The sequence below is a fragment of the Dendropsophus ebraccatus genome, chromosome 8 (genome assembly GCF_027789765.1).
Source record: "Dendropsophus ebraccatus isolate aDenEbr1 chromosome 8, aDenEbr1.pat, whole genome shotgun sequence".
NCBI lineage: Eukaryota > Metazoa > Chordata > Amphibia > Anura > Hylidae > Dendropsophus > Dendropsophus ebraccatus.
The window spans coordinates 71597467-72750899 of NC_091461.1; the positions used below are offsets into that span (position 1 = coordinate 71597467).

The window sequence follows — 1153433 nt, forward strand, 5'->3', positions numbered from 1 at the left end:
AATCTGAAAATAAACGGTTGTGGGAAAAGCTTGAAGACCTGGAAAACAGGTCGAGGAGAAATAATCTCCGGATCATAGGGGTCCTAGAATCAGTACGCCAAAAGGATCTTATCAACTTGTGTGAAACGGTCATTCCTGGTCTGCTGGGAATCTCCCACCCCTGCAAAGTGGAGCGGGCCCATCGCCTGGGACCTGACCTACGCCAAGGCCCAGATAGAGGAGTCACATCTGGCTTGGCCCAAAGAAAGAGACGCCAAATTTCTGGATTTTACTGGTAAAGTCTCAATTCAAAGGGCATTCCGGAATAAACGGGAAGGACTTATACTTTAGGGCCGAAGGCTGCTGATTTTCGGAGACTTTTCTGTAGAAGTTACTAGACGGAGGAAAATGTTCTCCCCCTTGTGCACTGCTTTGTTCCGCCAGCAGGTGCGCTTCGCAATACTCTACCCCGCAATATTACGGGTGTTCCACACCGATGGTTCTTTCTCCACATATACACACGTGGATGAGGCGATGGAGGCCCTGAAAGACTATCTGAGCCCAGGTACCCCGCGCTCACAGCACGGGTCCCCGCACAACGGACGCTCTCCTGATCTTTCAAGACCACGACCCTCTCAAGGAACGGTCACCGAGTCGACGTCCTCACAGCACAGAGTTGCCCCATGCGACCAGCCCCCCAAGGATCAGAGATCTCGGAGAGACACGGTGACGCCGGATTGACGGCCATCATGTGGTGGGACTGAGTACAATAACGAGGACCGGTGACGGTTGGCTCCACACAGCCCTTTATTTACTGATTTTCAGTTTCTCAGCTCCTGAACTGACGCTGGCCCCCCTCCTGGGGCCGTCGTTAACTGTTAGCTTTGTGACATAACTACCTGCGACTACCCCTGTAGTCTGTGCCCCCCTGCTCATCGTACTAGGGGCTCTTACCTCTACCAATTATAACCATTTCCTCCTCCCCCCCTCCTCCCTTCTCCCCCCTCCCCTCTTCCCCCCTCCTTCCGTCCCCTCCCCCCCTTCCCCCCCCTCCTCCTTCCCCCCCCTCTCCCCTCCCTTCCCCTTCCCCCTCCTTTCCCCCTGCCCTCCTCCCTTTCCTCCTTACTTCCCTCCCCTGCTCCTTCCTTCCTCCTTCCTTCATCTTTACCATGCCTTCGTCACCCACTTACTTTACCTAGCCCTCCCCTCTCATTCCCCTGAACCTACCCTTTCCCTTTTTTTTTTCCTCGACTGCAGAGGTCTCACTTGTCAGACATATTAGTTTTTACAGCTAAAATGACGCTGAATTTTATTCCATTCACATATGTGACATCAATGTCTTTAATAGCATGGAGGCTCGGGGGCTGGGGAGTTGCCACGGAGGACACGGATCAGGGGAGGACGGAGGACACAACATCACGGGAGGTGGTGGGGTACGGAGGACACAGGACACCGGGAGGGGGAGTACGGAGGACACAGGACACGGCAACGGAGGGGCGGGGACGGTGCGGCAGCAGCTTCCCCCGGATCCCGGAACTCGGCAGAGACCGGGACCGGGGGTTTACTGCTTATTTCACCGTCATCCGTGGATCGTTACCGATCCTCTGATGCCGGTGATTGGTTGTACTGGAGCCCTTCAGGGGCTCTAGCAGCAGCTACGCTAAACTGTCAGCTATCAGCTGACAGTTTAGTTTCGGCTCCCGGTCACTGTTTATGTAAACAGTGAGCACCGGGAAGTTATAGTACGTCCTGGTGCGGATAGTAACCTCCTGCCAGGACGTACTATAATGTCCTAGTGCGTCTATGGGTTAAGGTGGCCGCATGGAGGGGCCGCTTGTGTCCGCTTGGGTGGGGTTCACGTCCTAGGCTTGGGCTGAGCCGGATAGACAGGTTTTTTTTTTGTTTTGTTTTTTTTTTTTTTGTTTTGTTTTTTTGTTTTATCTTTCTTCTGTGATAGGCAGGTTATATTTTCCTGTTTTTTTTTGTTTTTTTTGGCTCTGGGCGGACCTTGCCTGGATGCAGCCTCTGTGTTGAGTGAGTAAAGAATCTGTTCTCCCTGGGTGCCTATGTTTAACATAGTAAATGTTTGGTGGGTTATCAGGGGAGAGCGGAAGATGTGCGATACCTCTGCAGTGAAGCTGGAGAGGCTTAGCGCAAGAGTGTCATAGAATAGTGGTGAGTCTGCCGGGTGTCGGGCGCCCGTCTGAGGAGGCGGGTGGCTGGCGTCGACAGATTCTATGTGTGTGAGTAGGATTGATGATTGTAGAGAGCTGTTAAGGCTTGGTCTGCTAAAGAGAGTCACAGGTATAGCTGGTTGTTTAATATTGGTTTGTTATTTTGTTTATTCATTTTGTTTTATTTACGTAATTTTGTTTTTTACTTTAGTTGATTTGCTTCTGTGTCTGGTCCGGTTTGGTCTGGCCGGGGGCGGGGGCCTTGCTTGGGCGGGTGGGGTGGCCCCCTTATGCGGGTAGAGTAAAGAGATTTAGAGTAATTTAAGGGAGGTGGTAGTTAGAAATAGAGTTAGGGTGTTTGTATATTTTGTGATGCTTTTATTCGGTGCTTCGCAGGGTGACCTCACGGGAATATTAAAGCTTTGTAAGGGTACAAAAGCTTATTTGGACAATTTTTTTTGTGATGGGGGGTATGTGTATTTATGTTAATTATGTTATAATAATGTGGAGGTGATTTTATATGGATTTTTTGTTTTGATAAAACTAATAAAAAGGAATTATGTCAAATAAAAAAAAAATAATCAAAATCAGATATTTTTAGGGACCTGTTCAGGTTTAAAGTGTATTTGAGGGGCCTGTATGTTAGAAAGCCCCACAAAGCACCCCATTAAGGAAACTGCACCCCCCACACTCTGCAAAAGCATATCCAGAAGGTTTTTTAACCCTTTAGGGGAGCTAAGTGTGTAAGAAATTTGAAATTTTTTAATTTTCTGTGCAGAGATTTTATTGTAATCCAATATTTTTCATAATTATAAACCTATTACCAGAGAAATGAACCCCAATATTGTTTGCACCGTTTCTGCAGTTTATAGAAATACCCCGTATGTGGCCCTATTGCGCTATTTGACGCAACCACAAGCCTCAGATATAAAGGAGCGCCTAGTGAATTTCAACGCCTCCGTTATATTTGGTTATTTTTGACCGTACCACTTCAGGTTGGCAGAGGCTCAGTGGTGCCAAAACCTAAAAAACACCCCTAAAGGGACACCATTTAGAAAACTACACCCCTCATGGAATGTAACAAGGGATGCGGTGAGCATCTGGACCCCACAGGTGCTTCACAGATTTTCCGAACAATATGGCGTGAAAAAAGAAAAAAATATTTTTTACACTAAAACGTTGTTCTAGCCTTCAATTTTTCATTTTCTTAAAGGGATAAGAGGAAAAAAAAAAGAAACAAAATGTGTATCGCAGTTTCTCCCGAGTACGGAAATACCCCACATGTGGCAATAAAGTGCCAAGGGGGCGCAGGACGAGCCTCCAAAGGGAAGAAGCGCCAATTGGCTTTTGGAAGCTGAATTTCACTGGAAAGGATTTCAAGGGCCATGTCGCATTTACAGAGCCCTCGTGCTGCCAAAACACTGGAAACCCCCCACAAGTGACCCCATTCTGGAAACTACACCCCTCAAGGAATCTAACAAGGGGTTCAGTGAGCATATGGACCCCACTGGTGACGGGCACAAATGTGGAACAATGTGACGTGAAAGGGAATATTTTCATTTTTTCACTTTCATGGCACAAATGTGCCCGTCATCAAGGGGTCAATATCCTCATTGCACCCCTTGTTAGATTCCTTGAGGGGTGTAGTTTCCAGAATGGGGTCACTTGTGGGGGGTTTCCAGTGTTTTGGCAGCACGACGGCTCTGTAAATGCGACATGCAACATGGCGTTCATCATCTATTCTAGCCAAATCCAACCTCCAAAATCCAAATGGCGCTCCTTCCCTTTGGAGGCTTGCCCTGTGCCCACATGGCGCTTTTAGTCCACATGTGGGGTATTCACGGACTCAGGGAGAATTGCTCTACACATTTTTTTTTCCTCTTTTAACCCCTTGTGAAAATTATAAATTCAAGGCTAAACCAACATTATAGTGTAAAAAATGTAATATTTCATTTTCACGCCACATTGTTCCACATTTGTGCCCGTCACCAGTGGGGCCCATATGCTCACTACACCCCTTGTTACATTCCTTGAGGGGTGTAGTTTCCATAATGGGGTCACTTGTGGGTGGTTTCAACTGTCTTGGCAACACAGGGGCCTTTTGAATGCAACATGGCCCCTCGAAATCCCTTCCATCCAAATCCAGCCTTCAAAAACCAAGTGGCGCTCCTTCCCTTTGGAGGCTTACCCTGCACCCGCATGGCGCTTTATGTCCACATGTGGGGTATTTCCGTACTCAGGGGAAATTTCGCTACACATGTAGTGTTTTTTTTTTTTTATCTTTTAGCCCCTTGTGAAAATGAAAAAATCATGACAAGATTAATGATTTACAGTACAAATTTTTACAAAAATTATACTAAATGTTGATTTTTTTCTATTTCCGAAAGGGGTTAAAAAAGAAAATAAACACAAAACGTGTAGGGTAGTTTCCCCTGAGTACGAAAATACCCCACATGTGGGCATAATGTGCCATATGGGCACAGGGCAAGCCACGAAAGGGACAGAGCGCCATTTAGAGGCTGGAATGGAGGATGGAGGCCATGTCGCAATTACAAAGCTCCTGTGCTGCCAGGACAGTAGAAACCCCCGACAAGTGACCCCATTCTGGAAACTAAACCCCATAAGGAATCTAACAAGGGGTGCAGTGACCATATGGACCCCACTGGTGACGGGAACTTACGTAGAATACAATTTTTTTCATTTTCACGCCCCAAATGTGGCCGTCACCAGGGGGCCATATCCCCGCTGCCCCCCTTCTTAGATTCCTTATGGGGTGTAGTTTCCAGAATGGGGTCAGTTGTGGGTTTTTTTTTACTGTCCTGGCAGCACAGAGGCTTTGTAATTGCATCAAGGCAAGCCTCTAATGGGAATGGCGGCCATATCTATTTAGCTGGGGAAAAGGGACAATTCTAATTTATTTGGGGGTATTAGGCCAATTATTAGTTTATAAGGTTGAAAATGACAGGTGTCCATCAAATTCAACCTGTGTTGATCAAGAGAAAGGCAAAAAACCTTCGTGAGGCAGACGACAGTAGCCTCATCACAGGGGAAAAATTCATTCCTGACTCCATATTGGCAATCAGAATAATCCCTGGATCAACGTGACCCCTGAAATAGAAATAAGGGACAGAATTTAGATAATGTAGAACCCCAATGACGTGTGGTACGCCTTGAAGCGATCCTGTATGCAGAGGCCGGGGTGATCAGGACAGGTGTCACACTGGAAAATGGCATCCTTCCTGATCCCCCTGTTACGCCACACTCTGCACTTCTTCTGGGGTCTCCTGTTTTCCAGTGTGGGGGAAGTCACCTGGAGAATGTTGCCCTGGTGCGATACGGGGTCCTTCATATCCAATAGTGCTGGGTCCGCTATATGGCTGTTAAATATTAGGGCTCTGTTACTGCTTCTGATATTTTCGGATCGTGACGCAAGCTACAGTAGCTCAGGCAGCGAGGGACCAGAAGAGGGGGTGCTGGTATAAAAGTTATCCCCGTGCAGGTGGTAACCTTTATCCAGCAGTGGGAAGATCAGTTCCCGGACGATCTTCCCACTTGTTCCGAGGGTGGGGGGGAGGGGGCATCTGGGGCTGGATTCGGGTGTCCCTTCCTACATACACTCTAAGGGTACGTGCACACTGCGGAATCGCGACAGATAACCCTTTGTGCCTTCCACAGCTGGCACCCACCGGCGGAGTTATGCAGGCGCACGTCTCCATCCGTGTCATAGACTCCATTCTATGCCCGGGTGGATTCCGCTCTCTGTCCAACGTGTTTATTCTTTGGATGGACGATGAAATCCGCCCATGCATAGATTGGAGTCTATGACACGGGTGGAGACACGTGCCCGCATTAGTCCGCCGGCGGTTGCCAGCTGCGGAATGCACAAAGTGTTATCCTTCGCCACTCCGCAGTGTGCACGTACCCTAAATCTGTAAGTGTACCCTGAGGTAATCTCACAGAGATTGTAGAATTTCACGCCATACCGTGATCTCTTATTGGGACGGTACTGGTGGAAAAGACATGTCTGGGAGGCAGCTTACGCTACGCTACCCCCAGACACGTCACTGGATGATGAGGATGATGAGGATGAAAGGAGGAACGAAGGATCCCCCCATTCATCCTCACTGGCTGTTTCGGTGTCGGAGGCAATAATAACGTATCCCCCTGACGCCGAAAACACCCTGGGGGCCATTTTTATACGGGGATTGGTATATGGTGTATGTAGTGGTGTAGTTTCAAACTTTATTCAATGTAGTGTGGTGTAATGTAGAGTTTTTTACGTGTTTTTTTTTACAGTAACTATAAAAAAAAAACTACGCCAACAAAGGAGTTGCTGATAAATGCCGCACTTATGTGCGGCACTTATCAGCAGACCGTGGCAGTGGAATATAGAAAAAAAACACCCTACGCCAAAAAGGAGGAGTTGCTGATTAGCAGCGCACTTTCGTGCAATGCTGATCAACACTCATCGGCGATAGGGTGCGGAAAATAGAAAAAAAAAATTTGGGAAAAAAAAAAAAACTTTTTCTACATTCTAAACATCCCTGTAGCTGCTGATAAGTGTATTACACATATCAGCCGCTAGAGGGCAGCAGAGCGCAAAATCCGGAAAAAGACGAGGCTGGAGCCGAAAACAGCTGATGGGGACCGCCGGAAATAGCCGAAGACCCGATGGAATGACGGAGGACGCCGCGAACCCGGAAGACGCCGATCAGGACCCCGGGACAGGTGAGTAATATACAAATACCTGCTCTGGACCCCTCAGCTATCTAGCTGAGGGGTCCAGAGCAGGTATTTACTATTTTTGTGGACTCTGATTGCCGTGCCACCGGCCCGATCGCTGTGAACTACTGGCCGGTACCGGCCTGCCGTTCCCAGCGATCGGGCCGGTGGCACCGTGACCACCATTACTTTTTACAGTCCGTCCTCGGACAGCACCGACCGCCCTTTTTTCCGGGTCATCGGATCACCGATGACCCGGAAAGGTTCCGATCGCCGCTATTGGCTGATCTGAATTGATCAGCCAATAGCGGCGATCGTAAGCACAGGGGGTGTTAACCACCCCCCGTGCCAAGAAGCTAAGATCGCCTGCTATGATTTATAGCAGGCCATCTTCCCCGATCGCTGTGTGCGAACACACAGCGATCGGGGAAACATTGGGCGTAAATTTACGCCCTGATGCATTAAGTACCAGGGCGCGAGGGCGTAAATCGTTAAGAGGTTAAGACATAGGGCTTACATTCTGGACAAGGGACTGCATGAGCTACAGTACAGTGCTTGTTTCCGTGGTATCTTTTTCTCCTTGTAATGATTCTAAAGGAGCATACTTGCATAATACAGCATGAAAAAGAAGATGTCTTATGTTCTTGCATATAAAATCAGAGGTAAAGAGAAAGCTATGACAAAAGCATTGTTCATCCAGACAGTAAAGATTCAAAATCCAACAATATGTGTTTAATAGTGATGAGCGAGTACTAAAAAGGTCGGCTGCTGTCCACACAGCATGGCGGTGAGGACAGAGTGAACAAGATAGAAGCGGTAGCCAGTCAGCCTTCCAAAAATTATACCAGACCTAGCATGGCAGTGAGCACACAGAGAACCATTAAAAGTGAGTGAGGAAGCAAGTGAGCCTCCCCAAAATTAGGCCAGACACTGCATGGCATTGAGCACATAGAGAACTCCCGGGAGCAGCAGTAGCCAACATGGATGCCAGTGAAAGCCCAGCAGTAATCAACATGGATGCCAGTTAAGGCCCAGCAGTAGCCAATATGGAGGCAAGGGCAGGCCCAGCAGTACTCAACATGGATGCCAGTAAAGGCCCAGCAGTACTCAACATGGATGCCAGTTAAGGCCCAGCAGTAGCCAACATGGAGGCAAGGGCCGGCACAGCAGTAGTCAGCAGTAGTCAACATGGATGCCAGTTAAGGCCCAGCAGTAGCCAACATGGATGCCAGTTAAGGCCCAGCAGTAGCCAACATGGAGTCAAGGGCAGGCACAGCAGTAGCCAACATGGATGCCAGTTAAGGCCCAGCAGTAGCCAACATGGAGGCAAGGGCAGGCACAGCAGTAGTCAACATAAATGCCAGTAAAGGCCCAGCAGTAGTCAACATGGATGCCAGTTTAGGCCCAGCAGTAGCCAACATGGAGGCAAGGGCAGCATGGTTGCTCAGTGGTTAGCACTGTAGCCTTGCAGCGCTGGAGTCCTGGGTTTAAATACAAGCAAGGACAACATCTGAAAATAGTTTGTATGTTCTCTCTGTGTTTGCGTGGGTTTACTCCCGGTACTCCGGTTTCCTCCCACACCCAAAAACATACAGATAGGGGAAGAGCTGCGGAATCTGTGCGCACTAAAAAAAATAAACAAAGGCAGGCAGAGAAGTAATTAACATGGATGCCAGTAAAGGCCCAGCAGTAGCCAACATGGAAGCAAGGGCAGGCACACCAGTAGTCAACATGGATGCCAGTGAAGGCCCAGCAGTAGTCAACATGGATGCCAGTTAAGGCCCAGCAGTAGTCAACATGGATGTCCATTACTGCTCTGGTCAATCCTTGGTTAACATTCTATTGAAGTTCTATGCAGGTGTACTACAAATCCCAGTAATACAGTGTAGTACACTAGTTTTGGGGGGCTGTACGGTACAATCTGGTAGTGGCTGGACCTATACACACACTCTGTTATACCCCCTTACAATAAGCAGTGAAGTTCTATGCAGGTGTACTACAAATCCCAGCAATACAGTGTAGTACCCACTAGTTTAGGGGGAGCTGTACGGTACAATCTGGTATTGGCTGGACCTAGACACACGCTGTTATACCCCCTTACAATGAGCAGTGAAGTTCTATGCAGGTGTACTACCAATCCCAGCAATACAGTGTAGTACCCACTAGTTTAGGGGGGGCTGTATGGTACAAACTGGTAGTGACCGGACGTAGATACACACTCTGTGATACCCCCTTACAATGAGCAGTGAAGTTTTTTGCTGGTGTACTACAAATCCCAGCAATACAGTGTAGTACCCACTAGTTAAGGGGGGCTGTACGGTACAAACTGGTAGTGACCGGACGTAGATACACACTCTGTGATACCCCCTTACAATGAGCAGTGAAGTTTTATTCAGGTGTACTACAAATCCCAGCAATACAGTGTAGTACCCACTAGTTTAGGGGGGGCTGTATGGTACAATCTACCAGTGGCTGGACCTAGACACACGCTGTGACACCCCCTTACAATGAGCAGTGAAGTTTTATTCAGGTGTACTACAAATCCCAGCAATACAGTGTAGTACCCACTAGTTTAGGGGGGGCTGTATGGTACAATCTACCAGTGGCTGGACCTAGACACACGCTGTGACACCCCCGTCCAATGAGCAGTGAAGTTCTATGCAGGTGTACTACAAATCCTAGCAATCCAATGTAGTACAGCAGTACCACCAGCCCCAAAATAAAAAAAGAGTACACTGAGCACTTCTTAGGGGTCTGTATGCAACACCTAATGTCCCCTTTCTTCCAGCAGTCGATCACCACAGTGTGCTTCTGAAATTGTGGTGGCAGCACTGCAAGTCCCAGCCAGCAGTCTGTAGTAATACTGTTAAAAAATGCTTTTAAGCCCTTAAAAGGGCTGTTTGTTTGTACTGCTAGTATTCCCTGCCTACTGGAACGCTAAATCCTACACAGACGCTCTCCATGAGAAGCAGCAGCTCTGTCCCTAGTTTCTAACAGTCTCTCATGTCTGAAGCGAGCATTGCTGGCTGCGCGTTTTATATGGCAGGGTCATCTGATCTGGCCAACCAATTGCTTCTATAGACATGTATGGGTCCCACGTGGTCGCAGGATGTACCAAAGAGTCTCCTGCATTGGCTGAGAAATAGCGCCCAAACTTACAGGAAACGGATGATGAAATTTTCTCGAGTATCGCGAGATGCTCGTCCGAGTAACGAGTACCATCGAGTACCCTAATACTTGATCGAGTACCAAGCTCGGAAGAGCATGCTCACTCATCACTAGTGTTTAACCTTAGTAAAAGAAGAAATTACAGTCATCATGACCATAGATTTTAATCTATACTTCCCCCTCTTTTTTACCTCATGAAATAGGTCCCCCATTGTGATTTGATCGGCTGCTTCCATAATCGGTTATTGACAATCATAACATGAGATTTTTTGATAATACTAGGGATGAGCGAACCGTACCGTAACAAACCAGATTTATTTCGAACTTTGCAAAAAGTTTGGTTCGACACAGAACCGAACTTTGAGAAAGTAAAAAAAAAAATCTGGTTAAAATAACAATAACAAATAAAATCACAGAATAGACAAGGATTCAAGGGATTATACTCCTATAATCCATTGTATCTTTATTTTCTGTGAATATCAAGATGTGTGACGTCACCCCTGTTAGGGTAAGACCATAAATTAGTCTCCTCAGATATACCTGGTGCTGCCTTATCAAAAATGTAATGAGACAGCTGTCTGTGAGTATCAACCAAGACACATGAAAGCAACTTCAGTGTTCAAGATGATCTTCAGTGCTAATGTCTGGTCCTTTAATCCTTTATTTATGGGCAAGGACAGTACATGTCTGTTACTGCCCATTGGGTCAACATTCCCCCAGAAGACCATCAGAAAGTTCACCCATTCTTGCCCCTGTTACCTCCCTGATGCTTTAAGGGGCCAGTTCTGCAAAAGTTCTGCCTCCACCAGCTTGCAACCATCCACCGCTTTGACTGCAGTCCAACCTGCCCCGGTGTCTTTCCAACGATGTCAGGCTCGGCACTCTCAGGCTGTCCTCCATTTTGTGAGCCTGGGTGAACGGAGCCACAGTGGGCAGGAGCTCCTCAAGACCATCAGGGAGGAGATATATGAATGGCTGACTCCACATCAACTAATGGTGGGAAGTGTTGCAGCCCACAATGGGAGGAACATTGTCTCTGCAGTGCAGAGAGCAGTGCAGTGCCCAGGTTTCTTCGAACATTTCCTGCCAACTGTTGATCCATTTTGAGGACGCAACTCTGTGAGCAGCCATGACTATGGATTCAACTACATCATCCCACTTGTCCGTTTTCTGGAAAGTGCGCTGTACAACATAATCAGCGAGGATTCCTAGGCCACCACTCCAAGGCTGAACATCCTCCTCCTACTCATCTGTCAATTGTTTATTCTAAACCATACTGGCCTGGGTGCAATCAGGTACTGCCGCCTCCTCCTCCTCCTCAAATAGTCTGTTCTCAACCATACTGGGCTGGGTGCAATCAAGTGGTGCCGCCTCCTCCAATAGTCTCTTCTCAATCATACTGGGCTGGGTGCAATCAAGTGCTGCTGCTGCCTCCTCCATCAATTGTCTGTTCTCAACCATACTGGGTCCAATACAGTACTATTATTCATGCTGGTTCCAAGGTCAAATGTCTGTTTTTCACCCTACTGGGTCCAAGGAACTTTGTGTCCTATGTACCATGTAACCACTTACACCTTGGCTATTTTTTGCACTATTTTTGCACTTTGATTTTTTTTCCACTTTTTTCATTGTAATAGCAACTGCAACTAAACAAAACTATACCCTTTCAGACTCCCACTATTGTAGCTGCAATTATTCAGCCGTTATTGCAATGTTCCTCTTAGGTTCGATTCGTACGAATCAGAATTTCACGTTCGCCGGCTCAAACCGAACCAAATTTTTCAAAAGTTCGCTCATCCCTAGTTAATATGTTGTGTTCTACAATTATTCTGCTTAAGAATATATGAGTCTCCCAAGAATAAATCAATACTTATTATTAACAATGTAAAAATAAAGATAAATGAATAAAATCTGGTTAAGCCGTTAAAGAAAAACAAAAAAAGTTTAATTTCAGTGCCATGAATGAGTTCTGCCATACGCGAACATTTCTTTTGGTAACACTTACCTTGGAATTGTCTGACCTAGAATTGTATTTTTGTACATTTAAATATAACTACAACTTCACGTGGAAAAAATTACTTTGCCAGTTTATGTGTGAAACTGTTTGTTGACGCATATGCTTCAATAAATTCTAGCATAAGATTAGTCATCAAATTACCTAACAGAAGTAAACCAATGCAAAGCCAATACAATATGTGCAAATTGACTGGATAGATCTACAGAAAATGATGTCAAGTATTTTGAAACCAATCAATAATAACCACATCAATACAAAGGAAAAGGCATTCCCAACATTCTTTCTGGAACATGATGATGGCTATTGATTAATATTATTGACAACCAATATGTACAGTACAAAATTAAGGCATTATGAGACAAAACAAAATGTGTTAAGGTTTATTAAATGTTTTTTTTTGTTTTGTTTTGTTTTTTCAATTTTTGTCAAGAATTAAAAAAAAGTTGTTCAATGTTGTGGCATTTCATCAATTACAGTTAAATCTCTCCAAAATGCCACATTTTGGTGAATATTACCCATTTATCTAGAGCACATTCCTGTTAATGGACATATTTGATCCATAAGTAATGACAAACAATGGTAAAACCTTAAAAATATAATTTAATTTCAACAACTCCCCTCACATTGAAGGCCTAACAAAGTTATTAATCTCTTCATTAACTAAAAATGTCTCATAACCCCAGGATAATAGTCATAAAGCCTTGACCACTAGATGTCTTCCTTTCCTGTAAACTGCCTGCTAGTAAGTGGGAAAATCAACAATAACAGAATTTAAACATGCCTAGGATACACATATACCTACCCTAAGATAATAAGTATGGAAACACTAAAAGGGCAGACTAGATGGACCCAGTGGTCTCTGCCGACAATTTTCTATGTTTCTTCAATGTTTCTATGGAACTCCATTCCTAGCGATATAGATGGAATTTTGAAAATGGGGAAGGTACTGTCATTAGCAGCAGCAGAAGTTTACTACTTATTTCAGGGATGCTTTTGTGATGCATTTTGCTCTCATCCTTTCTGCTTATATATACAGAAACACCTTGCAAAGCCAGTGTATCATATATCGAGCACACGACCCAGTTGTGCTCACACCTGAAATTGGAAGAATGAGAAATATATATATATATATATATATATATAGAGAGAGAGAGAGAGAGAGAGAGAGAAAGAGAGAGAGAGAGAGAGAGAGAGAGAGAGAGAGAGTATTTTTCGGCTTATAAGACAACTGGGTGTATACGACGACCCAGTTAACTTTTCCAGTTAAAATAAAGAGTTGGAGATATGCTTGCCGTATAAGACTACTCCTCTTCCAACGTACACCAAATAAAAATAGTAAAAAACATCAGGCAACAGTGACATCTGAGAGGTAGAGAAGGAGGTACAGTAATACCAGTTGGATACAAAGGCGGGACAGATGGTTAAGAGGTGTGTTTTTCTGGGCACAGCCCCACTCTACTGTATCTCTTTTTTTCCATACCCCGGACACCTACAGCTTGCTCTGCCCTTCATACGGTTGCCGCTGTTCTTTAGCTCCTCTAACCATATATGGTGGCTGCAGATTCTCCCGTCCGGATCTGAAGCTTTTCAGCCCTCACCCTAAGATGACACCCGGCGTATAAGACGACACCTGACTTTTGAGAAGATTTTTCTGGGTTAAAGAGTAGTCTTATAAGCAGGAAAATTATATATATATATATATATATATTTATTTATTTTTATTTTTTTTATTAAATTTTTTTTTACACCTATCTTTACTGTTATATTTTTCAGATTTTAGGACTAAAGGTACCTTAAAGTTCAAGTAAGTCCAGTCATTTTATCCTTGTGCCTTATAATAAAAAAATAAAAAAAAAATTCTTGATAGATTAGCAGATTTAACAATTGATAATGCTCATATAGACAGCTGTATTTACAGTTGATATTTTAGGCACTGTGCCCCTACTTTTTTACCTAAATATTTATATTAAAAAATTTGATAGAATAAATTATTTAGATAAATAAAAAAATGGCACCTAGACGTTTTTTTTTTACACTATAACTACCCCAAATACCACAAATTTAACTGAAAAATTACAATGTATAAAAGAAACTAAAGCACAGTATCCAGAAACCATTCTAACATGAAATTAAATATATATAATTATTTTCACTTTTACTTCTTACAATAACTTTGCTAAAGTTAATAGTCACACAATACCAGTACTTATAACCTAATTATCTATTTATACTATACAAATACTTACAAATTAGAAATTTTAAGTAAAATTGAACAATATATACACAAACATCATTTAACATATCTTGGATAAAAAATAGATCACTCTAATATTTACAGGTATCAAAAAAGTGTAGTTTGCAAGTATACAATGAACATATTCAGGCAATGTCTTCCCAATAATGTTCAATCCCAAAATGTATTACAGGTATTAAAGGGGTTATCCAGTGCTACAAAAACATGGCCACTTTCTTTCAGAGATAACACTACTCTTGTCTCCAGTTTAGGTGCGGTTTGCAATTAAGCTCCATTCACTTCAATGGAACTGAGTAGCATAACCCCGCCCAAGCTGGAGACAAGAGTGGGTCTGTCTCTGAAAGAAAGTGCCCATGTTTTTGTAGCACTGGATAACCCCTTTAAACCATTGTAGTTTGCAAATATACAATAAACATGTTCAGGCAACGTCTTCCCAGTAATGTTCAGTCCAAAAATGTATGCTTTTCAAAATAATCTAAAAATTTTTCCTAGTTTTCCTGGACAACCACATTTAATACATTAGGCTATGTTCACACTACGTAAAACAACAGCCTTAGTTCTCGCCGTAAAACTATGGTCGTTGTTTTGAGGTTCCCTATTATAACTGCAATGAAATGTAACTACTGCCATTGAATGCACACTACGTATTAGAGAACGGCCGTTGTAATTATGTCCCTGTGAAAAATGAACATGTCCATTATTTCCGTCCGGTAATGTTGCAACAATGTCCGTGGATTTCAATGCGGCCGCGAACGTAAAACTTATATCTGCCGAATTAAACTTGATTTTGATGTAAAAAAGTGGTTTCTCGGGCTGGGCGCAGTATTGAAAGTAGATGACCTGTTTCATCCCGCTTAAAAACATGCTAGGAAGAAAAATTAAACAACGGCCGTAGTTGTTAACTTGTGTGTTAACCTGACACAGCATTGTGTTGTGCTGGGATATTTTCCTAATGCAGCAGGGATGGAAAGGAGGCCAGCAGCTGAGGAGTAATGTTAAATTTAGGATTGTGTAATGTGTTGGTATAAATTATTTCAATATAAGTACAGTACAATATCTTAACTAGAGATGAATGAATCTACAGTAGGAACAAAGCAATGTCTGCATTCTGCCCGTGAGGCTGCGGGTTTTCAAGTCTGCTTTGCTCCGTGCCACTCCTCCCAGTTTTCCAGGACTGAATCCATCTTTCCTAGCATCTAGACATGAGTGGTGTGGAGCAGAGCAGATTTTTCAAGTCCATATAACCCCTTTAAGCCAAGAATTTAGTGGTTTTTTTAATCAGTTATAAAGCTAGCCCAGATAACACCACTTGATACACAATTTATAATTTAATCTAAAGGGGTACTCCGGGCAAAATGTATTTTTAAATATGTTATTACATAAAGAAAGTAAGAATAATCAAGGGGGCATGTCCGGAAGTGAATGGAGTAGGACGTGTGGTGTGTTAACTCCCGTCTTAAGCAGCTGTAAATCGGCACAAACAAAGGTCCAGAACGATTTATCCATCCGAAAACAGCCCTCTAACGATTGCTGACACCCTGGAGACCGATATGCCAAAGGGCAAGAAAAAGGGACAACAACACCTCGAGATTTTCGCCCCGGCCAGAGGAGACTTTCAAAATGGCACCGCCACGCAGCTAAAAAAGGAGGACAGAGTCCCGATGCAAGTCTCACAGCTGCACAACTCATCAGGGAGATTCTCCCCGCTGTTGGAGCTAACAGAGGAGGTCAGTAACGGGGATGACTTAACGGAGCCTTGCTCTCATTACCCACATCCGCCTCCCTTAGCCTGGCCTCAGATAGGTATGGGAAAGAAGCCAACATGGCGCTCGTCAATACAGGCGGTCTGAGTCAATCATTACAACATGACTCCATCCTTGATATGGACACCCTTATCGTGGAAGAGCTCAAACCCTACACAATCTGGGAATATCACTCCAATCAATACTAATAAAAGGGCCAGTGGCAGTGCAGAGGATGATGCACCCTTTACAATAATGTAATGCGTGGCTTCATGGATGAGCTAAAACATTCATGGCAGACTGACATGAGAAAGATGTGCTCTGGTATACAGAAAGACAACACTGCTATAGGAGACAGAACCTCCCATATTGAAAATAAATTGGGAGAGCTAACCAAGGCACACAATGAGGTGGTGGACATTGCTAAATATATGTCAGACTAACACAGACACAACCAGACAGTGGGCCCTATCTGAACCACCCACTGTCCCGGCCTAATTGCCTCAGCCGACCCTAGGAGGTCGCGGACAACCACGGAGACATTCCCTGTGCTATATACGTGATACACAAAACAATACGGAAAGACGAACACAATAAGGAATAGTAAACCAGGCCGGGTCAAACCACACGGGCAACGTAGTACAAAATCAGTAATTCAAAAGAGTAGTCACAAGTCAGGCAGGAGGTCAGAAAAACGAGTCGAGCAGTAGAAGGGATAGGACGGGGAGCGCAGGAATATACAAGGGAGAGCTGGGACCAGGAATACACCTAATTAGCCAGCGCTGGGACTCAGTCTGTGCTTAGCTTTTATGCTGACCAAGAGCCCGGTCTGGATCCTCATTGGACCGGCGCTCTGATCTTCCAGGTACAGACAGGCAGAGAAACCTGTCAATCACAGCAACAACACAGGTGTAAAATCAAGACCAGGAGCTTCTCAGCTTAACTCCTGCATAGCCAGAAGCTGAGAAGCAATCGGGTGTGGCACACAAAGGCAAAACACCAGGTCCAGTTCACACAGGCTACTGCAGATTCCTGACACTACCTTACTAAAATCTTCAACCTTTCCCTCTCCTCTGGCATCTTCCCCTCGACTTTCAAACACTCCACCATCACTCCATTACTGAAAAAAAACGTCTCTAGACCCCTCCTGTGCTGCCAACTATCGACCTGTCTCTAATCTCCCCTTTATCTCTAAACTCTTAGAACGTTTGGTCTATTCCCGCCTAACCCGCTATATCTCTGACAACTCTCTCCTTGACCCCCTTCAGTCTGGTTTCCGTCCTCACCACTCTACAGAAACTGCTCTTACTAAAGTCTCTAATGATCTCCTCATCGCCAAATCTAAAGGTGACCATTCACTTCTCATCCTCCTGGACCTATCTGCAGCATTTGACACTGTAGACCACCAGCTCCTCCTCTCCACACTCCGCTCTATCGGCCTCAAGGACTCCGATCTTTCCTGGTTTTCCTTCTATCTCTCTGACCGCTCCTTTAGCGTATCACTTTCTGGCTCCAGCTCATCTTCTCTCCCCCTTACAGTCGGAGTTCCTCAGGGATCAGTCCTGGGCCCTCTCCTTTTCTCACTTTACACTTTACCCATCGGACAAATCATCAGCAGGTTTGGTTTTCAGTACCATCTCTATGCTGATGATACCCAGCTATATACCTCTTCCCGTGATATCACCCCCGCTCTTCTACAGAACACCAGTAACTGTCTGTCTGCCGTCTCTAACGCTATGTCCTCCCTATTCCTAAAACTAAACTTTGCTAAGACTGAGCTTCTTGTCTTCCCTCCCTCTGCTAAACACCCCCCACCTGACATCTCCATCTCTGTCTGTGGTGCGACCATAACCCCTACACAGCAAGCCCGCTGCCTTGGGGTTATGTTTGACTCTGATCTCTCTTTCACTCCTTATATTAAATCTCTTTCACGTTCCTGTAATCTGCATCTAAAAAACATCTCTAAAATCCGTCCCTTCCTTCCTGTCGAATCTGCTAAAACTCTCATTGTCGCTCTTATTCATTCCCGTCTAGATTACTGCAATTCCTTACTAATCGGCTTTCTTTTCCTCTAAACTCTCCTCTATCCAGTCCATTCTTAATACAGCGGCCAGGCTCATCTCCATGTCCAGCCGCTATACAGATGCCTCCCCCCTGTGCCAGTCACTACATTGGCTCCCTATTAAACACAGGATACAATACAAAGTCCTCCTGCAAACCCACAAGGCTCTCCACAGTTATGCACCTCCCTATATCTCCTCCCTCATCTCTGTCTACCGTCCTACCCGTGCCTTACGCTCCTCTAATGACTTAAGACTAACATCCACCTTGATCCGCACCTCTCACTCCCGTCTCCAGGACTTTACCCGAGCTGCACCAGTTCTATGGAATGCATTACCCAAGACTGTCAGGCTCACCTCTAATACACAAAGTTTCAAACGTTCCCTCAAAACTCATCTATTCAAGCAGGCTTACCAGGTTCCCTAATTTTGACTGCTACCTCCCCACACACACCTACCTACCTTCACCACGCACACATACATACATACATACATACACACACACACACACACCAAGCATTTAACCCTTTGAGGACCAGGCCCAAAATGACCCAGTGGACCGCGCAAATTTTGATCTTAGTGTTTCCGTTTTTCCCTCCTCCCCTTCTAAGAGCTCTAGCACTTTCAGTTTTTTATCTACAAGGCCATGTAAGGGCTTATTTGTTACAGGAATAGTTGTACTGTGTAATGGTTTCTTTCATTTTACCATAACATGTATGATGGAATTCCAAATATATTATTTATGAAGATATAAATTGGTGAAATCGCAAAAAAGAATGCAATATGGTAACGTTTGGGGGGTTCCTGTGTCTACGTAATGCACTATATGGTAAAAGCGACATGATACCATTACTCTATAGGTCAGTACGAACACAACCATATGCAGGTTACACAGATTCTCTAATGTTATATATATTTTTTTAATGAAATCCTTTTTTTTGGCAATTAATTATAAATAAAATGGGACTATTGTGACGCTTATAACGGTTTTATTTTTTTCACCTATGGGGCTGTATGGGGTGTCATTTTTTCCGCCATGATCTCTAGTTTTTATTAATACCATATTTGTGAAGATCGGACGTTTTGATCACTTTTTATAAATTTTTTTATATATATAATATAACATAAAATCGGTAATCCGCGCACTTTTTCCCCTCTTTTCGTGTACGCCGTTTACCGTTCGCAATGAAGCTTGTTATATTTTAATAGACCGGACAATTACGCACGCTACGGTATATTATATGTTTATCTATTTATTTATTTTTATATGTTTTATTTATATAATGGGAAAGGGGGGTGATTTCAACTTTTATTGGGGGAGGGGTTTTGGGGTAGTGTGTTAGTGTTTTTAACTTTTTTTTTTACACATTTGAAGTCCCTTTGGGGGACTTTTACATAGATTAGTTTGATTTCTACTCTGATGAATGCTATGCCATAGACATAGCATTGATCAGTGTTATCGGCGATCTGCTCATTGAGCCTGCCTGTGCAGGCTCAGTGACCAGAGCGCCTATCGGACCGCACGGAGGCAGGTGAGAGACCTCCGGCGGCCCGTTTTACTGATCGGGACCCCCGCAGTCACACTGCGGGGGTCCCGATCGGTAAGTGACAGGGGACTCCCCCTGTCACTTACACTTAAACGCCGCGGTCGCGCCGAGATCGCGGCATTTAAGGAGTTAATGACACGCGGCAGCGCGATCGCTGCAGCGTGTCATTACCGGTGAGGTCCCGGCTGCTGATTGCAGCCGGCCCCCACCTGCTATGAAGCGCGCTCCGCTCCGGAGCACGCTTCATAGCGGGAGAAACACCCAGGGCGTACAGTTACGCCCTAGGTCGTCTGGGGACAGACTTCCATGGCGTAACTATACGCCCTGGGTCGTCTAGGGGTTAAGCACTTAGACCTGTGCATGCAGGCATTGGCTGGTGACAGGCTCACCCACCCTTACCTGCACTGCCTTATTTATAATGATGGCCGGACCATAAGAACAATGAAGCACTTTGCCCCTCTGTCATTTTGTCTTGCACCCCCTCCTGATAGTGTGTAAGCTCATGCATGCGAGCAGGGACCTCAATCCTCATGTATGGATAATTACATGTGTCTCTCTGTAATGTCTATTTTTTGTCTATGTATGTACCCCAGAATTGTAAAGTGCTGCGGAATCTGTTGGCGCTATATAAGTAAAAAATATTATTAAACAGCTTGTATTTGTTCCTGTCGTTATGCCTATGGAGAGATGTAATAGCACTACGATACCTATGGATGATTCTGGTAAAGCGGTTTATTAGATTTCTAGATGGGGATTAAAATCCTATCATTAAATGTTAAAGGCTTGAATTCGCCTTATAAGCGCTCCAGAACCTTGAGAGAAGCAAAGCTGCAGGGGGCCAATGTGTTATTTGTACAAGAGTCTCACCTGAATGAAGAAGATTTATATAGGTGTAAGCACAAAAATTTTCCTACCATATTTTTAGCTCCTGCCTCCAATAAAAAAGGTGGCATTATCATTGCCATCCGAGATACAGTGGCACTCTCAGTACAAAAACAGGTCTTAGATACTAATTGAAGATAGGTTATATTGGTGTGTCTAATTCATAATATGCCATTTACCTTAGTAGCGGTGTATGCACCAAATAAGCGTCAGTACAGCTTCATTAAGCAAATGCATTCTGAAATAACTAAGTTACAACAAGACGCTTTATAATGGGCAATGATTTTAATAAAACAATCTGGCCCTCTGTAGATGCCACTGCGAACACAGAATGTATGGAACCTACACCTCTTGCTAACCTACTTCACACTAACAGACTATGACATATGGAGGCTACTCCACCCATCAGAAGTGGATTTTACTTTTTCTCACACACGCACAGATCCTACACGAGAATCGATTATTTCCTGGTGGATCATACCACCAGGTGGATATCCAGGGTCGCAACGGCATCCATAGGAACAATCGAATGGTCGGGCACCAATAGTGTTGGTCATTAATGAACAGCAGGCACCAACAAATAGCTCCATATGAAGACTTAATAATTATATTTTACAACACCCCAAATACTCTGTAGCCACATCCACCACCCTAAAAAAATACTTTGCATTTAAAGAGTCACTGTCGTATTTTTTATTTTTTTTTTGCAGAAATCAATAGTCCAGGCGATTTTAAGAAACTTTGTAATTGGGTTTATTAGCCAAATCTGCCATTATCTGCATGTAAAAAGCCTTTTCCCAGGTCCCCCCCTCCTTCCTCTTTTTCATCCACTCTGAAAAATCTGAAAATTGTGACTTGTTGCAGGAGTCGTACCCTGTCTGTTCTAGGGAGAGGGGAGGGGGGAGGAGGAAGGAGGGAGTTAGCCGGCAGCAGAAAGCAGATAACAGAGGATTACAGGCACGGAGCTGGGTGACAGCTGTAATCCGAGCTCAGACAGGTCACTGGTGACTGTCACAGGAGATATCCCGTGAGGGATTTGTAGATTAACTCTTTGTTGTCCTGTTTTGGTCTTTTCTTTAGCTCTCTCCATAGGAGAACAATGAAGACAGGGGGCAGAGCTTCAAACTGCTTTTTCATGATAAAAATGCATTTTTCGGATAATAAACCCAATTACAAAGTTTCTTAAAATCGCCTGGACTATTGATTTCTGCAAAAAAAAAAATTCACGACAGTGACACTTTAATGACAACGGAGAGGTTAGTGAACTCGTATTATGGTGTGCTCATAAAGCGACTTTCAGGGGTCACGTTATAAAACAGGCAGCAACAGACAAAAAACTACGCACTTAGCAACAGATATCCCTACAGCAACGCCTAACTGAACTACACAGATTAAATAAACAAACATATAACAAGGATAGAGCGCAAGAAAAAAGCACGATCACCTTCAGAAACTTAACACACATAAATTTGGCTATGCCTTACGCAGGTTAAAGTTCCAATACTATTGTTATAGTAACAGGGCCTCGGCACTGTTAGCCAGACAACTAACTAACCTGGCGGCTAAGTCACGTATACCATTCTTAAGGACGCCTCAAGGAGGTAAAGTAATGAGCCCGCAAAGCATAGCCGATAACTTTGCTGACTTTTATGACAACCTTTAACTTAAACAAAGACTCACTCATGCCCCAACCTACTGAAATACAGATTAAATCCTTCCTTCATAGTCTAAAACTCCCTTCTATTACCCCAGACCAATTAGCCAAATTATCTAACTCGGTCACGGTAGAGGAGGTATTAATGATTATTAAAACACTAAAATCCAATAAAGCCCCAGGACCACATGGAATTACCAGCGAGTACTACAAAAAGCATAGGGATATTTTTGCCCTGTTTCTATCGTGGTTATTTAACAGTATTTTCACTACTGATATTTTCCCTGCAGAAATGCTGAAAGCACTAATTATTACCTTACCAAAACCGGGAAAGACCCCTTGCTGCTAATTTCCGCCCTATCTCCCTTCTGAATAGGGATTTAAAACTTTATGCAAAACTATTGGCATACAGAATGGCGGAGGTCTTGCACTCATTAATAGGGCCTGATCAAGTGGGATTCGTCCCAGGGTGACAAACACTTGATGGCACGTGTAGATTTATTAATCCAATCTCAGCTGCAGAAGCCCGGCGAACGCCTTCTCTGCTCCTAACTTTGGACACGGAGAAGGCGTTCGACCAGGTACATTTGGGTTATTTGAATGCCACACTAATGAAATTTGGCCTCCAGGGACGTATCCTCAGGGCAGTTATGGCCTTATACACTACCCCTTCTGCTCAAATTTACTCTGCAGGCACATTGTCTCAACCATTTTTAATGACTAACGGGACAAGACAGGGGTGCCCTCTGTCCCCTTGGCAATAGTGCCCTTGGCCCAAAAAAATTAAACACAACAGGGATTCGCAGGAATAACTATTAAAGACACAGAACACCGCATTGGTCTTTTTGTGGATGATATAATTCTATGACCAACCCAGAAATATCTCTAAAGTCAGTGTTGGACACCCTGTCAGATTTTGGCAAGGTGAGTTATTACAAAGTCAACTCCTCTAAATCCCTGATCTTGGACATGGGAATTCCCAATGCATTAGCAACTCAACTAAAAATTAAATACCCCTACCAATGGACTGAAGGAGTAATTCCATATTTAGGTATATCTTTTACCTACCTGACATCTAAACTTGCTCCTACAAATTTTAACCCCTTAAGGACAGAGCCTGAAATGGCCTTAATGACAGAGACAAATTTTATGAATATGACCAGTGTCACTTTATTCATTAATAACTTCGGGATGCTTTTACCTATCCGGCTGATTCTGAGATTGTTTTCTCGTGACATATTGTACTTTACATTTCTGGTAAATTGGAGTCGATACGCATAACAAATCTTTATGAAAAAAAACCAAATAATGTGAAAAAATGTGAAAAAATGCATTTTTCCAACTTTGAAACTTTTTTGCGTATACAGAAAGTGGTTATACCACATAAATTGTATATTACATAGCATTAGCAACATGTCTACTTTATGTTGGCGGCATTTATTAAACTATCTTTCATTTTTTTTAGACAATAGGGAGCTTAAAACATTAGCAGCAAATTTCCAAATTTTCAGTAAAATTTCAAAATCAGATATTTTTAGGGACCTGTTCAGGTTTAAAGTGTATTTGAGGGGCCTGTATGTTAGAAAGCCCCACAAAGCACCCCATTTCAGAAACTGCACCCCCCAAACTCTGCAAAAGCATATCCAGAAAGTGTTTTAACCCTTTAGGGGAGTCACAGAAATAAAAGTTAAGTGTGTAAGGAATTTGAAAATTTAAATTTTCTGTGCAGAGATTTTATTGTAATCCAATATTTTTCATAATTATAAACCTAGTACCAGAGAAATGCACCGCAATAATTATTGTCCCGTTTCTGCAGTTTATAGAAATACCCCATATGTGACCCTATTGCGCTATTTGACGCAACCACAAGCCTCAGATATAAAGGAGCGCCTAGTGAATTTCAACGCCTCCGTTATATTTGGTCATTTTTGACTGTACCACTTCAGGTTGGCAGAGGCTCTGGGGTGCCAAAACCTAAAAAACACCCCTAAAGGGACACCATTTAGAAAACTACACCCCTCATGGAATGTAACAAGGGGTGCGGTGAGCATCTGGACCCCACAGGTGCTTCACAGATTTTCCGAACAATATGGCGTGAAAAAAGAAAAAAAAAAAATTTTACACTAAAACGTTGTTCTAGCCTTCAATTTTTCATTTTCTTAAAGGGATAAGAGGCAAAAAAAAGAAACAAAATGTGTAGCGCCGTTTCTCCCGAGTACGGAAATACCCCACATGTGGAGATAAAGTGCCAAGGGGGCGCAGGACGAGCCTCCAAAGGGAAGGAGCGCCAATTGGCTTTTGGAAGCTGAAATCTTACTGAAAAGGATTTCAAGGGCCATGTCGCATTTACAGAGCCCTCGTGCTGCCAATACACTGGAAACCCCCCACAAGTGACCCCATTCTGGAAACTACACCCCTCAAGGAATCTAACAAGGGGTTCAGTGAGCATATGGACCCCACTGGTGACGGGCACAAATGTGAAACAATGTGACGTGAAAGGGAAAAATTTCATTTTTTCACTTTCATGGCACAAATATGCCCGTCATCAAGGGGTCCATATCCTCACTGCACCCCATGTTAGATTCCCTGAGGGGTGCAGTTTCCAGAATGGGGTCACTTGTGGGGGGTTTCCAGTGTTTTGGCAGCACGAGGGCTCTGTAAATGCGACATGGCGTTCATCATCCATTCTAGCCAAATCCAACCTCCAAAATCCAAATGGCGCTCCTTCCCTTCGGAGGCTTACCCTGCGCCCACATGGCACTTTATGTCCACATGTGGGGTATTTACGGACTCGGGGGAAATTCCTCTACACAAATTGTTTTTTTTCCCTCTTTTAACCCCTTGTGAAAATGATAAATTCAAGGCTTAACCAACATTATAGTGTAAAAAATGTAATATTTCATTTTCACGCCACATTGTTCCACATTTGTGCCCATCACCAGTGGGGTCCATATGCTCACTACACCCCTTGTTACATTCCTTGAGGGGTGCAGTTTCCATAATGGGGTCATTTGTGGGGGGTTTCAACTGTCTTGGCAACACAGGGGCCTTTTGAATGCAACATGGCCCCTCGAAATCCATTCCATCCAAATCCAGCCTTCAAAAACCAAATGGCGCTCCGTCCCTTCGGAGGCTTACCCTGCACCCGCATGGCGCTTTATGTACACATGTGGGGTATTTCCGTACTCAGGGGAAATTGCGCTACACATTAAATGTTTTTTTTTTTTATCTTTTAACCCCTTGTGAAAATGAAAAAATCATGACAAGATTAATGATTTAGAGTAAAAATTTTACAAAAATTACACTAAATGTTGGTCTAGCCTTGATTTTTTTCCATTTCCACAAGGGGTTAAAAAAGAAAATGAACACAAAACGTGTAGGGTAGTTTCCCCTGAGAACGAAAATACCCCACATGTGGGCATAATGTGCCATATGGGCACAGGGCAAGTCACCAAAGGGACAGAGCGCCATTTAGAGGCTGGAATGGAGGATGGAGGCCATGTCGCAATTACAAAGCCCCTGTGCTGCCAGGACAGTATAAACCCCTGACAAGTGACCCCATTCTGGAAACTACACCCCATAAGGAATCTAACAAGGGGTGCAGTGAGCATATGGACCCCACTGATGACGGGCACTTACGTAGAACATGTGCCGAGAAAATAAAAAATACAATTTTTTTCATTTTCACGTCCCAAATGTGGCCGTCACCAGGGGGCCATATCCCCACTGCCCCCCTTGTTAGATTCCTTATCGGGTGTAGTTTCCAGAATGGGGTCACTTGTTGGGGGTTTCTACTGTCCTGGCAGCACAGAGGCTTTGTAATTGCATCATGGCATCCTCTAATGGGAATGGCGGCCATATCTACTTAGTTGGGGAAAAGGGACAATTTTATTTTATTTGGGGGTATTAGGGCAATTATTAGTTTATAAGGTTGAAAATGACAGGTGTCCATCAAATTCAACCTGTGTTGATCCAGAGGAAGGCAAAAACCCCTCGTGAGGCAGACGACAGTAGCCTCATCACAGGGGAAAAATTCCTTCCAGACTCCATAATGGCGATCAGAATAATCCCCGATCAACGTGACCCCTGAAATAGGAATAAGGGACAGAATTTAGATAATGTAGAACCCCAATGACGTGTGGTACGCCTTGGAGCGATCCAGTATGCAGAGGCCGGGGGGATCAGGACAGGTGTCACACTGGAAAATGGTGTCCTTCCTGATCCCCCTGTTACGCCACACTCTGCACTTCTTCTGGGGTCTCCCATTCTCCAGTGTGGGGGACGTCACCTGGAAAATGTTGTCCTGGTGCGATACGGGGTCCCTCACATCCAGAAGCGCTGGGTCCGCTCCATGGCTGCTAAATATTAGGGCGCTATTACTGCTTCTGATATGTTCGGATCGTGCTGCAATTTACAGTAGCTCAGGCAGCGAGGGAGCGGAAGAGGGGGTGCTGGTATAAAAGTTATCCCCGTACAGGTGGTAACCTTTATCCAGCAGTGGGAAGATCAGTTCCCGGACTATCTTCCCACTTGTTCTGAGGATGGGGGGGGAGGGGGCATCTGGGGGCTGGATTCGGGTGTCCCTTCCTACATACACTCTAAGGGTACGTGCACACTACGGAATCGTGACAGATAACCCTTTGTGCATTCCAGAGCTGGCACCCACTGGCGGAGTGATGCGGGCACACGTCTCCGTCCATGTCATAGACTCCATTCTATGCACGGGCAGATTCCGCTCTCCGTCCAACGTGTTCATTCTTTGGATGGACGATGGATTCCGCCCGTGCATAGAATGGAGTCTATGACACAGGTAGAGACATGCGCCCGCATCAGTCCGCCGGCGGGTGCCAGCTGCGGAATGCACGAAGAGTTATCCTTTGCCGTTCCGCAGTGTGCACGTACCCTGGATCTGTAAGTGTACCCTGAGGTACGCTCACACAGTTTGTAGAATTTCACACCATACCGTCATCTCTTAATGGGACGGTACTGGCGGAAAAGACGTGTCTGGGGGGCAGCGTACGCTACGCTACCCCCAGACACGTCACAGGATGATGAGGATGATGAGGATGAATGGAGGAAAGAAGGATCCCCCCATTCATCCTTACTGGCTGTTTCGGTGTCGGAGGCAATAATAACATATTCCTCTGACACCGAAAACACCCTGGGGGCCATCTTTATATGGTGATTGGTATATGGGGTATGTAGTAGTGTAGTGTAGTGTTTTTTACGTGTTTTTTTACAGTAAGTATAAAAAAAACCCTACGCCAACAAAGGAGTTGCTGATAAATGCTGCACTTATGTGCGGCACTTATCAGCAGACCGTGGCAGTAGAATATAGAAAAAAAAAACACCCTACACCAAAAAGGAGGAGTTGCTGATTAGCAGCGCACTTTCGTGCAATGCTGATCAACACTCAGCGGCGATAGGGTGCGGAAAATAGAAAAAAAAAATTTGAAGAAAAAACTTTTTCTACCTTCTGAACATCCCTGTAGCTGCTGATAAGTGTATTACACATATCAGCCACTAGAGGGCAGCAGAGCGAAAAATACGGAAAAAGCCGACGCTGGAGCCGAAAATAGCCGAGAGAAGCCGAACGTGACGTCACGGAGGAAGCCGAAGACCCGAACGAACATGCCGCGAACCCGGAAGACGCCGATCAGGAGCCCGGGACAGTTGAGTAATGTACAAATACCTGCTCTGGACCCCTCGGCTACCCAGCTGAGGGGTCCAGGGCAGGTATTTACTATTTTGTGGGACTCTGATCGCCGTGCCACCGGCCCGATCGCCGTGAACGGCCGGCCGGTACCGGACAGCCGTTCACGGCGATCGGGCCGGTGGCACGGTGACCACCATTACATCGGGTCACCGATGACCCGGAAAGTTTCCGATCGCCGCTATTGGCTGATCTGAATTGATCAGCCTATAGCGGCGATCGTAAGCACGGGGGGTGGTGAAGCTAAGATGGCCTGCTATGATTTATGATGTAAATTTACGCCCTGATGCGCCAAGTACCAGGGCGCGAGGGCGTAAGTTTACGCCCGATGTCGTTAAGGGGTTAAAGCTTTAATGGTAACACTTAACAGTGATATTAGAAGATTCTCGAAAATTCCGACCTCATGGGTAGGCCGGCTCTCCATATCAAAAATGATGTTACTTTAGGAATATGCCCATATATTTTACACAAACTATGCTACGACGTGTCCAATCAGTAATAAATAGATACGTATGGGCTGGTCAAAGAGCCAGAGTGGCTAACAAAATCCTTTGCCTACCAACACAACAAGGTAGATTAGGATGTCCTAACATAACCCTATATTACTATGCAACCATACTGGACCAACTCAAAAATTGGTGGAGTACAGGCAGTATGGAAGAAGCTCTTTCACCTAGGGGAAATTTACCTATAATGTTGTGGCACTCTAGATTGTCTCAAGATAACCAACGTAACATATCTCCTACCTTGTTGGCAAGCATCAAAGTGTTCAACAAAGAAATAGTTAAGAATGTTTTAATCCCTACCACTTTGAATGATATTCCACTAACAGTTATGCACCACCTTATCATGGATTCTAATTACCATAATTAGATAGAAAAAGGAATTAAGACACTTATGCTGCGTTTACATGGAATGATTATCGTTCGAATTTGCACGTTAACGATTGTACGTGTAAACACAGCGAACGATCAAACGACGAGCGAGAAATCGTTCATTTTGATCTTTGAACATGTTTTGAAATCGTTTTTGGTCGTTTGCAAAAAATTTGCAGATCGTTCCGTGTGAACAGTCGTTCAAGCGGCATATCAGCAGATTCTGCCGAGAGAACCTGCCGATATGCCGCAAGAGCCCTTTTACCTGAGAAGTTGATAGCTGTTAGAACCGCTCCTCTGCACCGCCACAATCTTCAAAGAATCGCTAATTGCCAATTGCAAAGAGTGTCCCCTGAGTGTCCCCCGATATGCCGCTTTAAGCGATCGCAAAACGATCACAAAACAATTTTTCCATACGATATATTGTTCCGTCTAATCGCTGATCGTTATGGAAAAAACATTGTTTTTTCAAAATGATTAATCTCACGATCGGCCCAATTATCGCTAAGTGTAAACCCAGCATTAGGGATCTCTATGATAACTTACACCTAAAATCATTTACCTCAAGCGTTGAGTATGGAATACCCAATAAAGATTTCTATAAATTTCTACAACTAAGACATTGTCTACAAGGGCTTAAATTCCAAACAACAAAAGAGCCCACTAAATTTATGAATTTACTAAATAATAGAAAACAAGGTTTGAAAGGTCTTACATTAGCATATAGATCTCTGGTGTCGCAATCAGTGGACCTAAAATTCACAGCAAAATGGGAAGATAAACTGAAACACTCCTTCACACCACAAAAATGGACCACTGTATATGGTATAGCATCAAAGGTGTCTCATTGTATTGGTCACTTAGAATCCTCAAGCAAGTTACTCTATAGGTGGCATATGACCCCGTACAGATTATCTAGAATCTTCACTACTGCATTCCCTGTGTTCTGGAGATGTGGAAATGATATTGGAAACCTGCTACATGTGTTGTGGGAGTGCCCTCCACTTGTGACATTCTGGATCAGTATCCGCAAATTTATAGAACAATTATTGGGGTACCCAATTCAGTGTGGACCTAGCCTTGCTTTACTTTTCTTAGATACAGAGGATACAGTACTTGTACATGTTTTAATGGCAACTAGGAACTGTATAGCAAAAAAATGGAAAACACAGGATCTCCCTACACTTGCAGAAACTAAAGCTGCAGTACAATTTAATTATAGCATGGAATTTACCATTGCCCTTAGGAAACAAATTCAATAAACATTGGGACAAGTGGAGGGCGCTCATGCCGAGTGGGCCTACAGGAGGCGCGGCGCGGTAGCATAACTTAGTACAGTATAACATAGAGATTTCCCTTACCCATATTTGCTACAAACTAGGTATTGTAGGATTTGCATTAAATCTTATCTTCACATTAACATTTCTTCTCCCAACAGCAAAACATTTTAAGGCTATGTTCACACTGCGTAAAATAACGGACGTTATTTTAAACGGCCGTTATTTTGAGACCAAAACAACGGCCTTAGAATTACTATCGTACGGGCTAGTCATGAAAAACTTGTTTAATTTTGATTCCTAGCATGATTATAAACGGGATGAAACAGGTCATTTACTTTAAATATAAAATCCACGGCCGTTGTTGCAGTATTACCGGCCGGAAATAATTGACATGTCCATTTTTCACGGGGCCGTATAAACAACGGCCGTTATCTGATACGTAGTGTGAATTCAACGGCCGTAGTTACATTGCATTGCAGTCATTATAGGGAACCTCAAAATAACAGCCGTAGTTTTGCGGCGCTGGCAACGGCCGTTATTTTAAGTAGTGTGAACATAGCCTAAGACTGTATAATGGACATTATACGTGATGATATGGACATTAGTTCAACTTTCTAATTCTTTGTGCCGACAAGACTGTATTGCTTGTTACTGTTTGACAAGATGTGTTGTATTGTTTGAGCCAATGTTCCTCGGCTTATTGTATGTAAAATTATTTGAAAAAATTTCCAAATAAAAACTTATAATAAAAAAATTAAAAAAGAAAGTTAGACAAATATACACTAATTATGGGAAATGTACATATACTGTTTTTTCCCTCAATTTAGTAGATCAAGCAGGCTCACTTCCTCTAAAAAAAGTGACGTTACGTCTCAAGTGTTCAAGTGTTCCGTCAGGGTCCAGCAGGGGGCGCATGTAAAAGTATAGAATTAGAATAGACGTTGATTCTCCTTACCACCCTGTGCTGGTACTGTCCCCCCTCCCTCTGTCCCATCCCCCTGACCGGTCCTAAATCTCCCTGCACGGTCCTGTGCAGCAGTGCTCACCTACCGCCCAGTGGCGGCGGGGTGAGTGCTCCTGCACCTCCCCCCTACTTGCCGCCCCTCATGTGAGCCAGTCTCCCCCTGTCTCCCAAGCAGCTTTAGAGAAGGTGCAGGAGCGCTCACCCACCACCCGGTCCCAGCGGGGTGAGCGCTCCTGCACAGGACGGGGTGGCGGGGTGAGCACTGAGGTCAAGGGGGGAGACTGGCTCAGATAAAGCAAGCTGCTTGGGAGAAGGTGCAGCTGCTTGGGAGAAGGTGCATAAGCGCTCACCCCACAGCACAGGGGGGAGACTGGCTCAGATGAGGGGCGGCAAGTAGGGGAGAGGTGCAGGAGCACTCACCCCGCTGGGAATGGGCGGTAGGTGAGCACTGCTGCATGGGACCAGGCAGGGGGGAGACGGGCTCAGTGGATGGGCAGCTAGTTGGGTTGGGCATCAGATAATGAGCGCTCACCCCGCTGCAGCAGGTGTAATGGGACCGGGCAGGGGGATGGGACAGAGGGAGGGGGGACATTACCAGCACAGGGAGGGAGGGAGAATAGACGTCTATTCTATTTCTATACTTTTACATGCGCCCCCTGCTGGACCCTGCCGAAACACTTGAACACTTAAGACATGATGTCACTTTTTCTTAAGGAAGTGAGCCTGTCTGATCTACTAAATTGAGGGTAATAGCAGTATATGGTCATTTCCCATAATTAGTGTATATTAGGGATTTGTCTTTCTTTATTTAATAACATATGTAAAAATACATTTTGCCCGGAGTACCCCTTTAATATTGTCCCCTGCTTTAAATTTTGTAGTATGCTGAAACATTGTGTGATACAAAATAATAAATTATTCAGACACCTATTTCTAAGATGGTTTGTTTAACATAAAAGATCAGCTGAACTACAATGGTGGCCATATTCATAGTCATTATCATTATTCATGTTGATGAGAAAACAGACACCAAAACATTATAAGCTAGCTGTTGCATCCTTTTCTTCCTTTTCTGAACGCCAACACAACTGCAAGCACTGCCATTTAGGGTAACTTTTGACATATTATCAGACATGTTAAAAGTTAATTATTTTACCATGTCTCACACCCACAGGGATCACAATAGTAGTGAACAGTATAGTATAGTTGAGGGGAACATATGGCAGAATGTCTCCTTAGTTGCCAGTCAAATCTGACCCCTTCACTTCATTCCAGCCTATGTGCAAAAGAGTAAGATGTTCTGCTAGTGGGAAAATGGAATGTACTGCCACACACTCTCTTTGGCCATGTTCTAGCATGACAGCAGATCTCATCAGTAAGATCATGACTGAAGATAAATAAATATTGACTTGTCTCATGACATGAAGAGTTGAAAAAAATCATCCGGTGCAAATATCTTACACGTTTATTTGTATTCCAATCTATTTGGAATCTATTTGTGTCCAATCTAAATAAACTTTCAAGATATTTGAAATATTGGATTCTATTATCCACTCTACATGCCTTTTAAAATTTATTAACTGGGATGTTCTAAACGGCTGACACTGTTAACTAGCTCTTAGGTTAAGGAAATGCATGGTACTTTTCATATATTCAGCTGTGCTTCCACTATGTAAAACCATGCTTTTATTCTTTGGCACAAAAAGTCAAAGAGGATTTTCAAAGCTTCTGAATAGTTACAAGCTGTAATGTCTCCACTCTCCCCTCCATGCCTGATTGACATATGGAAGCTGGATCTCAAGCAGGGTTGGGTATTGGAAAGGGGGGGGGGGGGTAAGGGGTTGTTACAGCTTGCTGCATTTCAGGAGTGCAAGAAAGCCTCTTTGACTCATTTATTATAGAATAAAAACATTTTCTTTGTTGTAGAAGCAGAGACTGATATATAAAGATGTCATATGTCTCCTGGCCCAAACAGCTATCTAACGTTGTCAGCTATTTGGAATGTGAATTACAACTAACATTCCCATTAAACTGGATGAATGTATAAAGTTGGATGGAGCCCTAGGTTGTATCCATGTGTTCCAGGCAGCCTTCTTCAGCCACTGATAATCAAATTTGGGTCCAGATAATTGGCATGCTTGAGGTTTGCTTATGTCTAGTGGGCACCATAGGTGACATAATATACTAATTCAACAATAAAGAAAATATCTCTAATCTTTCTATAAAAACTCCACTTCCTGGACCATATTTAATTGTTACTTCCATACAAACATATGATTTATTTTTAATTGGGACTCAGAGTAGATTTTTCTATATCAAATAAATTGTTGTACTTAAATTCAATAAATCTGTGAAAACTGAATCAAAACTGTTTTAAAATATAGATACAACATGAAAATTACAGTGAACTCTGATGAACACTAGAGCAGCCTTTAAATTTAATGATGTCAAAGAACATCAAAGAGAATTAAAATTTGCTAAATGTCTCATTAGCAAGTGTATTTCCACTTATACTGTAAACTTGGCTTTGATTTCCTAGAGATATGTTCAGAACAACATTTTATAAATTAAATAAACACTTGTAGAAGGTAGAGATTATTCCAGGAATGCTACAGAATAGCATACAGTGTCAACAAATCTGCTACCCTGCTTTGTCCAGGTAAGGCTTAGGACAGCAAGAAATCTTTGTCCAATGTGAAGTAAAGTCTAGCTACAACTGATACTCTTCCATTGGTAAGTAATCATATATCATCATTTTTTATTTATTTTATTTATTTATTTTTTGTGTATTTTTTTTTATAACAATGCCTACTTACCAAAAGGTTTATATACTGTTCCAAACTTTAATAAACTTTATATCCTAAAACTACCTATAATTATGTTAGTCCAAATGACAGATTAAAGCAAACAGGGTTAAAATTATTGCATATTGATATTATATAGGCCATATAAGCTTCTCAAACATTCTCTACATAGGTCTCACCAGAAAGACCAAAGTTATGCCAGGGCCTTAACATATGTAGTGAAAATCCATTCAATTATGTAAAAATATACTCATTCTACCCTCTCTTTGTTTCATAGACTCCATATAATGTTTAAACACACATATAGAATGACATAATAATGTACAAAAAAAGAGAGTGTTGTTCCCCAGCTGTGCCTCGTTAACAATAATAGACACCTCACTTGTAAGGCTGACAACAGTAGGATAGATATCATAAAGTCATTCAATTTATCAGTTTCTAATTGTTATAATGAACCAGGGCCATTTGGTGCAGAGATACTGTATCAGTCAAACCTAAGCTCTGGTACAAGGGGTAGCCCATAAATCCATATGCCACAGAAGTACAGTAGACGTCAGTATTAAAAGTAACACATAGTGGGACCCCGCACAGATTATACATTGGTGCCCTAGACCATCAAGTTACTCCTCTGGTTGCAATTATCATTAAAGCTTTGGCTCTCCAAGCATGATGGAAATTTTAGATTTTAAACAACTAAAGAGCTAAAGGTTCCCCCTTTGCCTGATTTAAAGGGTTTATCCAGCCAAAATCTTTTTCTTTCAAATCAACTGGTGCCAGAAAGTTATATAGATTTGTAATTTACTTCTAAAAAATTCTTAATTCTTCCCATACTTATCAGCTACTATATGTCCTGCAGGAAATGTTGTTTTATTTTCAGTCTGACACAGTGCTCTCTGCTGACATCTCTGGCCGAGACAGGAACTCTGTCTTGGTTTTCTATGAATCCCCATAGAAAACTCCTCCTGCTCTGGACAGTTCCTGTCTCCGCCAGAGATGGCAGCAGAGAGCACTGTGTCAGACTGAAAATAAAACATAATTTCCTGCATGACATATAGGAGCTAATAAGATTGAGATTTTTTAAAAGAAGTAAATTACAAATCTATATAACTTTCTGACACCAGTTGGTTTGAATGAAAAAATTTTTCGCTGAACAATCCCTTTAAGTTATTACAATTTTCTTTGTCTGGTAGAGAATTTTTGTTTTATGACACAGATCTGTCCATACATTAGCCATGCTTAAAATCAGTCCTGCAAGTTATCTAAAGATGTAATAATGGTTTTACACTTTTAGGCTATGTTCACAAGACACTTTTTTCTTTCCATTTATTATTTTAAAATGCCATCTGTCATTTAAAATTCAAAATTTCGTCAGTCATTAAGTGTTTTGTGTGTCTATCATTACAATGACGGCTCTTGGTACATAAATCTAGTTCAGGTGATTGCCCTTTGGGTGTGCCTTTAATTGAAAAGTCCATTAAATTTAATAGTAAAGATAGTGAAAGGACGGTAAAAAAAGAAAAACTGTGTGTGAACAACTAAACAATAATCTCCATTGTTTGAAAAAGACGTTCATAAATAATTGTCATGATCATTATTTTGACATTGTCAACATCCATTTTTAATAAACTAGGGGGGAGATATATAAAATTGATGTAAAGTAGAATTGTCCTAGTTGCCCCTAGCAACCAATCAGATTCCATCTTTCATTCCTCACAAATTCTTTGAAAAATGTAAGGTGTAATCTGATTGGTTTTCTAGGGGCAACTAAGACTATTCTACTTTACACCAGTTTGATAAATCTCCCCCTATGTACATTGGGAGGCCATCATTTCATTGTCTTCAATGCATTTCAGATCAATTAAAATTTTGTAAGAACAGACGTCATTTTAAAAGAAAAAAACGGATGCCTTTTCTCCCTTTTTTTATACTTTGGTGAACATTGTCATAATCATTTGTGTTTTTAAAAGTTGTTATACTTTACATAAAAGCCCTAACAATAGTGTCATACAGTACATCAGTTAATGTTTCTGCCCTACACCTTTCTAAAGATAGCAAATAAAAAATTTAAAAAGAAATCTTCAAAAAGGACAATGACTTTTTGCCAAATAAACAGCATTCAACATTTTATTACATGTTAAAATTTTCTTAAAAAGAAAGCATACATACCTCATAACTGCTGACAACATCCTCTTCTCCCGGCGCAATTTTGTGTGTGTGTGGGGGGCTGATCTTCTTCCTCTCTGGCATCTTCCTGTAGTACTGAATGGAGAGAAAAGGCTATTAGTGCACTTGCGCACCAGCAGCCTTTTCATAGGCTGGAGCACATCTTCCAGCTTGCTCAGCCTTGAGCAATGCCAGAGTTGTTCTTTAAAGCTCAACTTGTATTTTGTCTAGTCATAATCAAAAGGGAATAAACCTAGGGTAAGTCTTGTTTGCCATCAAAGGAGCACAAGCTTTAGGGCCAACTTTGCATGCTGCAAATAAGATTGAGGCTAGGTTTATACAGAGTAAAAAAATAAAACCAAAATATGTCAGTAAAATAAGGACTAGAGATGAGCGAGAAGGGAAATATTGAAAAGCTCGAAATCCGATTCGAACAGACTGCAATGTTCAACAATTTGATTAAATATTGAACCCCATTAAAGTCTATGGGAAAAAATGCTCGTTTTTTGGTGACCTCCAAGTTGTCCACAATGACACCTCAGAAATTGATGCACACACCTTTGGAATGCAACTAGGACAGCAGGGGAAGCACGTCTGGGTGCATCTAACATGCCCGAGTCACAGTATTACACCGCAGGTTCTCAACAATACACCCCAAACACAATATATGGTTCCAGGTGCCAGGTATTTTACTGCTTTCAATGAGGAGTGCAAAAAAAAAATAAACGGAAACACTTTATATATTTTTGTTTGTCCAACCATACCTACACAGGCATATATACAATATCTCAACATCTACGTATAGTCTCTCCTGCCTACAACCTTCCAAAATACTTGTCCTTACTTCATAATCTATCCACTCAATTCTCTGCAACATGTCTAGCTAAATCCTCAGTGTCCCTGCTGTAAAGAGGATGTACCATCAGGTACACTCTTTTTAAAAATACACATGAATAGAACAGCGCTGGCATGGGAAAGCCAATGTCGTGGTCCTTTTTTGAATCGCGGCCCGGTTCCCGCATACAGTGCCGTTCTATTCATGGTTACCGGGCCAGGTTGAAGCACTGGAGGTGGGCCGCCCCCAGAGGGATAAACCTCCGCCCCTCCATGACGTGGCTTCATTGATTCTAATGGAGCCGCGTCATGGAGGGGCGGAGGTTTCTGCCCACTGGAAGAGGACTGGCCCGTCTCCATTGTTTCAACCCGGCCCAGTAACCATGAAGAGAATGGCGCCATATGCGAAAATTGGTCTGCGGTTCAAAAAAGGACCCCGGCACCGGCTTCCCCCTGCCGGCACCATTCGATTCATGTGTAATTTTAAAGAGAGTGTTCCTTATGGTAAACCCTCTTTAATCTCTCTTCCTTACTACCTTTAAGATGGCATTTGATGACGAGCAGGAAAAGCCAAGTTCTTATGCTGTGGATGTCACATGAGTAGGCCCGCCAGTGTATGTAAATGCTGTTCTTGCGATGCCAGGTTGCTCCTAGCTCCTGTCACCCCCCCCCCCCCCCCTTATAGTTATTGCCTAGAAAAAGGCAGTAGGCAAGGTGGGAGGATAAACTAATTTTAACCTCGTTTTTGGAGGGATGCTCGATTGAAAACGAATATTTTGTATAGTGTATTATTCAATTGTCAATCGAACAGATACTTGATCGAGTACTACTTGCTTATCTCTAATAAGGACCAAAATGTTCACACACTGTTGAAATGACTGGCTTTTTTTAATGGCTGTAATTTTCTGACAAATAATGTCTGTTATTCATATAACAGGCATTAAAAAAAAAAAAAAAACGGCCATCCAAAATAAAAAGCCATCATTTTCACAATGTGTAAACATAATCTATGGGTTTCATGAAAAGTATGCCTGACCCATATGTCCTCTGTGCTTTTGTGCACCTCAGTTCACTTTTTTACATATTGTGAAAGATTCTATTAAAGGGAAAGTCCGGGCAAAATAATTGTAAGATATGTTATTGCCAAACAAAAATGAAAATTACTAATAGACACTTATTATGGGAAACTCATCTATAGTGCTTTTTCCCTGCACTTACTACAGCATGGCGTGTTGGTTGGCTCTGGAAACTTGGGGATGTCATGTCATATAAACTGCCGACTCCTGTTGCTCCAGTCTGTCCCACCGCTACAGCAGGTGTCGGCAGTTTATGTGACGTGACATCATCAACTGTACAGAGACCTGAACAGGCCATGCTGTAGTAAGTGCAGGGAAAATGCAATGTAGGTGCATTTCCTATAATAAGTGTCTATTAGTAATTTTCATAACTTTTGTTAGGGCAATAACATATCCTAAAATTACTTTGCCCGGACTTCCCCATTGAGATACCTAAGGCCTATTACATTTATAAACACTAAAGAAATTATATTTAGAAATGATTTGGGAAAATGAAATTCATAGTACTCTGAACCCTCTTTCGTATTTCCTGTTTGAAAAAACTAAGTCTGGTAAACTGAATGTTTCTTTTTTTTTTTTTTTTTTTTTAAGGGAATCATAACATATAGATTTACTAACATTTTCTATATCATTGTAAGTGACCAGCAAAGAGGACACATCAGGACATCGGATGGTAAGTATATAGCTCTCCCCACCCCCTTCCCAGCACTGCACCCATCCCAGTAAGGAAGGGGGGTCACTTAACCCATTCCTTGCTAGGATGAGTGCAGTCTGATAGACAGAATTCATTACTAAGTCGGGGCCTAGTGTTAGCCGGTATAAAATGACTAACACTAACCCCCCAATATTACCCCAGTACCCAATGCCACCAGGGGTACTGGGAAGAGCCGGGTGCCAGTGGTCCCGGAGCGTCAAAAATGGCGCTCCTGGACTGGGGCGGCAGCAGGCTGGTAAGATTTAGGCTAGGGAGGGCCTAAACCAATGGCTCTTCCCACCCTGATGTTACCAGGCTGCTGTCGCTTGGTTTTTAACCCGGCTGGTTATGAAAATAGGGGGGACCCTATGCGTTTTTTTTTTAATTATTTAAATGGAGAGCTATATACTCACCATTCGATGTCCCGATGTGTCCTCTTCGCAGGTCCGCAGCACAATGAAGTCACTGTAGTGCGGACCGGCTCTTTATATGTGCGCTGAGCCGATCAGCCAATCAGCTGAGCGCACATATAATTCAAAATGGTTCTTCTAATAATGCTATTGTGATAACATAATTAGAAGAAACATTTGATGTTTTAATTAAAGTAAAGTGTTGATTAGTACAGAATGCTCTATTTACCGGGAATATGAATTAACGGCTTAATGGAGCTTCCTGTACTAAGTAATATTTAATTTTTAAAACACATTTTTGTTGTAATAAAATCAGTTTAGTTGTTCAATAATTTAATTTAAACGAATCCATTATTGTGCAATTAAATATACTGTCAAAAAATAAATATATATATAAATATACATTTATTTATATTTATATTTATTTTAACAGTATATTTAATTGCACAATGATGGATTCGTTTAAATTTAATTATTGAACAACAAAAGGGACTTTATTACAACCAAAATGTGTTTTATTAATTAAATATATTAACCATGAGAGGCATCGGCATTACTGCAGAGGATCGCAAACCCTGATAATAGCGATTCCTGTAAACTGTTTCCCTGCTTTCCCAGATGCATTCCAGAGGTGTTTGCATTACTTTCTAAAGATTTTATTAGTTGTTTTTAGTTGAACCAGATTTCCAAGTAAATGACCGTATGTTTTCAGCCGCATGTCTATTTTTTCCCACGGCCGTAGTTTCAGCCGCACATTTCCAGCCGCGTAAAAACTACGGCTGGAAATATACATAGTGTGAACATACCCTAAATGTGGGTTTTTGAAATTGACTGTAAATAATGTATAAGCAATCCATAAAGTCTTTAAATTAGCTTTTTTAAGTTCAACAATAAAGTAATGAATAGTGATGAGCGAGTACTAAAATGCTTGGGTGCTCGTTACTCGAGACGAGTATATTACGATACTCGAGTGCTCGTTTCGAGTAACGAACCCCATTGAAGTCAATGGAAGACTCAAGTTTTTTTTTCAGGAGACTCAAGTTCGGTAGAGAGGTCGTGTGAAAACCTGTCAACCTCAGAAATTGATGGAAACACAACAGAAATGGAGAGGAAACAGCAGGGGCAGCATTTATGCATGCCTCTGAGGCTGCCTAATGGCACCATTATTCATAATTTTGTGCAACAGCCTGGAAAAAACAGAGGTAGGCATAGGGACCACCCAAAAACAGCCTGACACAGCATGGCAGTGAGAACAAAGGGAACCATTAAAATAGAGGTAGCATAGCATGAACCAGCCAAAAATTTTAGCCTGACACAGCATGGGGGTGAGCACACAAAGAACCATTAAAAGTGAGTGAGAAAGTGTGAGCCTCCCAAAAATTAGGCCAGACACAGCATGGCATTGAGCACACAGAGAAGCAGCAGTAGCCCAAATGGAGCAGCAGTAGCCCAAATGGAGGCCAGGCAGGAGCAACAGTAACGAACATGGAGGCCAGGCAGGAGCAACAGTAACCAACATGGAGGCCAGGCAGGAGCAACAGTAACTAACATGGAGGCCAGGCAGGAGCAACAGTAGTCAACATGGAGGCCAGGCAGGATCAGCAGTAGCCAACATGGAGGCAAGGGCAGGCACAGCAGTAGTCAACATGGATGTGAGTGAAGGCCCAGCAGTAGTCAACATGGATGCCAGTTAAGGCCCAGCAGTAGCCAACATGGAGTCAAGGGCAGGAACACCAGTAGTCGACATGGATGCCAGTTAAGGCCCAGCAGTAGTCAACATGGATGCCAGTTAAGGCCCAGCAGTAGCCAACAAGTAGCCTTCTACCCCCAGCACCCTTTAGATTTAAAATTTTACTGTAGCAGTTGGGTTAACATTCTATTGAAGTTTTATGCAGGTGTACTACAAATCCCAGCAATACAGTGTAGTACCCACTAGTTTAAGGGGGCTGTACGGTACAATGTGGTAGTGCCTGGACCTAGACACACGCTGTGATACCCCGTTACAATGAGCAGTGAAGTTTTATGCAGGTGTACTACAAATCCCAGCAATACAGTATAGTACCCACTAGTTTAGGGGGGGGCTGTACGGTACAATCTGGTACTGGCTGGACCTAGATATACTCTGTGATACCCCCTTACAATGAGCAGTAAAGTTTTATGCAGGTGTACTACAAATCCCAGCAATACAGTGTAGTACCCGCTAGTTTATGGGGGCTGTATGGTACTATTAGGTACTGGCTGGACCTAGATACACGCTGTGATACCCCCTTACAATGAGCAGTGAAGTTTTATAAAGGTGTACTACAAATCCCAGCAAGCCAATGTAGTACATCAGGACCACCAGCCCCCAAATCAAAAAAGAGTACATTGAGCACTTTTTAGAGGTCTGTATGCAACACCTAATGCCCCCTTTTTGCCAACAGCCGATCACCACAGTGTGCTGGTTAAATCGTGGTAGCAGCACTGCAAGTCCCAGCCAGCAGTCTGTAGTAATACTATTAAAAAACGATTTGATCAGGGCTGTTTGTTTGTATTGCTAGTATTCCCTGCCTACTGGAACGCTAAATCCTACACTGATGCTCTCCCTAAGAAGCAGCAGCTCTGTGCCTAATCTCTCACAGCATGCGTCTGAAGTGAGTACTGCGCTTTTTACATGGCAGGGTCATCTGATCTAGCCAACCAATCGCTGCTATCGACATGTATGGGTCCCACGTGATCGCAGGATGTACCAAAGAGTCTCCTGCATGTTTATTGGCACTTACAGGAAATAAATGATGAGATTTTCTCGAGTCTCGCGAGATGATTGTCTGAGTAACGAGCACCATCGAGTACCCTAATACTTGATTGAGTACCATGCTAGGACGAGCATGCTCGCTCATCACTAATAAGCAAACCATAAAGTCTTTTAATTAGCTTTTTTCAGTTCAACAAAAAGGTAATGAACTAGTTCTAAACATTAATTTAAACAATGCCAAATTATAATTGATTTATATTAGTATTTAATATCAATAGATAGATAGATAGATAGATAGATATACTCAATGAATTGAAAGAAATTAAAATATAGCTTTTATTTATCTTATTAAAAATTCAAACCAAAAAAACAAAAGAAAAAGAAATCAATAAACAATAATTTTTCATCACGACCATCATCACTTAGTCCACAATCACAGTAAATTTTTTTGTGTAACTCATATTGCATCTGTAGTATTGCACAGTTTCTATTGCACATATGGTATTGCACACTTTCTCTTGCACCGATGTTATTGCACTGTTTTATATTGCATTTATGATTGCAACCAGTCTCTATTGCACTTCGTTGATTGCACACTTTGGGAGGCATTTATTAAGTCCGGCGTTTTTTACGCCGGACGTAAAAATGCCCCCGCAGCTCCGGCGCTATGGAGATTTATGTAGAGGCGGACTGCCTCTACATAAATCCCGTGCGCGCCGTTGCGCACCGCCGAAAGCCTACGCCAGCTGAGGACTGGAGTAGGTTTTCGGCGTACATTTTGGCGGAACGGATGATAAATCGCGCGGACTCTGAGTCCGCGCCCTCCGTTCCGCCCACTCTCCGCCCCTTTTCCGCCCCCTTTCCGCCCCCCTGGCGTACTCGGTGGAAAGTGCCGATTTGCGAATATTTTATTCGCAAATCCGCCATTTTTGCTTAAAAAAAGACGCAAATTGGCACTTTCCGCCGAAAATCATCCATTCGCCGGATGATACATGTGGCCCTTTATGTTTTGTTTTTCATCAATATTGCACATCAAACTGGTATTGCAACAGTCTTTTAATGTATTTATGGTGCTTTCATACCATTATCCCTTCAATGTTTACAATTATTTTCCAAATATGGGTTTATAAATAATAATTCATTATTTTACTTTCCTTTAGAAGTCCATTCATACACGATATTGGACCCCTACGCGTTTCTTGTGCGATTAGTCCTCAGGGGCTTGTTGCGCTTGTAGTATTGGAACTTCATTGCAGGGTATCCATGTGGTCAGCTCTGATGATGGCCGCACACTGATTCCTCTTCCCAGGCTTCCTTAAATATAGTCCATGATACCGCCGCCCTTTTGATTGACGTTCCTAGTGGCCACTCAAGAGCTGTGACTCAATCACAGCCTGGTGATCCCGATCATGTGACTCAAGTTCAATCATGTCGCTTACTTTGCTTGACCACTTCCAATACTTGACACTTCAGTTCGTCACTTCTCCCGGAATGTTCATCATTGAAATGTATGGCTACTGGTGTTTCCCTTTTGTTTTTCATATCTCCAACATGCTCGCTGAGTCTTTTTTGTAGAGTTCTAAACGTTTTGCCCACGTATCCCTTAGGACATGGGCATGTTCGGAGGTATATAATTCCTGTAGTGGAACAGTTAGCAAAATGTCTCATTTTATACGTCTCACCTGTGCCAATACATGAAAAGGTTTTACTTTGATTAATATGTTTGCCCATAGTACAGTGTCCACATTCAAAGGTACCTTTTACTTTCTCCTTTATTTTTCCTTTTCCTTTTCCGGGTAAGTAGCTGTGGACAAGTCTGTCCTTTAAATTTCTTCCCCTCCTGTATGTTATTTGGGGATAATCTGGGATCAAATGTGAAATCATTTTATCTGCCTTAAGTAGCGGCCAGTATCTCTCCAATATATGTCTCACAGACCTTGCTTTTTCTTCATAGGTTCCAGTAATGCGGGTTATTTGTTCTTGTTCTATATTGTCATTTCTTGGTATTAGTAATTCCATCCTTCCATCTTTTTGTGTAGCCTTCCAATAGGCTGTTCTTAGGACTTTGCGGGGGTACCCTCTTTGGAGCAGTTTGTCCCTTAGTTCAGCTGCTTTTACCCTAAATTCGGCCATGGTGGAGCAGTTGCGCCAAATGCGGTCTTCAAGGACCTAGGGTGGCAGCTATCCCATTTAAGAATTGTATTGGTGGCTGTCTCCTTCCTGTGTATAGTGCTCATGAGCAATCCCTGATCGTTTTTCCAGATTTTTAAATCCAGGAAGGTTATTTCCCTCATATCTATCGTGTACGTAAATCTGAGGCCCAGGTTGTTGATGTTCAGATGGTCCACAAATTTTTTGAAATTCTCCACTGTAGAGGTCCATATCAACAGGACATCGTCTATGAACCTTGTCCATAGACTTATGTGTTGTGACCATTCCCGTAAGTTCAAACATACAGGATACAGAACCCTCATCATCAGAAGCGGAATTATCGGATACCGAACAATCGGCTAATCGTGGAAGAGGAAGGGGAAGAGGAACAGGGAGAGGTGGTGGACAAGGTCGTGGGAGAGGACACGGTTTTTTAGACAGAACTCCATCGATGTCTCAATATGTCCTGAGAGAGAGGAAATAGAACAACATAATAAAGATTCACTTCAAATCATTAATTTGACATCGAGAATACTTACTGAACCAGAGATGCAGGTTCTAGCTAGAGGATTATCATATGTTCCAACAGCAAAATATAATGCCTTTATGTGGGTAAAAGATTTAAACTTGTTCGCCCGTAATTTGAAGTGGAAACGGTACTTTGAAATAAAAAATAAAAAAACGAGTCTGGAGTTGGGATTGTCTGAAGATGACATACACGTATATAATAATATGATGGAACTGTCAAATTCAGCAAATAGACGAGAGGGAGAGGGCCTATTCATGAACTTGAAACCCAAAAATATAAAGAACCCCCCTATTGGAGATTATAATCATATACGTAGATGCATTTGTGGATGTGGTAACAGAAGAATTAAAAAACCTGGAGGAAAAAACTGTGAAAAAGCAAAATCTGACAATGGAAGAAAGACAGGCATTGCTGGACCTGGAGCGTGATTCCTCCCTGGTCGTCAAGCCCTCTGACAAGGGAGGCAATATTGTATTGATGACCAGGGAGGATTACAACGCGATGTGTCTCGAATTGCTAAATGACAAAACATGTTACAAAAAATTAAGAGCTGATCCCACAGCAGTACATAAAGACAGACTGAATGAAATATTGGTTTGGGCAAAAACCAATAATCTAATAGATGAAAATGAATATAAATACTTGCAATCCGCAAATCCTAGGACCGCGAGCTTTCATAGCATTCCAAAAATTCATAAGGGGAACCCGCCCCTAAGAGGGCGTCCTATTTTGGCGGGAATTGAAAATATTACTCAGAATGTGAGCCAATATGTGGACACTGTGTTACGGCCATTTGTGGAGGCACTTCCCTCATATGTTCGTGATACCACTGATGTACTCAAAAGAATTGAAGGAGTACAGGTGGAAAAAGGGGTATATTTTCCTCACTTGATGTGGAGGCATTGTACTCATCGATCCCCCATGAAGGAGGAAAATAAGCCATCAAATATTTTTTGAATTCTAGAGGAACCCAGTACAGGGCACACAATGAACTGATTGTAGAAATGTTGGATTTCATACTTACCGGTAATTACTTCCTCTTCGGAGGTGACCTCTTCCACCAGCAGCGGGATACAGCGATGGGGAGTCCCTGTGCCCCATCTGGGAGGATCGGGTCGTCTTCGGGGAGGACTTACGGGAATGGTCACAACACATAAGTCTATGGACAAGGTTCATAGACGATGTCCTGTTGAAATGGACCTCTACAGTGGAGAATTTCAAAAAATTTGTGGACCATCTGAACATCAACAACCTGGGCCTCAGATTTACGTACACAATAGATATGAGGGAAATAACCTTCCTGGATTTAAAAATCTGGAAAAACGATCAGGGATTACTCATGAGCACTATACACAGGAAGGAGACAGCCACCAATACAATTCTTAAATGGAATAGCTGCCACCCTAGGTCCTTGAATACCGGAATACCGGTGGGGCAGTATATGCGCATTTGGCGCAACTGCTCCACCATGGCCGAATTTAGGGTAAAAGCAGCTGAACTAAGGGACAGACTGCTCCAAAGAGGTACCCCCGCAAAGTCCTAAGAACAGCCTATTGGAAGGCTACACAAAAGATAGGATGGAAATACTAATACCAAGAAATTACAATATAGAACAAGAACAAATAACCCGCATTACTGGAACCTATGATGAAAAAGCAAGGTCTGTGAGACATATATTGGAGAGATACTGGCCGCTACTTAAGGCAGATAAAATGATTTCACATTTGATCCCAGATTATCCCCAAATAACATACAGGAGGGGAAGAAATTTAAAGGACAGACTTGTCCACAGCTACTTACCCGGAAAAGGAAAAGGAAAAATAAAGGAGAAAGTAAAAGGTACCTTTGAATGTGGACACTGTACTATGGGCAAACATATTAATCAAAGTAAAACCTTTTCATGTATTGGCACAGGTGAGACGTATGAAATGAGACATTTTGCTAACTGTTCCACTACAGGAATTATATGCCTCCTATCATGCCCATGCCCTAAGGGATACGTGGGCAAAACGTTTAGAACTCTACGAAAAAGACTCAGCGAGCATGTTGGAGATATAAAAAACAAAGGGGAAACACCAGTAGCCATACATTTCAACGATGAACATTCCGAGAGAAGTGACGAACTGAAGTGTCAAGTATTGGAAGTGGTCGAGCGAAGTAAGCGACAAGGAGACTATAATAGAACTCTATTACAAAAGGAAGCCCAATGGACATTCCGGCTTAACACCATAAAACCGGAAGGGTTAAATTATTTCATTTCATATATGTGCTTTAAGTAAAAAGTAAAAGGGATCTTAAGTACTCAATACCCGTAAGGAAGCATCTGCGGCAATCAGCTTTAGCCTCAGCGTATCATTCAGGCGAATATCTACATAAAGAAGGAGAGGAGTTGACAGCGAGGCCTGGAACGCATTATGCGTTCCAGGGTACATCTATCACATGATTGAACTTGAGTCACATGATCGGGATCCCGGACGAAAGATTATTTGATCACCAGGCTGTGATTGAGTCACAGCTCTTGAGTGGCCACTAGGAACGTCAATCAAAAGGGAGGCGGTATCATGGTCTATATTTAAGGAAGCCTGGGAAGAGGAATCAGTGTGCGGCCATCATCAGAGCTGACCACATGGATACCCTGCAATGATGTTCCAATACTACAAGCGCAACAAGCCCCTGAGGACTAATCGCACAAGAAACGCGTAGGGATCCAATATCGTGTATGAATGGACTTCTAAAGGAAAGTAAAATAATGAATTATTATTTATAAACCCATATTTGGAAAATAATTGTAAACATTGAAGGGATAATGATATGAAAGCACCATAAATACATTAAAAGACTGTTGCAATACCAGTTTGATGTGCAATATTGATGAAAAACAAAACAAAGTGTGCAATCAACGAAGTGCAATAGAGACTGGGTGCAATCATAAATGCAATATAAAACAGTGCAATAACACTGGTGCAAGAGAAAGTGTGCAATACCATATGTGCAATAGGAACTGTGCAATACTACAGATGCAATATGAGTTACACAAAAAAATTTACTGTGATTGTGAACTAAGTGATGATGGTCGTGAAGAAAAATTATTGTTTATTGATTTCTTTTTCTTTTGTTTTTGGTTTGAATTTTTAATAAGATAAATAAAAGCTATATTTTAATTCCTTTCAATTCAGTGAGTATATGTTATAATAAGGAATAAGAAACATTTTCAAAGTATCTGATTGATCAGTGTTCTAGATAGATAGACAGATAGATAGATAGATAGATAGATAGATAGATAGATAGATAGATAGAAGTATTTAGATATTCCTACAACAACCGCCTGGCCTACCCCATGCCACCTCAAAAACTTCATACACAAAAAGAGGCAACTACTGTGACTAAAATAATATAAGTCACTTTAGTCATGTCAAACAAGTTAAAATTTCACAAAGTGAAATAAAATTATGCACACAAGGAGTACTGTCACATCACATCACAAAAATATGAACCTCGTTTCTATATATGCACATCAAAACAATCTGTGCCATAATATGTACACCAAAAATCCCTAAACTCTCTCTGAAAAGTTTTATTTGCTCTAATGCTATTGCACTACTGTCCCACACATATAGCAGCCGGATGTGTATGCTATTGTACTGCCCCCAGACCTGACTTCCCATGCAAACAGCCTATAAGTCTACACTTAGTACAATTCAAAGCTGTTAGGGCTCTATGTAACAAAAACGATAAGCCGATGAAACTATCATCGGCTGATCGTTGGTTTAGGTGCAGCCTGGCGATTGCTCAAAACCTGATACCTTACGTCTCCTCATTCTAAGGGCCCTATTCCACCGGACGATTATCGTTAGCATAATCGTTAACGATTAACGATCTCAAACGACCGCTATTGCGAAAGACCTGAAAACGTTCACTCATTTCCATGGAACGATAATCGTTACTTATGATCGTAATTGCGATCGTTTCTTCTTCCGTATTTCTTCGCTATTGCGTTCGTATCTATTGCGAACGACCGAACGATGTCTTATTCAATGCGAACTATTTGCGAACGTTTTGCGAACGAGCAACGATAAAAATAGGTCCAGGTCCTATAAAGCGATCAACGATTTCTCGTTCGGTCGTTAATCGTTACTGCATTTCAACCGAACGATTATCGTTTAGATTCGAACGATTTAACGATAATCTGAACGATAATCGTCCGGTGGAATAGGGCCCTAAGTCTTCTCTCCTGTGCTCTGCAGCTTCACAGTCCCGGTGGCTGCAGCTTCTGAGCGTCCTGTCAGCCAATTACAGGCCAAGGCGGTCCCGTCCTGTCATTGGCTAAGTAATCTGTCAGCCAACAGGGACTGGGTTGCTGCGGAGCACAGGAGAGAAGACCGGGAGTGGGGAGAGGTAAGGTATCAGGGGTTTGGGCAAGGGCTGCATGGACATCGCTAACGATTATGGGCCATCTAATAGATCGGCATTCATTTAGCAAAATGATCGGGCCGTAGTCGGCCCCTGTAATAGGACCCTTAGAAAATCGCTCCACAGAAATAAAGTGACAATACCTGATGTAAACTGTGTGCTGTGCTAACTCTAAAACTCGATCTGCGATGTCTCATTAAAAGAGATATACTAATCCCTAGTGTCCTGCTCTTATATATAGTCAAACTGTTTGTGGTATTGTATGGTATTTACATTGTTGTGATAGTACTCTATGTGTGCAAAATTTTATTCCACTTTGTGTGAAATTGTAACTTGTTTGACATTAATAAAAAATTATATTGTTTGAGTCATAGTAGTTGCCTCTTTTTGTGTAGGAAATGTTAAACATTTCTTCCATTCCCCACTATGATGCTTAGTCCATCAGATGAAAGCTTACATTTAACTATTTTTGAAGTGCGTAAGAAATTGTATCTGTCATTTGTTTTCCCCAAAATCTTTTGTCTTCAATGTGCCATTTAAAGGAAATCAGACATCTAACCTAGGAGTGTCAGTGCAATATTTATTAGAATGAATCAGTGCACTGAAGGTGGTAACCTCACCACCTGTGCACCACACTGCTTCATTAGCATATGAATTAAACAACAAAGCTTCCCAAAACTGTACTGTGGATAAAAGGTAATGAAAGTAAGATAAGAAAATTACCTTCATCCTCAGAGCCCCGTGCGATATAGGGATATATTAGCTGGTTAGATGTTTCTCTTTCCCTTTAATGAAGAATCAAAGAGGAGTTAAGGCTTAGTGTTTGTGCAGCACTCTGGCTCTCACCACTGCTTTCTTCTCCCTCTTCTTCATCTGCCCGGCCTCCCGCCTGCTCATGCTGTCAGCCAGTGTCTCTGAGTGTTGATTTCAGTTATAAATTGCCTACAGGGGACTGATCTTTATTCATATATAGTATAATCTCCCACCCTAGCTGTGTTAGAGTTGTGGCATAGGAGTAACTAACCTGTCTAGAGACCAACAACAGTTTTTATTCTTGGGTTCGATTCTCCTGATAGAAATGAAAAATATTTTTTTAATTTTATTTTTGCATCATCGTCAAATTAGTTTTAAAATTCAGTTTTTCATACAATAATGCCAAAAAAAGAAAGAATAACTAACTATATTTGATTTCCATGAGGGGAATCAAACCCAATGAAAAAGCCAGCTGTTGGTCTCTAGACAAGATTGGAGATTTTACTATATCTGATTCCATTTTTTAGTGAAACTACATGTCTGAAGAGTAAACCCCCAAAAAAACATGATTTTTCATTTGAAATTAAATCTGAGAAAGGACCTCTATCAATTGCACATGGCTCAGTAAATTCCAGGGAATCTGAGGCTCTAAGCTATTGTAGATTTTTGCAATGATTTACGCATACTAGCAGTGTGTGCACTGGTGGTAAAATTCCCATTGAAATCAATGTACTCCATTATTATATTAAAACATACTCATGTATTTTTACCTTGAAATTGTGGCTGTATATTACCTTTATTTTATGGAGTGTGAACATAACCTCTGCATGTTCCACTATGTTCCAGTTATGTTTATTGTCATTTTTATATCACTCCTATGTTCACACAACATCAAAAAAAGAGAAAATGCCTTTGCTATTACAAACAGCGGACGTTATGTTTTTGTCGTTCACACAGTTTTTCTTTTTCACCGTCTTTTCAGCGTTTTTCCAATGCACTGCACTGACGGGTGGCCGCCATTTTAGGCTCAAAATCGAGCTGAAAAGCACCATTAGGGCATTTATCAGGGTCTGCCCTGGCTTGCACAAAAATCTTGCAACCTTTTAGCTGTCTGCACCATGCTTGACAAGTAGGAGGCAAGGGGAGGCAGCATTACTCAAAGAGAGGTAAGCCCCTTTTGAGAGGTAAGGCCCTTTATGCCTGCGCACACACAGACTCAGACAACAAAAGTATGTTCTGAATGTTTTTATTGACATCTATCCAGCTGTGTTTTTAGCTCAGCAGGCAGTCAGGGGTCACGTTTTGACTGTAAATGTATCATATTTCAGTGTGAACTGGTCAGGCATGCTGAATGACATGATCTTGATGCTGGCAATGCTAGCATTATAGTTACATACATGCCTGTCATGGCCAATTCCAGAGGGTAACTATGGGTAACTTATTATCGATACCCACTATGGGTAACTTGATATCAATAACAGGGACGAAAGTTTTAAAGTCACATAATTGCAAGGAATATTAGCATCCACAGCCCCCTGTGGCTCTATAATGGCATATGTCACCATAATAGAAAAAGAAAAAAAAAAAAGACATCCAGGACACACAGCATATTTTTAGAATCCTGTGGCACCCTTCTGGGCATCCTTTTTAGGGTACAAACACACACAGCATATACGCAGCATATACGCAGCATATACGCAGCAGATTTGATTCTGTGTTCAGCAGTGGCGTCGCTAGGCAGTTTTATTCGGGGCTCATGCCCCAAATAAAATGCCTGCTGCCCCGGATCTCTTCTGCCCCGCTCTTGCGAGCCAGATGCGGCTCTTTTGATGGCCGCATCTGGCTCGCAGATTGCAGCTGCTGCTGTCCTCCTTACCTACTGGCCGCCCGCAGCGCCCGGACACGCTCCTCCATCCAATCAGCGGAAACCGGGAGTGTGGGGCCACTGCGGTGGGCCGTGGTGCACGCATCCAATTAACGCGTGCGCCACGGCCCACCGCAGCGGCCCCACACTCCCGGTTTCCGCTGATTGGATGGAGGAGCGTGTCCGGGCGCTACAGTAGGTGAGGCGGACAGCAGCAGCCGCGATCTAGAAGGAGGTGAGCAGGCACGGGGGGAGAGAAACGGACGAGAAGCACAGGGGGAAAGAAGCAAGGGGGGAGAAAGACATGGGGGAGAGAAAGAGGGGAGAAAAGCATGGGGGAGAGAAAGAGGGGAGAAAAGCATGGAGGAGAGAAACAGGGGAGAAAAGCATGGGGGGAAGAAACAGGGAAGAAAAGCATGGAGGAGAGAAACAGGGGAGAAAAGCATGGAGGAGAGAAACAGGGAAGAAAGCATGGGGGAGAGAAATAGGGGAGAAAGTAACAGAGGAGAGAAATGGAGGAGAGAAACAGGAGAGATAACCATGGGGAGAGAAACAGGGGAGAGAAACAGGGGAGAAAAGCATGGGGGAGAGAAACAGGGGAGAAAGCATGGGGGAGAGAAACAGGGGAGAAAGCATGGGGGAGAGAAACAGGGGAGAAAGCATGGGGGAGAGAAACAGGGGAGAAAAGCATGGAGGAGAGAAAGAGGGGAGAAAAGCATGGGGGAGAGAAAGAGGGGAGAAAAGCATGGGGGAGAGAAACAGGGGAGAAAAGCATGGGGGAGAGAAACAGGGGAGAAAAGCATGGGGGAGAGAAACAGGAGAAAATAACAGAGGAGAGAAATGAGGGAGAGAAACAGGAGAGATAACCATGGGGAGAGAAACAGGGGAGAGAAACAGGGGAGAAAAGCATGGGGGAGAGAAACAGGGGAGAAAGCATGGGGGAGAGAAACAGGGGAGAAAAGCATGGGGGAAAGAAACAGGGGAGAAAAGCATGGAGGAGAGAAACAGGGAAGAAAGCATGGAGGAGAGAAATAGGGGAGAAAGTAACAGAGGAGAGAAATGGAGGAGAGAAACAGGAGAGATAACCATGGGGAGAGAAACAGGGGAGAGAAACAGGGGAGAAAAGCATGGGGGAGAGAAACAGGGGAGAAAGCATGGGGGAGAGAAACAGGGGAGAAAGCATGGGGGAGAGAAACAGGGGAGAAAGCATGGGGGAGAGAAAAAGGGGAGAAAAGCATGGGGGAGAGAAACAGGGGAGAAAGCATGGGGGAGAGAAACAGGGGAGAAAGCATGAGGGAGAGAAACAGGGGAGAAAGCATGGGGGAGAGAAACAGGGGAGATAAACATGGGGGAGAGAAAAACGGGGGAGAGAAACAGGGGAGATAAGCATGGGGGAGAGAAAAACGGGGGAGAGAAACAGGGGAGATAAGAATGGGGGAGAGAAAAATGGGGGAGAGAAACAGGGGAGAAAAGCATGGGGGAGAGAAAGAGGGGAGAAAAGCATGGGGGAGAGAAACAGGGGAGAAAAGCATGAGGGAGAGAAACAGGGGAGAGAAATGGGGGAGAGAAACTCAGAGGGCCCGGCCCCCGGATGTTTTAGGACCCTAGCAACGCCCCTGGTGTTCAGTTATTTAGATCTAATCTGCTGCGTATCTGCTGTGCAGTAAATACGCAGTGTATATGCCGTGTGTGTTCGTACCCTTAGGGTGAAACCTAAGCATCAACCAAGTGCAAGGAAACTGATAGGCTGACTCTTAGTCCAAATTGCCATTAAATTTAAAGTGTAACTGTCTTATCTTTTTAATTGCCCAGATTAAGCATTTTCAAACGAATTACTAATCTACTTTATTAGCCTATTTTGTCATCTAGTCCATCTTATCTTCACTTTTATTCTCCCCCAGCCCTTGTTATGTGTACAATCTATACAGTTTTTCAGTCTTCACTTTTTCTGCCTTTGAGAAGATGAATTCTCTATCAGCAGCTACGTTCAAGCCTACGTGTTCGCCCCAGTGTAGGAGGCGATGCTTAACCCCTCATGTACTGCAGTGTGTAAGTGACCCAATGTTCTCTTACATGCTGAAACACAAAAAAGGATTAATAAGCTAAAAACAATTAGCTCTCTCCTTCATTATTCCTGCACTGATAACCCCTGACCTCTTGTCTACAGCTTATTAATCCTTTTTTGTGTTGCAGCATGTAATAAAACACTGGGTCACTTACACACTGCAGTACATAAGGGGTTAAGCAAAAGGACACAGGAGGCTCTTATCTTCCCTGTGCATCCCCGGGTCCCCCTCCCCCCAGTGGCCCCATAGCAACTGTCTTCCCTGCCTCTATGGCAGCTACGCCACTGCTTACAGGCCAGTAGAGGTCACTCTATTGGGTGTTGTTATTTTTTTTTTTTCAAATTCAAATCAATTTTAAATTCAATAAAATTCTATTGAAAATTTACATTTTTTTTATTAAAAGCACCTAAAAAATGGGTATATGTTGGAGTGCTGTAGCCCTGTTCTGCAGCACTGACCCCTTCTCCATCTCCAAATTCAACACGTCTCATGCCTGGGCCCTTTTTTCAACTTCAGCACCTTCTTAAACATTCCCTGTTGTTGTCAGGGAATCTTAGGAAGACTGCATTGTTTCGTCAATACCGTCAATACCTTAACGTAAATTAAAATTTTACATGGTTTCCATGAGACCCACACCCCTTTATGTATAAGACGAGTCTGACCACATTACACACACAATGACAGTTAACGGTGGGTGCTGTTTGTTTTTCTCCTTTCTTATGCCATCTGTGGTTGTCATAGGCAACGTGACAATGTGACTTTCTGTCCATGCTAATGTAGAGAAAAAAAGGTTTCTTTTCCACTTTAAAGAAAGGTTATGTTGTGTTTTGAGTGTATTGTTGAGAGCCTGTGAAATGAAGGGATGATGGGAGTGCTAGTCTTGCTAGAGCTGGTGATAACTGTCATATTTACATTTTTATCCCTGTAAGTAGTATTGCAACCAAGTTATCTGCAGCTGTAATAATACTAGCGCTCCCATCATGATTTCCCTTTAATAGTATGATGAGAGCGGTATTCTTATGTGTGTGTGTGTGTGTTTAATTGGGTCAGGTATCTGCAGCTGTAGCAAGACTACCAATACCATTACGCTAAAAGTGAAAGCCTGATGGGAGTGCTAGTCTTGCTACAGTGGCAGATACTTTAGTTGGGGACAGTCAAACAATAATGGGAGTTAGTGTAGGGAAGAAGTGCTGGATATTTATAACTTAATGGTGCGTTCACACCTACAGGATCTGCAGCTGATTTTCTGCAGCAGATTTCATTTAAATAACTGAACACAACATCAAATCTGCTGCAGATCTGCTGCAGATCCTGTAGGTGTGAACGCACCCTAAAACAGTTCTTATTATATTTACCATAATGGCCACTATTTCCCTGATGTGCCTCCTTCTAGTTATTCCTTCTAGTTATACCTTACTGTATTCTATATAGGTTGTGCTATGTTCCTTAGTTAGAATGTAAGGGGGGGGGGGGGGGGTATAAATACATGTTACTGTTTTCTAAAACAGTGACCACCAAAAAGCTAGAAAAGACAGACTGAACATTATTTCAGAAACATTTGTTTTGTGATCTTCTCCTCAAATATTGGCCATTTATGCTATGGTACATCACGTTCTGTAGAAGAATAGAAAATAATGAAAACATATATTATAAAGTTTCACTTTGAGACATAATATATGCAGTTTTGTTACTGCATGGGAACATTTTTTAACACGCTGGATACAGAAGCCCAGGATATGTTTTCAACTTTCCTTCATTTATCAATCATTGGTACAAACCAACCTTTTATTGTACGTGCCACAAAAAGATGATTACAGGTTTCGCTCAACAGATTTTTCTTCTCACCTCTAACCTCTCCATTTCCCACCAAAGATATCATAGATCCTGCCAATTGTAAAGGTTAAATCAAAAGGCCACACAGCACAGTACACATAAAATACAATTTAATAAACCAGTGCTTTAACCTAGAAATTTTTGTGGAGATTCAATCCCAGACGCTTCATGTTAGAAGAAACATTTCACTGACTTTCCATTTTTTTTTTTAACATAGCTACAATTTGTTTTTGTTTTATACCAATGCTTGGTCTAAACTTTTTTTCAGCCTATATTAAAATGGAATGCCACGCAGTGACTAGAGAGAGCTATTGATAAAATGTGATAGTCTAAGCAATTAATGAACCCAACTGAAAATAAAGATGTTGAAGGGCTGGCGGCCTTCTGTCCCAGTCACAGGTCTTCTTTGGCACTTGAGAAGGGTCACAAGTAAGTTGCTGATTTATTCAGATAGAACAAAATTTACAAAGCCATTCATACATTTTTTGTTTGTTTTACTGACTTCAAAAAATGGGAATATTCAAAATACACTTTTAACCCACTTCATTCTGTTGTTATTTACAGATATATACAAGAAAAATGTAAGAGTTTTTAGTTGTATTAAAAAGCTTTGCAGGGGTTTTGTTTTAACTATATAGATGTTCCATGAGAAGGCTCAATGGCTTCTGGAATGGGTCCCCCTGGCATGGATTGGAATGACATTGGCATGGGTGTTTTCACAGGACTTTGACGAAATAGTCCTCCATTTGGCGATCTGTGTTTACATTGTATAGAGGGCATGGTGGCTGAGCTGCTAAGGGGCAAGGGTAAGTTACTGCTTGAAACAGAAGTAAGTGTCCTACCACCACCATGACCAGATTGTTCAGGTAAAAAGGTGGTGACTGAAAGCTGTGTATTCTGGTATTCCCGAACTGGCTCCAAGGTTTGACTTGATGACATGCCGCCAATCTCTAAGGCTGAGATTTCAATTGATGCAGTAGAGATTTGCTTATGGGCCATATCTTCATCAATCAAGCTGTTCATACGTCTGTGTACTTGTTCCAAGTTAACCTCCTTATCCTAAGAAAAGTAGAGAGAAAAAATTAGAATCATAGATGAAAATCTTTAATACAAGAATATGAAATTATTAGAAAAATTAATTATTTATCTTTTTCAGAGAGATTAAAATATTAGTAGATAATCAAACGAGCATGATTCACAAACTAAAAGAGATGTCGGTTTTTAGCTATCTCCGTTTGACACAAGGATTCCTTAATGACCGGCTGATCTCAGTGTGTTTGCCCATTCGGACCCATCATAGTGGTATTTTTGCTGTTCTGCACAAGGCACAGACTATTTTTGTTGCTTCTGGGTTAGCACAGAAGAGGAGTGGTTCGTAGCAGGAGTAGATTGTAGATTTCTAATGCTGACATAACAGGTATTCTATTACTACAGTACTGTACTCAGCTCCCTTCAGCAGCTGAATGCATGGGCATGCAGGTCATGCGCCAACCCACATCTCTATTCACAACAATGGAGCCTGGGTGCCCAACATTCGGACTACCTGCAATCTCATACAGTACCTGTCTGCTATCCAGTGGCTAGGATACAAATAATAAATAGGAAAAACCCTTTTAATGCTGTGGTGGCAATGTCAAGGGCATATACTTACATGTCCCGCTCTGTCAACATTGCTGGGTACCGAACCACCTGCTATCCACCCCCGCCAGCGATTTCAGCTGACTAATTTTTTTTTTTTTTACATATTTAAAATCAATCTTTATCATCTTAAAGTCAGTTTTTCTTGATATTTTCAAAACATTACTTATGTTCGACAGTGTCATTCAAGTAGATAAAGAAAGAAAATTAATAAATTAATTGATGGCTTCATTGGCCACCAATTTGTTTAAAGTGACTGTACCACCAGGCCCAGGTTGAAGCACCGTAGGCGGGCCGACCCACCCTTAGTGGGAAGAAACTCCAGCCCCTCCATGACGTGACTCCATTAGAATCAATGGAACCCTATCATAGAGGGGCTAGGGTTTCCTCCCACTAAGGGTGGGTTGACCCGCCTCCAGTGCTTCAGCCTGGGCCTGGTGGTACAGTCACTTTAAGATCATACACAGCAACTGAAAGAAAATGTGACTTTTGACATGAGACAAAAAACTGAGTTCAGGATCCATCAGGGAGTAATTTCATTCTCATGCCATGCTTTTTGATCAGTTATGAAAAATTTATATTGCTCCCTTTTTAACCCTTTCAACCCTTTTCGCACTTCAGCAATATGTACTGTATATAATATGCCTCGTGCAATTAGACCATCTATCAACATTCCTGAAGTGGAGTTTTAATGCTTGCACTAAAGCAAAAACTAAGGAACCTATTACACAAACAGATTTTTTTAAAGCCAAAGCCAGAAATCAATTTGGAAAGAGAAATCTCAGTCTTTCCTTTATTACCTGTTCTCTGTTTATAGTCAATTCCTGCCTTTAGCTTAAAAAAAATCTGTTAGATAATCTGTTGGTGTAAAAGGGCCCTAACTCACTACCCCCCATGTTCTCCAGTAGAGTCCTCACATCCCCCACTGAACACTGCCACCGCCATTTCAGAGAAAGACTTGGCTTGGCAGTGACAGCTTGTTCAGTCAATCACTGGGCACTGCGCTATATCATTATTATATTCTATGGAAGGGCAGCATTGCATACAAAAATTCCATGGCCGGAATACCCCTTTAACTTCCTGAACTAAGGTTACACCCAAACCCAGCAGTAGAGATTCATTAAAATAAATACAAAGATAAGAAGTACACAAACACATAAATAATTTGAGCAGTTCCCCTCTTAATCTCCCCCTCTCTGATAATCTTATTGTGTGTTAGGGTATGTGCACACTACAGAATTCCACTGGATCACCCGCCGTAAATTCTGCAGCTCACCTCTGTTCAGCCGTGCATCTCCATTGGTCCCATAGGCTTCATTTTATGGTTTGGCAGATTCTGCCGTCCGCCCGAAGAGTGAACCCACTCATTTGTCGGGCAGATGGTGTTTCCGTTGAGTGCACATACCCTTAAACACTTACCTTTCTTTATAATGCAATGCTGCCAATATTATGAAGCTTTAGTCCCTGCTGTACAGTGTTTACAGGTTTTCCAAGGGTCATGATACCACACACCTGCAAATCCAGTCATTGGCAGTAATGATTTTCCGCCCCAGCCCCTGATTGGCTGAGTGGGCGTAAGTTACAACTATAGAAAAACACACTTTAGCTAAAGTAATGTATAAGGAAGGCTCGCATCCTGAGTCTGCTCTATACATTATTGATGGCACCAGGATGAGCATGCTTGTACCGTATCATCAACTAGTCAAACTGGTGTCCATGTCCCTTTGCCTCCAGCCCACTTAACCAGTTACTGACTGAGACAGGATAGTGCCACAGCCAGAGATTGGCTGAACATGCTGTCAGTCTTGTCTGGAGAGTGACAGCCAATTCAGCCAATCACTGTCCGTGGAGCTGTCACGTCTTAGTCATTAATTGGGTTTGCTGGAGGCACAGGGACATGGAGGAGGACACAAGGGGAAGGGGTCATTAGAATTCCTTTTTAGAACAAAGCGTACAAAAAATTCCAATTACGCTTACCTAAACCTAAAAAAATGCACAACTGACTTTTTACATCCCATTTTATCAATATTTAAGATATTTTGTAAAAATCTAACATATTGGCTGCTAAATGCTACAATACACATCATTTATTATAATTCTGATAGATCCGTTTTATTTCCTGTACTCATAAAACAGCATACATTTAATGTGGTGCAAGCTACAACTGCCTGTATTCCTGGCTAGAGCAGAATTCAACTAAAAAAATTATGGCTTTACTGATATTGGCCATGGCACCCGCATAAAACATTTGTGCTGTTAAAAATACATAAAATATCAGCTTTCAATTCACATAAAATTCATGCTTTATAGCAGCCTGCATTGTCATCTGCAGAAATCAGTTGTTTATATTTATAGCTAGTCCTTCAAGGTCTCTACTAGCTGACTGTGCTCAACCTAGTAAATGTGAAACCCAATTTGTTATACCGTCTTACTGCAGAGAGGAAAATACATTGTCAGTAATCATTAATGATGACTGTGTGCTGTAAAGACTGATACACAAGCCAGCTGGATGAAAAGCTGGGATCCAGATGCTGTAGTAGAATGTTATTGTTTAGTTAATGGTGCAACAGGGCTAGATTATTGCCATGTCTGATAGTAACATTATAGTACAGGGAAGGGTCAGTGGAATCATTAATGCTAAATCAAAGCCAACAGTTTTGATATGGTATGCAAATAGAGCCTCCGCTTTAAAAGTACATTTAACCCTTTAGCGACCCATGACGTATCTGATACGTCATGGTGCCGCGGGGGGTGTTCAGAGCGGGGTCCCGCTGGGACCCCGCTCTGAACGGCGCTGATCCCGGCTGACACGTGCAGCCGGGCAGTGCCTCTGTTAGCTGGCGCGGGTCCCGTTGCCGCGCCGGCTAATTAAGCACTTCAATGCAGCTGTCAAACCTGACAGCTGCATTGAAGTGCTTTATGCACACTATCCCTGGTGTCTAGTGGGTCGGATCTCCCCCCCGCGATGCGATCGCGGGGGGGAGATCCGTTCTTCTGCCCGTGCCGGGCCTCAGCGTCGGAATGACGCTGATCCCGGCTCGGCAATAGATTGCTATGGCCTGCAGCAGGCCATAGCAATCTATGACCAATCTAATCGATCTTTGCTGTGTATATACACAGCATTGATCTCTATGAGAGATCAGTGCTATGTATATACAAGCCCCCCAGGGGGGCTTCTAGTCCATGTAAAAAAAAAGTTAAAAAAAAGTGTTTTTATTAATAAAAAATCCCCTCCCCTAATAAAAGTCCAAATCACCCCTCTTTTCCCATTTTATAAATATAAATTAATAAATAAACAAATAAATAAACATATTTAGTATCGCCGCACACGTAATCGCCAGAACTATTAATTAATCACATTCCTGATCTCGCACGGTAAACGGCGTCAGCGCAAAAAAATTCCAAAGTGCAAAATTGCGCATTTTTGGTCGCATCAAATCCAGAAAAAATGTAATAAAAAGTGATCAAAAAGTTGTATATGCGCAATCAAGGTACCGATAGAAAGAACACATCATGGCGCAAAAAATGACACCTGACACAGCCCCATAGACCAAAGGATAAAAGCGCTATAAGCCTGGGAATGGAGCGGTTTTAAGGAACGTGTATTTGTTAACAATGTTTTGATTTTTTTAAAAGCCATCAGATACAATAAAAGTTATACATGTTATATATCGTTGTAATCGTAACGACTTGAGGAACATGCATAACAAGTCAGTTTTACCATAGGGCGAACGGCGTAAATGCAAAACTCCCCGAAATCAAAACAAATTTGTTTTTGTTTTCAATTTGACAGCGCAAATTATTTTTTTCCGGTTTCGCAGCATATTTTATGGAAAAATAATGCCGGTCATTGCAAAGTACAATTGGTTTCGCAAAAAATAAGCGCTCATATAAGTCTTTCGGTGAAAAAATGCAAGCGCTATGGACTTTTAAACATAAAATGGAAAAAGCAAAAGCGCAAAAACGAAAATTGGTTTTGACCTTAAGGGGTTAATAGACCATGCTTTTATTTATTTTTTTCATTTTTTTTTTTTTTTTTTGCATTTAGGTATTTGTCCTTCTATATATTGATTTAGCTCTGTATATTGTCTGCCAATGCTTTTTTAGGTGGACAATACATTTGCATTACATATTTTTACAGCAACAAACGTTTATACTTGAAAGCCTGTCAGTTTATACATGTAGGGGAAGTGCACGAGGGAAAACAAATATGTGCCAGGGAATCCACTTTCTTTCTCTTTGTTATTCAACTTTTAATTATATGGGCCCAGATTTATCATAGGGTGTAAAATATACACTGCCCACTGCCTTTAATCACAGCACTTTATAATGTTACCAGACCTGAAAGATGAGTTGTGATTGGTTGCTGTGGACAGTTTACAGCAGAGTATATTTTACACATTTTATTAAATTTCCCCAATAGTGTATTAAAGGGGTTATCCAGCACAAAAAAAAACATGGCCTCTTTCTTCCAGAGATAGCACCACCATTGTCTTCAGTTTCAGTGCATTTTTGTTACTCAGTTCCACTAAGGTGAATAGAGCTTAATAAAACTGGACCAAGTAGGAAAGTGGCCATGTTTTTGAAGTACAGAATAACCCCTTAAAGTAAAGTAATATTACAGACTAGGGAAACTACAATTATGCAGGAACATTACAACCTACAATATTCTGTAGTCTGATTCTCAACTCATCTCAAGTAAGAAATTATTTCAGTTCTAAATCCTACACTGAATTTCTAACTGAATTAAAGTGTCACTGTCATTTCAATTTTTTGCAGAAATCAAGTACATGTGATTTAAAAAAAAAAATTGTAATTGGGTTTATTAGACAAATATGCCATTATTGCCAAAAAGCCTTTCCCCAGGTCCTCCCCTCCCTCCTCTCTCTAATCCACTGCTCATTATCAGGAAATCTCGGCTCTTTTACACAGTCGGGCCCTGTCTGTTCTATGGAGAGGGGAGGGGGAGGAGGAAGGAGGGAGATTTGTTCTCTGCTCTCTGCTGACGACTAAGAATTACACAGTGAGAGCTGCATTAAAGCCGGTATTCAAAGGTCAGAGAGGTCAGTGCTGACTGTCAGAGGAGATAGCCAGTGATGTAGCTGTAAATTAACTCTTTGTTGTCCTGTTTTGGTGCCTCATCTTCTTACACCCCTCCCTGCCCATCTCCTTACACTCCTCTATAGAGAACAATGAAGACAGGGGGGGGAAGGATTTAACCCCTTAAGGTCAAAGCCGATTTTCGTTTTTGCACTTTTTCTTTTTCCACTTTATGTTTAAAAGTCCATAGCGCTTGCATTTTTTCACCTAGAGACGTATATGAGCACTTATTTTTTGCGAAACCAATTTTACTTTGCAATGACAGGCATTATTTTTTCATAACATATGCTGCGAAACCAGAAAAAAATCGATTGCGCTGTTAAATTTTTTTAAAAAAAGGAATTTGTTTTGATTTCGGGGAGTTTTGCATTTACGCCATTCCTCAAGTCGTTACGATTACAACGATATGTAACATGTATAACTTTTATATTATCTGATGGCTTGTAAAAAATTCAAACCATTGTTAACAGATATATGTTCCTTAAAATTGCTCCATTCCCAGGCTTATAGCGCTTTTATCCTTTGGTCTATGGGTCTGTGTGAGGTGTCATTTTTTGCGCCATGATGCGTTCTTTCTATCGGTACCTTGATTGCGCATATACGACTATTTAATCACTTTTTATTACATTTTTTCTGGATTTGATGCGACCAAAAAATGCACAATTTTGCACTTTGGAATTTTTTTGCGCTTACGCCGTTTACCGTGCGAGATCAGTAATGTCATTAATTAATAGTTCCGGCAATTACGCGCGCGGTGATACCAAACATGTTTGTTTATTTGTTTATTTATTTATATTTATAAAATGGGAAAAGGGGGGTGATTTGGCCTTTTAATAGGGGAGGGGTTTTTTTTATTACTAAAAAAACATTTTTACTTTTATTTTTATTTTATCTAGAAGTCCCCCTGAGGGACTTGTATATAAACAGCAATGATCTCTCATAGAGATCAATGCTGTGTATATACACAGCAAAGATCGATGAAATCGGTCATAGATTGCTATGGCCTGCTGGAGGCCATAGCAATCTATTGCCAAGTCGGGATCAGCGTCATTCCGACGCTGAGGCCCGGCACGGGCAGAAGAATGGATCTCCCCCCGGCGATCACATAGCGGGGGGGAGATCCGTCCCACTAGACACCAGGGACGTAAAGTCTGAAGCCTCTAATGGCATGCTGTCAGGTTTGCTAGCTGCACTTAGAGGCTTAATTAGCCGGCGCAGCAACGGGACCCACGCCGGCTAATAGAGGCACATGTCGGGACCCCGCTCTGAACACCCCCCGCAGCACCATGACGTATCAGATACGTCATGGGTCGCTAAGGGGTTAAACTGCTTTTACATGATAAAAATGCATTTTTCGACTAATAAACTCAATTACAAAGTTTCTTAAAAACGCCTGTACTATTGATTTCAGCAAAAAAATTTAAACAATGACACTTTAAGGGTACAAACACACACACCGTATCGCAGCGTATTTTCTGCTGCGATAGGCAGCAGATATACAACAGATACGCAGCAGATGCACAGCAGATGCACAGCAGATTAGATCTAAATAACTGAACACAGCATCAAATCTGCACCATCAAATCTGCTGCAGATCTGCTGCGTATCTGCTGCGTATTCGGTGTGTATGTTTGTACCCTAAAGCCTATAGATTTTTTTCTCACAACTGTCAGAAGTAATATTTGCTTAATGTGAGGCTCTGTACTAACTAGGCACTGTATTGTATGATAATTTGTATATTGTATGGAAGTCCATATTTCTGATAGCGGTGACAACAGAGAGTACTGCATGGGACGCCATCCAACTTATATCTCACCACACAGAAAATGCCTTTTAGATGCAGAGAGAGGTTTTGAGAGATTGGTTGTCTAAGAATATTGCCAAGGTTGTTATAAAACACATACTAACACACTCTGGTCACCCAACACAGCTCCCAATTTGACAAAATAATAATATTTTCAAGGAAACTGGTGTCAGTTTGTAAATTACTTAAGCAAATTAATAAGTATACAATGTTATACTACCGGGTTGAATTGTAGGTACCGTTTCAATTCCGCTGGCTATACTTTACATTGTGTAAACAACAACAGCTATTGTTTCAGGACTCAGGTTCTAAAGGACGGACGTTAAAATAATGAAGTGGGAACACATTGAATTCGCTGGGTTCACACTACGTATATTTGAGTCAGTATTGTGGTCCTCATATTGCAACCAAAACCAGGAGTGGATTAAAAATACAGAAAGAATCTGTTCACACAATGTTGAAATTAAGTGGATGGCCGCCATTTAATGGCAAATATTTGCTGATATTTTAAAACAACGGCTGTTGTATTGAAATAATGGCAGTTATTTACTGTTATATGGCAGCCATCCACTCAATTTCAACATTGTGTGAACAGATCTTTTCTGTGTTTTTAATCCACTCCTGGTTTTGGTTGCAATATGAGGACCACAATACTGACTGAAATATACGTAGTATGAACCCAGCCTAAAAATTGGAAAATGATAATTTAAAATAAATGTCAATCGGCCAGTCAACCATTCAGTTTCCACCATGGACAGCATTGGACCAGGGTGGGCCAGCCGCGTAATATAAATTTTCTCCCAGCCCAGCAGTAGACATTTGAAATCTTTCTAATAAAACAATTCACACATTCCAATCCCCCTTCAAGTACCCTTTTACCTTCCCTTGTGTGGCAAACTTAGTCTCCCAAATTAGTTTAAGTGCCATCAATTTAAGTGTCAATTTTATTTTAATTTCAAATATGTTTGCTAATGGGTTTTAATTTGTGTAGATGTACTAATGTACCTATTTTGAGCGCAATACAGTCTCAGCGCCCAGGGACTATAGAGAAAAAGAATAGTAAGTAGGCTCTCAAGAAGTATAAAGTATGATATAATTATCCAAATAATATGTTATTTGTAGTTCAAAGTGTATAAATGCAATCTTGATACTCTAAAAGTTAAGACATCTTTTAGCTAAAAAATTTTCTCCCTCTCTCCGGTGAGTCCGGTGAGAGGTGGATCATCCACCACAATTAAAACCATACTATTACTGTTTAAACAAAGTAACTAAACAGCAAACTATACTTTCTGTATGCATTAAATCAAAGTGCTGCAGAAACACTGTACACATCTATGCGAATATAGCGCTATGACAACAATAGAAAACAGTAATAGCTCAGATTATCTAACCTAACCAACATCAGAAAAGAGGCAACAAATTATTACAAACTTGGAACATTTTTTCAAACATTTTTACAACCTTAGATACAACCTAAGTTCCATTATATGGACGGATACATCACCTGCGATTTTCACAATTATGGCTGCTAGTGCAAAGACCTTGCATGGACAGTCATTTCAAGGCATTATAACTTTGGCACTATATTGATTACTGTATATCAATGAATGTTATGTGATTTTGAACATTTTCTATATGCTTTTTATGTATGTTTTTATATATGTATGTTATAAATCTATTTTAGGATGAATTGTGATTTTCAACTCTGATATATATAGAGAGAAATAATTTTTTACCTATAAGATTTCTATACCTATATGCATGTTTTAACTTCTAGTGTACCACGATTGCACTTAAACACTTTGAACTACGAATAAAATATCATTCGAATAATTATATCATACTACATATTAATTTAAATTTCCTTTATTTCAATTTAATTTATTTTGGTTTTAATTCAATTCTAATTTTATTTTTAATTAAATTTTAATTCAATTTAAGTTTTTTTTTTTTTATTTCTTTTGAACTTCTACTGCATTATTAAATGAACGGCATAAAATGACACTTTCTCCCAGGACAGCAAGGGCATTGGTGAACCAGTGGCGTAATATCAATTTTCTGCCATAACAGCAATGGATATTGGTAAAAAATAGGCGTAAAATTACACTTTCTCCCAGGTCAGCAGTGGGTATTGGTTGACCATCAAACTTTTCTCCTACGACTTCAATGGATGTTGGTGGATCAGCAGTGTATACTTACCTTCTATCCATGGACATCATTGGGCCCCGGGGATCAGCGTTGTTAAATGACACTTTAACCCAGAACAGCAGTAGACATTCTAAAGCTGAAGCCCCATCAGGCCCAATGGTCCTAGAACGCTCAAGAACAGACACCGGGGGTGACAGCGGCAGCACTCCAACTCTCTTTAACCTTAAGGGGCCTAGGAAAGACACTAAAAGGTTGCAGCGGCAGCACTTTGACTCTTGTCGACCCCCAAGGGCCTGGGACAGCAGTAGTACTCTAACTCTCTTCGACCCTGAGGGGCTTAGGACAGACACAAGAAGGTAGCAGGGGCATCATCCTGACTCTCTTTGACCTTGAGGAGCTAAGAACAGTCACCATGAGGTGGCAGCAGCAGCACTCTTACTCTCATCGACCCAGAGGGGCCTAGCACAGACAGTTGAGGTTGGTAACTTTCCTTTTTTCTTTTTGTTCTCTGTGATATACAGTATACCCCATCAAGAACCCTTCCTATAGCTTTAAACCACTCGAGAAATCACAAGAGCTATTAAAACATCACCTGACAAGTACCATATCAGGAACTATTGTGCAAACTCAGTTACTGTCGAGTTACCACGCATGTCCTGAAACATGGGGCTCAAATAGTAAGAAGGGAAATGTCCTCTTTGAGAACTAAAGTCATGTGGATATGTGTCTGGATAATCCTGTTCTTGGGGCATGGGTTGCACATTGTACTTTGGCAAGGCATTAAGCTGGTGTGGTTAATATATGCTGGAAATCTTTTGGCATGGGCACTAAATTTAAAGATGGGGGAGATTTTGTCAAAGGGGTGTAAATGACACCTATGACAGCTGTGACACTTGTTTGATAAATCTCCACCAGTATTTTATTTTTATTTTTATTTTTTTATATCCAAATTTGCTATGGATATATGCTACAGTAATATCCTAAACGTTTAAGGGGTAAAATTATTTGTTATGTTTAAAAACAAAATAAGTTTACTTAAGGTGGGTGGATATTTTATTGGGGACTGGCATGTGCCCTGGAGGTCTCTGTTCTTCCAATTAGTGGGGTAGTGACGCTCTATATGCTGACACATTGAAGTGGTTACGTTGAGTGCTAGGGCCTTGCCAACTTCTTTTGACTGTCGCTCTTTTCTTACCACTTTTCCCTCCTGACCCAGAATCCTTAGATGGAACAGAACGCTGGGTCATCAGCATCCTCTGATGATGACACTGAGGATGTCATTTGTGGATGTGGATCCCACATGGTGTCTGCATTGTCATCATCTTCTTGATAATCTCAGCAGAAGTTCTCAGTAGAAGTTCTCAGCAGAAGTTTTGAAATTGGGTTTCAGACACCCAATCTCCATTCCCACGAATCTGTGTTCGACTAGGACCACCTTCTGTGCCACCTGGGCCTTTGACCCTGACTGTACCCTGAGAAGGGCCAGATTTTTTGACACGCTTAGACATATTTTCTTTGTAAAGTGATTTTTTTTTTATTGGGATGTAAACAGTCTATACACCTTAGTATTATGTATACCCAGCACAGAGTGAATTTCTATAGTGCAGAAACAAGAGGTAAGTCAATTATTATGCACAAGTGACTGATTTGCTATACTGCAGCACCAGCAGCCAGCCCCTTATTATTCACAACTAGTGACTTGCCACAATGCAGAAACAGCACCCAGTTTATTTGTATACTGGACACTGGCTGTACAGCTCTCACAAAAATCTACCCACAATCCACCCACAGTCCACCCACTTTCCGCTCTGTCCCTATCTCTCTCTTATTCTCTCTCTGCTATGACTGTCTGCCTACACCTACTCTCCCCTACACACACAGACTTTCCGCCCCCAGGAAACAAACCACCTTATTTTGAGGGGGAGGTGTTGACATCACAGTGGGGTGTGCAGGTGCTAGGACAGGCCTTTTCTCCTGCCCAGTAACAGTACTGTAAGATAACATGTGTGGCTGCCATAGCTGCCACCATGTTTAGCAAATTTTGTTAACAAATCCCTTTGAATTTCCTTTGCAAAATGAAGCAAATTGACAACATGATTAGAAGCAAATCTTGCTTCGCCGTATTTGCTTCACTCATCTCTACTGTTGGCCGCCACCATGTTAAACAAATTTTGTTCATGAATATATTATGGTTAGAGCTACAAACATGGTCAAATGACTGATAAAACGAAAGGGATAAAAAATTTTTTTTGTTTTAGCTGATGTTTTTTTGCCATCACCACCCACACCCACAAACAAACAAGCAAACACAAACACACCAAAAGCATTTTGTAGGCTATGCTCACACAAAGTAAAATAGCTCCAAAATACAATAAATAATAAGCTCCATAAAAGTCAATTGGAAATTGGCCAGCTATGCACGCAAAATATAGAATAATGGCATAAATTGATTATGACCTTCAAAATAATGAACATACTCATATTTATAACTATCATTAGCAAAAAATGCGATCCCCCCCCCCCCCATCTTTCCAGCCATCACAGCCGCTTTTGCTTTCTTAGGCTATGTTCGCACTATGTAAGTTATGTAGTAATCACGGCCGTTGTTGCAAATCGGCAACAAAGGCCATGATTACTACGAACTTACGTAGTGCTGCCCTATTTGGAATCCCAGACGGAGTGTTTACACAAAGTATACACTCCGGCCGGAATCTCTAGCGGCGCCGCAAAAAACTAACGTGTGATGCTGAATAGTGGTCGCAGAAAAACCTGTCAGTGCACACAATCGAGTGTGCAGCTCTGTATAGTATGATACTATACACCTCCACAAAACTGACATGAAATTAACAATAGTCATACAGCTGCTAAGTAATATTACTATATAAGAAACAGATACCATCACCAAACTTATTACCTCAATATCCATATGTCATCACCAATATTATTAATAATATCAGAATACAGCATGTAAATATTACCACCCGACATATTACCATCATACTGTTACTGATCAAATCCTAGCATACAAAAAAACATACCCAACAAAACCAATATACAAGGGACAAATAACAATATCAATTACCATCAAACTGGTACTGACTAAATCCAGTATACTAAGACCTATATTACCAATATTACCAGTATATAGGGGAAGTATAAGGTCACTCTACACATTATCACACTGCTATGCACAGGTATACAAAATCAATGTACCAAGACTAAAATTACCAATACTATCAGCCCACAAGGAACAAATATTATCACTATAATTATTACCTATATACTGTTACTGACCAAATGCAGTATACCGGGCCAAATATTATAAAGATCACAAGTATGCAAGGGCCAAATAATATATCCACTCCATGACCATACGGCTCTACACAAAATCAGAACACCAAATAAATAACTGTATACAGTGCCCATGTCACAGCAGATACCATCCCTACTCAGGCTCTGAAGACCATATAAGTAATTATAGTTACATCTGGGGACTCACAGGTGATGTCTTCTCTGATCGAAGTCGTTCACTTTCCTTTTCTTTTCCATCCTGCCCAGATGGCCATGACATCTTCCTCCAGCCAAGACGTGTCTCTGCAGAATTTGCCAGAAAACATCTTAGGCTCCTCTCTCCAGCACCTCTGTCACCTCTATACAAATTCCCCATCCATAGCTCCCAAAACAGTAATAATGCACCACAGTAGTAACAGTGTCTACTTTGTGTACCTACACTGTAGTTAACCTCTGACACAGTTTTCCTTCTTTATTTATGCCCCCACACTGTCCCTTCACCTATAATTAGGCCTCCAATCTATGTCCATGTCTATATTTCAAGCCGTCCAATATGCCCCTATCTGCATTTAAAGCCCCACATGGTACATCTTTTGGGAGAAAAAAAAAAAAGTAACTCACCTCTCCCATTCCCTGCTTGATAAAGGTTAGTGCAGGCAGCTTGCTGCAGTGATGTGCTGCCTGGACTGGGATGGTGACCTGATTGGTTGCCTCTGTGAAGGGGCACAGAGCTAATGGCTCTCTGCTGCCACAGTTTGCAATCATTTCTGTGTTGTGGGGACAAAGATACAGTTGCAAACGGCACTCATCCAGGGATATGAGTATTTGCCCTTGTTCCCAGGAGGACCCCAACTTCAAGAGAGCCCACTGGTGTCTAGGCCCACTGTAGGATCCTCTGGTGGGCCAGTCTTACTTTGCATGTTCCTATTTGCAGACTTAAGAAAGTTGCAATAAACAAATAGAATTAAAGTCTTTAAGTGCTACAATAGTTTGACCAACAATAGCTAACTACCAAGGCCTAATGGTCTGCTAATAAAAAATAGTGGGTTGGGGTGAGGGTGGGGGCACAGACAAGGTATATAAATGCCTCATCTACTGTATAAAACAAATTGATTTCTGTATACTTAGTATACTTGCATTAAAGGGGTTAACCAGCATTAGAAAAACATGGTCACTTTCTTAAAGAGATATCGCCGCTCTTGTCCCCAGTTTGGGTAGGGTTGTAAAACTCTGTACCATTGAAGTGAATGGAGCTTAATTGCAAAACACATCTGAACTAGAGACAAGAGTCGTGTTGTCTCTGCAAAAATGAGGCTGTTTTTTGTAACGCTAAACAAACCCTTTAAGGATCAGTCCTTAGTTTCATGCTTTAACTTTCCAATGAAGACTTTAATATAACAAATGTCAAGTAATAAGTAAAGTAAATTCTTGATCACATGAAGCTTAACTTAAAAAACAAATGCCCTGAAAATCATAGACCAATGGCAAGCCTAATGTGCAGATAAAAATGCAGTACATTAATTAGAAAAAGTCATTCATATGTTTGCTACAAGTATAAATAGTCTTTCTGATATTTAATAACAAGATTAGTCATACACAGAATAAATAGACCATTCAGCTGGAAGCAAAAAAGTGCTTAAATAAAAAAAAAAAATTGTTGTTTTGACAGTTGTGTATTAATGCTGTTGTGGATATATTTGTACAAATTCTAGGATTTATTACTAAGATCTTGTCAGTCAATAACACAAAATCAAAGTAAACCATACCAGTAGAAAGCTTGGATTGCGATCAAATATAAACTTTTGTACTAGGTAAAGAGTGGGAAATACAATGGTCTACATGGTAACAGCTTCCTCAAATACTATCTCCATTTAAATGTTAGTATATTGTTTAGAGATATTTGTTGAATAAAGAAATTCTCTGAAGGGTTAGATTGTTAAGAAGTTTAATTGATGGAAATTGATGTTTGCTTTATGCATGACAACATTCAGCATCATTTTGCTTTTCGTATTTGTTAGTTTCTGCCCTGCTTTTTTCTTTCTTTTTTTAAGCCACAATACCTGTAATTATGGTATTACTATTCTATTTTTATATTTCTGTCAATTCTATCATTTACTCTTTATACCAAGCCACTATATCTGCATATTACTGTCAGAAAACAAGACTTTAAGAAGAGCCAGTGTTTTTAATGATTCCCTTTGATGACGTTTTCAGCCTTTATTAATCATTTTGCATTTGGTAGACTTATAAAGTAGCTGGAAAGCACTATTGCAGAAAGTGTTAAACACTTCTTTATTTTAAAGTCAGGATACTGAATTGTGGATCTGCTTATGAAACAAATTCATCTTTATATTTTTCACTGTCACCGCACAACCCTATTTGCTATGTAGGGATATGCATTATTGGTGCATAGTATTATTATTATTTATTTATTTTAATCTGGTCAAAGGACCCATTAGAAAGTGCTGTAAGTTGTCATTGCATAACTAAATCTACTAATTGGGTTACTGCTTCCAATGATGCATGTCCCTAAGGTACCTTTTATATAATAAGAATAGTAGTTATGGACCTCTTTTGGTGACTCCTGTCGACAGCGGTTGCTGTTCCACCATAATTCCAATGCAGCTACTAAGCAAGCGAGCAGTAATCCAATTGCTAAAATGCAGAAGACTCCAGCAAAACTGTGCAGTTTTAATGCTTTGCCATCTGTTTGTGCATTGTTGTGACTGTTCAAATCACATCGTCCCATTCGTGGCCACCATTTTTGTTTTAAAACGTCCAAATAACCAGTGTCTTGAAATTCAAGGATTCTGGGAAATAAAAGAAAAATTGTGTTATATAGGATAGGTTACATTAATCAAATTAGGTAACAACTAACAGATATTCCTTGAAACACTTTTTTTGTATACCTCATTCTTTCTAGGCCTCACTGAAACATGATTGGCTCCTACTGACACAAACAAAACGTAAGGCAGCCCTCTATAGTGTAATTCAGACAGGGCTGAAGTGGTGAAAGAAAGCCCATAGAACTCTCACCTGAGTAGGTTGTGCTGGTGTTAGGCACAACTCTTACTGATAGCATGTGAATAAACCGCAGCCACTCCCGCCTAATCCTTACAGGGATTAAAGACAGTCAGTATCCTCCTCCAGTCCAAGACAGGTAAAACAGGCACAGGTCCAAGAGGTAGTAGTTACATAAAATATCATAAAATGTATGAAAAGGATGATGACAGCAACACAACGTGTTTCAAGACCGGTCCAGTCTCTTTATAAAATATCAAAACGCGTTGTATCACTGGCATAATTCCTTTAATACATTTTATGATATTTTATATCACTACTACCTCTTGGACCTGCACCTGTTTTACCCATTTTGGAGTGGAAGAGGATACTGACACAGTCTGCCCTGCTGAACTGTCCACCCCTTGCCCTGGCATCTTCAAAGTGCAAGCCATGCACATCTTTTCCCCCTTCAACCCCCAAGTGACTGTTATTTACCAGCCACAAGGATCTGCAACCACCTTCTTTGACAAATTTACTCCTTGGCTATTGTATTTCCTCTCTATTGGCATTCCCACCATTATCTGAATATTAGCACATTTATACTGCTGTCTGCCCGCTCCGTGGAGAGGGTGAATACAGCGGGAGGACCACCTGGAAAACTGGGATACAGCCTATGGCTATGGCTGTATCTCAGTTTTCCAGGCGGTCCTTCGCTGTATCCACCCTCTTCACGGAGCGGGCAGACAGCGGGAATCATTGCCGAACCTTGGCAGGTTCGGACCATGCCTAGTAACATCTCATTTTAACATTTGCTTCATGGAAAACAACTTTAATTTAAACTCACTCCAAGGCTATGATAATACATTGGAAATTATAAAAATGTCAGACAGTATTTTACTGGTCTTTTTTCATTAGTGAATTTACAGTAAATAAACCAAAATGTACCAAAACTGATGTCAAAAGGCTTTAAAAATAAAGAAAATCAAAATGGCAAGTCAGGTTTTCCCCATATATGATTCTATTTCATTTATACATTCCAATGCACAAGTTCAAGGTTATCGGTGCATTTAGGTCAATGTCAATTTTTTTTTTTTGTCAGTCGAAATCTCTGTTTTCCGTCAGGCAGATTAACACATGGGTAATCATATGTAATGACATTGTCTAGTGTATCAGCTCAGTTTCAGAGACTATATTCATGGATTTCATAATACACATTTCAAACCTGGTTATTCATTAAATGCAATGAAGTTATAAATACACAATAGTTTTTATTTTAAGGACAGTTTACTGCACTTGTATTGCTTTGCTGCATTGTATTGCTAGTGCTACTGTGCACTAGGCATTGGCTTTCTCTGAATATACAAAGACATAGGGGGGATTTATCAACGTTAAAAAATCTATTTTTTTTTTAAACGCGCAGATTTGAACAAATTTATTCGTAAAAGCCTTTTTTGTAAATGAAATTTTTGCATCCACCCAGTTTATGCCGCTTGCACCATGGGGAGGAAAGGGGTGGGAAGGGGATGGAATGGGGGCGCACAGATTTTGGGGGGCGCCTCTACATTAATCTGCATGCTGTTGTAACTGCCGGAACATTTTTAAGCCCGGCACAAAAAACGCCAAACTTGTGCCCCGTAGAATTGCTGAAGTAACCAATATTTGTGGAAAAATCAGGGTTTACTGGGTCTATGTAGCAAAAAAAAAAATATATATATATATATCTATGCAATAAGGGCATAGATATTGGAGGTACTTAGGTAGCAGTCACACTTCTAGATCTTCTTGACAGCAATATAATAAAGTGCCAGACTAGAGTATACACGACCCACCAGAGGAATTATTGATAAGGGCCCACCTTTCTTCTGTATAAACAAATGCAATTAGGAAGTTTGATGCACTGGGGGCAAGACTATTGTCCTCAGTACACTGATCCACCCCACTGGCCACCCCTTCTAATGAATGAATACATGCATACTACACACATATACATGACTTGACACTACACCCACATATACAAGTCAAATATACTGCACAATCATTTACACAACTTAATACTAACCAAACGTGACTAGATACAACTCATATACACACTTCTAATAAATGAAGGAATACATGCATACTACATGCACATACACATGACATGCATACTGCACAGCACAGACAGGAGAGGGGGAGGGGGAGTTTATCTGAAGTCACACAGGAAGGAAAGCATTGTAGAGAAGCTACAGCAGTTCTGCTGTGCACAGGAGGTGTGGCCTCTGTCCCTGCTCTCAGCAAAAATAGAAGTAATTACATAAGGAGATGGGTCCTCCAATGGACCAGTCAGACACTGAATGAGTAGCACACAGTGGGTGGGGTCCTGAGAAAGGTTATCTTTCTAGTCATCTCTTTAAATTAAGGTAATGGTATCTAAATGTTATTTTTAGGTTGAATTGTGGTGTTGACATTACCGATATTCCATTTTCATGTTTGTATGTGTATGTTCAATTCTGCGTTATTAATTATACTTGTGATCACTGACACTGGAAAATGTGTTAATGACGTTTATCCCTTTTGACAATGACACGTCTGAATTCATTAATGATAGGAATGCTTACTTCAGACAAATAATCTTCAAACATTGTATTTCTATAGATGCAAATAACTGATGTCATGATAAAATCTCGTTACTCCAGTTGGCTGCATGCTGTTTTACAAGCCCCTTGTCTAATATAATAGTAAAATTCATTTACTTCCTGTAAAATTCAACTTTCAATTTCCCTTTTTTTAACTCATTTTATTGCGCTCACAGCGGGAAGACAGCAATGCCAATAAACAGTTGGAAACATTACAGCAGTTGCACATGTGGCTTATACAGATTACACAAATAAAATAAAGAGGTAATATCACTAATCAAAGTGCAATAGTGTCCTCATACATAACATCAATAGTAATGACTATGCAGATGGGTTAACACCAGTGTGCTATTTTAGGGACTGTTGGCTACTTTACTGTAGTCAAAACCTAGAAAATAAATACAATCTTAGCGATTCAGGGGGACTTATCGTTAGTTAGTGAGTATGCATACCATGCCAGACTTGTGAGAACTTCTGGATGCATCCTATATGTTTTAAAGAAAAAAAGGGTAAATAATTACACTTTTGTAATTCTGCATAAACGTATGTGCATAATAATATTGTAATGTGGGAAGGGCCCAAAAAGGACCCAATAGGCCAATGGATTCCCCTCTATGTGGTGCAGCGCAGATGGGTATAGATAATGCCGGCAGTATGTATAGCACCAATGAGTGCTACAAGACTCCACACAATATAAAATAGGGTTTATTTGCAACACGTTTTGGCCCGCTCCGTTTCATACAGGGGCCTTTCTCAAGCATAAGAATACACTGAACAGAGGTGTCTTAAATACAGAAAAGAAGTTCAGCTGAATCCGCTTCACTTCCGGGTTGTCAGTATACAGGGCGGACATCATTAAAACACTAATAATAATAATGCTAAGCAACATATTCCAGATAAAACAAGCAAAAATAACTTACAGTAAGTTCTCCGTGTATCGGATTGCTTGCGGCGCCATGTTGGATCCGTGCCATATTGGATCCACGTCATCAAATCACAGTCACATAGTCTATCTCGCGAGAGCAGAGGCTCTAGCGCCATTTGCTCATTTGCAACATGTGTACCATATGTGCTAACGGACGTTACGTGACTAATGCTATTCACAGCTAGAAATACAGTGAAAAACGTAAAGTGCATAACTTAAGATGAACAGCATGGACATGTGTAAATGAAGTGCTATGTGTGAAGTGTTATAAAGATAATATTAAAAGAGTTATGTGAATAGTAGGTAGCTCATGTGAATAATAAAAAAACATATTAATTTGATGAGTATTTGTAAGTAGTGAGTATGGGAGGTGCAAAGGAAAGAATTATATATGGGCTAAAATTTAAAATTACAATAATGGATGTGATGTACCATAAAAATTTGCCGCAACTTTATACAAAGGCAGATCAAATATAACGCTATGTCAAATATTCATAATCAGAGAGAAACCATAAAAATACACATTGGACACAATGTAAATGATTAAAAAAAAAAAATACAGCAGTAGCCCAATACATCACATACGATATTGTAATTTTAAATTTTAGCCCATATGTAATTCTTTCCTTTGCACCTCCCATACTGAACTCACTATGAATAACCATCCCAGCATTATTAAGAAGCTGAAATGTTGCAGATAAAGTCAGTCAGGGGCTTGTTTACCACTTTGAATCACTTGTCATGTTACATCTTTCATAAAACTGTGTGTGACAGAATATTACCCATGATTCTATATCAGTTATCCAAATCATGATATCTTGATTTGTTGCAATACAATGTGCTTCTTTGCCTCATTTTACTATTATATCTTTTTTCTTGTATTGGTTTTGTACCAGTTATCTCTTTTTTGGTAAGGGGGCTTGTCGCCCCATGGCTTTCTCTTCCTCGTGACATTACAGTGTTATTTCCCTGTCATCATACTGGTTCATTTATGTCTTTATATGTTTAAAAAAAAATGTGTTTGGCAGCATGATATTTGTGATTATATGTCAATGATCCATCGCTATAGGTTATATCTTCATTGATTTAATAATACTGTGTCTGGCAGCTCAATATCCATGGTTGTATGGCAGTGATCCACCACTACCAGTTAACTTTAACCCTGTGAGCCACATATTTTGTTACATGTTTAGTCTATTAATAAAACCGTGTCTTCCAGCATAATAACCAGGATTGTACATAAGTGATCCAGCACTGTTAGATTAAATTAATCCTGTGAAGCCTGTCAGGCTATATTTTCAGTCCTATATTAAAAACATAAATCAGGTAGATTGAACGGTAGATTGCATGAAATAGATTGAACAGTTGAATATACAGTGATACCTTGGTTTAAGAGTAACTTGAGAGCGTTTTGCAAGAAGAGCTCAAAGTTTTTCAAAATTGTAATTTGGTTTAAGAGCATTGACTTGGTTTAAGAGCTCCCTGCACTGGGTGGGAGGGGGAGTGAGGGAGGGGCATGGTCTGCATAGCATGGTCTACAGCACTGTACTCTGACCCAGGAAGTCTCCCTCACCAAATTAAAGCAGATGCACTTCAGACTGGGGCTTACATCAGGGGACAGGCCTGTAGAGGTAATCTCTTCATAGCCGTAACCCTTCTATCCCTGGGTAGAGAGTGCTGCTATACAGTGCCCAAAATGCCCTGCTCATTCTTCTTTAATGCCCCCTGCAGTCTCTGTCAGCCCTTGTGTTTCCCATCCTCTCCATTACTGTACAGTAACTTATAATATGCCATATTTATCTGTTTCTAAATGTTTGTTTCATTTGTTTTACATGTTGTTTAGAATTTTTTTAAAAAATCATTATTTTTGTGGTGTGGAACCAATTGTCTGCTTTTCAATTATTTCTTATGGAAAAATTTGCTTTGCTTCAAGAGTGATTTGGATTACAAGCGCAGTCCCAGAAAAAATTAGGCTCGTAATCCAAGGCACCACAGTGTAAGGTGCTGTTAAAATTGTACTTTTGGATTTCTATAGTAAAAATATGTCTGGCAGCATAATAACAGTTTATATCAGTGATCCACCAACATCCTACTGCTTTCACCATCAACTGGCTGTTCAAGGCCCTGCTAAATTGATGAAAGTTATGCTACTGTTTCCTCCTTAACTTTCTGTCTTAGGCCCTGTAGGGTCACTTAGCCTGTGGCTAATGCGGCCAAACCTCTTATGAGGCAAGCAAGGGCTAAAAAAAAAAAAAATCTGACACCTGTCTTTCTTTGGCCCTGTGAGGTCATAACGACTGCAATTACCACTGCTTTCAGTAAGTAATACTCTGTAAGGGTTTGTTTTCACAGTTTTTAGAAACCACCCTTTGGCACGTTTTTTTGCTACGATTTTGATGCAAAAGCAGTTTTTAATGCCGGGAAAAAAAGCATAAATGTTCTGAACCTCATATGTCACTTTATTTTAAGCCCAGCTTTAATAATTGCATTGTTGGCGATTCTTACATTGAAATATATGGAACAGAAAAACTTGTATTTTTGCTGTGGGAAAAAATTGTTGTTACATAGTTTTCACAGCAAAAGAGACCCTATAGTTTCACTATTGTAGCTGCAATTGGTTACCTATTTTATTGTGTTTCATTGAAGTTTCGGTTAGGATTAACACAAACTTAATGCCAAAGTTCATAGAACCTGCCGGACCAAACTTTTGACCTTTAAAACCTACAGAACCAAACAAATGCTCTGACCTACTAATTCAGCTTTTAAAATGTGGCCATTGTAAAAGCTGATCAGATTCATACCCAATTTTCATGATTCTAAAAATACGACCTCAAATGTGTCATGAGATAATCAGTGTTATTGATTTTGCCTGTCCATGGATTTAAGAAATTTCAGTATAATTTTAAACAGCTTTCCAATAGGAATGTAGCAAGATGAAATGCAGTGGTTAAAAAAACTGAATTTGTAATAAGTGATAAATTGAAAGAACAAACAATAATTGGCAAATTCTTTTCTTAAGTGGACCATGAAATTGACTGTGCTACAGATATAGACCATGACTAATTTTTAAGATTTCCTTTTCCCGTGGTTACTGACAGTAATTCTGTATGTCTTTTTAATACAATACATATAATTCAGTGCATGCCGCACGGGGTCAGTGCTTTCTTGACAAAACATGGAAAAGTAGGTATAATACAATTTCATGCTGAAATGTCAGCTTTGTTTTTTGCATAATGCAAAGCTTGGAACAGATACATAGTAGAAGTGGAAAAAAAATCATGTGCTATGGTGTTCAGTTCTGATAGTAACTATTAGAATAAATATCAACTACATATGGCTCAAAGCCAGGAGCGTAGCTCGGATTCATGGGGTCCCATATCAACAAGCTGTACGGGGCCTACAGTTTGAACATAGTATGCCCCCCCTTCTCCCCGTGGCCTATATAGGCAGTTGTGCCCTTTGTGCCCTTAAGCAGTATTCAGGACACTCTGTGCCCCCATATAGTATAGGAAGCCTTCTGTGCATCCATATAGTAGTAAGGCCCCTTTATGCATTCACGCAGGTAGCCCTCACCCAATTAGTCCCCCCATGCAGTGGCGTAGCTATAGGGGTCGCAGCGGTCACCATGGCGACCGGGTCCCTACGCTAGCGGGGCCCGCACGGCTCCCCTTGCCACTTGTCTCTGAGCATCCCGAGAAGCTGCGGCCACGCAGCTTCTCGGGATGCACTGATCGCTTTGATGTTCCGCCCGCATTGTGAGCGGGCGGAACATTAAAGCGATCATAATACAGGAGCAGGAAGTGTCAGCGTCCTGCTCCTGCATTCCCTCCCATAGGCTGCCGGCACTTCATACCAGCAGCCTATGGGACGACGGGACGTGACCTCTCCGGCAGGTGTGATGATGTGACGTCATCACCCCTGCCGGAAGTCCCGTCCCTGCGGCTCGCAAGATGGAGCCCGAAGAGGAGGAAGAGCTGCTGCCTGCAGCCACACAGCGCCGATTAGGTGAGTATAATGTTTGTTTTTTTAGAGGCACCTCTGGGGGCATTATTAGTTCATGGGGCACCTCTGGGGGCATTATTAGTTCATGAAGGCACCTCTGGGGGCATTATTAGTTCATGGGGGCACCTCTGGGGGCATTATTAGTTCATGGGGGCACCTTTGGGGGCATGATTAGTTCTTGGGGGCACCTCTGGGGGCATTATTAGTTCATGGGTGCACCTCTGGGGGCATTATTAGTTCATTGGGGCACCTCTGGGGGCATTATTAGTTCATAGGGGGCACCTCTGGGGGCATTATTAGTTCATGGGGGCACCTCTGGGGGCATTATTAGTTCATAGGGGGCACCTCTGGGGGCATTATTAGTTCATGGGAGCACCTCTGGGGGCATTATTAGTTCATGGGGGCACCTTTGGGGGCATTATTAGTATATGGGGGCACCTCTGGAAACATTATTAGTTCATGGGGGCACCTCTGGAGGCATTATTAGTATATGGGGGCACCTCTGGAGGCATTATTAGTATATGGGGGCACCTCTGGGGACATTATTAGTATATGGGGGCACCTCTGGGGGCATTATTAGTTCACGGGGGCACCTCTGGGGGCATTATTAGTTAATGGGGGCACTTCTGGGGGCATAATTAGTTCGTTGGGCACCTCTGGGGGCATTATTAGTTCATGGGGGCACCCCTGGGGGCATTATTAGTTCATAGGGGGGCACCTCTGGGGGCATTATTAGTTCATGGGGGCACCTTTGGGGGCATTATTAGTATATAGGGGGGCATCTGGGGGCATTATTAGTATATGGGGGTACCTCTGGGGGCATTATTAGCTCTTGGGGGCACCTCTGGGGGCATTATTAGTATATGGGAGTTGTAGTTTTGCAGCATGTGGCTCTTCAGGTTGCAGCACTACAACCCCCATTGTTTCCAACTGGTAGTTCATGGTGAGAGTTGTAGTTTTGCAGCTGGAGAGTCAAAGATTGGAATACAATGATTAGACAATGACACAGTACAGTTCATTAATTATAGGGGGCAGTCGTGCAGTACATGAGGTGGAGGCAGTGACAGTGCATTAGAACATGGTGGCACATTAGAGTAATTGGATATAACGTTAGATATGACTTTGCCTGATCGGGTGAGATGGGGGGCCCCAAGCTAACATTTTGCACCAGGGCCCATCAGCCTTTAGCTACGCCCCTGCCCCCATGTATTCTGTAAGCAGCTTATGCCCTGTGTAGGCTTTCTATTTAATCTTCTCTGTAGTGCACCCCCCCGTGTCCATGTCCGTAATAACCCCGTGTCTGTAATTACCCCGTTTATTAACTAGTTACATTAATTATTCTGCCAGATTAACGCAGTTAAACAAATAAGTAAAAAACTAACCAAAATGAAAATTTATTGTTAATCCTGACCCCCAAAAATATAGAAAAAAGCTATCAAAACGTCACATGAATCCAAAAGGTGTACCGCTTAAAACGGCAGCTTATGCCACATACAAAAGCCCTCACATAACTTCATTGGCGAAAAAATTAAAAATATTTCTGCTCTTACAATATGCAAAAAAACGTTTTTTATAGCATAAATGCCATAAACTATAACAAAAGCTATATAAAATATCACTGTAACTGTACCAACCTGAGGAGTGACGATAACATGTCATATGTAATGTATAGGGATTTATGGGGGTAACTAACATACAGCCCCCTCAAATCAACTTCAGAACTGAACTGGTTCCTAAAAAAATCTGAATTTGAAATTTTACTGATATTTGAAAATCGCTGCAGACTTTTGAAGTCCTCTAACATCCTAACAAGTAAAAGGACGTTCACCAAATGACTTCACCATAAAGTAGACATGTTGTAGATGTTGCAGTAATAATTAGTTTATGTGGCAAGACTATCTTTCTCAGAAAAAGAGAATTTTGAATATAAATAATTTTTGCACAAATGTTGTGTGTTTTTTTTTACAAAAAACTACTGAGTGTATCAACCAAAGTATACCACAAACATAAAGAAGAATATGTCATGAAAAAACTTTCTCAGAATAACCGCGATAGTTAAAGTTATCACTACATAAAGAGAGACAGGTCAGATTTGAAAAATAGGCCCCGGGCATTAAGGCCAAAACAGGCTGCGGAGGCAAGGGGTTAACCCTTTGAGGACCAGGCCCAAAATGACCCAGTGGACCGCGCAAATTTTGATCTTAGTGTCTTCGTTTTTCCCTCCTCCCCTTCTAAGAGCTCTGTAAGTGCTTGTTTTTTACAGAAATAGTTGTACTGTGTAATGACATCTTTCATTTTACCATAACATGTATGACAGAATTCCAAAATTATTATTTATGAAGATATAAATAGGTGAAATCGTAAAAAAGAATGCAATATGGTAACATTTGGGGGGTTCCTGTGTCTACATAATGCACTATATGGTAAATGCGACATGATACTATTATTCTATACGTCAGCCCGAACACAACCGTATGCAGGTTTACACAGATTCTTTAATGTTATATATTTTTTTTATGAAATCCTTTTTGTTTTTGGCAATTAGTAATTAATAATATGGGCCTATTGTGTCGCTTATAACGGTTTTATATTTTCACCTACGGGGCTGTATGGGGTGTTTTTCCGCCATGATCTGTAGTTTTCTGACATTTTTATCACTATTTATTAATTTTTTTTATATATAATATAAAATCAAATCGGTAATCCGCGCACTTTTTTTTCTCTTATCGTGTACGCCGTTCGCCATTTGCAATGACGCTTGTTATATTTTAATAGATCAGACAATTAAGCACGCTATGGTATATTATATGTTTATTTATTTATTTTTAGCTGTTTTGAGGTAGTGTATTAGTGTTTTTAACTTTTTTTTTTACATATTTAAAGTCCCTTTGGGGGACATTTACATACAATAGTTTGATTTATACACTGATCATTGCTATGCCATAGGCATAGCATTGATCAGTGAGATAGGCGATCTGCTCATTGAGCCTGCCTGTGCAGACTCAGTGAGATCGCTGATCGCTGATCGCCGGTCTGATACAGCCGGTCTGATACAGCAATCAGGACCCCCCCAGTCGCACTGCGAGGGTCCCGATCGGTAAGTGACAGGAGACTCCCCCTGTCACTTACACTTTAAGGAGTTAATGACACGCTGCAGCGCGATCGCTGCAGCCTGTCATTAACAGTTAGGTGTCGGCTACTTACTGCAGCCGGCCCCCACCTCCTATAAAGCGCGCTCTGCTTCGGAGCGCGCTTCATAGCAGGAGAAACATCCAGGACGTACAGTTACGTCCAGGGTCGTCTAGTGACAGACTTCCATGGTGTAACTGTACGTCCAGGGTTGTCTAGGGGTTAAAAAAATATTATTATTATTATTATTATTATTATTATTATTATTATTTTATTTTATTTTTCAGGGGACATGAACAATCACTTGTACATTACCCTGAAAAATGCATGTTTCCCAAAGGAAAATTGTGAGCTTCCAAGTATGTTTAGCAAGTTTATACAATAGGACTACTCAGTTGGCTAGCTAACACACCATTGACAGGCATGTTGCTTTTTTTCCCCCTAGGTTTTTAAAACAATGCCAACATCACACTGTTATACTCCTCCTAGGTTTTAGGCACAAGGAACACAAAGCAAAATTATGTTTTTATTAAAGTTCTGTTACTTACACTCACTGTATACAAATATAAAATATAACTATGTAAGTCATGTTCTTTATTTACACATACAGTATTGAGGGACTTTTATTAAGACAATTAAGTTTTGATACTCCACTTGTTATTAAATTATTAAGTTTAAATTCTTAACAAAATTGAGGGTGAGGCATATACACAGTAGTTACTGTATATCATTCAATCAGTTTGATTAGTCCTACAAGAAGGAAATAATATTTACTCAGGGACTAATAACAATGTGACCTTACAATATCAGATAATAGAGAAATATAATGTGATATTTAGCATTTTGTTTTTTACATTTGATGACAGAGTAGAAAAAAGAAAACAGCATACAAGGCCTAGGACTGCAATCATTCCTACCCGAATATAGAAAATTGTTCAAGCTTTTTTTTTTTTTCCCTACATGTGATCTACAGTAACAGTAGGAATGTACAGAATGTACAGTAACACTGTAGACATAGGAGTACTGCAACACTGTCATAAGGTGTAATCTTATAAAGACACTGATTAGTGTTTAGGTACTGCCCGACAACAAGTTAAGGATTTGCCGCAACACAGGAAACTTGCTTTTATGACTGTTTTTTGCAGCAGTAGAAGGGTGTCATAAAGCAGCAATAAAATGGTAGCTAGAAAAACTGATCATTTTCAAGTCACAGCAACCTACAATTGCTTTTTAAGAATTTTTAAAATCAGCAATCCTGGTGCATTTTTTTATTTTTTTTTTACGCCTTTCACCGTATGGGAACAATAATGTTATATTTTAATAGATCGTACAATTCCGCACGCTACGATATGTAATATGATTATTTATTTATTTTTACTTTTATAATGGGCAAGAGGGTCTTTTAAACTTTTATTGGGGGGTATAAGTAGAGATGAGCAAACCTCGAGCATGCTCGAGTTGACCCAAACCCGAACTTTCGGCATTTGATTAGCGGTGGCTGCTGAACTTGGATAAAGCCCTAAGGTCATGTGGAAATCATGGATATAGTCATTGGCTGTATCCATGTTTTCCAGACAACCTTAGAGCTTTATCCAAGTTTAGCAGCCCCAGCTAATCAAATATCGAACGTTCAGGTTCGGATCAACTCGAACCCGAACCCGGTTCTCTCATCTCTAGTTATAAGTTTTTTTTTTAAATACATTTATAACACTTTCTTATTACAGTTTTTTTTTTACATTTTTATTTACTGTAAAAAATGCAATCATTAGATTGCATATACTGATCTATGCTATGCCATAGCATAGCATAGATCAGTGTTATCGGCGATCTATGTTTAGAGCTTGCCTGAGAGCAGACTCTACACATAGATCGCTGAACAGACAGGACAGAGTTAAGGAGCTTACCCCCGCCTGTCAGTACATGCGATTGGGACCCGATCACTCAGTGACAGATGCTTGATCTGTTACTGAACACCTTAAATGCCGCGGTAGATCGCGGCATTTAAGGGGTTAATGAGAGTCAGCTGCCGGATCGCAGCTGGATTACCTCCAGCCCCAGACACAGATGAGAGCGGGATCGCTTTCACTGCAGCGCTCCCGTTCTCATCAATAACCCCGTCAGTAACAGGAACGTATATATACATTCCTACTGCACAGGGTATGTGCAGTAGGAACGTATATATATACATGTTATTGACTTGAAGGGATTAAGGATGAATGACAAAAAAAACAGCTGTTTTTATTTGAACAACTATGTGATAGTAGAGAAATGCAAAATTAGTTTTTGTAATATATTTTGCTATATATTCTTTGCATTTCTCTATATAAAGAATGTGGGATGCATTGTTTTTGTAAGATCACTGATCTATGCTCTTCACCCCACAGGTAGCTCTTAACTATCTTCTAAATCATTTCTATTGTCACATAAGTTCCACAATTTAGGAAGACTAATAGGATGTTTCAGACAAAGCACCCTGCCGAATACAGCAGTTTTATGAACACATTATTTGAAATTATGTCAAGTCTGACAATATAATATACAATTAAGTTATATGATTTACTTTTATTCAAGATGTTAAGCTGTATAGCTTCAAATGTTTCCCATCAGTAATGTGAACTACCAGAACAATAGAATATTTGTTACCTCTTTTCAGTGATTTTTTCTTTTGCTTCATTTATTTTATTTTTTATTTTTATAAAGCTTAATTTTCTTTTACCCTCAAACATTTTAACAGCTTCTTAACAAGATGCAATCAAAAAGTCAATTTAAAGGCTGCCGTAAACTAGTTCTTAGCATTTAGGTCATTTAGGAACTTTAATTAGGACTCAGCAAATTAAACTTGCTCTAGAACACTCACCAAGCATCCACTTATTATATTTATGGATCATGGCAAACCTTTAGTAAGTCTGTTCTACACTTAAAAGGATCCCTTATTGTCTGCCAATGTAACTTACAATTTATTTTAATTAAGATATAACATAGAATTTATTTTCACAATACATAAAAGTAAATTAAACATATAACACTAAGTATTTAATTCTCATTTGTAAGTCAATACTGCACTAAGCAAAAATTAGCATTTTTAGAAGCTATGAATACTAGAAGTTGTCGTAAAAAATATATATATTACTATATGTCCATATGGCAGATTTTCAGTTATACATATTCCAAAGTTCAATGTATGCTTGTTATTATCCATTGCTAATTCTTGTGGTTTAACCCCTTCGCGTCAGTAATATGTATATAATATAACATTATTGTTACCGCATGGTGAACGGCGTAAACAGAAACAAAAAAAAACTCACCAGGATTGCTGATTTTATTAAATTATATATCACAAAAAAATTAATAAAGGGCAATCAAAAATTTTCTGCTACACCAATATGATATTAATAAAAACTAGGGATGATGTCGCAAAAAGCCCCAACCAGCCCTGTAGGTGAAAAAATAAAAGCGCTATGGCTCTTTGAAGGCGGGGAGGAACATTGCATTAGTTTGACCTCGACTTTTGTGCATCAAAGGGCTCTGTCTTGAAGGGGTTAAAAATCTATCACATTCATGCTTTCACAAAATGTATTATGACTATAAGGCTATGTTCCCACAACAGAATTTTAATGCAAAAGTCATTATGAAAATATGGCCACCTTTTACTGCTAAATGATGGTTCATTCCTAAAGTGGGAACAAAGCCTAACAATGATTATGAAGGTGAAGTAATGACATTTCATACAATTGGCATCAGCTCTTTTACATTATTAGATTTAATATTGCTTACATTTTTTTAAAAGCCAAATAAAAAAAAAGTTAACTCCTTCCTGACTGCCCCATGTTACTTAATGGGCTAGGCAGGGAAAGGTGTCCATGAAGTTGGCACAGTAGTTGAGCCTGCTCCGTACACAGTGGATGTCTGCTGTTATGTTCAGGATGCAAATTGGTCATTTCTGCAGCTAGAAAAGTGACTCTACTAATTAAACCTGGCTCAGTAGTTGCAATTTTATAAATCCCTCAATTGTGTTTCTTTTTTCTCACATCAAATCACATACAATTAAAAAAAGTGATAAAAAAAGAACCATATATACCAAAATGGTAAAGATAAAAATTATACATTATGACACAAGCAATGAGCCCCCAAACAGCTCTGTAGACTTGAAAACAAAATTGTAAGGATGCAAAAATGAAAATTTATTTGGTGCTAAATGAGTTATTATTGTACAGTAGATAAGGCTGATATATACATCATTCTATTCTTTAGTTAGATAACAGGATTTATCTTTTTTTATTTTTTCCTTTTTTTATTGGACATTTTTAATAACAGAAAAAGTTGGGATAAACAAAGGCTGAACAGAGGCATTCAATGTTTCTTCGTTTGAGTTGTATGAAAGAAACATCATTAACCAATATATCATGGTCACAGCCAGGAGGAAAAGAAAATAGAAAAATAGTTGAAAAGACAATTTAAGAACTTTTGGATAGCTGTAACATGGTTACTATAACAACAAGGTGCTAGATTAAACAGGGAATGCAAAAAAGACAGATGGGTTCATCAATATAAGGTCTAAGGTCTAAATACATCGATTTAGGCATTGTCAATCAAACATCTAGTAGAAACTTTTTAATAGACTAATCAAGTTTTACTTACAGCCAGCATGTAAGAACTATAAAACATATAAGAACTATATTCCCAAGTAGGCTTATACATCAGCATGGTGATGGCCACACAGGTTACCATTTTTTTTTTTATTCTATGTAAAATCTATAAATTTCTTTCCAAAAAGTGGAACACATTTTTCAGTGTCTGGTATGGCAAAATGCAGTGACAAGACATGGACAGTGAGCCCTAAGATAACCATGCCCACTGTCACAGTCTACTTGCCACAAGACAGTCTCAGGCGACTGCGGACAACCACAATGACAGTCCCTAAACTTAATAGAGTGAAACACAGAACAGCGACAGACAAACACAATGAATCCAAGGTCAACAATTGGGGCCGGTAATGACGGGCAGCAAAAATACAAAATCAGCAGACAAGTCGGGTAAAGGAGAATGGGCAATAAGTCAAGGCAAGCGGCAGACAGGATAGAAAGGAAACAGGCAAGGGTCAGAGAAACACACAGCTGATAGCTGAGAGAGTACGCTTAGGCTAGATTGTTCTATAGCCAGGGACTTGCTGCAGGCCATGCTGACTATTTGTGAGGACAAGGAGCCTGGTCCATATCCCTATTTGGATCTGACCAGGCAAGGGTCAGAGAAGCACACAGCAGATATCTGAGGGAGTACGCTTAGCCTAGATTGCTCTAATAGCAAACGACTTGCTGCTGGCCATGCTGACTATTTGTGAGGACAAGGAGCGCGGTCTATATCCCAATTGGACCGGCGCTCAGATCCACAAAGACCCTGGCTGGCAGAGGGATCTGCCAGTCAAGGGAAACACTGCACTGCTCAGCTGCAAGAATCAAGCTAGCTCAGAGCAAAGTAACTCTTGCATTGCCAGGAGGCTGAGAGGAAAAGCGGGTGGGGCTGAACAAATAGAAACAGAACCCTGTTCAGACCAGGGTCCATGCCTTCTGCGATGCACAAACTGAACAGAAAAGTGCAAAGACACATTTCTGACAACATTATAAAAAAAGGGGGAAAAAAACCCTTTTGCTTAAAGTGTAACTGTCATTTCAGGTGACATTTTAGGATAAGCTGTCTTGTGTTTGTATATGAAAAGCAGAACTAGTTCTAACAATTCTATCACTAGTAAATGACATTTCCCCTTTCTGGTTACCACCTTGCAAACTCCAGAGTTTTTCCTATGCTTACCTACAGTGTGGATACAGACTATGCTCTGTGCTCACTCCTATACACCATATACACTCTATGGCAATGTTCCCACTACAGGAACGTGCTGTCATATAGCGGGAAATATGACTGTCTATAGATTATGAGGGCCACAAATAATGTTCTGGGGAACATAGCTTATAAATGAAATCCTACCTTGCTGTATCAAAGCTATAGCAAAAAGTTTCCAAACCAGCAATGAACAGTCTAATATGTCAGTCCAGTCTTTTTCTGGCTACAAAGTCTGTATATTGCATAGGCTGTTTTTCAGCTCTTCCTGATCACTCATCCCCCTGTATCCCCGTCCCCTTCCCCAGGCTTTCGTAGACAATCTAAGCCTGTCTTCACTTTGCTTAAGGTAGATTGCCTACCTTTGATAATGGACAGATAAATGAGAAGGGGAGGTGCAAGAACAGCCTTTTGAGTACAGAAGGAATTTATTTTGCCTAGTAAAATCTAATACAGAATTTCTGTATTACCAAGAACATTGTCACGAACATTGATCTAACATTAACTAACAGTATAACTGGGTTAATGTACTTTACAGCAAATATAGGCACTTAAATAATATTACATTATGTAGTCAATATATAAAAGTTTTCCAACAATACTGTACAATAATGTTGCAAGCTTTTAAAAGTCAGCTAAAATAAGGGATCAACCGGAATTAAATTTTATACCTAGTCTATGTCAGCAACTTACCTGACCGTGCTCCAGCGATGTCTGCCCCGGCTGGAGTGCAGCGCCGTCGCTCCGCCTCCGCCGGCCGGGTGACGTCGCGGAGACCCGACGGCGCCCCTAGCGACCGGAGACGCCGTGGGGTCACGTGACTGGCTGTCGGCCGACCGGGACACAGCTGAGTGGCATTGCACTCAGGGTGAGTGGCTTTCAGTTCAGCCACTCTGCATGCAGCGATGCAGCTGCTGTGTTTTGCTCATTAGGAGTCCGGACCAATTAGCTCTGGTCCAGGACCCTCCCTCTGGTATATAGTTCAGAGCCAGCCAGCAGTACATCGCTGGCTATTAGATCAGTTCATAGATCAGTTCTAGTCCCAGCTCACCCTGTCCTTTTCCTGTCATCCCCGTCCTGATTCCTTTTGCTTGACTACTCGTGTTTTGACCTTTGCCTGGACTTAGACTATTCCTTGTTTTCCTGATTCTGTACCTTGTTGCTAGTGTGGTTTGACCCGGATCGTTCATTACTCTCTATTGTGTTTTGTCTGTCTGTATTGTTCTGTGTGTTCACTTACGCAGCGTAGGGAACGTCTTCGTGGTTGTCCGCGACCGCCTAGGGTCGATTGAGGCAAGCAGGCAGGTGACAGTGGGTGGGTTCAGACCTAGGGCTCACTGTCTTGTCGTGTCTGTATCACCTGATTCCTGACAGAATAGCCAGCCCATACTGCCGCTAGCCTTATGGATAACAGGACCGCCATGACTAACATTGTGGAACAGATGCAGAGACTTAATACTATGGTCCAGGAGCTGGCGGTCAGGGTCCAAGACCAGGAGACGGCACCCCGACAGCTTACCGTGACCTCCCCAGTACCCCCGGAACCACCTGTTCAACTCCCGGACAAATTTTTGGGAGACAGGAAGAAGTTCCGTGCCTTTAGGGAGGGGTGCAAATTGTTTTTTAGATTGCGCCCCCGATCCTCAGGAGATGAGACCCAGCGGGTGGGCATTGTTATGTCCCTTCTCCAGGGTCCTCTTCAGGAATGGGCCTTTTCCCTACCTTCTCACTCGCCTGAGTTGCTGACTACTGACCATTTTTTCGCTGCGCTGGGGTTATTATATGACGATCCTGACAGTGCCTCTAACGCAGAACGTCAGTTAACAAGCCTGAGACAGGGCCGTCGTCCAGTGGAAGAGTACTGCTCTGAGTTCAGACAGTGGAGTGGTCTTTCCACATGGAACGACTCTGCGCTCCGGTACCAGTTTCGTGTGGGTCTTTGCGACCGCTTGAAGGATATGTTGGTAGCGTACCCCACTCCTGAATCACTGGAGGATAGTATGACCTTGGCCATCCGGGTTGACCGCAGACTGAGGGACCGACAGAAGGAAAAGAGTACCCCCGATCATTCCAGGTCCTCGAGCTCCCCACCTTCCCATCCCGTTTTTTCATCACCCGTAGAACCTATGCAGGTAGACGTCACTGATGCTAAGGTCAGGCGAGCCCATCGGATGCAAAACCATCTGTGTTTCTACTGTGGAAAGACCGGTCATCAACTTCGACAATGCCCTTCCAGACCAAGATCCTCGCCGGAAAACTCCAGCGCCTGAGAGATTATCGAGGGGATCTCTCAGGCGCACAGGTACCCTTTAAAAATAAGTTGTTATTACCCATCTGCTTGTCCGTGGGAAATAAAACTATAAATGGATATGCCCAGATAGATTCCGGATCTTCTGCTAATTTTATTAACTCCACGTTCTTTTCCAGTCTAGAGGTATGTCCCATTCTGCTTCAGCGTCCTGTAAATGTCACAGGAGCTGATTCTGCGCCGTTTGTGCAAGGGGAAGTACGTTATATCACCCCCTGTCTAGAGGTCAAGGTGGGCTCAATTCATGTTGAAAAACTTGATTTTCTTCTCATGCACAATTTGTCATCTGACGTGATATTGGGATTGCCTTGGTTGGAGACACACAACCCTGTGTTTGATTGGTCCAGCAGAGAACTTGTAAGATGGGGTTCAGCATGTGGGTCTCACTGTATTACTGTTGCTTTGGCGGAATGTTCTCCAGATAAGGAGGAGGTTCCAGAATTTTTGTGTGATTTTGCCGATGTCTTTGATGAAAGGGCTGTGGAGGGTCTCCCGCCTCACCGACCATATGATTGTTCTATTGATTTAATTCCCGGTGTTAAATACCCTCGAGGGCGAATTTTTAACCTGTCCTGTCCTGAGAGAGAGGCCATGCGGGAATATATTAAGGACAGCTTACGTAAAGGTCACATACGGCCCTCCTCTTCCCCTATGGGGGCCGGATTCTTTTTTGTTGGTAAAAAGGATGGCGGTCTGCGGCCCTGTATTGATTACAGGGAACTAAACAAAATCACTGTAAAAGATCAGCATCCATTGCCATTGATACCAGATCTTTTTAATCAGATAAGTGGAGCTAAGTGGTTTTCTAAAATTGACCTCCGGGGAGCATATAATTTAATTCGTATCAAGCAAGGAGACGAATGGAAAACCGCATTTAATACCCCAGAGGGCCACTTTGAGTACCTGGTCATGCCCTTTGGGCTGTGTAATGCTCCAGCAGTATTCCAGAGGTTTGTGAATGATGTTTTTCGTGAATATCTAGGACGTTTTTTGGTCGTATATCTGGATGATATTTTAATCTTTTCCCCTGATTGGGATTCGCATGTTAGACACGTACGTACAGTGATGGAGCTTTTGAGACAACACAGTCTATGCGCCAAATTATCTAAGTGTCATTTTTGTATCCAAGAGATTTCCTTTTTAGGTTACAATATTACCCCCAACTCTTTTAGTATGGACCCTATTAAAGTAGCGGCCATCGAAAAATGGCAAAGACCCAACAATCTCAAGGCTCTTCAAAGGTTCCTGGGCTTTGCCAACTACTACAGGAAATTCATTAAGGGGTTCTCTCTCATTGCTAAACCCCTCACTGACCTGACTAGAAAGGGGGCGGATCTAGTACATTGGTCTCCCGAAGCCATGGGAGCATTTGACACTCTTAGACGGTGTTTTTCGAAAGCTCCAGTACTGGTTCACCCAGATTTTGAGCGTCCATTTGTGGTAGAGGTGGACGCATCCGAGGTGGGGGTTGGAGCAGTATTGTCTCAAGGGTCGAGTACCCTGAGCAATCTTCGACCTGTTGCGTTCTTCTCGAGAAAATTTTCTCCAGCGGAGCGCAACTATGATATTGGCAATAGAGAGCTATTGGCCATCAAGATGGCCTTTGATGAGTGGCGGCATTTTTTAGAAGGCGCTAAACATAAGATTACTGTACTGACTGACCACAAAAACTTGGTCTACCTCGATACAGCTAAGCGTCTCTCTCCTCGTCAGGCTAGATGGGCTCTATTTTTTACTAGGTTTTATTTTGAGATCACTTACCGACCTGGTTCTCGTAATGTCAGGGCTGACGCTCTCTCCCGCAGCTTTAGCCCGGAAGATATCCCCGAGAATCAGGTCGATACGATCCTAAAACCCGGTGTGGTGGTGTCAGTGTTACAACCAGATCTGGTGACCCTTATCGCAGAGGCCCAAGATGTGGCCCCACCTAACACGCCCGAGTCTCTCCTGTTTGTGCCGCCGAACCTTCGCCTCCGTGTGTTGGAGGAAACTCATAGCTCTGTTTTGGGGGGTCATCCAGGTATCGCGGGCACTAAATATTTGCTCTCCCGCCACTTCTGGTGGCCATCCTGGGCCCGAGATGTCAAGGCATTTGTTGAGGCCTGCGAAATCTGTGCTCGGTCCAAGGTTCCTCGTAGGCCACCGGAGGGACTTCTTCATCCCCTGCCGGCCCCTACGAGACCTTGGACACACTTGTCTATGGATTTTATCACTGATTTACCTGTATCTAAGGGGAAGACGGTCATTTGGGTGGTGGTGGATCGTTTTTCCAAGATGTGCCATCTTATTCCGCTGCGCAAACTCCCCAATGCTCGCCTACTAGCTACCTTGTTCATTAACCATATCCTACGATTGCATGGGGTTCCGGAAGACATTGTCTCAGATAGAGGTGTCCAATTTGTTGCGGGTTTCTGGAGAGAATTTTGTGGTAAACTAGGTATCTCATTGTCCTTCTCTTCTGCGTTCCATCCCCAGACCAATGGGCAAACAGAACGAGTCAACCAGTCATTAGAACAGTTCTTAAGGTGTTTTGTATCTGATACACAGGACAAATGGCGCGACTTCATTTCTCTCGCCGAATTTGCGATCAATAATCACGAACAATGTTCCATTAAGATGTCGCCGTTCTTCTGCAATTATGGCTTTAACCCCAGATACTCCTCGGTTCACTCCGCCGACTCTCTAAATCCTTCAGCTGAAGCCATATTCTCTAAACTGTGCACAGTTTGGGCCCAAGCTCATCAGAACTTGGTCAAAGCCCAAAACTCCTACAAAAAATTTTCTAACAAAAGACGCATATCGGGCCACCATTATACAGTAGGTGATAAGGTCTGGCTAGCTACTAAGAATCTTAAATTGAGGGTACAGTCAGGGAAGCTGGCCCCTAAATACATTGGGCCATACACTATTACTGAGGTTATAAATCCCGTCACGTTCAGACTCAAACTTCCTACGGCGTTGAAAATTCATTCTGTATTCCATAAAGCATTGTTGAAAAAATATATTCCACCTGTCTCTCCATCACCTCCTCCTGCTCCGATCGTCATTCAGGGGGAATTGGAATATGAGAAAGAGAGAGAATTCTGGACTCCCGCTGGGTTCAAGGGTCATTACAGTATTTGGTCCACTGGAGGGGTTACGGACCAGAAGAGCGTACCTGGGTGGCGACCAGGGACATGCATGCCCCTCATCTAGTCAGACGATACCATACTCGGAACCCGTCCAAACCTGGTCCATGTAATAAGGGTCCTGAGGCCCCTCCTGAAGGGGGGGGTAATGTCAGCAACTTACCTGACCGTGCTCCAGCGATGTCTGCCCCGGCTGGAGTGCAGCGCCGTCGCTCCGCCTCCGCCGGCCGGGTGACGTCGCGGAGACCCGACGGCGCCCCTAGCGACCGGAGACGCCGTGGGGTCACGTGACTGGCTGTCGGCCGACCGGGACACAGCTGAGTGGCATTGCACTCAGGGTGAGTGGCTTTCAGTTCAGCCACTCTGCATGCAGCGATGCAGCTGCTGTGTTTTGCTCATTAGGAGTCCGGACCAATTAGCTCTGGTCCAGGACCCTCCCTCTGGTATATAGTTCAGAGCCAGCCAGCAGTACATCGCTGGCTATTAGATCAGTTCATAGATCAGTTCTAGTCCCAGCTCACCCTGTCCTTTTCCTGTCATCCCCGTCCTGATTCCTTTTGCTTGACTACTCGTGTTTTGACCTTTGCCTGGACTTAGACTATTCCTTGTTTTCCTGATTCTGTACCTTGTTGCTAGTGTGGTTTGACCCGGATCGTTCATTACTCTCTATTGTGTTTTGTCTGTCTGTATTGTTCTGTGTGTTCACTTACGCAGCGTAGGGAACGTCTTCGTGGTTGTCCGCGACCGCCTAGGGTCGATTGAGGCAAGCAGGCAGGTGACAGTGGGTGGGTTCAGACCTAGGGCTCACTGTCTTGTCGTGTCTGTATCACCTGATTCCTGACAGTCTACACTGCAATTCTACACTTGTTCCCACAATGGGAAAATGACAGCCGTCATTTTAGCTTTAAAAGACTGTTCATGAACATTATTTGCACCCATCATTATGAGTAGACGGACATCTTTGGTGCGAAAATGACAGCCATATAAAAAGAAGGCCATCGTTTCCCGTTGTGGGAATTTCATGTAATTTCTAGGTATTAAAATGCATTGAGCAACCTGATTTGCTAAATTTTAGATTCACTTTAGACAATGGTAAGAAAATAATCAGGTAAATTAACTAGATTTATAGAAAGGCATCTTTGTAGCAAGTTGAATTCAAAAAGTGTTTTAGTATGTATCAGACTATGCAGCACCAAGGAGGAAAAGTTTTGGAATAATTGAAATAATAGAATCGATAACACACGTTCATGATTTGCAATTGATAAATAAATGGAAACAAAATATTCGTCTATATTTATCCAACATTATGGATCCAAGTATGAATGCCAAGCTTAAAATCAACCCACTTTAATGCCTTGGTATGCTATGGGGTGTGAAAAAATAGCTCCTGGGACACTTCTTAGAAATGGCCGAACCACTGGTTCCATGACCAAATGTAATACTGAGTTGTACCTCAAATAAACACTATGGAGATCTAAATGAACTCAAAAATGATTTAAGGAATTGGACTGGTGTGACATTGTAAAGCCATGGACATATGGCTCACAGCTCAATGTTGTCCAAGCATATTCTGATGTGTGTACACACTCTTGCATTTCTTAGGTTTGATATGCAACATTCAATAAAAAAAAAAACAGTACAGAAAAGATCAAGATGTGCCTTCCTTCTTATTTGAGGCTGTTAATGCGGTAGTTCATCTCTCTGCACCTCATGTTGTCTTTCCAGTTTGTCTTCAAACCACTGGACAGACAACATTAAACAGTGTTGACTAGTTTTGATAGGACTAACTGAACTGTTCCAGTTTGGCAACAATCTCTGAACCTGAATTCTCGACATGTAACTCTCTGCAGCTGGAAAAATCGAATGCAGTCCTAGGGAGCCCTGGAAAACATGGCTACATCCCTAAGGCGGCATCCAGCTTCTGCTATATTTAGATTAGATAGAGTTATATGCAGGACGGAGAGGGGGTGAGCCTGTGTGATGTCCCTACAATTTGAAAGCCTGTATCCATTCTTCAGAGAATCCTCACTGTCCCTATAAGGTAAATCAAGGATTCCCCCATCTTAACAGCAGTTCAGTGTTTAGGGTAACCTTGCTTTCCTTGCTATGCTGCTGATTCTTTCATTTTTGCTCATACAGTATCTTGAAAAAGCCAGTGTATAAGAAACTTACTCTAACTGGACATGCTATTTACAGTAGTGTACATCACCTCCCTGACTGTTCAGTCTAGTGCACTTTCATCAGCACTGTATTGTGGCATAGTATTAAGGAGTAAGTGCTGTGCTATGATTAGCTAGACATGTCAGTGTAAGGTAGCAGCTTTGTATGTGTACTACTGGCAAACAGTAGTACATGAAATAGACAGAATGACAAATAGCAGTGCACAATGAAGGGGATTGCCAGATGCTCAATTAACTGCAGCTAGGGCACTTAAATCCCAGTGCCTCTACTCTAAGGGGGGGGGGGGGGTAATCTTACAAAATATGATGATCAGTCCATATTTTAGATCTTCCCTATCCTTTCCTTCTGTTGTCTTTCTCAGCAGCCATTGGCCAATTTGAATATACACCCAGGGGTCCTATGTTCTTTATATTGGAGGGGGCCTATGGATACTTATGATATGATTTTCTACACATTAAATCATTAAATTAAGTGTTTTAACAGTTTAAGAATACAAGTGTACTGACACCCCCCAAAGGATAGTCAAACAGAAAAAATAACTATTATATAATATAACAAAAATTTCCATTATTGCATACCTTTAAACAATTTCTTGTCATAGTTGTATTCACATTTTATTCAACACATACATGCACCACCCTTGATAGATCTTATCAGTATTTGACAGCAGAGATTGATGTTACATACCATTACTGGATCTTTAGAATCCCTGACCTTCACCTTTCACACTAGGATATAGCGTGCTGATGTCAGAAAGAGGATACAAGAAGTTAACCCCAGAACAAATGGAAGTAGACTGCTATTACCTCTGGGAGAAAATATCTCTGTATGGGCTGCCATGTTGGAGAGCTATTCCATAGCCTTTGCTACTAATGCTGTTTCCAATGACAGTCACTGAACATTCATCATCTGTGAGGGCTGCATACTCCACTACTGTCACATCCCATAAGAACGCATAGTTTCCTTTCTTTGCCTGGAAGTAAGGAATAATAGAAAGACAAAAAAAATTCACAAAAAATGTTAAGATTACATTATGTTTTTAAACAACTAAGAGAAAAAAAAGAAAACTATATAATAATATATAATAATATATGAAGCATATAGAAATGAAACTAACAGTAGTTTTTTTTTTCCTACACTAAAACTGGATTTTATATGTCTTTTTTCAATTCAATTTGTAACATATATATATATATATATATATATATATATATATATATATATATATATAGGTTTCCATGATGTTTACTAAGAGAAACCATGAGTATTATTTTTCTTTTATATCTATGCGATAAATAATAAGTACAAAACAACAGATGGCTCAAGGATTAAGCACAAAAGTATGTGAATTTACAGGCCCTGGCTTTCTTTTCCGTACATTTGCATAAATAATGCATGAACATGAATCCATCACCGGTGGTATGAATTATGTGAATGTATAGGTTGATTTCTCAAACAAAGGAAGCTGTTCCATGCAGTGAACAAGAAAAAACTTATTGAATAAAAAGGCGTATTCACAGTTCTTATTACTTTATAAAGAATTTGCTGGCCAACTGACATTAAAAGAAAATTATAACTAAACAACCAAACAAGTAGCTCCTAAGAGGGAAAAAAAAGTGTTAAAATTTGCATACATAACATGCTTTGTTCTTTCATGCTTTAGCAGAATTAATGACTTGTTTATTTTACAAACTCTTATTAAACACATGTTATGGAGAGGAATAGCTTACAATGACCTCCACTACTGCTCTTTAGAGAAAAACATTATGTTAGTATTAGAATTCTGACTTTAAAGTGTGGGTGGATATAATTTGTACAGTGTCTTACAAAAAATAACCATGGTCCAGAAGTCCTTTCATGTATTACATTTCCCCATCAATGGACACTACATGGGAAATGTACATTATATCCTACAGGAGGACAACAGTTTTTGATGGTGTGAGAAGCTGGACCCACAGCAGTCACTACACAACTTTATTTATAAACAAGTTGCCTTCACCAAACAAAACTGAGTGCTTGTTACTAGCGTAAGGCTTTTTCAATGCTCAAGTTCTCAACTGCTTTGCAAAGGGAATGATGTACCAGTTTACCATGCTTGGCAGAGCGGGGGCAATCAGGCTCATCTTAAAGTTACAGTAAAGTTTAACTGCCTTGGCACCAGGCTGTGCTCTGTTGGGGGGAGTTACACCAACCATCTGGGGCTCCCGCCAGTGTTTTAACTTTCTGGTTCCTTCTACTGCAATAAGCCAATCAGCGGCTGTGGCAGGACACTTCTGCAGATAGTGAGTGGAGATGCTTGCAGTTTCCGTTCAGCCAATCAGCAGCTGCAGTGATGTATTTCTTGAGCCGTTGATGGGCTCATTGCAGAAGAAGTAGCCAAAGAGGGAGCATGACGCAAGATGGGAGCTCAGGATGGTGAGTTAAGTTTTTTAACCCCTTAACGACATCGGGCGTAAATTTACGCCCTCGCGCCCTGGTACTTGGCGCATCAGGGCGTAAATTTACGCCCGATGTTTCCCCGATCGCTGCGTGTTCACACACAGCGGTCGGGGAAGATGGCCTGCTATAAATCATAGCAGGCCATCTTAGCTTCACGGCACGGGGGGTGGTTAACACCCCCCGTGCTTACGATCGCCGCTATAGGCTGATCAATTCAGATCAGCCAATAGCGGCGATCGGAACCTTTCCGGGTCATCGGCGACCCGATGACCCGGAAAAAAATGGCGGTCGGTGCTGTCCGAGGACGGCACCGACCGCCATTACTGTAAAAAGTAATGGCGATCGCCGTGCCACCGGCCCGATCGCCGTGAACGGCCGGCAGTTACAGGGATGTTCAGAATGTAGAAATTTTTTTATTTTTTTTTTTTCAAATTTTTTTTTTTCTATTTTCCGCACCCTATCGCCGCTGAGTGTTGATCAGCATCGCACGAAAGTGCGCTGCTAATCAGCAACTCCTCCTTTTTGGCGTAGGGTGTTTTTTTTCTATATTCTACTGCCACGGTCTGCTTATAAGTGCCGCACATAAGTGCGGCATTTATCAGCAACTCCTTTGTTGGCGTAGGTTTTTTTTTTATACTTACTGTAAAAAAACACGTAAAAAAACACTACATTACACCACACTACATTGAATAAAGTTTGACACTACACCACTACATACCCCATATACTAGTCCCCGTATAAAGATGGCCCCCAGGGTGTTTTCGGCGTCAGAGGGATACGTTATTATTACCTCCGACACCGAAACAGCCAGTGAGGATGAATGGGGGGGATCCTTCTTTCCTCCATTTATCCTCATCATCCTCATCATCCAGTGACGTGTCTGGGGGTAGCGTAGCGTACGCTGCCCCCCAGACACGTCTTTTCCGCCAGTACCGTCCCAATAAGAGATGGCGGTATGGTGTGAAATTCTACAAACTGTGTGAGCGTACCTCAGGGTACACTTACAGATTTAGGGTACGTGCACACTGCGGAATGGCGAAGGATAACCCTTTGTGCATTCCACAGCTGGCACCCGCCGGCGGACTGATGGAGGCGCGTGTCTCCCCCTGTGTCATAGACTCCATGTTATGCACGGGCGGATTCCATCATCCATCCAAAGAATGAACACGTTGGACGGAGAGCGTAATCCGCCCGTGCACAGAATGGAGTCTATGACACGGACGGAGACGTGCGCCTGCATCAGTCCGCCGGTGGGTGCCAGCTGTGGAATGCACGAAGGATTATCTGTCGCGATTCCGCAGTGTGCACGTACCCTTAGAGTGTATGTAGGAAGGGACACCCGAATCCAGCCCCCAGATGCCCCCTCCCCCCCCATCCTCGGAGTTAGTGGGGAGATCGTCCGGGAACTGATCTTCCCACTGCTGGATAAAGGTTACCACCTGTATAGGGATAACTTTTATACCAGCACCCCCTCTTCTGGTCCCTCGCTGCCCGAGCTACTGTAGCTTGCGGCACGATCCGAACATATCAGAAGCCGTAATAGAGCCCTAATATTTGGCAGCCATGGAGCGGACCCAGCGCTTCTGGATATGAAGGACCCCGTATCGCACCAGGACAACATTTTCCAGGTGACGTCCCCCACACTGGAAAACAGGAGACCCCAGAAGAAGTGCAGAGTGTGGCGTAACGGGGGGATCAGGAAGGACACCATTTTCCAGTGTGACGCCTGTGCTGATCACCCCGGCCTCTGCATACTGGATCGCTCCAAGGCGCACCACACGTCATTGGGGTTCTACATTATCTAAATTCTGTCCCTTATTCCTATTTCAGGGGTCACGTTGATCCAGGGATTATTCTGATCGCCATTATGGAGTCGGGAAGGAATTTTTCCCCTGTGATGAGGCTACTGTCGTCTGCCTTACGAGGGTTTTTTTTTTGCCTTCCTCTGGATCAACACAGGTTGAGTTTGATGGACACCTGTCATTTCCAACCTTATAAACTAATAATTGGCCTAATACCCCCAAATAAATAATAATTGTCCCTTTTCCCCAGCTAAATAGGTATGGCCGCCATTCCCATTAGAGGATGCCATGATGCAATTACAAAGCCTCTGTGTGGCCAGGACAGTAGAAACCCCCCACAAGTGACCCCATTCTGGAAACTACACCCCATAAGGAATCTAAGAAGGGGGGCAGCGGGGATATGGCCCCCTGGTGACGGCCACATTTGGGACGTGAAAATGAAAAAAAATTGTATTTTTTATTTTCTCGGCACATGTTCTACGTAAGTGCCCGTCACCAGTGGGGTCCATATGCTCACTGCACCCCTTGTTAGATTCCTTATGGGGTGTAGTTTCCAGAATGGGGTCGCTTGTCGGGGGTTTCTACTGTCCTGGCAGCACAGGAGCTTTGTAATTGCGACATGGCCTCCATCCTCCATTCCAGCCTCTAAATGGCACTCTGTCCCTTTGGTGACTTGCCCTGTGCCCATATGGCACATTATGTCCACATGTGGGGTATTTTCGTACTCAGGGGAAACTACCCTACACGTTTTGTGTTCATTTTCTTTTTAACCCCTTGTGGAAATGGAAAAAAATCAAGGCTAGACCAACATTTAGTGTAATTTTTGTAAAATTTTTACTCTAAATCATTAATCTTGTCATGTTTTTTCATTTTCACAAGGGGTTAAAAGATAAAAAAAACATTTAATGTGTAGAGCAATTTCCCCTGAGTACGGAAATACCCCACATGTGGACATAAAGCGCCATGTGGGTGCAGGGTAAGCCTCCAAAGGGAAGAAGCGCCATTTGGTTTTTGAAGGCTGGATTTGGATGGAATGGATTTCGAGGGGCCATGTTGCATTCAAAAGGCCCCTGTGTTGCCAAGACAGTTGAAACCCCCCACAAGTGACCCCATTATGGAAACTGCACCCCTCAGGGAATGTAACAAGGGGTGTAGTGAGCATATGGACCCCACTGGTGACGGACACAAATGTGGAACAATGTGGCGTGAAAATGAAATATTACATTTTTTACATTATAATGTTGGTTTAGCCTTGAATATATCATTTTCACAAGGGGTTAAAAGAGGAGAAAAAAAATAAAATGTGTAGCGCAATTTCCCCCGAGTCCGTAAATACCCCACATGTGGACATAAAGCGCCATGTGGGCGCAGGGCAAGCCTCCGAAGGGAAGGAGCGCCATTTCGTTTTGAAGGCTGGATTTGGATGGAATGGATTTTGAGGGGCCATGTTGCATTCAAAAGGCCTCTGTGTTGCCAAGACAGTTGAAACCCCCCACAAGTGACCCCATTATGGAAACTACACCCCTCAGGGAATGTAACAAGGGGTGTAGTGAGCATATGGACCCCACTGGTGACGGGCACAAATGTGGAACAATGTGGCGTGAAAATGAAATATTACATTTTTTACACTATAATGTTGGTTTAGCCTTGAATTTATCATTTTCACAAGGGGTTAAAAGAGAAAAAAACACACAATATGTGTAGAGCAATTTCCCCCGAGTCCGTAAATACCCCACATGTGGACATAAATCGCCATGTGGGCACAGGGCAAGCCTCCGAAGGGAAGGAGCGCCATTTGGATTTTGGAGGTTGGATTTGGCTAGAATGGATGATGAACGCCATGTCGCATTTACAGAGCCCTCGTGCTGCCAAAACACTGGAAACCCCCCACAAGTGACCCCATTCTGGAAACTGCACCCCTCAAGGAATCTAAAAAGGGGTGCAGTGAGAATATGGACCCCTTGATGACGGGCACATTTGTGCCATGAAGGTGAAAAAATGAAATTTTTTCCTTTCACGTCACATTGTTCCATATTTGTGCCCGTCACCAGTGGGGTCCATATGCTCACTGCACCCCTTGTTAGATTCCTTGAGGGGTGTAGTTTCCAGAATGGAGTCACTTGTGGGGGGTTTCCAGTGTCTTGGCAGCACGAGGGCTCTGTAAATGCGACATGGCTCTTGAAATCCTTTTCAGTGAAATTCAGCTTCCAAAAGCCAATTGGCGCTCCTTCCCTTTGGAGGCTCGTCCTGCGCCCCCTTGGCACTCTATCGCCACATGTGGGGTATTTCTGTACTCGGGAGAAACTGCGCTACACATTTTTTGTCTTTTTTTGCCTCTTATCCCTTTAAGAAAATGAAAAATTGAAGGCTAGAACAACGTTTTAGTGTAAAAAATAAATTTTTCTTTTTTCACGCCATATTGTTCGGAAAATCTGTGAAGCACCTGTGGGGTCCAGATGCTCACCGCACCCCTTGTTACATTCCTTGAGGGGTGTAGTTTTCTAAATGGTGTCCCTTTAGGGGTGTTTTTTAGGTTTTGGCACCCCAGAGCCTCTGCCAACCTGAAGTGGTACAGTCAAAAATGACCAAATATAACGGAGGCGTTGAAATTCACTAGGCGCTCCCTTATATCTGAGGCTTGTGGTTGCGTCAAATAGCGCAATAGGGCCACATATGGGGTATTTCTATAAACTGCAGAAACGGGGCAATAATTATTGGGGTGCATTTCTCTGGTAATAGGTTTATAATTATGAAAAATATTGGATTACAATAAAATCTCTGCACAGAAAATTAAAATTTTCTAATTCCTTACACACTTAGCTTTTATTTCTGTGACTCCCCTAAAGGGTTAAAACACTTTCTGGATGTGCTTTTGCAGAGTTTGGGGGGTGCAGTTTCTGAAATGGGGTGCTTTGTGGGGCTTTCTAACATACAGGCCCCTCAAATACACTTTAAATCTGAACAGGTCCCTAAAAATATCTGATTTTGAAATTTTACTGAAAATTTGGAAATTTGCTGCTAATGTTTTAAGCTTCCTATCGTCTAAAAAAAATGAAAGATAGTTTAATAAATGCCGCCAACATAAAGTAGACATGTTGCTAATGCTATTTAATATATAATTTATGTGGTATAACCACTTTCTGTATACGCAAAGAAGTTTCAAAGTTGGAAAAATGCATTTTTTCACATTTTTTCACATTATTTGGGTTTTTTTCATAAAGATTTGTTATGAGTATCGACTCCAATTTACCAGAAATGTAAAGTACAATATGTCACGAGAAAACAATCTCAGAATCAGCCGGATAGGTAAAAGCATCCCGAAGTTATTAATGACTAAAGTGACACAGGTCATATTCATAAAATTTGTCTCTGTCATTAAGGCCATTTCAGGCTCTGTCCTTAAGGGGTTAAGCGCGTTAAGTTAGGATGCTATGCCCCCAAGGAGCATGATGCATTGCATGTTGGGAGGGAGGGGGTTATACTTACAATCCCAGACTCCTTCTACGGTATCTTCTCAATTCATGCATGGGACACTGCTACAGATGCTGAGTGGCTGAGCAGTCCCCCCCACACACCCCCACACCGATGGGTAAAGGCTATACAAATACATTGTACATTTCCATAGCCTTTACCAAGCACACAGGCACCACGAGGTGCTCACACAACACTGGTCGTGAACTTAGACAACCAGCTGTGGACATGAAAGACAGCTCAGAGTGCCAAGCAGGGAGACACAGCTTAAAAGAAAAATAGAGCCAATTGTAAAGTTTTTCGCTTTTAATGAACTTTTGTTTTAGCTATAGTTGTTGTGATGACAATAACCCTTAAATAGTAAATGGCTTTTCACCAAATTAATTATCCAATTTAGGGGGAAAGTAGCAGGATTGGTTCACTTGAACGTCTAATTAAAGTGAATATACCATCAGTTAATTTTTTAATTTTTATTTTTTACATTACCTTGGCGCCATGCAGGGAGCTCGCGCTTGTGCCACTCTCTTCTTGTGCAGGAGTGCCGCTCTATGCACTGGAGGCAGGCCTGCCACCCACAAGTGTGATGATTAGAGATGAGCGAACTTTTCAAAAGTTCGTTCCGACCGGACTTCCGGATTTTTTTAAAAAGTTCGGTTCGACCGGATTTCGGATTTCTTAGGATTTCATAGTTTAAAGCATCTATATGATACGGGGGTAGTGTATTTGGTTGAATTTAGGGCTCTACATGTCTGTAACATCATTATCTTATTAATATCTCTAAGTCTCTAACTTCAATATTCTCCATTACAGGGTCTATGCAGGAATTTCACCATTACAGGTTCTATGCAGGAAAAAGGTCACAAATGCAGTAAAGGAGTAGCAGTAGTCATTGGAGGCCAGTGGAGGTCCAGCCATAGTCATTTGAGGCCAGTACAGGAGTAGCAGTAGTCATCGGAGGCCAGTGGAGATCCAGCAATAGTCATTTGAGGCTAGTACAGGAGCAGCAGTAGTCATTGGAGGCCAGTGGAGGTCCAGCAATAGTCATTTGAGGCCAGTACAGGAGCAGCAGTAGTGAACATGGAGGCCGCTCCTCTTAAAGCTATACCGACGTGACACAGGGGGTGGGCTAGTGCAACATCCCTGCTAATTGGAAGTGTTACGGGCATCATGGGAAATCGCTTTTCCCGCCCGGAACACTTCCTGCTTTCTAAAATTGTGGCTGCCATCTTAGGAAGCAAGAAAAAAAAGACCAGCCTCTGACTTTTGGGAAAATCCGACCCGGATCCCATACCGGCCGAACCGATTCACTCATCTCTAGTGATGATATCCCCTCTTCTTTCTGATGTGCTTCCATTAAAATAAATAGGGCCACATCATAATTAAAGATGAGCCAATCGGTTTGCCCTGTATGGGATCCGGTTCGGATTTTCCCAAAAATCCAAGTTCGATTATATTCGGATTTTTGGAAATCCGCTCCAATTTTTTTTTTCTTGCTTTCTAAAATGGCAGCCGCTTTTCTAGAAAGCAGGAAGTGTTCCGAGCAGGAAAAGAGCTTTCCCATGATGCCAGGAACACATCCAATCAGCAGGGATCTTGTACTAGCCCACCCCCTGTGTGACGTCAGTATTGCTTTAAAAGGAGCGGTCACATGACCGCACTACGCAGTGTGTAGAGGGAGAGAGAGACAGGAAGCAAGCTGCTGTTGTGTACTACAGACTACTGAGAAGATATTGTGGGAAAGGAAAGGAAAGATTAGGAAAGCGGAGAGGAGAAAAATCTAGTGATTGAGAGAGAAATATAGAGAGGGCAAAAGATAGATAGATTAGGCATTGGACAGAAAAGGGTGCACAGAACCAAAATGTGCAGTACAGATATACAAGTCCTATACTTCTGATAGTGTGTATATCACATCTGTCTTATTCTGAGAGACTAAAATACCTGGTTCAGGTGTATAGCATTGTATCTTTAAAAAAGTGCTATATACCCAATTTCCATACTTGGACCCTTCTGATTGAAAGTGTGTATATCACATCCGTCTTATCCTGAGAGACTAAAATACCTGGTTCAGGTGTATAGCAGTGTATCTTTAAAAAAATGCTATATACCCAATTTCTATACTTGGACCCTTCTGATTGAAAGTGTGTATATCACATCCGTCTTATCCTGAGAGACTAAAATACCTGGTTCAGGTATATAGCATTGTATCTTTAAAAAAGTGTTATATACCCAATTTCTATACTTGGACCGTTCTGATTGAAAGTGTGTATATCACATCTGTCTTATCCTGAGAGACTAAAATACCTGGTTCAGGTGTATAGCATTGTATCTAAAAAAAAAAGTGCTATATACCCAATTTCTACACTTGGACCCTTCTGATTGAAAGTGTGTATATCACATCCGTCTTATCCTGAGAGACTAAAATATTGATTGGAGAACCAAGTCATTGTGGATTACCAAAACAAACTGCCAGAGATTCAAGCTCCTGCAGAATGGGACTGTTAGTAAAGTTTGGACCAAACCCTAGTTCTATAGGCTGGGGTCATCCATCTCTACCTGTGATTCTCTCTTCCACCTATTTATGGTCATGTCTAATAATGGATATGTCCTCCTTTATGCTCTCCACTTAACATATCTTTGTCAAAGATACTCCAAAGATTAAACTAAGGCTGTGTGGTAACACATTCTGCTTTTGTCTTATTTTTCCCATTGACAACAATTGTGCCATTCTACTGCAATAGTACAAAATAGCAAAAGTGCAAAAATTTTGTAAAAACACAGCAAAAACATGCGGCAAAAACACAACTTGTCAACACAGCTGAAATATTAGACAGTTTTATTAGATCTGACTGTGTTATCCAAATAAAATCTATAGTGTTATTGTTGTTGTTGTAGACATTAGTTTTTACTGCACATTTTAATTTTTTTTTTATCAATTCTACAGCGGAAAGATAACATTTTTCTTATTAAAGCTCCTAGCAACCATACATTTTTCACATTGTTTTGGACACTGTGTTCTGTACTTTTTGCTAAGGAATTGTTTTCTTGGATGAACGGAATCATACAATTTTCTTGAACTCTAGTGCAGCTTTCTGACTTTATTTTTTATTTTATTTGTTCTTTCTTAAACTTATCCAACATGTCTTGTGTTTGAATCATGAACTTTTCACATAATATTTTCATTTAATGAACTGAATGAATGTTATGACCATGAGAGTAACATTATATGACATGATATGCAGCAGTTTGTCAAGTAGTTTTGCTTATGTTAATATTGTATTTATTTAGAAATCAATTTCCACATGTGAGAGTGGTTTGTAAATACCTGAGGAGAGAGATAGCCTTGCCAGTAAGTAAAGTGCAGCCATGACTATATGTAGTCCAGAAGGCTGGAGATGGCTACATATTCTTAAAGTATAAATTCAGTCAATTTGTAGATAGAAGATTAAAATGTTTGGTCTCTGCTGACCACTGGTTTTAAGATTTGCATCAGATTTGGAGCAGAAGACAGTAGCATAAAGATCATTAGATCCATAATGCCATAATATAGGTACAAAATGTGCCTGCATTATCCTTGTGGAGTCTTGCCTTCAATGGTGTAAATTTAGACAAGACAGTCTAAGGTTATGTTCCCAAAACATATTTTAATGCAAAATAATGGCCATTGTGTTAAAAATTTAAGTAAAATATGTTAACTTATTTTCTGTATTTAGGTTTGCACAAGGATGTAGGTGGTTATAGGTGTTTACAGGTGGTACATACACAGGACTATATACGTATATATTTTTTTCCACTTGTAATTTGTTAACAAGATATTTTCTGTATACAGTGGTACCTTGGTTTAAGAGTAACTTGGATTAAGAGCATTTTGGTTTAAGAGCTCACAGTTTTTCAAAATTGTGACTTGGTTTAAGAGCATTGCTTTGGTTTAAGAACTCCCAGTACTGGGTGGGAGGCGGAGCGGTGGAGGGGCATGGCCTGAACAGGGTTGTCTACAGCACTGTACTCTGACCCAGGAAGTCTCCCTCACCTTCCAAATCATAGCAGATCCATTTCAGGCTGGGGCTTTTTTCAGAGGACAGGACTGTAGAGGTAATCTCTTTATAGCTGTAACCCCTTTCTCCCTGGACAGAGAGTGCTGCTATCCTGTGCTCCCATATGTCCTGCTCATTCCTTCATACTCCCTGCTGTCAGTCCTTGTGTTTCCCATCCTCTCCATTCCTGCTATAATGTACTTGCACTCACACTTAGCTATACACACTGCTGCTATATACTGTGCCTGCACTCACACTCAGCTATACACACTGCTGCTATACTGTGCCTTCACTTACTGTCAGCTATACACACTGCTGCTATACTGTGTGTGCACTTACACTCAGCCATTATGGGGATCTGCAGTTCCATCCTGTATCTACAAACAGCTGAATCTAAATCTTTGTTTCATTTGTTTTATGTTATTCAGAATAAAAATAAAAAAAATCATTATTTTTGGGGTGAGGAACCAATTGTCTGCATTTCAGTGATTTCTTATGGGAATTACAAGCACGGTCCTGGAACGAATTATGTTCGTAATCCAAGGCACCACTATATATACAGTGGTACCTTGGTTTAAGAGTAACTTGGTTTAAGAGCGTTTTGGTTTAAGACCTGACAGTTTTTCAAGATTGTGACTTGGTTTAAGAGCATTGCTTTGGTTTAAGAGATCCCTGTACTGGGTGGGAGGGCAAGTGAGGGGAGGCATGGTCTGCATAGCGGGGTTTACAGCCCTGTACTCTGACACAGGAAGTCTCCATCACCTCCCAAATTATAGCAGATCCACTTCAGGCTGGGGCTTGCATAAGGGGACAGGACGCTGGAGGTAATATCTTCATAGCTGTAACCCCTCTCTCCCCAGACAGAGAGTGCGGCTATACTGTGCCCACATCTGCCCTGCTCATTCCTTCATGCTCCCTGTAGTCTCTGTCAGCCCTTGTGTTTCCAATCCTCGATTCCTATTCTATCTATTACTGTACAGTAACTTATAATATCACATATTCTGCTGTTTCTGAATGTTTGTTTCATCTGTTTTACATGTTATTCAGAATAATAAATCATTATTTTTAGGGTGTGGAACCAATTGTCTGCATTTCAATGATTTCTTATGGGAAAATTTGCTTTGGTTTAAGATGGATTTGGATTTCAAGCTCCGTCCCGGAACGTATTACGCTCGTAATCCAAGGCACCAGTGTATATGTATATATATATATATATATATATATATATATATATATATATATATACACATAAGGATCTTTGCACTTGCATTTTTCATGAAAGATCTTGATACAGATACTAGTGATTATTGTATTGACATAGATATGTGGGCTCTAAAATGATGCGTTTATTTAGGTAGCTCCTTGGTGGTAAATTTGTGTATTTTCACTAATTTCCTTATGGTTTTTATGCGTTTTGAAACGTGTATATATGGATTTTGTATTTTTTTTTCCATAAAAAATATATATCTTGATGAGATAGTATTTATGGGTGCACCATTGTTTGTCTTGTCTTTGTTTCTTTAATTGGTATATCTCACTGACATATCAATAGGGTTTTAATTAGTGATGAGCGAATAGTATTCAATCGAATAGTACGCTATTCGAGCTATTCGATTTTGGTCGAATATTCAAACAAAAACACGGTGAAAATCCCCTGGCGCTTTTTTTCCAGCTGAGAAACATGCAGGGGGGAGGGACAGACACTAGGAATAGGCAGAACTTAAAAAAAAAAAAACTCTAACTGTGATTGGCTGAATTGCAGCAGAGTGAGGAATAGAAGTAGAGGGGCTGGTCGATGAAGTAAATGACCCGACCTGGCAAGGGGTGATGTCCAGTGGGGAAAGTACTGGAGGTGTGGTGACTCGCGCTGCACCAAAAAAGGCGCAAAGAGGCAGAGGTATGTCCTGAGGTAGAGGACAGATGAGTCAGCAAAGGCAGGCCAGAGTCACCAGGGCCGAAGCTTTTCCCCAAAGCAGCCAGTCACGCCAAGCTCCCCCCATGAGTTCACACAGTTCTTTGGTGTGGAGGTTTTTTAATGTTTGTGCAGATGACAAGCTGAGCGTGGTGTGCACGCTATGTCACTCCAAACTAATTAGAGGAGCGGAGAAGAGCAACTCGAGAGACCACCTTGGCCATGCAGCGTCACCTGGAAGCAAAACACTGGGCTCAATGAAATAGAGCAAACGCAGAAGAACCTGTGCCCGGCGTTGCCACTGCTGACTCTTCCCCTGTTCTCTCTGCTAGCGCTACAGTCCAGACCACCAGCCAACAACACCTCGCCATCTGCCGGTGCTTCAACCACTTTGGGATCTTTTACAGCTTCCCCTTTGCCTGCATCTGCTCCTTCGCCGGCACCGTCATGCGCCTCTTCACAGCAATTGTCCATCACTCAGGCATTTGATCGCAGGCATAAGTATGCCTCTACTAACCCATCTGCCCAAGCCTTAGACTGCCACATCTCCAAATTGCTGGCCATGGAGATGTTGCCATTTAGGCTTGTGGAGACACAAGCCTTTTGTGACCTGATGACAGCTTCCGCACCTTGGTATTCCGTCCCTAGCCACCACTACTTTTTCAGGTGTGCCGTCCCCGCCTTGCACCAGCACGTGTCCCATAACATTGGGCTGACCCTGAATTATGCGGTTAGCTCGAAGATCCACTTGACCACCTACGCGTGGACAAGTACATGCGGCCAGGGATGCTATATCTCACTTACAGCACACTGGGTGAATGTTGTGGAGGTGGGTACCGTCTCTCAAGCAGGGACAGTCTCCCTCCTCCCCTCTGCCTAAGATTGCCAGCACGGGCTCTGACAACCCCTCCCTTTCCTCCTGCTCCGTAAAATTGGCCTCAGCGAACTGGAAACGCTTCAGGACTCTCATGGGGGAGATGTCAGTAGGCCGTGCTCAAGCTTATCAGCCTGGGTGATAAGAGGCACAGCGAACCAGAGGTAAAGGATGCCATCTTGCAGCAGGTGGAAATTTGGCTGTCACCGCAGCAGCTGGGACCAGGCATGGTCGTGTGTGATAATGGTCTTAACCTGGTGGCAGCTCTGGAGCTTGGAGAACTCCAACACGTTCCATGCCTGGCGCACGTTTTTAATTTGGTGGTGCAGCGCTTTTTAAAGTCCTACCCCAACCTGCCAGAGCTACTGGTGGAAGTAGAGCGCCTTTGCGCCTACTTTTGGAAGTCCACCGTGCCAGCTGCTAGCCTTAGAAAACTGCATTTGCCCGAACACATCCCCCACAGGCAAAAAAACCCTTTCTGTTTCAACCATACTATTACTCGAGGCCTTGGGAAGCAACATCGTGCCAGATGCAATGTGTGCAAGTTTGCGCACAAGACAAAAATATTTGTAGGTACGAACATTAGGTCCCACAATATCCAGTCATTTATTAACTGTGATTCACACCATGCCGTTTATGCCATTCATTGTTCCTCATTCATTGTTACTCATTTAGCTGTGATAAAGGCTGGTAACAGCCGAATTGCGTCTAACTTACACGTACCTGTTCACATGCTGTGTTTTATGGAAGTTTTTCTACAATAAGGTAAGTGTTTTTAAGGACTTTTTTTGCTGGAACATTTTTTCATTTGTGGATTTGTTGCTGCGGACTGTTCCCCGTAAAGTTCCTTTTGCATTTTTGTCCCAACACGATAAATATGGACAAGGTAGAGTGTCTTTCAAGCTGCCATTATAGTTTAGCATAATTATGGTGTATGCTGTTTTTTCTCACTTTGAATTCTGTAATAGTTAATATTTAATTAATAAAAAAAAGTTTTGTTCTAAAAAAGTTATTTTCGTTGTTCAATAGCTTAATTAAAACAAATCCTTGCTTTTGCAATTAAATATACTGTTAATAAATAAATAAATATGTATATTTATTTATAGTATATTTAATTGCAAAAGTATGTATTTGTTTTAATTAAGCTATTGAACAACGAAAATAACTTTATTAGAACAAAAATGTGTTTTATTAATTAAATACTAACTACTACAGGAAGCTCTATTGCCGGCAATACATATTGCCGATAATAAAGCTTAATGTACTAATTAATACTTTACTTTAATTAAAACAGCAAATGTTTTTCTCTAATGATGCAATTTTTTTTATCCCAATAGCAACATTATAAGAACCATTTAGATTTATATGTCCGATTAGCTGATTGGCTAAAGAGCTGGTCCCGTCACACGAAGCTCAGTGTGCCGAGGACCAGTGAAGAGAGAAGAAAAAAGAAAGAAGATAGAAGACATCAGAGGGTGAGAAGAAAGCTCCCCCCCCCCTGCACTACATCCATCCCAGCAAGGAAGGGGGGGGGTCACTTAACCCCTTCCTTGCTGGTATGGGTGCAGTCTGACATTCTGGCCCGCAAGGGGTTAAGTGGGGACCCTTACTTAACCCCCTGGGGGACAGATTGTTCAGTATGGTACCCAAAAAGATAAGTGGGATGCAATGCATCCTCTCTTAACCCCTTGGATGCCACACTGTAAGCAGCGATCTGTAAAGATGCTGCATACTGTAAGGTGCACAACACTGCTCAAAATGATGGGTGTTGTGCTCCTGTTTGTGTGGGTTTTTTGGGGGTTTCTCCCTTTTTGTTTTTCAATTTTCGGTATCCTGTGGATTACAGCGGATTCGATGGACTACGTTGATGACCAGCGGTTGTTGGTATTTTTTTTTTTTTTTTTATAAAATGGTCAACAAGGGGTGTCGAGGTGTTTTTATTTGAATAAAAAATATTTATTGTATCATGTATTTATTTCTTTACTATATAGACTTAGTAGTGGAAGCCGTCTAATAGAGGGAATCCATTACTAAGTCAGGGCTTAGTGTTAGCTGGTATAAAATGGCTAACACTAACCCCCCATTATTACCCCTGTACCCAATGCCACCAGGGTTACTGGGAATAGCCGGGTGCCAGTGGTCCCGAAGCGTCAAAATTGGTGCTCCTGGACTGGGCGGCAGCAGGCTGGTAATATTAAGGCTGGGGAGAGCCAAAAACAAATGGCCCTTCCCACCCTTGTGTTACTAGGCTGCTGCTGCTTGGTTTTTAAACCGTCTGGTTATGAAAATAGGGGGAACCCTACAGGTTTTTTTTTATATTGTGTTTGGTGTGTAGAGTTGATAGTCTGTGATAGTGGCGTAATACTGAAAGTGCATATATATGCAATATATACATGTGTACAATTCACATCACTGGCTGGGCAATATATTACTCTGCAAACAATTGTATTTCGCAAGTGTACTAAATAAACAAAAAACAAACATACGAATATTCAAATTTTTGAATATTTCACTATTCACTCTTCTCTAGTTTTAATGACAGGCTTTAAGAAATGTTTACTGTAGAAGCTGGATCCTAGCTGGCCTATTTGCTGTAGCGGTTAAATAGGCAAAATAATAAAGCAATCAATCCCACAACAGTATTTCTTATGTCCTTTTTTGAGAGCTTTATATTAAGTTAAATGTTACCAACAGAAAATGATGTTGTGAAGAACTGATAAACTACATAAAAAAAAAAAATCTAAAAATTGTAATCAATGCTGATGTAATAAACCTGTAGCAAATAATTTGATAAAATGACAGGTTTTGTGTTCGTTTCATGCTGTTTTGCATCCAGAATGTATTTAGAAAGAAGATTAAAACAAAGTGTCGTATACAAAGTCTTCATAAAACAATATTTGAATAGTCAAAAGTCACATCTGCCTATCCTGAGTAATGTAGCAAAACTGTGCCTTCATTGAAGAAGATGAATGGAGTATGTCACTCCTTGTCTTGCCTTTTAAAGATGTCACCCACCAGCATTTAGAAGCTGCCTGCCCTTACATTATAAGCCTCATTATGACTGATAATCTTTGGCTTTTAAGTTGAATAATTCTATCAGCGCTTTCTAAAATCCAACCTTGAAATGTTCTGCCAGAAAGCTCGTTCTCATGTCAGGATGTTCTATTAGAGTCTATGTTTAGCGAACGGCAGCCTTTTATCTATAGACATATCTAGACAAGATAATTGTAATAATTCCATCAGAACAAAATGAAAGCTTTGAGAAGATTACATTCTAAATAAAAGATGCTTATTTATTTAAATAGCAATGTCACCTAAGCCTACTACACTCCCTTCTAACCAACCTCTTCATTAATTCAAGAAGCTACTTTATATTTAAAAAGTCCATTAATCTGCTTACACTCTCTGGCCTCTTATTCTTTCAGTCTTATTACATCTTTAAATAGAAATCAGGAAACACCCTCTTGTTGGCACTTATTTGCAGTGCAGAGAATGCTCTGTATTTGTAGGCATACAGCAATTAAGTCTATGGCACACCAAGGACTTCAATAAAACCACAGGCAAATCAGACAAATTATTTCGCACTTAGATCACTTTGAAAGAAAGTTCCTATTAATGAAGTGACTTATAGTAAAATATATATAAAAATTACTATGCTCTACACTCTGTCTGTATATTCTTCTCTATGTCTTGCCTTATTGCAGAGCTGAATCCCTTATTAGATTTTTAGTTAGTTGCAACTCATTATCAAACAGCATTTAAGTGAGTCTACCTACTTACTACTCAACCTGGTTTTAAGTAACCTACCATCTTCTATGGATGTAGGAACTGATGGTGGGTGCTAAAGTTTTCTAAACAATCTACTTTGCTTCTCAGAGTAATCTGCTCAATTTTGTAAACATTTATGGAAAAACACACTTATATCAGCGAGATCACTGCTTACTGCTCACAAAACGTCCCTGCATGGTTCAGGCTGCCATTCAAATATAATGCTATGAGCCACAAATCCCCTTTTAACACAGGCAGATGTGTGGCCAATAGCGTTATATTTTAGTGCAGCCCAAACACTGTGATCAGCTGAAGACTGGGCATTTTCCCACTCTTCAGCTGATTGCTGACACTTATACACAGACTGATTGTCAGCCAAAGGAACACTTCTAGCAACGTTCCTTGTCGGACAGTGTAAAAAACCCTTAGACCAGGGCTTCATTTATGGTTGCCGTTATTGTATGGCATTGTGACTCATGTAAGTGAATGGGGTCACATTGTGACCCTCAGGTGGCAGCAACTGCAATCTGACAGTCGCAATAAATTTATAAAAATTTTTTGACTACAAATCATGGTCATGGCGACTTGTAAAGTCTTTAGGCAACCCCATTCACTTAAATAAATCACCACAATGCCTTATGATCACAGCAACTCAACACAGTGATTTTCAGCCTCATGACCTGAGATTGCAGTGTAGCTCTATTGTAAAGCATAAAGAGTGTGGAAGTAGACCAAGCATAAAGAGTTTTACAAATTTAACACTTTTGATTAATTGCCATAAGGAACCTAATTTTAAATTATTGATTGAAGATACATATTTGTACTTCCCTCTACCTTATAGTATAACAACAATCATTGCAATAAAACACGTAGAAAGTTTTAATTATGACATATTGATGTGTAACATATAATATGAATTACTGCACTTATGATTAAGACATACTTCATTTAAGTATAAAGTAATTTGTGGAAAAATATATAAAAAAATAAATAAATAATAAAAAAAATAAAAATAATAATAATAATAGAGATGAGCGAACCTCGAGCATGCTCGAGTCGATCCGAACCGGAACTTTTGGCATTTGATTAGCGATGGCTGCTGAAGTTGGATAACGCCCTAAGGCTATCTGGAAAACATGGATATAGTCATTGGCTGTATCCATGGTTTCCAGACAACCTTAGAGCTTTATCCAAGTTCAGCAGCCACCACTAATCAAATGCTGATCGTTCGGAAGGACTCGAACCCGAACCCGGTTCGCTCATCTCTAAATAATAATAATAATAATAATAATAATAATAATAATAATAATAATAATAAATATCTTCTATTCTCATCTAGTGTAGTTACTACTGCATTAATTCATAGGAAAATAAAGGCATGTTTTTGATTCTATTTCAACACAACTAAATTGATAATAATGAATAAAGATACATCTCTTACCTTCCTAATACCTTCTGAAGGGTTGGAAACGCAGTTGTCAGCACCATTGTTTTTGCTAATAGTTCTCCAAAGCTCTGCAAATGTGCTGTCTTGTTCCAAAGTGTTAGTGCCTTTTGCTTTAAAATATTCATACACTGCTGAATCTTTTACTGTCCCATAAGATAAATCTATTTGTTTGGCCAAGTCTTGAAATGTTCTGCAACAGAAGTCATAGACAATGATTATTTATTTAATGTATTTATTTTCAGAATAAAATGAAAACATTACAACACTAAGTAAAGCTGAACTCTAAAAGAAGTATGAAATAAATATATATATACTTTTTCCCTTCCTCTCTGCTTGTCTTGCTCATAGTGATGAAGGACCAAACTGGAGTTAATGGGCCATTCCAGGTTTTTAGGTGTCATCTAGGAGTAGGCAAGAGCGATTTTGTGTGTGCTTTACTCTCAGAGTATGAAGTTTATGCTGGGTACACATATGTGACCTGTCTAGGAGGACAAATAGTCCATGTGCAGTCTGAACACAGCCTATGTACAACACAGCAGCTTGAACTTTGTGTGCGACCCCTACTGTGTGAAAAAAACAGGACTGTACACTTAAGTGTTATTCCAGCATTGAGGTAATGCTGGATTTTTGTTCCATTTGTTTTTGCAGTGTAAACACTGATATTGGAACGGCAAACTGCCTGTTTACCTCTGTATGCGACCAATACTTACCTATACCTGAGCGATTCCCCCACTTTCCCTCTCTCTCTCTCAGTGAAATCATAGAATCAGGAATTTGATCAAATCCCTTACCCCTTTGAGGGAAATGATGGAATAAATTCTATTATTTCCCCTGCAACAGAGAATTTTCTTACTGTATTGCCTCTCTGCTCCCCCCAGCCTGTCCACTATGCTCCCCGTCCACTCCGCCGTCACATGCCTGCGGGGAGGGGTGCCACTCTGCTCCCCCGTCGGCCTCCGCCGCCATATGCCTGCCTGGCATATTTGATCAAAACCCTGGATTCTATCATTTCACTGCAATGTATGTGTATATATATATATATATATATATATATATATATATATATATATATATATATAAATAAAAAAAAAAAATTAGAGACTACACATGGTTTCTGACTCCAGTACATAGTCTATTTCTGCACCACAACTGTACCGCTCAGATTATCAGTGGGGGTAACAGGTGCCTGCACCCTGCAGATCAACTAGTGATAGCCTATTATGTGGACAGACCATCAACAGTTTTTGCCTAGAAAATCCCTTTAATATAATACATCAAATACTTACACATAGTCAAAACTATCTAGGAGAGGGAAGACCTTCTCTGTTAGTCAATGCTTTGTCTCTAGGTGAGAAAGGGATATCTTGTGTGCATATAACTAGTAGATTGTATTAGAGATATATTCAGAGGAGTGCGTCAAGTTAAATACATTTTAGTATAGAGAGACAGGGTCTCATGGGCATACCCCCAGATACCCAATACATAGGAAACACCAGTCCAATTCAAGGGGTTCCTATAGTATATATACATATTTTTCAAGTCCAACTATGACAGATAATTTGGGTAGGTGAATATAAAGTTTTATAATTAGTACTCTTCCTGGAGCCATAAATAAAAATAAATTTCAACAATTCAGTCCAAAAATACAGCCGAAAGAAAACGCTGTGTGAACATACCCATAGAGATAACACTTTAGAAAATGATAGTACAATATGCTTGTGCAAAATATATTCTTTACATAGTTGCTTCTTATCGTTAATAGAGATACCCCATGTGATTATGGCATTTTAGAAAAATCTACATTATAGAAGATGTCATCCCACTATGAGCTAGAGTAGGTAAGGTGCTAAGAATGTATGGAAAGACTTTGGCGAACTAAAATTTTTAGTTGTCCATCACTATGTAACAGTACAATTGTTGACAGTAAGAACTTATCCAGGTGAAAACAACTAATATGATGATAACAACTGATCATTGATCCACCTACTTTTAGAGTGCTCTTACATGCAGCACTATTGGCTGAAGCTAGTATTTGAGATTTTGATAATTGCCGCAAGGCTAGATGAATAACATTACATAAAATCATCGGTTAAGTAGAAACACTAGTTCCGGCTGCAAGTACTAGCATTCATGCATATGCAAAGAGTTTTGATTGGCCAGTGTCTCTGTGTTTTGACCCCTATCAATAGCAAGAAAAAATAGGTGTTTGATTTCTTTTTTTTTTTCCTGCACTTTTTGCACACTACTGGTGACAGAATCACATTATGAGTCCATCTTGGTAATCTGGCACAAAGAAATGAGAGAATGTGCTTAGGGTGTTCTTCTCCCAACTTGTTCTAGCAACATTCAAAACCCATTGAAATGATCCTTGGATTAACAAATTGGATTTGTACTTTAATTTGATTAATTAAATTTGATTAGATTAACAATTATTTTTTTGTTAATTCATTTTGGGTTTCGGGCATGTGCCGGACTGCAGAGACCTGCTGTGAATATGCTTACTACTCCAAATTTCTGTCTCACTATCCCCCGACGCACCTCACTAAAGGTAACCATTAAATGATAACCACAATACTGCAGGATTTTCCTCTGTGGCCTCAAGTGTTCACTTAATGGTAACTAGCAACTGCACAGAAAGATGTTGGGCTGGGCCAGTAGGAGCTGGGTGCAGGTGAGTATATGACAACATCCTACAAATTCTGAAACCTGGAAACTAATCTGGGTAATATGTACTGCTCTTTATCTATAAATATCCATAATACAGTGTTGACCCTATAAATGTGTTTAAAGCTAAGAGAGTATTCTATTCTGTTTGGCACCAGGGGAGAAAACTATTTATTTGGGTAATGTATTTAGCAGAGGAAAACATAAATTATGAATATATACTGCAGTTTTAATACATATGTTTAGAACCAAGTTTCACTCTTTCTTTAGCCTTATGCCATATTTGCTTATGATAATTAAAAGATTGGCTATTTATTTTAAATACAGAAAAAGAAAATAAAAAACGTTTCCACGATTTGCTTTAAGCACATCATCTCAGACTTTCTTTCATCAGGACATTTTCATGATTCATAGTTTCCAGTCACAACACAAACACAGCAGATGAAAGGTTCATAAGACCTAACACATCAATGGAAATGTTCCTGTTATCATCCAGCCTAATTTTTAAGGAGTATTTCTAATTAATTTCTAAATAGCTAATTTCTCAAGATGAATACTAATACAATTTCTCAGCAGCTATACTCCTTTTGAGATTTTTTTCTACTAAACAAAGGAAATCTAAAGTAAAGATGTTATAGCCATCAACTCACTTAGCATTAATATGGAGAATAAAGTTATCTAGTAACCATTAAAGCCATGTACAAAAGTAACTGCCCCCTTAAAAAATCAAATACTCCCTATTTAACAGTAATAATTGCTTCAAAATACAGTGCTTGATTTTATCTGAGCCTTTCGCTTTGGGTCTGAAAAATATAAATTACGTATATGGTGGTTTATAGCTGAGAGACTTTTGTTATTTATTTAACAGGTCATCCATATGAAACTGCTAATATGTCCCTGTAGCAACCTTCCTCCTCATTCCAGCATTGGTGTACTTATTTTTCAAGTTGGCGCTGTTTTAGAGCAATTTGTTCCAAAATAAAATATGTAAATGGGTTCCTTTGGTGTACTGGAGATGTTCCTTGGCCCCTCAATGCTCTGCCCCACCTGCCTGCCAGCTTCGACCTGCATGCTTACTAAATCATAATATCGTACGTGCGCAGTAACAGCGCCATTTAGGAATCTGGGCTGCTGTTCCTGTGCATGCGTGAGAACAAGACCTGCCTGTCCCCCTCACCCTACTGGGTCACCCTGCTTCCCCTCCTTATTGGGATCCCTGACCCTCTCCCCATGTATCTGCAGTTCTTCTCTTTCTACTTCTTTATAAAACTTTACATACTACTCCTTTATAGTCACCTATCTAAATTGGCATAATCATTACTGAATGGCCTTACTGCTGCAATACTGTCCTGCTATGTGTAAATTGCAGCAGAAGTGCAGCAATGTATAAAAAAAAAAAAAATCTAAATTTTTCGTGGCACACAAAAAAATGATGCCCCAACCAGCCCTGTAGGTGGAAAATAAAAGTAATATGGCTCTTAGAAGGCGGCGAGGAACATTTCTTCAATTTGACCTGGAAATCTGTGCATCAATGACCTTTGACATGAAGCAGTTAAGAATTGTCTATGTTCCCCTACAATACACATAAAAAGCAATGTTCAAGCTCCATGATAACTTTAGATACTTAACCAGCCAGATCAATGTTTTCTTATTGACAGCTTTTGACCTCAGAGCTAAACAAGAATTGTTCTTAAGTGTGATTAAACCTAAACTCAGTGAAGCAGCATGTTACAATGGTTTTTATTTCATCTATGAACACTCCAGTATATAGACAACAGTGGATTTGTCACATTGACATTGATTATTTGTGGTGGAGCACTAATAACTTCTTCACATTTTAATTTAACTTAAACTTTTAACCCTTTAACTCCATAGCCACTTTTGGCATTGAGGATCAAGCCCCATTTTTCTAGCCGATCTTGTTTCATTTAAAATATGTCTACTTTATGTTAGCTTTATTGGAAAAATGCCCCTTTTCTTGTTAGGATATATTAGGTCTTACATATTAGCAGTAAATCTTTCAAATTTAACGTATAGAAACAGTGGCAACAATCAGGTATAGTAACAGGAGCAAAGATTAGGTTCAGTAACAGGAGTGAAGATCATGTACAGCAACAGGAGACAGGGCTAACTATCAGGTATAGTAATGGGGGTGCCTCTCAGGTACAGTAACGGTAGTGTCAATTAGGTACAGTATCAGGAGCGTAGCTCACATACTCTAACAAGTGTGGCGAATAGGTATAATAGGATAAGGTACAGCGATTACGTATGGCGACACTTTACCTTGTTCATGTTCAAATACCCCTTGTGTATATGTATGTGAATTTGCATTGAAGGGTTAAGGAAAGTATAATTTCAGAAGAACAATGTTTATAAGCCAAACATTACAAAAAGTGCAACGGGCCACTTATGTCCTGGTCCCTGCATACTCACTGATCACTGTGCTACAGCACACATAGCGCTAACTACAAGCATTCCCTAAATGTTATTCCAATGCTATTTACATAAGAGAATGGCATACATTTGGAAATAATTGTTTGTGTGGTTTACATCTGCATTCCAAAGGGGTCACTGATTTTCTTAATGGACAGGTTTTCACCCCACTGACTATTGATCCATGCCTTGAAAATGGGAAACTGCCAGATCATCAATTTACACTCAAAATAAGTATGTTAGTTGCCTAAAACTTTGTTTATACTACTGCTTTCTTCCATTCCATTGGATTTCTGATTCTTTTGACAGGGGAAAAAAAACAAATATATTACCTCCCCCCCTAATATTTTTTAAAAAATATAAAATATAAAAAAAGGGAAGCATGTATTTCAAAACATTGGTAAAGACATCGGCCATCAGTCCATCAATATTCTCAATTGTAGTTTACAGATTTCTTTACTCAGACGCCCTATTCCCCCGACGCCAGTGCGAGGTACCTCGCTATTGACCAGTCTGTTCTCTCTTGAACCCTTACCTCCACTCGTCCTCTAAATCCTATTCACTTATGACTCCATACCGTCCCGCCCGCCGAGCAACAGAACACCGGCCCCAGTCTCAATGATATTAACATTACACTTAGTGTTAATACAGTTATCTCTATCAGCAACAAGGCTTAAACTAAACCAGACCATTCATACAGGTTTTCTAAAAGGTGTACTACAGGTCTGCCTGCTTCAACTAAGAAACATTCAAGGCCATCAAGTCCACTTGACTACTTGACTATTCACAAGTACACTAGTGCGTGTATCCTCATATCCTGAGGAACACTCACACTATACACGATACTCCTGATGGCTCCTCCAACCATATATTATGATCGATCAGTACCACCATAGGCATCAAGTCGCCCTGCACTTATTCCTGGTTCAGTGCTACTGAAGAGTTACTTAATATAGCCTAACAATATATAATCCAAATAAATAGTATCAAAATATACTTTTTTTATCCATATTATCCCTTCCATGTCTCTCACAATCCACATACAACATAAGATTCTATTTTATTTACACAATATATCTGGGCCCACTGGTCCATCACCCATTATGCAGGCTGGACGCTATGGAATCCCCACCCTAGAGAAGTAGAAACAAAAAAAAAAAGTTACCAAGCCCCTCAAGTTCAGTGATATGACGCCAGGGGAAAAGGACCCCCGTTCACAAATCAAACCTATCTTGGACTTTGCAATAGTTCTACAAACCACCACTTTTATGTACAATTCAGAGTGTTCCAGGCACCACGTATTACCATGATGCCAATGCCTTGCTTATATCTATCTCACCTCCCCTTACTCTTTAACTCCTTACTAGTTCTCCTGCCCTCCCCTGACCAACCCTCCTTCTCTCCCTAACAAAAAACAGCAAAAAAAAAAAAACAACCAACTCTCTCTCACTCTCCCCTTTTTTCCCCACGGCATCAGATTGTAACAAACGCTGTCCCAATGGCCAGAGCGCCCATGACTTAAAAAAAAACAACAAGATATTATTGCACTTAGATACTCCATCATGATCATTCTTTTTATTCCCCTTTCCCATTCTTTTATATCAGGGGGCCTGGATTGAATCCAATACCTCAAGATACAGTTCCGTCCCATGAATAGTGATTTAGCGAGCATTGACCTTAGGTGTGGAGGACCATCCACCCCTGTAAGATCTCCAAGTATACAAATAAGCGGCTCCAAGTGTAATTTTATTCTTGTAATTTTTTCTAGCTCGGCCGCTATTCCTTCCCAATATCTAAAAAGCTTTGGACATCTCCACAACATATGCTTTCACCCCGGGACCTCTTTGCTAACTTCAGGGGATATAGTAACGCCTATAAATTAAAAATAATTGTGAGATTATGTGATTAGGCCGGGGATTACATTTCCCAGCAGCTGAAAAAACTACAGACCAGTCTATTTCATCCTACCCTAAGTCCTCCTTCCATTTGTACATTTATTACCTTTTTAAAGTGATACTGTCAACCCCCTTGCTCTTTATGGTATTCTCTGGACCATCCACAAGCTTTAAAAGGGTTATCCAGTGCTACAAAAACATAGCCACTTTCTTCCAGAGACAGCCCCACTCTTGTCTGCAGCTTGGATGGGGTTTTGCTGCTTAGTTCCATTGAAGTGAATAGAGCTTAATTGCAAATCACACCTGAACTGGAGACAAGAGTTGTGTTGTCTGTGAAATAAAGTGCCCATGTTTTTGTAGCACTGGATAACCCCTTTAATTCTGCACATTCAATATTTGTCTGTATAAAACATGTATGTGTCCTCTAGGCGGAACTTCATGATAGTTGGTCCCTCCCCCCCAGCTGGAGAGGTAGAGGGGTAATGATTCAAATGCTGTGAATGCTTGCCTAGTCAATTCATTTAACCAATGAAATGAAGTGAGAGTAAATGTACAGTATCACTTTAAAGCTAATAAAAAATACTTATACTGTATGTCTCTGAATTCTTACCAGATGATGCCACCATAGCTTAAACATTTATTTATTCATTTTCATTTTCAGTATGCCAGCCCAGCACATAATCCTCTATTACAATTTGTAAGGTATTATACGAATTTACTTTGCAGGGGTATACCCGGAGCATTGTCATTGTGACTATACATAAGACAGGCTTACAGTGGCAATTTGGCAACAAACTGTAAATTAGTAACTGATATATCTCACTGCGTGTAAACCATGGTAACAGATGGAGGTGCACATGACAGGATTTAGCATCCATCTTTTCCCAGTCTTTTTGACGGTCATTGGCAATTATAGTCACAAAATCCTATTGTGTGAACGTAGACAAAAAAAAATGTGGTTGACCACGTTTTTGTGTACGTTAAAAATAAAGATGCGTTTTGATCCTATCATTTATTATAGATGTCAATAGAAAAAATAGAAAATAGAAAAATAGAAAAAAAATGTTTTTCCATCCGTTTTTTTTCCCCATCTTTAAAAACGTGGTGTGAACCAAGCCTAAGGTGTGATTCATTGCAATGGGCAACAAAGGACAAAAATACTTTAAGAGTGCTTTGGGAATTTCACCGATTAATTTAAAAAGGAAATCTTTTAAAAACACACTTAGGCTATGTTCACACAACGTCTTTTCATGTCCATTTAAAATTACGTCCGTAATTTTGAGTCTAAGATAAAGGACATTATTTAGCAGCCTGACCTCCCCTTAGTACGATGACTGGTGTTTGTCCATAATACTAGTTTGGGGTTACTAATTGGACTTTGGATGTGGCTTAATTGAAAAGAATTTAATAGTAAAAACGCAGACAGAAGGGTGACAAAAGGAAAACTGTGTGTGAACTACAAATAAAAAAAACGTCCGCTGTTTGCAAAAGACGCCCGAAAATAATGATCACGTCCGTTATTCAATACGCTGTGTGCATTGGACGTCCATCTTCCCATTGACTTTAATGCATTGCATTGCAGTCAGTTAAATCTCGGCAAAAACTGACATTATTTTAAATATGAAAATCGGCCGCCTTAATATTTTTTACGTTGTGTGAACATAGCTTTAGTGGGAGATTTATTAAAGGGGGTAAATATACACCTGGTGTAAATTGCCCTCAGCAACCAATCACAGCTCCTCTTTTGTTCTACCAGAACTGAAAGCTGAGCTGTGAATGGCTGCAGTGGACAATTTACACCAGGTGTATATTTACACCCTTTCATAAAACTTTGTGTATACAATGAAATTTAGTGTAAAATGCATGTTACTGGTTAAGGCTATGTTCACAGAACGTCAAAAATATTGAAAAGGCGGCCGATTTTCATATTTTATCTGACAGCAATGGCAATGCATTGAAGTCAATGGAAAGACGGACGTCCAATGCACACAGTGTATTGAATAACAGACGTTTTTGCTGCGGACATCAAAATAATGAACATGATCATTATTTTCGGACATTTTTTGCAAACAGTGGAGGTTTTTTATTTGTAGTTCACACACAGTTCTCCTTTTGTCACTGTTCTTTCTCCGTTTTTACTATTAAATTCAATAGACTTTTCAATTAAGCTGCATTCAAAGTCCAAGTTGTCCACCCAAACTGAAATAATGTGCAAACATTAGTTATTACTCTAAGGGAAGACCATACAGCTCAATAACGTCCGTTATTTTAGACTCAAAATAACGGATGTCATTTTAAACGGAGCTGAAAAAACGTTGTGTGAACAGCCTAAGACTGATAAATTTCTCCCTACAATTGTTACAACATAAAAAAGTAGTAATGATAATAATAATAATAATAATAATAGTTGTTGTTATTATTATTATTAATAACATTTTTGTTTAAGCCACAAACAAATAAATAAATAAAATGATGTTACTTTAAACATAAAGCTTTTCTAATAGCAGTGTTAGGCTATGTTCACACGTCTTTTCATCTCCGTTTAAAATTACGTCCGTCGTATTGAGTCTAAAATAACGGACGTTTTTTGGAAGCCTGACCTCCCCTTAGTGCACTGACGGGGGTTTGTACATTATTCTAGTTCGGGGTTACTAATTGGACTTTGGGTGCGGCTTGATTGAAAAGTCCATTGAATTTAATAGTAAAAACGGAGACAGAACGATGACAAAAGGAAAACTGTGTGTGAACTACTAATAAAAAACGTCCGCTGTTTTCAAAAGACGCCCTAAAGTAATGATCATGTTCATTATTTTGACGCCCGCGGCAAAAACGTCCGTTATTCAATACGCTGTGTGCATTGGACGTCCGTCTTCCCATTGACTTCAATGCATTGCATTGCAGTCAGTTAAATCTCGGCAAAAACGGACATTACTTTAAATATGAAAATCGGGCGCCTTTTTAATATTTTTGACGTTGTGTGAACATAGCCTTAGTCTCACCAGAGATTAATCTGACAGTGAGGCTAAGACATTAAAATGCTTGCTTTATAAATTAAAGTAAAACCTGCAGATGGCATTCAATAATTGGATGGTCCCAGCAGCAGGTTTTAGTCACTTTACCTAATTCAAACTTCTCATAAAGTAGCCATGGAAATCATATCATCTGAATCAATCACATCTGGTGAGTTATGCTTTTCAGTCACCTATCTAGTAATAAAAATAACAAACTACTGTAAGTATTTATCCAGATATGTTATTTTTTAACATTAACAAGAGACATTTTCATACACTGCTCTTAAAGGCGATTGTGCAACCTCATCTATATCATAAAAATGAAAGTCTGTCTGTCTGTCTGTCCCGTATAGACTTCCAAACGCCTGAACTATTTGACCCCAAATTTGGCCCACAGATACATTGGGTGCCCGGGGAGGATAGAGCAAAGGTCCCGTCCCCGCCAGATGTACAGGAGGGGAGGGGGAAGAGCGCCCCATAGAAATGAATGGGAAAATCTCCACACTGCACACACAGGTGAAATAATTATTGCTGCAGCTCTCCAACAGTAATGGCAGTTGGAGCCTTAGCAACCAATAGGATTACTACTTTCATTTTCACAGGGAGCTGTGGTTGCTAGGGCGAATCAACAGAAATACTGTATATGGTAGACCCCCTACTCAAACTATACAGTACATGTATACAGGAGCCCCTACTCCATCTATACAGTACATGTATACAGGACCCTCTAATCCAACTATACAGTACAGGTATACAGGGCCGTATTACCAGCTGCTGCTGCCCTAAGCACTAAACCTGAGGACGCCCCATCTTAACTCACTAATTAGCATCATGATAGATTGGTAGGTAATAGCTCCAGAGGTCACATTTAACACCACCATATCAGACCTGACCAATACCACCACACTGTGACTGGATAACACTGCCATACCAGACCTGAACAATACTGCCATACTGTGACTGGATAACACTGCCGTACCAGACCTGACCAATACCGCCATACTGTGACTGGATAACACCGCCATACCAGACCTGACCAATACCGCCACACTGTGACTGGATAATACTGCCATACCAGACCTGACCAATACTGCCATACTAGGACTGGATAACACTGCCGTACCAGACCTGACCAATACCGCCATACTGTGACTGGATAACACCGCCATACCAGACCTGACCAATACCGCCACACTCTGACTGGATAACACTGCCATACCAGACCTGACCAATTCCGCCATACTGTGACTGGATAACACCGCCACACCAGACCTGACCAATACCAACATACTGTGACTGGAGAACACTGCCATACCACACCTGACCAATACCGCCATACCGTGACTGGATAACACCGCCAGACCTGACCAATACCAACACACTGTGACTGGATAACACTGCCATACCAGACCTGACCAATACCGACACACTGTGACTGGATAACACTGCCATACCAGACCTGACTAATTCCACCATACTGTGACTGGATAACACCGCCACACCAGACCTGACCAATACCGACATACTGTGACTGGATAACACTGTCACACCAGATCTGACCAATACCGCCACACTGTGACTGGATAACACTGTCATACCAGATCTGACCAATACCGACACACTGTGACTGGATAACACCGCCACACCGGACCTAACCAATACCGTCACACTGTGACTGGATAATACTGCCATACCAGACCTGACCAATACCGACACACTGTGACTGGATAACACTGCCATACCAGACCTGACCAATTCCGCCATACTGTGACTGGATAACACTGCCACACCAGACCTGATCAATACTACCATACCCTCCTTCGAAAAGACACCAGATTTTCTGGCAAGTCTGAACAGGAGGTGGAAGACTAGAAAAAAAAAAAAGTTGTTTCCTTCCCCCTGCTCCCTGGTGCTTCCCCCATGCAAGGAGCTGCCCTAGGCAGACCACGAATGCCTAATGGCAAATACGATCCTGCAGGTATACAGGACACTACAGGTATACAGGACCCCAAAACTATACACTACAGGTGCACGGGACCTCCACCAACTATATACTACAGGTATACAGGGCCCCTGATCTATATACTACAGGTATAGAAGACCTCCACCAACTATATACTACAGGTATACTGGACCCCAAAATATACACTAGAGGTATACAGGACCTCCACCAACTATATACTACAGGTATATAGGACCGCCAATCTATATACTACAGGTATACAGGACCTCCACCAACTATATATTACTACTATACTGGACCCTCAAACTATACAGTACAGGTATACAGGACCCCTGAACTATATTCTACAGAACACTACAGGTATATACAGGACCTTCATCAACTATATACTACAGGTATACAGGACCCCAAAACTATACACTACAGGTATACAGGACCTCCACCAACTCTATACTACACGTATACAGCACCTCCACCAACTTTATACTACAGGTATACAGGACCCCCCAAACTTTACACTACAGGTATACAAGACCTCTACCAATTATAAACTACAAGTACACAGGACCGACAAACTATACACTACAGGTATACAGGACCCCCAAACTATATACTACAGGTATACAAGACCTCCACCAACTATACACTACAGGTATCCATGACCCTCAAACTATAAACTACAGGTATAGAAGACCTCCACCAACTATACATTACAGGTATACAGCACCTTCACCAACTATATATTACAGGTATACTGGACCCCCAACTATACAGTACAGGTATACAGGACCTCTACCAGCTATACACTGCAGGTATACAGTACTTCCCAAACTATACAGTACAGGTATACAGCCCCCCCCCCCATTATACACTACTGGTATACAGGACCTCCCTCAACTATACACTACAGGTATACAGCCCCCCCCCAATTATACACTACTGGTATACAGGACCCCCTCAACTATACACTACAGGTAAACAGCCCCCCCCAACTATACACTACAGGAATACAGGACGGATGTTTGAAGTTTTTAGTTTATTTCTAATGTGCATAAGCTACAATTTACATAAACAGTGCAGAACTGTCGGGTATATAGGGGCATATAGGGCTACTGGTGATTTCCCCTTAAACGAAAAAACAAGGACATAGATTGGCCTCCTGGGCACCTTATAATAAATCGTATTAATGCACTGACACTTTATACCTGGGCAGAGCCGGATACATTTTCTAGTGGCAAATAAATATGATGCAAAGATTCAGTCAAGTCAGGAATTCCTGGCATCAATCTGAAATGACATGGGCTTGACTGACTTTTGTAGTCTCTAGAGATGAGCAAGGCAGCAAAATTTGCAGAAAAAAAAATTGCTTCACTAACAAAGCCAATTTTACACATTTTTTTAATATGCTTACCTGTTTGTACTCCCTCAGTGTCCTCTTCTGTGTCTTCTGTGTCTCCAGTGTCATCTTAGGTGCTGCCTCCAGCCCGCTCAGCCAATTACTGACTAGGACAACGGCAGTCAGTGATTAGCTGAGCAGGCTGTCACTCTACAGACAAGAGTTAAGCCAATTATCGGCCGCCATGCTGTCCCTTCTTAGTCAGTCATTGTTTGGCTGAGCGGCCTGTCACTCCAGAGATGGAGGCAGTACTGAAGAGGACACCAAAGAAACAGAAGACACCAGAGACACAGAAGAAGACACCAGGGAAGCACGGAAAGGTAACTATTGCACCAAAAAAGCTAAAATGTTTTAGTGCATTTCGTTAAGGTTCAGCTAGCAAATTTTCTACCAAAAAATTGTGAACGTAGTTAACTTAATTAAAAAAAAAAAAAAATTGCACACCTCTAGTGGTCTCTGACTGGCACTGTCTATTTTATGTGATCATTTCATTATCATATAGACATTATATTATGTGGTCACAACTGTATGAATATTGAAATGTGAAAGATCAAAAGTGTAATACCACCATGGACAGTTTTCTAGTAGTAGAGTAAAATTTTAGGATTTACAATTTAGGAAACATTAGGGAACATTTATCAAGGGCGTTGCGTCTATTTTGATATGGTTTTTGGCTATTTATGAATCAGTATTTGACTTTTATTTTACTTTTTAACAACATATTCTGCAATTATTTTTATTTACTAATTTATGAATATTTGTTAAATTAGTTCTATGTGGCTGGATAAAAAAATAAACAAATACTCTGTAGAAAAATTAGACTCAATAGTACATGTCCCAATTGTCATGACTAGGACATTATGTGATTAGTTATCAGAAAACTAAGATTATAAAAAAGAATTTTGGAGAATTGAGATAAAAGTAGAGCTTTTCCAAAAGGTCACAAGGGATCGGTGTTTGCAGGTGAACCATAATTCCTCTTTATTTAGTGACTTGTAAAATCAGGTACATTGTCTTGACTATCTCAGGATTACACACTTACATATAGAGGTACAATGGCATAAAATAGTTATTATTCATTCCTCCAATATAGGATAATAGTAGTAGAGAAGACGCAACGGCTGCTGATTCAAATCAATTAGCAAATCCCAAAATTTTCCTGCAGCTTGCATCACCTGTCACCTCCCTTTGGTGCCACTGCTACCCTTTCTATAGCGCACGCACGGAGAGTCTTCAGCACAATGATTCTGTGGATTCTCTTCGTGCATGCGCTATAGAAAGTGTAGCAGTGCCATCTAAGAGAGTTGACAGGAGATGCTAGCTGCAGAAAAGAGAGAAGTATTTTCGATGTTCTACTTAGAAAACCAGCTTCCCCAATGGATGAAAAGGCGGTGGGAGCTTCTCTTCCACTACTGATCCTATATTGGAGGCATAGTAACTATTTTAGAAAGCATTTTAGCTAAGTATACCTCTATTTGTGTATTATGATGCCTATGCATTGTTTTTATAAAGATTGGATGATATTATTAGTTAAGCAATCTGCCGTGTAACATCAAGGAATTACATCATGATGTTCCTGGAGGGAGAAACTATGGGGGAGATTTATCAAACAAGGTGTAAAGTGAAATTGGCTTAGTTGCCCCTAGCAACCAATAAGATTCCACTTTTCATTTTCCAAAGAGTCTGTGAGGAATGAAAAAATGGAATCTGATTGGTTGCTAGGGGCAATTGAGCCAGTTTCACTTTACACCATGTTTGATAATTCTCCCTCAATGCGTTTAAAGAGGAACTCCGGATAAGAAAAAATTATTTTCTATTAAATGTACATTAAAAGTCAAATATATGTGTCTATACAATGTATTACCGTATCTGCACGGTTCTGCCACACTGGTAGCTGATAGATATCCAGGAAGTGAAAAAAAATGGCCCCTGTGCCAATCCACATTGTCTCCTGCTCCTTCTGCTCTCCCCCTTAGGAGACAAATCTTCCATGCCTCTGTCTCACATTGTGTGTGTTTGCTGAAATCAGGCTGATGATGCAGACAGGGGGCAGGGCGTGATGTGCCAGGAGGCTTGGCTGGATCCCCCAATCCCCTACAGCTAGAAGCAGGTGTTTCACTGATTTCTCTAATTGTGCAGAAGTGTGCAGTGAAATCAGGGCTGTGTTCACACATGTTGGAAGGGCATTGCAGTACTGCAGCGTATTCACAAAAATGATGCAGTAACACAAGTAAATGATGCTAAACTGCAGAGAGGATCAGAGCCTTATTGTGGGGTTCAAAGACAAAAGATGCTTGATCATAATATGTGCATGGAAATGAAATGAAAAAAAAAAAAAAATCAAATAGTTCTTTACTTTATTCCAATACCAGCGTTACAGGTAGAGAATACAGCGTGCTGTGTGGTGTTACAGGTAGAGAATACAGCGTGCTATGTGGTGTTACAGGTAGAGAATACAGCGTGCTGTGTGGTGTTACAGGTAGAGAATACAGCGTGCTGTGTGGTGTTACAGGTAGAGAATACAGTGTGCTGTGTGGTGTTACAGGTAGAGAATACAGCGTGCTGTGTGGTACAGGTAGAGAATACAGTGTGCTGTGTGGTGTTACAGGTAGAGAATACAGTGCGCTGTGTGGTGTTACAGGTAGAGAATACAGTGTGCTGTGTGGTGTTACAGGTAGAGAATACAGCGTGCTGTGTGGTGTTACAGGTAGAGAATACAGTGCGCTGTGTGGTGTTACAGGTAGAGAATACAGTGTGCTGTATGGTGTTAAAGGTAGAGAATACAGCGTGCTGTATGGTGTTACAGGTAGAGAATACAGCGTGCTGTGTGGTGTTACAGGTAGAGAATACAGTGTGCTGTATGGTGTTACAGGTAGAGAATACAGCGTGCTGTGTGGTGTTACAGGTAGAGAATACAGAGTGCTGTGTGGTGTTACAGGTAGAGAATACAGGGTGCTGTGTGGTGTAACAGGTAGAGAATACAGTGTGCTGTGTGGTGTTACAGGTAGAGAATACAGCGTGCTGTGTGGTGTTACAGGTAGAGAATACAGCGCGCTGTGTGCGTGTTACAGGTAGAGAATACAGCGTGCTGTGTGGTGTTACAGGTAGAGAATACAGCGTGCTGTGTGGTGTTACAGGTAGAGAATACAGCGTGCTGTGTGGTGTTACAGGTAAAAAATACAGCGTGCTGTGTGGTGTTACAGGTAGAGAATACAGTGTGCTGTGTGGTGTTACAGGTAGAGAATGCAGCGTGCTGCGTGATGGTACAGGTAGAGAATACAGTGTGTTGTGTGGTGTTATAGGTAGAGAATACAGAGTGCTGTGTGGGTGGGACCACAATGAAATTATAAATTACTGCAAATAATTCAGTAACACAATGAAACTGCAATGTGTGAACACAGGCTAAATGTTCTGCAATAGATTTTGGTGGGGTATGCGCAGGGTGGGGGACTGTGATGAACAGCTGAGGGAAAGCATTGCATTCTGGAACCTGTAGTACTGTGTACAACTGATAAACCAGGCAGTGCAGAAACATAAAACAGAACAAAAAACCCCAAAACAAATGGATTTTTGGTAGTTTCGAAAATGGAATAGATAGGTAAGCAATGCTATATGCTTTTGCAGAAGTTTCATTTTTTTTAATCTCTACCTGGAGTTTCGGAAACGCTTTGGTGTAATCCTGGAATGGTCAGGACAATGTGTACCTCTGATCTTATGGGTCACTAAATAAAGAGGAAATTCAGTTAATCTGAAAACGCTGATCCCTTGTGACTTTTCGGATGATCTCAAGCATGCATTTGGAGTGGCAGATTATTCATAGATGAACCACAGAAACAGTAAGCTGCATACATGTCTGTATGTATATAAAGTTAGGACTTACATCTAAAATTAGCAGTGATATTTGCTTTTATGCTTTTATGTTTAAGGCTCATATACAGCAGCTCATATACTGACAACTGTGATATGAAAAGGGATACAATCCTTTTAGGATTAAATTGGAGTCAAAGTTATGTACAGTATACATTGATAATATTGACTCACCCTGGTTTAAATTTAAAGAATTGCTTATGTCTTTAGATGGGACAATAAAATGATTTGTCAGGTTTGAGATTTGCAGTAAATGAAAGTGATTTGCATTTTGAAGAAATAATGGCAGAATACGATATTCAAAGGTTTAGTCATCTCTAAGGACATATCTGCAACAAATTGTAATTTTTCTTGTGATTTTAACAACCCTCTTGTTGACTATTTGTACTACTATTGCTACAAAATAGTTTAGCCAAATTTTGGACAATTTATCTGAAGAGTCAATGGAATATTCAAAGTGAACTGAATTGACACTGGATTCTAAGGGTAATGTTTTAATTTGCAATACAAATATTTTCTATTATAATAACTAGAGATGAGTGAACTTTTGAGAAGTTTAGTTCAAATTGTTTGTCAAATTTTAATGCAAAGTTCGGGTTTATTTTGAACTGAGCCAAAATGAACCTCATTATAATAGGGAAAGGATTGCAGCTATATTAGTGGTAGTATTACAGAGTATAGGTTTGAGGCAGGAGAAACTATTACAGTAAAAAAAAAAAAAAAATAGTGCCAAAAGTGTTATTCCTCAGGCAGGGTATTTACCTTTCACTATATCTGTCACAGCGGTGGCTTTCTCTTCGGCCCTGCAGGGTGACTTACGGATCCACGCTCCTTCTCCTCTCCCCACTGTTGACATGCGCTCACTAGCTCACTTAGATTTGAAGGATGGGGAAAGGAGGGAGGATTCTCCCTTCTTTAAGCACTGTAGGTGCTGTGATCGCACTGATTTCAGCACCTATAGGGTTAACTACCAACTATATATATCCCCCCATACAATAGGCAGATAGTCTGCTGCATACATAGTCTAAGGACTAGACACATTTTCTTAAAAATAATCTGTCAGCACCCAGGCCCTTCCTGTGGTGCTGACAGTGTGCTGTAGCTGGCAGTACCCTTGTCAGCATGGTACCTTTTGGTAGTTTTTCTGTGGAGTGGATTATGTACAATTTCAGGTCTCCAACTATAATGAAGATTCAAAGAGGAGTTGTGGCTCAGCATTTGTGCCGCACTCTGGCATGCCTCACCTCACCTTTCTTCTCCCTCTTCTTCTGAATATTCAATGCTGACTGGCCTCCTGCTCACTCATGCTGTAAGCTAGTATTTGCTAATAGGAGAAGTATTCTGCAATTAGATATAGTTGAACCACCTAACTGGTGTTGGAGCTGCTTGAAGATTGAAAAGAGAGGAGAAAGGAGGGGTGAGGTGTGCCAGAGTGCTGTACTATTGCTGAGCCACGACTCCTCTTTGACTCTTCATTACAGTAGGAGACCCGATATTGCACATAATCCACTCCACAGATAAATTACTAAAAGGTACCATGCTGACATGGGGACTGCCAACTACAGCACAGTGTCAGCACCTCATGAAGGGCCTGAGTGCTGACAGATTCCCTGTGAACATTACTCTATATTAAATTGTTAAACCAACTGACCATGGTCCTAAGGCCAGGCACATTAGCTTTAACAGTTTTAATACTAGACAGAAAAAAGATGTAAAAGCCACCTGCTTCTGTGGGTTAACCTCATCCCAGTTGGTCAGAAAGGACGTTATTTCTTTATAAAACAATTCGGAAAGTGCCACAATTTTTCCAAACAGGGAATGGATGTAATATGCCATCTGCCTCGGTGGGTAAATACACCCAAGATGGCCAAAAAGGATGTTATTTCTTAATATCACACTTAACCCCTTAGTGACCGCCGATATGGCTTTTTAGGGCGGTCACTAAGGGTCCTTATTCTGCTGCCATCAGCTTTTTACGGCGATGGCAGAGAATAAGGCTGCGGGGCCGGGACGGCCCTCCCCGTACCGGCGATCGCCGCTATTAACGTTATAGCATCGGCCGTCGGTAAAGGGGATTACCGGTGCCGCCGCCTTTCATCTCCCCCCACCATGAATCTACGGCGGAGGGAGATTAAATAAGTGTCCCCCAGACCTCAGATCAGCCCCCCCTAGTAGGGCGATCACTAACCTCCCTCCCCCGACGGCCATCATTTCCAAGATCGCCGCCGCCATCGCTGTGAACAGACTAATGTCTGTTCACAGCGATGGAAAAGTTAAAATAAATGAAAGCCCCATGCTCTCCGCCACCGGAGGTAGGGGAGAGCATGGGGCAGTGATCGGGGACTCCCCTATGGGGTCCCGGTACAAATGAACAGCGGTATATACTATATACCGCTTATCGCTTGTGCCCTGTGCATCCCGACACTTTTTATCCCCTGTCACCATGAATGATTGGTGACAGGGGATAAAAAGTGATGTGTCCTGTCCCCCAAGTCGCCCCCCAGTCACCCCTCGTCCCCCAGTCACCCCCCTTCCCCATATACGTCACCTGATCCTGGAGATTCTTCCTCCTCGGCGTCCTGGCTGGTTATGAAGTGTGCATGCGCTCCACAACCAGCCAACTCTGAAAATTTAAAGTGACAGAGACCAATTTGGTCTCTGTCAGTGAACTATGATTACTGTGATAGAAAATATCACAGTAATCATAGTAATACAGTGAAAATGAATGTATAAAGTACAAAAAGTGACAAACATACAAAAAAATAAAACACACACTTTTTATTATAGTAATTATTGCAGTTTACTCCCAAATTACCCCTAACCCCCCCCCAGATTACCTGTAACCACTGCACGTTGCCCATAACAACCGCACATTGCCCGTAACCACCGCACGTTGCCCATAACCACCGCACGTTGCCCGTAACCACCGCACGTTGCCCGTAACCACCGCACGTTGCCCGTAACCACCCCAAATTGCCAGTGACCCCCTCCAGATTGCCCGTAACAACCCCAAATTACATGTACCCACCCCAGATTACCTATAAGCACTTTAGTTTATCCGTAACAATCCCAGATGTCTGTAACCATTCCAGGTTGCACATAACCCCCCCAGGTTGCCCGTAATCACGCCAGATTACATGTAACCTCCCAGATTGCACGTAACCACCGCACGTTGCCTCTGACCACGCCACGATGCCTTTGACCACCGCACCTTGCCTCTGACCACCGCACCTTGCCTCTGACAACCGCACCTTGCCTCTGACCACCGCACGTTGCCTCCGACCCCCACACGTCGCCTCTGACCACCACACGTCGCCTCTGACCACGCCACGTCGCCTCTCACCACCACACGTCGCCTCTGACCACGCCATGGCACCTCTGACCACGCCACGTTGCCTCTGATCACCCCAAATTGCCAATGATCCCCTCCAGATTGCGGTGCCCATGCCAGATTACAAGTGCCCATCCCAGATTGCCTATAAGAACTTTAGTTTATCCGTAACCACCCCACATTGCCCGTAACCACCCCACGTTGCCCGTAACCACCCTAGATTGTCTGTAAGCACTGCAGGTTGCCCGGAACCACCCCACGTTGCCCGTATCCACCCCAGATTGTCTGTAAGCACTTCAGGTTGCCCGTAACCACCCCACGTTGCCCGTATCCACCCCAGATTGTCTGTAAGCACTGCAGGTTGCCCGTAACCACCCCACGTTGCCCATAACCACCTCAGATTGTCTCTAAGCACTGCAGGTTGAACGTAACCACCCCACATTGCCCGTAACCACCCCAGATTGTCTGTAAGCACAGCAGGTTGCCCGTGATCACCGCACGTCGTCTCTGACCACCGCACGTCGCCTCTGACCACAGCACGTCGCCTCTGACCACGCCACGTCGCCTCTGACCACGCCACGTTGCCTCTGACCATGCCACGTCACCTCTGACCACGCCACGTCGCCTCTGACCACCGCAGGTTGCCTCTGACCACCGCAGGTTGCCTCTGACCACCGCAGGTTGCCTCTGACCACCTAAAGTTGCCAATGACCTCCTCCAGATTGCGGTAAACATGCCAGATTACAGGTACCCACCTGAGATTACCTATAAGCACTTCAGTTTATCCGTAACCACCCCACATTGCCTGTAACCACCCCACGTTCCCCTTAACCACCCCAGATTATCTGTAAGCACTGCAGGTTGCCCGTAACCACCACACGTTTCCCAAAACCACCACATGTTGCCCGTAACCACCCCACGTTGCCTGTAACCACCCCAGGTTGCCGTAACCACAGCAGGTTGCCCGTGACCACACCATGTTGTCCGTAACCACCCCAGATTACCTGTAACCACCTCAGGTTGCCCATAACCACCCCAGACTGTCTGTAACCACCCCACATTACCTGTAATCTCATTTTTTTAGTAACTGCGCTATTCTAATAACCATTACTAGCTGCGGTTTTGCTCCAGTAAATTGGCACTCCTTCCCTTCTGAGCCTTGCTGTGTGCCCATACAGTAGTTTATGCCCACATATGAGGTACCGTTTTACTCAGAAGAACCTGCGTTACAGATTTAGGGGTAAGTTTTCTCTCCTGTTCCTCGTCAAATTGAGAAATTTTGAACTAAACCAACATATTATTGGAAAAATTCGAGTTTTTCATTTTTACTGGCCAATTTTGAATACTTTCCTCTAATACCTGTGAAGTAAAAGTGGTCACCACACCCTAAGATGAATTCTTTGAGGGGTGCACTTTCCAAAATAGGGTGACTTTTGGGGGGAATCTATTCTGCTGACACTACAGGGGCACTGAAAACGCACCTGGCGCTCAGAAACTTCTTCAGAAAAATCTGCACTGAAAATGCTAATTGGCGCTCCTTTCCTTCTGAGCCCAGCTGTGTGCCCATGCAGTGGTTTATGCCCACATATGGGGTACCGTTCTACTCAGGAGAACCTGCGTTACATATATTGGGGTGACATTTCTCTCCTGTTCCTCGTGAAATTGAGAAATTTCAAACTAAAGGAACATATTATTGGAAAAATTCGAGTTTTTCATTTTTACTGTACACTCTACTTTTGAATACTTTCCTCTAATACCTGTGGGGTCAAAATGCTCACCACGCCCCAAAATTAATTCTTTGAGGGGTTTACTTTCCAAAATGGAGTGACTTATTGGGAGATTTTACTCTGCTGGCACTACAGGGGCGCTGCAAACGCACCTGGCGCTCAGAAACTTCTTCAGCAAAATCTGCATTGAAAAAGCTAATTGGCGCTCTTTTCCTTCTGAGCCCTCCTGTGTGCCCATACAGTGGTTTATGCCCACATATGAGGTACCTTTTCACTCAGGAGAACCTGCGTTACAAATTTTAGGGTACTTTTTTTCTCTTGTTCCTCATAAAATTGAGAAATTTCAAACTAAAAGAACATAATATTGGAAAAATTTGAGTTTTTCATTTTTACTGTCTAATTTTGAATACTTTCCTGTAATACCTGGTGGGTCAAAATGCTTACCACACCCCAAAATGAATTATTTGAGGGGTGCACTTTCCAAAATGGGGTGACTTATGGCGAGATTTTACTCTAATGGCACTACAGGGGCACTGCAAACGCAAACGGACACTCGGAAACTTCTGCAGCAAAATCTGCATTGAAAAAGCTAATTGGCGCTCCTTCCCTTCTGAGCCCTCCTGTGTGCCCATACAGTGGTTTACGCCCACATATGGGGTACCATTGTACTCTGGAGAACCTGTGTTACAAACATTGGGGTACTTTTTTCCTCTTGTTCCTTGTGAAATTGAGAAATTTCAAACTAAATGAACATATTATTGGAAGAATTCGAGTTTTTCATTTTTACTATCTTCTTTTGAATACTTTCCTGTAATACCTGTGGGGTCAAAATGGTCACCACATACCAAGATGAATTCTTTGAGGGGTGCACTTTCCAAAATGGGGTGACTTATGGGGTTTTTTCTCTCTGCTGATACTACAGGGGCTCTGCAAACGCACCTGGCGCTCAGAAACTTCTTCAGCAAAATCTGCATTGGAAAAGCTAATTGGCGCTCCCTTCCTTCTGAGCCCGGCTGTGTGCCCATACAGTGGTTTACGCCCACATATGGGGTACCGTTGTACTCAAGAGAACCTGCGTTACAAATTTTGGGGTGCTTTTTCTCTCATAATCCTTTTGAAACTTTAATCTAAATGTACATATTCTTGGAAATTTTTAATTTTCCATTTTTTTCTGCCTAATTGTGAATACTTTCCTCCAGCCCCTGTAGGGTTAAAATGCTCATTATACCCTAGATTAATTCTTTAAGGTGTTTAGTTTCCAAAATGGGGTCACTTATGGGGGTTTTCAGGATACCAGACTTCTAAATCCATTTAAAAAAAGAACTGGTCCCTAAAAAATTCGTTTTGAAAACTTTCACGAAAATGTGATAATTTGCTGATAAATTTCTAAGCCCCATAACACCCTAAAAAAGTAAAATATGTTTACCAAATTATGCCAGAATAAAGAAGACATATTGGTTATGTGACTTACTAACTAATTTATGTGAAATGACTTTCTTTTTTTAGAAGTAGAGAATTTCAAAGTTCGTAAAATTCAATTTTTTTAAATTTTTCATGATATTTTGGTGTTTTTCACAAAAAAACACACAAACTTGTGACCAAATTTAGCCACTAACATAAAGTGCCATATGTGACGAAAAAACAATCTCAGAATCGCTAGCATACGTTAAAGCATCACTGAGCTATAAGAGCAGGTCAGATTTTGAAAAATCAGCCTGGTCATTAAGGCCCAAACTAGCTTTAGCACGAAGGGGTTAAGTAAGTGTCATAATTTTTCTAAAGAGAGAACAGACGTGCTATGCCACCTGCCTCAGTGGGTTAAATTCACCCAAGATGACCTGAAAAAAAGGTTGTTGGGAACAGTGAACAGATGGAAACTGAAAGTGCCTCAGTCAATCGATAGATAAACAGCTTCTACACAAAAGCAGTCCTGCATCACTGCAACCTACTCTAAATTTCCCTCTCTTAACCTATAATGTTGTTTTTTTTCTCTGTCTGTCACTACTCTATCCAGATGCTTCTCTCCCTCACTCCAGGAACTGTATGACGACTTCCTGTTTCCTGCTGCACTATGTTAAAGTGGAGTGACCATCAATAGGTAAATTACTGAACTCATGCCACATCTTTAAAAATGCTATTTTTTAAAGGTTCAATCAAACTCAGCCAAAAATTTTATTCATTAACTAACCAAATTTTTAGCAAAGGTCAAAACAAATCTTGGTTTGACAGGTTCATTAAGAAAAACAATAAAAGAAAATGCTAACTTTGCAAACTGAACTTAAAGGGGAACTCTGGAAAAGAAAAACTTGTTTTCTATTAAAAGTACATTAAAAGTTATATAGATGTGTCTATACAATGTATTACCGTATCTGTGTGGTTCTGCCTCTGCCACACTGGTAGCTGATAGACATCCAGGAAGTGAAAAAAATGGCCCCTGTGTCAATTCACATTGTCTCCTGCTCCTGCTGCTATCCCCCCTTAGGAGACAAATCTTACATGCCTCTGTCTCACATTGTGTGTGTTTGCTGATGATGCAGACAGGGGACAGGGCGTGATATCACAGGAGGCTTGGCTGGATAACCCAATCCCCTGAGTGATTCACCATCTCTGACCCACCAGAAGCAGCTGCTGCACTAATTTTACTGATTGTGTGGGTGGGGGACTGTGATGATCAGCTGAGGGAAAACATTGCATTCTGGGAAATGCTAAACCAAGAAGGACAGACACAATACAGAGCAAAAAAACCTCTAAGCTAATGGATTTTTGGTAGTTTCAATACTGGGATAAACAGGTAAGTAATGCTATATGCTTCTGCAGAAGTTTCATTTTTTTAACCTCTACGGGGAGTTCCCCTTTAACAAATCAATACATACCTGTCCGCACTTCCCTGAAATCCTCTTTTTTTTTTTTTTTTTTAACCGCAAGCACAGCCAATCATTGGCTGCTTTGCTGTCCGTGCTTGGTTAGTCAGTGATTGGTTAAGTGGGCTGGCACCTTCCACTCAGCCAGTCTCTAAGGCTAAGGGCTTATTCACATGTCTTTTAAATTATGGGCCCTATGGACAGGGAAGCACTGTAATTGACTATTTCAATGCCCGGCATGATGTATCAATATTATGCCGGGAGCATGGAAACTCTTTGAATTGCCTCAGCATGACCTTACACAAAATAACAGTGTATGTTAGGAGAAAGACTTAACATACCTAATAGTAAACTATACTTAGTCTACTGGACTCAATGGGTTGGCATACCCAGTATCGGACTGGCCCACCACAGGACTGGAGGATCCTCCGGTGGGCCAACAGTTTTAGAGCTTGCATTAACACTGACATGTTGTTTCTCACTGGTTCTTCATTGGTGAGCCCCCAGGATCATTTCCTCTGGTGGGCCCCAGATACCCCTGTCCGACATTGGGCATACATATCTGCCAGTATGCTGACATACATCCTTCCTGAACATATTGTCCTTCAATAATGTGAACCCAGCCTTAGTACTGTTAAATTAATCTATTATCTATTATATTAATTATTATAATTATTGTATAATTAAAATCAAGTGGTTATTTATTAACATGCATGTTATATGTGAAGTAAAGTGAGTCTTTAAATATTGTGAGAATACACCCATAAGTCACTATAATCACTTTAAGGGTAGGTTGATAAAGACTGATGGAAATACTATGTGTGAATTTTTCAAAAGGAAAAATGATGCCCGTCATTTTAAGTTCAAAATTACATCCATCATTTCACAGTTTTGTCTCCCATCAGTGCAATGACAGCTGTTGGTACATTGTTCTAATTTGGGTCAATTAATTGCTCTTTGGGTGTGTCTTTAATTGAAGTCCATTAAATTTAATAGTAAATCAGTAAAATGATGGTGAGAAACAAAAAACTGTGTGTGATCAACTGAAAAACTGCAAAAGGCCCCTGAAAATAATTGTCATGATCATTATTTTGACGTCTGCACAAACAACGTCCGACATTTAATACGCTGTGTATTAGACGTCTGTCATTCCATTGACTTCAATGCATTCCATTGTGGTCAATTAAAATGCTATAATAAGGGACACCATTTTAAAAAAATAAAGTGGACACTTTTCTTTTCTTTTTTTTTTTTTACTTAGTGTGAACATAGCCTTAAGCATATAATTTATATCTCTTTTACATTTAAAAAAAATACATTAATTAAAAGAATATATTTTATACATTTCTTGTTTACATAATCGAATGATAAAGGGAACAAAAGGAAAATAAGGAAGTTTTTATCTGCTCAACAGAACATAGTGACAGAACCTAACAAACAGATAATGACTTTCCTTGCCGTCCCAAGGGCCAATAAATCATCACAAGCATGAAAAATGGATTGCAAACTACTTTTACATAGGATATTAAGATATGACTGGGATATAGAACACAGTATATATCGCAAACAGCTGAAATCCAGTGCACCGTTATTTTAAATCTAAAAATATTTCAGTTAATTTTATGGCACATGTCCCGAAATATCTAACAGACATAAGCATTTATACATTAACCGGATAAATTGTTTGGCTAGTGCATGTGCAGTATGCTAAAATTTTAAGCAAGGCTGACATATTGCTTGTTATTAATATTTCAGTAAGGATTCCAATAAATAAGTTTCAAGAGTTCAAGAAGAGATTATATTCTGAATGCTTCTTATAGAGTAAAGCCTCCAGGCAAAAAGGATATAAATAGCTCTTTACTTTTACTGTCAAGTGTACTGCATAAACAGTAGAAGTCTAGTTTTGCTTGATGCCTTTATCAGACACTGCATGTCCCATACAGATGTGTCCAACCCTATCTGCAAATTTTGAACTGGAATTTTTCACATAGCAAAATGAATACATTAATGCAACATGCTAGCAAAACCTTTGAGAGGCTTCACATCACAACTACTGAGTGACTATCTTTTCACCTGTATATTGCCTGATATGGTATCACAAAATCATGTGTTTTCGTGTAAAGCTAACTTGCGCCACTTATCTCAGAAAATGGCTAGCCAAGAAGAAAGGTAACAAAAATAAATGTTTCCAGTTGAAAATGAGCCAGTTTATAAACAGGGTGACTTTCACACACTGTAAGAATATTGGACAGCCGTAATTTACGGTACATAACGGCTGTTATTTTAAAATGGCTGTTATTTGCCACTTCATGATGGCTTTCCAGTAACAATGGCCATTATTGGAATAGTTTCTGTGAACATAACCTTAGGCAGTTTTGGTACGTTTTGAGGCATAAAACATAGCACCTCAAAACACATCAGTTTTACATCCATTGTGTCCATTGAATTCAATAAAATAAACTATACTTGTTTGGGATATAATATGGCCTTTTTTTTTTACACATTTTGGCTATGTTAAAACACTGTTAAAATAAAGGCTGTTTTTATTTGAAGGCTGTAATTTAACGACAAGTAATGGACATTATTTTAAATCAACAGCTGTTATTTGTCAAAAAATTAGGGCCATCTAATAAAAACAAATATCATTTTGATGGTGTGGTAACATAACTCTATTTTGAATTTTTTGTTAAGGCTATGTTCCCACACAGTATTTTTGCTCAGTATTTTTTTGTTCAGTATTTTGCAACCAGAACCAGGAGAAAATTGAAAACACAGAAAGGCTATGTTCACACACTGTTGAAATTTTGTGGATGGACACCATTCAATGGCAAATATACATGTTTTAAAAAAAATGGCAACTATCTGATGGCCATCCATTGCAACAGTATGTGAACATAGCCCTTCTGTGTTTTCAATACAATCCTGGTTTTGGTTGCAAAAAAAACTGAGCAAAATACTGAGCAAAAATACTGTGTAGGAACATAGCCTGAATTTGATCTTGGTTAATCAACTTTTAAATATTTTTATAAATTGCAAGACATAACTGGATATGCATATGCGTATCCAAAAATCTACACCAATCATGCATTAAAATGCTCCAAAAAGCTAATAAACAACCATAGTAGTTATCCTTAAAGTACACCAGTATATATGTCTAAACATAACTGTAAATATGTTGATAAAGTCTTATAAATAATATACCCTGCAGATTTTGGCATAATAATTAGTGATGAGCGAATACTGTTGGATCGAATAGATATTCGATCGAATAGTAAGGTATTCGATAGTATTGAATATTATCGAATAGTACGCCATATATTTGATAAATATTAGATAAGCGTTCAAATCCCCCTTCCCTTTCCCTGAGGTGTCATTGTGGACTTGGTGAACCTTCAAGTGGTCGAATAGATGTTTTTCAATAATCGAATATTTGTTCCTATAGACTTTATTGGGATCGAATATTCGATCGAATAGTCGAATATCAGGGAGATATTCGTACGAATATCGAATATTTCACTATTCGCTCATTACTAATAATAATTATTGAGTTGAGTTTTTCTGTTAATATTTTCTAATATGTTAAAGAAAAATATGAATTACTGAAAATGGAAAATCCACTTTTTTCCCCAAAGTTTAGCAAAATGTGTTGCTAAACTTCAAAATCCTCTTATTTCCTAAAAAAAAGAAAAAAAAGAAAAAGTATCATAACAAAGTGAACATATTGTAAATGTGTAATATTTATGTGGTATGATTATCATTCTTCACAAAAAAAAATTCATAAAAGTTTTTTCCACAATTGTTGAATATATCAATCATGATTTACTACTAATATAAAGAGAAACGTCTCACAAAGAAACAACCTTAGAATTAATTTGAAACATTAAAACAACTAAAGTTATCACTGCCTTGTTTTTACTACACATTAGCATAAGGTCGTACTTCTTGTTGGGGCCTATATAAAATGGCCACCCTTGTTTTATGGATAAACTGTTATAGCTATATTAATTAGAAAAGTAGAGGAAGCAAGTTTAATTGTAATTACAAGAAAACTCTGGACTGATTCTGTGTGATGACATTTGTTGGTATTTGTTCACAATCAAATAATATTAGATGCTTTCCACATTATAAAACTATAATCGGAATATTAAAAATTACATTTCTAAAAGGTTTTTTTTTCTAACAGAATACATCTAAAGGTCAAGTAATACAAATTCCTTTATGTAGTCATATAGCTGAAAACACTGACAGTTCTCCGCTGAGACATGACAAATGCTGCATTTTGTCCTACAACTACAATCCCAGCAGACAGTGTTTTGTTTTTATAATACCAGTAGTGCTGTTTACCATCAAAGTTTATCCATGTAAAGGCAACATAATCTAAGCATTAACCCCTTAGTGACCGCCGCACGCATATTCACGGCGGCCACTAATGGGCTTTATTCCGATGCGTACGCCTTTTAACGGCGGGCGCATCGGAATAAATTACCGCCGGCGGCGGCTGCAGGTCGGGTGATCAGCGGTCAGTGTGACCGCTGACACCCTCCTGTAACTGCCCGGAGCGGAGGATTCTCCTCTCCAGGCAGTTTAACCCGTTAAATGCCGCTGTCAAAGCGTGACAGCGGCATCTAACGGGTTCCGGTGGATCCCGGACGGCGCCGCAGGTCCACTTACATGATCACGATGTCCCGCGGCACCGTCCGGGGTCCCGATGTCTCCATGGTGATCCCGGGGTCCTAATGAAGGTCCCTGGGGTCACCATGGAGATGCCTGATGCTGACAGGGGTGGCTGTGGCTATTGCCTGTCAGCATGAGGCATGATACAATACATTGCAGTACATCAGGTACTGCAATGTATTGTATCAGTGATCAAAGAATTTTACACTAGTAAAAGTACACTGTAAGTACTTGGGGGCTGGGTTCACACTATGTATATTTGAGGCTGTATTTGGTCCTCATGTCAGGTCCTCATAGCAACCAAAACCAGGAGTGGATTGAAAACACAGAAAGGATCTGTTCACACAATGTTGAAATTGAGTGGATGGCCGCCATATAACAGTAAATAACGGCCATTATTTCAATACCACAGCCGTTGTTTTAAAATAACAGCAAATATTTGCCATTAAATGATGGCCATCCACTCAATTACAACATTATGTGAACAGAGCCTTTCTGTGTTTTCAATCCACTCCTGGTTTTGGTTGCTATACAGCCTCACAAATACAGCCTCAAATATACATAGTGTGAACCCAGCCTAATTACACTGTAAAAGTAAAAAAAGTGAAAAAAGTGTGCACCAAACACAACACAGCCCCCCCAGCCCCCCAAATAATAAAGATGCATTACATTCCCCATACCCAATAAAACGTGATATAAAAGTGATCAAAAACACAAATCATATACATATTTGGAATCGCCACGTCCGTAACGACACAATCTATAAAACTATATCAATAATTATATCGCACGACACACGCTGTAAAAAAATACAAAAAAACAGTACCAGAATAGCTGTATTTTATCAATCCACTTTAGAAAATACGTCATAAAAGAGATCAAAAAGTCATATACATATAAAACTTGGTATCAATAGAAATTACAGATCTTCCCGCAAAAAATAAGCCCAAAACCAGCTCTGTCGCGCAAAAGATGAGAACGCTATGGATCTTGCAATGCGGCGACAGTTTTTGTGGGTTTTTGCTAGGAAGATAGTTTCTATTGCGCCAAAGTGAAAATAGTACAAATATACAAATGTGGTATCGCCGTAACCGTACCGACCCAGAGAATATATTTATTATGTTATTAGTGACCGCCGATACAGATTTTTATGGCGATCACTAATAGGCTCTATTCTGCTGCCATCAGCTCTTTATGGCGATGGTGGAGAATAGTGCAGCGGCACCGGTAATGCCCGCAGCCCCCTCCTCTCAGCTACCGGAGGTTGGGGCAGAGTGTGGGGTCAGTCCCGGCCAGTCCCCTCACCGGCGATCGCCGTTATTACCAGTATAACAGCAGCCACCGGTAATAGACATTGCCAGCGCAGCTGAACGCTTTCATCTCTTTTCACCGTGAATCCACAGTGAGAGGAGATGCGAACATGTCCCCCACTGTCCCCAGAATTAACCCTAGTGACCTGGTCACTGACCCTCCCCTCCCAGGGCGGCCATCTGATCCAAGATGGCCGCCGCCATCTCTGTGAACAGACTCTGTTCACAGTAATGGATTCCTAAAAATGATCAAAGCTTCATTCTCTCCACCACCGGAGGTGGCGGAGAGCATGGGGCAATGATCGTGACCACCCGGTGTGGTCCCAGCACAAGTGATCAGCGGTATATACTATATACCACTGATCGCTTGTTCCAAATGGTGCTTTTTTACGCCTGTCACCAAAGTCAAGTGCCCTGGATTACCCGTAACCACCCTGGATCACTTGTAACCACCCCAGATTACCTGTAACCACCCCAGATTGCCCTTCACCACCCCAGATTGCCCGTCACCACCCCAGATTGCCCGTAACCACCCCAGATTGCCTGTAACCACCCTAGATTGCCTGTAATCTCCCCAGATTGTCCATAATCTCCCCAGATTGCCCGTATCCACCCCAGATTGCCCGTATCCACCCCAGACAGCCCATAACCATCCCAGACAGCCCATAACCACCCCAGATTGCCCGTCACCACCCCAGATTGCCCATCACCACCCCAGATTGCCTGACACTACCCCAGATTGCATGTCACTACCCCAGATTGCCCGTAATCTCCCCAGATTGCCCGTAATCTCCCCAGATTGCCCGTAATCTCCCCAGATTGCCCGTATCCCCCCCAGATAGCCCATAACCATTCCAGACAGCCCGTAACCACCACAGATTGCCCGTAACCACCAGATTGCCACAGACTGCCTGTAACTACCCCAAATTGCCTGTAACCACCCCAGATTGCTTGCAACCACCCCAGATTGCTTGCAACCACCCCAGATTGCTCGCAACCAGCCCAGATTGCCCGTCACCACCCCAGATTTCCCTTCACCACCCCAGATTGCCCGTTGCAACCCCAGATAGTCAGTGAACACCCCCAGATTGCCCGTCACCACCCTAGATAGCCAGTGAACACCCCAAGATTACCCATAACCACCCCATAAAGCCAGTAAACACCCCATAACCCCCCCATACAGCCAGTAACCACCCCTAGATAGCCAGTAAACACCCCAAGATTACCCATAACCACCCCATAAAGCCAGTAAACACCAGTAAAAATTTCTATTTTCCATTTTTTTCCGGCCTAATTGTGAATACTTTCCTCCAGCCGCTGTACTGTTAAAATGCTCATTATACCCCTAGATTAATTCTTTAAGGTGTCTAATTTCCAAAATGGGGTCACTTATGGGGTTTTCCAGCATACAAGCCTCCTAAATCAACTTAAAAAAAGAACTGGTCCCTGAAAAAATCAGTTTTGGAAATTTAATGAAAATTTGATAATTTGCTGATACATTTCTAAGCCCCGTAACACCCTAAAAAAGTGAAATATGTTTACTAAATGAAGCCAGAATAAATAGGACATATTGATAATGTGACTTACTAACTGATTGTCATGTGCCTTTTTTTTTAGAAGCAAAGAATTTCAAAGTTCGTAAAGTGCAAAATTTTCAAATTTTTCATTATATTTTGATGTTTTTCACAAAAAACACACAAGACAGTGACCACATTTTGCCACTAACATAAAGTATCATATGTTACGAAAAAACAATCTCAGAGTCGCTAGCATACGTTAAAGCATCACTAAGCTATAAGCGCATAAAGTGAGACAGGTCAGATTTTGAAAAATGAGCCTGGTCATTAAGGCCCAAACAGGCTTGGTCCCTAAGGGGTTAAATATTATAATAACACAGAAACATGGTACAACATCCATACCAAACCCTGAAAAAAATAAGCCTTAAAGCGACTCTGTACCCACAATCTGCCCCCCCCCCAAACCACCTTTGGATAGCTGCTTTTATTCCAAGATCTGTCCTGTGGTCCGTTTGGCAGGTGATGCAGTTATTGCCCTAAAAACAACTTTTAAACTTGAAGCCCGTTCCAAACAGGATTATCTGTGCCCTAACTTTGCACCACCCCTCCTCCCCACCCTCTTCATCATTAGGAATGCCACTGAAACATTTTCTCCATGCTGAACATTGCACAGGTCCTAAACGTTCCAGCCCATGTGTCGGGCTGCCACAGGTGGGGAATAGGATGCAATCTGCCTGGAGCATTCCTAATGATGAAGAGAGTGGGGAGGAGGGACAGAGAGGTTGTGCAAAGTTAGGGCACAGATACTCCCATTTTGCACTGGCTTCAAGTTTAAAAGTATTTTTTAGGACAATAACTGCATCACCTGCCAAATGGACCCCAAGACAGGTCTTGGATTAAAAGCAGCTATCCGAAGGTACAAGTTGTTTGGGGGGGAGGGTCAGATTGTGGGTACAGAGTCGCTTTTAACTGTAGTATATATTTTTTTTTTTTTTAAAAAGAAGACTTCAAAGAAAATTAACCCATTTTCTCAATTTTGGTCAGGAGTCATTCAATATACACCCATGTGTAATCTAAGAAGCCATTAAATGGAATCTCAGTATACCAGGAAAAGTTAGCTTTTAGGTGAAGTTAGGTAGGAAGGGGACCCCAAAAGCCCTTGTTAGGGCTAAGTATGGAAAGCAGAGATTAAGAAGTGTCAGCAATAGGCTGCAGTGTATGAACTGTAGAGCCAGGATATACAGCTGTAAACTGTGAGTGTGCCATAACAAAAATCATGTTCAATGCTACTGATTTGTGCCTTTTTCTGTTAAGCATTCTAAAAAATATATATATCTGGAAAACGGCTGTAGGCCATGTTCACATGGCGTAAAACACCGGTCGGTGTCAGAGAAGATCATCCTGGCCGGTACTACAGTGCCGGACGAATGATCTTCACTCCCACTGAATTCAGATGCAGGCATATCCGTGCATGCCCGCATCCGAATTCCCCACAATGGAGCATAAAGCCAGAGCCACATGTTCCATTGTGTGCATTGACAGGTTTTCTGCGGCCACTATTCAATGAATAGAGGCCACAGAAAACTAACATGTTAGTTTCTTGCTGTGCCGCTAGAGATCCCGTCTGAAGTGTATACTACTCACTGGCCGGGATTCCTTAGAAGGCAGCACTATGTAAGTTCTGTAGTAATCATTGTTACAACGGCCATGATAATAATGAAAATTATGTAGTGTGAACATAGCCGTATACTGCAAGTGTGCCATAAAAACTATAATCTTGGTACTACTGATATGCGCACTGTGCTTCCTTTAAAGGATTTGAATGCCTTTTTCTGTTTGACATTCTAAAAAAATCACATCACACACACATACACAATGACAGTTAATGGTGGGTGCTGTTTAATTTTCCCCTTTGCCTATGCTTCTGTCCCATGGTGACTGACTTCTTCAGTAAAGTAAATGACCAATTAAAAAAACAAACAAACAGTTGATCAGTTAAAGCGTATGGACTGGGAACCAATCAGGAACTCACCTAGGCTCTTAATAAGTAAGGAGTACATGGTATAACTTTGGGTGACATGATATTATTTTACAACAATGGCTGTTATTCTAAAATAAAAGGCTATAATAAAGGTCTAAAATAATGGCCTTTGTTTAAAAACATAATTTAGTTACTTCCAATAAAACGTCCAATAAAAACAGACATCATTTTGACGGTGTGTGAACATAGAGTCATATGAGCCATAGTTTCAAAATGTAATATTCAATTTAGTTAATTTCCTTAGTTCCCTGGAATGTTTCCTTGGCTGTCCATGGATCATAGTTACACAACTCTTGATATTGTTTTAGTGGTCAACAATATCCTTGGAAATCTTTTCAATAATATTCATGTAACTTTGATTCCCCTCTAGTCTTCTGCCCAGTGCTCTCCTTTCTCTCATTTCTGTGTCCAGGGTATTTGGTCATGTGGTTGGGCTTTGGTCTCTTTCTCTAGGTACTGTAGCCCTACTACATTAATATTATTGCCATGTTCTAGATATAATAGAGCTGCAGTCCGACTATGGTCACTGTTAGAACAATCATGCAAGCTCACTTTGTTCTAGAGTTGGTTTCTTGATCATTCTGCAAAAATTGGTGTGAGGGGACTCAGATTGGGCTGTATATTAACAGATGTAACCATCTGATGCAAGTTCCCTGCATGAGTCCTGTTTATCAGAACAATTCTCATGCATGGAACTCACTGGTCACCACATGGTTCCCTTAAGAACTGTACCAACAAGCGTAAACTGCTTCTTCCTGCACTGATCTATACAAAACAGGCAGGAAATAAATAGTGTACACTTTAAATTGGCCTTACCTTTCTAATGAAGGGTCCATTCACATAATGTGTTTTAGGCCGAAATGCAGATCATGATCTTTTTTTACCACCCTAATGACCAAAATACGGAAATATTTTCACCTAAAAAAAACCTAGTGTGAACATAGCCTAAACAGAATGATTACATAGATTACAATGATTTCTACATTTGATTTTGCAAAGGAATTAACAAGTCAGCATGTTTTCTCTTTTTGTATGCAATATTATGGTGCCCAGATAGATTATTTAACTTAATGTAAGGAAGATTAAGTAAAGCCTGTTATTCCCAATGTTTCAGGTGTTAACTGTAATTTAAACTAGGATGTACTTATTTATTGCTCTGGAATATAACAAAAACACATGGTATAGTAAATTTGATACAAACTATATATATATAATTGTTATTTTTATTTTATTTTATTTATTTATATTTAACCCCTTAAGGTCAAAGCCAATTTTCGTTTTTGCACTTTTGCTTTTTCCACTTTATGTTTAAAAGTCCATAGCACTTGCATTTTTTCACCTAGAGATGTATATGAGCGCTTATTTTTTGCAAAACCAATTGTACTTTGCAATGACAGGCAATTTCCATAACATATGCTGCGAAACCAGAAAAAAATAATTTGCGCTGTCAAGTTGAAAAAAAAAGGAATTTGTTTTGATTTCGGGGAGTTTTGCATTTAGGCCATTTTCCCTATGGTAAAACTGACTGGTTATGCATGTTCCTCGTTACCATTACTATTACAACGATATGTAACATATATAACTTTTATATTATCTGATGGCCTGTAAAAAATTCAAACCATTGTTAACAGATATATGTTCCTTAAAATCGCTCTATTCCCATGCTTACAGCGCTTTTATCCTTTGGTCTATGCGTCTGTGTGAGGTGTCATTTTTTTGTGCCATGATGCGTTCTTTCTATCGGTACCTAGATTGCACATATATGACTTTTTGATCACTTTTTATTACATTTTATCTGGATTTGATGTGACCAAAAATGCGCAATTTTGCACTTTGGAATTTTTTTGCCCTTACGCCGTTTACCGTGCGAGATCAGTAATGTGATTAATTAATAGTTTGGGCGATTATGCGTGCGGCGATACCAAACATGTTTGTTTATTTGTTTATTTATTTATATTTATAAAATGGAAAAAGGGGGGTGATTTGGACTTTTAATAGGGGAGGGGATTTTTTTATTAATAAAAAAACATTTTTACTTTTATTTTTACTTTAACTAGAAGTCCCCCTGGGGGACTTGTATATAAACAGCAATGATCTCTCATAGAGATCAATGCTGTGTATATACACAGCAAAGATCGATTAGATCGGTCATAGATTGCTATGGCCTGCTGCAGACCATAGCAATGTATTGCCGAGCCGGGATCAGCGTCGTTCCGACGCTGAGGACCGGCACGGGCAGAAGAACGGATCTCCCCCCCCGCTATCGCATCGCGGGGGGGAGATCCGTCCCACTAGACACCAGGGATGTGTGGATCTAAGCCTCTAAGTGCAGCTGTCAGGTTTGACAGCTGCACTTAGAGGCTTAATTAGCTGGCGCAGCAACGGGACCCGTGTCGGCTAATAGAAGCACTGCCCGGCTGCACATGTCAGCCAGGATCAGCGCCGTTCAGAGCGGGGTCCCGGCGGGACCCCGCTCTGAACACCCCCCGCGGCACCATGATGTATCAGATACGTCATGGGTCGCTAAGGGGTTAAACATGTTTGAACTGCAGATTGACAAAATGCTTCACAATTCTTCATTGAAAACTGGCTATTGAAATATGTATCATTTTATTCATAAAGAGCTTTGTACTGCTCACTGAGCCAGGACTAACATAATATACCAATATTTTGTCAGAGACCATGGCCATCAAGGTCGAGTGACAGAGTCAAGTAGTTCAGCTCACAATGCATCACAAAACCAGTTGGGTCTGTCAATTGATCCAGATGCCCAGTGCAGTGTCCCTGCCAGTGTTCTGGTGAGTCTAGATTTGCATACAGTATTTGTTCCATTGTACAATGAGTTGATTGTACATGTCTCTCTGGCCATCTATGAATGCTTAATGACAAGAAGATTTAATTTCTTTTGTTTGTTTTTTCATGAATAATTCTTACTAAAATATGGATATTATGAAAACAGCTGAATAACGTATCTATCTATCTATCTATCTATCTATCTATCTATCTATCTATCTATCTATCTATCTATCTATCTATGTATGCCATAGAAAGATAAAATACTATACAAGGCTTTATCAAGCAAATGCTTTCATTTAAACATTATTGAACCTTCAGAAAATTCTCCTTTCTCATCTTCCCTCATTTCACAGCATGCCATTTAATTAACACAGAGAATATATCTGCAACCTGGGCTACATAAAGTACTTTGCATCTAAAAGTAGCATGTTCATGGCCAGAAGCTAGAAAATGTTCACCTCAGCCATTTGACCTTATATTAAAATGGTCTAGTGCTGTAATTTACTCCATGTTAAAAAGCATTAATTGCAAAGAGCTAAGTAATTGACCATTTATACAATCATTTCAATAATTTTCAGGATCTTACAAAGTGTTTCTAAAAACTGGTAATTCTGTAGTTAAAAATTCCAAACTGATTTTATTTTTCCATAAATTATTATTCAGATCTAGATTTACTCTCAGCTGGTTCAAAAGTTCAAATGTTTCTAATTCTCCAAATGAAATCTCTATCTCTAACTTCAACTGCCTTGTTTCCACAGATGATGGCCATTAGAGCGGAATACATGACCAGGAATGGCCTACAAAAGACTTTAGGTTGATTTTTTTTAAAGCCCAAGTACAACTCAGTGACCCACGTGTATCAAAAGTGCAGTGTTAAATGCATAAAGTGTACAAAGATGCCATAAAAAATAAAAATAAATGGACCTCTTCAAGCCATATTCTTTTGCTCTGGGACAGAAGACTTTTGCAAGGGTTGTGGATAGAGATGAGCGAACTGGGTTCGGGTTAGAGTCCATCCGAACCCGAACTTTCAGCATTTGATTAGCGGGGGCTGCTGAACTTGGATAAAGCTCTAAGGTTGTCTGGAAAACATGGATACAGCCAATGACTATATCCATGTTTTCCACATAGCCTTAGGGCTTTATCCAACTTCAGCAGCCACCGCTAATCAAATGCTGAAAGTTCGGGTTCGGATAGACTCGAGCATGCTCGAGGTTCGCTTATCTCTAGTTGTGGATAGTTAGCCTCTCTTCAACCAAGCTTAGGGAGAGAATGTCTTGCTCCTGACTTCCACCTGAGCTGTCACTTTAAATTTAACCAAGAATCCAACTTACAGTACTAGTTAGCTTCTCCAGACAGGGATTCAAGGTTGCAGAAAGTTGATGCACCATATGACACAAACAGTGACTTAAAATGCATTAAGTAGATGAGGATGTAGCCTGTGAACTGTCTGGATATCCTGCCAGATTTTTTATAAATTCCTCATGTCTACTTACAAACAAAATATAAGACAGCGCTCCATAGCGTAACTCAGACAGGGCTGAAGTGGTGAAAGTAAGCACATAGAACTCTCACCTGAGTAGGCTGATGTAAGGCACAACTCTTACTGATAGCATGTGAATGAACCGCATCCACTCCCGACTAATCCCCACAGGGATTAAAGACAGTCAGTATCCTCCTCCACTCCAAGGCGGGTAAAACAGGCACAGGTCCAAGAGGTAATAGTGATATAAAATATCATAAAATTTATTAAAAGAATTATGCCAGCGACACAACGCGTTTCGAGACCTCTCCGGTCTCTTTATCAAGTGTCCGGTCTTAGACACTTGATAAAGAGACCGGACCGGTCTCGAAACGTGTTGTGTCGCTGGCATAATTCTTTTAATACATTTTATGATATTTTATATCACTATTACCTCTTGGACCTGCTCATGTCTACTTAGTCAGAGGCCCAGGGAAAATAAAAGTGAGTGTTCCCAAACAGTAAGAAAGAAAAGTGCTTTGGAATGTGCCATCACTTATTGAGACCCCATATCAGTGAGTTCAGACACCCCAGGTCCAAACTCATTGCAAAAAAACTGTCCACAAAGTGTCCCTTCCATACACTTATGATCTAACTGCCAATCCTCACAAGACGTCCTCTTTGCTCTCCTCTTGTGTGCTCTTTAAAAACCTTTAAAAAATGATCCTGTACATCCATTATTTGCGCTACCCAAATTAATAGGAATTTCCTCTTCTGCTGCAGAGAGGAGTCACATTTCCGGCACCCAGCCCTGCCCCAGGCATTCCTTAACATGCTGCTAATATCTTCAGGGGTTTCTTGAGGAATAGGAAGCATGTTGCTGGAACCCGTCCCCTCTCTGTATTTACATTTTAAGGCTATGTTCACACTACGTATGAGACCGGCCGTTCCGTGACTCCGGACTTAAGTATCGGCCGGATGATCTTTGCTCCGTGGAGCTCTGATGCGGGCGCATCAGCGCGCGCCCGCATCAGAGCTTCCCATAGCACAGAGTGAAGCAAGCGGCCGGAGCCACTCGCTTCACTGTGTGAACTGACAGGTCCTTCTGCGGGCGGAATTCATTGGACCTGTCAGTTGTTTGTGGCACCGTATGGGAACCGGCCGGAGCGTATACGTTCTGTGTACGCTCCAGCCAGGATCCCATAGCAAATAATGCTATGTTCCACCCCACAAATCTACGGCTGTAGTTCTGCGGCGAGAACTACGGCCGTAGATTTACGTAGTGTGAACATAGCCTAAATCATTCATGTTGTTGAGCATGGTACTTATTGTGCAGTTACTGCTTATTTATTCATATTTTTTTTTACAAGTGTCTGCTTCTTGCCTAAATTTTTAATAAAGTCTACTAAAGATTGTTTTATATTCATTTTACTTTCTGGATGTACGTCCTTTCTTTGGGTCTCAGAATTTTTTTCTTTTTGTGGAGCATTCGAAGTATTCTGAGACATGTATTCGCTCAATTTATATCATTATAAACCCCGATGAAGTACCCCCTATTCCAATTTTAAAAATAAAAATAAATAAATAAATATTGTAATCGGCCAAACTATTAAAAGAGCACATTCCTGATCTTGCATGGTAAATGGCATAATTGTAAAAAAAAAAAAGGGGGCATAACTGCTGATAGTAACTATAGTCATTGACGCTTTAGTCACATCAAATCCAAAATGATTGTAATAAAAAGTTATCAAAAAGTCACATATACGCTAGTAAGCTGCCAAAGAAATTACAGAAAAAAAAATGTGTTATAAGTAGAGATGAGCGAACCGGGTTCGGGTTCAAGTCGATCCGAACCTCTTCATGCACCTTGCACTGGTATTTCATAAATCTTTCTTAAACAAAGGCCTGCTGCAGTAAGATGCACCCAAAGTAGTAAAAGACACACTTGGCACATCTTTGACTTTCCTGGTACCACAAGCTGAGATTTACTCAATTTTTTTTTTGCCAAAATAATCATATAAAGGCATTTTTGGGAGGCGATTTTGCTTTTATATAACATATTAACCCCTTAAGGACACATGCCATACAGGTACGTCATGGAATTCTGTTACTTAAGGACCCATGCCGTACCCGTACATCGTAAAGTCCAGCAGTGCTTTGAAGTGAGCTCAGGAGCTCAATGGACTTTTCAATTAAGACACACCCTAATTTCAATTAGTAACCCCAAATTTAAATAATGTGCAAACACCAGTCATTGCACATTAGGGAGGCCAGGCTGCTAAATAATGTGCGGTATTTTACACTCAAAATAACGGACGTAATTTTAAACGGAGCTGAAAAAACGTTGCCTCAGCCGTGATTTCTGTGATACTTACGTAGTGCTGCAGGCTGAGGGAATCCCGCCCTGAGTGTATACACAAGGGGGGACATTTATTAAGTCCGAAGTTTTTTACGCCGGACTTAAAAATGTCCCCGCATCTCCCCTGGTGCGCACGGCCGAAAACCTACACCAGCTGAGGACTGGAGTAGGTTTTCGGCGTATCTTTGGCATAACGAATGGTGAATCGCGCGGACTTTGAGTCCGCGCCCTCCGTTCCGCCCCCTTCACACCCCCTCCCCGCCCCCCAGTGTACCCGGCGTAAAGTGCCAATTTGCGAATATTTTATTCGCAAATCGGCCATTTGCGAATAAAATAATGCGCAAATCGGCACTTTCCACCGAAAACCCCCTGTACGCCCATTGATACATGTCCGCCATAGTATACACTCTATCTGGGATCCCTAGTGCTGCTGTAGAAAACTGACGTCAGTTTTCTGCGGCCGCTATTCAGTGAATAGGGGCCGCAGAAAACCCTATCAGTTCACATAATGGAGCGCCCGCATCAGAACTCAGCAGCGCTAAAGATCATCCGATTGGTATTGCAGTGCCGGTCGGATTGATCTTTTCTGAGACCAACTGTTCCGCGACCTGGTTGGGTCACCATAGCCTAAATGTACTAGTGAATTTAAAGGCAAGGCAGACCAGCGCTGTAAGCAAGCACTGATTTCTAGATCAATAATCGCTTAGCCAGGACTATAGGAGCATCATTAGTGACATTCCTTTAATGTGCCATTGGCTGCATTTGTTTTATTACACAGAGTGATGTGGAGTGATTATCTTTTGACAAGTGAGTGATCAGCTGACATGTACTGTAAGCATTTGCTCTGCTATAACAGACGTTTTCTCAGATATTGATATTGATATTATTTTCCCAAATCAAATCCCCGAAAATTCAGACAAAACTGAAAAGGCTAATTAAGATTAGACAACTAATTCACTCATCTCTGCCCTTAAAGGGGTTGTCCAGCATGAACTTCTACTATATGATGCAGCTGGAGCTGCGGAGGACATAACAGTGCTGTATACCTAAAGAGAATGTACCATCAGGTATATCAAAATCGGTATTTTTTATATGAATGGATCAGCGCCAGCAATGCGATGCAGATGGTGTGGTTCTTTTTCTGAAGTTCCCGCACATGGCGCCCGTCTATTCCCTGTAACCAACCCACCTTGAAGCACTGTGGACAGGCCAAAACCCTCTCCCCTCTGTGATGTGGCTCCATTGATTCTAATGGAGCCGCGCCACAGAGGGGAGATTGTGATGCTGGGGGCGGATGGGCCCGCCCCCAGTGCTTCATAACAGGCTGGGCCTGCGAATAGACCGGCACCATACATGAGAACTGGACGGTGATTCAAAAAAGGACCACTGGAATCCCCGTGCCGGCACCAATCCATTCATGTGAAAAAAAAACATGGCAATGTACCTCATGGTACATTTGCTTTAACCGCACCACTCTTCCACAACGGATGGTTTTCAGGCAGCCCACTGTCCATCGCTGACCTCTTCTTGACAACTTCAGGCGGCGTTCCATTGGAACTGAAAATGGTCGCTCAAGACAGACCATATAGTGCTATCTATGCTGAGCAGCTATTTTCTGTCAAAACTGCAAATCAGCAGAAGGTGCAAAGAAGAGGATGAGGGCAGAGAGTGGCGGACAGCGGGTGGTCTGGGAACTGGCAGCTGTGGTGGAGTGTCATAGATTAGTATTTTCTGCTGGACAACTCCTTAAACTGGTTTGGTCTTTTTCTTCTGAAAATTATAAAATGCCTATAAAGTGTTAAAGTAAAGTAACTTACTACCAGTACATGATTTCTGATGCACCCGTTTCTTATGTTGCTAAGGGCCTGCCACAATGCTCCTCTGTCCTGTCAGTGCAGCTTGGGCCGGCATTCTGTCCATAAAATGACTGCACACAGATGAGCATGTGACATACATATTACTACACATCCTCCACAGGAATACCTTAAGTGCCAGCGCACAGGCTACATTAGAAAATTACGAATTACTTGAATTCTGTTGATACAATTATTATTTTATTTTTAATTATTTTTTTAGAGACAAGGTGTTAATTCTAGGCAATAGATGCTACGGAAACAAAGAAGGATACTTCCATCAGGAATGTTATCTCAAGTCATATTCCATTTAACCTCTGATGCAAATGAATGCCATTTTGCCAGAAATAAATGGTTATGTCACTTACTGGTTTATATTTTATGGTTATCGAGTCACACCTAAATGAGCAGAGCAATAAAATTTTAACTGCTCTTATACTTCAGTCATTCAATGAGAAAGGTTATGTGGCTTGATTTTTTCAAGTGCCTGAAATTAAATGCGTGTTAAGGTGATGAAATCTTAATCTAGATTTATGGCATTATGTGTTCGTATATGTTATATACAGTATACTGACATTATTTATGTGTATGGTTTGCAAATCAATGTTATAATGATTGTATGAGTATTTTTTTAAACCACTAGCATAGCTAAAGTGGATACAGAGCCAGAAATTTCACCTAAGCTGTCGTGCCTAAGGGAGTTGAAACTACATAAAAAAAAAAAAAAGTATCATACAGTAAATGGCACATGGTAGATGGGGACTAATAAAGATTATGAATGAAAGCCCAGGAGCATTCATTTAGGCCTCTGGAGCATACAGTCATTCCCTGCTACACCAAGATTCTTAATCTATAGATTTTTCATTGTAAACCTACAAATATTCCATAAATTTTATGTTGCTTGAACATTGTTTATAAAAATAGAAAACCTCTATATAAATATTACTTTGTTTTTCAGCAAATAACTGTCATTTTTCATGCAGCTTCAGGTCATCTTTTTTTATTTTTAAGTAGTCAGTAATAGTAGATGATGTAAAAGTTATACGTCTCTAAGGATTCACATTGCTTCCAGACAGCACTGCTATACCTGTAGCTCAAGCTCAGCAGTAGTGTAAAAGCTGTACGCAAGTCAGCCCTGTGGGATATCTAATTTTTCAGTCTCCAGACTCTCGCCTCTCCAATCATAGATAGATTGCTTTTTGACAGAAAAACAGTGTTGCTTGTGCTTGGATTCCAATTGTGAGGCTGCTTTATCACTGTGTTATTGAAGTCATATCGCCTAGCATGCTATCAGCCAAGCTCTATTCTAAGGAACTGTTTTTACCAGTTAAGCTGCTTGTTCTATTTAATGCTAGCTCCTGCATGAAATATCACAAGTTTAAATAAAAAAAGAGAAGAAAATGAATGTACTATTGACCTATTATGTATTGTCAAAGAAGCCTAAGTACAATAAAGAAATAAACACAAAATCTTATAATAAAGCAGCAAAAAATGTATAGGATTATAAAAATATTTAGGGATGGGAAAATGGAATAAGATTTAAATCATGGGTGGTGCTAATACATGTGTTGTATGTTGCTGAGAAGCACTACATGTGATATGCAGTAGCTATTACCAATGGATGATACCCACACGCAACAGGCTTTTCTACAGAGATACCCTAATAACCCCCCCCCATTCTGTTCCATCCTTTTGGAAAATAATAGATGAGAAATAATAGACCATTATTAGTCGTGAATGCAGGGATCAAATGATTGCTTAACCGAAGGTGACATCCAAATAAGAACAAAGAAGTAGGTAAAACTTTCTTTATTTTATATCCCGATTATGTGCTTCTGCTACATGGGCTTCATGTAGTAATGTAGTAGCAACAGCTACTACATAGAAACAATTTTTATTGTATTAGCAGGCTATTTTGCGTATGGATGTAGAAGTGTGACCCACACTGGATCACTGGACCACAGAGAACCCCACTTAGTAGATCAGCGCAGATGATAATTCCAAAGCACAGTCACGATCTGTAGTAGAAGTAGTATTGTGAAGCCAAATAGTTCATTTATTTGCAACGTGTTTCGGCCTGTTTAACAAAGGACAGGCCTTTCTGAATGCTTGAGAAAGGCCTGTGCCTTATTAAATGGGCCACAATGCATTGCTAGGTCCTGTTGCAACTATATGTTTTCTCCACCAGATTTTATACTTTAATCAGTTATGCTACTATAATGTTAGGGAAGAAAACTCTCCATCAAGGAGAGATGTTCACAGGATTCTTTAGCTTCTTTACAAGCAGTATCCCTGTGAGATATGTTTTTCTTATATCCTTTTGGTGGAATGGATGAACAATCCACTGCTTCATGTTTGAAAAAAGTGAAGCTCTGATTTTTATTCTTCTCATTTTCTTAGTTTGTTTATGGATTTTTTTAAATGTATTTATCTCTTATTGGATGTCATTACCATTTGTTTGGCATTTGTTATTTGTTTAGCTGCCATACTTCTTTGTTGTACCATATTTGCTGTGAGAGCTCAGGGTCTTGTACCATATTAGCATACCATTACACTAACCCATGAGAGTCGTATCATGGAATGGTAAGGGTTTGTGCTCCCCAACCAGGTGCAAATTCTACGCCGTCTAAAAAAAACTAAATGCACCTGCCAATTCAAAATTTCAACAGGATGAGGAAACTATGGGTAGGTGAGGTCTTGGGCTCTCCAGCTGTAAATGGAAAAGGAGGTGTAACCCTGCTTCAGAAACCTCTGCAGTGCTCAATCACAAATTTTTATGCTGACAGGGAAGGTTTAATTCATCAAATAAACATGGACTCACCAATAGGCAGACAGAATATATATATATATATATATATATATATATATATATATATATATATATATATATATATATGTTATACATAACTCTAAACTCGCACCTTTCCATCAATCTTGAGTCCCTTATTCTCCAGGATAGGGTCAGAAATAAAACTGTCTGTGTGTCTGTGTGTGTGTGTGTGGGGGGGGGGGGACCTTAATGTGGTTCTTAACTCACTTAAGGACAGAAAGAGAATTATAAAATCTAATTCAACCAGGGGCATCTCAGATTTTCATCTTTGATCCCTCTTAGACTTCATCTACCCTAGTAGATAATTGGGGTTACAATAACTCCACAGAAAGAGAGTCAAGAGGTAGTTGAGACTAATCGTAGTTAGTTACGATCCTTATGATGATCGTTACTGTAATTGTTTACTCCGTTTGATCCCAGCAAAAGAGTGAATGATTTCAAATACACTGCACAATTAGTAAACAAATGTTGAATTACAGCAAATGAATGTGGAATTACAGCGAACAATTAGCAAATTATTAGTGAACGATTGATTATGATTTTAGGGTCAGATCTAAGTCAACAACCAACAACACATCAACGATTTTTCGATCGTTGGCACAAGGGAGGCAAGATAAACTCTTTACACAATGGAGAGGTAAACTTATATATCTATTGAAGCATATAAGAGATCAACATACTGACAGCATGCTGACCTGGGATCAAATCCAAGCTAAATATGATTAGCTCCTCTGGCTCTTCTTTTGTAGATCCAAATTTGGCAATTCTATCAGATTAGAAGCCACGTCCACTCATACGCAGCTCACTATGATCCCAATAACCAATCCTCTGACTTCAACAAGCTGATTGATCTAAGGGGAAATTCAAGCTTATACAAAATGCTTCTGTAAAAAGATCAGGAAGGCCTAGCATATTATGCAATGTGTAAATTAAGCACTATACTGCACGATGGGGATGCATCTACTAAAATCCTGGAGGGCTGGGGTATACTCCACCAATCCACCCCAAGTAAAATCTTTAGGGAGTCCCAACCTTGTATGATCCATAGAGCGACATATGCTTTTACTGTCCCATGTACTGTAACAGATCAAAAACGGACCTCATAAACGGTTTATGGTATTGTCCTCTTATACAAAATCTATCGCAGTCAGTCTTGAAAAAACTATGGAAATGTTACACCCTATCTTCACCTTTACAATGTGTTTTCCACTATACAAACAAAAATTCAGTTAGTTCAGGTCTCCACCAATCTAATAGCCTTCATTTGGTGTTACTAATAATAAAAAAGTTTATTTTGCAACATTGGATTAAAGATCCCATTCCTTCCCTCCCTCCTCAAATTACAATAAGAGGTCAAACGTATTATGAACATGGACAATGTAGAGATACTCAAAAATAAAGCAACGGGCACCAAAGCCGCTTTTATCAAATGAAGATCCTTTCACCGAAATGCTCTATACTACAGAAGAAAAGTAAGCCCTTGTGAAACCCTTTTGCATTACATCTTAGAGCGATGTTCACACACCAATTTGCAACAGCGGCCGTGATTACTACAGAACCTTCGTGGTGCTGCTGTATACTATGTGTATTCATGTGTACACATACTATGTGTATTCCTTCCGAGATCCATAGCAGCGCCCCCAAAAAACGGACAAAACTGTCAGTTTTCTGTGGCCGCTATTCACTGAAAAGCGGATGCAGAAAACCTGTCAGTTCACACAATGAAGTATGCGGCTTCGGATGCTGGCAGGCAACAGGCTTCTTCATGCCTTTTCTGCATGTTTACAAGTGATGGCCGCAGAAGTGAACATGGCAGTTGGCAGCAGGTGACGTTCTGCTCTGTACATATAAAAGTAATGCTGCACTATATACCGTATGTCCAACAATATATTCTCTCTTAAGGACTTCCACTATGTCCTCCACAATGCAACATAATCCAAACGGTAGTGAGAAAAAACTTGGTGTTTTTATACCGCTACCTGTGCACCTCCGGACCGATGCCCTTTGTATATCTGGACTCTTACAGAAAGAAATCCACAAACTCTGGTCACAAGTCCATGCAAAGATGTGTTTATTCAAGGTGCTTGTAAAAGTTGGCTCACAGGCTGTAACAATCACCCAGCATCCACCTGGTGTCCTGCGGACATTTCGGAGGATAGGCTCCTTCTTCCTCATGCGTGCTGGTGCACTTGGTGTAAAAACACCAAGTTTTTTCTCACTAACGTTTGGATTATGCTGCATGCAGCTGCTCTGCAATGGATGATGAAGGTAGGGGACAGCTGTCACTGGCTAAAAATAATTACAGCTGCATGCCCTGGTATCTGTTTGTTAGGAATGCTTACAAACAAAAAGTTTTATAAGGAAAGATCCAGCACCAGTATAGCGGATACTATGTGTTACACATGTGTTGCCCTGGCTCCAGGCTTTGCCGTGCACCGAGAGCGGATACAGCAGGTGAGCTGACCCCAAATCAGCATTTGTTTAAAAAGTTTTATAGGTCTTACCTCATAATGTCCATCATAATGTTGAAAGGCAGCCGTTGCATAATGTTGTACATTTTTTTAATGCCAAAAGACAGCTGTTTTTTAATAATTACAGCTGCAAATAATGAACATGATTATTATCTGCAGCCGTCATTATCCATTGTATGAACATAGCTTTAAAATTAGAAGCTATGTTTTAAAAGGGATATGTGACTAGAATGCCAGGGGCTGCAAAAGCTAATGCCAAAGATACTAAACATTATGATATATCACTTACATTGTTATGGGCAGCCATTCTTCTGCTGGAGAATAAGCACCATGCCCCATGGCTTCATCCATCCACCAGTCTCTGACTGACAGCAGTCTGCCTATACATAGTATATTACACGGGCCAATGACGGCCAATGGTGGTCCCAGCCAGTGACTGGCTGAGCAGCCTGTCAGCTCATACAGGCCACTCTAAAGCTGCAGAGCACAGGAGGAAACCAGGAACATGGCCAATGATTTTAGATCAGGGCCTAAAGAAACAATCAGCCAATGATCTTTTCATCGGCTGATTGTTCTCTTTCTTACACAGAGCAATAATTGGCCGAATCAGCTCCATGTAATAGTGCCCTTATGAATATCCAGGACTATTGAGCTCACACATAATGGAGAGTTCTGGTGTGCATTGTTCAATATCCTTAAAATGGCTGAACAGAACACTGTTAGTGATATTATTCTGTTCACTGTCTCTGTCACTAGGTAATGCTGCACTTAGGTAGGACAGTACAAACCTAGTGACAGAGTCTTTCTAAATATTGCCACTCATAAAGGCATCAAAAATTGAGATACTCTGCTAATATCAGGCCGGAGATAAATAGAAAAATGTCCCATAACTCAATGCACATTCATGTCTAGGTTGCATTTATGACTAATAAAATTTGGTAACTATATCCATTCTACCTTATGGGGTTATCCATTCTCGATACAGTTAAGAATGCTGCCAGATTTGCTGTATATGAGGAACACACAATAAGGGTGAAAAGCCACCAGCTTCCCATCACAATCCGCATAGCCACTGAATTTGCCACAGATTCTCCACCTAGAAATAACACAGAGAATGTTATACATTAGTTGTATATCTTTTCTTTTTTTTATAAAAAAAAATAAAGAAATAATCGATCAAAACCATAAATACTCAAGTGTTACTTGTTCCAAATAATGAGAGTCATGTTTTATAACAAAGGTCAACTCTCATCGGGTTGTATACCATGACCCAGAGACATTTGCACTCAATGAAGCATAGAATGAAACATCTGCACCTGTGATGATGGAGGCCACAAGGTTAAAGGAAAGGCATGGATGGGAAATATACTTTTATTTCATTTATTCTTTTAATATGAATTTTAAGAATGGGTTATTATACAAAAATGTAATAAAAGCAAAAGCAATAAAACATTTTATCATATTTAGTACTTTTCTGTACACGTAATCTTTATCCATTATCTATTTGTACAGCATATGGGAAGCAATATACCAAAAAAAACAGGAAATGACTGGAGATAAGGCTTGAGTTTTTTATTTTTAATATTCTATACTGTGATCTTGAGTATCAGTTTGTGTGAAAAGCAATGTAATAACACATAAATGACTGTAATGTTAAAGCGACTCTGTAACCACAATTTGACTCCCGACCCCCCCCCCCCCCCAAAAAAAAACAAAACAAAAAAAAAAACGCTTGTACCTTCGGATAGCTGCTTTTAATCCAAGATCTGTCCTGGGGTCTGTTTGGCAGGTGATGCAGTTATTATAAAACAACTTTTAAACTGGCAGCCCTGTGCCAAACGGCTGTGGCCTAGATTGTGTAGGCATTAGTCTGGCACAACCTCTCTGTCCCTCCTCCCTGCCCTCCTCATCATTAGGAACGCTACAGGCAGATTTTCTACTATTCATCAGCTGTGTTAGCATGGCACATGGGCTGGATCGTTAAGGCCCCTGTGCAATGTTCAGACAGGAGAAAATGTTCTAGTGGCATTCCTAATGATGAAGAGGATGGGGAGGAGGGACGTAGGGGTGGTGCAAAGTTAGGGCACAGATATTCTAGGCCACGGCCGTTTGACACAGGGATGCAAGTTTAAAAAGTTGTTTTTTAGGACAATAGATCTTGGATTAAACGCAGCTATCTGAAGGTACAAGTGGTTTGGGAGGGACAGATTGTGGGTACAGAGTTACTTTAAAGCGTAACTATAATTTCAGTAGCCAAAAAATGAAATTCCTCAAATAAAAAGCCCATGTGTTACCCTTTAAAAAGAGCCCTAAACTGCGTTGATAGCATGTACGCTTGCTGAGATGTCCCCAGTTGTTTGGCTCAGAAGAATAAATTAATTTTTCTTCTGGCTGCATGAAAGTGGGCGTGGCCTATCCCTCATCTCCCTGGCTGCGTACCTCCATTCACTGACCAGCACCTTAGCAGATGTATCACACACAGTGGCATCAGATAGAGCCCAAGCATACGGTATCACAATGTAAGATTAGATACAGAGCCCCAGCAGATGGTATCACACACAGTGGGATTAGATACAGTCCTCTGCTCTCAATACACTGTAGGATAATGTCAGCCATGGAGGTGGGGGCACCGGCTGCAGTCCTCTGATAGTGAATGTTATATGTACTATGGAAGGACTACAGCTGTGTTTTGCTGGGACTTGTAGTCCTCCCCTCAGTGACTCACCCACTCTCCCTCATGCAGCACATTGGAGTCATGGTGGCATGTCCCTCCTTGTTGAAGCACTGAGTACTTGTCCCTCCATCCATCTCCTCCCCTGCGCTGCTCCTCACACACAACACCCTCAGCTCTGCTCCTCTGTGAGGGGAGGGGGGAGAGCGTGCTACTAGGAGGGGGGGAGGAGGTTTTGTTTCTCTTTCTCTCTGTGTCAGGGCTGTTATCTGATGCTGCTGTCAAAATCTGTACACTCAGGACGGATCTGCAGGGAGGGGGCATGTCCAGCAGGAATGCAGAAATAAGTCAGAGCCAGACAGAGCTGTAAGGGCATAATCAGCCTTATGTATTTAAAAAACTGTTCATTTTAGGTTATTAATGTATATTGCAAAAATTGTTATCATGCCCTAAGCTAACTAAAACTGAAAGGTCAAAATATTTTATAGTTATGCTTTAAACTTGAATGGAATTTAAAAAGTGAACAAACAACTTGCAACATTACATTTGCAACCTAAAACAACCTGCAACATTAAAAGTATAGATAACAGACCAATAGAACTGATATAACAGGACATTTTTAAATGACGCCAACTCCCGTGCTGGGACCCCTACAGCTCACTAAATTAGGATATCTAGTCCCCCTTTCTTTCTCACTGCATAAACACAATGAAGAGGAATGGAGGATGAGAATGTTTACTGCTGCTATATAAAAACAGCCATACTGGGACAAGATATAGTACCATTCAAAGAATAAGAAAATCTTCAGCTTTAGAGACAGAATGGTACGAGATCATTGCTTAGTGTCTGGACCCAAAATTATATGCCTACTGCTTATTACATGCTGTGCCTGCAGCTGTATAGTGATGGGCAACTTCAGGAGCAGGAGCCGCATCAAACATGGTGCAACCTCTATTTTTGAGCACCAAACCAGGGTCTCCCTTCATTGTAACTGGAGTCCTAACATTCCTGTACTATGCACTTCCCCTTTACTGTACAGCTCATGAAGGTAAATAGTTATGCCATTCATTTACAATTTAACTCTTTACATTTTGTGGGCCCAGAAAAAAAAAGGTGGGGTTATCCTGTAAAAGAACACAGGTTGGTGATTACTATAGTCAGTGCTCTCCTGTTATTGTGTTTGTGAACATTTCATGTATAATTGTGTATGCATTGTCACAAAAGAAGCATGTAAATTGGTTCTGCGCTGCTACCAGAAGGTGGTTTTGATGTTCATGCTCCTGTGAAAATCAATCCATGCTAACATGGAAGACATTGAGGGAAATTGACTAAACTATGCTGAAGTTAGGCTGCTTTAACATGGCCCGATATAAGGCTGTGTTTGGACGCACACAGATGCTTTTCATGGAGATTGGCGCTCGCTTTCCGTGTCTTTACAAAGAACAATCAATACCTGCTCATCGGGGTGATTGATGGCTCTTCTACACAGACCAAGTATCGGCTGAATGAGCATTCCTAGGAATGCTTGTTGACTATAATTGGCCTGTGTAGGAGGGCCTTAAGATGCAACACATTGATCTGAGGGAGGCCATACCCTCTCCACTAAGCTTATCCAACAATGAATGGTGCAAAAGTTAAAAGGTCACCACATTTTTTTGCACAAAATGTGAAAGTTTTGACATTGGTGTCATACCTCTCACATTATTAACCCCTTAAGGACAGAGCCTGAAATGGCCTTAATGACAGAGACAAATTTTATGAATATGACCAGTGTCACTTTAGTCATTTATACCTTCGGGATGCTTTTACCTATCCGGCTGATTCTGAGATTGTTTTCTCGTGACATATTGTACTTTACATTTCTGGTAAATTGGAGTCGATACTCATAACAAATCTTTATGAAAAAAACCCAAATAATGTGAAAAAATGTGAAAAAATGCATTTTTCCAACTTTGAAACTTTTTTGCGTATACAGAAAGTGGTTATACCACATAAATTATATATTAAATAGCATTAGCAACATGTCTACTTTATGTTGGCGGCATTTATTAAACTATTTTTCATTTTTTTTACACAATAGGGAGCTTAAAACATTAGCAGCAAATTTCCAAATTTTCAGTCAAATTTCAAAATCAGATATTTTTAGGGACCTGTTCAGGTTTAAAGTGTATTTGAGGGGCCTGTATGTTAGAAAGCCCCACAAAGCACCCCATTTCAGAAACTGAACCCCCCAAACTCTGCAAAAGCACATCCAGAAAGTGTTTTAACCCTTTAGGGGAGTCACAGAAATAAAAGCTAAGTGTGTAAGGAATTTGAAAATTTTAATTTTCTGTGCAGAAATTTTATTGTAATCCAATATTTTTCATAATTATAAACCTATTACCAGAGAAATGCACCCCAATAATTATTGCCCCGTTTCTGCAGTTTATAGAAATACTCCATATGTGGCCCTATTGCGCTATTTGACGCAACCACAAGCCTCAGATATAAGGGAGCGCCTAGTGAATTTCAACGCCTCCGTTATATTTGGTCATTTTTGACTGTACCACTTCAGGTTGGCAGAGGCTCTGGGGTGTCAAAACCTAAAAAACACCCCTAAAGGGACACCATTCAGAAAACTACACCCCTCAAGGAATGTAACAAGGGGTGCGGTGAGCATCTGGACCCCACAGGTGCTTCACAGATTTTCCAAACAATATGGCGTGAAAAAAGAAAAATTTATTTTTTACACTAAAACGTTGTTCTAGCCTTCAATTTTTCATTTTCTTAAAGGGATAAGAGGCAAAAAAAGACAAAAAATGTGTAGCGCAGTTTCTCCCGAGTACAGAAATACCCCACATGTGGCGATAAAGTGCCAAGGGGGCGCAGGACGAGCCTCCAAAGGGAAGGAGCGCCAATTGGCTTTTGGAAGCTGAATTTCACTGAAAAGGATTTCAAGGGCCATGTCGCATTTACAGAGCCCTCGTGCTGCCAAGACACTGGAAACCCCCCACAAGTGATTCCATTCTGGAAACTACACCCCTCAAGGAATCTAACAAGGGGGGCAGTGAGCATATGGACCCCACTGGTGACGGGCACAAATGTGGAACAATGTGACGTGAAAGGGAAAAATTTCATTTTTTCACTTTCATGGCACAAATGTGCCCGTCATCAAGGGGTCCATATCCTCTTTTCCCCCCCTGTTAGATTCCTTGAGGGGTGCAGTTTCCAGAATGGGGTCACTTGTGGGGGGTTTCCAGAGTTTTGGCACCACGAGGGCTCTGTAAATGCGACATGGCGTTCATCATCCATTCTAGCCAAATCCAACCTCCAAAATCCAAATGGCGCTCCTTCCCTTCGGAGGCTTGCCCTGCGCCCACATGGTGCTTTACGTCCACATGTGGGGTATTTACGGACTCGGGGGAAATTGCTCTACACATATTGTGTGTTTTTTTCTCTTTTAACCCCTTGTGAAAATGATAAATTCAAGGCTAAACCAACATCATAGTGTAAAAAATGTAATATTTCATTTTCACACCACATTGTTCCACATTTGTGCCCGTCACCAGTGGGGTACATATGCTCACTACACCCCTTGTTACATTCCTTGAGGGGTGTAGTTTCCATAATGGGGTCACTTGTGGGGGGTTTCAACTGTCTTGGCAACACAGAGGCCTTTTGAATGCAACATGGCCCCTCAAAATCCATTCCATCCAAATCCAGCCTTCAAAAACGAAATGGTGCTCCTTCCCTTCGGAGGCTTACCCTGCACCCGCATGGTGCTTTATGTCCACATGTGGGGTATTTACGGACTCGGGGGAAATTGCGCTACACATTTTGTTTTTTTTCTCCTCTTTTAACCCCTTGTGAAAATGATATATTCAAGGCTAAACCAACATTATAGTGTAAAAAATGTAATATTTCATTTTCACGCCACATTGTTCCACATTTGTGTCCGTCACCAGTGGGGTCCATATGCTCACTACACCCCTTGTTACATTCCTTGAGGGGTGCAGTTTCCATAATGGGGTCACTTGTGGGGGGTTTCAACTGTCTTGGCAACACAGGGGCCTTTTGAATGCAACATGGCCCCTCGAAATCCATTCCATCCAAATCCAGCCTTCAAAAACCAAATGGCGCTTCTTCCCTTCGGAGGCTTACCCTGCACCCGCATGGCGCTTTATGTCCACATGTGGGGTATTTCCGTACTCAGGGGAAATTGCTCTACACAATAAATGTTTTTTTTTTATCTTTTAACCCCTTGTGAAAATGAAAAAACATGGCAAGATTAATAATTTAGAGTAAAAATTTTACAAAAATTACACTAAATGTTGGTCTAGCCTTGATTTTTTTCCATTTCCACAAGGGGTTAAAAAAGAAAATGAACACAAAACTTGTAGGGTAGTGTCCCCTGAGTACGAAAATACCCCACATGTGGGCATAATTTGCCATATGGGCACAGGGCAAGTCACCAAAGGGACAGAGCGCCATTTAGAGGCTGGAATGGAGGATGGAGGCCATGTCGCAATTACAAAGCTCCTGTGCTGCCAGGACAGTAGAAACCCCCCACAAGTGACCCCATTCTGGAAACTACACCCCATAAGGAATCTAACAAGGGGTGCAGTGAGCATATGGACCCCCCTGGTGACGGGCACTTACGTAGAACATGTGCCGAGAAAATAAAAAATACAATTTTTTTCACTTTCACGTCCCAAATGTGGCCGTCACCAGGGGGCCATATCCCCGCTGCCCCCCTTATTAGATTCCTTATGGGGTGTAGTTTCCAGAATGGGGTCACTTGTGGGGGGTTTCTACTGTCCTGGCCGCACAGAGGCTTTGTAATTGCATCATGGCATCCTCTAATGGGAATGGCGGCCATACCTACTTAGCTGGGGAAAAGGGACAATTCTATTTTATTTGGGGGTATTAGGCCAATTATTGGTTTATAAGGTTGGAAATGACAGGTGTCCATCAAACTCAACCTGTGTTGATCCAGAGGAAGGCAAAAAATCCTCGTGAGGCAGACGACAGTAGCCTCATCACAGGGGAAAAATTCCTTCCCGACTCCATAATGGCGACCAGAATAATCCCTGGATCAACGTGACCCCTGAAATAGGAATAAGGGACAGAATTTAGATAATGTAGAACCCCAGTGACGTGTGGTGCGCCTTGGAGCGATCCAGTATGTAGAGGCCGGGGTGATCAGGACAGGCGTCACACTGGAAAATGTTGTCCTTCCTGATCCCCCTGTTACCCCACACTCTGCACTTCTTCTGGCATCTCCTGTTCTCCAGTGTGGGGGACGTCACCTGGAAAATGTTGTCCTGTTGCGATACGGGGTCCTTCATATCCAGAAGCGCTGGGTCCGCTCCATGGCTGCTAAATATTAGGGCGCTATTACTACTTCTGATATGTTCGGATCGTGCCGGAAGCTACAGGGCAGCGAGGGACCGGAAGAGGGGGCGCTGGTATAAAAGTTATCCCCGTACAGGTGGTGACCTTTATCCAGCAGTGGGAAGATCAGTTCCCGGACGATCTTCCCACTAACTCCGAGGATGGGGGGGGGAGGGGGCATCTGGGGGCTGGATTCGGGTGTCCCTTCCTACATACACTCTAAGGGTACATGCACACTGCGGAATCGCGACAGATAACCCTTCGTGCATTCCACAGCTGGCACCCGCCGGCGGACTGATGCAGGCGCACGTCTCCGTCCGTGTCATAGACTCCATTCTATGCACGGGCGGATTCCGCTCTCCGTCCAACGTGTTCATTCTTTGGATGGACGACGGATTCCGCCCGTGCATAGATTGGAGTCTATGACACGGGTAGAGACATGCGCCCGCATTAGTCCGCCGGCGGGTGCCAGCTGCGGAATGCACAAAGGGTTATCCTTCGCCATTCCGCAGTTTGCACGTACCCGAAATCTGTAAGTGTACCCTGAGGTACGCTCACAGAGTTTGTAGAATTTCACAACATACTGTGATCTCTTATTGGGACGGTACTGGCGGAAAAGACGTGTCTGGGGGGCAGCGCACACTACGCTACCCCCAGACACGTCACTGGATGATGAGGATGAATGGAGGAAAGAAGGATCCCCCCCATTCATCCTCACTGGCTGTTTCGGTGTCGGAGGTAATAATAACGTATCCCTCTGACGCCGAAAACACCCTGGGGGCCATCTTTATACGGGGATTGGTATATGGGGTATGTAGTGGTGTAGTGTCAAACTTTATTCAATGTAGTGTGGTGTAATGTAGTGTTTTTTACGTGTTTTTTTACAGTAAGTATAAAAAAAAAACCTACGCCAACGAAGGAGTTGCTGATAAATGCCGCACTTATGTGCGGCACTTATAAGCAGACCGTGGCAGTAGAATATAGAAAAAAAACACCCTACGCCAAAAAGGAGGAGTTGCTGATTAGCAGCGCACTTTCGTGCGATGCTGATCAACACTCAGCGGCGATAGGGTGCGGAAAATAGAAAAAAAAAATTTGGAAAAAAAAAACAACCTTTTTCTACATTCTGAATATCCCTGTAGCTGCTGATAAGTGTATTACACATATCAGCCGCTAGGGGGCAGCAGAGCGCAAAATCCGGAAAATGACGAGGCTGGAGCCGAAAATAGCCGAGAGAAGACGACGGGGACCGCCGGAAAGACCCGAAGACCGAACGGAATGACGGAGGACGCCGCGAACCCGGAAGACGCCGATCAGGAGCCCGGGACAGGTGAGTAATGTACAAATACCTGCTCTGGACCCCTCGGCTACCTAGCTGAGGGGTCCAGGGCAGGTATTTACTATATTGTGGGACTCTGATCGCCGTGCCACCGGCCCGATCGCCGTGAACGGCCGGCCGGCCGTTCACGGCGATCGGGCCGGTGGCACGGCGATCACCATTACTTTTTACAGTAATGGCGGTCGGTGCCGTCCTCGGACAGCACCGACCGCCATTTTTTTCCGGGTCATCGGGTCACCGATGACCCGGAAAGGTTCCGATCGCCGCTATTGGCTGATCTGAATTGATCAGCCTATAGCGGCGATCGTAAGCACGGGGGGTGTTAACCACCCCCCGTGCCGTGAAGCTATGATGGCCTGCTATGATTTATAGCAGGCCATCTTCCCCGACCGCTGTGTGTGAACACGCAGCGATCGGGGAAACATCGGGCGTACCCATACGCCCGTTTGCGTTAAAGCCCAGGCAACGCGGGCGTATGGGTACGCCCGATGTCGTTAAGGGGTTAATATTAAGCATCACACTTAGCCATATAAGTCCCACTTATACAAACATGAATAAATAACATCTGTCATTTAAAGAGACACTCCAGCAACCATGTAATCATAAGGATAGTGAGGGAAAATGTATCCCCTGCCTCCCGCCCATACTTAACTTACTTTGTTTTCCTAATACATCATCATTTCCAGCACCAGCTGTTCCCCACTATGACTTTTTTTCTTTTAATTGATGCAGTTTTTACTTGCAGGATAGAATTACCAGGCTTCTTGAAAAGGAATCAAAGAGCAGATAAAGCACACTGATCAAGGGAGGTATGTAAAGGCCCTAATACACCAAATTATTATCGGCCATATGTGGCAGATTACTGGCCATTACGGACGATAATTGTTTGATGTGATAGCGCATGTTAAAAGATCATGGTCTTTCAAAATGTTAAATATTCTTGATTATATCAGCGATTGACTGCCGCTGACTCAAATAGGTAGCCTGGGCGATGTTGCCTACGACCCCTCCCGCTGTTCCCCGCTAAATGTCTGTGTGTGTAAAAGCACAGTCAGAAGGTGAAGAATGAGGAGAAGAAAGCACTGACCTGACAGGTTGGTGCTTACTTCTCCCTCATTTTCGTGCCGCGTAATATGGCCTTAACTCTGTAGTACATGGACTTATCTACTATTGTATGGTCCCATAAAGCTACCAATAGCATTCTTTAAGTAAATGGCAGTTTACATATTATTTAAGAGAAGAAAATACAAAACAACAACCAGGGTGCTACTTCAGCAAAGATTATCTCTATAAATATATACTGTAATAAATGCCTGTTATAATTCTGGGAGTTACAGAAAGATGATAGTTTGCTATTATCTATCATTAATTTCCCCTTTGAATATTTGTAACATAGAAGTTCTGACAGCAATAAGATTGTGGAACGTTATTATGAACCTTACCTTGCTGCACAAATGCCCCATATACAATCCATATGGCACTGTGCAGTGTGGAGGAAGTGGATGGACTTGCTTGAGCTGTACTTTGAGCTCTAACCGCCTGGATACGATTCAATACAAATATTAGAACGCCAACTACTGGTATAACTGCAGCAATGCAAGCCCAGACAGCAAAGTCAAAAGGTGCAAAGAGTGAGAAGATATTTATTCTTTCCTCTGGTTTTTTTATGAGAATTCCTACTGAGTAATCCAAGTAACGCTTGCTAAAGTCCACCACACTTTCCCTTTCAGGTGTTATCGTGATTGCTGATACAGCAATGTCGGCTCTCTGTGAAAACAATAACATTGATTAAAATTCATCACAAGAATCAATATGCAACATATTAAACTGAAGGGGATCAATTAATAACATAATTAAAGAAAAGCAATGAATGTATCTGTAAAGCTACATGTGTCTCTTGGACAAAATCAATCAAATTGATCAAAATATAATCTTAGCATAGCAAGCATTTTAAATTATGGAAAAAGTGTCAAAATTAATGAAATCACAATATGGAAATAGATTGTTAGGTTTTATGTAAAATGTGTCAAATTGAATTTTAATTAATTTACTTTGTAACGCAACTTGATTTGTTAATTTGTCACTATTTTCAAGATCTACATCGGGGTATGAGAATTTTTTTAAAAAAATTTAAAAGCATTTAAACCTTTAAAGGGATACTTTTTATATAATGCTGCCCTTATAATATAAAGTAGTGGTGGAGACGGCACTGCTGCAGTGGTGGTGCTCGTGGTAGGATGGAGTCCCAGACGTAATGTAGAAGAAAGTCCCGGCACTTCACCAATTCAAATATATGCTTATTTATTATGTGCAAAGCATCACACAGTACAGGAGGACGCGTTTCGGCATATTGCCTTCATCAGCTCAATCTTCATGAGCTGATGAAGGCAATATGCCGAAACGCATCCTCCTGCACTGTGTGATGCTTTGCACATAATAAATAAGCATATATTTGAATTGGTGAAGTGCCGGGACTTTCTTCTACATTACGCCCTTATAATATAAACATCTTATTCTTACCTCTACATGCATCCCTGTTGTCTGTCACCATTTCCAGGTTGAGATTGTCTCGGCAAGTGACAGCTCATTAAGCCAATAACTGGCCGTGGTGTTGTGCCTTCTCAGTAAAAGATTAGCTGAGCGGGCTGAGCATCCCTAAGAAGGAGGTAGCGGGCGACTCAGAGATGTAACAGGAAGACACAGGGGGAGTGTAGTGAGGTAAGAATAAGACCTTTATTATGTTTTATATATGGGCAGCACTATATAAAAAGTTTTTCATCCCAGTTTTCTAGCCTGCACAAAAATATTGTTGTGTGGTGTATGATGAATGATGCTGATCACTTATTGGTTAAATGAGATTAAGCTAAACTCTAACAACTTCTGAGAAAGGATTAAAATGGTAGCCAATGATTTACTAGCCTTGGAATACCCAGCAATTGGATCACCAAAAGAATGATTTATATATTTTGTATTTCCATTGTAGTTTTACTTTGCATTACAAAACATTTTTACACATTCATAACCTACTAGTAGAGGTTTAACTCTTATTACCTTATTTATGAGTTCTCCTATCATTCCATTCCAGGAGCCATTTGGAAGCATATGCCCATATTTTCCATCAGGGACTTGATAGATTTCATATTTAAAACCAAGATTTTGAGATAAGGCATCCAGCACATCTATTGAAAACCCTTTATATTTCTTCGGTTGACCAAGAATATTCTCTGCAACCATTACAAAAGGTTCCTCCTGAAAATACAGAAGCAAAGTACAGTTAACAAAAAAAACAACACTTATGTCAAGGTTATAGATTTAAGATGAGAGAACTTTTCAATATTTCGGTTTGGCAGGTTTGGCAAACTTTGCTGCAACGTTTCGGTTCCAAATCAAACCCTAAACAAATTACATCCAGAAAATGTGGACTGTGCACTGCTGACCATGAAAGGGTGCTCAGTGAAATGACAAGAAACGATACTACATCAACAACAAAGAAAAGACCTGTCATATATAGTCACTGCCATATCCAAATACATGAAAGAATATACGTATCTTTAACAATGAAAAAATGTAAAAAACAAAACACTAAGGTGCACAAAAGATTAAAAACATCTAAAAAAAACCACATAACAACCGGGGCCCCTTAGATGTAAACGGAATCACCCACCGAACACACTGACATATTCAATACAAGGGACCAGTGGACCCTGACCTGGACCCTTCTATAATTGGGTGATATTTGTGTCTTTTTTGCACCGTACCCCTGCTTGTTTTGCACAGCTATCAATAGCCTTATTAATAGCCACTTTTTTTTTTTTTTTTTAATTTCTTTTTATTTATTATATAATCTAGCATTGTAGCAGGGCAGTAGCTTGGACTTTGTGAGATGACAAGACAGGAGCTAAACAGTATCCTCCTCCACTCCAAGGCAGATAAAACAGGCGCAAGTCCAAGGGGTAATAGTGATATAAAATATAAAATTTATTAAAAGAATTATGCCAGCGACACAACGTGTTTTGAGACCGTCACCTATTTTACTTGCCTTGGAGTAGAGGAGGGTACTATTTGTCTTTAATCCCTGTGGGGACTGGCTGTGGTTCATTCACATGCTATCAGTAAGAGTTGTCCCTTACATCAGCACAACCTACTCAGGTAAGAGTTCTATGTGCTTTCTTTCACCACTTCAGCAGTGTCTGAATTATGCTATGGAGCGCTGTCTTATATTTTGTATGGAGCTACACAGCTTAAACTACTACCTCCAAACTATCCTCAATCCGTCCCTGATACCTAATAAATTCTCTCTAACCCTACCTCTTCGTTTCTCTACCTATCTCTCTCTAGCTATTGTAAGTGTCTGTGTTCAGTTCACTAAACTGGTAGATGAAGTGTCGGATCCTCGGGGTAGGCGGGGACCACAGGAGCCAGAACATGGCATGTCTCTCCTACTTGACAAAGGGGGAATTTATGCCTCGAAACGCATTGTTTATGAGACCATTAAAATTCATCGTTTTACTTCATTAAACCTGAAGCCATGAAGCGCCGTAATTCTGGCTCCTGTGGTCCCCGCCTACCCCGAGGATCCGACACTTCATCTACCATTCTCCATTCCCTGATCTCCTGGCTTGGGATCTCGGCATCTACCCTTGGAGCCTGGCTGCTACGGCTACTACCTCTCTCTTCACTGATGCATACAGTGCATACAGGTGTTGTGTTCTTAGCACAACACCATCAGGTGAGCAGTTTTATTATCAGCTTGTTCGACCTACAATCTGTTGCTTACGTTATCACCCTATGGCGCCCTTTCCACCTTTTTAGCCCTACTCAGTTCACTAAACTGGATGTCTGTTGGTGCGCTTCAATATTTATAGTGAAGTAGAAAATGGGATGTCAAAGTGGGATGGATTGTCCACCATCTTGGATCGGGTTATAACAAACTTTATAGAAAGTTTTTGCAAAGTTTATAACAAATCTGCCTTCGGGAAGTTCTGTTGGCTCTTCTCTATTATCTATCTCATACAATTGCCAAATAAAAAAACAAGATTTTTTTTTTATTTCAGCTTTGTTATAAAAGATTATTGTCATGCCTGTTCACAATAAATCACCCAAACTATTTTGCCTCTATAATTAGCTTAATCCTGCCTACCTTTATGGATTGAATTTATTGCTGTTACCCATGGCATTGTCTTGTTTTTAAAATCCAAAGTTTCTTATTGAAATTTTTTTGAATAACACATACAAAGTAGGTACAGCAACGTGTGGACAGCAGTACTAGTTACAGATATCTCCAACCATGTAGTCAGAAAACTCTTCATAGGAGGAGTTGCAAGTTACAGGGAAAATGTTTTGGGTAGAAATACCATCTGTTTAGTTTTTTAAGCATTGCTTCCTGGTGACTTACACTTTTGATCCTTTAAAGACCAAGCCCAAAATGACCCAGTGCAAATTTTAATTTTAGCGTTTTCGTTTTTAATTCCTCCCCTCCTAAGAGCTCTTGCACTTTCATTTTTCTATCTACAGAGCCATGTAAGAGCTTGTTTTTTTTTTTTCAGGAATAGGTCTACTTTGTAATGGCTTCTTTCATGAAATCCCTTTTTTCCTGTTGCTTTTTTCTTATAACGACTTTAGTTTTTCACCTACGGGGCTGCACGGTGTGTCAATTTTTGCGCCATAATCTCTCCTTTTTTGTTATTATCATATTCATGTAGATTGGATGTTTTGATCACTTTTTATTTTTTTTAAAAGATGTAACAAAAAATTTCCCCCTCTTTTTGTTTATGCCATTATATTAGATTATATTAGACAATTAAGCACTATACAGTATATAATACGTTTATTTATTTATTTAACTAATTATTTGTATATGTTTTATTTATATAATGGGAAAAGGGGGGGTGATTTTAATCTACACGTAAATGCCGATCGCGAGGTTTGAGATGATTACAGCATTTTAGGGATTAATGACAGGCTGCAGCATGATTGGTGCATCCTGTCTTTAACTTTGAGGGCCCAGCTGCTGACTGCAGCTGGCCCCCACCTGCTATGAAGTGCGCTCCACTCATAGCGCACTTCATAGCATCATGACGTAACAATACATCCAGGGTCGTCTGGTGACAGACATCCATGACGTACATGTATATCATGGGTCGTCTAGGGGTTGTTTTGTTTATGATTTCCAATGCTGATCTCCAGTGGGTAGCTGGGACTACAATTTTGTAAAAGCAGATGGTTCGAGAAATGTAAGCTTATCATGTAGTAGGTTATAGAAAAGAGAGATACCTCGTAGTGATCCCGTTGTGTTGGTTAGTAAATTTAGAGGTTAGTAATTCATGTGGACATTATCCAGAGGGTGTTTTTAGAGAAGACTCCATACTTTCAGAAAGTTATAAAAGTCTCTGGGTGGGACTGGACTGGGAAAGGAGAACTGGAGAGAAAATTAGTTATCATAAAGAAGTGTAAGCGAGAAAATACCTTTGGTTTTCCAATGAGCCAATCTTAAGTAAAAAATAAAGTATTCCAATAGGTGAAGGGGAATAAAGTCCAATGATCATTTACAGTTTGTTGTCAAGGACTTGAAAACCTGGTCCTAGGCTAAGTTGGAGGCTTTTGTTGTGAGAAGAGTAGGTCGGGAACAAGGTAAACCCCCTAGCTTTATAAGCAGTCTATTCCTAAGAGAGGGAATACTATCCACGTCCATTTCAATGTTTACCCATGTTTTGTGTTCTGCAGCTTGCCACCAATACTTTTAGGGGGTGTAACAGAGATGCACTGGATGCACGGCAGACCAACTCCACTTCTTCTCCTATTATGTTTCATTTGTTTCTTTGCAGTGGCTTTAGAGAAAAATACTTGGGGGATGGGAATAGGAATCATACTAAAGAGATAGAGGAGTCTGGGGAGAACAACAAAACACAACAATCACTGACCTCAGAAAAAAAAAATCCAAAATAGAGTACTCAATCAAGATTTTCCATTGATACATTTCCCCCAGAAAAAATTTAATATGCAAAAACAGGGTCTACGGGCCTTCAGTTGTGAGTCTCAAAACATAGGAATAGACAGACATCCCTCCTGGGAAAAAAAATCCATTGCCAAGGGGTGCCCCCCAGTGGGGAGAACATTAAACCACCCTTATATGTAGTCCCTTACAGTGTCACTGTTGTTATAGCTATCACAATCTAATTCAACAATATATGTAAAATAAAGCAAGTTTGCAATATATTATTATTATTATTATTATTATTATTATTATTATTATTATTATTATTATTATCATGCTGTAAAACAAAGCTAGTCCAGTCTCCTGAAGGCAGCTTTTTAGTCTTTTTTTTTTAATGGTAGGAAGGAATGGCAATAAGCAATGTACAAGAATTTCAACAAAGATTTTGACATCCCCGTTTATTAATGAGATGGGTTTGTAGTTGTGGGAAAGATCTGCTGAGCACAGTAGCTATAAACACAATTTGGAGTTGGGGAAGCAAATGGGGAATAAATCTTTTATAATATGCCTTAGTAAGATCATCTGGTCCCGGGGCTTTGTGGACCGGCATGGATTTAATGGTATTTAAAATTTTGTCGGTGGTGATATCCAAATTGAGGAAGCTTAGAACTAGAGATGATCGAACATCGGAAAATCTTAGGTTCTATTGAACTCAAACCTTGTTGAACCTTCTGCATTTGATTCCAGATGCCTACCCGTAATAGGTAATAGGCTGAATCTCGGAATTCTAGGTGGTACCTGGGCTGTCTCCTCCTTCCTCACAGACCAAGAAGGTATCGGGAATCAGATGCTAAAGGTTCAACAAGGTTCGAGTTCGATAGAACCTAAGATTTTCTGTTCAATCATCTCTACTTAGAACAGGAGTTTCTCTTTTATGCAGCCACCTCCACACCATAATGTTGAAGCACTGGAACACTTTAAGTGACGCCTTCTCTAAAATTGAGGAATAACCCCCCCCCCACACACACACACACACACACACACACACACATTTGCACAGTTCCTTTGGGAAGGGAGAAAAAAAAAAAATGCTTCTTGATCTATGCAACAAACTAATCTTACTTTGAAGATGCTTTAATTGTTCGCAGGTACACAGTTCTATTACCCACATTCTGGAACAACATTTAATGTAACACCAGAAATGTTGTTTACTTTAAAGTGTCCATGTTGACACAGCAAATTTTTCGCAGACTATTAAAAATTAAAAAAAAAAAAAAAAAAAAAAAAAAATTGCTGGGCAGGCTGGAGGAAAAGGCAAATGGAAAAGGACACCAAAGGAGCGTGGACAGGTAAGTTGTGCCCCAATACTGCATTAACCCTTTAAGGAGCCAGTTTTCATTTTTGCGCTTTCGTTTTTTCCTCCTCATGTTTAAAAGGCCACTGCGCTTACATTTTTACCCCTACAGACCCACACGAGCCCTAATTTTTTGCGACACCAACTATACTTTGCAAATACAGACTTAATTTTTCTAGAAAATATGCTGAAAAACAAAAAATAAATATTTGTGCAGTAAAATTTGAAAAAAATGTGCAAATCCTTTTATTTTGAGGGGTTTTAGATTTACGCCATTTGCCCTATGGTAAAACTGACATGTTATCTATTTTCCTTACGTCAGTACAATTACAACAATATGTAACTTGTATAACTTTTATATTATTTGATGGCTTTTAAAATTTTTTAACCTTTTAAAGAAAACTAAATGTGTTTAAGATTGCTCTATTCTCATCCTTATAACGCTTTTATTGTTTGATCTATGGGGCTTTTGCTAAGCTGTCAGCTTTGACAGCCGCATTTAAATAGTTAATTAGCCGGCCGCGGTGATCGGCCGTGGCGGCTAATACCCGTGGTCCCTGGCTACACAATTCACCTGGGTACCGCGGGCTGCAGAGAGGGCTCACGGCGAGAGCCCTCTCTGATCCCCCTTAATAACTGCATGACGGGTATACCTTTCATGCGTTGTTAAGGGGTTAAAGAGCAAAATGATGATTTTACATCATTTTAGAAAGCAAGAGCCGATCTGCTAGATTGGCGCTCATTTACTCAGCCTATTAGACAGCTTGATTATCATGCATTAAGGGCTGAACAGACATAGCAATGTTCTTGCAGCCCTTGCTGTATATATTAGATAATAAACTGTATATGTTACCTGTCTACAGTCCCCGATGTCTTCCTCGTTTCTCCCTGCAGCTGCTGGTTCAACTTCAAAGCTGGTTTCTGGAGTGACAGGCTGCTCAGCCAATTACTGGCAGCAACGTTTCCATCCCTGTAAGTGATTGGCTGAGCAGCCCAACACTTCAGAGACTGCTCTGTAGTTGCACTGATGCCTGCTGAGAGTGAGGAGAACCCGGGAAGACCCTGGGGAGAGATGAAAGTTAACGTACACTGTTTAATATTTTCTTTACAGATTCATCAGCTGTTGGCTGTGCATTGTTATATGCGAGGTTGGTGACCAATTATTTTTGGTCTGGACCAAAACAGATGATTTAGCCTATGGTCATTGTCATCGACTGATCTTTGTCTTTATTACACAGAGTAAAAATCTCCCGAATTGGCTTAATTCGTCAGATTATAACTCCGTGCAACAGGGCTCTTACTGTGGTTTGTTACGGTCTGGTCCACGTAAAATTTGGTAAACCAAAAAGTTTATAAACCATAAAGGTTTATAAACTTACTATACATTATACTCCACACACATACTGATTGCTATACTATATAGTAAGTTATAATTTCACATATTCAGTTTAAAAAAATATATATATATATATATATATATATTTTTTTTTTTTTTCATTTGTTTTACATGTTATTCAGAAAAAAAAAAATCACTATTTTTGGGGTGTGCAATCAATTGTTTGTATTTAAATGATTTCTTAGGGGAAATCATTGCTTTGATTTAAGAGTGATTTGGATTACAAGCATTGAAAATGCAGCAGTTGTGTATGTGTGGTTATATTGTACTATCATGAAGAGTGTTAAAGTGGACCTGTTATTTAAATAAACTTTGACCCCTTCACCAATCAAAACTGTTGAGATGTTGCTAGTACGTAAAATGTTTTTGAGAAATGTCAATTCAGGTTTTAATGCTTTTTTTTAGCTAAAAAAACTGCATCAAACGCAGTGGTATTTTTACAAACATGCTGTTTGTAAATATACTCCCAGGATGCCTAAACATATGCCATATTGATTGCGTCTTTGTGCAGCTTTTGAAGGAAAAGCTAGGAACGGAAGTAAGAGGAGGAAAGTAGAATTTTTCGTCTTCTTTTTAGGATGCATTCCTGACATTGGCTTTATAAGCTGTGTAAAGAAAAACTATCAATACTGCACCTGTGAAAGCACCTTCAGATGTATTTTTTAATGTCAAAGATGTAATTGTCTGGTAATTAGAAATCAAAGAGGATGTACCACATACATCGGGGTCATCATTCTTTAAAGATTTCTTTTCTTCATGAAAAGGAAGATAATTGTGGATTGATTTACAACACAGTGAATTCAGCTTTATAAGATTTTCTACTACGTGTCTCCACTGTGGATATGTGGACGTAATAGAACTGTAAAGCCGGGGAATTTGATCCAACAAGAATTGGTAATGTTGGACTAGGTAAACGCGGTGAGTTAACAAAAATAGGTCAATAGGACTAAGCTCTTTTTCGCCTTAGGGCCTATCTATTCAGCCCAAGCTTAAAATAAATTCATTTTATCATGTCCACAATCTTGTCTCCCACAGATCAAGCATTCTTACAAAAACATGTATTTTCCCTTTTCTTAGCATTATCTAGAAAGTATCGAAAATGAAAAAGAGTTTTCTTACTTTCTATTTAATATATTCTATATTCTTGCAATAAAATGTAATTAGTACTCTTACCATACTTAAAAGTAACACTATGGGGGGTGATTTATCAAACATGGTGTAAAGTAGAAAAGTCTTAGTTGCCCCCAGCAACCAATCAGATTCCACCTTTCATTTTCCAAAGAGTCTGTGAGGAATGTAAAGGGGAATCTGATTGGTTGCTAGGGGCAACTAAGCCAATTCTACTTTACACCAGTTTAATAAATCTCCCCTTTTGTTCCCATTGTGTAATTCTTTCCAAATGACGACAGTCTATTAATAATGACGGCAGCAAATAATATTCATGACCATTATTTGCATCCATCATTATTAATAAACTGATGTAATTTCGTTATAAAATCTTTTTGTGGGAACATAGCCTAAACATGCCATAAAGTGCTCTGGTAACTATTATTATTGAACGAGCATGCTCGGTCGAGTACAGTGCTTGATTGAGTATTGGGGTGCCCAATCAAGCTCAATGCTCGACCAATCACCTTGTGGTGCTTGCGTAAGGGTGGCCATACACCTTCAATAATTGATGGCTGTTAGGCAAAATAACAGCCGTTATTTGATAATGACAGCCGTAAATAATTTTTATAAACATTATGGTTGGGTACTATTGAAAAATATTGACCAATATTTTGCATAAAAGAATGATGTGTAAACATAATTTACTTTATAAAGGCTATATTTCTATTGTTTACATGTATATCTTATTGTAATCTAATGGGAAGTTGTGCTATAATGGGAGTTATATGTATTTTATGGAAATTATAAATTATATATACAGTCTGTTGGGTCACGGTTATTTATGGGGATAGTGATGTAGCTAAAATAAAAGCTTATATATTATTAAATGTATAAGTGAAAAGTCACATTTAGATGTTTTACATTTTCACAGGCATACCAAGATAGTGACTACTTTCAGCGTCAATCCTTGCAGGTCATTGTCAAGTCGTTTTTCTTGCAAGCTTCCATTAAGGCCTCTTAAGGAATCCCAGGTTGCCAGCTAAAACAATAGCAAAAGACAATTTAAAATATCATTACAAAGTTAACAAATAAAAAAAAATAATGCACATTTATTTTATTTTTTTTTAAACCTTAACCCCTTCCCTCTCGGGCCACTTTAAATTTTTTCACTTACTTTGCAATGACAGACTATGCTGCGAAACAAAAAAAAGTATTTGTACAGTGAAATTGAAAAAAATAAAAATAAATAAATATATATAAAATATATAATCTGTACTTTCTATTATCAGTTTGCTTGCGTATATAGGACTTTTTGACCACTTTTTATATTTTTTTTTCTGGATTTGATATGCCAAAAATGCACAATTTCTCAATTCCGCACATATCAAATATGTTTTGGCTGAGCTTGACACCGGGGAGCTGTGAGCGAGAGCGCGAACAGGTAATGTATTAGCCTGGCAGAGGCTACATTCGCAGTTGAATTAAAATTAGCTGCGAGAATGTAGATTCATAGGAAATGACAGGACACAGCATGGCAGCAAATTTCACTGCGGAACTTGCAGTGTAAAATCCACTGCGATGCGGTATGTGAGAAACTGGCCTAAGGCTTTGTTCCCACATTGTAAAAATAAGGGAAAATAACGGCCCATGATCATAAACGTTAATAACAGCTATTGTTTTGCAACAACAGCCATTATTTGCATTTATTTTTATATTGTGAGAACATAGCCTTAGGCTATATTCCCACATCAGGAAAATAATGGCCGTCTATCTGGATTGCTGTCATTTTAGTGCCAAAAGAAAGCTGAAAATAATGATCATGGTTATTATTAGCAGCCACCATTTTCCCATTGTGGAAACAGCCTTGGCTAAGCATGAGGGGCAGCAGGTTCAGCCATTTTTAGCATAAGGTGTATAGGCACCTTTATATTTACATAACAGGGCTGTGTCACACCTAGCTATAGGTTCATTAATTGTTTCATTCAAATGTAGTCATAGCCTCTTAATAGCCACCTCACTTGGGATCAAGGGCATAGCTAGGATTCACAGGGCCCCATAGCAAAAATTTGTAAGGGGTCCCCCTCCCCTACACACAACACAAAAAACTGCGCAGTGAAGCAGAGATCTCTGTCTTCTGCTTGTTAACCATTTTTTGTGCAGCATGTAAGTAAACATTTGGTCACTTACACACTGCAGTACACAAGGGGTTAAGCAGGAGGACACACGCTCCTACCTTCACCCCGGGGTCCCCCTCCTGCACGGGCCCCATAGCAACTGCCTACCCTGCCTCTATAACAGCTACGCCATTGCTTGTGATACACTTGAGCTGTATTAAAAAAATACAAATACAGACAGGCTGTGCATTTGGCCAAATATTAGTCATATGGGGCCTCATATAGCTGAAAGTAAAGTACATTCAACTTGTGTAAGAAATTGCATGCAGGAGACGTCTGGAGCACAAACAGCTAAGCTTATAATTGGCACTGTACATACAAAGTATTTCCAAGATACTGTAAAGTTTTCAGTTTTGGCTTGAGGAACAGGAACTTCATGATAGCCAGAGAAGTACAGATTTTCCCACATGATTAACAATATAAATTATTTCAGGCAGTTAAAATATATCCAATTGTGGTCAGGTCGGCTACTGAGCAACAGTTATCTTTTATAGTTTTGGGCGTTATTATTAGAGACGGATATCATTTTTACATATTCTTCTGTAAAAGCAATGCTGATCTAAGAGACTATCTTTATATACTAAAGAGCATGCAATAATTTTTCAGTATAACATCTAAGAAAAGTCATTGGGAATTTTGGATGTGTGAATAACTAAAGAAGAGTTGGTGGATGTATGTTCATAACTTTTGTTGACCAAGTATGCTCAGTTGAGCATAGCACTCTATTAAGCATCATGGTGCTCAACCGAGCTCAGTTCTTGACCAAGCACCGCAAGGTATTTGGGGGGTATTTTAAAATTCACGCTATTGTACTGACACAGTGTCAGTGCAATAGTGTGAATATTTTAACATTTTTGGAGATCCTCCATCTTTCATTTTGATGCCAGGAGCTCTAAAACTGTTTAAGGGTATAACATAGTAAAAAACAATAAAGCAGCAATACCTAACTGTTCACATTCCTGCTGAAGCCCACCAGCTCAGGTCCTCCTCTCAGTGACAGCCCCCTCAGCCAGTCACTGGTTGCAGAGATTGGCTTAACAGACTTTCAGTGAATGAAAGACCAGTGCTGGCAACAGAGGACAGGAGTAGCGTAAATAGGTAAGTATGACAACCTATTGCATTTTTTCATTCAATTTTTCATCCCTTGAAGGGATGTTTAAAAGAAATATACAAAAATTAGAAAGAAAATTTATGATAGGTTTCTGCAAGATACTTTACAACTCAGGATCTTGGCATAAGGAAGCCAGCAATTTCAGGCATACCACGGTGTCTAATGCAGCGTCTTGCAGAAACTTTTTTTTTTTTCTTCATTTTAATTGTTGTATATTTCATTTATACATTTCCCTCAAGGGACGAAACATATAATAATAATAATAATAATAATAATAATAATACAAATAAACTAACAATTTAAAGGGGTAGTTAATAAAAAAATGTTTCCCTTCAAATCAACTGGTGACAAAAAATGCCAGAAATGTGTAGTTTGCTTCTATTAAAAAATCTCCTCTAGTACTTATCAGCTGCCATATGTCCTGCAGGGTGTGGTATTCTTTTCATTCTGGAGAGCAGGACAAAGGTAGAAGCAGAGAACACTATGTGATACTGAAGAGAATACCCACTTACTGTAGGACATAAAGCAGTTGATAAGTACTTGAAGATGTGACATTTTGTTAATAGAAGTATATTACAAATCTCTGGCACTTTCTAGTATCAGTTGATTTGAAAGAAAAAATATTTTATTGAACTTCCCCTTTAATAGGTAAACCATGCACCCTCTACTCTGCCGCGCAGGGGGCATCTGGTTAAATGGTCTTCCATTGATTTCAATAGGGCTTAATACTTGAAAAGCATTTAACTGCTTGCTTAAAACTAATCTCAACCTAATGATGTCATAAGAGAAGAAACATTTTCTAACATTACACTTACTGTAGTTGATTTAGGTGTGGGAAATCACCATACATTGTTAGTTATTTAAGGACTTTTGCATTGGAGAAGATAAATACAAAAGAAATACCATTTCAAATGTGCTTTATTTCTTCCTGCCATTTAAATGGCAACTGAAAAAATACTAAATGATGACCTGATCCCTATATCATTTTTCTGAAACCCCTCTGACTGAAATAATATAGCTGTCACATCTTTATCTTTTATGGACTAAAAATGCACCGTCCTAACTGCAAACAGAATATTTTATAAATCCTCCCATTTCTTGCACAAAGACAGACGATGCAGAGCAAAACAGTCCATCAAAAAGGAAACAGTAACGTCAAGATAATTTTATGGTTTTCTGTATTTCAATTCAACCGTAAATTCACAGCGCTTCTTTCAATGCAGAGAAGGGAATATCTTCCATTGATCAGAAATAAAGGCACCTTACAAGTGCAAAGAGGCAGAGAGATATGAAATAATAAAATACTTGAAAGCTCTCATCTAAATCTCATTGTTCCAGATGAATTTCTTAAGAGTGGGAAGCTTAGGCTGCCAATTGATTGCTAGGATGCAATTTGATTGTTTACTATAGGTTATCTTTCGACTTTTGGTTTCTTTTGTACGTTACCTCTCTAATAACTTATTTCGAGCACTGGTAAGCATGGTGTGCTATCGTACTTTGATAAGGCAGCTAAAAATTTACTTTGTTAGAAAAAAGTATTACCCCCACTGTTCCATAACAGTCCAAGGTAGGTATGGGTGTTATGGCTTTTCAATTTCTTAATATCAAATGGCTGAATGTCTGAACAGCTGCTTGTAGAAATGTTTCACAAGTCATTGGTTTAGGAAAAAAGTATTTGCTAGGAATTTTACAGAGTGGTTTGAGTTATTAAATCTTTAGACTTTATAAAAGTACTTAAAAAAGAAGCTTTGGATTTCACTTCAATTTTGCCACGTAAATATTGTATGCAGGATATAAAACAGTATGGGGTGAGAAAAAAAAAGTTGTCACTAATAAAGTAATAATGTGATACATAAGGCTATGTTCACATATAGTATTTTGGTCAATATTTTTTAAGCAAAACCAGGAGTGGGTTGAAAACAGAAACTGTGAAAATCTTTTCATTATAATTTGTCAGTTCGCCTCTGTCTCTGTCACTCCTGATTTTGACTACAAAAACTGACCAAAATACTAACAGAAATACAGACCAAAATACTATTTGTAAAAGAGTCCCTGTCGTTAAATATTTTTTTTTGCAGAAATCAATAGCCCAGGAGATTTTAAGAAACTTTGTAATTGGGTTTATTAGGCAAATATGCCATTATCTGCATTTAAAAAGCTTTTCCCAGGTCCCCCCTCCTCTCCTTTCTGTCATCCACTGCTCAGAATCAGGAAATCTCAACTGTTTTACATCAGTCGGATCCTGTCTGTGCTATGGAGAGGGGAGAAGGGAGGAGGGAGATTAGTCGGCAGCAGAGAGCAGAGAACAAAGGATTACACCACAGGGAGCAGCTTAAAGCCCCTATTCAGAGGTCAGAGAGGTCAGCGCTGAGGTCAGAGGAGAGAGCCTGGTGATGTAGCTGTAAATTAACTCTTTGTTGTCCTGTTTTGGTGCCTCATCTCTCCTGTCTCCATAGAGAACAATTAAGACAGTGGGGAAGAGCTTTAAACTGCTTTGTCATGATAAAAATGAATTTTTTGGCTAGTAAACCTAACTACAGTTTCTACTAAGTTTCTAATATTGCCTGTACTATTGATCTCTGCAAAAAAAAATAAAAAATTAATGACAGTGACACTTTAAAGTCTTTGGAAAAACAACCATGGTAGCAGAGATCACTGTGTCAGGCAATGTTCACACACAGTACTTAAGTCAATGTTTTGGTCAGTATTTGTAGCCAAAACCAGGAGTGGAACTGACAGAGAAAAACTATAATGGAATTATTCCCACAGTTTCTGTGTCTTCAACCCACTCCTTATTTTTGTTGGAAAAAAAAATACTGACCAAAATACTGAGGGAAAAACTGCGTGTGAGCTTAGCTTTAGACTGGAATGTATGCACAACTTTCTACAAAGCATACAGTTGCTAATAACTACCGGAAGATTTGATTTAAAAAAAAAATTCTTAAACCAGTAGCAATACAAATTCCCCCATTTATTTTTGTACTAAACATGTGTCATGTCCCTGTGACATATCAACAGTTTTCAAACATGATGATACATAAACTGTGAGCCTTTTTGTGTGCTGCATCATTGAAAAATAAATAGAAATATTTGTCATGTGAAGATACAGTGAGTGTTCACTCACCCGAGGTATGCATGTTGTGATGAGGTATGCATGAGGTAAAACCAAGCAAGCATGAATTGACCAATGGCTGCTTGATGATGTTGATGTTCATAAACTTAGGGTCAATTTACACAGAAAGATTATCTGACAGATTATCTGCCAAAAGCCAAAGCCAGGAACAGATTATAAACAGAGATCAGGTCATTAACTCCTTTCCTCCACAGGACGTTCCGGCATATCCTGCAAGGAGGTGTGGAGGTTCAGAGAGGGGCCGTGCCGGGTCTCGGCTGCTTACTGAAGCTATTAGCTGGTGCCGCTGATCGGCCACGCCTGCTAATTAGGAAAGTTAGATGCAGCTGTCAAACATGACAGCTGCCTCTAACTAATAGTAAACGTAGGAGAAAGCACGGGATTTTTTTATTCACATCAGACGTAACGTTTCGGCTGGTACTTCAGCCTTTCTCAAGCGTGAAGCTGAAGTACCAGCCGAAACGTTGCGTCTGATGTGAATAAAAAAATCATGTTTTTTCACAAGAAGTGCTGTCTCCTACGTTTACTATTGGATTAAAGCCGAACGGAAGGGTCCTGTGCGGTGAGACGTGCACTCCATCTAAACATTCTTGATTTTTTTTCCAGTGCTGTCCCAGTTTGATTTTTTATAAGCTGCCTCTACATAGTAACATAGTAACATAGTAAATAAGGTTGAAAGAAGACAAGAGTCCATCAGGTTCAACCTAGGGAAATCCTACTGTGTTGATCCAGGGAAGGCAAAAACCCCCATGGGGCAGACAACAATTGCCCCATCACAGGGAGAAAACTCCCTCCCGCCTCTAACTGTCTTCTGTCCCCCTCTCCCTGGTGTCTAGTGGCCGGATCCCGCCCCCTGTGATGCGATCGCGGAGGGGAGATCCGGTGTAGTGAGCCGGCCGGGGCTCAGCGTCAGAATGACGCTGATCTCGGCTCGGCAATCTATTTAGATGGTCTGCAGCAGACCACTTAATAATAGACCTGTAATAAAGCACCGATCTGATGGATCTTAGCTCTATTACAGTGCTTCTCAATTTCAATCCTCAGGCCTCACAAACAGGTCATGTTTTCAGGATATCCCATACAAAGAACACCTGTGATAATATCTGATGCACGTATGCAAGTATAATTGTATCACCTGTGAAATACTAAGGAAATCCTCAAAATATGACCTGTTGGTGAGGCCTGAGGATTGAAATAGAGAAGCACTGCTCTATTATATAAACAGCATTGATCTCATTAATTACTGTTAGTGGGGGGAAAAAAAAATGTTTTTTATAATAAAAAATTCCTTACCCTAATAAAAGTTTAAATCACCACCCTTTCCCATTTTAAAAATAAATAAACAAACATATTTGACATCGCCGGGTGCGTAATCGCCCGAAATATTAAATTATCACATTACTGATCCCACACGGTAAACGGCGTATGCGCAAAAAAATCCCAAAGTGCAAAATTGTGCATTTTTGGTCGAATCAAATTCAGAAAAATTGTGATAAAAGCGATCAAAACGTTGCATGTGCGCAGTCAAGGTACCGATAGAAAGTAAACATCATGGCACAAAAAAATTACACTTCACACAGCCCCATAGACCCAAGGATAAAAGCGTTATAAGCAATTTTAAAGAACATTTAGTTTTTTTGAAAGGTTTTGATTTTTTTTTATTGGTGCCTGGCGTAAACACAAAACCACCCCAAATAAAAACGAATTTCGTTTTATTTTCAATTTCACTGTGCATATAATTTATTTCTGGTTTCGCAATATATTTTATGCAAAAATTAAGCCTGTCATTGCAAAGTACAATTAGTTGCAAAAAAAATAAGGGCTCATGTGGGTCTGTAGGTGAAAAAATGCAAGTGCTGTGGCCTTTTAAACCCGAGGAGGAAAAAATGAAAATATGTCCAGGAGGGAAGGGGTTAAGGAAAGACTGAGCTTTCACCTCTTTTGAAATACATTCCTGGCTTTGGCTTAAAATTTTTGGCAGATAATCTGCCAGATAATTTGTGTAAATGGACCCTTATTGCTCCCTGGAGGTTGCCATGATTTGACCCACTCTTGATGATCTTCTGAGGGGATAATGGGCCAGATGTAGAACACTGATTAACCCCTTAACGACATCGGGCGTAAATTTCACGGCGATCGGGTCGGTGGCACGGCGATCAGAGTCCCCCAAAATAGTAAATACCTGCTCTGGACCCCTCAGCTAGGTAGCTGAGGGGTCCAGAGCAGGTATTTGTACATTACTCACCTGTCCCGGGGTCCTGATCGGCGTCTTCCGGGTTTGCGGCGTCCTCCGTCTTCTCATTCGGTCTTCGGCTCTTTCCGGCGGTCCCTATCATCTTTTTTCGGCTATTTTCGGCTCCAGCCTCGTCTTTTTCCGGATTTTGCGCTCTGCTGCCCCCTAGCGGCTGATTTGTGTAATACACTTATCAGCAGCTACAGGGATGTTCAGAATGTAGAAAAAGTATTTTTTTTCCCAATTTTTTTTTTCTATTTTCCACACCCTATCGCCGCTGAGTGTTGATCAGCATTGCACGAAAGTGCGCTGCTAATCAGCAACTCCTCCTTTTTGGCGTAGGGTGTTTTTTTCCTATATCCTACTGCCACGGTCTGCTGATAAGTGCGGCATTTAACAGCAACGCCTTTGTTGGCCCCATATACCAATCCCCGTATAAAGATGATGTTTTCGGCGTCAGAGGGATACGTTATTATTGCCTCCGACACCGAAACAGCCAGTGAGGATGAATGGGGGGATCCTTCTTTCCTCCATTCATCCTCATCATCCTCATCATCCAGTGACATGTCTGGGGGGAAGCGTAGCGTACGCTGCCCCCCAGACACGTCTTTTCTGCCAGTACCGTCCCAATAAGAGATGACGGTATGGCGTGAAATTCTACAAACTCTGTGAGCGTACCTCTAGGTACTCTTACAGATTTAGGGTACGTGCACACTGCAGAATGGCGAAGGATAACCCTTGGTACATTCCGCAGCTGGGACCCACCGGCGGACTGATGCGGGCGCGTCTCCACCCGTGTCATAGACTCCATTCTATGCACAGGCGGATTCCATCGTCCATCCAAAGAATGAATACGTTGGACGGAGAGCGGAATCCACCCGTGCATAGAATGGAGTCTATGACACGTGTGGAGATGTGTGCCTGCATCACTTCGCCGGCGGGTGCCAACTGCGGAATGCGGAATGCACGTACCCTTAGAGTGTATGAAGGAAGGGACACCCGAATCCAGCCCCCAGATGCCCCCTCCCCCCCATCCTCGGAACAAGTGGGAAGATCGCCCGGGAACTGATCTTCCCACTGCTGGATAAAGGTTACCACCTGTACGGGGATAACTTTTATACCAGCACCCCCTCTTCCGGTACCTCGTTGCCCTGTAGCTTGCGGCACGATCTGAACATATCAGAAGTAGTAATAGAGCCCTAATATTTAGCAGCCATAGAGCGGACCCAGCGCTTCTGGATATGAAGGACCCCGTATCGCACCAGGACAACATTTTCCAGGTGACGTCCCCCACACTGGAGAATGTAAAATTTTTATTCTAAATCATTAATCTTGTCATAATTTTTTCATTTTCACAAGGGGCTAAAAGACAAAAAAAAACACTAAATGTGTAGCACAATTTCCCCTGAGTACGGAAATACCCCACAAGTGGACAAAAAGTGCCATGCGGGTGCAGGGTAAGCTTTCGAAGGGAAGGAGCGTCATTTGGTTTTTGAAGGCTGGATGTGGATGGAATGGATTTTGAGGGGCCATGTTGCATTCAAAAGGCCCCTGTGTTGCCAAGACAGTTGAAACCCCTCACAAGTGACCCCATTATGGAAACTACACCCCTCAGGGAATGTAACAAGGGGTGTAGTGAGCATATGTACCCCACTGTTGACAGGCACAAATGTGGAACAATGTGGCGTGAAAATGAAATATTACATTTTTTACACTATAATGTTGGTTTAGCCTTGAATTTATCATTTTCACAAGGGGTTAAAAGAGGGAAAAAAAACAAAATGTGTAGAGAAATTTCCCCCGAGTCCGTAAATACCCCACATTTGGACATAAAGCACCATGTGGGCGCAGGGCAAACCTCCGAAGGGAAGGAGCGCCATTTGGATTTTGGAGGTTGGATTTGGCTGGAATGGATGATGAACGCCATGTTGCATTTACAGAGCCCTCGTGCTGCTAAAACACTGGAAACCCCCCACAAGTGACCCCATTCTGGAAACTGCGCCCCTCAAGGAATCTAACAAGGGGTGCAGTGAGGATATGGACCCCATGATGACGGGCACATTTGTGCCATGAAAGTGAAAAAATGAAAATTTTCACGTCACATTGTTCCACATTTGTGCCCGTCACCAGTGGGGTCCATATGCTCACTGCACCCCTTGTTAGATTCCTTGAGGGGTTTAGTTTCCAGAATGGGGTCACTTGTGGGGGGTTTCCAGTGTCTTGGCAACACGAGGGCTCTGTAAATGCGACATGGCCCTTGAAATCCTTTCCAGTGAAATTCAGCTTCCAAAAGCCAATTGGCGCTCCTTCCCTTTGGAGGCTCGTCCTGCGCCCCCTTGGCACTTTATCGCCACATGTGGGGTATTTACGTACTCGGGAGAAACTGCGCTACACATTTTATGTCTTTTTTTTCCTCTTATCCCTTTAAGAAAATGAAAAATTGAAGGCTAGGACAACGTTTTAGTGTAAAAAATATTTTTTTCTTTTTTTACGCCATATTGTTCGGAAAATCTGTGAAGCACCTGTGGGGTCCAAATGCTCACCACACCCCTTGTTACATTCCTTGAGGGGTGTAGTTTTCTAAATGGTGTCCCTTTAGGGGTGTTTTTTAGGTTTTGGCACCCCAGAGCCTCTGCCAACCTGAAGTGGTACGGTCAAAAATGACCAAATATAACGGAGGCATTGAAATTCATTAGGCGCTCCCTTATATCTGAGGCTTGTGGTTGCGTCAAATAGCGCAATAGGGCCACATATGGGGTATTTCCATAAACTGCAGAAACGGGGCAATAATTATTGGGGTGCATTTCTTTGGTAGTAGGTTTATAATTATGAAAAATATTGGATTACAATAAAATCTCTGCACAGAAAATTAAAATTTTCAAATTTCTTACACACTTGGCTTTTATTTCTGTGACTCCCCTAAAGGGTTAAAACACTTTCTGGATGTGCTTTTGCAGAGTGCGGGGGGTGCAGTTTCTGAAATGGGGTGCTTTGTGGGGATTTCTAACATACAGGCCCCTCAAATGCACTTTAAACCTGAACAGGTCCCTAAAAATATCTGATTTTGAAATTTTACAGAAAATTTGGAAATTTGCTGCTAATGTTTTAAGCTTCCTATTGTCTAAAAAAAATGAAAGATCGTTTAATAAATGCTGCCAACATAAATTAGACATGTTGCTAATGCTATTAATTATATAATTTATGTGGTATAACCACTTTCTGCATAAGCAAAAAAGTTTCAAAGTTGGAAAAATGCATTTTTTCACATTTTTTCACATTATTTGTTTTTTTTTTTCATAAAGACTCGTTATGAGTATCGACTGCAATTTACCAGAAATGTAAAGTACAATATGTCACGAGAAAACAATCTCAGAATCAGCCGGATAGGTAAAGGCATCCCGAAGTTATTAATGAATAAAGTGACACTGGTCATATTCATAAAATTTGTCTCTGTCATTAAGGCCATTTCAGGCTCTGTCCTTAAGGGCTTAAAGAAAAAAAGGTAATATCTGTCCTGCCCCAGGAATAACTCTTCTGGGATATGATTTTCTTTTATTTTTATTTTCTACTTCAGTTTTATTTTTCATTTTACTGATTTAGCGAGTGTTTTATATGCTTACCTTTCCAGCTTGATGAAGCTTCTTCTGTATTATTCCAAGGAACTTGAGGAAGACAGTGCCACAATTTGCACAAAAAAATGGCAAGTTAAACCAGATTTAATTTTTAACACTTTTAGGCTATATTCACACTACGTAAAAGTACGGCCATTGTTGCCATTGTCAACAACGGCCGTACTTTGTACGGTGTGGAACATTGCCTTTTCTGCTATGGGATCCCGGTCGAAGCATATACACATAGTATACGTTCCGTCCGGGATCCCATGCGGAGCCGCAAAGTGTCAGTCTTCTTCAGTGAATTGCGGCCGCAGAAATCCCTGTTAGTTCACACAATGAAGCGAGCAGCTCCGGCCGCTTGCTTCATTGTGTGCTATGGGAAGTTCTGATGTGGGCGCCAGCATCAGAACACTGCGGCCGGAAAGATCATCCGGCCGGTCTCTTTGCAGAGACGGATCACCGATCACGGAACGGCCGTTCTCTCACGAAGTGGGAACATAGCCTTAGGCTATATTCCCACATCATGAAAATGACATCTGTCTTTCTGTTCAAAATCTTTATTTGTGACAGTCTTTACCAACAGACGACTTTCTAGAAAGACAGCAGCCATAATTCCATTGTGGTAACATAGCGTCAACAGTTTGACAATTTTTTGTCCTTGTTGCACGATTAGCGTTTGAAGTTTGCCTGTTGGTATAAATTTAAACTACACAGTCTACAGGTTCTAGTATACTGGGTTGTTTTTTTCAGTTAGCCTGACTCTTTTTAACATTGCTCTTTAATGACACTTATTTCTATTATTATTATTATTATTATTATTATTATTATTACATGTATACTGGCGATCTTTACAACAGTCATTGAAGTTAACATTTCTCTTCACGCCAACAGCATTTATTTATAACCTTTTTCAAGCTAGATATTTGCAATCTAAAAGGGATCAAGGTGAATATTTTATGCCTGTTGAATGAATTAAATGTTTGTATATTGTAGTCTTTAAAGATTTTTTTTTACTATTTCTTCTGTAGTTTAAAAGCATGTAAACATTGAAACACTTTTTTTGACTATGTTTTTGTTTATGTAGTTGTCAATGCTATTTACTGTCTAGAGGTTATGCAGCAGTGACCCTATTCTGAAAGTGTGCACCTGTTACATATAGGCTTCGGACTGTTTGTGTAGTTTTCTTAATCCTAATATAAATCATGACTAGACTGCCATGAACAGGACTATAGAGTTGTCCATGTTTGTTGTCTATGGAAGCCAATCACAGCTCAATATTCCAATATTTCTGATCCCTGTTAAAATGTAAATTGAGCAGTGATTGGTTGCTATGGGTAACAAGGAACATTTTTTCACAGCATATTGTGCTGCCTGTGAAACTTTATAATTACTAGAAATGAGCGAACCTTGAGCATGCTTGAGTCCATCCGAACCCGAACTTTCGGCATTTGATTAGCGGTGGCTGCTGAAGTTGGATAAAGCCCTAAGGCTATGTGGAAAACATGGATATAGTCATTGGCTGTATCCATGTTTTCCAGACAACCTTAGAGCTTTATCCAAGTTTAGCAGCCACCGCTAATCAAATGCCAAATGATCGAGTTCGAATGGTCTCAATCCTGAACCCGGTTCGCTGGTCTCTAATAATTACCCTTTAATATATTTAAAGTGTGGGAGATGAACTTTTGATGGTAGGTGTCAGCTACAGTAGGTGTCTGCTATCTTTTCTTGCTTTGCTTCTGTTGTTTCTGTCATATCTTTGCACATATTGCTTGAGGATTGTCAACTGCTTCTACCGTCATAAGCCATTCTACATGTATGAGGCTATATTCACACATTGTATGAGACCGGACGTTCCGTGCATCTGTGCACGCCAGCATTAGAACGTCCCACTGCACACTATGGAGCATGCGGCCGGAGGCGCTCGCTTCATAGTGTGCACGTATGAGGTTTCTATGGTGCCGCCAGGGATCCCAGCAGGAGCGTATATCATCCGAGGGGATTCCCTTGGCCTGCAGCACAATGTAAGTTCCGTACCAATCACGGCCGTTGCAACAATGGCTGTGATTAGTACAGAACTTACGTTGTGTGAATATGGCCTAACTGTGTAAATAATCAGTCTAGCACAATGCCATGTTACTTAGTGCACTTTCACCAGGGCTACATAATGGCACAGTAGAGAGAAGCTGTACTGGCCAGAGAAGTAAGAAAAAGCAAAACAAGGATTTAGACTTCTGGAAAAAGCATAGCTTTGGTTCCACCTCCTAAAATAGAAAAAATGGGAAACAGCTGTGCACCATGGTAGACACTCTCAGGGGCTCGATGACAGCAGCAAGAAGCTCTATAAACCTAGCACTTCCCATGTCAAACACTAACACCTGCATTTGACTTCTTTATTTTGCCAGGCACATTGTTACCTAATGAGTGAATAATGAAATATTTGATAATTCGAAATTCGATTCGAATAGCTCACAATATTCGTATAGTCGAACGAAAATCGAATCCCATCATAGTCTATAGGAGAAAAATTCTTAGAACCTGGAAATCAATTTTTGACCACAAGGAGGTCACCAAGTGCACAAAGAAACCTCAGGAAATGATGCCAACACCTCTGGAATGCATATGGGACAGCAGGGGAAGCATGCCTGGGTACATCTAACACTAGTGATGACCGAACATCCCAATTTTCGGTTCGGATCCCAAACACGAAAAAAGAAAATGTTTGTGATCAGTTCGTGTTCATGTGCGCCGAAGATTGATGAACCAATTAAAGTAAAGTAGAAGCGTAGTTTTTGGTCTAGCGGTACACACTTGCGTATGTATCAGGTCACGTGCACTGAAATGATCCTGCAATCACAGTACACAGCTGTATACACTATCAGTAGATGTCTGAACACACTGCCTGTCTCACAACAGCTTCTAAATCTCAGGTTTTTATACGTTTAGCCCTAACAAGGGCTTTTGGGGGTCCCTTCCTATCTAACTTCACCTAAAAGATTTCTCTCCCTGTTATACAGTCTGTCCCTGTCTACCTCCAACCAGCAAGTGACACAAATCTGAAATCCCCTATTCGTATATTCAGGAGGTGGCGTAGTTTAGCCAATTTTTTTACTGCGTTATTGTTCGAATATTTGAATGCAATTGAATAGCATACTATTCAGTCAAATAGTACTGTACCTTGAATACTATTTGCTCACCACTATCACCTAACAAGCAAAAAGAAAACAGAATAACCCGCTGGACCTCTGAGTTCCATGACAACCAGTGTAAAATGTATAAATGGGTAAAACAACAACCAAATAACAATTTTAACTGTACAAGCTCTGTAAGATGCCACAACCTGTATATAAGAGAAACAGATCACTGATCTCAGGGAGACCAGCCAAACTATAACACTGCCGGCTGCTAGTAAGCACTCAATGCAGTGAAATCCTAGGTACATTTCCCCTGGGAAACATGAATATGCAAAACAAGAGCCCGTGGAGCCTAATTGAAGATTCTAGAAACACAATACTAGCCGGATATCCCTCCAGGGGTGGCTCCTGTAAGGAAACCACCATATTAAGTGGCCCTATAGGTCAATATAATGACAAGGGAAAAATCAAGGCCAGGTATCCATCCACATACAGCTGTTTCAGGTTGTTGCCCCTCATCAGTGTGGAGCAGGATTCTGGCTAGGTGGGAGCAATGCCTAGTAGTAATGCCTGGTACTGCCAGCTGCTAGTGAAAGTGCTTAATGCAGTGAAATCCTAGGTGCATTGCCCCCTGGGAAACATGAATATGCATAAGGAGAGCCCGTGGAGCCTCATTGAAGAGTCTCGAAACACGGGACTAGCCAGATGGCCATCTTTTCAGTGCGATATATATATATATATATATATATATATATATATATATATATATATATATATAATGTTATATATAAAATATATGTTATATTTAAAGCTATGTTACCACACAGTTTTTCTTTCTTCACTGTCCCTTTACTGTTTTTACTTTTAAATTTAATGGACTTTTCAATTAAAGACACACCAAAGGCCAATCAGTCCACCTACACTAGAATCATGTTCCAACAGCCGCCATTGCACTGACGAGTGCCCAAACAGCTAAATGACGGACGTCACTGTAAACTCATAATTGCAGACATAATTTTAAACTGGGAGGAAAAAACGTTGTGTGAACATAGCCTTATAATCAGTTTATCCTAAATGGATTATATAGACTAAGTGGTTAAATACAATATTTAATTATTTATTCATTTTTCAATGAGCATTCTAGCTCTTTCAGTAAAAAAAATATTATTCATTAGAAGATTTTTTTGTTCTATTTAAATTTTCCCGTAGTATTAAAATGTAAATCAAAGCAATAATAATAAAAAAAAAAAAAAACACAAAGTATAACTTCAACTGGGCACAAGGAAAGTTAGTTTTCTTCTTTTTAAGTTTGAAGAAATGTGCTGTTTCAAAAGAATCCTCTGCCAAATCGAGTTCACTATGAGGATCACATTGTGGACAACATTGATGGATTGAAGCAAGATAACGAGGCTGGAGTCCAGAGCGGTGGACTAGGGAAAAAAGAGAGGCTTGCTGGACAGAATAATGGATGGTATGTGTTTATATGATGACTTATTGAGCTTAGTCATAAGGAGAAAACTCAGTTCACTTAAGTGATGGTGGACTTTTTGGTAGTTTTTCACAGAGTTCAGAAACACAAAGGTTGGGACGATGTCTATAATATATAGGAAACTTGTAATCATTTTTTTTTAAAGGGCCTTACATACATGTTAGAGCCACATATAGGAGCTTGTACAAAGGCACTTAGAGCACTATTGTCCAGTACTAGGGATGCTGTATGATGTGCTCTACTGTACCATAATATAATCATCTCTTAACATCAATTTGTCTATGGAGGGAAATAAAACTCTATTGCAATTAGATTAATACAGTACTACAGAATACGTTTTAAAATTAAATATTGAACATAAAATATATCAACCATAACCCTGATGTCTGATTAATTCAGTAGGTACAATATATTGCAAATACAATTACATCATTAACTACAACACTATACAAGAATTAGCTTAACCCCTTCGTGCTGCAGCTAGTTTGGGCCTTAATGACCAGGCTAATTTTTCAAAATCTGACCTGTCTCATTTTATGCTCTTAAAGCTCAGTGATGCTTTGACGTATGCTAGCGATTCTGAGATTGTTTTTTCGTCACATATGGCACTTTATGTTAGTGGCAAAATTTGGTCACTACTTTGTGTGTTTTTTGTGAAAAACATCAAAATATCATTAAATTATAATTTATTATTATAATTAATTAATTTTTATTTTAAAAAATTTGCATTTTATGAACTTTGAAATTCTCTGCTTCTAAAAAAAGAAAGTCGTAGCACATAAATTAGTTACTAAGTCACATTACCAATATGTCTTCTTTATTCTGGCATAATTTGGTAAACATATTTTACTTTTTTAGGGTGTTATGGGGCTTAGAAATTCATCAGCAAATTATCACATTTTCGTGAAAGTTTCCAAAACTGATTTTTTTAAGGGACCAGTTCTTTTTTTAAATGGATTTAGAAGTCTGGTATCCTGAAAACCCCATTTTGGAAACTACACACCTTATAGAATTAATCTTTGGGTATAATGAGCATTTTAACTCTACAGGGGCTGGAGGAAAGTATTCACAATTAGGCAGTAAAATAAATGGAAAATTAAAATTTTCCAATAATATATACGTTTAGATTAAAGTTTCTCATTTTCAAAAGGAAAATGAGAGAAAAAGCACCCCAAAATTTGTAACGCAGGTTCTCTTGAGTACAACGGTACCCCATATGTGGGCGTAAACCACTGTATGGGCACACAGCAGGGCTCAGAAGGAAGGGAGCACCAATTAGCTTTTCCAATGCAGATTTTGCTGAAGAAGTTTCTGAGCGCCAGGTGCGTTTACAGTGCCCCTGTAGTGTCAGCAGAGAGAAAACCCCCATAAGTCACCCCATTTTGGAAAGTGCACCCCTCAAAGAATTCATCTTGGTGTGAGGTGAGCATTTTGACCCCACAGGTATTACAGGAAAGTATTCAAAAGAAGACAGTAAAAATGAAAAACTTGAATTTTTCCAATAATATGTTAGTTTAGTTTGAAATTTCTCAATTTGACGAGGAACAGGAGAGAAAACCTACCCCAAAATCTGTAACTCAGGTTCTTTTGAGTAAAACGTTACCCCATATGTGGGCATAAACCACTGTATGGGCACACAGCAGGGCTCAGAAGGAAGTGAGCGCCAATTTACTGGAGCAAAACCGCAGCTAGTAATGGTTATTAGAATAGGGCAGTTACTAAAATAAAATAAAATAAAAAAAATTAGATTACAGGTGATGTGGGGTGGTTATGGGCAACCTGGGGTGGTTATGGGCAACCTGAGGTGGTTACAGGTAATCTGGGGTGGTTACGGACAACATGGGGTGGTCACGGGCAACCTGCTGTGGTTACGGCAACCTGGGGTGGTTACGGGCAACCTGCAGTGCTTACAGACAATCTGGGGTGGTTACGGATAAACTGAAGTTCGCAGGGATGGCGGCGGCCATCTTGGAAATGATGGCCGCCGGGGGAGGGGGGTTAGTGATTCCCTACTAGGGGGGGCTGATCTGGGGGCTGAGGGGACACTTATTTCATCTCTCCCCACCATGGATTCACGGCGGGGGGAGATGAAATGCAGCGGCGGCACCGGTAATCTCCTTTACTGACGGCCGCTGCTATAACGTTAATAGCGGCGATCGTCGGTAAGGGGGGGGGGGGGCTGGGACGGACCCCACACACTGCCCCAACCCCTCAGCTACCTCCGGTAGCTGGGGGGATGGGGTGGGGGCCGTCCCGGCCCCGCAGCCTTATTCTCTGCCATCTCTGCCAAGCTGATGGCAGCAGAATAAGGACCCTTAGTGACCGCCGTAAAAAGCCGTATCGGCGGTCACTAAGGGGTTAATAAAGAGGTATCAAATTAGAACTCTGGGTACATGCAAGGTTTTTTGTTAAATAGCTAAAAAGTACAAGATATGACATGCTATGGGGCTGTAGACTAAAGGGGCTTCATTATTAGGGTGATGTTACACTTTTTTTTTCTGACGTAATTTTGGACATCCATCGTTTTATAGGTTGAATTGCTATATACGGTATGTACAAAAAGTTTGAAATATTTGGCTTGGGGTGAAATTTAAGGATGAACCTCTATGTACACTAACCTTTACAGGTAAACTTAATCTGACCTTGCTGTTTTCTAACAAGGAGTTTGTTAGGTGGTGCTTGGTGGTGGAGTTACAGTGTGGGCAGCTGTGTCTAGTTAATACAGAACTGCACTACACTTTGTGACTGTCACTCAGTAGAATGACAAGCACATGCTACTTGAATAGCATCATTAATCCAGTAATCATGTCTCTGCATGAATGCTAATTGAGGTTGTATCATTAGGGAACTGCTGCTGGACACTGGGGTACCTCTTATGTAGTGGCTTGCATTTTCTCCAGGCCTGAATCCAATAAAAAAAACCTATGGGATCAGCTGTCCAGTCTTGTTACTCTGTACCCCAGAACTTCAATGACCTTGGAGCTGCCTTTGAAGAGAAGTGAGATGCCATGTCTCTGCAGAAGATAAGTCAACTTGTGAGCAACATGACATGTAGTTGTCAAGCTGTAATTGATGTTCAAGGGAACATGACAAGTTATTGAGACATTGACATACCCAACACTGTTGTTGCCTTTTGTTTTAATAAATAGTGTAAGATGAGGAAATCACCATTGCAAGCTTCTACTTAAAAGGCCTACTTTCATGATATAATATCACTATAGTGACAACGTTTTGTTCTCCATAAATTTCACCCGCAAGCCAAATATTTCAAACTTTATGTGAGTTGTACTTATAAATAGATAGATATTTGCTAGTATGCTAGAAGTGACAGGAGAAAACATGAATAAACCCACTTGCTTGCTTCTATATTTTCCATATAATATAATAAGTGAGTGAGCATGGGTGGCTACATCTAAAATGTAGAATGGGCTTTAAATATTGGATGAAATGTAAAACCCTGTGAAGGGAGTTGTCCATCCCTGGTTTAACTGTTTCTTCCTATAGTGTACTGGAAAGCTCAAAGAGATATTCAGGCGCCATTAGGTGAAATCCAGGAGAAATGTGGTGAAAACAAAGGCACTTGGATTTGCTCACCTAATAATGTTGTACTCAGAGCACAACATCTAAATACGCTTTTAGTGAAGAGAATGATGGAGGTCGGAGCAGTCACAGATTTCTAGGTTGCTGGGATCCTGAGCTACTAGGTCCTGGCAGGATGCGTAGAATGGTAGGGTGTCGAGTCCTCGCAGCTGGCAGCAGTGGATATAGCTGAAACTTTGACAGGGGCTAACCAATAGTAGATATGGGAAAAAGTCCAAAACAGGTACTACTAAAAACAGTCCCCTGTACCCCAAAACGTGTTGTCCTTTCTGATAAATAAATGTGTTTTTACTAGTACCTGCTTTGGACTTTGTCCTATATCTACTATCGATCAGTGCCTGTCAAGGTTTTATCTATATCTACCGCTGCCAACTATGGGGACTCCACCCCCCCCCCATTCTTCCTATAGAGCACAGGATAGCTTATTTATAAATGTATATCTAGAGCTAAATATTGCTAGATGGTGACTATATTTGAATTTTCATCCACACATCGTATCTTAGCAATTGTCATATTTATTTGCAAAGGTTCTTATAACAGAAATGAGTAACATGGCAATATGTTAAAAGGAAACATTAATTCTTTAACTCTGCATTGTTCTATTAAGACTTCAATATTGTGTTTGTTTAGAGAATTACATTCTAAGGTTGTGTCTTAAGTCACAATGGTATCAATGCTGTTCTAAACATTTTCCACAAGTCTAATAAAATCTCTTTTGGGCACAGTCACTATTATGTACTGAAAATGTGTTATAATTAAATTTAGCATAATTACTTTACAGAGTGATCAGTGACAGTGCATTGTTCAGGAAGAATTAATCCTGGGAGCTTTCCACAGCATTTTTGTTCATGGTTCTAAATGAGATTTCAAAGAATGTAATTTATAATAACTAAAATCCCTTACGCATATTCTAATATATTCTATCTTTGTTACAGCATTTCACTGGTGAAATCATCCTGAATTAAAATCCTCTGGAGTCAGAAGAAGTTACCTATATTCAATCTCATAACCAGCTTTAAACCAGAATTTAATTAAGGTACTTAATGACCTCATATTTGTACTCCTAGAATTTCATAATCTATTGGAAAATTTATGTTTAATGGTTTTGCAGATGATAATGTAGTAATATTTTATAGAAAGGGAATAAAATAGGCAGAAATTAAGAATCCCAACTTTGCAAAACCTTGGAAGAAAAATTTTGATCCATTCAGTTAATTATATAGATATCTTAGAGATTAATTGTATTTAATCCTTTATAACTGCTTTGTTATGTTGCACAGTACATGCATAGAAATTAAATGTCTGGTATCGACAAACACCATCCCCATTACCATTCCCACCGGGGTTAAAGTGTTAATGCTTAATAGAAAAAGGGTATAAAACGATGTAAACTGCTGTTATACATGCCTGGCAGCGCTTATCTCCTGAAATCCAACATGCTCGACATTTCCTTTCCTGACAGACATCAAGGTAGAGGCAAACTGCCCACATACATAGCCAACATTTATCTGTGTGTTTGGCCACAGTATCTGTATTGTGATAATCTATTTGCAGCCCTTTTTATGCTCCGATCCAAAATCCAACTCCAATCCAAAATTTTTAACGTTACATAAAAGCTATGGGTATCTTTGGGTGCATTTTTTTCTTATTACTTTATTTACTTTCCTCACAGTTATTTTAAAAATTCATTATTATCACATTTTAATTGACCTTAATGGAATGCAATGAAGTTATTGGAATGACAGCCACCCATAATGGATGTTTGCACTGACATCAAAATAGTGATCATGACAAATATTTGCAGACTTTTTTTTTACCGCCCTTTAATTGTTTTTACTTTTAAATTCCATGGACTTTTCAAGGAAAAACACCCCCAAAGGGCAATCAGTCTGCCTGAACTAGGTGCAAAGGTCAATCAGTCTGCCTGAGCTTAAAGCTATGTCTCCCTATAGGTTTTAGCACAATATAACACCTGTCATGATGACCAGTGGGAACATAGTCATAAACAATATTCTTAGCTGATGTATAAAAAAACAAGATCAAAGGTCAACTATGCTTAACATGATACATTTTTACTTAGGGTATGTTTTCACATGGCGTTTCATTGTGTTAACACAATAAAGGTTCGCTAGACAGCAATTAAATTATTGATTACTGCAATGAAATGATGCAGTAACACAATGAAATGACAAAGCACTGCAATAAAATAAAGCAGTCTAAACCCATATTTGTATATATTCCTTATTTTGATGGGTGTATGGTATGGTAGTCTTCTATACTGATTGAGCTATTTCCCACCAATCATGCACAAATTGCTGTTAAAGCTATAAATAAGCTGTCTGCAGCTCTCTAAGTTTATTAAATATACCTATATGAGGACCCCCCCCCCTGCACTGTATTTAGGCATATAAGTACTTTTTAAAACTTGGCATGTGGGTGGTCCAAAGCTCCTAACTAGTCATGACTGGCAGGAAATCTTGCCAGCAAGCTCCCTAGACATACCTATCCCCCCCCCTCCAGCACTAGGCATATGATTACTTTTAAAAACATATTCAAATGTTGGCGCTCAGGGAATCCCCTTTGTGCTGCTGCTGTATCCTATACACAATGCTCCCAGGCAGGCATGATTGCCGACAAGAATTATGGACATATTTTTGGCATTATTATACTGTGTGTAAACATATTCTTAGATGAGTTGAAAAGCTGCTTCAGTCTTCAATTTCAATTTATTGGAACATGCAATTAGGTTGCAAAGGTGTACCGTTCATATCCTTTAAGTAGATTCTGATACACTACAAACAACACATTGTGCCAAATCATAAACTCTACTCCATTTTTTAGGCTATGTTCCAACTACAGGATTTTAGCGGGAAATGTTGGCCATCTATTAATATTGATAATGTTGATGATCATTTTTTGCCACCGTCATTATCAATAGACAAATTGCTAAAATCCCATAGTGGGAACATAGCCTTAATAAGATATTATTGAGACACTTATCTGTAAGGCTATGTTCACACACCATCTTTTTCAGCTGTCATGAAAGACAGCCTTCATTTTAAGGCAAAATAATAGATGTTATTTCTTATTATAAAATAACGGAGGTTATTTGTCTTCAAAACCAAAGCCGTCCTAAAAGACAACAATCAAACATCAAATAAAAGAACAAATGTGAACAAATGTTGGTAAAGTTTATCATCATATCAATAACAAAATCATATCACCTGAATATAAATAGCATTTGATAATGTTAAAGAGTACCTGCCATTACACAGCTATATCCCAATATGCATGCAGTCACTCAGTCACTGCTGCTGCCGCAAGATCAGTTTTCCATGTATACGTCCAAGCTGGGTGATTTTCATACACAGAACTCACCTGACTTGGATGGTATCCATACAAAACCCAGAAAGCTCTAGAATGGGAAGGGACTGTATTAATTAGTCTCCTGTATAAAGCAACTGTTGTAGGACTTTAATTAAGTAAGAAAAGAGACTGAGGGAAGAACAGCTAAGAGGTGAGCCAGAGGAGAGACTCATCAGCTGCAATCCTTAAGGAATAAGCCCTGCTAGGCCACTGTAACACTTGAACTGTTGTCTAGCACCTAAGGAGAGTGTCCTAAAGTGTTGTTCCCCCCCCCCCCCCCCCCCCCCCCAGCAATTGAGATAACTTTGCCTCATTGTTCAGTATTCATTTCTTTCTGAGGGGATAAATGCTGATGGTGCTCCTTAGCATTATTCTAGGACCCATATGTAGGTTCCAGGCACACCTAGAGACTTTTAATTCCCCCAGCTGAACTATAAACTGTGACCCACAAAGATGAGTTGGGAAACATGAGTGCACTTTGTCTTACCCTGGCCAACTCAGAAAAGCATCGCAAGGACAAGTAATACTTTCTGCAGCAGAACAGCAGAAGAGGATATATTGTAGCATGCCTAGAATTCCAAGTCTTTCAGTAGATGTTCCTGTTACACCACCTCTTACTTATCTCTCTGAGTCTGGTTTCTATTGCACCTACACCATCTTGGGCAACCCCACAATAAACTGGCCAGACATAATGTCAGATTGTACCCCAGGGGAAATATCCATGTCATCAACATCAGTGCAGATGCCCAAAAATCTGTACCAACCCTTGGAGAGTGTGGAAGCCATTGCCCTGTGAAGCCCTCATGCCTGACACTAACTATGATCTCTGGCTGGGGAGCACTGCAAGTCCGCAGGTGCACCTCCCCCAGCTTGTCACCCTCATCCAATTTATCAATACCCCCCTGTATTGCTACATTAAATAATGATCAAAGATAGGGATACTTGCCATAAACAGAATTGAGAACCTATCAAAGAAAGGTTACCTGAAGGAACAGGTGAACAACTTATGCTTTTCTTATTGCATCATGCAAGGTAATGCAAACTAAGATGAGATCAAACATAAAAATTCTAAATTTCAAAATTTTTAAAATATAGCACTAATACCAATGCCTGGCACTCGTACAGAAGATCAGTAGATATACTAGGTATGATGAAAGGAGCCTAGGCATATAAAGCAAAACTGTCTCTGTGCCTATAACATGGAGCCCTTAGATATAGCACCATTACCAATCATCATAGCTGCCTAGCTAGAATTCATTATATTGTATTAGTTCCGCAAGTGGTTGGCCCATCCATTATTTTGATATCTGGAGGGAAAGGTCATTATCATACTGTAATTATTTTTCTAAACTATGTCTCTTTGATGTATACTATGCATATATTAACAAAACAGTAGGAAAGCAATATGTAAACTTGATGACAGCTGGATACATTTATAGGGTTATCTTTAATGCCTGCAAGAGGTGAATGGGCTAATCCTTACTGTCTGCTGCGATATCACTCTCTGGCAGGCATAACTTCGTATCGCTATTTTCTGGGACAAATTACCTTACTTAATCTATTTTTACCTGACAACGGGCAAACATCCTTTCAAAGGAAGAGAAAAACATGAAATCTAATAAAAGAGTGTACAAGAATAAAATACACATTTTAGACATACTTTTCCCTACAGCTATAATTTATCATAACATGGTAGCAGGTGTGGAAAATAGGTAGAGGTTATCACTCTTAAAATAGTTGAGTAATTACGGTCATATATTGTTTTAAAGTTAACAGTTGAGAAAGGAAGGTTATAGAATAATAGAGACCCTAGGTAGGAAATAAAGGTAACTATGTTTTTCCCCCATTACAACCCAAAAACATATGTGGGAGATATACGTCCACAATGGCCAATTACATTTCAGTTTTTTTTTACACAGGGAAATGATACATGTGACGTTTGAATTAAATGATAAATATTTAACATAAGGAAACCGAGTTTGAGTCTCTATTCGAAGTTTCTTAAAACAGAGGTCTGTCTGGTCGTCTGGTTTCTGTCAAAGGTTAAATTTTTTTCAGTGGTGAGAATAAGAGATGAGCGAATCACTCGGAAATTAGTTTGACGAAGTTTGCGAATATTTGCACGAATTTGCGAATATTTGCGAATTACTTATAACTGAATTTCTTTTAAAACAGTTAAACTATAGTAGCTACAATAGTGGGATTGTTAAAAAAAAAAAGGTGAAATTTTCACCCCATGTTGCTGTGACAGTGTCAAAAGTTAAAAAATGTCAATTTTTAAAAAATGTCAATCAGCCTGTCAATCATTCAATTTCCACCATGGGCAGCAGTGGACATCAGTGGATCGGGGGCTTAAACTCATTTTTGTCCCAGGACAGCAGGGGACATTGCTAAAATAGTGGGCATCATGGGCATCATTGGACGCCAGTGGATCAGTGGCATAAAATGAGTCTTTCTCACAGGACAGCATTAGACTTTGTAAAGGGGAAGCCCCATCAGGGGCAATATCTTAGCCCTAGAGGTGTCAGGAATGTGCCTTTGTGCTCCTCGGTCCGTGCTGGGCAACTGAGGAAGCGATGAGCCTATGTTTTTTTTTATATGCACTGTCTGAATGCTGTCTTAGCCTTCTAGCCACACCTGCATTGCCTGTTACACTCTGGCAGTGATGGGGTTAATCCTCTTTTTGGCCTGTCCAGCTGAGCTTGGTGCTAAGGTCAGGCCTGATCCAATCAGCTGCTGGACCCAGTCCCTGATCCCAGATAAATATCAGCTAGCTCCTCATTCCCCTGCAGTTATACTCTGCTAAAGCTTTTACCTCTGCTAATGTCTGTGTATTTTTGACCTTTGGCTTTGTTTCCTGACTTCCCTGTTTTGCCGCCTGTCCTGCCATTACCGCCTGACTTTGACTACTCTTTTGGATCTTGACTTTGTACTTTTGCCGCCAGCCGTTGCTGACCTGGATTGTCTACTCTGGCTTATTGTGTTTGTTTTGTCTGTCCTGTTCTGTGTTACACTTTATCAGTGTAGGGACTGCCATTGTGGTTGTCCATGGCTGTTTAGGGCCGTTGAGGCAAGTAGCTAGGACCAGAAGGTGGGTTCTAGTGGCTAGGGCTCACTGTCTTGTCCTGTTCTCTACCTTGGTCCGGTGCTTCTTCACAAGATCTTTCAGTTCTGGGAAGGAGAGCAGGAACCTATGCACAATGAGGTGAAGGTAGTCTCTGGGTGAAGAAAGAACACTGGAATAAGCAGTACATGGCAGATGTGTGTCTTCTTAACACTAAACCCCAACAAAACATAACCCCCTTTGGCATGGTGTGGCTGTAAGAGGCAGTACTGTGCCTCTGGAGAGGGAATAGGGGTTCAGGTGGAGCTCCTGGTCCATATACTCCACGCCAACCCAAGAGCTGATGAGGCTCTGAAACTCACCTGGTGGAGCTCTATTAGAGACTTCAGTGCTTTCCAGGTGAAGACTCCCAGGGTGAGAGAAAACAGGCAGTGCTAGGCCTGTGGGAGCTGCAGCCTACCAGATCCACTGAGACCAGTGGATCTAAGAGTGTTGAGCAGTGGGCTCAGAAGTGACAACTAGGGAAGCTGTGTAGTACAGTCAGTGGCTAGACGGCCTAGGTTTTACTTTATTTGCAAAGTGTTGCTTATGTCTTATGTTTTTCCTTGGACTAACAAATAAAGCGACTATGGTCAGTTTAAAGCATTCAGCACTGACTGGACTGAAGTCTGTGATGTGCCAACCGTCTCAGACCCAGGAGATGGCAATCCCAGTGAGTGAGTAACCCCCAGATTGTCACCCCCCCAAACAATAGCAAGTTAATGCAACATGGTGAAATAAACACATTACATGGTTTAAGAACCAGGCATTTTTACTTAAATAAAATGTTGCAATTAATATACAACTTTTTAAAATCATGGCAGATGCCAGGCACATTTCCTAAACCGTACTGTAAACATTTTTTTCACTCTAGTCCTTGAGCTACATATAACTTGGACAGTCCTACCACTAAGTGGTTAAACATTATCTCAACTAACTCAGCGCAACTGCCTTTAGTAAAGCCAAAATGGTAGAGAGCCAAAATGGTGGCTGTGCCCTTGGCGCTGGACAAGGGTGGTCGTTCTTCTCCTGGTGGGAGTGTTGGAAAGGCTGGAAGCCATGCCGCTGCTGCTGCTCCCGATGGTGCTGGGCTGGAGGACCTTCACTCCCGACGTGAGGTGCAGATGCCAGGTGGCATTCACCTCCACAATGGTGGTGGTGGCGACATCCCGGACTCCCAGAGGGTTGGTGGACCAGGACACAGTGGACACTGCAGGCTCTAGCTTTTCAACCACCAGAGTGGCCTCTGCTGGTGCAGTTGGTACCTCAATGACCGCCTCGGAAATGGCTGTGGGAACTGCTGGAACTGGTGGAGCCACTGGGACCGGAACCATTGGAGCTGCTTCTGCACCTGCTGCTGGATCCAGAGGAGAGAGAGGCTCTGGACCAGAACCGTTGGAGCCAGAGGGGAGAGAGGCACTAGTTCACCTGTGCTGGACACGGAGGCGCTCCTGTCAGGGAGTGAGGGTGGCAGCGGTAGCAAGCGCAGCCCTTCCGGAGTCTCGCAGAGGGCTACGGAAAGCCTTTGTGGATCCTCAGACCTGTCGTCCTCCATACTGCTGTAAGGTGGGGGCGGTATTCTGGTCACACCCACTGCCTACCAACCTCGGGGCCCAAGCATGGGGGTGAACTCTACTTGCTCTCCCAGGAAAAGGGTATGCAGAGGCCCGGTTAACAAAGTACCATTTAGGTCCATTGTTGTCCTCTGTGAAGCCATACCCCCGGTCACGGCTGAACTCTCGTACTGTCCCCTGCAGCCGCAAGGGACGAGCATCCTTCTCAGTGGAATGACTTAGTCTATTGTGGATCTCCCACTCACGGTCCATCCGCTCTTTGTAAAACTGCTGATATTTTGCATCAGCTACGGTGTGGGTCTGATCTCTTGAACGGGGCTCCTGCAGCTTACAGGCTCTGTATTCGTCCCCGAATAACCACTGTGGTATCACAGGCCCCTCTGGGCTCAGTGGCCTGCCGTCCATCATTTGGGGCTGTATCACTACCCCTTCCCCCCAGGGGATGACAGGGACCTGGCGCATTTGAGTCTCTATCGCCCCTGCCACATCTGGGTCGGGAGCCACAAGTTCTTCATCCCGAGGCATGCTGATGCAGACCTGCTCAGAGGAGGTGAAGACAGGCTGCGGCTTGGGCATGTCCTCTGCCTTGGCGATAATGGAAGCTTGGGACTCATGGTGCTGCTTGCTTGCCATGCTGCCGACGTCTGAACCACCTCCTTTTCCAGGCGGTCCACGTTCCGCCCAGTTCCTGTGTCTAAAATAAAGGATGTAATTTAGCTGTCTGGCCTCTCCTTAGTGCAATGACGGCTGTTTGTACATTATTCTAGTTTAGGGTTAGTAATTGGCCTTTGGGGTGTGGCTTAATTGAAAAGTCCATTGAATCTAATAGTAAAAACAGAGAAAGAACGGTGACAAAAGAAAAACTGTGTGTGAGCAACTAATAAAAAATGTCCGCTGTTTGCAAAAGACGTTCCGAAAATAATGATCATGTTCATTATTTTGATGTCCGCGGTAAAAACATCCGTTATTCAATGCATTGTGTGCTTTGGACGTCCGTCTTCCCATTGACTTCAATGCATTGCCATTGCAGTCAGTTAAATCACGGCAAAAACGGATGTTTTTTAAATATCAAAATCGGCCGCCTTCTCTCTGTTTTTGACGTTGTGTGAACATAGCCAAAATGTGCATACTTCTTTGGTCATAAGGTTTACATCTAGCTTCATTCCCTTGTATAAGTAATTCAGCAAATTCAAGCCACGTAGCTAATTTCTTTTAAACAAACCTGGCCTTTAGTTCTTTTCTCTTGCAGGCACATTGCCTTTAGAAGTTTATTAACTTAACCATAGTGTACAAATTTGTAGTTATCAATGAGTCTTCAAAATCTTCTTTAACTATATCCATTCTTTAATTTAATGTATAATAAAGGAGACAAGGGGGCAAGGAGACATAACTTTTAAGCCATTATAATTATTTTACCCAATTAAAATTACATTGGGCCAGAAATCATTAGAAAGCAATTCCTCAGTAATAAGTGTCTGAGTGCCCTAAATTAAGACCACAGACTAATTGACAGGCAGAGTTCTAGCATCAAGAATTTTAGTCAAGATTAATCCATAAATTAAGTGTAAACGTGCGTAATGGGCATTAAGAATTCCTTCATTATATATTAATTAGACTTATATTTACCTGAGCAATGTGGAAAGTCTATGGAAATTAACTATGATCAGATCATTACAAGTTAAACATACAGTATTTTCTTCAAGTGTCGATTATAATTAAGATTTACAACCAGCTAGATGGATTTAAAATATCATAGCAACGGCATAATCAATGATCAATAAAAAAATAATAGTCACAATATATTGTATGAATTGGCTGCACTTGTACCAAGTAAAGTAGCCTAGTATTCTCCCAAAAATCTCCTCCCTCCATCTACTCCCCCCCCCCCCCCAAACTAGGTCAAGTGTATTCCTAAACTTTTTACATGGTTATGAAATATATACATATATAGTATTAGGAGGAGCATTATAGCACCAGTATAAAGAGCAAAAAGTATCATACATTATTACCATATATATCACTGTCACACTGACCAAGTCCTGTATACTTAGGTCAATATTGCCAATAATACCAGTATCCAAGGGGCCGTGACTACTAAAAAAAAATTAAAATTAAAATATGTATTAAATCTTTATTGCAAATTTCATCATTGTACAAACATTAAAACCATACGGATTTTTATTTAACAATACCCCCAACATGATTTGTTTACATTTTTTGAACCCCTCCCTTTTGAACCCCCCTCCCCTACTTGTATCCCTCCCCGCTACCCCGGGTGGCCAAATGTATAACACAAAAAAAAAACTATCATTACCACCATGCTGTTACTGACTAAATCTAGTATAGTATATCAAATCTAGTGCAATAATGCAAACAGAACCAGTTTACAAGGGACAGATATTACCACCACATACTGATTAATCTCATCACTGCTACTGAATAAAATTCACTGTACAAAGACCAATATTACGTCACACAGTCACCATATAGCAGAAGATACCAGCTCTATACAGGCTCTTCACACCATAAGTGATACCACTGCAGTTACAGCCAATAAAACACTGGAGGCTTCTTCTTTGACTTATTTTTTAATCAGAGATGCTCTTCTTTTTCATCCGGCCTGGGCTATCATGAGCATTTCTCTCAGTCACGAGTTGTCCGTGTAGGACAAACATTTTAGAGTAGCACTATTATCATTATCCACATCTATATTGCTCAGTCTGTGCTTGCATATAGGAATATAGTGGGTAGTCTCCTCTGTATCCATATAGTAGTTCGATTCTTCTGTGCCCCCCATTAGGCCCCTCTATGCCCCTGTTTATTAACCATGCCCCGCTCTATGCATCTGTATAGTAGTTAGGCCTCCCTGTGCAGGTAGCCCCCCACCCCAAGTAGGTAGTATCTTCCATGTTGCTATTACTCCCACGGTAGTGTTCCTGGTTGGTATCCCCCTATAAGTAATACCCCCCCCCCCCCGTAGTAAGCACACTAGTATGTAGTATACCACACGTAGGCACTCCACTGTAGGTAGTCCCCCCTAGTAGTTACAACCTCCCCCCATGTAGCCATCCCTCATGGTAGTTAGCCCCCTTCTGTAGGCATCTTCCCTTGGAGACTCCTCACTCCATATAGGTATTTCATCTGGTAGTTAAGCCCTCTCCCTCCTATGTACTGTAATTATCATTCCTGGTAGCTATCCCCTTTCCGACCATGTAGGCATCCCTCTTTTAGGTAGAATGTCATTTTTTTCCCTCCCCTATGCAGGCATCCCCATGTGAAAATAATAATCTCACTTATTGCAGCGTTTGGCATCTCCTTTCTATCCCTGCTCTGAGGGCATGAGTGATGTCACTTCTTCACCAGAGTGCTGGGGAATGAAGTGGGCTCCTGTGGCGGAGGCACAATGCTTCCTGTGGCCACAAGACTGGTTGGCAGGGCTTAGGAGTCACCAGCTCCGGACCCTGTTAATCACAGCTCTGCATTTAGCTGTGAGGAGCTCAGTGAGGATCGCAGTAAAAGTGCAGGGATTATATACCAGAAATCTACATAAATCTACAGTTTACATCCATGTAGCACACACAAATTTTGACACAAATGTAATATCTTTTCACCAGTTGAACATAATGGATGCAACCACGCATCACTCAGGCTATGCTCCCACACTATCAAAATGACGGACGTTTTTTTCTGGATTGTCTTCATTTAATGGCATATAACAGTCTTTTTTTTTTTTTTTTTTTTTAAATGACAGCTATCCAATAAAAACGCCCATTATATTCATGGTGAGTGAACATAACCTAGAGCGATCTTGCAAAAGCAGGTGATCAAAGGTCTTTCAAAATTTTAACTGCGTGTTAATTGATTTATTATTTTTTATGGCGTATCATGCCAAGAACCCTTATCTGTTAGAGCATATGGACATCATAATGAGGCTGATGGTTTACATTAAAGAAGTCAGGCGAAAATTTTTATTTAAGTATTTTATTGCCCTCCCAAAGTTATACAAATCACTAATATCCATTTATAATGGGAAATTCTTATTAAGTGCTTTTTTTCCCTGCACTTACTACTGCATCAAGGCTTCACTTCCTGGATAAAATAGTGATGTCACGGCCCGACTCCCAGAGCTGTGTGGGCTGTGGCTGCTGGAGAGGATGATGGCGAGGGGGACACTGAGGGACACAGGGCACTGAAAGGAACACTGAGCATCCCTCTGCCATCATCCTCTCCAGCAGCCACAGCCCTCACAGCTCTGGCAGTCAGGTCGTGACATCACTATTTTATCCAGGAAGTGAAGCCTTGATGCAGTAGTAAGTGCAGGGGAAAAAGCACTTTATTTGTATTTCCCATAATAAGTGTACTGTACAGTATATTGGTGATTTGTATAACTTTTGGGGGGCAATACAATAATGTCATAAAAATTTTCACCGGACTTCTCCTTTAAGGATTCCCTGTATAATCAGAAAATTCCTCTTAGTAAAATAAAAATAAATAAATCACTCTTCTAAACAGCACTGTATAAACAAGGCTTGTGCGATATAGAGCTTCATGGAAAGTCCAAGCTTTCTAAAGTATGAGAATAATAATGGTTAAGGTGAACCTTCAAACTCCTTTTCTAAAAAAATAAAAAAAGAGAACTGAAATCCATGTGTGAGGCTGCATATGAACTTCTCAATACAAAAAAAAAATCAATACAATTATTAATAAACCAGTAACCTACTTTATCCATAGCAGGTGTCAAGTTATTACATAGTAGAAGGAGTGTATCATAAGAAATGTATGATTCTCAGAAACCAAAGAGCTATGGTTTTTCTATCTGTTGTTTCTATGGTTGTTCTATCTGTTGTAACTCTGCAAACATCTATTCTGAAAAATGGCAATTGCCATTATTCTCAACTTGCTGTATTATATGTATATACAAGTCTGAACCAGGGAGATGCCTATTTAGACTATGTTCCCACCACGTCTTTTTTGGCAAAATATGGCTTTGTTTTTTTTTAAATAACGGCCGTTATTTTATAATTGTGGCCGTAAATAATGATCATGATTAGAGATGAGCGAACCTCGAGCATGCTCGAGTCCATCCGAACCTGAACGTTCGGCATTTGATTAGCAGTGGCTGCTGAAGTTGTATAAAGCCCTAAGGCTATGTGGAAAACATAAATATAGTCATTGGCTGTATCCATGTTTTCCAGACAACCTTAGAGCTTTATCCAACTTCAGCAGCCCCCGCTAATCAAATGCCGATCGTTCGGGTTCGGATGGACTCGAACCCGAACCCGATTCGCTCATCTCTAATCATAATCATTATTTAAGGTCATCATTATTTTTTTTTTGCCTAAAAAAGACATTGTGGGAACATCGCGTTAGATGTACTTTTGCTGGTGCCCACCTTTCGGAATTATATTATAATCTAAAATTGCAAACAAGTAAAGAAAATGAAGGGCACTTCTCATATTCTTCTTTATTTCACAACAGTGCAGGCAAATAGATAGATTCCAATTTAATCTCTTTATTGACAAGCAACTAATGGGTCTCTTTGCCAGTCAATCATCCCCTCGCTGTGCGCCGACAGGCATATAGTTGTGACTAGCCACGGACGACTTCCCACCCAGATGACTAGTTGCCGCCCTTCTCCTAGCCTTGCACTAAAGAGTAAAAGTACTTCTTTCCCCGATCTCTGCAAATGCGGCTGCTAGCCATGGGCAGCTGCACAGTAGGTTTATAATGTCAAGCTAGTGACCACATCAGCACAATCAGGCTAATTGGTTCCGTTTAATGTGCTACATTAACCCCTTCCCGTTAGTAACATGTATCTATTCTTTCCTACTGCACATACCCTGTGGAGTAGGAATGTATATATATATACGTTCCTGTAACTGAAGGGGTTACTGATGAGAGTGGGAGCGCTGCAGGGATAGCGATCCCGCACTCATCTGTGTTCGGGGCCGCAGGTAATGAGAGTCAGCTGCGATCCCGCAGCCGACTGTCATTAACCGCTTAAAAGCCGCAATCTACAGCAATCTACAATCTACTGCGTTTAAGGTACTCAGTGACAGATCAAGTATCTGTCACTTAGTGATCGGGACCCCCGCAGGCGTGCTGAGGGGGCCCCGATTGCATGTGCCAACAGACGGGGGTAAGCTCCTTACCTCCGTCCTGTGGGATCCACGATCTATGTATAGTCTGCTCTCAGGCAGGCTCTATATATAGATCGCCGATAACACTGATCTATGCTACGCTTTGGCATAGCATACATCAGTATATGCAATCTAATGATTGCATCTTTTACAGTGTTAAAAGTGTTTTTAAAAAAGTGTAATAAAAAAGTTTTTTAGGGTGCGTTCACACCTACAGGATCTGCAGCTGATTTTCTGCAGCAGATTTCAGTTAAATAACTGAACACAGCATCAGATTTGATGCTGTGTTCAGTTATTTAACTGAAATCTGCTGCAGAAAATCAGCTGCAGATCCTGTAGGTGTGAACACACCATTAAAGTATTACCCCTTATAAACCCATTATAAACCCCCTCCCAATAAAAGTTTAAAATACCCCCTTGCCCTTTATAAAAATATAAATATAAATAAATAAATAAATTAACATATTACATATAGTAGCATACGGAATTGTCCAATCTATTAAAATATAACATTATTGTTTCCGCACGGTAAACGGCGTAAACTGAAACAAACAAAAAAAATTATAAAGAGTAATCAAAATTTTTCTGCTACACCATTATGACATTAATAAAAACTAGAGATCATGGTGCAAAAAATTACACCCCAACCAGCCCTGTAGGTGGAAAAATAAAAGCGCTATGGCTCTTAGAAGGTGGAGAGGAACATTGCATTAATTTGACCCAGACTTTTGTGCATCAAAGGGCTCTTTCTTGACGGGGTTAACCCCTTAACCCCTTCAGGACCAGGCTAATTTTCATTTTTGCGTTTTCGGTTTTTCCTCCTTGTGCTTAAAAGGCCATAGCTGTTGCATTTTAACACCTACAGACCCACATGAGCCCTTATTTTTTGTGTCATTAATTGTAATTTGCAATGACAGGCTGAATTTTTGCATAAAATATAATGCAAAATCTGAAAAAAATTATGTGTGCGGTGAAATTGAGGGGGGGCTTGTGTGTCCTAAGGCTGACATGTTAGGTATGTTCCTCAAGTTGTTACGATTACAACGATATGTAACATGTATTACTTTTCTTTTATGTGATGGCTTGTAAAAAATTCAAACCATTGTTAACAAATATATGTTCCTTAAAATGGCTCCATTCCCAGGCTTATAGCGCTTTTATCCTTTGGTCTATGGGGCTGTGTCAGGTGTCATTTTTTGTGCCATGATGTGTTCTTTCTATCGATACCTTGTTTACGCATATGCAACTTTTTGATCGCTGTTTATTAAATTTTTTCTGGATTTGATGCGACCAAAAATTAGCAATTTTTCACTTTGGGATTTTTGTTTATGTGTACGCCGTTTACCATGCGAGATCAGGATTAAAATAAATTAATAATTCGGGAGATTGCGCATGCGGCGATACCAAATATGTTTGTTTATTTATTTTTATTTATAACATGGGAAAATGGGGGTGATTCAAACTTTTATTAGGGGAGGGAGCTTTTTATTAATAACAACACTTAATTTATTTATTTTACACATATACTAGAAGCCCCCCTGGGGGACTTCTAGTGTATGCACACTGATCTCTTATTGAGATCTATGCTGTATAGTTATGCTGTATAGTTGCTGCAGCCGGACGCAATCGAGTGCCGAGCTGGGATTAGCGCCTTTACGGCGCAGACCCCGGTTCGGGCCGGATGAGCGGATTGCTCCTCCGGGACAACGTCAGGGATCAGCTGCAACACCAGGGATCAGCTGCATAAAGGATTCAGATGCAGCTGTCAACTTTGACAGCTGCATCTGAATCCTTAATTAGTGGGCACGGCGATTGGACCACATAATTTCTTAATGGGCAAGGCACTATTTCATGGATCCAGTACAGATACACTGGTTTCTTTCAACTCTTTAAAAACATACTTAACTGTCAAAATGATGGAAAGACATTATTTAACTGCAAGTTATGGGTGTTATTTTATAACAACAGCCGTTATTATACGAATAAAATATTGTCCGTTATTTGTTGTTAAAGGATGTCCACCCAATAAAACGGGTATTTAGATGGTGTGTAAACATATCCTACAAGTTAAGTTTCTTTCTATGAAGTTGGCACAAGTGAGTCTATCCAGTATTCTAAACCCCAAAGAGAACAAGGACTACTATGAATTATAATGTATATATGGTACTGTAAAGTATATTGCCACTATGTAATAAACAGGAAATAAAGAAATTATACGAATATTAAGATATTATTCGTAATACCCAAACACTTTTTGGTAGTCGTTAAAGTCTTACAGCTAAAACATACAGCAAGTATAGGCTATAATAACACAATGCTCATGTACTGTGCACATAATTTTTTCAATTTGTAAATAACATCTGGGTAAATTGAACTTTTTATTTGGGCTTCAGGAGGGCCCAGAGACTTACAAATAGGTTTATTGTTAGCTACTAGTACCCGAAAGGGGAATTTTACATTGTAATAAAATATTGTATTTTTCTTTTATTATTGAATAGATTCTTGTCAGAACTTGTAAAGATTCTAACAAATAAAACAAAACAATTTGGAGGCTTAATATTAAAGTAACAGAAAACTCTAATTTCATTCTAAGCCAGCAATAAAACATTTAAAAAAAAAAATCAATATCAAATACTACATGAAGATTTTTCCAGTAACATTCATTTTATGAATTTTAAATTAGGGATAAAACATTTGCAGTCAGCAGGAGTTGAACAGATGCCTTTAAAATCCTTATTATGGCTATGTTCCCACTACATGAAAATGGAGGCCATCTTTACAGAAAGCCCTCATCTTAGTGCCAAATTACAGTCTTTATTATGAAATAACGGCCATTATTTGGTGCTAAAATGGTGGCAGTTCGGAAAGATGGACGTCTGTATTTTATTGTTGTCAATTACTTGTTGAGAATTACTTTAGAGCTATGTTCACACACAGTAAACAACAGTAGAATAAGTATAAATCTCAGCTGTCTTTAAAATCTAATAATGTGCTACATTAAAAGGTATGGAAAAAGAGCTGCATTTTATACCTATTTTACTGTAATATTTTTAATTCATTTTACAGTGTGTTATTTGACTATCACTGCCTTCTGCCTTTCCTGTCCATTTGCTACTTGCCTATCAGTCTTCCTCCTTTTCTTTGTACCTCTTCTGACCTCTTCTCTATTGTGTGTGTTTTTTTGTTTGTTTTTTTATTTGTCATTTTTTTTTTTTAAGTTTATAATGATTGGTTCATGCCAAATGTTTCACATGCTGTGTTTCACAGGAAATGTTGCTGTTTGTTGTTACAACTTTCTGTTGATAATTTTTAACCAGAAGAAATAATGTGTTATTAATGTCTGAGACAATTCTTCTGTAGACGATGTGCTACATTACTACCTTCCCACTGGAAACATTTTTGCTTAATCTGATTTGGCATCTTTTAAGATGGACGCCAAATTCTGGACAAAATCTGATAGATATGCCCTCTCACCCATTACTTGCTGGGTTATTTAGATATGTAATTTTCCTTATTGTTTCTGAAATTAAAGGGTCTCCTAGGACTTACCATGTAGATTCCCAGTCAAATATAAACTAATAGGCACATTTACATTCATGAAATGGTCTCTGATGTGCCACCCATGGAGGGCAAAAGAAGAGTACCAATGTGCCAAAGATCTTTCAAAACAGAAAACAGAGCTACACAACTTGTACAAGCACAGGATAGAGATAACAGTCAGCTGGGGCTAGTGGGCAGAAGACACTTGTCTGTATTAGAATGGACCCTCTTAAGAGGTTAGTGCACTTTGGACTGTACTAAAATTAGGACCTGGCCCAGAATGAAGTCTCTGCATTGATATCCAAAGAGAACTTTATTTGTTCAATTATTTTTTTTAGGTTAAATAGTGCCACAGAGCAGTAGGAGTGTGCACTCTAAAGGCCTTATTACACAAAATGATTAGACTATGTAACACCAGTTTTGTTCCCAGTTTTTTAATGTTATATTCCAATTGCTTATGTCTAAAACAAATTAAAAATTGCTTACATTCATCATAAACTTCGCTTTTGTGACCACAGCAATGAAAATTATAATTTTTTACTAAAGAAACAGACGATTTTGCATCTTCTCATTTATACAGTCAGACTAAGAACACTATAGGCATTGCAAATTTACACAGATTACCAAAAGCTGTTCAGAAATGTGTTTTTCCGAGATTTACGACTATACTGCAAATCAGATTCATGAATCAATCCCCAAATATAGTGGCCCATCATGTTCTCGTTATATTGTCCTTGGTAACGGCGTTCAAAGTTCATAATGTCCTGGAGCGCTCACCTTGCTATTCAGAATAAGCTCCCATGTTCTCTTTGTACTTATCAAGATGAGCATCAAGAATATGGATTTTGAGTGACATCCTGCAACCCATTGCAGCATAGTTCATTATTAGAGTCTGGAAGCCGCAAACCACTGTGACAAAACTGTTCCAAGCCGCTCTCTCCTTCCTATTTAGCTTCTTGGGATATTCACTGCACTCTATGATCTTCTTTATTTGTGGTCCGACTAAGACACCAGCTTTGATCTTTGCTTAGGAAAAAGATCTTGGTGGTAATTGAAAGCTGTCGACTCTTTATCTAGAGCCCTGACAAATTGTTTTATGAGCCCCAACTTGATGTGCAGTGGTGGCATCAGTACCATGCGTGGGTCCACCAGTGGCTCTTACTTTACACTGTTCTTCCCCACACTGAACTCTGTCCGCTGAGGCCAGCCCATGGTTTGTTTGGGTCACCAACAGGCATGCCGAAGTATGCTTTGTAGGCCTCACACATCTTAGCAGATGCTTCCACAGAGTACCTTTTCGCTCTTGTCTTAAAAAAATGGCCACATATATAGCAAAATGTGTCTGCTGGATGTATGCAACCTTTTGATGCCATCTAAATTGACTAAGTTGCTGTGTACTGTAAGGAAAAAGGATGTCTCTCCAAACTGCAAATAAAAATGGTCAATCTTTATTCCTTGCAGTATCAAAGTATAAGAGTGTACTGAGGATTTAGCAGAGCAATAGATATGAGAGAACCTCGAGCATGCTCGAGTCGATCCGAACCTGAACTTTCAGCATTTGATTAGCGGTGGCTGCTGAAGTTGTATAAAGCCCTAAGGCTATGTGGAAAACATGGATATAGTCATTGGCTGTATCCATGTTTTCCAGACAACCTTAGAGCTTTATCCAAGTTCAGCAGCCCCGCTAATCAAATACCGAATGTTCGGGTTCGGATCGACTCGAACCCGGTTCGCTCATCTCTACAGAGCAAGACTGATCACCCGGTAGCAGAGTACCACACAATACATACATTTGAAAGTAGTGGTTCTTCCTAAGCTCCTCCTGTAATGGGTGTGGGGTGACGTGTGAATACTGTCGTTATCAGAATCTGAATAGAGAATGAATTAACAGCTGTCTGTCAATTCCCCTTTGTCTGTGATGGCTGTTGACCATTTACTATGCAATCCCAATCAATTAGATCATGTCTCTCAGGAAGGGCTATAGTGGCTTTATATAACTGTAGTTATACAGCTACCTACAATTCTGTACCGTCCCAGAAAGTTCTAGATAATTCTGGACAGTTCTAGAAACTTCTTGATAGTTCTCACAATTCCAGAAGCTTAAGTATCTTGAAATATGGCAAATATTCTTAAAATAGATCAGTTTCGAAATATCATTGTGCTGACCACAAAAGCAAAGTTTACAGGGAATAATAACTTTTTTCTATTCATTTAGAGTACAAACAATGAGGAAAACACACTTAACAACTGGGAACAAAACATTTTTGGAAAATTGTTACAGTGTTATCGGCCTTTACGACCGATAATCGCCTTGTGCAATAGAAGACAATGATCAGCCAACATGCAGGATGTCAGCTGATCATTGTCATGTCCATGTTCGTTGTCAACATGTTGAAGGACAAACAATCACATTAGCAGCGATATGCTTCCATGTCTCTGTGTAATAGGAGCGGTGGCAGCAGACTGCCTATCTTATATGGGCTGCCCAGACAATCCAGCGATCACCCAGGAAGCCCCCACGGACTGTAGCTCCCCACAGCCCCCCCCCCCCCCCCAAACTCTTACCTGCTTGCTGCTGACGTGTGTAATAGCGGCAGCAGCTAAAGGGCTACAAGGAGCAAGCAAGCAATGACCTGACAGGTCGGCGCTGGCTTGCTCCACTTAATCGCCCCGTGTAATAGGGGTTTTAGTCTGTAACCCATGTAAAGGTGAATTGGAGTGCTTTAGGGTGCACAGGTAAAAAGTCACTTAAGATTGCTTAAGATATGCACAATGTTATTATAATGTATTTACAATTAGGCTGGGTTCACACGATGTAACTGTGCGGCTGTATTTTTTATGCGGCTGTAAATGTGCGGGTGAAACTCCGGCCGTGGGAAAAATAGACATGCGGCTCAAAACATACGGTCATTTACTTGGAAATCTGGTTCAACTAAAAATAACAAATAAAATGTTAAGAAAGTGATGCAAACACCTCTGGATGCATCTGGGAAAGCAGGGAACACAGTTTACATGAATTGCTATTACCGGGGTTTGCGATCCTCTGCACTATAGCCGATGTCTCTCATAGTTAATATATTGAATTAATAAAACACATTTTCTTTCTAATAAAGTCCCTTTTATTGTTCAATAATTAAATGTAAACGATTCCATCATTTTGCAATTAAATATACTGTTAAAATAAATATATATATAAATAAATGTATATTTATATATATATTTATTTTTTGACAGTATATTTAATTGCACAATGATGGATTTAAATTATTGAACAAAGAAACTGTATTTATTTCAACGAAAATGTGTTTTATTAATTAAATATTAATTAGTACAGGAAGCTCCATAAGCCGTTAATTCATATTCCCGGCAATAGAGCATTCTGTACTAATCATCACTTTACTTTAATTAAAACATCAAATGTTTCTTCTAATTATGTTATGACAATAGCATTATTAGAAGAAACATTTAGAATTATATGTGCGCTCAGCTGATTGGCTGTTCGGCTGAGCGCACGTATAATGAGCCGGTCCGCAGTACAGTGACTTCATTGTGCTGCGGACCAGCGAAGAGACAACATCGGGACATCGGATGGTGAGTATAGAGCTCTCCCCACCCCCTCCTCAGCACTGCACCCCTCCCAGCAAGGAAGGGGGGTCACTTAACCCCTTTCTTGCTGGGATGGGTGCAGTCTGACATCAGTCTGGCCCCCAGGGGGTTAAGGGGGATGCAATACATCCTCCCTTAACCCCTTGGGGGTCAGACTGTAAGCAGCGATCTGTAAAGATGCTGCATACTGTAAGGAGCACAACACCGCTCACAATGATGGGTGTTGTGCTCCTGTTTGTGTGTTTTTTGTGTTTCTCCCTTTTTGTTTTTCAGATATCGGTATCCTGGGGATTACGTCGGATTCCATGGACTACGTCGATGACCAGCGGTTGTTGTTTTAATTTTTTTAATAAAATGGTCAATGAGGGGTGTGGGGGTGTTTTTATTTGAATAAAAAAAAATTTAAACTTGTGTCTTGTCTTTATTTCTTTACTTTATAGACTTAGTAGTGGAAGCCGTCTAATAGACGGAATCCATTACTAAGTTGGGGCCTAGTGTTAGCCGGTATAAAATGGCTAACACTAACCCCCCATTATTACCCCAGTACCCAATGCCACCAGGGGTACTGGGAAGAGCCGGGTGCCAGTGGTCCCGGAGCGTCAATATTGGCGCTCCTGGACCGGGCGGCAGCAGGCTGGTAAGATTTAGGCGGGGAGGGCCTAAACCAATGGCTCTTCCCACCCTGGTGTTACCAGGCTGCTGTCGTTTGTTTTTTAACCCGGCTGGTTATAAAAATAGGGGGGACCCTATGCGTTTTTTTTTTTAATTATTTATTTATTTAAAAAAAAAACGCATAGGGTCCCCCCTATTTTTATAACCAGCCGGGTTAAAAACCAAACGACAGCAGCCTGGTAACACCAGGGTGGGAAGAGCCTTTGGTTTAGGCCCTCCCCAGCCTAAATCTTACCAGCCTGCTGCCGCCCGGTCCAGGAGCGCCATTTTTGACGCTCCGGGACCACTGGCACCCGGCTCTTCCCAGTACCCCTGGTGGCATTGGGTACTGGGGTAATAATAGGGGGTTAGTGTTAGCCATTTTATACCGGCTAACACTAGGCCCCAACTTAGTAATGGATTCCGTCTATTAGACGGCTTCCACTACTAAGTCTATAAAGTAAAGAAATAAAGACAACACACAAGTTAAAAAAAAAATTTATTCAAATAAAAACACCCCCACACCCCTCATTGACCATTTTATTAAAAAAATTAAAACAACAACCGCTGGTCATCGACGTAGTCCATGGAATCCGACGTAATCCCCAGGATACCGATATCTGAAAAACAAAAAGGGAGAAACACACAAAAAACACACAAACAGGAGCACAACACCCATCATTGTGAGCGGTGTTGTGCTCCTTACAGTATGCAGCATCTTTACAGATCGCTGCTTACAGTCTGACCCCCAAGGGGTTAAGGGAGGATGTATTGCAGCCCCCTTAACCCCCTGGGGGCCAGACTGATGTCAGACTGCACCCATCCCAGCAAGGAAGGGGTTAAGTGACCCCCCTTCCTTGCTGGGAGGGGTGCAGTGCAGAGGAGGGGGTGGGGAGAGCTCTATACTCACCCCGATGTGTCCTCTTCGCTGGTCCGCAGCACAATGAAGTCACTGTACTGCGGACCGGCTCATTATATGTGCGCTCAGCCGAACAGCCAATCAGCTGAGCGCACATATAATTCTAAATGTTTCTTCTAATAATGCTATTGTCATAACATAATTAGAAGAAACATTTGATGTTTTCATTAAAGTAAAGTGATGATTAGTACAGAATGCTCTATTGCCGGGAATATGAATTAATGGCTTATGGAGCTTCCTGTACTAATTAATATTTAATTAATAAAACACATTTTCGTGGAAATAAATTCAGTTTCGGTGTTCAATAATTTAATTCTAACGAATCCATCATTGTGCAATTAAATGTACTGTCAAAAAATAAATATATAGATAAATATACATTTATTTATATATCTATTTATTTTAACAGTATATTTAATTGCAAAATGATGGATTCGTTAGAAATAAATTATTGAACAACGAAAGTGTCTTGATTACAAAGAAAATGTGTTTTAGTAATTTAATATATTAACTATTAGAGGCATCGGCATTCGGCATCATTGCCGGCTATTTTTGAAGTACTCCGTACGGACCGCCTGTCAATCCTCGGCCGCATGTCCAGCCGCAAACAATGGTCTTGTACATTTTTTACGGGTCCGTTTACGATAGGGCCGTAGATTCAGACATAGTGTGCACTGTGCAGCCGCATATCCTATACTTCCAAGCATACACACGAACCACCAAAAATACCGCCGCACAATTACAGCCGCAAATACAGGCGCACAGTTACAACGTCTGAGCCGAGCCTGGGCCAAAGTGTAAAATGCGGGTTTCAGACAAAAATACAAAATGATAGACAAAACAAATATTTCAGGAACTTGGCGAAGTCAATTGTCATGTGTTTTATTATTCTATTGTTTTATCTGTCTAGGCATTATCCATGTAATCTATGACGTAATTTACAATATGTAGTGTTTTTCTTAACCTATTCCAACATATAAATGTTACTGTATGTCCATTTTAGATGTAAGTTTCCGCAAACAAATGTCCATCCTACCAATGAAAATTGTCATAAATAAACTGAGCTTTCTGGAACTACTCTAAGAGAGTCTCAATAATGCACCAATCTATGTGTATCTGTGTTTCTATCTCCCCAGTTAGCCCCACCACCACAGTATAATTGAGTTTAGGCTTTGTGGTCAGACCAAACACACACTTCACAAAGCCAATTTAACATATTCCCATAACCACCTGTATAATATTTTAATAACTTGGGTGTAAAACAATGGCCTCACATCTTCTTTTGATATCGGCTGGGGCATTAACTGAAATATTAGTGTGAACAGAATCTTATGTTCAGATTAAATACTCTTTACTTCAATTAAATTAAAATGAAATACTTAGATGAAAAACTCTCTACTTCAAGTCAATTAAATATTGGAGAAATGCAAATAGTGTGAAAGTAGAGCTACTCTGTAAAATATCATTTTTTTAGGAATTTAAACTTTAATACAGATTATATTAAGCTTTCAAAGGGAATGTTTCATTAGAAAATGACTTATTGTTAAAATTAAGGTTTTATGTTAAATTTTTAAGAAATTTTTTTCTTCAAATTTTCCAGTTTACTGTCTAAATTGTAAAATATTCCTAAAATCTTGCAGTATTTAATCTCACCACTAGATATAAAATTGAGCTGAGATTTCCTGTTCTGTCTGTGGTTGTAAGAGGAGGCATTTTTATTATGGCAGTTTTTTTTTTGTTTTTTTTTCAAGATATAAATTACTGCTAAAAAGCAAAGTGTGAACATAGACTCAAGTTGCTTATCCTTAAGGCTGCGTTCACACTACGTATATTTCAGTCAGTATATTTCAGTCAGTATTGCAACCAAAACCAGGAGTGGATTTAAAACACAGAAGGGATCTTTTCACACAATGTTGAAATTGAGTGGATGGCCGCCATTTAATGGCAAATATTTGCTGTTATTTTAGAACAACGGCTGTTATATTGAAATAATGGCCGTTATTTACTGTTATATGGCTGCCATCCACTCAATTTCAACATTGTGTGAACATATCCTTTCTGTGTTTTCAATCCACTCCTGGTTTTGGTTGCTATACAGCCTCAAAAATACAGCCTCAAATCTACGTAGTGTAAACCCAGCCTGAGTCAAGGTGCACATAAACCTGCTGATAATTCCTTGTAGCCCCGAACTTCCTCTATCCAGTGCTGCTCTTGTGATCCTTTTAAGCCCCACTGCTTTTGAGACATTTGATGCAGTGAAAATATGTAAATTAGCGTTCTGATTCTGTTTGGCCCGCTCACCACCTCCTACGGTCATGCCTACCGGTGTATATTCAATATTCATGGTAGACTGGCCCACTTATGCATTCTTGAATATACAGGACCTATATTTAGCATCCTCTGAACAGAGGAGTCAGGGGGCTTCCGGGAACTATAAACTATACTTAAGTTTTACTTTATAATAGGCCTATGTTTGCACAGTAACAAAAAACACAATAAAATATCTGCAAAATATAAGTTTTTAATATAATGATGCACTTCATTGAAATTTATAGGAATTGACTTTCAGTGCACATAGAGTATAGAGTAATGGCTGTAATTGTTAACGACCATCAAAATAAAACATATGCTGATTATTTTCAGCTGTTTTGAAATCAGATTGTGTCAGAAGATTCCAAAAAATTATACCAGACCAGCTAAAATATAGTATATCATAATAATTATGTCCTATATAAGTATATGCGAAAGCATGTTCAGTGCACTCAGTTATATCTCTTTGCCTCTCTGTATATATAGGCTTTTTTATGTTCTCGCATAATATATGTCACTTTAATAAATAAATAAATAAATAAATATTAATTTTATATACAAGATCATGCCTATTATTTTTTTTTTTTGTTAACTTATTTAGGAGTTTACCATTGTCAAACATTGCTGCCCTTACAGAAGGCTGTGTAGTCTGATTTAATTTAGTTTAACTGAGAGACAAAGAATAGTTTTAAGTTTAAGAAAAAGAAGTAAGAACCTCCTTGAGCTACAATGTGTCTAGATATAAAAACTTTATGCACATTGTTTCATTATTCTAATCAATTTCTCTAAAGATGTTCTAACTTATCCATCTGGATGAATAGGACAGGATGTAAAACATCAAGAGAAGAAGAACCATCTTGATCAAAGCGTTTTTTGTCAGCCATGTTAAGTAGTAATTGATTTCCAGATTTTTACATTTTTATTAAAACTAACCAGAAGTAAGAGAATAGTAAAGGAAATATATTGCTCAGTAATAAGAATGGAATGTATTGCCCCTAATAAGCCTGTCACCATAAATTAAGTTTGCCAGTGGTTCTATTGTGATTAGTAAGAGAAAAAAGTGGTCATTGAAGTTGATTAGAGATGAGTAAGTTCGCAAAAACTGAGAGTAAAATTTGCAAACTTTGCGAATAGAATCCAAATGAATTGTATTAAAGCAGTTAAACTGTTGCAACTGCAATAGGTGGACTATAACAGATTATAGGTTTATAAAAAGCTGTTGCTTTGTCAGTGCAAAAAATCTCAAAGTTTCAAAAATGTCAATCTTTATCCATTCAATCCTTATGTTTGCTCTGTGGACAGCAGTGGGCAACGACACAATAGTGGTGTAAAATCCCAATTACTCCCAGGACAGCAGTGGACATAACCTCTCCTCTACCCACTACTTCTCTTCTATCTCTCCATTACTCTACTTCCACTGTACTCGAACTCCACTACTCGCCGCTACCACTGCCCTACCTCCTAAAGACTTCAGTACCTCTCCACTACTCCACTAGTACTCCACTACTAGAGATGAGCAAACTTTTCAAAAGTTCGGTTTCGCAAGGTTGTTGAACTTTAATGTAAAGTTTAGGTTCATGCTGAACCAAACTTAAATACACTGCACTTAAACAGCTGAATGCTTGCAGGTGTTTAGCTGTTTTACTGCGGATTGTAAAACTACGGTCACAGTCTTCCTGAAACAAGAGTGAGAAACTTCCCAAGGCATTTCTAAATTCTTCAATACTAACTGGCCTATTAAATAACTCTACATGTTCAGGAGAAGCACTGGGCAAGTTACTTTTAGCAAAAAAGAACTATTTTTGTTCTTTGAAGACAACATTTTCTGACAAACCAACAAAAAAAAATTCAAGATAGCAGATTAAATTTCTTTCCGGTTATGTTCTAAATCCCCATGTTTATTGTATACTACAGAAAGATATTTTTCTCCCCCTGGGATTTTTAATATTGTTGCCAGGAATTTACCCGGCTTGCCCAATTCTATAAAGTTTCTCTTACCCTGGAAGACTCTTTTTTGTTGTGCCTTATTTGTCTGGAATAGAACATATCTGTCTTGTATCTGTTTTAATCAAAATGAGTTTTGTGTTATTGCGCTTTCTCCATGCTTTCTTTTTGCCTCACGTATTGACCCCACCAGATGTTTCTCTTGTGCCTTAAACAGCCTTGTGCCTTTCGTATTTAATCTTGCCATACAGTAAACCCCAGTAAGGGTGTCTCACACAAAATTGATGTTGCTGGATCATTTGCTAACGCTCCAAAAATGGACCAGCTGAGCTCCAATAAGTTTTCAATAGTACTTAACTGGTAGGGTTTGAACCTGAAAGACCTTCCCAGAGTCTTCTTCTCTTTACCTGTTTTGTTTTAAAAGTTATAGGCGAGTGGTTGAGATCAATCTGACCTCGGAAGTCATGCTCTTTATCCAGGGCAGAGCTTGCTCATTACTGGTGAGACGAATATTTCCCGATACTGGGGTGTTCGTTTTGAGTAACGAACCCTATTGAAGTCAATGGGAAACTCAAGCATTTTTGCAGGGGACCCAAGCTTGGCACAGGGAAGGTTGTGGGAAAACCTGTCAACCTCAGAAAATGATGGAAACACTACGGAAATGGACAGGAAACAGCAGGGGCAGCATGCATGGATGCCTCTGAGGCTGCCTTATTGCACCATTATGCCAATTTCTGGGCAACAGCATGGCACTGAGAACACAGTGAACCATTAAAACAGAGGTAGCTTATGAACCACGCCAAAATTTAGCCTGACACAGCATGGCAGTGAGAACACAGGGGACCATTAAAAAAGAGGTAGCATATGAACCACCCCAAAACCACCTGTTACACAGGGCAATGAGCAGTGAGGTGCTATGCAGCTGTACTACAAATAACAGCAATAAAATGTACAGCAGCAGCAGCACCAGCCACAAATAAATATATAATAGTACTTAGGACTTCTTTGGGGTCTGTATACAACACCAGCTGTCCCCTTTCTGCCAGCAGCCAATCACCACAGTGTGCTGCTAAAATCATGTTAGCTGCACTGCAAGTTCCAGGCAGCAGTCTGGAGTAATCCAAAAAAATAAAGGTTTTAAGCCCTTACAAGGGCTTTTGGGTTCTTTCTATAGTATTCCTGCCTACTGTAACCCTAATTCCCTCCCTAACGCTCTCCCTGACAAGCAGCAGCTCTGTCCCTATTCTCTTCCAGCATGCATGTAAGCCGAGCCCCGCCAACATAACTTTTTATATGCCAGGGTCATCTGATCTGGCTAACCAATCGCTGCTATAAACATGTATGGGTCTCACATGATCGCAGGATGTACCAAAGAGTCTCCTGCATGTTGATTGGCTCAGTAATTGCACCCAAACTTACAGTAAACTGGTGATGCCATTTTCTCATCGATTACTCTAATACTCCAATGAGTACCAAGTTCAGACGAGCATGCTTGTTCATCGCTACTCATTACGCATCGCCAAGTCAATACACAAGGCAGAGTTGTGGGAAGAGCTATAGCAGGAAATGGCAGTTTTATCCCCATAAAGAGAGGGCCATATATAAACCCATTGTATTTCATTTTACACATTTAGCCAACAGAGAAGTTGAATTAGCCACTCTACACCCCCCCCCATTAGATACAGGATCCATAACATAGTTATAGTCTCCACAAGCTAATAAGCCTAAACCTTTATAATTCTATCAGCACCTATAAGGGGAAAGGGAGAAGGATATATAGACATGCTAGCACCATGTCAGCTACCAATATTTTACAATGTAAAAAAACAGATCTACCCCGGGGATTTTTCTTGCTAACCATAAAATTAATGGAATCCTGTTATGGATGAGAATCAATACCCCTACGGAGAAAGTAGACAAACAACAATGAAAGTAAAATCCTGGCCATCATCGTTTAAATCTATTAATAGTTATTACTGAACCATGGGTTTCGAGAAAGCAAACAATTGCTGGAAGATGCTTGTTAATAATATCATATGCTACGCTTCTCTAAATTCTCTCCCCCGATCCTTTCAAATTCCAGCAGACTATACTAAATCTCATCCTCAAAAGAAAAAAAAAAAAAAACACCCACCATGCGTCCCAGTCTCATTTATCAAATGTTTCTTTAATCAATGGTAATTAATAAAAATGTTTATAGGAGGTCCACCAGGTGGGGCATTTTAAATGTTACCCTATGTGCTTTCTCCAGCCCAAAGAAAGAAAAAAATCCCTGGGTGCCAAATGTTTCCACTATCCAATTGTAGTAGAATTTAGTGGCATCCTCTACCTCCACCCTCCCTGGAAAACAAATTAGCCTTATGTTTGACCTTCTGGACCAGTCTTCTAGTTTAGTTATTTTTGACTAAAAGCCCTATTTCACGGGTCGTTTAGAGGAGCAAATGAGCGCTCTCAGCGCTCATTTGCTCCTCGTTCCCTGCTCGCTGCTGCCGCTATTCAGCGCGGCAGCAGCGAGCGGGTGAGTGCAGGAGGGGCGGCTGATCGTCGGGGCAGCCCATAGGATACAGCAGCATCTGTCTCCTATTCAACGGAGCAACGACAGCAGATTGTTGCTGTATCAGTCGCTTGTTTTTCAACATGTTGAAAAACAAGCGACTGCAACGATCAGCTGACATGAACGATGTCGGCTGATCGTTGCACTCTATTCCACGGGACGATTATCGTTCCGTGGAATAGGGCCTTGAGATAGTTTTACTTCACTCTGTGAGAACTTTGTTTTCTTTATCTAAGGTTTTTGTCCCTCCGAGCAGTATTTACTGCAGCTTTGTGTCACTGCTCCAGTACTACTACTTCCAGACACACCACTACAATGCGGGGTGCTTTCAGGTGATGATCGCAGACTCACTGCATCGATTTGACTCCAGATCGTAAAGTGCTATTGTTTTCAAAATAAGCAATTTTTATACAATGACCCTTTAAATGAATGTATCTACTCATGTAGCACATACTTGTTGTTTTGCCTTTGAGCTTGGAAATTTTCAGCGGAGGAAATATTCCCATATTATTTGCTACTGTGTTGCTTTTATCAAATCCAAGAGTAACAACTACAATTAATATTCATTCCGTACCTTGTTATGGTCCTTGACAGAGGGAACATGAGCTCTCAGCATATTCCACATGAATACACGATGTATGCTGTCAAAAATTTTTTTCCAACATGATAGTGCCTTGTTTCTTATAATTTTAGTTTTTTACTATTAATTTGAAGGGAAATGGAATTATAATCATAATGTAATATTTGAGTGTGATAATATTTCATTCTTTTGCATCTAGAAAGAAAATAGTGCAGGAAAAAATAGTATTATAATAATTATATATTATATAATTATAATTATAGGTTATCATTCTAGAAGTGAGATAAATATTAACTTTTTTGTGGAAAATAATCTGCTTTAAAAGAATAAAATCTCATTGTTAAATAAAATTAAAGTTCTCTATTGGATAAAAACCTTCCAAGCATTAGAGCATATCAACATGATAGTAAAAGCATAAAAAGACAATCTCACTGAGGTAATGTGCCTATTTGTAATGAAAAAAACTGTAAAATATAGACATGAAGAGAAATAAGTGGAGTAATATTCTCCAATAGAGTTAAAAAAAAAAAAATCAGGAGAAAAACAATAACAATACATGTTCAGGAACAGTGCTGTAATGATGGAAATAATGGAATCTCCATCATTAATAAGCATTGTATTCCCTATAAAATTCTCAGCATGAGCTGCTTAACCAAATACAAATAGGCAATATTGTCTTGTCTTGTCATTTTATTACTACTACAGGAGGCAGAAAATGTATTTCATGAAGTAAGTTTTTAAGTTAAATCCATGGCTATGTTCCCACAATGTCTTTTTTTTTACTTTTTTTTAAATAATTGTGAATGGTGGACGTTAATAATGATCATGATCGTTATTTACATCCATCATTGCAAAATAATGGCCATGATCATGGATTACAGCAAATTGTACGTTCAGGTTTTTTTTAGGTGAAAATATAACCTATTTACGGCTCTAATTATAAAAATATGGTCATATTTGAACCTAAAATCATTGTGTGAATACCCTCAAAGTGAGATTAGTAAATTGTAGTTATCAGGATCCATTATCATTTTTAGTCTCGTGTGTTAAATGCAAATGATAGAATGTTAACACTACAAGACATAACAAAATTGTTATATATTCAGTTGCCAAAGAAAAGTGCTCTTTTATTTACATTAATCAGCAGCTATTGGCAGAAGTCTCATCTTGCAAACTCCCTGTCCTGAGCTTGCACTGGAAAACACAAGAAGGGGGATTTATAAAGTCTACTAGTACTACATGAATTTCCACCCCTATGTTCCATGCTGTATTTATTGAGAGGCGCATGAATTTGAATTGTAGCCCCCACATTGTATAGGCCTCATATGTGGCCTCCACATATTACAGGCCCCTTATAGGCACATAGTATAGTCCACCTGTGTAGCCCCCACACAAGTGAAGACCTCCTGTGTACCCCTTACATAATATAGTCCTCCTGTGTATACCCCACATAGTATAGGCCCCCTGTGTAGCATCCACATAGTATAGTCCTCCTGTGTAGCCCTGACATAGTATAGTCCTCCTGTGTAGACCACACAGAGTGTAGTCCCCCTGTGTAGCACCTTCCAAAGGGGGCGTGGAGAACTACCCCTTTAAGGGGTAAAAGACATGGTTTGGAAAGTTTGAATGATAGAAATTGACTGGTCTAAACATAGCCTTAATGTGCATGGATTTATAATGGGATGTTCTAAAAATTACATATGCTTCAGTAGATGTACCGTATGTGTATAACAATAAATTATTTTTTTAACATTGTCTGTTGCTCATACATTTTTTAAAAGACTGTTTATGTATGGAGATTTGCAAAATGTTCATTGCACTGACAGGCAAATAACATGAAATGGTTGTTACTCATGTGTCTTGCTTATACCTACTACACTGTGATTCTTAGGTAATATAATAAAGTATGTATTTTAGGGATTGTTTTGTGAGTCCTTTTAGCTTATTTGTGTCATATATTTCCCACAATAGAACACAATGAATCTGGATTGCAATACCACACACAACCTGGGAACAGTCCGGCTCGGATCGGGGTCTGCGCCGCAATGAGAGATCAGTGTGCTTATACTAGAAGTCCCCCCAGGGGGGATTTTCTAGTATAAGTGTAAAAGAAAATAAAAAGTGTTGTTGTTAATAAAAAAAAGCCCTCCCTTAATAAAAGTTCGAATCACCCCCCTTTTCTCATGTTATAAATAAAAATAAATAAATAAACATGTTTTGCATCGCTGCGTGCATAATTGCCTGAATTATTAATTTATCACATTCCTGATCTCGCACGGTAAATGACATAAGTGTAAAAAAATCCCAAAGTGCAATATTGTGCATTTTTGGTTGCATCAAATCCAGAAAAATTGTAATAAAAAGCGATCAAAAAGTCGCATATGTGCATTCAAAGAATCGATAGAAAGAAAACATCATGGCGCCAAAAATGTCACCTAACACAGCCCCATAGACCAAAGGATAACAGCAATATAAGTCTGGAAATGGAGCGATTTTAAGGAACATATTTTTAACAATAGTTTGAATTTTTTACAAGCCATCACATAATATAAAAATTTATACATGTTACATATCGTTGTAATCGTAATGACTTGAGGAACATATATGACAAGTCAATTTTACCCCAGGGTGGACGTCGTAAAAAAAAATACCCTCCAAAAAAATTAAATGCATATTTTTTTTTTTCAATTTCACCACACAATGAATTTTTTTCTGGTTTCACAGTGTACTTTATGAAAAAAAATTCAGCCTGTCATTGCAAAGTACAATTAGTGGCGGAAAAAATAAGGGCTCTTGCGGGTTTCTAGGTGACAAAATGTGGAAGTGCTATGGCCTTTTAAGCACAAGGAGGAAAAAACAAAAACGCAAAATTTTAAATTGCCCCGGTCCTCTAAGGGTTAAGTAATCCACTGAAAAACATTAATATCCCTAGATAGATAGATAGATAGATAGATATGCCAACAGTTTTTGAAATTATCAATCAGCAAATAATGGTACATTTTGCTTGTTCTTATTCATTCCAACAGATTTTGTTCTACACCAGGCAGAAATTCAGAATAATTAGTTTATACAAAAATGATTTGATCTCCTTTTTCAGAATAATTGGCATGTGGTTGTTTTGGCATTTGTAGAAACAAATTTCTAATATAATGGATATTCCTAATTAATTTAATTAATGACCTATATTTTCAAACATTGCTATTGATTTATCCATCTCAACAGGTGTTACCAACAACTTACATATCTATATTAAAGTATAAAATAAAATAAAAATGGACATGCCTGATGCTTCTCTCACCTAACATTGTCTGTCAGGTGGAATATTTACAGTATATTAAGTCTACAAAAAGATGAAACACAAGCAGAGCCGATGTGCAATACTTCAGCTACAGGGCAGGCAAACACTTAGGGGGACATTTGTTAATTCTAGCATTTTTTGTTCTGGGCTCAAAAATGTCCGCACAGCGTCGATTCTCCCTGAATTTATGTAGAGACGCAATGCCTCTTCAAAGCTGGAGTAGTTTTCTGGAAAATTTTTACTCTGGAAAAATGTTAAATTCAGTGGACTCAGAAGGTGACCATGCCCCCCCCCCTCCCATTTCGCCTGCTCTCCACTTCTCCTCGTCCCTCTGCTACCACTGGTGTAGAGTGGTCAGTTGTGAAAATTTACTCTCACGACAAGTGGACAAGTGTTTGCAAATACATTTGTTCACATCTGGCTCCTCTAAGCCAGAAAATGCAAGGGTCACAGCTTTATAAATGCCCCCCTTAGTCTTGACTAAGATTGTGCTCACCTTTAATGTTTGCGTAAAGCAACAACACTGCCATGTTCTCTTTCATGCCCCTATTTATTTTTTTTTTTTTGTTAATATTTGTTAGCACTACGGTTAGGTCAGAGTAAAAATTCAATATCACTGCCAAAACAGGTGTATCCAAATTTCCAGCCAAAAGTATAATAACAGAATTGGAAATAAAATATAACCTTTAATATAAATATTTAAAAATTACTCTTGTTAAAATGACTCTTGATAAAAATATACAAATCAAAACGACCGATGATGATAAAGTCTATAATAGACACAGAATTGATATAAATACCCACCCCTATTGGGGTAATCGTCACACTTATGCCTACACTCGGTAAGCCCTGTATGTAAGGTAGTTGCAAATATGTGGGCAAGGTGCGGGGGCTGTGAAAGAAATAGTAGGTCTAAGGGTCCTATATACCCTATTCTGGATACTGATCTGGACCTGCCCTTGGCGGCATGTACGCCCTGAAAAGGGTACCCCCGCTACGGAACCTGCCCTGCCTCCTGCAGCTAGCCCGACAGATAACGGGGGCTAGCTATCTCACTAAATAGAAAACCTATCTATAATAGAGTGTACTAATGATAGGGAACTATCCTAGAGGCAAATAATCCACCCAGGACAACGGGGTAAACAAGGGCTACAAACAGAATGCATACGAATAGTAGATAATATAAACATGCACTAACTCTGTTCCGTGAAGTAATGCAGCTGACGTACCGTGTAACAGTGACAACGTGTATACTGACTCAGTATGGATAGTCAAAATTCAGCTTACAGTATAAGAACATCCTTTATTATGTTGAAAAAAATATATATTCTATTTCCTTTTTTTCCCCATAGTCAACGGTGATATTTTCATTGATTTTGATTTATATTGAACTTGGTTCACACAACATATTAGTTTACATCAAACTTGACTAAAAATCTATACTTTCATACTAATTATGGCTGGGCTGCAAATGAGCTCTAAACCAAATACAGCAAACAGATTAAGGTGCCACTGTGTCTGCCAAATACGCAAAGCAATAATGGAGCAGCCTGGTGGTTCTAACAAATAATGGAGATCCCATACTGATGACAGCAATCATTACGATAATACAAATAACAGTTGCTAGTTCTGTAGTGCTAAAAACAAAGCTTCCGTTTTTAATCTAAAAAGATTTCCCAAGAAATGCATGATGAGAACGGAAACCATATTGTTGATGAATACCACTGGACACTGTTATGCATCTTAAAACATCTTAAAACACACCCTGTCAGACTGAAAAAGAATATATCACTTCCTGCACGTCACACAGCAGCTGCTAAGTACTAAAAGGGTTGAGATTTTATTTAGAAATAATTTACAAATCTGTTCAACTTTCTGGTTACTAATTGATAGAAAACTACTTTTCCCCACCAGGGTAGGTACCCCTTTTTAGTTTTTGTAACTTTTATTTTATTCCTAGTTTATTGGATTTTTTTTTATATATACAAACACAGTGCTACAACATGCCACCTGGCGTAGCATGCAAAGAATTTAATCTTTACAAGTGGCTAGCACTCAGAACAAAGGGAAAGCATCATAACATATTGTACACCATTACAGTGTCCCTAGTAATAATAGAGGGTTTACTACAGTAAATCCCAAATACCAAGTGTAATCACAAGTTTTAACAAGCATGTTCCACGGATCCGGTTCATGATAACAAATGGTTTTGATATTGTTCCTAACGTCTATAACTGAGCTTAAGGCTTGGCGTACAGTACCAGAATGGCAGTAACCCCTTAATGACCACGGGCGTATATTTACGCCCTGAGGTCATTAAGGGAGTTCAGAGGGGTGCCGCGCAGCAACCCCGCTCTGAACCTCTGTGATCCTCGGTGCTTTATGCAGCCCGGGGATGCGGCTATAAGCGGGCACAGTCCGATCTCTGTGCCCGCTAATTAGCTTTCTAAATGCAGCTGTCAAAGTTGACAGATGCATTTAAAAAGCAGCTTTTTAATACTGGCCGGGATCTGCGCCGTAATGGCGCTGATCCCGTCTTATTGTTATCAGCTGCAGCAGCCGAAAGCAATAGAGTGCTTATCTCATTAATCTATGCAGTATAACTATACTACATAGATCTCAATAAGTGTAAAAAAAAAAAGAAAGTGTTTTATTATTAATAAATAATCCCCTCCCCTAAAAAAAGTTATAATCACCCCCTTTTCCCATTTAATAAATAAAAATAAATAAATAAACATGTTTTTTATAACAGCATGCGTAATCGCCCAGACTATTAATTTATTTCATTCCTGATCTCGCACAGTAAACAACATAATTTTTGGTAGCATGAAATCCAAAAAAGTTGTAATAAACGATCAAAAAGTCGCATATACGCAATTAAGGTACTGATAAAAAGTACAGATCATGGCGCAAAAAATGACACCTCACACAGCCCCATAGACCAAAGGATAAAAGCATGGTAATAGAGCAATTTTAATAAACATATATTTAAAAAAAATAATAATAATTTTTAAAAGTTATACAAGTTACAAATAGTTGTAATCGTACTGACTTGAGAAACATATATAACAAGACAGTTTTACCCCAGGGCAAACGGCGTAAATTGTGGTGTGTGGTGAAATTTCATGTTTTGAATTTCACCACACATTTATTTTTTTTCTGGTTTTGCAGTGTACTTTATGATAAAATTCAGCCTGTCATTGCAAAGTACAATTAGTGGTGCAAAAAAAAAGGGCTCATGTGGGTTTCTAGGTGAAAAAATGCAAGTGCTATGGCCTCTTAAGCACAAGGAGGAAAAAGCAAAAACGCAAAAATGCCAAATTTCGACAGAGTGATTACTAGAGCTTTTAACATTTAGGGGGGGGGGGGGGGGGGTTGTACTTTTGGTTAATGTTGCATTGTACAATTTGGCCAGATGCAGGGATATTACAGATCTATACTTGTGGAAATACTCGTTTGTGAGGCCGCCTGGACTTTTTTAGTTTTAATGTTTTAATGGCAGCTTGTACTTCCTCTGGAGTAATAGCAGATGATATAGAGCATGGTCAGTCCTGGCTAAGATGGGGCAGGTTTAGTTTGGTCAGGTATGCGGTTATAGCTTCCTGCATTGGTTGCGGGGTGGACAAATTAGTATTGTGTGAGTCATAGATAAAGGGGATTCAGATTTTAGAGTCCCTTTTTCTGTAGTAGTTGTTTGGCTATAAGTTTTCCAGGCCTTTTACCTGTTGGAAGCTTGAGGCAGAGTAGAGTGGATGTGATAAGTTTTGTGACCTTGTGAAGGTCCTTTTTAGTAAAAACATGCTGCTTCCTATTTGGGGGGCGTATACAATTGCTAAGGTGTAAAGCAAATTATTCATGCTAATACACGTTATTATAATGTTCTAGCCTTTATCATCTATGTACGATTGGTTCAATGTAAAGGCAATAGAAATCGCAGGGGCATCTCAACACCCCTTATGATGCGCCGGTGCTACACAAATCATTGGGTAGTTCTTGTGTCATGGCCTTTGTACTGTATGTCAGATTCAGAAAGATGTGTTTCTTGCATACAGTAAATGTTTGCTTTAGCATAGAGTGCATCTTTCCATGATAGAGATCTTTTGTAAGGGTTATTTAGCCCCTTAACATTAAGACAGAGTATTTTAAAGGTCATGGTGATATCTAGAGATTATATGAGCAGACACCGGTTTACCACAAGCACTAAAGAGAAAATGAAGCCGTGACAACTCACCAGTCTGCAGAAAAACTTTTCTTCTTTATTGTAGGTACATAACAGTACAAGAAGACATCACAGAGGTGGGGAAGGGGGGGGATGATGGGAGGACAGTCACACAGGCATGTGTAAGGTAGCGACGATCGTTTCGTGTGAGCTAGTCACACTTCATCTGGCTAACACAGCCAGCTCTGCACTGACCCTCCATACTAGTAGGCGTGTTGGTCAGGTGGCTGGCTGGTCACATGGTACAAAAACACACAGGTGAATTAAAACCTTGTTAAAAACAAAAACAATTCATGCAAAATTTAGAGAAAAGCGTGAAATTAATTGCGGTCATTGAGACCAAGAGGACCTGTGGCAGAGAAATAAGAAATTAAAGCAGACTCGCATTGTAATAATAATAATGTATGCCGGTCGCCCCCATCTTTCAAAGGATTAACTATTTGCAATCCAGCAAATTTTAACACATTTGGATTGCTATTATGTATCTCTCTTATGTGGCTTATCAGCCTAGGGGCTCCACGGCTGGTGCGTATAGAGTTGCAATGTTCTCAAAACCGTACGTATAGAGGGCGTATTGTTTTACCAATATAGTAAAACCCACATGGGCAAAAATTATATACACTAAGTAAGAAAATTTACAAGTAATTAATTGGCGTACTGACCATATTTTACCTCCTAGTTTAACGGTATCCAGCATGGCATTTTGTGGGCAGAAGGAACAATGGGGGGATCGGGGAGCCGGGATCGGCTCAGTCACTGAATCCATCTCTAAATACATAGACTGGTTGCTGAGAACATTGTTACCCACTATTCCCACATATTTGCAAGATACTAAGGACCTGCTTAATGCCCTGTCCGATATTCAGTGCAGTGGTTACTTTCGTACCATCTGGTGTCTCTCGATATAGAGAGTTTATATACGAGAATCCCCCATACAGCTGGTATAGAAGCAGTTAATGAATTTCTATCTATGACTAATAAGTTTAAAGAGTTCAATTCCTTTATTTGTGATTCTCTACGATTTATTCTATCCAATAATAATTTTAAGTTCGAAGGTACCTGGTACAAGCAGCTGGTCGGGACGGCCATGGGGACTCCGGTCTCGTGCACTTTTGCCAATATTTTTTTTGGCCATTTTTGAACGTCAATTTATTTTTTCTTTATCTAATCCATATATTAAATTTATTAAATACTTTTTTAGGTATATGGATGACGTTCTGATTATTTGGGATGGCAATGAGACGGAGTTCCATGGCCTGATCGACCACCTGAACACTATCAATACTAAGAATATGTTATTCACTGGTGTTTTTGGCGGCAGCCATCTTGATTTCCTGGACGTATCTCTAGACATCTCAAATTACACTATTGTGACAAAAGGGTTTCGTAAACCCACTGCTAGTAATTCCTTGCTACATTTTAGCAGTTCACATCCTTATAAGGTAAAAGAAAGTATTCCTTTTAGTCAACTTTTACGCTTAAAAAGAAATAATAGTGATCTTACTACTTACAACTTACAAGCAGATGAATTATTGCAAAGATTGAGAGAACGAGGGTACCCGGATTCTATACTTTCTGCTGCCAAAGAAAAAGCTAGTCTTATTCCTAGAGTCAACCTCCTCAAAAATAGCAAAAATAAAGAGAAAAAACAAAATAACAACAATAAAAGATTTTATTTTTCATTTAATAACACCCCATGTAATCAAATTTTAAAAAAAGCTATTCATAAATATTGGTATATCATAGAAGACGACCCCCTCTTAAAAGATGCTGCTATTAATAAACCTGTCATTACGTTCAGAAGAAATAGAACAGTAGGTGATCAATTAAAATCTACGAGAAATTATAGTACTAATAAATACAATAATTCATGGTTAACTTGTTCCCCTGGCAATAAACGTTGTTTGCATTGTTCCTTCTGCCCACAAAATGCCATGCTGGATACCGTTAAACTAGGAGGTAAAATATGGTCAGTACGCCAATTAATTACTTGTAAATCTTCTTACTTAGTGTATATAATTTTTTGCCCATGTGGGTTTTACTATATTGGTAAAACAATACGCCCCCTATACGTACGGTTTCGAGAACATTGCAACTCTATACGCACCGGCCGTGGAGCCCCTAGGCTGATAAGCCACATAAGAAAGATACATAATAGCAATCCAAATGTGGATTGCAAATAGTTAATCCTTTGAAAGATGGGGGCGACCGGCATACATTATTATTATTACAACGAGAGTCTGCTTTAATTTCTTATTTCTCTGCCATAGGTCCTCTTGGTCTCAATGACCGCAATGAATTTCACGCTTTTCTCTAAATTTTGCATGAATTGTTTTTGTCTTTAACAAGGTTTTAATTCACCTGTGTGTTTTTGTACCATGTGACCAGCCAGCCACCTGACCAACACGCCAACTAGTATGGAGGGTCAGTGCAGAGCTGGCTGTGTTAGCCAGATGAAGTGTGACTAGCTCACACGAAACGATCGTCGCTACCTTACACATGCCTGTGTGACCGTCCTCCCCCCCCCCTCTGTGATGTCTTCTTGTACTGTTATGTACCTACAATAAAGAAGAAAAGTTTTTTCTGCAGACTGGTGAGTTGCCACGGCTTCATTTTCTCTTTAGTACCTGTTCAGATTGTTTTGCTTTGCTTAGCCGCCACATGTGCACCACCCACTGCTGATTGCTCACACAGCTGACTATCTCTGGACTTTTTACTGGTGCAAAGCAAAGTAAGTGCCGACTGCCTGTTTTTCTTTTTTTTACCGGTTTACCACAAGCTAGTGCAAGTGCCAAAGATTTTGCAAAGTGAACATGATATAACATAGAAATAATACATTCATTGATTGTACTTATAATTCTGCAGATACGGACAGAAAACAGAAACAAAAAAATCCATAAAATAACACTAGAAATTTCATGTGCAAACCTGTAGAGGTTAGGCTGAGAGTATAGGACAGACATAACATTTTGTAACACTTGAAGGGTATACTATGTTGTCAGCCCAGGTTATTTGTGCCTAGAGGACTTAAAGAACAAAACAACATCACACCCTGTTATGGTCAACTAGGAGAGATAACACGATAATAAATGTGAGTGACGCTCTGGTTGCAATTGTCCCACCCACAGAAAAATCGCAATCTTCAAGTAGTTTGCTATACTTGACTGTAATCCATTTGGGGTTCACAGTCAGTGGTGAATTTCTCTTTGCCCTGTTTGCTGAGTCTTCAGAGTGTTGGAATTCCCACTCTCTTCCGGGGTGGAGGCTACAGTCTTGAAATCATTTTTAGTGATAATTAGCTTAACCGGGATGCCCCATTTATATTGGACGTTATTTTCCTGAAGCACTTGTGTACTTGAGGCAAATGTTCTGCGTCTTGCTAAAGTGGCAGCAAAAAGATCTGCAAAAGCTTAGATGTCTTGGAAACCTTCTGAAAGCTGTGGCTTGTTTGTTATAGCTTCTAGGATGTTTTATTTTATGTGAAAATAATGCAATCTCATAATGACATCTCTTGATACTGAGACTTACCGGATCCGCAGCGGATTTCACACTGCGCATTCGCAGCGAGATCCGCTATGGATCCAGTCCCATTCATTTCTATAGAGCACATACTTGCAGCGATAATGTCATCCCGCTGTGAGTATGTGCTTTAACCCCCTGTTGCCCGCATGTGCTGTGCACTGATTGGCTGAGCCGGACCGGAGCCGGGAGCCTGACATGCAGCCGCGTTGCCAGAGCAGGTATTGTATGCTCTCATACAATGCGGGGCTAAAGGCGGCGGGGCTGCGGGGCTAAAGGCAGCGGGGCTGCTGGCGACAGGGGCTTAAAGAGCATACTCACATATTGCAGGCTGCTCTGATTAGCTGCTGCCTAACCACTCACTGCACCTTGCTGCCCAGCGTCATCTTGAATTTGTTCCATGGCGGAAAAAAAGGTTGTTAACTCCAGCACTGATGCTTGTCGACACCTTAGGGTGCTGTGTGTAGAGATTCCGGGTGATTTTGGCCAATTTGTGCCGCTGGAAAGCTGAATAGGGCCGGAGCACAGCTCGATGCAACTGCTCCCATGTGCCGCTGGACACGTCCCCATGTAACCTTTTAACTTGACAATTATCAAGAGAAGTAGCTGATTTTTATGTGTAGAGATTGGAGATAAACAAATCAGTCAAAAAAAATGTTTTGAGAGGTTTGCAAATATTCAGTCAGATTTATGAATATTAGTGAAATGCAAGCTAACAAATCTCAATAAAACAACCAAACCATTGTAGTTACACTAGTGGGACTATTAGAGAGTAATGTTTTGTCCGTTATCTTTTGTTGTGACAGTGTACAAAATTGGAAAATATCAAATTTTTTAATCAATCAATCATTCCAATTTTGACCTGGATGGCAGTGGACCTTGGTGGACCAGCAGGGTAAAATCAACTTGAGTGGTTTGAGTGGACACTGGCTTCACAGTGCCCACAGACAGGTTTGAATGCACACTGGCTTTATAGCACCCACAGACAGATTTGGATGGACACTGGCTTTACAGTACCCAAAGACTGGTCTGAGTGGACACTGACTTCACAGCACCCACAGACTAGTTTGAGTGATCATTAGCTTCACAGCACCCATAGACAACCACCAACAATGTACCCTTCTATTCTCTCCTCTTTGTCCCTATCTCTCTCTAATTCTCTTCCTGCCTTGCACTAAATGTCTGCTGTGATCCTTCTCTCCTTTGCAGACATAGCCAACTGCCTGCCTCCAGGAAGTGGCTTAAACTATATACTGGGTGAAGTGCTGACATCAAAGTGGTCCTTGCAGGTCATTTGACAGCTGCAAGGGATTATAGATAATCGCATGCTCCTGCAAGGTGACAGTACTGTACCTAAACATGTGCAGCCGCCATCTTTAGTGATTTTGTTAATGAATTGCGTGGAATTCGCTTTTAAAAGCAATAATGTAGCAGAGTAGAAATATTTAGATGGTCCTAAAGACTAATAACAAACAGGTGCCTCAGCATTTTTGGCTTCCAGACAAAATACTTTCAGATACTTCCATCAATTTATGCAAAACCAAACACGGAAGTGGACAGATCCTAATCTGTAGTATTTTTATATTTTAGTTTTCCTCTTGTAATTTTACAGGTCCATAACATTTTCATAATAATAATAATATTATTAATAATAATAATAATAATAATATTTTTTTTTATTTAATTCTCTGCTATGACATAACTTTCCTGTTCCTTTTCAGCACATATAACAGTAGCCATGAATAGTGGTAAAACTTAAAAAAAAAAAAATGCTTCCTAAACAGAGATTATTTTAAGTAGCCATCATATAACAAGTTGTTTACCCTCCGCACATCTTTTCCAAATGTCTCACTGTAGCTGGTTCCAAGAATTTCAAACTGTACATGAGGATTTGAGCCATCCTCCCTGAATTCCATAATCCCAGTTAATCCTGTTATGCGACCCTGAAGAAATAGGATTAAAAAAAAAAAGTAGAGAAATCATTTTTAGAGTACCGAAATGTAATTATCTGCAAAATGAAGTTCATGGTCTGTGACACTGCTTCTGTACTCACTGTAAAATCATAATTTAATTAGCAAGACGCATATGGTAGAGCCACAACACAAAATTTACAGAAAAATACTGTTTGTTATTGAAGCAGCACACCTCACAATCCAGTTCTCCAGTAGTAAGAGGCTAATTGTTATAAATGAACCACATTTGCTTAACATAGTCAACTCCAATAGAGGCAGATTAAGGCTATGTCCCGGTAATGTATCTTTTAAGTTAAATAAGGGGGGGGGGGGGGGCTTTCTTTTTTTTAAATAATGGCTGCCTTTATTAACGATCTTGATCATAATCAAGGTGAAATAATGGCCATTATTTAAAAAAAAACAACAACAACAAAAAAACAAGGGCATTATTTCACCTAAAAAGAACACAAGGTAACATTAACCCTTTAATAATGGATATATTTGCCACAAATAGGTGTTACGTCCAACATTTTGAAGGATATATCAGCCATTATGATATTAAAGGGGAACTCCGGGTAAGAAAAAAAAATTTCTATTAAAAGTACATTAAAAGTTAAATATATGTGTCTATACAATGTATTACCGTATCTGTACGGTTCTGCCACACTGGTAGCTGATAGAAATCCAGGAATTTAAAAAAAATGGCCTTTGTGCCAATCCAAATGGTCTCCTGCTCCTTCTGCTCTCCCCCCTTAGGAGACAAATATTCCATGCCTCTGTCTCACATTGTGTGTGTTTGCTGAGATCAGGCTGATGATGCATACAGGGGGCAGGGTATGATGTCCCAGGAGGCTTGGCTGGATCCCTCAATGCCCTGAGTGATTCACCATCTCTAAACAGCTAGAAGCAGGTGTTGCACTGATTTATCTAATTGTGCAGAAGTGTGCAGTGAAATTAGGGCTGTGTTCACACATGTTGGAGTGTCATTGCAGTACTGCAGCGTATTCACAAAAATGATGCAGTAACACAATTAATAATGCTAAATGGCAGAGAGGATCAGAGCCTTATTGTGGGACTCAACTTCAAAGATAACAGATGCTTGATCATAATATGTGTGTGGAAATGAAAAGAAAAAAAAAATCAAAAAGTTCCAATATCAGCGTTACAGGTAGATAATACAGCATGCTGTGTGGTGATACAGGTAAAAAATAGAGCGTGCTGTGTGGTGTTACAGGTAGAGAATACAGTGTGCTGTGTGCTGTTACAGGTAGAGAATACAGTGTGCTGTGTGCTGTTACAGGTAGAGAATACAGTGTGCTGTGTGGTGTTACAGGTAGAGAATACAGCGTGCTGTGTGGTGTTACAGGTAGAGAATACAGCGTGCTGTGTGCTGTTACAGGTAGAGAATACAATGTGCTGTGTGGTGTTACAGATAGAGAATACAGCGTGCTGTATGGTGTTACAGGTAGAGAATACAGTGTGCTGTGTGGCGTTACAGGTAGAGAATACAGTGTGCTGTGTGGTGTTACAGGCAGAGAAAACAGCGTGCTGTATGGTGTTACAGGTAGAGAATACGGCGTGCTGTGTGGTGTTACAGGTAGAGAATACAGCGTGCTGTGTGGTGTTACAGGTAGAGAATATAGCATGCTGTGTGGGTGGGACCACAATGAAATCATAAATTACTGCAAATAATTCAGTAACACAATGAGAGTGCAATGTGTGAACACAGCCTAGATGTTCTGCAACAGCTTTGGGTGGGGAGTAGGCAAGGTGGAGGACTGTGATGAACAGCTTAGGGAAAGCATTGCATTCTGGAACCTGTAGTACTGTGTACAACTGATAAACAAGGAAGTGCAGAAACACAAAACAGAACAAAACCCCCTAAAACAAATGGATTTTTGGAAGTTTCAAAAATGGAATAGATAGGTAAGTAATGCTTTATGCTTCTGCAGAAGTTTAATTTTTTTTAACCTCTACCTGGAGTTCCCCTTTAAGGCTGCTGCCTGGTAAACCCTTGTGACCATAATAGGAGCTCAACACAGCTGTTTTTTTGTTGCAACTGATGAAAACAGACATGACTCCAATCTTAGTTGTTTAAAGGGGTACTGCAACAGGAGGTAAAAATTAATCATTTTGTCTGTTTCATTTCTAAAGCTACCAATAATCATTTTGTTTTGGGAGGTTTTAGTTCTTTATTTTGTGGTTGTACTTCCTGGTTGAGCAGTTGCTCAGTACTATAAGTTCCAGAATGCATTGCTTTCCTTCAGCTGCTCATCACAGTCCTCCACACTGCCTACTCCAACACCTGATTATTTTATTTCTTTTCTGCTGAGATGTAGGCTAGAGAGGTTGGTCAGAGATGCAGGGGGTATTAATACAAATTTTGTAATCCTTCTATTCTCCATTTCCTGCCAGTGATGAAGCATGGAAAGCCACCGAAGCGAGGACATTATAACATTATATTATAAAGTTATATATCTTGGGGTAATAGTTTAGTTTAAATACAAATTTCTGATACTGTAGTGTCCTGTTAAGTTATTAGTAGAAATAAGCGAACCTCAAGCATGCTCGGCTTGGTCTGAACTGAGAGTGCCTGTTGGGGGTTAATAATGTACTAGTTTGTCTGTCTCTCACTTTTCTCTCTCTGTTGGCCAGCAAAACTTCTTTCTATCCACTATTATTTCTACAGACAGGCTAGTGCAGCATTCCCCAACACACACATCCACCTACATACAGACAGCATTACAACTTATCAGGAGTAAACCAGGGGGGAGAGGTTACTGGGTTTATATTGAGTTCCCTTGATTACTGCCAGGTGAGGCTGAGCTGGAAGTATGCAGCTATAGCACTATAATTTTGTTTTCCTGTTTATTTTGTGTATTTCTGTGCTATTTATTTTGGTAATATGTAATATGATTGTATGCTGTGCAAGAAATAGATACATTTGTTACAGTTTTATGTTTAAATGTAAACCCATGTGTATATTGCTTCAAGAGTGTTGTATATAAAGAATTTTTTATATAAAGGCACCTAGAACCCCTTGGTTTGGAGGGAGTCTGGCTCAGGGTGTGTGAGCTGGTAAAGGAGGGTGTTGCTTGATACTGAGACAGCTGCAACAACCCCCTGATCTGCTGATTATTACTTGTTTTGTAATTTTGCACAAAATAAAGAATTTTTTTTGTATGACTGATTGACATTGCTTCTTTTTGTGTCTTAAAGAAATTCCACATCACAACGGTGTCAAATTTGATCTCAGGTGGCTGCAGAAGCTAAATGCAGCCTTAGAGCATCCTGGAAAACAATAGGCTGTACTTTTGTATGTTTTTCAGGCAGTCCGAGGGCTGCATCCCTCCTCTTCAGCCACTGGTAATAAAATGTCTCACATTGGAGTTCGAAAAAAAAGACGGCGGCCTCAAGATTCGCTCATTTTTAGTCCTTAGATAGCATTGTTGAAACCACCACAGCATTATGGCTATGCTCTCACAACGGGAAAATAAAGGGCATCTTTATGGATGGCTGACATTTTAACGCCAAAAGACGTCTGTAAGCAATGATCATGGATGTCATTTGCAGCTGTCATTCCTAGAGATGAGCGAATTTACAGTACAAATGAAGCAAATTGCTTTGTTAGCTCAGCAATTGGTTTGTGAGCCGACTGCCTTTTAAGTTTGTTCTGCTCTGCCTCGCGTGCCTGGACTGATTCAAAACAGTGCTGCAACAAACCCTCAACAGATTACAATTCCCAATACAACCATAGAAACATAGGAGGACATTTCTAACTGCTTGTATCCCAGTTTTCTGATGTAAAGGAAGTTGGCCAATAATGTGCAAGCCTCATTTTACTTAGAGTTACTGTTATTTCCAGTAACTTTTGACATGTTATTAGACATCTCAAAAGTTAACCAGGAGGAGTGTATAGTAGTGTTTTTTAGACATCCTGGAGGGACATCTGACTTTTTGTTTCAAAGACTTTAAGGCAGTACTCCAGAAAAAATATTTCAATTGGTTTCAGAAAAATATATAGATTTGTAATTTACTTCTATTTAAAAATCTTGATTTTCCCATACTTAGCTACCGTCTGCCCTTGAAAAGTGGTGTATTCTTTCCAGTTGACACAATGTTCTTTGCTTACATCTCTGTCCGAGACAGGAACTGTCCACAGAAAGAGAGGTTTTCTATGGGGATTTGCTACTGCTCTGGACAGTTCCTGTCTTGGACAGAGATGTCTTCAAAGAGCACTATATCACACTGGAAAGAATGCACCACATCCTGCAGGACATATAGCTGCTGATAAGTACTGGAAGACTGGAGATTTTTTTTAAAAAAAGTAATTTAGAAATCAATATAAATATCTGAAACAAGTTGATTTGAAGGAAAAAAAGATTTAGCTGGAGTACCTCTGTAATGAAGGTAACTTGTCGGATTTGATTGACAGCCAGGGAGAAAAGCATGCTTCCATGCCCTCCTTAAAGTGGGTTTAAAAAGTGAGATCCAGTGCAATCAGCAATTTTTGATACATCAGAGGACGTCAAAAGTTAATAGAAATTAAACCTTTTCTTACTAGATTACCGAAGAGGGAACATAGCTTTAAAATGTGTTACTTTTTTATTCATTTTTAAGATATGTTCACACTAAGTATTTTGGTCAGTATTCATGACAGTATTTTGGGCAGTATTTTTAGCCAATCAGAAGGGGGGATCTAAAGATTTGCATAGTTTCTGTGTTTTCAACTCTTCATTTCCGTTGAAAAAATACTTTATCTTGGCTCTGTAAACCTGCACCATTGAGGAAAAAAAACTGTCTATCTTTCATGCTGACAGTGCAAGGTTATATTCACACAACGTTTTTTTCCTGTCCGTTTAAAATGACGTCCATCATTTTGAGGTTAAAATGATGTCTGTCATTTCACTGTTTGGCCGCCCGTCAGTGCAATGACAGCTGTTGGTACAATATTCTAGTTTAGATTAACTAATTGGCCTTTGGGTGTGTCATTAATTGAAAAGTCCTTGAATTTAATAGTAAAAACTGTGAAAGTATGGTGAAAAAAGAAGAACTATGTGTGTGAACTATTAATAAATAATGTCTGCTCTTTGCATTAGACATCCGAAAATAATTGACATGATCATTAGTTTGACGTCCGCAGAAACAACATCCGTCATTTTATACACTGCGTGCATTGGATGCCCGTTATTCCGTTGACTTCAATACATTGCATTAAAGTAAATTAGATTGACGCAATAATGGACTTTTTTTTTTAAATAGAAAAGGTCGCCAACATTTTTACGTTATGTGACACTATTTGTGCTTACGTCACTCTCCAGCCAGTTTCCTCTGAGAATGATTGATAGCTGACTAATCTTTAGCTATAGGCTTCAATGTAGATTAATATGAGCCAGCTGTCAATCATTCTCAGATTCTCAGAGGAGGAGGAGTGTGCCAGTGGCTGGTGAGTGGGCCAGGCACAGACACATAGGCACAGACCCACTTCTATCACACTGTCAGCACAAAATAAAGATAATTTTTTCCAAAGACGGGATCACAGAGCCATAAAAAAGGCACATGTGGGATGCCCACTTCATAGGTAACTAAAAACTGGTAGCATGGATATATGCATATATGTGCTGTCAGTGTCCTTTTAACCAGATATATTATATGCAAAAAAAAAATTAAATTAATAATAAAAAAAAAAAATGGAAAAAAATACATTAGCCATGAGCCAACATGATTGTACAGTTACAACTGGCATAAAGAAAGAAATATAAAGTTTCAATAAATATCAACACATATGCAAACTATTAGGCTGGTTCACACACTCTAAATAAAAAATAATAATAAAAAAAGATGTGGCTATGGAAAAATGTACGCCAGTGCTCATATGGGAGATCAGACTGGCCAGTTCTTACCTTTTTTATGGTGTCCAGCATAGACCTTCCGCCATTCCAAGGTTTGGTCGACTTTCTCATGCAGTTCAAGCTTGCCATACTGTGCCACTTTCTGTCTTCTAGTTTTCTATGGAAGGCATTAGCCAACATCAGTACACTGTCATACAGATAAAGGTTGGAAACCTGCAAACAACACACAGTATATCTTTTATGTCATTGTAATATCTCTGCTAAAATTAATGTATGCTTCAATAGAGAAGGACGGAGGGGGACTAAAAAAACAAAACAGTTTATTCAGTGCAAACAATTTAAATAGAAGTGAATGTGTATGTGTGTGTGTGTGTGTGGGGGGGGGGGGGGGGGACGGACATTATGCCCAAGTAGTGCTCTAAGTCTTTATGATAAAAATGAATGTCTGTCTGTCTGCCAAAGTGGTAAAACAAGTGTGGTGAAAAAAATTTAAGTTAGTATCAGTGTAATTATAGTGACATAGAAAATAACACTATAATAAAATCTTTTACCATACTGGGAATACTGAAAGTACAAAAAAGTAGGCCCATATAGGTTTGTTAGGTCAAGAATAAATAAAAAAAAAATTTGTTTTGGTCTTGAAAAGTGGTGACGATAAAATGAGAAAGAATATATGTTTCTATGGCTATGTTCACACAACGTCCGTTCAGGTCCATTTAAAATTACATCCGTTTTAAGCAGCCTGGCCTCCCCTTAGTGCAATGACTGATGTTTTCACATTATTTTAGTTTGGGATTACTAATTGGACTTTGGGTGTGTCTTAATTTAAAAGTCCATTGAATTTAATAGTAAAAACGGAGAAAGAACGGTGACAAAAGAACTGTGTGTGAACAACTAATAAAAAAACGCCCGCTGTTTGCGAAAGACGTCCAAAAATGTTAATATTCATGTTAATTATTTTGACGTGCACGGCAAAAACGTCAGTTTTTCAATGCATTGTGTGCATTGGACGTCCGTCTTCCCATTGACTCCAATGCACTGCCATTGCAGTCAGTTAAATCGCGGCAAAAAATTATGTTTTTTTAAACGTTGCCTATATTGAAAGTACAAGAATGAAATTTAAAAAATCTCATTTATTCCATTTCCTTTGCAATAAAGGTTAATAAAAGTTAACTTATAAGATAAATGAACCTTGACATGGTACCATTAAAAATTACAAATTGTCCTGCAAAAAAAAAGATATAGCTCTTGGAAGTTGATGGCATTCATAAAAACTTAAAAGGGTTGCTTGGTGGTACACATCTTTATATATATATATATATATATATATATATATATATATACTTACCTCTCTGTCCTGCTTCTCTGAATTGCCTTGGTGTCCCGTGACCTCTCTGCTGTCCCCTACTGACTGCTCCACCTCCACTTCTGAGAAGAACTCATCTCAGCAGTGACAGCCTGCTCAGTCAATCACAAACCAAGATGGGACAGCGCTGTAGCCACTGATTGGCTAAGCAGGCTGTTGCCCCTGAGTTGAGTACCTCTCTGAAGTGGGAACTGGGAAGTTGGTATTGGACATCGGCAAAACTGCAACAGGACACCAGGGGCGCGTGGAGAGGTAAGCATAAGATGCTTATTGCTTTCTATATAACAGCAGCAAGATATTAAAAGTTGTGTGACGCCTGGCAACTCCTTCAAAGAGTGTGGGCAGAAAAAGACCACTTTTTTTGGTCTATTATTATTATTATTATTATTATTATTATTATTATTATCATCTTAAGATAGATATATGTTTATCACAGGCATGGTAAAATTCAGTTGTTGTAGATTTAGTATGCAAAAAATCAGAGCGGCACTCCGTGACAGGCGGGTGGTGCACGAGGAAGGGAGCACAATCCCAACAAAATCCAAGAGAGCAAAAATCCCGGCAACTCACCACTGGATCATCATGTAGTATAGCTTTATTTCCATAAATTAAGTGTGAACATATTAACAGCAGAACGCGTTTCGGCGATGTGCCTTTATCAACTGCCATTGATAAAGGCACATCGCCGAAACGCGTTCTGCTGTTAATATGTTCACACTTGATTTATGGAAATAAAGCTATACTACATGATGATCCAGTGGTGAGTTGCCGGGATTTTTGCTCTCTTGGTTGTAGATTTAGTAACCATATCTGCTGAAGGTTTATTCCAAGTATCCACTACTCTTTAAACAATATATTTTTTTCTCATATAGCTTCTTATCTTTCATGGCATTTCTAATAACTGTTCGCAAAAAAAAGGAGAGACAAATACTTATGCTCTTATAATGACCGGCACTATTCTGAGCCGTTACCATGCAAAGTGATTGTTTTTTTTTTTCCTATTAATTGGCATGGTGTGGGAATCTACCATAATAGCTTGCATTAGCATAGGGTTTTCTCTCATTATTGTAGGAATCTCCTTTGCTTACTAACATGCATGCGCCTTTCTCAAATAAACAAACAGGCATCATTGATGGCTACAATCAATTTGTCAGTGATTAGTGTGAACCTTAGAGAATCAATGGAGAAGCGACAGCTTACATAAGATAAGAGAATCCTGTCAAGCTGTATAGTCATTGAGCAATTCTGTAAATAGTTAATATAGAGTATTTTCAAAGATAAGGTCATCTGTACCAATAAAAGGTAACTTCTTGCTTATTATAATTGTATAATCTTTCATGTAAGAAGCCAACCCATGTATTATGAAACCATCCATAGGAATTGTAAGGGATGTTACATTCCAAAACTCCTGAGCAGTGTGACATTACTTTTAGTAATGTTATGGTAATTTATGGAAATGTATTTTTATCCAGTTCGGAGTTCAATGGACTGGATTTCAGTGACAAAGTCCTTGGTGACTATAAGCTCTTGTTTATCCAGAACATATATAGAATGAATTACATAGGACTGTACACCATGCCAAGCTTCAAGTCAAGCCCTTGTCACCATTATATATATATTGTATCTTGTACAGGTCCTCCCTTTAGGAATGAAAGGGACTTGGATAATAGAATGGGGCAAGAGCAGAGAAATCAAACCACCATTATTTTCCTGTGCATAAACATAGGGTCAATTTATGATTTTAGTGCAAAGACAGAAATGCTGGGTAAATGCCTGTCAGCAAATTTCAACATTCGTACTCCTCTCTCTTTTTCTTGAATATAGGTCACTATAAATAGTACCTGTTTTCTGCTACATGCAAGGGAACAGAAGGAAATATGAATTGATTTTCTTTTTTTTTTTTTTCGAAGTTCACAAGTGACCTTTAACATTGGTGCCTGCAATAACCTGCCCAGATTCATGCAAGTGGCTTCCAACTAGCACATCCAATTTATTATAAGTTATTGTCAGGCTTTGTTTACAAGTGAGCCAGAGGCTCCATTTATAGCTGCCATCACACATTTTATTCTATATTCTGATCAAAGCAACAGACATCATGCTGGCACCCGGCACCCCGTTATAAGTCATTAAGGTTTATCAGGCACAGGGAATTTTCATCACATAGACACATCAGGCAGAACCTTGCAGCTTCCATTCTGTACCAATTGTCCCACAGTACTTCATTCTACAATTTTGGCCACAGAAACATGTATACCACAACTGAAAATCCAGGAAAAAATTACTTAAATGTCAGGTTTACAAGCATGTACATAGCTTTGTGCTTTATGCCAGTATAATACAGAGTTTTAATATAAAGCAATGCTACCTAGTGACAATAACTGCACATTAACATCAAAACCTTCAGAAGTCAACAGTGAAGCTGGTTCATTGTAGACAACATTTAAGTTTAAACAACTTGCATAAGCGAGTGAAAGAATTGAGAGAAAGAACAGACTGTATAAAAAATCAATTGAAATTAGCAAGTGAGCTTCTTTAAACTGAATCTGTCAGCTACAATTCATGTTCCAAACCGCTGATACTGGGTTCACACATGTTTTTCCTGTCTGTTTAAGGTATACATTTTATGAAAAAAATAAAAATAAAAAAAGGAATGAAAAAAATGGATGCAATAGAGTGAAATCTGTCTGGATCATTTCTTCCTCTGACTTTCATTTTAAAAAGAAAAGGATTGACCACATTTATGTATACGTTAAGGCTATGTTCACACTACGTATGAGACCGGCCGTTCCATTGCTGGGTGCACATATTCTTAGGCCATGTTCTAACAGGGTAAAGACAGCAGCCATTGTTTGACATGACCATATCTTATATGTTCACCCGAGCGTCTTTTTTTTTTTTTTTAATTGGAAATGTGTGCCCGCACTCTAATTTATCATTGACCACAGTAGAAAGTACGGCCAGGAGCTGTATGTACACTGTGACCACAGCCTATTTTCTACTGCCACTGTTCCCTGAACTGCGGCTGTAGAAAATAAGATCTGTCAATTATTTTGTGCGGCAACAATGAACAAGGCCACAGTGTATACAGTGTGTATACATTTTGCCCTTGTTTAACAAACAACTACAGCGTGTTTACACTGACAGATCTGACAGATTATTGAAGCCAAAGCCAGGAAGAATAGATGAATATATGAAGGCTACTATGTGTAGCAGTTTGAAACATGAATTTTAATAAATATTTAGAATATTTGTTAATTTTAAACAATGTTACAATTACCTGCCTGATCCCCACTGATGCCACCCAAGACAGTGCTCAATGAACAGTAATTCCCGATTTTATTTTGACATGCAGGAAACGCCAAACTCCAACAGTAATTGCCTACGAGAGTTTCCTTCATGTCCAATGAAAAGCAGGAAGTACTGCATCTCTTGCAAACCAAGATAAATTGTAAGTATTAGATCTTTAAACCCAAAAACTCATTGGTTGTCTCAACAAACAAAAAGGAACAATATGAGTTAAGAAATCCTAAATGACAGCTACATTTTTGACAATTTAATACACCATCAAAATGACGACCGTCCAATAAAAATGGACGACATTTTAATAGTATGTGAACATAGCCTGACAATAGATAGTTTTAACTACTGAATAACATTCAGCGGTTTATATGAGCCATTTTAGGTTTGTATGCATACTATTATTTCTGTCTATGAGCCCATGGAAGATGTCTTGCAGAATAATGTATTTATTTCTTTTAAATCTATCCGTTTATCTAAAATGCTAATAAAGAATTAAATTTGGCCTACCATACAATATAAATCATTAAGGTTTCAGTACTTCAGAGTACATTTTTTCCACGGGCATGAACCTCTACTATATATAATTTTTATTTTTGTTGTACATGGCAACTGTTTAAATAGAGCTTTATCAGAAACCGACTACAAACCTTTCCAGACTTCAGTCTACCTAAAAAGAAACATCAAGGCCCGATATGACCAAATGCAATAAAATGTAGATATTTATGTTCTAAAGTGTCTGGATACTACTGTAACATATGATTAATATCGCTATAGCTTGGTGAATAACCATGTTATAGTATACCAAAAATAGAACTCAATAGGGGCATTGTCCACAGTCATACTTTGGACAGAACACACAAAGATTGTAACCAACATTTTTTTTTTTTTTTTACCACTTACAAAGAATTGAAATTTGCTGGAGAAAATATATAGAATTGTGAAAAGTGTCTTGCTGGTTATTCTCCAGCTGTTTCTCCAACCTTATATTTTATTGTAAGTGTACTAGGGTCTGGAAACAGGCATTTTGTGTTTACTGAAATAATACTTATGAAACCCATCAATCGAACCACTCATCTGTGCTGCTAAAAGGACAGTGTTTTTTTTCCAGGTACTTGAAAAAATAAATCCACTAGTGGAATATTGAACCTTTTTACAACATTCCTCAGAGATGAACAAGAAGGTTATTTAGAAAATTCTGGTATGGTCTTATTGTAAATTGGTATTACTGAACATATTGGATGAGCTGCAAAAGTAATGTTGTTTTCCAGTGTACCTTAAATGACATGTCAAAGTAGAACCAGTCAGCTGTTAGCATATGCTTCTCTGGTATTTTCTACATCAGAAATGTGTACTTAAAATTAAGTGATTGAAAGAAGATGTAAGCATTTGTAGCTTAAGAAAGCTTCACCAAGTGGGTTGAGCCATATCATACAATAAAGGACGCAACACAATGTTAGAAGCATAAGTCAGTATAGAAAACCTTTATGTTGCCATCCACAGAGAGAACACACCAATCCAGCCGAAGTGATTTAAAGTGAAACTTTGAGAAAACTTTGAAAATTCATGTTTCCCCCAGCTTACGACTATTTCACAGTCCCTGAAATCTTTACAGTGTTTAAAGCCTTAATTTATTTTCAAACACATCTGTGACCAATAGCTTGGATTTATAAATGTCTGGAACAAAATGCCCTCTTTTAAAAGGACAGATTAACATTTGTTCCACACATAGGGCCATGTAACACAGAGACTTTTATGTGTCCATTCTGTATATCCCTTTGCCTGTATTTCTTTATGAAGGCATGGTTAAGTGCATGTTATATTAGTTCCTAGCAGCATTGCTGAATTAACCCCTGCGCATGTACATCAGGGTTTACTGCTGTGTACACAACCTCATGTAGTTGCATGTGAAGTGGTTAAAATATTGCAGCACAAAAACACACTGCAATAGTTAAATTCTGAGTAAAGTCATCAAGTGATTCCAGCATTTATCCAAGGACCTCTCATCAGTTTGCTGTGATTAGTCAGTCTGTACAGCCAATCTAAACGCAGTGAGGATGTCAGGTGGAGCCAGTACAGTTACAGTAAGAACAATACATACATTAATTCCTTCCTGCCCCAATCATTGCCGCTGTCACTTTAGCTGTATGTAATAGTCACCTCTATTCCCTGATGCTTTACCTAAAAGTCATCCCTGTCGCTTGTTACTTTAACTTATATTGTCTTCTGTCCCTTGATGCTGTATCTATTGCTCTACCCTGAACACTGTAGCTGTCCTGTAGCATTCTCAATCATCTTCCACTACTGTAGCTATAGTGGCCCCTTTCATAGTAGCTGATATTCAACCCTGCCCCCTATTGCTGTATGTGATCTCCTCTCCTTTTAATGTACATAATCATCACCCCATTAGTGTATCTGATTGTTGCCACTGTTAGTGTACATGATCGCCACTCTTGTTGCTGCATGTAATCGTTGCTCCAATTGTCACTGCTGTTACTGTATGTGAAATTTGAAATATTTGCTGCTAAACGTCCAAGCCCTATAGCTTCTAAAAAAGTAAAAAGACCTTTACCAAATAATGCTGACAAAGTAGACATATTATAAATGTTAATTGTCTCAGTTGTGTTGCATGACTTTGTTAAACAGAAATTCAAACCTCGAAAACACAATCTCAGAATCACTTGGATCAGTTTAAATGTCACAAAGTTATTACAACATAAAGTGAGACCAGTCAGATTAGAAAAATAGGGCTGGTGGATAAAGAAAAATTTTGTAGGGGCCCTAACTCCACCTTGGAAACCCAAACCATCTGCTTACTACAGGTGCCTATACAATCTGAAGGACAGTTGTAAATATATTCCTCTTTACTGATGTTTATGGAAGTTATTAAGATAGAGCTGCACACATAGATCTCTACTTCTCTTCATCTGCATAGTATTGGCAAATAGGTATCAAAGGATTACTGTATCCCTGAGAAGTGGAAATCCCAGAAGTGTGACTGTCAGGGCCATAACTAATACAGGAGGTATTTTTGCCCTGGAAAATCAGAGGATTTTTTGAAGGATAATGATGTTCTTCAATGACTATTTGAAAAGCCTTTGCAGCTGAAAATAAGTACAGATTATTATAATTTTATTTATTTTTTTAAAAAGAGGTTGTTTTAAAATAATGGTCGCTATTTGCCATTAAATGACAGCCGTTTAATAAAAAACATCCATCATTTTGACAGTGTATGAACATAGCCTGAAACTGTATAAATATATCCAAAAACTGTACTCCAATCTCTGAAAAGCAAGGAAACTTTGCCCCCCAATGAATTTTAGGATTGGCGGGTATTAGACCTCCCCAACAACTTCCCTCTCTTTTTTATTTTGCTATTGATCAAATATCCTGTGGATAAAAGATAACTTATAGAAATGAGAATATCACTTTAATTAAAAAAAAAAAAATCATTACAAACATAGTCTTTACTGAACCTACAACTTGCACTTGAAATTAAAAAAGAAAAATAATCACTTTCATTTTGTAATTATAAAACTTAATAAAGAAATAAAGGATATATTAAAAATAGATGAAAGAAAAAAACTACTATTTTCTTGATCTTATCCAAAAGAACCCAGCATTCTTCAGCATGGAATAATATGTAATTATTTGTAATTTGCATGTAAATGAATCTTGTTGTACAATACCTATTCCTTCACAGCTGGATGACAAGATAGCACCAGGGAAAACTAACTTCATCTCTTTCTTCATACTTTTAAAAAAACTTCAGTATTAACATTTTAATGTTATGGTTTTTTTTTTTTTTAATGCAGGTATTGTGTGAAGAATGTTTGTTTTATGTTGAAATTATAGTATAAAGTACTAATCCATTTAAGAGACAATTATGTGTTAGTAAGTAAATTTAGTTGATATTTCATTATACAAAACACCACTTTTTCCTTGTTATGTCTCCTACAAGCACGGCCCAAGAAGATGATTGACATTTTCTACAAAGGCAAAGTTGCTGCGGCAGAGTGAGGGAGTAATAACCAACTTCAACAGCATATGGCCATCACTTCTGATGCCATAAAGCAGATTGATGTGAACCTCACTAGTATGTGTCCAGGAGGCCAGAGAAATCCCACCATTGGTAGAACTGGAATGTCACCAAGAAGCTTTAGTGTACATCACAACATCTCACTGTTAATCAAAGACACTGGGGAGAGAACAGATAAGTCTGCCCTTATGTTGGATTAAATTCATGTAAGGAAAATGTGTTAAATGCAACAGTGTATTTTAGGAATAACGCACAATAGCTAGATGATGACAATAAATTAATAGGTTTTATTGCAACGTAGGGTAAATTCAGCACCTAAGTTAAAAGCGTCAAACTTTATTTAAACCCATTAAAAAATGTCAGGTGGTTCCTCATTAATGAGAAATGAGCAGTGTTTACCCCCCCCCCCCCCTTAACTATCTTTTCCCTCATTGTCATATCAGTTCCAACACGATTGAAACATATACATAGAAAACAGGAGGTCCTTGTAAATAAAAAAGTAGAAAATGCCCTAATCTATGGTCCAGCAGCTTCACATAAGTGCATTTTTAAAGGCCACAAAGTTCTTTTTAATAAATCTGTAGATCTGCTGATTATGGCATTTATCATTGCATATCTATATATATATATAGATATAGATATAGATATATATATATATACACTCACCGGCCACTTATTTAGGTACACCATGCTAGGACACCCTTTTGCCTTCAGAACTGCCTCAATTCTTCGTGGCATAGATTCAACAAGGTGCTGGAAGCATTCCTCAGAGATTTTGGTCCATATTGACATGATGGCATCACACAGTTGCCGCAGATTTGTCGGCTGCACATCCATGATGCGAATCTCCCGTTCCACCACATCCCAAAGATGCTCTATTGGATTGAGATTTGGTGACTGTGGAGGCCATTTGAGTACAGTGAACTCATTGTCATGTTCAAGAAAGCAGTCTGAGATGATTCTAGCTTTATGACATGGCGCATTATCCTGCTGAAAGTAGCCATCAGATGTTGGGTACATTGTGGTCATAAAGGGATGGACATGGTCAGCAACAATACTCAGGTAGGCTGTGGCGTTGCAACAATGCTCAATTGGTACCAAGGGGCCCAAAGAGTGCCAAGAAAATATTCCCCACACCATGACATCACCACCACCAGCCTGAACCGTTGATACAAGGCAGGATGGATCCATGCTTTCATGTTGTTGATGCCAAATTCTGACCCTACCATCCGAATGTCGCAGCAGAAATCGAGAATCATCAGACCAGGCAACGTTTTTCCAATCTTCTACTGTCCAATTTCGATGAGCTTGTGCAAATTGTAGCCTCAGTTTCCTGTTCTTAGCTGAAAGGAGTGGCACCCGGTGTGGTCTTCTGCTGCTGTAGCCCATCTGCCTCAAAGTTCGATGTACTGTGCGTTCAGAGATGCTCTTCTGCCTACCTTGGTTGTAACGGTTGGCTATTTGAGTCACTGTTGCCTTTCTATCAGCTCGAACCAGTCTGCCCATTCTCCTCTGACCTTTGGCATCAACAAGGCATTTCCGCCCACAGAACTGCCACTCACTGGATGTTTTTTCTTTTTCAGACCATTCTCTCTAAACTCTAGAGATGGTTGTGCGTGAAAATCCTAGTAGATCAGCAGTTTCTGAAATACTCAGACCAGCCCTTCTGGCACCAACAACCATGCCACGTTCAAAGGCACTCAAATCACCTTTCTTCCCCATACTGATGCTCGGTTTGAACTGCAGGAGATTGTCTTGACCATATATATATATATATATATATATATATATATATATATATTTATTTATATTTATTCTCCCTAATGTTCTCCATGAACATAATAAATGGTCAATTACTACTGGCTAAGGCAGCACTCAGTGGAAGTAGAACCTCAGGTAATGGTACAAACCTGTGATTATGACCTAATGTACTAGTTGTATTTGTATTTCAGTGGGTTTGAAGCTACCATATATATATTTTTTTTTAATAATCAGAGATTGCTGCTGTTTTGTTTGGACAAATATGAATTGAAAAGACAACCGGCAGAATGGGCTTGAATCCTGGCACTCTATTCTTCTAATCCTAACTGAGCCTAATTAGAGTCTTAGAAATATATTGCCTTTGCTTTGCTCTATGTATGCACAAAGCATTTAGCAGGTAATTAGAGTAAAAAACCCTCACTGGTAGGTAAGGTAATTTCTTATTTGTCTGTCACAGAAGGGATTTGCTTTATTTGTGCTCTTAACTCTTCAGAGCTTTTCCTGCAGTAAACGAACAGCATGTAATGAACAGCATGTAATTAGCAGCGACTCCGCTCAATGAAGTTAAGAACTCATGACAAGTATATCTTTCTTTGACCACTGTGCATACATTAAAGGGGTTATCCAGGATGAGAAAAAAACATAGCTGATTTTTTCTAAAAACAGGGCCACTCCTGTCTTCAGTTTGTGTCTGGAAGTACAAATAAACTCTATTCATTTCAATAGAACTGAGCTGCAATACCATGGGCAAACTATGCACAATAGGGGGGCTGTTTCTTGAAGAAAACAGCTATGTTTTTCTAATCTTGGATGAATATTTTAAGTTTATTCCAAAACTGGCTATATATTTTATATTTTACAACAGAAAAAAACAGGTTCCCATACTCTTTGTGGACTACTGTTTATTACATTTAGTAGCTAACAGGTGTGTGTTAAAGGGAAACTGACAGCACGGATATTTATTTATCTATGCTTCCAGTTTCTAGTTGCCTAAGACATGAACATTGTATAGTTACCCTTGGGGTAGAAACATGCCATATCCACAGCCGATTTCACGCTGCAAGTTCACAGCTAAATCCGCTGCGGATACCTTCACTGTCAGTTTCAATGTGATTCCAAAGCCCTGCCGCAGTCACTGTTTAGCTGTGTGGGACCTACAGGAGCTGTGAGCAGATGCAGATAGAGTGTGGACCAGTATGGTCCGGGGCAGCGGCGGGTTATGGGCAATGGCATTTACATACTTGCAGCGGGAAGTAAATCTAATCTCATTGAAAATGACAGGGTGGGATCCGCAGAGGAAATGACGTCCGTCATTTTGAGTCTAAAATAACGGACGTTATTTAGCTGTCTGGCCTTCCCTTACTGCAATGACTGTTTTTTGTACATTATTCTAGTTTGGGTTACTAATTGGATTATTGTGGATTAATTGAAAAGTCCATTTAATTTAATAGTAAAAACGGAGAAAGAACGGTGACAAAATAAAAACTTTGTGTGAACAACTAATAAAAAAATGTCCTTTGTTTGGAAAAGGCGTCCAAAAAAAATAAGCATGCTCATTATTTTGACATCCGCGGCAAAAACATCCGTTATTCAATGCACTGTGCTCATTGGACGTCCGTCTTCCTATTGACTTCAATGTATTGCCATTGCAGTCAGTTAAAGCGCAGCAAAAACTAACGTTTTTTTATATTAAAATCGGGCGCCTTTTCAATATTTTGGACGTTGTGTGAACATAGCCTATTGCTGCGTTCCCAATGCGTTTTTACTTCCCGCTTAATGGATGAAAAACAGATGCATTAAGAAACACATAAGAAAGAGATCCCACAGCTCCATAAAAGTATAACTTCTTTATTGAATATCACATAAAATCAACATGGTTCAAACTGCCAATGTCCTCAATCATAGTTCTGCAAGGCAGTATATTTCTGTACAATAACAAATTTGGCACTTATATTAAACCCTTATAGGTGAGGTAAGCATAAGAGCTGTCGACCTAGACCCATGTGTCTGGATATGAACCCATATGTCCGGATATACCTGACTTTTATGGGTTTAATTTGTTATTATTATGATCCTTATTTTTTATTGCACAGAACTATAATGTGTCAGTGTGTTGTGATATCCAATTAAGAAATTATACTTTTATAGAGCTGAGGAATCTCCTTCCTACTGTATATGCTATTGCTACAAGTGCACCCAAGAATCCTGTGCTCTATTCCTGAATGATAAAAAGTTATTTTTACAATATTCTTACTAAGTGTGCTGATACAAAAAGGTGTAAAGTAGAATTTTCTTGAATCTGTGAGGAATGAAAGGTGGATTTTGACTCTAGCAACCAATCAAAATCTACCTTTCACTCCTCACAGATTCTTTCAAAAAAATGAAAGGTGGAATGTGATTGGTTGTAGGGGCAACTAAGACAATTCTACTTTACACCAGTTTGATAAATCTCTCCCCCCCCCCCGCAAGTGCTTATAATGCAAACTAAAAGATGGTCTTAACCTAGATTAGGCAGCCTAAAAATGTGCCAGGTCCTTAAAAAGCACCCCCGACATTTGTCAGTGTTACCCCAGAAAAAACATCTAGAAAAATTCTAATCAGCTGATCCTGCCAAGAAGCACTCTGCATTGTTTTGCATCTTCATGACAAATTTTTAATAAGATAAAGCAGTCCACAGTATAGAAACATTTATTCTTTGGTTGACAGCAGTAATGAAGAGACTTATGCAAAGCCTTTACAAACTATGTCAAAATGTAATTCAAGCTTAACATTACTGAGGGCTCTGGGTATTCATAGACTCTGCTCTGCTTATCTTTCATCTAACAAGAGTCCATTTCTGCTGGAGTCCACGGGAAGATATTGTATTTTATTATGATAAACTTGTCACTTGTGCGACACTAGACTTCACTACACTTTAATAAACAATAAGAATGTAAGAAATCAAAAAAATAATGATATCTACGGGGAAAAGATAGTAGAGATCAATATTATCTGTCAGGCGTTTTCTGTGAAACCTTCAGTCTGTTGTGTAATTAGCAGGAAGAGAGACTGCATGGAATATTTTGCTGTGCTAGTTCTACATTCAATAATTGATGTAATAGCTCTTTATTGTGATATGTGTATTATTGGCTTATATTTCAAATGGCATAAGAAATAACAGGTTTTTTTTTTAATTATGTTCAAATAGCCAATTACAGGAGCTTCAGAATAATGATAGATATGCTGTGTTTTGTTGCATAGTTTATATTATTAATACGTTTGCTAATGAAATACATACACAATTGTACATTAATAAGGACCCTTGAGATTTGGGCGAAAATTAACTGCACATGTGCCTTCTAAAATGCTGCAATATTGTTGAAAAATACAGAAATTTTCCTAAATTCTGAGAGATTTAGGCATTTCATCTCCCTTCTACAAGCACTAGGTATTAATCCGGTACTAAGAATATAATCTTCAAGAACCATCAATGTTTTCATCCCTGTATAGCCAAGTTTTACAGAGTTTTACAGTCTCACACAAACTCTTGATGGCTATGTACAGAGCTGTAAGCATTATTTGTGCTGGCTCTGTATGGCACTGTATTAAAGAGATAATCTTACCTAGAAGCTATATTTATAGACAAGAATACTTCTGGTATATGGAATGTATGGAATCAAGCAGGCAACATCTCTTAATGCCACAATATAAAATTAAAAGGTCAGCAGGGGACTGCAAAGGGACAGTGGAAAAATAAATATATGGGGCACATAAAATACAGTACAGGGCCAGGATCACACAAGCTATGACAGCGGCCATTCTGTAACATGGCCGTGTCACTGCCGCCAGTGAAGTTCACGCCAGCCAATACAGCAGTACCAGTCAGATAAACCTCACTTCTTTTGATTTGGGGTGCAGGTACATTCGGTTGTGCCCTCATTCCAAATCACCATAGCAGACAATCTAAAATACGGCTCCGGTGTACTTTACATTGTCTGCTATTCAATGAATAGCAGCCGCAGCCGCACAAAACTGACATGTGAGTTTTCTATGCAGCCGCATGGAATCCTGGCCGGAGAGTATGCAGAGTGTAAACACTCCGGCTGGGATTCCATAGGACACAATGTTATTTTAATTTTCAATAAATAGCGTCCGGTATTGCAACAGACGTTATTTTGAAAATTTACGTTGTGTGAACTTAGTCCAATGGTGTAGCAGTTACAGTATGTTCGGATCATCTGGACTGAACTGCAATTGCTAGATTAGTGGACACCTAGGGTAGAACAGTAGAGGCAGTATTAAAGAGCAAATGGGTCAGCAAAACATTCACAATGTTTTAGGCATTCATTATTGCATTATGTCAAGTTACTCTGAAGAGTTACTATCACTACAATAGCTATTTCATGCACAGTATTTTATTTTTCTTCCTATAATTCCTTAACAGGGACATAAGGCAAAAAAATAAATAAATAAAAATAGCCAATCAGAAAAGAAGTATCTGGGTGATGTCAGAGCCACTATAAAGGCCTAAGCACATAAAAGGTTTAGCAGAACAGCCATTTAAGATATAGCAAGATTGTTCTGCATCTGTTCTGTTTGAACAAAATCTTTTTTATTGCTTTACTGTGCCTTTTTGGGGGGCGGTTACACTAAAGGTTTTGAGATGTTTGTGTCACTTTTGCACACAGTCTGTTTAATACCACATTCAGCTGACATAAAAAATCAGTGCAATTTTGAGCACTTTCTAGGATGATAATCTTGTTACTATTCTCCAAAATTGAATCATTTTCTTGATGGCTTTTAATAAGCTTTTACTTTTTCCATTTTTGGATGCAAAACAAATTGCTATTTTAGAAAGAGGATCATTTTTAAATTGGTTGGAAATAAAAAAAAAAAAAAAAAAAAAGGTTGCTAAAGTATATCTTTCAAAAAAGCCCACCTCCGGATGGGGAGCGATTTTGTCTCTTAAATACGAATGTATACAAACACACAATGGGACTGTAATTTGCAAGACCCCTATTCTGATCCAATGGGGCTGCATGCTTCACTCATTGCGTGTTTATATCTATGGAGTCCTGAACTTTCCAAAGCAAGCTATCATGACAGGTACACTTTAACTTTGCCTTAAAAAGAACATTCAGGTGTGCCTACGTTCCAATCAACCATTTCAGACAATGTAAAGTGCGGCCAGAGCTGCATTTTACATTGTCTGTACTGTCAATTTTGTGCAGCTGCTATTCAATGGACAGCGGCCGTACAAAATTGACATGTCATTTTTGAGTGTGGCCACATGGAATCCCAGCCAGAGTGTATACTCTGTGTATACACTCTGGCCAGGATTCCATAGAAAACAATGTTATTTGATTTTTCACAAAATAGCGGCAGTTGTTGCAATCCTGCAACAACGGCTGTTAGTAAAAAAAAAATACATTGTATGAATGTGGCCTAAGTGTGTACAAATATGATACACTAGATAAAAAACAGTTAAGGACCTATTACACCAAGCGATTATCAGCTGTGTTTGGCCATTTACCAATAAATGTTTGGTTGTAATAGGTCATGCTGAAAGGCAACAATCAGTCGGCATGCAGAATGTCGGCTGATCGGTGTCTTTCGACATGTTGAATCAAAATGATTACAACAGCGACAGTTTTCTGCCCATCACTTTGTGTAATAGGAGTGACAGCAGCAGACTGCTGCTCTCTTTAATGGGCCTAAGAATTGCCTGGGCAGCTCCCCCCACAGTTCCTAAACTGTGTACTAAAATATGTACTAAAACTTTGTATAGTTTATAAAGTTTTTATTGGTAATGTAAGCAGGCATGTACTTCTGTCTTTATGCCTGTCCATGCATGAACAACATCAACAGCCTCTTACTTTTTCCTCAATAAAGGGTTGTCTGGAGAACAAAAAAGAGGTTATAGTTTCTCATTGCCCTGTACTCCACTTTTCACTCAGTCCCATCTGATAGGGGTGGACACTATATCATCATTGGATGAGGGCTACACCAGACTCATATGCGGTGGCCAATGACCTAACGATGTTACGGATGTTGCAGCAACATTGTGCTACTACAGGCCATTAAATGCATTTTCGCAAGATAAGACAAGACCGAGCCAAAAGTGGAGGTCAGGGGAGCAAGGACCCCTTGTGCCTCTATTTACTGATTGCTACTTTATAGTGTTGTCAAACTAACCTGAAGCATTTGCAGATAGCCTTCTTGAGGGTCACAAGGAAGTGAAGCAACACGATGGCTGTTACTCATGCATCGGACATTATTGTCTTTTAGAGATGGAAAGATTTGTCGTATAACTGTTATTCTTCCAAGAGCACTGTGCACAAGCTCCACTATTTCGGCATCATTGATTTCCTAGACCAAAGAAAGAAACAGTTGGTATTAAGTGCGTGCTTACTTATTCACATTCTGTACAGCCAGAATATCACAACTTCAAGCAGGATTTATGTGTCTAAGTCTGTGTAGCTAGGCGCTTGGCTGGTTTGCATGAACTTTGGCACTTGAGCAAATCTACAAAGAACCTGCACACTCAATGTGATAAATAAAGTAGGTTATATGGTGACATAGAAAAGAAAGTTGTTATCCTAGCTATCTCATTTGGTGTGCTCCCTACTGCTTGTATAAATTTACCACCTTTATAATAAAACAGCTGGTAATATTTATGGAATCACATCTGGGTCTTTTTATTTCATAGGAAACACACAAATCACAGATATGACACATAACAATGTTTAATAGCTTAACATTCTGGCTTGATAAAACGTGCACAAAAGGAAATCATTTTATTTGAAGTGGAACTATCAGCAGGTTAGACAAATCTAGCCCCCAATTGCGCAGGGGTGCCGAGGAGGAAGTTATGTCTCTTACCTTCCTCCTCAGCGCCAATGCTATGCTATGGGCAGTGTAATCCTTAGTCCAGAGCACCGTTAGGACCACTGCCCTGTCCCCAGAGCGCAAATCCAGCTCATGCTCTCCATTGATTGTCAGAAGCAGCAGGAAAGCTTGCAGTCTGGGGCAGGGCACTGCTCCTAATGGTGCGCTGAACTGAAGATTACACTGCTCATAGCACAGAAAAGGCACAGAGGAGGAAGATATATACAGTACCTTGTCGGCGCACCATGCGCAATACGGGGGCTATCAGCAGGTTAGATACGTCTTTAATGGTATAAATTTTTTGTTCAGATTGTTGTTCACATTAAACATTGATCTATTCTTTGTTGCTGGCCATGTCATTGGCTCTGTTGACACTGAGTTAACAAAAAAAATAAAAAGCTTTTTTTTTCTTTTTAAAAAGACGTCCTTTATTACCGCATTTTGAATGTTGGCCGCCCAATGCACTCATTGTATTAAATGACAGATGTGGTCTGTGCAGACATCAAAATAATGACCATGGCAATTATTTGCGGACATCTTTTGCAAACAACAGGCATTATATTTTGTTGTTCAGACACAATTCTTTTTTTTTTTATTCCCGCCGTATTTTTTTTATTGACCATATTTACTATTAAAATAAATGGACTTTTTAATTAAAGACACATCCAAAGGCCAATCAGTCTACCTGAACTAGAATAATTAATATTGTATCAACAACCATCATTGAACATAGCCATTGAGGGATGTTCCTTTCCTAAAGAAAAACTTCAACCCTTTTTGTTAAGTGACTAAGAAGCATTAACCTTCTAAAAAGTACCTAATCATCAACAAAACATCATTTTTCTACATATACCTGTGCACTGACTGTTAAGTGAATGAGTGCCATTTACCTGACATGCAACAACATATCACATATAAGTTGGGAAATAGAACTGTTTTCTTCAGGCAGTCATCTTGGAATATTTCATTAGAATGGCACCAGAAAAAGTTTCTTCTTGGACAATGGGATTTCAGATTTTTTTTCACAAAATATCACTTTCATTTGATCATCCACATTTTATAATCTTTTTTCTTTTTCACTTTTTCAAATATAAACCTCCCTATGGTTTTCTATGTGCATCCATCTAATATCATTTAGTCGATTTCTTACACTTATGTTTCAAACATTGACTCCTGTTTCCACCTATTGGTTCATCTTCTATGTTTAATAATAAAATATTAACATTACCATTGTTCTTTCCATATTTCTCCTTTTATAGCCTTTCCTTATTATTTTTACTAGTACTATATTTTACATGAAGATGACAAGAATAACTATTTTTGTTTTGCCACAATCTTGGTTACTTTCAGGCTATGTTACTGCTTAACATAATATATTGGACAAAGATGGCCATTTTGACACATGCCAATAATAATGATGATCATTATTAGCGGCAATCTATATAACAAGAAAGCTACCTTAGTCCGTTAAGCTTCAAAAGTGGGAAATTATCCTCATAGTTCCCTTGTTGACTTAATATAATTTTTCAATTATTTACACCCAACAGTTTTGAACGATTGCCATTAGTTTTACTATAACATGATGGCCATTCAAGAAAAATGGACTTAATTTTTTACCTAGGCTAGCTACCTGAGGCTATGTTACCACTAGGGAATCAAACCAGAGGAAGGCATTCGTCTCGTAATATTGACGGCCCCAAACAATGATCATGATCATTATTTGTTGCCATTAATATTATGAGACGGCTGCTTTCCTCTGCTATGATCCTATGTATAGTGGGCACATAACGTAAAACTGCAGACTTATTTATCTTTTTAGGCCTAAGGAACTAACCCAGGTACTACTATTAGGCCCAACCAGAGAAAAGGCTATTAGGATACCTTTCAGTTCTACATTAACAAGCATAATATACTGTACTACATAACAAGTGCAGTTTATTATCCAAGTGATCAAACCATGGCGTCTCCAGGTCCTTTAGTCCACTAACAAATAGTGTTTAAAAACTAAGTAAAATAAATAAATAAATAAGCATACTCAATCTAATTGCAGTAGGAAAAAACAGCTCTGATGGATGTTTAGGAATGTCACATGACATCCTGGACCCCCTGTTTGGTATGAATGCTGGTCTCTGCCACTCTGAAGGAAGTTAGATGGTCGACATTTTATTTCGAGCCCTTTGTGAAGGGCTGTCTGGACTTTTTTCTGTTTGTACAGTACTGGGTACTTTCTTTTTGTTCTGATCTTCCTGGTGAGCCTAGATCAGGGCTCTCCCGTTAAGTGGAGCACCTATTATCTGCGCTGCTCCATTGTCTGCTTCGATCCTTTCAGAGCTCAATGAAGTGTTGAAGTACTGCTGAACCCAGTGAAAGTAAAATCTGCTCTGCATGTAGCTCAGCTTTCTCTGGATTACATGGCCATTGGCAAGATAAGTGTCAAACTGCTTTGCTAAATGTTTAAAGAATTATATTTTTCTGGAACTGTTATACACTGTAGCAATATCTTCAATGATGTCAACACATTCATGTACTGATTCCTAAAGTAGTAACTATCTCTTAAAATACTGTAAAGTGTTAGAAACATTAATAGAAAAACAGCATTCCGGATTTAGAGGCCTCATTCACATAATGATGCTCCTGGCTACAGTGTTGGTGTATGTCCCATTGACTTGAATAGACTAAACTTAGTCAACAAGTTACTGTATTTTTTATCATTTCCAAGAATATTCTTTTTCGCAATACTCAAAGCCTACAGTACTATGCTTTTAAGTCTCTCTCTCTCTCTCTCTCTCTCTCTCTCTCTCTCTCTCTCTTTCTATAACCTATAGTAATTATGGTTCCCAACAAGGGCTGCCACTCCTCAAAATTGCCCAGAGCAGTTGCTCTGTTGCAAGAACAAATGTAAATGTCAGCCTAAATAAATGCTGGTGAAGAATAACAAGAATAGGAACTTACCAATAGATGAAAGAAACCGAATGATCATAAAAACAGGTGATGGCACAAACAAATGACAAAGATGAGTGTTAGGAATTAAGACAGAAGGATGATGGACAGAAGCAAATAATAAAAAAAAAAAAGTTAACCCTAAGGCTTTGTTCACACAACGTTTTTTTTTTTTTTTAATTATGTCCGTCTTTTTGAGTTTAAAATAAGGGACATTTAGCTGTCTAGCCTTCCCTTTAATGGCTGTTTGTATGTTATTATAGTTTGGGTTACTAATTGCCCTTAGGGTGTGGCTTAACCCTTTAAGGACCGTGCTAACTTTCGTTTTTGCTTTTTCGTTTTTTCCTCCTTGTGCTTAAAAGGCCATAGCACTTGCATTTTACACCTACAGACCCACATGAGCCCTTATTTTTTGCATCACTAATTGTACTTCGCAATGACGGGCTGAATTTTTCCATAAAATATGCTGCGAAACCAGAAAAAAATTATATGCGCAGTGAAATTGAAAAAAAAAAAACGCAATTATTTTTCTTTGGGGGGCTTCATTTTTACGCCGTGTGTCCTATGGAAAAACTTAGTTGTTATATATGTTCCTCAAGTCATTACAATTAAAACTATATATAACATGTATAACTTTTATTGTATCTGATGGCCTGTAAAAAATTAAAACCATTGTTAACAAATATACGTTCCTTAAAATCGCTCTATTCCCAGGCTTATAGCGCTTTTATCCTTTGGTCTATGGGGCTGTGTCAGGTGTCATTTTTTGCGCCATGATGTGTTCTTTCTATTGGTACCTTGATTGCACATATGTGACTTTTTGATCGCTTTATATTACATTTTTTCTGGATTTGATGCGACCAAAAATGCGCAATTTTGCACTTTGGGATTTTTTTGCGCTTACACCGTTTACCGTGCGAGATCAGGAATGTGATTAATTAATAGTTCGGGCAATTACGCACGCGGTGATAAAAAACATGTTTATTTATTTATTTATTTTTATTTGTAAAATGGGAAAAGGGGGGTGATTCAGACTTTTATTAGTGGAGGGGATTTTTTATTAATAAAAACACTTTTTTTTAACTTTCCCTTACAGTAATATGAAGCCCCCTGGGGGACTTCTATATACACAGAACTGATCTCCCATTGAGATCAATCCTGTGTATATAATAGAGCAATGATCCATCAGATCGGTGCTCTATTATATGGTCTGCTGCAGACCATCTGAATAGATTGCCGAGCCGGGATCAGCGTCATTCCGACGCTGAGCCCCGGCCGGCTCATTAGAACGGATCTCCCCTCCGCGATCGCATCGCGGGGGGGGAGATCCCCCACTGGACACCAGGGAGAGGGGGCACAGCTGCTATTCAAATGCAGCTGTCAGCTTTGACAGCGGCATTTGAATAGTTAATTAGCCGGCCGCAGCGATCGGCCGCGCCGGCTAATACACGCGGTCCCTGGCTGCACTTAGCAACCGGGGACCGCGCACTGCAGAGAGGGCTCACGCCGGGAGCCCTCTCTGTTTACTCTTAACGGCCGCATGACGGGTATACCCGTCATGCGTCGTTAAGAGGTTAATAAAAGAGTGAGAAAGTACGGTGAAAAAAGAAAAACTGTGTGTGAATTACTAATAAAAAACGTCTGCTGTTTGCAAAAGACGTCCAAAAATAATTGTCATGATTGTTATTTTGACGTCTGCAGTGATAACGTCCAGTATTCAATACATTGTGTGCAGTGGACATCCGTCTTTCCATTGACTGCAATGCATTGCATTACAGCCAGTTACATTGAGGCAATAACAGATGTTATCTTAAATTGCAAAAGTGGCCGTCTTTTCTCTATTTTTGACATTGTGTGAACATAGCCTGACTAATATTTCCTGCATCTTTCCTTAGATTTTTCCCTAAAAACTGTCCTTAAAGGGCTTATCCAGGAAAAAAAGAAATCTAGGTTCTTTTTTTTTGCAAAAATAGCACCACTCTTTTTCCTAAATTAGGTGAGCTACAAATGAGCCTACTTAAATGGAACTAAGTCAAAAAAAAAAAAAAAAGTTATGCTGTTTCTAAAAGAAAACAGCCATGTTTATCTACAGTAAGCTTAGATGACCTAGACAACCCCTTTAACATTAGCCATCAATAAGCAGGACTAGTCCTAAATCTGCAAAACTAAAACAAATAATAGGATAGCCCAGAGACAAAAACTAAGGCTGAGCAGACACTAAACTAAGAACAAAATGTGAAAAGATCAAATTGGTTGAAACAATATCAGTTACATGATACAGAAATGAGGATTGCATAAGAATGAACCAAGAACTAAATGGACTAAGAGGTAAACAAGACCAAAAGAGTGACCTTGTTAAATTCAAGGACTACTAGATTCATACTCACAGAACATTATCCATAATACATACTACATTGCACAAGTCAGCAATATGTAAGGTATAGCCAATGGGAAAATTCCACTTCAAACAAGCCCTGAGCTAAGCAACATGGCTGAGCTCAGAGGTCCCCCCAAACACACTAATGGAAGAATCCTCTGCTGTTTTTAACAATACATTTAGGAAACACACCATATGTAGCATGTATGCAGCTGCTTGTATCCCCACCCCCTGTGCAGGATCAAGATTAATAGATTTACATTGTACGTTATGTAAGTTATGTGAGAGAATGTGCTTAGTGTTAAAGGGGTTATTCAGTGAAAATCTTTTTCTTTCAAATTAATTGGTGTCAAAAGTTATATAAATTAGTAATTTACTTCTATTAAAAAATCTTAAGTCTTCCCATACTTATTAGCTCCTATATGTCATGCAGGAAATGTTGTTTTCTTTGCAGTCTGACACAGTGCTCTCTGCTGACATCTCTGGCTGAGACAGGAACTGTTTAGGGCAGGAGAGGTTTCTAAGGGGATTCCATGAAAACCCAGACTGTCTCGGCCAAAAATGTCCACTGCGGATATGAAAGCAAGCCCCTTTAACTCCCTGCAGGCTGCAGCCCCGTCCCAAAGCATACATTACCTGCTTGGCGCCACGGCTGTGAGTGAGGCTCCCAGGTCCCCTCGCTGCCCATCAGCCAATCAGTGCACGGCATAAGTAACCCATAAACCAAATATGTAACCCATAGACCTTCATACTACATCTATCCACGGCAGATTTCGCTGCAAATCCGCAGTGCTAATCCGGTATGTGTGAAGGCACCCTTAGCATATGTTTATTTAGACCTACTTACTAAAATCGAGTGCACTGCTGAGCAGCCATTCCTTTCAATGTATTTTTGACGCAACTGTATTGACAAATATGTGTGGCTACTTCTAGCTTTGTAAATGAGGAAATAAGAAAAATGTATCCACAAATACTTTTTATATATCCCAACTATTGTGTACGATGTTAATATCAAGTGAATATATACAGTGGACAAAGTATTGCATTTTATTTTTAGCAAATATAATATGCAAATACAATAGCATAAATCATTTATCCATTGCAAAACATAAAGTCTGAACCAACACTTTATTGTAGCAGCTTTTTACTTGATGAACCTAAGAAAGTGACCGAGCATAGCATGAGCTCATCAAACCATGTAGCTTACATCCACATTTCTCAAGTCTGTATTCTGTGTATCTGATTCTCAACTGGGCTTCATTTCACACATATCAAGCTTTTATCTTCATGACTTCATGAGCAACTATTGCCTGTTCTGTACTGAGAAATTGTCTTTTGACACAATAAGAAAAAGAACCCTACATTTCACTTGTGCAATAACATCTTTAGTTCTGAACAACCCTGTCTATAAATCATTCGCTCATCATTTACTAATCAATGCCAAATAGAACAAATGTCCTCCTTGAAACTTATATGACTTGGCTTTTAGAGTTGAAATACAAATAATGACATGTTGAGGACAATGGGGGAAATATAAAAAAAAGGGTGAAAATGTTTGTGAAAACAAATGGGAAATTTATCAAGGACTCATTCATATGCTGTAACTACAGACATTCTTTGAACGTTTTATGGCTGTCAAAATACAACTATGTATTAAGAGTTTGAAAAAAAAAATAAGCATTATTTTTATGCCTGTATTTAATTATGGTCTCTTTACTGTGGGTGCAATGACAGCTAATTTTGCATAGACTTCAATGGAGCACATTCAAGGGAACATAGCGGGGGAACACATCTTGTTAAGTAGACGCCCGCTAATAATGTTGATAAACGTTATTAGTGGCCGTCTATTAAACAAGACAGATGTTCCCCTGCTATGTTCCTAAAGTGGGAACATAGCCTAAAAAACACAAATTTTTTTTTACCCAATTTACAGTAGGTTCTACATATTATTTGATAGTTTGAAAAATAGCCTGATTCTTCTGCACTCGCCTTAAATTAACAAATGAAATAGTGTCAATGTGGCTGTGAAGAGAAGTCATTGGCAAAATGTTTCATTATAACACAACGTAAAAATGCTCGTTCATCGGACTGTAGGTAAACTTATTTATTATGAGACTTTATTCAAACAAGTGCTCTCTTTATCCAGGGCAAAATAAGTATTTTATACACTGCCAATTTTGCAGGTTTTTCCCAAACTAAAAAGAATGGAGATGTCTGTAATTTTTTTATTGTAGGTACACTTCAACAGTGAGAGACAGCATTTATTCAGAAAATCATGAAAAGCATGAAATAAGTATTTAATCACCTACCAACCAGCAAGAATTTTGGCTCTCGCAGACCTGTTAATTTGTCTTTAATATGCCCTCCTACTCTGCACTCATTACTTGTATTAATTGCACCTATTTGAACCTGTATGTCAGGAATCAGGTGATACGGACACGACAAGACAGTAAGCCCTAGGTCTGAACCCACCCACTGTCACCTGCCTGCTTGCCTCAATCGACCCTAGGCGGTCGCGGACAACCACGAAGACGTTCCCTACGCTGCGTAAGTGAACACACAGAACAATACAGACAGACAAACACAATAGAGAGTAATGAACGATCCGGGTCAAACCACACTAGCAACAAGGTACAGAATCAGGAAAACAAGGAATAGTCTAAGTCCAGGCAAAGGTCAAAACACGAGTAGTCAAGCAAAAGGAATCAGGACGGGGATAACAGGAAAAGGACAGGGAGAGCTGGGACTAGAACTGATCTAATAGCCAGCGATGTACTGCTGGCTGGCTCTGAACTATATCCTGGACCAGAGCTAATTGGTCCGGATTCCTAATGAGCAAAACACAGCAGCTGCATCGCTGCATGCAGAGTGGCTGAACTTAAAGCCACTCACCCTGAGCGCAATGCCACTCTCTGTGTCTCGGCCGGCCGACAGCCAGTCACGTGACCCCACGGCGTCTCCGGTCGCTAGGGACGCCATCGGGTCTCCATGACGTCACTCGGCCCCGGCCGGCGGAGGCGGAGCGACGGCGCTGCGCTCCAGCCGGGGCAGACATCGCTGGAGCGCGGTCAGGTAAGTTGCTGACACTGTATTTTTTTTAATTTCATTTCCTCTTTATTAGTTTTTATAACAAATATTAATATGCATATTATAAAACCATCATGCAAGGGATCATACATGATGGCAATCCATACATATCTATCTTCACAGGGAGTCACCAGCATTCTCTAATTCCTATGAATTATAATTATAGGCTATGCTCACACAACGTCAAAAATAGGGAAAAAGTGGCCGATTTTCATATTTAAAATAACGTCCGTTTTTGCCGCAATTTAATTGACTGCAATGGCAATGCATTAAAGTCAAAGGGAAGGTGGATGTCCAATGTACACAGTGTATTGCATAACGGACTTTTTTGCCGTGGACGTCAAAATAATGATCATGATCATTATTTTTGGACGTTTTTTATTAGTAGTTCACACACAGTTTTCCTTTTTCCTTTATTCTTTCTCTGTCTTTACTATTAAATTCAATGGACTTTTCAATTAAGACACACCCAAAGTTAAATTAATAACCCCAATCTAAAAAAAATGTGCAAACACCAGTCATTGCACTAAGGGGAGGCCAGGCTGCTAAATAATGTCCGTTATTTTAGACTCAAAATAACGGATGTAATTTTAAACTGAGCTGAAAAAACATGTGAACATAGCCATAGGCTGCAGCTCTCCCTAACCCCCAGGATTGACCATTTATGCCTTACGATTTGCTTAGTTGCTTACTCATACTTCCATTGAGATAGAAGAGATAGAGAAAAGAAAGGGGAGGGGGGAATTAAAAAAAATTAAGGAAGGAAAATTTTATTTTCTCTATTTTCTTTCCTAAACCCCTCTATACCTCTAAATTAAATCTCCAAAGAAAAAAGAAGTGGAAATTATTGAGGGGAGGGAGGAATGGGGAGTCCAGAAGATAAAAATTATAAAAAAAAAAAAAAATCATTCATAATTTTTCTCTTTTCTTTACTGACTCCTATTTAGTGCTCTGTATATATTTAACACCCCTATAGTAAAGCAAAACTTCAAAACTATCTTGTGCTTGGCCACAGGGTAGGCATGATGGCTGTTAATCTTCCTTGGTCTGCGGCTCCATGCAAGATCTTGCTGGGTGGGGTAAGGATCATTCAGAAAAAGGTGAGGAATGAGCCCAGAACTACAAAGGAGGATCTGGTCAATGACCTTAAGAGAGCTAGGAGCACAGTCTCAAAGACTACTATTAGTAACACATTAAAATACTGCAGGTTTTGCAAGGTCCCCCTACTCATGTCAGCACATGTCCAGGCCAGTTTAAAATTCATCAATGATCATCTGGATGATTCAGAGGAGGTATGGAAAAATGTTTTGGGATCAGATGAGGCCAAAATATAACTTTTTGGCATCAACTACACTCGCAGTATTTAAAGGGGTGCTTCGGCGGGGGGGCACTTTTTTGGGGGGACCGGGGAGGAGGTGGCTGAAATAAAAGACGTCCACTTACCTCTCCGGTTCCAGCGGCGGCACCTGCATCACGGCGCTCCGGTGCTGACGTGGGCCCGAGACGTGACGTCTCAGGTCCGCTCAGCCACTCAGTGAAGGAGGCGAGATCCGTTTGAAGTCTGCTCGGATCCCGTCTCCTTCACTGAGTGGCTGAGCGGCCCTGAGACGTAGCGTCTCGGGCGGCGTCAGACACCCGGAAGCGGCCGGGAACCAGACACCGGAGCTCCGTGATGCGGGACCCGCCGCTGGAACCGGGGAGGTAAGTGGACGTCTTTTATTTCAGCCACCTCCTCCCCGGTCCCCCCAAAAAGTGCTCCCCCGCCAGAGCACCCCTTTAAAGGACGAAGGATGAGTGCAACCTTAAGTATGCACAGCCAAGTCGGACAATGTGATATTCTGGAATTTCTTTAATAGATTCTATCTCTCACAGTTGAAGTGTACCTATTATAAAAATTACAGACTTCTCCATTCTTTGTAGGGGGAAAAACTGGCAAAATCTGCAGTGTATTAAATACTTATTTTCCCCACCATATATCAAATTAAACTACATAAATATGAATAGGGTCTTATGCTGCGTTTACACGGAACGATTATCGTCCGAATTTGCACGATAATGATCGAATTCGAATGATAATCTTACGTGTAAGCGCAGCGTACGATCAAACGATAAGCTAGAAATCGTTCATTTTGATCTTACAACATGTTCTTAAATCGTCATTCGTAAAAAATTTTGCAGATCGTTCCGTGTAAACATACGTTAACCGATTTAACCTATGTGCGAGATAGGCTTAAGCAATCGCAAAACAATCACAAAACGATTTTTCCGTACAATATATCATTCCGTCTAAACGCTGATCGTTATTTAAAAAAACTGTTACTTTGAAATCGTTAATCGTACGATCGGGCGAACTATCGCTCTGTGTAAATGCAGAATTACTCAATGTAATTATCACTTAAGTTGTTAAGATAAACATCTGAAGAACTATCCCAATCTCTTTCAGTTGCTATAGTCATCCCCTGCTGTTCTCCACTGTCAGTTGTAAATTTGTCCACACTGTCATTTCGCATAGGAAGACTTACATTTTAAATTAAAAATCTAATGAAGCTTAATGTATAATGTTATTTTAATGCACCAAAAATGCCTCACAAATGCAAGATAAGAAATAGAATTATTGAATCCTAAGGACTGCACGATCTTAAAGGGATAATTCATAAAACTATATTTTAACAAATTTGGCTTACGTTGCCCTTTTCTCTTCTAGACACCTAAGACAAATTGGTCTTAATATATAACATCTGACCTAAAGTGACTACTGACAGATAAAGTAAGTCATAGCCAAAAGAAGTGTATACAGAAAGAGAGCGGTCTGCACATTTAAAAGCAGGCAATATACTTGCAAATGAGTGAATATTACATATCTTGAGCAAAATTAATCAAAGGAGGGCATGATTAAAGGAAATCTGAGAACATTTGCACTGAGAAAAATAGCTTTATTAAGAAATAAAAGAAGTGGACTGATACTATTAATAAAAGGTGAATGTGCTGAATAGAATATCTTCTGTTTGACATCGCCATGATAGCAAAAAAAAGTGAAAAAAAAGAAGATAAAGAAGCAAATTAAAAATATAAAACAACAAGCTCTAAATACTTTTAATAGACAAAAAAAAATTATCATTAAATGCTCTTTTTTAAAAATAATTTTAAATGAAAATAAGAGCACTAAAGTGTAACTATCATTTTAAAAAAACTTCTTACATGTAATAGCAACATGTCAGAAGTCGGGTTCGGATGCTGAGACTACCCCCCCCCCCCCCATTGCTAGAAAGGGACAGATGTGCACGCTCTGTCCCTTCTTCTCTGCTATAAACTTGTAATGAGCGATGTGCATTATAATGGGAGCCTATGGATCTTCTGCTATACAGAATTGCTGGAGGTTCCATAGGCTTCCATTGTAATTCCATAGACTGCTCGTATTGGCAGTTACAACATAAATAAAGGAGCAGAGCGTGCGCTGCTGTGAGCATCTGCCCCTTCATTCTAGCGATCGGCGGCAGTCTCAGCACCCGGACCATGACCGATGAAAACTTCTGAGATGTCACTATGACACCTCAGAAGTTTTTTTTTTTTTTTTTTTTTTATGATATTTACACTTTAATTTACATTTTGGAGGCACAGCTTGATATATCAAAGTACCATGTGTCTCCTTGACCTAACAGCTATTTAACAATGTTACAGCTGACAGATTCACTTTGAGATTCTTATGTTATTCATCCCCCAATCTACTCAACTGACTTTCCAGTGCTTTAATGTTCAGCAAGTGTACAACACCCAAAGGTAAGAATTACACTACTCATTTTCTCGCTCTTTGTGCCATGTCCCATATAGTACTGTACTATATACTCTTCCTATATGTTCACTGTTTCAAACTGTTGATGGTAGCTGTGCATTTTTCTTTAGAATGCACAGTTTGCTGTATTATACAAAAACAAAGAACACATGTAGGTGTTTAAAGTAATCTTCAGTTTCAAAGGGATAATCTTGCCATGTGGCTGTCAATAACTATAATTTAATCTCTCTCACTCTCCGGTGCTATCATACTTTATTATAAAGCAGTGGGAGAATCTAATTAATGTCGTTCTCCATTGAGAAAGTACGAAAGCGTATCATTCACTGAGACATCTGCAAAAAATTGTCCCAGGAGTTGACAGTGAATAAGTGCAACTGTCCTTAATTTACAAGGTCCACATAAATGATTGAAGTCGTCTCTCTGGACTTAGTTATAGAAAGTTTTAATCAATATTTATGCCAGAAAAACAGACACAGAGGAGACTTTCTGGAACATGTTTTGTTCATGCATCCAGGCATAATCCAGGGGATTAGAAAATGACTATATTAAGATGAGAAGAAGAAATCTTATTGAAACTGTGGCCCAGGTTTATCAATCTGTGTTAAAAAAACAAACAAAAAAAAAAAACTGGTGCCATTTGATCATAGCCACCAATCACAGCTCAGGTGAGCAATGATCTCTACTCTTATTAAATGTATGGGCAGCCAGGGAACACAGCCATAGTTAACAGTCCAAATCAAACAAGGAAAGAATGTCAGGGACGATATCAGGAAACATAGGCAAAACCATATACAAGTCATGCACCATACAGCCATAGTCTTTAAGAAAGTTGCGTTGGTAACGAAACATGTCAGACGCTGGGCTGTTTTAATACTTTTCATACTGCCGTATAGGATGACACTGTTAATGACGATACGGGGGGGCTAGATAGTAGACCATAGCGTGTACAAATCGCTCTGGGGATGAGATAGGCCAACCCAGTCACAGTGTCATCCTGTTATTATACATTTTAGGATAGGAGGCATCTATACCCACAGGGGTGTCTTGTGCTTTATCCCCTCTGGGTTGGTAAATTGATTGTGGTGACTCAGATGTGAGTACTAACCGTTCTTTGATGCACTCCTATTCCTCATTGTATTGAATTTAGGGCATAAGCTATTGCGCAGCCCGGCAGATATTGAAAAGCCTTTTAAATCACTGTTCACATTTTGCGTTTTTTCTGTTTTCTAACCTCTATGAGATTTTATATCATATTAATAAAAGTTATATTTTAACCAATAGGGAATATAGGTATTTTGGGGATTATCCTCAGGGAAGTTTCATTCCAAGCATCTACTTTCAGTAAAGTAATATTTTCTCACGTTGCTTCTGATCTTTCCCCAAACTAACCTCTCACTGTGTCCTCTTGTTCTTGAGATGTTAACTAAAAACACTTCCCTCCTGAACTTTATTTACTCCTTTAACATACTTAAAGGTTTCAATCATGTCCCCTTATTCTCTTCCTTCCTACAGACTATACAGATTCAAATACTTAGGTCTTTCCTGATATGTTTTATTAGCACAAAGAAAAAGGGATAAAAGCGGTGGCTTCCTTGGCGCAATCCGTCTGGACCAGGAGTCTGATGTCTGGATCACTGGGTCTCCTCAATGTTACCGGACAATGACTCCATGTTCTGGTGAAAGAAGTTCTTTATTTACATTCAGCTACGCGTTTCGAGGAGGCCACCCTCCACTTCCTCAGGCATGTGACATAAGGTGCTGGTGTGCATTTTATAATGAAGTTCATAAAGGGTGACCTGGAAGTGATCTCACTGGGTGCTTGAACCCGTGACATCATAGGTCAGTATGCAATTGAATTGAAACAACAATTTTAGTTCATACATATAAAAACAGAATTTAATTCAAATATAAATAAAATGCAATAGAAACATATCTGATAAAATGCTATAGATACTATAAAAGGTTTACATTAAATCTGTAATTTAAAAAATAAAAACATTTGGTGTTTGTATTTTTACCTAGGAGTAAATGGATGCCTCGCCCAACATCCACTGGCAAGCTGTGGAGCAGGGGAATGAACACCACTCTGGAACAAAAAAGACACTGATCCTCTATAGGATCAAATCCCCACAGGGGCAGGTTGTAGGAGTCAATTTTTTGAAACTAAGTTTAACTACTTGTCAAAATGCTCAAGCATAGGGTAAATGATGATAATAATTTTTATATGGTTACATTTTGAGGAAAGTATATAAATAAATAAAATGCATATTGTAAATATTAACCTATAACTATGATCAAAACTTCCCTGCAAGATACCAAAATAAGCTATGGACTCAGTGGTAGGTTGTCCAATACTATAACACACTGACCCAGGTTCCAATTCCTGGAACCAAGGTTTATCTTGCTGTTTGGAAGGGCAAGTAAAAAAGCCTGGCAGACAGAGACTCAAAGCAGCAACACAACACTCAAAGAGCAACACACACCTATACAGGAGAAAGATCCAAACAATGACCATATCAAACAGACAGGCATTGTGAATGCTATGTCAATCTTACACTATTAGTTCAGTGGCTTCATTTAGGCCCATAGGTTGTAATGTCTGCAATTGGAAAATCCAAAACATTTCCCTTTTAACTAGGGTGTCAAACCTGTTGGTCATGTTGGTACTAATGTGATTAATGGGGTAAATGTTAATTTGTTCGGTGTTGCAGTTATGTGCCTCGTGGAAATGTCTTGAGACCCCATGTAGCATGTAACCTTTTCTGATATTGACTCTGTGTCCATTCAGCCTGCAGTGCAATGGTTGGGTGGTGCGACCTACATACTGGAGGCCACATGGGCACTCCAAGATGTATATTACATATTGGGATTTGTAATCCAGATGGTATTTAATGGAAAAGCTCTGTTGCGTCTGGTTGCTTTTGAACATAGTAATTCCTGCTTTAATGCTTTTGCAGCAAAGGCAACGCGGATGTCCACATTGACAGTGTGTTATAGAGTTGGACAACCTACCACTGAGTCCATAGCTTATTTTGGTATCTTGCAGGGGAGTTTTGATCATAGTTATAGGTAGACTTAATATTTACAATATGCATTTTATTTATTTATATACTTTCCTCAAAATGTAACCATATAAAAATTATTATCATCATTTACCCTATGCTTGAGCATTTTGACAAGTAGTTAAACTTAGTTTCAAAAATTTGACTCCTACAACCTGCTCCTGTGGGGATTTGATCCTATAGAGGATCAGTGTCTTTTTTGTTCCAGAGTGGTGTTCATTCCCCTGCTCCACAGCTTGCCAGTGGATGTTGGGCTAGGCATCCCTTTACTCCTAGGTAAAAATACAAACACCAAATGTTTTTATTTTTTAAATTACAGATTTAATGTAAACCTTTTATAGTATCTATAGCATTTTATCAGATACGTTTTTATTGCATTTTATTTATATTTGAATCAAATTCTGTTTTATATGTATGAACTAAAATTGTTGTTTCAATTCAATTGCATGTTGACCTATGATGTCACGGGTTCAAGCACCCAGTGAGATCACTTCCAGGTCACCCTTTATGAACTTCATTATAAAATGCACACCAGCACCTTATGTCACATGACTGATGAAGAGGAGGGTGGCCTTCTCGAAACGCGTAGCTGAATGTAAATAAAGAACTTCTTTCACCAGAACATGGAGTCAGTGTCCGGTAACATTGAGGAGACCCAGTGATCCAGACATCAGACTCCTGGTCCAGACGGATTGCGCCAAGTAAGCCACCGCTTTTATCCCTTTTTCTTTGTGCTAATTCTGCTAACGGAACTCCTGGCTGAGTTACTGGAAGGTGGCGGGCTGCAATCCCACTGGAATTTCAAGCTCTGGATAGTGTCGTGCCTAATTCAGTACGACCACACCAGGTGAGCGTGCATACTGTGTACTTGTGTTTGTGGCTCCCTCAGAGTTAATTTTTCTGCACATGCAGCGCTTATTGCTTTTTTTTTTCATATATCTGATATGTTTTATGCTTGACACCCTCCACCATAGCTGTAGCTTATCTTTGGACCCCTTCTTTTTTATCAATATCCTTTTTTAGGTGAGGTCTCCAGAACTGGACACAGTATTTCAGATGTGGTCTTACTGGAGCTCTATACAGTGAGTAGTATATGGAGCTACCTTATTCACACAGAGCAGAAAGAGAGAGAGCATGCACTGAGCATCACTCTCTGCTCATTCTCCTGATTGGTAAGTGACCACTGAGATCTGATGGAAATCTGTAATATCACAAAAGGTACCCCCCCATGACAGGTGTGCATTAATTAGTTTTAAATTCATTTTTACACTAGTTTAAAATCTTGAAACCTTTTGTCCTACAACTGTTGCAAAACTGCAATTCTCATTATGCCTGGACAGCCAAAGCTTTATCGGGTATGATGGGAGTTGTAGTTTTGCAACAGCTGGAGGGTGGTGGGTTCCCCATCCCTGCTTTAACGGGTCCTCCTCTCACAGCACTAAGAGAAATGAACTAATAGATCTTTAATAAGTGTGCCATACTCAGGTGAGTTTTGTGTGTCACTACCAGGTACCCTCTCTACAGATTTCCCCATAGGCACAAAAGTCCGCCCCAGATTACAAATAATATACTACAGACAGAAGAAGGAAAAAAAAATAAACAAAAATTTATTTTATAATATAGCAGTCTTACCAAAATGAAAATAATTGCTGGTGTTCCGTAACGGGAACACAAAACGCATTATACTGTTCCGAATTACTTATTTATATTTAGCTATTCACCAACATACAAGCTACCTCCAAATGTTCTGCTTTTTACTTAATTCTAGTGATTTGTTCCATAGCACATTATTAGTAGGAGCAGAAGACGTCAGTGTAAGCACACACAACAAGAACTTGGTAAATACCAAGGCTAATATGTACAGTATTAATCATGCCCACATATCTAGTCTATACTTGTGGAGAAAATAGATCTGTTCTTCTCTACAGGGAAAACTCATTTTAAGCTTCTGGAGCAAGGAACAGAGTGCAGATTTTCTAACTATTGAAGCTCAGCAGTGCCAACAGGAAACAGCAGCTCTGTAGATATTATGTGTGCTGGTCAGCAGTAAGTGAAAAATAGAAAGAATACAGGTGACAAAGCCTTGTATTGTATTAACATAGCTTGCCCACATTATTGCAGCTTTTAGAGTTATTATTATAACTGACACAGAATGAAATCAAAGCTTATTCTCTAGAGATGTAGGTTTTTTTTTTTTGCAGTACACTAAAGCAATAAAATGACAAATTCTAATATTTATTTTTCATACTTAGTATTAGTTTTTATAGTTATACTTTTTACTTATTATAGCAACAATTTTATTTTTAAAGAACATTTCGATTACCTGCCAGCCATTTTGCCTAGGAGAGTGCCTTCACTCTTTATTAGCATAAAATGTAATGCTATAAAATAATTTTATTTTGCTAGTTATGAAACATTTCTTTTATTCCATGGTCATATCAAGTCGCCTTATACTAGGATGATAGTAAAGTTGTAAAATCATTTTCAAAATAGGATGATTGGCAGTTAGTAGTGTTCAGGAAATTAGACCAATGTCTGATATAGTTATATTTAGCCTTGAAATAATTTGTTCCCTAAAATGTTCTATTGGTTGTTAAAAGCAATATTTTTCATGACAATGTGATGCTGTACCTTTAAGACTGCCAAATCCTTTTAGTAACAATAAAGGAGAAGCAACAAAGGCATATTAGAGATGGGGTGTGCCACTGTGTCATCACTTAAATTGACTGACAGGAGGTGGCCTATGCCTTGAATGTGTTTTCAAAGCTTATCTGAGTAATTTATTCCCGAACTTTGGACTGTAGCAAAACTGCACCAAGACAAGTTGATATAACTGATGTAAGGCCGCCCACCGGCTCAAAGTAAAATGCAGAGAAGCAAAAGCAGCACAACGGGGCACTAAACAGGCCAATGGAGTTAAGAAATTAAAATTAATAGCATACATAAGGCGAGCATTGACTATATATTTGCAAGGGGTTTCTTATTCTAGTCATGACAGGTAAAGGCTATGTTCACACTGCGTAATTTTTGAGTAAAGAACGGAAGCTGATTGCAATGGCGTTGTATTGTTCTTTAACCCCTAGACGACCCTGTGCGTACCTGTACGTCCAGGGCCACCTACGGGTGTTCAGAGCGGGGCCGTGCGGTGGCCACGTTCTGAACCGCCGCTCTCCCGGGTGCTGCATGTAGCCCGGGACCGCTGCTATTAGCGGGCATGGTCTGATCGCTGGGCCCACTAATTAAGTAATCGGATGCAGCTGTCAAATTGATAGCTGCATCCAATTACCTTATGCAGCCCTTCCCTGGTGTCTAGTGGGGTGGATCGCTCCACACATCCGGTTCTGGCCGGGGTCTGGGCCGTAATGGCGCTGATCCCGGCTCGGCACTCGATTGCTTCTGGCTTCAGAAGCCGGAAGCAATCGAGAGCCTCTCTCATTGATCTATGCTGTAAAACTATACAGCATAGATCTCAGTGAGAGATCAGTGTGCTTATACTAGAAGTCTCCCAGGGGGGCTTCTAGTACTAATGTAAAAGGGAAAAAAAAGTGTTGTTAATAAAAAAAAAACTCCCCTAATAAAAGTTCGAATCACCACCCTTTTCCCATGTTATAAATAAAAATAAATAAATAGACATGTTTGTTATCGTCACGTGCGTAATCACCCAAACTATTTATTTATCACATTCCTGATCTCGCACAGTAAACGGAGCAAGCGCAAACAAATCCCAAAGTACAAAATTGCACATTTTTGGTCACATCAAATCCAGAAAAATTGTAATAACAAGGGATCAAAAAGTCGCATATGCGCAATCAAGGTACCGATAGAAAGTAAACATCATGGCGCAAAAAATTACACCTCATACATCCCCATAGACCAAAGGATAAAACCGCTATAAGCATGGGAATGGAGCGATTTTAAGGAACATATTTTTGTTAACAATGGTTTGAATTTTTTACAAGCCATCACATAATATAAAAGTTATACATGTTACATATCATTGTAATCATAACGATTTGTGGAACATATATAACAAGTCAGGGCGAACGGCATAAAAAAAAATATCTTCAAATAAAAGAAATGCTTTTTTTTTTTTTTTTCCAATTTCACCCCACATTGAATTTTTTTCTGGTTTTGCAGTGTACTTTATGAAAAAATTCAGCCTGTAATTACAAACTACAATTAGTGGCGCAAAAAATAAGGGCTCATCTGGGTTTTTAGGTGAAAAAATGCAAGTTCTATGGCCTTTTAAGCACAAGGAGGAAAAAACGAAAACGCAAAAATAGAAATTGGCCCGGTCCTCTAAGGGTTAAAATAATGTACCTGCCTATTGTTTATGAACGCTGTTCAGTGAACAGCATCCAGAAATAATACTGTTGACACAATTTACATTACATTGAGGTTAAAGGCTAATTGATTTTCAGGCACACCTGACAGTGCCCGCAAATTGATAGTAAAAATAGAACGTTCCTGCAGCCGATACAGATGTATCGGCTGCAGGAACGTCCTAAATGCAGCCCGGGGGCCGGCAGTTTAGCAGTGTCCATTGCTATGCAATGGACGCTGTTAAACGTAGTGTGAACATAGGCAAACTGTAATGTATTTGTTTTTATACATCTTTTGCTGTATTGTTAATTTATTTTTGCATGTAAGGTGCAACATCTCAAAATGAAGTATTAAGTAAACATTTTGGATCACTTATTGATCAAGGCTTTGTTCACACAACATTCAAAAAACGGAAAAAAAAAAGTCTGCTTTTTGTGTTTAAAAAGACGTTCGTTATTGCATCATTTTAATTGACTTGACTAAAATGCATTTAAGTCTATAGAATAACTGATGTCTGTTTCACACATTGTATTGAATGACAGATGTCTTTTGAGGCGTCTTTTGAGGAAAAAGACGTCCGTTATTCCATAGACTTCAATGCATTTTAGTCAAGCTAATTAAAAATGATGCAATAACGGACGTTTTTTTTAAACAAAAAGCGAACGCTTTTTTCCGTTTTGGACGCTGTGTGAACATAGCTAAAGAGGAGATTTTTTTTCTGACTAATGTTCTACAGATGAACAAAAAGGATGCTTCTTCTCTAGGCTCCAATTATAAGGTGTTTTTGTGGAAGATTAACTGTTATTCAGGTATTCCTCACACAGTACTTTTTTTTTTAAAACCTATTTGAAGAGCACATTACCTTTTGACAACAAAAACAAGAAGAGATAATAAATTAATGTGCATGGCTTATTCACTTCTCTCAGAAGATCTAATAAAAGGAAAGGAAGAATAAATACACTGGTAAATGACTTGGCTATAGTCTATTAATGTGTGCCGTAGGGAGCTTATTCAGATTTAGAGTATTCTGTCTGCTATCATGAGGACTGGATGGATTAAGTCACAGCATATGTAAACCAGAATAGGTAGTTCAGCGCAAGCAGATCCATGCAGAATGTTGCCTTTTTTCATAATCAATAACACTTTTTGTCATTAAAGTAACAAAGATACAGATGTATTTATTCATAGATATTATTATTATTATTATTATTATTATTATTAAGAAAATTCATCCATAAGTCCATGTTCACACTGTTTTTTCAGCTCCGTTTAAAATTAAGTCAGTCATTTTGAGTCAAAAATGACTAACGTCATTTAGCTATCTGGCCTTACCTTAGCGCAATGATGGCTGTAGGTACATTATTCTATTTTAGGGTTTTGGGGTTACTAATTGACCTTTGGGTGTGGCTTAATTGAAAAGTCAATTAAATTTGATAGTAAAACGGAGAAAGGACAGCGATAAAAGAAAAACTGTGTGTGAACAACTAATAAAAAACGTCTGCTGTTTGTAAAAGACATCCGAAAATAATTATCATGAACATTATTTTGACGTCGGTGGTAATAATGTCTGTTATTTAATACATTTTGTGCATTGAACATCCGTCTTTCCATTGACTTCAATGCATGGCCATTGCAGTCAAATAGCGGCAAAAACGGATGTTATTTTAAATAGCTAAATTGAGCGTCTTTTCTCTATTTTTGATGTTGTGTGAACATAGCCATAAGATCTTATGTGTAGAACAGGAAAGTTTCACTCATCTGAGGTACAATGCGTGGAGTCCCTGGAAGCCTGGCACAGAGCGAATCAGCCATGGATAGTAGTCCGATAGATGATGTCTAACAATCTAACACCATGACTCCCATCATCTATCGGACTACTATGCATGGCTGATTCGCTCTGCGCCAGGCTTCCAGGGACTCCACACATCGTACCTCAGATGGGTGAAACTTCATTGGATCTTCTCACTGAATTTACGGACCCCCAGATGGGCAACGGGTGTTAAGTTGGTTCAGCTAAAGCTTCAGGTCGGGCTCGTAGCGCGACCACCAAAGGTGAGCAACACCATATCTAAATTAATTGGACACAATATGCAACAGTAATACACTATGTGCGCTAGGCGCTGTTTTCTTCTATTTCCAATGTATAGAACAGGTAATAGTTAACATTTTCTATTCACACAACATTTTTTCCTCTGTTTTTGAAAAGAAAAAATTGTGTCCATCATTTTGCTGTTTAGCCGCCGGTCAGTGCAATGACAGCTGTTGGTACATTATTCTAGTTTAGGTTTACTAATTGCCCTTTGAATGTGTCTTTAATTGAAAAGTCCATTGAAATTAATAGTAAAAACTGTGAAAGGACAGTGAAAAAAGTAAAAGTGTGTGTGAACAACTAAAAAATAGTGTTCGCTGTTTGCAATACGCTCACTGCTGCCGCTATTACACACAGTGGCAGCAAGCACGGGGAGCTGCGGGGGGGCTGCCCGGGTAATTACTGGATCGTCCGAGCAGCCCATTGCAGCCCATAACAGTGGTCTGCTGCTGTCGCTCCTGTTCCACAGAGTGACGGCACAAGATTGTTGCTGTATGAGTTGTTTGTTTTTCAACATGTTGAAAGACAAACGACTGCAACGATCAGCCAACATTGTTTATGTCGGCTGATCGTTGCCTTCTATTACACAGAATGATTACAGGCCTTAACGGCCAATATCGGCCGAATACGGCCGATAATCTTTCCATGTGATAGGGCCTAAAGTAATAGGAGTTGTGCAAATAGAATAGCCCATGAGCCTATGCTGTGTATGTACTGTACCTGTAGGAGTTACACAGACAGTATAGCTCTTGGCCTGTTAGACTTAATGGGAGTTACGTAAATTGTGTAACTTGCCAAATTTGGCTGCTTTCTTTTTTTTTTTTGGCAAGGCCAGACAGGGCCAGGGAGCTCTTGATTTAATGATATTTATGACTTACATCTAGGGGACAATTATAGCATATCCTGTTAATGTGCCAAAAGTGTTCAAGGTGAGTATACCTTATTTAATGGGAATATGTCATGAGAAAATGTATGGGTTAAATGATATCTTTATGTAAAAAAAAAAAAGTAGTTTTCCACTTTACTTTCTATTGCAAACAAATCCTCAAATCTTGAGTTTTTTTTATTTATATACTAAGCCTAATAATACACTCACACTTCTTGTTCTGTAGAAATATCAGATTCCTCTTAGCACCACTAGCAGGTGATAGCCCTCCACTTCTTACCTTTGCACAGTTACTATTGCACAGGTCACAAAGCATTCATAGAACAGTCTACAAAGAACTGAAAAAAATCAGCTCCAGACTACAGAACCCTGTGGTGCATGTTCCTGCTTAAAAATATACCTACCAATGCTGTTAAAAGCAACATGGGTATCCTCATAATCATGAAAAGAAAGTGAAACAAACAAATGGGCAACCACAAAATTAAAATAAAATAAAACATATCAGTACTTGGCCTCAATTCGCAGAAAGATGTGTGGAATGCCTGTCCTGCTGTCCCGCTCTCCCGTTTTAGCGCTGTACCGCTCTCCCGATCTCCCTGCTCTCCGCAGCCTGGATACAGGCTCAGGCATAGGCTTCAGACATAGACTTTCATTCAACAGCTGGAGGTTATAGAGCAACACTGTACTGTACTGAGGCTCCTAACTATGGTGGCCACAATGCTCCATGCAGAATTCCGCCAACGGGACGCGCTGGCAGAATTCTGCCTATCCTGCATGGTGCATTATGGGCACCATAGTTAGGAGCCTCAGTACTGTCACATAGTAAGGAGCTTCAGTAAATACAGTACTGTGATCAGCAGGTGACATAGTAAGGAGCCTCAGTAAGTACTGTGATCAGCAGGTGACTTACATTTTTCGTTCGTTCAAACTTATACACTATAATGTGGTGCGCCTTATAGTCTGGTGCGCCTTATAGTCCGGTGCGCCTTATAGTCCGGTGCGCCTTATATATGAACCTAGATGGCTTAGCTGGCTAAAATTGAAGGTGCGCCTTATAGTCCGGTGCGCTTTATAGTCCGAAAAAAACGGTATAAGCTGTGTTGACTAGTATACATAAACAACTATTGTCTTGCCTTCTTTAACTACCCCATGTTGTGGTTTCTATAACATATTACAAGATTTTTCTTACCTCATTAACATAAACCCAGTGGCTGTCCTTGGAAGCAAGATTTGTTTCCACTGCCTAAAAGCAAAAATAAAATAGGGACACATTAATGCAATCACGTCAATCTTCCTATTTTTATCATAGCTCTATCATAATATTTTAAAGTGTGATCTGATTGCAGTTTCCAATAAATTTATAACAGGAATTATGAAACTTTGACTGTTTATTTCCTCACTAGACTTCACTTGTAATGGTTCAAACGGTTACTATTGTTTCTTTGCACACTGAGATAATTAATTTTTACAACTGCAAACACAGCTATGAGGCACATTTACACAGCGGGGTACAAATCACAGCACATTGTCTTAAATACATATTTATTTTGTAATGTCAATCACATTTCCTAATCTAACTTATAAGACATGTTTTCCTGTCTTTTGACTCCCACTTATGTGCTTTAAATATAATACAAGTACAGAACATTCAATATTGTACATTGTCCCTGCTTGACAAGCCTGTCACATAGGTGTGCTGCAGAATCTTTATGGCCTTATAAGTAGATTTTCTAAATAGTAACTGTGTATCACTTTCTATATCGTTCACTTTAGTGATAAATATTTTTCTTTATTCTATTGTTATTATTCTATTATTATGATCTTTTCTAGTTATATTATTTTTTCTTTAAAAAAAAATAGCTATTTACCTAACATTGAAGAGGCTGAGCCCCTTTTGAGTCAGTCCCATACCAATCTAATATTAACAGCTTAGCCTGAGAATAAGACATGTTTAAAAGGGTGGGCAATTACCTATGTCTCTTAATTTGAGGAAAGGCACAAGTGATTTTCTTTAAAAAGTCATGTTATACACAATATGGAATGAAACACATGTTATGAATATGTTCACATGACTTTTTTTCTGTCCTTTTTGTTGGTTCTCACAATGGCATCGGTCATTTTGAGTACCAAATGACTTAACCCCTTAAAGACCTAAGACTTACAGGTACGTCATGGAAGCCTGTCACTTAAGGACCCATGACATACTTGTACACTAGTGGGTCTGGCAGCACTATGAAGTGAGCTCAGGAGCGGAGCCCGCCATTTACCCCTACAGTGCCATGATCACTGTGCTGTGCTCCTCTCACTGTCCGATTGGGGAATGTCTGAATGTCTGAGGTCCCTTACCTTCCTCCCAGCAGTCAGATTGGCGATCGATGCATAGAGTCTGACACAGGCAGGTTCTATGCAATGAGCGCAGATAACACTGATCAATGCTATGCTACGGCATAGCAATGATCAATGTAAATGATTTAGTGTAAGAATGTTAAAGTGGGACATAAAAAGTTTGAAATCAAAGATTTAAGTTTCTAAAAACACAACATAGCCCCTCCCTCAATAAAAGATTGAATCACCCCCCTTTCCCATTTTATAAATAAAACACATGAAAATAAACAAATAAATAAACATATTATATACTGTAGTGTGCGTAATTGTCCGATCCAATAAAATAAAACAATATTGTTCCTGCATGGTAAACAGCGTAAGCAAAAAGCGGTAAATATCCGCCAAGATTGATGTTTTTTATTACATTTATTTTTTTTTGAAAAATCATAACAATTATTCAAATGCCCAATCTACACAAACATGGTACTAATAAAAACAAGAGATCAGGGTGCAAAAAAATGATTACTCATACAGCCCTGTCTGTGGAAAAATAAAAGCGCAAAAAAGGGTCATTGTAATAACTCCTATTTGAAAAAAAAATTAGCTGTTAATAAAAATAGTAATACATTAGAAAAGCTATATAAACTGCATATCTCTGTATTCATACTGACCTATAGAAGAAAGATAGCATGTCAGTTTTAAAGTAAAGTGCAATATGTAAACACAGAACCCCCCACAAAAAAATCAGCAGAATTGTGTTTTTTATCTCAATTTCACCCCATAAATAATATTTTGGGGGTTTCATCACACATGTTATGGTAGATTGAAAAATGCCATTACAAAGTATACCTGTTCCTGAAAAAAAACAATCCCTCACATGGCCCTGTTGATGGAAAAATAAAAGAGTTATGGGTCTTAAAAAGCTAAATTGAAGCTAAACTGAAAATTGTCCAGGTTCTTAAGGCAATGTAGGGCTCTGTCCTTAAAGGGTTAAGTTATTTTGTGTTTTAGGCATGTGCCATTACAATGACGGCTGTTTGTACACTATTCTAGTTCAGTACCCTTTTGGGTATCGTTCTTTTTTTTGAAGGTACATTGAATTCAGTAGTAAAGAAGATTAAAGGTTGTTGGGAAAAAAAGTGTGTGAACAACTAAAAATAACGTTTGTCATTTGCAAAATAACATCCGTGAATAACTTTCATGAACATTAATTTGACGTCCCAGTAAAATTTACTATGATTATTTGGCAGCCATCCTATTGGCTTCAGTGTGTTCTGTTGAGTTCAATAGAACACACTGAAGACTATGGAAGGACAGCCGCCAAACAATAGTAATAAAATAGTAATAACAAATGTAATTTAAAAAAAAAAGAAGATGCCTCTTCTCTTTTTTTTTTTTTTTTTTACACAGTGTGAGCATAGCCTCTAGAAGAGCTTCTGTTATTTTTCCGTAGAGCACAAACACTTAGAATTAAGGCAAGTGTTTTGCCATCATCATTCTCTAAAAACTTCAATTTCATAATATGTAAATTAGGTGGTTTGGTGCACAGGGGGAGGGAATACCAGCCTCAGTGCACCAATTGGCCCTGCCGACCTTCCCTTTCTTATGATTTTTTAGGTGGTGTTCTGCTCACTGCAAGAGGAAGGGAGAGCCGGCAGGGTGGATTGGTGCACTGAAGTATGTACTCTTCCCCCAAACTTTCTAATTTACAGATAAAATAAAGTGAATTTTTAGCAAAAATTGTGCTTAGGATGAAGGCAAGAAAATTATGTTAATTCTCAGTTTCTTGTGTGCTATGGGAAAGTAACAGCAGATTAGAGTCTTCTAACTTGCTGTTTGTTTCTCTTTAACAGATAATAAATTTGTTTCAAAAAAGCAATTCTCTGCAAAACCAGGTTGTATGTAATGATAAAATGCATATTTATAATTTTAACAACCATACTTAAATATGACCATTTTCTCTTCTGTGTGTGCATCAATGGTCCAGTTTTTGCAAACAACTGTAAACTAGTATATTTTGTAACAATATAATTTGAAAAATATTTTGGGAAAAAAAAACTATTTTGCATTGTTACACATTTTTTATTTAACTGTAAGTCTTATTATTCTCATGCTGTTCACTTTCTAATTATTACTTATATTGTTTAGTTTCAACTTTTGTACCTTAAATAATAATGAATTGAACTTTGTTCTTCAAAACATTGAGACACAGATGTTTTTGTTTTCACAGTAAGAAGTATATTAGATGCTGAGGGTTTTCATGCCTGAACTTTAAGATAAACAACTATACTGACTCAAACGTACAATAAAAGTCAGCTCCAATATGCTCACAATATAAATAATCCACAGAAGTTTGGGGATTGTATTCTGTGCAGCAGTGTAATAAACTGAAGTTTTCTTGAGCCTATGGGTCAGAGATAGGCCATTGCCCATGAAGAATGGACTAATATTCTTCAGGGACACTGCCAGAAACTGGTGTCTGGCTATGTATCATGTTTGCAACAGGTGCTTTAACAAATACTAAAGAAACTTGTCATGAAGGGGTTAAATCAGGGGCGTGGGAGTAGCTGTCCCGGGCGCAAGGCCAGGTGGTGGTGTCTGCAGGGGGGCTGGAAAAAGGGGTATCCAGTGTACAGTATATATGCAATGAGCACTTTTATCAGTCTGACTGAGAAGAGAGGCACTCACTGGAGGAGGAGGAGGAGGAGGAGGAGGAGAAGCACAGCCAGGGTGCTTATAGCCTTGGAGCAAAGTGAGAGCCCAGCAAGTGGTGAGTGCTGCAGGGAGGATGGGGGTGCCTGTCGGGTTTCCCTCAGACAGGAATACAGGATACTTTCTCTTTTGCCCCATTACCAGAGACTGCTGCTGTCTCCTGACCTCACCAGAATTTAGGTAAGATGCCATTCATCTCTGTTTATGTTGTCTGTATGACTCTATGGTGGAGATTTATCAAACTTTGTGCAGAACGTTTAGTTGCCCATAGCAAACAATCAGTATCCCGCTGCAATATGTTGCTTTGCAGTTTGATAAATTGAGTTTGATACATCTTCCCCCTATTTGTTTATGCTACATCCATCTAGTGAGTGTGGTGTAAGTGTGACTGTGATGAACATGTTTATTGTATTAAGGGTGCTTTGACATGTACTGTATCACAAAAGATTTCATACTGCGAGTTCCGCAGCGAACTCCCTTAACCCAGCGCTGTCAGGTTAATACATTACCTGTCCGCACTCCCGTCTGTCTTCTCCAGCTCCTGACTCCCTGATGTGAAGCTCAGTCAATCAGTGTGCTGTCCTGCTGCAGCGCACTGGTTGGCTGAGCGGGATGCCAGGGAGCTGGAGCGCGGACAGGTAATGTATTAACCCAGCAATGGTGCCTAAAGAGGGCAGTGGTTTTATAGGGAATTCATAGGGAATAAAAGCACACAGTATTGCAGCGGACTTTGCTGCGTAACTCATACTGTGCGTGAAGGCACCCTAAAGGGGTATTTCCATTTCAGCTTGTTATACCCTAATTATAGGGTAGCATATCAGATGATGACTGTTGGGGGCCTGACCGTTGGTACCCACACACCAGTATTATTTCCAGTTAGTGCTGTATTAGCCACTAAAGGGAGCGTTCCTGAAAGGAGGGCACCAAGCCAAATCTTTGCCCCAGGTACAGGAAAAGCTTGCTACACCTCTGGGTTAAATAATTTCTGCAATAGTCATTAAAAGTAACATTTTGTGATTGATAATAGAGAAATAACTTGTATTATTAGTTGTGTTGGCCTTTTTGAAGCTATGTTCTCATAACATTTGTTTTGCAGCTGTCCTTTTGGACGCCCATCATTTTGACAGCAGAAAACGGCTAACTTCATAGAATTACCTTTGAAAATTAATGATCTCTATCATTATTTGCACCCATCATTATCAAAAGTCGTCCATCATTTGACGTCAGGATGATGACAGTGCTAAATTATAGCCTTTAAATAATAGTGAGTGAACATAGCCTTTAAGGTTGGGACAGTGAGGTTGTACTCAACCTTCTTCTTCCTCCAAACAAGGCGAATGGAGTTGATACAAAAAAGTTTTATTTTATTCTTATCTCATCTGGTCTCACATGACCCTCTCCCCTGATTCTTTTAGATAATCCAGATAGTCATTGGTGAACATTTGGCATTAAGCGGGGCACCTTGTGTGCCCAGGAGGATTTTAATCCATTATGGAGTAGTGTGTTAATAATGGTAACTTTTTATAGGCTAAAGGAAAGGGTGAATCTGTATGTAATAAAGCTGATTTAAAGTAGTCTTAAATCCACTCATCCATTGGTGTTGTGCTGAAAGCACTTCAGACAGCATGTATTAACAACACTTGGGGCAAGCTGCTCTGCTAAAACATACTGGGTAAATCAACTGGATAACAGTATTTTTACTCAGTATTTTGCAACCAAAATGTTGTGTAGATTGAAATCACAGAAAGGCTATGTTCACACACTGTTAAATTTGAATGGCTGGCCGCCATTGCTGTTATTTTAAAGCATCACTCGTTATTTGTCATTAAATGGCAGCCATTCACTCAATTTCAACAGTGTTTGAACATCCACTTCTGGTTTTGGTTGCAAAATACTGAGCAAAAACACTGTGTGGGAACATAGCCTTATGCTTTTTTTTCTCACAGTGTACCTACCTGACGTGTACCTACCAAATACATATTTTTCTTCTCTAGGTCATATATCACCAATATGATATCAGTTTGGGACAACATGGGCATGGAATAAAAAAAAAAGGATGTAAATTTTGCTTGTCTGAGATCAGTCTAAAAGTTTTAGGCTACGCATGCCCCAGATTTTCAAAATTAGCAAACATATCACCAACTTTAAACTATTTGTGCAACTTTACCACAAAAGGATTGTCACTTTTTTTTAACTCCACATACACACATATTTGTGCAAATACAATAATGTATTTCCCCATAAAACTTTTTTTTACTGTATTTAGAAACAAAATTAATCCATAATTCCTCATTATATTATTGGATGGCATGCCTAAGAAGACTTCATTGACTGGGTAGATGTTTTCAAATTATGAAAGTTTGTAAATGTATAACAAATAGCCTACAGCTTTTGTGCTGGATGGGATTCAAGGTACGTATATCATGCAAAAGTAAGTCAAAAGACAGGTCAATGCACAATGCAATGCAAACATAAGAATAGTTGTGCTTAGAAACTGCCTGAAGGCACATTGCTGCACAAATAGCAAACAATATAAAAAGAACAACATGGTTGGTTATACATGAAGACTTTGCTAGCTATTTTTATCTAAAATGCTGAAGGCTGCTTGCAAATTATATAGTCTCTCTAGAGAACACATTTTTTAATTAAAACAGCCTTGCCTTTATTTATGTAGTAGACTGTATAATGTATTATAAATTTTAACTATATATAATATATATTATTATATACTGGGTATATAATTATTAATATAGAATTTTTTGTTACAAAAAGGACGTGGCAAGTTAGATACTTCAAAACTACTAATAGTTTAATGTTAGATACTTCTAAACCGCTGGTGGTTACAGTGTTATTGCAAAGGTCCTGAGCGTTTTCCATGTAAGGCAAAGGTCTCATACTTACCTCAGGCAGACTCTATAAGAAGATCGCAGATGGCATAGCATTGACCAGTGTTAGTAATCTAATGATTTATAGTCAGTAAGCTCTTGCGAGCAGGGCCCTCATTCCTCATGTATGGCTTGATAATTACATGTGTATGTATGTGTATGTGTATATTATTATTATTATTATTATTATTACTACTATTAATATTTATTTATTTATTTATTTATTTATAAAGCACACTTAATTCCAGAGCGCTATACAGGCGACAGGGGTAGCAAACAAGAACATTACAGGATAAAAACACAATTCATGAAGGCACATGGCAGACTGATACATGGGGAAAAAGACCCTGCCCAAGAGTATATATTATACTGAATATCTTAGGGTGCGCAATTGTCCAATCTATTAAGATGTAGCAATTTATTCCTGTATGGTGAACAGAGTAAATGAAAAAAGGAAAAAAATGACAGGATTGTGAATTAATTGCTTCATCATCTACATTATGAGAAAAAATAATAAGAAAAATAAAAATATTTTAAATAATGAACAGATATGATACTAATTAAAAAAAAAATAGAGATTTTGGAACAAAAATGACTCTCCAATGAGCCCTGTAGGTGGAAAAATAAAAGCACTATGGCTGTTAGAAGGAGAGGAGGAAAAAAAGGAAAACACAAAAATTAAATGTATTTATTTATTTATTTGCTATTACACCAAGATTCCACTCTATAACGAATTAGAGCTGTGCTTCTCAAACTTTTTCTATTGGAGCCTCACCTAATAGACTAAATGATGCCTGGGCCTCACCAGACTGACCAAGAAGATACTGGGCCTTACATCTGTAATGGAAGTCCATGCAAAGATAAAAACTATTGCTCAGTTTACCCTTCATTTGTCTCCTAACCTCTGTATAACATTAAATAAGCACAAAATAAGTCAATAATGTTCCTTAGGGTATAAACACACACACACACACACACACACACACCGTATACGCAGCGTATTTACTGCTGCGATACGCAGCAAATACGCAGCAAATTAGATCTAAATAACTGAACACAGCATCAAATCTGCACCATCAAATCTGCTGCAGATCTGCTGCGTATTTGCTGCGTATTTGCTGCGTATCTGCTGCGTATACTGTGTGTGTTTGTACCCTTAACCAGAGATTGTTGCATTTAGGTAAAGAACTGTGCAGCTTATAGTCACTTTTGTGAATACTGACTCCTCAGCTGGGCCTCACCAGTAACAAGGGGGCGCCTCACAGTTTGAGAAGCACTGGATTAGAGAAAATGTCTGAAAAATAAATGTTCAGAAATTGAACATTTAAAAAAATATGAATTATTACACTGAAATGATTTTGGATATCACTGGTATCTTACCGTCATTTGGCAAAGGAATATATTGCTGTTATTAATGCTATTGTAGCTATCCATTTGTCTAGAAACACTTTGAATAGATTATGTTGAGAGCTGTCTTGGAAGCTGCATGTGAAAAGAAACCATGATTTTCTGTGCCAAATTATCTGATACAGTTCTTTTGACTGTAAGTACAAGAAGTAATAAAATCAGATTGTAAGTGTAAGATGAGCAGATGAAGAAGCATTTTCTCTCTACATAATATCTCTATAGGGTGATTGCACCGTGGTCGACCATAGAGTTGTAAAGGGTTATCCAGCACTACAAAATTATGGCCACTTTTTCCCCTCTCTTGTCTCCAGATTGGGTGGGGTTTGGAAATCAGTTCCATTGAAGTAAATGGAGCTTAATTGCAAACCACACCTGGAGACAAGAGAGGGGGAAAAGTGGCCATGTTTTTGTAGCACTGGATAACCCCTTTAATTATCTTGCTAGTTGACCAGTGCAACTGTATACCCAATTTGGTTCTGTAGAGCACTGAAGGGGATGCATGGTACAATGCATCCAACTTTTTCCATGTGGTCTAACCATCAGAGGTGGCAGATTTTAACCTAATTCATCCAAACGCATGATGACCAAATAAAGTATTAGTGATTATATAGTGCACTAGAAAATGTACCTGACGCTGCCCAGGTATAAATTGTCAGTGTGTCAATTAGATTTTTCCAAGGTCTCCCAGGAAGCAAATCTATGCCCTTGTTTATTTGTTTTTTTTGTTTAAGGAGAAATCGCCAGGAGCCTTACATAGCCCTAAATACCCCGACAGTTCTGCACTGTTTATATAAATTATAGCTTATGCACATTAAAAATAAACTAAAAACTTTAAACATCCTAAATACCTAATAGCCAAACTGAGATGGCATGTAACAGAGCCTGGTTATATACAACATTGTCAGTGTTATGTACAGAGCCTGGTTAGTTACAACAGTGTCAGTGTATATACAGCCTGGTTATATGCAACATTGTCAGTGTAATATACAGCCTGGTTATATGCAACATTGTCAGTGTAATATACAGCCTGGTTATATGCAACATTGGCAGTGTAATATACAGCCTGGTTATATGCAACATTGGCAGTTTTTTTATACAGCCTGGTTATATACAGTACAATGTCAGTGTAATATACAGCCTGGTTATATGCAACATTGGCAGTGTTATATACAAAGCCTGGTTATATGCAACATTGGCAATGTAATATAAAGCCTGGTTACATGCAACATTGGCAATGTAATAGCCTGGTTACATGCAACATTGGCAGTTTTATACAGTATGCAGCCTGGTTATTTACAACATTGGTAGTGTTATGCTGAGACTGGTTATATACAACATTGGCCTGGTTATAAACAACATTGGCAGTGTTATATACAGCCTGGTATACAACATTAACAGTGTTATACTGAGCCTGGTTATATACAACATTGGCAGTGTTATATACAGCCTGGTTATATACAGCCTGGTTATGCATAACATTTGTAGTGTCATGCTGAGCCTGGTTTTATACAACATTGACAGTGTTAGTGGGGGTCCTGTATACCTGTAGTATATAGTTGGTGGAGGTCCTATATACCTGTAGTGTATAGTTCTGGGGTCCTGTATACCTGTAGTGTAAAGTTTGTGCCTCCCTCCCTTCCCCACTGGCTGCAGATCATAAGTGTGTGTGTGCAGAAAATCTGCAGCTTATAATAATAAGTGCATACACAATCCTGCATCATCATAATATGGCCCTCTTAGGCACTACCTTTCATTCTTAGTGAGGACAACATAGAAGAGGTTTCAAAGTTTCTAATACTGTATACACTCCCTCCCCCCCACAGGTAGCCCCCGTACTGTATACCCCCACCCCTTTGCAGGTACTCCTATACTGTATACACCCCCTCCCTGCAGGTAGCCACAATATTGTATACACTACTGCCCACAGGTAGCTCCCATAATGTATACACCCCCCACCCCTGAGGGTAGCTCCCATACTCTATAAACTCCCCCCACTTGCAGGTAGCCCCCATACTCTTTGCACTCCCTTGCCCTTGCAGGTAGCCCCTATACTGTATACACTCCCCCCACTTGCAGGTAGCCCCCATACTCTATACACCCCCGTGCAGGTAGTGCCTATACTGCCGCTGCAAGTTTGTCAGCAGCCCACCCCGTTCACAGGCTGAAAGCATCTAACTATAAGTATATAGAATACAGCAGAAAAGTGTCCTGCTGTATACTATACTAGCAATAAATAATCTCTAATTTCAAGTCCCTAAGAAGACAATAAGGAAAATTTTAAAAGTTTTTGAAAAAAAAAAATAATGCCGGGGTGATCGCTAGATTGTCCAGGCAGCCCATAGGAAATAGAAGTAGTCTGCTACCGCTGCTACTGTTACATGGTGTGACAACAGCAGATCATTGCTATCTTAGTTGTTTGTCTTTTAGTATGTTGAAAGACAATGACAGACAACGATCAGCCGACATAGTTCAGGTTGTCTTCTATTACACAAGATGATTATCGTCCGTAAGGCCGATAATGGCCAAATACATCTGATAATTGTTTTTTTGTAATAGGGTCTTTAGTTTACGTTAATAATTGTAAAGTCCTAAAAAGAAAAGAGTAAAAGTAAAAGAATCAGAAACACAAGGTTAATATAGATGGATAAATGGTTAATGTATATTGATCTCCTAGCTACCATTTATTTATTTATAAAAATTTAAAAATTAAAAAAAAAAAAAAAAGTTTTCCTCCAGGGGAGAAAAGAACGTCACAGGGTTCATATCTTTATACATCATTTTTCAACCTTGTTACAGATATAGTAGGGCTGTACCATGGTCATTAGAACAATATGAAGAAGACGGCACTTCCGTAGCAGTGGTGCTCAAGGCAGTAGGTTTCCGAGAAAATGGTAGAGAAGAATCGGCACTCACCAGATGATTTTTGCTAATTGTGGTGCAAAAGGCATCAGGGTCATTAGACACTGATTCTAACAGTTTAGAAGCTCACATTACACTTTTCAGGCCTATTAGGACACTGCATTTTTTTAACAGTGATGATGTTTCTATAACCACAGTATATTAGCTAGTTCATGCTACAAAATAATAAATAGATATTTTGGTAAAATATTAATTATTTAAGTTCTTCTACACTCTTACTTCATCTACTTATCTGCTCTTGCAGCAAAGAGGAAGTAAAAGGCTGAATTAAATGAATTTTCTTCCTACTCTGCCCCATACTGAAATTAATGGTGTGTGCAGCCTACAAGTTAATGATGTTAATAATCAGCATAAAATACTTAGTTGAATTTACCCACTAAGGTGCATATCCTAAAAGGTTTCTCTTTTTCTTTTGCATTGAGTGGATGAACAAATGTCCAACGTGAATAACATGAAAAGATGGTAGCATATTATAGTTATTTAATCAATTAGCCTTCATTAGTTACTCTACTCCAATGTTTGATCATAAGCAACTAAATGTTAATATTGGTAAGGAGATGTACTAATATACTGTAGTATTTTAGTTTTTAAGCTATTCTATTTATGATTAGGGAGCAAATTAAAAATGAAGAGAAAACAATTTGACTGATAATCTTCTTTGGTATTTATCAATACTCTACCTTCTCATGAACGTCATAACTAGGGATGAGCGAATTTACAGTAGGAACAAAGCGAAGCACTTCATTCCTATCTGTATTCCGCTCATCGGGCTGCAGGGCTTTGAAGTGTGCTATGCTACGTGCTACTCCTCCCCAGGTGCTAGAAAAAAGATGGATCCAGTCCTGGGAAACTGGAAGAAGTTTCCCAGGGCGGGATTCATCTTTTTCCAGCACCTGGAGAAGAGAGGCATAAATAGGCACTGTTATTACAACTTTCAACATCTAAATCAACAGGGGATGTGAAATAAAGCAAGTTTACAATTTACAATAATTATTGTTTTTAGTTATCACTAGAAAATGTACCCGGCGCTGCCCGGGTATAAAGTGTCAGTGTGTTAATTAGATTTGTTCTAAGGTGCCCAGGAGGCCAAGCTAAATGTATTGTTTCATCTGAGTTAACCAGTGGAATTAGTGTATACCTATAGTGCATAGTTGGAGGGGTTCTGTATACCCACAATGTATAGTTTTTAGGGGTCTCGCATATCTGTAGTGCATAGTTGGGGGGGGGCTATATACCTATAGTGTATAGTTGGGGGGTCCTGTATACCTGTAGTGTGTAGTTGGGGGGGCTGTATACCTGTAGTGTATAGTTGAGGGAGGTCCTGTATACCTGCAGTGTACAGTTGGTGAAGGTCCTGTATACCTGTACTGTATAGTTCGGGGGTCCTGTATACCTGTAGTATATAGTTGGTGCTGTATACCTGTAATGTATAGTTGGTGGAGGTCTTGTATACCTGTAGGTTATAGTTTGAGGGTCCTGGATACCTGTAGTGTATAATTGGTGGAGGTCTTGTATACCTGTAGTGTATAGTTTGGGGGTCCTGTATACCTGTAGTAAATAGTTTGAGGGCCCTGTATAACTATAGTATAGAGTTGGTGGAGGTCCTGTATAGCTGTAGTGTATAGTTTGGGGTCCTATATACATGTAGTATATAGCTGGTGGAGTTCCTGTATACCTGTAGTATATTTGGGGTCCTGTATACTTGTAGTATAGAGTTGGTGAAGGTGCTGTATACCTGTATTGTATAGTTTTGAGGTCCTGTATACCTGTAGTGTATAGTTTGGGGTCCTATATACCTGTAGTATATAGTTGGTGAAGTTCCTGTATACCTGTAGTGTATAGTTTTGGGGTTCTGTAAACCTGTAGTGTATAGTTTGGGGTCCTGTATACCTGTAGTATATAGTTGGTGGAGGTCCTGTATACCTGAAGTATATAGTTGGTGGAGGTCCTGTATACCTGTAGTGTATAGTTTTGGGGTCCTGTTTACCTGTAGTATGTAGTTTTGTGGAGGTCCCATGCACCTGTAGTGTATAGTTTTGGGGTCCTGTATACCTGTAGTGTCCTGTATACCTGCAGGGTTGTATTAACCCGTATGGCAGTGTTATTCAGTCACAGTGTGTCGGTATTGGTCATGTCTGGTATAGTGGTGTTATCCAGTCACAGTATGGCGGTATTGGTCAGGTCTGGTGTGGCGGTGTTATCCAGTCACGGTATGGTGGTATTGGTCAGGTCTGGTATAGCGGTGTTATCCAGTCACAGTATGGCAGTATTGGTCAGGTCTGATATGATGGTGTTATCCAGTCACAGTATGGCGGTATTGATCAGGTCTGGTGTGGCGGTGTTACCCAGTCACAGTTTGCTGGTATTGGTCAGGTCTGGTATGGCAGTGTTAACCAGTCACGGTATAGTGGTATTGGTCAGGTCTGGTATGGCAGTGTTATCCAGTCACAGTATGGCGGTATTGGTCAGGTCTGGTATGACAGTGTTATCAAGCACAGTATGGCGGTATTGGTCAGGTCTGGTATGGCAGTGTTATCCAGTCACAGTATGGCGGTATTGGTCAGGTCTGGTATGACAGTGTTATCCAGCACAGTATAGCGGTATTGGTGAGGTCTGGTGTGGCGGTGTTATCCATTCACAGTATGGCGGTATTGGTCAGGTCTGATATGACAGTGTTATCGAGTCACAGTATGGCGGTATTGGTCAGGTTTGCTGTGGCAGTGTTATCCAGTCACAGTATGGCGGTATTGGTCAGGTCTGGTATGACAGTGTTATCCAGTCACAGTATGGCGGTATTGGTCAGGTCTGGTATGGAGGTGTTATCCAGTCACAGTATGGCGGTATTGGTCAGGTCTGGTATGGCAGTGTTATCCAGTCACAGTATGGCGGTATTGGTCAGGTCTGGTATGGAGGTGTTATCCAGTCACAGTATGGCGGTATTGGTCAGGTCTGGTATGGCAGTGTTATCCAGTCACAGTATGGCGGTATTGGTCAGGTCTGGTGTGGCAGTGTTACCCAGTCACAGTTTGGTATACCTGTAGTGCCCTGTATATACATGTACTGTATAGATGGAGTAGGGGGCCCTGTATATACATGTACTGTATAGATGGAGTAGGGGGCCCTGTATATACATGTACTGTATATATGGAGTAGGGGGTCCTGTATATACATGTACTGTATAGATGGAGTAGGGGGTCCTGTATATACATCTACTGTATAGATGGAGTAGGGGGCTACCAGTTATTACTGTGGATGTTGTGAGGCAGCTTCCCTAGCAACCATTGCTCCCTGTGAAAATGAAAGCAGTAATCCTATTGGTTGCTAAGGCTCCAACTGCCGTGTCTTCTGCAGCTAATTCTATCACCTGTGTTTGCAGTGAGGAGATTTTCCCATTCATCTCTATGGGGCGCCTCTCTTTCCCTCCCCCCCCCCTCCTGTACATCTGGCGGGGACGGGACCTTCGCAATAACCTTCCCGGGCACCCAATGTATCTGTGTGCCAAATTTGGGGTCAAACGGTTCAGGCGTTTGGAAGTCTATAAAGGACAGACAGACAGACAGAAGGACAGACAGACAGACAGACAGACTTTGATTTTTATTATATAGATATTCTAACACAAGGCCATACATACTTTAAATCCATGCCCAGTCTCCTGAAAGCAGCTTTTTGGTTACTGGTTGACATTCTGCACCTAGCAAATGTTAAAAGAGAGTAAATGCCTACAGTGCACTACTGTGTGCATCACCACTAAGTGTATATGATCAGGGTTATTTTTTTTATACTTTTAAAACTTTTTTTCTACACTTACTTTCACTTTAAAACTTGTAATCATTAGATTGCATATACTAATTTTATGCTATGCCATAGCATAGCTTAGATCAGTGTTATCGGCGATCTATACATAGATGGCCGAACCGACAGGACAGAAGTGAGTGGATTGTCCCCGCCCGTCGGCACAAGCAATCGGGTCCCGATCACTCAGTGACAGAAGCTTGTTCTTTCATTGAGTACCTTAAACGCAGTGATCGCTACCTCCAGCCCCGGACACACTGATGTGTGTGGGACAGCTCTCACTGCAGCGGTCCCGCACACATCTACAGCCCCTTCATTCAGGAACGTATATATACATTCCTACTGCTGATGTCAAGGGGTTAATAAAATCAAGTAAAGGCAGGAAGCAGACTAAAAGAATTACATATCCCTGTGTCCACTGGAGTGTTACCCACTGGGCTTGCTGTGATGACATTATGTAGATTGTTCACATGAGATTGCAGCAAATTGGCCTCTGTTTTGTCTGCCTGAAAATATGGAACAGGGTTCCTGATGTGAGCCATGTAAAGTATACACATGAATAAGAGTAATATCTGGCATACTATCTACAGTAGGTAACATACTGTACATGTTAGCTCTGGCTCAGGACTTCAACATTATGTCCGTAAGCCCTAATGAGAAATATATATTAATGTTGTCAGGAAAAGCCTGTTTAACCCCTTAAGGACTGAGACAATTTTAATTTTTGTGCTTTTGTTTTTTCCTTTTTGTTTAAAAGGCCATAGCACTTTTTTTTTTTTTATTATTCTTTTTACCTACAGATCCACATGAGCCCTTATATTTTAGAACATCAATTGTACTTTGCAATGACAGGCTTAATTTTTCTATAAAATATGCTGGGAGACCAAAAATTTATCTGTGCTGTGAAATAAAAAATGTGGTCTATGGGGTTGTGGAAGTTTTTGCGCCATGATCTGCACATTCTATCAGTACCTTGCTTGCATATAAGCATCTTTTTGATCACTTTTTAGTATAATTTTTCTGGATTTGATGTGACTAAAAATCAGCAATTTTGTGCTTTGGCATTTTTTTCCGCTTGTACTATTTACCATGTGAGATCAGGAATGTGATAATGTGATTATACATGGGACGAAACCAAACAGTTTTATTTATTTATTTTCATTTATAACATGGGAAAAAGGGGTGATTCAAACTTTTATTAGGGGAGGGAATTTTTTTTTATGTAAAACCTTTTTTTTTTCACACTGCAATTTGACGTCAGTATATACAGCACTGATTAATGAGCTATCGGAGCCCAGAGCAATGGGGTGCCTAGCTGGGATCAGCGGTATTGTGACACTGAGTCCCGGTGGGGTAATTAGCAAGGGGGGGCCATCACCCTACTTGACAGCAGGGGTGGCTTCTTATAGCCATTTAAATGCAGCCGTCAACTTTGATAGCTGCATCAAAATGGCTAATCAGCTGGGTCTTCCATTGTTCACTTGTCACTTGTCATCCATTGTTAAGGGGTTAGGCTATGTTCACACAACGTCTTTCGAGCTCGGTTTGAAATGATGTCCCTTATTTTGATTCTAAAATAATGGGCGCCTTTTCAATATTTTTGATGTGTGAACATAGCCTTAGGCTGTGTTCACACAACGTCCAAAAAGGAAAAAAGCGTCAGCTTTTTGTGTTTAAAAAGACGTCCTTTATTGCATCATTTTAAGTTACTTGAATACAGTGCATTGAAGTCTATGGAATAACGGATATCTTTTTCACACATCGTAGTAAATATGTCTGCCTTAAAAGACGTCCGTCATTCAATACATTGTGTCAAAAAGACGTCCGTTATTCCATAGACTTCAATGTTTTTTTTATTCAAGTCACTTAAAATGATGCAATAACGGACATCTTTTTAAACTTTTTAAATCTTTTTCCTTTTTTGGATGTTGTGTGAACATATAAAACATAATATCAGTATAGAAACAAATCTGAAAATTGTTTCTTTGCATAATATTAAACCATTCGATGGTTCAATTGTAATGGTGTATTTTTTTTTTCTTCTAGAACATGATCCAAATTGTATAGAATATATATAATTTTAATGAAAGGTATTAAACATTATTTTCTATTGCTGCTTCTTTTTCCCATTGTATTTTTCAGTGAATCTTTTTACGGTAAGAATACTGTTTATTTAGCCCAAATGTGATATTTTCATAAGGAACTTAATAAAACCAGATTGTTCTATTCTCTTGAGTAAACAGTTCAACATGATATCTGGAAGAACGGAAAGTCAAGTACAAGTTAATTTCCTCAAATAATCTGACTTCTGGTTCAATATAGCAACTGGAAGACAGGTTTGAAAAAGAACTTCAGCTCAGAAACTTAAATCTCGAGTCTTGAGGTGATTTCAAACAAGTCATAAAACCATAAACTCATCACTTTGTCTTAGTAAAATATGTACAATTTAAAATGTATGGTAAATGAAATACTACATAATATGCCCAAAATGTATCATCTTAAACAGTACCTGACATGTGTGTTTCCTGTAGTAATAGTAGTACTGTTAAAACTTATTTTCCCATATTGAAAGTGTTCTAGCATTTAATGCACAATAATCCCAATGCTGATAGAAAATGTGATCATTTTAGGAAGGACTACTATTTGGCTCAGATTCCTTATTGGCACATTGTACAAATCTAACAAAAGATCTCCATATCACTCCATTTGCGATTAGATGCTCCATAATAAAATAACTAAGAAATTAAGCAGAATTACAAACTCTTAATGGCTTCTATGAGTTTTTGCTAGCAGATTTTGTTTTGGCATGGCAGTTCTTCAGGTGTTGGATATCTCAATGTAGAAACAAATTTGTGTGAGTCAAGGAACTCAATTGGAGGTTTACACCAGATGGAATCCACACATATTTTGAGGAAGAATATGCCTGACACATAAACACAATCTCCAGTAGTTTGCTTAAGCCCTCATGAGCTGAGATGACATGTTATCACCACAGTATTCAAGCCAGGTGAGCAAAGCCATGTTTAGCAAATTTAGCAATGAATCTTGAATTAATCTTGGGGTGTGGTGACCATTTTGACCCCACAGGTATTAGAGGAAAGTATTCAAAATTAGACAGTAAAATTGAAAAACTAGAATTTTTCCAATAATATGTTTGTTTAGTTTGAAATTTCTCAATTTCACGAGGAACAGGAGAGAAGCTGCATGCCAAAATCTGTAACGCAGGTTCTCCTGAGTAGAACGGTACCGCATATGTGGGCATAAACCACTGTATGGGCACACAGCCGGGCTCAGAAGGGAAGGAGCGCCAATTAGCATTTTCAGTGCAGATTTTTCCGAAGATGTTTCTGAGCGCCAGGTGCGTTTGCAGTGCCCCTGTAATGTCAGCAGAAGAGAATCCCCCCAAAAGTCACCCTATTTAGGAAAGTACACCATTCAAAGAATTCATCTTGGGGTGCAGTGAGCGGTTTGACCCCACAGGTATTAGAGGAAAGTATTCAAAATAAGACAGTAAAAATGAAAAACTCGAATTTCTCCAATATATGTTCGTTTCTCAATTTCACGAGGAACAGGAGAGAAAAAACGTACCCCAAAATCTGTAAAGCAGCTTCTTCTGAGTAGAACAGTACCCCATATGTGGGCATAAACCACTGTATGGGCACACAGCAGGGCTCAGAAGGAAGGGAGCGCCAATTTGCTGGAGCAAAACCGCAGCTAGTATTGGTTATTAGAAAAGCGCAGTTACTAAAATACAATAATAAAATGAGATTACAGGTAATGTGGGGTGGTTACGGGCAACCTGGGGTGGCTATGGGCAACTTGCGGTGGTTACGGGCAACCTGCGGTGGTAACGGGCAATGTGGGGTGGTAACGGGCAACGTGGTGTGGTAACGGGCAACGTGGGGTGGTTACGGATAAACTGAAGTGCTTATAGGTAATCTGGGATGGAAACCTGTAATTTGGGGTGGTTACGGGCAATCTGGAGAAGGTCACTGGCAATTTGGGGTGGTCGGGGGCAACGTGCGGTGGTCGGGGGCAACGTGCGGTGGTCGGGGGCAACATGCGGTGGTCGGGGGCAACGTGCGGTGGTCAGAGGCAACGTGCGGTGGTCAGAGGCAACGTGCGGTGGTCAGAGGCAATCTGGGGGAATTACATGTGATTAGGGGCAACCTGGGGGGGTTACAGGCAATCTGCGGTGGTTATGGGCAACATGGGGTGGTTACAGACAATCTGCGGTGGTTACGGGCAACATGGGGTGGTTACAGACAATCTGGGGTGGTTACGGATAAACTGAAGTGCTTATAGGTAATCAGGGGTGGGTACATGTAATTTTGGGTTGGGACGGCAATCTGGTGTGGTTACGGGCAATCTGGATAAGGTCACTGGCAACGTGTGTAAGCTAGAGGCAACGTGCAGTGGTTAGAGGCAACGTGCGGTGGTTACGTGCAATATGGGGGGTTACGGGCAATCGGGGCTGATTACGGACCATCTGGAGGGGCTCACTGGCAATTTGGGGTGGTTACAGGCAACGTGCGGTGGTTATGGGCAACGTGCGGTGGTTATGGGCAACGTGTGGTGGTTATGGGCAACGTGCGGTGGTTATGGGCAACGTGCGGTGGTTAAAGGCAACGTGTGGTGGTTATAGGCAACGTGCGGTGGTTATGGGCAACGTGCGGTGGTTATGGGCAATGTGTGGTGGTTATGGGCAATGTGTGGTGGTTATAGGCAACGTGCGGTGGTTATGGGCAACGTGCGGTGGTTAGTGGCAACGTGCGGTGGTTAGTGGCAACGTGCGGTGGTTATGGGCAACGTGCGGTGGTTATGGGCAATGTGCGGTGATTACGTGCAATCTGGGGCGGATACGTGCAATCTGGGGTGGATATGGGCAACCTGCGGTGGTTACGGGTAATTTGGGGGGGTTAGGGGTAATCTGGGAGTAAACTGCAATTATTACTATAATAAAAAGTGTGTGTTTTATTTTTTTGTAAGTTTTTTTATACTTTTTGTACTTTATACATTAATTTTCACTGTATTACTATGATTACTGTGATATTTTCTATCACAGTAATCATAGTTCAGTGACAGAGACCAAATTGGTCTCTGTCACTTTAAATTTTCTGAGATAACTGATTCTGGAGCGCATGCGCACTTCAGAATCAGCCTGGACGTCGAGGAGGACGGACCTCCCTGGATAAGGTAATGTATGTGCGGTAGGGGGGGTGACGGGGGTGACTGGGGGGGTGGGGGGGCGACTTGGGGGGGGGCACGGTGACACTTTTTATCCCCTGTCACCAATGATTTATGGTGACAGGGGATAAAAAGTGCTGATCAGCACTGGGAACAGGCAATCGGTGGTATATAGTATATACCGCCGATCGCCTGCTCCGGGACCACACAGGGGGGTCCCCGATCACTGCCCCATGCTCTCCGCTACCTCCGGTGGCGCAGAGCATGGGGCTTTGATCACTAATTCATTTCCATCCCTGCGAACAAACATCGTTTGTTCGCAGGGATGGGGGCGGCCATCTTGGATCTGATGGCCGCCCGGGTAGGGTGATCTGGGGTCTGATCGAGGGGCTGATCTGGGGTCTGAGGGGACATTTTTCATCTCCCCCCACCGTGGATTCACGGTGGGGGGAGCTGAAAGCTATTGGCGGCGACGGTAATGCCCGCTACCGGCGGATCGCCGCTAAAACGGTAGTAGCGGGGGACGAGGGGAGGTGGCCGGGGGACACATATTGAGTGGCGGTGGGGGGAGGCAGCGTTTTGCAGCCTCCCTCCGCCGCCCGATCGGCGGGGGACACTGAATCGCGGTGTTTATGGGGTTAACTGCCCGGGGGGGGAGCGCGGCTCCCCTCCGGGCAGTGGCAGCAGGAGGATGCTGTGTGACATAGCCTCCTCCTGCTGCCCGATCTCACCTAGGGACAGAGGGGGGAGGCAGGGAAGCCATGACGTCCAGGGACATCATGATGCGTTCTGCCTTTGCTTTTCATGACGTCCCTGGACGTCATATTGGGGGAAGGGGTTAATGAATTAATGGACCTTTAAAAAAATTATTTTTAAAATAAGTTGAAGTATAGTAGATTTGAAGTGAATTTATTTTATAGTATTTACTGTTGCTAAAAAAGCAATAAACTAGACAATAAACATTAAATAAAAAACCCAACTTGCAGACTACATGTTCCTCTTTTGATAAGTGAAGTCCTCTGCACTACACTACTCTACATTAATATAAAACTTTGAGCCAGAATTAGATCCAGCACGAAGCAGAAGAATAAGTCATTTCTTTATATTTCTAATTAGTTTTGAATCCACTTTTACCCGATTAGACTCAAAATCTGCAGTGTCAGTTAAACAGACAAAACAAACAAATAAACACTCCTGTGTGTGACCACAACCAAACCTGACATGGAAAAGGACTTTTAGTTGGTTTTAGTTGACAGTAAATTTAAGTGTAGCAAAGTGTCAAAGAGAGTGCCAATGTAAATAAGATCATTGGACATCAAAAGGGGTATAGATGCGCATGACAAAAAAAAAAAACTTCTAGCACTGTACCAATCCCTAGTCATAATGTAAATAAAATATTGGGGGACATTTCTGAAAAGTCCATCAGAGATGTACGCCCAGGAGAAGGTGCAAATTCACCCCTTCTCCCTGGCATACTCCTGCCGTATCTCCCGTTTGACAGATGGCGCCTCATTTATCCCCCCGATGCGCCTCATTTAATACCACTAACACCTATTTGCAGGGGGTGGCTCTTAATTTAAGACCGGAGTAAGAGTACGCAGATCTTCATAAATCCCCCCCCCCCCCCCCATTGTGTACAGTTTTGGACAGCAGTGTGCAAGAAACACATAGTGGAGATAGAGTGACTTCAAAACAACATCAAGGTGGACTACAATATCCAGAAAAATGATTAAAATGTGTTACTATGCTCACACTATTATGGCAGAGGGCTAACCAAATATCAAAGCGATTTTTTACATGTAAAGGTAGGAACTAGAGATGAGTGCAAAAGAGTTCAAAGGGGTGTGGATGCATTTGCAGAGTGTCGTAAATTTACAGGCTATAGTCACAGCATTCTGGAGATGGGTTGGAGATTGATTTAATGAAGCACCAAGAAGGAAGCACCAAAAGTGTACAACTCCTTAACACAATATACTGATGAAAATTAATATTTTTTATAAAGATTTAAGCTTATATATAGTAAAGTGATCAAATAAAATTCCCAAATATTTACAGATCAGTGACACAAAAGTTCAAAGTGTTTCCTATAGTCCTACCTGTTGTAGAGATTTAACAGTACATTACATCATTAGAATATCAAGCACTTTTTCCACACAATTAGGTTACTGTCTGTATTATCCCTAATGGGAAAATACTTCAATTAACACAGAAAGATCAAGTGTTAACTTTATTAAACAAGGTTTTCCTATAATAGACTTTAATGACATGCCTATCGGATGTGTCTTAAGGTTTTACATCAGAAAAGCTTGGACCTGAAGGAATAGGTCACAGCACTTATTTTTAAATGTGATGACTGCACATGAATAGCTAGTCATCGCTACTTCTTCGCTAAAATCAATGGGAGCTAAATAAACATTAAAGTTAGGGCATTTCTAGTCAAACAACTGTTTAAGGGGGTAGATAGGTATCATTGCAAGCAAAGGAGGCCAAGATGAGGCGTAAAACAGAAACTTTAGTATTAAGCCAAATCAGCTTAAGTAAACCTTTCATAAAAATAAAAGCAATGACGAATGGGGGGCATGGCCTTGCAGCCCAACAGCATGGACTTGGAGATCCATACCTAATTACAGACTAGCAACTTAAATCAGCGATTCCCAGCTACTCAAATTGCTTCTTCTAACTTTCTTTATCATGCCTACTAAGGAAAAGGAGAATAGCAATTCAGAAACAAGAAAATTGAACAACTTAATGACTACTCTACTTTTCTAATGAGGCGGCTAAGATCCAAGATGGCACCAGGATGGGCTTACTTCCATTCATGACACACTCACAACAAGAAGCACCTTCAGGCTCAGGTGGTTCCTCCCCAAAAGCTCTGAGGAGAACATTATCAGATACAGCTCTGCATATTCTTCAGGATGATTAAACCCTTGGAGGATACTCACCTGCCTTCTCCCCAGTGGCTTTCAGCATGGAAGACATAGCTACAATGGGTACAGGCACACAGTGTATGGAGCTATCAAAGCAAACCTCCTTCTCCGTAGTGTAGCCCAGCAAAAATGCTTCAGTGTTTGCTTATTTCAAAGGACATTTACAAACAACAATGTTTCACAGAATTAGTTTACCCTCCGACTACAGAAGACAATGCTTCTTATGAGGTAAGCAATGCTTTGGAAGCACTAACAGTCTCTAATAAGGTTATTAATGAGTATGCTATGAAAGAAATGTTGGTTGCTGTATGTCATTCTTACTCAGATGAATACCCCTCAGCATATAACAGTTCATGACCTAGGTGACAGGGTAAATAATGTGGGGGAAAAGATGGGTAGTTTAGCTGACCTACATAATGACTAGTGATGAGCGAATAGTGAGATATTCGAATATTCGATATTCGTACGAACATCCCGCGAACATTTGAATATTCGATTGAATATTCGATCCCATTAAAGTCTATGGGAACGAGTATTCAATTAGTAAAAAACATCTATTTGACCATTTGGAGGGTAAAACCGGAAGCTGGGGGACTTGAACACTTATCGAATATATATCGAATATTCGCGGGATATTCGTACGAATATCGAATATTCGAATATCTCATTATTCGATCGAATATCTATTCGATCGAACAGTATTCACTCATCACTAATAATGACCTTATTGACACATATTATGAACTGGAAAAGGAGGTTACTGCGCTTAAGAAAAAATATCAGACATTGAAGACCGCAGCAGGCGCAAATGTAAAACTATGTGTTGTTCCAGAATCAGTTACCCCAAAGCGGTGCTGCCCACATGCTCAGAACATGATTTAGTAATAGACAGGACTCATAGACTTTCAAACACCAGACAATTTTTGGTTAAACTCCCTAGAGACATTCTTTTTTAGGCCGAGTTCACACTACATTGTACACTGACTTATGCGGCGACCCTGGAAATGAGGCGCAAATTTATCCCAATAACGGCATTGAGGAGTAATAGAATCCTGTATTGCTGGGAGTTTCCAGTACACTTAACTCATACACAGGGATAAAGCTTTGCATGTTGTAAAGACTTTTGAATAGGACCTCCAGCTTCTGAATAGCTTGCAAGGCCAGGTTACGTTAGGTTTCAGTATGACTTTCTCCCCACACTCATGCTGTAGCATTGGATTTTTTCTGTTGTTGTTTTTTAATGGTGTTTTTTTTCTCATTTCAGTTGGGACCAATCATAGGTTAACTTTTATTTTACCAAAGCTTCCCAGAGGGTTTATTTCAATACTGAAACCACCGGTAATGCCCAAGAATAGAAAAACTAAAAAATTTGTTAGAGAACATCAAAAACAAGGTTTTGGACAGATAAAACCGAGATGACTTAACCCCTAGGCGACCCTGAACGTAAATGTACTTCCTGCAAGTCTGTCACCAGACGACCCTGGATGTACATTTATGTCCTGGGTCTCTAGGGAGCTATGAAGCGCTTTCCGAAGCGGAGCGCGTTTGATAGCAGGTGGGGGCAGGCTGCAGTGAGCAGACGGGTCTTTACCATTAATAACAGGCTGCACCGATTGCGCTGCAGCATGTCATTAAATCCTTAAACACCACTATTGCGGTGCACCCATGCCCTCGCTTTAACGGACCTCCTGAGGTCTCTTACCTCCCTCTGTGTGGTCCGATGGGCGTTCTGCTGATTGAGTCTGCCAATGATCAGTGAATGTAATCGTCCCCCAAGGGGACTTAAAAAGTGTAAAAAAAAAAAAAAAAAAGGGGAGGAGGAACTAATGCACTAATTTGACCCGGACATCCATGCATCAATGGGATCGGTCATAAAGGGGGTTAATGTACATAAAGTTTCTTTAGAAAATTAAATTGCTAAAAAAATGCACCACTCAGTTTAACTATATCTTATTACAAAGAAGTGAAAAAAAAAAAGAAAATAGTGAAATATTCTCATTAAATTGCGATCATTACAGTGGTAACAAGACGGTTTCACTAATACGTATGGTTATAATGATTAACACATTACAACCAAAGCCAACTACTCCAATAAATAGTTAGTGCTATATTTATTATTCAAGCTCTAATTTAGTAACTAATGTTCTGAATTATATATAATACCCCAGTGACACTAAAATTAATCTTGACGTATACAGGTCAGGTAAGTCAATAAAGTGTCAACAAGACTATTTAAAAGTTAATTGTCAATTGGTTAGCACTTTATTGCATATGCAAGCCTCTGGCAACACCTAATAAAAGTCTAATAAATGCTTCTTGGATTGATTTTAGCTAAATGATCGTAATGTAATAAATAAATAAATCCATTGTGATTGTATAATGTCTTCATATGATAATTGTTATTAGATAGATAGATAGATAGATGCAATTACAGCTATATGTTTACATCAGGTACAAGAATACAAAACAATCAAACAAAAATAATATATATTTTGAGGGATATAATACCTATTACTAAACCTTTTGTTAGAAATAACTCTTAGACTAGGACATCAAAGGAAATATTTCTCACATAAAAACTTCTGAAGACAGACATATTGGAGACACATACTTGATGTAATTTTTGTATAGACAGTATTACAGGGTGTCTGTGCTATGATTGGCTGCCGCAGTGAATGGAAGTTGAAGGAAACTTGTCAGCAAGATCATGCTGCTAAAACCACAAGTATAATGATTTTAAGACAAGTCTCCTTTTTGTATTAAACAAAATTTTACTTTGTAGTATTAGAAAAATCATCATTTTAATACTGGTTTGGGGTGAGTGTTATATGTCAAATTAAGAAGTCAGCGTCTTCTGGTAGGTACGCCCCTATCCTAACCCACTTCGTCCTGCCATCATTGACAAGTCTATTTCTAAACACACCTTTAACTAACTTATTGTGGCCACTGCAAAGGAACTGCTCTGATACATTGCATCCTTTGGCTATGTTCACACAACGTCAAAATAAATGAAAAGGCATCCGATTTTCATATTTAAAAAAAATGGCCATTTTTGCTGTGTTTTAACTGACTGCAAAGGCAATGCATTGAAGTCAATGAGAAGTCGGACGTCCAATGCACACAGTGTATTGAATAACAGACGTTTTTGGTACGGACATCGTCTTTTGCAAACAGTGGCCGTTTTTTATTAGTAGTTCACACACGGTTTTTCTTTTCTTATCGTTCTTTCTCCGTTTTTACTATTAAATTCAACAGACTTTTCAATTAAGCCGCATCTATATGCCAATTAGTAACTCCAAACTAAAATAATGTGCAAACACCAGTCATTGCACTAAGGGGAGGTCAGGCTGCTAAAAAACATCCGTTATTTTAGCCTCAAAATAACGGACGTAATTTTAAACGGAGCTGAAAAAAACGTTGTGTGAACATAGCCATAAACAGGTCTCTATGTAACACATGGCCAGGATGGTTCTACCAGCATGGTAGATTTTCAAGGGTTGCAGAGGAAATTCTCTATGACATACACATTCTCGAACAAGGCATATTAAAGGATTGTCTTAGTCAGATGACCCCTTTGAAGATGTACCACAGAACTCTAATATAGCGACTCTATGACAGGCAGAACAAAAAAGCATCCATAATTTAGTAGGATTAACCCTCCTTGCCATCTACTGTAGATAATATAAGCCTCCAGTAACTGGCATGAATGCATGAACAACAGATTTTATTATACCACATAATGCAAATCTAGCATATAATAAAGTCCTGTCGGATGCATTTTGGATCTCTATTTTCACACCATCTACTTTTAGTAGTAGACTTTATTAACGTTATTATTATTATTCTAAACCAATCTTCCACATCTATATTACAGATGTCAGTTAAATACATTGATACTGAAAATAGCAATTTATATTGTTGAAGTATCTTACAGCTGAGATGATGATATCATAAAACTTGACATTTCACTTCATGATATATGACAAGTGACTCACAATACCGAAAAATGGGTATGTTTTACTGTATACCACAGGAGGAAATGACAGAACTCTAGACTGCATTTAGACTCTACAGTAAACTACAATTCATAATGTTAAGAATTAGCATGGGTGACCCCCCTAAACTGCATACATAGACCTAACATTAACCCCTTGCCTCCGCAGCCTGTTTTGGCCTTAATGACCAGGCTCATTTTTCAAAATCTGACCTGTCTCACTTTATGCTCTTATAGCTCAGTGATGCTTTAACGTATGCTAGCGATTCTGAGATTGTTTTTTTGTCACATATGGCACTTTATGTTAGTGGCAAAATTTGGTCACTACTTTGTGTGTTTTTTGTGAAAAACATTAAAATATCATGAAAAATTTGAAAATTTTGCATTTTATGAACTTCTGAAATTCTCTGCTTCTAAAAAAGGAAGTCATAGCACATAAATTAGTTACTAAATCACATTACCAATATGTCCTCTTTATTCTGGCATAATTTGGGAAACATATTTTACTTTTTTAGGCTGTTATGGGGCTTAGAAATTTATTAGCAAATTATCACATTTTGTGAAAGTTTCCAAAACTGATTTTTTTTTAGGGACCAGTTCTTTTTTTAAGTTGATTTAGGAGGCTTGTATGCTGTAAAACCCCATAAGTGACCCCATTTTGGAAACTAGACACCTTAAAGAATTAATCTAGGGGTATAATGAGCATTTTAACCCTACAGGGGCTGGAGGAAAGTATTCACAATTAGGCCTTAAAGAAATCGAAAATTTTAATTTTCCAATAATATATATGTTTAGATTAAAGTTTCTCCTTTCCAAAAGGAACATGAGAGAATCTGCACCCCACAATTTGTAACACAGGTTCTCTTGAGTACAACGGTACCTCATATGTGGGCGTAAACCACTGTATGGGCACACAGCGGGGCTCAGAAGGGAAGGAGCGCCAATTAGCATTTTCAGTTCAGATTTTGCTGAAGAAGTTTCTGAGCGCCAGGTGCATTTGTAGTGCCCCTGTAGTGTCCGCAGAAGAGAACCCCCCCATAAGTCACCCCATTTTGGAAAGTGCACCCCTCAAAGAATTCATCTTGGGGTGTGGTGACCATTTTGACCCCACAGGTATTAGAGGAAAGTATTTAAAATTAGACAGTAAAAATGAAAAACTCGAATTTTTCCAATAATATGTTCGTTTAGTTTAAAATTTCTCAATTTCACAAGGAACATGAGAGAATCCGCACCCCAAAATTTGTAACGCAGGTTCTCCTGAGTACAACGGTACCCCATATGGGGGCATAAACCACTGTATGGGCACACAGGAGGGCTCAGAAGGAAGGGAGCGCCAATTAGCATTTTCAGTTCAGATTTTGCTGAAGAAGTTTCTGAGCGCCAGGTGCGTTTGTAGTGCCCCTGTAGTGTCCGCAGAAGAGAACCCCCCCATAAGTCACCCCATTTTGGAAAGTGCACCCCTCAAAGAATTCATCTTGGGGTGTGGTGACCATTTTGACCCCACAGGTATTAGAGGAAAGTATTCAAAATAAGACAGTAAAATTGAAAAACTTGAATTTTTCCAATAATATGTTTGTTTAGTTTGAAATTTCTCAATTTCACTAGGAACAGGGGAGAAGCTGCATGTCCAAATCTGTAACGCAGGTTCCCCTGAGTAGAACGGTACCCCATATGTGGGCATAAACCACTGTATGGGCACCCAGCCGGGCTCAGAAGGGAAGGAGCGCCAATTAGCATTTTCAGTGCAGATTTTTCCGAAGAAGTTTCTGAGCGCCAGGTGCGTTTGCTGAGCCCCTGTAGTGTCCGCAGAAGAGAACCCCCCTAAAAGTCACCCCATTTAGGAAAGTACACCCCTCAAAGAATTCATCTTGGGGTGCAGTGAGCGGTTTGACCGCACAGGTATTAGAGGAAAGTATTCAACATAAGACAGTAAAAATGAAAAACTCGAATTTTTCTAATATATGTTCGTTTAGTTTAAAATTTCTCAATTTCACGAGGAATGGGAGAAAAAATGTACCCCAAAATCTGTAACGCAGGTTCTCCTGAGTACAGCGGTACCCCATATGTGGGCATAAACCACTGTATGGGCACACAGCGGGGCTCAGAAGGAAGGGAGCGCCAATTTGCTGGAGCAAAACCGCAGCTAGTAATGGTTATTAGAATAGCGCAGTTACTAAAATACAAAAAAAAAATGAGATTACAGGTAATGTGGGGTGGTTACGGATAATCTGCGGTGGTTACGGGCAACCTGAGGTGGTTACAGGTAATCTGGGGTGGTTACGGACAACGTGGGGTGGTTACGGATAAACTGAAGTGCTTATAGGTAATCTGGGATGGGAACCTGTAACGTGCGGTGGTCGGGGGCAACGTGCGGTGGTCGGGGGCAACGTGCGGTGGTCGGGGGCAACGTGCGGTGGTCAGAGGCAACGTGCGGTGGTCAGAGGCAACGTGCGGTGGTCAGAGGCAACGTGCGGTGGTCAGAGGCAACGTGCGGTGGTCAGAGGCAACGTGCGGTGGTCAGAGGCAATCTGGGGGGAATTACATGTGATTAGGGGCAACCTGGGGGGGTTACAGACAATCTGCGGTGGTTACGGGCAACATGGGGTGGTTACAGACAATCTGGGGTGGTTACGGATAAACGGAAGTGCTTATAGGTAATCAGGGGTGGGTACATGTAATTTTGGGTGGTTACGGCAATCTGGAGGGGGTCACTGGCAACGTGTGTGAGTTAGAGGCAACGTGCAGTGGTTACAGGCAACGTGCGGTGGTTATGGGCAACGTGCGGTGGTTATGGGCAACGTGCGGTGGTTAGTGGCAACGTGCGGTGGTTAGTGGCAACGTGCGGTGGTTAGTGGCAACGTGCGGTGGTTATGGGCAACGTGCGGTGGTTAGTGGCAACGTGCGGTGGTTAGTGGCAACGTGCGGTGGTTATGGGCAACGTGCGGTGGTTATGGGCAATGTGCGGTGGTTATGGGCAACGTGCGGTGGTTAGGGGTAATCTGGGAGTAAACTGCAATTATTACTATAATAAAAAGTGTGTGTTTTATTTTTTTGTATGTTTTTCACTTTTTGTACTTTATACATTAATTTTCACTGTATTACTATGATTACTGTGATATTTTCTATCACAGTAATCATAGTTCAGTGACAGAGACCAAATTGGTCTCTGTCACTTTAAATTTTCAGAGCTAACTGCTTCTGGAGCGCATGCGCACTTCAGAATCAGCCTGGACGTCGAGGAGGACGGAGCTCCGTGGATCAGGTAACGTATGTGGGGAAGGGGCGGTGACTGGGGGACGGGGGTGACTGGGGGGGTGGGGGGCGACTTTGGGGGGGGCACGGTGACACTTTTTATCCCCTGTCACCAATGATTTATGGTGACAGGGGATAAAAAGTGCCGGCAGCACTGGGAACAGGCGATCGGCGGTATATAGTATATACCGCCGATCGCCTGCTCCGGGACCACACGGGGGGGTCCCCGATCACTGCCCCATGCTCTCCGCTACCTCCGGTGGCGGAGAGCATGGGGCTTTGATCATTATTTTATATCCATCCCTGCGAACAAACATCGCAGGGATGGGGGCGGCCATCTTGGATCTGATGGCCGCCCGGGTACGGGGATCTGGGGTCTGATCGGGGGGCTGATCTGGGGTCTGAGGGGACATTTTTCATCTCCCCCCACCGTGGATTCACGGTGGGGGGAGATGAAAGCTATCGGCGGCGCCGGTAATGCCCGGTACCGGCGGATCGCCGCTAAAGAGGTAGTAGCGGCGATCCGCCGGTATCGGAGGACGAGGGGAGGTGGGCCGGGGGACACACTGTTAGTGGCGGTGGGGGGAGGCAGCGTTCTGCAGCCTCCCCCCGCCGCCCGATCGGCGGGGGACACTGAATCTCCCCATAGACGCTGCGGTCGCATTGACCGCGGCGTTTATGGGGTTAACTGCCCGGGGGGGAGCGCGGCTCCCCTCCGGGCAGTGGCAGCAGGAGGATGCTGTGTGACACAGCCTCCTCCTGCTGCCCGATCTCACCCAGGGACAGAGGGGGGAGGCAGGGAAAGCATGACGTCCAGGGACGTCATGATGCATTCTGCCACTGCTTTTCATGACGTCCCTGGACGTCATATTGGGGGAAGGGGTTAAACATCAAACACTGCAAATGAAAAAATTAACTAAAATATAGAATGAACAGCAGATTATATACAAACAATAATCTGTTTATTTGTGATTGTCATATAGCAGTAGGTTAACTCAAGACCTCACATAGGATATTATAAGCAGGTTTTCCACAGATGGTTCTTATGTACTGGCCAATGCTTGTTTGCACCTTTAGGCTATATTCACACAACGTATATTCTCGTAAAATCACGGCCATTGTAAAATGGCCGGGATTTTTACAGAATTATACGTTACCTTTCCTTCTATGGGATCCCGGCCAGAGCATATACATATAGAATACGCTCTGGCCGGGATCCCTAGCGGCGCCGCAAACAACTGACATGTCCGGCCGCTGGTTCCATAGCGTGCTATGGGGCGTTTTGATGCGGGCACGCATCGGACAACATGTGAAGATTGCCTTACCCTAAATTACAATGTGTGAACATGGCCTTACCCTAAATATTTTAGCTCAGAATACCTAGAACACCACTCTGACCCTTGGCCAATAGGATACATTATGTGCTTATCCTGCCTTTATGCCAAACCATCTATCCTTACCGATATTACGTTCAAAGCTGAAATTAGTTCTAGGAAATAAACCCAAGTATCTTGGAAAGAGGAAAACGAGCATTAAGCACTATGTTCTTCCATGATTAAAAAGATCATGAGGCTAAAGCGAGCAATTCTAATATTTATTTATTGTTAAATTAATATGTAAGAAAGAGGAAAATACAACAGTTGAATTTACACATTTCTATCAGTCACATTATAGAGATATAATACACAGTAATGCGAAGCTTCAAGATCTTTTCCATCATCAAGTATTTCAATGCACTTCATAATGCTGACAATGCATCTTACACTGACTTAATACAATGATTACATGTTGCAAGCATTTGCTGGCTTGTATGTATAATTTGTATGCAGGCCATGAGACCATATTCAGTAATCATGTTTAATGCATACCATTCTAACCTTTAATTAAAATCTACTAAGACTATAGAAGCATTCATTAATAGTGATTGCCATCACGAATAGTAATTCTTACCTTCTTATGTTGTTTTGACTAGCGTTTTGTTTGCAGAGACAGATGGTAGGAAATACAGACATTGTCGTGTGTGTGGACTGGATTTTACACACTGCATAGGCTGCATTTTAATGTCTTGCTTATAGAGTGATAGAGATCTACCTACACATTTATTGTAATTGCACATCACATATCTAATATATAGAACCAAAGTCCGAGTAACGGAAAACAGAAAATGCTGTACTACAAAAGACTTATTTCTGACAGTCAGTTATTAACACTTGAGCTACCATTATGCTTAATAAAGAGCAAAAATATGGTCTGGATTTAGAAGATGTTTTGTAGGAACATAACGATAACAGACAGTGATTACAATGCCCTATGACTCGTAGCAGCCACCCAAAAGTCTTTCTGTCCTACAAGTGTCAGGATATATAGGACCAGCAAGACAAAGGACAGGTGCAGCCCTAACACTGGCACCCGCCCCGCTGCATCTGCCTACTTGCCACAGCAGTCCTAGCGACATCGGACAACTTGTCGGCTGTCCCTACCCTATATAGTGTGAACACAAAACAACAGACAGGACAAACGCAACACAATACAGAAAGGTCAGAGGTCCAAGGTCAGAGGTCCAGGAGGGCTGCGCAGTACAAAACGTAATCCAGGAGAATAGTCAAGTCCAAAAGCCAAAGGTCTGATAACCAAAAATACAATGCAGGGAAAACAGCTAGATCAAGGAACACTATGAAATAGGCTCTATCTCAGGTAAGGAACATGAGACAAGTGAGGATACTTATGCACCCTGTAGTCCCAGCCCCTGACATGATTGGGGCTGAGGCTCCAGGTCCTGCCCAGATACAGACAGCTAACTGGTAAGTCAGCAGTCAGTCAATAATTAGTGAACACTAAAAACACCTATGCTGATCAGCCAGAGAGTGAAACACTGGGCTCTGCTACCACATGGAATAGCAGAGCAGACCAAAACCTGAGAAGCAGTCTGGCTGCTATGGACGCCGGGCCAGAGGTATGGTCCGAGTTCTAACAACAAGTGTACAGCTGCACTATAATAGCATTGTTATGTTATACAATTCGCAGTGGGCTCTAGGATCTTAAATTCTTACCTAGCCATTTATGTGGATACTGTTACAAAAGACTTATTTCCGATACTTTACAGCAGTGTTCCAATACTCATGTACAAGCTGCTATAATGTAAAAGTTTCATGTGGCTGTAGAATGTATCGTGATAACTAGTTTCTGAGTACTGCAATTAAAACTTGTTTAATGATACTGATATTTAATATATATCTAATGATATTTTGATACTCCCACACTGTACAGCCACTACTGGTATATATGTGTAAAGAGGCATGAGGTTTGGGTCACATGACCTTCTCTTAGACAGGCTTCTGCTCTAGAAGCCACCAGCATGTTCTAAGGGGTTCTTTAAGGCCAATTAACTCTCCTAAATCTAAATAGTCAGTCCTGACTAGACCAGGAAAAAGGAAGTCTAGGTTCAGTCCAGCTAGTGTTCTGACCTTGCCAGAGAAGTGTCTGGTTATCTGCCAGCTCTGCAACTGATTCTCTACAGCTTTTCTAGTGGGCAGAGTCTTTATCATTTCCAGTAAAGACTGCTTTGCAGTAATTTAGCTAGCTATGGCTCTGCCAGAGAAGATCAATCCTAATCCAAGTTGGAAATCCCATTTTGAGTCAGCTATGAGGCGGTCACAGTTGTCACTGCAATATTTGTTGTTTAACTACTGAACTGTCCCCAGTCCATGCTGAGGGGGTATTCTGTGATCCTACTCTGAGAGGGACATTCTAAACAAGACAGAAAAGATGTTTCTGCTACTAATGTACTTTTTGTGGGATTTCAGACAGGACTATATGATTTTTGCCGACCTTTTGGCTGTATGCCCTGCGATAGGGAATCATCATGCTGCTAAGCATGAGTAAAAGGATAATTACAGACATTTCTACAGTATTTCTGCTACTAAAGTTACCCAAGGGAACTGTGTCTAAATTTCATGCATCAAGCATAAAGCTGGGAAAACGTTTCATTACCCTGTACTGTAAGAAATTAGAGTGCATGGTTGTTCTTCAGTAAAGTTACTCCTGTTTTCAAATGTACCTATGTGTCTGGACCAACATATTTACACAAAAACATATTTACACTTCTAGAAACACCAATTCTACTGACACTTCCTAAATATGGGTAAGTTATAACAACCAAACTTAAGACACACTCTATCATCTTTTAGGGCAACAAAGAAAATAAAAAAAAAATAAAAAAAAAAAAAATAAATAAAATATATATATATATATATATATATATGTGTGTGTGTACAGTACTCACAAAAGTAAACAGATAACATACAGTATGCACAAACATAAATACACTCAATATTCAGGCATAGTAGTTAACATAAAGGAAAAAGAGAAAGACACAATATTTAGAGATTATGTGTGATAAAGTTCTTTGCCATCTCCCAGGAACATGGGCAGAAACCTACACAAATCCAACTGACTTTGGTCATCATAATGTGAGTGGGTAGAAAAAGTGACCTATTCCTTCCGGGGTCATTCAATGGAAAGGACATTTCTATTCCTTATGTACAATGCAACAAACCCCTTTTGAATAGTGATTATTATTGAGCATAATTCCAACCACATATGGGAGAAGTTACACTGACAAAGTTTTTTTATAAGGTGTATTACATTCTCATTGTGAGTGATATCTGAAAGAAAGAACATGCTTACAATTTGCATTCTAATTTATCTTAAGGTGAAGCTGGAGATACTGCATTGAAATCAGGTTTCACTGCCAATACAAGTCAATGGAAAGAGAGGTGAGTGAGGAGGAGAAAGTACTGTTCCATGTGATGCTACATGTGTATGTAGTGTATAGGAGCCATCATACAGGCTCGTGTACATCAAGTTTGCAATTGAGCTTAGGACTGACACGGGAAGTAACAAAGCCCTATACCAGTGCTGCTTCTCGTGTAAACACAGTAAAGTGTATCCTTAAAATATACCATAAATAACAGGTACACTTCAGTTACTTCAAACTAGACATGATCGGATGATAGAAGGATCAATTAGAATGATTTTAACTACATTTATTGGACTATGATAAACGCTTTTTAGCAAGAAAACATTTTTTTAAGGGCTCTATTGGTGAGAACAATGTAAAATGACAAAATGGCATACGATTGTATAAAATAGTTTCTACTTTGTAGGAATCCAAGACTTTTTTTTTTTGACCAAGTACTTTATTCCAAAAAGGTATGCCTTTTTAATATATGTTCCTATTTATTTGAAAACAACCTAATCTTCCATCACTATATATTTTTGTCATGTTTGTGTACTATGTATAACTATCTACCTTTTATGTTTATTCTCCACTATGTTTACCCATTTTAAGATTCCAAAATTAGTGTTTTTGTTTATTAATGTTTTGTTTATTATTGTGGCATTAGTGGCAATATTATTATTATTATTATTATTATTATTAATATTATTATTATTTTATCCTTGAATCTATTATGATACTGTTTTTTTCCATGTGCCCATTTACTACTAATGTGTTGTCATTATGAGCTAAGAATAACCCTGGTAGAAAAAAAGCTTCATTGCGTTTTTATATGAACAAATGATCCTCTTAAAAGCTCATCAAGCTCTGTTCAACTTCAAACATGCTGAAAAGGTCATTTGTATGACTATCAATTCTAAGATTTCCTGTATTAAACAGACCCAATATTTCAGACAAAATGGGCAACTATTCAAAAGAATTTTATATGAAATACGAAAAGACTACATTGGACAAAAAAAATAAATCTGTAAGAATAATGATTTAAAGAGTTATGATTTAAAAGCTTACAAGCAGTATATTACTACATATAACTAATGGCCCATGTACATAGCCATATTGCTACTTTGTTTAATATGAAGCAGTAAACGCCGCTCCAGCCACTGATTGGCTGAGCGGCCAGTGCATCATCCTGGACAGGCCTTTTCCCTCAAGTCGTGACTTCATCAGAACTCAGGGGAAAAGGTCTTCTGGTGGGGGTCCCACGGCCAGCCTGCCACTCACCGTTGGCACGGTGAGTGGTTGGTTAGTTCTTTCAATCAGTTTCCCCTTTGCCCCTGTCGGCTGCCAGATTTTTATAATCTGCCAGACTAAATTATAATTCCTTAGGCAATCATAATGTCTCAGATCATCATAGGGCTGTTAGTGGTTTATAGAATGGGCTCAGGAGCCCTGCCTGTTCAAAACCCAATGGCCACTAATGGCTCCTCACTTGTGGTATATTGGGATTTAAGGCTATTATTTTTTTTTTTTAAGTAACTTTTTAAAAAATAGTACATCATAAAAAAATATTGGTTAAAAAAACATAACATGGCTCATTACACTGAATAAAAAATAATGGCTTTTAAAAACAAATATGAAAACTAGGATGACTCTCTAGTTGTTTAAAGGCTCTGTCCCTAAATGTCATGTTACAGAGGATAGCTGGAATTTGTTCCTGCTCTTTACATGTGTAACATAGAATTCCACTACATCACCTTCACCTCAAAAACATTTCTTGGAAACATTTTTGTTCTATTTTAAGGCTATGTTCACACAACAGACACACACAACAGCCATTGCATTGAATTCCAAAACCAGCCGTTGTTTGCAATGACAATTGCACTGAAATCAACGCACAACTGCCATAAATAATTGACATGGCCAATATTTTGACGGCTGATTAAAACAATTGCCATTGTTCAATACTTTGTGTGAACATCGACTGTTGTTTGCCTTCATTTCAATGCAACCCATTTCACTAGGAAAAGATAGATTATATAATGCAAACTTGATTTATCTATAACATTGAATTCATTTGTGTTAAACTTCTATATATATTTTTTTTTTCCACTAATAATATGCATGAAGGTTTTGAATTTAGACAAAGGTTTGAGAAACAGAACACATTGTTCTGAAAAATTTCTGCTACATCCATTGGGATTTTGTGCTGCCTTAACTGGGCTTTCTCCTTTTCTCCCACACACAGCTGTGCCAAACACAAGGTGAAGAAGAATGGAGATGAATAGAGGTAGAGGGACTGTTTGTTCAGCTCCTGGAGATTAATGACAAATCTCTATGTAACTATAACACAGCTTCTAGTGTAGTACAATTTGTAATAAGATGTTTATCTATATGGCTTATAGAGCCATAAAACATAGAACCTGACTGCAGATAACAACCAAAGGGCTCATCATCTACAGTAGCTTGTCTATTTTTCAATCCTTTCCTAAGTCTTGTGGCTCTTATTGTGTGTTTGGTAAATTTCCAACACTGGAGCAATGCTATGCTATTTGTTTTTTAAGAATCTCAAAACTCAAACCTATTTGATTAGCAGGTTTTGGACATTTAAAGTTGTTTAAAACCCAAATAAACCTTAGGGCTGTTAAATGCTTCCACATGGGTCATTTGTCAAACTGTAGATTTGGGGTAGTCAGTTAGACAAGCTCAAACAAACCAATGCCTTACTACTATATTTATCACTATATTTAATTATTTAATTACAGTGGTACCTTGGTTTAAGAGTAACTTGGTTTAAGAGCATTTTGGTTTAAGACTTGGTTTAAGAGCATTGCTTTGATTTAAGAACTCCCTGTACTTGGTGTGTGGGCGAGTGGGGGAGGGGCATTACCTACATAGCGGGGTCTACAACATTGTACTATGACCCAGGATGTCTTCCTCACCTTCCAAATCATAGCAGATCCACTATAGGCTGGGGCTTGCATCAGGGGACAGGGCTGTGGAGGTAATCTCTTCATAGCTGTAACCCCCCTCTCCCCGGAAAAAGAGTGCTGCTATACTGTACCCACATCTGTCCTGCTCATTCCTTCATACTCCCTGCAGTCTGTCAGTCCTGATTGGTCCATGCTGAACACACACCTCTTTTCCATTGCTGTCATGTGACAACACCGACCTCTGACAGAAGCCCTGCCTTTATATTCTAGCCTGTTGTACTACACTACTGCATTATGGGATTTTGCACCTCCATCCTGTATCTACAAACTGCTGCTGTATTTTCAGGTTTCTGCATTTACTATACATTATACTCCACATGCTGATTGCTATACTGTACAGTAACTTATATTATCAGATATTCTGCTGTTTCTAAATAATTGTTTCATTTGTTTTACATGTTATTTAGAATTTTTAAAAAAATCATTATTTTTGGGGTGTGGAACAAATTGTCTGCATTTCAATGATTTCTTATGGGAAAATTTGCTTTGGTTTAAGACTGGATTTGGATTACAAGCATGGACCCAGAACGAATTATGCTCGTAATCCAAGGCAATACTGTATATATATATATATATATATATATATATATAGATATATATAATCACTATATTTATTTATTACTATATTTATGTTTTTTTGTAATATCTATCAGCCTGAACCCTGAACTGAAATATTTATTTATTTATTTATTTTAGGGGGACACTTGCCCAACAAGCTTTAAAATATATTATATAACATTTTAAGCCCAAGGCATTTGTAAAACACCATTAATTTCATCCTTCCATAAACTCCTACCACTGAAATACTGCAAATCCTTCCTAAACTTTATGATTATCCATGGAGTTAATCTTATATCTTTTTATGGCCTTCTTCCCACTGCAATAACTAGAGATAAGTGAACCTTTCAAAAGTTGGGTTCATCAGGTTCGCAGAACTTTAACATAAAGTTTGGGTGTGTCTGAGGCGACCCTTAAATAAACCGCACAAAAACAGCTAAACAATTGCAGACGTTTAGCTATTTTAGTGGTGGTTCAAAATATTTGCTATATACTTACCTGTTTAATTCAAATTGGAAAACGAGATGGGTCCATGGGTAGGAATTTCCTAATGTAGAATGTGTCAAAAAGTTATATTTAGTTATGCGGTTCAGGGAAGAAAAAGAGCGCTGCACCTCACACCTATGGCTGATTATATATTATATTTAGTTATATTTAGCCCCTCTCACTGTCTCTGCTATCACAGACACAGACAGCAAGCGGGAGGAGCATGGGGGTATGTGGAAGAAAGGGGGAGGGGCTACCTGGATGATCCTTAGATCCTGAAGATGGCCCATTGGAGAAAGCAGCGTTATGCTTCCGCCATTCCTGTTGCATAGAGCAATGGGCAGAACATTGCTGTGTGTTTTTATGCAACATGTTGAAAGACAACGGTCAGCCGACATCGTGCACCTATTACACCAAATTATTATCGGCCAGAATGGCTTAGTATGGTGGATAATCACTTGATGTAGTAGGGCCCTTAGTTGAGACATTAAAGACATTAGGATGTTCCTTCAACTTTTGTCTAAAAAGTTAATTGTAGTTTAACCAGGCAAATCCTCCAAAGTTCCAGTAAACTTTAAACACAGTGTTGCCAAGCTGAAATAATCCTTATTACTTTTGAGGAGATTATTCAACCTAGACTGTTCCAAAGATAAAGAAGGCTTGAAACTAATTGACAAAATAGTTTGGCGTAGACTTTTTTTTTTTTTTTGCCCCTCTCAGTTTTTTGCATTAAAACCAAATCCTGTGAGGAAGGTAACAAAGATAAATCGATATATTCTTCACACCAATTTCTTTAACAGACAAAGACAAATGATATCCTGATGACATCCTAGGAGGGATTCTTCACCAGCAATAGCTTTCTTTATACAAGCTTCAGTTACTCCTGAATCCCTCTCTAACAGTGGTCTTAAGCTACTTGGTGAATCCACTATTGCTTTGGAGCTATGCATTTATAACTATTAATGTGCAGAGGAACAAGCATTCCTCAATATCAGCATTTATAAGTAGAAATTTATTGCAAAATCAATATACTCCTAAATCGTGCCTGATATCTACAAGTTCTACTGCTTTCTAATACTGGTGCTTATCTTTACCTTTGTTTACTGTCACATGAGACAGTGTTACCTATGCTTCTGGAACCACAAGTACAGCACTAATATCCTGTAACAAAGACATCATATAGTATTGTATAGCCACCAGCCCTTAAGGACCAAAAAGTGTTCCTAGGAAATATGAGCTAGAGACACAGTTGACCTGAACATGACCCCATTAAGTACCATTACAAAGCGCGCCCGCATCAGAACTCCTCACAGCACACAATGAAGCTTGCGGCCAGAGCCGCTCGCTTAATTGTATGAACTGACAGTGTTTCCTACGCCCGCAATTCACTGAATTGCGTCGGCAGAAAACTGACATGTCAGTTCTTTGCGGCGCCGCGATGGATCCCGGCCAGAGCATATACGATGTGTGTACGATGTGTGTTGAATAACTCCTTTAATATTGACCCTAAGAAATGCTAAGAGGTTTAGACAGTCAAGATATTAAAAGACAATGGTTGGTACCATAGTGGGGACAGAAAGAGCTTACTGCTTTGTATATTATATTTTTATTTTCATATGTTAATATTGACCCTATCAAGCAATCGCATGTGTAATTAAATTAAGGTAATTAAGAAAAAATGCTTCAAGAGGAGTGTTCTCCAATTTGACGCCAATGAATGCCAATAGTATCAATTCTTACAGGGAATGTGCCCAATATTAATGGTAAATTGACAATTTATATCCATCAGTTTATTTGGAAAGGTGCAGCACTCCTTCAATGCAAGAGATACATTCGCATTCTACATTCTTCTGGAAAGTGCACCAGAATAGACACAGTGTTAGCTCCACTTGTCCAAGAAGAAATATGCAGCAGTTTAATTAATTTAAAAATCCAATTAAAAACCTTATGATGGAAGCAGTCCAGGTCTCCAATGTAGACTTGGCTATATTATTGAACCATTGGCAAGCACCCAAATACATTTACAATCCTACCCTTCAGAGAATTTATATTTAACTTCACTTAAGTAGCACATCAATGAACATATATTCATCTGTTTATAGGTCAGATATGGTCAGAAAGCCAGTGACCATTTCCAATTCTCTGATGATTCTTGATATCTATTTTAAATGAAAACTCAGGACTCAAAGATTTGACTTGACAACATATACATAAAAAGATATGATACTACTAAAAATGCCTAAAGGAACCTTACAGGAGAGCAAAAGTCTGGGGAAATCATACATCTCTCAGATGGCTGGCAGACAAAAGTCTGACAGATATACACTACCGGCTTCAGAAATGCTGTACACTGGTAAAGCTAGACATTAAGAATTTAATGGAAAGAACTGTCACTATAAGATGACTGCTCAGAAACCACTGAAAAAAGTTAATCTATTCACACCATTTTCTTAACTGGCAAATATTTCATAGATCATGTGGTGATAGTTAAGGTTTTTGAAATATCCTATTATACTTACAGAATATTAAAAGCTATTTTTATTCATTTTAAAACTTCACATTCCACAAAAAAAAGGCCTTAAGCAATATATTTGCTTAAAGCAAATGCCATTTTTTTTCTTTCAATATGAGTAAAGAAATAAAATGTACTATAAAATAGAATTAGGAAGCCTTAAATGGCCAGCAAAGAATTAGAATAACATGTCTGTTTCCATCCTAATATAGTAGCACACGTACTCATAAATTGTGTCTGGCATTGCAGCTCAACTTTATTGAAGTGAATAGAGCTTACAGTAGGTGTAGTGCTATTTTGAGGGGGAAATAAGTGCCATTTTTATCTAACCCTGTTCAGCATTTTTGAATGGGCACTGTCACTTAAAAAAAAAGGCAAAGGTTTTAATCAAATGTTGTTGGGGCGCTCAGACCCTTTAGATGTGATATAAAGCAAATCTGCAATTTACATTCATTATTCATTATCATGCTGTAAAACACAGCTATACTTACCAGATATCCCGGTCCAGGCTCCTAAAAGCAGTTTTTTAGTCTTGTGGTGGTTAAAAAAAAAGAGACCAACAACAGGAAGTCCTGGTTAGTACAGAGTGTTACAGCTCAATGCATCTGTCAAATGACTGCCTTCTCTATGAGTTATCAAATGACCTGGGAAACACAGGAATTTCTGTTTTTAGACTCTTTGAAAAAAAAAAGAAAGAAATAAGACACATCAGAAACAAGAAGTGCTGTGTTTTCCATGATAACTTAAAAAATTGCAAATTTCCTTTATTTCACATCTACTGTTGATTTAGATTTTAAAAGTTATAACGACAGTGACACTTTAAACTAAAATTTTGACATTTTAAAGTAATGCTCCATATACAAGCTGGAGGCGTTGAATTTGTTTTATGCTGGTCTATTATCATGGTTACTTGTAATTGTATGTAAATCCCAATAATAGCTGTCTTCTCTTATTGTTAAGTTCTTCAAATATGAAAACCGTCAAAACTGCATGAACAAATGTCCCAGTTAGCTCCACCCGCTCACACCTGTCTGTGCATTCATAGCATGAAGTGAAGTCCAATAATTGATGGGGAAAAAACAACAAAAAAGCAATTCAGTACTTCAAAGGGCCCAAATACACCAATAGATTATCTGACCAATTTTTCTAAGCCAAAACCAAGATTAGAAAAGTGGTGAAATCTCAGTCTTTCCTTTATTATCTGTTCTCAGTTTAAAGTCCATTCCTGAATTTGGCTCAAAAAAATCTGCCAGATAATTTGTTGGTGCAATAGGGCCCTAAAGGCCCTACTTTCAGCCATATTCAGCTGTTATGGGCCGTTACAGACTATAATCGTCTTGTGTAATAGGAGGCAAGGATCAGCTGACATGAACAATTTTGGCTGATCATTGCTGTCGTTTGTCTTTCAACATATTGAAGGACAAACAACTAATATACCAGCAATCTTCTGTTGTTGCTCTAGCGATTACTCCCCCCCCCCCCCCCCCGCAGCTCCCGCAGCCCCCCCCCCCCCCCCTGTACTTTCTGCCGACGTGTGTAATAGCACCGGCAGGGAGTGGTGAACGAGTAATAGGGGCTTAAGGCTATGTTTTTTCAGCTCAGTTTAATATGACTTCCATCATTTTGCATCTACAATGAAAAAAGTCATTTAGCTGTCTGGCCACCGGTCAGTGCAATGAAGGTTGTTGGTACATTATTCTTGTTGGGGTTTACTAATTAACCTTTGGGTGTGGCTTTAATTGAAAAGCCCATTGAATTTATTAGTAAAATAAAAATACTGTGAAAGGGCAGTAAAAAAAAGAAAAACTGTAAACAAAATAATGATTTTTCATACATTTTAGTTAATGCATTGCTTGCAGTACAGTACAGTAAGTATTATATATATAGCATTTATATTAATGATAAAAACCATCATACTGTACTACTATCTGTTTTGAATTACCATTAACAAGTGCACTAAAGTTAAATTGTTCTAAGTTTGGCTTAAATGACCAAGACCCATTTTACAAATCTTAAATGTCGTTACCAAGAACAGTGGCATAATCAAAGTCTTAACAATGTTTGGTTTGGTCATTTAAAGGGGTATTCTCATCACCTAAACTTTTGTTAGGTGATACAGAATGCATAAGAAAGCAATTTTGAGTTTTGACTTTTGGACCCTTGGTCTCCCTGTAGTGTTCACAACGGTTGCCTAGGTTTTCAACCACTGTTTTCAGGTTTTCGACCACTGCTTTCAGCTCAGAGATGTGTAGCTAGACTGCAACGAACTTGGGTGGCAAGATTTCTTCGGGGCGGTAAGCATAGTTTTATGTTGTTTCTCCCACTGACCTTACACATGTCTCCAAGGTTTGGATTTTCCCTGGAGACATGTGTAAGCTTGTGGGAGGCACAGCTATGCCAAGCTGATTCAGCTCGGCACCACTGCATCCGCCCATATATATATGAACTCCCTCCCTGACACTCCCTAGTAGCTGACACATTTACTTTAATAGACAAAATGTAGAGAAATTTGAAAGATAATACCTGTATATAAGTAATATACTTTGTACCTTGAAGGAAATGCTAGAATAGAAAGTAATTAGAAGTCAATAATTTAAAGGCTATGTTCACACAATGTTTTTTCAGCTCCGTTTAAAATGACATCCGTTATTTTGAGACTAAAATATGGGATGTTATTTAGCTGTCTAGCCTCTAGATGGCTGTTTGTACATTATTTTAGTTAAGGGTTATTAATTGGACTTTAGGTATGGCTTAATTGAAAAGTCCATTTAATTTAATAGTAAAAAAGGAGAAAGAATGGTGAAAAAAGAAAAACTGCGGGTGAACAACTAATAAAAAACATCCGCTGTTTGCAAAAGAAGCCCAAAAATAATGATCATGTTCATTATTTTGACATCCATGGTAAAAACGTCCGTTATTTAATGCATTGTGTGCATTGGACATCCGTCTTCCCATTGACTTAAATGCATTGCTATTGCAGTCAGTTAAATCGTGGTAAAAATGAATGTTTTTCTAAATATCAAAAAATCGACCACCTTTTCTCTATTTTTGACATTGTGTGAACATAGAAATAGACACAATAATAAAGCCCTATTTGCAGTTGACATAAAAAAAATTCTTTAGAGCAATCATGCGTTCCCCACCTCTGTACATATTGCTCTCGCATAAAGACCAATGGTTTTGACTATTGTTGAAGTGAACTGTACATGACAAGCTGTTTCATATAATGTCAACGACTTGCTAAAACAAAATAATCCCACAAAGAATTGCTTTGGATTGCAAGGGTATATTAAAAAGTGATTGTGGTTTGGGTTTAATGTCAAGCACAAGTACATCATGTAAAGGTCAACAATAACTTTAGAAAATTACAATATTTTATCACAAATGAGCACACAGATGTGATTGCAGTTGAAAAAAAAAGATGGGCGCATAGAAAAAAAATGTTTAGTCTGTAATTATGATTTTTACTTAATAATTAAAGTTAATAGCTTAAGACAATTAAATACAGTGGGGCCAGCAAGTCAAGTGGTATCTGTAACATTAAAGAAACAACCACTGGAAAATGGACATTATGCTTTCATGTCTTGTAAAACATAATATTGTACATATGTTCTATATGCAGCATCATTCCATGTTTTTAAATATTGTGTTTTTAATATTTCATTATTAACACATGTAAGTAATCTGTTGCAATTGTACGTAATGACGTAACATGCTTGTCCCACTTGGCATTGTGGGTATAAATAGTACACATTGTAACAGGTTGGTCAGCCATGACTAAGGACAGGGATCCTGTCCGAAACGCGTTGGCGTTGGCCTGAGGACGTTCACTTGTATTCCTTGTGGTTTAAAAGAACACAAATAAAGAATTTTTTGCTCTACACCAATTACCCTGGGACAAGTTCAACTTTTGTAGTTCGTTCACACTGTTGGAGGTTGTTCCCGTGCATTTATGGTTAAGGAGAGGCAAGGAGCTGGTTAGACATTTAGGGTATATTCACACGAACGGGCTGCGAGCTCGGCAGGTCCTGGCAGTTCCCATACACTACATACTTGCTGCGGTCTAAACGACAGCAGCAAGTATGTAATTATACCGCCCTTAACCCCTCCTGCTCCCGCCCGGCTCCCCCGCTGTAAGCATACTTTACCTGTCCTTGCTGCACGGGTCCGGCGTCCTGCTCTCCTGTCCGGCCAATTAGTGTGTTGCCCAGCCGCAGCCACTGATTGGCCGGGCGGGAGAGCAGGACGCCGGACCCGTGCAGCAAGGACAGGTAAAGTATGCTTACAGCGGGGGAGTCGGGCGGGAGCAGAAGGGGTTAAGGGCGGTATAATTACATACTCGCTGCGGTCGTTTAGACCGCAGCAAGTATGTAGTGTATGGGAACTGCCAGGACCTGCCGGGCTCGCAGCGAGAATCTCGCTGCGAGCCTGTTCGTGTGAATATACCCTTACTGACTGTTTATTAAGTCTATAACTTAGGTAGTAAGCCATATAATAAATTAATTCTATGTCCACAGATCTAAATGTAAGATGTGCACTTCTCCAAAGACCCAACATGCATTTTGGTATGTTTTGTCAAGAGTGATCTTTGAAATCATAGCCTTAGACAGAATTCAAACATGCAGTTTTTGTTGTAATGTTTATGCAGTGTTTTTAGGGAAAGATTGGATCTAATAGATTAAAATATATCTGTCATTAGAGCAAAATTGCGCATTTTTGGTTGCATGAAATTTCGAAAAATTGTAATAAAAAGAGATCAAAAAGTTGCATATGCACAATTAAGGTACCGATAGAAGGAACACATCATGGCACAAAAAATAACACCTCACATAGCCCTAAAAGGATAAAATCGTTTTAAGCATGGTAATAGAGCAATTTTAAGGAACATATATAATTTTTTAAAGGTTTTAATTTTTTAAAAGCCATTAAGTAAAATAAAAGTTATACAAGTTACATATCGTTGTAATCGTACTAACTTGAGGAACATGTATAACAAATCAGTTTTACCCTAGGGGAAATGGAGTACAAACAAACCCCCCCAAATAATTTTTTTTATTTTTTTTTTTATTTCACCACACATAATTTCTTTCTCGTTTCACAACATATTTAAGGCAAAAATTACATCTGCTATTGCAAAATACAATTAGTGGCGCAAAAAATAAGGGCTCATCTGGGTCTCTAGGTGGAAAAATGCAGGTGCTATGATCTTATATTCACAAGGAGGGAAAAAAACAAAAACACAAAAATGAAAACTGGCTGTGTCTTCTACAGGTTAAATATTTTTTCAGTAAAATAATAGTTTCTTAAGTTGCTTCTAAACAACCCCCCTCCAAAAAAAACAAAAAACAACATCATATTATGACCCATTGTTCTTGTGTTCAGTTGATTATTGAAAGCTATTGAGTCTTATATAGGCTTTAACATATTTAAAAGATTTGATTATCCCCCCTTTTTCCTATTACTTTGAATATTTTATGCTTCAGACCATGCACTATTTATGTAGTCTGTCTTTGGACCATTCTATTTAACCAATACCCTCATTGCCTGGCTGCGCTATTGACTCAGAAATCATTATCCCTAAATATTTCTCTTCTGAAGTCTTTTCTAACACAAAACTACTAATAGGATACTCAATTTAATGATTCCTTCTACCCAAAATCTTGCAAAAAAATGCTATTTGAGACAGTATTGGCAGCCAATTGAAAAAGCTGAAGATGTGTATTTTTTTTTTTAATCCATTCCTAGCTTAGCTCTGTGACGGTGTACCACTATGTTTCAAAGCATTGTAATGCAAAACTAAATGATGTCAAGTACTAAGTGTTCAATGGCAGAACTGCTGAATATTTTGATCAGTTTTGCAGTACAGATCAACGCTAGCATGGATTAGCAGAATTAAAGAATTAACTGACTGTAGGAAGGCAATGAAACTATGAAAACGTAGGCCATATCATATTTGTTACAAGAAAACTCTTTCACTTAAGAGTAATTTGTACTGAAACTTGAAAAGCACCTTTAATTGTCCACTTTCACCTATTAAGTTGTTACAAATGTCAAGTGGTTACAAGTACTGCATTCATTTCAATCCTCAAATACTCTTAATTAAAATATTCCCTCAGTCACAGTAGTAAAAAAGGCAAAATATTGTGTGGCTAGATTTCTTAGTAGGAAATAAATGCAGAACAAAATTTATTCAAACACAGTGCAATTAATTTTCCAAATTTAGCATAAATGTAAAAAATTAACCCAATATTTTATGCTGCGTCTGTTCATTCCATAACTGTTTAGCATAGACATTTTATCAACTATAAAACTAAGCCCCAGACGTGTTTTTACTTTCCACCTACACCACTTCACAAATTCCTTATCACATTAATATTCATTATTTAAAATAGCATTGGCACATTCCAAAGTCAAATGCCAGAGGCATTTTAGTTCCCCGTTGTCAGACTCTTACCTCAAAGTTTCTAAGTTCCTAATTTGAATCTATTCAGTCTGCAAATATATTCCAAAGAAAAAAGAATAAAAATTACCTTCCTAATTTCAATGTCTAGTTTGAAAGCTGGAACGGGAACTGTAAAAATGCACTTAAGACAGGTAATCCACTATTGATAGTCACTGATAGTGTCATAAAGAATAAGTACAGTGACTTAACTGGAACTGTGGCAAAAAGACAAATTTGGTCAGCTCTCCTGCAACACCATTCACACTAGGCAGAAGCACGTTGCTATGGCTGAAATTGCAAACACACAAAAACACAAAAATTGCAACAGCTCACCGCTAATGGCAAGACAACCCAATAAAGGTATGAAAATTGCTGAAAGCAGACCCCCAAGCAGTTTCAGGGCTGCTTTTAGTGATTCCCATATCTGTATTGAGTCTGTGACTTGCCATTAGCAGTGAGCTGTTGCAGTTTTTGTGTTTTTGTGTGTACTGGAACTGTACTAATACTATGGTCCAGATTTATCAAGGTCTGTAAAATACACAGAAACTAATCACAGCTCAGGGTTCATTTTACCAGAGAGCAAAACTGAGCTGTGATTGGTTGCTATTGGCAGCTTACACCGGTCTCTGATGAGCAACAGTATTAAAGACTTTATATAGTTTACAACTGATTTTGTATTACTCCAATCGATTTATGTTAATTTAAAGTGTCACTGTCGTTATAACTTTCAAAATCTAAATCAACAGTAGATTTGATATAAAGCAAGTTTGTAATTTACATTCATTATCTTTTTTTTTTTTTTTTTTTTTTAGTTATCATGGGGAACAGGGCACTCTCTGTTTTCTTACTCTTTTTTTCTATTAAAAAAAACAACAACAAAAAAAAAACACAGGAAGTCCTTTGATTCCCAGGCCATCAGAGCGCTCACAGAAAGAAGGCAGTCATGTGGCTGATGAACACATTCCTTTGTTTAGTATGTTTTTTTTTCAACAAGCACAAGTCAGAAAATCTGCCTTCTGGAGACTGAACCTTGATTTCTGTTTCAGCTTTGTTCAGCTTTGTTTAACAGCATGATAACAACAAATAAAATAATCAATGTATATTGCTAACTTGCTTTATATCACATCTACTGTTGATTTATATTTTGAAAGTTATAACGACAGTGACACTTTAAGTAAGTAACCATACAAGTTCTTAATTAAAATGTTCCCAGTGTTACCTTAGTGTTACTTTCCTAGTGGACATCTTGAAACACCCATAAAGCAAGGAGTGGCATTAGCTCAAAACTGGTGGAAAACATTGGGACTCAGGTATAACCATATATTATCATTGTCTGGGATTTCATAAAAACACTAAACGATTTGAACAATCCTACATCAGCAGGAGATATCCATGATGTTTAGAACAACCTCAGTGCCATGTTCTTTCAAAAACTGTGTGCAAGTGTACCTCAAAGAAATGTTTATGAAACTTCCATATACTGATTGCTTAAGCAGCAGACTATGGAGTGCTTTTTGCAGGGATCCACAGACTTAAAATGAGAACTACTCTAAGGCTATGTTAACACAATGTTAAAAATAGAGCAAAGACAGCCACATTTGCAATTTAAAATAATGTCCGCTTTTTACAGCAAATTGAAGACAATGGAAAGACAGACGCCCAATGCACATAATGTATTGAATAACGTATGTTTTACCGCGGATGTCAAAATAATGAACATGATCATTATTTTCGGACGTCTTTTGCAAAAAGCAGACTTTTTTTATTAGTTAATCACACAGTTTTACTTTGTCAACGTTCTTTCTCTGTTTTTACCAATAAATTCAATGGTCTTTTCAATTAAGCCACGCCCAAAGTCCAATTTGTCCATTCAGGCCGGGTTCACACTACGTAAAAAAACACGTCCGTATTTCATAACAATGTTATTTTACAAATAACGGCCGTTGTTTGCGCAAACACGGCCGTTGTTATGAAATACGGTCGTGTTTTTTACGTACTGTGAACATAGCCTTAAATTAGAATAATGTTCAAACAGCAGACATTACACTAAGGGGAGGCCAGGCTGTTAAATGGCGTCCGTTTTTTTAGACTCAAAATGACGGAAGTAATTTTAAATGGAGCTGGAAAAAAAGGGTGGTCACTCCAAATATTGATTTAGATCTCTATTCTGTTCATTCACTTTGCATGTTGTTAAAAAAAATAATATATATTATCATAACATGAAATAATAAATAAAAAGCAATAAACGAGAGTAAACAATATAGCTTTCAAATATAATGCAAAAAAGAAGGAAAAAGAAGTGCACTCACCGTTAAAATGTCTTTATCTTTATTTATAATCCATCTTAGAAAACACAGGATAAGGTGCTGGACAAAGTGCAGATAGTGCGGCAGCAGACGCCACGGAGGTAAGGTGACAGGCTGTTTCACGCCTCTTTTCCGGCGCTTCTACGGACCTTTGTCCAGCACCTTGTCCTGTGTTTTCTAAGATGGATTATAAATAAAGATAAAGACATTTTAACGGTGAGTGCACTTCTTTTTCCTTCTTTTTTGCATTATATTTCATTACCTAGCCTGTTTTGAACTAGCACCACCGTTATTCCTGCTGCTCCACACTTTGCACGTTTTGGGCTGGGATCAGTAGTGCCACTATGAACTTCTTTTTTTACTGAATATAGCTTTCAAAGCTGCATCTGCATGTGCTCAAAATCAAGGATGTGTCTGGTCACGAAAAGGGATAAGGAGCTCAGTCATTTAACACACTTTTGTGGGTTAGAGTAATAAGATTTAATTGAATCTTAAGTTGAAAATGCAATAGCCGACAGAAGGTAAACATATTGATTTGTGGTTAGACAGACAGATAAGCCTAGCTGCCATGTTCCTGGAGGGAAGGCTGATTAATAATAAGTTATAATAATCAAGGAATGAATCAGAGAAACAATAACACCTTTGCCCATTTTAAGTAGGGTAATAGATGGTAAACACAAGAATTTTCCGTTTCAGCAAGAGAAAATATAATATTAGAGGCTGTTGATAAACAACGACCAGGGCTTTGTAGTAGTGCAGGGGTAACGTCATACTAAAAGGTGAAAAATTACAGCTCATCAGTGGAGAGACAGTGCTAAAATCTGAAGGAAAAGGATAATAAAAGTGCACTCAGCCAACCATACACTAAACATGCAGTCACGGCAGGTAGAAATAAAAATCACAAGACAGCATTTGAGCAAAGCATTATATGTGGGACTGGTGATCTTCATTCTGAAATACTGTAAAGAGATCCAGGAGAATCAATAGAGATTAGAAGTTATTACATTTAGCTGTCATGAGATCATTTCAGACTTTAGTTAAAGCAGAAACCAGACTGTAAGGGATTGAGAAGAGAGTTAGCAAAGAGGTAACAGAATAGTCAAGAGCAGATCAAGCTTTCCAACAGTTTTAAGATTGCAGAGATTAGAGACAGGTCAAAAGTTAGCAGTGCAGGATGGGTCAAGAGGTTTTTTTCAGTAATAGGGTTATGACCGAAAGTTCAAAAGAGGAAGGAAAGATACTAGAAGGGGGAAAGGGGTCAGTTTTAGTTAGCTGTGCAGTGATGGCTGCAGAGAAAGACTTTATTATAAAACGCTATTTAAAAGAAAAAAAGCATACTGATGCTCTATCTACGGGGATGGGTACTCGGCACAAATTACAGGGTCCAAAGACAAACTATCAAACTAGTCTCAAGCTAATCTCATTGATTTCTTTAATATGTGACAAAAGTGCTGGGTGAAGATGGTGCTGTGGCTATTGCCTAGCTGGACTTCAGCAAAGCCTTTGATAAAGTTCCCTATTAAGAGCTGGTAGAGAAGTTTATTGGATTTGTGGTTGGCTGAAGGGGTTGCTAACCCTTAACCCCTTAACGCATGTACATTTACGTATGAGATTGGTGTCCATTAGCTCAACCTCACAAGCATGTATGTCAATGAAAAAAAAACTCAGTGACATAATTGAGTGATGACAGGTCCCAAGAAACTATCATCACTTGGCCAGGCCAATGATCGCTGTGATCATTTACAGGCGGACCCATTGCAGTAAGACTGACACGACCGTCTGGCTTCTAAAAGCTCTCCGGACTCCTATGTCTTCCTCTGTGTGGGAGGAGTTCAGATTCAAGAAAGAACAGCAGCATTGGTACATTTACAGTAACATATAACTCATGCATTAACCCCTTCCTGTCCTAATCGCTATTCCTGTAGTTACACCTAATAGTTTCCTCTGACCCGTGTTAGTGTATGTAATAATCATTCTTGTTGTTTTAACGAACAGTGATCCCTGTCCTCTGTTGCTGTAAACAATAGTGTCTCCTTCCCCTTTGTTTCTCTATCTATTGCTCTATCCTGTACCCTGTAGCTGTCCTGTACCAGTCTCCAATGTTCTCCATTCCTGTACCTATAGTCACCCCGTTTACTGCAGTCCCATGTTGCTATATGTGATCTTTGTTCCTGTTAGTGTATCTAAACCTCACTCTTGTTAGTGTATGTGATTGTCTCAACATAATTGTTGTTCCTATTACTCTACCAGATTGTCGTCGCTATTACTGTACATGAAATTTGATACATTTGCTGCTAAACTGCTAAGCCCTAGTGCATCCTAAAAAGTAAAATGACCTTAACTAAAAATGCTGACATAGAATAGACATATTGTAAATTATTATCTCATTATTATCTTATAGTGAATTATTATCTCATTTGTTATGCATGACTATCTTTGTTACACAAACAGACTTTCAAACCTAGAGAGATGCTTATTTTACATTTTAACCCCTTAGTGCTGAAATTAGTTTGTGCAGTAATGACCAAGCTCATCTACACAGCCATGCATTTGTAGAGGCACGTCCATGACAGGCCTGGGGCCCTTTAAAAGACCCCCAGGAATGTCATGTAGAAAATCGGAGGTCGGGACCTCTCAATTGGACTACCAATCGGTAAGCATTAAAGGAGTAGTCCAGTGAAATTTTTCATCAAAGTATTGTATTGCCCCCCAAAAGTTATATACACCAATATACACTTATTACGGGAAATGCACATAAAGTGCTTTTTTCCCTGCACTTACTACTGCATCAAGGCTTCACTTCTTGGATAGCATGGTGATGTCACAACCCGACCTCCAGAGCTGTGCGGGCTGTGACTGCTGGAAAGGATGATGGCAGAGGGATGCTCAGTGTCCCTCCAGTGCCCTGTGTCCCTCAGTGTCCCCCTGCCATCATTCTCTCCAGCAGCCACAGTCCGTACAGCTCTGGGAGTCGGGTTGTGACATCACCATTTTATCCAGGAAGTCTTGATGCAGTAATAAGTTCAGGGGAAAAAAGTACTTTATAAGCATTTCCCGTAATAAGTGTATATTGGTGGTTTGTATAACTTTTTGGTGCAATACAATAGTTTAATAAAAAATTTTGCCGGACTTCTCCTTTAACCCTTACACCACCAGAACCTGTTACATCCTACTGTCAGGATTTGAGTAGAGGACTCTCCTATTTGGGTAGTTACAGCAAGAGATCAGCTGTCATACTGACAGCTGATCCCCATGATGCCAGCACTGGAGCATGGCAAAAAGCTGACAGGATAAAAATAAGGCCTATTAGTGACCACTGTAAAAAGTCGTATCAGTGGTCACTAGAGTTTTTCACAAACAAATCACAATTTACTACTAACATACATTTACAATTCATTTTGTCACAAGAAAACAAGTTATTACAACGTAAGGTGAGAGAGATCAGATTTGAAAATACAGCCTGGTCTTTTAAGCTTAAAGCGGCTGCAGAGTTAATGGTGTGACTTCTGAGCAGAGAACACTTATAGGTGGTGGCAGTAGTGGATTATAATAGGGGCGTTTTGGGCGGCAGCCCGGGGCCCTGAGCTCCTGGGGGGCCCATGACCACCCAAAAAGACTTATACTTTCAGTGGTGTACTGTCTCCTAGCTACACTTCCGCCATGATTTGCAAAAATCAATTTTGCACAAATCAGGACATCATGACATTATCTGTCTTGTACTATGAACGCCAGGCTAGTGCTGCCATAGTTACAGTGGGATGGGGGGGCCCAGCCTTGGTGAACAGCCCGGGGCCTATGGTAAAGTTAATCCGCCCCTGGGTGGTGGCCTGTGCATAAGAACAAAAGGACAAAATCACTGATTTTGCTCATTGTACTTGTTTGTGACACTATATCAAGCCATGTAAAAGCAGTTTTACAAAGGTAGAAATATGCATAGATTCCATGCTAGCTCTAATATTCACAACAAGTGTCATATATATATATATATATATATATATATATATATATATATATATAATAAACGTGAATAAATGACTAATGTAAGGCTATGTTACACAATACGAGCTGGGCTACGAGGAGACAGACAGCTATATACACCCTTGCACAACACTATTCAGTATACAACATTGTTTTGTCATTGGAAAATAACATCAGTGTCTTGCATGTTGAAATGCTTAATACCATGTTAATATGCCTATAAAACTTAAACTTTGAATACTTTCAGTATGTTATAGATGTTTTTCAAAACACACAGTAACTTTGTTTTATTGTTTTTTTGCCCTGATATATAAGATATATGAGTTATTTTTGGCTTTACATCAATTGCAATTTGCAAAAAAAATTGGTTGGATGTGTTACCTCTATTTTACACTCCGCTCAAAGAATCGCCGTGTCAATTCTTTGAGCGGAGAGCGGCAGAAGCGGAGGCACGAGTTGTCCCATTTAAACAGATGGCAAGCAGGATTCCACGGCAGAATTCCGTCGATTTTGCTTAGTGTGAACTGGCCCTAATTAGCCATGCTTACAAGTCTAAAGTATGTAAATCACCTCTGTATAACTGTATTCTATAGGAATTGTAAATTGTCCTGAACAAGCAAGCAACATTATTAACCTTTTTATTATTGCAACTTAATAAATTTACAATTGTAAGGTTATGTTCACAAGAACCTTTTTTTTTTTTGAACAATGAACTGAATGTGAACACTACTGAATGTGATAAATGCATATTCTTTGTAACAATGTTTCTAAAAGGCTTTGGGGGAGATAATGTAAAAGGGTCTGCTGTTTTGTTTTTTAGATAGAACACTGCTCTTGCCTATGTGCTGTGCCAGTGTTGTAGTTCAGTCCAATTTGCTTAAAAAGAGCAGCAAGGCTTGACAAAGCACATGAGCCCTAGAACCCTCCGAGGATCCCCAAGGACATTTTCTTAGAACAACGTCTATGACAAGCTATGTTATGGCGTTGATGTTACACTTCTTTGCCTGCATCTTGTCATAGTCAATGTTACTGTTAAACATTATGACAATTGTAAAAATGCTAACTGACAATATTATGAGTCAAGGTGTATTTAGAGAACACTGCATACTAAAAATCATTCATGACTAACATAGTAGTACCTTTCTAAAGAACTTAGACTTATAATGCTGTGTCCACGATGGGATTCCCGATCCACTGATCGGGAAAAAGGGACTTTCTAATCCCTTTAGGATCTCAAGCAAATGGGACTTCTTTCTATCTCATGTCACTGGCCTACCTGTTTCTTGGAGATTGAACAGGATGGGGTCGGATGCATTACCGTAATGCAGTACTCTATTGCTAGGTTTACTGTGACTCTATAACATGTACGATGTTCTTGTTACCTTTTGTTGTATATAAAAACAAAAAACATATGTAAAAAAAAAAAAAAAAAAAAAAGATTTAAAGGGTACCTATCCCTTTTGTCAGCGTGGAAGGGTATGTAGTTAAAATGTGGACAGGTAGGCTGTCTCTACTGAGATCAGCAAGATACGGGAATTCCCAGAAGTTCCAAGACTGCATTGTAATGCACTTACAATGCAGTCTATGGCACTTCTGGGAGCTCCTGTACCTTTCTTGCATCAGGAAAGGCGGTCTACCTGTCAGAATTTTCACAGTGTATCCTGCTATGCTGATGAAGTGATAGGTACCCTTTGAGGTATGTCTGTATTTGAACAAAACCTTTGACATGTCATAGAGACATGTTAAAAGCATTAAATTGGTCAGTGTCTGAGTGTTTATGCTCCCACCGAATGTTAGAGTGAGCTGGGAGAAGTACTTGACTCAGTGCTTCTTTTCTCCATCTTGCTGCAAGATACTTGTTTTATAGACTGATTAAAGCATCCAGATGGGAAGAGTACATTTTAATTTGATCTCTTGGCTTGTTCTAGGGATCAGTTAAGGTCTGAAAACCCAGAGCCCACAACCAAACTTTTTAAATGTTTGTCTTTTGTTAAATGACACTTTAATATCCATGGGGTTGCTACCCTAGACTCTGTCTTGTACTTGTGCCCAAAGACAAAAGGGAAGATTTACCAAACATGGTGTAAAGTGAAACTGGCTCAGTTGCCCCTAGCAACCAATCAGATTCCACATTTCATTTTCCAAAGAATCTGAGAGGAATGACAAGTGGAATCTGATTGGTTGGTAGGGGCAACTAAGCCAGTTTCATTTTACACCATGTTTGATAAATCTATCCCAAAATACTTATAAAAATGTACCGAAGAATTTGCCATTTTGTAGTGATAACGTTTTTGCACACTTAAGAGAAAAAAAAGCATACAGACACGTTTAGTTTTGTCTGTTGCTAGGCTTTAGTTCAAGAGTGAATTCCAGGAACTACTTGGTGCCATAGCGGAGATTTCCACAAAGGTGAGCATGTCTTTTAAAAATTCTATATGTTTTTTTTGTGTATTAATGGACCAATTAGTTGAATGCATCAAAATAGCATAGGTCATGGCAACTGCAATAATGTACATTTATACATGTATTAGCTTTGACAGAAAATTCCAGGAATGATCTAATGCACTAAGTTCTTTGAAACTTCATTATTGGTTACATAGTCAACCAGGTTCCATTGTTGTTTTAATAAGGTCATGTATATGTTTAACCAAACTTGCTACATTTCATCAACATCATGAACTTCTATTTAAAAAATCCTATTGTCTGGAGAGTTGAAGCCAACATGACCCACTCACCCACAATATGGTTCTAGTGATGCAGAACATGTAAAAATAATGTAGGTGTATTAATGATACCTAATTTAGTGGTAGAGAGAATATTCTGCAGTTGCTATAGTGATATCAGACAGTGTAGACTAGAAACCACTTAAACATTATGAGCTCATAATAGAATGGAAAGGGGAAAAAAAGAATGAAAGGAATAAATTAAAATGCAGGACCGTATTAGCATTTCTTTAAGTTAAACAGAACACATAAAGCCTCTAAAGTTATAAACATAAAATGACTATAATTCACCATTAGTAAAAATATCTTTCTAAAATAATCGTTTTTATTTCTGCTTGACAAATAATGTACAAGTTATAGGGTAGTAAAACATTGCCGTAAGTTAAATGACTTATTAGCTTATATGTCCTTGATCCATATGAGCCTAATCATATGAGCCTTAGTCTGGTCAATGTCTGGAAATGACAAGTTAAATATAAAGTCTATTTTGCCCATTTTGTTAACTTGTTTCTGAAAGGAATAATATTCTTCTATCTAATCATCAGATCAATACAGAGGAATAGGATGGAAAACTGTGATTAAAAAATTGTTAAAAAATATATGAAAAGATTTCAACCCATGCTTGTTTTAAGCGCTGGAGAGAGGAATAGACAGGTAGAATTGTAGTTAAATCTAACATACTGTCACATTCATAGTAGAACAGTAAGCCCTAGCTGCACCCAGCCCACTGTCCCTATCTGCTTGGATGTACTGTCCTAGATAGAACGCCCTCAACTGGTCAAATGTCCCTATGCTGCTATGTGCAGGGCCATCAGGAAATATGATCAGTGGTCCACGTCAAAACCAGGATGGTCCAACAAAGCAAAATTGGAAAACAAGGAAAACAAGGAAAAAGTCAGGCCAAGGGTCAAAACCAGAGTGACATGCAAAGAACCAAATCAGAGTAAGAAACTGAAAACAGAAAACACACTAAGGCTATGTTCACACATCGTAGGTTCTGTGGGAACTTAAGTAGTGCTGCCTTCTGAGGGAATCCTGGCTGGAGTGTATACAATACATTTACACATAAAAAAATGATATGTCAGTTTTCTGCGGCCGCTATTAATCGAATGCACTGGGGAGTTCTGATGCGGGCGCGCACGGATGCTCCCGCATCAGAACTTAGCAGCGCTAAAGATCATCCAGATGATCTCTTCAGAGACTGGACATTCCGTGAACATAGCCTAAGGGTTATACACATATGGAAGCAAAGTAAAGAAAACAAAAAGGAGGAAAAGCACGAAGTCAGGACACTTCAGCAATAAAAGGGAAAATACTAGTGGATAGCTATAGAATGTTAGCTCCCATTTAACTCTCCTATACTGTGCCGTCTGTGATTGGCCAGTCCATCGCACCCCTGTGTAATGATTAGATTTGTGGCTGTCATTAAAAACTGCCAAGCATCACATACACATACAGTATATAGTTAGGAATGAGAGGATGCAAGATAACAGGGACAATAGGTGACCGGAACCCTGTGTGAGAGGATATAGAAAGGAAAACTTATCTGCTGGCTGCAAAAAATATCTTTAGAAGATATTTGCTTCTTTTCATGTATGGAGGTACTTATGTCATTGCATGTTGAAGGAAAGGAAAAGAAATCTACTTTGGGACCACAAAAATAAAAAAAATTGGCCCTGTTACCAAAGTGAAATTATATAAGGACCATTGCAGCGACAGTGTACAGGTCCACATAAAAAATATATCAAAGAAAAGTGACTGTTCTGTACATTATTTGATTTGAAAGTTCTTTTATATAGTTTGAGTCGAACACATTTAATACATCTGCTTGTATTTTGCACTGAGCTTATTCTACTGAAACTTCTATTTTTTATTTTATTTATCTATTTTTATTTCCAAACTTCCTACTGTGCTGCTTAGCAATTGTATCCCAAAGTGACTATTTTAGCTTTCAACAAATACTGGTGTATTTCTTTAACTGTAATGCTTTCCCACTCAATAAAATAATAGAAATGTTCTGGCGAATAAAACATTAGTAAAGTAAATGCGACTCTAATCTTGCCTTTTTGAAAAAATAGACACATTTCACAACATTTTGTTTGTAATAGGGATTAGTTTGCCATGAATACATAGCGCAATACTGCCCACTGAGAGTTTCAGATGAAGCAAATGACATTGTAGTGAACTGAATGCCTGGAACACAAGCCTGCCTGGTGTTGAAGATGTCATTATATTTTGTATATTTTGTCATTATGATATAAATACCGCTTGCCATCCAATTTGACTCTACAACGTGTCAATGTATGATTTTTCATGCACAATAAATACTCATAACTTGTAATTCTGAACAGTCAATATGGCAGAACGCTTCAAGTGCAAGCAAAATGCTGGCATACATGCTTGGGGGTCTTAAGCAAATCATACAATTAGTATTGTCTTTGAATTACCAGACAAGTTGTCAAATGTCCACATAGCCCAGCATTCACAAAAGCAAAATGTCTGCAGCTCACTGCTACTATATGAAGAAACAGAAGTTAAATGTTTACCTAAGCCGAAGTTACTTAAGATACTACCATAACACCTAGAAGTAAGAAAATTATCTAAACAGTCAATAACTCAGTCCTTCAGGTTTGGTAAGACTAGGAAAATATAAAGAAATTATGACATCTGTTGTGCTATATAATAAAATAAAATTCATAAATGGAACCAACATAGATACAGAACTAACACAGTGCCCTCTATATGATTAAAATGGTAAAACATATAACCATAAATCAAATCAATACATTTTCAAAATCAATAGAAAACATGTCAATTAAAATTATTAACCATCACTCCATAGGGAGTAGATAAGAAAACGTAGAATTACAAAATTAACTATAGTCCGATGCTTGTTTAATCCCAAAATGTTGCTCAGATAGTTTTGGGTAGATATAATTGGGGTCTGTGATGATTACAGGACGTTCAATATTCACACACTTATTTATGCCTCAATGTGTGGATAAAAACTAGTAGAGATAAGTCTCACCTAATGCCTAATTGCATATGACACAGATTTTTCTTTTTAAGAAGGTTTAACATTTAATTTGATTAAGGTAAGCACCTGGCCACTTTGTTCCAGAGACAACATGACTCTTGTCTCCAGTTCAGGTGTGGTTTGAAAGTAAAGGCCCTATTCCACAGAACGATTACCAACCTAATGCAGCAGATATTGAGCGTTACGGCCGATAATCGTCCCGTGGAATAGAAGGCAACGATCAGCCGACATCGTTCACGTCGGCTGATCGTTGCATCGTTTGTCTTTCAAACAAGTTGAAAAACAAAAGACTGTGAAAGCGGCTGTCTGCTGCCGACACTCCAAGGAATAGGAGCGGCGGCAGCAGACCACTCCTATCCACTACGGGCTGCCAGGATGATCTAGCAATTACACGGGCAGCCCCCCGCAGCTCCCACAACCCCTCAGGCACTCACCCACTCGCTCCAGCTGCTGATAGCGCTCGTTGGCTCACTGTCAGCCAGTGGGATTGGGCCTTAAGCTCTGTTTACTTCAATGGAACTGAGTTGCAAAACCCCACCCAAACTGGAGACAACAGTGCTGCTGTCTCTGCAACAAAGTGGCCATGTGTAACACTGGATAACCATTTTAACATAAAAAATAATATGACGTGTGACCTCTCTATATTTTAAAATAATGTTATGTTTATTAAGGTTATTGAGTGAAGTAGGTAAAAATTTGAAAACTAATCTTAGGAACCCAATGTTCACTCAACCACATAAAATATATGATGACTTGAACAATTTAAGAGTAAAATAACCAGATTGAAATATATTAAACTAGACCAATGCTATGTACATTATAAAGTGTATTAAGATTTTATATATCCTTTCATCAGGGATGGTCTGAAACTGCCGAGGTTCGGGTTCGTAGGAACCCAAACGCTCGGCATCAGATTCCCGCTGTCTGCCCGCTCCGTGGAGCGGGTGGATACAGCGGGAGGACCGCCTGGAAAACTGGGATACAGCCTATGGCTATGGTTGTATCCTAGTTTTCCAGGCGGTCCTTCTGCTGTATCCACCCTTCTGCTGTATCAGACCATCCCTACCTATCATCATAAGATTTGGTGCTGTTGTCAGGACTGGTTATCCACAGTCATAGGCTATGTTCCCACAACATTTTTCAATGACGTCCGTCATTTTGAGTCTAAAATAATGGACGTTATTTAGCTCTCTGGCCTTAGTGCAATGACTGGTGTTTGCACATTATTTCAGTTTTGAGTTACTAACTGCCCTTTGGGTATGTCTTACTTGAAAAGTCCATTGAATTTAATAGTAAAAACTGAGAAAGAACGGTTATAAAAGAAAAACTGTGTGTGAACAACTAAAAAAAAGTCCGCTGTTGGCAAAATATGTCCGAAAATAATGTTCATGTTCATTATTTTGACATCAACGGTAATAATAACGTCCGTTATTCAATACACTGTGTGCATTGGATATCTTTCCATTGACTTCAATGCATTGCCATTGCAGTCAGTTCGCGGCAATAACGGTTGTCTTTGTAAATATTAAAAAAACGGCCACCTTTTCTCTATTTTTGACGTTGTGTGAACATAGCCTCAATGTTTATACTAAAACCTAGGAAATAGGTCCTAGTTATAACATAGTCCTCAAAATTTCATAGTTACAACTCTTGCAACCTGAGGAATAGCAACACATCAGTAAGGCTTATGCTTATGGCTGGGTTCACACTACGTGTATTTCGGTCAGTATTGTGGTCCTCATATTGCAACCAAAACCAGGAGGGGATTAAAAACACAGAAAGGCTCTGTTCACACAATGTTGAAATTGAGTGGATGGCTGCCATTTAATGGCAAATATTTGCTGTTAATTTAAAACAACACTGTTATATTGAAATAACAGCAAATATTTGCTATTAAATGGCAGCCATCCACTCAATTTCAACATTGTGTGGACAGAGCCTTTCTGTGTTTTTAATCCACTCCTGGTTTTGGTTGCAATATGAGGACCACAATACTGACTGAAAAATACATAGTGTGAACCCAGCCTATAGGTAGGTAGGTAGATAGATAGATAGATAGATAGATAGATAGATAGATAGATAGATAGATAGATAGATAGAGAGATAGATGTTTTTGATAAAAAAAAAAAATCTCATATCATTTTGATACTACTGAAGCATAGGTAAGGATTTGAAATGGGATAACTTTATTCTGATTAATCACAAAATTATTACTGTACTCTTTCTTTGGAGATTGATAATTACCCAATTCAACATTATGGTCTATTCATTCCTCCAATGCTATTATGTACTCTTTTCTACTATTTAATAGATACCTATTAGGTTATGTGATTATATAAGCCATTAGGAAATCAAACATTAACACACTATATTGCATAGTAATGACGGTAGTGTAATTGATACAATAAAAAGAACAACTACATCTAATCTTTCTGGCAACAGCTACCACTTGTTTTGACTCTTGTTATTGAACTTCTAGCTAAGCAATCCATAGGACTTTATTACATAAGCCTAAGGCTATGTTCTCACACCGTCAAAATGACAGTCGTTTCTATTGGATGGTTGTCATTTGACAACAAATAGCAGCCATTATTTTTTTAATAACAACCGTTGTTTGTATAATGACGGCTGTTGTTTGCCGTTAAATGGCGGCCATCCAGTAAAAATTGCCATCAGTTCAATAATGTGTGAACATAGCCTCAAAAGTCTCTGTGCCACTATGTGCTACACTAAAGTGTTAACTGTGTCACTATGTCAAAGATATCATACCTTGTATGTTGTATTGTTTAAAAAGAATATTGCATGTTTGGGATGGTATGTTGTATTGTTTAAAAAGAATATTGCATGTTTGGGATTAATACTTTACCCTCATAGTAACAGATGTCCAAACTACCATAACCCTGTGAGGGATATTAATCATTCTAAGAGTACCATAAATATCATATTTCATAGAATGGAAAAATTGATATCCTCAGGGTATATTCATGTGTGGCAGATTTCATATGGATAGAACTGCAACTGAAAATCCTTTCCATACTCTTGTTTCTGCATGTGAATGGATTTCTGTTGACCTTATTCGGATAAATGGTACAGTCACAAAACTATCTGGAGCTAAAACCTAAACATTGAAGTTCTTAATTATAATAGGAACCTTTATATCCCTTTGTGTAAGATACTAAGGAATATAGGACTGCACCTCTATCATGCCAATGAATTCCATTGTATGATGGCTAAAACTGAACTGATAAATTTGTCTGACACGATTCAAAAAACTAGGTCAAACGTCTTGAAACGGACTATGATTAACCCCTTCATAACCGAGGTCATTGATGCCTGGGTCAAATAAAAATTAACGCTATGTTTCGCCTTGCCTTCTTAGAGCCATAACAATTTTTATATTCCAACCTACAGGGCTGGTTGGGGTGTCATTGGGATTGCTTTTTATTAATATTTTTTTCTGATATGTGTGCTTTTTTTGTTTTTGTTTACGCCGTTCACCACGTGGGAACAATATTTTTATATTTTAATAGATCAAACCATTCCACACATTAACGTATGTAATACGTTTATATATTTATTTTACATATTTCTATTTTTATAATGGCCAAGAAAGTATTTTAACCTTGTATGAGGGGGTGTTAAGTAAGGGTTAAAGCGTAACTGTCATATTTTTTTTATTGCAGAAATCAGTAGTATAAGCGATTTTAAGAAACTCTGTAATAGGTTTTATCAGCCAATAAAGCCTCTTTCTGTACTCAAGAAGCAATCTCCCAGCCTCCCCCCCTGACTTCTTATCTGTGCATTATCAGGCAAACACGTCTTCATTACAGAGAAGCCAGTGAAGACAGGCTCTGCTCTCTCCATTGTAAGCCTATGGAGGGGGGAGGGGCTGAGGGAGATGAGGGAGCAGGAAGAGGTGACATGAAGGTCAGATGTTTTTAGACTCTCTGGGCACCTAAACCGCAGGATTCTGGGGTAGGAAAGGTCAGTGCTTATCTATGAATTTACTGAGAGAAGATTGCAGGGTGTTGTGCTGTGCAGGACTGCTCCGTGCTCAGTCACTCCTAACAGCCCCTCCACTCTCCATAACCACATAATGGAGACAGAAATCCTGCTTCATTTGATGTGAGGGGGGAGGCTGGGAGATTGCTTTTTCAGTCCAGAAGGAAACTCTTTTGGTTTATAAAACCTATTACAAAGTTTCTTAAAATCGCTTGAACTGTTGATATTTAATCTTTTAAAAAAAAATGACCCTGAAATGACAGTTACGCTTTAACCCTTTAAGGACGGGGCCCATTTTCGTTTTTGCATTTTCGGTTTTTACTCCTTGTGTTTAAAAGGCCATAGCACTTGCATTTTTCCACTTAGAAACCCACATGAGCCCTTATTTTTTGCGTCACTTATTGTACTTTGCAATGACAGGCTGAATTTTTGCATTTGGTACACTACGAAACCAGAAAAAAATTCAAAGTGTGGTGAAATTGAAAAAAAAACAACGCATTTCTTTTATTTGGGGGAACTGTGTTTTTACGCCATTCGCCCTGGGGTAAAACTGATTTGTTATGCATGTTCCTCAAGTCGTTAAAACGATATGTAACATGTATAACTTATATTGTATCTGATGGCCTGTAAAAATTTCAAACCATTGTTAACAAATATAAGTTCCTTAAAATCGCTCCATTCCCAGGCTTATAACGCTTTTATCCTTTGGTCTATGCGGCTGTATGAGGTGTCATTTTTTGCGCCATGATGTTTACTTTCTATCGGTACCTTGATTGCGTATATACGACTTTTTGATCACTTTTTATTAAATTTTTTCTGGATTTGATGCAACCAAAAATGCACAATTTTGCACTTTGGGATTTTTTTGCGCTGATGCCGTTTACTGTGCAAGATCAGGAATGTGATAAATTGATAGTTAGGGCGATTACGCAGGCGGCGATACCAAACATGTTTATTTATTTATTTGTTTACTTTTATTTAAAACCTGGGAAAAGGGGGGTGATTCAGACTTTTATTGGGGGAGGGGGCTTTTTACTATAAACAACACTTTTTCTTTTTTTTTACACATATACTAGAAGCTCTCCTAGGGGACTTCTAGTATATACACTTTGATCTCTCATTGAGATCTTTGCTGTATAGTTATACAGCAAAGATCAATGAGTTCGGCACTCGTTTGCTTTCGGCTGCTGCAGCCGAATACAAATGAGTGCCGAGCCTGGGATGGCGCCATCTTGGACGAGTCCCCGGCCGGCATCAGACAGGGCGATCTCCCCCACTAGACACCAGGGAATGGTTGCCTCCGGTAATCGGAGGCAGCTGTCAACTTTGACAGCTGCCTCCGTTTAGCTAATTAGCGGGCACGGCGATCAGACCGTGCCCGCTAATAGCAGCGGTCCCGGGCTACACGCGGCACCTGGGACCATGGCGCTTCAAAGCGGAGTCGCCACGCGGCCCCGCTTTGAAGTGCTATTGAGGACATATGACGTACGGGTACGTCATATGTCCTTAAGAGGTTAAGGTGTCTTACCTCCGCCCATTGATACAAGTGATCGGGATGCACGCAAATCATGGTCAGTTAGTGACAGGTGCTTAACCTGTCACTGACTTTCTTAAACGCCACTATCACTATGCATTGCCGCATTTAAGGGGTAAATGACAGGCAGCTGCAGGATCAAAGCTATCTGTCAATATCCTCGGCTATGGGGACACTGTGTGTGGGGTGCTCTCACTGCAGCAGTCCCATACACATCAAAAGCCTCTGGCAGTCAGGGAGTTGTATATACGTTCCTGCTGCACGGGGCATCAGCATTTATATATATATATATATATATATATATATATATATATATATATATATATATATTGTTGCCTCGAAGGGGTCAAACAATCAACTTTCAGCTTCCGAAGTTAAATAGGCAAATGGTTGAGGACGCTTCCTCATTCAAGCCCAATACACAAAAAAGCCTTGCCAACACTGTAAACATATGACTACCTAGTGCAAACATAAAAAAGGTTCAACACCTTGAGATTCTAGTCAGGGGATTATAATAAACCACTATAAATCCTATTGTCGGAATAATGCACAGAAAAATAGATGGCACACATCTGAAACACCCATGACATTCAAAGAATGCCGCATGTTCCATACACTCATACCCATGGTGACCCTAAAATAAGATTTTAAGCCTTATCCCTGTGATTTCCAGCTTTTGAATCATAAATAAACATTTTTCATTATTCAAAATATGTATTTCATTATAGTTGTTTTTCCTCCAATGATTTATAACCAGTTATTTGCCAATTGTGGAGAGCAAGAATATTTTAAAGTATACGATAACTTAAGTTGACAGTCTACATTACTTATCTTTACTTATTTTCACAGAAATTTAATTAAATCAAAAAGTCTCTGGGTAGATGGTTAACTGGGCATGATGGGAGTAGAGAAACAGCAGGAAAGTTCTAGTCCCTGAAAAGAAAAACACATTAAAATTTTAATTCTAGCTTTAGTTTTATATAGTGACAAACAGAAGGGAAAAAAAGCCCTATAAAAAGTATGGCAGCAGTACAAGTGTTCTCTCATGTAAACACGCTGGCTGCTAAACTATTAATAATTTAGCTACAATTATTAGCAATCCAACTGAGAAGAGAGTGGGTGTATGCAAACTTATGCCAATAAAGCAATTCTAGTTAAGCATTGAGCAAAATAGCTTATCTAGTGTTTAAAAACAAAAGATAGTTCCCAGCAATACCATAGCACTAATTCAAAACTCATGATCAGAGTAAAAACATCCACTTTTACTGGGCCAAATCTGTGATCATACAGTTTTTAAATGTCGCTTACAGCGGCCGCACATTACATTAAAGGTAACGGCTAATTTATTTGTGGGCACACCCACAAATGCCGCAAGTCAATTGTAAAGAGTGTTCCTGTGATTTACTTCTATTAAAAATCTCAAGTCTTCCCATACTTATTAGCTGCTGTATGTCCTGCAGAAAATATTTTTTATTTTCAGTCTGATACAGTGCTCTCTGCTGACATCTCTGGCCGAGACAGGAAATGTCCAGAGCAGGAGAGATTTTCTATGGGGATTGATTTTGACTGCTGGATTGCTTAAAGGACAACTCCGGGGTCTGCTCAATAAAACCAATTATTATATAAACAAGGGATCATATATACCTTTTGTATAGGAACAGTTTGAGCCCAAAATCGCAGCTCTGCTCTGTGACCCCCACATCACCTGTTCTCATCATCAGGTCTTCTCTCCTCACTTCCTGTTTGAGCTGCAGCTCCTCTACTACATTTCCCAGCATCCTCTTCCCTCTTTCTATTCTCTTTCACACCTACTGCACACTCCCTTCTCTTCCTTGTCCAGCCCACTATGTAAAGCCTTCCTCTTTGTCCCACCCACCCCCTAAATGTTACCACCCCCCTCTTAGCCTGTATCCCAGCCTCCAGCATCACTGCAGTTCTGTGTCTGCATTCCTACCAGGAATTGCTGCTGAGTTCTGGAACTGTCTACCAGCTACTTTGCATAATGGTTAATAAGCACAAATCATCACACACATAAACTTTATCTAGATAATATACAGTTGGTGCATAAGTTTATACTCATGACACTTAAATGCCCCTGCACAGCCTGTCATCTTTTCATCCTCCCCCCTACATTCTGATCACTGTATACACTAAGGTGTTATCAGTCAGTGAATAGCCTGTCATGTTTTCACCCCCTTCGCCCTCTGATCACTGTATACACGGATACACAGAGGTGTTATCAGTCAGTGAATAGCCTGTCATGTTTTTATCCCCCCTTCTCAACCCTGTTCTTGTGCCTGCATAAAAGATCCATGAAAATACATTCCTGATTGTACTCATTGTTGCCTAGTATGAGTCTAATATGATCAGCAAATTCATGAAAGAAGAGCTGTTGCTAGCAATGGTGTATATACATATATACTTGTACAGAGCTACTGCAATCACATGCACAAGTATATATGCACACTCCTATACATCATGTCCGCCCCTCACACACGCACACTCCTATATATCATGTCCGCCACTCACACATGCACACTCCTATACATCATGTCCGCCCCTCACACATGCATACTCCTATACATCATGTCCGCCCCTCACACAGGCACACTCCTACACATCATGTCCGCCACTCACACATGTACACTTCTACACATTATGTCCGCCACTCACACATCCACACTCCTATACATCATGTCCAGCCCTCACACACGCACACTCCTATATATCATGTCCGCCCCTCACACATGCATACTCCTATACATCATGTCCGCCCCTCACACACGCACACTCCTACACATCATGTCCGCCCCTCACACATGTACACTTCTACACATTATGTCCACCACTCACACATCCACACTCCTATACATCATGTCCAGCCCTCACACACGCACACTCCTATATATCATGTCCGCCCCTCACACATGCACACTCCTATACATCATGTCCGCCACTCACACATGCACACTCCTATACATCATGTTCGCCCCTCACACATGCACACTCCTATACATCATGTCCGCCCCTCACACATGCACACTCCTACACATCATGTCCGCCACTCACACATGCACACTCCTATACACCATGTCCACCCCTCACACATGCACACTCCTATACATCATGTCCACCACTCACACATGCAGACTCCTATACATCATGTCCGCCACTCACACATGCACACTCCTGCACATCATGTCCGCCACTCAGATATGCACACTCCTTTACATCATGTCCGCCACTCACACATGTACACTTCTACACATCATGTCCGCCACTCACACATGCACACTCCTATACATCATGTCCGCCCCTCACACACGCACACTCCTACACATCATGTCCGCCACTCACACATGTACACTTCTACACATTATGTCCGCCACTCACACATCCACACTCCTATACATCATGTCCACCCCTCACACACGCACACTCCTATATATCATGTCCGCCCCTCACACATGCACACTCCTATACATCATGTCCGCCACTCACACATGCACACTCCTATACATCATGTTCGCCCCTCACACATGCACACTCCTATACATCATGTCCGCCCCTCACACATGCACACTCCTACACATCATGTCCGCCACTCACACATGCACACTCCTATACACCATGTCCACCCCTCACACATGCACACTCCTATACATCATGTCCACCACTCACACATGCAGACTCCTATACATCATATCCGCCACTCACACATGCACACTCCTACACATCATGTCCGCCACTCAGATATGCACACTCCTTTACATCATGTCCGCCACTCACACATGTACACTTCTACACATCATGTCCGCCACTCAGATATGCACACTCCTTTACATCATGTCCGCCACTCACACATGTACACTTCTACACATCATGTCCGCCACTCACACATGCACACTCCTTTACATCATGTCCACCACTCACACATGCACACTCCTACACATCATGTCCGCCACTCACACATGTACACTTCTACACATCATGTCCGCCACTCACAAATGCACACTCCAATACATATGCCCACTGCAGCCAGATGCAGCCACATATGCCCACTGCAGCCAGATATGTACTGCAATCCCCATCATTACACAATTATACAACCCCCATTATTATACAGTATACCCTTATTTATACTGTATATACACTACAACACCCATCATTTTACAGTATATTATCATTATATACACTACAACTCTCATTATTATACAGTATACCATCATTTTATATGCACTACAAACCCCATCCTTATACAGTATACCCTCATTATATATACACTACAACCCCCATCATTATACATTATACCCTCATTATATACACTACAACTCCCATCATTATAAAGTCTGTGCTCATTATATATACACTACAACCCCCATCATTTTATACACACTACAACCTCCATCAATATACATTGTATAATAATGGAGGTTGTAGTGCATATATAAATGAGGGTATACTGTATAAGGATGGTGATTGTAGTGTATATAAATGAGGGTATACTGTATAAGGATGGGTGTACTAGTATATATAAATGAGGGTATACTGTATAAGGATGGGTGTACTAGTATATTTAAATGAGGGTATACTGTATAAGCATGGGGGTTGTAGTGTATATAAATGAGGGTATACTGTATAAGGATGGGTGTAGTAGTATATATAAATGAGGGTATACTGTATAAGGATGGGGGTTGTAGTGTATATAAATGAGGGTATACTGTATAAGGATGGGGATTGTAGTATATAAATGAGGGTATAGTGTATAAGGATGGGGGTTGTAGTGTATATAAATGAGGGTATACTGTATAAGGATGGGAGTAGTAGTATATATAAATGAGGGTATACTGTATAAGGATGGGGATTGTAGTATATATAAATGAGGGTATAGTGTATAAGGATGGGGGTTGTAGTGTATATAAATGAGGGTATACTGTATAAGGATGGGTGTAGTAGTATATATAAATGTGGGTATACTGTATAAGGATGGGGATTGTAATATACAGTGGTACCTTGGTTTAAGAGTAACTTGGTTTAAGAGCGTTTTGGTTTAAGAGCTCACATTTTTTCAAAATTGTGACTTGGTTTAAGAGCATTGCTTTGGTTTAAGAACTTCCTGTACTGGGTGGGAGCGCGAGTGGGGGAGGGGCATGGTCTGCATAGTGGGGTCTACAGCCCTGTACTCTGACCCAGGAAGTCTCCCTCACCTTCCAAATCATAGCAAATCCACTTCAGGCTGGGGCTTGAATCAGGGGACAGGACTGTGGAGGTAATCTCTCCATAGCTGTAACCCCTCTCTCCCCGGACAGAGAGTGCTGCATGTATGTCCCACATCTGCCCTGCTCATTCCTTCATGCTCCCTACAGTATCTGTTAGCCCTTGTGTTTCCCATCCTCCCCATTACTGTACAGTAACTTATAATATCACATATTCTGCTGTTTCTGAATGTTTGTTTCATCTGTTTTACGTGTTATACAGAATAATAAATCATTATTTTTGGGGTGTGGAACCAATTGTCTGCATTTCTATGATTTCTTATGGGAAAATTTGCTTTGGTTTAAGAGTGGATTTGGATTACAAGTACAGTCCAGGAACGAATTATGCTCGTAATCCAAGGCACCACTGTATATAAATGAGGGTAAAGTGTATAAGGATGGGGGTTTTAGTGTACATGAATGAGGGTATACTGTATAAGGATGGGGATTGTAGTATATATAAATGAGGGTATATTGTATAAGGATGGGGATTGCAGTTTATACAAATTAGGGTATAGTGTATAAGGATGGAGGTTGTAGTTAGTACAGGCTAGCACAGACTCCCCTCCCCCCTCCCCTCGGACACAGGACAGTCTGCTCCTGCAGTGAGAAGCCAGGATGGGGGTTGTAGTCATTACAGGCTAGCACAGAGTGACTTCAGGTAAGGAGCTCTGTGTCTCCCCCCTCGGACACAGGACATTCTGCTCCTCACATTGGAGTCCCGCAGCTTGCTGGCAGTTAGAGGTCAGAGCTTACCAGTTGAGGAGACGATAGGGTTAAAACCTGAAGACAGGACATGTGTGCCCTATCAGCTCCTGCTCTGATAACCTCTGATCTCAGCACTGAATTTGTCAGCTAGTTGCGGGACTCCAATGTGTCTGACTGACTGGCTCCTCACTGCAGGATAGGAAGACAGACCCCCTCCAGACCACCTCCAGACCCGCTCCAGGCACAACAACTTCTGAAGGGGGAGGCAGAGGAGTCATGTGTCACAGCAGCATCCCTGCCTCCTCCAATAGCCTTTCCCTGCCTCCCCCGGTGATGTCAGCTTGAGCTGGGGGAGTTGCCTTGCACGGACTGAGCCCTCCCTCATTAGCCAAAGGAGAGAGCTTCTCCGTGAGACCGCCCACAGGGGAGGGGGCGGCATAATTCTACCCACCCAACGAAGTGGGTAGCTCCGAAACTCATGAAGTGACGAATCAAAATGGCAGCCACGATTCGTGACAAAAGCAAATTCTTTAGGACTACACTACTTCCGGCGGGAATCAAGGACCAGAAAAGTGTGGTAAGATGGCAGAATTCTTAAATAGAGTATATTAGCCACTGATGTAGCTTTTAATTTGGGGGTGATATTCAAAAATTGTGTTTGCCCGGACTTCTCCTTTAACTTTTTTTTTTTTCCCCTGCCATTTTAGAATTTGTACTACTGTAGATTAGTTCTGTCTTTCTCCTACTCTCCTACTTTAGCTTTTCATTCAGTCCTGTTGGCCCTTAAATTTTCCACTATCGTCTGCCCTACTTGAGTTTTATTGACTAGTCTGTAGACTTAAATGTGGGACTCCCTGCAGTGAAGGCCAGATTCCTGAACAAGGAGTTAAACGGAGTGGCCAACGCAAGGTCTGACTGGCAGACAGTAGGCTGTTTTTTAGCCAAAAAGCTAATAACACGATGGAGCTTGTCACCTGTATAAGCATGACTAAAATGAAGCCTTTTATTGCTATTTGAAATGATGTCAGAAAGACAATCTGAAAATAGAACGTAGAGTATTCTAATGAGCATAAGTGTTGGATCCTCTTCCTGTCATTAAACCTTGCAGACATGCAGCAGTTCCAAGAGCGTTCACATATTCTACTTTAGGTTTCTATGACTCCTTTGAAATAGAAAGAATACAGGTGAGGGACCATGGAAAGGTTCTCTCTTTAAGCATTAGTTCCGATGATCAGCATGTTATCTGTGCAAGAAGAATATAGGCATGTATACTCTTTCTTTTGTACATTAAAGGACTCCTAATACAAGTGAGCCATCTATTATATTACTTTTCATTAAATCTCTATGAAAAAGGTCATCAAGTTGAAGAGTCTATTTGTTTCCAATTTTAATGAAGCTGAATGTGCTGAATTCACCCTTCGGCGTAGTTAAATGATCTTTTAGAAGCTATAGATAGGGGAACCACAGATGAGAAATCCTTAAGTTTATGAATTAATCCATCAATTTGCTAATGCAGTAAAAGGAGTAATATTGAACTGCTCTAGCAACATCAAAATAGCAACAATCAGAAATAAAAGAAACAGAAATAGGCTATGTTCACAAAAGGTAATTTTTCAGTAATACACTGAAATCAGTGTCCACTCTTTACTTCAGGTGCAGCATTCCATTGCTGTGTTCACACATCGTTATGTGAATGCCCGTTCTTTAGAATAATGTACCTGCCTGATATTTCTGGACGCTGTTCTGTGAACACTGTTAAACTGTTGGCCGTCGGGCTGCATTCAGGACATTCCTGCAGCCTATACCTCTGTATCGGCTGCAGGAACGTTCTACTTTTGCGGGAATTATTTTCTCTAAGATAAAATAAATTTATTTCATGCATTTTCAATTGAATAATTGACAGACTATGAAATACATGGTATACCAGAGTAGAATGCTACGTTTAGACGGAACGATAATTCGCCCGATCGTACGATTAAAGGACAAGTGCCATGAAAAACTTTTTCCCAGTAATTGAAGCACATTACAAAGTTATATAACTCTGTAATATGCTTCAATCACCTATCTGCCTCCTTTCCCTGTCTTTTCCCCCCTCCACCCCCCACCAGGAAGTGTCCTGACTCACACAGACCTGATTACTGTCTTCACCGTCACCAAGCTCTTCTCTCAGCTCCTTCTCCTGTTACACTAACCTCCCCCCTCCCCTGCCTTGTCAGGTGACAGGCTTGTTCAGCTCCCATTGGCTAAACAACTGCAAGCCATCACTTGTCACATGTCACTTGCTTATCTTCCCTCCGACTGACTCAGGCACATAGGCAGCTCCCCCCTCCCCTCATACCCTCTCTCCTGCTGCCGTGGACTCAGTGAAGGAGTCATGTCACTAGAGAAGATAAGCTGAGCAAGCAGAGTCACCTGACAAGGAGGGGGAGGGGGAGGCTGGTGTAACAGGACCTAGAGCAGCCCTCCTGCTGATGACTCATCCTCACAAGAAGGAGCTGCCTGGTGACAGTGACGACAGTAATCAGGTCTGTGTGAGTCAGGACACTTCCTGGTGGGGGGTGGAGGGGGGAAAAGACAGGGAAGGGAGGCATATAGGTGATTGAAGCATATTACAGAGTTATATAACTTTGTAATGTGCTTCAATTACTGGGGAAAAGTTTTTCATGGCACGTTTTTTTTTCTCATAACAATCAGCGTTTAGACGGTACGATATATCGTACGGAAATTTGTTTTGCGATCGTTTTGCGATCGCTTAAGCCAATCTCACACTTTGGGTAAATCGGCGAACTTGTTGAAAGATCAAAATAAACGATTTCTCGCTCGTCCTTTGATCGTTCGCTGCGTTTACACGTACGATTATCGTTCAAATTCGATCGTTATTGTGCGAATTTGCATGATTATCGTTCCGTGTAAACGCAGCAGAAGTCCTCTCACTTATAGTAGCCATTCAATCAGTGGAACTCCTTCTTTGAAGGTCATATACCATACTCAAGCATATAGAAATAAATAAATAAATAATTAAAGGCAAGACACACCCATAATCACTATTGTCGCAATTAGTTTTGACAATTAACCCCTTAAGGACCGGGCCTGAAATGGCCTTAAGGACCGGGCCAATTGTCACTTTTGCGTTTTCTTTTTTTCCTCCTCGCCTTCTACGCTTTCATTTTTCCACCTACAGGGCCATGTGAGGGCTTGTTTTTTTCAGAAGTAGATGTAGCTTGTGAGCCCGCTCCATAGCCCGTGACCGCGCCAGGGCGAACATTTACGTCCTCCTGCCTTAAGGCCCAGTTAGCGGGGGAGTAAATGTACGCCCGCGGTCCTTAAGGGGTTAAACAGTTTCAATTTCTTTGCATTCATGTGCAGGATTGGAAAAGACATAAGAAAAAAGTAAGATGAAATAGAAGAGAAAATAAGGCCATGTTTACACACTGCCTTTTCTAGTAAAATAACAGTCGGTATTTGATACTCAAAATAACGGCCGTTATTTACATTCTTTAATGATTTCCACTGAAGTATATGGAAACAACCGCCATTAGTTCACAGAGTGCATAGAATAAAGGCCATTGTTCGCATTTATTGGCGGCCATTTTTAGAGAACAACGGTCATTATTTGAAGCCATTTACACACAGATTTTTTTTTTTTTTAAAAGACCTTTAAAAGTAGTCATATCCAAAAGGGTGTTAAATGTGGTAATTTTTCAACTTAACCTCTTCGCGTCCCATGACGTACCTGGTACGTCATGGCGGCACAAGGGGAGTTCGGATAGGGTTCCCGCCAGGACCCCGCTCTGAATGGCGCGGCTCCTGACTGCTATCTGCAGCCAGGGAGCACCTCAATTAGCCGACTTAGGTCCGGTTGCCGCGCCGGCTAATTAAGCATCTAAATGCAGCTTTCAAACCTGACAGCTGCATTTAAATGCTGTGCTCCGCGATGCTGATCCTGACTCAGCAATACATTGCTCTGGTCTGCAGCAGGCCGGAGCAATGGATCACTGATCTCATTTATCAGTGCTGTGTATATACAGAGCGTTGATCTCTATGAGAGATCAGTTCTGTGTATATAGAAGTCCACCAGGGGGACTTTTAGTTAAAGTAAAAAATAAAGTAAAAATGTTTTTTATTAATAAAAAAAATACCCTCCCATAAAAAAAGTCCAAATCACCCATTTTTCCCATTTTATAAATAAACAAATACACAAACATATTTGGTATCGTCACAGGTTTAATTGCCCGAACTAATACATTTTCATATTCCTGATCTCGCACGGTAAACGGCATAAGTGCAAAAAGATTCAAAAGTGCAAAATTGCACATTTTTGGTTGCATCAAATCCAGAAAAAATGTAATAAAAAGTGATTTAAAAGTCTCATATACGCAATCAAGGTATTGATGAAAAGTACAGATCATAATTCATGGCACAAAAAAATGGCACCTCACATAGCCCCATAGACCAAAAAATAAAAGCGTTATAAGAATGGTAAAAGAGCAATTTTAAACACTTTTAGTTTTTTTTTAAAAAAGGTTTTCATTTTTTAAAAGCTGACAAATAAAATACAGTAAAAGTCATACAAGTTACATTTCATTGTAATCATACTGATGTGAGGAACATAGATAACATGTCAGTTTTACCATAGGGCAAACAGCATCAACAAGAAAGTCACTGAAATGAAAACAAAGTCCTTTTTTATTTTATTTTACAGGGCAAATGATTTTTTTTCTGGTTTCGATACATATTTTATGGGAAAACAAAGCCTGTCAATGCAAAGTACAATTGGTGTTGCAAAAAATAAGGGGTCATGTGGGTCTCTAGGTGTAAAAATGCAAGTGCTAGTCTAGGTGTACCAACGGCCATCATTACACAGCGTCAGGTATTTAGTACTCAAAAAAACACCTGTTGAACTTCACGTCTCTAGAAATAAAGCAATTTGAAATGGGATAAAGAGGAGAAAGCAAAGAAGGATGTAAAGAAGACTAGAAATCGATCTTACGCCTCATAACGGAGTGTTGTCCCTTGGTGGATTCTGCATCTGTTAAACATGTTGAATGATTATTGCCACAATGCTTATACTGAGTCTACACCAAGTGACATTTAATGAATCCATGCTTAACATTACGCCTTTACACCAGTGTACTGTATTGAGATGAATGGGTATGTAAGTAGTAAAACCCAAAAGATAACAAGCAAAGCTTTTTTTATATTTGTTTTCCTTTAGGGAATGAGAATCATACAGTAAAAGTTGCTAGAGCTATATCTGCAGATGTGAAATTTAATGTTCTTCATTCTTTTTGATTTATCATATATATATCAACACATGTCCTCAGGCTGCATTTGGTATTGCAGCTGACAAATCAAGCATAGCTCATGGATAAGAGCTAAAGTTGAGTGAATCTGCTGTAAGATTTACCAAACCTGAATCTAATGAAGTGCTCTTTGATTAATTTAGTCTTGTAAAAGTCACTGGGTTTGATGACTTTTACGGTAGACTTGCCCAACTCCAATGGGTCCTTTTTTTTTTTTTCTAAAACCAGCCAAGCTTTCTACATTTGAAATGTATCAATCACTAATATATTTGCATTGAAGTCATAAATCAACTAGATCAAAACAATACAACATTTCATCCAAGCAAAGGCCCCCATTATGTCAGTCATTGTTTCTGGGTGACTGCCTCTTCTAATTTCATGTGGTAAATGGTTAACACTGTATCGTCATTGACACAAGAAAATCTTCTGTTATCAATGATGTCAAATATGAGGGACATAGTTCTGCATTATGTCTATGTTTTATACAGTATTATACTAATATATTATGTCCTATGTGTCCCTGAAAGTATGGATTATTGAGAAAAACAAGCTTTGTATAAAGGTGATGGCAACTAATTAGATTTTCTCAGAAATACATTGGTAATAAGAGTCTGACTAGTTGCTCTCTGATTTTAATAGTGAGCTCCTGTACACATTGCCTATTTGTGACTGTCCTCTAGGAGGAAAAAAAAAAGCTGTTTCTCTAGTGCGTTGTAAGGGTACTATAAACATAGGCCAACTACGGCCCGAATATTTTAGTAGTCTGCTACTGGACCTATTAGACGGCCCGATAATCGGGCAGCAAGGGCTGCATGGACATCATTAGCAATGTCCATGCATCCCTTGTCCAAACACCTGATACCTTAAGACCGGGAGCGGGGAGAGGTAAGGTATCAGGTGTTAGGGTAATCATCAGAGGTTGGCTGTGCGTCTCTACTACATGTAGCGAGGCACAGTCGGCGCCCGACGATTTAAGGTCTAAACCTAAACCAATGATCAGCCCATGATTATTGTCTCTATTACACGGACTGATAATCGTCCGAATCGGCCCGATTTGGCCATTTATCGCTCTGTGTAATAGTGTCCTAAGTCAGTCTCCAATCTTTTACTTTATAGTTCCTTGGGATGTTGCTGTAGGTATTACCCAAACCAGATATTTATCTAAATAAATTAGGGTTTTGGCTGTGTTATGATGATGCAAGCTATCTATTCTTCTTATGGATATTCAACTGGTATGGTATGTTTATGGCAGATCTTTGTGGGAAAAATAGCTCTTATCCCGAAAGCTTGTTCTATAGTATGTGAGTGGCAACCTAAAGATTGCACTATTACTTGCCCTAAAAACTTTTTAACCCTTAGGGGACACAGCCAGTTTTTATTTTTGCGCTTTTCTTTTTTCCTCCTTGTGTATATAAGGCCATAGTGAGTCCACTTTTCCACCTAGAGAGACAAATGAGCCCTCATTTTTTGCCACTAAATGTACTTTGCAATGGCAGATGTAATGTTCGCCTAAAATATGTCATGAAACCAGAAAAAAAATTATATGTGTGGTGAAATTGAAAAAAACAAAAACAAAAATTATTTTTCTATGGGGGGGGGGGGGGGGGGTGTTTGTTTTTACGCCATTCGCCATAGGGTAAAACTGCCTTGTTATACATGTTCCTAAAGTTGTTACGATTACAATGATATGTAGCTTGTAATACTTTTATTTTATTTGATGGCTTTTAAAAAATTTAAACCTTTTAAAAAATATATATGTTTCTTAAAATTGCTCTATTACCATGCTTAGCTTATAGCGCTATTATTTTTTGGTCTATGGGTCTGTGTGAGGTGTCTTTGTTTGCGCCATGATCTGTACTTTCTATCGTTACCTTGTTTGCGTTTGTGCACTTTTTATTACAAATTTTCTAGATTTGAAAAAATGCGCAATTTTGCTCTTTGGAATTTCTTTGCGCTTACGCAGTTTACCATGCGAGATCAGGAATGTGATAATTTAATAGCAATAGATACCAAACATGTTTATTTATATTCATAAAATGGGGAAACGAGGGGATTCTGACTTTTATTAGAGGAGGGGACTTTGTATTAATAAAAAAAAATATTTATTTTTTTACACACATACTAGAAGTCCTCCTGGGGGACTTCTAGTATGACTGCTCTGATCTCTCATTGAGATCTATGCAGTATAGTTATACTGCATAGATCAATGAGATCTGGGCTCTATTGCTTTCGGCTGCTGCCCCAATAGACCACCAGGCAAGGGCTACAATGAGTATTTAGATGCAGCTGTCAACTTTAACAGCTGCTTCTAAATACTTAATTAGCGGGCACAGCCATCGGACCTTGCCCACTGATAGCCGCGGTCACAGGCTTTATGTAGCGCCAGTTACGACAGTTCAGAGGGGGGTCGCCTCGCAACCCCCCTCTGAACTCCAATAGCTGCACCAGCATGTTCAGTAATGCCCTGGTGCAGCTATGGGTTAATGGTTAATGTGTTTTTTTCACATGGATTATAGCCTAAAAGATTCATTACCAGCTGCATTTTCAAAAAGGAAAACTGATACTTTTTGAAAGTCACTTTTCTGTGACTTAGGTGCTAGGTAACCTGATGTAATATTACTTTTTATATCACATTCCTGCTGAATTCTCTGTCCTTTTTTTCAACAGTCACACTTCCCCCAAACATAATTTATTATCTACTCTTACTTTGACTTCATTTCATCAGTTAACAGTATTCCCTAGGCAGGGCTTTCAAGGCTGAGGAGTGGGTGCACTTTAACCCCTTCAGGACCAGGCTAATTCTAGTTTTTGCATTTTCATTTTTTCCTTCTTGTGCTTAAAAGGCCATAGCAGTTGCATTTTTACACCTACAGACCCACATGAGCCCTCATTTTTTGCACCACTAATTGTACTTTGCAATGACTGGCTGAATGTTTGCATTAAACATGCTGCGAAACCAGAAAAAAATTATATGCGCAGTGAAATTGAAAAAAAAAAAAAAAGCACAATTCTTTTTCTTTGGGGGGGGGGGGGGGGGGGCTCCATTTTTAAGCAGTGTGTCCTATGGAAAAACTGACTTGTTACATATGTTCCTCAAGTCGTTACGATTACAATGATATGTAACATGTATAACTTTTATTGTATCTGAGGGCCTGTAAAAAATTCAAACCATTGTTAACAAATATATGTACCTTAAAGTTACTCAATTTCAAGGCTTATAGCGCTTTTATCCTTTGGTCTATGAAGCTGTGTGAGGTGTCATTTTTTGCGCCATGATGTGTTCTTTCTATCTGTACCTTGATTGGGCATATGTGACTTTTTGATCGCTTTTTATTACAGTTTTTCTGAATTTGATGCGACCAAAAATGCGCAATTTAGCATTTTGGGATTTTTGGCGCTTAAGCCGTTTACAGAGCGAGATCAGGAATGCGATAAATTAATATTTTGGGCGAATACGCATGCGGTGATACCAAACAAGTTTATTTATTTTTATTTATAACATGGGAAAAGGGGGGTGATTCTGACTTTTATTAGGGGAGGGGGCTTTTTATTAATAACAACACTTTTTTTTTTTTTACACTTATACTAGAAGCCCACCTGGGGAACTTCTAGTATAAGCACTCTGATCTCTCATACAGATCTATGCTGCATAGATATGCAGCATAGATCGATGAGATAGGCACTCGATTGCTTCCGGCTGCAGCAGACGGAAGCAACCGAATGCCAAGCCGGGATCAGCGCCATTACGGAGCAGACCCCGGCCGGCACCAGTCACAGAGATCGCTCCTCTGTGACAACGTCACAGGGGTGCGATCTCCCCACTAGACACCAGGGAAAAGCTGCTCTGAAGTCTTCAGATGCAGCTGTCAACTTTGACAGCAGCATCTGAAGAATTAATTAGCAGGCACGGCGATCGGACCATTTTATCCAGGAAGTGACATCACCATTTTATCCAGGAAGTGAAGCATTGATGCAGTAAAAAGAGCAGGAAAAATGGACTTTATGTGTATTTCCCATAATGAGTGTATATTGGTTGTATGACTTTCCGGGGGCAATACAGTAATTTAATTTAAAAAAATCTCCAGACTTCTCCTTTAAAGTGAAACTGTTCATAACAAAGGACCCTGCGCTGATCTAGAGATACCCAAAGGGAGAAAAGGGGGGTATGAAGCTTGGACCCCCTCCATGTCTTGTGGATAGGGGGCAAGTAAGTTTACATTGGAAAACCTTTAGTTCACAGAAAAACAGAAACATTCTTTTACTGCTTCAGTTTAAAATATCTATCAATAACTACATATATATAGTTTTTATATAGTAAATAAAGGATTTATTACCAATCAAGAACACTGTATTTTCTCTATACTATATGGCAGTACCACTATTCATACAGTTTTCTAACTTTTCAGTGGTATTTTAAGAAGATAATTGCATTTTCAATAGAATGTATGGAGAGATAAATGGTGCGTAAATCAATAGAGACTCCTAGTTTATTGGTTTATGTGCCATTTATCTCTAAGTTTGCTCCGCAGATAAGCCAGATATTTCTCCTATGCTCAATTTAAAATGAAAAAGTCCCAATGGAAGAATATATATTATTCAAATTTATGGCACTTGGAGGTTCAGCAAAAGTTGAAACCTTAAAAAATTCAAGATCATGAAGCCGATCGCAAATTTTCATGTGTTCAAAATGTTGTATACTTAAGGACACATTTCTGGAAAGCTTACACTTTATCTGTGGTATAGTCCTACTGTGTACATTTCAAATTACCAGTAATTAATTTAAAATTGAATAAATAGATAAATAAATAAATTATATATATATATATATATATATATATATATATATATATATATTCTGTTGGGATAGATAGATAGATAGATAGATAGACCAACAAGAATGTGTTTGCCACTGCTTGGAGCTCGTCAGAAAGGTGGATGACAGCTGGAGGATCCTGACCTCGGATCAGACTAGATATGCCAAAGGAATCCAACAGCACCTCCAGGATAAATTCAACGTACAAGTGTTTATTCCATCAATTCCAACAAAATGTGCAATACTGCAAAAGCGACGTTTCTCCCGTTTCACGCAGGGGAAATGGAGCTCGAAAATGGAGGATCCTCTGGTGGGCCAGTCAGACACTGGTCTTAAAGTCCTTTTACATGGGGCAATTATTAGATGAACAAGCCAATTACTGCCCAGTATAAAAAACCTGGTGATAAGCTGATAAATTAGCAGTTAAATTTTAGTTAATTGGCTGTATATCTCCCTGCATAAATAGGGAATGTGCAGCCAACAATTATCTATACTGTCTATACCTACCCCTACTATATACCTATACAATCTGTCCTGGTCATGTGATTGTGGAAAATGAATACATAACATTAGTTTTAATGTAAATTTTTGCAAAATTGTCCACAGGGAATGCCGCCACATAGATTCTTACTTTTGCCATATAACAAAGCAAAAATTTTTGCTCCTAAGAGATTAAGCAAAATTCAGACATCCGTAGTCCCACAGTAGCCGCGGTCATCCAAAACGTGTATGGAATGGCGCGGACCCTTTCATTCAAGATTGGTACGGGTCTAAAATCCAATTTGGAGTGGGCTAAAAGCCGTTTTACAGTCAACTGTGTGTAAAAATCCAGTTCACTGCAAGTATAAACATAATGGGAAGGTTGTAAAAAGAAAACTTACAAGTAAACCATGGAAGATGTCAACGTGTCAGAAAAGAAATCTCAAAGCAATATGCTTTAACAAAAAAGGGAAAAACAACTGGGTGGAAATCAAGGTAAAAAAGTAGCCTAAAGCAAGGATGATCAAGTGAATATAATACTGTGTGAAAAATTACCAATATGCATTGGCCAAGGAGAAGATGCAGGAACATTGTATTCAGTTTTTTTTCCAAATATTGTTTTGTTTGATATGTGTTTTATATATTTAACCTCTTCCCACAAAAAGACGTGTCGGCACTTCTTGCAGTGGGTGGTGGTTGTGGGGTTCAGAAAGGCCCTCACTGTGACCCAGTTCTGTAGTATGCGGCATTAGCAGGTGGGAGCATTAGCCAGCGTGGTGGATTACTGTGCCCGGCTAAACAGCCATTCAGATGCAGCTGTCAAAGTTAACTTAATGGAACAATTAAGTCTGTCATTGCAAAGTTTAATTGGTCTCGCAAAAATAAGGGCTCATGTGAGTCTGAAGGTGAAAATATGTAAGCGCTATGGCCTTTTAAACACAAGGTGGCGATATTGAAAGCGCAAAAGTAAAAATTGGACCAGAGGGGAAGGGGTTAACAGAGTATAAAGAAGGTAAGCAACTATCCAATAAGTTTGGTGATTTCATAGATTTTTGCCTGGGACGGTATGTAGATAAGGTTATGTTTTGGGAAAAAAGTCTTCATATTGATTTAGATATCAGATATATCATTAGGTATGCATGGTGTGTTACATAACAAGTCTACCTTATGTGTCATTGTGCTTTCATTTTACTTTATATTGCTTCACAACTTGAAATAAATATTTCCAAAAAACGTGGACTAAAAATTAAGTTATATTTTTCATTATAATCTATATCGCTTGGAGAATTATAAGACATTCCTCAATGTGATTACATTCTAGTGATCCAAAGTGCAATAAAACATATTAAATACCATCTTGGCACCAGGGTTGAGAAGCAAAATTGAAAATATATCAATATTGTTTTTCTCATAAGTACAACTGCTTGTTAAAGGGCATAAATATAGTAGAGAACAATATATAACAATTCAGTAATTTAACTATAAGTTCTTGAAGTAGAATACTAGATTTTACAGGTTCCGCTTACGTTTGGCACAAGTCTTTTGATAATGTGCTATCATTAAAAGTACCTGTACTTTTATAAGGATTTTGTTTTCAAAAGTTAGTTCTTCAAGGCGCTACAAAGTGATGTTTAGTTTAGTATTTGCCTGCTTGGTCCCTGGTCTCAGTCTTTTATATGTTTCACATTTCAAACAGCACAACGTTGTTGCTTAATGGCGTCCTGCTGCGTATAGTGTAGATTCATAATTGACTGTCAGAATGCCATTTCAACAAGAAAATGCAATCTAAAAAGATTGTAGGATATTAAAAATGGTTTATTTTCCAGAAATATTTTCTCTATTGTCTGTACAGTTGTGTTCCCATTCACTTTAAAGGAACCGATTTGCAATACAAAATGCAGCTAAAAGACTAGATTGGAGCTGTTTCCTAAAGATAAATAAAACAACAAAATTTAAAATAAAAAAACACTAAAAAGCACTTTTATAACTTATCCTCCTTAAAGATTGCAGAATTGCTCTTTTACAAATGAGCACTCATTGACTATTTATTAATTCTTTAATTTGGATAAAACAGACACAGTTCTAATTAGTGCTTTTGGTGAAGGACATTTTTCAAATTACTCACAGTCAAGCTTGCACTGGTCTACATGGGAGCGAGTCGACCCACTTCCTAAACTCAGTCATGTCAAATCTTATCAACCTGCAGTTTAATACTATATGGGCTCTGCACAGAGAGGGTCTATCCTATATAGGGGAAGCACAGAGGGGGCCTATACTATATCGGTACACTATGGGGACCTATACTATTCAGGGGAACAATGGGGACTAATACTATACGGAGGCAAAGAGGCTTCTTATCCTATACAATAGTACAGAGGAGACCTATACCATAAGTAGGCACAGAGGGGGCATATACTATATAGGAGGCACAGATGTTGCCTTAATCATATGGAGATAAAGAGGGGGACTATACAGAGCAAATCTATACTATATGGAGGCACATTAGAACCTTAGAATATATGGGGGAACTGTGGACCTAATATGTTATTGGGGTTAAAAGAGGGCCAAACTACTTTAGAGGAACACAGAGATGGGCCTAACTACTTTAGGCGGACCATAGAGGAGGGGCCTCAAACTATACAGGGACATAAAGGGGTCATAATACTTTATTGGATAATAAAGGACCAGACATCATAATTAAAGGACCAGACATCAGCACTCAGGTGCACGGTCTTGGACACCAAGAATCCCAATAAGTCGCCAACATTTTTCTACACAACTGTGCAGTGATGGGACAGCTGATGGGACTTTTTTTTTTTTTTTTTGCTGGGACAGTGATGGGACTTTTTACTTTTTTTTAACCTTTTTTTCTGTTGCGGCTAAACGGGGTTCTCCTATTTTATTTTTTGAAGCTTTCTTGTGAACATATAAACAGAGATTTTCACTTAATAAAGTAGATCAGCTTGAACACTGAAGTGGCTTTCAATGTGTCTTGGAGAACCACAACGATCGGCGTCAGATTCCTGCTGTCTGCTCACTCCATGCAGGGGGTGGATACCTCCTAAGGATTGCATGGAAAGCAGGGATAAAGCCAATGCCAATGGCTGGCATACAGTATATGGCCAGGTTCAGACTATGTAAGTGTGCGGCTGTATTTGCGGCTGTAATTGTGCGGCGGTATTTTTGGTGGTTCATGCGTACGCTGGAAAGTATACGATATACGGCTGCACAGTGCACACTATGTATGAATCTACGGCCCTATCGTAAACTGACCCGTAAAAAATGAACAAGACCATTGTTTGCGGCTGGAAACGCGGCCGTGGATTTACAGGCGGTCCGTACGGAGTACTTCAAAAATAGCCGGCAATGATGCCGAATGCCGATGCCTCTAATAGTTAATATATTAAATTAATAAAACACATTTTCTTTGTAATAAAGTCCCTTTTGTTGTTCAATAATTTAATTCTAACGAATCCATCATTTTGCAATTAAATATACTGTTAAAATAAATATATATATATAAATAAATGTATATTTATGTATATATTTATTTTTTGACAGTATATTTAATTGCACAATGATGGATTCGTTAGAATTAAATTATTGAGTAACGAAACTGAATTTATTTCAACGAAAATGTGTTTTATTAATTAAATATTAATTAGTACAGGAAGCTCCATAAGCCGTTAATTCATATTGCCCGCAAAAGAGCATTCTGTACTAATCATCACTGTACTTTAATGAAAACATCAAATGTTTCTTCTAATTATGTTATCACAATAGCATTATTGGAAGAAACATTTAGAATTATATGTGCGCTCAGCTGATTGGCTGATCAGCTGAGCCACATATAATTAGCGGGTCCGCAGCACAGTGACTTCATTGTGCTGCGGACCAGCGAAGAGACAACATCAGGGTGAGTATAGAGCTCTCCCCACCCCCTCCCCAGCACTGCACCCCTCCCAGCAAGGAAGGGGGTCAGTTAACCCCTTCCTTGCTGGGATGGGTGCAGTCTGACATCAGTCTGGCCCCCAAGGGGTTAAGGGGGATGCAATACATCCTCCCTTAACCCCTTGGGGGCCAGACTGTAAGCAGCGATCTGTAAAGATGCTGCATACTGTAAGGAGCACAACACCGTTCACAATGATGGGTGTTGTGCTCCTGTTTGTGTCTTTTTTGTGTGTTTCTCCCTTTTTGTTTTTTCAGATATCGGTATCCTGGGGATTACGTCGGATTCCGTGGACTACGTCGATGACCAGCGTTTTTTTTTTTTTTTTAATAAAATGGTCAATGAGGGGTGTGGGGGTGTTTTTATTTGAATACATTTTTTTTTTAACTTGTGTCTTCTCTTTATTTCTTTACTTTATAAACTTAGTAGTGGAAGCAGTCTAATAGACGGAATCCATTACTAAGTTGGGGCCTAGTGTTAGCCGGTATAAAATGGCTAACTCTAACCCCCCATTATTACCCCAGTCCCTAATGCCACCAGGGGTACTGGGAAGAGCCGGGAGCAGGGCCAGAGCAAGTAGATCACCAACTGTTTCATGGAGTCAAACTCTCGTGGCCAGGCCTAGATGTTGGCAAGTCTTTAAAGAAACTGCGTATGGCCGACAGACTGTAGTGTGCAACCTGTGACACGCCAGGATCAGCAGGGGAGCCACCACTACCAGCCTAACAACTACCAGCATGCGCAGGCATATGACTGCTAAACACCCCACTCAGTGGAACCAAGGCCATTCAGTTCACACCCCTGCTCCTTTCTCTGTGTCACGTGCTGGCTCTGTCAGTCCCCCCGCCCAGGCCCCAGGCACGAGGGCATCCCGCCCTGACAGCCTCCAAAAAACTAGTGTGACAAGTATATTTTCTTATTTTTTTTTATTTCTTAGTGCAACCATATCCAAGCTCACTGCTAATTACCCTGTGTAATTAGCAGTGAGCTTGGTTGCATGTGACAACGGGCGGAACCTGGTGGCGGCTCTGCAACTCGGCAGCCTCACACATGTACCATGCCTGGCCCACATCTTCAACCTAGTGTTGCTGCGGTTCCTTAAAAGCTACCCCAATTTGGCTGACTTGCTCACCAAAGTGCATTGTATCTGTGCGCATTTCTGCAAGTCAACCAGTGAAAGTTACCCAACTGCTACAGCCAATTCAAAGTTAAATTCAAAGTCAAATTCAAACTTAAATTAGCAGTGGGGAGAAGTGGTGAGTCACATGGTGCAGGGAAAGTTACCCCAACTGCTACAGTCAAATTCAAACTCTAATCAGCGGTGAGAAGTGTTGAGTGAGTCACATAATACAGGGAAAGTTACCCCAACTGCTACAGTCAAATTTAAAGTCAAATTCAAACTAAAATCAGTGTTGGGGAGAAGTGGTAAGTCACATTATGCAGGGAAAGTTACCCAAACTGCTACAGTAAAATTCAAAGTCAAATTCAAACTCAAATCAATGGTGGGGAGAAGTGGTGAGTCACATGATGCAAGAAAAGTTACCCCAACTGCTACAGTCAAATTCAAACTCAAATCAGTGGTGGGGAGAAGTTGTGAGTCACATGATGCAGGGAAAGTTACCCCAACTGCTACAGTCAAATTCAAAGTCAAAGTTAAACTCAAATCAGCAGTGGGGAAAAAGCCAAAGTGTTGAGTGAGTCACATGATACAGGGAAAGTTACCCCAAATGCTACAGTCAAACTCTGCTGTGTCAGGCCTAATTTTTGATGTGACTGTAGTAAGAAATGAAGAAATAAGAAAAAATAGTGATTACACTAGTTTTTGGAGGTTGTTTAATAAAATCTGTGGATAACTGCAGCTATATAGTTTATGCCATGCTGCAAGGTTACAGTGCTAACCACTGAGCCACTCAAATTCAAAAGCAAACTCAAATTCAAACTCAAGGCTGGATTGACAAGGTCTTTTTAAAAATAAAAACAGGCTACTGCACTTGCCCTCTCTTAGATACTCTTTAAAGGATGTAGGCTGGGTTCACACTATGTATATTTCAGGCTGTATTTGGTCCTCATGTAAGGTCCTCATAGCAACCAAAACCAGGAGTGGATTGAAAACCCAGAAAGGATCTGTTCACACAATGTTGAAATTGAGTGGATGGCCGCCATATAACGGTAAATAACTTCCATTATTTCAATATAACAGCCGTTGTTTTAAAATAACAGCAAATATTTGCCATTAAATGGCGGCCATCCACTCAATTACAACATTATGTGAACATAGCCTTTCTGTGTTTTCAATCCACTCCTTGTTTTGGTTGCTATACAGCCTCAAACATACAGCCTCAAATATACGTAGTGTGAACCCAGCCTAAAAGTGTATTTGTTCAAATTCCGGGGCCTCTTAAGAAGCCTTTATTGTTATTCTTCGTCCCTACCTCCAATGATATGCCTCTCACGCACAACTACATGAGGGTGTGAGGCAAAATCTAGCCATAATCCGGCTATTTTTATTGGATGATTGTATTGTCCATCTTGATCTGAGTCAGTGGTGTCAGGCTAAGTTTTTGGGTGGTCCATATGCTACCTGTGTTTGAATGGTTCCCTGTGTTCTCATCTCCATGCTGTGTCAGGCTAAATTTTGGGGTGGTTCATATGCTACCTCTACTTTAATGGTTCTCTGTGTCCTCACTGCTATGCTGTGTCAGGCCAAATTTTTGGGAGGCTCACTTGCTACCTCACTTTTAACCCCCTAAGGACCGCGGGCATATATTTACGCCCTGTGGTCGTTAAGAGAGTTCAGAGCGGTGGACCTCCGCGGTCCCAGGGGCCTCGTGTAGCCCAGGAATGTGGCTATTAGCGGGCACGGTCTGATCACCGTGCCCGCTAATTAGGTAATCGGATGCAGCTGTCAAAGATGACAGCTGCTTCCGATTACCTTATGCAGTCGTTCCCTGGTGTCTAGTGGGGTGGATTGCTCCTCCGGGACATCCACACATCCGGCTCGGGCCGGGTACTGCGCAATAATGGCGCTGATCCCGGCTCAGCACTCGGTGGCTTCTGGCTGCAGCAGCCGGAAGTAATCCAGTACCTATCTCATTGATCTATGCTGTATATCTATACAGCATAGATCTCAATGAGAGATCAGTGTGCAGGGGGGCTTCTAGTATAAGTGTAAAAAAAAAGTGCTGTTATTATTAAAAAGCCCCCTCCCCTAATAAAAGTTTGAATCACCCCCCTTTTCCCATGTTATAAATAAAAATAAATAAATAAACAAACATGTTTGGCATCGCCGCTTGCGTAATCGCCCAAACTATTCATTTATCACATTCCTGATCTCGCACGGTAAACGGCGTAAGTGCAAAAAATCCCAAAGTGCAAAATTGCCCATTTTTGGTCGCATCAAATCCAGAAAAAAAAATTAATAAAAAGCGATCAAAAAGTCGCTTATGCGCAATCAAGGTACCAATAGAAAGTACATATAATGGCACAAAAAATTACACGTCAAAGAACCCCATAGACCAAAGGATAAAAGCGCGATAAGCATGGGAATGGAGCAATTTTAGGGAACATATTTTTGTTAACAATGGTTTGAATTTTTTACAAGCCATCTCATAAAAGAATACATGTTACATATTGTTGTAATCATAACGGCTTGACCAATATATATATATATATAACAAGTCAGTTTTACCCCAGGGCGAACGGCCTAAAAACAAATACCCCCCAAATAAACAAAATGCTTTTTTTTTTTCAATTTTACCAAAAAATGTAATTTTTTTTCTGCTTTGGCAGTGTACTTTATGAAAAAATTCAGCCTGTAATTGCGAAGTACAATTAGTGGTGCAAAAAATAAGGGCTCATGTGGGTTTCTAGGTGAAAAATTGCAAGTGCTATGGCCTTTTAAGCACAAGTAGGAAAAAACGAAAGCGCAAAAACCGAAATTGACCCGGTCCTTAAGGGGTTAATGGTTCTCTGTTTCCTCACTGCCAAGCTGTGTCAGGCAAAGTTTTTGGGTGGTTCATCATATGCTACCTCTGTTTTAATGGTTCCTTGTGTTCTTACTGCCATGCTATGTCAGGCTTTGGGGTGGTTCATATGCTACCTCTGTTTTAATCCTTCACTGTGTGATCACTACCATACTGTTGCCCATAATTTGGCGTAATAGTGATTAGGCAGCCTCAGAGGCATCCATGCATGCTGCCCCTGCTGTTTCCTGTCCATTTACGTGGTGTTTCCATCATTTTCTGAGGTTGACAGGTTTTTACACTACCTTTCCTCTACCGAACTTGGGTCCCCTGCAAAAATGCTTGAGTTTCCAATTGACTTAAATGGGGTTTGTTACGCGAAACGAGCACCAGAGTATCAGGAAATATTTGTCTCAAGTAACGAGCACCTGAGCATTTTATTACACTCTCATCACTATTTAAAACCTTTCTTTATAGATTTCACTGCATACTGTATGTAACAATGCATCACATCAAATAGGCAGGAATACCAATGGTATATAGCATGCAATACCATTACCAATACAATCTGTACACTGCACTCATGGCTATCCATCCTCATAGCAGAACACACTGGTAGAGTTGTCCGCACTGAGATTGGTGCTCAGCGTGGAGTTCTAATGGTGTGTAACAGCATGATGAGTTTCCAATAATATTCACATTATTAATATAATGAATATTGATAAAATACATTTTTTGTTATTATACATTTCTTTATGTGTCTATTTTACAAGAATGCACAGAGCTTGTCATTACTCTCAGGACTGATGTTAACCCCAGTGTAAAACATGGCTCACAGTCTAATTTTCAAATAAAACGGTCTGTCTAAAAATGTGAAAGAAAGAACTAAATTAGAACTAAAAGGAATCCCTGCTGTCCTTAACTGTAAACCTTCTGTTAGAATAATGGAATATAATCAGGGAGACCATGTGGAGTAAAATTTTGTTCTTATTTAAGCACTTATGGTGCCCATCATATTATCACATTGTTTTTTAAGTGTTAAAGTTTAATATCCCCCAAATATGCAGATTGGGGGGACACAGTATTTCTGCATCATACCTCCTTTTTAAATAATTGGTCCAAATGCATGACTGTAATATGTAGATTGTGGATTACACTTTTTTTTACAACCTATGCAGAAGGTAAGCATGAGTTTGGTTGAAGGGAAAATACCTTAACCCATCCCACTTATACCAATGTCACTGGGTGTGTGCAAAGTGTGTACATAACAACATAATAAATAAGAACCTATATACCACCAGTGGTAAAACTAGAAATAGTTGTTGCTAACAGGTCCTATAAAATAAGAAAAAAAGGTTATGATAATTGATAGCTCTATACTGGTTGCAATAAATATGTGTAATGCTATGTTCACAACGTCAAAAATAGAGAAAAGGTGGCCGATTTTGAAATGTAAAATAACTTCTGTTATTGCCGCGATCTAACTGACTGCTATGGCTATGCATTGAAGTCAATGGAAAGACGGAAGTCCAATGTACACAATGTATTGAATAACGGACATTTTTACCGCGGACATCAAAATAATGAACATGATCATTATTTTCAGACGTCTTTTGCAAACAGCAGACATTTTTTACTAGTTGTTCATACACAGTTTTTCTTTTGTCACCGTTCTTTCTCCGTTTTTACTATTAAATTCAATGTACTTTTCAATTAAGACACACCCAAAGGCCATTTAAAAAATCCAAAGTAAAATAATGTGCAAACACCCCTCATTGCACTAAGGGGGGGCCAGACAGCTAAATGACATCCGTTATTTTAGACTCAAAATGACGTCATTTTAAACGGATCTGAAAAAACGGTGTGTGTGAACATAGCCTATTGTTGATTGTTCGTTTACTTGTATTTTAACAAGGATCTGGCACAAAGAGAAACAATTGCAAGTTTGAACATTTTATGCTATAGTTCTTCAATCTTTACTCATCCATCTCTTTCTAATGAAGACACCACTTTACATAGTACATCATAGGATTGTCAAATTTACTTTCGAGAAGGATAGCAATAATCAATACCATTCATAGTAAGCTAAGCACTTTGCACTGTAGTTCACTGGAACAATCTTTATAATTAGCTGGTAGGAAGCTTAACATACCTGTATATAATACTTGCAGCAGAACAATGCAAATAAAAAACAAAATCATTATGAATGAGAAAGAACAAGAAATAAAGAAAATATTTTATCTTTGGCTTATATTTAAAGACTTGCTGTTAAGTCATTTTACTCAAGTCCTTAACGCTTTGTTAGTTGTATAGAACGCACATACAACTAAACCCTCTCAACTGTTAATATTTTGAATTACTATTTCCCATGAACAACCTGCACGATCGATACTTAAAGATGTGGATCGGCGAGCACAGTGATGGAAGTTGTGAGCACAAGAAGAGAATATTATGATCTGAAAGGTCATAACATCAATAAAGATTGCTTGTAATGATTCAAGTTAACCTGTGAATCTTCAATACCCCATTTAGTGTTTAACTCTGTCATCTTTGGTGTTAAATAAAAAACTAAGTTGCAATTGTTTTTATTACTTTTTAAGTTCCTAAAACTTTATTGGGGGGATTTCTTAAGACTGGAGCCTCATATGAAAGTCTTAAATAGTCCCCTGACAGTGCAAAGACACAATGGATTTATGTATAGCCACAATTTTCTGGTGCACCCTTACTTAAATCGGATCTCGCAAGGAGCAACCCAGACAGTATGATAAATTCCCACGCTCATGTGTATAAGGGTTTTCATTATAACTAAAGCCAGTTTATAGGAAGGACAAAACAGTCAACTACCTTGGGTTTAACTAGAAACAAACTAGCTAGATACCTAATAACTAGATACAATATTGAAACAATATTAAAATTCCTGTGTTAGTCTGTGCTGGTGTACCAATAGCAACATGTAACAAATTACAATGTACAAATAGCACATTAGTGTAGATAAAATCTATACTAATGTGCTATAAAAAAAGTAAGTACAAAAGTGCAAAGCTACGTTTAAACAATGGGATATTGCGGCCATCATCGCTAAGGGCCTTCAAACGACTTACGTTATTGGCCAATGATGGCCGTCTGTAATGATTATGATCATTATAGATTTCCTTCTTCGGAAAATAACAAATGTCTTTTTGATGGCCTTCCGCAATGACGGCAGCAAAATTTAATTGTGTGAACTTATCCTTAGTGCTTAATATTGAGCAGCAATAAAGAACAAACCAAAACTCCAAAAGGGAGAGGAATTGAACAGTAGAAATGTCAGAAATAGGGCAAACTAAGGCAGTCTCCTGAGCCCCATGGGTATTATTATGTATACTGCAAATTCCTCGGGGTTGGCAGCCAGGTTCCCCTACTAATTGTCAGGATTGTTTAACCTTTACATGCCATAATCAATCAATAACCATTGCTACTATGTGATTTTTTGGGGCATCTGTCATTTCACTGTCATCTGAATAGCATAATAATTGGGTGTTAATGGGTTTTCACAGCAGGTAGGGGCCTAATGGAAACCTTCAGGTCTGCCCTGTAAGTTGCCAGCAAGGCCAAGTAGGTTGCCTGCTAGCATTATTCTGACAGGCGTAATGAACTGCACTGCATCAAAAATGCAGTGCAGATTAATTAAAATGAAATTAAATATAAGAAAGATACAATAAACCTAAAAAAGTCCACTTCCCCGTAAATGTGGTATTGTCATGTTTATAACAACTTGGGCTAAAAATGATAAAAATAAGTTGTTGTTTTTTTTATCTAGCATGATAAAGAGTGTAAAACAAAAGCAATTGCTGTATTTTGTCAGGCTGTCTTTCTATCCCCCAACAGCCTTTACAGCTCCACCAAGCAAAAAAAAAAAAAAAAAAAAATCCAGCAAAGAAAATTGTTCTGTCATTAACTCCTATATGACTGAAGGTTATTGATGCACAGATGTCCAGGCCACAATGAAGCAGCATAATAATACCCCCCCCTCTTTTTGTTAATGCCTTTCACCATGCTGGAACAGTATTGTTGTATTTTAATAAATCGGACACTTTTGAGCGCTACAATATATAATTTGTTTATTTATTTATTTTTATAATGAGAAGAGAGGTCATTTAAACTTTTGGGGGTTTATTTTATTAGGGATTAAAAAAAAACACCTTTTTTTTCTTTTTTTTTACACTTTTATTTTACAGTTAAATATGCAATCCTTAGATTGCATATACTGCTGTAGCATAGTATTGATTAGTACTATCAGTGATCTTCTCATAGAGCCTGCCTGAGGGCAAACTATATCAGCAAATGGCCATTCTGACAGGACGGAGGTATGGAGAACTCCTCCTCTTGTCACTATCAGTTATCCTGTCACTAACTTCCTTAAATGCAGTGATCGCTGTGCATCCAATGTTTAAGGGGTTAATGACAGGCAGATATGTTACTGTGTTTGCCTGTCATTACCTCTGGCTCTGGGGACACCAATGTGTGCGGGGGTGATTACATTGAAACAACCCTGCAAACATAAAATCCCCTTCATGGCCACAAACATTTATATATGTTCCTGCTGCAGCAGGAACATACTGTATATAGCCATATTAAGGATGTGAAGGATTTAAACAGGTTTTTTACAAAAACACAGCTAAAAACAGCAAAAACAGCACACCCATATTTATAGGAAACACTGTCTGGGAAGTCCACAATACATGATCTGGCATGATCTGTGCTGTAATGCATTATCTAGTGTCTGAGCTGTCAGCATTACAGCTAACAGCTCCTTCAAACAATCAGACCCCTGGCTCAGTGCAGGGGCTTGATCGTTATACCATAGCAGCCCAGACGCAGAGGGCAGCATCTGGGCTGTGGTTAGGGCTCCAGGGGGGGGGGGGGGTCGGAGGGAGCGGATCTCCCTCCAGATTCCCCACAGATGCTGAGGTCCCACAGGCCGTGGCGCCTATAGGGTTATCTGCCTGGGGGGGGGGGGGGGCGCAGCTTCCTCCTGCTGCCCGATCGGTGCTAGGGACAGCCGGGGGGGGGGGGGCAGGTAAAGAATGACGTTCCGGGAACGTCATTTTGCAGGAACTACCTGCATTACATGGCGTTTCTGGAACGTCATATTGCGGCAAAGGGTTAAGCTCTATTCACTTCAATGGAACTGAGCAGCAAAACCCCACCCAAGCTGGGGACAAGAGTGGGTCTGTCTCTGGAAAGACCTTTAAGTCCGACATATAATCATGGCAAAGTTTCGACTGTCCATGATATGATTCAGACATGGAAGTAATGAAAGTGATATGGGATATGTGATATGCAAAGATAAAATATCAGCAATCAGATAATGTACAGCTACACTTTATTTGCTTCATTGCCCAGCACTTATGAAGTTTTAGCAGCTAAAATCATAATCATATATTGTAATTAAAGTTTACACAAAGTCAACTACTACAACTTTACTAGCAACTAGCAAATCACCATATTCCTTCCTGTTTGAATACTATTTTTTTTCTTTTTTTAACAATAATCCAGATGCATGGTTTTCTGTCTTCACAGCAGGAATGTTGTTGAGTAATAGCAAATGTTTTCTTATATCCATCCCACAAGCATCAATATCAGTGCTACATTATTGACATGCGGATCATGTTCCAGCTTCCCTTTAGCCCAGATGAGTCACTCTACCAGAACAACTGATTTCAATACAGGAGGAATTTTAATAAATTGTGCAGAAAGCAAAGTATATGAAAGTCTTTTCCTGAAAGAGAACATCCTTATAAAGGTTACTAATTGAATTCACATTTTGTAAGCAGTAGAGAAAAAAACAGAGGCATATATTTTTTCTAAAATGTATAGGATGGAATGGAATAATTTATTGATTTTGAAAGGGGAGAGAATAATAAGCACATAGGTTGTATTCAGCAGAGGAAATAATGTATTTCTCAGCCTTTTTTATTGCACCATGTAATGCAAATAAAACAGATGTTGCTGGTGATGGCACAAATCATGAAATATTTTCAAAGATATCTCTTTGACATAAATGTAATAATAGGTAAGGTGATACCTTATCCAATTACACTTTTTTTTCTTTGTACTCTTTCATTATTATTGCATCTGTTATAGAGAGTGAGGTTAGAATGTCAGAATTCCCTATTTGTCTATGGATATTCCATTTTCAATATATTTTAAATTCTAAGAAACTTAGATCAAGATATAATGAGACATAGCTGAAACATAGGTATAGTCAAACAAGAATCCTCTTTGCCCAGGGATGTGCTTAGCTACTTGGCTGTTAACCCCTTTGCGTCAGTATCATGTATATATGTATGTTCCTAGTGCACATACCCCGTGCAGTAGGAATGTATATATACGTTCCTGCTCTGATGGGGTTATTGATGAGAGCGGAAGTGCTGCAGGGATAGCAATCCCGCTCTCATCTGTGTCCAGGGCGGCAGGTAATGAGAGTCAGCTGCGATCCCACAGCCGACTCTCATTAACCGCTTAAACGCAGAGATTGGGTTGTTTAAGGTACTCAGTGACAGATCAAACATCTGTCACTAAGTAATCGGGAGCCCCGCAGCCGTGCTGCAAGGGTCCCGATCGCATGTGCTGACAGGCGGGGGCATGCTCCTTACCTCCGTCTGCTCTCAGGCAGGCTCTATATATAGATCGCCTATAACACTGATCTATGCTATGCTATGGCATAGCATAGATCAGTATATGCAATCTAATGATTGCATATATTACAGTGTTTAAATTGTGGATTGCACCCAAGAGTTCTCAGAGAACTGTAATTTATGTATTGTATTGTATTTATTGTATTTTTATTGTATTTAATAATCAGAGATTCTCTGGTGACTGGTATTGTGCTGAGGGACTGGCCTAAGTGAAATATGGTGAAGATCTTCAAATGGGGGTCTAGGTCTTCCTCTGGTAATTATAGACCGCTAGGTTTTCAATCCATTTAGGAAGTAAGGGTATTATAAGTGATAGCCATCTTGGTTTTACAAAGGAGACAAGTTGTCAAACCAAATATGTTTTCATGAAAAGGTAAGTAAAATCCTGGATATGGGGTCATAGTGTATCCTAATGTATGTAATGTATGTAATATAGTGTATCTGGAGACATTTGTCCCTCATAAATGTCTAATGGGTAAATTAAAGATGGATTTAGAATGTTTAGTTTGTGATTGGATTAAAAACTAAAAACTTAAGAACCAGTGGTGGTGGTCAATTATTCCATGGGTCAGTACTGGGCCCCTTCTGTTTGTCTTGTTAATTAATGATATTGAGGATGGAATTAACACTTATGTTTTTATCTTTGCAGATGACACCAAGCTTTGTAGTACAGTACAGTCTATGGAGCATGTGCAGATCTTACAGGATGACTTAGACACACTGAGTGTCTGGGAGTCCACTTGGCAAATGAAGTTCAATGTGGATAAATGTAAAGTTATGCACCTGGGTACTAATAACCCGCATGCATCATATGTCCTGGGGGGAGTTACACTGGGTGAGTCACTGGTAGACAAGGACACTGGGATACTCATAGGTAATAAACTACAGAACAGCATGTAATGAGCTGCATCCATGGCTTGCAGGATATTGTCATGCATTAAACAAGCCTGTACTCTCAGGATAGGGACATAATACTACCATTTTATAAAGCTCTCATTTGGGGTACACTGTTAAGTTTTGGGCACCAATTCATAGAAAGTGAGTTCCAGAAAATGGAAAAGAAAGAAAGGTGGGCAGCTGAGCTAATAAGGGGTATGAAGTCTTTAAAATAGATGGTTAAGGGGAGATATAATTAACTTATTTAGGTATACAAATGGTCCACACAAAAAATATGGGGAAACAATGTTCAAGATAAAACCCAGTTAAAGACAATTTGGCACATCACATCCTCTGATTGGAAAGAAAAAAGGTTAAAACTTCAGGGGAAACAAGCCTTCTCTGGCTGTGTTCATACGACATAAAAAATATTGAAAAGGCGGCCGATTTTCATAAAAAAACGTCCGTTTTTGCAGCAATTTAACTGACAGCAATGACAATGCATTGAAGTCAATGGGAAGACGGACGTCCAATGCACACAGTGCATTGAATACCGGATGTTTTTGCCACGGGCGTCAAAATAATGAACATGATCGTTATTTTCTGATGTCTTTTGCACACAGCGGACGTTTAGTAGTTCACACACAGTTGTCCTTTTGTCACTATTCTTTGTCTGTCTTTACTATTAAATTCAATGGACTTTTCAATTAAGACACACCCAAAATTAGTAATCCCAAACTAAAAAAATGTACAAACACCATTGCACAAGGGGAGGCCAGGCTGCTAAATAACGTCAGTTTTTTAGACTCAAAATAACGGACGTCATTTTAAATGAAAAGAGTTGAAAAAAAGTGTGAACATAGCCTTAACCAGTCTCCTTAGGAGCTAGTTACAGCAAAAACTGTGGATGACTTCAAAACAGGCTTGGACAAGAATGAATGATATTTATGCATATTTATGAATATAGAATGTATCCATCTACCCATACCCCGTCTTCTCCCCCTTCCCCTCCCTTGGTTGAAGTTGATAGATGCTGTATGTCTTTTTTTTTTATTTTAATATGTAGCTCTGTTTATCATATATCAGCAGTTGCTTTAGTTATTAAAGTGACTACATTTTAGTTAAAAAAGTCATTTATGAACTATAACAATTACTCCTATTCTAATGGCTGGAGGGATGTAAACATAAACCTAAAATGATCTTAGAGTATCTTATCAAAGTATTTTAAGACATACAGTATTATGCCCCTAACACAGTAAAACAGGAATCATTGATCCATTAGTATTTTTAATTTGTTTATCCATGTAAATATAAACACAATAAGAAAGAAGAAAAAAAAACTTACAGGCTGCTTTAATATAAGCATTAAAAATGTACCACAAATATATCACACATCATTTTTAAAGACATTACGAATTTGAACAGTAACAGGGAATACAATTTGAATGAAATAAATTAATAAAAGAGGCATATAATATTCACATAAACAGGCTATACTAATGTTCTACAAGAGGCATAAAATCCAAAAGCTAGCTGTTAAGCAATATATATATATAGTTAATGCAGGGCAGCCATGATTAAAACATAAGGTTAAAATCACTTATTCCTCAATCGTATGATTAATGATTCAGACCCTTAGTAGTGACATTGCAGCAGTGCTGAAAAATGATGCAATTACTGTTTTTGAATAGAAAAGTAAAATACATGTTAGCAAGGGGCAGCATGTTTAATTTAATGGTTAACTAGGGTTCTTTTTTTTTTTTACCTAAGAACTGTGACATGAATTTTCAGAAGATTGAAACAAAAACACATTAAACATGCATTCATTCCACTGTTTATATCTTTAACATCTTTAACAATGAAATTTAAGGACCATTAGTACCAATTAGGGATGGTCCGAACCGAGTTTGGTTTGGGTTTGTACAAACCCGAACTCTCGGTAATGATTCCCGCTGTCTGCCCACTCCGTGGAGAGGGTGGATACAGCGGGAGGACTGCCTGGAAAACTGGGATACAGCCATAGCCATAGGCTGTATCCCAGTTTTCCAGGCGGTCCTCCCGCTGTATCCACCCGCTCTACGGAGCGGACAGACAGTGGGAATCTGATGCCGAGCATTCGGGTTCATACGAACCCAAACCTCGGCAGTTTCGGACCATCCCTAGTACCAATGTTAAACTTGAAAGACTGGAGAAATAAAGAAATTGCATGTGCAGTTTTATTTTCAACAGTGTAAGTGATGTAAGATTCCACTACACATAGTCAGCTAATCTTTTCAGGCCTTGTGTTAAGGGAGAGGGCCAACTAGGGCCAACTCACAGGTTCTTAATAGGGAGCTCTAGCCTATTTTTGCTTACCTAAATCAATGAGCATTGTAATTTTTGAGGTACAGTGAATGAATCACTGTGGGAATTATTTCCCATATAGGTGTTCTGGGAAAATTGAACTCAGGACAACCGTGAGTAACCCCCATAAATAATTTTGTACCAATCACTTGAGATCTTTTTTTAGGCTGGGTTCACACTATGTATATTTCAGTCAGTATTGTGGTCCTCATATTGCAACCAAAACCAGGAGTGGATTGAAAACACAGAAAGGCTCTGTTCACACAATGTTGGAATTTAGTGGATGGCCGCCATTTAATGGCAAATATTTGCTGTTATTTTAAAATAACAGCTGTTATATTGAAATAATGGCAGTTATTTACTGTTATATGGCGGCCATCCACTTAATTTCAACATTGTGTGGACAGAGCCTTTCTGTGTTTTTAATCCACTCCTGGTTTTGGTTGCAATATGAGGACCACAATACTGACTGAAATATATGTAATGTAAACCCAGCCTTAATATAGATTATCATTGGTTTTATAATTATTGAACAGCTAGTTTTAAATTTATAAATTAAAAGTTATACTTCAATTCTGGACTCATTTTGCTGTGATTTATGATTTATTCTGGTGCATTAGATATCATTATTGTTGCTGTGATTTCCTAATGTTACTCAGTACATAAATTCTTGCATATGAAATACCAGACTCAAAGAACTCCAATAAACCTAATGGCTATGTTCACACTAAGTTAAAAAAAGGGAAAAGGTGTCCGCTTTTTCTTATTTAAATGACACTCACTGTTACAGCATTTTAGTTTAAGTCAATGAAATGCATTGAAGTTAATGTAATGACGGTCACCAAATGTATACAGCGTATTAAATGTTGTTGCGCGAACGTCAAAATAATGCTCATGACAATTATTCACAGACTTATTTTGCAAACAATGGACGTTATTTTTTAGTTGTTCACACACATTTTCTTTTTTCACTGTCCTTTTACTGTCTTTACTAATAAATCTAATGGACTTTTCAATTAAAGACACACCCAAAGAGTTATCAGTCCACCTGAACCAAAATAATGGAGCAAAAGTTGTCATTGTAATGACAATGGTTGCGGAATGACTGACATCATTTTGAACTCAAAAAATTTAAAAAATAATAAACAGTAAGCAAAATGGTAAGCAAAAACTTCATGTGAACACAGCCAATAAGTATTTGAAAACTGAAAACGAGAAGAAAAAAAAGGAAGAAAGAAAGAAATTTCATGTGTGTCTCAGCTGCAGGAAAACTAAAGTTTAGTAAGCACCAAGGAAACTGCTAAATTTAGCAAAGTATTTCTGGTGTCTCCATGTCCTGGAAGTTGCTTTCTTTAGTTGTCAAGTATTCTCTTATAGAACATTCTGAATAGACAAATAAAGCACACTTTAAATTGTGCAATTTCCTGTGCACAGCATGAAATACAAAGACCAAAATCACATAATGAAAATGAGTAACATTTTTAATTACATAAGGAAGCAAAAGTGCCTTTCTGTTACATTTAAGAAACAATATGGAATATTTTTATCAAATAATCAAATCACAATTTGCATAGTTCCAGAAATAGGGGGGAGCATTTCTAGCTCATCAAGTTACATCTGTCAGTTGCTTTGTCCTTGCTCAGATGACAATGTAAAAGGCAGCAGTAGTACAACTGATGGATTTAACTTCAATTCAAGTAAACTTCAAAAAAGAAACTTTGTTTTACCTCTTCAAAGCAATAATTCATGTACAAGACTAAAATTAATATTACTGACGTTGTAAGGATATTTAATAAGAACACAAGGAATATACAAAGAAAGGACTTTAAAATGGTATATTGGGATATTATAGTTTTTGACATTCTGTGTATAAACAGTACTGTTGTGTTTGTATGCATTTGGAATAATAAATCAAATTAGGGAGCAAAAATTGGGATGCGGACGCACCCGAATTTGCCCGCATCCCAATTCATCATAGCACACAATGAAGAGTGCGGCCAGAGCTGCATTTTCCATTGTGTGAACTGAAAATTCTGTGCAGCCGCGATTTAATGACTAGCGGCCACACAAAACTGACATGTCAGTTTTTCCTGTGGCCACTAGGAATCCTGGCCGCTATGTACTATGTGTATACAGTCCAGCCGGGAATCCTCTGTCTTCAATGCAATGTACATTTTCTATTAATCACAGCCTGTGTTGCAATTTGCAACAATGGCCATGATTCATAGAAAATATACTTTGTGTGAACATAGACTAAAGATGTATTACTTAAAACAGACACGTGTGTCGAAGCCGTTCCGGCTTCTTTTTCAAATGTCATACACAATCAGCACTACGCAGTCTGCACAGAGAGAGGAAGGAGGTTGTTACTGGCTGCAGTGCACACAGCTCGGGATTATCAAAGCGCTGCTGGTGCTGCTTCTGCTGCTGCTGTTGTGTACTACAGACTACTGAGAAGATATTGTAGGAAAGAAAAGATTAGGAAAGCGGAGAGGAGAAAAATCTAGTGATTAAGAGAGAAATATAGAGAGGGCGAAAGATAGATTAGGCATAGGACAGCAAAGGGTGCACGGAACAAAAAGGTGCTCTACAGATATACAAGTCCTATACTTCTGATTGTGATCTGTCTTATTCTGAGAGACAAAAATACCTGGTGCAGGTGTATAGCATAAAATTCTTTAAAAAAGTGCTATACATATAGACAATTCCTATACTTGGACCCTTCTCATAGTGTGTATATCCCATGCGTCTTATCCTGAGAGACAAAAATACCTTGGGCAGGTGTATAGCATAAAAGTCTTTAAAAAAGTGCTATACATATAGACAATATCTATACTTGGACCGTTCTGATAGTGTGTATATCACATCTGTCTTATCCTGACAGACAAAAATACCTGGTGCAGGTGCTACTGCTGCACCTGACCTTGCCTCCATGTTGACTACTGCTGCTCCTGTACTGGCCTCCATGTTGGCTACTGCTTCTCCTGTACTGGCTTCCATGTTGGCTACTGCTGCTCCTGCCTGGCCTCCATGTGTGCTACTGTTACTCCTGCCTGGCCTCCATGTTGACTATTGTTGCTGCTGCCCTTGGCTCCATGATGGCTACTGCTGGGCCTTAACTGGCATCCATGTTGACTACTGCTGTGCCTGTCCTTGCCTCGTTGTTGGCTACTGCTGGGCCTTAACTGGCATCCAGGTTTACTACTGCTGGGCCTGCCCTTGCCTCCTTGTTGGCTACTGCTGGGCCTTAACTGGCATCCAGGTTGACTACTGGTGTGCCTGCCCTTGCCTCCATGTTGACTACTGCTGCTCCTGTACTGGCCTCCGTGTTGGCTACTGCTGCTCATGCCTGGCCTCCATGTTGACTATTGCTGCTCCTGCCTGGCCTCAATGTTGGCTACTGCTGCTCCTGCCTGACCTCCATGTTGACTACTGTTGCTCCTGCCTGGCCTCCATGTTGGCTACTGCTGCTCCTGCCTGGCCTCCATGTTGGCTACTGCTGCTCCTGCCTGACCTCCATGTTGACTACTGTTGCTCCTGCCTGGCCTCCATGTTGGCTACTGTTGCTCCTGCCTGACCTCCATGATGACTACTGTTGCTCCTGCCTGGCCTCCATGTTGGCTACTGCTGCTCCTGCTTTACCTACATGTTGACTACTGTTGCTGATGCCTGGCCTACATGTTGGCTTCTGCTGCTCCTGCCTGGCCTCCATGTTGACTACTGTTGCTGATGGCTGTCCTCCATGTTGACTACGGCTACTCCGGTACTGGCCTCAAATGACTATTGCTGGACCTCCACTGGCCTCCAATGACTACTGCTGCTCCTTCACTGCATTTGTGACCTTTTTCCTGCATAGACCCTGTAATGGTGAATTTCCTACATAGACCCTGTAATGGTGAATTTCCTGCATAGACCCTGTAATGGTGAATATTGAAGTCTAAAAAAAATTGACTTTGAGCTATCGAAAAGATAATGATGTTACTGACATGTAGAGCCCTAAATTCAACCAAATACACTACCACCGTATCATATAGATGCTTTAAACTATGAAATCCGAAATTCAGTCGAATCGAACTTACCAAAAAAATCCGGAAGTCCGGTCGGAACGAACTTTTAAAAAGTTCGCTCATCTCTAATAATCATGTTAACTCTTACGGATCAGATTTATCAATAACATTCACCAAAGTATACAATATACATTAATATAAACATATATCATGTAACTCAATCTATAAACAACCATCTACAACATATCTATATAAAAGTAATGTTGTAATGTCCAAAATGTAAAATCGACTATGTAACCTTGCCCTATTGTAGTATTCCCGATAGTCTCATTTAACCCATATGTAGTGAGTTTGGATAATTTAAAAACCCAGAAGGATTCTTTCTTGATAAGCTGCCTAGATGTATTTTGTCATGCTTCTGGAATGTGTTCTAAAATAGTGATTTTTTTTAAACCAGTTGGATCACAATGAAGCATCAGAAAAAAATGTTTTGATACACTGTGTAATAAAAACACTTTTTGTTATATTAGATCAATGTTTGTGTGTACTGTATATACTGTTCTACATATTGAAGATTGCACAAACACTCCAACAGATAAACTACAAACTGGCTGGAGAAGTTGTATGTACCTTCTACTGAAAAGATTTCACCTATGACTTGTGAGATAAAGGATGTCCAAAGAGTATCCGATATCCAATTGAAATAAATACATCTACTACTGGTACATCGCAAGTTACCTAAATTTACACTATTTAATGTGACTGAGAGGCTATGTTCCCACAACGTCTTTTGAGCTCCGTTTAAAATGGCGTCCGTTATTTTGAGTCTAAAATAACGGATGACATTTAGCTGCCTAGCCTTCCCTTAGTACAATGACGGCTGTTGGTACATTATTCTAGTTCGGGTTAATAAATGGACTTTGGGTGTGTCTTAATTAAAAAGTACATTGAATTTAATAGTAAAAACAGAGAAAGAACGGTGAAAAATGAAAAACTGTGTCAGAACAATTAATAAAAACTGTCCGCTGTTTGCAAAAGACGTCTGAAAATAATGATCATGTTCATTATTTTGATATCTGCGGAAAATGTCCATTATTCAGTAGATTGTGTGTATTGGACTTTCGTCTTTCCATTTCCTGTTCAATGCATTGCCATTTCAGTCAGTTAAATTGCGGCAAAAAATAATGTTATTTTAAATATCAAAATCATAAGCCTTTTCTCTATTTTGACGTTGTGTGAACATAGCCAGAAAGTGACTTAGTGTCAGTTTTTTGTATGGCCACTAGTGATCCCGGCCGGAGTGTATACTATGGGGGAGATTTATCAAACATGGTGTAAATAGAAACTGGCTCAGTTTCCCCTAGCAACCAATCAGATTCCACCTTTCATTTTCCAAAGAGTCATTGAGGAAAGAAAAGTTGAATCTGATTGGTTGCTAGGGGCAACTGAGCCAGTTTCACTTTACACCATGTTTGATAAATCTCCTCCTATGTGTATACACTCCGGCCAGAATTTTCTAAAAATGTAGTGTACTTAAGTTGTGTGTTAATCACAGCCATTGCTACACACCGGCAACAACAGCCGTGATTAATACACAACTTAGGTTGTGTGAACATGGCCTATATATATATATATATATACTGTATAGATAGATAGATAGATAGATAGATAGATAGATAGAAAGATATTTGATGTACATTGTATGCTATTATCAGTGTTAGTGATAAATTGGATAACTTGCAGTCCCATATGTGATATAAATCTACCATTCATACAGAAACTGATCATAGCACTAAGCTTCCTGAAGATATGAGAAGATATGAGAAGGATGAAATCATTTATTTGCATGTAGCTTCTTATTTTTACTAGCTAATTCATTGTATATGTGCTTGAAGAGCTAGAGAGCTATCCTATCCAAAATGCTGTTTGTACATATGAGAAGCATGCAGATAAATACATTGCTCCATCACACCGAAGCAAGGGCCTAGCTATAGAAGGTTCAGACTGTGATATCTAGAAAGGCTCAAACGCCAGACAAGAAGAGACCAGAATTATAAATTGCAAATGATAAGGGAGGGGCCCTATAAATTTTATGGTGGAGCCACACAACATAATTCTCATACAATTTTAGTATAATTGCAAAGATATTTAGATTGTAAAAATTTGACTTAAAACCTGCTCCGTCTCGGATTAGAAAGTAAAAGAGACAAGAAACATTGATTGTATGTTTGCATTTCTGTAAGCCAAGTTCTTTTTTAGGATTTATTCCATTTCTTGCTCAAAATATGATATGGATAATAACCAAATACAGTGAATTTCTTTTTAAATACTGCATTGAGGAAACGGCTTTGCAAGTCTGAAGGAGCATAACAATAAACATTTCAAAGGCATTCTGTTGAGCTTCTTCTGCCGTTATACTGTTATACCGTTACACCTTTACATTATTTATTGTCCTCTTCAGTTTCTTAGATGCAGAGATGATCTGATGATGGTGATGAGGAGGATAATTGTTACAAGCAAAGATTTATTAGTGGCTTCAGGAGAAGATAAAGGGAGGAATGAAGATCAGAATATCAATCAGGTAGCTTAAACTCCACTTGACATTGCATCATAATATAAACCTCTAGGTCAATAGAAATATTAGCATTTTCTTTCCAGGGTCAGTATAGTTATAGCTTTTTGTTATTACATATGCTATTGTCCCTGACACTGAATATGTTCAATTAATTATCCAGACCGTTAGGAATTGTATTATAACCAGAGATTTCCACCCTTTCTCATATTTGCCCTATTTGTGTAATTCAATATTTCTGCATCATAGCTTTCTTTAGACCTATGCTGCATGTTTGTGTGCTTTCAGTATGCTAAGAAATGTTTTTTTTTTGTTTGTTTGTTTTTCTTACAAATTCCATAAACATGTTGTATTGGAAAGGTATTTTTTTTCCATACAAAGATTACATTTATAGGGAAATATAGTTTTACACATAGGCAACATATGTAAGGGTCAAGTCTAGATAATATGGCCAACAGGACAAATCTGAAAGTGCTCCCCTCCTATACAATGCTGACAATATTAAAGGGATATTCCCCTTTTTTTAGGCTAGGCCTAGAAAAGAAAAATCAATTGCTAACCTTGACCTAAACAACTCCTGTTGCGGCTCCATTTAATCCCTATTGCTCATCTCTTTTTACTGCATCAGAGATGAGATGTCGGTGCAGTATCTGTGTGCACAGCCAATCCCTTACAAACACAAAAAACTGCTGTAGCCAGTGATTGGCTGAGTGGACAGTATCTGCCATGTTTAAAGTTAAATAAGGCAATGGGTCCCGATAGAATCCACCCCAGAGTTCTTTAAGAACTCAGATCAGTGATGGCTGCCCCCCTGATAGATCTGTATAATCAATCCCTCCTGACAGGAACTGCTCTTGATGATTGGAGAATGGCCAATGTTATACCCTTTCACAAGAAGAGTAGTAGAGAAGAGCCCAGTAACTACAGGCCAGTTAGCTTAACATCTGTAGTAATAAAGGTTATGGAAACACTTCTAAAAAAAAAAATAATAATAAAAAAATAAATAAATATATATATATATATATATATATATATATATTTATATATATATATATATATATATATATATATATATATATATATATATATATATATTGGATCACCTAAGAATGGTTTTACTGAGCGTGGGTCATATAAGAGAGATCAGTATGCTGGGCTGTATAGCTAGAGGTATAACCAGTGTGAAGAAGGGAGATTGTAAAAGAGCTCTAGTGAGTCCACATCTGGAATACTGTGTCCAGTTCTGAGGACCTCACCAACATATTGATAAAAGAGAACTGGTTCAAAGACGGGCTACACTAATGGTGGAAGGTGGGGGGTATAAAACATATTAGGAAAAACTTGTGCCATCACCTAAGGCTTTTTTTTTTTTTTTTTACATTGCCCTGTTGGCGCCAGCAATTTCCATGGCTACCCAGTTCCCAGACTATGCACCATGTTTCTCTTGTGCACCAACCCAGCTCTATGCACTGGAGGTGGGCCCAGTGCCCCCCAGTGTAATAATATTCCCTCCCCTCTGTGACATGCCTTCATTAGAATCAGTTTTAAAAAGAGGAATGCACCACATGGATCTCTTCGGTGGCGCCAACAGGGTACTATAAAAATAAAACATGCATGGGATAAACATATTTTTGAAAAATAAGAAAGGAATTATTAAAAGGGCAGACTAGTTGGACTAAGTGTTTTTATTCTGCCAACAATCTTCTGTTCTTATGACATCTTTTAAGCAGGAAGAAGAGATGAGCAACAGGAGATAAAAAGGAGCAGCACTGGGAGCTGTAACAGCTATAAACAGCTGTAAACGGAATTTATCCATAAATTGTCCATTATTGCATGGACATGTGAATGAGGCTTTACAGACAGAAGTCACTAAATTAGGTCTCAGGTAATGTTGGTTATTTTACTTATTCAGAGGTGATATAAAGAAAAGACATAGCAAAGATGTTCCTGTGTGAACTAATGTGAAGGTACAAGGGTGAACAGAGGTTCAAGGTGGCTTAGTTCAATAGTTTTTAACTTTATGCCTCCTGTTGGAATACGGGTATGTTCACACTGAATAAATGTGATAGAGTTCTGTGGCAGAACTCTCCACTGCAGACTCCAGCCTGGCTCCGTGTTCCATAGCCTGTCTATGAGAGGAATCGTGCACCTCTGCTCCCACCACTCTCTGTGCAAAGAATTGAGATATAGGTGTGAACATTCCTTAAGAATGACAGCTGTGGAGCACCAACTGCTGCTCTAACAAGGAAACATTTTCTCAGACTAAAGAAACAAGTCCATTCTCGAACATAGCACTGTTTGAAGGGGGCGATCGGCATTTTAGAATTCCTTTCAGTGACTATGTTTTGTTAGTTGGAATCACTACAGCACTAATTATTCTATTAAAACCTTATTAAGTTAACATCTAGCTGCTAACTGGACAGACATTCAAGAATGCTAAAAAAAAAAAAACACACCTCACTTAACTACTTGATCTACACGGATAACAATGTCTCAACTCTTTACTTTAGATTCTCAAAGTTTCAGCAGGTGCCACTTTACCTCTGAATGCTGGCATTAGCTGCAAATGTAAGGCATAATTTCTCCATTAGCAAAATACTTTTTTTAGACTAAAGCCCATAATTTACGTCTGTATAGAAATCATATGATTAACTACTACACATTGGTTAAATTACTATAATAAAACTATATGTTTATATAAATATATCAACAAGTAAGTAAAAAGTTCACACACAATTCATTTGTGCCTCTGTATCAAGGTATTGGCCCTCTTGATATCCCACTGAACAGTATATAAGCTTTGTAAATAAATATAAGAAATAGCATACAGGGAGAAAAGTATAATATAGTATAAAATTAAAAAAAATTGTAAATACTGTCAAGTTAATGACAGCATTTCTCAGATCCGTCCTCAGGGAACCTCAGTAGACTGTGTCTTCAGGATTTCTTTAATATCGCACAAGTTATTTAATTTGTTTAACTAAATCAATATTTAGCACTTGTGTTCTCTCTCTGTGGAGAAACCTCCATGTCCAGCTGAAACTCCTTGGGGACAGTGTTTGAAAACTGTTTTATGACAAATCCTGACTACAGGATACAAAATGTAAGAAATCTTATGACTTAGGCTCTAAAGATATCCCCACTGGTTATGACTTTAATTCCATCCACCTGTTCTAAGTTTAAATAGTTCATGCTTGTTGTTTATCTCCTAAGTAATACAGCCTAAGCAACTTATTGAGAAAAGAAAACATGGGAACTGTAACAGTATAAAAGTTTTACTGCATTAAGAAGATTTATTTTATATTACGTTAACTCACCAACAGTATTCCATGAAGGTATTTTTTTTTTCATCCCAGCTAATCTGCATCCATACATTTCAATATTGGAGCCAGGCAAATTGACCCCCACCATTAACAGAAAGATTTTTTTTTTCCCGGGGTGACTGATTTTCTGTACACTACACAATTACCATCATCACCTACCAGATTAATCCTAATAATTCTCAGACCATCCTCACCCTATCCAGATCCACTCTTCCACTTTATTTCTGTGTCACATCATTATTTCTTCTGAAAAGATCATGTTTGTCCTAAGACACCAGAAGTGCAGTGATGTAGAAGGTGATTTTATACAATGGTTAGCTGCATGTTTACATAATATCTATTCTGTGCTCATATACTTTGATGTGTCCTATAATATTGTCCTATTTTGTTTTCCTGCAGCCTGATTATTATTATTTTGAAAGTACCCAACAGGAGTCCAATATTTTTTATTTTTTTTTTTAAATTGCAAAGACAATTGCAATGGTATGAGAACATTCACCTGCTCCCCATTCTTTTTTTTTGGCCAGACACAAATTGGAGTTTTCCTCCGCATTAACTAGTTAGCAGCTCTAGCAAATATGGAGGAAAACTTCAATACGGGCCTGGACACAGACAAGAATTTTACACTTAGGGGCTGAGTGGCTAGACATATATTGTGGCTGCCCAATGAATCCTGGAGTGAATCACAGAAAAATGTGAACAAATCTGATCTGTTAAAAAAAAAAAAAAAGGAACATATCGAATTATTTACAATATATCACAACTTATGTAGATGTGGTTTAAGAAATGTATTCCCATGATACCTTTTCAGTCATAAAACTTTTATACCATTCAAGAAAATCGAATACCTTTATTATACTGTTCTTTCATTTTTTTTCTTTCATCCAGCTAAATATCTGGGTTCATTAAGTACACATAGATCTGAATCAATACAACTCTATTTTATATCCATCAGCAGCAGGAAATATGGCATAGACTATTCATCTTAATGGAGTGACATATAACTTTCTAGGTCAAAGGATGTCAGACTAATTATGTGCTTGTAATATGTGTTTGAAAGACAAGTAACTAAAAAGGCAAAGCTGCCTAATGGCACTTGCATGACTGCACTGCACTCTTGTCTGTGTTTGATAGCACTCCTATTATGTTTGTCTATTATCAAGCACAGATATCAGGAATAAATTATTTCTAAAAAAAAAAAAAATCTTAAAAAACATTTCTACTGGAATGGAATACCATCACAGTTTGGTAGAAGCTAAAAGTGCCCTTACGCTGATCCAAGTACACACCATTGTAAAACTAGAAAATCATTGTATGTTTAAAATGTGATAATTAATTATTTTTATAAATAAGAAAAAATATCTAACTGTATAATTTATATTCATTGACTTCTGTACAACCACTAACCTGTCTATCTTAAATCCTGAAATATGCCTCAAATTTGACAACAATTTGCATTGCATGTATATGAATGTGTTTACACAAATGGTAAGGTAAAATAAACATACACATGGAGGGAAATTTATCGTAGCTATGCCTATTGCAGACCAAGCAAAGTTTCTGTGTAAATGAAGTGTCTTTTTGCTGTGTCTGCCAAGTGGGCAGGCATGGTGGACAGAGCATGTAGCAGTGTCAATAAATTTCCCCCAAAGCCTATAGCCAATATAATAATTAATAATGGGGGAACCAGGCTTCCCCCTGTTCCACCAGTTTGGGCATAAAGATAGATCTATCAGTCAAGGCTGCTGGGACAGACAGAAAACACTGGGGTCTTCCCTAATCCCTCATAGTTCAGGCAGCATGAAATGATGGACAGGTTGCCTTTAAGTGATTCTCAATCATAGGACATGAGTGGAGGACCATATGTACAGCTCTTGTTGTCCTAGGCATACTAGGCATGAAATTGTATTTGTTGCAGTTTTGCTTCAATACTCCAGAGCAAAAACTGGAATAATGGGTGCAGCTACCCGATGCCAGGCCATTATATCTACTTACACTCCCTTCTGTAATGACAGGTGATTTTTAGTTTGCTGGTAGAGATGAGCGAAGAAAATCGGACAAATTCCGATTTGCAGAAAATCGGGCAATAAATTAAATTTTTTGCAATTTGCGAATTTGCCACATTTGCTTTGCAAATACTCTACCGCACCTCACAAGTTAGTTTTCAGGACTGTTACTTGGCGGGAGCAAGGGATTATCACACTGCTGATCCACCAATGTCCACTGCTGTCCATGGCGGAAACTAAATGATTGACATTTTCCGAATGCAACCGCAACAGTGGTTGAAAAAAAATTGCTACTCTGTAATAGTCCCACTATTGTAGCTACTATAGTTTGCCCATTTTAATAAAAAAGCATTTGTATGTGATTCGCAAATATTCGCAAATTCACACAAATATTTACGATCTTCGTGAAAATAATTTCCCAGTGATTCGCTCAGCTCTAGTTGCTGGCCATGTTTACAGTGGCCTTTATATTTTATTATGTCTCAAAATGATCATCCTTTGTCTGTTATTCTATATAAATAACCAACAGTACAACCATTCATTGCAGAATATTAGCACAAAAATGTATACTGTAACTCATTTCCACTATCCTGTCTTTATTCATTTCAAGAAGCAACATCAATGTGGTGAATTAGAATACCAGTCATGTTCAAAGCGAGAAAACTCTTTGATGCTGCACACAGGACTACAGTATGCACGCAGCTGTCCACATATCAAATACTAACATACACTGTCTGGCAAACATTACATTCTGCAATGCATGCGTTATACTTCTGGGCAGTTGGTAGTGGAATGAGATGTAAAAAAAAAAGAAAATGTTTTCCTTTCTAATCAGCCTGTAACTTCCGACATGTCCCAGAGGTCAGTATCTGTTCCTCTGAGCTCTGATACTATTTGTAGCTGTCTTTGCCACTGTAGATTGCTCGAAGGCCGCAGACTTTGTCAGGGATGCGTGACATGCATTATAAGCTGCTCGTGCCTGATGCCAAGTATTCTACAATTCACCTTATGGGGTTTTGGGAACAAAGCAATTATATGCAAACAAATTAAATTTGTGTTTCCTTGAAGATGTACTGAAATATTATACTACACGAGAAAACATTGATTACATAGATTAACTGTGTCATTGCCAGGAAAATATGCTATTAAGTGTCCTCTTAGGGGACCAAGTGGATTTCTCGTAAGAGAAGCAACGGTGCAGATACAAATGAGGATACAAGGACTATTTCTAAAATGAGTCAGAAAAAGGCATGTAAAATTCTGTCTTCCTAGACAGGTCTTAATCAATGTACATGTAGCTTGCTTTTTCTATGCCCTGGTGGTAAGAAAATTAGCACATTGTTGCATGAAGCAAGAGAATAACTTAAGGGTTAGTTATTCAAAGTGTCTTTTATGTATCCATTCCTACTGTATCCCGTGTCCCAATTACTTCTTTTGTAAAACATTAACAGCATAACCTAGCTTAATCCCTGTGTGTCTAGAGAATGTCTAAAAACTCAAGTGAAGCAACGGTTTTAGTCATCTCTAATCTAACAGGATGTTGATGTACAATCAAGGGTGAAATAATAGGGAGGGGAAGGGATACAAACCAAGAGGTCTTTACCGTACTAGACCCTCAACGTCATTCATAATAGGGCTCCACTACTAGATTCTGATGCTACACTTCAAAACCAAGAACCTGAGGACTTTTATCCAAGCATTGTTTAGGACTGATATTTTCATTGGCTTTGTATGTCACTGTTTGGCAGTGCAGTGCATGGTGCTAGGATAACCAGATATCGTGTTGCATTAATATTTTCTCTTTCTAAAGTTTTCTTGTATTTTTATTTATTTTATTATATATGTATTTTATTAACTATTAGGCCAGATTTCTTTACTTAAAGAGGTTTTCTGGGCGTTTTGCAATGATGGACAATTTACTGGATAGGATACAAATATCTGATTGCCACATTGCCAGCGCTTGTTGTAGTGGTGACACAAGGTTACTTCAATACAGCTTCCATTCACCTCAATGCAACGCAGTAGTAACCCCTCGACCCCACTACACAATGAATGGAACCAACTGCTTCCGGCTGTTCACTGTGTATGTTCTAAAGCCTTCAAAACAGCCAGAGAGGCGAGCAGAAATAAATGGGATAGTCTTGCCTCACCTCTTGCCTAACCAATAAATGGGATAGTCTCACCTTAGCTCTTCTGCTCCTTTATTTGAGCAATCAGTGGGAGTCTCAGTGCCCAAACAGCCACTGTTCAAAATTTTACCATGATATGTCAGAACTAGAGATGAGCAAACCGGGTTCGGGTTCGAGTCCAACCGAACCCAAACGATCTGCATTTGATTAGCGGGGGCTGCTCAACTTGGATAAAGCTCTAAGGTTGTCTGGAAAACATAGATACAGCTAATGACTATATCCATGTTTTCCACATAGCCTTAGGGCTTTATCCAACTTCAGCAGCCACCGCTAATCAAATGCCGAAAGTTCGGATGTTCGGATGGACTCGAGCATGCTCGAGGTTCGCTCATCTCTAGTCAGAACCTTCTCAAAATTATAGGAATCCTTTAATGACATTCCTAATGTCAGTGAAAGTGTTCTGGTAAACTTTAAATTATTTGAATGAATGCAATATCTATGCTAGGCTTGTTAAACCATAGAATTTTCCAGCCATAGGCTATTTCTGTCAGTTGTTTGGTCAGTTTTTTCCCCCAATCAAAATTAGTGGAACTGACAGGAAAAAGTTATAATGGAAAGATTTGCACAGTTTTGTGCTTCCAACCCACTCCTGGTTTTGGTTGGAAAAATCCTGACCAAAGACTGATGGAAATAAAGATGAGCGAGCCGACTCGTCCAAAACTATATTTACTCCGAGCTTTTCAAAAGAGTTCATATCACTACCAAACCAAACTTTTTGCAAAATTCAGACAGGTTCAGGTTTAAAAAAAAAGGGGGGGGGGGATGAGAAGAAATTCTCACCTATCAGCGCTCCCCTGGTGTCTTCTCGTGGGTCTTCAGTCTTATCCCGCCGTCTTCTCCATTGAGGGTGATCTCAGCCAATCACAGGCTGGCTGGGACAGCTCTGTGGCCTTTGATTGGTTGAGTGGGATTTCACTCATGTCTCTAAAATGACAGCCCGCTAAGCCAATCACAGACTGTGGTGCTGTCCTGTTCAAATGAGCCTGTAATTGGCTGAGTGAACTATCACTCTGGAAACTAGACTGACAGTCTGCTTAGCTAATCACAGGTTGCAGTGCAGTCCCATCCCAGTCAGCCTGTGATTGGCTGAGCAGGACTTCACCAGAGAAGACGACGGGGCCAGACTGGAGAAGGAGGACCCTGGGGGAAGCATGGACATGTACTGTAGGTTGGAATACATTTGTTTCAACTGTATTGTACAATGTAGTTGACTGAACTTTTTATTACTACCTCATGAGAAAAATGATAACTGAGTGATAAGACATCTATAATATAAGCCAGTAGACATCTATTAATGTATGTCTATATTTTCAACATACAACTGGCAAAGTCTTGCCACTACTGCATATTCACCAAATATAATATTAAGCTACAGTAGCTTTCCGCTATTTTACAGTGTTCAGCTTTCAATTGATACAGTGAAAAAGTTGTTTCCCCTTAGTATAAGGGTCGTTACACAGACTGGTACTGAATTAATCTGTAAGCCATGAGGGAAATATTCTAGTTGTGGCTCAAAGGATTTATAAAACAAACATACATTTTGTGTAATTATTTTTTTAAATGTTTCTTCTTCAGAATAACAATTGTTCTGTTAGCGCAACTAATAATGTAAGTAGCCTTAGAAATGAAATTCAAATTTCTCCCTTGAGCCATATTAAGCAAACACAATTGTCTGTACTATGGTGGTGATGAACTTGACACATTTAGCAATTTTTCAATAAAAGAACATTGTTCTAATTTACAGTTTAATTAAACACAACATTAAAAGCAAATCTATGGTGTTTGTTAACAGATAGCTGTCAAGTCTCCTTACCATGAATGTTTGTCCAATAGTCTAGTACAAATTACTTTAAGGAGTCTGAAGTCTAAACACATCTCACACAAATAACTTGTGCTCTATAAGACATAATTGGCTTTGCCTTAAAAATAAATGGTATAAGCTTAAAGAGCAATTAGAATTAGATATGAAAATTGTCTGAACAATTTATATCTATGTTGTTGGCCTAGTATATGCTATTAAACTAGTTTGTCCTGGTAAAATAGTTAAGTTAGTTTTATCATGTAAAAGCAGTAAAGTTTTAATAACCTTAATAGGGCATTTTGTTTAGAGACCAGAGGCTTCTGCAACAATTAAAGTAGATCTGCCTACCACAACCCACAACATTATTTTAAGACGGGAATCTCTAAGGCATTTCTTGTGTGATTTTTATGAGCCAAAGTCAATAGTGGATCCAGAGAACAAGAAAGGTATAGATGAAAGCTTGATGTTTTTTATCTATCTCGCATCCACTTTTGGCATTGGTTTTAACATCTGCTATGAAATAGGCCACAAACACTGAATGTGTGATTCCAGACATTGGTTGGTATATATCCCAAACCTCCACACTTTGTCACTTACTACCACTAGTATAAAGACAGATGGTAACTACTTTTTTATTGTCTCTGTTTAAGGGAAAGGTCTTCATATATAGTGGATTTTATTCAGCAATGGTATGGAAATATTATTCATTATTAGAGATGAGCAAATTTACAGTAATAACAAAGAAAAGAGGGTTGTTATCTCTGAAATCAGCTCATTAGCCTGCTTCCATTTAACTGACTACCACTCCTCCCAGGGTGCTGGGAAAAGCTGGATCCAGTCATGGGAAACTTCTCCTACTTTCCCAGGACTGCATTCAACCTTTCCCAGCACTTGTATCAGAGTGGCACAGGGCAGCAGTCAGTTAAATGGAAGCGGGCTGATGAGCGGATTTTAAAGATACTGAAACACTCTGCTTTGTAATTACTGTAAATTCATTTTTACTCATCATGTGGTGGAAATGGATCTATCTAAGGATTATGGTGTGGTGGTAATATATGACTCTTGTATCCTGGCATCCTGTTAGTCAGGTCTAGGCATGAGCAAACCGGCTGAGGTTCGGGTTTGTATGAACTTGAACTATCAGCATCTGATTCCCACTGTCTGCCCGCTCCGTGGAGAGGGAGGATACAGCCTGAGGACCGCCTAGAAAACTGGGATACAGCCTATGGCTATGGCTGTATCCCAGTTTTCCAGGTGGTCCTCAAGGTTGTATCCAACCTCTCCATGGAGCGGGCAGATAGCGGGAATCAGAAGCCGATAGTTCAGGTTCATACGAACCCGAACCTCAGCCGGTTCGCTCATCCCTAGTCAGGTCATGGTATACTGGGTTTGGCCAGTAACAGTATAATGGTAATTATACTGCCTTCCCGGTCGGTGGGAAAGGAGGAGACAGCCCAGGTACCGCTTGGATTTTCGAGATTCAACCTAGGTAATAGGCGATCTATAAAAAGCGATCTCTACACAGAAAGAAGTGTCAGTTTACTATTTGGCTTAGTTGATATTGATGAACGAACATGTTCATAAATGTTCGTATGTCCGTACAGTTTGTTCGATGATCGAAATGGTTATAATGATAATTTTCGAACATATTTGAACTTACGAACATACACAACTGCCTAATTTACGCTTAGCACCTGATAATCTGCATGCATGTGCGTAACTCTAGACCGAAACGCATGCAATCTGCATGCAACTGCGTATATTACTGCGTACACAAATGCACACACAACTAATTCACGCTTTGCACCTGATAATCTGTATGCATGTACGTAGACACAAACTAATCATGATCAATTTTTTTATTGTTCATGTTCAGGATCCAAACCGAACATCGGGATGTTCGCTCATCACTATTAGTGACCAGTAACTCATGCACCAAGTATAGATGTAGTATGAGAAGTCAGGCATACTTATTTGACAGTACTCAAAAAATCCATTGCCCAGAGGAATAGACAGCAGCAGCTGATATACTATACATTACTGTATACATTATACATTACTGAACACAACAAGGTGAGCAGAACTCACCCTCAGCTCATTCACTTTCATTTTGTGTACTACTGAACATATCACATATGAAGCACTGTTTCCTTTTCTTTTAGGAAATCTGCTATTGTTCAGTATTTGGAATTAAAGTGCACTTTACCTTTTTTTTCAGTTGACAACCTAATAAGAAATAATTAGCCATGAATATATGCACAGAGCTAAAATCCAGTCGTGTAATATATCTATTCTCTCAGAGCATTTTTGATGTAATTGAAATATATTACTAAAGTGAAATGTTTAACTAGATTGAACAATTATGGGAGAAATAAAAAGAAAAATCAACATGAAGGATATAATTGCAGTATAAAGTATATGTCTAATGGAGTTTTTACAGCAGTTTTAGATAATTTTGTCTTTTCATTTTTTTCTATTTCGGGAGAATGCTGTTGATTTGAAACAAAAGCTGCCTTTTCAAGCTCCAGGATCCGCCTGCATTGAGTTTGTTTGTAGTCCTTAACCAGAAAGGCATAGGTATACATAGGAACTTTGAATGCAAAATGACAAAATCTTTCTAATTAAGATTGCTTGTTGAAAACGACTCCACTTTGTTATTTATCATATACACTTTTTGATGGAAAATAATTTTGAAAGTGTACACTGTATTTAACTTACATAACTGTGTGGTTAAATTACTAAAATTATGGCTCTGTTACATTGGGAGACTATGAGTGGGTGCTTCTTGCATGTTGAGAGGAAAGCAAGAAACTCTGTTCAGCAGACATCAGGCAGTAAGAGGAAAAGGATCAGGGAAGACTAATGCAAATATAACCCATAGACAACAATAGAAATAAAGCCATCTCTTTTTTACAATTCATGTATAGATTTCAAATATTTGCATTAGTCAAATCAATAGAGATAGACGGCAACCACCACTAATTGTGACACAAGGGGGCGAGTACTTGCAAGTATCCACTGGTGTGGTTCCACAAGAACAAGGTAGGTGGTACAAAGTGCCAAAATGGTTAGCAAAAGTCTTGAACATGAGTGAAAAAAAGGGCTGCACTCATCAAAAAGTCCTTAGGTTGATGTTTTATTAAGGCCAACAGCAGAGTAAAAAAAGGCATAACAAATAGTAAGTAACGGCCGTTTCGTGTATCAAAGCCGGAAGATACGTTAACATGCAAAACAGCCATTTCTTGCTGTTTGTTATGCGTTTTTTTACTCTGCTGTTAGCCTTCATAAAGCATGAACCTAAGGATTATTTGGTGAGTGCAGCCCCCTTTTTCACTCATGTGCATGACTTTTGCTAACCATTTTGGGACTGTGCACCACCTTGTTCGTGTGGGGAACCACACCAGTGGATATTCGCCACCTGTGTCACATTGAGCGGTGGTTGCCGTCTATCTCTATTGCTTGGACTAATGCAAATATTTGAAACCTATACATGAATTGTAAAAAAGAGATGGCTTTATTTCTATTGTTGTCAATGGGTTTCTGTATGTTCCTAAACAGTCTTGTTTAAATCTTTCCCAGACTCTGTTACATTTTAACTGTGGGACAACTGCGAGGCAGAGCTTACAAATTAGTCAAAATGATAGGCCCCTTACAAATTTTTAAACAAGTCGCAGACCAAACCACAAAATAATTCAGACCCCTGATTAGACCTCAATATTAATTTGACTCCAGACTCAAGATGCAAGACTTTTAATTCTCAACACTCTTCCAGGACCATAGACTATACTTAGGTACTATGAGTTGATTCTCCTAATTTAGTTGCAATGAGATACTTTCTATATACTGTACTACCTTTTCCCTTAGGCTGCATTCACACGTTCCGTGTTCTGTCTGTGAAACATGGACGACATAAACGGTGAAAGCTTGTCCTGAACTGTTTTCCCGCATGGCATGATAAATCATTATGCTGCAGAGCTTCAAACTGTTTCCCTGCTCCCTGCATTATATTGCTATGCGGGGAAACAGTCCAGGACAGCCATTCACCATCGGTGTTTAATGGACAGAACTCAGAATGTGTAAATGTAGCTTTACTCCTAATGTGATAATCTCAGCAAGCCACATTTCATCCTTTAAACCCAGCAAAGATAACCTAGTTACACATTTAATAGTAGTTATCAGGTCCCTAGTTACTCTACATGGGCTTCAGACACACCCTCTTACACATAAAAAGTGACTAAACCTATTTTGAGAAACTCTCTCCATACTTGCACAACCTCACCAGGTGAGGGTTGCTTTGCACCCCCTAGCCCTTCTTATATGTTATCCCTCTGATCCTCGCTATGGAGCGCTGTCGCCCTTTGTTTTGTCTAAACTGGTGTTTGGTATGCTATACCAGACATGTTACTGTGGCTGCTAAGCGCAACCATTCTTAAAGGGAAACTATCAGCAGGTGTTCCAAATAGCTTTTCAAAATGCCAGATTACATTTCAAACTGCACAGGAATGGTGCCAAGAATGACGTTAAGAGACTTACCTTCATTTCTAGTGCGCCATAGGGAGCAATCAGCAGGCTACCTGCTGATAGTTTCCCTTTAAGCACTGTTAGTCTGTAGTTCCTGTTTCATTCTTTTGGAAGCAATATATTTGTAACTGTATGTATCCCATTCATTTGTTACAGTAACTAGGCACATGCTTTGCTCTTTTTGTCAGACACTGATACTGCACTGACTCTTGTGTAATTTTTTTTTTTGTTAGACCAGACTTGTTCCTGCTGCTACAGCCAATAACCATGATTGTTGCAACCTCATATGCCCTCCAGACTGGTCGCCAATATCTTCCCATGCCATTGCTATAAACATTCTTTATGCTCTCACAGTATCCTCACTGTAGATCTCTGTGATTTGCTTCTCTTTTCATAACCTTTTAGCTAGTATGATATCCCTTTAATTTCTATGAACACATCCTTTATACACTGTAATAGGAAGAAAACTGGCAATCATCGTTGAGAGGGCAGAGGATGTAATGAAAACATCAGACTACTGCCTTCATGCTGCTATTCTAGAAAGCGACATAAATGACTGTCGGGGTACTGTACTTTTAAGCTTGCTGATTATTAACTAACCTTGTCTTATGTCTTATGGAATGTTTACCTATTTTCAGATGGGGAAGAAAAAGCTCAATTGTTCTCAAATGATGCACATCGTTTTAACCATAATGTTATTCACTGTATAATATGGTCATTTAATGCTGAATACAGCAATTACATGCTGTCGCCTACCATATAATTACTAGAGTTTCTTTATGTTCAAACTGTGTGTAAACGATCCAAAATGATCGTGTGGATATTACATGCTTATATTCTATAATTACATGTAAGTGCATTAAACTGTGCCAAATTACAACGGGATATTACAATATCGATAGTTTATATATAGCAAAACAATTATGGAAACTTGGAGAATACCAACGTGTATTCACCAAACGTGATAAAGTGAAGTTAATTACTTTCCAGGTGTCAATTATTCTGAGTATTACAGGTTATAATATGCAGTATGATCCGTTCTTGGCTTCAAATAAAATGATATGTGGGAAGTATTACTATTCAAGGTCTAGAACATATAGAGCTGTGAATGTCATTTTCCAACCTCAGATGACTATGAGTAACTTGTCACGAACAGAAAAAGAAGACAATCTAAGGAATGAAGTAGTATGAGAATGTAAGCAAGGTCAGTGTCAATTCTGCCCTCTGATATTCAGTTCAAGAAAAATGCATGACTGTTGTATACAATGCATACAGCCAAAACTTAACTGCTTTTGAACAAATGTTTTACATTAAAAAAAGCCTTTAATAAAAGAAAAAAAAGTTATATAAATGGATATAACTGGCCACTACATTTTTTAGTCCTGGCGTAATGACAATAAACCTTTGCAATTAGCCAGAGTGGTCACAGATTTTTATTTGAAGGTTGAATATGCTCGACCATGGTTTATAGTGTGGCCTTTATCACCTGGGATTGATTTCTGCAAATACAATAGGATGTCCAGGTCACAATAAAGCAGCACTCTCCTCCTCGCCTTCTAAGAGCCATATTCTTTTATTTGGTTGGGGTGTCATTTTTTGTGTCATGATCTTTAGTTTTATTGGTATCATATTGGTGTATAAGAAAAATTTTGGCAGTTTTTTATAAAAAAAAAATCTTGATATATAATTTTAAATTATTTAATTTTTCTCTTTTCATTCACGCCGCTCACCGTGCAGTAACAACATTGTAATAATTTAATAGATCGGACAATATCACATGCCACAATATATAATATGATTATTTATTTATTTTTACATATTTTTATTTTTATAATGAGGTAGGTTAAACTTTTATTGGGGTTTATTTTAAAAGTTTTTTTTATATATATTTTTAAAACATTTTTCTTTTACACTTCTTTAAAACATTTAAATACAAAATCATTGCATTGTGTGTACTGATTAATGCTATGCCATAGCGTGGCATTGATCATTGCTATCTGTGAACTTCTTATAGAGCCTGCCTAAGGGAAGAGCCTGCCTCAGAAGATGTCCGATCTGACAGGATGGAGATAAGGAGATCTCCTCCGCCCGTCATTGTAAGTCATTGAGACCCCTGTAGCCACACCATGGGGGTCCCCATCAGTCAGTGACAGAGGCTTGTCCTCTAAAGGTTGCAACGTTTAAGTTGTTAATGACAGGCAGATGTGTGACTGTCATTACCTCCAGCGCCGGAGACACTGCTGTGTGCCGGACAGCAGACATTGGAACGGCCCTGCACACGTTGAAGGCCCTTCAAAAAATGGCAATCAGAATAAATCCATCGAACAATGTACTGTCACATAAAATCTGCCCATAATTTGTGATATTATTGTCATGGTTACAGAACTACAGTACATGTAAAAAGATCACTACAAAGATCTCTGGATTGCCCATTTATATATTTGTACATTGTAATCAGATCACCCCTAAGATATCTTTTTTTCTAAACTTAATAGCCCCAAACTTGAAAATCTGTCTTAATATTGTAAGATTGAGCGATGAAAATAGATTGACTCTTCTTGGTTGTGTTTTGTGTTGTGAAGGTATGTACATTACACAGCCATTGCAATACTGTCTGTTACACTAGTGTGGTACAATATAAAGATGCTGGTTCAGTTTCTATGATGTTTTAATGCTTTAAGTGTTACGCAATTTAAGCCATTTAATACATTTTCATAGGCCCTTTGGGGAATAAGAAAGATACCTGTTCAAGAACTTTTCTTTAAAGACTAGTTAAAGCTTAGAGCTACATCCTGTGCACTGAAGAACCACAGGGATTCTCCATGGGAGCAAGGACCTGTAATTGGCATTTTTATTTTGGTCCTCTTACAGTTACTCAACACAACAAATGATCATAGAGATTCACGGGCCATCTCTAAGAAATCACCTACCATTACTGTTTTAAGATACTGAAAGGTGAGTTACTGACTTCCTAGAACTAAGCTACATATCTAATACAATATGTAAATTTTATAGCAGTGATGACCGCTCATTGGTTAAAAATATGATCACAAACGGAAAAAAAGTTTAGCTCTGAAACGAGTAAAAGAATGCTGAGAAGAAGTAAAGTAAGAGTTTGACTGTTCAGCTATGTTCAGACTATGGGAATGTATCGCCCTATATCAGGTAAAGGTGGTCGTCTATTCATTATGATGGCCGCTACAGTACCCATCAAAGTGATAATACCTATTGTAGAGGGAAAACATCAAAATATACCATATACTCTTTAACCCCTTCCCGCATAAGGGGATGTCCTCATGTGGGTGGGGGCGTTCAGAGAGGGGTGGCGTGGCAACCCCACTCTGAACAGCCGCGGTCCCAAGTGCTATCAAAGTTGACAGCTGCATTTAAAATGCTGCTTTTCCCTTCCCTCGTGTCTAGTGGTGGTCACAGAGGAGCGATCCCTGCATCTGTTACCGGCCGGGGTCTGCGCCGTAATGGCTAGGCACTCTACTGCTTTCGGCTGCAGCAGCCAAAAGTAATAGAATGCCTATCTCATTGACCTATGCAGTATATCTATACTGCATAGATCTCAATGAAAGATCATAACATTCATACTAGAAGTCCCCCAGGGGGACTTTTAGTGTGTGTAAAAAAATGTTTTTTTTTTTTTTTTTTAATTAATAAAAAATCCCCTCCCCTAACAAAAGTTTAAATCATCCCCCTTTCCCCATTTTATTAATACAAATAAATAAAATAAATAAATAAACATGTTTGGTATCGCCGTGTGCATTATTGCCTGAACTATTAATTTATTTAATTCCTGATCTCTAACGGTAAATGGTGTAAGGGCAAAAAAATTCCAAAGTGCAAAATTGCACATTTTTGGTCGCATCAAATCCAGAAAATTTGTAATAAAAAAACGTTAAAAAAGTTGCATATGCACAAGGTACCGTTAGAACGTACAGATTTTGGCGCAAAAAATGACATCTCACACCGCTCCATAGACGAAAGGATAAAAGCACTATAAATATGGTAATAGAGGGATTTTAAGGGACATTTATTTTTTAAGAAAGGTTTTATTTTTTTAAAAGTCATCAAATAAAATAAAAGTTACACGTTACATATCGTTGTAATCACAACAACTTGAGGAACATGTATAACAAGTCAGTTTTACCCTAGGGCAAACGGCAAAAACACAAAACATCCCCAAATTAAAAAAAAAAAAAAAAAAAGATTTTATTTTTCCAAGTTCATCACACATTCAATTTTTTTCTGGTTTTGCAGAGCACTTTATGCAACAATTAAGCCTGCTATTGCAAAGTACAATTAGTGGCGCAAAAAATAAGGGCTCTTTGAGTCTGTAGGTGAAAAAATGCAAGCTCTATGGCCTTTTAAACACGTGAAGGAAAAAATGAAAGCGCAAAAACGAAAATTAGCTCGGTCCTAAAGGCATTAAAGAGACCACAGCAAATATAAAAGTTACACTTTGAGTGTAACTTTTCATTTTCCCAAAGACATGGACATTTGCAATGGGGGATGGCCCTATACCTATCCTTTAGGAACTCCTTGTTTCAGTTCCCTCACTAATGTCCTAAGGATTTCTGTGTTTGTTTCTAATGCTCTAGTATAACTACAAATATCATGCTGAACCAAATGAATCAGTGACTTTCACCTGCAAATGTCATTAACTAATGCTTTAAGCGACCTGTCCAATCCCACTGCAATCTTGGAATAATCACACTGCTAATTGTCTTTAAAAAATGAGAGTCTACAAATCCCTGCTGCAAATGTAGGCTTAGTAGTCAGATCTACACATCTCAAGTGGCTTGGCTTTAACCTGTACATTTCAAAGTAAATATAACTGAAAACAGCAATAGCTGAAAAACACATGTGCTACTGTATATGCATACCGTATTTTTCGCTTTATAAGACGCACTTTTTAGCAAGAAAATATCTTGCTTAAAAGTGCCTGCATCTTATATTCAGTAGACAGGGCAGCCCGACACTGTCAAACCACACTGACTCCTTCCCTGATGGTCTGGAAGGCTGCATCAGCTGTGCAGTCCTCTCTGTTCTCCTGTCAGTACTGATCAGTGAGATCAGTGCCCCGCAGGAGCGAAATTGGGAGAGGATATGCATGGCAACCTGCTGAAAGACCTTCGGTAATGTCACAGTCATGTGATTAGTCACATGACTGTGACATTAGCAAAGGTCCTTCAGCTCACATTCCCGCAGGTCCTACACTAAATGTTCGCGTCTAAGTACTGAGCAGCAGAGGTATGTGTGTTACCGTGTGTGTGTGTTACCCTATGTGTGTTTGTGTTGATATAACATTGTGTGTGCTTGTGGATATGTTTGTACAGCTAAGTGTGTGATACAGCTGAGCTGAGAGTGTATGGTGTAGCAGAGCTGAGTGTGTAGCTGAGCTGAGAGTGTATGGTGTAGCAGAGCTGAGTGTGTAGCTGAGCTGAGAGTGTATGGTGTAGCAGAGCTTAGTGTTTAGCTGAGAGTGTATGGTGTAGCAGAGCTGAGTGTGTTGTGCATGCAGCAGCTGTGTATGTGTAGATACAAGACACTTTCATTTTAATAAACTTTGACCCTTTCACTGCATTATCCCCTTCATGACCTTAGACCACCAGGGAAGTTTAATTAGCATAAAATATTTTTTTCCCTGTTTTCCCTGTGGTCCAAATCAGGGGTGCGTCTTATAGACAGCTGTGTCTTATAAAGCGCAAAACACGGTATATCCTGATCACCTGATCCCTCCGGGTCCTGCTTCTGGATCCGGTCGGGTCACGGAGATCTCAGCCGCTGCAGCCCGGCGCGCACAATGACAGTTGAGTTCAACGCTCATAGAGAATGACGGAGTGCTGGACTGCAGCGGCTGAGATCTCCGTGACCCGACCGGATCAAGAAGCGGGACCCGGCGGGATCAGGTGAGTATAGGGGACTGTAGCGGGGGGTCGGGAGCCTGTCACCCCAGCACGGGGGGTGACAGGTTCCTTTTAAAGTTGCCTATTGAGTGCCAAATTGTTTCTTTAAATCGCATCACTAAAAACCGGTTATTGTTCATTTCAAAACTTTTTCATTGGCTAAGCAGATGCACCCAAGCCTCCAATCTCTCTGTGCAATGGCAAGTGGCAGCTGAACAGAATTTAGAGAATGCCACCAGATATATTGTAACAAGATCCCACTGGATCATTAATGAATATGGCTTGTGCTAAACCATGGAGTGGAGTCTAAGGCATTGTGTGCTCTTCACCCTTAACCTTTGCAAGGGTCAAATGGACTTTCCCACAGGAAACTAAAAGGAGCAAACACACGTTGATGACACTAAAATAAAAAACTCCTTATTCCTCCGACATCCTCAAGAAGCTGATATAGATGACCCACAACCAGAAAGCAAAATGCAGGAAAAGAGTAGAAGTCAGGAAGAAGATGCCTGACACCCAGGAACATGAGCAAGCACATTGTGACATTAGTGGAGATGAAGGAATGATCTTTCATTTAATTATTTATTTATGGGAATGACCATTTTAATGCTATAATGACAATGCTATTGCAAACAAATGTATTCTTTATGACAGAAAAAGGCTCAGAATATATATATATATATATATATATATATATATATATATATATATATATAGTTGAAGAATGGGACTAGTCCTATTAAACAACTAGAGACCTAGGAATATAAATCTAGACTGCTTTTTTAGAGCTCAGCCTAATATTTCTGTGGCTGAATGGACACAAATCATATACCAAAATCTTGTGGGAAGGCTTCCCTAAAGAGTTAAGAGAGAATAAATTAAAACATAGATCACCAGTATTTTCATATGTAATCATTTCAGAGATTACCAATTGATCAGGGTTAGTGACTTAAAAAAAGGGATGGAATTCCACATTAGCACATCTGTGTGCCATAAGTAAAAACCTCTAATTGAAGCCTTTGAGACATAGATTTTAATTAACCAGAAAAAAAGCTTAAAGTAAAAATCGGGAAAATGAGTCTCACAGCAATTTAATGCACTTAATATGACATATATTTCATGCTTCTATACTCTTCATCTTAAACAGGAGGTATACTGTATTTAAAAGTATATACATATCATTCCAAGGGAAGAGTGCAAAACATATGGACTATATGTTCCCTGTTCCCTATTATTCCCTGTTATAAAGGTAAAATGAATTTATTTGCTCATATAAGAAATCAATCTTTTTTTCCCAGAGAATATGAATGATAACACAATAACTTTTTCCCCACTTATGGTTAGTGGTTGGGTGAAGCCATTTATTGTCAACCTACTCTTGTCTTTTTAAATCATAATGACAACCAAAAACATCCAAGTGACCCATGATACCTTGATGATTTTGGCCTGATAACATGCACGAAAGTTGACACAAATTGACAAAAAATTTAGCCACAACTGCCAGGAAAATTGTTTAGGATGAAAAGAAAAAAACCCAGATAACATCCACATATATATATAGGACTCTGAAAACTAGCATTGTGAGTGTTTCAAGATGCACACTAGGGGACACTTGAAGAAAAATGGGCTGCATGGTTGAGTCGCCAGAAGAAAGCCATTACTGTGCAAATGTCACTGTGCAAAAGTATCTTGCCTAAAATATGCCAAGCAGCACAAAGACAAGCCTCAAAACTTCTTGAACAAGATCATTTGGAGTGTTAAGACCAAAATAGAACTTTTTGGCCACAACCATAAACGTTACATTTGGAGAGATGTCAAGAAAGCCTAAGATGAAAGAAACACCTTTTCTACTGTAACACAGAGGTGTATTTCTGATATTTTGAGGATGTGTGAGCTACAAAGTCACAGGAAACTTGGTCAAACTTAAACTAAAGATAAATGCAGGACGTTACCAGCAAATACTGGAGGCAAATTTTCACCCATCAGCCTGGAAGCTACGCATGGCACGTATTTGGACATTCCAGCATGACAATGATCCAAAACACAAGGCCAAATACACGGTATTAAGAACTGGGATATGTAAACTTTTGATCAGGGTCATTTGGATGTTTTTGGTTATCATTATGATTTAAAAAGAGAACACACAGTAGCTTGACAATAAATGGCATCACCTAACCACTAACCATGAGTGGAAAAAAGTTTTTGTGTTATCATTTATATTCTCTGAAAATAAAAGGACAAGAAAGCAAAAATTCTGCCAGGGTATGTAAACTTTTGAGCACTAATGTAATTATTTCAAAATAAATTACCTATAAAGACATTAATAATACAGGACAGAACTACTGACTAATTAATCCTTATACGCTTAGGAAAAAAATAATGTTAAGGCTATGTTCACACTACGTAAGTCTCCGGACGTAGCGCGTTCCGTGAATAAGCGGCCGGAGATTTACGTAGTTTGCGTACAATGGAAAGTATACGATGTACGGCTGCACAGTTCACACTACGTACGAACTTACGCCCGGATCGTATGCGGCGCCGTAAAAAATTAACCATACCATTGTTTGAGGACGAAAATGCCGTAACTTACGCCCGTAGCGTTACATGCAGTCCCATACGTAGTGGTGATTTCTTCATTTTGCAAGCTTTTTGTGCCGATCCAAAAGGTTCTGTGGGGTGTCCGGGGCTAGGCGAAGATTTCCAAGTAAAAGACCGCTGTCAGATCGCTACGTAGGGCGCTCGGGAAGCGTAATTAGACTACGGACGTAAGTATGCGGTCAGTATGTAGCCGGCTGCAACTTGCGTTAATTCCCGGCCGGAGTTTAACACGGCCGGACATATACGTAGTGTAAACATAGCCTTAAGTAGCATGTTAAAGCCAACATCAAATTACGAGTTCTCTACAGTAACTACTTTCCTTAACTCCCTACAGAAAGTATGTATAGGAGCAAGGACATCTGTCATAAACAGGTATCCCTACTTCCATAAACTGAGCAGCAATGCATATAGTGTATGCATCTTTATCTGCTTCCTGCTATACTTTCACCTATGCATTGCTGCTCAACCACTACTTTTGCTGGGCCTATCAGTATGCATCTGGCCCAGTGAACGTGTAGGGCTACTCGACAAAGTGCTATTTTAATAGTATAGTATAGCACAAGACAAAATGTATTGTGCCTCCACTTAAGTTGCCATCTGAATGTCTGTGCATATAATACTTAAACAGAATTAAGAATGTGAGTACACAGTCCACAAAAAGTTTTATACACATTTTTCAATCCCAGAGAGTTTTCTTCCATTGACGAAAGGTGTCCCCTGGACCTCTACACATTCTGCACAGCATCTGCTGAGTACAAAAACTGTACTGTACTAGTATAATTTAGTATTGCATTGTGTAGTATAGTATAAAAGAGCTGTTTTTAATAGTTCACAGGAAATAAAATTAGAATTTTTTTGGAAAAACTCTACTTAAAAAAGTAAATAAAAAGGCTATATCTGAAGCATGGACTGTACAAGTATGTACAGTACATACTGTATGTAATGTGTTTGTACATGGTACAAATTCTCATAAAGAAATATCTGGCGCTTTAGCTGTCATATTGCTTTTAACACGAATATGAGGCAGATGAAGCAGTAAGAAAAAATTGTTTTCAACTGGTTACATGTTTTGTTAATCCTTTGCTGACCCTCTCTAGGGGGAATGTTTTTACTGTTTTTTTCTTGTTTTACATGATATGCTGCTTCTGTCTCCTCTCTTAGAATGTTTATTACTTCTATACATGTTCCCTTCAGCTTGCTGTACTAAATAAAAATGATAATTAGATATAATTCCTATGTGGATTTGTAAATGGAGATATGAATAAATGATGTGACTACTGTTTATCTTAAATTTAAAATGGAAGGGGACAAAAAAGGAAATAAAACAAGCATTAGTGACCAATATGTGACAACTGTTACCCCCAAATGAGTAAAATGGGAATAATTTATAGAACTAGATTTGCATTTCCAGGGAAATACATAGTGCTTGAAAAGAGCGCCCCTTTACCAGTGACTTCCATTTAACTTTAATCCTGGGTGCCGTCCCTTTAAGAGCGACTTGGGTCCCATCCCTTTAAGAGCAACTTGAATCCCGTCCCTTTAAGAGCGACATGGGTCCCTTAAGGAGCGACCTGGGTCACTTTAAGAGTGACGTGGGTCCCTTCGCTCTTGAAGGGACCCAGGTCACTCTTAACGGAACCCAGGTCGCTCTTAAAGGGACCCAGGTCGCTCTTAAAGGTACCTAGATCACTCTTAAAGGGTCCCAGGTTGCTCTTAAAGGTACCCAGGTCGCTCTTAAAGGGACCCAGGTCTCTCTTAATGGAACCCATTTCGCTCTTAAAGGGACCCAGATCACTCTTAAAGGGACCAATTTCACTCTAAAAGGGCCCCAGGTCGCTCTTAAAGGGCCCCCGTTGCACTTAAAGGGACCCAAATGGCTTTTAAAGGGACCCAGGTCGCTCTTAAAGGGACCCATTTCGCTCTTAATGGGACCCATTTCGCTCTTAAAGGGACCCAGATCGCTCTTAAAGGGACCAATTTCACTCTTAAAGGGACCCAGTTCGCTCTTAAAAGGACCCATTTTGCTCTTAAAGGGACATATTTCGCTCTAAAAGGGACCCAGGTCGCTCTTAAAGGGACCCAGGTCGCTCTTAAAGGGACATATTTCGCTCTTAAAGGACAACTCCGGCGAAAATTTTTTTTTGGCTTATTTAACACACATTACAAAGTTATATAACTTTGTAATGTGGTTAAATACCCGGTCTGGCCCCCTTCCCCCACTTTCCGACCCCCGACCCCCCACCCCGGAAGTTAAAGAATATATACATTACCTATTACGGTCGTCACGGTCCTCTTCTCTGGTGTTGGGTGATGTCAGAGCTGGGGGCGGTCCGGGTCTTCTTCCTCCTCGGCGTCTTCATTGAGAGTGAATAGGAGAGAAAAGGCTGCTGGTGCACATGCGCACCAGCAGCCTTTTCATTGGCTGGAGCGCATCACATGGCTTCCAGCTTGCTCAGCCCTGATTGGCTGAGCTTGCTGGAAGCCATGTGATGCGCTCCAGCCAATGAAAAGGCTGCCGGTGCGCAAGCGCACTAGCAGCCTTTTCTCTCTTATGGACCCGGAAGCAAGAGACATCGCTGGACGGCGGAGGCAGGTGACGGTGAGGCGGACGGCGGGCGAATGGAGTGGCGATCGTCACCGGAGGGATGGTGAGTATGGTGTCTGTGTGTGTCTGTGTTTTTTTTTTTTTGGGGGGGGGGGTCCCGCCGGAGTTGTCCTTTAAAGGGACCCAGGTCGCTCTTAAAGGGACCCAGGTCGCTCTTAAAGTGACCAATTTCACTCTTAAAGGGACCAATTTCACGCTTAAAGGGACCAATTTCGCTCTTAAAGGGACCAAGGTCGCTCTTAAAGGGACCCATGTTGCTCTTAAAGGGACATATTTCGCTCTTAAAGGGACATATTTTGCTCTTAAAGGGACATATTTCGCTCTTAAAGGGACATATTTTGCTCTTAAAGGGACCCAGGTCGCTCTTAAAGGGACCCATTTTGCTCTTAAAGGGACCCAGATCGCTCTTAAAGGGACCCATTTAGCTCTTAAAGGGACCCAGATTGTTCTTAAAGGGACCCAGGTCGCTCTTAAAGGGACCCAGCTCGCTCTTAAAGGGACCCATTTTGCTCTTAAAGGGACCCAGGTCGCTCTTGAAGGGACCAATTTCACGCTTAAAGGGACCAATTTCGCTCTTAAAGGAACCCAGGTCGCTCTTAAAGGGACCCATTTTGCTCTTAAAGGGACATATTTCGCTCTTAAAGGGACATATTTCGCTCTTAAAGGGACATATTTTGCTTTAAAGGGACCCAGATCGCTCTTAAAGGGACCCATTTCGCTCTTAAAGGGACCCAGATCGCTCTTAAAGGGACCCAGATCGCTCTTAAAGGGACATATTTCGCTCTTAAAGGGACATATTTCGCTCTTAAAGGGACATATTTTGCTCTTAAAGGGACCCAGATCGCTCTTAAAGGGACCCATTTCGCTCTTAAAGGGACCCAGATCGCTCTTAAAGGGACCCAGATCGCTTTTAAAGGGAGCCAGGTCGCTCTTAAAGAGACTTAGGTCGCTCTTAAAGGGACCCATTTTGCTCTTAAAGGGACCCATTTCAATCTTAAAGGGACCCAGGTTGCTCTTAAAAGGACCCATTTTGCTCTTAAAGCGACATATTTCGCTCTCAAAGGGACCCAGGTCGCTCTTAAAGGGACCAATTTCGCTCTTAAAGGGACCCAGGTCACTCTTAAAAGGACATATTTTGCTCTTAAAGGGACATATTTTGCTCTTAAAGTGACCCAGGTCGCTCTTAAAGGGACCCAGGTTGCTCTTAAAGGGACCAATTTCACGCTGAAAGGGACCAATTTCGCTCTTAAAGGGACATATTTTGCTCTTAAAGGGACATATTTCGCTCTTAAAGGGACATATTTTGCTCTTAAAGGGACCCAGGTCACTCTTAAAGGGACCCATTTTGCTCTTAAAGGGATCCATTTTGCTCTTAAAGGGACCCAGATCGCTCTTAAAGGGACCCATTTTGCTCTTAAAGGGACCCATGTTGCTCTTAAAGGGACCCAGATTGCTCTTAAATGGACCCAGGTCGCTCTTAAAGGGACCCAGGTCGCTCTTAAAGGGACCAATTTCACTCTTAAAGGGACCAATTTTACGCTTAAAGGGACCCAGGTCGCTCTTAAAGGGACCCATTTTGCTCTTAAAGGGACATATTTCGCTCTTAAAGGGACATATTTTACTCTTAAAGGCCCCCATTTCGCTCTTAAGGGGACCCATTTCGCTCTTAAAGGGACCCATTTCACTCTTAAAGGGACCCAGGTCGCTCTTAAAAGGACCTATTTTGCTCTTAAAGGGACATATTTCACTCTTAAAGGGACATATTTTGCTCTTATAGGGACATATTTCGCTCTTAAAGGGACATATTTTGCTCTTAAAGGGACCCAGGTCGCTCTTAAAGGGACCCAGGTCGCTCTTAAAGGGACCCATTTTGCTCTTAAAGGGACCCATTTTGCTCTTAAAGGGACCCAGATCGCTCTTAAAGGGACCCATTTTGCTCTTAAAATGACCCAGATCGCTCTTAAAGGGACCCAGGTCGCTCTTAAAGGGACCCATTTTGCTCTTAAAGGGACCCAGGTCGCTCTTAAAGGGACCAATTTCACGCTTAAAGGGACCAATTTCGCTCTTAAAGGGACCCAGGTCGCTCTTAAAGGGACCCATTTTACTCTTAAAGGGACATATTTCGCTCTTAAAGGGACATATTTCGCTCTTAAAGGGACATATTTCGCTCTTAAAGGGACATATTTTGCTCTTAAAGGGACCCAGGTCGCTCTTAAAGGGACCCATTTCGCTCTTAAAGGGACCCATTTCGCTCTTAAAGGGACCCATTTTGCTCTTAAAGGCACCCAGATCGCTCTTAAAGGGACCCATTTTGCTCTTAAAGGGACCCATTTCACTCTTAAAGGGACCCAGGTTGCTCTTAAAAGGACCCATTTTGCTCTTAAAGCGACATATTTTGCTCTTAAAGGGACCCAGGTCGCTCTTAAAGGGATATATTTCGCTCTTAAAGGGACATATTTCGCTCTTAAATGGACCCAGGTCGCTCTTAAATGGACCAATTTCACTCTTAAAGGGACCAATTTCGCTCTTAAAGGGACCAATTTCGCTCTTAAAGGGACCCAGGTCGCTCTTAAAGGAACATATTTTGCTCTTAAAGGGACCCAGGTCGCTCTTAAAGGGACATATTTTGCTCTAGAAGGGACTCAGGTTGCTCTTAAAGGGACCAATTTCGCTCTTAAAGGGACCTTGGTCGCTCTTGAAGGGACATATTTTGCTCTTAAAAGGACCCAGGTTGCTCTTAAAAGGGACCCGGGCCGCTCTTAAAGGGACCCAGGTCGCTCTAGCGACATGGGTCTCTTTAAGAGCGACATGGGTCCCATACCTTTTGGAGTGTCCCGTCCGTTTAAGAACAACTTGGGTCCCGTCCCTTTAAGAGCGACTTGGATCCCTTTAAGAGCTACATGAAACCCTTTAAGAGCGACTTGGGTCCCGTCCCTTTAAGAGCGACTTGGGTCCCGCCACTTTAAGAGCGACTTGGGTACCTTTAAGAACGACTTGGGTCCCTTTAAGAGCGACATGGCTCCCGTCCCTTTAAGAGCAACTTGGGTCCCTTTAAGAGCGACATGGCTCCCGTCCCTTTAAGAGAGACTTGGGTCCCTTTAAGAGCGACTTGCGTTCCTTTAAGGGTGACCTGGGTCCCTTTAAGAGCGATCTGAGTACTTATAATGGTAAAGATCATTGCTCGGTTACCATGACAATCTTACTCATGTCGGGGAGACAAAATCGTTAAGGACCTTCCATATATTACATCTTCTATTGGCCAATAGTGGACATGTGACTGTGGATGGTGTGATACATTGCATGACGAGACCTTAGAGTTCCTATTGGCTGCTATATTTCAGCTATTTGCATATGTGCTGTGATTGGCTGTCAGCGGTTAGAGTGTGGCCATTATTTGCAATGGGCCATTATTTTCTATGGGGAATTTGGGGTCGTTTAACGTAAATTTCTTAAAAACGACAAATCCGATCGAAACGAAAAATAGATAGCACACCACACACCGCCGAGGGCTTCAAAACGCAGTTTGAACGGAGTGTGTGCACAAAGCGGTTTGGGCTGTATTACGCGCAGAAAAATGGCTGGAAGAAGAAGAAGAAGAAGAAGAAGAAGAAGAAGAAGAAGAAGAAGAATACGGATTACAATATAGTGCTTTTCAAGCACTATAATAAAACAAAAGGGCATCAAGACCAAAAAGTGACTTAAAACCCCTGATTGTATAATATTCATGTATTGTATAATTATTACTAAATGATCTTGCAGCTCCTTTTAAAATGACGTCTGTTATTTTGAGCCTAAAATAATGGACGTCATGAAGCTGTCTGGCCTCCCCTTAGTGCAATGACTGTTGTTAGTACATTATACTAGTTTGGGGATACTAATTGTCCTTTGGTTGTGGCTTAATTGAATTGAATTTAATATTAAAGACGGACAAAGAATGGTGGAAAAAGAAAAACTGTGTGAACAACTAATAAAAAATGTCCGCTGTTTGCAAAAGACGTATGAAAATAGTGATCATGTTCAGTATTTTGACAGCCGCGGTAAAAACGTCCTTTATTCAATGCATTGTGTGCATTGGATGTCCATCTTCCCATTGACTTCAATGCATTGCCATTGCAGTCAGTTAAATTGCGGCAAAAACGGACATTATTTTAAATATCAAAATCAGACTCCTTTTCTCTTTTTTTGACACTGTGTGAACATAGCCATAACATTATATATGGAGGTTGTGCCTGTCCGGACTAGTAAATCTCCTATATCTGTGTAAGTGTCCATGTAAAAGAGCTGTATAAAAGCAAAAGGTGTAGTAGGTCCTCCAAATGCTTTCAATAAAAAAGAAATTTAACAAATAAATTAATAAATACATTTAATAAATAAAAAAAAGTCAGTTTCACACAATTTTGGACAGCCACAGTAGCAAAATAAAGTTTATAACAAAAATGCAATAATACGCAATACACTCCTGGGGGGAGATTTATCAAACATGGTGTAAAGGGAAACTGGCTCAGTTGCCCCAGATTTCACCTTTCATTCCTCACAGACTCTTTAGAAAATGAAAATGAAAATTTATTTGAATTTAATAATAAAAAAAAAAAATGCAGTGATGAAGGGTTAAAAAAATCTTAACTAAACATCCTCTGAAATTATAACAGAAAGACCCACCATGATAATATGTGTTTTTTTAAATCCCTTTTGTGAGGAAAATTTGGAAATGCTTTATAGTACAAAAAGAAAGAACACAAACTCCTGACAAGTACTGATGGGATTGGTTGCTTTTAAACATTTATTTTGTTGCCAGGCAGATTTACATTAAATATGTGACTTTGGCTACCATAATTGGTGAGACCTGGAAGCATGATGAGGAATATCATTTAAATGCAAAGCTCCTCAAATGAACATCTGCTTTTCTTAAAGCTGTGAAAGTCAACTTGATATTTTCCAATTATGCTCCCCTCTGTTTAATTTGGTGGAGCACATTAGAGGAACAATTAGCCAGCAATGAAAGCATAGATCATTTCTCTGAAAGAAAATGAAAAGCAGTTTTCAAATGGTAATACAATATAAGATTACAAGACAATGTTCCAGTGTAGAAGATCAAAGAAACAGGATATATAGTATAAGCCCGGATTTGATGGCAGCAGGAGAAATGTTATGTAAACTGTACAATAGTTAAATCACAAGAGTAAAAAAAAAAAAAACAAGAAAAAAAAAAAACCTTTATTCCCAATCCAAACAGTGTAAAACTCAAAATGTATTAAATAAAATGATTAAGAAATGTAGAATAAAATTGGAAACATAGAATTGTTATTTTTATTGAGTATTTTAATTAGAAAAAGTAGTAAAATTATTTCCTCTAAGAAATAATTATTTAATAATTGTTTGTAGTAAAAAAGAGGAAAAAAAAAGAGGAAGTCAAAAGTGGGGCAGAGCATAAAGAGGAGGAGTTGCTCATATTTGTATTATAATTTTTTTTCAGAGGTTTTAGCATTTTTATTGAAAGCTCAGCATAGTCTAAACCAGCGTTTCCCAACCGGGGTGCCGCGGCACACTGGTGTGCCGTGAGAACCCGCCAGCTGTGCCGCGGGATCCCGGTCGGAAATTAGAAACTGTCCCTTTAATATCCCTAGAAGCTGCGGCCGCGCAGCTTCTAGGGATATGCCGATGGATTGATGTTCCGCCCGCTCACACTGTGAGCGGGCGAAACATTCAATCGCGCACAATGTCAGAGCAGGACCTGTCAGCGTCCTGCTCTGACATTGACTCCCATAGGCCGCGGCACTTCATGCCAGCAGCCTATGGGAGGCCGGGACGTGACCTCTCCGGCAGGCGTGATGATGTGACGTCATCACGCCTGCCGGAGGTTCAGTCGCCGCGGCTCACAGGACGGAGCCTGAAGAGGAGGGAGAACACACAGCGCCGATTAGGTGAGTATGATGGTTTGTTGTTTTGTTTTTTTTAAAACTATTGGTGCATATTCTCATACTGCAGGGGGCATTATATGGGGGCATACTGCAGGGGGCATTATATGGGGGCATACTGCAAGGGGCATTATATGGGGGCATACTGCAGGGGACATTAATATATGGGGGCATACTGCAGGGGGCATTAATATATGGGGGCATACTGCAGGGGGCATTATATGGGGGCATACTGCAGGGGGCATTATATGGGGGCATACTGCAGGGGGCATTAATATATGGGGGCATACTGCAGGGGGCATTAATATATGGGGCCATACTGCAGGGGGCATTATTAATATATGGGGGCATACTGCAGAGGGCATTATTATTATATGGGGGCATACTGCAGGGGGCATTATTATATGGGGGCATACTGCAGGGGGCATTATTATTATATGGGGCATACTGCAGGGGGCATTATTATTATTATATGGGGGCATACTGCAGGGGGCATTATTATTATATGGGGCATACTGCAGGGGGCATTATTACTGTATGAGGGCAAAGCAGGGGGCACTTGTACTCTGGCCTCATGGCCATAGTACGTCTCATTGTACCCCTTTATACTGCAGTTATATGAGCCACATAATTATCAGCACCATATACTGTGGCTATACAGTGCACATCACCACAGTATATGGTGCTGATAATTATGTGCTCATATATGTGGGACTGTATGTATGAGTTTTCATGGGACTGTTATATATGGGAATACATGGCACTGTATGTATGAGGTTACATGGGATTGTATATATGAGGGGGTTATCCTTTTTTATTTCACTTTTTTAAAATGAATAATTTATTGAAAGGATCTCTGCCCGGCATATGTCACTCTTGAGGGCTTAAAAAGCAGCTCTTGTGGTGATAAGAAGCTGATTTAAAACCCCCAAGAGTGAACTCCGTGAACTATATGTATAATATGTACTGTTTTAGTGTCATTTTGTGCCATTTTGGTTGGTGGTGTGCCCCGGGATTTTTTAAGTATAAAAAGTGTGCCGCGGCTCAAAAAAGGTTGAAAATCACTGGTCTAAACCACCAGTCTTACCATTAAGAATTAAAGGGGTTCTTCAGCCCGGGGGTATTTTTAAGCTATGGCCGGGGAGGGGGTGGTTATAGATGGCTGCGGTCTCTTACCTCCCCGGTTCCAGCGTCGGGTCTCAGATCGCTCCGCCCTGTACACCTGTCCCGCAGCCGCTTTCTGGTGTGAGCTGCGGCATGAGACATGATGACGTCTCAGCAATTCAGCAGACAATGCAGGACTTCGCTGCAGCCGCTGAATGTCTGAGCTGCCTTGAGACTTCACATCTCATGCCACTACAAATCCATGATGTTTGTGTAAATGGAGCATTTAAAAAGGAAGGACTGTAATACAAACTATATAATTAATAGGAGTAAATGGTTAAAAAAATGTATATATATATATATATATATATATATATATATATATATATACACGCATACACACACACATGCGTGTGTGTGTGTGTGTGTGTGTGTGTGTGTTTGTGTGTACCACATTATGGTGGTATAACCTCAAACTAAACTCTCTGACTTACATGAGAAGTTGGTGGCGTATTGATAGAACTGTAATGGGCCATGCATGCAGGTATCTCGGAAAAGTTGAATAAAACTAAAAGCTAAGTGGACTGCTGCTTTTGCAGGGTTATGGGGGGGGGGGCTATTGCTATATAGTTAGATAAGTGAACCTAATACTATATGGGGGCACAGAGGTGGCTCTATAATATTAGGGCATAGATGAGGAAATAGAGATGGGGATTTTATATGGATGTGAGGAGGGTGCTGGAGTGGGGAGCCTTAAATATTTGTCTGGTAGAATCTGCAGAGATGAGTCATGGCCAGGAAAAATCTTGGAGGTGGCCTTAGCTGGATGGAGAAGAAAAGGAAAAGTGACCAGAGAAGACTTCCATTTATTCACTTGCCCTATCTTAATCGCTAAATGTAACTGCACTGTAATCATTTCTGTGGTCTCATACTGTGCAACTGGTATCTACCTTTATATGGGCACTGCATGGGGGAATATTGGTCTTTGTAAAGTGGGTTGTATAGCATTGTAAAGTTATTATCTTTATGTGGTGGTACTATGTGGTCAAATTGTGGTGGTACTGTTTGTCCCTTGTAAACAGATATTATTGATATTTTTGGTTAACAATAGTATGGTGGCAATGGTAGTGGCCAAGATGTGACCCTTGATATTCCGTTATTATTGGTAACATTGGTCTAGGTAAACTGGGTTTGATCAGTAACTGGATAGGGATAATTTGCTTTGTATATATGTACTAGTGTTATTTGATAACAGTGTGACCTATTTAGCAGTATACAATATTATCATGCGTGATAAATTGTCTATATATATATATATATATATATATATGTATGTGTGTGTGTGTGTTTCAGTTTGCCTAGATGTGCTATGCATGCACCATGAATACTGCAATTAGGAAGGCAGGGACAGTAAAATGACAAATAAGCTGCCTTGTCCCTGCCATCTTTACAAGAGGTACAAGAATGTCCTCGGAGAGTTAACTGTAGACTGCCTATAAACTGCCAGCCAATGGATGTGGTCCTTTATTTCAAATGCCGACTACTGCATGGCAGTATAATAATGGGTAACTTATTTTGTAAATTTTAAACATAATTATCTGTTAAATAGTAATGGCATCTTGCCATTATTTATTAAGATTCCATTCCATTGTCACTCAACAAATTTAAAAGTACTTTTTTTTTTTAAATATCTATGTTGTACAATAAAAGAAGAAGAAAAAACAAAACTACAAACAGCTGTTACAATAACTGCCTAGACATTGGAAGTCATAGATAATTAGTCTAATTAGTCAAAGACAAAATATACATAGGAGTTAATCCAACAATTTAAAAACTGCAATTAACATGTATTATACAAAGAAGTCAAATCCCGAATGAGCTGGAGAATTAGTTTGAGATATTTACAACATTTTGAAGAATTCACTGAGGCTGAAAATAAATCACAAACAAGTTCCACACATGTCATTTAGTTCACTTCAATGGTCTACTGAGGTAGTAAATGAGGAAGCAAAGGAGGTTGAAAGGAATTGATGTAAACATGCATAAAACATGTAAAAACAAATTATATCAGCCTGTGGTACATTAAAACAACTGATTTTCTAAGTGCAGTTGCCCCAGCAAACAGCATGGGTGGATCTACCCTTGAAATAGTTTTGGCTGTGTAACTGTATAATTGTGATCAGTAAAAAGTTATGATATCTATGATTTGGTTTCAGCTTTACAAGAATATATCATGTATCTGAGGTTTGTATCTTTAAGGAGTTTTAATCTTATTGCTTCTGAATACGTTTATTTATAATAAATTCACTGCACCGCCTCATTTGTAAAGCAAAATGATATTTAGTTAAAGTGGGTTCTACAGGACATCATGTTAAATCATGCCTAAAAATAGGCAGTCAGGAAGAGGATTGATTCCACTGTGCCAGCTTTTACGGAACTGTGTCAAGTTAAGTTCACACACCGTTGTTTTTCAGAAAAGAACTGACGCTGATTGCAATGAAATCAGTGTCCGTTCTTTTCTGCAGCTGCGACATTGCATAGACTTAAATGCAATGCTGCCCATTGTGTTCTGATAACATTATTTTAACGTCCGTTCTTTAGAATGGACGTTAAAATAATGAACATGCCCATTATAACAATAGCTCTTCACATAATGTAAAGTACGGTCAGCAACCGTACTTTACATTGTAGTCAATGGTTAAATGGTGCCTGCAATTTGATTGTAAAAAGATAATGTTCCTGCAGTCAATACAGTCGCATCGGGTGCAAGAACGTGCCGAATGCCACCCGGCATCCGGCACTATAACACCGTCCGTTACTATGCAGCAATCTCCTCTTATCACAGTACAATGTTTATCCAAGATAGCAAGATATGCTTATTTGTACTTAGTTTTTTTACAGGTGTACTGGAAAAAGTGTGTTATCTGTCCTTTTGAATAAAGAAAACTCATAGTTAAGGTTTTTGCAACACAGTAGGAATTTATTTCCTAAGCTCACCCAAGAAAAGGCACATATTTAGCTGTGAGCTCAATTGCTATGTAGGCGTTTTGGTGTTTTTCACCAGAAGAACTGAGCTCCAACAGTTAGAAAACTATATCCATAAACTACTGAGGACCTGTGATTAGAGATTAAAGAAGCAAAGTAAGATTATCTGTAAATCACGATCTAAATTCGCTTCATTCTGTGAAGCAAGTTCACATGGATTGGTTAAGAAAATTCACAAAAAAACATTATAGCTGTCTGCAGGGCCGCAGGGAGGGGGGGGGGCAGCTGCCCCTGGCGCAGAGACCAGGGGGGAGCCATCACAGGGAGCAGAGAGAGAAGGATCACAGTGGATATGGCAGCCTGGAAGCGTCCTGTTCTCTGTCAGTGTGGGGGGGCAGGGGACGATTTTAACTTGATCAAAAGAGCTATTTCCATACTGTACTGTCTCCTGGCTGCTGTTTAGCTATAATTTGTGCAAAATCACTGCATTTTTACCGAGATTATGCGCAAAATAGGGCTAAACAGCAGCCAGGAGACAGTACAGTGAAGTTACTGTGTAAATGGTGAATGACCTTGACATGTGACTATGATGTCACCGCAGGTCCTGTATGTACACTGCACTATGGAGGAGGAAGAAAGAAAATACAGGTACCGTGTTTAAAGCGGAGGACAGTCAGGGGTGCACAGTCTGGGGAGGAGGGTGAAGGGTGCCCAGTCTGGAGTAGGGAGGGGGGCAGGTGGGTACAGGCTGACACCAGTCTGGGATGGGGGGAGACACACAATAGTGTCAAGTGTCTATTTAGGGGTCTGGTCTGGTTGTACAGTATTCTAAAGTTAACCTCTTAATAACTGCCCTCTCCAAGTATATATCACATTTATATAAACCTCATCTACTATCTGCATAGGGAGGGAACCTTGGCTCTCCAGTTGTTTCAGAACTACAACTCCCATCATGTCTGGACAGCCAAAGTTTAAGCTTTAACTGTCCATGTATGATGGGAGTTGTAGTTTTGAAACAGCTGGGGAGCCAAGGTTGCCTACGCTAATCTATAAAGCCCCCTTATCTGTATATACAGCAACCATAATACAGTAATTTTTAAAAATTATTTCTATTTTGAATTTGGTGATGGAATAACTTAATGAAGGTATTGCTGCTGTTGTTTCTGCTTTTAAGTGGAGTTGATTGAACCTCGTAAAACCCTAGGTTCGATCGAACGCGAACATTCACAAACCTGCCGCATTAAATTGCTGAGTACCCGCCCGAGTACTGCCTGGAATTCTGGGATTCAGCCTAGGTAATAGGCTGAACCCAGGAATTACAAGCGGTACCCGGGTGCTCTCCTCCTTCCCCACGACCGGTAAGGCATCAGCAATCAAATGCGACAGGTTCGTGAATGTTCGAGTTCGATCGAACCTAGGATTTCCCGAGGTTCGATCAACTCTATTGTTGAGCGTACCTTTGCATTAGGAGATGGAACCATAGAATCACATTACACTGGGTGTCACACTGGAGATAGATCAGGACGCTTTGCCTCCTAATTCACAGATAAAGATAGCAGGGAGCGGAGACAACGGCGCCTCCTCAGGTACAGACAGCAGGGAGCAGAGACAATGGCGCCTCCGTTAAGGTACTTAGGGACCAAATTTTAAATGGGAAAAATGGAAGTACTTTAAAAAAATTGCTCATTGAGCCCAGAGCTGCCTGATAATCATTCTTCATAAAAACATTCCAGGTACACAGTAAATATGATATTATGTATCCCATATTGTGAACACCACACTAGTGCTGCCAGTAGAGATGAGCGAGTGAATCTTTGCCCCGGGTGCAGGAGAGCCTAGCTACACCTCTGGCTGTCTGGAGAGAGGGATTAACCATAATCCCTAGCACCCGTCCAATCAGCTGCAGGCCCTTCTGCAATGTCAGCACCTCCGTCTTACCTTCTATATAAGGTGGTTTATTTCTGGAGGTGGTCAGTTGACTGTGTGTGGAGGAGAGAGCAGAATCACAGCAGGCAGTTAGAGCAGAGCTGGGAGAGATCAAGAGAGCGATATGGGGACAGAGAGGAGAGGATAGGAGGGCTGATTGTGGGTGATTATTTGTTTGAGCTGTAAACCAAGTGGCCATTTTACCAAGTAACTGGGTGCCTTTAGGAATTCACTGGGACCAGTGAAGACAGTCCATATTATTCACTCCCTGGGCCCTGCAAACTCGTATGGAGTTATACCAATTTACTGGGATCAGTGAATTGAGGGTTCGCCTTTCATAATCAATGGCTGCACTCCACAAACCTACATATACAAGTTTATTTTTATAACTGACCTGAGTGTGCGCTTTACATAATTAGTGGTCGCATTCATCTCTTACTGTGTTCTAAAAATTTATTTTCATTAGTGAACTAAGTGTGCCCCTTACATAATCAGTGGTTGCACTCCACTCCTACTGTATTCTAAAAAACAATTTTCATTAATAATCGGTCACGCTACATCTTTTACTGACTGCAATGGTAATACATTGAAGTCAATGGGATCATTATTTCCGGACATTTTTTGCAAACAGCAGAAATTTTTTATTAGTAGTTCACACACAGTTTTCCTTTTTCCACCGTTCTTTCTCCGTCTTTACTATTAAATTCAATGGATTTTTCAATTAAGACACATCCAAAGTTCAATTAGTAATCCCACACTACAACAATGTACAAACACCCGTCAGGGGAGGCCAGGCTGCTAAATAACATTTGTTATTTTCGACTCAAAATAACGGACGTCATTTTAAACTGAGCTGAAAAAAAAACATTGTGTGAACATAGCCTTAGGCTGAAATTGAATGATTGACTGGCTGATTGATTTTTTTTTTTAAATTGTGATTTTCCAATTTTTGACACATTTACAAGAAGATTTGTTAACACATTTTCCCTTTTTATTTTAGTCCCAGAATTGTAGTTACTATAGTTTGGCTGTTTTATTGAAATTCATTAGAATTTGATTTTCAAATCTTAACGAGTTTGAGTGAACCTCGCAAAACAAATTTTCGGCTGCTTCGCTCATCTCTACCTTTGATGTCTAATGAAAAATCCAGCTGACAGCCTCCACTGATGCCATAGTTGAGCCAACTAAATTACTTATCTTTTTTGCTTAGGTGACCTCATTCATTTTCACAGAGTATGCTAGTGTATCTTGTGACTGTTAATTGTTTCACTCAATCCTTAACAAGTACTAGCTTCACATCTAGTTGAAGCCTAAGCCGTGGTGACCATTATAATTCCATAAGCTTATTTCCTAGACTGTCAAGGGAATGATCACCACTTTTCAGTTCCAAATGGGGTATGAACCCAAGCAAACTTGCTGTTGGGAACTGAGCTGTATAAACTACCCATTGGATAATCTAGGGAATTATTAACTAATTGGACATCAGCATTTTTCTATGTCTCAGGTTCTTTGGACCTTACAATGATTTAATGTAGAAAGATTAACAACTTCTGGCTAAGCCTTACTAAATATGTCAACCACAGTAAAAACAACTATAAAAATTGTTTTCTGAAAGAAAATCAAGCACCCACATGCCATTTTTCTGAATATATTTATTTTTGAATAAAGAAAGCAAAGTAAAGCTAAGGGTTTGTGAGTTTCACTATTTAGGCACCTGCTCTTAAATTATTGCTTATCATTTTCCCATTGAGTAGTTGCCAAAGTGCATTTCTGATGTTTTCCTTAATTGTATGTTCAGTGAGATGTAATGAAGCTGGAGGTCAGATTTCTGTTGCATTATACAACCTATGTTTATGCCCTTCACAGCATGAACCACCTACAGTTACAATCTTAGGATCTGTCAAAGAAAAGCTTGAATTTGAAAGACTGTGTATAATCCTTATAATGTGTGCACAGTAGCAGTTGGGGGCTGCCTATATTTCTCCCCTGAAAGTATCTTATAGTAGATTCCATACTGTTTTGCACAGGCTGTAATAAAAATAGGAAAACTTTAAGAATGAGAAACTTAGGTTAAAAAGGCTTAGGGCTTAATATAATACTCAAAGTAAAGCAGATTAAGACAAAGCATATAATGAGGTCTCATGGTAGGGTCATAGAGTGAGTTTGTGGACTCATGGATATTTTATAAGAACACAAAGCTAATAAGAATAAATAAGTGTCTAATCTTGTTCCTTGTCCTAAAGAACAAAGGTTGCAATCCGTAAACTACAGACCAGGGAGGACACTTAACACTAGGGAGTCTGTTAAATGAGGAGGTTTGTGTGAATTGGACTTCATCTGAAAGGTGCTATTTTCTGCTCACCAATCACTATCATTTTTTGAAACGTATCAGTTTGTTTTCTTTAAATTGTAACGTTACAAATAAAGGAGAAAAGACAAATATTGATCATTTGAAAAGTAAGATTGTAGGGATATCTACCTCAATAATATCAATGAAGAACATGGCGGTATCCACTTCCGGGTCATTCTTTATACCCGCAGGCTATTGATAGAAAATGTGCCCAAAAATCCAGGACACTTCAACCTTAGCCCCAGAAAATGTTTGTTATATACCTGATAAATTATTTTCTATGTTTGTACTCCTGATAATGATTTGTTACAATGCTGGTAATGCTTCCTATTAGTCTATTGGTGAGAGAATGACATGACAGTGGCATGACAGTGGGCCACTATATCCAGACAGTACATCTTGCTAAGGGGTGAGGGTGAAGATGACACACTACTGCTGGTACAATGGCCCAGCATTGAAAACTGTAAACATTTGGAAGGACTGTGGGAGACAGTGTCAAATATATATGAAAGTCTTATTAAGGGCCACAGAGTATAATGTGGAGATACGACTACTGGTGAGAGGTCATTTTTTGCCTCCTACCCTACCCTATACCTGCTTGACTGATAATCATCTGAAAGTTAAACACCAAACAGGTTAAGCGGCAAGAAGAGTAAGGAGCTTCCAGGAATTCAGGTGCTTAAGAAAGCCTCTTTAAATTTTTTTAAATTTTTTTCCACCATGTGTCTCATTCCCCTAACAGCTGTTGGCAGTTTAGAGTTTGAATTGTAGCTGACAGATTGATAGGTGGTGATCCTGCCTTTGGTGAACAACCATGGCGAACATGCAGAACACAGAGAGAAAACTATACAATGCGATTGCAGAGGGGAAATCTGTTCTTCTGCCTGGGACAGCCCTCAGCATCGTGATGAAGCTGATCCAGTCTCGGCACTACATTCCTGGTCTTGCATGGTAAACGCCGTAAGCGCAAAAAAATGCCAAAACACAAAATTGACATCATTGTAATCATGCTGACTTATGGAAGATAGACAATATGTCAGTTTTACTACAGGGAAAATGACGTAAACACAAGAGCCCCCCTCCATTTTTTTCTTTCAACTTCATGGCACAATTTTTTTTTTTACAGTTTCTTAGCATATTTTATGGAAAAATTAAGATTGTATTTGCAAAGTACAATTGGTGTCACAAAAAATAAGGGCTCATGTAGGTGAAAAAATTCAAGCAATATGGCCTTTTAAACACAAGGAGAAAAAAACAAATGCGCAAAAAAGAAAATTGTCTCAGTCCTTAAAGGGTTAATATATGTATAATAATTTAAATTTGTGGTATATAATTTCTTTTAATGCACACCTCAGGAGTGTAGATTAGCTAACTGATGCATTAAGAATCAGATTTGGTGAAAATTTGAAGAAAAAAAAATTCCAAACTGTTTGGGATTTATTGTGCATTTATTTCATCCCTGGTTCTGCACATTCTGTAGTCTAGCTGCTCAGTGTGTTCTACAGGAGCAGGGACTTTGACAGGAGCACCTATTCCGGTACACATTTTGAATGGGCAACTGTAGGGCAATAGGGGTACTACCAAATCTTTATTTCAATCCCAAGAGAATCTGATAGATTTGCAGAGTTGGGTAATTAATATCTAGTTCATCTCTACAGAATAATGGAAAGATTTGTGTCTTCTGATAGAATGCATTGGTACTGTATGAAACACTAGTCATCTTTTTTTGCATCAGCTGGAGTGTATCAGTATATAATAAATATTTCAGCTGCTGAAACATGTTTTTTTCAGACTGAAGTAGCTCTGCACATTAGTAAATGGTTAGTTAGTACTTCTTGACAATTTCTGTAGAGAAGAACAGAGACAAGGTCGCCCCATAAATTGTCATCTCTATACAGTCATCATGTTCTGACATCATAATGTGATAATTATATAAATATTATTTACAGGCATGTCAATGTAGAATTTACTTGACATGTATTATATATAGATAATAAATATGAACCAAAGTAATAATGGCTTCACTTTAGAAACTAATGAGATACTTTAATTTATTCTGTCAATAACCTAAAGTTAAAATAATTAAAAGCTCCATTAGAAAACATGTCAGTGCCATCATTTCGAAAACCATTAAATGGAGAGAAAAAAAAACGGTAAAATAAAAAGGAGGATAAAACCCTTGGAGTGGATATTATTTGCTTTAGCTAATATTCCCCATAAATATAGTATCCAACAACCATAATTAGCTGGCATCCCTTCATTAATTTGACTGATGTCACAAGATGTGACAGTGAAATATAGGGAAACACTAGTCTTTTGGAGAACTGCTGTGCCTTGCCTGGAACAGTTTGCTAAGGTAATGATGCGTTCGATACGAAAGTAGAGACAACTCCAGCATCAAATCACTGAAACAAAGCCGAGCTGCCTGTTACCTACCAATTAATATGCTTTTCCACAAATCATAGCAGGGCTCTGGCCCAAAGCAACACAATTCTTACAATAAGTCGAGAGCATCTGCATCTGACAGAAAAGCAGGTATGATATATTGCTGTTGAAAGGGCAAAATGTTCTGTTGTGCTTAATCTAACAGCAGGGTTTCACTCCTAAACACCTAGAATATAAAATGTGAGGCCAAAAAGTTTAATCCATTATAGAAATGGAAAGCGGAGGATCTAGCTGATAGATGCCCTCAGAAACTGCCCCCTCTGCCCTTTTTATAACCAGGCCTTGGCATAAACTAATTGAATCAAGATATTATTTCAATACAAGTAATTGTCATAAGACGTGAAAATGCATAATCTAGTAGATGCTAAAAGGAGCGACCATGTTCAAAATACAATGTAGTAAGAGAATGTAGTAGACGTTTGTAAAAGGTAGCAATAATGAGAAAGGAAAATATGCTATAACAAAATACTATCTACTGTGCAATAATACAGATGTTTAGTTGGCCCTCATTGAGGCAATAGAATATATGTTTTTGCAAAATAGCCTTATAACAGAAGCTACTAATGTAAAGTAGGAGGCTTTTATATGGCAAAGCTCATAGCAATATGTAGTTTATGCCCATGTCTCCCTCATTGAGATTAGTGTCAAATAGACATATTTCTCTATGAAGGGGCTGGAAATAATCAAATAGCAACCAACTGAGATACTACTGTATAACTGAAAAATAAGCTGTATAACTGGAGAAAGTCTAACATCTCTCTTTCCCATGGACTGTGACAGAAGATTTTAGCAGAAATTTCTTTAGACATGATTTTGAAAGGAATAACTAGAATAGCTTTTAACAATAAGGCTATGTTCACACAACATGCGTTCCGTGGGAATCACGGCTGTTGTAACAACGGTCGGTATTCCCATGGAACTTATGTAGTGCTGCCTTCTGAGGGAATCCCGGCTGTAATGTATACACATAATACACACTCCGTCCCTAGCGGCGCCGTAAAAAACAGACATGTCAGTTTTCTGCAGCTGCTATTCACTGAATAGCGGCCGCAGAAACCCTATCAGTGCACACTATGGAGCGAGCGGCTCCGGCCCCACGCTCCATTGTGTGCTGTGGGGAGTTCTGATGTGGGCGCGCAGAGACGCGTCCGCATCAGAACTCTGTGGTGCTAAAGATCATCTGAGATGATTTTTTCTGAGATGGGCCGCTCCGGATGGCTGGTCCCATACAGTGTGTGAACATAGCCTGATTGTATATTTATTGGAAATTTCAGGCAAACTTATACATTAATATGTCAATTGTTTTCAGGAACAAACTAGAACCAACTAGAACTTCAGGAAACTAGAACCAGAGTTAAGAGTGATTCTCATTTATATTATAGAACACTAACAATAAATAGAGGTGAAGCTGACTACAGAGTGCAATTGAATCACTGCTATTTCTTTCGCTTATAGCACTAAGAAATAGAAGCTTAAAGGGAACCTGACGTGCTGAAAATGTAGTCCAACCAGCAGGTGGCATGTTATAGAGTAGAAGGAGCTGAGCCGATTAATATACATATAAGTGAGCAAAAGATTCATTAGAACTTATAATTTATTAAAATTAAAGGAGACGTGTCATTGCTTTCATGCTGCTTGAACAGCCTTGACTAATGGATCTGTCCCTACAGCCAAACTAACAATTGAATCAAGACTGGTAGGGTTAGAACAAGCAACCTGGGACTGCCTTAAGGCCGCATCAAAGTAATGATAGGTTTCCTTTAACCTCTGATCTGTCTAAGTTCAGAAGTTCAGTAGGGGATTCTACACAAACATGCATATAGATAGTTCAGAGAGTGGGACCACCCATTGGACTCCAGAATGAACAAATGTTTAACAGATGTTTAAATGACATGTTGTAATGAACATTTTTCTATAGAAATCCTTATTTATAACTTGACTGCAGGTTGAAATGCATTTTCAATATGACCAGTTCCCTTTAAATATAATAATTAGCATTTTTTGTGTACAAGAGGCCTGTTTAAATAAAGTACTGTATGTTGGCAGTGCCATTATTTGGTCAGAGGCTCGATTTCATAGGTGGGTCTGTTTTATTATTTCAATGGTGAAGCAGCAATCCACCTTATTTTTATCTTTTTTGACTATAAACTAAAACATTTGTGAAATGAGACAAATATTATGCACAAGCTGCCGCCTTAGCCTGCAGGTAAATAAAGACCTTTATTCAATGTGTGTTAGCGTCACAATTAATTACTGCTAAGTTCTCTTTGTATATTCATTGGTATAAACCAATTCACAGATGTATAACCTTCAAAAATCAGCATACAACTTTCTAAATGATCATTAGTGGTGGTTTGGAAACAGATCAACAAATCTGGAATTTATGCCAGCTGCTCAGTCAACCAACATATTTTGCCTTGACATAGCAACATGTTTGGGACAAGCCATAAAAAGAATAAATTGGATTTCATATAACATAATAAACAACAAAATCAAATTGCAATGTAAATATTTATTGCCCACAGTCACAATATAGCCTATACCTCTGGTAGTACTTCAAATACTAATGTAGTTTGCAGTCATATGCAGCCTTTGGCACAGATTCCACAAATTAGGTTTTCCATAAGTCCTTGAAAGTAATAATATTTCAGAGAGTTGCTAAGTCAGCCTATTGGTTTAATGTGAATGCCTCAATTTTCGCAAGGGCTGTAAATGTCATACAACTTCTGATCACTTCAGCTGAGATATTTACTCTCTGGATAAATGATGATTAAAGACTATGCACCGCAGGATTGACATGCTGAGAGGAGTATTGTCTTTGGCAAAGAAGCAATGGACTGGAGAGAACAATTACAAATATAAGATAGCATCCAGAATATTCCCTGTAATTCAAGCTTATCAAATGGGATACAAACACTGTACATAATGAGAGATAAAAAAAAACACAAATCACATATCATTTAATGATATAAAACGTAAATAAAAACACCATTTCTTTTATGTCTATTTCTTTAAGGCTATGTTCACACTACGTATATTTCAGTCAGTATATTTCAGTCAGTATTGCAACCAAAACCAGGAGTGGATAAAAAACACAGAAAGGATCTGTTCACACAATGTTGAAATTGAGTGGATGGCCGCCACATAACAGTAAATAACTGCCATTATTTCAATATAACAGCCGTTGTTCTAAAATAACAGCAAATATTTGCCATTAGATGGCAGCCATCCACTCAATTTCAACATTGTGTGAACAGATCCTTTCTGTGTTTTTAATCCACTCCTGGTTTTGGTTGCAATACTGACTGAAATATACTGACTGAAATATACATATACTGACTGAAATATAAGTAGTGTGAACGCAGCCTTAATGTGTACTCCTCTAACAGAAAGTGAATAAAGACAGACTACTGATTTACTCTGTGATTGACTAAAGCTAGTTTAGATCAGTGAGTTTCACAGACTTTCTCTTGAATACAAAGTTAACACATGAGAGTTCAGGTTTCATGTACTGTAAGCAGCATCAGCTCAAGCTGGCCCAATCCATTTTTTCCAATAGGAAGAAATTGGACGGATTTGGGGGTGTTGTATGTACTTCGTCCAAACCCAAGCATGCTCGAAGTTTGCTCAAGTGTAGTTAAACTCTTTTTATAAATGTTTTAATGTATGCAAACTTTGCTCTAGGAAGGAAAAGGTTAAAGGAGAACCATTAAATTGTAAAATATTGCTGCCAATAATGTTCCAATGGGAACCAGTGACTCTTCTGTTACTCGCCTCTTGGGGACTTATATACCAATTATGTACCTACATTTTTATTAAATTCTTGTTTCATGCCCCATTCATCCATTCACTTGCAGTGTGTGTGGTTTATAGCGAAAATCTCATTATTGACACTAATCCTGCATGTAAAAACCATTGGGCTGCAATGGGGCTAATTCTTATGTAGATCCACAAAATGTCAGCCTCAGATTTCTGTTGCATTATTATTATTTTTTTTAAATACACATTGGACGTAGCCAACATGTAAACGTAGCCTTAGGTATCTAAACTGCTCAGTATCCCAGATGAGGTTCCTAAATCTTTGTTGTCAGCATACTGTATGTTGATTGCTGGGAATTGGGCATTAATAGGTCTGTCTCCTATGTGCAAGGTAATCTTTGTATGCTTATCCCTCAGCTAGTAATGGGGAGCAATGTCACCAGCATGAAGATAAATGGTTATTTGGAGAAAACATGAATAGAGTTGATATCGGGGAAGGCATATGAAAGGCCATGTGACTGCCATATCACATGTGAGGCAGCATATGGGCAGTGCCCTTAAGAGCTGTGGGATTCCGATGTCTCTCCAGGCATTCAGCACCACCAGGTTCCTGTCAATGCTATGCTTTCCCTTTAACTGGCTACTGATATACTGCTTTATATTTAGATTCAGATTCCCCTCCTTAGTTTGACCCTAAGTCTGGTTGGGTAGAACAGTGGGTCAATAAAAATGTCCCTGTTACCCTATTTACTATGCACCATAATGCTAACTAGTAAAACACTATAGTGTTTTATGCCAGAAATAATATCTTGGCCAACTCCCTTTAAGTATAATATAACAACCAATCAACAAGTATTTTAGACAGCACATCAGTTATTTTTACTGTGGTTCTTCAAAAAGAGCTTTATTCCATATAAATGTCTTTGCTAAGTAATAGCTAACAAAATTACCAAATTATCATTAGTTTGACATATTAAACAAGGCAGAAAATAAGATGTAGCTACACACACAGTGGATGGGAATTGTTAACAAATTTGTGTAACTGTATCATTCCATACAAAGTTAATATTTACAATGTGTTTCTGACAAGGTCAGTAAGAAAGTCACAATTAATTATACCAGCACTGTTCTCAGAAAAGTTCTATTCTATATAAGAACGATGCAATGTTATTACCAAGACAGTAGCTGTCCCAGCTTGCCAGCTGCAAATGCATGTCCCTGCCATCTATTTTCACATTCCTTAAGATGAAGGGTTGTGCTGAGAAAGAATCCTAACAGCCTTCATGAATGCACAATATCAGTAGAAAGATTAGCCTTTCCATTTATTGGCATAAAATCACATACCTTCATCTATATTTAAAGAGTCAGAGTAAAGGGCTTCTTACATTGGTAAATTATAGGCCAGAAGTATTGCTAGAGATGCTCCTGCAGCCGATAATCAGAGCGTGTAAAAGTGACATTGATCAGCTGATGACAGAGAAATCTACAGATCCTCCGCTGATCAGGTCTTTAGTAGTGATATGCGAACATCCCAATGTTCTGTTCGGATCCCAAAGAATAAAAAAATGATTGTGAACGTGTTCGGTTCGTGTTCGTCGAACATTTACTAACATTTACTAATAAGAATTTTGCACCGAATGCGTACACATTATCAGGTGCAAAATACGTAAAATATGCAATAGCAAATCAATCACATAGCATAAGTGTATCTTTTATTTGCCCATGCGTCTATTCGCAATGAACTATTGTGTATATTAATTACACTCTGCAATTACTGCCACACAGCAGAACCAGACAGAAAGATCAATGAAAAAAATTAAGTAATTAATAAAAAATTAATATATAAATTAAGAGGATTCCTGGTCACAACAGGGTTAAGAAATTAATCCTCATATCCTTATAGTGCTTAAATGCTGGATTCTATAACCTTTCCTACACTGACAATTTCCCAACGTTCTAATCCCTACTCGTTCAGCTCTCCCTACCTACACTGACTAACAACAACTGTGAATATTGCTGCTTAGCTATATTGTGAGTCTGGTCCTGCTTGTTTCACTCTCCCTATTAAACGGCACAAGAATCAGGAAAGACTGTGAGAAGATTCTCCTCAGTGCCGCGTTTTATCACTTGTACGTAAGGTATGTAATGATTAGAGATGAGCGAACCCGCTGGAACCCGCTGGATACAGACGGAGGACCACCTGGAAAACTGGGATAAAGCATATCCCATAGGCTGTATCCCAGTTTTCCAGGCGTCCTTAGGCTGTATCCACCCGCTGCATGGAGCTTGCAGACGACGGGAATCAGACGCAGAGAGTTCTGGTTTATATGAACCAGAAATCCGGTGGGTTCGCTCGTCTCTAGTAATGATGCTAATTGTACAGCCTATCATAGTAATGCCAGTAGTAGATATGGCTTCTACATTACCTGATGTGCCCTTCCTTCCCCACACGATCATTGGCTCTTTTAAATTGGTGGGAGGAAACTTACAATATGCGTATGCAATTGCATACATTCGCATGTTCAAAAATGTGCGAAAATGATCATTATAACCATTCCGATCATTGAACAAATTATTCGTGTTCGGCAAACACAAACAATTATCGGCATGTTGGTATGAACATACCGACATTTACAAACATGTTCGCTCATCACTAGTCTTTAGAAAAAGCTACAAAATGTATCACTGTCAGCCACACACCTTCCTGTGGAAACAAGGGATGTGAGGCCCTTAATGATAGAAGGAAACTGACAGGACATATATGTATATATCTGTGCCATCAGTTTTCAGATTACAAGCAGCAGCTTATACTTACCATGAGCTCTGCTTGTGAAATGGTGTCTGGGTCTTCAGTGCTATGGCTCAAGCTCTTCCCAAATGATTGACAGCTGGAGTAAGCTGGGCCTGAATATACAGGACACCTAGGGGCCTAGACAGCATTGGACTGGGCCACCGAAGGATCCTCCGGTAGGCCCCAGCCCCCCTTGCTGATGCTGGACACTGGGAGGGCCCCCGACAGTTATATAGTGCTGCCGTGGGCCCCCCCCTTGCCGCAATGCTCCCCTGCTCTCCTCCCCAATCAATCTTGTGACTGCAAGCAGTGTTCTGCTTGTGGTCACAAGAGGCAATCTGGCCACAAGTGCTGTGCTGTGCTCCGCTCCCTGGAAGTTTCCCAAAGCCAGGCGGCACACACAGCAGGAAGCTCAGTGTGCGTCATCCGGGACTTCCGGTTTAGGGGGCACATGTTGGTGACGCTCCCTGTACTGGAAGTATCGGCCCCAGTGCACACTGAGCCTCCTGCTGTGTGTGCCACCCAGGAATCCCCTGGGACACCCTCAGGGAGTGAAGCAGCAGCTGGGGAACAAGAGGAGAAGAAGACAGCCGACGGGGGAACGATTTGTTAGGTGAGTTGTGTTTTTTATTTTCTTTTTATCTGCTCTGCACAGAAAAGGGGGATACTAGGGGGATAACAGGGGGGGGGGCATCTATAAGGGGGTTATAACAAGGGCCATCTATAAGGGGGATATAACAGGGGCCATTTACAAGTGGGTTATAACAGGGGACATCTATAAGGGGGTTATAACAGGGGCCATCTATAAGGGTGATATAACAGGGGCCATCTACAAGGAGGTTATAAGAGCGGCCATCTATAAGGGGGATATAACGGGGGCTATCTATAAGGGGGGTATAACAGGGGCCATCTATAGGGGGGATTTAACAGGGGCCATCTATAAGGGGGCGATATAACAGCGGCCATCTATAAGGGGGGTTAACATGGGCCATCTATAAGGGGGGTATAACAGGGGCCATCTATAAGGGTGATATAACAGGGGCCATCTACAAGGAGGTTATAAGAGCGGCCATCTATAAGGGGGATATAACGGGGGCTATCTATAAGGGGGGTATAACAGGGGCCATCTATAGGGGGGATTTAACAGGGGCCATCTATAAGGGGGCGATATAACAGCGGCCATCTATAAGGGGGGTTAACATGGGCCATCTATAAGGGGGGTATAACAGGGGACATCTATAAGGGGGGATATAACAGGGGCCATCTATAAAGGAGGGGATATAACAGGGGCCATCTATAAGGGGGTTATAACAGAAGCCATCTATAAGGGGGGTTATGATAGGGGCCATCTATAAGGGGGGGTATAACAGGGGCCATGTATAAGGGGGAATATTACAGGGGCCATCTGTAAGGGAGGGGCTATAACAGGGGCCATGTATTGGCGGGACAACAGGGGGCATCTATAGGGGGATAAATGGGGCATCAATAAGGGGGATAACAGGGGGGCCATGTATAAGGGTAATAACAGGGGGCATCTATAAGGGGGACAACACTAGGGGCCATCTATAAGAGGGAATACACATAAGAGCAATCTATAAGGGGAACAACACAAATGGGCCATCTATAAGGGGAATAACATCGGGAGCCATCTATAAGACGGGATACAAAGAGGGGGACATCTATAAGAAGGCTACACAGGGTAGGGGGGCATATACTGTAAGGGGGATCACATAAAGTCAGCCTGCCCATTAACCCCTAGATGACCCTGGGCGTATAGTTATGCCATGGAAGTCTGTCCCCAGACGACCTAGGGCGTAACTGTACGCCCAGGGCATTCCGCGGCTGCATGGGTTAATGCAACCATATAAAGTAAAGATGGCTGCTGATTATTTCAGTAGCTATCTTTTGCTTACCTGCAGCTGCGGAATCGCGTCCCCCACGCAATCACGATCGCTGTGATTGGCTGTCAAATTAAGGGCAGCCAATCACAGCGATTCTGATGCCTTGTGGGCCGATATGATGTTGATAAACCGTGATTGGTGCTGTCAGAGACAGCACCAATCACGGTTATATCTGGGGCCGTGTCCCACGTGACCCCCGCCCCCCAATCGCCCGGATTGGCTGTTTGCCGGTAACCGGCCAATCACGGGCGAGGCGGGCAATCTAAAATATTGATCCCTCCCTGCTCGCCCTCCTTTTCGTCAGGATCGTCGAGCAGAGAGGGTGTACGTAAGTCCCATGTGCCCCGTTGCCTCCCCGGTACTGCCCCATTGCTGCCCTGTTGCTGCCTGGTGCCCTCAGCAGGGAGATCATGTTAGCAGCACACTCTGTGCTGCTACCACTCCCCCTGCTTGTGATCCGCCCCTTCCCTGCCCCCTCTCTTGTGACATCCGCCCCCACCTCCTCCCTTGTGCCATCAGCCCCCACCTCCTCCCTTGTGCCATCCACCCTCACCTCCTCCCTTGTGCCATCCACCCTCACCTTCTCCCTTGTGCCATCCACCCTCACCTCCTCCCTTGTACCATCCACCCTCACCTCCTCCCTTGTGCCATCCACTCTCACCTCCTCCCTTGTGCCATCCACCCTCACCTCCTCCCTTGTGCCATCAGCCCCCACCTCCTCCCTTGTGCCATCAGCCCCCACCTCCTCCCTTGTGCCATCCGCCCCCACCTCCTCCCTTGTGCCATCTGCTCCAACCTTTGTGCCATCTGCCCCCCTGGGCCATCTGTCCCCCTGGGCCATCTGTGCCCCTGTGCCATCTGCCTCCTGTGACATCCGCCCCCTGTGACATCCACCCCTTTCATCCTCCGTCAGCCTTTCCCCCTGTCATCCTCCTCTTCCCCCCGTCATCCTCCTCTTCCTCCCCCCTGTCATCCTCCTCTTCCTCCCCCCTGTCATCCTCCTCTTCCCCCCGTCATCCTCCTCTTTACCCCCCCCTGTCATCCTCCTCTTCCCCCCCTGTCATCCTCCTTCCCCCCCTGTCATCCTCCTCTTCTCCCCCCTGTCATCCTCCTTTTCTCCCCTGTGCCCTCCCACTGTTGCTCCCCCCCCATCTGTGCCAGCCTCGTTGGTGGCATAGTGCAGAGTGATCAGCCAGCAGTGCCCTCTGTGTGCTGCCTGGCTGATCCTCTGAAATTTCTGACTGCGCAGCAGCAACAGTAGTTCTACTGCTGCTGCTGCTCCTGTCTCTCTTGTTCTGATCAGTGACTCATCACTGATCAGCAACAAGTGGGCAGTTTTTTTTTGTAGCGGTCCCCCTGCCACTCTTTGCCCCCCTCAGACCGTTCCTCCGCACCACCCCCTCACCTGTCCACCTCACTTTCTCACCCCTGTGCCAGCCTCTCCCCCCTAATTCTCTTTGCCCACTTAGACCGTTCCTCTGCCACCCTCCCCCTAACCTGGCCACCTCACCTTCCCACCCCTGTGCCAGCCTCTCCCCCTGACTCTCTGCCCACTCAGACAGTTACTCTGCCACCCACCCCCACACCTGCCCACCCCTCTGCCATCCCCCTGTCTCTCTTATTCTGATCAGTGACTAATCACTGATCAGCAACAAGGGGGCACAGTTTCTTTTCATCTGAAAAGTTAAAAGTGTACAAAAAACAAACACACTACACAAATAAAGTTTACTGATTTACATAATCCCCCATATCTAAATCTTAAAAAAAAATGGCCCATTGTCTGTATTCGGCTGAAGAGGCATATGCTCTTATTGCCTCTGACACCGAAACAGCCAGTGAGGGAGAAGAGGAAGATCCTACTTTAATTGTTTCGACTTCCTCCTCTTCCTCCTGTTCATCATTTAGTGATGATGAGACCCCAAGGCACCGAAGGCGTCCAAGGCGAACGCCTCGGGCAGCCTACCCCGATCTTTACCCCAGTGACCCCATCTCCACCCCAGCCCCCCATACAAGTGAGCCCATCTGAACCCCAGCCCCCCCAATTTTGAACCACAGATTCCCGATTTTGTGGGACAATCGGGAATCCAATTTGACCCCTCAGGCTTCACTGAAATAGACTTTTTTAAACTCTTTTTCAGTGAAGAACTGATAAGTCTGATGGTCGTGCAAACTAATTTGTACGCCCAGCAGTTTCTGGCTCAGCAATCCGTCTCCTCTTTTTTTTCGGGATCCCACAGCTGGACCCCAGCTGATGCAGCAGAAATGACCACGTTTTGGGGTCTTCTGCTGCACATGGGGCTAGTTAAAACCCCCCGAATTAGGCAGTATTGGAGTGTGGATACTTTATATAACACTCCAATACACCGGATGGCCATGACAAGGCATCGCTTTGAGGCCATCCTTAAATTCCTGCATTACAACAATAATGCAAGGTGCCCCCCCCCCCCCCCCCCCCCCGGGATGATCCCTCTTACGACTGCCTATACAAAATTAGGCCGGTCATTGATCATCTTGCGGCCAAATTTTCGGAGGTATATATCCCAGGGAAATATATCTCCATTGACGAATCCCTTGTCAGCTTCAAGGGGAGAGTTCAATTTCTCCAGTACCTGCCAAGTAAGAGGGCAAGGTACGGCATCAAACTCTACAAACTCTGTGAGAGTACCTCGGGGTACACTCACAGATTTAGAGTTTATGAAGGAAGGGACATCAACATCCAACTTCCAGAATGTCCCCCCACTCTGGGAGTTAGTGGGAAGCTTGTGTGGGAACTGATGTTCCCACTACTGGATAAAGGTTACCACCTCTACGTGGATAACTTTTATACCAGTTTTGCTCTTTTCAAATCCCTCAGAGCCCGAGCTACTGTAGCTTGCGGCACTGTGAGGAAAAACCAGAGAGGTCTCCCGAGTCACCCTGTGGCAGAAGACACTGCCAGGGGGTGTCTTCAAGGCCCATTGTAGCGACAACCTGGTATTAGTCAAATATAAGGACAAACGTGATGTCCTTATTTTGACTACTATCCATGGTCCTAGCACGACCCCTGTCCCTGTCCGCGGTACCACCGCAGTAGCACTCAAACCCGATTGTATTTTGGACTACAATCGGTATATGGGAGGAGTTGATCTTTCAGATAAAGTCCTCAAGCCATATAGTGCTCTGCGAAAAACAAACATCTGGTAAAGAAGTTAGCCGTGCACATGGTCCAAATGGCAATGTACAACGCTTTTGTACTTTACCGTTGTGCCGGCCACCCTGGGAAATGCCTCCAGTTTCAGGAGGCAGTTGTCAAGGCCCTGATTTTTTGTGGAGGAGAAGGAGGAGGGCCTAGTACTTCTGCAGCTGCAACTGGAGGTCCCCGTATCGTGCCAGGACAGCACTTTCTTGGTGAATTCCCTTACACTGACAAGAAAGGCAAAAGCCAGAAAAAGTGTCGTGTGTGCTACAAAAGGGGGTTTAGAAAGGAAACGTGTGATACCTGTCCTGATAAACCTGGCCTCTGCATGAAAGAATGCTTCAAGACATACCATACGTCTATGGAGTATTAATTCCCAATCTTCAAAATTCCCAAATTTGTCCTTTCCAATTCAGGTCACTGGCCACTAGAGATGAGCGGACCATCGGACTTTTGATCGCTCTCTCGTCATGCCTGTGATCCCGGCTGCATAGTTGCGCTCCCGCGAATATGCGGGCGGGATATTCCAGGGAATTCAACATTCCTGGACACATATTCCCGGGAGCGCAACTATGCAACCGGGATCACAGGCATCACGAGAGAGCGCCGATGCCATCGTACCAAAAGTCCGAATAGTTCGCTCATCTCTACTGGCCACATGTAGGGTTTATTTATTTATTTTTTTTTATATAGGGGGCATAGGGTCCATTTACACAGAAAGATTATCTGCCAAAGATTTTAAGTCAAAGCCAGGAATGGATGTGAAAGAGGAGAAATCTCAGGCTTTCCTTTATGACCTGATCTCTGTTTATAGTCTGTTTCTAGCTTTGGAAAGGAAAGTCTGAGATTTCTCCTCTTTCAAATCCATTCCTGGCTTTGGCTTAAAATCTTTGGCAGATAATCTGTCAAATAATCTTTCTGTGTAAATAGACCCATACACGGCATAATTAGTGGAGGGCAGACTTTCCATGTCGGCATCACATGTGGAAAGTCATACTGGCCTGACAGTTGAGCTTCTATGTTTCAACTGTCAGCCAATGCCGTGCCTATCTCCTAATGTAGACCTCAAATACACATAGGCTTACAATTAGAGCCACATTTTGTTTTTGTTTTTTCTAGAAGGGACATACACGGCATAATTTGGGCATGTTCACACTGAGCAAAATCGGGGGAATTCCAAATTGCCTCAGTGTCAAACAGTGTGTGTATGGGAGGGCTCGCGCGTCTCCGCTCAAAGAATTTACATGTCAGTTCTTTGAGCGGAGGCGTGCAAGCCCTCCCATAGACACACTAGTTTACACTGGGGCAGGTGGAATTCCATGGTGTAGACCTCCGCAGTGGAATTCCAACGATTTTGCTCGGTGTGAACGCACCCTTAGGGCCAGTTCACAATGAGTAAACACGGTGTAAATCCCACCGTGCTCAGTGTGCTGCTGTAAGTGAATGAGAGGGCACACGCTAGTTTGAGCGGAGAGGACAGGGAGCGGACCAGCGAGCACCCTCTCATTCACTGACAGCAGCACACTGAGCATGGCGGAAAGGTCCACCACGGAATAACGCCGTGTTTACTCAGTGTGAACTGGCCCTAGTGGGCAGACTTTCCATGACGGCATCAAATACCGACGTGGAGAGTCATACTGGCCTTACAGTTGAGCAGTGTGAAAATTGGCATTTCTAATTTTCAACCACTGCAGCACATTCAGTCCAGGAAAATAAATTTTTGAAATGCTCATGCACTCTACACCTCCTAAATACATTTCTTGGGTGGTGTAGTTTCTGTAGTGGCATCCTTTTGCTTGGGCATTTTTCTATTTATTTTCCTGAGAATGTCTGCAACTGTCAGCCAACTCCGTGCATGTCTAATTTATTTTTCTCTTTTAACCCTACCTTTGTGCCTGTCACCAGTGAGGTCCGTGTAGCATGAGGGCTCAAAAGGGCATTCCGGCCTCAAAAGGGCACTCTGTCCTTTTGGAGGCTTGTCCTGTGCCCACATAGCAATTCATTTCCACACCTATATGCAAAGTGGATACCCCCCACAAGTTGGGTCCATATGCTCACTACACCCCTTGTTAAATTCCTTGAGGGGTGTAGTTTCCATAATAAGGTCACTTGTGGGGGGGTTTCTACTGTTTTTGCAGCACTGGGCCTTTGTAAAGGCAACATGGCCTCCATCCTCCAATCTGGCCAAATACAGCTTCCAAAATCCAAACGGCGCTCCTTACCTTTGGAGGCTTTTCTAGCACCCACTTGGCATTTTATGTCCACATGTGGGGTATTTCCATACTCGTGGGGAATTGCTCTACATGTTTAGCAGGTTTTTTTTCTTTTTTAACCCCTTGTGAAAATGAAAAATTTGAGGATAACTAACATTTTAGTTTAAAATATAAAATTTTTCATTTTCACGGCACATTGTTCCACATTTGTACCGGTCACCAGTGGGGTCCATAAGCTCACTATACCCCTTGTTACGTTCCTTGAGGGGTGTAGTTTCCATAATGGGGTCACTTGTGTGGGGTTTCTACTGTTTTGGCAGCACTGGGCCTTTGTAAAGGCAACATGGCCTCCGTCCTCCAATCTGGCCAAATCCAGCTTCCAAAATCCAAACGGCGCTCCTTCCCTTTGGAGGCTTTCCTAGCGCCCACTTGGCATTTCACGTCCACATGTGGGGTATTTCTGTACTCGTGGGGAATTGCTCGACATGTCTAGCATGTTTTTTTCTTTTTTAACCCCTTGTGTAATAAAAAAATTGGAGGCTAGACTAACATTTTAGTTTAAAATATAAAATTTTTCATTTTTACGGCACATTGTTCCACATTTGTAACGGTCACCAATAGGGTCCATATGCTCACTACACCCCTTGTTACGTTCCTTGGAGGGGTGTAGTTTCCATAATGGGGTCACTTGTGGGGGGGTTTCTACTGTTTTGGCAGCACTGGGCCTTTGTAAAGGCAACATGGCCTCCGTCCTCCAATCTGGCCAAATCCAGCTTCCAAAATCCAAACGGCGCTCCTTCCCTTTGGAGGCTTTCCTAGCGCCCACTTGGCATTTCACGTCCATATGTGGGGTATTTCCGTACTCGTGGGGTATTGCTATACATGTCTAGCAGGTTTTTTTCTTTTTTAACCCCTTGTGAAAATGAAAAAAATTAGGCTAGACTAACATTTTAGTTTAAAATATAAAATTTTTCATTTTCACGGCACATTGTTCCACATTTGTACCGGTCACCAGTGGGGTCCATAAGCTCACTATGGCCCTGGTTATGTTCCTTGAGGGGTGTAGTTTCTGTAATGGGGTCACTTGTGGGGGGTTTCTACTGTTTTTACAGCACTGGGTCTTTGTAAAGGCAACATGGCCTCCGTCCTCCAATCTGGCCAAATCTAGCTTCCAAATCCAAACGGCTCTCCTTCCTTTTGGAGGCTTTCCTAGCGCCCATTCGGCATTTAACGTCCACATGTGGGGTCTTTCCGTATTCGTGGGGAATTGCTTGACATGTCTAGCAGGTTTCATTCTTTTTTTTTACCCCTTGTGTAAATGAAAAAATCAAGGCTAGACTAACTTTTTGATGAAAAAAAAGTAATTTTTCATTTTCTTGGCAGATTGTGCCTGCCACCAATAGGGTCTATATGCTCACTACACCCCTTGTTACATTCCTTGAGGGGTGTAGTTTCCATAATGGGGTCACTTGTGGGGGATTTCTACTGTTTTGGCAGCACTGGGCCTTTGTAAAGGCAACATGGCCTCCGTCCTCCAATCTGGCCAAATCCAGCTTCCAAAATCCAAACGGCGCTCCTTCCCTTTGGAGGCTTTCCTAGCGCCCACTTGGCATTTCATGTCCACATGTGGGGTCTTTCCGTACTCGTGGGGAATTGCTCTACATGTCTAGCAGTTTGTTTGTTTTTTCATTTTAACCCCTTGTGACTAACATTTTAATTTAAAATATTAAATATTTCATCTTTACGGCACATTGTTCCACATTTGTACCGGTCACCAGTGGGGTCAATAGGCTCACTATACCCCTTGTTACGTTCCTTGAGGGGTGTAGTTTCCATAATGGGGTCACTTGTGGGGGGTTTCTACTGTTTTGGCAGCATTGGGCCTTTGTTAAGATAACATGGCCTCCGTCCTCCAATCTGGCCAAATTCAGCTTCCAAAATCCAGCCCTACTTCCCTTTGGAGGCTTTCCTAGCACCCGCTTGGCACTTTATGTCCACATGTGGGGTATTTCTCTAAACTGCAGAAACAGGGCAATAAATTTTGTGGTGCATTGCTCTGGTAATAGGTTTTCTATTATGAGAGAAATTGGATTACAATATAATTTGTGCACAGAAAATTTAATTTTTCAATTTCTTACACATTTAGCTTTTATTTCTGTGACTCAACTAAAGAGTTAAAAAACTTTTTTGGAGTGATTTTGAACAGTTTAGGGGGTGCAGTTTCTGAAATGGGGTGATTTGTGGGGGGGGTTATTACATACAATCCCCTTAAATTCACTTCAAACCTCAACTGGTCCCTAACAAAATCTGATTTTGAAATTTTCTCGAAAATTTTGGAAATTGTTGCTTAACTTTTAAGCTTTCTAGTGTTTTAAAAAATTGAAAGCAAGTTTAAAAAATGCTGCCAACATAAAGTAGACATATTGCTAATGTTATTTAGTGTCTTATTTATGTGGTATAACTATTTTCCTTACAGGCAGAATATTTTAAAGTTAGAAAAATGAAAATTTTCAACATTTTTCATATTATTTTGTGATTTTTCATAAGTATTCGCTATAAATATCCACTCATATTAACCAGTAATATAAAGTAGAATATGTCACGAGAAAACAATCTCAGAATCAGTAGGATATGTAAAAGCATCTAGACATTATTGATGGATAAAGTGAAACAGGTCAAATTCACAAAATTTGGCCTGGTCCCCTGGGTCATTTTGGGCTTGGTTCTCAAAGGGTTAAATGAGGGCATAAAGAGGCCAATACAGATATGCACTTAGTATAGAGATGGGGATGGTGCCAGAGTGAGGAGCCTAATTTGTTTGTCTGGCAGATTCTATGGATTCGTGGCTCAGAGTAGTTCTCATAATGGCCCAGGGCAGATGGAGAAAATATTGAAAAGGAAAGAATACTGATCAAAGAAGACCTCCCCTGTAAGTCACTGAACATAACTGCACTGTAATTTATATAGTGTATAGAGCCTTGTAGGGCTGGCTCTATCTATACGTGATTGTATGAGGTGATACTGGTCTTTGTACAGTATTTTATGTAGTAGCAGCGATGGTGTTAGTCACTATGTGGTGGTATTATTCAGTATCAGTGGTGGTGTCAGTCAGTATGTGGTGGTATTATTCAGTATCAGTGGTGGTCTTAGTCACTATGTGGTGGTATTATTTGTTCTGCTACTGATAATATTTCCTTCCTATATACTGGTATTATTGGTAATATTGGTCTTGGTATATATATATATATATATATATATATATATATATATATATATAGATCATTGCTTGGTAATTAGTAACTGCACTGTAATCACTTATATAGTGTCAAGAGCCTGTGTACCATTGGGGTCTAAATGGGTCAGTGTATGGTTTGCGTATTGCACTGACACACTAGTGCCATCATAATTATCATTATCATAATCCTGATGCTAGGAGCTCCCTGGTCCAGTCCGCAGAACAATGTGACAGTATGGTGCTAATATGGTATCAGTGTGGTACGGTGATAATATGGTAACAGTGGGACGGTATGGTCTTAATATGGTGGTATGGTGATAATATGTATTCTGATATCCCAAAAAGAATCCAGTGTATGATGCACCTAGGACCCAACTACAACAGCTGCAGGCACTACAACTCCCAGCATTTACTGACAGTCTGCAGCCCTCAGCATATGCTGGAAGTTGAAGTACAGTAGTACAATCCTCTGATAACTGCCGTTGTAGACAGATGTATTGCTGGACCTTCAGGGCTGCTGGTGTCACCCACAGATTGCAGCCACTAGGAGACTCTGCACACAGTGATTTATTAAAGGGTTGTCCTCCCCAAAAACTACAACTTCTAGCATACCCTGAGAGCTCTATAAATGTAGGGTATTCTCAGATTTGTCACAGATACAGATGAATCCAGGAAAGGACGGGGTCAGCATGTCGTGTCTCGCTGGTTCTATGTCGGTGGGCCCCAAGGATCATTTCCTCTGGTGGGCCCCAGGTACCCCAGTTCAACACTGGGCCCAGATGCTGGTTCACAAGCAGGTGCATGGAAAGTATATAGTGCTGCAGGGTCGCACAAACAATACAAGGATACAAGATTTTGTTGTGCCATGTGCAGGCACTGCAAACGAGCACCGAAAAATCAGTGCATCTAAAACGACCCAAAAAGAGTTGCAGAGTGGCCTTGGAATATCACAATAACTTTAAGAGGTTAGGCCTTAGTCCATCTTGCAAAGCATCCTAATAAAACATATAGAACAATAGAACAATCGTTTAAAACTACAATCTATTGAGTAATAACTAAAAAACTCTTATAATAATAATAATAAATTATTCATACAAGCTCCATGTAGACTTGACAATTTTACAAGGCTCTTTAGCACGTTGCTATAATTTCAACTAGTGATGCAATTTGCTAAGATTTTCCTATTACAGAACCTTTCACTGCATATAATTTTGGTTGATTTGCTATGAAAACTGCTCCACCATATCTCTTTCTTTCTAGAAGGATACTGTTCACAAAGAACAAAGCTTATAAAGTACATAAGAGATGGTTTACAATCATAATGACATATTAGATTGGATTGTTACACCACCAAAAGTAACTAAAGAATAGAGATGACACTTTCATTTCATTGTGCACTTGTCAACTTGTCTTATCACCAAAGTAAAATGAATTGTGAACACGTCAAGTGTTGATATAATAACCTAGCACTAACTTGGTTTTATAGGGTAACATGAAAGAACAAACAAATGAATGGGTGGATTTGGCTGTGCTCTTTTTGATTCTTGTCATTATTAACAGTAAAATAAAAAGGACAGATGAATATACATTGTATATTCATGTGTGTAAAACTACACAACACTTTGTATTTGGACTTTGTGTTTTTTTCAAGTTTAAGTGGAAGGAGCTACTTAAAGGCACTTACTCTAAATTTGGATGATAAATTATAATCTGGAATTTAAAAGTTAGTGTTTCCTTTAATGTTATTCTTAAAGGAGAAGTCCGGTGAAAATTTTTATTAAAGTGTTGTATTGCCCCCCAAAAGTTATACAAATCACCAATATACACTTATTACGGGAAATGTTTATGAAGTGCTTTTTTCCCTGCACCTACTACTGCATCAAGGCTTCACTTCCTGGATAAACTGGTGATGTCACTTCCTGGATAAAATGGTGATGTCACAACCTGACTCCCAGAGCTGTGCGGGCTGTGGCAGCTGGAGAGGATGATGGCAGGGGGATGCTCAGTGTCCCTCCAGTGCCCTGTGTCCCTCAGTGTCCCTCTGCCATCAACCTCTCCAGCAGCCACAGCCCGCACAGCTCTTGGAGTCAGGTTGTGACATCACCATTTTATCCAGGAAGTGAAGCCTTGATGCAGTAGTAAGCGCAGGGAAAAAAGCACTTCATAAGCATTTTCCGTAATAAGTGTATATTGGTGATTTGTATAACTATTGAAGGGCAATACAATACTTTGATAAAAATTTTCGCCGGACTTCTCCTTTAATGTTTTGGTTGTTTTTCATTTTCTTGTTTGAAGTTCCAGCACACGTATGAAAAAACATATGAACTCACTGACGGAACCGACTCGCCTGTATATATATATACACACAAAGAAGGGGTCCTCAGTTGCGAGTCTAAAAAAACGGGAATAGCCAAATATCCCTTCAGAGATGGAAGTCTGTTGCCAAGGGGTGCCTCCCAGTGTGGAGAACACCAAATCACCCTGATACGTAGTCCCTCAAGTCCCCACTCTGTTGCAAGCATTTGGACCTAAATAGGGAAACACTAGGGTGGCCCCTATAAGCCAAAGTCTAACTCTGTTGCAAGTGTAATGACATAAGACAAGGGTTACCAAGGATAGGCATCCATCCACAGACAGCTGTTTGCGTATTAAAATTTTGTAGGGGGTAATCAGTGGAGACTCTTAAATGAATACTCCATTTTATTTTTTTTCACTGATCTCCTTGAGCTCTGTGATTGTTGTGTTTTGTTATGCAACTCACTGTTGACATTCTTGTTAAGGGTATAAACCCACACACCGTATATGCAGCAGATATGCAACAAATACGCAGCAGATTTGTTGGTACAGATTTGATGCTGTGTTCAGTTATTTAGATCTAATCTGCTGCGAGTTTGCTGCGAGTTTGCTGCGTATCGCAGCAGTAAATACGCTGCATATACGGTGTGTAAGTTTATACCCTTAGACTCTAGCCTGTTCCCCATCACAACTTAGAATGTGGAATGTGGAAGAAGAAAAAAAGTGACTTTTAGTTATTTGTGTTACCTTATGGTAGATAATGATGAGAAAAGAGTGGTCTAGGTGGCCATAGCAACATCTAAGAGCTGCGACCATGCCTCTAGTGCATTGACCTATATTGCCCATTAATATGATCCAAAAAAAAAAAACCTATTTATCAAACTGTGTAAAACTGGTGTAAACTGCCCACAGCAACCAATCCTATGTTTGTTTGTTTGTTTTTATTTTGGACCAATATGCACAAAAACAGATTCTGTTTTGGTGGAGGATGTGGCTTCTAGCTGCTTATGAATGAAATAAAGATGTGTTATGCTACGTTTACACGGAACAATAATTCGCCCGATCGTACGATTAACAATGTCGGAGTAACGCTTTTTTTTTCATAACGATCAGTGTTTAGACGGTTTGATATATCGTACGGAAATTCGTTTTGTGATCGCTTAACCCCTTAAGGACAGAGCCTGAAATGGCCTTAATGACAGAGACAAATTTTATGAATATGACCAGTGTCACTTTAGTCATTAATAACTTCGGGATGCTTTTACCTATCCGGCTGATTCTGAGATTGTTTTCTCGTGACATATTGTACTTTACATTTCTGGTAAATTGGAGTCGATACTCATAACAAATCTTTATGAAAAAAACCCAAATAATGTGAAAAAATGTGAAAAAATGCATTTTTCCAACTTTGAAACTTTTTTGCGTATACAGAAAGTGGTTATACCACATAAATTATATATTAAATAGCATTAGCAACATGTCTACTTTATGTTGGCGGCATTTATTAAACTATCTTTCATTTTTTTTAGACGATAGGAAGCTTAAAACATTAGCAGCAAATTTCCAAATTTTCAGTAAAATTTCAAAATCAGATATTTTTAGGGACCTGTTCAGGTTTAAAGTGTATTTGAGGGGCCTGTATGTTAGAAAGCCCCACAAAGCACCCCATTTCAGAAACTGCACCCCCCAAACTCTGCAAAAGCATATCCAGAAAGTGTTTTAACCCTTTAGGGGAGTCACAGAAATAAAAGCTAAGTGTGTAAGGAATTTGAAAATTTTAATTTTCTGTGCAGAGATTTTATTGTAATCCAATATTTTTCATAATTATAAACCTATTACCAGAGAAATGCACCCCAATAATTATTGCCCCGTTTCTGCAGTTTATAGAAATACCCCATATGTGGCCCTATTGCGCTATTTGACGCAACCACAAGCCTCAGATATAAGGGAGCGCCTAGTGAATTTCAACGCCTCCGTTATATTTGGTCATTTTTGACTGTACCACTTCAGGTTGGCAGAGGCTCTGGGGTGCCAAAACCTAAAAAAACACCCCTAAAGTGACACCATTTAGAAAACTACACCCCTCAAGGAATGTAACAAGGGGTGCGGTGAGCATCTGGACCCCACAGGTGCTTCACAGATTTTCCGAACAATATGGCGTGAAAAAAGAAAAATTTATTTTTTACACTAAAACGTTGTTCTAGCCTTCAATTTTTCATTTTCTTAAAGGGATAAGAGGCAAAAAAAGACAAAAAATGTGTAGCGCAGTTTCTCCCGAGTACAGAAATACCCCACATGTGGCGATAGAGTGCCAAGGGGGCGCAGGACGAGCCTCCAAAGGGAAGGAGCGCCAATTGGCTTTTGGAAGCTGAATTTCACTGAAAAGGATTTCAAGGGCCATGTCGCATTTACAGAGCCCTCGTGCTGCCAAGACACTGGAAACCCCCCACAAGTGATTCCATTCTGGAAACTACACCCCTCAAGGAATCTAACAAGGGGTGCAGTGAGCATATGGACCCCACTGGTGACGGGCACAAATGTGGAACAATGTGACGTGAAAGGGAAAAATTTCATTTTTTCACTTTCATGGCACAAATGTGCCCGTCATCAAGGGGTCCATATCCTCACTGCACGCCTTGTTAGATTCCTTGAGGGGTGTAGTTTCCAGAATGGGGTCACTTGTGGGGGGTTTCCAGTGTTTTGGCAGCACGAGGGCTCTGTAAATGCGACATGGCGTTCATCATCCATTCTAGCCAAATCCAACCTCCAAAATCCAAATGGCGCTCCTTCCCTTCGGAGGCTTGCCCTGCGCCCACATGGCGCTTTATGTCCACATGTGGGGTATTTACGGACTCGGGGGAAATTGCTCTACACATATTGTGTGTTTTTTTCTCTTTTAACCCCTTGTGAAAATGATAAATTCAAGGCTAAACCAACATTATAGTGTAAAAAATGTAATATTTCATTTTCACGCCACATTGTTCCACATTTGTGCCCGTCACCAGTGGGGTCCATATGCTCACTACACCCCTTGTTACATTCCTTGAGGGGTGTAGTTTCCATAATGGGGTCACTTGTGGGGGGTTTCAACTGTCTTGGCAACACAGGGGCCTTTTGAATGCAACATGGCCCCTCGAAATCCATTCCATCCAAATCCAGCCTTCAAAAACCAAATGGCGCTTCTTCCCTTTGGAGGCTTACCCTGCACCCGCATGGCGCTTTATGTCCACATGTGGGGTATTTCCGTACTCAGGGGAAATTGCTCTACACATTAAATGTTTTTTTTTATCTTTTAACCCCTTGTGAAAATGAAAAAACATGACAAGATTAATGATTTAGAGTAAAAATTTTACAAAAATTACACTAAATGTTGGTCTAGCCTTGATTTTTTTCCATTTCCACAAGGGGTTAAAAAAGAAAATGAACACAAAACGTGTAGGGTAGTGTCCCCTGAGTACGAAAATACCCCACATGTGGGCATAATATGCCATATGGGCACAGGGCAAGTCTCCAAAGGGACAGAGCGCCATTTAGAGGCTGGAATGGAGGATGGAGGCCATGTCGCAATTACAAAGCTCCTGTGCTGCCAGGACAGTAGAAACCCCCGACAAGTGACCCCATTCTGGAAACTACACCCCATAAGGAATCTAACAAGGGGTGCAGTGAGCATATGGACCCCACTGGTGACGGGCACTTACGTAGAACATGTGCCGAGAAAATAAAAAATACAATTTTTTTCATTTTCACGTCCCAAATGTGGCCGTCACCAGGGGGCCATATCCCCGCTGCCCCCCTTGTTAGATTCCTTATGGGGTGTAGTTTCCAGAATGGGGTCACTTGTGGGGGGTTTCTACTGTCCTGGCCGCACAGAGGCTTTGTAATTGCATCATGGCATTCTCTAATGGGAATGGCGGCCATACCTATTTAGCTGGGGAAAAGGGACAATTCTAATTTATTTGGGGGTATTAGGCCAATTATTAGTTTATAAGGTTGGAAATGACAGGTGTCCATCAAACTCAACCTGTGTTGATCCAGAGGAAGGCAAAAAAACCCTCGTGAGGCAGACGACAGTAGCCTCATCACAGGGGAAAAATTCCTTCCCGACTCCATAATGGCGATTAGAATAATCCCTGGATCAACGTGACCCCTGAAATAGGAATAAGGGACAGAATTTAGATAATGTAGAACCCCAGTGACGTGTGGTGCGCCTTGAAGCGATCCAGTATGCAGAGGCCGGGGTGATCAGGACAGGCGTCACACTGGAAATGGTGTCCTTCCTGATCCCCCTGTTACGCCACACTCTCCACTTCTTCTGGGGTCTCCCTTTCTCCAGTGTGGGGGACGTCACCTGGAAAATGTTGCCCTGGTGCGATACGGGGTCCTTCATATCCAGAAGCGCTGGGTCCGCTCCATGGCTGCTAAATATTAGGGCGCTATTACTGCTTCTGATATGTTCGGATCGTGCCGCAAGCTACAGTAGCTCGGGCAGCGAGGGACCAGAAGAGGGGGTGCTGGTATAAAAGTTATCCCCGTACGGGTGGTGACCTTTATCCAGCAGTGGGAAGATCAGTTCCCGAACGATCTCCCCACTAACTCCGAGGATGGGGGGGGAGGGGGCATCTGGGGGCTAGATTCGGGTGTCCCTTCCTACATACACTCTAAGGGTACGTGCACACTGCGGAATCGCAACAGATAACCCTTCGTGCATTCCGCAGCTGGCACCCACCGGCGGACTGATGCAGGCGCACGTCTCCACATGTGTCATAGACTCCATTCTATGCACGGGCGGATTCCGCTCTCCGTCCAATGTGTTCATTCTTTGGATGGACGACGGATTCCGCCCGTGCATAGAATGGAGTCTATGACACGGGTGGAGACATGCGCCCGCATCAGTCCGCCGGTGGGTGCCAGCTGCGGAATGCACAAAGGGTTATCCTTCGCCATTCCGCAGTGTGCACGTACCCTGGATCTGTAAGTGTACCCAGAGGTACGCTCACACAGTTTGTAGAATTTCACACCATACCGTCATCTCTTATTGGGACGGTTCTGGCGGAAAAGACGTGTCTGGGGGGCAGCGTACGCTATGCTACCCCCCAGACACGTCACAGGATGATGAGGATGAATGGAGGAAAGAAGGATCCCCCCCATTCATCCTCACTGGCTGTTTTGGTGTCTGAGGCAATAATAACGTATCCCTCTGACGCCGAAAACACCCTGGGGGCCGTCTTTATACGGGGATTGGTATATGGGGTATATAGTGGTGTAGTGTCAAACTTTATTCAATGTAGTGTGGTGTAATGTAGTGTTTTTTACGTGTTTTTTTACAGTAAGTATAAAAAAAAAACCTACGCCAACAAAGGAGTTGCTGCTAAATGCCGCACTTATGTGCGGCACTTATAAGCAGACCGTGGCAGTAGGATATAGAAAAAAAACACCCTACGCCAAAAAGGAGGAGTTGCTGATTAGCAGCGCACTTTCGTGCGATGCTGATCAACACTCAGCGGCGATAGGGTGCGGAAAATAGAAAAAAAAAAAAAAAAAAAATTCTACATTCTGAATATCCCTGTAGCTGCTGATAAGTGTATTACACATATCAGCCGCTAGGGGGCAGCAGAGCGCAAAATACGGAAAGAGCCGACGCTGGAGCCGAAAATAGCCGAGAGAAGCCGAACGTGACGTCACGGAAGAAGCCGAAGACCCGAACGAAGACGAGAACGCCGCGAACCCGGAAGACGCCGATCAGGAGCCCGGGACAGGTGAGTAATGTACAAATACCTGCTCTGGACCCCTCGGCTACCTAGCTGAGGGGTCCAGGGCAGGTATTTACTATTTTGTGGGACTCTGATCGCCGTGCCACCGGCCCGATCGCCGTGAACGGCCGGCAGGCCGTTCACGGCGATCGGGCCGGTGGCACGGCGATCACCATTACTTTTTACAGTAATGGCGGTCGGTGCCGTCCTCGGACAGCACCGACCGCCATTTTTTTTCCGGGTCATCGGGTCGCCGATGACCCGGAAAGGTTCCGATCGCCGCTATTGGCTGATCTGAATTGATCAGCCTATAGCAGCGATCGTAAGCACGGGGGGTGTTAACCACCCCCCGTGCCGTGAAGCTAAGATGGCCTGCTATGATTTATAGCAGGCCATCTTCCCCGACCGCTGTGTGTGAACACGCAGCGATCGGGGAAACATCGGGCGTAAATTTACGCCCTGATGCGCCAAGTACCAGGGCGCGAGGGCGTAAGTTTACGCCCGATGTCGTTAAGGGGTTAAAGCCTATCTCGCACATTGATTAAATCGGCGAACAACTGTTCACATGGAACGATCTGCGAATTTTTTTGCGAACGATCAACGACGATTTGAGAACCTGTTGAAAGATCAATCGTTGATCGTTCGTTGCGTTTACATATACGATTATCAATCGAATTCGACCGTTATCATGCAAATTCGCACGATAATCGTTTCATGTAAACGCAGCATTAGTGGGATAATATTAGGATGGAAGTTAAATTATTGCAGAACAAATGACCTGTGGTAGATATGTGTTAATAAATAGGATTAAAGGCATACCTCCAATAAAACCTTTTTATGGAAATAGTAACTGTAAAGTTTTATAATAGATTTATTCCCTAATCTTTTCATTTCCTTGGAAACACTTTCACAGTGTACTGTGGTATTCATTGTGATATTTTTTTTCAAGAACATTGAATACAAATAGTGACAGGCCTCATTGAACATGCAATGCCATCACCAGTTATTATTAGAACTTGGGTTACACTTGAAATAACAGCATGTAATGCACTTCATAATCATGAAAAGTCAAATTATAAAACACTGTCTAATCAATAACATGGCAATTCTGCTATTCAGAGTATGATTGTATTTCCTCAGCCATGCAGTACATGCTTTCAAAACTGAGTACTATGTATTTGTTAGCTTTGTTTACTGTTAGTGTTGTGGGGATTTGTTATTGCAGCTTTGTTTTTCTTCTAAGAACATAGAAAATATTATGTCCAGATATAAACAATTATATAAAGTAAACTACGACCACTACGACCACTACTACTGCTACTTGAAAAAACAAAAAGCTAAGAACATTGTTATTTTATTGCAAGCGGTATCTATTCATTATCTGATAATGAAAAAAGCTATTAAATGTGTTTTTTTTTTTTTTTTTTTTTTTTTTAATTCATACACAAACATTCTCTTAAAGGAGAAGTATGTTGATCTGAAAAGTTTGTCAGCTGGCAAGTTGGCAGGGGCGGGGGGTAATAAACAATCATTACTTCCCTCTCCCCATGTCCTTGAAGTGCCCCAACACAGGCTCTGGAAGCACCTCCAGAAGGTATTTACTCCCAATTATGATGATGTCATGACTTGGGGGGCAAATGCTTGACCTGACTGATAGATTGCCTGCTCAGCCAATCAGGGACTCCAGCAGTGTCCCGACACTGACTGGCTGAGTGGGCAGTCAACAATCAGGTTGTAGCAACAGTTGTAAAGGAGATCCAGGAGCCCGGTAGCGGTCCTGAAGTGGCAATCCAGCACTGCAACAGAAGGGGGAGAGTTGAGTAGTGATTGTTTACTATGTTACCCCCCTGCTCCTGCCAGATGAAAATATTTTCAAAGTGTCAGACTCCTTTAATGTTCAGTGCAAATAAGAATCTTGAGAAGAATGTTTTGGCTGACCCTGTAAAAGAGTATCATCCACATGTCATCAAGGAGGATCACACAATCTCATGATAGCATATAATGCCCTGTAAAAAGCTCTTCCAGGCAATCAGGAAGTAGTAGAGGGGTAAAGACAGAGCCACTATACAAACCTATGCAGTCATCTTAGAGACAGTAGATGCTAAAAGAAAATCTCTGTGAATGACAGCAGTCAGTGGACAATACCATGTCATTTCCTTAATCTCTTACAACACCCCAAAATGGGATAATTTTTAGATGGCTTAAAAAAGCCATTACTTCTTCCATCCTAAGTTGCAAAAAAAAGCACTACTTAGAAAAAAGCCTTTGTTTCTGCCAATACCTCTGTGTGCATACAACAGACATGTGGGCCACTTCTGCCATGAAGCGAAATGAGTTTATTGCTCAGGGCGGCAATTTTTAAGAGTGGCAGATTGGGTTGGAAGGTAATGTTTTAAAAGGATAATTTATTGTGGAGTTGGATTGTGTACATGCGTATTATTATAAAATGTAGTTTTTTTGTTTTGTTTTGTTTTTTCAAAAGGCTTGGTGGAGGAGTGATGGGGCAGTGGGTGGAGTTGGGGGCGCCATTTCAGGTCTTGCCTCAGGCAGCAAAAAGCCTAGAATTGTCCCTGCATATAGCCATCAAAAAATGAACATTTTTGCATCTACATTAGCTAGACCAGTCTGTTTATAAACAAGTGTTTAGTTACCACTGGGTACCAGCTGTATACCCAAAGCCATACATACTGCTGTAACCTTAACTTTGTCTCACAGAGGACTTATCATGTTAAGGCCTCAAAAATGTTTACTATTTAAAGCAAATCTGTAGCCAAATCCAAATAGCTGGTACTATTGCATTGCCAACGTCAATCCACGTCCTATCCCGGGGTCTGTTTGTCACCTGATGCCTATGTTTGAATAAAAAAGACCTTTTAACCTTTAGCGCTGTGTCGAAGAGACAGGGTCTACAGCCTGGTGCCCTAGGCCAGCAGTGCCTATCACTTCTTCTACTGCTTAAGTTAATTCATCCCAGAGCCGTGGTTAAGCAGAAGAAAGGTGGAGAAGAAGAAATGATAGACTATAAGAGGCTATATGAGGATCTTCACACGGGTGAATGCCAGCATCCGGATTATGGGTGTGTGGGTGCCAGACTCAAAATGGCTACTCTAATGAGCTGTTTTAATGATGGTCCCCTCATAACATAACATTAACAGCAACTGCTTCCATTTTTAGATCTTAGTCTTTTTAGATTTTAACTAATTGTATATAGTAAGCAGCCAAAGGTGATCTTTGTAAATAAATTATTAACCCTTTAAAGAGGTATTCTGCTGACATTAAATAAAATTATATATATATATATATATATATATATATATATATATATATTATATATCACAAGACTGGTGCTGTATATAAACAAAAAAGGAAGCTATACTTACCAAACCACAGTTCACTGCTGCTGGTCTGCTTCTGATATGAGAGCTTGGAACAGCGGATCACTGGGCAACACAGGAGACTGCTGAGGCCAGTAATTGGCTAAATGGGCAAGTTCTGCTCCAGGCTCTCATCTCAGAAGCAGGAGGGAGAGATTAGCAGTGGGGGCCTAGCAGAGGACTATGGCTTCGTAAATATAGCTTGTTTTCAGTTTTATACAGCACCTGCAATATATGCCATTTCTATGTTAGAATATCCCTTTAAAGGGCTACTCAAGCATTTATAAAAGGATTAGTTTTTGCTGCTTATTACATACAATTAGTAAGAGATGTCACAACCTCTAGCACATGACATTGTTGCGCAGATCAAAATCTTTACAATTTTAATTGGAAACAGTAATCATTGTGTGGGATAGATAAAGCAATGGATAATTTCCATTCTTACACAAATAATTACAGATGGGGTTATCAGAGGTCTTTCTTCTGCCCACACCTTGGGATGAACTCATTTACATACATTTACTCCATGATATATATCTACATTATATTATTACTTGGACATAATGATAACCAAAGATGTAGTATATTCATTTAGCTTTGGATGTGCCGAGAATAAAAATATAAGGTCAATTTATTACATAGCTTAAAGTGAATGAATCTGTCACCTCTCCAAATGCTACAAGGCTGGCAGCTGTACAGACTACAGCCTAATAAAAGCTTTTATCCCTTAAGAACCGGGACAATTTCTATTTTTGCGCTTTCGTTTTTGTGCTTTAAAAGGCCACAGCACTTGCATTTTTTCACCTAGAGACCCCTGTTACGCCGTTCGCCCTTTGGTAAAACTGACTTATTATGTATGATTACAATGATATGTAACTTGTGTAACTTTTATTTTATTTGATGGCTTTTAAAAAATTAAAACCTACTTTTAAAAAATAAATGTTCCTTTAAATCGCTGTCTTACCATGTATATAGCCCTTTTATTCTTTGGTCTATAGGGCCAAAGTGTCAGTTTTTGCGCCATGATCTGTACTTTCTATTGCTACCTTGATTGCGCTTATATGACTTTTTGATCGCTTTTTATTACAACTTTTCTGAATTTAATGCAACCAAAAATGTGCAAAAATGCAAATGCACTTTGGAATTTTTTTGCACTTACACCATTTCCCGTGCGAGATCAGGAATTAAATAAATTAATTGTTCAGGCTATTACACATGGGGCAATACCAAATATGTTTGTTTATTTATTTATTTATTTATGTATTTTTATTTATAAAATGGGTAAAGGGGGGGGTGATTTTTTTTTTATGCACATTCTAGAAGCCCCCCCGGAATTACAACTCTGATCTCTCATTGAGATCTATGCAGTATAGATATACTGCATAGAATCATGTGGTCAGTGTTCTATTGCTTTCGGCTGCTGCAGCCAAGAGCAATAGATTATTGAGCCAAGATCAGCACCATTACAGCACAGACCCCGGCCCGAGACAGATGCGGGAATTGCTCCTCTAGACACCAGAGATGGGGAAAATAAGCATTTTAAATGCACCTGTCAACTTTGACAGCTGTATTTAAAAGGCTAATCAGCGGGCATGGCGATTGCACCGTGCCCACTAATTGCCGCGGTCCTGGGCTGCATATAGCACTCGGGATCGCTGGGGTTCAGAGCGGGGTCGCAGCACTGACCACCTCTGAACACCCTTAACGATGCCAGGGCATGTACGCCCTTAGTTGTTAAGGGGTTAATGTCACAACTTTTTGTCTGTCTTTTTATTTTACAAAAAAAAAAAAAACCAGTACAGTTTCAAGGAGGCATGGCCTAGGGTGCTTTGTGCTATAGGTCAGCAGTGTTTCTTTTCTCTGTATGCTCATCCCCCTGCATGTAACAGAACCCTGCCTAAATCTTATAGTATGTCAGCTTCATATACTAATGGTGTAGGCACAGTAAGTTAATGACACTTTGGTCTCAGTTCACATGAATGGCAACGCTGAGTTAGTAAGGCTCCTTTCATTTTGTAAAACATAGGTTTAAAACCCTCTGGGAATGGGGTGACTAGTCATCCTGACAGTCCCTGGAGCTGCTCAATGCACACTGTGTATATATAAAGTTGCTGGTGAAGGGGTGGTCCCATCAACCCCATAAAATGTTTTACAGGGTTTTGTTCACAGGTTTCTTATTTATGTGAGTGTATAGGAAGAGACCTGTTTATTAATTTAAAAAAAATGTAAGCTAGAACCTGACTGGGATTTACATGGGATAATTAATGGCTGAATAGGACAAGCATTAGCTTCTTTGTTGGCTGCTTGGCCGTTACCCATACATCTCCCTGTGTAATAGGGGGACATGCATCCAAAGGCTGATTGCAGCAGACGGCTTTACAAATTACCTGGTGATCCACAATGGAAATGCTAATATGCAAATGTTTGTTCATCCAATATTGTTAAAAAGTGAAAGGGAATAGTTCTGCATTTAATTTATTTTATGAATAAGATTTAAAGTGACTCTGTACACACAATCTGTCCCCCCCGCCAAGCCACTTGTACCTCTGGATAGCTGCTTTTAATCCAAGATCTTTCCCGAGTTCCGTTCGGCAGGTGATGCAGTTATTGTCCTGAAAAACAACTTTTAAACTTGCAGCCCTGTGTCAAATTAGCATGACCTTTAGTGTCTGTGCCCCATTGCCTCTCCGTCCCTCCTCCCCACCCTCTTCATTATTAGCAATGCCCCATGGCAGGATTTCTTCTATTCACCACTTGTCTAAACACTGCACATTAACCGTAACTATCCAGCACATGAAAAGGTGGTGGGCCATATTGGTAACTGACATTTTCTTCCAAGACTCTTAGTATATTCAGTACAGCAGTAACATAGTAACATAGTAAATAAGGTTGAAAGAAGACAAGAGTCCATCAGGTTCAACCTAGGAAAATCCTACTGTGTTGATCCAGGAAGGCGAAAAACCCCTATGGGGCAGAAGACAAACGCCCCACCACAGGGAGAAACTCCCCCCCCCCCCTCCCCCGACTGCAATGGCAACCAGAACAATCCCCGGATCAACGTATCACCAGAAATCTAATGCCCATAACTTGTAATATTATATTTTTCAAGAAAAGCATCCAGGCCTCCCTTGAACTTATTTACTGAATCAGCCATGACAACATCATGTGGCAGAGAGTTCCACAGTCTTACTGCTCGTACAGTAAAGAACCCGCGTCGATGCTGATGATGAAATCTTCTTTCCTCTAGACGTAGAGGATGCCCCCTTGTTATTGTTACAGACCTAGGAGTAAAAATACCACTACAAAAATCTCTGTACTGTCCATTCATATATTTGTATATTGTGATCAGATCGCCCCTAAGACGTCTTTTTTCTAGCGTAAATAACCCCAAGCGTGATAACCTGTCCTGGTACTGTAACCCACCCATTCCCTTAATGACCTTTGTTGCCCTCCTCTGCACCCGCTCTAGGTCAGCTGTGTCCTTCTTATATACCGGTGCCCAAAACTGTACACAGTATTCCATGTGTGGTCTGACCAGTGATTTATAAAGAGGCAAAACTATGTTCTCAGTGCTCATTTGTCATTTTAATGGGTAACTTAGTACCATTCAAAAAATGATTGGTCATCTGATATACATTTTCCCATGTAATGGGGATGTCTAGCCAATGGCTGACTGCAGCAGAGGGCCTAGACTGGCCTAGGCATAGACTATGACCATGTTTTCCTGGACTCCCTAGATCTACATCCAATTTTTGCAGCTTGGAATTGGACGGACTTTGATTCAATCATCTCTAAAGAATACCTTCAAAATGGAACTTGTCACAATACTACTTTCATAAAACCATCAACAACTTTAGAGAAATTGATCCATACAACACAGATCTGTAATACATAAGACACAAACAGTATGATCTACCACTAAGGAAGGTCCTACTGCATTTCTGCACCTTAAGGCTCTGTTCACACAACGTATTATTTGAATTAATCACAGCTGCTGTTTCAAATTGCAACAACAGCCATGATTAATTCAAAAGATACATTCCATTGAATTAATGGAATCCTGGACGGAGCGTATGCTATTACAAGCGGCCGCACAGAAAACTGACAAGTCACACAACACTGACAGTTCACAACTCACTCCGGCCGCACTTTCCATTGTGTGCTATGGTGAAATCGGATGCAGGCACACATGGATGCGCCCGCATCTCAATTCAGCACAAATAAAGTTCATCTGCAGTACTGGCTGGGATGAACTGCACTGACACCGGGCCGTTCTGTGTCACGGCTGAGTCACAGAATGGTCGGTGTCTTACAGCGTGTGAACCCGGCCTAAAGATGTACCAATAAATGCTGTAATTGTGCTCACTGAAAATCTTCGCAAAAAGGTGCTGAAATGTAACTTTCCACATATACAGTACACCTCCACCTAAAAAGTCTGCCAGAATTATGCTTTCAGGCAGTTCTGTATCCGAATTAGGGGGCTGGGCATGCCTATTCTAGAAGGGTCCATTTAAAAAAATTGTGCCTTCTTTTTCAATAAGCAGTTTCCTACATCTTGGATAAGTATATAATGTTTTATCTGAAAAAGTATTATAATGGAATATCAATTATGCCAGTTTAATATTGTGCTAGGTTAGAAGCACGCAGATAAACAATAATGGCTGAATTTATATAAAAGTAATAATGCAATGTTTACATATTCTTGGCTGTGTTAAGATAAATTACCTAATTAGCATCTTTATGAAGTGATATTAGAAGATTCTGTGGATATTAAACACCTGCAATGTATATGTTAATGCGCAGCTACTATGAGATATGTAAAAGCCTTCCATTCTATGTATCTGCGCTAATTACAACTATCACAAAGCTTTATTATGTTAGCAGCTACACGTTCCTGTCACACTTAAGCTTTAATTAAGGGAGCTGCTACCATAAGTCATTAGCACCTAAACAACCTCCATCCATTGACACTTCATTTGATCTTGAGATCAAACAGCCACATTAAAAATAATTACATGTGCACCAGGAGCTAAAAAGAATACTTTGTATTGTTCGTGAACAAAGGGAAACTCGTGTCGTGTGACGTTTGGATTAAGATTCAATAGACGGTCGTACTCTTTAGGAGTCCATTAAGATTAGGAGGAACAAATACAAAAAATTATAGAAAGAGAGAAAGAATGCATAAAGTTTCATCACATTTATTTCATACATTTGGTATAATATGCCGCCTTCTGTAGCACTGTAACATCAAGGAATAATGAATGTACTGGATCTTGGTGATAGGTGATATCAAATGAATACAGAAATATGTGCACTGGCAGCACACTAACATGTCTAATATCAATCTTTATTTTGAATTTAATCCATCTTTAGGTATACAGCATGTAAGTCCAATGCATTTCAGACTTGGTATTCCTTATTCATTGATAAGTGCTCACAAGCCTGAGGCACTTTGGACTTACGTTTTATGGAACTTTGATTTTTTAGACTTAGAATAAGTTTAAAATACACCTAAATTAGCATAAAGGTCTTCTGCATATGAAGAATAGCGTAAAGGGACCTCTTTCTTGGTTTCATTGACTTAAACTGTATATGGTTACACCACTAAATGCAACAGGATCTAACTCTACATGCTAGGCAGGTACATGGGCGCTGTGGAACACAATAAAATATACAATACAGTGTGATATGGCACAAAAAGCATTAATAAAGCCATACATTAAGTTTTTTTTTTTTTTTTTCTGTGAGTGGGGGATCAACTTTTATGAACAACAAGAATGTTGGTCTACATGTTAATCTCAGTATCAGAAATTATGGTCTACGTGAAAAGCTGATTGCAGCTCTTAATACACAGTACTTAAAGCTACTCCGTACCTACAATCTGACCCCCCCAAACCACTTGTACCTTCGGATAGCTGATTTTAATCCAAGATCTGTCCTGGGGTCCGTTCGGCAGGTGATGCAGTTATTGTCCTAAAAAATACTTTTAATCCAGCAGCGCTGTGTCTAACGGCCGGGGCTTACAATTGTATATGCATAAGGCTGGCACAACCTCTCTGTCCTTCCTCCCCACCCTCCTCATCATTAGGAATACTCCAAGCAGATTGCTTCCTATTCCCCACCTGTGGCAGCCCGGCACATGGGCTAGATCGTTAATACACCTGTGCGAAGCTCAAACAGCAGTAAATGTTCCTGGAGTATTCCTAATGCTGAGCAGGGTGGGGAGGAAGGACAGAGAGGGTGCCCCAGACTAATGCATATACAAATGTAATCCCCGGCCGTTAGACACAGCGCTGCCGGATTAAAAGTATTTTTAGGACAATAACTGCATCCCCTGCTGAATGGACTCCAGGACAGATCTTGGATTAAAAGCAGCTATCTGAAGGTAGAAGCGGTTTGGAGGGGTCAGATTGTGGGTACGGAGTCGCTTTAAAGTGTACCTGCTATGATGGCAGGATCAGCAGCAAGTTCCTCTGTTCATCCTAAAGTCCATGTCTCCATAGATACAAACATGCAATGATATCGCAATGCATGGTCTTATTGTGGATTAATATCTATAGAGACCCAAACTTACAGAGGAAGTTGTCACTGATCCAGCAGCCGTCCTCCATGACAGGTATACTGTAAGGTGGCCATGCAATTTTAGTAGCTGCCAGATGAATGCAGTCTTTCACTATTTTCCCTACATATGAACATTCAGCATGGCTGAACTACCGTGTGTTCTCAACCCAGTTATAGGCTTTGTTCACACGACGTTTTTTCTGCTCCGTTTTAAATTACGTCCGTTAGTTTGAGTCTAAAATAATGGATGTCATTTAGCTGTCTGGTCTCCTCTTAGTGCAATGACTGGTGTTTGTACATTATTCTAGTTTGGGTTACTAATTGCCCTTTGGACGTGGCTTAATTGAAAAGTCCATTGAATTTAATAGTCAAAACGAAGAGAGAACGGTGACAAAAGAACAACTGTGTGTGAACAACTAATAAAAAATGCTGTTTGCAAAAGACGTCAGAAAATAATGATCATGTTCATTATTTTGACGCCTGCGGCAAAAACGTCAGTTTTTTAATGTATCCGTCTTTCCATTGACTTCAATGCATTGCCATTTAAATTGCGGCAAAACTGGCCTTTTTTAATATAAAAATTGCCCGCCTTTTTTCTATTTTTTACATTGTGTGAACATAGCCGTAAGGAGTAAGCCACTGCCAGACATTTTTCTCTTTGAGAACAAAAAATCCAACATGCTCGACTCTTCTTTCCCCAATATAGTCTGTGAAGTGAGACTCCCCAAATTTGTCCTACTTTTAACTAACACGTACAGCTCTTATTTACTTTATGGAGGACAAATACTGTCTGCTTGGAAAAAACACAACAGTAGAGTAGGTTTATAAATCAAAGCATTATGAATTATGTGTTCTGGAAACAAAATATGTATTTTGGGCCAATAAAAGGGAACTTTGTCATTACCATGTATTCACTCATATTATCTAGAGCAGCATTACTCCTATTTAAAGCCTGGGCCAATAATCAGTGTACTGGAGGGTCCAGGAGCCTGGCAAGGTAATAGAATTATCTATGACTCTGAATGCTGTTGAACAATTATTTTAATGACATTATTAGAATGAAAGCATACAGTAGAACACTCTGATGCTATTCAACATGTGTTAAGTGCTTTTTCTCTATATTTGCTTTCACTTGTTTACTCTAAAGTATTGATTCAGCCAATTTTAGCATGCTTTATATTTCTCTACTGAATTGTGATATATGAAAGTCCGTGCCCTTACCTTGCCACTTCATCCCCATCCCTCCAAATTCAATTTTGGTGTCATTTATTATTATAGTTCATACTCATTCTCCACTACTGTGTACCTTGTATTGTTTACTCTCCATAATCCAGTGATATTCTGCCTCTGAATCTCTTTGACATACAGCAGCCAGTGCTATTTTGGTATATTCAATATTATCTGACCTATAGTCTGTTTTATACTATATTTTTGTTGTATGTGAAATGTGAAATGCAAAGGCATATGATATTGCCAAAATCTATAGAATGTTTAAGTGAACAATCAGTAGGCCAGATGTATGATCATTTATAGTACCGGGCTAGTGGTATAACTGACCTGGGAGTGCTGATCTGATGCAGGGTGAGTAAGCTGCATCCTGACTAGAAGGGTAAAATTAAATGTTTACATAACTCATGCCTGATCACTCTTTCAACTGTAAGCATGTATATAGGGCATGCTTCCTGTTCAAATTTGAAACACATCAAAGAACTCTGTCACCCAGTTTAATGGGAGGGTAAGAAGAAAGATGGAAGAATGAGGAACCTAAGATATTTAGCAGGTTGTTGAAAGATAGGTTATGGCTGGAAGAAATTGTCCTGGCAGTCTGGGACAGATGGAGGAGAAAGTGCATACCTTCAATCAGCAAAGATGTCACCTGTGAGTCACTGGATGCAACTGTACTGTAATCTCTTATAGTGTCTATATGGACTGTACTAGTAATGGTAGAACATCAGTGTGGCGGTTTTATTTAACAATTATATAGGGTAACACTGTGTGAAGAACATTTTCTTTAGTAGCAGCATGGAGATAATACTTCATTAGTGTGATGCTGCAGCCATCACTGCCACTGCAAAAAGTAAAGTGTGTGTCAGTGTGTATATTATAATGGATTTAGGTGGTACAGTATATATTTAAATGAAAATCATGAGGTATGGTGTGTACTGAATATTGGGATGTACATTGTGTATTTAATGAATTTTAGACCATATGGTGTATAACTTAAGGGGTATTGAGTGTTTTTAAATTAATTTCAGGGGGTAAAATGTGTAAATAGATAAACTTCCGGGTGTACGGTGTATTTTATAAAGACTTTTAGGGGGCATGGTGTATGTTATAAAGGGGTTTCAGGGGTTATGTGTAGTTTAAGGCTATGTTCACACTACGTAAAAGTACGGCCGTTGTTGCCGATGGCAACAACGGCCGTACTTTTGCGCGGTGGAACAATGCCTTACTTTCAATGGGATCCCTGTCGGAGCGTATACACATCGTATACGCTCCGGACGGGATCCCGTGCGGCCCCTCAAATAACTGACATGTCAGTTTTCTGCGGCCGGAATTCAGTGAATTCCGGCCGCAGAAAGCCCTGTCAGTTCACGCCCGCATCAGAGCTCTGTGGCCGGAAAGATAATCCGGCCAGAGACCACCTGTTCCGTGACCCGGCCGGGGTCACGGAACGGCCGGTCTCATACGACGTGTGAACATAGCCTTACATTGTAAAAACTAATGGTAAAATATTGTTTGAGTTGAAATAATTGTCTATTTATTTATTTATAAATAAATTCATTATTATTAACCCTATCAGGACCAATCTGGAAATGGCCTTAAAGAGTTGGTGTCATGAAGAAAACTAGGTCTGTAGTGATGCATTATGTTAAATTAAACATTTTCCAAATTTACAAGCATTTCTTAAAATGTATTGTTCAATAGATATAGACTCACTTATCCCTCATGTGCTGTTTAGTTTCATAACCTGTTGCCCTTGGTAACGGCCCGCCAGGCATACACTTTATTGGGAAAATCATGCTCAGTTCAATCCCAGTCACATGATCTGTCTAATTAGCACTGGCAGTTGATGATTTCACGATGACAAGTATATTACACTGCAATGCTGATCTGCATTGTAATGTAACGCGGTAGTCATAGGCATTGCTGATCAGACTCCGCCTTACCTACAAACTGACCTTGCTAACTGAATTAGTTCTGTTTAAGTGTGTAGTTGGCTATATAAGTGTCCGATGATAAATCTATCTTAAATTTTACTTCCCTATCGCCCCTCATTTAGGACAAGGGCATAAAGCTATGTAACCCTACTAACACCTAAAGTACTGTGCTTAATTGTCCTTCTGACATGAACTATTTTTCTTACCCTTTCGTTGAAAAGAACTGGGCACCACATAGCACTAATCTCAGTTTCTTTTTCATGAAAACTTTCTTGGCAATTAAGCATTGGTTTCTAGCTGCCATAGTTCAGCTTGTCATCTACTGTTTTTTTGTTAGCTACCCAGTTGTTTTTTGCTCATTTTCTGAGTAAAAGCTATTGTATCCCACACTGGGTTGTCCAAAAAGAGACAAACTGACATCAGTGACTTGTTATCACATGAACAAACACAGCTTTACTGTCTACATCACAGTGCACATAAAAGTCTGTCTTGCTTTAACTTACAATACAGTAATAGTTGTCAACTCGAGCATGCAATGCAACTCAGCAAAATACATAGCAGGTTCCTCGCAAGTGCCTATTTCAAGGGTGAAAAGAATTTATAGAACCACTCAGTGTGAAAAATGCAGTCAAAGAGCGGAAGATTTAGGATTATTTGATCCCCAAACCATTACAGTAGATTCGTGTAAATCGCTCTGGTAACAGTGGGGACTGGTAATTGTTAAATATAGAGGAATGGCTAAAAAAGAGGCAAAACATTTCAGTAGAGAAGTGTTGGATTTCTTATTTCAATATTCTTACTGTAAAAGTTTACAGAACAATCCATCAATGCGAGTTCTCTAATGTATTCTAACAACTAAGCCATATACAGTAGTTAGCATAAGGATAAGGCATTTTCATTTGTTTAAAATAGATGCTTGATTTTAACCAGAATTAGGCTATGTTCTTAAAAGTGGCTTACTCCTACCCGTCAGTACATCCAATCGGGACCCCCGCAGCATGGCTGTTCTGTCACTGTGTACCTTAAACACTGCAATCGCTATAGATCACAGTGTTTAAGGGGTTAATGAGATGCAGCTGCGGGATCACAGCTGCCTCTCTTTACCCTCAGCTCCCTGGACATTGATGTGTGCGGGACCCCTCTCACTGCAGCGATCCCGCACACATAAAACCCCTTCAATATCAGGAATGTGCATATACGTTTCTGCTACACTTGATTTGTGCAGCAGGAACATATATCTACGTATTGCTGACATGAAGGGGTTAATACATTTTTGTATTGATGCCTTGTGGCCAGTTATGTAATTGAAAGTTATGGCCAGGCCATGGCTGACATCCATATAAATAGGTGGCCTGAGGGATGGGGAAGGTAAAGAGGGGCAAGATGAACAGATGCAACAGAGCCTGTGAACTTTTTACAATGTCCCTGGCACGATTTAACCTGTAAAACAATACAATACTGAAGTAAATAAAAAATGCATATATATATATATATTTATTTATAAACCCATATAAGGAGACTAGAGAAGAAGACGTCGTATAGTGTTCATTTTTACTTAGTTATCTTTCCCATCTCAATTAATTATGTGTTTTGCCTAGGTATAGCTTAAAGGGACTCTGTCACTTGCTATAATATTTAAACAGCTGACACAGTTTGCTACCATTTGCTAAGGACGTGTATATAAGTCTCCTCCAATCATGTACTTGTCAATAAACACCTACTACGGGTCTGATTTATCATGCTACACTATAAGTTAACATAAAAAGTATGTAAAAATAGTATGTTTTCTATTATTAGAAATCCCTTAACCCTTTGTCTCTGCAGCCTATTTTGATCTTGGGTCACTTTTTCATTTTTGTGTTTCTGTTTTTGCTCCTTGTCCTTATTTTTATACCTAAAGTTTTGTTGTTTTTTTTTAATCATTATTATGACCTTTGTGTAGATGGGAAGTTTTGATCACTTTTTATTTTTGTTCTGATATTATGACAAAACATCTACAATCCTCAAAATTTTTCCCTCTTTTCCTTTACACCCCTCACCACGTGGGAATATTATTACACACAATTATGCTCACTATAATATGTATGGCTATGTTCACACATCGTTTAACAGCGTTTGTTGCTAAGCAACGGACGCTGTTAAACAGACGACCGCCGGGCTGCACCTAGCCCATTCCTGCAGCAGATACCTCTGTATCGGCTGCAGGAACGTTCTTTCTTCACAAATGATTTGCGGGCACCGCTGGGTGTGCCTGAAAATCAATTAGCCATTCACTTCAATGCTATGTACGGCCGCCGCTGCACATTGCATTGTGTGAAGAGGGCACATTTTTCTAACCCCGTTCTAAAGAATGTGCGTTAGAATAACGATGTGTGAACACAGCAGGCGGCATTGCATTGATTTCAATGCAATGAGGCCTCTGCAGTGAAGAACGGACGCTGAGGCCATTGCGATCAGCATCCGTTCTTTACTAAAAAAATAAAACAATGTGTGAACCTAGCCAATGTATGTATATATATATATATATATATATATATATATATATATATATATATATATATATAGATATATATATATCTTTTTTTATTTTATTTTAAAATAAATTGGTAAAGAGGGTGATTTAAACTTTTAAAAGGTAAAAGGCTATGTCATAAATTTCAAAAATAGAGCAGACTCTTTTAGCAGACTTTATTAGTAGATCGCCGATTGGACCGCACAGAGGTAAGTATTTTATGTCCAGCAGTCAGAGAGCAGTCAGGCCTGTCACTTACACTTAAACGTTGTGATAACAGCCTTTAAGGGGTTAATGGGGCAACAGTGCGATCACTGTGGCATGTTATTAACCCAGCTATTGATGGAAGCCGGTCCTCACTCTCTATGAAGCTCTTGGCCTTGCTTCATAGAACCCCTGCACATTATGACGTGTCGGAACATCAAGATGTGTGAACTGATAGTCTTTCAGTCCTGGATCTTTTTGCAGCAAAGGGTTAAAGGGGTGGTGTCCCAAAGCAAAGAAGGTATAATCATATGTGTACCACATACATTTATGTAAAGGAAAACAAATATGCTGTTTCTAGTAAAGTAGCTCATATCAATGTACCATTTTTCTTTTCTTTGTATCTGATTACTTCCTGGTTTCCTCTCTGAACTGTGACCCTGCTGTTGCCATGCAACAGTGCATACACTTTTCCCACTATACTCCTTGCTTGCATGTGATGTAAAAAATAATAGGACAGATCACGTGACTGCGATTTAACTGAGCAGGGGTGACCAAAGATAGTGGATACACGGCAATTAAAGATGTTCCTTAAATAACAATTAAATTGCCCTATGTTACATTTCTCAACACTCAGCACCGTACTGTTAAATTTCAGAAAAGAGACAAAATAATTTCTATTTTATAAGCAGAAGGTATAAATTATTATAATATCCCAAACTGACCATATCTTACTGGCAAGATCAATTGATTTAATTTTGTAGCTGCACTGATGTTCTGCATTAAAGTGCCTGTCTTCCAGCATTTTTGCTTCAGATCACTTATGGCTTTGGACTTTGTGTTTTGACTGTTTGTTTTTTGACCTTGAAAAGAAATACATTTCTTCATTGATAAACCTGTGGTCTTTCTGCTCCATTGCATCGATGTAGTAAGCTACTGTCACAGGATTTAGATAGAAAACGCATTAGGATATTGTCACCGGTAACATGACAGACCTCATGTATATTTCAGGTCGAACTATAATTCTCAATCTGTTTGGCAAGAATAAAATTACATTCTGTTACATTTAATTTTTTCTGCTACAGCTTTTACCCAACGTTTTCTATAGCCAGCTTTTTTCTGAAGTGAAACAACATTGGTGAACAAATATCGGCAGGAACACATATCTATGCCAAACCATGAACATAACAAAACAGCCTAAGGCTGAGTTCACACATCACATATTAAATGCAGTTTTCCCTTGAGCATGGCCTTATAACACTTCAGTTGCCAACATAAATGAGTAACCGACCTCATTGATGAAGTTTTGTGCTCCTCTTGGACTCAGAAGTAAAATTGCTCTGCGTAAGGTGTCACGATAGCGATTCAGCTCTTCTGTTTTCATAGAAGTGAAGAGGCTGGCAAAAACTTTACTGATGTTTCTGTCCACTTTTTGCAATGATACATCAAGCCCTAATCTTGATGCTTGGTCCAGAAATCCCTGTAGTCCCTGAATATCTACAACAGAGAATAAAAAGAAGAATTACAATTCATTGTTAAAGAAGTCTGTGAGGATTTAAAAATATGGCTATAGGCCAGGACTTTCTTTTTTCTTTTGCATTTTTTCCTTCTCGCCTTTTGGTAGTAACAACTCTTTCCATAATCTTTCCATAAACAGAGCCATTAAGGGGCTCTTTTTTTTAGCAGGACCGGTTGTATGTTGATCTGACTGCATGACTGTGGGGGTATCGATCAATTTTCCTGACAGATGGAGGAATAATACTCTCTGTCCTATCAGATTGGGGATCTGCCTCAGGCAAACTCTATGCAAAGCAGCAAAAATACTGGTCAATGGTATGCAAAGGCATAGCATTGATCAGTATAAGCAATCTAATGATTGCTTAAATAAGACCACTTAGGAGACATATATATATATATATATATATATATATATATATATATATATATACACACACACACACACACACACACACACACACACCTTAAATAAAAGGTATAGATCATGGGACAAAAATGAGCCCTCAACCAGCTCTGTAAAATTAAATGTCTCTTTTGTACTTTTTGTAACACATTTCACTAAAGCAATGTTTATGAACAATCTGACAGATCAATGTAATTCTGCAATGACAATACTACAAAGATGGGGAACATTCGGCCCTTCAGTTGTTGCAAAACTTCAATTGTTGTCATGCCTAGAAAGACAAAGACAAGGCTTTTGCTGTCCAGGCATGTTGGGAACTGTAGTTTTGCAACAGTTGGAGGGCGAAAGGTTTCCCATTGCTACCCTATACCACCAGTGATGTGCATTCAAACTGTTTAAATGCTACTGGCAGCTTTGGTGGCTATATTTACACAGTTAGGAACTGTTCCATGCAAGCTATTAGCAGTGGCTGACAAAAACAGCTGCTAAAGGCAACTGACAGCCACTCGATATGGAGCTGATTCACCTAAAAGCCCAAACAATACACCCTTAGGGTGCGTTCACACCTACAGGATCTGCAGCAGATCTGCAGCAGATCTGCAGCAGATTTGATGCTGTGTTCAGTTATTTAACCCTTTAAGGACATGGCCCATTTTCGTTTTTACGTTTTCGGTTTTTCCTCCTTGTGTTTAAAAGGTTATAGCACTTGCATTTTTCCACCTAGAAACCCCCATGACCCCTTATTTTTTGCGTCACTAATTGTACTTTGCAATTACAGGCTGAATTTTTGCATAAAGTACACTGCGAAACCAGAAAAAAATTCGAAGTGTGGTGAAATTGAAAAAAAAAAACGCATTTCTTTTATTTGGGGGAAATGTGTTTTTACGCCATTCACCCTGGGGTAAAACTGACTTGTTATGCATGTTCCTCAAGTCGTTACGATTAAAACGATATATAACATGTATAACTTATATTGTATCTGATGGCCTGTAAAAAATTCAAACCGTTGTTAACCAATATACGTTCCTTAAAATCGCTCCATTCCCAGGCTTATAGTGCTTTTATCCTTTGGTCTATGGGGCTGTGCGAGGTGTCATTTTTTGCGCCATGATTTGATCTTTCTATCGGTACCTTGATTGCCCATATATGTCTTTTTGATCGCTTTTTATTACATTTTTTCTGGATTTGATGCGACCAAAAATGCGCAATTTTGCACTTTGGGATTTTTTTGCGCTGACGCCGTTTACCGTACGAGATCAGGAATGTGATTAAGTAATAGTTCGGGCGATTACGCACACGGCGATAGCAAACATGTTTATTTATTTATTTATTTGTTTACTTTTATTTAAAACCTGGGAAAAGGGGGGTGATTCAGACTTTTATTAGGGGAGGGGGCTTTTTACTATTAACAACACTTTTTTTTTTTTTTTTTACACATATACTAGAAGCCCCCCTGGGGGACTTCTAGTATATACACTGTGATCTCTCATTGAGATCTCTGCAGCATAGATATGCTGCAGAGATCCATGAGATCGGCACTCGTTTGCTTTCGGCTGCTGCAGCCGGAAGTAAACGAGTGCCGAGCCGAGGACGGCGCCATCTTGGACGCGTCCCCGGCCGGCATCAGTAACGGAGATCGCTCCTCCGGGACAAGGTCCCGGAGGAGCGATCTCCCCCACTAGACACCAGGGAAACGTTGCCTCCGGTAATCGGAGGCAGCTGTCAACTTTGACAGCTGCCTCCGATTAGCTAATTAGCGGGCACGGCGATCAGACCGTGCCCGCTAATAGCGGCGGTCCCGGGCTACACGCGGCACCCGGGATCGCGGCACTTCAAAGCGGGGCCGCCGCGCGGCCCCGCTTTGAAGTGCAAGTGAGGACATAGGACGTACCGGTACGTCCTATGTCCTTAAGAGGTTAAATGAAATCTGCTGCAGAAAATCAGCTGCAGATCCTGTAGGTGTGAACGCACCATTAATGGCACTATGATATACTGTGCTTTAAAGTTCTTAAATTTTATAAGAGAAAACAAAGACAGGCTGTATCATCCAAGTTAGAAAACAAAATACCTCTGTTCTTGAACTTAATAGATTCTGGAAGACTATTCCAGAACTAAACTGTGCGTTCCCAAAGGGAACATTGTAAATGTGTTTTATCAGAGCACCCTGCCCAAAGAGTGTAAAGACTAGCAGTAAATAATGGTGCATCGTAATGATGTCATCATAATGATGGGAGTGTCCGCTCTAAACCATGCTACTGCACTCAGCTGCATAGGAGACACACCGGCCACCTGGTGAGGGAGAATGTCACCCCCAATATGCTGGCATCCCCCACAGCATCCCCCAAGTGCACCTAATACATGTTAAACTACCAGCAGTCCAGAAGGAGAAGAAGAGCAGCTCCAGAGCTGCTGCACAGTGACGTCCTCCCTCTTAAGATGACTGGCACACTCAACTTCATAGGGGACATGCTGGCTGCCTGGAGAGGGGAACGTCACCGTGCAGGAGCTCCAGGGCTGCTCTTCTGCGTGTCTTCTATGCAGCCGAGTGCGCCAGTCGCCAAAAGAGGGAGGACATCACTGTGCAGGAGGGGATTACTGTCATTATGATGGGAGTCCCCGCCTCTTTGAGCATTGGTGTTCAAACACCTCAATAACTGTCTGCTGAACATTTGTTTAGCTGACAGTTGCCTCCCCTAATTTTTTTTTTATACCGAACAATGTTTGAGTGCTGAACAACTTCAGAAGGAAATTTGGTTCAAATACCGAGGTGTTCGTAAACGGAGGTAATACCGTACTTTAAATCACCTTTTTATGTTAAAGTGACCCTGTCTCCCCCTTTTTGCCTTTTGACTGCTCTCCACAGGTGTAAAGGGTAAATGTTACAGCTTTCATTACTTATTTTATATGACACCTCATGGTGCTTGTTCTGGTAAAAAGTTGTTTTTATCACCTGTGGATTGGTATATGTGGGCGGGGCCGCGTGGCTTATGTGCCACATCGCTCACCAATGGCCCACACCAATGGCCGCTGAGTGGAAGGGGCCTACGCGGCAATGACGTCACGGGTGGGGGCGGGGCTAAGTTGTGCTAGGGGCGGATGTGGCACATAAGCTGCCAACCCCGCCCACATATACCAATCCACAGGTGATAAAAACGACTTTTTACCAGAACAAGCACCATGAGGTGTGATATCAAATAAGTAATGAAAGCTGTAAAATTTACCCTTTACACCTGTGGAGAGCAGTCAAAATGCAAATAGGGGGTGACAGTGTCACTTTAAACATAAAAAACAAGACTTCTTTAACAGTGATCTATACAGAGAATATTAGCTTATTATTAGGCATAGTGACCAAAAATGAAAATGAGAAAATGCATTACCAAAAAATTCTTTAAAAATATGTTCAACATAAAAGTTGATGAGGACTTCCGGTTCCGGTGCGCGGATGGTAACTGCGTGAGAGAGCAGCTCCGTCTCGGACACAGCTAAATAACTGTCCTCCCGCCTCCAATCTTATCCAAGTGGGGACTTCAGTGAGAGTGGAGCCCACGGACACCTGCTCCAAGCGATGGAGAAGTTCGTGCAGCGGGGCGGAGAGGCGGCAAACTATGCACAAACAGAGGCTCTGCAGCAGCGTACTAAACTTAAGAACAAGATGGCGCCAGCTGCGTCAGAACCGGAGGGACAAGCGTCTGCAGAGGTACAGCCCAGCCTAACACAAGAATCGGCAGTCATGATTGATGAAGAAGGGGACACAGTTATCCTTAGTCTAAAACTGTCCTGCAAATCTCTAGCCATTGAAGTGGCAAAGATTCTCGGCCCAGACCTTAAGGCTTCCCTGGACTCGACTATTACCTCTGCACTGAATCAAATACATGGGGACATAGCACAGCACACCAGCCAGATCACAGACCTTGGAGAAAGGCTAGATACTGTGGAAACGGAACTGACCTACGCCAAAGCCAAACTTCAGCAATCCGCCCGGATAATAAAGTCATTGCAGGACAAGACCGAAGATCTGGAAAATCGCTCCAGAAGGAGCAATCTGAGAATAGTCGGCTTGCCTGAATCCGTAGCGGCCACATGCCTGCATAAAATCTGTGCAGAAGAACTACCTCAAGCCTTGGGGATGCCTATGCCTTGCACAGTGGAGAGGGCACACAGACTTGGCCCGCCACGCACCTCTTCCAGTAACAACGCACAGCCCAAGCCACGTCAGGTCATAGTGAAATATCTCAATTATACAGACAAGTTTGCTATCCTGCAAGCATATAAGAAGAACCAGGCAGAAACCTTGGTCAGAGGATACAAAGTCCTACTTTTCAATGACTTTGCATTACAAATTCCCAGCTACTCTGAGAATCTTCAGACCTGACGGCACATCCGAGATCTTTCATAACCCGGACGAAGCGGCACACTTCTTTGGCATCGCAGCGGCTACGGCGACACCTGACAAGTCCAAGCGTCGCAGATTGAACAGTCCACAGCCGTCTCAAGACACGATGGACTGAACTTTCCACTCACCTCATAAGTATAATCATTAATGTTTTCACTTATGTGTAGTTTTTGAGATACTGTTCCCCTATAAATTAGGCCATGGGGCCACTTGGTTAAAGGGGATCCCCCATAATGTTTTGTTCCCTTAAGCTGTTATCCCGGTGTAAAAATGTACATTTCCTTAGTCTAGTTAAGTACTGTTCTTTTAGTCTCTAGCCCATTCCTGGCCGCTGCTATAAGCAAGCGGCTTGTTTATAGTGTCCATGATTGGTACACGTTGCCTCTCATAGCACCTGTTTTACCAGACATTCCCTTCATCACTAGGTGTGGTTTACGAGGCCCACACACACACCGCGAAAGAAGTGAAGTCTCTGACTGTTATATGCCTCGCAGTGTTGTATTGGAACTGTTTCCGTTATGTTATACTTACAGTTTATGGTTTTGTTATTCGCATAGTCCACGAGATCTATATAATCACCTGATGCGCCACAACATCCCCTAAAACAATGATCTACTGTTATGAAAGTTGTAATTTGGAATGTTAAGGGACTGAGATCCCCCTCTAAGAAGACTAAAATACTCCGCCACCTTGCCCGATTAAAAGCAGACATAGCAATGCTCCAGGAGACACACTTGTCTGAAGCGGACTTCTTCCGCATGAAGCGGTGGACAATAAAGGGGGAACACTAACTTTGTTACACAGGAATCTCCAGTACTCTCTTATCTCACAACAGCAGGATAAAGAGGGGAGACTCCATACTCTGAAATTAGACACTCCGGCTGGGAGGATTTCCCTATACAACATCTATGCCCCAAATTTCAATAGACGCCCATTTTTCCAACTCCTAGAAAATACTGTACTGCAAGATGGCGAGTATTATAGACTACTGGGAGGTGACTTCAACTCGGTAGCGCACACAGCTGAGGACCGCAAGAGATCAAAGAATGTATCCACCAATAGGAAATCAGACGACATCTATGTCCAACCTTTGATGGATACATGCACTCTGGTTGATGCGTGGCGTCATCTTTCCCCTACTGAAAGGGAATTCACCCATTATTCCCACGCGCAAGATGCTTGGTCTCGCTTAGATTTCTTTCTAACCTCTTTCTCTTCTAGACAAGATAATAGAAACGCACATACATGACCTGGTCCTATCAGACCATTCACCGGTGAGCATCATCCTCAGAGATGACGTCCCCAGGGGAACAGACAGGATATGGAGGCTCCCGACTTTTCTAGCAGGTGACACAAATTTCCAACAGTTACTGCAACACTGGTGGCTAGAATTCTCCACTGATAATGCAGCCCATAAGTTGGATTGGGTTCTCTACTGGGAAACCTCCAAAGCTGTCATGAGAGGCAAGATTATTGCCTACATCTCTTCCTATAAGAAAACGGTCACCCGAGAATATAATAATCTGTCTTCAGCCCTCAGACTAGCCTATACTAATTTCCTTACTAGCCCCAATTGCAAAACTAAAGACTCCTGGATAGCAGCAAAGCAGAATTATGATATAGCCCAAGATCGCTTAGAAAATTTAAAAAGGGACCAATTGTATGCTGACCTTTATAAGTTTGGCAATAAATCAGGGAGGATGCTGGCAAATTTAGCCAGGGGCAGACGCAAGCCTGAGCATATTAGGTCTCTCCAGGAATCTACTGGAGCTCTGCAAACTGAGCCTAAGTGGATCTCCAAGATCCTCAAGGACTTCTACTCAGAGCTATATACCCAAGGCCCATTAGATCTACCCGCAGCTGAACGTTTCCTCTCCTCTCTAAATTTACCCAGTCTGGACGAAGAGGCTGTAGCGTCGCTAAATGCCCCTATCTCATCTGGAGAAGTGCTCCACACAATCAAGTCACTTAACAACCATAAAGCCCCGGGACCAGATGGCTTTTCAGGGGAATATTACAAATTGCTATCTGACCAAATAGCCCCTGATCTTGTAGATCTATTTAACACTATCTTTCTAGAGGGTAGGAGACTCCCTTCAGGAGATCTAGCACACATCAAGGTCCTACACAAACCGGGTAAAGACCCAAACTCGCCCGCATCCTACAGGCCCATATCTTTGATAAACCAAGATCTAAAACTGTTGTCCAAGATATTGGCCTCTAGGTTGGGTTCCCTTCTCCCAACATTAGTGGGCTCTCACCAATCGGGTTTTATAATAGGTAGGTCCGCTGTCACTAACTTAAGGACAGTCTTGGCGGTCCAGACAGCCATTAGCAACCGCCCCTACTCCAGCCAAGCTCCAGCTCTCTTTATAGTTGATGCAGAAAAGGCATTTGATAATGTTAGCTGGGCCTGGCTGGACATGGCCCTGGAAAAATTTGGTGTCCGGGGATACTTCCGTGGTTTCCTAAAATCTATTTATTCCCGCCCGACAGCCAGGATCCACACACCCGGAACCCTGTCTGAGGCCTTTCCTCTTCAGAGGGGCACCAGACAGGGTTGCCCCCTCTCCCCACTCCTCTTCAATCTGGCCATAGAGCCCTTAGCCCACCATCTCATACATTCCGATGTCTATAGGGGGATCATGGTTGGTAACCGAGAAGTGAAACTAGCCTGCTTCGTGGATGATACCCTTATTTTCATTAACTCCCCCAAAGAACACTTGACACCACTCCTTGACACCATCAACCACTTCGGCACTTTCTCGGGTTACAGAATTAACGTAAACAAATGCCAGTTATTACCTTTAAACTGCAACCTGGACAAACGAGACATACCTTCCCCTATACTAATTAACCATTCCCATATTACATACCTTGGCATAAAGATAGGCAAATCTCCCTTGTCCCTTTATATGCTAAATTACCCCCCATTAATCAGGAAAATTGACCTAGAGCTATCCAGATAGTCTTCCCTGCCCCTGTCCCTCCTAGGCCGCATACACCTGCTCAAAATGATGACATTTCCCAAGCTGCTTTACCCTATGCAGACTATCCCACTACTCCTCCGTCATACGGACCATGTTAAACTACGTAGCCTCTTCTTAAAATTTATCTGGAATGGCAAAAAATCATGTATATCTTATGAAGCGTTATGCCTTCCCAAGACTGTCGGAGGTACCCAGTTATCCCACATTAGATTATATAACTTGGCAGCAATGTTCCGGCATGTTAGGGATTGGATACTCCACACTAATTTTCATTCTAACTATGAGCTATAATCCCAACTAGTCTCCCCATGGTCCCTGGCAGCGCTCCTGCATACCAAATTTGCCAGCCTCCCGAAGTCAATCAGATCCAGCCCTTTTCTGATTGATACCATTTCGACCTGGAAAGAAGCCAGGAAAATATTCAATCTACGATATATTGTGTCTAAGTATAGCCCATTGTGGGGATCCCCAACGTTTACACAAGGCACTACAAATAAATTCTACAGAGAATGGAGAGACCGCAAGGTAAATTGTCTAGGGGATTTATAGGATCTGGAGTCAGGATCCTTCCTTTCTTAGGAGGCATGTTCCTCCAAATTCAACTTGTCTCATTCACAATCCTGGCAACACATCCAACTAAAATCGCACTTCAGAGCTTTAGCTATGAACTGTGACAAATTAGAAAAACCTAATAGATTTGACCTATTGATAGGCCCTGCCTCCCGTCATGACTCGCTATCAGATATATATAGGTTCCTGGAGGACACATATCAGACTAAAGAAACACAAAGAGTCCTGAACAAATGGGCATCGCTCTTCACTGTGGATGACTTACCCGACAGAATTCGGAAAGGGATAGTATTTGTCAGACAAGCAACCACGAACGAAAACCTAAGGGAAGCTCATATGAGACTGATCCATAAAGCCACATATGCTTTCAACCTGCCCTCTGGGAGCACCCACGGCAACCGTTTGAATAAATGCCCAAAATGTAACTTACCGAAAGCTGATCTGTTTCACTGCCTATGGCATTGTGGAGAGATACAACATGTATGGTCTGCAGTCAAATCTCTCATGAAGCGTGTCTGGAAACTAGACATAATTCTAGACCCACTAGCCTATATATTCCATTACATCCCTACTGATCCCGGGGACCCCTCAAAACCCCTAATAGCCAATAAGGGTATACACCTACTTCTTCTAGCCACACTAAAATGCATACTGCGCCACTGGATCAAGCCCTCAGTACCGAATATAGGAGAAATTAGCGAATACATGGACTCCATATTACAGCATGAGCTAATCATCACATTACGTAATAAAGAGCAACTATCCAAAAACTTTTTCCTTAAATGGAAATCCTATATACAATCGTGGAGTCCGGCCACTAAACGATACCAATTAATGCGACATTTCAAACTGACGACTTGGTACTGCCAGGCTGATCTAAAAGGTGAACTAGGCAATCTCAAACTCCCTGACCCCACTTGATCTAGGCTTCGTCTTACTCTAGAAGATTGCAATATTTTCTGAACTATAGGTTCTATATGTACTGTCGCCCTATGTTACGCATTGCATAAGCAGTGATCCACTTAACATGACTTCCTCACCGCCATGATACTTCGCCACATCCCTGGCGGCCAGTTATTAGGATGATTCAGTCTTTCTATCCAGCACTGACCTTGTTTGGACTATGCTAAAGGTTCATGTTTTTTTTTGTTTTTGTTTTTTTGTGTTCTTAGTGTAGAGTTCTGGTTTTTACTGAATGCTATGTATCAGAATATTACTGCAATATGAAGTACAGTGTAATCCTCATTTTATCTTCCATTTTCTACATGTTTCTACAGACAAAGCCCCATATTTGGAGATATTGTTATACATGTAACCGCTCACACGAGTATTTTCTCTGCACAAAGTACCTACTGTGATTCATTTCTGTACTTGTACCTGTACTTCTGTTTTACTTTATCCATGAAAAATTTCAATAAAACATGGTTTAAAAAAAAAAAGTTGATTTGGCTGGTCAAGTCTAAGGGCCCGATTAAATGGAACACTAATCAATCGAATAAGGCCAATTCGGATGATTATCAATGTAGCGTCTAGTAAACGGTGTACTAAAAAATAGTGAAAAACAGCTGCTTAATTGTGTTTTTTATTAGTACCACCTCATAAAAAAATAAAAATAAAAAAGGATCAGGGTGTCACATGTCCCCCAGAATGGTACGGATAGAAACGTCTACTTGTCTTGCTAAAATATTTTGGTACCCCAAGGCCTCTGTGACATGATATAATGGCTATAAAAAAACAGAAATAAAAAAGGATCCAATATTCTTTGTCATGTCTGAGGCCTGTGGTTGAGTCAGGTGACGCACTGCGGCCAAATATGGGATATTTCTAGAAACATTGGAATAAGGAGAATAGATATTGAGTTCCATTTCTCAGTTAATATTTGCTGTGTTATAGGGGGAAAAAATTGATTAAAATAAACTTATGAAATGTTACTTTGAATACTTTCAGGGGGACAGTTTTTACAGTAGAGGGACTAGTATGGGGGTAACTGATACAACCCTCACAAATCTACTTTAGAAGTAAACTGGTCCCTAAAAAAATCAGAATGTGAAATTTTCCTGAAAATTAAAAAAAATCATTGCAAAATTTTGAAGCACTTTAACATACTAAAAAGTAAAAGGACGTTCACCAAAGGACATCAACATAAAGTAGACATGTTGTAGATGTTACAGTAATAAATAGTGCATGTGACATGACTATTTTTCTCATAAAAAGAGAATTTTGAATATAAAGAAACTTAAATTTTTCAAATTCTTGTGCAGATGTGTTTTTTTTTTGCTGCTGTTTACAAAAAACTGAGTGTATCAATAAAAGTGTACCACAAACATAAAAAAGGCATATGTCACGAAAAAACAAGCTCAGAATAACCGCAAAAGTTTAAAGCATCGCAGTTATCACTACATAAAAAGAGAAGGGTCAGACTTGAAAAATAGGCCCCAGGCCTTAAGGCCAAAACAGGCTGGGGTAAGGGGTTAAACGAACATTGGCTGATGGCTTCTTTAAATCCAGAGCTATAATGATCAAGCATCGAGTGCGTGGCTGAGGGTTGGTTGCTGTGTAAAAGAAAAACTCCAACGTACCTCTCCACAACGTACTGCTAGCTTTGGCCTGATCCTGGCACTGTCTGAAGTGACAGACCATTTAGCCAATCATTAGGACAGCACTGTGGCACTCTTCCGGTGATTGGCTGATCGGCCTGTGACTTCACACTGTGCCAGGGACAGGCCAAAGCTAACAGGATGTCAGGGAGCGTGGAGAAGTATAGAGTTTATTCTTACAAGGGCAACACAGACATTGCTAAGCATTATAAGGCAGCTTATGGGCTCGGTAAGGCTAGGTTCACACTGAGTTTTTGCAATCCGTTTTTTTCATCCTTTTTTCAAAAAAAGGATGAAAAACTGATGAAAAAAACTGATGCATTTGTGTGCATCTGTTTTGATCCGTTTTTCCATTGACTTCCATTGTAAAAAAAAAACGGATCAAAACGGATCCGTTTTTTTTAAGACACAAAAATAGTGTCAGCTACGTTTTATGTCCGTCAATAAAAACGGATCCGTTTTGATCCTTTTTTTTACAATGGAAGTCAATGGAGAAACGGATCAAAACCGATACACACAAATGCATTCGTTTTTTTCATCATTTTTTTGCAAAAAACGGATGAAAAATAAAACAGATTGCAAAAACGCAGTGTGAACCCAGCCTAAGCGAGCACGAATCTAGGAGATCAGTGCTCGCTTACAGAAAATCATCAAGCTGCACCCTATCCTGCTGATAGCTTCCGGCAGAGCTGTTTGGAGAATTGCCCCACCCCTAACTGGACACAGAATTACATTAAGGCCAACTTCATACTACGTGAGACATCAGCCATTCTGTAACCCGGCCATGTCACAGAACTGCCATGTCAGTCAAGTTTATCCCGGCCAAAACTGCAGTACCGGCCCGATAAACCTAATTTCTATTGAATTAGGATGCGCATGCATCCGTGCGCACCCGCGTTTGTGTGCAGCCAGAGCCACACTCTCGATTGTGTGAGTTGGCGGTGTTCTACGACCGCTATTCAAATGACATGTCAGTTTTTCCTGTGGCCGCTAGGGATCCTGGCTGGAGTGTATACTATGTGTATACACTCGGCCGGGATTCCCTCTAGTGCAACAAAACTTTTCTATTAATCACGGCCGTTGTTGCAAATCAGCAACAAAGGGCGTGATTAATGGAAAAGTTACATTGTGTGAACGTAGCCTAAAACTGCATGAGATCTGCATTGAAGATGAAGGTAAGAGACATACCCTCGTCCCCAACGCCTCTTGACAGAGGCAAGCTCATCTTTGAATTAGCATTGACACTAGCCATACTTTCTTCATTCAGTCCATAATTTGTAACTCATTCATTGCCGATGTCTATCAAAGTTGAATAACTGATTCTTATAGTACACTAGATGGTAGTGTTGATGTGTTTTTAAATGTGAGCATTTTTTTTTTTTTTTTTTACAAATAAAGTTACCCTAGTATTCCTTTAGGCTATTGGAAAATATAGGTTTTTTTGGTCTGATTTTTGGCAACTCTTGGTTTTGTTATACCTATATCCTCAGCAACCTGTGTGCAATAGGGAGCTATCAGCAGGTTAGCCCTTTTTTTTTTTTTTTTAAATGATGTCTGTTATTACAGCATTTTCATTGACCTCAATGGAATATGTTAAAGTCAACAGAATGACAGCTGCCCAATGCACGGTGTATAAAATTACTAAGTTTGCACTGACATCAAAATAATGATCATTATTTGCAGACATCTTTTGCCAACAATGGATGTTATTTTTTTAATTGTTCACACACGGTTTTTCTTTTTTCACCCTTCTTTCACCATCTTTACTATTAAATTCTATGAACTTTTCATAAGACAATTAGTCCACTTGAACTAATATAATATACCAACAGCCGTCATTGTAATGACGGGTAGCCAAAACGCAAAATGAATTATATAATTTTGAACTCAAAATGATAGACGTCATTTTAAAAATAATAAATGCATGGGAAAAAGTGTCATGTGAACATAGCCTTAACCCCTTAACGACATCGGGCGTAAACTTACGCCCTCGCGCCCTGGTACTTAGCGCATCAGGGCGTAAATTTACGCCCGATGTTTCCCCGATCGCTGCGTGTTCACACACAGCGGTCGGGGAAGATGGCCTGCTATAAATCATAGCAGGCCATCATAGCTTCACGGCACGGGGGGTGGTTAACACCCCCCGTGCTTACGATCGCCGCTATTGGCTAATCAATTCAGATCAGCCAATAGTGGCGATCGGAACCTTTCCGGGTCATCGGTGACCCGATGACCCGGAAAAAAAATGGCGGTCGGTGCTGTCCGAGGACGGCGCCGACCGCCATTACTGTAAAAAGTAATGTTGATCGCCGTGCCACCGGCCCGATCGCCGTGAACGGCCGGCCGGCCGTTCACGGCGATCGGGCCGGTGGCACGGCGATCAGAGTCCCACAAAATAATAAATACCTGCCCTGGACCCCTCAGCTAGGTAGCGGAGGGGTCCTGAGCAGGTATTTGTACATTACTCACCTGTCCCGGGCTCCTGATCGGCGGCTTCCGGGTTCGCGGCGTCCTCCGTCATTACGTTCGGTCTTCGGGTCTTTCCGGCGGTCCCCGTCGTCTTCTCTCGGCTATTTTCGGCTCCAGCCTCGTCAATTTCCGGATTTTGCGCTCTGCTGCCCCCTAGCGGCTGATATGTGTAATACACTTATCAGCAGCTACAGGGATATTCAGAATATAGAAAAAGTTTTTTTTTTTTTTTCCAAATTATTTTTTTTCTATTTTCCGCACCCTATCGCCGCTGAGTGTTGATCAGCATCGCACGAAAGTGCGCTGCTAATCAGCAACTCCTCCTTTTTGGCGTAGGGTGTTTTTTTTCTGTATTCTACTGCCACGGTCTGCTTATAAGTGTCGCGCATAAGTGCGGCATTTATCAGCAACGCCTTTGTTGGCGTAGGTTTTTTTTTATACTTACTGTAAAAAAAACACGTAAAAAACACTACATTACATTGAATAAAGTTTGACACTACACCACTACATACCCCATATACTAGTCCCCATATAAAGATGGCCCCCAGGGTGTTTTCGGTATCGGACGCATACGCTATTGTTGCCTCCGACACCGAAACAGCCAGTGAGGATGAATGGGGGGATCCTTCTTTCCTCCATTCATCCTCATCATCCAGTAACGTGTCTGGGGGTAGCGTAGCGTACGCTGCCCCCCAGACACGTCTTTTCCGCCAGTACCGTCCCAATAAGAGATGGCGGTATGGAGTGAAATTCTACTAACTCTGTGAGAGTACCTCAGGGTACACTTACAGATTTGGGGTACGTGCACACTGCGGAATGGCGAAGGATAACCCTTTGTGCATTCCGCAGCTGGCACCCGCCGGCGGACTGATGCGGGCGCGCGTCTCCACCCGTGTCAAAGACTCCATGTTATGCATGGGCGGATTCCGTCGTCCGTCCAAAGAATGAACACGTTGGACGGAGAGCGGAATCCGCCCGTGCATAGAATGGAGTCTATGACACGGACGGAGACGCGCGCCTGCATCACTCCGCCGGCAGGTGCCAACTGTGGAATGCACGAAGGGTTATCTGTCGCGATTCCGCAGTGTGCACATACCCTTAGAGTGTATGAAGGGACACCCGAATCCAGCCCCAGATGCCCCCTCCCCCCCATCCTCGGAACAAGTGGAAAGATCGTCCGGGAACTGATCTTCCCACTGCTGGATAAAGGTCACCACCTGTACGGGGATAACTTTTATACCAGCGCCCCCTCTTCCGGTCCCTCGCTGCCCTGTAGCTTGCGGCACGATCCGAACATATCAGAAGCAGTAATAGCGCCCTAATATTTAGCAGCCATGGAGCGGACCCAGCGCTTCTGGATATGTGGGACCCCGTATCGCACCAGGACAACATTTTCCAGGTGACGTCCCCCACACTGGAGAAAGGGAGACCCCAGAAGAAGTGCAGAGTGTGGGGTAACAGGGGGATCAGGAAGGACAACATTTACCAGTGTGACACCTGTCCTGATCCCCCGGCCTCTGCATACCGGATCGCTCCAAGGCGCACCACACGTCACTGGAGTTCTACATTATCTAAATTCTGTCCCTTATTCCTATTTCAGGGGTCACGTTGGTCCAGGGATTATTCTGATCGCCATTATGGAGTCGGGGAGGAATTTTTCCCCTGTGATGAGGCTACTGTCGTCTGCCTTACGAGGGTTTTTGCCTTCCTCTGGATCAACACAGGTTGAATTTGATGGACACCTGTCATTTCCAACCTTATAAACTAATAATTTGCCTAATACCCCCAAATAAATTAGAATTGTCCCTTTTCCCCAGCTAAATAGGTATGGCCGCCATTCCCATTAGAGGATGCCATGATGCAATTACAAAGCCTCTGTGCTGCCAGGACAGTAGAAACCCCCCACAAGTGACCCCATTCTGGAAACTACACCCCATAAGGAATCTAACAAGGGGGGCAGCGGGGATATGGCCCCCTGGTGACGGCCACATTTGGGACGTGAAAATGAAAAAAATGGTATTTTTTATTTTCTCGGCACATGTTTTACGTAAGTGCCTGTCACCAGTGGGGTCCATATGCTCACTGCACCCCTTGTTAGATTCCTTATGGGGTGTAGTTTCCAGAATGGGGTCACTTGTCGGGGGTTTCTACTGACCTGGCAGCACAGGAGCTTTGTAATTGCGACATGGCCTCCATCCTCCATTCCAGCCTCTAAATGGCGCTCTGTCCCTTTGGTGGCTTGCCCTGTGCCCCATATGGCACATTATGTCCACATGTGGGGTATTTTCGTACTCAGGGGAAACTACCCTACACGTTTTGTGTTAATTTTCTTTTTTAACCCCTTGTGGAAATGGAAAAAATCAAGGCTAGACCAACATTTAGTGTAATTTTTGTAAAATTTTTACTCTAAATCATTAATCTTGTCATGATTTTTTCATTTTCACAAGGGGCTAAAAGATAAAAAAAACACTAAATGTGTAGAGCAATTTCCCCTGAGTACGGAAATACCCCACATGTGGACATAAAGCGCCATGTGGGCGCAGGGTAAGCCTCCGAAGGGAAGGAGCGCCATTTGGTTTTTGAAGGCTGGATTTGGATGGAATGGATTTTAAGGGGCCATGTTGCATTCAAAAGGCCTCTGTGTTGCCAAGACAGTTGAACCCCCCCACAAGTGACCCCATTATGGAAACTACACCCCTCAAGGAATGTAACAAGGGGTGTAGTGAGCATATGGACCCCACTGGTGACGGGCACAAATGTGGAACAATGTGGCGTGAAAATGAAATATTACATTTTTTACACTATAATGTTGGTTTAGCCTTGAATTTATCATTTTTACAAGGGGTTAAAAGAGAAAAAAACACACAATATGTGTAGAGCAATTTCCCCCGAGTCCGTAAATACCCCACATGTGGACATAAAGCGCCATGTGGGCGCAGGGCAAGCCTCCGAAGGGAAGGAGCGCCATTTCGTTTTTGAAGGCTGGATTTGGATGGAATGGATTTTGAGGGGCCATGTTGCATTCAAAAGGCCTCTGTGTTGCCAAGACAGTTGAAACCCCCCACAAGTGACCCCATTATGGAAACTGCACCCCTCAAGGAATGTAACAAGGGGTGTAGTGAGCATATGGACCCCACTGGTGACGGACACAAATGTGGAACAATGTGGCGTGAAAATGAAATATTACATTTTTTACACTATAATGTTGGTTTAGCCTTGAATTTATCATTTTCACAAGGGGTTAAAAGAGAAAAAAACACACAATATGTGTAGAGCAATTTCCCCCGAGTCCGTAAATACCCCACATGTGGACATAAAGCGCCATGTGGGCGCAGGGCAAGCCTCCGAAGGGAAGGAGCGCCATTTGGATTTTGGAGGTTGGATTTGGCTAGAATGGATGATGAACGCCATGTCGCATTTACAGAGCCCTCGTGCTGCCAAAACACTGGAAACCCCCCACAAGTGACCCCATTCTGGAAACTACACCCCTCAGGGAATCTAACAAGGGGTGCAGTGAGGATATGAACCCCTTGATGACGGGCACATTTGTGCCATGAAAGTGAAAAAATGAAATTTTTCCCTTTCACGTCACATTGTTCCACATTTGTGCCCGTCACCAGTGGGGTCCATATGCTCACTGAACCCCTTGTTAGATTCCTTGAGGGGTGTAGTTTCCAGAATGGAATCACTTGTGGGGGGTTTCCAGTGTCTTGGCAGCACGAGGGCTCTGTAAATGCGACATGGCCCTTGAAATCCTTTCCAGTGAAATTCAGCTTCCAAAAGCCAATTGGTGCTCCTTCCCTTTGGAGGCTCGTCCTGCGCCCCCTTGGCACTTTATCGCCACATGTGGGGTATTTCCGTACTCGGGAGAAACTGCGCTACACATTTTGTGTCTTTTTTTTCCTCTTATCCCTTTAAGAAAATGAAAAATTGAAGGCTAGAACAACGGTTTAGTGTAAAAAATAAATTTTTCTTTTTTCACGCCATATTGTTCGGAAAATCTGTGAAGCACCTGTGGGGTCCAAATGCTCACCGCACCCCTTGTTACATTCCTTGAGGGGTCTAGTTTTCTAAATGGTGTCCCTTTAGGGGTGTTTTTTAGGTTTTGGCACCCCAGAGCCTCTGCCAACCTGAAGTGGTACAGTCAGAAATGACCAAATATAACGGAGGCGTTGAAATTCACTAGGCGCTCCTTTGTATCTGAGGCTTGTGGTTGCGTCAAATAGCGCAATAGGGCCACATATGGGGTATTTCTGTAAACTGCAGAAACGGGGCAATAATTATTAGGGTGCATTTCTCTGGTAATAGGTTTATAATTATGAAAAATATTGGATTACAATAAAATCTCTGCACAGAAAATTAAAATTTTCAAATTTCTTACACACTTAGCTTTTATTTCTGTGACTCCCCTAAAGGGTTAAAACACTTTCTGGATATGCTTTTGCAGAGTGTGGGGGGTGCAGTTTCTGAAATGGGGTGCTTTGTGGGGCTTTCTAACATACAGGCCCCTCAAATACACTTTGAACTTGAACAGGTCCCTAAAAATATCTGATTTTGAAATTTTACTGAAAATTTGGAAATTTGCTGCTAATGTTTTAAGCTTCCTATTGTCTAAAAAAAATTAAAGATCGTTTAATAAATGCCGCCAACATAAAGTAGACATGTTGCTAATGCTATTTAATATATAATTTATGTGGTATAACCACTTTCTGTATACGCAAAAAAGTTTCAAAGTTGGAAAAATGCAGTTTTTCACATTTTTTCACATTATTTGGGTTTTTTTCATAAAGATTTGTTATGATTATCGACTCCAATTTACCAGAAATGTAAAGTACAATATGTCACGAGAAAACAATCTCAGAATCAGCCGGATAGGTAAAAGCATCCCGAAGTTATTAATGAATAAAGTGACACTGGTCATATTCATAAAATTTGTCTCTGTCATTAAGGCCATTTCAGGCTCTGTCCTTAAGGGGTTAAAGTGTTTTTGCTTGGCAGTTCATTTGTATTTTCTCCGAAGAGTTAAGAACTTTAATCAAGGCAATCATAGAGAAACAAAGGTAAACATATTTATTACCTTCTGTATAGTGGAGCACAGATGAAATAACAGGTGAAGACAAATCCCAAGCAAAACCTCAAATGTCAATCTAACCTTGAACAAGTGACACTCCATTAAATACCAACATTTAAAGTAGATTTAAATCCCTGCAAATGACTGAAATTCGAACAATCATACATCAAGTTTAGTACAGAGGAACCGTTAACACTTTCCAAGAAAACCATCTGGTTTACGACAGAAAAGAATTATGCAAGGCTGATTACAACTGCTAATTGTGTAACAGATATGCAGCATTGCAGCCTCTCTATAATTATACTGTTTGCTGGGATGTAGCATATGACAATGTTATTTGTACCTCGGTTAGTTCTTGTTTAGAAACAGAATTTCATGCATCAGCCCCCACCTAGCTTACATAAAGCCAAACACATTACACACATCTTTGGAGAAGACTGTCAGAATATGGGCTGGGAGCATAAGAACATTGGAACATTTATTTGACTGGCCTGTCCTATAAATTATTAGAAGGTGAAATGATTATAGTTTTGTTGACTTAAGTTCTTTTACCTATTTGCTAAATGTCTGGAAAATATTTAAAAGGTTTTTAGCAGTGCCTCAGCAAAATATGCATAAATCCTGCTTTCCATTTACTTTGATTCTATATACTTTATCACTAAGTAGTGGTAACGTAAAATGTTACTGAAGGTGTTTACAACGGTTTTAGATTATTCTACCATGAACTATGTTCACATTCTTAAGCCTCATACAAATGACTTTAATACAACTCTATACAACTTTAGAGTTCTGAGAAGTAGTGAAAACAACACTAAAACATATGCTATGTATTTAAGGGGGATACTGATCCTTAATAAAGAGACACACTGGTGTATAGAGATTAGAGATGAGAGAAGAAAATCTGGCGAATCAAGATTTGCAGCGAACCGCGCTGTCAATTTGCTTAATTCTGCAAAGCAAATTTATACGATTTGCTAAGAAAATTCAAGAAAACAAAAAGGCGGCCCCACAAGCTGTCTGGAGCAACACTATGAAGGAGAAAGGGATTTACCAAAATTACTAGCACCTGTCCAAGCAGCTGTAGGCACCTCTGTGATGTCAGAACCTCACCCTCTATATAAGGCGGCTTGTTATTAGAGGTGGCCAGTCAGCTGTGTGTGAAGGAAAGAGCAGGATCACAGCAGGCAGTTAGAGCAGAGCAGGGAGAGACTAAAAGCGATTTAGGGACAGAAAGGAGAGGAGAGGAGGGCTGATTGTGGGTGATTGTTGTAGATGTCAACCAAGTGTCCAGTTTACCAAGTAATTAGGTGCCTATAGGAATTCACTGGGACCAGTGAAGACACAGTCCATATTATTTACTCACTCGGCACTGTAAACTCCCGTAAACGCCTATTGAGTTGCACAAATTTACTGAGATCAGTGAATGGAGCCAATGCCTTACATAATCAGTGGTCACACTCCACTTCTACTGTGTTAAACAATTTTGGTTCCATTACTGAACCGAGTGTGGCGGAAATTCCATGATTGACTGGATGATTGACATTTTTTTTATTGTGATTTTTCGATTTTTGACACTTTCACAACAACATGCGTTAACAAATTTGCCCTTCTGTAAAGTCCCAGAATTGTAGTTACTTTAGTTCTGGCTGTTTTAATTCGTTAAGATTCGATTCGCAAATCGAGGTCAACGAGCTTGACCTAAGCTTGCAAAATGAATCTCCAGCTGCTTTACTCATCTCTAACAGAGATGTATTTTCTGTTAATATTCAATGGGTACAAAAGTATTCAAATAAGCCAATAAGCCAAATAAAAAAAGCCCTATGTTAACTGAGCCAAGCCTCCATCTGAAGGAATAAATTTACCTTTTGGGAACATGATGTATGGTTGAGCTAGTATGAGATCATACTGGTCATATAGATGGTATGCTGGTCTTTACCTGTCTATGACCTAAGAGCTTGTCATCCTTACTTTTTTTTCTATAAGAATAGCTATGCATATTGGATAGCTGACTGTCTAACTTTCAACAAACACTTCTCTCACCACCTACAGTACACTGTGAAACATTTGGCTGAGCATTTATGCTATCTTTCAGAGGAGGAGCAGAGTAAGCATAAGCAGCTTCCATAACTGTCTGGTGACTGCTCATTTCTCTTCACAACAAAAATTATTTTGTAGAAATACAACCACCCTATCCCTCTGTTTGCTACCATCTATCTTGGGAAGGAGTCTGGCAGCCCCATATACATCAGATGGCCAGCCTGTTTGGTCAACCTTTGTCTAATCTGTATGGATTCAGTAGAAGGTTGACTTTAACCAATATTGTCAGTTGTAGACTATAAAATATGGTGATTGACCGATAAATATATGAAAAGGAATCTTGCACTAATGGTGTTTTTATTAAAAAAAAAACAGCATAATAACAGACGCTTATTAAAAAGAGAAGTCAAGTAGAGAGTTTTTCATCTTCCTCGTAACTGGAAAGTACGCTCGGGTTTGTCCAAACCAGAGCATGCAGCATTTGATTGCCTGAGACTGAAGTAGTTGGATACAGCCATAAAGCTGCCTGAAAAACATGGATGCAGCACATGGATGCAGCAAAAGGCTATGTTCACCAGCAGCAGGTGTGGATTTGGTTCAAGATTTATGTCCACGAGCCCCTCCTCCCCATCTTGCCATGCCCCCACTGCCTGCACATCAGGGGAATGGGGGATACGACGAGTGAACGCCAGGAAGAAGGGGCAAATCTGCTCCTTCTACGTGGTATACACCCCTGCCATAAATTCAATTCATTCCATTGATTTCAATTACAATTTGGTAATAATGGACGTCTTTTCTCTCTTTTTTTGGACAGCATGAATATAGCCATAGGCTGTATGCAAATTTTCAGTACTCCCTTGGGCTGCTGCCAACTTCTTCAGCCACCAGTAATCAAATGCTTCACACTCAGGTTCTGACAAACTGAACATGCTCGAGGTTCGCTCATCTCTATTCGTAACCAAAACACAAAAACATGTCTTCAGGTGAATTATGTTCTGACTCCAGCACCTATACTATGGATCGATTTTTATGGTACATTTTGTCCAAGAAACCTTTTGTATTCAGCTAACTTATAGAATCCCTGGAGCAAAGTACATTTAGTAAATGTCCATCTTACTCATCTCAACATAATATATACTTTCTCCTGCTGACTTTTTTTTTAATACTAAGCCTAAAGACATGTGCAGTATTATTCCAAGAGGGACAAAGGGCTGTCTGTTGACAATGAGAATACTTCAATAAATGTATTTTTTTCTGATGTACAGACTTAACTGTACTTAACTGTAAATAAAACTAAAGTATTGCAAAACTTCTCATATAAAATTGTAAAGTGTTTACTAACACCACTAGATTTGTTTTCATTATGTTACTTTATTGGTAAGGTAAAACTTAAATTTTCAAACAAGGTGTAAGTGCTGTGTAAGGCTATGTTCACACAATGTCCAAGAAAGGTAAAAAGGCGTCTGCTTTTTGTGTTTTAAAAGATGTCCGTTACTGCATCATCTTAACTGGCTTGACTAAAATGCATTGAAGTCAATGGAATAACGGAAGTCTTTTTCACACATTGTATTGAATGACAGACGTCTTTTAAGGGGGACGCACTTAATAAGTGTGAATGTGTGAAAAAAAAATGCATTTTAGTCAACCCACTTAAAAGGATGCAATAACAGACTTCTTTTAAAACACAAAAACAGACGCTTTTTTCCCTTTTTTGGATTTTGAGTGAACATAGCCGAAGTGCTGTACACTAAAAGTATTTGTTGGACTTGTTGTTGATCTAATTGACACATCAGAATAAATGTGAAGCAATTAAATTATCCACAAATACTACTGGCCATGCAGGACTGCAATATAAGTCTATAAAATGCAACATTAATGGTGTAATTAACCTTTTTGTGTAACATGTTTCTTGACATTTACAGTTACGTCTTCAGTTACAAAGTAATTGGTACAAGTAATTTTCAGCCATACACTTGGTATTAAAGTATATCTAGTTGCTTAAGTAAATTTACAAAAAAAAAAAGGATTAGAGACCCGGTCTAAAAATAAATACATAAACAGCGACATTTATATTTAAAGTAGGCATTAATATTTTAGATGTTAATCTACCATCAACTACTGTTTTCAGTAAAATGTGCACAATAACAGTAATGTTTTTTGTCATTTCAATAATTTATCAGAAACAAGTTAAACTTTACAAGAGATTACAAAGGGTAATAGTGAGTTATATGTAAAGGCAATTGGTTAGCTGCACTTTTGAATAGAATTTATTTTCTGGTAACAGATTAAAGTGTCACTGTGGTTATAACTTTCAAAATCCAAACAGTAGATGTAATATAAAGCAAGTTTGCACTTTACATTCTTTTTTTGTTATCATGGAAAACACAGTCCTGGAGGAGCAATCTCCCCCACTGGACCCCAGGGAAAGGTTGCCTCCGGTAATCGGAGGCAGCTGTCAACTTTGACAGCTGCCTCCGATTAGGTAATTAGCGGGCACGGCGATCAGACCGCGCCCGCTAATAGCGGCAGTCCCGGGCTACACGCGGCACCCGGGACTGCGGCGCTTCAAAGCGGGGTCGCCGCGCGGCCTCGCTTTGAAGTGCTAATGAGGACATATGACGTACGGGTACGCCATAGGTCCTTAAGAGGTTAAAACAAGCCCTACAAAATGGGCATCTATTAGGGTACTGTTGGCACTTTTTCCTTCCTCTTCTTATCTACACAATAGAACTTTCAACACACAAGTGGAAGTAAACTAGAACCCTCCTCTGTTGCTTAATGGTATCTAAAGCAAAATCCGCCCTCATTTTTGTTTAATATTCTATATAGCTATGTTAACACATCGTTTAACAGCCGGCTGTTTATGAATAGCAGCATAAACAGCCAGCCAACGGGCTGCACTCAGCCCATTCCTGCAGCCGATACCTCTGTATCAACCGCAGGAACGTTCTTTTTCGCAATTGATTTGCGGGCAATATTGGGTGTGCCCGCAAATCAATTAGTCATTCACCTTAATGAAATGTACACCCGCCGTTGCACATTGCATTGTGTGGACAGCACATTAATCTAACGCCCGTTCTAAAGAACGGATGCTGAGACCATTGCAATTAGTGTCCATTCCTTAATAATAAAAGATGATGTGTGAACATAACCTAATATTGTGTTTTCCTACATTATCTGCAGGATATATTCTGAACCCCTTCTATCTTTAGGCTTCACATCTGTATTTTTTACCTACCTAATTCTGCTTTTCAGATGGTGTGTGAACATAGCCTCGAGTTTCTGAACAAATAAATAATACCATTTCCCATACTAATGATGAGTTAAATTCTCGACATGGTTATACGAACATATATCAAAAGTCCAACACTTGCTTCTATTCCCTTTATCACAAGTGAATCTACAACTCAATAAATGTTTTATAACTACAGCAACTACTAGAAATATAAAACCAGGATTCACGTTTTTACCATTCTACAAAGTCTTCTTTGATACAGTTCTTCAACCTAAAGGTTGAAGATGTTACCTTAATATTTTATCCCGTATACTAACATTTCAAAAAATGAAGGTTTATTCTTGTTAGTCTTAAAATATTTTAAAGGAGTACTCCAAAGACACAATTATTTTGGTGAATAAATTGCTAACACGACTTGCTCAGCTAATGGTTCTAGCATAGTGACCAGTGACAGCAAGCTCCACTCACTGTGTAGAGGCTGGCACACACAGCCATCATGTTGGGCAGTTTCCCCCGGGTACTGTTTATAAGAATATACAGTACATGGTAGAGAAAGAGGATCCTGCTCTGTATAGTGCTCTGTGGCAGCACTTCAAAAAGGCAGGGGCTCAGAAACTACAGGCCTTAGACAGCCTTGCAGTTCTCAACACAAACATTGGAGGCAGCAGAGGAGCCTGAATTGCCCCCTTCTGCTGCCAATTAACAGAAATTTCTATGCAAAGAAAATAGCTATAGATTTCTTTTAATAAAGTAATGATGTTATATTACAGAATAACATAACTTTATTAAAGCAAAGTATTAGCAAAAGAAAAAAAACTCACATTTATATTTAGAGTGGATATTAAGATTTTAGAGTACCCCTTTAAGATACTGGAAAACATAAGATGGAATTTACAGTACTCTCTACAGTTCTCTAATAAAAGTTTACATCTGCTTAACCATATAGTAGTGGCTCAGCCCAGCTTTAGTGACGGCCAATATGGCTTTGTTTAGTGGTCACTAATGGGCCTGATTGTGATCCCATAGGCTTTTTACGGCAGGGTCAGAATAAATGTTTGCTGTGCTCCTGCATTGGTATCACAGGGGATCAGCTCTAGCTATGTCAGCTGCTCACCTGCTGTAATTACCCATAGCAGAGAATCCTCTGCTCCAGATAACTCAACCCTGTCAAATCATAACAGCGGCATGTAACAGGTCCTGGTGGTGTAAGGGTTAATACTAAAAAAAAAAGTTTAGTAGCAAAGTCCCAGCTTCTGATGATCTCCATGGTAATCCCAGGGGCCTCCTGAAGGTCCCCGGGCCTGCCATGGATACGCCTCTACATAGTCAGAGATTTGGCCATGTAGATTGCCTGTCAGCATAATGCTGACATATACAATGTATTGCACTACGGTGGTAGTGTAGTGTATTTAAACAATGTTCAGAAGATCACTGGTTAATGTACATTAGTGTACAGTAATATACTCTAGTGTAAAAGTTAAAAAAAAGTTAAAAAAAAGTTAAATAAAACCTAATAAAATAAATCCACCCATTCTACTACAAAATAAAATTATTTTGTATTGTATTGTATTCCCTATACAAACCATACTGACATAAAAAAAAAAGCTATACATGCTTGGTAGTGCCACCTAAGCTATAAAACTATATCAATATTTATACCACACCACAAGGTGCACACACAAAAAAACAAAACAGAATTGCTGTATTTGTCAACCTGCCCTAGAAAATAACATGAAAGATGTCAAAAAGTCACATGTGTAAAATTTGGTCTTAATAAAAACACATCTTCCCCAAAAAATTAGCTCAAAACTTTCTCCATCACACGTAAGGTAAGAACACTGGCTTTTGCAATGTGGCAAAACTTTTTGACTTTTGTCGGAGAGATAGTTTCTATTGTGCTCAAAGTGGCTAATATGCCAAAGTAGTTATTTTTACTGCACGCTGAATAGCATGTTTAATATGAAAAATATATTTTTATTTCACAAAATATATATATTGTGTTATTTCACAAAAAAGACAAGTGTGACCTAATTTTGCAAATAAGTCACAAACAACATTCTCAGAATCTTGGCCATTAAAGGGGTTGTCCAGCGAAAATCTTTTTCTTTCAAATCAACTGGTGTCAGAAAGTTATATAGAGTTGTTATTTACTTCTATTAAAAAATCTTCCAGTACTTATCAGCTGCTGTTTGTCCTGCAGGAAATGTTTTATTTTCAGTCTGACACAGTGCTCTCTGCTGACATCCCTGGCCTGGACAGTCCATAGCAGGAGAGGTTTTCTATGGGGATTCATAGAAAACCGAGACAGAGTTCCTGTCTCGGCAGAGAGGTCAGCAGAGAGCACTGTGTCAGACTGAAAATAAAACATTTCCTGCATGACATACAGAAGCTAATAGGTATGGGAAGACTTGGGATTTTTTAATAGAAGTAAATTACAAATCTATATAACTTTCTGATATCAGTTGATTTAAAAGAAAAATATTTTTGCTGGACAACCCAAACTAGCTGCAGCACAATAGCATATAAACAACTACTGAAGCAATTGATGATTCGATAATCATTTTAGAACACTTGAAATAAAGAAATGTTAAGCAAAGAATAAAATATATAAAGAGTTTTGGGTATTGTTACTGTATCAGCAAATAACAAACTTTAAAACAACATTGTAAATGTTTTTGACAAAATATATAGTACTGTACAAAAGTTTTAGGAACTTTGGGGAAAAAATGTTGCAAAGTACGGATACTTTCAATCAGGAAGGAATCTACACTATTTCATGTTTGTTTTTTTGCAGCAGGATAAGGACCCCAAACATTCAGCCAATGCCATTAAAGGGGTTATCCAGCGCTACAAAAACATGGCCACTTTCTTCCAGAGACAGCCCTACTCTTGTCTCCAGCTTGGGCGGGGTTTTGCTGCTCAGTTCCATTGAACTGAATGGAGCTTAATTGCAAACCGCAGCTGAACTGGAGACAAGAGTCGTGTTGTCTCTGAAAGAAAGTGGCCATGTTTTTGTAGCACTGGATAACCCCTTTAAGAAGTATATTCAATGTAAAGCTATTTTCACGCAACATAAAAAAAAAGGTATTTTCTATTTAAAAAGACGCCCGCCATTGCCGCAATGTAATTGACTTTAATGCAATGCACTGAAGTCAATAGGATGAAGGACGTCCAATGTACACTGGAAGATATTTATCAAACATGATGTAAAGTGAAACTGGCTTAGTTGCCCCTAGCAACCAATCAGATTCCACCTTTCATTCCTCACAGACTCTTTGGAAAATAAACCGTGAAATCTGATTGGTTGCTAGGGGCAACTGGGCCAGTTTCACTTTACACCATGTTTGATAAATCTCCCCCACAGTGCATAAAATAACGGACGTTGTCAGACGCTGAAATATTAATCATGTCAATTATTTCCGGACGTCTATTGCAAACAGCGTACATTATTTTTTTATTTGTTTACACAGTTTTTATTTTTTCACTGTGCTTTGACTACTATTAAATTCAATAGAATTTTCGAATAAGACACACCCAAAGGCCAATTAGTAACCCCAATTGATTTAGAGACAGAGCCTACACCCACTGAAGATCTGAGTATAGATCTCCAAGAAGTTTGAAACAACCTCCCTACCGAGCTCCTTCAGAAACTGTGCGCAGGTATACCAAGAAGAATTAAAAGGGTTATCCGAATCCAAATGAGATTGTGGGCGGTCTGACCTCTCTGTAGTGACTCCTTGGATCCTCTGTTTTGAATGAAGCTGCGGGTTGCCGAGTGATCCACCGCTCAATTCATTCTCTATGGAGCAGCCAGAGATAGCCAAGTGGTGTACTCGGAAATCTCTGATTGCTCCATAGAGAATGAATGGAGCGGCGTGTCGCTTGCCAATCTGCTCCTCTATTCAAAGTAGAGGAGCCAGTGTGGCATTTTAGAGATCCCAGGGGGCCCAGAGGTCGGATCCCCCATGATCTCATACTTGTTCCATATCACATGAATAATGGGCAAGTAATAATAAATAAGGAAACCCCGTTAATGCTACCTAGAAAGCCAAGGGTGGTCATACAAAGTACTGATTTGTTTAGCTTTCCCTTCTGTACATTCACTTTCATTCCTTAAAAAAAAAAAACTATTAACACTTCTATGTATAAAAGCATTCTTAGGCTATGTTCACACTACGTAAAACTACGGCCGTAGTCCTCCCGCAAAACTACGCTGTAATATGGCTGCAATATATATAAGAACTACGGTCGTACAATGCACACTACAGCCCCGTGAAAAATGAACATGTCAATTATTTCCGGCCGATAATGCTCCAACAACGGCCGTCTATTTCAATGCGGCCGGACACGGAATACTTATTTCAGCCGAATTAAACTTGATTTTGAAATTAAAAATTCTCTGTGTGCTTTATTGGGCTGGGCACAGAATTCCAAATGAATGACCTGTCTCAGCCCGCTTAGAAACAGGCTAGGAAGCAAAATTAAACAACGGCCGTAGTTTCACTACAAGCCCGTATGGCCATATTTCTACGGCCGTAATTTCAGGCGCACACGTCCGGCCGGGTGAAAACAACAGCCGATAATTTACATAGTGTGAACATAGGCTTATGCTGGGTTCACACTCAGTATTTTTGCTTAGTATTTTGGTCCTCATATTGCAACAAAAACCAGGATAGGATTGAAAATACAGGAAGGCTATGTTCACACACTGTTGAAATTTAGTGGATGGCCCTCATTTTGTGACAAATAATGGCCGTTATTTCATAACAATGGTTGATGTTTTAAAATAACGACAATTATTTGCCATTAAATGACGGCAATCCACTAAATTTCAACAGTGTGTGAACATAGCCTTTCTGTGTTTTCAATCCACTCCTGGTTTTGATTGCAATATGAGGACCACAATACTGACTGAAATATACTGTGTGTGAACCCAGCCTTAGGTTATGTTCAAACAGAGTAAAAGTATGGCCAATCGGCAACAATGGGCGTACTTTGTACGAGTAGCTACGCTGCATGTTCTTCTCTGGGATCCCGGCCGGAGCGTGTACACATAGTATACACTCCGGCCGGGATCCCAAGCAGCGCTGCAAAGAACTGACAAGTCAGTTTTCTCAGCCGCTATTTATTGAATAGCGGCCGTAGGAAACCATGTCAGTGCACACTGCGGAGCGAGCGGCTGCAGCCGCTTGCTTTACAGTGTGCTATAAGAAGTTTTGATGTGGGCGCTATGAAATCTACGGCAATAAATATCATCCGGCTGTTACTGCAGTACGGGCCAGGGATGGTCTTTGCACGGAACGGCCGGTACAATATGCCATGTGAACATGGCCTTACTTTGCATCATTTTCCTGCTTAAAACTTTTGCCCAGTACTATAGATATGGTAAGCCTACAATGAATTTCAAGGACATAGATCTTCCATTTTTATAGTTTTTAGGGCGTACTAAACTAGTTCCTTTACTAGTCATCCTTTAAAATCTTTACATTATGCCATAACCAAAATGTTCTAATATTATTCATTAAATCAAATGTTAGATGAGTATCTTGAAGAAACTACTGGGACGAGAAGAAGAATTGGAAGGTCGTTAAGTATAATAAAACATATTATGCAGATGATAACTATTATTCAGGATTGGGTAGTTCTTAAGATTATGGTGACACGAGTAATGCCTCTAGATCGTTACGTTTTCTGTGATTTTTACTAATACAATAATGACAAAAAAGTACTTCATTAACGGCTCATTACTTTTGGGTTGACAGGCAAACATAATTATAAGCCGCACAAAAAAAGTAAAAAGATTATGCAGCACAATGCAAGGTGATTGATCTGCAGTAGAACTCATTCTTTTAGAGTAATTGCACAAACCACCTAATACAATTTTGTTGACAAAGTAGCCGCTTGAGAGATACTTCTAGAACATGTCATTAATAATCAAAAGTACCAACATTGTAGGCATCATTTTTAATATAAAGTCCCCTGTAAAATGTGTATGTGTACAGTTTTCAGTGGCACCCTTTTGTTAACTTAAAGGGGTAGCCTGTTTTAAACACTCTCTTCTCCCATACACTATGTACATACTTGGTTCAACAGGATCCATTGCCACCAGGCTGCATTCAGGACGTTCCTACAGTCAATATCTCTGTATCGACTGCAGGAACATCCTTTTTTTTACTATTGATTGTCCCCGCAAATCAATTAGCTATTCACTTCAATGTAATGTGCGTCAGCCACCACACATTACATTGTGTGAATAGCTATTATTTCAGAAAATAATAGGCAGGTACATAACACTGTGTGAACACAGCAGGCGGCATTGCATTGACTTCAATGCAATGCCTCCCCTGTAGTAACAAGCAGACGCTGATTCCATTGCAATCAGTATCTGTTCTTCACCTAAAAATTACGTTGTGTGAACATAGCCTTATAGTCACAGTCACAGATATATTTAGTTACACTTGCCATTGTCTCTTTCCTGTTAGTACACTTCTACACACTAATCAGTGTCAATGTTGCCATTTTCTATTTTGATGGGAGATTCAGGTTAAGCTTTATCTCTCTCTGCTCCTGCAACTGACATCAAAGGAAAGAAGTAAAAGGGCTGATGTATTTTAAGTCTCATCTCAATCTTCTTTGTACTAAAATGGGTGAAACAATTGTGTAGCCTCTGAGTGAAGAAGCATAAGGCACAATTTTATATTTTATATTAGAAGCTTGAGTTCACTCACTTTTAACCCCTTCATGACCAAAGGCCATTTATTCATAGATGTCCAGGTCATACGGAAGCAATGTTCTCCTTGCTTTCTAAAAGCCATAAAAATTTTCACTTACAGGGCTTGTTGGGGGCTTAACCAGAATCTATAGTTTTTATTGGTATCATATTGATATGAATGGAATTTATATATATATATATATATATATATATATATATATTATTTTTCTAATATATAATTTGACAAAATCAACTATCCTGTTTTTGTTTCCTTTTTTAATTTATTCCATTCGTAATGCTGGAACAATATTTTTATATTTCAATATATCAGACAATTCTGCTTGCTATAATACCAAATATGTTTTTATTTTATTTATTTTTTTGCATATTATTTGTAAACTGAAAAAGGGGGTGATTTAAAGTGCTTTTAAAGTGCCATTAGGGGGTGGCTAGAGTTATGCTGACTAGAGTTATGATTATTGCTTTAACCCATGAGATACCTGTACCTGTACAAGCCTTCTCTTGTGTCAAAGTTTATAGTGGCCGCAAAATTGGCATTTCAGGGGTTGAATTGACTCCCCTGCAACATGATCAAAAGGAGCATATCAACACTCATGACAGTCTGAGGCCTTAATTAGGACTCCAATATTTAGCCATAGTCAGGTAGTACCAGCAGTTTGTTGATTAAGCAAATTAATGCAATACATATGTATTGCATTGATCTGTTAGCGTAACTGAATAATTACTTATACAAATCCCCTAAAAAAAAGTATAAGAACATAAAAAATAAAGAAAAAAAATCATAATAGAAATTAAATTTCCTTTCCCACCTTTTTCTATATTATAATACATTTAAATGGAAAACTTAATACCAGGCATTATTTTTTAGTTGTTTACACACAGTTTTTCTTTTTTCCTGTCCTTTCACCATTTTTACTATTAAAATCAATGGACTTTTCAATTAAACACACATCCAAAGGCTAATTAGTCTACCTAAACTAAAATAATGTATCAACAGCTGTCATTGCACTGACAGACGGCCAAACAGCAAAATAACCGAGGTCAACTTAAATGGAGAGGAAAAAAAGTTGTGTGAGCAAAGCCTTACACTTAGGGTACTTTTACACGTACCAACTCGCAGCGGAAATCTCGCAGCGAGTTTTGCAGTAAGGTCCGCTACGAGTCAAGGTCCTGGCAGGTGTCTGTGCATACATACTCACAGCGGTCTGAAAGACCGCTGCGAGTATGCAATTAAGCCGCCCCCATAACCCCTTTGGCTGCTGCTCAGCTCCCCCGCTGTCTGTGTATACTTTACCTCTCTCCTTGCTGCACGGGGTCCCGACGCCCTGCTCATCCACCCAGCCAATCAGCGGCTGCGGCTGGGCAACACACTGATTGGCTGGGCGGCAGAGCAGGACGCCGGGACCCCATGCAGCAAGGAGGGAGGTAAAGTATATACAGACAGCGGGAGAGCCGAGTAGCAGCTGAAGGGGTTATGGGGCAGCTGCGAGTATGTATTGACAGGGGCCTGCCAGGACCTTGACTCGTAGCGGATCTCGCTGCAAAACGCGCAGAGTATATGATGTCATAAGCACACATAAGCACATATTATACATGTGTCGAAATACACAGTACACATACAAAATACTTGTGAACACATACACATTTGCACACATATAAGTAATATTTACATACACACTACCATTCAACACCATGATAGTGAGACTATTAGATTTTCCTCTGAAAGGGGTTATTATGGTCAATTATTATTATGGTTAATAAAATTAGCCTAGATGCCTTTTTTTTTTTTTTTTTTTTTAGAAACATTTTTTTAAAGTTACTGAATATATACTAGATTACAAGGGATTTGTTTTGATTTATTTGCATTTTACCTTATAGGAATTGTTTTGCCTTCCCCTGATGTCAAATTAGTGTCAAATTAAAACAAATGTTCATCCTTACCATTTCATTATATAGCTATTCCAGATAAACTTAGTAATGATGATAAACATAGAATCAAGATAGAAATTGTGGTCAATATAAATAGTTATGCCAAACAAACAGTTTCATTTGACACACATCTTGAAGAATGCAATCACATGGAGTAAACTAATATTTAATAGCTATAATGCAATGCATAAATTATTTCCCCAGGTCAACCAAGAATTTATTACCTCAATAGCCACATAAAGTAACCTTGACAAGCTATATATAACAATTTACTTATAGAGGAAGCATATGACCATCCCAACAGAGCAATTAAACCTCTAATTTCCTCCTTACAGTCATTACAGATGACACTGTTATTAGTACATGACACAAATTAGTCTGTTTTGGGGTTAGTTAGTGATTTGTGCTTTATTTAACACAAAGGCAAATTGGATTTTATTTAATATATTTCTTCTTTCTACTAGCTATCTAATAAATTAATATACCTCATAAGAACAATGTACCATAGAGGTGTCCTTGGGACAATGAGATATTACTGAATTATGCCTATTGTAATATTACAATCCAGAATAATGAGGCAAAAAAAAAAAAAATCTACGTAATTTGTCAATTTTACTCATCCTGAGTGGAGGTAGGTGATCAATAGTCACAGCCTTGTCTGGAATTTAAACTTTCACCTAAAATGTATTGATCAATGACAAATACTGGGATATTTATGAATACAAAATAAATGCTATACTATGCTGGGTGTAAGTAGCTCTCATTCATAAGCAACCTTGTACAATGACCAACCTCTAAAGAATCCTTGTGTATGTATTACTTTTTTCAAGTGTACATTAGGAACCCCCCCCCCCCCCCTCTAGGTTATTATTCTAAAGGACAGCTATTTTGCATATTTTATTATTTATATATATATATATATATATATATATATATATATATATGTTTTCCAGGACTCCATAGGGCTGCATGCAACTTCAGCAGCCACCGATAATCAACCGCTGCATGCTCAGGTTTAGGTGGACCTTAGCATGCTCAAAGTTTGCGCAACTGTACTGACAGTAGAACACTCTAACCTGTTCTTATGTTCCCATAACACACAGAACCCAATCATCCTCAGTACCATTTTCACAAGATCTTTACTTTTATTAATTTGTAAATGTGTAAGTGGTTCAGGGCATTGGAGCAGTACAACTGTCCTCAGAGCACTGATCTGCCCCGGTGGCCTGTCTCTCCTAATGACTATAGACTATAGCGTACCAAATTGTACCAAAACACAACAGGCACAGTATTTTTTCCATGGATATTTTTTCAAGGTCATAAATAGCAATGTCTTTGTAAACTTTTTCAAGCTAATGCATGTTTTCTTTAAACAGTTTATTTCGTATAAAAGTACATCTTTAATTTCTCCAGGTGCATAAAACAGATGCTCCCAAGCAACTACTTATTATAAATTTTTTATAAAATCTTAAAGTCAACTGAGCTCTACTCAGTGATCTGAAAAATCAAAACCAAATTAGGATTGCAGTTCAGCTTTAATAAATTGCGGATATCACACCAGCCAAACAAGAACAAGAAAAAAAAAACAGACAATCAACCATAATTTAGAAAAAAATAGAAAATCAAAGAAGCAGAAAATGAAAAAGACAAAAAAGAATAATCTTGCCATATTTCTTGTCATGGATTGGAAAAATATTAGAGCAAACACGAACTTGATATTATTGTATTGAAATGCTCTGTAGGAGTTTCTTGGTGTTTTGCTTCATGTTACTCTGGGCAGAGTCAGTTTCTAAAGCAAATTTCCATTGTATGCAGGATGGTGGCGAGTTATCTGATATAAGCAATAGTTTCATCTATTTCTGCAGAACACTCATGCCCACTGGCTTAGTCTATAATGTACTGTACTTTTATTTATTTGACCTATATGCAAATACTGATATTTCTCTGGCATATAAACACCCATAGACTAATCACTGTACAAAAGCACTGATATTTTTGTGTATAGAATTAGAGAAGATAAATCTTAGTCTTTTATTTATGACCTTTGGCTGCAAAGATCTGTCAGATAATCTGTATGTGTAAAGAGACCCTTAAACACCACAATGTAACTCCAAGTCAATCACACATCTGAGCCTCATTTCCTTGTCATGAGGCATTTACACTGAAGTTGGATTAGCCTGTAATTTGATTTTCCACTTTGATTTTAAGTATCATTTTAAATCCAGACCTCCATGGGATATTAATTCTGATTTACATTGATCGTATTAGTGTTTTATTGTTCTCAATGCATTCCACTTTGTAATAGATAGATAGATAGATAGATAGATAGATAGATAGATAGATAGATAGGCTATATAGAGATATAAGATGGCCACAGTTTTATTTATGCTCTCACAAGGCTGTTTTCCAGCCTCCCCCTCTCAGTTCTTATCCGTTCATTATCAAAATAAAGTCATCAACGTTACAGAGAAGCAAAGCAAAGACGGGTCTGCTGTGTCCTTTATAGCCTATGGAAGGGGAAAGGGCTGAATTGGATGAGTGAGCAGGAAGAGGAGAGAGCCAGCTCTGCAGTTTGAAGACTGTCTACTTACAGAAAATGCTTGATTTACAGGTCACACTGCTCAGTGCTGGTCTGGGAACTTGGTGAGGTAAGATTGCAAGATTCCTAAACTGCAATCTGCAGGGCTGGTTCTCTCCTCTTCCTGCTCACTCACCCCCATCATCCCTTCCCCTCCATAGGCTGTAATGAACACAGCAAGCCCCTCTTTACTTTGTTTCTCTGCAACAGTGTGTGTGTGTGGGGGGGGGGGAGGGGCAGTTGTAAGTTGGGGGCAGTTGGCAGTTGTAAGTTGACAGTTGTAAATGACACTGTAAATGGGAGGAAATGTTTTTCTCTAGATCTTCTTGTAAAAGAAAGAGGAGGATAGAAACAATACAGGAAGTCATATCTATTCCTAAACCCCACCCTCCTTGTAGCAATACATTAGACATATACTCCTCTCTTAAAGCAGAACCATCTGTGCTTAAAGTGTCACTGTCATTATAACTAGAGATGATCGAACATAGGAAAATCTTAGGTTCTATTATCAAGGCTGAACGGCTGCGGAAGGCTCACCAAAGTTTGAGTTCGATAGAACCTAAGATTTTCCGATGTTCGATTATCTCTAATTATAACTTTCAAAATCTAAATCAACAGTAGATGTGAAATAAAGCATTTTTGCAACTAACATTTATTTATTTTAATTATTATGGAAAATACAGCACTTTCTGTGTTTAGACTTTTTTTTTAAGAGCCTAAACACAAGAAGTCCCATGTTTCCCAGGTCATCTGAGTGCTCACAGAGAAGACAGTCATTCAATTTACAGACACATTGAGCTGTAACTCTCTGTACTGGCTGGGACTTCGTTACACAGACAAAGGGGGTGTCCATGTAATACATGGATGCTATAGGTCTAACAGAGAGTCTTTAAGCTTCTCTCTATTCTTGAAAATAGATGGACTCCCAAGTAGCAGATAGTTCTGTACTACTTTAGAATGTGTTTGAGAATGTTTTTCTAAATTAGACAACCCCTTTAATATAATTCATAAAGAAAAATCACTGGAACGTATTGTATGCCTCTTTAGAAAATGAATTCTCACAATAGGGATTTGCATTTTTTTTAAGAGATAATATTGTAAAACTATGGTTAGTTATTATCCACTTCTTCCTTATAATAAAACAGGCACTGGAAAGCATACAATAGGCTCTAATTAGTTTGTGAAAAATGATCTAAATGAATAACTAGGCTGTAATACAGAGCACAGAATTTATCAAATATTGATAATTTATAGTCTCAAGTCTACACAAAAAAGTTCCTTGTGTCATAATGGGTACAGCTATATAAATATATCTGATTATTTCTGCACAAGTTGGAGGTAATCGTTTCCATTTAGCAGAGAACTGTAAGCGTTTACTATTGATGAAATGATAGCTATCTTCATATTGTTTAAATTTAAGTGGTAACCAATTCATTAACCCTTAGAGGACCGGGCCAATTGAAATTTTTGTGTTTTCATTTTTTTCCTCCTTGTGCTTAAAAGGCCATAAAATGTAATGTGTAGTGAAATTGAAAAAAAAAATGCATTTCTTTTATTTGGGGGGTATTTGCTTTTACGCCGTTCACCCCGGGGTAAAACTGACTTGTTATATATGTTCCTCAAGACGTTACGATTACAATGATATGTAACATGTATAACTTTTATTTTATTTGATGGCTTGTAAAAAATTCAAACCATTGTTAAATATATGTTCCTTAAAATCGCTCTATTCCCAGGCTTATAGCGCTTTTATCCTTTGGTCTATGGGGCTGTTTGAGGTGTCATTTCTTGCGCCATAATGTGTACTTTCTATCGGTACCTTGATTGCGTATATGCAATGTTTTGATCACTTTTTATTACAATTTTTTCTTAATTTGATGCAACTAAAAATGCGCAATTTTGCACTTTGCGCTTACGCCGTTTACCGTGCGAGATCAGAAATGTGATCAATTAATATTTTGGGCGATTACGCAAGCGGCAATAACAAACATGTTTATTTATTTTTACTTATAACATTTGAAAAGGGGGGTGATTCACACTTTTATTACGGGACGGGGCTTTTTATTAACAACAACACTTTTTTTTTTTTACACTTATACTAGAAGCCCCCCTGGGGGACTTCTAGTATAAGTACACTGATCTCTCATTGAGATCTATGCTTTATCGTTATACTACATAGAGCAATGAGATAGGCACTGGATTGCTTTCAGCTGCTGCAGGCAAAGGCAATCGAGTGCCAAGCCGGGATCAGCGTCATTACGGCGCTAACCCCCGGCTGGTAAGAGATGTGTGGATCGCTCCTCCGGGACAAAGTCCAGGGGGGGCATCTACCCCACTAGACACCAGGGATGGCTGACAGCAATTAATCAGATGCAGCTGTCAACTTTGACAGCTGCATCTAATTACTTAATTAATAGCTACAGTCCCGGGCTACATGCAGCACCTGGGACCGTGCGACTCTGCTCTGAACACCGTAGACGATCCTGGACATACAGGTATGCCCAGGGTCGTAAAGGGGTTAAAGGAGGTTTAGCCAGGGAGAGAGTTCAACAGCAGCACCAACCACAGGCTGTATCTTCACATCAGCTAATTCTGGCAATGTGAGTGTATGAGACTCCATTGTCAAAATTATTAGCCGAATGGAAAGCAGACTGTACTGCTGCCCTACTTCCTCTCTAGCTATATCTTCAGATCACAGCAGAGCAGGTTTCATCAGTGAGACCTGCTTACAATAATTGATGACACGTAAAAGGTCATTTTAAATGGCAAGGGCTTTATTTTAAAACAAAACAAAACATGAAGAGACTGCACATTTCTGAAAGTGTCATCTCCCTTCTCCATGTCCAACATATTGTATAGCATTGTGGTTACACAGTGTAAATACTTGTGTTCCAACTACTGTACGTATATGTATACAGTCCTACTAACTAAATATAAGGTCTCCCACTTTAGTCTGCAAGCTTGTCCCCATTATTATCATTATTAGCAGCAGCAGCAGCAGCAGTAGCAGCAGTTCAATGATAAGCAGTCCAATGACTAATTTGTTTAACCACTTCCTAGCCCTAATATTGATGTCTTTCTTTCCATTATGCTCACATGACATCTTGAAAGGCTATACTTACCCCAAACTCCCCCCCCCCGCCCCCATACACACACTTCATCTCCCAGTGCAGTCCCAGTTTAGGCCTTTTTGCAGCACTTACTCAAAGCATAGCAAAGAGGAGTAGGTGCTGTGCTGTTATTGATCAGAAGTAAGGGAAAGTAAGTCTAGGTGTGAGTACTGCTAGCAAACATCTAATTTTCCATCTCTTTCCTAAAATCACCTTGTCATACTAAGATTACCTTGTCACTATTTTTGATGGGTTAATAAGTGATCAGAGAACATCCCAATGTTCGGGTTTGGATCCCGAACATGAACATAGAACAAAAATTATTGTGACCTGTTCGTGTTTGCTGTACATTCAGGAATAAATAATGAACATACAGTAGAAGCATACGTTTTGGTCTATGTAATTACGCATTTTATTTGCATTAATTTGCTTGCAGATTGCGTAAATATTGCGTACATTTCGGTCTAGAGTTACACACATGCATACAGATTATCAAGCGCAAAGCATAAATTACGCAGTGGCGTACGTTCGCAGGTTCAAATATGTTTGAAAATGATCATTATAACCATTTCAAACATTGTCAAACAAGAACAATTAGCATCATGTCCGTACAAAAATACAAACATTTACGAACATGTTCAATCATCACTAATCTTAATAGGTTAGCACAACCTCTTTTTACTCTTCTGCCTACCTTTCGGCCTGTATGCTTGACAAAGGCCAGGAGGCCGAAACGTTGCATTTCTGTACCCTGATGTGTGAATAAAACACACCATTTTAACCTTGGATGCTGTGGGAATCCCTTTTTCTACAATTGATAGCGCTCATACCAAGGATTGTGAGCCCTCTTGCGTGCATCCTACTTTTCTATTTTTGGTTGTAATTGGAGTATCTCCAAGATGCTGTTGGACTTTTTTGTTTTTCGCTACCTTTCAGCCAGTCACAGTTTTTTTTTTTTTTAAACAAATCTGTTTTTATTGGTTTTCAAGAGCATAGGAAAAGCATAGAGATGCAGATACAAATGTGTATTAACAGAAAAAGAGACATTGAACAAGCAACAGGGGAGGGAGGGAAAAAGGAAGGGGGGGGGGCACACGGTCAAGGTCCATCATGTTTTCTGAGCAGTCCACGGATTGGTCGCAGAGTCCTGAGAAAGTCTCTGAAACTTGCGGCAAGGTATTGGTAATTAGAAGTCCTTTTGACACCAACAGGTGTAGATCCAAGGGTACAACTCCTGTAGGGGAAGGGGGGGGGGGGGAAATCGGTGGCAGTTTAGCACAAACTCCTTGTTAGGGTAAGGTACAGGATAATACCATGGTATACATAGACAGATACTTGAGGGGGAAACAGTAGGAAGTACCATAAGTCATAACAAAAGTAATCGTGATCTATTCCAACCATGATTCGGCAGGTTATATAGTTAAATATTACAGGTGGGTGGTGTGGGGGCAGGAGCTAGTGGACAGGTAGACAGTGCCTGGGTTTTGTAGATTAGCCGTGGTGACCGGATTTTAACGAAAGTATCATGTGATCCATTCGCCCAAATGGTGATTTCTTCGAGTCTGCAAATCTGGTTCACTTTATCAATCCATTGGGCATGCGTAGGGGTGAAGTGTTTAGCCAATGTAACGGTATCAATAGCTTAGCAGCTGCTATTAAATGCGTAACAAGGCTACCTTTGGAGAATTTGACCTCAGGGGTAGATAGCGCAAGCAGCACCATCGGTGCAGACAGTGTAATGTGGGTATCAAGAACAGAGTTAATTGTCCATTCTATTTCCCGCCAGAAGGGAGCAATTGAAAGGCAGTGCCACCAGATATGAGAGAGGGAGCCAATACCCGTTTTGCACCTCCAACATTTATCAGTAGGGGAAAGGCCCATGCGAAACAGCAGCTCCGGCGTCTTATACCACCTAGTGAGTAGTTTATAGTGATTTTCTTGTAATTTCATGCACCGTGAAAAACCATGAGATGTTATAAGAATAGAGGTTCTCTTTTCTTGAGAAAGCGTGATCCCCAATTCCTTCTCCCAGGAGAGGAGGAAGGAGGGGGGGAATGATGCAATATCATCCAAAAGTTGTGAATAAAAAAAGGAAAGATCGAGCTTACCTGAGATTCTGGAGAGGCAAGCCTTCTCTAGCCACGCTAGAGGTGTTTTTGCTTTGGATAATTTCAGAAAGTTAGCACAAGTTTGCTTGATGGTGAGAAGTTGTAGGAATTTGAGAGTGAGAGGAGCCACCAGAGACTGGATATGAGTATCTGAGGGGATCGAGTTATTTGTCATTAGTGTCGACAGGTTTATCCCAGAGAGGTGGCCCCATAGGGGGTCGGCTGTGTGGGGGGGAGGAGAGGAAAGAAAGGGTAAGAGAGAGGAGGGCATTAGAGGCGAAGCTTTATCTGATAGGCGGGACAGAAACTTCAAACGTACTTTTAGGGTGCCCCGGAGGAGAGGGTTAGTCAAAGATTGAACAGCAGATAATGTGGGGAGCCATAATAGGCGTAAGGAGTTTTTTTCTAGGGCCGCGGTCCCAAGGTCAGAACCTCGTAGAAGGCCCCCCACCGTCACCAGGTCAACCCACCTCTGTAGGTGTATGGCCGTATAATATAGTTCTATATCCGGTAGACCTAGTCCACCTTTATGACGCTTTTGCGTCAATAAATCATGAGAGAGTCTAGGCTTCTGATTCCATAGGAAGGTCTGGAAGATTAGTTTCACCTCAGCGAAGAAGGAGGAGGGTACGTCTATGGGGACCATAGACATGGTATATAGCAAGATGGGAACAAGATAGGTTTGGATCAAGTTCTTGCGTCCCATCCAGGATAAGAATGGCACCTGGTAAGAAGCGAGAAGTTTGGATATTTTTAGCAGTAAAGGCTTGTAGTTTAAGTCAAATAATGATGTGAGAGAACTCGGAATGTTAATACCTAAGTATTTAATGGAGTGTTCTGGCCACTGAAAGGGAGATGAGGACTTAAGATAGGCAGCCTGGGACTTCGGGAGGATGACATTTAATATTTCAGATTTACTATAATTAACTTTGAAGTTTGATAAGGAGCCAAATTTTTGTAGTATATTTTGGATATGAGGGAGGGCAGTGGAAGGATTCGTAATCAGGAGCAGGAGGTCATCGGCGAAGGCTGCTGCAAGGTGGGTCTGTGACCCAATAGTGAGGCCTTGGATATGTGTGTCTTGGCGTATGCATTGTAGAAGGGTTTCCATCACTAGGATGTAAAGGGTGGGGGATAGCGGGCAGCCCTGCTGAGTTCCATTTGCAATAGGGAAAGGGGGGGAAAGAGTACCGTTTACTTTTACTTTGGCTGAAGGGCGTAGATATAGGGAGAAGATAGCGGATATAAATTTATCTGGAAGGCCGAATTTATGAAGGGTGGCTTTCATGAAGTCCCAGGCTACTCTATCAAAAGCCTTCTCGGCATCAGTGCTGAGAAGGATGAGGGGCGTGTTAGTGCTATGAGCGTGGTGTACCGCCTGTAGGACTCTATGTGCATTGTGTTTGCCTTCTCTCCCCTTCACAAACCCTGTTTGGTCTGTATGTAGGAGACGAGGGATCAAGTCTCTGAGTCTGGTTGCTAGCAGTTTGGCCCAGGTCTTTAGGTCAATGTTCAATAAAGATATGGGCCTATAATTTGTACATGACGTGGTATCCTTCCCCTCCTTGGGCAAAACAACAATATGTGCTTCGAGGGATTGCGGAGGCAGTGAGCCCCCTTGTAACAGAGAGTTGCAGGTTGACGTTAGGTGGGGGAGAAGGATATCATGAAATTTCCGGTAATAGAGTGCAGAAAGCCCATCGGGGCCCGGACTCTTTCCTTTGGGTATGGAAAGGAGGGTTTTCTTAACCTCCTCTACTGTGAAGGGACGTAGCAATTGTTCTGCATCCGGTTGTGTAAGAGTAGGTAATTGTAGGGAGGCAAGGAAGGAGCTGATATCCTGTTGTCTAGTCGGTCCCTGGTCAGCCTGTGTTGGCAGGCAGTACAGGGATTTGTAGAAGCCGCAAAAGGCGGTAGCAATATCTTTGGAGACAGTCACAGTGCGACCGTCTGCGGTTTTAAGTGAGTGTATGAATGTCTTCTCTCTGCGTTTTTTAATCAGAGCAGTCATGAGCTTCCCTCCCTTGTCCCCATGGGCGTAAATTTTCTGTTTGAGGTAGAGGATGTTCTTTGCTAGTTTAATGTTGAGTATGTCTCTCAATTTTTCTCTCAAGCCATCGAGTTCTGCTGTTGTAGCGGGGTCGGTTTCTTTCTTGTGTCGCACCTCCAAACGGGAGATGCGAGCCAAGAGAGAGTCGATCTCTTTGTTCCGCTCCTTCTTCACTTTGGAGCCTAGGGAAATTAATAGACCCCTCATATAAGCCTTATGTGCTTCCCAGGTAACAGTGGTAGGGACCTCTGGGGAGATGTTACTATCAAAGTATGCCTGCAACTGGGAGGAGAGGGCTTGAACATGGGAGGTGCTGTCTAATAACGTCTCATTGAGGCGCCAGGTCCATTCCCTCACTGGTAGGTGTGAGAGTTGAATAGTGGATACCACTGGGGCATGGTCACAGAGGGTGCGGGGGAGGATATCTGATGTTGTGAGGGAGGGGATCAGGCTCCCGTGTAGAAATAGATAATCCAGTCTCTGGTGGGATTTATGGGGAGCAGAGTAAAATGTATAATTGGTGGATGTAGGATTCATCAGTCTCCAGGTATCCACCAAGTCCATCTCTCTGAGTCTGATTTTGATCCTGTTAAGTGCTGAACGTGGTAAAGTCGAGCGGCCAGAGGAAGAGTCCCTAGCGGGGTCTAATGTGACGTTGAGGTCCCCTCCAAGAAATATGGGGCCCTCAGCAAAAGACGTAATTCCTCCAGCACTCGGCTTATCCACGCCACTTGTCTGGTGTTTGGGGCATATAAGCATGCCAGTGTATAGGGAGGGTGTCCAATTTTACCTTTCACAAACAATGACCTGCCATCTCCACAATCTCGAGTCGCCACATGGACAAACTGAACATCCCTCTGTATGGCTATAGAGACACCTCTGGAGGCTGCACTATCGCCAGGGCTGTGAAACCAAAATGAAAAATAATTAGTAGGCAACTTAGGTATCTTGTTTACTTTAAAATGCGTCTCTTGTAGGAAGACTATAGAGGCCTTATCTTTTTTCATTAAAGAGATGACATGGCTCCTTTTCTGGGGGGAGTTGAAGCCTTTGAGGTTATAGGACATTAACTGGAGTGTCGCCATGGCAATGGAGGTGGAAGTGTGCAGGGTGCAGGTATGGACCTGTGTGCAAGGGGGAGGGACAAGGGGAAAGGGGGAACTATCGCTCTAAGAGCAACTACAAACTGATGGGGACACTTAGTGAAGGTGGCCATAAAAAGAACATGGCTGGGGGGAAGGAGTTAATCCTGAGCCAATGCATCGGCCTTCAACCTCCAACATTTAATGGTTAAACCGTATGAATCTAAAACTGAAAGTCCACAAACCATAATTGCAACATACAGTAAAAGGGGGTGGGGAGTGTGGGGGGAGAAAGAGAGGGGGGGGGTGAGAGGGTGGAGTGAGGGTAGGGGGGGGATGGAAGATGGGGGGGAGAAAGGAGGGAGGGGGGGTAGGACTTAGGTGTAGTAAGGGCATCGGTATGTTTTATCAATTATTGTTAACAGTGCAATATAACAGAACATGGTAAACCACACATAATGAGACAAGAGAGTACAGCTAAAGTGCACGCTTTGGATAGAGCACACGTAGGAGCTAACTCAGGAGATCAGAACACTCAGGTGGGCAAGCAAGCAGCCTCCAGTAAGGCCGGCTACGTGTCCGAGTCATGTGGGCCCTTTGATGGTGTCTTCTTCGCACGTGGAGACTTAGACTTCCCCACTCGGGTCCACTGGGAGGGCTGTGGCAGAGAAGGCAATCGTGGACCAGCTTGTACCGGGAGCCAAGAGGGTATGTCCAGGGGTGCAATGTCCAGATGCTCCCACAGAGCCGGCAGGTCGTCCGGATCATGAATTTGCAGGCGGCGGCCATCTTTTAGGATCGAGAGGCCGAAAGGATACAGCCATGAATACTGGATTCCCGCTTCCCTTAATTTCAGGAGCAATGGCTTCATTAAACGCCGTCTATAAAGGGTTGTCACCGCTATATCTTGGTACAGCGAAATCGGAGTGTCCTCGAAGGTGAGGCTTGGGTGTTCTCTGTTCGCACGGAGAATCGCTGCGGTATCTACAAAACTTAAGAGACCACAAACAATGTCCCTTGGTGGCTCGTTGGGTTTAGGATTGGAGCGGAGGGCCCGGTGTATACGCTCTATGATGATACTCTCTGCTCTCTCTTCTCCCAGCAGGGAGGCGAATATCTGTTTGGCGATAGAGGGGAGCAATTCAACAGCATAGGCATCTGGTAAGCCCTTAAACCGTATGTTCTTCTTACGACTTCTATTTTCTTGGTCCTCTAGCATGAGGAAAGCTTTATTCAGGTGCGTTTCATGTTGTTTAAGGGAGTAGGATACAGCATCGCAAAAGTCCACTACATCGGATGTAACCGATTCCAGGTGTTCTACCCGGCCCCCACATGACATACCTCCTGTCTGAGCTCGGTAAGTTCATGGAGGACCGGAGAGAGAACAGACCGGAGAGCCTGTTGGATAGTCTTTTTCAGGTAAGCCCTTGAGATTGCTGAGGCATCGGCTTCTTCCCCGTCTGTCTGCATGCTGAGAACACTCTCTCTGTCGGAGTCTGCCTCAGCGCTGCATTGCCTCATGGCTGGTGGCGCCATCTTGGAGATGCGGGCCGGGCTCTCTTCACCTTTCTTTCTGAAGTATTTGTCCATATTCGCAGCAGATTTTGCCATGTTCATGTTCACACATCTGAAAAGACTCTAGCTCGTTACAGAAACTACAAAACTGACCTTCCTTTGAGCAGATTGTGTTTCTGGAGCATCACGTTTGTGGGGTCAATTAAACACTCAAAATGGCCAGAAAAAGAGAACTTTCATCTGAAACTCGAGAGTCTATTCTTGTTCTTAGAAATGAAGGCTATTCCATGCAAGAAATTGCTAAGAAATTGAAGATTTCCTACAACGGTGTGTACTACTCCCTTCAGAGGACAGCACAAACAGGATCTAATTAGAGTAGAAAAAGAAGTGGGAGGCCGCGTTGCACAACTAAGCAAGAAGATAAGTACATTAGAGGCTTTAGTTTGAGAAACAGACACCTCACAGGTCCCTAACTGGCATCTTCATTAAATAGTACCAGCAAAACATCTACAGTGAAGAGGCGGCTGCAGGATTTTGGGCTTCAGGGCAGAGTGGCAAAGAAAAAGCCATATCTGAGACTGGCCAATAAAAGAAAAAGATTAAGATGGGCAAAAGAACACAGACATTGCACAGAGGAAGACTGGAAAAAAGTGTTGTGGACGGATGAATCCAAGTTTGAGGTGTTTGGATCACAAAGAAGAACGTTTGAAAACAGAACAAATGAAAAGATGCTGGAAGAATGCCTGACGCCATCTGTTAAGCATGGTGGAGGTAATGTGATGGTCTGGGGTTGCTTTGGTGCTGGTAAGGTGGGAGATTTGTACAGGGTAAAAGGGATTCTGAATAAGGAAGGCTATCACTCAATTTTGCAACACCATGCCATACCCAGTGGACAGCGCTTGATTGGAGCCAATTTCATCCTACAACAGGACAATGACCCTGCCCGACCCTGCACGGAGCGGGCAGACAGGGGGATCATTACCGAGAGTTTGGATTTGTACGAACCCGAACCGAACTCAGGACGGACCATCCCTAATATATATATATATATATATATATATATATATATATATATTATTATATATATATTATTATAATATATATATATATATATATATATATATATATATATATATATACTTTTTCCACTGTAGCCAAGCAACATGGTAAAAGAGATCTCCCTGCTTAGACAGGATAGAAAAAAAATGTAAATCAATGTCTGTTTACCCCATTACATGTCCGTGTTGTGCTACGTTTTGCAGTCGCCAATATAAGGCCAGATAGGAGAATGAATTGTAAGCTATAACATGATCACTGAGGCTCTCCTTTATTTCAATTCACTATGTAAATAGCAGCTAGTCCACAAAGATTTCAAACATAATGAAGAAAAATCACAGGCTGGAGAGTTTGATGGCAAATACAATAACGCAGAAATAAGATTTCAAGTTTCATGGAAAGCTAAACTGGAAATGTTATAGGTGGTTTGAGAATTTTCTCTTTAACATTCTCTGAAACCTAGGAATAATTACAGAAGCTTCCCACATGTTACATTTGGCATTGTACAGAGAACGTGTTTTACCCTGCTATTGAGTACAAAATATTGTACGTCAATGGTTCTCAGTAACCTAAACTTTTCCAGCCATATAATTATCCATATAACACTACTGCTAAGTGCACCAACTATATCATGATGCATTAAACCAATGGTTTATTATACCTCATGGCAGTAAGCTGTATATCAAGAAAGAAATGATAGAGAAATTACATTGGTACACAAACCCATAGATGCTAATAGAGGCTATAAACATTAGGCAACTCACGTCAGTTCACAAGCATATTTCTTAGTAATATATCCCCTTATACAGGGTAAAGTTGCCATAGTTAAAATAAATAGTAGGATCTACAATTGGGTCCATAAATAAGTGGACTGTGAAACCATATTCATAATGTTCAGCAAACCAACAAATAAAAAAAAGCCATGCGTGTGTAAAGAGTAATATTTCAGCTAAATTTCAAGTTTAACTAAAACACTGTGTTAACTGGTTAGGAAATATAGCCAAGAGGTGTCAATGTAAAAGGAAGGAAATTAAACTAACACATTTATCAGAAGGGTAGAAGGAATTTTCGGCATCAGCAGTCTCAGATTCTTTTCTAGAGATGAATGCATTTCCCAAGTTTTGTTTCTGTCTCCGATCCAGTGAATTTCTCAGATTCATTTTGAATTCATTTTCGGATGTCATGTAGTTGCCCACACAAAGGACGAACTGTAGAATATCCAGCTAGTTCCTCATAACCATGAGTTAGGGTAGTCTCCATGCCATAAATGTGTTGATCTTATGTAGCATTTTAGGTTGGTGTCACTGCCTGTTTTTATGATTAAAAGAAATTTGAACAGCGCTCCATAGGACAGATCAGGAGGATATGTGGTAGGTGAGAGAAGTGAATAAAAAACTCTCACCTTGTGGGATTGTGGAAGACGAGGCACAAAACTCAACAACCGCATGTGAAGGATCGCTGCCACTCCCAGGTAAACCATACAAGATAGATAGCAATAAAACAGACCTCCCTCCAACCAGGGTGTGTTCGGGCGTAGATCAAGAACAGATGCAAAAACCGTAATTATTTAAAATTTAATAAATTTAAAAAATTTAATAAATAAATAACAAAAAGAAGCAAATGATAAAAATTACAAAACATAGTTAATTTAGCGAATATTCTTAATAGTTTTGTTTATACCATAGGGCGATTAAGTGCATAAATTAAAAATCCAAAAGAATTCACGATTGATAAGGTGCCTATATCTTTTGTGGCGTTCCTCTGGGACGTGTTCTAGGATTGTTAAGATAAGATGTTTAGGATCACTATTGTGTTTTAGAAAGAAATGTTTGGAAATACTATGTAGTAGATATCCTTTACGGATATTAGATCTGTGTTTATTCATGTGGGAACGCACTCTGAAGGTCTGAACACTGCGTCCCACATATTGTTGCTTGCATGTACATTCTAAAAGATAAACTACAAATTGTAGAGAACAATCAAAATGGCCTGTTGCAGTAAAGACTTCTCCTGTAACGTTTACATCCCAGATTACTGGAGAAGTCTTTCCTGCAACAGGCCATTTTGATTGCTGTATACAATTTGTAGTTTATCTTGGGAATGTACATGCAAGCTACAATATGTGGGACGCACTGTTCAGACGTTCAGAGTGCGTTCCCGCATGAATAAACACAGATATAATATCCGTAAAGGATATCTACTACATAGTATTTCCAAACATTTCTTTCTAAATCACAATAATGATCCTAAACATCTTATCTTAACAATCCTAGAACACATCCCAGAGGAACGCCGCAATAGATATAGGCTAATCAATCGTGAATTTTTTGGGATTAAGTTATGCTCTTTATCCCACTATGGTTTAAACAAAACTATTGAAAATATTCGCTAAATTAACTATGTTTTGTAATTTTTATCATTTGCTTCTTTTTTGTTGTTATTGATAGTCAACCAAGGGTTAATGTGCTGCACTTTGGCAGAGGACACTTGAGAAAGAAAACAGACCGGTTTAGAAACGCATTGTGTCGCCATGAATTTTTATATTATTAATAAATTTTAAATAATTAGGTTTTTTGCATCTCTTTTGGATCTGTGCCCGAACACACCCTGGTGGAGGGAGGTCTGTTTTATTGTTTTTAGGATTACATGTCAATAAAAAGGAAGCAACTTTAATGGGACTAGCTGGATCTTCTACTGTTCTTCCTGCTTGCAAGTTTTACAGTCCTACACATTTCATCTTGTGCACCTCGTGCTTTAGTTAGAGCAAAAAATGGTCCTTTTTTCTGTAGCAAGCAAGTCAAACTGTTGTGGCCTGGAGTGTCTTTGTCCCAATTCTGTGATGCCTCTCCTTTCTTCCTCTCCACCCTCCACATCATTAGGAACACCCCCAGGCAGGATTTTTCCTATTCATCACTTATAAACTCCACCTGGGATGTAGTGACACAGCTGCTGTCATGAATGTGCCTGTGCCGAACTCCGTGCGCCCCTTGGCTCGTGCTGCGCGCCTGAGATGGCGCTGATATTCAGTGATTGACAGCTGGTCCCTCCTATCATCTTCTGGACTTGGTTCCTGGTGTCCTATTTAAGATTTCAGTTTCTGCCTGTGCCTTGCTGGTTATTGACTTAGTCTCTGCCTGCTTGTGTGTTCTGTTTTCTGGTTTCTCCTGACTCCTGCTTAGTTTCTTTTGACCTCGCTTGCTTGCTGCCTGCCCCCGACCTTATTGCCTGTTATTTGACTACTCTTTTGGATCCTGATTTTGTACTGTGCTGCCCGATTGTTGTGACCCGGACTGTTGACTACTCTTTATTGTGTTTTGTCTGTCTGTCTTGTCTTTTTGTCCCACCAAGCCAGTACAGGGACCGCCGCCCAGTTGTTGCCCTAGGGTTTAGCCTAGGGGGGCAAGTAGGTAGAGTCAGTGGGCGGGGCTGAGCTCAGGGCTCACTGTCTCTGTGTGTCTGGTGTCACCGGTTCCTGACATAATATCTGGCCCAATATATATACTGCCCCCCTCTGGTGCCATGGCTACTGTGGAAGATCTTGCTACCCGGGTGGAGGGGGTGTCAGGCCTGGTGGTCCAACTGGCAAACCAGATAACACAGTTATTGGATTTAAACCTGGTGGCTAAGATGGAGGCTTTGTCTTGCCTGGTTGAAGACCTTGCTAAACAGGTTCAAGTATTGTCTGCGAACCAGAAAAATGTTGTGGTAGCGCCCCCAGTGGTGGAAAGGCCTAGAAAACCGGTCATGTTGCTCCCTGATAGATTTTCTGGTGAAATGGAGAAGTTTGAGTCCTTTAGGGGTGCTTGTATGTTGTTTTTCCGGATCAATCACTTCCCTTCTGAGCAGGAGAAGGTTGGTATTGTGGTCTCACTGCTTCAGGGAGATCCTCAGGCTTGGGCTCTCAAAATTCCTCCTGAGGCGGAGGAATGGAGTAGCTTGGAAAAATTCTTTTTGTCCCTGGGTAATATATATGCTCAACCTGATGACAGGGCATTGGCAGTGAATAATCTACTCTCTCTCTCCGTCAGGGTAAGCGACCAGCAGAGGAATACTGTTCCGAGTTTAGAAAATTTTGTGTGGTGACTGGTTGGTGTGAACTAGCCTTGAAGGCTTTCTTTAAGCAAGGATTGGCAGAGGCCATTAAGGATGCCTGGGTAGGTCACCCAGATCCTCCAACCCTTAAAGAGACCATGGCCTTGGCCATTAGTATCGACCGCAGACTGCGTGACAGAAAGAGGGCGAAAGCAAACTCTGACCTCGTCAAATCTTCTGCTTTTCCTGCTGAAAAACCTTTCCTCCCCCCTGTTGTCTCAGAGGAGGAACCTATGCAGCTGGGAGTATTGAACGTCAGGACCAGACAAGAATTCCGGAGACATAATGGCCTGTGCTTTTACTGCGGTAACAGTGGTCACTACATCAGCCATTGTCCCATCCGTCGCCAGCGATCAAAACATCATCAGCGTCCAGATGACTCCCAGGAAGGTCATCTGGGCGCACAGGTAACCATTGGTGAAATGGGCATACATTGTTCCTCTGATAAACCTGCTATACCTGTGCCTGATGTAAATGAAAATTGTGGTGATGATAACTCTGTCTGTAACTCATCTGTCTGTAACTCAGAGTCCTCCGCTGACGAGTGGGAGACGGATAGCGATATTGCTAGTGACATTCAAACCTGTGTGGTGAGAGGTATCTTTCCGCCTACACCTGATTTATCAAGTGAGGGTCCGGAGGCCCCTCATAAAAGGGGGGGTACTGTCATGAATGTGCCTGTGCCGAACTCCGTGCGCCCCTTGGCTCGTGCTGCGCGCCTGAGATGGCGCTGATATTCAGTGATTGACAGCTGGTCCCTCCTATCATCTTCTGGACTTGGTTCCTGGTGTCCTATTTAAGATTTCAGTTTCTGCCTGTGCCTTGCTGGTTATTGACTTAGTCTCTGCCTGCTTGTGTGTTCTGTTTTCTGGTTTCTCCTGACTCCTGCTTAGTTTCTTTTGACCTCGCTTGCTTGCTGCCTGCCCCCGACCTTATTGCCTGTTATTTGACTACTCTTTTGGATCCTGATTTTGTACTGTGCTGCCCGATTGTTGTGACCCGGACTGTTGACTACTCTTTATTGTGTTTTGTCTGTCTGTCTTGTCTTTTTGTCCCACCAAGCCAGTACAGGGACCGCCGCCCAGTTGCTGCCCTAGGGTTTAGCCTAGGGGGGCAAGTAGGTAGAGTCAGTGGGCGGGGCTGAGCTCAGGGCTCACTGTCTCTGTGTGTCTGGTGTCACCGGTTCCTGACAGCTGCAGTTTAGACTAGCGATTAATAGAAATCCTGCCTGGGGATGTTCCTACTGATGAGGAGGGTGAGGAGGAAGAAAGGAGAGGAGTTTTAGACCTGGGGCACTCCAGACACTCTAGGCCACACCATTTTGACTTGTCTGCTACAGAATAAGGCTATGTTCACACTATGTACAATTATGGAAAACTACGGCCGTTGTTGCCGATTGCAACAACGGCTGTGACTAATACGAAAATATATATGATGTTGCCACCTATGGAATCCCAGCTGGAGTGTATATACATATCATACACTCCGTCTGGAATCCATAGTGGCACCGCGGGAAACTGACAAAACCTTGTCAGTGCACACTGTGGAGCGAGTGACTTCGGCCGCACGCTCCATAGTGTGCAGTGGGGAGTTTAGAAACGGGCGCACATAGATGCTAAATAGATGCATAAATACGGATGCGCATAGATGCGTAGGCGCTAAAGATCATCTGGCCAGTACTGCAGTACCGGCCGGGATGATCTTTTCTGAGACGGACCGTTACGTGACCCGGTCGGGTCACGGAACGGCCGGTCTCTTACAAGGTCTAAACATGGCTTTAAAGAACATTTTTGCTCTAACCAAGGTACCAGGTGCATTTTAAAAGACACGACAGGTAAGGACTAACTCTTATCAAATGGGTGGTACTAGCGGTTTGGTGGGGTGTGTTGGTGAATACAGAGTCGCTTTAAGTGCGTGTATAGTACCCCGGTCTTATTACAGTGTTATAACAGTGGTGCCTGCCATTTTCTTTTTTCTATGAGATTATTGATGGGCGGACTAGCTGAACAGTTATGGTTCTGCACCATTATCCAAAACCGAACACTCAACATTTGACTCCTGGAAGCTGGAGAAGTTGCATGCCTGAACAGTTTGGGAAGACTGCTCAACACCATCTGCGATCCTTACAACCAAGGTGGAGAACTGAGCTAATTGTGACAAAAAATATGTTTGCTCTTATTTTTACCTAATGCATAAAGAATAATTCAGAAATTTTTAGTCCCTGATTGGTGGCCGCAGGGAGCACTAAATCAGATTGGAAAGAACTAGATGATTTTATCTTAGTATACAGCAGCTAGTAAGTATAGTTAAGCTTTTATTTTCCTTAAAGGCAATTGATAAATCTGTGTAAATTTCTGGCACAAGTTTATTTAAATGCTTTTTTCTCCCTCTTTAGTACTCTGTCAATTCTTTGGGCAGACATCGGAATCCGCCTGACCATAGAATGGAGTCTATAGGAAGGACGGAGAGCCGAGCGCAAGGATGAGCGTCGCAATCCCTGTGAAGTTACCTGCCACATTTACTCCGTGTGCATATACCCTTACACAGATAATTCAGAGATAATCTAGAATGCCTATCAGTGGGGTAAGTAAGGACATGTGAGGTGTGTGTGTGTGTGTGTGTGTGTGCGCATATATATATATATATATATATATATATATATATATATATATATATACACACACACACACACACATGTACGGTATGTCTATATATATATATATATATATATATATATATATATATATATATATAGACTATGCTTGTAATCCAAATCACTCTTAAACCAAATAACATGTAAAGCAAGAGTATGATATTACCTTTTACCCAAAGTTAAATCATCTACTACTCAGCTGAGTGTCTCCATTGCTAAATCTAATCTCACCTACCTAGGAATAAAAATAGGTTGTATTATTATAAAGAAGATAAAACATGACTTACAAAGATGGGAAACTTTGCCCCTTTCATTATTAGGGCGCACACATCTTAAAAAGATGATGTGCTTTGGTAAACTACTCTACCCTATGCAGACAATACCTTTACTGCTCAAACATTCTGATGTGTCCTCTATCCAATCATTATTTACTAAATTTATTTGGCGTTCTAAAAAACCAAGTATAGCCTACTCTACATTATGCTTACCAAAATCTAAAGGAGGAGCGCAATGCCCAAACATTAGGTTATATAATCTAGCTGCTCTATTCCATCATGCAAGGGATTGGATTCTTGGCACATCACAATTTTCTAATACCTTATTGGAAGCCACTTTGGCAACTCCATGGTCTCTTCCCGCTATTTTACATGCTAAACTACCTGAACTCCCTAGACAAATTAAACAAAATATTATTTTTAAAGACACTATCGCCACATGGAAAGCAATTCGTAAAATATACAATCTTCCCTTTTGCATCTCAAAATATTACCCACTGTGGCACCCCCCCCCTCTTTCCTAACGGTATAGATAACTCAGAGTATGATATTACCTTTTACCCAAACATTTAAAGCAACTGAAACAAATTTCAAAACAGCATAATGTGTCATATTATAAGTTACTGTACAGTATAGCAATCAGCATATGCAGTATAATGTATAGTAACTGCATAAACCTGAAAAATACAGCAGCATTTTGTAAATACAGGATGAAACTGCAGATCCTCATAATGCAGTAGTGTAGTACAACAGCCTAGAATAGAGAAGCAGGGCTGCTGTCAGAGGTCTGTGTGGTCACATGACCGCAATGGGAAAGGGATGTGTGTTCAGCATGGACCAATCAGGAAATGAGAATCACAGAGCTGTGCTGGACGACAGTGACAGAAACTTAACAAACAGCAGTGTGAATGGTTCAGTGTGAATACAGGCACATTATAGCAGCAGTGTGTATAGCTGAGTGTAATTGCAGGCACAATATAGCAGCAGTGTGTATAGCTAAGTGTGAGTGCAGGCAAATTATAGCAGGAATGGAGAGGATGGGAAACACAAGGGTTATCAGAGATTACAGGAAGCATGAACGAATGAGCAGGACATAAATGGGCACATAGAGGGGTTACAGCTATGAAGAGATTACCTCCACAGTCCTGTCCCCTGATGCAAGCCCCAGCCTGAGGTGAATCTGCTTTGATTTGGAAGGTGAGGGAGACTCATGCCCATCCCCCCACTCCCTATTCCTCCCACTACAGGTAGTTCATAAACCAAAGTAATGCTCTTAAACCAAGTTACAATTTAGAAAAACTGTGAGCTCTTCTTGCAAAATGCTCTCAATCCAATTTACTCTTAACCGAGGTACCACTCTCTCTCTCTCTCTCTCTCTCTCTCTCTCTCTCTCTCTCTCTCTCTCTCTCTCTATACATCCCTGTCATCTCACTGTGTCCCCAACTTTAATAGGCTGCTTGCATTTATGGGTCACATAGACCCATGGATGCACACAGTTGCTTAACTGCCAGGGTCCAGCCGGCTCTCTGTGCCAGCGTCCTGCCTGTTCTCACCGGCCACTGCTGAGGCCCCGCCCACCCCGGCCTGTCACCGTGTAGTTGTAGCTGAGTGAGTGTCTGCCTGCATCCCACCCGTTCTCCACGGTCACTGCTGAGGGCCCCTGTGTTGGGCTGGTGCCTGTGTGCTGTGTGTATAGTGCTGTGTGTGTGGTGGGGCTGTGCTTGTGTCCTGTGTGTGTGGTGAGGCTGTGCTTGTGCCCTGTGTGTGTGGTGGGGCTGTGCTTGTGTCCTGTGTGTGTGGTGTGCTTCTTTTGTCCTGTGTGTGGTGGGGCTCTGCTTGTGTCCTGTGTGTGTGGTGAGGCTGTGCTTGTGTCCTGTGTGTGTGGTGGGGCTGTGCTTGTTTCCTGTGTGTGTGGTGTGCTTGTGTCCTGTGTGTGTGTGTGGTGGGGTTGTGCTTGTGTCCTGTGTGTGTCGTGGGCTTGTGTCCTGTGTGTGTGTGGTGGGGTTGTGCTTGTGTCCTGTGTGTGTCGTGGGCTTGTGTCCTGTGTGTGTGTGGTGGGGTTGTGCTTGTGTCCTGTGTGTGGTGGGGCTCTACTTATGTCGTGTGTGTGTGTGTGGTGGGGCTGTGCTTGTGTCCTGTGTGTGTGGTGAAGCTGTACTTTTGTCCTGTGTGTGTGGTGGGGCTGTGCTTGCTGCTGTGTCCTGGATGTGTGTGGTGGGCCGTCTGTTTGTGTGATAATGCCATCCTCTGCCTTCCCCACCCCCTTAGTTCATGGTCCTCCAGTGTATGCTCCGCTTACCGATGCCACACGCGGCACACCTTCAGCTCACTAGGCAGGAAGAAGGAATGACTGAGGACTGTAGAGCCAGGTGAGTTTTTTTTATTGTTTTCCTTATGTATATTACAAATGGGTCTGCTGTATGGATGCACCGAGTGGACGCAACTACTATATGGGGGTATAGAGGGGCCTTTACTATACAGGTTAGGGCTATGTTCACACTACGTAAGCTACGTAATATTCACGGCCGTTGTTGCTGATTTGCAACAACGGCCGTCATTACTACGTAGCTTGCGTAGTACTGCCTTCAACGGAATATCTGCCAGAGTGTATACACATAGTATACACTCCAGCCGGGATCCCTAGCAGCTCCGCAGAAAACCCTGTCCAGTCGGGTATTCGGATGCGGGTGCACAGGGATTTGCCCGCATCCGAATTCAGCGGCACTAAAGGTCATCCGTCCGGTACTGCAATGTCTTACAACATGTGAACATAGCCTAACAGAGAAGACTTGTGCTATATGGAAGCATAGAGGGGCCTAATACTACATGAAAGCACAGAGGGGGCTTGTCTATTATTTGAAGGGACATATTGAGCATAATTGCTTATATGGGGGCACAGAGGGGCACTTATACAGTGTGAAGCAAAACACATGGGCAGTTTGTGTAGAGATGAGGAGAATGTTTTTCTGCCAGATCCTGGGGAGACGAGTCATGTCTAAAGACGTTTTCATGATGGCCGGGCCATATGGAGAAGAAAAGAAAGAATGAAGAATTCCGATTTGCAAAAAAGGTCACAAGAAGAAGACGTCCACTGTAAGTTACTGGATGTATCACTTAAAAAGTCTGCAGAATACAGTTGTCACTGCTGGGGGAGAATATTGGCCTTTATATGGTAGATTTTAATGCAGTAACAGTGTAGTAGTATTATGCAATGGCAGCGTAGAGTGAGGCGGTTGGGGGGATATGTAGGTTTGGAGTGGTATGGCATCACTGGTCGGGGGCAAGTTGACCTTTTGCACCAGGTCCCATGACATTTTAGCTACGCCCCTGGCCAGGGGCGTTTCTAGCGGCGGGCGGGCCGGGCGACCACACGGGGCGCCGACAGCTAGGGGGCGCTGGTGGCACCTTCCCATACCTCACCTAGCTGCGCACGCCCCCGCCAGCCCTTCCGCCGGCCACATTATCTGCGCCCGACTGCAGCTCCTGCCTCCGCGCCCGCCGGCCACATTATCAGCCTCCTCCGCCCGACCGCAGCTCCTGCTGCCCCGCGCGCCGGCCGCATGATCTGCGCAGATCGCCGGACTTCAGCTCCCATCACCTGACAGCAGGCCGCTGCCCCCGAACACATCTTCTCTATCCTCCAGCAGGCGCCGTGATATGACGTCATTCGCCTGCTTGAGGATAGAGAAGATGTGTTCGGGGGCAGCGGCCTGCTGTCAGGTGATGGGCCGGGGAGGAGCTGCAGTCCGGTGATCTGCACAGATCATGCGGCCGGCGCGCGGAGAGGCAGGAGCTGCGGTCGGGCGGGGAGGCAGATAATGTGGTCGGCGGGTGGGGAGGCAGGAGCTGCGGTCGGGGGAGGCAGATCATGCGGCCGCTAGGCGCAGGCCAGAAGAGAAGATCTGATGAGAGAGAGAGGGACCCGCTGTGTGCAAGAAGGTGAGTATAATGTTTGTTTGTTTTTTTTGTGTTGTGTTGCGGCAATGAAGGGTATCATTAAGGAGCAGAACATGGGGGGAGGGGGGGGGATTATTATTATATAGCCAAACATGGGAGGGGGATTATTATTATATGGCAGAACATGAGAGGGAGGATTATTACTATATGGCAGATCATGGGAGGGGGGATTATTATTATATGGCAGAACATGGGAGGGGGGGATTATTTATTATATGGCAGAACATGGGAGGGGGATTATTACTATGGGGCAGAACATGGGAGGGGGAATTAGTACTATGGGGCAGAACATGGGGGGTTTACTATGGGGCAGAACATGGGAGGGGGAATTAATACTATGGGCAGAACATGGGGGGTTTACTATGGGGCAGAACATTGTAGGGGGATTATTACTATGGGGCAGAACATGGAAGGTGTGATTATTACTATGGGGCAGAACATGGGGGGGATTTTTACTATTGGGCAAAGCACAGGGGGGTTGTTACTATGGGGACAGAGCACAGTGGGGATTATTACTATGAGGGCAGCACAGGGAGATTATTACTATGGGGACAGAGCACAGGGGGGGATTATTACTATGAGAACAGCACAGGGGGGGGATTATTACTATGGGGCAGACCACAGGGAAGATTATTTCTATAAAGACAGCACAGGGGATATTATTATTATAGGGACAGCACGGGAGGGGGGTTATTACTATGGGGCAGAGCACAGACGTCATAAAAAGGGGAAGTTGTAAAAAAGTGGAGCCTAAGATGTTTGTCTGGCAGGTTCAGACGACGAATTGTAGCTGCAAGAAATGATCATGGAGGCCTGGGCCAGATGGAGAGGGAAAGGAAAATGATGCCTCAGATCAAAGAAGACGTCACCTGTGAGTCACTGACTTTTTTTTTTGTTTCAGTTGAAAATGGTTAAATAACACTGCTCAATGCCATAATACACACACTGCTTCTTCATAGCAACAACTCCCTCCCCCCCTCCCCGACATCACTTGAGAGGGGGGGGGGCGCTTTTAGCAAGATTCGCCCTGTAGTCAAAGCTACCTAGAAACGGCCCTGCCCCCGGCTTAATGCAAGGCTTATTTGCAGAGGTTATTGATTAGATAGTGCTGGTAATTATTTTATTCTTACAAACATACAGTTTGACAAAAAAAAATATAAATTTGAAGCTCTGGAGGACCAATCACTTTATCAGTAGGACTCCTGTCTAGACAGGAACAATATGTGATATTACATTGTTGACCTACTTGTTCTGATTCTTCAGTTTCTGCATCTATTAAAGAAACATTGATACTTTATATGTCCCACTATGGCTCTGCAAAAGAATATGTATGAAGTATGAATCCACTGACATTTAACTAAAGATCACGGTTTCTGAGAGATGGGTATTTTATTATGCCAGCTGCGCTGGAGATTTTATTCGCTTAGCTCAGAGTTGTAAATTATATCCCTTTTTTTTTGTTTTGCAATGAAACATTGTACATTAAAAGTAAAACGTATATTTTATAGTGTAAGGACCAAGTTTTACAGCGGCCTAACACAACTCCCATATAACTATAGGGGTCCATAATGCATGCATCAGACAGAAAAAAAAAAGTTTAGCATGCTCCATTTGATTCTTTACGTATTGCTTCTAGGAGGGATAGCTTCGTACATACAGCATGGAAAACAACTATGGAAGCAGAGAGTGGATATAAAGCTTCACATTGAGGAAATGTTCTGCCACACAGTCTCAGTGCACATGGCTTAAAAGTGCATAATATAAAATCAACATGAATACCTTAGGTAATAACTATTTAAAAATTGTTGTCTGGAGAGCAGAAAAGGTCCTACCTGTCTGGTGCTCCTATTATTCTGTTTCATTGTCTCGGAAATATACTTGCCAAGAGGAGGAAAGGGTGGGTGCACAGTGAAAGAACAAGCAGTAACTGGATCGGCCAGTGAGTGGTATATAAAAGAAAGCTACTGAGAGACACCTGGTCGTTACTTTTGAGTATAGAGCTAGTACAGGCTAGGAGTTAGGCTATGTTTACACTATGATTAACAGCGTCCATTGCATAGCAAGGGATGCTGTTAAACTGTCGGCCACCAGGCTGCATTCAGCACATTCTTTTTTTTACATTTGACTTGTGGACATCATTGGGTGTGCCCGCAAATCAATTAACAATTCACTTCAACGTAAAGTGCAGCCATCGGCTGACTTTACATTCTGTGAATAGCTATTATTTCAGAAAGAGCAGCAGAAGACAGCACTTGAAATCAATGGAGTGCTTATTCAGCGGTTTGCGACATTTCAACTTAACAATAGCAGCCTTTCTCAAGCAGCTTTTCTGCTGCTCTTTCTGGATTTGATACCAACCTTGGTCCATTTTGGTGAGTCATGCACTTCATGTTTCATGTTTTTCTACTTACCTGTACTGCTGCTGCACAGTTTAGCTATTTCCAGACACTTTTTTTGGACAACCTCTGGAAATAATAGGCACGAAAAGAACACCCGTTGTAAGGAATAACGATGTGTAAACACAGGGGACAGCGATGCATTGACTTCAATGCAACGCCGCCCCTGCAGTAAAGAACAGACACTGATTCCATTGCAATCAGAGTCTGTTCTTTATTCAAAAATGACGTTGTGTGAATATTGCCTTAGAGTGCTAGAGTTGCCCCTTTAAGAGCACATGCTACACTTGAGTGTAGCAGCCTTAAATAGATAGTACTATACAGAGATCAGCAAAGGAAACATAAGGAGTATATGCTCTGGCTCATTAAAAAATAAGAAGAACGTGTATACAAACCCCAAGGGACAGGCCAGAATTTTGAGGAGAAAAAGCAGCATGGCGGTGGCCCAATAAGGTACATTATAATTTTTTGTTATTGATGACAACTAATATATAATGGACATTGGGGCTTCAGTGCCATTTATAACACTTGTGTCTGTAGCAGTGTGGCTTTTGGCCCTCTCTGGTACCAGGAGTTTGATTGACTAAGGTTACAATATTTTCTTGGCCATTGTAACTTAAAACCAGACTCAACAACACAATGCTACAGACAGTCAGGATCAGCGGGACATATGACTAGCAAGAAGACTGAGAACTGAAAGTTGCCAATTTACTGGTAAAACCCCATCATACACTAATTGATTGCTCTTTCTCACTGTTGTTAGAACTTGCTTTATCCATACAACATATTCGCTTACTTTTCTTTAAATCTTAATCTTTTCCTCGTTTTGGGATGACATTTTGGAGCCTTAAGGACCAATTGCTAATTTCCCATTGCATTCTAGTCTCAAGATTTAATCTTTTCAACATACATTGTTTGTCCTAGAACCAATTAATATTGTAACTAGAGATGAGTGAACTGAGCTTTCCAAACTGAGATTTATTCAAAATTTAGCAAAAGGTTTGCTTCATGATCGCAGTTTGTATGAACCCAAGTTCAAAATGGCAGCCCCACATTGTACATTGCATTACATTAAAAGCCTAGGCATTACATTGCAGCCGGGCAATTGACTGCAAGACATCCCCTCTTTGACATCACACTTTGTGTTTCACTATATATATTGCAATACCTCAGTTCTTGTACAGTGGCTAAACACATACATTCATAATAGCTAGAGAGAGATAGGTAGAGGCAGGGTTAGATAGGGTTATATAAGGCTGATTAGGTATCAGGGACAGATAGAAAATAGTATAAGAGTAGTAGTATAAGCTGTGTAGCTATGAAATTGCTCCTTTCATGCCACTTTGTCTTTAAGTACATGCTGTCCACCGCTCTTCTGGGTGAAGTTAACCCTGTGAAGCACCTGTCAGGTTTCATCAGATGGGCTGTCCTAAAACCATGTCTGACAGCAAAATAAGTGTCATTGACAATTACCTGACGTAACTTGACAAGTACCTCACTGGGTTAACTTCACCCAGAAGAGCTGTAGACAGCAGTGGATCACTTGACTCATTGTATGTCACTGATCCACCAACATCCACAGCTCTTCTAGGTGAAGTTAACCATGTTAATTAGAAAATAATATGTTGAAGCAATAATGAAGTGATGTCACTCTCTCCTGCAATCTGCCTAAGTGTTGGTAATATTGATGGATATTGTAGTATTTCCCAGGGCCAACTCCCTAATACTGTTGTCTGAGGTGATCATAGGGACAGCCTTGGTGTTTGTAAGGTGCAGTAGAAATCAGCCAACATAGAGACAAGTTATTATGGTTCAACATTGACTTTACTTGAACATAAGGTACAATAGGTTACAGTCTTTTATGTGTGGAGTGCCATCAATATGGCCATTGGCCTGTAACAGAGTTACAGTACTGACCCAGCCTATGGACATTGTATGGCTTATCTATTCAATAAAAATCCACAATACATCTGTGTAGAGAACCCTTATCCTCAACACATTACACAGTCAAACAATTATTTTATCAAGATACTTTTTAAACATGCTGCAAGTCAATGGTAATGAGCATGTGTTGCTTTATGCATAATAGGAAAAAATGCTGGCTAAAATAAATAAATAAATACATAAAGCAAGTAACAGAATTGTAAATTAAAAATAATTTGCGAGGAATCTACACTGATAGTCCTGGTAAACACAGCAATTATTGTTTTAATCAAGTAAATTATAGCAACTACCAATTTTCATTATGTTAAAATTTACATTTCAGACATTAGTATGTAAATGGGCTTTATAGAATAATGGATCGCAAGCGTGGTGTGTGCTGGTGCAGCTAAAGATTAAAAGTATTTGTTAATCTGGTTGCATTGCCGGGGATGTTTCCTCTTACAAAATTCAAGCTTGTTTTTCTTTCTTTTCATCCCTTTTCCCACAGCAATAAACAGTTTCTTTCATTACTATTCCCTTTAGGACTCACTGATGGATTGTATGCAGATTTGTAATATCCAGGATTTACAGCTTGCTCTGCCTACAGTCAAAGGTCTGCTTTTAAACAAGCATCTTATGTACATATTATGTGATTCATTTTCGGAGGGATGCCATGCAGTACTATCATAAAAGTTAACAAATGCAAGGGTGAAAAAAAAAATCATTTGAATAATTGCTTCAAATGTATTGATATCTGCTATTAATAAATTCAATGTAACAAACCTTTAACATTATTTCTGAACCAGAAGTATGAGTGTAAACATGAAGAACCATCAAAGTACACTGATCAGAAGCTTGCTTAGTTCACATTTAAGCATCCCTATTAAGGCCATGATACTCGGACCTCCTGTAGCTTTACAGAACTGAACTCAAACCACCAAAGAACATTTTATGTGGCCACGATATATCAACTCTATTAAAGTTCTGCAGGATCTACAGTATGCAGAGGAGTAACTTGAAGCTGATAAGCCTATTACCAATAATGCCTAATTATTAGTACTGGACTCCTCATATGGGGAGGACAGACTTTAGAAGGTCCCCTCAAGCTTCTTGGCCTCAACCTATGCCCCCACTATAGCTAGACCCCTGGATCTACTAAATCTTATGTTTCTATAAAGATTTGTGCGTTGGATCTGATCCAGACTTTCAGGCCTTACTTACGACCCTAAATAAGTCCCCAGTCTAAATTCCAAATGTAATAGTATGTTTTTTTTGGAATGTGGGAAAAAAAAACAGAGCACTCAAAGGAAATCCACACAAACATGAGGGGAACATATAAACTCTGTATATACCACCATACTGCTATCTGAGCCCCCATTCTGGCAATTTTTGACAGTCACATTGTCACATAGAGATACTTAATTCTCTTTTTAACCCCAGTATTTGCTATTGGGGGAAATGTATTGGTCCCCACCACATGTTAGAACACATTAAAACATCTAAAATCAACAGGTATGGATACATATTAAAGTCCCAAAAGTATAGTCTAGTGCAGGGGTCCTCAAATGGCGGACCACAGGGATCTATATACTACTGGGGGAGTGCAGAGAAGGGCTATACGGGAGGAGAAGCACACAGGGGGGCTATACACTGCTGGGGAGCACAAAGCGAGGGTCTATATACTACTGCGGGAGTGCACAGGGGGGCTATATACTATCGGGGAGTGCACAGGGAGGATATATATATCTGGGGGAGCGCACTGGGGTCAATATGTTGCAGTGAACTTGGGATTCACTGGGGATTTGATCAAATTCCGGGAAATTATGAAATGGCCAAGCCCTTCCATCATTTCTCTGAATAAAGTCAGTGATTTGATAAAATCACTGACCTTTTTCAGGGAAATGATGGAATGAACGATTCTATATTTATTAAGTAACACAATAGTCATTTGAAACAAAAATGATTAATTCAAAACTAATTAACAAAAGAAACAGGTAGATGAAACGGGTAGCTAAGCTGTTAATTTTTAGGGAGTAGGAGGCATCATTAAACAGCACATGGGACCAGAGGCGGACAGGGGAGATGAGCCGGGGGCAGGAGGCATCATCACACAGCACTCGGGACCGGAGGCAGACAGGGGAGATGAGCGGGGATCAGGAGGTATCATCACATAGCACACGGGACCGGAGGCAGAAATTATAGAATTACATTCCATCAGTTCCCAGAAAGGGGTCAGTGATTTGATCAAATCACTGACTTTCTTCAGGAAAATGATGGAAAGGCTTGGCCATTTCACCATTTCCTGGGATTTGATCAAATTCCTTAGGGATTTGATCAAATCCCTGATTCTATCATTTCACTGCAACATATATACTACTTAGGGAGCGCACAGGTGGGTTATATACTACTGGGGGAGTGCACAGGTGGCTATATACTACTGGGGAAGCACACAGGGGGGCTATATACTACTGGGGTAGTACACAGGGGGCAATATACTACTATGGGAAGCGTGCAGGGGGCTATATACTACCGGGGGAGCGCACAGGGGGCAATATACTACTAGGGGAGCGCACAGATGGAGCTATACACCACTGAGGGAGCACACAGGGGTTATATACTACTAGAGGGAGTGGGAAGGGGCTATATACTACTGGGGGAGTGCACAGGGAAACTATATACAACTGAAAGAACAACAGAGAGACAATATACTACTGGGGGCAGTCACCCCCTTTGTACCTAACTTCAAATGGCTGGTGAGAGAGAAAAAATGCCAGTTTTCCCACTAATAAGCATCAATTCTGTATATTAATAGTTCAACAATTTTTGTGAAACATTAAAAGAACAACACGTTTACTACTGATGTTCAGCTCGGACCTTCACCTGGCAATAGATCCCGGTAAGTGGACCTTCACTAAAAGTTAGTGAGTACCCCTGGTCTAGTGTCTAGCAAGAATAATTGGAAACAGCTTTATTTGTTCCTTTTTCACACCAACACCATAAACACTGTGCTTTATCACCCCCAACTGATCGACAATGCATTTAAATGGATACATACCGTATTTTCCAGTGTATAAGATGACTGGGCTTATAACACGACCCACAAATTTTCCAGTTAAAATATAGAGTTTGGGATATACTCGCCATATAAGACTACCCCTCTGCCAATGCACACCAAATAAAAAATAAAAATAAAACAGACAGCAACAAGAGAGGCAGAGAATGAAGTACAATAGTAGGATACAACAGAGCTCAAAAGCTGCTGCATCCCCTTTGTATGCCGCACCTGTATGAAGGGCAGATCAAGCTGCAGGCATCTGGGGTATGGAAAAAAGAGATACAGTAGAGTGGCGCTGTGCCCAGAAAAACATCCCTCTTTCACCTATCTGGCCTGGCCCTGTATCCTACTGGTATTACCATACCTCCTTCTCTGCCTCTCAGATCTCATTCCATTTGGGATTCCGTGGTATCTGACCCAAAGGGTGCGTTCACACGTACAGGATCTGCAGTAGATCTGCAGCAGATTTGATGGCGCAAATTTAAAGTTGCAGATTCAATGCATAGTAACTCTGGGCCATCAAATCTGCTGAAGATGTGCTGTGGATCTGCTGCAGATCTGCTTTAGATTCAAATCTGCCCTATCAAATCTGCTGCAGATCTGCTGCAGATCCATCCTTTATGGACCCATCATCCACACACTATGCACAATCACTTGAGACACCACTAACATACACAAACACACATTATTGACAAAGACACTGACAGACTGACACTGACTGATACACTCAGACACTGACTCACCTTCTCCCTCTTCATCACTGCCAGGCTTCTCTTTAGGCTATGTTCACACTACGGAACAGACCGGCCGTTCCGTGACCCCAGATGATCCGTCTGGCCGCAGAGAACTGATGCGGGCGGATCAGAGTGCGCCCGCATCAGAACTTCCCATAACACACAGTGAAGCAAGCGGCCAGAGCCGCTCGCTTCATTGTGTGAACTAACAGGTCTTTCTGCGGACGGAATTTACTGAATTTCGGCCGCCAAAAACTGACCTGTCAATTTTTGCCGGCGCCGCATGGGATCCCGGCTGGAGCGCATACGATGTGTGTACGCTCCCATTCAACATCAAGCTATGTCACACACCGCAAAACTATGGCCGTAGTTCTGCAGCGACTACGGCTGTAGTTTTACGTAGTGTGAACATAGCCTTACACTGTAAGGTTGAGGACCTTTGGCTCATGTGATCAGGTCCTTCATCCTTTTCTCTCTCTCTGTGAAGTCCTGCTGCTTTCTCCTGTGTCTTCTGATGTTCAGCCCGCTCACCCTGCACTACAGTGGGGGGCTGAACATTAGAACACCAGGCCCTCTCCTCTCTGGGCCCATAGAGGTGCTGTGGGCGCCAGAACTTCCCGGGTAAGCCCGGTGCTGATGCCAGCATACTGCATACATACTGTAGCTCCACTGGTGGTTTGTAGCACTGTTAGTTTGTTCACACTCCATTTTTTAAAGTAAAAAACTGGCCATAAGAAATTATCATGATCCTTTTTTATAGCCTTATCAAATAACAGTGATTATTATAAAAAAGGACATTTTAATAAAAAGTGAGTGAATATATGTCAGTGATCACTAGAGCAGCTTCTGTAATGTAACAGGTAGCTAAAGTAAACGTCCTGCCACAAATGTTATATTTTTGTACATACTCATGTGTAGTTAGTGTGTGAAGTTATTTTTCCCTCCAAAAGTAAGCAGTTTTTTTCTCAAGACTTGTCAATGTCTAGGCATTTAATGCTAGTGAGAATGTGCCAGACGTGACATCTCATGAGAAAATAGCTTTGTTCTAGTCTCCTTCTCAGTTTAGATAACATCAGCATGTCATGTCCCTGTCGGTCAGCCCACCCATTGTTACTACCTTATTTTTCCTATAGACTATAGCAAGACATGTGCAGCTTGTACACACACAGAAAACAAGCAGAGCCCACACAAAAGCTATGAATCCACATCAAAGAGTGTAGGGAATTATAGGTCTAGGCTGACATAATTGAGGGTAAAGTTACTGACAGGGCTGTACTATTAAAGTGTTTGTAGAAATAACAGGAGCATATTGGAACACATGTAACAGAAACACACAATGGTTTTTCTAGCTCTGGTCACTAAGGGATTCCTCTGGGTAAAAAACATCCCAATTGTATCACTGTTTAGCTAATACATAAACTACTGTATGGTGCTAAAATTTTAGATGTTGAAGCACTGCTCTATGCTTCTTAGTATTGAAAATGTTGGTTTAGTAATATTGAAAAGAACAACTGTGTCTATTTTGTTTTAATCAGATTTTATCAGTTTTTCTTTTTTTTTGGAATGAAAATCAACCGTATTAAGTAACTATAAACTACAATGACTGGCGGTACGGGGATCTTGTCTAATGTTATATAGCCGCCAGTCATTGTAGTTTATAGTTTCCCAACTTCAATCTTTATTTATAATTTTTTAAATAGAAAGGAAGATTCATGTTTAAAATCATATAGGATCAAGAACAGTACTTTTAAGTTATTTCAAACAGAGGGGTGTATCCAGGAAGACAACATCTATACCAAATTTCAAGAGGGGGTATCCCCGAGAATGCTTCTAGGTCATCTAATACTTCTTACACTGAACCCGCTAAAATTTAGCCCCTTGCAAAAGATACTGCTTCTCCCTTGTCCATGATTATTTTTTGCGTCTTATGCATCCAAAACCTACCACTACAAAATGAATTTGTTCTCAACAATCTTTGATATTACCTACTAACACTCCTCAAGAGGAATGATTCAGGCCATTTATCTATTGTACTAGCTGGAGCAGTGCACCCAGTGGCCCCCAACACCTTACAATCCCTAACCACTTTCATCCAACAAATTAAGCGGTCATGGTCTTATTTTTGTGGGTGCCCCTTCCACCCATCCACTGAAGTCCGACTTGGTACAGCAAATGTCCCTATATTAGGGACCTTATCCACTCCACCTGCCGAGTCTTCAAACTACCAGGCATTCCAACTCCCATTCCCTCATGTGCCACCAGGGCTGAGAGTCAGATGCCCTGATTCTTGCATCCTTCTGTGGCAGCTGAGGACCCCTGCCAAGAGTCCCCACCACCAACCAGATTATACCACTCATTCTGTGGGGCGCCCACCTCTATTTTCATTTTATTTCAATTGACCTGCTTAGCCACAATTACTTTTACCCATTAACCCTAAGAGGCCACTGACCACAATGCCCCAACCAGCACCCTGCTGTCCATTATCTATTACTATATCTCCACCTAACTTTTACTACTTAATCTTCATTTCGCCATAAAATTCTCTTTACCGTAGTTAATATTCATTACTTCAATAAATGGACAGGGATTGGCAGTCTCTCAGCCCCAATTTTACAATCTTGGGCACCCTCCAGCAATCCCGGAGTATACCCCCCCCCCATACACATCTCAATTTATGTACAATTTTACCACTCTTCATCCCCCATATCCTCCTTTTCTACCATCCCTGATCCTATCCTAATAACCAATCCTAACCTTATTACCCACCCATCCCCCCCCCCAGTTGCCCCTCAAAGAAGAGATAACTGACACACACAAAAAAAAAGGCGCACTTACACAAGCAAAAATACACCTAGGTGCCTATGTTGCTCCAATATTGTACCCACCTATGATTATACTCCTTCAATCTGGCATAGTCTTTTTTATTCTTGTTTTTTCTTTCCTCACATCTCATTATATTTCTAACCACTTCTTTCCATTCTGCTATAGACGGAGCTTTTGGGGATATCCAATTCCTAATAACCACCAATCGTGCAGCAAAAAATATTTTATATATCACCCCCCTTTGCAATCTTGTTAACTGCAACCCTTCTATTTCCCCTAATAGTGCACACGTGTACTTATTTACTACTATTACTCCATATATTATATCCATGATGGCAAAAACCCTAATCCAAAACTCCTGAAGTACCTTACAGTCCCACCAATAATGCTCCAAATCTGCTCCTTGTGCTAAACACCTACCACATTTCCCTTTCTCTTTATTGCCCCATTTCAAAAAGTCTTTTGGACAATAATATAACCTGTGAAAAATAAAAAACTGTACCATTTTATGCTTTTTATCTGTGAGACACTCATTACTAAATTTGTAGAACTCCTCCCAATATATGTGGTTGTCACGGCCGCGGCGGCGTCCCGTGCTCCGGGCCGCCGCCGCGACCTCCCTCCATCTCAGGCAGCTGCCGGGGTCCCTGTGCAGGGACCCGGCGCTGCTACACGTTCGGCCCCGGGGGGCGCCTCACCTCTCCACGCTCCTGTCTCTCGCTGTGCCGGCCGGCGCGCGCGTCCCCGCCTCCTAGGGCGCGCGCGCGCCGGCTGTCTCAGTTTTAAAGGGGCAGTGCGCTCCTAATTGGTAGTTGCACCCAATCACTCCCCTATAAATCCCAGCATGCCCTGTCCCCTGTGTTGGAGCCTCTACATGCTTCCCATAGCGTTTGGCCCAGCTCCCTGTTGTTCCTGTGTCCTGTCCGTTACCTGGTCCCAAGTCCCTGTTCCTGAGTCCTGTCCGTTACCTGGTCCCAAGTCCCCGTTCCTGGTTCCTGTTCCCCTGTCACTCCACCTGTTCCCGTGTCCAGCCTGTCGCGTGCTCTCTCATCTGCAGACTATTGCCTGTGCCATCTCCTGCCACGCCTCGCCTGCCGACACCAGCAACCAAGCCAGGGGTAGCGACCTGGGGGTCGCCTGCCGCAGCAAGTCCATCCCGCCTTGCGGCGGGCTCTGGTGAAAACCAGCGGCCCCTTAGACTCCGCTCCCTGGTGAGGTTAGTGCCATCGCTGGTGCCGGTCCAGTGGATCCACTACTCCGGGCGTTACAGTGGTCCTTTGCTCTTATCACCTGTCCCCACTTAACTTGTGACCGAATTACTAGATTTTCCTGTTTCATCTGTCCTAAAATTCTTTAAAGTTTCCCTATTTTACCTTTTACGTGTCCTTTTATCTCCAATAACTGCGTGATCCAACAAGAATTTTCAACCACCAATCTCTCCTTATTTTCAATCCCCTGTATGGCCATTTTGATCTGTTGGTATCTCAGTCGACAAATGTAACTATCTACTATCTCCTTTATTTCTCCGTACTCTTTTATCCTACCTTCCCTACAAAACTGGGACACTTTCACCAACCGCCTTGAAGTCCAGTACCCCAAATCCTGAACTTTTCCTACTTCTGGGAAATCACTATTCCGCAGCAGTGGAGTGTGTTCCAGTGCCCCTGTAATCTTTGCTAAATTTTTCACCTCCTTCCACACTCTCACTACTAACCCCCTCAAGCTGTTTTTTGAGTATAAAGTCTTTAATTCCCCCTCTAATACCTCAAAAATATCCTCTGTCACTCCCCTCTTTTCTGTGACCCAGTTTTGCAGGGAATCCACTATCTTCCACTTTTTTAACCATGCCAAGTATGAAGCTAAGTAGTACCCAAACAAATAAGGTACATCCAGCCCACCACCCTTCTCAGGAAGGGTCAGTATCTCCAACTTTAACCTTATTTTTTTCCGATTCCAGATAAGCTCATTTAATACTCGTTCCACTTTTTTAAATATGTTTTTGTTAATCCAAACTGGAGAGTTGGAGAGGACATACAACAATTGGGGAAGCCAAATCATTTTGACTAACCCTATTTTATCTGACCTAGATAGGAGCATCCTATTCCATACCCGCGCTTGATCTTTCATTTAATTTAACTTAGGAATTATGTTTAATTCGGCATATTTTTGGGGATTAGAAGATATCTGTATGTCTAAATACCTGAATGCTGTTCCTTCATTTATCACCTGTACCTCTGTGCTGATCTCCAGACAGGGATCTAATTTCATCAAAGCTGACTTCTGCCAATTAATACATAGTCCAGAGAAAGCTCCAAATCTCTGTATCTCCCCCATTACCTCATTCAATCCAGTCTCTGTATGTGCCAAAAACAACAATTTTATCAGTTTTTAGTTAATTAGTTTTTATTGAGTCCCCCCCCCAAAAAAAAAAAAAAAAAACCTTTACAGTACAAGAAAAGTCATAACAAAAGGTAAACGCTATAAAAGGAGGATAGCACATCTTTGGAATTATACAGCAAATTAATCATCAGTACAGTGATGTTCCAACAATGTTACAGGTAACCCATATACAAAACAAAAGAACAAGTGGGAAAGAAAAAAAGGAAAAAAAAAGTCATCAACCTACATGCCAACTGTGTACATTTCTATTCCCTCTACAATTTCTCAAGTTTTTTAAGGTTATGTGAAAAAGAAACATGTTCATCACATTTACTCGGCCTGTTCTCTGGTGCCTCGCATTGACTCTGTCTGGTCCTTAAAGACCTGGAGGGCACTTAGACTCTGCTGCCTGATGTGGTCCAAAGCCAAATCGGATAAGTAGCACAGTACTAGTAATTGGTTCTGATGCTTCTAAATGCCCAATATAAGAAAAAAGAAAATTAAAGAAAAATAAGCAGATAATATAAAAAAAAAATCCTTAAGGCCCTATTCCACGGGTCGTTTAGAGGAGTAATATCGTTCGTATTAGGCCGATATCGACCGCTACGAACGATATTCGTCCCGTGGAATAGAGTGCAACGATCAGCCGACATCGTTCATGTCGGCTGATCGTTGCAGTCGCTTGTTTTTCAACATGTTGAAAAACAAGCGACTGATATAGCAGCGATCTGCTGCCGTTGCTCCGTTGAATAGGAGCATCGGCAGCAGACGCTGCTGTATCCTATGGGCTGCCCGGACGATCAGCCCCCCCAGCAGCTCCCCGCCGCCCCTCCCGCACTCACCCGCTCGCTGACGCCGCGTTGAATAGCGGCGGCAGCGAGCGGGGAACGAGGAGCAAACGAGCGCTAATAGCGCTCGTTTGCTCCTTCAAACGACTCGTGGAATAGGGGCATTACATATAGAAGTCAGAAAGAGCCGATATGTAAACTTCTTCCAGTGTAGAAAACAGGAGCTTCTTCAGAGTCCTGGCGTGTACATACAGTGTATCACAAAATACTGTAGAGTGCTGGCTTGCAGCCACTTTAACTTGAGGTACCACTGTATACTTACTGTATACCTCTCAAAAACAAACAAATGTACAGTTTTTTCCACTTTATTAGACACACTTAAAGCAAGAAAATATTTTACTAAAAGAGCCTGTGCTTTATAATCTAGAGACAGGGTAGTCACGGCACTAGGAAAAGGGCTCACTGTAGATACTATAAGTAGGGACAATATGTATCAAGTGTGTGTGCGCGTGTGTGTGTGTGTGAGACACTGTATGTAGCAGAGCTGTTTGTGAAGGGTGATGTAGGAGAGGTTTGCATGTGCCCATATACTAATGTAATAGCACTGTATGCATCTGTGGGTATGTTTACATAATAGAGCTGGGTGTGTATATTGATGTAGCAGAGCTAGGTCTGTATGATTCAGCAGAGCTTTGTGCATATTGTGTATAATGCAGAGTTGCGTATGTGTGGGTATACTGTACTGTCCTGGAGAGTTTTAAAGTGGCCCTGTTATTTCAACAAACTTTTTATTAAAATGATTTTTTTTCCTCTTTTTTTTTTTACTGTTTTCCTCTGTGTAAACCAAAGGTGCCTCTCATAATAAGGTACTGTACTTCTTTATAAATCAAAAAATACTGAAATCACTTTAATCTTTTCTCATAACTAAAATCCTCCATGCCCTTTATTAGTTTAGTTGCCTGTCTTAGTACCTCTTCTTCCAGCACCAGAGCATTCTTTCCAAAATTCTGTGCCCAGTCCTAAACAGCATACGCCAGATCAGGCTGCAAAAAAAGCTTTCTAAAGTTAAAATATTATTTTCCTGTCCATGCCTCTTTTAGTTAATGACAATTAACAGTCTATGATCTAAAAGTATACCTAAATCCTTCTCAACAAGCAACTGTCCCAGTTCTACTTCCCCTAGGACATATAATACATGTATATTACAAATCTTAATGAACAAAAATGTGAGAACTACAAGTTTAGAAGGTGCTTAATTTTCTGGTATTCTAAACTCTAGGAAGTATAGTGACCTGCTTCTGGAAATTCCTAATGTGAATTTAATAAATTATTAAATACACATAATTATTGAAATTATAAAAATGCAGAATCAGCTGTACATTATAGAAACTGATAAAATTAAGTCTTTAGTGTAAAATATAGTTCAAGAGTATCTCTGGGTATGGCTTTGGCTCTGAACTCATCAGCTGTCCTTTCATGGCTGATTTATATTGCGTAAAATCAGCGTATTTGATTAGCTGGGGCTGCTAAACTTGGATAAAGCTCTAAGGTTGTCTGGAAAACATGGATACAGCCAATGACTATATCCATGTTTTCCACATAGCCTTAGGGCTTTATCCAACTTCAGCAGCCACCGCTAATCAAATGCCGAAAGTTCAGGTTCGGATGGACTCGAGCATGCTCCAGGTTCGCTCATCTCTACACGTTAGGTCCTATTTGCTTAGTGCTATGTTTTTATGCATTATCTGTTTTATTAATACATTAGATCTAATACAAAATAGTCTAATATGAAAAAAAACTAAAGCTGTGAATCTGGCTGTAGGTCTTTTATTAAAAATTACAAGTATTTAATAGTTGTATGACATTAAAGGTTTTGAGTCATCCTTAACCCCTTCATGACCGAGTTGATTGCTGCACGGATGTACGCGTCAAATTGAAGTCAGTGACAGGTCCTTGTCCTGTCACTAACTACCTTAAACGCAGCAATTGCAGTGCATCACATCATTTAAGGGAGTTAATGACAGGTAGCTTCGGGACCACAGCTGCCTGTCATTCCCAGGTCTGAGGGTTGTAATGTGTGCAGGGCCGACCGCGTTGAAAATCAGTATTATTGGCAATCTGTTCATAAAGTCTGTCTGAGAGCAGACTCTATAAACAGACTGAAGAGCCGACAGGACGAAGGCAAGTGGCCTACCCCCCCCTGTCGACACATGTGATTGGGTCCCGATCAGTCAATCGCAGGTCCTACCTTAAACGTCGCAATCACTGTGCATCACGGTCCCGCAGCTGCCTGTCATTTCCGCGTCTGGGGACTGTAATGTGTGCAGGGCCAATCGCATTAAAACGGCCTGGCACACATTAGCACCCCTTCCCAACCAGGAACGTTTATATATGTTCCTGCTGCACGGGGTACGTGCAACAGGAACATATATAGCTAAATGGCTGGAGTGAATGATGTTAAAGCAACTGCAGATTCACAATGTGCAGCATTGGTCATGAGGTTACATACCAATTGCAATGCACAGCTTGTGACTGTTAAGCAACCAAAGATGCGGGAAAACAACATATGTATACAGAGAACTTTAATAAAAGAATTTACTCATGTGAAATTAAAATCAAGCTCACAATATTCAAGTGGCAACAAGTCTGTTCCCTGATACGATATAAATAGTATAGACCATTAGTTGTTCAAGCATTACATTGTGCCATGCATTTCCTTGGCTTCTGGCAGACTCTATCCCAAAAGCACCATTTTGGAGGCACTAAAATCTAGACCCAGATGCTGTACTATATTTATGTGGATGATAATGTTCACTTAACATTTCTCTGATGAAGTAGCAAAGGTCTTTACTAAATTATATCTGGAAAGATGGACAAAGTATTAAAAGCGGCTCAGACAAAAACGTCATTTTAGCAGCATTTTTACTGTTAAGAATCAGTACTAAAACTCATATCTCTTTATATCTAATATCTAGAAAATATCAATATGTTTGAGAATGTCTGGTCAATTAAACATGCAAATAGGATTCATAAGTTAATTCATAAGTCATAAGTTAGTTCATAATTTAGTCTGGCAATCTACTTGCCTGGTCAGATATCTGGTGGGCTCCACATTTTTTCCAGGTAGTGGGCCGTCCACTTAAGTCTACCATCCTTATACCTAAATAATATGTGGCAGCAATGAGGAACCTGCAGAGACATGAAGAGGGCCACCACCAGCCATGCTCTTGGCTGCGGCGACCTAACAGAGACTGTGTGGTCCTGGTCTGATATATACAATGTCTGTCAGACATCCCTGCCCCAGTGTGACACATAAAAAAGTCTTCCAGATCACACAGAAAATAGTTAATATTACTAAGACTAAATTCACACAACATATATATTTAATTAATCACGGCCATTTACAACAACGATTTACAACAATTGCCGTGATTCAAAATATGACTTGCGCTAAAATCAATGGAATTCCAGCTGGAGTGTATACACATAATATACACTGTCGCTGGTATCCCTAGTGGCCACAAGAGAAACTGGCAAACTTCATTGAATAGCTGCCATACAGAACTGTCAGTTCACACAATGGAAAGTGCCTCTCGGGCCACACTCTCCATTGTGAGCAATGGTGAATTGGAATGCGGGCGCACACGGATGTGCCCGCATCCCAATTCAACAGAAATGAAGTTCATCCGGCCAGTAATGCAGTACCGCCCAGGATGATCTTCACAGATACTGGCCATTCTGTGACACGCCCGGGTCACAGAACGGCCAGTGTCTTAGACTGTGTGAACTCGGCCTAATACTGCATGTGTCAAGTTGTGTGAGCATGAAGCAGATGGAGGGGAGAGACCTGCTATTGTTACTACTGTGTTAGGAGAGATGTGGGCGAAGTTATGCTATGTGACTGCTCTGTTAGGGGAGAGGGAATCATGCTATGTGAGTACTTTGTGTTGGAGGCGGCTGAAGCGAGGGGGCTCTTCTCTAAAATGTGGGAAGCTGGGTGGTGGTGGAGGTCTGAAGAGACTACTGTCTGCAATTCATTTATATTTGGTCTAAGGTGTGAATTTATTCTAGAGTCTGGGATATGAATTTATTTAGGGGTCTATAGGATTACAAGTAGGGATGGTCCAAACCTAGTTCGGCTCGGGTTCGTACGAACCCGAACTCTCGGTCATGATCCCCGCTGTCTGCCCGCTCCGTGCAGCGGTCAGATCCAGCGGGTCATAGGCTTTATCCCAGTTTTCCAGGTGGTCCTCCCGCTGTATCCACCCGCTCCACGGCAGACAGCGGGAATCTGATGCCGAGCGTTCGGGTTCATACGAACCCGAACCTCGGAGGGTTCGTACCATCCGTAATTACAAGATGATTGACCAGCCAGTCATCCATTCATTCATAGATTTTCAGGAGAAATAATGGGCATGGAGGATGCTACTCCAGAATTATTTTATCAGTATAACCTTAAGATGAAAAAAAAGGGGTGGTATTATTCTGCAGGAAGCCTGTGTAGAAATGGTATTTAATTATCGATGGCCAGTGTGTGGTGGTATTATCAATTATGTTGGTGCTTGTATTGGGAGAGCATATCCTTGTCTCTGGTTTTATAAGTAAGTATTTACATATTTTACATTATTTGATTTTTTTTTTTATTGTGTAATATTCATACATAAGGAAGTGGTGAGGAAAGTGACCAAATAAAACATAATTTTCTGCAAAGCTGCAAAAGTTTTTTGAGAAATGAATGGGTATAGATTTTGTATGTGGGCTGGTGGGATTTGTGTGTAAAAGCAGCTTTTCATTTCCAGACCATCCCTGTTCAATGGAGTTTGTGAGACTTAAATGAAATCTTTAAAATAAATCTTTTTTTCTATTTATAAGAGGTCATAGGCTAGGCAAGTGAAGCCCAGAACAATGTACTGTAACTGCTAAACACACAGATATATTTGGTATTCAGAGTATAAAAAACTCTGGCTACTAAATGGTCAGTTCAACGTGTTCCACAAAATTTACATAATATAGAAATATACCGACAGAGTTCTAATGTGTCTTTTCGAAACCTATTGCAATTATTTGTTCTTATATTTGTATATTTTGTTTAAGCATTCCTTTAACGGACTAATATATATATATATATATATATATATATATATATATATATATATATATATATATATGAGAGCAAAAAAATGTAATAGGTACAACTGCTGGCTGAACAACTGTATAGTCACCTTAATCAAAGCACCACAAGGTCCTTGGTCAAGCATCGAGCTCGATCATCAAGCACTCTGATGCTCGACTGAACATGCTTGCTCAACACTAGTTAATATGTGTATGTCATAATTTTGAAGTTTGAGCACAGAACATAAATACTGTATAAGGAAGTTCATTATTTGTAAATCAGTGATAGTGATATTTGTAGCCACCTGAGTTTGCCCCAATGACTACACAGGGAAAATAAAATGTTAACCATGGCAAGGTGTTGAGGACCACATTGGTGATATAAGGAAGTTGATACTTCCATATTTAAACATATGAGAGAGGTCCATGGGGTCAACACCGATTTATTGCTGTTTAGGGGGATCCATCTTGTCAAATACAACTAAAGACAGGCGATTGGGATTGCAATATTTGAAGCTTTATAAAAGAAAATGACATTTGGTAACCCTTTCCGTCTCAGGGTTATGGTGATGGTGACAGCAGTATGTTCAGAATACATCCAGGATATAATAGGGGTCAGTCTGTGGATTTGCCATTTTTAGGACATAATCTATAATAAGGAGAAGAGCAGGTCATGGGAAAAGTGTGTGGTTCTAATGAGCATGCAAAAACTGTGAACATGTGGATGCTGTCATCTCAAAGTACCAACTGGTTATTCTTCAAGCTGATACAATTCATACCTCGTGGTTACCCCAAAGATAATAATGAGTGAAGACTTGTTTGCAAAGGTGGTCACTGGGTATTTATTTACATATAATTTAAATACACCAGCTCTGCAACTGCCACACACCAGGCCACTGAATCTGATACAATTATTAGTGCATGGATTGCATGAGTATCTTTAGTCTTTGTTACATGTGTTGAATGTTTTAATTGTTATCATTTAGCATAGTAGTTCCCAAGCTGGGTTTAAATAGCAAAACTTGTTCCTCTTCCTAGCATTTACTCTCTTGCATAGCAACATAGCTTTAAACCAATAAATATTTAACAAATTCAAGTTGCTGCAGATCATGGTCAGTTTAATTGAAAGAAAATAGCACAGGGGTACGTTTGAGTGTAGAATGCTGGCCCCAAATAGCATTGCTACTGCATCTAGTTCACAAGCTGTGGTTTCTGTTTTGGAATCTCCTGGCTGAGCAGCCCTGTACTTATTACACCCCTATACAGTAGGTGGCAGGCACGTTCATATTGCCTACTGGGTGAAACTCCAATAACATGTTGGTTTTCCACTAGAAAGTCCTCAACCATCATTAGTATCACATGGTTTGTGGTGTTCCTTTGTTTTTAGCAACCCAACTGGCTCTTGTCGGTGACCTAGCAGCGGGGCATAGTCTCTGGGAGACATAATAAAAAAAACACTGAATCAGAAGGCAGAGATAAACAGTATAATAGGGGCTATATGTAACGGGAATATTTGTCATTATTCTGTCTATATAGATTTTTAGTCCTTCTTATAATATTTAAATAAATAATCTGTAAGTAAACAAATCCAAACCAGCAAGTTTGCCTAAATGTTATCCCTTTTCTAAGACATGTATTTATGTTTCTTTCCTTACAAATTAATAAGCACTCTCTTTGGATTTCCTGCAAAATGTGGCTAGTGAGATAACTAATGCAATTTATCAACTACTTTGAAATCAATCATATTAATTTCCAGTTGATCTGGCAAAAGAACCCCTGCTGAACATTTTTAGCACAGACATTAAGGCAGCATTTTAATTAATGTAGTAGTAGATGAAATAATAAGGAAATGTACTTCTTTCAAAATTTTTCCAGCTGTGGAAATTCATTAAACATTGAAGAAGTTTTCTCAGGTGACTTTGTGGCAATAAATAATGCTTAAAAACATCCAGACAGACAGTAATATTATATCTAATGTCGGGGCTTAATAGCTATATTCGACCCTGACATCCTCTCTCCCATAGGTTTAAAGTATTGGCTTTTAGCTGCTAATGAGATCTCTGTGGTTGTCATGCCAGCCAATGTCGCTATGACTTCAGCTTACTGCTTTGCCAAAGAAGCAATACACTGACATTGCCTACACTGAGCTGATGCTTGCAATTACAAGTTAACACAGTGTAAGTGAAAAGACATGGTGGAGACTGCTGGTGAGATCACACTTACTATAAGCATATGCCTGTTTATTTCCTTCTGAGACTCAGAATGTGATAAGGCAGCAAAGGAGAAGATCCCTGCTAGAATAAAACATTTTTTGGTGATACCATAGATACCACAAGATTACATTTCCTTATAAATCTAAGGTCAGTTAATTGCCTTATTTCTGATCACAAATTTGTAAATGTCCCTGGATATTTTTTTATTTTTTTTTTAACATTGATAACTATGTCAGTCAACAGACTTTGGGGGCTGGTGGGATTATAGGAGATAGCTATGACTTAAAAAAAAAAAAAACCTGCTTAGCTGCTAGTGACTACTTAGCTATGCTTTCAGAGAGGTGTGAGAGGTAATATCAGCCCAGCATGTGAAGGGTTAACTACAAACGAGGGAAGCCAAAATTACAACAGAAAGAATGATTGCTACAGAAAGTTAAAAAAAAGACTAAGATATTTTTCACCAAAATAACCTAGACTCACAAACCTAACTAAAAACGTTGTCCCCTCAAAAATAAGTTGGGTATAATGGTGGAGGGGGGATACGCATAGCTTCTTCTAAACATGACAAATGACATGAGTAGTTATAATGTAAATCCTCCAATAAATCTCCCCTGCCTAACCCAACAATTAGTGTGGTGCTACCCTAAAAATATTAACATCCACAAATCACAAGGCCCAGATGACATCCATCCCAGAGTTTTGCAGGAATTAATTACTGTGTTAGATGAACCTATATACCTAATATTTAAAGATTCTATAACGACAGGGATTAATCCGACTGGCGCATAGCTAATAAGGTGCTAATATTCAAGAAGTGATCCTGGAAACTACAGACCTGTAAGTCTAACATATATTGTGGGTTAAGTATTTGAGGGTTTTGTAAGAGATGCTAATCCTAATGAAAGAATATCATAACACATGACCACTATGGGTTTATGAAGGATCTTGTCTGACTAATCTGATCAGCTTCTATGAGGTCAGTTATAGACTGGACCTGGGTTAGGCTGTGGACTTTAAGTATCTGAATTTTTCAAAGGGGCTACAGAGTAGAATTTCCATTATTGCCACTAAACTAGGTAAAGTAACAACAGAGAAGGATAATATAACCCCTTCCCCCAATATGACGTCCAGGGACGTCATGAAAAGCAGTGGCAGAATGCATCATGACGTCCCTGGACGTCATGCTTTCCCTGCCTCCCCCCTCTGTCCCTGGGTGAGATCGGGCAGCAGGAGGAGGCTGTGTCACACAGCATCCTCCTGCTGCCACTGCCCAGAGGGGAGCCGCGCTCCCCCCCGGGCAGTTAACCCCATAAACGCCGCGGTCAATGCGACCGCAGCGTCTATGGGGAGATTCAGTGTCCCCCGCCGATCGGGCGGCGGGGGGAGGCTGCAGAACGCTGCCTCCCCCCACCGCCACTAACAGTGTGTCCCCCGGCCCCCTCCCCTCGTCCTCCGATACCGGCAGATCGCCGCTACTACCTCTTTAGCGGCGATCCGCCGGTACCGGGCATTACCGGCGCCGCCGATAGTTTTCATCTCCCCTCACCGTGAATCCACGGTGGGGGGAGATGAAAAATGTCCCCTCAGACCCCAGATCAGCCCCCCGATCACCCTCCCCGGGCGGCCATCAGATCCAAGATGGCCGCCCCCATCCCTGCTAACAAACGATGTTTGTTCGCAGGGATGGAAATGAATAAGTGATCAAAGCCCCATGCTCTCCGCCACCGGAGGTAGCGGAGAGCATGGGGCAGTGATCGGGGACCCCCCCGTGTGGTCCCGGAGCAGGCGATCGGCGGTATATACTATATACCGCCGATCGCCTGTTCCCAGTGCTTTTTATCCCCTGTCACCATAAATCATTGGTGACAGGGGATAAAAAGTGTCACCGTGCCCCCCCCCCCAAGTCGCCCCCCCACCCCCCCAGTCACCCCCGTCCCCCAGTCACCCCCCCTTCCCCACATACGTTACCTGATCCACGGAGCTCCGTCCTCCTCGACGTCCAGGCTGATTCTGAAGTGCGCATGCGCTCCAGAAGCAGTTAGCTCTGAAAATTTAAAGTGACAGAGACCAATTTGGTCTCTGTCACTGAACTATGATTACTGTGATAGAAAATATCACAGTAATCATAGTAATATAGTGAAAATTAATGTATAAAGTACAAAAAGTGAAAAACATACAAAAAAATAAAACACACACTTTTTATTATAGTAATAATTGCAGTTTACTCCCAGATTACCCCTAGCCCCCCCAAATTACCCGTAACCACCGCAGGTTGCCCATATCCGCCCCAGATTGCCCGTATCCACCCCAGATTGCCCGTAGTCACCGCACGTTGCCTATAACCACCGCACGTTGCCCATAACCACCGCACGCTGCCCATAACCACCACACGTTGCCACTAACCACCGCACGTTGCCTATAACCACCGGACATTGCCTATAACCACCGCATGTTGCCTATAACCACCGCACGTTGCCCATAACCACCGCACGTTGCCACTAACCACCGCACGTGACCACTAACCACCGCACGTTGCCCATAACCACCGCACGCTGCCCATAACCACCGCACGTTGCCACTAACCACCGCACGTTGCCCATAACCACTGCACGTTGCCACTAACCACTGCACATTGCCTATAACCACCGGACATTGCCTATAACCACCGGACATTGCCTATAACCACCGCATGTTGCCTATAACCACCGCATGTTGCCTATAACCACCGCATGTTGCCCATAACCACCGCACGTTGCCCATAACCACCGCACGTTGCCTGTAACCACCCCAAATTGCCAGTGAGCCCCTCCAGATGGTCCGTAATCAGCCCCGATTGCCCGTAACCCCGCATATTGCACGTAACCACCGCACGTTGCCTCTAACCACTGCACGTTGCCTCTAACTCACACACGTTGCCAGTGACCCCCTCCAGATTGCCGTAACCACCCAAAATTACATGTACCCACCCCTGATTACCTATAAGCACTTCCGTTTATCCGTAACCACTCCAGATTGTCTGTAACCACCCCATGTTGCCCGTAACCACCGCAGATTGTCTGTAACCCCCCCCAGGTTGCCCCTAATCACATGTAATTCCCCCCAGATTGCCTCTGACCACCACACGTTGCCTCTGACCACCGCACGTTGCCTCCGACCACCGCACGTTGCCCCCGACCACCGCACGTTGCCCCCGACCACCGCACGTTGCCCCCGACCACCGCACGTTGCCCCCGACCACCGCACGTTGCCCCCGACCACCGCACGTTGCCCCCGACCACCGCACGTTGCCCCCGACCACCGCACGTTAAAGGTTCCCATCCCAGATTACCTATAAGCACTTCAGTTTATCCGTAACCACCCCAGGTTGCCCGTTACCACCCCACGTTGCCCGTTACCACCCCTCGTTGCCCGTAACCACCGCAGGTTGCCCGTAACCACCACAGATTATCCGTAACCACCCCACATTACCTGTAATCTCATTTTTTTTTTGTATTTTAGTAACTGCGCTATTCTAATAACCATTACTAGCTGCGGTTTTGCTCCAGCAAATTGGCGCTCCCTTCCTTCTGAGCCCTGCTGTGTGCCCATACAGTGGTTTATGCCCACATATGGGGTACCGTTGTACTCAGGAGAACCTGCGTTACAGATTTTGGGGTACATTTTTTCTCCCATTCCTCGTGAAATTGAGAAATTTTAAACTAAACGAGCATATATTGGAAAAATTCGAGTTTTTCATTTTTACTGTCTTATTTTGAATACTTTCCTCTAATACCTGTGGGGTCAAACCGCTCACTGCACCCCAAGATGAATTCTTTGAACGGTGTACTTTCCTAAATGGGGTGACTTTTGGGGGGGTTCTCTTCTGCTGACACTACAGGGGCACTGCAAACGCACCTGGCGCTCAGAAACTTCTTCAGCAAAATCTGCACTGAAAATGCTAATTGGCACTCCTTCCCTTCTGAGCCCGGCTGGGTGCGCATACAGTGATTTATGCCCACATATGGGGTACCGTTCTACTCAGGGGAACCTGCGTTACAGATTTGGGCATGCAGCTTCTCTCCTGTTCCTCGTGAAATTGAGAAATTTCAAACTAAACAAACATATTATTGGAAAAATTCAAGTTTTTCAATTTTACTGTCTTATTTTGAATACTTTCCTCTAATACCTGTGGGGTCAAAATGGTCACCACACCCCAAGATGAATTCTTTGAGGGGTGCACTTTCCAAAATGGGGTGACTTATGGGGGGGTTCTCTTCTGCGGACACTACAGGGGCTCTGCAAACGCACCTGGGGCTCAGAAACTTCTTCAGCAAAATCTGAACTGAAAATGCTAATTGGCGCTCCCTTTCTTCTGAGCCCTCCTGTGTGGCCATACAGTGGTTTATGCCGACATATGGGGTACCATTGTACTCAGGAGAACCTGCGTTACAAATTTTGGGGTGCGGATTCTCTCATGTTCCTTGTGAAATTGAGAAATTTTAAACTAAACGAACATATTATTGGAAAAATTCGAGTTTTTCATTTTTACTGTCTAATTTTAAATACTTTCCTCTAATACCTGTGGGGTCAAAATGGTCACCACACCCCAAGATGAATTCTTTGAGGGGTGTACTTTCCAAAATGGGGTGACTTTTGGGGGGGTTCTCTTCTACGGGCACTACAGGGGCGCTGCAAACGCACCTGGCGCTCAGAAACTTCTTCAGCAAAATCTGCACTGAAAATGCTAATTGGCGCTCCTTCCCTTCTGAGCCCCGCTGTGTGCCCATACAGTGGTTTACGCCCACATATGGGGTACCGTTGTACTCAAGAGAACCTGTGTTACAAATTGTGGGGTGCGGATTCTCTCTTGTTCCTTTTGGAAAGGAGAAACTTTAATCTAAACATATATATTATTGGAAAATTAAAATTTTCGATTTCTTTAAGGCCTAATTGTGAATACTTTCTTTCAGCCCCTGTAGGGTTAAAATGCTCATTATACCCCTAGATTAATTCTTTAAGGTGTCTAGTTTCCAAAATGGGGTCACTTATGGGGTTTTACAGCATACAAGCCTCCTAAATCAACTTAAAAACAGAACTGGTCCCTAAAAAAAAATCAGTTTTGGAAACTTTCACAAAATGTGATAATTTGCTAATAAATTTCTAAGCCCCATAACAGCCTAAAAAAGTAAAATATGTTTCCCAAATTATGCCAGAATAAAGAGGACATATTGGTAATGTGATTTAGTAACTAATTTATGTGCTATGACTTCCTTTTTTAGAAGCAGAGAATTTCAGAAGTTCATAAAATGCAAAATTTTAAAATTTTTCATGATATTTTGATGTTTTTCACAAAAAACACACAAAGTAGTGACCAAATTTTGCCACTAATATAAAGTGCCATATGTGACAAAAAAACAATCTCAGAATCGCTAGCATACGTTAAAGCATCACTGAGCTATAAGCGCATAAAGTGAGACAGGTCAGATTTTGAAAAATGAGCCTGGTCATTAAGGCCAAAACAGGCTGCGGAGGCAAGGGGTTAATATTAGAGAAGGATTTGGGGAAACTGGAGGCTTGGGCTGAAAAATCACAAATGATGTTTAATAGGACATAAAACTCAGAAGTATAATTATTTTCTAAATAATAAATCACTGTGTAAAACTGCATCTGAAAAGGACTTGGGATATTGGTAGACAGTAAACTCAACTTTAGTGATCAGTGCCAGGCAGCGGCTGCCACGACTAATAAAATCAGGAGATGCATCAATGCTAAAGATGACATAGTTTTACCTCTTTACAAATTACTGGTAAGACCACACATAGAATACTATGTACAATATTGAGCACCTGTATATAAGAAGAACATGACTGAACTGCAGCATGTGCAGAGGAGGGTAATCAAGGTCATTAAATGAATGGGTGGGTAACAGTACCAACACAAATTATATATCTTGGGGTTATTTAGTTTACAAAAAAGGCGTGTTAGGGGTAATCTGATCACAATGTACAAATATATGAATAGATGATACTGAGATCTTTCTACTGATCTCTAAAAACCTAGGCCTAAAACCATGACAAGGGGGCATCCTCTACGTCTAGAGAAAAGAAGGTTTCATTACCAGCAAAGATGAGAATTATTTACTGTTAGAGCAGTGAGACTATGGAACTCTCTGCCACATAATGTTGCCATGGCTATTTCATTAAATAGATTTCATGTAATAGGATGCTGATCCAGGGATTATTCTGATTGCTATAGTGGAGTTGGAAAGGAAGTTTTCTCCCTGTCATGGGGTAATTGGCATCTGCCTCATGAGGGTTTTTGCCTTCCTATGGATCAACACAGTAGGGTTATAGGTTGAACTTGATGGATCCTTGTCTTCTTTCAACCTTATTAACTATGCAACTCCACTGCCAGAAACAGACTATATTACAGCCGGGATTCTGCTGCTGCAGCACCGCGGAATTGCAGAGGGAGCTACCTCCCTCTGTCATTTGCCCTTTCCTCTAAACCGTCAACTGCTTTCTTTATCTGTAAGACAAGGTCCTTAGGTAAACAGTAGAGATGAGCGAGTAGTAAAATATTTGAATATTTAATTTGAATAGACTGTGATGCTGGACTATTTCAATGGGAATAAAAAGGTTGTTTCTTGGAAACCTATATTCGATCACTTGAAGGTGACCAAGTCCACAATGACACCTGTTTTAACCCCTTCAGGACCAGGCAAATTTTCGTTTTTGCATTTTCGTTTTTTCCTCCTTGTTCTTAAAAGGCCATAGCACTTGCATTTTTACACCTACAGACCCACATGAGCCCTTATTTTTTGCATCACTAATTGTACTTTGCAATGACAGGCTGAATATTTGCATAAAATATGCTGAGAAATCAGAAAAAAAATTATATGCGCGATGAAATGAAAAAAAAAAAAACACTATTCTTTTTCTTTGGGGGGGGGGGGGCTTTGTTTTTCCGTGTGTCCTATGGAAAAACTGACATGTTATGTATGTTCCTCAAGTCGTTACTATTACAACGATATGTAACATATATAACTTTTATTGTATCTGATGGCCTGTAAAAAATTCAAACCATTGTTAACAAATATGTGTTCCTTAAAATCGTTCCATGCCCATGCTTAAAACACTTTTATCCTTTGGTCTATGGGGCTGTGTCAGTTGTCATTTTTTGCACCATGATGTGTTCTTTCTATCAGTACCTTGACTGCGCATATGCGACTTTTTGATCACTTTTTATTACAAGCGATCAAAAATGCACAATTTTGCACTTTAGGATTTTTGGGCACTTGCGCCGTTTACCATGCAAGATCAGGAATGTGATTAATTATATTTTGGGCGATTACACAGCATAGATCGATGAGATCTGCACTCGTTTGCTTCCGGCTGCAAACGAATGCCGAGTCGGGATCAGCGCCATTACGGCACAGACCCTGGCTGGCATCAGTCATGGAGATCGCTCCTCCGTGACGTCACGGGGGAGCGCTCTCCCCACTAGACACCAGGGAAGAGCTGCTCTGAAGTCTTCAGATGCAGCTGTCAACTGTGACAGCTGCATCTGTAGACTTAATTAGCGGGCACGGCGATCGGACCGTGCCCGCTAATAGCCGCGGCTCGGGGCTACATGCGGCACCCGGGACCGCGGCTGTTCAGAGCGGGGTCGCCACGCGGCTCCTCTCCAAACGCCCCCACCTGCGCGAGGACGTACAGTTACTTCCTCGTGTGGGAAAGGGTTAATTAAATCGAAACTATTACAGGGAGCGGTATTTAATGGTATTCAGCGGTATTTGCTATATTTTGATTACAATAGCAAAACAAGTGGGGAAAACAACTGTTTTAAGTAAATATATTGCTAATAAATTTCCTTCTATTATTCATAGCAGGAAATTTATTAACAATATATTTACTTAAAGCAGCATTTTTTTTTTTGTTTCAGTTTTGCTGCTTACAGTGTGGCACCTAAGGGGTTAAGTGATCCTCATTGCATCCTTCTTAACCCTTTGGGTGCCACACTGAACAATGTGGCCATGCATACTCACTAGTGCAATGCATCCTCACTTAACCCCTTGGGTGCCACACTGTAAGCAGCAAAACTGAAACAAAAAAATATATATATTTTTTAAGTAAATATATTGTTAATAAAATGCCTGCTATAAATTGTAGCAGGAAATTTATTAATAATATATTTACTTAAAACAGCATTTTTTCATTTTAGTTTTATTATTGTAAATGAAAACTCAGTGACTGGCTGAGCTGGCTAAGCGGGCTGTCACTCTTATCTGGAGAGTAACAGCCCACCCGGCCACTCACTGTCTGAGGTATTCTTTCTTCTTAGTCAGTCACTGATTGGCTGAGCCATTGGCTGAGATGGGATAGTAGCTGCTGATTGGTCGAGCGGGCAAGAGTAAGCCAATGACAGGCTGTGGTGTTTTCCCATCTCAGTCAGTCAGGGGCTGTAAGCAGGCCAGAGGAGGCCAAAGAGGACACTGGAGAAACGTAGATGGGTGAGTGAACTATGGTAAACTTTACCAAAACAGCTAAACAATTGTTTAGATACTCGATTTGTATTGGATACTCAATGGAAAGCTAATCTTTTGAGTAGTGCAATACTCAATCGAATAGCTACTCGATCGAGTATTGCTTGCTCATCTCTAGTAAACAGTTAAGTAATTAAGTATTAAGTAAAGATATGGCTAGAAACAGGGTGGCCTGAAGTAGCATTCACAGGAACATGGGGCAGATGGATTAGGACCTTTAGGCATCAAGGAAAAGAAGACAAAGGAACAAACCTGGAAGAGGGGAGCTTTAAGCAGCGTCCACAAGAACACCAAGTGAACACTGTTTTAGGAACTGTTCTGTAAACATTTTATTGATATATTGACCACCAGGACCATTTCTTGGCAAATTCACCACCAAGGTCAAATGAAATAGGGACTGAGGTTAGCCCAGAGCATAGCAACAAAGCTCATGTGCACAGAGGAGTTAGGGACAGCACCAGAGTAGAGAGCAATAAGTACAGCACTGTTCTTGACACTTCTTCTTGCCTCTGAGATGTTGAGGAACAACTAGTCATATTAGTGACCAATTAATTAATGTAGGCATAAATCACAGCTTAACCTCAGCTTTCTTTACTTAATCTCATACGTTTATCTGTGACTTTGCAAATTTTAACGTATGTGCTAAGTTGTTGCAGTGTATTTAAGAAATGTACAGTAAGTGAATAAAGTTAGCTCCTTCTAAAAAAAAAAAAAAAATGCAAACTGTCAATCTATAATACATTTTGCATTTGATAAATGTCCTTATTTGACTATACCTCAAATGAAGTATATATTTTTGTTGGTAAAGAAATATGGTTTTATTTAATAAGTTGGCAGTTACTATCAAATGATTTAAAGATGCTGATGTACACTGCAGGCGACCCAAATGAAACCATTTATCATTGTGTTTCTACGAGTAGATTAAATCTGCAGAAAGAAACATTTTATATATGCAATTGATTAATATATAAATGACTATCTTTACATTTTTGCTGGAATCCCTTGGATTAATCTTTACTCATTTAAGCAGATATCTCATAATGGCTAAAAAGAGCAAGGAAGTCATTATTTTTTCATTAAAGTATCAGCCACTTGCACAAGTTCCTGGAACGTAATTGTCTTTTCTTAGTGCTCTTGTTTGGCTATAAAAGAAATATATTACTACAGTATAATAATTTAAATGTCTGGATTTAGTGGTTTGTTCTTATTCTTAAAGAAAAACCCCACAATATTTAACCTACTAATACAATTCCTCAACTTGGAAACACAAAAATAATGTGTCACTAACCCAGTAAGACTTTATTACAGTTACTGGTCATGGGGAAGAGACTTGTAGGGGAAGGGTGTTTCATGTGTTAGCACACATGCTTCTTCTGTCTCGTATTACTAATGTAATACCACTGACTTTTGCATGTTTTTGCTTGAAATACCCCTATAGTTTTGTAATTCTTTCATTTTCAGCATAGTAGAGACTTAGCAGCTGCCTGGCTCCTCCCTCTCCCTTAAAATTATATATAATATACTGCCTGCGGAGGCTTGGATGGATCTTGTCTCTGAACTCAAGCCCCATACTCCTAAGTGATGTCATTATCCCTGACCAGCTCACCTTGTTTCATACAAGCAGGGTCGGTATCCCAGTAGACAGACCAGGCGCAGCACACATGAACTAGCAAGACTACATTGAAGGGAAGTGGATTACATATGTACAAAATGAATAGCTATCTCAGAACTGGGACAGACAGTAAAGTAAGCCCATATACTTCTGCAGCATTTTTATTTCTAACCTGATGTTGGAGTATCCCTTAAACGCTTTTGCTTTTGACATATGTGAATTTGGTGCAAACATCTTGTAAGAAGTTACTAAAATCTTAGTTGGTTTCCTTTTCGTAAATTTGTAGTGCTTTTTTGTTGGTTTGCTTGGTTGCTTTTACCACAGGCTTTACCTTAGGATTCTGCATGTGCTAGGTATGAAGTTTTCTCTAACATTTTTCCTCACTGACTCCACTATAGAACTTGCAAAATGTTGGGAAGGTACACATGTATAAATTGTCATCAAATAAATGCCAACACAAAATAGGAAGCATACAAATATACTTGAAATGCAGGGCATAAATATTGTGTGGTCTAAAATATATATATAAAAAAAAGCTTGTAAAGACACCTCTTCCTTTTATATAAGGACAACAGAACTGCAGGCGAGTGTATCATCTACTCTAAACCAGTCATTTACATTTACTAAGTGTAATTGTGTCATCTAGACCAATGGGCAAAATTCACGTTGTAAGATGAGTGCAAAAGTCAGCATGGACCAGCCGACATAAGGCCCTATTACAGGGGCCAATATTAAAGAAGCAAGCAGGCAACAACCGAGTTGTGGGGGGGAGGGGGGTCTGGCTGCCCGACTGATCTTTAGATAGTCCAGGTGACCCATAGGAGATAGCTGTGGTCTGCTGCTGCTCCTGTTGCACGGAACAATGGCCAGCAGACCCTAGCTTTTGGAATCATTTTCTTTTAACATGTTGAATGTCATACATGTCGGCTGATAGTTGCCTTCTAACACTACCTATTTCACCAAGCAATTTTCGGCTGTAACGGCTAATTACACAGGTCAACAGCCAAAAAGGTTCTGACATGAAAACAGTTGAACTTAACTAATTTTGGGGTGCTGTGATCGAAAATAATGTTCAAATTTTGAAATTGGCTCTAATTTTTCAAGATATAGACGTACTTTCTATACTTCTCACAGCCTGTGATACAATACTAGGAAAAGTTTGCATCATCAGTATTGCATCATCAACTGGTATATTGTATCATCTTAGAATGACCAATAGTTATGGTATAAGGCTAGGTTCACACTGCGTTTTTGCTATCCCGGTTTTTCATCCCTTTTTTTTGGCGAAAAACGGATGAAAAAAACAGATGCATTTGTGGGTATCTGTTTTGATCTGCTTTTCCATTTACTTCATTTATAAAAAAAAAGAAACGGATCCGTTTTTTTTTTACGGACACAAAAGTAGTGTCAACACTACTTTTGTGTCCGTTTAAAAAAAGGATCCGTTTTGATCCATTTTATATATATATATATATATATATATATATATATATATGTATATATATATATATATATATATATATAATGGAAGTCAACGGAAAAATTGATCAAAATGGATGCACACAAATGCATCTGTTTTTCATCAGTTTTTTGCAAAAAATGGATGAAAAAAAAACGGATTGTAAAAATGCAGTGTGAACCTAGCCTAAGGTATCGGGGTAAATGGAACCAATCAATGCTTGCAGATTAGTGTTGGACAGTTATCAGAGACAATCCGATGTATGAATACAAAAGCCATGTGTAAATTCACCGAGTAGCCATTGAATAAGGACCTACATTCCAGAGTTCAATAAACATAATTAATTTGTAAAAATTTTTGGATATGCCTGTAAATTATAGTTGATTTCAGATAGAACTAAGTTTCCTATGAATATATTTCAAAAGTTTATGAACAGTAAACTTGCTTCCTTATAAATGCAGAAGTAATAAATATGTCGGCTATTATACTGTATTCTATACAATTCACAAAACAGTAACATGAGAACTCTTCGATATCATAGAAACTAGAGACAATTAAGATTTTTCCTTGTGATATTTGAATTCAGCACATAAAATCATTAAGAAATGGATAATTTTATTTCTGAACCAAACAACTTAAAAAAATTTGTTGACCAGTGTTATCGGCCAAATGCGGCCAATAATCAATTGATGTAATAGGGCCTGTAGAAGATGCCCCCGAGGGTAAGCATAGTACCTAGTTCACCAGTGTCTGATGTTAGTACCATTGACAATGGGAGTCAATGATAATCATAAATTAAAAATTAAATTAATGTAAAAATGCAATGCATTTCGGCTCACTAGTCAAACAGAGCCTTTCTCAAACATGGCCCATACATCAGCTTTCTATTATATACAATTTCCATAATCAGATATATATCAGATTTCCATAATATACTATTTAAGGAAGTATGAACTCTCCAAAAATACAAAGATATCAGTTCTGCTATCAATTTTATGTCGACTTATACATAAATACATACGTAGTACATAAATAAGAAACAATTTGCCACAATTATATAACATGATATGTAAAATACAAAAAAAAAATTTAGAATGTTGTCATGAATACATTAAAAATATATGTGTGGGTTGAACAAGATATAGAAATACCTTGGAAATGTTAAGACCATAATTAAATGCGGAGTGTATAAATATGCAGCAAAACACCAAGGAGACAAATATGGGAAATTAAATACAGATCACATTTGGTTTCTATGGAAACATTGCTATCTTAAAACAAATCCGACTTTTCTTTACCTTCTTGAGAGGCCCTGCATAATCTATAGCTCAGCTAACATGTAATCAATTACTCTCTGCTTAACCCAAATTATGAACTGGCATCAGAAGCAAAGTGATGCATTGGAATGCAGGGCCTGTAAGACGGAAATAGCCAACATGATGGAACCAGGACAGATGCCGTTTTATTCATTAAAAGCAGCAGTGAGTTTTACAATGATGAATGTTTCTGTTCCCTACAATATTCCACATGCATCGCTTATATTTTGTACTAATGGCTTCAGAACAATTGATCGTGCTTGATAGAAAAACTAATGTTGTTATAGCCAGAAAATATAAGATCAAAGACGTATCCATGTGACTGCTGAAATCTTTATACAATCTTCTTCATTGCCAAGCACAAATAGATGTCTACAGCAAGCATATTTGGTCGGCATTGAAAAAAATCAAACAAGAAATTAGATAGCATGGTCATAACTATGGAGCATGACCCAAGAGCGTGGACCCATTGCATCACTATAAGTTTGATTTAGGGGTTATGCAGGGGGTCTCTTTCAAATCACCTGGTTTCATAAAGTTATACAGATTTATAATTTATATTTGTAATTTATACTTCTATTTAAAAATCTCAAGTCTTCCCATACTTATCAGCTGCCGTATGTCCTGCAGGAAATATTGATTTCTTTTCAGTCTGACACAGTGCTCTCTGCTGACATATCTGGCTGAGACAGGAACTGTACAGAGAAGGAAAGGTTTTCAATGAGAATTTGCTCCTGCTCTTGACAGTTCCCATTTCGGACAAAGATGTCAGCAGAGACTGTTGGACTGAAAACAACATTTCCTGCAGGACATATAGCAGCTGATAAGTATGGTAAGACTTGATATTTTTAAACCGAAGTAAATTACAAATTTTATATAACTTCATTAAACCAGTAAATTAAAAAAAAAAAAAGGTGTTCTCTGGTAAACCCCTTTAATCATTAACCAGGGACAGGATTCAGCTGACTATGAGATTTTCACATTAATACACCTCAAGTTCATTTTGAGCACACTTTAAGCACAGCAAAAAAAAGTAGTGGATCCTACCAAGAGAAAAAATATGATGATTTGCACCTCTAGTTTTTGGTGTAAGATGGCGATGCAAAGTATAGAATAAGTGTACTGTATGTGAAAATGACCTTACAGTAATATGGACTACAGTATTTTAAAATGATATTGTCACCCCCATTAACCTACATACCATCAGTTGTAGCCTCTTAAGTACATTGACAATACACTAATTTCCAAAAGTTTTTAGAATGATACAAATATTAATTCAAGTCAACTGCTTCACTTTTTAAAATGGCAATTTGCATATACTCCAGAATGTTATAAAGAGTGATCAGCTTAACAGCAATTACTTGCAAAGTCAATATTTGCCTAGAAAATTAACTTCATCCCCCAAAACACATTTCAAAATCATTGCAGCCCTGCCTTAAAAGGACCAGCTAACATTGTTTCAGTGATTGCTCTATTAACACAGGTGTGGGTGTTGACAGGGCTGGAGATCAATCTGTCATGATTAAGTAAGACCTTGCAACAATGGTGGATTCATTGGCACTCAAACCTCCAGGTACAGTCACTCCACTTCAAACAAGAGGCAGAGATTCCCAGTATTCTTGCCAACCAGATGTGTTCTTTATTGCTACGTGTTTCAAGGGTTAACCACCCTCTTCATCAGGCATAATTAGGTACATTACACACTAGTATTTATACATAAACTAAAATGATTGACCCGGAAGGATTTCCCTGTTCCCAGGTGTCATCACGACATCACTTCCCATCTGCTGATCAGACTGAAGTCCTATTAAAACAACAAAATTAGTGGTTTCTATGGTTAAAATGTATAAGGCTAGGAGCTACCACCACCCTGGGTTCTCAACCCCTGTCCTCCATAGAAATGTTTTTCTAATTTCTATACTAAAATCTTCCTAAAAGCTTATATTAATAAGAGAAGATGCCAATGCTGATTATAATAAAGATATACACATAGTTATAAAAGAAGTTAAAACTATTCTTATCGCAAATGATTGGGTTGTTATTACTATAAGGTACCAATACCATTACTGTAACATATTAGTATCTGAACTCTGCTGGAGTTCTAGGCTGACTATAACTGTAGGTGTAGGTTTAGAGAAATCTCCCCCATTGAACAGCGTAAGGCTGTGGCTCCTTACACAGGAGGACATTGTTGGGGAGCCAAGTACATGTGTTCAATTCCCGCTATGGACATGACTTCTTCTTACCAAGAGGGACATTTCCCCCTGGATAGACATTTTCTTGACAATAAGGAAAAAACTCCCCGTCTCAATACCACATGTTGCAATATTAAAGTATTTCTCTTCACATCAGGGACCTTGATTACATTACATGTTACAGTAGTCAATAAATAAGATTATTTGGCTCATTCTGAAGTTATGTTACTATAACAGCAAAACAAAGAACCATCTCTAAAACGAAGGTCAAGGCTTCAGTTGGATATCATAATCAAAATCAAATATAGATCAGATAAAAGACCCTTACAGGAATACATATGTTGTCTTATAAATGTGCCTGATGTTATATGACATGTTACAAACATTTATTCCTAAAGCCAGATTACACTATCAGTTCAGTCACTTCATTAAGCCCTGAAGGTTGTAAAGTCTGCAGTCTGTAGATCCAATACATTTCTCATTTTATAAGTTGATCGAAGCGATTGCTAGCTCCAGCACTGATCTGATCAATAGGACAGATCTTCAAAAATGTTGGATCTGAATTGTGCTGTTCAAAGTAATGCCTGGATACCCCGTGTTTGAGGAAACACTTTTTGATGTTCAGTTTATGGTCATTGAGACAGCAGTGCAATGGTTGTGTTGTTCGGCCTACATACTGGAGGCCACAAGGGCACTCCAGCACGTAGATCACATAGCATGACTTACAGTTCAATTTTTGTTTGATGGAAAAGACCTGCCCTGTTTTCTTACTCTGGAATACCGTAGTGCCCGTCTCAATGGAACAACAACATAGGCATCTCGGATTACTACATTTTGAAACCCCTGCCTCGATTTTGTTGGTCTTCTCTTCTTTCTTATGTCTTTGTAGGCAGCTAGGGGCAATGAGATTTTGGTTGATGCCTTCCTGTAGGTGATCAGTGGTTCCTTTGGCAATGTTGGACCTATATATGGATCTAATTTCAGTAGATACCAGTGCATGTGGAGAATCTTCTTGATATCTCTATGTGACTTGTTGTAACGAATAATGAAATTAATTCTAGTCTTCTGTTGGTCATCAGGTACTTCCTCTTTTTTCCTTAAAGATTCATCTTGGGTCAACTCACATGTTCTCTGATACGCGTTGTGTAGTAATTTCTTAGGGTATCCTTTAGATAAAAAAACTCTTTTTTAGAATACCTGCCTGCTTCTTAAATGTCTTCTTCTCTGTACAGTTTTTGCGTATTCTTTTATATTGACTGTAGGGAATATTCGTTTTCCACTTCTTCAGGTGGCCACTGTTGAAAGAGAGGTAGCTGTTGGAGTCAACCTCCTTAAAGAAGGTAGATGTTATAATATGTCCTTCTTTATGACTAATCATCAAGTCTAGAAACTCAATCTGGACATTCGAATGATTCGGAGTCAGAGAAGTGCCCCATGTGTTGCTGTTGATATGGCAGGTGAATTCTTCAATGGACTTAGTATCTCCTTTCCACAGGAAAAACAGGTCATCTATATAACGTTTATAGACTATGACGTGTTCTGCAAACAGGGGGCTTGATCTAATAAGTGTATCTTCAAATGTGCCCATGAACAGGTTTGCGTATGATGGTGCCACCCACGTGCCCATGTTTGTGCCACGCGTTTGATGGTATGTGACACCGTCGTACTTAATAAAAGTTATTCTTCAGGATGAAATCAAGAGCCTCTATTAAAAAATTACACTGGGCCTTTGGTATTCTGATATCCTTACCCAAAAATTCTTTCACACAATTCACCCCAATTTCGTGATGTATGTTTGTACATAATGCTGATACATCCATTGTGACAAACTAAATGTCTGTATATCAGGTCATCTCTCTTAAAATGGTTAACAAATCATCAGAGTTCATCAAGAAGCTGTCTAACCTCCGAACATATGGCTGGAGGATAAGATCCAAATACTTTGACAAATTGCTGGTAAACCCACCTATCTCAGAGATTATCGGCCTTCCTGGGGGGTTGGTCAGGGATTTGTGTATCTTTGGTAGGTGAGAGTAATATGGTATAGATGGATTCGGAACACTGAGGAATCTTTTCTCATCTTTAGTTAGAATTCCTTCCTCATTAGCTTGATTAATCATAGTCTGGTATTGCCGATTTATTATAGGGAATGGGTCATCCTCGATTTTTCTGTAGTAATTTTCATCCCTGAGATTACGCAGGGCCTCAGCATTATAATAGTCATAATCCTGCATGACCACCCCTTCGCCTTTATCGGCAGGTCTGATCACTATATTTACATTATTCTTCAGACTAGTCAGAGCTAGTTGTTCCTCCTTAGTAAGTTTCCCTTCATTGGAAGAGATACTTTTATGATTGGCGGGTAGGACTTTGAAGTCCTCACGTACTGCCTCATAGAAGGACTGAATTAGATGTCCCTGGTTTTCCAAAGGGTAGAATTTAGACCTCATTTCAATCTTAGGATGCACCCCAGATTGTGTGTCATTTATCTCTTCCATCTTCATTCCATCATTATTAAGAGATTTTAATGTAAAGTGTCTCTTTAAAGTCAATTTTCTTATGTATTGATGAAGATCCAAATATAATTCAAAATCATCTACTTTATTTTCGGGTGAAAAAGACAAACCTTTTTGGAGTACATGTATCTCATGATCAGTCAATTGGTGTGAAGACTAATTTAAGATCTTGCGCGTCTTTTCTTTTTATGCTTTTCTTGGGGGTTAAGATGCTCGGTATTGTCTTGGACTTATGGATCTTTGGGGTCTCCCCTAAAAAAATGTTTTGTTCTTTTTTGGTCTCTTTACTTATTGTGGAACATTCCTGGGCTGGTTTGAGAAAAGGGACCAGAGCTTCTCTTCCTTTATTGGTGTTATCTACTACAATAGTATTAGTCTCCTCATTGTGATCTTCCTCATTGGGATTAGGTGTATCAATCTCATGAGCTATCACATCTAAATGTTGTGATAAATGTTCCAACTCAGTTGTATCAGCCTGAAGATTACATTGGCTTTGAAATTCGAGCCTCATGTCCGTTTTTAATTTTTCTATGGTATTAAGGAGGAAGGGGGTCTTGATATATACTCGATTTGGTGTGCGATCATGTGTCCCACTATTCCTATGTGGTGTCATGTCATTGGCCATTCCTATGTTGGCCTTGGCCTTAGGTGGATTCAGGAGAATCCAGCAGAGTTCAGATACTAATATGTTGCAGTAATGGTGTTGGTACCTTATAGTAATAAAAACCCAATCATTTGCGATAAGAATAGTTTTAACTTCTTTTATAACTATGTGTATATCTTTATTATAATCAGCATTTGCATCTTCTCTTATTAATATAAGCTTTTAGGAAGATTTTAGTATAGAAATTAGAAAAACATTCCTATGGAGCACAGGGGTTGAGAACCCAGGGTGGTGGTAGCTCTTATATGCCAGAGTCCAGCTACTGACCTCAAGACCACCTAGCCTTATACATTTTAACCATATAAACCACTAATTTTGTTGTTTTAATAGGACTTCAGTATTATCAGCAGATGGAAAGTGATGTCGTGATGACACCTGGGAACAGGGAAATCCATCCAGGTCAATCATTTTAGTTTATGTATAAATACTAGTGTGTAATGTACATAATTATGCCTGATGAAGAGAGTGGTTAACCCTTTAAACGTGTAGCAATAAAGAACACATCTGGTTGGCAAGAATACTGGGAATCTCTGCCTCTTGATGGAAGTGGAGTGACTGTGCCTGGAGGTTTGAGCGCCAAGGAATCCACCATTGTTGCAAGGTCATTTGGATTTCAGTCCCGATCCCACATCCAGGGATATCGGAAGGTGGAAGGCAGCAGCCCTCCTTATATACCTACAAGCCTACATTAGAGTCATGCCTAATACGTACGACCTAATCAGGTGAGTGTGCATCTGTGTGAATTTACACATACACATCTCACAGGGTTAATCCGCCTGCACATGCAGCGCCACTGTGTTTCCTTTTTTCTTTTTATGTACAATGATTAAGTAAGAATGACACCACTGGACACTTTAAAAGGAGGCTGGTGCTTGGCATCATTGTTTCTCTTCTGTTAACCATGGTTATCTCTAAAGAAACACATGCAGTTATCATTGCACTGCACAAAAATGGCCTAACAGGGAAGAGTATCACAGCTAGAAAGATTGCACCTCAGTCAACAATCTATCGCATCATCAAGAACTTCAAGGAGAGAGGTTCCATTGTTGTCAAAAAGGCTCCAGGGCGCCCAAGAAAGACCAGCAAGCGCCAGGACCATCTCTTAAAAGTGTTTCAGCTGCGGGCTACCAGCAGTGCAGAGCTTGCTCAGGAATGGCAGCAGGCAGGTGTGAGTGCATCTGCATGCACTGTGAGGCGGAGACTCCTGGAGCAAGGCCTGGTCTCAAGGAGGGCAGCAAAGAAGCCACTTCTCTCCAGAAAAAACATCAGGGACAGACTGATATTTTGCAAAAGGTACAGGGAGTGGACTGCTGAGGACTGGGGTAAAGTCTTTTTCTCTGATGAATCCCCTTTCCGATTGTTTGGGACAACTGGAAAACAGCTTATTCGGAGAAGACGAGGTGAGCGCTACCACCAGTTTTGCCTCATGCTAACTGTAAAGCATCCTGAAACCATTCATGTGTGGGGTTGCTTCTCAGCCAAGGGAATTGGCTCTCTCACAGTCTTGCCTAAAAACACAGTCATGAATAAAGAATGGTACCAGAATGTCCTCCAAGAGCAACTTCTCCCAACTGTCCAAGAGCAGTTTGGCGATCAACAATGCCTTTTCCAGCATGATGGAGCACCTTGCCATAAAGCAAAGGTGATAACTAAATGGCTCAGGGAACAAAACATAGAGATGTTGGGTCCATGGCCTGGAAACTCCCCAGATCTTAATCCTATTGAGAACCTTTGGTCAATCATCAAGAGATGGGTAGACAAACAAAAACCAACAAATTCTGACAAAATGCAAGCATTGATTTTGCAAGAATTGACTGCTATCAGTCAGGATTTGGGCCAGAAGTTGATTGAGAGCATGCCAGGTAGAATTGCAGAGGTCCTGAAGAAGAAGGGTCAACACTGCAAATATTTACTTCTGCTATTACTGCATTAACTCATTCTAACTGTCAATATAAGCTTTTGTTACTCATAATATTATTGCAATTATATTTCTGTATGTGATAAAAACATCTGACAAACACACATAAAAACCAGAGGGCAGCAGATCACATGAAAATATAATATTTGTGTCATTCTCAAAACGTTTGGCCATGACTGTATATCACTGCAAATGTTCTTTTTTTGTAAATGTTATCTTTGGTGGACAGTGTCTCTGAAGTGGAGCCTTGATTGAGAAATGGAAGGAAAATATAAGTGGAACATAGAAAAAACTAATCATGTGGCCAAGGAAAGTTGTATACTATGTATTAACACCAAAATAACAATTTTTACTGCCATACAGTGACCATATAGTGGTCACACACACCAGTTCTACACAACAGTATTGCAGAAATTCATTTAAAAACACCAAGCAGGCACAGTAGTCTGAGGTAGAATAATTGTCCATTAATCCCTTACAGACAGAGCCCTTTGATGCCCGGATGTCCAGGTGAAATTGATGCAATGTTCCTCCCTTCTAAGAGCCATAGCGCTTTTATTTTTCCACCTACAGGGCTGGTTTGGGTGTCATTTTTTGCACCATGCTCTCTAGGTTTTATTAATATCATATTGGTGTAACAAAATAATTTTGATTGCTTTTTATTATTTTTTTTCCTAATATATAATTTAATAAAATCAGCAATCCTGGTGTTTTTTTATTTTATTTTTCTGTTTACGCCATTCACAGTGCGGGAACAATAATGGTATAATTAAATAGATTGGACAATTCCGCATCATACGATATATAATTTTTTACTATTTTTTTTTTTTATAATGGTCAAGGGGGTATTTTAAACCTTTATTGGGAGGGGGCTGCTAAGGTTTTTTTTAATACTTTAAAACTAGGGATGGTATGAACCCAAACGCTTAGCATCAGATTCCCGCTGTCTGCCCGCTCCGTGGAGCGGGTGGATACAACGGGAGGACCACCTGGAAAACTGGGATAAAGCCTATGGCTATGGCTGTATCCCAGTTTTCCAGGCGGTCCTCCCGCTGGATCTGCCCGCTGCACGGAGCGGGCAGACAGCGGGAATCATTACCGAGAGTTTGGGTTCGTACAAACCCGAACCGAACTCAGTTTGGACCATTCCTATTTAAAACCAGAATGCTGCGGGATCGCAACTGCCTCTCATTACCTCTAGCCCCGGAGACACTGATGTGACATCAGAAGCCCCTCAGTCAGGAACGTATATATACATTCCTACTGCACGGGGGAATGTGCAGTAAGAACGTATTTATACAGATTACTGACGGGAAGGGTAAAATAGCATCTGTGAGCTCTCCTAACCTTTCTCCTTTAGTGAATGCTCATTTTACCCATAACATAGCATGTATCAGAGCACCTGTTCCTGTTATTCCTTCTAAAAATATATGACTAAATGAGTAATTGGCAGTTGGTTATCATTTTTCTTGTCAATGGGGCCTGACAGTATCAGACTGTTAAGAAACATATCTTTTTGACAAGAGAAATGACAGCTCTCAGCCCCACTGGGGCTACACTGAGGGTTTAATTGCATTTATACTGCAGCTCCATAGTAACAACCACCTAGTAGTGTCACAGAATGTCTCAGTGTAGGCCAAGCCTTGACTTTACATTTAAAGGGGTTATAACAGAGGACTATAACTAAATGGAATTCTAACACAAACATTTACTTTGTACAGTAGTAGGATTGCTTACCTCCTCTATAAATTCTCTATGCCAGGCCTGGATTTTGCAAAATGATGCAGACTTTGCAATAATTTAGAGCGAATATATTCCTCTTTGGAAGCCCTATTAATGGAGAACTCAGGGCAACAGTAAAAATCCAGGGAGGGCAGGGGGTGGTGAGAGCATCATAATAAAGTGATCCCTACCTGTCCTGGTTCCCCCGCAGTCCACTGTCAGCACTTACGGTAAACCACCAGTCGCCAGGATCCCCCTGTCCTGTAAAATCACATCCCAGGTCAGAAATACCCTCTCAGCCAATCAGTTACTGAGGTGGAACACTTCTGCAGTCACTGACTGGCTCAGCAGGTAGTTTTTTAGCAGGCCATGACAACAAAGGAACCCAGGAGATTCAGGAGTCTGGAGGTGACAGTTGGTGGCACTGCAGCTACTGGTACACTAGGACAGGTAAGTATGTCTTCTTTATTATGGTCCAACCACCCCCTGGATTTTTACCTTTTTTCAGAGTACCCCTTTAATGCTGCACACAAAAAACTGCTGTAATGCAGTATTGTCATGGGCCCAATATGAAGGGAAAAAAAAAAACATTTTAAATTCATAGGTAGGAAGCATTTATAAAAGGAAAATTGTTTTAGTGAATTACTCCCAAATGTCAATCTCGAAATTTGAGGTAATAACTATGAGACAGCTAAGGTTTAAACTTTATAATCTCCCTATAGTAAAACCCCATCTTCTTTTAGGCTTTTCTCGTTTATTAGGCGTTTACTAGTACAGAATAATATAAGCAACAATGAATTATTTTCTTATAATGCAAAATATCCCCGAAGGAAGCATTGCCAACTATTTATTGTAACTAATAGAATTTAATTACACACAATATTTCTGCAAAACCCATAGAAATCTGGTGTTTAATGAGTATTTTTATATTCTGGAATAAAAGATACTTATTATGAGCCCAGTGTTGACTGCTTTTAAAAATACATCTATTATTTTGTACTACTTTAAAGCACCAAGGATATTTTTATACATTGCAAGAACCAAAGCCGAGAAATCATCACTCATTTACAAAGGATTGCACGTATAGGCGAAATATGTAAGAATTGCTCTTACGCAAGAAACTCAGTAGGCCTGCTACTCAGCTTTTAAATCCATTTATAAATGACTTAAATATTAATTGAGACAAGTTCAATCCTTATGATAGTACACAATAGGAGCCAGGGAAGATTCCTAAACTCATCCTCTATTATTACTCTACATGAAATTTCATACTGAGTTGAAAAATCTCACATATAATTAATGCAAAAACCTATAAAATCTCCTGGGCACCAGTTACATTGAAAGCTGAGCATGGCATATGATGGCTCCTGTAGCCTCATCCAATTACATACTTATTATGCATGTTAAATGCTTTTGGTAACGTCCCCTTGGCAAGACAGCCTAAGGCATGCCATCTTCTTTTTATGCTTGTTTAATTGTCTCATTGGTTCCTTATGACTATGTATAGCCTCACATTCGTTGTATAATGGAATAGTAGCCACATAGATTACTTTGTGCATTGTAGAAAGAAGTATTTTTTAAATGACAGATTAGGAACAAAGTTGATTATACCACACAATGTATTAGCAATGGTCTTATTAACTGGAATGTGGCTTGAATTGTAAAAGTCATTTCAGTTTAGCATAGTGTTCTGCTTTTCTCATTAAGACAGCCCCTGTACATTAGATAGCAGCCCAATGATTATCGTAAGTCTGACTTGTGAAACCTTTGGCTATTCGCAGGTCCTGTATTGTCGGGAGAGTAGCAGTTTACACAAGTGAATAGAATTTATCCCATTTTATGATTTTCATATGCCATAAAAAGGATTTTCATACAGAAAAAACAAACAAAAACAAAACAAGAGGTTCTTTATGTTGTAGTAAGTAAAGTGTACCTCTAAACCTCTAAAGTCCCGCTCCCGTTTAATCTTCACATCGGATATGGACAAATACAGCGCCCAGGAATATAAACTACTGCCAGAAGTTTCTGGCAATGTCTTTCTAACTTTTACCTATTGAGACTACAAGCATGCTTGGCCAGTCTCAGCATGTATGTAAGGTCCAGAAGTGATAGCTGTCGACTAAGCGAACATATGGCTGACTACTATATGAGATGTGTGACCGGTCTTATACATTCATAGAGTTACAAACTGTAGACTGAAAAACAGAATTAGGGAGGGGGGAGGGGCATACATAGAATTAAAAACATTCACATTTATTACAGAAGGTCAAAGGTTAACCCCCAAACAAAACAGATTCGCTGGGGGGGATTTATCATGGCGCTCAAGCGGCGCAAAGGGCAAATATTTATGCATAAATCACTGGCATAGATTTCACTACATGAATTTCTTTTAATGTATTTTTTTCTTTAACTGTTTCCTATGTTATTATAAATTAAATAAATAAATAAATAAATAAAACTGTTAAATACAGTTTATTAAATTACTCCTTTCCAGCTTAGTGGAGACCTTATATTTAGCTGACAGCTGCTACAAATGTATCTGTCTGTGCTACAGCATGGCTGCCTCTTATCTGTAACTGCAGTGAAAGAGTGAGGTAGAAGCCAGTACAGCCAGAGTGATAGGGGTGTGTTCCCAGTCAGTTCCAATGACTAATCCCAGTGCCATCTGTGGACAGTGGCAGAAGATTTACACCGGCACATTTCCATTTTTTTTTATGTTTTTGAGACTGTATTTAACAGTTATCAGCTCAATTGTTCCCCCTTACCTCCTGCCCCAAAGATATCCAAATAGGGTATTGCAAAGATTTTTTATTATTATTCTAGCTTCGTACATTTTTATAGTGAAAATGTATTTTCCCGAAATATCTTCACACAAAAAAAAAATCAGCTCCTACAGCCTCTGCATACTCCTTATTTTCTCTCTATTCTTTTATACAGCCTGTATGATTTTCGCCTGCAGCATTACATCTGCTTTCCCCTCTCTTACCAGCCTGTGTGAGCTTTCCTCCATGGTTTGTCTGCCCCCTCCTTCACAATTTTAGCCTCCCATGTGGTATCTTTAAGGCTATGTTCATACATGATATTTTAGTCAGTATTTTAACTGAAACCAGGAGTGGGTCAAAAACAGAGAAAATGCGCAGATGTTTCCATTATTTATCTCCATTGTTTTACACCTAGATTTGCTGAAAAATACTTCTTTGTCTTAATAGCATCTAAATTGGAGTACATTTCTTATGAATACTATTTAGAAAGTTGCTTCATTTTGCTTTCAGGAAACAAATCAATAATAAAAAATCATTGCAAAAGTGTTCATCACCATTAATGCAACAATATTGAACATGTTCCTTCTGGCCAGTGCTAATGTGGAATATGACAAGCATAGAAGTCATCACTTGCAGGTAGCTGAAATGTAAAAAGAACAATGGATTGTGCCTTCAGGGGAAGCATTATGTTATACACAATAAGCACATAGCCTATTACATCATGATGGTAATTATTACCATAACAAATCCCATTATAGACTGGTGGAGTGGTTTCTGAAGTGTGCAATCTCATTATTTTTAGGAGTGTTAACTGGAAGACAGATGGCTGTCACCACTTTTATAAAAACAGAAAACAGGAAATCCTTTAAATAGAAATTGTACTTAATAGATGCTGAATCTGTTGTCACTATACAATTCAGTCTTCTTCTTCTTCTTCTTCTTCTTATTATTATTATTATTATTATTATTGTTTGTTGTTATTATTATTATTATTATTATTATTATTATTATTATTATTATTATATGCATTATTCAGGTCCCTGGAGTGGAACATAAGGGGCTATGTATCATGGTGGTTTGTTGATCTCCCCACTGGGAGTAAGTACTTCACTAGATTTTTTTCACTGATCTCCTTGAGCTCAGCGATTGCTTATTTTTATTATTGTTATTATTATTGTTATTATTATTATTATTATTATTATTATTATTATTATTATTATTAATTTTCTTCATTGCTACTACAGAATTTCTCTATGTTCACACACTAAAATGAAAGCAAAATATGGCTGTTACAATACAACAATGTGTGAATGGGGGACAAATAAGCAGGTCATAAATAACTCTTAACACTTTAATGCAAGTAACTGTGTACAAGTTGTGAGAAAGTTCAGCACAACATATTTAGCCAGTAGCAATCCGAAAGGAAGCCCCCGCACCGCTCACTCTCCGCTTGTAAATTGTGCACCCTTGCGCTGCCACTTAGGATCCAGACTGCTCAAGGTGCTCAACGACACTGAAGACCAGTAGTAGAATATACTTCCAATGGAAAGAAGGAAAGTCGGAGCACGTCTTTAAATGCAGCAATCTTATGATGCATTTACACAGACAGATTTATCTGACAGATCTTTGAAGCCAAAACCAGGAGCAGACTATAAACAGGGATCAGGTCATAAAGGAAAGACTGGGATCGATGCTCTTTTTAAATCCATTCCTGGCTTTGGCTTCCAAAATCTGTCAGATAAATCTTTCTGTGTAAACGCACCCTTAGTCTTTATTCAGCAAACAGGCAGGACAGATGAATGTGAAGACTGAACAGGCAACAGCTGTTTCACACGTCACAGCGTGCTTTCTCACAGACCTAGCATCAGTACGTATACTTCCCCTTATATACAACTCACCCATGTGAATATAATAAAGTTAAAAACATAATCATTACATATATAAAGTAGAAATATAATACAAAAACATTTTTACACAATGCTATATACAAAAGTTATGTTACTTTACCAACAGGTACCATGTATTGCAACGCAATCATTTAACCCTAATCGTCCTAATGCATCTAATCTCAGAATTAATTCTGTTTCCTTCTGCAAAAGTTGTATGCGTCTATTCCCACCTGTTGGAGAACCTCTTAGGCGTAACAAGCCCATAAAACACATCTCACAGCTATCATTATTATGGACGGTCCGCATATGTTCCATTAACTTCGGGCAACCTTTCTTGGTGCGTAAAGATCGCACATGCTCCGAAAATCTAATGTGCATAGGGCGCTCCGTCTTCCCTATATAGTACATTCCGCAGCTACATAACACTGTATAGACTACAAATGGTGTCTTACATGTAATGAAATCATTTACTTTCCATTTCTTACCTCCTAGCTGGACTTCACGGACATCATTCAGTTGGGCACAATTGCTACAACGGCCACTTTTACAATTACCCTGTAAATCAGTAGATTTTCCTAACCATGACCTATCAGTACTGTTTCTATCTGTCTGTAACCTACCTCTCACCAAATCATCACATAAATTTCTACCCCGACGAAAGGCCACAATGGGATGTGTATTAGTTAACTCTTTTAATGCTGGATCGCCTCTTAACAGATGCCAGTGTTTGCAAATGGCCGCCTTAATAACATTGTCCATGGTACTGTGGCCAAATGTGAACACAAACCTATTTAATTCACCCTCATATCGCTTTTTATTATAATCGCCACGTATCAGACAACTACAATCTAGTTTTCTAGCCTTATCTAGAGCATTCATAATCTCATTCTTCGGATATCCTCGTTTTTGCAAGCGATCACCCAAGGATTTGCAAGGACAATTTGGATTTTCTTGACGTTCATTTGCAAGTGGTAGAAGGTGCACTTCAGACAAGTAGATATCGTAAGCCAACAGCTACCAATATGCTGCTTAATTATGCAAGCGACCATCCAGCTCACGTGAAACGTGTGGTTAAAGCGCATTAATAGTAAAAAAGAAATTTTTGAGCAGCAAGCTAAAGAGCTGGGTGATCGCTTGCAAAAACGAGGATATCCGAAGAATGAGATTATGAATGCTCTAGATAAGGCTAGAAAACTAGATCGTAGTTGTCTGATACGTGGCGATTATAATAAAAAGCGATCTTAGGGTGAATTAAATAGGTTTGTGCTCACATTTGGCCACAGTACCATGGACAATGTTATTAAGGTGGCCATTTGCAAACACTGGCATCTGTTAAGAGGCGACCCAGCATTAAAAGAGATAACTAATACACATCCCATTGTGGCCTTTCGTCGGGGTAGAAATTTACGTGATGATTTGGTGAGAGGTAGATTACAGACAGATAGAAACAGTACTGATAGGTCATGGTTAGGAAAATCTACTGATTTACCGGGTAATTTTAAATGTGGCCGTTGTAGCAATTTTGCCCAACTGAATGATGTCCGTGAAGTCCAGCTAGGAGGTAAGAAATGGAAAGTAAATGATTTGATTACGTGTAAGACACCATTTGTAGTCTATGCAGTGTTATGTAGCTGCGGAATGTACTATATAGGGAAGACGGAGCGCCCTATGCACATTAGATTTTCGGAGCATGTGCGATTTTTACGCACAAAGAAGGGTTGCCCGAAGTTAATGGAACATATGCGGACCGTCCATAATAATGATAGCTGTGAGATGTGTTTTATGGGCTTGTTACGCCTAAGAGGTTCTCCAACAGGTGGGAATAGACGCATACAACTTTTGCAGAAGGAAACAGAATTAATTCTGAGATTAGATGCATTAGGACCATTAGGGTTAAATGATTGCGTTGCAATACATGGTACCTGTTGGTAAAGTAACATAACTTTTGTATATAGCATTGTGTAAAAATGTTTTTGTATTATATTTCTACTTTATATATGTAATAATTATGTTTTTAACTTTATTATATTCACATGGGTGAGTTGTATATAAGGGGAAGTATACGTACTGACGCTAGGGCTGTGAGAAAGCACGCTGTGACGTGTGAAACAGCTATTGCCTGTTCAGTCTTCACATTCATCTGTACTGCCTGTTTGCTGAATAAAGACTAAGATTGCTGCGTTTAAAGACGTGCTCCGACTTTCCTTCTTTCCATTGGAAGTATATTTAGCCAGTAGTTCCGAAAGTGCAGCCTTATTTTAAAGTGTTCCTGTCATCAGGTCCGCATATTCTGAATGCCCCCTTTTTCTGATCCATTTTTGTCATGCAGCTTACAGTCTCATGCATGCTCGTAGCCATACAGTTCTTAACTTTCACCAGCAGAGTTAAAGGGGTACTCCAGCGAAATCTTTTTTTATTTCAAATCCACTGATATCAGAAATTTATATATAGATTTGTAATGTACTTCTATTAAAAAATCACAAGTCTTCCCATACTAATAAGCTGTTGTATGTCATGCAGGAAATGTTTTATTTTCAGTCTGACACAGTGCTCTCTGCTGACATCTCTGGCCGAGACAAGAACTCTGTCTCGGTTTTCTATGAATCTCCATAGAAAACCATTCCTGTTCTAGACAGTTCCTGTCTCAGACAGAGGTGGCAGCAGAGAGCGCCATGTGAGATTGAAAATAAAACAACACTCCCTGCATGACATACAGCAGCTAAGTATTAGAAGACTTAAGATTTTTTGATAAATTAAATAATAAGTAAATTACAAATCTATATAACTTTCCAAGACCAGTGGATTTGAAAGAAAAAGATTTTCGCTGGACACCTCTTTAAGGTACAATACATTTTTAAATTAAAATAGTAAGTGATGTGTATTCACTGTAATTACTGACAACAGATCTCTGTGTACCTCATAGAGCTAAAATCAGACTTCCCTGCTCCAGGCTCTGCTGTCCTGCTCTGTGCTGAGTCTCTCTATAAGCTTGCCGACATGGAGGAGAATGTGACCCTCCCTCAAGTGTCCATCACTCAGCTCCTATGTGCTGGACACAGGGGGCGGGGCATGGTCATTTGCCTCTCCTTTTCGGCCATCTTATGGACTTATGCCTTATAAAGAAAAATTTATATGAATAAATATCCTCATACAACCATTTCCTTCTCTATATTTTTCTAGACAGTATTGTTGACTTTTGCACGCTGTAAAGAGTTAAACAAAGCTCTATGATACTTGAAGTTAAAGTAAACCGAGACCTGCTCAACTATTATTGTTATATTTTGTTTCAGCATGGAGCTCTGTTATGTGCTCAGCTAACCTTTTCTAACACAGTTATGACACAGAGTTATGACACAATTTCCACTGTTCGGAGCAGTACCTTTAGTAGCTGATATAACCAACAGGTGAGATTTATAAACTCCTCCACCTTTCCTTAGCACCACTTAGCACCAGCTTTAATAAATTTTACCCACTTTAATTTCCTAACACAGGGATGCGAAGCACTACTTCTATTGTTGTTTAGATTGTTTGTGAAGCATACCTAGAACCCTTTAGGTGTAAATCATAAGTATAGATACAGTATATACAAATAATCCAGGAACATAGATTGACGTCTAACATTTACTAAAGTGCATCTAGCCTCAACTCGAATTCAAAGTCAATAAAAATAATAAAACTACACACAAAAAAAACTATAAGACTGAACACAATTGTCAAAATCTTTTTAGTGATTTTAAATATGGTAATCAGGCGAAATTGCTGTGATGGGAAGGAGAAAGTAAAACTTCTGGAGAATTTCTTCAAGAATCCCAGGGGCTAAAACAATTTTCAGGTCCCTTCAGAATAGTGTTAATTTTTGATATTGTGAGGAAAAAGAACCATATATAATATAATTGTGCTGTGTTAATACTTTCTGGAATTTTTTGAACATTCATTTTATTATACAAGTGAAACAATATCATAGGAAGCCTGCCCTCTGACAAAAATATATAAAAAAAAGAGGTTGAATTCATTATTATGGAGCGAAGAACTGACCTTCAGAACTTATTATTTCAACAAAGCTTGTTCTGTACATGGAAAGTCACTGGCTAACAGCTTCAATGAGAGAACTCACATGCAAATTGGGATTATTCAATTGAAGATTATATATTTTATTACATTCTCCAGCTCTTTATTCAGACACATAACCTTTTGGATGTAAAGTTTGGGAGATTTCTCAAGGCATTTGGTATACTTTCATTAACAAAATGTGAGAAATAAGCCATTGTTCCTGCATTTCACCCACTGCTGAAATAAAGCTGCAATACAATTAAGCACATAGGAGATGTGTAGCAATAGAAACAACATAACTTGGGGAGATTGAGTATTTGAAAATCAGTTTTGTATGAACAACAAATATTTCAATACCTTTTGATATTTTAACATAATAAATATATAGAAAACTGGAATCGATTCACAGCTGTAGGCTATGCTCACACAATGTCAAAAAAAAAGAGAAAAGGCGGCAAACTTTTCTATTTAAAAAGACTTCCGTTATTGATGCGATGTAATTGACTGCAATGCAAAGCATTAAAGTAATTGGAATTTCGGACATCCAGGCCACACAGTCTATAAAATGACAGACGTTATCTGTACGGACGTCAAAATAACGATCATGTCAATTATTTCCCGACGTCTTTTGCTGTTGCAAACAGCAGTTATCTTTTAGTTGTTCACACACATTTTTAGTTTTTTCACCGTCCTTTCACCGTTTTTACTATAAAATTTCATAGACTTTTCAATCAAAGACACACTTAAAGGCCAATTAGCCCACCTAACCTAGAATAATGTACCAACAGCCCTCATTGCACAGTACGCCTCTTAGTAAAGCCAGCTGGCTCTGCGCCTTGGGAGAAGGTGTAGATTTGTATCATGATTTACACCTGCGAGTAAATCACCCCTCCTCCCCACCCTGCTGCACCATCAGACGAGCGGGGATGCGTCTGGCATACTGGAAAGGGGCAAATCTGCCTTTTTTCTGCAGGGTATGACAAAGGTGCATCTTGATAAATCTCCCCCATAGTGTTTTTACTGCTTGTGTTCTGGATACATTTTCTAATGCTTAGCAAAATACAGTATTTAAAATCCCCACTTAATAAGACAAACCTCTGGTTAGTCATTGACTTTCTCTTTGGTATTGCAGCTTCTCACATAATCCACATATAACCAAGTAGAAATGCATATATTTCATTTATATTTTAGAAAATGTCCAAAAACCTTCTGTCCAAAAATTTTCCTCTGAAAGCATAGGACTGTGCAGTCATGGGAACTGTAAAACTGTATCCATGAAAGTATGTCCCCTCAATTAACCTCCAGCTTTTGTTGGATCTCTGCCTCCGCATGGCTGGAAGAGAATATGAAGTACTCCTAGGGGCTGTTTTAAAGCGTCACTTGAATTTGGCAGAGTTGTAATATCAGAAAATAGTGGCACACATTCTGGAAGATAGCAGAACCTTTTTCTAATTCTGAGTTATGGTGTATGTAAATAATATCTTCATACAACCAAAAGAGTAGCCTCAAGGTTCAGAAAACATGATTATAAATATAGAAATTAAACTTGATGCTAAACTCTTTAGATTTTACCTATGATTCACTGATCTATTCCCTTCTTCCTGCCCTCAGCCAAAGATGATCAGATTTTGCAGAATATATAAAATAAGTCACTGACAGATACATTATAAGCCGAGCATTGTTTTACTCTACGTTTTAGGATACATTATAAAGAAAGTTGATGCTTTCACAATAGTGCCACAGTTCCAGTCTTCCACGATTTAAGAATGTCCCTGCTTCAGCTCAAGTGTGTTAATCCAAATGATAAATCCACTGATTGACACACATGTGCAAAAACAGGGATATCTTCAACAGCTAATCCGTTGGCAGCTTTCAAGGACAGTTCAGTAAATATCTGTGTATGGTGTATGAACAGCAAATCCACGATTGAGAGAATATATTTTTTTTTAAAAATCCAACATGCAATGTAACAAGTAAACTCTACATATAGGAACACTAAGGGCTTTTATGATTGTCAAACACTTCCATACTTTATATTTACTTTTTACCTATGTTGATGCAGTCTTTGGAAGGAGGATTTACTCTGAGCAAAAAAAAAAAAAAAAGAAAGAAAAGAAAAAAAAAATCTCCATGGCATGCTTAAAATAACAAACAAGCTATTTGAGAAAAAAGATTTGTTGCAAAAAAATAAAATTATTATCACTCTAACCATCTTGACAGGGTTTTAGCATTTTGTCGCAGTTTTAGTGGTCGCCCTACATTCACTTTTTTAGTCAAAGCCAGAAGAAAGCAAGGAGAAATAAAAGTTTATAGTTTCTATTCTTTTGAAACCCCATCAACAGTTTAGGAGCTCCCAGCATCATAATGAATCATGATGTCGTATTTTCCGAGGCCTGGTCCACAGTATACAGACCGTGCATGAACTGTTTATAACGGACGTGTGAATAACCCCTTAAGAAACTGAATTAAAAACTGGCACAGAAACTTGATTTACAGTGAAGTCATGGTTGAAAAACCTGGACTGCTGTGACTGAGCTGACTGTGGGTTTAAGTATGGAGGCTTTGTGGTGAGAGCTACAATCCTGCCTTTGCTGTGAAGCGACACACTGTCCCAACTGCTCTGATGATATGAGGGAGCTATTGCATATCAGTCACCTTTAGAGGGTTAAGCACTACTACTTAGTATATCACTACTATGGTATTATATTTAATGGACTATTTAATTAAAGAAACACTCAAAGGTGAATCAGTCCACCTGAACTAGACTTATGTACCAACAGCTGTTATTGCACTGATGGGCGGCAAAACTGCAATATAATTGATGTTATTTTCGCCTCAAAATGATTGACGTCATTTAAAAAAATATATAAATGGACAAGAAAAAAAGTTGTGAGACCATAGCCGTAGAATGTTTTGCTTCATTCCAACAATTTTTTCTTGGTGCATTATTTTGTTTGTCAATGAGAGTGTTATGCAATTTAATCTTAGTGGCTGGAGCTAGTGCTACTAGAGCTACGAGTGAATATCTGCTATACTTTTATAAAAAAAAAAATAATTTTCCTCCAATGGTATTAACAGATAACAGGCAAAATGATACTAATTTATTCATACATTGAGTAATGATCTGACAAGATAATAACAATTTTGCTATGAAATAAAAAGTGCTACAAATAATATAAATGTCAATGATAATTTGAAAGAATAACAAAAGAAAGTCTTATATGGTAGAGAATGTCAGGATTCATTACGACTCATTTAGTTTGGGTTTATATCACTATAAGCTACATCATTATGAGAGACTGATACAAATCGGATGAAATTCAGGTTTCAGCCTTACTCGGATGGTTGTTCTTTCCAATCAAGGTTTAGTACAATGACTGAAAATCCTGAGACATCGGAGTGACATCTAACATGGCTGTGGAAGCTGAAGTTCACAATATGAAATGGAAATCACACTGCAGGTACATTGAATGCTGTGACTGCATCAGTAAATAGGCTGATGAGTGAATCTGCAGTCAACAGGTAAGTATGAATGATATTAAAGAATTCAGGACCTTTAAGACAGTTGCTGGCTAAATTAAAAGCATATGTTACTTAACCTACCATTATAAATTAGTTAGCTGCATAAAAAACAATTGTCTCGTGTAGTTCTTTTATTAAAATTTCTCTTTCAAGCTATACCTACAGTGAAAACATAAAACTTCACAGTGCTCTTAGATCCTCAATACCTTTGTGAAGCCTTTGCCTTCAAAGCTCAGTCGTTTGTGCTGCCGACCTCTCCTACTTTATAAGTGATTAATAGGATGCCTTGTCCTTCTCTGCTATGTTAGGTCCTATTCACACTTTGCAATGCTGGGCCATTATCCATGTAGGGCCCATTAAATTGGAAGTAGTATACTAATGACTGTTTTTGGTCTATTTGCAAAATATATACTTCTTTGTTGGGCTCAAGTCCTCAGTCTACAAGCCTATTAGCTCATATTAGTCTTCCCCATACACATTTTATACTGCATAAAAAGATAGGAACTGACACTTTTAAGTGCCGAAGCTGCTGAGATCAAAGATCAAAGAGTTAACACATTCTCTCTAAAGCCAAACTCAAAAACTCAAACCTCCTATATTAAAATGAATGGTGTATAGTCGGAAAGAACATGCAGATAATCCTGGCCAGACCTTTAAGAGAGATGTTGGCCAAATAAGCAAGTAACTTTCTCTTCTGCTTCTCCCATACAGCAGTACACCTGACCAGACAAGTCTTTAAAATAGGGACAGAGCAGCAGTTTATGTTCACTGGCAACTAAAGATTGGACATGTTGAATTCTAACCTTTCTACCCTTCTGCTGTTGGGGAAAAGTCAGCAACCTCCAAACTCTATGGATGGTCAGTCGGTCATGTGAAAATCAGGGGCTTTAAAGTGTACTTGTTGTTTTTAAAAACTTTTGACATGTCATAGACATAGGTCAAAGGTTTTTATCGGTCCAGGTGTACTGATCAGGAGAATGAGCGGGGAGAGGACCATGCTGCAGCCTGTCCTTTCACTGCTCTGTGTAAGAAAAAGAGTTGACTGAGCTTCATTGACTTAAAGTACATTATGAGCTTAAACATCAAACATGATTACAATGAAGAGGTTTTTACAATGATCTTTGAAAATATGAGTGTATGCAATCTGAAAACAGACTGAGGTAGCAGTAGGTGCTCATTAATCTCTACAAGACCAATGGCAGAATGCAGCAAGCTGCTGCGTCTCTTCTCCATTCTTAAAGTCTCCACTTATACAGCAACCAATTACTATAGACATACTCAAAATTATTAATATAAAAGTAAATTAACTAATCTTTCTTAAAGTCCAGGTTCATGTTAACATCTTGTCTGACGAAGGGAGCTAGACTCTTGAAAGCTTACAATCAAATATATTCAGTTAGCCTCCAAAAGGTATCGTCTGATTTTTTCTCTATTCTACAGGTTCCTGTGTAAGAAATATAAATGTGCTGTTGAAGCATGTAGCGAATATCCCTTTCCACTAGTCTTTCACATTTTTTCTGTTAGCAGATTACACAAAGTATACAACAGCGTATACTCAGTGACCACCACTAAGCTGTTACACTATGAAGCCATGTTCACAAGGCATAAGACTCCGGACGTTCTGTGACCCGGCTGGATGGAGGATCTTCACTTCTGATGAATTGGGATGTGGGCGCATCCATACACACCCGCATCCCAATTTGCTGCTGCACACAATGGAGAGTGTGGCTGGAGCCGCACGCTCCATTGTGTAAACTGACAGGTTCAGTTTTTTGCGGTGCAGCTAGCAATCCCAGCCAGAATGTATACTATGTGTATACACTCCGGTCGGGATTCCCTTAGCCTGCAGCATAATATTGGTTCAGTAGTAATCACGGCAACAACGGCCGTGATTACTACTGAACTTACGTTGTGTGAACATAACCTGACAATGGTTTTCAACTTTTTGGTGGTAGTACGTATACTATTGTCAGCAAAAAAAGTGTTGTACAGTATACAATAGTGTATATTCAGTGACCACCACTAGACCACCGTCACACTATGATACTGCTCAGACTGTATAATACTAGTACTATAATGTACAGTAGATGATTTTAAGGACTACTGGGACTGCTAGTCCTTAAAAGTGCTGTTGGGTGTTTGATGAACCTAAGGACTTATCTGACTAACCACACTATGCCCTACACCTGCTCCAGCAGATCTCCCTGTCAGCTAATAGACCACAAGTGAATATAGCATTAGGTGTCCTGGGTCTATATACACCCAGGTCACCTGAAGTAGCCAGCCAATAACTGCTATGCCAGCAGGCAACATGGCAGGATTTGCCAGCCACTTCCCAGCATGCTAATTTAAGCAGCCAAAGATAAAGAGAGGAGACTATCAATGTTATTCAAGCACCACACAGTATTTGTTCAAGTATTGAGTACTTTTGAGTACCCCAGAACCCAAAATAATAGTGGGCTCATTTGAGCATGTTCACTCATCTCTAGCATTAACCCCTTGCCTCTAAAGCCTGTTTTAGCCTTAATGACTAGGCTCATTTTTCAAAATCTGACCTGTCTCATTTTATGCTCTTATAGCTCAGTGATGCTTTAACGTATGCTAGCGATTCTGAGATTGTTTTTTCGTCACATATGACACTTTATATTAGTAGCAAAATTTGGTCACTACTTTGTGTATTTTTTGTGAAAAACATCAAAATATCAAGAAAAATTTGAAAATTTAGCATTTTATGAACTTCTGAAATTCTCTGCTTCTAAAAAAGGAAGTCATAGCACATAAATTAGTTACTAAATCACATTACCAATATGTCCTCTTTATTCTGGCATAATTTGGGAAACATATTTTACTTTTTTAGGGTGTTACGGGGCTTAGAAATTTATGAGCAAATTATCACATTTTGTGAAAATTTCCAAAACTGATTTTTTTTTAGGGACCAGTTCTTTTTTTAAATGGATTTAGAAGGCTTGTATACTGGAAACCCCCATAAGTGACCCCATTTTGGAAACTAGACACCTTAAAGAATTAATCTAGGGGTATAATGAGCATTTTAACCCTACAGGGGCTGGAGGAAAGTATTCACAATTAGGCCGTAAAAAAATAGAAAATTTTAATTTTCAAATAATATATACGTTTAGATTAAAGTTTCTCATTTTCAAAAGGAACATGAGAAAAAAAGCATGCCAAAATTTGTAACGCAGGTTCTCCTGAATACAACGGTACCCTAGATGTGGGCGTAAACCACTGTATGGGCACACAGCCGGGCTCAGAAGTAAAGTAGCGCCAATTAGCTTTTTATAATGCAGATTTTGCTGAAGAAGTTTCTGAGCGCCAGGTGCATTTGCAGAGCCCCTGTAGTGTCCGCAGAATAGAATCCCCCCAAAAGTCACCCCATTTTCGAAAGTACACCCCTCAAAGAAATCATCTTTGGGTAGGATGAGCATTTTGACCCCACATGCATTAGAGGAAAGTATTCAAAATTAGACAGTAAAAATGAAAAACACGATTTTTTCCAATAATATGTTTGTTTAGTTTGAAATTTCTCAATTTCACGAGGAACAAGAGAAAAAAGTACCCCAAAATTTGTAAAGAAGGTTCTCATGAATACAACGGTACCCCATATGTGGGCGTAAACCACTGTATGGGCACACAGCAGGGCTCAGAAGAAAAGGAGCGCCAATTAGCTTTTTCAATGCAGATTTTGCTAAAAGAAGTTTCTGAGCGCCAGGTGCATTTGCAGCGCCCCTGTAGTGTCCGCAGAAGAGAAACCCCCCAAAAGTCACCCCTTTTTGGAAAGTACACCCCTCAAAGAATTCATCTTGGGGTGTGGTGACCATTTTGACCCCACAGGTATTAGAGGAAAGTATTTAAAATTAGACAGTAAAAATGAAAAACTTGAATTTTTCCTATAATATGTTTGTTTAGTTTGAAATTTCTCAATTTCACGAGGAAAGAGAGAAAAAAAGTACCCCCAAATTTGTAAAGAAGGTTCTCCTGAATACAACGGTACCCCATATTTGGGTATAAACCACTGTATGGCCACACAGGAGGGCTCAGAAAGAAGGGAGCGCCAATTAGCATTTTCAGTTCAGATTTTGCTGAAGAAGTTTCTGAGCGTCAGGTGCGTTTGCAGTGCCCCTGTAGTGTCCGCAGAAGAGAACCCCCCCAAAAGTCCAGCCATTTTGGAAAGTACACCCCTCAAAGAATTCATCTTGGTGTGTGGTGACCATTTTGACCCCAAAGGTATTAGAGGAAAGTATTCAAAATAAGACAGTAAAACTGAAAAACTAGAATTTTTCCAATAATATGTTCGTTTAGTTTGAAATTTCTCAATTTCACTAGGAACAGGGGAGAATCTGCATGCCCAAATCTGTAACACAGGTTCCCCTGAGTAGAACGGTACCCCATATGTGGGCATAAACCACTGTATGGGCACACAGCCGGGCTCAGAATGGAAGGAGCGCCAATTAGCATTTTCAGTGCAGATTTTTCCGAAGAAGTTTCTGAGTGCCAGGTGCGTTTGCAGCGCCCCTGTAGTGTCAGAAGAATAGAACCCCAGCAAAAGTCCCCCAAAAGACCCCATTTAGGAAAGTACACCCCTGAAAGAATTCATCTTGAGATGCAGTGAGCGGTTTGACCCCACAGGTATTAGAGGAAAGTATTCAAAATAAGACAGTAAAAATGAAAAACTCGAATTTTTCCAATAATGTTTGTTTAGTTAAAAATTTCTTAATTTCACGAGGAACAGGAGAGAAAACGTACCCCAAAATCTGTAAAGCAGCTTCTTCTGAGTAAAACGGTATCCCATATGTGGGCATAAACCACTGTATGGGCACACAGCAGGGCTCAGAAGGAAGGGAGCGCCAATTTGCTGGAGCAAAACCGCAGCTAGTAATAGTTATTAGAATAGCGCAGTTACTAAAATACAATAAAAAATGAGATTACAGGTAATGTGGGGTGGTCACGGGCAACTTCGGGTGGTCACAGGCAACCTGGGGTGGTCACGGGCAACCTGGGGTGGTTATGGGCAACCTGGGGTGGTTATGGGCAACCTGGGGTGGTTACAGAGAATCTGGGGTGGTTACGGGCAACGCGGGGTGGTTACGGGTAACGTGGGGTGGTAACGGGCAACGCGGGGTGGTTACGGATAAACTGAAGTGCTTATAGGTAATCTGGGATGAATACCTGTAATTTGGGGTCGTTACAGGCAATCTGGCGTGGTTACGGGCAATCTGGAGAGGGTGGTTAGAGGCAACGTGAGGTGGTTATAGGCAATGTGCGGTGGTCAGAGGCAACGTGCGGTGGTCAGGGTCAACGTGCGGTGGTTAGGGGCAACGTGCGGTGGTCAGGGGCAACGTGCGGTGGTTGGGGGCAACGTGCGGTGGTTAGGGGCAACGTGCGGTGGTTAGAGGCAACGTGCGGTGGTCAGGGGCAACGTGCGGTGGTCAGAGGCAATGTGCGGTGATTAGAGGCAACGTGCGGTGGTTAGAGGCAACGTGCGGTGCTCAATGGCAACGTGCGGTGGTCAGAGGCAGCGTGCAGTGGTCAATGGCAACGTGCGGTGGTCAGAGGCAGCGTGCGGTGGTCAGGGGCAACGTGCCGTGGTCAGAGGCAACGTGCGGTGGTCAGAGGCAGCGTGCGGTAGTTACGGGCAATCTGGAGGGGGTCACTGGCAATTTGGGGGGGTTACGGTCAAGATGTGGTGGTTATGGGCAACGTGCGGTGGTTACATGTAATCTGGCGTGTTTACGGGCAACCTGCGGCGGTTACGGGCAAATTGGGGCGGATACGGGCAACCTGCGGTGGTTATGGGTAATCTGGGAGTAAACCGCAATTATTACTATAATAAAAAGTGTGTTTTATTTTGTTTGTATGTTTTTCACTTTTTCACATTTACACTTTTTCACTTGTACTTTTTTCACTTTCATTTTCACTGTATTACTATGATTACTGTGATATTTTCTATCACAGTAATCATAGTTTAGTGACAGAGACCATATTGGTCTCTGTCACTTAAAATTTTCAGAGCTAACTGCTTCTGACGCGCATGCGCACATCAGAAGCAGTCAGGACGTCGAAGAGGACTGAGCTCCAGTATCAGGTAACGTATGTGGGGAAGGGGGGGTTACTGAGGGACGGGGGTGACTGGGGGGGTGGGGGGCGACTTGGGGGGGGGGTCCCTGATCACTGCCCCATGCTTTCCGCTACCTCCGGTGGCGGAGAGCATGGGGTTTTCATTCATTTTTTATTTCCATCGCTGCGAACAAACATCGTTTATTCGCAACGATGGGGGCGGCCATCTTGGATTTGATGGCCGCCCGGGGAGGGGGGGTAGAGATCGGCCACAAGGGGGCTGATCTGAGATCTGATTAATACTTATTTCATCTCCCCCCACCGTGGATTCACGGTGGGGGGAGATGAAATGCAGCGGCGGCGCTGGTACTGGCGGATCGCCGCTATAACGGTAATAGCGGCGATCCACCAGTACCGGGGGGGACAGGGAACTGCCGGGGTAGGATCTGCAGTGGCGGCGGGAGGAGGCAACATGCCACAACCCCCTCCCGCCGCCCGATCGCCTCCCGATCGCCTCCCAATGCAAAAATATCCCCATAGACGCTGCGGTCGCATTGACCGCGGCGTCTATGGGGTTAACTGCCCGGGGGGAGCGCGGCTCCCCTCCGAGCAGAGGCAGCGGGAGGAGGCTATGTGACATAGCCTCCTCCTGCTGCCCGATCTCACCTCGGGACAGCGGGGGGAGGCAGGGAAGACATGACGTTTGGGAAACGTCATGTTGCGGGAACTACCTGCTTTGCGGCTGAAACTACGGGCGTGTGAAAAATAGACATGCGGCCGGATGCGTATGAACCGCGAAGATATGCCCGTAGTACAGTTATGCTTCCCTAGCTTGTTTCCAAGCGATCTGAGGAAGGTCATTTACTTGGAAATCTTCGCCCAGCCCCGTAAACCACACAGAACCTTTTGGATCGAAAAATCAAGTTCAATTTGGCTGAAATAAGTACTTTGTACGGGACCGCATGGAAATCTACGGCCGTGAGTTTCAACATTTCCGTCCTCAAACGATGGTCTTGTTCATTTTTCACGGCGCCGTATACGATCCGGCCGTAAGCTCATACGTAGTGTGCATTGTGCAGGTGTATATCGTAATCGCATCAACCTCAAAACTACGTGCGTATATTCGCGGTTCGCACTGCGGACGGATTCATAAGCAGTGTAAATATAGCCTTAAGGTATATGAAAATAGAACTTATATAAAACATGTAAACCTGTTAATTATTTCTAGGATTTTTTTGGAATAGTGAAGTTTGGAGTTTTCTCGTAATAAAAAAGTCTTAATGAGATGAATAGTAAATTTTACTCTATGTATACTGCTGTAAAAAAGATATTTATAAAAGTATACAGGTACATATGTAGAGATATATGAAATCCAAATAACATGTCATTAAGACACATTGTGACTTGTGTTTGCTGGCTAAAATCAGAATAAGGCTATGTTCACACTGCGTATGATTCCATCCGTAGTGCGAACCGCGAAAATACGCACATAGTTTTGAGGTTGATGTGTTCGCTTGAAAGTATACGATATACGCCCGCACAGTGCACACTACGTATGAGCTTACGGCCAGATCGTATACGGTGCCGGGAAAAATGAACAAGACCATTGTTTGAGGACGGAAATGTTCCAACTCACGGCCGTGGATTTCCATACGGTCCCGTGCAGAGTACTTATTTCAGCCAAATTGAACTTGATTTTTCGATTCAACAGGTTCTGTGAGTTTTATTGGGCTGGGCGAAGATTTCCAAGTAAATGACCTGTTTCAGATCGCTTCGAAACAAGCTAGGGAAGCATAACTGTACTACAGGCGTATGTTCGCGGTTTGTATGCATCCGGCCGCATGTCGATTTTTCCCACGCCCGTAGTTTCAGCTGCACATGTACGGCGGCGTAAAAACTACGGACGGAATCATACGCAGTGTGAACATAGCCTAAGGGTGTTTACAAAAAATCTTCACAACTTAGAAGGCGTATTCTGATTAAAAGATTTTTTGTTTTAATTAACTGGTGTCAGAAAGTTAAACAAATTTTGTAAAAAAAAAAATAGTACTCTATGGGGATTTGCTACTGTTCTGGACAGTTCCTGTCATGGACAGAGATGGCAGAACTGTGTTAAACTGGAAAGAATACACCACTTCCTACAGGGCATGCAGCACCCGATAAGTACTGGAAGGCTTTTTTTTTTTATATAGACGTTTTATTTTTGTTTTTTGAATAAAAGTTATTCAGAAGTCTGTATAACTTTCATCAATAGTTTGTTTTAAAACATTATTTTTCTCCACAGTACCCCTATAATAGAAAATAATCATCATTTAATCATTGTGATCATTGTATCACCCCTACCACAATGCTGAGAGACATTAGGCTGCTAGATGATATTGCCTCATAAAACACAGGACAAAATCCTCTTTACAGAATAAAAAAGGATATCATATAACTGTAGATTATATGGACCATGTATTGCTTTTCTGCCATCAATCTTCTTTATCTTTAGGTTTGTTGGGATGTGTCACCTATTTTTTGTCTCCTTGATCTTGCATCGAAAATTGTGTCACCTTGATGGTGTTATTGACGTTAATCCTATTATTATTAATTGGTGGTCTAATACTTCTTAAAATGATAAAGCACAAAAGGATAAATCGCAGGCAACATACAGGATGCAGGATAGTACCTAAGGCCCCTGTCTGTACTATAGTTTAACTTCTACTTGTGCCCATGGTGCTGTCTAGAGAAGAAGATAATATCGCTCTTATAAAAGGGTGGTCCAGCATTTTGAGAATAAAAAGAAAAAAGAAAATGATGTTAAAAAATGTTGAAAATGTCTGTTAAAATAAATAAATAAATAAAATTAAAAAAAGTAGAACGCAAAGCTATACTCACCTAAACCCAATCCCCTCTGCAGAGCCTATTTAACTGTTTCTGGTCCCTCAACAATCACCTTTCTTTTTCCTGCTTCTGAGCAGAGTACTCGGTACAAGACCTTTATCTGCTCTTTGACTGAGGCTCTCATGGTGGAAGCAGGAAAAATAAAGAAGATTAGGGGACTGAAAGGGGCTTTGAGAGACCAGCGGGGGACCAGGAGTAAGAATATTTTTTTTATTATTATTATTTTTTCACATCACAGTCCCAGCATCATATTACAGGGGTTGTCCAGAGAAAATGTTTTTCTTTAAAATCAACTGGTTTCAGAAAGTAATATAGATTTGTAATTTACTTCTATTTAAAAATCTCCAGTCTTTCTATACTTATCAGCTGCTGTATGTTCTTCAGGAAATGTTTTCTTTTCAGTCTGACACAGTGCTCTCTGCTGACATCTCTGGCCGAGACAGAGTCTGTCCAGAGCAGGAGAGGTTTTCTATGGGGATTCAGAGAAAACTGAGACAGAGTTCTTGTCTCAGACATGTCAGCAGAGAGCTCTGTGTCAGACTGAAAAGAAAACATTTCCTGCAGAACATACAGCAGCTGGTAAGTATGGGAAGACTTAAAATTTTTTAAATAGAAGTAAATTACAAATCCATATAACGTTCTAAAATCAGTTGATTTGAAAGAAAAAAGATTTTTGCTGGATAAACCCTTTAATGTATTTTATCCCATAAACATGGTAGCATGTTGCCAATCAGGTTGACGGCTGCTACTGTATTACCTGTCATCCTGGGTCAAGCTGCTTCCAGTGGAGGATGAGCTGCACATGGATTGGTAAAAAGTGGGCACTGGAGAAGGGCAGGATGTAGGGGTGAATAGAGGATGAGTAGGAAATAAAGTGACAAGTAAAAGGGCATAGGGATGATATGTGGAAAGACATTGTCAATATAGTGATGGCTTTGGAAAGGGCAGAATAAAGATGGTTGAGGTTGAGTATGCCTTGAGTTAGACAAAAAAGGTAACAGGTGGTTGGCTTGAACTAGGGTTGTAGAAATAATGATATAGTTGGGCTGTATAAGATGGTACGACCTTAAGGAAAGCAGGAGAAAAGGAGTTATGGTGGAGAACAGCTGAATAAGAAGACAAGGGGCTCAATACTGGACCAGTAAAACATGTATGGCACCCCCAAACTCATAAACTATTAGTACAGTCCATAGGATAGGGAGCATAAATTCCTGCCCTGGGCATTATGAACCTACACTATAGATCCAAGTTCTGCATGATGGAATCTGCCCCATGCGTTAAAATGGATCAGTCTAGAAAGGCGCTGAGCCTATACACCAAATGCCACTAACCTTATACTGGAAGAAAACGCAGTCTATGGCTCACTAAAATGGCACAACAGATTGCAAAAATAGCCATGCGTTACATTGGGTCGTCTATGAAGACAACACATAAAAATATACGTTTCATCAGAGGACAGCACTACTCTATGTTAACACCATAGGGCCGAGTAACAATATGGCTGCATCATCATTGTTATGTGCTTATAAATGTGTTTATATGAGAAGAGAACAGCAAGCAGTATCTTCATTTTTCTTGGTCATTTATTTTTAATCTGAACATTATAATGAAATTGAGCAGAAATATTCTCCAAGGAAGGGGAATTCACTTATCTGTGCTTGGCACAAACACCGCAATTACGGAGGAGCTACAACCTCTCTTTATAAGGCCGTTTCCTCGTGTAATGACCTCATTTTCTATTGCAAACTTGTATGTTTTGGTGTAAGAATAGAACTACAACTTATTATAACAGGACAAAGAATGAGCAGTATCTGTTGATACAGCATGTATGTGTGAAGGACCATTTAACTCAATTAATCATTGCCCCACATCTATAGGATATACCAGTAATTATTCATGTTCACTTCCTAGGCCATTGGTAGTGAAAACAATACATGGCAATAAACTGGTGGTATGTCTAGGGGGATTCTACATACATGGCATGTCCCATAAAGTGAAGCAAACTAATAATTCTAGATAATGGCCGTGATCCTCAAGCTAAGATTAAGCAGCACTGCTGATGCAATATTTATTAGCAAAAAAGCCTATGGTAAACCACCTACCATATAACAAGTGAGCTACTATATTTGATATACATAATTATTTTCCTCTGAAATGTGAAACAATTGGATTTTTTTTTTTTTTTTTTTTTTTTTGGGGGGGGGGATTCTGACAGGCTTAAATGTTCCAACATGTTAAATGGTGATGTAGATGGTGATTCTCTTGTGTTGGGGAAATTCATTTATATGCAATTCTCTAAAATTCTATCAGTTCTACAGATAAAAGCTATTACAACCATTCTTATTGTAATCACAGCAGGCACTTGTGTAACTGGTGTTAGATCAGTATGCTTCACTGTCCTAACTGCCTTAATTGTTTTTATTTTTATCAATTGATATTATAGCCGGTAGATGTTTGCACTGATATGTCCACCCTTAGTTTTTCTTTAATTTAGGTTAGTAATTATATTCCATTTACTTTTGATACAAATTCAATAGAATAAAATTTGATCAAAATCTTCAACAGGCGGCAACCAACATCACAACCACTGGGTGGCTACACATAGACCTATATTGGATGTGCATGCCCTGAGCATTGTGGTTTCTTCTTCTTCTTCTTCTTCTTCTTCTTTTTTTCCCCTGCTGTAATTTCATTACATTATAATGTAAATTGTGACAAATATATCAATGTAATAAATTGGGAACTAATAATAATAGAGAACTGTTATGGTGCACCAAGGTACGCTCTTAGAAAAGGAATTGAGTCAGGCCCAGGGTGATTTAAAAAGCCCTGAACTACTTAATCATAAATTATATAGGTTATAATGACATGACAAGCATGCCCTGTGATGTGATGCATGGCGACTAAAATGGAAGTACCCATTATGTCATTGCTATGATGATCTACATCATGGGGGAGCAGACTCTTACTCTTCTATTAACTCTTTAAATGACGCAACTTAGTTTGGACCTTTAAATTTTGTTTGTTTAATCTCTGCTTTCTGAAAAAGACTTATTTGTGATACGTTGTATGTCTTAATAGTCTAGCAGAGGAGGGAGAGGGTTCCCTATATATTTCTGTTTTAGAGATGAGGATGAGCTCCTATTCTTTTTCTCTGTACAATGCCTGTTATACAGAACTCTATATAGCTTTCATTCTTAGTATGGAAACACAGCTGTATAAAACGAGACAAACCAGATTAAAAATAAATTAATAAAATATATAGTCAGACAATAAAAGTTTCTAAAGGTCACTATAAGGATGTGTTCATACAACGTCAAAAAAAGAAAAGAAAAGGTGGACGCTTTTGCTATTTAAAAAAAAGTGTTATTGCCGCGATTTAGCTGACTGCAATGGGAATGCATTGAAATCAATGGAAAGACATGGGGGGGGACATTTATCAAACATTGTGTAAAGAGAAACTGGTTAAGTTGCCCCTAGCAACCAATCAGATTCCACTTCACATTCCTCACAGACTCTTTAAAAAATAAAAGGTGGAATCTGATTGGTTGCTAAGGGCAACTAAGCCAGTTTCACTTTACACCATGTTTGATAAATCTCCCCATTGTGTGTTAAATAATAGACATTTTTAACGGATGTCAAAATAATGAACATGATCATTATTTTCGGATGTCTTTTGCAAAAAAAAGGTGTTTTGTTATTGTTTGTTCACATGCAGTTTTTCTTTTTTCACCGTTCTTTGTCCCTTTTTACTATTAAATTTAATGGACTTTTCAATTAAGCCACATCCAAAGGCCAATTAGTAACTCCAAGCTAGAATGATGTACAAACACCAGTCATTGCAAGGGAAGACCATATAGCTAAATGACGTCCGTTATTTTAGACTCAAAATAACGGATGTCATTTTAAAAGGATCAGAAAAAATGTTGTGTGTAACAACACCAACTGCTGTCTTAAGGGTGCCTTCACACCTACCGGATCCGCAGCAGATTTAACTAAATGAATGAACACAGCATTTAATCCGCACTGTAAAATCCGCTGCGGATCTGCTGCGGATCCGGTGTGTGTGAAAGCACCCTCAAACTGTTTAGAAGGCATGCATAGTGAAAAAAGGGTGGATAATGAAAAACAAATTCTTAGTGTAAATATAGACTAAAAAGTCTTATAATGGCCCATCATTTTAACAGTGGCTCACGCTGTTTGAAAAACTGGCACATATTTAGGCTATGTTCACACAATGTTTTTTCAGGTTCGTTTAAAATTTTGAGTCTGAAATAATGGACGTCATTTAGCTATCTAGCCTTGCCTCAGTTCAATTATAGCTGTTGGTATATTATTATAGTTTAGGGTTACTTTTGGTGTGTCTTAATTGAAAGTCCATTGAATTTAACGGAAAGAATGGTGACAAAAGAAAAACTGTGTGTGAACAAATAATAAAAAATGTCCGCTGTGTGCAAAAATATCCCTTATTTGTAAGTTTGTCTTGTCTGTGTTTTGTGTTTTTACATAAGTTAAGGACTGTCACCAAGTTGCCCATAGTCACTTAGGGCTGTCCAAGGCAAGTAAGCAGGGTTAGTGGATGGGGACTATTTCAGGGTTTACCATCTGTTTTAGCGTTTTTGAGACCGGTTTTGGTGTGTGTGTTTTTTTTTTTATAGAAGCTAATCAGAGACATTTGAGGAAGGACACATTGGTATAGAAGTAATGTCTTCTCACATAACTCGATTTGCCCCTCAGAACGCTACAAACTCTGGTTGACCACCCTTAATGTTGTTTTTAACTACCTAATTTAACCCCTTAAGGACAGAGCCAATTTCGATTTTTGCGTTTTCGTTTTTTCCTCCTTGTGCATAAAAGGCCATAGCAGTTGCATTTTTCCACCTAGAAACCCACATGAGCCCTTATTTTTTGCGTCACTAATTGTACTTTGCAATGACAGGCTGAATTTTTGCATAAAGTACACTGTGAAACCAGAAAAAAATTCAAAGTGTGGTGAAATTGAAAAAAAAAACGCATTTTGTTTATTTGGGGGAAATGTGTTTTTACGCCATTCGCCCTGGGGTAAAACTGACTTGTTATGCACGTTCCTCAAGTCGTTACAATTAAAACGATATGTAACATGTATAACATATTGTATCGGATGGCCTGTAAAAAATTCAAACCATTGTCAACAAATATACGTCACTTAAAACCGCTCCATTCCCAGGCTTATAGCGCTTTTATCCTTTGGTCTATGGGGCTGTGTCAGGTGTCATTCTTTGCGCCATGATGTGTTCTTTCTATCGGACCTTGATTGCACATATACGACTTTTTGATCGCTTTTTATTACAATTTTTCTGGATTTGATGCGACCAATAATGCGCAATTTTGCACTTTGGGATTTTTTTGCGCTTACGCCGTTTACCGTACGAGATCAGGAATGTGATTAATTAATAGTTCGGGCGATTATGCACGCGGCGATAGCAAACATGTTTGTTTATTTATTTATTTATTTACTTTTATTTATAACCTGGGAAAAGGGGGGTGATTCAGACTTTTATTAGGGGAGGGGGCTTTTTATTCACAACAACACTTTTCTTATTTTTTTTACACATATACTAGAAGCCCCCCTAGGGGACTTCTAGTATATACACTTTGATCTCTCATTGAGATCTCTGCAGCATAGATATGCTGCAGAGATCCATGAGATCGGCACTCGTTTGCTTTCGGCTGCTGCAGCCGGAAACAAACGAGTGCCGAGCCGGGGACGGCGCCATCTTGGAGCGGTCCCCGGCCGGCTTCAGAAACGGAGATCGCTTCTCCGGGATAACATCCCGGAGGAGCGATCTCCGCCACTAGACACCAGGGAGATGCTGGATCCGGTAATCTGAATGCAGCTGTCATGTTTGACAGCTGCATCTGATTACTGTATTAGCGGGCACGGCGATCGGACCGTGCCCGCTAATACCTACGGTCCCGGGCTACACGCGGCACCTGGGACCGCCGCGGTTCAGAGCGGGGTCGTCGCGCGGCCCCGCTCTGAACGCCCTTACCGGCAATAGGGCGTACCTATACGCCCTTTGTCGTTAAGGGGTTAATGTCAATAAAAATGGATGGATACATTGAATTCATATCCCTCCACAAGGTTCAATTAAACCACAAAGATATGATTGAAGATACTGATAAAAATGGAACATTTCTAAACAAAAGGGATCCAAACTAACATGCACATATCAAAGACGTGTAGCCAGTTGATGAGTAACATGAGGATATAATAAAACAAACACTATCTGATCTGAATCCCGGGAAAGAAGTTAGCTTAGCTCACAGCTCTGTCCCAGGTGATTCGCACATTGTTACTTGTTATATTTCTGCTTATCAACATTTTCACAAAACAAGACTTTGTTAGTTCAGAACGGATGGACTTGTTTGTAATGTAGCTCACGGTTCACCTCAGTGACAGCTCCCAGAAGCTCATACGCTACATTGCTCAACTATTTGTAATTCCCAGGGTTATTCAATCTGTTGCTTTAATTATAGAGATGTGAAATAAGGAGCTATGGTAAACACTTCCAGCTCAAATTCTCTGGATTTTAACATTAACCACTTGTTATTCTAGGTCCAGGCTGTGTCAGAGGCTCTGACCGGAGCCTCTGTGGTATTTGCCATTCAGCAATGGCAAACTATGCCAACAGAAGGATCAGTGGGGTGGCAATAACCAGGACCTCTGTCGATCAGTTGTCTGAGCTGTGACTCAGAGTAGCCCTGCCGCTATGAGGGATCAAGTAGAAATAAACTAAAAATATGAAATAAAAAGTCATTACAAAATCAGTAAAGGAAGGATGTAAAAATGAAATCTAAAAAACAAAACTTATTCATAAAAGTTTTTCAATGCTCTATATATAGGCATACTCCAAATTTTGCAGTTCAAACTGAAAAAAACAAACAAACAAACACAAACATAAAAACATGCCCTCCTATGGCTATTGTAGCAGGTGGGGGCTGCGTTCACACTACTTATATTTCAGTCAGTATATTTCAGTCAGTATTGCAACCAAAACCAGCAGTGGATTAAAAACACAGAAAGGATCTGTTCACACAATGGTGAAATTGAGTGGATGGCCGTCATATAACAGTAAATAACTGCCATTATTTCAAGATAACAGCCGTTGTTCTAAAATAACAGCAAATATTTGCCATTAAATGGCGGCCATCCACTCAATTTCAACATTGTGTGAACAGATCCTTTCTGTGTTTTTAATCCACTCCTGGTTTTGGTTGCAATACTGACTGAAATATACTGACTGAAATATACATATACGTATATGTAGTGTGAACGCAGCCTTAAATTGGTTATCCAGCATTAGAAAAACACTTTCTACAGAGACAACATCTTGTTTCCAGTTTGGGTGGGGTTTTGCAGCTCAGCTCCATTAATGTTATTGGAGCTTAAAGGAGAAGTCAAGGCTCAGACTTTTATTTATATGTTTATATTTATATGATATGCTCACTTCGACTGTTTTGAAAACAAAGTCTGAGACCAGACTTCTCCTTTAATTGCAAACCACACCTGAACTAGACACAAAAGTTGTGTCATCTTTGGAAGTAAGTGGCCATGGTTTTCTAAAGCCCCTATTACACGTGGCTACAGAGAGGAGCTGTCAGCGCTCGCTTGCTCCTCGTTCTCCTCTCACTGCCGGCACTATTAGGCCTTATTCACACGTTCCGTATTACGGATCCGTATTTCCGTATCCGAGTTAGTGCACATTGAAGTCTATTGGGCTATTCACACGATCAGTAGCAGAAATGGATGAAAATCAATCCGTAAAAAAAAAAAGGACATGTCCTAGTGCGGACGGGGTGCGGACCCATTTTTTTTTTGCGGATCCTCTCATTGAAATCAATTGCGTACGGATTGTTTATGGATTGTAACATGTTGGCATCCGTATTTCCGCAAAAAAATACGGATGAAGTGCATTGAAAAGCAATGAGTAGTAAAAAAATGGAATTACGGAAATACGGATGGAATACGGATGGAATACGGATGGAATACGGATGTCCAATCCGCAATTTCTCACGGGTTGTTTCAGGACCAGAAAAAAATACTGAACGTGTGCATAAGGCCTTACACGCATCAGCAGCGAGCGGGAAACTGCCGGGGGGGGGGTTGGGTCAGCCTACCCAGATGATCGCTTGATTCCCCAGGCAGCCCATAGCAGATAGCAGCGATCTGCTGCTGCCGCTCCTCTTCCACGGAGCGACGGTAGCATATCACTGCTATATTAGTCGTTGACTGCAATGACCAATTGACATCATTCATGTCGGCTGATTGTTGTCTTCTATTACACAAGATGATTATCGCCTGTAATGGCTAGAGATGAGCGGACCGCTGGACTGGTCCGACGGCATCGGTGCTTTCTCATTATGCCTGAGATCCCGGCCACATACCTGCGCTCCAGTGAATATGCGGCCAGGATATTCCAGGGAATTCACCATGGATTCCCTGGAATATCCTGGCCGCATATTCCCGGGAGCGCAAGGCGGGTAAAACAGGCGCAGGTCCAAGAGGTAATAGTGATATAAAATATCATAAAATTTATTAAAAGAATTATGCCAGCGACACAACGCGTTTCGAGACCGGTCCAGTCTCTTTATCAAGTGTCTAATGACACTTGTGTGGATACTGTGTGGATACTGCTCTGCTGCTGATCCTGGATGCTTTACCAGAAGAGATCTGTGATCTAGAGCTGTGGGAAAAATAACCTAGGTCTAAATTTACTGTACTTGAAGACTTTTATTTGGAGCTGTGTGAAAAGCTTCTTTCTGTTACTGTTTCTGTATCCACAAGCTGAAGAAAAGCTATATTTTGTTTGTGGAACATGCTGATCATAAATTGCCTCTAAAGTCGCCTCTAAATGGTTTGTCACACTGGAGCTTGTTGTATTAGGTGCCCATTATTTTTGGATTGGCCTAGACCCACTGAAGGTGCATGTGGCATATTTAACCCATGGAATAACCCTTTACTTATATATATATATATATATATATATATATATATATTCTAGCTTCATAAAGTCATTTGTATGAGTTAAAGGAAGCTTGTAAAATAATTGTTGTTGCTTCATATTTTGAAGTAACACAGTACTGCTCAATATCTCCTACTACTGTGACTTCTATCCAGTCTGCTGAATCTGTTGAAAAATCAGCAACAAAAATGGTATGTAGGCCTTGGAAGTGCTCATTACATCAGACGATTATTGGCCGTAAATACGCTGTTATCGGCCAAATACGGACGATAATCGTTTCGTGTTTTAGGGCCTTTAAGCTTGAAGCAGTTAGGAAGTTGACCATTCATGTTCATTGTTAGACCCCATGCACACAAATTTATCATAGCAATATCTGGCAATATCCTTACCATAATGTGGTGATGATAGAAGTAATATAATAATATATAACATAATAAAGTAAATGTGACAGAAAAAATATAGTAGCATGCTCCATCAAAGGCTATATTTTGGAAGCATTATTTTTCCAGAAAGGAAAGCTCCCCAGCATGCTTTATGCATAATAACATAGGATCGTGCCTATGGATCCAGTGTATAGAACCATAGTAACTCCCAGGGAAGAATATATGAAGCTTGAGCCTGAAATACATGCACAAAATTCTAACTTACAACCCTGCTTGTCATAACTTCTTCTGCTCCCGCTAGCAGTTGTAAATCACAGCAAAAATCTACACCAGATTTTTTTTTTTATTATTATTCATAATTTTTATTTTGCAAATTAAAATAATGAATACAGATCCCAATATACAGCAATGCCACATCACAACACAACTATAACCAACAATAATAACTTTCTTGCAGAGCTCATGGCATAAACTATTTCCATACAAGAAGAACATAAAGGGAAAGCCGATTGAAAGAGCATCATGACATGTAGGATACACAAAATACAGTCCCCCAGCTGTTTATTATTCTAAAGGAATATGAAGCTTCCTTTATTGGTAGCCCAACAGGAAATCCTAATGAATGAGAGTTTAGGGTCAGGTGCTAGCTTTGGAACCTGATGTAGCAGAATCATTGGTGGCATTCAGGCAATATTCTTTCCATTTCACCCATTTACAGTCCATTGACTCTGCCGAGCCCAATTGCAATGCTATTAATCTCTCTTTCTGATACTACTACTACTACTACTACTACTACTACTACTACTACTACTACTTTCTTTTACTCCGTACAATTGCTACGAGTTTAGCTTCAGTTGGCATTTCACTACTGTTCCACTGTTTAACTATACTGGCTACAAGGAGGATATGCAAGGTAACCGTATGATCTCCCAGACCTAAAAGAGCCATACCTGGTTCCCATGGGGGCTGAAGATGAGTTATCTTGTGAACTGGAGAATTAATCTGATCCCAGAAAGGGGGAACCTTGGGGCAGGCCCACTAGACATGCAATAAGTTACCTACCATGCTTTGACACCTCCAAGGTGATATAATAACTTCCTTGATGCCCGCTGTTTTTTGATGACTAACCTCTGCGGATCCAGCTCCTATTTTGCCAGGGAAGGTATGACAGGCAAACTTCTTTGGAGGGTTTCATAAGCCTTAGATAGTCCATATCTGAATGTCAGCTAACACTGTAGGGATTAAACCTTTCCTGTCAATAAATTGCATAGTAAGTACTGTAGGTATGGTCCAAAACTGCCGAGGTTCGGGTTCGTATGAACCGGAACGCTCGGCATCAGATTCCCGCTGTCTGCCCGCTCCGTGCAGCGGGTGGATACACCGGGAGGACCGCCTGAAAAACTGGGATACAGCCTATGGCTATGGCTGTATCCCAGTTATCCAGGCGGTCCTCCCGCTGTATCCACCCTCTCCACGGAGCGGGCAGACAGCGGGAATCATTACCGAGAGTTCGGGTTCTTACAAACCCGAACCGAACTCCGTTCGGACCATCCCTAATAGTAAGGTTAGAAGGCTGTCGAAGGGAATTAAAGCGCTTCTATTTCTACCCACTATTTAGACAAATTATTTATCCACTAATATTGTAGTTGCTCCAGAATATAAGCTTTTGTAATATGTTAGAATATTAGGGCATCTAAGTTCACCATTGTGGGTAAGCATGCTTAAGACTTTTTCTAAGACCCGGGCTTTCTGACCAAATCAAATAAAACCACTTTTCATTTATTGCAGTTTCTTAATAATTTTGTTAGGAATTACTACTGGCAGGGTTCGCAGAAAGTACAATATCTTTGGCAAAAGAATTATTTTGGTTGATGAATAGTTAGCTATATCTTTAGGCCTTATGAATATGTTCAGTATTTTTTTTCAAGTCCGAAGATTCCTCCTGCTATCCACTCATACAAAATCTGCTAAAAATTACGAATTGGGCATATGTAGTGCATCTGTAGTGCATCTGTATTTCTGTAAATCCTTGAATATCCTTCAGATATGGAAATATGGATCCATAGATTAAGGGACGTGTGAATTAAGCCTTAGTTAGGGTGAAAGTCAGGGTGTTAAAGTTAATAGCAACCAAACTGGACAAAGGATAGTTAGTCATGTTCACCTTGTAGTAACTAACAGACCCAAAGTCCTGTAAGATAGAAGAAATATAAGTCAACAATTCCAGAGGAAAGGAGACAAATAGAATCAAATCATCGGCAAATAGACCGATTTTATGATTCATGGTGCAGACTTCAATACCCTTAATTTCATTTTTTGTTCTGATCAATTGAGCCAGGGGTTCAATAGCAAGAACAAATATTATGGGGGACAGCGGGCACCCTTGCCTAGTGCCATTCGTTATGTTAAGTAGGACAAAGTGCCTGAAGAAAACACCTTTTCAGATGGGGTCGTGTATAAACTCATAATGGTTTTGAGTAGAGTACCCTGCAAACCAAACTTTTGCAGGACAGAATTTAGATGACTCCAGTGGAGCAGAGAAGGCATCCAATGGGACTCCATCTGCAACACAATATCAATAACTCTTTTAGTTCTGTCCAGTGCCTTCCTCCCCCTTACGAAGCCCACCTGATCTCTGTTTTTTGAGTTGGGGGATGAAAGAGGCCATTCGTTTAGATAAAAGTTTGGCACAAATTTTACTATCAACATTTTATAGTGATATTGTCTGAAAATGCTAAGAAATCAGGGGATTTTCTCGGTTTGGGAAGTGTTACAATAAGGGCCTTTAACATCTCAGGGGGAGGAAATCTGTGTTCTATCAGAAGATTAAAAAGGCAGACTAAATATGGGGTAAGTATTTCCTTATATTTGTTACAATATTCCATCGTCAGACCATTGGACACAGAGATTTACTGGATCCAAGGGAGCAAATAATGGTGGAGATGAGGCAAGAAAGATCTTCCAACTGAGACAAAGATAGAGAGGGGAGGAAGGCACTTCCAGAAAGGAGTCAATGGATTGTTGAGTAGGCTATTATCTTATTTTTATGGTCATCTAAGAGATGCATGCTTTTGCTGCTTGTGTTTTGAAACATTTCACCAAAAGCACAGATGGCTTGTTACCATGCCAGAAATCATTCATTTTTAGCCTACTTCAAACCAATTGCCAATTTTAAACTTATGAAAATTAAGAGGGGGCAACTCCTGTGTTAGTGTTCATATTTGCCAAGTATATACGGGGAATATTGACATTTGTTTCTCCTGTGAAGAGCATTCAGCTTTTTCTGTAGAGAAAGTGCCTGCATCTGTTATTTTTTAAATCATGGGATGCTTGCTTAAGGAAGTGTCCCATGATAGTGGCCTTGTGGGAGCACCATAATGTACTATCTGATACTTGTCCATTATCATTAATAGAAAAACTCTGCTAATGTGGTGGAAGTAGGACCAGCATATGAAGGGGTTTTGCAGTATATAATTGCTCAATCTCCATATCGAAATGAAAGTAACATTGAACTGTTCAGAAAACTCTATAAAAATAGGAGCATGGTCCAACCAGGAAATATCACCAGTCTTAGACTCAATCCGTGAGTATGACTTACACCGATGTGAGAACGTATAGAGGGACATTTACTAAAGAGTCTAATGTGTGCAACTATTCTAATAGAGATTGGTGTGTATTTTGTTCCTATATCTTGAGACTGATTTATTAACATGTAGCACTGCCATAGTAAATGTATCTAAGTAAAAAGTCGCAAAAATTGCACAAACATATTCACCTGGTACTGACCAGACGTAGGCCTGCACCTGTTTGTGTGACTTTCTAAAAAGTCGCAAACGATAAATTGGGCGCTAATCCCGGATTATGCAAACTTTTGGGTGAGTACTCAAAACAGGCAGATTAAAAAAAAAGTTGCATCTAAAAATATTCGCCTGGTTCATAAATATACTGGTTCATAAATAGCCTCAACAAAATTCCCCCATAGTCTTTATCTGAGAAATGTTGCAGCCTCCAGATGTCATACAGACGCTGCTTATACAGGGTGGTAGTAAAGAGAAAAGGTTCAGGAGTATGCTGTTTGGTTGTGGCTCATGGAAGGCCATAGAGTTTTATTGAAGTCCCCTCCAATTATTACAGCTCCATGCTTAACTGTGTTGGTATAGGACAGTACATTTAAAAAAAACAAAAAAAACAACAACATGTGCTGCTTAGTATTAGGAACATGGACTGCTGCTAGAGTGTAGGGTGCATTATTAAGCAGGCATCCCATTATGACCTTCAGTGTCGCAAATATATTGTGTTATGGTAATTGCCACTGGATACCTGATGGCTATGGACACCTCACCACCACCAGCCCCTCCACCAATCCCTTCTTATTGTGAGTCTCGGAGGATAAGATGGTGGGATATTTTTTGTGCTTTAGAAGAAATAAGTCCACCTTATTGAGGTGAGACAGGATATCTACATTCTCTGATAGGGCTTCTCTCCAGGTTACAAAATGTTTAAATGGGGAGTTCAAGCCCTTAACTTCTTCAGGAATGCCCCTTAGGCACACATTATTTCTACGGGTATGATCCTTTATATTGGCTAACCTTATCCCCCATAGACGTTGCCATGTCAACTAGGTTGTTATGGGCTGAGGTCAGTTTGGCCACCTTGGTCTCTATATGCATGGTTCTCTCTCCCACAACAGTAATATCTTTTTGCAATTGTTATAGACTTATTTAAGACCTCCAGCAAGGATTTCATCAAGGGCACACTAATAGGTGCATCATTACTTATGTGCATAGCTGAAGCACTAACAGCAGAAATAAGAGACTGGTTTAGGGGAGTAGAAGGGAGTGATGGGGTATTAATATCCAACAGACAGGCTATAGGAGGTGAGGACTGTTCCCTTTCACTATCTTCAGCTGTCATGTCTGTGATGTCTTCCCACCACACCGAGGCTTGGCTAGTGCTAGGAGATGGGAGAGACAGCGTAGGCTTGGCAAAGGCACTTTTTATTGTGACCATAAATCTGCATTTTGTTTTTTTTTTGTGCTTACACTATTTCCTGTGCAAGATCAGAAATATGATAATTTAATCGTTTAGGCGATTACGCACGCGGCAATACCAAATATGTTTATTTATTTTTGTGAAATGGGAAAAGGGGGGTGATTTAAACTTTTACTAGGACATGGGATTTTTTTTTTTTTTTATTAATAACCCCCCCCCCCTTTTTTTTTTACATACATTAATTTAAATTCCTCCTGGAAGACTTCTAATACAACTGCACTGATCTCCCATAGAGATCAATGCAGTATACATAATACAGCACTGATTGATTAGATCAGTGCTGTATTACTCTGGGCTGTTGCAGCCCAGTGCAGTTCTACAGATTGCCTAGCCGGGATAAGCATTAGTGCAACACTTAGACACTTAGAGCTGGCCTGACAAAATAAAGAAAGGGATATGTATATATATATATATATATATATATATATATATATATATATATATATATATACATAGCCACAAAATGCTGACGTCAGCAGTTTTAAACAACTTATTTAGTATTCTTCCATTTAGTTATACCTACTGCATTTCTTTCTTCACACTTTTATCTTTTTTCACACCCAGCATTTCCAAATAATTATATATAATGTTATGTTATAACTGCAAAAGTTTACTGATAAGGCCAGCGATACGATTTTACCTACCTGCACCATACCTGTATGACTACATATATATACGCCTCTTGCTCAGAAGCTCCAGCACATTAGAGAGTCCCTGATAGGGTTAACTTATAGTTGGACCATTTCTTACCTTGGAAAACTTCTGATATGACACTAGAAAGAATGTTTAGTCTCAAGAACTATTTCCCTCAGAGACATGTTTATCAGCGTTCAAGGCCATTCTCAGAGGAAAGCTGCCTGTCTGTTACAGTGGGAATAATGTGAAAGTATCATTGCACAGAATGTATTGTTCTAACCTTTTTGAATAATAATAATGAATACTAATATAGATGCCATTGCGCATGACTGAATATCTAAATCACTAGCACCGCCTCATCTATGTCTTATTAGCATTTGTTGCCACCCTATATTCTATTTGTCTATAAAATGTGATTACCATAATAAAACTTGGGCCATTTTCTCCAGGCTTATAATCATGATACAATGTCTTATCTGTGTCCGTGACGTATAAGTAACGAGCTGGTAATACTGCAGGATTCCAACTCTAGATATAATTAAAAAACCATCCTTTACCTGGGTTTTTGGCTTCTCTCCATAGAGAGAGGTCAACATATAAATTTAACCTTAACATTTGGCGCCCTTGGCAGGGACTCAGCCTCTTGCAAACTAGAACGCAGACAGACGGGATGTGGTGATTTATCCGTCATCGGACGCGCAGATATAACTGGCCAGGTAAGAAAGACTTTCCCTTTCTTACGTACTATCTGTGCCTCAGGGGAACGGATCTAATGAGATTCCCGTCACCTGTGTTCTCTATATGTTTGTAAAGCTGAGTCTAATTGTTAGACAAAGAACTCTGTAACCCAGGATAGGACAAGGTTAAAGTGCTGCATTGCCGTCGCAAACTGTTGTGTGATTGAGATAAGCTGTTGCTGTATTTATGCTGAATTAAGGAAAGGGATTGCCGAACATGATCACTTCTGCGTCCTTACGGGGAGGCTGTGATTAATGCTTAACCCTTGTAATACAGCATGGCATCGAGAACAGCTGCGAGGTCACAGACAGTAGGCACATAACTTTTGGAGTGAACGGGTTCCTGATAAGTGATATCTGTCTCGAGCAGCGGGAACAATACTTGTATTGATCCCATTATTTGTGCTTGTACTGTGGTAGAGAGCAGGTCAGAAGATCTGTGACTTACCCCCTTGCCCCCTAGGAGGAATTAGCAACGAGGGACAGTAGGTTGCTGTAGTGCGTCGCCATAGTGTGTCACTGTGACGGCTGGGCCTATAGCGACTGTGCTTGTTAAGACCTAAGGTTTAGGTTTCGTTCCCCAATACGCTACCTAGGGATTAGCTGAGCAAGGATGAGACAGTTATTCACTAAAAGAAGGGATCCCCAGTCTCCACAAGAAGTTTATGTGAAGCTGATGTGAAGCTAAGAAAGATATAGTTAGCGATGGGCATGAGAAGATGCAGTGCAAGATCTAGAACAGATCTTTAGGAGGTTTGATATGAAGGCAGATGCATGCCTTAGCCCCACCAACCTCTGGCTCTCTGACCAACACTTGGGAAACCCCTTACACTCCTGTGAACACTTATTTTTGCCTTGTGGGTAGGTAACCAGACCTACATGTAACATGCAGGGCAAATGGGTCCTTGGAATTTCCAGGAATCTTAGGGGTTAATCGAAGTACTATCCCTAAGGGGGAATCAAGGATTAGAGTTCTAAGAGGGGAGGGTGTGGAGTAGATAGATGAGAGCCAGAGGGTACGACAGAAGGAAAACATTTAGGATAATGGGTGGGAAGCACAGGTCCAGCTGGGTGGACATGTCATGTGCCGGTGACCAACAATATCTAGATAAGACAGAATATTGTAGTGTGTGTGGCAGACCCAAGCCACATCATTATGTTACATCATTGTACCCAGTTTATATCTGTATACAAACCCCAGATCCTGCAAAAAGCCAACCTACGTCCAATGGTGGCGTATAGACCCTTTGTTCTGCAGGAATCTTCCCCTTGGTCGGCTGTTGAAGTAGTTACTTTGATTTAAATTGCCCCTTACCTGATAGTAAGACCAATGCCTTTTGTGGAGGTGGGCAGCCTAACCTCAAATAGTGTACATTGCCATATAAGTGTCTAAGTACAAAGCCACGTACTCAGACAAGGAAAACAGTCCAGCTCATTGCTAGATACAGTACTGAGAGAGCTGAAAAGAGGTTAATTAATGCTGCGTAGTAAAGCAGCATACAAAGTTTTTTTTGTGTGTTATTTGTTATGTTTTGTACAAGGCCATCAATCAGCTCTGAGGGCTGCAGATCACATGCAAGCAGCATTAGAAAAAAAAAAAGAATCAGAGCTGTTAGTGTAATGTAATGTACGCTCCTACATTATACTGTATTTCAGCCAGTTTTACTAAGCTGGTGTTCCCTTTTAGAAGTATGTTACGTGTTAAAAAATGTTGATCATTTTCTGTTGTCCCGACCGTGGAACATTTGCTTATTTGTGTACGCCACTTTTCTGTAATCAGCCCTCAAAGATGGCGACGGAAAGCCAACCACTCCCCATATCATCCACGTCTGTATTATAATTGTGACGTCTCAAAACCATGCCCTAAGCCAACACCCCTATATCCGGTTATCTAGTCCGGTGGCCATTTTAACTCCTGGCATTTCTGTCCTCCGCCCATATTGCTTAGTGTCACTGAGGGGGCGGGCACAGGACTCTCCGATAGAGTCTAACAACTGTTTTGCACATTTATTAATGAATATTATTACCTGATGGTGAAGAAAGTTAGACAAAGGTTTGTTGGAGGGAAAAGCAATGAGACTGTTTGAAGGAGCTTGGTCTATTAGACCTATACGGAAGTGTCAGTAGGAGGAGTCAGAGAGAAAAAGTACGTTTATTTGGAATGTCAAGAGAAAAGTGATAATTGGTAAAGATCAAACGCAGAATTTTGTGCACTTATTAAGAATCCAATGGTATAAGGAGCCTGTAGTAACTTATTACTGTAACTTACACATTTGTATTTAAAAAGTATGTTGTAGGTATACATATGTATCCCAATATATATTGTAAGCAGATTTTCTTTAAGTGTGTGTCCCCAACGTATGATATTTCAAAGAAGAAGTAGTTTACTACAGTAAAATATATATATTTCTAAGGAGTAGTAACTTACTACTGTAATATATATATTTCTATGTAACTTTATTTAACAAGTGTTTATATATATATATATATGTGTATATATGTGTACACAACTATTCTAATAAGTTCTACGCAAATTGTTTTTTTATTCTACTAAGTTATAAGTATGTGTGTCACTGTCCAAGGTTACAGTCTGGTGTATAGGAGCACAGCGCTGATATCTTCTGTAAATTCAAGGATGTTAGAAAAAAAAAAAAAAAAAACTTCCAAGAAGTTTTAACTCTTGTATCTATGATTTTACTGCTCACTGCTCAAGGTTAGAAGTGAGGTACAGAGCGTTCTGCTTACTGATAAGAGACGCTAACTAGAGGAATGGATTTATTTCAGCTAATGATGGTACAAATTAAGCTGAAGGTTCTGACAAAAAGAATTATTCTATATACCGTATGTTTTACATTTCATCTTTAAGGTGTGTTTTATTTAATTTTTTTTTCAAAAGAAGGTTAATATGGGACGAGTGTACAATGTTTAATTATTTTTATTTGTTATTTTTAGGGGTAACAGTTTTGTGATGATTATAGCAAACTGGCTCATGACTATATTTATATATTGTCTTGTCACTAGTAAAGCCACAGCCATATCCATGGCTCCAGTCTGCACTCCTTATGCCCCCCCAATGTATATATATATATATATATATATATATATATATATATATATATATATATATATCTTGTGCTAAGTGCATTGAATCCAGCATATCTGTTGACTTTTGATGTGGATTCAAATGGGGGAGGGGATAGAGGTAAATGAAAATGGGAGCTGCCCATTCCGATGAAGTAGCCAATTTTAATGTTTTAAAAAAAAATTTTTTAAACCCCGTACAAACTTTATATTTTTGAATAAGGATGTTTTTGTTACTTATTGTGTTTGTTATTTTAAATTGTAAAAGATGAAAATGTAATTGAAAGCCCAAATATTAATGAAAGTTTAAAAGTTTTCATTGTAGATTATACCAGACTTTTCAAAGATGGATGACACAAGACGCAAGGATATATGGTGACCGCCAGGCAGAGTGATGTTCCACTGCAGAAACCACTCCTGCCATAAGCTGGAGGTGAGGACAATCACTGAGACATGTAAGATGGTTGAGGGTAACTGTGCAGATGTCTATATGAAGCCCACTATTATGGGTTAATTGGCAAATTAGAGATTTGTTTGGTCCCTGGGCATACCAAAAACACTTGTAGAAAAAAAAAAAAAAAAAAAAAAAAACTGTTCAAAGAAGAAGAAAAGCTGCCATAAGAGCGGCTGACGCAACGTTCACGCAGACAAACCCTGATGCCAAAAAGGGTGATGGATGATGGATAAAGCTGGTGATGCGGTGGTTTCTGTGCTCTTCCCAAGGTAACAGCGTACAAAGCGTACAAGGGAACGGGGAGATGCTTCCAGTCTCTTCCTGAGGTAACCGTACATAGTGTACAGGTGGAGGGGGAGATGTGGATCTGTTTGTTTTTAAGTCTTTTCCAGAGACAATCAGCAACAAGCTGAGAGACCAGCGGATGGAGAGAAGGTACAGGGTAAAGATGGCATGCAGACAGTAAGTAAGTAACTGTGTTTGCCGCCTGCCTTGTATCCCACTGTAAGTTATCTGACAAAACCAGCAGAAGGCAGCCATGTGCAATGTGATGTAGTATCCTCACATTGGGCGGCCCAGGGGACAACAAATATAGCAGAGAGGGTTGTGTACGGCTGTATTATCTACACCTGTCATAACCTGCTGTAAGTAACACCATAAAGTGCCTGTCTGCATAGTCTGTCATCTTCCTGCCTGTTTCAGGGAATGTAAGTGGACGTCATCCAGCTGCCACAGGTGGCCTATATAGGTATGTCCTTGTCTGTATTGGTGTCTTCTTTACAGGTCAGCCAAAGCTATGGGAGACGACAAAGCCAATGTCTGAGGTGATACTAGTGGCCTTAAAAGAAGCGATATAACTGAGGCCAAGAGTCCAAGTGTCTGTAAAGAGACCTGTCAGTCAAAAGATGGGTTTAAGGATAAAGGATCCATACCAATGCTACTATTACAAAAAGGATCATATGATATATTATTCTCATAAAAAGGCTTTGAAACTTTAGGTGATGTATGGTTTACACTTTGCTTTTATTTCTATGGTGGTTATTTTATGTGTAATATATGATGATCTCAGTCAGACAAGAGATAATTCAGTAGGATCAAAATATTATATCGGTAATAAGCGCCCAATTACTTCATATTATTGGTGTATGTATTATATTATATGATTATTTACAGGAAGAGATGTGACCAATCATTAGACCTGTGTGATCTAATCATAAAGACGTTTTCTAGGTACAAAATGAAGTAAAAAGACTAAAAAGAAGTGGAAATTTTGAGAATCCGGTACTAAAGATTGTGAATTCACTAATTGGTTATTATAAGTGAATCTAGTGGTTACATTGTAGGTCACATTGTGGAGATTTTATTGCATTTACCTGTTATGCTGTTTTTGGTTTATGTATCAATGAACTTTTATTTTTTGCTTTTGCCATGAGATAAGATTTGTTTACATCTAAACTTTTCTTTTTCAGAAACGTTTTAAAGTTAGTTGTTGTGACTTTCCAATACCCACATGATGCCTAAGTGGTAGAGTCCTTGTGATAGAGTCACGTCTGTTATATACAGTGAAGAACTTATTGTCTGATCACTCAGTGTCACAGGGAGACGTAGGAGTGACAGGAGACTAGTTAGGTTCGGGACGGAGGATTGTCTTACCTTTAAAGCAGTCCTACGGTAAAGGGACCTAGAGAAGGGGGCTACATCTGTAGTCAAGATTAGGGACAAATCTTAGGGACAGGAGTGATGAGACAATAATGTTTGGTTATTTTGATAAAATCCAGAGAGGTATTTGTCACATACATATATTAGTTTGGGTATTGATAATAAGCTTTTATTTGTTTTGTTGTAACTAAGCTGTATATTGATGTATACTGTACAGACTCAGCCATTGTTTAGTATTTTCTTTCGGTTATTGCAGATCTTCCTACCTCATCTGCTGTAAGTTTGTTCCGCTATCTTTAACTTTCAATAAAACGTATGGTACTATTTTTGTCTATCCTATGGTGATGCCCATAAACTAATGGGAGTCCTTCAGGGTCTCTTCCAAGTGGTCTTATGCATAATACTGATCTGTTTTTCAGTAAAAGTGTTCATGTGTATTTTCTCTCGTATAAAACCTCGACAAACAGGAAGAAGCTTCACCCTCATATAAGAGACTAACGTTACTATGCTTTCTTTTTTTTATCGGTTCTCTTGAATCTGTGTCGCCTGGACATTTCTGGAGGTTGGATGCTGTACTAGTACTTGGAGGATGTTCTCACCTGTGGTCCCTTGATCAACCTGCGACTGAGGGTAGAGTCCTTAAAACCTCCGGCTACGACCCAACCACCAGTGATGAACCATATCCATGCTCCACGGATGTCAAATGGGGGAATGATAAGGCCAGCGATACGATTTTACCTACCTGCACCGTACCTGTATGACTACATATATATACGCCTCTTGCTCAGAAGCTCCAGCACATTAGAGAGTCCCTGATAGGGTTAACTTATAGTTGGACCATTTCTTACCTTGGAAAACTTCTGATATGACACTAGAAAGAATGTTTAGTCTCAAGAACTATTTCCCTCAGAGACATGTTTATCAGCGTTCAAGGCCATTCTCAGAGGAAAGCTGCCTGTCTGTTACAGTGGGAATAATGTGAAAGTATCATTGCACAGAATGTATTGTTCTAACCTTTTTGAATAATAATAATGAATACTAATATAGATGCCATTGCGCATGACTGAATATCTAAATCACTAGCACCGCCTCATCTATGTCTTATTAGCATTTGTTGCCACCCTATATTCTATTTGTCTATAAAATGTGATTACCATAATAAAACTTGGGCCATTTTCTCCAGGCTTATAATCATGATACATTGTCTTATCTGTGTCCATGACGTATAAGTAACGAGCTGGTAATACTGCAGGATTCCAACTCTAGATATAATTAAAAAACCATCCTTTACCTGGGTTTTTGGCTTCTCTCCATAGAGAGAGGTCAACATATAAATTTAACCTTAACATTACTAATAAACAGCATTTTGCAGAAAAACTGGACGTGACTAGAGGAAACAGGTGCTATTTTTGGATTCAGCACCCCAAAATACGTAAAGATCACATGTAATCTTGTAGTCAGCAAAATTGATGTATACCAGTGTAATATATAATTTTAGAATCCTTAATTTGCGAAAAGCAGTAGTAACATTCCTTTAAATTTTAATTTAATCACAATAAAAGGTCAAGATAACAATACTACAACCCTCCAACCACCAAAGAGATTAATAAAGTCCCAGCCGTTACTGTTTCTGCCTACTTATCAGCTTGAGTGGTATTCACACTATAGTAGCATACTGTCTAGGTAGAAGCTAAGAGATAAAAATGATTGGTTGTGCTCACTGGTAAGAATACTTTATATAGTTCATAAACAACTTGAATCTAGCATGAAAAATCATGTGGGGGTCTGTGAAATGGTCGACGGTTCAGTAAAGGCAAAAATTTACTTTATTGGCGAGTGCCATGGATTTTCTACCTTGGATTTAAGTCAGTTAATTCAGGACTTACTGAGAAAGCTGCTATTTCAGCTATTTTTTTATGGGAATCTACCATGTCAAAATGCAGTCTATAATGCAAGCAGCATTAGGCTATGTTCACACAACGTCAAAAATTTAGAAAAAGCGCCCGATTTTGATGTTTAAAAAAATGTCAGTTTTTGCAGCAATTTAACTGACTGCAATGGCAATGAAGTGAAGTCAATGGGAAGATCGACGTCCACTGCACACAATGCATTATATAACTGATGTTTTTACAGCAGCAAAATAATGAACATGATCATTATTTTTGGACGTCTTTTGCAAACAGCGGACACTTTTTATTAGTTGTTCACACACAGTTTTTCTTTTGTCACTGTTCTTTCTCCATTTTTACTATTAAATTCAATGGACTTTCCAATTAAGCCATACCCAAAGTCCAATTAGTAACCCAAACTAGAATAATGTACCAACAGCAGTCATTGCACTAAGGGAAGGCCAAGCTGTTAAATGACGTCCATTAGTTTAGACACAAAATGACGGACGTTATTTTAACCTCTTAGGGACATATGCCATACCCGTACGTCATTTGTCCCCAAGAGGTGTTCAGAGGGGGGCCATGCCGTGACCCCGCTCTGAACTGCCACGATCCCGACTGCTATCTGCAACACGGGACCGCGGCTATTAGCAGGAGCGATCCAATCGCTGCTCCCGCTAATTAACACTGTTGGATGCAGCTGTCAAACATGACAGCTGCATCTAACAGTGTTAAATGCAGCCCATCCCTGGTGTCTAGTGGTAGGTCCCTCCCCCTCCACAATGCGATCGCGGAGGGGGGATCCCTTCATCTTACCGGGCCGGGCCTTAGCGACATAATGGCGATGATCCCGGCTCGGTATTCTATTGTATTGGCCTCCAGCAGACCAAAGCAATAGAGCACCGATCTTATGGATCGGTGCTGTGTTATGCAGCTACACTGATCTCTATGAGAGATCAGTGTAGATGTATTAGAAGTCCCCCAGGGGGACTTCAAAGTAAAATGAAAGTAAAAGAAAAAAAAGTGTTTCCAATAATAAAAAGCCCCCTCCCCTAATAAAAGTTTGAATCACCCCCTTTTCCCATTTTATTAATAAAAATAAATAAATAAACAAACATGTTTGGCGCATTTTTGGTCACATCAAATTAAGAAACACGGTAATGAAAAGCGATCAAAAAGTCGCATATACGCAATCAAGGTACCGATAGAAAGAACACATCATGGCGCAAAAAAATTACACCTGACACAGCGCCATAGACCAAAGGATAAAAGCGTTATAAGCCTGGGAATAGAGCAATTTTAGGGAATGTTTTTTTGCTGCAGAAGGTTTTATTTTTTTTAAAAGCCATCAAATAATATAAAACTTATACATGTTACATATGGTTTTAATCGTACCGACTTGAGGAGCATGTATAACATGTATGTATAACCCCCAAAGAAAAAGAATTGCGTTTATTTTTCAATTTCACCGCGCACATAATTTTTTTTCTGGTTTCGCAGCATATTTTATGCAAAAATTAAGTCTGTCATTGCAAAGTACAATTAGTGACGCAAAAAATAAGGGCTCATGTGGGTTTCTAGGTGAAAAAATGCAACTGCTATGGCCTTTTAAACACAAGGAGGAAAAAGCAAAAACGAAAATTGTCTCCGTCCTTAAGAGGTTAAACAGAGCTGAATAAACGTTGTGTGAACATAGTCTAACAGAGAAAAAAAAAGAAGCCAGTAGATTTATATAGTTTTCTAAGCCGTCCTTCTCAGTGATTATCACTGTTCCTTGTATGGATCTGCATGCTGAGATAGATAGTGCATTTCTTAGTGGGACAAAGTCCAGAACAAGCAATGTGGCCTCTCATGACGTTTCTGTTTTACTTCTAGTCCCCATAAAGTTCAGGATCAGGAATATCTCCTATGGTTTGTTGAGCCATTGCTCTTTTATCATTACTAAAACTTACTGAATGTAAGTAAATGGTGTAACCAGTGCATGCCCCCACACTATCTGCCACTATTTAATTAAAACTGACACTGCCAGACTGTATAACACCCAGTTGGCTATTATTCATACATGTCTGGTAGAAAAAAACAGATGACTAGCACAACATAAAGCTATAAGACAAGTTGCTGCGGAATTGTTCGTTCATGGGGAATGAGTATTTACTAAAACAGATGGGTTAGCAGAGGCCACAAGTCCTGTTTAAGAGAACAAATTACCAGTTACACTAAAACATTTCCCACACAACTATATATGAATCTGCATTATTAAGGTAGGAGAGAATTTTTTTTTAGATTATATATGAAAAGCAGTGAGATAAAAATAAGATATAGCCTCTTGACTGATACCTGTACACATACATATATGAGAGTAATCCCAATGAGAATAATTTATGTAGAATAATAACAGCAGCACTATGCATCTATAGAGAGTGTGTGAGTGTGTGTGTGGGGGAGACAAGAATCTGGGAAAAAGCTGTGCGGATATTTAGAGAATTCTGAAACAATCAATGTCTCCAGTCTTTTCATTTTGATATGCAGAAAGCGCAGCCAATAATTTGTAATGTATGCTTGATTAGCCGAGTTGTGAATATCCATCAGGCTGTAAAATATTGCCTACATTGTTGGGGGGATTTATTGTAGTGCAGTTAATGATCTGCTCTACCTAGAAATAACTAAAGAAAGCATTCGCCTACAGTCAATCATTAAGTTTCAAACCTTTAGAAAAACTACTCTTTTTTACTTTTAGTTTTTTATTTTTATATTTTTAACCAGAGAAATAAAAGGGTATGTACTGTTTATGATGTAAGAGGTATTATTCATGGCAGTCCCATGCCGAGTGCCCACCAATACCCATATACTGAAACATACTGACAGAATTGAATCTCCCCTACACTGCGATGGGGCTCATAGAGAGTCTTTATGCTGCCGTGCAAAGTAGTTGGCAAAAAATAATTAAAGCATCTTCATTTCAACAAAGTCTCAACAAAAAATAATAGAGATGCCTTAACATTAAAGGCTATGGAAAAACATGAACATTTTTTTGTATTGTGTATTTTTTGAGTCTCATTGAAAATTGCATATTTTCCCATACAGCATAGTGCAGACAGAAAAAAATCTATAAGACTAGCAGTCTCTCCTTAATAATAACATTCTAAAGGCATGTTCACATGCTAACTGCATTGCTAAACTGTAGTACATAAGTTTCTAAGATTTTATGTTAGATGGAAAAACCATAGCACTCCTTGCTTTTCTATCCTCCAGGAAGAATGGATACCAATGTATACTTTCTTTAAACATTAATGTAAATGGGAAACATATGGCAACAAATGTGAGCCTTATGGTTTATTACATTCAACATACCCACTTTCTATTTTCAGGCATTTTCAGCAGTGACGGTTTGAATTGAATCCTACGAAGACTAAAAACATGTTTTTTTTTTATATAAAACTACTAGAAATGCTGTTTTTTAATATACAGGTAAAATAACAGACTTGTGCATTAAGTTGCATATGTTTGTCTACTTTGTTGGTATATGTTTCATCTATACACAAGCCACACATTAAAACCTTGTCTAAGTTGTTTCATGGCGAAATCATAAGTCCCTTTGTTTATGTCACTTTGGTGGATAGTCGTTCTTTACATCCTTTTCAGAATACTTTGTCTTACATCAAATTGAAAAGGGTATGTCATGTAGACTCTGGGCAACATTTATCAAGACCTCCATACTTGTACATCGGTCTTAAAGCCTCAGACACATGCTGTCTGGTTAGTAAATCCAGCTGGTTCCTGCACCTACTACAGAGCAGGTATAGATTTCTGCCTGTTTCCAGGTGTAAATCATGACAACATGGCACAGGAGGAGGTCATGGCCCCATGCATTGCCACGCCCCCATCAGATGAGCAGGGCCTACACCACAGAAAAGGTGCAGCTTCCTGTCTGGTGTATGATGCTCTTGAAATATACCCGTGCAGACTTATAACTGACCTATATATTACAAATTTTCATATCTACATAAATCCTTAAATGAATATATTTAAAAAAAAAATTTACAACAAACAAACAAAGCGAAGTTTTCAGCTTAAGAATGCCAGTACATGTGAGACTAAGGTCAAAATGATAATTCAATATGCCATCTGTTTTATCACTGATAAAAGTCCTTGTCATCTTTCTAAATAGATTCATAGTGTAACATTAGGTTATATGGCTTATGGGAATCTATCCACTAGTTTATTGCCGAGAACCAGAATCAGAAATTTATAAGAAACTTTTATTGTTTCCTCTAAAAATTGGGGTTTGAGGGAAGGCTGGCTTGTAATAAACATTAGACTCAAAGTGAAATAATGTATAAAGCAGCAAGGTCTTAATTTTTGGAGGAGATTATATACTGACTAAATATGTTCCTTTATCTCAGCCATATGTCAAAGATAATGCTGTTAATAACTGGCCGGATTAGTCTTGTGCTTTCTCTGAAAAGAACATCAGGGCTGACAACAAATGTTCTCTGAAAGTTGAGTTGTGCCTGCAAAGCCCCTTTTTATGAGAATAAATTTTAAGAAACAGCTTTCAATCATCATTATGAAATTATTGGCACAGACGCCAATTATTTTAAACCTTTTTAAAAATTGGTTTACATGAAATTCACAGGAAGGAGTAAATTAGAAATATATACAGATGTGTCCACCCTTGCCTATCATTGAGTTAAGTTAAGGATTCCGCTTATTGTTTACAAAACTTGATGCTCATTACTTGAGTTGAGCATTTTTAAACACTTGAGTGCTCAAATAAAGTAATGAGCCTCTGAAAATAATGGAAAATTTAAACATTTAACCAGGGTAACCCCTGGGGGGATCTGTCTATCTATCTATCTATCTATCTATCTATCTATCTATCTATCCAACTATATCTCCATTGCATAACATTGATTAGTGTAATCTACAATCATTACATAGAGCCTACCTGTGACAGACTCTATGCAATGATTGCCAAGCTGACTGCACAGAGGAAGGTACCCTCCCACAGTCAGTTAAAACGATCTGCAAACACACTGCAGGTGCCCTAATCTTACATTGACAGGAGTGCAGCTCCTATCACTGACATTTAAATGCAGTGATCGCTGCATTAAAAGGGTTAATGGCGGGCAGCCACGTGTTCGCGGCGGCCCGTCATTAACAGTGAGGACATGGCTGCTGATAGCTCGCTGAGCTTGCCCCTGCAGACCATGACGTAAATGTGGGCTATGTGTCATCTGGGCCATGACTTTCAAGGCATATATTTACGTCCATTGTTGGTAAAGGGTTATATTAACCGCTCCAGTCTTCTATCTATCTTCACTATCACTGCTCAGCCAACCAATGGATGCCTTTCAACAAGCAGCGCAAGGTACTCGATCAAGCATCACTCTTGATTAAGCATACTTGCTTATCTCTAATTAGGAAGACAAGAAATTCAACATTTTGTGAGGAACCCTACTTCACTTTAGGAACTAAGAGCCTATCTGGCCCTGTATATCCAGATCAGTGTCCATGGGATAAGTAAGATAAGGCAATCCAGCTATATCTATATTATTATTGTTCAGTAATACTCCACAGAGTCATGTTTTCTCATCCCAAAACCTTTTGGAAGTTTTTGATCTCAGGACAAAGCAATTGATTTGAAATTTCAAAGAATTAATAAAACTAGCAACAGAATAACTTTCTGGTTCCCAGGTTAACATCAATGTGATCCCTTGACTTAAGGGACATTTTATTTTGCAGACCTCTTATGAGTATCTTCAAGGCATTCTAAAATGAATCCATTTTTCATGCACATTCAAGTTTATGTTGGATAAGTCAAAATGATGTAAGACCTAGGAAAACATAGGCCACTGTCTGCTACCATGACAACAGATCATGGCCGCCTATGTCATGTAACATTTTCCAGCATTTTCTAATTTATTTGTAGCTTTGTAAAATAAAGAAGCGACAATATCATAAAACCTGCTTGTGGCACATAAGTCTCTGTTCTTCATAAAAGCCTTTTCCTTATGCAAATTACAGCCCTAGAAATGACAAGACAGATGGAAGCCGGGGAAGGAATTTATTAGAAAAGTTGATTTTGACCTCTACTGAAAGTAAAAGAGTACCTTTTAAAGGATAAACTGCATTTCCCTGATGCACTGTTACTTCCAATATAGAGTAGTTTATTCCCATAATAACAATCATTCTGCATGAAGCATTCTCTTATATCCATACAAAAAAACAGTCTGCCTCCGCTTCTTGAAAACTGCTAATGCAGAGGTGAGTAGGTGGTAATTTATGTCAGAAGTTACTTGGATTTAGAGAGCTATGAAAATCTGCACATAATGCACCAGACCGCTGTGGTCCCATCGTAATAGGAATGATATCAGAGGTGGCACTGAAATCCTGCATCTCCTTTGAAGTACTTGTTTAACCTTGCGGACTCATCAGCATCCTATGCAGTCATCATTCCAACACAAAGAAATTATAGCTTTTTATACAAAGTTGTAGAAAGACTTTTTAGAGGCAAATCTTATCATTGAGGACGATGTGACTCATTATACAATTGATGGCTAACTACAATATGTGATTATGTGCTGTACCGGTTGTTAGTGAGATAAACCAACAGGATAAAGTATGCAAGCAATAGGTCCCTATTCATGGCAGAGCTTGGCTATACATACTTACATCTCCAGCTGGTAGACCTGTTCCAGACAGTATGGCTTGGCTTAGCCTATACACATGCCTTAAACAGTTATATTTATGATTCATAATGCCCTATCATACACTCATTTTTTTACATATAGACTAGAATAATAGTTTGTTTAAACATCTCCAGCCCCAATACCTTTCGGGTCTTCTTTATATCATGCTCTTTCATCCAAAGTTTTTGGCTGCACTTGATAGAAAGCATGACCAAAGCTTTCTTCTTTTTTTAAGTAATGTTGGAGCATGTTGGAGTTGGGAATGCAATTTTGTCCTCTGACTTTAATACCACTCATCCAGGACAGAGTACTTATACATGTGCCACAACAAACTGTATGTTCATTACAATATTATATACACATATATACAAAACAAAAGTCAAACACATGTAGATCACGTACACTAATTTAGCCATTAGTGTCCATAAAACAGTTACCTATAGTGTTCGTATGATACCACAATAAAAGTTCGAAACACTTTTAGACCGGGTTCACACTGTGTATGACACTATCTGTTCTGTGACATGGTCCTGTCACAGAACAGCCAGTGTCGGGGAAGTTCATCCCGCACGATACTGCAGTACTGGCCGGATGAACTTCACTTCTTTTTAATTGGGATGCGGATGCATTCGGGTGTGCCCATGTTCCAATTAACCATTGTAGACAGAGGCACACTTTACATTTTCTGCTCTGTCAGTCTTTTCACATGTCAGTTTTCGGTGCAGCCACAAGAAATCCTGGCCGGAGTATACACTCCAGCCTGGATTCCATAGCAATGAACGTGATAGGTAAATTTATTAAATAAGGCCGTGGTTGCAAACCTGCAACTACGGCCGTTGTTTAATGTATTTATACATAGTGTGAACTTGTCTGGAAAAAAATAAAATAAAAAATTCAGTGCAACAGGGGGGGAGCGCAAATATAATTAACATGTGAGACTTTAGGTCAGAGCATGGAGACCCATGGAACCTTTCTTATATATGTCTCATAGAACATAGAAAAACACATTTGTTCTCCTATGCAAAGTGTCACAGAGGCTTCCTCAAGCCCCTTAAGTGCAAAAAGCTGGAGTTTCCTTATTTCATTACTTTGGGCTTTAAAATACTATTAGAGATGAGCAAATTTGCAGTAGGTTTGGGTTTGATAAAACCCCAAATGCTTGGCATTTCGCTCTATGTAGAGAAGAGTAATGCTGCCCTATGGCTGTATGGAAAACTAGGATACAGCCTGTCTGCATAAGACAGACTTCACTGTTAGCCTAACTAATTATGCAACAAGATGGGGACAAATTATAGCTGGGGGGGTGAAGTGCTCAGCCGCACACTTCTTCCAAATGTATCTAGCATTATGTGGGGGTCTGAACACCCAGAACCTGACTGATCAAAACTTTTGACACATCTCTATGACATGAAGAAGAAGAATTGCTACAGCATCCGTAGAAGAGCAACGTGAAGTTTATTAAGCTATTAGGGTTCAGGGGTGCAATGTTTCAACCCTATCATAGGGTCTTTGTCAAGAATATAGATAGGTACACAGTGAGGATATATATATTGGTGAGGATATATATTGGTTTGAGATACCAATATCTAATGAGGAAAGGGTAAGGGTCAGGAAAGGGGATGATGGGATTACATGGAGAAGATATCAAAAGTAGGGACTAAAGTCCAGTGTATTATAAATGAACATATATACATTCACCATAAGCTGTAAATGAACATAAAGCACTCTGAATGGAACATCATAGATGTATTGACACAAAGGTCACATACTGTAGATATCAAATGAGCCCATCGATGCCATATAGGCAAGTACATTTGTTTTGTTTGACAGTAATGAGTCGTATTCCTTAATGTAGATCTATAATACAAGTTGTATCTGAATTGCTTTGATACTAAAGAAAGGTCTGATAAGCTGTGTGAGCTCAAGAAAAATATGTAACTACATAACACATGGGTACTTATATGTTATCCATATTTTATTTGACTTCATAAACATACACACTTCATAAACTCACACTTTTTATATCCGAGCGGTTGCTGATTAAAACATAGTTACATAACTTTCTATCTCACATTCAGAATAAAAGGAAAACATTTGTGAAGTTGATGTTTTGTCACCTGCCAACTGTTATGTTATTTTTCTGGATGATAATTAATTCAATATTTAATATACATACATAGAATACCTTTAGGTAACAAACAATACCCAGCATGTGAAGAATAAAAATAGACTAGCTTTCACACATAACATTTTGTGTGCAGAATTGTAGAGCTACAGGCAGTAGCTCAGTCTATACATCTGCTAGAAGACTGGGATAATATTAAGTTATAAAATACAATTGGTCCAATATAGCAATGAATATTATAGCCATATAACACATACAACATATCTATCTATCTATCTATCTATCTATCTATCTATCTATCTATCTATCAATCATGCGATTGGGAAGTCTTTAGACTAGAGATGAGCGAACCGGGTTCGGGTTTGAGTCCATCCGAACCCGAACAATCGGCATTTGATTACCGTTGGCTGCTGAAGTTGGATAACGCTCTAAAGTTGTCTGGAAAACATGGATACAGCCAATGACTATATCCATGTTTTCCACATAGCCTTAGGGCTTTATCCAACTTCAGCAGCCACCGCTAATCAAATGCCGAAAGTTCGGGTTAGAATGGACTCGAGCATGCTCGATGTTCGCTCATCTCTACTTTAGACCCTACAACTTTTTCACATTTTATTATGTTGCAGTCCTGCCCCAAACACTTTGCACACTTGGGGCTTTCCTGACATTCTTCTCTACAGACACTGAGATTGGACAGGGACCATCTCTCCAGAGATGTTCAATTGGCTTCAATTCAGGGCTCTGGGTAGAACACTCAAGAACATTAAAGGGAACCTGTCACCCCCCGTGCCGGGGTGACAGGCTCCCGACCCCCCGTTAGAGCCCTCTATACTTACCTAATCCCTCCGGGTCCCGCTTCTGCAGGTGGTCGGGTGATGAAGATCTCAGCCGCTGCAGCCCGATGCGCGCGCTGAGAGATGAGTCCAACGCTCATAGAGAATGACGGAGCGCTGGACTCTCCTGTCATTCTCTATGGGTGTTGGACTCATCTCTCAGTGCGCGTGCCGGGCTGCAGCGGCTGAGATCTTCATCACCCGACCACCTCCAGAAACGGGACCTGGCGGGATTAGGTAAGTATATGGGGCTCTAACGGGGGGTCGGGAGCCTGTCACCCCGGCAAGGGGGGTGACAGGTTCCCTTTAATAAAGTTGTCCCTAAGTTGCTGCTGTGTTGACTTGGCTGTATCTTGTTAGAAAACAGACTTGTGGCCTAGTCTGAGGTCCAGAGCACTCTGGATCAGGTTTTCATTAAGAATATGTGTGTCTTTTGCTCCATTTAGCTTTCCCTCAGTCCTGACCTGTCTTCCTGTCCCATCTGCTGAACACCATCCCCACAGCATGATGCTGCCACCACCATGCCTGACTGTAGGGATGCTATTGGGCAGGTGAGCAGTGCCTAGTTTCCTACAGACATGGGGCGAAATTTATCAAAGGCCTTAATTGGAATATTTGCCTAGTTTTGGGCTAAGTTCTATTTATGAACCAGTATTCGACAGGCTGAAAGGGTGGGAATCATGTTCAAGGGATTGATTATGAAGCTCCTAATCACCTCCTACATGACAATTCTATTGCAAATTGTATTAAATACTTCTTAAAGGGGTAGTGCGACGCAAAAAAATTATTCACAGAATAACACACATTACAAAGTTATACAACTTTGTAATGTATGTTATGTCTGTGAATCGCCCCCTTCCCCATGTCCCACCACCCCGCCCGTGTATCCGGAAGTGTGTGGTGCATTTTACATTAACTGATCTGTGTCGAGCCCGTCCACCATCTTGTGCCAAACGTAATCTTCGGACAGACAGACGAATCGCTGGCGCCGCCCCCCCCCCCCCGCCTCCGCTGCGTCATAACTGTGCTCAGCTGCGATTGGCTGAGCACAGTTATGCTCAGCCAATCGCGGCTCAGCGGCTGATGACGCGGCCACACAAGATGGTGCACGGGCTCGACACGGATCAGGCAATGTATAATGCACCACACACTTCCGAGTACACGGGTGGGGGTGGTGGGACACGGGGAAGGGGGCGATTCACAGACATAACATACATTACAAAGTTGTATAACTTTGTAATGTGGAGGAGGCGGAGTATGAGGCGGAGCTAATACACGCCTCTCCTAGCGTACCTCGGAGATCCGCGAAAGGCCATGTGGTGGTCGGTGTCTGGCTTTGGCGTCTAGCCCGGAACCCATGCTGTTTCTGGGCGTTTAGCAGGAAGCCGGCCGGTGATGATCTTTGGTGGTTGTTGACCTGATGTGAAGTTGGTGTTCCCAAGAGGCCTTGCGGGTGGTGGAGAGTGGCGCGGCATGCAGCCGAGACACAGCGAGAGCGGTGGAGCTCCTATTTGGCAGTTCCGGACACGTGACGGGAGCTGAACGGCGTGAGAGCTGGATCCGGGTCAAGGACGTGCTGGGACGGAGCCGCTGCTCCCTGACAGAAAGAGTGCGGCTGACTCGTGGTGCCCTGCGGTTTTTAAGTTAAACTCCCGGACGGGGTAAGGGGACTGCTTCCTCCCGGTGCTGGGGCTGATCCGGCTGATAAACTGCCGCTGGAAGTTGATTGTGACTAAGATACCCGCTCGCAGGGTCCGCTGGGTGCATGTTCGGAGACCAAGCCAGTCTAATGAGAGGAGGATTGTTCCGTTTATTTAATGGGAGAGGTAGACTGTTAAACGAGCCCTCCTGATTTTCCTCCATCAGGCGGCAATGGAGATTGTATGGGTGTATGTGGCAGTGCACCCGAGATTTGTCTGGATCATCGTATATATTGTGGGAAAGTGCTGGGGATGTGCATGTGGAGACGGTGGCAGTGTCTCTTCATGGGCTACCCTTAGCAACGAGCTCCTGGAAGGTTGGCAGCCTGTGTGGGGAAGAAAAAGAGGTGATTTGTTGGGGGGGGGGGGTGGCAGTGCATCCCGGGTTTTTTTCCCTTGGTGCATAAAACGGGCATTGCAGAAAGTGCTGGGGTCACACCGTGAGGGATTGTGGCAGGATCTCCTCCGGTGTTGTCCCTGGCAGCCTGGGTAATAAATGGAACTTGTTTCGTTGAAATTACTTTGTTGAAAGTGAAGAGAAAAAAATTTCAGGAACTGTGCTGGTAGAAAATATATATTTCTTTTCTCTTCCCATTTGCTATATTGACTAACAAACTGCCATGTGCGAGGGAACGGAATTTGAATTCTGATGAAGTATTAACTTTCTTCCTTGCTTGACTTTGCTATAACTGGATCCAAGTATTCTGCGCTGGAAAAGGAACTGTTGTTCAAAGTGGAATTAACCTGTTGGAGAACTGCTCTGTGTATTTTATATTGGAGCTGTGATATTATAAACTGTGCTTTGAAGATTCTTCCCCCCCCCCCCCCCTCTCATTCTATTGTGCAGTTATATTTAAATTGATAGGTGGGAAAAGTGATCTTTGAAGGGGTATCTCTGGTTTGCTGGAAATAGGGGGATTTATTGCATTGCTTGCCCTGTGTGTGACCTCTGTGAACAACTGACATATCGCTTTCCCTCCTCTAGGCTTGTATATTGAACCAGAGCTTTTGGTTTATTGTGCTCTTTTAACTGTTATCAGAACTGTAGAATGGCCTCAAAAAGGAATAACAAAAACAGTAGTCCTAAACAGGAAAAGTTTGGGGAAGATAGATAAATTGTTCAATTCCCCTGGCGGTGGTAAAAAAGCTGAGGGTGTGGTGAGTGGGGGGGGGAGGGTCAGCCCCCATGGTTATCAGACATCTTAACAGCTATAGACAAATGTAATGTTTCCATCGCTGCCGTTGCTGATCAAGTGGGAGTGATTGGAACAGATATCGGTTTGCTGAGATCAGATCTGAATAAGGTTAGAGAGAGATTTGAGGAGGCAGAAACCCGTATTAGCTCCTTGGACTAAGATACAGGGAGAGGTGGAGACCTTGGTCAAAGAAAATGAGATACTGAAAAGGAAGGTGGTAGATCTAGAAGATCGCTCAAGGAGGGCAAATATCAGAATAGTGGGTCTGCTTGAAGGAGTGGAGGGAAAGGGAATGTTGGATTTTTTGTGGAAATGGTTGGGGTCCATTTTGGGTCCAAAAGGCAGTGTTGTAAAGTATGGTATAGAGAGAGCTCACAGGGTGCCAGGGAAGCCCCCCCCCCCCCCCCCCGCCTGGCGGATATCCCAGAGCAGTTCTGGTCAAGTTCTTATCCTTCCAGGACAAAGAGATGGTGCTAAGATTGATAAGAGAGATAGGGGAGGTTAAGTATGGTAATAACAAGGTTTATTTCTATCCTGATTATGCATATGAGACACAAAAAAAGAGAGCGGAATTCCTGCAGGTTAAGAAAAGATTACAGCAGAAGGGGATTAAATATTCTTTACTGTTCCCAGCTAAACTCAGGGATCAATTTGATGACAAGGTTTGGTTTTTTTCTTCACCAATGGAGGCCACTACTTGGCTTGATCAAAAAGGAGTTTGAGATAATATTATGGTTTAGAGGTATCTAGGATGTATACTCAGGTGTGGAGACCCAAATAGGACAACGGGTCATATGTAGGGGTGGGGGTGGGGATGTGGGTTTGGGATGGGGGATGGAGGGGTCTGATAGGGAGGGTGTGGGTTTTTTTTTTTTTTTTTTTCTTTCTTCTTTCTCCTTTCTTTTCTTTTTTTGGATAGATGTCGGTAACTAGGGTCATTTCTTGGAATGTACGTGGGTTAGGGGATAGGCGAAAGTGAGTGGGGGTTTTGGATTATATAAGACGTTATCTGCCGGCTGTGGTCTGCCTGATTGAAACTCATTTTTCTAGTGATATGGAGCATAGAATGAGCAGGCCATGGTGGGCAGATCAATATCATGACACGTACTCTAGTTATTCTAGGGGGGTAACGGTATTAATACATAAAAAAATCAACTGGGAACTACTGGAAAAAAAGATTGATGTAGATGGTAGATTTGTTTTTCTATTTTGTAAATTAGAAAGGTTATTATGCGTCCTGGCGTTCGTCTATATTCCTCCTCACTTTAACTCTTTTGTTTTAGAACAGTTATTTTTATTTACAAAAAAGTTTCCAAACGCACCAGTTTTAGTTATGGGTGATTTCAATGCAGTAATGCATAAAGAGAATGATAGATTCAGAGGGAATAGGGTGGTTTTAAATTTACATAAGTCGGTAATGGGGGATATGATGGTGGAACACGGCTTGATATTTGGCGTGATAGGAACCCAGAGAAAAGGGAGTACACTTGTTTGAATAGGGAAAAAGGTACATTATCAAGAATAGATATAGGGTTTGTGAATGGGAATATGGCACAGAAAGTTAAAAATGTTAAACACTTAAATAAAGGTCTTTCGGACCATGTACCGCTTATGTTTGAGCTATACACAGGGGGTATAAGTAGTATATTTAATATTAGAATAAATGGTCACTGGTTGAATCTTATTCCTAATGTAGGAGATCTGGGAAAAGAGTTTGAGGAAATATGGGATATTAATGTTAATTCAGCATCTCCACAGGTGGTTTGGGATACACTAAAAGCGGTAATTAGAGGGAAATATTATGGAATAATTATTAATTTGAAAAAGGGATATAGGGTTAGAGAAAAGAAATTAGAAGAAGAGTTGCGGTTGGGGGAGGAGGAGTACAAGAGGAATGGCTCGGAGAACGCTAAGTTACAGTTAGATACAGCTAAGCTAAATTTGGATAAATATTTGTTAGAGAAAGCAAAGAACCAGATGGCTTTTTGGGGAAAGAAATATTATTTGGAGTCCGGTGTTCCTAATAAAGGCTTAATGGCCATTGTGAAAAACCAGTTGGGGACCAGGGACATCCATGCAATAAAAACAGATTCGGGGGATATTGTTAATGATACTCCAGAGATATTAGGTCAGTTTAGGGCTTACTTCCAAAATGTATATACACCTGAACATGATATTTCAATGGAAGAAGTGAATAATGTACTTGACAAATGCTGTTTCCCTAGATTAAATCCAGATCAACAGGCGGAGCTAGATGCTCAGATAACTTTAGAAGAACTGAATAATGCGTTGAATCTCTCCCCAGGAAATACTGCTCCAGGTATGGATGGCTTGCCTTATGAATTGTATAGGAGGCATCGTGATTTTCTTTTGCCTAAGCTGTTGGAGGTAATAGAATCCTCGGTTGGGACTGGGCGGTTACCGTTTTCAATGGAAGAGGCAGCTATATCCCTTATTTTAAAGCCTGAGAAAGACAAATTAGCTCAGGATGCGTATCGTCCTATATCTTTGATGAACGTGGATGCCAAGATTTTGGCTAAACTTCTGGCATCTAGGTTGCAGAAAGTAATTTCCGGGTTGGTCCATGAGGATCAATGCGGATTTATTCCGGGTAGAATGGCCAAATATAATATAAGAAGGGTGTTTGAGAATATACAATTGGTCGGTGCTCCGCGTTTCCACTCCATCCTGTCCTTAGATGCCACAAAGGCATTCGACAGGGTGGAGTGGGGATATCTGTGGGAAGTGCTGAAGCGCTTTGGGATAGGTCCTAAATTTATTGAGTTAGTGCAATTTTTGTACAAGAATCCTAAGGCAGCGGTCTTGGTTAATGGAGAGAGATCTGATTTTTTTCCATTGGGCCGGGGAACCAGACAGGGTTGCCCCCTCTCCCCTTTACTCTTCGCCCTTAGTATTGAACCTCTGGCTCAATTAATTAGATCAAACCCCAATATAAAAGGTTTTGGTGCGAGTAGTGAAGGGGACAGGGTGTCCCTTTATGCAGACGATGTGCTGTTGTTTTTGGAGGACCCCCCAAAAAGTGTGCCATTAGTTATGGAACTGATTGAAGAGATAGGATATGTATCAGGGTTAAGTATTAATTGGAGTAAGTCAACTCTAATGCCGTTGGGTAGGGGGTTGGATTTTTCTTTCCCGCAGTTGAAAGTTTTACAAGAAAATGGTAGCTTTAGATACTTAGGTATAAGGGTGTCAAGGGATCTGGAGAAGTTTAATGAGCTGAATTTGAGAAGTATATTAGAAGAGGTAGAAAGAGTGTGGTTTGGCAAAAGTTACCTATTTCTAGAGTTGATAGGATGGTGTTGTTTAAAACTGTTTGCCTTCCTAAGTTCTTATATGTTTTTGGGGTGGCCCCGATCTGGTTGCCGGACAGCTATTTAAAAAGGGTTAAGATTGTAATTAATTTCCTGATTTGGGGGAGGAAAAGGGCGCGAATAAAGCAGGAAATTTTTTCTCTTCCCAAAATAAAAGGAGGTATGGATTTTCCGGACTTGAATGTTTAATTTTTGGCGTCGCAAATTTTCTGGCTGGTAAAGGGAAGTGGTAGCTGTTTCTTCCAACGGCTGTGGCAAAATAAGCATGCTGGCTTATATAATTTATATGAGATCTTAGAAATGGGAGTTTGGAGGAATGGTGAGATGGGAAAACTACCCCTGGTTAGAACTGCTCTTAGGTCCTGGGAGATGTTAAAGAGTTTCTTAAACCTAAGGTCCATTTTTGAGTTCACCCCTATATGGTGGAATGAGAGTATTCATGAAGTCTGGAAGATGGGAGCTCTGGACAACCTGGTGAGAGTGGGAATTCTAAGGTTAGGGGACATTTATGTAAACGGTCATCTTAAGGGGTGGAATATGGTAAAGGGTGAATATGAGTTACCTGATAATATTTGGTTTGATTATATGAGGCTGTGCCATGCTTTGGAAAATACAATATGGTTGAAAAAGGTGGAGTTCGACCTGGACACCTTGGTTGAGCAAATGATAAAGGGGACAATTAAAACTAAAGTGGTCTCTTATGTATATTCTTATTTAAAGGGAATGGGAGATGTAAGATATAATAGTAAAAGGAAGTGGGTTAATGACTTGGGACCAATTAGCGAAAAGCAATGGAGTAATATTTATCAGAATGTGAGGTTGGTGTCCAGGTCGGGCAATCACCAGTTGATTCAATTTAATATCAATCATAGGTTGTATTACACCCCAGCTTTTTTAAATAGGATTAAGAAAAGGCAGGATGGAAAGTGTCCAAGATGTGGTACTGATGATTCCGATTTTTTGCATATGTTGTGGGTCTGTCCTCAAATTATTGGTTAGAGGTTTATAAGGAGATTAATGAAGCATTTGAAATAAAACTGGTACCGTCTCCGCTTCTTGCGGTGTTGGGTGATTCTGGGGGGATTAGAAAGGGGAGAAAAACGGTGAAGAGAATGTTGAGATGGTTTTTTTTATGCCAGATTATTGCTAAAAAGAAAGTGGAATAGTTCTGAAGTCCCTAGCATTGTGCATTGGGAGAGGTGTAGAACTAGATATGAAGAGTATTATCAGTAATATTGTTTTTTTTTTTTTTTCTCTTTCTCTCTCTCTTTGGTCCCTTCGGTAGGGTGGGTAGGGGGGTAGGGTTGGGAATATAAGGTTTTTTTTTAAATTGTTTGTATTGTATATTTTGTTATGAAAAATAAAAAGTTGACTAATAAAAAAAAAAAAAAACTTTGTAATGTGTGTTATTCTGTGAATAATTTTAGAGCACTGCACTACCCCTTTAAAAGAATAATCAATGCTTTTGATTATTTTAACCTCAAATGTTTAACCCCTTTTAGCACCACAGCCTACATTTATGGTGTTTTGCCATTAGGAGGTTATAAAGGGGTTCCAACCTGACCCCTCCCTATACCAGCCACCCCTGGCTGCTACCAGTAGCTAGGGGCCACTGCAAGTAGCTGGCACAGATCAATTCTCCATGCTGGCTACTTAACCATTAACATAGTTAAAACAGTGGCATTAAAATGACGTCGGTTACCTTTCCTTAGTGGTCCAGTGGTCGGATCAGCTCCCCACAGAGAGATCGGGAAGAGCTGATATGCTATGCCTTTCCAGGCTGCATGGCAATAGATAAATTGCCCTACCAAAAATTGCCCTACCAAAATAATAAAAAGTGATCGAAAAGTCGCATATATGCAAGCAAGATACAGAAAATGGCACAGTAATGCCTCACACAACCCCACAGAAAAACAATAAAAAAATATATATAAGGATCATAGCAGAGCAATTTTAAATGTATTATTTTTTTTTTTTTTTTTTTCGTTTTAATTTTAAAGTGCAAAAATAAAAATTGGCTGTGACATAAAGAGGTTAAGAAAAAGTACAATGACCCTAGTCACAGTTAACAATAGCAAATGCAAAAATGGAATTACCTACCACCAAAAAAAAAGGTCACCATCTGAGGAATACACAGTTGAAGGGGATGTCACAGAACTAATGTTTGAGGCAGCAGTCAATCCACCTATGCTTTAAAGGCTAATCCCTATTGCGGTTGAAAGAGAACTAGCTACAAAATAAAAACCAAAGTAATCTTTTCTTTTGTTGAGTCATATCCCAGGAGATATCGACAATGACACTGGAATAAAGCTATTGTTAAAAGAACAATATCAAAGTCACTTTCAATTCCAAATTCCTCTATGATTACCAGAACATTACAGGTTAAGCACTACAGTGCTTAACCTGACAGATGTGTAGTACTGACCAGTCACTAGTTTATTGTAGTGGGGGGCTATAGATGTTTGATTTTAGCTGAACATCAGTACACACTTTTTAACTGTGATACATGCTCCTAACGTCTGTTCTTGAGTATTTTGTATATCTAGATAGCTGTAGTAAATAGCTGACTCAAAGTGTTGTGAGTGTAATTTTTAATCAGGTAGATTTTGTTAGAATGAATAGAAGCCATGCCCAGCTATCATTGATCTTCTTCAATGTTGGGAGAAAAGTTTAAGACAAACAATGTTTATTATGCAAGAGATTTGTAAAGTGCAAAGCCCAGCAGGATTTGCTAGCAAACGGATTTAAAATAAGCATGGAAGGAAATGCACAACAGTAATAAATAGGAAGAAAAAATTCCTATAAATCTGCCTATCAGATACATGCTGATATAAAATCCACTATTTGAGATTTTCTCTCTCTTAGTCTTTAAGCCCAGCACTCACTGGCTTATCAAAAACTTCCTGCTTTCTTGTTTTGTGCTTTCTCGTGCTTGGTATTCTGTTGGGTGAATAATAGACGATGACTTCAGCATGATTCACTACACAGGAAAAATGGACAAATCTGTCCCTCCATCATTGTCTAGGCAAAAGGGATTTACTGATCCACCTAATAAGGTGAAAACTAAATTATAATGACACCTAGGTTAATATACCACCAAAGGTACAGTATATTACAAGTGCCTGCCCAACAGATAAACAATTTCATGATTTATTGAGATTTTTTTTTTTTAACAGGTGGCCCTCTTTTCTTATAGGTCTGTATACAATTGACCTTTTGGCATATGTTCTGTAAAATAGGTGGGTATAAAAAGGTAAATTGTATACAGACCTAAAAGAAGAGAGGGCATTCTAATAATAATAATAATAATCTTAATAATAATAATAATAATAATACAATCACCTATAAGGTCTGCAGAGCCTGTGTACAGTCTAATCTACCGCTTTATGGTCAATGCTGAGGGAGAGTACTGCTCTTTGTTTAGTGGATGTTATGTAGTTATGGTATGGGGGTGTATGTTACTATGTGGTAAAGATGTGGTGATAACATCTGTTTCTCATATGATGGTAATAGGTGATGTGGCTATAGGGGCTGTGGCTTTAGGGGCATGGCACATTGACGTGACTGTCCTTCTTTCCTCCTAGCAAAAGTTGAGCCTATTTAAAAGAAAGGAAAAATCCCCAGAATACTCAAATATATTTAAATGTCAAACAGCCATGTATGTTAGGACTAGATTTTTGTGTATATGCTGCAACAATCTTCTGGTATGGGCACCAACTGTGGTGTGAACAGCCCATCGGACAATGAATTTTACTAAGTAACTGCATGGCCAAAGTGGGGTTGAACCTAGCCTAAGGTTGCAGGTGTTATGTATATGATAAATGCATACAGGTGTAAGTGGACAAAACTGCGTATCATAAAACTGTTCTATTTGATTAATAATGCTTATAAGAGTGCTGTAACAGTGCATAAACTGATTTTTTTCCCTTGTAATTTACAGCATCATGATGTCAGGGAGTAAAGTGATTTTATATATGACCCTAGGATTGAGAAATGCATTTTATTTATTTATTTTTTAAATCTAAATATATTCACAACCAGAGTAACCAGAACTCTCTCATTAAGAGCTTTAAATTCCCTGCACAAGATAATTGTAAAGAGTGGTCACCACTAGAGGGAGCTCACTGCATACCTTTTATTATTTAATTGGATATATAAACAGACAACAGTAAGCTTCCTCTAGTGTTGGCTGTGACTACATTTCTCTGACTGGGATTTGGATCGCTTGGTTATAAGGAAACACTAAATAATAAATAAAAAATAATAATTAGCACTAAATCTGCAAATTATAAGATGTTCAAAGGTGAACATTCACTTTAAGCACATTATTAGTATTGTCTAGTATAAGCCATAATCTGACACCTTATACCTTTATGAAAGCCATAAAGATTGTATTAACAGAAATTGCTTTTACACAGGTCTTGGATTTTAGTATATTTTTACCTCTTCACGAGCACTGATCTGTTTCTGAAATTGCTATCACACTTTCAAGCTCATTTATTGAAAAATGTAAGACATGCTGTGTGATATCTTTATACTGAAACCGAGTTGGCATAGTGTTAAAATACACCAGGGAAATAATTGCTACAGCTGCCAGTTTACTTTGTAGCACAGTTTTAAGACATCTTCATGTAAATGGAAAAGCAGTTACACTATCTATCTATCTATCTATCTATCTATCTATCTATCTATCTATCTATCTATCTATCTTCCATATAATGCATCAAAATGGACTGTACATTGGATTCCTTAAAGGGGAACTCCGGATAAGAAAAACTTGTTTTCTATTAAAAGTACATTAAAAGTTATATAGATGTGTCTATACAATGTATTACCGTATCTGTACGGTTCTGCCACTCTGGTAGCTGATAGAAATCCAGGAAGTGAAAAAAAGGCCCCTGTGCAAATCCACATTGTCTCTTGCTTCTTCTGCTCTCCCCTCTGAGTGATCCACCATCCAGAAGCAGCTGCTGCACTAATTGTACTGACTGTGATGGGTGGGGGACTATGATGATCAGCTGAGGAAAAGCTTTGAATTCTGAGAACTGCTCCACCAGGAAGGACAGAAACACAATGCAGACCCCCCCCCCCCCCCACCCCCCCAAAAAAATGGATTTTTGGTAGTTTCAAAACTGGGATAGACAGGTAAGTAATGCTATATGCTTCTGCAGAAGTTTCATTTTTTTTTAACCTCTACCTGGAGTTCCTGAAGCTCTACAAAAATAACTGTGCTGTGGTTACTTGCTACTTTATGAAAAGTAGTGGTTTTTATTTTAATGGTTTATCTATTACTAGGCTTTGCCCTCCTGTGTTTCACTGATTCTTATGTACAGAGCTTCCATCTTGACAACTACACAGCAAGAGAACGTATGACTGACCTTCTCAGCTCCTTCTTTGCTTTATTCTCCCTCTGGATCTCTATCAATTAGTGGCTACGATGAGTGTCTGCCTGGTCTTGGAGGACCCAACAGGAACCTTGGTGCTTTGACAATTAGGATAAAAATGGGATATGGAACTGAACTTTAAAGGAAATCTGTCACTGGGTTCATGCTGCCCTATCTGAGGGCAGCATGAAGTAGTAGCAGACACTAAATTATGGGGACTTGTCACTTCTCAATTTGCACTCTGATGCTCTCAGTATTCATGAGCTCCATCCTCCACTTACTGCTAATTGACAGCTTACTCCCTGTGCACAGTAATAGAGAGAGCTTTCAATCAGTAGTAGGTAGGCAGGGTTAGACCACACTTAAGACAAGTAAGAGACACAGTGCTATAATCACTTGAAGGGAGTGTGGCCCCTTAAAGTATGCTGGCGTAGATTTCTCTGGGGGCACATGGGGAGCTCTAATACTCCTGGACTAATGTAGAGGTGTGCGCTTGTGGGCAACTGTTTGAGATTGTCGTGTTAGATGCCAACCCCCCTTATGTGATTATAATCCTAATAAGTGCTTACAGGTAAATTAGGCACTCTGCTGAAGTGAAGAGACACAGGCTCACTGCTTGCCAATCACAAGGCCTCAAGCAACATTATGCCTGCAGTTACAATAGGTCAATCTTTTTCCAAGTGCTCCAACACTTGAGTGATGTCACTTGCAGATCAGGGAGCAATAGATGCCGGTGGGCTGCAGGGAGTCAGGTGAGTATGGGTATTTCTTTCATATTACAAAAAGGGAGGATGCTTACATGTGGGATTACCTACAAGGGGTAAGCGCACATGATACTACCTACAGTACTAGCGGCCTACATGCACACAAAGACATAATAACTATATGAGGGCATGGGAGGGGCTTACCCCTATATTGGAAAATAGAGAGGTCTAACTGCTATATGGGGTCACAAAGGACCCAACTGTTATATAGGGCACAGAAGGGCCTAACTATATGGGGGAACAGAGGTGGCCTAACTACTATATGGGGACACAGAGGGACCTAACTGTTGTATAAAGGAACCTGTGGACCTAAATATTATATTGGGGTACAAAGGGGGCCTACCAATTATATGGGGGTGCAGAAGGGCCTAACTGTTGTATGGGAGCACAGTGGGGACCTATGCTTAGAATAGCTGTGGATGGATGGAAAAGAAAAAGGAAAGTGGACATACAATTGTGATGAGAGAAAACATCCTATGTGAGTAATTGAATATAAGTGTACTGTCATCATTTGTACAGTCATCAGAGCCTGAGCAGAACTGATATCTACCAATATATGCTCACTGCATGGGGGGATATTGATCTTAGCATAGTATAGTCTAGTATTATTTATACTGGTATACTGGATTTGCCACTTACTAACCCACTGTAATTTACAGTAGTAGACTGGTGGATGGAATTTTAACAAATATCATCCACCTGCAAGGTGACCTGCACTGCACATTTATTTTAGATTCACTTCATTACTATTTCAGCTACTCTGATAGATTTGTTTCAAGTTCCTGTTCTTGTACAGTACACTGTTGTGAACCTGTTGTTGTGAAGCTGAAGCAGCATTCCAGGCCCAGCCAATACAGCAAGTGGAGACTATAATGCATACAGCATTGCCGCTTATTTCTGGGCCATTCACTGTACTGGAACAGAGATAAAACAAATCCATTGTTCTCAAAAACCTTTGTTTTGAGAACAAAAAATATTAGCACCATTTTTGTAACATTATAGTTTTAATTACTATGTATGCTTAGAAGGATATGCAAAATAGCTCTCAATGTCCCTTCAAGTCAAGTCTCGCTCAATCAAGGAGCCTTAGAACATTGACTAGGGATTTTATGCCAAGCCAATCTCTCCAAAAGGACAGATTTTCCATCTGCAGACAGCTATTTTGGGGTGTTTGCCCCTCATCAGTGCAGAGCAGGGTGTTGACTGGCTAGTGAGAGGTCTATCTACACGGGTCAAAGGGGTAGTGACTTTCCTCATTCTTTATGACGAGCTCTCCTTAAGGAGAGCCACTACCCCTTTGCCCAACCTCTCCACAATACATAATATCCACAATCAGTTATGGTATAAATAAAGGTTTATAATTGTCAGAGCTTAGACACCAAGAGTATAAAAAGAGCAATGGCTATGTTTTTTACAGCTTTTGCATGTGATTTGCAATTCACACTGTGTAGCTTTGGTTTAGAGTGAATAAATGAGCAGTTGCCTCGAAATTGTTTCACACTGCTCAGGGCTGTACATCTGCTGTAGTGTACATTTTATAGTGAATTCATGATTTTGCGTATGTTTCTAGTGTATAGTATGCTTTACTTTTTAAACCCATTATCATTACTTCAAGGAACATCTTATGTATTTAAAGAGGACCTGAAGACAACCCCAAAAATATAAAATTAATACCATGAAATAGCTAAGGGTGCCCTAATTACAAACCTTTTAATACTCTTTTAATACTCCCATCTGTTTTTAGGATGTGTACAGGTTTATAGTTTAACAATTCAGTTGATAAATTGGTGCAAACTTAATGTAATTAATGAAAGAAAATATCACATGATAGGCATGTAAATGTTTTATATTAGGCATAGACACACCCTGACTGTATACTGACCTGATATTCACTTCCATTAAGAAAATTAAGTTCACACTTATCAGAATATTACCTAAATTGTCACTCTTTACACCCACATATCTTTGGAACTGAAGCCCATCTCATTAAATAGTAAAAAGGTGTCAAATCAGAGCTATTAATGATAACAACATCTCATTTTTATTTTTGGTCCTCTTTAATTAGAATTCCATTTGCTGGATTTAAGGATATAGAAGAAATTAAATATAGTATAGCAGATTAATCATTACCATCTTTAGTGCTATGTAAAATTAGACCAGACAGCAAAAAGATGCACCCGAGTTATGAAGGCATAGCTACATGATGGAATCAGCTCATCACACACACACTTAACACTTTATTTCTTCTGGAACTTGGTTGGCTTACTGTAGACCAATATTTTGCAGTATAATGATGGCTCAATATTGGCGTAACAGGGCATAAATAGTATCTAAAACATATGATAAAACTGACACAATATATACATTTTTTAGGCCTTTTTTAGGCCTTATTGAGATAATTGCTTTTAACAGAATGGATCTGGATAAGTTTTCTATCAAGGTTGCATTAAAAGAATTATTAAGCATAATAAGCAGAAATGTATAAAAACACACACACACACACCTCCAAAAATACGAAATCTATATATAAACTATACACTGTATAATTCCAGAACATCTTTTCTAATAGAAACATGTTGTGCCGTTCCTCCATTATGGCTTCTAGAAATGCATGACTTTACAATCAACTGACTGTTAGCAGTTGGGGGCGTGTCCTATACTGCCTGCGTCACTCAGTTATTGAATTGTGTTAGTGTAGGGATTATTTATTAATACACTTCTAGTAAGAAGAGGCACAACAGAATAAAAAACAATAAGAAGAGAAATTTCCAAGTGTTGAGGTCCTTTACACAGACCAATATGGAGCCATGAAAGGACACAAGGGAGTGCTGATCATTGCTTGTTTGCAGCTCCATTAGAAGGTAAGATTAACTGTGTGGCTGTGACACATGAACGATCACTGTATCACTGTTGTGGACATTTAAAGGATAAGTCCAACGAAAATTTTTATTAAACTACTGTATTGCCCCCCAAAATTTATACAAATTACCATTATACACTTATTATGGAAAATGCTTATAAAGTGCTTTTTTCCCTGCACTTTCTACTGCATCAAGGCTTCACTTCCTGGATAAAATGGTGATGTTATGCCCCGACTCCCAGAGATGTGCGGGCTGTGGCTGCTGGAGAGGATGATGGCAGGGGGACACTGAGGGACACAGGGCACTGGAGGGACACTGAGCAATCCCTCTGCCATCATCCTCTCCAGCAGCCACAGCTCGCACAGCTCTGGGAGTTGGGTTGTGACATCAGCATGTTATCCAGGAAGTGAAGCCTTGATGCAGTAGTAAGTGCAGGCAAAAAAGCACTTTATAAACATTTCCCGTCATAAGTGTATATTGGTGATTTGTATAACTTTTCGAGGGCAATACAATACTTTATTAAAAATTTTCACCGGACTTCTCCTTTAACCCTTTGAGGACCAAGCCCAAAATGACCCAGTAGACCGCGCAAATTTTCATAAAATATTATTGGCCACACATCCTCTGTTTACATAGGGAGATGTGTGGCAGACAGCAATAAATTTTGAAGATGCAGAAAATATGCCGTTAGCCAACAACTGATCACTGAAACTTTAACACAGGCCGATTATCAGCTGAAGGAGCATTTCTAGCAACATTGCCAATGATCAGCCTGTGTAAGGGCGTTTAGTTTAGGGAAAAAAGGTATTTTATAAAATAGAAAAAGTCAGGAATGGACACAATGGGGCCAGATGCAATCAGTAGCGGGGCCTTCACCATTTATGACAGGCTGCACCGATCATGCCTCAGCCTTTCATTAACCTCATAAAATGCTGCGATTTAGGTGTAGCTCCTGTCACTTACTGATTGGGGCCACTGCAGTGTAACTATGTCGGACCGCCAGAGGTCTCTTACCTTCCTCCGTGCGGTCCGATCGTCACTCTGCTCATTGAGTCTGCCACAGGCAGGCTCAATGAGCGGAGCACCTATTACACTAATCAATGCTATGGCTACGGCATAGCAATAAGCAGTGTATGCAATCTATTTATTGCATGTTAATAAAAAGAAAAAAGAAAAAGAAAAAATGTTTTAAAAAATACCCCCAAACCCCTCCCCCAACAAAAATTAAAATCACCCCCCTATCCCATAGTATAAATAAAACATATAAAAATATATAAATAAACCTATTATATACCATAGTGTGTGTAATTGGCTGATCTATTTAAATATAACAATCAATATCCCATATAGTGAACGGCGTAAACGAAAAGAAGGGGGAAAGTGCCAGGATTATCAATTTTTTTGTTACATAATTTTTTTTTTTTATAAAATGTGATAAAACGTCGGATCTACACAAATATGGTATTAATAAAGAATTAATATCAGGGGGCAAAAAATTATATCCCATACAGGCCCGTAGGTGAAACACAAAAAGCATTATAGGAGTCACAATGGGATCATTTTATTAATAATTGCAAATCATTGGGATCATGTTGTTTAAACCGTATAGTGCATTACATTGACATGGAAACCTCTCAAAAGTTACAATATTGCATTATTTTTTGCTAGAGCTCTTAGAAGGGGAGAAGAAAAAAAACAGCGCAAAAATTTAAATTGGCGCGGTCCACTGGGTCATTTTGGGCTTGGTCCTCAAAGGGTTAAAGGAGAAGTCCGGTGAAAATTTTTATTAAAGTATTGTATTGCCCCCCAAAAGTTATACAAATCCCCAATAGACACTTACGGGAAAGGCACATAAAGTACTTTTTCCCTTTAGCTTACTACTGCATCAAGGCTTAACTTCCTGGATAAAATGGTGATGTCACGACCCGACTCCCAGGGCTGTGCGGGATGTGGCTGCTGGAGAGGATGATGGCAAGGGGACACGGAGGGACACAGGACACTTTGTAAACATTTCCCTAATAAGTGTATGTTGGTGATTTGTATAACTTTTGGGGGGCAATACAATACTTTATTATAAATTTTCGCCGGACTTCTTAAAAAAAAAGGAAACCTAGAAAATGAACAGCAGCAAAACCCTTTCAATATTGGGGAGTAGCATATAATTAACAGGATATACTGTCATAAAGTGTTTTTATTGCCTTTCATTCACTATGACAATGTTATGCACTTTAAGGCTGGGTTCACACTATGTATATTTGAGGCTGTATTTGTGAGGCTGTATAGCAACCAAAACCAGGAGTGGATTGAAAACACAGAAAGGCTCTGTTCACATAATGTTGAAATTGAGTGGATGGCCATCATTTAATGGCAAATATTTGCTGTTATTTTAAAACAACGGCTGTGGTATTGAAATAATGGCAGTTATTTACTGTTATATGGCGGCCATCCACTCAATTTCAACATTGTGTGAACAGATCCTTTCTGTGTTTTCAATCCACTCCTGGTTTTGGCTGCTATGAGGACCTGACATGAGGACCAAATACAGCCTCAAATATACATAGTGTGAACCCAGCTATAAAGTGCAATTAAAAAAAAAAAGTTTGTTTTATGCCAGAGAAATACAGATGCCTGTAAAGCATCATTGAGTTTCTAAGCTCCAAAGCCTGTATAGTATAATTAGATTACCTTGTTGTAAATATGACCTGTATTATAAATTAACTGCATTGACTGCTTTATTATCCCGGCAACGGCTTCCAATATGGTATCATTTCTGTCCCTGAAGTGCTACATGGCAGCTCTTAGAGAGTGACTAGCCTATTAGTCTTTGTACTCCTGGCATGGCCTGCTAACAAGCTCCTTATAAATTCTGCATCACACTGTCTGGTTGGCCAAGCTGAAAATCTAGGTTGTCACTTTAGCAGTGAGATGAGAGATGTAGCCTATGTTCTACTCGTACTTATATCATCTTCATCTATATAGGTGAGCTCTTCCATTTCTCTACATAACATTTTCTAGTATGCTATTCGTTTTCTAGAGCTATTTCAACCGGCATGTAACACAAGTTGGACTTGAGGAGCTGAGAAGCATGTGTCACTGTTATAATGTATGGTAATAGCACTGATACAACATCTATTTATTTATTTTATTTTTTTAAGAATATTCTGTCTCTTTAGGTTTTATTTAACTACTTTTTGAAAAATATGACATAAGTGTCAACAAGCCTGAAGGGATTATCTATCTCTGAGCCAATCTTCTAAGGTTTTCCTTACAGGACCAGTCAGCTATGTTCACTGTTAGTAAGAGAGATAAGAAGAACTAAAAATTAGCTTATATATATGTATATGTTACTTCTCTATGCTTCTCTGTTTTTTCCTGTCCTCTCCCCGACTCCCTGCAACCACCAGTACAACTTCAGAGCCAGTTTCTTAAGATACATCTTCTCAGCCAATCACTGCTTGCGGCAGTCTCATCCTGGCCAGTGATTTGCTGAGCAGCCTGTTACTTCAGAGATTGGCTCTGACGTTGTACTGGCAGCTGTTGGGAGGAGAAAGGAAGACACTGGGGAGCACAGAGAGGTAACATATACAGTTTAATTTTTTTTTTCTCAGATATCTCAGCTTGATGCCCATTGGTTGGCCGACGTAAAGGGGGTGGGGTCTAGACCTTTCAGCCAGCCTGTTCCAATGGCCGGTGAGGGTCGGGGGCCAACTGTGGTGTTGTGGGCGGGGCTAAGTGGCGCTAATGCCGCGATGCCCCGCCCACTTAACACAATCTGCAGTTGATAAAAGATTACTTTTTACTTGAACAAGCACCATGACGTATGATATAAAATAAGGTATGAAAACCTCTAAATTTACCCTTTACACCTGTCTAGAGATGTCAGAATGCAAAAAGGAGGTGACACTTTAATGTATGCTGGGCTGTATAGCTAGAGGTAAAACCAGTAGGAATAGGGAAATTGTGATCCTTCATCAGTGGTGTCAAACTCAAATACACAGTGGACCAAAATTAAAAAATTGGACAAAGTCACGGGTCAACCTTGATAATTATTGAAACGTTAATGAGGTGGTCCTGGCACTGTCAATGGTGTGTGTCTCCCAGCGCTGTGCACTATGATAAATGACATGATAAATTGTTATAATATGATTAAACCCCAACCCATGTAATAGCCAACCCCCCTCCAACCCCCCTATAGTAGCCAGCCCTCCCCAACAGTCTCCTACAGTAGCCATCCCTCCCTAATAGTCTCATATAGTAGCCAGCCCTCCCCATAGACTCTTATATAGTAGCCAGCCCTCCCCCATAGTCTCCTATATACAGTAGTAGCCAGCCCTCCCCAGTAGTCTCATTTAGTAGCCAGCTCTCCACATAGTCTCTTATGTAGTAACCAGCCCTCCCCAGTAGTCTCATATAGTATCCAGCCCTCCCTATAGTCTCATATAGTAGCAAGCCCTCCCCATAGTCTTGTTTATAGTAGCCATGGCGGGCCGGATGTAATTAAAACTCTGAATTTCCTAGCGGGTGAAAAATAATGGCACCGCGGGCAAGAGTTTGACATGACTGTCCTACGGTATCGAACGCTAGTATGACCACATCTGAAATAATGTGACCGGTTCTGGAGACATCACCTACAAAAATATTGATAAAATTGAACAGGTCCAAAGACAAGCTACAAAAATGGTTGATGGGACCCCTCCAGTCCCCGGTCTCCAGTCGGTTCCTGGTCTTAGACAGGACTCAAGACATGACATCTCAGGGGCATTCAGCCATTTAATAGCAGTGGCAGGACGCCTGAGGCCTGCCCACATCATGTCTCAACCTAAAACTCCAGCAGATGTACAGTAGTTGGTAAATCTAGGTGTAAATAAAAAATTCCTAGGTTAAACATATATCTATGCTAAAATAAGAAGAAAGGAAATACTAAAAGGATGAACTAGATGGACCAAGTAGTCTTTTTCTGCTGACAATCTTTTATTTTTCTATGTTTCTAGGACATACTGTACATAGTGCAAGATAATATTTATAACATCACATAAGTGGTTCGTGCCAACCCCCATTCCCCCCCCCAAATTAAGATTTAAAGGGGTTATCCAGTGCTACAAAAACATGGCCACTTTCTTTCAGAGACAACACGACTCTTGTCTCCAGGTGCAGTTTGCAATTAAGCTCCATTCTGGGGCTGTCTTGGGAAGAAAGTGGCCATGTTTTTGTAGCGCTGGATAACCCCTTTAATGACAGGGCCTCTTTAGGTGACCATGACGTGTTACTGACTGAATTTCCCATATAAACATATTTTCCCATAAATCTCATTAAAATTATTTAAGAGCTAGATAACAAACTAGTTTGGATCTTGAGAGCAGCCAAGCCTCCTCCCTGTCAACTCTGGTAATATGAAACAAAATATAAGACAGCGCTCCATGGCATAAATCAGACAGGGCTGAAGTGGCTGAAGAACATAGAACTCTCACCTGAGTAGGTTGTGCTGCATGTGAATAAACCGCAGCCACTCCCGACTAATCCCCACAGGGATTAAAGACAAACAGTATGCTTCTCCACTCCGAGACATGAAAAACAGGCGCAGGTCCAAGAAGTAGTAGTAAAGTAAAATACCATAAAATTTGTTTAAAGAATTATGCCAGCGACACAACGCGTTTCGAGACCGGTCCGGTCTCTTTATCAAGTGTCTAATACCATAAAAATTCAAAGGCACATATACATTAAAAAAATAAATAAATAAATAAATGTGTGTGTGTGTGTGTGTGTGTGTGTTTGTGTGTGTAGCAACCACTGCTTACATCATCATAGGGAGGATCAAAGAAGATCTAAGACAGACTGGTACCTAGAGATGTTCTGGCTTACATTCACAGATAAACAGGTAAGTTATTCATTAAGCCCCCTCTCATCACATATGGAAGATTTGTTCTTCCTTGTGTGCTTTTTTAAGGCCCTATTCCACCAACAGATTTGACGACAGATTATCTGTCAAAGATTTGAAGCCAAACCCAGGAAAGGATTTGAAAAGAGGAGAAATCCAGTCTTTCCTTTATGACCTGTTCTCTGTTTATAGTCTGTTCCTGGGTTTGGCTTCAAATTTTTGGCAGATAATCTGTCGTCAGATCTGTTGGTCTAAAAAAATGGTGGAAAGGGCGCCATAGGGTGATAACGTAAACAACAGATTGTAGGTCGAACAAGTTGATAATAAAACTGCTCACCTGTTGGTGTTGTGCTAAGAACACAACACCTGTATGCACCTGTATCAGTGAAGAGAGAGGTAGTAGCCGTAGCAGCTAGGCTCCAAGGGTAGATGCCGAGATCCCAAGCCAGGAGATCAGGGAATGGAGAATGGTAGATGAAGTGTCGGATCCTCGGGGTAGGCGGGGACCACAGGAGCCAGAATGACGGCGCTTCACAGCTTCAGGTTTAATGAAGTAAAACGATGAATTTTAATGGTCTCATAAACAATGCATTTCGAGGCATAAATTGCCCCTTTGTCAAGTAGGAGAGACATCTTGTGATGTCTCTCCTACTTGACAAAGGGGCAATTTATGCCTCGAAATTCCTGTGGTCCCCGCCTACCCCGAGGATCCGACACTTCATCTGTCAGATCTGTTGGTGGAATAGGGCCTTTAGAAACATCAGGTCATGGCAACCATGTAAGCTTAATTTCAAAAAGAAATTGCCGCCATGAGACAATCAATCACATTTATATAGGAACTTAAAGTTTAGTTTACAAGATGCTCTTGAAAGACTGAACCATTTATTACCTTGTATCCATGTTTGAAAACTAAAATGCTAGCATATGTTGACCTATCTGCCTATTCTTTTTTTCTATACTTTCTATACATGAACTTTAACCAAAGAAAATAAATTGTGTGCCAGGTATTGAGAATACATTGAGTAAATACTATTGCTTGTTGCAGTTTCAGTTTTAATTCTCTTTTTAATGAAGGTGTTTCATATAACAATTGTTGCTATGTGTTCCTGCATGTTATTTTTAATAAGATTTGCTTTGCCAAATAAAAGACTTAATGAGAGTTTATTCCTGTTAAAAGACTGTGGCACAATTCTGCTTCCAGCTGTGGCTGTCATCAAAGGTCACTCGACTTGACAATCTATATAAATACTTCTCATGTATTAATAGAGGTCAATTTATGTTAACCAACTAGTGGTACTTGGAGAAAAAAAAATAAACATAATAATTTCATGCCACCTTGGCACTACTGTCTACTGTTTATTGAAACTTAAGGATGTAAATAACACTAACAGGAAACTTTAACCTTCAATAACATTCCTATAGGGCAGGAGACGCAGAGGAAGGTAGTTTAGTTCCATTAGCCTGCCATCTTCAGTTTTATTATTATGTAGTGATGAGCAAGTACTAAAATGCTCGGGTGCTCGTTACTTGAGACAAATATTTCCCGATACTTGGGTGCTCGTTTCGAGTAACAAACCCCATTGAAGTCAATGAGAAACTCGAGCATTTTTGTAGGGGACCCAAGCTCAGCAGAGGGAAGGTCGTGTGAACACCTGTCAACCTCAGAAAATGATGGAAACACTACGGAAATGGACAGGAAACAGCAGGGGCAGCATGCATGGATGCCTCTGAGGTCCCTTATCGCACCATTACGCCAAATGGGCAACACTATGGCAGTGATCACACAGTGAAGGATTAAAACAGGGGTAGCATATGAACTACCCAAAAATTTAGCCTGACACAGCATGGCAGTGAGAACACAGGGAACCATTAAAACACAGGTAGCATATGAACCACCCAAAAACTTAGCCTGACAACATTGGAACACCACGGAAATGGACAGGAAACCGCCGGGGCACTATGCATGGATGCCTCTGAGGCTGCCTAATCGCACCATTACACCAAATTTTGGGCAACAGCCCGGTGGTCAACCTCAAGACAAAAGTGCTGACCTAGACCAAGATGGGCAAGGCACATGTAACCACTATCAAAGGCCTGAAGATCACTTTGAAGTTCAAAGGCCTTGGAGAGTGTGGTCCCCTGCCAGTGCCTGACAAGCTGACTGCTCCCCTCCTCCCCCCTTAATAACTTTTTAAGTTACTCTTCAATCTATCACTAACTTCTGGCGTCTTCCCATCTCTATACAAACATGCAACCATCACACCCATCCTCAAAAAGCCATCCCTTGACCCTACCTCCTTATCCAGCTACCGCCCCATCTCTCTTCTCCCCTTTGCCTTAAAACTCCTAGAACAACATGTCTACCATGAACTTTCCCCCCATTTTTCATCCAACTCGCTTTTTGACTCCCTGCAATCTGGCTTCCGCCCCCACCACTCCACAGAAACTGCCCTCACCAAAGTGGCTAATGACCTGCTGACTGCCAAAACCTCGCGCCAATATTCTGTGTTCCTTCTCCTTGACCTATCTTCTGCCTTCGACACAGTTGACCATTTTCTCCTCTTACAAATCCTCTCATCCCTTGGTGTCACTAGCCTAGCCTGTCACTAGCCTCTCCTGGATCTTCTCTTACCTCTCCAACCGCACTTTTAGTGTCTCCCATTCTCACACCACCTCCTCTCCTCGTCCCCTTACTGTTGGTGTTTCCCAAGGCTCTGTATTTGGGCCTCTTCTCTTCTCCATCTACACCTCTGGCCTGGGACAAATCATAGAGTCCCACGGCTTCAGCTACCACCTCTACGCTGATGACACTCAAATCTACCTCTCTGGTCTGGATGTCACCTCTTTGCTATCCAGGATTCCAGAGTGTCTATCGGCCATATTCTCCGTCTTCTCCTCCCGCTTTCTAAAACTCAACATGGACAAAACAGAACTTATCATCTTTCCCCCATCTCGCTGCACCCCGCCTTCTAATCTGTCAATCACTATCAATGGCTGCACTCTGTCCCCTGTCCCCCAAGTCCGCTGCCTTGGGGTCACCTTTGCCCTGTCCTTTAAACCACATATTCAGGCCCTGACCACCTCCTGCCGCCTTCACTTCAAAAACATTTCCAGAATCCGCTTTTTCCTCACCCCTGACTCCACCAAACTATTGGTACATGCTATCATTATCTCCCACTTAGACAACTGTAACATCCTCCTCTCTGGCCTTCCAGCTAACTCCCTTGATTCCCTCCAGTCTATCCTTAACACTGCTGCCCGACTAATCCACCTTTCCCCTCGCTTTGCCTTAGCCTCTCCCCTCTGCCAATCCCTCCACTGGCTCCCCATTGCCCAACATATTCACTTTAAATTGTTGACCATGACATACAAGGCCATCCACAACCTGTCCCCTCCGTACATCTCTGACCTGATATTCCGCTACCGTCCCTCACACAACCTTCGATCCTCCAGTGACCTCCGTCTGCGCTCCCCCCTTGTTCGTACCTCGCACAACCGCCTCCAAGACTTTGCCCGAGCCCCCCCCCCGCATACTCTGGAACTCGCTACCACGACACATCCGTCTCTCATCCACCATCATGTCCTTCAAAAGTAACCTGAAAACCCATCTCTTCAAACTAGGCTACAACATACAATAACTCTGCATCACACTTGAATGGCTGCACTTTACCTCCTGTTTCTCTCCCTATAATCTATAGATTGTAAGCCCTCGCGGGCAGGGTCCTCTTCCCCCATGTACCAGTCTGTCTTTTGCCTTCACGTAATGTTTTCTGATCTTGTATTGTTCCTGTCTATTGCCTTTCTATTGTATAGTGCTCTGGAATTAAGGGCGCTTTATAAATAAATAATAATAATAAACTGACCTGAAATAAGAAAATATACTGGTGATCTGGTCACACTAGTTTTTTGGAGGCTGTCGTATACAATCTGTTGGTTACTGCAGCTATTTAGTTTATGACACCCTCTCACACAGGGCAATTAGCAGTGAGCTTGGATATGCCTTCACTAAGAAATACAGAAATAAGAAAATATACTGGTGGTCAGTGTCACACTAGTATTTGGAGGTTGTCGTATAGAGTCTGTGTTTATGTGGTGGTCTTTGGTCTATGACACCTGTTACACAGGACAATGAGCAGTGAAGTTCTATGCAGGTGTACTACAAATCACAGCAATACAATGTACAACGGCATCAGCACCAGCCACAAAATAATAAAATAGTATTTAGCAGTTCTTAGGGGTCTGTATGCAACACCAGCTGTCCCCTTTCTGCCAGCAGCCGATCACCACAGTGTGCTGCTAAAATCATGGTAGCTGCACTGCAAGTCCCAGCCAGCAGTTTGAAGTAATAATAATAATAATAATAATAATAATAATAATAAAATAACGATTTTAAGCCCTTACAAGGGCTGTTTGGTTCTTTCTCTAATATTCCCTGCCTACTGGAATGCTAATTCCCTCCCTAACGCTCTCCCTGATCTCTTCCAGCATACGTCTGAAGTGAGCCCTGCTGGCCGAGATTTTGATATGGCAGGGTCATTTGATCTGGCCAATCAATTGCTGCTATCGACATGTATGGGTCCCACGTGATCTCAGGGTGTACCAAAGAGTCTCCTGCATGTTGATTGGCTGAGAAATTGCGCCCAAACTTACAGGAAACGAATGATGCAATTTTCTCGAGTATTATGAGATGCTCGTCCGAGTAACGAGTACCATTGAGTACCCTAATACTCAAACGAGTACCAAGCTCGGACGAGTATAATCGCTCATCACTATTAATATGGCCATTAAGCTGTTTGTAGCACTCGGGGTGGGGATACAGCCCTTGGTGCACTGATCTGATCTGCCACTTTCATGAACATTTATCCAGGGCTCTTCACTGTTGAACCACCAGACTGACATGACTGAAGAGAGCTGCCATAATATTCATGAGGAGGCAGCTGGGGATCAGTGCACCAAACTGCCTAATTAGCATATTAATAAAACCCAGGATTGCAGGTAAACAGCGTGAGGATGAAGGAAGTAAAATTACATTATTCCTTTTACAGTGTCCCCAGCCCTATGGGAACTACTGTAAGTTTTGCTTGAATTTAAAAAATATATTAAAAAAAAAATTAAAAACACTAAAAAAACTACAATAATGACATGCACCTCTTAGTAAATCCAGATAGGGAAAAAGGGACAAGGTCTAATTAAAGACCAGCGTACTTGCATAAACATTTTTTTTTTCTATATTACCATGAACATGACCACTTTTTATCTCAGTCATAGCACTGCACCCAGTTCTAGACAAATTATACTGTATATTCCAAGTTATAGTAATACATAATGCCTTCACCTTGGATCACTGAATGCGCACTTGGGACGAAACTTGCACCTAACAATATATATATATATATATATATATATATATATATATATATATATATATTTACAAGTAGTTAAATCTTAAAACATTCCCACAGTGGAATGATTGTTAAGTTGTCTCTTTTTTCTCATGTAGCTTTTCTTTCTGTAGAGAAACTGTATTATTTGTTATGTTCTAGAAATCTGTTTGTTTTAGGGCCGTGATATGTCTGACCCTACATAATTCCAAAGGGTAATAATAATAATTCATAGTGGTCTCCTGTTGCTAAGTGGATGTGTGTGTCAAGGTCTATTGTTTCCTTAATCAAATCTCAGTATGCATACACCTACAAAACATCTGCACACACAAGTAGCTGTAGGGTCATATTTCCAGCCGGTGCTGCCCTAAGCACCTTGAACTGAATATACCCCAGTAGGGAGATTCAACAAGCGGCAGCATATTTGATGCATATCTCTTACAAGTGCTGATATCACAACATAATGAGCAGCTGTGGCTGTAAATCTTCATCTAAGTTTAGGTTTATTTTCTGATCCATGTTGAATCAACCAAAGAGAGATAATGATTTTTCATTCTACAGACCACAGGATTGCAAAAGCAGCTACATCAAAAGTATTTGTCTGTTTTTGTTTGTTTGTTTGTTTTTAACTCACTGATGTCCTGCCCCCTCAACACTGCTGTCCTAGGTACAGGATACCTAATGGTTAATAGCCTGATGTGAAGTAAAGTAGCACACAGAAGTACTAAATTTACTGGTGAATGATGTTTAAACAGTTTCTAAAAAAGAAATGCTAGCTGGTCTTATTTACCAAATACTCTAGAGTATTTTGAGCCGTCTCCTGTCTTTCTAGCTTCTGCCATTCCTGAGTTACACGTTTTTCTAAAAGCTGATCTATAAACAAGATAGGGAACTACATTTCCCATCATGTATCTCCCTGATTGGCCCATTTGCATACTCGCCCCTTTGTTTTTTTTTACCTGCCCACTGCTGTACTATTGCACAGTAAACACAGGACTGTTTATACCTGACTCCATCACATCACCCCAGTATGTATTTCATACTAGATAATGATGTAGCAGAGCTGACGTGCGCATGGTGTAACTATGTGCTGCTTAACAGGCATGTGTTTACAGGGAATGGGGGGGGTGAAGAGTAGGTTTAGATCTCTGTTTGCTGACTGTGAATGAAAACATTCTAGTTCCATCCAGACTCTAAGAACATCCCTAAGGCTGCATTCACACATTCAGTGATGGTCCGTGATGGTGGTCTGGTAGCTACCTCCGTGATCCGTGCAAAACAGTCCGTTTTTCATCCGTTTTGCATCCATTTTGCATCAGTGTCTGTTTTTTTCACGGATCTGTTTTACAGCATTTTAAATTACATTGATTACATCACATCCATGTTTTTCACGGATGAACACGGATGTCATATCTATGTACATCCGTGAAAAAACACAGAACTCATTGATTTCTATGGAGAATATGTTCTGTGCTTTTGTTCTGAGCAATGAAATCTCCTGTGAATCATAATGTTTATTATGATTCACTTTTGGACATTTTGAGGCAGAAAATTCCTTTAAAAATTAAGAAGAAATATTATGTAACTGTAGAATTTGATATACTGACAGGGTCTGTACATTATAAATAGGAAGCAGATCTGTAGAGCAAAGCAATTGGAGTATGAAAGGTGAGCTGCATAGCACATATTAAATTTAATGTGAAATGAGAATGAAATGTTGCGATTTAATGGTGTCGTTTCCAGCTGTAGTGTCAGACACATCCTGTAGGTCAAACGTAAAATTGTAGGGGATAATCTAATCAGCTACGGAAAATGCTAGATCATCTGTTCCGTCTTTTTTCAGCCTTATCCTCCAACGACAGTCAAATTGCATAGAAGGGTTTGACAGCTTAAGAGCTAGCACACGGAAATGATATAGACAAGTTTAAAAAGACTATTTTGCCTATTAAACTTAATCTTAAAGACAATCAGCCTTTAGAGTTTCGGAACATCATATTCATAACCAGAAATCAAAATATCATGTTTAAGACTTCAGGGGAAGTATGAAACCATGCAAACAAGAGCAAAACAGATCGGTTTTCTATATAACAGTAATATGGCAACTGAAAGTAGTTTCCATGTCAGTTTAGTCCAAAATACGGATAAGCTTATTTCTAGTATAACATGAAAGCTCCACATTCACAGAGTTTTGCAAGTAGATAGACAAATTGAATTTCATACACTATTAGTATTGCAGCATGACTCTGATAACTGAAATGATGGTCAGGTGAGGAAAGAAGAGGCCAGTCCATGATTCCCTCCCTTCTCCGTCTACTGAACAAAAATGTAGAACAGTGTTTCTTAACTCCAGTCCTCATGTATTCCCAAAAAAGCTCAAGATTTGAGGATATCCAATATAAAAGACACCTGTGGTGATATCTGATGTACTGACTTTAATTTTATCCCCTATGATATACTATGGAAATCCTCAAGACATGCCCTATGTCCTTACCAAAGGCTGAAGTTAAGAAACATTAATGTAAAAGACCTATGTGGCAAAGGACAGCCTAAGAAGTTCCCTTTCCATATATTCTTGTCAAGATTTGTTTTTTTGTTATACATCACTGTTATAAAAAAAAAACTTTCTGAGGAACACATGACCAAGTTCCATGAAATGACCAACCCTTTGGGGTGCCTTCACATGTATTGCTTTGCAGCAAATTTCATGCTACTAGTTCCACAGCGCAATCCACTGCGATAGTTGGCACTATCAATTTATATGACTTTACATTCTCGCAGCAGATTTTTCATTGCGCTGTAAGAATGTAGCCCCTTCCCACTCAACCCACAAGTGCTGGGTTAATATGTTAATATGTATGCTGACCATGCTCCTGCTTGCTCCTCAGGCTTCTGGCAGCCTTCCCGCCACTGCCACTGATTAGCTGAGCAGGACGTCAGGGAGTTGGGAGCCTAAAGGGGTTACCCAGTGCTACAAAACATGGCCACTTTCTTTGAGAGAAAACACAACTCTTGTTTCCAGTTCAGGTGCGGTTTGCAATTAAGCTCTATTCACTTTAATGGAACTGAGCAGCAAAACCTGCACCCAACCTGAAGACAAGAGTGGGGCTGTCTCTGGAAGAAAGTGGCCATGTTTTTGTAGCTCTGGATAACCCCTTAAGGCTGTATTCCCATGTTCCGTGTTCCTCATGTAACACGGACATGGAATGTCTGTAACAGAGTCTTCCCCGCCTGGGCAGCATCTGTGATAAGATGCTGAGAGCGGAGGAACTGTACAAATACGTGGCGCGCTGTAATGAATAAGTCACGCAACGCTGTCATTGCAGTGCGGCGCATATCTGTACAGTTCCGCCACTCCCAGCATCTAATTACAGATGCTGTTCAAGTGGGGGAGACTCCTTTACAGGCATTCCAGGTCCGTGTTACATGAGGAACACAGAACCTAAGAAGCAAGCGGGAGCATGGCCAGGTAACGTATTAGCCTGGCAGCTGTGGGATAAGTGGGAAGGGGCTACATTCTCGCAGTGGAATGAAAAATCCACTGCTAGCATGAGCATTGCAGCGGATTTTACTGCAGAATTTTCAGCTTGAAATCCGCTGTGATGCAGTATGTGTGAATGCACCCCTATAGTGAGTTCTGCACTTATTAGGCAAGGACCCAAGACAGTCCCTTAACCTACTCTACTCAAGCTACACTTCAGTCTTAACTTAACTGAAGATTCCTAAGTAAGGCCCCGTTCCCACTGAGCAAAGGTAGCGGAATTCCGTGATGGAATTGTCCGCCGCGGAATGCCGTTAGCCTCCCGCTCATAATGGGAGTCTATGGGAGGCGCGCGCTCCTGCCCTGTCCGCGCTGAAGAATGAACATGTTCATTCTTCAGCGCGTACAGAGCAGGAGCGCGCGCCTCCCATAGACTCCCATTATGAGCGGGAGGCTAACGGCATTCCGCAGCGGACAATTCCGTCGCGGAATTCCGCTACCTTTGCTCAATGGCAACGGGGCCTAAAGTGTTATCCTTGTTATGTGCTGGACTCCATGCTCATTTGCTGCTTCACACCTGTTCCTGCACCCACACACACCCAGGGCTACCTTTGCACAGCCTAGCGCTAGTATACCCGGAAGTGTGCATACCACATCTGGCCACTGTGACAAGTGCCCAATCAAAACACCACTACCTAGCCCAGAGCTCTTACCACTTAGCAACCAAAGGTTACTGCACCATGTTAGGTTAATGTGCTGTCAATAGATATGAGCACAACTCGAGTGCTTGGATCTGTCCGAACCTTAGCATGCAGTATTTAATAAGTGGTGGCTTCAAAAGTTTGATGCAGTCCTGCGGCTTCCTGGAAAACATGAATACAGCCATATCCATGTTTTTCCAGGACTCCCTCGGGCTGCACCCAACTTCTAATTAGCCACCACTAATCAAATGCTGCACTCTCGGGTTTGGACGGATCCAAGTACCCTCTAGTTACACTCATCTCTAATTGTTAGAGGTACAACACCATTTACAATACTACAATTATACAGAGTTGTATAAAAATGGACTAATAGATGCTAAATGTTCACTATTTAGTGTGCAAGCTGGGAACCATGCAGACTCTTCAAATGTCTTTCTTCATAAGTAGAGATCAGAGAAGCTGTACAGATCTAAGTCTGATTTGGTGAATCTGACAGTTGGATGCAGAAGTGAATTAATTACCTAATGAAGGCTTCCGAGACCACAGAAACGCATTAGAAGCTTGACCCCTACTACGGGCGAATTCACCAGAGCATATAATGGAGCCTATGGAGCAGACGGAGAGGGAAGCGGGAGCGCACAGGGACAAGTGGCGGATTCTGCACAGTTTTTAGACAGAATTACTCTGTGTGCATATAAGTCCCAGAACTTTCATTGAAGTTCCCATTCCATATTTTAGTGTACAACACTCTTCCATTCTCCATTTTATTTTCTGTTATATACTGGTGTGATCAAGCATCCCTTAAATATATGTATTTAACTTTTTCCCATAAGGTCAGTGACATATGACTAGAGAGTCTCTCTGCACTAAAGACACAGAACTAAATACACTATAAATTTACTTGTGTCAGGTCAGATTATGTCACAGTGTGTCAGTTTTTGTTAGACTGAATCATGACTGGAGGTAATCTAACATGATGCACGTATGAATCAGAATATAATACTGACATCTCAAATCAGGATAAGTACCTATGTATTGTTTTAGATAAGACTTTTTTATGATCCCCAATTGAAGCTTGTGGGAGATGGCTGTATAACTTGCTATTACATGACCAATAAATATGGTCACAAGTATTCTAAACCTTTAAAATATCTGTTCAACAAGCCACATCAGTAGAATAAATCAAAATTAGGACAGTAGTACTGATATAAGAATACACACACAGCAAACTCTGGCAATAGGGAGTCACTTGTTTACCAACCTCTATTTGGTAACAATAGGATACAAGTCATGAGACACCTCAGTTACAGCTCTCAAGAAAATCCCTTGGTGGAGTAAGTAAGCCGTAGAGGAACAGAGAAACACATTTACAGAAGGTAAATGATGGACAGTGGGAATCCATAGTAATGTAACACTGAGCAAAAACAGCAAAAATAGACATACACTTGAATAAAAATGAACTTGATTTTAATTATTTATTTTTTTAAGTGAGGTTATGAGGGATTGTATCAGAGGCTGAGACAGGGTGGAACAATTTTAGGAGAGGAGTGAAACAGGGTGGTTGAAGTTGTGGGAAGATGGCAAAGTCTGGCCCAGGTGGTAAACATTCCCATAAACTTTAGCTGTGCAGCAGATTCAAACATCAGTCTAACATGTATGGGGCCGTTCTTAACCACCACCAGATTATGTCGGTGCTAATAAGGGTCAGTCATGATGGAAAATAACGCCAACCTCTTTGTTCAGAAAGAAATAAGCTACAGAGAGAGTGCTCTTACTGCGCCTTAACATTTCTGTTCCCATGGATGGGTGATGGGCGGGAGATTTAAAAGCAATCGCTTTTCTGTTAGTTATTGAACCAAGATTCATTCTGAACTTTGCAAAAAGTTTGGTTTGCCACCAAACTAAACATTTCGCAAAGTTCAGAATATGTTTAGGAAGCTGGCAGCCGCATATCTAAAAAACAAACAAACAAAAAGAGCTTTTCACACCTGTCCTCACTCCCCTGGTGTCCTCTGGGTATCTGGTGTGTTCAGCTTCCTCCTGAAAAGAGAATGACAGCTAGCTCAGTCAATCACTGGCTGACTGGGACAGGACAGCATCTCTGCAGTGATTGGCTAAGTGGGCTGTCTCCCTTGTCTGTCCATTCTCAGTCACTGATGGCTGAACAGGATTTTGGCATCTGTAAGGACTGGAAAAGAAGGACAGCAGAGAAGCATGGACTGGTAAGTATCATAAGCAAATGTTTTGAACTGCAGTAAAATAGCTAAACCTTTCACTAATTTAGTTCCAGACCCAACTTTTGAAAAGTTCCCTCATCTCTAATGGCCACCTTTAGTGGATTGAACTATGAGGGAAAGAATAGAAGCAATGTTGTAGAAAAATAATGGGAATTATGGAAGAAGGGAAGGGTGAGGGTAAAGTCTGGGATGAAGTGGGCCTGGGAAAAGAGGAGGTGTAGGTGAAAAAAAAAAAAGAATTTTAAAAGCTGAAAAATCATGAGAATTGGAGAATAAAATGTAAAAACATAAAATTATGGTAAAACAATGACTGCCTGGAGAACAGTCTGGTCTGTTTCTTTTTGTGGTGTTCAGTAGGTTGGTTGAGGGACAGTAATAGAAGGTGAAAAGGTGAGGATGGAATGTCTAATGTAGAACATGTGGGGAGACTGTGTGAAATCTAGAGGAAATAAAGAGAATAGAATGGGGAAAAAATTTGTGAAGAATTCTGTGAAGGGTTTATTTAGGAGTAAGGAATTTGGAGTGACGGTATGAGCTTGAATGCGGTATGTGCTTAAGTCTACCATGTGGAAGAAATTTTCTTAATCCCAATCATGAAAAAAACAGTTACACATTTTGCCATATCTGTTAATGGAGAATGCCAGCAAAAAAAATAAAATCTAGTGCTGGCGGAGGGTGGGGGAATATATCAAATCAACTATACTTGTGCACATGCAGCATTGCCTCACAGCTCACGGACCCCCACCAACCTCCTGAAGCTCCTGCTCCTGTGACGTCGTGACTTGGCTGAGGAATGCCCGGTTAGCATGTCTTTCTATAACACATTTCCATAGTTGTTTTGTTGTTGTTTTTATTGTTCTTGTATTTAACCCTTTGAGGACCAGGCCCAAAATGACCCAGTGGACCGCGCAAATTTTGATCTTTGCGCTTTTGTTTTTCCCTCCTCCCCTTCTAAAAGCTCTAGCACTTTCAGTTTTCTACCTACAAGGCCATGTAATGGCTTATTTGTTACAGGAATAGTTGTACTTTGTAATCGCGTCTTTCATTTTACCATTACACGTATGATGGAATCCCAAATATATTATTTATGAAGATATAAATAGGTAAAATCATAAAAAAGAATGCAATATGGTAACGTTTGGGGGGTTCCTGTGTCTACCTAATGCACTATATGGTAAAAGCGACATGATACCATTATTCTATAGGTCAGTCCAAACACAACCATATGCAGGTTACACGGATTCTCTAAAGTTATATATATATCCTTTTTTTTGGCAATTAAATATTAATAAAATGGGCCTATTGTGACGCTTATAACGGTTTTGTTTTTTTACCTGGGGCTGTATGGGGTGTCATTTTTTCCGCCATGATCTCTAGTTTTTATTAATACCATATTTGTGAAGATTGGACGTTTTGATCACTTTTTATTAATATTTTTTTCTATATAATGTAACATAAAATCGGTAATCCGCGCACTTTTTTCCCTCTTTTCGTCTACGCCGTTCACCGTTCGCAATGACGCTTGCTATATTTTAATAGATCCGACAATTACGCACGCTACGGTATATGTTTATTTATTTTTATATGTTTTATTTATATAATGGGAAATGGAGGTGATTTAGACTTTTACTGGGGGAAGGGTTTTGCGGTTGTGTGTTGGTGTCTTTAACTTTTTTTTTATATATACATTTATACATTATATACATTATATACTTGTACATACAGTACTTTGATTTCATACACTGATCATTGCTATGCCATAGGCATAGCATTGATCAGTGTATCGGCGCTCTGCTCATTGAGCATGCCTGTGCAGGCTCAGAGAACAGATCACCAATTGGACCGCACGGAGGCAGGTGAGAGACCTCCGGCGGTCCGTTTTACCGATCGGGACCCCCGCAGTCACACTGCGGGGATCCAGATCGGTAAGTGACAGGGGACTCCCCCTGTCATTTACACTTAAACGCCGCAGCGTTTAAGGAGTTATTGTCACGATGCAGCGCGATTGCTGCAGCGTGTCATTACGGTGAGGTAGCAACTGCTGATTGCAGCCAACCCCCACCTGCTATGAAGCGCGCTCCACTCCGGAGCGCGCTTCATTGCTCAGGACTTACCGGTACGTCCAGGGTCGTCTAGGGACAGACTTCCAGGATGTACCGGTCGCCTAGGGGTTAAAAAATTATTTGCAAATGTTTGTTATGGGGTTTTTTTTGTTGCATTTTTTCACATGACGAAATAATGACTTGACTTAAAAAATTACATTATAAAGCACTAAAACTGTCCACCTGCATCTCTGAAACACAACAGCAATATGGTCGCATTTACCTTATAATAGAATGCCATTAATTAAGCCTTCGTAGCAGGTGCCTGGCATCGCAGTAGACATCTATAATTACTGCTATGTCCTAATTAGTTAGATGCCCACATGTTTGGCAAAAAAGTGATCGCAAGGATTATTACAAATACCAGTGAGAAATAGAAAAGTTGAAGACAAACGTTGGCAGCCTAATTTCTAACCTTAACATTCTAAAAGCAACATATAGTTCAAATGCAATGATTACAGATTAAAACACATCTAGCCCCAGATGTATAAAGGTATCCTTATGTTTTGGGATGTAATGAATTCAGAACCTAATAAAATGTATTGAAATTTATGCACGTGGCATAATGAATGGAGCAGGGCTGCCTGGGGTATTCATTAGCAGTGCCACACAGAATGTAGGACAGAGTTTTGAGCTTCCTGGTTAACACCAATGAAACACATATTGTGTCAGTTATTTAATCATGTGAATGACATACATATAACCGATAGGTGCCACCGCAGTGTCATTTGCTTAGGTTTTATGTATAAGATTTTTTACTAATGCTCAGTAATAAAAGTTGGTTTGGATATTTCTATCCCCTTGAAAACTGTTAAGTAGTGCTAACATTACAAAACATAACTGTGTGTTACAATTATTATAACTATAGTGGAGTGGTATTCTGTCTTCAGATGGTCAATTGGCCCGAAACAACCAAATGATATTGTTCTTGGATATTTTTCATGCTCTTTACTCTTTAGGATCATGATTATAGATAAGCAAATTTACAGTACTTGACCACCTTAAAGGGGTTTTTCCAGGGAACAAAAGATGGCTAACTGTCATCATCCAATGTTGCACAAACAGGCTATGTTCACATGACGTTTCTTTATATCTGTTTAAATACTTTAAAATGACATTCAAAATGACATTAGTTATTTTGCATTTTAGACACCCGTCATTACAATGAGGGCTGTTAGACACACAAACAAAAAAACAGGGGTGCACTATAGTGTAGTACCTTCAGTGGATTAAGAAACGTGAAGTTCATTAAATGAAAACTAACCTGGTTGGCTTGTGCTGAACTAGGCACAACTCCATGAAGCATTTGTATTGAGCAGAAGTACCGCAGCCTGGCTAGTGATCCCGCAATTATCATCCGTCATGATACAACTGCCCAGAATACATCAACTTACATCCACCAATTTGATCAACCTTTTAGCCTTGGCGCAGGAATAGGGACTCTTGTTGCTAATAAAAGCACCACTTTATTGAACACTCTAATAAAATGTACGGTAGAAGAGAGCATTGCGTTACAACAATGATCCGGCATCTTTATCAAGCTCATCATCTTTCTTAAGCTGATAAGCTTGATAAAGATGTTGGATCAGTGTTGAAAGAAGTTGCTCTTTTCTACTGTTGAATTGAAGTGTGCAATAAAGTATTGTTTTTATTAACAACAAAAGTCGCTATTCCTGCGCCAAGGCTGAAAGGTTGAGCAAATTGGTGGATGTATTCTAGTTCAGGTGGACTGATTGCCCTTTAGGTGTATCTTTAATTGAAAAGCCCATTGAATTTAATAGTAAATATTATGAAAAGACAGTGAAAAAAAAATTGTGTGTGAACAACTAAAAAATAATGTTCATTGTTTACAAAAAATATCTGCAAATGATTGTCATGATCATTATTTTGACAATGTCTGTCATTTAATACAGTGTGCAGTGGGCGGACGTTATTTCATTGACTTCAATGCATCCCATTGAGGTCAATTAAAATGCTGTTATAACTGAGTTTATTTTAAAAAGAAAAAGTGGATGCCTTTTTTTTTTTTTTTTAAACTTAGTATGAACATAGCAGCTATTGGAAATTGAATGTCTGCATGGTTTCACCTCAGTGCAGGAGAGCAGAAAGCTTTTGCTAAGTGAAAGTACTGCAAATGGGAAATGTTTTTCTTCTAAACTTAGTGTGGTTAAAGACTTTTTTTTTTTTTTGCAGAAAACACAAACAAATGGATTATTGAAGACCTCAAGTACACATACCCAGAACAAAGCTATGTTCTTTTCTTTGAAAAAGTAATGCTGGACGCACGGAGAGGGGGTGCAGCCACTGCATACACTGCATTTAACATTTTCCCACCAGAAATATGTCAGTAAAACCTACGCCAGCTTCGGTAAGCACAGGAACTATGTAAAGGCATTGTGCATCTACATAAATCCTGTAAGCCTCTGCGCCGTGGGGACATTTTTAAGTCCAGTGCAAAAAAATGCGGAACTTAATAAATGTCCCCCTATATGTATAAATCTAAAAGTACAAAGTGAGAATCGTGAAGACATAAACCAGAAAAAATAACATTCTAAAAATGCACCATTTATATGGCCCCAGGAGTTGAAGCCAACTTAATGGCATTTATAAAACATCCCCTAAGAAACACTTCAAAATAATAATACAACACTTCATATATTGTCCTTTTTGTCTCATTTTGTGGTTTAAAAAACCCATAACTGATTGAAATTAAAGTATTCACACTGAGAATGACCATAAAATGAAAACCACAGAGGGATGAAATGTTTGCTATTTGTACTATTAAAATTTATCAAAGCGGTACATTGGTCTTAAGGGTAAAAAAATCGAGCAGATATCATTTGCAGAATCCACTAAACAGTCAAACATCATCAACTCTATCCTAAATGGTAATCTAGGGCACCCTCATTAAAGTGATGGCAGGATATGACCCAGCAGGGTGCAGCTTGTTACTGAAGCATTCTCACTGGAGAGCATGGCGCCATTGTAGACTTTAGAAATATTTGTAAGTCAAGTTCGCTTAGTATAAAATCCTTATTACCACTCATTTAAAGACTATTTCTAATGTCCTTAAAGAGGTTTTCTCAGGTCTATGGAGGACATATGGTCAGACCATTAGAATAAATAGCTGACCGTGAGAGGCACCAATGAGAGACAGTGATTGTATTATTTGTTGTTTATGTAGTTTCAATATATTCTACAGTAATATAGTTATCATCATCACACCAATCAGCGCCTGCCCCAAATCTGGTGCCCTTTCTCAAACATGTTCAGGACAACAATTATATTGGAAGCTTATTGATAGGAAAACCCTTTTAATTCTGTATTAATCCATTCTATATTGTTGTACAGAAACTGATCAAAACATTTCATTAAAATCCGGTCTATATGTTTTTGTCAAACAATACACATAATACATGTTATCAAAATAATGAAGAACAGAGTGAAATATTGCAATGACTCTTGGCAGGCATATTACAGTTCTATATTACTCTTTGTCTGAAAGTCCTTGATATACTACAATTAAAGGGAATGTTCTATAGAATGACTACATGTCAGTTGTCACTCATACAGACACTTGGGTCTCTCAGCAACCAGAGGCTTTCACAATAAAGGGTATCTGTGATAGGACAAAGCATTATAACAGGGCTAGTTATCTGTATCTATTAAAGGAGAACTCCAGCCAAAGTCTATTTTTTAATATGTTATTTCCTAAGGAAAGTTAGACAAATTCCTAATATACACTAATTATGGGAAATGCAATATAGTGCTACTTCCCTCAGTTTAGTAGATCAGGCAGGCTTCAATTTCTCTAAAAAAAAATGTGATGTCACAACCTGGTCTATACCCGAAGGGTTCAGCAGGGACCGCAGTATATATAGAAATTACATATAAAAAATGATAACAGGGCCCTTCCTGTGCTTTCAGTCGCTGCACAGCCACTCTATCACACCTTCACCTGCCATCCCCCGCAGTCGCCTGCTTGCACCTTAACAACCAGCCTTGTCCCATGCAGTGAGGTGAACGGCCGCTCTTTCACACCTTCACCTGCACCTTAACCACGAGCCCCGTCCTGTGCAGTGGGGTGAACGCTCCTTAGCTACCATCCTCTATGGCCGTTCCTGCCACCTCTCTCCCACTGCAGTAATTGATCAGTTTCAGGACTTTGTGGTAGTAGAGGATGGTAGCTAGGGAGCGTTCACCCCACTGCACAGGACGGGGCTCGTGGTTCAGGTGCGATCGGGCAGCTGCAGGAAGTGACAGGTTAAGGTGTGACAGAGCGGCCGTGCATGTAGATTCTACACATACTGATCCCCCTGCTGGATCCTTCAGGTATAGACCGGATCCTGAATCCACATTTTTTTTTAGAGAAATTGAAGCCTGTCTACATCTACTTATGCACTATATGTGCATTTCCCATAATTATTGTACATTAAGAATTTGTCTAACTTTGCTTATGAAATAACATATAAAAAAAATAGATTTTGGCCGGAGTTCTCTTTTACTCTTATAGCCTACAATTTCCCTATTTTTTCACCTTTTAATACACAGTAGCTTCTACTATCAACATGATAGAATGTAGATTTAGATAGAACTAAGATACATTCCAAATGACAAGATGAGCCCTAAATCAGATGGGATCTAGGATGACAAAGGTGAAGATATTACATGGCAGGTGAGCGATTAAAACGGCTGGTGTCTAAATGAACAAGTACCAGCTGAAGCAGCCAGGCGTCAAGCATACACTTATGGATGAAAGGAACAAAATATGCTAATGATATGGTTGGCATGGCTTAATTATGGATAACATGAATTATGGGTGTTTAGATGTAAAGTGGCACATACACACGGGCCTGACATGCCAGTCTAAGGTTCCAAGATCTTTATAACAGCTTTCTACAAAATTCATGGATAAGCTTTCTACAAAATTCATGGATTTTATTCATTCCAAGTGGATAAATAAAATGACTGATTTAACATGGAATCAACATAGCTCTATGGAGCATGATGTTATGGAAACACAATGTACGTATGTCTGCTATGTTCGAATAAATGATGACTAAGTAGCAGTGTGAAGCCAAAATGTATGTGCCAAAAAAAATATTTTGTATTGTGGGAGGCAAACAAGAGATTGCCTTGATAGTCCTCGGATGATAAAATGATATGTCAAGCTGCTTTCCTCTTCTCTGTTGTCAGCATAATGTCAGTCTAACATTGAGCTAAACATCTGTATCTTTGAGACAAACTGGTAACTAGAGATATATTGCATTACATCAAGAGCATTTAAAGGGAACCTGTCACTTTGAAAATGCAGTCCAATCTGCAGGGAGCATGTTACAGAGCCAGAGGAGCCAGGCAGATTGATATATCATTTTGTGAGAATAATTTAAGGATAACTGGTAATTTATTCATGTAAATCTCTACTTAGTTTGAGTTACATAGTCAAGTGGGCAGTCCTACTTTGATTAACAGCTCTCTTTATACATATACTTATACATAGCTGTCAATCACTAAGCTGGACTGCCCACTTGAGTATTTGGCCAAGAATGAACAGAGGTTTTTAATGAATAAATTGGCAATTATCTTGCAACTGTTTCTACATAACTATATATCAATCTACTCAGCTACTTCTGGTCTATAACATGATTTCTGAAGATCAGACTACATTTTCAGTGTTACAGATTGCCTTCAAAATTGACCTATATATAAGATAACAATATAAAATAACAAAAAGGTTCAATCTGCGGAGGCGAGATAAGAACAGTGAATCTGTGGAAAAGTCTACCTGTAAGGACGGCAAACCTTGATCTTCACAAAGTGCAACACAGAGCAAAACAAGACACACACACACACACAATAAGGTAAAGTCAGAGGTCCAGGTCAATAACAAACGAACGGCGCGGTACAAAACGAAATCCAAGGTAGTCGAAAAAGTCAAGAGCCAGAAAATACAATGCAGGATACAACACTAGGTCAAGATACACTAGTAAACTAGCCACTATCTCAAGCAAGGCATGAATGCAAGTGGAAGATACTTATATGACTAGAAGTCCCAGCCCAGACCATGTCAGGCTGCTAGGTCAGGAATAGTGATGGTCCTCACTATGTTCTACTAAGGATTGCAATTGGACCTAATTGATAATGATAGCATTGCTTAATTGGCAAAATGTAAGAAATTCTAAGTATTTGAAAGCCTATTTTATGTAATGTTATTGCAGATCTATCACTATTGATGTACTTAGTAAATAAAAATAAATAAAAAGAGAGAACAGCAAGCACCATACGTTGACATTTCCTATTGATTGCCCATACTCTTAGATGTTATGCAGGAACAGCTGGTCTAAGTGAACAATAAGAACACTACACGTGTTTGGCAAATTCACTTATATATTTCTCAAATTATAATTTACATTCCTGTCAAGTCTTTTTAATAAGCTACGCTTCTTCCTGAAAGTGATATGCAAATCAGACGATACACAAAAGCTTTCCCATGAGGCTGCAGTGGATGAGAAAACAGACTGCAGATGTCACTCTGTACACAATTGTCTGTAAACCCAGTGTATCCACCTCTCGTCCTGCGTGTTCTACATCAGACACTTCTGATTATAGTCTAAATCACCCAGAGATAAAGATGATGTGCTGGTAATCCAGGTCCATAAAACAGTAGCAAGGAAACTGTGTTAATCCATTCAAATAATCCTCTTTGAAATTCAGTTCAACTTTCAGATCTTTTGTTTTGTTACAATCACAAGGTCCGCAGAATCGCTGTATAGCTCACAATAACAGAACCTACTCTCTATGGGGAAAAGACATCATTTGGACTGAAGCTCTGCTTCTCATCAGGCGTCATGAAAATAACTGGGGGGTTTGTCAGATAGGACTTCATTTTTAGACTGATTTGTCACTACAAAGAGATGCTGATCATCATTACGATGCTGAGATCTGAGATGATGAGGCAACATATCAAACACACAAAAAATGTTTTCTTCTAAAAAGAGGACGGCAAAGTGAATTTTATGATATTTTAGACATGTTCAATGTCTCATAAGAACAAGACAGAACCCCCACAAACCTCTAGCATCTAATGTTTGCTCTCCTTAGATCTCTTTCATGATAAGACTCTTTTGAGGAGGAACGTTCAGACTCTCATGATTTATTAATACGAATATACAACAGTAATCTTGCAGCAAATATTTTTACCAATGTGTCATGAAAGCAGCTACTTTAAAGGCTAAAACATAAAGAAAAAAATTGCAACAGTGAGATATCATAGGTTCCTGAGAAAGTGGTAGGGCAGCATTCTTGCAAATGTCTTATTGCATCATGTTTGTCATTTTTTTATAAAAATTTGCAATCTTTGGCTTCACTTGGGTCATGTGATCTGACGATGACCCCCTGGAAAATACATGTCTTTCTGCACTCTCAGTGGGGTCTCTTCTCTGCCAGAACTTCCTACATCATCAAGCTGCATGGACTGTTGCACACAATCTCTCCTCAAGGAGATAGAAACTCCCACTAGAGTTACAAATGATAATACAGCTCCATATGGATTTGATCACAGCTCAGCCTTCATGCCTTTATAGTCTCTTAGCTTATTTAGAGATATATAGAGAGGCGGATTAATACACTGTCTTCCCAGCAGCAGGAGATAAGACTGGCTCTAGGTGCCCAAGTAATACTGTACTAGTGCATTATTGGATCGATATACTGTAGCAAATCTGAAAGGGAGAAGATGCAGTTTGCAATCTAAAAGTCAAGATGATGGCTATGCATTACATGACGAGGTCACATGACCCAGATGCAGTAATGAAACATGTGGAACCTATCCCTACTAGTAACTCCCCTAAAAACAAACAGTACTAGTTATAAGAACCTATTGACACAAATCGGCAAAAATCCGCCTGCCGTCAGTTTCAATAGGATGGCTGGCAAGATTCAAATAAATGGCAGGCAAGATTCTGCGTTGGAGAGCTCCGCTACAGAATTCCGAAGTTTTTCCTCTGTGTGAACTGACCCACAATATAATGAACAATTTCATAAATGCAGTTCTAAACATTTAGTCCTAATCTAACATGGAAGGGTGTGTGAAACCGGATTGGAGAATCTGGGGTCGCCCCATATGGTAGGGGGAACTCAAAAATGGCCACCTATCTGCCGCAGGCGGTGACTGCATGACGGACAGAGCAAGCTGCAGGGGATAGAAAAAAAAGAGATACGGTAAAGTGGCGCTGTGCCCAGAAAAACACACCTCTTTCATCCGTCTGGCCCACCCTTGTATCCTACCAGTATTACTGTGCCTCCTTCTCTGCCTCTCAGATCTTGCTACTGTCTGATGTTTTCTATTCATTTTTTATTTGGTGTGCATTGGAAGAGGGGTAGTCTTATATGATGAGTATATCCCAAACTACGGTATTTAAACATATTAGTTCCATTTTATCCAGCTGAAAATAATCATACATCATATCAGATATAATTTTAAGTGAAGAATAGTAAGCAATGGGGTTGTACGGATTTAAACTTGCTATACTTAAAGTAAAAAAAAAAAAAAAAAATTGACATAGAGACTTAATATGCAGCCAGACTAATTTCTCCACTTCCCTTGAAAATGATGACTCTTCAGTCTGCTAATTGGTACACCTGGATCAATCTATACCTCTCCTAAATCAGACACTTGCAGTTTAGCAGAATTGTGTGCATCCTATTATCCATACAGAAAAAAAAACAATGCCAATGTTCTTCTATTTAATCAAGCAATGCTCCTATTGTGACTTGACATCCTAAGGGCGGGCAGACCATGTCAGCTGCCAGTTTGTGCTCAACATCTGCTAATTATTTGCAAATTAATTTACTCTTGCTGACTCAATTGATAAATCTCTTGTGATATTCTGGAAGAAAGAAATGACCTAGTATCTAGCTTTTTAGCATCTTCTTTAATTTTATTCTTCTACTTACATAGCTTTGGTTAACTTGTGCAAAAAGTTGTACACACAGTATTTTAAGAGAGGATCCTAAGTACAAATGTGTGTGTGTTAGACACCTCACACTGTTATCCAACTGTTCTTGAAATAATACATACAATTATACAAAGGAGCTATTGAAGTAGGCCAAAGGACAGTTTGAACATCTAACTTTCTAAACTTTAGTAATGAAGTGTACATGGGTCATGTTTCTCTCCTATAGGCCAGTTTCACATGTACAGAATCTCAATGGATTTCATGCTGTGAGAAATCCACTGTGACAGGGTATGGGAAAAACTGGCCTTAAGAGGTATTCCACATTATTATTTTTCATGTTGCTGGGGACACACTGCTTTCGAGACTTGTCTTGGCAGTGATGGCCAACTCATCCAATTCAACAGCTGCAGTGGTGTCCCACCTAAGCCAGTCGTTGGCAGAGTGGGCATCACTGCTAAGACAAGTCAGTCTTGAAAGTAGCAGCCAAAGAGTTCAGCAGGGAACTGGAGAAATCACATGGGAAGCGTGGTAGTGAGGTAGACAAGTATATGTAAATAATGTGGAATTTTAATTTTATTTTATACACTCAGTGGGAGCTAATTTTGGTGTGGTTTGGGCTTTTGGCCCTATCTGGTTTTGGTTGCAAGACGTTTATAACACTACAGTTAATACTTTATGTTCAGATAAGCAATGGATTAGAAGAAATTAGTGTAAAATACATCACATGTGAAGTACAGTGTAAACATACATAGCATGTGTCATTAGTATCAGCCATAAAAGCCTACATATCATTAGAAAAATTCTATATAATCAAAAATTCCATATCAGATCACATCAAAGCTTAGTACCTATGATCATAATCCCAGATTAAGTGTACAGAGTTATGGTATAAAAATGACATCAAATAGACCTAAGACATTTTACTTGAAAGCCATCACTTTGTCTGTGCTCATCAGCTCCCTTTAACATTGCACACATACAGCCTTCATACAGCCTTCTGCAAGGTCAGACATGTACGCCAAGCAGTAAGAGACCAAGCACCATGACTGATGCTGTAGAGGTAATGGCACTTCACTGTGCACAGACAGAACTGGTGCTCATACAGGCAAATATTATAAGTAACTGTAGGTACCTGATGTCCATATTGTATTCATTTATGATGGCATCATAACTTGCTATGTTAGGCCTAATTTTGGCTACGGTATTGGACTTCAGCCTTCAATGACCTGTACATATCTTAGTGCAGCTCCAATAATGTTGCAAAAGCAATAATATCTTCATTGTAGGAAAAGTAATTATTCATGAGCTGTGACGTAAGTTTATGACATGAGCTGAATGGTGTTAGGTTTTAAAAGGGCCACAGTTTATAGGGCTTGCTTATTGCTATTGTTTTATATGTGAATTTAGAATGTCGTGCATCTCTGGTTCTGGTACCATGCTTTGTAAATTCCATCTGCAAGTCATCTGCAGTCTCCACTAGAGTTTCACTATTGATATGACCTGGATATTCACTGTTTACTGTAAAGGCTATTTTCTTACTTTTAAAACAAAATTTTGGCCATTTCTTGGTAATGTTGGCCGCAAATAATGATCCTTCATCATCAAATTTTAACCTTCATTATCAAAATATGGCTGTCTTTTCACACTGAAATACTGTAGTGGGAACATAGCTGAATATTGCCCAATACTTTGCCCCTGTTTTAGGGCTGAATTAGACAACTCAATTACTATAGTCAACCGGCACCAATCTGCTAGGTCGGCACTCGTTTACTAAGCCTATTAATCAGCTCGACACAGTGCAGCAAGGGTTGTGCAAACATTGTTAGCGATGTCTGTGTAGCCTTTGCTTTAAAAAATGAAAAAAGTTCATACATTACCTCAGAGCCGTTTTAATACATTGGTGGGCCCAGTGCACAGCCCTCAAGAGTGGGCCCCCCCTTCCCTTTCGGCACATTGTATAATGTACTGAATTTGCCCCCACACTGTATCAAGAGCCCCAATACATACAGTAGTTACCTTATAACACTATTTCCACCATACAGTGATTATATATTACATAAAAACTGCACTAAACAAAACAGAAAGATATCACCAATGATACCATTACATAATACCGCCACATCATGACCCCTAACACTACAATCCTATAACAGAGTGCAGTTACATCCAGTGACTCACCGGGGGCGTTTTCTCCAATCAGAGTCTGTCACCTTTTCTTTTTCTCTCCATCCAGCCTGGGCCACCTTGAAGTCTTCTCCTGGCTGTGAATCTTCTCTCCAGAATCTGCCAGACAAATATTTTAGGCTCCAACACATACAGTAGTTAGGTCCCTTGTACCCCTATACAGTAGTTACACCCCTCTGTACTCCTACATAGTTACACCCCTCTGTGCCTCCATAGTTTTAAGGTGTCCCTGTAGTATATAGACCCTCATGTGCTCCTCCAGTTATATACAGCCCTCCTGTGCGCTCCCCCATTAGTATATAGCCCCCCTGTGCACTCTCCCCAGTAGTATATAGCCCCCCCTGTGCTCTCCCACAATAGTATATAGCCCCCCTGTGCTCTCCCACAATAGTATATAGCCCCCCTGTGCTCTCCCCCAATAGTATATAGTCCCCCTGTGCTCTCCAATAGTATATAGACCCCTATGCTCTCCCACAATAGTATATAGCCCCCCTGTGCTCTCCCCCAATAGTATATAGCCCCCCTGTGCTCCCCCCAATAGTATATAGCCCCCTGTGCTCCCCCCAATAGTATATAGCCCCCTGTGCTCTCCCCAATAGTATATAGCCCCCCTGTGCTCTCCATAATATATAGCCCCCCTGTGCTCTCCCCCATAGTATATAGACCCCTGTGCTCCTCAATATGATATAGCTCCCTGTGCTCACCAATAGTATATACCTCCCCTGTGCTCCCCAATAGTATATAGTCCCCTGTGCTCCCCAATAGTATATAGCTCCCCAGTGCTCCCCATAGTATATATTCCCCTGTGCTCCCCCATAGTATATAGCCCCTCTGTGCTCCCCAGTAGTATATAGCCCCCTGTGCTCCCCAGTAGTATATAGCCCCCTGTGCTCCCCAGTAGTATATAGCTCCCCTGTGCTCCCCAGTAGTATATAGCTCCCCTGTGCTCCCCAGTAGTATATAGCTCCCCTGTGCTCCCCCATAGTATATAGCTCCCCTGTGCTCCCCCATAGTATATAGCCCCCCTGTGCTCCCCCATAGTATATAGCCCCCTGTGCTCCCCCATAGTATATAGATTCCCTGTGCTCCCCATAGTATATAGACCCCTGTGCTCCCCAGTAGTATATAGTCCCCTGTGCTCTCCCATAGTATATAGGTCCCCTGTGCTCCCCCATAGTATATAGCTCCCCTGTGCTCCCCCATAGTATATAGATTCCCTGTGCTCCCCATAGTATATAGACCCCTGTGCTCCCCAGTAGTATATAGTCCCCTGTGCTCTCCCATAGTATATAGGTCCCCTGTGCTCCCCCATAGTATATAGCCCCCTGTGCTCCCCAGTAGTATATAGCCCCCTGTGCTCCCCAGTAGTATATAGCTCCCTGTGCTCCCCCACAGTATATAGCTCCCCTGTGCTCCCCCATAGTATATAGCCCCCTGTGCTCCCCCATAGTATATAGCCCCCTGTCCTCCCCTATAGTATATAGCCCCCTGTGCTCCCCCATAGTATATAGCCCCCTGTCCTCCCCCATAGTATATAGCTCCCCTGTGCTCCCCCATAGTATATAGCCCCCTAAGCTCCCCCATTGTATAAAGCTCCCTGTGCTCCCCAGTAGTATATAGCCCCCTGTGCTCCCCAGTAGTATATAGCTCCCTGTGCTCCCCCACAGTATATAGCTCCCCTGTGCTCCCCCATAGTATATAGCCCCCTGTGCTCCCCCATAGTATATAGCCCCCTGTCCTCCCCTATAGTATATAGCCCCCTGTGCTCCCCCATAGTATATAGCCCCCTGTCCTCCCCCATAGTATATAGTCCCCTGTGCCCCCCCATAGTATATAGCTCCCCCTCCCATATAACATTGAAAAAAACAAACACTGTTACTCACCTAGGTCCACGCGTTCCTCTTCTCTTCCCTCTTGTGGCCGCACTTCCTGCGGTCACAAGAGGCTGCACTCCCCTCACCCTCGCGCCGACGCTCCAGTGACGTCGGGCGCTAGAGGGAGAGTGCGGCCTCTTGTGACCGCAGGAAGTGCGGCCACAAGAGTGACTGACAGGGAGGGAGCCAATGGCTCTCTCTCTGTCAGTGTCGCTGCTGCTGCAGCGCTGAAGCGCCGCAGCAGCAGCGGGCGGGGGCAGCGGTGATCGCCGGGGGGGCCCTGCAGGGGGCGCCATGGAGGGGTAAGTAGATTACCCATCCATGGCGCTCCCCCCTGACAGGCTGGTGGCCGGAGCCCTGTGCGACCGCATTGGTCGCACATAGCAACGGCCGGCCTGCTCGGGGGGGCCCCTTTAACCAGTGGGCCCGGTGCACGTGCACCATGTGCCCTCTGGTTAAAGCGGCCCTGCATTACCTTTCCGCACTCTTCTGTGTTCTCTTTACTTCTCCACACTCCCCGCAGTCGCAGCTGAAACTTCTACACCATTCTTTAACCCCTTATCTTAATGCCAAGGGCCTATTTTTTTATTTTTATTATTTCAGTTTTTTTTAGCCATTATACCATATCACAGAAGCCTTGCGGTGCCAAAATATTTGTGTAAGACAAGTTGACATTTTTTTCCTGTACCATTCTGGGGGACATGTAACATCCCGATAGATTGCGGCTCCCCTCTGCGCAGTGGCAGCAGGAGGAGGCTGTGTGAGATAGCCTCCTGCTGCTCGATTGCCGCTAGAGACAGCAGGGGGGAGGCAGGGACAGGAACTACCTGCTTTATATGAGGTTCCTAGAACGTCATTTTGCCGCCAGGGGTTAAAGTGACAGGCCCCTCAGCCAATCACTGTCCATAGCAGTCCCATCCCGGCCAGTGATTGGCTGAGCAGCCTGACATTTCAGAGAACGACTCTGAAGTTGCACCGCAGTTGGGAGTGAGAAGAAGCGAAGAGAACACTGGTAGTATGGAGAGGTAATGTAAGAACTTTATTATTTTCTTTACACAGTCATCAGCCGTTGGCTGTGCATCGATATTACACGTATCTATGCACATCTGGTGGACAGAGATTTTGGGTCAGGACCAAAAAACGCGATGATGATGATCTGCACGGATCTATGATCTGCCGAATAGGCCTGATTTGATAGATTATTGTTACATGTAATAAGGTCCTTAGTTCAAAGTCAAACCATTGCCTAATGCTATTGTATGTTTCCACTTCGTAAAAATGATGGCCATCTTTCTAGACGGCCACCATTTTAGCACCAAATGATAACTGTAAATAATGTTCATGGTCATTATTTGCGCCCGTCTTTTTGACAGATGTCCAGAATGATGGCCGCGAGGACAGCCAATGTTTTAAGGCAAAAATGCATCTATATTTTTTTATAATTATGGCCGGAATTATCAAAATTTTACCATGTTTTTGCCTCTATATGATGGCTGTCCAAAAGAAGAAAACATCCGAAAACAAACACTGTGTGAGCATAGCCTAAGACCTTTATCAATTGTTAGTTTCCAAAGATGTTAGTGTTTTCATCCTTAAAAGGACTGAACTGTAAGATTTCCATTTACTGCAAATGAGAACAATGTCAATGACGACATTTCTTAGACATATGTATGTATGTCATAATGACTTTTAACAGTCCTATTTTTTTTTATAAATCGTTAGTACTTTAAGTATGGACCATATTTCTAATTTTAGCAGGTTCTGGAAAAAAGATGGATCTAGTCCTGGGAAACATGGAGAAGTTTTTTCAAGATGGGATCCATCTTTTCCCAGCGCCTGCCGAGTAGAGGCATGGAGCGGAGCAGTCTTCAAAGCCCGCAGACTGTTAAGCAGAATGCCGGTGGGAACAAAATGATTTGCTTCGTTCCTACTGTAAATGAGTTCATCCCTAGTGGTGAGTGTGGTGAGTGCATGAATAACTATGAAGTAGAATAGTATGAAACAGATACTTGTGATAAAGTTACTCCCACCGATTTGCCCTGGAGATGATCCTGCCTCCGGAGCCGACACAGACTCTTTTTAGAAGTTGAGGATTGTCTTAGGGGGATACCAGAGACCTGTAGGAGGACACCGGGGAGTGTGGAGAGGTAAGCAAAGATTCTTTATTGTTTTTTAGATTTCAACTATATGTAATGATTTACCTAGCCAGATAACCCCTTTAACATGTAGATTTCATTGGGGAGATTTATCAAACATGGTGTAAAGTGAAACTGGCTCAGTTGCCCCTAGCAACCAATCAGATTCCACCTTTCATTTTCCAAAGAGTCTGTGAGAAATGAAAAGTGGAATCTGGTTGCTAGAGGCAACTGAGACAGTTTCCCTTTACACCATGTTTGATAAATCTCCCCCCATGTGTACATTGGTGCCATATGCATGGGGACTGTTTAGAAATAAGACCATGCAGCCCCAGTGCAAGACTATCTAAGGAATAACTGACTATAAGACCCAGCGTTTTTGACATAGCCTGAATATACTTCCGTTGGAGTCAGTCTTATGTCATTTGCAGTTAGCAATTTTTTCGCTCCATGTAATAGCATTCCATGTCACAGACAGTTTAAAAACAGGAGACAAGGAAAACATTTGATATGATCTGACAAAAAGGAATCTTAGGGGTTTGACTGTGAAATGTATTTCATTTTAAAGCGAACGTATATAAATAAAATATAGTGAAGCCGTTTTGAAAACAAATACAATTCTCATAGGCATTGGCATATTTTTTAGCATAAAAATTAAATGATCCACAGTAATCAAATCCTTTTTATATGAAGTTGACTTAAGAGACAGGTCTAGACTTCACTAGTATAACAGTGGACAAAATTAGAATTTTTAACAGTTTCTGCAAAGTCAACATCTCGGTACCTGTCTATCAATTTCAGAAGATTATGACTACTTCAATAAAATACTTCAGCTGTCATGATAGCAACTTACTTACTTACTTACTAAACTGACTGCATATGGGTGCATGGCTCAGATCTCTGAATTTATTTAGCTAAATTGATACATACCAGCAAATATTTTAATTTGGCGTGTTAAGTGGCTATTATACGCATGAATATGTGAAAAAAAATATACTTGGGCTAATGTGAGTATTTTTGTGTGATCTTGTAGGCTAATAGCTATAAATCAGGTGAAATATGTATTTTTGTAATTCAAATCAACTAAAGTTAAATTTATGTTCACACAATATTTTTATGAGGCAAAATAACGGCCATTGTTAGATAATGATGGATGTAATTAATGTTCATGATTAGAGATGAGCGAACCTCGAGTATGCTCAAGTCCATCCGAACCCGATTGTTTGGCATTTGATTAGCGGTGGCTGCTGAAGTTGGATAAAGACCTAAGGCTATGTAGAAAATATAGATATAGTCTTTGGCTGTATCCATGTTTTCCACATAGCCTTAGTGCTTTATCCAACTTCAGCAGCCCCCGCTAATCAAATGCTGAAAGATCGGGTTCGGATGGACTGGAGCATGCTCGAGGTTCGCTTATCTCTATTCATGATCATTATTGACACCTTTCATAGTAAAATAATGGCAATTATTTTTAAAATAACGCCCGTTATTATGCATAAAAAGACGTTGTGTGAACATAGCTTAAAAGATCTGCAATGCCGTTTTTACTATTTTTTTTACCCATAAATATGACATCTCTCATCCCTTGGCTGTGTACTGTAGAGTTTTGAAGTTCAGGCCGATTCAGGTGAATGGAACTGAGATGCAAACCAGACACAGGCGATGGATATAGTTTCTAAGCTAATCCTAGAAAGTGCTCAATTATTTTTTGTCCAGTTTATATTAAAGGTGCCCTTCTTTGAGTAAAGAATTACTAGGTACTGTAAAAACGCAATTTAAAACCAGAATAACTGGGACCTATTGACTTTCCCATTGCATATCATAAATCAAATAAAGGAAATGTTACCAAGCCTTCATCTAATAATATAAATATCTGTGAGACAGCTTAAATGTAAATGAATTAAAAAGAAAAGTCTACCACATTATGAATGCAGATGAGTTCGGTCTCCAGATGACAATCTAAAGATTAATGGTGCTCATGAAGTTTATCTGGTGGGATCTACACCCACAGTGTAGCAAGTAAACTTGGTGCTTACAGTCATGAGGACAATGTTTCACAAGATTCTCTAGTGAGAACCCGAACATGTTCTGATAATGAGACTATCCATCATCCGGGGGTCTGTAGGGTTTAAGGCTAGGATTCAGGACATCTCTGTTATTGTGCCAACTCAGGCAATGAAGCTGGTTTAGTGACTGAGGACAGTCAATTAATCTCTGCTTTAAAGTGAAACAGAAAGAAAAAATAGCAGAAAGAGATGTTTTTTTTCCTGCCAACAAATGAATCATTTCTACAAAGAAGTGTTACTCTGTGTCTTATTTTTATCAAATGTCTACATTATACGCTATTCATCAGCTACGGAATTGTAGTCACTGAAAAAAATAGTGAATTGGAAGATTACACTTTATTGCTTTTGTATCGCCAACCCCACACTTTTTTTTAGCTGAATGGATTTGATATTTTTATATTTTTGCTGGTTTAAGCTTTGTTTTGTCTACATAGATATAGTAAATCTTAACATAATAGCATCCTGGCTTCCTGCTACCACTAGAGAGAGCTGATGAGCTTACTGTAGACTATTAATACATTTAGCTTGAGAATAATACAGTATGCAGTTAACCTTTATCACTGTATTTATCCAGGAGATTGTGGGTCCTATATAATAAAAAAGATGAATCTCTGACCAATTTAAAGTTGCCACCATCTTACTCTATGTACAGTTCTGTGCAGATGCTTAGATGCTGCTCATTCAATATATATTTGTATGAAACCTGTCTGTGTCTTCTTTCTGCTCTAATATTGCTTCATTACATCGTTGACAATGTGTTAGGACTTGCGGCACAGACTAGTAAGAGGATTGAAAAAGTAGAAGGGACATGGACCAGTGTACCCTATGCTGATCTCTGCCTAGTTCCTGCCTAGTTGCCATGGGCTGTCCAAAATCCAGGGAGCAACTGGGGGACCATCCCTAACCCAGGCAACTGGCACACAAAACACAGACAAGACAAACTGACACAATAATAGGGATTGACAATCTGGGGTCACAACAGCTGGGCGGTAACAGTACAAAAACAGAATCCAAGAAAGAAGTCGGGGACAAAGAAAATAGCTCAGGGGAGGCAGAAAACCAATGTAGTTAGGGAAAGCCGCAGGGGGTCAGGGACACCAGACAAATAAGTAGCAAAATATAAAAATACTAGCACACTAGGAAGCGTAGACTATAGCCAGAAAGGAGTATTCTGGCTGGGCTGTTACAGGTCAGAGGCCTGGTCTGAATGTAATTGGATGATCCGGCTGATCTCCAAACACAGACAGCTGACAACAATACACACCGACTGGCAGAAAGAGCTGCCAGTTACAGAAAGAAAAAAAAAAGGTCAATGGTGAAGTGGCCAGACAGAACTTAGTAGGTGAAGCCGGGTGTGTGCATGAAAAAATAAAGTGAGCAGACAGAAAAAGCCTGTGTTGAGATAATCATAAAACAAAACAGAGAGCAAGCAGAAAATAAAACCAAAAGCTCTATGACCTGAGGACCGCGCCGAGGACGCAACAGGTACAGTTCTTACACAATGTCACCTAGGTGGAGCTTCATGGCAATTGGGCTCCGTCTCCCAAGAGAGAGATGGCCCAAATGCAGTAAAGCCCCGCCTAGGTGACACTATTCACAGGCAAGTTCTTATATAGGTACTAGAGAGAGAGACAGAGAGACAGAGAATGTGCAGCATCGAAGCTTGTGGATGTTGCAGAAAACCAAAAATAGAGTAAGGGGCGTGACAGAATTACTTAAAGATATATTAGGAATGTCAGATACTCATTGCCAACATGTGTTTCCACATACTTTGTACAGTTTAATGTGAAGAGAAGCAGCCCATGCCAGATAGTGGGGTTGCTGTGGCAAGCATCCCCTACCTGGTGAGTTTCGTGGAAAAGCCCTATTCTAATTCACTAGACATGGGATGGTTGATTCAATACTCATATCCTCCAGCATGAGCTGTGTCACCCCATGCTGAGCTGTGGAGAGTATGAGATAGATAGATAGATAGATAGATAGATAGATAGATAGATAGATGAAATACTAAGACACAATAAGCACTACCACAGTAAAACTACAATTTAGACTTACATATTCATATTTACAAACCTATCCTTTGGAGACCACACCAGGATACAAGGAAAAAAAATCATGCATCAGAAAAGACACGGTTTCCTAGTGATAGGTATGCTTTAATGGGATATTACAAGTCTTTGCTAAAAATGTGCTCAACATGGTAAAAAATATACACCTATACCTTCCTTGCACTTCACATTCCAAGCTGCTAGAAAGTTCTTAGGGCAATGAGACACATGGTACCTTTCATATATGTCTTTGCTTCCATAATATAGAAAAATGCTTAATTTTTGTTCTCAAGCCCCCTGAGATGTAGCTGTAATGCCTCCTCACTCCTCCTCCCCTCCCTGGTTATGCTTCCAGATTGCAGCATTTCAGGAGTTTGGGAAAGCTTCTTTCTGACTTTGCACAGGAGAAAGAAAACATTTTTGGAAGCACAGCTGGATATTTGAAATGCACCATGTGTCTTCTTGACCTAACAGCTTATGATATCAGCAGTTAGGAAAGTGATCTTTTTTTTTATTACCACTAAACTTTTTGAAAAGGAAATACAAGTAAAAATGGATATTGAATGGATCCATCAAAGATCCAAAAATATCCTGTATTTAAAAGAATTTCTTTTCTCTTCATTAAAAAATTAATAGGAAAAAAATAGATAGATAGATAGATAGATAGATAGATAGATAGATAGATAGATAGATAGATAGACAGATTCATTTTAACAGGATGGAGCGATCAAGCATTAACGTTTATTTGACTAACAGACCTCCATATGTTACATTTTGTGATACTTTGTCAACGTTTTCAGTGCTAAATACTGTATATCATCCAAATAGGATAAGTTAATGCAACGCATTTATTCTTTGCTAAATGTAAATTTATCGAAAATTACAGTCCAAGGCATAAAGCTTTCAATGGCAAATCTTTACTGTAGCTTACTCAACAATTATCTTGCTCGAGGTGCTTTCAAGCCCAGTGGGAAAGGACAGAAATATAAATCTAGTCTACATTATTTTCCCCCTGGAGCAAAGGTAAAATTCAGTAAATAGTCAAACAAGTTAAAAACTAGACTTAGAAAATGAATTTCTGTTTACTCACCATAATCACTGTCATAAAACACAATGAATTTTTGCCATCGGAGTTCAGTTACAAGTTTCAACATGACATCATTGAGTCGAACTTGTGGTCTAGCAGCCAATGTATATTCCTCTCCATCCATGCTAGGATTAAATTGACAGACCGTTCTGGGTGATCCAGCAGTGTTGCGTTGTACATAGATATGAGGGATGTGCATGGCATTTGTCAGTGATTGAAGTGCATTTGCGGAGGCACAACCAGTAGACGTCACTAAGGCTAATATCCCCTGGGTCATCAAGTCACAGGCTGAAAAACAAATGCAACAAATATGGTCACACTTCAGCTTCACAAGGTATAAGCAGATGTTTGCATTATATGACATAGGAAAACATTTAAGGTTCATATCTTTGAAAGAAATGCACAAAATGGACCATTACAAGGTAATATGGCATTGGTCTTTATATTCTGTAACATACTTTACATTCAAATGTCTACAGAAAGTATGCTACAGATACCTAATAATATGCTAACACTTCCAGTCTGGTGCATACTCGTTTTAAGCTTATGCTCTTGTACACTGGGGGCAGTGATCAGAGTCAGCTCATTATCATATGGCATGATTAAAATGAAAGTGACTTAGTAGAATTGTAAAAAAAGACCATAGATGATTTCTTCCAAAAACAGCCCCACACCTGTTGTTAGATTGCGTGTGTTAGGACATTTACTTCAATGGAAGAGTGCTGCAGGGGTGGTCCCAGCTAGACATTTCTGATCCTGGATACCCCCTTTAAAGGTAATTTTCATTTATAAAGATGGTTAGCGATAAAACATAATGACATAATTAACAATAGGCAAACGTAGAACTTCGCCTTCCCCCCTCCCCCCCCCCCCCATGATAAAACATGGCCAAAACACTCTTTCACAGAAAGTCAATAATTAGTTTTAGCTCTTTTTTTGGACTTCTATAAAGCTTAGCTCTGGGACTAGCTGGATCATTGGTATAACTCTTCACTTCTGCAGTGCCGCAGAGCGGATGTTCCACTGCTGTTTAGCGTGTGTTGCTCAGTAAATATATATATATATATATATATATATATATATATATATATAGTCAAATGCTCTGAGATTGAAGATTGAAGGTGCATTCCGCACTTCCACCACTGGATGTCACTGTGTCTTATGTACTTTTTAGCACAGCTGAGGACAGGTACTTGTGGGATTAACTTTCTAACTGTTTCCCCTAACCAATCCTTGAGCTGGGTACCACAAACTATTCCACCAATCACAGCCCAGAGGGAGGGCCTTCCAGTTTGTTTCTGTCCTGAGGGAAAACTAGTCAAGTTGAGTTCCAGTCAGGATTTCTCTGAGGAAGGTGTGCACCAGAGGGAGCCCACTCCTCTCCTCGATAAGCTAGCTACTCCAACTTAGTCAGAGACTTTGCCAAGTATTATAAAGCTACTATTCCTCCAGAGAGAAGCTGGGTATTATTTCTAGCTAAGCAGAGATTAACTTAAGTAACCAGCTCAAGAGATTTTTGTGAAGAGTGAATCTATGTCTATCTGACTCAACCAGCGAGAAGCTGAGTATATGTAAACTACTATTACTGAGAAAACAGTGAAGCAGACTATTGCCTGTATTGAACTGTGTTGGAGAAAAGTATTGTATACTGCACTACAAAAAGATTCCTACAGTAAACAGATGTTTCGGTTTAAGTTACTTGAAACTCTGTGGTTATTACACACCTACACCTGAACTACAGATTGTTCTAATACAAAAATGGGTGTTGGTATACCCAGGGGTGGACACATACAACTCCTGGCCACCGTGACATCTTGTCCAGCTAAACACCATACCTGGCTCCGCTGGGTTACCACTCTTCTATAATTGTTGACCCCACATCGCCTGTTGCACGGTGAGATGTGTGTGTGAATCACATTCTTTATCTAGCTTAAAAGATGTGATAAGCAACCAAACTAGTGTTTACTCATACATAGACTGATGCTGGATTTATTACTCAGGACGATATTGACTTGTTAGGATGAAAATCACCCTGTGTAATACCGGATATGTTGTAATACCTGACATCATCTATGGACAAAAGTGGTGCTCTTTCTGGGGGAAAAAATGCAAGTCCTGTTTTCTAATTCAAGAAAAACCTTTTAAGCAAAAATTTCAGTTCACCGTATTATCAATCTTAAGCAAATCCAAGCTCTGCAGAATTTAATGTGGTGGTAATAGCAAAGACAAAAAGGTTAATAGATAGCTCTATCTCAAGTATAGTTTTAAGTGGAAAGTATAATTAGAGGCCAATTTAATCTTTCAATGAATATCTCTATAATAAGGTAATGTACCCATCAGTGGTAGATCTTGGTTTCATTATATTAGTAGCATGCGGGGAGTCTCAAATTTCTTTCTACTTCAGCTCTTCTGACACAAATCACAAAGTCTCACATAAAATGTGTTTTACCTAATGTGCATTTGTCAAGTTCTAATAAACTGTTTCCTTGATGTGGTTTAAAATTCCTTGTTTTAATGCTTCTTCTTTTTTTTATGAAAGAAAAAATAAAAAAACCTTATTAGGACGTGGCTGATCTGAAGGCAGTTAAGTGTCTTCTCTAAAATAGAAAGCTTCTCTCTGCTATAATTGCCAAAAGAATCCATTTTTTTCCATTTTCATTTCGAACTCATCTCTATGAAGTATAGAAATCAAGACACAAATCTTCAACATATTCTAATGCATCAATAAAAGCCCACAAGGAACTGAAGGCATAAATTCATTATGATAAACATGCATTTCAACAGAGACACATGGTAAGGGTGACACAAAAGCAGCTTTAATGTAGTTAAAATATAGATTAGATTTTTCTTTTTTCTTTTTTTTTAAGTGTCTAAATACAGAGTATCTATGTATTAAACTGGACCTCATCATAATAAGTTCTTTTGTTTTCAAGCTTTAGGTCAAAAACAATTCTGGAACATATTTTCTTAGGGCCCCTGATGGTAGGCAAGTGCCCATCAGCAAGATTAGCGCTAGTTTGCAGAGCCTTTGCACATGAAGACTCTGAATTGTGCAGCCTATTTAGACAGGGGAATGTGCGATTGAAAATAATTTAAATGGAAGCCCTAAAGATACAATAATTATAGTGCTTGAAAAAGCACTATATTGTAATCCGTATTCTTCTTCTTCCAGCTATTCTTCTGTGATTAATACAGCCCGAACCGCTTTACACCCAGACTCTGTTCAGCCCTCAGCGGTGACAGGTGTGCTATCTATGGCTATGTTCACACAATGTCAAAAATATTGAAAAGGCGGCCGCGATTTAACTGACTACAATGGCAATGCATTGAAGTCAATGAGAAGACGGACATCCAGTGCACACAGTGTATTGAAGAATGGACGTTTTTGCCACGGATATCAAAATAATGAACATGATCATTATTTTCGGACATCTTTTGCAAACAGCGGACATTTTTTACTAGTAGTTCACACACAGTTTTCCTTTTGTCACCGTTCTTTCTTTGCACTAAGGGCAGGATAGACAGCTAAATAACGTCCATAATTTTAGACTAAAAATAACGGACATCATAAACGGAGCTTTAAAAAAAACGTGTGAACATAACCTATTTTTGGTTTCGGTCAGATTTGTCGTTTTTAAGAAATTTACATTTAACCCTTAGACGACCCAGGGCGTATAGTTATGCCATGGAAGTCTGTCCCCAGACGACCTAGGGCGTAACTGTACGCCCTGGGTGTTTCTCCCGCTATGAAGCGGGCTCCGGAGTGGAGCGCGCTTCACAGCAGGTGGGGGCCTCCTTAAACTCCTTAAACGCTGCGATCACGGCGCGGCCGCGGCGTTTAAGTGTAAGTGACAGGGGGAGTCCCCTGTAGCTTACCGATCGGTAAAACGGACTGCCGGAGGTCTCTCGCCTTCCTCCGTGCGGTCCGATCGGCGATCTGCTACACTGAGCCTGCACAGGCAGGCTCAATGAGCAGATCGCCGATAACACTGATCAATGCTATGCCTATGGCATAGCAATCATCAGTGTAGGAATCAAAGTACTGTATGTAGAAGTACCCCAAAGGGACTTCAAATGTGTAAAAAAAAAAGTTAAAAACACTAACACACTACCCCAAAACCCCTCCCCCAATAAAAGTTGAAATCACCCCCCTTTCCCATTATATAAATAAAACATATAAAAATAAATAAACAAATAAACATATAATATACCGTAGCGTGCGTAATTGTCCGATCTATTAAAATATAACAAGCGTCATTGCGAACGGTAAACGGCGTACACGAAAAGAGGAAAAAAAGTGCGCGGATTACAGATTTTATGTTACATTATATATAAAAAAAAAATAATAAAAAGTGATCAAAACTTCCGATCTTCACAAGTATGGTATAAATAAAAACTAGAGATCATGGCAGAAAAAATGACACCCCATACAGCCCTGTAGGTGAAAAAATAAAACCGTTATAAGCAGCACAATAGTCCCATTTTATTTATAATTATTTGCCAAAAATAGGATTTCATTTAAAAAAAATAAATAACATTAGAGAATCTGTGTAACCTGTGTATGGTTGTGTTCGGGCTGACCTATAGAATAATTGTGTCATGTCGCTTTTACCATATAGTACATTACGTAGACACAGAAACCCCCCAAACGTTACCATATTGCATTCTTTTTTGCGATTTCCCCAATTTATATCTTCATAAATAATATATTTGGAATTCCATCATACATGTTATGGTAAAATGAAAGACGCCATTACATAGGACAACTATTCCTGTAACAAATAAGCCATTACATGGCCTTGTAGATAAAAAACTGAAAGTGCTAGAGCTCTTAGAAGGGGAGGAGGGAAAAATGAAAACACTAAGATCAAAATTTGCGCGGTCCACTGGGTCATTTTGGGCCTGGTCCTCAAAGGGTTAAAGACACTTATTTTCCCATAGGAAATAATGCAACACTGTAAACAGTCATCTCAGCACATATGCAAATAGCTGAAATATAGCAGCTAATAGGAATTCTAAAGTCTTGTCAGACAAAGCCTCACAACATTTATGCAGTCACGTGTCCACTACTGGCCAATAGAAGATGTAGAAGATGGAAGGTCCTAAACAATTTTGTCTCACTGACATGAGTAAGATTATCATGGTAACCGAGCAATGTTCTTTACTTTTATACCATTAGCGTCAGTGAAGTAGGAAAGCTGAGTAAGTGATGTAGCAGAGCTTAGTCAGGGATGAAGCAAAGCTGAGTCAGTGATGTAGCAGAGGTAAAGGTACCAAAGGGAAGATACCAAAATCACTCTTAAAGGGACGGTATATAAGTCACTCTTAAAGGGACAGTATTTTAGTTGATCTTTAACCTCTTAAGGACCCATGACGTACCGGTACGTCATCCCTTTAAACGGGCGCCGCGGCCGGCCGGGTCCCGATCGGGGGAGATAGCCTGCTATAATACATAGCAGGCCATCTCTCCCTGTCGGCATGGAGGGTTGTTAACCCCCCCATGCCGACGATCGCCGCTATTGGCTGATAAGCCCATAGCGGCGATCGGAACCTTTCCGGGCCATCGGTGGCCCGATGACCCGGAAAAAAATGGCGGTCGGTGCTGTCCGAGGACGGCACCGACCGCCATTACTGTAAAAAGTAATGGTGGTCACGGTACCACCGTCCCGATCGCCGTGAACGGCCGGCCAGCCGGCCGGCCGTTCACGGCGATCAAAGTCCCCACAAGTAATAAATACCTGCTCCGGACCCCTCAGCTAGGTAGCTGAGGGGTCCGGAGCAGGTATTTGTACATTACTCACCTGTCCCGGGGTCCTGATCGGCGTCTTCCGGGTTCCCGGCGTCCTCTTCATCTTCGGCTTCTTCCGTGAGTCCCGATCGGCTTTTCCGAATCCAGCGTCGTCTTTTTTCGTATTTTTCCGGCTCCAGCGTCGTCTATTTTCGGATCTTGCGCTCTGCTGCCCCCTAGCGGCTGATAAGTGTAATACACGTATCAGCCACTACAGGGATGTTCAGAATGTAGTAAAAAAAAAAATTTTTTTCCCAATTTTTTTTTTTTCTATTTTCCGCACCCTATCGCCGCTGAGTGTTGATCAGCATCGCACAAAAGTGCGCTGCTAATCAGCACACTCCTCCTTTTTGGCGTAGGGTGTTTTTTTTTTATATCCTACTGCCACGGTCTGCTGATAAGTGCCGAACATAAGTGCGGCATTTATCAGCAACACCATTTTTGGCGTAGGTTTTTTTTGTATACTTACTGTAAAAAACACGTAAAAAAACACTACATTACACCACACTACATTGAATAAAGTTTTACACTACACCACTACATACCCCATATACCAATCCCTATATAAAGATGGCCCCCAGGGTATTTTCGGTATCGGACGCATACATTATTATTGCCTCCGACACCGAAACAGCCAGTGAGGATGAATGGGGGGTCCTTTGTTCCTCCATTCATCCTCATCCTCCTCATCATCCAGTGACGTGTCTGGGAGTAGCGTAGCGTACGCTGCCCCCCAGACACGTCTTTTCTGCCAGTACCGTCCCAATAAGAGATGACGGTATGGAGTGAAATTCTACAAACTCTGTGAGATTACCTCAGGGTACACTTACAGATTTAGGGTACGTGCACACTGCGGAATGGCGAAGGATAACCCTTCGTGCATTCCGCAGCTGGCACCCGCCGGCGGACTGATGCAGGGGCGCGTCTCCGCCCGTGTCATAGACTCTATCCTATGCATGGGCGGATTCCATCATCCGTCATTCCATCAACACGTTGGACGCAGAGCGGAATCCGCCCGTGCATAGAATGGAGTCTACGACACGGACGGAGACGTGCACCTGCATCAGTCCGCCGGCGGGTGCCAACTGCGGAATGCACGAAGGGTTATCTGTCGCGATTCCGCAGTGTGCACGTACCCTTAGAGTGTATGTAGGAAGGGACACTCGAATCCAGCCCCCAGATGCCCACTCCCCCCCCCCATCCTCGGAGTTAGTGGGGAGATCGTTGGGGAACTGATCTTCCCACTGCTGGATAAAGGTTACCACCTGTACGGGGATAACTTTTATACCAGCACCCCCTCTTCCGGTCCCTCGCTGCCCGAGCTACTGTAGCTTGCGGCACGATACAAAAATATCAGAAGTAGTAATAGCGCCCTAATATTTAGCAGCCATGGAGCGGACCCAGCGCTTCTGGATATGAAGGACCCCATATCGCACCAGGACAACATTTTCCAGGTGACGTCCCGCACACTGGAGAACAGGAGACCCCAGAAGAAGTGCAGAGTGTGGGGTAACAGGGGGATCAGGAAGGACAACATTTTCCAGTGTGACACCTGTCCTGATCACCCCGGCCTCTGCATACTGGATCGCTTCAAGGCGCACCACACGTCACTGGGGTTCTACATTATCTAAATTCTGTCCCTTATTCCTATTTCAGGGGTCACATTGGTCCAGGGATTATTCTGATCGCCATTATGGAGTCGGGAAGGAATTTTTCCCCTGTGATGAGGCTACTGTCGTCTGCCTCACGAGGGGTTTTTGCCTTCCTCTGGATCAACACAGGTTGAGTTTGATGGACACCTGTCATTTTCAACCTTATAAACCAATAATTGGCCTAATACCCCAAAATAAATTAGAATTGTCCCTTTTCCCCAGCTAAGTAGGTATGGCCGTCATTCCCATTAGAGGATACCATGATGCAATTACAAAGCCTCTGTGCGGCCAGGACAGTAGAAACCCCCAACAAGTGACCCCATTCTGGAAACTACACCCCATAAGGAATCTAACAAGTGGGGCAGCGGGTATATGGCCCCCTGGTGACGGCCACATTTGGGACGTGAAAATGAAAAAAATGGTATTTTTTATTTTCACGGCACATGTTCTACACATGTGCCCATCACTAGTGGGGTCCATATGCTCACTGCACCCCTTGTTAGATTCATTATGGGGTGTAGTTTCCAGAATTGGGTCACTTGTCGGGGGGTTTCTACTGTTCTGGCAGCACAGGAGCTTTGTAATTGCGACATGGCCTCCATCCCCCATTCCAGCCTCTAAATGGCGCTCTGTCCTTTTGGTGACTTGCCCTGTGCCCATATGGCAAATTATGTCCACATGTGGGGTATTTTCGTACTCAGGGGAAACTACCCTACACGTTTTGTGTTCATTTTCTTTTGTAACCCCTTGTGGAAATGGAAAAAAATCAAGGCTAGACCAACATTTAGTGTAATTTTTTTAAAATTTTTACTCTAAATTATTGATCTTGTCTTGATTTTTTCATTTTCACAAGGGGTTAAAAGATAAAAAAAAACACACTGTGTAGAGCAATTTCCCCTGAGTACGGAAATACCCCACATGTGGACATAAAGCGCCATGCGGGTGCAGGGTAAGCCTCCAAAGGGAAGGTGCGCCATTTGGTTTTTGAAGGCTGGATTTGGATGGAATGGATTTCGAGGGGCCATGTTGCATTCAAAAGGCCCCTGTGTTGCCAAGACAGTTAAACCCCCCACAAGTGACCCTATTATGGAAACTACACCCCTCAAGGAATGTAACAAGGGGTGTAGTCAGCATATGGACCCCACTGGTGACAGGCACAAATGTGGAACAATGTGGCGTGAAAATGAAATATTAAATTTTTTACACTATAATGTTGGTCTAGCCTTGAATTTATCATTTTCACAAGGGGTTAAAAGAGAAAAAAAAACACAAAATGTGTAGAGCAATTTCCCCCGAGTCCGTAAATACCCCACATCTGGACATAAAGCGCCATGTGGGCGCAGAGCAAGCCTCTGAAGGGAAGGAGCGCCATTTGGATTTTAGAGGTTGGATTTGGCTAAAATGGATGATGAACGCCATGTCGCATTTACAGAGCCCTTGTGCTGCCAAAACACTGTAAACCCCCCACAAGTGACCCCATTCTGGAAACTACACCCCTCAAGGAATCTAACAAGGGGTGCAGTGAGGATATGGACCCCTGGATGACGGGCACATTTGTGCCATGAAAGTGAAAAAATGAAAATTTTCACTTTCACGTCACATTTTTCCACATTTGTGCCCGTCACCAGTGGGGTCCATATGCTCACTGCACCCCTTGTTAGATTCCTTGAGGGGTGTAGTTTCCAGAATGGGGTCACTTGTGGGGGGTTTCCAGTGTCTTGGCAGCACGAGAGCTCTGTAAATGCGACATGGCCCTTGAAATCCTTTCCAGTGAAATCCAGCTTCCAAAAGCCAATTGGCGCTCCTTCCCTTTGGAGGCTCGTCCTGCGCCCGCTTGGCACTTTATGTCCACATGTGGGGTATTTCCGTACTCGGGAGAAACTGCGCTACATGTTTTGTGTTTTTTTTTTCCTTTTATCCCTTTGTGAAAATGAAAAATTGAAGGCTAGAACAACATTTTAGTGTAAAAAATACTTTAGTCTTTTTTCAAGCCATATTGTTTGGAAAATCTGTGAAGCACCTGTGGGGTGCAGATGCTCACCGCACCCCTTGTTACATTCCTTGAGGGGTGTAGTTTTCTAAATGGTGTCCCTTTAGGGGTGTTTTTTAGGTTTTGGCACCCCAGAGCCTCTGCCAACCTGAAGTGGTACAGTCAAAAATGACCAAAAATAACGGAGCCATTGAAATTCACTAGGCGCTCCCTTATATCTGAGGCTTGTGGTTGCGTCAAATAGCGCAATAGGGCCACATATGGGGTATTTCTATAAACTGCAGAAACGGGGCAATCAATATTGGGGTGCATTTCTCTGGTAATAGGTTTATAATTATGAAAAATATTGGATTACAATAAAATCTCTGCACAGAAAATTAAAATTTTCAAATTTCTTACACACTTAGCTTTTATTTCTGTGACTCCCCTAAAGGGTTAAAAAACTTTCTGGATGTGCTTTTGCAGAGTTTAGGGGGTGCAGTTTCTGAAATGGGGTGCTTCGTGAGGCTTTCTAACACACAGTCCCCTCAAATACACTTTAAACCTGAACAGTTCCCTAAAAATATCTGATTTTGAAATTTTACTGAAAATTTGGAAATTTGCTGCTAATGTTTTAAGCTTCCTATTGTCTAAAAAAATTAAAGATAGTTTAATAAATGCCGCCAACATAAAGTAGACATGTTGCTAATGCTATTTAATATATAATTTATGTGGTATAACCATTTTCTGTATAAGCAGAAAAGTTTTAAAGTTGGAAAAATGCATTTTTTCACAATTTTTCACACTATTTTGGGTTTTTTCATAAAGATTCGTTATAAGTATCGACTCCAATTTACAAGAAATGTGAAGTACAATATGTCACGAGAAAACAATCTCAGAATCAGCCGGATAGGTAAAAGCATCCCGAAGTTATTAATGAACAAAGTGACACTGGTCAAATTCATAAAATTTGCTCCGGTCCTTAAGGCCATTTCAGGCCCGGTCCTTAAGGGGTTAAGGGCTGGGGCCAAAGTAACTCTTAAAGGGGCAGCACTAAAATTGCTCTTCAAAGGATGGTACCTAAGTCTCTTTTGAAGGGACAGTACTTAAGTCATTTTTAAAGGTTTTGCACCATAGTCGCACCTTAAGGGACTGTAGCAAAGTTGCCTTTAAAGGGACTTACCAAAGTGCCTCTTAAAGGGAAGGTATCAAGGGTTAAAGTTTCCCTTACAGGGAAGTCACTGCTAAAGGGGTGCTTTTTTCAAGCACTATGGGGGAGATTAATCAAACTGGTGTAAAGTAGAATTGTCTTAGTTGCCCCTAGCAACCAATCAGACTCCACTTTTCACTACTTACAGGCTCTTTGAAAAATGAAAAGTGGAATCTGATTGGTTGCTAGAGCGGGCAACTAAGACAATTCTACTTTACACCAGTTTGATAAATCTCCCCCAATGTTTTTCCCTGGTAATACAAATCTAGTTAATTCAGCCAATTCAATCATCAGCTCTTTGCTGTCTTTTTTTTTACACATTACTGATAATCGGTTTATATAAAAGAACCCTTAGACTGCTTGGCTGTGCTGTCCCTTTGTTATTTCTCTAGAAAATGTGAACTGACAACTGGGAGTTACCATTCCCCATGTCATTGTTGAAAAAATTAAATTATTAAAATACTGTCCAACAGTGGATTTTTATTTATTTATTATTTTGTGGATATTGTAGAATTGTAAAGTGCTGCGGAATATGTTGGTACTATATAAATAAAAATTACTAACAGTAGGAGACTGAATAATAAACTCCCTAGTGTAAAGGGATATGGTAACTTTCAGTCTTTAGTTTATTGGTAGGGTTCATACATTTCTGGGTGAAGTAACAGAGGAATGAAACACTGCAAAATTCTGTAAAAAAAAAAAAAAAAAAAAGAAAAACTGTTATATGTATCATATAAGATAAAGTTGGTGACTGCTGCAGCCAGTGATTGACAGAGAGGACAGTTCCTGCATGAACGAGATGCCATAGGAAGCAGCAGAGACCACTAGGGGAAAAAGGCAATATCTATTTCTGGACAAACCCCTTTATGATCATGCAAGCTTTCTTTTAAGCAAATACATTTATTTATCTAAATGACTGTTATATACACTACATGACACCATAGTTTATAGCTCAATGAGATGAGCTGATGGTTTTGTGGATAAACATTCAGTAAAACAAATAGTATATTCATTTAAACTACTACTCATTATGGGCTAAGAAGTCCAGTGTTGGCCCTACTCAGTAATTGACGGCTATCTCTTTATACTTATTTAGTCACTGAGTAGGACAGCCCACTGGATTTATAAGCCCCAAACAAGTAAAGGACTAAATTATTTTAGTACTAGTTCTGCTGTCTTTTCCCTTGCATATTTGTATATGAATCTACTCCTTTTTTTCCCTGACAGGCTTCCTTCAGAGTGGACTGCATTTTTTTTGTCATATCTGTATTTTATTAAATGTCTTAGAAACAGATATAGTACAAACATGCTCCAAATAGCGCTACAAGTGTACAAGTAGAAGTACAAATGCAAATGATTACAGTACCATGAAACCACAAAAACTGGGATGGGGGGGGGGGGGAGCGGAGAGAGGAGGTGGGGAGCAGACTCCCAAAGGCAACATCGTTTCCTACAATATGAAGCATATAATAATGAGAGCTAAGAGGCGGATTAAGTGTTGTCTTGGTCCAGAGTCTACAGTTCGGTGTTTGCATAACCTGTAAGCAGAGCGGATCTGCCCTTCTGTGTACAATCCACTATGAGTGTCCCGGAAGGCCAACCAATGTGACCATATTTTAAGGAAGGTTTTGTGATTGCCCTCTACCCAACTTGTGACCTTTTCTAACCTGCAAATGTGGTTAAGTTTATCAAACCAGCTGGATACTGTAGGGGGGTCTGGGCTGAGCCAAGAGAGCGGGCAATTTAGCTGCTGCCAACATATGCGTGGCCAAAGAAAAGAGTGGACTGCATTTTAAACTTGGCAGGTTCCCTTTAAGGCTCAACTTTATTGCCAACGCCTTCCCATCTTTAGGTTTCAAGCCAAAGATTGTGAATATAAGAACCATCCAAATCTGATTTCTAAAATACATCATTTCTCAAATTCACAAATTGTCATTACGGCACTGATCTTTCTATATGGTTGGCTGACAAAGAAGACACAAAAAGCTATTTATTCCCTGAAATACATTTGGTACACATTCAAAGCAGCTGCATATATAAGTCCCAAACATAAACAATATTTAAAATTGTGCAGGAGTCTTGGCATCTTGATAAATGACTCCCAAGCAGCCAATTGAATCTTACATATGTAAATAATGTTATATCCACTTTTTCCATGTATATTCCATAAATCAAATATTTAACAGACAAGCTCTGACTCTGCATAATAATTCTATGCAATACAAACAGAGTCATCCAATTATGCACCACAATTATTTTAGCTGCCATATTTATTCACTTCTATTACCCTACTATTTATCCCTTCTCCTTGGATTTTTTTCTTTCCCTTACGTCTGTTCAGAAACATTTCGCAGCATTTACAGCAAACACATTATCTCACTTTATTTTACCTTAATTATGCTAATAGAAGATTGTTCCATAAATCTGGTCCTTATGAATGAGTCTCAATGTATTTGTGCTGTCATCAGGGACATCCTGCTTTTGGTACAGATAGCAAGACTGTTTCCAGATAAGCCTTATCTTGTCAGATGAGTAATTCATTCAGTCACCTTGACGTGATGATAGTGTGGAGGTGGACTAGACTATAGATATCATTTTCTATATAAAAAGAGAACCTCCTTCTGGCAAAGCAATTACTATAATGTCATCAATGTGAAGATTTGTCTCCCGTATGTTCTGCATTACAGCATTTTGAAGAACAAGAGGTCATCCACAATATGAGTAATATTTATGCAACAGCTTAAAACTTTCGCAGAGTTGGGGAGTGGAGATGAAATACCTTTCACTAGTCATCAACAATCTTGTTACAATTGTCAATTTGGCTTGTGTTTAATCGATTTTGTGTTCCTTTTTACCTCTATGATTCAGCTTAACTGATACAGACATCTGCTCTAGTCTGCTGTTGTTTAAAGAATTATGATGTACATTTCGAAGCGCGCCTTCACTACAGCGTCTTTAGTTAATTTAGAAAGTCACTCAGTTCTTGTGAAAGATCTCATCAATATCCTATGACTATCCTTTTTAGTGAGTATTTGTCAAAATAGGAAACTGTGCATTAGTTAAAGTGCCCTATGTTTTCATGTGTTACAATTCTCTACTGTCTTCTCAAAATGTTCCTTTGACCTACCATTGGCTTTAAAGGGAGTTTGACAGCAGTGTTGATTCCCTCAAAAAAGTACTGATACTGCTTATGGCTATGTTCACACTGCGTACGAATTCGTACGCAGGTCTTACGCTGCCATACATGTGCAGCTGAAACTACGGGCGTGCAAAAAATTTACATGCGCCGGATGCGTACGCACCGCAAACATACGCCCGTAGTACAGTTATGCTTCCCTAGCTTGTTTCGAAGCGATCTGAGGCAGGTCATTTACTTGGAAATCTTCGCCCAGCCCCGTAAACCACATAGAACTTTTTGGATCTTAAAATCAAGTTCAATTTGACTGGAATAAGTACTTCGTACGGGACCGCATGTAAATCCACAGCCGTGAGTTTCAACATTTCTGTCCTCAAACAATGGTCTTGTTCATTTTTCACGGCGCCGTATACGATCCGGCCGTAAGCTCATACGTAGTGTGCGCTGTGCAGGCGTATATCGTATACTTTCAAGCGAACGCATTAACCACAAAACTATGTGCGTATATTTGCGGTTCGCACTACGGACGGATTCATACGCAGTGTGAACATAGCCTAAAAGTGAGGGGTAAAGAGGTTATTCTATAGAAGAAGGTCAATCTAATTGCACAACTGAGGAAAACAGGTCTTACCTTAGACCAACCTGCACTGTCACCGTAAATGCCACCTGAGCAGCCCTTTTCTGTGCAGTATCTGAGGCTCCTGCCCTGAATACTCCACATACCCCTCTTTTTGGCTCTTGAACAGATGCTAGAGCCAACACTCTGAGCAAAAGCAGTTTTTAAAGTATTTAGCACAGAATGTCCAGGACACTGTGCAGGAGGAAATTACCCAGGTGGCACTGTTCTTCACAACCTGAGGAGGCTTAAAAGGGTACTCCAGCGGGGGGGGGGCACTTTTTTGCTGGGACCGGGGAGGTGAGTGGACATCTTTTCCCTCAGCCACCTCCTCCCCGCTCCCAGCAAAAAAAATTTCTCTGCCATGCAAGTATCATCATTTTTTTTTTTTACATTTCATTTTTTACATTATAAAAACTGAATTGCTAAAGTATTTTTATAGTACTGAGAACTAGGCTAGCGGTTGTAATATTGGGTCACCGATTAATGTGTTAATGTAATCATTGATAAAATGGCAAGATATGAAGATACAAGGCTGTATGTTATTGTACCGCGTGTATTATGGCTCATTAAAGTGTGAATAATGGGGAGATTTATTGTCCAGTTGTACTATGAAAGCTGAGCTGTAAATATTCTTACTGTAGGAATGTTTGACAATTTTCCTTTTTTTGTATGTTCGGGCATAACATTGATCAGTATATGCAATCTAATAAATGCATATGTAAGTCCCCTAAGGAGACTTATAAAATGGAAAAAAAAATCCAAAAGTTTATAGGGAACTGCAAGTTGCAAAATGCAAGTTCTATACTAATTCACTAAATATAATGAAAAGTTAATAATAATTATCAGATAAAGTGATTTTAAGAAGATCTTTTGCAACAGGCAAGGAACAACAATATCCCAACCAAAAAATAAATTATCCCGATCTGCAAAGTTATGTTTTACTATATAGTGAATAATCACTACTGCTTGCAGAAACATTTTACTATGACTTAAAAAAAAAATCTGATTTCATCTTAATGCAAGATACATATTGTTATAAATAACATAATTAAAATCCAATTATATCACAGTTAAAATCCAATCACACTGACAATTAAAACAGTTTTAAGCAAATGAATAATGTCTTTTTTTCTGTATCACATTATGAAAAGCTGTTAAAAGGCATTAAAAAGCTTTTGCATGGGGGATTAAAATCTGCAAAAGCCACTATGTTAACTTTACTTAGAGGAAGCTGAGGTGATTCAGATGAAAAGCCCAAACATATTAGCATACAAAACTGGAAACGTTACTATATAATCCATCGGAGATAATAGTGCCAATAGAACAGATCCTCAAACTGTGCCACAATCGGTAGAGCTGAGCAGGGATTGATCTATACGGTGAACCTACACTTACATCTCAATCTTAGCCCCAGGTGAAAGACAACCTAGCTATGACTCTGTTTATATCTAGGGAATTGCACACACAGCCATTCCTATCACTGTAAATCCTGTTTTAGATTTGCAGGATAATGTAGAAGCTCTGTCGACAGAATTTATCAGGAAATACCTGTATATGGAATTGCCTAAGGATTTATGCACAATACATTTAACATGGGGTTAAGTGCATAAATTTATTCTATTAGCCAAAGTAAAATGATAGGACATGACTCATTGGTACAGTTATCTGTTAAACTCGACTGTTATGTTGTCAACTCTATTGATTGAGCCAGGAAATGGCCATTTTATAGCAGATGTGACTGATGTACTTTTCAAAGTAAATGCTGAATTTCTGTAAGGCACTGTACTACTCTATTACACTCTCCATTAGCTTTGTTTTACTTTAATCCTTGTCCCTTACTGTTTAAAGGGTGCCCTGACATGCCAGAATTTCCTGCTGTTAGGACTCAAGCCAATCTGCTACAAACTGAGGGAATGTGACAGAAAGGAGAGACATTACTAAGACCAGCGAGTCATATACCAGGCTGATTTATTGTACACCTTTGGATAAATCCAGGTCTTTTTCTGGTGGCCCGTGTGACAACCACACAAATGTATATCAGCTCAGCACTGACTTTTTGCCAATCAGCATCAAGCACAGACTTTCCACTAAGGGGTAAACTAAAGGAGTTGTCCTTCGAAAATATTTTTCTTTCAAATCAAGTGGTGTAAGAAAGCTATATAGATTTGTCATTTACTTCTATTAAAAATATCAAGTCTTACCATACTTATTAGCTACTATATGTCTTGCAGGGAATGACAGAGACAGGAACTGTCCAGAGCAGGAGGGGTTTTCTATGGGGATTCCCATAAAAACCTCTCCTTCTCTAGAGAGTTCCTGTCTTGGTTAGAGATGTCAGCAGAGAGCATTGTGTCAGACTGAAAATAAAACATTTCCTGCAGGACATACATCAGCTAATAAATATAGGAAGATTTTTAAATATAAGTACAAATTATAAATTTATATAACTTTCTGACAATAGTTGATTTGTCCAGCGAAAAAGAAGACTTTCGCTGGACAAGCCCTTTAGGCATTACACAGCTCCCAATGAGATGAATGGGAAAGTACAATACTACAGTACTATGGTGGTCACACTTGTCCAGTCTCCTGGTGTCAGTCCAGTTTGACTCCACTACTAATTCAAGCTAGAGATATTGTGAGAAGGTGAGTGTAACATCTCATAGCCACAGTTATCAGACCAGTGAAGGGGTAATACAGGGAAATGGCACTTATGTACTCCTGTGCATTATGTTAGAGGAACACATCATTTTACAAACTTTTCTTATTTGAATATCCCCATTAATGTACCCATTAATGTTGTCACACCATATCAACCCCTTTTTACAAAGCTTCAGCTTCTCTAACCCTGGTGATCACATGTGATGCCATTAACAAAGATATGTTTTCCCTCTCAAATTGCTGTCCATGTAATGTCTGGACAGGCTTAGCTCAACAGGCTGAAAAGCCCCCTTCTATTACATGCATGTGCCTTATAGGTATATTCACAACTTTTTGTTTATGCAGGAAATGCACGTTTTCCTGATAAAAGAAAGTAAAAACAGAACGGCCTTCACATTTTTAAAAACACAATCTCATTTACTTCAATGGGAGTGGGTTTAAAATGCTGAAATGAAGTGACGTCACTTCCTCTCAGTGCACTTCAGGACTGTCCCCCTCCAAGCACTGCCTGCAGCTTCTCTTAGTCCCCTGTGAACTTACCTTAGTATAACATATGGACATAGTTTGTATGTATATGACTGACAATAGCTTTAATAACTACATATTGTGAAATGGCTTCTTATGCAGTCCCGGTTGAATGTTTGTCCTGGATGGTCCTGGTTGGTAACTCACTGTTTTATATTCACGAGTCTATAATTAAAGTTTGCTAAGCATCCCCTTTGTGGAGCAAGAACTAAACAAACAGCAGAATGAATACGTGCCCTATGTAAGTTTTGTTGATGTAAACTACAATTATAAGTTTGTTCAGTATCAATTAAGTATATTATTGCTGTAGGGAGACATTGCCGTTCATACATAAAAGATAAATGTATTCTCAGAGTAGGTAGACAGGACACAGAGCAGCGGGACACCAGAAGACACAATGCCAAGAGCCAACTCCCCATCTGGTCATGCAGAGAGATCAGTCTTTAAGACAAGAGAAGATGTCCCTCAAAATGAGAAAAAACAGCAGGCCGAAATCATGAGATTGAAGAAGTGCCAAACACCTAATCCCCCGCCGCCAATTAATAAAAAGAAATGATATAGAAGTAGTCCAAGCTTCCTCCTTATGAATAAGTAATGATGAACATGTAGTGATAATTTGTAGACTGAGTCAGGAGGAGGAAAAAATTGGCATCATTACTTGTGAACTAGCTTGTTTACAGTCTAAGAGGGATGTTCAGCTACATGAGCGGGAAATTGGTGACGGCTAAGACAAGGTTAATCACTAGCTGAATTGGCAATAAGAATAAAGTTTTATACATCAATTCATAGCTGAGGTTTTACAGTATATAGGATAACAGTGATTTCGGTTAAATTGTTAATTGGCAATTCAAGGCTATGTTCCCACAATGTTTTTTCTTGTGCGTTTTTTAATTTTCCAAAATGACGTTAGTTTATTGCAGTTTGGTCACCCGTGCAAGGATGGCTGTTGGTACATTATTCTAGTTCAGGTGAACTAATTAGCAATTGAAACGTCCATTCAATTTAATAGTAAGAATGATGAAAGGATGGTGAAAAAAGAAAAACTATGGGGGAGATTTATCAAACATGGTGTAAAGTGAAACTGGCTCAGTTGCCCCTAGCAACCAATCAGATTCCACCTTTCATTTTCCAAAGAGTCTGTGAGGAATAAAAAGTGGAATCTGATTGGTTGCTAGGGGCAGCTGAGCCAGTTTTACTTTACACCATGTTTGATAAATCTCCCCCTATGTGTTAAAAACCAAAAAAAAAAAAGTCTCTTTCAAAAGATGTCCCAAAATAATTGTCATAATCATTATTTGACACCTGTCTCAAAAGACGTTCGTTATACAATACACTGTGTGCAAATTAAGTCAGCTATTTCATAGACTTCAGTTTTATTGAAGTTCATTAAAATTCTGTAATAACGGACTTTAAAAAAAAAAAAAACTACATTTTTTTTTCTTTTTTTACGTAGTGTGAACATTGCCTATAAGGTATAATGCTGTGTATATGGGACATAAGAGGGGTGGTTTACTAAAATGAAACCAATGTTTTTTTGTAGATGTCAACCAACAAACCCAACTCTAAAGCATCTGTTGGTTTTTAGAATCTACTAATCTCTCAATTCTTTGTTCATTTCAGTATTGTAAAGTTATTTTTTTTCTATTTTATGTTATTGTTTTATCCTTGGTCTGAATTAAAAAAAAAAAAAACTGTTAAAAATGTTAATAGTTCTGATTTGAAATACTACTACTACTACTACTACTACTACTACTACTACTACTACTACTACTACTAATAATAATAATAATAATAATAAGAAGAAGAAGAAGAAGAAGAAGAAGAAGAAGAAAAAAGTTCATTGCAACATCCTAAAATAAAGTGCTACATAAGGGCCTGCAGTTGGTCTTTATCAAGCTTAATAAAAGACAACCACAAGTGGAAATGTAGCACTTTACTATGAAAAGTTGCAATAAACTTGCATATTTTTTCAACAAACTTAGAAGATTGTTGGCATTTGGAGGGAATGTGTCATCATTAAATTACCTAATTTACATTAAGTTGCTATGTTAATCATATATTTTTTCATGTAGTATTTATATTTTAAAATGATCCTGAAATCTTGCAGTTTTCTTATCACTAAGCCTATAACTAAGCACACACTTTCTGGTCTGTTCAGATCATCTTTCGACACAAACACAGTAAGAAGTGACACCAGCATATAGAGACAATAGATTATGTTCACCTTTGAGTTTCCCTTTTCTTGTGAAATGCCATTTGCAAAAGTCACAGAGCATGCCCGGAAACCTCTCTCATTCACTTCAAAGGGACAGCTCTAGTCCACTGTTGCCTATGCCCATAGAGCTTGCTCTAAAACATGTCTCTAAATGCTGTTCACCACAGCTCAGACAGGATGCCTGCTCCATGATAATATTCAAAAAATTTAATGTAGGTAATACTTTCCCTTTAACTGGGTAATTTACTCCCTCCACAAGTGTAGAAGTTAAAAACTAGCTTTACAATTACAATAATGAAACTTTTATCACACATTATACTTTGCCATAAATGTTTCACATCACTCTCACTTCAGAGAACAGGATTTTCTCTGCCTGCAATGCTCCTATCTAATCTATAGAAGCTAACCTGTGTTTGCTTATGATGGCTTGTTTGAGTTGATGGATAAGGAATACATAGCTCTGCGTTAAAAGATCTATTGCTTGATGCAGATTGCTGATCAATGACTCAGACATCTGTCTAGTGGAAAGTAATTGCAGGACCTTCATTTGAAGTGCAATGTCACCCACTATCTGTGCCAAAGATCAAGTCTATAACCAATCAAGAGAGTTCTATAGTGGGGGTGGGAGCCAGTAAGACATTATGTTTAAGTTTTGGTATATTTGTATGTATTTTTCGATTGATAAAACAAAATACATTTAGGCTTATATTACATATACAACAGTTTTACACTGTTATGTAAATAAGAGCTATATTATCATCCTGCCTGTTGACTTTCAGCAAGCATATGCTGTTTTATGACCATGGCTATAAACAGCAGCATGTAGTCCTCTTAAAAAATCACTGTAAAAAAAGGGGGGGCATAGTGAAGTAACTTTTCTCTTGAGCAGCTATCACAGGTTATGTGCCAGTATAGATTAACTCAATAAACCAGTAAAATGTACCGTTATGTATGCCAAGAGTAGTGATGAGCGAACATAAATGTTTGTATAAACATGACGCTAATTGTTCGGATTCCCCGATCACGATAATTTGTTAGATGACCGGAATGGTTATAATGATCATTTTTGAACATATTCGAACTTGTGAACGTACGCAACTGCATAATTTACGCTTTGGGTCTGGTAATCTGTATGCATGTGCGTAACTCTAGACCAAAACATATGCAACATGTACACAAATCATTGCAAATGAAATGCGTGTAATTTATGCTTTGCACCTGATAATCCGTACACTAAAACGTATGCTTCTACTGTATATTCAATATTTGTTCATTAATGTTCGATGAACACAAACCGATAATGATAATTTTTTTTATGATCGTGTTTGGGATCCAAACCGAACATCGGGATGTTCACTCATCACTTGCCAAGAGTAAAAGAACTTGAGATAAGGTGTTAATTGGTGTTCTAACAAACTGTTAAGATAATCTTAAAAAGTATATTAAAAACTTAAGTTCCCTATGCAGGTATTTAGATTGCTGTCTGTATGGCTATGTTGACACTACATTCAAAAAAGAGAAAAGGCGTTTGTTTTTTCTATTTAAAAAGACGTCTGTTTTGCATCAATTTGATTGACTTCAGTATAATGCACTGAAGTCAATGGAACAACGGACGTCCAATGCACACAGTGTATAAAATGACGGACAGTGCGCGGACGTCAAAATAATGATCATTATAATTATTTTCGGATGTCTTTTGCAAATACAGGACAGTATTTTTTTGTTGTTGTTATTCACACACAGTTTTTCTGTTTTCACCATCCTTTCACCATTCTTACTATTAAATTCACTGGACTTTTCAATTAACCCCTAGACGACTTAGGACGTACCGGTACGTCCTGGAAGTCTGTGCCCAGACGACCAAGGACAGGTCCTTCATAGCAGGTGGGGGCCGGCGGCAATCAGTAGCTGGCACCTCACCGTTAATGACACGATGCAGAGATCGCGCTGCAGCGTGCCATTAACTCCTTAAACAGCGCAATTGCATTGCAGCCGTGGCATTTAAGTGTAAGTGACAGGGGTAGTCCCCTGTCACTTACCGATCGGGACCCCCGCAGTGTGACTGCGGGGGTCCTGATAGTTAAAACGGACCGCCGGAGGTCTCTCACCTGCCTCCATGCAGTCTGATCGGCGCTCTGGTCACTGAGCCTGCACAGGCAGGCTAAATGAGCAGAGCACTGATAACACTGATCAATGCTATGCCTATGTCATAGCAATGATCAGTGTAAAAATTAAAGTAATGTATGCAGAAGTCCTCCAAAGGGACTTCAAATGTGTAAAAAAGAAAGTTAAAATCACTAACACACTACCCCAAAGCCCCCCCCCCAATAAAATTTTAAATCAATAAAACATATAAAAATAAATAAAAACATAAAGATATAATATACCGTAGCATGGGTAATTGTCCGATCTATTAAAATATAACAAGCGTCATTGTGAATGGCTAACGGCGTACACGAAAAGAGGGAGACATGTACGCGGATTACCGATTTTATTTTACATTATATATTAAAAAAAATCAATAAAAAGTGATCAAAATGTCCAATCTTCACAAATATGGTATTAATAAAAACTAGAGATCATGAAACCCCATACAGCCCCATAGGTGTAAAAATAAAAGCACTATAAGCGTCACAATAGGCCCATTTTATCATTTTATTAATTATTAATTGCTAAAAAAAGGATTTCATTAAAATATATATATATAACATTAGAAAATCTGTGTAAACCTGCATATGGTCGTATTCAGACTGACCTATAGAATAATGGTATCATGTCACTTTTACCATATAGTGCATTACATAGACACAGGAACCTCCCAAAAAGTTACAATATTGCATTATTTTTTACGATTTCACCTATTTATATCTTCATAAATAATAATTTTGGGGTTCAATACATGTTATGGTAGAATGAAAGACGTCATTACAAAGTACAACTATTCCTGTAACAAATAAGCCCTTACATGGCCCTGTAGATAGAAAACTAAAAGTGCTAGAGCTCTTAGAAGGGGAGGAGGAAAAAACGAAAGCGCAAAGAACAAAATTTGCGCGGTCCACTGGGTCATTTAGGGCCTGGTCCTCAAAGGGTTAAAGACACAACCAAATGCCAATTAGTCCACCTAGACTAGAATAATGTACCAGCAGCTGTTATTGCACTGACAGGAAGAAAAACGGCAAAATGATGGATGCTATTTTTTTCAAAAATGGAAAGGAAAAAATGTAATGGGAACATAGCCTATATTGTGATGCTACACCATCTTTTTCCTGATGTTGTTCAATCCCTGACAGCCTATGTTCACACAACAGTCTGTTAATGAATAATGGTCGCAAATAATGTTCATGAACATGAAATAACAGCTGTCCTAAAAACAACAGCAGTTATTTTGCTCAAAAAGACATTGTGGGAAAATAACCACATAATGAACACAAAATCTATAAAATCCTATTGTTTACAGTAACAATAGAGGGTATACACAAATGACTGGATCCAGCTGAAAAAAACAACATCTCAAAAAGGACTGAGAGCAACACCACATGCGTTACATCTTAATATCTACTATTTCCCTCACGGGTCTATAACTCTGTGCCGATTAATGTCATAATATATCTATATGAGGCTCTATTTCTTGACTTAATAAAAGACATAATTCTCTCTACTTGCAGCTACCCACTATGGCAGCTATATGAATCTGTATGCAGAGCGCTCTCTATGAGGGTGTCATAGCTGCCATGAGTCCCGTAGGAGTTGTATGTCTTTCCTCCATAAGTGCTCCACTGCTTAACAATAATTGTTATGATATGATAACATTCTATTAATATATGGCTAGAATATTGTTATAATTGCCTCCAGTAAATGCACAAAACAATACATGATAAAAAGATTTTTTATAGCTTGCACATAATAGTTCTTATTTGGCAAATTGTCTCTCCTAATAGTTGAAGTGAATGACTCATTTGGACTTTTTCTTTTTTTAGATAAATGTATATACTGACTAAAGTCAGGCACTGAAACACATTTTTTCCTGATTGGTTTCAAATGGTTTTCCCTTCTTTTATTGGATTTTTTTAAAATAAAAAAATTATTACAGTATTATGGAGGCAAACTCCTTGATGTAGCTATTTTAACAGCACGGCTTCACAGCAAGCCTCATAGACATACACACAATAACTTGAAGCTAACCTTATTCATTTTTTAAGAAGGGAGAGGTTTCTAGGCATGTTCTCTGACCTTACAGGGGGGAAAGGGAATCTAAGCACTGAACATCAGCTACAAGTGTCATCTTATTATAAGGTTTACTTATTAAAATGGAAAGTCAGAAAAAATTACCAAGAAAGTATTAATAAAAGATTTAACATAAAAACTTGATCTAAAAACTGGGCCATTTTTATCATACATTTCCTTAGACTTAAAACACAAATATTAAATGGCCTGTGTGCTTATCTGTTACAAGACTCTCTGCGTCATAATTCATTGTAATGCAGTGGGATCCCGAATGGCCAGAGCATTACACTATTGAACTAACAAAGCTGTGTCAGTTCAGTGTTGTAGTGCTCTGGACGTCCTTGAACTCACTGTATCATAATGTATTATGACTCTTAGTCTCATTACAGATTGCACACAAATGTCACGGCTGCACACAAATGTGTGTTTATAGCCTTATGAATGTAAGATAATTGTAGGGATATAAACCTCGGGGGGGGGGGGGGGGGGGGGGGTTATTATTATTTGGTGCCAGGTTTTTAAAGTACAACATTTTTTTTTACCCAAGTCATGTTAAAAATGTTTGACTTTTTCCCTTCTATGCTGCTGGTGCCTCTTTTTTTTATTATTTTTATTTTTTTTAGAGCATTGGGTTTGCTGGGGATGAAGCCTCACTCAGTCCAACATAAATAACCTGATTAAAAAAAAATGTTTTTGGTAGAGTTAATATTTCTAAATGGCAAATAGCTTGTAATTGGAGCAGTGTAGTAGAAAACATGCCCAATGAGGACATGCATGGTTCTTATTCTGAGTAATTGAATCATTAATTGAAAGGGGCTTGTTTAAAATAAAGTCAGTGAGAAAATAAATTGGTGATCATTAATTCCTTAGAATAACAGATGTCCATTTTGGCCTTTAGTGAAGGTTGGAGGGTGGCAAATGCTTTACATGTTGGTTATAGTGCAGTTCCTCCTGAAATACTAGGGAAAATGTATTGTTCCATTGTTCTGATGAAAAACATACTTTGAATAAAAAGTTGATTGGAGAGGGAAAAACATACAGCAAATTTTAGGCTCTTTACAAAAGACCTCAAGAGCCTTGAAATGGCAACCAACACCTAAAATAGACAGAAGGAAGCGAGGAAATACTGTTTAAATGAATTGAAGACTAGCCAAAATGGCAACGAACACCTCCAAGAAGATCTAAGATCTGAACTTTGATAAGGTGAAGGCAAATTATTAGCAAGAACTCCCTGCAAAGTCTTGTTAATGATAAAAGAGACGTCCTTAAGGGTAGCTTTACATGTACTGGATTTGCAGCGTATTTCACACAGCGAGTTTGCGGATCCTGTACTGCGAAGCTGAATGGGTCCCATACACGCAACGGATCCGCTGCGTGTATGGGACACGGCCCCCTTAACCGCCCCCCGCCGCCCTGGTTCCTTTAACCTCCCGCCCGCCTGCAGCCCCAGCCCGGAGCATACATTTCCTGCTCTGCGCTGCGGCTTCCCGCTCCCCTCGCTCCTCATCAGCCAATTAGTGCTGCCTGATTGGCTGATGGGGAGCAAAGGGTGCTGGGAGCGTCGCACACAGCTGTGGCGCCGAGCAGGTAATGTATGCTTGGGGTTGCGGGCGGGCAGCCAGGGGGTTAAAGGGGCCGGGGCTGTGGGCGGACGGCAGCGGGGGGTTAAAGCGGCCGGGTCCCACACACGCAGCGGATCCGCTGTGTGTATGGGACCCATTCAGCTTCACAGTACAGGATCCGCAGCGGATTTCGCTGAAAACTCGCAGCGTGAAATCCACTGTCGATCCGATACGTGTGAAGCTACCCTAATAGAGTAAAATTTGCCAAAAAAAACCATTGATTGACCTAAAGAGAAATGGACTGATAAAAGCAAAATTGTCATTATTGGGTCTAGACTCTAGAGGCTGTAGACAGTATATCAGATGATGCCAAGGCACAGAAGTCTCAGCGAAGACAGTAAAGCAAAAATTCTGATATGGAGATAGTTCTCATACCATGGTGTTGGGCCTATTTATGACATACAAGGAATTATGGATCAGTTTGAATATAATACTTGATACATAATACATTATAAACATGCCCTATGTTGAAAAAGAAATGCCCTTGAAATGAGTATTTCAACATGACAATGACCCCAAACACACCAATTAGACTCCAAACCTCCACACCAAGAACTTGGTTACAAAGAGGAATAAGGTAATATAGTGGCCACCCCAATCCCCTAACCTCAATCCTATAGAGAACTTGTGGGATGACGAAAAAATGCGTCTTATGAGGCAAAACCCCAAAATACAGAAGATCTATGAAATGTAGTTTAATCTTTCCAGAGGGACCAGACGTTGGTATTTTCGTGGTGCTTACATGGCATGTATATAGGAAACATAGGGAACACAAAAATAAATCTCTTCTTTCTTCATTCTTCAAATTCTTTAATGTTATTTCACTACAGAAAGGAAATTCTCTTCAGGTAAAAACCGATTTTATTGAACTGCAAGATACAAGATGCCACTAACAGGTACATTCACACAATGTGGGAAATGAGAATAAAAATCTACCTCTATCTGATGTATGCATTGATGGAACTAGCTAATGTTTATTGCCACTTATTGAGGCAGATGGACTGAACATGAAAAACAAACTTCACAATAAAAATGCATTACTGACTGATCAAAAAAGCCATCTGCAATTTACATATAAAATAACATACATTATAATGGAGATTTTCTGACGCCACATTGTGCTTTACACACATCGGGCATGTTTAGTCAAGTAAGCCGGCCCTAACAATGTAGCCAATTTATATCATCAAGGTACTGTATGGAGTCTATTCACACATCTTGTTTGCTGGGATTTCACCTACATATGGCTAAATTAAAAAAAAAAGTACATACAGCAAGAGAATATATTCTATTTGCATACATTTTATCTTGCCTGTGGTGCATTATTGTTATTCTTATTTCTTTACAGAGTAGTCGATTTTACACAATAACTGTTCATATACTGTATCTTGATTGTCATGTAGTGTTCACTCCTGAAAAACATGGGCCAAAGAAACTGTTTTTGTCATTTTTATAAGCTGTTCACATCAAGGAGCAGGACCCCACACATCTGTACAAATGAAGAAGTGACCAACTAGCCAATCAAAATCTATTGATGGAAAAAGAGCCCAAAACAGGGAGGGGCCTAGGATTTCACTGTATTGAGTGTTTTAACTGGCAGCTGACAGTGTTAAATCTTTGGCTGGTTTCCCTGAGATCACTGATCGGTTTCCCATATGACTAGGCATTGCTCCCACTGCCAGAATTCTGCTAAACACTGATGAGGGGCAACACCTGGAAACAGCTGTCTGTAGATGGATACTTGGCCTTGTTTTTTCCATTGTCATTACATTGACTTATAGGGCCAATTAATATGATGGTTTTGGTGGTTTCCCTTCAGGAGCCACCCCTTGGCCATTCCTAGAAGGATATTTAGCAATTCATGTTTTTTAAGACTTTTAAATGAGGCTCCACAGGCGCCTTTTTTTTTTCTTTGCATATTTATTACCCAGGGAGCAATGCTCCTAAAATTTCATTTTATTAAAAGCTTTTACCAGCAGCTGACAGAGTATTCTTTGGCTGGTCTCATTGAGATCAGTGATCTGTTTCCAGTATGAATCTTTTAATGTGACACTCACTTTAAGGGGTTAGTTAGCTATTCCCTCTTATGATGTTTAAACACAGCTCCATCTGTGTGACGAATAAGAAGCCTCATGACATCTTGGTCATGCACACAGAGAACACTCAGTTCCATCCAGTAAAATTGTCCTCTCTATTCTTGGTTTTATATGAGATAGAAAGAACTTTTGGATTCCATCTGGGTTCAACTCCAACAAGGGGCAACATCTACATGTAGTTTTTATGCTCTCCTTTTCCTGGGTTTCCTCTGTAACTTTAGTTTTTCCATACACGTAAAAAAGAAACCTCCGGCTAGGTTAATGTGTTATTTGAATTGTGAAGCCCATTGGTGACAGAGACCAATGCGAGATCACAATCTCTGCAAAATATGTTAGCAACATAGAAAATGGCATTTGTTATGTCAGCGACTAGAGTTTGTTTGTTCCTTTTGCTATTAGATATGAAATAAGTTATAATTTTTCTTCCTGTTCAGGCTTGGTATAAAGTTCCCCTATTTTGCCTTACATGTCAGTTGCAGTAAAATACTGTAATGTAATCTTTCTTATACTCTAGACAGACATAACCCCTTCTCTATCAATAAGAAAACTTTGTACCCTGCCTCAGAAGTAAATATACAAGAGGAAAAACTATTACAGTGCAGTCTTAGGAGACTCATACAAAAGGGATGTATCATACTAAACCAATGTGGTAGATCCACAAAATGTCCGTGCTTTAGACAGAAATTGACTATAGAGTGTAATAAGAATGAGAGGTCAATGTTCATTATTAGAAATGGTTGCTGTTGTGTATTTCAGTACTAAACAGTGATTTATACTTAGCTTGAACTACATGTTCGCATGTAAGTGATGTACTACTAAATCACTGGCTTGTAGCAGAACAAAGCAGGCATTATACTTAGTGCAAAAGATAAGAACCCAGCAATGCACCAAACACATTCCAGTGGTACAGTATTTCAAGATGTCAACATATGTATAGTTTTTTCCCATAGTAATATTGTCTCAATGCAATTGCTAATTAAAAAAAAGGCAGATATTTGACGATAAGGTCGCGTTAACATTCAGCACATGATGTTCTGAATGGAGCCAGCCGAACTAATGCAAAACCCAGCATACTAATTGGCTGTTGCCATTCCCATAGCAACAATATACGGCCTCTACGCATTCAGTGGATTGAATGAGCTAAGCAGCTAAAGGACCTATTTGTGTCCAACAGTGCAATAAATCAGTGGAATGCAGAAATAATTTCAAGGTTATGCTAGTTTCCAACTAACAAAAGTGTGTCTACTCGCTCTTCATTGACTGCCTAATTTTGTCTTTAAAGATGTAGTTTAGTTACAGCTAAATCTGATCAAAAGGGTCTTATTTCCCTGGAGTGTTAAATCTGGCAGACTCTGACTACTATAGCTACAAAATACCAGTACCTTCCAGGGATATTTTTTTTTTTTTACAATGATTGTCATTATACTAGTCTACAATGAAATAACTAAAGATAGCCTTCTTTTCAAATTACATGTCATTCTTTCCAACGCCCTAAAGGGTGTTTCCTATAATACAAAGGATAGTCACTGGGAATGTGTATACTGTGTCCTCATATTTGAATTGAGTGATGCTCATTGCCACACTATACAAACTTTATGGTACTGTCAGAGATAGCAAAGCACTGTCCTACCCTACTGTATATTAAATAATGTGCTAAACAAAAAGCTGTATGATCCTTTCACCCAACCAGTGTCTGTGTATGCATAGATTGGAAGTTTATTTGGGTTCAAGGATTGTGAGAGATGTGACTGATAAATAAACAGGAATCAATGTACCAAATGTGGTTATGAATATTAGACCTCTATTACACCCTCTTTTTTTTTTTTCATTTAAATTTTTTATTTGCAAGGTCTTAGCTTGATAAAAATCCATGTGACTGGCTATATGCGTCTTGTTAGGTATTTTTATTGCACATATATATATATATATATATATATATATATATTTTTTATTATTTTTTTTTAATTACACACTGTTTTTGTCACCTTTTTTAGTGTAATTCTTTGATCACTGAAATTAAGAATTTCCATTAAAGAATTTGGACCACTAGAGAGTGTGGACTAAACCAGGAAGATAAAGTTTATTAATATGCCCCAAGGGATTGAACATTTGCCTGTTTGTCACTAGAAAAAAATTTATATGGGCAAAAAAACTACTAAATTAAGAAGTAGAAATTATGAAATGTGGAAAAGGAACTTCAAGATATGGCTTTCTGAAAATGTATTGACAATTGAATCACGTCAAGTGCAACATGGAAGTTTGGGGCTGTGCCCATGAGACAGCTTTGTGGCAGAAATCTCTGCAGCAAACAATCAAGTTTTTGGTTTTGGTTTCCTGCACATAGGCTTCCTGCATCAAACATACCACAAGTAATAAGACCTGTAAAGATTTTTGGGTTGACTTTAAAAGGGAATCTGTCAGCTGTAATTCATGTACCAAACTGCTGACACTGTTAGATAGCTTTTAGGTCAAGAATAAACATGGCACTTTTCATACATACTGTAGATCCATGAATTCCTCCAGGATGTAGAGAAATGTGTTTATTCTCTGGTACAAGAAGGCAAATAGGCTTTTCCAAGCTGCTGAATAGCTAATGCTGGAAGCCTCTCCTCTCAACCTTCTTGCTGATTGGCACCGGGAAGCTTAGTCCCAAGCAGGGTCAGGTATGGGAGCAGTGGGTGTAAGGATTTGTTATAGCTTGCTGCACTTTCGGAACTCAGGAAAGTCTCTTTCACTCTTACAATTATAGAACATAAGCATTTTTTCTGCATTCTGAAATTACAGACAGATGAATGAAAGGTACCATGTGTCTTCCTGATCTAACAGCATCTAACAGTGTCAGCAGTTTGGAACATAAATTGCAGCTGATAGATTGCCTTTATGTTCCCACTATGTAGAAATGATGGCCGTCTTTTGGTAAAGCTGTGAAATCCTGCAGTGGGAACATAGCCTAAGGGCCCTTATATACTGCTAGATCAGCGCTCTTTTACTGAGCCCATAAAGGACTACATAATCATATGGCAAGGGCTGCAGGGACATCGTTAGCAATGTCTGTGCAGCCCTTGCCTAATAAGTGTACAATAATAAACTTATGCCTACCTTTCCGTGCTCCAAGATGTCCTGCTAACTTTGGCCCACTCCCTGTAGTGTCTGAAGTGACAGGCTGCTCAGCAAATCACTGGGATAGTGCTGCGTCCAGTTATTGGCTGTCACTTTAGACATGGCGGAGAGTGGGCCGAAGCTTGTGTGACATAAGGCAGTGTAAAGAGGTACTGTATGTATAAGTTGTTTTTTTTTATTACACAGTCATCAGCCATCGGTCGTGCATCACTATTACATGTAGCAATGTGTGCCCAGCAGCCAATGATTTTTAGGTTGGAATAAACAACAACTATTAACCGATGATCCTTTCATCAGCTGATCGTTGATCCATTCTGCAGATTAATGCTTCGTTTAATAGGGCCCTGAGGATTCACACATTCAGGTTCTTATTTGCAATTGCTAAGTACAAAGCCAGGAGAAGATAATAAATAAAGGACATGTATAAGAGTCTTTCATCTTTTTAAATCCATTCCTTCCTTTGTATTTAATAACTGGAATTAAAAACCTACACATGTGTGAATAGACCCTATGGAGGGTATGTGTTATGTCCTTACCCAAGGCTATAGTGAAAACACAAAAGGATAGTTGTCCAGGCCAGGGTCAAACTAAACAGACAATGCAGCACAAAATCAGAAACCAGAAGAGTAGTCAGAAAACCAAGAGCCCAGGTCAGGAAAGCCACATAACAATGCAGAACAATATTATGGAGACACTTACATGCTAGTAACGCTAGTCTAATAAACAGTATGGGGTACAGGGAATGAATGAACTATATAGCAGGTCAGAGGCCTGATACAGGATGTGATTGGACCAGTCCCCTGATCCCCTCACCAGAACACCTGTATAAACAAGAACTGACAGATAAGAACTTAAACTATATGTGGGTCAGCTGAAATCTGGTCAAGCCCCCCAGGCCGGTGATGTGAACCCGCCACGTCCTTGGTAACCATGGATGGAGTCAAGTGTTTATGACATCACCCGGCAGGCAGTACTGGAGCTGGGTCACAGGGCATGCTCCAGCAGGGTGTAACTGCTAGGCTGGCCCCTGGGAGTCCGGGTGGTGGTGGAGGAGGTGGTGGGGCACTCCAGGTGCCAAAGAAAGCGATGCTGGAGCGAGGTCAGGTAAGGATATAACAGTATGTAAAAATGACCATATATTCAGTAAAGATTAGTAAATTAGTGCATCCAAACAGCTTATAAATCATTATAATGTTCCGCCATTGGCAGCCATAATCATTTACAATGTCATCAAGTATTTGACTGTGTGATCAATAAAGCAGTCATATTCCAGGAGACCGATTATTTCTGTTACATTTGCTGTGTACAAATCCTCCTGTAATCCAGGTCTAACTGCTTTAGGGTTAACCCACTCCTCTTGCAGAATGTCCTATCACCATACAACATATAGATAGTCCTATTGTGTGTTTAGGACTAAACAAAATTAAATGTTATTACATAGTATTTTTCCTCTTTTCGAACAATGGTAAATCCTCCACCGTGCCCACGTATCAGCTAGGCTACACTGCGTTCAGACCGGTAGATGTCTGACCATTGTTGATTATTTACTGATAAGGTAAATTATTTCTCAGGTTTACTCCATGCGATTTTTCGTGGTACAGACATCGCCTCTGAGCCTCCAGGTCACAGTATAATGGAATGGCACAAACAAACAATATAAAAAATAAGGCGAAAAAGCCTTAAACAATGTCGGTATTTTCAACAGAGTAACAGTCTATCTGCAAAAAGAAAGCAGAATATAGAAGTTATTGACCTTCTTTCTGACACATTTACAATTATAAAATTTTTAAAAAAAAAATCACATTGTAACTGAAATTCCCAGATATAGTGGTAGAAAGAAGATGCAACAATCAGCCATAACATTAAGACCACTGAGAAGTAAAATGAACATGCATTGTTTTGTGGCACCTGTCAAGGAATGGGTTATATTAGGCAGTTCTTGAAGTTGATGGGGGAGATTTATCAAAGGGTGTAAAATTTAGACTGGTGCAAACTGCCCACAGCAACCAATCACAGCTCAGCTTCCAGCTCTGGTGAAAGGAGAGAGGAGCTGTGATTGGTTGCTGTGGCCAGTTTGCACCAGTCTAAATTTTACACCCTTTGATAAATCTCCCCCGATGTGTTGGAAACAGGAATAATGGACAGGTAAAGGATTCTAAGTGACTGTGACAAATGCTAAATTCTTCTAGCTAGATGTTTGGGTCAGAGCACATCCAAAAAGCAGATGATTTTTTCCTGATATTTAATCCCTACCAAAGTGGATCAAGAAAGGACATCCAGTGAAATGACAACAGGGTCATGCAGGGCCATGGCTTATTGGTGTGGATAGGGACCAAATGCCTGTCTGTCTGGTCTAATCCAAATGAAGAATTACTGTAGCACAAATTGCCTAAAAGGTGATTCTTAGATTTAAACTTGTCAAATGACACAATGGGGGAGATTTATCAAAGGGTGTAAAATTTAGACTGGTGCAAACTGCCCACAGCAACCAATCACAAATCCTCTTTCCTTTCACCAGAGCTGGAAGCTGAGCTCTGATTGGTTGCTGTGGCCAGTTTGCACTAATCTAAACTTTACACTCTTTGATAAATCTCCCCCAATATGTCTCAGTTTGATATCCACCATCATTCATGCCTACAGTGGGAATTCGATCTTCACAACCATACAGTGATGGAAGGTGGCTTGGTCTGATGTTCTTGTTTTCTGCTCTGAGCAATGTTCTGCTGGGAAACCTTAGATCTTGGCATCCAAGTAGTTACTACTTCAAGAGCACACCTCTTCCTGGAAATGTTATTTCATAATGACAGTGGTCTCTTTCAGCAGGACAATAAACTCTGACACACTTCACACATTTTTCAGGTTGTCTACAAAGGTCTTGTGGAGACCATTTTTAAAGGGGTTGTCTGGTCCTGTTAAAGAACTTAAAGGGGTTAACCGGCAAGGTAAAATTTAGATTAAATCATCCCCCCTACTGGAGATTAACAATTCATTCAGTACATGCCATTACTTTTCCAGTCTCCTTCCTTCAGTTCTGAGCATGCTGCTATCTGCTGCAGACACAGAAAACTGTATATAGGCTGTTCAGTCATCTCTGCTTTCAGCCCCCTCCCCCCTCCCTTCTGAGATGACTCATGTAAACAACATCCCCGGCCAGCTATTTATACACTGTTTATACCCTCCGGATGGGGGTGGGGGGTGTAAATCATACTAAGGTCACAAGTAAATTGACTTCAGATCAGATTACCCTCACGGCTTTACACAGTGTATAAACAGCCAGCCTGGATGCCTGGCTTTGGTTACCCTTCTCCTTCCGCAATACTCGCAAATGCGAAAGTCAGACTTTGATGCAAAGGGGGCCCCCCGGTATTTCCTCACTTGTGTCCTAATACTCACAACTGAGTGGGACTTAGGACTTTATGCCAGGGTGGTTTGGTGTTCTCCTACTGGGATCTAGGAGGCACCACTTAGCAACGTCTCTTTCCGGGGAGGGATATCTGTCTGTTAAGGTGTTTTTGAGACGCTTAACTGAGGCTACACTGACCTTTTTTTTGTTGCATATGCAAAGGCAATGTATCAATGGAGAGATTAAGTAGTCTATTTGATTATTTTGCTGATCTCCTTAAACTCAGCTATTGTTGTGTTTTGCCGGCCTGTGATGTTGTGTATATGAGACGTCTTAGAAGAGAGCAGCAGCTCAGAACTGGGGGGGATGGAGATTAAAAAGGTAATGATATATATGAAATGAATTGTTAGTCTCCAGGAAAGGGGATGATTTAACATATTTTTTACCTATCCAGATAACTCCTTTAAGCATGACAAACAAGACTGACAAAATGAGTACATAGTATGAGTGTATGAGTACATAGTAGGTGGTATGGCAGACAGCCAAAGACTCACTGCTCCACCATAGTATTCAGCTATAGTATACAGTTGAATGTGGGCAAGGGAAAAAAAAACCTGGAGTATGCATCTGGATTTTCAGTCATTTTACCATCAAAACAATTATATTGTTTGTCACTTTTAAATGCCATATAAGATCATACTGTATACAATAGGCAGTTTTATCAAAATATGAAATGTAGACAAAGCATTTTACTAATAAAAGATGCACTGTAGGTGGAGAGTCTGTAATGCAAGATGAAAGTATCAGGATAATATTAGCACTAAACAGTATCATCTAAATTTTGCTGTATGTGTGCTTGCCATACCAGTGCTAGTTAATGTACTTTTTTTCTGGTTTCAACCCTACCACCCACACAGATTGTCATATTGCTGTTTTTCATATTCTTATAAAATAGTTTATAGTACATTTAGGTTACCGTATTTTACGGCGTAGAACCAAAAAAAATCTTAGAAGTCGGGGGTTGTCTTTTACGCCGGGTATGGTTGCCCCATACAGTGGGGGAGCTCAAAAATGGCCGCAGGCAGTGTGATGTACATTGGTTATGTAGGGGATCCCCAGAGCTCTCCCGAGCAGCCGAGCATCTCATCGTAGAAGCTCAGAGACACTCGGCTGCTGAGAGAGCTTTGGAAGAATGACAGAGGCTTCTGGTACTTCCGGGGCCTCTGTCATTCTTCCGAAGCTCTCCCTGCAGCCGAGCGTTTCCAAGCTTCTCCGACGAGCCGCTCGGCTGCTCGGAAATGGGCCAGGAGGCACGCGGAGGCCAGGAACGGACCCCAGATGCAGTTAACCCCTGCCTGACCGCAGCAGGGCTGCAGTCAGGCAGGGGTTAACATTTTCTGGTGTATAAGGCAAACCCCTGACAATCTTCTTGAAAGTCAGGGGTCATCTTATATGCCGAAAAATACCGTAACTATCTTCATAAAGTTATGTGAAGTTTTACTTCTTTATTTCAGAGTCATTCCTGTATAGTTTCAGTGACTGCATTAAAAAAACTAAACCTGCATTATGTATAACTCCTAAATGGTAACCAACCTTTAAACCTTTTTAGTACAAGCGAACATAGAACATTTTATAATATGACTCATCAGACCACAACATCCTTCTTTCTATTATGCACCCTAATTATATAATTATAAAAAAAAATAATAATAATAATAATTATGACCAGGAATGTTGCACTGTAGAATAAGTCCTCATTCACACGTTGAGTGATTTATCTGGGCCGCAAAACCTCCCGCTATTATTTCTCTGTGATCCATGGAAAATAATCCGTATTTGCATCTGTAATTGCACCCATTTCTGTATCCGTTTCCATAAAACGTAAATAGTACTAGTTTGCATAGATTTGTTTGGAGTGTTTTTTGCGGACGTCATGGATGTGACATCTGTGACGTCTGTAAAAAAAAAAAAACACAGATCCTATAGACTTCTATTGGTAATCCGTACCACAATCACAGTCCGCACTAGGACATACCCTTTTTTTTTTTTTACGGAACTGATTACGGATTTAAACTAACACGGACTGTGTGAATAGCCCAATAAAAATCAATGTGCTATAAGTTGAATTATAATTACAGATCTGCAATTACGGACAACTTTACGGGACGTGTAAATAAGGCCTAAGATAGAGACAGAAAGAGAATGCTCTAGTAAGTGTTTTATCTTCGCCTAATACTTATTTAATTGCTTACATTGCTTAGTGCTGCTCTATAATGTCCTCCATGCTGCATCTTAGTGTATGCTATAGAATTTTAGAGGAGCTGGATCCCCTCTTCTGTTTATATTCAGAATTTGGGAGACATTGTAGCAGCTAGTTTTCACTTACAATGTCAGGAACAGCTAAAAATTACAGCTAGTTTTGGAAAGGAGAAAACTGGTTAATGGTGCGTTCACACCTACAGGATCTGCAGCTGATTTTCTGCAGCAGATTTCATTTAAATAACTGAACACAGCATCAAATCTGCTGCAGATCTGCTGCAGATCCTGTAGGTGTGAACGCACCCTAATAGAGATGGTTTAGCCTCACAAAATGTGTTTTGGGAGAATTTGCTTAATATCAGATGATTTTACTGATTTAAATTTTTACAGGGCTAATTATATCTTTTTGTGTTTGCTTTTTTTAACGAGTCAATAGGTATATAATGAAATAGAGGCAAATAGATAACTATAACAAGGTTCCTATGGATTACTATTTTGGTGCATTATTTTAGTTTAGGCTATGATAGCATTGTGTATATTATTTTTTTCTGAGCTCCATTAGTTGTCTATAATATTTTCATTCTATACCATGATGCACGGGGGATGGCTTCTTTAGAAGAGCACTGTGTCGTGTTTGAGCACACTGGGAAATGTTAACCACTGATAAAGTGATGTTCCAGTAGGAAAGTACATGGGAAAGGGCAAAGCATAATTGTTCAGTGATAGAACAGTTCCAAGGGGATTTTAATGTTTTGCGCAATGCCTTAAAACTTGTGGCCTACAAAAATTTCTTATGGAAATGCAAAAATGAGTGAGGAAGTACCCTTTTGAGAACCTGAAAACCAAAATCTTCATCCAAGTGTATGAGTATTTTATGATAGATAACTAAGAAAGAATATATAAATACAGCATAAGACAACTTTATAGACATAGGAATTCTATAAAAGTAATGGTATACTCTATGTGGCAGTATATCCATGCTAAACTGTGCGGGACCAAAATGTTTAAAGAGAGTTATTACAAGGAATTTGGAAAGATTGTTTAGACTTGTTTATACAATAAGAAGACTAATTATTCAAATGTTGCACACCACACAGCACAAAGGAATGTATTCTTTTTTAATATACGGATTGGTTCCTCTTGCAATGAGGGTGTTAGTGGCCATTTTACTCAAGAGTGGTATTCCCATGTTAACTTTTTATCTTCTTCCTATAGAATAGGGAATAAAAGACTGATTGCCAAGGGTCAGACTGCCAGAGCTCCCACTGATCCCAAGAACAGGGACACATTCATCCTAGCACCATCCTTGCATAGCTACCGAAGCCTGTGCTCCATTGAGAATGATTGGAGTACAGGCTGCGTTGGTTATTCAAGCACAGTGAGAGCTCCATTTGCTGCTGTTGGTGGGTGTTCTGGCAGTGGGACCCTGCTATCCTGTTATCCCCTTAACCCTTTATGCAAATTTAAAGCAATTTTTGCATTTCAGATATTTTATACTGACACTGGTATACTCTAATAGGCTATGTGATGTACCAATCAATGGTATAGTCTTTACGAAACAATTACAGTACAGACTCACTTTAAATGAATACCTCTAATGAGATGTTCATAGCGGAGTATCACCGGTAAACTAGGTAAGAAATAAAGTAATACTGTTAATATTTTTAACTAAAGAAAAAAAATCAAGAAATTATGTTTCTACTTTATAATTAGCATCTTCAACAGAAGTAAAATCATGATTCATTATAGGATACAGAAATGTTAAGATCCAAATAATATCATGCGCTGCTGAAGATACAAATTTGCTCTCTAAATAAATCAAATTCTGTTTCTTTATTTAGATTCAGAATGATTTTTCCTTCTAATTTATAATATCCTCATGTGTACATATACTAACTTAATAAAGGAAATGATAATATTGCTTAAAGGAGAAGTCTGGCCGTTTTTAAAATCTTGCAGTCGGCAGAGGCAGGGGATCAGAAGTATGCATTTACCTCTCCCCTAGCTTGTGGTAAGCAGCTAGACAGGTCTTAGGACTCCCGCCATAAGGCATTTTCCTGTTGTGATGATGTCAGTCCCAGCTGATGGACTGGCCTCTCAGCCAATCAATGACTGGAGTGGCATTTGAGTGGCCAGTCTGGCTGAGCGGCCAGTCCATCACCCAGGTTGTGACGTGGCAGCTTCAGATATCCTGGAGCCCGGCGGGGATCCTGGGGCCTTTCCTGACACTCACTGCAGGCATGGGGGAGAGGTAGTTTCATACTCCTGATCAAATTTCCCCCTGCTGGTTGCCAGATTTTAAAACCGGCCAGACGTCTCCTTTAATGTATGATACAAAACAAAGTGGAAAATAAGTATGACTCTATGTTCATAGTATAAAAAAGGTATGAAGTGGTTAGCCAAAATGTAAGGATACATCATTGCGAGGCAGGAAGTGCTTGGCTACTACAGACCCAGGTTACAGTCAGGTGAATGACAAATGGTGCCAGAGAAACAGATAAAAAAACAAACAATCTGTGAATAGACCCTGAGCCAGGGACCTAGAAACCTAACTGTCTCAGCATCCAAGAAGAGTAAAGGGCCTTGCACTGCTTGGATAGAGGAGGAAGATGGCGCATGATCTCAGGCAGATAAGTCTAAGTCTAGGTTAATGGGAACATGTCACCAACACAATGCTATCTATTCTATCAACATTATGTTATAGTACAGTGAAGATCTGAGCAGATTGATATGTATCTTTGTAGGGAAAGTTTCAGTATAATTTGTAACTTGAGGGAAATGTTCATCCTGAGTTAAAGGGGTTTTCTAAGTCATCTTATTAACTGTAATTTGGCTACTACTACACATGTCTAATTGGCTTCCATAATAGAATATAAAAAACGCCAAGTGCCGATCCTCAATGTGGTATCAATGCAGGATCCTGTCAATTCTGCTCATAGTCCAATAAACAGCACATATCAGAAAATCCTTTGATTGTTGCAACTTACTTTATAAAGACGTTATACAGATACATCACATATTCACCTTTGAGTGCAGTCCTGACGCTGAACGCCTTTGGTGGAGTGTACCACGTGAAGTTCAGCAAAGCTAAAGAGACTGTGCTGCCTCGGTATTGCATCTATATCGTCTAAACTGTGTACTCAAGGGTGAATATATGATGTATCTGTACAACTTTTTTGTGAAGTAATTGGCTTCCATAGCCAGTTTTGCTTCTTTCTCTCATTCTTACCCGATGTAGTCCTGTCACCTTATGCAGTGATGTCCCCGACCTAGGCTGGTGGTGACGTCACCGACCTGGCCAGCCTTTCTGTTGTATTTTGTCTCTTATAGCTTACTGAGCCTTTGGACTGCTCTGTGTAAGGCTCTCCCTTAACACAGTGATGCCACACTCCTGGGTGTGTCTATTCAGTCAGTACGGACACTTCTCCAGTATAGAAAGGACTTTATACAAGGGGTGTGATATTGGAGACGGGAACTTTAGTTCCAGTGATGGGATGCAAAGAATACAAATACATTATGGACAACTGTATGCTACTAGCTTTGTATGAACAGTTTGGTTGCACAATGCAAGGTCCATAAAGGCATAGATGGGTGAGTTTGATGTGGAGGAACTTGGCAGGCTTACAGAGAGCTTCGATCTCAACCTCACTGAACATTGGTGATACACTAGGATAGAAGCTTTTATAACTGCAAAGGGTAAATCAAGCCATTCTCTGAGCAGGAAAGTGTCTGTTTACCTTTGTGTAATTGTTATGGGATGGATCCTACAGGCTGATAAACAGAATTCCCAATCCATACACAAACTTTACTCTAAAATGTCACATGTGTGCATACCTTCTTTCTTTGGAACCAGTTATTTCTATATTTATAAGAGATGAGCGAGTACTACTTGATCAAGTAGGTATTCGATCGAATAGTACACTATTTGAAATGCTTAATTTCGAGTAGGCATAGGTTGCAGTGTATTTGTCAGTATAGGGTATACAGCTGTATACTCCTTGTGTGCCAAGGCAAAAAATCTAAGTGTGGTACTACTTTTCTGCATTCTGTGCGCAACATAATAAAGTTGAACGTCTGTTGCCTGCGGTAGGGCACTCTTATTATACATCAGAGAGGGTATACGGTAGGGATGAGCGAATCGGCTGAGGTTCGGGTTTGTATGAACCTGAACTATCGGCTTCTGATTCCCGCTGTCTCCCCGCTCCGTGGAGAGGGTGGATACAACCTTGAGGACCACCTGGAAAACTGGGATACAGCCATAGCCATAGGCTGTATCCCAGTTTTCTAGGCGGTTCTCAGGGTGTATTCACCCTCTCCACGGAGTGGGCAGACAGCAGTAATCAGAAGCCGATAGTTCAGGTTATATATGAACCCGAACCTCAGCCGCTTCCCTCATCGCTAGTATACGTCTGTATGCTCCACATGTACCATGAGACCCACACTCCCTTATGTGTAATAAAGACATATGGAATTGGCAGATGACTTTGAAAATTTAAAGAGGACGTGTCTGACCGCATCACACACACAATGACAGTTAGTGGTGGGTGCTATTTGATTTCCTCTTTGCCTACGCCATCTGTGGTTGTCATAGGCAACATGATTTAAAGGGGTACATGAAAATATTTCTTTGACTTAAAATGTAGCTTTGATATTTAAAAATTTTAATATTTCACTACTCGCTTATCTCTATTACTTATCTTTTTTGGTCAGATAGTATTTTATTTTCTCGTGTCTCAGTCAGTTTCCTTCAGAAAGAAAGGAGAAAGACATTAAGACAAGTGGACTGTTGAAACCAAAGAAAGGTCTTAGTGGAGGGCAAGCTACCATAAGTGGGACTGCCTCTTTCAGTGTGATGAGGAAGGGCAAGGGCCAGGGTCTAATTGAGGTTGCTAGATTGCATATTATACTGTTAACCCATTGGAGATTTACTGCTGTTGAAGAAATTGCCATAAAGCTACTGCACTGTAAAACTGAACAGCACCATGAGTTATATGTAGGTAATACCCAAAGTTCACACCAAGTTAAATGTCTGTGTTATTGCACTTGATTACACATCTTCATACAAAATGATATGTCTTTGTAATTTTATATCCTGAGAGCATATACTGTACCATGCATTTCAGTTCTCGTGTTAATTGAGTGCCCCCCATAACACTAATTGGGACATACTGTACTTATATGGTGCAGATACTTATTCTTATTTATCCTAACAGTTATGTTCAACTATGACCCAGGCTCTGTCTGTTAGTGGGTTATATACAGTCACCATCTGGGGCAATTACAGTAGTCCTATATACATAGGCATATCTTAATTATATGGGTTTTTTTACTATCCTGGAAGTATTGGGCTTATACTGATTCAGGATATCTAAGACATATATTTTTTTTTTACATTTTAATTGGATCTAATAAAATTAGAATTTTTACTAGAGCATTTTGTGACCCTGCAGTGAAAAGTTATTCTGGTTGATGTCAATATAAGTTCTGGTATTTCTGTTGATGCTGTGAAAAATACTCCACAACATTCTAAAAACACAACCTAAATTGGTGGCCCCTAATTTGGTCCTAGAGTGAGGCTGTGTATAAGATTGGAGAAATAAATTGGGTCAGTCACTACTAGGAGTTGCCAAAGTCTCTGAGCAGAGCTGGAAATATATGTTGGCACTATGCAAACAAAAGGATAAATAATGTTTTTTTTTTCTTTTCAGATTTTTTTTTCTTATAATTACAATCAAATGACCTTCAAAAAAATTGTCAAAACTGAAAAATATTACATAATGTTAAAGCCGTTTTTTTCTGAATGTTAGCTTGCAATCATTTCATTTAATCATCTCTCTAAACATGAAATGCAGGAAAGAGGACAACACTACACATATATGCAGGATTCCGCATGTGGGATGAAAAGGCCTGGACCAGACGCTTTACAGCTTATCAGACTCAAATCTCTGGAATTCAAATGAATCAGAGCAAAATAAATATCATGTTCAACCACCGAGCAGGACCGGAGATTTGTTTAATGACGTCCGCACAGATGTTACTGGTGCTACAGCGTACAGGATCAGCCAGTAAGATTGATGGCACTTCACTTACATATTGTAATATCACCCAAATCTGTCTCAGTGAAAACCTTGCATCTTTTCCCAGTGATTTGTCATCATGGAAAATTTGCATACTGAAGTGTTGTCAATGCAGAGAGATGAGACCACTACAGTCTTATTTTGACAGCTTATGGGACTTTCATTTTATTAACCACAGCAATAGCAACTGCAAATTCTAGAGTGGCACTCCGCAAGATAATTCTTAGTGTACCAGATCAGTTATGATATCAGACATTGTAGATTTTAAACACTTAATAATCTGTATTGTAAAAATAACAAAGAGGCTCTAGCTCCAGGATCTGCCACTAAGACAGCGAAAACTCTACTTACCCCTCTTGTCATTCTTGATTCATTCTCAGTAACTAAACAAAATAAAAATATGGAAAATACTTTTTTTTTTTTTTTTTTTAAACGTCAGGGAGGAGGTGGGTGAACAAAACAACATGCACTTACCTCCCTGGCTCCAGCTCTGGGGTCTGCTGTCCTTTGCTCTGGTTCCCGATCCCCAGACGCTTCCTGGTTTTGAGAGAAGTCCTGGGATGCAACATTCCACGTCTGCTCAGCCAGTCAGTGGCAGAGATGGAACTGGTTGAGTCACATCCCAAGCCCTCTCTCTAAACCATGAAGCAGCCAGGGACCAGGAACCAGAGTGGTGGACTGCAAACCCCGGCACTGGAGATGAGGAGGGTAAGTGCATGTTGTTTTGTTCACTCCCTCCCTGGCAGTTTTGAAAAAAAAAAATTGTGCTAGATTCATACCATGCATGTTGAATATCTTTACCTTTTGCAAGGATCAACTGAATATTAGAATAAAAAAGTTATGTATTTTTAGATTAATACCTAACTTTTCTGCCACTATAATCATGGCTAATGTACCATGACATACCGTATACTGACCAACTGTATACCAAATGTACATTATTTTGGCATCATTTTTTTTTTTTTTAATACCTTATGGACATGTCAGATATTCTTCAGAAATTCAAAAAGTCTCCTGCATTCTGCCTAGAGGACCAAAGAATGTACATCCTCCTAAGGCTTCCCTCAGACAACTTTTGTTCATTTTTTATTTTTTTTTTATCTGAAGAAAAAGGAAAAAAAAACACAAAAAAACTGCTGACATGCATTTTTTTCTGGCACTGTTTCTGGTGTTTTTTCTTTTTGGAGTAGAGTACTATAAGAATATTTATTTCTGGCATTGTATCTCCTGCATTTTTTTCAGTAAAAGACATATGATTTTTATCAAGTGATTCGATTCCAGTTTTTGTATTGAAGAACTGAGGAATAAATGCCAAAATGCGTACAAACAGTATGCCTTTTCTGGCATTTGTACATCTGCTTAGTACTGGAAGACTTGATATTGTAAATTACACATCTCTTACACATCTCTGGCACCAGTCAATTTGGAAGATTTTTTTTTTTTACCCCTTTAAATATGAAATAAAAGGCAAAATAAATAAATAAATAAATAAATAGTAAAAAAAAATATATATATATACATAAATAATAATAATAATAATAATAATATATATATATATATATATATATATATATATATATATATATATATATATATATATTATAATATATTCACATACTGTATGCAATACATCTGTCAGGAAATATTAACAGTAATGATAACAGAGCTGCTATTGTGAAATAACAGAATAAGCAACAATTAAGAGAATTACTGAGCATTATATTGGCTTCACAATGGATCTTAATAAATGTTATTTGCCAGTACAATGCTGAAAATAGAAAAGTAAAGCTATGCACTTATTAACATACAGCAGGAAACATTTATTTTGGTCACAGTTTTTATATTTTTATTTAAATATCATACAACACAGATTTCACTACAGCTGTAATGCAGATGGAAAATGCTAAATTCTTCATAATAAGTAAAAAAAAAAAGTATGCTTTATATTAGTAATATATGTATCTTAAAAGAAATTTGCCCCAGAGCAGTGTGCCCTACCATCCCAAAGGAAACCCCTCTGTCACTCTCTGTCCCTGCTAACCAAGTGTATCCGAAACCAAATGCATGCTGTCTGGAGAAGGAACAGTCCAGACCTCTCACAGAGTAGCCATCAGGGCTGGCCTTAGGGATGTGCAACCTGTGCAAGCGTACAGGGCACATTGTCCATCAATCAAAAGGATGAGAAGAGGTTAAAACTGTCAGAGGGGTGGGGATGGGAACAGGACTGCTTCACTGCATTGTTGGTTTACTATAGATGTAGCAGTGTTGTTGCACTGTTGTTTAGCACTGTCAGAGAAGTATTTATTGCTACACTGTGGTGCTGGTTTGGAACTAATAGGGGATATTATGTGGACTCCATGGTGGTATTTTTAACTGTTCGGTACCATGTGCTTGTTGGTGAGGCCCCAGCATTCCCTACAAAGTCAGTATATGAGCGCACTCCCTGTATACATTCCGGTCTTATTTCCTGCAGATTCTGGTGGTGCTGAATCTGGGGGGGGGGGGGGGGGGGGGAAGAAAATTCTGCACAGAGTGCCATCTAACCTAAGGCTGGTCCTGACCAGCACACACTACATGTAATCCAGTACAATGGTTCATTACTTCTCAGATTTTTTTTTTATTAGATATTAATGACATTCCAATTTCCACAATCACAGTTCAAAGCAGGATTATAGCAGGATTATGGTCAATCCAGTGTTAGTTACATGGATTCCTGGAGATACCAATAGTTCCCAGCAGTGGCCATGGTTTATAACACAAGAAATACATAAAATACATATTGACACATCTATATAAACAGACTACCCGGTCATAATAGGTATAATGTAAAACCTCATAATCATTCTGATAAATAAAGTCCACATGTATTGACATTTATTATCCAGATGATAGCTTTACTTCATACCTATTATTACAGAGTGGACTAACATTGGACTGACTATAATCCTGCTTTAAACCCTGAGTGTGGATATTGAACTGTCATTAATGGCTAATAAAAATAGCTGTAATAGTAATAAACTACTGTACTGAATTACACTGGTCCTCCTCCAGTACTAACCAATACTAAATTCACCAGCGGCAACTTGCTGGGTGCATGCAGAAAACTTATATTTATTTATGCAGATCCAGGTATTAGTCTTACTAGCACCATTTTACCAAGAGAAACACAGAAAAGGAAGTGAAGGAACACAACAGTTTTGTTTCTGCTCAGCTTCATTCACATCAAAGAATACGCAGAGATTACAAGCCTTAAAGGAAAAGTCTTTTTATAATATGTTATTCTTATGGAAAGTTAAACAAATTCATAATGTACATCAATTATGGGAAATGCGCATATACATATAGTGCTATTTCCCTTAATTTAATGGATCAGGGAGGCTTCAAATTCTCGAATTGGATGTAATTCCTATGGAGTGTCCAGCAGGAGGCGCACTATATGTAGAAGTCTATGGCACTGTATTGAAGTCTATGTAATGTAATGTGGTATAATGCTTTATTGATGCAGTACGTTTATGGAAAAATTTGGGGACCAAATGAAGGGCACCGAGCAGGGAGGGAGAGAGGTGCCAGTGCATCTACCTCCCTTCCTCCCTGCTCAGTGTAGTGGGTCAGAAACAAACTACTACTACTCCCATCATCTGCTCATACGATGAGTACCAGGGAGATACCCATCACCAAGGACCCCCCCCCCCAGCCGTATCCCCCATCTCCCAGCCTGGAGATGAAGGATGTCGGCTGGAGGGGGGTCTTGGTGATGGGGTCACACACGTGGTGAGGTCACTCTTCACACTTAGGGGGATATTTTTTAAGGCTTGCTTATTCATATGCTGGTCTTAAATAAAGCATACGGGGCACCCAATTACCCTGCTGGATTTACTCAACGGCACACACCACTTTGTAAATTTGGCCATGGTTTACGTTGTAAACTATGATAAATTAGGTGTTGGAGGTGCCCATGCCTCCTCTCCACCTTGCCAAATCTCCGCCAAATCTCTAGCCAATCCCAGCACAGCACAACACATCACATACTCCTCTCTGCTATGCCAAAGTGCTAGAAAAAATGCACTGGACTAAATAGGCTGGAACTTTGCCTGGGGGTGTTTTACATAGCACAGCACTATAAATGCCATATGGAAGGGAAGGAATTAATAATGAACTAGGTTTGCAAGGTGCTATGAGCAGCAAGGAAGGAAACAGCAGCAGCATCATAGGAAGGAAAGGTGGCTGTTGCTGCTGCTGCATCACTCTGTCCATACATTCTGTAGTTCATCCTGCTCTGTCTGTTAATAGAGACACATTTCCCCTGACAACAGGTAGTGGACAGCATGTTGCAGGGAGGAGAGACATCAGGGGGGAGATTTACTAAACGGGTGTAAAGTAGAATTGCCTTAGTTGCCCCTAGCAACCAATCCAATTCGCCCTTTCATTTCTCAAAAAATGAATGAGGAATGAAAAGTGGAATCTGGTCGGTTGCTAGGGGCAACTAAGACAATTTTCCTTTACACCAGTTTGATAAATCTCCTTCCTAGTGTCCAAGTCATTTTTGGTGTATGAAATGATGTACAAATATGTTAGGAATCACATAAAGGGAAGTTGAAGTTAAAGTAAAGTAGCTAGGTATCTTACGTAATGGTCTCTATACCTTAAAGATATCATAGCTGTTAATGTATTCTTTTTATTTGTCTTCCAATACTTAGCAGCTGCTTGATGTCCTACATATCTACTTATATATCTATGGCATACAACAGCTGATAAGTACTGGAACACTTCAGATTTTTCAATAGAAGTAAATTACAAATCACTGGCACTTTTCTGACACCAGTTGATTTGAAAGAAAAAAAACATTTAGCTGAAGTTGCCCTTTAAGTGTCAAACCAAGTAAGCACTATGTTGATCCCATAACTTGTAAAGAGAATACTGTTGAGCGGACCTGCCAAGCTCTTTGGGTCAAATTGTTCAAGTTTGTTCAACAGTTTGACTGGTCCACTCAACACTAATAGAGAATACTGGGCAATGCCATCTCTCCTCTGTAAACAGGAAAGTTTGTTAGTGTGGATCCTATGTAGTCTGTCTCCCAAAAAAATATGCATGGTTTAAAATTATTTCATATAAGGCAAAACTATAAATTTTACATATACAAGATTTACAGTACATTTACATTTACATGATTTACAGTAGCTGCTGAAGCCTGCACGGCCCTCTCAGATTTTGGCTGGTTATTTTGAGCTACATATCCATTAGTAGAATTTCTGCTTGAAGCACACATAAGATTACATTTTACCATCAAAATTCACCAACCAAGCATACAGAATTTCTGAACTTTCAACGGGAAATGTCATCAATGCAAATGCACAGTGACATCACTAGTTTCAACCAGGTGACCTCCAGTTACTTATATGATTATAGCTAGGCTTCCAAGGGTATATATGTATTCACAGTATATGTACAGTATGTCAAATTTATATGCCTTGCTGTTAACCCTTTAAGTAAGTTTTGTGTATACAAACTTTTTCTGGCTCCAATATTACATCTTATACCTCAGACAAATGTGAAACGACACTTTATGCTTGTGACCCCCACAATCTTAGAAACAGACACATATAAAGGTTTTAAGACTTTTAATTGCCTTGTATTTATTCTACGCAAGCAAAAATATACCACATGGAATCAAAATGACAAACAATATTTGCAGTGGTCACATTGAATAAATCTATAAACTAATACGCACATTGTACTAAAGCAAGCTGGAGTCCACAAACTAGCACCTGTTGCTCAAAGCAACCTCAGGAGCCATTGTTGTTTCTCATATCCCTTTGAAGCCATCTTTTGCTGTAAAGCTTAGTGGGTGGCAGCGATGACAAACAGACTGCCACATTGTTTACATTCCCCAGCTGTGGGAGCTCGGTTGCATTGCAGAAAGGGGCTAGAATTTCTTTGCCACTATAAATAAATAGGAAGGGCATTAAACAAAAACTCCCAGCTTGAACTTTTTCTGTCCCCAATGAAGAGTCACACAGAATGTCGCAAAATAGAAATAAATCGATCTATGCAAAGATAATAGAGAGACAGACATGAAGATAGATGTCACTTTTGCACTAGTGCTACACTTTTCTATATAAAAGATTATGATGGAATGAGCAGAGGTATATATACCTGAGATGGCTATGTGGAGTTTGCACCAAAGGTGGTGGCACGCTGTTCTGTATCCCTGCCAACATTGATCCATCTGATCATGTACAGAAGGGGAATATGTGTGTAGTGTTCCAGTATTACTGTTTCAGCTGTCATTCATCAATAAGTTATTGTGTGGTTGTCCTTTCAATGTAAGTTTACTTGCCAAACTGTCTTTTTTTATATTACAGTATATTACAGTTTATATTACATTGTGAAACAGCAGTGTGCAGTTAACATTTGCATGTTCTCTAATATACAGTATGATGCTTTGGTCACATGGCCTGCAGACATGGATTTCTATGGAAATAAGTACTGTGGTAATTTTACCCAGAAGAGGTGTATCTATACCAGTTAGTAGTCTCCACAGAGTGTTAGTCTTGCTTTTGTCAGATCCAAATGTCCACCAGCCCTGCTGAACAGACTGGTTAGTTGCAGATAACCAGTTGCAACTCTACAGTAGTCCTAAAGTACCTACAAGAAGGTCAAGCCCAGGAAAGATAAGGTTTTGCCTCTTCAGTGCCTCTAAGCCTGATATATATAGTAGCAGTCCAGCTGCTATAAGCAGGTCACTGCCTTGTTACCAGTTTAAGCTGTGAGGATAAAGTACAAGTTCTTTGGTCAGTTGTACAAGGAGTATTATCATTATCAAGGGTTGGATAAATGCTAAACAAAGGTCCCTGTGCATTACTCTAATCTTTTCTGAGGTCCATGTCGGAGATAGTGCTAGCTAGCTGCCACATTGTCAAAAATTCCCTGAACTGGTCTGTACAGGTGACTAGTGATGAGCGAATAGTGAAATATTCAATATTCGTACGAATATCTCCCGAATATTTGATCGAATATTCAATCCCATTAAAGGGGTTGGCCACTTTTTAGTAAAATAGGTCAGTACAAAGTATTAGTAAGTGTGCTCAATGTATATACTGACAGCAGCTCCCTGTGTACCTCATAGAGCTAAAACCAGACTCCCCTTCACCAGGCTGGGGTACCCTGCTCTGTTTTGTTTCAGTCCACAAAATGGCCGACATGGGGGAGCATATGACCAGGCCCTGTCCACTGTGTCCTCTATAGACATATACAGGCTCAGTGGTGGACACTGGGGGGCGGGGCCTGGTCACATGATCCTCCATGTCAGCAATCTTATGGACCAAAACACCACAGAGCAGGGCAGCATAGCCTGGAGGAGGGGAGTCTGATATTAGCTCTATGAGGTACACAGGGAGCTGCTGTCAGTATATATATTGAGTACACTCACTAATACTGTACACTGAGCAATTTTACTATAAAGTGGCAAACCCCTTTAAAGTCTATGGGAACAAGTATTCGATTATTGAAAAACATCTATTCGACCACTTGGAGGTAAAAACCTGGAAGCTGAGGGATTTGAATGCTTATCGAATATTTATCGAATATTCAGCGAACTATTCGATAATATTCGATAGATCGCATACCTTACTATTCGATCGAATATCTTTTCGATCGAACAGTATTCGTTCATCACTACAGGTGACATACAACAGACCACAGTTTATGAGTAACAAAGTATATGAAGTCAAGCTACAAGTTAAAGAAGTTTGATTTCATAAACTATAGAAGTGCAGTCAGGAATAGAGGCAAGGGTTAGAGTCAAAAACAGGTACCAGATAACTAATCAACTGGGTGCCACTGAAGCAATATCCAGGAGGAGGTAATAATCAGTGTCAATCAGGGCAACAGGGAACAAAGGCCAAAAGACTCTGAACCACAATCAATAATATTTGCCAGAGATAGACACCTTTAAATATGTCCTATTTAGGTGCCAACTGTTTTAGCAGATTGAGCAGTAAAGCTATGGTCTGAAATGGCAGGGCAGCAGTGGAAGATGGGCTCCAAAGCAGGAGTAGAAACATCTGGCTTCCAGGCCATGGTCACTTGCTGGGACAAGATGCTGAAACCAGCTTAGGTAAGTATCTCAGATGGATATTTAATACAAAATATAGAATTAAAGTTGAAGTAAACAAATGAGACAGAGCAAAAAGACAAAGAAAAAGGAGGATGACATGTTAGTCAATAAAGATGTCAATAAACACATACACATATGTATGTATAAATAATAATCATACACAATGCTTAATAGGTTTAATTGTTTTCTGTTCTCAATGGGGACGTCCACATCTATGATTGTTTTTTTTTTTTGTGTGTGTGTGTGTTTATGCTTCTTCAAATTAAAGAACCATTTGTGCTTTATTAAATCAAAAGGATTTCAATGTCTTATAATGAGCAAGTCTTTAATCCAAGAATTGTGGTTGAGATTAACCTTGACGATGATTACATGTTTTTATAGAGGACCTTGCTTTCAAACACTTTAGCTGGGATGATATTATTCAGTAATAATTTGTCACTTGCACACTAAGCATTCTGCTCCTGCAGGCATGCAAAGAATCAATCATGACTAGGAATAAAATCATAAATCTTCTTTACTTCAGTCTATTTTCCAGATAGATATTGGATGGTATTAAATCTAGTGGCGGTATAGACCCAAATCAAATCCATACACTGAACGTAGGCATTAGTCACATATAAAAAACTCATATTTTCATATCTTTTGGTAGATTTCTTTGCATCATTTTTTTGTGACTTGAGTACTCGAGATTGTGACTCGAGATTATCCCAGAAAAGGGCATTAATTGTTAAGGTTAATACTCAAAGGCATCTAATGACACATATGCAATATAAAGAATGCACTGTTGATGCACTCTTGGAGGAATAGCACTGTATGGAAAGTATATTGAGGCTGATACTTTATATAGGATTCAGTAAAGTTTTAGTTAATGGCGGCTAATATTGTATAGGGTACAGTAAGGTGGCAGTTGATGGCGGCTGGCATTACAAAGAGTACACTAAGGAGGCAGTTGATGGCAGCTGGTATTTTATAAAGCAGTGTTTCTCAACTCCAGTCCTCAACAGGTCATGTTTTGAAGATTTCACAGGGGATATAATTATAGTCAGTGCACCAGTAACTGCCTTAGCTGTTCGTTGTAAGTGCCACAGCTGTTCGTTGTATGGGATATCCACAAAACATGACCTGTTGGTGGGTCTTGAGGACTGGAGTTAAGAAACACTGGTAAAGAGTACAGTAAGGTTGCAGTTGATGTGGCTGGTATTGCATAGAATATAGTAAGGTTTCAGTTGATGGTGGCTGGCATTATATAGAGTACAGTGAGGTGGCAGGTGATGGCAGCTGGCATTATATAGAGTACAGTAAGGTGGCAGGTGATGGCGGCTGGTATTGTATAGAGTACAGTAAGGTGGCAGTAGATGGTTGCTGCCATTGTAAAGAGTACAGTAAGGTGGCAGTAGATGGTGGCTGGCATTGTACAGAGTACAGTAAGGTGGCAGTTGATAGTGGCTGATATTGTATAAAGTACAGTAAGGTGGCAGTAGATGGCGGCTGGTATTGTATAGAGTACAGTAAGGTGGGAGTAGATGGCAGCAAACACCAGCAGTTGACTGCTGGTATTGTATAGAGTACAACAAGATGGCAGTTAATGGCGGCTGGCATGGTATAGAGTACAGTAGGGTGGCAGTTGATGGCGGCTGGTATTGTATAGAGTACAGTGAGGTGGCAATTGATGACTGCTGGTATTGTATAGACTACAGTAAGGTGGCAGTTGATGGTGGCTGGCATGCATTGGAACTTCTGCAGCTGGTATTGTGTAGTTGGCACCATGCAGTTGAAGCTGCATGAGAGGTAGGAAGTACAATATCTCATAAACATCATTCATGTTTTTCATGGATAACATACTGGCATTTTCTGTAGTTCTCCCATGCACAATACATTTACCTTTGGCTTAATGCTTGACAAAACAGCTTTCATATCTCAACAAACTCTAATAAAATGAAAGTGGAGCTGTTATTGGTTACTATAAGCAATAAAGACAGTTTTACTATTAGATACTTTTTGAATATCTTTCCTAATGTGTATTTAGCAGAATTAGTGGAGCTCCTTTAGCATGTAGGTAACCTAGACATATGACTACAGCAGTTATAATAGACCTGTACTCTTCTGCACTAGATGTACACTGGGTTCTGCATTAAATATTGTGATCATGTTGCTGCAGACAAACATTGCAATGTCCGAGCTGCTGAAGTCATCCCGTCATCATCCACCATGACTCCCAATGTAATTGTGCTTTGCGCTATTAGCTGCTGGTGCAATTATTTTTTCAGAGAAATGTCAAGGCTGAATTAACTATTCAGACCATGACATTTTATTGATCCCACCTCCTACAACATGAACCCAGAGTGTCACTTTAATTTTCTTCTTCCTCCTGTAATATAATTTTTGTGATTTTATCAGTTCCAGTAAAATAATGACTATTGTGTTGGTGCGGAGTCTGTAACTATTACCTCTTCAACCTAGAATCCAGGCATGTGGGAATGAAATAGAGAAGTTTGAGCTCTTCTAAGCCTTATTATATACTCGTCTCACTTATCTGCCTCTCCTTTATTCTTATGGTAAAACCTTAGAACAACCAAAAAGTTTATTTCTTTAAAGAATGAGCTGAAAGTTTTAAGCCTCAGCACTCTCATAGCTGGAATCGTCCTCCTAGCAATACATATGCCCACTTACTTTTTATACATTGGAACATTTGCCGTCCATGTAAACAGAAACATAAAGTATCACTATGAAACATGTCATGCCGAATCCTTCTTGCTGTTTCCAACTGGGTCAAAAGAAAAGACACACAGCAAATAGCATAAGGGAATGAAAATCTACTCTTTCGCTTCCAATGCATCACAGACTCCTGTGACAGAGAGAAAGAATAAACATCCCTGGCGCCCTCGTGACATGCAATATCTCACATTGCTGAGACATCTGGGCACAGCGAAATGCATACATGCTTCCGCAAGACAGAAATAAGGCTTTTTAGGCTAAATGTTGTTGAAATACATGAGCATCTTATATTCTAGTTCTGAATTGACATAGACAAGGATGAACTCCAGACAAAAAAGTTTATACAAGTAAAATTCTGATATATAGCAGAATGACAATGTACTTTCAAAAAGAAGAGAAGATTTCGGGATAAGACAAGGGTTAGCAACACGTATGGGATGCAGTAGAGGAAACCAGACACGTTATATGATTACAAAGGAAAAAGCCAGACTATTGGTATAGCCTTGGCCCCATTGCTTTCACCACCTGAAGAAACAAGGACCTGCACAGCAGCCCTGTACATTACATATAGCTTCACTGCATTCAGAGACGTGACTGAAAGGAAGATGTGAGCCCACCCAGGACACAGCCATGCACAGAATGTCTCTGTGCAATAACATTGTCTGTTATTAGACAATGTTGTCTGTATGAGAATGTACTGTACATCTTGTTAGGTCTACCGATGTATACTCTTACACTTTTGCTAACTTGTAATGACCCGTGAAAAACATTTTTCTAGGTCCCAATAAGAAAGATGATGCACCACTTTATTTGCATTCTTCAGGAGAAAACATGTTGGCTGAACTCGAAAGGGAAACTTCCTACCATGTTTGGCTTTGCCAGAGGGCCCAAACCTAACAGACTTCCTCCATGGGTCACTGAGAGGAGCCACCTCCTATTGCTCGGAAAGACAGACCAGAAAGACCAGAGGAATAGGATTGGGACTGGATTAGACATAAATGTCAGTTTGACATAAATAATTTATGAAATCATGAATTAGTACGTCTACAAATCAGAAATGCATAAAATTATTTTCTGAGTGACAGAATATGGCACTGTGAATATATACCAGTTATTGGTAATGTAAAATATATCCATGAAAGACCGTACAGTATGAAGCCGGTCCTAGAACAGGCTTTACACACTAATCTACATTGTAATGTTCAGCTTTTTTTTCTCCATGTGTCTGTCCTTTGATAAGCTGTGCTAATGGAGAATAGAGGGAAATTGTTGCATTAACCCTTCCTTCTGGTACATCCCTCTTAAAGAAGCAGTCTAGTTTTTTTGTGTCCCGTGGTGCGGCTTTGTTGCGGTTTTACGGAACCGCTCAGATCCCACTATCGCCCACTTGACGTCTTCAGCTTGAGCTCTGCAGCTCAGGAGGCCGGATGTCAGGGTCTCCATTACATCTCTATGAGAACACTCTCATAGAGATGCATTGGAAACCCTGAATTCCAGTCTTCAATAGACCTAGAAAGAGGGTCAGAGGAGATGTGACATCACCGCCAGCGGGATCCAAATGGCATAGCAGGACCCTAATGAAGCAACGAGGCAGGACACTGATCATCATTGGCAAGCAAATAGTATATGTGCCAATCTGTAATGGGGAAATATTAAAAACATAAACTGGACTGCCACAGTATGGACAAGAATTTTGCTGATATAGTCACAGGAAGTCATTTAGTCAATTATTGCTGTATTTTGTTTCTACAAAACACATTTCAAGCATTTGTTTTATTACATCCAGTTACTCCTATTTACTTACATTAAGATTCATCTGAAGATTTTGTAGCTACTTAATTTGTATCAGAATTACATCTAGTTCTGCAAGATGTCCAAGTAACTCTATTGTGCTTGACAGACCCTAGTCAGATATACATGCCCCAAGTGACTCTCAGAACTGCATTAAAATGTCAAACCACTATTTGCTATTAATCCTGGTTAAATATATCTGTATATTTTAGGTACAAAGAAGATGTTAACATTTTGAGCCTTTTTTTCCCTCCAATTTTATTTGTGCTGTTAAAGGGGCTTTAGACCATCAATATGAAATTGGTGGAGAACCAACCACTGCTTTAAAGGGCCACAGTGGCAACTTCTTTCTATACATGATCCATTCAGACTAGTGGCAATGCAGACAACAGCAGTAGGCTGCTACTATCAAGTGTATGGTATGCAGGTATATGGACAGCATACAGCTGACTGGCATGGGTGCAGAGAATTGGCCCCTATTAATGTGATATCGAAGGCCAGTCCTAAATATTTTCATATCTCTAAAAGCACTTTCATGTATTACAAAAATGTACAGTAGTTGCAATGTAATATATTTCCTTTTAATCTACATATTCTTAAACCTAACACAAATGATACCATCACAGTATGTGACTATGTGGAGAAAATATATTTTCATTGGGTGACACTATTATTTGTCCTTTATATGAGGGTTTCAGTACTGCAGGTCTTGTTACATGTATAGTGGTATGTACAAGTGCTCGCTAGCTAGAATGCACCTTTTATCTGCTGGCACCTTCAAATTTATAGGAAATAATAGGACAACCCTTTACCAAAGCTAAAGGATTTGAGCCTCAATCCACACCGAAAGAAGGTGGGAAAGAAGGGGTGAATTAGCAACCACCTTCTGAATGTAAGACCTTTAACTAAATAATTTAGTAGCATTACTTCCAATTCAGACAAGGACATCACATATTTATAGGATGATTGTTATTTCCATCGTATCACTTTCTTGAACTTTACCATTTATTACAGCCGTGTACAACATATTATCTCTCTAGCACCAAAAACGGCATCATCACAAAATATTCAAGAAATATTGACTTGACTTTTCCCTCTAACAAACATGCCATAAGGATTTCATGAATAAATCAGTTGATTGTACGCTTGGGTGACTATGTAGATAGACTCACAGTAGTGCTAATATTATTTTAACATCAGCCAAACCAGACAGTTTTTAGAAACTACATTTTTAACAAAGTCGATACAATAAGCCATTTCTGGAGCCTCCACTACCAAGTTTAAACATGCTCTACAAATACTGTCACCGATGTAAGTGCTGTAACTAATGTGTCCTTTATAAGCGTAAATTTTCAGAATTTTACTTTATACTTACTATGATTATTAATCTTTATTACCATTAAATTGTTACTCCACCAAACGTCTCTTCCTCAACATGACCCCATAAAAACTATCCTACGTTCTATAACTTAATATAACCTCCAGGGTACATTTATGTACCCTGCTAAGCTTCAATTGGAAATGGTGTTTATAGTCATTGACTGAACTACACTTCAACCAAAGAGAGTCCAAGTAAGGCCAAAGGCAGCCAATGAACTATTAGGCTCTAAAGCTATGTCCCATTTTATTTTGTCTGTATGTGTTCTGTACCTTGTGTTTTGTAATGACACTATGTTGTGTTATGCAATGTCAGCATATTACAGGGAGGGGTCATCTCTCCTATCAGCTCAAACACCAAATAATGTACCATTTTGCTTAAAAGAGCAATCCAAGATCACATTGTACCCCGAGCTGCATTATGAAGGGGGCCTTCCCTTAATCCCTCCAGCTCCTTGCAGTGGTGTATATATGTACACAGCAGATTCATGACTATAAGTACACTCCTATTAGCCAAATGATAGGATATTTTGAGTGCTCCATTAGATAATAGGAAAGCATTCTTGTTTTTGTGATACGCTGACCTTACGCAGGATAACATATTTGAGTAATTGATTCCCTTTAAGCCTCATTCATATTCTATTTTCACCTCTTTCTTTGCATTCTTTTTACATCCCTTTTTCCATTCCTACTTTCTCAACCCACTTCTTACAGTTATTCTCTAGATTACCAGGAGCTTTTCCCATGTATCACAGTGACCTATATTTTGATGCCGTTTCTGTATTTCATTTGATATAAGCTGCTTGTCTGTATAGTGTTCTTATGACTTGGGATATAGATGGATAGTGATGTGTTTGCTGGGATGATTGAGTGTACTTTGGTTTTGTATGTTCGCAGTAATTTATGCCCTCGCAATCCTTTTCTGTGTGTGAACATATTCTGAAAGATCATTGGAACACAAACAAAAAAAGCCCTACAAAATAGCAGAAAATTGCTATACATTATTTTACTATTCTACCAATTTGTGGGTTCAAGTGTGTCCAGCCAAAGGACTAAGAGTTTTATTTAATACTGCCTTCAACAATAATGATCCATATGATTATATAGGAGTAGTAATGCAAGATGATTTAGTTACTACTGACATACACAGATTATAGTTTCTGTTTTTGGCTATTCACATATTGTATAGCACATATACCGTGCTCTCACGTGTTTCTGCTTCTTTTATTTTTCATAGACTATAGCGGCAACAGGTACAGCATCAACATTTTACTGACTTGTATATTCATTGTACTATAAAATGGCCAACCCCATAAGGTCCCTTTACACAGCCCAATATGAAGCTGTGCATTAATGTTGATCAGCAAGATCTGTGCTTGTTTGCTGTGCTTTTACAAGGCACAATAAATTGTGTCTGGACCCCACAAAAAAATCACGGCATTGTTCATGCAACCATTGAAATTCATTGTATACACTTAGAGATGTGGGGCTGATAACAATAAATCTTACTGCATGCAGAAAAGATCCAAACGTTTGCCCGCTCCTCGGCTGTTCACTAGCACATTTACATAGATTGTTTAATGGACCTACAGAATGAGCATTTCTAGGAATGCTGCTTGATAATAAAAAGCTGTGTTAAAAGGCCTATACGTTTATGACTGAACAAATTTGTCACCATATATTTGGTAATAAAATTTTGTGCTCAACAGTCATTTGTGGATTCCAGTTGCTACTTCTTTACACATATATGTATCTTGGGGGACATTTATGGAGACAGACATTTGAGTACGCCGGTCTTAAATAAAGCCCCACCCCTTTTCACGGCTGGATTTACTAAGATGCGCATGCCTTCTAGTAAGCCAGGCCAGCCCTGACTCGCCAAGAACTGCACCTACTTCCAGCAGGTGTAGATTTGTATCATGATGTCCACCAGTGAGCCCCCCCACCCCACCCCCGTCTGCCCTTCAGGTGAGTGGGGAATACGTCAGGCGTAAGGCAGGGAGAAGGGGTGAATCTGCGCTTTCTCCCTGATGTAAGTAAATGGCCTCCTTGCTTCTGGAGCACTCAATGTACACTAAGGTACATAGGTAATAAAACAGAGAAACATATGGACAAATAAAAAGAAACTGAAGACAACAGAACTGTGAGTCCCACTCTGGTTTATAACTTATATAGCCCAGTGTACAGTGAGTGCTCCAGACACAAGATACAGTATGTATTTTTGAAATACAGGTCATGTGAACCCTGTAGCCAATTACTGGTAAAACAGTGATCGACTACAGCAAGTGGTGGGATGCAGAGGTCTCTTGCCCCATTGTGAATAAAAATGTATGTATGGTATGTATGAGGATAGCTTTAAGGAAATATACTCCAAACACTTTTTTAGGTGGTTTGTTATAATGGAGACTGCTAAAAGTTTAGATTACATAGAAGCCCCTTCATAGATTAAACCCTACACACATCTTGGCAGTCAGCCTTGGGTCAAGCAAATGCTTTTTGTCAGCCACATTTTCTACTTTTTAGCTACAGTAACTACAGAAATCTTCATGCATAATGCAATCTACACAAAATGATAAAACAGAACACTAAAAATCTAAAATTGGCAATGTTATTTTTAACTGTTTAAAGAGAAAATGCATCATTACTTTCACAGGCGCGATCTGTAACTTTAAAAAATATGAATCGGTTAGACTTTGACATCTTTAAACCCATTTCTCAATTTTCTTTCTGTGCCATCTCCAACGGCAGTTTTAGTTAATCAAATGTAATCTAAAACCCATTACAACATAATTACCTATATAGCATTAAACTTCATTGCAGCAACTTCTACTTCTATATCGTTGGTTCATTTTCCCCAGTGGTTCATTTTACTGTAGTCTGAAGATAGAGTTTTTCATGTTCTTTGGTTTGAAGTTACAAATTAAATGAAGAATTAATTCTATGTACAGACAGCTGTAGGAGCCTGGGTGGAGGTGTTGTACTAAAGCCAAGTTCAGCGTTATTGAATACTTACGCGATCAGCAATGAGAAATAATTTGAAGCCATACAAAACTAACCATGGGACATAATTCCAATTAGGAAAGAAAAACAATTACCGTCCTGAAGTCGGATGCAAACGGAATGCAAACTGAATTTTACAGCTTACCGCAGTAAACTTCTGCCTACTGCTTGCGTTAAAGGGCTTCTTATATGGTGGGTGGTTTTACAGCATTTTGTGGAAAAATGTCACTGCAGATTTTAATGTAGTTTTCTGAACCAAGGCCACATGTGAATTAGTCAGGAGAGAAATATAAATTCTTCTTTTACACTTACTCACTCTGACTCCATAAATTGATTTGGCTCAAACAGAATAAAAAACTGCCACCAAAATAGAAACACTGTCCTTAAGGGGCTATCTCATGAAGACAAACCCTTTATAAACTGAAGTTGACTTACTGATCAGTGGTTGGGCACCCACACATCTCCAGTGCAGGAGAGATAATATCACATCCCTACTATTCAACTGACCAAACCTGTAATAATATAAAGAGGTCAGTAGTGTAAGAGCTGACCTGTCAATAGTTATTCATCCCAAACTCCTCTCCATAGACCCTAATAGGACATATAATTTTTGGCAGTACATCAAGAGCACATTAGTGACATCTGCGCTTGTTCCATCACTTGAAAGAGATAAGTCCTCGGCCATTTAACCCATTAGATGCTCTCATCAATGCTGAGTTCAGACTCCAAGTGGTTAAATAGACAGAACTTCCTCTCCTACAATGTAATTATGGTTTGTAGGTTGTCAGGACAGCAGGGGACAAGAAGCAGGGCTTAGCAGGATGCCTGTCAGCCACCCTACACCACTCTCTAGAGGTATTGCTGCAGAATTGCTGTTTTTTATGCTTTATGCTTTGTATTTGTACCTTAATATAATGTTAGGCAAAAAATATCCCTACCCTCAAAAATTAGCCCACATTGACAGAAAAAAAAATATAAATAAATCTCAGAAAGCCAGAAAAATCTAAATAAGCTGTACCGTCAATAATATTAAGACATACCTCAATTATTATTATTTTTCATTTGACAGATATAACTTGATGTATGCTTTATATGACTTGCATGAGACTGAAGAGCAAGAACAGGTAGGGTATTTTCCAAAAAGTTTTGTTGTTCATAGGCTTCAAGCATCTCAGTGTACACATGTAAAAATGACGACTCGAGTGTTCTTGGCAGTAACAAAGTTAAAATGATGATGATGATGATGATGATGATGATGATGATGATAGTAATAATAATAATAATAATAATAATAATAATAATAATAATAATAATTATAACAACAACAACACAAGGTTAACCTACACATATAGGAAACATGAAGCAGAGAGGGAAAGAAACCAACAAGAGTCCATGTAACCACTGCATGTCATGTCTGCTGAGAGACTTAAACAAAGCTTCCGTTTGATTTAGACTCTGACTCACTGCTAAAGACAATGGAATTAACACAAAACAAATCTGTCTCTATGTATGGGTCATACCGGGCCTTCCTTTGTCACTGTACATCTGTACTATTGGCTCCTTTCCCATTTAAGAGGAAAAAATGGTGATTGACTATACCAGTCTGTTCGATGCACATAAATTCAAGTAAGACAAAATAAGCAAACGCCAGCAAGGTTTAGTTAAAGAGTAGATTACTAAACATCCTGCAGTCAATTTTGGACCTTTTAGGCAAATGTATCAGTTTTTACTGTTAGGCATATTGAAAAATAGCTGTTTTCTATAAGAACAGGTGACACTAGGTTGGACCAGATATGATATAGGGGCATGATGATGGCAACCATGTTATTATTGGTATACTGTAATATTTCTACATCGGTGTTACTTCACGTTAGAATTAGAGATTGTGCATAAGCAATTCCCAATCTGTAGTTTTTACTTGATGGCTCCTTTTAGACAGTGGTGTGAAAAACAATACTGGAGGCTGCCAGGAACATTTTCTTGTCAGTCTAGGCAGTAAGTCAGGAGATGTGGCACTTCATGGGCATTTCATAAGTGTCCGCATTTAAAGGGACAAAACAGAGGAAATGAGTGGGAGAGAGCTGCTAAGTGAGAGGCTTTCCTCCAAATGCGCCACCCACACATTTTATTCAGAAGGACTGTGAAAGTGCTAAGCAGATGGCGCTCTGAGTATCTGCTTGCTTAACCATTAATTTCCATCTGAAAATTCTCCACAGTCTCATGATGGTTACACTTAAATCATCTTGTGAAATGCCACTGGAATGTATGTAAAGATGACATCAGCATATAAGTAAAATATTTGAACCCCACCAACTGAAAAGCGGTTACTGCCCTCCATTATGGATTTCTTGCTGAAAAAAAAGGCCTTCCCCTTAAAAACAAATTGGTTGTAAAAACTCAAAAGTAGTCAAGGTGGTCAAATCTCCACCGATTGATAGAAAGAGCTGGGAGAAGTGGATGCAGATTTTCCCCTCTCTCCTTCCTACAGAAGAAAGATTCTATAGACTATAGAGCTGGTATCCTGCAAAGAAGAGAAAAAGGGGGGAGAAGGGCTCAGTTTTTTCTCTCTTTTTTTTTTTTTTAAGTAACACTTTAAGGCCAGGTTCACACAATGTATAACACCGGCCGTGTCATACATCCGGACGTGTTCATCCCATCCGGTACTAGGATTCCATAGAAGGCTTATTGATTATGATTTGAATAAATACGTAAGAGACCGGCCATTCCGTGACCCAGCCGGGTCGTGGGACGGCTGGTCTCAGAAAAGATCATTGGTACCTCAATACTAGCCGGATGATGTTTAGTGCCGCAGAGTTCTGATGCAGGCGCATCCGAACTCCCCACTGCACGCTTTGAGACGCCGGAGACGCTCACTCTATAGTGGGCACTAACAGGGTTTTCTGCAGCCGCTATTCACTGACATGTCAGTTTCTTGCGGCGCTGCTAGGGATCCCGGCGGGAGTGTATACTATGTGTATACACTCCGGCCGAGATTCCAAAGACGGCAATGTTATGTATATTTTTCTACTAATCACTGTATTTTATGAAAATATACGTAGTGTGAACATAACCTAAGGCTGCACAAAACTGACAGTGCAGACAACGTAAAGTACGGCTCCATCTGCACTTTACATTGTCTGCTATGGCTAATTAAAATGCAGCACACCCGAATAGGCCCATATTCCAATTAAAAATAAATAAAGTTCATCCAGTCGGTACTACAGTATAAGCTGGGATGAACTTCACTGACACCAGTTACAGAACAGCTGCTGTAATACAGTGTGAACCCGGCCTAAAGAATAAAAAAAGTAAATTGCTTTTGATTTTCCTTATGATCAACTGCTAATGCTCCTATTTACACTGTTTACAAGCTGCCAGTGATGACATGCCATTGACTGGCTTTAGTGGTCACATGTCATACTGACATAACAGTAAATTGCTCCCTATAAATGCCTATACTCAATTCTGAGATTATGCCACAAATCTAGAAAGAAATATGTATCCTCACAATCACATGTTCTAGCTGCCATTTATTCCTTACTACATTTCTGATCATTCTGGAAATATACCTGTCCAAACCTCAATTTCCTCAAATTTTCAGAGCAACCTGTAATCACTCCATAGGTCTGCATGTGACTCTGTATGCTGTGCAGGTCTCCACTGCAGTTAATATTAGAAACTAGTTTACTATTGAGATAAATTTCTAATTTTTTTTAAATCAATCCCAAAGGCAGTCATGTAAAAAGTATAGATGCTTAATTATCCTTTAGGCAAATGGACACACAGACCGCAAGTCTGTCTGTAAGCAACAGCAGTGAGTCCCATGGCTCACAATTACCGGTGCATTGCAGTCTATGAGAGAAATTGGCACACTGTTGTGGGATTTAATAGCCATGAGGGAGGTGCACCTTACTCACAGCAAATTAATTGTGGGAGAGCAAAAGGCCCATGTATTCTTCTTCTTACACAGGGTCCCTCTAATGTCTGGGGCTGCCCCTAGCGAATTCCATACACTGAACAGTCTAGACAGTTGAGTTTATCTATATCAAGATGAAATAATGAGCATAGGCATTGCACCCAGATCTAGAAATAAATGTATGTGGATGCTTGAATGTATAAGAGTATAAGAGTAACTGTATAAATATATATATATATAAATGTGTGTGTATATATATATATATACATATATATATATATATATATATATATATATATATATATATATATATATATATATATATATATATATATATATATATGTTTAATCTTGATTTTATTGGGGGACTGCTTACACTGCATTTGCATTTGTAGCTTTAACCATCCAGCCAGTCCCACGATTTGTAGTTTTCTTATTTGAAACGTTGAATGTTCCTTCCAAGGAAAACAGTTTAAATATTAAGAGGAATTCATTACATACATACAAAAAACCTACTTAACATGTGGCTTCAGAAGTGAGCCCGAAGGTTGAACAAAGATTAACACAAAACCACTACTGAGCTTTGGAACTTAAACTGCTGCCACATGGACTAATGGAGTTGTTTTTACAATACTGAACAGCATGCGAGTCCTTCATTTCTTGAATATTTCTTCATTGACTCTAATTAGGCTCCCCATTATGAAAGCAAGGTGTTTCTCAGGCAAAGGAAACATACAGTACAGGAGTTTGTTGCCATGCTGCTACTAACTATCTAGAAAAATACTGTAATAGGAAGAATTTTAACTCAATCGTTCAGGAACCTGCACCACACAAAGTCATGTTCCAATCCGTTTAAAAAGACTTAGGGTTTTTTTTTTACATATTTATGTCACGCTTCTATTCTTCTGAATGGGGTTTGGGTAAAATTAATAAAGGGGTTGTTCAGCAAAAATCTTTTTCTTTCAAATAAACGGGTGTCAGAAAGTTATATAAATTTGTAATTTACTTCTATAAAAAAAATCTCAAGTATTCCAATACTTACTAGCTGCTGTATGTCATGCAGGAAATGTTTTTTATTTTCAGTCTGACACAGTGCTCTCTGCTGGCATCTCTGGCCGAGACAGGAACTGTCCAGAGCAAGAGAGGTTTTTTATGGGGATTCCTATAGAAAAACTCTCCTTCTCTAGAAAGTTCCTGTCTCGGCCAGAGTTGTCAGCAGAAAGCACTGTGTCAAACTGAAAATAAAACACTTCCTGCAGGACATACAGCAGCTAGTAAGTACTGGAAGACAAGATTTTTTTATCTATATCTATCTATATAACTTTCTGACACCAGTTGATTTGAAAAAGATTTTCGTTGGACAACCCCTTTAAGGTTGTGTGCATACTTGACATTGAAGTATGCACCATTAGAATGAGCAATTTGTGTAATTTATACAGTTTCCAACCAAAAAAGAAAATCCCTGCTAGATGTATTGCAAAAATGTTATCGGTCAGCCGATTAATGAGAAAACATTCATGCATTAGCTGATTCAGGTCTAAAAATTATTGTTAGCAGCATATTGTGCCGTGTAAATGCGGTATGTAACTTTCCCATAGCAGGACATGATAATTACAAGTCAGTGGCGGAACTACCACCGTAGCAGCTGTAGCCGCTGCTTCGGGGGCCCGCCTTATCAGGGGGCCCGGTGCCCGATCCTGTAATGGACCGAGCCCCCTGAGAAGACACTCGCAGCACCCGACCACCGAGCGGGCCTCCCGGGTGCTGCAAACGCCAATCCGCAGTGTGCCATGAGGCCCGCCCACGTCCTCAGCATCTCCTGCGGCACCCGCCCCCTACTTCCCCTGTCCTGCGGCTCCTGCCCCCGTTCTCAGCATCCCCTGCGGCTCCCGCCTTGTCCTGTGTCCCCCCGCGGCCTCCGTCTACGTCCCGTGTCCCCCTGCAGCAGAGGCGGATTATAATGAGGGCAATCTGGGCCCAGCGCGATTGCCCCCATTATAATGTTGCCACCGCATACCTCTGCATGGTCTCCGGAGTGCAGCAAAGGTCCATGGCCCCCGGATCTATTTCAGGCCGCTCTGCCCCTTTAAAATGTCCACCATTTTGGAGCAGACGTGCCTCGCGCAGGCACGTCTGCTAGAGCGTCCTGTGACCCGTAACGTCACTTTCAGGATGCATGTCGACGTGGAGGTGCGGCGAGCAGCTGCCGGGAGAAGAGATAAGCCCAAGCTCCAGGAGGAGAGAGATGCTGCTGGGGACCGGTGCCAGGTGAGTATACTTTTATTACTTTTTTTGGGGGGATGCTAAAGGGGGGCCATTCATATGGGGGCTAATGCTAGGGGGGGCCATTCATATGGGGGCTAATGCTGAGGGGGCCATTCATGGGGATGCAAAAGGGGGGCTAAAGGGGGAGGCTACTGAGGGGGCCATTCATGGGGATGCTAAAGGGGGGGCTAATAATGGGGGAAGCTACATAGGGGGCTAATACTGAGGGACCATTCATGGGGATGCTAAAGGGGGGCTAATAATGGGGAAAGCTACATAGGGGGCTAATACTGAGGGGCCATTCATGGGGATGCTAAAGGGGGGCTAATAATGGGGGAGGCTACTGTGGGGGCTAATAATGGTGGAGGCTACTGTGGGGGCTAATAATGGTGGAGACTTCTGTGGGGGCTAATAATGGGGGAGGCTACAGAGGGGGCTATTCATGGGGGATACAGGGGGCTATTCATGGGGGATACAGGTAGGCTATTCATGGGGGATACAGGGGGCTATTCATGGGGGATACAGGTGGGCTATTCATGGGGGATACAGAGGTGGGCTATTCATGGGGGGTACAGGTGGGCTATTCATGGGGGATACAGAGGTGGGCTATTCATGGGGAGTACAGGTGGGCTATTCATGAGGGATACAGGTGGGCTATTCATGGGGGATACAGAGGTGGGCTATTCATGGGGGATACAGGGGTGGTCTATTCATGGGGTATACAGGGGTGGGCTATTCATGGGGTATACAGGGGTGGGCTATTCATGGGGGATACAGGGGTGGGCTATTCATGGGGTATACAGGGGTGGGCTATTCATTGGGTATACAAGGGTGGGCTATTCATGGGGGATACAGGGGTGGGCTATTCATGGGGGATACAGGGGTGGGGGATACAGAGGTGGGCTATTCATGGGGGATACAGGTGGGCTATTCATGGGGGATACAGGGGTGGGCTATTCATGGGGTATACAGGGGTGGCTATTCATGGGGTATACAGGGGTGGGCTATTCATGGGGGATACAGGGGTGGGCTATTCATGGGGTATACAGGGGTGGGCTATTCATGGGGGATACAGGGGTGGGCTATTCATAGGGGATACAGGGGTGGGCTATTCATGGGGGATACAGGGGTGGGCTATTCATTGGGGATACAGGGGTGGGCTATTCATGGGGGATACAGGGGTGGGCTATTCATGGGGTATACAGGGGTGGGCTATTCATGGGGGATACAGGGGTGGGCTATTCATAGGGGATACAGGGGTGGGCTATTCATGGGGGATACAGGGGTGGGCTATTCATTGGGGATACAGGGGTGGGCTATTCATGGGGGATACAGGGGGGTATTCATGGGGGATACAGGGGGGATATTCATGGGGGTTGCTACACAGAGGCAACTATTCTATATAGAGGTGATGCTACACAGAGGGGGCTTTTTCTATATTGGGGGAACAAAATAGATGTGCTTAATAATGGGGACACAGCAAAGATAAAAGCTTATTTGTTATATGGTGATCACAGGGATGATGGAGCAAGGAGCCTAAAATGTTTGTCTGACAGATCCTGTGGGGAGGAGTCATGGCCAGAGAAGTCTTCATGATGGGCGGAGCCAGATGGCGTCGAAAAGGAAAAACGAACAACTTCGACTAGCAAAAGTCCCTTGTAATTCGTGTAGAGAAGACGCCTCCTGTGAGTCACTGGATGTAACGCTCTATTTGTAAAGAAAATAGTCCTTTATTTTTTTTAAAGGATGTCTGTGAGGTCTGTACCAGGTAGAGGACTACAGGTCCCAGCAGAAGTGTTAGAGAGATATAGTGACATAACCAGTGTCACCCTGTAGCTGCAGCCGTGTACCTAGTATGGACCTCACAGAGTCTCCTTAATGCTCTGTTCACACTTACTGAATACATTGCAGATTTGATGATTTAATTAATTTATTTAATGCCAGCTTGAGCAAATTGTGAGGGGACAAACAGAGAACATGGTTACAGCAAAGCCCTAGTCATCATTTATAGGTCACATAGCCTGAGGGAGCTGTATACCATAGCCTAAGGCTATGTGACCTCTAAATGATGACTAGGGCTTTTCTGTGGTAATTTATATGCTTAATGGCCACAGTTAGCTGGGGCGTGGTTATTGCTGTGGGGGAAGGGCTAGAGGGGATGTGGTTAGCGAGGGGCTCACAATTTCTGAACTGCCCGGGGACCATGGTACCCTTAATCCACCCCTGCCCTGCGGCCCCCGACCCCTTCCTGTGTGCCCCTGCAGTCCCCCGTCCCTAGCAGCCCCCCGTCCCCCCAGCTTCCCAGGGCCAATCCCCCCACCCCCTCAGTGTGCCAGGGTCACCCTCCCCAATATTCCAGAGGCCCCTGTGCAGTCCCCCCCAACCTCACAACCTGCGGGGCCCCTGTCCCCTACCATCACCATCACTGCCCCCCACAGACCAGAGAGAAGAGAAAGGCGAGCACAGAAGCCACACAGGACCAGAGGACAGAGCAGGAACCAGGACAGGTGAGATTAGCCCCAGAGAACTACAACCCCCACTATGTCCTGCTAACAGTTCATGATGGGACATGTAGTTTGCCTGTGGACATTCAAGTTGCAGAACTACAACCCCCATCATTTCCTATTGACAGTTCATAGTGGGGATTGAAGTTCTGCAACGGATTAGAGGTTGACACAGTGTAGGAGGGGGGAGGCAGTGGCACAGTAGAACTACTTCTCCCAGCATGCTGTGAGGTAATATGCAGGACTACATCCCCCAGCTTGGTGTATAGGGTGGGCTGTAGAACTACATCTCCCAGCATGGTGCGTGGTAATATACAGGACTACATCTCCCAGCATGCTGTGTGTGGTAATATACAGGACTACATCTCCCAGCATGGTGCGTGGTAATATACAGGACTACATCTCCCAGCATGGTGTGTGGTAATATACAGGACTACATCTCCAAGCATGGTATGTGGTAATATACAGGACTACATCTCCCAGCATGGTGTGTGGTAATATACAGGACTAAATCTCCCAGCATGCTGTGTGTGGTAATATACAGGACTACATCTCCCAGCATGCTGTGTGGTAATATACAGGACTACATCTCCCAGAATTCTGTGTGGTAATATACAGGACTACATCTCCCAGCATGTTGTGTATGGTAATATACAGGACTACATCTCCCAGCATGCTGTGTGTGGTAATATACAGGACTACATCTCCCAGCATGCTGTGTGGTAATATACAGGACTACATCTCCCAGCATGCTGTGTGGTAATATACAGGACTACATCTCCCAGCATGCTGTGTGTGGTAATATACAGGACTACATCTCCCAGCATGCTCTGTGTGGTAATATGCAGGACTACATCTCCCAGCATGCTGTGTGGTAATATGCAGGACTACATCTCCCAGCATGCTGTGTGTGGTAATATACAGGACTACATCTCCCAGCATGGTGTGTGGTAATATACATGACTACATCTCCCAGCATGCTGTGTGTGGTAATATACAGGACTACATCTCCCAGCATGCTCTGTGTGGTAATATGCAGGACTACATCTCCCAGCATGTTGTGTGTGGTAATATGCAGGACTACATCTCCCAGCATGCTGTGTGTGGTAATATGCAGGACTACATCTCCCAGCATGCTGTGTGTGGTAATATGCAGGACTATTTCACATAATAGGAGATTTTTTTAGCCAAAAAACAGCATAAACAAAGGGCCACCACTGTTACATATAATAACTACTTAGTATCAAATGTCAATAAGTGGGTATTGGCCTGAGTCGTAAAGCTACCTCAATATAGCCCAAACATAAACCAAAGAAAAAACAAAATTGAGTAATGTAGCAAATATTATTTATTTAAGTTCTCTTAAAATACAGAAAGAAAAAATAAATCAACACTATAAAAACAGGGTGGCAATCCTGGAGAGATATCACAAATACATAAATAACTGGGAGCAACTCAAAAAGAACACTGGGACCGGGTATGAAGTGCTATGTGCAAAGGATTGTATTACATGGGGAGCAAACCCCTATATCAAATAAAAACACCCTTCCCACCCCATACAGGAATCGCTCATATTACCAATGTGTCACAAAAATCCGTTCACTCTCCAGGACGCCACCACCCCGACGCGCGTTTCGTGTCCTTCGTCCGGACGAAGGACACAAAACGCGCGTCGGGGTGGTGGCGTCCTGGAGAGTGAACGGATTTTTGTGACACATTGGTAATATGAGCGATTCCTGTATGGGGTGGGAAGGGTGTTTTTATTTGATATAGGGGTTTGCTCCCCATGTAATACAATCCTTTGCACATAGCACTTCATACCCGGTCCCAGTGTTCTTTTTATGAGTTGCTCCCAGTTATTTATGTATTTGTGATATCTCTCCAGGATTGCCACCCTGTTTTTATAGTGTTGATTTATTTTTTCTTTCTGTATTTTAAGAGTACTTAAATAAATAATATTTGCTACATTACTCAATTTTGTTTTTTCTTTGGTTTACATAATAGGAGATGTAGTTTTGCAACAGATAAGACGATGACAGGGTACACAAGGGGGAGATGGTGGCACAGTAGACTAGCGGCTATGTGGGTACATGTGTACATGTAGGGCTCGCACCACGTTGCCAGAGGCAGCGTTCCTACCAGGAGTATCCTGAGGAGGGGGGGGGGGGGCCCATACAGTTTTTTGCTATGGGGCCCCATGAATCCTAGTTATGCCCCTGTTACAAGTCGTACAAGTAAAACCGTAAGGCCAATTTAGATGTGCTTAACAGATGACAACAACGAGGATATGTTCAAATCTATTTGTTTTTTTTTTTCCCTTTAATGTTGACATATTAAGTGAGAAAAAGAAGAGCTGGGTTGGAACATAAATACCTTTTAAATGGCTCTTGACCAGAAATGTACAAACATTTAGGCGAGAATTCATTTATCGGTTCTTTTATAATCAATTATTCACAAGTCCTGAAAAAAATATTTACAAATCAGCCTTAGGCTATGTTCACACACTGTACAGCCAACGGCAATATCAGCCATGCGGACATTATTTTAGCTCAATATTGACTGTTATCCCGTTTGGATGTGTCCTGTAATAAAATTTCACTGAAAAAATTGACATGTTCATTAACCCCTTAGCGACCCATGACGTATCTGATACGTCATGGTGCCGCTCGGGGTGTTCAGAGCGGGGTCCCGCCGGGACCGCGCTCTGAACGGCGCTGATCCCGGCTGACACGTGCAGCCAGGCAGTGCCTATATTAGCCGGCGCGGGTCCCGTGCAGCTGACAGCTGCACTTAGAGGCTTCAGACCTCACGTCACTGGTGTCTAGTGGGACGGATCTCCCCCCCGCAATGCGATCGCGGGGGGGAGATCCGTTCTTCTGCTCGTGCCGGGCCTCAGCGTCGGAATGACGCTGATCCCGGCTCGGCAATAGATTGCTATGGCCTGCAGCAGGCCATAGTAATCTATGACCGATCTAATCGATCTTTGCTGTGTATATACACAGCATTGATCTCTATGATAGATCAGTGCTGTCTATATACAAGTCCCCCAGGGGGACTTCTAGTTACAGTAAAAAAAAAAGTAAAAAAGTGTTTTTATTAATAAAAAATCCCCTCCCCTAATAAAAGTCCAAATCACCCCCCTTTTCCCATTTTATAAATATAAATTAATAAATAAACATATTTAGTATCGCCGCGCGCGTAATCGCCCGAACTATTAATTAATCACATTCCTGATCTCGCACGGTAAACGGCGTCAGCGCAAAAAAATTCCAAAGTGCAAAATTGCGCATTTTTGGTCGCATCAAATCCAGAAAAAATGTAATAAAAAATGATCAAAAAGTCGTATATGCGCAATCAAGGTACCGATAGAAAGAACACATCATGGCGCAAAAACTGACACCTCACACAGCCCCATAGACCAAAGGATAAAAGCGCTATAAGCCTGGGAATGGAACGATTTTAAGGAACGTATATTTGTTAACAATGGTTTGAATTTTTTACAGGCCATCAGATACAATATAAGTTATACATGTTATATATCATAGTAATCGTACAATTGGTTTCGCAAAAAATAAGCGCTCATATACGTCTTTAGGTGAAAAAATGCAAGCGCTATGGACTTTTAAACTTAAAATGGAATAAGCAAAAGCGCAAAAACGAAAATAGGCTTTGACCTTAAGGGGTTAATTTTGCGGCTTTGTGGCATAACAACATTTGCTCCTACATTGTGTGAACATTGATCATTGTTTACATTGACTTCAATGCAAATCATTTAATTACGAAAGGAACTGCCATTGTGTTACCATGAGACCTGTGCCTGATGGATGGAAATAATAACCTGTCTATATCTGTCTTTATCTAAGTATCGGTCTTTTTGAAGTGCTGGAGTGACGAACATATTGTAGACTAATTTCAGTCTTATATGAGAGTGTATTTGTATTACTGAGAAGCTTCTATAAAAATCCAGCAACATTACAGCAGATGCTGTTGGTGCACTGTAATAGATTCATTACCTAAGTTACTAGGTAACTAGAGGAGCAGCCATTATCAGATAGCTTTCATTATGTGAAGCTAATGCAGCTAAAAGCTCACTTCTTCCATGATAAATTGTTGGAATGTGACAGGTCTTGAGACTCCAGGCTCCTCCTGCCCATGCTGTTGTCTAAATGATAAGACAGTAATACTGAGACTAGCATTTACAGTTAATGGCATTAGGTTTATGTCAGTCACCCCAGTCCTGACCCACACCACTACCGCACGAAAAGTCACAGCTATTACACTTTCAATTGGAGCTATTAGTGTTTGCTGCTGTTTAAAGGCTATGTACACCTCCATAAGCAATCCTGTATTGTCTCACAACTAAAAAGAAAATTGAAGCAGCTTTGCAAAATGTCAAAAAGTCTTTCTACTGCTTCTATAAAACTAAACACCTCTATGGTAAGAGGCAGCAAGCAATTTTTTGGTAGTATAGTCCGTATAGTCCTACTGTATGTTGTGTTAACAAGGGATCTACATTTTGAGATATATAGATATATATATATATATATATATATATATATATATTCCCCTCTGTCTTTCTTCTCTCTCTCTCTCTCTCTCTCTCTCTATCTATCTTTCTATTTTTCTATTTATTATATCTATCTAGGGTACCCACAGCATATGATGTTGCAGGCCAGCTGAGAGTAGTAGGGGTATTCCATGTGGCAGGATGGTGTAATTTTTCGACAAAGTAGTTACTTTAGTGAAGCAAAGTGAAGGAATGAGACCACTGGACACTGGGATTATGTGAAACAACTTGAAACTTTCTCTGTACAGAAATTCAAGCAATGACTTCTTATACAACACAGTGTTTTGAGGTTACAATACTTACAAAGGATGAGATGATAGAAATTTGAACACGTTTCCCTTTCCAGTTGCTTTTTAAAGGGAAACAGTCAGCACCTGGACCCTAACTGAGGTGCTGACAGTGTGCATTAAGTGTCAGCTCACTAGTTAGCGGGTTATCTCTTGGTGAGGGGATGCTGCACAATTTCATTTCTTCTACTGTAACCAAGAGTCAAAAAGGAGTCACAGTGAAGTGCTCATGTTACACTCCTCTCTTCTCACTCTTCTCTATGAATATTCAGTGGTGGCCAGTTTCCACTTGCGCTTCCACCATCTTTAATGTTCGCGCATGCGCCTGTAAAGTCATGATGTCTTTGCCATTTGTACAGGTGCCATACACTAGGGACCGAAGCTTATGCCCTCAGTTAGGACACTAAGTATGCATGCGCCACCAGTACGGTGTACGGCACCTGCGCAAATGGATAAGACAGTAAGCGCCAGGCCTGTGATCCCACCTGCTTATGTGCGCACATGGAAGATGATGTGAGTTGAGGCCAGTCACCACTTCATGGAGAAGAGGGAGGAGAAAGGAGTGGGGAGGCGTGCAAGAGTGTGACACGAGCGCTTCATCACCACTCCTTTCTGACTCCGAGTTACAGTAGAGGAAATGAAATTGTGCAGCCTCCCTTCCACTGATACCTAAGGCAAAGGTAACCTGCTAACTGGTGAGCTGCCACATAAAACACACTATCAGCACCTCGGGTAGGGTCCGGGTACTGTCTACTTTAAGCAATTTTACTTAATTTTTTTTTTTTTTTTAACAATTTAAACACTTTAGTACTGCTAGTGGTAATGTACCATTTACACATAATGGGGGATTTATTAAGACCAGTGTATATGTACACTGGTCTCAGCTAAATTCCTGGCCCCATGCCCCCAAGCCATGGCACATGCCCCTTAGTATATCCGGTGTATCTGAAGCTGTGTTGTGGCAGTCTCAGAAATCTAACATAAATGTAGAAAATTCAGCTCCCCACTTATATTGTCCCTGCGCCCGGATCAGCTACAGTGCATACAGCCCACCAAATGTAGAAATAGTAGAAAAACATCCAGCTCAATCTTCTTAAAACTTGTACTATTTATTAATATTCATTAAAATCCATACACCCGACTTGAAACAGAAAGCCAACAAACATCATAAGGCTGATCCTACCCGAAACGTGTCAGATGTGTGTTGACTATCTGCTTCAAGTTAAATGTATGGACTTTAATAAATATCAATAAAGTACCCGATGCTTTTCTATAATTTCTTTGAAATTTACACCGGCTCTGAATCTTGTAAATATATTCACGCACATAAATCATAATAAGTAACACGGCAAGGCCCCACCCTCTCTGCACTTTTTCATACTCCCCCGCCGGCCCACCAGGCAAGCAGATCATACATTGGTAAAAATCGGTAACTTTTTGCATGCGTACTTAGGACACAGGACTGATAAATCGCTCTTAGTGTTCCTTATCTCCTTGACATGTGAACATGCCAAGAGTGGCAAATACAAAGCAGTCTTAACTTTTGCCCTTCCATAATACTTTAGTGTAAGGAGGACTAGCAGTTTGACAACAGAGTTAAAGTCCGGCCATTACAAATTGTTGGCATGGACAGTGGAGAAAATGAGCATGATTGATTTCTTACCAGCGATGCACCACCTGACCGACCTCGGGACCCCTGCCGAAAAACATTTTCTCCTGATGTTGTAATGACGCCATGACTCAAGGGAGAATGCCTGATTAGACTGATGGACAGCCTGCTCAGCCAATCAGTGACTAGAGCGGTGTCCCACCCCAGTCACTGACTGAATGAGCGGGCTGTCAATCAGCCGAGTAGTGACATCAGATGAGAACAAGATCCTGGAAACCAGTGGGGGTCCCAAAATGGCAATCCGGTGCTGGACAGGCACTGGAAGAAATGAGTTAACATTGTTTGTTAGGTTCCCCCCATGCCCCTGCTTCTTCCCAAAGTTATAGCAGCCCCTGACTTCTCCTTTTAGACACTTTGCTGCCACAGGACAACTTTAGACTAATAGTAGCTGTGATATGGTTACTAGGATGCTGCTTATCTCTATAGTTGTTGTATTTTATTTAATCTATAATATCTAATCCAAAAATATATTTTATTTCTTTAATATCTCTTTCTTTCTTTCTTTCTATCTGTCTATCTATCCAATATCTTTCTGTCAGAATATTTTAAAAAAAATGTTTTCTTTTTATTGATGAACACTAAATAAAATGTTATCTATTTTATTCTATTTGATCTATTTAACCATCCTACATACCTATTTTTTCTGTTTCAAATATGTTAATATATTTTATTTGATTTCATCTTTCATCTTGTGTGTATCTGTCAATCTATTCTATTTATATTAGGATACTGCTAAAACAGACTGCAGTAGATATATTGCAATAATTTAGTGGTTGTGCTAGTGCATTTCATGGTTTATCCACTAGGGGACATAGTCAAGCTATGCTGAGCCTCTCCCTCACTTTGAGCAGATCTGACACCACCTCTTCACTTCCCACCATCATCCCATTCCTTAAACTGCCATGATATTTATTTTTAAACAGAGCTATGTGCTGAAAAAATGCCAGCATGTCAAAAAGATACAAATCAAGAGCTATAGTGCCAGATCTACATATTCATGTGGAATCAAACTAAGTTCTGCTTCTATCTGCTTCCCTAAAAATGATTGCAAAGATATCTGGTTTTTGATAGAATTTATGGATGAATGTTTATGAGAATGAAATGTCAGTCTAAATTTAGTATAGGTTGAATTGTGGATCATACACACTTCCATAATTCACAGATGCCTCGGAAAAGTCAAACAAAAAAGTCACAAGAAACTTAAATGTATTCTTGAGTCTTCTGCTTATTTTACTTTGTATAAAGATGCAGAGGTCAAAGTAGCAGCTTCCTGACAATACGAGCGGGTGGTGGGAGCACTGCTGTGCAGAAGGGAACATAATGCTCCACCGGCACTGCATCTCCCATTAGAGGTAACACACTATCAAACATAAAGTAATATTCTAGTGATATGTCATCACTTTATGAGATGGGAGTAACCCTTTAATTACCTTAGTTAAGTGCAATATGTCCTTGTTCATATAATGTTGTATTGTACTTAAGCAGATTTTTTTATTTTATTTATTTATTTTATTTATTTATTTATATATAAGGGTGGGGGGGAGGGTGTAATAGGAAAGTAATGTTATGTTCTTATACATTAACTCTTTGAGGACCAGGCCCAAAATGACCCAGTGGACCGAGCAAATTTAGATCTTAGTGTTTTCATTCTTTCCTCCTCCCCTTCTAAGAGCTCTAGCACTTTCAGTTTTCTATCTACAGGCTGTGCAAGGGCTTGTTTTTTACAGGAATAGTTGTACTTTTTAATGGCGTCTTTCATTCTACCATAACATGTATGATGGAATTCCAAAATTATTATTTATGAAGATATAAATTGGTAAAATTGTAAAAAAAAAAAATGCAATATGGTAACGTTTGGGGGGTTCCTGTGTCTACGTAATGCACTATATGGTAAAAGCGACATGATACTATTATTCTATAGGTCAGTCCGAACACAGCCAGATGCAGGTTTTTTACAGATTCTCTAATGATATATATATATTTATTTATTTTATGAAATCCTTTTTTTGCAATCAATTATTAATAAAATGGGCCTATTGTGACGCTTATAACAGTTTTATTTTTTCACCATATTTGTGAAGATCGGACATTTTGATCACTTTTTATTATTTTTTTTTATATATAATGTAACATCAAATTGGTAATCCACGCACTTTTTTCCCTCTTTTCGTGTACGCCGTTCGCAATGATGCTTATTATATTTTAATAGATCGGACAATTACGCACACTACGGTATATTATATGTTTATTTATTTTTATATGTTTTATTTATATAATGGGAAAGGGGGGTGATTTAAACTTTTATTGGGGGGGGGCTTTGGAGTAGTGTATTAGTGATTAAATTCTTTTTTTTTTTTTTTTACACATTTTAAGTCCCTTTGGGGGACTTTCACATACATTTGTTTGATTTCATACACTGATCATTGCTATGCCATAGTCATAGCATTGATCAGTGAGGTAGGCGATCTGCTTATTGAGCCTGCCTGTGCAGGCTTAGTGAGCAGATCACTGAGCGGACCATACTGAGGCAGGTGAGAGACCTCCGGCGGTCCGTTTCAACAATCGGGACCGCCACAGTCACACTGCGGGGGTCACGATCAGTAAATGACAGGGGATTCTCCCTGTCACACTTAAACGCCGCAGCCGTAGCCTGTCATTAACAGTGAGGTGCCGGCTGCTCACTGCAGCCGACCCCCACCTCCTATGAAGGAGAAACACCCTGGACGTACAGTTACGCCCAGGGTCGTCTAGGGGTTAAGATCTCATCTGACTAATTAGTACCCACCTTCATCTACATAATATCATACCCTAGCAATCATATGAAAGAGAACAAACAGCTGATTAAATGGCTCTAACCTTCTGTTATGTTCCCACATGGCTGGGGACCCTGAGAATGAAGATCTTTTTTTTTTCCTTTATCTTTAGCGCAAATGTCATTAAAGTATTTTTATAAATATGTAAATTAGGTGGTTTGGTAGTCTAGTATTGTTACTATAGCCCTTGGTGCACACCTGGCCACTGCCTCTTCAGGAACATTCATCCGGCACTCTGCAGTGATGAACGACCTGAGTGGCGTCACTGCAAGGCAACGGCTCTACATCCATGAGAGAGCAGCCGCAGACAGGTAAGTGCACTGTAGGCTAAGGTCCCGCCCCCAGTGCATCAAATCGCCAAATATACATATTATTAGAATAAAGGTTTTAACAACAATGGCGCTAAGGAGAAAGATGAGAAAATTACCTTCATTCTCAAAGTCCCTGGCCCTGTGGAAACTGCAGATTAGAGGAGAATGGATAGACCGTATTTACATGTGGTATATTACAATTCATGTGATATGTAAAATGCAATATAACTTTCTAGCTACAACAAGTCTGATGTGCACAAGCCTTTGCATCTAATGCAAATGTTTACATCCTGAAAAAGTCCTGGAGTTTTGTAGTGGATTACATTCATTACATAGTGAAGGGTGAAAGTCCCTGTCAAAATCTTAGCCAGTTTCGCATATGAACTTGGGCCTTAAGATCACTTCAAATCCTAGCATACAGCTGATTTGTTGGAGTGTTTAGGTGGTCTTTATACATAAGTACTTGACTGCGAGTGTTTTTGGATAGAACTAGTTTGTCATGGATAATTCTAATATAAAGGTCTCCAAATTCTATCTTGAGGCTAACATGTCCTTTCCTAGAATTATAAATATAGAATTTTATTTTATACCTGAATTAATGCAGAGGAATGTGCCAAGTTTTCTGATTAGCTGAGTGTGCCAGTTTTCATTAACTCCCTATGTCATTTTAAGTACTTAAAAAAAATAAAAAAAAATCTAAATGTTATAAATGTGAGTCATTCACAATGGCTGTTGCTAATGTATGTAGACCTCACATCATAGGTATAACTATACAGGGTGTTAGAGTGCCAGAGGAGCCTAAAGGATTCTCATGTATATAAGGAGACCCCAGTATTATAAGTGACATGGGGCCCATAGATGGATAGATAGATAGATAGATAGATAGATAGATAGATAGATAGATAGATAGATAGTATATGAAGATGACTTATGAAAGTGTTTGTGTATGAAAGTGTATGCAGATTGACCAGTTCTTCCATTTTTCATTAACCAATTTCCGCTATGACAGCCAATATCAGAACTAATTCATAATTAGGAAACAATCCAGTTCATTAAGATCTCAGGGATTTCATCAATAAGGAAATGCCGCTTCATTTCTACATGAATGAATCAAAAACAAATTACTGAGATTAACTCCACCATGTACAGTGTGTATGATGAGGAAACTAGTAACTCAAGCTAATGGGCTGGAATATATGCAGGCGGCACGGAAGTCTCATAAATTCACAGCCACTTTCCTTTGAGAATCCAGAGAAACTATTTTATCATTAGACAACCAGCATTACCAGCTAATGATGTATGGGACCAGTGGAAGCACTGCTGCTGCTTAAAGCAAGGTAATGAAATTATCTAATACATTGCTCACAACTATTTTTTTTAAGACTGGTATAAAAATATAAGGTTGCGTATAAATTACAAGCTGTAGTTTAATCTCTTTTCAGTGCAAGAGTTAAATGGGTTGTCTGTGATTTCTTTTATATGTTTTGTGTACTTTTTATGTTCTTTTGTGGTTCCGGAGATTTTGTGGCCTGTTGCACTTTGTTGTTGTTATTATTATTTATTAAGGGGGCATCAAATGTGTCGCCATCGTTGATTCATTATGGTTCATCACTATAGTGACACTCACACCATTACAGCACAACACTATTGATGACATTCAATGTATATTAGGGGACGGAAAGAGTCCCCGACAGTACCGGCTCAGGATCAGTGAAGACGCAGCATTCAGTAAGGAAAATGCTTTTCTGTTGCAAAATTATGGCTTGATGGACAGAACCAACCCACTGCCCTGTATATCCGCCTTGATAGGTCGAAAAGACTTGGACTGGACACAAAATATAAAAAGCTTATTTATATGGTAGCGGCACAGACAATGTGTTTCGGAAGATGGAATTCTCCCTTTGTCAGATTTAAGGGTTGGTATTTCCATTTACCCATAAGTAATATATAAACATAGCTTGGGAAGAATGAGAATGCAGAATGGACTGTGGTCATCAAGGAGTCAATAGTCCATTCTGCACTGAATGAAGAACTGTGATAGTGACACCACACCAGGAGTAACACCAGGCACCTGGGATCTTCGTTACTGGTCAGGGGCATAACTACCACTTCAGCAGCCATAGCAGCTGCCCTGTTGCCTGCTCCTGCAATATACCAATCCACTGGGTCCCCTGAGCTGTCATCATTTGCAGCAGCAGGTGGCCAAGCAAAACCCCCGGGATTAGCAACCAACTGAAAGCAATCATGAACATCAGTTGCAGTTATGCAGTTAAGACTTAACTTGACGGCTTGGTGGTCATTCTGGAAGTTGTATGGGAGGGGTCAAAAGTTTTCTATGGGGCCCAGCCATTTTTAGTTATGCTTCTGTTACTGGTAGAATGCATGAGACATATAGAGAGTGTTCTATGAATAGCAATGACATGACAAGGGGACCACTTACTGTTCTTGCATAGGGGCCCTAAGTTGCCTGGGCCCAGGATGTGAAACCCAGGTTATTATGCAAATAGTTTCTGGCAGGTTAGGTCTTTGTTTAAGTACACTTCATAAGTACACTTAACATCATGCCGCAGGCAATAATCACAAACTTCTTTTTTAGTTGTTGATATTTCACAATCAAACACCTGTGTGCAATGTTCTCGCTGCAATCCAAAAAGCATAGGTAATATCTACAAGGGAAAAAAAACCTTTAGGAAGCTGAAATTAATGTGTGAAAATAGTGGAGTCTTCACTGAAGATAACAAAGGAATGCAATCAAATAGACAGGACACACAGGGACCTTTGTTTACTGGGTCTGCAGATGTACCAAGCACATAGAGTCTCTTTAGGACAGGGTCATTCAAAGCACGTCTAGGTATTCCATGCCAGCTGGCCAGGAAATGGCAAAAGGCACCAGATGCAGAATCCGCTGCTGCTTTACACGGGTATCAGGGAGTTGCCTGGATACAGCTACCAGCACAAAATCAGAAGCAGGAAACAAACAGAACAGACAGACCTATGAGAAATTATAGATTCCATGTGAGATGAAGAAAAGTGCTATACTTAAAAACTCAAGAAGAGCGTGGATTTGCATTGAGAGAAGAACAAGAAAGTGAAAGGGAAATTACATTTAAATATTCACCTTTTGACGGCTCCTGGGAAGAAATTGGTTATAAAGAAACAGCTATAAAGATACTTTAAATAAGAAAGCAGTTTCTTCAGGATATGCTCTGCTATGCTTTCTCACAGACGAGGACTCCTAAGTGGATTCTTGATATACAGCAGCCAAATTACTTCACTTTAACCAATTATTTGCTGGATCTACTACTGCAGTAAATACAAGGAGGTGGTCATTCACGGCCATTGTCACTTTAAGGGGCTTTGTAGAATGTACAGGTACAATACAGGTACGGCAGGTATATAGTGATATCCAATCAGGTGGAATTGTGTCTCTACTGTGTTCTCTCTCAGATCAGTGCATTGCGGTCATCCCTATTTGGATGGAGTGGCAACAATACCTTTTTTTTGTTAAAGAGATTAAAATACAAAAAAAAACAAAAAACAATAAGACTAATTCAGACTATCCAGAACTCATCCAGGCTATCTAGAACTCATACCACTCTTGGAAATGGGCTCTGCCTGGTCAGTCATTCAGTTAATCATTCATTAGATGTTATTTTTGCTATTAAAAAAAAAAAACATGCGCACCTTTTAACTCTTAAATCCCAATCATTGCTGAATTAATTTGGTTTGGGCCCCTATACTACCTCTCGTCCCAGACTCCACCATACCCCAAAGCAGCCACTTGCAATACAGGAAAGTTGTCTGCAAAAGACACTTCCCACTGAGTCTATTAAAAAGAAAGCAAATACATGCGTGGCTATCTGTCAACTAGATGGGCTCACTGGCCATCAGGCAGGTTGGAAAGTGGGAACAACTTCAGTATCTAAGGTAATGCTGGTGTACTACTGTATGTGACATTCCTATAATGTCCTTCTTCTGAATAAACAATGCAGGGTAATAGGCTGAACTGAATGGACATACTGTATGTCCAGATTTACTGAGACGCCAACAGGAATAGAGTTGTAGCAAAAACAACCTTTAAGGTGCCTGAAAAGCTCAGCAGATTACTGTTTTACATAAAAAAAACATTGTGGCCTCTTTTTTCCCCTACTTGCTGAAGGACACTTGCCTAAATCTTTGGCAATCTTAGGTCACTACCAACTAAATACAGTATATCCTAATCTCAAGAAAGTTTATATTAGTGAAGAAATCCCTCTGATCTTGCACATTTAGAGGTAGAGACAAGGAGACACAACTAACGGGTGCTAAGTATTCTAATTATAAAAGTGATATCACACTATGTTAGTAGTCACCCAACCATAAAACATCATAAATAAGGATAAAATGGTTTCAGCTTTTGCTGTATACACAAAATAACAAAATGGTACCATACACCTTAAATCACTTTAAACACTTATTGTAGACCTAAGCATTGAAAGTACTCGACCTTGTACAATTTGGATGTCATTCAACTTGGAAGAATGCTTTTGCTCGCATTATGCAATGGAGCTAATTGATGGAAGCATAATGAATTTATGCATACAATAAATTTAACAGCTCCACAGACAATATTTCCAGCATTCTTTTGCTTCGCCTTTGCTTCCACACAATTAAGATCTAGTTAGCTGGTGTATTAGACTGCTCAGGCAAAACCGTCAATAAACAAAGACTGAGTAAGTGCTGGTGCTTCTCATGAAAAGGTCAAGATGCTGTGAAAACATTTATACGAGGTCATGACAGCCTTGTCATTGTCAACAAAGCCTTGTGGTTACCATACTCCCTTGTTGTCTAGAATCTTCTGACATCTGAGGTACAGTATGATAAAGGTTGTTTTGCACTTTGTTAAATATAAATAATAGTCAGTGGCAGGAGGCAAAATGGAGGCAAAAAAATAAATTATAATACATACTCACCCCTCCATTTGCTTCAGGTCCAGCACTGACCCCACTGCAGAGACCCTTGTAGGACAGCCCTGGTAACATCACCATACACTCAGCATTGAGCACTTTAGTCAATCACAGGCCTCGGCTGGCATGTACAAAGGTAACCGCAAATGACCACTGAGGCCTGTTTGGCTGCAGTGTCCTGTGCTTAGTGTATTATGATGCTATTGGAATACTTCTTTCAGGGTCTCCATAGCTGCAGTAGCACTCGATCAAGAGTAAATTGATGGGTCTTTTTTTTTTTTCCATAAAAATAATGATATTTAAAATTTTTTACCATAAAGTAATTTATATTAAATATGAAACCATGGAAAAATCAGAAACAACTTCAGCAGGTTGGTGAAGTAACAAAGGGAGCAGTCAGCATATATTTTTGCATAACATATGTTAAAGCATCATTATGAAATTACTTCTCCATTCTGTTCTGTGAAGTTTATCATTATGATGGAGCCAGTTCTGTGATTCCTCTTGATTTTATATTCAAAGGGACATCCGGCTATGTTGCCACAATGTAACAGTCAGTTAGAGCCTATAAGGAAGCCAAGTGGAATGGAACAAAATTGACCAGCAGTAATTTACATCTATAAAGCCAAGTCTGTTGCATTTTTTTTCTTTCAGAAAAAGACAAGGGCTATGTTCACACATTGTCTTTTTTAGCACTATCAAAATTACGTCCGTCCGTCTAAAATAACGGACGTCATTTAGCTGCCTAGCCTTCTCTTATTGCAATGACTGGTGTTTGTACATTATTCTAGTTTGGGGTTACTAATTGGCCTTTGGATGTGGCTTAATTGAAAAGTCCATTGAATTTAATAGTAAAAACTTAGAAAGAACGGTGACAAAAGAAAAACTGTATGTGAACAACTAATAAAAAACGTCCGCTGTTTGCAAAAGACGTCCGAAAATAATGATCATGTTCATTTTCAGTCAGTGAAATTGTGGCAAAAACAGACTTTTTAAAAATATCAAAATTGGCTGCTTTTTTTTATATTTTTGACGTTGTGAACATAGCCAAAAACTGTTAAAAATATTAATAATAATAAGAAGAAGTAACATGACTGGAAATTAACAGAAAATAAAAAATAATTGGACTCCTAAGGGTCCATTTACACAGAAAGATTATCTGACAGATTATCTGCCAAAGATTTGAAGCAAAAGGCAGAAATGGATTTGAAAAGTGAAGTAATCTCAGGCTTTCCTTTATGACCTGAACTCTGTTTATAGTCTGTTTCTGGCTTTGGCTTCAAATCTTTGGCAGATAATCTGTCAGATAATCTTTCTGTGTAAATGGACCCTAAGTCCTCTAAAAAGGTTTTTAAATAAATAAATAAATAAATAAATAAATTAATTTATTTATTTATTATTTTGCAGGAACCATTAAAAAACAAAATTGGATTCAATAGATTGCAATATATTTTTCCACTGCTTTCGTTTGAAAACAAATAATTTCTTACAATTGACCTAAAATAAATCTTTAAAGGAGTTTCCCTTCTCTAAAAGTACTCAATTCATTCTCTACGAGGCTTCGTAACATTGCTAGGCACTAGGCTGTGAAGTCCAGCTTTAGCCAATAGCTGCAGAGTACTGGGAGATGTCAGAGGAGGGGTTCTCATTTTGACAACTTGTGCTGCTCAGTCCAGTCTTATGAAGCAGTAATTGTTAATGTCTGAGGTATTAAGGCCATATTGTATGCGGATCACCTTGGAGACTTGAATTTAGGTGACTATAATAAGACAATTCATATCCCTGGCATGATAAATAAGCCTAGTATAGTATGTCCATTCTATCAGTTTGCTTAGGTTCTATTAAAAACCATGTTACGTAGAGAAAATGCATTTTACAAATTATTTATGAGAACAACTTCAGAAATAATGACAAATTTTACACGTGAGATTATGTCAAACAACTTTTATATCAAAACAGAGGTTATTTCTATACTTATTTTTCCTTTGACTGCATAACCAACAAAATGACTTTGAACTGTAAGCAAAAGAACATTGGCAGAAGCTTCAAATGAACAGAGCCAAAATACTATTAAAGTAATCAAATGTTCTCAGCTTCAATAGTATGAAATTGTATTACTTTCTCTATCGCCTCTTTACCTTGCCTGCACCTTTTTGAATCTGTTGCATTAAAAAAGTAAAAAACAACAAATTGTTATATACAATCCGATTGTCTGATTTGTATAGACAAAAGATCATACAAGATAGTTATGGAGCATTTTCACCAAATAGAATAGGCCTCTCTTAACTAGTGCTGTCTAGCTCTGCATCAACATTAATATATTGTTACCCAAGGATTCTGAATTCTTCTTAGCAACGCTAATAAGCATCTTATTCATGTCACCAACGTCATCTCTTTAATGATTGCGCATATTACTCTGATGTTAAGATACACAATTGCACATGTCAACCAATACATATAGGGAGGAGAGGAAGACGAGAGCCTGTGATGAGATGTCAAAGCTGTCAGAGTTTGATAAAAATGTGAGAATGGGAAGACAAAAATTACAACAAAATTACATCACACTATATCCATAAAGACAACACTAGAAAAATAGATAGATAGATAGATAGATAGATAGATAGATAGATAGATAGTGGTACCTTGGTTTAGGAGTAACTTGAATTCAGAGCATTTTGCAAGAAAAGCTCACAGTTTTTCAAAATTGTAACTTGGTTGAAGAGCATTGTTTGTTTAACAGCTCCCTGTACTGGGTGCGAGGGGTGGGGGAGGGGCATGGTCTGCATAGCGGGGTCTACAGCACTGTACTCTCCCTGTCTACTCTCACTGTAGTCTCCCTTACCTTATAAATCATAGCAGATCCACTTCAGGCTGGGGCTTGCATCAGGGGACGGGACTGTGTAGGTAAACTCTTCATAGCTGTAACCCCTCTCTCCCAAGACAGAGAGTACTGCTATACTGTGCCCACATATGTCCTGCTCATTCCTTCATACTTCCTGCAGTCTCTGTCAGCCCTTGTGTTTCCCATCCTCTTCATTATGAGGATCTGCAGTTCCATCCTGTTTCTACAAACATCTGATGTTTTTTTAGGTTTATGCACCTAGTATATATTATATACCACATGCTAATTGCTATACTGTAGAGTAACTTATATTATGACATATTCAGCTGTTTTTAAATGTTTGTTTTATTTGTTTTACATGTTATTCAGAATAAATAATAATTATTTTCAGGGCGACACTATATATATATATATATATATATATATATATATATATATATATATATATGTGTATATATATATATATATATATATATATATATATATATATATATATATACAAAATGACGCAGCACTCGATGCAACAAAATTGCAATCGGGTGCCTGCAGTATCACCAGATCCCCTGGTGTGATATACAGCAAAAAATATATTACCGCAGCACTCCAATGTAAGTGAATAAACAATAAAAAATTTATTTAAAGCATCACATGGTACAGCAGCAACGTTTCGGTCGTACAATTCCGACCATTTTCAAGCTAGTGATCACACCACACTCTGTGCGTGGTGTGATCACTAGCTTGAAAATGGTCGAATATATATATATATATATATATATATATATATATAGAGAGAGAGAGAGAGAGAGAGAGAGAGAGAGAGAGAGAGAGAGAGAGAGAGAGAGGTGATATCACAGAGGGCTTATAGACTGGACCATATTTACGTGTTATGTTGCCCTAGGCACTTTTATTGGTTTAAAGATTGAGATACATACAGTGTATATGTATATCACAATATCTAACCAAATTTAATTAGAGTAATATATAAAATGTTACAGAATGACAAAGCAGCTTGTTACATAGATGCACATATAGGGGGACATGTATCATGTGGCATATCTTTTTTTCTCGGCGGAAAGAGACGATTTGCGAATATTTTATCCGCAAATTGGCTGTTTTGCGAATAAAATATTCGCAAATCGGCTCTTTCCGGCGGGTACGCCAGGGGGGCAGGGAGAGTGTGTGGAGGGGGGGCGGAACGGGGGGCGCGGACTCATAGTCCGCGCAATTCCGCATTTTTTTCACTTAACGATACGCCGAAAACCTACTCCAGCCCTCAGCTGGCGTAGGTTTTCTGCTGTGCGCACCGGAGCGCACGGGATTTATGTAGAGGCAGTCCGCCTCTACATAAATTTCTGTAGCGCCGGAGATGCGGTGACATTTTTAAGTCCGGCGTAAAAAACGTCGGACTTAATAAATGTCCCCCATAGTATTTTGTTACGTCTTTTCTTAACCAAAACCAGAAATAGATTAAAAAAAACAGAAGTTGTGCAAATCTTATCATTCCACTCCTGATTTTGGTTGAATCAGGAAATACTATGTGAAAATAGCTAGAGAGGAGCGAATCACTGAACAAAGTGAAGTATATCGTTTGATCATCACTCCGCTCATTAAAGGGGTACTCCAGCAGGGGGCGGCTATTTTGGGATCTGGCTGCGGAGGAGGTGGCTGAGAGAAAAGACGTCCACTCACCTCAACGTATCGCGGCGCTCCGGTCCCTGGTTCCCGGCCGCTTCCTGGTGTCTGACGCGGGCTCGAGACGGACTTGAAACGGATACCGCCTCTGTCACTGACTGGCTGAGTGGACTTGAGACGTCACGTCTCGAGCCCGAGTCAGACACCAGGAATCGGCCGGGAACCGGGGACCGGAGCGCCGCAATACAGGACCCGCCGCTGGATCCGGGGAGGTGAGTGGACGCCTTTTCTCTTAGCCACCTCCTCCTCGGCCAGATCCCAATATAGCCCCCCCGCTGGAGTACCACTTTAAACTCGCAGCCTTTCAGTGCAACTCCGCTCCCTGCCACTCCTCCCTGGATGTCGGGAAAAGTTAGATCCAATTCTGGGAAACTTTTCCCACTTTTCCAGGATTGGATCCAGCTGAAAAGATGCGGGTTTATCAAATGAATTGCTTCACTTCGTTAAGATCAGAGATTCGCTCGCCTCTAAACATAGCCATACACTTTCACTGAAGAAAGACAGACATGCATGCAGACACAGGGTAGACTTTACGCAGGGCTGCTCACTTATGGGGTCAACTAACATCAGGACACACACACAATTTACTATATGCATGCACACACTTTACATACACAAATACAAACCATACACTTGTGGAATGTAAATGGTGGCATGGTGGCAGCGCTTTTATAGCTCATTTGCCCCGCAGCTCATAGCTGGCTGTGTTGGTATTAAAGCGAGTGAACCATTAAGTACATCACTTTAAGTTTTTTCATGAATGGATCAGCGCCGGCGTGGGGATGCCAGTGATGGGGTCCTTTTTTAAACCGCCTGGTCCCACAGCACTAGGGGGCAGATCCGCCGGCCCCCAGTGTGCCGATCTCCCCTCCCCTCTTTGTAGCGGCTCCTCTAGAATCAATAGAGCTGCATCACAGAGAGGAGGTGGTTTCATCACACTGGGAACCTACGGGCCCGCCTCCAGTGCTTCATGCTGGGCAGGTGCCTTGGAATAGACGGCGCTGTGCGCAGGAACTAGGCTGCGGTTCAGAAAAGGACTGCGTCACTGGCATCTCCACACCGATGTGGATCCATTCATGCAAAAAACTTAAAGCAACGTACCTGATCGTTTATTCGCTTTAAAGCTGTGAGCAACCCCTTACTCAAAAAAGAAACAGAGTTTTTGATGTTATTTATTAGCATTATTTCATTGATTGTGCTTTCTATGGTACGACAGCAGGAGGACATGATCCCTTGTGTATATGTGGGAATTTGTGCCATATGTTCTTTAAAAAAATTAGCATTTCTGAACAGGAGTGGATGGTGCAGTCTCTGGGGTGGAAACAAAGGCAAACTCAGAGCATAGGACACAAAAAAGTTTATTTTTGCCCAAAGATGTAATAATTTACCTGCCAAGATATCCTTGATCTTTTTAATCACTTGTTAATAACAGTGTTTGTGGCCCAGATTAACTATTGCACATGCACCAGAAAAATTATCACCGATTTTTAACTGAAGTCAATAGAATACATTGAAGTCAATGGAATGACAGCCATCCAATACAGATAGGGCGACATGTATCAACACAAAAATGCATATTTTTCGGCGGAAATGGGCGATTTGCGAATATTTTATGGAGGGAGTGTGGAGGGGGCGGAACTGGGGGCGCGGACTCAGAGTCCGCAGGATTTATCATTTTTTACACCAAAAGATACGCCGAAAACCTACTCCACTTTTCAGGTGGCGTAGGTTTTCGGCTGTGCGCACCGACGCGCACAGGATTTATGTAGAGGCAGTCCGTCTCTACATTAATCTCCGTAGCGCCGGAAATGCGGGGACATTTATAAGTACGGCATAAAAAAACGCCGGACTTAATAAATGTCCCCCATAGTGTATGGAATGACAAACGTTTTTTTTTTGCTTGGACATCAATTTAATGTCCATAACAATTAATTGCAGATGTTATTTTGCAAACAACAGACATTATTCTTAGTTGTTAACACACATTTCTTTTTATTCCCACCGACCTTTCAGCACCTTTACTATTAAATTCCATGGACCACTCAAAAGGGCCTGAACTTGAATAATGTACCAATGGCCCAAAACGCAAAATGACTTAAGACATTTGGTAGTCAAAATGATGGACGCTGTTTTGAGAGAAAAGAAATGTCACGGGAACATAGCATTCTAATAGTTGGTCTAAACTCAGACTAGGCAGCCCTTAAATAGGTTATCCAGGAGTAAAAAGAAATGGTTGATTTTTTCCAAACAAAGTGCCACTCCTGTCCTCAGGTTGTATTACAACTCTGCTCCATTCAGGTCAATGGAACTAAGCTGCATAGTCACACAAAGTAAGATCAAGAGTGGCATTGTTTCTAGAGTTTTTCTAACCCTGGGCAACCCCTTTCAGATTTGTCAATCAATTATAGTGTTGAGCGAACCTATGAAAATGTTTGGGTTTGGCAGTGTTACCCGAACCCAAACTCTTAGGGTTTGATTCCCTGCAGCTGCAGAAGTTGGATGCTGCTCTAGAGAGTTTTGGAAAACATGGATGCAGCCAAAGGCAACCTAGCAGCCCTAGCACAGCATTCATCTTTTGCAGCTGCAGGGAATCTAATGCTGAGCGTTTGGGTTCGGATAATGCTGCCGAACCCAAACATTTTGATATGTTCGCTCACCACTAATCAGTTACACTGGTACACTGTGAAAAATCTAGCACATTTGAAGACTGTCCGTCTAAGTTTGCATGGTCCCAGAATAAACTGTTTAAGTAAATCTGGGCCAATGTGTCATGTTTTGCCTTCTGAATTGGAAGATCTATATTTCCAGGATGCAGAAGGGACAACATATTATACAATAAAGGGCAATCTTACTTCCTGATATTTCAGTTTTCAGTTTGCAATCTTAGGCTATATTCACACAAGGTATGCTTTCATAAAAGGATTGCAACAACGGCCGTACTTTGTACGAGAACATAGGTTGCCTTGCTTTGTATGGGATCCCGGATGGATCGTATACTAATAGTATACGCTCCGGCTGGGATCCCTCGCGGTGCCGCAAAGAACTGACATCTCAGTTTTTTGCGGCCGCTATTCAGTGAAAAGCAGCCGTAGAAAACCATGTCAGTGCACAATATTGAGTGTGCAGTGGAGAGTTCTGATGCGGGCGAGCACGGAAACGCCTGCATAAGAACACTGCGGCAGGAAAAATCATCCGGCTGGTACTACAGTACCGGCCGGGATGATCTTCTCAGAGGCCGACCGCTCCATGACCCGGCCGGGTCATGCAACGGCCGGTCTTTTGCGCCATGTGAACATAGCCTAATACTGAATGAAGATGAAGTTCAAGATTCACAGTCTCCACGAGTCTCACATAGTATTGTAAGAATGTAAATTAAATGCTTTACAAATGAAGTGAAATCAGGATGGCAGCCTAACAATTGTATATATCCTCTTATATAGTTATACTTGCTTAGCATTGACCCTTCTGTATTGAAAAACCACTAAACAAAGAAAAACTTACATGATAGTCTTGTTCTTGTTGAACACTTGTGCAGCTATAAATAACAAATCAGCAAGGTTATACAGTTTTAAAGCCTCCATACTGCAGTATAGCTAGGTAGATCCACTTTTCTGGAACCTAAGAGAGCAGGGTAACATACTTTGTGACGCTCAACTCTAAGTAGAATAAGGGTGCCCTCACATTTCGGTTTTGTTGGGTGTTTTTATGCCCCCCACAAAATGGCACAAAAAAACACCAATGTGTTTTTTGTCTGGCATTTTTTATGCGTTTTTGACTTTCAGTGTGAAAGTTTTTGTGTGACATGGCATTTTTTGGGTCAATATTTTTCCCCGAACATGGACTTCAATGCTGAATGCTGAAACTGGGATGGGTTTCTTCAGAAAGACTGCTACAGCCGCTGATGCTGGGAAGGCATTCTCATTTAACTCCTGGGGGCCATATTGTTTAGTCTGGCACACAAGGGATTAAGTATGGAAGTCATGCATGTGCCATACTGTAAGCAGCATCCTGTGGATTATGTTGGATTTGTTGGACTACATCGATGACCAGCGTTGTTTTCCTTTTTTTTAATAAGATGGTCAACAAGTGATGTGGGGTGTTCATATATATATTATATATATATATATATATATATATATATATATATATATATATATATATATGTTACTTTTCTCCATTGTGTTGTGTTTTATTATTCTTTACTTTCACACTTAGTAGTCTGATCCGACGGAATCCATTACTAAGTCTGGGTCTAGTGTTATCCATTATAAAATGGCCAACACTAATCCTCCCAATATTACCCCAGTACCCAATGCCACTATGGGTACTGGGAAGAGCTTGGTACCAGTAGTCCCGCAGTGTCAAATTTGGCACTCCTGGACTGGGTGGTAGCAGGCTAGTATTATTAGGCTGGGGAGAGCTCAAAAAAATTGCCACTTGTCACTCTTGTACTACTAGGCTGCTGCTGTTTGTTTTTTAAACCTGGCTGGTTATGGAAATAGGGAGAACAGTATGCATATCCCCCCCCCCCCCCCCATAAATGAATATTTTAAAAAAAAAATCGGTCGCTTTCAGAATCAGGCACCTGGCAACAGGAGACAGTCCCTGAAGTAAACTCTCTCTGGGACAGCAGTCTTTTTAAATCAATAACTAAGATCCAGAACTAACCACTACACCCTACTTAAGGGCTTAAAGCCAGTTCATACAGAGTAAAATCAGCTTAGGTGGAGAGCTCCGCCAGGTAATGCCGCTGATTTTACTCTGTGTAAACTGGCCCTAGGACTGGGTTAATCCCTATTGGTGGGGGAGAACTGAGGTAGCACAACGTCCTGGTGGGGACTTTCTAGAAGGTGTCTCTAAGAGTGTGGGACAAGGCTGGCAATGAATTTCATGGCAGCATAATACAATACATAACATTTCCCATGTGCTGTAAAATACATAGAAAAATGCACAGTGGTGGCATCAAGTGGCCAAAAAAGTACAACAGGTGCAGTTTGGAAAATACAGTATACAGTATAATATAGTGCAGCCATATTAGGGAGCGTTGGAACCTCTTTGTAAAATACCTTAAGGGTCAACTGGACTAAAAAAGAAAGCCATCAGTGGCCCATGGCTTCTGGGACATTATTTCTTTGCCTTAAAATTCAATACGACCGCAATTGTGAATTAAAATAAAACAATGTGTGAACAGATAAAAAAAAATGCCTGTATTTTGCAAATGCAGGTGGTAAATAAAGGGCATTTTCATTATTTGGAGGGTTGTAATAATTTAATACGGCGTGTGCACTGATGGGCAATTTCCCATTGACATCAATAGGGTGCATTATTATACTTACAATATGGCTGTATTTAACTCTCATTTAACCCATTTTATCTGTATTTTACAGCATGTGAACATAGCCTGTCGGTAAACTGTAGCAGCTTACTGAAAACCGTGCAAACATCTATAGATAAACTTTACCCTATACAGGTTTTACTTTTTCCTCATTTTTTAAGGTAGTGCCCCTTTGTTTAAAACTCAAGACAATAATATACCTAAATAATAGAAGTAGTGGAAAACCAATGTCGCTTACATTTTTACAAGGTAAAACCTATATTAGATTATGTGCATAAATGAAGATGGAAACATTAACAAGTCTTGCTGTGCTCATCCATTTCTCCACACATTTAACTAGGATGACAGCAGGTACATGGACACGTTGTCGTAATGATTTTCCTGCCAAGTAAAACCTATGCTGGGTCAAGGAAGGACCTGGGACTACAACAAGTACGCATTACATTACACATTACAAGTGGTGCAGTAAACTGCAGATGTCTTTCCTCATAACCTGTCAGAATATGTAAGTTGATAAGAAGCTGAACCAGCTTTTCTTGTAGAATTATTTAAATGAGATATTCACCTAAATCCTCTTTTGTCATAGGCATTAGATGCAGCACCTAGGCCACATGCCCTGCCAACCCCCTGCCTGCTCTCCTCAACAAGCCCTGATGCTCTGCTGACAGATTTACCACCTTTCACTTACACGTCATTCTGGGCAAATAAATCCCAGTGAGTGAGAGATTCCCAGTAATCTGGATGCTTTATAAAGCTTATGCTGTGCCTTTTTTTTTTTTTTTATCACTGAGCTCCATTGAACTTAAAGGGGTACTCAAGAGACTCCATTTCTTTGCTTATACATTGCTTTAATAAAGTTACTGTACATTACTTTTTTAGTAATACTTTAGCTAATATTCCACTTCCATTGAGTGGCAGCAGTAAAGGGTGACACAGGCCCCTCTGATGTCCATGATTAGACAAATCTAAACTGCTGTACCCTATAGCGCCAGGGACGCTGGGGAGATTTGTCTAACCTGCTGATAGTTCCCCTTTTAGTGCAAGGTTCTTTTTTACCTGTATAAAAAATTACTGATATGCAAATTGCATGATATCATTTGCTATATTAAAAGAACATAAAATGCTGAAACACATGTGAGAAAACTGTGTGGGTACATAAGATTTGGAGAATTTTACTTATAAAGTGAGAACTGAAAATTTCCTAACAAGCCCCTCATGAGATGCTAGATGCTTATGGTTGCACATCTACCTAATTTTCACCACCAAGGGTGAAGCATTGATAATATTAATAATATTGTGTGACTACTGAACATCATCTGTGGGAATGGTTTCACCCGCACACACTGATTGGAACTTACTACCTGTTCCCGCTCATCTCAGAAGGGCAGTGGTGGATTGCTGGGGAGAAAAACTTGTAAAACTTTTTCTGCTTCCTGGAAAACCCTGTAAATTGGCCACCCATCTAATGGGTATAATGGCCTCCAGACACTTCACAGTTAGATCAAACGCATTGGATTTTACCTGACTGATACATTTGTTCTCGGAAAGATAAGCTGCTGCCAGGGGAGTCTGTACAATCTCCGGCTATTTCCAAACAGACAATGGAACAGGGCAAGGACAGACACAGTTGCCCTTTTGTAATGAAAGAAAGAATACCACCGGAGACAAAGCACTAACAGAATCTGTACATTTTACTGCCGTAAATCTGTAATATTATACTTACAGTATATGAAATTTACCAGCACAGAATGCTGCAGCTAAAGATGACACAGGGGGACATTTATTAAGTCTGGCGTTTTCTGCGCTGGGCTTAAAAATGTCCCTGCAGCTCCGACAGTACACAGATTTATGTAGAGGCGCACTACCTCTACATAAATCCCCTGCACACCAGTGTGTGCGCCGAGAAAACCTACGCCAGCTCAGGGCTGCCAGAGGCTTCCTGGTCATTTTTCGGCAAGAAAAATGATAAATTAAGCACACCCAGAGTCCGCACTCCCTGTTCCACCCCCTCCCCGCCCCCCTGGCGCACCAGGTGGAAAACGGCCAGATGCAAATATTTATTCGCAGAACGGCCATTTGCGAATAAATTTATTTACATCTGGCCATTTTCCTCAAAAAATACTCCTTTTTGGATTGATAAATGTCCCCCACAGATTCTTTCAGTAAAAAAAAAAATGGAATTAAATGTATTATTTGCAGGATCTGTTACTTGCTATGGTGAAGCAGTGAGTTTCTTGAGTATACTCTCTCATTGTAACATGGTAACCTAGAGATCTTTTCAGGCACTTCCACTCTCCACTAACATACTTTAACCATCTAGATGTAAACAACATGATTCACCGCATACATCCTGTGTCCCTGTGCTGGACACAGAAATAACATCAGTTGCTGAGGAGACGCTAATATCTTGGGAAGGCAAAGTCAAGGACCAACCATACGTCATATATGTGTGTAATGTTGGAATCCATTATGAAAAATGCATAAATGACAGACATCATGGGATATGTGGGAATATTTCATATTTAACTTTATTCTGTATAATTTCTGTAATTACATATTACCCATACTGTAGCAGACAATGTGCTTTACCATGAATGTATCCCTATCGTAAAAGCAGCAACAATGCTGCTATGAGGTTTCCATTGAAGAAAAAAAAATGTTTGTTTTTTTTCCTACTCCTGTTCTAGATTCATTTCTAAAATCATTTCACAATAACATAGAAGAGTTACTTTAATAACACTGCCTATTAGGACAGGGCTAACACAGCCTGATCATAAAAATGATACAACTAGTGATTAGGGCTAGACAACTTGGCAGTAGGTAAGGGCTAAAATATAAAATGGCTAATTCTAGTTTTGTCCCTTGTAGGTAAAACACTCCCTATAGGCAGTTTTCCTCGATGCCTCTAGTAAGTAGGACCCAGCAGGTAGTTTACTCCATGTAAGTAGGACTGCTTGTAGGGGTTTAGACCTCTGTAAATAGTTTAGACCCTTGTAACTAGAACTCTTGTAGACCAACCTACAGTATATGTAGTTAGCCCCTTTTAAATAGGACTAGAGATGAGCAAATTGAATCTTTCAAACAGAGATTCATTCCAAACTGTACTAAAAATTGGATTTGATACTGAACCAAACATTTTGCAAAGTTAGAACTAGTTCGTAATAAATAAATAAATAAATAAATAAATTAAAGAAAGTAAAAGAAAGTATGCTTACCTGTCCGCTCTCCAATGCTGTCCTCCTCTGGATCTTCACTGTTCCTTGCTGTTTGTAGCTGCCTGCATCACTAACTGAGATGTGACAACATCACAGCCAGTCATAGAAGAATTGTTCCGACAGCATCCAATAGTGAAGAATTGGTGGAAGTTTATTCAAGCAACATACACCATGGCGATAGCATCACAGCCAGTGACGTCCCACTCAGTGCTGTCCCATCTCAGTCAGTTATTGGCTGAGCGGGATTTTGGAAGCTGCGGTAAAACTGAAGGAGAACACTGAGGAGCGCAGACAGGTAAGTATAGATGAGCTGACTTTCTGAACTGCACTAAAACAACTACACGCCTGCAATTGGTTAACTGTTTAAGTGTGGTTCAGACAAACTTTACGTCAAAGTTCGACTAACCTGCCAAATTTAATTTTTGAAAAGATAGCTCATCTCTAAATAGGACCCCTGTTAGTAGTTTGCCCCCTGTAAGTAAACCCTCTTGTAGGTAGTTTAGCCCTGTAATTGAGACCTCCTTGTAGATATTGTTTCCTCGTAATAAGAACCCTATAGGTAATCTCCCCTTATAAGTTGGAATCTAATGTAGGTAATTTAGCCCCTGTGAGTAGGACCTGCTGTAGTTTGTCCCCGGTAACTGGGACCCTGTAGTTGGTAGTTAGACCCCTGTTAGTAGAACCATGCTGTAAGTATTTTAACCCTTGTAAGTAGGGCACATCAGTAAGTAGTTTAGCCCTTTAAGACTATACTGTAGGTAGTGTACCCCCTGTAAGTAGGACCCCCTTTGTAGGTAGTTTTCCCCCTGTATGTAGGACCCCTCTGTAGGTAGTTTTCCCCCTGTAAGTAGGACCCCCTCTGTAGGTAGTTGTCCCCCTGTAAGTAGGACCCCCTCTGTAGGTAGTTTTGCCCCTGTAAGTACAACCTCCTCAGTAGGTTAGATTGCAGCTCTTCCCTCCGGTCACTTGTGCCCAGGAGTGTTTCTCTTTTCTAGTCACACACAGATACACATGATGATGTCAGTTCTGTGCTAATGCGTACCAAAGGAAGAGATGCTTTTTGCTCTTACTGATTGACAGAAGAAGCTGCCTCAAACTGCAACCACAGGCACATTATCTCAGGCACAGGACCTTCTGTAATGTAACAGGCATATCATCAGCATTGTGTGGCAGGGAGCAGCCTTAATACCACACCCAGCTGGAGCCAGCCATGCCTTCAGTGCTAGGACTAGTCTGTGAGAAATCCTCAGGTCGGCTACATGTTATGCCAGCCTGTTGTAGATGCATAGGCGGATTATTATGAGGATTATTATAAGGGCAATCTGAGCTACTAGCTGGGAACTTGGGCTCCAGGGGGCCCAGTTGCCCCTATCATAATGTCGCCACCACACACACCTTTGCAGAAGCAGGATCCTCAGCAAGATGCAGGTCCGGGAATCAATAGGCCTGCCTCACACAGTGGGGTTAGCAGGCAAGGATAGTTAGGGTGTGGTTAGTGGGGTGGGGGCAAAGCTAGATCATTTGTGGTTAGCAGAGGGCCCACAATTTCTGAACAGCCCGAGCTGCTTTTTCTAGATAATTTATCTAAGAATGATGGACAGCCAACGTTTTTCCCAAACAAAATAGAAAACCATAACAAAATAATAAAGAAGATATTTGATTGAGTTTTTAAACATGTTTAAGTATAAGATCATATAACATATATTCCTGTTTATACCCTAATTTGTACATTTTATTATATGAGCAATTCACATGTATTAATCTGTATGGTTGCTGATTATCTATACAGTAGCTATTTGAATGGAACCTCACAGAGACATAATTCTGAAAGCGTGACGTGTATAGTAAAGTACCAGGCAGAATGAGGGAAGGGAGCTGGGGGCCACAGGCTAGGTACCCGAGAACCACATTTAACCTGTAGATTGTCTGATTTTAAGGGCTCGTTCCCACTGAGCAAAAGCAGCTGAATTTCTGCGCTGAATCAGCGCTGAAATTTCAGCCGTTAAAATAGGTGCAGAGCTAATTTCCATTGTGTTGAATGGAAATTCTGCTCTGCAGTTCACACAGTGGAATTTCCGCACTGAACTAATCCGCTTTCCGCCAGAAGAATGAACATGTTCATTCTTCCGCTAGCGGAAGCCTATACAAATCAATGGGGCTCTGATTTTCTGTTTCAGCGCGGATTCAGCGCGGATTCAGCGCGGAATACAAGCGTAATACAAGCGGAAATTACTCGCTGAATCAGCGCGGAAATGGGGAAAAGGGGGGGGAGGAGGATTCTAGTATATGTTCTGGTATAGTCTAGTTTACTCACCAAATACTCGCTGAATTTCAGCGCTGAATGCATGCGGATTCAGCGCGGATTCCTCGAGTATTCTGCGCTGAATTTGTCAAGAGCTGATTACGAGCTGAACACTTTCCTAGCAGAATACGCAGGGATTCTGCTTACATTCTGCTTATATTCTGCTCGAAATTCAGCGTCAGTTGATTTCAGGCGGAAATATTTCCTTGCGTAATCCGCTCCTTTTGCTCTGTGTGAACGTAGCCTAAGTGTTGAATATCTTACAGTTAGCTGTCATAATTCTGATCTGCTCTACTTAGATGTCGGACTTGGCTACTGATGTGTATAAGATGACATTTATAAGTCAAGAGAACAAATTGACAGAAAAAAATATCTATCCATTACCCCAAAATGAGATCTAACACATTTTGCTGCTTCCTGAGGTGTTTCATTTTCTTAGAACTTTTATATCTATATGATCTATGTGTGCAATAAGTTATTTCCATGAGGCTCTATTAAATTTACAAATTCACCTCCAAGAATCATTTTTTCTTTCACGGTGGAAATCCTGAGAATGACAGCACACAGTACAGAGCTTCAACCCTGTGGCTATTAGAAAGCGGTGTGGATGACTTGATGCACATGTGTAATTTTGCTGGGGCACAACAACTTTCCCACTTTCAGTTAGTGCCATTATCGTCGCAAACAGGATTACATTGAAAGGTAACATCTCTATCATACAGCTGGAAATAAAGAACACAGGCGCCACCATTTACAGTAGGTGATCCCCTCCCAGCAAAAGCACTACTGCTACAATGCATGCCTACAACATCAGAACAGCATGTCCCAACAAGAAATACAAAAAATAAATACAGCAAATACTCAAAAAATATCTTACAGTGTTCTAATGAGTAAAAAAAAATCCTAGCAGCCAAGAAGAAGATCTATAAAGGTATGATGTAGAAGTCTAAAATATTTCATAGAATGTGCTCTGAAAGCATAACATGTAACACGCCACGCCATAAAAGATGTAAAGCAATAACAAAGCAATCTAATCCTACATCTGGATCATTAGAAGTGATGTTTCTGACTTATTACCATTGTTCCAATGGGAATTACCGAGGCTTGAAATCCCAAAAATAGGAAAATATAACACTTAGGGGATGGGAGGGATTTTTTTTCACAGCAGCCAGACTATAAAGAAGTTATTAAACCTCCAGAGTGGGAGCTTGAAAATAGCCATTCAAAGGTTCTGATGTCAAAGCTTCAGGGACCTACTGAGACAATTTCTCTGACGACTTGGCCAACTCCCAGTGACTTCAGGGAATCGTAAGTCTGAATGACTTTAGTGGTTCATTGAACAGTAGCTGCAGTCAGAAGTAGGCTGAATCCAAACGTCTCAGCTCCAGCTAACAGGCAGTTGTGAATTACAGCTCTCCCATTCATGGAGCCATGATAACTGTGACTGATTTATGGGGAGGGGGGTGAGGGCATCTAATGTCAGATAAATCTCTGCTGACAGCGCTTCCGGTTAATGCCATTTACAAATGCGATGGCTTTATTATACAGCATCTAGGATATTAAAGATTCTTGCAGAATGATAATTTTATATCAATTTAAAGAGCACCTTTACAAAATAAAAAGGGACATAAAAAACCTTGAAATGTCCTTGTGTGTATTTGTTTAATACTTTTTCACCTTGTTTTCACCTTGGTTTCAGGTTGTAACAGGAGTTACTTTTCTTGATGTGGTGTCTAAATAGGGTGTCTTTCCCTCTAGGGTGTCTTTTCCTCCCATTGTTGGACCAGTCTCCAGAATAAAAGTTTGCATATACATGATTTTTGGTCAAAACCTATTATTATATGATATTTTTATTTGTTACCTTACCTCCTGAGGGCCCGGGCCATGTCATGAGTGCCTTAAGGGAATGTGCACACTATGGAATACCTAGAATGGAATACATAGCGGATTCCGCAGCTTGCACTCTCTCACGGACTCTGGTGGCCACACGCGTCTCTGCCCATGCCATAGACTGCATTCTATGCACAGGCAGACTCCGCCATCCATCCAAAGAATGAACCTGAGTCCACGAGCGGGTGCGAGCTGCGAAATCCACTATGGATTTTCCATCGGGATTCCATAGTGTGCGCATACCCTAACAGTGAGGCACATGACTTTTTTTTTAGGGTGTTGCAGTACAAATATTTTTAAGTGTTTTATATTAAAGATGGTCAATAAAGCTATTTTAGTTACAATTTTGGTGTGTACTTGTGCTCTAGCATTTCCTTTTTGATTACTTTTCTAAATTACACACAACAGGGTTGTCATAAAACTGTCTAGGGAATGAAAGGCAAATATATATGGATTGCACAGTAGCATCTCTCCAACTTAAAGGCATAACCTCCTTTCTTTGAACTCCTAGGTCTTTATGCCAAACGTGGTCAGATGGATCCAGTGGATCCCCATGGAAGGCCCTCGATCTCACCCGGTAATGGGCCCCAATGATCAAGAAAAAGACGTATGTATTGGCAGCTGACATTTGTCACTGAGGGCTAATCCTTTGTGGATTGATTTGCAAATGACCTATAAAGTATTGTTGATGAGATGTGCTGTATGTACAACTAAAAGATTACTAGAACAACTGAAAGATTACTGTACATTTCATGTAAACATAACATGCCAGGTAGCCCTCAGAATAATTTCTTCTATTGAGCCAAAAGAACCCCAGTCCATTACCAATACCGAATCTGTAATAAAACCATATGCCATGCATAATACGCATAATACTGCTGTTGTCTTATGTAGCAGAGATACTTGTGGGGGCCCCTCCTTACACATGCATCTGGGTGGGACTTCTGCACACTCCATACTTACACCCTTGCCATACTCCCCCATCCTACCCCCATCCTACCCCCTCCCCCCCCCCCCCCGCTACTTGTTTGCTAATGTTACTAGTTTGTTCTACATTTATCATACCTACATGTTGAAGGGTATGGGTATGGCCACACAAGGTGTATAACATCCTGTGCAGAATATTCACAGCATTTACAGTGCAATGTGCTCAGAATGTGATGCAGAAAATTTTACTTACAGAGCGGATCTGAAAACCATACACTGATTCAAGTTGCAGTAATGCTGTGAATATACTGAAGGAACTTTGCTAGTACAGTCTAACTCTTAGGGTCCTTTTACACTGCTCAACGAGTCAATCAGTGAGATCAGCGTTTGTTTGCAGAGCCTTTACAAAGTTTAATGATCACTTAAATATTTTGCACAGCTCATTCAAATTCATTGTCAACTGCACATCCCCTGTCTAGACAGATGTGCAGCCAATAGCAATGAAATTATAGGCTGCACAAAAGATTCAATCAGCCAACAAATGATTCTCGCTCAATGGCGGATCACCGTTTTTTTTTTTACAAAGACTGCTCAATTTGAATGAGTGTTCCTAGGAATTCTCAATTACCTAATTATCAGTCTATGTAAAAGGGCCTATTATACCAAAAGATTATTGGCCATATTTGGACGATTATAGGCTGTTAGGACCGATAATCGCTTGGTGTAATAGCTCCTTTTAAAAGGCAACAATCAGCCGTTATGCACAATGTCGACTGATCCTTGTCTTTCAATATGTTAAAACATTTTTTAAATGGTAACAATGGTCTGCTGACTATTGCTCCGGGCAATAGAAGCGGCAGCAGCAGACCACCTATCTCCTTTGAGCTCTCCGGGTGATTGTCCGGGGAGCCACTCCCAAATTTTCCCCCTGTTGGCACGTGAAATAGCGCTGGCAGCGAGTGGGGAACGAGGAGCCAGTGAGCATTGATCTGGCAGGTCGGTGTTCGCTTGCTCTTCACCATCAGCTCGTGTACTAGGGCTTTAGATGGGTTGCATTCAAATGCACTAGATTTATCACAGTGTCTCGGGCTGTTTGATAAGTCTGGTATGTCTGTAGACTGTCTAGTCTGCATTTAGACAAGCTCTCTGCTGACCTACTGTACCTAATAGTAATATGGCAAACTTTTGACACTTTTTGGCACATGTAGGGCAGGCACCCTTTTGACAAAACCCTTTCCAATCAGTGTTTAAAATACATAATAAATGTGGAACTTTTTATTAATTCATTAATTTATTTTTTGCTAAAGACACATTTCTACACTTCTACTAATGTCTTTTTGCAGTCTAGCATCTAAAAATTGTGAATTTTACAATACTGCGGCAAAACTTCAGCTTATCCCAGAATGCTAAATAAAAATTCACCTGAGAAAAAGCAATGTTAAGTACAGATCTTTCTATCCTTGAAATGTGATGCCTGTATGTATTGTATGTGTCAATAAAAAGCATTAAAGAATTTCTATAAAGGTATTCATGCCAGCTCTAGGACCAGTCGAGAGTTTGCCATTGGAATTCACCTGCATTATATCTCACTATGAATATTCAATACTCCAGGGATTTATGATAAGAGAAAGCTGGAAATGACTCTGCACTCACTAAAATGCAAGCTTTTTTATGGTGGCATTTACTAGATGACTGTGCGTGTATATTACATTGCATGCTAGCTTCATTACACCAATTTCTTCAGAAGCACAGACCATTTCTCATTCCTTCTTAAACATGGCTCCTGTTCCTTTCTGGGCACAAGTAAGATAATTAAAGTCTTTGCTCTCAATTTGTCACCCTGAAATGATCACATCCCAATGGTGCATGTGGCGCACCAGAATGATTTTTCTATGAGAGGTCATTATCCAGATGTTTGGTTGAGGGATAAACAATGGCGCCTCTTCAATTAGATAACAATGCTCTAATCCAGTGAGCTGGAAGCCAGGTCTCCCATTATTAATGCAATCCACTTGGGATGTCTACGTTTATATTGGGACAACAAATCTTCTTTTTACAATTCCACTGACAAAAATTGAATTATTTCTAAGGGATTACAATTTAACAGGGTTTTCTAGATGAAAAGAAATGCCAATACTTCCTTACACTAAAAGCTTATCACTGATACCACCACTGTCTGTGCTCCCTACTGCATCTGTCTTTCATGCTGACATATTACCTATGTTGACTATAGGGAGGATATCACTACAACAGGACCCTTCACATGTTACTACGCTATTGTTAAAACAGAGATGCCTTATGTACAATTTCATAATTATCTTAACAATTTAAGATGGCATAGGGAAACAATAGTCAAAGGGCAAGACAAGAACTAGCACAGGTGTCTGCTGTATGCAGATGCCTTTTTACATTTCCCACCAAACCCCAAGCTCACATATAGGCTGGATGGCCCCAGCATCACTGAAACCAGCCGCCCTGCATATTTATTTTTAATTAGTTGTTTACATTAACAATCTTTCATTAAGGTATGTTGACACAGAGTAAAAGCGGCGGAATCCCGCCTGCTTCAGTGTCCCACAGTATCTCTATGGGGTGGCTCATGTGCCTTTGCTTCCGTCGCTCTCCACTCAAAGAATTGACATGTCAATTCTTTGTGCGGAAGCGTGAAAGCCCTCCCAAAGAGACACTGAGGCGCTTTTACTCAGTGTCAACATACCCTAAGAATTGCTCATTGAATTTTGTCTAGGACCAGTCAGAATGTGACTGCTAGAGACATAAAGGCTCATTTGAAAGAACAACCTCTTTATTCCATTTTTGTACAACTACTAGATAACCAAAATAAATGACAGTCAATGGCTGCAGACATAAAAAATGTCTCTGAATCTTGAATGGATGAAAATCTAGCACCCATATTTCTTACACATAGAGATGAACAAATCACTCAGAAATTTGTGTAGTAAAAGTTTGCGAATATTCGCAAATCCCATACAAACATTTTTTTTTTAAATTAAAACTAGCTACTATAGTGGGACTATTACAAAGTAGCAATTTTTTTTTTTTCAACAGCTGTTGCTGTGACAGTGTCAAATTAAAAAAAAAAAAAAAAAACGTAAATCAGCCAGTCAATCATTCAATTTCCGCTATGGACAGCAGTGGACGTTGGTGGATCAGTGGCTCTCCAAGAACATGAGTGGACACTGGTAAATGAGCACCCAGTGAGATATTAAGAGGGACACTGTGTTCACCATGACTTGCTATAATGCACACCTGTCACCCAGTGACTTGGTATAATGCACAACAGTCACCCAGGTACTTGGTATACTGGATGAATGCATTTTCTGCTCCTATAGGAAACCACCCACAATCCACCCTCCTCTCTTCTCCTCTCTGTCCCTATCTCTCTGTATTTCTCTGCCTGCTCTAACTGCCTCCTGCAACCTGCTCTCCACTATACACAGCCGACTGGCCACCTCCAGGAAGCCAATCACCTTATATAGAGGGTGGGGGCTGCTGATTGAAGCTGATAGGATGGGCACTATGGATTATGGATAATCCCTTTCTCCCACAAAAAGACAGTTATGTAAGCTAACATGTACGTCGACTGTTACGGCTGCCATGTTAAGTGAATTTGCGAAGCAAATCTAGCGAATTCGCAAATCGCTAAAATTTAATGCCCAATTCACTGCTCATCTCTACTTACACATATTAGAAATAATCTTCCATTGAGAGAAGCCCAGTGATAAACCTTAGAACTGCAGAATCTTTTGATAACAATGATATTTTCATTTTCTCAGTACCAAAATCCCCATACTTGATAGGTCATGCATGAGAATTTACTTACTGATTGAACAAAATATTACACATTAATGGGTTAAATGTCGCCCATCACCTTTCCTCCTTACACCTGCTTACTGAATTTAAAGAGATGTTATTCATCTCCTAGTATAAGAGTGCAAAATGAACCATTTCTTGCAAGATTTCATGCCAGATTCACTACGGTTAGGCAGTTAGAATTACAAAGAAGTATACTGCAGGAAACACATTTGCCGGGCAGAAAATATATAGCAACATTTTTCTAATTTATTTACAAAAAGAACCTAAGGCCGTGTGCAGATGTTAGAGGGATACATTCATTCTCTCCACTGAAACTGACATAACATGTTCAAATGCAAAATGAGCTCTCTGATCAAGATAACTCAAAAAGTAAATGTCATTAGCTATGAAAGGCCACAATGATATTTGCAAGAGTAGTTTGACAATAAATGTGCTGTTACCATAGCAACAAATACGCAGTGCAATAGTTACACATGACAGTTTCAGAAAACAACAAAGAACAACAACTACAAATATAAAGGGACTCTAGAAGAAGGGAAAAGGAATCAAAGTAAAAGGCATTATTGCATTATAACGTTATCTAAATCTGGGTAATCCTTTAGTCTGCTGATGCTAACACAGGTTATTTGGGGGGGGGAATAAAATAAATATATATATATATATATATATATATATATATATATATATATATATATATATATATTACAGTGGTGCCTTGGATTACGAGCATAATTCATTCTGGGACCGTGCTTGTAATCCAAATCCACTCTTATACCAAAGCAAATTCTCCCATAAGAAATAATAGAAATGCAGACAATTGGTTCCACACCCCAAAAGTAATGATTTATTATTCTTAATACATGTAAAACAGATGAAACAAGCATTCAGAAACAGCTGAATATGTGATATTATAAAATACTGTACAGTAATGGTGAGGATGGGAAACACAGGGGCTGACAGAGACTGCATGAAGGGATGAGCATGGCAGATGTAGGCACATACATGCAGCACTCTCTGTCCGGGGAGAGAGGGGTTACAGCTATGAAGAGATTATTTCCAGTCCTGTCCCCTGATGCAAACCCCAGCCTGAAGTGGATCTGCTATGATTTGGTAGGTGAGGGAGACTTCCTGGGTCAGAGTACAGTGCTGTAGACCCCGCTATGCAGACCATCCCCCTCCTCCACTCCCTCTCCCACCCAGTACAGAGATTTCTTAAACCAAAGCAATGCTCTTAAACCAAGTCACAATTTTAAAAAACTGTGAGCTCTTAAACCAAAAAGCTCTTAAACCAGGTTACTCTTAAACCAAGGTACCACTGTGTATATATATATACACACACACACACCTATAGATTACATAGAAAACAGAATAATAACCTATATTTGTGGGGATCAGTGAAGCAGATATGCGATGCTCTGGAGAGGCAGCCACTGAAAGATATGTCTTTGTGCTTGTAGCATGTCATTAGGACAAGTTCCTTCTTTATGGATATACCCAGACAGGATAGAGCTTGATTTCAGCGGTATACATTCATATGCAGTAAGTTTGTTCTAGCACTAGCTCCGGGCAGGTTAAGTTCTATCATTTAGCTCAATGGCTGTGTGAAAGGTAGCATGGAATTTAGAGCTCTGCTTCAGAAACCATAGATCACTCTAGTATAAAAATAAAGATGTATAAAGATAATGTTTTATAAAGAAATACTCAGCGCCGAATTTTTAAAAGTAGGCTTTCAGATTACATAAAACATTATGATTTTACCATTTAATGTGTCTTACCACCATTAACCCATGAAATAAGAATTCTGGAACACCTAGTTTTATAGCTGTGTGATGTGCCATTCATCTATTATTTTCACTAGAAATCTATAACCAAATAACCAACTGGGTGTTACCAATCAGGATTATGTCCCTACACAGTCTGATGCCATCCCATGAGAGCTTAGAAATTAGACAGTGTAGTGTCACGTCCCAAACTGGTAACACCTAATTGGTTATTCAGTCGTAGATTTCTAGTAAAAAAAAATAGAGAAAAGGCAGATCACAGAGCTATAAAAATAGTTGAACCAGAACGGTTATTTTGTAAAGAGTGCATGTATTTGCTAAAACAAACAGGTAAGAAGTAGGGACAGTTTAATGGAATAGGGAGCCAATCACTAACAGTGTAGGGTCATGTTCACAAATAGTATTTCTATTGGTCTTTTAGTAACATAGAGACAAGTTTGGGAATATGGCAGACGCACAGCTAAAATACAAAGAAAAAAAGATACTCTCATCTTTCCGCACTCCCCCAGTGCCCTTTTGTGGGCCTCTGGTGTCTTCAGCCCCCTGTAGAGTTGGCCCACTCAGCCAATCAGTTGCTAACTGGGACAGGACAGTACTGCAGTTAGTGATTGGCTGAGAGGATTGTCCCTCTAGAGACATAAGTAAAAAGCCTGCTCAGCCAATCACTGGCAGTGTTGCTGTCCAGTCAAAGTCAGCCTGTGATTGGCTTTGCAGGCTGTCACTCTTGAGAAAAGAACGACAGCCCGCTCAGCCAGTCACTGGCTGATTGGGATGGGACAGCACCTGCGGCCAGTGATTTGCAGAGCGAGCTATCACTCTAGAGACAAGGGTGACAGACTGCTCAGCCAATCACTGACAACGGTGCTGTCCTGTCTCAGCCAGCCTTTGATTGGCTAAGTGGACTGTCACTCCTGAGACAAGAGTGACAACCTGCTCAGCCAATAACTGGCTGACTGGTACGGCCAGTGATTGGCTTGGTGGGCAGTCACTGGAGAAGATGGGACCAGACCGGAGAAGAAGGAAACTGGGGGAGTACAAACAGGTAAGTATGATTGTTTAGCTGTTTTAGTATGGTTAATTTAAAGTTTGGTTCCGACTTACCCAAACTTTACAATAAAGCTTCAAACTCAACTTTTGAAAAGTTCCCTCATCTCCATCATCCCTAAAAGTATATAGATCACGTGCTCAGCAATTAAGCTGTTTTGAGCAAATTATATACATCTAATATCCTTAATGATCACCACACAACAACAATTAAAATTCCTACTGCATAGAAACCTAGCTAATAACTAGCAGATACTGATGAAATATAGACTATTACAACGTACAATCTAGAAAACAAAGTGGGGTGACCATATCATTCCATGTGCTTAAAATAAATACATCTTATTACCCATAATTATAAAGATCACTGTGCACTGCCTAACCTCCACAATGTGATGCCTAGCCATTCACTGTTTTTTAACACCATTACTCCTTCACTGTTCTAAATTACCAGGAATGTTAGTTTTTAGCCTCATACTCGACCTGGAATTTCAGGTTTATTAGATTTTAGCTGATTACCACCTTTAAGTGTGCCTGGGAACCCAGTTTTTATTTATTTTATTATTATTATTTTTTTTAGAAACGCTTCTGGTTGTCAAACCGTGTGGCCAGTTTCTGCAGGGTCGACACATTTTCAGAAGCAGTAAGAAGCACGGAGGACATGGTGCCAGGGCAATGACAGCAGGAGATTGGAGCAGGCAAGGATGGGTTATTTTATATTATCAATGACTAATTACACTAAGCTTCAAAGATATGAAGCCCTAAACCGCAGTGCTAAGACAATTATTACCACCAATATTTATTGGGGGTTGATTTAAAAAAAAAAAATAACACTAAATCAATCAAGCATCAAAACATCAAGAATATGAATAAATAAATAAAATCTGTGATTCTATGTTTTTATGTGTTCCATATATCCCAGCTATCAACTCCATCCAACATCTTAAGTAATGGTGAACCTGGCTGTGCACAGTGGGGGAGATTTATCAAACTAGCCCCTAGCAACCAATCAGATTCCACCTTTTATTTTTCAAGAAATCCGAGAGGAATGAAAGGTGGAAATCTGATAGGTTGCTAGGGGCAACTAAGACAATTCTACTTTACACCAGTTAGATAACTCTCCCCCTGTGTGTCTGTGGCACCAGCTAATGTTAAATTCTCAGCACAGTATATCATTTCTACTACACATTTAGACATTTTGTTAAATCTTTGCTAACTCCCTTATTATTTACTGGTGTTTCCTTCATATTAATGGGAACAGGCACTCATAACAATCAATATACCCACTATCAGCTGGCTGGGCAACATGAAACCTCACTTTTATATTTGGAGTATATGGTATCCAAGCCATCATCTAAAATGAGTCTATCAATCTGTATGAAGGAGACAGTTTGGAAATGACAGCCAGTTATCTGCATTGCTTGGCTGAGAAAACAGATTTGATGGAATAGAGCAGTCTCTTCAGAATGGTCACATTTACCACAGAAACATATTCTGTCAAACAGTGGACTCACTAAGTAGGTGAGATATTCTGTCTTTGGCTGTGTTCACATGCAGTATTATGGTCTGTATTTTACATCAGTATTGGTAACCCAAAGATAGTCTTCTTTTTGGTCTTTAGATGACCTTTTTTTTTTTTTTTGGACGGAAGTCTTTTTAAGCCCAAATAACGGCTGTAACTTCAAAACAATAGAAGGTATTTGTAGAATTTTATTGGTTATTTGGAAATGAAGTGATGGCCGACAAACGGGCAAGAAAAGGCGTTGTGCAATCTCTACAGATTTAGGCTGCGTTCACACTAAGTATATTTCAGTCAGTAAATTTCAGTCAGTATATTTCAGACAGTATTGCAACCAAAACCAGGAGTGGATTAAAAACACAGAAAGGCTCTGTTCACACAATGGTGAAATTGAGTGGATGGCCGCCATATAACAGTAAATAACTGCCATTATTTCAATATAACAGCCGTTGTTTTAAAATAACAGCAAATATTTGCCATTAAATGGCAGCCATCCACTCAATTTCAACATTGTGTGAACAGATCCTTTCTGTGTTTTTAATCTACTCCTGGTTTTGGTTGCAATACTGACTGAAATATACTGACTGAAATATACATATACTGACTGAAATATACGTAGTGTGAACGCAGCCTTAGGGTATGTTCACACCATTGAAAAGATGGCCGTCGTTTAACAACAAACAACGGCCGTTATTTGTATAATAATGGCCATTGTTATAAAATAACGACTGTTGCTTGCCATTAAGTGACTGCTGTTTAATCAATATAGCCGTCTTTTTTACAGCATGTGAACATAGCCTTAACTTTAGTTTTGGCTTACATACTCATTGCAACTCGGTCCGGCTCAAGTGAAAACCAGAAAAAGGCCATGGGCAAGAGTGTCTCAGTTTATAGAAAAATAAACTAAGCTTCTTTATTGTCCTTCAATTCCTTTAATACACTAGCAATGGTATAAATTAAAATACCAATTACCATTTATAGTTCACTTCTTTAGGTGGAAACCTTTAACACTGAAATACAAGAAAGTTGTCTACTAAATATTTAACTAAGCATATAAAGAACAATTATATAGTCATTGCAAGTGACTCGCTGTTGCTCCTTTGAATTGATTAAAATGAACTTTCTCTTCCTCGGCGGAGTCCCGCTGATGTATAATTACAGAGCTCAGTCACAAAAATGCTTTCTTAACCATTTTTGTTTACCCTTGGGAATAAAAAGAGACACCTTTATTACTCTGTGGCTGTATGTCAAATGGCTTGAAGGATATATTTTTAGAGCATAATTATTCACATCTGAAATGGCTGAATACCACATCACAACTGCTGCAAAAGGAGCAAATTGTCATTTATAAAGAAGCTAAAACATATTCCAAATGTATTGCACAATTACTACCTTTTCTTCTGTTTTCCAGGAAATGTTTTGCTGAAAACTTAAGCGGTCATTGCCAAGCAATCATGGGCGCTAGGGGTCCCCCTCACCACCTCCTGTTACTCTCCAGGTCTACCGAATCAGCTGTAATAATGGGAGAACTGCAGTGAGCCATACTGCAGGCTGTTCTACCCTCCTATTCAGCTGTATCAGCAATCGCTGATATATTTTAATAGCCAGTTTCTGGCAGAAAACAGGGAGCCCATGCTTCTTCTCCTTCCCCTCAGCACTTCAGTTCTATGTGATGAGGAGGAGAGTGATTAGCTCTGCCCCCATAACAAAGCAGCAGACCTGACCAGAGGAGGCCAGAGCTCCAAAGAAGTGCAGGAACCTGGACAGGTGAGATTACCCCATAAACTACAACTCCATTATGCCCTGCTGACATTTCATGATGAGAGTTGTAATTTTGCAGTCTGTGTCTCTCTATGTTGCAGCACAACAACCTCCATCATATCGTGCTGGCAGCTCTTGATGGGGTTGTAGTTTTCCAGTCTGTGTTTCTCCAGGTTGCAAAACGACAACCAACTTCATTCCCTACTGACAGTTTATGATGTGAGTTGTAGTTTTGCAGTCTGTACTTAATTATAGGGGACAATAGCACAGTACATGACAAGGACAGTGACAGTTTTTTAGGACATAGTAGCAAATTACGGGGCTTAATTGGATACAATTTTGTTTTGTTTTATTTTTGACTCAGTTGGATCTGGGGGGGGGGGATGGGGCAAAGCTCATCAGCCTTTAACTACACTCCTGGCTGTAAATGTTCAATGGCCACATACTGTGTGTGTATACATGTATGTGTGTTTGATATGTACAGTATGTACAGTATATGTGAATGTGACTGTATGCATATGTATAATGTCTGTGCGATGACTATTTTCACACAATGTCTTTTGGTGACCGTTTCATAGCCTTTTTTTTGGCCTTACGCCAAAATGCATCAGGTTTATTGCCATAATTTGCATAAAACTGCAGCGTTTTGGCACCAAATATCCGCCTTTCAAAATAAAGCTGTGAAACAGCCCAAAAATTATGACCATGATTATTAGTTAGTTTGCCTAAAAAAGACATTATAGGAACATATTCAGGAACAAAGGGGACACTTTCTGCTAACCCAGAAAATGTAAATAAAGCTACTAATCTTAGCAGTATGATGCCAGTGCTACTTTGCAACTACTGAATATAGTAACTTGGTGACTGTGTAACCTTGTGAAAAACATATGAAACCTCCAGCCCTTCAGTTCAATTACTTTGTTCTTAATCTACCATTCAGAATCATTCAAATTGCAGAGTAATGCATTCGATTTCAGAATCACAGGAAAAATAAATCATATCAATTTGATACAGTAGATAATTACACGCAGCGGACATGGAATACAATGGTCTAAATGATAACCAATAATCCTCCAGAAGTCATGACTAGAAAGCCGCACAATGACAGACAATTCATAAGGGCAAGTTAATTGTCTTTCTGCTTTACACTTGTAATCCAAATGTCACGGAGGTCACCTTGGAGACCATTACAACAATCCTACAAGAAAATTCCCTTGGCTCTAAGGTCTAGACTCGGCAGAAGGGACAGAAAAAACCTTTCTTTTCAGCCTAAAAGCATTTATGAAATCAACGATAAATAATACATTTTCTGTGTCTAGATAAACTGAGGCCATACTGTGGATTCAGTGTAAAGAAATTGTGTAGCAATTGCTAAACTATTAAAAAAAAACTTCATGTACTGTAATTACATTTCATGTATGCACTACTGCAATATGTGTATACATCAGCGGCCAGTTCATTAAACACTGGAGGCATGGGGGGGAAAGATGGATTTATTTTATTGTTTAGAAACAGTAGAGGTGATCTACTAAGCTAATGCTAAATTATGGCTCAATTAAACAAAAAAAAACAACCTTAGTAGACAAGGGAGCAGGACTTGTGACAATGTGACAATGTGACAATGTTTGCCAAGATTGAACAACATTTTTGTTTTAATGTAAACAAAGCAAAATGTTGTGTGGAGTTTAGTCTTGTAGAAACTGATTCATTGCATTTATAATGTACTCGTATTCTTCAAAAGGCTTAAATATGTCCAAAGATCCCTATTCAGACTGATCTCATGCTTCTTTGGACCCAGACTTTTCATGGGTCATCTGAACTAACAAAAAAAGGAAGGGACCAGAAGGTACAGGAGACCAGTGGGTGAAAGTGAGCAGTGGCACTATATTGTGGGGGTACAGGGACAGGTAAGTATAACTTAATTTTTATGTTTCCACCACCCCCTGCCCTCATTGTTTGTTTAAGTTTGCCCAGAGTTCTCCTTTAAGCATCAAAGAATTATCTGGAAACCACAATGTGTAAACTTTGTGCAGGACTGACTGTAAATAGTTTTAAAAAATATGGAGTATAAACTTTCAGGAGAAATTCTGCTACCAAGAAAAAGTAATAAATAAGATTCTCCAATATTTATGCTACTGGAAATGTCTGTGTTGAAAACTTCCCACTTCTTGGTGCTTTGACATGAAAAAAACTTTTCATGGCCAAAGCTATGATTTGTTTTCAATGGGTGGCTACAGCTATTCCGTGTATGTAATGTTTGTTACACAGACAGGCCGTCCCCTACTTCACATACCCTATCACAGGAGGTGTCATTTATCACATATTCCCAGAGGCAAAATGAGAGCAGATGAAATATAGTGCTCTATGTGATATATTTTATTAATGTCTACTCATTATGACGTTCTCCAACTAATGTGACCTCTGTGTAGAAATTCAGCTCAGTATATGTCTTAAGACATCTGCAGTGCATTACTTGGTAATTACGTTATGCAACTTCTTCTACACCATTATGCGGCATGTCCCATGAAATTCTATTGCCATATTTCAGAAAACGATGTTCTGGTTTAGTGACTATGAATTAAACTACTGAGATTAGCTTTCTATCTATCTCTAGTGCTTCAAAACGTCTTTCTATGCATTTGAGAATAGCTGTTTTTCTCTTCTTTCATTTACATCCCTCTACGTTGTTCTGTAAAACGATAAAGCAGAAGTATCATTTTTATAATCAAAATCGTGCTTGAAGAATACAGCACCGAGTCTTTTTATAGTATCATTTGTGCCAGGACATTATTTAACACTAAATGAAAGTGTGTGCTTCTGCTGGGTAAAAAGTAATAAGGCACTTTGCTCCCTGCTATACCCAAGCTGCAATTCTAAGAAAGTTGACAATGACGTTCTTGAATCCCTTCTGATTGCCATTCACAGACCTTCAGAAACTATTTCCTATAGAGGACAGGGCGTCAAAACAAGGCCGTCTGATGTATAGCAGTGTACCACACATGCTAAAGCACTTATGTACTGTATAGCCTACGTGCACAAAGGAAATTGTGAGAATATACCATTTTTGTTAAAGGGGTATTCTGACATCAAGTAAAAAATAAACATATGGCAGAAGCTTTTAGCATTCCTAAACTGCCTGCCCAAGTTCTGAAACCCCACAAAATCTATTTGTTTGGGGGGGGGGGGGGGGGGGTGTCTATACGTGTGTGCGTGTGTGTGTGTGTGTGTGAGACGGTTATGAAGTCTGAAGGGACTAGTAAGAGATTAAGACATCACTCAGAGGGTTGGGGCTTTTTAATATTAGTTGTTACCCAGTAGTAGTGCCCTTCTTATCAACACAAATCAGAGTTTATAGGTCAGCAGTCTTCCTCACTAATGTATATAGGACAGGCCCTGTCTATTGTGTCCCATGGGCTTTGCTAAAGAGCAAATTTCTAAATGCCCTAGAAATAGCCTTAGAAAATGTCTGCCCCCCCCCCCCCCTTATAATAATGTACAAAAAAATAACTGATTAGAAAGATAGAAAATGTTTCTGTATCTGGCTCTGATTAGTAAAAAAAAAAGTACTTTGCCCTAATTTGGCTTACCATCCTAATACTATTCATAACTAGCTGACCAACCCCCTAGCAGTCAAGCTGGGGGCCATGGAAACACAGAGACACCATCTCTGCAGCACTGATCAGAGCAGTGGACAGGAGAGGTCATGGACACCATGAGATCCTAGATGGGTACACATATTACAACCAGTATGTTAACTTACATTTTGCATATATTGCCTTGAATTTACTAGGAACTATGGACGGCTGCTTTAATTTACAGCTCTAGCACACACCTGTATAGTGACACTCAGAGCCCGTGTATTACAAATCCATAGACACTCAACATTTCACCATATTATCCAGAACCCTGAAACATAAGGAATCTGTAAAATTCAGTATAATATTTGGTAGAGAAGAGTGCTCTGGACTGCATGAAACTCAGCTTTGCACAGCACTCAGGACCGAAACTTCATACCCAGGTTTCTACATACTTAGAGATGCATGACAGTGTAAAGCAGGGCTCCATTTCTCAATTACATCCCTGCTATAAGTATATGGTAAGTACTGGACAGGTAATGTGCAGATGTTATAGTATTAGATCCCCTTTATATGTTGCAAAAACATTAGAATGATGAAAGTTGTATTATAAATATAGCACAAAGGCTTCAGCATATGGTGTGACAAGTTTTAGTTCTGCAATTTATTTATGTTAAATTTTCTTCGTAGGAAAAATAAGTAGCGTAACAAAGACAAATATTTAACCAGTTCCTGTCCCTTCACCTTCATGACTACAATGTATAAAAAACAGATATTTATACTTTCCTCCCAACATTATTCTTATATAACATTATGGGGGAGATTTATCAAAGGGTGTAAAATTTAGACTGGTGCAAACTTCCCACAGCAACCAATCACAGCTCAGCTTTCCTTTCAGAACTGCCTAAAGCTGAGCTGTGATTGGTTGCTGTGGGCAGTTTGCACCAGTCTAAATTTTATACCCTTTGATAAATCTCCCCCTATGAGTACACAAAACAATCTATATTAGAAAATGATGTGATTAATAACATACAAAATCTTTATTTTCATGCAGGTTTCACTTTATTCCCGTAGGATCCGTACAATAAGCTTTGGGTATTTTGCAATCAGAATCTCTTCTTCTTGTATCAGCATAAAAGAATTGTTTTCCAAACCGATTTATAAACATGAGATATAGAAAGGAGCCAAGTGGCTAGTTATTTATCAGAGTACACATATACATATATATTACCAGTGGTTGTGTGCACTCTACCGTGTCTCGATATACAACCAACAGCTAGTCAAAGCAGTTACCTATATCTTGTTTGCACAGCACCAACTCACAAGGGACAGACTACAATGTCAATGCAAAACACAGAGATAGAAATATAGAAATAACCCTGTTTCAGCTGCAAATGTATTGAGGTTGAGAAGAGGAGGCTTAGAAGAATCCACAAAACAAGCTTTCTAACATATTTTCTTTGAACAAACACTGGTAAATATCAAAGGGGTTTTCCCAAAAGCCATCCCCTAACCCCAGAATTGGGGTTAATAGCTAACCTGTTGGGGTCCAGCCAGTGGGAACCCTATGAATCCAAGGAATGGAGGACAACTGTCCTCCAAACAAATGATGTGGCCCCATGAATGCATGGACAGTGCACTATTCATTCTCTATAGGTCTTTCAAACATTGCCAACGATCTGTTTACCAGTCATTGATCAGCTAGTTAACCCCAACTTGAATAGGGCATAACTTTGGGTCTTAGGGTTCAACATGGGCATCACCACACACCATTAAATACCTTTAGTAAACATCCTTATACTATATGAAACCCTAACATTTTTAACTGTAGACTTTCTATTTTAAGCATTTAAATTATAGGTATATGACATACAGAAAATATTACCATCTATTTATATAAGTGACGGGGTATGAGGCTTCCACTGCTGACACAAAAATGGAAAGTGCCAGAAGAAAGCCGACCAAATTAATGGGTCATCTCCTTCGATGAATTACAAATGAAATTGCAATCCTCCCAGGATATAGGAAACCCAGGACAGGATGATTGAATGTATTAAGTGGATGGTACGGTGACTTTTAATCAATGCTGGTTTCTTCCTCAAAATGGGAAAAAATAAAGATCTGCAAACAAGATCCGGTTAACCCTTCATGGAAGAACACTTTAGATAGCACAAGCCATGATAAAAAAAAATCCTATTCTCCATATAATAAACAACCTATGAAATATAAGGTCCTATATTTTAAACATGAAGACTGATTTATTGATATCACATGCTATAAAATATGCCAACCTTTCAAGATTTGTTCACTTTTCTTATTTACGAAAGAGTTAAAGGAATCAGTAGCAAGATTGTGATCGTCGTTCTAAAATTGGATTTCTTTCTTAGATTTCTATAGATATTTACCTCTTTATGCTTTCTTCTTTTGCTTTTGGGGTTCGATGCAAGTCTGTAGTCACTTTTGGATAAGGTCTTATACACAAGACAAATCTATGTGAGAATATAGGAAGGCACGTGGAGTACCTGTGACTCCATACTATGAATTCATGGGCAATTTGCATCCCACCATACATAGGGGCCTTGTGCAGACCCATGTATATAAAATTATATCCTTTTAGAAATAATACTTCTAGGGAATATTTGTGACAGAGCATGGTCTGTTTTATCCCTGTGTCAGAGAACAAGGCTGCTGGAGAAAAAGCAAATGGTAAAACCCATCACTGTATAACCAGGCAGTCAGCTACTTGGGTACACCTCTATGAACCATAGCGGAGAACTGCTAACAAGTACCAACTCATTCTTTGGGGGATTCAAGCAATCAATGCCATTACATGGACAACCTTTCATTTTAGGGTAACCAGTATACCTGCCATTAGGCACTGCTGAAGAAACAGCAACTGTCAAATGAGAAGGTAAGACACAATGTGAAGAATAGACAATATACATACTATATATAGACTCAGAACTAATTTACGAAGCCTAGTAGTAAAGGAAATACCCATACCAATAGATGTCACCAAATTCTTTTTATAACCTTCACAAAACTATCAATGGAGATATCTGATTGGTTCCTGTGGGCAATCACTCCATTTTTATCTGCCCTAGATTTCGCAAATGAGACCCATTGTGTTCACAAAAGCATAGAGAGCTCCATAAGTCAAATATGGGGATACATGGGAAGTGAAAACACATGTGAAACTGACAAGGTCAGTCTCATAAGACAACTTAGAAACTGTCTCCAGATTCTCCTTTTTTTTTTTTTTTTAAGGACATATGACGTTTTAACTCCTCAATGACCACACCAATGCCCAGTCCTCAACAAACAAAATCATTTTGAAATGAGGTTCCAGAATCTCTAGACTTCGGTAATGATATTATAAACTTTGACTTCAATTGTGTAGGGACCTAGCTACAAATATATCCCAGTAGTGTCTATTAGATTTTGAGTCTATGAGGTTAAATATATTAAAGTAGTGTTATATCTAAAGGAGCTAAAATAATTTAGCGCTGAAAACATATACAGAGATACTCACCGAGTCCTTTGCTCCATACAGCTATCATAAGAATGCTCTGCAGTGTGGCATACAGTGGAGCATGCCATGATTCATTTAGAGAATATGATCAGAGGCATGCACAGATACATTACAGTACAACACAAGTCTATTGGTGCTCTATTATGGCTTTAGGGAAGGTAATACTGCTCTGTTTAGGAAGTTTGAGGCCACTTCTGTGCACAGTGCAATATTCTGACATCTCTCTTATGGCCACAATAACTAAACCTCTATATTAGGTTCAGTTGAACAACAGGAGGTTGGAATATTGCTGAATATATTGTATAGATGCTAAAATAAATCCCTCTGAAAAGAGAATATGACTAAGTTCACACAAAGTATTTTGATTCTTTTTGATTTGTAAAATAGCACAAAAGAAAGGACCAAAAATCTGTCCGAAACAAACTGTATGGGAACATAGCCAAAGGGTGCTTTTTTTTCGCTTTTTCTGCAGCACATGACAACACAGCCTAGGCGGGATATTATATTCAGGAGCCCACATCTTTACATACTAATATACATTGAACATAGCAAAACTTCTATGTTTCATCTTCTATTGCCATCATCAAACATTTGAGAGTTTTTAAGCTCTTGGACGGTGACTCTAGATATAAAAAATAATATGATTTTGCTTTTATTATTAGGGAAGGCTCCTCATCTGCCGTTGAAGGCCAAGTTTCAGCCCAGGAAGCAATGTATGGTAATCACATTTCCTTGTGTGAAATGGGAAGGATAATATGAGAAATCAAGTTGGCTGTTGACTCTTGTTGACTAATATCAGTGGTGTGCCTGCTGCTCACACTTTGATCCTTCGTTCAGCAACGAGAGAAGGGAAATGACATTTACTGTCTAAAGAGCCTTGTGTTGAATCTAGGCCAGACCTTCACATAAATTATGCTTGTTTGCACACTTGGAAAACTGTCAATGCTTCTCTTTTCGTAAACAGATCTAAAGCATTTGCCTTTTTTGCATGACTGTACTTTTGCTTTTCCTGTGTTCACATCAAGGCAAATCCTAATGAATCGGAGAAGATGACTTAGAAGCACAAAGGCAAGTGATTAATATTTATTCATTTCCCATTCTAATGAAACCAAAATGGCTAGTCACCAGGAAGCATCCAAAATCCTTCACAGGATACAAGGAAGAATGCATTGAAATTGTTCCTGTGCACATTTAAAGGAAAACGTATACTAAATATGATACATGCACTGTATAATAATAAGGGATGCCCTGTCAGTACTGCAGGTGTCACCTTACTTTACCACACTCCAACATCGTCCAGATCCAGAGAACAGATAGTGTGCAGTGGAGAGTTCTGATGCGGGCGCTTACGGATGTGCTTGCATCAGAACTCTGCGGCTGCAAAGATCATCCGGCCGGTACTGCAATACCGGCCAGAATGATCTTTTCAGAGACCGGCCGTTCCGTGAACCGGCCAGGTCACGGAATGGCTGGTCTCATACGTAGTCTGCACATTGCCATAGACTGTACACCCTGTAATTGTGTATACCATGTGTTTATTGATATATCTAATATTATATATTACCTGAACTTGCTTTACTCATTTTGACCTTGTAATTGACACCTTTCTTACTAGATTGGATTTCTAACACTAAAGTTATCGGCTGTAGCAGGTTTCCGCTTTTGCCCCCAATTCTGAGTTTGACTTCCACTTACTGCCAGGTCCTTTCTCTGCCCTTCCTGTGCCATAAACTATGTATGCAGAGGCAGGGCACATGCTCAACCACTGCTCCTCATGGGCATGGTCTAGTGACTAGTGAGGGCAATAAGCCCCCAAAGAACTAGTTTGTACCTCCTAACAAGTGTTTACTAAAATATTGTTGTATAGCCACACTGTGCAAAAAAGGTGTACAGCTGACAATGATGCAAATAAGGGGCTTATCAAACAAGTTCCCATCTGCTGGATTGGTGCTTGTATTAATAAGTGTCTGCCCATATAGATGAACCCTAACTCAGAAAGAGATCCAGTATAGTTTACCACCCAAAACATTGGTTTATTAAACAGCAAGGTCCTTGCACTTCTTCTGAATGTGAGTAGTAAAGTAACAACATGCAAATTGTTTATTTTGTTATTTTCTCAGGTTTTATGACAGGGGTAGGGAACCTTGGCTCTCTAGCTGTGGCAAAACTACAAGCTTTGACTCTGTCCACACAACATCAAAAATAGAGAAAATGTCCATTTTAAACTGACCTGAAGAAAACGTTGCGTGAACATAGCCTTTGGCTGTCTTAGGCTTAGGGCATGTTCACACATGGCAAAACAGCAGCCGTTCTGTGACACGGCCATGTCACATAATAGCTGCTTCATTTTAAACGGAATGCGGCTACATGTGGCTGTGCCCACACTCCAATCAGACATAGTACCCAATGTAAAGTACTTCCAGGAACCATACATTGTCTGCACAGTCTATTTCGTGTGGCCGATGTTTACTGAATAATGGCCGCACAAAATAGACATGGCAGTTTTCTGTGTGGCTGCATGGAATCATGGTCATAGTGTATACAGTGTGAATACACTATAGCCGTGATTCTATAGGGGTTAATGCAATTAGCTGCTGTGATTAAACAACGTTGTTGCAAACTTGTTTGATAAAAAATACATTGTGTAAACTTGGCCTTAAACTTTAGTTTAATATGGCTGGATATGAATAGGTGGTATCTATAGGACAGCAGGATTTAGGACACACACGTCCAGAAGTAATGTCTATGAACTTTTTAAATAAACCATCACTAAATTTAAATCAAAGTCTTACAATTTTGATTGGCAGTAGATCCACTGGACCTTGTGTACAGGTTACAATTATGGGACCTTGTGTACAGGTTACAATTATGGGACCTTGTGTACAGGTTACAATCATGGGACCTTGTGTACCGGTTAAAATCATGGGACCTTGTGTACAGGTTACAATCATGGGACCTTGTGTACAGGTTACAATCATGGGGCCTTGTGTACAGGTTACAATCATGGGACCTTGTGTACAGGTTACAATCATGGGGCCTTGTGTACAGGTTACAATCATGGGGCCTTGTGTACAGGTTACAATCATGGGACCTTGTGTACAGGTTACAATCATGGGACCTTGTGTACAGGTTACAATCATGGGGCCTTGCATACAGGTTACAATCATGGGACCTTGTGTACAGGTTACAATCATGGGACCTTGTGTATAGGTTACAATCATGGGGCCTTGCATACAGGTTACAATCATGGGACCTTACATACAGGTTACAATCATGGGGCCTTGTGTACAGGTTACAATCATGGGACCTTGTGTACAGGTTACAATCATGGGGCCTTGCATACAAGTTACAATCATGGGACCTTGTGTACAGGTTACAATCATGGGACCTTGTGTATAGGTTACAATCATGGGGCCTTGCATACAGGTTACAATCATGGGACCTTGTGTACAGGTTACTATCATGGGACCTTGTGTATAGGTTACAATCATGGGACCTTGTGTACAGGTTACAATCATGGGACCTTGTGTACAGGTTACAATCATGGGGCCTTGCATACAGGTTACAATCATGGGACCTTGTGTACAGGTTACAATCATGGGGCCTTGTGTACAGGTTACAATCATGGGTCCTTGTGTACAGGTTACAATCATGGGGCCTTGCATACAGGTTACAATCATGGGACCTTGTGTACAGGTTACAATCATGGGACCTTGTGTACAGGTTACAATCATGGGGCTTTGCATACAGGTTACAATCATGGGGCCTTGTGTACAGTATAAAATCATGGGACCTTGTGTACAGGTTACAATCATGGGACCTTGTGTACAGGTTACAATCATGGGACCTTGTGTACAGTATAAAATCATGGGACCTTGTGTACAGGTTACAATCATGGGGCCTTGTGTACAGGTTACAATCACTCAGTTACATTAGCTTTGTCTTGTAGCTTACACTGTAGATACTTAAGACAAACAAAAGAAAACCTTCAGCTAAATACATGTTGTACAGTAGATAAGGTAAACCTGAGTGAACTGAGGCAATACATAAAACCAATCTAAAGGTAACATTCAGAGTATGATCAGCTGTAGAGTATGAAGGAGTGCATACACGGTATAAGCTGTTCTAGTTCATTACACCTTATCTCTGCAGCACACTGATACTGCATTATCACCAAGCTGTGCTAACTAAATACTGTAATAATTTATATCAGGAAGTCATAAAAGCTATTTATGCGCAATGAATAAACATAAACAAATACATATCCAGTGAAGATTTCCCCGAATAACTAATTAAATGTAGCAGTAACTGAAAGCTATGTGAGCCTTATCCTGCTAAGAAGCAATCCCCTTCCCAAGCAATTTAACCTAATATAGGTCTGGCTGCAACAGGACCATCCTGTTAGTTTATTATTACCATATATTAAATATGATGTCACCAATGCCCAATCCCATTATTCATAACTCATGAGGATTGATGTGACATTGCCCTGGGCACCGAGTATAAATTACAAACACCTGCTCAGCACACTGTTTTAATTAGAACATTTAGATTGCCCAAAATCTTTCATCTAATGTAAACAACCTGCATTGCATTCAGTCTCATGTCTACAGTGTTCACAGACCACAGTACAGAAGGCTCTATTTAGCCATACATTGTATTCGGTACAGAACATGGTTTATTATAAAGCTGTCTATGTAACTATTGTTCAGCACTGTATGACACATGCATCTAAAATATACCTTCACTTTAAGATAAACCATGTGTAGAGTTTAATCCTTCTTATTTTCTTATATGAGGAGGCCATTTGAGCTGTAGCTTATTCATTGTCTCAATCTACCTGGAAGCATATTTGTTCGCATAATGTTCCACTCTACATTTGACTCCTGAAGAGGCTGCTTGCCTTAAATAATGCAGATTCTGCTGTAATCTCAGAGGTATATAGGCTATAGCAGGTTTCCTCTAAAAAGGCATAAAAAAAAAAAAGTATCTTGCAAGTTTTAAGGCCAAGCTACTCTGACTTTTTGTTGTGCTTCAAGATTGTTCAAGCTACAAATGCAGTCCATGCTGAGCTCTATGTAATCTTGTGGAACTCAATCAGCTTATAGAGTTTATCCAGCATTGTAAAAATGTGTCCGCTCTCTTCTAGAAACAGCATGGCTTAGCATGTCTCCAGTTTGGGTGTGGTTTTGCCATTAAGTTCTATCCACTTCAATGAAACTGAGTTGCAAACCACATGCAAGCTGGAGGCAAATGTGGTGCTGTTTTTGGAAGAAAACAGCCACAGTCTCCTAAACCTGTTTTTGGAGGTAATGCAAAAAATAGCAGTGTAACAAAGGCTTTAAGGTTCCCATACCGATGATAACTGCTGCACCCCTGAGAATCGTACAGTAAAAACCACATGTGCTTTACTGCTGATGGCCATGGTTTTGCAGCAAGAACAGGTAAAGCATATGGTTTTCTGGTTCTACATATCTATAGACTGTGTTCCCATATGCATACAAATACACGTCTAAAATCATGTCCCTTGTGTTCTCCAAGGGCCATGCAGGCGAAACTAACAGCAACACCACACAGTCACTGGAGAATGCAAGGCAACATGGTTTCAGATGCATGTATTTACATGCGTGTGGAATCACAGCCTTAGTAGCAAACTGCCTGCAGTGTTTGCTCCACCATTGCTGCTACATACAACATGATCTCCATGTTTTAAAAAAAGAACTTGATTGTGTACCTGCTATTCATACAGCATGGGTGAGTTTTAGGTCAAAAAGAAGCAAAAGAACAATGTCCGAAAAAAAATAAAAAGTGTGCCAGTTGCAGAATGAAGCTGTGCTTTCCCTTAAAACTTCTATTTTCTACTTATTTTTCTTTACTCCCTTATAATGAGCTTCAAATGACAACCCAGGTAATCTCCAGCTGAAATCCATTTACTTACTATTGATTGTTTCCCTCCACTTTGTGACCCAAAGCTCAGTGCTCCTAAATCAGTTCAGGTTTATGGAGGGACTTGATATTAGGCAATGATGACTAATAGCACAAAGAAAAAAATATCCTAGTCTATTATCTTATAAGTATTCCTTATACATAAGCCTTATGTTCTAAGCTTTACTGTTCTGATTTTTGTAATACAGGATTTTTTTGTTTTCTTAGCAAAAAGTTATAAATGAAAGGAAAAATAATCCTTGGATGTATCCAACTTCATATAAAGAGAGTTTATTTTTAAAGTACAAGTGCAGCTTTTGTAACCTGCTTGTGTCTAGTATTCAAGTGCATGAAACTGAACTGTGATAATAAACATGAGGGGTGCTCTTAACAGGGGACTGTTTATTTTCAGTAGTTACTTCCTGTGTTTCATGCAGCATATCTTTTTTTATTTATTGACAGAACTTCAATAGAAATAACGCCCCTAAAATATAATGTGAAACAAAGAAAACGAAATATTTGTGGAGTGAAATAAACAAATAAAGGTAATTGCAATCTTGCTTGAATTGCTTTGCATTGCCATGTCATGTCTCAACAACTTTGATTTTGCATCTATTTTTGTGTGATGATCTGCCGTTGGCACAGATGGAAATTTTTGATCACATTTTATTCCATGCTCTTTTGTAATGTGAGGAAACCAAATTGTCATTTCACCACCAGTTATGTTTTATTTTCTTCTTACATTGTTAGTCTAGGTCATCTATACAATACACTGCAATACCAATGTATAAAGTGTACGGTCCTATTTTTCTATAAAATCCTGCTTATGGTAGTGTAAAAGGAGCCAAGTCATGGCAATCACAGAGGCCTTGCCAATCATTCAGCAATTGTGTTGTTAGAGACAGTACAGGGCTAATATTATTCACCTACCTAGATAGTGCCAAGATAAGATTGAAGCAGCTGGGTGTGTAAAGGTCTAATCGGAAAGTATGCAGCCATGTAATATGAAAAAATGATAAATTAATTGAAGTAGATACAAGAAACACTGTACATAAGACAATGACACCTCAGTCTCCTTAAAAATAGGCACATTGTCACCTCACACAGTTCTCCCAGCACCCCTTCACTTTCACATTCAAGATGCTAAATTTGATAGTACATATGCTCATTCAATGGCATCTAAAACTCCAACTGACCACTACAATAAAGACCTCATTGTTAAGGCATGGGCATTCCAGTCCATTCCCCTTGGCTGCAAGGTTGCATAGATATCACACAAACGGTTCTCAATGGCTGGAAACTTTCCTGACCGACCTTTAATACAGCAGACACCTGCCGCACATGGAACTGGAAGTGGTGAACGGTCCTTTGAACACTTAAATCAAATGTACCATCAGTACATTCGCTTTAACCTCCGCACATGGATAGAACGGTGCTGACGCAGGGCAGCAGGTGTCGGGGTCCTTTTTTTGAACCGCGGCCTGATTCCCGTGCACAGCTCTGTTCTATTCCCAGGCACTGGCTGGGAATGAAGCACTGGAGGCGGGCCAGCTGCCCCCAGTGGGAGGAGACACCTGCCCCTCTATGACATGGCTCCATTAGAATCAATGGAGCAGCATCATAAAGGAACGGGGGAGGACCCGCTCGCCTCCAGTGCTTCACTCCCGGCCGGTGCCAAAAAATAGAACGGTGCCATATGTGGGAACTGGGCCACAGTTAAAAAAAGGACCACGCCAGGGTGATTCTATGTGCAAAACAGAGTAAATGTACCAATGGTACATTCACTTTTACAATGTCCAAATGTGGACTGGCTCTTAGGAGAAAGCATATCTCAAAATATTGTCTTCAGTTTCCTCCAGTACTGTATTATTTCTTATGTCTTCTTCTTGCATGAAATCAATTTTAATTTCATGACTAGATCAGGCTAGTAATCTATGAGCTACATAGCTGAAACTGGGATGACAGAATGTGTTAAAGGATAATCATTTCCTTTACTATAGAACATGCCTAGTACTGATGGCAACCTGAATCTCTATGTCGTATCTTGGTAATCTAGAGATGAGCAAATCTCGAACACACTTGGGTTTGTCCAAGCCAAAATGATTTGATTACCAGTATCTGAAAGAGTTGGATGCAGCCCTAGGGAGTTCTCTAAAACATGGCTATAACCTATGGTTGCATCCATGTTTTACAGGCAGCCTTAGGGCTGCATCCAACTTTTTTAACCATCGGTTTTTAAAAGCACAATGTTCGGTTTCGGACGAATCCAAGCTTGCTAAAGATTCACTCATCTATAGCAATCACCTATATTCCTTTTATATTCCCTTATTATTACTTTTTTTTACTTAAGAGCCATTCATTATTTTACTTTCTATCAGGAGTGAAGTGCATACTCTGCTGGGGCCTATACAAAGCATCCCTTACACCTAGGCTTTCTTCATTAATAGATTTATCTATTTTTCATTCTATATTGTTACATGATGGAGTTGTGGATATGCCAGGTGCAGTATTTGCTCTTTCACTTTATGGATCTATATTAGGTGTTATAATGCTATGTCTTAATAACCTCTATACACAAAGCCTCTGAATAGGCACAGGCAAAGGACATTTTCAAGTATACACTCTAGCGTAGCAAAGGCTTTCTAGATAAACCCTGACTCTTCAGAAAGAAATAATGATTGTGTAGAAAATGCTTTTTAACAAACAATTTGAGAGAACATTGAGTCTGATCTTTACATACCCCACACAGATCTTTATGCAAAGGTCACTATTCTAGATCAAAGCCTCTCAAGGCTGAAGAAACATTCACTTGATCAGACAGCCACAAATGTAATGGTAATTAATGAAAGGATATGCAATATGTGCCATTTGTTCATTTCTGCCCAACATTTAGACAGTATCTCCCTATATGCTAATCTACATAGCACCAGCACACTATATTGTTGCTATGGATCTGTGGTATGGAAAAACATACATTAGTGGCATTAAATCATGTGGAGAAGTAGCATGGCTTTGTATGTAATGTAATTAACATGCAATGACACAACATCAGTTATGCACCTTGGACCTCACTTACATAAGTATCCTGTTAATCATAAATGTGTCCATTAAAATAATTTCTTTGGTGCTCTGCAAGAACTGCTAAAGTTTAAAAAAAAAAACAGAATGGAAAAAGAAGTATACTTACATCTGAACTGATTCAAAAAAACAATGACACATATTTTATATTAAAGGGACACTAACTCTAGAAATGAAGGATAAATAAGAACTAAGAAATTGTTTGCATTGTTTGCCACTTCCTATGTTTTTCTGAATGTGATATCATAATTTCTTCCTGTTTCATCTGGCAGAGGGGGGTGTTTAGTTAAGGTGGTAGTGCTTAGCTAAGGTGTGATGCTAAGTACTCCTAATGTAGTGGGGAACTTGTCTGGTGTTGCACTCTGTGTAACAGCTCGGCACAGGATTGTAATTTTTATTATTAAAAAAAGATGATCTTTTAGGCTAAGTTTGGACATCCACTTTACAGAAAGGCCGCTGTCTGTGAAGTTCACACCGTCCGGCATTGCAGTACTGGCCGGATGAACTTAATTTCTTTCGAAATGGGAATGTGGGCACTTATAGATGTGCCGGTGTTCCAATTAACCATTGCAGACAATGTGAAGTGCAGCCGGAGCCACAGTTTACATTGTCTGCACTGTCAGTCTTGAGAATAAATAGCGGCCGCAAAAAACTGACATGTCAGTTTTCTGTGCAGCCGCATAGAATCCTAGCTAGAGTGTATACAGAGTGTATATACTCTGGCTGGGATTCCATAAAAACAATGCAATGTATTGAATTATTTGAAAAAATATGTCATGTGAACCCGACCTTAACATGATGCTGATGATGTCAATGTTCTCTAATGCATTATATTACTAGTCAAGTTTTGCTTCTAGAACCAACTTTTACATACCGTACACAACAAAAGACGTAATACCCTGCTCAAGCTGAAAATCTTTAGACTGAATGCAACCACTTAATTCCGCCAACATTAATAAAAAAAAAATGCAATGTAGAAAAAAAGCTAGGCACTCAGGCTTTATGTCAAGTGTCTCCTTATCAGACAGCTAGTAAAGATAAAGAGGAAAAGTAGTACTGTGAGCTTGTGGTCATACGCTGGGTCAAAGCCATCTATCAAAGTAGCAACAAATATATTTTACGTCAGAGTTGTTCCTATGCTTGTAAACAATGCAGCAAACATCTAGTTACAATTCTCTATATAAGCCAGTAGACATTATACGTGAAAAGGTCAATATATAAACCCCTTAAACAGCTATTATTGGTCAATAACTGACAGTGAACTCAATTCCACAAAAGTCTATAAACTTCTACATTATTGCTACATCTGGACACACAGAAGTAAAAAAAAAACAAAAAAAAATGGAATTAAATTAATCATATTATATTACATGTACAGTATACATGAATATAAAACCTATATTTGTAATGTCCCTTAACCCGACTATAAATGTTCTAACATACCATAGAAACCCAACCTACTAGGTGCATTCCATAAGAAATAATATGCTGATAAAGAGTGGTGCAAGTTGGTTATTAATATATTTAGCAAATATCTATACTGGACACTTACAGTATATGCATGTAGCAATTCTATGTGCATGTGACCGACACTAGGGGTCCATAAGAAAAGCTAATAGACACCATTCAGGATGTTAAGTTCTGCTTTCATTAGGCATTGTATCCTCCTTTAGAGTCAATGCTGTGTGTTTTTCTTTTTAAAATTGCAAGCAAATGGCAATATAGCATAGACTCTGCATTATATTAGAGAAACGTCTAAACCAAATTAGCCATACTGAATAAGACATGGATAGTACGTGGCAGCAAAACACTAACAATATCTATAGAACCAACATAAGAGACTAGGCTTAATATATACAACACATGGTGGTCATGCAAACCAGATGAGTTTGAACCATATAAAACAACATAACCAAAACAAAAGCAAGTGGACAAGACATAGACATCAAAAAGCTCATGGTAGCAAACAACAATCACGATGTGACCGGCACTAAACCACAGCAAACACATCCAATAGCTCGCCATAAGCATAACACAACAAAAAACTGACATGAACCTTTTACCATGTCAAAAAGAAAACTGTTACCAGCAAGTGAATAAACAGAAAAAAGAAGATGACATGGAGGAATAATTTTTCTCCTGGGTAACAGCATGTACCTTATACTATGGAAGTTCTGTTGAGGGAATTAGTCATAGACTGGTCATAGATAGTCATAAACATTACCAGCAAGGAAGTTAAAGTGTAACTGTCCTTTAAATGGTACTTTGTAGAATTTACTAAGTATCAATAGTACAAGCTCTTTAAAACTCTATAATAGGTTTTATTAAGCAAAAAAAGATATTTTACAGCCTCCCCCCCACTTAAGAAGAAGCACCTTTTCTATCTCCATTTTGGTCTATTAAGAGAGTAGAGTGATTTTTGACTACAGAAAGAGGCTTTTTGGCTAATAAAACCTACTTTAGAGTTTCTTAAAATCGCTTGTACTATAGATATATGCACAAATATTTTAAATGACACATACTTTAAAATGTGCCTGTCATAATGGACTGTTTGGATCAATGGAGATTTCCTTTGTTAGGCCATGTTTACACGGCGTATAGGACCGGCCGTTCCGTGACCTGGCCGGGTCACGGAAAGTCTCTGAAAAGATAATCCCGTCCGGTACTGAAGTACCGTCCAGATGATCTTTCTGGCCAACAAGTACACATTAATAGTGACCTAGCAGCTCAGTGTGGCTGTTGCATACACAATATATAGAAATATCTGTGTATACTGTTGTAGTTGCTGTGAGTCACCAAAAAAAGCTTTCTTAGTGACTATATTATAGGCTTTGAAAACTGCAGAAAGCTGGGAGCTTGTTGAACTGGTAAACACTATGTATCCCTAAGTAACATGAAAACTGCAGCATGGGAAATAACTGAGATGTGACAGGCATTGTTGTGTACATAGTACATGTTTCGGGAATAAACTATTAACCAGATCCTCGACATTACCTTTCCTAGTACTTTAGAACTGGTTTATTTACCCATAGACACAATATTCTTATGTCTATAAGTAGCCTGGGGAGAGTACGCTTGGTGCATATGACATTTACATATGAATACCATGAGCAGAGTGTGCTGAAATGCTATTTATATACATTTATATGAACATTAGGCATTTAAGGGTTGTGGGAATGAGATGAGGACAGCAATGACAGGTTGAAGGTTCCCACGGGTGTTAGATATTGTGAGATATGCTTTAAAATACCTTGCTTTATATTGTTGGAGAAGACAAACACATTAAAATCCTACATGACGTAAAGCAGTAATTGTGGATATAGAGTATGGCACCCGAATCTCTGCCTACAAGTTCCTGTATTCTAAATCTGGTACTGACTGCTACATTTCTATATACATTGCTCCTCCACATTTATAAAGAATAAAGCTTCCTTTTCCATCTTGTGTTGGGAAAAACACACCACAGATATAGATTTGGCAGCCAACCCCTTCCCATATGGTAGGTCTTCTGCTTTGTAGACTTGAAGTGTCCATTTATTACAGAGATTTTACACAGACACCATGTAATAGTTAATTTTACACACATCATAAATGTAACTTCCACCTCCTGTCTTAAGATAGTAGCCAACAATATTGGCTCAGAAAGGCTTTGAAAAAAAAGCCTTATTACTCATTGATGGCAGATATTGATGTTCTATTTATATAATTATATATACTGTATTACTGTATGAGGTAAAAGAACTAAGCACATTTGCCTATTTGTCCTATATAATGTTAATAATATTATAAACTGATAGTGATTCCATTTCCAAGTCTAGTATATCCCAAAGAAAAAGGAAACAAAATATTTTAGCAGAATCTGAAGAAAAGAGTATGATTATGTATGGATTCAAAGCAGATGGTCCAACTGCCAGATAAGAATCCAGCTCTAGCATTCTAGAGTTATTTTGGTAAAAATGTTCCATGTTTATATGAATCCCATCAAAACTACAGTATTGCACAACAGAACTGGAAAAAAAAAAACAGAGACATATCAACAGGAGAACAAGCCAGGAGAACTTTGGGCACAATTCGACCCACCCTCTGTCCCTTCCCCGGCTCTGTGCCACTTGACCTTGACAGCCGCATAATGGAGCATAATGGCGTAAGTCTATGGAGCGAAACTTGTGTCACAGAACGTCCGCAGTCTGTGAAGTTTACCTCGGCCAGGTGAACTTCACTTCTTTTGAATTGAAATACCGCACATTCGAGTGTGTCTGCATTCCAATTAACCATAGCAGACAATGTAAAGTATGGCTGGAGTTGCACTTTACATTTTCTGCAAAGTCAATTTCATGCGGCCACTATTCAATAAAAAGCAGCCGCATGGACTCCCAACAGGAGTGTATACAGAGTGTATACACTACATCCGGGATTCCATAGATCACAATGTCATTTGACACTTTCAATAAATAGCGGCCGGTGTTGTAAACTTGTGTGAGCGTGGCCTAATGGTACAAGATCCCTTCTAAGCATAACACTAAATAATTTAACCAACAAAACACAGTTATCACTGAACTCAAGGAGAACAGTGAAAAAAATTCCAATGAAGTACTCAATCAAGAGTCTCCACTGATGCCCCCAAAAATTTAAATATGCAAAACAAGAGTCCGTGGAGCCTCCGTTGCGAGTCTCAAAACACATGATAGCCAGATATCTCTAGCCTGTTGCCACGGGGTGCCTCCATGATAGGGAGAGCACCACACCACCCTGATAAATAGCCCCTTAAGTCCCACTCGCAACCGAGTGGGACTTAAGGGGCTATTTATCAGGGTGGTGTGGTGTTCTCCCTATCATGACAATTATTCCTGGACGTCTTTTGCAAATAGCGAATGTTATTTTTTAGTTGTTTACACACAGTTTTTGTTTTTTCACTGTCCTGTGACCATTTTTACTTTTAAATTCAAAGGACTTTTCAAATAAAGTCACATTCAAAGGCCAATTAGGGCACCCAAAGTAGAATAATGTACCTACAGCTGTCATTGCGGGGAAGGTCAGATAACTAAATGATGTCCATCATTTTAAACGAAGCTGAAAAAGCGTTGTGTGAACATAGCCATAAACTGTTTGTTTGTTTTTTGTTTGTTTGTTTGTTTTTTTGTTTGTTTTTTTGTTTTTTAGCAGAATTTACAGTATACTCATGCTGGAGATATATTTACTTATTTTATCAAAAAAGAAATGTTCATTTTAGGAAAGTTTCAATTCAAATCACAGTAAGAGCCCTAGGTCTTCAATGGATTAAATCCCAAAGGAACACAGACACGAAAGGAAGGAAGGAAGAAAGGAAGGAAGGAAGGCATAGCTCAGCAAAAGTAGTTTGATGAGGTAGAAATTGTCTGTTCCTGATTTTACTACTACTACTACTACTACTACTACTACTACTACTACTACTACTACTAATAATAATAATAATAATAATAATAATAATAATAGTGTGTATGAATAACAATGGTGTGTATGTCTTTGACAGGGCAGTTGTACATGTACATGGTAAGCTGATAGCCTTTTATGGAAGCTTTGCTTACACTGGTTAAGTTCACACTATGGGATTCTGGATCCGTCATTGCCAACAGCCATCAAAAAAAGTCAGACATTTGCAGATGACGGATGTATAAAATGATTATAATCATTATAGCCAGCCGTCATCAGCAAATATCAGTTGTCTTTTTGATGCAACTTGGCAATGATGGCAGTAAGATCCCATAGTGTTAGTATAGTGATGATACTGTGTATTTTTTGTAGCTGTGATCTTCTGCACTGACCAATCAAAAATGTAAAAAATTGACTCCTTTTTCACACTCATTCATCTATGTTATGCAGCCAACAACCAGTGCACTCTGTGCTTTCCAACAGTATAAAGTAGGTCAAAGCCGAATTACTCTATATAGGTATCGTTTGGATTTTTTTGCCATTATCTGTTGTAATTATAAACATTTATATTAAAAAAAACACAATTGTTTTTGTTCTTTTCACTATGCAACAAAAGCACAAAGAGCATGGAGAAAATCTCATTAATTCATTATATTTTTATAGATACTTTGCTATACAGGACTTTATATTCAAGCCAAGGTGTTTTGTTTTATTTTTATTTTTTTAGTATTTATTTTTAAAGAGCTTATGAACCTACTACAGCGGTATGATGAAGCCCATGTGTTACTGCACAATGTAAATAAATGTTCTTGCTTAAGTGTTTTTGTTCGTATTTGTTCTCGATAGTTTGTAAAAACAAAGTACACACAGCTTCCATAGTGCATCATTCCAGAGAAAACAAAGACAAATTAATTGATGGCAACTGCCATAAGAGGGACATATTTTAATTCATTATCAACATCCCTTTATACTACAACAGCTGTAAACATAAAAATTACTGCAGATAAACAGATTAGAATTGTTTTATATTTTGTTTTTATTTTCTTTAGAATTGCTTTCCGGAGTAAATGTATAGTACCTTGAGGAATTTGTCTTATAAATACAACCCATTTTTAGTAGAAATAAGCCCAACTTATCTAGTTCTAAGGGATCACCTGTGATTTCTGGATTCAAGAAAGCTACTTTTGGCCAAACATTTATACTGTAGTGCTTAATGCAGGGGTAATGTGTTACTACACTCCTGGCATCTTCATGTTTGACTGTTCATTTCATATATGAATGGGACTAGGTCCACCAACATAGACTCTCTGTCAGCACCTTTCTACAATGGCTCAAAGACAGGAGTTCCAAGACATGAACTAATATTTATCAATCTTGGTCATTCTAAGTTTCAAATGAGAACCATGATAAAAGTTTGATCCAATTAATGTCTTTGTTGAATCTTTGAGCTGATAGAACATGGATATTAAAGAATATTGTTTAAATTGTCATTTTAGTGATGCTATCAGGTGTGTGCATAAATTTTGTTGGGGTCTTTGGTTAACCTAAAACAAGATCCTATGTTTCTTAATTATAACTAGGTGGAGATAAGTCAGAATAAAGTTATTTAAAGGGACTTTTTCACCTCCATAAATAGACTAAACAATGCTGATTCTGAATCTGCAATCTTTTATCTTTTGTGTTCTTGCATTCCTTTGCTGTAAGCCCACAAATGAAGGAGTCTAAGTAGTCCTCTCCATTATATTCTTGAGCTGAGCTGTCCTCTCTATGCATCCACATGCCTAGTTTGTAGGCTTACAATAGTGAAATACAAAGGAGTAAAAAGCTACAAATGACAGATTAGGAATCAACATTCTTTATCCTACTTACAGGTGACTTTAGTTTGGGGAGGGATGGGGGGGGGGTACTGGAGGTGACAGAGTCCCTTCAACTTGTAGTTTTTGTTTGTTTATATATTTCTGACCCTGGGTAAAGGTGGCAAAGCCATTAGGTAGAAGTAGGTTGTTGGTTGAACAATTGTTAAATGAACAATCTGAAGAATGATCATATCACATACATATTAAAAGCCTTTTTTCTCATATTGGCCTTTTTATAGTTGTTCAAACTGGCCACACATGATCAATGACTCCATGTAGAGAACAAACCTGAATGGTTTAATAAGAGCTGGTATACTATAGAAAATATACTGTATAAGAAATTCTTGCTTTTGAGTGCTTTTCAGTGTTCAGATAGAGAGCCCATAATACAGATATTTTCTGGTAGACAATTTTAGTTTTTCTAAATAAGTAAATGCACTCAATAAAATGATTTTTCTTCTCCCTTTCTTTCCTTAGCTTCCTCTCTCCCTCTTCCACTCTATTCTCTATCTATTTATTTGTTTATTTATTTATTTATGTTATTATTATTCTCATCTTGTTCCTCCCCCCTTTCTGTCTCCAGCTTATTTCTCTTCCCCCACCTTTCTCTAATTAATGGAACTAAATATTATATTGGGAATGATGGATACAGAATATTTTATTATGGATTGATTTAAATTCCTTTTGTAGTGGGATAAAAGTGATAAAAAGATTTAAAACATTTAAAAATTTTGTAAACAATAATGTAATCATCCACATTATCAAACCTAATTGAAGTAATACATATACACAATTCCCTATTAGGTATGGGATGAATACAAGTGCCAATAAAACATAATTGATTAACTTCTTTTCTTTCAAATGTCAGTTACTTTATTATGAAGAAAAAATACAGTAGCCAAGTCCATTTGCAAGTATTACACAATTTTTCATAATTACGGCCATTTACGGAGCCAGGCATTCATGTAATGAATCAAGACGGGCACAGAGTCTTGTGATGCATTACAAATACTTATTAGGATGTCATTACCATGTGTCCAGGCTGCAACTGAAATTCTGTGTATGCATTATTACCGTGGTGAGTTAAGGAATGGATTGGGTAGGGATTTAGAAATCACATCATATATGTGTAGCGGAATATTCATTACAACAACAATCAGCTTGTATAGTAGGAGAATCAACGCATTATATATCAGTCCATGCTACAGACCTGTCACTTTTCCTACACATATGCCATGTCTTTGCTTATTCTGCAACATACAATGATTTATATTTTGTGGTTAGCTTGTAAATAAATATGCCTGTCGTTTATTGTATACTATTTACCATATTTACGATAAATTATATTGCAGTGGTAATTCCTTGACTCGATGGCAAATAGCTAAAACCTTAGGGTACTAACAAAGCTTTATGTTCAGGTAGAATATAGGCACTGAACACATCTAGAAAAACAACATTATTTATCTGCACAATATTACTTAGGATAAGAGATGCGCTGGGGTGACATGTTATTGCACTCTGTCTCCATACATATATTCCCCATGATAACAGCTTAAAAGCCATCTCATATTATCTATGGAAATATAGCAGTTACTCTCTGGATCTTAAAGAATATGTGCTTTCTGTTACTCATTTTCTTGATTTTTTTTTAAACTAATTCTTAAAGAAGCCCATCTGTTTGTTTGTTTTTAACCCCTTAAGGTCAAAGCCAATTTTCGTTTTAGCGCTTTTGGTTTTTCCATTTTATGTTTAAAAGTCCATAGCGCTTGCATTTTTTCACCTAGAGACTTATATGAGCACTTATTTTTTGTGACACCAATTGTACTTTGTAATGACAGGCATACATTTTCCATAAAATATGCTGCGAAACCGGAAATAAATCATTTGCGCTGTCAAATTGAAAAAAAAAAAACTAATTTGTTTTGATTTCGGGGAGTTTTGCATTTACGCCGTTCGCCCTATGGTAAAACTGACTTGTTATGCATGTTCCTCAAGTTGTTACGATTACAGCGATATGTAACATGTATAACTTTTATATTATGTGATGGCCTGTAAAAAATTCAAACCATTGTTAACAAATATATGTTCCTTAAAATCGCTCTATTCCCAGGCTTATAGCGCTTTTATCCTTTAGTCTATGGGGCTGTGTCAGGTGTAATTTTTTGCGACATGATGCGTTCTTTCTATCGGTACCTTGATTGCACAAATACGACTTTTTAATCGCTTTTTATTACATTTTTTTCTGGATTTGATGCGACCAAAAATGCCCAATTTTACACTTTGGAATTTTTTTTGCGATGACTCCGTTTACCGTGCAAGATCAGGAATGTGATTAATTAATAGTTCGGGCGATTACGTGCGCGGCGATACCAAATATGTTTATTTATTTGTTTATTTATTAATTTATAGTTATAAAATGGGAAAAGGGGGGTGATTTGGACTTTTATTAGGGGAGGGGATTTTTTATTAATTAAAACACATTTTTACTTTTTTTTTTTACATAAACTAGAAGCCCCCCTAGGGGACTTGTATATAGACAGCACTGATCTCTCATAGAGATCAATGCTGTGTATATAAACAGCAAAGATCGATTACATCGGTCATAGATTGCTTTGGCCTGCTGCAGGCCACAGCAATCTATTGCCGAGCCGGGATCAGCGTCATTCCGACGCTGAGACCCGGGCCGGCCAGAAGAACGGATTTCCCCCCCGCGGTCACATCGCGGGGGGAGATCCGTGCCACTAGACACCAGGGACGTGCAGTACAAAGCACTTCAATGCAGCTGTCAGGTTTGACAGCTGCATTGAAGTGCTTAATTAGCCGACGCGGCAACGGGACCCGCGCCGGCTAATAGAGGCACTGCCCGGCTGCAGATTGCAGCCGGGATCGGTGCCGTTCAGAGCGGGGTCCCGGCGGGACCCCGCTCTGAACACCCCCCGCGGCACCATGGGATCATGGGATCCTATAGTGTTCCTATGGAAATAATAAGTGTTTCTGTGCTGTCAAGCTACTAGAATAACCTCCTGAATGATGAAACTACAAAGACAGTTCCACACAAGGTCTTCACAAGGTCAGACACACCTAGTGCAGTTACTGATGATATACAGCTCCTATCAGTTTTGATGTGGATATTGACAGTTCGGCCTCCCTGACCTTATGGTCTCTTAGCATATTTAATGGAATAAAGAGGTGAGGATTATTACAGTGCCTTTCCTCCCACCAGTACAGATGGTACTGGCTCTAAACTGCCAATGTTATGCTGTGCTGATGCATCATGGGATTCATGCCAAATCATTTAGGGAGAAAAAAACAAGAGATACTCTAAATAGACAGATGATGGCTGATCAGAAGGAGAAATGAGACTGGACTGCAAGGAAAAAAGGATACAATGCACATAGGACACATCCAATATGTTATATCAGGTGGTACAGTGATTGTATCCTTCTTAATCACTTTATCCCAGATTATGTTTGTTATCTAAGAATGACGACAAATTCCATCTTGGCATCTCATGTTTCCTGGGAAAACCTGAACCTGTAGAGTAGACACACAATAATATAGAGACCCCATATTGGGGAATTTAATTTTACAAGAAAGCAGCTATCGAATGCCACATACTGCCAGGAACCCCCCACAGAGGAAGACGCTTGCTCTACAGAACATTCATATCTAGCGGGACATAGAAATATTGATAACAGATTATTACAACTCGCTTACTCCAGTAAGCTTTTACCCCAAGCCAAGTCCATGACCAATTCACATGATAGGGCAGTATAGCTTGTCCTGATGTGATAGAAGGAGGAATGTACACATAATAAAATCAGCTACTCCACTCTATATAGTGAAGTCTGTGAAGTCATTATAAACAGTATGCAGTAATCTGCCTGTTACATACCAAGTGAGGCATAAAATTAGAGATTACAAACTAGATGCAGCTTTGTTGCAAATAAGTCACTGGGGGTGGTACATTCACAAAGACTAGAAAGTGCAATATAATTACAACAGTGGCTTCCAGTACTAATCGAAAGTCTTGTGCATCTTTGGACTGTCTAGTCTATGTTTGCACATTTGATTAAATGCCATAGTTTTACACCAAAGTAGTGTAACAAAATTTGACACATTTAAGCCATAACCTTTCTCAGTGAAGCTGCACCATCCCCTGCCATAAGAATTTTTAAAACAACTCTGTCATCCCTAAAATGGTCACTGAACTGCTGACACTGTAGCACACATTGCATTAAAAGCTTTTATGCAATGTCTGTATGTCTTTATTAAAAAAAACAAACACTTATACATGGCCCAGTGCAGTTTCTAGGTCATTTTAGCTACAGGGCGAATGTGAAAAAAAGAGCCCCCCCCCACCCCCCCCCAAAAAAAAAAAAAAAAAAAAGGTTCGGACACATATACATTTTTTAAACGTCCCTATTTCCAAATAATACAATTTAGCAAATAATACTCTGAAAGGCAAATAATGTGCCAATAAGATAAATTATAAATAAAATAAATACTGACACACAGGCTCCAAACAGGAATACAGGAGCACACAGGCTCCATACAGGAACAATAAAGGAGCACTTAGGCTTCGAACAGCAGCAATACAGGAGCACACAGGCTTCAAACAGTACTAATTCAGGAGCACACAGGGGTCTATATACTACTTGGGGAGCGCACAGGGGTCTATATACTACTAGGGAAGTGACAGGGGGTCTATATACTACTGGGGGAGTAACAGGGGGGCTATATACTACCGGGGGAGTAACAGGGGGACTATGTACTACTGGGGGAGCGCACAGAGGTCTATATACTACTGGGGGAGTATACAACATCCTTTTTTATTTTCATTTAATTGGGAGAACTACAACTCCCGGCAGTTCCTAAAGGTTTCTAGCTGCTAGGGCATGAAGGGAGTTGTAGTTCCCAATCTATGGGGTTGGGTGTTACATAGTTCTGAAAAATTCATTTACATGATTAAACCCAACCCCATAGATTGGGAACTGCAACTCCTAGCATGCCCTGACAGCTATATACCTTCAGTAACTGCTGGGAGTTATAGTTCTCCTTACAAAATAAATCTATTTTTATTTTTTTGGGAGAACTACCACTCCCAGCAGTTCCTGAAGGTTTATAAATGACAGTGTCAGGGCATGCTGGGAGGTGTAGTTCACAATTTTTCATTATAATCTATTTTTTTTTTTAATTCTAGGGGCCCAGCTTCCACACTTAAAGCTTACGTTACAGTTTTCTTCATTTATACTTATTTTTACTACCTGCTGCTGCTCCTGTGCAGCCTTTCTCTGCTCCCAGGGGCGGGGGCGGCGCTGGAGAGAAGAGGGGGGCCCTGGGAACGTGAGGGCGGCGTCTGAGTAGTAAGGGCAGCGCTAGGGATGTGAGCCGGGAACCGTGGAGGTGACGTAGGCACGTCACAGTGGGCGGGGGATGTAGCCAGGCATAGAGGGGGCCGGGACCGGCCCAGGAGGCCAGCAACTTCACCTCACAGCACCCTCCGCGGCACACCTGATCGCCGCAAACCCCCCCCCCCCCCATTAGTGCTTTTGGCTGAGGGCGGCGATCACATGTGCCGGGGGCGGCGCTGCGGCAATCAGGTGTCCCGGGAGGGGCGGATATCACATGTGCCAGGGGGCGGCGCTGCGGCAATCAGGTGTCCCGGGAGGGGCGGATATCACATGTGCCGGGGGGCGGCGCTGCGGCGACAGGTGTGCCGGGATCAGGTGTCCCAGGAGGGGCGGCGATCAGATGTGCCGGGGGGGCGGTGATCAGATGTCAGTGCGGGTTACTGCGCCCTCCTACCTGTCAGCGCCCCGGGCGGCCGCCCGGCGCGCACGGTGGTAGAAACGGCCCTGACATGGCCTGAGAGGGTCAAGAAGGTGTGGCCTAAGGTGCTCTGTGCATTGTACTGCAGGCCCCTTTTCTGTTTTATAGACAATATGCACCCTTCATACCCTCACTTAACAAAGTTTATTTTTTTAGCAACTTTGCAAGGTATGACTTAAAAGCTTTTATTGCAATGTATGCTACAGTGCTGGAAGTTCAGTGACCATTTTGTTGTCACCATTTGCTCTAAAGTTTTTTTTTTTCCCCTAATCCATATTGTTGTGTACTATAAGTGCACATTAGAACTCTAGGTGCCACCGTTTACTGTGTCTATATGTCACTATCATTTTTTCAAAAAGAAATTGGCTAGCTTGCTTTGAGCTTGCTTTGATTTTTTTTTTTCCCCACAGACTCACATTCACATTGCAAACTGCTTACACTGTTACATAGCTGTTAGATCAAAGAGACACATGGTACCTTTCATATATCTGACGGTGCTTTTCCCAAGCTCAGAGAAGCCTTTCCTTAGCCTTTTTCTTGATATTCTGGGGGCTGTAACACCTCCTTTCCTCGTATCCCTCATCCTGCTGGTTGTCAATTAAGTAGGGTCATGGATGGGAGGGGAGCAAGGGGGTATTACAGCCGTTAGCAGATCAGGGGACGCCTCTCTGACACTATTCACTAGAAAATAAAAGTTCTGTAAGCACAGCTAGATATGTAAAAGATACCATAAGCCTCCTTGACCTAACATCTATCTAGAAGTGTCAGCAGTTTGGAGCGTAAATTGCTGACAGATTCATTATAACAAATGAATTGCACTTCTATGTCTGAACATGTAAAAGTATCGATTTCCTCTAACAATTGCATCTCACGCTCCAAAAAGCATATTGATAACATTAATGGAATAACTAACTACTATAAAATTACTCCAATATTGTGCATGAAGCATTTACATATTCACAGATCCCAAGATCTAGAAATGCCTGTACTATGTATGCATGTATCATGTATGTGTCATTGATCATAGTTCACTAAAAAAAAACACCCTTGTGATTTCTCTAATGATAAACATGTCAAACATCAGAGGTTGATTCATTATTGAAAAAAAATCTTTAATCTCCTATCTAAGAGTAAACTTCTGTAGTCTTCCTGTTAAATGCACATCAGTCAGATCACATTAAACCTTAATGTGTTGTCTTAGATACTTTCAGGCTATATAGAAATCTCATTCAACTCATAATTCAAAGAAATTAAGTCACTTCAAAGCTCATCACACTGACAGGAACCTTTCCTCAAATACTTTTATTGAAAAAGTATTTTTTTTTTAATTAATAAAATATCACGTAGCAGTTCTGAGAAAAATACAATGGTGTTGGCATCTTATTTAAAGGGAACCTGTCACCCCCCGTGCCGGGGTGACAGGCTCCCGACCCCCCGCTACAGCCCCCTATACTCAGCTGATCCCGCCGGGTCCCGCTTCTGGATCCGGTCGGGTCACAGAGATATCAGCCGCTGCAGCCCGGCGCGTGCGCTGAGAGATGAGTCCAACGCTCATAGAGAATGATGGAGCGCTGGACTGGCCGGGCTGCAGCGGCTGATATCTCCGTGACCCGACGGGATCCAGAAGCGGGACCCGGCGGGATCAGGTGAGTATAGGGGGCTGTAGCGGGGGGTCGGGAGCCTGTCACTCCGGCATGGGGGGTGACAGGTTCCCTTTAAGAAAAAAAAAGTTGTTAAAATCCAAATCCTTACTCAGAACTCTAAGATCTAAACTGGAAAACTACTTGCATATCAAGTGACACAACACTTAAAGCAGTGGAAAGCTAAAAGAGATATTCAGGCGCTATATGGTGAAATCCGGGAGAAAGGTGTTGAAAACAAAGGAAAATGGATTTTCTCACCTTATGATGTACTCAAAGCACAACATAGCCTTAGAGTGGATTCATAAGTAGGTGACTTCACATTAAGTGAATTTCATCTAACATCTGCAATATGTTACATATAGATTTTGCTGTGGTTTTGCTGTAGACTTTACCCTATAAGCATAAGAGAAGCAGTAGGGTATTTCTCCTCATGATCTCTTGCATGTAATCCATGGAGACTATATAGAAAGACCTTTGCTGTGTTTTCTTGTCTCCAACTGCACAAGTTTTTCAAGTCATAGTCTACTATCTTTCCACCCTAACATATCGGGATGGAATAGTGACCTACTATATATACTATATAGATTTTGACCCATTCCAGTTGTAGATGTACAGTATATTAGCAGAAGAAGAGGTTTGTCATGTAATTCTTTGTAACCTGTCAGAGGTACAGTAAGTGACTACATTTTAATAGACAGTTAAAAATAAGTGTGACTTCAGGATCTGACTACAACATAAATCGGTTCACATAGAAGCCGCAGACACAAACCAATAGGACTGATTTCAAGTTTTGCTAAATTAGTCCTACAAACCATGACTAATATAAAATGGGTTTCACAAGTGGACCTCCCCTTCAAGTGAAGAAAAAAATATCACTTTAAGATTGTTGGCAATTTGGTGACTATTTGAAGGGAAGATCTCTGTGCTGCAATGAAGTCCTAAGAGATTATCTTCAGAACTACTGCTAAGAAAACATTCATATACTATAGACGTAATCCAAGCTAAGCAAGCAATAAGTGCATTTTTTTCCCCAGATAACTGTCCTCTTGGCTAATCTATAGAACCCCCTTTCCATCATTGAATGAGTTATAATTACGGACATTAAGATAGAGAAAGCAGTCAAAGTTGATGTTGCTTGGAAACATGTAAGAGAATGAACAGTGACATTTCTTGCTTCATGCCTACTAATCAAAGCCCATAAGCAGACATGCTCTGGAGCTGATCTACAACTACCTCTAGCACCCCTATTACAGCAGGTCATTTTTATTTCAGGGCTGCTGTGTTAACCTTGTCCCACTCAGTTCATGATAAGAAGCAGAGCTGTGCTAGACTCACTGCTGCACCGGCCAATTTCCATTTGTGTAGCTTTTGTTTCAGTTCCCCTGTGACCCATTTAAATGAACATGCTATTATCTCCTGGGCGGTATACCCCTCCGCCTCCTCTTTCTTTTCAGTTAAGAGCCACATTGTACCTATTGCTTTCCCCAGCTCACAAATGACATTACATCTTTACAATGCGCTGTGAACTTTTGTGTATGAGCTGGAAATGGGAGGTTTTCTTTTTCTAATTTACAACTGGAATGAGACGAAATTTTTCTCTTTATTCTCAAACAATGTAAAATCTTTTCTTCATACTGATCAGAAGAACCGCGTGCAACTAAATGACATATTTTACAACAAAGTAAAACAAAAATGCAAAAAAGGGCAAATACAATTCTAAAATGAGTTAAACACAAAAGACAATCTGGGCAGCGCTAATCTCTCCTGCGCTCTAATAAGAGACGCAAAATTGGCTGGTTCATATGAATATCCTCGGATCATAAAAGAAATATGAACAAATGACAAATGCCATGGTCCCCCTCTAGTTAAAGAATCTCAAGAGCCGGTGGCATGAATCTGACATTTTTATTTTTAGTGCAGCTGTGGGATTCTAGATTTGATGTTCCAATATTTCTTTGTAGGAGATGATCTCTATATAACTTGTTGTTAAAAGGCCAAGCTTTCTGCAGGAATTCTTACTTTCGAGACGTGACTGCTTTATTACACTCTGATCCGTGCATTAATGCCTGGTGAATGTTGGAGCACCCACCAGGCCTGCTGCTGGTGAATTACATAATAGGAAGATTCCTTGAATGCTAAAACCTCAGTAAGCAATAGAAATGATACTGAATGGGACTGAAATATCTGTTATCAACAAACAGGCCTTTCAGAGTTTGTGATAATTGCTAAGAGGAAAGCCAGGATTAAACTCCATTGTCTACAAATTGCACCATGAAAACTCCCACATACACCCATCACCCTGCATTTTCAAGCTTAATAAAATAAAATCTCCTCGTCCAGTAGTGACAAAATGCACAGATCATGATGTGTATTTATTGCATTTTTTTATTGACACTAAAATACCACAGAAATTACATTAAATGTTAATATACACTTATATGATTTAGAAACTCATGTGACTCTCCCAATCATTTCAACCGGGTTTATAAAAACCAATGCATATAATACAAAAAAAAAACTCATTCACTTGTATGGAATTGTCTTTAAGTTGAACTAATTGCCTACAACAAATCTGCCACATCCACACACTCTGGGGCAATGATGGCAATCCAGCTGTTATAAAACTACCATTTCCCTAGGTAACTATGTGCTGAGGATTTTGCCATAAATGTTTGGTCAATCTGCCACATGTTTCATAAGTGAACTTTCTGAAAAAGCCAGTCGTGGTTTCATAGGAAAAAATAGGTTACATTTTTCCATCTTGCTGGATCCACTTCTGGTTTGATATAAAAAAAAAAACATTAAATTTAAAAGTGTCATAAAAAGCACAAGCTTGATTCCAGCTTACTTACAAACTTTGACCATATAAAACATTTCAGCTAAGCTTACTCTTGGTCATCTAAAATTGCAGCAGTACAACAAAGGAGCCCATGATATGTGCATTAAACCCAACTAATAATATTCATGACCATCATCAAATGTAAATCCTCCTGGTATATGGATATAAGCCCAGTTATTTGATTCACGTGAATTTCCATTGGCTTTTCATTAGAAATAAATAAAACCTAGGTCTCTTCACTGAGTAATAAAAAGTTCACTCTGAAGCAGAGTTCTAAAATTGAGACTTTATATGGGCTACATTACCATTCGTACAGGATCACATAGTACACCAGAAGAAGTATAAAATATTGGCTTAAACTTCCTCGTGCATCTCAGCAAACGTAACTACTTTCATATATTCCCAAAACTTGTTTTATGCAGCGTTACCCTCAGTGATACAATTAAAACTAGGTAAGAGCCATTCCATTTTATTAGTGCTATTGTGCATAAATGAAGGAATATGCCACTTCTCAAGCCTCTAAAATTTATATTTGTCTTTTAGAAGCAGGATAATCAATGTGCAGTAATTTCCGGTACAGAAGTTGCATTTGTTAAGGCATAAATAAATATAACTAGACACTTATTCAGCGACAAAGAGATTTTACCTCTTCATGTGAATGTTTATTCTGAAGTAAATTGAAATACACAAGGTGGAAACCTAACAAATAGATCAGAATTTCTAGAAGAACATTAAGAATAAATTTAAAGATTAGAATTCAGAACTAGAGCTTATCTGTACCACAAAGGTATTCATAGAGAAGATATTGGATATAAAATCACAGAAAGCCTCTTGTTGACTACTTTACTACATGATAATCCAATGCCCTGCTTCCACATTAGCACCATCTCAATCTACTGTGTCATAGAAGCAGTTAACATAGTACAATCAGGATATGATGGACAATGAGGAGCAACATTTCTATAAAGATCATAAATTGACATGTTTGTTTCCAAGGAACACAAGAGCAGGCACATGTATGTGCAGCCTGTAAACTTCTTTAGGATTGCAGAAGCCTCCTTCAAGGGTACGTTCACACTTACCGGATCCGCAGCTGATTTTCTGCTGCAGATCTGCAGCTGATCTGCAGCAGATTTTATTTAAATAACTGAACACAGCATCAAATCTGCACCATCAAATCTGCTGCAGATCCTGTAGGTGTGAACGCACCCTTAAGCAGCCTGTAGCTTCTGACTTTCTATTATATTACATGAAAGAGATTGTGGCAAGATGACAAGATGTCAAGTCGTCTTGCCACTTGTTTGCTGTGTCAATACCTAAACCCCCCTCCCCACCTTCTTGAATTTAAAGTGTTGTCAGACATGTTCTTCTCACCCTCTATCATCTTGCTGCAGGTGTCTTTTCAAGCCAAGTGTACCGCAATAAATTGGCTTCCTAACAGATTGATAGAGTAAAGTGAAAGATTCCCTTCAAAAGAACTTAGAGAGTCTTAGATAGTAAATTAACCATGACCTCCTGTTATGTACGTGATGATGATTGCATGGTCAGTACCTATTCACTCAATGGTGGTAAGAGAAAGTGTTAATGTAAATGAGAACTGAAAGTGATCTGGTAATTTTTTTCAAGTACTGTAACTGTGGGGTTAGGGACAAGTTGAATAAATACTAAATAATTTTGCTACAAACTATTAAAAATCTGTTCAAAATTACAAACTTACTGTATTTAAGCTCCTATCCTTTACAGAGTTTAGTGTCAGTAGTGTACCTACTGTATTGGTGCCAGAGTTGTGTGGGGCCCCCAAAGCCTAGGAAGTCCATAGGTCGTTGCATGGAATTATTAATTACAACCTTCTGCTTTATTTTAGGCAAGTAGGTCCTCCCAGTGGCTAATGCCTTATTCTCCGTAATCCATGGAAGTTATGTTGCGTGAAGCTGCACGGTGGACTCACCACTCTCCCAGCGTAATGTATCAATATGATGCCGGGAGAGCTGAAAGTATTTAAATCCTTGCAGAATTTACTGATACAGCCATGCATATTACTGATTACGGAGCATGAGAATAAGGTGTATATCAAGTATTTTAAGTATATAATGCAATAAAGGCTTCATCCCGTATACTGACAGCATATACAAAAGAACGTAACATTTTAAAGCGTATTTTATATTTGTGCATGTGCATATTCTATATTGATAGCTGTAGGAAAATTCTTTGAAATCATAAAAAGGAGGAGAATAAAATATTGGCATCACAGTTACAAGTAAAGAAAATGATTCTATCAAGATGAAAAGCCATAATTAAGCCATTGGTAAGGATTACAACTGTGAAACGGGTTCCATTTACCCTTTGTTCTGCTCTACATAAAAGAAAATGGGGCTCATGTACTACATACCGTACTCTGAACAATAGTCCAACAGTGCTAGAAAATGTGCTGTGCAAAACAATGTCTCAGCTATAAAAATACGTCTGAAGAATGAATGCAAGCAGGAGATATATATATATATATATATATATATATATATATATATATATATATAGTATATCTTTGTTTTTTTCACTAAGGCTATGTTCACACTACGTATATTTCCGGCCGTAGTTCGCACGCGGCCGGACATGTGCGGCTGAAACTACGGCCGTGGGAAAAATAGACATGTGGCCGGATTGCGAACATGCGGGAGAACCGCGAACATACACCGTAGTACAGTTATACTTCCTAGCTTGTTTCGAAGCGGTCTGAAGCGGGTCATTTACTTGGAATTCATTGCCCAGCCCAATAAACCACACAGAACCTTTTGGATATAAAAATCAAGTTCAATTTGGCTGAAATAAGTACTCCGTACGGGACCGCATTGAAATCCACGGCCGTGAGTTGGGACAGTTCTGGCCGCAAACAATGGTCTTGCTCATTTTTCACGGAGCCGTATATGATCCGGCATCAACCTAAAAACTACGGGCGTATATTTGCGGTTCGCACTACGGCCGGATATATACGTAGTGGGAACATAGCCTTAACCCCTTAGGCACCAAGCCTGTTTGGGCCTTAATGACCAGGCTCATTTTTCAAAATCTGACCCGTCTCACTTTATGCGCTTATAGCTCAGTGATGCTTTAACGTATGCTAGCTAGAGACTGTTTTTTCGTAACATATGGTACTTTATGTTAGTGGCAAAATTTGGTCACTGTCTTGTGTGTTTTTTGTGAAAAACATCAAAATATAATGAAAAATTTGAAAATTTTGCACTTTACGAACTTTGAAATTCTTTGCTTCTAAAAAAAAAATTAGTTAGTAAGTCACATTATCAATATGTTCTTTTTATTCTGGCTTCATTTCGTAAACATATTTCACTGTTTTAGGGTGTTACGGGGCTTAGTAATGTATCAGCAAATTATCACATTTTCATGAAATGTCCAAAACTGATTTTTTTTAGGGACCAGTTCTTTTTTTAAGTTGATTTAGGAGGCTGATTAAGTTGATTTTGGAAACTAGACACCTTAAAGAATTAATCTAGGGGTATAATGAGCATTTTAACCCTACAGGGGCTGGAGGAAAGTATTCACAATTAGGCCGGAAAAAAATGGAAAATATAAATTTTCCAATAATATATTTGTTAAGATTAAAGTATCTCATTTTCATAATAAACATGAGAGAAAATGCACAGGTTCTCCTGCGTTACAAAAAGTAAAAATGAAAAAATAGAATTTTTCCAATAATATGTTTGTTTAGTTTGAAATTTCTCAATTTCACGAGGAACAGGGGAGAAAACTCAACCCAATATATGTAACGCAGGTTCTCCTTAGTAGAACGGTACCCCATATGTGGGCATAAACCACTGTATGGGCACACAGCAGGCCTCAGAAGGAAGGGAGCGCCAATTAGCATTTTCAGTGCATGATTTTTCTGAAGAAGTTTCTGAGCGCCAGGTGCGTTTGCAGTGCCCCAGTACTGTCAGCAGAATAGAACCCCCCCAAAAGTCCCCCCATTTTGGAAAGTGCACCCCTCAAAGAATTCATCTTGTTGTTTGGTGACCATTTGACCCCACAGATATTAGAGGAAAGCATTCAAAAGAAGAAAGTAAAAATGAAAAAATAGAATTTTTACCAGTAACATGTTTGTTTAGTTTAAAATTTCTCAATTTCACAAGGAACAGGGGAGAAAAATCACCCCAATATATGTAACAGAGGTTCTCCTGAGTAGAATGGTACCCCATATGTGGGCATAAACCACTGTATGGGCACACAGCCGGGCTCAGAAGGAAGGGAGCGCCAATTAGCATTTGCAGTGCATGATTTTTCTGAAGAAGTTTCTGAGCGCCAGGTGCGTTTGCAGAGCCCCTGTAATGTCTACAGAATAGAACCCCCCCAAAAGTCACCTCATTTTAGAAATTACACCCCTCAAGGAATTCATCTTGGGGTGTGGTGAGCATTTTGACCCCACAGGTATTGGAGGAAAGTATTCAAAACTAGACCGTAAAAATGAAAAAAATAGAATTTTTCCAATAACATGTTTGTTTAGTTTGAAATTTCTCAATTTCACTAGGAACAGGGGAGAAAAAGCACCCCAAAATTTGTAACAAAAGTTCTCCTGAGTACAATGGTACCCCATATGTGGGCATAAACCACTGTATGGGCACACATCAGGGCTCAGAAGGGAAGGAGTGTCATTTTAGTTACAGGCAATATGTGGGTGTTTACTGGTTATCTGGGGTGGTAATGGACAATCTCGGGGTGTTTACTGGCTATCTGAGGTGGCAACAGGCAATCTGGTGGGGTTATGGGCAATCTGGGGTGGTTACGAGCAGTCTGTGCCAATCTGGGGTGGTTACGGTCAATCTGGGGTGGTCACGGGCAATCTGGGGTGGTTACGGGCAATCTGGGGGTGTTTACTGGCTGTATGGGGTGGCTATGGGCAATCCTGGGGTGTTTACTGGCTATCTAGGGGTGGTTACTGGCTATCTGGGGTGGTGATGGGCAATCTGGGGGTGTTCACTGGCTATCTGGGGTGGTGACGGGCAATCTGGTGGTGTTCACTGACTATCTGGGGTTGCAACGGGCAATCTGGGGTGGTGACGGGAAATCTGGGGTGGTGACAGGCAATCTGGGGTGTTTGTGAGCAATCTGGGGTGGTTGCGAGCAATCTGGGGTGGTTACAGGCAATTTGGGGTAGTTACAGGCAGTCTGTGGCAATCTGGGGTGGTTACGGGCAATCTGTGGTGGTTGCGGGCTGTCTGGAATGGTTATGGGCAATCTGGGGAGATTACGGGCAATCTGGGGTAATGACAGGCAATCTGGGGAGGTGACTGGCAATCTGGGGTGTTATGGGCAATCTGGGGTAGTTATGGGTTGTCTGGGATGGTTATGGGCTGTCTGGGATGGTTATTGGCTATCTGGGGTGGATATGGGCAATCTGGGGAGATTACAGACAATCTGGGGAGATTACAGGCAATCTTGGGTGGTGACGGGCAATCTGGGGTGGTGACGGACAATCTGGGGTGGTTACAGGTAATCTGGGGTGGTTACAAGTAATCCAGGGTGGTTACAAGTAATCCAGGGTGGTTACGGGTAATCCAGGGCACTTGACTTTGGTGACAGGCGTAAAAAAGTGCCGACACCATTTGGAACAAGCGATCAGTGATATTTAGTATATACCGCTGATCACTTGTAATGGGACCACACCGGGTGGTCACCAATCATTGCACCGATCTTTGCTTCCGTGGTGGAGAGAATGAAGCTTTGATCATTTTTAGGAATCCATCACTGTGAACAGAGTCTGTTCACAGTGATGGCGGCAGCCATCTTAAATCAGATGGCCGCTCTGGGAGGGGAGGGTCAGTGTGCCAGGTCACTAGGGTTAATTCTGGGGATGGGGGGGGCATGTTCTCATCTCCTCTCACTGTGGATTCACGGTGAGAAGAGATGAAAGCGTTCAGTTGTGCTTGCAATGTCTGTTACCGGTGGCCGCTGGTATACTGATAATAATGGTGATCGCCGGTGAGGGGACTTGCCGGGACTGACCCCACACTCTGCCCCAACCCCTCAGCTACCTCCGGTAGCTGAGAGGAGGGGGCTGCGGGCATTACCAGCGCCGCTTCACTATTCTGCACCATCCCCATAAAGAGCTGATGGCAGCAGAATAGAGCCCATTAGTGATCGCAGTAAAAATCCGTATCGGCGGTCACTAATAACATAATACATGTATTCTCTGGGTCGCTACGGTTACGGCGATACCACATTTGTGTAGGTTTTTTTAACTATTACCGCTTTGGTGCAATAGAAACTATCTTCCTAGCAAAAACCCACAAAAACTGTCGCCGCATTGCAAGATCCATAGCGTTTTATAATGTTTTATTGGGTATGGGGAATGTAATGCATCTTTATTATTGGGGGGGGGGGGGGGGCTGGGGGGGGCTGTGTTGTGTTTGGTGCACATTTTTTTTCACTTTCTTTTACTTTTACACTAGTGTACATTACTGTACACTAGTGTAAAATACTTAGATCACTGATACAATACATTGCAGTACCTGATGTACTGCAATGTATTGTATCATGCCTCATGCTGACAGGCAATAGCCACGGTCACCCCTGTCAGCATCAGGCATCTCCATGGAGACCCCGGGGACCTTCATTATGACCCCGGGATCACCATGGAGACATCGGAGGACCGGACGGCAACGCGGGACATCGTGATCACGTAAGTGACCCACGGAGCCGTCCGGGATCCACCGGGACCCGTTAGATGCCACTGTCATGGTTTGACAGCGGCATTTAATGGGTTAAACTGCCCGGAGCGGAGAATCCTCCGCTCAGGGCAGTTACAGGAGGGTGTCAGCGGTCACACTGACCGCTAATCACCCATCCTGCAGCCGCCGGGCGGTAATTTATTCCGATGCGCCCGCTGTTAGAAGGCGTACGCATCGGAATAAAGCCCATTAGTGGCCGCCGTGAAAAGGCAGCATGGCGGTCACTAAGGGGTTAAAGTGTCACTGTTGTTAAATTTTTTTTTTTTTTGCAGAAATCAATAGTCCAGGCGATTTTAAGAAACTTTGTAATTGGGATTATTAGGCAAATATGCCATTATCTGCATTTAAAAAGCCTTTTTCCAGGTCCCCCCTTACTCCTCTCTCTTATCCACTGCTCAGAATTGGGAAATCTATTCAGAGTGCTATTCAGAGGTCAGAGAGGTCAGTGGTGACATCAGAGGAGAGAGCCTGGTAATTTACAGCTAAATTAACTCTTTGTTGTCCTGTTTTTGTGCCTCATCTCCCTCTCTCCATAGGAAAACCATGAAGACAGGGGGGAGAGCTTCAAACTGCTTTTTCATGACAAAAATTCATTTTTCGGCTAATTCAATTACAAAGTTTCAAAAAATCGCCTGTACTATTGATTTATGAAAAAAAAAAAAAAAAAAGATAAAAAATTAACGACAGTGACACTTTAAGTTTAAGGTTTATGAAGACATTGAAAAAAAATTATTTTGTTTGTTAGTTTTTTTTCCAGGAACAGCACAAGTTGGCCATGAGCTTTTACTGGTATGGTGGCTTGTACACACATATCATGCCACAGATAAACCAAGACTGTTAGCATTCAAGACAAATGGAATAACAATAATACACATATAATACCATAAACATACTTGAATAAAAACTGCAGTAAAATAACATTACCAAGCCTCATAAAATGGAATCTGACTTTGTACTTCCTATTGGATAACATTGCTTTGACAAGACATTCATTACAAAACTTGTACAGCGAGATCTTCACAATCGCCTGCCGAGGTTCTAGGTGAGATTAGTGGAAGTTCATGGATTTGTGTTTGATAACCGCTAATTTATACCATTGGGCACTGCAAACCTAATAACCTCTCATCCAAAGACAAAGGAGATATTGCCTTTGACAAAACACGTAATTGACATGGTTTGTATTCTACATGCACAGTATTAATCATTTAGATCTGTGCCTCACAGAGTGAAACGCTGAGTGCAAATATGTTGTGCGCGCGGATAAGCTGTACATATTAGTGTTTGGATACAAGGTGACACATTCCTTGTTGTAGATTGGAGAATGATTTCTCTAGCACTCCGTGCTGTAAAGTGGAGGTCAATATGACATGACTCAAAGTCTAAGAATTCCACTAACAAAGAGTCAAGCACATTAAATAGTGATACTACAAAAATAAGCAAGGACAAACAAAAATGTTGGAGCTAGTAACCAGGCTTATGAAGGATTGATGGAAATTGCCAATGTGAAGATTGTGCCGCACACTTGACTTCACTGAGGCTTATTCTGTCTTGTCTAAGGCTATATTTGCACTTTCTATATAGACATTTAGTCATCTAAAGAGCTCAATATGAGTTTTTTTTTGTCTGCTGAGAAGCCAGCAATGGCATTCCTGAGCTACAACTGATTACATTTACCTCAAGCGGTATATTGACTGCTGTGCACAATAGTCAGCACTGTAAGCTCCTCTGCATGAAGGGTAAAATATCATAGAGAAGCTGTAGCCAGTCTTTCGTTCACCTGGATTAAATATTCAGTTTTCTGTCCGAGTCCTGTATCTATATCATGGTCAAAGCAGCACTGAAATGGAATCAGCAAATTAGACACATTAGTAGCCCCCCCCATTATTTTTATCCACATATTTACAGTTGCCATTCAGTATATAGTATGAAATTCTGAGGAAAATAATGTTACATGTTCTCCAATTTTGCCTGTATGTTAGAAGATATTTACATGAACCTGATTTCCACTGGATGTGTCCCTCACAGTTACAGTATAAAACCCTGACAGCCCCTCACAGTTATAAAACCAGGTATCTATGCACAAAAAGTGGCTTAAGGTTACAAACCCACTTGGCGGGTCTGCAGCGAGTCTCCATGCTGCGTTTTTGCAGCGAGACTCGCTGCAGATCCCGGCCCTATGCTTTTAATGGCAGACAAACACGCAGCAGGGATGTACATCCCTGCTGCGAGTTTGTCTGCAGCCCTCCCCATTAACCCCCCGGCCGCCGGAGCTGATACTTCACCTGATCCCGGCTCCGGCGGTTCCCGATGTCTTCAGCAAGCCGGAGCGGGGACCAGGTGAAGTATATGCTCCAGCCAGCCGCCCGCAGCCCCGGCCGCCCGATCGCCCCCCCGCAGCCCCGGCCGCCCGATCGCCCCCCCGCAGCCCCGGCCGCCCGATGCCCCCCCCCGCGCAGCACCGATCGCACGCCTCCCCCTGCAGCCCCGGCCGCTCGATCGGGGGGGGGGCGTGCGATCGGTGCTGCGGGGGGGCGTGCGATCGGTGCTGCGGGGGGGGGGGCGATCGGGCGGCCGGGGCTGCGGGGGGGGGGGGGGGGGCGATCGGGCGGCTGGGGCTGCGGGGGGGCGATCGGGCGGCCGGGGCTGCGGGCGGCTGGCTGGAGCATATACTTCACCTGGTCCCCGCTCCGGCTTGCTGAAGACATCGGGAACCGCCGGAGCCGGGATCAGGTGAAGTATCAGCTCCGGCGGCCGGGGGGTTAATGGGGAGGGCTGCAAACAAACTCGCAGCAGGGATGAACATCCCTGCTGCGTGTTTGTCTGCCATTAAAAGCATAGGGCCGGGATCTGCAACGAGTCTCGCTGCAAAAACGCAGCATGGAGACTCGCTGCAGACCCGCCAAGTGGGTTTGTAACCTAAAGGAGGGTTCTGGTCAAAACAGGCTTGTTGTCTTAACTCCCTGTCTATTAGGGCTCACAATCTAAATTCCAAATGAGCGCATCAACAATATTTTTTGGGGTGTGAAAGAAAACTGTGGCGAATATACAAACTCCTTGGAGATGTTGTCTATGGTGGGATTTAATTTCAGGACCCCAATGCTGCATGGTAACAGTGCTAACCACTGAGCCAAAAAAATCTAAATAGTGAAATGAATTCTTCACCATGCGACAATATAAGTCAATATAACTGCATAAACAGATGTAAGAGAACGAAGCATGAAATATACACAAAGTCTTAGCGGTTATGTATTAGGATGTGTCCATATCAAATGATCTTCTAGCCTAGAAAGCCCCAGTCAAAGTCCAATATCATCCTCCTACGCAGTCCTCAATCTATCTAGTTATAATTATTTTAGAAGCAAATTTGCAAGGCTGAGTGCATTTTATACTCATTTTGACTGTTCACCCTACATTGAACTTATGTAACCTGTCGTCTTTTCAGCTTTTAAGCCTAAGGCAGAAAGAGGGAAGCACTATACCTCCTGACTGAGGTAAAAGGGCTTATTGATCTAAAGGATGCAATTTGGAACAATTCTGACATCCATTTCTGTCCTGTTGAATCTCAAAAAGCAGAGCTGTGAACCGGGGGGAGGGGGTCGATGTGGCTGTGTATTTACTCAGACAAAAGCAGATCTCAAAATTGAGATTTTCAAGGATAAGAAAAGACAGCTTCATTGAGTTTAAATGACAAATCAAGGACATCACCTAGAGCCATCATAACACAGTACTGGGCACATTTGCCAAGGGAAGATTTACTTGACACTGCAGGGGCTTCTTTTGCATACTAACACCCCTGCTGCCAATGCAATTCAATAACGTAAGGTAAATAAAGCGTTTCATTGCATTTGCCAACTGGTACGGTAACTGTAAAACAGGCGCTAAGATGTATGAAAGGTTTATCTAAAATTCCCTTCAACCCTCAGGAACAGTAGATGATATTTGCAGCATTAATAAGACTGGGGCTACAAGCAATAAGTAAAGAAAGGGCTACAAAAAATATGATAGTGTTATAGCTATAACAGCAACTATAGCACCGCAGTCGCTGCCTAAAGAAAAACACAATTGTCACATGTACATTTTACTTCCCTGTGACTACTATGAAACAAGATATCAATAAAGAAGAAATGGCCTGGAAAAAAGGTTTCACTCAAGTTGTGTGCAAGTAAAACAACGCTCAGAAGACTGAAGAAATAGAAAAGGGCTTTTACATGGGCCGATTATCCTAAGAACTTTTATCTCTGATAACTGACCCATATAGAAGGACTAGGTCAACAAATAAGAAAATGCTTGTATCTCTGCCAAAAGTGATTGAGAGCCAGCCTTATTGGGGTTGTGTGGCTTACAATGGTGAAAGTAGATCACATGAGCGGTCCAGTGGTTTATGTAGCCCTCTCTACATTGTGACTAGGCAGTGTAAAAGGGTCCCTAATGGGATGTGAGGGATAGAAAATGAGTGACCTACACTTACGTCATGTACACTATGGAGGGAATTTACTAAGAGCAGTTTTATGCAATACTCTCAAGCTAATTTATGGCTCATCTGGCTGCCCCAGTAATCTACACCAGCTCGGAACTGATGTAGATTTCAACTACACATTATGTCTGTTTGCAAGTATGAATGGTAATACATTTGGCAACTAGAAAACTAGATGCAAACATTCCTGTGCTAAATTTAAGATTGTTAGTTTATACCAATCTACTTAAGACGCAGCCCTCGATTTGATAAATCGGTAAGTTCTCCCATGTGTTATTATTTGGGCAAACCTTTAGGATTTTCAAGAAGGGAACTTTTTGTGTGGTGCCCATTGCAATGCTATTGTTATCCATGTAAGTCCAGTATTGTACCAGACCTACCTGCTGAGGTGTTAGAAGTTTGAAGGGCAGAGATCTCGCCTGCTCTAGAAACTGCAGCAATGCACTTGAAATTTTAGGTTTGTTATCATAGGCAAATAAACGTTGAAGAATCAGCTTAGAATTGACAATGCAGAAAATACCAAAGCCTGCCCTACTCATCTCTCTAATATGTCTTTAAGCTGTTTCATCCGTCTTCTGCCCTTTGAGCTGTTTTAGCAATTATCAAATGATTTGCAGAATGTTTACATAAATAGGTGAGCCTGAAGAGCCAATTATTTTCTGTTCAATAAAATCATGAATGAAGCTTTACCAATACCACAGCAATCCAACTTATAAATAACTTTTTAATAGTCTGCAGAGATTACTCAGGATGGAAGCAAGTGGGTAGATCAATAAATTCACTGGCTTTGCCTTAGTCAGGGCAAGTACAGACATCACTTGGGTCACAGGAGAAATTAAAGGGTAAAGAGCATGCATCACCAGATATAAATAACAATGTATACAAGGCTCCATATACACCACTCTTGGCATTATACATCCATGCCTATAGTCTACAGTTTAGTGATCCCAGGTACTCTGTCTAAAAACATAGCTGTGTATATACATGTGAAAAGAACAGCGAGCAAATGCTCATTATCATAAACTTAATTTTTTTTAATGCCAATATATTTCAGAGCAATGTGCAGAGATTGTCATCACTCACATTGTCTCTAATTGAAGCACAATCAAAATTCCAAAGTAACCATATGGTATGTTTTTGGAGTGTATGAGAAAGCCAATGCAAACACAGGGAGAACTTATACGCGTTTAACCCATTAAGGACCAAGGATGTAACTGTACGTCTGTACGCTTTCCCTGAAGCTTCCTCTGTCATATATATGGTGGCTGAGCAGGCCACCCGCACGGTGACCGTAGGAAAAAAAATCGGAAAATCAATAATGTTGTCATTTTTTCAAGAAAAAACCTGCACGGTGACTGCAAGAAAAAAAAAATCTGAAAAACAATTTGTCATTTTTTTCTTGAAATGTGGGCATTTTTCACACCCAAATTGTATGGATATCAGCCAAATTTTACCACTAATCTAAAGTACAATATGTCACTAGAAAACAATCTTAGAATTGCTAGGATAAGTTATACTATCACGGAGGTATAACCACATAAAGTGAGACTGGTCCGATTTAAAAAATGGGCTCTGGTCCTTAACCCCTTGCCGCATATGGACGTACCGGCACGACCAAATCTGCATACAGTTCCTGCAGATGGACGTGCCGGTACGTCCACGGGATGACAGGGGCGCAGGAGCTGCACTCCTGTCATCCCCGGCGGGGCCCGACTGTCAGTGATAGCCGGGCACCCGCCGCAACTGCCGAGATCCGCGCCGAGCCCGGATCCCGGCAGTTAACCCCTTAGTGACCGCCGATACGGCGGTCACTAATGCGCCGGCGCTGTACTGCATTTCATCTCCCCCCACCGTGAATCCACGGCGGGGGGAGATGAAATAAGTCAATCAGACCCCAGATCAGCCCCCCTAGTGGGCTGGTCACTAACCCTCTCCCTCCCCGCGGCGGCCATCAGATCAAAGATGGCCGCCGCAATCACTGTGAACAGACTAATGTCTGTTCACAGTGATCAGAAAATAAAAATGAATGAAACACCCATGCTCTCCGCCAGCGGAGGTAGCGGAGATCATGGGGCAGTGATCGGGGACCCCCCTGTGGGGTCCCGGAACAGGCGATCGGCGGTATATACTATATACCGCCGATCGCCTGTTCACAGTGCAGGGATGCACTTTTTATCCCCTGTCACCATCAATGATTGGTGACAGAGGATAAAAAGTGTCAGGGTCCGTCCCCCAAGTCGCCCCCCACCCCCCCAGTAACCCCCCGTCCCCCAGTCACCCCCTTACCCCTTATACGTTACCTGATCCTGGAGCTCCTTCCTCCTCGACGTCCTGGCTGGTTATGAAGTGCGCATGCGCTTCACAACCAGCCAGCTCTGAAAATTTAAAGTGACAGAGACCAATTTGATCTCTGTCACTGAACTATGATTACTGTGATAGAAAATATCACAGTAATCATAGTAATACAGTGAAAATAAATGTGTAAAGTACAAAAAGTGACAAACATACAAAAAAATAAAACACACACTTTTTATTATAGTAATAATTGCAGTTTACTCCTAAATTACCCCTAACCCCCCCCCCCCCCAGATTACCCGTAACTACCGCAGGTTGCCCGTAACCCCCCCAGGTTGTCCGTAATCACGTCAGATTGCACATAACCCCCCAGATTACATGTAACCACCGCACGTTGCCCGTAACCACCGCACGTTGCCCGTGACTCCCTCCAGATGGTCTGTAATCACCCCAAATTACATGTACCCACCCCAGATTACCTATAAGCACTTCAGTTTATCCGTAACAAATCTAGATTGTCTGTAACCCCCCCCAGGTTGCCCTAACCACCGAAGGTTGCCGTAATCATGCCAGATTACATGTAACCCCCCCAGATTGCACGCAACCACCGCAGGTTGCCTCTGACTACCGCACCTTGCCTCTGACCACCGCACCTTGCCACTGACCACCCCAAATTGCCAATGACCCCCTCCAGATTGCCCGTAACCACGCCAGATTACAGGTACCCACCTCAGATTACCTATGAGCATTTCAGTTTATCCGTAACCACCCCAGATTGCCCGTAACCACCCCAGATTGTCCGTAACCACCCCACGTTGCCCGTAACCACCTCATGTTTACCGTAACTACAGCAGGTTGCCTGTAACCACCCTAGATTGTCTGTAACCACAGCAGGTTGTCTGTAACCACAGCCGGTTGTCCGTATCCTTGTCAGGTTGCCTGTAACCACCCCAGGTTGCCTGTAACCACCCCAGGTTGTCCGTATCCACGTCAGGTTGCCTGTAACCACCCCAGGTTGCCTGTAACCACAGCAGGTTGTCCGTATCCACGCCACGTTGCCTGTAACCACCCCAGGTTGCCTGTAACCACCCCAGGTTGTCCGTATCCACGTCAGGTTACCTGTAACCACCCAAGGTTGTCTGTAACCACAGCAGGTTGTCCGTATCCACGTCAGGTTGCCTGTAACCACCCCAGGTTGTCTGAAACCACAGCCGGTTGTCCGTATCCTTGTCAGGTTGCCTGTAACCACCCCAGGTTGCCTGTAACCACCCCAGGTTGCCTGTAACCACCCAAGGTTGTCCGTATCCATGTCAGGTTGCCTGTGACCACCCCAGGTTGTCTGTAACCACAGCCGGTTGTCCGTATCCTTGTCAGGTTGCCTGTAACCACCCCAGGTTGCCTGTAACCACCCCAGGTTGTCCGTATCCACGTCAGGTTGCCTGTAACCACCCCAGGTTGCCTGTAACCACCCCAGGTTGTCTGTAACCACAGCAGGTTGTCCGTATCCACGCCACGTTGCCTGTAACCACGCCAGGTTGCCTGTAACCACCCCAGGTTGTCTGTAACCACAGCAGGTTGTCCGTATCCACCCCACGTTGCCCGTAACCACCCCAGGTTGTCTGTAACCACAGCAGGTTGTCCGTATCCACCCCACGTTGCCCGTAACCACCCCAGGTTGCCTGTGACCACCCCATGTTGACCATATCCACCCCAAATTGTCTGTAACCACAGCAGGTTGTCTGTAACCACAGCAGGTTGTCTGTAACCACAGCAGGTTGTCCGTATGCACGCCACGTTGCCCGTAACCACCCCAGGTTGCCTGTGACCACCCCATGTTCACCGTAACCACCCCAGGTTGTCCGTATCTACCCCAGATTACCCGTAACCACCCCATGTTCACCGTAACCACCCCAGATTACCCGTAACCACCCCAGGTTGCCCGTAACCACCTCCTGATTACCCGGAACCACTCCAGACTGTCAGTAACCACCCCACGTTACCTGTAATCTCATTTTCTTTATTGTATTTTAGTAACTGCGCTATTCTAATAACTATTACTAGCTGCGGTTTTGCTCCAGCAAATTGGCGCTCCTTCCCTTCTGAGCCCAGCTGTGTGCCCATACAGTGGTTTATGCCCACATATGGGGTACTGTTCTACTCAGGAGAACCTGCGTTACAGATTTCGGGGTACATTTTTTCTCCTGTTCCTTGTGAAATTTTGAAATTTCAAACTAAATAAACATATTATTGGAAAAATTTGAGTTTTTCATTTTTACTGGACAGTTTTGAATACTTTCCTCCAATACCTGTGGGGTCAAAATGCTCATCCTACCCCAAGATGAATTCTTTGAGGGGTGCACTTTCCAAAATGGAGTGTCTTATGGGGGAGGAGGTTTACTCCGCTGGCACTACAGGGGCTCTGCAAACGCACCTGGCTCTCAGAAACCTCTTCAGAAAAATCTGCACTGAAAATGCTAATTGGCGCTCCTTTCCTTCTGAGCCCGGCTGTGTGCCCATACAGGGGTTTATGCCCACATATGGGGTACCGTTGTACTCAGGAGAACCTGCGTTACAGATTTTGGGGTGAACTTTCTCTCCTGCTCCTCAATAAATTGAGAAATTTCAAACTAAAGGAATATATTATTGGAAAAATTCGTGTTTTTTATTTTTACTGTCTACTTTTGAATACTTTCCTCTAATAGCTGTGGGGTCAAAATGGTCACCACACCCCAAAATGAATTCTTTGAGGGGTGCACTTTCCAAAATGGGGTGACTTATGGGGAGATTTTATTCCGCTGACACTACAGGGGCTCTGCAAACGCACCTGGCGCTCAGAAACTTCTTTAGCAAAATCTGCATTGAAAAAGCTAATTGGCGCTCCTTCCCTTCTGAGCCCCGCTGTGTGCCCATACAGTGGTTTATACCCACATATGATGTACCGTTCTACTCAGGAGAACCTGCGTTATAAATTTTGGCATAATTTTTTTCTCTTGTTTCTCGTAAAATTGAGAAATTGCAAACTAAACGAACATATTATTGGAAAAATTCGAGTTTTTCATTTTTACTGTCTACTTTTGAATACTTTCCTCTAATACCTATGGCGTCAAAATGGTCATTACACCCCAAGATAAATTCTTTGAGGGGTGCACTTTCCAAAATGGGGTGACTTATGGGGAGATTTTACTCCGCTGGCACTACAGGGGCTCTGCAAACGCACCTGGCACTCAGAAACTTCTTTAGCAAAATCTGCATTGAAAAGGCTAATTGGCGCTCCCTTCCTTCTGAGCCCGACTGTGTGCCCATACAGTGGTTTATGCCCTCATATGGGGTACCGTTCTACTCAGGAGAACCTGCGTTACAGATTTTGGGGTACTTTTTTTTCTTGTTCCTTGTGAAATTGAGAAATTTCAAACTAAACGAACATATTATTGGAAAAATTCGAGTTTTTCATTTTTACTGTCTAATTTTGAATACTTTCCTCTAATACCTGTGGGGTCAAAATGCTCATCTTACCCCAAGATGAATTCTCTGAGGGGTTTTCTTTCCAAAATGGGGAGACTTATGGAGAGATTTTACTCCGCTGACACTACAGGGGCTCTGAAAACGCACCTGGCGCTCAGAAACTTCTACAGCAAAATCTGCATTGAAAAAGCTAATTGGCGCTCCCTTCCTTCTGAGCCCCGCTGTGTGCCCATGCAGTGGTTTACGCCCACATATGGGGTACCGTTGTACTCATGAGAACCTGCGTTACAAATTATGGGGTGCTTTTTCTCTCATGTTCCTTTTTAAAATGAGAAACTTTAATCTAAACGTATATATTATTGGAAAATTTTAATTTTCCATTTTTTTACGGCCTAATGGTGAATACTTTGCTCCAGCCCCTGTAGGGTTAAAATGCTCATTATACCCCTAGATTAATTCTTTAAGGTGTGTAGTTTCCAAAATGGGGTCACTTATGGGGGTTTCCAGTATACAAGCCTCCTAAATCAACTTAAAAAAAGAACTGGTCCCTAAAAAAATCAGTTTTGGAAACTTTCACGAAAATGTGGTAATTTGCTGATAAATTTCTAAGCCCCGTAACACCATAAAAAAGTAAAATATGTTTATGAAATGAAGCCAGAATAAAGAGGACATATTGGTAATGTGACTTAGTAACTAATTTATGTGCTACGACTTTCTTTTTTTAGAAGCAGAGAATTTCAAAGTTCATAAAATGCTAATTTTTTAAATTTTTCATGATATTTTGATGTTTTTCACAAAAAACACACAAAGTAGTGACCAAATTTTGCCACTAATATAAAGTGGCATATGTGACGAAAAAACAATCTCAGATTCGCTAGCATACGTTAAAGCATCACTGAGCTATGAGCGCATAAAGTGAGACAGGTCAGATTTTGAAAAATGAGCCTGGTCATTAAGGCCCAAATAGGCTTAGTCTTGAAAGGGTTAAGATGCTATCTTAACCGGTCCTGAAGCGGGTAATAAACATTGTCCTTGGTGAGATTTAAATTTAGGATCACAATCACAAACCTAGATGGACAGACTTCAAGTACGCAAGATTTATATTTAAGCATCTAAGTTCTAAGACCATTTTTTGCTTTTAAAATTCTAAAATGTAAGCGCATATGTCATTGAATTTTAGATTGCTCCCAATTTTTTGCCTGCCCCATGCCCCTTGTCCGATAAGCCCCATCCCCTTGTCAGATAAGTCGTGGTTTGTGTTCATTTTGATGCAGATGCATGTTAATTACTATGTAATAACAAATGTTAAACAATAAAAACAAACCAAAAATTTTCAGATTTCTTCTTTGTTCTTTTTATATTTAGTTCTAGTGCGTAATAGTATACAGCGCAATACAAAGAATGCAGAAATCAGCTTTGAGCAAAAGTATTCTCCAAACAGAGATTGTGGGAAAATGAAGTAGTTTTCACTTAGGACATGCAGTACCCATTACCTTTATCATCAATATAAAGGATAGAGGACGAACATACACATTACAACCATAGAAAAGAAACAGATTATAGAAATAACATATAAACAAGCACTAATAGTTAACAAATTGCTATTTGGTATCCTCTAAGCAGAGTTCCTCTAGTATAAGCTGCAGCTATTGCTATGCTTCAACAGTCAAATCAGTCTGGGGCAGCCGCCAAATGTGCCCCCTCTCTGCCTGTCACACCAGTCCCTGTCACTTGACAGGCTCTGCTGTTTTTGATCAGGTCCAGAACTTGTGGACAGAGCGTTACACACATTGGTCTGGAATTAGATTGGTGGCCACTGATGTTGGCGCATCATAGTCTGATGGGCTTGCTGTCCTGGCTGCCCCCCAGCCCCAAAGAGAATTGCATGTTTAGGCTGGTGTCATTCAGTAGATTTCTTCAGTAAGCTGCTCCAGGACACAAGACTATACTATATAAAAGAACAGGCCCTAATTTTTATCACAAACCAATATCAGATAAAACATGATATATTTCTAAAAGGGCAACACCAAACCATGGCCAAGGGAGTATACACAGCATAGTGCTTTTCATATTGTAATGTGAATTTTAATTTCAGCCACAGAAACATCTATTAAGTACTACAGCAAGCAACCCATCTATTATTGTGCCCATACAGATGTAGCAGAGTATAGTTTGCAACCCATCTATAATTATGCCCATACAAATGTAGCAGAGTATAGTTTGCAACCCATCTATTATTGTGCCCATAAAGATGTAGCAGAGTATAGTTTGCAAGTGCAATCCATCTATTATTGTGCCCATACAGATGTAGCGGAGTATAGTTTGCAAGTGCAACCCATCTATTATTGTGCCCATAAAGATGTAGCAGAGTATAGTCTGCAACCCATCTATTATTGTGCCCATACAGATGTAGCAAAGTATAGTTTGTTGTTTAACACAACTCATCAAAATGGTATGATGTTGTATGATGTGGTATTTTGAACTAAGCTATAATATAAATATATATATATATATATATATATATATATATATATATATATATATATATATATATTCATGCTGCATATGAATGTCATGCTTGCATTAGGGGTTAGATGGTGTCCCATACATAACACACTAATGGTGCCTCAACCATAGGACCACTAAAAGGACCTCCATAAGTTGGTTCCTGCCCCAAAGCCCAAATAGTGGTCCAGCAAAATAGATACTTTATACAGTAGCCCAGGCATACAAACATAAGTGAAAATAAGAATCATGTGATGATAACCAGAAATAGTTCTGTTCCTTATATATAGATATAAGACGTCACAGGCTTTCAATAAAGGTGATATATAGATAACACAGGATTCACCAGCCATAATAGGTCCCCTCCTGTCTCTTCCTACACAGCCTGTTCACACATAGCCTGTCTACAAAACTTTCCTGTTAAAGTCAATGAGTAAGTTCCAAATATAGGCCATTGTGGTCCACGAGGCTAGTGTAAATAACATATAAATGTTATTAAAAGCAGTTCAGGCAAAATTGCTGCCCCATAGTAATATATAGAAAGCAGAAGTAAAATATAAAATTGGAAAGTAAAAACAGCTTATAAGGAAAGAATATATTATCTGGCTATCCTTAGTAAAAGAAAAAAAATCCATATGTGTCATACCTTTAAGACTTTAAAATGCCAAAGAGGCTGAAGAACAATAATAGGTAAGTAAATTGAAGGTAAAGAAAAGACGTTCATAGAAACACATTTATTTCACCTTGAAATTAGTTTATTCTGTAAAGACCAATATTGTTTGCCACAAATAAGAAAGCTTTGTAGCTTTTCCCTCTGCCAGTGTTCCTTATGTAACTGTGCTCCAGTAGCTACAATTCCAGTAATATACTTTAATCGTTCCTAATGTTACAAATTGCAGCAACCGCACAATATCACTCCGGGAGCAAGGTAAACATTTAAAGGGAAAAAAAATATCTATTTTCATGAAGTGTGTAGATAATCTGGTGGGGGACAAGGGGAAGCGATATGTTCGTGTTTACTGCCATCACCATTATTATATTTTAACACACACTGCCAAGAAAATAGTTGCAAATTTTTTTAAGAGCCAAAAAAGAAAGCTGCAGTATAAGTTTTTTTTCCTTTACCAGTCTTTTTTATTGAAAGAGATTTTCTAAAAGTACAAAAATAAGTCAACATGGAATAAGAAAATACACCCTAAATTGGTGACTTTAGAGTCCATGCTATAAGGTTTCTTACACCACTGCTAAGATCCATCAGATTGTTCAGACAAGTAGGTAACTCATTGTGTTCATAACAATACAGCTATAAATACATTGGTTTTAGCTATTTTCAAACTTCTGTGTAAAGCTGGTCATACACTTAAAAAACGGTCACAATGGCCAATGCTTACCAGCTGACTATTGTTTATTACTTTATGATGAACGATTGTTCGCAATGGCCAGATATATTATGTTGGGATTTTTGCTTATTTGTGAATAAAGCTAGATATGAATCGTGTTTGCCAGATTACTTGCCACTTTGTGTAAATGCATTTCACGGTTTTCTTTGAAATGTGATTGCCCTGCTGGTTTAGTCTGGCATGTAGATGGTGGAATCATTGTGTGTATGGTTACAGTTAACTGAACATAATAAAAAAGGCATAATTCTACAGTATATCTATATCCCATTTAGAAAACCCATTTTGAGTATGTGTTATATGAATGGGCACTGAGAATTGTTCAGTTTCTTTTGTAATGGCTCTGAAGGAAAACAGAACACTTACAGGGTGATTTATTAAGACTGGTGTTAGGACCGCATAACCAGGGAATTTAGGCAGAGAAGATACAACAGTGGGCCCTAAAGTTAAGCCCCCACCCCCCAAACAGTGTTGGCTTTACCTTAGGCAGTCAGCAACAACTGAGCAAAACAGGTCAAAGAAACACAATAGGGAATAGTTAGGCAGATATAGATATAGTGAGCAGAAAAATTCAGAGAATGGTCAGCCAGAAGTCAGAAGATCAAAATAGCAAAATAGTTAAAATGCCAGCCAACTTTATATAATCTTATAGCAAGCCATGAATGAAGAAGTATTCTTGTGTGATGTCAGAGTCCCGGTCCAGTCCTCTGACATCCAGACCACACAGATCACAGGCTACTTAGGTAGGGTGTAATGGATGGTCCAAGCACGTGGAGATGGATCCCCTGGATCACTGAGGATTTCTGGTTCCTTGCCAGAGGAGCTGAGTCTAAGAAGCTCCCGTTTTTCACCAGTGCCAGATGCACGGCCGGTTGGATTTTGCTGCAGGAAATTAGCAGGTCGCTACCATCAGGGTAGGACCTTAGTGACCATCGACTGAAGAACTAGGTGCTCTTCCTCTGTAGTAGAAGTACAGGATGCAGCGTTAGGATGTAGTTTATATTGGAGCTGAGCTGGAGATCCATCTAGCAAGAAGATCGCTAGGAAGTTGTGGGAAGCCAAGGAGCACAGATGTGGTTGCTGACTGGCTAAACGCAACAACTGACCAAAGAGGTGAGGAGGTGGAGACCATATACCCTCAGGAGAACATGCCAGAAGACTCCAGAGCCTGTGGGCTGAGCTTAGAAATTGGACAGGCACATGTCTGCCACTAGAGGGAGCCTAATCCTCCAGAAGGCGAGCTCAGAGCAAGAGAACCTGGAAGAGGACAAGCAGGCTGAGAGAAAGGGAGATGATCACAGCTCAGTGCGATCCAGAGTAGGTAGGGGTTAACAGACATGGCTTTGTGCTGTTACAAAGGTTTAAGTGTGGTAAAGGGATCTGTCAATCACAGTAACTTAACCATTTGCAGCCTAGAACAAGGTCAGCAGGAGAAACAGATGGATTTGGTGGGAACTAGAGATGAGCGAACCGGGTTCGAGTTCGAGTCGATCCGAACCCGAACGTTCTGTATTTGATTAGCTGGGGCTGCTGAACTTGGATAAAGCTCTAAGGTTGTCTGGAAAACATGGATACAGCCAATGACTATATCCATGTTTTCCACATAGCCTTAGGGCTTTATCCAACTTCAGCAGCCACCGCTAATCAAATGCCGAAAGTTCGGGTTCGAATCGACTTGAGCATGCTCGAGGTTCACTCATCTCTAGTGGGAACCAATTAATACTTCAAGAAAAGGAATAGAGCAGTACTGAGACCAGTGCAAATCAATAAGCAATACATGCACAAAATCAGGGTCAACAGTACATCCTCTGCTGTACTGTATGGACAGATGCTGACCCAGGAGCCACTACATGTTAAAAGTTTCCCAATGTCCTGGCAATTTCAATATGTGCTAGAGGAGGTGCTATTGATTTTACTAGAGCTAGAGATGTAATGCACCATTCATGGGCTAATAATAATAATATTTATTTGTATAGCGTCAACAGATTCTGCAGCACAAAACTTCAGTGTCCAAGATTTCTTGGCTTTATTCATGGCAGAAATAAGGGTGTTTTGTAGAAATGTACCGTATGGCAATGAAGTCTAGTCATGAAACTGGGAATAAATAAGTGATATAATTTTCTGAGGAATTATTGTAATTATTCACATATTTCTGCTCTTGAATAATTTAGGCAGAAGAGAGGTATTTAATATGTTGTCATTTCTGAGTAACTCTTGTCTCAGGGGTGAAAATCTAAGGTCACTGCATATTTGTGTTTGGTTGAGTTAACCAATATATCACACAATTGATGTGCATTATCTAATAATGCAGAATGGGAATAGGTAAACCTATGCTTATGTTCTGCCTGACCTAGTCAGGATTTAGTACACCATTTGTGGATGAGCTGATTGCAACATTAATTTTGAAATGAGCTGTAACAAAGGAAGGTGATAAGTAAATGGGTAATGTTTGGAACTGACACATAATTTGGGGGATTATTAAACTTTTTTTTGCCATAGACTTTTGCTGTCCCCTTATCTGCAGTTCTCCTAAACTCTGTGTGCGTGTTTAGAAAGTGATGTAATCTTGAAAATGGTATTATACCTAAGCCATGTCTGGGATGCACAGGTCACTTCCTGTGTTGATCTCTTTATTCTGAAAACAGAAAAGACCAGGAGAGAGCATGGACTGCAGTTTGAGAAAAAGATAGACATCTAGTGGCCACATGTTCAAATTCATTTAAAGGACCGGGGTTCACACTTTGTTCAACATTAGCCATTCTGTGACCCGGCCAGGTCACAGAACAGCCGGTGTTACTAAAGATCATCCCAACCGGTAGTGCAGTACCAGCCTGATGATTTTCATTTATGTTGAATTGAGATGCGGGCGCACCCGTGTGCACCGGCATCCCAATTCCATGTTGCACTTAATGGAGCGTGCAGCTGGATGAACAGACATGTGTCTGCGGCCTCTATTCAGTTTGTCTTAGTCAGACGGAGCTGGCCGGAGCGTGTATACGCTCCGGCCGGGATTCCATTCATTCACATACAACATATGTTTTGTATAAATCACAGCAGTTGTTGCAAATTGATTTATGTAAAACATATGTTGTGTGAACATAGCCAAAGATAGTAAATGTAAAAAAAAACATTGTATTATAGTAGATCAAATATTTCTGCATACGGCAATATCAAACATGTTTATAGCTATTATTTTTTACCCATTTTATTTGAAAATTAAAAAAAGGAAAGTGATTTAAACTTTTACTATGGGAATTTTTTATATATAAGAAACTTTTTTTAAACACTTTTGTAGTTCCTCTTGTGAACTTCTATGAGAAAACTTGAAATGCTTGTAGAGATCAATGCAGTGCCTACACACTGCATTTATCCATTATCTTGGCTCTGTTAATTGCTGAGTCAAGCAGCCATGAGAGGCTTAGCAATGGCCTCAGGCTGACCTGAAAACAGATAATCTCCCCACAATCGCATAGTGAGATATAGTGAAAACAGCCTCTATATATATAAAAGAAAAGTTAACTGTAGATGGTGTACTTTGAGGGGTTGAATCTTAAACAATGCTCATCAGTTTACTTTTTATGTTCAGATATGTCTAATATATTCGCTACTCAATTAGCTGAATGCATCGCTCACCCTCAGAACACTCAATAACCAATATAAAGAATAGGACAGAGGGGAAGAAAGAGACTTGCAAACATATTTTTATATTGGATATGTATGTTAAAGAGTTATTCACCAGTTAAGAAAAATTAAACAATGAGTTGTAAAATAATAATAATAATATTAATATTAATAATAATAATAATAATAATAATAATAATAATAATAATATATTAATAATATTTACTCTGAAGCTGCAGCTGATGCTACAGTCTTTGTTTATTTGTGGCTGACCCGCGATGCTGCAGCCAGGGAGTGGCTTCAGTATTCACTTTCTGTTTTATGGGCATCATGGATCCTATTGCTGAGATTTATTTTCATGTTTTAAAGGGTAGGTAATCCCTTTAAATAGACTTTCCTACTAATAAAATCACATAAAAATATTCTTACCATATGCAGCAATGATTAAATGGCATTGTACTTATGGGATTTGCTGACTATTTGGTTCTGTGATATGTGTAACTTTTATAGAAGCCCCTTTTAAGGCTATGTTCACACTGCGTATGAGTCCGGACGCATTTCATACGCCGCCGTACATGTGCGTACAGTTATGCTTCCCTAGCTTGTTTCAAAGCGATCTGAGGCAGGTCATTTACTTGGAAATCTTCGCCCAGCCCCGTAAACCACACAAAACCTTTTGGATCGAAAAATCAAGTTCAATTTGGCTGAAATAAGTACTTCGTACGGGACCGCATGAAAATCCATGGCCGTGAGTTTCAACATTTCCGTCCTCAAACAATGGTCTTGTTCATTTTTCACGCCACCGAATACGATCCGGCCGTAAGCTCATACGTAGTGTGCATTGTGCGGGCGTATATCGTATACTTTCAAGCGAACGCATCAACCTCAAAACTACGTGCGTAGATTCGCGGTTCGCACTACGGCCGGAAACATACGCAGTGTGACCATAGCCTAAGGTTGTAAAAATCCAAATTTAATTTATAAAACACCTTTGCAATGGAGTTTGGAGTATGAAGTATCAAATAGCGTCTGGTTAGTTAATCATGATATAATGGATACCTTTTCTTGGTTTAACCTGTTCTATCATAAATTTGGTAGGCTTGTCTCCATTTTACTTTACTGTAGTTGTTATTTAATGTTTCTGAGCATGTGCTACCTGAGACTGCCTTATAAGACCTTCAAGTGTTCATTACCAAGTAGCTACTTCAGCTTTCCTGCTATTTTATTTTCAATATGGGAGATCAGTGCTATGCCTTGTATTCTAAGGAAAGCTCTATGTGGTTTCCACAATAATCCCATGGAGACAGAATCCCTTGTATCCATATTAAAGTGAGTTTTTGTGTGAGCTGTTTTAAATTATAAGGAGAGTAATGCAGAAATCTCCAAGCCTTAGCTCTATGGGTAACGCTAGGAAATATGGGTGCCATTGTGCAGCTGACTACGTTACTGAAGGTGCTTCCAATAAACTAGTGCAATGGTCCATAAATAGAGATGAGCGAACCAGGTTCAGGTTCGAGTCGATCCGAACCCAAACGATTAGCATTTGATTAGCGGGGGCTGCTGAACTTGGATAAAGCTCTAAGGTTGTCTGGAAAACATGGATACAGCCAATGACTATATCCATGTTTTCCACATAGCCTTAGGGCTTTATCCAACTTCAGCAGCCACCGCTAATCAAATGCCGAAAGTTCGGGTTCGGATCGACTCGAGCATGCTCGAGATTCGCTCATCTCTATTCATAAACTTTAAACAGTGCAAAGTAAAGAGTGTAAACCATTTGGATGGGAATAAAGAATTGTGAGATATCAGTAAGACGAATGGCCTGATTATAGTCACCCCCTTAGGATTAGGATATCATTACTTTTTGTACGGAGGATAATAATCTGTTCTGTGTTAGAGGCATGAGGAAGAGACATGACTGAAACTTTATATAGGTTAAAGGCTTAAATAATGTTCAGGAAGGAAATCAGCCTGAGATTAGTTTGGGGAAGATCAAAAGCAAAGTCATAAATTATATTTTACTGAACAAATAGTAGATGCTAGGAGATGTATATCTATGCTAGGATGAAAAAGGAACTCTTATAGGGGCAGACTAAATGGACCACGTGGTTCTTATATGTCAAGTAATGGTTGGATACTGTATATTGCTCTTATAAAGATGAATCTTCCTTTCATGTGTGTAGGCTTAGTATGAGCCCAGGAAAGGCTAGGGTATAGAGATGAGCGAGTAGTGAAATATTCGACTTTCGAGAATTTGATTTGAATAGGCACCGATATTCGATTATTCGAACGAGTATTCAATTCCATTATAGCCTATGGGAAAAAAAATTTGTGGCACTTGGAAATCAAAATTCGACCACTTGGAGGTCACCAAGTCCCCCATGAAACCTCCCTAAATGATTCAAACACCTTTGGAATGACACTGGAACATTAGGAGGAGCATGCCTGGGTTCACCCAACACCCCAAAATCGCAGTATAATGCCACTCTCTGCACTTGCGAAGGAAAAATATTTGCGAACGCTTTACAAACATTTATGGCAATGTTCAAACATTTTGTTTGTATTTCTGAGTTACGTTTCAATATATTTATTAAGGTTTTTCAGAGATAATTTTTTACAGACAAGAATAAACAAAGGGGGGGGGGGTATCAAGGGAGGGATGGGTGACAAGGGGGGGAGGGGGGGAGGAGGAGAGAAGGTATAGGAGTATGTGGGAGTATGCATAAGTAGGCAGGAGTGTACAGGGGTGTAGCCCATGAATCATTGCATAAGATCAAACATGTACAGAGATTACATATAAAGGTTTATAAAGCAGATATTGACACACAAACGGCGTTAGACAAGAACTAGCAAACCGGTCAGTTCCACTTTGATTCGGGTATGCATATTTATCCAGGTGTAAGTGAACAGTGGTATCTGTCTAAGCTTTGAGTGGGCTGTAAGTGTGTCAAATTAATGCACATGAGATCCATAGGAGGAGGAGGGGAAGGGAAGGGGGGGGGGATAACAACTATTAACAGGGAAGAAAGAACAACACATCAAAGGGTATGGCACATACTAAAACATGCAAATCCACATGTAAATATATAGAACAGTAACCTTAAACATTATACCTGCTATGTATCCAAGGTGACCAGTGTGTAAGGAATGACCTTGTAAGCTCTCTACCATAAGAAATATGTTTTTCCAGCTCAAAGGTGTACTTCACATCATCAATAACCTCAGTTATCAAGGGTACAGAGGGTGTTTTCCATTTACGTGTTATAACCATCCGAGAAATAGTGAGAATTTTGCAACACAAGGCCCTTTGGGAGGGATGTACAGTGGAAATGCCAATATGCAAAAGGACCCAGATTATCCAGGAGTCCAGCTACCTCCTTCAACAGGTCTCACACTGCCTTCCAATAGGGTGTAATCACAGGGCATTCCCACAGGATATGTGGTAGTGTACCCCTAGCCCCACAACCTCTCCAACATTTATCATCTGCATCAGGATACATTTTGCATAGGCGAGAGGGAGTGAGGTACCAACACAGCCGGGTCTTTATTATGTTTTCACGATGGGCATCGCTATACGTTAGCTTCATTCCCCATTTGTAGGCTAATAGCCAATCTTGAGGGGTTGGTGATATATGCAGGGCAGATTCCCAATATTGTAAGGATTTGTTGTGGTCGAAGGATTCAGTGTCAGCTATTATTGAGCATAAGGGGCGAAGGCCCGCCTTCTTAACCTTAAAGGAGCCCAGAATGCCCGGGTGCCATGGGATCTCTGCAGGGATATAGTTAGTAATACAATGTCTAATTTGTAGATATAAAAAGAAATCCCGTGCAGAGAGTCCATATTTATCTTTTAGGGTAGTAAAGGGAAGCAAAAGTGTATCCTCATATTGGTCCTTCAAGTTTAATATACCTTTTTGGATCCATGTTGACAAAGGGTCTCTGGAGGTGTTGGGTAAATGTTGCAAAAGGGACTGTATAGGAATAGGTAACCAGTTTCATTGTGTTTTATCACCCCTATGCAAATGTAGGTTACGCCAGCAGCGTAAACTAGCGTATACTGGAGGGGAATAAGTAACCTTTTGAGTGTTCAGTGACCATACACAGGAGTAGAGCTTGGACCGTAGATCAAAGCCAATTAGGTGTTCCTCCATGGATACCCAGGGTTTATGAAGTTCCCTTAACCACCATCTACGTAATTGTGATATCATTGTGGCCTCATAATAAACTTTCGGGTTAGGTAGCCCTATGCCTCCCAAGTCAGTAGGGCATGTGAGAATATGGTACTGTATGCGCGGCCGTTTCGACCCCCAGATATATTTAGATATTGCTTTCCTGACATTTTTGAAGAAGTGGTCAGGTACATAGACGGGCATAGTCCTGTACAAGTATAACAATTTTGGGAGCATCATCATCTTAAAAGCAGCGACCCTACCCGTCCATGACACCTCCAATCCCTCCATTTGTGCCATTTGGGATCTTAAATCATTTAATAAAGGGAGATAATTTTTAGCAAACAAATCAGTTGGTTTGGCAGTAATCCATGTACCTAGATAGGCGATCTTATCAGATTTCCAGTCCAGGGGATATCAAGACCTAAAGTCCTCGACCATCTCTGGTGGTAGATTGAGTGGCAGGGCCTCTGATTTTGTGTGGTTTAATTTATAGTAGGAAATTTTACTGAAGTCGGCCAAGGCATCTAATGCCGCTGGCAACGACTGAGCAGGATTGCTCATAGTGAGGATCACATCATCAGCATACAAAGATGTAACATGGGTTTGAGAGCCGATGCTAATGCCATGTATGCGAGGATGGGATCTAAGGAGGCAGGCCAATGGCTCAATAGAAAGAACAAAGACCAGGAGGGAGAGGGGGCAGCCCTGCCGTGTACCATTAGTAATGTGAAAAGGGGAGGATAGAGAATTATTGCAATATACTTGGGCGGAAGGGGAGGAGTACAAGGCTAGCATGCTGTGGTATATAGGACCTTGTAGGCCCACCTTTCTCAATACGCTAAAGGCATAATCCCATGCTATTCAATCGAAAGCCTTTTCGGCATCTAGGGTGAGTAGAACAGCAAGGGATTTTGTCTTATGTATGGAAAGGACTAAATTAACAACTCTCCGGGTGTTGTCATATGCCTGGCGGCCCTGTGTGAAGCCAGTTTGGTCTGCAGCTACGATTGAGGGGAGGACACACGCCAGTCGGGAGGCAATAATTTTCGCATATATTTTTAAATCGCAATTTAGTAATGATATAGGTCTGAAATTCTTAGGGGAGTCAGGTGGTTTGCCCGGTTTGGGAAGTGTTACTATATTCGCCATTTGGTTTTCTTTAGGAAATGTGGCAGACAATTGTGCTGCTTCAAAGAAAGATAGTAGATGTGGGGAAAGAATGTTTTTAAATGATCTATAATAGAGATTTGTAAGTCCATCTGGACCTGGGGACTTCCCTGACGGTAGTGAGTTAATGGTCTAGAATCTCTTTCAAAGAAAATGGGGAATTTAGGTTATCTAGTTGCTCAGAAGGCATGTAAATTTTGCTCAAAAAAGCGTCAATATTTGATTGTGAAGGTTGCGGTGTGAGGGAATCCTCTTTTAAATTGTAGAGCTGGGCATAAAAATCTCGGAATTCATTGGCTATGGCTGAGGGAGTGATTAGTTTAGCTTTAGTGGTTGGGTTAATTAAGAATGGAATCCTGGATTTCGTGTGCTGTCCCCTCAATTACCTAGAAAGAGCGCCACCTGCTTTATTTCCCTGGGAATAGAACAGGGACTTGGCTTTCCTCAATTTGTATTCAAAGTCAGTGGTAAGCAGCCTGCGCAAGTACAATCTCAGGGCGCGCAACTGCACGTGTGTCGCATCAGACTGTTGGCGTTTGTGAAGTGCCTCTAAACCTTTTATGTCTTTAAGGAGTTTGTTCAGCTTAACGGACCTCTCCTTTTTGACCCTATGGCCCAATTGCATGAGGTGTCCACGTACCACAGCTTTATGTGTATTCCAAACCGTGGCAGCGGAGACATCCCCCGTCACATTCTCCGCAAAGAAGTTAGTCAACACAGTAGCTATCTCTTCTTGATATTTGGGGTGAGACATTAGGTATGAATTACACCTCCACATAAATTTGGAGATAGTATTAACTTGTTCCTGGATGGAGAAGGCGAGGGGGGCATGATCCGACCAAGTCTTTACCCCGATAGAGGCGTCTAATAATAATGGAAGTGTAGGCCTGTCCACAAGCACCAGGTCTATTCTGCTATAGCTGTTATGTCTATGTGAGTAGAACGTATAATCTGACTCGGTGTCGTGGAGAGACCTCCACCCATCATACAGTTCCTCCTGCCATAAAAAGGTATCTAATGAAGCCTGATCATGTCCTGGGGATTTTGTGGAGTATCGTTTCAGGTCTGGGACTATATTGAAGTCTCCAGAAAATATCAAGTGGCCATTTTATGTTTAGTTATTATTCGGAACACTTTCCTAATAAAGCTAACTTGCTTACAATTAGGCGCGTATATGGTGGCGATAGTGTAATTGACATTATTGATTGAGCATAGGAGGATCAAATACCTACCCCCAGGATCTGCTATTTCCTTTGTAACAGTAACCGCAATAGAGTTTTTGAAAGCTATAAGTACCCCCCTAGATTTAGAATGATAGTGGGCCTGATATATCTTGGGAAATTGTGGGTGTTTGATACGTTTGGCATCTTTGCGTAACAGGTGAGTTTCTTGTGCGCACAAGATGTCACAATGTGAGCGGGCCACCTCCGACCAGAGAAAAGACCTCCTTTGTGGTGAGTTGAGGCTCCTCACATTATATGACAGAATCTGCAACACCATTGTGTATGATAGTGTAGTGCGAGGACCCAATTACATACCATAAAAAATGGAAAACCTGAGCTCTACTGGTCACCAAGGATAAAGATCAGTAAGATCGAGAACATCAGTACAAGATGCAGTATTTGGTAACATGCTGCAAAAGAAACAACAAGTAAAGTGAACACAATTAAACAACAGGGAAAGGGAGGACATGGAGGAGCGAATAAGCTCCAGATAAAGGAAAAAACAACGGAAAGGGCCTCTTGACGCCCAGATGTATATAAGGCGTGCCAACTGCAGTCGGTTTTAACGGCCAGTGGGGCACATAAGTTCAGCATAAAGCAAACCAGGAGCTGTGTCCAGAGTCACCATAAAGCGCCACTCTGAAGGGTTCCAGTGTTGTCAAAAGCTTTTCACCTCCTTCTATAGTAGTAATGATGGACGTGGAGTTATTGGCAGTCACAATTAGCTTGGCGGGGTAACCCCATTTGTAGACAACTCTGGCATCCCGTAGAGCAACCGTTATGGGCATCATTGTTCTTCTCCATTGCAATGTAGCAGCAGATAAATCCGCAAAGACTGAAATTGTCTGAAATCGTTCAGGAATAATCTCTTTTTTACGGGTGGCTAGTAAGAATGCATCTTTCACATGATAGAAGTGCACTCTTGCAATGGTGTCACGTGGAACGTCAATTGGCAGATGTTTGGGACGTGGGACACGGTGAGCACTGTCAATAATCAGGTCTTTATTGGTGCAGTCAGGTAGCAGGGCTTTAATGAACCGCTGTATAAACGGTGCCAGTTCAGCTGCTTCCACGGACTCGGGGATACCACGGAATTTCAAGTTATTCCTGCGGGAGCGATCTTCAAGATCATTGACTCTATGTCGCAATTAAATCACTTCTTCCTGAAGTGCAGAGTGACTGGTTAGCATAGAGTTATGGGATGCAGCCAAGTCTTCCATTCTCTCTTCTATATGTGAGACTCTGCCCTCTACCTCTTTAACAGCCAGTTGCACCGGGCCCATGGAGTGTCTGATGCTGAGTTGGATCGAGTCTCTCAGGGCTTTCAGCATTGCTTTCATGGGTGCATCAGTGGGAAGCATGTCAAAAACGTCTAATTCCGACTGCTGCTGGTCTGCTACCTCCTCACACACAGTGTCCTCAGACAGTCTAGCACGTTGTTTAACAGGGCTGGCCCAGGTAGGGGAGGGGGGAGGAGATACGCCGGGTCCCGCGGCAGCGCCATCTTGGATATCTTTATCTGCCGTTATGTCTCCCTCAAATAATAAAGGGTCCCCTTGATCTTCTGCACCCCTACACTCCTCTCCCTCACATGTTTCAGTGTCCAGAGGGGAGAATCGGTTACTCACTGTGTTAGATGAGAGCAGCCGCGTCCCTGCAGCTTGTCCCTGGGAAGCGCGGCTCTCACTGTGTGCCGGCGGCTCAGCGGCATCTTGGCTGGAAGACAGGGCAAAGAATTCAGTCAATTTACAGGTCATTCCCGGCACGTTCCCCTGTTTCCTTTGTCCCTGTGCCATCCTCGATGCTTCAGGCACCATCTAGGAAAGTTTCAGGCAGAATAAGAGGGTTTATGCTGATCTTTGTCGCTCGGGTGGCTGGAGCTCCGGCTTTATGCGTGCATCCCGGTCGGCAGTCAGGCCACGCCCCCCTTGCACAGAGTTACATACATGATTCCAATGTGCAACCGCAGAGCTTCATGTTATTCGCGCGTATCACGCGTAATGCTGTAAGAACGTTACTGGAACAGAATGTATGACGTGCCTTTTTCTGGGTTATTGGAACAATATGTATCACGTGCCTTTTACTGGGCTACTGAAACAGTATATATCAAGTGCCCTTAGTGGGCTACTAGAACAATATGTATAACGTGCCCTTAGTGGTGTTAAACAGGGACACTATAAGTCACTTGTACACACAGGATACTGGAATAAATACACCTGCTGATGCTGATGCTGCTGTTATATCATCTATTTCTTAGCACTGAGAAGTGCTTTTGATTCAGAGATGACTTTTTCGCTTGATCTTAGCCCTGAAAAGGACTTTTGGGTTCGGTAGTAAGCCTGCCTAAGCAAAACGCTACTAAAACCTATCTCTCCCTGCTGCAAGATTTTTCCCTGGCTAGGTTGAAAGCTCATCTGCGGTCGAGAGGCGGGAGACAAGTATTTAAAATTCGAGGTCATGTGGTTCAGCTATCCAATGAGGGTAGACGCGGTTTTCGCGCTGCATGCACACTCCCAGGGTCCCTCACGGCCTCCCTGCATGGTCATTGGATTAAAAAAAAAAAGGGTTGGGCGATGGGATGGGCTTTCGAATGGGCTTTCGCTCATCTCTACTAGGGTACAGTATAGGGTCTATCCCTCTGAGGTTACTTCATCTTAGTGGGATGGTACCCACTAATTCATCAAAAGGTATGCTTTTACGCTTTTAATATAGCAGTTTTGCTAAATATCTATATTAACCACATGTTGATGTCAAGCATTTGGTGTAGGGGCACTAAACTGTTGGATTAAATTGCTGACATCTGCTACTTGTCATAAGCTTTAGGTCTTGGGCAATTAGGAGGGTCTGTCTGGTGGGTCAGTAAGGCACAGTGGGTTTCAGTGGCAATGTGATGAGTTCAGTTGTACGAGGATGGCTTGAAGAAAAGAAAATTGAATTAGACCTTGGCCTCAGTAAAAAAAAAAATTCCAACATGCTGTGATATATTGGTGCCATCCAACCTTTTATGTTGGTCTTGTGTCCCAGATCTTTGCAATTACTAACCTGATACAATGAAGAGGTGTAGTGAGTAAAGGCAATATGAATGTATTGTATGCACTATTGTGCCTGGAAGGGCCACAAATTGAGACCCTTTTTTAAAAGTCCTTCATTTTAAATGTTCCCTGATAAATGTATGACTTAATAAAGACTTGTCAGCGGATATAGCATGAAGAACCAGGAGACTTACCCAAATGCTGCTACTTCTTTGTCTTCAGAAGTGTCATTTGTCTTTTTAATACTCCACCCCACCCACCTTTCGAGAGATACGCCTCTTGGATCATTTTGCTTTGTAATGTAAAATAACTCCTGGCTAGCCAATGGGGTGTAAAACATAGTACCCTCTATGGGTGGAGTCTATGACACTGTCCTATCAGAGAAGGCAAACTCCAGCAGCATTCACACAGGTTCAGTAATCTTCACAAACTTATTGAAGCATCCAGGCAAGATACAATGTTGTATCTTGCCTGGATGCTTCAATAAATTTGTAAAGATTACTGAACCTGTGTGGATGCTGCTGGACTTTGCCTTCTCTGAACTTTGTTTACCGGCTACTACTGGGATTTTAGCTGTACCAGTGTGCATCCCCTACGCTTAAGACTTGGGTCTAGCTGGTGCTGTTGGAACCTCCTCCTGTGTTCCATACTGTCCTATCAGTGTGAGGCTGCCTAACTAGCCCTGCTGGCCAACGTTATCTCTTGTGATCAAGATTATCTTGCAAGACAGCTCTGGTTGAAGAAATTGTAAAGATGTGTGGGATCCGTAGAGGAGGGTGGCACTATATTGTCTTCCCCCAACATGGGCTCACAAGATAACTACACATTGATCACACAAGAGAGAATAGAGATGAGCTTCTGAAGACCAAAAGACTGTTGCCTCCTGGTTGAAACAGTCACAGTTTCATGTCAAAATAAGCTAAAAACCAGTGAAGACAGCAATATATTTTTGATAGCTCAAGCTCACAATAAGACAAGAAATATACTACAAGTGTACAGTGGTAGGCTGGGTTCACACTACATATCTTTCCGGCCGTAGTGCGAACCGCAAATATACACACGTAGTTTTGAGGTTGATGCGTTCGCTTGAAAGTGTACGATATACGCCCGCACAGTGCACTCTACGTATGAGCTTACGGCCGGATCGTATACGGCGCCGTGAAAAATGAACAAGACCATTGTTTGAGGACGGAAATGTTCCAACTCACGGCCGTGGATTTCCATGCGGTCCAGTACAGAGTACTTATTTCAGCCAAATTGAACTTGATTTTACGATCCAAGAGATTCTGTGAGTTTTATTGGGCTGGGCGAAGATTTCCAAGTAAATGACCTGTTTCAGATCGCCTCAAAACAAGCTAGGGAAGCATAACTGTACTACGGGTGTAGGTTTGCGGTTCGTACGCATCCGGACGCATGTCGATTTTTCATATGCCCGAAGTTTCAGCCGCACATGTACGGCGGCGTACGAAATGCGGCCGGAATCGTACGCAGTGTGAACATAGCCGTAAGGTGTACAGTAGTAAAGTATATGTACAAAGAATTACAGGCATCATTGACTTTCAATAATGTCCACAGGCTTCTCAAGAAGATGAGGGTGTTTATTTTATCTGTATCTATCCATCTATTTTCTTTCTTGTTACCTTAAACCTCTAGGTCTCTGCAGTGAACTGAGTAATTGGGTTCACTGGTCTGTGTCAGAGAAATTTATTATTATAACCTCAACATGTAGGCGGGCACCACTATTGAGTGCAAATCTAATGCATATCATAAGCAACTACTACCAAAAAAGAAAAAAAACGCACACAAAAACTAGTCTGCACTTCAAAAGATACTTCATTTGACATAATATTTGTAAACAAAGATAGTATCAGACGTGCGGACAACAGCAAAATATTTTATTACATGCCACAATTTACAAATACTTAAAGGCAAACGAACAGCAGGCCCTGTTAATATATCCTTATAGCACACAGGATGCAGAGGATGAAGGTAGTTTCCTCAGTAATGAGACTGCTTGGTGCTTTAGGGGGCAGGACTACTGACTGCAGTCATCCACCAGGCCAGCCAGCCCACCCTTCCTAATATATATTCAAATTTGTCGCAAGGGTTGCAGCTTTTGGAGTGCCTTGCCTAGATTTGGACAAAGCAGGAATTAATTGCTTTTTAAATGGTAACTATCATTTAAATGTCACTTTTCAGAAATCAATAAGTATCAAGTATCAAACGTTCAAGACATTTTAAGAAACTCTGTAATATGTTTTATTAAGCAAAAGTACTATTGATTTCTGCTGAGCTCGCTCCTTAGCCGGTGAGAACCGGCTGCTTTCTGCAGCTAGGCCCTCTCCCTCATCAGCAGCTGCCCGCCACTGACCCCTCAAACGCTGCATTCGCGCAGTTGCAGCTGATCCCTGCTATGCTATAGCATAGCAGTGATCAGTGTATTAAATCTAATGTATTGCTGTAAAAGTCCCCTAAGGGGACTTAAAAAAAAGTTTTTTTTAAAAAATCTATAAAAGTTTTAAAAATGTCCAAAAGCCCCTCCCCCAATAAAAGTGAAAATCACCCCACCTTCACATTTTATACATAAAACACATAAAAATAATAAAGTTCATTAACATATAATATACCGTAGCATGCATTGTCCGCTATAATAAAATAAAACATTATTATTCCTGCACGGTGAACAGCGTGAACAAAAAGCGTTAAAAAAAACACATCGCATACGCTCCAGACGGGATTCTGTACGGGGTGGCAAATAACTGACATGTCAGCTTTCTGCAGCTGCAGCTTCAGTGAATTGCGGCCGCAAAAAGAGCTGTCAGTTCACACAATGAAGCGAGCGGCTCTGGACGCTTGCTTCATTGTGTGCTGTGGGAGGGTCTGATGCAGGCGCGAGTTGATGCGCCCGCATCAGAACCCTGCGGCCAAAAGATCATCCGGCCGGTAATGCAGTACGTAGTATCAACATAGCCTGTGTTTTTAAATTGTGGCATGTAATACAATAGATTTGTTGTTGTGCACATGTCTGATACTACATATAGAGATTGAGGGAGATTTATCAAACATGGTGTAAAGTGAAACTGGCTCAGTTGCCCCTAGCAACCAATCAGATTCCACTTTTCATTCCTCACAGAAGCTTTGGAAAATGAAAGATGGAATCTGATTGGTTGCCGGGGGGGGGGGGGGGGGGGGGGGCAACTGAGCCAGTTTCACTTTACTCTATGTTGATAAATCTCCCCCATTGTGTCAAATTTCTGATGTGCAGCCTAGTTCTTGCATGTGCTTTCTTTCTTGTTTAGTGGTATGTGAAATTTAGTATGGCCAATTGGCTCATTTTATCTAAATTTCTAGTAATTAAATTCACCTCAGAAAAAAATGGAATAGTATATTCTGTAATTATTTTAGGACAATAAATGAACAAGACAGAAATGGGTTAATATTAGGATAATAAATATATTTCCTTGTGAGTCTACACTGACCTTGTTTCCAAACAGTTCATTATGCATACTAATTCTTTTCATTTCCCTTTACCACATGTGCAGAGAGAGAGAGGGGTGTATAGTGATTTCTCTTTTAGCCTTGGAATCTGTTAACTTACAGATAATATATTATAAACAATAAGGATAAGTTCATTAGACAAAATAATATTTCAGAAATAATAGGATAGAAATTGTGAGCCTATATTGTGGTTAAGCTTCTATATTTTTCTTTACGCCAAATCATTTGTACTTTCTGAATATATTTACACACAAACCTTCAGGGCATCTGGCCTTCTCATGTAAGAGGTCACACAACTATTTTAAAGGCCAGGATTTAAAAGGGCGTGTGTCAACCCTTGCACCCCCTTAAAACAGATAACATAAAATATTCCTGCAGTGCCTCTTCTACAGAACTATATAAGAGGAGATGCAGGAGAGTTGGAAGTCTATCAGAGAAAATGGTAGATTCATACATACAGTATCGCAGTGGATTTCATGCTGTGAGTTTTGCAGCGCAATTCTCTGCAATACTCGGTGCTGTCATTGTCTAGGGCTCTGCATTCTCGCAGCGGAGAAGAAGGTGGGAACGCAGGCAGATAATGTATTGGCTTCTTTAAAACCAGACACCTGATGGGTTAAGTGGGGAGTAGCTATATTCTCTCATCAGAATAAAATCCACTACGGGAATGCAGATCCATAAGTCATAACAGTACAGAGTATTGCAGTGAATTTCACTGCAAAACTCACAACATGAAATCTGCTGTGATACTGTATATGTGCATTTACCCTAAAGCATTTTTACTTCATTATGCCATATTTACTTCATTCACCTTTCATTCTAATTTAAAATGTATGAAAAAAGTGACAACTGGGTGTCAATATTCCTCCTGTTAAGGGGTTTGCCAACACTTTGGCTCTTTGTATAGACACTTGCCCCATATACAAGGGAAAAGGTGACATCCAGGTAATAACAGATGAATAGTACAAGGCGGAGTTTTAACATTTTTCTATGTGATAGAGTAGTATAAACTGTATTGCAGCATTTCAAGTTTTTCACTGTAAAATCCACTACAATACTGATTACTGAGTACTGTTACACTGCAATAATATAATGCCATTGTTTTGTAAACGTAACAATTTAAAGTGTCACTGCCGTTATAACTTTCAAAATCTAAATCAACAGTAGGTGTGATATAAAGCAAGTTTTTTTTTTTGTTATAATGGAAAACATGGCAGTTCCTGTTTTCTTTTTCTTTTCTAAAAATAAACAGGAAACAGTCGGAAAGCAGGAAGTCCTGTGTTTACCAGGCCATCTGACCTCTCACAGAGAAGGCAATCATGTGATTGATGGACATATTAAGCTGTGACTCTCTGTACTGGCTGCAATTCATGTGTCTAGTCTGTTTTTTTCAACCACAACAAGTCTTAAAAATCTGCCTTCAGGAGACTGTACCAGGATTTCTGGTAAGTTTAGCTTTTTTTTACAGCATGATAACAAAAAATATATTAAATGAATGTATATTGCAGAATTGTTTTGTTTTTTTCACATCTACTGTTGATTTAGATTTTGTTATATCAACAGTGACACTTTAAGTTTACAAGATATGATGTTAAAAATAATAAATAGATTATACAGTACTTACCTGTCCGGCTCCCCTGGCACCCTTCTCCTTGCTTGTCACTGCTGAGATCCGCTCTGTTTAGAAGATATAGCAGTGGAGAGATTGCAGCAGAGTTGTTCACTGCCAGGCCAGCCTCACATTCTGTCAATATTTTTGTATGTAAGTCTATGAGCAGTCAGCCAGGGAGTGCACCTGGCTGCCGCAATCTATCCACGGCTATATTTCCTGATCAGATCGGGTCTCAACAGTGAGATTCACTGTAATTGACAACTTTTGACATGTCTAATGACATGTCAAAAGTTATTTTTAGTGAAAGTGCCCATTTAGGTTTTACAAGGCAACAAGGATATATACATACATACAGAGGACCCATCACAACCCAATCATTGTGGTCTTGAAATGAAGACTCTAGTATGAAACACAATAGTTACCAAGATATAACAAATAAACAGAAATAAAAATGCCTTATTTACGAAGTCAAGGCAAACTTCCTGTGAAGCTGTTATTCCAAAACCATGCACATCTTCCATAAAATCTCTACAGAAGAAAGTGATGTCTAATTTATATACATTGATAACTGTGATGTAGAGTTTTTATTTATTTATTCTGGTGAAATCTAATCATTTTTAAGTTAGAATCTATGATGATTCCCAGTTATAGGCCTCTCTTCAAATAATAGTCAATAAGCGGCCACCTTTTCCTACTAAAATTCTATAGTGGGAACATAGCCACAAGGTGGAACAGACAGCTTGCTATCTGACTCTAATATTGCTCTATTCACACACATAGCAAAACAATGGGAATTCCCAAGTCTCTCAACTTCATTTTTCAGGGAAGTTGGATCAAAATCAGGATTCTTGAAAGTAAGCTTCACTGAGCTTGGCAGTTTCCTCCAAAGCACTTTCTTAATGATAATCTGCACATATTAGACCAAATGGCTCTACAGCACTTGTATTGGAAGCTCAGAGCTATAAAGGTTAATTACACTTCACCTAGTTAAAAGATGGAAATGAATTGGTGCCAATGTCTTTGAAAAGTCCTCTGGGCAGAGACTGCATTGGGCCAGTCAGAGACTTCTACTTCTCAGCCATCTCAAACACACATTTTCCTATCCTGATTTTTGAGACACTTAAGTATATTGAATTCCTGATAAACGTACTTCATATTTCAGCATTGTAAATGTCAATTGTACCATTATACCACAGAAGAGTTGCAAAATCTGTTGGAGCTATACAAATAAATAAATATTATTTTTTTTTTATTTTTTTTTTTTTTTGTACACATGACCGATCTTTAAAAACAAAAGATCAGTTTAAATAAACAAAGATAATTGTAAAATACTTATAATAATGTTATAAAGTTCTTTGTTATGGAAATGTTGGACAATACAGCAGCCACTGCCTCCTCTGGTACTGATCAGAAGTGCATATTGCAATAGGTATTTGCAGTAGGTATTCTTCTGGTACTGGTTTACAAGCAAATCAGTGATCCAGCACTGAAGTAAAACACCTTCATTTCTTTATTTTGCTACAACAGTTTCCATATAAATGGCCATTCTGCTATGACAATCCACCATATCTGACACGTTTTAAGTGTATGTGTGCTCTTGGTCAGTGACCCTTCTTCAAAGGAAACTCATCAATCCAGTGCTGAAGTATTGCTTTTGCTTAGCGGTTATCCTATACACAGTACCTACGTGAAGCAGATAGTATAACTTATGCTAAATTTGTTGCGCTGGGCCATTAGGATTCCTATTAGACCTCTGAAGTTTTTTCCACAATCTTCTCTCAATTGCTTCTAGACCCTTATTTCAAATTGCTCATTTCTACCAGTTTATGTGTTTCTTTTCTTCCCCCAAGTATCGACCAAATGAGGAAAACTAATCAAGAGCCTGTTTGACAAACCATCTCCGAATGAGGAACTTGTTCACTGCTGTCACCTTCTTCTTTCTCAAGGTTGATTTTATAATTTCCCATTTGCAACATAAATAAATGAAAATGAGAAGGGATTAGAAATATACTTCCTTTAAGGGGATTTATAGTCAAAATCTGCATTGAGCTTGTAATTGTTGAGAGGTACCTTTTGGTATAAAAGGTCTATAAGTAATGATAATAGATTTGACAGCATACAGAATGGGATTGTCCATAAATATGCTTTGAAGCAGCCTTTCTTATATGACTAGGACAACTATATAGTGTGCCTGCAGAATAATATGCATTATGCCTGGCTCACTGCTCACTTGGAACCAAAGATACTCTTTGGAAATGAAGAAAGGAGAAGCATAGCAGGACTTTTTATTTCTGTTCACTGCATCAGTTTACCACATGATAATATTTTACAATGCAATTTAACCTTGTTGGAATCCATAGTGTGCCCATACTATGGCAAAATGTGCCTAAAATTCATACATTAAATCTCACTAGATAGCTAATGCTCATACAGAACTTTCTTTAAAGGTTTGAAGGTTTGCTAATATACCAATATTTTCCATGTAAAGCCCATATTATGAATCTCATGCTTCAAATGGCATCTAAAATGCTAATAAATTTAGGAACTTTGCTAATCAGTGAAACCAGCAATGAAGTTTCAGTGAAAAATATCAAATATAAAATTGCTCATACAAATAAGAGCAAAGTCGGATGAGTTTATCTGGACCGGCTGAATATTGTGTCTACAGAGGGGGTGTCACATGTATGGATGATAGATGATGTTGGGGAGATGAAGGATAAGGAACGCTGATCTTCTTCATCCAATCCTTTAGTTCTCAAGGGAGATATACGAATTATTGCTGAAAGGTGTTTTGCAGAAGCATATCCCCCTCTCCCCATCAAGAACACATGCACACTCAACAAGAGGTAGTACAGATTGGAAATAATGGGCAGAACACCTAATAGGTGTATAACATGTACACCTATTATATTCATGTCTTTTAATAGGACATAAGAAAAGAAGTTGTTCAAGGCAGACACACTTGATCACACTGGAATCAAATAATCCCATAGGACATTAGAAAAATAATTGACTTTGTACTTAGCTTTTTCATAATGTCAATATGAATAATGAAATATGAAGGGTGAGGTGAAGGCTGTTAAAAAATAAATAAATAAAAAAAAGATTACCCCCTAACAAAATGCACCCGGTCCTTCATGTTTCAGCTATGTCTATACATTTGTTAGTGTGTAGGACAGAATGTAGCACAAGCGTACCCCTGAAGTGAAGATGCTTGTACCTTGTGGCTACTATCATTTTCTTGAGTCTCCATGCACTTTGCTCTTGGTTAACATCAGAGACACACAGATATAGGATATCTGGGGCACAAGGTATATATTGAAGTAATTACTGACAGAGCAGTGAGGATGGGGGTCACCCTAACGGGTAGAGGTTTCTAGAGTTTCACATCCCACCACCAGTCATTACACATTATATTTAAATGTTAGAGGCCTTATATTTGGGACATGGGCATCATGAACCCTATGCAAGTGCTATATGATAGTTATTGCACTATACAAGTAAAAGCAAAATACACTATTTCTTGTTTCTGCTCATTTGCCTTCATCATCTACTGACAAATAAAAAAGTAAATTCAATTATATCCATTACGCTCCCAGTTTGTCTTCACACCCCTCATTCCTCTCTTAAGACGGGATTAAAATGAAAGAGGGAAGGAAATATAGCCCCCACTCACTAAAAAGCCTTCATCAACCAATGGATACTTCACAATAAATAGGTCTAAACTGTGCACAGTAGTTAATCCAGATACAGAGTGGATAATCCCTCTTGGCCCAGTTGAAAAGATGCAGTTTTTTTTCCTTAACTGAAAAAATAAATAAATAACCCGTATGAATTAGCCTTCCTGTGATCAGCTATCTCTCACAGCGGTGTATGTGGTCTGCTGCCAAGATCATGGCATGAATTAAGTGAACAGCAGCATGTTGGCATGCTCTTGATGCCTTCATTCCGGTATGAATCACATAGCATACCAAATTCCCATCTCACGCTGCAACCTGGAAAGACTAAATAAAACCAAAGCCATTTCAAAGCACCTTTAACTTTCCATATAGACAGATGAAGGGGTAAACCTAAAGCCCACAGATAATAAATGAAGCTACTGATTTACATTCACATGTGCGTGTGCCATTGTTTCTAGAAGTTATCTGAAATCGGTCAACAGTTTTTTGACTTCTTCCATTGCTGCAGTCAACCTCTATCCAGACTGAATTAAGTTCACAGGACCTTTAGGCTACATTCATATGTTCCTTTTTTGTTGTACTGTACTGTACAATGTTTAGCTGCGATCGACAAAAAAGCATCTGTTATGCATCAGTAATGTGTCCATATTCGTCCGTATTTTTTTGTGGATCCGTAAAAGTGGAAAGTGCCTAGGTACTAAATAAGGGAAGATTTGTCAAACTTATGTCAGTATAGCTAGACTTTTATCAGATCAGGGCCAAATCACGGATCTGTTAAATTACGGACGTGTAAATAGGGCAATCGAAACAAATGGAACTGTACTTTGTCCTTTAAAACTTCACTATCTAAAACAACAACACCAAAAACATATCGAGCCTACAATTGTCACTTACAGTTAACGTAAAAAAAAAAAGTCAAAACAATTTATATTTTTCTATTGGCTCCCAATTAATATCTGGCTGCACCATTTCTTTGACCAAAAAATTGCCATGCGGTGAATATGATGTGCTTTTTTTTCTGAAGATGTGGCTGAAAACAAAGTGAAAAACAAAACTGATCAGCATCTCAAGCCAAAATGGAATAAATGTACAGATAGACACAGATAGCCATGGCACCAATATGACTGTAAACACATATAAATACAGCAGCACATGGAAAGCACAATGAACTATGTAAACACTGAATAGATGAATTACTTTCAATAGCATTATTTCTATATTAACTATATATGCACTAAGAGGGTCAAGTACCTATGTATAGTGAATATAAGCAATTCATATATTCGGTGTTCATACATGTATTTAGTGTTTGCAATGTACTGATGTATTTTTCATGTGTTTGTGAAAGTGTGCTGAAATGCCTGACATTGTTCCACTCTAGCAGAGGGATTCTGACATCCTGTATATACTATGGAGGCATCCAACAGGGATTATGGAATTAGGCTAGCGTACTGTATTCACCAGCATGTTTAGTTATATATAAAGACTTATAATTATACTTATTTTTCTTACATTAGTGCTGTAGCTTACTCCTTACCTGCTGCAGGTTTGGTAGTATATACAGCAGAATATTATCTACAGTTGTAATCCAGATATATAAAGTAATAAAAGTACTTGAGATCGTTTATGTGACAACATGGCACACATGCCCTTTCTTATTTTACAATCAATGGTGAAACTTTGTATTACCACTCTTAGAAATTACATTTACAGCTGCTGCTGCTGCTTTAGGTTCTGAAGCGGTGCTAGGGCACTGTATGTTCAAGCGCCTTTCTGCTTCTGGAACAGCAGAGCAGTAGTAGCGAATGGGAGAAATAAGAATATCTCAAATGTGTCGGGGGGGGGGGGGGGGGGGGCATAGGAGAACAGACCCATGAGACCACCCCATACTTTGACCCATACAGCGATGTTCACCTACCTCCAGTAGTTGCTCGTGATCAGTCTGGAATCAACCCAATCTATATCTAAGAACCAACTCTTTCCTCCTATAGGCTCTCGCCTGCCACTACTATTTACCATCCTTGGGCCATGTGTTTAGTTTTACTCTTAGGGGTTTGGGAGTTTCGATTGCAACTCATGTTCATAAGAGTTACCTGGAATAGCAGCTTAGCCCCATTCATTGAGTGATCTAAGTGTTATTCATTGAAATAAATCCGATCTTTTTTTAGAATCTGTTTCCTGGCTACCAGCTTGTAGAAGGAGATACTGTATCTTTCATCAGCCGAGGCCAACACTGAGCCTGATGCTGATGTGTTAGCATTGGCCTGCAGTCTGCCATAATGCTAAGAAGATACCTCCCAACTTTCAATCCCTATACAATCCCTACTTTTGACCCAAGTCCCTCTGTCCCTCTTTGTCCCTTACACTCTTTTTGACCTAGGAATCAGATTTGCATTAATAAATTTTCTATGTTGCTCTAGAAAGTGTCTGGTTTCTTACTGTATAATAGGCCCAAACTTGTAGTATATTATTTCATCATGTGGTGCAAATCGGATCCTAAAAACTGTTATATTCAGATGAATCATGGGACATTATGGCCCCTTTCACACATCATTTCACACATGCAGACTGATTGATTTATATGGCCCTATGCACACTTCTGTAGATGTTACAAATCAGTTTTGGGACCATGTTCCATGCCACAAAAAAAAAAAAAAAAAAAAACAACGATTAAGCCATTGTGCGTCCGTGTTACCTATTTGACAGTGGGTCCCTGCAAATGCGGACAGTTACTGAAGCATTCGTAATCTTGTCTTCAGTTCTGGGTCCGCAATTACAGACAGGGTACTGATATGTAAATGGGACCTAAAGATGGAGTCACACATACAGGATCTGTTGCAGATTTGCAGATATCAATGTAACTTAATGTATGCAGCAATCTGCAGCAGATCCTATATATGTGAATGCATTCTTGAACTAAAAAGTACAGAAATGTCTGCAAAATGTTCCTACAGTGAACTACTAGTGTCTTCTTTAGTCGTCCAAAAAGTTGGAAGGTATGGCTAAGAGGAGGCAATAAAGGTAATAAAGGGAGATGGGAGGAGGAGACAGTCACATGTACAGTGCCAGTGCCATATGTTAAAGAGCTGCAGGTCTGTGTACAGCCACAGATTCAGCATAAGCAATGGCCTATGTACAGCTTGATGCTGACATTCAGATGGCGCAGGGTGCTTTCTGTGGTATTTGGTGGAGGAACTACTAATAGAAACATAAAAGCATTTTAACTATGCACTTTTGTCCCATTGCACTTATGTCATGATGCTCCCACCAGCAGTAAATTCTCTAGCGTGATAGCAAGCCAGAGGGCCACAGGAAGATGGTAAGCGACTGGAAAATCTATGCACAAGGGTACAGAGATCAACCTGTGGACTGGTAAGCAGAAGACCTGAGGAGCCAGAGCAGTGCTATGTTGCAGGGTTTCAATGAAGACAGTGCTGGACAAGCCAGTGAGCAACTGCAGAAACTAAATGACATTGGGACCAATTGCTGGGTCCTTATAAGCATCTGGTGTGCCAGTTCAGAGTTGGAATAACCAGCAAACAAATCAGAGACTAGTTACTATAAATGAGTTATCCAGCGCTACAAAAACATGGCCACTTTCTTCCAGAGACAGCCCCACTCTTGTCCCCAATTTGGGTGGGGCTTTGTAAATCAGTTCTATTGAAGTGAATGGAGCTTCATTGCAAACAACACCCAAACTGGAGACAAAAGTGGTGCTCTCTCTGGAAGAAAGTGGTCATGTTTTTGTAGGGCTGGATAACCCCTTTAAGGCCTACAGAGAGCCCTAATCTTACACTTCTACCAGAGTAATTGAGTCTGGAGATTGCACATTACATGACATATGTCTGGTCTAGCTGCAGTTGAGGGTTATCAAGGACTTTATGAAAGGTACTGGCACAGTGGTCACAAGGTTTTGAAGATGTGCAACACATTCTCCATTTAATTCCTGTTACACTGTTCATAATATGTGGTAGTAGCTAAAATGATGCACACATTATACAAAAAATATATACATTCTGTACACTCAATGTAGGAGATTTATCAAACTGGTGTAAAGTAGAATTGTCTTAGTTGCCCCTAACAACCAATCAGATTCCACCTTTTATTTTCCAAAGAATCTGTGAGGAATGAAAAGTTGAATCTGATTGGTTGCTAGGGGCATCTAAGACAATTCTACTTTACACCAGTTTGATAAATCTCCCCAAATGTTCTTATCTAGTTTCTACTTATCTAAGTGCTTTTGTTGACTACCGTGCAGGGAATTTATAATGTAAATTTAGGTTATTCTGTTATTCAGGTTTATGCACTTACTATACATTTTACTCCACATTCTGATTGCTATACTGTACAGTTACTTTTATTCAGAATAAAAAAAAAATCATTATTTGTGGGGTCTGAAACCAATTGTCTGCATATAAGTGATTTCTAATGGGAAAATTTGCTTTGGTTTAAGAGTAGATTTGGATTACAAGCACACTCCTGGAAAACAAATTATGCTCATAATCCAAGGCACCACTGTATATATATATATATATATATATATATATATATATATATATATATATATAATCAAAGAAATAACAGCCACAACATAGCATGCCAGCTTTTTAGCCAGTGGCTATTATTGATATTGACTAAGTCTAAATTGGTGACTTTTTTGTAGTTTTGTAAGCATGAATAAAAATCTGCAGACTGCTTTGTCCAGTCCATTTACAATTCACAATCATTGTGCAAACAATTCTTCAGTTTCAAATCCTGCCGCTCAAACTGAATAGGGATAATTGAATGTTAAGATACTGGGTTTCTTCTCATTGGAAGTGCATTAGTTGGCTAGTACTAATCTTATACATGACTGTAACTGATGTATAGCACAGTTTTCTAGTGGTCTCTGCCCAGAATCTTTGAGATATCTGACATTTTAGGTTGTGAAATCCTTATCTGCCCTATTATTATAAGAAATTATTAGGTAAATCTATAAGGCAAATCTAAAATAGAGGCATAGTCTTTTGTGAAACTTTGCTAATGCTAGAAAGGACCTGGTCCTAATACTTTGCATAAGGTTACATAAAATTACATAGTTAATTGGTTGAAAAAAGATGAGAGTCTATTGAGTTCAACCTACAGAAAGACATATTGACAGTTCCACACTCTACAATGAGGCAACTTTTGCATTAGCCTTTGGAGGATGCCTGTTCAGTTAAAGGATGTTGTGTAAGCCTCCCCTCCGCCCTGTAAGTGTGGGTATATAAAGCGCTATAAGGTTCTCTTATAGATTTGGCCTTGTGAGTGTGAATACTGTAAATAGAGCTCTATATGGTTCTCTTGCAGACTTGACCCTGTAAGTGTGGGTATATAAGGCTCTATAACAGAGGTACTCAACAACTTTTAATAAAGGTCCACTTACTGGGGTCTATTGTCAGGTGAAGGTCCGAGTTCCACATCAGTAGTAAACGTGTTGTTTTGTAAACGTTTCACAAACGTTGTTGAACTACTTACATTCAGAATTGATGCTTATTAGTGGGAAAACTGGCATTTTCTCTCTTTTACCAGCCCCTATATAGTCCCCTGTGTGCTCCCCCAGTAGTATATAGCCCCCCTGTGCACTTCCCCAGTAGTATATATCCCCCTGTGCACTCCCCCAGTAGTATATAGCCCCACTGTGCACTCCCCCAGTTGTAAATAGCCCCTCTGTGTGCTCCCCTAGTAGTATATAGCCCCTTGTGCACTCCCCCAGTAGTATATAGTCCCCCTGTGTGCTCCCCCAGTAGTATAAAGCCCCCTGTGTGCTCCCCCAGTAGTATATAGCTTCCATGTTCGCTCCTCCAGTAGTATATACTGTAGCTTTCCACTTTAGTATATAGACCCCCTGTGTGTTCCCCTTTTGTATAGTGATCCCCTGCGTGCTCCCCCTGTTTGTATAGAGACCTCCTGTGTGCTTCTCCCACTTGTATAAAGACCCCCTGTGTGCTCCCACCGTTTGTATAGAGACCCCCTGTGTGCTCCCCCCGTTTGTATAGGGACCCCCTGTGTGCTCGCCCCGTTTGTATAGGGACCCCCTGTGTGCTTCCCCCATTTGTAAAGAGACCTCCTGTGTGCTCCCCCCGTTTGTATTGAGACCCCCTGTGTGCTCCCCCGTTTGTATAGGTACCCCCTGTGTGCTTACCCCGTTTGTATTGAGACTGTGTGCTCCCCAGTAAGATACAGACCCCTGTGTTCCCCTGCCATATAACATAAAAAAAACAAACACTCATGCTCACCTGGGTCCGGCTTCTCTTCACCTTTGTGGCCGCACTGCAGAGGTCACAAGAGGCCACTCTCCCCTTGTTCTGGCGCCGGTGCAGTTATGTCATTCAAGCGCCAACACCAGAGATGGAGAGCAGCCTCTTGCGACCACTGCGGCCACAAGAGTGACTGACAGGGAGGGTGCCGATAGCTCCCTTAATGTCAGTACTGCTGCATGGTAACTATGAGTGCTTGTAACGAGCGCTCATAGTTACTGAGCAAAGGGGAGCAGCGCAGCAGCCAGGGTCCAGACAGCTGGCCTCCGCAGTCCGCGTTCGGACTGTGGTCCGCCAGTTGAGGACCCCTGCTCTATAAGGTTCTCTTGGAGACTTGGCCTTGTAAGTGTTAGTATATAAGGCACTAAAAGGTTTTCTTGGAGATCTGGCCTTGTGTGTATGTAAGGCTCTATAAGGTGCTCTTGCAGACTTGGCCGTATAAATGTGGGTATATAAGGTTTTATAAGGTTTTCTTGGAGACCTGGCATTATAAGTATATAATAGTTTATAAGTATATAAGGCCCTATATTGTTCTCTTGCAGACTTAGCCCTGTAAGTGAGGGTATAAAAGGCTATATAATGTTATTTTGCAGACTTGGCTCTGTAAGTGTATGTATAAAAGGCTATATAAGGTTCTCTTGCAGACCTGGCATTGTAAGTGTGGGTATATAAGGCTCTATAAGGTTCTCTTGCAGGCTCGGTGAAATGCATTAGTTAAATATGATGCCGTGTTTTACAGCAGAAGATTTACTAATTCAAGGAAATGATTTTATCTGCTTTTTTATTCTGTTACCATAGCAGCTTTATGAGACTGTGTTAACTCTAGTTGATGAAAAGCAACCCAGCTCAATAATATCATATAACACGGCAAGCAGATAAGCATGCAATGTTACAAGCCTCAAGGGAAGCCATTTTATACAAGTCTCTTCTCCTCACCTTATTCTTCCCTCTCATCCACAGCTTTAGCACAAGCCTATTAAGAAAAATGGGGTCCCATTGTTTTTGTGACACATGAATAGAAGGTCGGATGAAATGAAGCATCTCCTCATAATGTTATATTCTGTCGCCATGGTGACTCTCCCCTTCAGAAGGCCAAGTTATTTTAGTTTGTTGACAGGATGATTTGTTACAGAATTTAGAAAAATGTTATGTTAGCCATTTTTTGACTGAAACAGCTTATTTCTATTTTGTGCTTCCATTTCTGTTTGGATAACATTCTTTAGTGTTGTGCATGGCGGAAGCTTTCGAGTCAATATGTGGCTTTGATAGGTAAGTGACTATAAGTCATTGTAATCACACTGGAATGGTTTACAATTCTTTACAAAGCAAAAGACAGCACATATAAACTATAGGCTGTATACATTTAGCTGAGCCATATGCAAAAGGCTGAAGTAAGTCATTGGCCAGTAAGCCATTGGCCAAGCTTGGCAAGAGAGGCTGGTGCCAGTAAAAACATGTACTGGTAATTGCTTTGCATCAGTCAATGAGTGTACAGTCAAACTACTTCCTAAATGGACTGGATACTCTTTTTCGACTGATCTTTACTGACTTGGTAATGTCAACAGCATCTTGACTAGGTCAGTTGACTTCTGATGGGAGGTGTAAACAGGCAAAACAACTAAGACCCAGAAATATTTACATTCACCATGCACATTGTGCCTATGCAGGGTGCTCCCATGCTGCTGTTGGTATTGGGGAGCTCCAATACTGCCCTGTTTCCGGGTTCGGGGGCATGACTTCACATGTCAACTCAGTCAATCTGAGGTGAAACACCACTGCATGCCTGTGACACCATGTCCACAAACACAGGACTGCTGCACAGTTGGGACCACAGCAGTCGTAGTAGCAAGGCAGGTAAATCACACCTCTTTTTTATTTACCTCCTGCCTGATTCTATATCTAAAAAGTCCAAACAAATCCCGTGCAGCGAGGAGAGGTAATGTATACAGAGCGGGAGCGGAGCAGGAGCCGGGCAGCAGCTGAAGGGGTTAAGCGGCCGGCAGAATTACATACACGAAGCGGTCGTTCAGACTGCTGCATGTATGTAGTAAAAGTGATCTGCCAGGACCTAGCCGACTCGCAGCGTTATTAACGCTGCGAATCGGTACGTGTGAAGCTACCCTAAGAAAACACATCACCAAATCAGGGAGAAAAAGACACCAAACTGCAGTGCTTTGTCAGATCTGTTACAATAAATTACATGGATTTTTTGGGGGGAAATCCATCGCTATAGCATCCTGCTATGCTGCATCCAGACTTTAATAATAGGCATCAGTGAAACTAAACTTAATGTTATAAATGTTCATACATTTAAACATTTGCATGCATCCGGATTGAAAAGGTGATAAAAAAAATAGGACCTGCGATTTATTTTTCTATAAAATAACCAAACTAACTAAAAAAGGGAACAAAAAGTCTGATATAGTGTTTGAGAAGTAAACCTAACCTAATGAGTGCTCAGCAGGTCTCCCTGGCCCTGTCAGGCATTTATAATAGGCCTGCTCATCCTACATGGTGTAGAGACACCATGTAGGGTATTCTGCAAGAGAGAAAGTCAGTCTCTTGGTAGAAAATGCTCTCTTGAGTTTACAATGTGTCAACCAATTTTCATTTTTGCGCTTTCGTTTTTTCCTCCTCGTGTTTAGAAGGCCATAGAGCTTGTATTTTTTTCACCTACAGACCCATATTGGCCCTTATATTTAGTGTCACTAATTTTACTTTGCAGACCTAATTTATGTATAAAAACAAGCTGCAAAACTGGAAAAAATTTATATGTTTGGTGAAATTGAAAATCAAACACATTTTTTTCTAATTTATGGGGGTTTTATGTTTACACCATTCGCCCTATGGTAAAAACGAAATGTTATATATGTTACTCAAGTTGTTATGATTACAACAATATGTAACTTGCATAACTTTTATTTTATTTGACAGCTTTTAAAAAATTTAAATCTTTTAAAAAAACTAAATGTTCCTTAAAATTGCTCTATTACCATCCTTATAGCGCTGTTATCCTTTGGTCTGTAGGACTATGTGAGGTGTCATCTGTTGAACCATGATCTGTACTTTCTATCGCTACTTTGTTTGTGTATATGCAACTTTTTAATTACTTTTTATTACAATTTTTTTTTATTTAATGCGACCAAAAAAATGCACAATTTTGCACTTTGGATTTTTTTGCGCTAATGCTGTTTACCATCCGAGATTGGGAATGGGATAATTTATTAGTTTGGATCATTACGCACGTGGCGATACCAAATACGTTTGTTTTTATTTATTAAATGGGAAAAGAGGGGTGATTTAGACTTTTAATAGGGGAGGGGATTTTTTATTGTTAAAAAAAAACTTTACAAAAAAAACCTTCTATATACACAGCACTAATCTCCCATTGAGATCAATGCTGTGTATATAATGGATTACCGATCCATTTGATCCATGTTCGCACTGTGTAAGTTTCGTAATAATCATGGCCGTTGTAACAATGGCTCTAATTACTACGTACTGTAGCTTATGTAGTGCTGCCTTCTATGGAATCACGGCCAGAGTGTATACACATAGTATACACTCTGGCCAGGATCCCTAGCGGCGCCGCAAGAAACTGACATGTCAGTTTTCTGTGGCCGCTATTCATTAAATAGCGGCGGCAGAAAACCCTGTCAGTTCTGGTTGGTTAAAGAGAAGGGACCCCCCCCCTCCACGATCGCATCTCTAGGGGGGGGGATCCCCCCACTAGACCACCACGGAGGGGCTATGGAGGAAATTTAAATGCAGCTGTCATGTCTGACAGCTGCATTTAAATGGTCTTATTAGTGGGTGCAGCGATCACCCGTGCACGCTCATAGCCACAGTTCCGGGCTGCAGAAAGCAGCGGGATTGCGGCGGTTCAAAGGGGGGGGTTGCGGTGCAGCCCCTCTCTAAACTCCCCAAATGGCACCATGACCTATGAGATACGTCATGGGTCGTTAAGGGGTTAAATGAGATGTCTGGTCAACATAAATAAAATCATCTACAGGCAGGGGAAGGGAGAGAACATAATAAAGAAGCTCCAGTGACGTCATGTCACCTGCTGATGTATTGCCCTCTTAGCCAGTCAGTGACTGGGGCAGGACACCGCTGCCGTCACTGACTGGATATGCGGTCAATCTATCATTCAGGTCGGGTACTTTCTCCCAGGATGTGACATCACCAGAACTTAAGAGAAAATGAATGCTGACAGTGGTCAGTGAGCCTGAGAAGCAGTACTGTGGGGGCAGAGGGACAGGTAGAGCTTCTTTATTATGCTCCCCCCTGTGCCTTCAGCCAATTTATCATTTTAGCTGGAGTTCTCCTTTAACTTTTTAAGTATTCCAAAAAGCATACAGATTCTCACTTGAGTCTTTGTCAAAAGAACAACTGTCAAATGTATGTAATCCAAGGCCAATTTTAGAAATTCATGCACCTACAATACTTTTATCTCAAAGCATTAGCATTCTGTCTTAGTACATGGTGCTAGGATATTATTGTATTGTAGCACTCCTTTCTATCCAAACTGTGCTTTTGCTTTCACTGCATGACAAACAATTCACCTGAATAATGTATAGGGGGAAACTGCCAACTTTCCATATACAGGCAATTCCACGATTTCTGTTCATTTTTATACTGCAAGGATTCATGACGGAAAGAAGATGACTGACAGCTTGTGCATTAGAAATTCACTTCTTAGTAGAAGCCTCATGAAATGATCCTGCTCTGTAACACATCAACTATGACACAACCCTAAACATTTATGGAGAACTTAAAGGAGTTTTCCAGCCTTTTCCAAATTGACAGCCTATCCTTATCCTTACAGATCTACATGGTATGAATCCATAATATAGTACCCATATAAATCTGTGTCCATGTTGTACCTTCATGTGCCTCCAATTTACACAGACGAGATGCATTTATAAGAAATGAAAGAAATAAAGCCCATGGCATGTTTCAGTGAGTGCTGTATTACAGAGGTATTCTTGTCTAGGAGCATTGCTTCTTAGGGAGAATCTGACTGCTTACTTAAGCATTATAAAGTGGTGTAATATAGTAGCAATACCCACAGGGACTTTGTGTGCCGGGAAGGGCCTGGCCTAAGAATAGTAGGCGTCCTTTGCTTTTGTAGCACTGACACCCCTCACCCCCCTTCCAATGGCAGCTCAACTCCTTATTCACCTCCTTCTTCACAGCCCCAAGACAGGGTTGTTTCCCTGACAATACATAACCAAGACGGAGGAAGTCTCTCCGCCCCCCCTGTGCTTTCTACGCTCCCCATCTTCAGCTATACTGTCCCCTAGGTAAAGGACCTGGGAGATCATGGCCATGTGACCATGATCATGACCTCAGCCTACACTGGTAATGCAGAGCTGCTATGATCAGTGTAGTCTCTTCCTGGAGCCCCCGCTATGTGCTGATGTCAGCACAGGCAAGGACCTTACGTCTTGCAGTCATGAAATATGATTATATTTAAAGGGTTCAGTGCTGTTGCCTCCTTTTGGTAGATGGGGACATGCATCCTGTTTGGTCACAAAGATGGCACACCACTAAAGCTGGCCCTGGTGCCAGGCTTTGTACATAAGTTTATCTGAAAGATTACTTTTACATTGATGGTATCATGAGGCATAGGCTGGAGGCAGATGACTGTTTTGATTATGTAATAGCCAAGCCAGTTTACAGTCGCTCACACAATGACTAGAGCTATCGGCTTCCGGCCCTGTTGATTTTCTATATGTTGTAATTACAGCTCTACTAAACAGCTAACTGAGGGGGATGTTGGATATTATCACCAAACTAGTCCTGAGGACAGGCCATAAGTCTAAAAGTCAGCGAAAACCCCCTTTAACATCTGATCTGATATATCTAAATATGATGTTTCAAATATTCTACAAAAGTTTCTTTTGAAATGTTCAAATGCCAGTATATGTATATTTATGTATGTAGAAATATGGAGGTGGGTTCTTTCTTGTAAGAAGCCCTGATCCAAAGTTTACAAGTCACGTAAAGATGCTTTTATCTGTTAAACATGCAGCTTCTTACCAGCTTTTTACCATGCCCAGGTTATCCAAGGACAAGACTACAAAGCAGCAATGTGTCACCTTTTAAAGTCTTTTCTAAAGGACAGGAGAGACAGCTTCAACCATGAGTAATGATGACCCATGACTAATGGTAATTACACATACATTTTATTTTTCTTGAAAAAAAAGGAAATATTTCACTACATTCTGAAAGAGAAAGCAGAACATGGCGCATATCTAGAAATCCAGATCACACTCAAAACAAGTCACCAGTAGCCCCGTATAAAGATGAGACTTGTGCATATTCTCTATGCATCGCTCCCATTTAATGGTTTGCTACAGTTCAGGCAATTCTCTGCTAAACAATCAATCATCTTGTTTTCTCCTGTTTTTAACTCCAAATTGACAGCTTTTATCTAGACTGATACATTGTAACAGAATCTAAATTGTGTGAGCAGCACTTACCCTGATTGAGTCCTTATGCTATAAATGTAGATAATGGTATCTCTAATCCCTGATATCAGGGTTCTTAAAAATGGAACTGACACAAAGTATATTAAAAAGTTTTGTAAAGGTCCTTTTACTCATGGCGATCTTCGAGCATCCGTTTCACGGCCGCAAACAAGTGCTAATCAGTGAGATCAACGCTTGTTTGCAGTTTCTTTACAAGGCACATAGAGGAATACTGCCTTGTTTGTGCAGCCATTTAAATATATTGCTATCATCTGCACATCTCCTATTTACACAGGGAGATGTGCGGCCAATGGCTATAAATTTTAGTACCTGCACAAAAGATGCGATCAGCCAGTGAGCATTTTCCCACTCCTCGGCTGATCACTGACACTTTAACAGTGAGTGATGCCAAAGACTGTCCTTGCTTTTTCATGTACTTCTGCTGAAGTCTAGTTAGGAGTACTTTCACCACCACCACAAATTATAAGGCCCAAATCCAAATTGGCCATTGAATCCAATTTGAATCAATGTCCAATTCACAGCAAAGTAATTTCACTCATCCCTATGCAGGAGCTGTGTACTCCAGACAGCTGAATACCAGTTCAAGCTCTACTACTTCTTTTTACTGTATTTATGGAATACATATCAATAGGACCCAATAGATGTTACATTTTGGAATAAACTGTATAATTATTTCTTTAGGAATTGCACTTCCACATTGTAAGTACTCCAAAATAATAGATAAAAGTGATCAATCTGACTATCCAACTATGACCACAGTTTAGCACAAGGCAGTTTTAATCCTGGATTAATGGGGTTTTTACTGCATATTGTTAATAATAGGAATGCTGACAATGCAGAATGCTATTCTTGCAAACTATTTCAACTGGCAAACCTTGAAACTGGCACAGGTTTCAGATTTCCTGGCCATTGAATGGTTACTGCAATTCATGCTTATTAAAATTGTTTAAGGTCAAAGAAGATTAGGACGAAGAATACAAATCCAAGTATAACTGATGCAATGTTAATCCTTTACTGCAGGATTGTCTCCAGAACACCCTGGTTGAGACTCAAGTATAGAATGTATAATGTGTGAGAGGGCTCACCAGGGTTGTTTTCAGCCACCTAGTATTTAGTATAATCCTGTCTTCTTTACTATCGCTATGATAAAAGTATATAATAATAAGCTTATATAGATATAAAAGTGTCTTCCTTGAACACTTAAAGGGGTATTCCAGGAAAAATTAACTAGTCCCCATCCACAGGATAGGGGAGAAGTAAGACATCATGATGAGGCGTCTTACCTCCAACCCCGCTGGCAATCTTCGTATCGGCCCCCAGCTTCTGTGTTATGAATAGAGGCGCAGGTACGGCATGTGACCCGTGGCTCTATTTATTCCTGTGGAGGTGCCGGAGAGAGCCGAGTAAGTGTTCTTCCGGCTTACGTGGCTCTCTCCGGCACCTTAATAGGAATGAATAGAGCTAAAGGAAAGAGCAGAGTAAGCCAGAAGAGTGGTCACTCAGCTCTCTGCGTCACCTCCATAGGAATGGATAAAGCTGTGAATCTTGTGCAGTACCCGCAGCTCTATTCATAACACAGTATCCGATGGCCGATACAGAGATCGCCCTGTGATCTCTTACTTGTCCCCTATCCTGTTGATAGGGGACAAGTAATTTTTTCTTGTAATACCCCAATAAGGCTTTTTTCACACAGGCCAATATTCTCTCTCATACATCTAATCTGCTGTGGATCTCTGAAAGTCTATTCTCTGCCATAGCTTGTGCCTCTTTATGCCAAAAGTTAGAACACTGCAGTTGCTTGCAATATTTTTCACAGAAAGCGATATAGGAATAGAGTGGTAGCTACAAACCCAATTCCTTTTAGTGAGTGGTAACACCTGTTTATAGGATTGCACAGGCATTCTGTTTGTTCTACTAAACAACTTTACAACTTTAACTGGTCCATGCAGAATCCTTTACAGGCTACACTGGGGCAAGTTCCCTCCTAAAACACCACCTGGCAGAGGCTTCCTCAGTGTCTCGGACTTTTGTACAAGCTCATAGGTTTATTCTTCTATGGAGGGGCACGCTTCTTCACGCTTACTCGGCAGGTCCCAGGGGCACTAAATGTAGGTAGTTAAGCTCACTTCCTATTTTTTTAGGTATCAACTTAATCTCCTTGAAGGTAACTTTGTATTTTCCATAATCTAGCCATGATCAGGCTTTCTCAACACTATACCTCCCTTTCCTGACACACATTGCCCTCTTAACCTCTAGCTGTAAATGCAGATTCCCCTGCTGCCTGAGGTCATATGCCTCCTGGGCATTGGTCCACATCAATGTCTGCTCCTACATGTCTGGGGGAAGATTGCTTTCACCGTTCCATGCCCAAAACATTAGCATCATGGTCAAGGGTGCTAGAAGAGTGCAGTTGATCTATAATAGTGAGGGTGTTCTACCGCCTACTTTTTACTGGAGCTCCATTCCTTCACTACAATTACAGTGTCTCTCCCTGTGTACAGTACTAAGCAGCAGGGGGCACAAAATGGAACAAATTAAATGGCGTGGTATGAACCCCTTACAAGTTAACAATATTTTTTATCAATGTTGGATTAGTATATTGTAGATTATATTTTGGGATACTTTATCATATTAAAGTAATTCTGTCAGATTCAATTCACGTTTCAGAATACTAACACTGTCAGGTAGCTGTTAGCTGATGGAGACACCTGGCACCTTTCACATATCAACCTGTACCTCCTGAACCTAGAAAAATGCTTTAATTCTCCAGAGACTACGACCTTCAGTGCATCAATCTGCCCCAGCCTGCTCGCCCTTCTAATGAATATTGCAGTCATGTCATTCTGGGGCCTGTCACTGCCGAGTGCCAGATGAATATTCATTAGGAGGGGCGGGCCAGCCGTTGCAGATCAGTGCATGAGGGTGGTAGTCCCGTCCCCAGTGCACGTAACTGCCTCAATTACATATCTAATAAACTGCAAAGTTCTCGAAAATGGTGCAGGGGATCAAGGTAAAAATGTCTCCTTTATCCTCAGAGCTATGAGGACATATTAGCAGGTTAGATGCCTCTAACATGCTGTTAGTTTCCCTCTAAATACAAGTGAAGATAATTAAGCTGGCATATTCTAGTCTATAACACTAGGGACTGGCAAATACATGTATCTAACACCTTAAATTCCTGTCTGAAGAAGCAATTTCATCATATGTTGGTGCTGTACACTAAATGAAACTATGCCCACAGACAAAAGTTCTGAAAAGTTAAATCCTAACTGGAAGTGGACCTATTAAGTGAATTAATGGCCACCGTATTCATCTAGTGAATATATGAAGTAGTATATAGTAATTTAGTATGTAGGGCTGATTCTCTTTGCTAGCACTCATGAATAGCATTTCTAGATTTTGGAGGTACAATATGCAATTAACACAGTAAGTTTAGTAGAAAGGATCACAAGGTCCTGGTCACCATAGGATGCCTCATACTCTTCTATCTCTAACAAGCTACAATCATATAGTGAGCATGGCTTTACTTTCACAGAAGGAATCCTACATCACATGGCTAAGGCTTTGTTCACTATATACTATTTTGACAATTAACCCCACTGGTGTCTGCAGCTGTATGACATACTTCTTTGTATGATTCCAGCTGATCTCCATTGTTAAGAAATTTACATCATGTTTTGAAAATATGTCAAGTCCATTATACCTTATGAACACATTCACATGAGTTGCATTTTCTAAGTTATAATCTGAATGTAGGGGAAAAGAGATCTGAATGAAGCCAAGAACCAGTTTAATAACTATCAGTTTTACTCTCTGTTAACATTTACTATTCCCATGGGCCCTACCAATGTTGGTAAATCAATAAGGTCCCCTCTCATTTAAAGTCACCAGCAATATTCACAGTCGAAAATGCCTCCCCGTATTCTGCTTTAGATGCAGCAATCAGTCCTAGGCATTCTATGGAAGTTCATCGACAGTAGAACTGCACTACTGACAGAGTGTGGAGGAGGCTCATCATTAGTGCAGGAAGAACTACGCGGAAGATAAAAACAGCTCAAACTACGATCTATTACAGCATGTGGTTGGGCTGAATCTGACTCTCTGGGTCATTACTCAGCATATGTCTAAAAGGCTGGTCTGAAAAAGTTAAAAGTATAATTTAATGAGGACTCCATGTCAAGAGGTTACAGTCACAGTAACAGTGACCCTTCCCTGCAAGCCGTATTTTGGCATAGAAAGAAGTTCTCCTCATTTAGGAAGGTAGTGGAGAATGCTATATATTCTATTCTGAACCCGACCAGACTGGTTTCTGTAGTTAGCACCCAGAGTAAAGTGAAAAGCCATGGTCCAGTGGATTTTAGTTACGTACAAAACTTGCTCTTCAAATTGCTCTTAACATGAATGAGAGGGGGGGTTGCTGTAGTTTAGAATCTATTAAGGATGGTCCGAACCTGCTGAGGTTCAGGTTTGTATGAACTCGAACGCTGAGCATCAGATTCCCGCTGTCTGGCCGCTCCGTGCAGCGGGTGGATACAGCGGGAGGACCGCCTGGAAAACTGGGATACAGCCTATGGCTATGGCTGTATCCCAGTTTTCCAGGCAGTCCTCCCGCTGTATCCACCCACTCCACGGAGGAGGAAGACAGCGGGAATCATTGCAGAGAGTTCAGGTTCATACGAACCCGAACCTCGGCAGGTTCGGACCATCCCTAGAATCTATCTGTAAGCAGGGGATAGTTAAAATAGATATCTAGTTTACATGGGAAGCCTTATTTCCCCCCAAAATTAAAAGCTAGTACCTTAGATGCAACCGGTTAATTCTTTGCTTCAGTGGTGGCTGCTTGGTTTCTCTTTAGTTTTGCTCCTCTAGGACACAGCACTTATCATTTACTCATATCTGATTTGTCTGTTCTCAAGCCGGATGTTGTTCAAGTTACTGTGACTGTAATTTATCCTTTGTTCTGTGTACAATAATTGTTACCAATGTGCAAGCTATATCTTATAACATTTGTGCTACCTTTTTGCTTTCCCAGTTTGTAAAATTGGTGGCTGTCTTTTAGGCTGAGTTGTCAATAAACAGAGGTTTACCAGTCCTTATCTGGTCCTTTGATTCTTTGCATAGATTTTAGCAAATATTTGACCTAGGGCCCTATTATGCCAAGTGATGATCTGACGAATCAGGCAGATTCGTCAGATTATCACTCCATGTAGTGGAGACAACAATCAGCCAAGGAAACAATCATCAGCTAATTGTTGCCTTGTAACATATTTAAAAATCATGGGCCATGCATCGATACATGTGATAGTGATGCCTGGATAACCTGGACAGGTAAGTACATCCTTTTATTATTTTTATACCAATTAAAGGGCTGCACTGACATCACTAACTACGTCCGTGCAGCCCTTGCTGCATGAATATCAAGCCATGTATGCGAGCACCGATTTAGCAGATCAGCTTTCGCTAGTGTAACATCGACAGGCCTTGTAATATGGACTTTAGGCTCTCCAACTTTCATTAGTTGCAACACTACCCAGCAGTAGACAAATTTAAGAAGCAAGACTGCCTCAATGCTGATGCCCTTCAAGGAACAGTAGACCCTGAGATGAATAATAGAGGCAAATGAGTTATATATATTTATTTATTTCCTGCCACTGCAATTGTCCCAGAGATGGTTCCGTTGCAGAGCACTTGCTGTGTTTGGGGTCAGTGTGTGCATGGTCTGCTCAGCCAATCTGGAGCCACAGCGGTGCCCTGCCTTAGGTGCTGACTGTGCACACTCCAACTCACACACCAAGTGCTCACAATGGGACCATCTCTGGCAGGGGAAGCAAGGTAAGTCTATGAATTTTTATATCTCTGAGCAGGCTGAGCAGATTTTTAGAAAACATTTACAGATTGGAATACCCCTTGAAGTCTCGGTGGTGAGGTTTAAAGGGGTTATCCAGCGCTACAAAAACATGGCCACTTTCCCCCTACTGTTGTCTCCAGTTTGGGTGGGGTTTTGAAACTCAGTTCCATTGAAGTAAATGGAGCTTAATTGCAAACTGCACCTGAACTGGAGACAACAGTAGGGAGAAAAGTGGCCATGTTTTTGTAGCGCTGGATAACCCCTTTAATAATCTTTATGTAATGTCAGACACAGCAGAGAGGTGAGGCTCCTGCAGCAGCCAGTAGCCCTATGCAGGCACTGCATTACACAGAGGAATTATCTCAATTCACACACAGGACAATGTCTTAGTTTTTTGTTTAACTTGCATCTTAATATGTTTATTGTAGTCTATATGCTTACTTCTAACACAGTCACTTCATTACACTTCTTATATGGGACACAACTGGAATGACAGTCTGACTAATTCCCAGAATCATCCTAACACATCTGCCTTTTGCTACATGCTCATGGCTGGGTTTTGTCACTTCCAATCTAGTATAAAACTAATATTGAATAAAAATTACTGTCTAAATCAATCAGACACCTCAACAACCACCTGACATGATTTGATAACGTCAGCTTGTTTACCAAAAGATTGTGATGGATGTCCTGGCGCATCAGAAGGATTTGCTACAGTCACTAAAGACAAGTTATTTATGTATTAGTATGATACAGACACATATTTCCAGTATGGCTACCACATTCAGCAACCTGGAATAATGTGCAATTAATACTATTGCTTCGGTAATGTTTTACCGCCCTTAAAAAACAGGAAAGATGACGTCACTTACAGCCCATCACATGTTATTTTTAAATCATTTCTACTCATCAGTAGAGATGAGCGAGTACTGCTCGATCAAGTAGGTATTAGATTGAATATTACACTATTTAAAATTCTTACTTTCGATCGAGTATTCAACCAAAAACGCAGTAAAAATGTAATTCCTGTCCCACCTTCCCTTCCTTTTTTTTTTTTTATTAACCAGTAACTATGCAGGGGTTGTGGACACGCACTAGGAGCACACAGGCAGGGAAAATATTATCTACATTTATTGGCTGGCTAAACCATGTGACCTTCAGAGTAAAAGAATAGTGGGTTTCAGATTCGTTTTCAGATACAGTGTATAGCAGGGACAGTAAGTCCAGTGTGTTCAGAAAGGCAGGCAGCTGGAGTGCACTGTAAGGAATAGACTGCAGTGTCTTAACTTGTTTAAAATGTCAGATATAGGGTAAACAGCTGTGTACTGCCAGTGTGCCAAAAAAAAGTTTGGTACTACTGTTTTACTTTCTGTGCGTAACATAAACCAGTTGAATGCCTGTTGCCTGTGGGCATTCAACATACTTCGTATATCGGGTATACCTCAAGGGCCTCAAGTTTTGCTATGATCTGCGATATTGGCAGTTCTTGTGAATACATACTTGCAGCAGATCTTTCACACCACTGCGAGTATGTAAATCACGCGGCCCCTTAACCCACACATTGCCGGTGTATAAATTACCTGTCTTCAATCCAACTTGCTGCATGGGTTCCCAGCTTCCTGCTCTTCCACCCAGCCAATCAGTGGCTGCAGCTAGGCAACGCACTGATTGGCTGGGCAGGAGAGCAGCAAGTCGGACTAAAGACAGGTATTGTATACGCCGGCAGCCTGTTGAGGGGTTAAGGGGGCGGGTGATTTACATGCTCGCAGGGGTCTGAAAGATTTGCTGCGAGTATGTATTCACAAGAACTGCCACGACCTTGGATTGTAGCAGATGTCGCTGCAAAACTCGCTGTGAGATTTCCGCTGTGATCCTGTGTGAAGCTGTCCCAAATGTAAGGGTTCAAACTGGAAAAATAGAACTGCTTGGTTTACAGTCAATGGAAATACGGATCAAAATGGATACACACAAAAGCATTTTTTTTCCCCCCCATGAAACGGATAAAAAAAAAACGAATTGCAAAAACCCAATGTGAACCCAGCCTAAGTTTGTTGGGGAGAAGTAGGCAAGGATAGAACAGAGTATGGCTATTTTCCCAAAATGTCTTTTTTTAGGCCACCATCTAATGTGTTTGGTGGCCTCCAGACCCCCCAGGAAACTGATTGGACATGTTCGAGCACGACTGCTTGAGAAGGATTCAAACAGATGAAAGGGAAAGCAATTATGAAATGCTAGCAGAGGTTAGGTTAGTATGCATAGTCATATGGTTACCCAACCTTAAAAATTATTTGCCTATCCTTACATTTTTATCCTAATACAGGGAATAATTTCTCTTGAAATAGACGACTGTGGCTCGGGTGTACAAGGCTAGGTCAATATGCTAATGCGTATGGGCCTATGATTATTATGTGTTAGCGCATTTATAGCACAGGTTACCACACTAATATTAATAATCCTATATAAGGCCAAAATAGTGCGGTCTATGCGCACCCAGAACTACCCAACATAAAACCAAAAAAAGAAACTACAGATGCAAGACCAATATATATATACAAGTACTTATTTTTATTTGAAATATCAAAGAAATAATTATTTCAGTTAAAAAATACATAATACATAACAAAGGGGCTGGAGCAAATACAAAACCCCATAGAAACGGTGGATTAACTGGGTTCTTATATATAAGATGCTATATCGCAGAATAAATAACAGTAAAAGAGAACCTATATATATATATATACACGTATACTGGGCACTGGGTTGGTACTACATACAATATATAAATACAACTCAAAGTGAGTACATAAAGAAAAAACACCATTTAAATGTAGTGAATATTACCCATACATGTCTTAAGTATACGAGTCCACCTCACCATACACCCGACGCGCGTTTCGCGTGTTGCTTTATCGAGGGTGATCACCCTCGATAAAGCAACACGCGAAACGCGCGTCGGGTGTATGGTGAGGTGGACTCGTATACTTAAGACATGTATGGGTAATATTCACTACATTTAAATGGTGTTTTTTCTTTATGTACTCACTTTGAGTTGTATTTATATATTGTATGTAGTACCAACCCAGTGCCCAGTATACGTGTATATATATATATATAGGTTCTCTTTTACTGTTATTTATTCTGCGATATAGCATCTTATATATAAGAACCCAGTTAATCCACCGTTTCTATGGGGTTTTGTATTTGCTCCAGCCCCTTTGTTATGTATTATGTATTTTTTAACTGAAATAATTATTTCTTTGATATTTCAAATAAAAATAAGTACTTGTATATATATATTGGTCTTGCATCTGTAGTTTCTTTTTTTGGTTTTACACTAATATTAATAACAATAACAATAATAGCCTTTACTTACTGTAAGTGTTAGGCGCTATTTCAGGTTGGGCTTTAAAATGTTTTTCTTTTTTCTTTTTTTTTTTGCTACTTCTAGAATAGTAATGAGCGCCAGTGACCTGTAATGAGGACACTGCTGCAGTCACCAATGTCATCCTTAGAGCGAGAACATTGTAATGCTTTCTGGATTATGAACAATATGAGGGAGATTAACAGCTTGCTAGGGGAATAGGAGGAGGAAGAATGCTTCTGGGAATACACAAAATCTTCACACCAGAGACAGGTGCCTTTGTGGTGTTTGCTATGCACAGGAATATACTGATTTATTATACATATGGGAAAGTGTTAGGCTTCTCACATTATTCTCTGGGAGACAAGTCTGTTCAATATTATGTGTTTAAAGCTTAAAATGTTTGAACAATGCAAGTTTATTGTTAGGTTTCCAATTGTTTCAATAGACATCTTAGCTGCTGCCCTCTAGTGGGCAACCAAACATCATATCTGAACACAGTTTCCACATCATATCTGTAATGATCACATTGTTTCATATTATTTTATTTTTTTCCCTTAAAAGTCATTTTTTAAATGTTTTTCTTTGCAGTTAAAATATTGTATAGAATTATTTATTATTGCTCTACAATACTTTAACACATTTAACCCTGCATTGAAGAAAATTACTGATTCCAGGAGGCTAAAAAGCAAATATGAATTTAGGAGATGGGATTTTAAAATCATACTGCCAACCCCACCTACTTCATTTCATTGCCACTATTTAACTTTCTTCAACGCAATGCATTAAAGTCAATGGAATGATGGGCGTTCACGGCACACAATGTATAAAATGACAGACGTTATCTGCGCAGACGTCAAAGTACTGATCATGACAATTATTTTCGGATGTCTTTTGCAAATAACGGACGTTGTTTTTGAGTTGTTCACACAGTTTTTCTTTTTTCACTGTCCTTTCACCATTTTTACTATTAAATTCAATGGCTGTTTAATCAAAGAAGACACATGCAAAGGCCAATTAGTCCACCTAAACTAGAAAAAATAACCAAAAGCTGTCATTGCAGGTGGCCAAACAGCGAAAAGATGGACGTCATTTTAACCTCAAAATGATGGACATCATTTTAAATAGAGGGGGAAAAACGTGAACATAGCCTAAGAAAAAATAAGCCCCTAATTTATATTATATAAAAAAAAGGATATAAGAAAAGAATGCCTCTGAACTTAGGGTGGAAAATATCTATATATGAGGACCATGATACTTAGTGAAATATACTGTGTGTGAACCCATCCAGGTGTTTTTTTTTTTTTTTTAAATCAGTATTTAAAGGGGAACTATCAGCAGGTTCGATGAATGTAACCTGCTGATATAGCCACCTATAGTGCCGATGAGAAACGCTGAGGAGGAAGATAAGTGTCCTGTTCGGTCCAGATCCTGCGCTGTTATTTGGGGTAAACTCTGCTCTGTAGCATCCTTAGGAGCACTGCCGCGTCATCCTAATTTTGATGATAATCAATAGAGGGGGTAGACCGGATGACACGGAAATGCTCCTAACGGTGTTCCAGAGCAGAGTTTACCCCGACTAACAGTGTGGAATCAGCACCGAGGAGGAAGGTAAGACACATACCTTCCTCCTTAGCGTCCCCAGCAATAGGAGGCTATAAGAAGGTTAGATTTGTCGAACCTGCTGATAGTTCCCCTTTAAGGAAATGTGAAAAATGTATTTTTATTGCTCCAATATTTTATAAAAACAAATTATATGTCTCTAGGGTTACAAACTACAAGCCAATCTCTTCATAGTCGGATTCTGCAGTCACATTTACTTTCATCTGTTCTCTCCGCCTTTTTAATGTACATTTATTTCTAGCCTGTAACCAAGATTCAGAGGTTACATAAGAGTTATAGACATAAAGGCCCAGATTAACCAAACTTTTATACAGTGTAAACTAAGGGCTCTGTCAGGGATGAGGGGCTTTGGTTTAATTCTGGGACACAGAGAGGATAGTGTTAATATAATTCTCAATAACACATGATTTACAAAATGCTGATGTTGCTTATCAGGGTGGGTCACTCTGACCCATCCTCAGGACACTTATCTGTGTTTTGGTTTACAGAGCACAGATAGGGAGCTACAGAGACATCATAATTGAAGATAACTTGATTGAATAAATAGTAACAAACTGATTAGCGGGAAATCGATCGATACCAACCTTTAACCAACCACGATTGGATGTTATTCTTATTAATTTCCCTTACGCTGCAAATAAGATATTTACTCATATTGATCACACTGCGCATGACCGGATATAATCACATGACTTCATCTATGGAAAATACCTAAAGATTCTTGGTTAATGTTTAATGAGGTGTACACCCCGCAAGGGGTATAAAAGATGATGACTTTGTTGCAATAAACATGCTGCTACTCAGAACCATCTCGAGTTGTCTGCATCCTTCTCGCGAGTTGCCCCTCCAATCTGGCTACCATCCAATATACCTGAAGGTCTTACCTGAAGACCACCCTAACATTTTGGCGTCCCTGGGTGGGCGTGGCTACTCAGAAGGTTCCACATACCTGAGGATCCGGCAAGGAGGAAGAGGCTTCGGGGATCACAGAGAGCAATTCACCGGTGAAGGGTAAGACATTTGATTCTTACTTTTATGCTCTGTGCCCCTCATAAGCTTCTAACTCAGCCGGGTCTGGGGTAAAGTATAGTTTGCTTTCTGTACGCCACGTCTAAACTTTGTTTTGGCAAAGAACCGTAGAATATCCGTGTGATAATCAAAGGTATATTGGATCGGAGTTTGTGTGTGTGTTTGTTTGTACTTTTCCCTCTGTTGAACTTTAGCTTAGGAAGTCAGCATCGTAACCACGCTCCTCACATGTCATGTTCAGGATAGTAGAAAGTCTGGAGAAGGTTTGGGTTGTGCTTGTATGTTTGGCTATAGTTTGTTTTGCTCTCTGGTTAATGTATAAGATCTATGGGTATGCTAAAGTAAACACCTTGTATGTACCATATCTGGTTCAGGGAAAAAGGGGATTTAGTGACAGGACTCTGGGGGAGTCCGCCTGATCAGGTCCTAAATTATAAAGTCCACACGCCTATACCTGATAAGTGCACTATAGTCAGTACTTAGGTAATAAGTTGTAGGACTAGGTTGACGTTCTTAGACACGTCAACCACAGGGAGGGTATCCCGGACACGCTGAAGCGACAGGCGGTCCAGGATACCAGGTGATCTGGACACGCTGAAGCGACAGGCGGTCCAGAGACACCACAGAGGGGGGGGGCATTCTGGACACGCTGAAGCGACAGGCGGTCCAGAATCCCAGGTGATCCAGACACGCTGAAGCGACAGGCGGTCTGGAAACACCACAGATAGCGGCTAGGAACATAGAGTGGTGACAATAATTCTAATAAGTTGATAGGGGACATACCCATAGCCAGAGAGACACAGGGGTAGCAGCACACCCAAAATGGGGAATACAGCTAGTGTCAAGAGGAAGGAAGCTCCACAGGGTAAGGAGGAGATGTGGGATGCTGTAGAAATAGTTAAGAAGAGGAAAGGAAAGATGGCAGTAAAAGGTTCAAGTAAGTTGTTAAAAGGGCTAAGTATGTGCAGTGATCCACTAGACCCGTCACAGTGGTACTCCGCTATGGCAACTAGTAAGGGGTGGATCAATGATAATGGGTTTAATATGCAAGCAAAGGCTTGGTCTGAGGTAGCAAAGGAGATGTACAATGAGGGTTGTTGGCAGAGAGAAGAAACTGCAAATGGTGTTAAGTATAAGAAAAAAGTTAAGGTTCCACCCCCTTATGACCCAAAGCTCACACTTCCGGTCCTGAATGGTCCGGAAGGGTGGACTTGTGTATGTGGACAACAAAATCCTGACTGGCGGGAATACTGTAGTGCTTGTGGGAAACCAAAGCCCCGAAGGGTAAAATCCCTTTACCCTGTCATTACCCAGAAAACCCACACCTATCAGCCAGTAGTGTACCCTATGTACGATGACCCACCCGCTCTCTCTCCAAAAAGAGAGCGTGAAGAGGCACCTCATACTGCGGCCTCAGCAAATGGTGAGGAAGACAGTAGCAGCGAGGTCGACGAGAGGCGTCATCCCCCTACCTTAATGGGCCCCTATAGGAGGCCTGGGGGTAGTAGGATGACCTCTACTCCCTCCCACACCGCCATGGAACAGGTGGTAAACACAGTAACGCAGTATAGACCCTGGGGACCACAAGATCAGTTGGCCTTAGTAAAAGATGCCCCAGATCCCTTTGAGCTACCAATGGCCTTTTATAGATGGATGCTAAATCTGAACAACGTGTATTCATGTGCTTGGACAGATCTGGAATCCATCTTGAAGGGGAAGGTAGGAGAGGCTAGGCTTCCAGCAATCCTAGATAAGATAAGAGAGGTGAGCAGAGGGACTAACATTACACGGGACATTCAGGGAGAAGAGTATGTCCGGGGCACGGAGTCGGGATTGGATTTTATTAGAGGACTACAGGCTTGGTGTCAGGACAGAGTAGGGGAGTCTACCATATCCCTTCTGGATGTGGTGCAAGGCCCAAAAGATACTGTTGAACAGTTTTATGGTACCCTAAGACTGAGACAGGTTGATTTGGGATATGACCAGATGGGGGAGGCAGGTAAGAAACTCATACATGGTGCTTTTATGGAGGGTCTTAAACCCCATCTCAAGCAGAGGGTACAAACAGCCAAGCCGGACTGGAGAAATTGCACTGTCGAGGATCTAGTCCGGGTGGCAAAAGGGGTGGAGCTAGATCAAAAGGGGAAAGCTGCCCAGGTCCATTATGTCTCTGGTAATGTGTGGCAGAAGAAACCCTTTGGGAGGGAAGTAAGGAAGTGCTTTAACTGTGGGAGGGTTGGACATATAAAAGCCAACTGCAGATTAGCCCCCATGCAAAATAGGGAGAAGCGGGACAGGAGGGACAACTCCAGCGGCCCACCTCCTGCCCAAGCATAGGAAACAGGCAACCCCGTCTGTGTCTATCCCTTGGGGACCTCAACATCAACAACGGGTCCTCAGGGAATAGTCCCGGTCAGACTCCCAAATGGGAGAGAGATCCCGTTCCTGGTTGATACGGGGGCTGCCAAAACTGTTATTCGCCAGGAACATGTACAATTTTCTGACCTATCCGGTGATACCCTCCCCACCCAAGGGTTTGAAGGGATAATTCAAGAATGCCAATTGACTAAACCTATGCCCCTTCGCCTTGTCGACCATACATGTATCACCAGACTTATGGTTAGTGACAAATCACCTGTAAATCTGTAAGGCTCTGACGTGTTACAGGCCATTCAAGCACATATTGTTTATCACCCAGATGGTACAGTAGGATTGACATCTGGTGTCCCAGAAGAAGATCTTTGTAGAGTTTTTGCTTCCACACTTGTAACTAACTCTCACTCTATCTTTTTCACAGACCATCCTGACCTAGCACAGGTGCCTGACTGTCTGTGGGCAACGTCCAAAACTGATATTGGCCGCATGCCTGTGCCGCCTGTAATGATTAACTTGAAACCAGGAGCAGCACCCCCTCAGATCAGACAATACCCATTAAGTGCTGCACAGGAGGAAGCAATAGGGAAGAACATCACGGCATTACTTGCTTCTAAGGCAGTGGTACCCACAAAATCAATAGCAAACACTCCACTGTTCCCAGTCAAGAAGCGAGGTGCTCCAGGACAGCCAGATGTCTATAGGATGGTACATGACCTCAGAGCCATTAATGCGGTCACAGAACTACTCACACCAGTAGTGCCCAACCCACACACCATCCTTTCACAGATACCCATCACAGCGCCACACTTTACAGTAGTGGACCTAACAAACGCATTTTTTTCAGTTGGCTTGGATCCAAGGTGCAGATATCTTTACGCTTTCACATTCAAGGGGCAACAGTACACATGGGCAGTACTACCACAGGGGGCACACAACTCACCAACTCTGTACACTGCAGCATTACAACAAGTGCTGCAGGATTGGGTCATCCAACACCCAGAGGTAGTGCTATTGCAGTATGTTGATGACCTCCTTCTTTGCGCCCCCAACAAACAAGTGTGTAGGGAATGTACCATTTCACTACTGACACACCTTGCCTCCAAAGGATGTAAGGCGTCCAGGGAAAAATTGCAGTTCTGTGAGGAGAAGGTTGTGTTCCTAGGACATTGCATATCTGCGGGGGTGAGACACTTGACTGAAGACAGGAAGAAGGCGATTGACTTGCTGGATCCACCGAGGGGGATCCGACAACTCAGAACTTTCCTGGGTCTGGTGTCATACTGCAGGTCATGGATCCGCTCAGCATCCATGCTCATGCAACCGCTCTATGATTGTCTGGACACACAACCCTTCCACCTCACAGACCAAGCGATAGAAAGTTTCTACTCCTTGAAACTGGCTATCATGACAGCCCCCGCACTAGGCACCCCTGACTATGACAAACCATTCTCCTTGTACTGCACTGAAATGTCAGGACACGCTACTGCGGTCCTAGTCCAGAAACACGGTCAACAGAATAGGCCCATTGCCTACTATTCAGCACGACTGGACCCAGTTGCACGAGGCGCCCCTTCATGTGTACGGGCGGTAGCGGCTGTCTCCCTACTTCTAGATAAAGCTTCAGAGATTGTGCTTACCTACCCAGTTACAATCTACACCCCACATGACTTGCACAGCATTTTAAGCCAAGTACAGGTGAAACACATCTCTGTTGCCAGACAGCTGAGACTTCAGTGTGCCCTTCTCATGCCCCCAAATGTGACCCTAAAGCGCTGTATGACTCTGAATCCAGCCACTCTAATTCCCATTGACGTGGAGGATTCAAAGAGGGAAGAGGAAGGGACAGCAGCCAAAAAGCCAATGTTCCTACAAGGCATGACGGAAGATGAGCTTTATGACATACACCACGAACATGACTGCATAGCCCTCATGGCCCAAGAAACATCAGGGTTCTCACATGTTTCCGATGTGCCCATTACTAACCCAGATGTTCAGTTTTTTGTAGATGGCTCAAGGAGCATCGGAGAGGACGGACGATTCTACACTGGGTATGCGGTGGTCACACAGCATGAGGTAGTAAAAGCGGAACCACTTCCCCCTCATGTGTCTGCACAAGAGGCGGAGCTGAGGGCACTCATTGAAGCGCTTAGAGAGGCAGAAGGAAAACGCGGCAACATATACACTGATTCTAGGTATGCTTTTGGGGTGGCTCATGACTATGGCCCCATATGGAAGGCAAGAGATTTTCTTACATCAGCAGGTACCCCCATAAAACATGGACACCTCATTAAAGAACTAATGGAGGCCTTAATGCTCCCAGACGAGGTGGCCATAATAAAGGTCAGAGCACACACAAAACTTGACACCGAAGAAGCGCGAGGGAATGATAAAGCGGACAGAGCAGCTAAAGAGGCAGCGAGGAAACCGAGGGAAAGGGAAACCCCGTCGCCTCTGCTAACCATGGTGAGTACCGAGAATAACCAGATGGACTTAAGTGTCTTGCAGGCTCTGACCCGGCAAACCACCGGGGAAGAGAAAAGGAGCTGGTCTAAAGCTGGAGCTCGGGAAGCTGATGGTCTGTGGAGAATAAAGACGCGGGTGTGTCTGCCAAGGTCCCTATACCCCATGATGGCACAAGCTGCTCACGGTCCAACTCATCTCTCAAAGAACGCTATGTGTGCTCTGATAGACAAACAGTGGTTTGCCCCCGGTTTTACAACTGTTGCCGCTAGATTTTCCCAGTCCTGCCTCACCTGTGCACAACACAACCCCGGTAGTGTAGTGAAGGTACCACAAAAACACACACCAAAAGCCCTCTACCCGTTTCAACGACTGCAGATTGACTTCATACAACTACCAAAGGTAGGCACGTATGAATATGTCCTTGTGTGTGTTGATCTCTTCTCAGGTTGGGTCGAAGCCTTTCCGATGGCAAGAGCAAGTGCGAAACAGACTGCTAGAAAACTGATGAGTGAGATCTTCAGCAGGTTCGGACTACCAGAAACCATAGAGTCCGATAGAGGTACCCACTTCACAGGAGAGGTAATGCAAAATGCAATGCAGATGCTAGGGGTAACACAAGCATTCCACACGCCCTATCACCCACAAGCCAGTGGGAAAGTTGAAAGACTAAATGGTACACTTAAGTTAAAGATCCAGAAGGCCTGTGAAGAATTAGGGAAACCCTGGACAGAATGTTTGCCAGCAGCACTGTATTCCATTAGGTATACACCAAATAGAAAGACCAAACTGTCCCCCTTTGAAATACTGTTTGGCTCAGCACCAAGACTTGGACTGTACTTCCCCCAAACACTACAGTTACAGTGCGACAGTATCACCAGTTATGTCCAGAGTCTCCAGAAAAGACTCTCGGTTGTGCATAAACAAGTCTATGATTCTATTCCAGATCCTGACAGTCGAGAAGGAGCTCATTCCCTCCAACCAGGTGATTGGGTGGTCGTGAAGCGGCACACTAGGAAACCACTGGAACCTAGATTTGACGGTCCATTCCAGGTCCTTTTGACTACGGCTACTTCAGTAAAGCTCGAGGGAAAACCCAACTGGATCCATGCCAGCCACTGCAAGGTGGTGGAGCGGAAGGATGATCGTCCATCTGATGATGTTGGTGATCCTGATCCAAAGAAGCAAAACCTCTCTGATCACCAATGATGTGGAAAAAGGAGTGATACTGTGGTTCAACACTTCACATTCAGTAGCAACTTTCCATTTTGACTTCTGTAGAATTGCAGAGTGTAGTATACACAGGGAAGAGGATGACGGAGAGGGGACCTACAGGTTCATTACAGGGACTCCAGGGGCAGTGACGTACATTTGTGTGACTAGACCAGGGGACGAAGACTGTAAGTCATGGTCAGATGCAGCTTGGAACACAGGGGGCCCATGGGGATATACTCCAAAGGAAGCGGAGACCCGAGTTAGCAAGACGGGGAGGCCCTTACTTGAAAGAATGACTATACTGAAGGTTAACCCTAGGTGGACCTGTGATGCACAGACCCTGGAGTGGGGGAACTCATGCAACCCCCATATCATAAACATCCATGAACCATCTTTAATGGATGAGGGTCTGTATGTGTTAGGACTGTATAGACCAAAATATCAGGTTATACAAGGACACTTTTGGCTAAAGGCCCTCCCAGAGCCCGAAGCCACAGGAAGTCCTCCAGTAACCCCTGTGACAGACCCTGGAGCTAAACAGATAGAAGAAACTACTTATGAGGACAAGATAGCTATAGAAACAGGGTATACAGACAGAAATGAGTGGCTTAACTGGATGAGGTATACAACCGCACAAAATAACAAGACTAACTGTATTGCATGTGCCACGGCCAGGCCTCACCTGGGAACCATCCCGTTCCAGCCTGAGGGACAGGATGACACGGACTTGCAGTGTATCTTAGCTTTGTTCAATAGTTCATATGAACCATCTGAACAGGATCCCTGTAAGGCTGTGTCTGTCAAATACCCACCAGTCAAGATAGATGAGATTCCCCCCCGGGTGGTAGCATATCCAGGGAACTATACCTGCTTCCAACTAACAGGGAGTGGAAAGTTAGTAGGGAACTTAACCTCAGATTTTTGTGCAAGAACCATCCTGATAGACGAGAATACAGATGGATATGAGGATAAATGGTTTGTGAATCAAGGGACAGCCAGAACTGACGTGTGGTGGTTATGTGGCGACATGAAGCTAAGGCAAAGACTTCCTTCAGCCTGGACGGGCAGCTGTACTTTAACTCAAGTACTGATGCCATTCCAAATAATCTCCTCAATAGGGGCCGGGGGAGGGAAGCAAAACGGGTTTAGAATTGACAGCCTGGGTACAACCAACCTTGACGGAACCCCTAGACGACGTAGTAGACGGGCCAGACGCAGACGTTACTTCTTATCTATAAGAAAGCGTGAGGAGTCCCCCGCAGGATCCTTTGATTCAAGGGTCTATATAGACAGCATTGGGGTTCCTAGAGGGGTTCCAGATGAGTTTAAGGCTAGAAATCAGATAGCCGCTGGATTTGAATCTGTTTTCTTCTGGTGGTCCACAGTTAACAAAAATGTGGATTGGATAAACTATATATATTATAACCAACAGAGATTCATAAATTTCACACGAGACGCACTTAAAGGACTGGCTGAGCAAATAGGGCCAACCTCATTGATGACTTGGCAGAACAGAATGGCCCTAGATATGATACTTGCAGAAAAGGGAGGTGTTTGTAAAATGTTCGGAACTTACTGTTGTACTTTTATTCCCAATAATACAGCCCCTGACGGAAGTGTCACAAAAGCGATTGCCGGTCTTACAACCCTATCGGAAGAACTAGCAGAGAATTCTGGGATCGATAATCCCTTCACCGAATGGCTGGAATCATGGTTCGGAAAATGGAGCCACCTCGTATCCAGCCTATTCATCTCTGTAGCAATCGTGGCTGCGATTTTGGTAACTTGCGGATGTTGCTGTATCCCCTGCATTCGAGGCCTCATCCAACGGCTGATTGATGCTTCAATCAACAAGACCATGTATATGGCAATCACCCCCTACAACGACGAGAACTACGAACTTGTTTAAGAGGGAATACTAATGTTAAATCATGCATACAATAATTCATGAAATTGTGAATAAAGTGCTGATGTCTAACGCCCCCTGAAGGGAATCAAGTGAAGAGGTTAGGAAAGTCTTGCATGTGCCGCTAGGGCATGTGAGATACCTGAAGGAGGGATGGAGGACATCATCACTTAATCACAAAAGGGGGAGCTGTCAGGGATGAGGGGCTTTGGTTTAATTCTGGGACACAGAGAGGATAGTGTTAATATAATTCTCAATAACACATGATTTACAAAATGCTGATGTTGCTTATCAGGGTGGGTCACTCTGACCCATCCTCAGGACACTTATCTGTGTTTTGGTTTACAGAGCACAGATAGGGAGCTACAGAGACATCATAATTGAAGATAACTTGATTGAATAAATAGTAACAAACTGATTAGCGGGAAATCGATCGATACCAACCTTTAACCAACCACGATTGGATGTTATTCTTATTAATTTCCCTTACGCTGCAAATAAGATATTTACTCATATTGATCACACTGCGCATGACCGGATATAATCACATGACTTCATCTATGGAAAATACCTAAAGATTCTTGGTTAATGTTTAATGAGGTGTACACCCCGCAAGGGGTATAAAAGATGATGACTTTGTTGCAATAAACATGCTGCTACTCAGAACCATCTCGAGTTGTCTGCATCCTTCTCGCGAGTTGCCCCTCCAATCTGGCTACCATCCAATATACCTGAAGGTCTTACCTGAAGACCACCCTAACAGCTCTATTAAATTGAGCTATTATGATCCTTACAGTCCAATATTGCTCTGTACAATAAAGCTAATTATCAGCAGAAAAAACAAACAACCCCTTGATCGTTTGCTGATCTGGCTCATTCTTATATACGGATAAATCAGCTACACATTTCCCTATATAATAATATATGTGTGGCCAATGGCTGACTGCCAGAATGGGTGCACAACTGATGGAGCCTTGTGAAGGCTCTGCATACAAGCACTGATCTCCAAGATCAGTGATCACTGAAAGATGGCATCGAGTTGTCTAATAGGGGCCTAACATTAGACAGTCTGTGCCAAAACAATCCAGATTTATCATAATGGGTCAGGTTGTTTGATAAGTCTGTTATATTTTTAGACTGCCCAGTCTTAGATAAGACCAACTCTTAGGGTCCTATTGCATGGAACAATAATCGGCCTGATTCGTGCAATTATCACTTAGTGTAATAGAAACAGCAATCATCTGCTGATCGTTACTTTAGGTCCAGACCTAAAACCGCTGAATGCGCATTGCTAATAAACATGCTCGCCTGATGGCTTACAATTTTTTAAACTGTTATACATTACCTCTCCACACCCCTGGTCTTGCCCTCTGCTTGCTTCCCAGGGCCAGGGCTGTACCTATTGCCTGCCCAGTGACTGACTGAGCGGCTCCTGAGCCCCAGGAGAGAAAGCAGAGGGAAGGAGAACATTGGGAGCATGGAGAGGCTCAGAAAACGAGCAACTAGCAGATCGGCACTTGGTTACATTATTGATCGGCCTGCTATCTGCCCATCAAATAGAACCATTAGTTGGCTTACACTGTGGTAGAATTTTGCGCCAGAATTCTGTAACATTATTTAGAGCATTTAGCGACGCATTTTTCTAAATGAAGCTACTCCCCTTTCTGTGCCTACTGCACAAGTCTGGGCCAAAATGTATACATTTAATTAAAGAGGCTTGATAATAGTGATGTCTCACAACCCTAAAGCCCCTATTACACGGGGCGATGGAGAGAAGCAAATTAGCGGTGTCAGCTCTCATTTTCTCCTCGTTCCCCGCTCGCTGCCAGCGCTATTACACACGTTGGTAGCAAGCGGATAAGTGCAGGGGGGGGCGTAGAGCTGCGGGAGGCTGCTCAGGTGATAGAAGATAGCAGCCATCTGCTGCCGCTGCTCCTATTCCACAGATTGACGGCATCAGATCATTGGTACCATAATCGTTTGTCTTTCAACATGTTGAAAGGCAACAACAGGCAACAATAATGGCAGCTTAAATAGTTGTCTTCTATTACACAAGATGATTATCGGACGTAACAGCCAATATCGTCCAAATACAGCAGATAATCGCCTTGTGTAATAGGGCCTTTAGTTTTGGCTCTGGCTCCAATAACACATCTCACTGATAACTTGTTGACATATGCAAATTGGTAACAGTGGTAATTTTAGTGGTACAGTATGACTATAAAAAAGCTAAGAGGTTTGAATAGTAACTAAACTAGTAATAAGACATGCTTATAAGGCTAGTATCAGACAAGTGTTATACAGACGCATTTTTACATCCATGTTACAAGTTACATGCTACAAGTGCCGTCAGTTTAGGTAATTGGAAATCCCATCACGTAGAGACATACAGATGCAAAAATGCGTCAATACTACACTTCTGTGAAACTGATCTATACATGTATCATTTGATATGTAATAAGAAGCACTGGCGTATGCCTATAGCCAGTGCGTTGGTGCAAGTTAAAAGGATGGATGCTGGACAGACTTTCTGAAGCAGAAAAAGAGTGATCAAGGAAGGTTTGAAAATAGGTCTCCAATGTGAAAAGCTATGACACTTCTCATCACTGGCTAACATCACTTTAACTTAGATTTCTCAGCTACAAATCCATGTGTGCAACCATTCACAGCAGCACACAGCCACAGGGCATTCTTCTGTATAGATGTGTACAGTGATCAGGAGGGACATAGGAGGCATCAGTCACATAATAAGACAGTAGATATCTGGAGGTGGTAGGGAGGGGTACACTTTTTCATTAGCCCAGGACAATTTAGAATTCCATTACTAGGGAAATGTACATTAGGTTATTATAACATACATTGGAAGTTTCAGTTCAGCATTGTCAAGTATATAGAATAAAAGCTATGCATCATTGTATATAATCAAAACTCTTGAATACAATGATAGAGACAGAATGATATACTGTATAGTGATACAACTCAAGATTACATTATTATGTACATGATTAAAATAAAACACATATGGGGCAGGTCTTGTGTTGTACAAGGGATAAAACACAGTGCTGATATACAGCTTTTCTCAAACATTCTAATTACACTTTTCCAGAGAAAGAAACAGTCTTTCTTTCATTACAGTCAGTGCATTTTAAAGCGCAATGGTCTCTGTGGATCACATTTTATTTGCATAAGCCTGTGGGTAATCAACTTAAAATATTCATTATTCATTTTCAGTTCTATTTTTTTTTAATTATGTAAAGTGCTAAGCTGAACTTCAGTAGGTTATCATGTCTGGAATTGACTGTTGACTTGTGACAAGCAGCTGATGTCATGTAAATGAACTTCTCTAATACAATCAGGTAGTACAGCGACATAAAGTCTGGTATTCTAGCAACATCTTACGAACCCTTATTAAAGATGGCCTTCTAATAATAATTAGCATGTATATCTAATGTGCAGTCAGGGGATCAGACTTGCACATGTTTTAATGACCTGTGATTTAGGGCAAGGCATAAGCTAAACACAGCACTCTGCTGCCTATCTGCCTCCTGTTCTGCTGTGCCACCTTATACTTGTGAATGTAGAAAGTAGTAATCTAAAAAGCCATTTGGTCTGTAGTTAAGGTTCTCTTCACATGGGGCAAAAATTCAGTTCTTTGCTCTATCCTTGTACCTAAATACCCTAGCCAAAGCCAAAGTGGTTTGTTGTTATTCCCTTTACCCCCAGGGCACGTTCCAAATCAGCTTCCTTTATCTCTATAGTATTACTCTATTGCCTGATCTGAGATTCTAGTCCTTCAGTGTTCATTGCCAAAGGATAGCAGCCTTCAAATATAGCATTCTGTGTGTTCACCGGCAATCATCTGCCTCAAGATCTTATGAAAGTTGTAGCAATTGCTTGTCACAAATGGCACTCCAAAAAGTGTGATAAATCAAGCCTGAGAAACAGAGCCGGCAAGCAGAGCAGTCGAAAGCAGTCAATGTTCAATGGCAGGCGGCTAATCTCAAGGCCCGAGGAATCAAGTGAAGTCATCACAAATGAAACAGAAATACAAGACAGTGTACCAGAAAGAATGCTAAAGCCATCAGGTAATGGATGCTTGACTGAGTACAGATGCACATCGAGGAAATTAGGAACGGCAAAAGTACAAAAAACAATACACAAAATGTCCCTTTTATTCTGGAAACTTCAAAAAGTTCACTAACTTTGTGTACACATTATTTATTACACTGCGTTCTATCCTGCCAGAATTGTATTAAGTCTACAAGTGCTGAGTTCCACTGACTACCTGAAGAACTTGGAATACGGCTTGTATATAAAGCAATATATATGCTAACAGAGAACATATAACGTGTACACAACTAGCTCCATCTCTCTCAATAGCGAAAATAAAAAAAGGTACATCTAAGCATATTATGTGGATAAGGAATGGATGGTAAAGATGGCAAACACCTTTAAGACACAACTATTTGGCACAAGTACCCGGAAAGTCAGGAAATATGATAAACTCATATATACAGAGCATACACACAACTGCATTTAACCCAATCTGATGTGCAAAATACATTTCAACTCCAACCCCACACATTTATTGATCCGTCTGTAATTTGTAATGTCTAACGAGTGATAGATGGCGCTTTAATGTAACAAGGAGATGAGTGCTTGATAGATCACAGAGCATTTAAATAAACACAGCTTTAGGAGTATTGGAACATTTGAAAACATCTTGAAAGAAGAGGAATGGGAAAATATGGTATAAATGATGCCAAGATAGAGAACAGATCAGGACATGCCTTTCCTGTACAATCCGTGATTATTGGATTCTATTCTAAACTGTACCCTTATATCCATTTATAAAACAGAATAGCCCTGCACGAATCATCATTCAAGTGTTAGAACTAGCCAACTAAATACATTGTTAATGTATGACCTGCTCCTGAAAAGAACTGGTGCTAGCACATTGGAAAATATGGTTTTGAAAATATATTTAACCATCATTTTTGCCCCAAATGAGCTCTGACAGTTGATATCATATCTATACATCCACAGCCTCGACTAAGCTAATGCTGCCGCATTGTGACATTTCATCTAATGATCGTCAATGTGGTTGCGTGCAACTTGAGACAAAACATGACCACAAAGTGATAATCGCAAAAATCCATCTCTGATCCCCATGGATTTTTGGTCGCAGGTCACAAGTCACAGGTGACTCTTTTCTGTGTACAATTATGTCCTGCCTGTGACTTCTCTGCAATTCTGTCATTTTTTAATAACCAAATTGCAACTATACTAAAACTGTGCGACAGAAAGACACTTACTGTATGTTATATAAATGTATATGGACAACATAAAGGGGGCCCTGCTTAGAACCCTATCTATAAGTATTTTGCAGCAGAGAATCCACTCGAGAGAACATAGACCATCCATGTGGTTCTGCATGTTGCTGCAAGTTCCTTATTAAATAAATGCCATTACTGGAGTATTCTGGACCCAGGCCCATGGCTTTTAGCTGGTTGCCAGGTCAGCTTAGTTTCAGGAAGATATTGTCATTATAAGACAATCCTTTATTACTAATTATTAGCAATTTAAGGGTATGTTTACGCTACGTAAAAGTACTTTGTGAGGTGTGGACATAGCCTTATCTTCTGTGGGATCCCGGCCGGAGAGTATACACATCGTATACGCTCCGGCCGGGATCTCGTACGGGGCCGCAATTAACTGACATGTCAGTTTTCTGCGGCCGCATTTCAGTGAATTGCGGCCGCAGAAAGACCTGTCAGTTCCCACAATGAAGCGTGCGGCTCCGGCAGCTTGCTTTATTGTGTGCTGTGGGAGGTTCTGATGCGGGTGCGTGCTGATGCGCCCGCATCAGAACCCTTCGGCCGGAAAGATTATCCGGCCAGTACTTAAGTACCGGCCGGGATGATCTGGACAGAGACCGGCTGTTCCATGACCGGAGTCATGGAACGGCCGGTCTCTTACTGAATGTTAACAAAGCCTAAAAAAAGTCACTAAAAATGCATGGTGCTTTTTATTCTTTTTTTTATTTATTATTAGGTTTTTGCATAGTCCTTCCATAAACTGTGTTTTACAAACAGCAAAAAGGGAACACAGAGGTTTCTACATGCAGTTGTTAATGGCATCAATGATATAAATGGAGAATCCGTAACAAAAACATTTCCTATACCACATGCAGTTAAGAAGAAAAAAAAAATAAAAAAATGCTCAGAAACTACAGATGTTTGGGCTTCACGCCATGAATGGGATTTTTAAGTTTCACTACAATGTAAGATCTGTCCGCTGAGTCCATCACCATAGCAGCCTGAACACAAACTAAATGGTACATGTGAATGTAGTTAGATAGACAGATAGATGATACGGCTTCTGGTTCCACCAAGAGGATACTGCATTTTTCCGTTGTACAAATATCTAAATAGCCGAATAAATAAATAAAAAACACTAACACAAAGCCGAAAGCAATCTGTCTGAAGCTGTTGACATCAACATGTATGCATATTTGGCACAATACTATTTCGGATACACACTACTTAAGCTGCAGTAACCTTACTTGACCTGCCGTCACCGCAGATGCAGCTTTATATTAACCTGCCGCACCATCCATTGCCTAAATACAGCCTGCCTTTCAGTCTGCGATATTTAAAAGATGATTACTATAGCTATAATTGCTTTTGTATAGACATATCCATAGCCCAGTGGGCACAAATGAAACCACTTACTGGTATGTATTGATAGTCATTTCATCAGCAGACATACCGCTATTACTTCTTGCTTATAATGTCAGGATTATTTCTGATTCTCGCCTATAACCTTATAAGTCCAGGATGCCATTTTGAATACATTTGACTGATGGGTGAGACAGTTCTAATTGTCTAGAGTATTATGTTTGCACAGCGAGCATGTTCTGTGCTCCAGAGGTCATGAATGCGTTTTCCCTTTGTAGCTCTCTTCAGCTTTCTAGTTGGCAGGCCACAGCTGAAATGTGAGAGACAGGTTATTAAGTGTGAAAATATTGTACATTATATTTTTCTTTCCAGCTACAAATAGATATAGTAAAAACTGGCAGGGACCTTTTGGGTGAATTCACGCATGGCGGATTCGCTACAAATTTTACCTGTATATTTGTGCAGGCAAAACCTTCACGCGACAACCTATATACACAGGGTTGCTTAATTATAGGAATGTTTAAAAATTAAATAAAATATAATAACAATCTAAAGGGATAACAATGACAACAGCTGACAATAAGTGACACCACCGGGGCACCTGAGCAGCATAAACAATAAGCTATTATACAATAAGCATTAATGCATCAGCCTGCATAAAGATTGTGCCTGACTGTACACAGTAAGCAGCAGGATTGAACTATATGCTCAGTAGGTCGTATAATCTCCACTGGCTACAAGTAGGCCATGGACTGGCTACATAGGCCGCATTACAAGCATATAAGAGTTACAATCTATATTGTACATATATTGTTGTAGGTGCCTCTTACCAGTATACACCCTCAGAATTTCCTCATGCAGAGCTCTTACAAATACATAGCAAATACATTTACCATGGATAATGGCCACAAATCTGTAGGTAAATTCCACAGCAGTTCTGATCCATGTGGGTTCATTGAAATTGGAAATACTGAATATTTTTCTCTAGGCCATAGAATAGCAGGAACAGCTACATCAAAAGTATATATATATATATATATATATATATATATATATATATATATGTTAGAAAGAGAGAGAAGTATCTATGGTTAACGTGATCCTCAAGGCAACAATTGTGTCAGAGAGGTATGTTAAAGTGTAACTGTCATTCTTTTTTTTTTTTTTTTTTGCAGAAATCAGTAGTATAAGGGCAAGCGGTTTTACGATATAGTAGGGTTTATTAGGCAAAAAAAGGCCTTTCTGTACTCAAAAAGTAAATTCCCAGCCTCCCCCCCCTCCCCCCCCCCGCCCCCCGCCACACACACTTCTTATCTGTGCATTATCAGGCAAATGCGTCCGCATTACAGAGAAGCCAGTGAAGACGGGTCCTGCTGTGTCCATTATATCATATGGAGGGGGAGGGGCCAAGGGAGATTAGTGAGCAGGAAGAAGAGACATGAAGGTCAGATGTTTGTAGACTAGGCACATAAAACGCTGGATTCACAGGTCAGAAAGGTCAGTGCTTATCTAGTTACTTGCTGAGAGAAGATTGCAGGGTGTTGTGCTGTGCAGGGCTGCTCCGCGCTCACTCTCTCCTCTCAGCCCCTCCCCTCTCCGTAGAGCATAATGGAGACACAAATCCTGCTTCTTCTGAAGTGAGGGGGGAGCTAGGAAAACTGCTTTTTGAGGACAGAAGGAAACTTTTGCTTAATAAAACCTATTACAGAGTTTCTTAAAATCTTGTAATATTTTTTTTTTTTCAGAAAAATTATCCTTAAATGACAGTTACGCTTTAAGTCAATTAGAACAGCGAGTTAATTGTGTCATTGTGATCAAGTTGACACAGGCTTAAAGGGGTTTTCTTAGTCATATTTACTTGTCCTTGTGAGGTCTAGGGAGTCAAACCTCTGGGCCCCCCAGGGAGCTCTAGAATGGTGCTGCAACTCATTTGTTTTGAAGCCAGAGGTTGGTCCTTTCAATCCCTACAGAGCCACTGGAGATTGTCAACTGTAAGGCATGTAAGTTCATATACCTGACTTCACAATAAAAATGTATATAAACCTATGTATAATAGTAAGACACAACCCCTAAAGGAACGTATATTATGCCAGTGCATATAAATATTATTATGGCTAGACCTAGGGCTTACCAGCCAAGCAACATATACAAAACCTACAAAAAAGCTGCAACCAAATTGAAATGAGTTCAATCTTTATTAATATAAAATATTAATGTATAATAAAACGGATGAACCAGAACTGCTAATGGCATGCACTTGGGAGTCAAGGAACATATCACTGCTATAGGCACTGTATTAATCTTAGTATATCAATCCTAGCAGAGGATTGTAGATGAAACGTATGTAAAGTGCCTAAGTGCAAAACAGTCAGTTATACAGGGAATATAAACATGTACCTAAAGTGCAACAAACATGCCAAAAAATCATGGTTCTACCACAGTATAACATTGCCTATAATGCTAGTTTCTACTGCTGCTTATTGTGATGCCCCCGACATGCATTTCGCTGAACACCTTTCTTGCTTTAATTCATTTGCCTTATTATGATATACCCTATTTATAACAGACAGCCCTCTTTAAAAGAAAAAAAAGACTTAACTGTCTATCCTCAAGATATTACATTTTATCGAGATCACCTCACTAATCAAGCTGTTTGCCAGGACCACAGCACCTACATATACAGAGAAGAGAGCTGAAAGTAGACAGTAGGCCATTCTGAGTTACTGCAGATCCCACTGAAGTAAACTATTAGGGTAGATCAAGAATCTCAGAAGAGTGGGGTGCTAGAAGTAGTCCATGAATTTAAAAGTCCCGAAAAACCCTTTAAAGTAGCTTAGGTAAAAAATATATTTGTTGTTTTTCATTCAGTCCATTTATCCCTCCTATATAGACATCAAGGTATATAAATTACAAACAGCTTACAATAAGTAAAAAAAAAAAAAAAAAACTGATGCATTTGTGTGCATCCGTTTTTATCTGTTTTTCCATCGACTTCTATTATAAAAAAAATTTAATGGACACAAAAATTAGGTTGACTACATTTTGGGAACCTTAAAAAAAAAAAAAAAAAGATCCATTTTGATCATTTTTTTATAATGGTAGTCAACGGAAAAATGGATCATAACAGATGCACACAAATGCATCAGTTTTTTTTTTTTTTTTTTTTGCAAAAAAAAAAAGGATTGCAAAAATGCAGTGTGAACCCAGCCTTACTGTTGTATGTTTTATAATGCCACGGTTCCCTCATAAAGGGGTTGGCTGCCAGTGTAGGGGAGCCTCCTTTATTTACTAAAGATAGGGACTATGTCCACCATGGCTCGCAGCACAATGCATCAATATACTGCAATGGCAAATGACATATGACTGTGTTTTATTTGGTCTGGTTGGTATGCAGCACACGTCTCCAGATACAGCGCTGTAATATCATGGCATTTGCAACAAACTCATTTAACTCTGTATACCCCATACATCACATACAGCACTGCTTAATACCTTTCCTGCTAGCGGAGATTATTATCAACTTGTTATGCAAAAGTGTTAGATCCCTTTTCATCTGTCATGATTAAGAACCTTACATTTTACTCACAAGGCAAAAGAAGCTGATGTATAGTGTATATAAGGAAACAAAAGCTCCATGCCAATAGCGATGAAAGAGATTACCGTTCATCGTTTCCTGTAATACATGCAAGGTGACGAAGAAAATAAATAGAATTGATGAGGAGACTGCAAAAAGTCCATTGTAAATGTAACACTTAGAAAATATCTTTACAAGAGCCGGATGTCTGCCATTAATATTAATGAGCACTGCCGTAGTGGGAAGCACGAGGTAAGCAGACATCAGTGGCAATCTCTTCCCACTCATTGTGTACGTGAGCTACAGGCTGAAAGCCATCAGAGATACACATTTAGGAACGGGTAGAATCCTGGGGAACACTTCTTAGCCCTGCATTGCAGCTCAGCAGTATGGGTAATATAATTCTAGAATAGATTCAACTCCTCTGTGGTATCATTACCACATCTATATGCATAGCTTACTGCAGACCAAGCCTCTAGAAGCCATTATGCAGCACTATGCAATATAGAGTATATTGTATGTATTATGGCCGGACAACATTCGGACATAGCAATCCACAGGAAATAATGAAAATGCCATTCCAATGTATGGGGTACAGTTATTGGAAGAACTATATTTTGGTGCAACATTTTGTGATCTTACATAGGATTTTCTGAAGAGGGAGGTTACATTATCCCTGAATAAAACGGCGCAGGTGCAGGGAAGCTGGTGCCCGGTTCCCTGTATGGCGCCGTTCTATTCACAGGTACTAGGCTGGGGTGAAGGACTGGAGGTGGGCCGGCCCTCCCCGCCCCCAGTGGAAGGAAACCCCCTCCCCTCTATGACGCGGCTCCATTAGAATCAATGGAGCCGCGTCCTAGGGGGCAGGGGTTTCCTCCCACTGGGGGCAGGCAGGCCTGCCACCAGTGCTTCACCTTACGTGAATAGAATGGCGCCGTACACGGGAACCACTGCAGCAGCTTCCCTGCACTATCACATTTCTATTCATGGGTAATATTAAAGCGAATGGACCTGATGGTACATTGGCTTTAAAATAATCATCCACATCATTACCACATATTATCATGATACTGTTGATAAATAAGAAAGACTATACTCATACCAATATCCCTCGATACAGTGCCCATGTAGTGATAGACATCACCTGTACACAGTCTCTGAAGACCATGTAAGTGATTACAGTTGCATCCAGTGACTCAGAGGAGACGTTGGTCACTTTTGCATGCCCATTCAGCCCATTAATAGCTTATCTCTGCTGTAAGCTGTATTTAGGGCTATGCCTTTACATACAGAGTGGTAAAACAAAAGCTTGACAGGTCAAGTAAAGGTACATGCAGGTATAAAGCAATACACTAGTTCATACAAGGACTGACTGTGTTGCCCGCTGTTTAGAGTCTCAGTCTTCAGTAACAGGTATAAAAAATAACTTGATTTATTTGGGTTTTGTAGCATCATATGTACCATTTGTTTGTTGATTTTCGTTCGCCGAGTAAACCATAGTTTAAACGGGGATTTCCCATTGGAATTATTCATTAGGGAGATGTACAGACCTCTGCTCTGAATCATTTCTAGCTTCACTGTTTGCTAAGCAGGAAGCTGAATGCTGTTCCGAGCCACAGACGCCAGATGACAGAACTCTATCTGCACCCTGGTATGGCATCCTGCGGTGTCACATAACAAGAAAGGCTAATGGTGTCTATTGGTATGCCTCCAGCCCCGCTGGGCCTGGCCACCACACATAGAGCTATAGAGGCTGGGAATTAAAGTTACCGTATGTACATTATTTATTTCTTATACATTTAGGACATATACCCTCTATATTTATGTACTTTTAATAAGATTCCATACATTTCAATAAATTAAATAACATAAAAAAGACCTCTATTACTGAATAGAAGACCCCGTCAGCAAGGGAGAACCTTGTTTCTTATGGCTATATAAGCAGTGTGTATTACATACTGTATTACTTACAATGCCTTGTTGGAAAGATGTATATATTTATAAAATTGTACTGGAGAGTTAGGAATAACACAATGAACTTTAAAGTTAGATAGTGTGTGCTGTGCTGCATCAGTCTTATATATATGTATACAGTCATGCTTGTTAGTCATAGTGAAAGCCAGGGCTTATAAAGTTCAATCTGTAATTGTTTTTGCCTCCTCTTAAAGTGTACCTATCAAGCTAGGCCCAGTGTCGGATCAGCGCTGGGTTCCTCTGATAACCCAAAAGTTCAGGTCTCCTTGGGTGCCAACACGCAATGAGACCTTAATGCACACTCTCACACAATGGATAAGACAGCAATGCGCGTAACCCCCTTTGGATCCAATGGGGGTTGTGCGCATTAGCGTCTTATTGCATTTTTGTATCCAAGAAGACCCAAACTACTAATTCAACAGAGAAACTTGACGCTGAAGTGGCATAACAGCTACACTTTAAATATATTCAGATTTGGTTGTCATGGTGTCTGAGGTTACAGTCTGCAATTGTGACTGCCTTGGCTTTGGGTGGGTGACTTTGTACCTGGCTGGGTGCAGCCATTTTGCTCCTCTGTCAGAGGGTGGGGACAGATTGATATAAAGAGAACTGAGGCAGAAAAATGTGTGAATCTTCTGTTGCCATTGAGCCACATGTTGACAAGCTGTTGGTAACAGGCTGTGTGGTGTCAGTGAGCAAAAGGTGAGATGGCCACAAGAAGTGTGAAGGTGCCCTGTAGCACCCAGCTGTAAGGTCAGCAGCCACCTGTATTATATAAGAGACGGTGGTGGGACGAAGGTGAGAATAGTATGACCAGAGCTGTGCCTGGGGGACCTAGAGATAGATGGGGGGTCTGTCTCTCCTGACTTTGCTGATAGTGCCTGGGCCACGTAAAGGCAGACAATGCAAGGTTTATCCTTTAGACTGGTTGTCTTTAAGCCAAAAGGTTGCAGGAGCAAGGCCGTCTGGCCCAACATCACTGAGGAACATTATATGAGAACAAAAAGACAATGAATTTCAGTGCTAGATCTTAATGAAAGCACGGCTCACGTATTCTTTGGATTCTATTGGTATTCAGAGATCATATGAATGAATTTGTCTCAAGTGATAGAAAAACATGAAGCTGATTAGATCAAGAGAATTTTTTTAAAACCAGAAATACGTAGACAGACTTTTAGTCATGGATAACAAATTATTCCTTTTATTGGTCTAAACAAGGTTTACATAATTTACATAATCACCGATTTCTCCGTTGGAAGATTCTTCTGCAGTTTTTCTTCCTCTCTCTCTCTCTCTCTCTCTCTCTCTCCTAAAAGCAGGATAGCTCAAATCCTTTCAAGAAAATTAATCTAGCACCAAGCAGATATAATTTCACTTGAAGTGGGTGAAAGGCTCAGAGCTGCAAATTGGAGCTGTTTATATGCAATAACCGCTCTCTGTTCTCGCAGGCCTCGGTTTTAATCACCATTAGTTCTTAAACACCTTGACAAAGGGACATCAGCCCATAACTGAATGCCAATGGATCATTTCACTTTGGAAAAAAAACAAAAGATCACCTTGAAAAACCTGTACATTTTGTAAGTATAATCCCATATACTGTAAGCTATTAAACAAAAAGCCATTTACTTGACTGGTAGGAGTCTAGCAGGTTCCATTAAAATTATAGCATCTGCATCATGGCTTAGTGGCGCTGCTGCAGCCACTGAGTATCCTCCTGTGTGCCCATCAGGGTGCCAGAAGTGACTGGCAAGAATAGGATTCCTTTATTAGAAATGGACAATGCATCTTTAGAATAAATTGTTTTCACTTCAACCTAAGTTACCTAGGTATCAATCATGGCTTTTAAAGGTAAAGTCACAGATATCATTACTGGTTATTACCTACAGTATGTTCTCTAACACACCTAATACCTATTACATTTTGCTGCTCGCTCCTATCTTGTATCATTATTGGGCCCCAACTAATAACTAGCAGTTTAAATTTATAGACCATGTGACCTTTGTTATATTAGGAACACCCACATTTTTATTACAATGTCCCTTTGTATCATTATTATTTATACCTTATACATTTATTTATTTTTTCCCCTTATTTTGCATTAGTTCATTCTCCTGTGGTATATCGCTGACACAGACAGCTATGGATCTGTATCTTCAGCATTGCACCTGAAAAAGGGAAAAATTTGTTCTTAAAAAGCATTGCCCATTTAAAGATAAGGAAAACAATACTTTTATAATATACCTCCAGCTTTGAACTCCCTCTATTTTTCTCTGAGAGCCCTTCTTGGATCAGTTATTTCTACTTTCACCTTCTTACATTCAGAAGAATCTCGCCACCTATTTAAAGACTAGGGAACTGCTGCAACCAATCAACATTATTTTTCATTATACTATCACTACAGATGTGAACCCTGTATCTCTATAGAATACCATAAGAAGTAGCAGGAATGACTTACAGAAAAGTATTAAGCAGGCTAAGCTGTGAGTTGTCTTCTGGGGTTATATCCAATACTTACTATGGGCTCTTACTTACAGTATGTAGTCTGTAATCTGCAGTTCATCTGGCTCCCTCCAAACATCCTTCTTTTCATTCTCCCCCTCCCCTCTCTTTATGACAGTGACTTTTGTAACAACTGGAGTCATGGATCCGCAGGACCACCACTAGCGATGGCGTAAGCCATACCAGGGAGCGGAGTCTAAGGGGCCGCTGGTCTTCACCAGTGCCTGCCGCAAGGTGGGATAGACTTGTTACGGCAGGCGACCCCCAGATTGCTACCCCTGGCTAGGCTTGCTAATGGCAGCAACCGAGGTGCAGCTGGAGATACGTTGGCAGACAGCAGGAATGCAGCAGGACTCAAGGCTGGAACCACAGGCAACAAGAACACGGCAGGAACCATGGGCAGGAACAACAGGCAGGAACAAAGGGCAGGAGTACAAAGAGCTGGAACTACACGCTAAGGGAAGCATGCAGAGGCTCCTACAGGGAATGTCAGGACAGGCGCTTTATTTATAGGGGCAGGTGATTGGTGCACTAAGCAATTAGGGACACACTAGCCCTTTAAATCTGTGAAAGCTGGTGCGCTCGGCGGCACCTCTTAGGGACAGCATAAAGCAGGAGTGTGGCAGGGTAAGGTGCTCAGTAGAGCCAAGCAGACAGTGAAGCCGGACCCCTGAACGTGGGCTCCGGCGTCCGCTGTCAGTGAGCAGAGAGAAGAGGAGCAGCGCTGGCGGCCTGGAGCATGGGACACCGCCACGGCCGTGACAACTATATTGATTTTAAATATTTGTCTCCTCCACAGGCCTACTATGCCTATAGGTAGTTTATCGTTTTTAGGATATGTACACACAGCCGTTAACTGTGCAGCTTTTGATTAAGTAACCACATCTATTTCCTTGTCTAAAGCTAGACAATTATGCTAAAAAAAAAAAAAAAAGTCATCTTCTATTGACTTTATTGTGATCCACACAATGACATGTCACTCATTACTGTGTTATTTGCCTCTGAAGGTCCCACTGAAAACAATGTAAGCTTTAGAGCAAGCTCTCCTGTACTGACCACGGCTCAGTGCCTGCACACAGCCAATGTTTCTTGCTCATGTGCACATAGCCTTAGAGCATTTATGAGATGACCTTGTATGAAGGTGCTTTTTCCAGGTGCAAATTGCCTTTAACTGGTTTCCTTATTATATTAGTGAGTTATCACCCCTAAATCCCTCCAAGCAGTCTACCAGTGCCCTATGAAGTCCCATTATAAAAAGGGGAAAAGGCACAGAAGCTTTTATTATGGTCTGGCTGGAATCACCCAAAAACGATAGGCTGCTCACTAATGTAAGTGAGATGGAGCAGCAATGAGGAATTATCCCTGCTTACTCATCTGCCTTTTAGTCAGAGCGTTCCTCTTTAAAATGTATAAAATGTACGAGACATGTAAGGCAATTAATAATGACAATTCTCCGGGGACATGTGAATGTCTCCAAGGTGGAAATGTATTTCAATTATCAATGTTTGATTCTATGTAGAAAAAAAAAAAAAAAGATTTGAAATGACAAAATAAAAATGAGTTAAATCATTCTTCTGTGCTCACTGAACAAAGGGACAGTCGTCTGCCGAGCTCTCAGCCCTATTGGGGCTTCCTGGGACCATTAAGCTACATGTAGATCCCCAGAACATTGTATATTTATAACCTCCAATGTAAGCATAATGCAAATTGCTTTGTTGAATATAGCGGAGCAGAGAGCACGCTATGGCAGTGGGGTGAGCTCCAGACACAATCAGCAGTCCTTTCTTTTATTTGAAGCACTAATGCATAATGTTACATAAGGCTATGAAAAATATTATTAAACATCTGCTCCTTTATTCTGACAGCTGCTTCCAATTACATGTAATCCCTGCAAGGTACGGAAAACAAAATGCAATCACAATATCAATGCATATTGTCAGCGATGGATACCTACACAGGTATAATTCACTGACCTGACCCCCAAATTATCAATGCTTCTCATTTAGTGGATATTCTTCTGATCTAAGCCAGACACCTTCAGTGAGAAGAACATCTATACAGAGAAAAATGCATGATGGGACGTACTGTAAAAGGCTGCTTTACAATCACTCTAAATAATGTATGCCAATTCTGAATGCTAGGGGTTCCAATATGTTTTATATTGTTCTCTACGGAGAAATTAAAGTTTAGTAGCTGCAAAGAATGCCCACTAAATGTATCAGGCATACAATTCATTGAACATAAAGGAAGGGTTAGGTCAGCTTCAGTTTGCTGTATATTGGTCAGCTGTCAGCATGGCTCTGCCTCATTGTGCAGCAACATTAATACACTGAATTATTGCTAATACTATTCCTAATTATATGGGGTGCACACTTAATAGAGCATTTAGAGGTTGGCTATTCAATAGATTCCGAAGCACTCAATACTACATGATCCTTTGAGTTGACTTTGCATCTTTTGAAATCAATAAACAATTTAGGGAGTGGTTATAGAATTTTGCTTAAGGGGTCGAACTGAAACCTGAACAGTACTCCACTGTAATGAACAGACGATCACTGCCAGTGTGTTTATTATGTTAGTAGGCAGAGACTCGTAAAGATCTGAAAATTACAGGAAAGTAAATTACTGAAGTGCATAAAGTCTGTGGCTACACACAACAGACACAAAGAAATATATAGAGCAAGAGCATTGTACAAGATAAGAAAAATAAGGCTGTGCAACCTCTAGCCACAGGTGGAATTACGTCTCATCCTCAGTAACTTTAGTAGAGCTGAGATAAAATACCAGACCTCTAACAGAGTTGTTATTTATGAAAACTAGCCACTCCTTCTTTTATTCTTGTACAACTTCTATATTATTTTATTATAGTGCAACTGTAGAATTTTACTAATTGTGAGTTCAATGGACGTTTCACAGGTCAAAATCCACCCAAAACATTATGTGTGAACATAGCCTAGAGGTGCTAGTTAATGTCTATAAATACTAAACAAGTTGCTCCAGCAGATGTACGGGTATAAATGCCATGATCATGCTCAGAACAGGAGTTGGTTATATTATCCAGTAGAAAATTTACACTTCCTAACTGAGGTTCCGTTTTGGCTGCTTTCTAAGGCTACATAGCCATTTTAACTGTATGGTTGAAAAAGGACACATGTCCATCAAGTTCAACCAAGAAGGGGATGGATAAGGGGAAGGGGGAGGGATGATGGGTAGGTTCTATACCTATGCATTTATGGTATTTTGTTCTTAGAACTTGTCTAAGCCTGTAGTAAAGCTCTTCACTGTTTTTGTTGTGACCAGATCCTGTGGTAGACTGTTCCACAAATTCACTGTTCTCATGGTAAAGAAGGTTTGTCGCCTCTGGAGATTAAACGTTTTTTTTCTCCAGGCAGAGGCAGTGCCCTCTTTATATGCCATTTATATATTTAAATAAATTAATCTCCTCCTAAACATCTCTCCTCCAGACTAAACAAATGTTATTCTTTTAACCTCTCCTTATAACTAAGATGTTCCATTCCCCTTATTAGTTTAGTTGCCCGTCTTTGTACCCTCTCCAGCTCTAGGACGTTCTTTTTATGAATCGGGTTAAAAAAATGAACAGCATATTCCAGATGAGCCCGCACCAAAGCTTTATTAAGCGGTAATATTATATCCCTGTCCCGAGAGTCCATGCATGTTTTAATGATAATATCCTGCTGGCCTTAAGCCCCTATTACACAGAGCGACAGAGGATCAAACAAGTGCTATCAGCACTCGCTTAATCTTCCTTCTCCGCTCACTGCCGGAGCTATTACACGAGTCAGCAGTGACAACTACACGTCAGTAGCAATAGCTACAATTAGCCGTTACCTTTTATTACACAGGACGATTATCGGGCGTACAGTAGCTGCCGATATTGGCCAAATACAGCTGATAATTGTTCTGTGCAATAGGGCCTTTAGAAGCAGCTGACTGACATTGTGTGCTGTTCTGTAGTCAATTATCTACAAGTACACCCAGATCCTTCTCTACCAGAAGCTGTCCCCCTAGGACATATGATGCATGCGGGTTATTAGTACCCAGGTGCATAACTTTACATTTATCCACATTGAACCTCATTTGCCAAGTGGACGCCCAAACTGTGTGTCTACTTTAGCCGGCAACATCTGCACATCTGCCATTGATTATACTGTCATACAAAGCTTGGCTGCATCTACAAATATTGTTGTTAATTTCATCCTCAATATCATTAATAAACAAGTTTACAGACGGGGACCATTACTGACCGTTGGGGTACACCACTTATAACAGGGGCCTATTAAAAGTAGGAATCATTGACCACCAATCTCTGTTTTCATAATGTTGTTTTAAGACCAAAAAATACTTTTTTATAATGACAGCCATTAATAATCATCATTATTTACGGCCACAATTATAAAACAACGACTGCTATTTCACATAAAAAGACATTGTTGGAACAAAGCCTAAGGATGCTATGATATTTGCTGTCTGCTCCAAATCAGACTGACGCCTTGGGTCAAGGCAGAAATTGTTTATTCAAAGATGGTAAGCAGAATATATCATTTCAAGCATCTAAAACAACCAGGTTTAATCTCTATATTTCCTATTAATATCTACAAAAGTAAAATATGGAAAATTACAGTTTAAATCCTCCCTAATTTTCTGTAATATTGTAGTATAGTATAAAAATGATATCAGAGTTCAAATATATGCAAGTGTTTCTTCACTGTATTGTTATGGCATTATTAAGTTGTCAGTCACTGGTCGACTCCCATTACTTCATATTAGCACTTAAGTATTAGCCCCTTACACATTTCTCTCCTCAGATGCCAATGAAAGTCTTCAATTGTGGCAGAAATGAAATGTGGCATTCGCACTTTGAGAAAGTGAGACTCATAGAGAAGCACAAAGGAGCTGCCTAGAGATTTCAGCAAGGAAATGAAACAGGCATTTCATGCCAAAGCCCTGTACTCTGAATAATCCTTCCTTTCATTGTAGTACTGTTCTGTTAAGCAATGTCTTTTGTGCATGTCGATATTTGCCTTTGTGGGCACCAGATCAGTTCACAAATATATTGCGTGGCTAAAGCTTTAAATCTACAGAAATGAAAGCTAAATTAATTTTGCTGTACATGTTTTATGCCCAGAGTTACTAGTCTATGATATACAGAAGGCATCAGCAACCCATTGATTGCGATTGACAGGTCAATCACGGACGGGTGCTGAGTAGGTCATGGGAGCAAGAGGTCTCAATAACGCCTGTACAGGCATCACTGGTGCCTGTACAGCCAATTCCATGATTTAAAGGGGTTATCTAGACTGTAAAATTTGATGGCCTGTCTTTTTCGTAGAGGCCATCAATATTAGACAGGCGGGGGTTAGCGGTCTGAAAGAGCTACAGCACAGCCTCTTCAATCTTTACTTACTCTCATTATTGCATTGCCATATTTTTTGTAGTGGCAGTGCAAGAGTTGAATGGACAATGCTGAAGGCCTTGCATCACTGCTACTAATACTATGGTAATGCAAGGGCAAGTGCACAAACACTTTAAACAGCAATTGGCCCAAACTGATCTAGTATCTATAACCCCCCCCCCCCCCCCCCAAACACAGTACATTTTGCCAAAAAAGGCCCACTGAATATGCTCAAACATTGGAAGTTACATGCAACTTAGTCAACCAGTGTTTAGTCAGCAAGATGAGAAATGTGTTGTATTTGAGAATTGAAGAGAGAAGAAGAGTCTGTCCTCGAGCAGCACATAAAGTTCAGAAGATAAGCTGAAGGTAGTCGGCACAGCATAAACAATCTCACTCTGTTAGAAAATCCGATTCAGGCTACTTAGTCAAATCTGTCATGTGGTTTGTTGAATGCTCCTTGACAGCAGACTTTGCCTGTTATAAATTGGTGATCTTGTGCTCAAACATACACCCCTGACAAATTAAATGAGAAAGTGTCTGGCTCTGTCAAGGCTAGTAATGAAGAGGGAATTTATTCTGTTTCTGATATTTACGCAGCTTCAGCTAGTGTTCTCAAACTATTCAATGAAAAAGCTACAAATCATGATGCAAATCTCAACACGGATGGAAAATTGTAGAAGAATAGAAAACAAAACAGCAATAAACTTGGCAACCTTGAAAAGTTAAGTTGGAATTTGATACAAGACAAAGGGGTCTTCTCATGAAGATAACATCTGTATTTATACCCTACTATAGTTTATGAAAGTCCTAGAAAGGGTCCACCAGTCGAGACCTCATCTTTTAGTATTCATGCTCTGGTTTTGGATATGCCACAGGATATTGTTCTGGCCACTAGAACCTCCAACGGTTGGTAAAATGCTCATTGTTTACCCAAGTACAGTTGCTTAGTCATACACGTGGCTGTTCATGCTCGAAAGGCTACTAGATAATCTCATATTAAGAAATGAATGCTACTCAATAATGGAAACCTTTACAAGGTTATCTTGGTTTTCTAGATGTATTTTCTTTCCTGAGGGTAGGCCATAAATAGATGAGGGGAGAGGTGTTCTTGCATCGCATCTGCACATCTTTTTTTCCGTAGTTTCTATGCTAAATGTTGCAGTGGTGTCACATAAAAGAAATCATTATTAAAATTTTTACATGCAAAACTTTTGCAGTGAGAAGCCAGGTGGCGAAAAGAGCTTAGCCAAGCATCCTTCCCGGATCATCCTAGCAATGGTTGGGGGTCTAAGCACCAAGATCCCAACTAATTAAATTTTTGCCATGATTCAATTACATTAAAAAAAAAGTTTATTGAAATGACAGTGATGCTTTAAAATAACATAAAAGTAAGGTTATTAAAAAAAAAAAAACTTTTTGGACTGAAGGCAAAGGTTGGACACTAGAGGCATATAGGAACAAATGTGAGGTATCTGACCCTTGTTGAAGTTAACTGTATATTTGATGTACTTTACTGTAAATTATAAAAAGGGTTTTTCATATATTTGCCATGTGCCAGTCAGATCTATATCCATTCTAAAAGAATATTTCTACCACCAGTTTTTTCTAGCATGTGCAGTAACAGCATAGGCACTTCTTTTATCTTCAATAGCTGCTGAGCCTAAATGAGAAGGGTCACTCAGCAATTGTTCCCCTCAGTCTTTGTCTCTGAGCACTTGAAGACCTCTTGACAGTGTCACTATCTGCCAATGTTATAGAGACTTGCCAGCTGCTTTCACATCAGTGAAGAGGTTTGCAATAAAAAATAGTATGTGGCATCAATTTCCTATTCTTAATATATAAGGGTATGCATTTTTTTTTGTGCAAAATATTTGGCGACCTCCAACAAAAAAAGTACGGTTTTATTATAGATTGGGGAAATTATAGCAATAAAAAAGAAAACCTGCTTGTTCTTAAAGCAAGTTATTTTCCTGAAATAGATGGCTTGTCACTTTAAACCTTAACTGGGTTAAAGGCTTCACATCAAAGAAAAATGGACATAGTAAGCTAAGTGATTCTTATCTGCCATCAATTTCTTTGTGACCATTTTGTCAAATCCCAGGCTTGTCACAATATGTCAGCTATAACTAGGGAGCTCTGCATTCGCTACCTGCACTGATGCAGAAACACAATGTCTTTAGGAAGAAACAACAAGCTATTTAGTATAAAGAAATGGTTTACATCATGTGTTCACTGTGAATAGATTAGGAAGACCCATTTAAATGGTTTATTGGCTTCCTGGCCAAATAGGGGAGAATTATTGCTCTTCACCACTGTAAGCTGTAAGATGTTCGTCTTCTATTTCTAAAAACTTGCCTATAGGAAAAAATAAATGTAGTAGCAAAATCAATACAATGTGCTGCCATAGATAATGTCTCATCACGAGCTAAAACACAGCACAACTAGTTTTCTGAAACAATGTAATGTGTTCATGTGGTTACTAAAATGTATCTACTTTTGTCATTGATCATTTAGTTAAAACGAAAGTTTCAATACGTCAGTCTTACTTTAAATTAGGGCAGATAAATTGCCTTCTTTAAAAGTATTGTTGAAAATTGTGCCCATCATACGGCCCATTGAAGTGTCAGTTTTGAAGGTAAAAAGATGATAACTCTGTACTGACGTACTACTGTCAAAGGTGCAGACATGTCGAAGGTCGTGAGTTGGGGAAAGCACACGACAGCGCACTTCACTTTCGTCTCGAGTCCGAGTCTTAATTCAGGTGAATGGAAACCATCTCCGATAATCATTCAGATTGTGTCGGCAGCTAGGGAGCGGAGCACGTTGCCATCTTGACTTTTTTTCAAATGTCTGCACGACACATCAAAAGTTTGCACAAATGCTAACTAGGGATGAGCGCTACTCAAGTATGATTGATTCTGCTTGCTTGGCATATGAATACGGAGGCTGAGGAAGTTGGATGCAGCCCTAGAGAGTCCTGGAAAACTACAGCCAAGGTCTGTATACCTATTTTCCAGAAGTAGGGCTGTATCCAACTTCCTTAGCCACCGGTATTCAAATGGCGAGTTAACGCAATTGAGTATGCTTTTGTCGTGCTCATCTCTAAGGTTAACTCAATAGGGAGGGAAACAATCACCATTTTTTTAGCATGCTCAGAAGTGGTTTAATGAATACAATTGCAGCCTTTAGTTAAGAGATATCCGGGTATTTTACCAATGTAAATAAATGTAATGGGCCCTGTCCTAGTAATCAGTTCCACTTAGAAGGACACAAGGTCATTAAAAGCAACAGAGCGAACGCTATGTAGAACTGCCGTTTCTGCACCAATGTGAGGACATGCACTTATCCCTCATATGGATCCTTTTAAAACCAAAATAATAATGTTGATAAAGGAAATTAGCAAAGTAGCATTTTTCGTGTTTCATATACTGGATTTGTAAAAATAAAAATATATTAAAAAAATCAAGATGACATCTTAATACACTAACTTATTTTAACAAGGCTTTTGAGTCCTAGACTAAGCTCTGCCCATAGCAGTCACCTTCTGGTGCTTTAATAATGAATCCCTATACTTAGATGCACCCAGGACTTTATAGCATGATAAAATAGAAAGACTCACCTGCAATTGTACAAAAAAACACACACAAACTGCTATTCATGTCAGCAGTCATAGAAAACTAGTCATCAGGAATGATATCAGCCGATGAGAGTTGAAGTAATTGCAGGGTAGGTGCTAACTAAAGATGACATTTAGGCTATGTTCACACTGCGTATATGGAGATTTACGCTACTTGCGGCCGGCTACGTACGGACTTACGCCCGTAGTGTACTTACGCTTCCCGAGCACTCTTCGTAGCGATCTAACAGCGGTCTTTTACTTGGAAAGCTTTGCCTAGCCCCGGACACCCCACAGAACCTTTTGGATCGGCACAAAAAGCTGAAAAAATGAAGAAATCACCACTACGTACGGGACCGCATGTAACGCTACGGGCGTAAGTTACGGCATTTTCGTCCGCAAACAATGGTCTGGTTCATTTTTTACAGCGCCGCGTACGATCCGGGCGTAAGTTCGTACGTAGTGTGAACTGTGCAGCCGTACATCGTATGCTTTTCCATTGTACGCAAACTACGTAAGTCTCGGGCCGCTTATTCACGGAACGCGCTACGGCTGGAAACTTATGTAGTGTGAACGTAGCCTTAAATAGGAATTGTAATACTTGCTGAATACCTCAAGCAACAAACAAATGTGGACCACATAACAGGACAACACAATGTGTAGAAGTAGGGACAAAACTATTTGACAATTAAAGTTAAAGGTAAATTTACCACAGACAAACAGGACAAGACAGAGAGCACAAACACAGAGTAACATAAACAAGTCGCTGACAGGTGCATGATGTACATAGACCCATTAAAGGAGTTATCTGGCTGTTCTCAAGAGAACACTACACTACGGAATTGACATGTCACTGCTTTAAGCGGAGAGGAGCAGAGAGCGGAGACGCTCAAGTCCTCCCATTCAAGTAGATAGCAGGTAGGAATTTTGGTGCTGATTCTGTAGTGTGAACAGGCCTTAACAGACTGTCTCCCTTTGAACCGTTTTAAAGATTTATCATTGCAGTGTAGCAGTTGCCTACAACAACCAATCAGATTCCAGCATAAATTCTTGCAGGTGTCTTTTTAAAAATTAAAGAAACAATCTGATTGGTTGCTGTGGGCAACTGCTTTACTGTTCCTCTGTACAAGTTCTGATAAATCTATTTTTATTCAGTTGTAGAATGCCGTTCTTGTAAACTGTATGTGTGAAAGGGGTTGTCCATTCTTTACTGGAACACACTGAACTAATAAAGAGACATTCCTATAAAATAAGATAAAAAAAAATAATCAGTAAATGTAAGTCAGTAAACTTTAGGGAGTTAATGAATATAAACACTACTGATAATGTTTCTATTTGGGACTGAGGAGGTGGTGTCTCCTTGAGATGACCGCTATATTGGCTAACAGAGTCTAAAAAGTCATACAATACTCCATAAGTAAAAAAAAAAAAATATGCAAAGTTGTCCTCCTCCAGAGTGGAAAAAAATCTTGCACCTCACCGCTACCTATTGGATGTGGCATCCCTTTAAATTCAACATCTAAAGGGCCTTAAAACATGACTGTGAATTATATTCCATACCAGAATCTCTCCCAGAAGCGAGAGGCTTCATTTAAGAATTCCACCGCTAGACTGGCTGACTGTTACTTAAAAAAAAAAAAAAAAAAACAATAAGAATGCCATTACAGTGTACCTGTTTAAAACACACTGACCCAAAATCCATTATGCAGCTGGAAGTTCTGGTATCCATGGATACGACCATGCCGGGTCGAAACTGCACTCGCCCTCTATTTGGATCCAATTGAGCTCATGCACAGTATTGACCCAGCGTGGTCGTATCCATGAATACCTGAACTTCTGGTCACAGAATGGATTTCAAGCTAAACGGGTCAGGTGCACATGACAAGTATGCTTTAAAGTTCATAGGTTGCCCTTCAGCTTTTCAAGGGCCCAAATCAGCAAATCTGTTAATCTTGTGGTAGTATTGCTGAACTAAGTATGACCATTGAGAATTCTAGGAAAAACTGGATGACCAACCTACAAACAAACTGTGGCAATGACCATGCTGGTGGTCATCCTGGAAAAACTGAGTTAATCATCTTGTGCAAGTTATTCAGTTGTTTCTTACTTATAAATCTAGAATATACATCTAAAGGTCATACTTGTTTTCATTTATTGTAAAATGAAATGGTCATTGAAAATGACCTGTCAGCTCTCCTGACCTACCCGCTTTAGAAACACTCTGCTTTTACATTGTTACTTACTTTTGTATCAGAGAGATTTGGAGAATGTATCCCTAGGGCTCCTGAGTCTAGCATATGCCAAGGTAATGTCCTTGTGGCACATGTGTGGTTGCTAAACATCTGCACCCTTTTGTTTTTATTGCTGGAGTGAACAACGTGATAGATCAACGGCATAGCTGTAGAGATCCAAGGCTCAGGGGCTCCTGCAAATCCAAGCAATTTAAATAATTATAAAAGTAGATTTTTTAAGGACCCATCTCAAATAATATAGATATGGTAAATATTTTTTGCAAATACATTCATTTAAAAAATTTGCCTCCTTCACTCAATTAGCTGCGTTTTCCCTTCCATTGTTGACAGATTATTGTCTGGTTTACCAACTACCTCTCTTTTATAAAAGCAGTGGTCTGCCAGTGTATATATTGCTAAAATGTACTGTATTTATAGTATGTTCTACAGTATGTCCACACTTTATCTATATATCTACTCTATTTCTCTCTCCATAAGCCAGACCACTACTTTTAGAGCAGAGTAACTAACATATACACAATGAGTGGGCCTATCAGGTGAAGGAGGAAAGCCGAGTAAACAAATGCATTTGCAAAAATTATTATTATTATTATTATTATTATTATTATTGGGTTTGTGTGTTTTGCCACTAGGGACCACCCTGATGACTTGTAGTTTAGGCAACATAAAGCTGTCTTTTTGCCTTGGTTCCAGATGGGGGGAGTGGCTGCCTCTACTTGGTCGTGCACTCCACCCATTCCACCCAGGTGGTTATTTTTGCCAGTATTGGTTTGATCCTACATGCCCAGACCACAGGCTTATTATATGCTATGAAGAGGCTAAACCATAGTTTAGGGCCCATCCCCCTCATAAGGCCACCTTATCATGGTGGGATGGTTTACACTATTTACAAATGGTATGCAAAGAGCCTGATTATTTTTATGGAGAGTTTCTTTAGCAGTTGGGGGGTGCTTTTAGCGATTTTCATATCTGTATCAGATCTGTATCTTGCCATTAGTGGGGAGCTGTTGCAGACCAAATTTGTCTTTTTGCCTGGGAAAATCAACCTAGTTACAGGCTGCCTTTAAAGAACCAGTTGCTACCATCTTGGTGCCTGATACTACCGAACAGAGGTCTTATGGAGTTCGTGTCTTTCTGCATCAGAGCAGTTTGGCATCATGCGGTAACCTACTATAGTGTTATGGCTGATTGGTTCATATGTGAGTTTTGCTTATATACCAAGACTGTTAGGTGGGAAATCATTGTCACCACATGTGCTCAAAACCATTATAAGTAGGAATTTTAGTGATCCAAATTCCTCATCTGTCAAATTTCTCACCCTATAAAAATCCACTTATTTCTAAAATAGTTTTATTGCTGGAATTGTATGAGTCATACCCTTAGTCATAGTGAAGCTCCTCATCTGTAGGTATAAGCATCTTTTGGGGGGAAAAATGAGAATAGTAAATGCTTTCTTTCGCAGAGAAAAGATTTGCAGAACTAAAATTATTAAGTTCCATTTTCTGCCATCTCCAATGCAAAGTACAATAAAATACCAATAAACAATCATATATAGTCTGTAGTTATTTCAATCGCTCTCCAAACCTGCTATCTGCTACCTGTTATCAATGCCTAATCTAACTTTCAGCTATTTTTTATGAGATGTGAGTGAATTTATAAACATCTTTTCACTTTGCATAAAAATATTATTGTTATAGATAGAACAGAGGTTTTCCAGTGCTGTACTCACTCCCTGCTCCACTGCTGGTCTTCTTTCCACTGATTGGCTATAACAGCCATGTGCCAGTCTGGAGGACTGGAAGTGGGATATATACTACACAAGACAGAAAGACAGAAACAGGCGCACCCACAAAATAATAATATGTAAATCTTAATATCTTTATTATGTATACAAAAAACAGCAAATGGACATACACTTAAAAACACTTAAAAACCCAATCCGGGAAAACCATCACAGGGAATATACGTAATAATGTACGTGTCCCTCTAGCCGCAGCCCCAAAACCAATACCTATCAGGCCCTATATCCTATTGTAAACTGATAAGCTGAAACATCCTGACTTATCACAATAAATCTATCATAAAGTGCACGTGCTCACAAAATTATCAACAACTCATCAATAAAACATACAACAGTAGTAATGTGAGAAATGTAGTTCAAAAAACAAAATATTTCATGTGCATCTCCCCCCAAAGGAAAGTGACCAAGTGCATAACCTATCATATAATGGCAGAAAGTCAGGGTCAACACCATATAAACTGGTAAAATATCACCAAGGGCTCTGAAATGGGGCTCCGGTCTGTAACCCTACGCGTATCGTCACCTCACGTGACTTCGTCAGGGGTAACGGTTTAACATTCAATACATCTTTATATATCCATTTGTCCCCAAAAATAATCTCAATCTAATTGTATACAGGTGTCCATTACCTTGTCCACTGAGGGAGAGCATTCACCGGCCCCCATCATGGCGGAAAGCGGCGTGCGTATCAGCCAGTGCGCATGACCGGAAATGCTTTCCACAACGATATATCCGGAACTTAACCATGCGTTCCATCCGGAATCACATGACCGGAAGTACGTTCAACCTTGATATTACCAGAACTCAATCATGCGCTCCATCCGGAACCACATGACCGCAAATGCGTTCCACCGTTCCACCAAATCACATGACCGCTATGCGGCAAACATATGATCACTTATCACATGATCACTATATGTTCTCCCATTCTCGTAGATACTGCTTTACATAATAAGCAAAAGGCAACATATAAATAACTAATGAATCAATATGAATAAATATGAATAAATAATACTGACCACCTAATAATAACCATACCTTATCCACACCTAATTGAATACGCTCACCAGATCATTATATTACCATGCTAATGGGTAAATGTGCAAAGAATATATGTAAAAATATAAAAGTGCAAAACACTGGTGGATGGATAAACCTTATAAATTATATTGTACACCCTTATACAGCTCATAACATACATACTCTACATACATACTTTACCCACCTTCTATCATATAATAACAAAGATTCTATGTATCTATATCAATGAGAGTGATGAATCATGTAGAGTTCCTGTGCAACATGCCTTACCCTTTATTTCCTAATAGATCATGTGAAATTTCACAATAATCCATGTATCAATACCAATGAGGTTAATGGATCATCTCGAGCTCTCATACAACATTCCTTACCCTCTATTTCAAAAATAGATCATGTGGAATAATACTGTAGTCGAGGTGTATGTCCACATTAGCACTCCACCACCATATACCTACTGCCCATACATACTCAATAGTATTTACATCGTCATGATATCACCCTACCACAGCATCTTAATACCTCTATCCTCATCATGTATCTTATGGGCAGAACACACTACATATTATCATCATGGTAACCCTGTCGTACTCGAACACACAGGCATAGAATATAAACCGTATACATAGTCATAGACCATATAACCGCCAAAAGGAACCAGTGGACATGAATGCTCCCCCTCAATGGACTTGGACACCCATACCTAGAAATGCATATAATTTGTAAACATGATAATCAGACAAACAATCCATATTTTATATACATGATCTTTATATCTTATAACATGATCCTCATATTCCTTGGAAAAATAATTCAAATCCATGATAAATATTCCCCCTTCACACATATCTGGCCCGCATTTATCTCATCAATCCAGAGTCTCTAGTTCCATGCTGATTGCTGTGTCTAATAATGACACCATCTATCCTCTTTCCTTTCTTCTGTAGAGAGGCCCCACAAAGTTCCATCACACACCCCTCTTCATTGTTCGCGGAGATCCTTTGCCACTATACTCAATATATCTAGGGATTTCTGACTCCCCTGTGCATGGATGACTTTCTGAGTATATTGTGGATACACGGGTTCATTCCCCATGGCCGGACACACATAATCTATCCATATCTGTAATATAAGGAGAGAAAAAAAAAAAAAAAAAAAGGAAACAAGAGAAAGAAAAGAGAGAGAGCATATAAATAAAAATACAAAGCAAAAAACATTATCAATACACAACCCACTACAAATATAGTGATCCACCACCAACACAATCCACTGCAAATGACCCCTAAATACAATATCTCATCTCCCAAATGTGTAAATGTGTAATAAAGTGTTAGTCCACATATGGAGTAAACCCTAAATATAATGACTGGTCTCCTGTGTGAGTGAATGTTCATATATTAATCCAGACATCCCAAAATATAATCTGGTGAATATTGTGTTACTCCCAACATGGAGTGAAGCTCCACGTGGAGTGACAACCTAAAAATAATAAATTGTGTTGCAATATGCAATATGGACTCCAAAAGCTACATAGGGATATACGTGGAGGAGAGACGAAAAATGCGTTACTACGGATGGAATCAAAGTGGATATTCAGTTTAAAATCTGTGACCCCCAGAGGCTTGAATGAGGATCTGTTGTTTACAGGTTTTCTGGGTGAGTAAAAATTGGGGGATTTTTCCCTGGCTGTTGACACTGGGAATTTTTAATTTTTTAATTTTTTGTTGTGTGAAATACAAACCCCCCCCTTTCCCCCCCCCCCCCCCCCCCCCCTTCCTTCTTTTTTTTTTTTTTTTTTTTTGACACACATGTATGACACACGGAACATTCACGCATATTGCAACACAATTTATTATTTTTAGGTTGTCACTCCACGTGGAGCTTCACTCCATGTTGGGAGTAACACAATATTTACCAGATTATATTTTGGGATGTCTGGATTAATATATGAACATTCACTCACACAGGAGACCAGTCATTATATTTAGGGTTTACTCCATATGTGGACTAACACTTTATTACACATTTACACATTTGGGAAATGAGATATTGTATTTAGGGGTCATTTGCAGTGGATTGTGTTGGTGGTGGATCACTATATTTGTAGTGGGTTGTGTATTGATAATGTTTTTTGCTTTGTATTTTTATTTATATGCTCTCTCTCTTTTCTTTCTCTTGTTTCCTTTTTTTTTTTTTTTTTTCTCTCCTTATATTACAGATATGGATAGATTATGTGTGTCCGGCCATGGGGAATGAACCCGTGTATCCACAATATACTCAGAAAGTCATCCATGCACAGGGGAGTCAGAAATCCCTAGATATATTGAGTATAGTGGCAAAGGATCTCCGCGAACAATGAAGAGGGGTGTGTGATGGAACTTTGTGGGGCCTCTCTACAGAAGAAAGGAAAGAGGATAGATGGTGTCATTATTAGACACAGCAATCAGCATGGAACTAGAGACTCTGGATTGATGAGATAAATGCGGGCCAGATATGTGTGAAGGGGGAATATTTATCATGGATTTGAATTATTTTTCCAAGGAATATGAGGATCATGTTATAAGATATAAAGATCATGTATATAAAATATGGATTGTTTGTCTGATTATCATGTTTACAAATTATATGCATTTCTAGGTATGGGTGTCCAAGTCCATTGAGGGGGAGCATTCATGTCCACTGGTTCCTTTTGGCGGTTATATGGTCTATGACTATGTATACGGTTTATATTCTATGCCTGTGTGTTCGAGTACGACAGGGTTACCATGATGATAATATGTAGTGTGTTCTGCCCATAAGATACATGATGAGGATAGAGGTATTAAGATGCTGTGGTAGGGTGATATCATGACGATGTAAATACTATTGAGTATGTATGGGCAGTAGGTATATGGTGGTGGAGTGCTAATGTGGACATACACCTCGACTACAGTATTATTCCACATGATCTATTTTTGAAATAGAGGGTAAGGAATGTTGTATGAGAGCTCGAGATGATCCATTAACCTCATTGGTATTGATACATGGATTATTGTGAAATTTCACATGATCTATTAGGAAATAAAGGGTAAGGCATGTTGCACAGGAACTCTACATGGTTCATCACTCTCATTGATATAGATACATAGAATCTTTGTTATTATATGATAGAAGGTGGGTAAAGTATGTATGTAGAGTATGTATGTTATGAGCTGTATAAGGGTGTACAATATAATTTATAAGGTTTATCCATCCACCAGTGTTTTGCACTTTTATATTTTTATATTTTTACATATATTCTTTGCACATTTACCCATTAGCATGGTAATATAATGATCTGGTGAGCGTATTCAATTAGGTGTGGATAAGGTATGGTTATTATTAGGTGGTCAGTATTATTTATTCATATTTATTCATATTGATTCATTAGTTATTTATATGTTGCCTTTTGCTTATTATGTAAAGCAGTATCTACGAGAATGGGAGAACATATAGTGATCATGTGATAAGTGATCATATGTTTGCCGCATAGCGGTCATGTGATTTGGTGGAACGGTGGAACGCATTTGCGGTCATGTGGTTCCGGATGGAGCGCATGATTGAGTTCTGGTAATATCAAGGTTGAACGTACTTCCGGTCATGTGATTCCGGATGGAACGCATGGTTAAGTTCCGGATATATCGTTGTGGAACGCATTTCCGGTCATGCGCACTGGCTGATACGCACGCCGCTTTCCGCCATGATGGGGGCCGGTGAATGCTCTCCCTCAGTGGACAAGGTAATGGACACCTGTATACAATTAGATTGAGATTATTTTTGGGGACAAATGGATATATAAAGATGTATTGAATGTTAAACCGTTACCCCTGACGAAGTCACGTGAGGTGACGATACGCGTAGGGTTACAGACCGGAGCCCCATTTCAGAGCCCTTGGTGATATTTTACCAGTTTATATGGTGTTGACCCTGACTTTCTGCCATTATATGATAGGTTATGCACTTGGTCACTTTCCTTTGGGGGGAGATGCACATGAAATATTTTGTTTTTTGAACTACATTTCTCACATTACTACTGTTGTATGTTTTATTGATGAGTTGTTGATACTTTTGTGAGCACGTGCACTTTATGATAGATTTATTGTGATAAGTCAGGATGTTTCAGCTTATCAGTTTACAATAGGATATAGGGCCTGATAGGTATTGGTTTTGGGGCTGCGGCTAGAGGGACACGTACATTATTACGTATATTCCCTGTGATGGTTTTCCCGGATTGGGTTTTTAAGTGTTTTTAAGTGTATGTCCATTTGCTGTTTTTTGTATACATAATAAAGATATTAAGATTTACATATTATTATTTTGTGGGTGCGCCCGTTTCTGTCTTTCTGTCTTGTGTAGTATATGTTCTGGTATAAGGACATTGGCAGCATTCCCCTTATAAATTTGTAGTAGCTCCCACCATCTCTGTTCGTTTATTGTATGGACTGGAAGTGGGATATCATGGAGTTAAGAAAGAGCCATTATCAGTTTTACGTATGCTGAAAATATATATTCTCTGATATTCTCTAAGAAACTTTTTTAGAATCTACCACAATCTCAGAAGAAGAAAAAAAAAACAGTAACAAAACCAGCCTATTTTTTATTTGAAAACTGTTCCTGCACTCAAGTAGTGTACCTGCATACCCCTAAGGCTAAAGGTCGTTTTGGCAAATAAACACCTGGGGGGGATTTATCAAACTGGTGTAAAGTAGAATTGTCTTAGTTGCCCAAGGCAATCAATTTTCATTTTTCAAAGAATCTGTGAGGAATGTAAAGGGGAATCTGATTGGTTGCTAGAGGCAACTAAGCCAGTTCTACTTTACACCAGTTTGATAAATCTCCCCCTTGGTGTAATGGCTAGTGTTAAAAGACCACAATCAGCCGACATGAACGACGTTGGGTAATCATTGTGTTTCAACACATTGAAAGCAAACAATGCCAATAGCAGTACCCTACTAAACCCGACTGACCTTATAGTATTTAGGAAACATATGGCCATCTAGAAGGCCATCTAGTCTTTTATCAGGAGCAAAGGAAAGCTGGGTACTTTTATTTAGGAGATAAAGTAGGAGATAAAGTCTGCTTGTTGTCAAATCTTTTTTATGTGTAAATGTTTGTATATTTTATTACTTTTACATAAAAAGTATAGCAGCATAATGATTCCAGCTTACTAATCAAACCAAGGACAGAAAGGACTCTGTTACCTTACCACAGAGGAACCACTTAAGAGCTGGCTGTAAATTTAGCATCTATAATTTTTTATGATTGCAATGCATCTCGAAGAAAGAATAATAATAATAATAATAATAATAATAATAATAATAATAATAATAATAATAATAAAATTACTATATTGTCAGCAAGAAGCAAAAGTCAGATGGCAGCAACACTAAAGGATCAGACTGTTAGTTGGGGTTGTTTCTAGTTTCTAGTGTGCAACCATAGAGACACATAGGACTGCATGGGAGTTGTATACACAAAATACTTTTTTCTTTTTGCCTTGTTTGTTTTTATTTGAGTGGCATCAAAAAGATTAAAAATGGCTACAAATATATAGACAGCATATGACTGGTAATGTTAAAAGTTGTAACAGTTTTTTTTTTCTATGGCCATCTATTTGGCAAGGAAAAGGTTAACTTCGATTGGACCTTGTCAGAAAAAAAAGTATTAAAAATCAATGACAGGGTCCGTTCTTTTATATGGAAAGAAAAGAAACAATACAAGAGTGAAAGTGTTATTTGCTTCTGTACAGAAACAGGTATTTCCACAGGATAGTCTTAATCATGGATTAGACTGACAGACAGAATTCACAATCACGCTGTTGCCTTCTCAGTGGCAATCCCACATAACTCCTGGTTTCATCTAACAAGACATGAGGCGGTACATTGTTAAAAGAGCTTACCCCACTGGGCAATAGCTTTTAACAACAGTAAGCTTGTGAGAAAATCTGCAGTTACATGCAATCCCCTGACTGTTGGTGTGATCCCATACACAGCTGGTAGTGAACAATTCGTTTTTGTTGACGGCACCAGAATACAAGAAAAATTGCATATTTATATAAGTACAGCACTGAAAGAAACATTATTTTGTATTCAGTGCTGAGCAACCTAGATATAAACTAAAGGTACAAATTATATGTTTATTAAAACGTATTTTTCAGCACTGACGTCATGTCTCTAGGTGTAAATCATCATACTGTAAATCAAGTGCAAGAGGAAGCTACACCTTCCCCATGCCTGACTGCCACCCACCACCCCCCCATCGGGCGAGTGGGGCTTGTGTCTGGCCTATGCCAAGGAAAAGCTACAAAACTGAGCCGTTTCTGTGACTCCTTAATGCCACCAGGACAGACTCATAATCTAAGCATATAGGGTCATTCTGGTATCAAAGACACAGCACATACAGAGAGGCATGTGGTAATGAATGAAATATCATAAGGCTCTATTGTTTTTGTTTGTTTTTTGTTTGTTTGTTTAACAGAGAGATATACTTTCAGAACATGCACAGAAACCAAAAAGCCATACTACATAATTGATGCACAAGCCTGGAGAACAAGAACAAGAGATTTTTGGCAGCCATCACCTCAGCTTGATGTGTTTCTGGGGTGGCGGGGCCCTGGCCCTGGGGGCTTGGTCCTGTGACATTGGGGCTGCTGGACCCCCTCCCCCCATGGGCTTTAGCTTTTCGATGGTGGTCACCGTGCCATGAGTAGGAACTCATGTATATCAGAAGACCTGCACATGGTACATGAGGCAATATGGTTTGATCAAATGACATACTAACTTATTATGTTGGTTTTTAATGTAGTTTTAGTATCAAACATGTGTGAGATGTGCAGCCATTTTCTTGTTCTCCAGGCTTGTGCATACTACATAGTAGAATTACAGGCACTGACTAGCAGTGGCATCAGTTCTATAATTTAATGTTCCTTACACAACCATTGTTTCTGCTTAAAAAAAAGGAAATATCATGAGAAAGACGTTAAAATGAGCAGAAACATTGCATCCAAGCCCAGTTCAAAATCTGTAACATAGACCCCCATCTACAATGTCCCAGGGCTAATAGTAACATCACATTGTGGCAGAGAGGCCACTGGGCACCTTCCAGCAGCAGAGTTGTTGACTACTTCTTGAATTCTGTATAGATAAGAATGACTGAGGAGTATATATGAGATTGACATGATGCAGCAGATATACAAAATAAATCAGAGTGACATAGCAATGGTGGCAATAGAGTACAAAAAGTTGTTAACCTGAAGAGAACACAATCCAAAAGATCATATTATGTTGAACTTGGGACATATGTGCTATAAGTATTGACATCTGAATAATGCTCATGAGAGCTGAACACCTCATACATAACTTTCAAAGCAACAGCCTAGGGGCTTCCCACTATGGTCACCTATTGATTATATTGGGTCAGCAGGGCAGGGCAATCTCCTAGCTTATCACTTTGCTCTCTTGACCTATCAGCATCAATATAAGCTTATGACATTGCTAATTGACCAAGATCAATGTGGCAAACAATTGCTCACACTTCATTACACCCTGTGTACTTAGTCTATAGCTGGGAACAGGTTGTAATCTCTAAACCACCATTCAGCATCTACTTTATTTATTATCTTATTATTGGTGCAAAGTTTCTTTATTTTTTGTGGTTATACTTTATGAAACATGAATATCCATGCTCTTCCATGGTAACGGACCTCAAAGTCTCTTACACTGCTGCAAGTCACATGTGGTGTGTTGCCAAAAAGTAGGGGACACATGAACGGGAGTATGACTGCAGGATCAGACCACAAAGAGATTGTTTGTAGTCTGTTACCTACCCAATAGCTCCATGTTTCCACTTACTGGTTTTAAAGGGAGCCTATCACATTAAAAATACAGCCTACAGACATCATGTTATAGAGCAGGAGGAGTTGAGCAGATTAATACCTCCATTTATTCATGTAAACTTCTTGGTGGTCAAGTGGGTGGTCCTACTCAGCTACTGATAGCTACTTGTGTATAATTGTGCATTTAGACATTGCTGTCAGTCACTGAGTAGGACCGCCTACTTGATTGTTTAGCCAAGAAAGTACCAAAGATAGATAGATAGATCGATAGATAGATAGATAGATAGATAGATAGATAGATAGATAGATTCAGTTACTACTGCTTTGTAACATTCTGTCTACAGATTAAACTGCATTTTTAACATGACTGGTTCCCTTTAACTGCATGTACTTGTAAAATATAGATACATTTATTAATATTTAATGCCCAATACCCATTTACTTTTATACCTATCTCCTAGCAAAGTCATGATTGCTGTTAGAATAAGGTAATACAAGAGAAAGCAAGGCTGGACTGTACTAAAATGGAGAATATCATCACAATTACAGAGTCTTTGAGTTACTGCAAGCACTAAAATATCTGATAATAAAAGGTCACAGAGAGGATAGTGTGCATGTCCTTCTTGATGGCAATTATTCATGGGATGTAAGACAGACATTTACTTCATCTTCATTAGGATCGTGACACTATAAAAGCTTTCCAACTTTTCTCATATATACACTGACTGTTATTTTAACATCTTACTACACTGAGGCCCTGAACATGTTTAAACGGAACTATGAGCAGGTTAGACAAATCTAACCTACTGATAGCTTCCTACTGTGCACGGCACGCTAAGGGTGAAGCTATCCCCGTGCAGTTTTAATGTAATCCTGTGTCTGGTAGGGCTATTTGGAACACTGCGCTCTGGGGGCACGACGTGCTCCAAATCGCCTTACCCGACACAGGTTTACATTAAAACTGCACAAGAGCAGCACTGAGGATAAAGGTAAGAGACATACCTTCATCCTCAGGGCCACATGTGCAATAAGAGGCTATTAGCAAATTAGATTCGTCTAACCTGCTGAAAGTTTTCCCTTTAAATACTTAGATGGTAGACAGTATGTAAACAGTGTTGTAAAGACTGGAACAGAAACCTTCTTGCTGGTGTGTTGTTATGGATGAAAATTTGCTTCTATAGCATATACGTTAGAATAATATCCCAGGAAGGGTAGGACAACATATACACCCACCTACAGAGCTCATTATTCCTTAGTAGTTCTGTAACTAACTGGAGTAATGGAGCATAGCCTACTGTCAAGAAAATTCTACAAAACAGGTGCTATATTCATCAAAGCAAGACCGCTTCAAAGAAAATATTAGAATACTCTTTCAATAAAAGGAAGATACAGTGTAAGGCCTTCTAAATGAATGAATAAAGCCCATTACCGCCTGCATAACTATTTTCTACAATCCAAAGAAAATGCTTTGCCTCCTGCTGTTGTCTTCTAATCAATGACGTCAGTGACGTCTTGTAACTGTGAGGTTGTTGCCTACATGTAAGAGACACTTCTTGTATCTACAACGAGATGGATCATGACGGTGCCACTCAATTGTAATATTACTGTGAAAAGCAGGGGACGGTTGTAGTATATCAATGCTGACTCCTACATGGTAAGAGCTCAGCTTCATTGTCCTTGCCAGATCAGGCCTCAGTGGTGGCCTAGTAGAGGACAATGGGGACTCTCTAGAGCAAAATAAAAGCATAACCTCTCTATTGCATCCATTTGATGTTGTAATTGAATGTAGTAATTATGGGGGATAGATTTAAAACATATAGAGATGACTTTGTACAGCTACAAGTTTGGATTGTGCTGTCCTATTTTCATTAGCAGGATGGGAAAAAAGTGTTTTTATTGTCATGAAAGTCTGTAAAATGCAAATCTCTATTATCAACATAGCCAACCATAGGTTCCATGAAGTAGGACGGTGCCCAAATACCTCCAATAGTATTTGATAATGTTCAATCGGCTGACAGCTTTCACTCCTGATCTTGCCATGACAGAAGCCAGACAGCTCTGGGGTGAGACTTTCCTCAGACACAAAGGGGAACATTTATTAAAACGGCTGTATGGTCTTATATTAGGCCCTGTTCCTTAATTCCCCCACCAGATTTACTAAGAGAAACATGTCTCTTAGTAAATCTAGCCTCACTTGTGCCTGCCCTACAGCGGGGGCAGTAATCTACACCTGCTCTGCACCCACCTGTGAGCAGGTGTAAATTACATTAATTAGGTGGGGGGATGAGGCCATGCCCCCTCCCTGCCTTGCTGCACCCCCTGCCTGCCCATCGTGCGAGCGGGGGATACGGCAGCCTTTATTTGGGGTGAAAAAATGCCACAGTGAAAGGGGGAGCGGTTGCAGAGGGGGTTAGATTTTCTGGCATGTTCCTATTTTTAGGTAAATTTCTATAAATGTTTTTATCTCTGCCATTTTATCCCCTGCGTTTTTAAATAAGTCATGTGGTTCATACCCTTGTGATTCGACAAATTCTGTGTACCAACTGGTGAGGAAAATGGCAGAAAAAAAAACATGAATATAGTTTAGCCATCTTTTGTCCAAAGTGTATGGGGTCCTATGAACTGTATATTATAGTGTTCACCCCTGACTCTTTCTATGTCAGAATGGAATGAGTCATGAATATTTCTGTTAGATTCCATATAAAACATTAGATGTGCTTGTGTTTGGGATTGAAGCCATTACAATTACAGTATAGGCCATAAACCTCTATCGGTGCTGTACAACTCTGAGCTTGTATACAGCACAATATGATTGTTTTCAAGGAAACCCGGTTCTTTTTGATTGCAGTTATTCTGATTGATTTAACATACGAACATTCAGCAATTACAGTTTACTCTAATTTCAAAGGAGCCAAGAGGAGTTTACAGGGTTCATCCATAGTTTTAGCAGTACCCTCCTGCCCCATTTCTGTTTCCCAACAAACAGCTGAATACAAGTATAGTTTCTTTTCTGATGCTACTTCCAGCCCAGCTCTTCTACACAAATGCATAAAACCTTGCTCTAAAATAACATATGTTTATTATATAAATGTCTACATAGCAATTGCCTTAAGGTAGAAATATGCTAAAGGTATCCTGCTTTTCAACTCCCATTATATAACACCAACATCTGTGCTGATTTTTAAATGAACACATATGGGGTACCTAAGCATACAACTGAGTATATCATTCAGAGCAGTACATCCACTACAGTAAAAGCCATTGTCTGCAGGCTTTATTCTTTGTTCATGTTATCACCTGCAACCATGGCTTCACAATCTAATCTCCATACACTGCTTTTGAGTCCTCCGCACAGCATTATGGCTAAGGATGAGTAAGCATGTTCCCCTGTTCAGAGCATTATAGAATTGCCCTGTAGTAGTAATATTTCTATTACTCAATTTGCCTGGCTCCAGAGAATCCCTTAGGCTCCATACCTCACACTAGCTAGCTTCAAACAGATTGCAGCTTAGAAAATTCACATCTCCACTACACAAAGTGCTTTCCAATCTGTGGATCTCTATTAGGACGTTACAACTCCCAGCAATCCCTGACAGCTGAAGTCACATTAACAGGTCTCCCTAACAAGTCACAAATTATGTAGCATACATAATACTTATATATGGGAATCTGGAAGTGCGGAACAACAGGTACCTGTAGGCTTGATAGAAATTTGGAAGTAAAATATGTTGGATGTAATCCCCTACAGAGGTACACAGGTGTTCCAAAATATTCTAAAGATTAGCTTAACTTTGGAAATGTGGCAGTATAACTTTAGGTCACGTTCAGACGCTGTATAACAGCGGCTGTCTGTGACATGGCAGAACGACCTGTGACATGGCCATGTCGGAGAACAGCCGCTGTCTGTGAAGTTCACCCCAGCCAGTACTGTAGTACCAGCCGAATGAACATCATTTTTTTTTTTTTTTACTGGAATGGAGGCACATACATGTGTGCCCACATTCCAATTAACCATGGCAGACAATGGAAACTATGGCCAGAGCCATACATTGTCTGCACAGTAAATTTCATCCAGCCGCTATTTAATGAATAGCCACCTCACAGAATTGACATTTCAATTTTCTGTGTGGCCGCATGGAATCCCGGAGTGTATACAGTCTGTATACAAAGTGTGTATGTAACGGCGGTTGTTTAATTAAAAAAAAAAATTATATATATATATATATATATATATATATATATATATATATATATATATATATATATATATCAGTGTGTGAATGAGGCCTAAAATTTTATTTTTACAACACAATTCATGTTCCAAACTGCTGACACTGTTACACAGCTTTTGGTTCAAGAAAACACATAGGGGTAGATTTATTAAACTGGTGTAAAGTAGAATTGTCTTAGTTGCCTCTAGCAACCAATCAGATTCAACTTTTCATTCCTCACAGAGTCTTTGAAAAATGAAAGGTAGAATCTGATTGGTTGCTAGGGGCAACTAAGACAATTCTTCTTTACACCAGTCTGATAAATCTCCCCCATAGTACCTCCAGAATGTAGGCCCAGATGCTTCTCCAAGCTGCTGATCTTCTGAGGACTGTAGCACCTCCTCCCATCCCATCCCTGGCCCTGATTGGAGCTCAGCTTGCAGCTGACTGTCAATCATACAGGGTCAGGAATGGGACAGGAGAGAGGAGGTATTTTAGCCTGCAGCAGATCAGGAGCTTGGGGAAGCCTGACACTTTCACTGGAGATTTAAAGCATTTCTCTATGTTCTGGTAGAAAAGATACCGTATATGAAAGGTACCATGTGTCTCCATGGCCTAGCAGCTATTTAACTTAGAACGTGAATTGCAGAAAGAGAATATAGATTATTTTGGTGGCTACATAATCTGGTTTTAAAACATTGTATCACGTGGCCGAAGTTACTGTGCACACATTTGGGTTTATAAGGAATGCCAATGCCCTGTAGGGAATCATGACCTGACAATAAAGAACCATACCATTAATGTAGAAAAAGACATCCCTATGTTTGTCATGACAAGTAAAATCTAACAGCTATATTCCAAGGTCTTTTTATGCAACAACAAAAAAGACAAAATTGTTTTTAATTACGATCAATATTTTTGACCGTCATCATTAAACAACAGCATGTTATGCATTAACTATATTTAAAGTTCCCTAGAAGACAACGATATAACAAGGAATAATGGACCGCTATGGCTCTCCAGATTAGCAAAGCTGTATATTTGGACCGTGTATGGAAGAACTATAGGAACTGGCAGATAGTCCCCTCTGGCACCAGCTTTCTCAGAGAAAATGGTATAGGAAGGATTCTGAGACAGCGAACACATTTGGATTCCTGTAGTAAACACCTGTAGGAATCTGGCAGCCCCATGCAGATAGATTATTCATGGATCTATGGAAAATCTGCTGACATTAATATAGTCAATGGGTGGCCTGACATGTTAAATAAATTAACATAATAGACATATTTTTGGCTGAAAAGCTAAAAGCTGTGAGCAGACATAAGCTGAGTGTAAATGCATCATTCAACACTGTTTGTTTGTCTGTACTAACCTCCTATACAATATATTGCATAGCGCAATGTAAAGTGTGACCAAAGGGCAGCATGAAGGCAATGGTAATATTCATGTACATCCCATGGTGTCACAGTCACATCATTTACAAGTCAGAGAGAGACAGTTGTTATAAGGCAGCATAACCTGGGGAAAATGTATTCACATATAAATGACAGAAGTATACCCAGATGTTACAGAGTGAGTAGCATAGAGGAGGTTATGTATTATGATGGGACAGGGTGTACAATACTTGAACATGTGACTAAATTCTATTTAATTGGTGAAGAGCAAAAGAAATAGTAAAGTTCAGGCCTAACCCTCATAAAGATCTCTAAAAGCATTCATCAATTCAGCCCCTTCCAAAGAAAACAGTTTACATGTCCTTCTGAAATGGTGTATTTCTGATAGATAGTGAAAGGAGGAGGTAAAAGCAGCCTGCCTGTAAGTATCCCCAGGCTAACAGCAGTGCCATCCTAACTGCAGTATTTGAAGAAGTGACCTTGAACCAAATCTACTTTCTACCTTTGGAGCAGAAAGAGCTTGGCAAGCACTTCTGACTGCTCCTATGTGAAACAATGAGGGATCCTCCAATGATTTATCATTTTCTATTCGCTCAATGCCTAAGTTTCCAATAACAACCTACGAAAAAGGAATAATCAATGCTACAGTCTTGGTAATTCATTAATGCAATCCTGCACTAAAAGTGCCACAGCAACACAAACCAGGAGGGCCCAGGATCCCTCAGTGTTGTCAACCCCAGTTAACCCTTCAGAGGCTGACAATAAATAACTGACAAGTGATTGGTACTGGAGCAGAGACAATAAATCAGAACGTAGGAGAGTGCAGGATCATCAGTTTCAAACTCTCTTTTCTGGTAACACAGCGCCCACTAGCGGCAGAAGGAAAGTTTCCAGCAGCTCTCATTGAAAGAAAGTGCAAACACAATCCCTCCTTTGTGACACACACTGCCATTCTGCTTCTAGGACATTCTGCTTCTTTAAGCTTTATTCTGCAGCTGTGAATTCCCCAGGAAGGTGAAATGATGTCACATACACATAAACCGCTTCATCTATACAAGCAAGGCTATACATCTACAGCCAATGGGTTTGATACTATTACACAACCTTTGGTGGAGTTAACTTCATAATAGCCACTACATATACAGCCTTTCATGTGTCAGTACAGAATAGAGGCTTACCTTCCTGAACAGCTTGGAAGGGGTTGTTGGGCTCTATAATCTTGATAGTGTGTCCAATTTTTTCACTTTGCAGAATGTCGTCATTGAGATTCAGATCTGACACAGCCAGCTGAAAGATTTCATTGTCCTTTGCGGCATTTTCTTCAAATATTGCACCTGTTGTGGAAAGATCCATCAGGAGTCCACATCACTACATGACATATCTGCAACGTATATACTGTGGTGGGGGGGAGGGGGGGGGGGGGGGCTGCTGCTGCTGGCCTTCTCCTATGTGGCCAGATGATGCAATAGGGAGATGGGTCTTCTCTATCATTGCTGTAGCTGTCCTATAAAGAACCAGTCGTATCAATGGTTTCTGAAGCCATTGACATAGAATCACAAGCTTTCTCTGCACTATACAATACATTCATTGCTGCAATCTTTCATCTAAAATGTACTGCATCCATGGGAAGTAGAACCACATCTGGGGAACTCGACCTCTATCCCCTCTTCCCCTTCCTTAGTATTATATAATCATTGGAGGTGCTGCCAGGATTCTTAATGCAAACAGCCTTAGAATCTAAATGATGATAAAGGAAATGTTGTTTTCTGTATTCTCTAATAGGGCTATTCATCCACATGTGTGTGCTGTGCAGTCCATTTCTCTTTCTATCTTAATGCTTTGTTAATGCCTCCATGGGGAGTGAGATTTTATTGAAGTGTGGCCTCGGTTCTGCCATTTAGAAAGCATAGCTTATTTATTCTATGTGTAAATCATGCACAGTAGATGGGAAGGAGGCATGGAGACAAGAAGAGATGATGGAGTAGCTAGTAATAGGTGGACACCTGGCCACCAGCGAGCAGGCACAATGACAGCCCAGATCTGGATGCCAACTATATAGTTAAGCTGTCAATGCCTGCTCAAAGCCCTGTGGATCTGATCAGTGAAGACAAATGTGCAGGGCAAGGCAAGCAACTGTGCACACTGCTATTACAAGAGGTCAGAAAGCGTAGAGAATATTGCAGGGGGCCTCCTTGGTGAACAAGACCCTTGGGTAGAAGTAATAGGATGTCTTATCACTTACTCCAGCTGTGCAGATATGTTACAATGGGATCAAATAAGTACAACAAGTGGTCAGAAAACTGAATGCATCGCTGGGGGTCTTCTTGGTGAACAGGATCTTTGTGGAAAAATATTAGGAACTCTAATAAGTAATATTACACTGGGATCTCTGCAGCAAAACCACTGTGCACAAGTATTACAAGGGGTCAGCATGCTGAATGCATTGCTGGGGGTCTCCTTGGTGAACAAGATCCTTGTGTAAAAATATTAGGAACTCTAATAAGTAATATTACACTGGGATCCCTCCAGCGAAACTACTGTGCACAAGTATTACAAGGGGTCAGAATGCTGAGTACATTGCTGGGGGTCTCCTTGGCCAAGAAGGAGCTTATGCAGTAAAAGTATTAGGTCTGATCACTTACTATAGCTGTGCGGTAGTATTATACAGTGCAATTGTGCACAAGTATTACAAGGGGTCAGAATGCTGAGTGCATTGCTGGGGGTCTCCTTGGCCAAGAAGGAGCTTATGCAGTAAAATGATCAGGTCTGATCACTTACTATAGCAGTGCAGTAGTATTATACAGTGCAACTGTGCACTAGTATTACAAGGGGTCAGAATGCTAAGTGCATTGCTGGGGGTCCTCTTGCTACAAGATGTAGTGATATTAGGAGGTCTTATCACTTATTACCGCTGTGTAGTAATATTACACTGGGATCTCTCTGCAACCACTGCACTAATGTTACAAAGACTTTGTCCTCAGTGCAGGCAACTATGCAGTAGTATTACATGTGGGTCCTATCCCTGCCAACAGCTGTGCAGTAATATAAATGGGGGGTCATATCAATGGGAGCTGTGGATACTGTACAGGGCATAGTGTAATATCAGCAGGCTGGGGATACTGTACAGGGCATAGTGTAATATCAGCAGGCTGAGGATACTGTACAGGGCATAGTGTAATATTAGCAGGCTGGGGATACTGTACAGGGCATAGTGTAATATCAGCAGGCTGGGGATACTGTACAGAGCATAGTGTAATATCAGCAGTCTGTGGATACTATACAGGGCACAGTGTAATATCAGCAGGCTGAGGATACTGTACAGGGCATAGTATAATATCAGCAGGCTGTGGATATTGTACAGGGCATAGTGTAATATCAGCAGTCTGTGGATACTATACAGGGCACAGTGTAATATCAGCAGGCTGTCGATACTATACAGGGCACAGTGTAATATCAGCAGGCTGTGGATATTGTACAGGGCATAGTGTAATATCAGCATGCTGTGGGTACTATACAGGGCACAGTGTAATATCAGCAGGCTGTGGGTACTATACAGGGCACAGTGTAATATCAGCAGGCTGTCGATACTATACAGGGCACAGTGTAATATCAGCAGGCTGAGGATACTGTACAGGGCATAGTGTAATATCAGCAGGCTGAGGATATTGTACAGAGCATAGTGTAATATCAGCAGGCTGTGGGTACTGTACAGGGCACAGTGTAATATCAGCAGTCTGTGGATACTATACAGGGCACAGTGTAATATCAGCTGGCTGTGGGTACTATACAGGGCACAGTGTAATATCAGCTGGCTGTGGATATTGTACAGGGCATAGTGTAATATCAGCTGGCTGAGGATACTGTACAGGGCATAGTGTAATATCAGCAGTCTGTGGATACTATACAGGGCACAGTGTAATATCAGCAGGCTGAGGATACTGTACAGGGCATAGTGTAATATCAGCAGTCTGGGGATACTATACAGGGCACAGTGTAATATCAGCAGGCTGAGGATACTGTACAGGGCATAGTGTAATATCAGCAGTCTGTGGATACTATACAGGGCACAGTGTAATATCAGCAGGCTGAGGATACTGTACAGGGCATAGTGTAATATCAGCAGTCTGTGGATACTGTACAGGGCATAGTGTAATATCAGCTGGCAAACTTAGCTATCACTGCCTGAGCTGGAGGTAAGTCAGAAGAGGTAGGTAACACAGTGACTGCAATATTCCTATTCCTGGACAGGAGATCAGCCTTAGCTCCTTTATATGAGGAGGAGTACAGCCTTTAAAGTTCATCCAATCTTATTTAATAGATCCGCAATGCTGTGTGCCTGGACAAGCTCCCCACATCCACTCGTGGTTTCAGCATGGTCACTAATCCCTGGCACTAGGATGACCTGACCCCCATCCACCATCAGCCCCTTTAGCCACCCCCTGGGCAGATCACTTGCCCTTCTGTTTTGCTTTCAGTCTTTGTAGATTAGGTATGCCATCTGCTGTATGTGGCATCAGTATTACCTTGTTACACTCACTGTGCCAGGCGTCTGGCTCTCAGCTGCCATATCTCTCTGCATCTTAGACGTGCCTGGTCAGATATAATCTGCATTAGTCTCTGTATCTTTCCTATCATCCTGCAGTTCCATTGCCTGTCTCTCATCCATAGATAGCCAGCAACACACATGCAGCCTTACACCCCCCCCCCCCCCCCCTTCTTCTATTCAATCCCAGATAACCACATCTGCTAGGAAGCTGCACAGTGGATCCTTATTATTTCATCCACACTTTACACCCCCTATCTTAGGTATGAAAGTTACCTCCTATCCCAGCACCCAGACCTACGTGCAGCCCTTGTCACTTATAGAGTAAGGATTCCAGCAGCCTGGAGCTCTTTCCCATTATTGACTGCAGTCATGTTATAAAGGCAATATATGTGCAGGTAATATATGCAGGTGATGTGTGCAGGTAATATATGCAGGTAATGTTGCAGGTAATATATGCAGGTAATGTGTGCAGGTAATATATGCAGGTAATGTGTGCAGGTAATATGTGCAGGTAATATATGCAGGTAATGTGTGTAGTTAATATGTGTAGTTAATATGTGCAGGTAATATGTGCAGATAATATGTGCAGGTAGTGTGTGCAGGTAATATGTGTAGTTAATATGTGCAGGTAATATGTGCAGGTAATATGTGCAGTTAGTGTGTGCAGGTAATATGTGTAGTTAATATGTGCAGGTAATATGTGCAGGTAGTGTGTGCAGGTAATATGTGCAGGTAATATGTGCAGGTAATATGTGCAGGTAATATGTGCAGGTAGTGTGTGCAGGTAATAGCTCTCTGGCCTCTTCTCCCCAAACTTGCATCTGACTTGTGCTGTCCATGGTGCTGGCAGACAATACAATATATACTGTATATACATAAAGGAGGACATCAGCAAACAAGTTTGCAATGATCTCAACGTCAAATCCTATTAAAGTACCATGCAGACAATGCTATCTTGTTCAACCTCTTCCAAGCACATAGGTGCCCATCACACAATGCGATCAATAGGATTAACCCTTAAACTCACAGCACACACAAGTTTTCCCAGCTAGGTTGTTGCAGCATATCTCAGTAGGAGTTGGTTGCAGCCCTCTGGTGATTTTAGGATGACAGGTCTCTACCCCATCCCAGTGATCCTCATCCTCATCATCCTCATCACCACCATCATCATCATCATCATTATTAGTAACACACAAGCCGGGTCCCTTCTTACCAATGTGGATGATGGAGTCCGCCCGTACTGAAAAACACTGAAATATCCAGGGGAGAAAGCAGAGCATCAACACTTCCATTTCCAGCCTTTCAAACAGCACATCAGCTCGGATTTGTTGGAGGTTCAGAGACAAGAATGATGACAAATGCTCTCCAGATCCTGGGAAACCAGAAGGGACACAAAGCAGGGTAGATCCTGGCAGGATTTATAGTGCAATATACACAATCTATCTTCTAATGCTTAGACAGGGAAAAGCATAGACTTGCAGCTCTCTCCAACACTCTATGTGTGTCTGAGACCCAACAAACAGCAAACTGCGGAGGACCCCCCCCCCCCCCCCTCCTTCTCTCCTACCACGTGATTGCAGAGACTCACCACTCAATATAGTCTGAGCGATGGAGAGATGAGCTCAGATGGGGAACACTGGAGCATCTTAGTCCAAAGAGAGAGGCAGGAGGCAGCTAGAGGGCTGATCGCCTGCCCAAAGCCTGGACACTGGGTGGGGAGATCAGGGGGGCTGCTCACACAAGACCCAAAGAACCAGATGAATGTATGCTGGAGAAGCTGCACACACAGGAGCACACTATAGCATTGCATAAATACAGATCAGAGCTAGCTGCAGGGTCACTGACCACAAGACTCAGAAACCTCATCCGACTGGACTACAATAACTGCTGGCACCGCTGGATTGTTAGACAGGGAAGTGCTGCAACAGTTTGGAGTCTGATGGGTCAATGGGAAAGACTGGAGAGAGAAAAGCTTGCCATAGAACTTATGGATTGCTCCATCCTAATGCATTGCACAAGATATCAGTGCTATTAGGGGTCTCCAGGACTTATCAGCTGGAGCTGCCTTCATGTAACCCTATGAGAACCTACACGACTAAGAATCGCATCGCGGATCGCAGCTCCTGCCAGCAAAGTCTATGGAGCAGACAATGAAGTCGAGTGTAAGGACTTGGGATCAGATCTGCGATCTGTGATCTGTTTCCTGGAAGTGCATAGTGTCTGGCTGCCTGAAAGATTTCCACTTAATGTAAAGAACTTTTCCTTCCCAGCTGGATTCTTGATGCGGCTCTGTATTGTATACTGTATATAGTATATAGTAAGTGGCAGATCCCCGGGGGAGGCCCAGCTATGATCTCTCTCCTCAGGAAAATCACACCAGGCAGCCTCTGCTTCGGGAGAGCCACTGTGGACAGGAAGAAGATCTACCTGCTGCAGATCACTTCTCTGCCCACCACCTACACCTGCATCCTCTGGTTCCATAACTACAGCTCTCCAGCAGTCACAGAGGAAGGACTCTACAAGCTGGCCACTATTTCCTGCTGCAGACATGGCTGAGCTAGAAGTGCTGGAGAGACCCCCCATATTGCCAGGCACCATCCTGCCCACCCCTGCCTGTATAGAGGACGATCACCCATAGCCGGACATTGGCTGCATCTGCTAATGCTGTAACTATGACATCATGGTGCAATGTTCATTCAATGTAGTAATAGCATAGCTTCATCATTCCTGCCCAGCCCGAAAGCTGTATGCTGAATAAACAAAGCTTCATCTCATGGGCAGTGCTCCTTTATTTCACTACTATTCCTCCAAGCCTTACTATGAAATGGTTAAATGGGAGGGCTGGTATAATGCTAAGTGCTATGAAAGGTCAATCATTGTACATTAAGCAGTAATATTCTATATTTAGCCTATAGACAGGGTAATGTAAGGAGAAAATAGAAAGCATTAGGTAAGGACAAGTGAGGCAAGAAGATAGCTAAGGGTTACATGCTTGATAAAACCTAAAGCTTATACACTTAATATACCTGTTTTCCCTGCATGGTGCATACAAATTGGTCATATAGGGACTGTCATACATACTGCATTTAATTTCTTCATACACATGTATAGTCATGGAAGGTTCATTCCCTGACACAGAGCCCTATATCTTCTGCCTACTCATAGTTAAAGAGGACCTGTAGCCATGAGATGAGATGTTACTATCATGGAATAGCTTAGGATAACCCGATCCCACACCCTTTTATAGTTTCCGATACACCCTTCTGTTCCCTGATATATGGGTTTATTACTGGTCAGACTGTTTAGTTAATAGTCAGATGGGTGTGTTAATTTTTATAAGAAGAGTAAATATCAGATGATGGGTGTGATTATACAGTCAGGGCATGTTAATGTTTTCAATTGAAGGGTGTGTATGTCTAATAACCCCTTGATTGTATGTCTAACCCCTTGATTGTGTAATCACAGCCATCACCTCATATTACAAAAAACACAGCCATCACCTTATATTACAAAAAAGAGGTTACCACCCATCTGACTATTAACTGAATTGTCAGTGAAACTGTAATCCCATATATCTCAGGAATGGTAGGACTGTAAAAGTGTGAGTGATGAGGGCACCTTACACTACTTCTTCATATATATATATATATATATATATATATATATATATTGTTATTTTTTTTTTTTTTTTGGGGGGGGGGGGGGGGGCGGTTGGACTACAGGTCGTCTCATATGGTAAAGTTCCGGCCATCCATAGCAAGCATCAAATTAGATTTGGGAGCTTACAGGGTGCTTTCTATAGATTGAAATTAATCTACTCTCTCTATAGGTGAGAGCAGGCAGCCATTTCTATTTTTATGTATGCTTGTGCAAAGGCATTGGTGCTCAACATTGAGCCCCAACAACTAATGTAAGCCTTAAAATGTTTATAATGTATAGAGTATAGGTGTGCCTTGTGATTAATATATATATATACCAATGAAAAATACCTCTTTCTTCCCTTATGAGAATTCTTTTTCCTCCTCCACCTAGCTATTGAATCTGTAAGGGGGCATTTAAAGGTTCCATAAATACGGTCCATGCATGGATGATGAGCTACAGACAGGAATTCAATGGGCTGGGAGTTCCAGCATCATCATTTAATCTGACGGTCTGAGCTCCAAAACTGTTTAAATCTTTGTGCTACTGTACGACATGCTGTGGAGTTTTGGAGCTCCCAGCATCATCACCGGGAACTCCCTTCTAGATTCTTTTCTGTAGCACATCATCAGACCATGTATGGAACGGGTAAAAGCCCCCCTAAGTTGGTCATACACCTTCAAAAACTGCCAGCTGTACAGTACAGTCAGCCAACAGTTATTCTCCACACACATGAATAATTGGCACAGCTGATGTGTATGAAGACTTTAAAGAGTCAAAATCTTTGCAAAAAATAAATATAAATAAATAAATAAATAAAGAAGAGGAATATGAGTTTTGTTAGAGCCTCAGGGATCGTATTGCACAGAGCAGAGACTGCATGAGCGGTGCAGGCTGTCTGCATACACACATAAATTCTCATGGACTATAATGTTTATGAGTCCTTTTCCAGTAAGTAGTAGACTCTTATTGAGAACAACACTGATCAGTCATTTTTAGTAATAAATGTGTTTGTGTGTGTCAGGGGGAGGGGGGTTGTTCTGCAGACAAGCAGTGATTCTCATGCTAGGGCAGCAGGGAGAACATGGGGTGCACACTGATCAGCATCCTCTCTTAGTTTACAAGAAACACTTTCTAAGAAAATGCTTGTCACATAGATAAGATAGTAGTGTGCTAGCATAGTGGGTCTCAAAAGCCACTTATTGCTTCTAGAAAGCTACAGGGAGACTGAAAATTAAATTTAAGGGTAAGTTTTAAAATTTCCAGTATTTGTTTGTTTCAGACAAGCCTGTATTTTATTTGTCCTGTTATGGCATGCTTTCAGAGATACAGGATTATATCCCTAATCAGTATGGGCAGCCATAGTGTGTATTAACAGGCAATTGGGACTCCACGGTCCACCAAGGCTCAGCCTCTGGCAGGAGACACAGTCTGAAATAGTTATTTCTATTGCCAGGCCAAAGGTGTTTACAAATAAAACTAAGAGGGTGATCGTATCAGAAACGTAACACCCCATTGGCAATTCGGGGCACACAGTTGACCTATACAACTGGTGTGATTGATCTGTTCTTGACTTTCATTGTGAAAAAAGAGCGTTCTGTGGTGTTTCCAACATTAAAACCACTGAAAGGTGAAAGGAATAAGATTGATTATCTTGTGACAATGGCACCTGTCATGGGGTAGGATATATTAAGGCGCAAGTGAACAGTCTGTTCTTGAAGTAGATGTGTTAGAACGAAGAATGGGTAAGTATAAAGATCTGAGCAATGAGGGCCAAATTGTGATGGCCGGCTGACTTGGTTATCTCGAAAACAAAAGGTCTTATAGGATGTTCCTTTTATACAGCATTTAATACCGACCGAAAGAGGTTAAAGAATGTGCAATTGGTGATCCAGAAACAATCATGTTTCTGCGTCATGGAGGCCCCACCTCACATCTTACCGGACCTAAAGAATCTGCTGCTCATATGTTAGTGCCAGAATCCATACAACACCTACTGAGGTCTTATGAAGTCCATATACTATGTATATGGTTTTAATGTTATAGCCGACGTGTGTATATGAAGCTATTTATCCCATGATGCAATAGTTCTAAGAGAGAGAACCATCTTAATATGACATCCAAAGGTGATTGCCATTGCTTTTTAGTTGGATTATTACAGAAACTGACAGAAAGCACAACAATAAAGACTATAGAGGTACAGTGGATGGCTGCATGCACTTATGTGGATGATCCATCACATTTTTTTTATTTATTATGTTGCCAGAACTAAGCAGGGGTGTAGAGAGAGTTTGACAGATGGGCACTTGCTCCAGGAGCAGTCAGGTAGAGATATGGAGGGACATGGGCTTCTTGAAGTCCTGCCTTCTGCCTTGCTCTTTTGTCTGTGCAGAAATAAATTAAAGCAGCCAGAGCTTCTTTTTGATAGAGAGTGGCCAGGTAGAGGAATAATGAAGAGAAACGCTATCCTCTGCTCACTATGGCTCCATCTCTATTTACCAGATGTGATAGCTCTACAGGAAAGGTAAGTATGTCTAATGTGTGACACATATGTTTGTGTGTGCATTGTATACATATGTTTATGCAATGTGTGTGTGTGTGTGTGTGTGTTTGTGTGTGTGTGTGTGTGTGCGTAGTATGGAAGTGTCATATAGCAGTAACATAAATGTGTTTGCAATAAAACTGTACTATATATACATGCATTATAAGGTAATTATACATTTAAATATACCTACACATTTTTTGTATGGTATAATGGCCTTATGTATGTATGTCATTTAGATCCAAAATGTATGCATTATTGGCAATGTAAACTGTAGCTATAGTCTTCCTCTGTAAACAGGAATGCATTTTAACACATTTGTAGTATTACTTTGCATTACCTCTTCTTACAGGCTGACTGACTTACTGTTCGCATGCCAGCTTACCCTAGAGGAATGCTCTGTTTTGACTTTCAAGATCAAGAGTAATTTTTCTTCTTTTATCCAGGTATTCAAGGTTTTTTTTTTCAATGTAGCTGTATGAGGCCTGTTTATTTTTGCAGGTTGATACATAGGTACATATAGGGGAAGATGCATCAATAACCATGGTTTATTTCGCCCACTCTAATAAAAAATTTCCCAGGTTCAACCTGCCAGATTTATCTGCTGCAGAACAAAATCTATATTTTATACCTAATTTTTTGGCTGAATCCACATCAACAAGTATCTAACCTGCTAAAATCTCCCTATTGAGCATGGGGCACTGAGGATTCCTTCATCCTCCACATTGTTGCAGTTTCCGCAGTATTAGGAATTTACTCCCTATGCAAATACATCATTTTGGTGCAGTGGGGGAAGGCTTACTGCTATTTATTAGGAGGGTCGGGAAAGTCAGGGGGGGGGATTGAAGGCACTGGGGGCAGTAGTTCTGACCCCAATGCACAAAAACAATATATTTGCATAAGGAGTAAAATCCTAATATTGCAGAAATGGCACAGAGGATGGCGGTAAGAAACTTTTCCCTTTAAAGGGCATCTCCGGTCAAGAAAGATTTAACCCTGGTCGTTTGTCTGCAGCACTTCCTGACTCACACCCTGAAGCTGCTAAAAATCCTCACTTCCTGGTCCACTCTGTCTCCACTTCCCTGCCCCCTCCTTCTGAAACAGAGGTCACATGATCTTTGTCTCTTCTGTTGCCAGTCAAACTGTAACACCATATCTGTAATCCCCCACCACCACCACTGACATCACACAGTGATCACCTGGCCAAGGGCAGGGAAACAACAGCCTCTCCTGAGTTGTATAAGGGAAAGGAGACCCGGTTGTTTCATCTCTTTCTCTCTTCTACTCTCTCTCTCTCTCTTTATCTCTCTCTCTCTCTCTCTCTCAGAAGCAGATCGAGACAGTGGTACACAGATACTACAAACAGGGGTGGGTACCTTGCAGTTGGTTCTGAGGTGCAATGCATGCTGAAAGATGTAGTTTCCCTGGTGGACACCATGATGTAAAACTGGAAACATTTGTAAAAGTTGGAATCTGAGGCTAGGAGCAGTGTAGACAAGTGGAAAAGGTGCCAAACAGTTGCTGGGGCATCAGTCAGTGATCTTTTTTATGGGTTTGCTGAAATTTTCCTTTAAGGAGCATGAAAAAAAAGCAGTTCTGCTATGTTCATTTTTATTCTAAGGGTCAGGAAGAATGTAGCAATACTAAATATGATTAGTTGTTTGTATATGCTACTAATTTAATCAGGGCATTTTTTGTTTGTTTTTTCCAAATAAACTATAAAACATTTTAAATTGCATATACATCAATAATTTATTCATACAAATTTTATTTACCTCTAGGAAAGAAGATGTGGACAGCTTTTCATGCTGTGGAAACAAAATACTAAAATGCAGCCAATTCTGACGCTTATACAACAGCAGACCATCTAATGGCGTTGGGCAAGCGTGAGGCACAACTCTCCAAATAAATGTAAGGAAATAAAGACTGCAGCCTTCCTACAGGGATAATAGTACAGATCAAACCTTCACTTCTCGATAGATACAGGTACAAGTTTTGCAGATGACCTGTGCCTGTTGTACCTGTATCTATTGTGGAGTGGAGGTTTGATCTATACCAATTACCTCTAGCGGCACACGTTCACTGTGCACTTATTTTTCCCTGTGAATGAAAGTTTAGTAGCAATGGATCTCAAAAGAACTCTGATTTTCTGGCAAAACAAATTTAATTCCTTGCAAATTGATTTACTTCTCTAAATATAATGTTTACTTTTGTTGTCCTACAGGGGGGACCTAAAATAGCAATCCCTTGATCCCTTGCATAATGCTTTTAAATACACAGTACTGCATGTTAATGAAACACTGACAGTCACTATATTAGGCAATTCCTCTGGCATGGTCTATATAGACCATAGACTATAGGTTTTCATATGGTTTGATGAATACCCACCGGAGTCATTTTTGCATTGTAAGCATATTTCACTTTCTTTTTTTACTATTGAAACTATGTGCATGTATATTATTTGTTTCTTAGTGCACATGTACCATCATAGGCTTTCCATCTACAACCTACCAGGACATGGTTAGTTGGGAAGCGCCCAAGGGGATAAACAATTACAACGCAAATTTAATTATGCTATGCTTTGCAAGCATAAGTGTTCTCTATACACAATTATTTTACTTGCAACGGCACACACTGTGTAATAATTTGGGTACTTCCTGAAAATAGTTGTTTCTTAACAGCATCTTATATTCATTGTACTCATCTGAACATACGGTACAGACCTTTGGGGTTTACCGGTGGCCCATTTACCTGGCCTTTGAAAATTATAATTTTTTCTTATATGCTACTATACTTACTTACTTGCTCCCTGAGGAACTGTGTGCAACGAATGGTATATAAAGTAATTCATTACACCTGTAACATGCTGGCGTGGAGAACAGGGGGATGGAGACAAAGACAGGTGGACCCTAAGCTAGATCCCACCCCTTGTCCATGTCTGCTTACCTCAATCTGTCCTAAGTGACAGATGGTAACTGGACGACATCCCCTGTACTGGCTAGATTGAACATGAAACAAGACTAACAAACACAGTAAAGATAGCTAAATGGTCCGGGTCAAAACAGCGGGCAGCAAAAGTACAAAATTGTAATCCAAAAGCAGAAACCAAAGTCAGGCAACAAGGTCAGGGCAGGCAACCAGTAAGGATAGTCAAGGATACAGGGGTAGGGAGATAAAGCAATAGGAACACAGGAATAATGCTTGCAGGAAGCAGAGTACAAAACAGGTGCAGATATGACAATACCGTTATACTTTTTCTCACTTTTTTTAGCCAGGGTTAACATGATCCCTGACAAAACAATTGTGTCAGGGAGCTATGCTAAGTCAATTTGAGTGTCGAGTTAAATGCGTCATTGTGATCAAGTTAACCCTGGCTACATCTGTATGTATATAGGTATTGACTGCACCATCATATATTGATTAGTGATGAGTGAACATTCTGACGTTTGGTTTGGATCCCGAACACAAACATAAAAAAAATTTGATTGTAACCAGTTCGTGTTTGTGTTCGCCAAACATTTACGAACAAAAAAGTAACATAAAGTATAAAGTATAAGTGTACGTTTCGGTCTTTGCACATGCATACAGAGTATCAGATGCAAAACGTACATTACGCAGTTGCATGCGCATTTAATTAATTTCCATACAGATTGCGTATGTTTTGTTCTAGAGTTATGCACATGTGTACAGATTATCAGGTGCAAAGCGTAAATCACGCAGTTGCATACGTTCGAATATGTTCAAAAATGATCGTCATAACCATTCCGATCATCAAACAAATAGTTTGTGATCGGCAAACACAAACAAATTGTGTCATGGTCGTAAGAGCATACAAACATTTATAAACATGTTCGCTCATCACTAGTATTGATTATAAAATCTAATTATCTAGATGCACTATAGGTATTGCCACATTTTTGCTATTGCAGGAACTAACAAGCCAGAAAATGTACACTTTCTGGGAAGATTAATGAACGGGTGTAAAATATAGACTTGTATAAACTGCCCATAAGAACCAATTACAGCTCAGCTTTCAGCGCTGGTAAAAGAGAGGTAAAAGAGGAGCTGTGATTGGTTGCTGTGGGCAGTTTACACCTCTGTATATTTTACACCCTTTGATAAATCTGCCTTTTTATATCTACATCCACACCCACTCCAATAGGATACAAACTGGGCTTTAGAGGAGGTTTAAGTGTGTGATCACCCTTGTAAGGGAAGGTGTCCTACCACGTTAGGCAGCTCTGAAATAGTGTGAGTGATAGTGTAGGGTGAATCTCTATACTCCTCTACTTCCCATCACCTAGCCCGTGGCCCGTTGGGTGTTTATTTTATTTAATTGAAACCAATGGATTTTTTTCGTGATTACACACTATTACCATGTCTCTCAACATTTGTGTTGCAGGGTCCTCCTGATGGGCAAAGAGAAGAAAGTTTCTACCTCATTCATACACGTATCAAGCACCTGCTTATGATAGCTACTTCTGTCATGCACTTTTAAGGGATAGAAAAATATATGAAAGTAGATCTCCTTTAAAGAAAGAAAGCACTTTGATGTGCCCTTGATCAATAACCTTTAGGCTATGTTCACACTATGTATGTGTGCGGCTGTATTTTTTATGCGGCTGGAAATGTGCAGCTGAAACTACGGCCGTGGGAAAAAATAGACATGCGGCTGAAAACATTTACTTGGAAATCTGGTTCAACTAAAAATAACAAATAAAATCTTTGGAAAGTGATGCAAACACCTCTGGATGCATCTGGGAAAGCAGGGAAACAGTTCACATGAATTGCTATTACCGGGGTTTGCGATCCTCTGCAGTATGCCGATGTCGATGCCTCTCATGGTTAATATATTGAATTAATAAAACACATTTTCGTTGTAATAAAGTCCCTTTCATTGTTCAATAATTAAATTTAAACGATTCCATCATTTTGCAATTAAATATACTGTTAAAATAAATATATATATATAAATTAATGTATATTTATATATATATTTATTTTTTGACAGTATATTTAATTGCACAATGATGGATTTGTTTAAATTAAATTATTGAACAACGAAACTGATTTTATTTCAACGAAAATGTGTTTTATTAATTAAATATTAATTAGTACAGGAAGCTCCAGTAAGCCGTTAATTCATATTGCCGGCAATAGAGCATTCTGTACTAATCATCACTTTACTTTAATTAAAACATCAAATGTTTATTCTAATTATGTTATCACAATAGCATTATTAGAAGAAACATTTAGAATTATATGTGCGCTCAGCTGATTGGTTGATCGGCTGAGCGCACATATAATGAGCCGGTCCGCAGTACAGTCACATCGGGGTGAGTATAGAGCTCTCCCCACCCCCTCCCCAGCACTGCACCCCTCCCAGCAAGGAAGGGGGGTCACTTAACCCCTTCCTTGCTGGGATGGGTGCAGTCTGACATACATCTGCAATACATCCTCCCTTAACCCCTTGGGGGCCAGACTGTAAGCAGCGATCTGTAAAGATGCTGCATACTGTAAGGAGCACAACACCGCTCACAATGATGGGTGTTGTGCTCCTGTTTGTGTGGTTTTTGTGTGTTTCTCCCTTTTTGTTTTTTAGATATCGGTATCCTGGGGATTACGTCGGATTCCGTGGACTACATCGATGACCAGCGGTTGTTTTTTTTTTTTTTTTTTTAATAAAATGGTCAATGAGGGGTGTGGGGGTGTTTTTATTTGAATAAAAAAAATTTTTAACTTGTGTCTTGTCTTTATTTCTTTACTTTATAGACTTAGTAGTGGAAGCCGTCTAATAGAAGGAATCCATTACTAAGTCGGGGCCTAGTGTTAGCCGGTATAAAATGGCTAACACTAACCCCCCATTATTACCCCAGTACCCAATGCCACCAGGGGTACTGGGAAGAGCCGGTGCCAGTGGTCCCGGAGCGTCAAAATTGGCGCTCCTGGATCGGGCGGCAGCAGGCTGGTAATATTTAGGCTGGGGAGGGCCTAAAACAATGGCTCTTCCCACCCTGGTGTTACCAGGCTGCTGTCGTTTGGTTTTTAACCCGGCTGGTTATAAAAATAGGGGGGACCCTATGCGTTTTTTTTTTATTATTTATTTATTATTGCATCCCCCTTAACCCCCGGGGGGCCAGACTGATGTCATACTGCACCCATCCCAGCAAGGAAGGGGTTAAGTGACCCCCTTCCTTGCTGGGAGGGGTGCAGTGCAGGGGAGGGGGTGGGGAGAGCTCTATACTCACCCCGATGTGTCCTCTTCGCTGGTCCGCAGCACAATGAAGTTACTGTGCTGCGGACCCACTAATTATACGTGCGCTCAGCCGATCAGCCAATCAGCTGAGCGCACATATAATTCTAAATGTTTCTTCTAATAATGCTATTGTGATAACATAATTAGAATAAACATTTGATGTTTTAATTAAAGTAAAGTGATGATTAGTACAGAAAGCTCTATTGCCGGCAATATGAATTAACGGCTTACTGGAGCTTACTGTACTAATTAATATTTAATTAATAAAACACATTTTTCGTTTAAATAAAATCAGTTTCGTTGTTCAATAATTTAATTTAAACGAATCCATCATTGTGCAATTAAATATACTGTCAAAAAATAAATATATATGTAAATATACATTTATTTATATATATATTTATTTTAACAGTATATTTAATGGCACAATGATGGATTCGTTAGAATTAAATTATTGAACAACGAAAGGGACTTTATTACAAAGAAAATGTGTTTTATTAATTTAATATATTAACTATTAGAGGCATCGGCATTTGGCATCATTGCCGGCTATTTTTGAAGTACTCCGTTTGGTCTTGTTCATTTTTTATGGGTCCGTTTACGATCGGGCCGTAGATTCATACATAGTGTGCACTGTGCAGCCGTACTTTCCAGCGTACGCATGAACCGGAAAAATCCGGCCGATGATTTAACGCCCGCAATACAGCCGCACAGATACAGAGTGTGAACCTAGCCTTAAAGTGTACCTGCCATTACATGGCCAAAAAATAAAATGCTGCTGTTAGGTAGAGTTTACTTCCCTAATGTTTGCCTATTTATTTTCTTTTGATTTTGCCTCTTCGTTCGCTTGTTTTTCATCCTGTTCTGGTGCCTTTGGAGCTTTCCTTCTAAACGTCTCCCTCTGACAAGAAGAAGTCTGTGCCCAGAGCAGTGCAGGGCATGCACGGACGCCTGTCTAGGTTCCTTTGAGTTTTGTCTTGTTCTGTTTGAAGAAACAATGCAGTCTTAGGTATGTATGCTTGGAACAAACTTCCAGCAGATGTGGTTGGTAAATGTACAATAATAGAATTTAAAAATGTCTGGGATAAATACAGGGCTGTAGACCATCCTGTGCAGACCATGCCCCCTCCCAAGTCCCGCTCCCACCCAGTACAGGGAGCTCTTAAACCAAAACAATGCTCTTAAACCAAGTCACAATTTTGAAAAACTGTGAGCTCTTAAACCAAAACGCTCTTAATGCAAGTTACTCTTAAACCAAGGTACCACTGTATATATATATATTAATTTATATTTATATATATAGAAATTGCAAGGACTGAAGGTGTGACTTCCTGCAGCTGTTTTTTTTCTTTTGTTAGACCAAAACGCTACGTTCTGTGGTGTCCGTGTTAGTGAGACTCTTAGTAGATTCTTGTACAGCTTTGTTTTTAAGCATAAAAAGTTTAAAGAAGAAAAAAGAATTAGTGTACACTACAAAACTGATATTTTTAAAAATAAATTCTTTAACATTTCACCACTAGATAGTCAACAGTGCAGAACCAGCTCCAATTAGTGCAAAGGCAGCAGTGTAACAGAACATATATTGATAATAATGGAACATCCTATTACAAATAAAAAATATAAGGAGTAGATCTGCTGTCGACCTCTAGAGTACCCTTTTCCACAAAACCAACAAATAGGAGAGAAGTGACAGGAGGCCACTCACTGCTCTGCAAAACAGGTTTATATCACATCCCCTAAATTGGAAAAGTTATGACAGTCCAATAAAATGAAAAACTAGAAAAATCAAACCAGAATTAGCCCTTTCCCCCCAGAAGGGAAAAATATATATAAGAGGTAAGATGTCTAATTGCAGTGGCCCACTTTGTATGGCCTACTGGTACCTACTGGTGTTTACCGGAAAATAAGAAGCCCTCCTAAAATAAGACACCCCAACTACTCTACCCTCTAGCCTAAAGTAAGGCAACCCCTGAAAATAAGGCAACTCCTACTCTAAACTCCGGCACCCCCTGAGAGTAAGGCCACCTGTTGCCACCCGCTACTGCCACCCACCGCCACTCAGGACTCACTAATCCCCTTGTGGACCTCCGAAGCCAGCACCGCAGGCAGCCTAGTCCATGGCCCCTATGTCCTGCGCACGTCTGACCCGCCACTGACCTACCGCTGATGCACTCTGTCTTATTTTCGGGGAAAGTATGTGGAGCAAAATTTACCTGAAAATCATTTAACATGCAACTCTAGGTCTATGTTTTGAGGCATTCTGGCAGTAAAGCTATTGCTACCAGTGTTCAGCCTCCTTAAAACAGTTGGCAGCTATGCTAATAAATGGAACAGACAAAACTTCTAAGTATGTATGGACAAGAAAATTATGCAATTTTATGCGACATATTAATTTAACAGTTTTATCACTTTTTATAAGAAAGGTTTCTCTTACATAAAGTCTATGCAACATTTTCTGCTCCTTTTACTGTCAGCCAGGCAGAACTAGAGTTCATTACTGAACAGTTTTGCTACAGGGTTGATTGAATACCACACACTTACACAGACGGATACATTTCCTAAATTTCACTGTGTGATATACATAAAAATGATGGTGCTAATTAAAGGGGTTTACTGAGTTATAAAAATAAGACCATAAAAAGTAAAATAATAATGGTTTAAGTATATATTCCATAACAATTCCTTCCTGTGACACAGTTCTCAGAGTCCCCGTCGGCTGTCCACGCTTACAAAATAGACAGCAGCAGCTAACCATGGCCAAGCTTTGGAAGCATTATTGAGATACATTCAAACCCTTCATTTTTTAACCACAAGAGAAAAGCCTTTAATATAGCATTTTATGTGATCAAATTAATTATGTGTATAGTAAATTTATAAGATTGTGGTAAGACTCACATTTCAAACAGACACGTTTCATGCCATGGAATAGAATGTGTGCATTTTTACAACTCAGTAAATACTGATTCTTGGTTGTTAAAATCAGTAATTCATCTTCCATTTTTTATTTTAAGTATCTCTATCCACAAAGAGGAAAGGGTAGGGTGGAAAGGAATGTAGGGCATAGAGGGCATACAGAATCCCATAATGAAGACAACTTGTTTAGAAGAATTGGATTTCAAACTATAAGTAAGGCTTGGTTCACACTATGTTTTTTTCATACTATTATGAATAATAATGAATAAACTGATCCATTTTTCCATTAACTTTTATTATTAAAAAAAAGGATTAAAACACATCAGTTTTTTTTAACAGATCCAAAAAAGTAGCTGACCTTATTTTTGTGTACGTTAAAGAAAAAAGGATGCTTTTGATCCTTTTTTTATAATAGAAGTCAATGGAAAAAACTGATGAAATAGTATGCACACAATTGCATTCGTCTTTCCATCCGTTTTTTGGAAAAACAGATTGAAAAAACTGGTTGCAAAAACATAGTGTGAACCCAGCCTTAGTTTAAGGCATTCATGCCATGGAGTGCAACAGTTCAATAAACCTTTCAGTACATCTGTTCATATGGTCTTTCTGTGGCAAGGCTTCCACCCAATCCATTGGCATAGTAATTGCCATTTTTGGGGTGGTTTGCATGGCTCTATCCAAATGTAGAGTGCTTTAGTTATCACATGTTCGCAGTTCCCAGGTACCCTGTTGTCAGGATGGATATAGTTTAAACTGTGATTAAAGGGGTTTCTACTTTTAACCTCTTAAGGACATAGGACGTACCGGTACGTCCTATGTCCTCATTAGCACTTCAAAGCGGGGCCGCCGCGCGCTTTGAAGTGCCGCGATCCCGGGTGCCGCGTGTAGCCCGGGACCGCCGCTATTAGCGGGCACGGTCCGATCGCCGTGCCCGCTAATTAGCTAATCGGAGGCAGCTGTCAAAGTTGACAGCTGCCTCCGATTACCGGAGGCAACGTTTCCCTGGTGTCTAGTGGGGGAGATCGCTCCTCCGGGACCTTGTCCCGGAGGAGCGATCTCCGTTACTGATGCCGGCCGGGGACGCGTCCAAGATGGCGCCGTCCTCGGCTCGGCACTCGTTTGTTTCCGGCTGCAGCAGCCGAAAGCAAACGAGTGCCGATCTCATGGATCTCTGCAGCATATCTATGCTGCAGAGATCTCAATGAGAGATCACAGTGTATATACTAGAAGTCCCCTAGGGGGGCTTCTAGTATATGTGTAAAAAAAAAAAAAAAACGTGTTGTTAATAGTAAAAATCCCCCTCCCCTAATAAAAGTCTGAATCACCCCCCTTTCCCCAGGTTTTAAATAAAAGTAAACAAATAAATAAATAAACATGTTTGGTATCGCCGCGTGCGTAATCGCCCGAACTATTAATTAATCACATTCCTGATCTCGTACGGTAAACGGCGTCAGCGCAAAAAAATCCCAAAGTGCAAAATTGCGCATTTTTGGTCGCATCAAATCCAGAAAAAATGTAATAAAAAGCGATCAAAAAGTCGTATATGCGCAATCAAGGTACCGATAGAAAGATCACATCATGGCGCAAAAAATGACACCTCGCACAGCCCCATAGACCAAAGTATAAAAGCGCTATAAGCCTGGGAATGGAGCGATTTTAAGGAATGTATATTGGTTAACAACGGTTTGAATTTTTTACAGGCCATCAGATACAATATAAGTTATACATGTTACATATCGTTTTAATCGTAACGACTTGAGGAACATGCATAACAAGTCAGTTTTACCCCAGGGCGAATGGCGTAAAAACACATTTCCCCCAAATAAAAGAAATGCGTTTTTTTTTTTCAATTTCACCACACTTTGAATTTTTTCTGGTTTCGCAGTGTACTTTATGCAAAAATTCAGCCTGTAATTGCAAAGTACAATTAGTGACGCAAGAAATAAGGGGTCATGTGGGTTTCTAGGTGGAAAAATGCAAGTGCTATGACCTTTTAAACACAAGGAGGAAAAACCGAAAACGTAAAAACGAAAATGGGCCATGTCCTTAAAGGGTTAAAGGAGTAGAAAGAAAACTATTCCTCTTAGACCAAAAAGTTTTAAGCAGTAGAAAAGTCCAAAGGCAATAAAATATATCTGCCTCATCTGCCTAACATTTGAACCATCAGTATGTGATCCCATGTAGTATCCTTTTATTAAAGTGGTATATGAACGGTGTTATATTTGTAAGGGGTTTTAATGTATAGACTTAAAGAAAGGTAATGGATGTTGCAGTCCAGAGCTGTCCAGAGGTTTAAGCAGTGTGGATTTTGTTAGTTGTAAGATGTCAATGGTACACTTGGACCATCTGGGAGTGAGAATAGATTAGTGTGTTATGAAGAAATCTATATATTTTAGTTGTGTCCCCCCCTTAAAGTATGGGTAGAGTACTGATGCAGAATTTACTTAAGGTAAGTCTGTTCTCAGCAGTGCTGTTGTAGACTCTTATGTTGAGAACATTTAGTCTGTTTAAGGGGTTTTCTGTACCTACCTTCCTCACTCCCTTAACCCATCACATTCAACTGGAGCTAGTTCTGTTTCATACCAATTCTTTAAATTGGGGTCAGAGCATGTACTGCCTCCTCAACCAATCATTGGCTGAGGTCAAGCAAAACTGAAGTCACTGAGCTGAGTGGGCAATACACATACCAAACTCAGACAAAAGAGGTACTATACAACAGGACTGGCTCTGGGAGAATGGAGAGTGAGAAAGGTAAGTATAGGGTTTTGGTTGTTCCAACCATTGACAGAAAAACATAGTTTTGATATCTGATTGTAGTAAAATTAGTCAGTTTATCACGGGACAGTAGGATCTTTGCTGTGTTTAGTGAGTAATACAGTCTAGAAATAGGTCCACTATGCGATTGTCAGATATAAAGATAAATTCACTGATTTCTTCTCCAATGAGTCCAATGAGTCTTGAGTCCAATAGGTTTGTATAGGGTTCTTAAGGGAAAGAACTGGTTTGTAATTATTGTGTGCTTTTAATAAATGTGACTATAATTGACCTGGTTTGTTGGCCCATCAATAAAGATTATTTTATTCAATTTTAGTAAGTCAGACAGCATAGGTTTGAATGGAGATCATTTGGCGTCCTCATAGGTTCATTATGGATGGTGATGGATGATGATGAGCATCACATCATTATATGACCCCTGAGATCTGTCTTGGAGGTTTATTTGCTGTTGTCCTGGACTTTTAGTATAGCAGAAAATAAATGATTATATGCAATTGCTTTCTGGTGGATGTATCGGCATATAGGAGTAAATGCTTTTCTGTTTTCAAAGGCACCTGTCGAAAAGTCTTGAATTATTAACACTGTAAAATGTCAGACCTTGAGGATAGGTTGGCAGGATAGGTTGATTCTCTTTTCACTATCTGGTGGTTATCATATCTGATGCAGAATTAAGGTCCCTGGTGTTTTATCAAAGGGAGTAATATTTGAAGCACCTTATGTTCTGCTGGCATGGGTCTAGTGAGAGTTAGGGCCCTATTACACGGAGCACCGATCAGCCAAATCGGACCAATTTGGCCAAATATTGCTCTGTAATATAAACAACGATCTGCTAATGAAACGATCATCGGCTGATTGTTTCTTTAGGCCCAGACCTAATAATTGGCCATGACTGTGCATCGATATGTGTAATAGCGATCCACGCCCGATGGCTGACAATTGCCCAGTTAATACTTTACTTGTCTACAGCCCTGGCCTTCTGCTGCCCTCTGTACAGTATGTTAAGGTATAATGCACAGCTAGCACCCAGTAAATTGCTATAATGCAAACCCAGTCATTTGGTATAATGCCCACCCAGCACCCAGTGACTTTCTATACTGGACACTGGCTTCACAGCCCCCAAAGAAAGCCACCCACGTCCTCCCCTGTCTGTCCCTATCTCTCTCTCTATTTCTCTCCCTGCTCTGCTCTGATCTAAATGCCTGCTTGATTCACTTTGCCCATCTCTAATGAATAGTATATGGTTAATGTGTGGGTGGCATATATAGTATGTGACCCGTGTGTGGGTGGCACATACAGTATATGACAAGTATATTGGTGGCACATGTAGCTTGTGATTAGTATGTATACAGTATGTGGCTTTCCGGTTGGAAATAATGTTATTGGCACATGAATAAGGCCAGGTTCACTCTATATGAAAACAACGGCCGTATTTGTGAAATAACGTCCTTTCTTTGCACAACTACGGCCGTTCTTTTTACATAGTGTGAACCTGGCCTAATGTTTCTATTAGTATGTGTGTAGTAAGAATTCATATTCTAGTGGAGGATGGGGGGAAGAAGCATGCTGCATTTGAAGAAGAACCATTTTGGAGATAGCAAGTGGGCCTCTGTGCTCCCCTTCCAATGCTAGGGCTAAACTTCTGTCCCAGCCTAGCCATGGTTTACTCTTTTAGGAGATGATCAGAACTTACAGATAGGTGGCTGATGTTATTTTTAGCACTATGCTAATAAATCTCTGTAAGCCTTTTGCCATCACATCCCAAACACTATGCAATGTAAAGAGTAAATGTGCGCAGGGGCCCGGGGCTGATAACCTCCTGCCTGTACTTTAGAATCTGAATATTATCTCCATGCTAAAGAAAGGATTTTATGTTACATATAATCCTAGTCTGATTATAATTGTCTTGTGAGCTTCAGTCACTATTATGACAAAGCAAAGCTATTGAAGGCCCTGTGGAATTCCAGCAGACCATATTCAAGGCAGACATGTCAAACCTAGGTTATTAAAACTATATTACATGAAATTAATTTTTCATTGCATGCACTGAGAATAATACATTTTTAATGTGGGATTTCAAAATCTATATCTTTATAGTGGAATTGTCAAAATACCCTTTAGCATGTTTCTTAAAAAGATGGGGACGGTACTGAAACAATGGGAACTGACCATGGCTGACCTTTATAAAAATAAATACATACAATAGGGTTTTCTATTCAGTGCTTTAGAGAAGAATAAATTGGCAATAATAAATCTTTTATGTTTAAATGCCATTTTTCTTAGTGATGTGGGGAAAAACCACAGAGAAATATTGTGGTAGAACACCCATTATATTATGCGACTGTGTGTCTTTATTCAAAAGTCTGCAGGATATTTAACAGATTGACTTATATGTATATATTACTTCCCACATATTAGTTTCAAGACCCACACTATTAACATAGTAACATAGTAAACAAGGTTGAAAGAAGACAAGAGTCCATCAGGTTCAACCTAGGAGAATCCCACTGTGTCGATCCAGGAAGGCGAAAAACCCCCACGGGGCAGAAGACAACCGCCCCACCACATGGAGAAACTCCCCCCCCTCCCCCCCCCCCCCCCCCCGACTGCAATGGCAACCAGAACAATCCCCGGAATTGGCCGTGACAACCTCATGTGGCAGAGAGTTCCACAGTCTTACCACTCGCACAGTGAAGAACCCGCGTCGATGCTGATGATGAAATCTTCTTTCCTCTAGACGTAGAGGATGCCCCCTTGTCATTGTTACAGACCTAGGAGTAAAAAGACCACTACAAAGATCTCTGTACTGTCCATTCATATATTTGTACATTGTGATCAGATCGCCCCTAAGACGTCTTTTTTCTAGCGTAAATAACCCCAAGCTTGATAACCTGTCTTGGTACTGTAACCCACCCATTCCCTTAATGACCTTTGTTGCCCTCCTCTGCACCCGCTCCAGTTCACCTATGTCCTTCTTATATACCGGTGCCCAAAACTGTACACAGTATTCCATATGTGGTCTGACCAGTGATTTATAAAGAGGCAAAACTATGTTCTCATCTTTAGCATCTATACCTCTTTTGATGCACCCCATTATTTTATTAGCCTTGGCAGCTGCTGCCTGGCACTGATCACTAAAGTTGAGTTTACTGTCCACCAATACCCCCAGGTCCTTTTCGGAAGTACTTTTACCCAGTGTTTTATTATTTAGCACATAACTGTACTTATTATTTCTATGGCCCAAATGCATAACCTTACATTTATCCACATTAAACTTCATTTGCCATTTCTCCGCCCAAGCCTCTAGCTTCTCCAAATCCCTCTGTAATATGATATTATCCTCCTCTGTACTGATTACTTTACCCAGTTTAGTATCATCTGCAAAAATGGAGATTCTACTCTGTAGCCCCTCTACAAGATCATTAATAAAAATATTAAAAAGAAGTGGACCCAACACTGACCCCTGAGGTACCCCACTAGTAACTAAAACCCAATCTGAATATTTTCCATCAATGACCACCCTCTGTTTTCTATCACACAACCAGTTACTTACCCATTTGCATACGTTTTCCCCGAGTCCCAGCATCCTCATTTTGTAGACCAACCTTTCATGCGGCACAGTATCAAATGCCTTTGAAAAGTCCAGATACACAACATCCACAGCCTCCCCCAGGTCCAGTCTATAACTTACCTCTTCATAGAAGCCGATCAGATTAGTCTGACAGGACCGATCCCTCATAAATCCATGCTGGTGCTGCGTCATAAGATTATTTTCATTAAGATACTCCAGTATAGCATCTCTTACAATCCCCTCAAATACTTTACCTACTATAGATGTTAGACTTACGGGCCTGTAGTTTCCAGGATCACTCCTTGACCCCTTCTTGAATATCGGTACCACATTAGCTATGCGCCAGTCCTGTGGAACAATCCCTGTCGTAATAGAATCTTTAAATATTAGGAATAACGGTCTGTCCAACACAGTATTTAATTCTTGCAAAACTCTAGGATGGATACCTTCTGGGCCCGGTGACTTATGGATTTTAATGTTTTTAAGGCGTTTCCCCACTTCTTGTTGTGTTAGGCAGGTGAGATTTATGGGAGGATTAACATTATCCCTAGTCATGTCGTCTGTTATGGGATTCTCCTCTGTGAATACAGTAGAGAAGAATGTATTTAGTAGACTGGCCTTTTCCTCTTCCCCCTCCACCATTACACCCAGATTATTTTTGAGGGGACCAACATTTTCGGTTTTAAGTCTTTTGTTATTTATATAGGTGAAGAACATTTTGGGATTTGTTTTACTTTCTGTGGCTATCCTTCTTTCTGTTGCTATTTTTGCTTCTTTTATTTGCGTTTTACACATTCTATTCTTCAGTCTATAGTTGCTCAATGCTTCCCCACTACCTTCTTGTTTTAGTTGTCTGAATGCTTGTTTCTTATCATTTATTGCACCCCTTACAGCTGAAGTTAACCACATTGGATTTCTCTTATTTCTACTACGTTTATTCCCATATGGTATGTGTAGTTCACACGATTTACCCAGGATGCTCTTAAATATGTCCCATTTCTCTTGTGTACTTTTATTTCTGAAGGCATTGTCCCAGTCTATGTTCCGAAGGTCCTCTCTTAGTTTTTGGAAATTAGCCTTCCTGAAATTTAATGTTTTTGTAGCCCCTCTACTAATAATTTTATTGAAGGATAATTGAAAACTTACTATGTTATGGTCACTATTACCTAGGTGACCCCCCACCTCTATTTTTGATATTCTGTCGGGCCTATTGGTTAAGATCAGGTCCAGAAGGGCCCCCCCTCTTGTTGGTTCCTCTACTAGTTGGGAAAGGTAATTATCTTTTACTATTTCCAAAAACACGCTTCCTTTCCTGGAGCTGCAGGTTTCTGCTTTCCAGTTTATATTTGGGTAGTTAAAGTCCCCCATAATAATGACTTCCCCCTGCTTCGCTGCCACATCTATTTGTCTTATAAGAAGATTTTCTGATTTTTCCACTATACTTGGAGGTTTATAACTCACTCCTATAAGAATTTTATTATTCTTCGTCCCTCCCCTTATTTCTACCCAAAGAGACTCCACATTATCATCACATATATCCTCCCGCAGAATAGGCTTAAGGCATGATTTAACATATAGACAGACCCCTCCCCCTTTCTTATTTTTACGGTCATTTCTGAATAGACTATAACCCTGGATATTAACGGCCCAGTCATAGGTCTCGTCCAGCCATGTCTCACTTATCCCCACTATATCATATTTCTCTTCAACCATTATGAGTTCTAATTCCTCAGCTTTATTAGTGAGGCTTCGAGCATTAGTATACATACATTTAATATATTTGTCCATATTCCCTTTCCTCTTGTCACTAGTGACTGTTCTAACCCCTCCCGCCGCTCCACCCCCAGTTCCATAATCTAGGCCCAGCTCTCCATCTACTCTGTCTTTACTTACTATATTGTAGTTGCCCTCCCCCCCGGTCCCTAGTTTAAACACTCCTCCAACCTCTTAGCCATCTTCTCCCCCAGCACGGCTGCACCCTCCCCATTGAGATGCAGCCCGTCTCTACCGTACAGCCTGTAGCCGACCGAGAAGTCGGCCCAGTTCTCCATGAACCCAAACCCCTCTACCCTACACCAGCTCTTGAGCCACTTATTTACCTCCCTAATCTCCCGCTGTCTCTCAGGTGTGGCTCGTGGTACAGGTAATATTTCAGAGAATATCACCTTGGAGGTCCTAGTTTTTAGCTTCCTGCCTAAGTCCCTGAAATCGTTTTTAAGGACCCGCCACCTACCTCTAACTTTATCATTGGTGCCAATGTGCACCATGACTGCTGGGTCATCGCCAGCCCCTCCCAGTAATCTGTCAGCCCGATCCGCGATGTGACGAACTCGAGCGCCAGGAAGGCAACACACTGTTCGACGATCCCGGTCTTTGTGACAGATTGCCCTGTCTGTCCCCCTAATAATTGAGTCCCCCACTACCAGTACCTGCCTGGCCTGCCCTGAACTCCTGTTTCCCACCTTACTGGAGCAGACACCCCCCTGGCTTTCAGAGGCAGTGTCCTGCTGCAGCAATGCCACCCCTGAATCAACATCCCCCTCATCCGCCAATTTGGCAAACTTGTTGGGGTGTGCCAGATCAGGACTGGCCTCCCTCACACTCTTCCCTCTACCCCTTTTTCTCACTGTGACCCAACTAGCTGCCTCTTCCTCCTGTACCTCCATGCTATCACACTCTCCCCCATCTACCCCTTGGAGTGCTTGCTCAGTGAGCACCAGACCCCTTTCCAGTTTGCTAATGCATCTCAATCGTTGCAGCTGCTCATTTAGATCCAGGATCTGGGCTTCCAAACCAGCAACATGCACACATCTCCCACAATGGTATGCACCCTCGATCGGTTGATCAAGGATTGCATACATCGCACAAGATGTACATTGGGCCGCATTGTCAAACATGGAGCTCATTTATATGGGGATATTATGTATAAAGAAAGAAAAAACAAACAAGCAACTATTGCCTTTCCATGGTTCCTGCCAATAGTTTAATGGTTAGAGACCTCCAGGCCTGACTGGCCTCCAATTCATGCTTTCCCAGAGCTTAGAATAACAAAGTACAAAAAGCCCTTTGTAGTCAATGGAGCTATGGTCATGCATGCTGATAGCAGAACTCTACCAATCCAGAAGTAATCTTAATTGAGAATATGTCATGGGAAAAAAGAAATCTGAGCCCCCATTTTATATGGAAGCTTGAGCTCCTATGACCCATGATGTCAAATACCAAACCAAAGAAACACATTTGTTTTGCTACGTAACATACAGGAGACCTTTTATTATAAAATGCTGAGGTCATGTAACTGAGTTTCTTGTTGAGGGCTTATGGTAATCTTCCTCCCACAAGTCACCTGTCAGTTGAGTGATAGCTCAGCGTACAAATTTCTCTCCATCAAAGAAACATCTAGTCCTTTTATGTAAAGGGGCAACATTTTGTAATATTTAAACATGTCTAGAAAGGGCTTTCAAAGGAGCAGGTATTTGTAGCCTCCAGGAAACCTGAGGTCTGTTATCTTAGCATTGCCCTTGTGTACTAATGGGAATATGGAAGAAACATAGTCAGGAGTCAAAACATACTGATATTGTAGCAGACTGGGATGAGGAGAACTCAGGAAGGATATTGGTTATGCTGAATAAATGAAGAAATATCCTGTCACAGACCGAGTGGTAATAACTACCACAGAGGTTAGAGAGGGGCTGCACCTAGGTGTTTGGTGATGATGGTACTGATAGTTCCACCTAGGGCTTCTCTATTACTGCTGCCTGAGATGGTGATGAAAAGGCTCCTGATGGTGATGAGGTGCAGAGAAAATCAGGCAACAGAGAGTCAAGGCTTTGAGGTGCAACAGTTATATTTACTTTAAGTGACACTGTCACACCGTTTTTTGCATTCTGACTTCTCTATACAGGTGTAATGGGTAAATGTAGCAGTTTTCATACCTTATTTTATATCATACGTCATGGTGCTTGTTCATGTAAAAAGTCATCTTTTATCAACTGCAGATTTTGCTAAGTGGGGTGCGGCTTCGAGGCAACAGCACCACTCAGCCCCGCCCACAGCGTCACCGTTGGACCCACTCCTCTTTTATGTCATCACACATAGGCCTTGCCCCCAAGACTCCCATTGGTATGGGCCGACCTAAAGGGGGTGAGGCCTTGACCTTTAGGCCAGCCTGTTCCAATGGTCGATGAGGGGGCGGGGTCTATGTGCCTATGATGTCATGGAGGGGTGGGGTCAATGGGGGCGCTGTGGGCAGGGCCAAGAGGCGCTACTGTCATGAAGCCACGCCCACTTAGCACAATCTACAGAGGATAAAAGATTACTTTTTACTAGAACAAACACCATGATGTATGATATAATATAAGGTATGAAAACTGCTAAATTTACCTTTTACACCTGTGTAGAGAAGTCAGAATGCAAAAAGGGGGTGACAGTGTCACTTTAAACTTGAGGTACATATTATATACAGTCTGTTTCTATGTGGTACCTTCTAAGACGGCCGCTGGCCAGAGATAAGTCATTGCTGTTACAATGGAGATTGGTGGTGTTTATGGAGTCGCCCCTTTCTAGGTTGAATAGAAAGTGAGTGACAACTCAGTGAAATAGAAGTCCTTTGTCATTATCTGGGCTGGGCCATAAGCCACAACTTTCGGATCCTAGAAGAACTAAGGGCACTTTGAGAAATTATCCCTTAGTATAAGACAGTATCGAGTACAGTGGAGTGAATCAGTCTCCCTCTCCAGAAAATTTAAAAAAATAAGTAAGCTCTAGAGATGGTCCGAACCTGCCGAGGTTCGGGTTCGCACGAACCCGGGCTCTGGGCAATGATTCCCGCTGTCTTAAACCTCAGTGGAGAGGGTAGAAACAGTGGGAGGACCGCCTGGAAAACCGGGATACAGCCACAGCCATAGGCTGTATCCCAGTTTTCCAGGTGGTCCTCTTGCTTTATCCACCCTCTCCACGGAGGTGGAAGACAGCAGGAATCATTGCCGAGAGTCCGGGTTTGTACGAACCCCTACCTCAGCAGGTTCGGACCATCCCTAGAGCTTACTTATTTTTTTAAATTTTCTGGAGAGGGAGACTGATTCACTCCACTGTACTCGATACTGTCTTATACTAAGGGATAATTTCTCAAAGTGCCCTTAGTTCTTCTAGGATCCGAAAGTTGTGGCTTATGGCCCAGCCCAGATAATGACAAAGGACTTCTATTTCACTGAGTTGTCACTCACTTTCTATTCAACCTAGAAAGGGGCGACTCCATAAACACCACCAATCTCCATTGTAACAGCAATGACTTATCTCTGGCCAGCGGCCGTCTTAGAAGGTAAGCTCCTTGGCTTTAAGCTTCCATTTATCCTAGTTGTTTATAGTTAAGCTAGTTCCAACAGATCTTCTCTCAGGCTGTAGTCCCCTCAGAGTGTAATGTTGCTCCTACCACACTCAACTGCTTTGGGAATTCTAGTCACAACAGCCTCTTATGGGGAGCTTATTAGAATAGCTCCGCCCATCTTCTGGATGTTTCTACTAGTGTAGTACACTATGGAGGCAGTTGGAGGTGCTGTTGGTTAACTTCCTGATGTGCTGTGTGTGAATGGTGATGATGACCCCTCTCCAGCATGGCTTCTCTCTATAATACAATAAAGAATAACATATTAATGAACCTATACGAATATAAAACAGGGTCCATTCTCTGCCCAACCTTAGAGAAATATTATTTCAGTACACTACAATATGATAGAGGAGTCTGCTATATAATTCTAAGCAAGTGTGTGACGTTTAAAAAAAAATCATTTACATATTGCCTGCCACCATGCGTAAAACCTTAAAAGCATACTGTATACGCCAGTGTTGGCTTAGTTGAGTTCCTGTTACATACAATTTGTTGCAGGACATTTTTTTTGCGCTCTGCACAAGGTTTAAAAGAAATGAAGCATCTGTTACATAAGACCTGTCGCCATACGTAAAACACAATTTTTGATGGGTTCACCTCAAAGACCTAAAACTCAAGTAAATTATTTTTATAGGCTCACATCAAGGTCCTCAAATTCAATTTTTACATGGTTTCCATGAGAAATACACCCTTTTATGTGTAGGACATGTCTGACCACATCACACAAAGACACACATTGACAGTTAGTGGTGGGTGCTGTTTGATTCCCCGCTTGTCTATGCCATCTGTGGTTGTAATAGGCAATGTTATTTAAAGGGGTGCAGGAAATTTTTTCTTTTGATTGCAATTTGTCTTTCTGTCCATGCTAATGTGGAGGAAAGAAAGTTTACTTGTATTTTTTCCTTGGTAAAGAGAGGTCCCAGTTGCATTCCAGATGTGTTTACTTCAATGGCTGATGTGTCATTGTGGACTTGGTGACCTCCAAGTGGTCAAAATCTGGGTTTCCAAGAAACAAGCATTTATATTCTATTGACTTTAATGGGTTTTGATATTTGAATTTTCAAGCATCACGGTCTATTTGAATGGTATTTCGAGCTTTCGAATATTTTACGCGCTCATGTCTAAGGTTTAGTATTGAAGCGCTTACAACAAACTCTACTACAAAATTATCTTATTGTTTTTACACACTCAACACTAGCCCCCACACATTTATAGACTTGCCTCGGAAGTTTAGCCAGCTTTATAGAAAAAGAAAACTTTAACTTAACTGTCACTCGCTCCTCAGCAGCTCCTCTACCGGCAGCACGCGTTCTCCTTTTATCTCCTGGCGTAGGCATCGTGGCACACAGACACTACCTGCATCGGATGTCCCTGTCCCTACGGCCCCTCCATCATTCATCTGTGTGTGTGCCTTTAAAACACACACACGCAGGTGATGAATAATACAGGCTGCAGGGACAGAGACATTTGGCGCAGGCAGTGTCTCTGTACCACACTGCCTGTGCTGGAATAGGACAGGAGAAGGCACACTGCTGAAAGAGGAGCTGCTAAGGAGCCGGTGACAGGTGAGTCAAAGTTTTTTGTGTTTATGATGGGGGCACTGCATACTGCCAATGAAGAGGAGGGGGGTTCCAGATGGAGACGCCATCGGAGAAGAGGGGAGGATTTTGTTTTTGAAACACAGGACACAGACACAGGAGGGGCCAATATACAATAGTGGGACTACACAGGAAAGGGCCATTTATAATAGGGGGTCTGCATAGGAGGGGGCCCATCTATAATATGGAGACTACACAGGAGGTGGCTATCTGCAATAGGGGGACAACACAGGAGGGGGGAATCTATAATAGGGGGACTGCACAGGAGGGGACCATCTATACTAGGGGGACTATACAGGAGGAGGTCATTTATAATAGAGGGTCTACATACGAGGGGGCCATCTACAATAGTAGGACTACAAAGCAGGTGGCCATCTATAATAGGGCGAGTACATAGGAGGGACCCATCTATAAAAGGGGTCTGCGTACGAGGGGGCCATCTACAATTGTAAGACTACAGAGGAGGAGGCCATCTACAATAGGGGGACTACACAGGAGGGGGCCTCTACTAAAGGGGGACTACACAGGGGGAATTCTACTAAAGAGGGAGTACATAAGGGGTCATCTACTACATAGGGACTATAAAGGGGGCCATCTACTATATAGGGTGACCTACACAGGGGGCTATCTACTATACAAGGGGAGCCTACACAGGGGGCCACCTACTATATAAGAGAGGCACAGAGAGTGCACTGATGCAAGCAAGCTCAGTACTGTAGAGTCCTGCGTTAATGTGCCTGTGCACTGGTGGAAGGCAGGTTGGATGGACAGCCTGGGGTACATTTAATGTGCCACTGATATGAGACAGTATTGGAAGGGATTATATGGAGCACTATTGGGAAATTAACTGCCATTTGGGACACTATTATAGGATTTCCTACAGCATGGGGGAAGTAATGTGGCAACTACTTTGTGGGGACATTATTATGGGGCAGTATTAAGGGGTACAGTTAAGGCAACTAATACTGCATGGGCTACATAAGGGAGTATTATTACCATATGAGGCACTGTGCAGGGCAGCTTGTATAGAGGTGAGTAGGTTGTGTTATAAAAGATGTTTGTCTGAAAGATTCTGTTGAGATAAGTGGCGACCATCATGACAGCCTGGGCCAAGTGGGGAAGACCACAAAAAAGGAAGACTGTAATCAGAGAAGACCTCACTTGTGAGTCACTGGATGTACTGTAACTATGCTGTAATATGCTTATTGTATGGAGGAATAAATGGTCTGCATATAGAGTGTTGTATACTGTATGATGGTATTAGTCATTAGGTGGTGGTAATATATGGTCATGGCATGGTGGTGGTCATATGTGGTCATGCATGATGGTATTGTTTTGTTTTTGGCATATTAATGTAGTTTTAGTAGGGTTTTTTTTGTCTAGATGGTACATTCTTGTTTTTGTGTCTTGCATTATAATTTAGATTTATGTTGCTTGTATAAGAAAAGTAATTATTATTAAATGTAAAAATTTGGCAACCACTTGTGGCAATTTCACACAACTCAGAGAGCCCATGCCCTGGATGTTTTAGGACCCTAGCAACGCCCCTGTTGAACACATTGAACACTGGAAGGGGGGGGGGGGTGATTGGGGTTGTCAACTCACCTTCTAAAAGATGACATAAAAGAGATCAAAGAGAAGTATGTGCCCTGAAATAATACCAATGAAAACATCAAGTCACCTCACAAAAACCAAGCCCTCATAAGATTCTGCATCAGGGACCCCAGACTGTTCCGAAAGTGTGCCCCTCACCTACAACATGGTTCTATTGCATTTCAAATGGATAACCAGTTTATGATTTGAGTAAAATGAGCTCCATGTTTAAATGTATTAGTGCCATATTGTGGACCTAATCTATGGATTGTATACATCTATTAAAGGAATTACAAATGAAATTACAAAAAAGGACCATGCTTCCAATAATAATAAGCCAAAAAAAAAAAATAGGCAGGTAAATCCCCCATCATGCAGGTATGTCTCCCATTATGTAGGTATGTAGACCACCATACATGTAGTTCCCTCATTATGCAAGTATTTTCCCCAGTAGGCAGTTAGCTCCCCCATCATGCAGATGTGTTTCCTAGCAGGCAGGTAAGCAGTTCCCACATTATATGGTTACTGTATGTTACCTGGTAGATAGTCCCATCCACACACACACACTTATGCAGGTAGATCCAAGGTTTTTCTCCCATTGTGTCACAACAAGAAAAGAAAATGCATTAACCACCTTAGCGATGCCGGGTCACCTTCTTCCTATGATCCAATAAAGACCTAGAGAAAAAGTAGTGGCTGCACCTCACACCCATGGTTCACTATAATGCCTCTCGGATACATTAAAAAAACCAATGCCAGAATGCTGTATTGCCTCATGGACCATTCTCTAGGTCTGTATTCTTCCTATCATCGTTAGAGCAAGTGAGCATTGTCGGACTGGGGTACCTTGGGCCCAAAAGGGAATTGAATTCTATGGGCCTACCCTAAAACCAGATATAACCAGTGCCAAAACTTTCACATTACTATAGCGACTTTGCACAAAGTTGTGTATGTAACCAGCGATGCTAGCTCACTGTTAGTAACTGGTCAGACACTGTATGCAAACAGCATAACATGCTACTTAATTTTCTTGAAAATAGAAGTGTCATGAAACTAACAAATCTCAGGCAGACAGGGCGGTGCGGGAAACCAACAACAAAAGTATACTTACCTGTCCCAATGCCCTCGTACTGCTTCCTTACGATATCTGACAGACGCCAGCCTCCTGCAGCTCCTCCAGTTGCAATGTTACATACTCGACCAATGGATCATCCACTCAGCCAATCAGTGACTTCTCCTTTACGGAAACTGTCAGCTGTAATTCATATTCCAAACTACTGACACTGTTAGATGCTGTTACTTTAAAAAGACAAATGGTACCTAAATATATTTATCTGTGCTTCCATAGCATAGAAAATGCTTTTATTCTGTGGTACAAAAAGTCAAAGAGGCTTCTCACTGCTGAAATGACACTTGGACGCTGAGTCCCCAGCAGGTTTAGGTATGGGAGGAGGAGTGACAAATTAGTGAACACAACGTGTACATACATATTACGTACAAATATTCACAATATATACACACCATACACAGATATAAAGAAATGCACATTACCTACAGTATATGCATACATACTGTAGTACACACACACGATACGTAGATCAAATCCTCATTTTATAATTTCCCTGCAACTTATACACACACATACATACACATGATGAATATTTATGGTGGTGTCTATGTTGCTATGACATGCTATAATTGGTGTGACCCTGTCACTTGACAAAATCTTTAGACAAATCTTGCAGATGTAGGTATAAACCTTGCGACCCATGTTTTTTCTTCAAGATTTGAGTGCCCCTTTAATCCAGGGATATGCACATACATGCAGGAGTTCTACTAGCCACTGCTCCATCCTACTTGTGCTCATTGTGCAAGAGATAGATCTGTGTAGCAGGCAGATGTCCAGTATATGAAATGGGTAAATCCCGGCACTCACAATTAAATAATGCTTTTATTTAAGTGAATAAAGTAGGTACATGAGAGGAGGCTTTACAGCCTATAGCCTTCATTAGCTATAGGCCGAAATGCAACCTTTCATGTACCTGCTTTATTCACTTAAATAAAAGAAGCATTATTTAATTGTGAGTGCCGGGATTTACCTATTCTACCGTCTGGGACCTCCTCCTACCACGAGCATCACTCACTGTACAGAGTGCCGTCTTCTACCTAAACAACAGTATATGTAATGGACCCCCAACTCCCAAGCATAATAAGTTAAACCAAAGAACACAAAATAAAGACACAACACATTGTAATCAAGTGTCAAAGGGTCCCAATTTTATTTAAAATTACATGACACTGAAAATGGCAGACCCCCGACTCATAAAGAGTCACCCTCCAGCACTCAGGCAAGGAAAAAACCCCTGTGGGGGAAACCTCGAGGGAGCCATGGCTGGAGAGTTGCCCCTCCCCTGGGCTTAGAGGGTAATACCATACTATCAATATAATAAACTGTATGTGAGAGAGTTCTGGCTGCAATATCTGTCACCTTATTGATGGCTGCTGGATGTATCTCTTCTCCCTCCCAGATCCAGGTCCACTTCTCAAGAAGGTGGAGACTTGATGAAGGGGTAGTCTAAAGCAGACCATCCCTTTTCCCCTGCTAGAACCTCCAAATTACATCTAGGGTGGGGGGCAGTAAAGTAGTCAAGCTCAAGGTTCTCTGGCGCATCCAAATGGCACTGATCAGAGCGCGGTGCATTGCTTTATGGAACCTTCTTTATAAGCGCTTGTCATCACAGTGCACGGTTGCTATGGTTACTGCAGGTAACACATCTGAAGCATTAACCCATTAATGACTGGTGATGCAGTTTACTGCAGAGGTTACTAAACACACTTGTGACCAAGCAAACAGCTTATGGTTCGGCCACATTAAGATCACTAAATAATATGGTTTGATGTGGCCCATAGCAACCATTTAAAGCTCAGTTTTATTTTAAAAGAGCTTGTTAAGATAAGAAAGGTGAGCTGTGATTGGTTGCTATAGGAGAATCAGACAGTGTTTTGTCTCTGGCAGGTTTATAAAGCTGCTCCTTTGCTATAAAGTTTATGATGATGATGAGTGAAAACACATAACATCAAGCTTCCCCATAATGCTTTGCAGTCAGTCCTTCCTTTATACCTCCCAACTTTTTGGAGGGACACTTGTAGTTCACAGACATTTCTATACACTACAATTCCCAGCATTTCTGGTCACTCGGTTTAGAATCCACTGGTATACGGTTGTATAAGGCAGATTTGTTAACATGAAGGAGACTGCTGACAATCTGATGTAATTGTATATTGAAAGGGCTGCCAAAGAGTATTATTAATAAAGCTGTTGAAATGAATAGACAAGGAGGGTATATATATTTATAATGCGATTTGGTTGGTTAACTCCCAAGGCTCTCAATCACTAATTCACCTAATTCACCATCAAAATGCATGTTAAAAATGCAACAGATATATTGTGCAAACATAGCCTTCTCCCAGAAACAGCTCCGTTCCTATCTATAGGGCAGCTCTTTCTTAATGATATCCAATAGCCAACGGCCTCCTGCAGCTCCTTGAGCTGCAATGTTACATACTCGGCTGATGGATCGATCGCCCGCTCAGCCAATCACTGATTCGGTATGGAGACCACTGCAGTCATTGACTGGCTGAGCAGACAATCCTTTAACCGAGTATGTGACATTGTAACTAAAGGAGTTGGGGCCATGACATACACGGAACCCTATTGAAAATCACTGAAAATTACTTCCAGCCGCTGTAGGAGAGAGAACGGAACAGGGGCATGGGGAATGGTGAGTATAGTTTCTTTATTATCTTCCCGCACCTCCCTGCCTGTCATTTGTTCGTTTCACAAGACTTCTCCTTTAAAGGGAAGCTGTCAGCTGTAATACGTGTTCCTAACTGCTGACATTGTTAGATGCTGTTAGGTCAAGAAGACACATGGAACCTTAAATATATTTGTCTGTGCTTCTACAATATAGAAAATGTTTTTATTCAATAATCCTCAGCAGGTTTAGGTATGAAAGAGGGGAATTACAAGTGAGTGCACATAACAAGTGCATACATATTATATACAAATATGCACAGTACATACACTGTTATACAAAATGCACATTACCTATATCCATACATAGCACACACATGCAGAATACACACATCTAAACCAATGCACATTACATATACGCAAAGATAACACACACACATGCACCATACACACAGTCTCACACAATATACATCCTTCATGTCCACACACACATATTTACCTCTGCTACAGGAAAGCACCAGGTACAGCTGACATGCTGTCAGATTTTCAGCCCCAGGGCCACACTGTGCATGCTGCAGGCCCTCTACCTCCTCTCCTCCTGTATCCTGACTGCCAGCAGCAGCACATAGAGCAGATAGAAGCAGCCTGAGTGGAGAAGGTGGCGGAGGGTCCCAGGGGAGAGGAGAGGAGCTGCACTAAATCTGCACTACGTGTTGCTGCTTGTCACCCCAGACAGGCCTGTATTTAGAGTTCATGCTGCCCTAGGCACTTTGCATGCCGAGGCGCCCCCCCCCCCCCCCCCCCCCCGGCGAACTAGTGCCCCCTTCCCCTCGGCACTGGCAGGTTACATGCATGGTGTATACCCTGGCACAGCTGGCAGGCCGGCACTCCAGCAGCCAGTACTACTGAGCAGCACCCCCCGACTGTCAGTAGTACTGGGGTGCCCTTTTGCTTGATGCCCGCTCTTCTCATCATCAGACGTGATGGAGGAAGGAAGGAGGGCGGGGACTTAATTTGGGGACAGCTTCTGTCCAGTGTCGGACTGGGGCACCTGGGGCCCACCAATATAGAACCAGTGAAACGTGACATGCTGACCCGCTCCTTTCCTGGATTTATCTGTATCTGTGACAAATCTCAGAACACCCTCCATTTATACAGCTCTCAGGGTATGCTGGGATTTGTAGTCTCTGAGAGGACAACCCTTTAATAAATCACTGTGTGCAGAGTCTCCTGGTGGCTGCAATCTGTGGGTGACAACCATCAGCCCTGAAGGTCCAGCAATACATCTGTCTACACTGTACTACAACTCCCAGCATATCCTGAGGGCTGCAGACTGTCAGTACATGCTGGGAGTTGTAGTGCATGCAGCTGTTAGGTCCTAGGAGGCTTGGTGGAAGATCAGAATACATAGATCTGTGGGGGCTCAGTGCAGGGAAGTGACCCCAGAACATCACTAATAGGGGATAGAACAAAAACATCTACTCCTATCCCCTATTAGTGATGTTCTGGGGTCACTTCCCTGCACTGAGCCCCCACAGATCTATGTATTCCTATATGTCGTATAATGCACCTAGGACCCATTTAGAACAGCTGCAGGCACTACAACTCCCAGCATATCCCGAGGGCTGCAGACTCAGTACATGCTGGGAGTTGTAGTGCCTGCAGCTGTTGTAGTTGGGTCCTAGGTGCATCATACACTGGATGATTTGTGGGAGATCAGAATACATAGATCTGTGGGGGCTCAGTATAGGGAAGTGACCCCAGAACATCACTAATAGGGATAGGGGGAGATGTTTTTGTTGTATCCCCTATTAGTGATGTTCTGGGGTCACTTCCCTGCACTGAGCCCCCACAAATCTATGTATTCTGATCTCCCACAAAGCACCTAGTGTATAGGACCCAACTACAACAGCTGCAGGCACTACAACTCCCAGCATGTACTGAAAGTCTGCAGCCCTCAGGATATGCTGGGAGTTTTAGTACCTGCAGCTGTTGTAGTTGCATTCTAGTTTAAAAGTTTGTGCTAGTGTACTGTAGTGACCGCGGGGCTGTGTCAGTACACTACCGCAAACCATACACTGACCCATTTAGACCCCAATGGTACACAGGCTCTGCACACTATAGAAGTGATTACAGTGCAGTTACTAATGACTCACAGGTGACGTCTTCTCCGATTGCCGTTGCTCACTTTTTTCTTTCTTCTCCATCTGGTGCAGCCATCATGATGACTTCTCCGACCACAACTCGTCTGCAGGCGGGCAGAACAGGGTGACTGGGGAAGGGAGGCAGCTGGGGGTAACTGGGGAAAGGAGGCAGCTGGGGATGGCAGGAGGAACAGCTGGGGTGACAGGGGGAGGGGGAGAAGCTGGGGAGTAGCTGGAGTGACAGGGGGAGCAGGAGAAGCTGGGGAACAGGGGGAGCAGCTGGGGCGATGAAGGCAGCTGGGGCAATGGGGAGAAGCTGGGGCGACAGGGGGAGAAGATGGGGTGGCAGATGGGGTGGCAGGGGGAGGGGGATAAGCTGGGGTGACAGGGGGAGGGGGAGAAGCTGGGGAACAGGGGGAGCAGCAGGGCGACAGGGGGAGGGGGAGCAGCTAGGGGTGGCAGGGGGAGAAGATGGGAGGGCAGCTGGGGTGGCAGGGGGAGAAGCTGGGGTGACAGGGGGAGAACCTGGGGCGACAGGGGGAGAAGCTGGGGAATGGGGAGAAGCTGGGGAACAGGGGGAGCAGCTGGGGCGACAGGGGGGCAGTCGGGTTAACAGGGAGGGGAGAAGCTGGGGAACAGGGGGAGAAGCTGGGGCGACGGGGAGGGGGAGCAGCTAGGGGTGGCAGGGAAAGGCGGAGAAGCTGGGGAACAGGGGGAGCAGCTGGGGCGACAGGGGGAGGGGGAGCAGGGGGAGAAGATGGGAGGGCAGCTGGGGTGGCAGGGGAGCAGCCGGGGGGGGACAGAGGGAACAGCCGGGGGGGGCAGAGGGAACAGCCGGGGGGGCAGAGGGACCAGCCGGGGGGGGGCACAGAGAGACCAGCTGGGGGGGATGCAGAGGGACCAGCGGGGGGGGATGGCAGAGGGACCAGCTGGAGGGGGGCACAGGGACCAGCGGGGGGGGGGGGGGGGGGGGGCGGTGGATTAGCCGGCCGGCAGGGACAAAGGCAAGCTGGGAAGGAAGGTCCCCCTATGCAGGGCCGGCGTGAGCTTCCGGCACAGACTGTCACACAGGCCGGAAGCTCACATTGCAGCCCCGCGATGCCCAAACTTCCCTGCTCAGCAGCGTGCGTGTGACGTCATCACGCCGCTGCTGAGCAGGGAAGTTCGGGCATCGCGGGGCTGCACTGTGAGCTTCCGGCCTGTGTGACAGTCTGCGCCGGAAGCTCACGCCAGCCCTGCATAGGGGGACCTTCCTTCCCAGCCTGCCTCTGTTCCTGCCGCCCGACTGATCCCTCAGCCGACCGATCACAAGACCCCCCCCCCCCCCCCCGCATGCACCACCCGGGCGCGGACGTCAGCGGCGGGGCGGCGGGGGGGGTAAAAAAAAAAAAAAATTTTATAAAAAAAGAAATGTGTCCTGCGGGTGCCGCCCCCCGCAGGGCGCCGCCCTAGGCACCGGACCACGGGTGCCTAGTGGCAAATACGGCCCTGACCCCAGTCACTCCATGCCTCTATGTGATATGATGAAACCCCAGGTTACTAGAAAGAGGCAGTAAGTAATAATAATAATTAAAATATAATTTATTTGTATAGTGCCAACAAATGAAAGACATGTGCAGCAGTGTTAGGGTATTATATGTAATCCTGGAGCTGCTAGACAGGGAAACCCAACTCCTGTTTAGGGGCCCATCAAAGGGTTGGGCCCACTGGGGGATTCTTCTGCTTCCTGTGGGCCATTCCAAGCCTGTAAGTGAGTATAAGCAATGTCATTGTGTCTACATCGGGATAAAGGTCAGAAGCTGCAGTTAGTGTAGGCTGCAAGTCTGAGGCTGTCTAAGTCTTATTCAGACAGCTTTCAAACATATGCACATATGCAGCACTCGCTCATTCAGGAGTCAAGGGCAAATATCCTAGATTCCCCAGTGGCAAGCACAGAGCAGACTCTATTATAGGTGTGATTACTATCATGCACTGGACCCCCTGGTGTACAATGGCTCTGGTGTACAAAGTAGGAAGAACAAGATCATTTATTAGCACATAAGTGTTCCTGGTTTTGAGTGGAAAGCTTCTCTAAAGGGGTAGTTCACCAAAAAGAAATATCTTTCAAATAAACTGGTGCCAGACAGTGACAGAGATTTGTAATTTACTTCTATTAAAAATTTCAAGTCTCCCAGTACTAATCACCTGCAGGAAGTAGTATCAGGAAGAAGTATCAGGAAGTAGTTTTCCAGTTTGGAGAGCAGAAGAGGTTTTCTATGGGGGTTTGCTACTGCTCTGGACAGTTCCTGAGATGGACAGTGTCAGCAGAGAGCATTCTTTCAGACTGGAGACAATACATCACTTTCTGCAGGACATATAGCAGCTGATAAGTTCTGGAAGACTTGAGATTTTTTAATAAGATTTTTGAATGGTAAAAAAGGATATGCATATAACTCTTAAACCACTTAAGCATGGCAGTGTTTCATTCCATCTGCTAGTCATAGAACACTGAACATACCAAGCCAAAAATCTCTCCAAAAGGAAATATTGCCCTTCTGCAGACAGCTGTTTCGCGGTTATTACCCCTTTATCAATACAGAGCAGGGTGATGTCTGGCTAGAGAGAGGACTATCAATATGAGTCAAAGGGATACTATTCCACCATAAAGATGTCTGGAGATTTAGGGTAGTATTACATGGCCCAATGTTCCAGGGAAAGTGAGTGCAAACCTGTCAGCTAAGTGCTCGCTTCCCCCTAGTTCCTTGATTGCTGCCACACACAGACACTGAGCAGGGAGCAGCATGAGGGGCCATCCGAACAATCTTTAGACCATTTGGGCAAGTCAGCGGCGGTCTGTTGCCATTGATCCTGTTACACAGAGCAATTCACAGAAGACTGATCATTATCTTTCAACATGTAGAGAGACCATAATCAGCCGACATTGTGCATCTTTCAGTGTGTGCTGTTACACTAAACAATTATCGACCTGAATGGTTGGTAATTGGCCAAGTAAGGCCAATAAATGTTCAGTGTAATAGGGCCTTTAACGGCCCTTTCTGCTCCACTTAGATTTTTGAGAAGAAATGATATGCAAATATCTCTTAAATCAATTAGGCAAAGTGATATCCCTTCAAGTCATGGCAGATGTTGAAAGCACCACATGAGCACTTGTCATGGTGATCAGGAGTGGTACCAGCTATGGCCACCCCTGAATACACTGGCTCGGCACTGCCACACTTCTAGGAATTGTAGTTGCTGCAGCTGGGTAGAGTAGTGAATATTGTACGTTTTTCAGGTTACAAGTGGGAGTCAATGATAAGACTTAACCACATAATAGTTTACTGAATGAGCTGAAGGACAGTACAAGATATCACAGTCTCTAAATACAATAGACACTCTGTTCAAAGTTGCAATAACATCAGTAGGAGGCAAATACTTGTAAGTTCACACTCGTATAGACAAATATAGGATCCACAAAGGAAGGCACAGCTGGCAAGCTGGTGGATAAGATAAATGCTTCACACATTTGGAATATAGTAGTTGAGTTGAATATACGTTAGCTTTTAGAAATAGATTCTTAGTGGTACAACATAGGTGACTACGGGTCCTGCAGGCTACAGAACACGGTTCAGCTGGGGCTGTGAGAGAAAGTTCCTGAATCCACGGGAAAAGTCATCTGCCTGGCAACCATGTGGGCATGGAGTGACACGCGATCAGGGATTGAAGGCCCACCTAGTGGGTAGAGATAGGGACACGCTAAGGACTTGCAGTAGAGACTCGGTATATGCACTTAGCTAGACTACTGACTAGTACTATACCTCAATACACTTGTATAGCCTTCAGAGATAACAGAAGAACAGAATAACTCCCCAGCATTAATAGGTTTGGTCCTGTCCTTTGCCGCAGTCCCTCCACGTGGTGCTCTAGCTGGACATGGCTAGGATCTCTTCAGATAAAAGAAATAAAGAAGCCAGTCCCGCATAAGGCTCCTGGCGGCAGGCCAGGGCCTGGAAGAATACTCTCAGCAGGCTCTGTGTGAATATAGTCTTGCTCATATAATACTCTGAATAGAACAGCCCAGATTAGTCCTGCCCAACTATATATAACTTTGGCTAACAAGGAAATCTAATTGGGTGACAAGCAAAATAACCCATAGTAAAATGGACATGGTAAAATGTATTTTCTTTCATAGACTCTACCTTCCGGCTTACTGTGCATATAACAAAAGAGGAAGAAAAGAGAATTTGGCTTCCAAACTTTAGTGGATTTTGTATAGAAAATGTCATCATAAGCAGAACAAAAGCAAATGATGTCCATTACATAATTCACAGTGACATTAATATGTATCCTATTGAAAGAATACTTTGTTTTTTTCTGTTTCATACAAACCTTGTTACAGCTCAAACAGGTTGGATTCTGTCATCACAGATGTATTTCTCTTATCTACACATGCGGCTTTGGAAGATGAGAAGTAAGAAAGGGATTAAAATATAATTAGCATTTAAAATGCAGGAAGCTGAGGAATATATTATGAGATAAAGGGATTTTCCTGACATCATACTTTCAATGGGCATAATCAAGACGGTATATTTGTTTACAATAACAGCATTCTCCTACACACAAAGGTAACCAGTAATTTATCATACATTTTGTTGACGTTACAAAGTAAAGCTTCAACATTGTCCACATCATATAACAAATAGCTGCAGCGAGCTACTTAAAGTATATTCAGCAAGGGAATGAAGCTGAAAAGAGCAATGTTACAGATCTCTGTGGTAGCAATTCTTGCCCCACCTCCACTAAAGAGGTTGTACCATATCCAATAGGGGCAATCGTCAAATAATCTCCATTTCTCTGTAGGATGTGGAAAAGTAGGGAGTCCTGTTGATTGTCTAATCTAATCCCAGATAAACTATTGAAAGAAAGAGAAAACATAGCAAATGCATGAGAAAAATACTCCAACTCTCTTTAATTTCCTCCTCTGCTTTTATCCTTTCATGTATCATATTACAAATAAAACTGAGAAAAAAAACTTTTAGTGTGTCCTGTTTTATCAGCTATACACCTCATCCACCGCTACAGACAATAATCGTCTCATGTAATAGAAGACAACGAACAGCTGACATGCAGAATGTCGGCTGATTGTTGCCTTTCAACTTGTTGAAAGCTCAAGAATCTAGATAGCAGCAATATGCTGCCATCGCTCTGTGTGATAGGAGTGGGGGCAGCAGACCGCCACTATCTTCCATGGGCTGCCTGGGCAATCTAGCAAACACCCGGGCAGCTTCCCCCCCCCCCTTCCCGTCTCTTAACCGATAGCTGCTGATGCGTGCAATAGCTCCGGCAGCAAGCAGGAAACGAGGAACAAGCGGACGCTGACCTGACAGGTGGGCACTTGACTGCTCCTCTGAATCGCCCCATGTAATAGGGGCTTACCTGTCCTGTGTCTGGCTGTAAGACAATTGACAGCAGAAGGAGCCTCCCTCTTCTCCCCTTCTGTAGTAAGGCAAAAAGACTGTTAAGCCCCACCTCTTACCTAAGAAGCTACACCATAGTAAGTGTTAGCTTTAGCTTTGTAGATTGTACATACTAAAAATGTGGAATTTCCCATAGTTGGCTCTGCTTAAACAAACTTAAACATAAAACGTAAGATGTTTGCAAAAAAGTTGGGCAAGCTGTCAGTCAGTACTTTGAAATGTAACCTTATTAAAGGTTATCACAAATATGTATTTTTTTATTAACTCTTATCAACAGTGTTTTTTGTTTGGATTTTTTTTCAAGACTTTCCTACAAAACTTTTGTAGCATAGAAATATTCTTTCTGTATTCACTGCATGTTTGAAATCTCCCCAAAGATTTTCAATAATACTTGAGTCTAGAGACTGTGAAGGACATTCCAAAACTTTTCAGTTTCTATTGTAAATTCTTAATAGTTAAGTTTAAGGAATTTTTGAAACACTGTTGTTCTAAGATATGTGATGTAGTATATGGCATTCTTTGATACTAAAAGCAACTCAATTTGTTACTACTTATCTTTTTTGTGTCTTGATTTCAGCTAAGGGTTTGTGCACATAGCTCACCCTTATAAGAGAGGCATTTAACCCCTTCATGTCAGCCATAGAGCTATATACGTTCCTGCTGCACATACCCCGTACAGCAGGAATGTATATAAACGTTCTTGGCTGTGAAGGGGTTTTAATGTGTGCAGGGCCGTTTCAATGCGATCAGCCCTGCACATATTACTGTCCCCAGATCTTGGAATGACATGAGCCCCATGAAACACCGCAATGCACGACATTTAAGGTAGTCAGTGACAGGACCTGTCACTAACTGATTGGAACCCCTGCAGCCACAATCACTTGTACCGACAGGCGGGAGTTAGCCACTTATCTCCATCCTGTCGGATCAGTGATCTGTAGATAGAGATAGTCTGCTCTTAGGCAGACTCTATGTACAGATCGCCGAAAATACTCATGAATGCTATGTTATGGCATAGCATCCATCACTATATGCAATCAGCATTAAATATGCAATACAAAATGTGTAAAAAAAAATAAAAAAGGTTTTAAAACATATTAAAAAAACACTAATAAAAATGCCCCAGTAAAGATTTATTAGCCCCTTTCTCATTATATAAAAAAAATTAAAAAAATCTCTTACACCAATATTTTTCCAACAAAATAATAGAGATAGAGATAATGACACAAAAAAACCACCCCAACCAGCCCTGTAGGTGATAAAATAAAAGCGCTATGGCTCTTAGAAGGCGTGGAGGAACGTGCAATAATGTGACCACGACATCTGGGCACCAATGAGCTTGGTCATGAAGGGGTTTAAAAGAGAAAAGGAGAAGTTTAGTATACAATTCATACCACTAATAATTTAGACTCCAGTCCATAACAGGAAAGAACATCTAAAGAAATATGAGAAACAGATGGCTACTGGGAGATCTCTTTGGGAAATCCACTTGGAGGGGACACAAGAAAGGAAGAGAAATAAAATCTTTTCTGAGGGACAATGAGGGACACAAATAAAAGGATTGAAAACACTGTTATAAAGCCTACTAACATACATCTTAATTTACAAAACAAACAAAAGGATTCAATTATTGTCATTGTTATAACAGAGGACTTTAATGTGATGGACTTCTTCTAAGTGGATTTATATAAATCTGTTAGGAGGTTAAATTTAAAGAAAGTGTATAGTAAAAAAAAAAAAAAAGCCTTTAACAATGAACGAGCACCAAGAGATGGGGAGGTCCCATGTGAAATAGGGGATTTTTTTCTGCATATGTTAAAATGAGTCCTACAGACAATTAATTGGTAAGTACCCCTATTGAGCTACCACAGAAAGAGGATATAAAGCTAACTCCCGATACCCCTAATATAAAATTTACAGGTGGTATAAGATCAAGAATCGCCTCCCTTTTCCCCGGTTTCAATAAGGTAGCCCACTGGATGTCTTACAGAAAACTGTAACCCACAAAGTAAAATCAATCCTGTATCCACAAGACTCGCTTAGGTCAAGAAAAGACCTCATTATAAAGAAGGCGGACAAAGGGGGGAATACAGTAATAATGACTAAAGAATATTATCTTTTGGAAGAATCCACACAAATAGAAGATATTGGTAGATACGCTAAACTTACCTCCGATCACACTGACAGAATCCAGAATAAATTGTGTACCATGTTGACAAAGAACGTTGAAAAAAGAGTGTTGTCAGACCATATGGCAAAAAGATTATAACAAGAGTTCCCAGTCAAACCAGTTTGATACTTTCTGCTAAAGGTACATAAGTCACTGAGCCGACCCCCTGGACGCTCAAAAGTGGTTGTGATCAGCTCAGTGCTTGAACCTTAGAGTACTGTACCTAGACTGGATTTAAAAACCCCTCCTAAAAGCCTCCCCCACATATATAAAAGACACAGGGGATTTCCTTGAAGAATGGCAAGGTAGAGCCACAGGGTGCTCTCTATGTATGTGAAGAATCTCTATACATGAATACCACATGTTGTAGGAGTATAGGTATTCAGGGGTGCCCTGACCGGTGCAGGAAAATCTGAGGTTTATATTGACTTTGTCTGTGAAGCATTACATCTTATCCTCACCAATAATCCTTTTATGTCCAATGCATGGTATTTACAGAATATTGGCACCACGATGGGCACCACGATGGGCACCGTCTTTATGATATGGTATTGAAGGACCTAGGTTGTGAAAAAACCTTTATTGCATACCTAAGAAAAAGTATGGTTTGATATTTACTGTACATGTGTATGTCTGTTATGTCAAATTTTTGTCTGTACCCCCAGATTTGTAAACTGCTCCGGAATCTGTTGGTGCTATATAATTACAATAATAATAATAATAATAATAATAGTTGTTGTTGTTATTATTATTTATATTCCAGTTATACTTTGTGTATCTTTCTAATCACTAATCATCATTACTTGTTCCTTTCTCTGGTGGATGCAGTAGAAAATGTTCTATAATTAGAAATTAAGCACTGTCCATATTTTATTATAACTGCTACTTATAAATAGCATTTTCTTGCCAAATGATGTCAGCTAGACATAGCTTGAAATAAATAAAATAGATGTTATTTACTGTGATAGGAACACAAGTGGGCATCACACAGTAAAGTTTCTAAACAGTTCATTTTCAATACCAACTTAGCAACCACAAGGATCCTCTTGAAAGGGGAATAAGCAGCTCTTATGAGCAACAACAACTTTCACCACCCAGGCTTTCTTTGCTGTGGGTTTTGTTGATAAATATAAATGTTTTACAAAACATTTTTTTTTTATATGATACATTGATTCTTTCTTAACATGGGTGTATAAGACAAGACATTGTATAGATATCTAATTTTAACATTGTAACTGCCCACAGGTTAAACCCACAGATCTTATGTGGTCAATTCAATAATACACCAATAAATAAATATACTGTATATATATTGAGAGAGAGAAAGAGAGATACAAGTCTGGAGGTCTGGTGATTGCTGATCTACACATTTTAAGTATAATGGTAGCTGTAGCATTGGGTAATGTCAATAGTTATTCAATGAAGGAGTATCACCTGGCTTGTCGGCTACTCATGTGACCCTCTCATGTGCCGAGACTTGAGCATGTGCAGTGGGGTGTTTGATGGTCTGCGGCCATGTTTGGCTTCTGGCTTGTGGCTTTTGGCTTGTGGCTTCTCCCTGCCAGGTATGTTTGTCAATGGGCAACACATGATATGTTTAGCTGGTCAGGTGACCATCGCAATCTTGTTTGTGGATTTCCATCTCTGTCATGTTGCACAGGCTCAGGTATGTTCCATTATCTCATTATTTTTCATATATATATATATATATATATATATATATATATATATATATTTTTTTTTTTTTTTTTTTTTTTTTTTTTTTTTTTTCTTTTTCCCCACACTGAGGCCATTAACCCCTGAGGAAGTTCCCAGCGAGTAACGGAACACGTGGGGAGTAGTGAGTACATGTGACAGGCTTTCCCTTTTCGTTTTATTGGTACTATTTATATTCTTGTCATCTTCTGAGCACCCAGTAATTTTGGCGGTGCATAGTCCACATATTTTTGTCAAAGTCTGGTCTTGAGAGCATTGCAGATGTAAGTCTCCATTTTTGTTTTTTTGCACAGTGTTTCTTATCCCGACCCCAGGGCCCATGATTGGGTGGAGAAGTATGGTGGCAGCCCTGATAAAGAATGCCCAGAGTGACCAATCAAATCAAATGCAGAGTGTTCAGGTTCCCATGGTGGCACATAGTCCTACATTATAATGCAATGGCTTTAAGATAAAAGCAAACTAACTAAACAAACCAACTATTGCTATAAAAATATTGTGCAGAAAAAGAAATTAAAACTACTGGTGTATAAAATAAAATAAAAAGTCCTAGAACTGACAAAAGTGTCAAGTTAAATAACAGCATACCTATTGTTGTAAAATGAGCAAAAATATTACAATATAAATAGCACTCACCAAAGTAAAATATATGGTGTAGTAATCATTTACATAATGATCATTTAGATTTATTTAATACTATGGTACAAACCACACATACTTTGTATATGCTACATAAAATATATATATTTATAGAACACACACACAGGTTGGAGCTTGGGGAAATTAATATTCTGGAGGGAAAAGTTCTACAATTCCCATCTGCAAAAGGCAAATATTATAAATATGTAATGCACAATCTTTGAGATCATGATGCATTTAGGACATGATCAGAATGAGCAAATCAAGTACACATCAAATAGAGTCAAAAACCTTATGATAACCTTAAAAATAAGATCAGGGCAGGTATTATAGCTAACGCTATCAATCCCCAACACTATAGGCCAAAGAACATAGGCATGTGTGTACAAAGTGGATAAATTAAATAGCATTTTGCCTTTCTTTATTTTTGCTTGAATTAATTGGTAAAATATTCTCTATATGCCCAAATCATTTTCTAACACGTCTTTTCAGTCTTCACAGTTCAGAACAACCTCACTACCCCCTTGTCAGTTTTTTTAACACAATGTTTGTGTTCTATTCAAGACTTAAAGAGAACCAATCATGGACGAAAGTTAAAAATTTTTTATTCCTTAATTAGATGCAAATCATAATTTAATTGACATTTGCAAATATAATTAATTATTTTTATTGTCACGTTTTTGAATTATTCCCTTTTTACTTTCCTGTCTCGAGCCGGCTCTTTTCAAAAGAGCCGGCGCGAGACAGGAAACTCCCGTCATGCAGAGTGGCAGGAAAGGTTCCCATGATCCTTTGCCTGCCGCTCTGTTAACACACAGTGATCTCGCGCTATACAGCGCAAGATCGCTGTGTATTATCTAAAATCCCTCTTCTCTAATCTATTTATGAAGATACAGACTGCCTCTGCAGTCTGTATCTTTATACTTTACCTAATCCTCTTCTTCGGTGCAGCAAGGCCGGCGGCGCCATCTTGATTACGTCACTTGCGTTCCAGCGGTGGAACGCAAGGCCCGTAATCAAGATGGCGGTGCCCGGCCTTGCGGCACTGAAGCAGAGGATAGGTAAAGTATAAAGCTACAGACTGCAAATGCAGTCTGTATCCTCATAAAGTCTATCTATGAAGATACAGACTGCCTTTGCAGTCTGTATCTTTATACTTTACCAGATCCTCTGTTCCCTGGCTGTTCCGGCGGCGCCGCCATCTTGATGACGTCACGCTGGAACGCACAGCTGGAACGCAAGTGACGTCATCAAGATGGCGGCGCTCACCGGAACAGCCAGGGAACAGAGGATCAGGTAAAGTATAAAGATACAGACTGCAAAGGCAGTCTGTATCTTCATGAATAGACTTAGGGAGAGATGTACTGTCATAATAGGGACAGTTATATTTAGGTGATTGGTTCTCTTTAAGATCCCCATACACAGTAGACTATAGTTGTCCGTACCTACTGCTCATGGTAATCTAAGGTTTTCCTTCCCATAGAGAACTTTAAATTACCTCAACTGCCCTATCTGGCAGCAGTTAACTGGTCAACGGTCCCTTGCCTGAACAGGTGTGACAGAGAAACAGGACAAGACGGACAAACACAAACTTGTAGCCAGAATAGCAGGATCCGCAAGACATGGTTGGGAAGGTACAAAATCGTAGTCCAAATAAAAGTCTAAAGTCAAAGCCAAAAGTCAGGAAACCAGGAATACTTATCAGAACTAAAGACTAGGTCAAGAAATCACTCAGGTACTGAGGCTCTATCGCAGGCAGGGAACAAACAGACATGGGAGTATACTTATGGAGCCTGCAGCCAAAGCCCCAGGCGTGATTAGGGCTGAGATTCTAGTCCTAGACCAAAACTACAGGCTGACTGGCGGTGCTGATCGCTAGTCAGTAATTTACAATAGAATGCAGCTGTGTTGCTCGGCCAGGGGGCAGTAAAGCCCCAGCTGTGGCAAGATCGCAGGATGCCGCCGCGCCCTTAGCAACCCAGCTGGCTGGTAGCTAGGGACACCATCAGCGCACTCCCTGCACTCAGTCAGGCTGGTTGCCAGGGACGCCATTGGCAAGGGGCCGGCCGCATTCCCCGGCAGTGCTGGGAGCCGGCTGGCTCCTAAGGGGGTATTACCAATCTTATTGTTATTAGATTTGCTTATACAGTAAATAGCAATATGCAACTAACTTAGTTATATCCTGTTTAGATCCAGATGAGCTGGGTTCTTATGCTCCTCGATATCCTCCAAATTCAGCTTTCTGGTACCTTTCTGTTATTTAGCACTGCCGGACCAGGCTCATGATGTCATTTTCTCGCTATTCTATATACAAGAGAAGGCCAGGTGGCTGGAGTGCACTGGCTTTCCTACCTGCTAGCCCCATATTTCTATGTACACATCTTCAGTTCATGGTATAGTATATTAGCCCTGGAGTCATCTTGGGGTAATGCAGTAGACTGGTAGCCTCACATGATAGCTTTATACCCTAAGAGCTTCAACAATGAAGAGTTTACTCCTCCATAGTCTGCTGGTGCACAAAATGATGATGAAGAGGTACTTCACTGATAGAACTGAAATACTTTCAACACATTAACACAATAATGGTTACCAATATGGAGAAATATCTGCAAAGAGTGTGTCAAAGTTCTGCACTTGCAGATTACAAGGATTTATGTGGCCAGCTACTGGTCTCTAGGCCCGTCCAGTAGCCTTCATATGGGTGGCAGAATACTGGTTACAAAGCCCTCATACAGCATTTATCTCTGCTCTGCATGAACTTTTGCCACAGATGCTAAGGCCCAGGGTATAAGAATACCTATAAGAATTGTGTTGCTGCCAGGTTGCAAAGTCTTTGAGACTGCTAGAAAGGACCCCTGGTAATTTCCTTTTCTCTGTCTCTCTTACTTCTAGGCAAGTATATTCCCCTATTTCTAGAAGTTCAATCATTTAACTGATCCGACACTTCTGAAAAAGAAATATCAGTTTTCTTTTAATATGAGGTTCTTTTAATAAATTAGTAAACATTCTTCTCCTTAAAGTCCTGAACATTCCAAATATATAAATTCAACTGGTGTTTAATTGAATTGTATTAAATTTGTTAAAAACATTTTTTGGAATGGCACCCCTCTATTTTCATCATTAGCAGTATAGAGCAACCAATCTACTGTGGTGACCACTCTGTTTGGGAGCCACTTCATAACTAGCTGCTTTGATCTCACTGAATTAAAATAATCAAGGATTGGGATATAAGAAGAAAACCCCTATAGAGCATCTGGAGAGGGTAAGATTACCTCTGTTTATATAGGCCTTAGAGACTGATGTTTTTCCTCTTTATGGAAATCCTTATTACTGGTGTACATAATCCTGTTTTTAGTGTAATTAAAATATAAGTTGTGTCTTATAATTTTATATGTAATTGCTTATATAGTTATCAATCCTAAAATTCATGGAAGAAAGGAAAATATCCAGAGCCACAGGAAGGGGATAAATAAACACCCCCCTTTATTAGGTTTTGTTCACATAGAGTAAGAGACCGGCCGTTCAGTAACCTGGCTGGGTCGCGGAGCGGCCGGTCTCTGAAAAGATCATCCCGCCCGGTACTGCAGTACTGGCTTGATGATCTTTCGGACCGCAGTGTTCCGATCCGGGTGCATCTGTGCGCACACACATCAGAACTTTACACTGCAAACAATGGAGAAAGCGGCAGGATCCGCTCGCTCCACAGTGTGCACTGACATGGGTTTCTGTTATTCAATGTCAATGTCTGCTAGGGATCCCTGTCAAAGCGTATACTATGTGTATACGCTCCGTCCGGGATCCCATAGACAGCAATGCAACGTATATTCTCGTAATAATCATGGCCGTTGTACAACGGCTGTGATTTTACGAAAATATACGTTGTGTCAACATAGCCTAAGAGGGAGAATAAATGAAGGTTTGGCTAACAGCAAAACTGGCTTTTTCTCATCTACCAAGCTCAGCTTTCTGAACAAGCAATGTGATTGGTTGCTATGGGAAAGCTAGGAAGTTTTGCTGTTAGTTTTTCTTTGGTTCCTTCATATTGTATCCCTAATTCAGGAAAAAAAATCCTGTTTGTTTGAAGTATTATGTATGCTTGGAACAACCTGCATGCAGAATTCCTCAAAAAAGTGTGTGCTAGTTACCTAGAACTGATACAGTTCTGAAGGCAATGGGCGGTCACAGCAAATATTGGTTCGATTTAGCTTCCTTTTACCTTACAGATTTATCTGACATTATTGAAGCCAAAGCCAGGAATGGATTTGAAAAGAGCATCTCAGTCTTTCCTATATGACCTGTTCTAAATATTTAGTCTGTTCCTGGCTTTGGCTTCAATAATTTGTGTGGAGGCCTGGACACTTTTCTTGAAAACTATAATATTACAGGTTATGGGTTCTAGATTTCATGTCATAGGACATTGATCCAGGAATATATTCAGTTTGCTATATTGGAGACGGGAAGGAATTTTTCTCTCTGCTGTGGGAATTTGAAATCTGCCTCATGAGGGTTTATCTTTCCTCTGGATCAACACAATAGGGTTATACTGTGATCAAGGCCTATGGCAGAAATGTGTCTAGCATAGGTGAGCAGTCACCATATCAATTTATATTTTAATCAGAATTTTACATCAATAAATGGAAAGCTTTTACTGGGTGTTGGTACTGGAATATCTTCTTCTTGCTTTGTTTGTTTCCCAATTGTCTTCAGGTAAAATCCTCTGCACTTCCGGCTCAAGCTAACAAGCCCAAGTATTGTGCACTTAGTGTTTCTATGGCATAATTCTGCTTGCAGTGGTAACATTATACTTTGTATAGTAGGGTTATAGGTTGAACTTTTGTCTTTTTTCCAACCTTATTAAAGGTATTATCCAGAGAGCAGACCTCTTCTGTTTTCGCTGCTCCACTTCATCCCTTTGCCATGTGTGCTGATAACTTCTGCAGACGAGAAGAAGACCAAGAGCACTTTGCTGGCAATGACTAATAGCTGATCGATGTAACCAATGTTGAAGCGACATTTGGCAGCTATTGGACATTGCGTGCAGGTGTGATTCTTGCCGCAGCACCCGCAACATGCTCCCATCCCCGTCTTATCTGCAGAAGTTATCAGCACAGACGGGCAGAGAGAGGAAGTGGAGCACCGGAAAGCAGAAGAGTAGGACATTTCTTACTATTATGGATGTAGATTAGAAGAATTAGGAGGATATTTAAAAAGTATTAGACAGGCTGCCAAATATAAATGGATCAAAATATAGCCAGCACAAAAAATATCCTGAAGATAGCAATAATATACATTTACCACCTATACTCCATCTGGCTAGCTCTTTCTAGTTTACCCTGTCGGCCTGGCTCCTTCTCCTTCTAGTGCACTGTGCCAGGCTGGCTCCTTCTCCTTCTAGTGCACCGTGTTGGCCTGGCTCCTTCTCCTTCTAGTGCACTGTGTCGGCCTGGCTCCTTCTCCTTCTAGTGCACCGTGTTGGCCTGGCTCCTTCTCCTTCTAGTGCACCGTGTCGGCCTGGCTCCTTCTTATAGTGCACCGTGTCGGCCTGGCTCCTTCCCCTTCTAGTGCACCGTGTCGGCCTTACTCCTTCTCCTTCTAGTGCACCATGTCGGCCTTACTCCTTCTCCTTCTAGTGCACCATGTCGGCCTGGCTCCTTTTCCTTCTAGTGCACTGTGTTGGCCTGGCTCCTTCTCCTTCTAGTGCACTGTGTTGGCCTGGCTCCTTCTCCTTCTAGTGCACCGTGTCGGCCTGGCTCCTTCTCCTTCTAGTGCACTGTGTTGGCCTGGCTCCTTCTCCTTCTAGTCCACTGTGTCGGCCTGGCTCCTTCTCCTTCTAGTGCACTGTGTCGGCCTGGCTCCTACTCCTTCTAGTGCACCGTGTCGGCCTGGCTCCTTCCCCTTCTAGTGCACCGTGTCGGCCTTACTCCTTCTCCTTCTAGTGCACCGTGTCGGCCTTACTCCTTCTCCTTCTAGTGCACCATGTCGGCCTGGCTCCTTCTCCTTCTAGTGCACTGTGTTGGCCTGGCTCCTTCTCCTTCTAGTGCACTGTGTTGGCCTGGCTCCTTCTCCTTCTAGTGCACCGTGTTGGCCTGGCTCCTTCTCCTTCTAGTGCACTGTGTCGGCATGGCTCCTTCTCCTTCTAGTGCACTGTGTCTGCCTGGCTCCTTCTCCTTCTAGTGCACTGTGTCTGCCTGGCTCCTTCTCCTTCTAGTGCACTGTGTCGGTCTTACTCCTTCTCCTTCTAGTGCACCATGTCGGCCTTACTCCTTCTCCTTCTAGTGCACCGTGTCGGCCTGGCTCCTTCTCCTTCTAGTGCACTGTGTTGGCCTGGCTCCTTCTCCTTCTAGTCCACTGTGTCGGCCTGGCTCCTTCTCCTTCTAGTGCACCATGTCGGCCTTACTCCTTCTCCTTCTAGTGCACCATGTCGGCCTGGCTTCTTCTCCTTCTAGTGCACTGTGTTGGCCTGGCTCCTTCTCCTTCTAGTGCACTGTGTTGGCCTGGCTCCTTCTCCTTCTAGTGCACCGTGTCAGCCTGGCTCCTTCTCCTTCTAGTGCACCGTGTTGGCCTGGCTTCTTCTTCTTCTAGTGCACTGTGTCAGGATGGCTCCTTCTTCTTTTAGTGCCCTGTGTCGGGCTGGCTTCTTCTTCTAGTGCACTGAATCAAGATAGCTCCTTCTCTTATACTGTGTTCACTGGCCCATTTTTCTCACATCGTGTGTCCTGAGAGTAATAACAGTATACTGGGGTAATAGGTCAGTGCATTTTAACCTGCGGCCTGAGTTCAGGACCTCACAGGTAGGAGCAGCTCGGCAGGAGGTCTGACAGGTGAAAATGGGAGCAGAGACTGGAAAACGAGTACACCAGGATAAGCGAAATACAGCTGTAGACCACACCAGGGCCGGCAGAGTGTAAACATGTTGGAGACTTTGTCAATCTTTGTCCAAGTATAGAAGCAGCGGCACTCGCCAATCGTTTGAACCATGCTTTATTTCAGGTCAGGTACAGGTATAAAATTGCAATTGCATAGAGAGGAGCATCAGCGCATCCATGGGCCCGTGCATGTAAGTGGTGCAGAACTTAATTGTGTCACCTACAGGCCATGGCCTTCCCCTTCATCCTCTTCCTCAGCTTCAGTGTCCCTATGTGTACCCCTACATTATAACACATTGTGTATTAATGTCCTTAGCTGCTTTCTTTGTGCAGGTAGAATCCATGTCGGACACAGGAGACTGAGCTCCTTGGTAGGATAAGAGGATGTAGGTGGCTACACATTGCTTACAGCATAAATAATGTCTCCTCTTATTATTAGTATGGGGGTAAGGGTTTGGTCTGGGGTCTGAAATTAATTTAAATCTCTGAATTAAATGTGGCCTCTCGTCTGTCATATATATTTATTTGTGATGCTGTACAGGCTGGGGATAGCATCAAAGGTACAGGTGAAAAGATGTCAAGTTATCCTCTCTACTACGCTGTCTGTCCTAGTGAATCCTCATATTACCCATGAGGTACAAATTTCAGAGCATCTTTACTTATAACTATGCATTTTATCTATGGAGCTACAGTTGCAGTTTGAAGCAATACATAAAATTGTATGCAATCTTCTGACTGCAGCTGTCAATGGTTAAAATAAATTGCTGTGTTCCTATAATTATCTGCCTAATCCGGCAGACATCTCTCAGTGTAACAGAACTAGAGATCAGCCAATAAGCTGATAACATATGTGTGTCCAACAGACTGATTAAAGGGAAAGGCTGTGTGAACATCACTATCGATGTTTGTGCTGCCCCACCCGAACAATTATTATGCCACCATCTAATAGGCTCTAGTAAGCGAGCGCCGATCTAGAAGATTGCCTACAGTGCAAGTCCAGGGCCTTTACTGAAAAAATTAACAGAAAAATGATATGTGAAGTTCTAAGTAAAGATTTTCCAAAGTTGTTGTTGTTGAAGCATCGTGGCAGAAGTGCAACAGAGCAAAAGTGAGTAGTTAAAAAACTGCAGTAGTTTGAAACACAGCAGGAGATTGGTAACTGCAGGAGATTCTTGTGTATTTTTCAGTACTTGTTTTCACTTGTTCTTAAAATATGTCTGGTTTGGTGCAGTGTAATTCCTGTTTTGCTGCAGTTTTCCATAGAACACTTTGGGACTTGGGGTGCGGTCCAGTTTGCATGCAGATGTCTGGTTTACGTTGTGAAATTTCTAGGCTGCAGTCCTTAGTCTGTACACTTCAATCTGATGTGATGAGACTATCCCAGCCAAGAGTTGCTCTGCAGTCCTGTCACCAGCCACCACTTCCTCAAAGACCTCAGAGGAAAAGGGCCGTTTGAAAAACAGTTGGTTCAGGTAGATTGCGAACTGTGGAGCAGAAGCATAGGATGTTTGGCCTCTCTGTGCAGAATAGTTTTAGTGTTCTTGCTGATATAGATAGAGATGCTGTTGCTGTTGGAGACATGGCTGCTCTGGTGATTCCCAATGGGCATGTTGTTTTGGATGGGCCACTGAGGGCAGAAGGAAAGGTTAGTAAGGAGAGAAGGCATCTTCTTGTTGGTGACTCGATTGTTAGAGGTGTTGTTGTAGGACAGGAGGAGGATGTGTTTAGAGAGGTGAGATGTCTTCCAGGTGCTACTGTCAGCAGGGATAGGAGACGGATTGTGAACATTGTGAAGGCTGCTAGTATAGATAGCAAGGTTGATCTGGTGGTTCATCTTGGAACCAATGACTTGTCCAAAGGAGATGTGAATTTGGTTAAATAGGAATTGCAAACTTTTAGCCTCGAGCTGAGCAAGATAACAGATTCCTCACACAGAAAGGAGGGTGACAGTATCACTTCAAATAAGGGGAAGAATGTGAATGACAAAAAACAAATACTAAGTGAATGTACTTGTTTGATGTTGCTATTGTTGAATTATTGCAACAGCTTTTGCTTGAGGAACTATGTTAAAAGAACAGTAGATGGCCACGTGCTGTTAGTCCTTTATACTGTACAGTTCCCCTAAACCGTGTTCTATGGTTGCTTTATATCAGACACTCCTGTATCCTTCATGTCCAGGACAAAGATACTGATTGCTAAGTTTTCAAAATAAATAAAATAATTCTTCCACAATGTCCTGTGTGCTGATGTGTCTGCTCAAAGCTGCCATGTGTAATAGTAGTGGTGTATGTATAATAAAGTAACTGGCTTATCTTTTATACAGAACATGCTTTTGTGGATTGATCCCAATGTTTGGCAGGGTCAGTCTTGCCAATAGTGAGGTTTCTACAATGTAGCAACAAAAAGTCTTGCTGTCTGATTAAGAATATGTATATAATAGGTATATTCCAATCATCACATATGGTTCAACTATAGTAATATTGTCGCAGTGCTTTCAAAAAATACCAGTTTTAACATTTGGCGACCATTAACTTCTTTAATATGTTTAATCTTAGCATAAGAGCCAAATCTAGCCATAATCCTTAGGTTTAGCCAATGCTTTGTCTCATTAAGATCACCTTTCTAAAAGAGTAACTATCATAAAAAATAGCTTTTGATGATGGATCGTGTCTAGCTGTGAATGGAAAAGAAGCACACAACTCGCTTACAGCAGCTGAAGCTGGCACAAACAGTGGCCTCAGATGAACCATATGCCTCCACGACTGATCTAGGGACTCCCTACCACTTGGGGATAGAAATGAAGGGGGGGGAAAGGGAAAGAAGAAGAGCCAGCTGCAACCAGAACACCTTTACCTGGTCGGCGAGACCTCTCAAAATGGCGCTAGTCAACAGCACAAGGAGAAATAAGAAGCCTCTGCACAAGGATCTCCAGCACATAACTCTTCAGGGGGATTCTCCCCACTAATGGTACTCACGGAAGAGGTTATTGACGCAGACAGATTACCAGACCCGTTGCTCTCATTACAAGCGTCCAACTTAAGCAGCCCATCTTCTGAACACTGCATGGAGGCATCCAATATAGCGCCCGGAATAGGGGACAGTCCGCAGCACGACATAGAGCCTGACTGCCTGCGAGATGTTGATGCTCCTTCTTTACCACCAACACCACTATCGTGGGAAAGCTTATATCCCACCCAGTCTGGAACAGTTACCCCAAGAAACAAAAGGACTAGCTATTAGAACTGTCAGTGATAACGCACCAGTCACGGTGCCTGTTATGTGGATGTTTATGGACCTCAAGCATTCACTGCACACAGATGACTAAAGATGTGTTCTGGCATACAAAAATATCTTGTTGCTATTGGTGACAGAATGTCACATCTGGAAAATAAAATGGTGGAACTAACAACTGCCCACAACAAAATTGTGCATATAGCTGCTACATTAGAGGAAGTAGTTGTGTCCTTAAAACTGAAGACTGCTGCATCCAGGATACCAGGATAGATCTCAAAGAAGTAATGTAAGGCTTCGTGGCATCCCAGAATCTGTCAAGACAGAAGAGTTGCTTGAGTTTGAGTCTCTTTACCTGCCTTCTCCCATGTACTTCCGATGCAGATCTGGTCATTGATAGGGTGCACCAACTCCCAAACCCCAAAAACCTCTCTATTGCTATCCCTTGGGATGTGATATTGAGGTTACACTTTTTCCACACTAAAGAAAAGTTCATGTCTGCTGTCAGGCAGAACCTTGACTGACCACACAGATTCCAACCTATTTCTATGTTTGCAGACCTATCTGCGGTAACAATGGCAAGAAGAAAGGTGTTTGCAGCAAGCACCTGGATCCTAAGGGAACTGTCTTACCCTTCCCCTTTCCCTAATGCAGAAGGAGAATATTTGGTTAACTTAGTTATTATTGCCTGCATTTTGTAGCCGCTAAGGACAAAATGTTGGTTATTACAGTGTTATATATCTAAGTTCCCCCAAGGACAGACCCGCCGTCTCATTTACTGTACTTCTAGGTTAACCCTTTTTTCGGGGAGAGAGTACGGCAGCAGCGCAATCCAATCCCTGGCTGTATCTTGATAATGGCCAATTCAGACAATATACTGTAAGTATATGGGACTACATTGTCAGAATTGGTGGCCTGCTGGGGAGTGGATCACACTGCTGCAGTGCACTCTGTCTGACTATATCTCCTGAACACGGGTTTCAGCAGTGAGATCCGCTGCAATCAATATTTTTAGATATCTGATGACATGTCAAAAGTTATTTTTCATGACAGTGACTCTTTAAAGTCACTCTTTAGAAGTGGGCCCAATAATAATATGATCTTTAAGGATCTACCATTAGCATCCCCTGGTGATCATCTGGCATTACTGTGGAAAGCCAGACCTTTTCTCATAGCATTAAATACCACCTTACAGAGTGGTTATCTGTTCTGTTTCATAGGGGATCTTAAGGGAACGTTCACACTTATCGGATCTGCAGCTTATTTTCTGCTGGGGATCCGCAGCAGATTTCATTTAAATAACTGAAAACAGCATCAAATCTGCACCAACAAATCTGCTGCGGATCTGCTGCAGATTTGCTGCGGATCCTGTAGGTGTGAACGCACCCTAAAAGAAGGATCCCTCTCTTTAATGTATATACCTTAAAAGGACACACAGCGAGGCATTGTTATAGTGTCATTATCAGTCTGGGCCTAGTGGATTACACGGAAAGCGTAATAAAAAACCAAAAGGAAAGATTACAATATGTGCAGTGTCCCAGAACATGCAGACTACTACTCCTATTATGCTCATTTCTATTGCTGTGTCAATGCCTGTTCTGATAATTGTTTGCACTGCAACTGATGCTAGTATTTCCCCTGGTATTCTCTGGTTATGTGTATTCTCATGCATATTCTTATATATTCCTGTGTATTATTACATTGTACAGTGGTATGCAAGGCTGATGATCCCGTGACCGTGCCAGTGCCCTGTAACCATGGTTCCTCCAATGGCCGACTAGCTCTGGCCAGGGGCAACCATGTGACCTCCCACTTCCTCCTAACAAGTGAGTCTTCCCCCTGCTTCCAAGCAAGGAGGGTGTGTGTCGTCTCTCTCCTACCTCACAGGAGTTGGACATGTCGCAGGTCCCACTTCACCACTAGAAGTGTGGATCAGGTGCTCTGCTGTATTCAAGTATTCGGCCTTTATCTGCCTGCTCGAATGTCCGGAGTTCCTTCTCTCACCTGGGTGTCATTCCGTTATCTCTCATCATCTTTTCAAGTATTCACAGCAAGTATTATTCTCAAGCTAATCCACCCAGCAATGCTACTTTCTCTCATACTCCTACTCCCATCATCCGCAACGTGTTCTCCCAGCCTATGCAGCATTACTCCTGCCTTGTTTGTCAAAGCCTGCTATATACCCGGTTGCAACTGGACAGAACTGTTGCTACTAGTTACCTCATCTATAATAAAACCGCTGTTACTGAACCCCGGCATTGGTGTCCACTAACTGGTGCCCTGACTAGGTGCAGCAAGGAATCGCATGCCCATCATCACCCGCAGATTCCACAGACCGGCCCTACAGCTGTGCCGCCCTCAGGCCTATACCGTGACAAGTATACACCCTGCAGCTGCCCCGGGTTATTGCCCGCTCATAACAACAGCACTGCAGAAGTGGCCCCCAGGGTTCAGGGCATCGCATATGCACGTAAAATAAAGTAATATGAGGACAGCAGATTGGCTATAGACTTACTACTCCATTGATGGAAATATATATGAAATAAGCCTGCAGAGCTGGGAAATGTTTGACATTAGCTTATTATATCTTAAGATCTTAATCCTCTATTTATCCATGTCACATGCCCCGAGTTACCGGACAAAGGTACAAACCGAACATATGTAATAAATATAAATTCTTATCCTGGCTGTATTATGAGAGTTTCTATAGCAACTACAATCAAATTATAGTCCAAAGTAGCTGCATTAAAGCAGTGACTCACAGGGGAGAGGAATCAGCCATTGGCTGTAGCAGAGACTTGAGAATGTGACACAAATACCTGTAGACACTTTATGCTCTAGGCAAAACCAGGATATTTTTGACTAACATAGATTTCCCAGTTTCTATTTTAATCTGTGTAGTAAAATTCGGAGCCCCTGCACACTGATAGCCTTGCTTTAAGCTACTGTTTGAGTCTATACTATCCAGCTGAGCATCCTGTTCATTCAATAAAAAAACTGCTGTCTGCAAAGTGGCCTTGTTATGTAGTAGATTACTTCAATGTGGGACGCTGTACTTTATTATCTTTCCAAATTTTTCCGATAATTTTTATTATCATTTCACAATGTATCCCAATATGCATGTAATAAATAATATGCAATCTCCTTTGTTTTAAACAAGAAACATGTTCTGACAGAAAGTTTATTATTACAATACTTTCTGAACGACCCTTTGGCCATGATTAGAGATTTAACTTGTTCAGACATAGAATGAACAAGTCGCTTACAATGTTCAGTCATACAGGCATTGTGTCCAATCTGAGAGAAGGTCTTTTATCAGCTACTGCAGCTTGTTTGTTACCGTCTTTTTTCTCATATCCATCTGCCATAATTTCTCCCTTGGATTCATGACCAGTCTGTTTCTTGTTGAGAGTATAAATTCGATGCCATGATTCTGTATAATAAACTGTTATGGTGTTAACACATTAACCCTTTGAGGACCAGGCCCAAAATGACCCAGTGGACCGCGCAAATTTTGATCTTAGTGTTTTCGTTTTTCCCTCCTCCCCTTCTAAGAGCTCTAGCACTTTCAGTTTTCTATCTACAAGCCATGTAAGTGCTTGTTTTTTACAGGAATAGTTGTACTTTGTAATGGCGTCATTCATTTTACCATAACATGTATGACAGAATCCCAAATATATTATTTATGAGGATATAAATAGGTAAAATCGTAAAAAAGAATGCAATATGGTAACGTTTGGGGGGTTCCTGTGTCTACGTAATGCACCATATGGTAAAAGCGACATGATACATTATTCTATAGGTCAGTCCAAACACAACCATATGCAGGTTACACAGATTCTCTAATGTTATATATTTTTTTTAAATGAAATCCTTTTTTTTGGCAATTAATTATAAATAAAATGGGCCTATTGTGACGCTTATAACAGTTTTATTTTTTCACCTGCGGGGCTGTATGGGGTGTCATTTTTCCCGCCATGATCTCTAGTTTTTATTAATATCATATTTGTGAAGATCAGACGTTTTGATCACTTTTTATTAATTTTTTTTATATATAATGTAACATTAAATCGGTAATCTGCGCACTTTTTTCCCTCTATCGTGTACGCCGTTTACCGTTCGCAATGACGCTTGTTATATTTTAATAGATTGGACAATTACGCACGCTACAGTATATTATATGTTTATTTGTTTATTTATTTTTATATGTTTTATTTATATAATGGGAAAGGGGGGTGATTTCAACTTTTATTGGGGGAGGGGCTTTGGGGTAGTGTGTTAGTGTTTTTAACTTTTTTTTTTTTACACATTTAAAGTCCCTTTGGGGGACTTTTACATTCACTACTTTGATTTTTACACTGATCATTGCTATGCCATAGTATTGATCAGTGTTATCATTGATCATTTACACTTAAACGCCGCGGTCGCGTCGTGATTGCAGCGTTTAAGGAGTTAATGACACGCGGCAGCACGATCGCTGCAGCATGTCATTACCGGTGAGGTCCCGGCTGCTGATTGCAGCGAGCCCCCACCTGCTATGAAGCGCGCTCCGCTCCAGAGCGCGCTTCATAGCCGGAGAAACACCCAGGACGTATAATTACGCCATAGGTCGTCTGGGGACAGACTTCCATGGCGTAACTATACACCCTGGGTCGTCTAAGGGTTAAAGGGAACCTGTCACCATGAAAATGCTACCTAATCTATCTGTATAGAGCAGAAAGAGCTGAGAAGATTTATATATATCTTTATGGGAAAAGATTTAGAATAACTTGTAATTTATTGATTGGAATCTCTGATGTTTCTATGCTAAGGAGTCCAGTCCATTGAGTGACACACCCTTGTATGCTTATCACAGAATGGGCAGGGTTTCTAGTTATACTGAATCTTTTCCCACAAAGATATATATCCATTTGCTCAGTTTTCCCTGCTCTAGATTAAATAGCATTTTCTTTGTGACAGGTTCCCTTTAAAGTTGTACTGTCATTTCACCAAATAAATTAAAATAACATATCACATAGACATGTCAAAGGTTTTCATTAGTCAGGTTCTAACTAGTTATAGTAGGGTGAAGCTCAAGGCAGAGCACTTCATTTTAGGGCTCAGTGTTTAAACTGACTCTTTGCATAGATCTATAATGGATCAATCCCCTAAAGACTGAGCACTAGCCCAGGAGTGAAGCATGCACCAGCCCCTGGTGCATGCTTCCACAAGCTAAAACTAGAGATTATTTAGGGGCTCAGCACTAAGACCAAAATTGTTCCAAATCTTTGAAAAAGCTGAAACCTTTGAAATCTTTTCAGGACAGTAAATGTTGAAGTGATATATCATCACCCAAGCAGGGGCACATCCAAAGACAATTACCATGAATGGAAGGATTAATTATTTGGTGTCTCCTTCCATGTTTCTCCAAAAAGGGTTTCTCCCTACCCCGGAAATAAGCCCTAGCTTGATTTTGCGGGTGTTTTGGAGTAGGCTTAAAATATAAGCCCTTCTCCATAAATATACCCTAGGTTCAGTCACGTGACCTCACTGACATCACAGAGACAGAGAATGGGCATTCTGCCAATCTGACAGCCCTGCTGGGTGCACTGTCAGACTGGCCCCCCAGAGGACTAGAGGAGGGACGGGGTATACAGTATGAGTGGCCTAGTTACGGAGGGGGAAGGGAGGTAAACAACTTGGGGGAACTAGCTACCGAAGAGGGAGGGTGAATACAGTGTGTTTCTCCAAATATAAGCCCTACCCCAAAAATAATACCTAGCCCTTTTTCAGAGAAAAAATAATATAAGACCATGGGGGACATTTATCAAGGACTTTGCTTTTATTTTGGGGTGAATAATTGGATTTTGCGCCCATTTTTGGTCTAAGTTCTATTCACGAACCTGTATTCGATGGGCAAATATTTTTTTAGATGCAACTTTTTTTTTTAATCTGTCTGTTTCGAATATTCATCCAAAATTTGCATAATTGTGTCAAATTAATCATTTGCTTCTTTTTAGAAAGTCACACAAACTGGTGCAGGCCTACATCTGGTCAGTACCAGCTCAACATGTTTGTGCAATTTTTTGTAAATATTCTGCATGTTTTAGACTCAATAGTAAATGTCCCCCCATGTCTTTTTTTCAGAGAAGCACAGGATGTCAGCTATGCCTACTTAGTTTCTGTTATTTTACTTTTCTGCTAGGAATTTTTTTCCTGTTTTAAGCACTGCTCACATATTCATTCATGGATACCCAGAGGTTTACCTACATGTAAACACATTCATCTTATCAGCCCTCTAGAATCTAAGGGGGGAAGGGGGCTGGTTCTTTGTGTAAAGTGAAAAATTGAGTTCACTAGGCACAGTGGGGCCCATTAAAACATTACAACAGAACAGTACAGGTGTTCATTACCTGATGCTACAGTACCTGCAAACCCAGGTGTTGGTTGGATACCTACCAACAGGGCTTCCACTGGACGGACTGGCATAAAATGCAATGGTTAAGTATATCTTATTCTTGATTACTTCTTTGTGTCTTTAATCTTTCTTTGTATTGACATTTTACGGTACTTTTAACAGTCTTTGTATTTTGTACACTTTATGGATTCACTTAGCTGTTGTATGCAAACCTATTTACTTGTGAAATCTTAGAATTCACCATCAAACAATCCTAAAGGAAACATGTCACTTTAAAACTGTGGGACATAGGGCACCATTATGCAAGAAAAAGAAGTCTGCTGTCCCTGTAACATGCATTAGATTAGATTTTCCTTTAGTATAGAGTTATTGTGCTCCTTCTTGGTTCCCCCGAACATTATAGAATCCATTTGTCTTAAACATGTTAAAGGGGGTATCTAACATATAAAAAAATGTATATGTTCCTGCCCTGATACAAAAAGATAAAAAAAAAAAAAAGAAAAACATTTTATCCTTACCTCACCACATTCCCCTGGTGTCCTCCAATGTTTTCTCCTGCTTACTGCAACCACCTCCGTTTCTGAGATTTTTCAGCAGTGACAGCCCACTTAGTCAATCAGTCACTGAGATGGGACAGCTCCACGGCCAGTGATTGGCTGAGCTACCTCTCACTGCTGGGACGATTCTTCTTGGAAGCGGAAAAGGCTGGAGTTGAGGGGGACCACTTTCTTTCATCAGAGATTCAATTTTACTAGTGCCAATTATCAAACTGGCAATATGTCATGTGACACTAGGCAGAAGCTGTCAAATCTGTAAGTGAAAATAAATAATCAGTCACAGCAAAAAAAAAATATTTCTCGAGAACACAGTGGATTCATTTATAAAACGCCGATCTACACCTCTATGTTCTTTATGCAATTTTTTACAAAACTGCCAGCAGCATATAAAATATCCACGTTAAGGCAGAATGTCAGATTTTATGTTGCCTTCTTTAACTTTTGATAGAAAACAGCTTTCTTATAAAGGTTAGCAAAAAAAAAAAAGAGAATTAAGTAACAATGCCCAACTGAGAACCACTAAAGAAATGACAAAAAAAAAAAAAAAACACGGGAAATGGCGATTTCTATTATTTGGTAAGAGTGTGTAGTCTAAAAGTTTTTTTAAAGTGTTTCAGGGCAGAGTTTTGATATGACATATCACACTGCGTTACTGTACTTTTCGTACGATTTCTAGTAAACACTGCATTATCCTACAGAGGTTTATCCCTTGGCATTATGTTACAGGAGTCTTCTGAGATTCACATGTCTACATTAAAGTGTACCTAAGCTTTTAGACAACTTCTGATATGTTATAGTGATCGGTATGGGTCCAGATTCTGAGACCCCCACTGGTCGCTCGAATGATGCGCTCATCTTAAAACTGCACACCTTGATTTCTGTTCCATTTTCTCTGAAAGCTGATCACGTGGGGTTTAAAGACATGATGAAAGTCTATGAGATCTTTACTCAGTCAGGACTTTCTGAAGAAAGCCGAGCAGAAAGAAAGGAACACAGTACTAAGGTGAGTGTTTCTGTCCCTTCATTTTGCAAGCAACCTTAACAATAGACAAACCATTCAGCCAAAAACATTTGAATGCATCCCGAGCAAAACTACACTTATTTTTTCTCAAGCATGATCGGTGTAGAGCAAAAACATCTTTATTCGGCATTCTTAAAACCACAAGAAAAATACAAATGAATGCCCTCAGGCCAACGGCAATGCATTTCGGATAGCCTAAGGACAGTGATCCTGTCTGAAACATGTTGGCCTCAAGACATTCACTTGCATTTTCCTTGTGGTTTTAAGAACACCAAATAAAGATTTTTTGCTCTACACCGACCACTCTGAGACAAATTTATTATTTGAAGATCGTTCTATACATTTGGAATTGGGTCTCGTGCGTTAACAGGTCTGAAGAGGTGAGAACAGGTCTGGAGAAGGTCGATGCAGCCTTTAAATACACTGCATTTAGGGTTATTGTAGTTTCACTCATCTCTAATGCTTAGAACAAATTTAATGCCTCTGGTTTCATCATAAAGAATATTTGAAAAAGTGTTTTTATAGTTGCTGATATCATCTACATTGGGAGGTTTTATTAAATCTAATATTTATTTATTTATTTATTTATTCAACAATTGTCCAAATGTACATGTCTGCACCAAAAGTTTGTCCAAAAATGACATTTATAATGACATTTACTAGACTTTTGTTTCCAAAAATGGGATGTGGCACACGCTGTACCACTGGGTGACAAAAATTAACCAAAATCTGGCTTAGGCTATGTTCCCAGTATGCGGACGTGCTGTTATTTAGCAAGGAACAGCGGGTATCTATTGATAATGCTTTTTGTCGATGAATGATGGCCCGTTCCCGTAGAAGGAACATAGCCTAAAAAATGCCAGCACACTTTAAACAATGATAGTAAAAAGAAAGAGATGTAAGGCACCCAAAAGTAGTGGGGGTCTTCTATTTATTTATGGACACGAAGTGCAGGCAAGAAAGAGGGAAGATGGCAAGCGGGCACGTCTAGAGAGGCAACAGTTTCGCGCTACAGGTGCGCTTTGTCAAGCCCAGTGCATGCCGGGTAGTAAGGGAGGTGTGCTTAAAAACATGTAGGTGAGAGACATAACAGGTGCAACATAAACACGTAAATATGCAAATGACCATAACACAATGCTGGTACAAAAAAGAACACAAATCGTTACGTTCATTTAAACCGAGTGGGGCGGTAGCATTTAGGCGAGTGATCCAGGCAGACATTCTTAATAGCAACTGTCTGTGCCTGTCACGACCGCCTCTCACGGCATCCACTCGTTCGAGACCAAAAAACCTCAAACACTTTGTATCACCATCATGAGCAGTGCGGACATGGTTAATGAGTCTGGGTACTCCTTTCCCAGAGTGAATGGAATATAAATGCTCCTTAAAATGAACCCACATAGGACGCTTGGTCTTGCCTACATAAAATAAATGGCAGGGGCATAATAGGGCATAAACCACACTTGGCGTTTTGCAGGTCATGAATTGTGTTATATGACAGTTATTACCACCGATATTCATATGCGCTACATTCAGAAGTTGGGAGCAGTATGTACATTGTCCACAATGTTTGTTTCCAGCTGGTAGATTTTGTTTTAACCAATTAGTTTGTTTATGATCATGTTTACAGTTCTTGAGGACGTCTGCAATAGTTTTATTTTTGTAGTATGTCATTAATGGTTTCTGTATGGCTATATCTTTAACCCCTTAAGGACCGGGCCTATTTCGATTTTTGCACTTTTTTTTCCTCCTTGTGCTTAAAGGCCATAGCACTTGCATTTTTCCACCTAGAGACCCACACGAGCCCTTATTTTTTGCACCACTAATTAACTTAGCAATGACAGGCTGAATTTTTGCATAAAGTACACTGCAAAAGCAGGAAAAAATTCAATGTGTGGTGAAATGAAAAAAAAAAAACATTGTTTTTATTTGGGGGGGTTATTGTTTTTACGTAGCTCGCCCTAGGACAAAACTGACTTGTTATATATGTTCCTCAAGTTGTTACGATTAAAACAATATGTAACATGTATAACTTTTATATTATGTGATGGCTTGTAAAAAATTCAAACCATTGTTAGCAAATATATGCTTCTTAAAATTGCTCTATTCCCAGGCTTATAACGCTTTTATCCTTTGGTCTATGGGGCTGTATGAGGTGTCATTTTTTGCGTCATGATGTGTTCTTTCTATTGGTACCTTAATTGCGCATATGTGACTTTTTGATCGCTTTTTATTACAATTTTTCTGGATTTGATGCAACCAAAAATACACAATTTAGCATTTTGGAATTTTTTTGCACTTACGCCATTTACTGTACAAGATCAGGAATATGATAAATTAATATTTTGGGAGATTACACACGCGGCGATACCAAACATGTTTATTTATTTATTTGTTTATTTTTATTTATAACATGTGAAAAGGGGGGTGTTTTAAACTTTTTTTAGGGGAGGGGACGTTTTTATTAATAATGACACTTTTTTTTTTTTACACTTATACTACAAGCCCCCCTGGGGCTTTAGAAACATCATACTTTAGAAACATATTTAACATGTCGGTTTTTCTATAGGACACACGGCGTAAAAACAGAGCCCCCCCCCCCCCCCCCAAAGAAAAAGAATTGCGGGTTTTTTGTTTCTTTTTTCAATTTTGCTGTGCAAATAATTTTTTTCTGGTTTCACAGCATATTTTATGCAAAAATTCAGCCTGCCATTGCAAAGTACAACTAGTAACGCAAAAAAATAAGGGCTCATGTGGGTCCGTAGGTGTAAGGCTATGTTTACACTACGTATATTTCCGGCCGTAGTACGAACCACAAATATACGCCCGTAGTTTTGATGTTGATGCGTAGGCTTGGAAGTATACGATTTCTGGCCGCACAATGCACACTACGTATGAGCCTACGGCGCCATGAAAAATGAACAAGACCATTCTTTGCGGCCGGAACTGTTCCAACTCACTGCCGTGGATTTCAATGCGGTCCCGTACGAAGTACTTATTTCAGCCAAATTAAACTTGATTTTTAGATCCAAAAGGTTCTGTGTGTTTTATTGGGCTGGGCGAAGATTTCCAAGTAAATGACCTATTTCAGATCGATTCGAAACAAGCTAGGAAGCATAACTGTACTACGGCCGTATGCTCGCGGTTCGCCCGAATGTTTGCAATCCGGCCGCATGTTCGGCCGGACATATACGTAGTGTGAACATAGCCTAAAAATGCAACTTCTATGGCCCTATACACACAGTGGCGGTCTTTGGCACCAAGCAACCCAAGCGATCGCTTGGGGCCCCCAACATCCAGGGGGGCCCCCACGCCCCGCTCTTGTGTTCAAGACCGCTGGACAGGGCTGCTGCACCCACTCGCTGCTGCCATCTGAACTGTAACTATGAGCACTCGTAATGAGCGCTCATAGTTACATGCAGCAGCACTGACAGGGCGGGAGACATTGGCTCCCTTCCTGTCAGTCACTCTTGTGGCCGCAGGAAGGGTTTTCCCTGCGGTCACAAGTGGCAGCATTGTCCTTGTGGTGTCGGTGCTGCAGTGACATCACTGGAGCATCGGCGCCAAGACAAGGGGAGTGCGGCCTCTTGTGATCGCAGGGAAAACCCTTCCTGCGGTCACAAGAGTGAAGAGAAGAGGAGACGCCCGGACCCAGGTGAGTATAAGTGTTTGTTTTATTGTGTTATATACTATATGGGAGGGAGAGCACACAGGGGCCTGTGTAACTGGGGGAGCGCACAGCGGGGGTCTATATAAATGGGGGGAGCACACAGGGGGGCTATATAACAGGGGGAGCACACAGGGGGGCTATAGACTACTGGGGCTTCACAGAGGGGTCTATATACTACTGGGGGCAGCACACAGGGGGTCTATATACTACTTGGGGCAGCAGAATGGGGTCTATATACAACTTGGAGAGCACACAGGAGGTCTATATCCAAGTGGGGGAGCACACAGGGGGGCTATATACTACTGCGGGAGCACCCAGGGGTCTATATACTACTGGTGGGGCACACAGGGGGTCTATATACTACTGGAGGAACATACAGGGGGTCTATATACTACTTGTGAGGCACACAGGTGGTCTATATATAACTGGGGGAGCACACAGGGGTCTGTATACTACTGGGGCAGCACACAAGGGGTCTATATAATACTGGTGGGGCACACAGGGGGTCTATATACTACTGGGGGAACCACACAGGGGGTTTATATACTACTGGAAGAGCACACAGGGGTCTATATCCAAGTGGGGGAGCACACAGGAGGTCTATATCCAAGTGGGGGAGCACACAGGGGGGCTAAATACCCCTGAGGGAGCACACAGGGGGCCTATATTCTTGTGGGGGAGCACACAGGGGGTATATACAACTGGGGGCAGCACACAGGGGGTGTATATACAACTGGGGCAGCACACAGGAGGTCTATATACTTCTGGGGGAGCACACGGGGGGCTATATATAACTGGGGGAACACACAGGGGTCTATATACTACTGGGGGAAGCAAACAAGGGGTATATACTACTGGGGGCAGGACACAAGGGGTATATACTATTGGGGGCAGCACACAAGGATTATATATTACTGGCGGTAGCACACACGAGGGGGGGGGCCCAGACATAACTTCGCTTGGGGCCCCAGAAATGCCAAGACCGCCCCTGTATACACACAAGGAGGAAAAAACGAAAATGCAAAAACGAAAATTAGCTCGGTCCTTAAGGGGTTAAGGAGCATTTATATTCCATTCGCTCTGGGAAAGGAGTACCCAGACTCATTAACCATGTCCACACTGCTCATGATGGTGATACAAAGTGTTTGAGGTTTCTTAGTCTCGAACGAGTGGATGCCGTGAGAGGCGGTCATGACAGGCATAGACAATTGCTATTAAGAGAGTCTGCCTGGATCACTCGTCTGAATGCTGCCGACCCACTCGCTTTAAATGAACGTAACGATTTGTGTTCTTTTTTGTACTAGCATTGTGTTATGTTCATTTGCATATTTACGTGTTTATGTTGCACCTGTTATGTCTCTCACCTACTTGTTTTTAAGCACACCTCCCTTACTACCCGGCATGCACTGAGCTTGACAAAGCGCACCTGCACTTCGGGAGGCATTTATTAAGTCCGGCGTTTTTTACGCCGGACGTAAAAATGCCCCCGCAGCTCCGGCGCTACGGAGATTTATGTAGAGGCGGACTGTCTCTACATAAATCCCGTGCGCGCCGTTGCGCTCCGCCGAAAACCTACGCCAGCTGAGGACTGGAGTAGGTTTTCGGCGTACATTTTGGCGGAACGAATGGTAAATCGCGCGGACTCTGAGTCCGCGCCCTCCGTTCCGCCCACTTTCCGCCCTCTTTCCGCCCCCTGGCGTACTCGGCGGAAAGTGCCGATTTGCGAATACTTTATTCGCAAGTCGGCCATTTGCGTATAAAAAAATACGCAAATCGGCACTTTCCGCCGAAAATCCTCCGTTCGCCAGATGATACATGTGGCCCTTCGTGTCCATGAATAAATAGAAGACCCCACTACTTTTGGGTGAGTGCCATTCTCTTTCTTTTTACTATCATAGACTGCCTTACCTCCGTGTGTGCACCACCCTAGAAGTCTGTTCAGACACAACCTTTTTGCTGATTGCTCATTTATTATGCTGCTATAGCAGTGGTGCCAACCTCTCTCTCTCTCTCCTGGACATTTGCACATTAAACAATACCACCAATAGTGGTCTAAAGAGTAGACAGTCTTCAGATCTTACGTATTTATTAAACATCCTGAGCCACATTGAAATACTTGCATTTGAAGACTCTCTACTCTATATTAGCAAAGTTTTGAACAGAAATCTTTAGTACATCTGGGCCAATGTGTGAATAAATATTTTCCATAGACTTTAAAGCACACCTGTCAGCAGCTTTTTACTGACTTAAAGCGCAACTATAAAATATTTTGACCTTTCAGTTTTAGTTAGCTTAGGTCATGATAAGACTTTTTGCAATATACATTAATAACCTAAAATGAACAGTTTTTTAAATACATAAGGCTGGTTATGCCCTTACAGCCCTCTCTGGCTCTGACTTATTTCTGCATTCCTGCTGGACACGCCCCCTCCCTGCAGATCCGTCCTGAGTGTACAGACTGTGACAGGAGGATCAGATAACAGCCCTGACACAGAGAGAAACAGAAACAAATCCCCCTCCCCCACCTCTTAGCAGAAAATTCTCCCCCCTCCCCTCACAGAGGTGACTAAGCAGAGCTGAGGGTGTTGTGTGTGAGGAGCAGTGCAGGGGAAGAGCTGGATGGAGGGACAAGTACTCAGTGCTTCAACAAGGAGGGACATGCCACCATGACTCCAATGTACTGCATGAGGGAGAATGGGTGAGTCACTGAGAGGAGGACTACAAGTCCCAGCACAACACAGCTGTAGTCCTTCCACAGTACATATAACATTCACTATCAGATGTCTGCAGCAGGTGCCCCCACCTCCATGGCTGACATTATCCTACAGTGTATTGAGAGCAGATGACTGTATCTAATCCCACTGTGTGTGATACCATCTGCTGGGGCTCTGTATCTAATCTTACATTGTGATACTGTATGCTGGGGCTTTATCTGATCCCACTGTGTGGGATACATCTGCTAAGGTGCTGCTCAGTGAATGGAGGGACTCAGCCAGGGAGATGAGGGATAGGCCACGCCCACTTTCTCTCAGCCAGGAGAAAAATTAATTTATTCTTCTGAGCCAAACAACTGGGGATATCTCAGCGAGCGTACATGCTATCAACACAGTTTAGGGCTCTTTTCAAAAGGTAACACATGGTCTTTTTATTTGTGGAATTTCATTTTTTGGCTACTGAAATTATAGTTGCGCTTTAAGGCAGTGTATAATAGGGCTTTTTATGAATCAGGAGATATAACTTATTTCAATTTGAGACCACTGAGATATCATATTTAAAAGTTTTATGCAAATTAGGAGATAAAGCCCACAGAATTTTCCCCTGGGCTGTTGATGTCGAATGTTGCTGGGCTTCTGCAGCAGCAAAGAGGAATGTCCCATTAGCTTACCTCCTAATTTGTTTGAAAAAGCTTAAAGCGACTCTGTACCCACAATCTGATCCCCCTGAACCACTTGTACCTTCAGATAGCTGCTTTTAATCCTTCGGTCCGTTCAGCAGGTGATGCAGTTTTTGTGCTAAGAAACATCTTTTAAACTGGCAGCCTTGTGCCCTACGGGAGTATCTGTGCCCTAACTTTGCACCCCCCCTCCGCCTCTCCTCCCCACCCTCTTCACCATTAGGAATGCCACTGGAACATTTTCTCCATGCTGAACATTTGCACAGGTGTCTTAACGATCCAGCCCACGTGCCGTCCTTTCACAGCTGACGAATAGGAGGCAATCTGCCTGGAGCATTCCTAATGATGAGGAGGGTGGGGAGGAGGGACAGAGAGGGTGTGCCAGCCTAATGCATACACAATCTAGGCCACTCCCATAGGGCACGGGCTGCCAGTTTAAAAGATGTTTTTTAGCAAAATAACTGCATCACCTGCCAAATGGATCTTGAATAAAAAGCAGCTATCAGAAGGTACAAAAGGTTTGGGGGGGTCAGATTGTGGGTACAGAGTCACTTTAAGCTTTTTTCTCAGCAATGAAGTGACAGACTGATGTAAGAGCTCTATTACACATAGTTTTGTCATAGAGACAGAGATCAGCTGATGGGCAAACATTTTTGGACCATTGTTCTTCAACATGCTGAAAAACAATCAGCTGCCGATGACACATCGCTCTGGGTAATGTGTGGCCAATGCTGTAATAGCAAGGGCTGCATAAACATCACTAATGATGCCCTTACAGCCCTGGACGTGGATTATTGAGTTGTCAACTACTGACTACTGAGGCTCTGTAAGCGAGTGTCGGTGTAGCACATAATACAGCTTTAGCCATCTAATACCGCTTTAAGAGTTATATCTGATTCTAGGTAAGATGCCCTATTGCACACCACTGGTACTTTAGTCAGTAAAAACTGTTGACAGGTCCGCCTTAAAAATTGCTTTTTATACCTATTTTACACATGTTTTTGTTCCCAATTTACACAGTGTGAACCCAGCTTCAGGCTGAAATGATTGAAAACAGGAAATGGATGATCACATTAAATAAAAAATAAAAAAATGTTTAGTGTCAGATCTAGGTTTTAATTCCACTTAAAGGGTATGTTCACAGTGAGTACATAGGCCTCCGCTCCAGCCACTCTCCGCGCAAAGAATTAAAAAGTCAGTTCTTTGTGTGAAGAGCGGCAGGAGCGGAGGAGCCAGAGCCCTCTCATAGACAGGCTATGGCACACTGAGGCAGGCGGGATTCCGACACATTTACTCAGTGTGAACCAGGGCTGGCTCCAGGTTTACGTGGGCTCTTGGGCGACAGAGCCTCAGCGGGCCCCTTTGTGGCGCATACAAATCTAGCTAGAAAGATATTATTTACTGTATATAGATATATAAAGGGTAGCCATTATGCATTCTGTTGCTAGACAAGTCTACACCACTAATAGCAGCACAGCAGAACCCCCCCCCCCCCCTCACAGAGCAGCAGAAAGGGTTAACAGCTGAAGCTTCTGGAGGTTGGCAGTGCAGAAACAGATAAAATATGAATGTGCCTGCTGTTAACCCCTAATGGCCTGCAGTGGGAGCAGACACAGGTCACAGGACTGGTCAAGAGACACAAGTACCTGGGAAAGAGAGCAGGAGAGCTTGGTGTTAGGACACTGAAGAGTCAGCCGAGCGTCCAGAGTGACGGAGAATGAAAGAGAGCTACATCCCCAGCACCGGAGCCCCTCCTCCCCTCCACAGTGTGCCTCAGGGCCCCTGTCACTCCGGGATCTCCTTTATCTTGCTTCAGGTCTTGAGGGGCACGGAGATCCAGAGTGGAGGTGGCTGGGCTTCATCTCGCACACCCACAGCAACAGGCATGGCAGTAAACGTGATGGCGCCCCCTGCAGCCTCAGTGACAGGAAAAAGAGTAGTAGCAAAATTGGGCCCCTAGAGGCGCTGTGGGCCCCGGCATTTGCCCTAGTCGGCCGGGTGCTGACGCCGGCCCTGGTGTGAACATACCCTAACAGCATTTACAGTTTATATAAAATAATTTAAAGAGGTAGTGCGGCGGTAAACAATTATTCACAGAATAACACACATTACAAAGTTATACAACTTTGTAATTTATGTTATGTCTGTGAATGGCCCCCTTCCCCGTGTCCCCCCAACCCTACCCGTGTACCTGGAAGTGTGGTGCGCTATACATACCTGTCACGTGCCGACTCGTCTCCGATCTTCAGTCTGCTATGTCATCTTCGGACGGCACGGCCGAATCCCTCCGAGCGTCCTGAGTGTCGGCCGCCCTCTTCAGCGTCATCAGATGCTCAGCCGCGATTGGCTGAGCACAGTTTGGCTCAGCCAATCGCGGCTGAGCAGCCGATGACGCGGCAGAGGGCGGCCGACACTCAGGACGCTCGGAGGGATTCGGCCCGGCCTTCCGAAGATGACATAGCAGACTGAAGATCGGAGACGAGTCTGCACTTGACAGGTATGTATAGCGCACCACACTTCCGGGTACACGGGTGGGGGGACACGGGGAAGGGGGCCATTCACAGACATAACATACATTACAAAGTTGTATAACTTTGTAATGTGTGTTATTCTGTGAATAATTGTTTACCGCCGCACTACCCCTTAAAAAGTATTTAGAAAACAACGTGGAGTCTTTGGAATGAAACATTCTCCAAGAATAATATCCATACAGTGCTAAGTATAGGCAGTAAAACTGTATACAGTATAATGTCTTCCACAGCCTTTGACAATTTTATAAAAGCTTATCATCTTTGCACAACTTACATATACACCCATCTGAATTATACATTCTACCAGAGTGCTGTTTTGCAAATTTTAAGTAACAGTGTGTCTAAATTCCATAATAATTTGACATGCTATATTACTCGAGGCTATTAAGTTAGAAAAAAATAAGAAAAAATGGCTTGGTTAAAGTCAAGCAACTGCATAAATACATATACATGCATCGATAACAAGTTCAAAGCACTCATTACATTACCTGCTACATATTATTCTTTTTTCAACCAAATGTATAATTAGATTCAGGCAGCAATATTCTTAGTGTGCTTTTACAGTGCTACAGTCTCTGCCTTTGAAGTAACGTGTCCTACCGTCAGCGGCCTATAACCTTGCTTTAGATTGCTTCGTCATCATAGGGCAAGAGCATTATGTACTTTCTAGTCACAACAATGACACATTAAATACATGTTATCTACCTTTGTCTAGAATTCTAAAAGTATTATCAGTAAAAATCTATAAAATGCCACAGGTAAGTATGACATTTCAAGAAATATTTACTCTACAATGAACTTTTATTATAACACATACTTATACCTCAGAGGCATTTAGGCACACACTGTTTGACACCTTACTCAGCCCATCAAGCATGCAATACATTAAAGCATTAATAAATATATATGGTAAATCAATTTATTTTGCCACCTTGCTTTGGTCTTGCATCCTTTTGAATCTACCTGTCTAGTGTACATGCTGTAATAGACTTCCTCTTCTTGCACTACACTCTAGCTGGGAATTCCGACAACTCTATCTCGCTTCAACTCTATGGAAAGGCGCCTGTGGTTGTAGTGGGATGAGATAAAGTCAAGAGGGTGCATTGGGAGGGTGACAGAGTTGGCTGAATTCCTACCATGTATGTACGACAGGAACAGAAAGTACATTATAGGATGTACACTAGACAGAAAGTTGGGATAATAAAAGAAAACAGACTGCTGGCATCAAAACCAGAAGGAAAGCAATAAAGACCACAGAAAGGTAATAAAGATAACTCTATTTATCTAGATATGTTAATTTATTAGACAGAAAATCATTAGAAAATTGTGTTAAGTTATTCATATTTGTCTGGTCTTACAAAACAAATCGGAACATTGTACATCTCACAATATCTATCACCTCTGCAGACTTCCCCTTGTTTCTTCCTGCATACCCCCACAGTACAGTGAACGTTTGATTAAAATACAATTGCTCATAATTTACATATGTCTGAATTATTCATATATAAAAGATCCCTTTATCAGATATGTTTTAGCCAGGCTTGGTTAGATGGAGAGCCCTACTGAGGGTAAATACAGCCTGATAATACTATAGAATCTATCTATTAAATAATCAGCAGTGTTGGATTGTGGCAAACCAGGACTAGTGATGAATCAGTTCCCATTGCCAATTAATGTCACTTCTGGTCTACTGTTTTAAATGTATGTTATACATTAACTTGCTTAACACATAGATTGACTTAGGTATTATGATATATGGGAATTTTAAACTTCATTGAGATATCCACTGCACAATTTCTCAATTGGATGATTGATAAACGCCACATTGGAGGAAGGCTTACCACTAGGACACAGGCCAAACGTTTCCATAGGTGCTATAGACAGTGAATGCAGCAGGCTCAACCACAGCTCCAATCAGACTAAATATGTCTAATGAAGGCACTAAACCACACTGGAGTTGTCACAAATACAGGGCCCTCTCTACATCCATGATGTGGTAAACTAAGAGGTAAACAAAAGAGGTAAATCACACCTGTTCCTCCCCCTTGCCCTAAATATAGTGCAACACTTAACCAAAGAGTCATACCCCAGGAACATGAACACTACCACCAGTTATAAAGGAAAATGTTCAACAACACAAACATACCAGTTCTTACTGTTTGAGTTGCTGAAACAGGTAACATGCACAAGAAACAAAATACACTCAACAGATATGCTTAGGTGTTTCAGGGCAAACAGGGAAACGTATTAAACAATACATCTATGCAAAGGCACACTGCTTAAAGTTATACAAATAAAAAAATGTCACGGCTGCAGTGGAATGCCATACCATGGGACAACTCCGTACTCTCCTCTCCTGCCCGTCAGCTATGGTGGACACTGCATGCCAGATGTCAGGGCTCCGCCTGCAGTTCGGCCTCCTCTTGCAGCCACTTACCCGTCCCTGCTCCTTGCACGTCCTCCCCTTATCAGAACAAGGGTCGTTATTTCCTAGGGCACGTGTGCCGGCTCAGGGCCAATGCACTCTTAATTGGCTGTTACATAGCAGCAAGTGTGTATGAATAGCCCTGCCCTGTCCTGGCTCCTCTGTTGGAGCTTCTGTGTCCCTGTCCCTTTAAAGTGTCCCCTGACCATCTTCCAGCCCGTAGTCCTGCCCGTGCTGTTCCTGGCTTTGCCCTGTCTACATTGTTCTCTGTCTTACCTCGCCCGCCACTGCCATAGAGCCAAACCAGGGGTACTGACCTGGGGGTCACCTGCTGCTACAAGCCCAACCTGTCTTGTGGCAGGTTCTGTTAAGACCAGCGGCCCTTAGACTTTGCTCTCTGGTACAGCTTTTCCATCACTTACTGTGGTCCAGTGGTTGCTTATCCTTATCCATTACAATAAATCATTAATCTACATGGACAGAAAATGTACACAAATCCAATAGACTGTCACTTTAGTGGAAATGGACTGTAATTTGTATACACTGCAGCACTGTGGTCAATTGGAAGGAGGATCCTCCTCCCTTTCCTGGGTCAGCCCACATGGACGGACTTTCCAACTCAAAGACTTGAAGATGAAATGTTAGAAAACATAACTGCAACTGCATATTGAGGAAGCTACATTTATGAGAACCCTTTTATATGTCATGTTACATCTTGCCAATCATTTACAAAGCATGATGAACCCATAAAAATACTTTATATTAAAACATATTTGAGTTCAGGGAAACATGTACCTATAACAGACTTTGGAGGACCAATTACAGATAGTGCAGGGTTTACATCTGTCAATGTCAGATTTTCTCCAGCAAAAGTCTTCTTTTATTACCCTTGTTACTTCAACTTACCTTGTACTATATTATGCTATTTATTCAGTATTTTTTTGTGTTGTAAACTTAAAAGTCTAATCTTTTCAGCAGATTTATATTCTTAGCTTGTCTTGTCACCATTATTGTTGCTCTTGGAAGTGCAGACATATAAACGGCTTGCAACAAAGGAATGATGTGAATTTTTAAATGACTTCTAGAAAGAAACATAATGTGCAATCCATAGACTATCGAGAAAGGGTTTTAGGTTCAAATAACGAGAGAGATCAGCAGGGAATGAGATCATGGTGATTCAGAGGCCGAAAGGTTGCAAGGTAAATCAGAGAGAAAGACATTGAAGAAAGAGATGACAACTTGAAAAGTTTTAGGAAAGGAACATCAGAAACAGAACCTGAAGTACAAACCCCTTTCATTGCATTAAATTATTAAGGTAAAAAAATAAGACTAAGCTTCAAAAGAGCCAATGGACCCAGCTGGTGACAGATTCCTACTCTCACAATACTGGATTCCATTAATTTTTTATTTGCTTTGCAACAAATTGTGAAATGTTAAGCACCGTGCAGTCCTTTATGTTTATTCTGATCGATCTTCAGTGTTGATACAGAACTTGATATTCTATCTTGAAGCAGGGAAGGAGATCTGCTCATACGAAACAGCCATCCAGGGCCTTGGTGATTGATTCATAATCGTGTAGCATATCTACAATACAGATACATTTTTCTTCGACAGCAGCATGACACTCACAGATGTTTTAACACTGTGTTAGCGGTGTATGCTACTGTATGTATTGGGAATGCTCCCCTCCTAAACTGTAAATGTATTTAATGATGTATTTTCTGATGGAGGCCAAACGATTTTTAATTTGGTTTCTGTTTGGAAAGCATATATTGACATTTACTTTGTGTGCTATATAGAATAGCATAGATCATTGTGATGCCATAATTGGTCCCAGGACTTGCCCTCATAATACAGAGTAGAAATGAGCGAAGCGAATCTGACTAATCAAAATTCAGGTGGTCAATTTACTTCGTTAGGGACTTTTTTTTTTTTTTTTTTTTTTTTTTTTCAGTCTAAGAACAGAAAGTCCCGTGTTCCCAGGTCATCTGCACACTCACAGAGAAGGCAGTCATTTGATTGACAGATGCATTGAGCTGTGACACTCTGTACTGGCCAGGACTTCATGTGTTTAGTCTATTTTTTTCAACCAGCTCAAGACTAAAAAGCTGCCTTCAGGAGACTGGACCTGGATACAAGTAAGTATAGCTTTGTTTTAAAGCATGATAGCTAATAATAATAATAATAATAATATAAATGTAAATTGCAAACTTGCATTATATCACATCTGTTGTTGATTTACAGTTTGGAAGTTATAAAAACAGGTACACTTTAAATCGGACATTTTCATTTCAAACAACTTTCATCATTTGATACACTAAGATCTCTAACATGTCGTAAATTACTTCATTTACCAACAATGGATTATTAACCGAGAAAGACAGCTCCATAGTCTTGACCACTCACTTCTCTACAACTTGCTATACACTGCCTACAGTAAGGGGAAATTTATCTCTCTTAATCATTGACAGATAGACCAGGACAGAACAAAGTATATAGGTGTGTGGCTTTGCTAGTGGCAGAGACAAAACACAGGAAGTAGGGCAATGCTATGTACAAGAGACAAAGAGGCAGGAAACCTGGGCTGTGCACTTGCAATCTGTGAGCATGACCACATCCTTCAGAGGACCCACAGTCTCCCTGAAAGTTAGCAGCATTATATTGCTTAGAGTAAATCCAAACTTATTGTGCTTCTTCTTCCCCCACATGCCATATAATGTGTAAACCCTCAACCAAGCAAAGTGCCAGTCAGTTCAATCCAGAACCTTTGTCTCTAGAATCATGTCAAGGATCAAAGGAGAGGAGTAAGTGGTGTATTTGGTTAGGCTACCTTTACACTGAGAAAAAGAGGTGGAAATTCCTGACTCCGCTCGGAATTTCGCCTGCCTCAGTGTCTCAATGTTTAGTATAGGGCGCCTCCACTCTCCGCGGCTCTCCACTGAACGAATTGACATTCCTATTGGAGTCCATGACAGGAATTCCACTTGGAATTTCCGCCTCTTTTTCTCAGTGTACACGTAACCTCACAGAAGAATGAGAGAACGCTACTGTGACAGAATGAGAAATAGCTTTGTAGTTTTATTAGGGGAGGGGGGTGTCTCTCTGGGGCTTAATAACAGCAGTGAGGGCATTAAAATCACCTTGTCACTAGGGATGGTCCGAACCGAGTTCGGTTCGGGTTCGTACGAACCCGAACCCTCGGTAATGATTCCCGCTGTCTGCCCGCTCCGTGGAGAGGGTGGATACAGCAGGAGGACCGCCTGGAAAACTGGGATACAGCCATAGCCATAGGCTGTATCCCAGTTTTCCAGGCGTTACTCCCGCTGGATCCGCCCGCTCCACGGAGCGGGCAGACAGCGGGAATCTACTGCCGAGCGTTCGGGTTCATACGAACCCGAACCTCGGCAGGTTCGGACCATCCCTACTTGACACCATATTTTGTTGACTATAACAAAACCATGCAGGTTTTTAAAAATGTTTTGAATCAAAGGGTAACTAAATAATTGATCCAGGTACACGATTTAAAAGAAAAAGCAAATAATGTTATATATAAGAAAAACAGGGTTCACACCAAGCTTTTGCAGACTGTTTAACCCTTAGAGGACCGGCCAATTAAAATTTTTGCATTTTCGTTTTTTCCTCCTTGTGCTTAAAAGGCCATAGCAGTTGGATTTTTATACCTAGAAACCCACATGAGCCCTTATTTTTTGCGCCACTAATTTTACTTTGCAATGACAGGCTGAATTTTTATATAAAGTACACTGCGAAACCAGAAAAAAATTCAATGTGTGGTGAAATTGAAAAAAAAAAATGCATTTTTTTTATTTAGAGGGTTTTGTTTTTACACGGTTTGCCTAGCGCAAAACTGATTTGTTACATATGTTTCTCAATATGTAACATGTATAACTTTTATATTATGTGATGTCTTTAAAAAAATGTAAACCATTGTTAACAAATAAATGTTCCTTAAAATTGCTCTATTACCATGCTTATAGCGCTTTTATCCTTTGGTGTATGGGGCTGTGTGAGGTGTAATTTTTTGTACAATGATATGCACTTTCTATCGGTACCTTGATTGCGGATATGCGACTTTTTAATCGCTTTTTACTACCATTTTTATGGATATGATGCAACCAAAAATGCACAATTTTGCACTTCAGGATTTTTTTGCGCTTACGCTGTTTACCGAGCGAGATCAGGAATGTAATAAATTAATATTTTGGGCGATTACATACGCAGCAATACGAAACATGTTTTATTTATTTATTTATTTTTATTTATAACATGGGTATAGCCCCCTGGGGGACTTCTAGTATAAGTACACTGATCTCTCATTGAGATCTACGCAGTATAGTTATACTGCATAGATCAATGAGATCGTCAGGAGCCGAAAGCAATCGAGTGCCGAGCTGGGATCAGCGCCAATACGGCGCAGACCCTGGCCGGTGCCGGACACGGGGATCGCTCTTCCATGACGCCGCGGGGGGGCGATCCTCTTACTATACAACCAACGAACGGCTGCATCTGAATACTTAATTAGCGGGCACGGCGATCTGACCATGCCCGCTAATAGCCACCATCCCGGGCTACAAGCAGCAGCGGGGAACGCGGCGGTTCAGTACAGGTACGCCCTGAAAACGAAGATGAAAAGACGGGGTTAAAAACGATTGTGTGCAAACCGTTTGGATTCGTTCTTCCGTTGACTTCCATTATTAAAAAAAAGATTATAAATGGATGCGTTTTCTTTTCTTTTTTCTTTTTTGGGGACACAAAAACGTGATTGAACGCGCTTTTGTGTATGTTAAAAGTAAATATTTAAAAAACGGATATGTTAAATGGACATCAAAAACACAGTGTAAACCTATTCTTAAATATTTCATAATCATATTGCTTAGTGACCTCTAATAATATAGACTAGTTTTCTAAATTGATTAAAGTGACTGTACCACCAGGCCCAGGCTGAAGCACTGGAGGCGGGCCGACCCACCCTTAGTGGGAGGAAACCCTAGCCCCTCTATGATAGGGTTCCATTGATTCTAATGGAGTCACGTCATGGAGGGGCTGGAGTTTCTTCCCACTAAGGGTGGGTCGGCCTGCCTCCAGTGCTTCAGCCTGGGCCTGGTGGTACAGTCACTTTAAGAAATGCTTCTTTTAAAATAATCCATTTATTTATTAGGTACTGTAGCTTTTCACGGTGTCATTATTTTTCTTGGATGTCAGTATATATAGTATAAAGCAAGGCTATTTTCCATAAGAAAATCATTTTAGTGGGGACTATTAGAACTTGAATTGATCAAAATAGATGAAACAATGCTTTTTCAAGGTATTTTGTTGATGCCATTACTAGTGTTATTGTTTTCTAGAGCCATTGTAATGACTATGCTGGTATATGACATATAAGGGGGAACAAACCTTATAAATTGGATGGCCCATCCAGAGGATCTGATTCAGGGTGCTCCTGCCCATCAGCTGTTAGAAGAGGCTGCAGCACTCATGCTCATTAGTGTTAATAAGAAACTAATCACATAAAGTGGTGCTATACAATACCGGAGATACTAGGCTATTAGAAATTAACACAAATAGACACAAAGGGCCTTTAAGTCCACTTAAAATAGAACATATTTTTTAATATGTTATTTCATAAGCAAAGTAAGACAAATTCCTGATATAGACTAATTATGGGAAATGCACATATAGGGGGAGATTTATCAAACATGGTGTAAAGTGAAACTGGCACCGTTGCCCCTAGCAACCAATCAGATTCCAACTTTCATTCCTCACAGACTCTCTGGAAAATGAAAGGCAGAATCTGATTGGTTGCTAGGGGCAACTGAGCCAGTTTCACTTTACACCATGTTTAATAAATCTCCCCCATAGTGCTATTTCCCTCAATTTACTAGATCAGGCAGGCTTCAATTACAAAGTTGTGACGTAACGACATCGCAGTCTATACCTGCAGGATCCAGAAGGGGGCGCAGGATATGTAGAAATTACATGTAATGGACATTCTTGTGTTTTTCTACCCAAAATTTAGCTACTTGCCCCCCCCCCCCCGTCCTGACAGAAACCCATAGTGCAATCATTCCCTAAAGACCTCTAAACACCCCCTCTGTTCATCTGATCCCATCAGAAGTCCTGTCCAGTGTACTGAATAGTGTCCATCTGCCCCCAGACCCCCCCCCCCCCCGCTTCCCACCCTGACAGGAACACATTCTCTATGCAAGAGAGAGAGGCAGCAGGGACCGCCATAGCCGAGCACTGCACAGGAAGGGCCTGCTGCTTCTTATGCGATCAGGCAGCCAGGGGTATTTGGGGGGCTAGTAAAAGGACTAGGGGCTCCTGTCAGGGCGGGGGAAAAGCTAGGGGGGGGGGGGGCTGTTCACTACACTGGACAGGACTTCTGATTGGATCAGGCAGAGGGGGGTTGCGGGCTTTGGGGGATGATTGCACTATAGGTTTCTGTCAGGGCGGAGGGGAGGTTGGGGGGCAACTGGGGGGGGGGGGGCAGGTATCTGGATTTTGGGTAGAAAAGCACAGGAATGGCCATTACATGCCATTTCTACATATACCGCGCCCCTGCTGGATTCTGAAGGTATAGACTGGGGAGTTGTGAGGTCACATTTTATTTTAGAGAAATTGAAGCCTGCCTGATTTAGTAAATTGAGGGAAATAGCACCTTATGTGCATTTCCCATAATTAGTGTATATTAGAAATTTGTGTAACTTTGATTATATAATAACATATTTAAAGATAGTTTTTGGACAGAGCTTTCCATTAAACCTAGATTATCTCAGTTAAAAATAAAACATAACTTTGAATATTATAATGTAGAATAAACATTATGTAAACATGAGTCTTAAAAACCTCTACACTACAGCCCTTATGATACTAATAGAAAGGATTCTAAACATTCAGCAGCCAGTGCGTCATAATTAGAGATGAGTGAAGTACCAGACAATTAGTTCCACAAGGTTCACAAATTTTGGGTCAGATTCGATAAAATTCGCAAATCAAATACAAATGAATCTCATTAAAATGAACAAACTATAGAAACACAATATTGGCACTAATATAGAGTAGCAATTTTTCACCAGATGTTGTTATGATGTAGAAAATAGAAAAATGGCAATTTAAAAAAAATGTCAGCCAGTCAGTCATTCAATTTCCGTTATAAGCAGCAGTGGATCTTGGGGGGTCATTGGCGTAATATCAGCTTTGACACTTTCTCCCAGGAAAGCAGTGGATTTTGTAAATCCGTCGTAACATGATACTTTCTCCCAGGACAGAAGTGGACATTGGTGGACCAGTGGCGTGATATAAATTTCTGCGATGGACAGCAGGGAACCTTGGTGGATCAGCATAATATAAATTTTCTACCAGGACGGCAGTAGACATTGGTAAATGAGCGGCGCAAAATGACACTTTCTCCCAGCACAACAGTGGACATTGGTAAATCAGTGGTGTAAAATGTCACTTTCTCCCAGCACAACAGTGGACATTGGTAAATTAGTGGCGTAAAATGACACTTTCCCCCAGGACAGCAGTGGACATTAATAAATCAGTGGTGTAAAATGTCACTTTCTCTCAACACAACAGTGGACATTGGTAAATGTGTGGCATAAAATGACACTTTCTCCAAGGACAGCAGTGGACATTGGTAAATGAGTGACGTAAAATGACACTTTCTCCCAGGACAGCAGTGGGCGTTTCTCTCAGGACAGCAGTGGACTTTGTAAATCAGAGGTGTAAAATGACACTTTCTCCCAGGACAGCAGTGGACATTGGTGGACCAGTGGCATAATATGAATTTTCTCCCAGGACAGCAGTGGACATTGGTGGACCAGCGGTATCAAATCAACTTTTCTCCTAGAACAGTAATGGATGTAGGTAAATCAGTGGCGTATACCTACCTTTTCTCTATGGGCATCATTGGATGCTGGTGGATTAGCGGTGATAAATGACACTTTCTCCCAGAACAGCGGTAGACATTCTAAAGAGGTAGCCCCATCAGACAACACTCTGATTCTCTTTGACCCTGAGGGGCCTACAACAGACATCAGGAGGTCAGAGGGGCAGCACTTTGACTCTTTTAGTCCCTGAGGGGCCTAGCACAGACATTTGAGGGTGGTAACTGTAGCTGGACTTTCCTTTTTTTCAACAATTTTAAAGGAGAAGTCTGGAGAAATTTTTATTTTTTAAATTCTTTATATCTTTTCACAGTTTTTCCAATACACAGTAAAAGTAACATTGGTACAGAAGCTTCATATATTTGCACACACAAAAAGAAACACTTTTAACCCTTAATCCCATCCCCCACCCCCTCCTCTAGGCAGTCAGGAGAAAATAAAGAAAATAAATAAATAAATTCGAGACTTTTTCAAACAACAATGATTTACTCTTCTCTTGATTTAAACTTCTTCATCCTTACTAGGGATGGTCCGAACCTGCCAAGGTTCGGCTTCGTATGAACCCGAACGCTTGGCAGAAGATTACTGTTGTCTGCCCGCTCCGTGGAGCGGGCGGATCCAGCGGGAGTAACGCCTGGAAAACTGGGATACAGCCTATGGCTATGGCTGTATCCCAGTTTTCCAGGCGGTCCTCCCGCTGGATCCGCCCGCTCCGTGGAGCTGGCAGACGGGGGGAATCATTACCGAGGGTTCGGGTTCGTACAAACAAAACCGAACTCGGTTCGGACCATCCCTAATCCTTACTAACTTTCTCCCTTAAACCCAATCCTTCCAAACCTTGCTTAGTCTTCGTTCTCACCATGGCCGTTTGTAGGACAGGGCTGCACCCAGCCCCCGCACATTCACACCAGGAAAAAGTTCAGTTGTCCACCGCTCATATAAAATTCCAAAATTTTATTGAAGTCTTCTTAAAACATAATCACAATATAACAGCACGCCGACGCCTTTCCGGACGCAGTCCCTTAATCATGGCATGACATTCACACCCGGGCAGTATTAGTGGTGAATCTGTCAGCTCAAACAGGGATCCAAGGGGACCTGGACATCCAGCCTCCCTGCATCCAAGCTCCTGACAGGTGTACCGCACAGGCAGGAAGCTGGGTGGAGTATATACGGTAAGCCCTTGCACCTGTCGGTTGCTGTTGCACCTTTTGTTTTTTGTCTGTACTTAAGCCACAAGCAGCGTGCAACCTGCAGAGTGAACAGTCATAGATGTGCTGCCGAATTTCCCTTTTTTTTTCTGTTGAATGTGGGGGGTGTGGCTGCCTCCTGTTGGCTTGCACCCCACCCATGTCCCAAGGCTGCTATAAAAGAGATCATTTGGCTCCTATCTGCCCAGTTGTAGGCTTAAGGCACTATTCCACCAACAGATCTGACGACAGATTATCTGCCAAAGATTTGAAGCCAAACCCAGGAGTGGATTTCAAAAGAGGAGAAATCCAGTCTTTCCTTTATGACCTGTTCTCTGTTTATAGTCCGTTCCTGGGTTTGGCTTCAAATCTTTGGCAGATAATCTGTTGTCAGATCTGTTGGTCGAATAGGGCCTTTATTCAGCCCAGGAGAGGCCATTGCTAGTGTGAATATGCTAGAGTAGGGACCATGTCTCTGAGGACGCCTTAATGTTGGCGACATGGTACACTCTGTTTGATCAAATAGCTTGCTAAGATCCTTACTTTTTTATATTTTAATATCTACAGAGCAGGTGTTTACCATGTGTACGCTGGGAGGAGTATATACAGTAAGCCCTTGCACCTGTCGGTTGCTGTTGCATCTCCTGTTATATATATATATATATATATATATATATGCTGATGTCTGTGTGTGTGTGTGTGTGTGTGTGTGTGTGTGCATGTGTGCTGATGTATGTGTGTGCATACATGTGTGCTGATGTATGTGTGTATACATGTGTGCTGATGTATGTGTGTGTATACATGTGTGCTGCTGATGTATGTGTGTGTATACATGTGTGCTGATGTATGTGTGTGTATACATGTGTGCTGCTGATGTCTGTGTGTATACATGTGTGCTGATGTCTGTGTGTGCATTCATGTGTGCTGATGTCTGTGTGTGCATACATGTGTGCTGATGTATCTGTGTGCATACATGTGTGCTGATGTATGTGTGTGCATACATGTGTGCTGATATATGTCTGTGTGTATACATGTGTGCCGATGTCTGTGTGTATACATGTGTGCTGAAGTCTGTGTGTATACATGTGTGATGATGCCTGTGTGTGAGATTAATTCTAGAGAGCTGGCCCATATACCCTATTTTCCCCAGTGGCTTGAAATTTGACCTTTATCATACAGTTATAAAATCGGAGAAACTAAATGTGAACAAGGTGCTAATAAAATATCACCATATAGACACTTATATGTATGTATATGTATAGCTGTCTCCTGTGCTCTATATGCAATGCATTATATTCATACAATGTATGATTTAGAGCGTCTCTACATGCCCAGCAGGGCTCATCATGATTGAAACTACAATTCCTGCATGGGGTAGGGGTTCCCCTGTATTCAGAAACCTGCTGAGCGCTAGGCAATGCCCTATCTGAGGTTATTGTATTTTCAGGGTCTATGCAGCGCAGGAAAAAGCTCAAGACATTTTTGCTGCACAAACCCACAGGATCTCCTAGAAAGCGTTCTCACCGCAATGTATTCACTACTACTGGCTTGGGTGAGCTAAGCCTGCCTGGGTGGTTGAGTGGTTTGTATATGCTCACCAATACCCCAGTATGCTCACTCACATAGAATATGTTGATGAGGCTAATATAATGAGGCTATTCTATGTTAGTGAGCATCCTGGGGGCAAGGGGGGGGGGGGGGGGGTATTGGTGAGCATACAGTATAGCTATGCTCACCAAACTGCAGAAAAGGGAAAGAAGTTGCTGGAAGTGCGGAGATTAAGATGTTTGTCTGGCAGGTTCAGGTTCAGAAGAGATGAATTGTAGCTGCAAGAAACTGTCATGGTGGTCTGGGACAGATGGAGAGGAAAAGGAAAGCGACGCCTCAGATCAAAGAAGACATCACTGGTGAATCACTAAGTGATGTTTTTGCACTAAGGAGAACATTATCTGGTAGGGGTGCAACACTGCTCTATGCCGTAATACACACACTGCTTCTTCCTAGTAACCCAAATCTTGATAAAAGCCCTTCTTCCTTCCCCAGGGCTGAACTGAGGGTGGGGGGCCCTTTTATCAAGATTCGCCCTGTTGCCAAAATGCCCTAGAAACTGCCCTGGTTTTCACATACCTTCTTTCCCTACCTGGAAACCTTCTAACTTCTTCATTTTATTGATCTGAATTATGCATTCTTGTTTTGTGGGCCCTGTCGAACTCAACCAATTCCTCAAAATTACTAATCTTGCCTGAGAAAGAATAATATTAATAAAAGCACTGTATTTCCTTGACACACTATTCTCTCCCAGTACAGCACCCTCAAAGTTTAGGGGCTCACTTACTATACCCCTTCTTTGGAGCTCCTTCATCACCTCCAACCAGAATCTCCCGGCGAAATTGTTTTAAATAAAATATTGTATTGCCCTCCCAAGAGTTATACAAAATACCAATATACACTTATAGAAGCACAATAGTGATATAACATAAATTTCCACCATGGACAGCAGTGGACATTGGGGGATGAGCGGTGTAATATAAATTTTCTCCCAAAACAGCAGTGGATATTGGTAAATGAGCATTGCGAAATAACACTTACTCCCAGGAGAGAAGTGGACATTGGTGGATCAGTGCCATTATATAAATTTCTACCATGGACAGCAGTGGATCTTGGTGGATCAGTGGCAAAATATCAACTTTCTCCCAGGAGAGCAGTGGACATTGGTAAATGAGCAGCGTAAAATTACACTTTCTCCTAGGACAACAATGGACATTGGTGGACCAGCGGTATCAAATCAACTTTTCTCCTAGAACAGTAATGGATGTTGGTAAATCAGTGGCGTATACATACCTTTTCTCTATGGACATAATTGGACGTTGGTGGATTAGCTGTGATAAATGACACTTTTTCCCAGAACAACAGAAGACATTGTAACGCCCGGAGTAGTGGATCCACTGGACCGGCACCAGCGATGGCACAAACCTCACCAGGGAGCGGAGTCTAAGGGGCCGCTGGTTTTCACCAGAGCCCACCGCAAGGCGGGATGGACTTGCTGCGGCAGGCGACCCCCAGGTCGCTACCCCTGGCTTGGTTGCTGGTGTCGGCAGGCGAGGCGTGGCAGGAGATGGCACAGGCAATAGTCTGCAGATGAGAGAGCACGTGACAGGCTGGACACGGGAACAGGTGGAGTGACAGGGGAACAGGAACCAGGAACAGGGACTTGGGACCAGGTAACGGACAGGACTCAGGAACAGGGACTTGGGACCAGGTAACGGACAGGACACAGGAACAACAGGGAGCTGGGCCAAACGCTATGGGAAGCATGTAGAGGCTCCAACACAGGGAACAGGGCAAGCTGGGATTTATAGGGGAGTGATTAGGTGCAACTACCAATTAGGAGCGCACTGCCCCTTTAAATCTGAGACAGCCGGCGCGCGCGCCCTAGGAGGCGGGGACGCGCGCGCCGGCCGGCACAGCGGGAGACAGGAGCGTGGAGAGGTGAGGCGCCCCCCGGGGCCGAGGTGATAGCAGCGCCGGGTCCCCGACTATGGACACCGGCTGCTGCATGGGGCAGGAAGCGGTCGCGGCGGCGGCCCGGAACGCGGGACGCCGCCGCGGCTGTGACAGTACCCCCCCCCTTTGGCCTCCCCCTCTTTCTTGCCTGCAGATGGCACAGGAAGCCACAAAGTCTTTGACATCTTGAAACAAACTGGACCACCAGTAGTGGCGAGAGATCCGTTGGCCGGTCTTACGGACTCCAGGGTGCCCGGCCTCCAACGAGGAATGACCCCACTTCAAAATACCTCTTCGAAGCGCAGGGTGAACATGAGTCTTTCCGGGGGGTACTCTCCGAAGCGAGGAGGTGACGACTGGTGCTAGGCGATCAGGCGGTAAAACATGGCAAGGGACTGTGGGTCTGTGGACGAGGACCTTCTGTAAGTTCTCCCGGTGGTGAGAGGACCCGACCTTAGTCTTGGGTACGGAGAGAGGGTACACCTCGGCAGAGAAGGCATCCGCCGAGTCTTGGTCTTCTGCCGGTAGGTCGGATAGAGGCTTGGCTGGGACAGGAAACGACATAGTACACTTGGTCTGAGGTGACCTGAGACACTGGTTGGAACAGTCCTGACCCCAACTGAGAATCTCCCCGGTTCTCCAGTCCAGTTGAGGGGCATGTTCTTGCAGCCACGGGAGTCCCAGGAGGACCGCGGGGGAAGAATGGGGCAGGACGTAGAAGGATATCTTTTCTTGATGTAAAGGACCCACCTGGAGGACTAAAGGTGCGGTCTGGTAGTACACACGGTCGGTAAGAATTTCGCCTGTGACCGAGGAGATAGTCAGGGGCCTGGCTAGTCGGGTCACGGGTAGCCGCCATCTTTGGACCAATGTTGCCGCAATAAAACTGCCTGCTGACCCAGAATCGAGGAAGGCAGTAGTCTGATGATTTCGTCCTGAGAGAGTCCGGATGGAAACTGGCATAGACAGACTTGGAATGGTGGCATTCACACCTAGGGACACCTGTCTCACCGGACCTAGGTGCGAGCATTTTCCGGATGTTTGGGGACGTAGGGGACATCCCAGCCGGAAGTGATCGGAACCCCCGCAATAGAGACAGAGATTCTGCTCCAGGCGCCGGATTCTTTCATCAGGCGTCAGGTGAGCCCGTTCCACCTGCATAGGAATCTCAGGAGAGGGTTGGGACATCGAAAGGTCAGGATTCTGGAAAACCGGCGCCAGCTGGGGATGGCGACGGGAACGGGTTAGTAAATGTTCATGCCGAACCTCCTCCTCCCTCTCCGAAAAACGAGTATCAACTCGGGTGGCCAGTAGAATGAGTTCGTTCAGGGAGGTAGGCAGGTCTCGGGCAGCGAGCACATCTCTCACACGACTAGACAGGCCCTTCTTGAAGGTGGCCAATAGGGCGGCCTCGTTCCAGTCCAATTCGGCTGCCAGGGTGCGGAACTGGATGGCGTAGTCACCAACAGAGGAGCTGCCTTGAGAGAGGTTGAGGAGAGCAGTCTCGGCTGAAGAAGCACGGGCAGGTTCCTCAAAGACGGAGCGAAACTCGAATAGGAAGGCCCGGAGATTGGCAGCAACTGGATCATCACGGTCCCACAGTGGCGTGGCCCAGGCCAGGGCTCTACCCTCTAATAGGCTGATGATGAAAGCCACTTTAGAGCGCTCGGTGGAAAACTGACTACTCAAAAGTTCAATGTGCATGGTGCACTGAGTCAAGAATCCTCTGCACAACTTAGAGTCCCCAGAGTACTTGCTTGGGAGGGCCAGTCGGAGTGAAGAAGAAGCGTCAGGAGGTGGTGTGCGCTGGGCAGTAGTCTGCTGCTGTAAGGCGGCAGTGAGTTGTTGGATCTGCTGTGACTGTTTCTGGATTTGTTGCGCCTGCTGAGTGACCACTCTGGCGACGTCACGGAGATCGGGCACCTCGCCGGGATCCATGGTTGGAGCCTACTGTAACGCCCGGAGTAGTGGATCCACTGGACCGGCACCAGCGATGGCACAAACCTCACCAGGGAGCGGAGTCTAAGGGGCCGCTGGTTTTCACCAGAGCCCGCCGCAAGGCGGGATGGACTTGCTGCGGCAGGCGACCCCCAGGTCGCTACCCCTGGCTTGGTTGCTGGTGTCGGCAGGCGAGGCGTGGCAGGAGATGGCACAGGCAATAGTCTGCAGATGAGAGAGCACGTGACAGGCTGGACACGGGAACAGGTGGAGTGACAGGGGAACAGGAACCAGGAACAGGGACTTGGGACCAGGTAACGGACAGGACTCAGGAACAGGGACTTGGGACCAGGTAACGGACAGGACACAGGAACAACAGGGAGCTGGGCCAAACGCTATGGGAAGCATGTAGAGGCTCCAACACAGGGAACAGGGCAAGCTGGGATTTATAGGGGAGTGATTAGGTGCAACTACCAATTAGGAGCGCACTGCCCCTTTAAATCTGAGACAGCCGGCGCGCGCGCCCTAGGAGGCGGGGACGCGCGCGCCGGCCGGCACAGCGGGAGACAGGAGCGTGGAGAGGTGAGGCGCCCCCCGGGGCCGAGGTGATAGCAGCGCCGGGTCCCCGACTATGGACACCGGCTGCTGCATGGGGCAGGAAGCGGTCGCGGCGGCGGCCCGGAACGCGGGACGCCGCCGCGGCTGTGACAGACATTCTAAAGCGGAAGCCCCATCAGACAACACTCTGACTCTCTTCGACCCTGAGGGGCCTAGCACAGACATTTAAGGGGGGTAACTGGAGTGGGACTTTCCTTTTTTTCTTTAAAATATATGGGAAAAGAAAGAAAGCCCCTAATGAATACACAAATACACAAACAAATAACCTATGTTTTTAGCATGTCAAGTAAAATTACTGTAATCTGACAGTTGAGCTGAATGGGCCATTCAACTGCCAAAAAATTTAAATAAAAACCTCAATTCAGATACATTTCAATAGACCGGAAAAGCCCCCCTCAAAAGCATGTACTATGGGATGAAGAATGCAATAGAGAAAGAAGATTCAAGAAGAGATAGAGATTCAAGAAGGCTTTACATTTATTATATTAAAAAAAAAAAAAGAATGGCAAAGTGTTTTAACAACCCTAAAGGAGAAGTCCAGCGAAAAATTTTAATAAAGTATTGTATTGCCCCCCAAGAGTTATACAAATTACCAATATACACTTATTACTAGACTAGACTAGAGCAGAAAAAGCTAGGTTCGATAGAACTCGAACCCAGCCGAACCTTCTGCATTTGATTCCTGATGCCTTCTCGGTCTTTGTGGAAGGAGGAGATATCCCGAGGACCGCCTTAAAATTCCGGGATTCGGCCTAGGTTTTTCCACTGTTCGATCAAGCGTAATTATTACGGGAAATGCACATAAAGGGCTTTTTTACCTGCACTTACTACTGCATCAAGGCTTCACTTCCTGGATAAAATAATGATGTCATGAGGCGACTCCCAGAGCTGTGCGGGCTGTGGCTACTGGAGAGGATGATGGTAGAGGGATGCTCAGTGTCCTTCCAGTGCCCTGTGTCCCTCAGTGTCCCCCTGCCATTATACTCTCTAGCAGCTACAGCCCACACAGCTCTGGGAGTTCTGGATGTGACATCACCATCTTATCCAGAAAGTGTAGCCTTCATGCAGTAGTAACTGCAGGTAAAAAAGCACTTTTTAAGCATGGACTCTTGTCTTCTTTCAACCTTGTTTACTATGTTTACTATTTTTGTTTACTATTTACTAATAAGTCAATATTGTAATTTGTATAACTTTTGGGGAGCAATGCAATACTTAACAAAAAAATTTCGACTGACTTCTCCTTAAGTTGGAGAAGACTTTCCCACTGTACTGTAAAAAAAATTGCTTGAAATAATTTGTTCAAAAACCTTGCTAAATCTGGGCATCTGGCATACATATCAACACCAGGATAGTGATTCGACAAAGTGCAAGACACAACCCAAGCATGCATCTCTTGGGGTGTTTAAACTGGTGTGTCTCCAATTTAAATGAAAAGGGAACGGGTGAACTTCCCACCCTCGCTTTGGTGACTCCCAAAAAACCTCACCCTAATGGTGCATTCATATGTCCCTCAAGGGTTGCTGGCAATGCTGAGTAAACCATCAGTGGATCATTATGCCATTCAGTAATATGTAAGCTTTGGGAAGTATGTAGTTCCAGTCTTGAACTAGGTAGTTCTGGGCTGAACTTTGTATTATCCACCTGCCCCATAGTACTGAAAGGGGGCTGAGTGTTTTAGGCAGCAGAAATAAAAATCAACCATTCACGGATGAATGCACTATAAATAAGGCTCGGTAACCTGCCTTTCAGCAACAGATAGCTGCTGGTAGTGGTTTTAAAAGTTTCTTATATCATGTTTAGAGGACATCATCCTCTGTGATATTTACATCATTAAGAACCCTTCCTACAGCTTGAAACCAAACTACAAGAGCCATTAAAACGTCACACAAGTACCCTCTCAGGAACCAGCTCTAAGTTCCTTTGTGATATATTTAAACCCCCAAAAAAAGTTATTGTCTAGTTGCCATGCTTGTCCACAAACATGGAACACAAATGGTAAGATTCCTTGGAACAGGTGCCAGTGCTGAAACCCCACAGCTATGTTTAACATGGGGTTTCAGTAGCAACCAATCAGATTTTACTTTTTATTCTTCACAGATTCCTTGGAAAATGAAAGGGATAGTTTTCTAGGGGAGACAATTCTACTTTACACCAGTTTGATTAATCTCCCCCAAAATATTTGAATTGACTATGAGTATTTGCAACAGGATTATTCTATTCATTTTTGGCATAGGGGGTAAAATTACTTGTTATGTTAAAAACAATAAGATTACTTAAGGTAGGGGAATATTTTATTGGGGACTTTACTTTTATGGAGACTGGCACATGCCCTGGGGGACCCAGTTCCTCCACTCAATGGGGTGATGTCACTCCATATGCTGACGCTTAGAAGTCGTGGATGGATTTGCACACAAACCCCCGACCCACTTTATAGTTACAGATATTACAGATGGCCGAATGGTCTTTTCCTCCACCAAGATGGAAGAATTGTTACACAGCTGATGTCAGTGGAAAGCTCCTTCGAGCAGGCACACTGGTAGCCTCTTCTTGACTACCGCTGCTGCCACCTTGTGGTACCCGTTGAGTGCTTTTGGCTGATGCTCAACGCCTTTTCTGATTTTTTGGATGGGACATGACGCGGAGTCGGTGGCAGAGACCCAGCTTTATGCTCTGATGATGACACAGAGGATGTTGTTTGTGGACGTGGATTGCATGTGGGGTCTGAGACGCCATCATCTTCGTAATCTAGGACAAACTTGTCCTCTCCCAAGCTTTGTTCCTACAGAGCCATGCAGTACGATTCAATACTGCCGCCAAAGGCTGCCCCTGCATGACTCTCCTCACTTCTCTGGGGCATGTCGGCCCCGAAAGTCTGAACGCTTCCTTGAACTTGTTGACTCTCAGGAGCTTCCTCAAAAAGGTCCTCCAAATCCAGTGTCTCAGGGTTTAGTAAAGCTGCTGGGTTTAGCAGGACCTCTCTGGCTGACGGCACTGGCAATTGCAATTGGGTCTCAGACACCCAAACACCACTCACACAACTCTGCCTTCCACTGACACCACCCTGTGTGCCACCTTGACCACTGACACTGTCCATACCTTGAGGAGAGCCTGGACATATTGCTTGTATTTGGATTTTTTTTAAAGGAACAAAATAAATTTTATTAGTCTGTGGATAATGATGATCACTAATGAAAGTGATTTGGTAAAATATGCTATGAGTTAAAGGGAATCTGTCAGCTCCTGCGCCCTGCCTGAGGTTCTGACAGTGTGCTGTAGCTGGCAGTCCCCTAGTGAGCATGGTGCCTTTTTGGTAATTTCCTGTGCAGCACATTATGTACAATCTCACTTCTCCTACTGTAATGAAGAGTCAAAGATCAGTTGTTTGTGTAGCACTCTGGCACACCTCACCACTGCTTCCTCCTACCTCTTCTTCATGAATGCTGCCCGGCCTCTTGCTCCTTTAGCTGTCAGCCAGTGTCTCTGATTGCACATCAGTCCTCTGTAGGCAGTTTATGTCTGAAAGAAACACTCAGATGTAGTTAAATCTCTGAGCCCAAATGTGTAGGATTTGTGGTCTAGGGGTAGTTCACCTGTCTAGAGATCTGCCAGCAGTTCATTCCCTGGTTTAAATCCCCTGATGGATATGAAATAGAGGTCTTTATTTTTCCTTTTTTTTATTCTCATTGCTGTATCATTTTTTAAGGCTATGTTCACACATAGTATTTTTGATCAGTATTTTGCAACTGAAACCTGGAGTGGATTAAGAACACAGAAAGGCTATGTTCTCACACTGTTGAAATTGAGTGGATGGCTGTCATTTAATGGCAAATAAGGGCCATTGTTTTAAAATAACAGTAATTATTTGCCATAAATGGCAGTCATCCACTCAATTTCTGTTTTAATGTTTTTATTTAACAGTTTTCAATTTTTACAAAATTCTTTACACAAGCAATGAGTTTGATTGGTACAAGACATATTACATATATGTACATGAAATATTACATATATCTGAATATAGTGCACAGTAATCCCAGTAGTATCCGGGTAATGTCCATGCCTGGGAAGGCAGGTATACAGGTTAGAGAAAAGGCCAGTAACGAAAAACAAACCAAGAAAAAGAGAAAAAAAACAGCAGTACACCACCAAATCAGTGTAACACGGTTAATGAGAGGAGCAATACAACTGTGAGATAGAATCTTGATGGTATAGAAGAAAAAATAAAGAGGCGAGTAAGTAAGTAACGGCCTAAGGTGAACATAACCTTTCTGTGTTCTCAATCCACTCCTGGTTTTGGTTGCAAAATCCTTATCAAAATACTGAGAAAAAATATTGTATATGATGTGACAATCTGGGGGTTACTCACTCGCTGGGATCGCCATCTCCTGGGCCTGAGACGGTTGGCACATCACAAATTGCAGTCCAGTCAGTGCTGTAGGCTTTATACTGACCTCAGTCAGCTTTATTTATCCGTTCAAAAAAACACAAGACATAGGCAACACTGCCAATAAAATAAAACCTAGGCCGTCTAGCCACTGACTAACACCACAGCTTCCCTAGCTGTCACTTATGAGCCTAATGCTCAATATCACCAGCTCCACTGGTCTCACCCAGACTTGTCTGCAGCTCCCACAGGCCTAGTACTGCCTGTGTTCTCCCACACTGGGAGTCTTCACCTGGGAGCCATCACCTGGACAGCTCTGGAGTCTCTAATAGAGCTCCACCAGGTGGTTTCAGAGCCTCGTTAGCTCTTGGACTGGAGTGGAGTATATGGACCAGGAGCTCCACCTGAACTCCTATTCCCACTCCAGAGGCATAGAACTGTCTCTTACAGCCCCACCATGCCACATATCCTCCCCCCCTGACAAAGGCCATAGGACTTGTCACTTTATTAACACCCCCTCCTGGGTCAAAGGTCCTACATTGGGGTAAGATGTGACACCATTCATGCCTCATTTTCTTTTTCTGGGGACACACATCACACTTTTCATGAGGTTTTTCACTTTGCCGTTCATTTCTTTCATGACCACGTCCATAAGTGGAGACATGCATCGGACGGCTGTACTGAGAACCACTCTCAGCGTGCACACAGTCCTTGTTCTCATATGTAATTTGGGTTCCCTTATTGGTAACATCCAGGCTGTTACCCTCGGCAACATAAATCCTCTCACTTCCAGCTACATTGTAGGGGACTGTATGAGTGACACTCGGCTCAGACATTGACTGACAGTTCTCACTACCTCTCACTTCAGACAGGGCAACATACAGACTGCATTCACTTTCAGTCTCCAAAGTGAAAGTCTTCATATCAGCTCCTTCATGCACATCTGTGTACTGAGGACATGATTCCTCCAAAGTTACCTCTTCATTATTCACATCAGCCTCAGTAACTTCCAGACTCCCTGTAAGAGGTAATGTGTGAGCCAACACAAGCTCTTCAGCCTGACCTTCTCTGGCCACCATCTCATCACCTGCTACTTGAGGCATGTTCACATTAGTCACAGGAACAGCTTCAAACATAAGCAATACTGGCCTTATCCAGACAAGACAGTCTCTGTAGGTCTCTCTCCACAGCAACACAGTCTCTGTAGGTCTCTCTCCACAGGGACACAATCTCTTATAAGGCTTCTGGCCCTTTAAATCCAGCCACAAACTTCATGTGCCATTTTCTTGCCCACAGCAATCCTCCACCATGTGTGACAATCTGGGGGTTACTCACTCGCTGGGATCGCCATCTCCTGGGCCTGAGACGGTTGGCACATCACAAATTGCAGTCCAGTCAGTGCTGTAGGCTTTATACTGACCTCAGTCAGCTTTATTTATCCGTTCAAAAAAACACAAGACATAGGCAACACTGCCAATAAAATAAAACCTAGGCCGTCTAGCCACTGACTAACACCACAGCTTCCCTAGCTGTCACTTATGAGCCTAATGCTCAATATCACCAGCTCCACTGGTCTCACCCAGACTTGTCTGCAGCTCCCACAGGCCTAGTACTGCCTGTGTTCTCCCACACTGGGAGTCTTCACCTGGGAGCCATCACCTGGACAGCTCTGGAGTCTCTAATAGAGCTCCACCAGGTGGTTTCAGAGCCTCGTTAGCTCTTGGACTGGAGTGGAGTATATGGACCAGGAGCTCCACCTGAACTCCTATTCCCACTCCAGAGGCATAGAACTGTCTCTTACAGCCCCACCATGCCACAATGAACATAGCCTTAAAATGATACAATAACGAGAAAGAAAAAAAAAGACCTACATTTTATGTCCATCAGGGGATTTGAGCCAGACAATGAACTGCTGGCAGGTCTCTAGGTGAGTTACCCCTAGACCACAGATCCAACACATCTGGCCTTAGCGATTTAACTATATATGAGTTTCTTTCAGACATAAACTGCCTACAGAGGACTGATCTGCAATCAGAGACACTGGCTGACAGCTGAGAGAGCAGGAGGTTGGGCAGCATTGATTATTCAAGAAGAGGAGGGAGGAGGAAAGAGTGGTGAGGCGTGCCAGAGTGCGGCCCAAACAACTCATTACAGTAGGAGACGTGAGATTGTACATAATCCACTGCACAGACAAGTTACTAAAAAGTACAATGCTCACTAGGGGACTGCCAGGTACAGCACACTGTCAGCACCTTAGGTATGGCCTGGGAGCTGACAGGTTTGCTTTTTGGGTGCACCAACTAAATTGGAAGGCGGACGCTGTCTTCACTAATAAAAGCGAATTGGTATAACACACCAGGAGTTAAGTGTGCCCACTTAGTTTGGAAGGCAGACGCTGTGTTCACTATTGTAAGCGAATTGGTATAACACACTAGGAGTTGAGTGCACCCACTAAGTTTGAAAGGCGGACACTCAATTCACTGATTCTAGTGAATTGGTGTAACACACTGGGAGTTTACTGCACCCAGGGAGTCAATCATATGGAATTTGTTTTCACTGGTCCCAGTGACTTTGTATAATACACAACAGGCACCCAGTTACTTGGTATACTGGATATTGGCTTGAAAGCTCCCACAGAACATCACCTACAATCCACCCTCCTATCCTATCATAGAATAACATTTTTAGACAATAAAATTCAATGCGCCTGATTCTTCTCTCCCCTAACATCAACTGTCGGGGGAGGGGGAATAAATAGCTCATGTCTAATGTGTATGGTGTCCTTTACACATGTGGCAGACAGCCAGTTTGCTGGCTGCATAGATTAGTGTATAGGATAATGACTTGCCTACTTGTAATTGAGTAAGGATAAACATGTGTAGGATGCAAGCAGTGTTATGAATAGATGTAAGCAACACATGCCAGCAGGAAAGCAGGAAGCCACTCTCTCTGTTAGGGCAATCTTGATTCTTCAACAGGATAATATACAACTCTAAACAAACATTTGTAGGGTCATAAGAATGTCAAATACATAAACTTAAAAACACCTAACCGTTCTAAATCATATTTGTACAATAATCACTCTCGACTTTGAAACAGAAGTAAGAGCCATGATCAGCATGTTCCCTTTTAATTGCCTTCTGATTTTTTTTCAACTGAAATACATTTTTATAATTGCACAACCCACCTCATACATTAGAGAAGTAAGACTTTCTTTCCAAGTACAATTATTCATAATTTCCTTTAAAACTTCTTTCTAAACTAAGTTTAACAATAATTGCCATTTCAGTTCAGTTTAACAGTTTGTGTCTTCCTAAGTTTGTTTTTTTTATAAGGAGTCGAACTTCATTATCATGTTTAGGGTTTTTGAGGACATTACATATTTGTTGGTAAAACACACGCCCAAGTTAAACTGCATGATTTCTTGGCATAGGTAATATCCTGCCTTAAACCCATTCTGCGTGAGGACATAGGTGAAGAACATGAACATTTGAAGTTCTTATGGATGGAAGAAGTAAGGGGAGGCAGAAAGAATATTAAAATGCTAATCGGTGTTTGTTGTAAGTATACAATTATAATACAGAGAGCAGAAAAACTCATATAAAGACAAATAGAAGAGGCAGCAAATACACTGCTCACTCTGCTAACATTTCTAGCAGCATAGAGGCCGCCCTCTAATATAGGGAAATTGGGAAAATAAAGTTGTTGTTTTTTTTCCTTCTGGATCAGCATAGTGGGTTTATGATAGACTTTTGTCTTTTTTCAACCATACCACCTTTGTAACCATGTTTGGCATTCACTGCAGCATACATGGGCAGGTATGACAATGGCCTCCAATTATTGGTGAATGGATAGAAAGAAGCAAGGGGAGCAGTGGGGGCATCAATACAGTGAACTCATAATAACTGTCTTCTGGGTTCTTTATTGTGATCTATTAACAAAGGGGCACATAGATCAGAACAGTAGTCAAAGTAATATGGGGTAACATAGAAGGGTAACATATTCTTATGCTAGAAATGCTTTAAAATGGCTTAGCACTAACATGTTTCCATACATTAAATTATTTTAATTAATTCAGTCCATCTTGGGAAATGAAGATAATTTCTCAGAGTAAACAGAATTTTTCACTAAATGAAATTGGTTCCCAGGGAAAATTGAAATATGCCTAATCTAAAAGAGCTGCTGTAAAAAACAGACCCTGAACACTGATTTTCAAGACTGAGGCTGTGGGGTAAAGGTTTATTACTTAGGTTTATTTCAAAGTGACAGTATATAGCTGGCCATACACTTTAGATTCATGTCAGCATCTAACACATCAGGGCCGTTTCTTGTGCCGGGTGGGCCGGGCGACAGCACGGGGCGCTGCCAGCTAGGAGGCGCTGTTGGCGCCCCCGGGGACCTGACACTACCAGCTTGGATAGTGTGCCACGCGCCCCGCACTCCCGGCCCGGCCGCCCACACACGCCGCCCTACACTGCGCTCTGAGCGCCATTCCCCTGCTCAGGGTGCCCCCTGCCTGCATCCTGACTGCAGCCCCCCCGCCCCTGCACATCACCTTCACAGGCCGCTCCGCATCCCGTCTGTACCGCCGCCGCTGCAAGCATTCCCGCCCCTGCACTCAGCTCAGCTCACATTACATCCAGGCTGCCGCCTGCCATTCCCTGGCTTTGACGTAATCGCCCTCTCCAGCAGGCGCCGGAGGTTGGAGGCTGCGTCCCAGCGGTGTCAGGAGAGAAGACCTGGAGACAGAGGGACCCGCACCATGCCAGGATTAGGTGAGTATGCTGGGCAATGCAGGGGACAGTGGGGCACTATTACCATGGGGACAGCACATGGGACAGTATTACAATACGGACAGCACATGGGACAGTATTACAATGGGGACAGCACAAGAGGACAGTATTACCATGGGGACAGCACAGGAGGACAGTATTACCATGGGGACAGCACAGGAGGACAGTATTACCATGGGGACAGCACATGGGACAGTATTACAATGGGGACAGCACATGGGACAGTATTACAATGGGGACAGCACAGGAGGACAGTATTACAATGGGGACAGCACAGGAGGACAGTATTACCATGGGGACAGCACAGGAGGACAGTATTACCATGGGGACAGCACATGGGACAGTATTACCATGGGGACAGCACATGGGACAGTATTACAATGGGGACAGCACAGGAGGACAGTATTACCATGGGGACAGCACAGGAGGACAGTATTACAATGGGGACAGCACAGGAGGACAGTATTACAATGGGGACAGCACAGGGGGACAGTATTACAATGGGGACAGCACAGGAGGACAGTATTACAATGGGGACAGCACAGGGGGACAGTATTACAATGGGGAGAGCACAGGAGGACAGTATTACAATGGGGACAGCACAAGGGGACAGCGTTACAATGAGGACAGCACAGGAGGACAGTATTACAATGGGGACAGCACAGGAGGACAGTATTACAATGGGGACAGCACAGGGGGAAGCGTTACAATGAGGACAGCACAGGAGGACAGTATTACAATGGGGGCAGTATTACAATGAGGACAGCACAGGAGGGCAGTATTACAATGGGGGCAGTATTACAATGAGGACAGCACAGGAGGACAGTATTACAATGGGGGCAGTATTACAATGAGGACAGCACAGGAAGACAGTATTACAAGGATGACAGCACAGGGGACAGTATTACAATGGGGACAGAGCACATGGGACAGTATTACAATGGGGACAGCCTATGAGGACAGTATTACAATGGAGACAGCACAGGAGGACAGTATTACAATGGTGATTGAGCACTGGGAACAGAGCACAGCGGGATAGTATTATAATGGGGGCAAAGCACAGGGGGCATTATTACTATGGAGACAGTATTACAATGGGGACAGAGCACAGGGGGACAGTATTACCATGGAGACAGAGCACGAGGCATTATTACTATGGGAACAGTATTACTATGGGGACAGAGCATGGGGGACAGTATTACTATGGGGACAGTATTACTTTAAGGACAGAGCATAGGGGGGCGGTATTACTGTATGGAGGGCAGAGCAGTAACATTATTCCTATATTGGAGCACAGCATGGGGCATTATTCCTATATGGGGGCACAAGTGGGGATCCTAAATACAGGAGGCAACCCACATGCCTACCGACTTTACTGCACATGACACAAAAATGTTTAAGGAAGTTGTTGTAAAAGTGTGGAACCTAAGATGTTTGTCTGGCAGGTTCAGAAGGGAAGAATTGTAGCTGGAAGAAATCATCATGGAGGTCTAGGCCGGATGGAGAGGAAAAGGAAAGTGACGCCTCAGATCAAAGAAGACGTCACCTGTAGGTCACTGTATGACTTTTGAAAGGTTGAGTAACACTGCTCTGTGTCATAATACACACACTGTTTTTTTATAACAACAATCTTATCCAACATCACTCGGATATCATGGGGCGCAGGGGGGGGGGGGCGCTTCTGTCAAGTTTCGCCCTGTAGTCCAAATTAGCTAGAAACTGCCCTGTAACCTGTAACACATATGGAGCTCCTTACTCTTTCCCAACAGTTCAATAAGCTGGATTCTTTCTAGAATGCCCCTTTTTTTAAGAAGTCTTGCAGAAGCTAATCATGCTCAGCTTGAAATCATGCTCAGCTTGTATGCGGAGGGAGATATAGCTGTTAGCTGAATAAGTGTGGATTTAATTATATATGTGTATCACAGCCCAGAAATTCAGGATGTATATACCATACAGGCAGACTATTAAGCTGCAACTGGTCTGGAGAGGGAAGGTCAGAACAGGTTGTTTGCTTCTCTTAATGGGCAGTAAAAACCCATGTGGGGATGGAATGCCATTTCAAGCATAAGGACTAGAGATGAGCGAACCTGGAGCATGCTCGAGACAATCCGAACCCCAACTTTCGGCATTTGATTATCGGTGGCTGCTGAACTTGGATAAAACCCTATGTGGAAAGGCTATGTGGAAATCATGGATATAGTCATTGGCTGTATCAATGTTTTCCAGACAACCTTAGAGCTTTATCCAAGTTCAGCAGCCCCAGCTAATCAAATACCGAATGTTCGGGTTCGGATCGACTCGAACCCGAACCCGGTTTGCTCATCTCTAATAAGGACAAAAAAAATCCCTTTCCTGTCATTTTAGTCTTTTCTTGTTACAGGTATGGGAATCATAAGCACCCCCCAGCAATGACAGAATCCTGTGTATTTGTGTCTTTGAACAATCAATTGTTAGGGTCCAGGGTTTGGATTCAGATGGTTAACAAGAGGGATGAATGCAATGTGTAGAGTTACAAAAAATTATTATTACAATAATAATCAAATTATAAACTCAGGTTCAAACATGTTATAGACATTTCTAACATGGTTACATATAAGTACAGCAGTACGGATACACTAGGAATAGTGATGAGCAAACAGTATTCGATCGGAAAATTTGATTCGCCCTCCCACCCCCCTGGCGCTTTTTTCTAGCCAATAAGCATGCTGGTGGAGGGACAGGCACTAGAAATAGGCAGGATTTTTTTTTTTTTTTTAAAAAGCTCAAACTGTGATTGGCTGGCTAAACTATGTCACCTCCTGAGTATAAGAATAGGTGATTTCAGATTTGTGTCCCTGTTCATCGTTACCCTGAAATCGTTCACCATATTACACAGAACTACAGTCGTTAGTTACGTTCGTTATTGCGAACGCTACTACGATCGTTTACTCCATCTGATCCTAGGAAAACAATAAACAATGTGCAATTACACTGAACGAATAGTGAACAAATGCGGAACTTGATCGAACGAATGTGGAAATACAGCGAACAATAGGGACCCCCAAAAGTTAGATGCACCCAGGCATGCTTCCCCTGGTGTTCCAGATGCATTTTCAAGGTTTTGGCATCATTTCCTGAGGTGTCATTGTGGACTTAGTGACCTCCAAGTGGCCAAATATTGATTTCAAAGTCCCGAGTATTTTCTCCCAAAGACTATATTGGCATTCGATATCCGATTGAATATACAGGGGGCTATTTGCATCGAATTTTCGAATATTTCACTATTCGCTCATCTCTAACTAGGAATTGTCTCACAAGCTAGAGAGATGCTAGAGAGAGTCTGAATACAGACAGTACAGTGACTATAGAATTGATTAGACTGTCAGTAAAAAGCTAAACATTCAGTGACCCACTGGGTCCTTTTGACACCACTTGGCTCAAACCAACATAAAGATCTCCAGCCTCAACCTATCTCTGCAGATTTCCCTTCCTAAATGTCTCTATACTAGAAATACAAGTCTTTTTACTAAAATGAAAACTGTGCCCCTTGGATACAATACTGCACCAAGCTGTGCCCCCCGTAAAATAGCACCCACACTCAGGGCAGTTTCTAGGTCATTTTGGCAACAGGGCGAATCTTGATAAAAGCGCCCCCCCCCCCCCCCCACACACACACACACACTCAGTTCAGCCCTGGGGAAGGAGGGGGGGGGGTTTATCAAGATTCGGGTTACTAGGAAGAAGCAGTGTGTGTATTAAATCATAGAGTGATGTTGCACCCCTAACAGATAATGTTCTACTGCATACAAAAACATGTAATTCAGTCACTTTCTGGTGACATCTTCTTGGATCTGAGGCGTCACTATCTCTTTTCCTCTCCATCTGGCCCCGGCCTCCATGATGGTTTCTTGCAGCCACAATTCATCTCTTCAGAATCTGCCAGACAAACATCTCAGGCTCCACACTTTTAGCAACTTCCTTCCCTTTTCCCACCTATAAGGTCCCATACAGGATGATGGGAAAGCTGTGTGACCTCCACTACACTGACATAAAGGATGCTGGGAAAGCTGTGTGACCTCCATTACACTGACATACAGGATGCTGGGAGAGCTGGGTGACCTCCATTACACTGACATACAGGATACTGGGAAAACTGTGACCTCCATTACACTGACATACAGGATGCTGGGAGAGCTGTGTGACCTCCATTATACACTGAAATACAGGATGCTGGGAGTCCTCCACTACACTGACATACAGGATGCTGGGAAAGCTGGGTGACCAGTGAACTTTGGCGCTGGGGCGGGGCTTATCATGAGGGGTGGGGCTTATCTCTGGGCGGGCTTATCAGGACATTTCCAGGGCTCCCTCTGTGCAGGCTTCCCCCCACCCACTCCTCACTAGCCCCCATAAGCTACTCACCTCTCATCCTGCTGCCTCCAACTCCTCCTATTGGTGAGTCCCGTCCTCTTCTGGCTTCCCGTGCAGACAGCCAACAGTCATACAGAGGCCGCCTGCACAGGAAGCCCTTGTGTCTTGTGATGTTACCTTTAGCTGTGCGTGTGTGGCGCAAAGCTAAAGGTTGTTCTGGCCAGGGGATCTGGAACTTAGATTCCAGATCCCCGGGCAAGCCCTGAGTCCTAGGGCGAGCCCTAGTAATGGCCGGGTACTGTCGGGCACCGCTGGGCGCCCCCTTGCTGTGGGCGCCTCGTACAGTAACCCGGCTCGCCCGGCCCTAGAAACAGCCCTGCTAGTTCATATTGTTACATAATCTTTTCCACTCTCAATTATATAATTCAGCTGTTTTCATGTCTGGCTGCTGGGGGGGGGTGACAGGATAATGCAAATGAAGTGATTCAGTCATTGTACAACCTGCATCAACACTGAATGACCACTGAGTGCTCACTTGCAGCCACATCTGCAAGTCCAGTGAGAACTGATAGAAACTGATTGTAAATGTAATCAGCTAGATTCCACATTTGAGATCTGACTAGTTAATAATTATTTTTAGGCAGATAGATAGATAGATAGATAGATAGATAGATAGATAGATAGATTCTCTGAATTTATCCAGATCTTTTTGGAGCCTGATCTAGGCCTGGTTAGTACAGTATTTCTAAATTATGACCTCTTGAGATATATACAGGTCATGCCTCATGTATATACAGGGTACGTTCCTGGCATATACAGGCTATGTTGCAGGTATATACATAGTGAAGGTTATGACAATAGATAATAGAGATGCTACAGTTACTTATTTCATGTTTACTTGCGTTACCTCTCTGGTCTAGCTCCTTGACAGCCTTCATTATAGATGTTAATGTTCATGTTTCTCAGTACTATTTTGTAGAATTTGAATTATTAAAAAAAAAATTCCCCATAGATTGCAACAAAACCTTCAGAAGAAGCCCCCATTGGTCTGTTGAGTCAGCTAAAATTTGTTTCTTTGCATGACACTGTACCAGAGAAATCCTGACCTTTGTGCCCCATTGTTTGTTATTCATCTCCAGATACACAGAGAATACATGTGCATTTTAATCTTGTCCCTTGATGAATCACGATTTCCATATATTTATGTATTTATTTTTGTTAGCAGCTATCTTTGCTTGGAGTATCCAAAATAAATTAGATATGTGATGAATAATAATGAATCATTACAGCGGCTCTAAGAAAGAAGAACATCATCATTTCACTTTATTGCTTAGTTAACAATGCCATCTACTGGCGAAGACATGGAGGTAAACAGAGAGCATCATGGTACAGTACCAGAGTAGATCAGAAATCTAGATTTATGTGCATTTGACTGCTATGCAATTAGATATGCATCACCTGAAATTCATATGGCTAATCCAAGGGCAACCTTTACATTACTGTACATGAACGCTGATTTGTTAGTACATGAATTTCCTCACCTCCATGCCTTCTGGAACATCTGAAAAATGCATTGTGCTCTAATGCATTTATATTGATTCTGCAACACTCATCTGTTCTTTTTAGACCATGATCCCTCCTGTTGAGCCAATGTAATAGTGATAGTCCGACCATGAAATATACACATTTCCACAACTAAATAGACTTGTTCCTCCAGTACATTATAAATGAGAACACACTGATAGCTGGATATCGAATAAAAGCTGCTATTATTAACCACTCTGCTCACACATACAGTATACTAGCAAAAGAAAAGCAACAATGGATCAAACAAGAATGTTTTACAATAAAAAAAAAAATATTATGGGAGGCACACCAGCTGCAATACTTGTAGAATGGACATATATACAATTTTACTTTGTCTACCAGAATATCATGGCTTTCAGTGTCTCAGCTCACTGTCATTGTACTGGTCATGATGATCATACAGGTTGCAGTCAGGGGCATAACTACCACTGTAGCAGCCATAGCGGCCACTATGGGGCCCACCGCATCAGAGGACCCATCCCTGCAATATGCTGGGCCACCTGAGCTGTCATCCTACTACCAAGGGAGATACCATGGGGGACACTATGTACTGGGGGGGGGGGTAGGATACTAGGGGAGAGGCTTCTTTTGGGGGACACTATCTATGGAGGATACGAGGGGAGATCCCTACCATGGGGGGATACTAAAAGATGCCTACCATGGGGGACACTAGGGGAGATGTCTACAATTGGGAGGGCACTATCTACTTTGGGGGATACCAGAAGAAATGGCTAACATATGCTATCTAATGGGCGGAGGGCTAACAAACAGAGGGATTACCTACAGTGGAATGGGGGGAGGGGGCCCAATCAAAAGTTTGCTATGGGGCCTAGCCCTTTCTACTTACGCTCCTGGTTCCAGTAACTGACTGTGGGCAATATTACATTGCAAAGTATTGCATTTTAGAAAGACAAATTTTAAGGAAATGGGGGAGGGGGGTGTTATTTGGATAATGAATTAAAAGGGTGGGATAAAACATTGGCAGCGAGCGTTCAGTGCAGTACCTAAAAATGCCATATTAAAAGCAACTAGACTACATGTATGAGAAATTAGCAAAAGTCAAAGGAAGAAGAAACCATTATGTTTTAGAAGAGATGTTAAAGCGAATGTACGATAAAGTAATTCACTTTAAGTGTAGCATATCAATAGAATATCACCGACATGGGGAAGTCCTCTTTTGAACTGTGGCCCAGTTCCCGCACACTGCTTTGGTCCATTACTGGGCACTGGCATAGGCAGAAAGGAAAGGATAAGGAAAGGGAGGAAACCCCCCGCCCCTCTGTCACGCGGCTGCTAAATCTGTTAAGGAGGAGAGAAAAAAAAACCTTCTTTAGATTTATTACTAAGAGAAAAAAAAGAATAAAAATGGCAACATGACTAATAAGTAATAGAAAGAATAAATTTTTGATGGAGATAAGGTGATCGCTGACTATTGGAATAGATATTCTGTTCAGTGTTTTCAGAAACAGAACTTTACAATCAAAATATGTCTGCACATAGCATTGCCTCCAGTTGTATGGGTTCAGCCCCAGTGTTTTCAAGGACTGATGGTTCAGAGGAACACTGATTAGTGTCTGCTGCCCCCCTGACCGATCTGTTTAACCAATCCCTCCTACAGAAGATGTTCCTGATGATTGGAGAATGTTCACAAGTAAGGTAGTAGAGAAGAGCCCAGTAACTACAGGCCAGTTAGCTTGACATCTGCAGTGGTGAAAATGATGGAAACGCTTTTGAAAAAAAAAAATTTGATCACCTGAAAATCAACAACTTGATGGACCCAAACCAGCATGGCTTTGCTGCGCTCTGATCATGTCAGACTTATCTTGTTAATTTCTTTGACTAAGGGCTGATCATGTCTTTTGGTCCTGCCTAAAAATCATCAGCCACCATTGTCTGCAATGTCTGCTACGTGTAATAGTGATGTGCAGCGATGGCAGATGAATATGTAGGGAAAATAATGAAGTTTATAAATAGCTCTCCATGCTCCCAATGCTTCTGCCCTCTCATATGTATCCTCCTGGCCCACAGTCACCGCTGGAAATTCAGGGGTGGTCTATGAAGGGACAGGCCACTCAGCCAATCACTGGCCTAGATGGGACTGTCACTCCAGAGACCAGCTCTGCAGTTCTCAGGGTGTCTGCATGGAGCTGGCAGAAGCCAGGAAAAAAACCTGGGAGCAGACAGAAGCACTGGGGAGCATGGGCAGGTACATATAAACTTTCTTATTTTACACTAAAGTCAAGGGCTACATGGACATTGCTAACAATGTCCGTGCAGACCCCCTACTGCATGATAGTCAAGCCATTTAATGCCTCTGTAAGTGAGCGTTGATCTAGCAGATCGGCGCTCACTTATCCAAAACATCAGGCTATGCGGCCTAAGCCACAAAAGTGCTGGATGAAGGTGGTGCCTTAGATATCACCTATCTGGCCTTTAGCAAAGCCTTTGATACAGTTCCCCAGAAAGAGAATAGAGAGGTTAGTGATAGAGAGGTTAGTAAAAAATGGACTTAATCCCTGGATTGTTCAGTGGATTTGTAGGTGGCTAGAGCATAAATAACAGAGGATCCTTGGTAATGGTGTATAAATTGAGCAGAGACTGGTTCCAAGTGGTGGCCACAAGGGTTTATTTTGGGACCATTTCTATTTATTAAGTGACATAGGAGATAGTTTGGTAGGCAAGGATTTTCTGTTTTCTGATACCTATGACCCATGTTTTCCCAGACTATGTACCCATGTTTCCCCAGAATCCCTAGGGGTGCCTCCAGCTTATTCAGCCATCAGTATTTAAATGCTAAACCATGGAGTTGTGCTTATCCCTAGTGATGACACAAAAGTGTGCAATAAGGTTGATATTCCTGGATGTGTCAGTAATATGGAAAACGATTTAGCTTTACTAGATAAGTGGTCAAAACAATGAGGGCAGACTAGATGGCTAGACTAGATAGATCTTCTATGTTTCTATGAAACTGCAGTTCAATGTTTCTAAATGTAAAACAATGCATTTAGTGAGAAGGAAGGAAATCTGTGTGTAAGGCAGTTCTGTGTGTAAGACTTAAAAAGAGAAGAATTTAGGACTAGTGATTTCTGACAGCCTTAAAATGAGTCACTAGTGCAACCAGACTGTAGAGAAAGCTTATCGTGTGCTGGGCTGTATAGCCAATAATCATCTTTTCCTATCACAAAAAAGCATATGTTAATACACTTTTTTTTTTTTTTTTGGGGGGGGGGGGGGGGGGGGGAGAGGGGGGAAAAAAGAAGCCAAAGGCCAAAGAGTGTGTTAAAGAAGTATGCAACAAATGTGAAATGACCTTGAGGCTATGTTCACATTTTGTAAGAGACCGACTGTTCTGTGGCCTGCTGGGATCTCAAAGGATGATCTTTAGCACCACTAAGTTCTGATGCGGGTGCATCTTTGCACGCCCACATCAGAAATCCCCATTGCACACAATGGAGGGTGCGGATCGTGTGCTGAAAGGGTTTTCTTCAGCAGCTATTCAATGAATAGCGGCCACAGAAAAATGACATGTCAGTTTCTCGTGGCACCGCTAGGGATCCCAGCCGGAGTGTATACTATGAGGGACATTTATTAAGTCCGGCATTTTCTGCATAGGGCTTTGAAATGTCACTGCATCGCCAACACTACATACGCACTGCCCCTACATAAATCCCATGTGCACCAGTGTATTGCGAAAAAAATGTTAAATAAAGCAGAACCAGATTTTGCGCCCCCCCATTACACCCCCTCCCTGCCAGATACGAATGTATTTTTGCAAAACGGCTATATGCAAATAAATTTATTCACATTTGCCCGTTTTCCGCCAAAAAACACACCATTTTGGCTTTATAGATATCCCTGTATCCAGTGATTATTATGGAACTTACGTACTGTGAACATAGCCTAAGGGTGTGTTCACACGTATAGGATTCCCAGCAGATCTGTAGCAGATTTGATCTTGCAGATTTGAAGTTGCAGATTTGAAGTTGCAGATTCAAAGCAAATCATCAGTTTCAAATCTGGGCCATCAAATCTGCTGCAGATCTTCTGTGAATCCTGTACATGTTAACACTATGTAAGTTCCGCAGAAATCACGCCCGTTGTCACAACGGCGGTGATTTCTGCGGTACTTACGTAGTGCTGCAGGCTGAGGGAATCTCGGCCGGAGTGTATACACATAGTATACACTCCGGACGGGATCCCAAAGGCGCCGCAGAAAACTGACTTGTCAGTTTTCTGCAGCCTTTATTCAGTGAATAGCGGCCGCAGAAAACCCTGTCATTTCACACACTGGAGCAAGCGGCTACGGCAGCACACTCAATTGTGTGCTGTGGGGAGTTCTGATGCGGGCGCAATCTTTTCTGAGGCCGGTCTCATACTACATGTGACCGTAGCCTGAAGGAGTATCCTGCTACAACTACCTCTGCTACTTTTACTCCTACCACTGCTACTATGATTACTATTGCTCCACAAATACAAGAAGAACCACCTGGCATCTGTTGGAAGCAAGATTTACTCTATTGACTGATGCAAGATGATCGTACAATGACCCTATAAAAGGCTCCAAAGAATTCCAAGGACCTTTCATAGGGATACAGCTGCTGTTTATGGTATCTTAGGGCAATGCATGGCTGATAGAAGTTTCCATCAGTAAATAAGCCTCTGCCAGCAGTAGAGTGTTAGGACAGTTGCTGCCATTTTCTGCAAACAACAAGAGCAGAGAATCTGTGGGAAATTTCTCCACAGAAATACAAGTGTATTAATAGATTCCTGCCCACCGTAAAGCCAGTGATTATGTTCTTCACATTAAATAGAGAAATGCTTACTCGTGAAATCATCTAATGCAACCATTCAAGTGGCAAATTGATATTACATAGCCCATACGGCACGTTATATGCTACCTGCCTGCAATATGCACATTTTCCTATCATCCCTTAATTACCAAAAATAGGAATGAAATCATCTCAGGAATGAGATAGTTAGTACAGGTGAAAAAAGACACATGTCCATCAAGGGGAAGGGGGGGGGGGGCAAAGATGTAGGAAGGGGTATGGGATGTTCCCCTTTTCCTCTGAGCTGGGGTCTGTTTCTGTTTTTGATAATTAATAACAGGATGAATAGGAGAATGCATATGTGCTGTAACCCCAACAATGGAAGCACCAATGCGTCCATTTCATATACAGGACAGATATTTATCAGTAAAACTTCCAAATTTCAATTCCAATCTTGAAACCATGAAGAATGTTTTTTTGTTGTTTCTGTTTCTATGCAAGGTAACACGGTCAAAGCTAAATGATCTATAAGCTAATTTCTAGTGGTACAATACTATTGTATATTGCACATAGAGCCATAACACCAGCACACCTTTATATTATATTGCAATGCTTCTGTCTTCTGTGGCAGAGGCACTGATGAGTAGGTAACCGTAGCCTTTGTATTCACGCCCTATAGCTGTGCTGATGTTATATTTATTTCAATGTTATAGCTCAGAAATCTAGCCTTGATTTATTGTGTTGGATGCCTGTATGTACTCTGGGAAATGCGTGTTATATATATTGCTTGGTGTCCTCTTATCCTCACCTCACTTAGGCCGTATTAAAAAACTCGACCCCAAACTGTTAGTAAGTGCCGATTTGCTAGATTGGTGCTCAGTTACCATGCCTATGCATGGTTTGATAATCATGTATTACGGATGTCTGTGCAACTCTTGTTTTAGATAAAATAGTAAAAAAGTATACTCACCTCTGCACGTTCCCCTGGTGTCCTCCTGCCTTTTCCTTGCATTCCCCACTGACTGCAGCCGCCGCTTACACTTCTGCACCCTTACATCTAGAGAAAAAAACAAAATGGGTTAATAAAAAAAAAATCATCACCAGAGAAAACCAGAGGTAGAAACAACTACCAGGGCTTGTAAGGGAGAAATAGAACCAGTAATACCCAGAGGGGTATGTCATTCCCCACTGGGTATTACCATATCTCCCAACTTTTTGAACGGTCAAAGAGGGACAACTGCGGACAGGATTACAAATGTTTTTCAGTAACTGTGCGCATTTGCAGGGATTCACTGTTAAATAGGTGACACGGACGCACAATGGCTTAATTATTTTTTTCGCAGCTCGGATTACGTCCCCAAAACAGATCCGCAACATCTACAGATGTGTGTATAGGGCCATAGAAATCAATGAGCCTGCACGTGTGAAAGGGGTCATAATTAGAGATGAGCAAACCGGGTTTGGGTTCGATCCGAACCCGAACGTTCGGTATTTGATTAGTGGGGGCTGCTGAACTTGGATAAAGCTCTAAGGTTGTCTGGAAAACATGGATACAGCCAATGACTATATCCATGTTTTCCACATAGCATGCTCGAGATTCGCTCATCTCTAAACATAATGTCACATGATTAATCTGAATATAACAATTTTTAGGATGCAACTTGCACTACATGATGGAATAATATGCAAGTTTGGGTCTATTATACAGTAAGAAACCAGACACTTTTAAATGCAAATATAATTCCTAGGTCAAAAAGAGGGACATGTAAGAGACGAAGAGGGACAGAGAGACGTGGGTCAAAATTAGTGACTGTCCCTCCTAAAGAGGGACACTTGGGAGGTATGGTATTACTGGTTCTATTTCTACCCTACAGGCCCTGGTGTATATACATATATAGAGATTTTGCACATTAAGGATTTTTGACTTGGAGGAAGGCTATTTACAGTGCATTTACATAGGGAGTGGGGTAGGCTTTCAACACATGGGGTGCTACCAATGGTTTCTGCTTATGCAGGTTTTTAAGAGTTTTACTCATTTGGCTTTGGTGTATATGTATCAGTGCTTGCTACCATTTTATTACTAGCCCATTTTGGTTGAGCAGTTACTACATGACACATGGCTTTTTTCTCTAGATGTAGTTGCCATGTTTTTGAATTGCATCCACCCTTAGCCCATTGGGGGCCATAATAATCTCACACTGCACCCATACCCGCCTCAGCCTCTGATTAGCTGAGCAGCCATAAACAAGAAAGAAGACTACAGTAGGTTGAGTATGACTCCCCCCATGTACCCATGTGACCCTTGGGATCAGCGGCAGGACCTCTGCTGATCCGGAAGGACGGGTCTCCATGAATATGAGGTCTCTGGAGACCCAGCCTCCCAGATTAGCACAGAATATATGTGTGTGTGTGTGTATATATATATATATATATATATATATATATATATATACAGTATATACACACACACACACTATCGGCCTGTGCTGCCGATTCTCTTTTTGTGGATTAGTAGTCAAATATCAATATCAGTCGTGTACCCCAGAGTGTATCACAGTTTAGGCTCCCATGTATTTTTGGGGTATATGTACTGTCCTCATATTCTGCTTTTAATAGAAATGTCAGAATGAATAATCACAGATGTAATTTACATGAGTGGGAGGTATTTGGTTTAGAAACAGCTTGAAAGATTGTACTAGATGCACCAAGTGACATTGATGAGTTATTTTATGTGGGATGTATCAAGGATATATTTGCACTACAACTCTTCTGAGACTACAGATAAAACCACTTCCACGAGTATGAAGTTCATGCTAGGTTAAAAAGTTGTCTAGCAACTCTTCCTAATATAAAAAATGTTTTATCTAAACTTCTAGGAAGAACTACCTTAAACATCAAGCCAGAGTGAGATAGAGTGAGTACATGTAAACACTTCCGTTTAAGAAAGGTCAGTGTGATAGATGGGAAAATTAAAACTGCATATAGAAGTTAGCAATCTGCAATGTTATATGTTCAGGTAAATTTCAGGTAGAGAGACTCTGTCAGTAGGTTTATGCTGTCCTATCTAAGGGTAGCATAAACTAGTGACAGAAAAGCTGAACAGAATGATGTATTACTTACATTGTTTTGTAGAGAAAAAAGCAATAAAAATGCAGAAAAATGGGGAGTGATCTCTTTTCCTTAATACCGACTCTAAAGCATGGAATATTGCATATAATTCAGAGCCCTGGTCTGAGTATGGAAACTGTTCTCCAGAGAAGCCAAACCAAGGAGTAATATCAGTGTTCCGGGCGACGGGGGGGAGTAGGTCCATCTCCCCTCCGAGAAGTGAGTAGAATTATATGCAATATTCCATGCTTTAGAGTCGGTATTAAGGAAAAGAGATCGTTCCCAATTTTTCTGGATTTTTATTGCTTTTTTCTCTACATATCCATACCGGAGACTGTTCCAAGGATCCGGAGGGTGTAGCGACCCCGACTGAACTGACTACGAGCTAACACTGGGCGTTGTACTGTAGTAAGTGGTGGAGGTTCGCCACTCACCAAGTGTAAGTGTCTTAGTTTTGGTTTTTAAGTGTATCCAGAATTTTTTTCTGACAGAGACTTGCCGCTCCCAAAGTATTTTTTTCAGTCTTATCATTTAGTTACATTGTTCTGTGCAGCTGATGCTAAGATATCTTCCTGAATAACCTTGACAAAAAGTAGTCCACTCCGTTATGTGCATGAGCCCAGTAGTCCTCAATATTCAAATGAAGCAGACAACTCCACCCACCAGCTGCTAAATGGCAATTATCAATCCATGCCGTGTATAGGCAGTCACCTGTCAATCATCAGCTGGAAGGCGGGGGGAGGGGGTGTGGCAACTATCCTATTCTCCTGCATACAAGGAAAATGGCAGAACAAAATGATTTAAGTAATACACTGATCTGTTTAACATTTCTGTCACTAGTTTATGCACACAGAGTAAATGTGGCAGATAACTCCGCAGGGATTCTGCCGCTGGTCCCTGCGCACTCCCGCTTTGCTCTCCATAGTTCCCATAGACTCCATTCTAAGAGGAAAGAAGGATGCTCCTAGTCCAAAGGATCGACATGTTTCAGGCTACATGCCCTTAAACTTGAACTCCATTCTATGGTCAGGTGGATTGCGCTGTTCTTTGGGCGGATGATGGATTCCCCCCGAGCATAGAATGGAGTCTTTGTGATAGGCAGAACTTCAAGTGGGATTGCCAGGGGGCGAGCGGCGGAATCCCTGAGGAGTTATCTGCCACATTTACTCTGTGTACAGTACATATACCCTTAAGGTTGAATAAACCTAGTGACAGATTCCCTTTAAATAAATGACCTTAGGGTAGATTATTTGAAAGTCCTGATGAGACAAGTAGTACAGTATGTCATAGGCCATTAAGTAGAGTGATTTGACAGGACATGGAGCCCACATGTTCAGAACAAAAGGTAGCAGCCTGCCATTAAATGAATGTCAATGGAGGATTCAATAAACAGCTCTGGTTATTAGCAGCTTTTAATGCTTCACTTAAATAACTGCTAATGAGATCCAGCATTACAGTAGTCATACCAGCTGACCACTGAGTCTAGTAAAGATAGATCACATCCTGCACTATACATGTCATTGAGATGAGGTTATTGATTTAGAACCTCTAAGTAATTTCCCATCATTATAAATACTGTAGATATGTTTTCTTAACTAATAACGTACATCGACACTTCTTTTTTTTATATTAGAAAACCATTCTATATTCTGGACAATTGTGGAAAATTTGGCCAGTTCATAATGTATTGTATCTGACCATCTGTGGGAATGGCTAACTGTCTCCTGCAGCAACCAGCTGCAACTTTGCCTTCAATATTTTCTGTTGTTACATTCCAGAAGGTGGATCCTCTAAACCCAGAAGGGAAATTGTAGTTTCCCAACAGGTAGAGGGCCAAAGGTTCCCCATCCCTGCTCTAAACCAGTCAGATTTGCTAGTCTGGGGCACTGATTCAAAGGGATTTCTTAGTTTTCACTACTTTTTCTCCATAATTTGTTTTTTATTTTTTATTAAAAACATTTTATTTATTTTTTTAATAAAGTATATATATTATCAACACATATTTCTTCTATTATTCCTTGCATCAGGGCAGGCTGATTTTTTTTATGTGTGCTGGTGGCCATAGATCTGCAGAAACACTGAGACAAGGTTGTTTCTAGATTATGGACAGAAATGTATTTCCACATCCAGCAGCTTAATATACTCATTGCATGTAAATGAAAAGTTAAAGATTTTGATAGAGATACTGTATGTTTAACAAATGTTCTGCATTGGCCATTTGTGTGCAATGAAAAAACATTGCGGTTGAAGCAATACAAAAAAATATCAGATGCCAAACATTATTATTCATTATGCAGATCTAAAACCTAAACATACTGCAAATGATGGTCTGTAGCCTCAAGGGTCTTTGGGGGCCAGTGCTACCTTCTAGTATTTTAAATATAACCTTTGACCTTGAAATAAGAGATGCATACAAAAGACAGCATTGACATTGAACAGATCTGAGGCAAAGCTATTGAGAAAGAAGAAGAAGGTGCTAAGGCTGTTGATTTTATGATTATAGCACTAGTTATAGGATGGTTTTATACAGCTAGTTATGGTTGTGCTTTTGAGCGCCTATTCATTATGTAATATGAACATTTTAGGGGGAATAAAACATGAAAACTTCTCTACTGTCCTTCTGGTTAGTCACGACTTTATTCTTTATTTAACATTTTGCAGAGTAAAGCATGGAATCAAGATGAAAGATTAACAGGAGGAAAATAGGAGATTTTATAGTGAGTAAAGACAAATAGAAAAGGGCATGAATACCCATTGAAGGTTATGTACACATCAGTGTGTCATTACAGCTGGAAGAAGGGGATGAAAGTTCAAAGAAAAAAGGTAGAAAGGAGGAGGGGGAGCTTGTGGAAAGAATCACCTGCTGCTTGCGTGGTTGGGAGAGGTGTGGGTTGGTTGGGCTTATCAGGATCAGAGGACTGCAGTAAGGCTTGTGGTCCTGCTTTGTGTTGGCATGGGTTTCATGGTAGACCTAGAGGAGATCAGGCTTTCTTGTTGGAAGATGAGCAAAAAAGGCCAAAAAAGATAAATGGGTGGCAGGAGGCTTTGGGTTAGATTTTATTACTTTTGGTAAAGTTTGGAAGTAGAATTAAATGGAACCAGGACTTAACTGAAGTCATTACTTTGCCTTAAAACATTATTGGGGGGAATTGGGGGGAATAGTAAATCCCCATGGCCTTAGCATTTGGCTCATTTTCACACACTGTACTTTGAAATGTATGTCAGCTCCTAAGCTAGCTTACATTTTAGTTATAATATACGCTAGCTCTCGAGCCTACACTATAATAAATCTGGCGCTGCTTAGACCATGCCCCCTTTCCCACTCTGTCCACTTTTTAAAGATTTGCCATGGCCGATGGAAAATGTTAATAAAGTCTCACATTTTTGCCCAAGCTAATTTCCGACTTTTTGCAACCAGACTTCGAATATAGGGGTCTGATAAGTTTACCCTTATGTATTTAGGGGTTATGTTGGCATAAAAAGAAAATCACATATGCAGCATGGCATGAAAATAGGAAAGAAAATATACTCACCTCTCCTAAGCCTCCAAATCTGCAGCACTATCGCTCCCAGTCTCCTCTCACTACTTGCTGATAGCTGATGAAGCAACTGCCCCTCTCAGCCAATCAGCCAGTGATGTCCAACCTCAGTCAGTGACTGGCTAAATGAGGCCCTTCTTGCAGGGGCAACGCATCACCAGCTACCAGCAAGAAGAATTTACCAGGCCACTGAGGTTATGTGGGCTAGGAAGAAGTGAGTATTCTTTGTTTTTTATTTGTATGTCCCCTACAACTATGGAGTGATGGTGAGGGAGGTAGTACTTTAATCTGCATACTTAATGGCGGAGTCTATTAGGGTGTAGCCAATGATCGATAGCAGGAAAAGGGGTGATATAAGCATTATTTGTTCTGTGATAGTTGTTTCTATTCTAAGAGATATTCAGAGACTATGCCTGGCAGATTATACATTTTTTTCCCCTATACAGTTTAGGTGTGAGGTGATTCTCAATACACTAAATCACTTTACCTTAAAGGTACCTCTCAGCATATCCATTCAAACTCCCAGTAAGTCTATAGTCTCCATAGACTAACAGTGCAATATACTTATAGTGCAGGTCTATGGAGCCTCCAGCAGTCCCATATACTGTTCGCTTTAGCAACGGTCTACAGACATGTTTCGGGTTTGAAAGGGTATCCTGCTATGCAATCCAAATGAGAGGTGCCCGTGGTTGTCTACAATTAGAAAAACATTCTTTCTTTCTTTCAAAAACAGTACCACATTTGTCTACAAGTTACATGTGGTAATAAACTCAGTGCCATTCACTACATACAAACTGTGACCAGGTGTGGTGCTGTTAAAAGGTGTGGCTATGTGGAAAGCTGGCTAGCCCTTGGACGCATTCTTTGGTGAGCAAGCTGACCAATTTAATGGCTAGATACTGTAGATATGGAACAATGTAGCCGGGCACCAGGTGGATGAGTGAAAGGCAAGTGATCTGGCAGTGATCACCCCACAAAAGGAATGGCATAGCAAAACAGGGAAACAAACACAAAAACAGGTTTCTTTAACCCCTTCAAGACCGTGCGGATTTTCATTTTTGCGCTTTTGTTTTCTCCTCCTCTTGTTTAAAAGGCCGTAGCACTTCAGCACTTCCTTTTTTTCACCTACAGGCCCACACAAACCCTTATTTTTTGCGCTACTAAATGCACTTTGGAATTCCAGACTTAACTTTTCCATAAAATATGCAGTGGAAAGAAAGTATTTGCGCGGTGAAATTAAAAATAAAATGCATTTTTTTTTATTTGGGGCGGGGTTGTGTTTACACCGTTAGTCTTATGGTAAAACTGACAAGTTATCTATAATCCTCAAGTCAGTACGATTACAACAATATGTAACTTGTGTAACTTTTATTTTATTTGATGGCTTTTAAAAAATTAAAACATTTTTGGGGTGTATGTCTAGGACCGGACGTGTGAAGCCCGAGCTCCTGCTTGCACAGGCTACAAAGCGGCATAAAGCAAGAGATAATCACCCCAAAACCTACCAAGGTGACCCTCCGAACCCTTGCCACGAGCAAGGAAACAATGAGAGGCAAGAAAAAGAAGCCTACAATGAAGGTAGCAAACTTTATCCCCGCGGCCGAGTCCACCCAAGATGGCGCCGGCTCCCCTTCTCAAGGCACGCATATCGGGATGATCCCTTCTTCCACAGCAGCTTATTCGCAGCATAGATCCGTCATAACACCGCTGGTGCACACGGAGGTGAGTGAGGACCCCCTGTCAGCCCCCATGCTATCCTTACCATTGTCCTCAGAAGGATTCTCATGAGACAGCCGCAGTAAAGATGGCGCCGCCGGAGGCTCAGCCTCGTGCTCCCCAGCACACGCAGCAAACAACCTGCTAGACTTTGAGACTCCCTCACTTTCCCCAACGCCTTTGTCATTGGAGATGGGGCCTAACACCCCGGCAAAACAAGCCGCGACCCCAATATTAGCCTCCCCAATACAACAGCCCAACGAATCTCCTATAATGGAGCCTCTCATGAGGAGATTGCTGGAAGAGCTCCAAACGTCCATGCAGACCCATATTACGCAATCGCTGAAAGCAGCACGCAAAGACACATCAGCCATAGGCGAGCGCACTTTGCACATTGAAAATAAAACGGCCGAACTAACTTTAGCCTAAAATGGAGAAGCGGACTCCACAACCACATTAGAAGAGGAGGTGGAAGCCCTTAAACTCAAAATTGCGGATATTGAGGACAGATTGCGCCGCAACAATTTGCGATTCAGGGGCACAAGTTAATCAGTCAAACCTGAACAGCTACAAGAATTTGTAATAGACTATTTCTCAGCACTCCTTCCAGATGCTTCGGATCGTGACCTCACCATCGATAGGGCTCACCGTTTGCCCAAACCTAAGACTTTGCCAAACACAATACCCCGTGACATCATAGCACGTATTCATCCACCCTGGCTCGAAGAAAGGAATTTGGACCGGGCACGAGAATCCTAAGAGAAAATCAGATCCCATACAGGTGGGGATTTCCGGTAAAATTGGTAATCACCTACAATGGCAGTAAAATAATTGCCAACACCCCAGCAGAACTCAAGCGTCTGTGCCTGGAATGGCAAATACTAGAAACTGATCAGGATTCTTCAACAGCAAGATGCTCATCTCCCCACGCTTTTTCACCGGAGTGGCAATCTGTCCAATATGGAAAGCGTAAACAAGGGCCCAACGCCTTCACATCCAGTGATGCACGCACAGAAGCTGACTGACCTCTCTGTTAGAACTCTTTTCACCTTTCACCTTAGGACACAGGTTCTATAGGTTCATAATGCTTTCTTTTAGTTATTCAGCTTGTAGCCGACCAGAAACGGCTATGTTAGGATCTCACCTAACACCCTCCATGGAAGGAACTACTATCCTTTAGCCACGAAAGTTCCCTTTCCCCTTTATGTTGACTGTTCTTTTTATACGTTTAAGTTGTTGGAGTTTTTTCTCCAGGGTAACACCTATCAGAAGCATGTGTAGTACCTAGTTGGTTGCCGATAACAGTGGCACTTGTATATTTGTTCCTATGGTTAGAACACTTAGAGAAACCACCCTTTCTTTATAATGGTTAACATTAGGAATGGTCCGAACCTGCCGAGGTTCAGGTTTGTAAGAACCCGAATGGTCGGCAGCAGATTCCCGCTGTCTGCCCGCTCCGTGGAGCGGGCGGATACAGCGGAAGGAACGCCTGGAAAACTGGGATATAGCCTATGGCTATGGCTGTATCCCAGTTTTCCAGGCGGTCCTCCCGCTGTATCCGCCCGCTCCACGGAGCGGGCAGACAGCGGGAATCTGCTGCCGACCATTCGGGTTCTTACAAACCTGAACCTCGGCAGGTTCGGACCATTCCTAATGTTAACCATTATAAAGAAAGGGTGGTTTCTCTAAGTGTTCTAACCATAGCATTAGCAACATGTCTACTTTATGTTGGCGGCATTTAGTAAACTATCTTTCATTTTTTTTAGACAATAGAAAGCGTAAAACATTAGCAGCAAATTTCCAAATTTTCAGTAAAATTTCAAAATCAGATATTTTTAGGGACCTGTTCAGGTTAAAGTGTATTTGAGGGGACTGTGTGTTAGAAAGCCCCACAAAGCACCCCATTTCAGAAACTGCACCCCCCAAACTCTGCAATAGCACATCTAGAAAGTTTTTTAACCCTTTAGAGGAGTCACAGAAATAAAAGCTAAGTGTGTAAGAAATTTGAAAATTTTAATTTTCTGTGCAGAGATTTTATTGTAATCCAATATTTTTCATAATTATGAACCTATTACCAGAGAAATGCACTCCAATATTTATTGCCCCGTTTCTGCAGTTTATAGAAATACCCCATATGTGGCCCTATTGCGCTATTTGACGCAACCACAAGCCTCAGATATAAGGGAGCGCCTAGTGAATTTCAATGGCTCCGTTATATTTGGTCATTTCTGACTGTACCACTTCAGGTTGGCAGAGGCTCTGGGGTGCCAAAACCTAAAAAACACCCCTAAAGGGACACCATTTAGAAAACAACACCCCTCAAGGAATGTAACAAGGGGTGCGGTGAGCATTTGGACCCCACAGGTGCTTCACAGATTTTCCGAACAATGTGGCGTGAAAAAAGACAAAAGTATTTTTTACACTAAAATGTTGTTCTAGCCTTCAATTTTTCATTTTCACAAAGGGATAAAAGGGAAAAAAAACACAAAACATGTAGCGCAGTTTCTCCCGAGTACGGAAATACCCCACATGTGGACATAAAGTGCCAAGCAGGCGCAGGACGAGCCTCCAAAGGGAAGGAGCGCCATTTGGCTTTTGGAAGCTGGATTTCACTGGAATCGATTTCAAGGGCGACGTCGCATTTACAGAGCCCTCACGCTGCCAAAACACTGGAACCCCCCACAAGGGACCCCATTCTGGAAACTACACCCCTCAAGGAATCTATCAAGGGGTGCAATGAGGATATGGACCCCACTGGTGATGGGCACAAATGTGGAACAATGTGACGTGAAAGTAAAAAATTTAATTTTTTTACTTTCACGGCACAAATGTGCCCATCATCAAGGGGTCCATATCCTCATTGCACCCCTTGTTAGGTTCCTTGAGGGGTGTAGTTTCCAGAATGGGGTCATTTGTGGAGGGTTTCTAGTGTTTTGGCAGCACCAGGGCTCTGTAAATGCGACATGGTGTTCATCATCCATTCTAGCCAAATCCAACCTCCAAAATCCAAATGGCGCTCCTTCCCTTCGGAGGCTTGCCCTGCGCCCACATGGCGCTTTATGTCCACAAGTGGGGTATTTATGGACTTGGGGGAAAATTCTCTACACATTTTGTGTTTTTTTTTTCTCTTTTAACCCCTTGTGAAAATAATAAATTCAAGGCTAAACCAACATTATAGTGTAAAAAATTTAATATTTCATTTTCACGCCACATTGTTCCACATTTGTGCCCGTCTCCAGTGGGGTCCATATGCTCACTACACCCCTTGTTACATTCCTTGAGGGGTGTAGTTTCCATAATGGGGTCACTTGTGGGGGGTTTCAACTGTCTTGGCAACACAGGGGCCTTTTAAATGCAACATGGCCCCTCGAAATCCATTCCAGCCAAATCCAGCCTCAAAAAACCAAATGGCGCTCCTTCTCTTTGGAGGCTTACCCTGCACCCGCATGGCACTTTATGTCCACATGTGGGGTATTTCCGTACTCAGGGGAAATTGCTCTACACAATTTGTGTTTTTTTTATCTTTTAGCCCCTTGTGAAAATGAAAAAACCATGACAAGATCAATGATTTAGAGTAAAAAAAAAAAAAAAAAAATACACTAAATGTTGGTCTAGCCTTCATTTTTTTCTATTTTCACAAGGGGTTAAAAAAGAAAATAAACGCAAAACGTGTAAGGTAATTTCCCCTGACTACGAAAATACCCCACATGTGGACATAATGTGCCATATGGGCACAGGGCAAGCCACCAAAGGGACAGAGCGCCATTTAGAGGCTGGAATGGAGGATGGAGGCCATGTCGCAATTACAAAGCTCCTGTGCTGCCAGGACAGTAGAAACCCCCCACAAGTGACACCATTCTGGAAACTACACCGCATAAGGAATCTAACAAGGGGTGCAGTGAGCATATGGACCCCACTGGTAACGGGCACATGTGTAGAACATGTACCGTGAAAATAAAAAATACCATTTTTTTCATTTTCACGTCCCAAATGTGGCCGTCACCAGGGGGCCATATACCTGCTGCCCCCCTTGTTAGATTCCTTATGGGGTGTAGTTTCCAGAATGGGGTCACTTGTGGGGGGTTTCTACTGTCCTGGCCGCACAGAGGCTTTGTAATTGCATCATGGCATCCTCTAATGGGAATGGTGGCCATATCTATTTAGCTGGGGAAAAGGGACAATTCTAATTTATTTGGGGGTATTAGGCCAATTATTAGTTTATAAGGTTGGAAATGAAAGGTGTCCATCAAATTCAACCTGTGTTGATCCAGAGGAAGGCAAAAAACCCTCGTAAGGCAGACGACAGTAGCCTCATCACAGGGAAAAAATTTGTTCCCGACTCAATAATGGCAATCAGAATAATCCCTGGATCAACGTGACCCCTGAAATAGGAATAAGGGACAGAATTTAGATAATGGCAAACCCCAATAATGTGTGGTATGCCTTGAAGCGATCCAGTATGCAGAGGCCGGGGTGATCAGGACAGGCGTCACACTAGAAAATGGTGTCCCTCCTGATCCCCCTGTTACGCCACACTCTGCACTTCTTCTGGGGCCTCCCGTTCTCCTGTGTGCAGGACGTCACCTTGAAAATGTTGCCCTGGTGCGGTCCGGGGTCCCTCGTATCCAGAAGTGCTGGGTCCGCTCCATGGCTGCTAAATATTAGGGCTCTATTACTGCTTCTGATATTTTTGGATCCTGCCGCAAGCTACAGTAGCTCGGGCAGCGAGGGACCAGAAGAGGGGGTGCTGGTATAAAAGTTATCCCCGTACAGGTGGTAACCTTTATCCTACACTACCCCCAGATAAGTCATTGGAGGATGAGGATGAATGGAGGAACGAAGGATCCCCCCATTCATTCTCACTGGCTGTTTCGGTGTCGGAGGCAATAATAGCGTATGCTTCCGATACCGAAAACACGCCGGGGGCCACTTTTATATAGGGATTGGTATATGGGGTATGTAGTGTTGTAGTGTCAAACTTTATTCAATGTAGTGTAGTGTGGTGTAATGTAGTGTTTTTTACGTGTTTTTTTACAGTAAGTATAAAAAAAAAAAAAACTACGCCAAAAATGGTCTTGCCGATAAATGCCGCACTTATGTGCGGCACTTATCAGCAGACCGTGGCAGTAGGATATAGGAAAAAAACACCCTACGCCAAAAGGGAGGAGTTGCTGATTAGCAGCGCACTTTCATGCGATGCTGATCAACACTCAGCGGCGATAGGGTGCGGAAAATAGAAAAAAAAAAATTGGAAAAAAAAAACTTTATTACATACTGAACATCCCTATAGTGGCTGATACATGCCGCTATTGGCTGATCTGAACTGATAAGCCAATAGCGGCGATCGTCGGCATGGGGGTGGTTAACAACCCCCCATGCCGACAGGGAGAGATAGCCTGCAGTGTATTTCTGCAGGCCATCTCTCCCGATCGCATGTGGCCGGTCCGCGGCGCCCTCTTAAAGGACCCGCGTACCGGTACGTCATGGGTCCTTAAGTGACAGTGATCCATGACGTACCGGTACGTCATGGGTCCTTAAGAGGTTAATTAACTGAACACAGCATCAAATCTGCTGCAGATCTGCTGCGGATCCTGTAGGTGTGAACGCACCCTTAAGGAAATTAAGGCCACACATGTTGATATCTGTTGTGTACAGGAGACCAACCTCAACAAAGAGGATCTCCATAGGCTACACTATAAAAATTTATCTCAAGTAATATCCTCACCAGCCGTAAGGAAAAAGGGTGGTGTCTTAATTTTTTTTAGAGATACAGTGGCATTCACTAGAGAAAAATCTGAAATAGATGAGTTGGGAAGATATATTATAATAGTGTGTGATAAACAATGTGCCTTACACATTAGTATCTATATATGCCCCAAATCATAAACAGCATAGATTTATTAAACTAATAATTAATAAAGCCATAGGACTCCAACAGGGAGCACTGATCCTAGTGGGAGATTATAATCTTCCACTATGGCCCTCCATGGATTCCACATCCGCACATAAACCTCCTGAACCCACCCCGTTAGCCAAAACAATTCATTTACATAACCTACAGGATCCTTGGAGTGTACTTCACCCAGGAGAAAAAGATTTTACATTTTATTCGAATCCGCATAGGATTTATACTCGAATCTGCTTTTTACTGGTTGAGGCATCATTTCTTCCTAAGGTTGAGTCTGCCAGCATAGGCAACATCACATGGACAGACCATGCCCCTATTAGACTAGCTATTAGAGATGAGCGAACCTCGAGCATGCTCGAGTCCATCTGAACCCGAACTTTCGGCATGAAGTGGCTGCTGAAGTTGGATAAAGCCCTAAGGCTATGTGGAAAATATGGATATAGTCATTAGCTGTATCAATGTTTTCCAGACAACCTTAGAGCTTTATCCAAATTCAGCAGCCCCAGCTAATCAAATGCCGATCGTTCGGGTTCGGATGGACTCAAACCCGAACCCGGTTCGCTCATCTCTACTAGCTATTCATGAGCAATACAGTCGCCCCCCAAACACTGTGTGGAGACTTAACAACTATAGGCTATGTTCACACTGCGTATGAGTCCGGCCGTAGTGCGAACCGCGAATATACGCACGTAGTTTTGAGGTTGATGCGTTCGCTTGAAAGTATACGATATACGCCCGCACAGTGCACACTACGTATGAGCTTACGGCCGGATCGTATGCGGCCCCGTGAAAAATGAACAAGACCATTGTTTGAGGACGGAAATGTTCCAACTTATGGCCGTAGATTTTCATGCGGTACCATACGAACTACTTATTTCAGCCAAATTGAACTTGATTTTTCGATCCAAAAGGTTCTGTGAGTTTTATTGGGCTGGGCAAAGATTTCCAAGTAAATGACCTGTTTCAGATCGCTTCGAAACAAGCTAGGGAAGCATAACTGTACTACGGGCGTATGTTCGCGGTTTGTACGCATCCGGCCGCATGTCGATTTTTCCCACGCCCATAGTTTCAGTCGCACATGTACGGCGGCGTACGAAATGCGGAAGGACTCATACGGAGTGTGAACATAGCCATATACTACATTTGCCGAATTACTTAGAAGACACAAGTAAAGAACTAGCACATTTTTTTTTAGAGATAATGACAATAATGAAGTGAGTGATATGACTCTTTGGTGCGCACACAAGGCCTCCCTAAGAGGCCATTTCATAAAGCAAGCCTCCCATTTTAAGAAAAAGCACACACAAGAAACCCTAGCCATCCAACAACAATAATGGTACTTCACCGACTAAACAAATCCTCCTATTCAGCAGACAGAGCAAAGGAAATCTCTGGCCTGACACACAAATTATCTGCACTGCAATCACACAAACATGAAATTGCTATGCGTAAGATGCGAGCTAACTATTATTGGCATAGTAATAAAACAGGAGCCCTTTTGGCAAAAACTCTTAAGAGACAAGCAGCACGCTCACGCATACCCTTCATTTACAATACCACCAAAGAAAAAATACTAGACCCTCAAGGCATAGCTAATGTCTTTGCAGAATATTACAAATCCCTGTACAACTTAAAAAATGATTCTACCATACCACAACCCAATACAACTTCTATCCAATCCACACTTTTTAAACAAATTGTCAATCCCTCATATCACTCAACACACAGCAGAAGAACTGTATTCCCCTATAAATAGAGAAGAAGTATCCTTAGCCATTAAGTCATCTGAACACAACAAATCTCCAGGGCCAGATGGATTCACGAACGAGTATTATAAACTGCACAAAACTACACTAATTCCCCATCTGACCAGAGCATTCAACTTAACAATGAAGCAAAGTTACTTTCCCCCATATATGTTACAGGCCCTGATAGTAACACTGCCCAAACCAGGGAAAACATCAGACACCCCTAGCAACTTTAGGCCCATATCTTTATTGAATCATGATTTAAAGCTATATGTGAAGATCCTGTCAAATAGGTTAGCTAGCATCATTCCCTCTATTGTGGCCAATGATTAAGTAGGGTTTGTCCAGGGTCGTCAAACCCTGGACGGCACTAGGAGATTCATTGACATAGTGTCATGGGTTGAGTCCCGGCGAATGCCTTTTCTGCTCCTTGCACTGGATGCGGAGAAGGCGTTCGACCGGGTCCATTAGGGATATCTGAAAGCGGTGTTACAAAAATTTGGTTTGTACGGCAACATTTTTGATGCAATCATGGCATTATACATTGGACTAATCTATGTAACACCTTCAAGCAGGACATTGCTAAACTACTCATCGCTTCCCATATACTGGCTAGGCCGCATTTCAGCAACAAAGATGATGCTCTTACCCAAAGCATTGTACCTCTTGCACAAACTTCCCATCCCTATCCCCATGCATAGAATACAATCCCTACAACACCTTTTTATGAAATTTATATGAAAGCAGCAGAAAGCCAGAGTGTCAATGAGCACTTTGTTTTTGCCTATGGTGAAGGACGGGCTAGGTTGCCCGGATTTAAAAAAAATATCACCAAGCAGCCCTTTTAGAGCAACCTAAATACTGGTGGCACCATGATGAGTCTAAACGATGGCTGGTGATGGAATCACACATCCTAAAGGTAGCTACCTTAAAGCTTCCTATGGGGTTTACGCATCACTGGGAAAGCTGTTCCCTATCCCTATCCCGCTATCAAGGCAGCCGCCCACCTATGGCTCCACCCTGCCATAAAAGCAGGACTGCTCCCCACTAGGTACCCTATGATGCCCATGCAAGTAATACAACAACAGATCCCTAACACCAAATTTGAATAATGGATTGCAAAAGGGTTGTCTGACCTTGGAAAAGCAATGGGGCCTCAGGGATTATGTGATTTCACGACTCTGGCAGGGAAATTTAGCTTATCAAACAAAGACTTTTACAAATTTTTACAATTACGCCACTTTGTGAATTCTCTTCCAAAGGTACTCACTCCTCCAGTAACCTTATATGAAAAGTACTTTAACAATTCTAATCTAATGACCAAAGCAATTACAAAAGCATACAATTCGTTCTAATGATGAAAAGATGCCTCCTGTAATTGCAAAATGAGAACAAGAATTGAGTGTTTCACCTACCGTGCAGCAGTGGTCCCACGCATTTACTTTGATTAAAGCGGTATCCCACTGTCTTAATCACATAGAAGCAACCAGGAAAATATTATACAGATGGTATCTAACCCCATATAGATTATCCAAAATATACCCAGGCTGCCCTAACACATGCTGGCGTTGTGGTAGATCCATAGGTACCATGCTGGACGTGTGGTGGCAATGCCAACTGATCATGCCTTTATGGAATCCGGTTCTCTCCCTGTTGAAGAGGATTCTTCTTTTTGACCCCCCTTGGGGCCCAAAGGTGGCACTACTACACTAAAACCTAGATAACCTGCTCCATTCTGATTCTTCCATTATAATGCATGTGCTGACAACCACAAGAATAAAAATTGCAACCTATTGGAAGAGTACCCAAATTCCAACCATTCCTGAAATTGTAGCTGGGGTCGAGTATAACCACACTATGGAACAAGTAGTAGCTAGTAAATCACATAAGTTACCCCAATTCCAGGAAACTTTGAGTAAATGGGCGGACTATGGAACCGCAAATCCATAACATAAACTTAACTATTTAAATGCCCTTACCATTTCCCCACTGGGTCGAGAGGTAGGCATTTCTTGCAGCGAGGTACCAATTAGAAATTACAGCTACAGCTCTAAACATAACTGAAGTCTATTAACCTTCTAAAAACCCTGGACTTAATGACTAGTTGTTTGTTCTCTGTGTATGTTTTTATTTTATTGTAAGTTTTGTAGATCCGGCAAGGTTCGAAGCCGGAACTCTCCCTTTCCCCGCCCCCATCTCTAAAGTTGGAACGCCTAGCCGCATCCCTGTTCTGGACACCCGTCCTGCTACTCACAACACCTGCAAATATAAATGAGTATACGTTCATGCCAACTGTACTTAGCTTGATTGTATTATTTTGTATTACTTTGTATTACATTACATTGTTTGTAAAAATTACCTGAAAAAAATTAATAAAAAATAAGTTGTAAAAAAAATTAAAACATTTTTAAAATTCTAAATGCTCCTTAAAATCACTCTATGACCATGCTTATAACGTTTTTATCCTTTGGTCTATGGGGCTGGTTGAGGTGTCATTTTTTGCGCCATAATCTGTCGGTACCGACACTTTCTATCGGTACCTTCATTGCGTATATGCAACTTTTTTATTGCTTTGTATTACAATTTTTCTAGATTTTATGTGTCCCAAAATGCGCAATTTTGGCGGATTTTTCCACTTAAACCTGGGCTGGGCTGCTGCATACCAGATCAGCAGAATACCGATCCAGGATCAGCGTCATTTCGATGCTGGAATCAGCGCCATTTCGAAGACCGGCTGGGTAAGTTAAATGGATCGCCGCGGGGGGGGGGGGACGTTCTGACCACTAGACGCCAGGGATAGTGCACAAATAGCTTTTTACACGCAGCTGTTTGCCATAACAGCTGCATCTAAGCGGCTCATTAGCGGGCGAGGTGATCAGACCATGCCCGCTAATAGCCGCGGTCCTGGGCTATTTATAACACCTGGGATCGTGGCAGCTCTGAACACCCCTATCCAACTACAGTAGCTTATTATCTGACTATGCTCCTGTCTGCTATCTGTGCATAGACAGTATTCTGCAGACTGGACCTCGGAGCTCCTGGCATCACCATTTATTATGATGTTGGGAGCTTAGAGGTGTGGTCCCAGGAATACTGTTGCATACATGAACAGTATTTTGAGGATGCACGAATGGGCTCCAATCAGTACACGCTTCTAGTGGATTTATATATTGTACAGCCGGAGTCAAATGGAAAGAGACTACTAACAAGGTGGTTAAGAAAGTTTCTTGCATTTCAAATTTAGCATTATTGACACACAAAAAAATTGTGCATAGGCGTTCATAGCCTTTAAAAGGGTGCTGTCAAGAAGAAAACTAGGTCTATACTGCTACATTATGTCTCATTAGTACTGGCAGTTGTTTTTCACTTTTTCACATGCAAGCGAGGGTGATTATTGGAAAGTGTCACATTTCAGAGGAAATCGGGGAGTGAATAGATACATGGGGAAATTAGCATACCTGATCTCCTTTCCATACATGGATGTGGTACACATCTGATTTGCTTTGTGACATCAACCCTTTAAAGGGAACCTGTCACCGGGGACGCGGGCGCAGAGCCTGCCCGACCCCCAGTGCAGCCCACGGATACAGCCCGACCCCCAGTGCAGCCCACGATTCCTGGAGCCGGTCCCGGGACGAAGATATCTGCGCCTGAAGCCATGCGCGCGCCGCTGAGATGAGTCCGACGCCCATAGGGAGTGAATGGAGCTGTCATTCTCTATGGGCATTAGACTCATCTCAGCTTGCGTGCATGGCTTCGGGTGCTGATATCTTCATCCCGGGACCGGCTCCAGGAACGGGACTCATCGGAAAGGGTAAGTATCCGGGGCTGCACCGGGGGGTCGGGCGGGCTCTGTGTCTGCGTCCCCGGTGACAGGTTCCCTTTAAGATTCTCTATGAGTAAAAAGTTGCAACTATTGCAAGCACTTCAAAAAGTCCAACCATGCCATATAAAGCTTCATTTTTTTTCCTATATAGAAACATGGAGGCTACTCACATTTACCACAATCACAAGCAGGACTGTCACAGTGGAGTGACTGTCCAAAATATAATTTACTATTGTTACATATTTTGCAACTTGTCCTCTTGATCTAAATGTGGAAAATGTATATGATATAAAAAGGTGCATATTGTAAGCATTTTAACATTATATAGAGAAACTGTTAGTATAATATAGATTCAGCACAGATAACTATTGGCCAAAATATCTTTATCAAACAGCTTTAATATGAAATTCATTATTTCTATTGTTTAATATGATTCACCAGACATACTGCATAGAAGTGAAGGTCAGAATTATTATAAATTGGCCTTGTAGGACAACACTGATTAAAAATAAATATTTGAGTAATAAAAACACCGGAGACAATGACGAATTCTGCCTTTCTGGATTAGTGCACCTAATGATTGGCAACCAATTGTATAATTTCTCGAAGTTAACAAAACAACTGAAACGTTTGGCATGTAATTACCAAACTCCTCTACTACAAAAATAGAATAGCAGTAGGGTCTATTCACATGTCGAGAGTATGTCATGGTGTTGACACAATTCTTTGCAAAAGAATGCCAAAAGTGCTGTGGTTTTATGAAAATCACAGCAAATAAGTAGTAAAATCAATGTTCTCACTATACCCTGTGATGAAGGTTTATATGGGGGTGAGTCACTAATTATCTGCAATACAGCTATAAACTTTATTTAATAAAAAAATGGAAACTTATAAGAACTAGGAATGGGCAAAGCTGGATTCACAGCGAATTGGGCTGTTGATTTGTTTAATTTTGTGAAACGAATTTAGCATGTTTCGTTAACTAATTTGTTAAACATGGCGACCGCAATGGCTGCCGCACATGTTTCATTACAGTACAGTCAGTGGGCGGGTGCAAGGGGTTCCCCATAATCCCATGCAACCATCCAATTGTGTGCACCTCTCCCTGTGATTTCAGCACGCAGCCCTTACACTCTCTATATATAGTATGGCACTTCCTGGGGGCCATGGCAGTGTTAACTGGCAGTGTCCAGTTAACCCAGTGTGTGGGTGCCGAGGGTAAAATTAACCTAGTATTTAGCCAGTGGCCAGTTAGCCAGTATGTGGGTGAAGTTAACCCAGTGTTAAGTCAGTTCCCAGTTAACCCAGTGTGTGCATGCTGCGGGTGAAGTTAACCCATTGTTAACCAAATGTGAAGTTAAACCATTGTGTGGGTGCTGTGGGTGAAGTTACCCAGTGTTTCTGCTTTGTGAAGTTGCTGCTTATTGGACATCCTGCTTAGTGGAGAGTCAGATTACTAGACAATCGTACAGTGGAAAAAAGTAATAAACAACACATTTCAATCCCCATCAAACTTTTTCCAACCTCTCTACAATAAAGTATTCAACCCTATCTATTCCCACAGTGAACACCTCCCCCCCCCAACACACCCCACTCCTGTCCCAATTAGGTCTCATCCTAATTTCGTTAAAAAAAGAAAAATATGTCCCTTAATAGGGTATGGTCAGTGTCTGCAGCCAAGGTGGCACGCAGGGTTGTCCAAGTTGAACACAGAGTGGGAGTGGTGAATGGAGGAAAGTTTCACCTCCCATCATATAGTAGGCAGGTGAATACCAGCCAGCCTGGTATTGTTGACTGGATCCTGCAAAGTTTCTGCTCCAAGACAGGCAATAGCCAACCCTGGCGACAGCAGTCATCTGGAGGTTCGTCCCGGAGTAGTGCCTTCACTATTCCATGATAAGGGCAGGGCGTTTTTCAGCCTTGTCTCCAGTGGTGTCTGGGAAGCAGTCTAGAATCCAGCTTGGCAGGGCCATCAGCAAGACAGCTTCTTAGGAGCTTAGCACTCCCACCAGAGTCTTAGCTGCGGTACTCGGAAAATCTTTTGGAGTAATGTCCTCACAGTAAACAATAGGAAGGCAGCCTTAAGATAAGACTACAGGAGTTCAGCGGCCACAAAGGGGTCAAGAGAGCCAGTGAGGGGCAGGTTCTGGCCAAAGTTAGGTCTTGCACCACACACCTTGGAAGATGACTGTTTAGGGAAGAAAACATTTGTCTCAGACTACAATGATGATGTCGCAGAGCCCACATGGAATCTTGGTCTACAGATGTCATACTCGACGGCTCTTATTAGGGAACGCAGCTGCATATCTTCCACTGACTCAGCATCAGGTTCTTTTCACAGTTCCTGGGTCCGGGAGCAAAAGGGGTAGGCGTAATGCGACAGCCAGTAGACTTAGCAGGGCCTAGGCACTTAATGGGTATCTCAGGGCAGCGGCAGCACTCCACAACAGCCTAGCAGTGTGCCTGCTCCAATGTACGGCCCACTGTGATCAGCGGTCTAGCAGTTCTTTTGTGTTGGTGGCGGCCATCTGCAGCATATGTGACTTATCTCAGATTGATAACAACAAATCATAGCTCATTTTGGGAAAATGGAAACTGAGCTGTGATTTATTGCTGTCTGAGACAAAACAGACACACTGTTAATAGATCGATAAATATGGGCCAATTATTGATGTACAGGGCTCCATGCTTGAAAAAGAATCCTGTATATCACTCATGAAGGGCAGAGTGGAGGAAGGAGGAGACATGCCAGCTGTGGCTCTAGCATCTAGGTTGGGCTTCTTGAGAGTTTCAACAATATGAGCAGCAGTACATAGACAGATGCCAGGAAAAGAAAACACTTATACAATGTTGTCTCTCTGAGATGTGCAATGTCAATTTACATACATAAAAAATGTCATCTTAAAAAAAACCAACAACAACAACAACAGACTCTGGCTGCACTCCTAGTATGCGTGTAAAAACTGTGTAGTTTATTCCATCAAATTACCACAAATAGTGCAACTTTTCTGTTCCATCACGCAGACTTTCTAAAGCAATCCAATAGTGAGCACACAGATCAATTTATGCAAAATGTGCAGATGTAACAGATCACTGCAAATTAGTATGTATAATAGCGCCAAAGAACTTCTCTTAATGTGAATACTGAGTTAATGTAACGATTAGAGTATATTAACAAACATTCCTTACATTGTGCATTATAAGGGTATATATTATAAAGTGTAGCATGTACATCAAAACTTCAATACAAATTATACAAAGTCCTTTCTTGGTAAGAGGAACTTCACACCACTATCCACTGTCTCATAAGTATATGATCATAAGATGTTAGCATTTACCCCCATAAGCTGGTAAGAGAATCACATATTTACCGGGAAATACAAAAGAAAACAGTGTTGTGTAAGTTTGTAGGCTTGTGATAGTAGGTTCTATGTTTTTTTGCAGAACCAAGATGGAGGGTGTGAATTGGTGGCTAGTGACATTGGATGCGCGCCCTGGACCCTTTTTGAATGGATGGATATCGTGTGATGCCCCGGGCCTTGTACACCTCCTGCTGGAATATACGTAAGTGGTCACATTGGATGCGCAAGGGGTTAAATTTTGACTCTGAAATGAATTGCGGTGTCCCACCATGGTTGTTGCTATTGGTTACACCCTTCGTAAAAGCCTATACTTATCGTATACCTGTGGTGATAAAGGTAGTGATAAAGTTTCGCCACTATATGTCACTGTTATAGAAATGTGTATTCAGGTGCTGCACGGCTGAAGTATGTAAAGGGTTATTGTTTATTTGTGTGTCACCAGATCTGTAAACCTATGGGAATCTGTTTTTCTCATATCCTATCATCTCTCTTTACTTCTTCTGTTGCACTCTTCACCCACTGACAGCGCACTTTAGATACGCTGAGGAAGGAAGTCACATGGGTGTGGGAGGTGCATGGTTCTTTCGTGTTGGACATTGTAGAGGAAGAACGCAAGCTAGGCAGCTTTCTACAGTGGTCTTCTCTGGGCCCTGGCCCTCTGCCAGGTCCCCTCACCCTACTCGGTTCAGTCTTAGTCAGAGCCCTGTATGGGTAGGACGCAAGATAGGACACAGCTAACAGTTTTCTCCTCAGTAACGCCACACAACACTATGCAGTGTTAAGCCCTTTCAAGAGAGGACAAGTCAGAGACAACCTAAACCCATGCCGAGGAATTGGAGTGTCACAGAGCAGGACAGTATCCACAGACAGCAGTAAGCTAGGAACTGATCTGGATAGAGCAAAGTTGTTAAGGTCTATGAACTTTATCTCGCAGTGCGGTTGTCACCAGGGAACCCTCAGAATTCTGCTCATCCCAGGTAACAAGGTCTGGGGCCTTGTGTCACCCTCTAGCATGGTTCAGCCAAATCTAGTGGGCATTAGGTGGTGTGAGGACCCAAAGGTCAATACACGGGCACAGGTATTCTTCTTCTTCTTCTTCTAAGTATTCTTCTACCTCATCCTCAAACATCCCAGCAGAGCACAGTACTATTTGGGTTAAGACTCTCAGGACATTCTCCTCTCTGCTACTCTGATTCTTTGTATCTCTCAGCACTCTACTCATCAGCACTCTCTACTGTAGTCCTATTGCAGATCTGGTTGCTGTATTGTCAAGTATTTGTCTACAATTATTATATCAAGTGTCTTATCAATTGCTTTATCAAGGGAACTATCAAGTGTAACCTATCTTGTCAAGTGAAAGCTGTATAACTTGCTTGGAGTACCTTTCAAGTAAAAACTAACTTATTTAAGTTAAAAAGACTTTGTAATTCTTCACCCCACACCGACACACTGTTCAACACATCCTTGGGACACATTTCACCTTTCTGTGGGTGGCAGTTCCAATAGTGCGGGAGGATCACTACACCGCTCTGGCCATCCGTGATTACATTATCCCAAGGGACCCCGTACCAGCCCGGCAGGACAGACCACAGGGGACAACCGGCCTTATAAAATAAAAGCAGGCGTGCCAGCACACCTGTGTGACCAACCGGCACTGGCGTCACAAGTTAACATCTTAAGGTCCAGCTGTACCTCGGCCAACCACCACCAGAGTGGAGTCACACTTCACCATCTAGCAAGTGATCAGCCAATCCTCCAACACAACATCACCGGGGGCTCACACCACAGAATGGCCCTCATTTCTCCAAAATAGTACCTCCTATCACACGCCTACTACCTCCAAGGTATCCACGAATGTAAACAACACCACAGTCCTGTGTATTTCCCGGGGGATATGTGATTCTCTTACCAGCTTAGGGGAGTAGACGCTAACATTTTATGATCATATACTTATGAGACAGTGGATAGTGGTGTGAACCTCCTCCTACCAAGAAAGGACTTTGTATAATTTGTATTGACATTTTGATGTAAACGCTACACTTAATATGTAGCCTTATAATGCACTATGTAATTAATGTTGGTTAATATACACTGTTTGGTACATTAAGTCAGCATTCACATTAAGAGAAGTTCTTTGGCACTATTATGCATACTAATTTGCAGTGATCTGTTACACCTGCACATTTTGTATTAATGGATCTGTGTGCTCCCTATTGAATTGCTTGAGAAAGTCTGTGTAATGGAGCAGAAATGTCACACTATTTGTGGTATTTTGATATGTGGTATTGTGGTATTTTGAGGACTGGACCGAATCCTCATCTTACTAGCGACCAATCCACAATGGAAGAAGCAGTGCAGCTCTTTTGTGATAGATAGATAGATAGATAGATAGATAGATAGATAGATAGATAGATAGATAGATCAGATACACAAAATGTATGTGAGATACAGTACGTTTGAATGGGCTTATAACACATGCTACAATTCAACCATCTCAGCTTGATGACAACAACCATTTCTACATGTAATTTGTACCTTTGATGTTCCATTGTACTTAACCGCGCAACCTTACTGTAAACATTTTTCTATTTCTGCTCCAGACTTATTGAGGTAAAGGCCTCACAAGGAGTTAAATTTCTCTGTAAAACTGTGTTTATTGGGAATTTGTTGCTGGTGTTGCCTTCCACTTCCTTGCAGTGAAAACCATTTTATTAGTAGACACTATACATTTATTCAGGACTCTCCTAAAGTATAATTCAACCCTAATTCTGTCTGAGAATGTGTAGGAAGCAAGTTGGGAGTGAAGTCAGAAAACACATTCTTTATCAGGTATCTGCTATCTCTCAGGGGAAGAACTGAAAAATATGCTTATCCTACACAAGCCTCACGAAAAGATATGTAGCCACCATATTAATGTTCTAGCATGCCTTTTTGTTAGCTTTCGCCTCATTAATAAATCCCCTTGCGTCTCTCTATCTGATCCCATTGTTCTATGAATATAACATACTTAACAACTCCTTGTGCCTATTCTCAAAAAAGGGGAGGGGGTCAATTGAATATCGCATCCCCTCTCATTAAAATATGTCTTATCTCATGTCTGCCTTGTGATATAGCAATATACACTGTACTCAGTAAATGACTGTATTTCAGCTGCGCTCTCTCAAGCACTTTTGAGCCTTTTCAGAGCACGCTTGTTTTAATATGAATGCACAGATGCTGAGAAAGATGCAATGTGCTAATGACTGCAGCATCTGCTTTCACCAGGATACATGACATCCATAGGCTTTCCATTCACATTGTCCCATGGAAGGTTACACTATATTACATGAATAAGCTAATTATATAGTGGTGCCTAGGATGTTAGGTTATATAGATCCAGGATATAAATAGACTGTAAAACAATCTACTTGTATGTTAGGGAATTGAATTATGCATTTCAAATTATCTCAATTACTCCCCAAACAATTAACTGGAAACTGACAGCAGGTTAAAAGAGTCTAACCTCCATTATGTTCCTATACAGCAGGGGGCGCTGAGGAAGAAGGTAGTTTTCTCACTTTCAGCCTTAGCACTGTTTTCCTGCCATATTTTTCCCTTTTAGGGTGCCTTCACACGTACTGGATCCACAGCGGATTTTCATTCCACTGTGGATATGTAAGCCGGCCCCTTTAACCCCCTGCCACCCGCAGCCCCGGCCCTGAACATATATTACCTGGTCGGCGCCTCGGCTGCAGTAAAGCTCCCGGCTCCCCTCGCTCCCCATCAGCCAATCAGTGCACGGCAGTCACTGAATGGCTGATGGGGAGCGAGGGGAGCTGGGAGCCTCACACAGCCACGGCCCTAGCAGGTAATGTATGCTTCGGGCCGGGGTGGCGGGCTGTGGGCTGCAGGGAGTTAAAGGGGCCGGCTTACATATCTGCAGCAGAATGAAAATTCCGTTGCGGATCTGTAACCCATAGAACTTCACTATACCAGGATCCGCAAAGGATTTTGCTGCAAACTTGCAGCGTGAAATCCGTTGCGGATCCGGTACATGTGAATCCGCCCTAAGGCTCTGTTCACACGTAGCAAAAATGCTGCAAGCCTCGCTGTCATAATGACATTCTGTGGGAGGCTCGTGCGGCTCCTCTCTCTGTGCTGAAGAATAAACATGTTCATGCCTCCTATAGACTGTCATTATGACAGGGAGGCTGATGGCATTCTGCGGCGGAGAATTCCACCGACGAATTCCGCCACTTTTGCTACAAGTGAACGTAGCCTAAGAATAATGCCATGCCCTGTTTTCCCAAAAATAGGACATCCCTTGAAAATAATACCTAGTAGAAGTTTTGCTGAATTGCTAAATAGAAGGCCTCCCCTGAAATTAAAACCTAGTAAGTTTTTGTTTGGAAGCATGCCCAATGAACAGATCACCAGAGCATGCAGCTGTGATTCTTTTAGCCAGCCACCATTGTCCCTTACCTTCACGGTCTGTTGTTGCATGCAGGACATGAAGACCATCACCTGCAACCAACCCTGATGTTCTCCACCACGGCCGTCACTTGTAAATGTGCAGAGAAGGCATCAAATGGCCCGGCGCCTTCCGACATCCCCGCTGTCCCCTACCACTAGATACAGATCTGCACTGTCTAATGTTATCCCGTTGCCTTCCGCCATACCGTACACTGTCTATGCTGTGTTGTAGGAGTGTGTTGTGATGAGCTTCCCCCAGTGGCTGGAAGCTGCAGGCTGTCCCTGCTGTACAAGTGGTTCAGGAGCTGTTGTGGGAGTCGTTACTGTCTCCAGATTGTACAGTATATAATGAATGTGTCTTTTTTGGGCCACTCGCAGGAGTGGCCTAAAGTTAAACCAGTGGGCCCACCAATAATTTTCTCTCAACAGATTAGATCATCACTAGAGATGCTTGTTATTTGTGTCAAATATTTTTCAATACTGAAATGCTCAATCGAGTAACAAACTCCATTAAAGTCAATAGTTGATTAGAGCATTTTTATAGGACCCCCTACTCAGGTGTCTGGTCAACCTTGAAGCCACAGAAAGTGATGGAAATACCACGGAAATGGAACAAGAACAGCATTCAAGGATGGATCTAAGACTTTCAGGCCACTGTACTAGCTGTTTACTGTACCACTATCAGACTGAGCACACTATCTAATACTGGTATTTTATGTATGTATATGGTATACTATGTATGTTTACCACCTCTGCTCCTACTCAGGGGTGATTCTAGCCTCTCTGCTGCCCGAGGCGAACTATAGGATGACGCCCCCCGTCAATCCGCCCACATTATAATCCACTACTGCCCCCCCCCACACACACACACACACACACACTGCTGTCCCCAATAAACATAATGTTTGGTCCCTTGCTGCACAGAGGATGTCCAGAGAGGAGGGGGCTGATCTTATAGGGGAGGTCACAGCAGCACAGAGGAGGTCAGGAGAGGAGGGTGCTAATCCTATAGGAGAGGTCCCAGCAACACAGAGGATGTCAGGAGAGGAGGGAGCTAATCCTATAGGAGAAGTCCCAGCAGCACAGAGGATGTCAGGAGAGGAGGGTGCTGATCTTTTAGGAGATGGTCCCCCTCTTCCCCCCCTTATAGATGTTCCCCTCTCCCTTATAGATGGTCCCCCTCTCCCCCCCCTTATAGATGGTCCCCCTCTCCCCCCTCCCTTATAGATGGTCCCCCTCTCCCCCCTCCCTTATAGATGGTCCCCCTCTCCCCCTCCCTTATAGATGGTCCCCCTCTCCCCCCTCCCTTATAGATGGTCCCCCTCTCCCCCCTCCCTTATAAATGGTCCCCCTCTCCCCCTCCCTTATAGATGGTCCCCCTCTCCCCCCTCCCTTATAGATGGTCCCCCTCTTTCCCCCCTCCCTTATAGATGGCCCCCCTCCCCCCCTTATAGATGGCCCCCCTCTTCCCCCCTTATAGATGGTCCCCCTCTTTCCCCCCCCTTATAGATGGTCCCCCTCTTCCCCCCCTTATAGATGGTCCCCCTCTTCCCTCCCCCCCTTATAGATGGTCCCCCTCTTCCCCCCCTTATAGATGGTCCCCCTCTCCCCCCTCCCTTATAGATGGTCCCCCCCTTATAGATGGTCCCCCTCTCCCCCCTCCCTTATAGATGGTCCCCCCCTTATAGATGTCCCCCCTCTTTCCCCCTTATAGATGGTCCCCCTCTTTTCCCCCTCCCTTATAGATGGTCCCTCTCTTCCCCCCCTTATAGATGGTCCCCCTCTTCCCTCCCCCCCTTATAGATGGTCCCCCTCTTCCCCCCCTTATAGATGGTCCCCCTCTTCCCTCCCCCCCCTTATAGATGGTCCCCCTCTTCCCCCCCTTATAGATGGTCCCCCTCTCCCCCCTCCCTTATAGATGGTCCCCCCCTTATAGATGGTCCCCCTCTACCCCCTCCCTTATAGATGGTCCCCCCCTTATAGATGTCCCCCCTCTTTCCCCCTTATAGATGGTCCCCCTCTTTCCCCCCTCCCTTATAGATGGTCCCTCTCTTCCCCCCCTTATAGATGGTCCCCCTCTTCCCTACCCCCCTTATAGATGGTCCCCCTCTTCCCCCCCTTATAGATGGTCCCCTCTCCCTTATAGATGGTCCCCCTCTCCCCCCCTTATAGATGGTCCCCCTCTCCCCCCTCCCTTATAGATGCCCCCCCCCCTTATAGATGGTCCCCCTCTTTCCCCTCCCTTTTAGATGGTCCCCCTCTTTCCCCCCTCCCTTATAGATGGTCCCCCTCTCCCCCCCCTTATAGATGGTCCCCCTCTTTCCCCCCCCCTTATAGATGGTCCCCCTCTTCCCCCTCCTTATAGATGGTCCCCTCTCCCTTATAGATGGTCCCCCCCCCCCCCCCCTTATAGATGGTACCCCTCTCCCCCCTCCTTTATAGATGGTCCCCCCCTTATAGATGGTCCCCCTCTTTCCCCCCTCCCTTATAGATGGTCCCCCTCTCCCCCCTTATAGATGGTCCCCCTCTTTCCCCCCCTTATAGATGGTCCCCCTCTTCCCCCCCCCCCCTATAGATGGTCCCCCTCTCCCCCCTCCCTTATAAATGCCCTCCCCCCTGCACCGCAGATAAAACAAAAACAAAAAACAGCACATAACTCACCTACCCTCCGTTCCCCCGTCGAGCCTCTCTGGTCTGGTCCCCGGCTGATGCGCGGCTGCCGGAGGTGTCCCGTCCTGTCCCCGGCAGCGCGCGCATCAGAGAGCTCCCCGTGCGCCGGAAGTCACAGCCACAGGCGCACGGGGAGCTCTCTGATGCGCGCGCTGCCGAGGACAGGATGGGACACCTCTGGCAGCCGCGCATCACCCGGGGACTAAGGCTGCATTCTCACGTTCCGTGATCCTGACGGATCACGGACGTGGAATGCCGGTACCGGAGACCCCCGCGCCCGGACAGCATCTGCTATTAGATGCTGGGAGCGGGGGAGACTGTATTCATAAGCGCCGCGCTGTAGTATCAGCACCGCGCGGCTGATTCATTACAGCGCGGCGCTTATGAATACAGTCTCCCCCGCTGCCAGCATCTAATTACAGATGCTGTCCGGGCGCGGGGGTCTCCGGTACATGGTACAATCAGTGGCAGATTATAATGTGGGCTGCCGCCCGAACCGCCCGTGTTATAATCTGCCACTGAATGCCGCCCCCATGATGACAGCTGTTGGCGCCGCCTGAGGCAGACGACTCAGGTCGCCTCATCATTGCGGCGCCACTGCTCCTACTCCAGCAGCTCTCAGCTAACATAAGACAAGAGGATTGAGCATCAGGTGACCTGGGTCTATCCACACCTAGGTCACCTGATGCGATCAGCGAATCACTGTTAGACCAGCAGCCAACATGGTTGTGGATGTGCCAGCCCTGTCCCAGCATATTTATTGGCTAATTTAAGCTGCCAAACATGCAGGGAGGAGTCTTTTACAGAAAAAACACATTATATTGGTTAGAGTACTTTCAAGCACTCCCAAAAACATCATCAACTCATTTCTAATCATAAAATTTCTCAGAAATTTAAATACAATACTATATTTAATCATAGTTGTAAAATGGAATTAATAAAAAATTGGCAAACATATTTTGTATTACACTACCGTTCAAAAGTTTAGGGTCACATTGAAATGTCCTTATTTTTGAAGGAAAAGCACTGTACTTTTCAATGAAGATAACTTTAAACTAGTCCTAACTTTAAACAAATACACTCTATACATGCTAATGTGGTAAATGACTATTCTAGCTGCAAATGTCTGGTTTTTGGTGCAATATCTACATAGGTGTATAGAGGCCCATTTCCAGCAACTATCACTCCAGTGTTCTAATGGTACAATGTGTTTGCTCATTGGCTCAGAAGGCTAATTGATGATTAGAAAACCCTTGTGCAATCATGTTCACACATCTGAAAACAGTCTAGCTTGTTACAGAAGCTACAAAACTGACCTTCCTTTGAGCAGATTGTGTTTCTGGAGCATCACATTTGTGGGGTCAATTAAATGCTCAAAATGGCCAGAAAAAGAGAACTTTCACCTGAAACTCAACAGTCTATTCTTGTTCTTAAAAATGAAGGCTATTACATGAGAGAAATTGCTAAGAAATTGAAGATTTCCTACAACGGTGTGTTTTACTCCCTTCAGAGGACAGCACAAACAGGCTCTAACCAGAGTAGAAAAAGAAGTGGGAGGCCGTGTTGCACAACTAAGCAAGAAGATAAGCACATTAGAGTTTCTAGTTTGAGAAACAGACGCCTCACAGGTCCCCAACTGGCATCTTCATTAAATAGTACTTGCAAAACACCAGTGTCAACATCTACAGTGAAGAGGCGGCTGCGGGATTTTGGGCTTTAGGGCAGAGTGGCAAAGAAAAAGCCATATCTGAGACTGGCCAATAAAAGAAAAAGATTATGATGGGCAAAAGAACACAGACATTGGACAGAGAAGACTGGAAAAAAGTGTTGTGGACGGATGAATCCAAGTTTGAGGTGTTTGGATCACAAAGAAGAACGTTTGTGAGACGCAGAACAAATGAAAAGATGCTGGAAGAATGCCTGATGCCATCTGTTAAGCATAGTGGAGGTAATGTGATGGTCTGGGGTTGCTTTGGTGCTGGTAAGGTGGGAGATTTGTACAAGGTAAAAGGGATTCTGAATAAGGAAGGCTATCACTCAATTTTGCAACGCCATGCCATACCCAGTGGACAGCGCTTGATTGGAGCCAATTTCATCCTACAACAGGACAATGACCCTAAACACACCTCTAAATTGTGCAAGAACTATTTACAGCAGAAGCAGGCAGCTGGTATTTTATCGGTTATGGAGTGGCCAGCGCAGTCACCAGATCTGAACCCCATTGAGCTGTTGTGGGAGCAGCTTGACCGTATGGTACACCAGAAGTGCCCATCCAACCAATCCAACTTGTGGGAGCTGCTTCTAGAAGCGTGGGGTGCAATTTCTCAAGCTTACCTCAGCAGATTAATAGCTAGAATGCCAAAGGTGTGCAATGCTGTAATTGCTGCAAAAGGAGGATTCTTTGACAAAAGCAAAGTTTGATGTAAAAACAATGTTATTTCAAATACCCTAAACTTTTGAACGGTAGTGTACATAGGATACTTGAATACTTACATAACAACTTTAAGGGGTATTACCCCCAAGAGCTAAAAAAAAAAAAAAATGCCTCCAAACCTAGCTGGTACATTCGCTTTAAAAAAGATATGAGATAATGCTCTCAGTCTGGGAAAGGACAGACTGTGCAAAGGCCTGTGAAAGACATCTTTTTTGAAAGAACATCACAAAGAGACTAATTTGGTGACTTAAAGTGTCACTGTCGTTAAAATTTTTTGCAGAAATCAATAGTACAGGCGATTTAAAAAAAAAAAAAAAAACGTAATTGGGTTTATTAGCCGAAAAATGCATTTTTATCATGAAAAAGCAGTTTGAAGCTCTCCCCCCTGTCTTCATTGTTCTCTATGAATAGGGGAGGGGTGGAGGGAGATGAGGCACCAAAACAGAGAGTTAATTTCAGCTACATCACCAGGCTCTCTCCTCTGATATCAGCACTGACCTCTCTGACCTCTGAATAGGGGCTTTCAGCAGCTCCCTGTTGTGTAATCCTTTGTTCTCTGCTCTCTTCTGCCGACTAATCTCCCTCCTACCTCCTCCCCCCCTCCCCTCTTCATAGAACAGACAGGGTCCCACTGATGTAAAAGAGTCGCGATTTCCTGATAATGAGCAGTGGGAGGGGGGGACCTGGGGAAAGTCTTTTTAAATGCAGATAATGGCATATTTGCCTAATAAACCCAATTACAAAGTTTCTTAAAATCACCTGGACTATTGATTTCTGCAAAAAAAAATTAACGACAGGGACACTTTAAACACTGTGATATTATTACCATAGTTCTAATAGAGAACTTGTAGAAACAGAGATTATCGCTAACAAGTTGACATCCTTTATGTCTAGAATAAAGTTTCTACAACTTAAAAGAGGATTCCTTAGTTTCAGGGTACGTTCACACCTACAGGATCCGTAGTGGATTTTCATGCTGCGAGTTTGCAGCGAAATCAGCTGCGGATCCTGTACTGTGAAGCTCAATTGGTCCCATACACGCAGCGCATCCGCTGTCTGCATGGGACCCGGCCCCTTTAACCCCTGCGCCCCCCCGCACGCCCGATCGCCGCCCGCTCAGCTCTGTATACATTACCTCCTCACTCCACGGGGTCCCGGCGTCCTGCTCTCCCGCCCGGGCAATCAGTGTGTTGCCCTGCCGCAGCCACTGATTGGCCGGGCGGGAGAGCAGGACGCCGGGACCCCGTGGAGCGAGAAGGTAATGTATACAGAGCTGAGCGGGAGGCGGCCGGCATCAGAAGGGGTTAAGCAGCCGGCAGATTTACATACACGCAGCGGTCGTTCAGACCGCTGCGTGTATGTACTGACAGTGATCTGCCAGGACCTAGCCGACTTGCAGCGTTATTAACGCTGCGAGTCGGTAGGTGTGAAGGCACCCTTAATCACGTTGTTAAAATCAGCAACAACAGCCATGATTAATACTAAACTTACGTGGAATAGGGCCTTTATTCAAGGTTAGTAAGGTCCACTTACACAGAAAGATTATCTGCCAAAGATTTGACGCCAAAGCCAGGAATGGATTTAAAAAGAGGAAAAAATATCAGGCTTTCCTTTATAACCTGATCTCTGTTTATAGTCTGTTTACTTTGGCTTCAAATCTTTGGCAGATAATCTTTCTGTGTAAATGGACCATTATTCTTTCAACTGGCCCGATTTCCCCAGGCATCACCTCTCTTACAGAAAGCTGAACACCATTCACTAGTCTTCCTTTTACCACCCTGTGCTGATAGCAGAGATTGGAGCAAGAATGCAAGAGAGCTCTCCAGCTGTGCTCCACCAGCTTCTCTGTGAAGGAAGAGAGAACAATTAATATCACCAGCAGGGCCTTCTGTTATCCATGGTTGCACAGGCTGGTCACTTATGGTCCTTATACACTGAGCGATAGTTCGGCCAATCGATCGTTTAACGATTTTGAGGCAACAATTTTTTTTTAACAATAATCAGTATTTACACAAAAAAATAAATTGTTTGAAAAAAATTGTTATTGCGATCATTTTAAGATTGCTAAAGCCCATCTCACACATAGGATGAATATGTGAAAGACTGTTTACACAAAGCAATCTGCTAATTTTAAGTGAACGACCAACAATGATTTTAGAACATGTTGAAAGATCAAGATGAACGATTTCTCACTCATCGCTTGATCATTTGCTGTGTTTACACGAGCCGATCATCGCTCAAATGCGATCGTTATCGTGAAAATTTGAACAATAATCGCTCTGTGTAAAAGCACCATTACTGAGTAAGTGGCAACCCTAACGCTGTGTTTCCACGGAACCATTAATGTTTGAATTTTCGCAATGACAATCACATTTGAGCGATAATCGTTCCGTGTAAAAACAGCAAACGATCAAGCAATGAGCAAGAAATTGTTCATTTTGATCTTTCAGCATGTTCTCAAATCGTCGTTCCCAGGCATGTTTAAATTTCATTATTGTGTATTTACCAGCCACATCTGTTGGAAGTTTGTTCCAAGCACCTACTACTCTTTCAGTAAAGTAATATTTTATTGCTTCTGATCTTTCCCCCATTTAACCTCAAGTCTAATATTGTCACTATCTGATGTCCAATTTCTAGCCTTTTAGTGCAGCCACGTTTCTTCTCAGCTTGCATTGGGAATCTTAGTCACTTCCATAGTGAGACAGCACATGTCTTCAATGTGAGTGACTGAGAGTTCAGCTTCGGCAAAGAGGATCATTACACTCCAAAGTTGTATTTACTTTTCTACAGACTGTTGGTTAATAGCAGACTGTGCCAAATTTTTAATAGTGGGGGTTGGAAGTGGCATAAAACAAACCACAGTTATTATAGAAACGCGTTTTATCAGTCTTGACAGCTTTGATATTTTCCTTAATACGTTCAGTTAAGCAATTCATGTACATCTGTAGCGTTTAAACTGTCACTTAAGAGATCACCTTCTGGTAAGTAGTTTTACTTCCCGATAAAAATCATGCTGATCAAACTACTGAATTGCTAAACACATTTTCATCAGCAGAAAGCTGGAAGGAGAATCCAAGTATCCTAGTAACAATGCTGAGGCAGCTGCAGCTGCTTCACACTCAGAAGTAGAAGAAAAATTATACAGCTGGTTAAAGTGTGACGCCTTTGAGCTTCCTACTTGAAAGATTAATGGAAAGATAATGGTATGGCAGAGCCAATCACGAAGATATCTGTTCCCCATTCTGTTACATTCTTTGACAGGTTCCTCAATATTTTAAATAAATGGATTTTTGCTATCAAGGTAAATTACAAATTCAGCAAGATGGCTTTACCAAGTGCATCCAATGCTTTGCAATTGAGTTCTCACACTTTGAAATTGAACATCTCATTTGTGAAATGTTCATTCATACATGCAACAGGTATTGATTGTGTAAAGCACCTATAAATATAGAAATTACATCCCGAATCTTACATTTCTTATCTTTCTCATACTGTAAGTAATGTCTACTTTATAAATAAATAATAATTAAAAAAATATATATAATATTTGTGTGTAGATTTAGTCAATTTAAAAATATTTTTAAAAGATTACTTCAATAGAATATTTAAAGTCAGGTTAGTGGAGGCCTGACTGCTCATCTTTTCTACATCACTATATATGTCACAAAGATTAAAATGAGCATGCCTGCATGGGTATGGTTGCATCTCTCAGACCATCAACATATATACCATAAAAATAATTAGCCAAAAAATCATTTTTCTCTCTTTGTCTATTTGCGTATACTTTTCTACTTGAAGACATTTGCCAATGAAAGTGTTTACAAACTAAGTATGGGGTTCATATTTTGGCTAGAAATGTCTCCATTGAGCTCACTTGTGGCTAGAGCCATGGTTTTGAGTTCCGTTAACAATTGGCACTTCTAAAGTTGGCCATACACCTTCAATAACTGGTGGTTGTTTGATCGTCAGTTATTTCTATCATCCTCTGATCGTCCTTCCTATTCACAGGAATATTTAGCATGGCTGTTCCTGTATTCTCTATGGGGATTGAAGGGGTAGCCACAGCCAGAAAGCTCTGACTGTGGTTTATCTCTCCCTGAACAAAAGAATTTGGGTGGTGATTTTACATCATGTCTGATCACTACTAACATCATCTGTAGGTGGTCTTTCAGGAAAACCCCGTGCAAATACACTGACATGAGCGCCTGGTATTCACAGCGAAAGGTCCTCAAGGTGGGTACTTTGTGGGTCACTTTGCATGCACTGTTAGTCAGCGTAATCTTTGGCAGGGAGCACTTTTAGGTGAAGATTTCGCCGTCTAACCGGAGGACAAGTGCCGAGGAGGAAGGTAAGACAAATAATTTCCTCCTCAGCATTCCCGGCGCTACAGGGGGCTATCAGCAGGTTAGATGTGTCTAACCTGCTGATCGTTCTCCGTTAACAAAAGGTTTTCACCAGCAATTCCATGTTCCTGATGATTATAGTGTGTATGTAATGTGTAAAATTACATTCACTATATTTATAGACTTTACTTCTGATGCTACATCGGGCAGGCAATGAATTTATAGCTTGCAATATTAAAGTTGTATTAGTATTCTCATGTAGTTTATCAACATTCCTTGATGAACAATAAAATAAAAACCAATGCACTGAGCTGCTGTATGGATTTTTATTGACATTGTATGTTTCTAGCTCCATGTATGAAATATTCATGTATTTGTAAAGCTGCGGTGCTAGAACATGTTCTTATGCATGAGAATCATACATAAATGTGCTCTTCAGACATATTCTGAGACCCATTTGCGGTATTTTGCACAGCAGAAAGATTTACAGTGTATATAATACATGCATTATTAAACAAGTGCTACGTTGTGTTCTCTGAAACGTGGCTATTCTACCATGCGAGGAACAGATATCCTATGCACAACAAGTGGCCTGAGCCTAATCTTATTGTAGCATTATCTTATCACATACAATTTTTAAAGCCAACTTCCCAAATGAGTTAGAAAAGAAATAACTATTAGCAGCACCAACCGGAGTATTCCGGCTATAAGGTCATGGCTATAAAGATAACCTAAATCCCCTGCTGTATTATACATAACGCTACACACATACTTAGAAAGCATTAGCACAATAAGCTGCTCATTTTATATCCTGCTGCCTGATTTTGGCGCATTCAGCGAAAAGAATGTTCTATAAGAATGAATTGCTTTTGACAGTACCAATAGATTTCCAAGGTTTTCAGTACAAACACCTCTGACAGCTATACTTATTTATATGTTATATGCAAGTCAAGAAATTTGGGTTTTCTACTCTTAAGCATACTGTATGCTATCATGAAGTGAGTGGTGTGGAGGCACACGGGGCTGGCTGGACATTGGGATTAGTAGTAGCTGTTTGGTTGTCATTATCTCTTTCCACTAAACATCCCACATTTGAAGAGTTGCCTAATGGAGATGTTCAAAAAATTTGCCAGAGATTGGGTTACTTAAAATTGGTAACACTGTTCATTTTAACTGGCAAATGTCTTTGAGGGTAGCCTCACACGTACCGGATCTGCAGCGGATTTCACGCTGCGATTTACAGTGAAATCCGCTGTGGATCCTGTACTGTGAAGCTGAATGGGTCCCATACACGCAGGGGATCCCCTGCCTGTATGGGGCCCAGCCCCTTTAACCCACCCACCGCCGGCCACCTGCCTGCATCCCCGAGCATAAATTACCTGCTCGGCGCCACGGCTGTGGGAAGCTCCCGGCTCCCTTAGTTCCTCTTCAGCCAATCAGTGCTGCCATGCACTGATTGGCTAAGGAGGAGCGAGGGGAGCTGGGAGCCTCACACAGCCGAGCAGGTATGTATGCTTGGGGCCGGAGCTGCAGGCTGCGGGCGGCCGGCAGCAGGAGGGTTAAAGGGGCCAGTAATAAGCTCTCTAAAAGCTCTCTAAAAGAACCTGTTAGCAGAATTTCAGTGGTTCAACTAAACCCATGCCTGAATAAGGGGTTAACATGACTCTGTGCTTACCCTAGCACAGAGGCACAGGGTTATTTTCCCTGCACAGACAGGAGCCCATGCCAGTTTAACAACTATAGTAAAAAGCACTGCCTCTTAGCCTTCTTGTTGCTACCTTCCCTGTTTGACTTATAGCACCTTGCAGGCTCAGACTGGCCACCTGGAAACCAGGGCATCCCCAGTACAGGGCATCCCCTGTACTCATTCTGAAGAAGCTGAGTATGCAGAGTGCCACATACAGGAGTATGGGTACCTTCAACCCTTGGCCACAAAGACTAAGCAGCTTGTAGAGGGGCATGCAGGCAAAAGGAACTTCTCCAACCTCTGTTCGGAAACTCTGTTCCAAACCTCTGTTCGGAACACTGCAGATTGTAAGACTTAAAGAAGGTGATACCCTCAGTGTGGACAGGTTGGTTCCCTGGAAACCTTGCTTCAGAAATGGCTGGTGCAGAATACATTAAACTGTCTAACTAGACCCCAGACTGACCAACTAGAGTTGATGGCTCTCTCCACCCTTTCTTATAGACCACATTGCTGTTCCTTATTGGTGGCAAGTGCCTTGCAGCTTGGTGAAGGTGTTCCTGTGGGAGCTGGATACCATCAGGCCATCCACAAATGCTTTTAGCAAGACCTGTGTGTTAGAGTCCTGGCAAGTGGTGCCCTTGTCACCCCTGCCCAGGTACAGAGTAGCTATCAAGTCCGGCTGGGGTGAGGAGCCAGTTACAGACGAGAGTGTAGTAGTCCCAGTGAGGCTGTGAAGCTTGCCTAAGCCCCCTCCAAATACCCTTAGTAGTAGAAAATCATGTAATCCCCCAGTTGCTGACCTGTACCAGCTTTGAATTGTTTTGACAGTTTTTGCCCCATAAACTGTCAAAGAGACTTAACACCCATCCTGTAGCAGCACATACTTTATAGAGAAGTGCTTGGTGCATGCAGCCAATTAAGGGCATATTGTCCCTTTAAATCTGCAAGCGTGCACGCCAGGCAGAGCAGGACAGAGCAGGAGCGCGGACAGGTGAGGCATCCGGGGGGGGGGTCCTGCATGTGGGCGTCTGCTGAGATCAGCCCCTGCGGGGAGAGCAGGTGCGGGGTCTGGAGCATGAGACACCACCGCAGCCAAGACTATATGGTAGGGCTGTTCAAGTCATTTAACATAAATTGAACATGTAGGGGGACATTTATTAAGTCTGACGGACTTTTTTATGCCGGACTTAAAAATGTCCCCGCATCTCCGGCGCTACCAAGATTTATGTATGAGTCCGCGCCCCCGTTCCGCCCCCTCCACACCCCCTCCATGCCCCCCCCCCCCGCCCCCCCATCCCCAGCGTACCCGGCGGAAAGTGCCGTTTTGAGAATATTTTATTTGCAAAATGGCCGTTTTGGCGAATTAAATATTCGCAAAACGTCACTTTCCGCTGAAAATCAAAGATACGCCAGATGATACATGTCCCCCGTAGTGTAAATTTAACAGGCATGTTTATCCACTGCGCTGGATAACAACAAGTAATCCTATCAATCCAGCATTGCTTTTCTTATATGACACTGCAACAAATCATTTCTGTCAAGAAAATAATGTGGAATAGTCATATTAGTTATGTGGTCATGTATTCCATATATATCTCAGCTTGGCCATCCACATTAGTGAACAGTAATCTGCAAAAATATATCTCAAAACCTATATGTTTGCTTACATCTAATAGAGTTTGTAGATGAAAGAAGAATACTGTATATTGCTAGGGACCAAGGAACGTCTGTGTGTTTGCTGACCATCACTCTGCCTTTCCACCAAGAAGCTCAAGCTTGATCGGCTTAAAACTGTGAAAAAAACTGATTTCATTTTGTATTCTGAAAGTATTTGTTTATGCTGCCGGCCAAGCGGCATTTAATAAACAATGAATACAAGCACATCGTTTCCTCATCAATCAAACCCTATAAAAAGCTCAGCCAGAGATGTAATCTCTCTTTTCTTTGAGCTGTCGTAGCACTGTGCTTTTTGTACAAGATGTTTTTGTTCAAAACATATATACCCCATCCACGTCTTGTCATTAATTTGAAAAATTGCATGCATGGATCGCAATCCCTGGGAAACATGGACGAATCTTACAAGTATTCTTTAGAAGTAATTTTTCTCCTCACAAAGTGCGGGTGATCATCTGTACAATCACTGTCAAGGAAGGAAAATTGAACTGAGAGCAGAGAGTTTTGCAGCAATTCAGGGCTTTATAGGGTTTGTATTTATTCCAATATTCATAAAAACATGTAGTGCTCAAAACATAATGACTGACAGTGATTTCAAAAGCTCCCGATCCTTCCCTGTTTACTTCTGGGATGCTAATGGAAAATTGTCTAATTATTTTATGTTAATAATTACCCTATATGTCACTACACTTGTGATATATACAGCCTGAGGAGCTTACAGTTAAAGGGATATTACAGATTTGCAAATAGTTATTTTTATCATCAAAGTTAATACATTTTTAGGCTATGGTCACACTACATAAGTTCTGTAGTAATCACAGCCGTGATTTCTACGGAACTTAGGTAGTGCTGCAGGCTGAAGGGATCCCGGCCGGAGTTTATATACATAGTATGTAAATACAGGTCAGTGTAGACATGTCAGTTTTCTGCAGCCGCTATTCACTGAATAGCGGCCGCAGAAAACCCTATCAGTTCCCACAATGGAGCAAGCAGCTCTGACCGCTAGCTCCATTGTGTGCAGTGGGGAGTTCTGATGCGGGCGTGCACGGATGCCCCCGCTTCAGAACTCAGCGGCGCAAAAGATCATCCAGCCGGTACTGCCGGGTCACAGAGCGGCCGGTCTCTTACAAGGTCTGAACATGGCCTCAGTATGCATTTTGAAGGAGTTTTCCAGGATTAGAAGAAGCAGATCTATTTTCTTGCAAAAACAGCACCACCCCTCTCCAAGGTTTTGTGGTATTACAATTCAGCTCCATTAACTTCAATAGAATAGAGCTGCAAGTGGTGCTGCTTCTGGAAAAAAAAGCGGCCATGTGTTTTTTGTTTCGTTTTTTACGGTCATACCTACTGTTTAATGTACTGTAGGTATAATGAGCAATGCACCTATGTGTGTCCATTACATGACCAGCATAGGTAACAATTAATGTCTGCAAGTAGAGATCTTGGTATGTTTGATATGAGAAATATAACTTTTCAATATGTAATAAATAATCATGGCCGATCATTCACGTGTTGTCAATAGAGAGAGCAAGAGTAAGCTGCTGCCAGACAGCTCTGGCAGCGGCTTCTCGCTCTAAGAGTAAAGGGTTTGGCAGTTGAAATGATGAAATAGCATCCCAATCCCAATGCATAGAATCTCCGGATAGGGGTTAGCATGAGACATTGCCCACTCAGCCAATTCGTGGCTACAGTGGTATATTCCTTCATCAACTTTTTGGCTAAGCAGGCAACGTCTCATGCCAACCCTAATCTCAAAAGTGCTGTGCTGCAAGATTGAGCTTCCATGACAATAACATATTTAAACCCTAGACAACCCTGTATGTATCAGTATACTATGGTGTCACTTAGGAGGTACAGAGAGGGCTCACATCGTACCTCTGTACTGTGCCACTCCCTGGCAGCAGCATTTAAATGAAGGTTAAGCGGAAATCTTTTTCTTCAAAATCAACTAGTTTCAGAAAGTTATTAAGAATTGTAATTTACTTTTCCTTAAAAATCTCAAGTCTTCCCATACTTCCCATGTCTTGCAGGAAATGTTTTCTTTTCAGTCAGACACAGTTTTCTCTGCTGACACCTCTGTCCAAGACAGGAACTATCCAGAGCAGCAGCAAATTCCCATAGAAAACTTCTCCTGCTCTGGACAGTTCCTGCCTCGGTCAGAGATGTTACCAGAGCGCACTGTGCTCCTGGGCCCTACCTAAAGTGCTGACAATGTGCTGGCAGTCCCCTAGTGAGCACAGTGCCTTTTTGGTAATTTTCCATGCAGTGGATTATGTACAATCTCAGGTCTCCTACTGTACTGAAGAGGCAAAGAGGATTTGTACGTGCCATACCCTGGTACACCACACTACTCTTTCCTCCTCCCCCTTCTTCATGAATAATCAATATTGCCCGGACTCCTGCTTGCTGAGCCAGTGTCTCTGATTGCAGATCAGTCCTCTGTAGGCAGGTTAGGTCTGAAATAAACACTCAGATAAAGTTGAATCTTTTATCCCAAATGTGTTGAAGCTGTGGTCTAGGGGTAACTCACCTGCCAGCAGTTCATTTCCTGGTACGAAACCTCTAATGGAAATTAAATAGATGGGGTTTTTTTCTCATTATTGTAACATTTTTAGGGCTATGTTCACACATAGTATTTTTGCGTAGTATTTTGGTCAGTATTTTGCAACCAAAACCAGAAGAGGATGGAGAACACAGAAAAGATATGTTCTCACACTGTTAAAACTGAGCGGATGGGCGCCATTTAATGGCAAATATCGGACATTGTTTTAAAATAACAGTAATTATTTGCCATTAAATGGTGGCCACCCACTCAGTTTCAACTGTGTGTGAACCTAGGCTTTCTGTGATTTTAATCCACTTCTAGTTTTGGTTGCAAAATACTGACCAAAATACTGAGCAAAAATACTGTGTGTGAACATAGCCTTAAAAATAATACAATAATGAGGAACATAAAAAAAAGACCTATATTACATTTCCATGAGAGGATTTGAACCAGAGAATGAACTGCTGGCAGGTCTCTAGACAGGAGAGATACCCATAGACCACAGCTCCAACTATAGCTGAGTGCTTCTTTCAGACATAAACTGCATACAGAGGACTGATCTGCAATCAGAAACACTGGCTGAGAGCTGAGCGAGCAGGAGGCCGGGCAGCATTGATTATTCATGAAGAAGAGGGAGGAGGAAGGAGTGGAGAGGTGTGTCAGAGTGTAACATGAACAACTTCTCTTTGCCTCTTCAGTATAGTAGGAGATATCAAATTGTGCATAATCTGCTGCACCGAAAATTAACAAAAAGCACCATGCTCACTAGGGGACTGCCAACTAGAGCACACTGTAAGCACCTTAGATAGGGCCCGGGAGTTGACAGATTCCCTTTAAAAGAAGACAAAATTTCCTGCAGGGCATACAGCAACTGATAAGTATAGAAAGACTTAAGATTTTTAAATAGAAGTGAATTACAAATCTATATAACTTTCTGACACCAGATGATTTGAAAGCTGGATAACCTTTTTAATAGAATCTATGTGCAAAGACTCCGTCATCAGAAGCTTCCCAAAGTGAGCGTAAATTTTAAAACAGTTTATCTGTATGAGACTCCTTCAAAACAAAGCCCTGTGCACATAGTTCAGTGGCCTACACCTACGCATTTACAGCTGTATACCAGCTTGTACACAGGGCTAAGTAAACATCAATCTAAATCTTTCCTCTGTAATCCTCTGCATGGAAAACATGTCAAAAACTTATTAAACACTTTGCAAGGGTCGCTTTATGCATGTTAGTAGAAGTTATGGTTCGGGACGTGTACTTTGTGTCTGAGGTCTACCTCATTATATGTAATTTTCTAGTTAAACAGTTCAGCCCCACTTTATTCATAGAGAATATCCTTGTAAAAAGTATTTTCCCCCCTTTCTGGGTAAATGACTTGACGGATACATATACTCTCAACGTCTTAAATTAATATTTGTGGCCTTCTCTCATGAAGAAGCGATTTGCTGAAAATCTATTTTTTCCCCTTAGGAGACAGAGAAACAGAGTTTATTTCGGGGCAAGGCAGCAGAAGAAGTGAGAAGCACCAGCAGTCAGGGGGACAGGAACAAAAGCAGAAAGGTGTACAGAAAACAAAAAGGGCAAAGGACATTTGGGATCATGCACAGCCGTCACAATTGGCTGGTAAAAAGTGCTGACTGCTCCTGTCAACATAGGGAATTGCAACTGAGGGGAAAGAATTGGAAAATGGTGCTACACTGCTGCAGAGAGGAGTGAAAATAGAGCTGGGACAGTGGCATAACTACCACTATAGCAGCCATAGCGGCTGCTATAGGGCCCACCCGATTGCCCGCTCCTGCCATACATTGGGCCCCTGAGCTGTCATCATTTGCAGGACCAGGTGGACAGCTTAGAGTCAGTCGGGAAGGAATGGGGGCCCCAATCAAAGGTTTGCTATGGGGCCCAGTCATTTCTAGTTATGCCCTTGAGCTGGGAGCTTTATGAAGGGTAATTTAGGGGTGTATCGAGAGCTGCAGAGAGGAGGTTGTGCTGCAAGAGAGAAGAAATACTGTAGGAATAGAGAAACTATATGATGCTGTAAAGGTGGGGGCAATAGTGCTGCAGGAGGAGAAAGAAGAGTCATATTTTAGGGAACCAGACAGGATATAGAGGAATACAGAGGTAGAAAGACATTTTTGTGCTTTTAAAATGGAGAGAAATGCAGGGGGGAGAAACAAGCAACCCAAGGTGAAATGTTTACGACTACTTTGTCCCCAATTTGGTCTTGTTCATACACTCAGGATTCTTAGTGGGTTTTGGTACAGACATCTGAATGCCCTTAGAAGCCCACTAATAATCTGCATCCCATGCATCTCAAAGGGATTTCCATAAATTTTAACACTCTACAGAAAACTCCAGTGTGGATTTAGACATATGGGAGGTGATTTATTATTAGGAATTCGCCCCTGGAGGATGCCAGGGAGAAGCGCAGATTCTTGCCTTTTTCCTGGCATATGCCAGCCATAACCCCTGCATGCCTGAAGGGAGGGCAGGGGGGGCGAGGCAAGGTGGAGAGGAGCTGTGATTGGTTGCTGTGGGCAGTTTGCACCAGTCTAAATTTTACACCCTATGATAAATCCCCCCCCCCATAGTTTCCATCATGTTTACTTTGCTTATATCTATGTGGCAGAGGTATCCCGGTGATAGGTGCATCTTATATTATCTAATAATGTATTGTCTCTATATTTAAGGCGTATGGGCTATGAATCTGAGTGCCATATTGGTTACATATACTCTACAATGTGGTATAAAAGAAGGTAAACATTACCAGTGGGAAGTCGTTAAAATATCATTACATATCAAAGTGTAAGTGAAAAATACAATGCAAAATTAATATTGGCCTTCAAATTTAAAAGCTAAACACTCCAGTCTTAGTTTTCCATTTCTTCCTTTGGATCTATGGTAGCATTTAATATGTGGAAGTGTGCTGGCCTCTAGTGGTATAGATAAAGAGTTAAACCACCCAGACTAGCATAAAACCTATTATTTAGTAGTTGGATAGGGCCCCTATGGATGCTGGTTACCTAGCAATAGGGAAATAGATGGATGACAAATATTCAAAGCAAACAGAATTGCTGTGCAATATCAGCTACACCTGGCTATGGAGGTATGGCATGTCAATAAGAGATGGGGCATACATCAAATAATAACAATTCTTATTACCATGATTTTTATTTATATATACCAGTTTATTCAGCAATTTACATTTCAGAGATTGCACAATGTATATGAGGAAAATTACACAATGCAGAATAAGAAAACTGTCATCCTACTAAAACCATTCATCACCCATACACAGGATATACAGTACCTTCTCCTCCATCCTGTCTGTTCTCAGGTCTAGTGGTAGAAGAAAAGTGTAAACCACCATGACGTAGAGCAGCAGGGGACATGGTGTCAGGCTGCTACAGCTATGTTTTTATGACAGCCAGCGGTTATTAGGAGTATGAAAGCCAAGAATAATGGTGAGCTTGTTGCGTGCTGCCTGGGAGTTCCAGAGCACACAGTTAAAGGGTGATCCCAAGAGGATAGGGAATAACTAGCTGATAAGTGAAGGTCTAACCGCTGGGGCCTCCACCAATCACAGGAACGGAGGCCACTTGTCTCTGGAATGAATGGAACTTCAAAGTGTGTGCTCAGCCACTGCTCTATTCACCGTCTATGAGACTTTAGAATATAGCAATGTTTGAAATTACAATAAAGAAAGAATTGTCCAGAAAGTTAAATCTGGCAATAGTGCAACCACCAACAACGCAAATATGGCAGTAGAGCAATTTGCTTAATGGAGAAGGCTCAGGATATAGCCACACAGCTAGGGGATGCAGACTCATTAGAGAGCAGATGTTAATGTAATCTCTCAAAATGTAGAAAAAAGAAATATGCACTCACCCAAAATCCTCTGTACTTGTCTTTAGTTCAAGGGTACACACAGAGGGAGAGGTGTAGAGTGCAGTTGCGTACCTGGACTCTACACCTCTCCCTTCCCCATGCGTATAAATAAAATAATGCCAAGTCTTACAGCGGATTTTGTGACTGCATACATCTATTTTCTACATTTTGACACATTAAAGAAAGACTTTCCATATATTGCAGATAAGGAGCTGACATTAGCAATGAAGGACGGTGGACCAAGTCTAGTAGAGATGCCTTCCTGGAGTTAAAGCGGTTATCCAGCGCTACAAAAACATGGACACTTCCCCCCTACTGTTGTCTCAGGTTTGGGTGGGGTTTTGAAACTCAGTTCCATTGAAGTAAATGGAGCTTGATTGCAAACTGCACCTGAACTGGAGACAACAGTAGGGGGGAAAAGTGGCCATGTTTTTGTAGCGCTGGATATCCCCTTTAATACAGCAGCCCAGAGGTGACACAGATGGAACAATGGATGAAGACCAGTGTAAATGCTTAGGGTAATAGTTCTCTTGCTGGCAACAGTCTGGATCACTGTGGTCCCAGTGGGAAGAGAGCTTCCATAGGAACTTATGGTCTTGAGTTGTACCTTGAAGGTTGTCTTGAGTAGCCTGCTAGGATTAGCAGATGACTGATAAAGCAGGGACACTTTGGACAGGGGATTATTTAAGTCTTAGCTGTGAAGGAGAACATATTGCAGAGCTCAATTCCTGTTGTTGTTGTGAGGTGGTAAAGGCATTTTGTCTTGAGTGGGGTACAAAAAATTTTGCTGAGGCGAGAGAGCTGTTAAGAAAGCTTTGTCAAGTTACTGTGCACAGACCCAGGGAGATTGTAGCCAGGGCCTAGATAGTAGGGTTGTAGCATCCTGAGGCCTGTGCGTACTTTGATGTGTTTGGTCTGTGAAGGTGTGGACCAAATCGGTACAGAAGGATGTGTTTTTTCCACAGCAGTCATTGGCCAACAGGCCAAAGTCAAATGGTAACTACTCTAACTTTACATAGTACAGCTTTAGTGTATGTTGCACCTAGTTCTAAAGTTGTTATTTTAAGTCATTGATACCTATCATGCATCAGATGCTAGGCTCTGCATAGGAAAAGCTTTAGCTTTTTCTGTCCAGGCATGATGGGACTTGTAGTGTGGTGTACCCCCAGTGTGGTGTTATATCGGAGGATCGGTCAGTCACCTGCTAGGTGGTCAGCCGGACCTTGGAGTGTTATTTTGTAACGCCAGTACCCGTGAGGCACACAGGTGTGATGGCACGCCTGCTTTTAGTTGATAAGGTAGGTTGTACCCTTTTCCCCTGTGGTCAGTGTCCTGCCAGGTTGCTACTGGGTACCTTGGGTTAGAGTGATCACGGATGGCCAGAGTGGTGTAGTGACCCTTCTCGACTCTCTTGAGCGTGGATAAGTTTGGTTTACTTAAAGTTGCAAATGTGCAGCAGGTCATACAGAACAGTATGAGGTTTCTCTGGATAAAGCACTTGATAACACACTTGACAATAGTTCTGGACAATTACTTGACAATACAGCAAACTGATCTCTAGTAGAAGTGCAGTGTAGGATATATTTGTGCCGACTGTATAGTGTGCTGAGTGATACGAAGAAGCAGAGTAGTAGAGAGGAGGATGCTGCGAGAGTCTAAACCCATGTAGTACTGTCCTCTGCCAGGATGTTGGAGGATGGAAGAAGAAGAACACCTGTGCCCGTGTATTGACCTTGAGTTAGTCTTCACACCACCTTATGCCCACTAGACTCGGCTAAACCTTCCTAGAGGGTGACACAGCCCCCAGACCCTGTTACCTGGGATTAGCGGAATGCTGAAGATTTCCTGCCGACACCCGCACTGCGAGATAGAGTTCATAGGCTTTCTGCAACTTTGCTCTATCTAGATCAGTTTCTAGCTCTTTGGCTTTTGTGGATACTGTCCTGCTCTGTTACTTCTCCTAGTCCATGGCGTGGGTTGAGGTTGTCTCTGGCTTGTCCTCTCCTAAGAGGGGTTTAACAGTGCATAGTGCTTTGTAGCATTGTTAGTAAGAAAGTTGTTAGAGGTGTACTGTCTTGCATCCTTCCCATGAGGGGTTCTAGCTAAGACTGAGCTTTTAGAGTACGGGGACCTGGTAGAGGGCCGGGGCCCAGGTAGGACCAATGTGGAGAGCTATCTAGCTTGTGTCCTTCCTCCACAATGCCTAACACGAAAGACTTTGCACCTCCTCCACCCATGTGACTTACTTCCCTAGCGTAACTAACATGTGCTGTGAGTGGGTGAAGAGTGCGACAGAAGAAATAAGAAAAGAGGTGATAGGAGAGAAGAAAACAAGACTCCTACTGGTTTACAGATTCTGGTGACACAAAGAGAAACAATAACCCTTTACATCCTTCAGTTGTGCAGCTTCCAAATACGCATATACAATACAGTGACATCTTGAGGCAAACTTTAGTACTACCTTCATCGCCACACAAGTACAATAAGTACAGTTTTTTGCGAGGGGTGTATATTAGTGTAACACCCGTGGTAGGACACCACAGTAGTTTTGGAGCAGCTGGAAAACCAAAGTTTCCATGTCTGTGTCCTAGATAGACCTAGGTAACCCATCAGGTTATGGTAGCTTATTTTTCCAGTCGATATTTAGCAGTCCCAATGTTTTTTACTGCATGAAGGCATACCATAGGGGTCTGAGCAAAGCTAAGCCTCTCCAGTACTATAGAGAGGGCATCTCAGGGGTTTGCCTGTGTGGAGATGGCAGATGAATGAAGTGACTGTCCACAGGGAGGCAGCTCTCCCAGCGCACGCTCTCCTCTTCTGTCTTCGGCAGTGTGTATCACTGATGTTTCTGTACCGGAAGTCAAGAGTGACTTCTGGTGCAGGCACCATCTATAACACTGACCTCTTATGCCTTCTGGTCCTCTGTGCAGCTCTATAGGTTGCACATACCATTAGGGCATACCGCTCTCTTATATAGAAATCCTGCACTGCTTTTAGTTTATGCTATATAACCTTCAACTCTGTTATGTGTACTAATAAAATAGAATAACCCGGAGCTGTAAAAAGTCTAACTGGCAAACAATAAACACCACACCTATACCATTTAAATTATATTGATAAGGATTGATAAGATTTCATTTTTTTTTTTTTTCATGTGTTCAAAGACCTAAGAAACAAAGCCTCTAGTCTAAAATCATTACTCTTAAATGTATTTGTCAGAAATAATGCACTGTATTCATTGGGTATTCATGAGGTAGCAGATCAGACTTGATTGCTATTGGAAACCTAGGTGACAATAAATAAAGCTCCATCCTTTTGTAGTTCTTTACGATCGATTTGATATGAATGTTTGAAGATTATAAAAAAGTAAAGGATGATGCAAAGATACAAAGTTTGCAAGCATTTTCAGCTGAATGCATATGCCTTTCCTTGTAAGAAATTGGCTAAGTTTAAGAAACTTTTGAAGATCTTACAAATAGGCTAGAAAAAGGTTAAGGGTAGCTTCACACACACCGTATCGCAGCAGATCCGAGATCTGCAGCAGATCCGCAGCTGATTTGATCTAAATAACTGAACACAGCCACAAATCTGCACCATCAAATCTGCTGTGGATCTGCTGCGGATCCGGTGTGTGGGAAGGCACCCTAAAGCTTGTTGACATAACACCCCCCCCATTCCCCCCAGTTATACTCCCTAGATGACAAAAGAAGACTTGATTTGCATACATAGTGCTTGAAAGATGCTTTTGAAGTGCTTTTGAAGATCTTACAAATAGGCTAGAAAAAGGTTAAGGGTAGCTTCACACACACCGTATCGCAGCAGATTTTCTGCTGCGAATCCGCAGCAGATCCGAGATCTGCAGCAGATCCGCAGCTGATTTGATCTAAATAACTGAACACAGCCACAAATCTGCACCATCAAATCTGCTGTGGATCTGCTGCGGATTCGGTGTGTGGGAAGGCACCCTAAAGCTTGTTGACATAACACCCCCCCCATTCCCCCCAGTTATACTCCCTAGATGACAAAAGAAGACTTGATTTGCATACATAGTGCTTGAAAAAAGCACCCATTTAACAGTGACATCCCTTTAAGAGAAACTTTAACGCTTAATACCCTCCCTTTAAGAGCGACTTTGGTACCATCCCTTGGTACCCGTACGTCATATGTCCGGAAGAGGTGTTCAGAGCTGGGCCGCACGGCGACCCCGCTCTGAACCGCCGCGATCCCGGGTGCCGCGTGTAGCCCAGGACCGCAGCTATTAGCGGGCACAGTCTGATCGCTGTGCCCGCTAATTAAGTAATCGGAGGCAGCTGTCAAAGTTGACAGCTGCACCCCATTACCGTATGCAGCCGTTCCTTGGTGTCTAGTGGCAGATATCGCTCCTCTAGTGGCGGAGCAATCTCTGTGTCTGTTACCTGCCGGGGTCTCCGCCAAATTGGCGCTGACCCCGGCTCGGCACTTGGTTGTTTTCGGCTGCATCTATAACTATATACAGCATAGATCAATGAGAGATAACAGTGCATATACTAGAAGTCCCTCAGGTGTAAAAAAAAAAAAAAAAAGTGTTGTTGTTAGTAAAAAGCCCCCTCCCCTAATAAAAGTTTGAATTACCCCCCCCCCCCTTTCCCCATGTTATAAATAAAAATAAATAAATAAACATGTTTAGTATTGTTGCGTGCTTAATCGCCTGAACTATTAATTAATCACATTCCTGATCTCGCACGGTAAACGGCGTAAGCGCAAAAAATCCCAAAGTGCAAAATTGTACATTTTTGGTTGCATCAAATCCAGAAAAAATTGAATAAAAAGTGATCAAAAAGTCGTATATGCGTAATCAAGGTACCTCACACAGCCCCATAGACCAAAGGATAAAAGCGCTATAAGTATGGGAATGGAGCGATTTTAAGGAACATATATTTGTTAACAATGGTTTGAATTTTTTACAAGCCATCAGATAAAAGAAAAGTTATACATGTTATATATCGTTGTAATCATAATGACTTGAGGAACATGCATAACAAGTCAGTTTTACCCCAGGTTAAATGGCGTAATAACAAATACCCCCCAAATAAAAGAAATGTGTTTTTTTTGTTCAATTTCACCACACATTGAATTTTTTCCTGATTTCGCACTGTACTTTATGCAAAAATTCAGCCTGTCATTGCAAAGTACAATTAGTGATGCAAAAAATAAGGGCTCATGTGGGTTTCTAGGTGGAAAAATGCAAGTGCTATGGCCTTTTAAACACAAGAAGGAAAAAATGAAACCGCAAAAACGAAAATTGGCCCCGTCCTTAAGGGGTTAAGAGATACTTGGGTACCGTCCCTTTAAGAGTGACTTGGGTAATGTCCCTTTAAGAGTGACTTGGGTAATGTCCCTTTAAGAGTGACTTGGGTACTGTCCCTTTAAGGGTGACTTGGGTACCGTCCCGTTAGGAGCGACTTGGGTACCGTCCCATTAAGAGCGACTTGGGTACCGCCTCTTTAAGAGTGACTTGGGTACCGTCCCATTAAGAGCGACTTGGGTACCGCCCCTTTAAGAGTGACTTGGGTACTGTCCCTTTAAGAGCGACTTGGGTACTGTCCCTTTAAGACCGTCTTGGGTACCGTCCCTTTAAGAGCGACTTGGGAAATGTCCCTTTAAGAGCGTCTTGGGTACCGTCCCTTTAAGAGCATCCTGGGTACTGTCCCTTTAAGAGCGACTTGGGTACCGTCCCTTTGAGAGAGACTTGGGTACTGTCTCTTTAAGAGTGACTTGGGTACCGTCCCTTTAAGAGCGACTTGGGTACCGTCCCTTTACGTACGTAGTGCGAGTGTCGGCTCTGCTATACGGCTGGCTCAGCTCTGCTACGTATTGCGGGTGTTGGCTCTACTATACGGCTGGCTCATTAGGGCATCGCTACCATTAGGGCATACCTCTCTAATGAAGGGATGTACTTGGCCTGCACAATGTGTAGGTAGTTGGTATGTGTAAATTACCATCCTTATAAATGCCAGCATCCAATGTTAACCAACAGAACATTTTGCAAGTAGAGATGAGCGAACCGGGTTCAAGTTCGAGTCGATCCGAACCCTAACGTTCGGTATTTGATTAGCTGGGGCTGCTGAACTTGGATGAAGCTCTAAGATTGTCTGGAAAACATGGATACAGCCAATGACTATATCCATGATTTCCACATAGCCTTAGGGCTTTATCCAACTTCAGCAGCCACCACTAATCAAATGCCGAACGTTTGGGTTCGGATGGACTCGAGCATGCTCGAGGTTCGCTCATCTCTATTTGCAAGGCATTACACTGCCTTTGCCAGCATAGCTTCTTCCCATAGTGCATCTGGATCATTGAGATATCTCTTTCCCAGGTAAGGAATGCATATGCACCCTCCCATTTAATACATCATGTACAAAGTTAAAAAAAAAAAAAAACATGATCCATCAGACCAGGCCATCTGCTTCCATTGCTCAGTGGTCCAACTGTGATGATCACCCCAACCTAATCAATGGTTTTAATGTTTTGGCTGATTGGTGTGTGTGTTTTTATATTTGTATTCCAAAGATATTAATAAACTGCAAGTCATCCAGAATGTTCTCCTTTGAACTATGAGATTGCAGTGGGTAACATTTCATTTGAAAAGAAATTGTATGTATAACTTTATTAAATTACGAGCATGTGGAACATATTGCATTTAATTAAAAATCCTCCAATGCACAATGCACAGAGAAGTGATTATAATTACAGAACACTTGACTGCAGTGTATAACTGAATGCGTGGCTAGTGATCTATGAAGATTTTACAGCTATCCCTGTGCACTTAACATAAGCACAAAGTTAAAAAAAAATTTCCAGGTCCATCATTTATATTAGTGCTTATTTTTTCTAAAAAAAAAAAAACCCTAGATGAGATTTTATGAATATGAAAATGTAAGTTTTCATGAATATAAATCAGAGAGTTAAAATACATCAACATGTGGTTTTTGTGGGAATGTTCAGGTTCTGACTTCAAATGGCAGCCTCTTTTTGAGAAATCAACAGTACAATTGATTTTATAAAAAAAACTCTGTAATAGGGTTTTATTAAGCAAAAGAGTTTCCTTTTTTACTCAAAAAAGCTGTTTTCCTACCTCCCCCCTTACTTCTTATCTGTTTATTATCAGGCAAAGCTGTCTTCATTGCAAAGGAGCAAAGTGAAGATGGGTTTGCTGAGTCCCACTATAGCCCATGGAGGAGGGAGGGGCTGAGGGGGATGAGTAAGCAGGAAGAGGAGACAGGCTGCCCTGCTATTAGGAGACTGTCTGGGCGTATTCAGAGGTCAGAAAGCTCACTGTTACTTTGAAAACTAGGTGAGAGAAGATTGCAGGATGTTGTTTTCTGCAGGGCTGCCTATTCTCCTCTCCATGCTCACTCTTCCCCTTAAGCCCCTCCTCTCTACATAACCCCCATAATGGACACAGAAATCCTTCTTCTTCTGAAGTGAGGAGGGAGGCTGCAAAACAGCTTTCTGAGTACAGAAGGAAACATTTTTTCTTAATAAAACCCATTAAAGAGTTTCTTAACATTGCGTCAACTATTCATACTTAATTTCTGAAAAGTGACATTTAAATGACAGTTACGCTTTAATATTTACAGGTTAGGGCTATGTGCACAAACAGTATTTTGAGACTGCTGCATTTTTGCTATATGTTATCATACTCTGACAATGGTGTCCCTTTAATGGGGACTTCAGGCATTCATATTTTTTTATGTATACCTGAGGCTGCAAAGAAAAAAATAAACAACCAATCTAACTCGCTTGTGTTATCTGCTTGTGATGTGTTCGGTTCCCCTGGTGTACGCTCTAGCCCCTAATTCTGACACAGAGTTGTCTCAGCAGTGATAGCTCGCTTAGTCAATCACTGAAGTGGGACAGCACTCCATGACTACTGTAACTTACAAGGACCAGGGCTGTATTTGCCACTAGGCACCCATGGCCCGAGGCCTAGGGCGGTGCCCTGCGGGGGGTGACACCCGCAGGGAACACAGTTTTTAATTTTTTTTTATTTAATTTTATTTTTTTACCCCCTCTGCCGCCAGTGGGGGGGGGGGGGGGATTGGTCACGGGGGTCGGGTCCGGGGTACAGCTGCTGGGCTGGGTCCAGGGTGCAGCTGCTGGTCCGGGTCCGGGGCAGCTGCTTCCGGCACAGACACAGGCCGGAAGCTTACAGCTGCAGCACCGCGGTTCCGGACTTCTCCCCTGCTTGGCGATGATGTCACATGTGAGCGCCGTCGAGCAGGGAGGAAGTCCGGGACCGCGGGGCTGCAGCTTCCAGCTTCCAGCCTATGTCTGTGCCGGAAGCAGCTGCACCCCGGCCCTGAAGCTGCATTGTGGTGGGGAGGGGGGGAGACCTGCTCAGCCCAGCCCAGCCTGCCTCTGCTTCCCCTGCGCTCCGGCTGCCCTCGGCCGCTCCGTCTTCCCCCCTGCCCCCCAGCCTCTCTTCCTGCACCCCCAGCTGCTCGCCTGCCCCCTTACTGCTCCCCCTTTACCCCCAGCCTCTCCTCTGCTCCCCCAGCTGCTCCCCTTACCCCCTGCTGCTCCCCTTCGCCCCCCAGCTTCTCCCTTGCCCCCCCAGCTTCTCCCCTGCCCCCCAGCTACTCCCCTGCCCCCAAGCTGCTCTCCTACTGCTCCCCCTGCACCCCCAGCTTCTCCCCTGCCCCCCCATCTTCTCCCCTGCCCCCTACTGCCCCCAGCTACTCCCCTGCCCCCAAGCTGCTCCCCTACTGCTCCCCCTGCCCCCCAGCTTCTTCTCTGCTTCCCCAGCTGCTCCCCTTGCCCCCTGCCGCGTCGCTGCACCCCCCAGCTTCTCCCCTGTCCCCCAGCTTCTCCCCTGCAACCCCAGTGAGCAACGACAATTGGAGATGACGTCGCCTGTGAGTCATTAGTAACTGCACTGTAATCATTTCTACAGTGTGCAGAGTCTGTGTACCATTGGGGTCTAAATGGGTCAGTGTATTGTTTGCAGTAGTGTACTGACACAGCCCCGTGGTCACTACAGTTCACTAGCGCAAACTTTTAAACTAAAACCCAGTTACAACTCCCTGCAGACTGCAGACTGTCAGTAAATGCTAGGAGTTGTAGTGCCTGCAGCTGTTGTAGTTGGGTCCTAGGTGCATTATACACTGGGTGCTTTGTGGGAGATAAGAATACATAGATCTGTGGGCTCAGTGTAGGGAAGTGACCTCAGAACGTCACTAATAGAGGATAGAACAAAAACATCTCCCCCTATCCCTATTAGTGATGTTCTGGGGTCACTTCCCTGCACAGGTCTATGTATTCTTATATGCCACAAAGCATCCAGTGTATAATGCACCTAGGACCCAACTACAACAGCTGCAGGCACTACAACTCCCAGCATGTACTGACAGTCTGCAGCCCTCAGGATTTGCTGGGAGTTGTAGTACAGTGTAGACAGGTGTATTGCTGGACCTTCAGGGTTGTTGGTTGTCACCCACTGATTGCAGCCCCCAGGAGACTCTGCACACAGTGATTTATTAAATCCTCTGAGAAACTACAACTCCCAGCATACCCTGAGAGCTTTATAAATGGAGGGTATTCTGAGAGTTTTAGTTCGACTGAAAATATTATTCACAAGGGATTTGTCACAGATACAGAAGAATCCAGGATAGGACGGGCCAGCATGTCGTGTCTCACTGGTTCTATATTGGTGGGCCCCAAGGATCATTTCCTCTGGTGGGCCCCAGGTACCCCAGTCCGACACTGAACAGAAGTGGTCCCCGAACTAAGACGTTCTCGGCCTCCTTCCTCCCTCCATCACGTCTGTTTGATGAGAACAGCGGGCATCAAGCAGAGCGGCACACAAGTGCCAGGGTATATATCATGCATGAAACCTGCCAGCGTCAGGGGGAGGGGGGGTGCGGGGGGCGCCTCAGCATGCAAAGTGCCTAGGGCAGCATGAACTCTGAATACAGGCCTGGCAAGGACAGGTGTTGAGGTACAGCTGCAGAACTTGTCACGGGGCTCAGAATGGTATATGCCCTCCCTAGGTCTCAACACACACTCATTAAAGGTGTAGGTGTATTCCCTGGTGTCCCTTGCAGTGTAGTATATTTGAGCAATCACAGTCTAGATCACTTTTAAGTGACTGTACCACCAGGCCCAGGCTGAAGCACTGGAGGCGGGCCAACCTCTTAATATTGATTCTAATGGAGTCACGTCATGGAGGGCCTGGAGTTTTTTCCCACTAAGGGTGGGTCGGCCCGCCTTCAGTGCTTCAGCCTGGGCCTTGTGGTACAGTCACTTTAACCATTTAATGATTTTTACTAGTAGACAGGGTATCTTTGAAACCAAGTTCAGAAAAATTGGTTTTGCGCTTAAAGTGACACTGTCACCCCCTTTTTGCATTATGACTTCTCTACACAGGTGTAAAGGTTAAATTTTGCAGTTTTCATACCTCATTTTCTATCATACCTCATGATGCTTGGTCCAGTAAAAAGTAATCTTTTATCATCTGGGATTGGGATACCTGGGTGGGGCTTTGCGCTCAAAGCGCCACTTAGCCACGCCCCTCCATGACATCATCGCCACATAGGCCACGCACTTCACAGCCATTGGTGTGGGCTAAACTAATGAGGGTGGGGCCTGGACCTTTAGGCCGGCCCTTCCAATGGCTGCTGATGGGACGGAGCCTATGCGGTGATGACGTCATGGAGGTGAGTGGCTAACCTGTGATGAGGGCGTGGCTAAGTGGCGCTTCAGCCGTGAAGCCACACCTAGGTATCCCAATCCCAGATGATAAAAAATGACTTTTTACTGGAACAAGCATCATGAGGTATGATAGAAAATGAGGTATGAAAACTGCTAAATTTAACCTTTACACCTGTGTAGAGCAGTCATAATGCAAAAAGGGGGTGACAGTGTCACTTTAAGTATGATTACCAATGTTTTTGCCTTGGAGACAGTGGTTAGGTAGTAGAGACTTTAGTGACTTGTACAGGAGGCTAGGATAGTCTCATTAGTAGTTTTAAATTGAGGACTTGTACAGGAGATAGGGGGCTACCGGGAAGGCCTGACCCATCCTCACGCCTTTGAATATACAGCCGCTTACTGGAAGAGATCACAGAGTTCCAGATCCAGGAATACTGACCCTGTTCTTGGACATCCTGGTGGAGCTAATCCCTCAAGATTACCCAAGGAGAGCAAGCAAGGTCAGCGGGGTATTTGGATTAACGGCAATCTTATCCAACACGCTGGGGATAGTCCTGGATAGCTGGAGGAGTAGTTTTCTCTGTTAGGGTTTAGCAGGCCATAATTCTGGCTAGTCGATACTTGTGAAGAAATTAAGTCGCACTCAGGCACCTGACCACAGGGCCAGGCCCTAGTAGAAGCTCACTTTAGGGAACAACAGTAGTGTAGGCTAACCAGGAACTGACTAACTGAGCACAAAGGAACTAACCACCATCCCCTACTTAAAGGGAACCAATCAGCAGATTGTGCTGATATGGTTCCCTTCAGCACCATATAGAGTTACTGGGCAGCTTGCAGCATGTACTGGCTAGTGGCTGTTAGTGGCCTCTCTGCCTGGCAATCATCCCCGCCACTGTGCACCAACAGAGAGAGAGCGGAGTTATGGATGGCTCCCCATCCAGATGGCTGGTTGCTGTCCCTCTCCTGTCCTCATGTGGCAGAATGAAACTTCTTTTTCTGCTTACTAAAGCTACTGCTGCAGCCTCGGACGGTATGTGCCGTGAGCTGCACAGTAGCTCTATACAGTGTTGGAGGGAACCATATCAGTACAATTTTGCTGAGTTATTCTCTTTGAGGGCTAAGGCTGTGCTAATCCCTTATAGGTGGAGGACAGATTGTGGTTACTCAACATCCCATAGTTGGGAACCTTCTAGAACAGGCCTGTGGTAGTCTGAGAGAGTGGGACGTGGCTAACAAACATACTCTTGCACGTACACAGTAACACAACATAAACCCCTATAGGCGTCATTATGCTGTCCTTTTACAGCAAGGGAATACTCTCTAGTGGCATCTTGTGGCCAAAAAGTAATAGAGCAGCTGTGTAAAGGGGCATAGATACCCAAAACAAAATACCTTAGTGCTGACTGACATAAACAGACACCTAGGAGTGGCACGTGGGTTCCGAGACACTGCACTGTACATTTGATGTGCTGGGTGCACAGTGAATGTACATAGCAGCCGCGTGGCTCTGTCATTACAGTGCCACAGAGATTCAAACAGTTTCCCCACTCCAGACATTATATTGATACATCATGCTGGGTGGGGAAACACTCCAATTCCATGTTCATGCGGTCTATGCTTCATGGAGCAAGCACGGGTCATGTAAATGCAGCCTTATGGTGAAGAATTTCAGGTTGTTCACAAAAGCACTCGTTGGCAATCTTTATTGTTAAACGGAGAAAACAAAAAAAAGTTATCAGGTTTTCTGCTGATTAAATGTAAGAAATCATACAGGGGTGTAGCTAGGATTTGTGGGGCCCCATAGGAAAAACTGTAGGGAGCCTCATTAATCCTATATACCCCTACCCCCTTTCCCACACCTACCTGGCCCCATGCAGTCCCCCGGCTTTCCTCCATTCACCCATCTCCCCAGTGCTCATGCACCAGGAGGTGGGGGAACAAACGCCAGCCACAAGAGAGACTGCTAGGACTGGAAGCCAATGGCAGCTTTCTCTATCAGACAGAGCAGCGCAGCATTTAATTGTGAGCGTTCATCACAAGCGCTCTCAATTAAAGGACCAGGGGCCCGCAGGCATCCATTAGTGCGCAGGCTCCATAGCAGTCTTTATGGTAGCTACGTCACTGGAATCACTTGTGTCTGAATGATAAAAAGAGCTCATTTCAAAAATTTCTTGGGGAGTGTTCACTCCCCAAGAAATTATTAAATATATAGCCAGGAAATAATTTGAAAAGAGAAGCCAAAGTCTTTCCCATACACATTTAGAATCTGTTTCTGGCTTTGTATTCAATAATTGCAATTAAAATTCTAAATGTGTGAACAGACCCTTGACATGTCCACTTAGTTGCTGGTTGCTAGTCATATAATTGTAGGTTATAACTATAATTGGCTAAGAACCTTGTTAGGAAACGGAATAAAAATCTACATTTCATACATTTCACTTATATTCATTTTTCAGAATTCACTTTATTCATAGGAAATTACTTTCAAGTTATTAGAATCTTTGAAAATATGTGTATTTACTTTGTGAGGATAAGACTGGTTAATCAAAGGACTAGAAAAGGCTTTAGTTTATGACATCTTAAGTAGGCTTGATCAAACAGCAGAAAAAGCTAGGTTCGATCGAACTCGAACCTAGCCGGCCCTTTCGCATTTGATTCCTGATTTCCTGAAGCCTTCCTGGTCCGTGCATAAGGAGGAGACATCCCGGGGACCGCCTGGAATTCCGGGATTCAGCCTAGGTAATAGGCTGTATCCCGGAATTCCAGGTGGTCCTCGGGCTGTCTCCTCCTTCCGCACACAGCAATTAAATGCGGAAGGTCCGGCTAGGTTCGAGTTCGATCAAACTTAGCTTTTTCCGCTGTTCGATCATGCCTAATCTTAAGAGGTTGTCTAGTGTAGTGTCCCAATACGCGTGGTCCACTAAGTCCTATTCCACGTACTGTAGGTAAAGTGCCTCTGTCAGGTATCGCACCAGAAAGAGACGAAGGTGTTATGTATTTATTTCCTCACTAGCTGTCAAAGTTTTATGTATTTCTATGTATTATGTATTTATGAGCACAGCTGAAGACTGGTATGGGGTTAACAGTATATGTATTGTTTTTGTCTTTCCCTCACTTTTTCTCTCTCCTGTCTCCAGTATCCCCACCTATTACAGAGAAGCTCAGTAACCCAAACATAAGGAAGGCTAGTTCCAGTAGGGAGGTCTTTTGACAGTAGAGGTGTGGAGACAGTCACAAGAGACTCTGATACTGAAAGATCCGCTCCAGCATGCAGTGCTAAACCCTCAGCCATCCTCTGAGGAAAACCTTGCAGTATACATTACCTGGCAGGACTTCTCCTCTGCTCCGTCTTCCTCCCAGGGTCCCGCGGCCCAGCATCAACTCTGTTGTGGCCTGACTGAGCTGTCAGACAGCTCAGTCAATCACTGGCCGCGGCCGTCCTGGCCTGTGATTGGCTGAGCGGTCTGACTGCTCAGTCAGGCCACTTCGGAGCTGCTGATGCTGTGTCGCAGGACCCGGGGAGTAAGACGGAGCGGAGGAGAAGTCCTTCCAGGTAATGTATGCTGCTTCTCAAATCGTTGGTCGCCCGTCGCGCACCGCTATTCCACCATAGCGATGCGCAGTGGGGGACCGATGATTTTAGGTCTGGCCCTAAATAAACGATCAGCCGATGACACGATCATCGGCTGATCGTTTTTTCTATTCCACCGAGCGATAATCGGGCGATTATCGCTCCTGTGGAATAGGCCCCTTACTCTTCCCTTTCTGTCTCTCCTGAAACTGTGTGAGTTTTTGCCTTAACTTGTATTGCACTGAAGATTCAAAGTCAAAATTATAACCTTAAGTGCTGTACTGTGTCTAAATTTTGTGTCGCCGCACCTGGAACTACACCTTACACTTGGACTACTCTCCTTTTCAAGTGCCAATGTGTCTGGGGGTGGGTTCCTACACCACTCCTGGCCACCATGACAAGTGCCCAAGTGTACCCAAGCCCACCTTGCTGTACCACCACCTCACAGCTACCCTGGGCCACGGCACCAGGATAAGATGGGGGAAAGAATTTGATTGCACAAGAGGATGATACATAATTTTAACACCATGAAAGCAATAGACCTCATTTACTAACAACGCGTCAATTGTAAGCCGTTATACTAAAAGTGGACAAAAAAATAGACAAATACCTGACAATTTGCTGCCTATACTTTACACTTTGGTAAATCAGGCCCAATATCCCCAACAGCAGAAAAAAAGAGGAAATAGATATTTACCATATTGGTGGCTGTATGGGGCTCATGTTTTCATGGGTTTCAGTGATTTTAGTCTTTTTCATGAGTAGCTAGTTACTTTTGGGACAAATTATAACACGTTAGTATTAAAAATGATAGCTGCTGATAGGATTTTGTGGACCAAGCTCAATGTGAATGTAAATTAGTTTGGACTTCTGCTTATTATCTCCATACAGCGGTTAAAAGTCATATTCATTATTGTTTATGTATGTACATGACAATTATTATTTTTTTAATACAATTCATCTCTCAGGCCTTCTAATGTTACCACCCACATTCCTGGTATTAGATGACACATAACTAGGGACATAATGAAGCCTTTCTCCACTGACTAATAAGAGATAATTGCATGTTATGTCAAAACAACAACTGATACATTGGAGAATCATCCCTTTTGTTTAATATATGACCCATGATAGACATTACAGTGCTCTTCCTAATGACTGGTATTTTGTTTTATATAGCTTATTTGAGCTAATGGCATTAAATTGCAGTTATGTATATGGGCACCACAGGTTTGTTGGCTTAAAAAAGCTCTAATGAAAAATGCAAATATATAAATGTCATTGAAAAGAATAACTAAACTCAATGAAAACTTATGCTACAAAATACAATCTTAGGCTATGTTCACACTACGTAAAAGTACGGCCGTTGGTGCCATGGGCAACAATGACCGTACTTTGAACGTGTATGCACATTGCCTTTCCTTCTATGGGATCCCGGCTGGAGCGTATGCACATAGCATACGCTCCGTCCGGGATCCGATGCGGCGCCACAAAGAACTGACATGTCAGCCTTCTACGGCTCAATGAACTGCGGGTGTAGAAAGACCTGTCAGTTCCGGCCGCTTGCTTCATTGTGTGCTATGAGAGTTCTGGTGCGGGCGTGTGCTGATTGGCCTGCATCAGAAAACTGCGGCCGGAGAGTTCATCCGATCGGTACTGCAGTACCGGCCGGAATGATCTTTGCAGAGACCGGCCATTCCGTGACCCGTCCGGTCATATACGTAGTGTGAACATAGCCTAAGGCCGGTTTCACACTATGTAAAAAACACACTGCAAAATACCGTTGTTATGACATACGGACGTGTTTTTTATGTAGTGTGAACATAGCCTAATAAGGAATTACTAACTAAAAGGTGCCAATGTAACAAAAAGCCCATAAATTACAAAAGGTAGTCACTAATTGGCATCTTAAAATAGCCCTTAGGCACTCCTTAAAAATGTTACCTAGTGAATATACAGAAAGATCTCTAGACTAACACTTCTATGCTTTAAGCCATTGATGGGGAGCATTCAGTCCCCCATCCGTTGCAAAACTACAATTCCTATCATGTCTGGACAGCCAAAGCTAAAGTGAACTGAAGTTCCCCCATCCCTGCTTTAAAGGGGTATTCTTATAATAATTTTAAAAAATACACAAAAACAATATAGGTGCACTCAGTAATCCCCCACCAATCGCTTGACACCTTTCCCACTTTCCGCACCAAAATTAGGAGCCGTATTATTGATCATTTTTTGGGGGACAGCCAGAGTACATTACCACAGTTGTGTTTTATATTTTTTACATGGTGGGGTAAATGACATTAATATCAGATATATGGACTGTAAAAACATAACTTTAACCTGAAATGCAGACTCTAATAACACTGCAAGGTCACAAAAAACTACAGTGTGACCTTTATTCCTATTTCTGATGAAAGCATGACAAACTCTTTTATAAAGGAAAGCAATGAGGTTCCTACTAAGCACCAAGTAACATTAAAGATATCAGCACAAGAAATGATTAATTGCTAAGACGATCCTAAAGCCTTTCTAAAAGAAACTCTCAGAATGTTCTGCCTTCCAGCACTCCCTGTGCGACCCTAAATTTAACACATAATCCAATGAGGTGACAACTTCCAGGATGCACACAACCTCTGCCTTGAGATTAATTGCAGGCTTTCTGTTAAGGGTCATACGCTTTGATCAAACAGTCATTTTGGCCTATATTTTATTTGTTCCAAAAAGACTATTCCCAGCAAGACTGCAGCTACTTATATTATAAAAGGTTAAGAGCTGACGTCTCCAAAGTCTTGCTCCCAACAAAGATGAGATTGACTTAAAAAATAATGAAAATAAGAAGAGGTTGAACTGGAACTAATTGGCAACCAAAACAATGAGAAAGATGCTGGTTTGACTACATATTTATAAATACGTATTCCAACCAATATGAAAAGCTGTGATATGCAGAGCTATTTAGTGGACTTCCCACACTATAGACCTGGTTTGGTGGTCCCCATAAAGGAGGTAACTAAATAGTTGCTATTTATTTTGTTTTTCAAAGAAAATAACTGAGGCTGAGGCTATGTTCCCACAATGTTTTTTGTTTGTTTGTTTTTTTGCCATAAACAGTCACAAAATGGCCACAGAAAGATGCTGTGGAAACACAGTCTATCACTTTGTTCCCACTAGGACAGATAAGTAACTCTTCACCAAAAAAGACCACATTAGACGGCTACCTATATCTCAACTCCCTTGAACATATTGGAGAGTACAAGTCTAAATTTCTAGATTATTCCATGATATTAGACTTTAGTATTTACATGTAGAGATTTTAGGTATAAAATGCTCCTTCTTTCAACCTTTGGGCCTTACACTAATTTCCATGTGCTCTGTCCATCCCTGACATATTCTGTTGTTCTAAATGAGATCTGTCTTGTGTATTCCAACCTGCCTGGAATATTTTTGTCTACCAACAACCATTATGACTGTGGTTGTAGCATTGTAAGGAAATCAGAAAAACCAAATGGTATTTTACAGAGTTTAAAGTCGATAAGAAATAGGATAATTAGTTTTATGACCTAATAAAATATTTGAGTGTGTAAAGAGGAAAACCAAACATTTCTTTAGACATTAAAATTTGCCACGAAGGTTTCACGTTTGAAAGATATTATAAAACACAGCGTAGGCAATTTTGCCATGTGGCAATTGGATGCATGGCACACTAGGTGTGCGTGGACCTAGCCATCATATATTACGTCCCTGTTTCTTAACTATAAAACAAGTTTGACTGATTACTTATGGATACAGAGTTTAATAGACCTAACAGACCTAACTTTTTTTGTGACACAACCCCTTTAAGACTTAAAGGGGTTGTCCAGTGAATTTTTTTTTCTTTCAAATCAACTGGTGTCAGAAAGTTATATAGATCTGTAATTTACTTCTATTAAAACTCTCAAGTCTTCCCATACTTATTAGCTGCTGTATGTCCTGCAGGAAATGTTGCTTTATTTTCAGTCTGACACAGTGCTCTCTGCTGACACCTCTGGCCGAAACAGGAACTCTCTAGAGTAGGAGAGGTGTTCTATAAGGATCCCCATAGAAAATCTCTCCTGCTCTGGACAGTTCCTTTCTCGGCCAGAGGTGTCAGCAGAGAGCACTGTGTTAGACTGAAAATAAAGCAACATTTCCTGCATGACATATAGGAGCTAATAAGTACGGGAAGACTGGAGAGTTTTAATAGAAGTAAATTACAAATCTAAATAACTTTCTGACACCAGTTGATTTAAAAGGAAAAGATTTTTGCTGAAAAAGCCCTTTAAAATGTGAAAATGTTTGACAATATAAAAAAATGTAGATTTTAGTCTATAAAATAAAACATTATATAAGAAGCTGAGAGTAGCTGAACATATATGCCTCTTAGTTACTGTATTTCAGACATCTTAGTAATGCCCAGTGAGGCAGCATTAACATGTTATGCTTAAATATGCTGCAACAGCCACATAAAACATCAAGGAATATCGACCGTCAGGTGGCAGCTGATAGGATGCGGAACAATGGTTGATAGAACATTACATTGCTTGTTACGTACCCCCTGGGTGTTGTAATAGCATTAATGTTAACTTTACCCAGAGTCTCCACTTATCAAAACAGAGAGGGGATACGTTCTAAGGTCAAAGAAGGACAATGTAGACACAAAAGTGAGCTAGTAGAAAAGAAAACAAGCCTGGAAAAAAAAAACTTAATTGTGCGAACATTATTTTTAATACTAGTACTAGTCATCTGGGACACTCTTTGGTATGAACCCAGTGACTCGGAGGATGCCTCATATCTACACACACGCCTGATTAACTGCTCACTCCTCATGCTGCCAAGTGTCAATAGCGCTGTATAATTGGCCCCTTTGGTGCCCAGCTGCCTTACTTGATCTGAGTTTAACAACATATTAATGCCAGTTATTCAATTGCATCAATGCAAATTAATATGTGGCAGTTGAATACAAAATGTCAAATGTAAATTAAAACCAAGTGATAGATGCTGAAACTGTATCCTGTAATAATAACAGCCACAAGTCAGGCGGATCATGGTCATTGTTACAGCCACTTGTGGATCTTCTTGCTTTTAGATATGCTTGATCCCTCTTTAGAACAGTACTGATCAACTTGTGGCACCTCAAATATTGTTGTTGAATAGGCCGTACATCACATTCATCCAGGGATGGGTAAAAGGGAGCCATGCACTTATATGTTTTTGTTTTTGCTTTTTTTACAGTCATATTTGTAAGGTTCTTTTCATATATATATATATATATATATATATATATATATATATATTTTTTTTTTTTTTTTTAACTCTTTATTATTTTAGTTTTTCCATTAACAAAGAAAAAAGTTGGAAAGGCAGTGGTCCTCAACAACAAGGACAACTGTGTGACAAACAATTCAGTACATTCCACACAAATAAACGGTCCAATAAACATCCAGCGGCAGAGCAGAGCAGAGCATCAAAGGGTGATACACTGCTAAGAATCTCATTGTGCAAGACATAAACACATAAGAGGTATCCCTCCTCTGCTGCTGCCAACATATGTCAATAAACATCCCCCTCCCTCCCCACCCTCCCTACCCCCGGAGCGGCAGATGTGAGAGGAAAATAAATAAATAAATAAAAAATAAATAAACCGCAAAAAGCAAGACAAAAATACACACATCCAGGGTAACAAATTATTTTAGGCAGATCATTTACACCCAATCCTTCCAAATAAACAGGTGCTTGCGAATTCCATCCTTTTTACTTTTATATATATATATTTTTTTATTTAATTAAAAACATGTGTAGACTGAGGAGAATGATCTGGAAAAATATATGTATGGAGGGAATATAGACAACAAACAAGAGATACACAAACTGAACAAAGATTTACAGTATATACATAAATATAAACATAAACTTATGAAGATGGGTAAGATGCCACCATGCCCACATAACAGAGGATGTTTTTCTGTTTTTTATCAGGCATTCATGGCTGATCACTATCCTGGGAGAGACAGCTGCACCTGAGGGTCCCATATCTTGGGGGTCACCTTTGATCCTCTGGCTTCTAGTTTTGCATCACTGTTCTAGAAACTTGTATAAAACTTCAAAGAAATCTCACACCAGATGACTCTCTGTGCTAAGTTACATTTGGCAAATTGAAATGACATTATATATGTCAATTCTTCCTACAGATATGGCTTTCCATCCTACGGTTTTCATTTCCAAGTCATAAAACATAGTAATAATATTGATAAAGTTGGTTAGTTTTTATTTCTGAATGAGCAGATCAACTGCTGAGGGAATGTAGGCAATTTATAGATTTCATTACAACACCACACCGTTTGTGTCTCACTAGAGTATTCCTTATCCCTTGACCTCCGTGATAGAGCGCATCCTTAGACATAGTTCATTCCTCTACAAGGGAAGAACAGCTGTGGTATAAATGAGCTCTCTTGTGATTTTCTACCACCACTGACCTTTGACATTGTAATTCCCACACTGGAACAGTATATTGAATAGCTGTAACACATAGCTTATATTGGATGCTCATTTTCACATAAAAACTGTGATAATTTGCCTACATAGGGTACTTTAAAAAAGTATATAGCCTACAACTAAAAAATGCTGGACAAGATTCTTAAATTATCAATTAATGCTTTATTGTTACATACAAAAAATATATTTTAAAAACATATTAAAAAAGGGAAGCAAAAAATGATACAGTACATACATCGGATGGTTTACAAGGCAGGTACAAATGGATATTGTATGCTCTATATACTGAACAAATTGATGGTATGTCAGTCGACCCCAAGAGGTACAAAGGTTCACTGATGACTTTAAAAAGTATATATATATATATATATATATATATATATATATATATATATATATATATATCTCAAGTGGAATTTTATGTGCCTATACGTTGTAGGTTTCCAATAGTTTGGTGTTAGCTTACTAAAGGTGGCAAAATATTTGTTGCAGCACTGTGGTGTTAGTTTACTACAAGTGGTGTACTATTTATTGCTTCTGTGTGGTGTTGGGGTGCTACAGGTGAAGCAGTATGTATTTCTGCACTGTGGTTTTGGTTTGTTACTGGTATTACCGGGTTACTGGGTTACTGTCATTCAATATAGGTGGAACAGTATTTATTTCTGTACTTTGGTACTGATTTGGCACTGCACTGGGATAGTATGTGCACTACATGGCAATTGCGTAGTAGTGTGTGTTTGTTGTTGAGACCCCAGCATCAACATGGATTACTGGGTGAGGCTCGAGAACAAAAAATTTAATAATCACCAATGTAGAGATCAGGGCTCCGAGCGGTCCATGTTATCACTATTAGGACTCATTGTTCCATTTTACACCGATGATAGTTCTTCATGACATTGGCTGTATGGCCACATCTGCCTGCCTGTCTTTGTTAGTCATTTGAACTATAGGCGAACAAAGGGGAGACAAATCTAACCTACTGATAACTCCCTATAGCTCCGGGGACGATGAGAGGGAAGGTGTGTACCTTACTTCTCTCTTCTGTGTTGGTCCTGCGCTGTAAGGGTAAATTCTGCTTCGAAGCACCATTAGGAGTACTGCCGTAGAGTACGCGAACGGCGTACACAAAAAGAGGGGGGAAAAGTGCGCGGATTACCGATTTGATGTTACATTATATATATAAAAAAAAAATTAAAAATGTGATCAAAACGTCCGATCTTTACAAATATGGTATTAATAAAAACTAGAGATCATTGCGGAAAAAATGACACCCCATACAGCCCCGTAGGTGAAAAAATAAAACCGTTATAAGTGTCACAATAGGCCCATTTTATTAATAATTAATTGCCAAAAAAAGGATTTCAATAATAAAATATATATAACACTAGAGAATCTGTGTAAACCTGCATATGGTTGTGTTCGGACTGACCTATAGAGTAATAGTATCATGTCGCTTTTACCCTATAGTGCATTACGTAGACACAGGAACCACCCAAAAGTTACCATATTGCATCCTTTTTTACGATTTCACCTATTTATATCTTCATAAATAATATTTTTTGGGTTCCATCATACATGTTATGGTAAAATGAAAGACGCCATTAGGCCCCGTTCCCACTGAGCAAAGGTAGCGGAATTCCGCGACGGAATTGTCCGCCGCGGAATGCCGTTAGCCTCCCGCTCATAATGGGAGTCTATGGGAGGCGCGCGCTCCTGCTCTGTACGCGCTGAAGAATGAACATGTTCATTCTTCAGCGCGTACAGAGCAGGAGTGCGCGCCTCCCATAGACTCCTGTTGTGAGCAGGAAGCTAACGGCATTCTGCAGCGGACACTTCCGTCGTGGAATTCCGCTACCTTTGCTCAGTGGGAACGGGGCCTTACAAAGTACAACTATTCCTGTAACAAATAAGCCCTTACATGGCCCTGTAGATAGAAAACTGAAAGTGCTTGAGCTCTTAGAAGGGGCGGAGGAAAAAACGAAAGCGCAAAGATCAAAATTGGCGCGGTCCACTGCGTCATTTTGGGCCTGGTCCTCAAAGGGTTAATATAAATGTAAAAATACAAACTGTTTCTTAAAAGCATGACTTTAAAAATTCAGAAAACCATCATTGCATTATTAGTATACTACTTCATGAAGCGAGAGCGCATTACAATACATTATTGTATGGAATATAATAGATTTAATAGAGTTATCTACACTAGGAAACTGTCACTATTTGTTATACTCTGCATGCATATGTTATCACAAAACAAATCTATTCCAGCAGAGGCGGTGTCAGGCTCCGTAACAGAGCATTCATTGTATTGATAAATGGAAAATATTCTGTGCTCCAAACAAGATGATCACGTTATTGTACATAATAAAATGCATAGAGGGAGATATCAGTAGCTGTGTACATCAAAATGTTTTCTTTGTGTTCACTTCAAAATAGTGGCTTTGGTTGAGCTACATGAGATTATGCTGTAATGGGATGTATGGAAGAGGAGGGGCCATGTAAGACGACTTATCTTGTATTTCTTGTCATTGTCATTGAATACTTTGTAATTGATTACTTGGATTCTGGCAATTTCTGCTGGTAACCCACTGTAACAGGGCTCCAGAGGCAAGGCAGTATGCTATGTTATGGCAGCAAATGGTGAGCTATCAGGGTAATGGTTTGGTAGTCTAGCCCCAGGAAAGTCTGTACATGGGAAGGGCCACTGCTGATACATTATTTTCAGTTCGGCCAGGCATGCATGTAGTTTGAATAGGGAGTAAGCTGCTGCCAGGTGCTTACTGTTGGCAGCTTGTCTTCAGGGTTGGGGAACCTAAGTAATTGATTTCAACAGTACAGTGAGAGAAAGGAGCCAAGCTTCAAAAGAAAGCTATTTTGCTAATGTTAAGTGTTAGCAAAGTTGTTTCCTTTTGCATTTCCTAACACCTAACAAAAGTTTAGGTCAGGGATGGGGAACCTGCGGCCCTCCAGCTGTTGCAAAACGGCAATTCCCATCATGCTGGACAATAAAAGCTTTGGATTTGGCTGTCCAGGCATGATGGGAATTGTAGTTTTGCAACAGGTGACGGGCCAAAGGTTCCCCATCCCTGGTTTAGGTGATGGAAATATCCCTTTAAATGCCACATAACAAATCTTTTTTCTCTTGACATCACCAATTACGGAAGAGTTGGGGGGTACACGTAAGATAGTCAGACAGTCCTGACAAAACTGATGAAATATTTGTTTTAGCATTACCAACCAACAGTTTAATACACTTGGCAATGGCAATTTTATGATCAGAGAACTATGGGGGACATTTATCAAACTGGTGTAAAGTAGAATTGTCTTAGTTGCCTCTAGCAACCAATCAGATTCCATCTTTCATTTTCCAAAGAGACTGTTAAGAATGAAAGGTGGAATCTGATTGGTTTCTAGGGGCAACTAAGACAATTCTCCAGTTTGATAAATGTCCCCCTATGTTTATAGACACATGACCTAATGGCTTACATCCATGATGACAACCTCCCTCTCCTTATGCCGGTTGGATCCTAAGGCTGTCATCATCAATCAGATCATTGAGGGCTGGTGTCTTGAACCTTTTGCATATTCAGATACCTATATAATAAGAACAAATGTCTTTCTCTCCGTCCGCCTGTCCTCTTTAGACTTGCGAAGACCTTAACCGTTGGACCTCAAATATCACATACAGATACATTGGGTGCCTGGGAAGATTAAAGCAAAGGTCCCGTCCTTGCCAGATGTACAGTAAGGTAGGGGGATAGGGAAAACCACCCCTTAGAAATGAATTGAGACTCTCCACACTGTACACACAGGTGACATAATTAGAGCTACAGTGAGTATCCCCAGCAATGCACACATGCACACAAACACACACATGCACAAACAAAATATTGGTAGGTGGGAATGTATACTGAAGTCTTTATACACTTTATACCCAGGTACTTTTTGTAGTTTAAGGAATTATAGTATTACTTTACAAAACTTCAGTATCACTTTCTACGGAAGTAATAAAAATCTCAAAAGCATTGGTAGTAGGTTATAAAATGACTTTGTAATTCAGATGAACTAGACTTATGGTACTATTGCCAAAAGGGATATTCCTAACATCAAAGAATATCCTCTGTCTACAGAATAGGGAATAACTAGCTTATTAGTTGGTGTCAGCAATGTTCGGAAGTCCTATAGAGAATGAATAGAGTGCGGAACAGAAGGTTTTCTGTGGCAGCATACATCCCAGATTTGACCCCTACTTGTTTGGTATTTATGTTGCCCATATTGTTTGTTGTGTCTTCTGTCAGTATCCTATGTTGGCTGTCCTTCAAATTTCAGATCATCAGGCAACTGTATATCTTTCCTTTAAGATACTTCCTCCTACTCGCTCCTGAACTTTTGAAAACCTGAGATGAGATGTCAGATTAGTTTTATATTCATCAAAGCACAAACCTCAAGGCATCCTTCATACCATACAACTTGGCTCTTTCTGTAGGAATGCAATACTCAGTTATATAATGTCTGCTCAAAACAAATGCAAAGCAAAGGATTCTGTGCAAAGAAATTCGGGCTTAGACTTGATCTCATACCTCTGGGGATTCTCTTTTTCTTGTAATGTTCACCAAGCGTGATTAAATGTAATTGCAAAGTAATGGTCCTTGTAGAGTTCATTGCAAATCTCCTCTTCAGGTGTGTTATGGTGCACTAAAAAAGGTAGCATCTCCCACCAGGCCTTGCAGAATCATATCCGCATCCTCCTCCATGTAAGTGAAACTATTGGGTGATAAAATATGTGTGGACTCCAAGAAGAAAGACATATTCAGTATGTGCAAGCTAATAGGTGACATACAACAATTCAAAGGGTAAGAAACACTGTTGCAGTTAAAACTAGACTGAAATACACTGGAAAAAGCTAGATACTTTATTGACCCTTATGGGTGACATTTCAGCTATCTTTCATGGGACCTTTTTCAAGCAGCGGTGTGCAGGCTTTCAAGTGTTCATTCACATAGTGGCATACAATTAATAAATATAATATTAATGCTGTTGTAATACTCAGCAGTACATTTGGGGGGGGGGGGATTATAATCTCGGCACCTAAAGTATTTTAGCAAAAAGATGTATGCCCTGCTTACTTGATCGACAGGTTGGGGGATGTAGCAAGAATCAGAGGTAGTGTGGCATCCTCCTGCATTCGGTTCACCATGATTTATGCCTGCAGGCAGCCTCAGATTCAACTGATTTATTAAGAGGTGTGCTACTCCCAATAAATGGGGCATGAGAAATGAGGGCAGTGATTTTGCTAAAGGAGAAGTCTGGCAAATATTTGTATTAAAGTATTGTATTGCCCCCCAAAAGTTATACAAATCACCAATATACACTTATTAGGAGAAATGCTTATAAAGTACTTTTTTTCTCTGCACTTACTACTGCATCAAGGCTTCACTTCCTGGATAAAATGGTGATGTCACTTCCTGGATAAAATGGTGATGTCACTTCCTGGATAAAATGGTGATGTCACTTCCTGGATAACATGGGGATGTCACGGCCTGACTCCCAGAGCTGTGCGGGCTGTGGCTGCTGGAGAGGATGATGGCAGAGGGATGCTCAGTGTCCCTCCAGTGCCCTGTGTTCCTCAGTGTCCCCCTGCCATCATCCTCCCCGGCAGCCACAGCCCGCACAGCTCTGGGAGTCGGGTCGTGACATCACCATTTTATCCAGGAAGTGACATCACCATTTTATCCAGGAAGTGAAGCCTTGATGCAGTAGGAAGTTCAGGGAAAAAAGCACTATATAAGCATTTCCCGTAATAAGTGTATATTGGTGATTTGTATAACTTTAGAGGGGGCAATACAATACTTAAATAAAAATTTTCACCGAGCTTTTCCTTTAAGACAGATATGGCCGTCATTTTAAAGCTCACTGTATGATAGCCTCAGAAATTAAATCTATGACAGCTCAGACCTGGCATAGATTTCAAGTAGAATTTTTTTTTTTTTTTTAAACGATATTTTATTAGTGGCTTATGTAATATTTGAACATACATATTGAAAATTCATTACATATTAAAAAAGAAAGTCGCTCACAGGCAACAAAGGATTGTATGTTTACAATATCATACAGATACAATGAGCCTTTGTAATAACCTTAAAAGATATATTATCATATACAATACAACATAGTCTTACCAAAAACGTAAGTAGAAAAACAGTAATTTATAATATCACCTTAAAACATGGTATAGATGTCAGATATTCAAATATGCTACCAATAGAATGGAGAGAATTGTCTTTAACAGAGAAAGGGAAAAGCTTAAGATATTTGGAGTGCTCCCAGAGTTCCCTTTTGGGCTTTTTGAGTCTCTCTCTTCTATAGTAAAATCATGAATTAGAAATTGTGTCCATTTGGACATAAATGTTTTTGTTGATTTTTCTTTGGTGCGCAATACATCCAAAAGTTCCCAATGAAAGATCTCCTTCAGATCGAAGATTACCTCAGAAATGTCTGGTGGAGTATCCAGTATCCAGTGTCTTAATAAACATTTCAGGGAAACTAATAGAGTTAAGTGAATTCCTTTAGAAGTAAGTAATTTAGGAGAGGGAGTAGTAGAGTCTATATCAATAAAATGAAAAAGATAACTAAGAGGGAGAAGTGGTATGGCATGGCCCCAAGTGGACAAAAGATAGAGCCGCACAGAGTCCCAAAATTCCTGCACTCGCGTGCAGGCCCAAGCACAATGAAACAAGTCTGCTTTAGGAAGTGAACATTTCAGGCAACTGTTTATGTGAGAAGTGTGGGAGTTGGAAAAAGAAATATTAAAGGCATATATAGCCTTGTGTATAAAGCGGAAATGTATTTCACGTAGAACCACATTGGGAGTGGCAGAATGCACTAGTTGAGATCCTCTCAATATTTGTTGGGTCAGATCCTCTGAAAAAATTACGGAGGACCATTTTTTGAAAAAAATTTGTCTAGATAAATTCTTTTGAGAGCGTGATCTAAGTTCTCCATATGTATGTGATAAAAAATTATGAACCGGTGGTGTTGGGAATAGATTATCAAATTCTATTCTAAAAGTTGTGATATGACTTTAGGATCTTTTTGTACATTACCCGCTGTATCTTTGAGAGCAGGGATATGTGTAGTAGGTCTACGTCCTTTAGCAAGGTTAGCTAACATTTTCCCTGATTTATTACCATAGCGGAATAAACGGGATATGTATTGATCTCTATATATAGCATTGAGTTTTTCCTGTGCAATTTCGAAAGCTTGTCTAGCTGCTGTCCATTTAGATTTATTGTCATCTGTAGGGGAAGACAGGAAAAGAGTGTATGTAGAGCGCAGATCTTGGGAAAGTTGAAGATAGTTTTTACGTGCTTCACGTTTCTGGGCAGCCACATAAGAAATTATTTGGCCCCTTAGAAATGCTTTTGCAGTCTCCCAGAAAAGTATTGGGGATTGTGTATGTTCAGCATTGTTAGAATAAAAGTCTGACCACCATTTTTTTATAGTTTGATAAATGATTCATCATTAGCTAAATGAGAAGGAATTCTTTAAGAAGAAATTACTAGAAGCCCTATTTACCTTCATAGTTTCACACGGTGTGTTTCATTTTAAACCTCATAAGCACCTAACAGCTAAACTGGTAGCAAATAGAGTTATAGGACTCTATGGCGGAGCCTGTTAATAAATAACATTGGCAGTTATATTGCTAGGTACAGGGACATAAAGATTTTTTCACCTGAACCAACTTTGGAACAAGCAACATACACAGAGTCAATATTAACGCCAGTCACCTGCAATGATTGCCCTTGGGTCTTATTTATCATAACTGCAAATAATAGCTTAAAAAGGTCTCTAAACTGGTGGTAAATGAAAACAAGGTTGTTGACCCCAGCAACCGATCAGATTCCATAGGAACATAGTTAATAAGGCTGAAAGAAGACAAGAGTTCCTCAGGTTAAACCTAGAGAACTCTACCATGTTAATCCAGGGGAAGGCAAAAAACCCTATGAGGCAGATGACAATTGCCCCATCACAGGGAGAAAATTCTTCCTGACTCCAATGGCAATCAGAATAATCCCTGGATCAACGTATCACCGGAAATCTACTGCCTATAACTTGTAATATTATATTTTTCAAAAAAAGCATCCAGGCCTCCCTTGAACTTACTTAACCCCTTCAAGACAGAGCCCTTTGATGCACAAAAGCATGCTCGAGTCGATCCAAACCCGAACTTTCGGCATTTTATTAGAGGTGGCTGCTGAACTTGGATGAAGCCCTAAGGCTATGTGGAAATCATGGATATAGTCATTGGCTGTATCCATGTTTTCCAGACAACCTTAGAGCTTTATCCAAGTTCAGCAGCCCCAGCTAATCAAATACCGAACATTCGGGTTCGGATCGTCTCGAACCCGAACCCAGTTCGCTCATCTCTAGTCATATCGCTTTTATTTTTCCACCTACAGGGTTGGTTGGGGTGTCATTTTTTGCGCCATGATCTCTAGTTTTTAATAATATCATATTGGTGTAACAGAAAAATTTTGATTGTTTTTTATAAAAAATTTTGTGATATATAATTTAATAAAATCAGCAGTCCTGGTGTGTTTTTTGTTTTTTCCGTTTACGCCTTTCACCGTGCGGGAACAATAATGTTATATTTTAATAGATCGGACAATTCCGCACACTACCATATGTAATATGTTTATTTATTTTTACTTTTATAATAGGCAAAGGGTTTTTTTAAACTTCTATTGGGGGGGTTATAAGGTTTTTTTTTATATATATACATTTATAACACTTTTATCACTTATATCACTTTTTATTACACTTTTTTTTTTTTTTTTTACATTTTTATTTACTGTAAAAAATGCAATCATTAGATTGCATATACTTGTCTATGCTATTTCATAGCATAGCATAGATCAGTGTTATCGGCAATCTATGTATAAAGCCTGCCTGAGAGCAGACTCTACACATAGATCGCCGAACCATCAGGACGGAGGTAAGGAGCTTACCCCCGCCTGTCAGTACATGCGATCGGGACAGATTTTTGATCTGTCTCTGAGCACCTTAAACGCCGCGGTCGCTGTAGATCGCGGCGTTTAAAGGGTTAATGAGAGTCGGCTGCGGGGTCGGCTGCAGACCCGGACACAGATGAGAGCGGGATCGCTATCACTGCAGTGCTCCCATTCTCATCAATAACCCCGTCAGTAACAGGAATGTATATATACATTCGTACTGCACGGGGTATGTGCAGTAGGAACGTACATATACATGTTACTGACGTGAAGGGGTTAATGACTTAGCCATGACAACATCCTGTGGCAGAGTTCCACCACTCTTACAGTAAAGAATCCATGTCTGTGCTGATGGTGAAACCTTCTTTCCTCTAGACATAGAGGATCATGGAGACTGCACCAAAGACTGCTTTTACACTGGTATAATACAGGCCATTTTGTTTCTAAATGATGGCCATAAATCCTGTGGTGTGATGACCTGAACTAATATCATCACAGATCATTATGAATTCAATATTTCAGGTCACTCAACTAGCGGTCTGTCCATAATATGCTCCTGTAAAGCTAAATAAATAGTGCAACAGAAAAGGTCTTCTCCTACTTCCAGTTTATATATGCCAAATTTGGGGTCAAATAGATCAAGGATTCAGATGTCTAAGGCTGGGTTTACATTCATCCAGCGGTATTTTACTCCGGCGCAGTAGAAAAGCACATCTTTGAACTTATCCCATTCATTTCAAATGGGACAGTTTAAAGCATCTAGCGTGCTAATAGTGTTGTGGTCAGATACACCATATGTCAGAACGTGTCTTGCAGCATTCTGTTGTACAGCCTGACCATTGATGGAAAAAAGGATAGCAAGCGGGATGTCAACTGATGCCTTTTTGGCATGAGTTGGAGCATCAGTTGTGTTCAGTTTCTGAAAAAATACTGAAATGGATGCAACTGATAAGTGTAACCCAGCCTAATAATGACAGGTTATATAGTGTTACAATTGGACTGGCATCATGTAAGCAATACTATAGTGAGTGCAAGCCCTAACAATTCAAACACGAACATCCAAAAAAAGAAAAAGGACTGGAAAAAAATGGACTGCACCTCACGGGTAACTCAAATAGAAAACACTTCAACTCACAAGGCACATGGGAGCCCAAGATCGGCAGACCCTATGTGGATCTTCCCCCATCTTGTTTTAGTCACGTGATCAGGCGGTCACCTGATCAACTAGAGCAACACATGGTATCGCGATATTCTAGGTGCCCAGACAGGCTGTGATAATGGCTGGTAAAAGAGAACAATGGCAGACAAGTGGTTTTTTACGTTCAGCAAGGTTGAGACTTTTACAAAAGCCTTCCCAGACATCCAATATACATTTGGGCCAAATTCTAGGCTAAAGAGGAAAATGTATCCAGATATTATTTGTGGCCCATAGCAAATAACCACAGCCCAGCTTTTATTTCTCACAAAATAAGAACTGAGCCGTGATTGGTTTCTATGAGCAACAAAGAAATTTGTACATCTTGATATATCTCCCCCCATACTGTTTAGGCATTTGGATGCCTATAGACTGTAGACTGTGATAATGGCTGACAACAGAAAACACAGTGTTGTGTATATCTAGTATGGTTAGGACCTTTACATAAACCTTTCTTGGCATCCGACGTACCTATGTGCCAAATTTGGGGTCAAACTATTGAGCTGTTCAGACACCTATAGAGGTGGACCTACAGATGGAAAGAGAGAGAAATAGACATTATGGGGGAGATTTATCAAACATGGTGTAAAGTGAAACTGTCTCAGTTGCCCCTAGCAACCAATAAGATTCTACTTTTCATTTTCCAAAGAGTCTCTGAGAAATGTAAAATGGAATCTGATTGGTTGCTAGGGGCAACGGAGCCTGTTTCACTTTACACCATATTTAAAAAATCTCCCCCTAATTATTTAAAAATATAGATTTAGTAAAACTAAATATGGTTAAAGTGTCCATAGCCTTTAACTACAATAACAATATAAGTCAGGCTAGTCCTTATGTAACTCTGCAGCAATGTCTATAAACTGTGCTGTGAATTCTGGCGGGGAGGTACCAGCTCTGGAGGGGAGACAACCAGACTCCTTATGGCGAAGCAGAGTTTATTACCGTCTTCCTAGTCGCTCAATACACGGCACTCAGGGAGCTCATTTACTATATTAGTTCTAATGATTATCTGACAAATGATGTCATCACTAAGAGCTAGTGGTTAGAGCTGCCTGGTCATAGCAGACCCAAATCAGCTCTATGCAATGGGTAGAGGTGCCGCATTTATGCCTGTAACTGGAGCTAAAACTGTATATCTTCTATCATTCTAAATCATCATAGCAGGTTGAAGAAACCGATGCAAAGCTTTATTTTAGTGCAATGTTATTCAGTACAGATGAAAACAGTTTGATGTTTTTTGTACATTTTCTCACAGAAACAAAAGAAAAAAAAAAATCTGAATTATAAAAAGTAAAAAAAAATAATGCCCGGTACATTTACAATTCCCTAAGACAGAGATTTGTTCTTCTTTCATGAACTTGCAGCAGTAAAACAGTTAATGAATGATACCACTGGGCCGAGAAGGGAAAAGACACAGTGAAATTTTAGCAGGTGCACAAAATGTTTTACAAGAATAAAGTAGCACATGGATTGAAAATGACCAAGGAATAAATAAAGATGGTCCTGTGCACATTACACTCTGCCTTTAGCATTCCTGGCCATAAATCTCTTTTGAAACTTAGATTATACCCACCTATTTCCCGAAAAGAAGAATGGATCACTACAGGAGACAGGGTCAACATCAATTTATCTGCATAAGTCTTTGTCAGTGCAGATGTCAGGTTTTATCAGCCTAGATAAAGCATGTTTGATTTTGCTATTAACTTGAATGGCTTTGTTTTTTACAATGCTAAGGCCAGGGGAGCTTCCCTTAACAGATCTTTTCCTATGTCAACGTTGACAACATATCAGTAGACAAAATAATGTTTCTTATACAAAAAGAACATAATAAAGAGAACTGGAGCCAGAGTTCAGAGCCACTTTATACAGTAAGACACAG

The 1153433-nt window shown here is 40.7% G+C and overlaps 1 protein-coding gene across 1 annotated transcript; it reads right to left on the reverse strand.

Annotated features, from left to right (window-relative positions):
- Positions 1–55982: 55982 nt before the first annotated feature.
- Positions 55983–963692, reverse strand: GRID1 (glutamate ionotropic receptor delta type subunit 1). Its single transcript, XM_069979187.1, has 16 exons — positions 963614–963692; positions 959033–959188; positions 695465–695749; positions 485897–486102; positions 295524–295577; positions 271088–271261; positions 254502–254663; positions 248470–248589; positions 185776–185877; positions 177096–177293; positions 175487–175811; positions 165619–165757; positions 116195–116390; positions 97263–97429; positions 71903–72143; positions 55983–56411 (listed from the first exon to the last, which is right to left on the reverse strand). Exons 1-16 carry the CDS (start codon positions 963690–963692, stop codon positions 55983–55985), a joined length of 3033 nt encoding a protein of 1010 aa, XP_069835288.1.
- Between the last annotated feature and the right edge of the window lie 189741 nt (positions 963693–1153433).

What these genes read in the sequence shown, in the direction of transcription:
- GRID1 (XM_069979187.1), bottom strand. Translation starts at nt 963,692, where the DNA reads ATGGAAGTGTTGATGCTCTGCTTTCTCCCCTGGATATTTCAGTGTTTT. An exon ending in GTTTTATGACAGTGATTATG is followed by an intron (nt 486,103 to 695,464) that starts GTGAGTAAACAG and finishes TCTCTGTTGTAG; the next exon opens with ATATTCAGGGACTACAGGGA. An exon ending in GCTATCTGCAAATGCTTCAG is followed by an intron (nt 254,664 to 271,087) that starts GTTAGTTTGACA and finishes TGTTGTTTGCAG; the next exon opens with GTTTCCAACCTTTATCTGTA.